This window comes from Bos taurus, chromosome 14, assembly GCF_002263795.3.
Source record: "Bos taurus isolate L1 Dominette 01449 registration number 42190680 breed Hereford chromosome 14, ARS-UCD2.0, whole genome shotgun sequence".
Taxonomy (NCBI): Eukaryota; Metazoa; Chordata; class Mammalia; order Artiodactyla; family Bovidae; genus Bos; species Bos taurus.
In genome coordinates, this window is record NC_037341.1 from 35594025 (window position 1) to 36747457 (window position 1153433).

Here is a 1153433-nt window from a genome sequence, read left to right on the forward strand (position 1 = left end):
AAGATTTGACAACTGCCTGGGGTGGGTATGGGGAGCCAGTACCAGAGGTTTCAGCACACTACTGTAAGCCATCGCCCTTGGAAGCATTCGATCATGGAACTGTTCCCCACCTACCCCCTCTGCCCCCACAAGTCTGTCTTTTCTTCTAAACTTCTAAACTCCAGGAAAGAAGAAAAAACATATGTTTTATTCACCATCCTAGCCTCCATGCCTAGCACAGTCCTGAGGACCAGCAGATGCCCTACAAATACTCATGGGCTAATGTTATTGGTGAAGGATGTGAGGGTAAAAGAAGTTCCCACAAAGGCACCAGTTCCTTAAATACTGCAGATTTCTTTTTTTATTTTAAACCATATTTAACTGTAGAGTTAAGTGGCACTAAATGCATTCACATTGTTGTACAACTCTCACCATCATCTATCTCCCCAATTTTTCACCTTCCTAAACTGAAACTCTGTCCCCATTAAGCACTAACTCCCCATTGGTAGATGCTCCTCCCCCATCTACCAATGTACCTTCTCACACTGTGATTTTGACTCTTCTAGGAATCTCATGTCAAACAGTATTTGTCTGCACTTACTGTATACTGGAAAAATCTTGCAGATTGCTTAAGCTCAGAAAAGTTTTGTTTTTTAACATTTTTAAAAATTATTTTTGTTTGAGCAACAAAGCATCGTGGTTCCCAGTTTCAGAGAGGGAGTGTATCTTCTTGTAAGCCCGAGATGAGCTGGGGCTGGAAGGAAATAATTGTGGAAGTAGAACAGGTCAGGTCTCTCCCGGATCAAGGGCTCCCTAAGCCCAGCCCTCTCTCCCATAAGCGCAGGCCCCCTACCACCCACAGGCCCACCGGCTTAGAGTCCTACAACTCCGCTCCTATGAGCTGTCTCCTAGAGTCAGGGGAGTTGGACTGACGGTCCTGCCCCGCTGACAGTGGGGGCATTCCTGCCTGCGCCACCCTGGGGTGGGGGCAGCTGGGATGAGCCAGGTGTGGCAGGGCACCCATCCCCACCCTGAGGTAGTGCGCCCAGCAGGATCAAAGGTGGCATGCGACCAAGGCACAGCGCTGGTGGGCGGAGGGCGTGGGCACAGGACGCTTGTTCCCCCAGCGCTGTCTCCCAGGCCACCCAAGAGGCCACCTACGCAGCCACTGTCGCCCCTGGATGTGGACGGTGACAGGCTGGGGTGTGTGAAGCTTCAAATTTCTCTTCTCTTTTAAGTTTAGGATGCGGGACGCCTCTTTCCTCCCAGAAGCGGGGACCTGCACTCACCCCTTGGGGATTGCTTCAGTGGCTTAAAGAAAAGTTGTCCTTGTATCCTACCCGTCTGCCTGTTCTGCAGAGCCTGCGTGGGACTTGGTGCCATATCCCTGGGCTTCAAAACCTCGGAAGCTGGCGGAAACTGGCTAAAACCAGAGGCAGGATGTTTCCCCCAAACCCGGCCCCCAGCCTGGAGAGAACCTACTTTTCCCACTCAGCACCTCTAGCTTGGGAGCTTATAAAGGGCTAATGAAGAAGCTCTATAGGCCAACATACCTTGGTTCTGTTTCCAGCGCCCTCACTAAAGGGCTGCTTGGTGACCTCAGGCAAATTACTTACCTACTCTGATCCTTAGTTGCTTCGTCTAAAAACGGATGGAATTGGACCAAGTGACTATTAATACTAAGGTCTTTTTCAGCTCTGATGGTCAAAGATGCTAATGTTCTATTTCCTGAGGATATAAAAATATAACACAATTTTTTCCTTTAGGAAAATTATATACTTAGAGGGAAGAAGACTAACAAGTAGAAAACATACCTCAGGCTTGTTTCTCATATGGCAAAACAAAACCTAATACAGAGTGTATTTAAAAGATGCAGTGCTTATTAAAAGTTCTCCAAGTGCAAGGCATTTAAAGCACTTGACTAGGAATGGATATGGAGAAGGCAATGGCACCCCACTCCAGTACTCTTGCCTGGAAAATCCCATGGACGGAGGAGCCTGGTGGGCTGCAGTCCATGGGGTCGCTAGGAGTTGGACACGACTGAGCGACTTCACTTTGACTTTTCACTTTCATGCACTGGAGGAGAAAATGGCAACCCACTCCAGTGTTCTTTTGCCTGGAGAATCCCATGGACAGAGGAGCCTGGTGGACTGCCATCTATGGGGTCGCACACAGTCGGACACGACTGAAGCGACTTAACAGCAGCAGCAGTAGCAGGAATGGATAACAACAGTCAAATAAAGGAATGAACAGTCTGCTGTTTCTAAAGACTTTATATATAAACACTCTTTTGAAAGAAAAAAGAATATATTTCCAGTAAAGGATATAAATGTAAAAGATTACAACACACGACAGCACCGAAATGAAGAATAGAGAAACTGAGTGTTGTAAAGAAGATTGAGACAGAACTATAGCTGCCATTGGAGAAGGAAAAAATAATGTCTTTCATACATCATTTGCATTATAGCTAGAACAGGAAACAAGGCAAGAGTGATCAGGTGATTTTTGTTGTTGTTATTATTGTTCTAGGTCAAGACTCAAGACAGTCCAAATAGGTTCATAGTGTCATTGCTGCTACTGCTAAGTCACATCAGTCGTGTCCGACTCTGTGCGACCCCATAGACAGCAGCCCACCAGGCTCCTCTGTCCCTGGGATTCTCCAGGCAAGAACACTGGAGTGGGTTGCCATTTCCTTCTCCAAGTAGTGTCATTAATGACCCCCAAATCCTATTAAGTACTATCATTCACTGCCATCTAGTGCTGAGCAGATGAATTTTTTTTATACTATATTTCTAAATTCCTTTCCCAGCTGTATCAGGTTAAAGTGAGCACGCAGATTCTCTCTCCTGAACATGTAGTCTTGTGCTGTGATGTCTGTGTGTGTGAAAACTCCTGTGTTTTTCCCCTGCCCCCAGCCAGGCAAGCCCTGCTGCTCAGAGGCTCTGTTTATTTTCTGTTCATCTTCCCTGGACCTCCATCATTGGCTCCAGCCTCTGACCATGGACTTTTCCTTCAGATGCCATAATCTCATAGGACCAGATGCATTAATTGCTGGGCAGAACATTCTTAGCAGAAAGAGAAAGTCTATAACTCACAAATAAATTGGAAATTTGACTAAGAAAAGTGCCCCATTTTTGAAGAAAAAAAAAAAAACTCCAAATCAAGAGAAGCCTTTTAACTTTATGTTAAATACTTGAGTTACAAACGCTCTGAAATATATTTTTTAAACTGACTAAAAGTTATTTAAGTAAACATCAATTTGCTTTCACATTTGTCTTATGACCTTAGTAAACATGTATCTGGGCATAAACAGAAATGGCCTTTACTTCCAATATCTTCAGTTACATTTGTCGACTAAAAGTCACAACCTGAGAGTGGAGAGTTGCTTTATTTGGTGGGACTGTTTCGGGTATGGAGACAGTATCTCACTAGCTCTGAGAAAACTGCTCCAAGGAGGCAGCGGTGGGGGTGGGGCAGGGTGGGGTGCGGGGGTGGAGAGTCAGGCTGTGTACAAGTTTGCAACAAAGGCAGCAGGCAGTCTGGACCTCAGAGGTAAGGTATCGAGGAATTTAGCTTTCTGTGTACAGGAAGATGAGAGCCTCTGGGCTCGCTGAATTCATTCCTTTCGCATGCACCTCAGCTCTCTGGGGCCAACCCCGTTTCCTTGTCCACCTTAAGAGTGGTAGATAAGGCAGCTTCTTGAATCTCCCCGCTCCTCGCCCCCCACCCCAGCTCCTCAGTAATCACTGTGGGGATTGGTGGCATCTTCTGGATTGTACATTTGGGAGCCCTCATTCTCATTTGGAGGCCAGAAATGGCTGATGGCTGTGACATTTCTTATTTATTGATATGGAGGAGATATTTTCATTTCACAGTTTGTTTGAATTCCCCCAGTTTATTTCAAACTATCTCCAGTCATTCAGTAAAATTCCTATTATAGTTGTTTTAGTGAAATCGTTTAAACAACAAAATCGACAAAATATAAAAATTTGATTAGTTAGAAATAGAGTAAAAAGAGGATAATTCACTCACAACATACAAATTTAAATCATCTGTATTCATAAAACACTATCTTAAGAATCAGAATTCTATCAACCTTCCTTTTGAGTAATTTGTATAATCCCTAAATAGAAATCAAACTGAAGTAGATTCAAAATCACATTTTTAAGAGATAAAAATGATTGTTGTGTTCCTGAATCTTCAGAAGTAAGGTTATCTGAAGGTTGAATTAATTTCTGTGCTGAGGATATAGGGCTAGGAAGAGAAACAGTGTTAGTGGAAACATTTTATTAATATATTGTGAACAGAAGATGTGTTAGAACAGGAAAATCCCTTGTTCTAGTCACTTAGTTCATTCACTCTCTCCTTCCCCGTTTCCTTTTAGTAAAGCAGATTTATTATTTCTGAAGACGGAGATTTTCATCAGAAGCCTCTTTTTGTTGTTGTTCAGTCTCTAAGTCGTGTCTGACTTTTTGCAACCCCGTGGACTGCAGCATGCCAGGCTTCCCTGTCCTTCACTATCTCCTGGAGTTTGCTCAGACTCATGTCCATTGAGTCAGTGATGTTATCTAACCATCTCATCCACTGTCGCCCCTTCTCCTCCTGCCCTCAGTCTTTCCCAGCATCAGAGTATTTTCCAGTGAATTGGCTCTTCACAACAGATGGCCAAAGTATTAGAGCTTCAGTTCAGCATGAGTCCTTCCAGTGAATATTCAGGGTTGATTTCCTTTAGGATTGACTGGTTTGATCTTCTTGCTGTTGAAGGGACTCTCAAGATTCTTCTCCAGCACAAAGCATCCATTCTTTGATGCTCAGCCTTCTTTGTCCAACTCTCACATCCGTAAATGACTACTGGAAAGCATCTTTTATGGCTCCGTTAAGCTATTCTTCATTCTTTTGACATATTCAAAAGGCTGTTTTGGCTGTAGCCACTTGAGACTAACTGATTTTGATACAGCTTCTCAAATCCGGAGTAACTCTTTTCTGTAATGTCCATCCATTAGTTCAAGAGCTAGTAACTTATTGTGCTCACTGTGCTCAGTCACTAGTTGTGATTAGACCTTTCTATACCAGCGTGAGAGCCCAGGGTCAAATTTTCAGGAATTTTGCAAATCTCTCTCTCTCTCTTTTTTTTCCCCTTGCTGTTGATTCCTGAGGTTATGAGAGCAGGAAGACAGTTACTAACTAGTTCTTTTTTGGTTCATCATATTGGTGGCCATGGACCAGCAGGTACTGAACTTGGGAGATGAGCAGAGAATCAGTGGTCTAAGTCCCTCCACGTTAGCTTAGAGGAGAAAAGGAGAGAGAAAACTCTGGGAGTGGATGCACTAGGCTGTAATTAACTCAGAGTAAGATAAAGTAGCCTTTATTTGTGTTTTTCATTTTTTGGCCACAAAGCATGTGGAATCTTAGTCCCCCAACCATGGATTAAACCCATACCCTCTGCATTGGAAGCATAGAGTCTTAACCACTGGATTACCAGGGGAGTCCCAAGCCTTCTTTATTAAAACACGCACTCCAAACTTCCCAAGTTCTTTCTAAAGAAAGTTCTACTGGTAGGATAGGACGTGGTGATGGGCCACGCCATATCACACCTGCAGTCAGAAAAATTGCCGCTACCTTTACCATAGGGCAGGAGACAGCAATGGCACCCCACTCCAGTACTTTTGCCTAGAAAATCCCATGGATGGAGGAGCCTGGTAGGCTGCAGTCCATGGGGTCACACAGAGTCGGACACGACTGAGGAACTTCACTTTCACTTTTCACTTTCATGCATTGGAGAAGGAAATGGCAACCCACTCCTGTGTTCTTGCCTGGAGAATCCCAGGGACGGGAAGCCTGGTGGGCTGCCATCTATGGGGTCACACAGAGTTGGACACGACTAAAGCGACGCAGCAGTTACCATAGGGCCCTAGGTAGGCTTCTCTCCATCATTTAGACAGTCTGACCTAATGTGAGCAAAATCCCTTGACTCAATAACTGGCTCACAGTTGAAACAGGAATGGAATGATTGAAAATAAACCATAGTAAATTCTTGAGTAAAAAGAGAAATAAACACATAGAATTTAAAGCTAAATAAATTTGGTTTCCAGAAAACTGTGCTGCTCACCATGGGCTTTCAGCTATTATCCCATTCCCCCATAGACATCCAGGAAGAAAAAGAAGGCCTTTCCTGGGATATGATATTAACTAGTTTCTAATGTATTTTCTCAAGACTGCTTTTCTGTTTAACACCTAATCTCTTGCAGAGCGTTGTACCATTTCAAAATCCTGATTAAGCCAAGTTGTCTCTGCCTTTTAACTAAGACAGCCTCCCAGTGGCTCAGTGGTAAAGAATCCACCTGTAATGCAGGAGACAAGAATTTGATCTCTGGGTTGTGAAGATCCCCTGGAGAAGGAAACGGCAACCCACTCCAGTATTCTTGCCTGGAAAAATCCCATGTACATAGTCCATTGGGTCACAAAAGAGTCAGTGACTAAACAACAATAGCCTCCTGGGGAATGCTCTATTCTAACTTTCATATCTTCCCCAGGTGAGGTACCTAGCATTAGAAATGGCTCAACACTTTAAGGAGCTGCCTTCTTCAAACAGGTGTTAGGATTTTGTGATTTTTCTCTTCTAATTTGTGGTAGAGATTGCTGCTTGACTGCTGACATCCATTAATCCATTCTTTCAAAGCATAGCACACAGCTGCATGGAATAAGAACTGTATTTCTCAACTTCTCTCAAAGCAAAATGTAGTCATTTTGCTAAATCCAAATATAATAGTATATATGTGGTATAATACATATAGATCCTAGGAATCTTCTTTAAGAGACCATTGCTGCAGTCCTTTTTCCTGTTCCCTCCTGCAATCCACAGTCTAGAACCTTTCGTGCCAACATTTTGGACCTTGAAGACAGGGCATATGCTTGGATGATGTGCAAAGGATTCTATGGAGCAAGGTGGCTATATTAGCCCTGTACTCCTTACCTCTAGCCTTTATGATGACACAGAGAAATCAACCATTGGTTTATATCATTTTAACTTTAAACTTTTCATTTATAGGTATGTTATTTTGAGTTTTGCTTTTGTAAGCAGATCTGTTATGAGGTGAATTGTATCCCCTGTGAAATCCATATGTTGAAGTTCTAACCCCCAGTGCCTCAGAATGTGACCTTATTTGGAAACAGAGTCATTCAGATGTACTTACGATGAGGTCATAAGGTGGGCTTTAATCCAAAATGACTGATGTTCTTACAAAAAGGAGAAATTTGGACACAGACATGTACAGAGGGAGAATCCCATGTGAAAATGAAGACACAGATCTGGGTGATGCTTTTACAAGCCAAAGAATGCCAGTCATCAGAAACTAGGTGAAATGCATGGAGAAGATCCTCTCTCATAGCCCTGAGAGAGCTAACTCTGCTGATGCCTTGATCTTGGACTTCTAGTCTCCAGAATTGTTAGAGAATAATTTTCTCTTGTTGAACCACCAGTTTGTGGTACTTTGTTATGGCAGCCTTAGCAAACTAATATGCTATCCTAACCAAAGTCTATATAAAATAACCAGGACAATAGCCTTACCATTCAGATAATAGGAACAACATGATCTGCATGCCCACTTGAACATCTATCATAATCTCTTAGCAGTTACCAAAGAACAATTTTGGACAAATCTCAGTTTATCTGGCATGCCAAACCAAAGGAATCTGGTGACTGTCCCATGAAAGTGCAAGTACTCTATCACCAGGAGTGTGTTGCTGCTGCTGCTAAGCCGCTTCACTCGTGTCTGACTCTTCACGACCCCATGGACTGCAGCGTACCAGGCTCCTCCATCCATGGTATTTTCCAGGCAAGAGTACTGGAGTGGGGTGCCATCGCCTGTGTTAGCCACATCCAAATGTTAGTTTATTTTAGTTCCCACATAGAATACTCTCATTTCAGTGGAGCAGCTATCAGCATTTCAGTCAAAGTATTATATTTCCCATCATTGACTCCTCCTGGTAGAATGAATACATGAATGAATGAGATGGAGTTGACTGACACTAACTGAAGGAATTTTTATACATCAGAACTTTCCACTAAGCACTGGCTATATTGTCTAAAGGTAGGACTTCTAAAGTTATATGTCCCTGGATTCAAATCCCAGCTCTCTTTCACTTGTCACATGATCTTAGAAAACATTTTGTAATCATTCCATACCTCAATTTCCCCATCTGTAAAATGGGGGAAAGATAGTAGTTATTTTCTTCCCAAGTGGTTATGATTTATGTGAACTACTTAGAATGGTTCATGCCATGATGTGCTGTTTGTACTGGCTCACATCTTTTCTGAATCTACAAATCTTCCCATCCCCATATTAGGTGATGTCATATTAGTAGCTTGCAGTAATTGGCCTTGGGGAGAATATTTACACCATGGAAACTGGCAAATATTGTACATCAGAGGCTAGCTGGCCAGCATGACTTTGATTAAAAACTACCTATTAGTAAGTTCTATATAAATGCTCACATTATTATTATTACTAGCCAGTAGGTACTCCTATTCCCCGTGGGTTTGAGAAGGCATTCTGCTAAGTAAATAAATAATTTTGAGTTAAACTAACACTTATAGGATTCCTTTAGAAGTTGATTACCTCAGGGGAATCATTACATACATTTGTGGTCTTTAGATCTTAATCCTTAATTCACTTGAAATTGATTTTTGGCTCCATGGAAGTAGGAACTGTGTCTGCTTCTCTCATTGCTATAGCCCCCACACCTACCAACAAAGAAAGCACTCGTAAATATTCTCTAAATGAATAAATAAATGAATTAAATTTTCAAAGGGCTTTCACATCTATTTCATCTTTTTCTTAGCTGTCAATAAATCAAGATTTAACCCCAATGCATGGGTAAGGAAACAGAAATCCAAAGAAGTGCCTGATTGCTGCTTTGCTTTCTTTCATCACATTATGTCCATTAGCTCAGCATTTCCCAAAATATGTCCCATAGATTGTGAATTTTGAAGGATATTAATAGTTACCATGTGACAGGGGATCTGTGGGTAGTAAATATCAAACTTATTATGTTATAAAAACAAAATATATTGGTTTGTTCACTACAGGTTTTATCAGAGCCTTTACTAAGTCCGTATGCATTGTGAAACTGGAGTGGGGGTGGTTAAATATGAGCGTTTCCTGTATTTGAATGTAGGTTTTTAAAATCATGTATGCAATAATAATAGTGTGAAACAATCACCAGAGCAGTGCTTCTCTAGACCAGAATCCTAGAGTGGGTAGCCTTTCCCTTCTCCAGGGGATCTTCCCAACTCAGGGGTCAAACCAAGGTCTCCCGCATTGCTGGCAGATTCTTTACCAGCTCAGCCACAGAGAAGGCCAAGAATACTGGAGTGGGTAGCATATCCCTTCTCCAGCAGATCTTCCTGACCCAGGAATCAAACCGGGGTCTCCTGCATTGCAGCCAGCTTCTTTACCAACTGAGCTATCAGAGAAGCCGCTGAATCACCAGGGACCTTGTTAAAATGCAGATTCTGACTCAGTGGGTCTAGGTTGGGGCCTGAGACTGCATTTTTAACAAGCTCCCGGAGGATGCCCACGCTGCTGGTCCAACAGGCCATGCTTTTAACAGCAAGGCAGTAGAACATTCCAGAATCAAGAGTTGTCTAGCATCTCAGTGAAAGAGTAGATGACACCCCTGGAACATATGCTATTCACCATGAGAACCAACTGTTGAAACAAGTATCCTGTTTGGGGTGGGCAGATGAGGGGATATGGGGGGGTTCCCTGGTGACTCAATTGATAAATAATCCACCTACAATGTAGGAGATGTGGGTTCGATCCCTGAGTTGGAGAAAGGCATGGCAATCCATTCCAGTATTTTTGCCTGGAAAATCCCGTGGACTGAGGAGCCTGACGGGCTACAGTGCATAGGTTTGGAAGGAGTCGGACATGACTGAAATGACTAAGCACGCATGCTCCAGGGAACATGAGACAAACCCATAGGAAGAGCAAGATCTGGAGGGAGCAGAGGGCAAGACTAAATTTTAGTAGCATGAATAGGGCAGGTCTCATTCAACTAAAGTTTAGATAGTAGATTAATTGGGGAAGGGACACAGGGAGGAATCAGTATCTTCTCAGTTGGCACATGGATTAAAACAGCTTCATTTTTGTCAATAAAAATCAGGTAAAAGAGGAAGAAAGCCAGACCCAGTAATGGTTCAGATTTAGTTACTATTTTCTCTCTCTACTCACAAACTCAAATTCCAAGGGTTATAAACGCTTTACTATTTTAAACTTTTAAAACTCTGATTTATTAGGGAAAATGGGATTTTAATGTCAGAAATTGGAAGGGGGAAAAAGTGGGCTGGGATCAAAAGAGGTTAACCTTGGGTCAGATGAGGAAGTAATACTAAAAATATAATCAAGAGTCTAAAGGCTTCCTAAACCCTCCTGTCTCCAAAGACCCACCTTTCTGACCAAGTCCTCTTCTAGTCTGGGAACCCAATTTTGGCACCTGCGTTACCCCAGCAGCTGCTACTCTCTGCCACAGCCTAGCAGACTCTTCTCTGGTGGTTCCTCGGCAACTATGTTTTAATAACCTTTGTGGGTCACACAATTCATAAACGTAGAGCTAGGATTAAGCTAATGGAGGTGTGATAAGATTCTCCCGCAGTATTTCTATCAATGATTCATGACTACCAGGTATAGCTTGACACATTTTGATAACTTACTTGAAACAAAAAGGTTAGTAACTCATGACTTCCTAATAGATCAAAACTTTTATCAGTGTAAAGCAATATATTTTTCTAATTTTAAATTTTCCCATTGAATTCTTTGTGTTAAGTTCATTTTGTCACTGCTGTTGCTTACCTTTTCACATTTACCTTTGCTCATCTTTCTATAATGCTGGTTTAGATTATTCTCTAGTTAATTAAATTTCTTAACCCAATGGAGAGTATTTTTGCTTTTACTAATGTTTGTATTTGTTGTCAGAATTGATAAGTTTTATTATTTTTCTGTTGTTTATGACTTTGGATTTTTGTGGGCCTCAATGTTTTCCTTTTTTTTTTTTAATGCTTTGGTTATATTGTTTGTTTTTGCTTATTTTCTTCTCTATTTTAGTGCATTGATATATATTTATTCTGTTTAAATTATGTTTGTAGTTACTCAAAAATTTTTGAAAAATGAGCTAACCTATATTTCTTTAGTTTCAAATGTGACACTTTAGTCACAAATGACGCACTATCTTTAACTTTGAGTAGAATCAACTCTTTGCTAAAATAATGAGTGATTAGCTGTGAAATGCAAATGATTTGACCTTTTTTATAGTTACCAGAGCTGACAGTGATCAATACAGAAGATATTGATATAATCTATAGTTATATTGCACTGGCTCGGTCTTTGAAATCTGTACAATGGAAATTTACAAAGAGGTTCGTCATTTTCCCATAAACATCTATGTCCTGTGTTGTATACATACATGTAATGTACATGTTATGCTGTTCTTGATCTCTTGAAACATTTGTTGATAAGTGCGAATTCATAAATGTCCCTTTTTCCAAAGTGTGGAACACACTTAGGCATGATCAGTTAAAAATGAGTTTTAAAACATCATAAAACAACTACGTGTGCCAATAGGACCTCAGAAAGCATTCTTTTCTTTGTGTTTCGACCCTGTGTTTTATTGTTCCTGTCTTATCTAGTGAAATTGTCATACACGTCAAATGTACTCCTCATTATGGTGAAAAATGAAACAAAAGGTGCTTTTTTTCCATTACCTTATATCCTGAAATAGCCAAAATATATACACACGGCACCAGAAGAACAGAAAGTTTGCCTTTTTCTGACTTGTTTTTAAAGTGCAGTGCAGACAGGCTAATTCCAGCTGGGATTTCTGTGGGTCACAAGTGTCATTAGCTGTGCAGGGTTGAAGCCCCTGTCTGGGGCTGACTCTAGAATATTTACATGGTCAGGTTAAGCTGGAAGTGTATTTTTGTTTGTGTTGCTTTAAATCATTTTCTTTGAAGGGTATGATAGCTGCTAAATGACTAAGTAGTTATTTTTTTTTATCAGTGATACTTTCTTTGTTTAATTCAAAAGCATCTGATTCACATCTCAATAAAAAGTTTCAAGTTACACACATAGAATTCTGTATATGAGCATGAGAGCCCCACTGTGGTCATAGTTTGCTATCTACCCATTTGATCTGTATCATTTGAAATGTACTATTTAAATCTGATTTTACATTTCAGAAATTATCTTCAGTAGTAACTCAATATATTCACTTGTGAATAGGTCATAGAATGTCATTTTTCAAAATATGAAGACATGTATATATATCCATGTGAGCTTAAATTCTGCAGCCAATTACTTCTTCTGATACTCTCTGTATGTGTGCATGCTGTCACAATTCAGTTGTGTCTGATTCTTTGAGACCCTATGCACTGTAGCCCACCAGGCTCCTCTGTCCCTGGGATACTCCAAGCAAGAATACTGGAGTGGGTTACCATGCTCTACTCCAGGGGATCTTTTCAACCTAGGGATCAAACCCACATTTCCTGCATTACAGGTGGATTCTTTACTGCCTGAGCCACCAGGGAAGTCTTACTCTGTGTATGTAATATTTTTCTATGATAATAGTTTCCTTAAATATTTTTTTAAAAAGAAAATATTAACAATAACCAAAAACATTTAAAATTGTCCTTATTTTTGCTAATACCACTTTTAAATGGATGATTTAATAAAAACACCCATATTGAGTTTCCTCATTCATCCTGTCCCAGCAGGTAAGGAACTGAATCTTAGGAAACATTTTACCCAAGCGGTAGAGCTGCGCCCAACCACAGAGGCCTTCCCCGCATTGTTTGCTTTAGTTACTTGCTTTTCAAATTATAAACAACCTTAAAAGCTAAAAAATAATCTCTCAAACAACTTCACACTTTTTTGGCCCTGTTTTATTCTATTTCAAAGTGGATTTCGATAGTTGTGTACCAGTCTTGGGGAAAAACTTCAGCTTTTCACAGATAACTTCTCTTGCTGAATCTCCATGTGCAAAGAACAGCAATGAAGCCCTGGGTATTATATTTATAGCAAGGAACTTGCCACATTTTGATGTTTCTTATCGTAAACCTCTCTCTCTCTGTCTCTCTCGTGTGCCTCAGTCGTGTCCGACACTTTGTGACCCCATGGACTGTAGCCTGCCAGGCTCCTCTGTCCATGGAATTTTCCAGGCAAGACTACTGAAGTGAGTTGCCATTTCCTTCTCCAGGGGATCTTCCCAACCCAGAGACCGAACCCTTGTCTCTTTCATTTACTGCTTTGGTAGGCAGATTCTTTACCACTGCACCACCCGGGAAACCCTAGGATTTAAAATGTTAGTATCAAACATACGTCAAAAATATTTTCACAGAATTTAGCTTTTTCTCTCACTGGCTTTTCTTCAGAGTTAAAAAAAAAAAATACTGCCTTAAAAACTCCTTAAATGGAAACTACTTTTAAAATGTAGCATTTTGAAAAATTAGACTGGTCACATAGGTGGTACACTTCTACACTTCATATTATGAAATTAACATAGTCCATGTTTCAAAGTTCTGTGGATTGTCCTTCATCAGTTTATGGAAACTTCCAAAATCCCTGATTTTCTCCCATTTTTTGGCAGTGTCCCTTATCAGCTTGGGTCAAATCCATTTCAAGGCAGCACAGCAATGGTAGGAAGGTAAAATGTGCAGACAGGGCTTGTGTGCTGAGTGGTAAGACTACAGTGATTTGAATGAAAAAGGGCCCCTTCATTCCTCAAGACTAAGAAGGAAGGACAACATTGACCATTAGACTCTAGGCAGCACTGTACCTGCTGCAGAACTGGGGTTCCACTCCTCTGAGTAGAGGGACAATTTGGATTAATGCATTTCTCATCTTAGTTAAATTTGGAAGATTACATATATTTTGCAGATTTATATTTGGTAAGGTTTTCAAAGTGACATTGCATGGTGGGAATTGCAGGCGTTTTTACAGGCAGTTCAGTATTGTAGTTCTGGGGACCTCCCTGGTTTCTGTGACATACTCAGCATTTGAGGCAAAACCCTCCAGGCCATCAGGCTGTCTGATGACCAACTGTCTCTGCTGGGGTGGAAGAGACTTTGAGTCCCTAGCTGAAGACTGCCATTGGGCTTGCTGGTTTCCTTCCTTCCGAGGACCTAATCTGTATCTCAGTGGCTGAGGACACCACCCCACATCACAGTAAATTTGGGACTTGCTAGTTTATCTGGTTGTGAACATAAGAGATGTGGGTTTGATCCCTGGGTTGTGAAGATCCCCTGGAGGAGAGCACGGCAACCCACTGAAGTATTCTTGCCTGAAGAATCCCATGGACAGAGGAGCCTGGTGGGCTGTGGTCCATAAGGTCGCAGAAGAGTTGGACAGGACTGAAGCGACTGAGCACACAGCACAAAAGCTCTTGTGTCTGCCTGAGGTGTTCTGAAAGCAAAGATGTCTGCACTTTTCAACCCCACTTCGGGCTTGTCTCTACTATGGTTTCGTCAGACAACTTTAGCCTCTTCAGAATCAAAGCTTTGTGTCTGTACAGAATGTGACTCTTGACTGAGCTGGACAGTGTTGGCCTTTACTGAGTCAATTTGTAGCTACTTGATTTGTCTCCCGTATGTTCCTTTTTTTTTCAAAGTCCTTAATGGGGATTAAACTGAGGATCCTGCTTTGTCCCTGGGCCACGTCCACAGAAGGTCCTGATGAAGAATTCGAGTTCGAGAACAACTGTCTGAGGGGCTGTAGCAGAGTTGGTTGTTATTCTCACAGATTCCTGAGCTTCAGTATTGCTTCACAATTAGATTCTTGCAGCTTGTGTAGAAAGTGCTGGTGAGACCGTCCCTTCAGGTTTTGCTGGTACTGACATACTGTCCTTCCTTTTCAGGAGCCATAATCACCCCTCTCCTCCTTCCCTTCTCTACCAATTTTTAAAAACAGCTGAACAACAACTGAAGTTGTAATTTTCTCTTCCTAGAGCTTTCTTCCTCAATATGTGTGCCTAGTCGCTCAGTCATGTCTAATTCCTTGCGACCCCATGGATTGTAGCCCACCAGGCTCCTCTGTCCATGGAGATTCTCCAGGCCAGAAAACTGGAGTGGGTTGCCAGGCCCTCCTCCAGGGGATCTTCCCAACCCGGGGATCAAACCCACGTCTCCCACATTGCAGGTGGATTCTTTACCATCTGAGCCACCAGGGAAGCCCAAGAATACTGAAGTGGGTAGCCTATCCCTTCTTCAGGGGATCTCCCTGACCCAGGAATCGAACTGGGGTCTCCTGCATTGCAGGTGGATTCTTTACCAGCTGAGCTACCGGGGAAGTATTAATACAAGATTAATGCAGATTGACACAGTGAAAAAAAGGCAGAAAAGTGGTGTTTCAGTGTTTCTTCCACCAGTTAGAGGAAAATCATTCAACTTCTCTAGGACAAGAGTCAACAGAATAGGGGCACTAAACTGCTTTTCAGAGGCAGGCTGGACCAGTTTTCTTACAGTATCTCTCAGGCTTATACTGTTTATTATTTTCCCTGATTTTTCATTGAGCATCTGTTATTATCCATTACTCAAGGCCCTGTGCCAGAAACTACACAGGATAAAAAGAAAAAAGAAACAGGATGGAATTCTTTAGATTGCTTGAGACTATTCATGATAGTCAATCACTGACCTCAAGAGTCTACCCCTTAGTGGACAGTGCAACAGACAGAAGTGGCAAAGGAGAAATCAAGTCTCCAGTTCAAAGGAAGCAGGGAGCACCATCTTGGGGCATTAGGAAAGACTTCTAGGTGGAGGAGCCATTTAAACTGAAGTGGAAAAAAGCTGGAGAGAGGAGGCAGAGGACATTCTGGGTGGAAGAGCGATAGTAAGAGGTATGGAGATGGGAAACCATGAAGTGTTTTGTTTTTTTTTTTAATTGGAGAATAACTGCTTTACAATGTTATGTTGGTTTCTGGCGTACAACAATGTGAATCAGTCATAAGTATACATATGTCCCCTCCCTCTTGAACCTCCCTCTCACCCCCACCCCATCCCACCCCTCTAGGTTGTCACAGAGCACCAGCTTGAGCTCCCTGTATTATACAGCTTCTCCCCATTGTTGTTGTTGTTCAGTCATGTTCAACTCTTTATGACCCCATGGACTGCAGCACACCAGGCTTCCCTGTCCTTCACTATCTCCCTGAGTTTGCTCAAACTCATGTCCATTGAGTCAGTGATGCCATCCAACAATCACACTCTCTGTTGCCCCCTTATCTTCCTGCCCTCAATCTTCCCCATCATCAGGGTCTTTTCCAATGAGTTGGCACATTGCATCAGGTGGACAAAGTATTGGAGCTTTAGCATCAGTCCTTCCAATGAATATTCACGGTTGATTTCCTTTAGGATTGACTAGTTTGATCTCCTTGCTGTCTAAGGGACTCTCAAGAGTCTTCTCCAGCACCAGTTTGAAAGAATCAGTTCTTTGGTGCTCTTCCCATTAGCTATCTGTTTTACATATAGTAATGTATGTGTTTCAATTCTACTCTCTCATTTTGTCTCAACCTCTCCTTCCCCTGCTGTGTTCACAAGTCTATTCTCTATGTCTGTTTTTTCATAATATATATTGTCACTCAGCACTTGACCTGTTTGTATGACAGTGTCTGGGAATGTGTGTGATGGAGGAAGGGGGAGGACACCACTGTGTCCACCTCTGGAGCAGAGATGAGTCCTCTGCGGGGTGTACACCATGACAGTGAGCAGCTGTCGGAGTTCTTACTCACTGGACAGGGGGCAACTCAGTTATGTCCTGCAGACATAATATCCAATGGAAAGAAGTAAGCAAGAGAACAAGAAGTAAGTAAGAATAAGAAGTAAGAAAGAGGGCATAGCAAATCACCTATGTAAGTAAAAACACACCCCAAACTTAACACTGTTCAACACAACACAAAAATGCATACCCGGTCAAAGACGTTCATTAAAGAGGGTGTTTCCTGGGCAGGGAGTACCATGAGACTTGAGGCGAAGAGGAAAATGAAACAAGAGAAGGACTTTGAAAGATCAATGATGAGGCGTTGATCACACTTTGTACTGGACATCAGAAGAAAAAGGACATAGATGATGGAGGTGTTTTTGCAAATCTCAAAAATAAATGTATTAATAATAGAAGGCTTACACAATAATCCCTGGGGTGACTATATGGATTTTACATTTATTGTCATCAGCAGCAAACAAAATATACAGAAATAACAGACGCTACATATAGTAAAATTCATGTATAACAGAAGGTCTATTAATTGGGGCCTCATCTCAACGTGACATCAGGTGTGTTAGGAACAGCCTGAAGGTGGGGAATTTATTCTGGTGGGAACACAGCACACAGGGTTCCATGCACAGAGTTTTTCAACACAGCGTTTTAATACCAAGTGGTAGGATCTAATTCAATACTTCATTGTCGAATGCATTTCCCTACTGTAAATTATTAAGCAGGGATCCAGTATTGACATTTGTATTCTAGCTTAATAGTTATTACACATATTACTCCTTATCATTACAATGTGTGTTCTAGTAAATGAGCTTTCTACCCACTCAGATAATTCGAGGTAAAGTCCAACCTGAACTTATTAGCAAGGATAATCCCTGTACATAGTGACTGGCAGAAAATATGAAGAGAAACAGAGAGTCTACCTTTTATATAGAATACAGGAACCATGATTTCACATATAGTGAAATCAGAATCATAGTTCTGCTTTTTCTTCACTCTTGTCAAATTGGAATGTAGACCCAGTAAGTCACATAACCCCCCATCTGACCATCAGGAATCCATTGCGCAGTTGGACAACTAATACTTAAGGGCTGTGTGTTTTTGCCTTTACCGCCCTCAATACACAATTCCATTTGCTATTCCTTTGTTCTAACTGCTGTTTCTTAAACCTGTCTTGAAAAGAACTGTGGTAATCTTCATCCTCTGTCTCAGAGATGATTTCCATCTTCTGAATGATGAGTTTAATAAGCTCATGCTGTTTTTCCAGAAGAGAACTGAGATCCTTCAGCCTGAAAGGAAATACATTTCATGGGTTAATTTTCAATTATCCTTCCAGTCCTTGAGTACAGAAAACCTTCGTACTGGGTTCTAGATCAGATTAACTGTACCAAGGGCTTCCCTGGTGGCTCAGATGGTTAAGAATCTGCCTGCACTGCAGGAGACCTGGGTTCAGTCCCTGGGTTGGGAAGATCCCCTGGAGAAGGAAAATGCACTCCACTCCAGTATTCTTGCCTGGAAAAAATATGGACAGAAATCCCATGGGAAGAGGAGCCTGGGAGGCTACAGTCCATAAGGTAGAAAAGAGTTGGACTCGACTGAGTGACTATCACTTCACTTTCAGTAGTCATGATCCTCTTAATGAATACATATTTTAAAAGTTTAAGTGGTTCTCCGAAGTTTAATTTTCATCCCCATTTTAAAGATTAAAACACAGTTAGTTGCACAGGAAGGTTAAACACCTTGCCTAGGATCGTGTAGTTAGAAAACAGTTGAATAGGTCTTTGAAAGCAGGTAAATTAGCCCTGAAGCCCTCAGGCTTCACCACTGAACATTGCATAGTTTCTCCAGGGATCCTCAAAGCTTAGAGAGTTTTGATGTAAGAATTCAGACAGCTGATGAAGAATGCAGTTTAGGATACTGTTGGGCAAAATGACCTGTCAGTAGCAGCAAGTCAGTTGTTGGGTCTAAAAAGAAACAGTCTCAAAATTCTCAGTATACTAGCCACATCATCAATTAAAGCATGACAATATAGATAAACACAATTAGACAATATAGACTTTTACTATTCATCATTAAGAGTGTTAAATTTTTTTAATATAGATAAAAGGAAAAATACATACCGGTACTTTTGTTTCATTATTTCTGTTTCTAAAGATGTATCAACATTTGGTATTTCTTGTCTTGTTTCATGGGGGCAAAAGATATAATGAAATACACCACGCTATGGGATAAGAGATTAACAGTTATTCAGGTAGAACTCCATTCAAGAACTAGTTCCTGAACAGGTGCCATCAGTCAGCTACAAGCTGGGCATGCCAGCACAAATATTCAGAGACACAATCATGGCCCTCAAGGAGCTCACAGCCTCTTGATAGAAGTAGACAAATATACACAGCCATAAAATGAAGTCACACATGTAACTGAGGGATGTATAAGATGTATAGTTAATATAGAAGGTGGAATAAACTGGAATAGGGGATTGTTTAGGAAAAGGTGTGACTGAACCATATTATATTTTCTCATTAAAAACATCCAACACAAATAGCGGAATTCCACACATGATTGGTTGTTATTTCTCTCAAACTGCTCTGCACCATTATCCAACACAACTTAATGTCACATGGGGAAATTTCTGAAATACAGGGTTTTTTTTTAATTTAGTGTCTTTTTTCTTATTTATTTTTCTTGAAATGTAGTTGATTTACAATGTTGTTAATTCCTGCTGTACAGCAAAGTGATTTGATTATACTTACATACACATTTTTAAACTATTCTTTTCCATAATGGTTTATCATAGGATTTTTTGCTTTTTATACATATTTTTTAAATTTATGTATTTTTAATTGGAGGATAATTGCTTTATAATATTGTGTTAGCTTTTTAATGTCTTTTAAACCATCAGTGCACCGCAAAGGGTCAAGGGCAGGTGTGAAAGGACCAGGAATGAGGTAATTGTAGCCATCCAGGCAAGAGAAGATGGCCACTTGCACAGGCCACATGGGAAGTCAGGTGGACCAAATGTGGGATCAATTGGGTTGTGAAGGTGAGAAAGGGAAAGGAGATGGACGACATCTCTCACAGGCAAATGAATGGTGCTGACATCCAGTGAAACATGAAGGTCTGGGAAAAGATGGGATGGTTTCACCCTCTGCCTGTAGGGGATGTTGGGAGGAGGTGAAACAAGAGGAGTAGAGATTGTACGTGTGCTTTGCATGAGTTTGTTCTGAACAGCAGTATTTGAGGTACCTTGGAGATACACCAGAGAACATGTCATATAGACCGTTGGCTACAGGAGCCTGGAACTCAATGAGCTCCAGGCCAGAGAATTAGCTGCTGAGCTTTCTGTGTTTCAGTGGTGATGGCAACCACATTTATGAGAGAAATCAAACAAAAATAATGTAGTGCAGAATAAAGCCTAAGCCCATGCTGAGATTGACCTTATCATTTATAACTACATAATGGAAACTCAACCTATGAAGAACTCAGAAAGAATTAGAATCCAGTACTTCTGACTGTTAGTATAAGTTCCTTTTCCATTATAATGCAATAGCCTTGTCCAGTCTTTGATACTTTGTATATTTTCTGTAATGTACACTCTCCCTGTGGAGAAGGCAATGGCACCCCACTCCAGTACTCTTGCCTGGAAAATCCCATGGATGGAGGAGCCTGGAAGGCTGCAGTCCATGGGGTCACTGAGGGTCGGACACGACTGAGTGACTTCCCTTTCACTTATCACTTTCATGCACTGGAGAAGGAAATGGCAACCCACTCCAGTGTTCTTGCCTGGAGAATCCCAGGGACAGGGGAGCCTGGTGGGCTGCCGTCTATGGGGTCACACAGAGTCGGACACGACTGAAGTGACTTAGCAATAGCAATAGCACACTCTCCCTGTGTGTGTAAGTAGCTGTGTATATATACACATGTATTCTATATATGTACACACATATCTGCACACATATGTGAGTCACATGTGACTAGGAAGAAGAAATGAAGTATACCTACACTGGTCCACCCACCCTCTGCTCTCACTGGGGGGATGTGGTACGTATTTAACACGGAGGCTATGGATGAGCCACTTGGAAGACGGGAACTTTGCCCATAAACAGGCACCCTTAGGGATAACACAAAGAATGAATGTCAATATCATGTGATTGATGACAGTATTTGTCACATGTACTTACTAATATCCCTCTGCTGTATCTGGGTCTGTTGGGATACACGATGATGGATTTCTGATCAACTTTGTGTAGGAACCAGAGCGGCAGCTTCTTCTCCAAGCTGGTGTGAAGTTCCACCTAAAGTACGTTTGGGATTTATTGACAAGAATCACTGACGTTCTTGGTCCAACCTCTAACTACCTGGCTGGCCAAATGCCAACATAGAAAGAGGCTCAGGCAATTACCCAGTTTCTCTGCTGAGGTTGTTGGGGGAAATCTTTTTCATGATTACTGACTCTCAGACCAGAGCAGGAATGCTCCACTGACACAAAGAACCGGCAGGGTGGGGTGCCTCTCAGGGCTCAGACAATGCCTGTATTAAATAACGGTGTTCTCAGAAATCAGCACTGTTTATCCATGAATAATTGGGAAGTCATTAGTGAGTTCAGTAAGTCATGATGGAATAGAACACTTACCTGCATGGCAATTCTCTTCAACAGTGCATGTTTCTGGACCTCAGCAATGTCACCAACTGCCAAACCAATCTGAAGGACAACAGGGCAGCGAATCACTATTGGTTTAATGACTCATCTAAAAGTCTGTGTGTTGTCCCTTTGACTACAGTCAGAGTGGGCTTGAAATTTACTAGCAGGGCCTTAAGACACTGTGCTTACATGCTGTACAGAAGCCTGCAAAAGCCTGTAGACCTTTGCAACAGTGGTGGTCACATCAGTGGGTCCAGTAGTCATACGTGTTCTCATGAAAAGTGAGGGCACACAGATTAACCTGCACTTCATCGTAACTTAAAATGAAAATATTTTACTTTTGGACAAGACAGGGGTGAAGTGAAAGTCGCTCAGCCGTGTCTGACTCTTTGAGACCCCATGGACTACATATAGTCCATGGAATTCTCCAGGCCAGAATACTGGAGTGGGTAGCCTTTCCCTTCTCCGGGGGATCTTCCCAACCCAGGGATAGAAACCCAGGTCTCCCACATTGCAGGCGGGTTCTTTACCAGCTGAGCCACAAGGGAAGCCTGGGATTGGTGTAGCCATGCAAAATGGTTGCAAACTCCAGGAGTTGAGCACTTGAGGGAAACAAGAGTGACCTGACATCATGGAAAAGCTAAAACATTAAACTGAGGGAATGGAAGGAATTTATATCTTCCATATATTGGGGGACAAAAAGGTACACTTTAAAGGTAGGTGAGGCTCTGATAAAATCTCCCTCTAGAAATCCAAGGCTAGGTAGAATTAAGTGAGGTAAGCTGTCAGCTCAGTTCTACTAAACCTGAATTAAATCAGCTACATTCACTCACTCTCTCATCACTTGTTAGGAACTTCGTACCTGTCTATGCCAAATCAGCCTTCTACAGGTGGTAGCCAGAGAGAAAAAACCAGTCCGTGCTCTCAAGGAGCTCAGAGTCAAGTGAACTCCATGAGAGAAGGACTCTGTCTGCCCAGGATACCACTGTATGCCCAGTGCTTAGAACAGTCCATGGGACTGCAAGAGTCAGACATGACCTAGTGACTCAACAACAGCATGAATCAAAACATTGAGTAGTCTGTATTATTATTTATTTTTTTCCATCAACACAGCCTAGCACAGTCTCTGCTGTATAGTCAGATTCAGACAAAATGTACTGAATGTGTGCTTGTCCATTTAATTTATCTTTAAATATTTATTTCTATGGACAGTCACACATTCAGTAACAATTTTGCCAGTGAAGGCTCCCCATGGACCCTGAATTGGGATGTATTTCTGTTTGCATCAACCAAGATGCCTGTGGCTGGAGCACACTCTCTGTGGAAGAGAACACCTGTGTCTGCTGAGGTCATCCAGGCTCTGACTGGCTCAGACGTGGCAGCTGAATGCTGCCGACGCCCTCTGCATGAGCAACTCTTCCCCGCTTGAATCTCTAGAGGGTCAATGAGAAATTCTAGGGCAGAGATGAGGTCTTAATCTTCCACTCCATGAAGGTCTCTGCCTAACCTCTGACCCTCAGCCCAACTGCAAAGCAGCACTCACCATTCATCATTACCTTATTACTCTGTCGATTCTTTGTACTTCTTCATGGCATTTAGGGGTGATGTCAGGCTACATATTTATTTGTTTACTACTCATCTTCATGACAAGTTTATAGTCATGTCAGGGCTGGGTATTGGTCTGTTTTGTTCACCGCTGTTGGGCCAGGATCAGTGTCTGGCATTTTGGTAGATTCTTGGTAAATATTTGCCAAATAGATGCATCTTAGCATCTCCTAACCTCACACTGCCTGGCTCGCCCCAGGTACTAATGAATGTTGAATGAATGAATTTTATAGCAGTTCCTCTTCTCCCTTCGTGAAAGGAGACAAAAGAGGCTACGAAGCATTATCATTCTTAAATGTCCCAAGTGATCTACTGACAGCAAACAATAGGATAAATTACTTACAAGTAAATTCATGAGGACAATTGGGACGAACATGGTGAATATGATAAGGTGTACAAAGGAGAGAAGTGGATACTCCAGTTCATTCTTCAAATATGGCTCTAGGAAGGCATCGTGATAATTGATGTCTCCTAGCATCATGCTGAAGGTCTGGATTATAGAAAGGAATGGAGAGCTGAAAGCATCCTGGGAAAAGATAGTAAGGGGAAAATGAAATTCAAATTGTATATAATGAAAAAAAATGTTCCCTAGAGAGTAAAATGATAGAAATCACATTTAAAATACTTTTTAAAAAAATAGTCATAAGAATATGCTACTGAAATACAGTAATAAGAACTATTAATACTAACAAACTGGTGGTAAAGTCATCAAAAGGGCTTCCTTGGTGGCTCAGTGGTAAAGAATCTGCCTGCCAAGCAGGAGACACAGCTTCATTCCCTGGGTTGGGAAGATCCCCTGGAGGAGGAAATGGCAGCCCACCCCAGTAATCTTGCCTGGGAAATCCCATAGACAGAAGAGCCTGGTGGGCTACAGTTGATATTGTCACGAAAGAGTCGGATGTGACTAAACAACAACAGCAACAACAAAAGTCATCAGAAAGATCTTTTCTGCACATGTAACAAATCATCATGCACTACACATAAACTTCCTGACAATGGAAAAAGTCATTTACTTTTCCCTGTGATAAAAACCATGTGAATGCTATTATATCAGATAAAAAATATTCAAATATTGTGAGGTTATTATGAATTTTGTACACCATTAAGATTTAAGTATAAATATGTATTCCCAGTATTCACAGCAACAAAATCAACGACTCATGCAAATACCTCACCTGGATATTCAGGAGCACATAAAAGCAGAGTCCAAAAGCCACGAGAAGGAAGACAAACACAATTGTCGATTTCAACAGAGTTTTCATGATCACCTCCAACATCACGATAAAAATTCCACACTTTTCAAATCTAGGGACGTTTTGAAAATTACATTTATTCACTTTTGTGCTGAAACTGAATTTCATTCAGTGTCAATAGTTAATGAGGCACCAGGTACTAAGGTTCATAGATGAGATCATTGAGGCCATCTACTTTCACACAGGGACACGAGAACTTGTGAAGAGTCAAGCCTTTTATTTTCAAACTGTCAAACTGCTCTGTTTCTTTTGTTTTCACTTCTTCCTAACGTTTATCTTGAATTGTTTTACCACTTGGCCACTGAAAATTATTCACAGCTTCCCAGTATCAATGCTACCAATTGCTTACGGGCTTCCCAGGTGGTGAAGTGGTAAAGAATTCGCCTGCTAATGCAGGAGACGCAAGAGACATGGGTTTTATCCCTGAGTCGGGAAGATGCCCTGGGGAAGGAAATGACAACCCACTCAGTATTCTTGCCTGGGAATTCCTGTGGACAGAGGAGCCTGGCGGGCTACAGGTCATGGGGTTGCAAAGAGTCGGACGTGATTTAGTGACTACACAACTACAACAACAAAGGATGTAGAAGTCATTCAAGCTGGTTTTACCTCTGAAGATACAGTAAGAAGTTCATCCAATAGAGGAAAATAGCAACTGCTCCACACTGCCACTGCACATATGCTGGTATCCTGATGAACAAGGGTGACACAAATATGATGCTGGTTGTGTAGATGATCCATTCGGCTGCGTTGTCCTTATCCAAAAAGTAATTCCTTTTCTGGGGTTGCAAAGAATAAAGAATTACCACACGTAGAGCCTGAGACCTGGCAACTTATGGATGGTTATATATATGTAACCAGTAACAACATTTTTCCAGCATTACAGCTGGTGAGAAGTTTATGACCAAGGGGCCACCAGCTCTTGCCATCCTGGACTTAACTCAGAGTCTTGGGTACAGATCAGTATTAGAGGTGCCCCAGCCTCTCCTGCTGACCTGGCATTTTGGGAGCCTAAGCAATTCTATAAGTTTTGAGGCTTTACTCATAAAGTTCACTGCATCTTAAGGAAACTCCTGTGGGGTGCAAGTTGTTTTAGTAATTCCTTTCTGTCTATATAAGGACATGCACATGGATTTCTCAGGAAAATGAACTAAAGCTGCTTCTAAGGAGGTTTGGGGTGCTAAGACTTAATTACCATAATGATTTGGTGTCATCTATTCTTAAATATTTCATGTTTTGAGCATCAGATTTCCTATAGGGTAGATAATTTACATATCAATAAGGAACTGTGGAGACCAAAACTAATAAAAAAATCATACAACTTTACAGTTCAATATAAACTATCATTTGTAATTCTCATCTTTAAAAAATAAAAATAATGATAAGAGATATTAAATAATATGCCCTAAATCATTTAAGGAACAGTGGAACAACACAGTCTTAACTCTCAGAGTTGTGACAATTTAGTGGAAATGTGTGTGTGTGTGTGTGTACTTGTGATGTATAATATCAGACAAATGCAAAGCACTGTTATTACTACTAACATTCTTTAATGCAAATATCCTTGTGCTTATATCATGTAATATAGTAAATTCTTTCAGAAAATGAGGCATTGTATAAAAGCTATATGACTTATAAAAAACACAAAATTATACCAAAAAATGAATAATGAGAGACTTAAAGCCTCTACCCTGAGAGATAAATGATTGATGCCATTTATCAACTGCATCAAAGACCTACACGTAATTTATATAAACCTTGGGTCTGATCTGAATGTGTGTTCACCTATTTAAAAAGACATTGTTGTCATTGTTGTCTAGTTGCTAAGTCATGTCTGACTCTTTGTGACTCCACAGACTGTAGCAGGTCAGGCTCCTCTGTCCATGGGATTTCTCAGGTAAGGATACTGGAGTGGGTTGCCATTTCCTTCTCCAGGGGATCTTCCCTACCCAGGGATCAAACCTGAGTCTCCTGGATTGGCAGGCGGATTCTTTACCACTGAGACACCTGTAAAAATTATGCAATAGAAACGTTCCCCAATTTCATTGTAACTTGAAATTTTATCTAATAAAGTAAAGCATTCCTATTAGGAAAGGAATTCAAAGATCCATTTGAAATGGAGTCTTAAGCCAAATAAACAGTTACACCTAAATTATCTCTGTAAACAGTGACACTTAAAATTATCAAATTGAAAAAATCTGTGTGTTAGCAAAATATGAAATATATCTCAGAGAAAACAGAAAAGTCTTCCAAAAGTTCATCGAAGCTGGGTAGACACATACATACTAATAAAACTGGAACCACTTGCTTCAGATAAATCAAATAGGCACCATCCAATGCAGGAGCCTTATCTGAAATCATGTAATTTCTACATTTTTAAGAGTTTATACTTGGTATTTCTGATTTATACATTCATCCAGCTATGTGATTTTATTCTGACATAAATTGTTTCAATAATTGTTTAGCAATTAATCTATATTTTGCATATTAAAATATTTGCTACTGTAAAGATATAAAACATATCATGTACCTGTTGGAAAATTTGGGCCACTTCTTTGCAGTAACCTAATATACTTGATAGCAAAACTAAAATCATACAGAAATTTATAGCAAAGGAATTCTGAAACAAAAAAGATAAACAGTTATAAAGGATATCAAAGAAAACAACACTTTTCTTCATCATTTTCACTATTAAACATTTGTTTTTATCTGCTTTTATTTCTAGGTACTGTCCATTTTTGCTTTAAACAGAAAACTCCTGTGATGCCAATATAAAGACAACACAGTCATTTCATAATGTCTTTATTAATAGAGGTTGCCAATTGAATTCTAAAGGATCTATATAATATTCTTTAACTGTGGTAAAATACATATAACATAAAATTTACATTTCAAAAATGTTACATTTTACATATAGAGTTACCTTTTAAAACATACAATTCTGTGGCATGAAGTACATTCGCAATGTTATACAGCTATTACCTAGTTCCATGCCTGTTTCATTATCTCCAAATGGAAATACTGTCCCTGCTAAACATCATTTCCCCCTCCCCAGTATCCTTGGCAGCTAGAAATCTGCTTCCTTGTATATGCTTAGTTGTTCAGTCATGTCCGACTCTTTGCGACCCCATGGACTGTACCCTGCCAGGCTCCTCTGTCCATGGGGATTCTCCAAGCCAGAATACTGGAGTGGGTTGCCATGCCTTCCTCCAGGGGATCTTCCCAACCCAGGGATCAAACCCAGGTCTCCCGCATTGAAGGCAGATTCTTTACCATCTGATCCTCCAGGGAAGTCCTTGAATACTGAGGTGGGTAGCCTATCCCTTCTCCAGGGGATTGTCCTGACCCAGAAATCTAACCAGGGTCTCCTGCATTGCAGGCAGATTCTTTATCAGCTGAGCTACCAGGGAAGCCCTCTTCCTTGTATATCCTATTTAAAATTTTTATACTTCAGCACCCATCTAAGCCAGGTACATGTCACCTTATACATGTGAGGTACACTGGCTCTCATACATGTCAATTCCTTTTGTTAGTTGATAAGCTCATTTATTGATCTATTTATTTATATTCCCTCTCATTCTACAAAGGGTTTTAGAAGTTGCTACATACATGAATTCTATAAGCTCTTTGTATTAAACAAAGTCTTGATAGTTCAGATTTATTATGAGGTTAAAGTGTTTTCTAAAGAAAAAATGCCCACAGTTCTGAAAATCTCTTGTTTTAAAAAGTTGGAATATAAAAACCAATTGAAGATACCTTGGTGTCTAAAATTTCTGAATGGTCACTAGTTTCATTGATGATTCCAGTTGAGTTGAAAGCCATACCTGGTCTGATACTGACAACAAGAAAGGTCATGGGAAACAGACCAAGACAGTAAGATCCTAGGTTCAAAACATGGGCTCTAAACCCATAAGCCAACCTACAAAACATAAGCAAACCACAACTGAGTAGTTTCAACCACAAATATTCAGTTAAGATACCTGCAGAAACAGGAGTTATAGTCTCTTTTGGAAATGTATTTGATAAGTTCATTGAACTTGAAAGATTTTGGAATTCACCTTTTTCATTTCCAGAAAAGGAATCATGACTTCCTAGGAAATTATGACTTACTTTAAACCTCTCACCAATTAATGGAAGGAACTTTAGCTCTGACTCCAAGTTGAATGCTCTTCCCAGGAATACTCTTGTTACTTCATTGTCTGCCAAACTGCAGAGCCCAGGAATGCTCCTTTGTGTTTTATATAATGATCCCCCCAAATATTTCATTTAATGCCAAAGATAAATTAATATCAACATTTTAATACCAAAATTTGCCTTTGACATATTTCTTTTTAAAGTATAAAACATTAAAAGTAATAAAGTATTCAGATACCATTAAAATTATTTAGAAGATTTTTTTATAATCAAATATTACTGGGTCAGTTTATTTTTTGTTTTGTAAGATTTTAAATAAATTTAATGAGAGCAACATTCAAAAGAAACACTACTTAATACCCACCATTTCATAAGTAAGTATTCTTTACACACAGGGTGGTTGAGAAGCTCTATGCGGTTATGTTGCACCATTGCCTGAGAAATAAGGAAAGATCAATAAAAATACAATCACATTAAACTCTTGAGTATAAACTCAGCTTTTTGTTTGCTGGCTTTATAACTTTATTTTGATTTTATCAAAACAACACTTGCTTATTTTAGAAACTTTGAAAAATCAAAAATTATATCAAGAATATATTTCTTTAAAAAAAAACACAAGCTAGAGAGAATCATTTTATACAGATGCTAAAATTATTTGCATAGAACAGATGTGAAAGTCAGTTGTCATCACCAGTCTTACAGGCATAAAATCCACATGTCTCTTCTTCCTTCACACTCCAAGTCCTCAGTAAGCCTTTTAAAGATTGTTTTTTCTGATGTGGACAATTTTTGAAATCTTAATTGAATTTGTTACAATATTGTTTATTTTTTATGTTTTGCTTTTTTTGGCCATGAGGCATGTGGGATCTTAGCTCCCCGACCAGGGATTGGACCGGTGAACCGGCACCTCCCTGCCTTGGAAGGGGGAGTCTTAACCACTGGACAGCCAGGAATTCCCATCAGCCAGCCTTTTAGATTTCACATTAGGTGATGGCTGGTACCATGGTCTGTATCAAAGCCTTCCACGTAGGGAAATGAACTCATTTAAGGTAAATGAAAGTTCTTAATTGATCTAGAACAGTGCTGTCCAATGGAACTTTCTGCAGTGATGAAAATTTCTATATCTATGCTGTTGAGCAAAAGAACTACAAACCACATAGGCTTCTGAGGGCTTGAAACATGGCTACTGCAAATGAAGTAATGAATTTTTAACTTGATTTTAATTTTCATTAATTTTCATTTAAGCAGTCACATGTGGCTCAGTTACTATATTAGGGAGAACAAATCTGGATCCTACACCACCATTTGCCATCCAGCCTTCAAATGTTTTCTTTCACATGCACACAAGCTTTTGTGTTGCCAATATTTACACCACAAGTCTGCTGCTCCACGTGGCTAAAATCTGTTGAAACTAGTAGCTGCTGTCCTTTTAGACCAGAAACCCACTCATCTGATACCTGTTTTCCTCTGCAGTTATTTGAGTTTGAAACTCCTGGTTTATCCTGAAGCAGATTGTCTGCATGGCTTTCATGACCTCACTTACAAGAAATGTAAAAGCACTCTTTGGAATAAGAACTGGTTTGGATCCAGTCTCTTGGGAAATTTGGGTCCAAACTGTGTGATTAGTGCCTGCTTTCAGATTGGGTTCCCTCTTCCAGAAGGATATAAGAGCTGCTGAGAGGTTTGCGTTTACCCTGGAGGCCAGTGGTTAGCTGAATTTGGAATCAATGACTGTAAACTGTCACCCCCTGCATTTTCCTGGGGTTTCTATACTGTTGGAAACTCATATACGTATGTCTGCATTGAAGTGGATGGAGGTAGGAGCAGATGCTGATGGTCAGCCTGTGTTGTTTATGGTTTATTGGATTCTGGGTTGGGCAGGTCTAGCATGACCATTAGGACTAAGGTGATCAACAGTGTGGAACTTTAAGGGCACCAAATTACAAATCATTTTGTATGATTGCTTTCTTTACTAACAAATAAAGAGTTAGGCTGCATGGCATACACAGAGATCAAACCATAAATCTGGAATTCTCTCCAGACTCCTTCCTGGAACTATCATACCAAAACATCACAGAATTCATGTAGAAACTACCTGAATAAGGAAAATAGTGGACTTACATTGAGAGTTAAAAGAGGCTCATATACGATGTCCGGTACAGGTGTTCCTTTTTTGGTGAATTCTAATGGACACTGAAGATATGTGAAATTATACTCGATCTGTAGAAGATAACAATTTTTAAAAATTGCAGTCTAGCATAGGCCCCCAAAGTCCTTCTTAACACATTAAATATGCAACCCTATCATTCTGCTGAAAATTAAGTGATTGAAATAAAGTTGAGCCATTTAACCTGAAGAAAAATAAATAAGCTATTCTGTATTAATTTCAAAAAATAAATGTGCCAACAGGGTATTTGATTCCTTTCTAATAACTCTCTAGTTGTGGGGAAAAATGCCTTCTAGAAAGACCACTTAGCTCTTTTAGAATTTCATTCTTCAGGCAATATTACACAAGAAAATATAAAGATATAAATAATAAGGCTAAATAAAACTGTTAGAAACAATTAAATCATGAGAGAAAACTGAAGATCCAAGGGAAAAATTATCTCATAAGTAGATAATATAATAATATGAGAAATGAAGACAATTACCATCTTTTGAGATTCTGGAGTTCTAGTAACATTATTTTTACTATTCCTTAAAGAGTTAAAATGCATTTCAAGTTATTATGATAAAATAAACTTACATGGTAGTCTTGGGAGGACTTGTCTTCTGTGGAGGGCATCACGCAAAAATCTAAAAGTACCTTTGAGAGAAAAAGACTGGCAAAGCTATTGGGCAGGAGACTAGATCCAAGACGGAATTTGGTCCCATTTCTAAAATAATACCCACGATATTACCTTCCCCTTCCTTTGCTTCTTGTACCTCAACGTCTTGTACACTATGATCTAAGTCATTCAGGAAAAAAGTCTAAAACATGAAGAATTAACACGTACCACTGCATGCCTCAGCAACACCAAGTGATATAGAAAAATACGCACCTGAGAATGAAATTGCATTTACTAAATTTTAGGTAAGAAATATTCCATTTGCTTTGCCTAAAACTTGATGTCTTTCTGGGTTCCTAGAAAATATGTGGATGATTGAGGATTCCTTTGCTTAGCATTTTCTAGTGATAACTTAATTGTCTCTAACCGAGACCTTCCAGCTGAGTCCTGAGTTCTTCCCACAGTCTAGGTTGCTTCTTCTGTATCTGATCCTGTACCTGATCCTGGAATATTATGTTTGCTTCTGTACCTGGCTTACTGAGCAACACTGACAAAGTTCACATCCAAAGTGGTGTGGACAGGATGTTAGGCCACGGATATTATAATGACAAACAGTTGGAGGCCCTCGAGATGCTCAGTTAAGGGAGAAATCACTTAAGAGTTAAGCGTTAGATCCTCCCCTGGGAAGTGTAGGGACAGATATTTTGTGGGGGTTCCTGTCTACTACATAAACAATTTGAGTAACCCCAAATCTGTGTGCTTGGACCTTTCTGGTGGCCCCAAATCATGATCCTGAGAAAGAAATTCTGCCCAGTCAGTCTGCCCTCCTGAAACCAGATGTGGACACAAAGCCCCAGGTAACCCCATTAATGGGTCCCTTAGAGTTCCTGGGACATCTGGTCGACCCCACCTGCAGGACACAACAGTAGAGGGTTAGACAGCACCCTGAAGGGGAGACACAGGAACTCAAGCCCCACTGGGAGGGCATGCCTGTCCTGGCTGGTCTCAAGCACCAAGGCAACTTAAAAATGTTGAGGCAGTCTCTGTTGATCTTGACCCAGCAGCAGTACTAGGAGTCATAACAGACATCATGAAAAAGAAAGACAAGTCCAGTCAATTGTGCTGTGCAAGGAAGAACCAGACACAGGCCTGGCTATTACAGTTTGAAAGCTTTGTAATAACCAGCGTAGGCAAACTGAAGGCTGGGCTACCAGAGGAAGGGGAGGGTCATGGGGGAAGGATTGTGTTTATTATACAAATATGTGATGTGAGGCTAAACTAAAAGACTTTTAATTCCCCCTAGTTAAAAAAAAAATTCATAATATGAAAATAATACCAAGTCATTATAGAAAATGAACTAGAAAATATATAGTAACATGAAGAAGAAAAGAAAAACCAAATCATAATCACAACTGTAATTCCTATTAGCATTTTGGAATAATTTCTATGTTTTCCATATGTGAATATTTATAACTTTTTACTATTCATAATGCTGCAGGAAGCATCATTGCATATAAATCTTTCTGTACATCTGATTATTCATTAGGACAGATCCAAACAACTGGAATTACTGAGTGACAAAATCTGAAATCATGTTTGCAACTAATAGATGCAAATTTGAAACAATCACATGCATGCCCCCAAACCCCCACATCTAGAGGCTTTATTCAGCTGGCAACCTCCACTAGTGCTCTCTGCTCTAGACTTGGATTGTTTGAATAAAAAAAATATGTTTAACATATTTTCCTACATTGCACGTAACCACTAACAGGATTTTTTAATCCAAGTAGGTCCTTCTCAAATTTGTTGGCTAGATTCCCTTGTAGCCTATATAAAACTAGACGCTTAACTTTAAAGATGGAAATTACTATGTTTAGGTTGTAATTACAACAATAAATCTTCACATTTTATTACATGACAAGCATATACCCAAAGGATTTTTGTTTTTAGAACTTACTTTCATGCATTCAGGGAGGTATTCTACCAGTTCTATAACGGGACATCTATTGGTAGGAGAACAATGATTAAAAACCTTGAAACATTCTCCCCATCTGTAAAAAAATAATAAACACAATTCTTAAACTTTCTGTTGTGTGCAACAACAGAACTACCAGTTGAAATTCGAGATTATTATGTTTAGGAGAAACTGATTGGTTCCAATGGAATCAATATGTGAACTGAAATCAATCCAATAGAGTCCTTGTTCATTCATGGAAATTAGAAATGTGTGCAAATTCAAGGATGGCTGTTATAATCACTGTTCTGACTCTTTATCTAAATGCCTTTTCAAGAAGGTAGGTTTTGACCTTGATTTCCCCCTGAAGTCATGAAGGGGCATTACTTTCAAAGCTGGTCATGCTGTATGGAGATACCCACATTCACAAACATACAACAGCAACATAGTACTGGGAGATGACACTTTACCTTTAACCCAGGCACACATCATGTATTGAATTAAACTACAAAGTAACATGTGTCAGGGCTTCCCAGGGGCTCAGTGGTAAAGAATCTGCCTGCCAAGCGGGAGACAGTGGGTTCGGTCCCTGTGTTGGGAAGATCCCCTGGAGAAGGGAATGGCAATCCATTCCAGTATTGTTGCCTGGGAAATCACGTGGACAGAGGAGCCTGGTGGGCTACAGTTCATTGGGTTGCAAAAGAGCAGGACATGACTGCACAACTAAATAAGAACAACATGTATTAAGTACATTAATAAGCACGGGCTCTGTGAGAACATCACAGATTTGCATCTTTCTTTACTGCCATCTGGTTGGACAGGATAAGGAGATGTTTATGATACCAAGAATGAAAGAAATCTATAACAGGAAGTAAAAAAGAGCCCATTTATCTCCAAGATCCTATCTTTGTAATAGGAGGCTAGTTCTAAAAGCTACCCAGACATATTTTCTGTTAACCCTATCAGTAAAGTCCATCTAGGATATCTGTACCATCAATAGAAAACTCCAGGTTGCACTGATGAGTGCTTCTAAGGAAATGGGCCAGGGGACCTGGAGACTTCCCATGCTCCAAAACACAGGCTTGGTCTGCTATGAATATGAGATTGCTCATCTCTGAGTCCACTACTGGGGGACACTGGGCCTTGGTGAGAATCGATCTGTGATGACTAATACATAGAACAGATTATGTTTGAGACATGGGACAAACTACCCTCCAACTTCATCATTAAAACTCCTTAGAGTACAGTTTAAAAAAACCCACAGCCACACAAAATCATGGGCTAAAGGAAATTTCATTTCCTGGCACTGGTAACAATAGGGATTTACCTTGGAGAATATTTTCACCAACATCCAGTTTGGGGGTTTCCATTGGGCAGGAGAGCTTCAGGCAAGTTCAGGTGAGTCAGGGCAGAGTTAGCCTGAGAAGACCATGGTGCCACAGACTACAGACACCTGACCCCTGGGAGCCTCACAAGAGTGCTGTGAAGTGGGTCTGTGCTCCCATCACTTAGAAATGGAAACTGAAGACCAGAGAGTTTAAGCAACTCTTTGGGTGTCTGTGGTCACTCAAAGAGTTCATTAAAAACTTTAGGGAAACAACTGACATTTTAAAATGTTGACTTTTGCATCTGTCTCTAAGGCAAGGGAAATAAAAGCAAAAATAAATAGGACCTAATGAAACTTAAAAGTGTATTCACAGCAAAGGACATCATTGACAAAAAGACAACCTACTGCATGGAAGAAAAGATTTTCAAATGATATGATGCAGCTCATATAATTCAACATCAAAAAACAAACAACCTGATTTTAAAAAATGGACAGAAGACCTCTATAGACATTTTCCCAAAGAAGACAAATAGATAGCCACCGGGCACATGGAAAGATGCTGCTAATCATCAGAGAAATGCAAATTCAAACTACAGTGAAATATCACCTCATACCTGTCAGAATGGCTATTGTCAACAAGAACACATATAACAAATGGTGGCGAGGATGTGGAGAAGAGGGAACCCTCATACATTGTTGGTAGGAATGTTAATTGGTACAGTCACTATGGGGGTGCTTCAGAAAGCTAAAACTAGAACTACCATATGATGAAGTAAGTCCACTCCTGGGTATATAGGTATACAGGATATATAATCCTAAGGAAAAATAAAAACACTAACTCAAAAATATACATGTACCACAGTGTTCAAAGCAGCATTATTTACAGTTGCCAAGGTATGGAAGCAACCTGTGTCCATCAACAGATGAATGGATAAAGATGTGGTATATATATGTGTGTGTGTGTATATATATACATATAGATAGATAGATGTAATGGAATATTACTCAGCTGTAAGAAAGAATGAAATGTTGCCATTTATAACAACACATATGGACTTGGGAGGGTATTATGGTAAGAGAAATAAGTCAGAAAGACAAATGCTTTATGGTATCACTTATATGTGAACTAAAAATAAAACAAATTAGTGAATATTTTAAAAAAGAGAGACTCGTGGATATAGAGAATAAACCAGTGGTTACCAGGAGGGAGAAGGAAGAGGGGAAGAACAAAATAAGAGTAGGGGATTGGAGGTACAAACTACTATGTATCCAACAAATAAGCCACAAGGATATAATGTACAACATGGATTATAGGCAATATTTTAGAAAACTATAAATGGAATATAACCTTTAAAAATTGTGAATCACTGTGTTATACACCTGGAACTTACATAATATATTGCACATCAACTAAACCTCAATTAAAAAAAAGGAAAAATAAATAAAAATGGTGATCGACAGCTGAAACTTTGATTCTTTTTCTCCTCCTGCTTCCTCTCGGATTATCCCCAGTGCCGGAGCACACTAGACACTTGAGGGCAGGACGGCAGCGTACCTTTTGCTCCTGATGGTCGTGAGGACCACCTCCTTTCTCTTATTGTGGATTGCAACGTGCAGGAAGGAGGCCTGCTGCTTGTTCAGGACCACATCAGCATCGTAGCTCAGGAGCAGGGAGACGGCTTTGGCATGGCCCTCCCTCGCCGCAAAGTGAAGCGCGGTGTTCTTTCAGAGAAAACAGAACCCGGACAATCCAGTGACAAAGGCTACTCATCCTTTGGCTATTTTACAGCTTTGTTTCACTGTTGAATTGCTTAAGATATTATTAACAAAACTATTTAATGACAAAGAGTTAAAATTTGGGGCTCCCCCAGTGGCTCAGCGGTAAGGAATCTACCTGCCAATGCAAGAGACCTGGGTTTGATGCCTGATAGGGGAAAATCCTACGTGCCGTGGAGCAACAAAGCTCCTGCATCACAACTGCTGAGCCTGTGCCACCACTACGGAAACCACGCACCTAGAGCCTGTGCTCCACAAGAGAAGCCACCACAAGGAGAAGAAACCTGTGCACCACAACTGCAGAGTAGCCCCCGCTTGCCGCAGCTAGAGGGAAAAATCCATGCTCTTTCAAAGGTCTAGCACAGCCAAAAATAAAGTAAATTTTTAAAAAATCACAGGTTGATAAAAGGTTGCCAGTCTCTAGTTTTGCCACAAAAAGGCATTTTAAAAAGCAATGATAGTCCTCTAGGCTCTGTCATTTCGTGAAAGAACGTGCATTTCAATACTCATTCTCCAAAAAAGAATGAAGGACATTATAGTGGACTGAAGGACAGTCTTTCAAATCAAATATGCTTAGTTTTAGGGAAAACTTACCCCTGTTCTCTTCATTTCCCTTGGGTGGAAATTTTATCATCAATTCACGTGGGCCTGTAACAGGCCTCTGAGAGACTCACCAGCTGTCCTCAACATACATCCACCCCTTGGGGCTGTCTCCTTATTCTGTTCCCCTTTGACTCTTTCCTCACTAACAGTCTGCATAATAAGGGATAGTTAGGGAGTCTGGGATGGACATGTACACACTGCTATCTTTAAAATGGATAACTAACAAGGACCTAACAAGGACCTACCAGGAAACTCTGCTCAGTGTTATGTGACAGCCTGGATGGCAGGGGAGTTTGGGAGAGAATGAATACATGGATATGTATGGCTGAGTCCCTTTGCTCTCCACTTGAAGCCATCACAACATTGTTCATCAGCTGTACTCCAAAATAAAAGTACAGCTGTTCATCAGCTGTACTCCAAGTATACATGTCCATTCCAGACTCCCTAACTATCCCTTATTATGCAGACTGTTAGTGAGGAACCCAATATAGGTTCCCAATATAGGAACCCAAGAAGGGAAAAGAAGGTTTCTGGCAATGTTGGAAGGTTCCTCTATGCCAAGATTTGGGGTAGGTATGAGGAACACAGTACATACCCCTTCTTCATCTAGCCGATCTGTGCATTTCAAGTTAGTGTCAAGAATAACCTTCATGGTCTGAGTATACCCGCCCAAGGAAGCATGATGCAAAGCAGTCCAGCCATTGTGGTCACTGTTAAAGAAGAGAAAACGTGTGCATTTACCTTACAGATGAAAAGGGGAAGGACACCTCCCAACTGAAAGTGGGTCTGATGATCAGAGAAAACAAACCATACCTGAGATATTTGAGTTCTAGCAAGTAATTATGTATTGTTGTTATTGTGTTGCTAAGTTGTGTCAGACTCTGCAACCCCATGGACTGGAGCCCACCAGGCTCTTCTGTCCACGGGATTTTTCAGGCAAGAATACTGGAGTGAATTGCCATTTCCTTTTCCAGGGGATCTTCCCAACTTAAGGATCAAACCCACATCTCCTGCATTGGCAGGTGGATTCTTTAGCATCTGAGCCACCTGGGAAGCCCAAATATGTATTGCCTGGTTAATTAAACATGAGTTAATTTCAAGCTTAATTGGATGAGGGCCTCCCTGGTGGCTCAGATGATTAAGAATCCGCCTGCAATTCAGGAGACCCAGGTTCGATCCCTGGGTCGGAAAGATCCTTTGGAGAAGGTAATGGCTACACACTCCAGTATTCTTGCCTGGAGATTTCCATGGACAGTAGAGCCTGGTGGGCTGCAATCCATGGGTAAAAGTTGCAAACTCTCAGTTATAAGATAAATACTAGGGATGTGGTGTATGACATGAATAAATATAATTAAAACTGCTGTATGTTATAAATGAACATTAACAGAGTAAACCCTAAGAGTTCTGATCACAAAGAAAAATTTTTTTCTTTTTTTTTTCTTTTTCCATTTTTTGGTATCTGTATGAGATTAAGGGTGTTTGCTGAACTTACTGTGGTAACCCTTTCATGATACATGTGTTTTACCCCTTAAGCTTACACAGTGTCAATTATAATCTCAATAAAATTATAAAAGAAAATAAATAAAGTCTATAAACACATTATCAAACACTTCGGGTGAGTGAAACTGGAGTTAGCATGTCTGTGTCATACATATTTTCTTTAAGGCTGTAATGTACTTATACACACTATTTTCAATATTGCTTTATTCTTTCACTGAATATTGTATCAAAAATTTTCCATGATGGTGTTATTAGTCCTTGTGGTTACCATTCATGGCTAATAATAATAATGATGATCATTATAATAATAATATCATTATACAAAACATGGATAGAAGATGCTTAGCTTATTGCCACTTTTTTTTTCTAAAAGTTCAGGTCTAAAGAGATTGTTCCTCTCATACTCTCAAAAATTCTTACTTGATCCTTTAGGAAAATGTCTGTCTTTTCTCTCAGAAATTCAAGATATGAATACAGTGAACACTTGCCTTTTTTCCAAATTAGACATAGAAAAAAATGTGTGAGATACTGATACAATTTAATTTCAGGGCCAGTGAGTAACCGTATTAGGTGCAAGAGACACCTCGCTATTACAGTTATGACATAGTTATGCAAGAGCTCTTGTCTTCTGGGTTCACCTAGGGTCCCCTTTGCAAGTCTGTTGCCTGGTGTTCATTTGGAAGCAGGAAGGAGCTAAGCAGAACATTCATTTCACGGCTGCATCATTGCTGTGCTGGGGTTGGTACTCTGATAAAGAGATGTGTTTTTTAACATTAGCCTAATAAACTCTCTGCTACCATGTTGGTGCAATTAGAAATTAGCCCATCATACATCTATGAAACACTTCTGGGTTTTCCTTTTATTTTTACAAAGATGTCATTTAATGATGCCACTTTTTATTGTACTTAATTATTTTAACTTGGGCTTCCAGTGGCTCAGACAGTAAAGAGTCCACCTGCAATGCAAGAGACCTGGGTTCAATCCCTGAGTTGGGATGATCCCCTGGAGGAGGGCATGGCAACCCACTCCAGTACTCTTGCCTGGAGAATCCCCATGGACAGAGGAGCCTGGCGGTCTACAGCCCATGGGGTCACAAGGAGTCAGACATAACTGAGCAACTAAGCACAGCACATTTTAACTTGGTTTTGTTTCATGTGTTAGATTTCTTTTGTAGTGAAATTCAGGAAATTTTTATGTCTCATGTTGCAGCTTAAAGGAAGTTCTTCATGTCCATCAGTCATCATACTGAATGAGATGTAGAGTCTTTGATTTGTATAGCATGTATGTGTGTGTCTGTAAAAACACACTGCCTTGTATCTGCCAAAACAGCTGATAGCATGATGAAGGTATATAGGAGAAGGGATATCTCAAAGATTCTGGAAATTACACAAAGCCACTTATTCTGTGACTCTGAACAAGGCCTTCAGCTCTATGAACCTCAGTGTTTTCAGTTGGAAATAATACTGACTTCCCTTTCAATATTTAATAAAGCATGTTATGTTTTGAGGATTAAGTGAAATGGGTAAAAGTACTTAGTGTGATTGAAAGGGAGATATTATAATCAAAAATAAAATATAAAAAAAGCCTGACAATGTCTAGCCAGTTACAAAGAAGATGTAAATATTGCAATCTTATATCCTCACCTGAGAAATAATGCGCCCTTTTTCAGAAGTAGCTGAACAACTTTATCATGCCCATTCTTTGCAGCCAGGTGGAGAGGAGTCATTCCGTGCAGGTCACCTTCATTCAAAAGCCTCGTGTCACTTATGTCTTGCAGGAGCCTCTGACAGGTATTGATACGCCCATAACTTGAAAGAAAAAAAGTTTGATATTTTCAAAGCAAATATTTAACAGAAAGAGGACATGCTTGTATGTCGCTTAAAGTGACCCTTACCTGGCTGCAAAATGCAGGGGTGATTTCTTATCTTTGCTTTTGGAATGAATGGACACATTAAAGTTGAGGAGGTTGTTTACAGAGACAGGGACCCCCTGTCGACATGCATAGTGCAGAGGGGTGCACCCATCATTGTCCTCGTCCATCACCAGCTCTTTTATATGTTGCATCTATGGGAAAGATGGATATTCTGAATATAACTCCGTGATGATGCTAACAGAGTTTTTCAACCTATTTTATAGGATAGTATTTTCTAACAAGGACCAATATATACACCTGAGTGGAAAGTATAAATAACCTTAAGGGTTATATACTAGGGACTTCCCAGGTGATGCTAGGGGTAAAGAACCTGCCTGCCAATGCAGGAGATGCAAGATATGTGAGTTCGATCCCTGGGTCGGGAAGATCCCCTGGAGAAGGAAATGGCAACCCACTCCAGTATTCTTGCCTGGGAAATCCCATGGACAGAGGAGTCTGGCAGGCTATAGTCCATGGGGTTGCAAAGAGTCGGACACAACTGAACAACTAAAAACACACACAAGGATACTAGAGTAAAATAAATGCAGATGAAGATGTGTGCTCTGTCTCCCTATAATGTGTATTACTGTATTAAAGGCGCTGAGAAGTCCTAAGAATAGGAAATGTATTTAATATTTTAAACCCAGCATTTTCCAAATTCTATTTGACCACAAACCAACCTTCTCATCTCTCCCTTCATTTCACCCCCCATGCCCAGCCCAATAATACTTAACCGCTTAATATTAATGTGCTCTGTTAGTCAAAATTAGCAAAACTGTTAAATTAGTGTCACTTTAAAAAAATGAATAAAATTAAATGAAATTAACATCACTTCATCTTTTAAATAAAAATCAAATGGCAAATGAGCAGCTTAAATCAATCCATAAACATTTTATATTTTAGATATTCAAATATATTTGACTCTTTAAGACACAGACTATATTAAAATCTATTAAAAAAGTATGATGCACTTCAAATGTACCTAACAGTCACTCAGTAAATATTAGTTGGTGAATATAAATATAGAGATAATGTTTTCAATTTGTCAACAAGCATGCTGAGTAGTTTTTCTTCATTGATTAGGAAGTGCTGCTAATTCACTCATGTACTTGACTTCTCAATTGATACACAATTCATAATGGTCCAAGAGTGAAGGAAAGGCATTCTATTATAGATAAGGACATATGGAAACTCTCCATAACTTAGAAAACAGTCCCAATGTAATTTATTATTATCATTATCATAATCATCACTGCTGCTGCTGCTGCTGCTAAGTCGCTTCAGTTGTGTCCAACTTTGTGCAACCCCATAGACGGCAGCCCACCAGCCTCCGCCGTCCCTGGGATTCTCCAGGCAAGAACACTGGAGTGGGTTGCCATTTCCTTCTCCAATGCGTGAAAGTGAAAAGTGAAAGTGAAGTTGCTCAGTCGTGCCCGACTCTTAGCGACCCCATGGACTGCAGCCCACCAGGCTCCTCCGTCCATGGGATTTTCCAGGCAAGAGTACTGGAGTGGGCTGCCATTGCCTTCTACTAAGTTGTAAATATTCAAATATGACATCTTTCTTTAAAAATAAAATTTAAATTCCAGACTCAGCCTTCAAAGGAATAAAAATCATAATAAATGAAATCACTTTACCCTCTATTGAACCCAACTCATTTTATGGAAATCCACACATATGTATTACCTGCAAAAACTCAGGATGCAAATTTTTTAATCCATAAGGCTGTTGAACAGTCAAATGCAAAAAATTACGTCCAAGATTATCTTTTATGTCCACACGGGCACCTAAAAAGCACAATATAAATATAACTCCTACTCATTTATTTAAAGCATAGCCTATGGTGGATTTTCAATGTAAGAAAATAAAAGACTGACTTAAAACTTTGCCAGTGTTTAAGTTAGAGAACTTTATTTAGGTAAGAAAACTAAACATGGTTTAAAATGTGTTTATCTTGCAGTGTGCATGTGTGTGTACAAGGGGTAGAGAATGTGTGATTTATTACATTATTTAATATATGAGGTCTCATCTTTTAACACGTAAAATAGAATTATAGAGAGATTAGAGATCAAGGGAGAAGAGGTGAAGGTATCTCTTTTCTTCATTATCAGACTGGGTTAGTATCTAAAATGGGAACAGTTATAGCACCTACATCAGGTGGATTGGTTCACTGAGAGGATGCAGATAAAGTGTTTAGTGACATGCCTGGGATGTAGTCATCCCCTTACAAAGGTTATCAATTCTTGTTCTGAAGTTATCTTTCCAAGTATTATGCCCTACTGGGCTGAGAATTATTCTAGTTATGGGAAGTATCCCATTTGTGTTCACAGCACCTGGCCCACAGCCTGGCACACAGTAAATGGACACTGAGTGTTTAACCAACCGAGTAGCAGTTCTAAAGGCCTGGTTCAGCCCCTCTTAGTACCTTTAGAGAGGAGCAAATTTACAGTATTCCAGGATGCAGAAGCAGTTGCTAATAGAAGTGGAGACCGTCCTTCAGAATCGGTGATATCAATATCTGCTCCCTAAAATAAAACAAGTCATTCAACAAAGAGCCTATGAACAGACAAAACAGCTCACACTACAGTCTGTAACTTAGTGTTCATTCATTGGGACAGAATGTCCAAAATACAGCTAGCACTCACGCACATGACTGCTTGACATTTCCCCGTAATTCGTGTTGCATGAATCATAGAGAAAATCAAGGCATTATTCTCTAACTTCAACAACTGAAGTCTTTCTCACATGTTAATCTTTTGACTGACATCTGGCAGTAGATCTATCTTCCTGCCAAAATCATAAAATGTTGACCTATATCACTAGTTTAGTTCCCACTGTAAGAGAAGATTGTTAAATATCTGTGGTTAAAAAAAAATCTAAGTTTATTTCATTTGTCATTTTAAAAGCATTCACAAGAAATCATTCACTTCTATCGCCAAGATAGTGGATCCTGGGAGCTCTCATCATAAGGAAAAAAAATTTTTGTAACTTTCATGGTGACAGATGGTAGCTGGACTTGCTGTGGTGGTCACTTTTCATTGTATACAAATACTGAATCATGCTCTACACCTGAAATTCACATAATAGTACATGTTAATTATAACTCATGAAAAAACAACTGTTCTCTTTTTAAAAACTCTACTTCATCTGAAACAGATGAACTGAAATAACTGAATTGTAATCATTCAAATCCTAAAGTAAAATTTTAGTCAAATGTTAAAAAATGTTTGCATTTAAGAAATCACATCTCATATATATATATTTCAAGGGAATAAGTTGGTATTTACCATTACATATTATGGTTATAATATTTGATATGACAAGAAACAAAAACTTTTTAAAAGTTCATGGAAAGAATTCTATCTTTTGCACAGGGTAATAAAAATAGCTTAAACTCCGACTGGGGCTAGGATCCTGTTCTTTTGGGACCCACTGAATACAGATGACAAGGGCAGCCTGATAGTGATCAGAGAGGTCCTGCCATCCTCTTACAGAAGAGAGGGCTATATTTGCAGGAAACTGTGAATAACAAAACTCTGGGCTATAATGAGTCTTCCAGGGATTCTCCTATGTAAATACCACAATTTCAATAGTTGCTATTGACAACAAGCACAGGTTAAATACTCCAAGCCAGACTCCATTCATTACTGATATGATGGGGCTTAAATAAATACATCATAGACTCATCTGTAGAAAGGGCTTACTAAAATTGAACCCAAAAGCTGACTGAGTGAAAAAGGTCTTGTGCTTTCACTTGTAACAAACCTTGGACAGTATTTTTAGTTCTTCATGTTTTCATTGTTTGAAAGCTGGCACGGAGGCAGCAGGGGTAGAAGATTATAATGGAAGGTGAAGGGCACACTTGCTTTCTGTCCCGCCTCCACCTGCAAGCCACTTGTACTGAAGAGGGGTTGACAGAGTCAACAAGCCTGACCCTTTCCCAGGACTGGGTCACAGGAGAGCATTCCTTGCCATGAACCTATCAACTCCCCACAAAAAATGCATTGATATGGGCATCAAAAGTATACTCTGGTACTTCTGGCTTCCTGGCAATGAGGTTTGGCCATTATGCATTCATATACAATATACCCTATTTGTGAATGTATCAAGTATCTTTTTTTTCTTCTAGTTTTATTGAAATATAATTGACATGTTGTTGTTCAGTCGCTAAGTCATGGCCAACTCTTGGTGACCCCATGGACTGCAGCACTCCAGGCTACTCTGTTCTCCACTATTTCCCAGAGCTTGCTCAAATTCATGTCCATTGAATCAATGATGCTATCTAACCATTTCATCCTCCACCACCCTCTTCTCCTTTTGCCTTCAATCTTTCCCAGCATCAGGGTCTTTTCCAATGAGTTGGCTCTTCACATAAGGTGGCCAAGTATTGGAGCTTCAGCTTTAGCATCAGTTCTTCCAAGGTGGTTCAGACAGTAAAGAATTTTCCTGCAATGCAGGAGGCCCAGGTTTGACCCCTGGGTCGGGAATATCTCCTGGAAAAGAGAATGGCAACCCACTCCAGTATTCTTGCCTGGAAAATTCCATGGACAGAGGAGACTGGTGGGCTTACGGGGTCACAGAGAGTTGGACACGACTGAGTGACTAAAACCTTCATTTTCATAACTGACATATAGCACTGAATAAGTTTAAGGTGTGTGGCATAATAATTGGACTTACAGATATCATGTAGTGATTATCACAGTAAGCTTAGTGTACATCCCTCATCTCAGAGATACAAAATTAAAGACATAGAAAAAATTTTCAAAATGTTTTGCAAATGTATCAATCATCTTTTTGTAAACTCTTTTGCTTGTAGGCAAGAAATCAAAGAGAAAAACAACTATTGTATATTAATGCATATGTGTGGATTATAGAGCAATGGTACAGATGAACCTATTTGCAGGCAGGAATGAAGATGTAGAGAACAGATGTCTGGACACAGGGGTAGGAAAGGGTGGATGAACTGAGAGAATGGGATAGACATATATACTACCATGTGTAAAACAGCACAGGAACCTCAGCTTGGTGCTCTGTGGTGACCTAGATGGATGGGATGGGGGAATGGGAACCAAGAGGAGGAGGATGTGTGTATACTCGTAGCTGATTCACTTAATCATACAGCAGAAACTAACACAATATTGTGAAGCAAGTATACCCCAATTTGAAAAGTTTGATTGAATTTTGAAGATCCATGGTATGTAATTATATGATTTTTCAACCGTAAATAGTAATAAAAAATAAATCTGTCAAAGAAATAGTTACCACTGAAATTAAGTAGTCAGCTAGTTCATGGTGATCAAATAATGAGGCTCTGCAAAAAGAGAATTATAAGCATATTAAGGAACTATTGATATAAATATACACAATAAAGCTACTATTCAATATATTCAGAAAGTGAGTTTAAAGGATCATTGAATAACATGATAAAAGGCTAGAGAGTTAATAACCTTTCAAAATCTACAATTGGATTCTGATTAGGGTAACTTTTCAAGTAGGAGTAATAGAGAAAGATAAAATACATCACAAGATTTTCTTCCTCATCTTTCTGCAAACCTATTTTCTCCTTGTAAAAAAACCATCATGAACATGTTCTGAAGTGAAGAGTAAAATCTGTCCTAAGAGTTTAAAATAAAGGCCAAAAAACTGGCTATTACCACTGTGACCATGAGAAATAGCAACAATTGCATACAAGGTACAGCTAAGATTTACCTGCAGGGTTCACAATGCCCCTTTGTTGGCAAAAGTTAACAAGGCAGTGTTAGCGTTCCTAAAGTTTTAGGAAGCCAAAAAAAACCCGATGGATGTAATTGAAGTCACTTGGTATCATCTCACAAGCAGCCATAAGGATAATGTTAATTAATACATCAAATACAGATTTTTAATCTATATTAAAGCATCACCATAACAAATGTTAATACCAATGATTTAAAAGTCTGTTTCCTAATGCAAATCTTATTTCTTTGTTCCTACTCAAGATCATCTCCTCTATTCTTAACGTTCTGTGTATAAGTCTTAGTATCAGCTTGCCAATTTTCATTCAAAATTCACAAGAGGTTACATTCTAAATGTTATTAGATATATTGAGTAATTTTAAGAGTCAAATAATGTTAATTTAAGGCCCCATTCGATTTGTTCTGTATCTTCTCAGTCTAGAGCTCTGGTGCTCCAAGTGTGGCCTGCACACCACTGAGATATTTGCACTACAGTAGCAAAAGAAGCTGTAGATCAAGGAACAAACTTTCCTTTGAAGCTCAAGATGAACTCCAATGTCACTGGCTATTAAAAGGACATTCCAGGATCATAGATCAGCATTAGGTTCATCAGAATTGGACTGAACCAGTCCAAGAAATCTTCAGCCAACTCAAGTTGAAAGCATCCAGCTAGTCACCAGGCTAAGTATATTTTTTGGTCAGGTAGATGGGTCTGTTATCCTAAAATAACTCCTTCTTGTGCATATTTGTATATTAAAGCTCTAGGGTAAATGTACACATTTTAACTAAACTCAGATCACTAAACTCAGATTTCTGAATTGGCTAAACATTGGCATCACAAAGGGTTTTTAAAAATTCCTGAGAGTCATTAGCAATTCTGATGTAATCTGAGTATGAATTAATGTTGGGATTTTATAAATTCCTCACAGGATTCTAACGTGTAGTAGTTTGAAAAATATCTGGTCTAGAGGTTAATCCATCTACTGAGTTTTTGTTTTATTTCAATATTTGGTTTTTTTTTCCTGTCTAGGGTTTCCAACTGCATCTTTTTCACATCATCAATCTTTGATTCATAAATGCCAATTTGTTTTCCATAATGCCTTCTCTTAATACATTTACTTTACATAACTGACCATTCCTTCTTTTAAATTTCTGAAAGTTTTAAATACCTTTATTATGAAATTATTTATAAATTGCCCTGTTATTTCTTTTCCTTTGGAAGTAAATTAGCCTTTTGTTGATTTGATTGTCATAATCTTATGAATTTCCTTTATGCTATGAAATTTTAGTTTGCAAACTCATCCTGCATGGAAGTTCCTTGGAGTTCCTTCTGTTCATGTGTAGCCTATTATGGCTAGTGGTTTTGCTAATGTGTACACTCACGCCTCCATCTCCCCAGTTTAGAACCAGATCTTATATTGGTAGCTAGTGTTTCTTTTTCACTGTGGGATAGTGTAGATTTCTTGGTTCAGTTACTTATTGAGACTATCTCAGTTCTTCTTCTGCCATTCCAAGCTTCTAGCTCTGCCTCCATGAGTGTTGTGTGTGATAGAGAGAGACAGACAGACAGATAGACAGAGACAGAGATGGTAAGAGATAGAGACAGAGAGACAGCAAAGCCCCTTCCCAGCCATTTCTTTAACTCACATAGGGAACAGCCAATTTTTGTCTTCTCAAGGAATTGAACACAGTCTACACTGCCTGTTTCCTGTCTTAGCAGCTAGTAAGCCTATAATTTCAGATGCTTTTATCTGATGTGTATTTCTGTTAAACTCAACAGAAGTATTTATCTTCTTTGGAGCTTGGCTATCATTCCTTAAGACTAAGTACATATATGTTTTGAGAACTTTTACATGTAATTGTGGGACTACGTGGAAAGGGAAATCGGGTGGGAAAAGTGGACCACTCATATGTATCTGTTCCATTATCCCCCCTGAGAATGAAGATAACACACACGTGAGGACCTGAAACAGGTTAGAAAGGTTTTGAAAAGCTGTGTATGTTGACCTCCTGAGCATACAGGAAGTGAATCGAGCCTATAGCCACTGGACAAAGAACTGATCCAGAATATTCCACTGGAGAGTTTATCCTATGAAAATCTGTTCAACTTTGTATTTTTGATTCCAGAGGAACATAGAGATTGCAGTTGAACCACAGGATCTTTGTTATCTCTGCTCTTTTCTTTTGAACTATGGAGTCTCTGCTACCATAAGCAGTAACTTTGTCTTGTCTTCTTAATTAAATACATAAAGACAAAAAATCTGTACTCAGAATGATAGGAGGGAAACTTGCCTGTGAAGCAGTGTCTCGTGATTTCCATCCACCTCATTAACAATATCGCTGTTGCCAGAATAGGAAGATACCATCAGCTTAACAATCTCAGTGGCTCCCTGGGTGGCAGCAAAATGAAGGGCTGTGCACTTCCCTTTCTGTAAAGAGTTTTGATATCAGCATCAATCAATATTCCGTCCCAATTTAAGGATCAAACCTAAATTCAGTTGTTTTTTTCTTCCTAGTCCAACAAAATCAAGGAGTATGGAATTTAAGATGGCAAAGAGTAATCAGTTTCACCTACTGAGAAGCCTCAATATAAAAGTCATAGCTAGCAACTGTATTTCCTTGCAAGGTGACAGTTCTTGACAGCTCTGACTGTACTTAGCTTCTATCATCAGTGTCTTTATCTCTACTGTATCTGTATCTGTGTTTGCAATTGTCTTTGGTAGCTTTCAAAATTCTTTAGATAGATTAAAATTTGAGAGAATCTCTTGTTCTGCTTTTGCATGAATAGCAGGAAGTAACATCTATCTAAATTAACTGTGAAAGAGCTGTAGGGCACTTTGGCAAATAGAACATGAACAATTCTACAGGAGGAATCTGAACAGTTACCTCCAGCAGGTCCAGCTGCGCACCATTGTCCAGGCACATTTTAATCATGTCCAAGTCCCCACTTTGAACTGCCATGTGGAGAGGGCTGGCTTTCCCACTGTTCACAAAGTTAATGTGAGACAGTCTGCTATACCCATGTTCCTCACCTTTAGGAGGAAATAAAATTCAAGAGAATATAGGTATTCTTTAAAAGGTATTTTTTAAAAAAAAGAAGAAACGACTTTTAGACTTACATAAAAGCCCAGGTATAAATCATATTAAATATTTCTCAATAGCATCCACCAAAATAGGCTTCTTTATAGTATATAATGGAGGAAAGCTTCTACTCACCAAACTTTAATATTATTTCCATGCATTTTTTGGCACCCGAAAATGCTGCCTGGTGAATAGGGAAGCATCCCCATTTATTTGATTTACATGGCTTAGCCCCTTTATTTAACTGGAACAAAAGAAAGAACAAAAGAAGTAAATGACAAAGATAAACCCGTCACAAGGACGGACAAGTATTTATATGCCTCTCCCATAACTTTTCGCTACTCTGTGCCTATGTAAAATTAGTTACATAGAAAAGCTTTTTATGGTATGAAATCTGGACAAAAAGGTAATTTTGGAACTAGGCTAACATTCTGAACTAGAGACACTTTAAATTTTCTAATGACAAAGTAACAACATAGACACAAAAATTTCAACTTGATCTTCCACCAAAGTCAACACATTTTTTAGTGAAATTAAAGAGATTTTAAAAAACATTATCATGATTGCTCCTATACCCATTCTCATTTCCTTATACAAATAAAGTGATAATATTTCCCAGATCATTTTCCTGTCATTTGTGCAATTAATAAATGATTAGACCAGCACTTGTATTAAATCATGAAAATCAGACATTTTCACTAATGAATGTTCTCTACTAAAAAGTTGTTAAAAGGAACAGAATGGTATATTACCTTCACCTCTAAGTCAACCATTCTCAATCACCATTTTCTATAGAACACTGGATTTCAGTTTTAAGTACCTCTTACCACAAAATGAGAGATTTTGAAAAAGTAAAAAAGTGTGAAGAAGCAAATACATGTATCATCTTGCTTTCTAGGGACACTGTTGTTTTACATTTTAGAAGACAATATTTTGTCTTCTTTGCATAAGTAATATTTACATGTATACTATGTGATCACATCATTTTAAAAAGTATTTTATTTAATATTCTTAAATTACATGATTTTATTAAATACATATTCCATTTGGGGGTACATAAAACTTCATACAATGAATCCCTATTACTGAATTTCAACTTTTTCTCAGTTTTCTCTGCTATACATAACACTGATGTTAATATCAATGATATCTTTAATTATCTCCGAGATGTATTCCAAGAATTGGTATTGATGAGTCAAAATACATTTGTGCCAACAGTGAATGAAATTCCCCAACTCATTACATTTTCTAACACTCATTACATTTTCAATCAATAAGGAATTTTTGTCCTTTCAATTTAAGAGATTTTAAAAAAAACTCATTGTTTTAATATCTTCCTCTTTGATTACTAGAGAAATTAAATAAACTTTATGTGCCCCTTGCCAGTTTTCTATGGAGCACTGTCTTTTTCTTATAAATCTGTGAAAATACAGATAATTTTATATCCATTTAAAGATAAACAGATCGATATAATCATATGCTTTGTTAGCTCAGGTCAATCAAGGGATTATAATCTAATCTAATACTGAACTCTCCATTCAGTCCCTGGATAAGGCCAATGTGGTATTACATGGTACTTTTCATTATTTTGATGAATTAATTGCTAGTATTTTTAAGACTGCATCTATGTGAAATTGATCTATGTTTTTCTTTGGGGGGAGCTCTCAGGTTTTGGAGTTATTATGTCTACTTTATAAAACTAATCTGCACAATGTCACTCTTTTCTTGTGCTACAGGAAGATTACCTGAAACAGAAACTTCTTTGCAAGTTTGAAAGAAACTATAAAATCTATAAAAGCATATATTAGCTGGTTCCAGAGCTTTAACAAAGTATTAGCAATGCTTTTTTTTCCTAATACTTTCCTCACAGATATTTAATTTTGTAGTCAATTTTAACACTTTAATTACTTTCAGTTTTTTATCCATTGGGCTTCCCTGGTGGCTCAGATGGTAAAGAGTATAACTGCCTGCAATGCAGGAGACCTGGTTCAATCTGTGGGTTGGGAAGATCCCCTGGAGTAGAAAATGGTACTCTTGCCTGGAGAATCCCATGGACTGGGAAGCCTGGCTGGCTATGTATAGTCCATGGGGTCACAAAGAGTCGGACACGACTGAGCAACTAAGCACAGCACATTTATCCATTAAAAATCATTTCTAAATTTTTAGGATAGGATTGCATACTGATCTTTTGCCATTTAAAAATTCTTTCATATTCAATTAAATCCTTTTGCTATTTCTAATTTTATTGATTTTTGCTTGAGGTTTTTCCATTGTGGTTGGCTGGTTGTTGGTTTAGTTGCTAAGTTGTGTCCGACTCTTGTGACCCCATGGACTAGCCCACCAGGCTTCTCTGTCCATGGAATTTCCCAGTATAAACTGTCATGATTGGACCAAAAAAAGTTAAATCTTTTTAAATTCTTTTTTTGGTCCAATCATGACAGCTTATAAGAATATATATTTTCATCCAAGTATATTTAGTAAATATGTTAGAAGGTATTTGTAATTTGAAATAGCCCATAGATAGTCTGAAATTATTTTATTTCATTTTATTTACTCCCTGGAGGTGGTGGAGAGGGAAAATCAAGTGCTAAAAATAGAAAATCTGGCCTGAATAATGTACAAGTGATTGAGGAATATTTAAAAGAAAGCTCTTTGATGAAATTCTAATACCACACTCAGAAGGGGCACTCCGTGGAGCAGGACTCAGCCATGGTGATAGACACCTGAAGAGTCGGACTGGATCATCCCGAGAAATCTCACTGGAGAGAAGGCTGGCTCTTCTCATTGAGCTACGGCTGAGGAGCTCAGTCATTATATCATGCAAGGGTCCCTTTCTGAAACCTATGGCAGCTGTTTCTTCTCATCTTGGAAACAGATATGGGGCTGTTTCTCCTGGCTTTTATTTCAGGCCCCAACAATAATTTTGCAAATAACAATCTTCATCTTTCCTTTGATGATTCAGAAGCTCAGAGTCCCAAGTATGATTCACCGTTATGCACATACAGGCCATTGCTTTGTCTTTTGTATTCTGGGCTTTCCTGATAGCTCAGCTGGTAGAGAATCTGCCTGCAATGCAGGAGACCCCGGTTTGATTCCTGGGTCAGGAAGTACTCTTGGACAAGGGATAGGCGACTCACTCCAGTATTCTTGGGCTCCCCTGGTGGCTCAGCTGGTAAACAATCTGCCCACAATGCAGGAGACCTGGGTTTGATCCCTGGGTTGGGAAGATCCCCTGGAGAAGGGAAAGGCTACCCACCCCAGTAGTCCATGGGATCACAAAGAGTCCGATATCATTGAATGACTTTCACATTCACTTTCATTCTAGGTCTGACCACCAGTTTCACATTAATTTTTCTTGTCGATATTTTCTTTTCACTTCAGTCATCTCACGTTTTCTGTAATGCTTTCCTATTTGTCTTCCAGAAGAAATTTCAGACTCTTAAGATTTAAGAGGTGTGCTCAGTTGCTTCAGTTATGTCCGACTCTTTGTGACCCCAAGGACTACAGTCCACCAGGCTCCTCTGTCCATGGGATTCTCCAGGCAAGAATATCGGAGTGGCTTGCGTTGCTCTCCTCCAGGGGATCTTCCTGACCCAGGGACTGAACCCTAGTGACCTGCATTGCAGCCAGACTCTTTACGTGCTGAGCCATCAAGGAAGCTCTAAGGGGTGTGAACATGTACTCAAACTCATAGAACTATTTTTTTTCTGACACACTTTCTACATTTTATATTTTGCTAAAAGAGAAACTGAAAATAGTTTTGTTTATTTTTTATTTTTTGGCCACACCACATGGCACGTGGGACCTTAGTTCCCTGGCCAGGGATCGAACCTGTGTCCCCTGCATTGGAAACATGGGGTCTTAACCACTGAACCACCGGGGAAGTCCCTGAAAGCTGTTTTAAAGAACAAAAATTCATGTTGTACTAAAGGATAAAGAAAACAGGAAAAAATATAAATAAAATACAAACCAAAAGCTGCATGGCTTCACTGTTGTCTGTGAAACATGTGATTATCAGAGCTGTGTTTCCATTTTCTCCTTCCAGATTAACATCAGTACTGCTGTGCTCAATCAAGACCTACATTTAAAAGAGGGAATAGTCAGTCAAAAGTTAACCTGCAGGTTTTCAAATAGGGTATTTGTCTTCCACTGGATGTTAAGCTTTCAGTACCAGGAACCATGTCCTTATTCATCTTTTCCATCACTCTCCCGTGAAATCTGACATAAAACCTTGTACCTAGTGGGTACTACAAAAATTTCTCATATAGATGAAATAATGGCAATTTCTATAGCTCATAAATTAAGCCAACATGGAGTTGTAGAATTGAAAATAGACTAAAAATCGTAAATACTAGTTAACATTGCTCACTAAATATTTTTCACTTGTATTAAGTAAGCTATATATATGTATATAATTTTTACTGGAGTATAGTTGCTTTATTTATAACATTCTGTTAGTTTCTGCTGTACAGCAAAGTGAATCAGCTATACACATATATCCCCTCTCCCTTGGCTTTCCTTCCCATTTAGGTGTCCACAGAGCAGTAAGTAGAGTTCCCTGTGCTACACAGCAGGCTCTCATTAGTTATCTATTTTATACATAATAGTGTATATATGTCAATCCCAGTTTCCCAATTTATCTTACCCTCTTCCCCCCTTGGACTTCCCTGGTGGCTCAGACGGTAAAGTATTCGCCTGCAATGCAGGAGACCTGGGTTCAATCCCTGGGTCGGGAAGATCTCCTGGAGAAGGAAATGGCAACCCACTCCAGTATTCTTGCCTGGAAAATGCCATGGACCAAGGAGCCTGGTAGCCTACAGTCCATGGCGTCACAGAGTCGGACACAACTGAGCGACTTCACTTTCACTTTTCACTCCCCCCTTTGGTATCCATACCTTTGTTTTCTCCATCTGCATCTCTATTTCTGCTTTGCAAATAGTATCATCTGTACTATTTTTCTAGATTCCAGATATGTGATTTTAATATATGAGATTAACTAATATCTACCAAAAATAAATTGATGGAGCCAAAAAATAAATTGAGAATGTGTGGGTGGTGATAAGGGAGGAATGTAAGAAAGGAGAAGGAGAGAGAGAAGAGAGAAAGGGAGTGGGAAGCAAACATGGGAGGGAACTGTTTCCTTTTCCCATCTGGACATTTTTCTTTGACCCAGATTGCAAGTATTCTGGGAAATGTCCATTAAAACCCCATTCCTTCCAGGAAAGAAGAGAGTCTCATGTAACAGAGATATAGCTTAACTCAATCGGTTCAAACTTAGTCTGGAACCAGAAACTCTTTCTCCGACATAAGAAATGAGAATTCCTGCTAAAATGGTTAAGCAATTTTTCTAATGGGATTTAATTGAAGACCTGTTACCCCTTCATCTGGCTGACTCACAGCTGATTATTGGCTAAGAATCTATTGATCTTGAACTAGTTTTCTTCTAACAAAATTTTTCTTACATAAATGTCTCCCTCAAAAGAGAAATCTCTGAATTAGTCTGCTAAAGACCTTTTCTTTTGCAGCAAGACTCTGATAAAATTATATCATGTGCTCACAACTAAGAAAGAATTTATTAAACAAGCTGTTTCCTAAAAACTCTGACTTACAAAAGAAGACACACAGAGCTGCTAGTTAATAGAATGTGTCCTGATACGTCAGCAGATGAATCAGGCTTACTAATCAGCTCTTCTCATAAAGGAAAATCACACTGGAATTTTAGGCCATAAGAACACACAGGACGATTATGGATGAAGGAAAATAAGAACACACAGTTCAGTCAATGGACCTGAGGCATCGCCTTCTGTTCTTAACAAAGTCTGGATTGATTCGCATGTGAAGTAATCTACCCAAGTCCACAAGAAGAGGTTTTTTTTTTTGTTGTTGTTGTTTTTAATCTCTGCCCTCTTAGAATCACAGCTCCTAGATTTGGAGCCTCTATTAGGGTGTTTCTTCTCACTGCCACTAGCAGTCTTTCCTAAAGCTGTGTTAAAGTGTAGGTGGCAGGGGGCCCAGAGAGTGCAACTAAACTGTGTGTGGGGAAGCGCCCGGAAGCGCAGGGGGATGCGGCGGCGGTGACGCGAATCTGTCCGCGTTGGAGGGGCCGGGCCGCTGCCGTAGTCGCCGCGGCTGCCTCGTGACGTGGCACAGCCGAAGATTTAACGCCGGAGCCGGAGCTGCCCCGCCAGTCGCGGAGCAGGCCCTCACCCCGCTGGCCGGGAGCTTCTTTGGACACGCCGGCTAGCGAACCGTCCCCGCAGCCGTCTTTCTTCCTCAGCAGCTCTTTTCTCGCTGAGTTTTCTGGGAGCGTAAAAGGAGAAGGTCCGGGGACGCCCCAAACCCCTTTTGCTCCTGCCCATTCCAAGTGTCACTACCGCCATGGCCCTCACCATCTCCTCCCTCTTCTCCCGCCTCTTCGGCAAGCAGCAGATGCGCATTTTGATGGTTGGGTTGGATGCTGCTGGCAAGACGACCATTCTGTATAAACTGAAGTTAGGGGAGATAGTCACCACCATTTCTACCATTGGTTTTAACGTGGAAACAGTAGAATATAAGAACATTTGTTTCAAAGTATGGGATATTGGTGGTCAAGATAAAATTAGGCCTCTCTGGAGACATTACTTTGAAAATACCCAGGGTCTTATTTTTGTGGTAGATAGCAATGATCGTGAAAGAATTCAGGAAGGAGCAGAAGAGCTGCAGAAAATGCTTCAGGAAGATGAGTTGCGAGATGCAGTGTTGCTGCTTTTTGCGAACAAACAGGACTTGCCGAATGCTATGGCCATTAGTGAAATTGGACAGATAAATTAGTCTTCAGTCCCTTCTTAACAGAACATGGTATGTTCAAGCCACTTGGGCTACACAAGGAACCAGTCTGTATGAGGGACTTGACTGGCTGTCAAATGAGCTTTCAAAACGTTAAATGAAGCTGGATATCTAACCAAGGACATGTTTGATAGAATTGGTCTAGGCTTGTTACAACAAAATTAGTTTGCATCTTGGTTATTAAACAGTATCTGGGACTGGTTTGGGCAGAATATTATTGCGTTTAAACTTATTTTGTTGCCAATTATTGTTTACCAAGTATAATGTTGCCATTTAGCAATATGCTTGGTTTTAAAGAGATTCTCCTTAACTTGGGGGAAAAAAAGTGTCCTCTTACTTCCCTTAAGCCTAAATGCCTGGAGGTAGCTAATGTGACACCTTTTAAATAAATCCATTTTGAATGGTTTTTTTTGTTTTTTTTTTTTTTGAGCCCACAAGGAATAATGTTTTAAAGTTACCCCCTGCTACTTTAATGATACCTTTATCATTCCTGGGACAGTCTGCTGATTTTAAAAATTGTAGCATTCCATTTGAATTTATTTTTCCCCCTTGCCAAAAAGATTTTTTAATACTGCTTGTACCAGCCAAGGAAATGCTCTAAAACACTATTCAGATCTTGCACTGAGGAACTTCAATTTCTCCCTCCATTTTTATTGACTCCTGGCTTCCATCAGCCAAGCTTACTTTGGTGTGGTTTGGATTTGATAATTAGTTCTGTGCTAGATGCAAAGAGTGCATATGGAGATGATTTTTAATCCTCAGCAGACAGTCTTCCTTTATATTGTATCTTTTTTATGTTGCATGTTGCTTTTGGTATCAGCCTGACTCTTTGCCCAGTATATGATAGTTCTGCTGATGTTTTATTGTTTATTGGTGAACATATCTTCATTAAGAGTTTTTGGAAAACTCATCAAACTCAATGAATAAGTTTTCTTCATAACCCATTTGGAATTATTCCTAATAAAATGATAAAAAAAAACATTAAAAAAAAAACAACAATAAACTGTGTGTCTAGTTCAAGCTCAGTCATGACCAGACAAGTCTGGAGGCTGGCAGGTGAGACCTCCAGAGATCCCTGTGATGAGAATCCAGGAAGCCTCATGGGAGGTCCAACTGTATCCTTTGGGGTTAAGCCAAGAACTAAGACCTGCAGGCTACCGAGAAGCAAGGCCAGCCCCCAACCCCGGTCCAATGTGCCCCAGGAAACACTATGCACACCAGTGGTATGTGTGTAAGAACTTGAGGTCACACAAGGTCACACATGGGTAACAGTTGTGTACTTTACAACCACAAGGCAGCTGTGGAAGGTGTGGGGGAAGGCTGGATAATGGAGACTGAAATTGGCAAAAGCTGGTGTTATAAATAGGGCTTCCCTGTGGCTCACAAGGTAAATAATCTGCCTGCAATGCAGGAGACCCGGGTACAATCCCCTGGGTCAGGAAGATCCCCTGGAGAGGGGAATGACAACCTACTCCAGTGTTCTTGCCTGAAGAATTCCATGGACAGAGGGAACCTGGTGGACTGTAGGTGGTATAAATGGGACAGGCAGGCCCTGAGGATGCAAGCACACAGAGAGACCCTCCTAAATTCCTTCTCCTTCTTCTCTGGTGAAGCAAAAGGGCTTGAAAACATCTTTTGATGAAGTGATGGTTGGTAAGACTAAGCAAAGGAGAGACAACTAATTTCAGTTCCCTTACAACCCTATTTTTTTTTTTTTTTCTTGTTCTGGTGTCAAAGGAAAATCTGTTATACCCACCATCTAGTTTGTAAATCAGTTATGGGTTTATTTCTAGACTTTCTTCTATTTCATTGTGATACCTATCCTTCTGTATTTGTTAGCCTGAAGATTTGATTTCTAGTTAACAGTAGCTTTCAACTGTAACCTGCCTTTGAGTTCCCAAATCACACTTTCAGAGGTGACATTAATTAAGTCAATGGGCATTTGTTCTTGAAAAGAGCCTTCAGAGGAAGCACAAGAGTTCATTGGGGAAACGTGGCATCTCTCGGGGGGAGGGGTCCGCACTCACTGGTGGCCCAGCACAGATGATACAGAAGTAGCATCAGGTTCATGAATAACGCAGACAGAAGTAGCATCAGGTTCATGAATAACGCAGACATCGACAGAAACTGACAGCCTATTGCCAAAGGCCTCTCCAATAACCTCTGCAAGGGGCTGTTCTGACTTGTCTTCTTAGGCACAGATACTTAAACTCTCCCCTTGCCCTTCAGCCAGGACGCCTAGTTACTAATTTATTCATTCAAAAGCCATCATTTAGCAGCAATGCTGAGGACTGGAGATGTTCCATTAGTCACACACAGTGTCTTCTTCCAGTATAAGCAGTCAGAGCAGGAAATGGGCATGTGAACATTTGATTGCTGTACCCTGTGCTAAGGATTATGGCAAGGCTACATACAGGGCACAAGGGGAGAGTGGAGAGGGGGCTCCTCTCACACCCTCTCTGCCTGGCTTACAGGAGCCAAGGACTCAGGGGGCTGAGAGGAAGGGGTCTGAACTAAGGAAGCATGGAATTCATGGACACCCCTGAGGTATTGTTGGTATATTATAGGCTGAGTAGGTTTGGATGTGGTGTGATAAACTGAATGTTTTTGTCCCTCAAAATTCATATATCGAAATCCTAATCCCCAGTGTGGTATTAAGAGGAGGGGCATTTGGGAAGTGCTTAGGTCTACAACGGAGAAGGCAATGGCACCCCACTCCAGTACTCTTGCCTGGAAAATCCCATGGATGGAGGAGCCTGGTAGGCTGCAGTTCATGGGGTCACTAAGAGTCAGACGTGACTGAGTGACTTCCCTTTCACTTTTCACTTTCATGCATCGGAGAAGGAAATGGCAGCCCACTCCAGTGTTCTTGCATGGAGAATCCCAGGGACGGGGGAGCCTGGTGGGCTTCCGTCTATGGGGTCACACAGAGTCGGACACAACTGAAGCGACTTAGCAGTAGGTCTACAAGATGGAGTAGAAGGATGTGCGCTCATCTTCTCCTGTGAGAACTCCAAAATTACAACTCACTGCTGAACAACCATTGACAGGAGAATGTTGGATCCCACCAAAAAAAGATACCACACGTCCAAGGGCAAAGGAGAAGCCTCAGCAAGATGGTAGGAGGGGTGAAATTCTGTTTAGAATCAAACCCCATACCTACCAGAGACACTCGGAGGGCTCAAACAAAACCTTGTGTACACCAGGAGACCCCACAGAGACTGAGCCATACTTGCCTCTGACTGTCCGAGTGTCTTCTGCAGAGGTACGGGTCAGCAGTGCCTTGCCACCAGAGTAGGGGCTCTGGGTGCAACAGACCTGGGTATTGCATAAGTCCTCTTGGAAGAGGTTGCCATTAACCCTACCATAGAGCCGCCACAGCTTACACAGGACTGGGGAAACAGACTCTTGGAGGGCACAGAGAAAACCTTCTGCACACCAGGACCCAGGAGAAAGGAGCAGTGACCTCACAAGAGACTGACCCAGACTTGCCTCTGAGTGGCCAGGAGTCTCTGGCAGAGGTGTGGGTCAGTGGTGGCCTGCTGCGGGGATGGTGCACTGAGTGTGGCAGAGCATGCACGGGACCTTTTGAAGGAGGTCGCCATTGTCTTCATTACCTCCACCATAGTTTGCTCTCAGGTCAAACAACAGGGAGGGAACACAGCCCCGCCCATCAACAGAAAATTGGATTAAAGATTTACTGAGCATGGCCCCACCCATCAGAACAAGACCCAGTTTCCCCCACAGTCAGTCTCTCCCATTAGGAAGCTTCCATAAGCCTCTTGTCCTTATCCCTCAGAGGGCAGACAGAATGAAAACCACAACCACAGAAAATGAATCCAACTGATCACATGGACCACAGCCTTGCCTAATTCAATGAAACTATGAACCATGCCGTAGGGCAACCCAAGACAGACAGGTCGTGGTGGAGAGGTCTGACAAAATGTGGTCCACTGGAGAAGGGAATGGCAAACCACTTCAGTATTCTTGCCTTGAGAACCCCGTGAACAGTATGAAAAGGCAAAAAGATATGATACTGAAAGATGAACTCCCGAGGTCAGTAGGTGCCCAATATGCTACTGGAGAAGAGTGGAGAAATAACTGCAGAAAGAATGAAGAGATGGAGCCAAAACAAAAACAACACACAGTTGTGGATGTGACCAGTGATGGAAGTAAAGTCCGATGCTATGAAAAAAAAACATTGCATAGGAACCTGGAATGTTAGGTCCATTAGTCAAGGCAAATTGGAAATGGTCAAAGAGGAGATGGTAAGAATGAACATCAACATTTTAGTAATCAGTGAACTAAAATGGACTGAAATGGGTGAATTTAACTCAGATGACCATTATATCTAGTACTGTTGGCAAGAATCCCTTAGAAGAAATGGAGTAGCCTCATAAGTCAAGAGAAGAAACATAGTTTTTGGGTGCAGTCTTAAAAATGACAGATTGATCTCTGTTCCTTTCCAAGGCAAACCATTCAATATCACAGTAATCCAAGTCTATGCCCCAACCAGTAATGCTGAAGAAGCTGAGGTTGAATGGTTCTATGAAAACCTATAAGACCTCCTAGAACTAACACCAAAAGAGATGTCCTTTTCATTATAGGGGGCTGGAATGCAAAAGTAGGAAGTCAAGGGATACCTGAAGTAACAGGCAAATTAGGCCTTGGAGTACAAAATGAAGCAGGGCAAAGGCTAACAGAGTTTTGCCAAGAAAATGTACTGGTTATAGCAAACACCCTCTTCCAACAACATGAGACAAGACTCTACACATGGACATCACCAGATGGTCAACACCAAAATCAGATTGATTATATTCTTTGTAGGCAAAGATGGAGAAGCTCTATACAATCAGCAAAAACAAGACTGGGAGCTGACTGTGACTCAGATCATGAACTCTTTATTGCAAAATTCAGACTTAAATTGAAGAAAGTAGAGGAAACCACTAGACCATTCAGGTATGACCTAAATCAAATCCCTTACAATTATATAGTAGAAGTGACACATAGATTCAAGGGATTAGATCTGATAGACAGAGTGCCTGAAGAACTATGCACAGAGTTTAGTGACATTGTACAGTAGCCAGTGATCAAGACCATCCCAAAGAAAAAGAAATGCAAAAGGCAAAATAGCTGTCTCAGGAGGCCTTACAAATAGCTGAGAAAAGAAGAGAAGCAAAAAGCAAAGGAGAAAAGGAAAGATATACCCATCTGAATGCAGAGTTCTGAAGAATAGCAAGGAGAGATAAGAAAGCCTTCCTCAGTGATCAATGCAAAGATATAGAAGAAAACAATAGAATGGGAAAGACTAGAGATCTCTTCAAGAAAATTAGAGATACTAAGGGAACATTTCATGCAAAGATGGGCACAATAAAGGACCGAAATGGTATGGACCTAAAAGAAGCAGAAGATATTAAGAAGAGGTGGGAAGAATACACAGAAGGACAATACAAAAAAGATCTTCCTGACCCAGATAACCACGATGGTGTGATCACCCACCTAGAGCCGGACATCCTGGAAAGTGAAGTCATGTGGGCCTTAGGAAGCATCACTAAGAACAAAGCTAGTGGAGATGATGGAATTCCAGCTGAGCTCTTTCAAATCCTTAAAGATGTTGCCGTGAAAATGCTGCACTCAATATGCCAGAAAATTTGGAAAACTCAGCAGTGGCCACAGGACCAGAAAAAGTCAGTTTTCATTCCAATCCCAAAGAAAGGTAATGCCAAAGAATGCTCAAACTACCACACAATTGTACTCATCTCACACGCTAGCAAAGTAATGCTCAAAATTCTCCAAGCCAGGCTTCAACAGTACCTGAACCGTGAACTTCCAGATGTTCAAGCTGGATTTTAAAAAGTCAGTTTTCATTCCAATCCCAAAGAAAGGCAATGCCAAAGAATGCTCAAACTACCACACAATTGTACTCATCTCACACGCTAGCAAAGTAATGCTCAAAATTCTCCAAGCCAGGCTTCAACAGTACCTGAACCGTGAACTTCCAGATGTTCAAGCTGGATTTAAAAAAGGCAGAGGAACCAGAGATCAAATTGCCAACATCCGTTGGATCACTGAAAAAGCAAGAGAGTTCCAGAAAAACACCTACTTCTGCTTTATTGACTATGCCAAAGCCTTTGACTGTGTAGATCACAACAAACCATGGAAAATTCTTAAAGAGATGGGAATACCAGACCAGCTGACCTGCCTCCTGAGAAATCTGCATGCAGATCAGGAAGCAACAGTTATAACTGGACATGGAACAACAGATTGGCTCCTAATCAGGAAAGGAGTAAGTCAAGGCTGTATATTGTAACCCTGCTTATGTAACTTATATGCAAAGTACATCATGCAAAATGCTGGGCTGGATGAAACAAGCTGGAATTAAGATTGCTGGGAGAAATATCAATAACCTCAAATATGCAGATGACCCCTTATGGCAGAAAGCAAAGAAGAACTAAAGAGCCTCTTGATGAAAGTGAAAGAGGAGAGTGAAAAAGCTGGCTTAAAACTCAACATTCAGAAAACTAAGATCATGGCATCCGGTCCCATCACTTCATGGCAAATAGATGGGGAAAGAGTGAGAGACTTTATTTTGGGGGGCTCCAAAATTACTGCAGATGGTGACTACAGCCATGAAATTAAAAGATGCATGCTCCTTGGAAGAAAAGCTATGACCAACCTAGACAGTATATTAAAAAGCAGAGACATTACTTTGCCAACAAGTCTGTTTAGTCAAAGCTATGGTTTTTCCAGTAGTCATGTATGGATGTGAGAGTTGTACTATAAAGAAAGATGAGTGCCGAAGAATTGACGCTTTTGAACTGCGGTCTTGGAGAACACTCTTTAGAGTCCCTTGGACTGCAAGGAGATCCAGCCAGTCCATCCTAAAGAAAATCAGTCCTGAAAATTCATTGAAAGGACTGATGCTGAAGCTGAAACTTCAAAACTTTGGCATCTAATGGAAGAACTGACTCCTTTGAAAAGCCCCTGATGCTGGGAAAGACTGAAGGCAGGAAGAGAAGGGGCCGACAGAGGATGCGATGGTTGGATGTCATCACCCACTCACTGGACATGAGTTTGAGCAAGCTCCAGGAGTTGGTGAAGGACAGGGAAGCCTGGTGTGCTGCAGTCCATTGTGCTGCAAAGAGTGGGACACGACTAAGCAACTGAACTGAACTAGGTCATGAAGGCAGAACCCTCACGAATGGGATTAGCACTCTTATAAACGAAAGCCCAGAAAGCTCTCATTCCTTCCTCAACATGAAGACACAGAGAGACAAAGGCCGCCTATGAACCAGGAATCAGGCCCTTACCAGATACCAAATCCACCACTGCCTCAATCTCGGACAACCCAGCCTCCACAGCTGTGAGAGAGAGCTGTTGTTCACGCCACTGGGTCTGTGGTTTTCTGTGATAGCAGCCAGAACTGTGACACAACAGCCATGTCATCCTTTGCAACGTTTTTCCTAAAGGAAAATTTACTGCAAGGTCCAAATTACCTACCTCAGAAATGAATTTCTAGAATATAATTCATTTGTAAACTGCGTTTCTCAAGGCTTCCTCTATTTGACCCAATTCACTCTCTTAAAAAAATACTAAGAAATTTCCCCATATTATGATTATGTCTTCTGCTAAGACATGCCATCCACTAAGGCCTGTCACTGACTCTCACAAAAACAATAAATCCTAATTATATTTCCTCTCTTCACGGAGGCACTGGTCACCTCCTTTTTTTGAAGCATTCGATCAGCCAGGTAAAAGCAGTAAAACCCTGACTTGAGAAACATAATAATGAAGACAAATTTCCTAACTCTTGCTTTCGCCTCCTAACTCTTACGCACTAACTAAGCACGTTATTTAATTCACTCTCTTCCTCAGTTTCCTCAGCTATGAAATGGGGATAATAATGGTCTTATTTTATAGATTTTTTAAAATGGGGATTTAAAAACCAAAAACACAGAAGGCTCCTAAACACAGAAAAAGGCTGGTAGCTGATACATAAGAACTAATCAAGAAAATAAGATGGTGCTTATTATTCTTCACGTCATCATCATCACGATCACTATGGAGATGGTTTTGGTCAGAAGAAAAGCCAACTTTAAAATCATCACATGTTGTTGGCCCTGGCAGCTGAGGTTGGCCTTTTGGACGAAGCAGACATAGCTGGACCTGAGGCCCGGCCCATGCTACGTTGCTCGGCCTGGGGACCACCAGCAAGCTCACCTTCATCACGTCATTGTACCCGCCCTGCACAGCCACATGCAGCGGGGCCATCATGCTGCAGTTTCGGAGGTTTGGGTTGGCTCCTTTTCGAAGAAGAAACTTAACACTTTCCACCTGGTTTTTTCCTGCGGCCCAGTGCAGTGGGGTATTTCCGTAATCATCCATCACATTCAGTACTAGAAAAAGACAGCAAAATACAGGTGAGACGTTGCTTGGACTGTACTCGGCACCTACTGCATGCCTATTTACTGCAAAGCTCGGTGCTCAGTCCCATGGTAGAGGCTTCACCTTCTTTAGGAGAAATAAAAAGATAGCTTCAGTTCTCAAAAACATCTAACAGACACCTTTGGGGCTGCATGTCAGTGATGGCACTGACTTTGTCAAATGAGTTAGCTGTCAATCTGTAGGATCCATAGGAAATAGGTCTTCCTATTGCTACATGCTTTTATCTGTGCTATGAATTTGGGGATTTGTTGCAAAGCATTGAGCTTATATAAAAGTAACAACTCTACACCAGGCAACTCTAAGTTCCACGCAACCATTATATCATCCAACCCTCTAATAGCTCACAAGGGGCCATGACCATTTTTCAGAAAGATGAGGACTAGAGAGGTTCAAAATCTTGCCAGCATTATGCAGCCAGTAAGAGCTCTGTAAGCTGACTTAGCTCTTTGAATCTCAGTTTTCTCATATTCAAATTTGGTGGAAGGAAGGAAAGAGGGGAGGGAGGAAGAGAAAGGAGTGTAACAGATAGGTACACCTTGCAATATTCTTAGGAGAAGAATATCAAATCATGTCCTTAAAGATCTTAATGGGGTGTTTGGCCTTTAGCAATGGTTCAAAAAAATGTTAGTGAGAAAAAAGATGCACCACTAACAAACACAAGACTAGAATTAGAGCTTGTGCACCTTGATGCCATACATGATTTTGACATACTTCTACAATATATCATTGTATTATTTACCCTGTGATTAGCATGCCCTTTGACACTACAGGATTTACTTTATATCTGCTCTAAAATAGACACTACCGTCTGCTTTATCAACCATTTTAATTGGTGGTAGTATATTTTTATGTCTGAAGAGAAGGGAAAAGAGCTCATTCATAAATATGACTTAAGGACCACCTACAATGCCTGGAATCCTGCTGCAGCCATATTTCTCATTTCTCTCCTTTTTAACATTTATCTCCCCACTATCTTCTCTCAGTCACTCCAGTGCCTCATTCTCAACCACACACACACACACACACACACACTCACACACACACATACTCTCTCTCTCTCACATACTCACACACATCCCTTGACCATTCTGTCTGATCAAGACAAAGCACCACACTCAGCATTTCATTTAGCACCAAACCTCATGAAACCATGGCCAAAACTTACAAACTCCAACTCATCAATTAAATAACTTGAATTTGGCTTTTACCACCATTGCTTTTCATAAATCACTTTTACAGAGGTCAGGAGGCCTTCTAATGTCAAGGTTATTGTGTCTCCTTTCTATATGATCTCTCTGTGGTACCTGATCCTTCTAACTAATCTCTCCCTTGGCTCATGTGCCATCAATCTCATGCATCACTGTCTTCACCATTGTTTTCCTGGCTTTTCCTCTGCCCTCTGACCCTGAGCATTGGTGTTTTACCCTTAGCCACCTTCAATGGCAATTCTATGGTCTTCTAAAGGATTTTCATTCATTTACACAATTTGAGCTACTTCCTATGCAATACTGGCCCTGTAGTGTGACCCTTTCCTTCTATATTTTTGGTCTACTAGATACAAGGTATTAGGCTACAAGTCTACTAGAAATTTTCAAGTGGATGTCCCCTGGGCCTTTTAAACTCAGTATGACCATATTTAAATTGTTTCCTCACATTCACTTTTCTTCTGTTTTCTTATAAACCTTCTTTTCCAGATGGCTAGACTATTAATCTAATTCCTAAATTAAGAATGTCAACATCAGTACACCTTTTCATCACTTACTCCTTGCATTCAATCTTTATCAAGCACTTTCCACTCTACATGTGAAATAGCCCCTGAATCTCTCCCTTTCTCCTTATTCCAGTCTCAAAACCCTAGTGGATGCTCAACTTCTCTTTACTACTAAAATAGCTTTTTAACTGACCTTCATCTTACATTAAATAATAATGGTCTTATTACACCACCTCACTGCTTAAATCTCTGTGTCATCCTGCTTCCTTATCAACTACAGCTGAGTTTCTCAGAGAAGGCTGGGGGCACAAGGCTGGGGAGGATGTGACATCTTCTTGGGGTGTCAATTTTATTGACACGATAAGGGTGGCACTAGAGGTAAAGAACCCACCTGCCAATGCAGGAGACATAAGAGATTCGTGTTCGATCCCTGGGTCGGGAAAATCCCCTGGAGAAGGAAATGGCTAGCCATTCTACTATTCTCACCTGGAGAATCCCATGGACAGAGGAGCCTGGTGGGCTATAGTCCACAGGGTCCCAAAGAGACAGACACAACTGAAGTGACTTAGCATGTGCATACTGCAAGCAAGCAATTTAAGTACGTGATGACCTCAGTGGAAACAGTATATAAGAATACATGAAATACACATTAATTTTTATGATCTATCATGCAATTGCAAAGAAAATCTGCACTGGCAGTGGGCTGCCCCAGATCCTTGCACCGTCCTCTGCAGTATTTCTGTGGAAAAGATTGAAGGGCACTGGCTGGAGGAAAGACCACTTTCCTGAGTGAGACATTCAGGCCCTTTATAATCTGGAACTAATCAACCCTCCAGAATCACTTCATTCCACTCTTTCCAAATGAGTCTAATGAGATGATGAAATACATAGCACTAGCTGTAAAGTTCTGTTACCTTCACAGGAGGATTCATTGACAATCATCTCCATCAGCTCCACTTGACCTTCTTCTGCAGCATGGTGCAAAGGTGAGGCATTCACATCATCATATTTTTTAAATCTCTTTTGTTTCTTCACAAAGTTTTGTAAACCGCATTTGTTTCCCTCGAACACCACCTAGAAGTATATACAAAATTGTTACCTTAAATAAGCATATATAAAACTTAGTATAATAAGTTCATTGTCAAAGGATTATCATCCAAGCTAGTTCTTGTGCTTATGATAAAGTAAATAATTTTTTTTTCTGAAGAACACAAAATGTTTAGACATATAGAGCATGCCCCAGAGCATACATGCTCAGTTGTGTTTGACTCGTTGTGACCCTACGGACTGTAGCCCGCCAGGCTCCTCTGTCCATGGGTTTTTCCAGGCAAGAATACTGGAGTGGGTAGCCATTTCCTACTCCAGGAGATCTTCTGAACCTAGGAATCGAACCTGTGTCTCCTTAATTGCCTGGCTGATTCTTAGACATATAGAAAGAAAGTGAAAGTGTTAGTCAGTCATGTGTGACTCTTTGAGGCCCCCTGGACTGTAGTCCGCCGACCCTCTCTATCCATGGAATTCTCCAGGCACGAACACTGGAGTGGGTAGCCATTCCCTTCTCCAGGAGATCTTCCTGACCCAAGGATCGAACCCAGGTCTGCAAATGCTTTTACATTGATAAGCACATTAAATAAATAATTTGATTTTCTGATGCCAAACCTGTATATGCTGTAGAAATAAAGGCTTTGAGAAGAGTTTGGAAGTAAATGTAATAGATGCGAGCTGAGAAGAAAATAAGTAGAGTGAAAACATAGAGGCATTGTCTCTTCTAGGTGAAAAATGTACTGAAACCACAGCATAAGGGATTCTAGTTGATGAAAAAAGATTTTCGTGAATGCAAGGAGTAAGAGTAGAAGCTAAATTACTGTCCTTTCTTTGGCCTTTCTGCTGATAGTCAATTCCCATACAATGTGTTCCTAAGTAATGGAGATAGAATCATACTGAAGGATGGTGATGTAAGTCTCTTGGTCAGTTATCTTGAACAGCTGCCCACTCTCCTCTGGGAATGAACTATCCCCCCTCTTTTGATGACTTGGATTCTGAACCAGGCCAAGTCAGGTCAGGTGCAGTGCCTCATGGTTCTCTGCAGGCAGGAAGGGCTAACATTTAGTTTAGTTCAGTTCAGTTCAGTTGCTCAACCATGTCCGACTCTTTGCGACCCCATAGACTGCAGCATTCCAGGCTTCCCTGTCCATCACCAACACCCAGAGCTTGCTCAAACTCATGTCCATCAAGTTGGTGATGCCATCCAACCATCTCATCCTCTGTCATCCCCTTCTCCTCCTGCCTTCAATCTTTCCCAGCATCAGAGTCTTTTCCAATACTCTTTTCCAGTCAGAGTCAGTTTTTCACATCAGGTGACCAAAGAACTTGAGCTTCAGCCTCAGCATCAGCCCTTCCAATCAATATTCAGGACTGATTTCCTTTAGGATGGACTGGTCTGATCTTGCAGTCCAAGGGACTCTCAAGAATCTTCTCCAACACCACAGTTCAAAAGCATCAATTCTTTGGCACTCAGCTTTCTTTATAGTCCAACTCTCACATCCATACATGACTACTGGAGAAACCATAGCTTTGACTAGATGGACCTTTGTTGGCAAAGTAGTATCTCTGCTTTTTAATATGCTGTCTAGGTTTGTTGTGGCTTTTCTTCCAAGGAGCAAGTGTCTTTTAATTTCATGGCTGCAGTCACCATCTGCAGGGATTTTGGAGCCCCCCAAAATTAAAGTCTCTCACTGTTTCTACTGTCTGTGTACTTACTTACCACCAAAGATCAAGACACTGAGAGGTTACATTGTTTACCCAAAGGCACACAGTAAGGAATGAAGTTAGAATTTGAATGGAAGGTATATGGAATACAGATTTTGTCTGACTGATGAATGCCAAAAATCCAACATACAGTGGAGACTGAAGTTGTGATAGAGAAACTGTGTGATAAAGTTTCCAGATCATAAAAACAAACTTTGCAGGACAAGTTCCATAAGTTTTGGGCATAGTTGGCAGTTGTCACTGGCCTGGAACAGTATGATTCCAAACAGACATTAATGTCCACTGACGTCAGGGGGGAGAAAGAACTTTCTAGAATATCTAAATTTTCTCTAAGATTTGTTTTCTTCATGCTCTTTATATTCTTTATTATAACTGCACTAAAGATGACTTATCATGGATGACAGTACATCTCTTCCTTGTGAAATTTCGAGGTGTTGATATTCTGCTTTTGATTCATTCTCACAAGGTATGAAATTTCCAAATTTATATATATTCAGTAATAGATTTAAAATGAGCTCTTCACAGAAGTAGGCTCTTTTTCAATGTCTCACCCCATCAAAGGAAGTTTACCTGACTCCATTAGGAAGTATTATAGCACTTGAAATTGATACGTTCTTCCAGTAATAATAAAGGAATTCTATCGTCTACCCCACAGTGTCAAAAAGAGCAATTTACAGGTCTACTCAGTGATGTGCAGTCAACACAAACCCAATTACACACTCTGACAGCCAGGCCTGGGTTCAGAGGCTCATGAGGTACTGCTGAGTTCACAATGATAACAAAGCATCTAAATATTTTATACAAGCTCATCAGATGTGCTGTCTGAATTTAGTTCACGGCATGTTACCTAGGCTTCCAAGAGATTTCTTTAAAGAAAGTACTGAAAGTCAAGGATGTCATCTAGACAAGTTATTACACATTCAGTCAATAGAGTTTTCTGCTGTCACAGGTCACTTCACATTCTTTCCGGTTCTGAACTCTATGACTAGATACAGGATGTAACAGACTAGACCACGTTTGTTGTTGTTGTTCAGTCGCTAAGTTGTGTCTGACTCTTTGCGACCCCATGGCCTGCAGCACGCCAGGCTTCCCTGTCCTTCACCGTCTCTCAGAGTTTGCTCAAATTCATGTCCATTGAGTAGGTGACACTCTCTTAACCATCTTATCCTCTGCCTCCCCCTTCTTCTCCTGCCCTCAATCTTTCCCAGCATCAGGATCTTTTCCAATGAGTTGGCTCTTCACATCAGGTGGCCAGAGTATTGGAGCTTCAGCGTTAGCACCAATGATTATTCAATATTTTAATGAATATTCAGGGTTGATTTCCTTTAGGATTGATTGGTTAGTTCTCCTATTACGTTTAAAGAAGCTAATTCTGAGTTATTTAAACTGGAGGTATCAAATACACCTGTTTTAGGTGGTTTTAATGAAATACATATAAGCAGTATGGGGCAAAAAGGAAGGAAATTATTACAATGAGAGATTTTAACAAATGGGAGATTATAACTACGAGAATTAAGTAAGGTAAGCGTTAGTCACTCAGTCGTGCCCAACTCTATGCATTCCCCCCATGAACTGTAGCCTGACAGGCTCCTCTGTCCATGGAATTCTCCAGGCGAGAATACTGAGTAGTTAGCCATTTCCTCCTCCAAGGGATCTTCCCGACTCAAGGATTGAACCCAGGTCTCCTGTATTGCAGGTGGATTCATTACTGTCTAAGCCATCAGGGAAGCCCATAACAATGAGAAATTAAGGCCCAATGCTAAAGTATTAACTCCCTTGAAAGAAAGTCATTGGAAAAGATTAAAAGCATCAGTCAGATGATTCATATTCCACATTTCTAATCTTGTAAGTTTTCTGCCATACTTCGATTTTGTCAGGATTCCTGAGATGTGTGTGCATGCTGGAGAAAATATTGTACACCATGTCTTCTTAATGAGGAAATCCTTAGAGTTCAGAACTCTCCAGAGTGCTACATGTATTCGTTTGTAATTATTCTCACTGCTGAGATTTCTACAGGATGATTTAAAGTCAGGTAACAAAATAAAATGTATAAATCCCTCAATCTACAAGCTTGACTGTGGTTTTCAAAAGCCTTAGATAACATAAATGCTTCTGCTGGATTTAGGCAAGAAAACTAAACAAAGACAAATAAAAACACAAAGAAAGTAAGTTTGAGACACTGTATTGCAAAATTCCTTCACTGATTATCTCCAGAAAACAGAGACCACATTGATAAGTAAAGAAAGTACATTTGGTGTGATTTTCAAAATTAAAAATTTTTTTCCAGTCCCTTAATGTTAATTCCAAAGATGCTATCCTAGTGTTTGACATTCACTTATAACTTCAGTTCTTTGTATTAAGCTAAAAGACCATAGTTATTATACTAATATTAAGGAGGAGGAAAAGTATTTAATCTGGATTTAATCTGGATGCACCTTGGGAGGCCTGGTGTGTGGTTTTATGTAATTTTCTATGCATGCCTGACTCACATGCAGAATTAAAAACACTGTCTATTCACCTAACCTATTTAGAGGGCAACTTGGCAATTTCTACCAAAATTAAGCCCATAGGTGACTTTAGATCCTACTAGGCCTTTAACATACTCATTAAGGTACTGTAGACAGAGGAAGCCATATCTACACCCACAGACACTCAATCACGTGTGTAATAGCACAACAAAACAAACACACACGTGCTGGTCTGGTAAAGCATAACACATTCATACAAGGGAATATTATAAAGCTGCTAGAAGAATGAGATACATCTCCAGCGGCTAATTTTGAAAGTATTCCAAAATATATTCCATGAGCAAATCCAAGTGTAAATGGTTTCACCATGCAAAGACATTTGTGGTGGCGTTGGAGAGAGCTTTTAATTCTTTTAATGTTTAAAAAGAGATGTTTCCTCCTACTGACAACGTGAGGCATCCAGCGATGAGTTTTCTGAGCACCCGATAGCCTCCGCCCTCAGTTAGCACCATCAGCCAGCAGCAACCTGAGCTGGTGCAGCCTTTTGGTCAAAGCGACTTTGGAATCCGCAAAAGAAACAGAAGCCCCATCCTAGTCCTTGGGACCTCCGGAAGACCACCTACCTAGCTTCGAAGGGTCTCCTCCCTCAAAGTCCCTTCCGACTGACTGCCCCAGCCCCTGGAGGAGTCTGCCCACTGGTCCTCCAATCCCTGCAACACCTCACTGTTAGGTTCTGCTTCCATTTCCCTCCGCAAGACAAGCATGCTTCTAGAACTCCAAACTCCTATTAAGCAGCTAGCTCTCCGACCGCCAGATTCAACCATCTAGTTGTTTGGTTCTAAATAAAATCTGTAAAAAGGAGAACAGCACGCACTCCAAAACTGGTTCCGATTTTGGCACCAGGCAGTTGCGGCCAAATGCTAGCAGTACTTTGGGGGTAGATCTCCTCACGCTGCAGCTGCCCACCACAAGCAAGAGCAGGGTGAACAAACAAGCAAACAGGAAGGACAAAGCCGGCACCTGCTGGCGGGCGCCTTTTAAGAACGCGGCTCCCCGAGTTCCCCACTTCCCGAGGTCCATCCTGGACCGCACGCACACCCCAAGCAGACAGCCCTCACCTGGCCGGGTCCTCCCATCCCGGGGCTGCCCGCTAGGAAACTTCGAGTCGAGGAGGGTAAAGTTAGGAAGAGCCGACCCGCGCCCGGACTTGCGAGCGCGCCCGCCCGGGTACCTTGAAGTCATTGCTGTTGTCCTTGTGGTCCTCCACTCCCAGGCAAACGAAGTCCCGGGGCTCCTTCTTCTCCCCGGGGCGCAGCATCTTCCTCAGGCTTCGCCTCATTGACCACGCCCCGAACGCCACCTGCGGCAGCTGCTCCCCGCGGGCGCGGGCACCTAGGGCGAGACAGTCGCCGTGAGCCGGCGCCGGGCGCGGCCTGGGCGCTAGCGGCGCGGGCGCCGCTGGAGTCCGCGCCGGAGCTCAGAGCTCTTCCGCACACGGCGGTCCCCGGGAGAAAGGAGGTTTGCTCTGCGTGAGGCCGGGAGGACTTCTGGCCAGAGTTGCCCGGCTCGGGCTACTTGTAGGGCAGGAAGCAGGAGGGGCGCGTGGAGGGGTGGGGACGCGCCATCGTGTCCACGCGCGGCCAGGGGGAGGCCGCGCCATGTGTGTCCCCGGGCGGTAAGCGCAACCGGCTGCAGCAGCGCACCCTTGAGTCTAGGTGTCAGATCAGAGTGTCTCCACCGAATCTAGACTCATAATAAAAACCCTGAGAGCCCCAGTCCTGTCCTGCAATCAGAGAGAAAGGAAGGGGCGAGCAGCGGGACGGACGGGGGAGAGAATGACAAGAGAGTGGCTGGGTACACTGGGAAGATGTTTATTTTTCTATTATTTAAATATTTTTTAATTTATATATTTATTTAAAAAAGAAAATCACAATACTCAGACCATTCTTAAAGTGGGACAATCAACTCTTGTAAAATGGGTGTAAATCAAAAGAATACCCTGGAATTAGAGGCATTGTGTTCTAAGGCTTTCAATTTTGAGATCAGTCCTGGCTTCTTGCAAACCAAAGCAGAAAGTTGTTACATTTTTTTAATGAAAGGCTTTTAGTGGAGTTTTATTTCTATGCAATGCAGAATTGACAGACCTCTGTATTCTCTCTCTTCCTGGCACATAGTACTACATACAGTTTTGAGGTAATGATGATGTTTACAGCAGGTTTGGGGGGAAGGTTTCATTTATCTCTTAAATGATAAACACCACAAAATGTCAAGATTGTGAGATCTGACACAACTTTGCCTTCAAGAGTACTAGACTGTGAAACTTGTCATATTATGTTTAAGGAGGACTTGGAGTGTTCATTGATGTTTAAGATTTTAATATTTCTAAAGGCCATTACAGTGACCTGGATATGTGCTGAAAGCCAAACTTAACATTTTGTTTTGTTTTGTTTTAACAAAAAACTGTTTCAAATAAATCCTATTTCAACACAGTGAAAAAAAAGTTTGTTGTGAGACTTCCCTGTCAGTCCGGTGGTTAAGACTCCGGGCTTCCAATGCAAGGGCCCTGTGTTTGATCACTGGTGGGGGTACTAAGATCTCATATACCATTTGGCAAACCCAAATTTCAAAAATAAATGAATAGGTTTATTTGTTTTCCCAGCTAAAAGTCACCAGGCTTCAGCTTCCTGTGCTGCATCATTGTAGAAGGCTCTTTGAGCTGGAGAGGTTTTTAGAAAAACTTATCTTTCCAAAAGAAAAGAAAGTGAAAGTTGGTCTCACAGTCGTGTCTGATTCTTTGTGATCCCATGGACTGTAGCCTGCCAGGCTCCTCTGTCCATGGAATTCTCCAGGCTAGAGTACTGGAGTGGGTGGCCATTTCCTTCTCTAGGGGATCTTTCCAACCCAGGGATCGAACCCGGTCTCCTGCATTGCAGGCACTAGGGAAGAAAAGAGGAGTGATTAAATCCTAGCAGTGGGTTGAGGGATTAGAAGTCACTTTGAACCTCTGGCCCCATTTCCTGTGCATAACAATACTAATCCCCTCAGGGACTGGTGTTTCAGCCGGGCTAATAAAATGACTGTTAGATTATACAAGAAATCATGATGACTAGTATCCACTTGTTTACCCTCTGCACTGTTTGAACAGGCTTATCTTCATGGGCCAGTGCTGAGTTTATTAATCAACAGAGCTGGTGTAATTGTGGAGTGGAAGGTGTCTACTCTCTGTGAGAGAGGCTAGTTTTACATCTACCTACAAATAATATAGCCACTGAAAGTATGTTTGCCACATGTTGCCACTATGTTTCTGGCACAAGTTTAGAAAGAAAAAACTTCCTTCCAAAGCTAATTACTCTGCACAGTCTTGAATTTAACTGACACTCTTTTGGCAGTTGGGGAGCTTCTTAGGTGGCACAGTGGTAAAGAATCTGCCTGCCAGTACAGGAGACACAAGAGACAGGAGTTCGATCCCTGGGTTCAGAAGATCCCCCAGAAAAGGGGATGGCAACCTGCTCCAGTATTCTTGCCTGGAAAATTCCATGGACAGAGGAGCCTGGCAGGCATAGGGTCCCAAAAAGTCAGACATGACTGAGCACTCGTGCTCTTTTAAACACTCTGGATTGTCATAGTCACCTGTAATCTCCAGAGCCTAACATAAGAGCCCTGTGGACCCAAGACCTGACAGAGAGCAGGCACTGAATAAAGGTTTGTTGACTGCTTACTCTGCAGGCTACACTGGAGAGCATTTAAGGGTAGGTAGTTGCTGCTAAGTCACTTCAGTCGTGTCCGACTCTGTGCGACCCCATAGACGGCAGCCCACCAGGCTCCCCTGTCCCTGGGATTCTCCAGGCAAGAACACTGGAGTGGGTTGCCATTTCCTTCTCCAATGCAGGAAAGTGAAAAGTGAAAGTGTAGTCACTCAGTCGTGTCCGACTCTTAGCGACCCTAAGGACTGCAGCCTACCAGGTTCCTCCATCCATGGGGTTTTCTAGGCAAGAGTACTGGAGTGGGGTACCATCGCCTTCTAGGCAATGCCAAAGAATGCTCCAACTACCGCACAATTGCACTCATCTCACATACCAGCAAAGTAATGCTCTAAATTCTCCAAGCCAGGCTTCCACAGTATGTGAACCGTGAACTTCCAGATGTTCAAGCTGAATTTAGAAACAGCAGAGGAACAAGAGATCAAATTGCCAACATCTGTTGGAACATCAAAAAAGCGAGAGTTCCAGAAAAACATCTGCTTTATTGACTAGGCCAAAGCCTTTGACTATGTGGATCACAACAAACTGTGGAAAATTCTAAAAGAGATGGGAATACCAGACCACCTTACTGGCCTCCTGAGAAATCTGTATGTAGATCAAGAAGCAACAATTAGAACTGGACATGGAACAACAGACTGGTTCCAAATTGGGAAAGGAGTACATCAAGGCTGTATACTGTCACCCTGCTTATTTAACTTATATGCAGAGTACATCATGAGAAATGCTAGACTGGATGAAGCACAAGCTGGAATCAAGATTTCCAGGAGAAATATCAATAACCTCAGATATGCAGATGACACCACCCTTGTGGCAGGAAGTAAAGAGGAACTCAAAAGCCTCTTGATGAGAGTGAAAGAAGAGAGTGAAAAAGTTGGCTTAAAGCACAACATTCAGAAAACTAAGATCATGGCATATGGTCCCATCAGTTCAATTCAGTTCAGTCACTCAGTCATGTCCAACTCTTTAGGACCTTATGGGCTGCAGCACACCAGGCCTCCCTGTACATCACCACCTCCCAGAGTTTACTCAAACTCATATCCATTGAATCCGTGATGCCATCCAACCATCTCATCCTCTATCAGCTTCTTCTCCTCCTGCCTTCAATCTTTCCCAGCATCAGGGTCTATTCAAATGAATCAGTCCTGCGCATCATAAGGTGGCCAAAGTATTGGAGTTGCAGCTTCACTATCAGTCCTTCCAATGTATATTCAGCACTGATTTCCTTTAGGATAGACTGGTTGGATCTCCTTGCAGTCCAAGGGACTCTCAAGAGTCTTCTCCATGTATACCTATGGCTGATTCATATTGAGGTTTGACAGAAAACAGCAAAATTCTATAAAGCAATTATTCTTCAATAAAAAACAAATAAAATTTTAAAAAAGAGTCTTCTCCAATACCACAGTTCAAAAGCATCAATTCTTCAGCACTCAGCTTTCTTTATAGTCCAACTTTCACATCCATACATGTCTACTGGAAAAACCATAGCTTTAATTAGACGGACCTTTGTTGGCAAAGTAATGTCTCTGCTTTTTAATATGCTGTCTAGGTTGGTCATAGCTTTTCTTCCAAGGAGCAAGCGTCTTTTAATTTCATGGCTGCAGTCACCATCCACAGTGATTTTGGAGCCCCCCCAAATAAAATCTGTCACTGTTTCTATTGTTTCAGCATCTATTTGCCATGAAGTGATGGGACCAGATGCCATGATATTAGTTTCCTGAATGTTGAGCTTTAAGCCAACATTTTCACTCTCCTCTTTCACTTTCATCAAGAGGCTCTTTAGTTCTTCTTCACTTTCTGCCATAAAGGTGGTGTCATCTGCACATCTGAGGTTATTGATATTTCTCCCAGCAATCTTGATTCCAGCTTGTGCTTCATCTGGCCCAGCATTTCACATGACGTACTCTACATATAAGTTCAATAAGCAGGGTGACAATATATAGCCTTGATGTACTCCTTTCCCAATTTGGAAGCAGTCTGTTGTTCCATGTCCAGTCCTAACTGGCCCCATCACTTCATGGCAAATAGATGGGGAAACCATGGAAACAGTGACAGACTTTATTTTGGGGGGTTCCAAAATCACTGTGGATGGTAACTGTCACCATGAAATTAAAAGATGCTTTCTCCTTGGAAGAAAAGCTATTACCAAGCTAGACAGCATATTAAAAAGCAGAGACATTACTAGACGAAGGTCTGTCTAGCCAAAGCTATGGTTTTTCCAGTAGTCATGTATGGATGTGAGAGTTGGACTATAAAGAAAGCTGAGCACTGAGGAATTGATGCTTTTGAACTGTGATGTTGGAGAACACTCTTGAGAGTCCCTTGGAATGCAAGGAGATCAAACCAGTCAATCTTAAAGGAAATCAGTCCTGAATATTCATTGGAAGGACTGATGCTGAAGCTGAAACTCCAATACTTTGGTCACCTGATGCGAAGAACTGACTCCTTAGAAAAGACCCTGATGCTGGGAAAGATTGAAGGTGGGAGGAGAAGGGAACGGCAGAGGATGAGATGGTTGGATGGCATCACCGACTCAATGGACATGAGTTTGAGTAAACTCCGGGAGTTGGTGATGAATAGGGAGGCCTGGCGTGCTGTGATTCATGGGGTCGCAAAGAGTTGGACACGACTGAGCAACTGAACTGAACTAAACTGAATATAAGCATTTAAAGTTCTTAAAACAGATATTGTTAACCTTTTTAATACTGTTTAATACTTATGAATGATAGCCTCAGGGAAGTTGGAAAAATCGCAAAACTTGGAATTTGGAAAGGAGAACTCACAATCATTATTAAATTCTTAAGGAGCTACTACCATAAAATATTTAAAATCATGACTCAATCATGGAATATCCTCTAGTCAGTGACATCTTGTATTTGTAAGCAAGCAATTCATGATAGGGCTTTCCTACTATTTTCATTATTTTTCTGAAGGAGATATTACTTTAGGAGACTAACTTCTTGTATCTCATGGTCAGTAGATAAAATATATTGATGGTAATAGCTTCATAATGTAGTGGAATCTAAAGATAACATCAATTGATTTCCATTTTGTTATGAAATAAATGGAAAACTATTCTAAGCAGTAGACAAATTGTACTATGTATCTAAAACAATGGTATTATCATAGAGAACAGCTTTAAAAAAATAGTAAGGAGTCATCCAATTAATAAATTATATGGATGTGAAATGTAAAAAAAAAATAAAGCTACAAGATAGTTTCTAAGCAGTGTTTTAGTTGCATCCAATAAATCTCATGATTTGTTGTGTTTACATTTGTGGCTTCTTCTTTAATTCACAAGTTATTTTTTGAAAATGTGTGTTTAATTTCCAAGTATTTGGGGTTTTCCCAGATTTCTTTCTGTTGTTTTTGGCAATCTGGTTGTGGTCAGAGAAATACTTTGTATGATTTCAGTGCATCTAAATTCAAATGTGAAGTCACTGAGACTTGTTTTGTGGATGTCATGTGGTCTCTCCTAGAAACCGTTTCATGTATACTTCAAAAGAATGCGTTTTCTCTTTCTCTTGGTAATGTTTTTGCATGTTTTAAAGTCCATTTGGTTTATAGCAGTGTTCATGTCTTCCATATTCTTAGTGACTTTTTGTCTATTCTTCTATCAGTTGTTGAGAGAAGAATAATAAAATCTCCAGTTATAACTGTGTGTTTGCCTGCGTGCTCAGTGATGTCCGAGTCTTTACAACTCTATGGGCTGTAGCCTACCAGTCTCCTCTGTGCATGGAATTTTCCAGGCAAGAATACTGGAGTGGGTTCCCAATTTCTCCTCCAGGGGATCTTCCCAACCCAGGGATTGAACCCACGTCTCCTGCATTGGCAAGCAGATCCTTTACCACTGCACCACCTGGGAAGCCCACAGTTCTAACTGTTAATTGTTGATTTATTCTTTCAGTTTTGTTCAGGATTTACTTCTTTTTGGGTAGCTGTGTGTTCTTAAATGTATGCATATTTTTAATTATTGCTATTCTGTTACATTTCCCCTTTTATTATTATGAAATTTCTTTCTTTGTCTTTAGTAATATTTTTTGTGTTAAAGTCTATTTTGTCTGAGATAGCTATTCCGGATCACCTATATTTATTGTTTACGTGGTAGACCTTTTTGTATCCTTTATGTATCTTTAAAGTGTTTCTAATACATTGTGTCAAGTTAAATCTTGCTCTTTTATCCAATTCCAGTCTCTGTCTTTTAATTACTATATTTAACCCTTGAAATTAACTGTAATTGTTTCTGTGGTACTACTGTTTTGATATTTGTTTTCTATGTCTCATATCTTTCTCTTCTACCCTATTCCTCTTTTACTGACTTCTTTTGTGTTCAACAATTCTTTCAGCAAACTATTCTTATTCTTTGGTAGATTTTTTAATAAGTTATTTTCTTTGTGTAGTGATTACAATGTTCAGCTTATCACTGTCTACTTCAGGTTAGTACTTATTTAATTCCAGTAAACTATATCAACTTTGTTCCAATACACCTCCATTTCCTCTCCCATCTTTATACTATTATTGTTATTTGTAATGCATTTATGGATATATACTATATCTATGTATGTTATATAACTCAAAATAAAAGTGTTATAATATTTACCATATTCACTGCTCTTCATTTCTTCCAGTAGACTTGCACAATAATCTGGTATCATTTCCTTTCAATCTGAAGAACTTCCTTTAGAATTTCTTGTCAGGCTGTTCTGCTTGAAAAAAATTATTAATGGATAATTTTGCTAGATGTATAACTTTTACTCAAGATTTTTTAAGCACTTTAAATGTTATTACATTGACCTCCATTATCTCTGATGGGAAATAATCAAAATATTTTGTTGTTATTCCTCACTTAAGATTTTTGTCAATCTCAAAAGTTAATGCTTGTCTATATCTTCCCATTTACAATACAACAGCTTACATTTCTCTCTTGCTGACTATCCCCATAACCCATATTAATATATCCAGGGTTTTAGTTTCAGATGTAAAAATTAAGCTTTATAAAAGTATTTAGATAATTGTAAATTGTATCATTATTTTTATATTACTGTTTCTCACAATCCTTATCATTCCTTTTCTTAGAGTCATATGAATTTTTCCTGGATTCCGTATATAAGTGATTCTTCTAAAGAAGAAACATTTGTTGAAGAGAAATTGGTGGTAAGAAATTCTAGGCCCTACATGTCTAAAACTTTCCTTATTTTGGCTTCCTATTGGATGATAACTCCAATACTTTGGCCACCTGATGCAGAGAGCTGACTCATTTGAAAAGACCCTGATGCTGGGAAAGATTGAGGGCAGGAGGAGGCAGGAGGAGAAGGGGATGACAGAGGATGACATGGCTGGATGGCATCACTGACTCGATGGACGTGAGTTTGAGTGAACTCCGGGAGTTGGTGATGGACAGGGAGGCCTGGCGTGCTGTGGTTCATGGGGTCACAAAGATTCAGACACGACTGAGTGACTGAACTGAACTGATTGGATCATAGTTTTAATAGACATAAAACTATTTCAAAGTCATTTTCTCTGAGAAATTTGAAGAGTTTATTTTTCTCTTTCATCATTCATTTTTACAGGTAAAGTATCTTATATCAATCTGTTTATCATTCATTTCTTGGTAATTTGTTTTATTTTTCTCTCTGGAATGTTTTAGGATTTTCCTCTTATTCTAAGTGTTATGAAATTTCACCAATATGTAACTCAGTGAGGCATTTCTATTTTGCCTTGTTCTGAACTCTGTGGTACTTCTAATCTAATGATTTTCTTTGCTCTGAGAAACTGTCTTCCATTTTATTCATTCTCTTCTTTTGTATCTACAACATTAGGTATCTTTTCATGGCAGATAATAGAAAAACACAACCAAAACTGGCTTAACCATTAGTAGAATTGACTGGCTCATAGAATAAAAAGTCTGTGTTAATGTAATGTACTAGTGTAAGACAGATTGATCTGGGACTGAATGTCATCAAAGCTGTTTCTCTCTCCTCTTCTATCTCTTTTTTCATCAAGAAAGAGAAATTTCTCTACCGTTTGAAAGCTACCACTCTTCCAAGTTTATGACCGTCGGAATGATCACTGAGTTTTCTATTAGCTCTATAAAATTTCATGACGTAGTTTTGATCTCCCACCTTTCCAGAATCCTTTAACATCTCTAAACTGTTGGTTGCATGCATTTTTTTTTCTGCTTTCATTTGGGTTTTCTCTTTATTAAAAAAGAATTATTATTTCACATTTTCAGATGGGAAAGAAAGTAGATGTGTCTCAGACAACTATCTTAATTCAATCACTTTCTCTTATTTTCTCTGTAATTTAAAAAATTTTATCCTGTGTCTGCCAACTTGTGTGGAAATGTACTTTTTTTTTTTGTATAGTGCATCTTGAAATGATTAAGTTACATTAGAAAAGGGTTGAGTTTGGGAGGAAGGGGAGAAAGTAATATTTAATAAATTCTACTTCTCACTAGGCCATGTCATTAGTTTGGTGACAGCAAAGTCCCAAATGGAAAATTCTGCTTAACACAGATATATAGATGTTATACACATATGTGTGTGTGTTAGTCGCTCAGTCGTGTCTCAGTCTTTGCGACCCCATGGACTATAGCTCGCCAGGCTCATCTGTCTGTAGAATTCTCCAGGCAAGAATACTGGAGTAGTTGCTATTCCTTTCTCCAGGGGATCTTCCCTACCCAGGAATCACACCCAGGCCTCCCGCATCGTGGGCAGATTGTTTACTGTCTGAGCCACACGTACATGCCCAAGCACAGAGACACACGGACACGCACACACCGTACACATATTACTGTGGACACCTGGGAAGTACTCTTTTCTATCAGGAATCAGAGACTGTCCATGAGCTTTGATACAGAGAAGCCGCCTGAAGCAGATTTTTCCCTCTCTATCTCCCAGAAGACCAACGGATAGACACAGATTATCCAAACCAGCCCCATACCAGGGCCCTTGGCAACTGTGGTTTGAGAGATTATTAGTGCAATTAATAAAAATGCAAATCTGATAAGGTTATTTCAAAGGTGAGATATTTTTAAAAAGCTAATTAAGTTGGCCCCCAGACCAAGAAAACCTTGCTAAGAGTCAATTGTGTCATGGCAAATAGTAATTCAAATTTTAGAATAAAGTAAGATATATAAATTTATTTTACTTGTATTCTATTCCTATAAATTGTATTCTATAAAGCTTAATCAGATGGTGGGTTAATCTTCATGTTCTGAATTTTTATTTCTAACTATTTAACCTGAAGCAACAGTCAAAATTTTAAATATGTTTCCATGATGTCTTCCCATGAAGGAGATAATGGTACATTTCTCATGTTAGCAGTGTTACTCTATAGGATTTGAAAGTACAGTTGAAGCTCCCTGATGATTATGAAAAGCCTCTGTGGTACAACTTTACCTGCTATACACTTAATTCACTTATACCAAGGTCATTGTTGACTGGGGCAGTAAAAGTACAATAGAAGGCACCTCTGCTATTTACCTTAATAACTTGATTGTATATGGAACCTTTTAAACACAAGGATATTTTAAACTAATATATGAAAATGTCTTATTGAATTTATCTTAAGCTGTTAACACAAATAATATCTGTAGTTCGATGTATTTTCAGTATATAGAAATATTATTGTTTTATTGTTTTAAGAATACATTCAATTTCCCAGTCTGTAAAGAGAAAAACTTTTTAGATTTCCAAGTCTTAATTAAGCTTCTCAGTAATTCTGGACAACCATAGCTCAAACAATTTGAATAAAATTATATGTAAAAATGAAGTTTTTATTTCATCCAATTCACGATGGGAACTAGGTCAGATGCTGTCTATGGGGTTGCACAGAGTCGGACACGACCGAAGTGACTTAGCAGCAGCAACATCAAATATAAAATGAGAACTTACATTCCTTAGAGGTGAAACACAAACTAGCCTTTGAAGTACTACTTAGTATTATCATTATGTTAATTTCTTATATCAGAAAACTTGACTCACCTAACATCTGAAATGTTAGGACATTTAAAAATCTTAAAGTTATAAGATAGTGAATAAAAATCATGCTTACCTTTATTCATGGAAATTGGCGTCTTGTACCTGATGTTACCCAGGTAAAGAGCTGTTCCTTTTCTCACAGAGTCCGTAGGTTGCACCCGCTTTTATAGTCATATATAATTACACAAGGGGTGGTTCATTCTAGGAGTCAATATTGTGTCTTTTTATTAGACTACCTTATATAAATGATGAGTGAACACAAAGTTTTCATACTTTGAGCTTTGAAATTTGATTACTGGCTACTGAAAAGGAGTCACCTGATTTATTATTGCTTAAAGTTTATCTCACTTACTCTTATAATGTAATATCACAAATCAAACTAGTTACAAGTGGTACCCTCAGGAGAGTTGTTTAGCTTCTGTGGGAAACTAATCACCATCCTTCTACTGAATAAAAGATGGATCACCAAGAAAAGTATATAAAAGTTTGCAACATTGTCATTCACATATAAAATGTGCTATATACCAGTAAAATGGGGACAAAACTGAGTTGTTCAAGAGAAAATTATCCAAAATAGAATATGACAAATGCCTCATGCCATAAGCATATATTTGAGTCTGCCATTATTTTAAGAAAAATAAATTTCTTAAGAAAGTAATTAACAAGATACTTTGTGAGAGCTGTAATATCTTTTAAGTTACACTAGCTTTGTACATCAAATATGACAACTTGATTGGAGATGGTCCATCTGATATGTCCTTTGTTTTCTGTTTCTAATGCATTTTCATTGTCAGTCAATTATTAACTTAGAAACATTTTTTTGAGCAGAAATTATATACTAGGTAGTATATTAAGATATCCTAAGGAGCTGAGATCTCCTCAAGAAAATTGGAGATATCAAGGGAACATTTCATGCAAGGATGGGCACAATAAAGGACAGAAACAGTAAGGACTTAACAGAGATTAAGAAGAGATGACAAGAATACACAGAAGAAATATTTTTTAAAAAGGTCTTAATGACCAGGATAATCATGATGGTGTGGTCACTCACCTAGAGCCAGACTCCTGGAATCTGAAATCAGGTGGGCCTTTGGAAGCATTACTATGAACAAAGCTAGTAGAAGTGATGGAATTCCAACTGAGCTAAAAATTGTAAGATGATGCTTTTAAAGTGCTGCATTAATATGTCAGCAAATCTGGAAAACTCAGCAGTGGCCACAGGACTGGAAAATGTCAGTTTTTATTCCAATCCCAAATAAGGGCAATGCCAAAGAATGTTCAAACTACCACACAATTGCACTTCTTTCACAGGTTAGCAAGGTTATGCTCAAAATCCTTCAAACTTTGCTTCAGCACTACATGAACCAAGAACTTCCAGATGTTCAAGCTGGATTTAGAAAAGGCAGAGGAACCAGAGATCAAATTGCCACATCTGTTGGATCTAGAGAAGCAAGGAAATTCCAGAAGTATATCTACTTCTGTTTCACTGACTACGCTAAAGCCTTTGACTGTGTGGATCATAACAAACTATAGAACATTCTTAAAGAGATGGGAATACCAGACCGCCTTACCTGTCTCCTGAGAAACCTGTATACAGGTCAAGAAGCAACAGGTAGAACCAGACATGGAACAACAATGGTTCCAATTTGAGAAAAGAGTAAGACAAGGCTGTGTGTATATTGTCACCCTGTTTATTTAACTTATATGCAGAGTACATCATATGAAATCCTGGCCTGGATAAATCACAAGCTGAAAGCAAAATTGCCTGGAGAAATATCAACAACCTCAGGTATGCAGATGATACCATTTTGATAGCAGAAAGCAAAGAGAAACTAAAGAGCCTTTTGATGAGGGTGAAAGAAGAGAGTGAAAAAAGTTGGTTTAAAACTCGACATACAGAAAACTAAGATTGTTGCTTCCGGTCCCATCATTTCATGGCAAATAGAAGGAGGAAAAGTGGCAGTGACAAATTTTATTTTCTTGAGCTCCAAAATCACTGCAGGTGATAACTGCAGCTATGAAATTAAGATGCTTGCTCCTTGGAATAAAAGCTTTCATAAACCCTGAGAGCATATCTGTGTAGTTAATGCTATGGTTTTTCCAGTAGTCATGTATGGATGTGGAGAAGGGAATGGCACCCCACTCCAGTACTCTTGCCTGGAAAATCCCATGGACAGAGGAGCCTGGTAGGCTGCAGTCCATGGGGTCACTAAGAGTTGGACACAACTGAGTGACTTCACTTTCACTTTTCACTTTTATCCATTGGAGAAGGAAATAGCAACCCACTCCATGGGGTCTCGAAGAGTTGGACATGACTGAGCGACTTCACTTTCACTTTTCACTTTCATTCATTGGAGAAGGAAATGGCAACCCACTCCAGTGTTCTTGACTGGAGAATCCCAGGGACGGCAGAGCCTGGTGGGCTGCCGTCTATGGGGTCGCACAGAGTTGGACACGACTGAAGTGACTTAGCAGCAGCAGCAGCATGTATGGATGTGAGAGTTGGACCATAAGGAAGTTTGAGCAATGAAAAATTGATGCTTTCAAATTGTGGTGTTGGAGAAGACTCTTGAGAATCCCTTGGACTGCAAGAAGATCAAGCCAGTCAATCCTAAAGGAAATCAATCCTGAATGTTCACTGAAAAGACTGATGCTGAAGTTTAAACTTCAATACTTTGGCCACCTGATGTGAGACATCCACTCATTAGAAAAGACCCTGATGCTGGGAAAGATTGATGGCAAAAGAAGAAGAGGATGACAGAGAATGAGATGGTTAGATGGCATCACTGACGCAATGGACATGAATTTGAGCAAACTGTGGGAGATAGTTAAGGACAAAGAAGCTTGGCATGCTGCAGTCCATGGGGTCACAAAGTCAGACATGACTTAGAGATTGAACAACAATTACAGAGGGGAAGAAAAGAAGTAACTGTTTTTCACATTTAGTTGTTTTGGTGTTGTTTTTCTGTGGACTTTCCAGGGATGAAATGAATATAGTAATTTCATTTTAGAAATTAAAACAACTATAGACCAATATAGTTGTTGTTGTTCAGTCACTAAGTCATGTCTGACTCTTTGAGACCATATACAGAACATTACAAAGGTTGGTCTATGGCCCCAGTAGGAAATAAGCAAACTCATGGCCAAAATGCCATCCACCCATAGAAGATCCCCCACATGCTCTATTAATCCAGGCTTTTCCAGGCCAGGAGATCAAAGGTCATGCAATGACATGGAAGTTGAAGTAAGAAAACCAAAGTCTGAGTCCCAGCATGCCATCTGGCAATTCCGTAATCCTCGGTTGGTAATTTCTCTGATTTTCTGACTTCTTATGAACAGAAGTAAAGCCAGCCCCACTAGCATTCTGTTGAAAGCAAATTAGACAGTGTATGAGAAAATGTTCTCAAACTACACAATTCTGTGCAGCCTAATCTGCGTTTTATGAGCAGCATTACAAAAATGCTTATTTATTATGCTGATGATCCTTTTAGTAATAGGAGAAAGCATTAGGAGTTCAATACAAGGCAGACCATTATGAACCTTTCAGATGGAGAAACATTTAATCTTGAACTCCTCTGGACTCTTCTAAAGTCAAAGGTGCTTTATTGAGGTTCTTGGGAATAAGATAAACCATTGAGGGAAATGACTATAATATTTTTAATTGAATCACTCTAACAAAAGGGAAGCAATACCTTATGCTTTTTATTCCAGAGTCACAAGTTATTTATCACAATTACCAGATGGTCTACACTAGATGGATGGCTAACATTTATTGATGATCACAATGAGCCAGATTTCATACTTATTATCTCATTTCAGTACTTTAGATGTATTATGTCATTGAATTCTCATGACTGCTTATGAAAATAGGTCCTTAATTTTTTCCCATTTTACAAATGAGAAAGCTTAGGCATAGAACGGGAGACTGCCTTTCCCAAAGTCCATAAGATGTTATGGAAAAAAACAAACAAACTTTCTGGCCAATCCAATATATGACTTTTAAGGACTGTTAGGGACAGAGATGGGCTTCCCAGGTGGCGCTAGTGGTAAAGAACCTGCCTCTCAAAGGAGGAGATGTAAGGGACACAGGTTCTATCCCTGGGTAGGGAAGATCCCCAGGAGGAGGGCATGGCAACCCACTCCAGTATTCTTGTCCAGAGAATCCCATGGATGGAGGAGACTGGCGAGAGAGGAATCCATATGGTCTCAAAGAATGAGATACAGCTGAAGCAACTTAGCATGCATGCACGCAGGGATAAATATTCCTTGGCATCCTTACTGCCAACTCCAACATTTAATAATCTCCACGCATCAACAAGTTGCCTCACCACCTCCTTTCATCCCGCTAATCATGCAATTGTTATTTTCAGCTGTAAACACTGAAATTTCGTAGTCTGATTCATCTTGACTCAGCTCAATAAAAACTTCCCAGACAAATTGCTTCCCCAAGAGTCAATCCTTCCAGATATAAATTTCCTGTGTTGTGGTTTAAGAAAATGAAACAAAGTAAAATTACGTTCTTGCTTGGGAAGGCACAGAATCAATCCAAGTTAGGGTTAATATTGGACAAATTGTGTACCGTCCTCGTTGGGAGGTTTCAAGCACAGACCCAAGGGAGATAACCAGTTAATCTCTAATAAAGATCAAAATGAGAGTCAAGGTGAACATCATTACCCTCTTTCCTTATAAATCACTTAATAGATGAACAGCAAGTTCCTACTGTATACATCAGAGGGCTTCCTTGGTGGCTCAGGCAGTAAAGAATCTGCCTGCAATGCAGTAGACCACCTGCAGTGCAGGAGACCTGGGTTCGATCCCTGGGTCAGAAGAGCCCTTGAAGAAGGAAATGGCAATCCAAACAAGTATTCTTGCCTGGAGAATCCCAAGGACAAAGGAACCTGGCGGGCTGCAGTCCATAGATTTGCAAAAAGTCAGACACAACTGGAGCAACTGACTATGCATGCACGCAACAGGCAGGGGATCATGAGTCTGATTGGGGGCAGTAGAACCGCAAATGGCGGCCCTGTTCATCTCTTCTTATCCCCCAATTGCTTCCCAGTACTATCTTCCTTTCACTTTCTCTCCTGCACCCTGTGTTTCTAGATTTATATGTTTTTTTTTTTTTTTTCCTCTTGAGAGAGCATTGTTTAATGAGAATTTCAGTCACCTTCATGGGAATAATCTGATCCAGTTCCATCCATCTGTTCCAACAAGCAAAACTCTGCTCCCCTATGGACTGCAGTCCCACAAAATGCTGGCCAATCTGGCACCAAGGATGCACTGCATACCTCCGACGTTGATGCTCCCTGTTTGAACTACTAATTTTCTTTCTGTGCAGATGTTAATCTTCCATTAGGATTAATAGAGCAGGTGTTTATATTACCAAATGTTGCCTGCTTATCTGTAAAGTTGCCTCATCACTATTTCACAGGGTTGCTGCCTAGCCACAAGGCTGTCTAGACACATGAAAAAATTTTAAACATCAGAAAAGCTATCTTAGCAAATGAAATACATATCTGGGGAGAAGATAAGCTCAGATGTGTTTGTTCCAGAATAGTAACCAAGATAAAATCTCCAACTCCACTTGTTGATTTTTCCTTCTTTCAGTGGATTTTTGGGCTATCTTTTGAGTTCTTTGATACATTTTTACAGTGTTGTTTTGATGTCCAGGAAACTTCTTGGTGACTTGGTGTCTGAAGATGAAATATCATCAGAGGTAAATATTTTAATTATTTTTTATGATAGTAATGAAATTGCATTCATCTATTAGTACTCCTTCCTATCCATTCTTTGTAGTGCTGTAGGATTGAAAATGTCTGCTTAAATATTATCTACCTCTCAACTCATGCTTGACCTAGAACAAGTTTACTAAAGTGACATGGCTCATAAACCTTCCATAAAATAGATAGACAAATAAAGTATACTGTTGTGTCTGTGCATGAAAACTTTTAATAAAAAAGTTGTTTTTGGTTTTCTTTCTTTTCATGTTGGTTTTTGTTGTTCTACATCTGGTGTATAACATATGTTGACACATGCAAGGTTGGAAACCTCGTGTGAGGACTTTGTTCAAAATGGTGCATTGAAGAAAACCATGATGCAACCCAGGACATTCCATTCCATCTTCTTCTTTGATAATACTGAGTTTTGTTTGATAAGCCCCAGAGACTAAACCATAATAGGTCTAATTATGACTATTCTGTGGAAAGACTGATGCTGAAGCTGAAACTCTAATACTCTGGCCACCTTGATACGAAGAACTGACTCATTAGAAAATCCCCTGATGCTGGGAAAGATTGAAGGCAGGAGGACAAGGGGACAACAGAGGATGAGATGGTTGGATGGCATCACCAACTCGATGGACATGAGTTTAAGCAAGCTCCGGGAGTTGGTGACGGACAGGGAAACTTGACATGCTGCAATCCATGGGGTCACAAAGAGTCGGACACGACTGAGTGACTGAACTGAACTGAACAGATAATCCTGTTCTACTTTGCCAGTGATTGGTTTGGGTATGAACAACTAGAACTTGAGACATGAGAAGGTTGGCTGGGGGTGGTGGGCTTCTGAGAATAACTTTACTCTTTGTTTGAAGAAGGACCATATGAAAGGCCCTTTTCTTTCTGCCTACCTCCTTTTGTTAGCTTGGGACATGAATAGTACCAAAGGATGAACAGAATCTGTGTCTGTGACATGATCATTGAGCTACTGAAGCAACTTTGAAATTGGTCTACTCTGTACTTTTTGTTAGTATAACAATAAAGACCTTTTCCCTTGCAGTTAAAAACAGTACTTCTCTTTAGATTCTTGGATCCAGTATCAATGTTTGGCAGAAGAGGTTTCTGGACACTAACAAACAGCTCTCCAGACACCACTGGGGTGCCCTACAAGTCAATCTACTGGGAGTAGCACGAGACTCCACGGGCTGGGCACTCAGTCCCACAGTACCCCTCCACCCCCATTTCAGATGCCAGTAGCAAGCCTGGGCTGTCACTGGTGCTTCTGACCCACTGGCTACAGATTGGAGGTCCCAATGACCCTCTTGTTGGACTTCAGATGACAGTTACAAGTCCAGCTTGTTACCTGTCCTTCCATCTGGCTATAAATCAGAGGTTCTTACTACCTCCTCCTTGGGTTCAATTAATTTGTTAGAGTGGCTCACAGAACTCAGAGAAAAAATTTACTTACTGGATGACCAGTTTATTATCAAAGGATATAAGTCAGGAACATCTGGGTGAAGACAGGCAAAGCCAAGGTTATGGGGAAAGGGCATGAAGCTTCTATGCACTCTCTAGATTCTCCACAGATCTTCATGTGTACACCAGTATGGAAGTACTCCAAACCCTCTCCTTTGGGGTTTTAATGGAAACTCCATCACATAAGTATGATTGATGAAATCACTGGCTACTGGTCATTGAACTTGACCTCCCCTCCTCTTCCTAAGGGTCAGTGGGTGGAACTGAAAGTTTTAACGCTCTAATAATGTGGTTGTCGCCAATGAACACCATCCCCCATCCTTAAGTTACCTACCCACTTCCCCAAAACCACATTAACAATACAAAAGATACCTCTGTGGGTCTCAACATGTAGGGAATTCCAATGGTTTTAGGAGCTCTCTGCCAGAAAAGAGGACAAAGACCAAATATACATATATAATATACATATATATATAATAAATCATAGTATCACATCTCCCAATACATAGCATCTCCCAATTTCTCACTAAAGACACAGGAAGAATACTAGTAACTCATTCTAAAAACAAAAGAACAGCATCAAAAAGCCCTTATCATTATCATCCCCCCGTATTAAAAATGACACAAATTTAGAAGATGCCTCTTGGGTGCTGGAAGAAGAAGAATTAAAATTTTAAAGGAGATTAGCTCCCAAATTTTGACTTCATTTTTTATTTGGGACAGGAGAACTCACCCATATTGTCAAGAATAAAATCAACCGGCTGGAGTTTCTTCCATGCCCTACTTATTTTTTGCCGGGGCCAATTACAATGAGGGAAGAGTCCGTATTGACAACTCTGCCAAAGCACTCTTCTGCTTTTGTCACCACAAAAGTTTACTCATGGAAACATTATCTAGCAAAGCATCACTGTATTTCCAGGGCTTAGACCAGCTTCCTTACTGATGACTCAGAGCTCCCAATATCAAGACCTGTGGAGTAAATACAGGTCATGGTAATATAAATACCTTTTGCCATCATTAAGGAGAGTATATTTGGTGTAAACATCCTGTACTCAAGAACCACCATAATTCCTTTATACAAATGTCCAAAGCACAGCAATAAACATGTCCCATGTATTATTATATGTCACTTGAATCCACAAAGCTAACTTGCAGGCAGAGTCTTTACCATCTGAGCCACCAGGGAAGCCCTATAATTTTCTACAGAAAGCAAAATTTTCATCTTCTGCCTTGATTATCTTCTGAACCCTCTTCTAATTGTAAGTTCAAATATTGATTTTTAAAAAGCAATTTCTTCTAATTTATTTGCTCACATGCATCATTCTGAAAAACAGAATATTGTAAAAGATAGTTAACAAAACTATAAAAGTCTATCATAGAGACCCATAGGAAAGGGGGATATTTTTAACATAGAGTTTGAATATGTGTATTTATGTGTGTGTGGGTTTGTGTATCTAATATTCAGGAAACATTGTCATTTATTCATCAAACAAACCATTAGTAACAACTAAGCTTGCTTTTAGGTATATAGATGATGGTGCATGCATGCTAAGTCACTTCAGTCATGTCTGACTCTTTGTGACCCTGTGGACTGTAGCCCACCAGGCTCTGTCCATGGCATTCTCCAGGCAAGAATATTGGAGTGGATTGCATTCTCTTCTCCAGGGGATCTTCCTGGACCAGGGATCAAACCCGTGTCTTTTATGCCTCCTACATTGGCAGGCGAGTTCTTTACCACTAGCATCACCTGGAAAGCCCCATAGATGATCGTAGGGTTGAACTAATAGATGGAAAAAAAAAAAAAATCAGGAAAACAATGTGAGAATCAGATCCCATTTGAAAAGGACTTCATTCAAGAAGAGTGAATTTCAAGTAGGATGAACTTCTCTAACTCTAAAACGAATTGTGTATATGCCCTGTTTGAAAACTTGAATGCTGATTTTTTTTATAATATCAAGGAATTATTGCCCATTTTTCAGTATGATAATGTTACCATAACTCTGTTTTTATTTTTTTTTAATTTAAATTTATTTATTTTATTAGAGGCTAATTACTTTACAATATTGTATTGGCTTTTCCATACATCAACATGAATCTGCCACAGGTGTACACGTGTTCCCAATCCTGAACCGCTCTCCCACCTTCCTCCCCATACCATCCCTCTGGGTCATCCCTGTGCACCAGCCCCAAGCTTCCTGTATCCTGCATTGAACCTGGACTGGTGATTCATTTCTTATATGATATTATACATGTTTCAATGCCATTCATCCCAAATCATCCCCCCCCTGCTCCCACAGAGTCCAAAAGACTGTTCTATACATCTGTGTCTCTTTTGCTGTCTCGCATACAGGGTTATTGTTACCATCTTTCTAAATTTCATATATATGTGTTAGTATACTGTATTGGTGTTTTTCTTTCTGGATTACTTCACTCTGTATAATCAGCTCCAGTTTCATCCACCTCATTAGAACTGATTCAAATGTATTCTTTTTAATAGCTGAGTAATACTCCATTGTGTATATGTACCACAGCTTTCTTATCCATTCATCTGCTGATGGACATCTAGGTTGCTTCCATGTCCTGGCTATTATAAACAGTGCTGCGATGAACATTGGGGTACACTTGTCTCTTTCAATTCTGGTTTCCTCGGTGTGTATGCCCAGCAGTGGGATTGCTGGGTCATATGGCAGTTCTATTTCCAGTTTTTTAAGGAATCTCCACACTGTTCTCCATAGTGGCTGTATTAGTTTGCATTTTCACCAACAGTGTAAGAGGGTTCTCTTTTCTCCACATCCTCTCCAGCATTTCAGCTCTGTTTTTAAAAGAGTCATGTGATTTAGAGATACTAACTGAAATATTTACAGATGAAATAAATGATATAATGTCTGGAATTAGCTTCAAAGCAATATGGGAAGTGGGAAGTAGGAGTATCTTTGAAACAAAATTAATCATAAACTGATCATTGTAGCTGAGTATGATTACATGGATACATGATGGTTCATTATACTGTTTGGTCTACTCTTAAAAAACTTGGTAAGGGAAATCTCATTTTCCTTGACTTGAACACACTTGAGAAACTGGCATCCAAAGGGAAAAACACAATATTACCAGAACCTCAGGAGACCCCACTTGGGTCTCTTTTTACTATTGGAACACCTCTCCCCATGCCCACTCTCCCAAGGGTGATCACCATCCTGGCTTCTCACATCGTATCTTTGCTAATTTATGTAATTTATATAAATGGAACACTTCTATGTACCTTGGTTTTTAATTCAATATTAGGAGGATTTTTCAATATTTGGGAATTAATTTGGAATTTTTTAAGTAGTTGTAAATCACTCATTCTCATGGCTGTACAAATACATTCCAATGTGTGAGCATACCAACATTTACTAATCCATTCTACTATTGAGTGACATTTGAAATTTTCAGGTTTTTTACTGTTACAAACTAGTGCCACTGTGATAGTTCTATGCCAAGTCCTCTGAGGAACGTATATTCATATTTTTGTTGTTGATTGTATTTGTTGTTGTTGAGAAGGATTGGGCTATAGGATGTGTATCGTTCATTTATAACAGATAGCACTAGATGGCCTACCAAAGGGATTATACCAACTGATATTCACACCTGCATTGTCTAAGTATTCCACTTTATCCACATTTTTGCCAACACTTGATATTTTCTGTCTTTCTTCACTTTTTATTTCTGATGGGAATATTGTGATATATTGTGGTTGAATTTGCAATTCCTTAAAAACAATGCAGTTGAGGGTCTTATTATATGTTTATTGCTTATTTGGATATCCTCTTTTTGTGATGTATATGTTAAAATATTTTATAAATATTTTTGTATGTCTATGTTTTTCTTATTGATTGATAAGAGCTCTTTGTATGTTCTGGTATAAAGTTTTTTTTTCCAGGTATATATCTTCCCCCACTCTATGGGTTGTTTTTACACTCTTTTGGAGGTGTTGTTTGGGATTCCCAGGTGGCTCCGTGGTAAAGAATCCACCTGCTAATGCAGGAGACGCCAGAGACATAGGTTCAACCCCTGGGTTAGGAAGATCTCCTGGAGAAAAGCATGGCAGCCCACTCCAGAATTCTTGCTGGGAAAGTCCCATGGGCAGAGGAGTCTGGCAGGCTACAGTCCATGGGGTCCCAAAGAAGTTGGACACAATTTAGCTACTAAACAACAACAACAACAGGATTAGAAGGCACTCTAGGAGTCAAGAGATGTTCTCTTGGGATGGGTTTAAAAAAGCAGGAAGCTGGAGGCCAGGTCTGCACCTGTGACCCTATCGTCGTATCCAGAGACTCTCAGTGTTCTGGCTTGTTCAAACTACAAAGGTCATTTGGATAAGGATGTCTTCATCTTACATGATTACAGAATCCTTCTGGGAATGCTTCTTATGAAAGTTAATATTTTTTCTCCTAAAGCATTGGAACAGGATTGAATATATCAAGAAGGACTTCTGCTTCTAGCGTCTTAGAAGTTTGGGTTTGCCTCAAATGTCACGATGTACCAATAGTGGCTCACAGTGAGCTCCATTAGCCGGGATTTGTCGATTAACTTCTGAGGACCTTGGGCAATCTCCTCTCCTTTATCAATGATGTTGAACTCTGTTAGGAGAACCCTTTACATTTTGCTGCTGTTGTTGTTTACTTGCTAAGTTGTATTCAACTCTTTTGTGATCCCGTGGACTGTACCCCCAGGCTCATCTGTCTACGGGATTCTCCAGGTAAGAATACTGGAGTGGGTTGCCATTCCCTTCACTGCTGCATCAGTTTCCAATTACTGAAGCTCTTCGCCTACTGCTCCCCACCACTCTCAAGTATCTACATTATTACAGTTCAACAGGTCAACGGGGTTGAGGTTTTCCTCAGCACTTCTCTGAACAAGAAACTTCAATTCACTATAAGAAGGTTAATAATATTAAAACTGTGCTCTCAGAGAGCACTATTCATTTTCCAGAGGCTTAATGCTGCCCATCAGGGTTCTCACTAGATGGAGATGAGGCTTTTAAAACTCATTAGCTTTCCAACAGCATACCCTGCTTTCTTGGGTTCAGATCATTTGCACACTTTTCCTCTGGGAGTGGCACCCGTTACCAGGGAATCAGCTATCAGCTGAGTTCCTGAAATGAAGCCCATTAGAAAAAATGTTCTCTCAGTCCACTTTGATCTCAGGTCCAACTCTTTACAGAAATTTCCATTTAAGCTTTTCTCAGATAAAATTTCTATCAATTTTTAGTTAGAAAGGCACGTCATCGAGACATTCAGTCACACAAATTAGGTTATATTGGAGAGCAATGAGAATAAAAGGGTTTGGGGGGTAGAAGTTAATAATATATTTTTAGGATCCAGAATTTATGACTGTCTTATTGGAGGAGATAAGTTTATATTTGAGGTTTCTTTGGGGCTCAGATGGTAAAGAATAAAAGATCTGCCTGCAATGCCGGAGACCTAGGTTTGATCCCTGGGTTGGGAAGATCCTCTGAGAAGGAAATGGCAACCCACTCCAGTATTCTTGCCTGGAGAAGCCCATGGACAGAGGGTAGCCTAGTGGGCTACAATCCATGGGGTCACATAGAGATGGACACGACTGAGCGACTAACACACAAATTTATATTTTAAACAGTGTAACTAAGGATCTTTATAAAATCTGAATTAAATGTTTTGTTTTGACTTCCAGTTATCATTCATCTTCATATATCATGCCATTTATTGAATAGAGAAGTCATTTCATCATGCTGAATAACTGAGGAATAACATATATCAAGAGCTTCCCCCATGGCTTGATCCAGACACATTCATATAAGGGGCTCTCATTACTTTGAAAACATTCTATGCAAACCCATTTAATAACAAAACAGTGGATTCTAATGAACAGATTCAGATTGAATAATCTTTCCATCAAAATCTTAATAATTTTTGCTCTCTACTTCTATAATTGCATTTGACATCTCTTTGCATTAATAAAGCAAATTATTTCCTGCCATAGTTTCATTAGCATTTAAGTCCAGAAGCCCCTTCTAACTGGAGTTAAATGATGCTGTTGAAATAGAGGGCTGTTTTGGAGCATAAAAAGAAGTCCTTTTATCTGGCAAGATCAAATATCACGTATGGGAAGTTTTTATCACCCGGGTGCCTCTTGAACCCAGAAGAGTAGCTATGACTTCTAAAGTGTTTCATAAAACATCTTCCAGAAAGTCACTGAAAAAATAAAAGAAAACAAGTAGGAAAATGACTATTTCATAATAAAACTATCCCTAAATAAATGAATAAATATTCTTCCACATATATATGGAGGCAAGTTCCCAGGTGGCTCAGTGGTTGAAGAATCCACCTGCCAATGCAGGAGACACAGGAGATGCAGGTTTGATACCTGGGTTGGGAAGATACCCTGGCCCTTCATCAATGGAAGAGGTATACGTAAATGAGTTATTTTAATTGTACAATAATAAATTAACTTTATTATCATTATGTTTCCAGGGGATAGGGCTTCACTGGGCAGGAAGTAGGGACCCCAGGGAATGGACCTCTATATGGGGAGGAGAAGGACAGAACTGCTGTGGTTGGGTCTGCCAAAACCTGGAGGTATAAAACCCATCATAAATTCAAAGGAGGCAGCCCATGACTTGGCTCTGTGATTCAGGGTCTTTTTTTCCATTCAGCATATTATTAAAGAAAAGCTTCAAATATGATGTATGTGTCCCCTTAATGTCCAGCTCAGTAGTTAATTATTAATATATGTATTGTCCCCAAATGCCTCACAGTGAGCCCTGTACATAATAGTTGCTCAAGAGACAGTTGTTTAATTTCCTGGATCTGATTCGTGGCACCCCCAGCGGGAATGTAGTTAAAATGTCTCTCCATGAGACACACCATTTAATTGACCAACCCCCTGGCCCACAGAATCTTGAAAATGAATATCTTTAATAGTGCTTAGAACATACTACAGCAACAGCAAGAAGCATTGAGAGTGACTGATCCCATTCATGGAATAAGATTGATGGACAGTTTTCTATGCAGTTATCTACATTATAGAAGGAGATTAGGTAGACAGGTAGGCATACGTGTGTAGAAATAAAACAATAAAAATTAATGAAAGCCTAATTACCTACTCTTTTTCCTTCTCTCCACCTATCCTGTTCTAGGAATACAATCATTGTAAGTTCAATACAGCAGTGTTCCAGTGTTAGTCAGTCACTCAGTTGTGTCCGACTCTTCATGACCCAATGGACTTGAGCCCACCAGCTCCTCTGTCCACGGGATTCTCCAGACAAAAACACTGGAATAGGTTGTTATTCCCTTTTCCAGGGGCTCTTCCCGACCCAGGGATTGGATCCAGATCTCCCACATTGTAGGCAGATTCTTTACTGTCTGAACCACCAGGGAAGCCTGGTAATGAGTTTTAATTCTTCCTAAGGAACTGGCTCAATGGTTCTAGTAGTTTGCTAGGGCTACCATAGCAAAGTACCACAAACCGTGTGACCTAAACAGCAGAAATGTATTGCCTCACAGTTCTGGAGGTTAGTAGTCCAAGATGAAGTGTTCAGCAGGGTTGGTTCCCTCTGAAGGTTGTGATGGAGAATCTGCCTCAGGTCTCTGTCATGGTTCCTGGTGGTTTGCCTGCAATCTTTGGTGTTCCTTGGCTGATAGAAGCCTTGTCCCCATCTCTGCTTCCCTTGTCACATGGTGTTCTCCGTGCATGCATCTGTCTCCAGGTCCCAACTTCCCCTTTTGATAAGGACACCAGTCATTGAATTAGGGACCCATCCTACTCATTGTAACTACGTAATTATTGGGTTGGCCAAAACGTTCGTTTGGGTTTTTCTGTAAGATATTATGATATCTCTTACAAAGTGAAAAGAAAGTGAAGTCGCTCAGTCGTGTCCGACTCTTTGCGACCCCATGGACTGTAGCCTATCAGGCTCCTCCGTCCATGGGATTTTCCAGGCAAGAGTGCTGGAGTGGATTGTCATTTCCTTCTCCAAGGGATCTTCCTGACCCAGGAATCGAACCTGGGTCTCCCGCATTGCAGGCAGACGCTTTACCGTCTGAGCCATCTCTTATAAGCAGAATTGAAAAAGAAATGATATAAATGAACTTATTTACAAAACAGAAACAGACAAACAGACTTAGAGAATTAACTTAGGGTTACCAGAGGGAAGGGTGGGGGAAAAGGGATAGTTAGGGAGTTTGGAATGAACATATACACACTGCTATATTTAAAATGGAAAACCAGCAAGGACCTGCTCTATAGCTTATGAACTCTGCTCAACGTATGTGGCAGCCTAGATGGAAGGGGAGTTTGGGGGAGAATGGATACATGTATATGTATGGCTGAGTTGCTCTGCTGTGCACTTGAAACCGTCACAACATTGTTGATCAGCTATACTCCAAAAAACAAACAAAAAAAAGTTTAAAAAGGTTATCTATCAATAAATAACCTTTGGATATAATTTTTTTCCTGACTAAAGTCTGTATTTAGCAACTTACTTTAAAAGCTATTTGTCTTTAACTTCTGTTGAAAATATGTTCATCTGTATAAAAAAAAAGTCTTGTTCTGATTTTGTTATTGCCATTACCATAGACTCTGTCAAAAAATATGGCGATTTGTCCCTACACTAAAAAGTCACTAAAATTGCTCCCAATTTTTCTTTTGGAATCTCACATGAGAGTCTGGTTTTTTAAACAATCTTTATTGGAATATAGCTGATTTACAACGTCGTGTTAGTTTCAGGTATACAGCTAAGTGAATCAGTTACACATATACATATTTCTTGTTATTGTTTTTAGTCACTTAGTCATATCCGACTCTTTGTAGCCCCATGGACTGTAGCCCACCTGGCTCCTCTGTCCATGAAATTCTCTAGGCAAGAATACTGGAATGGGTTGCCTTTTCCCTCTCTAGGGATCTTCTTGACCCAGGGATCCAACCAGTGTCTCCTACATTGGCAGGTGGATTGGATTGTTTACCACTAAACTACTTGGGAAGCCAACATATATGTAGAGCCACTCTTTTTCTCCCCCCCCCCCTTTTTTCATATAGGCCACTACAGAGTACTGAGCAGAGTTCCCTGGGCTGTACAGCAGGTTCTTATTGTTTATCTATTTTATATCTAGTAGTGTGTAATGTCAATCCCAATCTCCCAATTTATCCCTCCCCCTGCTTATTCCCTGGTAACCGCAACTTTGTTTTCCACATCTGTGACTACTTCTGTTTTATAAATAAATTCACTTGTACCCTTTTTTAAGCTTCCACATATAAGTAATACTATATGATATTCATCTTTCTCTGATTTACTTCATTCAGTATGACAATTTCTAGTTGCATCCATGTTGCTGCAAATAGCATTATTTTGTTCTTTTTAATGGCTGAGTAATATTCCATTGTATATATGTACCACATCTTCTTTATCCACTCCTCTGTTGATGAACATGTAGTTTTCTTCCATAACCTAAATGTAAGGCCAGACACTATAAAATGCTTAGAGGAAAACATAGGCAGAACACTGTTTGACATAAATCACAGAAGGACCCTTTTTGAGCCACCTCCTGCTGCTGCTGCTGCTAAGTCACTTCAGTCGTGTCCGACTCTGTGTGACCCCATAGACAGCAGCCCACCAGGCTCCCCCGTCCCTGGGATTCTCCAGGCAAGAACACTGGAGTGGGTTGCCATTTCCTTCTCCAATGCATGCAAGTGAAAAGTGAAAGTTAAGATGCTCAGTCGTATCCGACCCTCAGCAACCCCATGGACTGCATCCTTCCAGGCTCCTCCATCGATGGGACTTTCCAGGCTAGAGTACTGGAGTGGGGTGCCATTGCCTTCTCCGAGCCACCTCCTAGAGTAGTGAAAATAAAACCAAAGAAAACAACAACAACAAAAATGGGATCTAATTAAACTTAAAAACTTTTGCACAGCAAACGAAACTATAAGCCAAACAAAAAGACAACCCTCAGAATGGGAGAAAATATTTACAAATGAATCGACCAACATGGGATTAATCTCCAAAATACACAAACAGCTCATGCTGCTCAAGATCAAAACGCAAATCATCCAATTAAAAAACAGGCAGAAGATCTAACAGATATTTATCCAAAGACATACAGATGGCTAAAAAGCACATGAAAAGATGCTCAGTATCATAATTCTTTAGAGAAAGTAAAATCAAAACTATAATGAGGTATCACCTCACACCAGTCAGAATGGCCATCATCAAAAAATAATCTACAAACAATAAATGCTGGAGAGAGTGTGGAGAAAAGGGAACCCTCCTATACTGTTGGTGTGAATGTAAATTGGTACAGCCACTATGGAGGACAGTATGGAGGTTCCTTAAAAAACTAAAAACAGAACTACCATATGACCCAGCAATCCCACTCCTGGGCATAAACCCAGAGAAACCCATAGTTCCAAAAGATGCATATAGCCTAGCGTTCATTGCAGCACTATTTACAATGGCCAGGACATGGAAGAATCTCATTTTTTTCTGCCTTTTCCCTAGACGTTGTATCTTTGCATATATCCTTATTAACCTATTCTTGCTTTGTACATACTTTAACTATTTTGCTTCTTTTAATCTCCTGTAGAAACCAGGCACTCACACTTCTTTGATTCCTCTGCAAACAAGCAGAAACGGGACTAAACACCACAGGTGAAATATTCATGAGTACTGGTGTTTGGATGCTGGGACACTTATTGGGGTTTCTTAGATTCTCTCAGTACTTTTTCTCAGCTTATTTTGTGTCTGTTAGTTGTGTCCCCAGAAATTTGAGGTTTCCGAACATCTCAGTTGTCCGTAGGCAAGGCACCATCCTACGAATCAACAATAGCAAGTGCACTTTAACTTACATGATCACTTTTTCTCTGAATCCAGCTCTTATGTCAGGCTTTCCTAAGAATACTGTCTCCAATTCCAAACAGTTCAGTCTTGTTGAACTACATAAGGCACCCTAATGAAAAATACTGAGAACACTTACAAAGAAGTAGACATTTCAAGACCATAATAGAATGTTTCAGTTGGGTTCAGTTGCTCAGTAACGTCCGACTCTTTGCGACCCCAAGAATCGCAGCAAATCGAAGCACGCCAGGCCTCCCTGTCCATCACCAACTCACGTAGTTCACTCAAACTCATATCCATCGAGTCGGTGATGCCATCCAGCCATCTCATCCTCTGTCATCCCCTTCTCCTCCTGCCCCCAATCCCTCCCAGCATCAGAGTTTTTTCCCAATGAGTCAACTCTTCGCGTGAGGTGGCCAAAGTATTGGAGTTTCAGCTTTAGCATCAGTCCTTCCAATGAACACCCAGGATTGATCTCCTTTAGAATGGACTGGTTGGATCTCCTTGCAATCCAAGGGACACTCAAGAGTCTTCTCCAACACCACAGTTCAAAAGCATCAATTCTTCGGCTCTCAGCTTTCTTCACAGTCCAACTCTCACATCCATACATGACCACCAGAAAAACCATAGCCTTGACTAGATGGACTTTTGTTGGCAAAGTAATGTCTCTGCTTTTGAATATGCTATCTAGTTTGGTCATAACTTTCCTTCCAATGAATAAGCGTCTTTTAATTTCATGGCTGCAGTCACCATCTTCAGTGATTTTGGAGCCCCAAAAATGTTTACAGGGTATTAAATAGAGTGGCACATGGGTGAAATTAACCAGGAAAGAAGTACCTGTCCCCAGGGAACTGAAGAGAAAGCAAGATGAGAGCCCTCTCTGGGGAGCGGGGAATCAGATGAAATTATGTAAATGAAAAGAGCTCTTGGTAGTGGGCCAGGAGGAGTGAAAGCAGAGAGCCTAAGACTGAGTCCCAAGAAATGCACCTTGGTAAGGGTTGGGGAGAATATCAGGGGAGGAACCACAGCGCCTGAAGTATAACACTGTATCATTAATTGCCTCTCAATAAAGAGTCTATGGAAACTTCCCTGACAGTCCAGTGGTTAAGACTTCGCTTTCCAGTGCAGGGTGTGCAGGTTCGATCCCTGGTCAGGGAGCTAAGATCCCAGTGGCTCGTGGCCAAAAAACCAGAACACAAACATCAGAAGCAATATTATAACAAATTCAGTGAAGAGTTTTAAAATGGCCCACATTAAAAAAATGTTTTAAAAATGTGTATTTTGTAACAGATATGTATACCATTATATAATTGATAAACAACAAGGGCCTACTGGGTAGCACAGAGAACTATATTCACTATCTTGTAATAACCTATAATGGAAACGAATCGGAAAAAAAGATATATAGATATAAATATATAACTGAATCAATTTGCCATATACCTGAAGTTAACACCTTATATAAATCAACTAGAGTTCAATTAAAAAAAAAAAGAATCTCTCTGTTTATATTCATTCTCCTAGTAGTGTTTTTTCCCAAACATAGCAGAGTTTCAGTTGCACTTTCATCTCCTCCCCATCATGCTTAGCAGGGGCTACAGTTAATTCTAGTGCTGCTGCTGCTGCTGCTAAGTCGCTTCAGTCGTGTCCGACTCTGTGCGACCCCATAGACGGCAGCCCACCAGGCTCCCCCGTCACTGGGATTCTCCAGGCAAGAACACTGGAGTGGGTTGCCATGTCCTTCTCCAATGCATGAAAGTGAAAAGTGAAAGTGAAGTCGCTCAGTCGTGTCTGACTCTTAGCGACCCCATGGACTGCAGCCCACCAGGCTCCTCCATCCATGGGATTTTCCAGGCAAGAGTACTGGAGTGGGTTGCCATTGTCTTCTAGTGCAAGTGGATGCAAATCAGGCAGTGCCCTAAGCCGTCCTGTGTACTCCGTCTTGGCTTCATCTCTCTTCTCATCCCTCCATTCCCACTATCATGGCGTTTAGTCTCCCTGGAGGTTCCCCGGTGGTCAGGGTTCTGCTCCCCTAACCTACACGTCCAGCCTAACACTTCTCAGTTTGTTACTAAGGATACTTCATCACTAAGAATGGTGATATTTCTGCATCCTTGGTGCCCGTGTACCACATTTGGGTAGAACTAGCACTTGGATTTCCCTAGTGGTTCAGACGGTAAAGCGTCTGCCTACAATGTGAGAGACCCAGGTTCAATCCCTGGGTCAGGAAGATCTCCTGGAGAAGGAAATGGCAACCCACTCCAGTATTCTTGCATGGACAATTCCAAGACGGAGAAGCCTGGTAGGCTACAGTCCATGGGGTTGCAAAGAGTCGGACACAACTGAGTGACTTCACTTTCTTTCCTTCATCTTCCCTGGTGGCTCAAATGGTAAAGCATCTGCCTACAAAGTGGGAGACCTGGGTTCAATCCCTGGGTTGGGACGATGCTCCTGAGAAGGAAATGGCAACCCACTCCAGTACTCTTGCCTGGAAAATCCCATGGATGGAGGAACATCGTAGGCTACAGTCCATGGGGTCGCAAAGTGTCGGACACAACTGAGTGACTTTGCTTTCACTTTCACTTGATACCCACAAGCAGAAAGCAGAACTATCTGACCCATCCATATCAACTTTGCAATATTCAATCCACTTAGACCTATAATATCTCTCATAAAGTTCACTTTCACATTTTTATTCCTACTCCCTGTGAAAGAAACTACTGTATACTGCTCTGCTGGGCCTCTGGTTTGTGGTTCTGTAGACATACTCATGGAGAAGGCAATGGCACCCGACTCCAGTACTCTTGCCTGGAGAATCCCATGGATGGAGGAGCCTGGTGGGCTACAGTCCATGGGGTTGCTAAGAGTTGGACACAACTGAGCGACTTCCCTTTCACTTTTCACTTTCATGCATTGGAGAAGGAAATGGCAACCCACTCCAGTGTTCTTGCCTGGAGAATCCCAGGGACGGAGGGGCCTGGTGGGCTGCCATCTATGGGGTCGCACAGAGTCGGACACGACTGACGCGACTTAGCAGCAGCAGACATACTCATCCAAGAAAGAGTTCATGGGGTGATGTTGTTGCACAATTCAATTTCTTTCTAACCTTATTCCAAGTTTATCAGATTTTATTTACGCTTGGAAAAAATGCTTGTTCTTTCTCAACAGATGTATTTTCCTTTTTGCCTCTAACAACCGTGTTTAGTGCTGTAGCAGTGAGAGCATTAAGATTTACAAAATTAAGAAAGCCATTGGCTACATGATCACATTTCATCAGCTGTGTGCTTAACAGATCTTTTGCCAAAATTTCCTTTGAGGATACAATATTTCAACCTGAATTATGAAAAATTCTTTCCTACTTTGGAAATCAACAAGTTACAGCTCTTACTTAATGGAGATTTACAAATAGGATTAATGAAATCCATGTTGCACCTACATCTGTTTCCTTTCAAGCAGATCGCCTCTTTTAAATGTGAAAATGTTGAAATACATTTCTCTTAGACATCATCCAAGAACGAATTTCAAAAAGTTCAAGTCAGAATTTTTGAATTGAAAATGAGATGAGAAGCTATCTATTCCAACTTTTGGATTTTTTTAGAAAATGAAACAGACAAGTAAATTTAGAAACTTGCACAAAGTACATCACTAGTTGGTAGAAGCACAGGGATTGTTATCCAGATTTCTTAAATCCAAGTCATATTTACTGCTGGGTTTAATGAGCAAAAGACCGAGTCATGGAAAAACAAGAATGATCAGCACTTAGAGTGCTTAGGGATCATTACGACCACTGACTTGCACACCAGGCAGATACCACATAGAGAAATGAAAGCTTCCTGTGTTCTCTTTCCTTTTCCAGAATTCATGGGAGTTGATATTTACTGGAAAGTCTGAGTTCATCTGCTGCAAATTGAAGCTGTTATTTAATTAGTTACCTGGAATGGCAAGTAAACAAAGGTGTCTCGTAATGGTAGGTGGCAGAAGCAACTAGACTGTAGTCAAGGATATTGAAATTTACTGTTCCAGGTGGGATTCCTGTGGGAGCAAGAATGTTGTGTTTGCAGAGGAATAAAACAAATGGCACCCCCTTGTCAGGAATGGCATTGTTCAGCCACCCAAGCAGAGAATTGCAATGTGTACTTTGACTGAACGGAAGGGGGCAACATCTGGAAAAAGTGTTCCTTGCTTGCCTCTGTAGAGGCTCAGAGATTCCTGGAGTTCACTGGATTTTGAGTGCACACCAGCTTAGTCCCAGGCTGTCTGCTGAGCATGAATGTGTCCAATCTAAATAAGAATATGAAGCTCTAAGTCACTATGGAGATAGGAAGAACTTGGGGATTTCAGCATATTAACCTCTAGGATTCTTCTCTTTCCATCCATAGGGTGGTTAGTTAGAACTGGTTTCCTAGGATTGGGTAGAACCTGAATTTAACCCTATAGGAGCCTGGACTGGCTCAGGTTCAAGGGTTTGATCTTGATCTGGCATATACAGTTGAAATGCATAGTGATCCTAAAAAGGGACACTTGTTGCTAAGTATAAAGAGAGAAGCTGCCATACTTATGTGGGTCTGATTGCTTTTCCATTACTGAAATATAAACTGTTGTTTCACTTTCTCTTCCTCTTGGACTTGAGAAACTGGCACAAATATCATGTGAATAAAATGTTTGTGTGTGTGTGCTCACTCATTCAGTCATGTCCGATGCTTTGCAACCCCATGGACTGCAGCGTGCCAGGCTCCCATGTTCATGGAATTTTGGTTTTACAAAGAGCTTGATTGACAACTTGAAACTATCATGTAACTATATGCTATTCAGTTCAGTTCAGTTGCTCAGTCGTGTCCGACTCTTTGCAACCCTATGAATCACAGCACGCCAGGACTCCCTGTCCATCACCAACTCCCGGAGTTCACTCAGACTCACGTCCATCAAGTCAGTGATGCCATCCATCCTCTGTCATCCCCTTCTCCACCTGCCCCCAATCCCTCCCAGCATCAGAGTCTTTTCCAATGAGTCAACTCTTTGCATGAGGTGGCCAAAGTATTGGAGTTTCAGCTTTAGCATCAGTCCTTCCAAAGAACACCCAGAGCTGATCTCCTGGTTGGATTTCCTTGCAGTCCAAGGGACTCTCAAGAGTCTTCTCCAGCACCACAGTTCAAAAGCATCAATTCTTCGGTGCTCAGCTTTCTTCACAGTCCAACTCTCACATCCATACATGACCACTGGAAAAACCATAGCCTTGACTAGATGGACCTTTGTTGGCACTTAAAACAAAGTAAAAACTTAATTTAAAAAGATTTGAGGGACTTCCCCTCTGGTCCAGTGGTTAAGAATCCACCTGTCAATGCAGGGGACATGAGTTTGACCCCTGGTCTGGAAAGATCCCACATGCCTAGGGAGCCACTAAGCTCCTGTGCCACAACTACCAAGCCTATGTGCCCTGGAGCCTTGCTCTGCAACAAGAGGAGTCACTCCAATGAGAAGTCCACACACTGCAACAATGAGTAGCTCCCACTTGCCACAACTAGAGAAAGCCCTGCACAGGGCCATCAAGATCTAGAACAGCCAAAAATAAGCAGATAAATAAATACATTAGAGAATTTGATTAAAAACTTTTCAGCGGAGGAAATTAGCTGCCATTATTTTTTCACATAAAGCAAGCTGAGCACTGAAGAATTGATGCTTTTGAAAAGTGGTGTTGGAGAAGACTCTTGAGAGTCCCTTGGAGTGCAAGGAGGTCCAACCAGTCCATCCTAAAGGAGATCAGTCCTGGGTGTTCATTGGAAGGACTGATGCTGAAGCTGAAACTCCAACACTCTGGCCACCTGATGCAAAGAACTAACTCATTTGAAAAGACCCTGATGCTGGGAAAGATTGAGGTGGGAGGAGAAGGGGAGGCAGAGGATGAGATGGTTGGATGGCATCACTGACTCAATGGACATGAGTTTGAGTAAACTCTGGGAGTTGGTGATGGACAAGGAAGCCTGGCGTGCTGCAGTCCATGGGGTTGCAAAGAGTTGGACGCGACTGAGTGAGTGAACTGAACTGAACTGATTCTTTTCCATGTTGCTTGATCAACATGACAAATTCTGCTTGTTGCTTCCCAAACACATTCACCCCTTGGTGCTTTGTAATAAGGCCCCAGTATTAACTGGGCACAGATAAATAACCTTCCTGACTTCCTAGCAACAGGGACAGTAATTCACTGTTTTGGCAAAGAAATCAAATACAAAAGCATCATTTGGTCATGTGTCATTCTGAGAAAATTTCCTGAATAAGAGAACATACTCTTCTTCACTTCTCTTCTTTCTTTCTTCCTTCCATATTCAATGTGGATTTGATATAATGGCCAGAGCTCTAGAATCCTTCCTGTGCCAGGAGGAAGTGGATTGGTAGAGCAAATAGCAGAAAGAAGGCTGGACCTTGGATGATTATGTAGCTGCTAAAGTAATTGTGCTACCAGTATCTGATGTCTTTTAATAAAAGGAACATTGGCTTCCTTCTTGCTTAAGCCGTAGTTGTTTAACCTTATAAATTAAATGTAATCTTAAAACATGAAATAATTTAATGATCAATGGTGTCTTCTCTAAGACCTTACTGAAAATATACTTGGTAGAAGCAACCGTTCTCTACAAATTGGGAACTTACACCTTTTCTCTAGTGTTTAGCGGTGTACCTCACTCACTCTTTCACTTGGAAAGAGAATAGCTGATCTCATTGGTGAGCTTAGGGAAAAAGGACAGCAGGCACAGGTCTCTTTTAGGCAAGGCAGTTCCAGCTCTTCCTGAGGTCTGTTTACCATGGTTAGCTCTGCCCACAGCAGGAGAGCAATACAGTCACCAAGGGAAAGTCAGTCTCAGCAAGGAAATTATTTGGCAGCCTCCCCTGGTCTTGTATCTCCCATCTAGCTTCATCAATATGTAAACTGATGTTTTTCACCTCCAGTAGTTTGTTTTAGGGCTTCCTGTGGCTCAGCGGTTAAAGCATCTGCCTGGATTGCGGGAGACCCGGGTTTGATCCCTGGGTCAGGAAGATCCCCTGGAGAAGGAAATGGCAACCCACTCCAGTACTCTTGCCTAGAGAATCCCATGGAGGGAGGAGTTTGTTTTATTTCTTAATCAGCTTTAATTTGGGGCAACGGGGCTGACTCACGTCTAGGAATGCTTACTTACCACTCTCAAACTCTAAGAACAAAGGTCAATAAGAGGCTGAGGGGTGGCCCATCACGTTTTGTTAAGATATTTTAGCAGTTCATGTTTATTAACAGCATCATGCTGCAAAGATAACATAACTACATAACTACTATTGGATTACTCCTGACAAAGAGAAAATTCATATTTCTAATTCTTTAAATCATTTTTAAACAAACTGTTCCATCAGTATTTCATATAATTTCTTTTTATGGTATGGAAAATATTCACCAAAATTTTAAGGATACTTTATAGACATATTGCTTAGTTCCAAAATTATATAGACATAACTTCCAGGGAAAGAATCACAAAGTTTGAAATCATCTAGACCTATTGTGGAAGAACCGCAACCTGGCATAAAAATTGTCTGCATAAATATCCTGTGAGCTGTAACACGGGGTTGTTCACCAAATAATTGTGGACAACTTGGATTTCAAAACATTTTACCACATTCTCTTTTCAAGATACAAAGTTGAAACCATTGGATCTTTCATTAAAAATGAAAAAATGATAAATTTATCAAAATCCACACTTGAAGCTCTTTATTATATTTAAGGACCATTATTCTATTAAAAGAAAATTTCTTATAAATAGTCATCTAAGTTAATTAAATATCCTTATGATAAAGTTGAAAATTTTGTATAATTTTTTCTTCAAGTTTGAGATACTGAATACTAATGACTTTCCAGATAATGAATCTTCCGTTTTGTTTGAGGGCTAAGGATTGGGTTTTGATATAAGTGTTATGTTTGCTTTGTTAGGCTGAATTGTGAATTTTACCACTTCATATGTTCCGAAACAATTTAATGGCACATAAATGTTCTAGGAAATATTTAAATAATTCACTTGTAAAAATTGAAAGTATTTTATGTAGGCAATTTGATAAATGTTTAAATTTGATCCTTATTAGTCCATTCATATTAAATACTTCATACTGAAGCAATTTGGTAGTTTTCCAGAAAATATTTATCTTACTGTATTTCCAAATTTTTTAGCATACCAATGGGCACGATACTTTGTAATAGTAGTAACCACAGTAGTGGCCTTATTTACATATTTCTCATGCTCTCTTTGTTTTTTCCATCTTTTCACCATTAGATTTTCCAAGGTTTGCCTGCTTTTTCTCCCCCCAAACCATATTCCATTACTTTCTAAATAATGGGCTCCTAGATTAAGTAATTCCATGATTCTTCCACTACAGTAATTTTTTGGAAATAACCATAAATGTCTGTATTTACATAGGTAGCAATGGCACCCCACTCCAGTACTCTTGCCTGGAAAATCCCATGGGCGGAGGAGCCTGGTGGGCTGCAGTCCATGGGGCCGCTAAGAGTCGGGCACGACTGAGCAACTTCACTTTCACTTTTCACCTTCATGCATTGGAGAAGGAAATGGCAACCCACTCCAGTGTTCTTGCCTGGAGAATCCCAGGGATGGGGGAGCCTGGTGAGCTGCTGTCTAGGGGGTCGCACAGAGTTGGACACGACTGAAGCAACTTAGCAGCAGCAGCAGTAGATGTTTTTAAAAAGTTTTCAATAATGTGTATAAAGCAAAATATTTTACTGTAATATTGTTTTTGTTTGGAGTCTTCAGTGAATCATTAAACTCCCAAACCTCCTCTTTAAAGCAATTCTCAGTCTGAAAGGGAAGACAGACATATAAGCAAAACACTATAATACAGACACAGATAATTAACATATTCACTAATAAATATATTCCCAGATAGACACAGAGGGGATTATAAGAAATTTGGATCTGAGTTCAGTTATTCATGTAGGACTGGGGGAATTAGGGAAATTCCTCCAGTTAGGGAAATTTCCTCCAAGAATTTGAGCTTGATGTTAATAATGTGTAGGAAAATTCAGACAAATCTGGGAAAGGAGAATGTTAAGGCATTCCAGGGAGAGAAGAGAGTATGAACAAAAGCACAGAAATGAGAAAAGGCATGGTGTGTGCTGTGAACTGATGCAGTTGGGGACTGCTAGTGAGAGAGAAGGTCAGCGAGGGAGGCAACCCTAATTCTCTGCTTAGGAGTTGGACTCTATCCTAAGTGACTAGAGGTTTAACCACAAGGAGATTTGAAGTTGGGCAAATTTCCCTTTGGGCTCCATGGAGGATTATTTGAAAGACACAAGGGTGGGAAACAGATTAAGGGGAGCTGAAGAGTGAATGAGAGATGAGAAAGTGTTGATCATGGTTTCAAGAAGTTTGGGGATTATAAAGAGAGGAGTAAATTGGATGGTGGCTGGTGGGAACAAAGGTTGGGCGGATTTTGTATTTTAGAATGGAAATGTATTTCTCTTCTGACATGCTGAGGAGATGGAACTGACAGTAAAGGGGAGTTTGAAAAGAAAAGAGTTGTTCTTCCCAGATGGCTTCTCCTAGAGTGGAAAGTGGTCCATCGTCTTATCTCCTGTTTGGACTGTGCTTATTCTAGCCCCGCCCCCCACATTCGTTCAAGACTTTGAAGCCGGTGCTGTATGTAAGCTTTCTGTAAGTTATGTTTAAAATCAGTCATTCCCAGGATGAAAGTAGATTTATCCTGAAGATATCGATATTTAGATTGTGCTTCTTGCTTCGTGTCAGAAAGAGAAATGGTTAATGAAGGTTGATCATAAACCAGCCTCTTTCAATTGGGGTCATGGAAAGCATGCTTGTAGCTGCAGCACTGATGCCCCCTGCTGGACACCTTCAGAACAAAGCTTTTCCTTTTGCTTTTGTTTTCCTTCTGTCCTTCCTGAGCAATAAGATTCAAAATTTAATGTCAGACGCACACACTCACAAAAACACAATTAGACTTTTAGAGTCCCCTGTTTGTTAACCAGGCAGTAACTATTTACCACACAGCCTCATGATTCGGTCATCCAGACTGGCCAGCATCTTCTACTTGGCCAGCATCTTCTACTTGGCCAGCATCTCCTGGGTAATGGTTTGATTATTAAAAATAGTATCAATATAATAGCAAATAAGCTATTTAGTGAACTCTTACCTTTTCCTCTAATCCATTACCATAATAAATATTAATTTCCTTATAATACTTTGGTTGTTACTGTTTGCTTCTCAGTAGAAGCTAGCATTACTGCTCTCCAATACGAGGGATGATTTATAAAAAAGCACAAATTTAAGAACATATTTAAAATGTTTGAACTACTTCCCCGCCCCCCCCGCCCCCCCCCCCCGGGGAACAGTATCTGGGGGCTCTCTTGACCTCTCATTTTATATTTTGAAAATTTAAACAGTTTAGATCATTGTTTGAATTAGAGATTGTGATTTTTTTTTTTTTCTAAAAGCAAAGTAGCCTTGACACACAATAGGCATCTACTGTTTTATTTGGCAATTTTTGAGAAAGTAAATGCAAAATTTCAAACGCTTAGACTTAGTTCACTTTTCCTAACCCCCAGGTGATGGCAGTGCATCCAGAGTTTATTGTATCGGAACATGGAAGGGAAAAGAACTCACATCCACTTATTCAGTATGGCTAAATACTGTATTTAGTTCCATGTAATTCCGATCTTAAAGGTTTCTAATCCTAATACTGTATTGCTTTGTATTTTGAACAAAGGACTACACGATCACTGTAACCACATCTACAGTTTTTCTACTAGTGAATGGCATTTTGATTAGCACCTGGCTCCTTCCTTGGGCAGTAACAGGCCAAGGAGTCATTTCTAGGTAAGTACCATCCAATGGAACTTTCAACCATGGTGGTACTATTATACCTTGCGGGCTTATTCCCTAGGTCGTGTCTGATTCTTTGTAACCCCATGGATTATTCTTACCCCTGGCAAGAATACTGGAGTGGGTTGCCATTTCCTCCTACAGGGGATCTTTCTGACCCAGGTCTCGAACCCACGTCTCCTGTGTCTCCTGCATGGGCAGGCTGGCTCTTTACCACTGAGCCACCTGGGAACCTACTCTGTCCAAAACATGTGGCCTTTGAGCACTTTAAATGCGTTGATGCTGTTCATACCACTAGTAGGTAGCACTCCGGGTAAGTGTGTGATGCTGCTGAGGGACTCAATTTTTAATTTAATTTACTACGAATTAATTTTTATGGTAGTAGCTACCCTCCTGGAGAATACAGTTCTAGATAGCACAAGTGAGTTGATCAAATGATCAAAACTTTTCTCCTGACATCAAACTGACCAATGTTACTTTGAGGTTTAAAGCTTGCTCATGGCAGTCTGTCCAGTATTCTTGCCCAGAGAATCCCATAAACTAAGAGCCTGGCGGGCTATAGTCCATGGGGTTGCAAAAAGCTGGACATGACTGAAGCGACTTAGCAGCAGCAGCAACTATCGTCAGTTCAATTAGTCAGAAAAGACTGCCTCAGAGTTAAACTTTTTTACAATATTCTTTTTTTTAATTGAAGTATAGTTGATTTACAATATTGTGTTAGTTTCAGGTATGTAGCACATTGATTCAGTTATATATAGATACATATTCTTTTTCAAATTCTTTTCCTTTATAGGTTATTACAGAATTTTGAGTATAGTTCCCTGTGATTACCGTAGGCCCTTGTTGGTTATCTAGTCAGTATATAGTAGTGTGTATATATTAAGCCCAAATTCCTAATTTATTCTCCCCACTCTTCTTTGGTAACCTTAGTTTTTTTCAATGTCTGTGAATCTATTTCTGTTTTGTAAATAATTCATTTGTGTCATTTCTTTTAGATTCCACGTATAAGTGATATTATTTGGTATTTGCCTTTCTCCTGACTTACTTAGTATGACATTCTCTAGGCCCATCCCTGTTGCTGCATATGGCATCATTTCATTCTCTTTTATGGCTGAGTAATATTTCATTGTAATATACCGCATTCTTTATCTGGGCTTCCCAGCTGGCACTAGTGGTAAGGAACCCTCCCTGCCAATTCAGGAGACATAAGTTCAATCCCTGGGTCAGGAAGATCCCCTGGAGGAGGGCATGGTGACTCACTCCAGTGTTCTGGCCTGGGGAATCCCATGGACAGAGAAGCCTGTGGCAGGTTCTAGTCCATTGGGTTGCAGAGTCCTATACAACTGAAGTGACTGGGCATGCCTGCATGTGGATGTTTAGGTTACTTCCATATCCTGGCTGTTGTAAATAGTGTTGCAGTGGACACTAGGGTGCATGTGTCTTTTCAAATTAGAGTTTTCTCTAGATATATTCCCAGGATTCCCTCTGGTTCTTTCTAAAGCTCACCACCATCATCCCCCAATCCCTGCCTTCCTCCTTGTCTATACTGATGGATTTTCTCTGTTGTTGTTATTGCTGTTTGGTCATTCCATCCATTTGCTGCTTCTGACCATTGACCTCTGTGTTCTACACATTCTCCCTGGGCTTTAATTCCCATTTCTCTGCTGTTGATTTCTTAATCTGTAGCAGCATCCCTGACCTGGCTATGCCACTCAGCACAAATCTGATTGCCTAGTGCTATAGTCTCCAGCCTTTTTGGCACCAGGGACTGGTTTCATGGAAGACAATTTTTCCACAGACCAGTGGTGGGAGGGGGTATGGTTTCAGAATGATTCAGGCACATTAGGGTGTGGCTGTAAATACAGATGAAGTTTCCCTCTCTGGCCTACTGCTCACCTCCTGCTCTAGGGCTTGGTTCCTAACAGGTCATGAACCAGGATCGGTCTATAGCCTGGTGATTAGGGACCCCTGGCTAGTGGATATCTCTACTTGATGAGCTCTGATAAAGTACTCAAGGCTAAATTTATATTCCACTAAGTGGGCTCTTCAAATAGACTGTATTACAGCCAACCAGTTACCACGGCAGGTACTGGGCTCCTTCACTCTGTTCCATAATGTAATCAATCCCCACGTTCTATTAATTTTAGCTCCTGATAATTTGCAAGCCCAACTCCCTTCTCTCCATCTTTGTAATCACTGCCCTGTTCAATCTTTCATCATCTCTCTCGCACAGCAGCAACCTTCTCAATGGTTTCCTTATTTTGTTCACTTGCAGCGCTTCCTCCACATAACCATGTCTTTTAAAAGACAGCTCTCCATTTTATACTCTCCAGTGTCTCCCGAGTTGCCTAAGGATCAACGCTAAGCCTCTTGCATTGCTCCGTGACCCACTCCACTAACTATCCAGCCCTGACTCCTCTCCTTCTGGCCTCACGCTTTGTCCTGCCATGATTGCAATGCTTGTTCCTCCCTGAACACCTTACTGCATTTCCTTTCAAACCTCTGAGGATTTATTCATATTGTTCCCACTCTTGGGACCTTGGTCTGCCACTCCTACCCCCAGACACACATCCCACTTCCTGACTATTTCCTCCTTATTCAGGCACAACTCAGGCACCCTTTCCTCTAAGACACTTCTGTTTTTAATTCCCAGGTTAGAACACATCACCCTACTCAGGCTCTTTGTATATCTTTGTCTTTGCAATTGCAATTGTTGGTTTGCTCACTCAGCTGCTTAAAAGCAAGGAATTTATCTTATTCAATGACTGTACCCAGTAGATGCTCAAAAGTTTTATGAAATTAAAAAATATATGTTTATTTATTTGGCTGCACCGGGTCCTAGTCAAGGCACACAGGATCCTTGATTTTTGCTGCGTCATGGGGAATCTTTAGTTGTAGCACATGATCCCTTAGTTGCGGCATGTGGGATCCAGTTCCCAGATCAGGGATTGAAACCTAGTCATTTAGTTCAGTTGTTCAGTCGTGTCCTACTCTTTGCAACCCCATGGACTGCAGCACGCCAGGTTTCCCTGTCCATCACCAACTCCTGGAGCTTGCTCAAACTCATGTCCATTGAGTCAGTGATGCCATCCAACCATCTCATCCTCTGTCAGCCCCTTCTCCTCCGGCCTTTAATCTTTCCCACCATCAGAGTCTTTTCCAATGAGTCAGTTCTTTGCATCAGGTGGCCAAATATTGGAGTTTCAGCTTCAGCATCAGTCCTTCCAATGAATATTCAGGACTGATCTCCTTTAGAATGGACTGGTTGGATCTCTTTGCAGTCCAAGGGACTCTCAGGAGTCTTCTCCAACACCACAGTTCAAAAACTTCAATTCCTCGGTGCTCAGATTGAACCTAGGCCCCCTGTATTGCAAGTGTGAAGTCCCACTGGACCACAAGGGAAGTCCATTTACAAAACTTTTGAATGAAACTCATGATCAAATTGTAAGAACTGGTTCTCTCATCATAGCATATAGAAAATAGAAGGTAAGCTTATATGGAAGAAAATTATATGGCAGCTCTGGATAGGACTTTCCTATATTCAGATTGTCCCAACCTCTCTGCCCAACTGCCCAGTCATGACAGATTTCTTTACAAAATCATCCCAAGTGACCTGTAGCTCATCTCAAGTGTCTGCTGTGACAATCAACAGTAAAATCAGTTCTGCCAGATAGTGATGGCGAGGGAGCATCACAGACACTCCCTAGGAGAGAGGAATTGCCAGTGCACGAGACCTAAGAGACCTGGGCTCAATCCCTGGGTCAGGAAATCCCCTGGAGGAGGGCATGGCAACCCAGTCCAGTGTTCTTGCCCGGAGAATCCCATGGACAGAGGAGCCTCTCGGGCTACTGCCCATGGGGTCACAAAGAGTCGGATACGGCTGAGCAAATGAGCTCACACTCGTGGCTGCATCTGTAGAGACAGTTCAGTGGTACTCTTGCTATAGATGCCCCCTTTAAGTGATTTGTACAGGGTGGCAAGACAAGGGTTGACATAGCACAATAAGGATTTATCATGTACAACAAGAAATAAATTAAAGTGTGAGTCCCAGGCCAATCCTTCTCTCATGCAAGAATAATCAAAGAAAGAGAAAAAAAAATTAAGTCTTGTTTAAATGAGGGCTGCTTTCTAAATCACAGCAGATGGTAAACCAAGGGGAAGATGTGACTCATTGTATCTATTTAGAGAAAACCAGTGAACAGACTGTTACCCATCTACTTATGACTTTGTTTGCCTGTGAACTAGCCTCAGATATTTACCAAATTTATCAAACTGTCCCATTGTAAAAATGGCTTAGTAAAGAAAAAGGGCAGGAAATGACTGTTGACCAGTCATTATATTACAGAAAAACATGAACCCCCACCCCCCACCCCACAAACCAAGACCCATAAAGGAACATATCCACAGATGGGTTCTTTTGCATATTACAAGATGCCCAAGTGCCCTTATGGACCTCAGTTGTCTACAGTGCCCTCATCCACAAAGCCTTATGATTTCCACACCGTGTCAGTCACGGAATTACGCCTCTTCTTTAGTTTCTACCACCGCTCCAAGTACCCTAAGCATTTTATGAGATTTATGAATCACACTCAAGACCTGTTGCCCTAAAATTCCTCTTGGACCACTCCCTTTCCAATCCCCTACTTCTTATGCTGTGATGCATCCTGCATCTCAGCTCACCTCCCCATCCGGTGGATGCCAGCAGACCTTGCATTTTGTTTCCCTCCTCACAATTCTCAGGCAGCTATAATGCAGAGCAATTCATCTGTCCCAAGCTCTACTTCAAACTTCCATCACCCGCCAAAGCTTTTAGCATTCTAGTTAGAATATCCACCCTTTGGGGGAATGATTCAATTATTAAACATATTTTTGTGTGTCACTGACATACATTGACATACACAGAGGATTTCTTCATACTGTTTAGTGAGAAACACTGTTAAAATCCACATCGTTGAAATCTGTTTCAAAAAGGTCAGTTTACATTTTTAACCCTACATGGGCTTCCCAGGTGGCTCAGCTGGTAAAGAACCCATCTGCCAATGCAGGAGATGCAAGAGACGTGGGTTCAATCCTGAGGTCAGGAAGATCCTCTGGAGAAGGAAATGGCAACCCACTCCAGTATCCTTGCTGGAGAATTCCATAGACAGATGAGCCTATACAGTTCAGGGAGTAGCAAAGAGCAGGATCACACACACACATAGGTAGAAACTAAGATTTCACATATATACTATTAATCAAAAAATCTTCACACCTAAAATTGTGTTTTTGTACATCGCAGTGGGAAGGATACATACTTGGAGATGAAGATAAAATAAAATTGGAAGAAAATTATATCCTTTTAGGTAACAGAACCTAGAGATGAATGGAAAACAAGACAGGCAAATAGTCTGGAGATTAATCTGATTAAAATAAATATAATTTGGTGTACATAAAGCTTTGTACATAAGGCAGATCTGCTTTGTATATAAGACAAAATATAACAAGCCTTGCACCCAGATAGTTCCCTGGGATACCAACCCCCTATTATGTTTTCTGCTCATTTGAAAACAATACAGAAGTTGCTGAATTCTTTAGCGCCTCAAAACCTGCAAACGAAGCTACACATGAAAAGCTCACACATTGTATACACTCACCATGCCTCTTTAGATGATATTCTTTGATCTGCAATGGTTCCAGTCTTTCTTTGACTTGATAATTTTGTAGAATCCCTCCTCCGTATGAGCTTTAGCTGATGTTTCCTCATCATTTGATGCTAATATACATATTTGCCAGGAAAGTTCAGAAGAGAGTTGTACTGTTTTCAGGGCATTTTAACAAGAGACTCATGATGTGTGACATTACAGGGAAGGTTAACTTTGATTTCTCAGTTAGGGTGGCATCTGCACTTTTGACATGTGCCCATCATTCAATCCCTGGGTTGGGAAAATCCCCTGGAGGAGGGCATAGCAACCCACTCTGCCGGGGTCCAGCCCTGGCTGATCCAGGGAGTTCAAAGTGGGGACGGTGTCGGCGAATACACTGGCTTTAATTAAATGTTAATTAGAGATATAAAGAGTACTAGAATGAGGATAGCTCAGTAGGAAAATTCAGTGGAGAAAAGAGGCTGAGTAGCTTGGTTTACTCGGGAAACCAATAAAACTTAAGACAAGAAGCTTGCACCACTTACGTAGGCCACAGGCATCCTTCCGTTCTCCCGAAGGAGAGGAGACACTGAGGCCTCCCCGGTCAGATCTTAGAAGCCCAGGCATAATTAGCAAGCATGGCGGGCTCCACGCTCCAGATGGAGACTCAGCCAGAGTTTGAGAGAGAGAACAACATGGGGAGACCAGTATTTCGAGGAACTGATCCCAATTCTTTATTTTCCAGAGTCTGTTTTTATACACTGACGTGTTATACCAAAGTCACGTGGGGACAGCAGTCCTGACTTTTATCAAAGTCAGGTGCTTCATACAAATGTATACAGAGGTCTTAGGGGTGTTACATCATCTTCTGGCCAGGGGGGCCTGCTGACAATTTATGACCCTCTCCTTGTGACAGCGGTCAGTCAACACTTATTTCTCCAGGGGTGATTATTCTTAAAACAGACGCCACCCAAATAAAGTTACATTCCTATAGGGTGAGGGTGTAGTGGGTTTTAGTTAAGGAAAGAATTTACTTAGCCTAAGGTCTAACGTGATTTATATCAAAGGTTAATACTTATTTCTTCTATATATTCATTAATGTGTATAAGGGCAGGGGATGTGGAGACTTAGCAGTAAACATTGGCTAAACAAATGAAAAACCCTTCACCAATACAACTTCTAATCAGCCTACTATACTTATACTAATAGTTTTCTAACTTCTCTAAAGAACCTGTTTTTAGAAGGTTTAAAGCATCTCATGCCTCTCACGGTTGGGAGGCTGTGAGCAATCACATGTGGCCAGACAAGCCTGTCAGGCAGGCTAGAGAACCTTTAGAGGAGTTTGTAAGTTTGAAACACTCCTGTCACACCCAGGAATTATTATTAACTGGAGCTCTAAGTTAACTCCTTCTCTGAAAGAGGTGGTGGGGGACAGCCCCCCATAAAGTCAGAGGTATAGGTGAGAGCACAAAGTAGTAAAGTAGGCAGGCTCTGGTTATGGGGGTAGATGCTCGAGGATTTCCAGGGGGACTCCTGAGGCTCGATCCCGCCTTTGCGTATGTCGAGCCTCCTTCCTCATGACCTTTGCCATGGGCAGAGTGCCTCCCACCGGCTCCCGGCACCACTCCAGTATTCTTGCCTAGAGAATCCCCATGGACAAAGGAGCCTTGTGGGCTACAGTTCATGGGGTCACAAAGGGTCAGATGTGACTGAAGTGGCTTAGTATGCACGCACATCATTCTTTAAGATCTTCCTTAATTTCAGGTCCAGTGAGAAATTCCAAGCTCCTCTTGTCCCTTCTCTGTTTCAGTCCCTTAATCAATGACTTTTCTAATAGTGTTTTATAGTGACAAATTGTTTTAAGTTGCCAAGATCTGAGCTTTATGTGCACTCATTGCTACTGGAACCACTCAACCTCTCAATCTCTCTTGAATCATTGCTTCAAGAACTCAGAAGAAAGAGCTAGAAATAAGTTATGCATATACACATACATTTCTATGTCTCTGTCCATAACCACCAGTTTATACTGATACCTCTAAATTCCAACCCAATTCCACAAAGTTCCTTCTAGCCGCCTCCCTTTCTGTATTTTTAAAAATTTTATTTATTTTTTATTAAAGAATAATTGCTTTACAGAATCTTGCTGCTTTCTGTCAAACCTCAATGTGAATCAGCCATAGGTATACATATATCCCCTCCCTTTGAACCTCCCTCCCATCTCCGTCCCCATCCCATCCCTCTAGGTTGATACAGAGCCCCTGTTTGAGCTTCCTGAGCCATACAGCAAATTCCCATTGGCTATCTCTTACATATGGTAATGTAAGTTTCCATGTTACTCTTTCCATACATCTCACCCTCTCCTCCCCTCTCTCCGTGTCCATAAGTCTGTTTCTCCATTGTTGCTCTGTAAATAAATTCTTCACTATCATTTTTCTAGATTCCAAATATATACATTAGAATATGGTATTTATTTTTCTCTTTCTGACTCACTTCACTCTGTACAGTAGGTTCTAGGTCATCCACCTCATTAGAACTGACTCCAATGCATTCCTTTTTATGGCTGAGCAATATTCCATTGTGTATATATACCACAACTTCTTTATCCATTCATCTGTCAATGGACATCCAGGTTGCTTCCATGTTCTAGCTATTGTTAATAGTGCTACAATGAACAATGGGATACATGTTTCTCTTTCAATTTTGGTTTCCTCAGGGTATATATACACGTAGGAGTGGGATTGCAGGGTCATATGGTGGTTTTATTCCTAGTTTTTCAAGGAATCTCCATACCATCTTCCACAGTGGCTGTATCAATTTACATTCCCACCAACAGTGCAAGAGCGTTCCCTTTTCTCCACACCCTCTCCAGCATTTATTGTTTGTAGACATTTTGATGAGGGCCATTCTGACCAGTGTGAGGTGATAACTCATTGTAATTTTGATTTGCATTTCTCTAATAATGAGTGATGTTGAGCATCTTTTCATGTGTTTGTTAGCCATCTGTATGTCTTCTTTGGAGAAATGTCTGTTTATGTCTTTTTCCCATTTTTGATTGAGTTGTTTGTTTGTCTGGCATTGAGTTGTATGAGCTGCTTGTATATTTTGGAAATCAATCCTTTGTCAGTTGTTTCACTTGCTATTATTTTCTCCCAGTTTGAGAGTTGTCTTTTCACCTTGCTTATAGTTTCCTTTACAATGCAAAAGCTTTTAAGTTTAATCAGGTCCCACTTGTTTACTTTTGTTTTTATTTCTGTTACTCTAGGAGATAGGTCATAGATGATCTTGCTTTGATTTATGTTATCAAGTGTTCTGCCTATGTTTTCCTCTAAGAGTTTTATAGTTTCTGGTCTTACATTTAGGTCTATCCATTTTGAGTTTATCTTTGTGTATGGTATTAGGAAGTGTTCTAATTTCATTGTTTTGCATGTAGCTGTCCAGTTTTCCCAGCACCATTTATTGAAGAGGCTGTCTTTGCCCATTGTATATTCTTGCCTCCTTTGTCAAAAATAAGGTACCCATAGGTGCATGGGTTTATTTCTGGGCTTTCTATCTTGTTCCATTGGCCTGTATTTCTGTTTTTGTGCCAGTACCATACTGTCTTGATGACTGTAGCTTTGTATAATCTGAAGTCAGGAAGGCTGATTCCTCTAACTCCATTCTTCTTTCTCAAGACTGCTTTGGCTATTCAGGAACTGTGAAATTTTTTGTTCTTGTTCTGTGAAAAATGCCATTGGTAATTTGATGGGGATTGCATTAAATCTGTAGATTGCATTTGGTAGTATAGTCATTTCCACAATATTGATTCTTTCTACCTAGGAACATGGAAATCTCTCCATCTGTTTATGTCATCTTTGATTTCTTTCATCAGTGTCTTATAATTTTCTGTGTATAGATCTTTTGTCTCCTTAGGTAAGTTTATTCCTAGATATTTAACTCTTTTTGTTGCAATGGTGAATGGGATTGATTCCTTAATTTCTCTTTCTGACTTTTCATTGTTAGTATATAGAAAAGCAAGTGATTTCTGTGTATTGATTTTGTATCCTGCAACTTTGCTAAATTCACTGATTAGCTCTAGTAATTTTTTAATACTATCTTTAGGGTTTTCTATGTAAAGTACCATATCATCTGCAAACAGTGACAGCTTTACTTCTTGTTTTCTGATCTGGATTCCTTTTATTTCTTTTTCTTCTCTGATTTCTGTAGCTAGGACTTCCAGAACTATGTTGAATAATAGTGGTGAAAGTGAAGACGCCCTTGTCTTGTTCCTGCTCTTAGGGGGAATGCTTTCAGTTTTTCACCATTGAGAATAATGTTTGCTGTAGGCTTATCATATATGGCCTTTACTACATTGAGATAGGTTCCTTCTATGCACATTTTTTGAAGAGTTTTAATTATAAATGGGTGCTGAATTTTGTCAAAGGCTTTTTCTGCATCTATTGAGATTATCATATGGCTTTTATCTTTCAATTTGTTAATATGGTGTATCACAATGATTGATTGGCATATATTGAAGAATCCTTGCATCCCTGGAATAAACCCAACTTGATCATAGTGTATGAGCTTTTTGATATGTTGCTGAATTCCCTTTCTGTATTTTTAACCCCCTTTTCCAACAATGAGAATTCTGGTGTCCATTTTTATCAGTGCATTTGCTTATTTGCTCAATCACAGAAAAAAGTAAAAGCAGTTTCAATACCACTAATGCACACCATAGGGAAAACAAACCTACCAGGTTAATATTGTTTTAATAACCATAATAGCTCTTGTCTTTAAGGATCTATAGACAAAACTGTTTTCTGTTCAAAATTGCATTTTCCTCCTTCTGGGCAGCTATGTTATTCATCTGAAATGAAATTAGATACATTAGTTTTTGTTTATATTACTCTTTCATTCTCTCCTTCATCTTTGATGCTTTTCTTTTGTTATTTTTAGTCTGAAAAACATTAATATGGCTTCAAAAGTCAAACTACACAAAAAGGTCATTACTTCTACATCAAGTCCATCCCATTAACACCTCCCCTGTAGGTAACAAGTCTCATTACTTTTTATTCTTCCTGTTTCCTTTTGCTAATGTAAATACATGCAAGTATTTCTTGTTTCCTTTCACAAAGGATAGTATTTACATGATCCTAGGAGTAGATGCCTCCTGGAGTTTTGTGCGCTAGATGTCTCACTTGACTTATCACAGTCCCCATCTTGCCTACTAAGGAAGAAAAAAAAAAAAAAAAACCAACTCATGCCTGGTTTACAGATGAATGTGTGAAGCATCCAGTAGCCACCAGAAGTGGATACCACAGCCTTGTAACACCACTCAGATGAGGGCCTGAAAGATGGGGCCTAAAAAACTACAAGTTTTGACTTAAACAGTTAGTATTAGTTACTGGGCTTCCCAAGTGGTGCAGTGGTAAAGAATCTGCCTACAATGCAGGAGATGCAAGAGAGACTGGTTCGATCCCTGAGTCGGGAATTTCCCCTGGAGGAGGAAATGGCAACCTACTCCAGTATTCTTGCCTGAAAAATCCCATGGACAGAGGCGCCTGGTGGACTACAGCCCAAAGGGTCACAGAGTCGGACACGACTGACTGACTGAGTAGTACAAGTCAAAGACAGAGAAAACACAGAAGCTGGACAACAGGGGTCCTCCGCTCTAAAGCTGATCTGAATGCCGCATCACTGGCTGCCCAGCTTGCTGGTAGCAGAAACAAATACCACCGTCACTGGAGGCTGATTACTGTGGATCCCTCCTACCTTCCAGGGAACAGTTGCATGCCCTCATTAGATGCTCATTCTGGATAGAGGTTTGCATTTTTGCCCACTACACTTGTCCTAACATCTTCATGTGTGGTGCCATGCTTACCATCCTGTTTTTCCATACAGCATGGCTTCAGAACAAAGAAACTCATTTTATGAAAAGAGAAGAGACACAATGATGCCACAGTCAAATTCTTTATTGCTCTTACCATTCTAGATGAAAGTGAAAGTTTCTCAGTGGTGTCTGACTCCTTGTGACCCCATGGATTATATAGTCCATGAAATTCGCCAGGCCAGAATACTGGAGTAGATAGCCTTTCCCTTCTTTAGGGGATCTTCCCAACCCAGGAATCGAACATAGGTCTTCCACATTGCAGGTGGATTCTTTACCAGCTGAGCCACAAGGGAAACCCAAGAATACTTACGTGGGTGGCCTATCCCTTCTCCAGCAGATCTTCCTGACCCAGGAATCGAACCAGGATCTCCTGCATTGTAGGCAGATTCTTTACCAACTGAGCTCTCAGAGATAGAATTGGCCTACTGAAACCTCAGCTGTAGAGCTAATTTTCTGCAGTTTCTCCACAGTGTCCAATAGGATGTGGTGTGTACATAAAATTGGCAACAACCATTTGATTGTTTCCTCCCACAGTAAGACCAAGCATGAAAACAGGAAGGGTTTATCTAATATACCTAATAACTTAGTCACAAAATTTTTACTTCCCAACTTCATAGCTTTGAACTCTGATACATCCCCTGAGGATGTAACAATTATTTTCCAGTTGGAAACTGGGACGGCCACTTAGTCATTTGTGTGTTATCATTCTGTAGAACAAACAAACAAAGAAGAGAGGAACTTCCCTGGTGGTCCAGTGTCTAAGACTCTGTGTTTCCAATGCAGGGGGCCAAGGTTGGACCCTGGTCAGGAAACTAATCCACATGCCACAACTGAGAGTTTGCATGCCACAAGGAAGATCAAAGACCCTGCTTGCTTTAACTGACATCCCACACTGCCAGATAAGTAAAAGAAAAAAAAAAATTCAATAAAAACAAACAAAAAACACCACACATAGACTTAGAAATGAGATCGCTGTGGTAGCTAATGTTATAGATCCCAAATAGCACGATGAAATTTGTTTGTTGCTGTATAAGGACAGAAAGGGAGGGGTGTGTCTGAAGTCTAGAGGATTCTATGGGATACCCTCTGATATATCCATGACAAGTAAAGAAGACAGTGGCAATTCAATTAAGGTAAAATTATTGAGAACTTAGATCCTTTCCTAGTGGCTCAGATGGTAAAGAATTTGCCTCCAGTGCAGGAGACCTGGGTTCCATCCCTGGGTCGGGAAGATCCCCTGGAGAAGGAAATGGCAACCCACTCCAGCATTTTTGCCTGGAGAATCCCATGAACAGAGAAGCCTGGCGGGCTACAGTTCACGGGGTTGCAAAAAGTCGGACACAACTGAGTGACTAACACTTTCACTTTCACTTAGATCCTTTAAGAATGAAAGTTTGGGGTATTTAGGTAATCCTAACCAGCTGAAGTGTTAACTGGATGCAAATATAACCCAATGAGTAGTAAGGAAAAGGAAGTTATAAACGTAAAGCTGAAGTTATAGACATGATTTTTTAGAATTTGCTCATCCACCCTGTCTTAGGGTACCTACCCAGAGGCTTCCCCGGTGGTTCAGATGGTAAAGGAGGATCCCCTGGAGAAGGGAATAGCTACCCACTCCAGTATTCTTGCCTGGAGAATTCCATGGACAGAGGAGCGGTGAGCTACAGTCCATGAGGCCACAGAGTTGGACACGACTGAGAGATTAACATGTTATCCTTCAGTCACTGGTAAGCTTTACTTTTCCTCCCAGCCCTTAGCTCTCTCTGAAATAATATTGTCTATATACTCTAATTTTTTACCGTCTTTCTGTCACTGGGTATAAACTCCATGAGGCCAAGAGATCTGTCTTTGTTCACTGCCCTCTGTCTTATACCAAGAATAGTGAGTGCTTGGCACTTAGTGATAACCTGAGATATGCAGAGGACACCACCCTTATGGCAGAAAGTCAAGAGGAACTAAAAAGCCTCTTGATGAAAGTGAAAGAGGAGAGTGAAAAAGTTGGCTTAAAGCTCAACATTCAGAAAACTAAGATCATGGCATCTGGTCCCATCACTTCATGGGAAATAGATGGAGGAACAGTGGAAACAGTGTCAGACTATTTATTTGGGCTCCAAAATCACTGCAGATGGTGATTGCAGCCACAAAATTAAAAGATGCTTACTCCTTGGAAGCAAAGTTATGACCAATCTAGATAGCATATTCAAAAGCAGAGACATTACTTTGCCAACAAAGGTCCGTCTAGTCAAGGCTATGGTTTTTCCTGTGGTCATGTATGGATGTGAGAGTTGGACTGTGAAGAAAGCTGAGCACTGAAGAATTGATGCTTTTGAACTGTGGTGTTGGAGAAGACTCTTGAGAGTCCCTTGGACTGCAAGGAGATCCAACCAGTCCATTCTGGAGGAGATCAGTCCTGGGTGTTCACTGGAAGGACTGATGCTAAAGCTGAAACTCCAGTACTTTGGCCACCTCATGCGAAGAGTTGACTCATTAGAAAAGACCCTGATTCTGGAAGGGATTGGGGGCAGGAGGAGAAGGGGACGACAGAGGATGAGATGGCTGGATGGCATCACCGACTCGATGGATATGAGTTTAAGTGAACTCCGGGAGTTGGTGATGGATAAGGAGGCCTGGCGTGCTGCAATTCATGGGGTCGCAAAGAGTCGGACACGACTGAGCGACTGAACTGAACTGGCACTTAGTGAGTCTCAGGAAACATTTATTAAATCAATGTGTTGGTTCATATCTTTTCCTTATCACGTCTTCCGTATTTTTATCTCTGCAATTTTTAGGTTTAATGCAGAACAAAAAGGCTGACTCTCTCCTAGACAACAGGAGTTCTTCCTGCCTGATTGCTGATTGTCTTTCAGCTGAGACACTGTTTGTTTGTTTTTTTTTCCCCTGCATTCGAACTTGAACTTAAACATCAGCTCTTTGTTGATCTCGAGCCTGCTGGCCTTTGACTGGAACTTCACTTTTGACTCACCTGGAACACCAACATGCTGACTGCAGTTCCGTGATCATCATGTGAGGCTATTTTTATAACATATATGTATATAATGAAAAAAAGTATCATGTATATATATGAAAACAAACACATCTTATTGATCTTAAACGTATCTTAAACACATCTTAAAACCACTAGACCATCAGGTATGACCTACATCAAATCCCTTATGATTATACAGTGGGGGTGACAAACAGATTCAAGGGGTTAGATCTGATAGACAGAGTCCCTGAAGATCTGTGGATGGAGGTTCATAACATTATACAGGAGGTGGTGACCAAAACCATGCCAAGGAAAAAGAAATGCAAGAAGGCAAATGGTTGCCTGAGAAGGCCTTCCAAATAGCTGAGAAAAGAAGACTCATACACAGAGGCTCACAATTCTTTTCTGTAAATGACACGGAGATAAACACTATGCACATCAACAGACTATCTCATAAGGGAGTGGTTGGTCAATATCCGCAGAGGATGATTACAGATGTTTTTATTCTAGTTACTCCTGCTGTTAAGACATGTACCTCAAAGGATCCTATGAATCTTGGCTCACTACATCCATTCACATGTGGAAACAAAGGTCAATCCACTCAAGTTAAACTGAATAGCATTTCAATAGTACTTTGCAAACCAAGTACCTTCTGTCACGCATCCCCATTTGATAGACTCTCAGTGTAAACGTTGTCAGCCCCGAGGATACCTTTCTTTACACATGTTGCCATTGCAATTACAGTGTTTATCATTCCATCTTTGAACTGTATTTTCTAAAAATGAGTTGGTTTTGCTTTGATGAGTTAGTTTCAATAAAGAATAAATTTCTCTCTCATGTTTGAATTACTTAAGTCATTTTTCCCCACTAAAAATTTCTAGATAGTGTGCATGTTTAACATTTCAAAACAGTTTTGATGATGTTTAAAGGAATTTCAGTTGTAGAATATTGAGAAATTGACACAAGAAACAATTTTGTGGGATTTTTTTTTGTTTTCTTATACCTAAGAGGATTCTAAAATATTAATACATATTCTTTTCTCTGTACTAACTAGATGTTTATTGGAAGATGAGAGAATAAATTATAACTCGGTTTCTTCCAGCTGCCTTGTATTTTATTTACACAGTTTTATTGATTGTAAGTCTGAATTTCAAAGAGAGAGAAAAGCCCGACAAAGTTAATGTCAATTAAAAGTTCTTTCTGTTCTGCCTTTGCCACTCTCCTTTGGCATCACTCTTTATATCTATTTTCTTCTGATAATAGAGACTAATCTCAGCCTTTTTCACATCTCAGTGTTTGCTGGCACAAAGTAAGTGCTCAATAATGATTTTTGATGATCACAATTACGTTTTACTTAAGTTACATAAGAACTGCACGTGTCAATGTCTTATAAAAAGGTAATCAATCAATCATCAATATGGATTTTACTTGCCTGCCAAAACTGATACTATTCTGAGTAATTCTCCTTGTTTTGTGCTTAGAGATTTTGGTGACTTTCGTTTGTGTGTTTGCTGAAAAGGTAGTGTCCTCGCTCTCCTGGTTAGATACCTGTATTTTTACATTAGTATTTTTTATCTCATTCAGAGGGATTGACAGTTTACTTGCCAGTGTGTGAATTCATCCACATGACTCTCCTGCAGAAAAAGATATAGTAGATTGACTATTTTCTAACAATATTTGAGAGAAACTAATCTTTGCATGCATGCTAAGTCACTTCAGTCATGTCTGACTCTTTGTGACCCTATGGACTGTAGCCCACGAGGCTTCTCCGTCCATTGGAAACCAATACAATATTGTAAAGTTAAAAAAAAAAAAAAGAATACTGGAGCATGTTGCCAGGGAATCTTTCTGAGTCAGGGATTGAACCCATGTCTCCTACGGCTCCTGCATTACAGGCAGATTCTTTACCGCTGAGCCCTCAATAACTTATCTTTATCTCCTCTTTAAAAAATGTCTTAACTACTCCCATTACCATTGAACTGGTTTTCTATATAACATATAACTTCCAAGATCTGCATGCAGCCCTGTCACGTGTCCTGGTCTCCCTCTAAGCTTCATCACCTGAATGTGGGGATCAATGGTGACCGGTGCTCCTCCCAAGAGTTAATTCATTGGAACCATCAGCTCAAGCAGATGGGTGTCTTCTGCTTTTACAGTTCAGAGAGGAAACATCATAAAAGGAATTTGAAAGATTTGTTAGATTGAATAATGAAGTGTGAAAGATAACTTTTATCATCGTAAAATATCTGATTAATGTTAAGGAAGAGTGAAATTAATCATATAGAATTACAATTTAATCATCTAACTGTAGTAAATGCCAAAGAATAGAAAAGAAATATTTTGTATAACCATGAGCACAACAATGCAAAGATAAAACATGCCAAACAATGATAATATATGTATATATCAATAAAGATTTGTTAGAATGTTAATGTTTTAAAGGACTTAATTTTATTGTAATTCAGTATTATAAAGGATTTAAATTTTGGTGGTTCATGGTAATAAAAATTTGATTATGATCATAATACTAATTTTTTGGAGGCATGGTCTTCCTTTCAAAACACCAAATTCTCCCACTAGATGGCAGCAATGGTTCAATAACCAGAGGACTTTTGAGACAAGCAACACGCACTCGAAAGTTCCATTTAATCAAGGGATAAGCAAAAATCAAATATATGAATAGATAATTATTAAACTGCAATACTCTACTTAAGTTAGTCATGACACAAAGTATATAATTTCACCAAACTATATAGTCCAGAGAAATGAATGGCTTTTTAAAAATCGCATTGCCTTTTGTCTAATATTTTATTGGTAATACTGATAGTCGTTTCTATATTAGAACAAGAAAACCCTTTCAAATGGCATCATATGCACAAATGGAATAACTGCCAACAGACACACAATCAGCTCCAAAGACATGTCAAGCCACTTCTTTTATCCAGAAAAAAAATGTTAAATTAATAATTTATTTTGAACTATTCTCAAGAAGGAGTAATATCATAATCATCTGTGTGTCCCCTTTACCTAAAACATTGGCTGGTACCTGTAGATATTCAGTAAAAATTTATTGAACAAAAACAAACTCAATGTATATTTAATTATATGGATATGCAAATTATATAAATTCCCTTCCAATCATTCCTGGCTTTCCATCCTTGCAAGTGTTGTAAAGGAATGCCAGAATTTATTTATTCACTACAAGTAAGTATTGAAGACTTGCCATGTATCAGTCATTTGTTAGGTGCTGAGAGTTTAAGCATGGATAATACCAGGTTCTTGCCCTCAGGGAATTAACACTAATGGAGAGGAGACTTGTAAACAAATAATTTTAGAAGCCTCTAGAAATACTTACAGATACACACATATACAAACTGCTGTGGGAGAAGAAAGAACGGAACAATATATTCTATTTTTTTTTTAATAGAAAATTATTTAATTAGTATACATGTGTTCCCCATCCTGAACCCTCCTCCCTCCTCCCTCTCCACACCATCCCTCTGGGTCATCCCAGTGCACCAGCCCCAAGCATCCAGCATCGTGCATTGAACCTGGACTGGCATGTCGTTTCATACATGACGTTTCACATGTTTCAATGCCATTCTCCCAAATCTTCCCACCCTCTCCCTCTCCCACAGAGTCCATAAGACTGTTCTATAAATCAGTGTCTCTTTTGCTGTCTCGTATACAGGGTTATCGTTACCATCTTTCTAAATTCCATATATATGCGTTAGTATACTGTATTGGTGTTTTTCCTTCTGGCTTACTTCACTCTGTATAATAGGCTCCAGTTTCATCCACCTCATTAGAACTGATTCAAATGTATTCTTTTTAATGGCTGAGTAATACTCCATTGTGTATATGTACCACAGCTTTCTTATCCATTCATCTGCTGATGGACATCTAGGTTGCTTCCATGTCCTGGCTATTATAAACAGTGCTGCGATGATAACAGACAGGTCTCTTAAGTATTTAAAAAGCAGGACCATTGAGATGTTTTGCAAGCTGTTCACCTGACCTAAAACTCTCATGGGTCAGCAGCATAAAATATCAGAACCATGGCACCCCCCACCCCCGCCAATATCCCAGAGAAAATGCTGGATTAGAATTCTTCTAGCTTCTATTAAAATTGAGGCTAATAAAAGTGAGATTCAAAGCAGAGATTCTGTGGATAAAGAAGATACACACACACACACCTACATACACACAATGAAATACTATTTAGCCATAAAAAAGAATGAAATGTCACTTGAAGCAACATGGATGCAACTAGAGATTATCGTACTAAAAGTCAGAAATAGAAAGACAAATACCATGTGATACTACTTATATGTGAAACCTAAAACATGACAGAAATGAGCCCATCTGTGAAACAGAAACAGACTCACAAACAGAGAACAGATGTGGTTTCCAAGGGGGAAGGGCTGGGGGAGAGATGGATTGGAACTTCAGGGTTAGCAGATGCAAATTAGTATAAATAGAATGGGTGAACACCAAGGTCCTACTGTATAGCACAGGGAACTATATTCAATATCTTTTGATAAACCATAATGGAAAAGAATACTATAAAAGAATATATATGTATACATATAAGTGAGTCGCCTGCTGTACAACAGAAATTAACACAGCATTGTAAATCAACTATACTTCAGTTAAAAAAAAAAAACAGAAAAGCAAAGCAGAGATTTTCAAGTATATGAAAGACATTATCTGCAACTTATTTAGATAACAGGAAGGTTTGGGCCAGATGCAGAATGTGTTTTTGCCTCCCTATGTCCCTCTAAATCTTGGTCTAAAGCTGCAGGAGTAGGGTGCCCTTCATCCCAAAAGGGTCATTAAGAAGAGCGCTTGTGGAAGGTGCTCCTTCTTGGGGACCCTCTGTTTTTAACCCTTCCTCGGTTCTCCTCTGGCATCAAGGCTTCTTTCACCTAGTATGATAATCTTTAGTTGCATCCACATTGCTACAAATGTCATTATTTGATTTTTTATGGCTGACTAGTATTCCACCGTGTACTACATCTTTATCAATTCTGTAGATGCTTTTCATGAAATTGAGGAAGTTGATCCCTCCTGTTGCCTCTTCTTACATTCATTTGCCCTGCACCTATTTGTCAATAGTCCTACCTTCATCTATAAACTGTGCAATGGTGTTCTCAGAGACAGCCTCTGAGACGGCTTCCAGTGGTCCTCGCCTCCCAGTACTCTACCCTTGTGCAGTCCCCTCCCACACAGACTCAAGCTAACATGCATAACTCTAGGATACAGTGAAAATGGCAGAGTGTCACTTACAAGCATAGGGCCTAAGAGACACTGGAGTTTTCTGCAGAAGAGCCCTCACAGATAGGCGTCATCCCCACAGGACTTCTGCCAGCAGACAGGAGATGTCGCCTCTCAACTCCCTCTGATGCAATTTGTTGTTGTTTTTTAGTCACTAAGTCATCTCTGACCCTATGCCTATGTAACCCCATGGACTGCAGCACGCCAGGCTTCCCTGTCCTTCACTGTCTCCCAGAGTTTGCTCAAATACACGTCCATTGAGTTGGTAATGCTATCTAACCATCTCATCCTCTGTCACCACCTTCTCCTTTTGCCCTCAATCTTTTCCAGCATCAGGTCTTTTCCAATGAGTCAGCTCTTTGCATCAAGTGGCCAAAGTATTGGAGCTTTAGCTTCAGCAACAGTCCTTCCAATGAGTATTCAGAGTTGATGTCCTTTAGGATTGATTGGTTTGATCTCCTTGCAGTCCAAGGGACTCTCACGGTTTATGGACATGGTTTACGCGGAACTGAACAGTCGGTAGAGTTCAATGGTCTTCTTTTCTAATTCATTTCCATTTCCTCACACAGCAGATTTCAGTGGTTTGACTTCTGTGAATACGATTTCCTGTCAGACACTTATTTTGTTTACTTAGTCCTATTTGGTAAATACTGAAAACACTTGCACAGTCATCCCCCGGAGCTAGAACTGTCAGCTACTAGGAGCTAAAAATAAAGGGGAGTCACAGGCATTTCCACAAATACTAACATTTAAACAGAATCCCTCTTCCTTTGTTTCAAGAATTAAAAAATAACATCCAGGCAATTATTTTTCATATACTTAACACACTTCAGTAAAAATAATGCTATGTTTTAATATCTATAAGTTAGAATTCTCACCCAAGCAAAAATGTTCTGACTACTTCAGTTCAGTTCAGTCGCTCAGTCGTGTCTGACTCTTTGCAACCCATGGACTGCAGCATGCCAGGCTTCCCTGTCCGTCATCAACTCCTGGAGTTTACTCAAACTCATGTCCATCGTGTCGGTGATGCCATCCAACCATCTCATCCTCTGTCATCCCCTTCTCCTCCCACCTTCAATCTTTCCCAACATCAGGGTCTTTTCCAATGAGGTGGTTCTTCACATCAGGTGGCCAAAGTATTGGAGTTTCAGCTTCAGCATCAGTCCTTCCAATGAATATTCAGGACTGATTTCCTTTAGAACTTCTTAGGGCACCATTATGATATATATCCCTTAGGGAGATTGGTCCATAGATATATCAAGACTTGACTTTAAATGTGTGTTAAGTGTTAGTTGCTTAGTTATGTCCAACTCTTTTCCACCCTATGGACTGTAACCCACCAGGCTCCTCTGTCCATGGGATTCTCCAGGCAAGATACTGGAAGGGGTACTATTCCTTCTCCAGGGGATCCTCCCGATCCAGGGATCAAACCTGAGTTTCCTCCATTGTAGGCAGATTCTTTACCATCTGAGCCACCAGGGAAGCCCCTTAAATGTGAATCCCCCTTAATGAAAAACATATTTTCATTGCCAATAACATTCTTTCAACCCCTCAGTGATCTTCCCCTCTCCATATAAGTCCTTATTAGAACAAGTAGGAAGGAAAACTGACCTAGTTTAGTCTCTGTTAGGTTATGATTGTCTGAGAAGCAATTTGTACACATTCCCTCCTCCAGGTTGTATAAACCATCCTCTTATGGAGACATTATTATCTCATTTCCCTGTGGAGAAAATAGATTTGAGGGATTAAATAACACTTCAAAGATCACTTAGCTAGAAAAGTGTTGATGCTTGGATATGAGCCATGGTTGATATGACTTTAAATGGATACTTCCAGATTTGTAAAATTTAGTTTATTCTTGACACATATATGGAATAGTAGACTCTTTTCCTCTAGTTTTGAGAGGAAAAACTAGAGAATCCTTGGATTCTCTAGCCAAGAATACTGGAGTGGGTTGCCGTGTCCTCCTCCAGGGCATCTTCCTCTTTTTCTTCTAGTTTTCCTCTTTTCCTCTGGTTTTGAGAGACAAAATTAGAGTAAGAGATAATTTTCTGTAATGTGTAATAATTGACTCTTTTGAACTGTGGTGCTGAAGAAGACTGTTGAGAGTCCCTCTGAGAGCAAGGAGATCAAACCAGTAAAACCTAAAGGAAATCAACCCTGAATATTCATTGGAAGTGATGAAAGTGAAAGAGGAGAGTGAAAAAGTTGGCTTAAAGCTCAACATTCAGAAAACTAAGATCATGGCATCGGTCCCATCACTTCATGGCAAATAGATGGGGAAACAGTGGCTGACTTTATTTTTCTGGGCTCCAAAATCACTGCAGATGGTGACTGCAGCAATGAAATTAAAAGACACTTACTCCTTGGAAGGAAAGTTATACCAACCTAAGCAGCATATTAAAAAGCAGAGACATTACTTTGCCAACAAAGGTTCATTTAATCAAGGCTATGGTTTTTCCAGTGGTCATGTATGGATGTGAGAGTTGGACTATAAAGAAAGCTGAGCGCTGAAGAATTGATAATTTTGAACTGTGGTGTTGGAGAAGACTCTTGAGAGTCCCTTGGACTGCAAGGAGATCCAACCAGTCCATTCTAAAGGAAATCAGTCCTGGGTGTTCATTGGAAGGACTGATGTTGAAGCTGAAACTCCAGTACTTTGGCCACCTCATGCGAAGAGTTGACTCATTGGAAAAGACCCTGATTCTGGGAGGGATTGGGGGCTGGAGGAGAAGGGGATGATAGAGGATGAGATGGCTAGATGGCATCACCAACTCGATGGACATGAGTTTCAGTAAACTCCAGGAGTTGGTGATGGATAAGGAGGCCTGGCATGCTGCAGTTCATGGGCTTGCAAAGAGTCAGACGTGACTGAGAAACTGAACTGAACTGATGCTAAAGCTGAAGCTGCAATATTTTGGCCACCTGATGTGAAGAGCTGACTGATTGGAAAAGATCCTGATGCTGTGAAAAATTGAGGGCAAGAGGAGAAGGAGGCGAAGGAGGATGAGATGGTTGGATGGCATCGCTGACCCAATGGACACAAGTCTGAGCAAACTCAGGGAGATAGTGAAGGACAGAGAAGCCTGGTGTGTTGCAGTTCATCGGGTCACAAAGAGTCAAACATGACTTAGCGACTGAACAACAACATATGTACAAGATCATGTACATCCAGCATCACATCAAATAATTAAATGTGGTTTATTTGTACATAAAGTTATGTTTTGGTACAGGTGAGACTCACAATTCAAGAGCAACAATGAGAATGAATCAGTATTTAGATGACAAACCCTGGCCTATATATCATATCTTCTTTGCATGTGTGCATGCTAAGTCACTTCAGTCATGTCTGACTCTGCAACCCTATGGACTGTAGCCCGCCTGGCTCCTCTGTCCTTGGGATTCTCTAGGCAAGAATACTGGAGTGGGTTGCCATGTCCTCCTCCAGGGAATCTTCCCAACCCAGGGAGCCACCCCACGTCTCCTGTGGCTCCTGCATTGCAGGCAGATTCTTTACCCCTGAGCCACCATATCTTCTTTACTCTCATTGAATATATTGAGATGAAAACCACTGCAGTGTAAATGACTTAATGGTGAAGTAATGGAATATCTTCTGGTTGTTGGTGTGTGTTTGGGTCTTCCTGGTGTTCCAACTATATTCTAGGTCAGGCGATTGCAGTTTCTTCCCAAGACTGTACAGACAGATTTGATTATTACCTTCCCTTAAGTGACCTGCCAATCAAGAAGATCAGTAGTGGCCTTCATTTTTCATATAGGAGGGCAGAAGATTCCAGGCCTTTCCATGTTCAACAACTTCTCTGCATTGGCCTTAAGGCTTTAGTATCTCTGTCTCACTTGGTAAGGATTTTGTTGTGGCTTGAGGTCACTCCTTGAGATGCAAGAAAGTAACTCTTACCTCCAAGTTCTGACTCCATTTGTGATCTCTTTGTTTTCATCCTGGCTGGTCTGACATCTTAATTTTGGTACCAGATCAGTCCTTCCCTAAGACCCCATCTAAAAGCAGGCCTTGTTCTTCATCTTAAATTTACTATTATATTTGCCTTAAACACCTCTGATTTGGAAGAAACTGTTTCCAGGTACATGTGGTCATTGGTAGAGTTTAGTTCCCCAGTGACTATTGGGTGGAAGGGCTCAGTTTGTAGCTGTTGACCAGAGGCTAACACTGACTTCCACTCGACAGAGGAAAACTCCCTTCCAAGATTATTCAGGTTGTTTGAAGAATCCAGTTCTTTGTGGCTGTAGGACTGAGGTCTGTGTTCCCTTGTGGGCCATCACTTGGAGACTGGTCTTTGCTCCTAGAAGCCACCTGGATTACTCATCACATAGTCCCCTCCATCTACAAAGTCAGCAATGAAGTGGTGAATCCTTTTCATGCTTCAGGTTTCTCTTAACTTCCCCTTTTGCCATCAGCTAGAAGAAGATCATTGTTTTTAAAGACTGATGTGATTAGATTAGGATGAGAGGATGAGACAGAGGATGAGATGGTTGGATTGCATCACTGACTCAATAGACATGAGTTTGAGCAAGCTCCAGGAGTTGGTGATGCACAGGGAAGCCTGGCATGCTGTAGTCCATGGGGTCACAAAGAGTTGGACACAACTGAGAGACTAAACTGAACCAATTAGATTAGACCCACCCAGATATCTTACAGTCAAGTGTGCCATGTAACATGACATAATAATGAGAGTGATATCTGATTATATTCATAGGTTCTGGGGATTTGAACTCAACATCTTTTAGGGGCCAGTTTAGAAATTCTGCCACCAGAGGCAATTTGATTCATTAAAGTGTGGTAGCCAAGTAAGCCAGAGAAGGCAATGGCACCCCACTCCACTACTCTTGCCTGGAGAGTCCCATGCATGGAGGAGCCTGGTGGGCTGCAGTCCATGGGGTCGCTAAGAGTCGGACACGACTGAGCGAGTTCACTTTCACTTTTCACTTTCATGCATTGGAGAAGGAAATGGCAACCCACTCCAGTGTTCTTGCCTGGAGAATCTCAGGGACGGGGGAGCCTGGTGGCTGCCGTCTATGGGGTCACACAGAGTCGGACACGACTGAAGTGACTTAGCATAGCATAGCATAGCCAAGTAAGCAATACAGCCTGCCTGGAAGATGCAAGTCCCAGTGGTGTGTGAACAGCAGGAGGTGGTGATCATTGGGGCCCATCATACCATGGTCTGCCTGCCATGCCATCTAATATTCCTATCTTCTCTGCAAAGTAGGATGCTGAGAGTTAGCAGGAGTTGCTATGAACAGAGGTTTAGGATGAGAGGGGAAATTTTCTAATAGTCACAGTGGAGAATAATGAAACACACAGACTAGGAAAACTCGGAAGGATTGCTGGGCAGTATCAGGAGATGCCTTAATGGTTGATGGTTAGGAATTTCTCTTATGCTTCTAATGTTCATAAATCTCAGCTCTAATTTATATCACATAGATACCAGATAGCATATTTAATTCATTTAAATTAGTCTCTCATTAGTCTGAATGAGAGACTAATTCAGTTATAGCAACCAGGCCTTTTTTGCAAGGCCATCTGATAGGGAGCAATGGCCCCAAGGAGATATTCCACCCAAAGTCCACAGATTTACAGTCACATACATGTTTATTTTAGGGGGAAATAACCCCAAATTTAGTCAATATGATAGTATAATTAAAATTTGAAATTACTATCAAGAAATGCAAGGTATAATTGGATAAATGTTTAGTGTTAAAACAATTGAGCTAACAACATTGAGTTGGCAACTGTATTATTGTATTTCAAGGTTTTCATTAGGAACCAGTCTTGCATAGTTTGAACAACTGTGCATAGAACAAGGCTGTTGAATGAAAATAGCATTCAATAAGCAGATGAAAAGTATGTAACTTCATTTGTCGTTGTTCAGTCACCAAGTCTTGTTCAACTCTTTGCAACCCCATGGACTGCAGCGTGCTAGGCTTCCCTGTCCTTCAGTACCTCCCAGAATTTGCTCAAACTATGTAACTTCATGGCTCTTATGTTTATTGCTTGCCAGCAAAATTATGTTCTGACCCTAGACAAATTACTTAACATCTCTGAGCTTTAGTTTCTTAATCTGAAAAATTGGAAAAGTAATATACCTCTCACAGATTAAATGTAAGTATTAAATGAGACAGCATACATAATTATTATAGAGTGAACAATATATACATTTTTATTATAAATGCATTTTATTGCTCAATTTACTCAAAAAAGAATTATTAATCCAAATGTTGTCACGCTAACCTAACCATGGTTTTACATGTCGATGTAAAATCAAATCAGTCCCCAAGGTCTTTTCAAGACCCGAAAGGAACTGAAAGCAAAGTCTTGGAATTTTTTTCTTGCTGGGAGGGGAGTCTAAAAACAAACTCAACCCCCTTTTCCATAATAGACACTTTATCTTAATTTTCTCCTTGTTCAAAAGGCTGATTTACAATCACTTATTACATTCTGATGTTGGCAAAGAACCCAATTATTTCTCTAATGGAGTTGACCTATAAAAGTTCATATTTCAAAAAGCTTAGTAAATAAATATTAATCAGAGAATCTCACAAGAACTATGAATGAAAAATGCACATATGAATTCAACCAAGAAAGAAATGAATATAATCAGACTGCTACTCGATTTTGAAATTGGAGAAGAAAGTAAATGGCTAATTCTATGACAAATGGCAATTTACTCATTGCCAAAATACAATGGATAATTTGTTGTAGGCTCAAAAATATATGTAAGATATTAATTGAATTTTAATTATATTGGCCTTTCCAGTGGCCTTTTTTGTTCACATAAAACTTGAACTTTGCAATTCAATTTAACTGAAATTTGTGGGGGAGTGAAGTGTATTTCAATTTACTATCTGCTCTTTTTAAATGAAACCATCACTGATAATCAAGAATATTGCAAGCCACATTTATTGCCTCATACTACTTTAATGGTGTATATGTAAAATTAAAAGCTGGAGGGATCATTTAAAACTTCCGATCACTTTTGACAGCTTGATTCTACTCTGCTCAGGAAGCAACATTTGCTGTAATATAATTCTCACAATTAATTTACTTGGATGAATTAGAACCATGGTCCATGTTTATATTAGATGTAACATGGAACTACAAAGGCCAACACCAAACTCAAGATCACTCACACACATGCACACACCTTAACTATGATTTGTACATGGAGAAGGCGATGGCACCCCACTCCAGTACTCTTGCCTGGAAAACCCCATGGATGGAGGAGCCTGGTAGGCTGCAGTCCATGGGGTCGCTAAGAGTTGGACACGACTGAGCGAGTTCACTTTCACTTTTCACTTTCATGCATTGGAGAAGGAAATGGCAACCCACTCCAGTGTTCTTGCCTGGAGAATCCCAGGGACGGGAGAGCCTGGTGGGCTGCCGTCTATGGGGTCGCACAGAGTCGGACACGACTGAAGTGACTTAGCAGCAGCAGCAGCAGCAGCAGCAGCAGTGACTATATAATCAAGTATCGAGGGTTAGTCACTCAGTTGTGTCCAACTCTTTGCAAACCCATGAATTGTAGCCCACAAGGCTCCTCTGTCCATGGAATTCTCCAAGCAAGAATACTGGAGTGGATTACCATCCCCTTCTCCAGAGGATCTTCCCAACCCAGGGATCACACCCGGGTCTCCTGCATTGCAGATTCTTTACTGCCTGAGCCACCAGGGATTCATTAATTCAACAAGCAAACAAAATTGAGCTCCACAACTTGGTGTGAGGTATTGACCTAAGTTTTATAGATATAATATTAAACAAGAAGTAGTATAGTTGATGTCCTCAAAAAACTCACAGATCAGTCAGACAATGAATGAAACAGGAGATAGCAATATTCTGTCCTAAGTGTTCCAAATAGTAGAAAGTATATAGTCTCACAGAGAAAAGCCAATTCCTATGCTTCTAACCTAACCAGCAGACCACTTTCAGGAGGAGATAAAAAAGATGGCTGATTCCATCCATTGGCATAAATGGCCCCAGAATACCTAGTTGATCCTTGTGTCCTACTACCTATGGGATTCTAGTCTTCACTACATTTGAATTACAACACATTTTTTTAGACATCCAGCTTCACCTGTGTAGCTAGAATGAACAAATGAACAGAAAATGTAATTTCTGATGTTTAAATACATAATGAGAAAACAAGGTAAAAGGGTTAAAAATCATGGGACGATAAACTCTAGTGACAAAGGAGAGTTAGTTTAGAGATTTCTCTACACAGAGGTGACGACAGTGATGATGATGCAGATGGTAATGACATGACGATAATACAGAGGAAGACAAATGAGGTGGCTGAAGGTTAAGCCCAAAGCTGCTAGACATTGAGTGCAGCTTTGTAATTTCTCTACTACATAGAGCTGATTCCTCAGAACAAGTTGTCTCCTGTATCTAATTTGTTAGATGCTTGAATGAGAGATTCTGTAAGAATGTGAGAACAGCACCATTAGTACCATTCCTGGTTCTGTGACATCTTGTTCTTTTCCCAAATTGCTTGTTTACTCTTTTGAAAATAGTATTTATACTTTCTAGGATGGATCACAATGTATCTTAAGATCATCACCATCACTATTTCTTATTGAATCGAAAATTTCACAATTCTCAAGGCAAATAAATAGCAAATTCTCATTTTAATGAAGACTTTGACCTAAAGCAAATTAAGCATGTCTAATCTATTTTCAGCGATCGAGTAAGTTCCCAGCAAGAGCTCAGCCAAAGAAATTCCGAGTAATGATTTTCTTTGACATTAATGTTATTATTTCTTCATCCTCACTCCTATCACCAGACCCCACTCCAGCTCTTAAAAAACTTTTAATGATGTGAGTCCTTTTCAGTATAACCCTGACACTTCCAAGCAAAGAGCAGAGTATATGTACAAAGTAAGCAATTCTCTTACTTACTTCAAGAAAAATACAATTTTCAGTTCCATTATAAGTCATGTTATACCACTACATCAAGATTAAAGGAAAAAAACACCATTGCAAATCTATTCAGTTCTTCTTCCTAAATCCTTTCTGTATCCAATAATCCCAACCATCTTTCTTCCCTTTATACCAAAAATAGACCCAATGATAAGGATTTTTTTCCAACTAACAATCATTTTCATAAGACTCAAAAATTCATGTTCATTTAAAAAGTAGGCTTCCTAGAAGTAAATTAACTATTTACTGATCTAGACTAATGTTTTTCGTGCTTCCCAGGTGGCTCAGTGGTAAATAATCTGCCTACAATGCAGGAGACATAGGTTCAATCCCTGGGTCAGGAAGATCCCCCGGAAAAGGGAATGGCAACCCACTCCAGTATTCTTGCCTGGGAAATCCCAGAGGAGCCTGGGAGGCTATAGTCCATGGGGTCACAAAGAGTCAGACATGACCCAGCGACTGAGCATGCATACACAGAAAACTAACAGAGCCTTAAGAAACCACTTCCCCTGCACTCCATTTCCCCTCTTCTTCAAGTCTCTGGAGTCTCAGATGACAGCAGCACACCTTTCTGACCATGTTGCAGTCCATTTTTTGCTGTTTAATTTCCTCTGGAAAATGGCAGATCATCACTGAAGGAGAAAGGTGCCTTTGTGTGCCCTTGTCTCTGACTACATTGCATTTGTCCTAGGCCATAAAATGGTACTCTCTGGTCACTTCCCTTCTGTGAAGAAATAATTGCTTCCATGTGAAGTCACATCAATCTTTCATTACTTTATTCTTTTAGAAGGCAAGGATACCTTCAAAATGTCATTATCAACTTTCAAAACTCTTGGTAGTCTATTATAAAACATAAAGTCTATTATAAAACTCAAAGTCCAGAGAGAAAATGGTCCATTAGATGAACCTTTTTTCTTTTAAGTCTGCCTCTTAGCATTGGTTTTCTATGCAAGAACTTGGGGAAAATCATTTAATGTTTCTGTATCTCAGTTTAATAATGTTGACTTACCTTACAGGGATTTCCTGAAGATTAAGCAAGGTTGAATTAGTAAACAGTTTAGAATAATAAGGATAAATGTAAAGGTTAAAAAAAAAAGGACCCTTTAAGGGCACTCTCCATCCCCCTTCTGATGTCTATGTTAGAAGCTTTCTCTGTCCCTTTTTAATACTTCAGTAAAACTGCTACACAAAAGCTCTTGAGTGATCAAGTCTGGTCCCTGGTCCCTAAGTCAAATCTTCTTTGGAGATCACGAATCCGACACTGTTCACCATAAGCTATCACTTTGGGAGCTCATCTGGGATCTTCAGGACAAGGTTAGAACATTCAAGAGCTCTGGCCTCTCTGCCTTCTCAGTATACACATTTTCTGCTTTAATTTACTAACTCTACAGTGTGCTTGTTTAAATTAATGACACACCCTGTGCGAAGCAAGTGATGAGCCCTACTCTGCAGTTTTGGGGCGCCTCATAATGACTGAAGGTAGTCTCCAAAATGGAGCCTTGTTGGGGGTTTATATCGACCTGCTAATGCCAAGAGACACCCAACATCCCTGCGAGGGGAGCAGCCAGAGATGGGGAAAGCATGTGGACCGAACTTTCCTTTCTCGGTCACCTTTTCCTGGTCTCTTTGACCATTTTGTAACTGCATGAAGAATTTGAACTACTAACCAATCTGCTGGATCATAGGCTTTCAAGGGACTTGTGATTCATGCCATTACTGTGTACTTTTACTTAGACTCCATGTGTGGAAGCACCTAGCCTTGCTAGGAGCTGAAAGTTACAAGAGCATGTTTGGAAGTGAGGTGGAGCTCTAACTCCAGGAACGTTTCTCAGGCTAGAGGTCACTTTCTTGGTTGCCTGCCTCAGGGGCCAGTGACCTGAAAGTGAGTCTTTGTCATGACTGTGCCTCTGATCTATGTGGATAGAAGCACTGCTGGTGATCATGACGTTTTTGAGGACACAGATTGGGAATTGCAGGATCTGGTCAGATTGGAAGTGCAATGGGCTTCTTCTTTTGGTAGTACTAGCTCTTAGCAGACCAGAGAAGGCTCTCTGATGGCTTTTGTCTCCACTCCTTAGATACTCCTTTTGTAGAATCTGTGGAAATGAACTGGAAGGATTGGTCCTAGTAGCTTGAGGGCAAAAATCACTTTATCCTCACTGACCGACCCTCCACCACCTCTTTTGCTATCACATATACTGGCGTGGGGACACTCAGGAAGGACATCTTGGTTGCTGTGCATCCCTTTATGACTCACTATTTCGACTGTGGTCAGGACTGTACTCAGGAATGTGCACAAGCACACGTAAGATGGATGCTTCCCCTAGGAGTCCTAGCTTGGGAAACATTCCTGGAAAGCTACTCTGTTCCACCCCGAGAGGCGTCAGAGGAAAAGGGGAAATGAAAAAAAGGTCTTGGTGGTATGGAACTCGAAATAAATCTGGGATGCCATCAGGTCTACCCCTGGTGCATCTCCACCCCACCTCAGGGGTAGACCCAGAAGGGACAAGTACTGCACCTGTGTCTGTAAGGGGCAGACTAAGTCCGACCAGGGAAGGAAAGCTTTGGTGGAAAGTCTGTCTATACACCCCTCCCCCCGGCCCCCCCCCCCCGCCCCAATCTAGAGCAGGGAAGGACACTTCCAATGGAAAGAAGCCATGGCTGTGGATGCCGCATTTTTCTGTCTTACAGATGGGAGCTAGCAGTTCCAGAACCACTCCTTTAAAATGTATTTTAAAAACTGGAACAAGTTTGATCCCCTGAGTTAAAAAAAAAAAAAAGCCCAATCTTTTTCTGTGATATTGAATGGCCACAGTATCCTTTGGAAGATGGGGAACACTGGCTGGTTGAAGGGTCTCAATTGTAATACTGTTTTACAATTAGATCGGTTCTGTAGAAAACAAGAGAAATGGGTAGAAGTACCATATATGTTGCTCTTTATCTCTCTGTGAGACATGCCAGACTTGTGTCTTAAGGGTGCAGATTTGGGTGTGAAATCTTCAGCTCCCTCCTGCTCCCTTACTTTGCTCCTGTATTCAGGGCTCCCAACTGAACAGGCTAAGAATCAGGGCACCCTTCCAGAAGGGGTTGCCTCAGTCTCAGTAGAAATTCTCACAGTCTCAGTTGTGGTTGAGACTAGAGAATCGAAAAAGTACACAGAAGACTTTACGGGACCAACTTTACTTTATGACCTTACTTGAAGAGATGTAATGCATATCTTGGGACAGACACTGACTCCTGACTCAAAAACATGAGTTTTGGGGGAAGCTTGTACTTCTGGAGATGAATGGCTTGAGCGTGAGACAAGGGGAAAGAGGAAACACAAAATAGCCCTCCTCCCTACTGGGAGCCAAGCAGTTCACACAACAGAGCCAGACTGGGACTATAACATGGCTAAAAGAAGGTGGGATCAGAACCACTTTGCCAGATGTATTCTTGAAGGACTCAAGCAAATGCATACTAAGACTTTAGACTATGCTAAGTTGGCTGACAAAGAACAGAGAGGAGGAAACTCCTGATAAATTCCTAGAGAGATTGTGGGAGACTCTCCGCAAGTTTACTGATGTTCATCCTGAAAGTCCAGAAGGAGGAATGACCTTAAAGTATAGATTTCTCACTCAGTTGGCTCCAGGTATCTGCCATTAAGTTACAAAAACAGGCATTTGGACCAAATCAGTCTTTAGAAAACTGTTGCAGCTAGCTCAGACTGTATATTACGGTAGAGAATACAAGGGGAAAAAAAAAGAGAGAAAAAAGACCAGGGAAAGACTGAAGTCCCAACAACAGCTATTATATCTGCTCTGAAACAGCCTGAGGAAAAATGCCCAGAGGGACACAGGTGAAAATGGATGGATTTGTTATTACTGTGGAAAGGAAGGGCATCTCAAGCGGGATTGCCTCAGGCATCTAAGCCGGCCACCCTATGGTCTGCAAAGGACCATACTCGAGAAGAGACTGCCCTCCAAGGTGTAGGCCCCAGGGTCAGATTCTCAAGACAATTGCGACCGAAGGTGCCTGGGGTCCCTAAAAAGCTCCCATCCTAATTACACCTGAGGAACCCTGGGTTCCTCAGACTCTACACATGGACATCACCAGATGGTCAACACTGAAATCAGATTGATTATATTCTTTGCAGCCAAAGATAAAGAAGCTCTATACAGTCAGCAAAAACAAGACTGGGAACTGACTGTGGCTCAGATCATGAACTCCTTATTGCCAAATTCAGACTTAAATTGAAGAAAGTAGGAAAAACCACTAGACCATTCAGGTATGACCTAAATCAAATCCCTTATGATTATACAGTGGAAGTGAGAAATAGATTTAAGGGCCTAGATCTGATAGATAGAGTGCCTGATGAACTATGGACAGATGTTCGTGACATTGTACAGGAGACAGGGAGCAAGACCATCCCCATGGAAAAGAAATGCAAAAAAGCAAAATGGCTGTCTGAGGAGACCTTACAAATAGCTGTGAAAAGAAGAGAAGTGAAAAGCAAAGGAGAAAAGGAAAGATATAAACATCTGAATGCAGAGTTCCAAAGAATAGCAAGGAGAGATAAGGAAGCCTTCCTTAGTGATCAATGCAAAGAAATAGAGGAAAACAATAGAATGAGAAAGACTAGATATCTCTTCAAGAAAATTAGAGATACCAAGGGAACATTTCATGCAAAGATGGGCTCAATAAAGGACAGAAATGGGGTGGACCTAACAGAAACAGAAGATATGAAAAGAGGTGGCAAGAATACACAGAAGAACTGTACAAAAAAGATCTTCACAACCCAGATAATCACGATGGTGTGATCACTCACCTAGAGCCAGATATCTTGGAATGTGAAGTCAAGTGGACCTTAGGAAGCATCACTATGAAAAAAGCTACTGGAGGTGATGGAATTCCAGTTGAGCTATTTCAAATCCTAAAAAATGATGCTGTGAAAGTGCCAATATGCCAGCAAATTTGGAAAACTCAGCAGTGGCCACAGGACTGAAAAAGGTCAGTTTTCATTCCAATCCCAAAGAAAGGCAATGCCAAAGAATGCTCAAACTACCACACAATTGCACTCAACTCACACACTAGCAAACTAATGCTAAAACTTCTCCAAGCCAGGCTTCAACGGTATGTGAACTGTGAACTTACAGATGTTCAAGCTGGATTTCAAAAAGGCAGTGGAATCAGAGATCAAATTGCCAACATCTGTTGGGTCATCAAAAAAGCAAGAGAGTTCCAGAAAAACATCTACTTCCGCTTTATTGACTATGCCAAAGCCTTTGACTATGTGGATCAAAACAAACTGGAAAATTTTAAAAGAGATGGGAATACCACCACCTGACCTGCCTCTTGAGAAACTTGTACGTAGGTCAGGAAGCAAGTTAGAACTGGACATGGAACAACAGACTGGTTCCAAATTGGGAAAGGAGTATGTCAAGGCTGTATATTGTTACCATGCTTATTTAACTTTATATGCAGAGTACGTCATGTGAAATGCCAGACTGCATGAAGCACAAGCTGGAATCAAGATTGCCTGGAGAAATAGCAGTATCATCAGATATGCTGATGACACCACCCTTATGGCAGAAAGTGAAGAAGAACTGAAGAGCCTCTTGATGAAAATGAAAGAGGAGAATAAAAAAGTTGGCTTAAAACTCAACATTCAGAATTGAAAGAGACACGTGTACCCCAGTGTTCATCTCAGCACTGTTTATAATAGCCAGGACATGGAAGCAACCTAGATGTCCATCAGCAGATGAATGGATAAGAAAACTGTGGTACATATACACAATGGAGTATTACTCAGCCATTAAACAGAATACATTTGAATCAGTTTTAAAGAGGTGGATGAAACTGGAGCCTATTATACAGAGTGAAGTAAGCCAGAAAGAAAAACACCAATACAGTATACTAACGCATACTATACCATACTAATACTATACGTATACTAATATATGGAATTTAGAAAGATGGTAATGATAACCCTGTATGTGAGACAGCAAAGTAGACACAGATGTATAGAACAGTCTTTTGGACTCTGTGGGAGAGGGCAAGAGTGGGATGATTTGGGAGAATGGCATTGAAACATGTATAATATCATATGTGAAATGAATCACCAGTCCAGGTTCGATGCATGATACAGGACGCTTAGGGCTGGTGCACTGGGATGACCCAGAGGGATGGTATAGGGAGGGAGGTGGGAGGGGGGTTCAGGATGGGAAACACATGTACACCTGTGGCAGATTCATGTTGGTGTATGGCAAAACCATTACAATATTGTAAAGTAACTAGCCTCCAATTAAAATAAATAAATTTATATTAAAAAAACCCTCAACATTCAGAAAACTAAGATCATGGCATCCGGTCCCATCAGTTCATGGCAATAGAGGGGGAAACAATGGAAACAGTGGCAGACTTTATTTTGGGGGGCTCCAAAGTCACTGAAGATGGTGACTGTAGCCATGAAATTGGAAGATGCTTGCTCCTTGGAAGGAAAGCTATGATCAACCTAGACAGCATGTTAAAAAGCAGAGACATTACTTTGCCAACAAAGTCCATCTTGTCAAAGATACAGTTTTTACAGTAGTCATGTATGGATGTGAAATTTGGACTATAAGGAAAGCTGAGCACCAAAGAATTGATGCTTTTGAACTGTGGTGTTGGAGAAGACTCTTGAGAGTCCCTTGGACTACAAGGAAATCCAACCAGTCTATCCTGAAGGAAATCAATCCTGAATATCCATTGTAAGGACTGATGCTGAAGCTGAAACTCCAATACTTTGGCCGCCTTATGTGAAGAGCTGACTCCTTTTAAAAGACCCTGATGCTGGGAAAGATTGAAGGAGAGAGGAGAAGGGGACAACAGGATGAGGTGGTTTGATGGCATCACTGACTCGATGGACATTTGTTTGAGTACGCTCTGGGAGTTGGTGATGGACAGGGAAGCCTGGTGTGCTGCAGTCCTTGGGTTCCAAAGAGTTGGACATGACTGAGCAACTGAACTGAACTGACTCCCCAGCCATAGTCCATACTCAAGGGAATTTTCTTGAAAAAAAAGAAAAAACAGACTGTTTATTGTATTAGGAGCAATAGAAAGTCACCTTGCAAGGCAGGATTGATATATCTTTTCCTGATTTCAAGTTATTCACATTTCAGTCACTGTATTAACAGTGCGTGGGTGCTAAGTCACCTCAGTTGTGTCCAAGTGTTATCCAACTCTTTAGGACTCTATGGACTGTAGCCCACCAGGCTCCTCTGGCCATGGGATTTCCCAGGCAAGAATACTGGAGTGAGTTGCATGCCCTCTTCCAGGGGATCTTCCCAACCCAGGGATCGAACCTGTGTCTCATGTCTCCTGCATTGGTAGGTGAATTCTTTACCACTAGCATCCCTTGGGAAGCCCATATTAACAGTAATAGGAGGATAAAAAAATATTTCTGCTTTCATGTATTTCATACTCACATTACTTATTTCTGCAGTATTTCTTAGAGAAGGAACTTCTATAATTTATCATAATCTTAAGTCATAATATATTATAGCTCCTAACGTCATAGACAGACTCTGTGTTTATAGTAGCTGAGATATCTCCTTTGTTAGAATTTTGTGGACATTAAAACATTTGGAGAAGAGGATGGGTCATTATAATTCATTTCACATTCTAATTTAAATGGCTTTAAATTGTTTATCTTCAAGATTGTGCAGATCAGGCCATCAAGATCCTGCCAGATAATGGAAGCGCTAAGCCAGGTTCTTTTGTTATTTCATTTCATGAGTGGTTTGTTCTCTGATGCTCCATTCTGTGCCCTGGTTGAACACAGTCACTTTATTGTATTGAAACACAAAGATTAATTTTTATGTGCTAACTTATTTTATTGGCTAATTTATATAATTGTAATATTGTCAGATTTCTCCTTCAAGGACCTGGGGCTCAGGACACTGAGCAATGGTGAATAAGCTGGTGTTCCATTCTCCCTATCATCATGCAGAGATGGCTGTAATACTCACTCTTTGTAGGGTTAAGGAAGAATAGTGTGGAGCCTCATTCAATGATGGGCATGGGATGAACTTGTGGAACCTAGATGCCTGGTCATTCCTTTGAGCTTCTGTGCTTCCTATTGGCTTAAAGGCTGTCTCTAGATTCTTGTGCCCTTTTACGATCGCCCCATAGAGACTGTTGCTTGTTAAGTTCTGGACGAGATGTGTGACCTGACCCCGATCTGTAGTTGACAAGAAAGAGTGGTCACCTCTTTTGAAAACAATCTGACTGGAGGTGCAAGGTCAACCTGTCCCAAACTTGTAGCTGTAAATGGACTCCCCAACTCACATCACATCCTCTCCCTAAGTTCAGTTCAGTCTTTCAGTCGTATCTGACCTTGCAACCCCATGAACCGCAGCACGCCAGGCCTCCCTGTCTATCACCAACTCCTGGAGTTTACCCAAACTCATGTCCATCGAGTCAGTGATGCCATCCAACCATCTAATCCTCTTTTGTCCCCTTCTCCTCTCGCCTTCAATCTTTCCCAGCATCAGGGTCTTTCCAAATGAGTCAGCTCTTCACATCAGGTGGCCAAAGTATTGGAGTTTCAGCTTCAACATCAGTCCTTCCAATGAACACCCAGGACTGATCTCCTTTAAGATAGACTGGTTGGATCTCCTTGCAGTCCAAGGGACTCTCAAGAGTCTTCTCCAACACCACAGTTCAAAAACATCAATTCTTCAGCGCTCAGCTTTCTTTATAGTCCAACTCTCACATCCATACATAACTACTGGAAAACCTCTCACTAAAGCTGAGAATAAACTTCCTGTAAGGTGCTGCTATCCCCTGAAAATACACTCTTTTCTTTCTTACACTTTCTAAGCCTTGATAAAGAGGACTTGAGTCCTATTTTAGAACTCTAATCAGTGTGAATTTATAGTAAAGAGCCCCAGAAGTCAATCATTTTAATAGTGGTTACACTTTCTCCTTGGTAATGTTCATCTATACAACTTGATGAACCAGCCTTTTGGCTCCAAACCTATAAATAGAATCTCCTCATCTTTTCTTTAAATTTATGGTAAAAATTTTAAATAAGAGCTCCAACCACTACCAAATATTAACTAAACTGATTCTCAAAATGTAGTGCACTTAAGAATTTCTAGGGGTACTTGTTTAAAATGTAGAGCTCCTGCCCAGGTAATATTAATGCAGGTATGAAGTTTATGCAGGTACGTGGTAGCTTGCTTCCAAGATGGCTGCATCAGCTTCTTCCCTCCTTGTCTGAGGATACCTTTCTTCCAGCAAGAGATGGAGTCTTTTATTCTACCCCTTTGAATTAGGCTGGCCTGTGGCTTTGATCAGAAGAGTACTGCAGAAGTTACAATGTGGGAGTTTTGAGCTGGAGATTCCACCTAGTTTTCTTGAAATTCTCACTCCAGAAGAAGTTAGCTGCCATTGAGACATCCAATCACCCTGAGACCACCATACTGTAAGGAAGCCCAAACCAGCCACTCTGGAGGCTGTATGGGACACACGCCTGTCCAGTTCCAGGTGTCTCAGCCATCTGAGCACAGAGGCCACATATGTGAGGGCAGTCTTCAAATAACTCTGTCACCAGTCACCATCAAACTAACTGCATAGGAGACCACAGATGAGGAACATCCCCCCCACCCCACCACCACCACAGCTGAACTCTATTAACTCCAGAACCATGGAACACAATAATAAATTAATAATGTTTTTTAAGCACCAGACTTTGGGACTATGCAGCCATAGGTAGATTTTCATGCAGGTCTCAATGTGCAAACTTAGAGAAGTATCATTTTGATTATCAGTCAAAGACACTGGAGCACTAAATGTTCCCAGACTGTGGATAACAAAAAAGGACACAAAAACTTCAGTCCGTACTCCACTATCTAGAGCATTTCTAGCATTTTAATATCTCTGTGGTCTGTTCTAGCTACCATCCAGTGTCTTATCATGCTCAAGTTCTTGGCTTTGTCCTTATAGGAGATACGGAATTTTGGTAGCTTGTGGCTTCCATAGGTGGCTTAATTGTCTATTTGATATAAGATCAATACTGGATTATATTCTGGCAAATAAAGCAGATAACAGCATGTGCAGACACTTCTGCCATAGGTTTCCTTCCCCTACCAAGAAAGACACCAATTGTAAAAGATATATTATGTCCAGAGACAATGGCATGCTAACTCAAAGTCTCCCTTGCCTGAGGTTTCTCATGGAAATTTCTCTGGAATCCTAACTGTAATAAGCTCTCACTACAATGCATATATATTGCTATCTTTTGGCAATATCCAGCCTCAAACAATGTATGCCACCAATTTCTAGAGGGCTGATATCAGAATTTCTTCCTACCTTCCCTCTGACTTTTGCTAGTGTTCCAAGAACAGGTATGGCTTTACCCATGTGGTAGGTGCTGTAGTTTAGCTCCATGGTTCCAGAAGATGTTCTTCGGGATCAATCTAGAGAAGCAATTTACTCACAGATGCAAATGGGGTCTTTTTCAGAATTAAAATTGTTCCAGGATGAGCTGCTGCAATGTAACCCAGATAGATGGCACACCTTCTTCATCCACTCATCCGCTGATGGGCACTTAGATTGTTTCCATATCTTAGCAACTGAGATTGTTTCCATATCTTAGCGACTGTAAATAATGCTGCAATAAACATAGGGGTGCACACTAACCCTTGGAATTTGTGCTTTTGATTTCTTCAGAAAAATACCCAGAAGTGGAATTGCTGGATCATATGATAGTTCTTGGCTTCCCTGATAGCTCAGTTGGTAAAGAATTCGCCTGCAATGCAGGAGACCCCAGTTGGATTCCTGGGTTGGGAAGATCCGCTGGAGACGGGATAGGCCACCCACTCCAGTATTCTTGGACTTCCCCTGTGGCTCAGCTGGTAAAGAATCCGCCTGCAATGCAGGAGACCTGGGTCTTGAGGGGGAAATTTGCACATGGTAAGCTGTGGTTGCAGGCCTAAAATTGCAATTCTCTGCTGATTCCAATGGAGAGGGAAATGGCAACCCACTCCAGTATTCTTGCCTGGAGAATGGACAGGGGAGCCTCCTAGGCTACAGTCCATGGGGTCACAAGGAGTTGGACACGACTGAAGCGACTTAGCACACACGTACCCACACTGATTCCAAATAAACTCATCTTTGCTGGAGAAACACCTAGTAGTCGACTTTTTTAGGTCTGCACATATAAATGTAAGTAGAGAGGAAATCCCTGATACTCAGAAAATTTAAAAAAAAAAAAAAAAACCATATAGAAAAGCAGATAATCAATTTCAATGTACAGATTTTCTGTATTAAATATGTACCCAAAGAATTAATTTTACTAGTACCCAGCACTTCTGAAAGCACTCTTTTAGAAGGCAGGAGGCCTTTTAAAAGACAGAAACATGGTTTGTAAGGCATTCTCTTTGAAGACAGATGAATGCCCATGTTTTTACCAAAGCTCAAAAATGAAAAACAAACCAAGCCAAAATGTGTCACCAAAACATCATTTTGGGTGTAGTAAAAGGAATAAAGAGTAGCTTATGACTGAATTATACAGTGAACTTTCTCTCCAATATTTCTAGTTGTTAGTCCCTGAACAATGTGAATAGACACTGAATAGTGTATAAATCGGCAGTGGGTGGAGGGGGGAAGACTGGATAAGAAAGGAGAGTAGATTTACCTCAATATATATTTTAAATCTAGGCATCCTTAGAGGCAGTAATGATCTTCTCTGGAGAAAAATTCATTAAATTATGCTCAGAAAGTCTTCTAGGAACACTTGGCCTTAACTCCCTTCTCTGCTGACATTTGCTATGTTATCTATTCTTTGAAGGAAGTTTTTTTCCTTCCTTCTCTCCCTGTGTATGTGATCTCTTTATCTGTTAGGTTTAACCATTTTGATCTACAAACACCAATAATTTCATATATCACAACCTAGCAATTTATCAGGAACCATGTTACATATGTAACATTGTATATGTGTATTTCTAAACTTGCTTCATTTCTTTCAATTTAAATTCTTGTAGAAGAGTTGTTTGTAAATTGCATTACAAATTTTAATAAATAAGCAAGTTTATTCATGTTATTTAGGATCCAGTTAACTGACCAGGCAGACATAGAATACCACTGGGAAGAGGGTGGGTTACTCAAGTGTTTTTGCTTCTTCAGTTATAAGAAAAATTACTTAGAGTAATCATGACATAAATAATCACCTGCAGAAGGAACTGGAAACCTTATACATTTCATACATAGACGGAAAGCTATAATCCAACAAAAACTCATATTTTAGCTTATAATAATCTTCAAAACAACAGATGGATTCAATCTTAATATCTGGACTCAGTCAACACACAACAGAATCCTTGGTAATAAATCTGGAAAAGAGAAGCCACTTTCCTTTCCTTCCTTCCTTCATTTATTCATTCAGTTGACATTTGTTATTTGCCTTTCTTGGGCTTCCCAGGTGGTGCTAGTGGTAAAGAACTGTCTCGCCAGTGAAAGAGACATGGGAGACATGGGTTTGATCAAGGATTCCCTGGAGGAGGGCATGGCAACCCACTCCAGTATTCTTGCCTGGAGAGTCCCATGGACAGAGGATCCTGGCAGGCTACAGTCCATGGGGGTCGCAAAAGAGTGGAACACGACTGAAGTGACTGCCTTTCTCGTGCCTGGCACTATTCTATCAGTTGGGTTTACACTCATATATAAGATAGGACTGTTCTCTTCTCTCACTGAATTCACATTCTCTCTAACTATATGGCCACTAGGAAGAGCGAGAATATTCTAAATACACATACAAATGCCTGCATAATGCCCTGTTGCAGGTCTTTTTCAAATTTGTGTTGGGATGATCCCCTGGAGAAGGGAACGACTACCCACTCCAGTGTCCTGGCCTGGAGAATTCCATGGGCTGTATAGTGCCTGGGGTCACAAAGAGTCGGTCATGACAGAGCGACTCAAAAAAAAATTTTATTTACCTGACTGGAATTAGAATAGTTGTAAAAAGCATATTGAAGTTGGTATACTTTCTTACAATCTGGATTCTGTAATTCATTAAAAAATTTGAAATGAAAATTCAATAGTAATGTTATTCTTTTCAGCATGACTCTTCATGTACATTCTGCCTCGTGTGTATTAAAAGAACTCTGATTATTCCCAGCTCTTCTGGTTAAAAAGAAATTGGCTCAGTGATTCTCAACCAGAGGTGATTTTGCCCTACTCCACACACCACTCTTGCTTCTCTTCTTAGGCACCAAAGGACATTTGGCAATGACTGGAGACATAGCTGGTGGTCACTACCAGCATCTGGTGCGTACAGGTCAAGGATGCTACCAAACATCCTCCAATGCACAGTGTAGCTCACGCTTTCCTCCCTCTGAAAAAGAAACCAAAACTTTCCTCCCCAAATTATCATTACTGCTGAGGCTGAGAAATCCTGCTCTCTCCTTTATTACAGATCATTCCGTTCTCACGTTATTTTCCCTCTGTCTACATACCTCAGTTTGAAAAGTTTAATTCCATTGGCTTATCCAACCATTCATTTATTTATATCTCTCTCAAAACCACTGCTAAGACATTGCAGGGGATACAAAGACACAGAAAATAGGATGTCTGGTATTTGATTTCTATCTGATTGCAAGAACCTACCTTACAGCTAACTGGAGAATGACTCAGCTTTCTGAAAAGGACGAGCGACCAATTAAAACATTCCTTTGGGTGATGATAACAGGACATCTTTTGTGCACTCTGCTCATCACTCCGATGCTCTCTAGCCTGGGGTGAATGCCATTTTGCCTGGTAGAAGTCTGGTTCTAAATTCTCTAGAAAATAAAAATGCGGGTCTATTGTTCAAATTGCATGAAAGGCAGAACCACGTGGGAGTGAGGACAGAAAAATACGATCCTTTGTAATCATAATGTGGGGCTTAATAACAGGTTACAAAATAGATTTCTTAATCTAAAACGATAAAATTTCCTGAATAGTGGCAAGCTGATACCTCAGATCATGAACAAATAAGGCAATATTTATTCTCATTGTTTACCCCAGGATAGATTGAAACAGTAACCCTTCCTTGTCTGCTGTTTATCACGTTTACCCTTTGACAATACACAGATCTTCCTTATTGGCATCAAAACGGCAATGAGTCAAATCAAGAAGTGTGTAATAACTGAACAGTCAAATATATGTGTTCTTTGTACTCATCTAGGAAAATATAGGGATGCAGAAAAGTTAAGTATGAAACAAAGCAAAGTTACTATGTTTTTCCATCAATAATCACAGCACACATACACTCCATGTATGAATGTATACACACATATGCATGTTCAGTATTATCCAGAAACATCCATGTAGTGAAGAAGTACCCTGCTTGTCTTTTCTTTAAAGAGCTGATTAAGTGGTTCACAGTAGAGCAGTGTGCTATTTGCTGTTATCCTCAATTTTCCTGATGATTCACCTAGAATATGGCTATCTAGAAACAGCCAAAATTAACGGAACAATTTAGAAAACCCACTGAGCTAAAGTTGCACAGCATGAACTAAAAGAAGGGAGGAAGATGGGTGACTCAGGGGATTCTTAATGGAATTTTAGACCTTTCCTTTTCACGTTCCCTCAGCTTATGGATGAGGTGTCCTTGGATACTTGCAAAGTGCTTCTTTGGACAATTATTACTTCACACTGGAGGAGGTAGTTAGCAGGTATGGTGTTTCAGGAGACAGGCAGGACTTGAGACCAGATTTCTCACTCTAGGTTTTCTGGTATGTAGAAAATTGATGTGACTAAGGGGCTGGTATAGCATTTTCAGCCACTCTGCTCACTCTGGGAGGCCCGTTCCAGCGCTGACAAACTCCTCACTAAATCAGCCCCATGGTCTGAAGGAGGTTCTAAAACTCCACCGAAGGATCCAATGATTCCTCCCAAGCAGCTTGCATCCCTAGGGAAGTGTCTGAAAAATGTCCCCCCATCCCCTACCTCCGCAGTCACACAGGAGAATCTTCCAGACTGGGAACTAACCCAGTACAGGAGTCATCATTTCCTACGAGTTCCCCACTTCCAAACAGCTCTCCAATTCATATCACAGCATTTGAGTGATCACTAGATCTGGAATGGCTTGTGTGTGCTGAGCTTAGTCGCTCAGTCATGTCTGACTCTTTGTGAGCCCATGGACCGTTGCCTGTCAGGCTCCTTTGTCCATGGGATTCTCCAGGCAAGAGTACTGGAGTGGGTTGCCATTGCCCTCCTCCAGGGCTGGGATGGCATACACATTTCAAAATTGGAAATCAGGATACTGGATAATTTTCCTAAAATAGATAATTATAAGAATTGGTGCAAAGCTTCCCCTTAAGCCCATACTCACCTCTGGGTTTCCTAGACTCTGCCAACAAAAACTTGGCACATGCCATCTGCCTCTCCAAGGATTAAATCATGTGCCACTGCTGCTGCTGCTGCTAAGTCGCTTCAGTCATGTCCAACTCTGTGCGACCCCACAGACAGCAGCCCACCAGGCTCCTCCATCCCTAAGATTCTCCGGGCAAGAACACTGGAGTGGGTTGCCATTTCCTTCTCCACATGTGTCACTACATCTCCTGAAAGGAGTTCAGGGTAGAGGTCAGGAATGAGGTGCACTGTGCTCTGGGAAAAACTGGCAGAACAGGCCTTCAGATAGTTAAATTTTTTAGGAGAAGACTTTTATGAGCCCAATTCTTGCATTTCCTCATACCTAGAAAAGCACTAAAATTATTAGCAGTGACATCTACTGCTGATGACCCAGAGCAAGGCTCGGGCAAAATGCCTGCTTGACGGCACACACCCCTCTTTACTAAACTCCTATATAACACTGATCTTCCCCTGTATCTCTTTGGGGCTAGTACCTCAAGGCTATCTGAGATGCTGTCTCTAGGGCAATAGCCCTCATAAAACTTAACTCACAGCTCTCATGCTGTGTGCATTTTTTCAGTCAACATATTGCAGAGAAAAGATGGCTGTTTCCAGTTTAGTGTTGCTATTATAGGGACAAATTCTGTCCGAATTAATCATGACCATGGACCTCAAGTGGGCCCAGCAGCAAAAATAAGACCAAGAAGGAGAAGGTTCTGGAGCGGTCTATGAGAAGCTCTGGCCCCTGTGTAGTTACCCCCTGTGTAGGGTCCACAGCCACTAGCTGGTGGTAAGTCTGGGGTGTCTGTTGGCCAGCAGGACCAGCAGCAAAGAAGACAAGCTTGAGGCAGTGTAGAGGAGAGGAAAAGCAAGGTGCATTGGTCTATCATATCTCAGAGCAATGGCTCCCTGAGGAGACAAGCCACTGTCTTCTTCACCTGGAACTAAACAGAGGTAAGAATTTAGGAAAGGGAGCTCCCAGCTTAACCGAGTTAACAATAAAATACTCAGCAAGAGCTGACAGTCAAGCTCGAGAAAGACTGACAATGAATCATCAGATAAACAATGGTGACCATGGCAAGAGCAAATGGGCGGCAAAATGGGAGCAACAGATTTCTTCGGCCTTGGTTTATAAAAGATCAGTTGGAAAATATTTTGAGAAGTTTTACTGTAGAGAGAGGCAAGGATATGTAGCAAGAGCTGGGTAAGAAGTGGGACTAGGGGACATTTGTTTAAGTTGGAAGAAGAATAATGTATTTGTACGCTAATGAGAATGCTCTAGCAGAGAGTGTGCATTTGATGTTGCAAAGTAAGGGGCGAATTGCTGGAGCAATGGGTTTGGATAGAAAAGAAGAGAAAGTCTTCTCTGGCAGTCCAGCAGTTAAGACTCCATGCTTCCAATGCAGGGGTAAATCCCTGGTTAGGGAACCAAGATCCTGCATGCCTCATGCAAGGTCAAAAAATAAAAAATAAATATGATAATTATAAAAAGAATTTTAAAATGAAAAAGAAAAGAGCAGATCCAGGACTCTAGAGGCATGGCTTCTGGAGAAGGGTGAAGGATCTTGGACCTGCTCGCCACCTCCATGGCCGCCTCTATGGCCACCAGCCTGTCCAAGCCATCATGGCCTCCCACCGGGGTGACAGCAACAGCTCCTAAGTAGTCTCCCTGTTTCTTCTGCTTGCCAAGTCAGTGCTCAGTTGCTTAGTCGTGTCTGACTCTTTGTGGCCCCACAAACTGTAGCCCACCAGGTTCCTCTGTCCATAGGATTTCCCAGGCAAGAATATTGGAGTAGGTTGCCATGCCCTCTTCCAGGGGATCTTCCTGAGCCAGGGATTGAACCTGCATCTCCTGCATTGCGGGTAGATTCTTTGTCATTGAGCTATTGAGATGCTTCAGCATCTTATCCACCTATAAAGTCTTCTTAGCACAGCATTCAGAGTGATCCTTTTAAAATGTAGGTAAGACCAGGCCAGGACTGTGCTCCAAACCCTGTAATGGACCTCGCCTCACCAGAAAAGAAGTCAAAGTCTTTGTAAGGTACCTGGGGAATCTGGTTCTTCATTATGTCTATAATTAATCAACCAACCTCTCTCTCTTCTCTGAACCCCTTGACTTTGCCTGGAAATCTCAGGATATGCCCCCACCGTCCTGCAGTTAAGGACCTTCACTGTAGCTGTTGCCTCTGCCAGGGACACTTCCGTCCCAGACATCCCACTATTTGACTCCCTCTCTTCCTTCAAGTTTTTGTCCACATCTCAACTTCTCACTGACCACTTAAAATTACAAACTTTGTCCCACCTTCTTATCCTCTTATTGTGCTCTCCTTTTTCTTTTTTTTCCCCTCGTTTCTCTATTTTCTTTTTCCCACAAATATCTACCTTCTAAAGACGATGTAATTCACTTTCCTTCTATTTGCAACTTGTTGCCTCTCCTCCGGATAGAGTGTGGCTTCCATGAAGGTCATATTTCATTAGTGTATCTCCAGCTCCTAGAACTGTGCCTGAAACATAGTAGTCAGGAGATACTTGTAGGATGAGTTAACAAATTTATCTAACAGAAAGCCCCTAGTGAGATCACTGAAGATTTATGAATGAGAAATCAAAAACTGCCTCTCTGCGCCAGGTAAATATATTCCTCTCTGTAAATCTCATCAGGGGCGTGTCTGCTAAGCTGCCACAAATTAATTTGAAGGCTAAAAGGAGTGTATGATATTTTTATCTACCTCTTTTGCATTCAGTTAAAAGCACATTCATCAATTACATACTTGTAATAACCATTACAGGTGCTCAGCAGTTACAGGTTTACCATTTCATTCAGTTAAACCACACCAACAATGTGAGATGGGCACTATCATCCTCATTTAACTGGTAAAAGAAATGAAAATCAGAAGACTTAAGTGGCTTGCTCAAATCCTTACAAAATTAGTAAATGGGGAGGGACAGATCTTAATTACAGACTTTCTTTACCTTCCATTGGAGATGCTTCCTGATTTGGTTATATTATATGGAGAAATATCATGTTGCATCAAATATGGTTATTTTAATGTTGAAGGGATTTATAAATTTCGTATTGGTATTTAAGAGGCTTCATATCAAATTTTAACTAAATATCTTTATCTGTATCCATTCATCTATTTATATATCTTTCTAGCTATATATATGGGCTTCCCATGTGGCACAGTGGTAAAAGAATCCACCTGCCAGTGTGGAGACACAGGAGATGTGGGTTTGATCCCTGGCTTGGGGAGATCCCCTGGAGTAGGAAATGGCAACCCACTCAAGTACACTTTCCAGGAAAATTCCAGGGACAGAGGAGCCTGGTGGGCTACAGTCCATGGGGTTGCAAAGAATTAGGCACAACTGTGCTCAGTCGTTCAGTCATGTCTAATTGAACATATATATATATATATATATATATATATATATGTACACACTGCTGCTAAGTCGCTTCAGTCGTGTCCGACTCTGTGCGACCCCATAGACGGCAGCCCACCAGACTCCCCCGTCCCTGGGATTCTCTAGGCAAGGAGTGGGTTACCATTTCCTTCTCCAATGCATGAAAGTGAAAAGTGAAAGTGAAGTCGCCCAATCATGTCCGACTCTTTGCAGCCCATCAGGCTCCTCCGTCCATGGGATTTTCCAGGCAAGAGTACTGGAGTGGGGTGCCGTCGCCTTCTCTGATATATATATATATATAAATACACAAAACTGTATATACATAATATACAATTATATATGAAGTGAAGTCTGCTCAGTCGTTTCTGACTCTTTGTGACCCTGTGGACTGTGGCCTACCAGGCTCCTCTGTTCATGAGATTCTGCAGGCAAGAATACTGGAGTGGGTTGCCATTTCCTTCTCCAACAATTATATATATATACCTATATATATAATTTTGTTTATTATCTACAGTGCCAGGCATCATGCTAAGACCTATACAAATATTGTCTCATTTTATCCTATCCCAAACACTGCAATCAAGATATCCCATTTCACAGATGGAAAAATTGAGGCAAAGACAGGTTCACTAACGTGTCCCAGGTTGACAGCAGACTGAGCCACACTGTGAATCTGGAAAGTCTATGTCCAGTCTATGTCCAGTCAATGTCCTAACCATCAGAACATGCATTTTCCTGCCTTCGTTAATGAGAATAAGTTTGATATTCTTAATCAGACTATATTTAGAGGAAAATAAATACTTTCTGAACTACCATGCTTCATCCCTAAAGAAAGATAACCCGTTTCATAAAGTGCCTCTGACTGGTAATGACCAAGCCTGCTGTTCCGTGTAGGGCTGATGCAAAATTTCCACAGCAGTGCAGTTACTGAGGCCACCCTGACCCAGCCCCGTGTCTGCTGTAAGTGCCCCGTCTTCATACACAACCCTCATATCTCCCAAGACTGGCCATCGTCAGCCCAATTCCTGGAGCCTGAGGTGACATACCAGCATTATAGGTTAAAAGACAGATGTTTTCATAGGAATCATCTTGTTTCAAAATAAAGTTAACATGTCTTCATTGGTTGAAACATTTTCTGGAATAGAAGGATGTGATGATACCATGCTATAATTGCAGGTTTGGAATGTAGATATGTCCATGTGAAGGGACAGGCATCTAGGAAACCAACCTGCTTTAACTATGCTCCAGAAAGCACTCCACGCTCTGAACCAGAGCAGAATTTCATAGTTTAGGCTCTAAGCTTCTGTGGCCCTCAAAGAGCTAGGTGATAATATTCACTGTGTCTCTTTAGAGAATGGAGAAAAACACTACTATTATTTTTAAAGGATCAAAAATACATATAATCACATTTCTGGGGGCTTTTCTACCAATTTGTGATACAGACATTCTGCATTTATCAAAATGTATCGATAATAAGAAGGGCCAGGCAGGTTTCTCTCATTTAACGGAATGAAATTAGGATAGATGAAACTAACATAACAATTATCCTAAAACCAGTACAAACCCATTCACTGAATAGTTTCTTTCTAAATGTCTGATTTTTACTGGGCTGACTTCCACTAAACTCCCACTAGATTCATTTTGATTTCGTTTAAACACTGGTCATTTATTTGTTTAACTAACACAAACACTTTACTGAACATCCATGTATTAGAAACTGTACTAGCTGTCAGGGAGAAAGACCAGTTTGGTCCAGTTCCCATGCTGCAGGCACGCATGGTCTCATGGCAAAAGAATTACCCAAATAGGTCCTTATACTCTTGTGATAACCACATGACAGGGATAGTCATACACGACCCTGTGTCTTGTCAGATTGTTTTAAAGCAGATCATTTCCTCTGCATACAAAAGTAAATCAGAAATAGAAATGCTATGATATTGTGTGCAAAATTGTTTACCAAATCTACAATGCATATAGCCATGCCACGATTAACTTAATTACAGATAAATTTTGAAATGGAATAGTTTCAACTCTAAAAAAGCATCTAGTCATTACATACAAGGTATGGAGCGACTTCATTAGCCTAGTTATACTTTACAAATGTGTTTTGTTATTTTTTAATTTTTTTAATTCAAATAGAGTTGATTTATAATATGATGATTTATAATATTAGTTTCAGATGTACAGCAAAGTGATTCAGTTATACATATATGTACACATATATATTCTTTTTCCATTATAGTTTATTACAAGATCTTGAAAATCATTCCTTGTGCTATACAGTAGAACCTTGTTGTTTATCTATATTATATACAGTTGTGTGTACCTGTTAATCCCATACTTGCAATTTATCCCTCCTCCTTCTATACCCTTTGGTAACCATAAGTTTGTTTTCTATGTCTATGATTATGTTTCTGTTTTGTAAATAAGCTCATTTGTACTATTTTTTTAGAGTCTACATATAAGTGATATCATATAATATTTGTCTTTCTCTGACTGACTTACTTTACTTACTATGATAATCTCTAGGCCCATCCACATTGCTGAAAATGACATGATTTCATTCTTTTTTATGGTTGAGTAGTAGTCCATTGTATATATCTACCACATCTGGATCATCAAAAAAGCAAGAGAGTTCCAAAAAAACATCTATTTCTGCTTTATTGACTATGCCGAGTTTTTGACTGTGTGAATCACAATAAAATGTAGAAAATTCTGAAAGAGATGGGAATACCAGACCACCTGACCTGCCTCCTGAGAAACTTGTATGCAGGTCAGGAAGCAACATGTCCAGTTAGAACTGGACATGGAACAATAGACTGGTTCCAAATAGGAAAAGGAGTACATCAAGGCTGTATGTTGTCACCCTGCTTATTTAACTTATATGCAGAGTACATCATGAGAAATGCTGGGCTGGAAGAAGCACAAGCTGGAATCAAGATTGCCAGGAGAAATATCAATAACCTCAGATATGCAGATGACACCACCCTTATGGCAGCAAGTGAAGAGGAACTAAAAAGCCTCTTGATGAAAGTGAAAGAGGAGAGTGAAAAAGTTGGCTTAAAACTCAGCATTCAGAAAAATAAGATTATGGTATTCGGTCCCATCACTTCATGGGAAATAGACGGGGAAACAGTGGAAACAGTGTCAGACTTTATTTTTCTGGGCTCCAAAATCACTGCAGATGTTGATTGCAGCCATGAAATTAAAAGACGCTTGCTCCTTGGAAGGAGAGTTATGACCAACCTAGACAGCATATTAAAAAGCAGAGACATTATTTTGCCAACAAAGGTCCATCTAGTCAAGGCTATGGTTTTCCCAGTGGTCATGTATGGATGTGAGAGTTGGACTGTAAAGAAAGCTGAGCGCCGAAGAATTGAAGCTTTTGTACTGTCATGTTGGAGAAGACTCTTGAGAGTCCCTTGGACTGCAAGGAGATCCAATCAGTCCATCCTAAAGGAGATCAGTCCTGGGTGTTCATTGGAGGGACTGATGTTGAAGCTGAAACTCTAATACTTTGGCCACCTGATGCGGAGAGCTGACTTATTTGAAAAGATCCTGATGCTGGGAAAGATTGAAGGCAGGAGAAGAAGGGGAAAACAGAGGATGAGATGGTTAGATGGCATCACTGACACAATGGATATGGGTTTGGGTGGACTCCGGGAGTTGGTGATGGACAGGGAGGCCTGGCGTGCTGTGATTCATGGGGTCGCAAGAGTCGGACACGACTGAGCTAAGAACTAAACCACATCTTCTTTATCCAATAGTCTATTGGTGAACATTTAGGTTGCTTCCATGTCTTGGCTATTATAAATAGTGCTGCTATGAACACTGGGGTGCATGTATCTTTTCTAAATAAGAATTTTAATTTTTCCTAGTTATAGCCTCAGGAGTGGGATTGCTGAATCGTATAGTAACTCTATTTTTAGTTTAGTTTTGTTTTTTTAGGAAACTCCATACTGTTTTCCATAGTGGCTGTACCAATTTACATTCCCACCAACAGTGTAGGAGAATTTCCTTTTCTGCACACCCTATCCAGCATTTATTATTTGTAAACTTTTCATTCTTAACATCCAAGTTTTAATCAATGTTGCATCTCTGTTTCTTCTGAATCACAATAGATTTTTTTGTCTCCTTGCGCACATGTGAGTGCTCAGTAGTGTCTGACCCTTTGTGACCCCATGGGCTCCTCTGTCCATGGAATTTTCCAGGCAAGAATACTGGAGCATGTTGCCATTTCATTCTCCAGGGCATCTTCCCAACCCAGGGATTGAAACCACCTCTCTTGCATCTTCTGCCTTGGTAGGCAACTTGTTTACCAGCTAGCTGAGCCACCAGGGAAGTCCTCTTCCTGACTGACTATATATTTTAAAACTTGTATTTATACTTTTTACTTTAAGTTTGTCTCTATATGCCTCCTTTTTTAAGTGCTTAAATATTATTTTTAGGAATGCCTTACACTGTTACTGACTGACAAAAATGTCAAACCCTAAAATTACAGTGTAACAAGCTAATCCCAGTTCTGTTCACTGTTAGCAGTGGTGTTAGCCAACCAGAGGAGGGCCAAGCTCCTATTTAAACCCAGACTAACATCCCTTCTGCTCTCTGGTGAGGGGAGTATGACTTTTATCACTGGGAGAATAAACCGCTATACTTCCCAATTTTACTTACAGAGACAACTACAGGAGATGGAAAGATAGAAAGGGTGAAATTTCACATCTTGGCAAGTTCTTGATGAGTTCCATGTAAATTTGTTTGGGTGAATCTTCTTGATATACTTATATCATCCTTAGATGTATAATATATAGTCAGCCTATGGGTTTGCATTGCTTCACATAATCAAGTAGAGACTTGAAATTTCCAGTGCCACTTGAAGGAAAGGGTGTGTGACTGATGTATAAGGAGGATTGGAGTCGCAGTGGGGGACAAGCCAGTATTAGGCAGAAGGCCTGGGGAGGAAGACAGCCTCGGGAAATGAACAGTGGTGAGTTCGATAAAGGATTTTAAAGAACAAAGATGCCATTAATATGCACTTTGTAGTTTTGGGCCATCCTACAATGTGGCTGCTGCAGAAACCCACAAGCCTTCAATAAAAGTGCTATTTAATACATAAAGCAACCTCATATTTGGGGTTGTTTAGGGAACACAAGGTAAAAGGATCTATAATGCACATTATGGTCAACTTGGGCCAGAGAAGAGACCACCTACAGGAGCAGAAACTCAAGACTTCAACAGAAAAAAGAAAATTAAAGCAAGAATGGACAGGAGAAAGGTGATCCCAAGCCCTCCTGGGGAAGATACCCGTTGGTGCATCTGTAAATATGTGCACGTGTGTGCATTCAGGTATGTTTTACAAGGTGGTAGAAGACACTGGTTTTCTCATCACATATGTAATGGAACTTGAAACATTTATTAATAAATTCAAAAGCTGTAAAATTAAGTTAACCCAAATTCTAAAGAACTTGAGGTTTCCAAGGCAGATAATACTTGGATTACAAAGCAAATATGTTTCAGATCAAATGGTGGTTCTACCTACAGAATTGTGAGCTATTTACTGTTTGTTTGTTCATATTTCTTTTAAGTATTTGTTTGGCCAGGTCTTAGTTGCAGCATGTGAGATCTGGTTCCCTGACCAGAAATCAAACCCAGGCCCCTGGCATTGGGAGTACAGAGTCTTAGTCACTGGATCACCAGGGAAGTCCTGTGTGCTTATTTTATAAATTGGGTAGCTCATATGGTTTCACTCTCTGGTAATTAAACCAAACTGATGAATTCATATCTCACTGCAGGCATTTCCCCTCATGCAGAAAAAATTCTGTGACTAAGGCGGGGCCACTTCTGGGTATGTCTGCAGGGCAGTGAATAGGCTAGTCTCTAGGCATTTGCAATGCTGCTTCTCCACCTGAACCATCTCCCTGCCTCCCCACCCCAAACACAGTTCACAGTCACTCATGTTGTCGGGTTTAGTAGGGTTACCTCTCTATACTTTTTTCCTGTATTGAAGTAGGGTTGATTTACAATATTGTCCTAGAAGAGAATAAGAGATTGAGAATGAATTTGTCACAAGAAGACCTCACAAGTAAGAAAGTAAATCCTAAAGCTTGCTGCTGTTCAGCTGTTGAGTCTTCTCCAACTCTGCAACCCCATGGACTGCAGCACACCAGGCCTCCTTGTCCTTCACTATATCCTGGAGTTTGCTCAAATTCATGTCCATTGAATCGGTGATGCCATCCAACCATCTCATCCTCTGTCGTCCCCTTCTCCTCCTGCCCTTAATCTTTCCCAACATCAGGGTCTTTTCCAATGAGTCGGCTCTGTGCATCAGGTGGCCAAAGTGCTGGAGTTTCAGTTTCAGCATCAGTCCTTCCAATGAATATTCAGGATTGAGTTCCTTTAGGATTGACTGGGTTTCTTTCCTTGCTGTCCAAGGGGCTCTCAAGAATCTTCTCCAGCACTGCAGTTCAAAAGCATCAGTTCTTTGATGCTCAGCCTTCATCCTAAAATTTAGTGAATAAACTAGTTCACAGTTGTGATAAAAAGAACATGTCTATTTAGGGGATAATATAGTACATAGTGGGTTGGCCAAATAGTTTGTTCCAGTTTTCTGTAACATCTTATGGAAAAATCTAAATGAACCTTTTGGCCAACCCAATATATAATCTCAGAATTCAATCTGAGAACAGGACTAGCTCTATAATTTGTGGGTGTCCAGTGTAAAAACCAAAATGAGAAGCCTTCTGTTCCCATCATTGTTATGAATTTTAAGGCAATAGCAAAAGAGCTTTGAAACAATCTCAGGCTCTTCTGAGTGCAGCTTGCATACCATGAAGTCAGCCCTACATAATTATTCCCGTTCTTATGATATTTACATAAAACAAATTTCTGTTTGATTATAATTGTGTATGATTGGCTGTCGTGGTGTCTTCAACTAAAAGTTGCACAATGTCAAGGATTATATTCCATAGATCTATTCCATTCTGGTTGTTATGCATATTACTCATATTCTCCAACACTGATGTCTTCCCATCCATCAAAACTGTTTATAAAAGGTCCATGCCTGGCATGTAAGAAATTCTCAACAAATGTTTAACGGCGAAAATATCTATCCTTTTTAGTCTTAGTGAAACAGAAGTTTTATTAAAGTCCCTGCATGTGTGCTCAGTCGTGTCCAACTCTTTGTGACCCCACAGATTATAGCCTGCCAGGCTCATCTGTCCATGGAAATTTCCAAGCAAGAATACTGGAGTGGGTTTCCATTCCCTGCTCCAGGGGAACTCCCAACCCAGGGATCAAACCCGCATCTCCTGCATTGGCAGGTGGATTCTTTTATCACTGAGCCACCTGAGAACTCTCAAATAAAGACCCTGGTTAGTGGCAAATAGAATAAGTATGAGGGAAAGGTAAATTTACCATACAATGTGTGCTTTATTCCCTGTATACGAGACAGCAAAAGAGACACTGACGTATAGAACAGTCTTATGGACTCTGTGGGAGAGGGAGAGGGTGGGAAGATTTGGGAGAATGGCATTGAAACATGTAAAATATCATGTATGAAACGAGATGCCAGTCCAGGTTCAATGCACGATACTGGATGCTTGGGGCTGGTGCACTGGGACGACCCAGAGGGATGGTATGGGGAGGGAGGAGGGAGGAGGGTTCAGGATGGGGAACACATGTATACCTGTGGTGGATTCATTTTGATATTTGGCAAAACTAATACAATTATGTAAAGTTTAAAAATAAAATAAAATTAATTAAAAAAAAATAAAATAAAACCTTTCCTCACTTGAGACAAAGGTCAAATTGCATAATACATTCCAATGATGCTAAATAATATCTCAGCCCACCTTTCAAAGCACACCTACAAAGCAATAGAAAATGAAAATTTCCACCCTCTGGAGAAAACTTTTTGAGTCTGAGAGTTAACTACAGCTTCTTCTTTCTAGGTCTACTGAAGACATTGATTCCTCTGCTCCCTGAGTAGTAACCAGTGAATGCTGAGAGTTTTCTATGTGACATTCAGCTGTAAGATTCTGGTTTTTGTATTCCTTAATCAAGTCAATGGTTCTATCATGTGTGACTGACTCTGATTGTATTCCCATCAAATCAGCTCTGCAAAATTAGCTTTATTTTTGTGGAATTTCTCAAGTGCTAGAAATTGTTTTAATCTGCTGCTTTAATTCAGTGATTACCACAATCCCCTGGTACTCACTGACTCAATATTCCTCGATGCCTATGATATACCAGGTATTATACTAGACACCTATCTCTCCATTACTTAAAAGCCAGAAATACTTGGACAAATAAAGTAGAATCTTCTCAGAGAGAACTCAAACTATGTACATATGTCATTAAAACATATTTTAAGGTTATGGGAAATCTATAAATCACATGAATTGCTATTGTGCAAACTCGCTTATTTGCATGGTATTAGGGAGTGGGAATGGAGAAGGCAATGGCACCCCACTCCAGTACTCTTGCCTGGAAAATCCTATGGACAGAGGAGCCTGGTAGGCTGCAGTCCATGGGGTCACTAAGAGTCGGACACGACTGAGCGACTTCACTTTCACTTTTCACTTTCATGTACTGGAGAAGGAAATGGCAACCCACTCCAGTGTTCTTGCCTGGAGAATCCCAGGGATGGGGGAGCCTGGTAGGAGGCTGTCTATGGGGTTGCACAGAGTCGGACATGACTGAAGCAACTTAGCAGCAGCAGCAGGGAGTTGGAGAGTTGAGGTCTAAGATACAGTTTTCCTAATTTGCTTCTGTGTTGGGTTTCCATGGCCTGTCACGTTAATCATTCTCTATGATTTATATTTCTTCTTTCAATTGATTAGCAGGTGAACAGATATAAAGCCCTTGAATAAATATGTCTTACATAAGTGGGACTGATTTACTAGGACTTAGTAAAATCAGATCTCCTAAGGGCTCTCATAGCTAAATTTTCTGCAGGAGCATCATCATTAATGTTGATTATACCACTTCACCCTGGAATCTATGACCCATGAAAATTTTGGTTTAATTTTAATTCTACCTGTTTCCTTACAAGCTGTTTAGAGTAAACCAACACAAACTAAGATAGAATACATAACTACAATATATATCCACTTTTCTTCTCAACTGACTTCAAGAGGTCAACTCAAGGTAGAAAATGATGCACCCTAGGGCTCAGTTTCAAAAGAGGAGAAAGCTGGAGGCACTAGCTAGAGGGTATGTGCTCAGTCACTTTTGTGGTGTCCAACTCTTTGCGACCCCATGGACTGTAGCCTGCCAGGCTCCTCTAATCGTGGGATTTTCCAGGCAAGAATATTGGAGTGGGTTGCCATTTCCCCTTCAGGGGATCTTCACAGCTCAGGGATCGAGCCTTCATCTTCTGCAGCTCCTGCATTGACAGGTGGATTCTTTACCACTGAATCACCTAGGAAGCCCAGAAAAAGTGTAGGCAATATGATTTCTCGGAGTTGTGGCAGTGTTCTTAATGAAAGAAAAGCATAACTGCCTCTTGGTGCCAGCTGGGGATAGGATGGGGGAAAGTGGATGGGAGGGAAAGGCGGTAAAGGGTCAGCAAAATATAGCTATGTGGTCAATGAGAACTAGATCAGCAAAATATAGATATGTGGTCAAAGAGAACTAGAAGAAATAGCAGATTTGGACTTAATAAATGTCTTTGATTGGGTTCCACACATGCGCTATTTACAAACTGAGCCATATTGAAATACGCTGAAAATAAGAGAAACTGACTTAGAGACAGAAAGAATGGGCTAGAGATAAATGGAGGTGAATAAAAGTGCTGGACTAGATCTTAATAACTGTGTGAGTTGATAACAGTACTTTTTGAATAGTAAAGAATCTGCTTGCAATGCAGGAGACCTGGATTTGATCCCTGGGTTGGGAAGATCCCCTGGAGAAGGGAATGGCAACCCACTCCAGTATTGTTGCCTGGAGAATTCCATGGAGAGAGAAGCCTGGCAGGCTACAGTCCATGGGGTCGCAGAGTTGGACATGTTTGAGCGACTAACACTTCCACTTTCACAAATCTAAATTCATAGATATATCATTAGAAAGCTTTGGCTCTGAAACCCAGAAGGTTTGATCCAAACTGGTTAAGCCACAGTGGAGCTTATTGACTCACTTAACTGGAGGTCTAAAGGTAAATTGGGCTTCAAGATAGATTAACTAAGCAACTTCATTTGCATTTGGCTGCAGTTCTCTTACTTTTCCTCTCTCTAGAACTCAGATTCAGACTTGGAATAAGATTGTAGCGCTACTCTGGGTCTTCTTTCTACACAACTTCCCCCACAAAGAGTCAGAGGGTTGTTTCTTTCCTTCTCTTTTTTTTCCCAGAGGGTTTTTATTAAAGTTCTTTAAAAAGAGTACCAAAAAAAAAAAAAAAAAATCCTAGAAGCTTCTTCTTCAACCTCATTGGCCCACATCAGGTCACAAGCCCATTTAGGAACCAATCATAGGCAGAAAAGATGATCTTACCTCTCTCTAGACCAAAACACTATCTCTGAATCTGGGGTTCATTTAACCTAAGGACTCACTGGACCTGTGATGAGAACCCTACCAACCATATAATACTGGGCTGTTTTTTCACTGCTGGAAATAGTTACATTTGAGAATATTTGAGTAACATATTTTGCAATGAAGCTCTTTCTATTATAAGGGGAAAACCCAAAGATTTATTTATAAATAAATATTTCCTTCTCTTATAATGCTCTTTATCATTTTTTATTATGGAAATTATATTGCTCCCTTTAGAGAACTGTAAATACAGAAAAGCATAAAGAAGAAAATAAAATTATATGCCATTTCTCACCACCATGAGCATTCTGAAAATCTCTTGCTACTGTTTTCTATATGTATTTGTTTATCCCATATTTATTGGGTATTAATGACAGAAACCCATTTAGAGTCAATTTAAACAAAAATAAGAATTTATGTAGAGTACTAGGGATGATCCAGGGAACAATAAGGTTAGCAGAACATATAGCGACTGACATTGGAAATTGAGAAGCAAGTGGGAACCTAGCAAACAGAGGCTCTGTCCTCTCTCTTTGTAGCCTGGTTTTCTTGGCTTTGGCATGTGTGCATGCTGAGCCACTCCAGTCATGTCCAACTGTTTGAAACCCTATGGACCACAGCCCACCAGGCTCCACTGTTCATGGGATTCTCCAGGCAAGAATACTGGAATGGGTTGCCATGTCTTCCTCCAGGGATCTTTCCCAACCAGATATCGCTTTGGCATACTGACAGTCAAATATGGTCACCCATAGGTCCCAACTCTACACCTTATTCTTTCTACCACTTATTAAATCAAGCCTTGGTTCCTGAAATGGTCAGTCACTTTCCCCAAGCTCATGCCAAGAGTCCCTCCTTTGTCCAATCAGCTGTGGGAAGGGAGCACTCAGATAAGATAACATGGGTGCTGAGGGTCCTTGTGTGTGGGTAGAGGAGCATCTGTTAGTGAAAGAGAACTACTGTTCCCTGGACAATGCCCCTGAAGTTTACTATACTACTACCCTACCCCTACTGCTACTATTGTTGCAGCTACTGAGACATAAAACTTACCGTTGACCTATATACATTGCCATGTGTAAAACAGACAGCGAGTGGGAACCTGCTGTATAGCACAGGGAGCTCAGCTCAGTGTTCTGTGATGACCTAAGGGGGTGGGATGGTGGGTAGGGTGGGAGGGAGGTCCAACAGGGAGGGGATATATGTATACATATAACTAATTCACTTTTCACAGCAGAAACTAACACAACATTGTAATGCAATTATATTCCAATAAGTGAATATATATATATATATATGTCATTGAGATCATCCTGAATATTAAGTTGTATAACTTATCTTTCAAAAAACTCCCAAGTACTCTAACATGAACCTCTCTCTTGTTCATTCGCCAAGTCGAGTTGGACTCTTTGCGACGCTGTGGACGCATGCAGCATGCCAGGAACCTCTCTCTTACGTGATTCTAAGTGCTCCCCAAACATCATCTTCAGTGGCTGTTTAATATCCCTTCAAATTAATAAACCACAACTTAATTGTACCATACCTTTGTTGGATAATGAATGTTTACATCATTCCCAATTTTCTGGTATCATAAGTAATACTTGAATAAATATTTTTGCAAAGTGGTTCTTGCCTTCACATTGGCTTACTCCCATAAAATGGAATCCTGGCGTGCTGCGATTCATGGGTTCGCAAAGAGTCAGACACAACTGAGCAACTGAACTGAACTGAACTGAACTGAATAGTGGTAAATATGAGGGTGCAAACTTAGTTTTGAGACTTGATGAAAGTGAAGCGAAAGTGTTAGTCGCTCAGTCACGTCCAACTCTTTGCAACCCCAGGGACTGTAGCCCTCCAGGTTTCTCTGTCCATGGGATTTCTCAGGCAAGAATTCTGGAGTGGGTAGCCATTTCCTTCTCCAGAAGAATCTTCCCAACCCAGGGATCGAACCCAGGTCCCCTGCATTGCAGGCAGATTCTTTACCATCTGAACCACCAGGGAAGCCCAAGACTCAATGCACATTGCCAAATGGTTTTCCAAAAAGATTGTATTAAATTACATCTCTTGCAGCAATGTCTGCAAGTTCTCATTTTGTAGCAACTAAGTGATTGACATACACACCCACATATTTGATAATATATCTAATTATCCAGAGTATTCCCTTTAATGAATTATATGTCACTGTATCAGAACAATTTCATAGGTGCTTAGAATTTATTGTTATTGAAGTAGAATTCCCAAACATTGCCTTCTCCCTACATCCTGCCAATCCATCCCTGGGTTGGAAAGATCCCCTGGAGTAGGAAATGATAACCCACTCCAGTATTCTTGCCTGGAAAATTCCATGGACAGTGGAACCTGGTGGGCTATAGCACATGGGGTTGCAAAGAATCAGACACAGCTGAGCATACACACTGTGTATATATTATATTATATAACATCTTTCTTTGATTAATATATAACATTATATTATATAACATCTTTCTTTGATTCACAAAGAAAAGAGCCTCAGAAAAGCAGTATTACGACTCAGATTTCTTCTTTTAAAAGATGTTATATAATACTCCTCTGTCATGGAAATATTTTGAAATTAATTAATTTGATATATTGGCATGTGCATAGAAAAAATTTGAATAAACATACACAAAGTTGTTAACAGGTTATCTCCAAGAGAACATGAGACACTTACTTGCTAATTTGATATATTTTGTAAAGCATGATTTCCTTTGACAGTGAGCATATGCTATTTCAGTAAACAAGAAAAACAATTCATATTGTTTAATAATTAGGTGTAATTTGTTTACATTCATTTTATCTGAATTAAATGACCACTTCTTTGATGATATTTAGGAGCTACTTTTAATTTATCAGCAAAAGCTTTATCCATCAAGTGGGTTATCTCTGAGGTGACTCATCAGGTTTCTGTACTTATTTGTTCTAGATACTTTAGAGGATTATATCCTCTGAACTTCAAAGGATGAATAGTACTGAGGGTCTTTAGTTTCAAGTAACATAACACAAATGTATTGATGATGCCCCAGGAAACTTGAAGAGGAGAGTAATGTAGATTCATAATGATGTGGAGTTGCAAATAATATAATTATAATCCGACCCTCCTTGCCTTGTTGGTCTCTCTTGCACTGGCCTATTTGGAAAAATTCCTGGAAGGGGGAGCTTAGAGACTCATGAGGGAGCATTCTCCATGACTGTGATTTTGCTGAGAAAATTTCCCTTATAAATTCAGCTGCAACTTGCCCTGATGTAGCATCCATCTGTCCACCCCTACTCTGCCCCTGGAGCTACACACAGGGCTGTCTGTCCAGCCCATGGCTCTCTCCACCTTCAGGAGCTGACAAGGGGTGTTTGCTAGTTTGGTGGTATAAGTCTGACAACACTAGCTGGAAGGAGTTGACCTGAGAACATGCTGAAGAATAAGTGGGATGGGGCACAATTGTTTTTCAAAGTGAATCTTCATTAGTTTCATATAATGTTAAAGCATAAAAGACTTTTTTTATTTCCTTTACAGGAGCAAAGGAAAAGTTAACCAGCTTTAGATGAGGGATGAAAAAGTGTTTAGTCTTACTGAGATATATTTTTAAAAGAAAGACCAAAATATTTAGTAGATAACCTAGGTTGTAGTACACATCCAGATAGGAAAGCAAAAAAAAATCTTGGTAGCTTCCACTAATTCTGTTGACAAGTCCAAAGTATGGGGCCTTTTCAGAGGTGACTACCCTGTAATGAGACTGCCACAGTGTTCTAACAACTCTCTCCTCTAGGACAGAGCCTGGAACTGAATGGCCTTACAGTGTAGAGGATAATGGTGAGACTACAAAACCGTCACCCTAACTGCACCATGTTGCTATGGGTTTAGTGCCCCCACTGGGCAGTTGGCTTCCCTTGATTCCATTACCAATACGTGGCAGCCTTCTGATAATTAAAATGACAGGATGTTGAAGTGGGATGGGGCAAGGGGGCACTGGGGAGCTTCTGCACAAATCTATCCCAACTGGAGAGTGCTCACCACTTTGACTTGAGTCATTAATTAGCATCCTTAGGGCTGAGTTCAGCCAAGAACAAGTCTTGAACTACCATCTAAAGACAGTGTTTCTCCTTCTGAGCCACTGGGATATGGTGAAGACTTTGCCAAAAGGTCTTGCCAAGATTCAGGTGTTGGGTCTCCCTGGTTTTCTCCAGTCACCATTCTAATTCTAGTTCCTTTAATAAGCATATGATCTTTTGACCTTTCCATTGTTTCAGTTTTGAAATTAGTAACTGAACAAAAATGACTAATAATTCCTCCACTCAGAAGATGGACAAGTCTTTCTGCTCATTTTGTGCTGCATAAGGCTCCTTAGCTCTCTCTTCCATGATTTAGATGACAATGGGAAAAGCTTCCAGAAAAGTTATTAGAAAGTGGAATAGTGAAATTCATAAAGATTTCATACCAGCTTTTGAAGGAGAAAGAAAGTTTCCATATAGGCTGAGTAGGTGGGATATTACAGAAATTACTGTCGAAGAAAAGAGAAGATTGTGAATAAACTATGGTCTACAGTTGCAGAGATTACCTTGAAGATGAAAAAGAAATCATGTTCTTCTGAACTAAGAACAGAAAAGGGAGCTTTAGAAAAGGAAAAAGAAGCTTTTTTGGAAAAAGGAGCTTTGAGTATATGAAAATATTAGAGTGGTGTTTTAGTTTTCTATGCATGCTATGACAAATGGTCACAAGCTTAATAACTGAAAATAACACAAATTTATTCCCTTATAGTTATGGAGCTGAGAAGTCTTGTCTGGGTCCCTTTGAGCTAATAGCATGGCAGGGCTGCATTTACCTGGAAACTTTAGGAGAAACTATGTTTCTTTGCTGTTTCCAACTCCTAAAAGTGTTCACATTCCTGGCTCATGGCCCCCTCCCTACATTTTCAAAGCCTCAGCAACCAGTTGAGTTTTTCTCACATTACGTCACTCTGACCCTCCTCTGCCTCCTTCTTTCGCATTTAAGGACACTTGTTATTACCTTGACCTCACCTGAAAAATCCAGGATCATTTTCCTAAAGTCATTCTTCACAGCCTTAACTCCATCTGCAACCTAATCCCCTCTTGCCGTGTAATGTAACATAGTCACAGACTTTGGAGACTAAGCCATGGCCATCTTTGGAAGATCATTATTCTGCTAACCACAGACAGGAAACAGGAAACTTGGGTAGAGTAACTTGTTTTTAATTAATGAAACTAAAGGCTTAATTATTTTCTCAAGTTGAGAAAAAAAGGGATAAGGCTGAGGTTATCTTCATTTTCAAGAATCTAAAAAAAACGCACACACCACCTGCAGCAGCTTTGGCAGGCATTCACTGTCTAGCTGACATGCTGGCATTAACTCTATACCCTGGTATAAAGACCACTTTGCTTACCTGTGATGGGTTAGGTCCTTATTTATACTTTCTCATCTAACACCTGTTTCTCCCTTACACTGTAAACAACATAGTGGGGGTGGGAGGGGATTATGTCTATTTTGTTCACAGTTGTATCCCCTGCATCTAGCATCCATTAATAGGCTCTAAGTGAGTATTTATTGACAAATCTAAATAAATCCTACTGGACAGTATGACATTTCCAGGCTTGTAAAATTAAAATGGTTTTACTTGTAAGACTCAAGAGCTTCCATGATCAGCTTAGAGCAGAGTTTCCAAGCCATATGGTTCAAAGCCTCTCCTAAGCCCGCCATGCTTGCGGTCTGCCCCTCCTTGGTCAACATATACTGTTCCAGATTAGTCCTGGGCAACTAAAGACTTGCTAAGATGGTGTTTATCTTCATATCCGGTGGCTCAATTTTCTTACCAGAGTCCAAACTCCTGATTTCAAAGTCCTGGAATAGACTCTTTTTCTCTGAAAGTACCCAACAGCTTGTCCCCAAGACAGAGATTATGTTTAACAGCTTTACAAGGTTATAATTGAAATACAAAACACTGTATTTCAGTTGTTTAAAGTATACTATATGATGAGTTCTGACAAACATGTCCACCCCGGATTGGGTGATAAACATACCCATCACCTCCAGAAGTCTTTTTCTGCCCCTTTGGATTTTTTTCATTTTTTGTTTTTTTGTTGTTGTTGTTAGCTTTTATTGTGATGAGAACACTTGATATGAGATCTACCCCCCTTAATGCATTTTTAAATGTACAAGATAATATTGTTAACTATAGACATGATATTACACAGCAGATTTTATAGTGGGATCTCAGAGAGCAATGCTTTTCTTCTTCCAGAGTCTATAATTTGAGCCACGAGGTGCTCATTGCAGGGTTTTGGAGCAGCATCTTCCATAGGCCCTTCTGTCTCTTTTCTCCGGGTGAAGTCATCCTTGAAGGATCGAGGTCACCCTGACTCCAGAGTGCCTCTTGGGGACAATGTTTAATCAACAACAGTCATTACCTCATATTAAATTCCAGCCACAATACTATGTGCAATCTGGTCATGACCCTTGCAATTCAAATTCCAGTGACTTGGATTACATCATTCTGAGCTACATAGTTTCTTCAGACATGAAGTTGGCTGTCCTGACACACTGACATTAGGGAGCTTGCTAAGGGTTGCTTTTCTACTTGGAGTAATAGATCTGTGCTTATCTGTCCAGGTTTTTTTGTGCTTTTCTAGAAAAATGAGACCATGAACATGGATTTGGAGTATAGTCTGTGATAATCCAAAGTAATAAAGGTGAATCAATCTTTAGTGATTTAACCTTTAATCATATAAGATATTTTAAGAATTTAAGTAGCTTAAAATATTAAATACATAATGTTCATTTAATTTTACTCATTAGAAGGTAACTCCGTTCAGAACCCCATCAATTCTGATAAGAGATGCATGAGAGCTTATGTGTCTTAAAAGGAAGAACTTCATCAACCATTGTGGAGAAATACTGGTTTCTTATCTCACTCCTTACAACAGAGAAAATTCTAAATAAACTGAAGAACTAGACATAAATTTAAAGAATATAGAAAAATGGAACCAAATATTCATCAAACATTTAAAAGAAATGTCTACATGTGGATGTAACAAGAGAAATTACAAAAGATTGAAAGTCTTTATCCACATAAAACACCTAAACACCTCTAACTTAAAAACATAATAGAAACGAAGAGTCAAACAGCACATTGGAAGAAAGCATTGTTATACCAGAAAGGACGATTAATTTTTATATATAAAGGGCTAACATATTTTAGGAAAAAAGGCAGCAAGATCTGATAGGAAAGAGAGCAAAAAGATGACAATACTCTTGGGACTCTTAGAACAGAGTTCTGCCCTTAGTGACATTTCAGCCCCATGGAGAAAGAAAGGCTCAGATAGAGAAAAGAGATGCAGAAAATAAAAGGAATGCTAAAATATACATGGGGCTTTTCTGATGACTCAGCATACAAATAATCCATCTGGAATGCAGGAAGCATAGGAGACCTGGGTTCAATTCCTGAGTTGGGAAGATCCCCTGGAGGAGGATAATGGCAACCCACTCCAGTATTCTAGCCTGAATGGCATAGAAAATAGTTTTGGAAGCATTTGATATCATTAATAATATCACTGCTGATAAGAATTTGGTAAATAAGCCTTCTTATACACTGCAAATAGGAGTCAAATTGTTACATTTTTTTAAACCAGAATGCTCATTTATTAATTGACCATGAGAAATAGAACTGTCAGGAGGTCCAAATACTATTCTGACTTTGCACACCCTCCCTTTTAGGCGCTGGGGTTGTCTGGATTGTTACCACCTTTTTGGACAGAAATTTTTCAAATTATCTTAAGAATTCTAATGTATGAACTCTAAATTCATATTCTTCAAGTCTGTTATTTTTCTGGGCACCGAATCAAAAGAAAAGATTTTATGTCCAGGAAAAAATTACAGACAAAGATTTTCATAACACCATTAGTGATTATAATGGGAGCAAAAGATTGGAAGAAACTTAAATGGCCAAATTATAGACAAATTATGGTTCCTTACCTTCATAAAATATTATACATCCATGAAAGATACTTTTCATGAAAAGTATTCTTTTGAGCAAATATTTGAAATCTAAAATTATGTAGATACTAAAATTAAAAGTCCATCTAGTCAAGGCTATGGTTTTTCCAGTAGTCATGCATGGATGTGAGAGTTGGATGGTGAAGAAAGCTGAGCGCTGAAGAATTGATGCATTTGAACTGTGGTGTTGGAGAAGACTCTTGAGAGTCCCTTGGACTGCAAGGAGATCCAGCCAGTCCATCCTAAAGGATATCAATCCTGGGTGTTCATTGGAAGGACTGATGTTGAAGCTGAAACTCCAATACTTTGGCCACCTCATGCAAAGAGTTGACTCATAGGAAAAGACCCTAATGCTGGGAAGGATTGGGGGCAGGAGGAGAAGGGGATGACAGAGGATGAGATGGCTGGATGGCATCACCAACTCAATGGACATGGGTTTGGGTAGACTCCAGGAGTTGGTGATGGACAGGGAGGCCTGGTGTGCTGCAATTTATGGGGTCACAAGGAGTCGGACATGACTGAGCGACTGAAATGCACTGAAAATTAAAAGTTGTAATAAATTAGCCCTACCTAAATATGAAAATTTTAGCAGAAGTGGTGTTTTTATATCACCATTGTGGTAATGTTATTGTTTATAATAATTCACTTGGTTCATAACTGTAAGATGGTTATACCTCCCTGGCCTCCTGACTCTAGGTTTAGCCATGTGACTTGGCTTTGGCCAGTGAAAATGTGGCTTCCCAGATGGCGTTAGTGGTAAAGAATCCACCTGCCAATGCAAGAGATATAAGAGACATGGGTTCGATCCCTGGGTCAGGAAGATCCCCTGGAGGTGGGCATGACAACCTACTCCAGTATTCTTGCCAAGAGAATCCCATGGACAGAGGAACCTGACACACTACAGCCCTTGGGGTCACAAAGAGCTGGACACAACTGAAGCAACTTGGCACAGTGAAATGTGAATAGACATGCACGCTCTCTATCCCAGGAGATGCTCTGATGAAATTGCATCATTGGATCAGCCTTTTGCATTTCTGACCTCTGCCATGAGAACAGCAAGTCCCAAACAGGGACTGCTCCTTCAGCCTTCATCCCCTATAATGTGATCCAGAAATCAATGTATAATTATGAGTCGCTGAAGTTTTAAATTCTTTGACTCTTCAGCAAAGGCTGATTAATACAGAAACTGTGTATTTATTTTTTAGAATACTGTATTTTCAGAAATTTATTAGTAAGCATTTAATGATTTTCAAAGTTTCAAATATAAATAAGTACCTCTGCCTGAAACTTAAGAACAGCCCTAGAGGGAAATGAAAATTGCTATTTTCAAACAAAATGGAGGATCATGTCTAGGTATCATGGGAAATTATCATGACCAGTCCTGAGGAATAAAAAAAAATTTAGTTAGATTCAATAACTTTCTTTCACTCTTCAACTTAGTTTACTTTTTGCTTTTCTTTTTTAAAACAAAAAGGAAAGCCATTTGGGACAGAGAGAGGAGAATGAACTGTGAAGATCCAGATTCGGAAACAATATCCTTCTAAAGGGCAATCTTTCCCTCCCTAGCTTGATCTTATTCTTTCCGATTAATGTTCTCATTATCTCAGAATGACAGGAATCAGCTCTGCTACTATTATGCTAGCAATGAGTGCCTTGGCTTTTCACATTGGCAAGGGTAACAGCAAAGGACCCCTAATGTTGAAAGTACAGAATGGGTCCTAAATAAACAGCAACAAATGATACTCCAAATGTCCACTGGAGACAGTATTTTTTCTTGTTCCAGAAATGAGAGTAAGAATCTGTCAATAAACTCACTATTGCCAATTAAGTATCTAAAATAATGTATGAGAGATTTTATCTTGGGGAAATAAAGAGATTTCTTTTAATGAAGGGTAACCCAAGAGTCACACTTTGGCATTGGGTTCAGAAAAGACATTGAGAAGTGAACCACGAGTTCCTTGGCAGACATGAGAATATATAATCACTTCATCATCAGTTGATACTAATGAATATTGGAATGTATGTATTTATTTAATAAAATGTCATTTTGCATCAGTTGAATCTCAAAGTACTAGGTGAAGAAGTTAGACATGTATTCCACTTTTCCAGAACCTTCAGAGACTAATGACCCTAGCCTTCATCAGTGATATAATCAAGTGGGGGGGAAAGTCAAAACAGCATGTAACTAGGGAAAAAAGAGTTGCTGTGGGAAAACACAGAAGAAGAAACTCAGTGAGAGTAAGAGTGAGTCCAGGACAGCTTTTCAGAGGAAATAAAGATTAAGTTTCTTCTCAAAGGATCTGTAGGAGTGGCCCAGGACAATAGGAGGATGAGGACACTATGATAGAGAAGGGTCCTATAACCAAAAGTAGGGTCTGGCTGCTCGCTGCTCTAAAGGCAATAAAGAGGCAAGGTTGGTGGAAAGAAGAGTTTGCTTTGTTTCTGATGCTGGCAACGAAGGGGAAAGAGAGTGGATTCCTGTCTAAAGACCGACTCCCCAGTACTGACAAGTGGGCAAGAGTTTTTATAGACAGAGGGCGGGTGCTACGTGCAAAAACAGCATAGGGAGCTCTGACAGTTACCTTGAAACTGGTCGTGTGGTGATCTGACCAACATCATCTTGATTGTTTTAGGTACAGTTAATCTTCAGTTCCAGGTTGATTTGTCTCCATTTCTTTAAGGCCAGTTCTCAGAATTGTGGCAGCTTATGTCATGGCTACAACCTGGTCGTCATGTACCCCTTCTTCCACCTTGTAGCGGTTTCAGTATCTACAAAACAGCTCACAGGATATGACTCAGAATACTATCTATAGCCCTCGAGAAGGAACTAAAAGTCCTTGACTAGTTCAGTGTTAGTGAGGGATGATCAAGAGAGCAGGCTGGATTGTTGGCAGAGTCTGGACCATTCAGGGGCTTCACTCATGTAAAGGAGTTGGGACATTATCATAAAAAGAATGGAATGCCAATCAAAAATTTCAAGCAAAAACATTAATGATCAGATTTATGTCTCAGTGAGTTCACTTTAATTCATATGGCAGTAAGTGGGCCATCACAGTAGAGTCCAGAAAAGAAATGATGTATCCAGAAGTGGAGTGAAGGCAGGAAAGATGAAAAGTAGATGGATTCAAGATATATTTAAAGGACAGTATCAATTGTATTTATTGGAAAGTATCAGCTCACTCCTCTCGCTTTGTCATTATACTCCCCATTATCATGTTAAAATTTGGCTTCCCAGATATTCTCACTGGGAGAAATGACCCTCACCCAGCTGACTGCTGTATTTAGACAAGTAGATTTCTTATTACCTGCTAATAAGTTATATTTCTAGTTAGATACTTCAGATTCTTGGGTGCTTATTTAGTAAATTTAAATCAGGATTCCCAAGTCCGATGAACTCTAGAACTCCAAAAAATAGTCTGGTTCTGCAAGACCAAGAGTTTATTTCTTAGACTGGAAATTCACCTAAGTCTGGCCATCATGTGAGTCCTCTAGGCAGGGGCTCTGCCATCCACACCTACATCACTGGGTACCATCCTTAAACTTCTCATTGAGGCCTTGAGCCATTAATTAGTGCTGGTCTCATATAGTTCAGAGAGCAAGAGTAGTACCAGGGGATAAAGCAGCTAAATGTTAGGAGAAACTTCATTAAAGTAGACTAATGATGAATTGAAATTCCTCCAGATCTTGAATGCTTCCAGTCATGGTCCCATAACCATCAAGACTGCTGAGAAATGTCAACCACAAGCTGGGTGTAGAGAGGGGAAAAGATCACTAGGGCAGGTGCACAGGCTATCTTAAAAAGGAAGATTTATACTATCGCAACATCAGAACCTGATGCTGAACATCAGACCCTGATGTAGGGAAAGACTGAAGACAGGAGGAGAAGGGGATGACAGAGGATGAGATGGCTGGATGGCATTACTGACTCAATGGACATGAGTCTGAGCAAACTCTGTGAGATGGTGAAGTACAGGGAAGGCTTCCTGGTGTGCTTCAGTCCATGGTGTCACAAAGAGTTGGACACAACTTAGCAACTGAAAAACAACAATGCCATTTCAAGGCCTCAAGGCAAACAGCTTCATAAGTAAATTTTATCATCCCTCAATCATTTTACCTTTTTTTTTTGATTTTTCAAGTAGCAATGTCATTTGAGATAATCCGTAAATAATTGTTCAAGACTTGCTTTCAATCACTTACTGTTATATGTATTTCCTCATGATTGGCTGAGTGCCTCAAAATACAAATCCATCTAAATTAGTAACTCCTAAGGCTGGGCTGGAAGAAGCACAAGCTGGAATCAAGATTGCTGGGAGAAATATCAATAACCTCAGATATGCAGATGACACCACCTTTATGGCAGGAAGTGAAGAGGAACTCAAAAGCCTCTTGATGAAAGTGAAAGAGGAGAGTGGAAAAGTTGGCTTAAAGCTCAACATTCAAAAAATGAAGATCATGGCATCTGGTCCCATCACTTCATGGGAAATAGATGGGGAAACAGTGGAAACAGTGTCAGACTTCATTTTTTTGGGCTCCAAACTCACTGCAGATGGTGACTGCAGCCATGAAATTAAAAGACGCTTACTCCTTGGAAGGAAAGTTATGACCAACCTAGACAGCATATTCAAAAGCAGAGACATTACTTTGTCAACAAAGGTCCGTCTAGTCAAGGCTATGGTTTTCCCAGTGGTCATGTATGGATGTGAGAGTTGGACTGTGAAGAAAGCTGAATGCCGAAGAATTGATGCTTTTGAACTGTGGTGTTGGAGAAGACTTGAGAGTCCCTTGGACTGCAAGGAGATCCAATCAGTCCATTCTAAAGGAGATCAGTCTTGGGTGTTCTTTGGAAGGACTGATGCTAAAGCTGAAACTCCAGTACTTTGGCCACCCCATGTGAAGAGTTGACTCATTGGAAAAGACTCTGATGCTGGGAGGGATTGGGTGGCAGGAGGAGAAGGGGACGACAGAGGATGAGAATGCTGGATGCCATCACTGACTCGATGGACGTGAGTTTGAGTGAACTCCGGGAATTGGTGATGGACAGGGAGGCCTTGCATGCTGCAATTCATGGGGTTGCAAAGAGTTGGACACGACTGAGCGACTGATCTGAACTGAGGACTTCCCTGGTCATCCAGTGGTTAAGAAGCTATGCTACCAATGCAGGGGATGTGGGTTTGATCCCTGGTTGGGGAACATGCCACATTGCCAAAAAGATTATAAATAAATAAGTAACTACCATTATACTCAATGCATTATGAATGCTTCCTTCATACTATTTTTATCATTTTCAGTTATATATTTATCAAATAATTTTCTTTAATACTCATTTATTCCACTAGGCTTATTTTGCTCATTACTGTACTCTCAGTGCCTGGTATCTGGTAAGCACTCAATAAATCTGTATTGGTTAGTTGGTTGGGTGATTGATTGCATGGGTTAGAAAGTTAGATTATATGACTATAAAAGTCTGTGGTTTTATGATAGTCCATATTTCTGCAGATAAAGATTTCTATGCAGTCTAGATGATCCTGATGGATTTTATCCTGCTTCCCCACAGTGAGAAATATACTGTGAATAAAGCAAAAGCTCTGGGAAGTTAAACAGATTTCTGTAGATCACGCCGTCATGGTTCATCAACTCTGGAGCTGGACTAGCTCCATGGCTTATTAAGTGTATGACCATGAACAAGTCACCTGAAGTCTTTGTGTGCCAGGTTTCTCATTCATAGCTTGAGGATAATTGAAGTCCCTCCTACCTTATGGGATTGTTCCAGGATGTAAAGTCCTTTGGAGAGCGTCTGGCACACAGGAAGTGCTACATGTATGTGAGTTATTATTATACATAATTGAGAATGATCGTGTCTTCCTGATTCCTAGGATCATGAGTCCAACTTGTTATTCAACACAGGTAAAAGGTCACTTTCTGAGCTAGCCAGGAGTCTAGATCTTGAGGATGCAAACCTGATTTAGACAGAATTGAAGGGAATGAAGTCCAGGAAAGAAAAATAAGTCAGAAGACAGATATCATCATGACATTATGATAAATATTGCTGCTAAACATCAAGTGCTCCAGGAGTATAGATAGCAAAATGACCCACTTCATTGGAGGCGAGATGAGGACAACTTCATGGAAAAGTTGTCATCTCAAGTGGGCCATGAAGGATGAATGAGTTCTGTGGGTACAGCAGATTCATATTTAAGACAACCCTTCTTCCCTAAAAACAGAAACTTACATTTTCAAAAACCTCACAAGGATCCCTGATCAATGAGGTGAACAGATCACCTCTCCCCTAGTCCCTGTGGGATATATCAGGATTGATTTAAACCAGTCCTAGTACTATCTGTCCTTTTAGCCATCAGAGGGTTCAATCTGTCACATTCAGTTCAGTTCAGTCACTCAGTCGTGTCTGACTCTTTGCGACCCCATGAATCACAGCATACCAGGCCTCTCTGTCCATCACCAACTCCTGGAGTTCACTCAGACTCACGTCCATCAAGTCAGTGATGCCATCCAGTCATCTCATCCTCTGTCATCCCCTTTTCCTCCTGCCCCCAATCCTTCCCAGCATCAGAGTCTTTTCCAATAAGTCAACTCTTCACATGAGGTGGCCAAAGTACTGGAATTTCAGCTTTAGCATCAGTCCTTCTAAAGAAATTCCAGGGCTGATCTCCTTCAGAATGGACTGGCTGGATCTCCTTGCAGTCCAAGGGACTCTCAAGAGTCTTCTAGACGTGTAGAAAAGCAACCCTTCCTGAGTTAAGCAGACAGCACCTTATAATTAGAAGGCAACTGTTTGCTTTTCCCTTCCTCTGTCTGCATGGTACACAGATACAATGCTTGGAAGGAGACACAGCAGAGGCAAAAGCCAACAGCCTCAGAGGAGGGAGCAGGGAGATGGAAGGAGCCTTTGTCCCCAATCCTCTAGTTAAATCACCACCAGAGCAGCCTGGAATGCCCTGCCATGGAAGACTAAAGTCTTGCAGAAAAATATACCCTGATTTGTTTAAACCACTGTAATCAAGGGTCAAGTTCTCTGTTACTTTACAGCTGAAAGCATTCCTAACACAAAGAAGCAAAATTAGAGATGTATTTCAAGCAGAGCAATGTCTGTGCTCCAATATTTTGGCCACCTGATGCAAACAGCCAGTTCATTAGAAAAGACCCCGAATCTGGGAAAGATCGAAGGCAGGAGGAGAAGGGGATGACAGAGGATGAAACAGTTGTATGGCATCACCGACTCAATGCACATGAGTTTGAGAAACTCTGAGAGATAGTGAAGGACAGGGAAGCCTGGCGAGCTGCAGTCCATGGGGTTGGAAAGAGTTGGACATGACTGAGCAACTGAACAACAATGTCTGTGCAGAAGGTCTGTTTTTCCAATAGGTAGAACATGAGCTTAGAAAGGCAGGAGAGAGCATGGATCATAGAAGAGAGAAGAGATTGTAACACAGCAGGAAATGAGGCTAAAAGTGAAAGCCCCTGGATATTTTGTATTTGAATTTGAAGTTGTATCTTATTGATAATTACAAGCCAACAGGGAAATGTATGCAGTTAAGTGACATGCTCAACAGTGTTTCCCAGGTGGCTGCCAAGCAGGAAACCTGGGTTTGATCCCTGGGTTGGGAAGATCCCCTGGAGAAGGAAATGGCAACCCACTCCAGTCTTCTTGCCTGGGAAATCCCATGGACAGAGGAACCTGGCGAGCTACAGTTCAAGGGGTCAAAAAGAGTCAAACACAACTCACTGATTAAACCATCACCATCAAGCTTCTGCAGGACCCTCAACCTGGCAAAGTCACAATATTCTCACCCACACAGAGTTCTCAATAATACAATTATGTTAAGTTATTTAACACACAGTTCAGTTCAGTCGCTCAGTCGTGTCCGACTCCTTGCGACCCCATGAATCGCAGCACGCCAGGCCTCCCTGTCCATCACCAACTCCCGGAGTTCACTCAAACTCATGTCTATCGAGTCGGTGATGCCATCCAGCCATCTCATCCTCTGTCGTCCCCTTCTTCTCCTGCCCCCAATCCCTCCCAGCATCAGAGTCTTTTTCAATGAGTCAACTCTTCGCATGAGGTGGCCAAAGTACTGGAGTTTCAGCTTTAGCATCATTCCTTCCAAAGAACATCCAAGACTGATTTCCTTTAGAATGGACTGGTTGGATCTCCTTGCAGTCCAAGGGACTCTCAAGAGTCTTCTCCAACACCACAGTTCAAAAGCATTAATTCTTCAGCGTTCAGCTTTCTTCACAGTCCAACTCTAACATCCATACATGACCACTGAAAAAACCATAGCCTTGACTAGACGAACCTTTGTTGACAAAGTAATGTCTCTGCTTTTGAATATGCTGTCTAGGTTGGTCATAACTTTCCTTTCAAGGAGTAAGCATCTTTTAATTTCATGGCTGCAATCACCATCTGCAGTGATTTTGGAGCCCCAAAAAATAAAGTTTGACACTGTTTCCCCATCTATTTCCCGTGAAGTGATGGGACCAGATGCCATGATCTTCGTTTTCTGAATGTTGAACTTTAAGTCAACTTTTTCACTTCCTTCTTTCACTCTCATCAAGAGGCTTTTCAGTTCCTCTTCACTTCCTGCCATAAGGGTGGTGTCATCTGCATATCTGAGGTTATTGATATTTCTCCTGGCAATCTTGATTCCAGCTTGTGCCTCTTCCAGTCCAGCGTTTCTCATGATGTACTCTGCATAGAAGTTAAATAAGCAGGGTGACAATATACAGCCTTGACGTACTCTTTTTCCTATTTGGAACCAGTCTGTTGTTCCATATTCAGTTCTAACTGTTGCTTCCTGACCTGTATATAGGTTTGTCAAGAGTTACATACCACTGATTATATGCCAGGAAGTTCCTAAGTGCTTTACAAATACCGCTAAATGTAATCTTCATGTTTAACCCATAAATACTATTACCATTCCTGTTCTATAATATTCCCTCATTTATTATTATATATTGTTGTGGGAATTAATTGAAAACCGTGCTTGGAAAATGCTTAACACAGTGTCTGACATGTTGAAAACCCTCGGTAGGAAATTAACTTCTGCTACTGCTTCCTTTTTTTATTTTTCCTGTTGAAATTGTTACAGCAAAATTTCTTTTCTTTTCTTTTTTTCTTACACTTCGAGTGGTAAACAGTACAGAAACCTCGTATTTCTTTTATTTCTTTGTCTGTCTCTGAGATGAGATGGTCAGGTTTATTGCTGGATAAATTATGTACAGTAAATTTCACCCTTTAAATGATTGATGAGTTTAGACAAAAGTGTATTGTCATGTGTCCATCACCACTTTGGAATACTTTGTCATTTATTTCTACCACCCCCAAAAGTTCCCTCTTGTTTTTCTGCAAATCAGTACTTTCCCCAATCTCAGCCCCAGCAAGCACTGATCTGATTTTTCCCCCTTTTAGTTTTTTCTTTTACAAAATGTTATATAAATGGAACCATACAGAGTGGATTATTTTGTTCTGACTTTTTTCACTTGGCAGAATGCTTTTGAGGTGTTGTTGCGTTATGTGCAGTTCATTCTTTTTATGGCTAGTATTATTCTAATATATAAATGTACAAGTCCTTTATTAAACACATCTATCTTATCCTAGTCTGTAACTAATCCTACTCTCTCCTCAGAATGTCTTTCAAAGAGCAGTAATTTTTAAAATTAATTTATTTATTTTAATTGGAGGCTAATTACTTTACAACATTATGGTGGTTTTTGCCATACATCGACAGGAATCAGCCATGGGTGCACATGCGTTCCCCGATCCTGAACCTCCCTCCCACCTCCCTCCCCACCCCATTCCTCTGGGTTGTCCCAGAGCACCGGCTTTGAGTTCCCTGCTTCAACTTCGATGCCCTGCATCGAACTTGCACTGGTCATCTGTCTTACATATGGTTATATATATGTTTCAATGTTATTCTCACAAATCATCCCACCCTCACCTTCTCCCAGAGTCCCAAAGTCTGTTCTTTACATCTGTGTCTCTTGCTGTCTTCCATATAGGGTTGTCATTACCGTCAGACTCCACTGTCCATGGGATTTCCCAGGCAAGAATATTGGATTGGGTTGCCATTTCTTTTTCCAGGGGACCCTCCCAACCCAGGGTCTGAACATGTGTCTCCTCCATTGGCTGGCATTGTAGGCATATTCTTCACCACTAAGCCATGGATAGTTTGTACTTTTTGTAGTTTACTTCTTTGTAACTCTAGGTCATGAGATTTTCTTCTATGTTCTTTTACAGAAGGCTCATGGCTTTGTGGAATACATCCATGACAGTGATAAATTTTGAGTTGTATTTTTTAAAGGCATGAAACATGGGTTAAAATTTATTATTCTGCATATGAATATCAAGTTATCCAATGCAGGAGATGCGAGACACAAGTCAAATCATTTAAATCATTAATCACTTCTTTAGTTAGACTATCTTCCCCGTATTGAATTACCTCCATATCTTTGTTGAAAGTTCATCATCTGTATATGTGTAAGTTAATTTCTGAACTCTATTCAGGTTCATGGATTTATATATCTTTCCAGTCTGTCTTAATTACTGTAGCTTAATGTAAATTTCAAAATCAGGTCATGGGAGGGTCCTTAACTTTATCTTTTACCCAAATTTGGCTACTTTAGGTCTTTTGATTTTCCATGTAAATAAATCTTATAGAAAGTTTATCAATTTTTAGAAATGAATATGCTGGTATTTTGATTGGGATTGTGATGGCATATGTAAACCTATAGATCAATCAGGGGAGAATTGACATTTAAGCAAATTTAAGTTTTCTGGCATGTGAAATGGCATATTTCTCCATTATTTAGAACTTCTTTGATTTTACTTAGGTAGATTTGTTTTATTAATATTTTATGTCTTACACATATATTGGTAAGTTTCTCTATACATACTTCCTGGCTTAATGCTACTATAAATGGTGTAGATTTTTAAACTTTAATTTTTAATTGCTTGTTGCTACTATATAGGCAAACAATTGATTTTCATATTTATCTTCTGTCCTGTGAATTTGTTAAACTCATTTATTAATTCCAGAGGCACTTTTGTAGATGCTTTGGATTATTTATATAGATGATCGTATCATGTGCAAATGAAGACATATGTTTCTTTATTTCCAGTGTGTATCCTTTTATTTTTACCTCTTCCCAGGTGGTGCTAGTGGTAAAGTATCTGCCTGCCAATTCAGGAGATGCAAGAGACATAAGTTCAATCCCTGGGTCAGGAAGATTCCTTGGAATAAAAAGCATTCTTGCCTGGAAAATTCCATGGACAGAAAAGCCTGGCAAACAGTTGGATGCAACTGAGCACATCCTTGTATTTATTTTCTTTTGTTTTACTTCACTGACTAAGACTTCCAAAAAATATGAATAGAAGTGATGAGAATGGGTACCCTTGCCATGTTCCTTATCTGAGAGGAGAAGCATTCAGACTTCCACCATTAAGTCTGATGTTAGCTGTCACTTTTCATGGATAAATTTTATTAGCTTCCAGAAGTTTCCTACTGTTTCTGGTTTAGTGAGAACTTTGATGATGAATGCATGTTGCATCTTGTCAAATTATTTTTCTGTATCTATTGAGCTGAGCACATGGTTTTGCTTTTATAGTCAGTTAAAATGGTGAATTATATGGATCTGGGGATGTTGAAACAACTTCACAATCCTTGGATAAACCCCAATTGTTCATGAAGCACTATCCTTTTTATAGCTAGCAGGATTCAGTCTGTTAGCATTTTGTTAAGGCTTTTTTTTTTTTTTTTTTTTAATCTGTGTTCTATTTTCTGGAAGAGTTTGTGTAGCATATGTATTATTTCTTCCTTAAGCATTTGGTAGAATTCACCAGTGAAGCCATCTGGGCCTGCAGTTTTCTTTATGGGAAGATTTTTAACTACAAATTCAATTATTTCAGTAGATATAATGCTATTCAGGTTATCTGTTACTTCTTGGGTGAGCTTTGGAAATTTGTGTCCTTCCAGGATTTTGCACATTGCGTAACAAGTTATCAAATTTATAGGCATAAAGTTGCTTGTAATATTTGTTTGCTAGACTTTGATGTATATAAAATCTGTAGTGATGGTCCCCTTTTGTTCCTAATTCAGTGATTTGTTTTTCTCCCTCTTTTTCTTAATCAGACAGACTAGATCTTTATCAAATGAGTTGTGCTTTTAAAAATAACCAACTTTTGAATTCATTGCTTTTTCTTTATTCAGTTCATTTCAGGTGCCCATGCCTTACTCTTTGAGATCCCATGGACTATAGCAGGCCAAGCTTCCGTGTCCATCACTGACTCCTGGAGCTTGCTCAAACTCAAGTCCATCAAGTTGGTGATGCCATCCAACCATTCCATCCTCTGTACTTACTAGTTTATTGCTTTTTCATTTTGTTGATTTTTGCTCTAACACTGCTAATTTTCTTCCTTCTTGCTTTGTGCTTAATTTCGTCTTCTTTTTCTAGTTTTTAAGGTGAATATTTTTTCCTTCATTTAAGAACTTTTTTATTTTCCAATAAAATAAAAAGTTATTTTTTATTTTTATTTTCTAATATAAACATGTGTGCTGTGAGATATGCCAAGTTGCTTCAGTCTTTGTGACGCTATGGACTGTACCTCACTAGGTGCCTCTGTCCATGAGATTTTCCAGGCAAGAATACTGGAGTGGGTTGCCATTTCCTCCTCCAGGGGGTCTTCCCGGCCCAGGGACTGACTTGTGTCTCTTAGGTCTCTGATTGGCAGGTGGGTTCTTTACCACTAGGGGACCTGGGAAGCCCACTCTGGAAAGAAAGGATATAAACATTTGACGCCATAAATTTCCCTCTAGGCACTGCTTTAGTAGCATCTCACAAATTTTATATGATCTATTTCATTTTCTTTCAGTTCAAACTAACTTCTAAGTACCTTCTGGTTTCTTCTTTGATGCTTGGGTTATTAGAAATGTGTTTACTTTTAAACATTTTGGAATTTTTCCAGGTATCTTTCTGTTCTAATTTAATCTTATTATGGTCATAAAACATATTTTTTGTGATTTCAATCATTTTAATTTGTTGAAATTTGTTTCATGATCCAGAAATTTGGTAAATGTTCCATACACATTTTATTTTTTAATTTTATTTTTTAAATTGTTATAGGAAATTTTATTTAAACAAAATATATCCAAACATTATCATCTTGAATTTTACATCCCTTCTTTTTTACTCTATCTTCAAAATTCTGTACATATTTTGCACTTACATACATCTCAATTCAGAGGCCAATTTTTAAAAATTGGAATATAATTGCTTTACAGTGTTGTGCTAGTTTTTGCTGTACAACAAGTGAATCCGCTATATGTGCACATATATCCCCTCACTCTTGGACCTCCCTCCCACCCCACGTTCATTCCCACCCTTTTAGGGCAACAGAGAGCACTGAGCTGAGCTCCCTGTGCTATACAGAGCTTCCCACTAGCTTTCTATTTTATACCCGGTAGTGTAATCATGTCATGTCTTCTGTTGAGAGTAGCAGAATAGTCAACTATTCCAAATGACAATTAAGTATAGTTGATTGATAGTGATGTTTTGATTTTCCATATATTTGCTGATTTTTTTAAACCTCTCTTTCCATCATTTGCTGAAAGATCAGTTGTGAAGTCACCAGGTTAATTGTTGATTTGACTGTTTCTTTTTAACTATCAGTTTCTGCTCATACCTTTTGAAGCTCTAAGGACAAACACATTAAGATTGTTATGTCTTCTTGATGAGTTGATATACTGTAATGTATCTCTGCATATTGGCTATATCCTGTGTTCTGAAGTCTAGTTTGTCTCATATTAACATATTTATTCCAGCTTTCTCATAATTAGTTTTTCCATGCTATGTACAGTTTCTGTCTTTTCTCTTTTAACATCTACATCTGTCTATTTAAATTGGATTTTCTTGTAGGCACATATAATTGAGTCTTACATTTAGATTCAATTTGATAATCTTTGTCTTTTAATCAGTATGTTTAGACCACCTAAATTTAGCATAATGATGACTATAATTGGATTTAAATCCATCCTCTTCACAGTTGTTTTCTATTTGTTTCATCTATTCTTTGTTCCTTTTTCCCTTTGTTTCCAACCTTCTTTTGAACTAATCCAGTATTTCTTACACCATTTCATCTTCTCCATAGCTTATTAGTTATACTTTCTTTTTTTGGTGGTAGCTTTAGGGCAGTGATTCTCAAACAGGCAGTTTTTTCCTCCGGGGTATATATGTCAATGTCTAGAGATACCTTCTGTTTCCATGACTCAATGGAAGTTTTGCTGGTATCTACCTGGTACAGGTCAAGGATTTCGCTAGTGTGAAAGTGTTAGTTGCTCAGTTGTGTCCACCTCGGTGCGATCCCATGGACTGTAGCCCACTAGGCTCCTCTGTCCATGGGATTCTCCAGACAAGAATACTGGAATGGGTTGCCATGTAGGGGATCTTTTTGACACAGATATCAAACCTGGGTCTCCTGAACTGCAAGTAGATTCTTTACCACCTGAGCCACCAGGGAATTTGCTAAACGTCCTATAATGATGGGATGTAACCACATCAAAAGTGTCAGTGTTTGTCTAGGAGGCTCCATGTGACTTCACATCTCTCTCGTTTCTTTCACACAACCCCACAACTCTCTCTCACAGCTGCATCTTCTCTCATATTTCACTGAGCAAAGAGAAACCATCAGACACAGAGCCCCTCCCCTTCCTTCCACCAGAGCTTCACAACTCACATTCTGCATCCTCCTCGGTGGATGTTCTCCTCCCATCAAGTCCTATTCCCTGACAGCCACTCAGCCACACATCCTCACTATCCGAAGGGCTCTGCTCCCTCGGTAAAGCACACACTCTTGCCTCACCAGTCAATTTCCATCAGGTCATTTTTCATCAGCACACTTGTAGACTCTAATATCTCCCTTAAAGCAAACCAATAAATCTCTGTTGACCTCACATCACCCAATCAGCAAGCACCACAGAGGTGTCCATACCTTGTTGCTCCTTATCACCACTGGCCCTCTCTACTCTCTGGAATGGTTCCCCATCATCTCTGGAATGGTTCCTCCACTTCCAGTTTCATCTGATATGACTCTTATGCTATCCCTGACCCCTCTGTCAAAAATAGGTCACCCTCTCTTAGTTTCTTTCTCAAACTATTAATTTCTTCAGACCGCTTATTAATACACAGTTTTCTCTGTGTGTTTTTTTAAGAGTGGGCTGTTTGCTCCTTCACCAGAATGTAAACTTTGTGCATACATAAATCATGTCCAACATGCCCACTTTTGCATTATCCATGAACAGCAATAGAACCTGGCGTACAGTAGAGGCTCAAAATATTCCAGAATGACTGACTGACTATACAAATAAATAAATTAATGGGACAGTGCCATAGAAAATATGCCTCCCAGGTGGCACTGGTGGTAAAGAATCTGCCTGCCAGTGCAGGAGATGCAAAAGATGCAGGTTAGATTCCTGAGTCGGGAAGATCCTCCGTCTCCAGTATTCTTGCCTGGGAAATTCCATGGGCAGAGGAACCTAGTGGGCTACAGTTCACGGGGCCTCAAAGAGTCAGACATGACTGAACGACCAAGCACAGCACATAGACGGACAGATAGATTTAAATTCACTATTTCCCAAGCATAGCTACAAATCCTTCATAAGTTTCTAATTTCCAATTTTAAGAATTCAAAAGTAGATGATTCACAGTGTCCCAGTTCTCTGTGAGGTGCATTTGCCTTTTTCTTTTCTGTATAGAGTTGCAGTCTACAAATAAGAAAGGAAATAATTTTATAAAATATATAGCATTGTCATTTCAAACTGGCTACAATTTAACTTTTTTAAGATCCCCATTTAACTGTAGGTTTGATTTCTATGTCTGTGAGTCCGTTTCTCTTTTGTATTATTTTTAAATACCACATACAGGTGATATCATACAATATTTGTCTTTTCTGTCTGACTTACTTCACTTAGTATGATATTCTCTAGGTCCATCCATATTACTACAAGTAGCATTTTTTTTTCAGGGTTGAATTACATTCTATGGTTGTTGGTAGTGGTTTAGTTGCTAAGTTGTGTCCAATTCATGACTCCGTGGACTGTAGCCCACCAGGCTTCTCTGTCCATGGGATTTCCCAGGCAAGAATACTGGAGTGTGTTGCCATTTCCTTCTCCAGGAGATCTTCCCAACCCAGGGATTGAACCTGCATCTTTACCATTGAGCCACCGGGGAAGCCCCATTCTATGGTTAACAAAGGGGAAAGAAGGTAAATAAGGGACAAATTAGGAGTATGGGGTTAACGGATACAAACTACTGCACATAAAATAGATTAAAAACAAAGGTTTGCTTATAGCACAGGGAACTATACTCAATATCTAGTAATAACCCAGAACAGAAAACAATATGAAAATACATATACACATATACCTGAATCATTTTGCTGTACATCTGAAACTAACACAATATTGTAAACCCACTATATTTCAATAACAAATTTTAAAAAGATCCCCCCTTACCATTTCTTGCAGTTTTCAAAGAGCACTACCATAAATTCAAAAGAGCTTTACGTTTCACAGAAAACACACGCTTGCTTTTTTCTGTATTTCATTTGCCATCCTTGGTGATAACCACCAGAGTGTTTTTATATAAATCAAAGTCTCTCCCTTTTAGTCCAATCACTTTTCTGGTCTCATATGTACGGTGGTATCACACACCATTGTGACATCACAGCGCTTTATCATGAAGGCATTTGTGATGCTGTGAGCAAAGTTTAGATCTGGTCTTTCATTTAGCTTTAGCATAGCCCAGGGATGGGCTTTTCCGCTTTGGATGTTATCAAAGCTTTGATATTGAAACTATTCTTAGAAGTGGGGGATTGTCTTCATAACTATGTGATGTTAAACAGAAGCATTTCAAAAGGAGAAGAAATTTCCAAAACCCTAAAATCACCCAGCGCTTCCACTGCTGGAAATACCAGGAAAGCAGACACACTCCTTTAAGCTTTCTACTAATCACCCTCTGGTCTTTGGGTTGCAGGAAAAACCCCACAGCAGGCAAATGTAGGATGGCACAAATTCCTCTGAAAAACACTCATTGTTCAGCCATCTTACAAGATTTCAAACAGTCTCAGATTCATTATCTGACAGATGTCTAGAAAACTGGGTTCTAGTTATTTTAACAGTTTTGCAGACAGACAAAATCATCAAGGTGCAGGGGAAATTGTTGGCACCAAAACTATCTGTGTTTTTATTTTACATTAAGAAAATTAATTGGAGGATAATTGTTTTACAATGTTGTATTGGTTTCTGCCAAACAAGGATGTGAATCAGCCATAAGTATACATATGCCCCCTCCCTCTTGAACCTCACTCCAACCCTCCCCTCACCCCATCCCACCCCTCTAGGTCATCACAGAGCACCGAGGGAGCTCCTTGTGTTATACAGCAACTTCCCACTAGCTATCTATTTTACATATGGTAAGGTATGTGTTTCAAAGCTACTCTCTCAATTCTTCCCACTTGCTCCTTCCCCCTCGCTGTGTCCACAAATCTGTTCTCTATGTCTGCATCTCTATCCTTGCCCTGCAAATAGGTTCATCAGTATCATTTTTTATTTCCCATTCTTATAGCTCAATTCTTTTATTCAAAATGCTCTTCTATCCCAAGAGAATTCAATTATTAATTTCTTTGAGCACCACAGTGTTTAAGCAGTGAACTGGGGCAATGCTACTGTTTGATTAGTGGTTTTCAAGAGACCAAAGTTACTGAATTGTTACAATATTGCTCATTGTTTTAGGAGGAAAATGTACCCTTGTTCTAATAATGTATGATATGTATTTTAACTGGACTTAATTTTCTCCTGTCACTCCAGTTTTCTTTGCCTTTGGGAAATATTTTGAATTTTGAGTGTCATAATAGCATATAGTGACTGGTGAAAATCTTAACAACTCATGTCAAAGGATGCTTGCTGGTTTCCTCCAAAGAACCTTAGAAAAATCTGAGAGATGTTGAAACTAGTGCTTTTAGCAATGTGGGACTCTAAGAAGAAGTGATCTTTGGATTATTTTAAAAAGAATTTTGGAAAGTAACTGATGACTTTCTCAAGGAGAAATGTATCTCCCTGTAGTAATTAGGGAAATCTTGAACATCTAATTCTATGTGGCATTTCTCCCCCTCAAACTTACTAAGGTACATGATTTGGTCAGGGAGGAAGGAATTTTCCTTTAATCTTCTAGGTTCTTCTGACTGGTCTGAGAGTTGAATTGACATGAACAAGAGGAACTCAAACAAAAATTTCATAACATGTAGACATGGGACATGAGTTTGAGCAAACTCTGGGAGATAGTAAAGGACGGAGGAGTCTGGTGTGCTGCAGTTCATGGGGTGGCAGAGTTGGACACAACTTAGGAATTGAACAACAACAAGACGTGGGAAAGACTCAGGAAAGCTGAGCAAAATGGTCACAAAAATGGCCAAAGCCTTTGTCTTGAATACGGTGTTTGACTAAAGACAAAGGGAATGTTGGGGGTAGGGGATTGGGACTACAAAGGGGAGCAAGGCCATTCACATGGAGATGGAAAAGCAAAGGTCTGATAAACACATATCTGCTGGCCCTTCAGAGACAAGGGGACACAGAGAGGACTCTGATCTTCAGGGCCTGTCAGTTTCCCCTACCACACTTAGCCCATCTTCTTTGCAGACATCTCCAGCAATACTTCTAGTAATATTTAAGGAATAGGCCTTCTATCTAAATTCCTTTAGGCAAATATTGTTTTGTTTTCCAGTCACTAAGTCATGTCCGACTCTTTGTGACTCCACGGACTGTAGCATGTCAGGCTCTTCTATCCTCTACTATCTCCCAGAGCTTGCTCAAATTCATGTCCATGGAGTTGATGATGCTATCTAACCATTTCATCCTCTCTTTCCCCCTTCTCCTCCTGCTTTCACTCTTTCTCAGCATCAGGGTCTTTTCTAATGAGTCAGCTCTTTGCATCAGGTAGCCAAAATATTAGAGCTTCGACATCAGCATCAGTCCTTCCAGTGACTATTCAGAATTGATTTCCTTTAGGATGGATCTCCTTGTTGTCCAAGGGATTATCAAGAGTCTTCTCCAGCACCACAATTCGAAAGCAGTTATGAAAAGGTCAAAAGTTATTCCCAAGCCTTTTGGCCCTTAATTGTTTTCAGCTTGAAATAATTTGTATGCCAAAGAGATACATTTGGGGGGGACAAATTTTATTCCCCTATAATATACATGTGACAAATGACTGGCTTCACTACCCTTTACAATGAGTCATTTTAAACATGGTGAAGCTAACTAATTAACAGAGGCCTAAATGTTAAGGTGTCCTTTCTATGATGATGGTCATAGAACTACATAAGAATTGATAATTTCAAAAGTATTTTTTACACATTAACATGATTATTTCAATATTAAAGTCTGTGACATAGGAGAAATATAATTTTGTGTTTGTGCCTACTGCTAAAAAAAAAAACACATGTTCTCTAAAGATAGTTGAATCTTGATTGTTTTAAGTTTGCAGTCTTCTGTGTGTGTCTTAGTCACTCAGTCATGTCTGACTCTTTGTGAACCCATGGATTGTAGCCAGCCAGGCTCCTCTGTCCATGGAATTCTCCAGGCAAGAATACTGGAGTGGGTTGCCATTTCCTTCTCCAGAGGATCTTCCCAACCCAGGGATTGAACCCGAGTCTCCTGCACTGCAGGCAGATTTTTTACCATCTGAGCCACCAAGGAAGCCCGACAGTGTATTATTGATGTGAAAAACCTGTCAGTGGAGTTGGTATTGGCTTACTTTCCCTGGAGTTCTTGAAGTCCAACAATCTTTAAATAGACCAAGTTGCAGAATGACAAGATTTAATTTTTTACAGCTGAGCAATATTTGTGTGTGTGTGTGTATCACATTTTCTTATCTCTTCATCTATCAATGGATACTTGTGAGGCTTCCATCTCTTGGCTATTATAAATAATGCTTCAGTGGACATAGGGGTGTGTATATCTTTTCAAATTAGTGTTTTCAGGTTTCTAAAGACATTTCAAGAGTGGAATTTCTGGATCAGATGGCAGTTCTATTTTTAATTTTTTGAGGACTCTCCATGCTGTTTTCCATAGTGTCTACACCTATTTATTCCTACCAACAGTGCACAAGTGTTCCCTTTCCTCCTCACCCTCACCAATACTTGTTATTTTCTTTTTGATAATAATCATTTTGACATGTCGTGAGATGATATCTCATTGTGGTTTTGATTTGCTTTTACCTCATGATTTGTGATTTTGAGATCTTTTTATGCATCTATTGACCATCTGTGTGTCTTCTTTAGGAAAATGTCTATTCAGATCTTCTATTTTTTAATCAAGTTGCTTGGGTTTTTTTTTGTTTTTTGTTTTATTTTATTTTATTTTTAAACTTTACAATATTGTATTAGTTTTGCCAAATATCGAAATGAATCCGCCACAGGTATACATGTGTTCCCCATGAGCACTTTGCATGTTTCATATATTAACCCTTATTGAATGTATCATTTGCAAACATCTTCTCCCATCTGGTAGGCCCCTTTTCATTTTGTTAATAGTTTCCCTCCTTATGCAAAAGCTTTTTAGTTTGATATAGTCCCGTCTGTTTATTATTGCTTTTGTTTCCCTTGCCTGATATTGAAAAAAGCATTTCCAAGCCTAATGCCAAAGAGTTAATTTTCTTCTAATTTTCTAGAATTTTCTAAATTTCTAGAATTTTCTTCTAGAATTTTTATGGTTTCAGGTCTTACATTTAAGTCCGTAAGCCATTTTGAATTTATTTTTGTATATGTGTGAGAAAGTAGTCTTGTTTTCCCAGCACTATTGAAGGGCTGTCTCTTCTCCACTGTATATTGTTGCTTTCTTTGTTGTAGATTAATTGCCCACGTAAGTGCAGCTTCATTTCTGGGCTCTTTATCCTGTTGCATTGATTTATGTATCTGTTTTTGTGCCAGGGCCACACTGTTTTGATTACCATGGATATGTGTTATAGTTTGAAATCAGGGAGCATGTTACCTCCAGCTTCATTCTTCTTTTTCAAGATTGTCTGGCTATTTGGAGTCTTTTGTGTTTTCATACATATTTTGCAATTGTTAGTTCTAGTTCTGTAAAATATACCATCAATATTTTGAAAGAGACTGTGTTGAATGTGTAGATTCCTTTGGGAGGTATGACATTTCAACAATATTAATTCTTCCAATCCATGAGCATGGTATATCTTTCTGTTCATGTTATCTTCAGCTTCTTTCATCAGAGTCTTATAGTTTTCTGAGTACAGGCCTTTTACCTCTTTAGTTAGATTTATTCCTAGATATTTTGTTCTTTTTGATGTAATTATAATGGACTTAGAGGGTATTATGGTGAGTGAAATGTCATACAAAGAAATAAAAATCCTGTATGACTTCACCTACATGTGGATTCTTAACAAAACAAAACAAATGAACAAAGACAAACAAAGTGATAGAGAACAAACAGGTGGTTGCCAGAAGAAGGGACAAGTTGTTGGGGGTCAGACAGAATTAGGTGAGGGAGATTAAAAGGTACAAGCTTCAAGTTATAAAATAAATGGGTCATGAGGACATAATGTACAGTGTAGGGAATATAGTCAATAGTTATGTAAATACATGGCGATAGATTGTAAATAGATTTATCATGGTGATTATTTGGAAATATATGGAAATAACAAATCACTATGCTGTGTCATAAGAACTAACATAGTCTTAAAGGTCAATTATACTTCAAAAACAAACAAATGAACTCATAGAAAAAGAAACTAAAGCCTAAACCATACATCTAGCCTGGTCGTGAATTCCTAACTCTTGTAACTGTATGGGATGTGCACTAAGTCGCTTCAGTCGTGTCTGACTCTGTGATGCAATGGACTGTAGTCTGCCAGGCTCATTGGTCCATTGGATTTTCCAGGCAAGAACACTGGAGTGGTGCCATGCCCTCCTCCAGGGGACCTTCCCAACCCAGAGGTCAAACCCTCGTCTCTTATGTCTCCTGCATTGGCAGGCAGGTTCTTTACCACCGAGCCACCTGCGAAGCCCAATTATACAGGATAATAAATATTTACTATTGTTTTAAGCTTCTAGGTTTGGGTACTTTTTTACACAGCAACAGATAGCTAATACAAGTGCTTATAATGCGAAATTTTATCTAGTCATCAATTGCTCACAATTTCCCCATCAACATTCTAGCTTGAAGAACTTCACACAATCCAGCTCTAACTGATTTCTTCCTTAAGATTAGATTTGGGCTAAACATTTTGTCAAGAATAGTGCATCAGTGACACCTTATTCCCAAATATCTATTTTGCTTATCCATTAGGATTCAGATTAAATATGGCTTCTCTAGTGTCAGAATTTCTCTTTGTTATACTCTTACATGGAGAAGGAAATAGGAACCCACTGAAGTAATTTGCCTGGGAAATTCCATGGACAGAGGAGTCTGGTGGGCTACAGTCCATGGTGTCGCAGAGTTGGACACAACTGAGCAACTCAACAACAAACAACAACATACTGTCTCATACAACATGGCTTCTTATCAAAGTGCTTTCCCCAATCACACTATCCTAAATGCAAATCTTGGGTTAATGTTTGTTCCCCAGAGCATAAATATTCTGCAAGATCAGGGACTACATCTCTATTTTATTCACTTTTACTACTGTTTTGGGAAAGAGTGAATTCTCAACAAATAGTTGTTGAATCAATATACTCATGAATAAAGTCATTGATTTATATCTACTTTATCTAGCTATTTTATATGCATATTAATTTTACCTCAAATCCATTGGATGCCTAATATATATTGGGCCTGTGTTGGGCATTTTTTAAAAAATAGCTATAATTCAATGAAATATGCAATGTTCATTTATTAATCTGTTCATTCAAATTATCTTTGAATGTCTATAGAGTGTAATATTTTGCTTTAGGGACTTAGACTACAGGTTAGTTGGTGCAATTACAAACTTCAAACCCTTTAAGCAATAAAATGAGCCATAATTTCTTCAATATGTTTTAAAGAACTCAAGGAGAAGCTATATATGTCTATAATATTGGTCAGAAACAATAATGAACCGAAAATGTGTGATCTTGTTTCATCTGTTAATCTAACTCCAAAGAGAGAGAAAATAAGCATTTTACCCTTTTTCTACAATATTTGGGGGATTTTGGAAAGGATTTCCTTCTTTGATTTATGGCAAATTGATTAGTTTAGCAAAAATGTTTATGAATTTTATGATAGAAGTCTCTGTGCACAGATGGTCAGAAAAACAAAAGAGATGAACGTGGATAGTTTAATGGAAGGAACTGAAATTGCTAAGTTGGGAAGGGTTTGTATTTGCTGCCAAATGTAGCAGAGAAGCAAATACATCAACGCAGGAGCACATTTATCAACTTAACACATGCTTGTTGTGTGGCTACACCCCACTTGACTGTACTGAGCATCCCCACTCAGTGAAATTGGCTGGAACCTCTTTATTTGTTTATTTTTGGATGTGAAAATCTGTGCCCAGTGCTCAAAAGTTCCTCTGGGTATACCAATCATATCAATTACCAAGCAAAAACAAAGGACCATGGAAACAGACAGCAAACGACAAAAGACCCAGATCCTCTTCACCTCAGGTGCTGCTTGCAATTAATATGGCAGAACTAAAGATGAGCATGCCATCTGGCCAAGACGCTGCTCTCAGAGGACATTTCCTGATTTTCTTCTCTCCTTGCATTCATGCAAGCAGTGGGACAGGTAAGGCAAGTCACAGATATCAACAGAAGGATTCACTGAGGGGAAACATGGTTCAGATAAAAGAGGCAAAATGTCTATAACACGCTGAGCACCATTTTACTGTATGGGTGTGGCCTAATTCTCTTTTTTGACACCACTGTGTGTCAAAAGGTACCATACACAACACACACATACCCATGGGATTTTCCAGGCAGGAGTACTGCAGTGGGGTGCCATTGCCTTCTTCCATATTTGTGTACCATAGCCTAGTTAGTGAGATGGCATTCAAAGCGAAAAATTGAAAGAGGCTACTTCTAAGCTTAATAAAACTGAAGTATAATATAAAACCTCTTATGTCCTAAATCCTTTTCAAATAACAAAAAATGATAAACTCATCTCAGGGTACCCATGTTTGACCACTGGATATAGTTTAAAAAGAGAGAGAGAAATGTAGACATGTCAGGTATAAAGTTGATAGGTAAAGCCAGATAGAAGCTTAGATTATTCTTGGTTGACACCTTAGAAAAACATTTTATTTACCCAAATCTATAAACCAGGGTCAAGAGCCATTAAATTTATAAAATTTTTTTTGTTGTACCTAGCTATTGTTCATTCATATGTTGGAGTGGGATAAAAAGCTTAAGTGAAATAAGGAGCATTGGGAAGTTCATCTCTAGAACCACACAGGAATTTCTAGGGACGAGTAATTACTAGACTGGGTTTTGTTTTTCTCTCTTTTACCTTATGGGTGGAACTCCAAAGTATAATCTATCCTTTTTTTTTTTTTAAAGGAAATATCTGGTGTTCTCTATGTATTAAACACAATAGTGTAATGCATTCCACTTGAACTTTTGTCTCCTTTCTAATATACTGTAATCCTGGAATCCTTAGGTCAAAATTATAGCCAAGAAGCAGACAGGCCTAATGTGTGGCATTTCCATTATGACAACTAACATATATTATTGTCTTTTAGAGAAATTTGCTGAGAATATTATAATATTATTTGCATTTTTTAACCTTATCCTTTGTCTCAGGTAATTGGTTAATTATGAAGTATGATGGATGGATTTAATACAGATTCTCATCTGATTTCCATACCAAGCACACAGTATAATGCTATTTCAGGAGTCTGAGAAGAATGACATCTTGAAACATAAAACAATAATTTTCAGTTGTCATTTTAAAAATGATGCATTGTGCCATCACTCACTGCCAGTCTCCACCATTTAAAAATATTTACCTCTTATGAAGGAAAAATTCAAGCATATGCAGACATAGTGGGAGAGTATAATAAACCCTCATGTACTTATTACCCAACCAGCTTCAACAATGATCAACCTTCTACCTTTTTATTTCATCTATACTTTCAACCCACTCCCTACATCCTGAGACTATTATTTTGTTTAGAGTTCCTTTTCTACCACCTTTTTTAATTTATAGCTTGACTACTTGGTATCATCTCTGGATAGAGTGGATGTATGTCTTCTACTCTTATAAACAGGAATGTAAGCATTTTTGTATGTACAGACATTGAGGATTTGTCATGATCTATCTTTCCCAGTGGCACTAGTGGTAAAGAATCTGCCTGCCAATTCAGGAAACACAAGAGATGTGGGTTTCATCCCTGGGTCAGGAAGATCCCCTGGAGTAGGAAATGGCAACCCTCTCACTCCAGTGTTCTTGCCTGGAGAACTCCATGGACAGAGGAGTCTGGCGGGCTATAGTCCATGGAGTCGCAAAGTGTTGGACACAATTGAGCACTCACAGATACACAGTTTTGATAGGCAACTGGTCTGGCAGTGCAAATTCTGGACACGACTGAGTGACTTCACTTTCACTTTTCACTTTCATGCATTGGAGAAGGAAATGGCAACCCACTCCAGTGTTCTTGCCTGGAGAATCCCAGGGACAGGGGTGCCTGGTGGGCTGCCATCTATGGGGTCGCACAGAGTTGGACACGACTGAAGAGAAGACCAGCAAATAACAATTCTGAAACAATCATTGTTTTTTGACCAGTTTTTAGCCTGCCCAGAATTTCTTCTTCTGGGAACACAATTACTTTCTTCTTTGCAGAACCTTTTTGTTGTGATTGTAATGGAGGCAACTCTGCCCTGCCCAGGAGTGATCACGTGGTCCAGGTAACTCCATTCCTGAGGTAGTTAGAAATCAGGAGCACATGACATGGGAGCCCTCCCAGGGCAGAGGTTCTTCCACTTCCTTTGAGATTGTGAACTATGAGGACTGTGTGAACCTGAAGTTAGAGGTCATCTTTTCCTTCAGAAAGAGAGAGCCTGAGAATAAAGCAACACAAAAGGAAGAGAGGAAGAGACCAAGATAGATAGAGACAGAGGGAGAAACAGAGAGACAAAGAGAATCTGGTGAGAACCACACTAGCTGTGCCCGGGGCACTCTGAACTTTTCAGATACATGAGGCAATAAATTCCCTTTATCGATTACGTGAGTTTAAATTGGTTTTCTGCCACTCAAAAGAGAAAGAATCCTAACACAGTAAATGTCTCCTAACATTTTACTGGCCACCAGCCATTAATACTGTACCACAGATTTATTCCGCGTTCAACTACCTGGCAACACGTTTTCCAATCACCGCAATGGGAGCATGGACCCTGTGCAGGGCCGCCTCTGTGTGGAGCTGGAATGGCCTTGAATCAGGAGTGTGAGAACAGTATATCCAAAAATGGACCTCTCAACCTTTCCTGCAATCATCTTCCTCCTTTCGTCTTTCTCATTCTATAAATGGCACCTCCATCAGTTACTTAAAATGGAAACTTAAGTCCTGTTCTTTTCTCTCACAACTGCATACAGCCGCAGCCGATCCATTGCTAAGGCTCGTCCACCTGTCTTCGAAGCACAGCTTGGCTTCAGTCACTTTCCATATCTGCTGGCTTCACCCTGTCTGGGCTAGGTCAAAGCTCCTGTGCACAACTCTACTCAAGAATGTTTGCCAAAATACCACATTCTATCCCTCTCTTCCTTAAAACCATCAGCCTGAAAAGCCCTACAATGATCTGATTCCTAACCGGTCCAGCCCAGACCCAAGTTCCATCAGGCCCGGCTCACTCATCTTTCCAGTGCACGGCCCTCTCTGGTTTGGCCCAGGGTACCTGGCCTCTTTTCACCTCAGCTTCTTTAGGCAGATTGCTGTCCTCCCCTTGGGAGGGTCTTTTCCCAGTTTTTACTGGACACAATACCACTGATTACTTTGTTCTTAATTTAATGCTATCTCTATAGACAGGCTACCCCTAACCCATCTACCTAAAGTAGTTTTCTCTGTGTGACCCTTGTATTTATCTTTATTCTTTTATCTTTGGAAACAATACAATTTGCATTTTGTTTGCTTCTATGTTTACTTGATTGGTTTTTGTCTCCCCCACTGGGCTGTAAACTCCCTGAAGGCACCTTGGCTCCCTTCTTTACCACTGTATTACGAGGATCTAGCACCTTACTTAGCACGCAGGGGGCACAATAAATCGTTGTTTAAGAAATCTTTAGTAAAATAGTAACAGCAATAAGTAGCTTTCTAGAAAAGTATATAAATAAAAAAGTTTTTAAAATAAGATATACTGTTAAAATATTTAGGAGAATATTGTTAAATATATAGAAGTTTAAACAAAAAATTTTAATCAAGAATGTTTATAATTAGGAATTCCCTGGCAGTCCAGTGGTTAGGACTCTGTGATTCCACTGCAGGGGTCATAGATTTGCTCCCTGGTTGGGAAACTAAGATTTCATGTGGTTCCTGGCATGGCCAAAAAAAAGTCTATAATTTATTATTATTATTATTGATAACCTGTCCTATATGTCATGTTTCATTGGAGGCAGCTATTAATATACTACCTTTCACTTGCTAGTTGCTACTTATGCAATGAATCCATGAAACTGAGGGGCTGAGAGAAAGGTTCTCCATCTTTCTGCTGAATTAAGACATAAATGCAAGACATCCTGATAAGTTGTGAAATCAGAAGTTGGAATAATTGTTAAGACTATGGTAAAAACCAAACAAATTTTTAGCTTTAAAAGCTTACTAATTCAGATAGAAATTAACCATGGAAACAATTAATTTGTATGTCATAAACAGCCCTAAACTAAATATGCTTGGACAAAAATAAAAGACCAGTGGAAAATCCATCAAAATGTTCACTGTGGCTTCTTTCAATAGTTGAGATTGAATGTGTTATTATTCTTTGCATTTATAATTTTTAAATTTCCCACCATGAGATAAAAATTATGTTTAAGATTAAAAATAAATTTTATTCTATAAGATACAATATAAAGGTATAAGTACTATTAAAAAAAATGAAATGATAGTCTTAGAAATCCAACATCTGCATATTTTGAAAGCCACTTTAGGCAGAAAGTATGGTAGAAAATGCACTGATCTGACACCTTCTGAGCTATAATATAATCATGTCCAGTATCATTAGGGTAGAATTCCTCCTCAGTGTTATGAGTGGTTTTGTGACTCCCAGTAACTAAATTGAACAACAGTTAACATTTTGAGGATTTTATCATTGACTAGGCATGGTGCCAAATCCTTATAGTATATTATCTCATTTAATCCTTTCCACAATCTCATGGTTTAAGTTAGCAGTTCTCAGTATAGTCAGGGACTTCTGTGGATCTCAGACTCCCTCAGCCTGTCTGCAAGTTCAAAACTATTTTTAAAATAATCCAAAGGCATCATTTGTCTTGTTCACTTACAGTTCTACAGGTGAGAAAGTAAATCCAGAGACTTAAGTCAATTGGCCAAGATCACACCATGTGGCTAAGAAAATCTTTAATAGTTGTCAATGTCCTTGTTGGTTTCACTCAACTCTGCCTAACAGAGTGACAAAAAGTTAAGATCTTGATAGACTTGAGAGAGATCAAGAGAAAGCCATTCCTCCCCTTATTTCTATGACTTAAAGGTAAAAAGTTTGACTTTTACTTTCCTAGGTTTAACTTCTCGGTCAACCAAGGATGGTGAGAGTAGTTCCTTGGCTTTTCCAGGAGGCTCCACCTTATCTGACCTTCTGACTTGTCCATCAGTTTCATTCCCATTCTGTATTACTGAGGTTTTCTTACCAGAGTTACAGTTTTAGATTGGAGGTTCCAGTATTCTCAACGTAGCACTCTTAACAGGACATACGGAACCCTGGGTTCTGGGGCATTAAAGAACAGTAATGCACCTCCCCTCACTGAGACAGCCTAAATTGTGGGGCACATTCATCTGTTGTTATAAAGGCCATATGTCTACAATCTGCAATACAAGTGTTTATTATGAGCAGCTAAGCAAATTAGCTTATTGCCATTTTGAAGAACAAAAGAGACATTGACATTTGGGAGGTAAGACAGGCAGATGAAGGCTGTCCCAGGTAAGCAAGATGTATGGTCGGTCACCTTGGGTCTACAATGAAGCTCTGTGTTGTGTGTGCTCAGTCATTCAGTCGTGTCTGCCTCTTCGTGAGTGTCTGACTCTTTACAACCCCATGGACAGTAGTCTGCCAGCCTCCTCTGTCCATGGAATTTTCCAGGCAAGAATATTGGAGTGGGCCGCCATTTCCTACTTCAGGGTATCTTCCCAGCTCAGGTATCAAACCTGCATCTCCTGCAGAGGCAGGTGGATTCTTTACCACTGAGCCACCTGGGAAACCTGAAGCTCTGTGTTAATGGGACCCAAAACAACTGAAGGTACCCTCAGGACGCTGAGTCCCTAGAGGTTAGGACTGGGCATTGCAATAAACTCTGGAGAAATCCAAAGACAACCTCTATCTCCTCTACCTTTTGCTCAAATTTTCTTTGCTCAGTACCCATGGGAGAGTTCCTAGCCCAGACTAATAGAACCAGATACATGTTGGAAGAATTCAAATAGAAAAACCATAATTTCTCCTCTGCCTGGATACAAACTCCAAGTTATTTTTGTAACTTGATATATACCCCCCAAACACATCTCCAAGCCTAAGAAGATTGAGAATCTTCTCAATCTAAACATTGAGAAGGCAAAAAAATAGCACCAGGCAAGACACTACTTGAAAATGGGTTAAAAACAAACCAGCCATTGTTGGAAACAAGATGTTGGAACAGGTAGTCATGTGCACATGGACTTTTGACCTCGGCATGGTCACAGAAGAATGTGTCTTGGCCTAGAATTTGTCCTTACAAAGAGATAAAGAACTCTTAATTTCTTGTTCTGGGCATATCTCTTTGCTTGGAAATGTTTCCCCCTGTTCCAGGCTTGACATATATTTCTTTGTTTTACCTAAGCATGTGCATCAGATGGCATCTGGTCAACCCCCTGCTGTTTCTATTTCCTGCAGAAAAAGAGCAAGATCCTTTGGCTGCAGCATAAGCCATCTCCCTATGTCAGCTGCAGGGTGAGACCCACTGGCCATGGGGGACTGACACTCACCACTGAAGCTAATCCTGCTCTGTCTCTTCTCTATGAGTCAAGCATTGTTCCATCCAGTGCCTGTGTGAGTTGTGTCTTTCTTGGTGACCCCAACATCTACAAACGATGCAAATGATGCAGTGGGTTGACAGCACCTGCTGCTCCTGGAGGTAGGCAGCTGGTGTCACTTGCTCGATACTTAAGGCATATCTGTTGCCCTCACCACCACCTGCACACACTCTCTAGGTCATAGAGCAGAAAACGTATTGCCAAGAACCAAATCCCATTAAATCTCAATTCATTGCTTTTCCACCAAACCCATCAAAGTTATTGTTTACTCCCAAATTTATTATTTACTCAGATTTCCAGCACTCAAAGCTAAATTAAACACCAAAAGCAAAACAAAAACAGTTCCAATGCCCTTGGATGTCTATGTAGTATCAGGGAATACGGTTCCATCCTTCTCCAGTTAAATAAGGGTAAAATTCTGATTCCAGCCTGCACAGTCTTTTTTAAAAAAAATTAAAATATATTTATCTATTTGGCTGCACTGGGTCATAGTTGAGGCACAAGGGATCTTCCATCTTTATTGTGACATGGGAGATCTGTAGTTGCAGCCTGTGAACTCTCAGCTGAGGCACGTGGGATCTAGATCCCTGAGCAGAGATGGAACCCCAGCCCCCTGCATTGGAAGCACAGAGTCTTAGCCACTGCACAATCAGGGAAGTCCCCAGACCACACAGTCTTATTTGGCCACTGACCCCTTTCCTCCCCTCCTCCGGTGCTTTAAAAGCTATCTCAATCATTTTGGTCATTAGTTAAGTATTGTAATGGGAAATGAATTCCAAGTTCAGGTTCAGAGAAAATACTACCAGTATTTGAAAATTCATCTCTTATAGACTATGGTCTCATGCTGCTGCTGCTGCTCGTATGTCACTTCAGTCGTGTCTGACTCTGTGCGACCCCATAGACGGCAGCCCCCTGGCTCCCCTGTCCCTGAGATTCTCCAGGCAAGATACTGGAGTGGACTGCCATTTCCTTCTCCAGTGCATGCATGCATGCTAAGTCACTTCAGTTGTGTCGACTCTGCAATCCTATGGACAGCAGCCCACCAGGCTCCTCTGTCCATGGGATACTCCAGGCAAGAATACCGGAGTGGGTTGCCATTTCCTTTTCCTCTATAGTCTCATACTGGAGGGTAAAAAGATACAAGAAAATTAGATTTTTTTTACATTATCCTTTTTATAGTTGTCAATGTAAGTTGATAAATAATGACAGGTAGTGTTAACTGAGCATATACCTGAGGTCACACTGAATGTTTTACATGTGAGTGGGTATAAATATCATAAATATCATCTAACTTAAATTTTATTTTAATGCCCATCCCTCCGGCTGGCAGGAAACTTAATGTCAGTCATTCTAAAACTTTCTCTCCTACCAAGCCTAGAACTGTGAAACTGTTCCAAGGTTAAAGAAAGAACAAGGACACAGAATGGGGGAAACTTTGCTCACTGATCATATATTTTCACAGATTCCCGCTGAAATGTACATCCTTCCCATTCACATGACTTCACAGCTCGGGACACACTCAGCTGCTTTGCAGCTACTTTTGGGTCACAAGGAACTGTTTTGAGGTGTCCTGGGGTCTCACTGGCCTGAAACTATCAAGTAGTCATTCTTCTCTGGGGTTTTGCTGCCTCAGGGGGCCCTGCCAGGAAGAAGCATGAACACTGGCTGCTTTCAAAATCCACAGACCTCTCTCTGTTCCTCTCACAATCACAGGGTATCTGTGTGATCCTAGAGAAATCCTTCTTCCTCTAAGTTTTTCCAGATGCTTTCCTTATCCGCACACTCCTTTCTTCTTCTCTTTGTAAAAACCTCAAACTCTCTATGAGCTTATGCTTTTGGAAAAAACTAAATCCAATAGACATTTATTTACTTCTAATTTATTCCTTTCCTCACACCTGTAGTCAGGGCAGTCAACACTTGTGGGAACTGGCAGAAAGAATGGGGAAGAAAAGTAAAGAAGCAGGCAAGGAGGAAAAGTTAGTATTTCCTAACATCCAGCCTTGTAGCAAATTGGCAAAACTATCCAGTGAGCCACGTGTCTGTCACCATTCAAATTTTATAAATAGGAAAACTGAAATTCAGGTGATTACCCAGGTCACATTACTGTTTAATATTATTGCCTGGGTGGTCAGTCACTCGGTCATGTATGACTCTTTCAAACCCTATGGACTAGCCTGCCAGGCTCTTCTCTGCATGGGACTTTTCCAGGCAAGAACACTGGAGTGGGTTGCCATTTCTTCCAGGGGATCTTCCCAACCCAGGGATCGAACCATCATCTCCTGCATCTCCTACATTGGCAGACGGATTCTGTACCACTGAGCCACCATACTATTAAAACCTATTAAATAACAGACGGGAATGTAACCTTGTTTGTTTTGTTTGTTTTTTCCAACAGTGATTCCAAAATGTTTAATGTAATTCTAAGACAACATGTGATTACATTTCTAAACATATACAATATGTGAGTTTACCAATTTAATTAGTAACTCATTTCATCTCAGAGACTAAAGAAATGATCAAAAAGAAATTGTGAGTAACAAGTTATAATAACATAGTCTACCCCAACGGGCCCTCCCTTTCTCACCCTACAGTTAGTAATATTACAATTAAAATAACTATATTCTTCTATAATTTTTTTCTGTTAAAATCATCTCATAAATTTACAATGCTATTAATAGTTTCTAAGACTAATATAAATTCGCTCTATTTTTCTACAATGAGAATTATTATTAATTTAGAAGCATATGATGTCATGATGCATAACACAAGCATTTGAGTAAGGACTTGATCAGTTAAGTATTATTTTTCTTATAAGACATTTTGAAGCCAAGTAAAATATTCATTCTTATAACATACCTCTAACATGAGACTAAGGAATAGGTTACATATAGACCTACAACACATTGATTTTTCTTTCTTTTTTTTAACATAGGCATTTATAAATTAAAAAAGAGGGACAATGTAACTTTAATTGACCTCAGTATGTTCAGTCAAACTCATGGCTTTTTTGTAAATAGGCTGTATCTTAGAATGGTAGAATATATCTACTTTTAAGTATCTAATTCATCTGGATTATTCTAAGGATCTATTTAGGTCTTTTTTTAATTATGGGAAAGAAAATTTATCAGTATTGTTTGAAACTGACATGTTGATATATATGTTAAATGCTTTTGCTTCTTAAAAAATATTCCTCATGAACTCAATTGCATTAACCCCACCAGTATCTACCCAGGAATAAGTATTTTCAAGGCAGCTTGACAAGTCTTAATACTTGAAGGATTTGAACAAGAATAATCACTCAGAGGGGCATTGCTTGCATGACTCCTGCCTGCTGGGTTTCTGGCTTTTAGGCATTTTGACAATATGTAATCTTTAATTGGCTGCTTTGCAAATGCTGCTTAATTGCTAATTGATAAAGGCAGGAACATGTCAGTATGTCAGTATATGAGCCAACACCTTGACATGGAGGAATTAGGTAGAAACATGGCATTTAGATTAGGGATAGACAAAGGGAAAACATTCATCAGGTTTCAATATTCTTTCTTTAAACCTGCTCTAAAGTGGCTGGGGGCTTCCCTAGTGGCTCAGACAGTAAAGAATTTGCCTGCAGTGTGAGAGATCTGGGTTTGATCCCAAGGTCAGGAAGATCCCCTGGAGAAGGGAATGGCAAATCACTCTAGTATTCTTGTCCAGAGAATCCCATGGACAGAGGAGCCTGGTGGGCTACAGTCCATGGGGTCACAAAGAGTCAGACACGACTGAGCTATTCACACACACACAAAGTGGTTTGGAGAGTCAACTTTCCCAGGATGCTCAGCGCCCGATGGTCCCCAAGAGACTTAGATCAGAAGGTTCTGCATGAGCAAGATGCTGGGGAAATCTCACCAAATCCTACAAGGTGCCCACCCACCATCTGAAATGAGGATTTGTTTGACCTGAACTCATTGATAAACTTGGGAATCTTCAGTTACAAATATAAATACACTAACATCACACACTTGAGTGGTCTCATTACTTCAGTTTCCTGCACTTGGGCTTGATGTGAGCTTGGCCTTGGAAAGGGGGAGAGACTTCCCCTGGACCATAAGACTCAGTCACAGCTTCTCAGAGAGCTCTGAATGGCAGTGTTGAGCGGGAGCCCCTAGGAAGGAAGGGACCTGCCTGCTACCATAACAATTGCAAGTGTGTCCCTTGGGAGCTTCTTGGAGAAGGATGCTGTTGTTGTTCAGTCACTAAGTTGTGTCCAACTCTTGTGACCCCATTGACTGCAGCACACAAGGCTTCCCTGCCCTCCACTACCTTCCAGAGTTTGCCCAAGCTCATGTCCATTAAGTCAGTGATGCTATCCAACCATCTCATCCTCTGCCGCCCCCTTCTCCTTCTGCCCTCAATCTTTCCCAGCATCAGGGTCTTTCCCCAGTGAGTCAGCTGTTTGCTGTTTTGTTTTGACAAAACACTGGAGGAGGGTACACTTTCTGTGAGAAGCCTATGGAGAAGAAGAGGCTTGCAAATATTTCTCTCCACTGATAGCTCACTAAATACCAGGATTTACCAATGTACCATCATTTACAATTCAGAATGTTAAAGAATGGGGAGGAGTTCCTTTTCCATTACTCTTTGTCCCCCCTACTTGAAAGCCTTGTTAAAGCAAATAAAAACAAAACAAACAAACAAATAAAACCTATGCATTAAAATAGAAGGATAAGGTGTAGCATTTTCTGAATATGATAGGACTTCTAAAAACATTGATTTGAAGTAGGCCCCCCTCTGGGTATCAGCAATTCAAGACCTTATCACTGTTGCTAAAGGGCAAAGTGTACTGGACAGAGAAGAATGTCTCAACTCTCCACTCTGCTATTTTATAATAAATTTATTTTGGAATACTTTTATAGAAAAATTGCAAAGGTCATAGAGACAGTTTCCTTCTACTCTTCACTTAGTTTCCCCTAATGGTAGATTTTACATGACCATGGTGGAATTGTCAAAACTGAGAAACCAATATCAGTACATGTTTTTAACTAAACTCCAAACTTTATCTTGATTTCACCCGCTTTTCCACTAATATTCTTTTTCTGTTGCAGGATCCAATCTGGGCCCAGTTCATATACCTTTGTCCCTCAGTATCTATTGCAGACTGGCTCCAGGAACCACGCCCCCACCATGGATACCCAAATCCATAGATGCTCAACTACCTTATATAAAATGGTAAAATATTTGCGTAGAACCTACACACATCCTCCTGTATACTTTAACACAGTGGTCCTCAACCTTTTTGGCATCAGGGATTAGTTTCATGGAAAACGATGCTTCCATAAGCTGGGGGTGGGGGGATGATTTGGGATATTTTAAGCCCATTAAGCTTCCCAGGTGGCACTAGAGGTAAAGAACCAGGCTGCCAAAGCAGGAAATGTAAGAGACACGAGTTTGATCCCTGGGTTGGGAAGATCCCCTAGAGAAGGGCATGGCAACCCACTCCAGTATTCTTACCTGAAAATCCCATGGACAGAGGAGTCTGGCAGTCCTTAGTGTCGCACAGAATCAGACATGACTGAAGCGATGCAACGTGCACGCAAGCTAATTACATTTATCGTGTACTTTATTCCTATTATTGTACATCAGTTCCACCTCAGTTCATCAGGCATTAGATCTTGGGAGGCAGGGGACCCCTGCTTTAAGACATCTCGAGATTGCTTATAATACTTAATACAGCGTAAATGTTATATAAATAGTTGTAAATGTTATGTAAATACTTGCTGGTACATGGAAAATTAAAATTAATTTTTTAAATATTTTTGATTTATAATTGGTTGAATCTAAGGATGTCAAACATATGGATATGGAGGGCTATTTGTTTAATCCTAGTATACTTTGCCTTTGAAATGGAGATGTAGCTCAGAATATCAAAATAGAGAAGAAAATTGAAGTGGTAATCTATGTAATTCATAAAAATAAGACTTTTAAATGAGAATCCCCTCTCCCCCATATAATGCAAATAGATTCAACTTCAGTACTGTTTTAAAAAATTGCTAAAACTCTGTATTTGTAAAATACAAAGGATAATCATTTCTACTCCATGATATTACTTGTGAGAACTTAAATGAAACAACAAAGACTTTAGTAAATGGTAAGTTTGGCACATACTATTGTTATTACTCCACATGATAACCAAAGCTGTTAAAATAGAATCCTTTATACATTTATATTCTAAAATCATAATTCTTTACTGCATAAAAACCTGAGAGCCTCACTTAGAACAAATCGGAAATGGACTTTGAGACCAGAATGGTAGGGATGACTACACTAGCCAACAAGGACAGGAAGAAAATACTGTCAGTGACATCATGATTCCACAGCTGTGCTAGTCTTGATCAATCTCCCAAGACTGATGCTGAACCTGAGACTTCTTGAAACCAGAACAGTATCATTAAAAGAAGTTCAGCGAATGCAACTTGGGAGTTAGAGGAGTACTTGGGGTTTCAGCCCAAGCACAGCTTACTAAAGATAGAAAAAAGAAACTTCCTTTTCCAAAATATTATAGATGGAGGGTCCTGTCTTCCTCTCAGCAGTGTGCAAATGCAAAGAGCCAAAGATAACACATATATGCTGAATCTAAAAAAAATGGTACCTATTTTCAAGGCAAGAATAGAGATGGAGATATAGAGAATGGACATGCGGACATGAGAGGGAAGAGGAGGTGGGGTGAATTAGGAGAATGGAATGACATACATACACTGCTGCTGCTGCTGCTGCTAAGTCACTTCAGTTGTGTCCGACTCTGTGCGACCCCATAGACGGCAGCCCACCAGGCTTCCAGGTGCAAAATAGAGAGCTAGTGGGAAGCTGCTATATAGCACAGGCAGCTCAGCTCGGTGCTCTGTGAAGACCTAGAGGGGTGGGACTGGGGTAGGGTGGGTGGGAGGTCCAAGAGGGAGGGAATGTATGTATACATACAGCTGATTCATTTGGTTATATAGCAGAAACTGATGCAACAATATAGAGTAATTATACTTCAATTTAAAAAAATTAGAAAATTTTAAAAAGTGAAAAATTAAAATATAGTCACAGAAGACAAAGAACAAGAGTGGATAGGAGCAGAAAGCCTCAAATATTATCATCTCTTCTGTGAATGAGACTTCAAAGGCCCTACAGTCAGGAGTCTAAAGATGTTACTCTGTCTGAAGACCAGTGATTCCAAAGGTAGAGTCTGTGGCCCCAGCTGTGAGGGTCTTGTATCAAGTTGAGAATTGACAGGAAATGCAATGCAAATCCTTTCTTTAGTTTTTATCAGTTAAATGATATCTAGGCTTCCCTGGTGGTTGAGTGGTTAAGAATGTGCTTGCCAATGCAGGGGACACGGGTTCGATCCCTGCTCCAAGAGGATCCCACGTGCCATGGGGCAATTAAGCTTGTGCGCCACTGAAGTCCACACACCCAGAGCCCATGCTCTGCAACAAGAGAGGCCACTGCAGTGAGAAACCTGTGCACCTCAATGAAGAATAGTCCTCACTCACTGCAACTAGAGAAAGCCCACTGGCAGCAACAAAGAGTCAGCATAACAAAAAATAAAATAAATAAACAAATAAATCTTTTAAAAATAAATAAGTGATATCCATCACTAGGGATGCTCATTTTCATATCATTCAAGTCAGAAATAAGGAAATTGAGGTTGCTCTTTTTTTTTCCTTTTTTTTTTTTAAAATCTCAGTTTTATTTATTTATTTACTTTACAATATTGTATTGGTTTTGCCATACATTGACATGAATCCGCCATGGATGTACATGTGTTCCTCATCCTGAACCCACCTCCCACCTCCCTGGTCTTTTTAACTCCTGTTTAAAATTTGTGTCTGCTTACTGCTGCTGCTGCTGCTGCTAAGTCGCTTCAGTCATGTCAGACTCTGTGCGACCCCATAGAGGTCAGCCCACCAGGCTCCCCATCCCTGGGATTCTCAAGGCAAGAAGACTGGAGTGGGTTGCCATTTCCTTCTCCAATGCATGAAGGTGAAAAGTGAAAGTGAAGTCACTCAGTCATGTCTGACTCTTAGCGACCCCATGGACTGCAGCCCATCAGGCTCCTCCACCCATGGGATTTTCCAGGCAAGAGTGCTGGAGTAGGGTGCCATTGCCTTCTCCGGTGTCTGCTTACTAATGGGCACCAATAAATTTTGTTTTATATGAAGTTCATTAATGTTATAAGCATCATGAATATAGCCTAACTCCTTTATTCACTAGTGATGATATGCTAGTAAAAGGAAATATACTCTTATATTCATTAGATGTACCCTGAAACCAAGGCCAGAGCCCACTAATCAGATTAGGAAAGTCATTCTCCTCATAATTTATGAATAAAATCAGAATACACTAATCAGGTCCTTGCAAAGTTGCCAATATATGAAATTAATTAAATATTTGGTTCAGGCCTCAGAAGGAAGTTTTAGCAATTCCAGACACATACAAGAAATAGTCACTAATGTTGGAGTTTTCAAGAGGTGAACCTCCATGTTCTTATGATGAATAAATATGTGAGCAATGAATATGAATTGTTCTCTGTATATAAACACACAGTGCTTTATCCAGCCGTAAAAATTTGCTAATTTAGCTCTTTTTTTTTTTTTTTTTAGAGAGAGAGCAGATCTAAAACATAAACTTACCTGATGGGAAGTATAATTGGACCTCACTAATTATTGTTACCCAGCTTTTAGGGAAACCTGGTAGGAATTAGGTCTGTCTCTAATCTCAAAATTACATAGTGCTTTCTTTATTTTATTGCTTCTATTGGGTTTTTCTGCCTGGTTTGTCCTAGTCTCCTTTGTTTAAAAATATTTTTTTTCTATCTGCTGGAATTTAACACTGCCATCAGTATGGTTTTTTTCTACAGCATCTCATTTTTAAAAGGTTATTAAGGAAATGAACAATGCCTCATACTTATTGGTTGATATCTTTAGTATCTCATGAATATGAGAGATAATTAATGTCTACTCAATCTTCTATTATGGAACTTGACTTACACATATTCACAGGGCTTACTTCACTTTGTTTTCAAACCAGTAGTCGATGTTAACAGATGGCAGGGTTTTCCAACATTTAGATCTCACTATTGAAAAAATTCACAAAGGCATGAACTTAAATTAAGAAATTATAGTTTAGTCCATGATAAGAAAGCAATATTTACACTGGCTTAAGTACTCTTTCAAATGTTCCATAATAGGAAATTATGATATAAAAGGGAAAAGGGAGAAGACACTGGGGAGTCTATAGCAGGCAGAGGCCTTTAAAGTGGTTATTAGAGTATCCTTTCCTTTTCAATCACTGCTTTTCCACTCACTGCAAACACACATATTATATAAAATAAACGAGTCACTGGGGATGCAATGTACAGCATAGGAAATATAGTCAGGAACACTGTAATTGTGTATGGTGATGGTAACTAGGCTTATCATGGTGATCATTTTGTAATGTTTAAAAATATCAAATCACTATGTCATACATCTGAAGATGATGTAGTATTGTAAGTCAATTATACTTCAATTTAAAAAATCTTTAAAGGCATACATTATAGTTATTGCTTTTGGGAATCATTCTTCTCAGGGGAGAGGTATTGGTGGGATGAGAGTGATGGGACCTCATTTCTCCCTGCATAATGTGCAACTGACTTCTGGCCAAGACATGTACCTACCACAAGGCATTTCTAGGTCTGGCCAACAGTTACCAGGTACTCCTGTTCCCACATCCTGGGGAACCCAGCATTCCCAGGCAAATGGGGAGTTAGTCATCCTAACCCTGGCCCATAAAACTCTTTTTGTAATTCTTCATATTCTCTTCTACCACCTGCTGGATATCAACATCCAAGGTTACCTTGAAAGTCACCTGTTGAAGATAACAGAGAACCTGGGCTCCTGAATGAAGCAGACTTATGTGAGTAAAATATTAGATTTCTGTTCTGATAAGCCATTAAGATTTTATTGCATTAACTTAACCAATAAACTAATTACCATGTTGGTCATTCTGGCCTCCTTCCCGTTCCCTGAAAAATAAACATGCACGGGCCACCAGTCTGCTCAGAATGCTTTTTCAGACATCTGCATAGCTAACTCCCTCACCTCTAACCATTCTTTGCTTAACTCTTGTTTTCTATGACACTTACTTAACCTGACTAATTTATCCAAAATATTAGACCATTATCCCACTCTCCTCCTCTTCTTTTTTTTTTTTTCCTATAATATCATCACGTTATAATTTATACTATATTGGCTATTCTCATGGCAACCCACTCCGGTATTCTTGTCTGGAGAACCCCACAGACGGAGGAGCATGGTAGCTGTGGCTACAGTCCACGGGGTCGCAAAGAGTCGGACTCAACTGAGAGACTTCACTCACTCACTCACTCAACCTAGACAGCATATTTAAAACAGAGACGTTACTTTCCCAACAAAGGTCCGTCTAGTCAAAGGTATGGTTTTTCCAGGAGTTATGTATGGATGTGAGAGCTGGACTATAAAGAAAGCTGCTGCTGCTGCTGCTGCTAAGTCGCTTCAGTCGTGTCCAACTCTGTGCGACCCCACAGACGGCAGCCCACCAGGCTCCCCCATCCCTGGGATTCTCCAGGCAAGAACACTGGAGTGGGTTGCCATTGCCTTCTCCAATGCATGAAAGTGAAGAGTGAAATTGAAGTCGCTCAGTCATGTCCGACTCTTAGGGACCCCATGGACTGCAGCCTACCAGGCTCCTGCGTCCATGGGATTTTCCAGGCAAGAGTACTGGCGTGGGGTGCCATTGCCTTCTCCGATAAAGAAGCTGAGTGCTGAAGGATTGATGCTTTTGAACTGTGGTGTTGGAGAAGACTCTTGAGAGTCCCTTGGACAGCAAGGAGATCCAACCAGTCCATCCTAAAGAAAATCAGTCCTGAATATTCATTGGAAGGACTGATGCTGAAGCTGAAACTCCAAAACTTTGGCCACCTCATGCGAAGAACTGACTCATTTGAAAAGACGCTGATGTGGGAAAGATTGAAGGCTGGAGGAGAAGGGGATGACAGAGGATGAGAAGGATGGCATCACCAACTCAATAAACATGAGTCTGAGCAAGCACTGAGAGCTGGTGAAGGACGGGGACGCCTGGCGTGCTGCAGTCCATGGGGGTCACAAAGAGTCAGATACGATTGAGCGACTGAACTGAACTATCTGTCTTGCCTCCCGCCTCAGATTTAAATTCCACAAGGATTGAGAACTTTGTTTTGATCACTGTATAGAGCCTAGAACATTGCCCAACACAGAGTAGGCACTCAATAAATATTTTCTAAATTGAATGTGTCTAAAATCATATATTTATATCTATCAGTAATTACCTTTATTACTGGATAGTCTATAATACCTCAAATGATGTTCTATTTTTAATCCATGGCATTAAAGCTGTAGCAATAGCTTACTATGGGCACTCCATCTCTGTTTATCTGTACTCATATCAGTGTTTGCATGTCTCAGTAATCCCAAAGGTTTCAATTAGTCTTAGAAATATATCCAACATTTACCCTTATAAATTATAAGCTCTCCTGCAAGTTGGAGGCATGGTATCCTTTAGCAGAGTGAAGGGACAAGAGTCAACTGGCTCTCCTCTTGTTCTGATATACAAAAATAAAGCATATGTTTGTCATATTTTGTTCCTTGCTTAGAGAAGATATTGTGTACCAGTCTTTTACAGCAATAATTAAAGTGCAGAGATCCACAGGCCATAGTCTGTGTCTTCTTTCCAACACACATAACATGAGGTATAACCAGTTTCCTTTTGGTTCAAGGTTCTAATTCATCAAGATTTGGATTTGGCAGGAATAGCATCCCTGATTGAGTGCTTTCAAAGTCCACAAAGCTTTTGCATTCAAGGAAATGTTACCATGGAGAAAATCCTTCATGCACTGATGGGACTGGTATGATCCTAGAAAAGATTAAACAAGCCAGCACCATATAATTCCACTGTTTACTTATACGCCTCTGAGAATGTTTTCAAAACTGCCATTATCACTCAAGGGTTCATAGTAAGAAAAAGTGCCTAATTAGTGAATGACTTGTTACAGATGTGGTTTAGTTGATAAGTTGTGTCCAATTCTTTGTGGCCCCATGGAGTGCAGCACATCAGGCTCCCCTGTCCTCCACCATCTCCCGGAGTTTGTTCAAATTCATGTCCATTGAGTCGGTGATGCTATCTAACCATCTCATCCTCTGGTACCCACTTCTCCTTTTGCCTTCAATCTTTCTCAGCATCAGGGTCTTTTTGAATGAGTTGGCTCTTAATACCAGGTGGCCCAAGCATTGGAGCTTCAGCTTCAGCAACAGTCCTTCCAATGAACATTTAGGGTTGATTCCCAATTAGGATTGACTAGTTGGATCTCCTTGCAGTCCAAGGGACTCTCAGGAGTCTTTCTCCAACACCACATTTCAAAAGCATCAATTCTTCGGTGCTCAGCCTTCTTTATGGTCCAACTCTCACATCCATACATGACTACTGGAAAAACCATTGCTTTGACTAGACAGAACATTGTTGGCAAAGTGATGTCTCTGCTTTTTAATATGTTGTCTAGGTTTGTCATAGCTTTCCTTCAAAGGACCGTTTTTTAATTTCATGGCTGCAGTTACACTGTAACATGGCAGTGTTACAGATGACCTAATCTGAAACCTTTCAGAATTAATTTATTATAATTTATTTTGAATTTATATGTGAAAGTTAACAATCAACCACCAAATTCACTCTGTATCAGGCATTGGGCTTGGTGTCAGGAGGATACACTGAACAAGACTATGCCCCCTTGGGGAGCTTGCTGGCAGTGGTGGGGAAGGGATTACACTAACAAACCCTAAACTCACATTCTCAGCAATCAGCTTAAGAAACGATGCATCATCCACCTCATCTCCATTCTTTCTCCTCAGAAGTAATCCCCACCCTGACTTTTGTGGTCTTCTTTCTCTTACTTTGCTGCATTGTTTTCCCACATTTATATTTGAAAACATACTGTTTCTTTATTGCATCATTTTGAAGCTACATAATGTGAAATTAGGTGGCGCTAGTGGTACAGAATCCACCTGCCATTGCAGGAGATGCGAGAGATGTGGGTTCAGTCCCTGGGTTGGGAAGATCCCCCTGAGAAGGAAATGGCAACTCACTCCAGTATTCTTGCCTGGTGGGCTACAGTCCATGGGGCTGCAGAGAGTCGGACACAATGAGCAGCTAAGCACACAGGTGGGATTACTTCCTGTACATTTTTGCTGTGACTTGCTTTTTTCCTCTCAGTATTGAGCTTCTGATATTTCCCCCAGAGGATACATATAAAAAGAGCTTATCCACATTTAGAGTCTGATACCTCACAATTTATAAATGTGTGAGTTATTTCCAGGTTGTTTGTTTTTGTGTTACAAACAACGTTCCTAAGAGCAATCTTGTACATGCTTCCTGGAGCATACATGCATGAGTTTCTAGGGTTGCCAAATATAAAACAGAGCATCCAATTCAGTTTGAATTTTGGAGAAAAAATTGAATAGTTTTTGAATGTAAGTATGCCCCATGCAAAATTGGGATATACCAAGATTTATTTGTCAAATCTCTGGAATTTAATTTAACTAGGTGTCTTGTGCTTTTATTTGCTTAATAGAGCAATCTTAAGGATTTCTTACTCTTAGGAGTGGAATCGCTAGACCACAGGGAATGTACAACTTCAATCTTTGGGGTGCTGTCAAATGTTTTCTAAAATAGCTGAGACAATTTGCCACACATACCACCACCAAGAGAAGATGAGTTCCCATGGATTTCTATTCTCACTGTTATGGAATGCATTGTGTCTCCCCAAATCCATGAGTTGAAGTTCTAACAACCAATGTTAAGTGTGTTTGGAGATAGCTCCTTTAAGAAACTAATTAATGTTAAATGAGGTCATGTGGGTGGGATCCTAATTCAATAAGACTGATGTCCTTAAAAGAAGAGAAAGAGATATCAGAACCCTCTTCCTCTCTATACAGAAGAAGGGCAGTATGAGTAGAGCGGGTAGAGCAGGGATGTATTATTCTAGAGAAAGAAGGAAAAGTGAAGACCACCACCATAATCTACCACAGGGGGTGTTCCCTTCTTTTCTGTGTTTTAGAAAACTTTATAAACAATGAAATGATCTTTTTCTTGAGTGTATGTTGGTGCCTATCCATAAAAACATCTACACCTAGTGTTTTGTTTATTAGAGGAATTTGAACTATTAATTCAATTTCTTTAGTGATTGTATATATTTTCAGATTCTATCTCTTCTTGAAGTTCTTTAGGTAAGTCACTTTTTTCTTAGAAACATATAAATTTCATTTATCTTTGCAAAATTATTGGAATAACTTCTTTAATGTTATTCAGCTGTTTTTTAAACTCTGCTGGATCCATAGCTACTACATATGCTTTGTCATTTCCAATGTCATTTGTCTTTTCTTACTTCTCCAGATCATGATGTATGTGTGTGTGCACTCAGCTGTGTTTGACTCTTTGCAACCCCATGGACTGTAGCCCACCAAGTTTTCCTGTCCATAGGATTTTCCAGGCAAGAATGCTGGAGGGGGTTGCCATGCCCTCGCTCAATGGATCTTCCTGAGTTTGCATCGAATCTGCATCTCCTGCACTGGAAGGCAGATTCCTTACCACTGAACCACCAGGGCTTCCCAGATCACCATAGGTTTATCTACTTTATTAATTTTCAAATAAACAACTTGTTATTATGTTGATTTTTTGATGTTATTTTTCTTATCACAGTGAATTTTTAACTTCATTTTCTAAAAACACTTGAAAGACACCCTACAAATGATGAGAAGAAATAATTTCATCTCTGTTCTCTCTGTATATAAAAGATGATGCCCAGTTACAGGTTAGTGTCCTTTTATGAGCTTTCCAGGTGGCGTTAGGGACTTCCCAGGTGGCACTAGTGGTAAAGAATCCTCCTGCCAATGCAGGAGACACAAGACATGGGTTCAGTCCCTGGATCAGGAAGATCCCCTGGAGGAGAGCATGGCAACCTACTCCAATTCTCTTGCCTAGAGAATTTCATGGACAGAGGAGTCTGGTGGGCTACAGACAAAGAGTTGGACACGACTGAAGTGACTTAGCATGTCCTTTTATGACTATTTCAAGGGTTGGGAAAGTTGTTCGTAGATTGAATGCAAATATTTGTTGCACAAATTATCTGCAGTATAATTATCTTCCATGCAGCCTGTAATAATCTTGACAAGTTTAGATAAGTTACTAGGCTAATTAAAAACTCCCAAATGGCCTTTTCTGAAATAAATAGGTACATGTCACAGAGATGTCTCTATTTGTGCTTGGAATTTTATGATAGCCATGTATGTTGTAACACACATAGAGGTATGCTTTTTATAGTAAATGTCACTTTATATTATTTCAGTGCTGCACAGTATGACAAAATGAATGAGGCAGGAATATTTATAGAACTAAGGTTTTTGAGGGTAATGACTCTGAGATTTTAAAACATTGTGGTACATTAATAGTGATTGTGTCTGCATCATAGACAACATTATAAATCATACAGTTATTAGTAAAGAAGTTATTTTGAAAAGATTCAAATATTTTATGGTTCTCTGCTTATTATGCATCTCTTGTACATTTCAAAGTGTCATAGCTACCCTAAATTATGGCTAACTAGTTTGGTTTCTTTCATTCATTATATAAAACTTAGTTAAACCACATGCTATACTCTCCTAGCTTGTTCTCATTCTTTTAGATCGAATATTTATATTGAAGGATCTCTTCCTCTTTTTAGTTCCTCAAGTGTATAGTAACTTTAATTAGTACTCTTTAGTTTTATAAAATGTAGAAGATAAGAGAGGAATACAAATATGAAGTGTCACAACAGTTAATTTTTACCTTATACACAGACAGCATGATTTTATTTCTGCTTTGCCTGGCAAATCAGGAAAGATAGGCTATGTTATTGTGAGTATTTTATTTTTAAGAAAATGAAATCAAAGTGAAAGTACACTGTATTATTTTAACTTACTTTATTGTTAAAATGTAATTATAATCATCAATTGAACCATTAAGGATTATCTAATATGTAAAGGAGCAATGAAAATAATTCTAAATTTTCTCCTATATGTGAAAATATTTTTCAAAATTCATGGAACTTCTTCCATTTCTACAACACATTGAAAATTATAAAGTTTAGATTCATAAAGTTGTTAAGACAAGAAAGTTGGGAAAATCATTTTCCCTACCAAATCAGCACTTCAGTTTCACCAGAAAGAGGAAAAAAATGAGATGGCAAATATGGACATATGAATTTAGGGTTCCTGGAGATTTTCTTTTTTTACTCAAGGTGAACCCTCTTTTTCTAACAGGAAGTACACAAATTAGACTCCTGGGGATAAAGCAATACAATATGAGACTTTTCAAAAAGTACATTGGATGGGATAGAAAGAAAATTAGATATTTCAAAGGAAAGATTGCTTAACTCGCAGACACAGCAATAATTCACTTCTGAACCATTCAAATCTGGTTCTACCCTCACTTTTCATGTCTACTCTATCTCCAGGTCATCTCCTTGATTGCCATTAGTATCCTCTGAAGCCTTCTCATTCTTCGTGGAAGTATTCTCAAGATCCCCTCTCCTCTCCAACTTCCTCATTACTCCCCTCCCTTCCTCACCCTATATATTATCTCTGGACAATCTTATGCCTGTTCATGATTTTAATTATAACCTTGCTGTTTATGACTTCCAAATTAATAGCAACTCAAATGACTTGCCTGTCTCAGATCCATATGGCCAATGTTGATATTTTCTCTACTCGAACACTCTCTGAAGCAACATGTTCAAGAAGGGATTTATCTTCCCCAGAAGCATACCTATAACTTACATTCATTACCTTATATAATGATACCACCATCATCCCCTTACTGAAGCCAGAGACTTGGGAGTTGCCCTAAATTTGTCTTTTCCGTTCACTCTGCATTGAATCAATCATGAATTTCTATCAGTTCTTCCTTTCATATCCACCCATCCCACCACCATTTTCCTTTGTTGCTCAGTCATGTTCAACTCTTCGCAACCCCATGGACTGCAGCATGCCAGGCTTCCCTGTCCTTCACCATCTGCCAGAGCTTGCTCAAACTCATGTCCATTGAGTTAATGATGCCATCCAACCATCTCATTCTCTGTCATCCCCTTCTCCTGCCTTCAATCTTTCCCAGCCTCAGGGTCTTTTCCAGTGAGTTGGCTCTTCACATCAGGTGGCCAAAGAATTGGAGCCTCAGCATCAGTCCCTCCATGCATATTCAGGATTGATTTCCTTTAGGATTGACAAGTTTGATCTCCTTGCTATCCAAGGGACTCTCAAGAATCTTCTCCAACATCACAGTTCAAAAGCATCAATTCTTTGGCATTCAGGCTTCTTTATGGTTCAACTCTCACATCCATACATGACTACTGGAAAAACCATCAATTCAGTTCAGTCACTTAGTCGTATCCAACTCTTTGCAACTCCATGGACTGCAGCATGCCAGGCTTCCTTATCCATCACCAACTCCTGGAGCCTACTCAAACTCATGTCCATCGTGTTGATGATGCCATCCAACCATCTCATCCTCTGTCATCCCCTTCTCCTCCCCCTTTCAATCTTTCCCAGAATCAGGGTCTTTTCCAATAGCTTTATGAGAACACCATAGCTTTGACTATATGGACCTTTGTTGGCAAAGTAATGTCTCTGTTTTTTTTTTAATATTCTATCTAGGTTTGTCATTTTCCTACTAACATATTGTGGGCCTGCATCAGTTTTCCCTTATAGAAGAACAAGAACTTCCTCGTGGTCTCCCTGTCTCAAATTTTACCCACCCCTAGTCATCCCTTCAGTTCAGTGCCAGAGAGCTTTTTATAGTGTAGTATGAACCATGTTATAGCCTCAGTGCTAAGTGTTTCAATGGCTCCTTGTCTCATCAAAAGATAAGATGAAAATGCCTTATGAAAGTCTTGCCCCCAAGTCCTCTACTTATCTGCTTGGCCTCATCTCCCACCAGTGTTAGTTACTTTACCTCATGTTCTCATGCAACTCTATGCCTGCTCATAGAAGACCCTCTTCCTGGACATACTGTCTCCATATTCTGAATTCCTACCCCAATATTCCTGAAAATTCCTACTCATTCTTAACTCTCCTCTCAAAAACTTTTTCCATGAAGCTTTCTAAGATTCTGACAGTCTTAAGTGCTCCTTCTCTTTTAACACATGTGCTATTTGAGTTTAATAAGACTAAGTGCAGAAAGAATTTGGTGCAAATAAAATCACGATAAATCAGAGTGTCTTCTTACCAATTAGACTGTACAAAGATTCCTGAAGTAGGAGGGATGAGAACAGGAATAAAATGAGAGGAAAAGGAGTTTAGACACTGGGTCAACCTCTGTGCCATTTGGCCTGGGCTCTGGGAGAGAAGAGGAAAGGGTATAGGATGGGAAGTGATCACACGAGGTCCACAGAGGTTTGTAGGACCTGATAGTAGTGGAGGCCAGAGCATCTCCCCCAGGAAAGGAGGAGAGCAATGGGAGAGAAATGACTCTATGGTGTATATCAACAGACAAGGCCACTAGGACAGAGCACAAACAGGATGATGGCATGGTGGGTCAGACCCACAAGGACAAAAACAGATCCTAGCTGCCAGCAGATAGGATCTCAGAACACGGCATAATGTATTTTCAGGTCTTGTGGTAGCAAATTTGATTCCTGTGCACCAACGAAGGGCACAGAAGTAGCAAGAAGAGTCACTAGAACTAGGACCCTCATACACTGGAACCAGTAATAATGGATCATGACTCTCATGGACAGTTTAGTTAGAGCTAATTAAGATTTACCCTTGGAGTTGCTTGGGTATCCAAACTTTTCCTCACTTCTGACTCCAAAGGTAAATTGTAACTGACAGCCAGTCATGGTAGTCATGGTGGGTGATGGTGACTCCACTGAGGGTTCTAGGGGTAGTTTTGCTCACCGACAGAAGGAGGCCCTTTTGCTACCTCATGGACTGTAGCCTGCCTGGATTCTCTGTCCATGGGATTCTCCAGGCAAGAATACTAGAGTGGGATGCCATGCCCTTCTCCAGGGGATTGTCCCAACCCAGGGATTGAACCCAGGTCTCCTGCACTGCAAGCTGATTCTTTACCATCTGAACCACTAGGCAAGGCCGGAATCTGCCTACAAAGCAGGAGACATAGGAGACGCGGGTTCAATCCCTGGGTAGGGACGATCCCCTGGAGGAGGGCATGGCAACCCACTCCAGTATTCTTGCTTAGAGAATCCCATGTTCAGAGGAGCCTGGCGAGCTATAGTCCGTGGGGTTGCAAAGAGTCGGACAGAGCTAAGCACTTTACTTTTTTTAACTGCTGAGCTACCGGGGAAGTCCTGAGCGTGCACACACACAGAAGGAGGCCCAGGGACAGACAGTCTCTTTCTGTCTCTGAACACTGCTGTCTCTTGATTATCTCTGCAATCACTGCTGCCATCTTATAGCACTAAGGCAAGACAGCCTGAGAGAAAGCTAACACAGGGAGGAGGCAGAGAAAAAAATGCAAAACGTAGGGCCTTGATGATATTCAGCCACTGTATCAACTCTGAAACCTATCCTCTCATTAGGTGAGGTAATATATTTTTATTTATTATTTAAATCACTGTAAGTCAGAATTTTCTGTTATTTGAAATCAAAGACATTCTACTTATACAATTTTCTTATACCTCAAAAACTTAAACCTTTCTTAAAAAAAAAAAAAAAAGCATGATTCTTCCTTTTTGCTCAATTGCAGGAGTTTCACTATCAGTGGTACACCCTTTGTCAGGCATTACATGTAGAAATGGTTCAATGAAGCATCAAATAATGGCTGAAAGGGAGGCCAAGATGGAGTTCATAGCACATTTTACATAGATATTTTTTAAAATTAATTTTATTGGGGTATAGTTGCTTTATAATGTTAATTTCTGTACAGCTAAGTGAATCAGGTATATGTATACATATATCTCTTCTTTCTTGGATTTTCTTCCCATTTAGGTCACCACAGAGCACTGAATAGAGTTCCCTGAGCTATAGAGTAGGTTCTCATTAGTTATCTATTTTATACATAGTATCAATAGTATGTATATATCGATCACAATCTCCCAGTTCATCCTTGGTATCCATACATTTGGCCTTTTCCCCCTTGGTAGCCATACATTTGTTCTCTATTCTGTGTCTTTAATTCTGCTTTGCAAATAAGATCATCTATACCATTTTTCTGGTGGCTCAGATGGTAAAGTGTCTGCCTGTAATGTGGGAGACCTGGGTTCGATCCCTAGGTCGGGAAGATCCCCTGGAGAAGGAAATGGCAACCCACTCCAGTACTCTTGCCTGGAAAACTCCATGGATGGAGGAGCCTGGTAGGCTACAGTCACAAAGAGTCGGACACGACTGAGTGACTTCACTTTCATCTATAGCATTTTTCTAGATTCCACATATATGCATTAACATATGATATTTGTTTTTCTCTTTCTGACTTATTTTACCCTATCTGACAGTCTCTAGGTCCATTGACATCTCTACAAATGACCCAATTTTGTTCCTTTTTATGACTGAGTAATATTTCATTGTACATATGTACCACATCTTCTTTATCCATTCTCTGTTGATGGACATTTAGGTTGCTTCCATGTTCTGGCTATAGTAAATAGTGCTGCAATGAACACTGGGGTGCATGTGTCTTTTTAAATTATGCTTTTCTCTGGGTATCTGCACAGGAGTGGGATTGCTGGGTCATATGGTAGTTCATATGGTTGTTTTTTTTTAGGGAACTTTATACAAATATATTCAGCTGAAGGTTGTGCAGACAGTACACTCCCACTGAGAGATTTTACAGGTGAAGAACTGAGACTCATTGGTTGAGGGTGGAGAGCTCAGTCTGCAAGGCTAGTTTTCATCATCTGAAAGCACAGGACAGTGGTCAGCACGAGGAAGATACACATGAATGTTTCCATAAGAAAATATCTAAGGGAGAAAGATTATACATTAACAGTCTTATATAGCTATAAAATTAATCAGTGTTCCACAGGTAGCATCGAATGGGTACCTAATCAGTATGGTTTTGTGGTCTCTGTTTTGCAGAAACTAGAAGCCTAAAAACAGAAGAGAAGGTAGACAGGGAGTTACACCGGTTGGTGTGTGTGTGAGAGGGAAGAATCTAAGACAGAGAAGGAGGAAAGGTGGAAGAAGAAGGCAGGAAAGTTAAGTTTTGAGGAATCTAGTTAGATCCATCTAAACATGAAATTGGTTGAGGAGGGAAGAAAGTGAAGGGAGAATAGAGTGACAGTCTGAAATAATTAGGACAGTTTGAGTAGATGTAATCAGATCAGATCAGATCAGTCGCTCAGTCATGTCTGACTCTTTGTGACCCCATGAATCGCAGCACACCAGGCCTCCCTGTCCATCACCAACTCCCGGAGTTCACTCAGACTCATGTCCATCGAGTCAGTGATGCCATCCAGCCATCTCATCCTCTGTCGTCCCCTTCTCCTCTTGCCCCCAATCCCTCCCAGCATCAGAGTCTTTTCCAATGAGTCAACTCTTCGCATGAGGTGGCCAAAGTACTGGAGTTTCAGCTTTAGCATCATTCCTTCCAAAGAAATCCCAGGGCTGATCTCCTTTAGAATGGACTGGTTGGATCTCCTTGCAGTCCAAGGGACTCTCAAGAGTCTTCTCCAACACCACAGTTCAAAAACATCAATTCTTCGGCGCTCAGCCTTCTTCACAGTCCAACTCTCACATCCATACATGACCACTGGAAAAACCATAGCCTTGACTAGACGAACATTTGTTGGCAAAGTAATGTCTCTGCTTTTGAATATGCTATCTAGGTTGGTCATAACCTTCCTTCCAAGGAGTAAGCGTCTTTTAATTTCATGGCTGCAGTCACCATCTGCAGTGATTTTGGAGCCCAGAAAAATAAAGTCTGACACTGTTTCCACTGTTTCCCCATCTATTTCCCATGAAGTGATGGGACCAGATGCCATGATCTTAGTTTTCTGAATGTTGAGCTTTAAGCCAACTTTTTCACTCTCCACTTTCACTTTCATCAAGAAGCTTTTGAGTTCCTCTTCACTTTCTGCCATAAGGGTGGTGTCATCTGCATATCTGAGGTTATTGATATTTCTCCTGGCAATCTTGATTCCAGCTTCTGTTTCTTCCAGTCCAGCGTTTCTCATGATGTACTCTGCATATAAGTTAAATAAACAGGGTGACAATATACAGCCTTGACGTATTCCTTTTCCTATTTGGAACCAGTCTGTTGTTCCATGTCCAGTTCTAACTGTTGCTTCCTGACCTGACTTGCATACAGATGTCTCAAGAGGCAGATCAGGTGGTCTGGTATTCCCATCTCTTGAAGAATTTTCCACAGTTTATTGTGATCCACACAGTTAAAGGCTTTGGCATAGTCAATAAAGAGAAATAGATGTTTTTCTGGAACTCTCTTGCTTTTTCCATGATCCAGCGGATGTTGGCAATTTGATCTCTGGTTCCTCTGCCTTTTCTAAAACCAGCTTGAACATCAGGAAGTTCACGGTTCACGTATTGCTGAAGCCTGGCTTGGAGAATTTTAAGCATTACTCTACTAGAGTGTGAGATGAGTGCAATTGTGTGGTAGTTTGAGCATTCTTTGGCACTGACTTTCTTTGGGACTGGAATGAAAACTGACCTTTTCCAGTCCTGTGGCCACTGCTGAGTTTTCCAAATTTGCTGGCATATTGAGTGCAGCACTTTCACAGCATCATCTTTCAGGATTTGGAATAGCTCAACTGGAATTCTATCACCTCCACTAGCTTTGATGTAATAGGGACAAAGAAATGGGAGAGAGAATGGACAAGAAGTGATGGTTCAGACTCTGATATGTAAGAGATGGATCAAGAGGTCAAAGGCTAAGATGGAACTAAGATGACTGAGTGAGCATAAAGAACAGAGGTCAGTGAAGGATGGGGAAGAATTACTGAGGATCACATGCTAGCCCGTCATCTATGTGGATGGAAAGAGGAAGACAATTTCAGAAAATTGCATCTTCATTCATTATTGTCCAGATATTCCACATCAGAGATTAAAACTGTATTTAATGAAGATATTTGGCATAACACTAATCATCTCCTTTTCTTATGAATACACAAAGATGCAGTCCAAAGAGATACAGACATTAAGGTATCTGCCATCAGTTCAGTCACCCAGTTGTGTCCAACTCTTTGTGACCCCATGGACTGCAGCATGCCAGGCTTCCCTGTCCATCACCAACTCCAGAGCTTGCTCAAACTCATGTCCATTGAGCTGGTGATGCCATCCAACCATCTCATCCTCTGTCATCTCCTTCTCCTGCATTCAATCTTTCCCAGCAGCAGGGTATTTTCCAATGAGTCAGTTCATCGTGTCAGGTGGCCAAAGTATTGCAGCTTCAGCTTTAGCATCAGTCCTTCCAATGAATATTCAGGACTGATTTCCTTTACGACTGACTTGTTTGATTTCCCTGCAGTCCAAGGGACTCTCAAGAGAGTTCTCCAACACCACAGATCAAAAGCATCAATTCTTTGGCACTCAGCTTTCTTTATGGTCCAACTCTTACATCCATACATGACTACTAGAAAAACCATAGGTCACTGGATTATTGAAAAAGAAAGAGAGTTCCAGAAAAACATCTACTTCTGCTTTATTAACTATGCCAAAGCCTCTGATTGTGTGGATCACAACAAACTGTCCGGTATTCCCATCTCATTAAGAGATGGGAATACCGGACAGCCTGACTTGCTTCCTAAGAAAACTGTATACAGGTCAAGAGGCAACAGTTGCAACCAGACATGGAACAACAGACTGGTTCCAAATTGGGAAAGGAGTACGTCAAGGCTGTATATTGTCACCCTGCTTATTTAACTTAAATGCAGAGTACATCATGCAAAATGCCAGGCTGGATGAAGCACAGCTGGAATCAAGATTGCCGGGAGAAATATCAATAGCCTCAAATATGAAGATGACACCACCCTTATGGCAGAAAGCAAAGAGGAACTAAAGAGCCTCTTGATGAAAGTGAAAGAGGAGAGTGAAAGGGCTGGCTTAAAACTCGACATTCAAAAAACAAAGATCATGGCATCTGGTCCCATCACTTAATGACAAATAGATGGGGAAACAATGGAAACAGTGACAGACTTTATTTTCCTGGGCTCCAAAATCACTGCAGATGGTGACTGCAGCCATGAAATTAAAAGACACTTGCTCCTTGGAAGAAAAACTATGACCAACCTAGATAGCATATTAAAAAGCAGAAACATTACTTTGCCAGCAAAGGTCTGTGTAGTCAAAGCTATGGTTTTTCCAGTATTCATGTAAGGTGTCTGCCTTAGTCTGTTTCAAAATGCAATCATTAGTCACACTGGCTTGCCAAGCCATTCCTGAAGAAAAACTTCTGGACTTGCTGAGAAGGGCATTTGATTATTCTGTACATAAACAGCAATACTCATTTTTAAAAATTTCCTTTTCAATGACTGATCTGATATTTTATGACAACTTTATGCTCTACTTACCAAGAAAGGCTGAGATGAAAAAATTAACCAACTTTGTTTCTAGTTTTCATTGTTTTCTTTCTTGTTCTGAGTAATCCTTTTTGTGGGTGGTGGTGTTCATTTGTGTTTATCTTTGTTTGCTTCCTTGAAGGCTAAGCGCTTGGATCCCAGAGGAGGTTCAGCTTCATCCTCTAGATGTAGACTTTGCAGGATGGACAGGGAGGCCTGGCGTGCTGCGATTCATGGGGTCGCAAAGAGTCGGACACAACTGAGTGACTGAACTGAACTGAACTGAACTGAGGCATCATTAGACACCTCCATCGAAGACCCAGAATGAGACTGATGAACCACATGTCCAGTACATTCTCTAACACCTACTTGGAACTGAGGTCATTGTTTCAACACTTTTCTTTGAAAGTTAATAATAGTTTATGTAATAAGGAATGATGAAAGAACTTGAAGCTTGAGATCCAATGGCACTCATATTACTTCCTAATTATGCTTCCTAGAGAAAGTTACTTAACCTCTCCATGCCTCAATTTTCAGTCTGTAGAAAGAGGGTGATAATGTGGTTCATCATTCACAAATATTATAAGGATAAAGTGAAATAACACATTATATCTGATAAAAATAAATGCTCAATAAATAATAACTTTCTCCGCTAGCTTTCTTCAAATCAGTAAAGATTCAATTTTTTAAGCAATAGAAAGACTTCATTTGGGTCTTCTGTTCCACTTTGCTTATGCCTCAATAGCTCCTGGGGAATAGAAAATTTCTTTCTAACAGACCTCTAATACTAGCTTTAATGTTTGATTTAGACACCCACCATCCAATTTTCCTTCTGACTTTCTGAAAGAGATATTCTTTGTTTTCTTCAAATAAGCCATTAAAGTCACCCTTATGATGATTTATTAAAATTCCACTAAGGAGATATAAACAGGCACAATGCACCAGATAGCAAAGAGTTTTCTAATACACCATCAATTGACACTACTTCGAATGACATGCATTTTAATTAATAGTGAATTACTAATGAAAACACTTTTTTTCCTAGATTTTTTACATACAATATGAATAATCACTTTTAAAAAGTTTTCCATAAAGTGTTGATGATGCTTTTTTTCTCTTTAATCGCCTTCCCTTAGCAGCAGAGGCAGTCCAACTGTTGTCACCCATAATTATCATTAAGCGACAATTGCTGCCTGTTACAGTGGAAAGAAAAACATTGGAATAAAAGTTAAGAGACTTGATTTTAGCCCCAGCTCTGCTATCAACCAGCTGGGAGAAGTTGAACTAGCTCACTAAATATTCTATTGCATTTAGTGATTAGAACAGAATCACTCTTCCCAAATAGTCTTGAGTATAACATTAACATTTTGTTAATTAAGAAAAAGAGAAAGAGTGTTCCACACCAGATTAATCAGAGTAAAATGTTTCTTAATGGCAGAATTTTTCAGGGCCTTTAGGGTGCTAATGAATATGATAACTCCAGAAAAACGCGTATGCTGGACCTCTCAAATTTTTGAATGTGGAATTACCTTTTCCTGATATTGTTGTTGTTGTTGTTTAGTCACTAAGTCGTGTGCCATTCTTTTGCGACCCTCGGGACTGTAGCTCGGCAGGTTCCTCTGTCCGTGAGATTTCCAAGGCAAGAATACTGGACTGGGTTGCCATTTTCCTTCTCTGGGGATCTTCCTGACCCAGGTATCAAACCTGCATTTCGTGCATTAGCAAGTAGATTCTTTACCACTGAGCCATCTGGGAAGCCCTTCTTGATGTTACTGTTGCAAAAGACAGAAGACAGTTTAGGAAACTCTTCAGGGCCTAGTATCTGAAGTCCTCCACTGTTTCAAAATTCTGACTACTGACTAACTGATGTTTAAATAATGTTGAACTAGTTCTTGCTACATACCGGACAGTGTGATTGCACTGGAGATACTGAGATAAAAGAAATATTTTCTAAATATTCTCTTCTTGCAAAGATTTCATAATCTAGTTAGGAAGAAACTTGATACTAGAGTTATACAAATCCAAATCACTTGTTAATTTTATTCATATCGCTTCCCCACACCCATCTTTAATGATATCAAAATATCATCTGGAGTTCAACTATGACATAAGTGTACAGTGAGATGGGGAGTCAGTTAAGTCTCTTTGGTGACAGTGAGAGTTGTTTATATCAACACAGGAAACCCTTCTGCTCACTCTCACTGGCTGTCCTAGGGAAGATGCTTAACCTCTACCCTTCATTTTTATTCTAAGTATTTTATTTATTTATTTGCCTGTCTCGGGTCTCAGCTGTGGCACACAGGGTCTTTGTTGCAGCACTCGGGCTTCTCTCTAGTTGTGGGGTGAGGGCTCTAGAACACTCAAGCTCAGTAGTCATGGAGCCCTCACTCCACAACTACAGAGAAGCCCGAGCACTGCAACAAAGACCCTGTGTGCCACAGCTGAGACCCGAGACAGGCAAATAAGTAAATAAAATATTTAGAATAAAAATGAAGGGTAGAGGTTAAGCATCTTTTCTAGGACAGCTTAGTTGCTCCATGGCATGCAGGATCTTAGTCCCCTTACCAGAGATCAAATCCATGTCTCCTGCATTGGAAGGCAGGTTCTTAACCACTAGACCATTAGGGAAGTCCCAACCCTTCATTTTAATCATCTCTAAAGGGAGATGTTTACTGCAAGGGATTTAATATCCCCATACATAAAGAGTTCTTGTAAAATCAGCAAGAAAAATACAAATGTCTCATTGGGGGAAGAAATAGAGAGAGGACATGTGAATTAAAAATCTACAAAGATAAAGTAAATCTTAAAGTGCAATGTAATGTAATGTAATATGCATTCACACATATTCCAAGCCCTGAAAACAAACAACAACCAAAAAAAGAAAAAGCCAACTAGAACAAAATTCTTGTCCTCCAAATCTGACAGTTTCAGACAAGCAGTTACAAAACACTACGGCATTGCTAAAATTGAAAGCTCCAAGGGTCCCACTGGAGCACATGGAAGTTGTCTCTCTCCAGGTCACACCCACAAAGAGACACACAGAGCAGAACCACTCCAGCCAGCCAGCAGACAGGCAGCCGAAGCAGAGTTTTTCCAAGAAATCTCTGTGTGTAATACATGTTTACGGTTGGAGACTACTGAGCTCTGAAGCAGTGTCTTCTATGGTAATAGCTGGCTGACATTGAAGCCCTTGTTCCAATGGAGATGGGGCACATTTTGGTCCCCTGAACCCAAAGCTGGATTATAACCATTTTCTTTGAGATCCTCATGCTGGGAGACCAGCAGGCCATTATGCTGACCAGTTATAATCAGCCCTGATAATTGATAAGCTAAGGGCCCTGCTATGTAGTGGAACCAGGGAGGAATATGGCAGATTCACCAAAACATCTCCTGGTACTTCCATTTGCATCATAACAACTGCCAGGACCACAGCCTGTAAAGTTAAGATAACCAAAGGCTCAGAGTCCTTAGGGATTAGTGTTCCTGTTCTTCCACGTAGGCCACTAAACCAGAGTGGCCTACGGAGTGAAAAACAAAGAAATTACAGAGTAGATGGAGGGAGATAATGGACTATAACTATAGCTACTCCGGGCCAAATGTAGAGGTAGCCAACTAACCCTTCTGTTCTAAGCCCTTTTTTAAAAAGAAGGATTCTGACCTTCTTAAAGAGCTGACAAAGGTCCATATAGTCAAGACTATGATTTTTCCAGTAGTCATGTATGAATGTGAGAGCTGGATCACAAAGAAGGCTGAACACCAAAGAACTGATGTTTTCAAACTGTGGTGCCAGAGAAGACTCTTGAGAGTCCCTTGGACAGCAAGGAGATCAAACCAGTCAACACTAAAGGAAATCAACCCTGAATATTCACTGGAAGGACTGATGCTGAAGCTGAAGCTCCAATAGTTTGACCACCTGATGAGAAGAGCCAACTCATTAGAAAAGACCCCGATGCTGGGAAAGATTGAAGGCAGGAGAAGGGGACAACAGAGGATGAGATGGTTGGATGGCATCACTGACTCAATGGACATGAGTTTGAGTAAGCTCTGGGAGTTGGTGATCGACAGGGAAGCCTAGTGTGCTGCAGTCCATGGGGCAACAAAGAGTCAGACATGACTGAGTGACTGGACAACAACAAATAGTCAGGAATAGATGGGAATTAAAGGGATGCAGGAAAGGATAAAATGATCTAACTGGTGGGAGAAGTTAATTGAACAGAAGAAAGAAGGAAAGGAAATAAGGAAGGATGGTGTAATGGATTAAACAATACCCCTCATCAAAAGATATATCCAAATTCCAACTCCTGGTACATATGAATATGACTCTATTTTGAAATAGATTCTTTGCAGATGTAATTAAGTAACTAAGTTAAAAATCTTGGGATCCAGACTTAGGTCCACCCTAAATCCAATGACTGGTGTCTTTATTAGAAAAAGGAGAGAGAGTTCTGAGACACAGAAACACTGAGGAAGAGACTGGAGACAGAGGAAGAATCTGGAGTGATGCTGTGACAAATCAGGGAGACACCCGAAGCTGGAAGGTGCAGAGAGGATACTTTTCTCAAGCCTTTTGGGCTTCTCAGGTGGCACTAGTGGTAAAGAACCCACCTGCCAATGCAGGACACATAAGAGACGCAGGTTCAATCCCTGGTTCGGGAAGATCCCTGGAGGAGGGCATGGCAACTCACTCTAGTATTCTTGCCTGGAGAATCCCATGGACAGAGGACCCTGGCAGGCTACAATCCATAGGGTCGAAAAGAATCAGACATGACTGAAGTCACCTAGCACTCACTCACTCAAGTGTTTGGTGGGAGTGTGGCCCTGTGGACACTTTGATTTTATAGAGTGCTGACCTCTGGAACGGTGAGAAGATGAATTCTTGTTGTTGAAGCCTATCCAGCAGACCTAGGAACCTAATATATGGGGAAAGCAGACAGACAAGCAAGAATTGCCAATATTTGGAAATGGATTCTTCTTTGATCCACTGATTTATAAGATGAGGGGGAGTCAGTGATCACTGTGATCCCTTTTAGCTCCAAACATTCATGAGTCTATAAGGCTCTTCCACTAAGGTATCATCTACTGGGAGTTCCCTGATGGCCCAGTAGTCCGTGCTTGCACTGCCAGGGGCCTGGGTTTGATCCCTTGTCAGGGAACTAAGATCCCAAAAGCCAAGAGACATGGCAAATAAATAAAGTAAAAATGAGATGTCATCTACTGTATTTTGAATGAACTAGTTCATTCAAATGAATGAATTTGAATGAACATGAGTGAGACGGAATTCTGAAGAGCTCCCTTGCAATACCATACCAATGCTCCCCTGAAGAACAGGCTGGGGATATTCACTGAATAAATCTTTCCTCCACTGATGGAGGAAATAAGACAGTTTCCTTTGTACTGTTCTGTGAAGTACATGTGGGAAAATTTCCCTGTGAGAATTCAGTGAAGACTGATTCTAAACAGTTAACACAAATTTTAAATATGTATAATAAGGGAGATAGATTTTATTAGTCTTAATGCAGCCAAAAAGAAGAAAACGGAAAATACGATGAATGTAATTCAGGAATAAAATATAGACAGAAATGAACCTAATAAGCAAATTAGCCTTGAGCTCTAACATTAGGTTTCAGTTCTACACGTGGAATAATTTGTGAAAATAAAAATCATTTTTGCTCACTATAGTTCTCAATTTTGTTAATCACTTAGGAAAGTTGGAGGTAAAAAAATACATTGCTTCTTAAACAGAGATATACAGTGAACAGGTTGAGAATTTGCATCATAGAACTTCAGCTGTAGAGAAAAATCATACAGATGCTCTGGTGCTTTTTGAACATAGATATTTGTGAGTAATACAAATTCACTGGTGGCTCAGATGATAAATAATCTGCCTGCAATGTGGGAGACTCGAGTTCAATCCCTGGGTTGAAAAGATCCCGTGGAGGAGGTGATATCAACCCACTCCAGTATTCTTGCCTGGAGAATCCAAAAGACAGAGGAGCCTGGCAGGCTACAGTCCATAGGGTCGAAAAGAGTCAGGCACGACCAAGTGACTAACACTTTTCGCTTTCACAAATTCTTGCTCGTACATGATTTTATCCACTACGTGATTTTGCTATCCACAATCACTCTTTGGTGAGCTCATTTAGTTTCATGGCTTTAAATACCATATTACTGCCAACTACTCCCAAATTTATGCTTCCAGCCCAGACTTGTCTCCTGGACACCAGACTCATACATCCAACAGCCATTTGACATGTCCATGTACGTGCTAAATAAATGTCTCAAACTTAACATGTCCCAACTCCTGATCTCCCCAAGCAATTTCCCCTTTCTCCAGTTTCATCAAGTGGCATCTGCATTCTTGTCACCATCTTTCCTCTTGCAGAACACACCCAATCCTTCAAGAAATTCAGTTGTCACTCTCTTCAGAATACTTCCACATTCTGATCACTTCTGTAGCTTCCACCCTCGGCTGATTCCATCATCCTGACCTGGATCTTCCAGTAGTATTCTAACTGATATTTCTGCTTCTGCCTTTGGTCTCCTGCAATTGAATTCTCAAAGAGCTGTAGGAAAGAGCCTTTTAAAAATGAATTTAAGGAACCCTCCTACACTGTAGTTGGGACTATAAACTGGTGCAGTCACTATGGAGTACAGTATGGAGGTTCCTTAAAAACCTGAAAATAGTTACCATATGGCCCTGTAATCCCACTCCTGGGCATATATCCAGAGAAAACTCTGATTTGAAAAGATACATGCACGCCAATATTCAGAGCAGCACTATTTACAACAGCCAAGACATGGAAGCAACCTAAATGTCCATCAATAGGTGAATGGACAAAGAAGATGTGGTATATATATATACACACACACACAATGGACTACCACTCAGTTATAAAAAATTAAATAATGCCATTTGCAGCAACACAGACTGACCTAAAGATTATCATAAAAGGCAAATATCATATGGTATCACTTACATGTCAAATCTAAAAAATAACTGATATAAGTGAACTTATTTATGAAACAGATATAGACTCACAGACATAGAAAACAAACTTATGGTTACCAAAGGGGAGAGTGGAGGGTAGGGGAAGAGATAAATTAGGAGTTTAGGATTAACATATTCACACTACTAACAAGGTCTTACTGTACAGCACACAGAATTATATTCACCATCTGTAATATATATATGGATAACTGAATCACTTTGCTATACACCTGAAACTAACATAACATTGTGAATTAACTATACTTCAATTTTTAAAAAGATTTTTAAAAACTTAAGCTATGCCATGTAATTTCTTTGCTGAAAATCCTGCAATTTCTTTCCTTGTCATTCAGAGTAAAAGGCTCCCAACTGCCTACTTCCCTGAGCTTGCCTACTACTATGCTGTGTGCTGTATGCAGTCGTATCTGACTCTGTGGGACCCCATGGACTGTAGCCCACAAGGCTCCTTTGTCCATGAAATTCTCTAGACAAGAATACTGGAATGGGTTGCCCTTTCCTACCGCAGGAGATCTTCCCAACCCGGAAACTGAACCTGCATCCTTTGCATCTCTTGCACTGGCAGGCAGATTCTTTACCACTAGCACCATCTGGGAAGCCCAGGTGCCAGGCTGCCTGCTCCTATGGGTCCCCATCGCCTCCTCTCCAGCTACACTGGCCTTCTCGGTCTCTATGAGCACAGCAGGGAGGGCTCACATCAAGGCTTTTGCTGCTGCCGTTTCCTCACCTGGAATGTTTTTTTCCCAATTCCCTCATGGCTAGCTGCCTCCACCTCCTGCTGACTTGGGCTCAAACATCACCTTTTCACTGAGACCCTCCTTGACCACCATTGTTTATCTGGATCTTCCAAGAAACAGACACGAAAAATAAGTCAGATGTGGAAGGATTTTATTAGGGGAAACTCCTCTTAGAAACATTTTGGTAGACATCTTGAAAAGGCTAAGAGAATCATCAGATTGTGATGTAAGTCTGATCCCCAGGGGAGGTGGAAGGAAGTTGGGGTGCCTGAGACTGTGCAGTCTGTGGGGTAGAGGCTTTTGCAGCACCTTCTAACTGAGGGGTTAGTTTTTATGATGAAAGAGTGGGCTACCTAGGCAAGCCCACAGAGTCTGGGAGGAAGGGTGTGGGCTTGCAGAGATAGCCCACATCCTCAGGGGCATCCATTAAGACATCCCCACTCCATGTTTCAGGATCCCTTGACTTTGCAAAGTAGACTTGCACTGACTGATTTCAAACATCCCTGCAACTCTAACAATTAGATCTTAAGCCTGTGTCTGCCCTGCCACTATAGGACATAAAAGCTTCTTTGTAAGCCATAAGACTGTCATACTTGTTGACAGCCCCATTTTTTCATTTTCCTTCTGTAAAGTGTGAACACAGCTTAGCAGTAACTGACTAATTCTGATGTCTTTATAGGCAATGCTCCCCCGATTTTTTACAATGCCCATATATTACACCTGCCACAGCATTTTCATCTCTAGATCATCCCCAGTGAAATATTTAGGATTAGAAATGATATCACATGTCAGGGAATTTGGTGTCCCTCCTACCAACCAGCACAGCATCTTCTCCATCTGCTGCTGGGTGGTGGGTGAGCCCAGCCCAGATGTTCATTCCTACCTGCCTGTCTCCACTGGTGTATCACTTCTGTGAGTTCAGGTCTTCTAAGAGGCAGACATCAAGATGGGAATCAGTGTGCATGGACTTTACTAGGGAAAATTCCTTTGATGTAAGCCTGACCCAAGTGAAGGGGAGAGGAAAAGAAGGTTGGGTGACAGAGTCCTAGAAAGCCATGCACTATTTAAGAAAGGTTCCAAAAAACCCTCATGGAGTCCTCAAGCCAAAGTCGTGCATGTGTGTGAATGCTCGTTATGTCCATATCATTTGTTTCATTTTACAGAGGAAACTGAGGATCAAAAATCACACGATATCTCTTAAATGTGCTTGCTAAGTTGCTTCAGTCCAACTCTTTGTGACCCCATGAACTACAGCCCAGGCTGTAGTTCTGTCCAGGCTCCTCTGTCCATGGGATTTCCCAGGCAAGAATACTGGAGTGCATTGCCTTTTTCTTCTCCAGGGGATTGTCTCAACCCCGGAATAGAACCCGTGTCTCTTGCATCTCCTGCATTAGCAGGCAGATTTTTTTTTTTTTTTTAACCATTGCACCACCTGGGAAGCCCCAAAGCCAAAAGTCAGCTGTCAGAGAATCTCATGTGTCCCAGGCATGGACCTTCCTTGGTGCAGCAGCTGGGGCCCTTAAACTTTGTGGGAGGTATAATGTCCTCGCAAAGATGCTCACAACCTTATCCCTAAGACCTGTAATTGTTCCACTGCATAGCAAAAAAGGGGTTTTTACCAATGTAATTAAAGTCAGAGACCATAAGGTAGGAAGATTATCCTGGATAACAGACCAGTATAACCATATGGACCCTTAAAAGCAACAACCTTTCTCCCACTAAGGGCAGAACTGTAGCAGGACGTTGTCCGAGAAATTCAAAGCATGAGAAGGCCTTGCTGTGCTGTTAAAGGAATGTAGGCTGCCTTTAGAAGCTGAGAGAACTCCAGCTGAGAGCGAGCAAGGAAATGAGGACTTCAGTCCTACAACTGCAGGGAACCAATTCTGCCCAAGACTTGAGTGGCCAAAAAGCGACTTCTTCACCAGAGCCCACAGATAAGAGTCCAAGCCTGTCTATATCTAGATTTTGGCCCTTTGAGACCTAAAGCAGAGGAACCAGCCAAGCCAACCCAAGGCTTCTGACCTACAAAAACCTTGAGACAGCATGTGCTGTTTTGAGGTAACTTGTTACAGGAGGTTTGGGGTAACTTTTTACAGGAGCAAAAGAAAACAAATATGCACTTCCTGTAGCTGAAGACCTGAGGCAGCCTCTCCAGGTCTCAACACCATCCTATCAAAAGGCAGTCCTACCTTTTATTCCCTAGCCTTCCCCCTGCCTTATGACATCCATATCACATAATATAGATCACTTTCTAACAATTTATATAATTTCCTGACTGGTTGAGTTTATTGCCTGTTTCCTTCTACAAGGTGGCTCAGACAGTAAAGAATCTGCCTGCGATTGAGGAGATTCTGGTTCTATCTCTGGGTCAGGAAGAGCCCCTGGGGAAGGGGATGGCTACCGACTCCTGTAGTCTAGCCTGGAGAATTCCATGGACAGAGGAGCCTGGTGGGCTATAGTCCATAGGGTTGCAAAGAGTCAGACACGACTGAGTGACTAACACACTTCTTCTACAAGGACAAGTGCCTAAATCACAAAACCATCACAATATTGTAAAGTAATTACCCTCCAGTTAAAATAAATAAATTATAAAAATTAAATTAAAAAGGAGTAAATAGGTAGTACATACTGGTGAAAAGTAAAAATAAAAAAGAGAAACAAAATTAATTTAAAATGGAATGAATGAATGACTATTAATATTAGCACATTTCTATTTGGTTTGGACTGTGGCAGTATGCAATTGAATTCATGGGATGTCGGCCAAGAAGTCAGTCCAAGAACAGAAAAATGTAAAGCTAAAAAAAAAAGTACCAGGGTCACTGACTTGCTTGATGGATTTGAGTGGTCAGGACACCCTGAACAGCAGGGTGTCCCATGTACAAGCTCATAGATTAATTAGTAATTTGCATTTAGAGACACCTTATTGAAGAACTGATGCTTTTGAACTGTAGTGTTTGAGAAGACTCTTGAGAGTCCCTTGGACTGCAAGGAGATCCATCCAGTCCATCCTAAAGGAAATCAGTCCTGAATGTTCATTGGAAGGACTGATGTTGAAGCTGAAACTCCAATACTTTGGCCACCTGATGCGAAGAGCTGACTCATTTGGAAAGACCCTGGTGCTGGGAAAGATTGAAGGCAAGAGGAGAAGGGGACAAAAGAGGATTAGATGGGTGGATGGCATCCCCAACTCAATGGACATGAGTTTGAGTAAACTCCGGGAGTTGGTGATGGACAGGGAGGCCTGGCGTGCTGCAGCCCATGGGGTCACAAAGACTCGGACACGACTTTGACTGAACTGAAATGAACACCTCAAACTGTTCAGCTCATTGATTATCAAGGACATGACTATACCCTTCCTCCATCCTGGATATCCTAGAGCTGCTCATTTATTTTGAGAAAGCTGGTAAACCTTGACTTGGGCTTTTTTTAGTTTACAAATCACATTGGCAGCTGTGATCTGGTTGTTCTGGCAAAGTCATTCACCTGAGGTCCAGGTGATACTTTCTCCAATTGAGAGATAAACTGAGGCACAGAAAGATGGTCATGTGCTCCATATCATGCAAGTAATCAGAAGTAGATCCACTGTTTTTCATTTCAAATTCCATATTCCTCTCATTGTGACAGGCTGCCTTTTGGCTTGATTGGTTTGACAAAAAATGATGAATGAGAAAGAAGGCAATAGAAAGAGAGGTTGATTTAAGAGATCTAAGTGTGGGAGCGTGAGAAGATTTTCAGGAGGAGGAAAAAATTAGGGCATAATACATTTAGAAAGAGTACCAAAACTGTAAATGTACTTCAGAAGTTAAAATTAAAAAAAAAAAGAAAGAGTACCAGAAAGTTTTCTTTCTGAACATGGCTAAAAGTAGACCACATATATTAAATATGTACACAATCACTAGGGATTCATGCACTCAGTACAAAATAGGAGAGAACCATAAGCATTGCTGAAGTCAGAACATCCTACTGTTTGTAAGCCCACTGGCTTTCACCTGACTAGGAAAGAACAGTAGATGTAGCTGACAAGGCTTCCCTCATGTCCCCTCTGACTGCTACCCAGCTTTTCTTCTAAAGTGAAGGTTGCCATGATTGTTCCTATGACATGAATGGCTTTAAAAAATAGAGGGATAATTATGAAAGTAATACTTGGTCATTTTAGAATATTTGAAAAATGGAGAAAATATATGAAGACTAGGAAAAATACTGCCCAAAGTGTTACCTTCCACAGTCACTACCTATTAGCATTGTAATATACCTCTGTCCAATTCATTTTTGTGGGGTTTTGCATCTTATAAAGAAAAATATTATAAATAAAATGGAAGTACTTTAAATTCTCCCTCCCCAGTTCCATTTTCTTCTCTCCCCAGAGCCAGCCACTATCAAAATGTCACATATTCTTCAATGTAATCTTTTATATTTTGTTATATACACATTTATATTATTTTTTATTTTCAAATTTTTAAATAAATTCTACCATACTGTAATAAAATTCTCTTCAACTTAGTTTTCTTCATTCAACCTATTTTTTAAATCTATCCTTATTGTCACAAGTGAAAGCACTTCTCAGGGGTTTTTAACTGCTAGATAATATTTCATTATGTGGCTAGACCACAATTTATTCCCTATGAATAATATTTAGTTCTTTTCAATTTTTTCTGTTATATTTAAAAAACACTGCTACGTATGTAACACATATGGAGACAGACATTACCTAGGCTTATTGTGATGATCATTAAGAAACATATACTAAAATTGAATCATTATATTATACATCTAAAAATACATATATAAGTAATATATAATTAACATGTGATATTATATGATATCATACTGAATGACTGAAAATATTTTATATGATCACGTTTTCAGATTCTTACACTTTTGTTCATGCTATTTTCTATATACAATTGCTCCATCCCTTCCCACTTCCATCTCTCCTATGTGAATTCCTTGAAAAACCTCATATATGACTAAGAAGTTAACTTTGAATCATTCACTAATCCTTTCATTAGTAGAATTAGTAGAATTGGTAGATTAGTTAGGGTAGTATTTGCTGCTTTAACAAATTATCCCCAAACATCAATGAATTGATATATTCATGCAGGTACCTTTCACCTTGAAGCTCTAATTCGTAAAAGGAACTTTCCATGCTCTAAATTCATCCCTTTATGCTTTAGAGTTAGTTCTCTTTATTCTAATGTAACAGATAAAATTTTAACTCTAGCTTCAGTTCAGTTCAGTTGCTCAGTCGTGTCCGACTCTTTGCGACCCCATGAACCACAGCACGCCAGGCCTCCCTGTTCACCAGCTCCTGGAGTTCACTCAGACTCACGTCCATCGAGTCAGTGATGCCATCCAGCCATCTCATCCTCTGTCATCCCCTTCTCCTCCTGCCCTCAATCCCTCCCAGCACAGAGTCTTTTCCAATGAGTCAACTCTTCGCATGAGGTGGCCAAAGTACTGGAGTTTCAGCTTTAGCATCATTCCCTCCAAAGAAATCCCAGGGCTGCTCTCCTTCAGAATGGACTGGTTGGATCTCCTTGCAGTCCAAGGGACTCTCAAGAATCTTTTCCAACACCACAGTTCAAAAGCATCAATTCTTCCACGCTCAGCCTTCTTCACAGTCCAACTCTCACATCCATACATGACCACTGGGAAAACCATAGCTTTGAGTAGACGGACCTTTGTTGGTAAAGTAATGTCTCTGCTTTTGAATATGCTATCTAGGTTGGACATAACTTTCCTTCCAAGGAGTAAGCAAGTGTTTTTTAATTTCATGGCTGCAGTCACCATCTGCAGTGATTTTGGAGCCCAAAAAAATAAAGTCTGACACTGTTTCCACTGTTTCCCCATCTATTTCCCATGAAGTGATGGGACCAGATGCCATGATCTTTGTTTTCTGAATGTTGAGCTTTAAGCCAACTTTTTCACTCTCCACTTTCACTTTCATCAAGAAGCTTTTGAGTTCCTCTTCACTTTCTGCCATAAGGGTGGTGTCATCTGCATATCTGAGGTTATTGATATTTCTCCTGGCAATCTTGATTCCAGCTTCTGTTTCTTCCAGTCCGGCGTTTCTCATGATGTACTCTGCATACAAGTTAAATAAGCAGGGTGACAATATACAGGCTTGACGTACGTTTTCCTTTTCCTATTTGGAACCAGTCTGTTGTTCCATGTCCAGTTCTAACTGTTGCTTCCTGACATGCATACAAATCTCTTTCAGAATTTCCCACAGTTTATTGCGATCCACACAGTCAAAGGCTTTGGCATAGTCAATAAAGCAGAAATAGATGTTTTTCTGGAACTCTCTTGCTTTTTCCATGATCCAATGGATGCTGGCAATTTGATCTCTGGTTCCTCTGCCTTTTCTAAAACCAGCTTGAACATCAGGAAGTCCACGGTTTGCATATTGCTGAAGCCTGGCTTGGAGAATTTTGAGCATTGCTTTACTAGCGTGTGAGATGAGTGCAATTGTGTGGTAGTTTGAGCATTCTTTGGCACCACCTTTCTTTGGGACTGGAATGAAAACTGACCTTTTCCAGTCCTGTGGCCACTGCTGAGTTTTCCAAATTTGCTGGCATATTGAGTGCAGCACTTTCACAGCATCATCTTTCAGGATTTGAAATAGCTCAGCTGGAATTCCATCACCTCCACTAGCTTTGTTCATAGTGATGCTTTCTAAGGCCCACTTGACTTCACATTCCAGGATGTCTGGCTCTAGGTCAGTGATACACCATCGTGATTATCTGGGACATGAAGCTCTTTTTTGTACAGTTCTTCTGTGTATTCTTGCCACCTTTTCTTCATATCTTCTGCTTCTGTTAGGTCCATCTCATTTCTGTCCTTTATCGAGCCCATCTTTGCATGAAATGTTCCCTTGGTATCTCTAATTTTCTTGAAGAGATCTCTAGTCTTTCCCATTCTGTTGTTTTCCTCTATTTCTTTGCACTGATCGCTGAAGAAGGCTTTCTTATCTCTTCTTGCTATTCTTTGGAACTCTGCATTCAGATGCTTATATCTTTCCTTTGCTCCTTTGGTTTTCGCTTCTCTTCTTTTCACAGCTATTTGTAAGGCCTCCCCAGACAGCCATTTTGCTTTTTTGCATTTCTTTTCCATGGGGATGGTCTTGATCCCTGTCTCCTGTACAATGTCACGAACCTCATTCCATAGTTCATCAGGCACTCTATCAGATCTAGGCCCTTAAATCTATTTCTCACTTCCACTGTATAATCATAAGGGATTTGATTTAGGTCATACCTGAATGGTCTAGTGGTTTTCCCTACTTTCTTCAATTTAAGTCTGAATTTGGTAATAAGGAGTTCATTATCTGAGCCACAGTCAGCTCCTGGTCTTGTTTTTGCTGACTTGTATACAGCTTCTCCATTTTGGCTGCAAAGAATATAATCAATCTGATTTCTCTGTTGACTGTCCGGTGATGTCCATGTATAGAGTCTTCTCTTGTGTTGTTGGAAGAGGGTGTTTGCTATGACCAGTGCATTTTCTTGGCAAAACTCTATTAGTCTTTGCCCTGCTGCATTCTGTATTCCAAGGCCAAATTTGCCTGTTACTCCAGGTGTTTCTTGACTTCCTACTTTTGCATTCCAGTCCCCTATAATGAAAAGGACATCTTTTTTGGGTGTTAGTTCTAAAAGGTCTTGTAGGTCTTCATAGAACCGTTCAACTTCAGCTTCTTCAGCGTTACTGGTTGGGGCATAGACTTGGATTACTGTGATATTGAATGGTTTGCCTTGGAAACGAACAGAGATCATTCTGTCGTTTTTGAGATTGCATCCAAGTACTGCATTTTGGACTCTTTTGTTGACCATGATGGCTACTCCATTTCTTCTGAGGGATTCCTGCCCGCAGTAGTAGACGTAATGGTCATCTAAGTTAAATTCACCCATTCCAGTCCATTTCAGTTCGCTGATTCCTAGAATGTTGACATTCACTCTTGCCAGCTCCTGTTTGACCACTTCCAATTTGCCTTGATTCATGGACCTGACATTCCAGGTTCCTATGCAATATTGCTCTTTACAGCGTCGGACCTTGCTTCTATCACCAGTCACATCCACAACTGGGTATTGTTTTTGCTTTGGCTCCATCCCTTCATTCTTTCTGGAGTTATTTCTCCACTGATCTCCAGTAGTATATTGGGCACCTACTGACCTAGGGAGTTCCTCTTTCAGTATCCTATCATTTTGCCTTTTCATACTATTTAAAAACTTTAGGCTCCATGTTTTTGTATTTTCTAGGTTTAAACCCAACATTTTGGAATGAAGTTAAAATTATTGATGGTATTTTCAAGATGATCGCTTTAGATTAAAGTTGATGTTGTAAAGAATTCTAGGTATTGAAAATAGATGGCTCTGATTTGAGAACGCTGATGGGTATTACAGTGATAAATAGGAAATGGTGATGATAACCACAAAGAGAAAGAACATGTGGGCATAATGTCATTATATAGGGATTCAGGTTACTTTTATAAAAATAAGACAAAAACAAGTTACTAAGTATGATAGACCCAAACAGATACAATAAATAAATTTTTGATGATTGCCCTTTTAACTCCTAAAAAAATTAATTTTCCATTTTCATATAACCTTGGAGAAGATTATACAGTGTTTAGGTCATATGGACTCCTCTTGTGACTCAGATGGTTAAGAATCTGCCTGCAATGCAGGAGACCTGGGTACAATCCCTGGGTTGATAAGATTACCCAGAGAAGGGAATGGCAACCCACTACAGTATTCTTGCCTGGAGAATCTCATGGACAGAGAAACCTGGTGGGCTACAGTCCGTGGGGTCACGAAAGAGTCAGATACGACTGAAAGACTAACACTTTAACTTTCACTCAGAAAGGGTAGGATAATATTCTGACATTTTTAAAAGTATGGTTTAATCATTGGGCTAATTTCAAGTAAAAAAAATGAAGTGATTTGTTCCATTAGACCCAAGAGATCACAAACCTAATTATTCCATCGCTTCCTCAGGCATAATCTCCATGTCTGTTGTTTAAAAAGCTAATTCTCAGAGGATGCTATTAGTAAGTCACTTTTGCACTGCTTGCCCCACACTGGAAATAGTGCAGATGTTATAAATGTCACTGTGTTTCCAAAGCATAAACCTCCGTTAATCATTCATATTTATGGTTTACCAGGAAATAATGTCACTAAGCAGCCATAGGATATTATTAGGAGAACGTAAATGGGATACTGAGAATTTTTTAAGAACAATGTGCACTGTCATGCCTTTGTGCCTTCGTGCATATTGTTCCCTTGACCCAGGATCCTCTTTATCTCCCCCTTTCTCCATCTCTCTGTCTTTCTTGAATTTCTTCAGTGTCTGCTTTTATTTAAGGCCCAGGCCACCAAGGTGGCTTAGTGGCAAAGAATCCACATGCTAATGCAGGAGATTGTGGGTTCAATCCCTGGGTCAGGAAGATCCCCTGGAGGAGGGAATAGCAATTCACTCCAATATTCTTGCCTGGGAAATGCCATGGAGAAAGGAGCCTGGCGGGCTACAGTCCATGGGGTCGCAAAGAGTCGGACATGACTTAGCGACTGAGCATGAGCATTCAAAGCTCAGGTCAAATATCAGCTCTGTAAAGCTTCTCTGTCTTCCCCAAGGTAAAGTTTTCTGTCCTTCCTTTTTGCTGGGCAAGTATTTTAATACCTATCAGGCTCCCCTTCATTACCGCCCCCCCTGCCCCCGCCCGACACCTTCATCTGTACCTGTCAATAATATGGGATGCTCTTTGCAAATGTTTGTAGAATCGAATAGAATCCATTTACATGTAAGACAAATATTTGAGGATTATTTTAATTTTCCTAACACTCGCCAAATGGCACTAATAATAGCAGATAGATGCCTATTGCCATTCTTATGGGCAGTCCATAATGGCACTTAGGAATGAAATAATTGGCTTCAACTTTCTTCAATAAAAGCCTATAAACTGAAACCACTATACATGGATCCTGGAATTAGACAATTAAGTAAATGGATGGCAGAAGGTGGGAGCCAGGTTTCTCTCCATTGGAAGTGGAACGTTACAGACAAACAAAGGGAGAAAACTAGAATGATCTATGTGATAATAGATTAGAACTGGAGGCATCAGTGTGAACTCCTACTTAGCTTAATACAAATACAGATGTATACACAGATAGACCTGTAGATACAAATAAATATACAGGGTAAGTTATTATGCTGCTGCTGCTGCTGCTGCTAAGTCGCTTCAGTCGTGTCCAACTCTGTGCGACCCCATACACGGCAGCCCACCAGGCTCCTCCGTCCCTGGGATCTCCAGGCAAGAACACTGGAGTGGGTTGCCATTTCCTTCTCCAATGCATGAAAGTGAAAAGTGAAAGTGAAGTTGCTCAGTCATGTCTGACTCTTTGCGACCCCATGGACTACAGCCTACCGGGCTCCTCCATCCATGGGATTTTCCAGGCAAGAGTGCTGGAGTGGGGTGCCATCGCCTTCTCCGCACCTACAGAATTTCTGGCTCTGTTAACTGAGAAGCCCTAGAAATAAACACTCCAGCAGCAATGAGCACACCTAACGTTCAGATCTTCATTTCTCTACCATTCTTCAATAAAAGGAACTGAGGAGCCTTGGAGAAATCCTGATTATAGAACTGGAACAATAAATGTACACGGTGAGCATCTTATAGTGCCAGAAAGTAAGAAAGTTCTGGGGAGGGGGATGGTGGGATGGATCAGAGATTGGGATTGATATATATACACTACTATGTATAAAATAGATAACTAATGAGAACCTCCTGTATAGCACAGGGAACTCAGTGCTCTGTGGTGACGTAAATGGGAAGGAACTCAAGGAAGAGGGGATATATGTATATGTGTGGCTGATTTACTTTGCTGTACAGCAAAAACCAATACAGGTCTTCCCTGGTGGCTCAGTCAGTAAAGAGTCTGCCTGCAATGCAGGAGACCTGGGTTCAATCCCTGGGTCGAGAGGATCCCCTGGAGAAGGAAACGGTAACCCACTCTTGCCTGGAGAATTCCATGGACAGAGCAGCCTGGTGGGCTACAGTCCATGGGGTCACAAAGAGTTGGACACAACTGAGACTAACACTTTCACTTTCAGAAACCAATACAACATTGTAAAAAACTATACTCCAACAAAAAGTTAAAAAAAAAAAAGAAAGTGCCAAAAAGGCACCAATAATGGGGATGTCAAGGGCACAGGAGTCAATTGCAACAGCTCCCAGTGGCCAAAGCTGTAATAATTTAAGCAAGAAAATAAGGTAGTACTGGATTATAACCTAACATGTAAAATAAGTATCTATGAGTCCATACTGACATGAATGATAGATAAACAGACAAACAGTGAGAAAAGACAGATCCTCTCTGCAGAAGAACTTCAGTGATTTTTACAACTACAACACCCTCAAGAAGGTGAGGCATAAGTCCTCATCCCCTAAGTGTGGGCAGTGCACAGCGACTGCCTTCCAAAGAGTGCAGTGGGGAAAGAGGAGAAAAGAGTAGCTTTGCAAAAATGGTATCGATTATCTTATTTGCAAAACAGAAATAGAAACACAGACACAGAGAACAAACAGGGGAGGGAGGTGGGATGAATTGGGAGATTGGGATTGACAAATATATACACTACTGACACTGGTATAAAATAGATAACTAATGAGAACCAACTGTATAGCACAGGGAATTCTACTCAGTACTCTGTGGTGACCTAAATGGGAAGGAAATTCAAAAAAGAGGGGACATATGTACACACACAGCTGATTCACTTTGTTGTATGGTAGAAACTAACACAATATTGTAAAGCAACTATAATCAAATAAAAATTAACTGTAAAATAAGAGTAGCTTTGCAGTGGAGGAATTTACAAACACCCCCTCAGTCAAGTGCCCGAGGCTAACACTGACTGTGATAAATCATGTTGATGGTATGTGATGAGAATGGTGCTTTTTGTAAGTGGATCTTCTTTCATTTCTTTTTCTGTATTCTTCTCCAAAACTCATAACCTCACATTAATGATGAGAAAAACACCAGAAAAAATCCCAACAGTGGTACATTGTACTAAATGCATGACCAGTATTCTTCAAAATTTTCAAAATCAACAAAAATAAAGGAAGTCTGAGAAAATGTCCAGCCCAGAGGAACCTGACATCTGAATGTAATGTAGCATCCAGGATGGACTCCTGGAACAGAAAAGGGACATCAGGTAAAAACTAAGGAAATCTGGATAAATTGTGGGCTTCAGCTTATTTAAAGAAACAGCCCATCAGTATATAATGTAAAGGACCCAAGAGAATGCAGGATATGAACTAGCACATAAAAAAGTGCAAGTGTTAGTTGCTCAGTCATGTCCAACTCTTTGAGACCCTATGGACTATAGCCTGCCAAGCTCCTCTGTCCATGGGAGTCTCCAAGCAAGAAGAGTGAAGTGCGTTGTCATGCCGGGGATTGAACCTCTTATCTTGCATTGGCAGACAGGTTCTTTACTACTCGGGCCACCTGGGATGGTATTAGAAAAATGAGTGTGGGAATGAATGGTCTTTCCTTATATTCATGCTCCTCACACAAATACACATAGGAACCACAATCATATAAACATAAATATTGATATAAATATATATAATTTAATATATAAAAATAAAATAAATTTTAATATATAAAAATAATCGGAGAAGGCAATGGCATCCCACTCCAGTACTCTTGCCTGGAAAATCCCATGGACGGAGGAGCCTGGTAGGCTGCAGTCCATGGGGTCCCTAAGAGTTGGACACGACTGAGCGAGTTCACTTTCACTTTTCACTTTCATGCATTGGAGAAGGAAATGGCAACCCACTCCAGTGTTCTTGCCTGGAGAATCCCAGGGACGGGGGAGCCTGGTGGGCTGCCATCTATGGGGTCGCACAGAGTTGGACACGACTGAAGTGACTTAGCAGCAGCAGCATTTATATTATATATATATACACATACATGTAAATACCAATACATAGGAGTAGCTAGGCGATTACATACATTTCTGGCTTATTGGTTTGATCTTTTCAGAACTGGAGCTCTTTGTTTTCATTCTCTCTCTCTTATTTCAACAGAATATAAAAATGTCATTAGGCAAAACATGACAGAATTGTAGGGCTATTGGCTTCTGCATTTCTGTAAAACTGAGAGATAAAGATATAGTGGGAAAAAAAAGAAAGTGAAAGTGTTAGTCATTCAGTTGTGTGTGACTCTTTTGTGACCCCATGGACTGTAGCCTGCCAGGCTCCTCTGTCCATGGAATTCTCCAGGCAAGAATACTGGAGAGGGTAGCCTTTCCCTTCTCCTAGGGATCTTCCCAATCCAGGGATTGGACCCAAGTCTCCCGCATTCCAAGCAGATTCTTTACCAGCTAAGCCACAAGGGAAACCCAAGAATACTGGAGTGGGTAGCCTATCCCTTCTCCAGGGAATCTTCCTGACCCAGGAATCGAACCGAGGTCTCCTGCATTGTTTGCAGATGTCATTAGGTTTTACCAACTGAGCTATCACGGCGTGATTATGGAGCCCAAGAAAATGAAATCTGTCACTGTTTCCACTTTTCCCCCATATATTTGCCATGAAGTGATGAGACCAGATGTCATGATCTTAGTTTTTTGAATGTTGAGTTTTAAGTCAGCTTTTTGACTCTCCTCTTTCACCTTCATCGAGAGGCTTTTAAGTTCCTCTTCGGTATCATCTACATATCTGAGGTTGATGATATTTCTCCCAGCAGTCTTGATTCCAGCTTGTGATTCATCCAGCCTGGCATTTCACATGATGTACTCTGCACATAAGTTAAATAAGGAGGGTGACAATATATAACCTTGATGAATTCCTTTCCCAATTTTGAACCAGTCTGTTGTTTCATGTCCAGTTCTAACTGTTATTTCTTGATCTACATACAGGTTTCTCAGGAGGCAGGTAAGGTGTTCTGGTATTCCTGTCTCTTTAAGAATTTTTCACAGTTTGTTGTGATCCACACAGTCAAAGGCTTTAGCATAGTCAATGAAGCAGAAGTAGATGTTTTTCTGGAATTCCCTTGCTTTTTCTATGTTGGCAATTTGATTTCTGGTTCTTTTGCCTTTTCTAAATCCAGCTGTATATCTGAAAGTTCTTGGTTCACGTATTGTTGAAGCCTAGCTTGAAGGATTTTGAGCATTACCTTGCTAGCATATGAAATGAGCACACTATTGTAGGAATAGGTATATTGATCATGAAAGGACTAGGATATATATGGAGCACAGAAAAACAAAGACATTAGGAAACATCTGGATAAATCTAAATAAACATTAACTGTAAGAACAAGAGCAAAGACTAATTTGAAGTTAAAATATTTTAAAAGAATATGAAGCTAAAATATTTCACAGCCATGACAGGAAGATAGGAAGCACAGCAAGTCAAGTCCATGAATTCTAAGATGCTTCTATTGTTCAAGATGAAGTCAGATCTTTTGATTATTATTAGTTTTTTAGAGTCAAACCTGCATGTTAAAAATGTAAGGATAATTACTAAATCAATAAGAAAAGAATCTATAACACTAAGCCAGTCGATGGATAAAAAGGTGAGGAATTAAAAAAAAAAAGTTGATCAACCCAATAGAAAGGCTGTATGGTCCTTCAATTCCACTTTTAGCTACAAACCTAGAGAGGACCCTGGAACATACAGAGATTATCATATTAAGTGAAATTAGGGAGACAAAGGAAGACAAATATCACACAATATCCCTTTTATGTGGAATCTAAAAAGAGATAGAAATGAAGCTATTTATAAAACAGGTATAGACTCATAGACACAAAACTTGTGGTGACCAAAGCAGAAAAGGGTAGGATAAACTGGGAGTTTAGGCTTAACCTATACGCACTACTATAAATAAAATATATAAACAAGGACCTACTGTATAGCACAGGGAACTACATTTAATATCTTGTAATAATCTATAATGGAAAAGAATCTGAAAAAATATATATATACACCTCAGTTTCCTCGACCCTGTCTGACTCTTTTGGGACCCCATACTGTAGCCTGCCAGGCTCCTCTGTCTATGAGATTTCCCAGGCAAGAAGACTGGAATGGGTTGCCATTTCCTTCTCCAGGGGATCTCCCAGACCCGGGAATCGAACCCACATGTACTGCACTGGCAAGCAGATTCTTTACCTCACTGAGTCACCTGGGAAACCCCAAGTAAATATATATATAAATAACTGAATCATTTGCTGTATATCTGAAACTAACACCACTATGTAAATTAGCTATACTTTAATTAAAAATGCTTAAAAAGAAAGATATAAATAATATGCATGACATCATTCATCTCCATCAATGGCAGAACAAATAAATGTTGGTAAGGTTGTATACTAGAACATTATAGGCAATTAAAATAAATTAACTACATCAATATGGATAATGCTGGAAAGGAATGCTGAATATAAAAAGCAAGTAGCAGGCAAAGACAGAAAAAAATGCTGCCATTTATTTTAACTTATACACACAAAAAGAGACCTTGATTGTTTATGAATGCATCTTTGCACAAGTAATTATAAAATCATTCACAGATATCCTAACACTGATGAATTGAAGCTCTCTAAGGCAAAAGCATGATTAATAGAAACATATATACTGATTAAAAACAGACAGCTGGCAGGGGATGGGCAAAGGAAAAAAAGTCACGCATAGGAAAGATTCCATCCCACATTAAGATAATGGTTACCTCTGGGGAGAGTGGGAGGAAGAGTGGGATCTGGGATGTGGGTGAAATGGCTTCAGCTCTATCTATGACACTTCATTCCTTTTGTAAAAAAGAGCAGGAGCAAATATGTCAAAATATTGACATTTGATATACCTAAGTGATCGGTAGACAGGTGTCTGTTAGTTTCTGTACTTTTCCATATATTAAAATTACTCATTTTAAAATAAAAACAATTCAAATAACTCAGAAGTACATAAAGCAAAATTATTCTTCTATCCTTCTTTTCTGGCAATATTATCTTTCTATATATTTATTTTGCTTATGCAAGAATATATACATGTATTTTTAAAAATTGTATCATAATATAAATATTTTCTGAAACTGAATATTTGACTCAGTATATCGTGGACAATTTTTTCTAAGTAACCACACATGGATTTGTTTTTCTTCACAGTATGGATGTATCATGGGCTTACCCAGTAGCTCAGCTGGTAAAGAATCCGCCTGCAATGAGGGAGACCTGGGTTCAATCCCTGGATTGGGAAGATCCCCTGGAGAAGAGAAAGGCTACCCACTCCAGTATTCTGGCCTGGAGAATTCCATGGACTATATAGTCCATGGGGTCGCAAAGAGTCAGACATGCCTGAGTGACTTTCACTTTATTTTCATGGCTGTATCATAATTTTCTCTACTGATGTTCATATTGATTAGATTTCTAGGAGTGGTTTTATTTTTATTTTTTATTTTTTTTAGCAACTGAGCATGCACACAAAGTTTATCAATAAAATCTTTTCAGAGTACAGATTATGCTAAAACAACACATTTATCTGTTTAAAGAGTAAATTAAAGCCACTTCTCAGAATGGGAGTGGCTTCATAAAACACTGGATCTTCGTTAGTAGACATTACTTGAATTTCTTCTGTGAAAAGCATTTATAGAGGTCACATAAAGTAGCTCTTGTCCTCAAAAGATTTAAATTTGTGCTATAAAAGATATGGCATGATTGTATTAAGATTATAATAGGATAAATCTCTTATCTTTATCCTCTCCATTCTTTTTTTTTTTTATTTTATTTTTAAACTTTGGTTTTATTTGTTTGTTTGCTGTTTGTTTGGAAGAAATTCTAACTACAATTCTATAATGAATTGCTGCACTTTTATTTCTGTCAGATAAATTCCCAGAAGTGAGATTTCTGGATCAAAAAATGTATGTTAAAGTGAAAGTCGCTCAGTCGTATCCGACTCTTTGTGACCCAATGGTCTATATAGTCCACGGAATTCTCCAGGGCAGAATACTGGAGTGGGTAGCCTTTCCCTTCTCCAGGGGATCTTCCCAACCCAAGGAATGAACCCAGGTCTCCCACATTGCAGGCAGATTCCTTAACAGCTGAGCCACAAGGGAAGCCCAAGAATACTGGAGTGGGTACCCTATCCCTTCTCCAGGGGATCCTCCCAACCCAGGAATTGAACCAGGGTCTCCTGAATTGCAGGCGGATTCTTTACCACCCAGGTTTGATTCCCGGGTTGGGAAGATCCCCTGAAGAAGGGAATGGCAACCCACTCCAATATTCTTGCCTGATGAATCCCATGGACAGAGGAGCCTGGAGGGCTACAGTCCATAGGGTCACAAAGAGTCGGACACAACTGAGTTACTTTCACTTTCACTTTTCTTTACCAACTGAGCTATCAGGGAAGCAAAAAATAAATAAATAAAAAGTATATGTTTTACATTTTAATAACTAACACTAAATTGCTTGCAATAACAGTTGTAAATTTTTCAGTTCTACCAACTGTATACAATAATGCCAGTTCTATGTGTCCTGGCCAACACTAGAAGTTATCAACCTTTTCCATCTTTGGCATTCCAGATTATCAGTTGGTTTTGTTTGTTTTTTGCATTTTCTTAACAACTTGTAAGTTTGAGCATATTTCCTATGTTTACTATATATTTGCATTTTCTCCACTCGAGAATTTCTTGTTAATATTTTTTGCTCTTGTTAAAATAATTTGATATCTTCTATATAACTCGCTGATTTGCTCAGTAAACATTCATGGAGCAGATAGTGGGGGTCTGGGACTATGGGCAATGGCAATTAAGATACGGATTGTACCTTCAAGGAACTTACAGTCTAGTAGAGGGATTCAAGTGCACAGCAAGCACAAGCTGTGTTACAAGCACAGCAAGAAATGTCTGTATAACAGAGTATAAGGGAGACCTTTTGGAGATCCAGGAAGGACTGGAAGTCTTAACTCAGGACGTGATGCTTCAGCTACTGGGTCTTGCAAATGAGTATTTTTAAGGCATTTCTCTCAGCTGAGAATCTGTTCAAAAGAGAAGAAATCATGTTTAAACCATACAGATCAGTGCCCTGGAGTTTTGCCACTGAGATAGGAAATCAGGAGTTGCAGCTTTGGGAATAGAATGAGGATGAGGAAATCCAAGTGGCCTGTGACATACCCAGCTGAAGACATTCAGTGGGTAGTTGAATAATCATGTCTGGAGAACAGAAGACTGGTCCAAGTTAGAAATCTAGATTTGAGAGTCAACGTACAGGTAGCGATCACAGCAATGTTGAAGCTGCACCATCTCCTTGGGGTTTTTGGTGTGAAGGATGATTTGTCAGCAAACTGAACACCTCTAATTGCTATTTTTTAAAGCTCTTGTGTCTGCCTTATTTTTTTTTAATGTCTCTTCCTTTGTTTTTAGTAGTCATTCTTCATACTGTCAAATATCTCCTATTATACTCCCTTTTCTGCCTACTTTTAAAAATATTCTGTAGGTAGACATTGGCTAAAGTTAAAGTATTAGTCCCTCAGTTGTGTCTGACTCTTTGAAACCCCATGGATTGTAGCCTGCAAGGCTCCTCTGTCCTTGGAATTCTCCAGGCAGGAATACCGGAGTGGGTAGCCATTCCCTTCACTAGGGGATCTTTCCTGACCCAGGGATTGAACTTGGGTCTCCTGCATTGCGGGCAGATTCTTTACTGTCTGAGCCACCAGGAAAGCTAACCTCTCTCCAAATTTAGGGTTATTTGTCTATATAAATATCAATATTTATGAATATATCTAACTAAAGGGAGATGAGAAGCTGTCTTGGTAAAATACTGAGACGTGGAGGTTTGGTCTCTTAAGAATTTTGTCGAAGGGTGAAAAAGAATTTTCTCTAGTGGTCCAGTGGTTGAGAATCCTCCTTCCAATGCAGGGGACGCAGGTTCCGTCCTGGTTGGGGAACTAAGATCCCACATGTGGAAGGGCAAATAAGCAGAGCAGCAACTAAGACCTAATGCAGTCAAATAAATAAATAATTTCATCACTTATACTCTGATTCTGGTGTGTCTTCCATAATAGATTAAGGGGTCAGATACTTGGGTTCTGGATCAGTGAAACTTTGCTATAATAATAGACTCAGACATAATCTCAGCATTTTTAATTGCCTTCCCTTTACAAATAAGCTATTTATGAACTGAATTTTTTAAGAAACTCATTTAACCAAATGATTTACATTTTAATTTCATCACTTTAAGATGAATCTTTAATAGCCTACTACTATTGCTTCAGCTTGAAGACCATCTTCATCAAGCAGGTCAGGACTAACAATGAAATGCAGATGGCACCCACATTGCTTAAATATGCCCATCACTGAATCTTTGGTAAATTAAATAATATTTTGTAATCAAATCAGTACTTCAAATTATTCTGATTTATGAATTTTAATCTGATCTATTTTCTTTTCATTTCGCTTTGCATTTTTTAAAGATTTTTTGATGTGGACCATTTTTAAAGTCTTTATTGAATTTGTTTCAATATTATTTGTTTTATGTTTTGACTCTTTGCCAAGAGGCATGTGGGATCTTAGCTCCCTGACCAGGGATTGAACCTGCATTCCCTGTACCAGAAGGGGATGTCTTAATCACCGGACTGCCTGGGACGTTGAATTGTATTTTGTATTTTACTTTATACTATCAAAGCAAGATATGCATGTGGTTAAATCATCAAACAGAAGGGCTTAGAATGAAAATAAGAGCTTGCTGCTCCATCTTTACAACTCACTAGTTCACTCTTTAGAGGCAAAACTTTAAAAATACTTGTTTCTAGCCCCTTTGGGATGTCTCAACAGTCTTTTAACTTGCTCATTAGTGTGTGTGTTTACAGCTTTTTCGATGGTATCGTCTGACTTGCTACTGAAAGATGAAGGGTTTGCCTCCTCTGCATCTCCCTACTTCACCTTCCTTTTTTCCTTACCTCCCCATGTTTTATCATTATTTATAACTCTTCTATTAGACATCTCTGCAATTTTATTTCTATTTTTTATAATTTTTTTGACGTGGACCATTTTTAAAGTCTTTGTTGAATTTGTTACAATTTGTTTCTGTTCTTTGTTTTGGTTTTTTTCCCTTGAGGCACGTGGGATCTTAGCTTCCAGACCAGGGATCAAACTCGCACCCCCTGCCTTGGAAGGTAAATTCTTAACCACTGGTGCACCAGGGAAGACCCACCTCTGCAATTTTAAACAGCTTGTTAAACCTCCACCTGCTGGTCCAAAAGCCACAGCCAACACCTCTTGACCCCTCCCTATAAACATCAAGACACTTACACAGGCTTTCTACCTCTTCAACTCCAACCCCATCTCCTAATTTTTTACTTTTTATATTGTCAAGGTGGATAAACTTTACATTCTTTCTTGGAGTACAATTAAGTCTCTGTTTATGGCTTGTTTTTAAAAATTTTTTTGGAGTATAGCTGATTTACAATGTTGTATTAGTTTTTTCTGTACAGCAAGGTGACTGAGTTGAACATATATATATATATCCACTCTTTTTTAGATTTTTTTCCCATTTAGGTCATAGAGTATTGGGTAGAGTTCCCTGTGCTTTACAGTAGGTCCTTATTAGTTATCTATTTTACATGTAGTGTGTATATATATATATATATATATATATATATATAATTTATGGGTTAATTTTTAAATTGAAATTTTAGTGAACAACTGTATCTGAGCAAGTAGGCCCTCTGCTCAAGGGAAAGAACAGGGGAAAGGGCTTTATCGCGGGGCAGCCAAGCAAGGAGACAGGAGGCAAAGTTCAGCTCTGTCTTCTTGACTGGCTTCTGAGTAGGGTATTTCTCACCAAAGAGGGGACTGGAAGGTGTTGGAGTTGAGTAAAGATCGGGGAAGGGTAAAGGGAAGTTTCAAGGGTCTTCTGCACAGGCATGACTGTCTTGATAGGTCACTGTGCAGATTTGGGAAGTTCTGGGTGTTGTTACATGTGGTGGATTTTTTGGTCACTAATGTCTAAAGTTCACTGATTGGTCATCTAGTCCCTCAAAGCACCTGTGTGATGTTCAGTGCAACGAGGTGGTCAGTAAGCAGTTTCCTTGTCTGTGGTTTTCCCACTGTTCTCCAACTAAGCTCAAAGGTCTTCAGTCATCTTTTGCCTTATTTTAGCCAAGGTAAATGGGTATGGGGGTACTGCTTTACAACTCAAAGTTTACAGTGTTATGAATATGTAAATTCTGTTTCCTGTAGAATCCAGTTGTGGGACTGGGTTACATTCCTTCCTCTTAGATCCCATGTCACATCACTGCTGCTGTGCCATTCAAAGAAAACATTCCTGCAGTTAAGTTCAAATAGATCCTCCTTTCTCTGCCCTACCATATCACTTGTCTTTACTATATTCTCAAGCTGGTAACACTCTAATTTTATTTAATCAACTGACTCTTTTTCTGCATTGGGAAATCTCTGACCTCTTGCTCAAATGTGTACTGGTTACTCTTTAGGTCTTAGTATAACTACCACTTGGGGATTGTACACAATTTTTATTCTGATTAGGGACTTCTGGCTCCTAAATGCTTATCTTGTCCTTTATTTTTTTTTTTTAGTTTAGTTGGAACATGTCTTTAAGTAACTGTTTAAGAACTGATGAGCATAATAAGAACAGACATCAAGACGAATGGAATAAGAAGAGAAAGCTTCCCCCTTTACATATATGGTCAAATGGTTTTTAACAAGGGTGCCAAGAGCATTCAGTGAAGAAAGAACAGTCTTTTCAATCAATGGTTCTAGAAACACTGGATATCCACATTTTAAAGAATGAAATTTAACCTTAACCTTCAGTTCAGTTCAGTTCAGTCAGTCATATCTGACTATTTGCGACCCCATGAATCTCAGCACGCCAGGCCTCCTTGTCCATCACCAACTCCCGGACTTTACCCAAACTCATGTCCATTGAGTTGGTGATGCCATCCAGCCATCTCATCCTCTGCGCCCCTTCTCCTCCTGCCCCCAATCCCTCCCAGCATTAAGGCCTTTTCCAATGAGCCAACTCTTCGCATGAGACGGACAAAGTATTGGAGTTTCAGCTTCAGCATCAGTCCTTCCAATGAACACCCAGGTCTGATCTCCCTTAGGATGGACTGGCTGGATCTCCTTGCAGTCTATGGGACTCTCAAGAGTCTTCTCCAACATCACAGTTCAAAAGCATCAATTCTTCGGCACTCAGCTGAACCTTACACACATGCGAAAAATAACTCAAAATAGATCAAATGCCTGAACTATAAAATTCTTAGAAGAAAAAATACAGGGAAAGCTTCATCACATTGAGCTTGGAAATGATTTCTTGGGTAGGACACCAAAAACATAGGCAATGAAAGAAAAAATAAATTAGAATTCACCAAAATAAAAGGCTTTATGCCATCAAAGGACACTATCAAGGAATTGAAAAGGCAATGACTAGAATGGGAAAACACATACAAATCATCTGAGAAGGTATTAATATCCAGAATATATAAATAACCCTTACAACTCAACACAAAAAGCCCAATTAAAAATGGGCAAAGAACCAACATTTCCCTAAAGCAAATATACAAATGGCTAGTAAGCACATGAGAAGATGCTCAACATCACTAATTATTGGGAAATGAAAATCAAAAACCTCAGTGTGATACCACTTCACATCCACTTGGATGACCACTGTAAACAAACACACAACAACAAACCAGAAAATAACACATATTGGCAAGGATTGGAGAAATTCTTTGTGCATTGCTGCTGCTGCTGCTGCTAAGTCACTTCAGTCGTGTCCGACTCTGTGCAACCCCATAGACGGGTGGTAATGTAAAATAATGCAGCTGCTATGAAAAACAGTATGACAGCTCCTTAAAAAAATTAAACATAGAGCTACCATGGACCATAGATCCAGGAATTTCACTCCTGGGTATTATCAAAAAGAACTGAAAGCAGGGCTTTGAACAGATGTTTGTATACCAGTGTTCACAGCAGCATTATTCACAGCAACCAACAGGTAGAAACAAACTAAATATAGATTAACAGATGAATAGATAAACAAAATGAGTAATATACATACAATGGCATATTATTCATCCATTAAAAGGAGAGACATTTCAAAATATGTTACAACACAGATAGATTTTGAGAACAAGAGGGAAGAGGGTAGGGGCAATATAGGAGGAGGTGATTAAGAGGTACAAACTAATAGGTATAAAATAAACTACAAAGTTATATTGTGCAATGCAGGGAATATGGCCAATATTTTATAATAACTATAAGAACTATAGATGGAGTATTACCTTTGAAAATTGTGAATCATTATATTCTATACCTGTAACTTGTATAATCAGTTCAGTTCAGTCTCTCAGTCGTGTCTAATTCTTTGCGACCCCATGGACTGCAGCACACCAGGCTTCCCTGTCCTTCACCAACTCCTGGAGCTTGCTCAAACTCATGTCCATCAAGTTGGTGATGCCATCCAATCATCTCATCCTCTGTCGACTCCTTCTCCTCCTGCCTTCAATCTTTCCCAGCATCAGGGTCTTTTCAAATGAGTCAGTTCTTTGCATCAGGTGGCCAAAGTATTGGAGTTTCAACTTCAGCATCAGTCTTTCCAATTAATATTCGGGACTAATTCCCTTCAATATTGACTGGTTTGATCTCCTTGCAGTCCAAGGGACTCTCAAGAGTCTTCTCCAACACGACAGTTCAAAAGCATCATTTTTGGCACTTAGCTTTCTTTATAGTCCAACTCTCACATCCATACTTGAATAATACTGTACATCTAATGGATGTATGATGTACAGTATTACATCATATGTGTACATCAATGTATGTATATGTACATATATTGAATAATGAAATTCAATCAAAAAAGTTTGAAGTTGAAAAAACTGATAATAATATTGAAGAAATAAAGTTACTTAGACTGTATGTTAAATAATAAATGAAAAGAAAGTATTTTGAGTCCTTGAAAGTCTAAAAATCTCTTTAATTTCCCTTAGATTTTATTCATAGTTTAGCCAAGTATAGAATTCTAGGTTGAAAATCATTTTTACTTAGAACGCTGAAGTCTCTTTGCCAGTGAAAAGTCTACTGACAGCTGATTCTTGAAAGCTCTTAGCAATTTAGCATGTGCTTTTAAAATAAGACACGCTGACTGAGGATGTGGGCTTCCCTAATGGCTCAGTGGTAAAGAATCCACCTGCCAATGCAGGAGATGCAGGTTTGATCCCTGGATAGGAAAGATCTCTGTGAGAAGGAAATGGTAAACCACTGTAGTAATCTTGCCTGGAAAATTCCATGGCAGAGGAGCTCGGCAGGCTACAGTCCATGGGGTCACAAAAGAGTTGGACACAACTTAGTGATTAAACAACAACAATTGAGGACCTAAGAAATTCCATGGGGCCTTTTCCCTTAAATTTTCAAATATAGACAAAGCTTCAAACTTAAATTATAGACACTTGATCTGTTTAGAAATCTAAGGATTAGTAATGGTGTGCAAAAATAACTCATTCTTACAACCTTTAGAGTTTTGCAACTAACTGGCCATGCCAATCAAATTATCAAGACAGGATCTTCTATACTTATTCTAATAAGGAATTTGAATCCTAGGTGGATACTTGTTTATTTTTATGCTATGTTATAACTTGGAAATAGTGAAGTCTTACTCCCTAACCGAACACTATAGATCCTAATATAAAAAACAGCATGAAACTAATCACTAACTGTAAAGACAAAAGCACAGTTGGGGCTGACATTATCAAGGGAGACTGCTCAATATCTTTTGATACTAGAATTTTAATTAAAAGTGGTATGTGTTTCAATTTTTCATTTCCTTACTTTACATGGGAAGATTACCAAGCCTGAAGGCTTAAATACAAACCAGAAATAATTAAAATATATAATAAAAGTGAGACTTTTAAGTAAACTTTCTTCATGTCCTTATACTCTGAGCTCATTTTAGGTGAGAAGAAAGCTAGTGATATTACCTTAGTTGAGTTGTCTGCTAAATATTCTATGTACATAATCAACTGTACAATCCAGACATTCATAAGCTTATTTCTGTCTACAAGTCTTCTTCTGTTACTGTTACCAAAGAAACATAACCTTTTCTGTAACCAAAAAGTCAGTGATGAATGTCCCCTAAATGATATCAAGAAACATTATTGCTTGTGTCTTAATTCTGTTTATAATTTGTAGGTAATTTCAGTTGGCTGGTTTACACATTTGTATTGAATTATCTATGCCCCTTAAAGCCATAGAAGATTTGGGGCCTGACCGCCTTTGCATCCGACATCCTAGCTGCTCAGGCTAGGTACCACTGTCAACTCTTCCCACATCCGAATACAGAAACACAAGGCAACATTTCTACACGGGGACTTCTGTACTACCATTCCCTTGCTGCTCCTTAGAGCTCAAAGCAAAATGCATGCTTTTGTTTTGCAACATTCTATTGAATTTTCTGCCTACTGGATTTAATTTAACTTGATGTAATGCTATTACTTTTTTCTAGCAGTCGATGTTGTCTTATATATTTAGTAAACAGTCAAATTACATTATTTTGTTTTATAGAATTTCAGCCTTCTTTTGAAATCTGGCAGCACTGAGACCAGAAAAAGAAGAAAAGGACAAAGAACAGTTGAATGAGCCCATCTCTTAGGGGTCACTGCCTTTGGTTTGTTGTTTTCTTTGTAGCTGTAGCCCTTCTCTAACATGGGATTCAACTCCATCGTTACTATTAAACATCCATTTCACCACAAACATAATGCTCAGTTGCTCAGTTGTGTCCAACTCTTTGCGACCCCATGGACTGTAGCCCACCAGGCTCCTTTGTCTATGGGATTTCTCAGGCAAGAATAGTGGAGTGGATTGCTATTTTCTCCTCCAGGAGATCTTCCCAACCCAGGGATCAAACCCACATCTGCATTGCAAGCGGATTCTTCACTTGCTGAGCCATCAGGGAAACTCCCATAAACATACACTGAAATCTTAATTTTTTGTGTGTGGAGAGTTACAAACCATGTTGTATATCTCATCAAATCTAATGGTAATGATACTATCACCTATCAAACAGAACATATATGTCATTTTTAACATTTTATATACATGCAGTACATTACATCTTATGTATTATATACTATATATTTAATCTCATTTAAGCCTCAAAGACATTCCATGAGAAAGGAATTATTAATTCTATTTTACATATGAGAAAACAGACGCTCAGAGAGGTAAAGGATTTCCCTAGGGTCACACAGCTATTCATTATCAATATCAGAACATTAGCCCAGTCTTCTGAAAGGGAATTCATGCTTTTACAAATATCTAGCACCTATCTGTGTTCCCTTCCAGCTATTTCCCACATATTGCAATGAGGGCCAATTAAAAAGAGATTAAAAGTTCACATGACTCTTGGGTGAATATATTTCAGCATGTCTTGTTTCAGTTTAAGCGTGGAAAATAGCCCATGGCCTGACAGTCCAGGTTTTCCTCTGTCTTGTACCAACCTACACTGTCACCCCTATTATTCTCTAATCTCTCATGTATGCTTTTGCTCTAGGGAGAAAAAAAAATTTTTTTTTCCTAAGAAATATTAAACATTTAAATTGCTACAAATTTTTTGTGACCAATTAATTTTGACCAAGTCCCCACTGTGAGTAGGATTTTTAGAGGACATATGGGGAAAGGCTTCCCTAGTGGCTCAGACAGTAAAGCGTCTGTCTGCAATGCAGGAGACCGGGGTTCGATCCCTGGGTTGAGAAGATCCCCTGGAGAAGGAAATGGCAGCCCACTCCAGTATTCTTACTTGGAAAATCCCATGGACCACGGAGCCTGGTAGGCTACCGTCCATGGGGTCGCAAAGAGTCGGACACGACTGAGCGACTTCACTTTCACTTTTCATGGGGAAAGGAGAACACGCGTATCCTCAGTGCCTTCTGTGGGTGATATCTCTACATATATAAGTTTAATTAGCCTCTAAAACAAGCTTTCAAGACAGGTATATCCTTTTCTTTTTTTCACAAAAAAGGGACCTGAGGCTTAGAGAAGCTAAGTGACCCGCCCACTCTCACAGAGATATCTTGAGTTTGTTTTGAACTTCCTAGATGATTGTAATTTCAAAGTATGTGGTTTTTCTTTACCGATTTTCTCTCAAGTCGCTGATCATCTAATCAGAGAAACAGATGACCTTTGCAGCGCTCTATAAAAAGCAATGGTGAGATAGCATTTAACACATATTAGGCATTCAATATAATATATGGTAGAAAAGAGTGTGGCCCAGATGATAAAGAATCTTCCTGTAATGCAGGGGATCTAGGTTTGATTGCTGGGTCAGGAAGACCCCCCCTGGAGAAGAGAATGGTTACCTACTCCACTATTCTTGCCTGGAGAATTCCATGGACAGAGGAGTCTGATGGGCTACAGTCCATGGAGTCGCAGAGAGTCAGACATGACTGAGTGACTATCACTCGGTCATTGTTTTTTCAGAAAAGAGTATGTTGTTCTAAGTGCTAAACACTACCATTTTCTAAGATAAATGAGTACCAGATATGTGATATAGGTTAAGAGAGAACAAAACCTCTCCTGCCTAAAAGAGTCAAGGAAAACTTCAGGGAGTGAGATTATGATTATTAGTTAGGTGATGATTATTATTTTTGGAATTCTGATTGAGGGAGTAGGAAGGAGAGAGTATTACAAAATAAGAATGTGGTGCGGTTCAAAGTGTAGGCTCGGGATTGCAAGCTCGCTTTAAGGGATCGTGAGGACAGGACTATGAGTGAGCAGTGAGGGTGGAAATATGGGCTGGAGTCAAGTCAGAGAAAAGTTTGAACCTCAGGGTAAGGGATTGAGGGTTTATTTGAAAGAAGGGAACTGTTTTTAAAGCCAGGTGTGATGGAATAATGGGCGTGTTTTGGGAAGATGACAGTGAGAATCGAACCATCCACACTGGAGGAAATTGTGGGAATGAGGTAAACTATGAAGTCGTTGTGTGTGTGCATGCGTGTGTGTGTGTGTGTGTGTGCATGTGTGCATGTGTGTGTGTGCGTGTGTGTGTGTGTGTGTGCCCGTGACACTGGGTTAAGAGACTTTATGAAAGAAAAGTCAGAGGACTTGGTAACTGAATTGGGAAGGAGAAAGCAATGAGTTAAGATGCCTGCCATGAACACCAGCCTGCTGGGGTCTTTTTGAATTATGACTTTCTCAGGCTATATGCCCAGGAGTGGGATTTCTGGGTCATATGGCAGTTCTATTTTTAGGGTTGTTTTTTTTTTTAAGGAACCTCCATACTGCTCTCCATAGTGGCAGTATCAATTTACATTCCTACCAACAGTGCAAGAGGGTTCCCTTTTCTCCACACACTCTCTATCATTTAGTATTTGTAGACTTTTTTGATGATGGCCATTCTGACTTGTGTGAGGTGTTTCATTGTAGCATGATTTGCAATAGCCAAGACATGGATCCAACATAAGGGTCCATTGAAAAATGAATGGATGGAGAAAATGTGGCATATATATATGCTGCTGCTGCTGCTAAGTCACTTCAGTCATGTCCGACTCTGTGCGACCCCATAGACGGCAGCCCGCCAGGCTCCTCCGTCCATGGGATTTTCCAGGCAAGAGTACTGGAGTGGGTGCCATTGCCTTCTCCGGCATATATATATAGGGTGGAGTATTAATCTGCCATAAAAAGGAATGAAATTGGGTCATTTGTAGTGATGTGGATGGACCTAGAGACTGTCATACACACTGAATACACATATATACGTAGTTGATTCATTTCTTTGTACAACAGAAATGAACACAACACTATGAAGCAAAACATGAAACAAAAACTATGTTTTTGTTGTTTAGTTGATAAGTGATGTCTGACTCTTTAGTGACTCCTTTGACTGTAGCCCACCAGGCTCCTCCATACATGGGATTTTCCAGGCAAGAATACTGGAGTGGGATGCCATTTCCTTCTCTAGGGGTTCTTCCTAATCCAGGACTGAACCCTCATCTCCTGCATTGGCAGGCAGATTCTTTACTAATGTGCCACCAGGGAAGCCCATAAAGCAACTATACCCCAATTAATAAAAAAAGATACACGCAAAAGCTTTGATGCAGGACAGTGGAAGAACATAGGGAATCTGCAGGACTGGGGATCAAGAGGAGGAACTGTTTCAGATAAATTTACTTGAGCCAATGGCATAATATCCAACTGGAAGCCTCCAAGAGGCAGTCAGAAATGTAACACTAATTGCAATTATCAGGGATTAGAAAAGATGACTTTGGGAGTCATCTGGATCTAGATGAAGGTTCTAGAGGCAGTGATGACCACCAAGAGAGAAAAAAGCAGGGATGTCAGAGAGAAGATGTGGTTAGCAGTGATTCTATCTTTCCTAATTTTATCATTTTCATGCCATTTTCTAAGGGCTAACCTAAGTTGCAGAAAAAATTACTATATATTTTTTACCTACTAAATCTGTCACTCTAGCTGTGATAGTTATAAAATTGTTCATAGAGTGTAATAGGAAGGAAAGACGGAAGGAATATCAATAGGAATGCCAAAAACTTGGCTAAACCTATAAATTTCTTAAGGAGAAAATGTAGTGCTTTGTATAGAAATTACTTACTCTGACATTGTCAAGTAAGTTTTCATTCAGACATAATTCTTATTAGAATTTTAATTCTCTAAACCATAATTATGGATGAAACAATAAGTAGTCTAAGTATTTAATAATGTTAATATTTATTACATGATATAGCTATATATTTTCAATATATGATGAGGCCCCAAGATACATTACATAATGTGCCTTATTATTTAAATGATCAAATAAAGTATCATATTTATTAGGTGGTTTTCACAGAAGCAAGTATTTTCAGGATAAATACTTTTTTCTTGAGAGAGTAAGAAAAGTAGCTCTTTATTATGAGCAAGTGAAATTCTTTTTTAAAACGTTTTATTTTATATGGAGTATAGCCGATTAACAACATTGTGATAGCTTCAGGTACACAGCAAAGGAACTCAGCCATACATATGCATGTATCCATTCTCCCCCAAACTCCTATCTCATCCAATCTGCCACATAACATCAAGCAGAGTTCCCTGTGCCATACACAGGTCTGTGCTGGTCATCTGTTTCAAAAATAGCAGTAGCAGGTTACATTCTTTAAGTCTAAGTGTCATTGTAGTTTGCTTTGTTTTGTTTTAAAACAGGGCTTACTGGGGCTTCCCTGGTGGTCCAGTGGTTGAGATTCAAAGCTCCCAATTCAGAGGGACTGGGTTCGATCCATGGCCAGGGAACTACATCCCACATGCAGTAACTAAAAATCCCATGTGCTGCAACTAAGACCAGGAGCAGCCAAATAAATAAATAAAAATAAGTTTCTTATTTTTTAAAGGGCTTACTGTAAGTATTTAATACTTTGAGAAGAATAATATTTTACAATAACTTTAAATATCTTGTAAAATGGATGTTTTAAAAACAGGAATGTTGGTTATCTTTAATCTCATTATTTTGTTGTATTTATTTTGTGACACAGAACATAATCTCAATCCTACCTCCTCAGACCTAGGATTTCTAAATCTCTGTTTTCCACTCAGGTAGTACAATTGTAATGTTTCCCCTCTTATTTTCGTTTTTAATCACTTATTTAGTCTTTTATAAATTCCCTTTAATCTGCTCACATTCTTCTGGTAATAAAGTGTACAAATCTGACCATAATTTTCCAGGTCAAATCATAACAGAGTCATTTAAATGTCAACAGCCACATTTTTCAAATGGGGATCCCAGAAGTATTTTCCAACTCTGCAAACCAAACAATAATACTATCTAAGGACACTCAAATCTCATGCTTTGAGGAAAAACTGGAGAGTTTGTAAAGAGATAGGAAAGTGTTCCTTTCTCAGCATTCACTATTTAACAAATTCAATTTACCTACTCTGCTTTTTTGTTAATGTTTCTTTTTTTTATTTTTGCACTACTTTCCAGTTCTACAACTATTGGTAATTGCCATAGAAGATACAGAAAATTGTATAAGATGAAAACCTGACTCTGTGTTGAAATTCTTGTTCCTAGAAACTCTCTTGAGCTTGCAGTTCTTAACAGGTAAATTTCATTTTACATACATATGGAGGCAAGAATACTGGAGTGGGTAGCCATTCCCTTTTCCAGGGGAATCTTCCCAACCCAGGGACTGAACCCAGGTCTCCTGCATGACAGGAGGATTCTTTATAGTCTGAGCCACCAGGGAAATCCCATATGAAAACAGTCTCCTCCAATTTTATGACATCCTTTGTACAGTGCCCTTCAAGTTTCCAAATGAACTTTGTGCAAAATATTGAACTTTAAAGATTTCTCATTGGAATATAGATATTAGAAATGTTTTACTATTTTGCTTTTCTGTGTGTGTGTGTGTGTTTTGTTTTGTTTTGTTTGGCCCCAATTTGCAGGATCTTAGCTCTCCAACCAGGGGTCAAACCTGTGCCTCCTGCAGTGGCAGCATGAAGTCCTAACTGGTGGATCACCAGGGAATTCCCAGAAGTGTTTTAAATTAATGCAATTCATAGTAGAAAAGGTGATGATGCTTATACTAGATTTCTTTTGTGTCAATTGTTATCAAACGCAGTTGTTGTAACTATTACATTTAGGAATTCAAAGCAGTATAGGAGAATGACACACTTTGTGTGTACTACCACTAGCTAAGCCCACCTGGTACTGTGATGGACAACCCCAGCTAACATCAGGGGCTAGTTTTGGAGGTAAACATACGTAGTGACAGAGGGAAGAAGAGAAACTGATTTCTGCAGGTAAAAGTTCACCCCCCTACTCGAATTAGCAGGAGCCATGGGAGGGATGTGGTTTTAATTTTTGTTGCTGTTCTCAGGAGAAGTTAATTTTCTATTGAACTCACTTTCTTACGTGGTAGAAGGGCCGACACGACTGAAATGACTCAGCACACACACAGGTACAGAGTACAAATACGGGTGGGGAGGTGAGGAAAAAATAGTCTTTTCAACATTTTCACTTCTGTATTTTAAATTCCAGTCAAAATCACGGTCGAGTTAGAGCTCATGAAGACTTGCTTCTTCAGTGACACTAACATCTCCCAACACACTGCCATGTGAACTGATCCTTGCTGGGGCCGTATGGGGACTTCCGTGATGGCAGGAGCAGAGAGTCCAAGTAGGCGGCTTTCATGATAATTAGACTCATTTCACAGGCTGAATTTCCATGTTTAATTCTCCATTCCCATATCTGATTATCTCTATAGGTAATGCAATTAGCTAAATCAAACATTAACTATGACAGACTCTAAAATCTGGTTGGACCTGCTTTAGCTCTGCATAGACGACAAATAGGGCTTTCCAGGTGGTGTTAGTGGTAAAGAATCCGCCTGCCAGTGCAGGAGACCTAAGGGACATGGGTTCAATCCCTGGGTTGGGAAGATCCCCTGGAGGAGGGCGTGGCAACCCACTTCAGTATTCTTGCCTGGAGAATCCCATGGACAGAGGAACCTGGTGGGCTACAGTCCATGGGGTCACAAAGAGTTGGACACGACTGAAATGACTCAGCACACACACAAGTACAGAGTATAAATAGGGGTGGGGAGGTGAGGAAAAAATAGTCTTTTCAACATTTTCACTTATGTATTTTAAATTCCAGTCAAAATCACTTGCTCTTGTGTTCAGAAATACATGCCTGTGTTTGTTGAAAGAAGTCTTCATTTTTAAAAAAATTTATTTAGGTTTTAATTGAAGGATAAGTGCTTTACATAATTCTGTTGTTTTCTGTCAAAAAGGATTAGACTAATAAAGAGAACCAAACACCTAAGATGCACATCGACAGTATTTAACTTCAAATAATATATATAATATATAACATGATATTATACAAAGTAAAATACTAAGTGCCATAATGAGCATATATATTTAATTCCATAAACTGACAATTTGTTAGTAGTGATTAAGCAAAGGTTGGCATTCTTGAAGAAAATCATCCTTTTATTTCTGTAGTGTATTTTAAGTAAAATATGCTTATTTTTAAATTTGTATGCCTTCCGATACGTGTTGATCAGTTTTGACTAGTTATTCACATCTATCATCTTTAACACTAAAAGCTTTTCAATAATTACTTATGTTAAGTTCTTGATGTAATTTGACTGAATTAACAATGCTGGGGTGCTTTAAAAATTTTTTGATTTTACATTTACTACCATAATCTATTTTACTCAGAACAAAATCCTGAAGCACTACCTGAATTAGCAGTGAGAAATGATAACTGTCAGACTGTGGATCTCACTCATGATCAGAATTTTCTACATGGTACAGCAAAGGTCTTACAGGTGCAAGAGTGCTAATGACAAGGACGACCAAGAAATATGGCAGCATTACTTTTTCTCAGACTCTCAGTCTGAGAGTGGCCCTTTGCGGAGTATGTCTCTGTTGAATTTACTGTCAGCTCAGGCTTCACTGTCAGAAGGGAACAAAGGCACTGTTACAGTATTGGCCACAATTTAAACCCAATTGCTTTGTTAGAGTCCTAGGTCTACTCAGAAATTTCTCCGAGAAGACTGTGAGTAACTGATTTAACCCTGCTTGCCATGGCTGTGATCTTGGCTTCTGAGAGACAAAGTCCTTACTTAGCCAGAAGGGACATGTTCTATCATTCTATCTTTTTGCTTATAATAATGTAAAGTCTGGGACCAAGAATAGTGTCCTTGTATTTGCTAAGAGGGTTCTTTCACTTGTGATCGGTTGTATTTTTTCTACAAGAGATTATCCATTGGCTACTTACCCAAAGCCCAGATTATTCTAAGAGCCCCAGAAGCTTTCTGATCCACTGTGCCAGTTCACAATCTGGAGCTGTTCTGTCCGTCTGCATGGATCATGATCCACACAGATAACCTCTATGCGAGCCTGAAAGCCTTCATCCTAGTTCATGGCAACATGACTCATCCCAAACGTGCCCCACCTTGGCACATCAAATCTCAGACAAATGTCATGAAGACAACTAGTGAGTGGTGGGGCTGAATCGGCATCAGTCTATTAGAAAAACAAAAGATGCATGTCCTACCTCCATCCCTTTGAGGACCACCAATAGGTTATTTCTTTTCCTTTTCTCTCCTTTTTGTAGATTGTGCTTGTCAACGTCTACATTTGTTTTAACCAGATTTTCATCCTAAAAATTAACAATAATATCTGATATACTATTTCCCACATGAACTTGAGACAATCTGTGAAACAGGAAGGAAGATGTTATCATTGTGGAGTAAGATAAAGGGAAATAGCCTAGAATTTTAAGATCACACTGCTGCTGCTAAGTCACTTCAGTCATGTCCAACTCTGTGCGACCCCATAGACGGCAGCCCACCAGGCTCCCCCGTCCCTGGGACTCTCCAGGCAAGAACACTGGAGTGGGTTGCCATTTCCTTCTCCAATGCATGAAAGTGAAAAGTAAAAGTGAAGTCGCTCAGTCGTGTCTGACTCTTAGCGACCCCATGGACTGCAGCCTATCAGGCTCCTCCATCCATGGGATTTTCCAGGCAAGAGTACTGGAGTGGGGTGCCATTGCCTTCTCCGAAGATCACACTATCTTAGGTCAAATTCTAATTTTGACAATGTGATCTTGGACAAATAATGCAAATTTTCTCTGATTCACTTACTCTCTTCAGTAACTGAAATAATAATAATAATAGTATCTACCTCAAAAGGCATAATCAGGATTAAATTAGCCAATACCTGTAAAGAATGTAATGCCTGACATGTTGCAATGTCTTGGTAAAACTGACCTGTTGTTAATGAAGCCCAAATATGTAATAGAGATGGGTTCAGATTCGGCCAGGAATCTGACCCTGTTCTACCATGTCCTGGAAAAACATGATTAAATATTTTTTATCTGGCATATTTTTAGAATTTCCAGTTAACTGGCCCCAGAAATTCTTTACCCTCAATTTCATGGATTGCTAAGAACTAACTAGGTTGCTTAGATACTAATGACGTTAAGAAGTAGCTCCAAGGATGGATTCAAACACTGTACTTATGTTCCAGCTACTATATAGCAAAAAAAAGTGGTGTTTAAGCACTTAACATTTTCCCAAAAGTTCATGCTCACTATAGGAACTGTAAAAAAAAACCAAAAAAACAAGTACAGTCATATCGGAGCTTATCACTTACTTTAAATCTTCAAAGGACAGTCAAATCTGTGTTAACTAAATTCAAAAGAATCAGTAAGCTAGTATGTAGCTCCTCAATGAAGAACACATAAGCAGTTCATTTATTTTTCAAGCCTTCAATGTCATGTGTGAGTGTAGGATTTCAGTGGCTGCTAGGATCCTGTTACTCTAAATTGACCAGTTTTCCAACATTGTTAGTTTGCCATGAAAAAGAAGGCACTTTAGATGTAAGAATGTGATAAATTCTAATCACCCCTGAGTGTTGGTTTTCTTGTATGATAAGGAGCACCACAGCAGTATTTTCCCCATTAAAAAGTACAGTGCTGATCTATGTACATATTTGGTGTATAATGGTGCTGATGTTTAAAGAAAATAAATTTGCACCTATCTTTTGGTATAAAGGTGTTATACCAAATAAAACAAAACATGCTTCTCAACTTCTTAAGACAGCTCTTTTAGTTATTAATGCACATCCTTCCAGAATTTATGCATGCACACACACACGCATTTACATTTGTATTTGTGTATTTTTTCCTTCAGTAGGGTTTATATCATTCCTAAAGTCTCTTTTAAACTTGATTTTGTTTTGCCTTGATTTTACTCCCATGTCATAAACATATTTCCATTTAAATTCTCTAATAAATTTAAATCAAATTCTAATTATTTAGTCTCCAAAAACCTGTAAATTCTTACCTTTCTGCTTTTAACATTTTAAAATATGTTCATTCTTCAGCCTTTATTCTTATCTATACAGACTCTTTCTGTAAGTCAACTTGCCAATGAAAATTTCAGTTTGATAGGTTAAAATGTCATCAGTAATGATGTTATTCAGATTAAATATTTTTCAAATATCATATTCAACAAAAAATACAAAAAACCTACTTTTCTTGATATTGTGTTATATACATAAATATTCCAATATCACCAGCACAGATTTATGAGGCAATGCATTCTTCATCTAAATTGATCTAATGATAGCACATAAGAGTATTTCAGGTTAAACTTAAATTGAAGTGGTTTTTTTTCACCAAGTGTTATGAGAAAAGCAGTCTGACATTTTAAACAGATATTTCTCCTTTTTACTTTTAATACAATTTCATCAAATCTTATGATAAATGTGAGAAATTGAAATACAAGCAATAGGAACATTTTCATAAATATCAATAAAGGTTAAAATAAGATAGTTTACGGAAGTAGTCCCCAACCTTTTTTAGCACCAAGAATCAGTTTTGTGGAAGACAATTTTTCCACACACGAAGAGTGAAGGATGGGATGAGGGGGTCTAGGAGGGATGGTGTGGGGATGATTCAAGCAAATTATACTTATTGTGTACTTAATTTCTATTATTATTATATCAGCTCTGCCTCAGATCATCAGGCATTAGATCCCTGGAGGCTGGGGACCCCTGACTTAAGGAGTAATGTGAAAACATGTCTGACTTTTCAGCTAGATCCTTTTCATCTTTTTTTTTTTTTTTGGAGAGTAACTACAAAAATACAAAATGATACACACTAAGGCAGTGAAATCACATGGTGATGATCAACACAAGAGGTTTTGCAGCCATCTAGAATTCAAGCTATGCATATTGAGGAGTCAGCTATTTTTAAAAAATCTGTATACTGAGTTGTTCTCTGTAATTCATTTGAACTACAAGTAATTTTGTATGTGGAATTCGATTTTATTTCCAAAGTTTGTTTTCCCATGTCATTGCATAGTTACAGATAAGACTTGAGCATGATGGGTAATAATTACTTCTAGCATACTGCTAAGTTACTTCAGTCCTGTCCAGCTCTTTGTGACCCAATGGACTGTAGTCCACTAGGCTCTTCTCTCATTAGGGATTCTCCAGGCAAGAATTCTGAAGTGGGTTACCATGCCCTACTCCAGGGGATCTTTCCGACCCAGGGATGGACCCCAGTCTCTTTCCTCTAATCTGCATTGTAGGCAGATTCTTTATCACTAGCACCACATGGGAAGCGTACTACTTCTCATTAATGGGGATAGCAGCAGTGTGTTTCACCCAGTAGATAATTTGTTCTCTTGGTCAGTGACAGCTTAGTAGGAAAATGGATTCAGATTTCTGAACCCTAATGGAAACTTAAGGGAAAAAAAATTTTTTTTTTTTTTTTTTTTTACAAACACTTGCCAAATAATTAAATTCTCATTGAAGGTAATCAGTGGTATTAATGTGGGGCTAGTAAGGTAAGGGGATTTTCATCATCTATAAAATTTATGAAAGATCACACCACTTATATTTAGGCACATCCTCAAACTGAATCAAGCAGTGTTGCTGGGCAAAAGATTTTGCATATTTCACTCATTTAACAATTACTGAGTTCCTGAGAAAAATTGAAAACTAAATATTTGTTGGATGAATAGGTATCTCTTATATGTGTGGCTTTGGGTTATACATAAAGAATGCAAACAAAGTGATATGGACTCTACCCTGAATAAACATTTAAAATGGTAAGACTTGTATACAGGAAACACATATACTCTGTAAGAAGCAGAAGGTGCTATTTCTTTAAAGAGATAAGGCTATCTCATGTATGCATGCTATGTCGTTTCAGTCATGTCGGACTCTTTGCAACCCCATGTACTGTAGCCCGCTAGGCTCCTCTGTCCATGGGATTCTCCAAGCAAAGATACTGGGGTGGGTTGCCATTTCCTCCTCCAGGGGATCTTCCCAACCCACGAACGGAACCCACCTCTCTTAGGTCTCCTACATTGGCAGGTAGGTTCTTACCACTAGCGCCACCTGGGAAGCCCTAGGGCTATGTCCCTCATAAGGAAGGGATCACAGAGGAGGCAGAGTTTTACTTGGGCTTTGAAATGCTGCAATGATTTGGACTTGAGACTGGGAGAGAACATCCCAGGAGGAACTCTGGTGTGAAATGGCACATAAGTGTGCAGACACTGATTGGTAGGGAATGCAGAAGCCAGGGAACATTTGTGACCAGCGAAATGATATGGTCAGGGTTGTGGTTGGGGCAGAGTAATCTGTAGGAAGTGTGTATAGGAGACTGGAAAGATTGGAGGTATGGGAATGGACATCCTTCAGGTCCCTGGAAATGTGGGGCTGAAGCTTGGGAATAGGTCAGGGCTGCGAATAAAGGTCTGGGGATCTCCTCTTCCTAGGGTTCCTACTTGAGAAACCCTGAGAACAGTAGTGGGCCAGGATAGGTCCTGGGCTTAGGGTGATGGCATGCAGAAGGCCAATTTATATAATAAACATCCTGCCCAACATCTGGCATGTCGAAAAAAGCACCTAAGGTAAGGCCCGTGGACATGTGGGAAGTCAAAGAGTAGAGAATGATAGATGATGGAGCATTACAGTGTATATGAAGGCTAAGAGAGAAGCAAGGATTAAGTGAGCTGCCTTTAAACCTGGGTACATTTGGACCTTTAAAAAAAATTTTTTTTTAATTGAAGGATAATTGTTTTACAGTATTGAATTGGTTTCTACCAAACATCAACACGGACCTTCTTCAATAGTCGTCTTTCTTGGCCTAAAGAAACTCAGGAGTCCCAACTCTAAATACACTGTCACGGCCTGCATTCTTGGTAAAGGGGTGTTTCAAGCTACTTTGTTTTGTGAAAGCCTCTGTAACTAAGGAGGCTGTCTCTACCCCGTGCTTGTTGAGGGTCTCATGGGTCGGGAACCCAGAGAGCCCAGTGAAGTTGTTACTCAAGTTATCCCGTCTTTACCTCGACACGAAGATACGGAAAGTTCTGGGTGTCCATCTGGCTGCCTCTCCAAGGAGGAACTTGGCACAGTTCTCTAGACGGCAGGGAGAGCGGGCAAGAGAAAGCAAGTCAGGGTATGAATAGCGCCCCTGTGGGTAGTCAGAGTTACGGCTCCCACCCACCAGGCTTTTCCCTCAAACCTGGGAAAGCGGGGATTATGGAGCTGGCGACGGCCCCCAAATAGAGCTGGAGGAGCTCGGAGGAAAGTCGGATCCTCTCTGCGCTCCTCGTTACCCGCGCGCTCCTTCCCTGGGGATACTCCGGGTCATCACTCAGGAGCTGGCTCTCCTCTCCCCAGTCCCCCGGGGTCGAGCAGCGGGCCAGGGTCAGGGGTGTGTGGGGAGGGCCGGGGGATAACTCCGCGGCCGAAAACAGAGGGGTCCAGGGAATCCCGCGAAGCCTCCAAGCGCATCCTGGCCGGGGCGCCCCGGGCTTTCCCCGCCGCCCCGTGCGCGGCGCCCGCGGGGCCGCGGACCCTCCGGCTCAGTGGAGCCGGAGCCGCCGAGGGAAGCAGGTGGGTGTGGAGCCCGCCCGGGGCATCCGGGAGCGGCGGGCGCGCGAGGGGTGTGGGAGGCGCCCGCCGAGGTGTGGGCGGTGCCCTCCCGCCGGCGCCCCGGGGCCGCGCCCTGAACACCCCGGCGCTGTCCCTGCTCGAGCGCACCGCTCCCGCGCCGCCTGGCCAAGCCCGGGCGTCCCCGGCGGTACCCCGCCAGCCGCACCGAACCACCCGGGCCCGCCGCCAACCTCGAGAGCTGCGGGCGCCCAGGAAGAGGAGGAGAAGGCGGCGGCGGCAGCCGCCGCCGCTCCAGTCCGCGGGCGCGCGGAGCGCGGGAGGAGGCGGAGCGCGAGGCGGGGTGGCCGCGGGCGGGTGTGCGCGCCCGAGCCGGCGCCCCCGAGCGCCCCGCCTCGCCTCCCGCGCCCAGCCTCTCCCCGGCTCCGCCACAGACACACACCCACCAAGCACCCACCGCCCTGCGCCCCCGCCGGCCGCCGCGCCGCGGGCAGCCCGAGCGAGCGACAACTCCCCCGGCTGGAGCCGCTCGCCTTCCCGGCTCCTTCCGCGCGGCGAGCTGAGCCCGGCTCGATTTTTTTTCCTTTTCTATCCCAGCCCTCTCTGGTCTGGGCGCCGCCGGCGGCGGCAGGGGAATGGGGACCCGCGATGGGGAAGGGGGTGAAGATCTCTGAAGATTATTGTTCTTTTTAAGGATGCCTTAGCTTCCTTCCTCCCGCCGCCTCTCCGTTGAGCCTTCCTACTAGAGATCGTGAACCAGAGTCAGGCATGTAAAGAGAGGGTGGAAAAAAAAAAAAAAGGCAAGAGCTCCAGCCAGCCGGGGAGACCCTCCTCTCCGTGGAGGGGAGGGGGATTTCCAGCGACAGATCATTGGCGAAGGGGACCGTCGCGGGGAGAGGAGCCCCGGAGGGAGCGGGGAATCCCACAGCTCTTTGTGGAGCCCGAGCCGCCTGCCGAGCGGGGTCGGTGGGAGCTAGGTAAGTGGAGGGGGCATTACTCAGCCCCAAGGGGTCTTCCTTTAAGAATGAATCATTGCGGGCAGTCTAGCTAGAATTGAGTTGCTAAAGGAATTGAAAACTGCCATATGGCACCGAGTGGACTTACACACAAAGCTGTCTTAGCCCTAGAGGGTTATTAAATGCAAGGCTCCATCCCCGTGGGGAAGGCGCTCAAGTGTTAGCCCCCGAAAAGCTTCCCAGCTGGCTGCCTGGGAAGGGATGGGAGATGTTATTTCTAGGCGATGAGCTCTCCTTGCCTTCTGTTCGTTTGTTGATAAATGCCACACTCACATGCACACACTTGTGGGACCGGATTCGGGGAGTGTGATGTCTCTGATGTATGAACAGTCCTCAGAACACAGGGACGTGCATACATTCTGTTCTCCGAGCGACGCAAGGTCTCCGTTCTGTAGCTCACGGTTTCTGAGAGACAGAATGAGTCTCTAAGGAAAGAGCTTCATGGCTGTTTCCAACACACTCTGCTAGGGAACTCGGGAATACAGCTGCCCTGCATGGCACCAAAAGACACTTGACCATTTGTCTCATCCTTTGCTTCCAGTGCTTAATGACCATTTTCAAAATAGTATGCTGCCATCCATTTTCTCGAATTATGAGCATTTTTGTGTATTCATTCATAAAATTTGGCAGTGTGCAGTATGCAAAGACATGCCATGTAGGGATCATTTATAACTGCACAAGTGTTATAATAATAGATTACACTGAAAAATTTAGCATACACAGAGAGACCTTGGGTTCATTTCATGCAGGTTCCGCATCCCTTCGAGTCAAGTTATGCAATAATGTCAATATTTTAAATAGCATTTCACATTTCTGTGTTTGCATTGATGGGGTTTGGAATTTTGAGGGGGATCTGATATTTTAAAGCTCAGCTCAAAGGGAAAACCAGGATTTATTGTTGTTTTTAAATGTGTAGTATTGTGTGGGACAGAGGTCTCTTGGTTTATTTATCAAAAAGCATCAATTGAGATAATCACATTTCATAGAACAAGAGAAAGAGAAATTCTAGTCAAAAATCTAAAGTCTGTCAGTATTGAATAATTTACAGGAAAGGTTTTGAAAAAGTGTAACAGTTAAAAATTTATGTAGGTATAGAATGAAGTTTTACTTTATTTCACTCTTTAGAGGGGTGTGTGTGTCAGTAAATATAAAGTTGTACAAAGCTTACTTGTCATATGTGAACAAGCTCTACAGACATCTAGACTAGAGAGTTCTTGGTTCTTAAATTAATCAGAACTTAGTTCAGTAATTTGGTATGTCTATGCATTTGGTGTGTCTATTCATTTAATTGCTACCAGAGGTGGTGTTCTTAATGTAAGGCATAAATACGTGATTACTTGTGTGGCTGCATAGGGTTTCTGAGAATTTGGAAGACACGGTGTATCAACACCTTTTCCCCCAATGAATGAAAAGTAACCTCATCACCTAAAAGATTGATCAAGCCTCCACCACGTAAACATTCTACTCCCTTCCCTCATGCTGTCAGGTTCAGACCAATTGTTTATCACAAATACAGTTGTGTCTAATGCACTCCTTTTTCTTTTCTGGCACAACTCAGACTCTTGGAGAAAGGAGTGAATCACTTGGCAGTTCTCTTTGTGTTCTCCCTCCTTTTAGCCTTCACCCTGCCCTCTCCATGTTAGTGTTCCCCAACCTCCCTCATACACAGACACACACACCACTCCAGAGAGCAACTCCATTGCCTGCCCCTTTGACAATTCTAGTGTTTCTTTTCTTTTTCTCCTGTGTTTTTCTAAATAGAATCAATCCATGCATCTGTTGAAACTATTTTCAGTCTCACTTGTCTTCAAATCCCACAGTTGAGTCTTCCAGGCATACATGTTTGCTGAATATTCAGATGAGATTAGTGAAAATTACTACTTTGGCTGGTCTTCTCTGTTTGGCTTTTAAGTTTTCCTTGCTGATGCCTTGGAGCAGCTGTGAACATGAACTTGTCCTTGTCATTTCCAGTATGGTAACGAAAGTAAGTCTGTCTGCTAGAGAAGTAAAATGAAAAGATAGGCAGGCTTTCAGTCACAGTGTTGGCAACTTTAAGAGCATATGATATCCATCTAGGTTTCTTACATATCTGCCTGTGTATCTGTGGAAAATGGTCTTTAATCATTGAAAATTTTTTTCTTGAATTTATATCCGGCATTTTGGAATGGTGTTCAAAGAGACCAGTGTATGTGTGTGTATATATATGCATATATGTGTATATATATGCATGTATGTGTGTATATATATACATACACTTCTTAGGAATTAGTCTCTCTAAGAGATAGACAATTTCAAGGAACTGATTACTTCCTTATAATTTATCAAGCAAAAATGCATTGGATCAGAATGGAATTATCTTGTAGATTTCCAGTTTTTATCAGTACTTTGTTTACTTTTGTAATATGTATATGTATGTGTGTATATATATTTGTGTGTGTATGTATCATAAAAGTTGATAGGGCATCTCCTCATGAACATTTTAAGAGAAATATATAAAGATAAGACTTTACATTTACTTCAAAATGTAATATTATTTGAGATTTGCCTATATTTGTCAAGTGGATTTTACATAAAATTCTGATGCTTATTATTTTCATAAGGGCTTCAGAGGTGTGGGGAGTATACATGCATTATATGTGATATTTTTAAGTTCAAAGAATTTTTTGAGGTAAGAGTTTGTGGCCTCATTCCTCCTGAAGTGATATATTTTATAAAGCAGCACAGCCTTAAAATGTTTAGTCATCTACTACAAGTATCTTTGTACTTGGAATCTGTAGCCCATTCTGTCTGGTTCTTTGCTTGTTTCCTGCTTGAGATTCTAATATATATATTTCCACTAACTCTTCACCAAAAATCCAGGTTGTCTGGCAAAAGGGCAAGAGTGTAAAACTCGGGGCTCCTTGCCTTGTATAAGCCAAATCCTACTGTGTTATCTTTAAGGGGAAATTTCCTGTTCCTGTAGGTATAAATGTACCAATTTATGCTGTCTGACTTAAGGCCATGTATCCAGTCACTAACTCATTCATTAATTTATTTAATATTCGTTAGGTATGCGTGTATTAGGTCTTCCCTGGTGGCTCAATCAGTAAAGAGTCTGTCTGCAATGTGGGAGATTTGGGTTCAATCCCTGGGTCAGGAAGATCCCCTGGAGAAGGAAATGGCAACCCACTCCAGTATTCTTGCCTGGAGAATTCCATGGACAGAGGAGCCTGGTGGGCTACAGTTCATGTGGTCACAAAGAGTTGGACTTGACTGAGTGACTAACACTTTCAGGTATGTATAAGGAGATTACAATATAATAAACGCAAAAGAGATAGAAGACAGAGTCCCTTCTCCTCAAGGATTTTTTGTAGTACAGACAGTAAAACTTGAATAAATAATTGAAGAATTGTAGGTAGAATTCAAAATCAGGGATCTGTTTCATACAGAGATACATTTCACGATTTCACACTTAATAAGTTAATTAAGGCAGATTTAGGAAGAGGATCATGAAAATGTGTTTCAGTCTATGCATTGGGGAATTACTGAAAATAGTAATATTATAATAATAACTTTTATTAAAAATTTAAAATAGAAATTAAAGCATTATTATTTTATATAAATATATTAAAATTTTAATATATTTAATATATATAAATATTTAAATAAAATATAAATAACATTTATATTATTTTATTTACATCAATAAAAGTATTTTATTTTCATTATTATCTTTATAACACACAGTTGAGCCACTTTTAAGTGTTTTATAAATACTAAATATTTTAATTCTCACAACCACCCTATGAGCCAGCTATCACTAATATGCTTTATTATATAGACAAAAAGTTAAATTACAGAGACTTTTCTGATTTAAAGTCACATAGGAAGTCAATGATACAGTCAAGCTTGAACCCAAGCATTCTGGCTTCACTTAACCACTATGATATTATTTATTAAGAAGTGTGATCACTGGCAGAATGAGGAAAGATGTTTGCAGGCCCTAGATTTATTTGGAGCTGCTGCTGCTGCTGCTGCTGCTAAGTCGCTTCAGTCGTGTCCGACTCTGTGCGACCCCATAAATGGCAGCCCACCAGGCTCCCCCGTCCCTGGGATTCTCCAGGCAAGAATACTGAAGTGGGTTGCCATTTCCTCCTCTAATGCATGAAAGTGAAAAGTGAAAGTGAAGTCGTTCAGTCGTGTCCGACTCTTAGCGACCCCATGGACTGCAGCCTGCCAGGCTCCTCCATCCATGGGATTTTCCACGCAAGAGTACTGGAGTGGGGTGCCATTGCCTTCTCCGTATTATGGAGCTATATGCTCCCATTAAAGGATACTGTAGTTATTATGACACAGGATGCTTGGAAAAGACTAAAAGTAGGGACTTCATTTTAAATAGGAAAAAAATCCGAAACTCTCATTATGAATTTGAAATAAGAAGGTAATTTAGAGGCTGATTTTAAAAAGATGAGTAGAATTTTCTCAGAATTAATGCTTAAACATTAGCAAGTACTGCCCTTATAGTGACCATAGAGACTAACGCTGGCTGAGACAGTTAATCTGACTGTTCAATTTCTACTGATAGTTTATTTTTAGTTTTAGGTTTTTTTAAGTGAATTATTTTGCGTATAGTGTTGTAAATATTTTTAGTTTATTTTTTATAATTATATATTCATATATTGAAAAGAAATTGTTAGTTTTGAATACAATTTTCTATGTCCCCACTTTTTCTTCTGTAAAATGTTCCCTCAATATATTGATAGAAACTGGAATATACTCACTTGATAGATTTGCTTTCTACTATATTGTCTAGAGTGCATTTATTTTATTAAGTGATAAATAACTGTAATAAAACCAGGAAAGCACAAATCAAATCATAAATTAATGAGATTTTCATCAAGAAAAGTTTTTATAACATTTAAATCTCTTTCTAAATATCCGCTGTGTCTTTTTATGTGAAAAATGCCATCTGGATTAAATTTGGAAGATAAAATGGCTAAATATTGCCTGCAGGATGCCATACAATCAAATATTTAGATACATCATCATGACTGAATGGCATTTTTATTTTTCTCATAGATGTTGGGTCTCATAGACCCACCCAGCCCCACTGAATAGATAACTCTAACCTACAATTGGCTTGGAGCTTAAAAGTTGATCTTAAAAGTTTGGGTTTTTTTGGAACTTGTAATAAATTGATAGAAACAATACTTTAGATGATGCTTTGGTTTCCGGACCAATCTACAAATACCATTTAATCAATAATATACCTGAAGTATAGTACTGTTAGTACTAAAAACACAGCCATTATATATAGGGATATTCCCAGGGAATAATTAAATTTAAATATTATTTATTGACTGCTGCTTCTGTGCAGGGTTCTTTTAGGATACAGAGTAAAACAGTACTGACTGGACCCACAAAGAGGAGAGAAAATTGAGAAAATTGTATGTAACTGACTTCAACATTAGGCAGAATGAGGAACGCTTGATACTATTGGTATAGGCAAAATGTTGAATAATTGATTCAGAGTTCTATGCAGAGAGCCAAGGACTGCATACTTCTCAATATTTTCATTTGTTATTTCATCTTTAAGGTGTCTAGTGAGCCCCTTCTCTGTGTCAAGCCCTAAGTTAGGTGTTGGGGACATAAATATGAGTAAAAGACATCAAACATTCACAGCCTACACATGTAGACATATAAGTCATAACAAAATGTCATAAAAGCTATTGGTGGAGCAGAATGGCAGTTCAGTTGAGTAGCTGCCTGACAGGAGCATCCCCAGAGTAAAAAAAAAAAAAAAAATATATATATATATATATATACATGATTTCTTTGAATTCATAGATGTATGTGATCATGATTCTCTACTCCATCAGACCCAATGTCCCCTTTATATCAAGTGATATTTGGTAATGCCCCTTTTACTTTCCTGGAATGATATTTACAGATGGTATAACCTACCTACACATGTTTAACGTCTTAAAAATCAATATAAATTTCTATCTGTAATAGAAAAAATAAAAGGAAAGCAGCTTATGCAAATTTCAAGTCTATCAATATGTATACACTTAGGTATACTGCACTAAAAGGTGTCATAAAGCAGTCAGATGCTTGCTACTTACAAGTGCATAAATTTGGATTTCAGAGAAAATATCCAACTGAATATTAGTGACACTTTTGGAAATTCGGCATTTTGAGATAAAAATGAAGTAAATATCTTCATTGAGTGTGACAGCTATCATTGCAAACAGATGTGGGTGTCCTGTATCAGTGAATCAGTTGATATGAGCAGCATTATAGTGGATGATGTGACTTTTCAAAATGGTGAGCAGATCCTGGTAAAGTTCTAAATGTGGTAGTTACATCATTAAAACATTCCTATGGAAAAATATTTTGTATTCAGCAAGGTTAAAATCTAGTCAAATAATAATAAGCAAGTTTTTCATTTATGTAAATGTCTGATGAAAATGTAAAATAATGGAGAACACCAAATTTCTACCCACACTGAATTTCTTGCATTCCTGGGCCTTGTCATCCAACTACTTAACAGTTTGGAAGAGTTGTCCCAAAAGATTGTATTAATCCCATTTAGCAACACTGATGATAACTATATTCTCCCATTGACAGGAGCCACTCCAATTCTAATGCACAGTTAAGCTATTTTGAAAAATCAGACTTCACTAAGTTTTTAGTAAGAAGTTAAGTTTGGAGGACTACATAATAAACAAAATAAACAGAAAAAATTCAACCCTGTGTATTTCTAGGCTCTAGAAACAAGCTAATAGTAGCCACAATACGTGAGGCTGACTAATCTGATCATAACTATGAGAGTTTCATTTTTTACATGGGAGTGTCAGACAAGACTTAAGAGTTGACATGACATCTAAGCTAATTTTTAAGAGATGAGTAAGCACTCTCCGGGCTCAAAAGAGGCAGATGGACAACACTTTAGGGAGAGGTAATAGCCTAGAATGAACTTTATGGCCAAGCCAAAACTTTCTTAGCCCATTTCTTACTGGTATAAGTTTGGATGTTTTGAGGTTGTTTTATTGTCACTAGGAACTAGCCTCCTAATTTCTTTGACAATACAATTCCCTCAAAGTCTTCATAGCTTTCATATCTATTTGCTGTCAGTTACACCACTAACTACCACGTAAGTTCTTTCCTATTTATAATTCTTGAACTTGCCTCATTTCTTTGCTCATGTCTCAACCCCACTTTGTCTCACGTGGTTATTTTAGGGTCATTTAAAGCAACAGGCTTGGGTCCTTATGTGTGTGTTAGTCACTCAGTCGTGTTTGCTCTGCAACCCCGTGGACTGTAGCTTGCCAGGCTTCACTGTCCATGGAATTCTCCAGGCAAGAATACTGGAGTGGGTTGCAATTTCCTCCTCCAGGGGATCTTCCCATCCAGGGATCGAACCCTGGTCTCCTGCATTGCAGGCAGATTCTTTACTCTCTGAGTCACCAAGGAAACCTGTGGGTGCTTAGGTAACTTCATTAATCAGATCTTTGCTGCAAGGCTGATTCTCTTTGTCTAACTGGGAAGTGTTAACGGACATGTGTTATTCAAAGCCTTTTTCAGTGTCATTCTTCACCATTAGAGTCCCTGAAGCAGTGAATTGTTTCAGCTTTGTAGTCTTATACTTCTGAAATTTGGTTATTTGCCCTTATTTCTGTTCTCAAACTAGCCAATTCTTTCATTAGCTCATCCATTATCTTGTAATACCTTGGTATAGACAGTGAAGAGCAACCATCACATACTAACTAGCATTCTGGCTCTTTCCAACCATATCCTCTACAGCTACAGTTCTGGCCTCTAAGTTAGCATAGTTTTGCCACGGCATAACAGGGTTCCAGGTCCTGGTCTCTGTTTCCTTGTCAATGGCCAATACTACATAATCAGATTTTTGTTATGCAGCACCCACTTCAAGGTGTCCATTTCACAATAATTTGTGATGATGCTAGCTCCTGTTATGAACCAAACTGTTAGTGGCTAAACATAATGTGTGTTTATTTCTCACCTGCATAACAGTCAAATGGAGAGAGAGTGAAAATGAGCATGCATTGAAAAGACATCAACTTCTTAGACAGCCTGGCTCAACTGTGACAACCATAACACTTCTTGTATTCCACTGATGACAACCAGTCACATGCATGGCCCACCTAGATGCAGGGGACTGGGAACTATTATCCCTGACTTAATAGGAATGTCGTAGTAACAACTCATTCTTACAAAATTGAAACCCAAGCTTAGGTAGACAGCTGTTCCCTACTGTTGTCTTCTTCCTCCAGAATAAATTAGGGGAATAAAGCGTTTAAATTACATTCAGTCACTAGTTAATCCATGCTATGGATGGCATCTCCCCCATCTACTCCTGTCCTGTCTTTGGCTCTTGACCCTGACTTCCAGAACTACCACAAGTTTTCCTTCATTCTCTAAAGCAGGGGTCCCCAACGTCTGGAATCTAATGCCTGGTGATCTGAGGTGGAACTGATATAATAATAATAGAAATAAAGTGTAAAATAAATGTAATATACTTGAATCTTTCCAAAATCGTCCCTCTCTGCTCCATGTAAAAATCGTCTTCCATGAAACCGGTTCCTGGTGCTGAAAGGTTGAGGACCACTGCTCTAAAACATTGTTAATATAAGGGTCTTGTAGATAACAGACTCTGGCTGAGTGCTTTGGGATCAGATCAGATCAGTTGCTCAGTCGTGTCCGACTCTTTGCGACCCCATGAATCGAAGCAGCCAGACCTCCCTGTCCATCACCAACTCCCAGAGTTCACTGAGACTCACGTCCATCGAGTCAATGATGCCATCCAGCCATCTCATCCTCTGTCGTCCCCTTCTCCTCCTGCCCCCAATCCCTCCCAGCATCAGAGTCTTTTCCAATGAGACAGCTCTTTGCATGAGGTGGCCAAAGTACTGGAGTTTCAGCCTTAGCATCATTCCCTCCAAAGAAATCCCAGGGCTGATCTCCTTCAGAATGGACTGGTGGGATCTCCTTGCAGTCCAAGGGACTCTCAAGAGTCTTCTCCAACACCACAGTTCAAAAGCATCAATTCTTCGGCGCTCAGCCTTCTTCACAGTCCAACTTCTCACATCCATACATGACCACAGGAAAAACCATAGCCTTGACTAGACGAAACTTTGTTGGCAAAGTAATGTCTCTGCTTTTGAATATGCTATCTAGGTTGGTCAGTTTCCTTCCAAGGAGTAAGCGTCTTTTAATTTCATGGCTGCAGTCACCATCTGCAGTGATTTTGGAGCCCAGAAAAATAAAGTCTGACACTGTTTCCACTGTTTCCCCATCTATTTCCCATGAAGTGGTGGGACTCCCATGGGATGCCATGGTCTTCGTTTTCTGAATGTTGAGCTTTAAGCCAACTTTTTCACTCTCCACTTTCACTTTCATCAAGAGGCTTTTGAGTTCCTCTTCACTTTCTGCCATAAGGGTGGTGTCATCTGCATATCTGAGGTTATTGATATTTCTCCCGGCAATCTTGATTCCAGCTTCTGTTTCTTCCAGTCCAGCGTTTCTCATGATGTACTCTGCATAGAAGTTAAATAAACAGGGTGACAATATACAGCCTTGACGAACTCCTTTTCCTATTTGGAACCAGTCTGTTGTTCCATGTCCACTTCTAACTGTTGCTTCCTGACATGCATACAAATTTCTCAAGAGGCAGATCAAGTGGTCTGGTATTCCCATCTCTTGAAGAATTTTCCACAGTTTATTGTGATCCACACAGTCAAAGGCTTTGGCATAGTCAATAAAGCCGAAATAGATGTTTTTCTGGAACTCTCTTGCTTTTTCCATGATCCAGTGGATGTTGGCAATTTGATCTCTGGTTCCTCTGCCTTTTCTAAAACCAGCTTGAACGTCAGGAAGTTCACGGTTCACATATTGCTGAAGCCTGGCTTGGAGAATTTTGAGCATTACTTTACTAGCATGTGAGATGAGTGCAATTGTGCGGTAGTTTGAGCATTCTTTGGCATTGCCTTTCTTTGTGCTTTGGGATAAAGGATGGTAATTATACCATAGACAAAAAACTAATTCTAATCAAATGTTAAATGCCACTGCTCTTAGAAACATATTTACCATTTCTCATCATGGGGGTTTGCTCACTGGCCCAGATTTGTTTGGGGTCCACATACCAGCCATTTGCCAGGCCTTTCTCTTTCTCTAGACTCTTCTTCACATCTCTTTGTATAAAATTTTCCCTCTATCCATTCCAAAGTGCCGTGTTTCCTTATGAACTATTTGGAAGGGAAAGGTGATGGGCAGAGGCAAGATTCCTGAAGGTGAAAGGGTGAGGATGGCATTTCTGAAGTGAAGAATGGCATGTAGGCTGTGGTTTTGCTGAACTAGGGGAGCTGGGCCATTCTGCCTCCATTATTACCCAGAGATACTTTGATTCTCTGATTCTAATCACTGGGTTTATTTTTTGCAGATTCCAGTACTTGATGTTTGGTTCTTTTCCCACTCTCTCCTTTTGTTTTCCAGCAGTGAGCACTCAGTATGTCAGAATAAGAGGATCCTAAAAGGAGATCAACCAGGTCGGTAAACATGGCATCTAGAGAGAATGGAGACAGATGGCAGATTGTACCGGGTAGGCAGGAAGTTAGACTGATGGAGTACTGGGGGAATGGGGGAAGTCCTGACCACATAGGGGAGAGGTCTTCTGGGAACAGGGAAGATTTGGAGATTTAGACAGACAGGGGCAGGCAGGGCAGGCAGGATTAGAGTGACCCAGCCATAGGATCAAATGCTTTAAAGTTTAGGAAGAAGTCTGTCTTAAGTAGCTAGCAAGAGTTCAGACCAATTGAGACATAGGTCTGTGTTAGGAAAACCACGTGATGGTCACGTAATCAACTCAGGGATTCAGACACAGTGGGGAGGACCATTTCCTGTACCATCATCAAATTACCAACATCTCTTTCTGAACTTCTACTAAAGCTTACTACCAGGACTCTTAGTGCCTCTTCTTATCCTTTCAATCCATTTGTTCTTTGGTTTTTTGATAAAAGGCAAATCTGATCATATCACTCATCCATCTAAAACCCTTAAATGATTTCCCGCTTTTCTTAGGGTAAAGCCCTAAATGTTTAACTTGGGGGCTACTATATTCCTCCTTCATTTTGAAAACATCACTAGTATAAAGTTGTTCATAACAGGCTCTGGTCAGTCTGCCCCTGCCTGCCACTGTCATCTCAGGCCCACATGCCCCTCCTTTGCTGCTATAATTTCTGGTTTTCTTTTCGTTCCCCTCAAGTGTCTGGGATTCCCTGCCCTGAGGCCTGCACAGGTAGTTATTCAGATGCTTTCTTCCAGTTTCTTAACTCTTCCTCTTGTCTCTCATATCTGGTCAGAAGTCACTTGTTCAAAGAAGTCTTCTTGGAGTCCCAGAATATAGCATGTTTCTTCAATCTTGTCTTTTCTAGCTGTTTTCTATTTTCCCTTAAAAAATCATACTTTTAGTTAAAAAAACTTTTTTATCAGACTATATTTGCTTTATAGTGTTGTGTTAGTTTCTACTGTACAGAAAAATGAATCACCCATGTGTATACACATGTGTGAAAGTGTCAATCATGCCTGATTCTTTGTGACCCTATGGACTATAACCAGTCAGGCTTCTGTTCATGGCAAGAATACTAGAGTGGGTAGCCATTCCATTCTCCAGGGGATCTTCACGACCCAGGGATTGAAGCCAGGTCTCCCGCATTGCAGGCATTTTCTTTACCATCTGAGCCACCAGGAAAATCCCCATGTACACATGTATCATCTCCCTTTTGGACTTCCTTCCCGTTCAGATCACCACAGTGCACTAAGTAGAGTTTCCTGTGCTATACAGTAGGTTCTTATTAGTTATCCATTTTTACATAGTATTGGGGCTTCCCAGGTGGCGCTAGTGGTAAAGAACCCGCCTGTCAATGCAGGAGACATAAGAGACTCGTGTTTGATCCCTGGATTGGGAAGAGCCGCTCGAGGAGGGCATGGTAACCCACTCTAGTATTCTTGCCTGGAGAATCCCATGGACAGAGGAGCCTGGCAGGCTATACAGTCCATAGGGTCGCAAAAGAGTCAGATATAACTGAAGATGTGTTAATCCCAATCTCGCAGTTGCTTCCACCTTCCCTCCCCCTTGGTATCCATACATTTGTTCTCTATGTCTGTGTCTCTATTTCTGCTTTGTAAATAGGATCATCTGTACCATCTTTCTAGATTGCACATATATGCATTAATATACAATATTTTTCTCTTTCTGATTTACTTTACTCTGTGTGACAGTCTCTAGCTGTTTTCTCCGTTGTAGCATTTACCCCAATTCTGCTGTTAAACTGTGGGTAATTATTTGTCAAATGTCATTTTCCTGTGTGAGAATATCACTCCAATAAAGACAGGGACCTTCTTTCTTCTTCACTACTTTATTGGTCATACCTCCGCACCTCCAGGTGCGTAGCTGATGCTCATTGTTTATTTGTTGATCCAATGGTGGAGCCACAAATGGTGGATGGAACTGGGCCCTGAGTTAGGTTCTAGGTCACCAAACAGCACCGAGAGCACAGTTACTAAGAACTGCGGGCCGGGGTTGGGCAGAGCAGGACGGGAGCAAGTCTGCCTGGTGATGAACTGCCACCCATTGTTGTTCAGTTGCTAAGTTTCGTCCAACTTTTTGCGAGCCCATGAACTGCTGCATGGCAGGCCTCTCTGTCCCTCACTGTTTCCCAGAGTTTGCAGAAGTTAATGTCCATTGAATCGGTGATGCTATCCAGCCATCTCATCCCCTGCTGCCCTCTTCACTTTTTGCCTTCAATCATTCCCAGCATCAGGGTCTTTTCCAATAGTCGACAGTTTGCATCAGGTGGCCAAAATATTGGAGCTTCAGCTTCAGCGTTAGTTCTTCCAGTGAGTCCTCAGGATTGATTTCCTTTAGGATTGACTGGTTTGATCTTGCTATTTTACACCCACATAATGTTCACATTCTTCTTGACAAGGGTCAGGTGGTCCTAGAAGCTGGGATAGAGGAGAGTTTGTAAACGGAGGTCCATGGTTTGCCACTGCTAAGGATGGAGACAGTTGGTGGAATGAGATCCAGACAAGGCAGAACATGGAACTTCCAATAGAATTTGTCTCTCACCCCTACTTCAGAACATACTTAGCCTCATAACTTTACAGAAGTCTGGCTAGACCAGTGTTCTCCAATAGAGTTTAATGTGATATATAGGAAAAATCCTATATTTGTGCTCACCAGTAGTAGCCACTAGCCACATAAGCTGTCAGACTCTTGAAATTGACTTGTAAGACTGAGAAATTAAGTTTTAAATTTAAATAGTCATCTATAGCTGCTGGTTACCGTATGAGTCAGTGCTAGTGCTGAGCTAGATTATTATTAGCATGAATTACTTTAGAGCCGGGGCTGGATCCTGGCTTAGGAAACCCCAAGCTTCAAAAGCAATGTGGTTTAAATTCTACAAATAATCCATATATAACCAGTGTTGGCCTCCAGTTAGCCATGTATTAACATGTCTGGAGTCCAGTGCCTGTTATGACACTGATGAAGTTCTTCCAGTACATTCTAGCAAAGGATCTCTTGTGTCTTGTTTCTATCCATAGGAATTGTTCTTATTGAAGGCATTTCTTTCTCTATGTGAACTGGACAAAATGGAAAATATTATAGAAAAGTAAAACGTTATCTCACACCAACATTTTCCAACTTGGATTTTTTTTTTTTCTTTTTTTGTTCCCTTGCCTTTTCCCTCTCTCTCTTTCCTCTGTCCTTATTTCCTTTCTAACCTCTAAAATGACAGATGTGACACTGTGTCTTTTAGCAAGTTCCTTTACTCTCACATATTGATTTCTTTATTTTGTGCTTATTTACAAAATCTGTTTTATCAGTTCAGATCATTAACAAAGAGCAGTTCAGTTCATTAGCAAAAAAAAAAAAGTATCTGAAATGGTGATAGCTCTTTATAGGCCAGTTGATACATTTTTGGAGTGTTAACAGATATAATAATTTCAGTATTTAATATGTAAAAAAATGTAAGGTGAACACTGAACTGTTTCTTTCTTTCTTTTTTTTTTTCTTCTTCACCGCTCTCACCTAGATAACATTATCGTCTTTCTTAATCCTTTGAGAGTTCTCATGGGACTGGATCTCTTGAATTCTTATCCTGTTTTTCACAAATGAAAAGCTTTCCAATAAGCTAATACCAGAAGGACCAAGTGGTGTTTAGAAGGAAAAAGTCTGAAACATAACAGTAAAGTAACGTTTGGAAAGAGATGATCCACTGTTAGCCCTTTTCCCTAGTCTGTATAGAACAAATGTGTCTAGGGGCTTTTGTGCTAAATGTCTCCAGTTCATAAAATCACAATTATTAATCAGACTCTCATTAAATATTAATTTACTTTGGAGATAAATGTCATTTTAAATTTGGAATCCTGGTCTTTTCTAAATCTAAGGAGAGCATTTTCATTAGGTTTTGTAGAAATGAGTGCACATAGAAAGCTTAGAAGCTTTTAAAAAGCTACTTCTTAAACTTAACTTCTGGTTTTATTCAGGCCCAGCAAAATACTTGGTTTCCAGCATAATAAACCTAGTTTGTACTCATGTATATATTCAGCTGAAGTATAACATTGTACTGAGAGTTTTTGCCTTTATTTTTAATCCAGGGAGCCATTTTCTTGCAGGCATTTTATGTCATTTGGAACATAGTGCTTGGTATTTATTAGGTGTGCAGTAAATATTGTTGAATGAATGAATTAAATCATTCATCATATTCATTAATTCATTTAAGATCTTAAAGAGTTTTCTAAATTTCAAATGGTGGCTAAGGCTACCAGTCTCATAAATGAAGACTGTATTCTACAAAGCCTCATGAATTAAGACTTCTTCATCACTAGCTGGTGTTGCACACCTTTCTCTTCCTTACATCAGTATGTTCAAATCAGGTAGGAAGGCTTAATTAGGTTTAAGATAGTTAAGTTCATAATATTTTCTGAGCCTGTAAACAGGAGATACAAGAGACATGGGTTCAATCCCTGGGTTAGGAAGATCCTAGTAGGAAATGGCAACTCACTCCAGTATTCTTGCCTGGGAGATCCCATGGACATAGGAACCTAATGGGCTACAGTCCTTGGTGTCTAAGGGTTGGATACAACTTAGTGACTAAACCACCAACAACAACCACATATAACAACCACATGCTAAAAGCACAAATCCAAAATTTCTGTAATTTCGTTGTAGTAATCCAATGAGTTTTTTGAGAACAAGGGTACCTTTACACAATTTTGTACCCCCTGCATACAGTATATATCTTAATAGCCAAGGACACGTTGTTTTGAAAGGAGGGGTATGAGAAAGGAATCATGGATCTAAATCAGTATGTGTTACTTGAAGCAATGATCTCCTGTTCTGACTGTTATTGGAATAGTAGAAATTACAGATTTATGTTGTAGTCAGGAATCATTAATAATTAGGTTCAACTCATCAGTATTTATACATTTAACTGGGTGTGAAATAGCTAGATGTCTCCTGCTGCACATTTTTTCTCTTCATCGTTCTAATTGTATATTTATTTCTGAAGCTCTAAGGTGTCAGGGTCCAGTGGAAAGAACATGGAATAAGAGACTTGGCCTCTAGTCTTGATGCTGAGTGGACCCTGGAAAGGTCATTTAAACTTACCAATATTGCCTTTCAAATATTGTGAATTTTATATTTTTAACATTTAAAAAATATTTTAAAGCATCCATCTTGACTGTGGATCTCAATACTGAGATGAACAGCATCACTTTTAAAGCCACCCACTAAAATTTATGTTGTTTTGTGAAAATTTATAACTGTGGAAATAATTGCCGTCCCAACCATATCCACAAGGAAATTATTCCATTTAATATATTTTATACATCTAAGCTAATAGATAGACATAGTGTTACAGAAATTATCTGAGATTCATTCTTTCCTTCTGTATTGTGCTAAAAATATTGCACAGTATTGGTCTCATATTTCTATATATTCATTGAATTGAGGCACTCAGAATCATGCCATTCAAGGAAAACCCCCAGAATCTTAGAAGATTAAGAGCATGGGCTTTGAGTTGAGACATTGCTGGGCTGGTATCCTGGAACAAACATTTAGTGTTTAGGTCATCTTGAACAAGGTACATACATTTTGGAACCTCAGTTTCTTTATCTATAAATCAAAGATACTAATCTTCCCCACAAGGAGGATTGAGAATTAATGAGAATTCTCATGAGAATTAAGTGGAATAGCACAGTGGCTGTGTGTAATAATCCCTCAATATGCGGTAGGTGATAAAAATGCTAATTATTAACCAAAGTCACAAAGCAAATGAGATCATAACTTTGGCTGTCCTTCAGCTACAACTCCAAGAACATCCCTACCTTCTAGGAAATAGTTTTTTCTTAGGGACATTTTGAACTTAAGCTGAAACAAAATTCAAATGGCAAATCTCAATAGCAATAGCTGATTTTACACTGACATTCCCTTTAATTCGATGGTCAGAGGAGACTGGTCGGCTACAGTTCATAGGGTCGCAAAGAGTTCGACATGACTGAAGTGACTTATCATGCACTCCTGCCCTTTTGTTATTATCCTGACTACCTGAGGCTTGCAAAGGTGAAAGAGAGTGTTTTAAATATCTCCATCTCTAAAACCTGTATAACTAGTTTTTTTCTTAAAGAAAAAAATAATAGAATAACATTAAAGAAAACCTGAAAAAGGTGAGGAAATTCATAATTTCACCATCCTTAACCACTCTACTCCTTTTAGTGAAAACAATGACTTTGCTTTATTTCTGAATATTTTCACTATTCGCTCAGGTTACACTCCCAGTTATACTGTTGCAGCCGTAATTTTTCTGACTTTTCCACACTGTTTTCCATATTATTTATTTCAAGACTGTTTCATCTGGTACAAGTCACATAATCTCAGGGCTTCAGTCAGTCCATCTGCGGTCCCTAATTGTCACATGTGTGTTTTAGAAAATGTTGATGGAATACAATGAGCTCATTTTTTCTGCATCAGATGCTTTGATATTTTCTTATCAATTTGTGCTAAATTATATTATTAGCAGTAAATTTAACATCCTAAGATTCATAGATGCTAGTAGGTCAGCCCATCCATCTGGCTTACATTCTTACCATTAATTATTTATTATCCTTGTAGCTCCCTAGCATTTTCTACAACAGAGACACATGGTAGATTGAGAAAGGGGGCAGAGGCACAGGGAGGAATATTTATAAAGTGCCATACACAGATGGATGCTTAATAAATACTGTTTAATGATCCTCACTGATGACAAAGGCGGATGGAAAACATTATTCATAAGGGATGCGGACGTGGATGTTTATAGTCCAATGAACCTCTTCCCTTTTTTATTTAATGCACAAGGGAGGGGGTAAATCAAGCATACAATTATTTGTGACACATTCTGATGTTTTAAATTGGATTCATTAATGAAGGGTACCATTGATTTGTTAGAAGCTGGTTTTTTTTTTTTTTTTTTTTTTAATGCTAGAATTGAGAACACAATATTTTGAATATGCACCATGAGGAAAAGAAGTAAGGGTATCAATGGACGTGGCCACACCAGAATCCAAAGGTTAATTTGTGCAGTCGTCTGCTTTGAGTCTGAAGACGTGGCCACCTATACATTGTGATTTGAATACCTTGGGAAAGGTTTCTGCCTTTCACCTTAAGTTATTTTCCCAGCACAAATACTGGCCTGCTTGTATTTCCATTCCTATAGAGTCATTCCTTTGATTATTGTTATTTTTTAAATTTCGGTATGGCAAAAACCATCACAGTATCTCAATAATGAAGGGGACAACAGAGGATGAGATGGTTGGATGGCGTCACTGACTCAGTGGACATGAGTTTCAGTAATCTCCGGGAGTTGGTGATAGACAGGGAGGCCTTGTGTGCTGCAGTCCACGGGGTCACAAAGAGTTGGACACGACTGAGTGACTGAACTGAACTGAATTGTCCTCCAATTAAAATAAATTAGTTAAGAAATAAAAGTAAAAAATTTTTAAAAAGAAAAAAATATTTATTTTTAATTGAAGGACAATTGCTTTACAATACTGTGTTAGTTTCTGCCATACATCAACATGAATCAGTCATAGGTATGCATATGTTGCCTCCCTCTTGAACCTCCCTCCCACATCCCATCCCACCCCACCCCTCACAGAGCCCTGGTTTGAGTTCCCTGAGTCATACAGCAAATTCCCACTGGCTATCTATTTTACAGATGAAGTGAATATATCTCTCCATTTGTCCCACTGTCTCCTTCCCCTACCCCCCTGTGTCCATAAATCTGTTTTCTGTCTGCATCTTCATGGACACCCTGCAAATAGATTCGTCAGTACCATCTTTCTAGATTCCATATATAAGCATTAAAATATACTATTTATTTTTCTCTCTATGACTTACTTCAATCCTAGAGCCTATTATACACAGTGAAGTAAGTCCTTTGATTATTCTTTGTTGTCATTGATTAGTCACTAAGTCGTGTCTGAGTCTTATGTGACCCCATGGACTGTAGCCCACCAGGTCCCTCTGTCCATGAGACTTCCCAGGCAAGAGTATAGGAGTGGGTTGCCATTTCTAAGAGATCTTCCCGATCCAGGGATTGAACCCATGTCTCCTGCATTGAAGGCTGATTCTTTACCACTGAAGCCCTGATTAAGCTTTACCCACTGTTACAGGCTTCATTGACAATATGAAAGAGAAAAGTTCATCATTGAAGTGTATAAGCTCATCTTTTGAAGAAAAAATTTAGACTCACTAACTTACACACTTTATTTTCTTCATCCTTTTATTGGTTAACAATTCTGTTATAATGTCTTTTCTGGCTTGAATATTTTTCCTAGGAGTGAGTATAAGCTGAGAAATTGAAAATTCATCTTTGCCAAATTTTAAACTTAAAAAACTGACAAGTGAACTTTTTCTTGTTGGAATGTCCAGTTGGAATTCTTGAGGTTACTCAGAAATCTCACAGTACCATGAAATTTAAGGGATAGGAGGCACCTTGGCAATAAGAGGCAATCTTGTCCATTTCTCAGCAGAACTGATGGTCACCTGGGGTCTGCCTGGACATTAACAGGCCCAGGAGTGCCTTGAGGCAGCAAATTCCACTTTGGGGCAGCAGTAATTATTAGAGTCTTACTTGTTTTTTGCTTGTTCCCTACATAGTTCCAGAAAATCCATCCTTTATTTTGAGCCTAGGCCTTATTAAAATAAGCAAATAAGGGCCAGGGGAACATCTAAGCAAATTGTAAATCACCATAATTAACTGATATTGGATGATGTTAGCCAAAACATGTGGCCAGAAAAAGGATAGCAGTGCTTTGAAATTCATTATTCACTCACTCATTCACTCTTTAGGATAGTCCACAAACATTTGGTAAGCACTCACATCTCAAAGATACAGATATGGATGAGATGTTCATCACTTTTAAGAACTCACAGCCCCAAAAAGGTATTTTCACTTAAAGCTCACGTGAAACCTTCTCTTTTGCAGCTTTTATTGGCTCTGTAGTTAATTGCTCCTGTATGTTTATAGCATGTTTATCTACCTCCACTAGGATGTAAACTCTGTGATGTCAGAGATTGTGCCTCAAGCAAAGTCTCATGAATATTTGCTGAATGAATGAACAAGAAAGAATTCTAAGTGGAATGAGAAAAGAGAAAATGAGAAAAGCATTGTAATAGATAGAACGAACTTCTAACCCATTATGGCAGAAGCAATGGATTCTCCCTGAACAAGTATTTCTTTTTTAAAATATTTAATTAATTAACTCGGCTGCGCCGGGTCTTGTTTGCAGCACGTGGGATCTATTAATAGTTCCCCGACCAGGCATCAAACTTCGGCCCCTTGCATTGGGAGCTTGGAATCTTAGCCACTGGACTTCCAGAGCAATCCAAAGATATTTATTCTTGACTTAATAAAGAGTGAGAGTTTAGCAGATGGAGAATGTGGAAAAGAACATTTCATATGAGAAAGTCATATTGGATTTGGGAAGTGGCACATAATATGAAGTAGCTGGAAGAAGAAAAGGATTGTTAAATAAATGTTAAATAAAGCAGTCACTGACTTTTTCATTCACATAACATAGTATTCATTGTGTGTCTACTGAATGCCAGGCACCTGGGATACAGTGATGAATAAGATCAGACTTGATCCCTGCCCTCAAGAAACTTGGAGATGAGAGGATGGGTATAAATCAAATGATTGAAATACTCTTCCTGACAGATTTAAAACTTCTGTTGAGTGCTCCAGGTAAAGGTATATGCTTATATATAAGTTCTTAAAATTGAAGGATGACTGTATGGTCAAGGAAGTTGGGTGGATATGGGCTTCCCTGGTGGCTCAGATGGTAAAGAATCTGCCTGCAGTATGCAATGTGGGAAACCTGGGTTCAGTCCCTGGGTTGGGAAGATCCTCTGGAGGAGGGCATGGCAACCCACTCCAGTATTCTTGCTTAGAGAATACTCATGGACAGAGGAGCCTGGTGGGCTACAATCCATGGGGTTGAAAAGAGTCAGACACGACTAAGTGACTAAGTACAGCACAGCAACTAAGATATGATTTTTGGGTTAAAATCTGAAAAGGAAGAGGGGGGAAAATAGATGTGCAAATTCCCTGGGGCAGAAGGCGAATGGCATGTGTAAAATATGGTACTGATGAACGTATTTGCAAGGCAGCAATGGAGACACAGATATAGAGAACAGATTTGTGGACACAATGAGGGAAGGAGAGGGTGGAATGAATTTAAATGTATATATTTCCATATATAAAATTAGGTAGCCAGTGGGAATTTGCTGTATGATGCAAGGAGCTCAAATCAGAGCTCTGTGACAACCTAGACGGGTGGGATGGGACAGGAGGTGGGAAGAAAGTTCAAGAGGAAGGGACATATGTATACCTATGGCTGATTCATGTTGATGTATGGAAGAAACCAACACAATATTGTAAAACAATTATTCCAATTAAAATAAATAAATCTATTTTAAAAATTGTAAAAAAAAAAAAAAAAGAAAGAAAGAAATCAAAGAAAAATCAAATCAAAGAATAGAGAATGACTTCCCTTGTGGTCTAGTGGTTAAAACTCCATGCTTCCATTGCAGGGGGTACAGGTTTGATCCCTGGCTAGGGAGCTAAGATCCTGCATGCCCTGAGGTGTGGCCAAAACAGAAAGCTAGAACATAGAGGGAGAGGGAAGAGGGTACTGAACTGCAGAGATAAGTAGAAGTCAGACCTTACAGTTTTGTATTGTTGTTTCTATCCTGAGACTGGCAAGCATGGACACATCTTCTAGTAGGGATGGTCCAGACCTGCCAGTGTTTGGGTCGCAGTGTTCAGAACCAACTGGAGGGGTCCAAAGTGAGTGGAAGGAAGTAGTTATCCTAAACATTGGCACTAGGGAAGCAGAACCAAGGAAAGAACAATTCTGTGAAATGCATCCATCTTCTGAAGACCACAGTCAAGTTGCCGGACTATAGTCATTACTCTAAAGAAATAAGCAATGTATAGGAGATAACACACTTCACTTTAGTATTGTTTGAATCCAGTATTTTGATATGGGGAGTAAAGAAAGAAACAGAAACTGTTTAAAACTTCCACTAGAAGGTGAAAAGCAAAGAATGATGAGCTGGGGTGTAATGGAAAGAGACTTATGTAGTAAATCTTCGTAAGTCTGTAAATCTGGGTTCTGGTCCAAGTTTAGTCACTACCAGAGAGAGGTCAGCCAAGTCATGTGACTCATTGGATCTCAGTTTTAAAAGCTGTAAATAGGGAAATTGGACCAGGTCATCCCCAAGATCCCTTCTGCCAATATACTGTGATTCCAATTTCCAAACATGGGGGTATCTAAAGCATAGGGTATATGTTTAAGTCATAGAGACTAGCCTAAAATCAGACTCAGTATTGGAGCTTTTAATAAAAGCTCCATTGTTTACCATGTATTTGTTGGGGAGAAGTAAGGCACCAGAATATAATTGAAAAGTATATTTTTACTATGAGACAGAGCCCAATTGAGAAATATCCCTTGTGTAGAATCTTACTGCTGAACATTCCAGACCAAACATTGCATGATCTAAAATCTAATTTTATTGGAAGAAACCTAAGAAAGGTGTCCAAATCCTATCAAGGCTTCATGAACATTTTAAAACTTGGTTTCATAGAGACTGAATCTAACTGATGCCACACACCAAGATGGAATATGAAATTGAAGTCCATCACCCAAATAGAAGGTTGTATCATCCACAGAGAACTCCAGGTAGTGAATGAAGGTTGTGATTACTTACACCAGAATATTACAGAGTGGCCCAGCCTCATTTCCCATTCCTTTCAGTGGTACCAATAGTTTCTCTGTTTGTTGCCTTTTTTACTTTTCTTATCAACTTTCATCTTTATTTATCCCCTGCACTCTACTGTAACTTTGGGAAGACTTCTGCAAAAGGAGACTTGTAAAAGAACATGTCTTAGACTCCCACATAAAGGGCACTTTTACTGTCATAATAGACAGTCTTCTACCAGCTGAATGGCTGAATGCTCAGATAAAAGCTTGAGCCTTTTCTGGTGGGTCATGAAATAGACTGAGCATTCCAAGCCACTACTAGACCTTGTAGCTTATAGAAGGTCTAAGATGCATTATAACATTAGTGTTGTATTTTTCAGTGTAGAGAAGGATTTTTTATGAGCTATGTCTTATGAAAGGCCATTTTTCTAAAGGCAAAACTAGTGTTTTACTCTCTAATTATAGCAACTGTATATATAGGAGCTAATTCTTTAAATAGTTCTCTCTTCTGATGAAGAAAATTCATATTACCTGTCTAAATAAAATAGCTTATTTATAAATTTGGCTAGTCGGAAACATCGATGATATGGAACGGTGCTCAAATTGCATATTCTACTTATTGTCTTGTCTTTTCCCCTTCTTACTGCAACACAATGCTTCCTTTGACCACTGAAAGCAAAGCTTTTAGGATTTGGTTTGAGTGTATCTAAAAAAAGCCTGGGTTATATCAAGGATAAAAGTCTTGGATTTTTTTTAAACTGAGGAGTAAATACTTGTGCTAAAATCAAGGAACCTATTGATATTAGCAGCCTTTGACTGCAGAAGTGAAATGCTATTTCCACCTTTCTGAGGACAAGGACAATGTTACTAGAACTTGACATATTAAAAGACAATAGACAATATAAATTCAATAGTATTTCTGGCCAAGTTCTCAAGTACTTCAGCATGTATGTTCAATTTCTTAGGATAGCTGAAAGTTTCCCAGACATTGCTTTGAAATACTATGGATCTGTCTTTCTCAAATAAATCTAGTTTAACTTTTTATAAATGTATTGTTTTTCTTTAGTGAATTCTGGAGGTGCTTTTGAAAATTTCAGTGTGTACTAACTTTTTTTAAAGTACTGGTTAAATTTCAACTACCTTTCAGCTATAGTGCCTGTCTATCCAGATAGCTACTGCAAATAATCTTTGTGTGTCTCTTTGAAACAGAAATAGCTGTTACAAAAAAGAGGCATTTACTGCTTAATACCGTACACGAAAATTTAAGAAAACGCTTTAGAGCTATATATACACAGAGTGATTTAGATTTAAAGGTCTCAGTGCTGCTTGTTTGCAAATGTGTACTCAGCATGTACCAGCAACACAGAAATGAAATGTTAAACATCACTTAGGTTTTTAGAAAGATTTGGTTTTCATCTGTGCAGAATCGCACATGGGACTTATCCTGCCTTGCTCCACGAAGGAAGTGTCAAGTATATGACATAATGGTAGTATTTTTGAGACTACAGTGAAAAAAAAAAATCACCCCATTCCCTGCCTCGGACCTGGAGTCTTAAGCTGTAATTACGATGCCATGATCAGCATGTTGTGTTTTGTCAGCTTTAGCGCTGAATGGGTGGCAGCTTAATTCCATGCTGCTGGTAGGAGCCTGGTGCAGCTGTTCAGAAACGAGAATGTTTGTTGTTGTTTATTGTTCCGAGAGTCGCTTTTTTCCTCTAACAGACTAATGAAGAGATGTTTAGTACATTTGCACTGGTCGACTGATTGTTGCAAGCTTGACTTTCAATTGATCCAACGAGGTGAAATAAACTAGCAAGCTACCCCAAGAAAAGATTCACTGAGATTCTGCCCTTGACATAAAAATGCATGTTCAGTTTACAGCTGTTTGTGTATATAAATTCTACACTGTTGTATAACATCTCCAGAGTTTAAACAAGGAATTATTACATTTTATATTAAATTTATATATTAAATTGAACTTCATGATTGATTCTCATGGGATAAAATTATTATGGCAGACATCATTTCACTTATAAAACTAAATGTGGGAAAACATAGCACCATGTTCACTTTCATTACTAAAATTAAAAACGTAAATTTTGTGAGCTCTCAAGAGTGGCAAGACACAGTGTCTAACCCAAGGGGAATGGACAGATTCATTGTTAGGAATAAAATTAATATGGCAGAAAAGAATATAGATTTAAAATGGAAAGTTAAAAACACTAAATAAAATGAATGAAACTTTCATGATGTTCTGAATGTAGTCTGTTTCAAGCCTTGATAAATATTAAAGGGTTCTTGAAATGAAATATGAAAGCCAACTTTTCTTAAGAAACTGGACATGAAAAAGTTTTCATGGACTCTGAAGCACTATATTATGTTTATTTCTATCTTTTATTTCTATCTAAAGTAAGGATGGTGATTGGAGGGGAAGGGTGATAACAATCACAGAATCATAACAAGAGGAAAAAATCAACCAAGTGTCATAGGACATCAGAGAATAGTAGGCATGGAAATGCCATGGTTGGATGTGTGAAGAACCTGAAGCCCAACCAGAAAGGTGAAGGGGATGCTGGGAACAGCCCCACTGTACCCAGGGGTCATGAGCCTCAGAGCAGAGCCTCTTTTGTGATCTCATACAACATTCCATACAAAACAATTCAATTTAGATGTGTTTCTCTTCTTCTGGAGAGAGACATGGTATTTTCAGCTCACAGGGTTTTCTTATTAAGGGTGTAGAAAACTTCATGAAGTATATACAAGTCTGAAAAGATGGAGTTTTGCTTTTGTGGTTGGTTAGAGATGGTGAGGATAGAAAGATCTAGGGAACTAGGTAGAAGAGAGGGAGAGGAACCAAAGGGAGATAAGCCGTGGGTGGGGAAATAGAGCTGGAAAAATGAGAAAGAAAAATACAGAGGAAGAAAGAGCAGGGAGAAGGATGGGGGGCGGGGGGTGGGGTGGTAGACAGAAAGGCTCAGAGAGTTTCTAAGGGACTGTTGAGCAGGGCTTAGGTTCTGCACTTGACCTGAATGAGAGGCTTACAAATGTGACCACTTGTGTCCTACAACTCTTCTGAAAGCCTGATTAACTCTCTGAACACTAGTCACAATTCTGCAATGGTCAAGAACTTGTATATTGAGCCTCAACTTATATTTGAGCCTCTACTTTTTTTTGCTGTAAATTAAAAAAATATTTCTTTTTATTGGAGTATAATTGCTTTCAGCTTCCCTTATGACTCAGTGGTAAAGAATCCACCTGCAGTGCAGTAGACAGGGATTTGATCCCTGAATGGGGAAGATCCCCTGGAGAAGGAAATGGCAACCCACTCCAGTATTCTTGCCTGGAAAATCCCATTGACAGAGGAGCTTGGTGGGCTACAGTCCATGGGGGTCATAAAGAGTCAGACACAACTGAGTGACTAAACGACCACCAACAATTGTTGTTGTTCAGTCACTAAGTCATGTAGACCTCTTTGTGACCCCATGGACAGGCTCTCGTGTCCTTCACTTATCTCCCAGAGTTTGCTCAAATTCATGTCTGTTGAGTCAGTGGATGCTATCTAACCACCTCATCCTTAGCCACCCCTGTCTCCTTTTGCCTTCAGTCTTGCCAGCATCAGGGTCTTTTCCAGTGAGTCTTTGCATCAGGTGGTCAAAGTATTGGAGCTTCAGCTTTAGCATAGTTGCTTTACAACGTGTTCATTTCTGCTGTACAGCAAAGTGAATCAGCTATACATATACATATATCCCCTTGGTTTTGGATTTCCTTCCCATTTAGGTCACCACAGAGCATTGAGTAGAGCTCCCTGAGCTCCATCATAGGTTTTCTGATTAGTTATCTGTTTTATACATGGTGTTAGTAGTGTGTCTGTATCAGTCCCAATCTCCCAGTTCATCCACTTCCATTTCCCCTTTGGCATCCATACTTTTGTTCACTATGTCTGTGTTGCTGTTCCCTTTGCAAATAGGTTCATCTGTACCATTTTTCTAGATTCCACATATATGTGTTAAAATGTGATAATTATTTTTCTCTTTCTGACATACTTCACTCTACTCTTTATCAAGTCATAAGCAGAACGTTCTGTCCAGGGAGAATAAAAAAATTTAACCACATTAACAATAATCAGAACAAAGCATCTTTAAGTCTTAAGAAATAAGATCAACAGACTGTATTCACTCATGCTAAGTTTCTGTACCCCTGCTTTGAAGAAAGGGCATTGAATTTCAGGCTGTCTTTTATTGTGGGTTTTGTAATCAGTGCTGGATTTCTTATAACAGAAAGTTCTTGATTAGTAAAGAAAATACTTTGAAATTTAAGTCTTATGACCTCTCTTCACTTGACACATACTCTACAAAAAGGAAAATTCACTGTAAGTCATGAGTGTGAAGTTTTTTTAAGAAAAATGGTGACTTACCAGTGACTGTGACAGAGTATTTATGCTTTTAGTAATGACTTTTAGAAGAAAGGAAGTCACACTAAACCCTTGACCGTAAACATGAGATGTTTGTACACCACTGGAGTTTTCTCTCACTCTTTCTGAAAAACCTCTTGTATGATACCATAATTGGTTCAAAGACCATCTCTCTTCTTCACATTAAAGTCCTACTTCACAAAGAGTGAATTCATTGTAATGCTCATTTGTTGCCAAATTAAAAATGGATTAGCTTTCCTGCTTATTATTCATGTGGACTGGTCACATAATCTGTATGAGTACCTGAGATGTCATTGTACCTGAAACTGAGTTATTTGATGGAGAACAGACACTTCAGATTCACCACTTGAATTATCCATCTGTAATATTTTCATTTATTTTGCCCAATCCTAATATTGCTTTCTGGAGGAGGGCATGGAAACCCACTCCAGTATTCTTGCCTGGAAAATCCCCGTGGACAGAGGAGCCTGGCAGGCTACAGTCCATAGGGTTGCAAAGAGTCGGATATGACTGAGTGAGCACACACACACAATATTACTCTGCCCTCTCTCACATGCTATTTGATGTGTAGTGTGTAGTCCATTATCATCTGAATACAAAAGTTGGACATGAGCATCAGTGGCATCAAAGATACATGCTATAAGGTACCCATTATGTGTGTGGGTACAGGGCTCGGTGGAGAAAATATAAGACCAAGAATTCCTGGCCTTATAGGCTTAAAATCCACTAGAGGAGGCTGAACATATGCATACAAAAATTAAATACTAGCATTTATTTAATAGACACTGGTATAGCTTTTGATCATAGTTTTCATGTAGTTGATTGGAAGGTAAGACGGGAGAAATGTGAGGGCTTCCCAAGTAGTGCCAGTGGTAAAGAACCCACCTGCCATTGCAGGAGACACAGGAGATGCAGGTTTGATCCCTGGGTTGAAAAGATCCCCTGGAGGAGGAATTGGAAACCCACTCCAGTCTTCTTGCCTGGAAAATTCCATGGAATTTGTATTAAATTATTTGTAATTTGTATTATAATTTGTATAATAATAATAATAAAATAAGTTTAAAAACAGGAGAAATGTGAGTTTTTTTATTCTATTCAGATATATTTCCCTGTAATGGGCACTTCACATAAAGTATCTCATTTAATTGTCTAAACACTGCCTATAAAGTAGATACTATTATCCTCATTTTTTAGATTAAGAAATTGAGGCTTAGAGGATTTGATACTTACCCAAATTATTGTAATTCTCCTTTATTGTAAAAATAAGCATTTTTGTCATCTGCAATGAGAATGTATATGTATATGCTTTTAATATTTCTGTATCTATGTAGCTGAAAAAACTCCCATGTCAAGTATATTTATTGGCCATATTTGAAATACTTCTTACAGTGTCCAGCACTATTTTTTCATAAATTTGACTTATTTTCATTTGCGAGAATACTTGGCTTCCAGGTGGAGAAATAAATTTAACTTATAGGAGTGGAGAGACCAAAGACATGGTAAAATTGGTGTGTATCTTAAAAGAGAATTCTAATTATAAGGACCTCTTAAATCTAAAAGCTTTTCCCTTTGGTATAAGCTATTGCCTGTGTGAAACATGGTGTTTTACATTAAAAGTGGTGTTTGAGGTGAATTGCTTGAAGCACCATGGTTTTCTGCAAAAACATTATAGAGAAAGATCAAATAAGAAGATGCTTACTGCTGCAGATCAGAAGAATAGATCAATAAGAGGGACTACTAAAACAGTCATATTTTAAAGAATTAGTCCACAGGAGAAAAGAGCTGTGGGTCAAAGAATGTAAACACACACACATTCTGACATATCCTATGTACACACAAACTTATATACACATAACATGTAAATATAGATGCATTTTAGGCAAGTATCCAATTAATTCCATTTATGCATTTTTCCAGCCATATACATTAGCCTTACTAGGTCTTTTATCAACTGCCCTGTGGAGAACAATTAAACAATTGACTATTTAGCATTTATCAAACCCTCACAATATGTAAGAACTGTGCTCAGTGATAAAGATGTAACAGAGAAAATAGTCTTTGTCTTTCAGGGCTCCCAGTATCCTTGGGAAAGGTGTGATTGCAGTGGTGTGGTGAAGCAGAATAGACACTCACAGAGTTTCAGGATCCTAGCAGAGATGTATCATGGAAGACTTTTTGGAGGAGGTGATGTCTGAACTGAGTCTTGAAGAGCAAGCTGAAGTTAGTCAAACCTTCCAGGACACAGCATAAACAAAGGCCAGGAGCTTGAAACAGAATAGTGTGTGTAGTCTGGGGTTGCTGGAGTACAGTGATGAAGGAGGAATGAGAGGTGAGGGTGGAGAGGTAGGTCACATCTGCCAGGGCTCAGGGGACTTTATACTGCCAGTTACATTGGACGTTTGTAGGGATTAAAGCATGGTTAAATCAGATTTGTTTCTTAGCGGATCATTCTAGAAGCTATACAGAGAATTTTTTTTTTAATGTGGACAAAATCAGAGCTCAGGATATAGTTTCAGATGCTACTGTAGAAATGTAGGCAAGGGGTCTTCCCTGGTGGCTCAGCGGTAAAGAATCCACCTGCCAATGCAGGAGACAGGAGTTCCATCCTTGCTCCAGAAAGATTACACATGCCGTGGGACAACTAAGCCCATGTGCCTCAACTATTAAGCCTGTGCTCTAAAGCCCAGGAGTGGCAACTATTGAGCCCACACACTGCAACTACTGAGGCCCACCTACCATAGAGCCTGTGCACTGCAACAGGAGAAGCCACTGCACTGAGAAGCTCCTGCACCGCAACTAGAACAAAGCCCACACAGAAACGAAGTCCCAGCACAGCCAAAATAAATAAATAATGATAAAAATATTGTTTTAAACAAAGAAATGTAGGCAAGAGATGCTGAGAGTTTGAACAGCATGGTTCAGAGTAACAGGGACTGGGTAATATAGGCAGAGGGCTTAAGCAATGTTCAGGAGGTTCAGTTGGTTAAGACCTGGTGCTTATTTGCATGTGGACAGATAGATGGGAATTTCTTAGAGTTTTAGCTTGGGTAGCTAGCTCAGTGTGGGGGTGCAGAGGACCACACATCTGAGAAGGAACATGAACTGATGGGGAAGGTTGGAGGTGTGCTGGGTTTAGCCTGATGTGCCTGCGTTTCATTTGGGAAGAGTTGATCAGCACAAGGATAGTTCAAAGCTTGAGAAAGAGGTCTCCAGTGACAAATTTGGGAGCTGTCTGCCTATAGGTGTATAAAAAATTGAATACAGCTTCTTCTGCATAGTACATTGTGTGGTCTTTTCTTCCTTATGCCTTTTAAGTTTTAGCAAAGATGTACATCTCCATCAATACACAGTAATTATTGTTATACCTCCGGGTTGTGCACGAACAGCGGAGTGATCTCATAGAACAGGAAATGCTTTAGGAAAAATGCAAGTAACCAGAGGCTTTATGGTTGCTTTCTTCCAGGTGCATCCGTGGAAATGCCTGCCGCAGAGGGATCTAGCTTGAGTTGACCTTCCAGCGGCGCATCCTTTTGAGGACCCTTTGTGCAGTCCAAAATGGCAGAGAAGGTTCCCCCTGGCTTAAACAGGAAGACGTCAAGGTCGACACTTTCTCTTCCACCGGAACCAGTGGACATCATTAGGAGCAAAACGTGCTCCCGGAGGGTGAAGATCAACGTGGGGGGCCTCAACCACGAGGTCCTGTGGAGAACGTTGGACCGGTTGCCCAGGACCCGCCTGGGGAAGCTCCGGGACTGCAACACGCACGAGAGCCTCCTGGAGGTGTGCGATGACTACAACCTGAACGAGAACGAGTATTTCTTCGATCGGCACCCAGGAGCCTTCACTTCCATTTTAAATTTCTACCGGACAGGGAAACTCCACATGATGGAAGAAATGTGCGCTCTCTCTTTCGGCCAAGAGCTTGATTACTGGGGGATCGATGAGATCTACTTAGAGTCGTGCTGCCAAGCCAGGTATCATCAAAAGAAGGAGCAGATGAACGAAGAACTGCGGCGGGAGGCGGAGACCATGCGGGAACGCGAGGGTGAAGAGTTTGATAACACCTGCTGCCCTGAGAAGAGAAAGAAACTCTGGGACCTGCTGGAGAAGCCCAACTCGTCCGTGGCTGCCAAGGTATGAAAAGCAAGAGTGTGACTTTCTTACGCGTGGTTCAAAAAGGCGGTCCCTATATGCTAGAAAGTATGCTTTTCGTGGTTTAAGATGTTTGGGTAAGACGTAGCATAGGGTGTCTATGCAGGGAGACGTCCTTTCCAAGATCTTATGGAGTGAAATTGAGTTATTCTTATTGATAAGGCATACAATGACATTACTCTTTCCTAAGTGTTTTTTGTTACTTGGGAACAGCCTAGGTGCTTTGATGTTGAAGACTGCTGACCACCCAGATGCCGTCTGGGGTTGGTGACTTGAAGGCTGAGGGGAGAACATGAACTCAGATCCATCCGTGTGGAGTCTTGCAGATAGGCCTGGGCACCATCCTGAATGAAGTTCGGTGCTGTCATTGAAAGTGGAGGAGGTGCCTCCCGGCCTGGTCCTCTGGAGGAGCAGGAGAGACTGGAGAGCATGGTCCAGTGTAGACCAGCAGGGCTGGGGGCCCCCATTGAGGAAGGATCCGCCTTATGAGGCAGTGTAAGGGGTGAATCAGTGTCAGCGTGGATCGACTGACCCCCTCCTGTGAGGTCTGCTCTAACAGTGTTGTTTTTGTTGGTGTATAATTGTGTTCACAATTGAGATGTTCCCATATCTCAGATCATAAAGTGTTGGCTGAAAAGGAAGGTCAATTCATATTTTTCCATTGATCTTGGATACATCTCAATCTAAGAGTAAAAATTTTGGCCACTAATTTCAGAATTTAATTCAATTGCATGACAGTGTTTATCTAACTCTATTTGGAGCTTTGAGAGTTAGCAGAAACTGGTTTTCATTGCATATATTTAGTTCTTTATTTCAGTATGAATTGTAAGTAAAAAGCCCAAAGAGTCATCTTTAGCTGCAGAAGCATAGGATTGACATTTTGTGCCAATTAGATGAAAATGGAATTTGGAGTAGAGAAGAGAAAACAGTGAATAATCCTATAAATTCTTTGGATTACTTACTGTCTTTTTTTCCAGTTGTCTTTTCTTATAAACAGTAAAAATTATGGAAATGTAATTGATTCTGTGTGCCTTTGACTGAAAATTACAATTCTCCATAATAGTTTACAGCATGTAAATAACATAAATTATCAACTGGATGCAGACTATCATAAAACTGCTTCTTGCACTGACTGATATTTCTAGTTTTGCATCTTTTGACTTATAAAGGCATTTTACTTTCTGGCCAGGATGTGGAACTAAATGGAATGAAATGTTATTTCTGCTGTTCATGATGAGGAAATGCACATTTTGTGGCAAATGAAAGGTTTCAACTAGGTCTTTTGTAGTTATGAATAATTTGTTTCCTTTTGTTTTATCTGTAAGAGAGAGATGTGGACTTTGGTTGAGAAAGGTTACTTCTCTTCCAATGTCAAACCTTTAAGTTACACATTTGAGTTACTACTAAAAACATGGAGTGAATTTTGAAGCTGAATAAGATAAATTCTGGGTTTAGGGGAGTATTTTGGGTGTCAAATGAACTCTTTCAAGATTTTAGGCAATTGAGGAATAAATCATTGTACCACCAGATGGTCCAGAGGGAGTTAGCCAAATATAAGCAGCTAAATCAAAGAAAATTTGAAAGGCCAATTTGATTTATTTGCTGGTAACATTATTAACACACATCTAAAATTAAGTATTGTTATAGAAAAAATTTCAAGTATGTACATATTTTTTCTGAAGAATTCCTGATAAGGATGCAATAATGTCAGTAATTTCATTCCTGAGATGACAGAGTTTGTTTAATCTCTAAATTTTAGACACAAAGCCATGTCTTGATCTCTAAGAAGGTGTTGTTGATAATGGCCTATTGTATATAGTTGTATATAATATAACACATATACACACCCCTCTACATCAGAGTATTTAAACCTGCTTCAGATTATGTTTGCACAGATATCTACCTGAAAACTATACCCAGCAGCCAAGGACTTTGGTTTTGGAAGATTTTGTGAAGTTGTAAATAATAAATATGGTTCCAAATTATTAATCAAGTTAAGCAAATCTCTGCTAGCCTAAGTAGATTCTCTACTGAATTTTCATGAAGGATTTGTGTTTGTTTGTTTAAATGTGTACATTTCCCTCTCTGTTTGAATGGGGAAATATTATACAAATTCTTTACATTTGATTGCATGGTAGTTAAGTGAAAGTATTGTTCATTTGTCTGAGGTTTGGAGCCTTTTAGAAACAGCTCTGAATGATGCCTTATACAAACCACTAACTACCTTTCCTGTACTCTTTTCTAGTCATCTAACTTGTTATTTTTCTAGAATAATTATTGGTGAGGGGAGTTAATGTGATGTGTGTGTGAATATGGGTGAATAGTATTTTTATAACTTGGGGAAAATTCATTTTGTCAGTGCTTCAGTAGGATTGTATTCTAGCTCTCACTATGTTATAGGTACATCAGGATCCTGCTTGTGCTATGAAATTCTTATGCAGGAATGCTTGGAATCTGTGGTTTTTTTCTAACTTGTTTGAGAGGTAAGATAACTTTGGAGGAGAGTATCTGTTTACCTTGCTTTTTCAGTTATTGGGTGTGTGTGTGTGTGTGTGTGTGTGTGTGTGTATAAAGTCCCTTCAGTCGTGTCCAACTCTTTGTGACGCTATGGACTATAGCCCACCAAGCTCCTCTGTCCATAGGATTCTCCAGGCAAGAATACTGGAGTGGGCTGCCATCGGTTATTGCTTATTCAATTGAATGTTTATAGATGGTTCTCTGTGCACTACACACATTAGAGTGGACATGTAGAATCATTCCCTTCTCTCCAAAATTTAATAAATATTCTCTTAGATTAAACAGGGATTTCATATCCTAGAAAGTATTTGTTTTTGTCTCTTTGGTTTTTCTGTATTTTATAATATTTCTGTAGTAAAATATAAATGTTATGAAATTATATAATCCCTAGTATAGCAGGAAAAATTCGACATTTTCTATCAAATATTCCATAGTAAGTTAAAATATCTATTCATTGACATGGAATAAATACTCAGTAATCTATTATGTAGTAATTGTTCAGTCTGTCCTAGGGGTATCCGCTGTGATATATAAAATTATTGCAAGGCCCACTGATCTGTCACACCATCTCTGGGTATGACCCTGACAGTAATGATTCAGCTCTTTTAGAACATGCTCCTTGGTGTCATTTCTATTCATTGAACTTTATAGTATATTAGTAAGTGAAAAAAAAAGGCAAATAGAGTTTAAAAGCATGATATATTTAAAATGTCTATATTTAACAAATTAACATTTTTACACAGTTATAGAATACCATGAAATACAATTGTACTTTCCCAAAATAGACACTTTGTGAAAAACAAAGTGTTTTGGGGGGCATGGTATCATCTAGTAACGGGACCTGAGTTTATGTCTGTGTGATGGGCTTTGTCTATCCTGTGTCTCTGGTGGCTGTAAATTTTCCCTCCCATAGAGATAATGTATAAAGTTTACATTTGAGACTATTTGTGAATGTGGGGTCCAGTCAAATGGGCCTGGGGGGGTGGTTGAGACCAGTCTCTGGGTTACCACCACATGGAATTGCAGGCTCTGGGATGCTTGTCATAGGAACATGCAAGGGGAAGAGATGGGCTTAACTGGATGCCAGTTTCCTGGGCAGTGATTTGGAATTAGATGTGATCCCGTACCTCTTCCAGCCCAGAGCAATTTAGTCAGCTTCTGAATTGGAAACATTTTATTTTTCTCTTTGGCCTCTTCCCAAAGGAACTGCAGTAGTGATTCCCTTTTAAATACTGCTTACAGCGACTCAGGTCTGAGAGGTGTTTGAAAGCATTAATTTAGGGGAAATGGTTCTATGGCTGCCAGGCTTATCAGCCTTTGGGATGAAAAACGGCCAGGAAGATGCACAGCCCATCTGAGAGTTGGAGGGGACTAGACTTTTCACTTTCATGCATTGGAGAAGGAAATGGCAACCCACTCCAGTATTCTTGCCTAGAGAATCCCAGGGACGGGGGAGCCTGGTGGGCTGCCGTCTATGGGGTCGCACAGAGTCAGACACGACTGAAGTGACTTAGCAGCAGCAGCAGCAGCAGCAGACTCAGTACAGTACAGCACCCTCACTAGGGTATCTGAGGAAGGTCAAGGGCAAAGGAAGTCGGTGGGTCTTCAGACAAACCCAATTAGGAATGGCTGAGCCCAAGAGGCAAACCTCAACCCAGCAAGGAAGTGGACGTGGTGTGCAGACAGTGCTCTATAGCCTTCTCGTGTGAAATTCTGCTTTCCATCTGGCGGATTGTTACTGGGCATGGTGGGGAGATCTAGGATAACTTTGGGAGCCAAGAGGTCTGGTACAGGTCTGTTATTCCAGGGAAGGTGAGAAGTCTTAAGAAGCCACAGGCATGGAGAAGATGTGAGGCAGCTTCCCAGAATGAACCTCCCTGAGTTATGGGCAAGGGTTACCGTGGTACATTTCCTGCTTGTCTCCCATGTTATGAGGAACCTTACCCTTACCCCTGGGTTGGTTATGGTAGTGAAAGACACTTTTTCTTTTCTTACTTTTTCTTTCTTAAGTCTTGCTTATTTGAGTTAAGTGTCTATGAAAGTGAAAGGGTTTGTGGCTCAGTCATGTCTCACTCTTTGCGACCCCATGGATGGTAGCCTGCCAGGCTCCTCTGTCCATGGGATTCTCCAGGCAAGAACGCTGAAATGGGTTCCCATTCCCTTATCTTCCAGACCCAGGGATTGAACCCCGGTCTCCTGCATTGCAGGCGGACTCTTTGCCCTCTGAGACCCCAGAGAAACACTAGGTGTCTTTGGTTGTAAGTAAAAGAAATGTGCTGCCAATAGCAGTAGTAGAACAGCATGGTGTCCGTAGCTCCTGAATGTGAAATATCCCAGTTTCAACTCCCAGGGCAGGGACAAGTTCAATCCTCAGTTTGTCCCAAGTCTGAAATCTCAGGGGGAGTGTTCAGCTTAGGCCAAGTACCTACTCTAAGCCGACCAGCTGTGGTTAGGGCAGCCAACAGGTCGATCCCAGGGGTCGGGTCAGGAAACCAGACTGTAAGCAGTCTTAATAAGAACAATATAAGGACATTGTCACTTCTGCCACTTCTGTTCATCTGAGCCAGCACAGAGAGAGCCACCCAAGGGTCCTGTTGGACAGGATCCTGGGTCACTGGGGGCTACTGTTTATCATCTGCTTCTCTCTCTTCAGTTTCCCCATTTCCCCTCAGCTGCCACTTTTTTTAAGGGGTGCCTTTTCCCTATTCTCTTCTCCTCCTCCCTTTCCCCAACCCCCCTTCTCTCTCTCTGTCTCTCTTTCATCCTCAGGAAAATGGAAATGATGATTGAGTAAAGAATTATTAACTTTTTCAGTAATGACCCCCTAAGGAAAAAATGAAGCTAAATTTAAATTCTCTCTAAAGAAAGTTACTGCATATGAAGGAATATGATTTTGTCAGGTTCGACACTGAAGGGCTACAAACTATTGAAATAGCTAAGAATTTTTTCACCCCTCCCCACAAGAACCAATTTTCTCCTCTTGGCAATGACACTGAGAATGCATCGAATGGAAGAAGGCAATGACTGTGTTTCCTGCTTCTGGCTTATGAGCTCCAAGGTATTCACGTGGCCACCATCACTGGTGGGATGCAGCAGAGTCCTTAGAGCAAGCATAGGAAGGGTCTGAAAACCTTGGTTATCATTGGATCCAGAGGGAAGTTGGCCAGGATAGATGTCTGCAGTCTGTCACCAGGCCTCCAGCTCTCTGAGGAGCCAGAGACCAAAGTTATGAGTTTCCCAGGAAACGGTGCCTGTTCGTCGCCCTTCGATGATAACCGCCCTCTCTATTCTGATGGAATTAGAGTGTAGACCTTTCAAGTCACAGAAATAGTAAAAAGAAAATAAATCCAAATAAAACAAAACTCCTGTGCATTCATCAGGAGGAAAAGAATATTTAACATTCTGATTCTATTTATAGTATGTGGATCAGTTAGTCTCATGCTTTGAATGAAAAAAGAAAGGTATGAAAACAGAGCCATAAATTATTTTCTTTTAGTCCAAGAAGAGAACTTTCACATGTTATGCATGTGTATATATACATATATATATACACACACACACATGCATAATTCTCTGCTATACACACACACACACACACACATATATACATACACATATATATGTCTCTCTCTATATATAGTCAGGTGAACAACACTGCTCATACAAAACCCTCAGTTTAGCTTTCTGATAACTTTCTTAGTGATTAACAGTAACAGTAACCATCAAAACCATAAATGGGTGACCCAAAATAAACACTGCCATGTGAATACACACAGAAGTCTCCCTGCGTTGGGCCCCTCTGTGGATTGAGCGTACTGTAGCTCTTGCCTTGAATCGTCAGTGGCCTAATTAGTGCACTGGTCATGCTGTTTCTGTGTTGAATGCTTGCTGATTTCGCTTCTTGGCCTTTCCTTTCTGCATTCCAGCTGCACAGGTTAGGTTTTTGCATTTTTCTGATAACAGGGCACAAGGGTTTGGAGGTGCTCAAAGGAGTTAACAGAACTTGGCCAGTCTGTGGATGATTCAATTGGAGATAAGTTTTTCTTTTTTAAAATATATAATCCATGAAGACTAACAGGCTGAAAGTCTGGAGGAAATTAGGTATAAGAGAATAAAACAGATAAGGTAGAAAACAACATTGGGCTTTTAAAGAATATTATTTATTTTTAATTGGAGGATAATTGCTTTACAATATTGTGTTGGTTTCTGCCAGATATCAACATGAATCAGCCATAGGTGTACGTATGTCCCCTCCCTCCTGAAAATCCCTCCCACCTTCCTCTCTTTGATGAAGATGGCTCAGTTACTCCATTGTTTGGTTCCAGATCCATGCATCTCTGCTTTTCCCAAAAAGCTGCCCTGAAAATACACCACTCTTTGTCCACTTGGCCTCATTTGATCAGAAAGAGAAAGGTGAAAAAAGAAGAAATTGCTAGAAAATTCACATCCCATGTGCTTTTAGCAGCTGCTGCTGCTGCTGCTGCTGCTGCTAAGTCGCTTCAGTCGTGTCTGACTCTGTGCGACCCCATGGACGGCAGCCCACCAGGCTCCCCTGTCCCTGGGATTCTCCAAGCAAGAACACTGGAGTAGGTTGACATTTCCTTCTCCAGTGCATGAAAGTGAAAAGTGAAAATGAAGTCTCTCCAACTCTTTGCGACCCCATGGACTGCAGCCTACCAGGCTCCTCTGCCCATGGGATTTTCCAGGCAAGAACACTGGAGTGGGTTGCCATTGCCTTCTCTGGTGCTTTTAGCAGAGGGGGCCATAAGTCCTGGTTTTGCTGAGAATACCCCAGTTAAAGTTGTTAGACTTTTGCCCTACTCTAATTATTAATAACATCTCCTTTCATTCTTAAAAAGTGTCCCAATTTGAACAATAAGCCATGTGATCACCTTACACGAGAGTATTTTTTTAAAAAGAAATTATCCACAAATCGTGTATGTTTCATTTCCTCTTTACTTCTTGGTTATGTCTTAAGAGAGCAGTCTTAATTTTCATCTCTTGAAAAATCACTAGTTTCCATTAAATACTAAAAGAAGACATTCAGATTCCTTTAAAGCTTGATTTTTAAACCTCAATAAGTAATTATCATTTTCAAAGTAAAACAAAAAACAACTAAAGAGTTCTTTCTACATTATCTAATGTTATCTCAGAACATCAGTAGTATTTAAATATTCTAGTTTTAAAAATCCACGTACACTGCTTTGGTTATTAACAGATTTGTTTTCTTTATTTCAAGTGAGAGACTTTATAAAGTGACAAATGTACTACTTTAGGTAAGCATAAGTATTATGAAGGAATGGTCACAATATTTAACACTCTCCACTTTGGAAGGCTCTAGAATGGTTTGAATAATGTTTTAGATTAAGTATTCTTATCTGAGCTTTATCTCCCGTTTAAAAAAAATAAGCTAAACCAACACTTTCCAAATAAGAATTTATAAGAAAGTTCCCATGATGTATATGCCTTGACGTTGGACAGCTTGCCCGTCCTATTAGCTTTTTAAGCACTCTTTGGTTTAGTGGAACTTTGCCCTGAAAATTTCATCGAATTAATTGTATGATACTGCCGTCTTGTAACTGCTTTTATTCCACAGGAGATGGTTAGTCTCTGCCTCATCCATGTGTATTTATATTGTTACTATTTAACTTTTCCCCTGGTGTGTTAGGATATTCAGGTCACCCTGGTAACGATCCCTTAGTGCTGTGATATGGTACGGACATGGGCTCCCCTGGTGCCTCAGCAGCAAAGAATCTGCCTGCCAATGCCTGCCAGTGCATGAGACATGGGTTCAGTCCCTGGGTCTGGAAGATTCCCTGGAGAAGGAAATGGCAATCCACTTCAGTATTCCTGCATGGAAAATTCCATGGACAGAGGAGCCTGGCAGGCTACAGTCCACAGGGTCATAAGGAATCGGACATGACTGAACAACTAATCAAGAATATGGTACAGATATAGCAGTTAGTTGCATTGGAGCTCTGAATTTCGCTGATCTTTCCCTTTTTTCTAGCCACTGACATATTTGACAAAAACATTTGTCATATAGAATGAAATGAAATACTCTCTTTCCAAAGAACTTGTTAATACTTGTTTATTATGGAATGTCAAAGTAGCCAATTTGAATATTAATATTGCATATGAAATATTGAGCTTTTATTTATATTAAATATTGTATAAATTGAATCATCAAAAATAAAAAGTTTTGGGCACTTTCTTTATTTTAACTGGTCAAAGCTTCCACCTTGTTCCACAAAAGAGACAGTTCATGAGAAATACATACACTTGGAGTTCAAATAAAATAACAAAAAAGAATTTAAAGCAAAAAATAACACTAGAAAAAACATATTTTAAATTGTCCCAGTAACAATAGAGAATGCTTCATATTTTGCAAAATGCTTTGCATAATTTTAATTTTAAAATGACAGTCTAACAATTTAATAATAGAGTTGAAATTTATAAACAAAATTTTGTGTTCATGATTAGAAAAATTTACCCATCTGTCTTTAGAGAAACTTGTTTACTGACTCAAAGTAAGAACTATTCTTAACACAGAGACTCTGTATACAGATGTGAATTGAACATTGATAAGAAAATTTTTTTTAAATAATTATCAAAGTTGATTCTAGATAAATTACTGAAATAAAAATTCCTTTTGATCAAAATATGATTACATAGGGAAAAATAATCCTTGCTGCTAATGTACAATTTGTGAAATAACCAAAGATTATGATAAAATTTTTTTAATTTTGACGTTGATTTAGCATTGATGGTTTTATGCTATTTGAGAGTAACCCCCAGAGTACCATGACATTCAATAATCTATAATGTGTGAGGTATAAATCTGAATTCTGTATAATGTAAGGTTTGTCTGTAGCAACTAGTGACTTAATGAGTTTAGCTGGCCACCAGGCACTGTTACCTTCTCCCAATCTGTTTTTTTCCTCTGGTTGTCATATATACTAACTGTCATTAACTGCTCCTATATTTTATGGGGGGGTGGGGATCCTATGGTATCATAGAGATTCATACAGGACACATCCTTCATTTAAAATATCCTATTTAAAAATAATAAGAGTGATAAGAGCTTTTAAGGCATCAGTCAGAGTGAAAATTTTTCTTGTCCACCAGTAGCCAGGGTGGTCGTTAAAACCTTTCCTACCTCTGCAGCGGAGCAGAGAAGGATAAAAGAGTTCCCAGGTCACGGCTGCCAGCATTTTCCATGGAGTATGTGACATTGGAGGCAAGCTGTATTTCCTATACCTGTAACACTGTAGTTGATGATAGCTTTATAGTTTACAGTGAGAACTCTGAAGAATTTCAAGAGACAGAGACTTCTCAGCAATTGTTCTGTCAGTCGACACACAAACATAACCAATCTAGAAAAAAGCTGTTTGACATCGATCAGCTGGGAACAGAGAACTACAGTGATGGGCAATGGGAAAGTGGGGGAGGAGGAAGGTGTTTGTTCTCATCCTTCTAAAACTTTTCCAGGAGACACTGAAAGTGAACATCAGAGCGCTATCGGACTCTGCACCTATGTATTATTCATTTGCAGCTGTGTATACATCCGTGTTTAAGTTAGCTCGTTAGCTAATGCAGAAAATGAATGGATTTTTTCCCCTCTAAAGTCATCCCCTTTAATGTCTTTATAAAGCTTTAAATGAAACAGTTCTGGATATTACCAGCTATCAAGTAGATGACTCCAACTGATGTTTGTGGTCAAGTTTCTGTGTCTTGGGTGGGCGAACCACGCAGCAGCAGCCTTCACATAGTGTCACCTGAACTAGGTCAGTTCTGGAGTGTGTGTGTATGAGAGTGTTTCTCATATACTGAGTTGACTGAAAAGTTCATTTGGGTTTTTCAAACGATGTTATGGAAAAACTGAAAGGAACTTTTTGGTCAACTCAATATAATACAATGCTACCTCTCCATTAGAATGTATTATAAAAATCCACCTGCACAAAAATGCAATGAGCTTCAACCTGTGTTTGGTAACTTAAGATAGGTACAGCTTTGTCATCCAATTAAGACAGCTTGTTCAGAATATAAAGTTTGTAGTTAAATATAAAGCTAATCTGATTGGGCATGAAGTCCATGGAAGTGTTCTAATGGTCCAAGAATAGCAGGAAGAAGTATTTTCATTAGTATCCCAGGATTTTGTTTCAGGATGCTAGAGGTCATCGCCACCCTGGATTTCATGCCTTTACTTATGTCTTGTTGAGTCACTCTCGACATAACCACAAGTGTTGAATGCTACTTTAAATAGCTCCTCAAGCCTAAGCCACAGCAGGACAAGGACGGCCAAGTAATCCCAGCGCAGCTCTGAATGGGATTGCTTGATTGGAGCATCCTTCACTGCAGTCAACCTCAGGATATCTGCATATGAATGAAAGAATCTCCAACCTTCTGATCATTGTTTTATTTAATGTTAATATAAAACGTAGAGTGTGATTTTAGATGTTGGTGTGCAGTTATCTTATCTGGTGTCATCTAAATTAAATCCACAGCCAAATGTGTTCCTCATATTCGTTTTTTTTTTTTTTTAATTCGTATTTTAGTTTGCATCTTGGAGTTAACTCTAAGTTTCTGGCAACATTTTGTATAGGACTATCTAACTTGTGGGTTTCTCTGATGGCTCAGTGGTAAAGAACCCATCTGCCATACAGGAGATAAGTTCTATCCCTGGGTCAGGAAGGTCTCCTGGAGAAGGAAATGGCTACCCCCTCCAGTGTTCTTGCCTGGGAAATCCCATGGACAGAGGAGCCTGGCGGGCTATAGTTCGTGCGGTTGCAAAGAGTCAGTCATGACTTAGCAACTAAACAACAATCTAACTTATACATTGGTGTCCAAACACGCTGTTTCAGCCAGAATTTGGTTGAATTGGAAAGTAAATCACACCACTGTCTATGAAGTATAGCAGCAGATTTGTACTGTGATAAATTAGATGTATTTCATTAATACAGTGGAAAACTAGCAGAGACCCTGTATAATATCCTTAAGGTAAGCATCGGGTTCTGTTTCAGTGCAGTTTTTAGTTTAGAGGCAGAAAAATACTGGTAAGAAATCTTGTTTTTAAAAAGGTGATAATTTGCTATACTACGGATGCAATGAACTACATATGCAATGAAAGGAATATGAAATGGTAGGCTAGAATCTAGGAGAACATGAATTTATGCTTATATATTTGCTATGTACAAAAGCTAGTACATTTTATTACATTTCGTAAATGAGTTCTGCAGGTGTGAAAATTACTGTATTATATAAGTAAAGTAATTGAATTATGAGTAATATTAAAATTCAAAGCAAAGATCTGTTTTAAGCACTGGTATTTATTTTTCAAAGTCTTGCTCATGAGCCATTATAAATATTTTAAATTGCATGGCGTGTTTACAAAGTGCTAATCACCTACACTTTTTTTCCCCCAAAGTTTTGTATGTAGATTATACATGAAGTAGCTTAAAGGAGAGCAAACCATTTGATAGGCTTATTTGATTAATAACATTATATTGGGTATGCTTATCTATTGGAAAAAAAATGTTACAACGGAAAAAATTGCTTTGTGTTCTGTAGGTGCCTGTGTTTGTTAAGTTATCCGGCGAATGCCAAAGTGCTGATGAACTTTTCTACCCCATTGCCCTTTGAGGCATACATCTGAAACTGAGTCTGAAGATCAGCTGATAGTCTGTGCTGTTTTATCAGACATTCTGACCTAGCTGTGATGCTGTGGCCTCACAGTGTAATTTTAGTTAAGAAAAAGTTCTCCAAGGTGCCAGGTTGCCACCAGTGGGCACTTTGAAAAATATCCAAATGCCTTTCTCACTGCAGCTCAACTCAAAGGAAGCAATGTCTTTATTGCTTCCTTTCAGCTCTTATTTCCTGTCTGTCTGAGGAGGCTCACCTTCTGCTTGTCCTCTTTGCTTACATACCTGCTTCTTAGCTCATTCACCTGGGTCAGCGCTTCCACGGGAATACAAAAGAAACCCTGTTCCCCTGCTTGCTCCACACACAGCCCTGCAGGTTCCCTCCAGAGTCTTCCTCATCAAGGCCTGTTTGGGCGGCACTTTCTTTTTTTAATTGGAGGATAATTGCTTTATAATGTTGTATTGTTTCCCTTCATACATCAACATGAATTAGCCATAGGTACACACATATCCCCCCTCTCTTGAACGTCCCTCGCACCTCATCCTACCCCTCTAGGTCTTCACAGAGCACCAAACTGAGTTCCCTGTGCTGCATAGCAACTCCCGTTAACTATCTGTTTCACACATGGTGATGTATATATTTCAATGCTACTCTCTCAGTTCGTTCACACTCCTTCCTCTGCTGTGCCCACACATCTGTTCTCTATGTCTGAGTCTCTATTCCTGCCCTGCAAATATGTTCATCAGTATCATTTTTATAGATTCCATTTATATGTATTAATATACGATATTTGTTTTTCTCTTTCTGACTTACTTCACTTTGTATAACAGGCTCTAGGTTCATCCACCTCATAGAACGGACTCAAATTTGTTCATTTTTATGGTTAAGTAGTATTCCATAGTATATATGTACCACAGTTTCCTTACCCACTCATCCGTCAATGGACATCTAGGTTGCTTCCATGTCCTGACTACTTTAAATAGCACTGCAATGGACATTGGAATACATGTGTATTTCTCAATAATGGTTTTCTCTGGGTATGCACCCAGTATTGGGATTGCTAGGTCATATGGTAGTTTTGTTCCTTGTTTTTAAATAAATCTCCATACTGTTTTCCATAGTGGCTGTATCAATTTACATTCCCACTAACAGTGCAAGAGGATTCCCTTTACTCCACACTCTCCAGCATTGTTGTTTGTAGATTTTTTGATGATGGCCGTTCTGACCAGTGTGAGGTGATACCTCATTGTAGTTTTGATTTGCATTTCTCTAATAATAAGCAATATTGAGCCTTTTTTCATGTGTTTATTAGCCATCTGGATGGGTGACACTTTCTTGAACAGCTATTGATTTCCATTTAATTTGACTCCATATGGATTTCACATTTGTCTTTAGCCTGGCTCTCAATCTTTTCATGAGATGACAGCTACCAGATGTCAGCGAAATTGAATACAGTGAAGAGTCCAGATGAGAGACGGGAGAGCATCCTGAAAAAATCCAGACTTCATTTTTGTCTGGAATTTACAATTTTTTAAATATTTAATTTTATTTGTTTGGTTGTGCCAGATCTTAGTTGCAGCATGTGGTATCTAGTTCTCTGACTAGGAATTGAACCTGGGCCCCCTGCATTGGGAATTCAGAGACTTAGCCACTGGTCCACTAGGGGAGTCTCTGTCTTTAATTTATAAACAGGCATCTATGTTTCTTCATCCTAAGCATCAGAGCCTGAGAGTTGGTAGGTATTTTTTCTTTTCAACTCTTTAAAAGCAATGTCAAAATATTAATAGTACTTTTCCTCTTTGTTTGAGAGAAACTGATTCTTCACCCACCCTGTTCCCTCTCTTAATCCATGAGCTCTGCCCATGAAATGAAGCCTCTGTTTTAAACAGAAATTTAACTCTGGGGAAAGAGACTGTGGTTAATTGATACCTGATACAGTCACAGATGGGTTTTCCAGGTGGCACCAGTGATAAAAGAACTCACCTGCCAATGCAGGAGACATAAGAGATGCAGGTTTGATCCCTGGGTTTGGAAGATCCTCTGAAGGAGGGCACGGCAACCCACTCCAGTATTCTTGCCTGGAGAATCCCATGGACAGATGGTCCACAAGGTCACAAAAAGTCAGACACGACTGAAGCAACTGAGCACACACACAGTCACAGATGCTTTTTCAAGGCTGTACCAACTTTTGTTTTCAAAGTCTTCTGTGAGCTCTAGCTATCACTTCCTAATATCACCAGAGTTCTTGCTACACTTTCACTCTGTCTCTTATCCTGAGCCAGTTGTTTTTTATTCTAACAATAGCTCCTCCTTCACAACCTGGTAAAAAACAAACCTTGTTCCCTGAAGTCCAGAGTCATGATGTGAAGGCCACGTTTTCTTGTCCCTTCAGTAATTAGGATGACCTTCCTGAAAGGGCAGGAGGGAAAGAATTTATATTGGGTGTCTGCTGTGTGCCGTACATAGAATTGGGAGATGTTTCACGTTGACCTTACAACAGAGGTCGGCAAATGTTTTCTGTTGAGGGCCAGGTAGTAAATGTTTTCAGCTTAGGAGGCCTCTGATGGTCTCTGTCACTGCTACTTAGATCTTCCTAGTGTGAAAGGAGCCAGACCCACATAAAGAAATGGGCCTATCTGGGATCCAATAAACCTTGACAGCAGCCTGGATCTGGCTCGTGGGCCATAATTTGCCTACCGCTACCTTATATCAATGTCATGAAAGAAACAATCCCGTTATACAGTTAAGAGGGCTGCAACTCAGAAATATCAAATCCGTGAGTATTGCCCCTCGCTAAGTTGCACGTTGGGATTTGTATCTGTTCTGTTGGAAGCCTGACTTTCCCATGGCGCTTCCTGTCCAGCTGTGTTTATCAGTGCTTTCTCATCATCGTCCAGTGTTCCTGTCCCAGCTGAAGAGTCATCGAAGACTTTGGTTTGTGGCTAAAAATCATCTTCTTACTGTACCCCTTGGGTGTCACTGGGGACGACTACCTGTCATTCAGTTCCAGCTTTAATATTCCTCATCTTGAGCAACTTAGCACAGGAAGGAAATTATCTTTCAAATCTTCTTCTCTAATGACAACCATTTTCCCACCTCTTGAACTCTGATCGCAACCATGGAGCCTTCCTTTTTCCACTAAATGTCTACTTTGCCCCTACTGCAAGCTCTTTTGCCTTTACTTATCCTATTCTTTTTCTTTTTTTAATTTCATTTAATTTTTTATTTTTATTTATCTTTTTATTTTTTTAACTCCATTGAGATAGCTGGATCCACTGGCCTGGTCAAGGCCTTGATTGTCTCGTACTTGGATGGTGGCCGTGTCACTGACTGGACTTTCTCACGTCATTTGCCTCACTACTTCTCGCCTATTCTCCATGTAACCAATAGAATTACCTTTAAAATATGTGCCACTGATTGGGTCACTTCTGAACTCTGAACCTCAGTGATTTCCCATTTCCTGCAGCCTAGTTCAAACTCCCTAGCTTTGCGTTTAAGCTTCATCCTATCCAACCTTCTATCCAGCCATATGCCTTACCACTCCTCATACACTGGACTCCAATTATTCCAGACCATCAACCCTCCCTGAAGCCAGGGCACTGGTCTAGACAGGTGTCTACTGCACTCAACAAGCAGTCCATCGATCCAAAAGGAAAACCTTTGTTACTTATTTGCACTGAGTACACCGGCGAGAGCCACACCTGCACGCACCTGGCATACTCCTGTGGCCACCACTGCTTGCCTGACCTGGAATGCCCTCTGCCCTATCTCTTTCCTTCCTTGTTTCTCTGTTCAGATGACCTTCTCCTATGATGTCCACCTGATTCTCCCTCCTGTTTTCTCCTCACTCTTTCTTTATACTGGTAATCTAGAGATTCTATCTGAGCCTTGTCACATCTTCAGCTAGGTTGTCACACTTGAGGGATCAAACTCCAAGCTTTGTCTTCAGCTCCTGACACCTAACACAGTGGCCACTCAGTACCTGCCTGCAAATGACAGTGGAGGGCAGACATGGTGACAAGACCAGTGTTTCATTGTATTTCTGTTTCTCTATGAAGATTAACCAATATAGATAGAGGTGGATTATCTCAGCCCAGTGATGAGACCTGAATAATGCTCAGTTTGTTTTAGGCAGTTCAAGGAGGCTGAGTATCTCACCCATTTTAGATGGCTTTATGTTTTTGAGAGCCACAGATGTGGGTTTCCCATTTTTACTTTGTGTAAATTCTCCATCTAGAGTAGCATGCAGGCTGTTCTGTATGCCACCGAGTTTATGCAAAGAAAGGCATCAGGTGTTGCTGAAAGGCAAGCTTTCAAAGGCTTGCTTTTGCTGAGATCGCTCATTTCATCTGAACTGCAGGTTCTGGGAACTCATATCATAGGTAAAAGGTAGCCTGTGTGTGAACCAGGGGAGGAGGGCTTGATCTGTACCCCAGGGGATGGGTGGTCCTTTCGTGCCCTCTAGAAGATGGATAGGTTCTTTCCTTACGTTCAATCATCCACCCTTTGGAGGACCTTGGGCCCAAGCCGTGTTATCCCACTACTCAAGAAAGTCACAAATGTGGATAATTTCAAGATTTAAGTTAAGGCAGATCCCCTGGAGAAGGGCACGGAAACCCACTCCAGTATTCTTGCATGGAGAATCCCTTGGATAATGGAACCTGGAGGGCTATAGTCTATGGAATCACGAAGAGTTGGACACAACTGAAGCGACTTAGCACGCCACAGCACACATCTCCAATATGATGTCCTTTGGAAGGAATATTAAGAGAGTCTGAAAGAACAAATTCTTAATGGCATAATGTGAACAGGGAGATCGAGAATCTTTGTTTTTACTACAAAAGCTAAAAGAATCATAGTGATATCACCTTAAGGAAGAACTTCCTTTTATTTGTAACCCAAAAAGTTATTTCCTGGAAACTTTTAGCTTGGGTTTTTTTTTTTTTTTAATAGAAATTGTGTTCTTTTTTTGTCTCAAAACTGTTTGCTATCAACATGCCCCTTGGTCATCAGATATGTTCAAATATTATTCTGATATGTCACTGTACTGATGGAATTTCATAATTTGATTTTTTAAGATTTTTTAAAATTCCTATTACTTTTATGAATTAATTTTGATGTGTTTCAATTTAATAATTCATAAAATAATTGTTTGAAGAGTTACTTTGTATATCAGAAAACTTTAAGCCTTATATATGTCTTCTAGGAATTTTAATGAGATAACTGCTAAGAGTAAATTTATTTTCATTTGTTATATCCTTTGACTTTATCACATTTCAGTTTTTGAGTTTTTTAAAAACTTTTTATCTTGTATTGAGGCATAGCCAATTAACAAACAATGTTGTGATAGTTTCTGGTGAACCGAAAAAGGCAGCCATAATATACATGTATCCATTCTCCTCCAAACTCCCCTCCCATCATATTATAATTTAATTCTTGCAATTCCCCTATAAAAGGAAACTGTCAAGTTAAAGTATGTTTCCAGTTCTGCCATTATTTATTTGTGCACTGCCCAGAGGAAAAGGCATATTTGAAGAGATCATGCAATTTTCAGGGAGAGAAACTTGATAGAAAATGATCAGAGCATGTTCTTAATTCCCATAAATTTGAGTCAACTTTCATTTTATATGGCATTTAGCATTTCAGAGAAAGGATCGAATCGTGTCCTTTTTTAACAGGTGGGGAAAGCTTTGTAAATGAGAGAGGATTAAGTAGGAAGGACAGAAAGATACTTGGAGAAAAGGGAGAAAGTATAAATAAAGGCAGAAAGAAAGGGATTAAGGCACCTGATGCATGCATGGGACATTAGGGAAGCTGTCAGGAGGAGGAACTGGGTTGGAGGGGTGAGGGAGGGCCATGTACTGCTCTGGCTTGAGTACCCACCTGAGGGGCCACAGCCCCACAGAAGGTCACAGGTGGGTAGCATTTGGGCCTGTACCTATCAGTGGCTGGTGGGAAGCTGCTGGGTAGGTGAGATGACCCAGGGGTGAGAAGCACAGGCTGAGAAGTAAGATGACCTTGGGATGGAGCGCTGACCCAGCCACTTAGCCAACTTGGTGACTTTGCCACAGCTCAGCTTCCCAGAAGGACAGTGAAAATGATACCAATCTGTACCTAATACAGTTACTGTGAAGATTAAATGAACTAGTTAGCTGAATCCCTGGTCCATGAAAATAGAACATATTACATCTGAGAGTTATCATTATTATTACCATTATTACTCACAAGAATTCATCTTGAGCTATCACCAGGAGGAATTGTTTTTACATAAACATTGGGTATTCTTCTGTTGCACTTCAAATAATTCATTAGACTATGAATACAACATCCGTGTAGATGGAATTGTTTTCATCTCAATTTTAAAACCAAACCCTTGAAAAGCAGCTAATTAAATTAATGTTTATTGATTTATCCAAACAGTGATATGTGAGATAAATGGAACCTGGAATACAAATTAAAATTTAAATCTTAAAAGGTCTATGTTGAGGAAATGGGTCCTATTATGGAAATGATGAAAATAAAAAGAATACACTGACCATTCTGAAGTTTGATTACAGCGTAGCCTTTGTGTTCACTGCTCTTCCCCTGATGGTTGCCTTCGTGTTAATCACCAATATTAATATAATTGCCTGAAAGTTGAGTGGCTAAAAATAGCTCTATTCTTGTTCCCAGACAGTGACTCTGCTATGAGAGAGGGAAATGATCAGACTACCACTCTGTGTTTTCCGGTTGGGCTCACTGGCTGCTATTTCTTATCTGAGTATCTGTTGGTAGGGTATGACATTGCACACAGATCATTGACCTCCTAAAGGCCTGTCATTATGATGCATTAGCAGTAATGTATTTGATTGCAAATAATTATTTGGCTCAGGAAGAATTGGACTCAAAATAAATGTAGACTCAGCCATCAAATTTTCCATCAGATCAGATCAGTCACTCAGTCGTGTCCGACTCTTTGCGACCCCATGAATCGCAGCACACCAGACCTCCCTGTCCATCACCAACTCCCGGAATTCACTCAGACTCACGTCCATTGAGTCAGTGGTGCCATCCAGCCATCTCATCCTCTGTCGTCCCCTTCTCCTCTTGCCCCTGATCCCTCCCAGCATCAGAGTCTTTTCCAATGAGTCAACTCTTTGCATGAGGTGGCCAAAGTACTGGAGTTTCAGCTTTAGCATCATTCCTTCCAAAGAAATCCCAGGGCTGATCTCCTTCAGAATGGACTGGTTGGATCTCCTTGCAGTCCAAGGGATTCTCAAGAGTCTTCTCCAACACCACAGTTCAAAAGCACCAATTCTTCAGCGTTCAGCCTTCTTCACAGTCCAACTCTCACATCCATACATGACCACAGGAAAAACCATAGTCTTGACTAGACAGACCTTTGTTGGCAAAGTAATGTCTCTGCTTTTGAATATGCTATCTAGGTTAGTCATAACTTTCCTTCCAAGGAGTAAGCGTCTTTTAATTTCATGGCTGCAGTCACCATCTGTAGTGACTTTGGAGCCCAAATAAATAAAGTCTGACACTGTTTCAACTGTTTCCCCATCTATTTCCCATAAAGTGATGGGACCGGATGCCATGATCTTCATTTTCTGAATGTTGAGCTTTAAGCCAACTTTTTCACTCTCCACTTTCACTTTCATCAAGAGGCTTTTGAGTTCCTCTTCACTTTCTGCCATAAGGGTGATGTCATCTGCATATCTGAGGTTATTGATATTCTGAAACTCAAAAACTCCCCAGTTTTTTTAGAAATGCCATAATGACTTGGGGGAGGTTAGAAAAACACAGGTACTTATGGAAAATAAATGTTTTTTTTGTTTTTGGGAAAATAAATGGTTTTTAATTGCTCTTTTTCAGAGGAGTGCCATTTTCTGAGTTTAAGATTGAGACAGGCCTTTGGCAGAGCATTAGTTTATTAATGTGCACATTTAAAATAAAATAATAAAAATTCTTTCAAAATCAAAATATCTGATTTAAAAATTGAGATTACCGCTTTAAAAATCACCTTCTTGATTAAGGACATTTATTACCACATCTCATTTCCCCTAAGTTATTCAGTATATCTTACAGAGCTATAATAATGTAACAGGATAGCAAATGACTGAATGGATTGTAGGTAGATAGATCAATTGATCCCTTAGCTAGATGGGAAGATAGACTAAATAGGAAGATAGAACAGATATTATCCTGGTTGTGGTTTAGTCACTAAGTCATGTCTGACTCTTTTGTGACCTGATGGACTATAGCCCACCAGGCTCCTCTGTCCATGGGATTCTCTAGGAAACAATACTGGAGTGAGTTGCCATTTCCTTCTCCAGGGAATCTTCCCAACCCTGTACTGCATGTGGTCTCCTGCATGGCAAGTGGATTCTTTACTGACTGAGCCACCAAGGAAGTCCCAAAGATAAAATAGATAGACTAGATAGATGGTAGACAGATAAAAGAAAAAAAAAAAAAAAAAAGGGAACTATGAGTAGAAAAATAGAAGAAACTGGAGTGATTAGCATATAAAATAACCATGACACAAATGCTTATTATAGTTGGTGGAGGAGAGTCACAGGCTTTGAGCATTCTTAATGTTAAAAACAAATAGGAAAACACATAAAAAAACAAAATTATGTAAAATCTGGATTTTGCAGGTAGGAAAGAGAGGAGGTGTGTATGGTCATTTCTTCTGATGACTGTAATTTTATTAAGCAAGTATTTCCAGAGCAACACCAAGCTCTGTTCTAAGTGCTGGGAGCCAACCTCTAACAGAACAGACACACGCTGACTCCACCATGAAATTTACACTCTTGAGTGAGGGGATGGATCATAAACAAAATAAACAAATAACAGTATAACCATAAAAAGTGATCAATGACATGGGGAGAAATAATGCAAGAAAGCAAGAAATGGGTTTCCATGCTGGCTCAGTGGTAAAGAATCTTCCTGCAGTGTAGGAAATGTGGGTTAGATCCATGGGTCGGAAAGATCCCCTAGAAGAAGAAATGGCAACCCATTCCAGTATTCTTGCCTGGAGAATCCCGTGGACAGAAAAGCCTGGTGGGCTACAGTCCATGTAGTCACAAGAAAGTCAGACACGACTGAGCCACTGAACAATAACAAAGAAAGAAATAAGGTTAAGCAATGACTCAGGCCTGGTGGTTTCATTTAAAATCAGGTTTCTAGGGAAGGCTTCACTGAAATGGTTATTTTTGAGCAAAGTTCTGAAGGAATGAAGTGTGCCTGTGGATGTTGGGGGAGGGGGTTCCAGTCAGCGGTGGAAGCAATACTAGCAGCAGCAATCCTCAGTCTGGGGTGATTTTGTCCTTCAGGGAATGTTTGGTACTGTCAGGAGGTTTTCCTGGTTTTCCACATTAGGGAAGGGGTTCTCCTTTCATGCATTGGAGAAGGAAATGTCAACCCACTCCAGTGTTCTTGCCTGGAGAATCCCAGGGATGGCAGAGCCTGGTGGGCTGCAGTCTATGGGGTCGCACAGAGTTGGACATGACTGAAGCGACTTAGCAGCAGCAGCTCCTCTCATCTGGTGGGGACAGGGGGATGGGGATGCTGCTGAAAGTGTTAGTCGCTCAGTTATATCTGACTCTTTGCAATCCCATGGACTATAGTCCACCAGGCTCCTCTGTCCATGGAATTCTCCAGGCAAGAATACTGGAGTGGATAGCCATTTTCTTCTCCAGGGGATCTTCCTGACCCAGGGATCAGACCCTGGTCTTTTGCATTGCAGGCAGATTCTTTAGTCTGAGCCACCAGGAAGCCTGATGTTACTGAGTATCCTACCATGCACAAAAGAGCTCCCTTGACAAAGAACCATCTACCCAATTGTCAGTAGTGCCAAGATTGAGAAACCTAGTCGGCTGCAAGAAGGCTGCAGTGTGGGGAGCCTGGTGGAGCCTTGGAGGAGTTGGAGTTAGAGACAGAAAAGGCATCCAGATGTTGGAGGGCTTTGTCAGCTCATCCTACAACTTTTGGCTTGTCCCTGAGGGAGAAGGGGAACCAGGGACAAGTTCCAAGCCATGGTGATATGACTCACAGCATCACAGGCCCACTCTAGCTCCTGTACTAAAATGGACTTTAGCAAGGGGGAAAGATGAAGCTGGAGACTCTTGTAATAATTCTGGAGAGACAGTGAGTCATATTCGATGACAAACTGTTATAGGATGAAGGAGTATATTATTAATTCAACAAAATAGCATCTACAATACTTACATTCTGTGTCTTTTATCTTAATATTGGGGTTTATGGGTACCTTGTCCTTTTTTGTTGTTGTTATTCATTAAGTTAGGTCTGACTCTTTTGGCTCCTCTGTCCAAGGGATTTCCTAAGCAAGAATACTGGAGTAGGTTGCCATTTCCTTCTCCAAGGGATCTTCCCAACCCAGGGATTGAACCTGCATCTCTTACATTGGCAGGTGGGTTCTTTACCACTGAACCACCAGGGAAGCTTGTCCTAGCCACCTTCTATTTTATGGAGAAAAATTGTCAAAATTTAGGTTTCAACAGTTAATAGAATATTTCAGGGAAAAAAGCAATTTCTTTCATGCATAAACCAATCTAAGGATGCTAGTAAAGGTAGGTGTGTCCTCAGTCTTCCTTCTAAGTAATTAACTTGTTTGGTGATACCTGAAAAAAGGAAAACTTTTGGGACTTCCCTGGCAATCCAGTGGTTAATACTTTGCCTTCAGATGCAGGGGATGTGGTTTCAATCCTTGGTCAGGGAGCTAAGATCCTGCCTACCTCACAGTCAAAAAACCAGAACATAAACAGCAGAAATAATATTGTAACAAATTAAATAAAGACTTTAAAAATGATCCACATCAAAAGAAATCTTTTAAAAAAAGAAACATTTGGGAAAAAAATAAAAGCAGGCACAGAGGAATCCATATACCTTTTTAAGGGACATCTAAGGAAGGTTTTTTTTTTTTTTTAAGTGATCAGAGAAGATAGACAAATACAGATTAAAAGACAAAAAATCCAGACACAAATAAACTTGAAAGTGAAAGTGTTATTCACTCAGCTGTGTCCAACTCTTTGCGACCCCATAGACTGTAGCCCACCAGGCTTCTCTGTCCATGGAATTCTCCAGTCAAGAAAACAGGAGTAGATTGCCACTCCCTTCTCCAGAATATCTTCCCCACCCAGGGATCAAACCTGGATCTCCTGCACTGCTGACAAATTCTTTACTGTCTGAACCACCAGGGGAGAACCTCCACAAAAGCAGAGAAGTCCAAAGTCAAGGAAATACCCTGGGCCTTATTTGTCTTCAGTGCCTGGAATGAGGCGCAGAGCTGACATCCCTGAGGGCCTTCTCCCATTTCAGCCCCCCAGAGATAATTTGATTCAAATGAGATGGTTGGATAGAATCATTGACTCAATGCACGTGAGTCTGAGCAAACCCCAGGAGATGGTGAAGGTCAGGGAAGCCTGGCGTGCTGCAGTCCATGGGGTCGCAGTCAGACACAACTGAGAGACTGAACAACAAACAAAATGGAAGACGCTTTTCCCCCTATCTTAGCTTTACCATAAACAAGTATAATGTATATTGATATTTCTGTACATAAATATATATTTAAATATTTCAACAATTATAAATAGTAATGACTTATAAGAAGTAAAAATGTCTGTATCTATATCAATATCTATCTATTTATGTATCTAATTTAGATCAGATTGAGACTATCATATGAGGATCCACCTACTGACAATCTTATAAGCCACTCTCCACCTCCTGAAGAGCATGGGCTGTCTCTAGGGAAAGCCGTAGCAAATATCTGTGTGATCTTTGTTAACTGGGCAGGTTAATGAAAAAGGCATGGTTAGCTGGTGCCGTTGTAAAGAATCTCTCAAACTCTGAACGAACATAGTTATACTCTTACTAATCTTAAAACACAGAATAAATATAGGCAAGCAATAAGCAGTTCATGGGCATTTTGTTACTTGTAGGGCTTCCCAGGTGGCCCTAGTGGTAACGAACCCGCCTGACAATGCAAGAGACATAAGATACACGAGTTTGATCCCTGGGTTGGGAAGGTCCCCTGGAGGAGGAAATGGCAACCTGCTCCAGTATTCTTGCCTGGGAAAGCCAATGCTGTATTCTTGCCTGGGAAAGAGGAGCCTGGCAGGTACCATGACAGAGGAGTCCATGGGGTTGCAAAGAGTCAGACCCAACTGAGCGTGCATGCACCTACGTACCTTTAGAGCATCTCAAGTCCCAGAGCACACAATGGTGTTTGCTTTGTGGTTACTTGCTGTTGACAAAAATGACCATCAAGACCTTCAGTTTGGAGCTGTTGAACATACAAAAGCCTTTGCCCCTTTCCTGGTGCCCAATTTGGTGAGCACCCCTGATCTAGGTTATTAGAAGGAGCGTGTGGTAATGAGGGGCCTCTGGAATGTCACCTTGCAAGTTGTGGCTCTGGGCTGGAGGACTGGTTGGCTTCGTGCATGGGGGCGCCTCATGCCTTGAATGTTCCTCATCTGGAACATGAGGGGGTCACAGTCCTGGCTCACAGGTCTTACTGGGGATTAACTGATGTAAGACATGTCACATGGCTTTGCAGACTACCTGGTGAACAGTGAGCACTCAATAAGGGGATCTGTTGTGATTGTTATCGTCAGTAACAGAGTGTAGGCAAAAGATGCCTTCAAGCTCTTTAGACAATTCTCTCGCAATAGGGAGAAAAGTTGCAACTAATTCCCTAGGAATTGCTCATCATATTTCAATCAATAAAGTTTTCTTTTAAGAGATCTCCATGCATTGAGTTATCTGGGTTTTTTTATACTTATTTATTTATTTGGCTGTGTTGCGTCTTAATTGCTGCACTCAGGATCTTCGTTGAGTTACACAGAATCTTTCATTGCCAAGCACGTACTCTCTAGTTGTGGTGTAAAGGTGCGGTAGCTGAGGCACACTGACTTGGTTACTCCATGGCATGTGTGTGTGTGTGTGTGTGTGTGTGTATCTGACTCTCTGTGACCCCATGGGCTTAGCCTGCCAGGCTACATTTTTCATGGAATTTTCCAGGTGAGAATACTGGAGTGGGTAACCATTCTCTTCTCCAGGGGATCTTCCCCATCCAGGGATCGAACTCGAGGTCTCCTGCATTGCAGGTGTGTTCTTTACCATCTGCACAATGAGGGAAGCTGCTCCAAGTCTTGTGGGATCTTAATTCCTTGACCAGGGATCGAGCCCCTGTCTCCTACATTCTTAACCACTGGACCACAGGGGAGTTCTCTATTTTTTTCTTAAATGAGTTATCTGTGGATGTGTGTTCATATTCTGAGGAAGATCTTAAGCTGTGTGAGAGTTGAAAGTTCTCGTCCATATTTCTTTCTCTCTCTAATACTCAAATTAGCGTTCCAGTTTCAAAGCATTAAGTGTATGATCCGTGAAAGTGAAAGTGAAGTCGCTCAGTTGTGTCCGACTCTTTGCGACCCCATGGACTGTAGCCTATCAGCCTCCTCCGTCCATGGGATTTTGCCATTTACTTCTCCAGGGGATCTTCCCAACCCAGGTATCAAACCCAGGTCTCCCGCATTGCAGGCAGACGCTTTACCTTCTGAGCCACCAGGGAAGCCCAGTAAATCCCTAGTTTTTGAATGATTTCTTTAAATGCAAATGACATCAATGGTGAAGAACTGGAAGAAAGTAAATTTTCTATATTAACAATTATGAAAGAATATGATTTCTTATAACAGATGTCTACTGGGTTTTTCTGAGCAGGTTTGGAAAATACCTTATTTCTGCCAAATAACGGCAGGGACATTTGTTTGAATTTGTCATTTGATATTTTTCAAATCTATATTTTCAAACCAACAGTTTGAAAAGGCAGTAGTCTGAAACATTTTAAAGGGTATGGCATTTCTATCTAGTCAGATCTCTTCAAAAATTAATTGCTAATTCTTATGTTCTCTCTCACTCTGAGTAGACTTTTATTAACCCACCAGCATTCCTGAAAAGTGACATACTGATGTTTCTCCATGTGGAGCATGAGAAATGTCCACACTGCCTGATGCCTCAGGCTTAGCAGAATGAACTCTAACATTCGCATCCCTGCCTCCTTACTGCAGAAGAAAAAGTTTTTACAAAATTAACTGCTTGGAAGTACATCAGACTGTTTTACAAAAGCAGAACCCGTTTCTGTGGTCCTGTTAGACTTTGAAAGACTATCTCTGAGAAATGACAATTGTAGTTTCCATTTGTAGCTGTTTTTGTTTTTGTTTTATAGTGATTAAAGATGGGAGTTCCAGGTGGCACCTATATTAGGGTTCTCTTTTTATACAGAAGCTCTGAGGTAATTTGCTGCTACTGCTGCTAAGTCACTTCAGTCGTGTCCGACTCTGTGCGACTCCATAGATGGCAGCCCACCAGGCTCCCCCGTCCCTGGGATTCTCCAGGCAAGAACACTGGAGTGGGTTGCCATTTCCTTCTCCAATGCAGGAAAGTGAAAACTGAAAGTGAAGTCGCTCAGTCATGTCCAACTCTTAGCAACCCCATGGACTGCAGCCCACCAGGCTCCTCCGTCCATGGGATTTTCCAGGCAAGAGTACTGGAGTGGGGTGCCATTGCCTTTTCCGCTGAGGTAATTTAACTAGATCTTCAAAAAGACAATAAAATACATTGATTGATATTTTAAAAACAAATCTGTTGAGTGTCCCGTAATTTCTGCACGTAGTTAAAAAAAAAAATCTTTGTAGGAAGAACTAAGCAAAGTGAGGAACCTGATGACATGGTCATGCAGAAAGATGGGTAGCAAGGAAAGAGACAAGCATTAATTGTCCACTATGATACTTTCCGTGTTATCTGATTTCAGCCACACAATCCTGAGTTTGGTGCTCTTCTACCTACTTTTGAGGATAAAAAACTAAAGCTGAGAGATGTTAAGAAACAAAACCAGGGCATTTCCAAGCTTCCAGTTCTGCTTTGAGTGACTCCATCACCTGTGCTATCAAGACAGTGTAAATAATCCTTGAATAAAGAAAGAAAACTACAGTCAACAATCTGATCATAATATGTTTATGAAAAGCATCCTGGATTCCTAGGACTAAGATACCATCCAGAGAACATGTATTTAATTTTCTATTCATGACGAAGTACCATCTTTATACTCTAAGGATTACTGTTATTTAGTCGCTAAATTGTGTCTGACTCTGCAACCCCATGGAATGCAGCACACCAGGCTTCCCTGTCCATCACCAACTCCAAGAGCTTGCTCAAACTCATGTCCATCGAGTTGGTGATGCCATATACAACCATCTCATCCTCTGTCGTCCCCTTCTCCTCCTGCCCTCAGTCTTTCCCAGCATTAGGGTCTTTTCCAGTGAGTTGGCTGTTCGCATCAGGTGGCCAAACTATTGGAGCTTCATCTTCAGCATCAGTCCTTTCAGTGAATATTAGGGTTGATTTCCTTTAGGATTGACCCAATGCCAGAGACTCTAAGGATAGTTTACATATATTGTCCTCTCAAATTTCCAGGTGCCCTCAGTCCTAAGGTTAGCATCCTTGAGTTCTTTATTCAGATATGACCTGTTGAAAGCAAAGATGAAATCTTAAATTCTCCATTTGACAAAGTTCAATAGTGCATGATAGTCATGAAGAAATAGTTCTCTCCCCCCACCCCACCCCCACCCCCCTGAATTTGCACAGTATGTACACACTGGACAACAAAGAAATAGCAAATCTTGACTTTGTAACCTGGAAACCAGCTCATCAGCCCGGCTCTAGCACCATGCTTGCTAGATTCACCTCATTTTTCACACCAAATGCCAATCCGTGTGTCCCAGCCTGTTTGCCTCAAGAGTGAGAACTTTTTGAAGACAAGGAGTAAACCTTTTAGTTTATTGTTTCCAGCTCCTACTTTAGTGATAAGAACATGATAGGTATTCTTGAATGGTGGCTTTGGGAAAGAAGGAAGGAAAAAAGAAATGTACTACCTCTATATATACTTTTGTAGCATTTAGTAGAAATATGGAAAATGTAAACTCCAAAATAGAGTGAAACTTTGTTTTAAAGTTACTTTGTATTTGTTAGAATTGTTACAACACCTTGACTATGTGAGGAGAATAAGGCTAAAGATTACTTTGTATCGAACATCTATATATGAGCCAGACTTGACTTTATTCACATGATTCATTTATTTATTATTTTTTTTGCAAGTATTTCTTTTAGTTGTGTTCATGGTATCCCTTACAACAGGGGTCCCCAACCTCTAGAATCTAATGCCTAATGATCTGAGGTGGAGCTGATGTAATAATAATGGAAATAAAGTGCACAATACATGTAATGCGTTTGAATAATCCCGAAACCACCCCCCATTCCCAGTCCATGGAAAATTTGTCTTCCATGAAATCGGTCCCTGGTGCCAAAAGGTTGGGAACTGTTGCCTTACATGACAGATACCTGAAAATAAATATAGCTCAATTTTGTCACTATCACTACTAGGTTTTCTGCAAAGCACAATAATTTACTCTTTTTAATAATTTTAGGGACTTTTAATGCTTCACTGAATTTTAGGGAATTTTAATGTTTTGCTGTAAAATATCTCAGATTATGATTCATTTAAAACCAGAAAGAGAATGGGTTCAAAAAGCCATCCATTTGAAGAAAACAGTTAATGTTCTGCTCCATGTGCACTGTTTTGGTGGAACACATTTACTGAAAAACCATTTTCCTGGTTGTTGAATTAGAACAGAACTGGTGCCATGAAACATGGTCCTTTCAAACCTGAACGTTCTATCTTTCTCATAAATTTTCTTAACAACACACTTTAGAGTTTATGATTTTAAATTTGTAAGTTTTCTTCCAGCCTGAGGTTTCTGAGACTCTTTGAGATTCTTCACTTTAAAAGAGCCGCTTGAATATCATTCACATTTTAACTTGAACCCTGGGACCAATGACAATAGCCAACACTATAATGAGCTCTTGTTCTCCCCTAGGCACTATTCTAACCTCTGAATGGATTGAGTCACTTTGTCTTCACAACAAGCCTAAGAGATTGGTGTATTTTTCTTACCATTTTACTAAGTGAAGGAACAGAAGCACAGACAAATTAAGAAGCATGCCCCAAGTCACATAGCTAATAAGTGACCAAGCTGGACCCTGAACCTATAGTCTAATTGTGTGAACTGACTCAGTGCGCACACTGCTCTAGTAAGGAGCAGTGTGGGGAAACGAAGAAAGCATAGCAATAAGGAGATTGTACTAAATGCTGGAAAGGTGGTCCAGCTAAACTGAGCAGGCAACCAGAGCCAGCACCCACAGTTTATTATGAAATGCAACAGCGTTAGGTGACCCCTTGCATGTATGAGTATGGCATGCTATATCCCCAGACTGTATGGCATGGATGATGGCAAATAAACCACTTTGATCCACTTGGAAGGTTTATTTGTCATTTTTGTCTCAGCAAGTATCTGTTTGCTTTGAGTCAACGTTTTGACTGCTTGTTGCTCAAGAATCCAATACTGAGAGCCAAGTGTTGGGTAAAAGGAAAGATAGCTTTACCAGGAAGCCAGCAGTCCTAGGGAGAAGGTGGACTCATGTCCCAAAGAACCAATTCCCCCCTTACTGATCAGGGGGTGAGAACTTTTAAAGGGGAATATCAGGGGTGCACAGTGAAATTTGCAGGGCTATGTGTAGACCCCAGCACACTCAGGTCTGACAGTCATCTTGAAATTGGTCATGCACTGGTCTGATCAGCATCATCTTGACTGTTTTTAGTACAGCTACTCTTCAGTTCCAAGGTCAGTTGTTCCCATTTCCTTGAGTTCAGCTCTCAGAATTGTGTAAGATAGAACAGCTGATGTCATGGTTGGGGTTTTGGTATCTACAAGGTAGCTCAAAAGATATGGATCAGAATATCTATAGCACTTGAGGAGGAACTCAAGGTTCCTTGACTCTGCTTAAAGGCTGCTGCTGCTGCTGCTGCTAAGTCTCTTCAGTCGTGTCCGACTGTGTGTGACCCCAGAGATGGCAGCCCACCAGGCTTCTCTGTCCCTGGGATTCTCCAGGCAAGAATACTGGGGTGGGTTGCCATTTCCTTCTCCAATGCATGAAAGTGAAAAGTGAAAGTGATGTTGCTCAGTTGTGCCCGACTCTTAGCAACCCCATGGACTGTAGCCCACCAGGCTGCTCTGTCCATGGAATTGTCTAGGCAAGAATGCTGGAATGGGTTGCCATTCCCTTCTCTAGGGGATCTTCCCAACCCAGGGGTTGAACCAGGGTCTCCTGCATTGCAGGCAGATTTTTTTACCATCTGAGCTACCAGGGAAGCCCTAGTAAAGGTAATTTTTATAAATTACAAAACAAAATATATATTTTGTTTATGATGTCAATGTTATAATGTCTTTATTCTGTCTTTTAACAAAGTTGGATTATATCACCACTGAAAGTAAGGGTTTTTCATCTTAAATTTCTTGTGGCACTCTGTATAATCCTCACACTTGATGGTCACTCTTGGTTTGTAAGTGAGGTTAGTAAGTGCTCAGTTGCTCAGTTGTGTCTGACTGTTTGTGACTCCATGGACTGTAGCCCGCCAGGCTCCTCTGTCCATGGAATTCTCCAGGTGAGAATACTGAAGTGGGTTGCCATTCCCTTCTCCAGTGGATCTTTCCAACCCAGGGATCAAACCCAGGTCTCCTGTCCCGGTCTCCTGAATTGCAGACAAATTCCGGTTGAGGCACCAGTGAAATCCAATTATTATGCTGTACACCCTGAAGATAATGTTAGTATGTCAATTATATCTAAGCTTTAAAAAAGTTTGTGGTATGGAGAAATTTCTAAAATATGTATATTTAACTTTTCAATGTAGTACTTTCCTTTCAGTTTAACATGTAGGTTAGAACAGTGGTTCTCATTGGTGGGGGTGGTGGTGACACCTTTACCTACAGAGATAACGTGTGTTCAGGACGTGACACTGTTGACACTTAGTATGTAAGGACTGAATCCTCAGCCCTCTGCCAGGCACCCAACTGTCCCTCATAAGGAAGAAATGATTGAGTTGGAAAGCATATCTAATTACCTGAACATAGAACCTAACTGTTGACATATTTTTAATCCCAGTTTCAATAAACAGTGAATTTTGGGGGAACACAACTGAAGTGTAAATCTAAAGATGATTGTGCTCTTTCTCTTGCTCTGAATTTTACAGGAGATGTTCACCATCTCTGCAGATCTCATCATTGGTAATAACACTGCTCATAGTATTTGAATTGCTAACTAGGCCTACTTACAGACACTACATTCATGGTGACCATACAACTCAGTGCAGGTGTGCTACTGTTTCATTCCAGTTGTCTTGCTTGAACATTTATATTCAGTTCAGTTCAGTTCAGTCGCTCAGTCGTGTCCAACTCTTTGTGACCCCGTGAATCGTAGCATGCCAGGCCTTCCTGTCCATCACCAACTCCCGGAGTTCACTCAGAATCACATCCATCGAGTCAGTGATGCCATCCAGCCATCTCATCCTCTGTCATCCCCTTCTTCTCCTGCCCACAATCCCTCCCAGCATCAGAGTCTTTTCCAATGAGTCAACTCTTCGCATGAGGTGGCCAAAGTACTGGAGTTTCAGCTTTAGCATCATTCCTTCCAAAGAAATCCCAGGGCTGATCTCCTTCAGAATGTACTGGTTGGATCTCCTTGCAGTCCAAGGGATTCTCAAGAATCTTCTCCAACACCACAGTTCAAAAGCATCAATTCTTCGGTGCTCAGTTTTCTTCACAATCCAACTCACATCCATACATGACCACTGGAAAAACCATAGCTTTGACTAGATGGACCTTTGTTGGCAAAGTAATGTCTCTGCTTTTCAATATGCTATCTAGGTTGGTCATAATTATGGAAACACAAATTATTTAATATAAATTAGTTTCCTTTTATCTCTTTTATATTACAGTTTTGTTCTTATAAATCGTTTAGAGAATGAGTGTGCAGGTAGGTTAGTTACATTATGTATGAATTCCATTGCAATATAGTAAATGAGGCCACAGAAAATGATGTTTTGCAGAAGAGGTGCTGCGAGTGAGAGAATTCAGGATCCCTGAATTAAATTCCATTTGGAGCCATAAGCACCCAGAGTCATTCATTATATTCTTCAAAATTTTATAGCCATTTGAACCATAGGTAATTTAATCACTTCAGAATTATCTCCTTTTTAAGTACCATGTGGTACAAGTAAAATATGTATACCCCCTTTATCTGCTTTGTAATTTGTTTGAGTTTCGCTAAGTCCAAAAGCAATACAAGAATGGAGGTGTCTTCCTGAGATGATTCCCCTTATTCCTCATTTCCTGCTGCTTTCATCTTTTTTTTCTCATCTCTGAAAGAACATTGGAACCAGAACGAAGCTAATACCAGTGAGCAAAAGGGCAAAGTTACTTCTTTTAAAAGAAAAGCTCACTTTTCACCATGGTAACCAGCCTGTCCTATGACAGATACACCACATGGTCCATGAAATATGAACCCTTTCAGAATACGTTTCTACCACTGCATAATGAGCTTTGACGTTAGTGTAGCAAGGACTGGAATAAGGTGACACCTGAGGTTTATTTGGGTCAAATGAGCCCTTTGATACCTTGTAAGATTTTTCTTTCAGTTTGCAAGAGGTAACACTAACATTTTATTTTTTAAAAATGCTTAATGAAAGTGAACTGTATGCTACGAACACAAGGTAAATGCATTCTCCCAAGTCCTAGAAATGGCACATTTCCATTTCCTTTGAGTGTAAGGACTGAGAAAAAAACCCTGAGGTTTTGTCTTCCTTTTATTTCTCAGGCTGTGTACAGGATATGTATTTGTAACTACGTGTATACTGAAGTGAAAACAAAAACAAAAGTTAAAAGTCACAGCTGAGCATACCATGTCCATAACCCTGCTCTTTATTTTATTATTATTCATTATGGTAGCTAAAACCTTTGGTTTTGACTTAAAGTATGATATTTGACAAAGGACAAATACAGCAAAGGAAGAGGAAAGCCTTTTTAAATATGCATCACATCTTGGGAAGGGTAAAAATGAAACTTTCGTTCAACTTTTAAATATCTTTTTGCCCTTTTTGCTTGGAAGCACCTTTTGTTCATTAAGCTCTTTGCAATTAACATCTTTGACTATCCCTTCTAACCATAGTTCTTCCTAAGTCTACTTTCCCAATGCTGCTGCTGCTAAGTCACTTCAGTCGTGTCCGACTCTGTGCGACTCCATAGACGGCAGCCCACCAGGCTCCCCTGTCCCTGGGATTCTCCAGGCAAGAATACTGGAGTGGGTTGCCATTTCCTTCTCCAATGCATGAAAGTGAAAAGTGAAGGTGAAGTCGCTCAGTTGTGTCCGACTCTTTGCGACCCCATGGACTGCAGCCTACCAGGCTCCTCCATCCATGGGATTTTCCAGGCAAGAGTACTGGAGTGGGGTGCCATCGCCTTCTCTGTTGAAGGCTCTGCTGCTGCTGCTGCTGCTGCTGCTAAGTCGCTTCAGTCGTGTCCGACTCTGTGCGACCCCATAGACGGCAGCGCATTAGGCTCCTCTGTCCCTGGGATTTTCCAGGCAAGAATACTGGAGTGGGTTGCCATTTCCTTCTCCAGTGCATGAAAGTGAAAAGTGAAAAGTGAAAGTGAAATTGCTCAGTCGTGCCCGACTCTTAGCGACCCCATGGACTGCAGCCTACCAGGCTCCTCCGTCCGTGGGATTTTCCAGGCAAGAGTACTGGAGTGGGTTGCCGTTGCCTTCTCTGATTGAAGGCTCTGGGTAACTTCAAATACAGTGAATCACATAAGCAGTGATTTCTATAGCCAGATACTGATCTGTATCCTTTAGGGCATCCAATAGCATATTAGTGGGTTTGAAGCCAACGTTTTCTTTACAGTTACAAACATCAACTTACAATACATTGATAGTCTGGGACTGAGCTGTAAAATAAGCTTCTTTTAAAGCTTACTTGGAAATGTAATAGAAATTAAGTATGTCACCGACTATGGAAATAGAAATTATTCTAGAAATCCTAATGGCAAAACCACAGAATCCTGTCATATGTTTAGTCATCAGTGGAAAGTTAGGAGTTATATTTCTGTTTCTCAATCCAATTCCTCCTCCTCCTCCTCAAATTTTTCTGTTTGGATAGACTTGAATTCACAAGATTTTAAGGAGAGGATGCAAGGAAGATAAGATTTTTACACACAATGGAAAAAAGTCACTGAAGGACAATCAGACCAGATTCTCAGTGTATTGAGAATATGAAGATCAGAGTCATATTTCATTCAACTTTGGAGCCCTTGCAAGTAGCATAGGGCTTAGTAGACATTCAGTAGATACTTGGTGAAATAAAATTCTTTGGGTTATTATTTTATGTGAAGCTTTTCCTATTATAATGTTAGCCTTTTGAATTATAAGAATAGTTTCACTGAGAATGATCTTACATAAGCTTATGTAACTAAGAACTAGATAATCTCTAAAACGAATATTTAGCTACATCAAAGTATACATTCAAAACTTAAAGCATAAGAAATTTACATTTTGGCTTTAGAGATTCACATTATTATTGAATTATGCTGTGTCCATCTGCTCAAGTACTGGATATATTTAGGTTGTAGTGAGCCAAAATGAAAGATTCAATGGATTATTCATCTGCTCATGCTCTGATACATAGGAACCTTCTGATTTGTAAATTTTACCCCAAACTCATCTTCTCTTTTTGTTTCATGATAAAGAAATTATAAAATGCACACTTGGGTTAAGAATGACTTTGTGATTTTCTACTTCCCTCTAAAAGAGAGAAAATGGAGCTAATAATAGAGTGAAAACTTGCTTTGAGGCTTTTTTCTCTAACACTAATATTGCAAAATGTGTATATATATTTAACTTATATGTGTATATATATATATACATATATAGTGTAAATGGTTCATTTCTAGATTCTTGGTGTACCTAAAATTGTGGTAATCATTATGCATATTTACAAATATTTCTTTCAAATGATGCATGGCTATATGACTTGCATTGGCCATTGAAATTTGAATACTGAAGTTAGTATCACTTCTGGACAGGCAGAGATACAATATGCACTTGGCACATTTCCTTTTTTATCCTGTCTTGATGAATATGGACGTGTGTATTGCAATGGGTCTTACATCAATCAGGGTCTCTCTGTGACCCTGTTAAGTAGAACACCCCCTCAAGGTCCATGTTAATCCCATGTGATGAAAATGAGTGACTTTTATGTATTCAGCATCTGAGATTTTGGTGGTTTTTTTTTTTTCACTTGTTTTTGTTATAGCAGCATAGCCTAACATAACCTGATATACTAAGGCTAAAATACCCATCCAGGTTATTTTTGTTTTGTACCCCGGAAGAGGGAGAAGGCAGTGGCACCCCACTCCAGTACTGTTGCCTGGAAAATCCCATGGATGGAGGAGCCTGGTAGGCTGCATTCCATGGGGTCGCTAAGAGTCAGACACGACTGAGCGACTTCACTTTCACTTTCCACTTTCATGCATTGGAGAAGGAAATGGCAGCCCACTCCAGTGTTCTTGCCTGGAGAATCCCATGGACTGAGAAGCCTGGTAAGCTGCAGTCCATGGGGTCGCACAGAGTCGGACACGACTGAAGTGACTTAGCAGCAGTAGCACCCCTGAAGAAAAGGGCAAGTATCAGGTATAAGCATCTGTAAAGAGAATCTGAGGGAATAAAAATAAAGGATTTTAAAATCTGAGCTACTTTGAAATGTATAGACTTTTATTTTAGGCTTTTTTTTTTTTTTTTGGTAAAGTTGTCAAAAGAGAAAATAACATACAAAGACGTTTTCTTTGATTACATTGAGTATCTGGCATGCTTGATAGTTGGTGGTTATAATTTAAACTAGAAAATAACAACTACTATATTTAGAATTCATGGTTGTTTGTAGACATCTTTTAAAGTTTGTATAATATTTACATTTAAAAAGATACACTGAGCCCTAAATATCTATGTAGAGAGAAGTATTTTGACTTCTGAGAAGAGTTTCATTAAATTCTTTGTGTTCTCAGTGTAAACTAGTTTCGGTCTAGGAAAGAACCAGTGTATTAGATCTTCTTCTTGGCTAAGGAACAGGCCACAGAAAGTGGCTCTGGGGTCTTAGTAACTAAAGATAAAGATGTTAAAAATTCAATTCAGCAGGAAAAAAGATAGGTGAAGAATGGATCACTTCTCCTTTCCTCTACTATTTTTGTTTTAATTCCTGGGCAACTTCAGGAAAATAATTGAGAATGATGTGAGGTCAGGATTATACTGTGACAACTTTCTTGTCTTGATGATGTGAGATATAGAACCAGGGGGCTTAGGGACCACTTCAGGGTATCAGTGAATTTCCAATAACCCCTTCTTGATCTGGAGCCGTAATTGGTTTCCATGGTTGAATTGATTATGTGGTGATCAATTGTGAAGACCGTTGTTAGGGCATCTAAAATGATTGAATCTGCTAGGTTATAGTTAATTTCATAAATATTGAATGAGCCACAGTCTGCCAAATGGCTTTGCTCAGTTTATTGGACTGACAGGAAGCAAATGGAAACTTCTTCTTTTTATTTTTTCAGATTGAAAGGAAAAGAAAAGCTCTATGTTAATCACTAGGTCTCAGTGAAGGTTGTTTTACTTATCTCTACTCAACAGTAATTAATTGAACAAGGTATTATACTAGATACTGTAGGGGATAGAAAGATGAATAAAATTACCCTCAATTTCAAGGAATTTAGAATCTAGCAGGAAATTATAATCTAGTTTTATGCCTCATCTTGATATTGCCTATGACTCAGCTCCATTGATATTTATGAGAACCTTCAAAGAATTTGGAAGTGGAAATAAGAAGATAAAACAGGTTCTTTATTATTAAAAATTTATGATGTTTTCAATTTGAAAAGTTAAAAATCCAGCTCTACCACCAGAATCAAAACAATTTGGTCCCTTATCCCTACTACCCACCATCTTTCAAATGTGCGTTCACCATAATCTCTGTTCCAAATTGACAAATGTAATCAGGCAGAAAATATTTTAAACTGCTTTTGTCTGTCATGAATAGTCTTGGAGATACAGCTGGTGAGATACCCGAAGTGACACCTTGGGTAGATTCTGATGGTTATGGAAACAAAGTAGATATTTTATTTTGGTGGAATAGCCTAGAATTTTCTTTTGATAATGATCAAACTTGCTAGATAAATGTGTCAGTAGAAAAGCTATTCAGATTTCAGCAAGCTAGATGCTCTCAATATGGTGGGACTTTTGCTTGACTCAGCAGTTCCAACTAAGGAAACCCAGGTTGCAGTAACAGAATCCAGAAGCCCTCCATCCCTGCCCTGATTACATACGAAAGTTCAGTCAATTTATTTAATTTTTTTAATTTTTTAAAGTTAAAACATTTGAATAGTTTTGAATATGATAGCAGACTAGAAGTAGCAAATTAGGTTAGAAGAAATTTCCTCAGTGTACTGATATTAGTTGAAAGTGATGGTTGACAAACACTTGGCAACAGAAGAGAGAAAAACTGAAAAACGAATCCAAAGACAACAGATTCAGCCACTTGGGACTGTTTAGTGGAAGGAATTATTCATAGTTCAGCAGTCCCTGAGGGTGCTGCCATTTTACAGGTAATTGCAATCTGATTCTCTCACTGCCCAGGTGAAACATCAACCTCTTCCCATTAGCATCAGCTCTGCACTCCTTCATAGAGCCTTCTGTGTGCTGGCCTAGCCTGCCCTGCCCACCATCATTTCTACCCACTCTGCCCTAGCCCTTGAACTTCTTCACATAATCACCTTCAAATGGGTCATTATCTCTGGACCTTCTGATTTCTTCTTCCTGAAGTCCTTCTTGCTATTTCTACTCATGTTTTAATTCTTACCCAAGTCTCTGATACTCGTAGAGTGAGTTAAGTGGCCTGCCACGTTGGGTTCCCATCATATCCTGTATGTCCTGTATCCCACTTTACATTCTAAGGTAACAGCTTACTTAATGGTCTTGACCAGGGCTTGGCCAGTGATGGCCCATGGACCAAATCCAGCTTCCACCTATTTCTGTAAACAAAATGGTATTGGAACTCAGCCATGCTTATTTCTGTGCTCCTTTCACACTATAATGGCACAACTGAGTAGTTGAGATAGATACTTTTATGTCCTACAAAACAAGCAAAAATTACTGTCTGGGCTTTTATAGAAAATGTTTGCTGACTCAGTCTCAAGAATAAGCAACACATTTACCTTGTTCATCACTGAATCTCTAATATTTGGCACAGTATTTGCCCAAAGTAGATGTTCCATTCATCTTGAAGGAATAAACTAAATATAAATACAAGGAAAATTGAAAATAATTATTTGACATCTTTTATGTGCTAAGTGCTGTCTTAGTTACTTTACACATATGCTCGTGTCATCTTCACAGTGACCCTGTGAAGTAGAGGCTGTTATACCCAATCTGCAACTGAGATACTGAAGTTAAGGGTGGATAAATGATTTTTGTAAATGATACAAAGCAAGTAAAAATGGATTACCTAGAGACTTACTCAGACTTTCCTTGTATACCATGGTTGTTAAGAGAAGGATCTGACACTATGGTGGCTCTGCCATTTACAGCTTCTGTGACCAGAAGTCATTGAATTGCTCTGGTGCCAAATTTCCACAGATGTAGCATGTTCTTTTACTCTCTAGCCTTTGTCTCTGCAGCTAATAAATGAGATGATTTCAACATCTCATTTAAGTGTTGTGAAATTTAAATGAGATATTATGCATGAGTTGCTTTTAGGTGCTTGGCACATTGTAAGCATTCAAGAGATATTAATCTTTGTTATTAAGAAGGTGCAGTCATTGCTAACAGCCCAGAATTTTCAAGAACTTATGTTCTATTTATAACTTACATTTACCTAATTTCAGAGAGAATTTTCAGTGGTATTTTGCTTTGTGTTCTGCATATATTCTGCAAAGATAAGAAAGTGGTTCATGATATAGCTTTTTATTGGGTTGGCCAAAAAGGTCATTCGGGTTTTTACATACCATCATAGGGAAAAGTCTGAATGACCTTTTTGGTCAACCCACTGTATTATGTTTTCTGTGTTGAGCTAAATAACTCATCTGCTGTTGCCATTGGTATTTACTATGCCTAATTTTTGGAATTTTCCAAATATCATATACATGGTATCAAAATGTGATGCCTGAATCAGCATGTGGTTTACCTCCTAAGGATTTTCTGCTGATATATTGCCTGTACTACTGCCCCAGTGTTGCAGGAGTGCTGCCATGCATCCAACTTATTCCCATTTTTATGTTGTCTGAAGCTGGCATGCTTTCTTTTCATAAATAAGAATATCGAGCTACTGCATGAAAAACGTGCAAGTGTAGAATCGACTTACAGTTTGGGTTTTTCTTTTTGTTTTGTTTTAGCTAAGGCATCTATATGTCATCAAGGCACAATAAAAAAATTTTCATAAAATTTTTTTTTAAAACAAAAATCTACTACTCAATGAAAATATCCTTGCAATATAGAAATTGGCTTTGTAGTCTTTCTTTAAATCTGTCCCAGCTTATTTAAAGTTAAACCTTACAGAGAGACTATTTTCTTCATCAAATCATTGTTAGAAAAACTGTATTGGGTGGATCAGCTCTAATGATATGGTTAAGATTGTTCTGACCTCATGAGAATATTAAGGTCATGAAACCAAGGTTCTAAAATTCATCATTAATTTAAAACTACTGGAGCCAGCCAGTAGGCTCCAAGTCATAAACACTAAAAAAGAAATAAAGATCATATATTCTAGTTACAATAAATCCTGTGTTTTGGTCTCAATATTGTATTACTACCTATAAAAAGAAAGAATCGGCGTATCACTAATTATCCTTTATATGCTTTAGTTGACAAATTAAGAGCATTTCATTAACATTCTCTTAATCATAATTTTATCTCTCAGTAGGAATCGATGTACTTGAATTTCACCATGTGTGTCAATTACATTGGCAGCAAAGGATTATATTTGCCAGCAAAGGATTCTCTTTAATCAGCATTCTTTTTCATGAAGTGATCCTAAAGATAAAACTTTGATAATTAAGTTGTTAATATATATTCCAGTGGAGAGTATAAAAAATATGATTATAAGACCTCTATCAATTAGCATTTGCCTCTCATGATTTAGAGCAAGGGGAGGATTGTGAGCCATGTGGGTTTGGAAAAGGAGGCATAATTAGAGGCATGGACTTTTCAACAAATGTAGGAAGCGGTGATTATAAATGTTCTTAGCTTCTTTTTGGTGGTGATATTGAGGTGATGAATTAAACTTCTCTAGGTTGAACATGTAACCACTTACATATGGAGTTGCAGACTCAACCCTACACTGACTGCTAGATAGCAATTTGACTTCTTATAACTTAATTGATGACTTAACTTCCACTGATAAATGTTTAAAGGCAGATACTCAGGCATGCTACCAAATACTGGAAACATGACTATTATCCTCACAAGGCAAATCTTAACTCCTGAAATATGTTGGTTTCTTGACCTGGATAGCTTGAAATCTACTTTGGTATAGGACATGCTAACACAGAAACAATTTGTTGAGAGTGGTAACAATCCTACATGATGTTGGTAGGCACCTAATGAGGAAAAGGAGTCATGAACTGAAGCTCCACATGCATGCTAAATCACTTCAGTCATGTCTGACTCTTTGCAACCCCATGGGCTGTATCCCACCAGGCTCCTCTGTCCATGGGATTCTCCAGTCAAGAATACTGGAGTGGGCTGCCATTTCCTCATCTAGAGGATCTTCCTGACCCAGAAATTCAAACCCGTGTCTCTTACATCTCCCGCATTAGCAGGCAGGTTCTTTACCACAAGAACCACCAAATTTGTGGGTTTATTTTAACTTGCTTAGGTCCACAGAATTGCAGCTGAAGTTTGGTCAACAAGCCAGTAGATGAAGGCTTGTACTTTTCCAGACAGGCTCTATTTTTGTTCATTCTGTGTGTGTGGGTGGAAGCCCTGGAAAAGCTTTGTTATCATTCCTGAAATGCAGAATGTTCTATTTAGCTTAGAAGCTCTATTCTTTGTACTAATAACTGATATTAGGCAGCTCCAGCCATTTTTAAAACAATTTAAGAGAAAATGAACCTTGGCATTTAAGTCTTGGTAACTGAGTGGTCTGTCGTGATTGTACTCAACTAAATTTGGGGAAGCGATCTGAATTTTGTTTTCATTCTTTTCCCTCCTTTGAGTTGCATAACACAATAAATAGAATTTTTTCCGCTGGTATCCACTACTGAATCACTATTAGAGTATTTGCTGCCCTGCTGAATTTTAATCAAAGGATGAATGCACATTTCAAATTATTTTGATTTCTGTCACCTGTCTTCATATTTGTTCACTTAGCTGTACATAACATCTGTGTGAGAGATTAAATTAATCATGCCATCCCATTTTATGGGTGGGTTCCAGTTGTCTTTTCCAAACTATCCTAAACAGCAGTAGTATTCAGCAACAACCATTTTACTCTGACTCACAGCTTCATGGTTTGGGAATGCTGGCAGGGCATGGTTTGGCAGGTCTTCATCATATCAGGCGGCATCAACTGAGGTCAGCTGGTAAAATTCAGCTGGCAACTGTGACTGGTCTTTGCTCACAAACCTGGCGCCTACATGGGAACAGCTGGAAGGCTGGAATCATACAGGCTCCCTTCCTTTTCCATGTAATCTTTGAGTTTTTCTACATCATCTCTCCAGTAGTATTGTCATACTTTTTATATGGCAGTTCCAGTGTACCAGAGTAAGCCTTCCAAGAAGCCCAGATGGGAACTTCAAAGCTTCTAATGACTTAGCCACAGAAATCCCAGCACATTGTGGAGCTCACCCAACATCAAGGAGAGGAGGCACGAATGAACATGGCGTTCTCTAGATGGAAGCTAGACGTCTTTCTCTAGATGGAGCATAAACCTTTCCCTAGATGGAAGGTGTATCAAAGAATTCATGGGTATCTTTAATCTGCCACAGATAGTTTAATCGATTTCATTTCCTCTGTGATTAAGCATGCCAAAGAAAGCCATACTAGTCGTTGGCCATCAGGCCATATCCCCTGTAAACCGAATGTATATTCCAGCCTTCTCTTATTCCCTTCAGCCAAATACATTATCTTCTGGAGTTTTACCTCTGGAATTTAGCTTCTGAACATCGCTATATAGCCTCCTAAATAGTATTCCCAAATAATTATATAGTAAATCCCCTACATACAAATGAGTTCTGTTCTGAGAGTGTGTTCATAAGTCTAATTTGTTTTTAAGTCCAACAAAATTAGCCCAGGTACCCAACAAGTACAATTGGCTATATAGTACTGTACCGTGATAGGTTTAAAAAACATTTTACACAAATAATACATAAAGAACAAACACAAAGGATTAAACATTTTAATCTTACAGTACAGAACCATGGAAAGTACAACAGGAAAGTACAACAGTTGGCATACAGGGGCACGTTCACATCTTTAAAAGTTAGCAACTTGAAGTTTCGTATATAGGGGATATACTGTATTAAGGCATATATGTGATGTGTCACTTCTCATTAATGGCTCCAAGAGGTCTATAAGGCAGAATCCAAATGCCTTAGCCTGATACATGAGGTCCTCCATCATTTTTTCTCAATCTTCTTTTCCACCATAGTATCCACCCTTTCTTTCCCAACACTGTCCCACCCCTGTACCACTCACTGTGCCCCAGTGTGCTCTGGCCATGCTGTCTCAAACACAACATACCCCTGCCCAATCATGTACCTTACTTAGCAGTTCTCTCCTCAGATGTTTTTAAGATATTTTCCTTTATTTATTTGGCTGTGCCGGGTCTTAGTTGTGATATGCAGGATCTTTGATCTTCCTTGTGGCATGCAGGGTCTTTAGTTGTGACATGTCGGATCGAGGGACGGACTCCCAACCAGAGATGGAACCCATGTCCCCTGCACCGGGAGCACAGAGTCTTAGCCACTGGACTATAAGGCAAGTCCCTCCTCTTAGATATTATCCGTTACCTCCATACCTATTTACTGAAAGTGGATGTCTTATTCATCTTTCAAGGTTCCATTCACATGTCACCTGCCACACAGTCTCATAACATGTGCTTATGCCACCAATGCAGGAGTGGGTCATGCTTTGCTGATGGTCATTTCTGATGTTTTGGAGAGGTGTCACAGCACAGTGTTCACAAGCATGGAGTCTGAGCCAGAGGGACTCCTGGTTTCACAACTTACTAGCTGTACTAGGTTGAATAGTGACCTCTGGAAATTCACCTCCTTTTGCAACCTCAGAATGTGACCTTATTTAGACATAGGATCACTGCAGATGTAATTAGCTAAGTTCATTCTGGAGTAAGGTGGCCCTTCATTCAATATGACTGGTGTCCTTATAAGAAGAGGAAACACAGAGACAGACAGGAAAGCAAGATGATGTGAAAAGATGTAGGGAGAGCCCCATGTGACCACGAAGGGCAGAGACTGGAGTCATGTGTCTACACAAGAATTGTAGCACAATCTACACAAAGATTGTAGCAGCATAGGAAAAGATAGGAGAAAGACATGAAATAGATTCTCCTCTAGAATTTGGCCCCACTGGCACCTTGATTTTAGACTTAACAACCTCCAGAACTGGGAGAGAATAGATATTTGTTGTTTTAAGCCACCTGGTTTGCAATACTTTGTTAGAGCTGCCCTAGGATATGAATACCTATAGGCCCTTGAGCAAGTTATGAATTCTCTCTCTCTACCTCAGTTTCTTCACCTTTAAGATGATCTTAATAATGATTTTTAATAGGGTTTTTGTGTGAATTAAGTCAATAGGTAGTCTCCAATCTATTTTTAATGTGTCTGTGTATGTCTTCCACTAGGATAGAGAGCAAGTTGTTTGATTTTTATACCTTATTTTGAGAAACAGTGTGATATGGCAGAAGGAGTCAATGGCAAGAAAAACAAAAGCCCTGAGTTCAACTTCAGGATGTGGTATCCCAGTGGTAAAGAACCCACCTGCAAATGCAAAAGAAGAGATGCAGGTTTGATCCCTGGGTTTGGAAGACCCCTGCAGGAGGGCATGGCAACCCACTCCAGTATTCTTGCCTGGAGAATCCCATGGACAGAGGAGCCTGATGGGCTACAGTCCATAGGGTCACAAAGAGTCAGACACAACTGAATTGACTTAGCAGACACATTTAAGAGCCTCTGTGTTATTTTTGAGCCTCAGTCTCCTCATCTGTAAAATGAGACAAATGATACCAATTTTGCTGGGTTGTTGTAAGAATAAGAATTACTATATGTCTTGCATATAATAGGTCCTCAAATAATGAAAGCTATATACTTTTCCCCAAAATCACCTAGCAAAGAACCATGAATACTTTAATTGCTGAGAAATGCCTTTCAATTAGATGTATTAATTAATCCCTCGGTACCTGTTTAAGTGAACATTTTTGGCAATTCTGTTTTTTTCCCCAGATCATTTTTATAGTTTTGAATTTTGTGTCCTTTCACTTAAATTCCAAAAGTCATTTCCATCAGGAATTAGAATGCTGAGGAAAGAACATGATTTTTTAAAAGAGTGTATCTTTCATGATTTTATGAACTAGCCATCAATCACACCTTTTCCTGTGTTATGTGAAGGAGGAGAATATGGTTTTCAACATTCTTGACAAGCTTTCTGTGACTGCATATTGATGCCAAGTTGGTTTCCTCTTGTTCTCATGACTTTAGCAGCAAGCCTTGCTTAGAATATTTTATTTGGCTCCTGTTGTGCTGTCACTGTGGAGACAGCCAGTCAGCCTAAGTGGGGTTCGCTGTGCTGTGTGCCTCTCAAATTCGCAATAAGAAAGGACTTGCAGCGCAAGGCTGGGAGATGAGGTTAATATGAGGCTGTAAAAAGTCGCTTAGGGGGAATGTCAGGAAGAAATGCAACACCCCATCGCATTGCTGCTGTGCTTGTTAGCAAGCCTGACACAGCACAGCTGGGGTGTAATGGTAATGGCAGTGCCCACAGGGTCATCTCATTCCTAGGCAGCTGGCTGGTGTCTCAGCTGCACTGGGGCTCCACACAAGACATCATTCGGGCTTTTGTGGTGGTGACAGCTTTTGGTTTTGTTCTTTGGGCCCATTTGTGTCACTAGTACAAATCTGAAACATGAAGACTTTTAACTATCACGTGGCCTTAAAGAATTTTCATGGGAGAAAAAGGGAATAATTACTTCAAGCAAGCCATGTGGGCCTATTAGAACAGCTTTCTAAGTTGTTACTAAGGAAAGAAATGTCTGTCACCAGTTAGATGTTATATGAGTACACTATGAGAGGTGTATTAAGTGGAGTGTTTTTAATACTTTGAAAACTGCTTCAAAAAGATTGTGGGGAAGCCTCTTATGTCACACAAATTAATTTACTTGCAGACCAATTTCATTGGAAAGAAATGTTCCAAATGAATCTTTTCTCCACTTTCAACTTGTCTCTGTCAAGATATGTGTCTCAATAAAGTTGTAAATGATGGCAGGTGAGCATAAAATTATAGATAAAGCAGTAATTAAGTCAAATTTATTTTTATAGGAATATAAAAATAATAATTTTTAAGACTAGCTTTCCAACAAAAACTATAAAGATGTCATATCCCTAGTATTTCAGAATAACAAGAGGAATGCTAACCTAACAATTGAAAAAAGGCAGAGGGCTTGAAGTAAATTTACAAATTGATCAAGTAGTACCAAAGAAGTAGAAACTGAAATAATCTGTTTTGCAAATTGTATGATTGCAAAGTCTTAAGTGAAAAGAAGGCTCAGTGGGGTAGCCATTCCTGGTAGAGACAAGGGTGACCTGGATGGGGAAATGAGAATGATCAGAGAGGTGGGAGGAGAGCAGATAACACAGAGCAGTCAGCCAACGACTTGACTGGACTTGGTTTTGACTGCAGCGGGTAGACATTAGATGGTGTTAAAGCAGGGATGTGATGAGATCTGATTCAAACTTTTAATAAATCACTCTGGCTGCTGGTGGAAAGTAGACTTTAGGAAGGCAAGAGGAGAAGCAGAGAGAATGTTGGGAGACTGTGACATAGGTAAGTGAGCCATGCTCAGGCCTTGGATGAGAGTAGTGGAGCTGGAGATGGAGAAACAGAGGGTGTGAGTTAGAGATGCTTGCTGGTATCAGCCTAGCAGCTGGAATATGTCTGCGTAGACAGAAGGAAGGGAGCCCACGAAATACCCCGAGGACACTGCTAGCATTGAGAAGCTGAGTGGATCAAAGAAGACAGCAAAGGAGACCAACAGAAAATGACAATTAGAGTGTGTTCCCTCAGAAGATTAGAGGAGATCGTGTTTGGAAAATGAAAGGGTGAGACACAAGTCAAGGGGCTGGATACTAAACACCACTATGCAGATAAATTATCTCAAAGCCAGGAACCTGCTTTGAGCTTCATGACCTGGCCCATTGAACTTACAGTTATCATAAGATGCCAGTCATTCAGAGATTGTCAGAGGATAGTTATAAGGAGGAGCAAAATGTACAAACAATTGACTTTCTGTAGCCATTCATATTTGGTGCAATTATATAAAATAAGTAATTTTCTACAGTGGATGTATAACTTTAAGCTTGAGAGATGTGGTGGGAAGTTAGGTGAATTGTTTCATGGACTATTAGAATGAAGAGAAATCTTGGAGTTTATGGTTCAAAACCCCTTTAATTTTACAGATGAGGAAACTGAATCCAAAAATATTTAAGAAAAGTTATTCGGGATCACATGGCTAGTTGGTGAAAGAACCAAAGCTGTAAGCTGGGTCCATGGTTTTTAGGCCAAATAAGTCCTACACACACCCATACACACACTCTCCCTCTCACACATACTCACAAGTGCATACACACATATGATAACATGGTATTAGGTGATAATTATTTGCTTTTAAAAGTCATTTTTAAAAGTAATGCTGAAAAATAATAAACTCTCTGAGAGTATTTTTCGTTAATTTGATTTATAAAATTTCAGTTAACATTTTTCCAAGAAGTTTCTTTATAAACTATGTTACATTTGCCCTCTACCAAAAAAAAAAAACTTTATTCCTTCTAATTCAAAAATGTAGCATAAGAGTTTGGGATTAATGTAAACACACTATTATATATATAATGTGCCTTATAGCACAGGGAACTCTACCCAATATTTTATAATAACCTATAAGGGGAAAGAATCTGAAAACAAAGAGATATTTATACATATATATTGAGTTGGCCAAAAAGTTCGTTGGGTTTTTCCATTGCATCTTATGGAAAAATCTGAATGACCTTGTTGGCCAACCCAATGTATAACTGTCACTTTGGTGCACACACAAAACTAACACAATATTGCAAATCAACTATACTTCAATAAACGAAAACAAGTAAAACATGTAACATAATAGATGTCAACATCAGGGTTTGTAATCTTCTTTGTTTTTCCCACTAAGTACAACAGTTTACCTACAATAAATGTTATTAATGTGTTTTCCTCAGCCTTTTTACTTGTGCTTGAACATAAGCTACAGTGAAAAGTGAAAGTGTTAGTTGCTCAGTTGTGTCCGACCCTTTGCGACCTCATGGACTGTAGCCTGCCAGGCTCCTCTGTCCATGAAATTCTCCAGGCAAGAATACTGGAGTAGGCAGCCATGCCCTCCTCCAGGGGATCTTCCCAACCCAGGGACTGAACCCAGGTCTTCTGCATTGCAGGCAAATTCTTTGCCATCTGAGCCACCAGACACAGATAAAATCAGAGTTGTACTATAAAATCTGGTATCAGGCAAAAAAGAGCAAGAAAGAAATATTTAATATTTATGCTACAATGCCAGTTAGGCTCAATTTAGTATAATTTTACTTGCAGTTCTTGGAAAATCTGTAAAATATTGTAGACCATCAAGTATCATGCACAAGTGAGCATTTATCTCCATCACTTTTCATTAAAGTCTGCAATGGAATAAAACATTGTCATCTAGACATATTCAGTGTTGCCTCATTACATTCAGGGCACCATTCACCCAGAGCTCTGTGATCCAGGGGCTGCAATTTACATGGAATAGGTCCACAGGTTGCAGTCCTGGACAGCTTCTTTTTTCTTATATAAAGGAGCCTAAAAACCTACAATAGATTTTTCTTGCTCTGTTAAAATACAATAAATTAATTATACCTAAAAAAAAAAAAAAAAGAATTTGGTGACCTTTCTATCCATAGAGTTACGATAAGACAACAGGGGAAAATCTACACCTCAATGAAGAGGAAACAATCAGAGCAGGGAATTGTTGGAGGGAAGACAAGAGAAGATGACTCTTAAAGTACTTCAGATCACCTCTTGAACAGTATATGCTGTACTGAAATATGATCACCTCAGCTTCAAGGGTTTAACAGTCCAGTCTTCCTGCTTAAATTGGTGAGATCTCATCTTCTAACTGGTGTGCTGGCAAACTGGACTCCAAGCTATGAACAAAGTTTGATATAAAATCTTGACTTTTAGCTATTTAATTGATGATGCTATGAAGATTCATCTCATATTTTTTCTTGTTTGTGTTTACCAAGCATTGTTTTTAAAAGCCTAGACATGAATTGATTTGTCTCTTCCTGAAATTTTCAAAACAAGTCATACCTAGCAAAAGAACAGAGGTGTGATCTAGTATTGCAATTGTGGTAATAATAACACTTCCATCTCCAACTCTTTGCTACCCCATGGACCGGAGCCCGCCAGACTCCTCTGTCCATGGAATTCTCCAGGCAAGGATACTGGAGTGGGTAGCCATGCTCTCCTCCAGGAGATCTTCCCTACCCAGGGACCAAACCAGGGTCTCCTGCATTGTAGGCAGATTCTTTACCATCTGAGATACTGGAGAAGCCTAATAGTAACATTCAGTTCAGTTCAGTTGCTCAGTCATGTCCAACTCCTTGAGACCTCATGAACTGCAGCATGCCAGGCTTACCAGTCCATCACTGGCTCTCGGAGCTTGCTCAATCTCATGTCCATCGAGTTGGTGATGCCATCCAACCATCTTATCCTCTGCGATCCCCTTCTCCTCCTGCCTTCAATCTTTCCCAGCATCAGGGTCCTTTCTAATGAGTCAGTTCTTTATATCAGGTGGCCAAAGTATTGGAGCTTCAGCATCAGTCCTTCCAAAGACTATTTAGGACTGATTTCTTTTAGGTTTGACTGGTTTGATCTCCTTGCAGCCCAAGGGACTCTCAGGAGTCTTCTCCAGCACCACAGTTCAAAAGCATCAATTCTTCACACTCAGCTTTATTTATAGTCCAACTCTCACATTCATACATGACTACTGGAAAAATTGTAGCTTTTACTATACAGATCTTTGTTGGCAAAGTAATGTCTCTGCTTTTTAATATGCTGTCTAGGTTGGTCATAGCTTTTCTTCCAAAGAGGAAGTGTCTTTTAATTTCATGGCTTCCATCACCATCTGCAGTTATCTTAGAGCCCAAGAAAATAAAGTCTGTCACTGTTTCCATGGTTTCCCCATCTATTTGCCATAAAGTGATGGGACCAGATGCCATGGTGTTCCTTTTCTGAATGCTGAGTTTTAAGCCAACTTTTTCACTCTCCTCTTTCACTTTCATCAAAAGGCTCTTTACTTCCTCTTTGCTTTCTGCCTTAAGAGTGGTGTCATCTGCATATCTGCGGTTATTGATATTTCTCCCTGTAATCTTGATTCCAGCTTGTGCTTCATCCAGCCTAGCATTTCACATGATGTACTCTGCATATAAATTAAATAAACATATAATATAATCTTGAAGTACTCCTTTGCCGATTTGGAACCAATCCATTGTTCCATATCTGGTTCTAACTGTTGCTTCTTGACCTGCATACAGGTTTTGAAGAAGGCGGGTAAGGTGGTCTGGTATTCCCATGTCTTTAAGAATTTTCCACAGTTTGTCCTGATCCATGCAGTCAAAAGCTTTCGTGTAGTCAATGAAGCAGAAGTAGATATTTTTCTGTAATTCTCTTGTTTTTTTCTGTGATCCAGCGGATGTTGGACAGTTAATAATAACATTAATAATAACAAAAAAAACTATACAGCACTTCCTATATACAAGGCATGGTTCTAAGTACTTTACAAGTATATTAACTCATCAGTTCTCAGAACCAATCATATGATGTAAGTCTATTATTAAATCCTTTTAAAATGAAAGTAAAGGATTAAGACATCATTAAATTAAAAATAAAATCATTCCAAAAGGAAAATGAAGACAAGTCAACAATTAGATTGGGTAGATTCATAAGACAAATGGTTTACATAACACAGGATTTTGGTAATTTAAAACATACAAGAATAAGACTGACAGCTTGGGTCATGACAGGATAACTGGGTGACTTAGGCCAAATCCAGTGAGATCAGATTTGTAAGGAAAATGGTTTTGTCTCAAATTGGTAATGACAGACTGCCTTGGATTTAAGCAACCACCTTTAGAACATTGCTTTCGTCACTGGTACTGATTAACAGATTTGCTCAAAGAATCAAGGTGTGTATGTTGAGATTACTGTAAATTCGTGTATCTGTCATTTGTAGGGAGAATGGAGCACAGAATAAAGGGAAAGCATGTGCTATAAATCCTAAAACTGAGACCATATTTCAACTCTCAGAATGTTATTAGTATTTTCTTATAAGCTCCTGACAATTAGGCATATGCTTGCTATTAAGACATCATTTTCAGATTTGACTGCTATTCCAAAATAGATAGCAGTGTTAATTTTGCCAATACACTTACAGAGGTAACCAACATAAGGAAATCTTTTTAATATGGATGGGGTTACTCTTGTTTCCAAAGGCTTCCCAAGTGGCACAATGGTAAAGAAGCCACCTGCCAATACAAAAGATGTAGGTTTGATCCCTGAGTTGGGAAGAGCCCTGGTGTCAGAAATGGCAACCTGCTCCAGTATTCTTGCCTGGAAAATTCCATGGACATAGGAGCCTTGTGAGCTACAGTCCATGGGTCGTAAAGAGTAGGACAGGACTGAGCTACTGAGGATGCATGCACAAACACACACACACACATACACTGTTTCCAAACACTACCCTGGGATTAGAGTTGAGCTCACCACTTTCAAGCTTGCAACTCTTGGCTTTTGGAGACCCTGGCGTATTGAAGTCCCATACCTGAATCTATCAACATTTAGTCATAGGTAATACTTATTTTGTGCAATATATACTCTTTTAATAGTCTATACATCCTGTTATGAGAAGGGCTCCCTTGCCTTGTGAATCACACATGACTCATTTGGCAACATGAATGGATGAAATCGGGTTGTGTAGACTTCTGCTTTGCAACTGGCTCTTTACAAGTGACAGTGGAAGGGACAGCTTTCATTGCAATGAACCTTTCATTTTGCAACACCTGAAGATCATAGTATGGTTCTTTCAATTTTAACTTTTTGCTTTGTACTTGTTATGTACAAGAGTAGAAAATATTAGGCCTCAGCTCACTCCAGTTGGACTTAATATCCTAGGTGGCCAGACTTTGAGAAATCCATTACTGCCAGACTTTGAGAAATCCATTGATCTTTTCCGATCCGCTCTTTTTTCATTTGCAAATGGAGGTGATTGGATTGTGATAAGGATTAAATGATACTAATTAATTAGCAAACTAATTAATAAATGTGCCTGTAACATGTTTAAAAACTTACTTAACTATAATTTAAAGTAGAAAAAAATAACACCAGCTCACCTATTATTGAGTTCAAATGAAATGGAGCATATAAACTTAAAAGATACTATCTGAATGTCAGGAACTCTCATATACCCAAAGCAATGTTATTATCAGTCCCATGGTTTACTTAAAACTCATCATCAATATATTCTGTGACTTTTCTCAGTACATAGCTGTTCCAGCAACCCTAAGTATTCACACAGAAAACCTGACTGTTGGCCTGTCCAAACTTAATTTGCTAGCATATATAAAGTTCCTTATTGTTCTGAGACTGAAGGACTCAGCCATTCTGGGTTCTGGGTGAAGAATAACTCACGATTCACTCTACTGACCTTTTGGTAAATGTAAACGTGGACAACATCATCTTGAAAATACAGGGAAGTAAAACTTTGTTGAAGACTTGCTGCTGAATTTTTAGAAGAAATTATCACGTCCAGTTCTTTGTCATTTCCAACTGATTAAATTTTGCTCCCATTTCTTCCTCCCTGAAGTTTTCCATCTCTTTTAAGCAAATTATTTCATGGAATGTACTATAGGGGTTTGAAACATGCTCCTCTGAAAATCTAGTTCTAATTCAGATCTTCTTAGTGAAGCTCGACACATTGAACCAGGCAGCGCCTGGCAGCCAGGTGTCAGGGTCAAAGTCTAGAACAAGATAAATAGAAGCAGTTGCCTTGGGTTTTGTGGAAGTAGAATGGATGTCTGAATACTGCTGGATGAAGTCATTGATTTTTCCCAAGTCATAGATTATTTTGGTCCTTAGAACTCCTTGGTGTTTTTAAGTTTTAGCTTACCTAGGAATTATATTTTTTTAATAAAGTGCAGTGTGAGAAAACCTGGAATATTCTTTTAGGTAGATTGCAGAGTTAGATTCTCTGTGTTTTAACACTGTTTTGGAAAATTAGACATAATGGTGTTGTTAGAAGATATGGTTCCCTGTGGAAATAGTGTCTCTATAAAGTGAATGTCATTTTATTCATACACGTGTGCACACATGCACACACACACACACAGCATTATAGAATAACAGGCAACTAAATGACAGTGGGTCAAGAACTTCTCCATAGCTACATATGGACTAATTTGTTTCTGTCCCACTGTAACATTAAAATGTGTTCTACACTATGACCAGACAGAGTGAATCTGACTTTAGAAAGATAAACTGAAACCTAAAGTAAAAATAGTGGATTATGAATAGGCAATTATCTTGCAGCTGAGTTCAGTCATAACAGGCTAAAAAAAAAAAATGGGCTATCACATTTGGCCTCTGCAAATTCCTAAGAACTCTGCTACTGTGCCTATGATGAGTATGAATTTATATTCCTCAAGAAAAAGTTTTAAATACCTTTCACACTGTTATCCAATATGTGGTTGAGTCACTGACAGATTATGATGCTTTGTGTAATGTGGTTATAAAAAATGTTTCTCATTCGCCCTATGTTTCTGCAGCATTTGACTTAGGAGAAAAAAATGTGAAAATAAAATCCCTTTGCTCTGTATTAAGATCTGGCCATCTATGGAGTGTGCCCAACTGATGAGATGCACTGCCTCAGTGTCAGCATGCTGTCAGAAGGAACCGTCATCCCACTTTGGGCTGTCCTAGCCATTGTGGGATTCCTGAAACCCATATTCACACATTTGATAGAGTCACATTGTAACCCAATGTCATTCAATGCTGGACTTGCTAGTTGCTGTCAGTTGGTACATCAGTCATTTAATTAGTAGAGTTCCTTTCCTCTCCCGAGGAATTCTGAACGGTCCACGTTGAAAATTCATCACCAGAATGAAGTAATGTGGCAAAGTGGTTTCTTGAGCTCTTGCAGTTATGCAAATCAGGTCTTATCCGTTCTAAATACACAGAGATTATGGGTTTAAACTCCCACACTGCCACTGAGATAATGACACCAACTCAAAGCATAAATGTGGACGATCTAATTTTAGTCAGTTGGCACAAATTCTCTTGTAGAAATGCTGCCTGTCTTCCTGGTAGGACAGGCAGGGAAATGTACCAAGTCGCACCATTGATCCAAACTAGTTTTGTTCTTGTAAAAGTGTGTAATGTACAGTGTACATTAAGTAGTTCTTGTTTCTGATTCCATCACAGCCTCTTTTCCAGCACTGTTGATGGCATAAAAATAGTTTTATTAGAGATTGATTAAATGCCAAATAGGAAGGCTGCTGCTGCTGCTGCTAAGTCGCTTCAGTCATGTCCGACTCTGTGCGACCCCATAGAGGGAAGCCCACCAGGCTCCCCCATCCCTGGGATTCTCCAGGCAAGAACACTGGACTGGGTTGCCATTTCCTTCTCCAATGCATGCAAGTGAAAAGTGAAAGTGAAGTCTCTTAGTCGTGTCCAACTCTGAGTGACCCCATGGACTGTAGCCTACCAGTCTCCTCCACCCACGTTCAAACTTATTTCTGATGTATTTCTTCATTATAGCTCCTGCCATTGAAGAATTTTTGTTGGTGTTCTGAAGGGCCAATGCATGATGTTAAAGATAGGCTCAGAGAGAATTTAGATTCAGAGTCTAGTTCTGCAAGAATAGCTCTGTGAATGCAGGCAAGGTTTGTAACTTTGAAACTTGATTTCTCTTGTTATTAAATGAATATTCCCCACCTGACCATGTTGTTCTTACAACTAAACAACATCTCACAGTAAAATACAGGATCAGGCATGGGAGAGATTCTGGTACATGATAGTTGCAATTATCTGATATTAGTTCTTGCCCTGTTTTCTGGAGAAAGGGTGTTTATAGGGGTGCATGCTCTTGTATAACTTAAACAAAGAGAATTGCTTCAGGGTACTTTAAATCTGCCACCTGTGACTAGATACTCAAAGCCCATTTTCTACAGGTTCTGTCCTTTCTGAAACAAGTTATTTCACTTCTTGAATACTTTCTTGTCCCTACTCCATCCTGACAGAAATGTTCAGAGGAGATACTGTTTCCATGGAAACCTGGAGAGACATCATAATTACTTAGGACCACACAGTGGAACATACGACCTTTAGGTGATTGAATGCCAAAATACTTTTACAGTACCAAAAATATCTAAGAAACAAGGACTGTCTTAGTCAGCTAGGGATGCCATAACAAAATTTTGTAGACAGTGTAACTTAAACAACAGAAATGTATTTCCTTAGGGTTCTGAAAGCTGGAAGTCTGAGGTCAGAGTGCCAGCATGGTTGTATTCTATCTAGTGAGAGCTCTCTTCCTGGCTAACAAAAAAAATGTCACTTTCTCACTGAGCCCTCAAATGGTAGAGAGAATGAGAGAGCAAACTCTGTTATGTCTCCTCTTCAGTTCAGTTCAGTTCAGTCGCTCAGTCGTGTCCGACTCTTTGCGACCCCATAAATCACAGCACGCCAGGCCTCCCTGTCCATCACTAACTCCCGGAGTTCACTCAGACTCACGTTCATCAAGTCGGTGATGCCATCCAGCCATCTCATCCTCTGTCGTCCCCTTCTCCTCCTGCCCCCAATCCCTCCCAGCATCAGAGTCTTTTCCAATGAGTCAACTCTTCGCATGAGGTGACCAAAGTACTGGAGTTCAGCTTTAGCATCATTCCTTCCAAAGAACACCCAGGACCGATCTCCTTTAAAATGGACTGGTTGGATCTCCTTGCAGTCCAAGGGACTCTCAAGAGTCTTCTCCAACACTCCTCTTACAAGGGCACTAATCTCATCCTGAGGACCCCATCTTCATGATCCCATCTAAACCTGATTACTTCTCACAGACTCCATCTCCAAATACTGGAGGTTAGTACCTTACTGGATGAATTTTGGAGGAACACAGTTCAGTCTGCAGTAGGGACTCTGTGTTGTCCCTGAAAAGCTGACAGGTGACAGCATGGCTGGGGCAGCAGCAGCAGTTCACAACCGTGAACATAACCCCTTCCCACATAGCACTAGCTGTGAGCTGTCCCTTGAACTTCATGTTTGGAGTGGGTGGGGAAGGCACAGGACTCTGTGGAAGACCTGGAATCTAGCCCTCAGTCTGCCTCTTACAAATTATATGCTGTGGGCATAGCATTTATTTTTTCCTCTGAACCTTAGTTCTCTTATCTTTTAACAAAAATCATAAGATCTCTTTTGCCTCCTTTGAGGGTGGTTGTGAGGATCAAATAGAGTGCTGCATGTGAAAGCACTTGGTAATCTGTGGTCCTGTCTTTGTGGGTGTGTGTTTAAAAAAAAAAAAAAAAAAACCCTGCTTTTCCTGGCTCTGAAATCATAAACTGAGGGACATGCCAGGCTCAAGATAGAAAACAAAACTCATCTTATGCTCCAGTATTTGGATTTTCAATTGCATGCAAAGTACCTAAGGTGCTGGGGTTTCCAGGGTTTTCCAGGTGGTTCTAGTGGTGAAGAACCCACCTGCCAATGCAGGAGACATAAGAGACATAGGTTCGATCCCTGGGTCAGGAAGATCCCCTGGAGAAAGGCATGGCAATGCATTCCAGTATTTTTGCCTGGAAAATCCCATGGATAGAGGAACCTGGCAGACTACAGTCCATAGGGTCGCAAAAAGTTGGACATGACTGAAGCAACTTAGCACGCATGCAAGGTGATGGTTTAACACAGATTTCAGGACCCAAGTCTAATTTTTTTGACCCATGGTAGAGCCTGGAATCTGCATGGTCACAAACATGCAGGGGATGGTTAGCATAAGCTGGTTCTTTGGTCACTTTTTGAAAAAGGCAGTTCTGCCCCATAAGAGACCAAACCACTGAGGGTTGGGTATGTTTGGGGGGGTTACTGAGAAATAATAAAGTAGAAAAGAGGTATTTATTGTAGGCTGTGAACTCTGGTTACTTGTATTATACACTAAAACTTGGAAAGTTTATAAGAAATTTACTAAGGTTTAAAAAGAAAAGATACTCTAACTTATAAATTGAATTTTCTTGGCCCACGTGAAGCATACTCTTTTCAAAAAAGTGAATAAATGGGACTTCACTGGTGGCACAGTGGATAAGAATCCACCTGTCAATGTAGCGGACATGGGTTCGATCCCTGGTCTGAGACGACTCCACACGCTGAGGAGCAACTAAGTCCGTGTGCCACAATCACTGAGCCTCTGCTCTAAAGCCCAGGAGCTGCCACTACTAAAGCCCATGTGCCGAGAGCCTGTGCTCTGCAACCAGAAAAGCCACTGCAATGAGAAGCCCATGTACCACAGTGAAGAGTAGCCCCAGCTGCTTGCAGCTGGAGAAAAGCAAGCATAGCAACGAAGATCCAGAGCAACTTAAAAAGTGAATGGGAAAAAAAAGAACAGATTAAAGAGGAAAGATAAGCAGATTCATCCTCACTAGAGTCCTAAAGTTCACAGCTTCAAGTATCATAATCTTGCTTTAATAAGTTTATAAAGTCCGTGGACGGAAGATAATTTAAGTCTCAGTCACATAGAAAATAATGTATTGCTGTTTGAATGTCAGCTGCCCTGTGCGGATTGTCCCAATGATTATCCTTAGTTCTTGAAACCTAAATTTACATAGTGACAAGGGTTAAAAGCTTCTCTGAGCTATTTGAAAAGATTAAGATATTTTAAAGTGCTCAGTGGACCAGTCTGTCACCCTTTCTCTTTTTTTAAATGTTGTGTTAAAGGATTCCTTTTCAATTTACAGATTTTGTCATAATTAAGTGTAGGACCTCTCTGAGTTGTCATCTTCTATTTCCTGGCCATTCAGATCTTTCAAGTGAAAATGTGAAATAGCCATAAAAGTAGACATGTAGTGGAAACAGAGCTGGCATTTTAAAGGTAAGATGGATTCTGGTGGTAGAAGTGGAATATTTATGAGGGGTGGAAGCTAACAACAGAAGAGCCATCTGACACCTCCTGAGTGTGAAGAATGGTTTGCACTGGGCTTTTTTGTCTCTAAAATTTATCGAATTTAACCACCAAAGTCAGGTATGTTCCAGAATGCTTCCATGTAAAATTCCAGTTTTTAGGCCTTTTTTTTTTTCCTTTCAAGTCTTTATTGAAATACTCAGTGTTGTACTAAGAATTAATCCCACCATGTAAAAGATCCCCTCTCTCTTCCATCACATTATTTGGTTTTATTTTTGTGGCATGTAGCACTGTCTGAAATTTTCCTATTTCTTTATTCATGTACTCTCTCCCACTTCCCACTAGAATGTAAAGCTATGAGAACAGGAATTCCCTCTGTCCAGGTTATAACTCTATGCAGCTCTTAAAGCTCCACCTGGCACAAGAAGGAAGCCTAATGAACATTTGCTTAATGTATTGGGCATGGTTGGTATGAAGGACACCACTTCCTCAGGGCTGTACCTCCTATGCTTTGCCTTACACTGAAATGCTGGAGGAGGCTTCTAGGTGATAAGCATCTTTCTAGGTTAGCACATATAGCCAGATCACTCCTTTTAAGGTCTGTGTGTGTTCATGCTCAGTCATGTCCAACTGTTTGAGACCCATGGATTGTAGCCTGCCAGGCTCCTCTGTCCATGGGATTTTCCAGGCAAGAATACTGGAGTAGGTTGCCATTTCCTCCTCCAGGGCATCTTCCCCAGCCAGGAATCAAACCCATGTCTCCTTCATCTCCTGCATTGGCAGACTGGTTCTTTACCACTGAGCCATCTTGGAAGCCCAGGTAGGGGAGGCTTGGAGGGGCTTAAATAAATTTCTCAGGTCTCAGGCATCCTTTGTGAGCTTCCAGAATTCCTTCCTCTCCCAAAGTTCTACGTCTTCACACCCTGGGCCAGATTACAGCTCTAAATGTGATTTCTGCAGACGAATTTGTGAAATAGTGACTGAATAAAAAGTAATGGTCTATTATAAAAGTGCCAACTAATGGAAAAGAGCCATGGTTTACTGTCCATTTTATTTGTTTATTTATTTTATTATGGGGCTGCACCATGTGGCTTGTGGGATCTTAGTTCCCCAACCAGGGATCAAGCCATTGCCCCCTGCATTAGAAGGGGGGAGTCTTAACCACTGGAGCACCAGGGAAGTCCTGGTTTATTGTCCATTTCTGTGTTTCCATTCTACTGGACTATAACTCTCAGATGCACTGGTTTCTGCTCACCTTGGAAGCTAAGGAAGGACCAAATGGTAATGACCGGGCATGGGAACTGAACCTGCCCTTCTAAGATGAGAGTCCTGTGAGCCTCTCTAGGGATGGATGGAGGAATGGGTACAACCTGATTTGAGTCCCAAAGCCCTGCCTTCCTAAAATGATGTTCCCTTGGCTGCCTTCCTCTTCCATCTGAAACATACATCAGTGATCACCCAGCTCTGTTTGGGGAACTGGAGCTACAGGTGTTTCCTTTTGACACCAGGGGAGAAACTACCATCTAGGAAAGGCTGGAGCCTTAGAACAAGATTTATGAGATTACCTATCAGTTTGTCTGGCAGTGGGTGGAGCTCTGTGATAAGGTTTGATTAGGAAGGGAGAAAAAAAGGTTTAAAAAAACTGTTGTGCTTGTGTGCTCACTCATATCTGACTCTTTGTGACCCCGTGGATTGTAGCCTGCCAGGCTTCTCTGTCCATGGGATTTCCCAGGCAAGAATACTGGAGTGGGTTGCCATTTCCTTCTCCAGGGGATCTTCCTGACCCAGGAATTGAACTTGCATCTCCTGCATTGAAGGTGGATTCTTTACCTGCTGAAAGCTTGGAAAGCCAAATGATATCTACAGAATTGGTCCAAAGCAGGGTTCCCAGGCTGCAGGCAGAAGGTGACATGAGGATGTTTTCTAGCTGAGAAACTTGGAGGCAAGGTGGGAAACAGAAAGGACACAGACCAGTTTCTAGAGCTCCCAGATGTTGCCCAAGCTGACCCCACTGGTCTCAATCATCTGGTTTCATGCCTTCCTCTCACTTCTAAATGATCCATCTAGTGGTTTTCCCAGACACTGAATTCCCCCACACCCCTCAAAAAAAAAAATAAACAACCAATTAAAAATAGAGTGATTTTTGGCAAGTGTGGAATACAGCCTTTTTTTAGAAAACACACAGCGTGATCTAAGCTTCTCAGGCTCCTTGGCGAGACACCTAAATATGTGGAAGCACAGCTTTGGGGCTCACAGTCTGGAAGAGCAGCAGTGATGCGGGGAGACTTGCATCCTGCAGCCACTCCACACACGGCTGCTTCTCTACAGCCCCTTGTGTGGCTGCATCTGTGTGACAGAGAAGCTAAAAATACCTGCCAAGATGGCGATACAGACTGACGTTATCTCCCCAGCCTGGAGAGCTGCACACCATGCATAAGAAAATGAGCCTAAAGCATCACAAGTGGAGGACCTTGAAAGGGAGGAGTCAATTCAAGATCACACCAAATAGCAGCCCCTCAACAATTTTTGAGGTTCTCATACCCTTCAAATCAGAGCTTTCCCACCTGCCAGTGCAGGAGACATGGGCTTGATCCCTGGATGGGGAAGATTCCCGGGAGGAGGAAATGGCAATCCACTCCAGTGTTCTTGCCTGGAAAATCCCATGGACAGAGGAGTCTGGCAGGCTGCAGTCCATGGGGGTCACAAAGAGTTGCACACAACTGAGAGACTAAACAATGACAAACACCCCTTTGAATTGGAGAAGCTCTTCTCTTTTCTTATCAAGGAATTCACCCTAAATATTAGCTTAAATATAGGAATACTGCTGTGTTGTCATACATCTATCTCACTGATAAAAACTAGATTTTAATAAAAGATTATTTCAACCAAAATCAATGTTTTTGGTTTTTCTATTGATACTAAGACAAAGTACTGGAGAAAGGATTGAGTCATTTAAAACATTCCTTTATTATCTTCAAGTTTTATTTCATCTGAATCTTATCCTTCAAAAACCTGTGTTCCACATTTTCATGGTACACAGACACTATTAGTTTTAGTCAACAATTAAAATAACCTTCAAATCTGCAACAATAAAAGTGAGTCATTCTGTTGATGTGACGTTTTAAAGGATTTACACATTCATTCATGGCATGTGTTGATACTTATAGCTGTGGTGTCCAATACGGTCACTACTGAACCCTTCAAATGTAGATGGTCTGAATTGAAGATGTGCTACAAGTGGAAGGTATACATTGAATTTTGAAACCTTGGTCAAAAAATAAAAGAGAAACGTGAAAAACCTTGTTCAAAAATTTTTATATTGATTGCATATTGAAATAAAATCTTCAGTGTATTGTCTTAAATGAAAGGTACTATTCAAATTAATGTCACTTGCTTATAGTCTTGAAATTATTGAAATGTGACATAGAAATTTTAAATTACGTGTCTTTCTATTGGCCTGTTCTGATTTAGATAAAGTTTTCTAACTACTCTACTGGGGAAACAGTTCACTAAAGAGGAGATTTAACAAGTAGCTTAGATGTTCCACTCAGAGACCTGACCAGTAAGTACCCCTCCAGCAGAAACTGGAAAGAAACATGCAGGTTTACTGTCTGTGCTGATTGGATCTTGAGTCCCTCTTCTGCAATATCAACAGTATCATTAGTGCTGAGTACAAGGAATGAATGGATCTTAAACTCTCTGGAAATAAAGGGATTCAAATGAATGAACAAGTGCAGTAGAGAGAGGCATTGCTGTGCCCTCTTGGATTTGTCTGTGATAAATCCCAATGTCCCTTTCTAACCAAAGCATCTCTTTTGGAAGCAATTGCTGTCCAAGGTTGTCCAGCCCTATAGTATTTTGTTTCAGATATACTAACTCAGTGCATCATGTGTTAGGTCCTTGAATGCAGAAGTGAATATCTGGATTTTTTCATTTTAATTATGCTGAAATACACATAACATAAAGAATTAGGGCAGGAAGAGAAGGGGGTGACAGCGGATGAGATGGTTGAATGGCATCATTGACTCAACAGTCATGAATTTGAGCAAACTCCAGGAGACAGTGAAGGACAGGGAAGCCTGGCGTGCTGCAGTCCATGAGATCACAAAGAGCTGGACCCACTGAGTGACTGAACAGCAACACATAACATAAAACTTACTATCTTAACCATTTTTTATTGAAGTATAGTTGGTTTACAATGTTATGTTAGTTTCAGGGGTATGGTAAAGTGATTCAGTTATACATACATACATATATTCTTTTTCAGATTCTTTTCCATTACAGTTTATTACTACTGAATGTAGTTATTTTGGTATATAGTGCTCAGTCACTCAGTCATGTCTGACTCTTTGCGACTGAATATTCTGTAGCCCGCCAGTTTCCTCTGTCCATGGGATTTCCTTGCTGTACAGTAGGACCTTGTCTTTTTATTTTAACTATCTTTGTATATATATTGCAGTAATATTTAGTATAATACATTCATAATATACAACCAATCTCCAGAATTCTTTTTGTCTTGCAAAACTGAAACTCTATACCCATTACACAATGACTCCTCATTCCTCCCTATTCCCATGGTATCTGGATTGTGTCTGTCTGAGACTTTTGTTTTTCTGAGAAATCTAACCATTTTATATGTGAATATTCTAGAATAAGAAATATATTATGATGAACATGAGTGATTCTGTATATATGACATATGAGTCTCCTTTTTATATTGATAGAAGACTGCAAATTTATGCAAATGTAGTTTTCCAAAGAATCTCAGTAGAACTACGTCTCTTAACTCTTTCTGATCTGAATTTTTTATTTGTTGAGAATCATTTAAACCCAGCCTTTCAGTAACGACCAAGGCACTTCTGCCACCTGCTGGTATACCTGGAGGGTATGGCCACTCCATATCCCCATCTTGGTCCCCCTCACACAGCCCGCATCCCAGCTTCCAGATCTTGCTATTCTAAAACCTAGAAAGGTGGAATCAGCTAATGACTCTCTCTGTTGCTTCCCACAAAGGTTGTTGTTTGTTTTTTTTTTTTTGGTCTTGTTTTACCATAATAACAATATTACTTGACCCTTCACTCAGAGTTTTTAAAATAATAAACTAGAAATAATCCAGGATCAATACCACAGTTTTAATAAAATTTAGACTACAGTCTTCAATGAATTACAAAATCAAATAAAGATCTGTTGACATCCATAACTTAAACTAATCATCTTTGGAAATTCACTCTGCAAGTTTACTGAAAAGTTGTCTAAATGTTGGAGGCTGTATTCACACATCTGATGAGAGTGCTCATGTAAATCCAGATATATACACAGGCAATGTTTCCTGCTTTGTTGTTATTTAATGTGCTATATTTGATTACTTATAGTTAAGTTTGCCTTTTAAAACATTAATTTGCATTATCCCTAATCTGTTTGAATAAATTATGTCTAAACTATTTGAATAAATTATTTCTCCTTAGCTCATATTTAATGAATATCCACAATGGGCCAATCCCTGTGTGAAGTGATAAGAATAAATTGATAAATAAATGAAATGCATCTTGTTATTCCAATCTTCATGGAATGATGCACAAAGGAATAGAAACATGCCTTATACAGTTCTTAGGGTTTTGTTCTGGTCTACAAAACAGGGATAAAAATCGTTGCTTGGCTTCAACGGATTATAAACATTTTTAAAATGCTTTATAAATGATTTCAAAATAAAAACCCACCACCTCTGTAACTCATCTTATGAATATGAATTTAGACAGTCTTTTATTATTATCCAAGAATATATAGGCCAGTTGGAACACTTTTTGAGTCTAAAATATTAGGAGACATTCAGACATGTTACTAATGTAATCTACCATTATACACCACAGTTGAAATAATGTGAGTAATCTTGACCTGCTAGAAAATCTAAGAGTAAATATTACCTTGATGACATGTGATTGAATAAACATCTTTCTACACACCCAAAGTGAAATGGGGATGAAAGTCATTTCCTCTTGTGTCAAGCCTCCAAAAGTGACTAATTTATTTATCAGAACACTTCAGACAGATTTTAAAAATTCTTAAGATACTAATGCAGAGGAATATGAATAATCTAGATGAATAAGTCCTACTGTGATGAGTAAACCCAACTTTTCTTGAAAAGTTGATCTACATTTAGCACCATGAGAATCCATAAAACTCTGATAAGAGAACCCTAATGTTTAATTGTTCTGTTCTGTATTGGGCTTCCCTGGTGGTAAAGAATCCACCTGCAATGTGGGAGACCCAGGTTTGATCCCTGGTGGGAAGATCCCCTGGAGAAGGGAATGCAACTCACTCCAGTATTCTTGCCTGGATAATCCCATGGACAGAGGAGCCTGAAGAGCCACAGTCCATTGGATTGCAAAGAGTCAGACACGACTGAGCAACTAACACTTTCACTTTTGCAGTTTATGCCATAAGAACGTCTAAAGAATCTGATAAGAGAACCCTAATGTTTAATTGTTCTGTTCCGTATTGGAATGTTAACTCACATGTAATTTGCATGTAGCAGAATTTGATCTGAAGGGGGTGGGTGCATCTCAGACCTCTATCTATTGAGGTGCTCAGTGCATCATAATTGGAGTTGGAGGAACCCTGGAGAGTCCTGTGGCATGACTCTCAGAGCCCTGGTCCCAGCACTTCTGGGACCTGGAATCTGTTTCAGCCCTTCCTGAACTCATCATATGGGCTTGTGTGAGAACCTGAATCCCTCTGAGGTTGAATTTCCCTGTTCTGATTTTACAAAAATCAGAAGAGTGTGAGAAGAAGGGAACTGGAGGTTTCATGGTGGTGGTTGGGGTGTATCTTCATTGATTGGCTTGTTAATCATGACATTGTCTCATTGCTTCATTTCTATTGTCAAGAGTTCTCTGCCAGTCAGCCAACCAGAGGCAATCAATGTTGAGGTTAACTTTCTCTGGCTGTATTGATCGGATGAAACAATTATCCCCAAAGCTGGAAGAAGTAAATACATTGCTTCTACTGACTGAGATCACAGACATGCCCATCACAGTTGAGGGGCTTTTCTCGTCTTTTGCCTTGTAGAGTTGACATGGCTCCAGGAGTACAGATTCACCTCCATCTTTGAGGAGGACTAGACTTGAAAGATCGGAGAAGGCAATGGCACCCCACTCCAGTACTCTTGCCTGGAAAATCCCATGGACGGAGGAGCCTGGTAGGCTGCAGTCCATGGAGTCACTAAGAGTCGGACACGACTGAGCGACTTCACTTTTACTTTTCACTTTCATGCATTGGAGAAGGCAATGGCAACCCACTCCAGTGTTCTTGCCTGGAGAATCCCAGGGACGGGGGAGCCTGGTGGGTGCCGTCTATGGGGTCACACAGAGTCGGACACGACTGAAGCGACTTAGCAGCAGCAGCAGCAGCAGCAGCAGCAGCAGCAGCAGACGTGGGGGATGGTAGGCATCCATGGACTTGAGGAAGCAGACAGTGAGGAAGGGTGGGGAAGAGAACTGAGGCATCATTCACGGAAACAGGGAAAGTGGAGATGAAGGACAGGAAAGTGCAGGCTGTGAAGTGAGTTACCAGTTTGTCCTAATAGAGAGCTTGAGAACCCACATCATTTGGATTCAGCTCAGGGGACAATGAAACACCAAAAATGCTTTTACAAATGGAAGGTAGGTTGATAGAGTGTTAGGGGAAAGAGACATGTCATGACCTTGTGAACAAGTTAGGAGGAGTGAGGCAACCAGCATGTAGGAACCTTGGACCAGATGACAGAGATTACTCATTTGTAACATTTCACAACATGTAGGCTGCAGTTCATTTTCGATTTGGAGAGCAGGTAGGAAATAGCTCTTAGTAATGGTGGTTTCTTCTAAGGATATTTGTTTAATTTCAATCGGAGTATAGTTGCTTTACAATGTTGTGCCAGTTTCCACTGTACGACGAAGTAAATCAGCTATAAGTTTATGTATATCCCCTCCCTCTTGTACCTCTCTCCCACCCAACCCCACCATCCCACCCATCTGGGTATTCACAGAGCACTGAGCTGAGCTCCCTGTGCTATACTACAGATTCCCACTAGCTATCTATTTTGCACGTGGTAATGTATATGTCGGAGAAGGCAATGGCAACCCACTTCAGTATTCTTGCCTGGAGAATCCCAGGGACGGAGCCTGGTGGGCTGCCGTCTATGGGATCGCACAGAGTCAGACTCGACTGAAGTGACTTAGCAGTAGCAGTAGTAGCAGTGTATATGTGTCAATTCCAATCTCCAGATTCATCCCACCCTTCTCTCTGCCCTGCTTCTCATCCACATATCTGTTCTCTATGTATTCATTTCTGTTCCTGCCCTGGAAATAGGTTCATTTGTATCATTTTTTTAGATTCCATATATATGTATTAATATATAATATGTGTTTCTTCTAAGGAGATTAATATGGTTTCTTCTAAGGATATCAGAGTAAACTTACACATTCCCCCCTACTTTTCATGTTTCTCTGAAAGAAGGTATTATCAGTTGAATAAGTTTAAATCTGTCTTTGTGACAGATAATACTAAGTCTTAGAGCTGGCACTTATTTTCCTGGCTATATTCTAAGTGCATTGCTGTAACTAATTCTCACAACAACCCCTGGAGGTAGGTCTTTCTCTCTCCCTGTTTGATAGACGAGAAGTCAGGAACTCAGAGTCTCAGGTGTGAAGGGTCACGCCCACGAGAGCTGGCCTCAGAGGCACGCTGCCATTTGCATAACGTGTCCAATCTGGCCACTGTTCCCTTGGTGCCCTCACGGTCACCCCTTCCTTTCACAGATGGCCAGATGCTTCAGGGCTTTTATCATCAGTTCACAAGCCTGTGTTCATTAGGTAGAGTGGTTAAGCTGGTCAGCAGCTTATCCTATAAATCACTTAATAGATAGAGAACTGAAAACCATGCCTCCTCCTTTTTTCTCTTTTCTCCACTTTAGCATATATAAATCTATTCTATTCATGTTAGTAAAATATTTCAACATGAACTGTATTACAAAGGCATACTCCTTACCAGGTGGCACTAGTGGGAAAGAACCCGCCTGCCGATACAGAGACAAGAGATGCGGGTTCGATCCCTGGGTTGGGAAGATCCCCTGGAGGAGGGTGTGCCAACCCACTCTAGTATTCTTGCCTGGAGAATCCCCATGGACAGAGGAGCCTGGTGGGCACAGTCCATGGGGTAGCAGAGAGTTAGACACTACTGAGTGACTTAGCAGGCACACACTGATTTCCCCAGTATCTTTATTCTGCCCATTGCCTGCTTTGCTTTCTGTACTAGCCTCTCCTTCAAAGCATATGGAGCTGGACAGTTCTCAGGCAAAACTTCTCCAGTTACCCATGTGCTCAGAAGATGTGGGAGAACAGCCTGAAAGAGGAAGCACTCATTTGGGGCCTTTCCTCGATGGCTACAGCGCCTTATCCCTGTGTGCTTGTGGAGACACTTTCTTAACTAAAAACATAACTTATGATTCTGTGATACATTTACAACTTGCCCCAACTTTCTTTTTATAAGCCTGAGATGGCTTTTAACAGATTATTGTTGCTCAAGATGTGTTTTAACTAAAGAATGAATTGCGTATCTACTGGTTACAAAATAAAAGATTCAAAGTGTAAGCTTATTTGATCACACTAGCTAGATGCTCACTAGAGATGCTGGCTCGGCATTCATTCATTGGATCAGCATATGAAGAGTTGGGATGCACAGACTCTTAGGGTTTCCCCATGACTCCCACCTCCTGGTGTTCATTCACATCCTCTGTCATGCTGTCCCCTGGAGTGTGGATGGGGCTGCAACTTGCTTCAAACCAATACGATGGGATGAAAGATGTACAAGATGGTTTTGTTAACATCGCAGCATCCATCTTGCTGGAGTCTCTCTCTCTCTCTCTCCCTGCTGCCTTTGAAGACCTGGACTGCCTATGTTGGGAGCCCACATGGCAAGGGGCTCATGGCAGCTCCTAGACCCAAGGAAGCTTCCGCCAATGGCTGGTAAGAAACTGCAGCTTCCAGTATCGCAGAATTTTCATTCTGCCAACAAAACCAGAGCCTTTTCCAGTTGAGTCTTAGTTGAGACCTCGGCACTGATTGACATCTTTATTGTAGCCTTTTGAGACCCTAACCAAGTGTCTGGTCAAGCTATATCTGGACTGCTGAGCCACAGAACCTGGGAGATAATAAGTGTTTGCTGTTTGGAATCACTAAGTAAGTTCATGGTAATTTGTTACCAGAAAGCTAGGGGCTTCCCAGGTGGTGCCGTGGTAAAGAATCATCTGCCAGTGCAGGACACGCAAGAGGCACAGTTTCGATCCCTGGGTCGGGAAGATTCCCTGGAGAAAGTTATGGCAACCTACTCCAATATTCTTGCTGAATAATCCCATGAACAGAGGAGCCTGGCGGGCTGCAGTCCATGGATTGCAAAGAGTTGGACACAACTGAGAACACATGCACACACATAGAAAGCTAACACAAGCACCTACAGGATCCTGGATTCTGTTTGAGGTGTTGGGAATGGGGGAATGGACAAAACAATCTTTGCCCCAGGGAGCTTGCATTTGAATAATCTAGAATGTTAGAAGCTTTAGTTCATGTGAATTATAATTTCAAAGTCAAAAGTTCAATAGCTTCAGCTAAATAAGAAAGAAAACCCAAATTTGCTTAAAATCTTTATTTTTAATGTGGCAGACAGTTTACATCTGAAGACTTTGTTTTTGGTCCAAAGGAGAGAAAAAAAAAATTTTATTCTGAACAAATGCTAGCATTGAATTACCAGGTGATCCTATTTAAGGAAAGACCATGAGGACAGCTTGGTCAGCTGTGGAGAGAGAAGGAGTTGTCTGCAGACTCCAGCTTCAGGATCAGAGCTCTGCAGTGCCTGGTAATTTGGTCACACAGTATACAGAGCCATTTCAAAAGCAAGGTACTTCAAAGCTTAAAGACCGAACTGCCTAAAGTCACCAGAATAAAAAAGCAATTTGAAAATTAGCCTGGAGATTCTATTTCTATAGAAAGACTACTGTCTAAAGGAACACCTAGAATCATTCTGCACCTTCGGAACATTGAAGTCACATTTATTCATCTGGCAGGCACATTAGTTCTGCTGTCTGGGCTGGAGAGCTAAGGGGGGACAAGGTCTCAGCTTGAACCTCTACACAAGTAACCTGATTTTATGGGCAGCCTGATTCTGCCCAGCTCACGGGTCATATCCCACCATGGGTCATCCATCCAGCAGTTTTGTACTGCTAGTCTCTTGGGAAATAGGAGCCTGTGCTTTATTCAGCAAACCACAAAACTAAGGCCACATTCTATGGAATAAATATAAGTGTCTTTTAAAATAAGATATACCCATCACATTCAGAATATACTTGGGCAGCTTACATGTATATTGTGTTGCATGCAGCTAAATGGCTAATATTTGTATTGTTTGTCCAGAGGGTGCGCACAGAGCTAGATCACACTGAATTCCTGGTTATTATTAACACATATGGAGTTTGCTCTTTGGAATAAAAGCTAAGACAAACCTAGTCAGCCTATTAAAAAGCAGAGGCATCACTTTGCTGATAAAGGTCCATATAGTCAAAGTTATAATTTTTCCAGTAGTCATGTAAGGATGTGGGAGTTGGACCACAAAGAAGGCTGAGGGCCAAAGAATTGATGCTTTTAAATTGTGGTGCTGGATAAGACTCTTGAGAGTTCACTGGACACCAAGGAGATCAAGCCAGTCAATCCTAAAGGAAATCAACCCTGAATATTCATTGGAAGGACTGATGCTGAAGCTGAAATTCCAATACTTTGGCCACTTGATGCAGAGAGCCAATTCACTGGAGAAGACCTTGATGCTGGGAAAGATTGAGGGCAGAAGAAGAGGACAAAAGAAGATGAGACAGCATCACTGAATCAATGGACATGAATCTGAACTAGCTCCAGGAGATAGTGAAGGACAGGGAAGCCTGACACTCTGTGGTCCATGGAGTCTCAAAGAGTCGGACACAGCTTAGCAACTGAACAGCAACAGTTGAGCCCTGGCTCTGTCGAGACCCTGTGCTTAGCATTTTGATATTTATTTCATTGTATTGTCTAGTATTCCTTATCTCCATTGTATAAATGAAGAAACTGAACCTCAGAGAGCCCCAGGGACATACCCAAATAACAATAAAGAGGATGTGGTGGGGCCCAGATTTTCATCCAGGCAGTCTGATCTCAGAGCTGGAGCCCTCAGCCATCATATATGCTGCCTATGGTTGACATGATAAGCATGAGGCCAGAAACCATATTCTTCCAATTGTTCCTTGTACAACCTTATGAAGGATGTCTGGGGTTGATGGGGTGGACATTGGACTCCTCTTTCAAACAACCCAGTTGAGGAGGAGCCGAGATACAGACGTGCATCTGATGACCCAGCACTCCTCACACAGCCAGGATGAATGTGGACACTGAGGCCTGTTGTTTTGAGTAGATGACCATTGTGTGCTACCAGTGAAGTATGAAAGATCACTTTACCTCCAACAGCTCACCCTTGAGACTCTTGAGAGTCCCTTGGACTGCAAGGAGATCCAACCAGTACATTCTGAAGGAAATCAGCCCTAGGATTTCTTTGGAAGGAATGATGCTAAAGCTGAAACTCCAGTACTTGGGCCACCTCATGCAAAGAGTTGACTCATTGGAAAAGACTCTGATGCTGGGAGGGATTGGGAGCAGGAAGAGAAGGGGACGACAGAGGATGAGATGGCTGGATGGCATCACTGACTCGATGGATGTGAGTCTGAGTGAACTCTGGGAGTTGGTGATGGACAGGGAGGCCTGGTGTGCTGCGATTCATGGGGTCACAAAGACTTGGACATGACTGAGCGACTGAACTGAACTGAATATCCAGAAGTACGTTCTAAATTCCTTTACTGTGAAGCTTTGATCTCCGTGAAATTGTTCCTAGTCCTTTAACCTTATCAGTCATGTATACTTTAGTAAGAATCAGTTTAGCTCACTCTTTCATGAAAGCAGAGTTTTATGCAGAAGAGAATACAAAATTAAAAGGATCCCAATAGGGATGTAGAGCAGGAGGTCACTAAGGAACAAAGACAAGTGGGGGTGGGGCATAACAACTAACATGAAAAACACTTTATAGAGTGTCTGAATTTGGATTTTTCTGTACATCTCATCATATTTTTCCACCCACATAGAATGTTGTATAATGGAAACAGTAGAAAGAGTCAAATGTATAGACTCTGTATAGAGTCAAAAAGCGAGGTCTAGTCAGTTCTGCTATACACTTGTTTTGAAAACACAGTTGATACATTAGGGAACAGTGTGAGTATTTTTTATTTTTTTCTGCATGGTTTCAGCCATGATAAATGCTAGATGAGTAAGGAAAACCTTACCCAGCTGAAAGGAGCTGGGTAGGGCCCCACAGACATGCCCACACCCCATACCTCTGGGGATGATTTCACGATTTTTCAAACGTTTTCCACAAACGTTTGTTCAGTGTTTATCACCACTGCTAGTTGTAATGGTTACAGGAGTTTAATCTTCAAATGACTTCTTTTCTTGTCCACAGTACTTAATAAGATTCACATAATTATTAATACAGACAGATGGAGAGATGTGACAGGTCAGGAAGTTAATCAGCCACAGAATTTTTGTTCTTTTTTACTTCCAGTCCACTCCAAATCTAGAACTCTTCATTTTTATACCTTTGGCACAATTTACATTTCATTTTTACATTTAGTGCAGTTGATCAAGCTACCACTCTATTGGCAGACCTGTGTAGGTAGCATGCGCATTTCCAGCTACTGACTTGACCTCACTGATGTTTATTTTTTTAACATAATGAATAAAAAAGCCAGACTTTAGATTAATGTTCTTCCTCACAGAGCAAACTGGTCATCAGATTTGTTAGCATCATTCTTTCTACCAACCTGCAGTTATTTTGGCAAATGAGGGGACAGAGGATACTTAGAGACTCTCCTTTATGTCCCAAGTCTAAGAGGAATAAGGACATTAGTGTCAGTTTCCTTGGGATGCCTTAACAAAGTGTTACAAACTGAGTGCCTTAATCCAGGGGTCCCCACCCTCTGGGATCTAATGACTGATGATCTGCAGTGGGGCTGATATAATAATAATTGAAAAAAAATACACAAAAAATGCAATGCAGTTGAATCATCCAGAAATCATCCTCCATTCCCCAGTCCATGGAAAAACTGTCTTCCATGAAACTGGCCCCTGATGCCATAAAGGTTAGGGACCACGACCTTAAAGAGTAGAACAGTTATTGGGTCACAGTCCTGGAGGCTAGAAGTTCTAGCTCAAGATGTCAGCGGGGCTGATTCCTTCTGGGGTTGTGGGGAAGAATCTGTCCCATGTCTCTCTCCTGGTTGCTGATGGTTTTCTGGCCTTCTTTGGTGTTCCTTGGCTTCTGCCATGTCACCTCCCTTTCTGCCTTTGTCTTCACATGGCATTCTTCCTGTGCGCATGTCTGTGTTCAACTTCCCTTTTGGATAAGGATGCTGCTCATAGTGAATTTGGACCCACCCCAGTGACCTCATCTTAACTTGATTACATCTGTAAAGACCCTGTTTCCAAATAAGGTCACAGTCTGAGATGCTGGGGGTTAAGACTCTAACAATCTGTGGTGGGGGTGGCAGGGACATAATTCAGCCCACTGTAGCATTGTAATTAAAATTGTTAAATTGTCAGACATTCATATCAGTACATGAACAAACGTTGTCAAACTAGAGTTCTGACAAATAAAGATTTCATTCCTTTTGAAAAAAAAAGATATTCCTACTGAGTTGCCTTCCATATTATTCATAATGGCCTGAAGGAGTTGTTGATCCATCTCAGTGCTCAGCCTTGTATCAGTTAAACTCCTTTGTGCGAGAACAGCCTTAATTTCAGGATAAGGTCAGCCAACCCACAGCCTATTTCTGTATAGCCTCCAAGCCTAGAATGGTCTTCACATTTTTTAAGTGTTGAAAAAATCAAAAGAAAAAGAATATCTCATGACATGTGAAAATAAAAGTCAAGTTTTCAGTGCCAGTAAAGTTTTATTGGAGCATAGCTGCACACATTCATTTGCAAATTGTCTATGGCTGCCTTTGCACTCCATCGGCAGAGCTAAGGAGTTGGAAAAGAGACCATTTAGTCCACAAAGCCTACAATAATTGCCATGTGCCATTTACAGAGAACTTTGCTGACCCTTGCTTCAGGATGCTAATTCTATGAACTATATACTTACAGTCCCTGGTGGCCACCGCTGAATGGCACAGCCCTACCACTGAGGCAGATAGTAAGTATGATGGTGCCAACCTTGTGCTGTGAGAGAATGTTTTCATTCATCAATGATAACATCGTGATTTGGCCTAATCTGTTACTATGAGAAGAATCATGCAGTTAATTAGTAAGCATTTAATTAGAAAACTGAATCAACGCAGCTAATGGGCATGCTTAATATTCCATTGACAAAATTAGCCGCTAGAGATCAAAGGTGTGTTCATTATTCCCTACCCCAGGCTGTCTCCCACTATGGCAGTACTTTGTTAAACATCACCTCCACTGCGACCTGAGACTCCACATGTCTAACAACCTCCCAAGTGCTACCTAACCCCTGCAAGTCCATAGGCCACACTTTGTGGTAGGAGTTCAGACTATGAAGAAAAGGGATGGATTTATTTCCAAACAGAAAGCTCTTATGCTAACTAATTGTGATTTTTAGATTAAATATATTTGTATTGGACTGCAAGGAGATCAAACCAGTCAATCCTAAAAGAAATCAACCCTGAAGATTCATTGGAAGGACTGTTGCTAAAGCTCCAAGACTTTGACCACCTGATATGAAGATCTGACTCATTGGCAAAGACTCTGATGCTGGGGAAGATTGAAGGCAAAAGGAGAAGGGAATGACAGAGGATGAGATGGTTGATAGCATCACTGATTCAGTGGACCTAAATTTGAGCAAACTCCAGGAGATAGTGGAGAAAGAGGAGCCTGACATGCTGTAGTCCATGGCGTCACAAAGAGCTGGACACGTCTTAGTGACTGAACAACAACAACACATGTTTTCATTATAGGGAAAGTCAAATAACTCAATTATATTATACTTTTCTTTCTTGGCATTGGGATTCAGTATAATTTTAATTGTGCTGTCTTCCCTCAGCAGGGGAAGAACAACTTTGAAGAAAGCCACTAGTTCTCATCAACTCAATTAAATAAGTTCATGAGAAAACACATCAAGTTCAAATTTGGATCCAAATAGGGTCCTGATGACAGGATTAGCATAAAGAAGATCATTTTTTCAAAACATTTAGGTACAATTGGAGAATGAGATGATGCATTTTGATGATTTGTGTTAATAGGGAGACGTTCGGGGCTGGACTATAATATTCTCTTCCTTCTCTCCCTTCTCTACATCTCTTTAAAGCCACCTGGAGTTCAAAGGGAAGCCCAGAAACATGCTAGCTTTTGTTGTATTTGGGAACTGGTGTGGGCAGTGTGAATCTGAAATCATGGCTTTTGTGTCCATGCCCACTGGTTGGGTCTGGATGGATGACACAAGCTTCACATTCGAGCCTACAGATGAAGCCTAATCCTTTCAGAATGCTTTGTGATGCCTGAGGCTTGGTGTGAGGCTGGGCATTCCTGGGGTGGTGACCACATGTCCATGTCTGTTGCCACAGGTGCACTCAAATAGGCTTCCTCTCCTCTTTGGCAGTAAGCTGCAAATCCTGATTAAAGGTAGGCAGAGGCAACAGCCGAGAGGCATGTATCTGTCACTTCTCATGATCGAAAGATTTGAGAGTGTTTCTGCTGCTGCTGCTGCTAAGTTGCTTCAGTCGTGTCTGACTCTGTGCGACCCCATAGAGGACAGCCCACCAGGCTCCCCCGTCCCTGGGATTCTCCAGGCAGAAACACTGGAGTGGGTTGCCATTTCCTCCTCCAATGCATGAAAAGTGAAAGTGAAGTCACTCAGTCGTGTCCGACTCTTAGGGACCTCATGGACTGCAGCCTACAAGGCTCCTCCATCCATAGGATTTTCCAGGCAAGAGTACTGGAGTGGGGTGCCATTGCCTTCTCCGGAGAGTGCTTCTAAAGCAATATAATTCAACTTAGGTAATTTTCTGAGTCATCAGGATTAGGTGTGGTTATCATCAAAAGGACAGAATTATGTTCCCAGTGACTGACTTTTCAGCCTGTCACTCAGCTGAGTTTGCCTGATTGACAGAAAAAGCCCCAGAGGGAGTCCATGTGATCCTTGGGAATACGGAGCCCAGAATTGAATGAAGAGCACCTTTCTCTCACTGGGTGACAGTGGGAAATGCTCCTGGTCTTTGGATTTATATCTTCACCTCTAGTATCATCAGGTCTGCCTCTTGCTACTTTTATAGGATGGAGGTCCACTGCAAAGGCATCTACACACATACACACACTACCATATTTAACTCAACAGAAAGGGGCTAAAACTTAATTTGGGGTATGAATTATCAAAGGGAAAAGATGAGTTTGTGTGGACAAAGCATTCAGAGTAGAACAACTCCTAGCCGCCTCCCTTCTGACCAAAAGTATCGTGTAATCAGTGTGTTCTCTGTAGCCTCTGTTATCTGAGAGAGACACAGTCTGGTTTCTAATCCCTTTCTGCCTACTAGGTGTGTCACTTTGGGATTAGCATAAGGAAGATAATTTGTTCAAAGTATTTAGGTACAATTAAGGAATGAGGCAATGTGTTTTAATGATTTGTGCTGATGGGGAATGTGTGTGTGTATACTGAGTTGCTTCAGTTGTGTGAGATTCTTTGTGACCCTATGGACTGTAGAAGCCTGCCAGGCTCCTCTGTCCAAGGGATTCTCTAGACAAGAACACTGGAGTGGGTTGCTGTGCCCTTCTTCAGGGGATCTTCCCCGCCTAGGGATTGAACCTGCATCTCCTACGTTGCAGGCAGATTCTTTATCATTGACTGGTAAACACGGGTTTGAGAAAGCCCTGTTTATTGGAAGACACATCCTTAATTTCCTTATTGCCTCAGTTTTGTCATCTATAAAATGGAAACAGTAGAAATCCATCAGAGATAATTGTGTTTTGTGAGGAGATCTAATTAAGACAGTGCTCTGCACACATACGTGCTCAGCAAAGCTTAGCTCCTATTGTAAGTTTTCTGATACTCAGAGAACCTGAGACAACAGCAGTGAGATCAGAAGACATGGGTTCGAATCCTGACTCTTGGCACAAATTCAGGCCTATCACACAGTATTCTCTGTAAAACAGGGAACATAGTACCTATCTCTGATGGGTTAAGGTAAAAGGATAATTTATGAAGATCCTGGGATTGTCTCTCAAAAAGAGGTGGTTGAAGTCTCACTCATTATGGCAAATAAGGATTACTAAAAGGTATTTCGTGAACTGAGAGTAAGCAAACTTTTTAAAATCTAAATTAGTAACCTATTTGCAGACAAGTATCTATAATAAGTGGATATGGTTTTTCTTTAATAGATTTAATTTAGTTACTTATTTTTGGCTAGGCTAGTTCTTTGTTTGCTGCATTTGGGCTTTAGTGGCAGCAAGCAGGAGCTACTCTCTAGTTGCTGTGCTTGGGCTTCTCATTGCTGTGGCTTCTCTTATTGCAGAGCACAGGCTCTAGGCATATGGACTTCAGTAGTTGCAGCGCTCAAGCTCCAGAGCCCAGACTCAGTAGTTGTGGCACATAGATCTTCTTGGGCCAGGGATCAAACCTGTGTTCTGTGCATTGGCAGGTGGATTCTTATCCACTGGGCCACCAGAGAAGTCCAGGGATGCAGTTTTCCTCTAGTGTGGTCTAATCCTTTTTCACTTGATTCAATCAGGTTGTAATCATGACAGCAGCATTTACTGAATGCTTTGTATACTTTACTTCATCCGTCTTCACTGCAGCCAAGCAACAGTATGGTAGGGAAAGTTCCGATCCCTGTGTGTTGGAAATCTGCACCCCAGAGAGGTTGCCTGGACTCCTCTTGCCTGAGGTCCCATAGTTACCAAGAGGCAGAGGCAAAGGCTATAACCAAGTTTTCTTTGACACAAAAACCGTGCCCTTTACTACAGCAGTGTTCTCCCTTCTATAAGTCAAGTCCTGATTTGATCTCTCAGAGCAATCTTTGTCATGACAGTTGAAATGATCTTAGGAAAGATCAGATCTTCATTTTTGTTCAAAGTAGGGAAAGCAGTCAGAGAAGAAGAATGACCAAGGATCCAGAAAAATCAGGTACTGACCCATTTCTGCCACTGATAAGCTCTGACGTGCCTTAAGGCTGAATTGCTGTCTTTCAGGCTTGACATAATTCAGTTCGGTTCAGTCACTTAGTCACGTCCGACTCTTTGCAACCCCATGGACTGCAGTACGCCAGGCTTCCCTGTCCATCACCAACTCCCAGAGCTTGCTCAAGCTCATCTAATTCCCAAATCACTTCCCTTACAGGGAGGTCTCATGGGCAACATTGAGTTGGAAGGGGAAATAGGGTTGATGCTCTTGCCTGGAAGGTGCATTTGCTGAGCAAGCACATGGTTTATATGAAGAAGTTATGCTTCTTGGGGTGATTCACATGGTTGATAGTAATTCTGGAGCTACAGTGTTCCTACTGTCATTACTAGGTGATGGATATGCTAAGCCTTTGACTCAGTCTCTGCTAACAGTAACCAAAGGTAGGCGAGGATGCAATGGTCTACTATACAGTATGGCCTGGGGTTACCCAGTGTTTGATAACATTACTGGGTTAAACCAGACTGCAAAGAATAGCCCTCCTGTAAATAAACTCTATATTTTTTAGAGGCTTGTATGGAGAGAGTTGGACTTCCCAGGTGGCATTAGTGGTAAAGAATCCACCTGTCAATGCAGGAGACACAGGTTCTATCCCTGGGTTGGGAAGATCCCCTGGAGGAGGGCATGGCAACCCACTCCAATATTCTTGCCTGGAAAATCCCATGGACAGAGGAGCCTAGCAAGCTACAGTCCACGGGGTCGCGACAGTCAGACACCACTAAAGCCACTTAGCACACATGCATGGAGAGAGTTAATCTGGTTTTCCTTGGCAAGTTGTACTAAGGGATTTCACAGCTTAGCTCATTGCTTTTGTAAACAGCAAGCTTTTCCTCCTCCTTCTGAAGATATCTATTTTGTAGGGAAATTAGAGCTGTCAATCCATCCAGAGGGATGCAGTCACGTCACTCTTTTCTACCAGATGATCCCTGTTAGCTGATCATGAGCATGTATGAAGGCTGGGAGACTGGAAGAAGTAGAGAAGGCTCTAGAAGCAGGAGGTATGTGTGGTGTGGTTAGTGATACTTATGTGCAAACACGTGCCCCAGTGCCCATGGCTGAGCTTCCAGTCATTCTCTCCTTTCTCTGTGTCTCTCCCTCCCTTTCTCTTCCTTTTCTTTATTGAAATTTAGTTGATTTACAGTGTTGTGTTAGTTTCTGGTGTGCAACAAAATGATTCAGTTATATACATATATGGCTTCCAAGGTGGTGCAGTGATAAAGACTCCACCTGCCAATGCAGGAGATACAAAAGACATGGGTTCAATCCCTGGGTCAGGAAGATCCCCTGGAGCAGGGAATGGTAACCCACTCCAGTGTTCTTGCTTGGAAAATTCCATGGACAGAGGAGCCTGGCAGGCTATAGTCCATGGGGTCACAAAGAATCAGACATGACTAACCACACACACACTTTTTAAATGTCTAGACTTTGGAAGACCTTGCCAAGTCCCTCTTCTCTCATCTCCTTTACCTATAAATTCCATTTAATTGTTGAATTGCACTGATAAACATTTAACTAAAAGATTGTTAAGCCTCCAAGTCACCAAATACTTGTCATCAACCTCATATGAGAACAGTGAGGAGCCAAAATAGATTCAGTGTTGCAGAGCCAACTAGAGACCAGATTTGAAGATAATTGAGGGGTGATATTTAAAAAAGAAGTGAACAAGCTACAGAATGAGGAATAAGGTAAAGGATTAAAGGGTCATGAGTAGCTGTTTCCTTGTTTCTAATCAGACTTGAGACTTGGGCGCTTGTGTTCTCATCTGTAAAATGGGATGATAATAATAATAATGCCAACCTTGTGTAGTTCTGAAGACTGAGGGAGAAAAGAGTGGAAAGCAATTAGCACAGATTAATCCTAAACTCATTTGTTATTGTTGGAATTATCACTCTTTTTCTGTGGCAGCAATTCGAGATTCTATGAGGGATCATTTAATATCCTATAGATTTGAAATGTGTCAGAGCCTATTCTTTCATCATCTTGTCTTTTTTTCCCTTCTGTTTTTATCTTTCACATTATAGTAAAACTAAATACCCAAAACTTTTCTCCTGTAGGTATATGGAAACTTACAAAATATTAATAAACTTCTGTGAAATTATGCCTTTTGCTATTTAATCCCTAGAAGCTATTTCCACCAAGGGCCCTGGCCACAAGCTTCACAAGTTGGCGTCTCTCCAAAATAACCATGTCACAATCTCCTTCCCAGTCCCAGAAAATCCTCTTGTAGAAGCTCAGTTCTTTTAATGACTATTTCTAATGCTGCAGTTTGCTTGTGTAAGGCAAACACAAGTATTTTCAAGTCAGCCTTAAAATCTTATGCTATGCTATGCTAAGTCGCTTCAGTCATGTCCAACTCTGTGTAACCCCATAGACGGCAGCCCACCAGGCTCCGCTGTCCCTGGGATTCTCCAGGCAAGAACACTGGAGTGGGTTGCCATTTCCTTCTCCAATGCATGAAAGTGAAAGTGAAGTCGCCCAGTCGGGTCCGACTCTTCGCAACCCCATGGACTGCAGCCTACCAGGCTCCTCTGTCTATGGGATTTTCCAGGCAAGAGTACTGGAGTAGGGTGCCATTGCCTTCTCCGAAGTATTGTCTAATTTCTATCTCTTAAATGAACACACACACACACACACAGGCCAGAAGTTCCCCCAAACTCCTTCAAAATCCAATTTCAATCAATTCCTAGCCTTTTAGAGCTGGAAGAAATTTAGAAGCCTTTTGATGCAATTTTTTCTATCTTATGGCTGAAGGAATTTTATTGGAGAGGTTGGATGACCAGGCTGGACACATGGTTATTCTGAAAAACCCTGGAACTTTTCCTACTACATGACATCATTTTCCACCCTCAGATGGAAAAACTCTAAATCAAAACACCATTCATGGCTTTAGAGGATAAATGCCCCACGGAAGTACTTTCAAGGTCAACCTTCAGTTCAGTTCAGTTCAGTCGCTCAGTCCTGTCTGACTCCTTGCGACCCCATGAACCGCAGCATGCCAGGCCTCCCTGTCCATCACCAACTCCTGGAGCTTACCCAAACCCATGTCCATTGAGTCGGTGATGCCATCCAACCATCTCATCCTCTGTTGTCCTCTTCTTCTCCTGCCCTCAATCTTTCCCAGCATCAGGGTCTTTTCAAATGAGTCAGCTCTCTGCATCAGGTGGCCAAAGTATTGGAGTTTCAGCTTCAACATCAGTCCTAGATGGTATTAAATTCATCACCCAACTTATGTAGGTCATTGTATCATGTTTGAATTCTCATTATTGGCTCTAGGCATGCCCTGTGTGTAAAATGATCACCTAGACAGCTCCTTTCTTTCTTTCCGTCTTTTTTTTTTTTTTTTTTGGGCCACATCTCATGGCTTTTGGGATCTTAGTTCCCCAACCAGGGATTGAACCTGGGCGCCCTGCAGTGGAAACGCCAAGTCCTAACCATTGGACTGCCAGGGAAGTTCCTGCAACTTCTTTCTACCTCCAGTGACAGCACAAGCTGAAAATAGGAACTGGTCTTTAAAATCTAGATAATTTAATGATTAATAAATTCATCATGATACAAAGGAAGCCAGAATTTTGGGGTCTTCTGTCTTTGGGGATGAGGAACATGACCTCCCCCAGCTTGGTCTTTGTTTAGAAGAAATTTGAGCTGCACAACTCCAGATTCTGACCCAGAAGTGATTGTTCATCAGTTGGTTCTACTACTCACAGTGGAAGCCCAGAAATGTAAGAAACAGGCCCCACATCTATTGATGAGACGTCCACCATTGGTTACTGATGACCGGCACCTCAACCTTCAGGCAGAAAAACATTTCCGGCTCTCATATAGTCATGTATTTTAAAACTTCTTAGTAGTTAATGTTTTCTTTCTTTGGTTTGAGATCTCTCCCCCTCCCGCTGTGAGGGTTGCCTTATGTTATTATTGAACAAACAGAGCCTCTTTCCTTTGGCTTCCCCTCTGCCTCTCCCCCAGATACTCTGCTCACTAATTCTTGCCTATACAAGGTTATGCAGAGATAGGAAGGAAAGTCTGTGATTTCATCCAAGTTTGGCTCATCAGGCTTCATACTGAGTAGAGTTTGAGAGTCCTGGCTGTTTTCTAGAATCACCAAGGGAACAACAGAAACTAAAGTTACTATGATAATCATTTCACAATGTAAGTGAATCAAGTCATTATACTGTACATCTTAAACTTACACAGAACTGTATGTCAATTATATCTCAATAAAGCTGAAAGAAAAGAAAATGCAAGTCAGTGCTGGGACCACAGCATGGGCCACTTGAAGCATAATTTCACGGGGGGAGGTCCTGGCATGAATCTACTTTTAAGTTCCCCAAGTTAATCTAGAGTACAGCCAGGGTTCAGAACCACTCAGGGTTCAGAACCACTCAGAGTTTTCCTGTAACAGAGAATTAGACTAAACATAGAAATGCAGAATGGAACCCTAAAAGGGTAGACAGATGCCACAGTATCAAGTGAAGGAGAGCAGATGACAGAGGAGACAGACCTGGATGTGCATGGGTATGTCATAGTTTTTGTTTTATATTAGTTTTTCAAGAGCAGGTGATCAAATGTATCATTGTGTGTGTCTAGAACTATAGCAGCAGAACGGCATGGCGATAATCCTGATCCATGATAAAGGGGCGCCTGTTAGGCTAGAGTGGAGGAATAGACAAATGTGTGCTTTGTCCAATGAATGGCAATCATTAACCTCAATTCTAGGATTTGCTTGCCATTATGATACTGGCTGGGCTTCCCTGGTGGCTCAGAGGTAAAAAATCTGCCTGCAATGCAGGAGATGTAGGAGATACGGGTTCTATCCCTGGGTCGGGAAGATCCCCTGGAGGAGGGCTTGGCAACCCACTCCAGTGTTTTTGCTGGGAAAATCCCATAGATAGAGGATAGAGGAGAATGGTGAGATACAGCCCGTGGAGTTAAGAGTCGGACAGGATTGAAGCGACTAAGCACGCACGCACATGATACTGACTATTCTTTGTATACCTGTCTCCTGAAACAAAGTGACTTCTCCAATATTGGGAACAAGTCTGTCTCCAGCGCCAGACACATAGGAAGAGCTAAAGATGTGCTGTGGAACAAACGAGTCAGGGAAGAATGAGAAAATGAATAGCAAAGTCTTACCCATGGGCCAGTCCTCCATTTTGCTGAGTTGTACTTTGATTGTCAGTGACCTGGTGTCAGAATGTATTATGGAAATGAAGAGCCCGAATCCTGTCTTATCACAGTGAAGTCCTTTAAAAAATCATATCCTGGCCTTTCAGAAAGTGTTACTTTCAGTGGATATCTGTAATAGTACTCAACTCAGTGGGCTGAAAACATTAATCCTGAGGGCCATTAATTAAAACTTCATTAAAAGTTCTATTTTTAATCTCTATAAAATAAGATGCTAGTTGAAAAATAGAAGAAAGCCCATAAAATAACTCATGATAAAAATGTATTAGGGACAAGGAATCTAATTACAGTGTGTAGACCATTGATGTTATGTCATCATTGACTTCAATACAGACCAATGGTCTTTATGATTTTGGTGAAAAACTTTATCTTCTAAATCCAAGGTCTTTTAAATGATGTTGTTATAAATGAATCAATTAATTCAGTTTTATATTACAAATAGTGCAAGACCAGTCTTCAGAAAAGATGTGTGGCAGAACCAATACATTATTGTAATTAGCCTCCAATTAAAATATTTAAATTAAAAAAAAAAGAAAAGGTATAAAAGCAAAATAAGATGGTTTTAGGTGCCCTCCCCAGCTATAATCTTGGAAACTTACATAGTGATTGTTTATAGATGTTCCCCTATTGGAAGAGGCAGTGTGGATGGGAGGCAGGATGGGGTAAAGGGTGTGGGAGGAGATTAAAGAGACAATGGGAATTACAAGAATTTTTAAAACGAAAGCAAAAGTGTAGGATATCAGACAATAGCTACTTTGTGTAAGTAATCATGCCATTCATGAGACTGCCTGAATTCTCCCTTTACAATCTAACAAAATTTTCTTATTTAACTAAAATTTGAGACATCAACATCCCATCATATGGTTTAATTTGGGGATGATTATTTTGATTGTAATGGTTCTGCTGGTAATAATAGACTTAATTGCTCCCTACTGGAAGATGCATGCATTTCTTTTTTTTTTAATTTTATTTTATTTTTAAACTTTACAATATTGTATTGGTTTTGTCAAATATTGAAATGAATCCGCCACATGTATACATATGTTCCCCATCCTGAACCCTCCCCCCTCCTCCCTCCCCATACCATCCCTCTGGGTCATCCCAGTGCACCAGCCCCAAGCATCCAGTACCGTGCATCGAACCTGGACTGGTGACTCATTTCATACATAATATTATACATGTTTCAATGCCATTCTCCCATATCTTCCCACCCTCTCCCTCTCCCACAGAGTCCATAAGACTGTTCTATACATCAGTGTCTCTTTTGCTGTCTTGTATACAGGGTTATTGTTACCATCTTTCTAAATTCCATATATATGCGTTAGTATACTGTATTGGTGTTTTTCTTTCTGGCTTACTTCACTCTGTATAATAGGCTCCAGTTTCATCCACCTCATTAGAACTGATTCAAATGTATTCTTTTTAATGGCTGAGTATTACTCCATTGTGTATATGTACCACAGCTTTCTTATCTATTCATCTGCTGATGGGCATCTAGGTTGCTTCCATGTCCTGGCTATTATAAACAGTGCTGCGATGAACATTGGGGTACACGTGTCTCTTTCCCTTCTGGTTTCCTCAGTGTGTATGCCCAGCAGTGGGATTGCTGGATCATAAGGCAGTTCTATTTCCAGTTTTTTCAGGAATCTCCACACTGTTCTCCATAGTGGCTGTACTAGTTTGCATTCCCACCAACAGTGTAAGAGGGTTCCCTTTTCTCCACACCCTCTCCAGCATGTATTGCTTGTAGAATTTTGGATCGCAGCCATTCTGACTGGCGTGAAATGGTACCTCATAGTGGTTTTGATTTGCATTTCTCTGATAATGAGTGATGTTGAGCATCTTTTCATGTGTTTGTTAGCCATCTGTATGTCTTCTTTGGAGAAATGTCTGTTTAGTTCTTTGGCCCATTTTTTGATTGGGTCATTTATTTTTCTGGAATTGAGCTGTAGGAGTTGCTTGTATATTTTTGAGATTAGTTGTTTGTCCATTGCTTCATTTGCTATTATTTTCTCCCATTCTGTAGGCTGTCTTTTCACCTTGCTAATAGTTTCCTTTGTTATGCAGAAGCTTTTAAGTTTAATTAGGTCCCATTTGTTTATTTTTGCTTTTATTTCCAACATTCTGGGAGGTGGGTCATAGAGGATCCTGCTGTGATGTATGTTGGAGAGTGTTTTGCCTATGTTCTCCTCTAGGAGTTTTATAGTTTCTGGTCTTACATTGAGATCTTTAATCCATTTTGAGTTTATTTTGGTGTAAGGTGTTAGAAAGTGTTCTAGTTTCATTCTTTTACAAGTGGTTGACCAGTTTTCCCAGCACCACTTGTTAAAGAGATTGTCTTTAATCCATTGTATATTCTTGCCTCCTTTGTCAAAGATAAGGTGTCCATATGTGCGTGGATTTATCTCTGGGCTTTCTGTTTTGTTCCATTGATCTGTTTTTTTGTCTTTGTGCCAGTACCATACTGTCTTGATGACTGTGGCTTTGTAGTAGAGCCTGAAGTCAGGTAGGTTGATTCCTCCAGTTCCATTCTTCTTTCTCAAGATAGCTTTGGCTATTGGAGGTTTTTTGTATTTCCATACAAATTGTGAAATTATTTGTTCTAGCTCTGTGAAGAATACCGTTGGTAGCTTGATAGGGATTGCATTGAATCTATAAATTGCTTTGGGTAGTATACTCATTTTCACTATATTGATTCTTCCATCTTCACATCCCTTAAAGCCCCATTTCTAAAACATCTTCCAATTTACTTATTTTTCTGTTTACTACCTAGGTAGGTCCAAACAAGCCCACATATTTAATTCTTAACTGTCTACTCAAGAGATATGGATTATATCCGTTTATGTCAGGAAAAGAAATGGACTTTCTAAATGTCCTAGGCTATGTCTTGACTCCTTGCTTAGTTATTCTCATTGCTAATGTTTCCAATGCTGGTGCTAAGTTGCTTCAGTTGTGTCTGACCCTTTGTGACCCAATGGACTATAGCCCAAGAGGCTTCTGTATCCATTGGGATTCTCCAGGCAAGAATACTGGAGTGGGTTGCCAGTTCCTTCTCCAGGAGATCTTCCTGACACAGGGATCAAACCCATGTCTCTTAAGTCTTCTGCGTTGGCAGGTGAGTTCTTTACTACTAGTGCCACCTGGGAAGCCCAAATGCTCCCAGTACTTATTTTATTTTATTTATTTATATATTTTTGACTGGGCTGGGCCTTCAGTGCTGCACAGGCTTTTCTCTAGTTAAAGAGAGTGGGGGCTACTCTTTAGTTGCAGTGCATGGGCCTCTCATTGATGGTGGATTCTCTCGTTGCAGAGCATGAGCTCTTGGGCGTCCAGGCTTCATAGCTGCAGTGTGTGGGCTCAATAATTGTGGCTCCTGGGCTCTAGAGCACAGGCTTGATAGTTGTGGTGCACTGGCTTAGTTGCTCTGCAGCAACTAGGGATCTTCCTAGGTCAGGGATTGAACCTGTGTCTCCTGCATTGGCAAGCGGATTCTATATCATTGAGCCACCAGGGAAACCCGCATCAAGTCATTTTAACCTCTGTTTGTATACCATGTAAAATTAGAAACCAGTGAAATTGAGTATTAAACAGAGACATTACTTTGCCAACAAAGGTTCGTCTAGTCAAGGCTATGGTTTTTCCTGTGGTCATGTATGGATGTGAGAGTTGGACTGTGAAGAAGGCTGAGTGCCGAAGAATTGATTCTTTTGAACTGTGGTGTTGGAGAAGACTCTTGAGAGTCCCTTGGACTGCAAGGAGATCCAACCAGTCCATTCTGAAGGAGATCAGCCCTGGGATTTCTTTGGAAGGAATGATGCTAAAGCTGAAACTCCAGTACTTTGGCCACCTCATGCAAAGAGTTGACTCATTGGAAAAGACCCTGATGCTGGGAGGGATTGGGGGCAGGAGGAGAAGGGGACGACAGAGGATGAGATGGCTGGATGGCATCACTGACTCGATGGACATGAGTCTGAGTGAATTCTGGGAGTTGGTGATGGACAGGAAGGCCTGGTGTGCTGCAATTCATGAGGTCGCAAAGAGTCGGACACGACTGAGCGACTGATCTGATCTGATCTGATGAGCCATCTGTATACCAAGAGAGTGTGATGGCGAGTGTGCACTGGAATTTGGTGATCAGGCTGCCTGGTCTTGAGTCTTGACAGTGCTTCTCACTAACAGGAGGACTCTGGGCAAGCTATGTATCTATGACTCAGTTTCCTCATCTGTAAAATGAGCACAATCAGGCCTCACAAGCTAGTCATGAAGGTTAATAAAATAATGTCTTGTAAAAACACTTAATGCAGTGCCTGGAACAAGTGAAGAGCTGAACTGGTGCTAAGTACTAAATATAACGCCAAATATTTCATATGAAGCTATGACATATGCATCCATAAGACAGAAATACTTACTCACTGAATTGTCAACTACTTATTCATCATATACTGTGAACACAGGACTGCATTAAGACCTAGGATTTGAATGATCATTGAAGTTTAATTGAGTAGGATTTAGTTATGTAAGTAAAGAGGAAAAGTGCTCTGTACTGTCCAGTATCATAACCTCTGGATATATGTGGCTATGGAATGCCTGAAAGGTGACTAGTCTGAAGGAAGATGCACTATAATTGTAAAAGCCAGATTTTAGAAAATGTATGTAAAACAAGGAAAATGTAATTTCATTAATTTATATTAAATTATATATTGAACTGATATTTTGGATATATTGTTGAATGAAATGTATTATTATAACTAATGCCACTTATTTCTTTATGCCTTTAAAAGTATGTGGAATCTAAAAAAAATGATATAAGTAAACTGACAAAACAGAGAGAGATTCACAGATTTAGAGAACAAATTATGATTGGTGGGGGTGGGGTGGGGGGAAGAGAGAATTAGGGAGTTTGGGACAGACATGTACACACTGGTGTATTTAAAGTGGAAAACCAAAAAGGACCCACAGTGCAGCACATGGAACTCTGCTCAGTGTCATGTGGAAGCCTGGATGGGAAGGAAGTCTGTGAGAGGATGGATCCATGTATGTACATGACTGAGTCCCTTCACGGTTCACCTGAAACTTTCACAGCATTGTTAATAGGTTATACCTCAGCACAAAGTAAAAAGTTTTTAAAACGTGTGACTATTAGAACACTTAAAATTACATATAAGACTCTTTCTATCTCTAGTAGACAACACTATTCTGGATGGTACACCCCATCACTGAAAAGGAAACAGTGGGGTGAGCAGTGACTCAGAGAACTTCTGGTCTAGTAAAGGGAAATGGCATTGATACACATGAGAAAGAAACCTACAATAGCTTGTATGACCTGGTTCCTAACACCTGGGCTTTGAGGTCCACTGCATCTTTTACCTGCTCAGTGGGTATCGGGGAGGGACTCGCAACAATATCCGTCATCACCTGAAAGCCTATCTCAGTAGCAGAGGGATTTTCTTAACCAGTTTTGAGAACTTGACAGCACTTGTCTTGTGAAATAATATATCAAAATAGCGAAGTAAAAGTATAAGAGCCTGCTGCTGATCCTGCAATCTTCACAGCCTTTCTGCACAGAGAACATTTTTTTTTTTTTTTTTTGCATGAGTTTGTGTAGTACTTTTGCCAATAGAGTTGAGACATATTTTGGAGTACTTTGTTGAAAAAATATAAGATGTGAAATAAGCCTGAATGTAGAGAACTTAAAACCAGAAGAAAAAAAAGGCACATTTTAAAGCTTTCAGCCTTGTCAAGAAATAGCTATTTTGTCTTTCCGATAGACGGCTTTTGAGCCTGCCAAGAAAAGGAAACGAAATTTCAGCTAACCTATCAGAACTTTATTTTCCTTTCCCTATATGCCAGCTTTGAAGAGGCTGTTCTGTTTTCTGGTTCAAGATCATGTTTTCATTGTGTTTCCTGTACCGTACTGGTACCCTTTCCACTCAGAGCCAGTAAACAGAACATCTTGAACCTTCAGTTTTGGAGGTAAAGAAGGGAAGAACGGAAGTAAGGATAGGAAGGACAGAATCTTTATGGAGCATCTTCTGTTTGATTGGGGAGGAATGTGATGGGCTAGAAACCCCTGGAACATAATTTAAGGTGTGAAACAAGCAAATTCCTTGTCATCCAAGGATAAAAGTAACAATATGGCACACTTTAGACCCTGTGTTTGTTTGTTTGTTCAGTCGCCAAGTCCTGTAAGTAGACCCCTTGGACTACAGCCCACCAGGCCTCTCTGTCCCTCACCATTTCCCGGTTCATATCCATTGAATCAGTGATGCCATCTAACCATTTCATCCTCTGTCATCCCCTTCTCCTCCTGCCCTCAGTCTTTCCCAGCATCAGGGTTTTTTTCCCAGTGAGTCAGCTGTTCCCATGAGGTGGCCAAAGTATTGGAGCTTCAGCTTCAGCATCAGTCCTTCCAATGAGTATTTAGGGTTGATTTCCTTTAGGATTGACTGGTTGATCTTCTTGCTGTCCAAGGGACTCTAAAGTCTTTTCCAACACCACAGTTTGAAAGCATCAATTTTTTGGCACTCAGTCTTCTTTATGGTCCAGCTCTCACATTCATATGTGACTACTGGATATTAACCCCTGCTGCTGCTGCTGCTGCTGCTGCTAAGTCACTGCAGTTGTGTCCAATTCTGTGCAACCCCATAGACGGCAGCCCACCAGGCTCCCCTGTCCCTGGGATTCTCCAGGCAAGAACACTGGAGTGGGTTGCCATTTCCTTCTCCAATGCATGAAAGTGAAAAGCGAAAGTGAAGTCGCTCAGTCGTGTCCGATTCAGCGACCTCATGGACTGCAGCCTACCAGGCTCCTCCATCCATGGGATTTTCCAGGCAAGAGTACTGGAGTGATATCAATCCCTAAATCTCCCTAATCTAGACTGATACCATTTAGTATTTATCCTGAGGTTTTTTTCTCTCCACCTGCTTGTGTGACTCACATCTTCCATGGGGAGGAAGATCCCTCCCTCTGCAGTGTGGAGCATGGCCATTCACTCTGCTAAGATGTGTTGGTCTGCCTTTTGATGAGAATACAGTGCACGTTTTTGAGGCTTAGTCATCTTTTCCTTCTGAATTTGTATCACTTTTGATCACTGCTAGGTTTTACTCTTCTGGAAAACACCCTGTAATGCCATGAATCCCTAATGAGAAAGTATAAAGACACTAGACACTTCCTATATGGAACTAATTTTTGAAGACGACTGGACTTCTGTGTGAGCAAAGGAAACTACATCTGATGGAAAAACTTTTTGCTCTGAGCAGAGGCCTATCGAGAAAACGTGTAAGTAGACCAACCATAGTCAGAGAAAACAATAACCCTGCAAAAACATGCAGAAAAGAAGTTTAAATACAAACTTTTCCCTCATGTTCCCAGCATTTTGAAATTGGCTGAATTGGGACTACTCAAAGGAATTAACCATTATAGGTTCAGTAGTTTATACTGGTTGAACATCTGGGGAAAGAATGGCCCTTCATTCATTGCAATGTGTGTGCAGTGAATAAATAATGATAACATATTGATCAGCCATCTAAATTTGTGTGTAAAATGTCATGTTCTTTGAAAGTGGATTTTGCACTGTACATGAACCAAATGTTTCCATGCCCTGAAAATAATAATTCATACCAGAACTTTAAATATCCATGTGTACTGTAACCATACCAACCATATTAGAGCCTGGTTTTTTAAAATCCCACACCCCCTTCTCTTCAAATGAATACTGTCTGGAATTGAACATGACCATTCACTCTAAGATGTGTTGGTCTACCTTTTGATAAGAATACAGTGCATGTTTTTGAGGCTTACTCATCTTTTCCTTCTGAATTTGTGTCACGTTTGATCACTGCTAGGTTTTTCTGTTCCGGAAAATACTCTTTAATGCCATGAACCCCTAGCGTGAAAGTGTAAAGATGCTAGACACTTCCTATAGGGTACTGATTTTTGAAGACGAGTGGACTTCTGGATGAGCAAAGGAAACTATACCTGATGGAAAATTTTCTCTTTGCTCTAAGCAGAACAAATATCTCTTTGCTTTGTTCTGGTTTTTTTGTTTGGTTTTATTTTGCTTTGCTGTGAATTATACTGCTTGATAATATTAGCTGGTTACTTAGCCGATTTCTGTCCTACACCATTTAGTCACAGTTTGGCCAGTCTTGATGGTACAGGTTGAAGTCTTTTCAACAAAAGGGAAAGAAACAAAGGATGAAACATTTATTCATCTTGCAATGTTATATGGTGATGCCACACACCAAACCCCAAACGTAATGATATCATTGCTCCTACAGCATTAGAACAAGCTTTGCCAAATTGGAGCTGTCATATTAGAAACTGCATACATTTGTCTGTAGAACATAAATGTGGCCTTTGAGTAGAATCTTACTCACAGTACTTGGGATATAAAGTAGATAGTAATTGCCATCTATTAAATGCTATTTAAATTTGTGTCAAGCATTTGGTTGGGTCTCTAGCTGTATTGGCTCACAATTCAATCAAGATTTGTTGAGAATTTTCTACATGCCAGGCACCCTTTCCCTAAACTGTCTATTTACATTATCTCATCAGGTCTTGCTTTACAAATAAAGAAACTGATAACTTGAGGAGTTAAATGGCTTGACCAAAAGAAGTGAAAGTCAAGACTCAAATCCAGGTCTGCTGACCCCAACCTCAGGAGTAGTCCTGTTGGTGCCCCTATTAGGCAAGCCAAAGGGACTGAGACAGGAATGCCCCAGATTGCAGTGGAGAAAAGCAGACGGTGGGACTTCCCTGGTGGTCAAGTGGCCAAGACTCTGTGCTCCCAGTGCAGGGGGTCAGGGTTCAATCCCTGGTCAGGGAACTAAGATCCCAGAAGCCACAACCAAACCCCTGTGCTGCAACAACTGAGTCTGTACTGCAGCGAATACCAGTGCAGCCAAAATAAATAATTTTTAAAATAATAATAAATAAATAAAAATACATTGAAAAAGAAAAGCTGATGGTGCCAGGATTTCCTACAAACTCATCTTATTAGAAATTGGAAAAATTATATTTGTGGTCTCTATGCAATATAATTGAGTTACAGCATCATGTTGAGATTCCCGGAGCCTAATCAGTACCACACCTGTACTGATTGAGTCTAGTGTGCAATAATGTAGAATCCTAGAGCCTGTCTCCTACACAAGAACCACATCTCACGGAGGCAGAAATTCATCCCCTAACACTTGACATTTCATATGCTGAATACATGGGACTTCCCCAGTGACTCAGCAGTAAAGAATCCACCTGTAATACAGGAGACCTGGGTTTGATCCCTGGGTGGGGAAGATCCCCTGGAGGAGCACATGGCATCCCACTCCAGTATTCTTCCCTGGAGAATCCCATGGACCGAGGAGCCTGGCAGGGTACAGTCCACAGGGTCACAAAGAGTCTGACATGACTGAGCAACTGAGCACGCATGCACATACTGAGTGTATATTCCAGATCTCTGCCCCGTGCCACTTTACAGAAGCCTTCTCATAGATTATATGTCCTGTGGTTGAAATATGTCCCATTTGAAGGAGCTCCTGGACTCTTCATAGAAGCAACTGCAAGACAGCAGTAGTGCATTTTCTGCTATCACATGCATGGTTTTATATATATATATATCTCACAACATCGGTTCTATCTTAGCAAAGCCTAGTAACAAACCTGCCGTCTTCCTCTACTGCTGAAGGCATCCCCAGAGAAAGTATTATATATAGTTCACTTTGATTCACTTGGCTTGGCTCTTAGTGATATCAAAACTTCTGGGCTCCTATTTTAGGGTAACTTATGGGTGGCCTGCTCAGCTGGAGCTTCAGATGGGACTCAGGACTGCTCTACATTCTGGTAGCTAAACTGCCTGGTGATCTCTAAAAGGAAGCAGATTGTGTTCTGATGCTTCCACTCGCCAGCTTTAAGCACTCATGAATTGAACCACACCTACTTGAAGATAAATCTCCAAATGGATATATCAGTTTCCTGCCTTTATCAATTTTAGATACTGATCCATCAACAATCATCTTGATTAGTAGATGACAGAGAGCATCGATGGGTCTTTCCAACTTGTCATTGGTATTCAATACATATCCTGTCTCACAGACTACAAATTGGTACATTAGGCCACCAGCCAATGGAATGTCAATTATTGTTATCTTTTTCTCTTTTTTAGATTTTTCATTAAAGTTAACAGCAGAATTTTTCACCTTCATTTTAAAAGAGATAAAAGATCTACCAGGTTGAGTTAGGGAGTGTTTCTGAGGTCTGAATCAATTTTCTAGATATATATTTTTCTAGGTATCTATAAATTTATCATAATCTGATACAGATATATCAGAATATTCAAAAAGCACTGTATATTCAAATATATATGTTTAATTTATTACAAAGGCTTCCCTGGTAGTTCAGCTGGTAAAGAATCTACCTGCAATGCAGGAGACCCAACATCAATCCCTGGGTCAGGAAGATATAATAATATATATACATAATAATACACATATACATAATTATAATATATATGCATTAATATTGCTATTTGAATGTGTTTTAATTTTTGGTTGATATTTAGTGCTTCAGTTCAGTTCAGTCGCTCCCGACTCTTTGTGACCCCATGAATCGCAGCACCCCAGGCCTCCCTGTCCATCACCAACACCCGGAGTCCACTCAAACCCATGTCCATCGAGTCAGTGATGCCATCCAGCCATCTCATCTTCTATTGTCCCCTTCTCCTCCTGCCCCCAATCCCTCCCAGCATCAGCGTCTTTTCCAATAAGTCAACTCTTTGCATGAGGTGGCCAAAGTACTGGAGTTTCAGCTTTAGCATCATTCCTTCCAATGAACACCCAGGACTGATCTCCTTCAGAATGGACTGGTTGGATCTTCTTGCAGTCCAAAGGACTCTCAAGAGTCTTCTCCAACACCACAGTTCAAAAGCATCAATTCTTTGGCACTCAGCTTTCTTCACTGTCCGACTCTCACATCCATACATGACTACTGGAAAAACCATAGCCTTGACTGCTGCTGCTGCTAAGTCACTTCAGTCGTGTCCAACTCTGTGCGACCCCATAGATGGCAGCCCATCAGGCTCCACCATCCCTGGGATTCTCCAGGCAAGAACACTGGAGTGGGTTGCCATTTCCTTCTCCAGTGCATGAAAGTGAAAGTGAAGTTGTATCCAACTCTTCGCGACCCCATGGACTGCAGCCTACCAGGCTCCTCCGTCCATGGGATTTTCCAGGCAAGAGTACTGGAGTGGAATGCCATTGCCTTCTCCGATAGCCTTGACTAGACGGACCTTTGTTGGCAACGTAATGTCTTTGCTTTTCAATATGCTATCTAGGTTGGTCATAACTTTCCTTCCAAGGAGTAAGCGTCTTTTAATTTCATGGCTGTGATCACCATCTGCAGTGATTTTGGAGCCCAAAAAAATAAAGTCTGACACTGTTTCCACTGTTTCCCCATCTATTTGCCATGAAGTGATGGGACCAGATGCCATGATCTTCGTTTTCTGAATGTTGAGCTTTAAGCCAACTTTTTCACTCTCCTCCTTCACTTTCATCAAGAGGCTTTTTAGTTCCTCTGCACTTTCTGCCATAAGGGTGGTGTCATCTGCATATCTGAGGTTATTGTTATTTCTCCTGGCAATCTTGATTCAAGCTTGTGCTTCTTCCAGCCCAGTGTTTCTCATGATGTACTCTGCATATAAGTTAAACAAGTAGGGTGACAATATACAACCTTGACGTACTCCTTTTCGTATTTGGAAGCAGTCTGTTGTTCCATGTCCAGTTCTAACTGTTGCTTCCTGAACTGCATATAGGTTTCTCAAGAGGCAGTTCAGGTGGTCTGGTATTCCCATCTCTTTCAGAATTTTCCACAGTTTATTGTGATCCACACAGTCAAAGGCTTTGGCATAGTCAATAAAGCAGAAATAGATGTTTTTTTCTGGAACTCTCTTGCTTTTTCGATGATCCAGCAGATGTTGACAATTTGATCTCTGGTTCCTCTGCCTTTTCTAAAACCAGCTTGAACATCTGGAAGTTCACATTTTATAATTCATATATTGCAAGAAATCTAGTTAAGAGATAAATATTTTTCCTCAAATCCTTACTTCTTATGGGGAAATACAGTGATAATCCCTCAGAACTGAATTCTTTCAAGAAACTGAAAACTGGATGCCATGATCTTAGTTTTCTGAATGTTGAGTTTTAAGCCAGCTTTTCACTTTACTCTTTCACGTTCATCAAGAGGCTCTTTAGTTCTTCTTTGCTTTCTGCCATAAGGGTGGTGTAATCTGCATATCTGAGGTTATTGATATTTCTCCCAGCAATCTTGATTCCAGCTTGGGCTTCATCCAACCTGGCATTTTGCATGATATATTCTGCAGATAAGTTAAATAAGCAGGGTGACAATATACAACCTTGACGTACTGCTTTCCCTATTTGGAACCAGTCTGTTCCAAAGTATAAATAGAGGTTATACTTCCTCAAAATTAGGTCAAAAAGCAATTTTTGACTTCTCCAGGTGGTGCTCTTATCTTCTTATATCTGTTATTCCTTCTCCAGTGAACTCCATCTAATCAGGTGATTCAGATTCAGGCAAGACTCCCACCCTTTGGCACATCCAGTGAAAGTGCCAACAAGAGGTGATGTCTAAATTTTCGTTAGTCACCCTTTATTTTTCACACTTGAGAGTAGTTATAATAAAACCTGTGATTAATAAACTTAAACTTCTGCCTTAAAAAAAAATTTTGTATTCAGTCTTAAAAGGAAGAAATTTTGACACATGCTACAACATAGATGGACCTTGAGGACATTGTGCTAAGTGAGAAATAAGCCACACAACACAAGGGTGAGTATCATATGACTCATTCCACTCAGATGGGGTACCTTGAGTAGGCAAATACATAAAAATAAAAAGTAGAATGATGGTTACTGTTGGGGAGGAAAAAATTGTCTTCTACTCAAGACAGTCCAAGAATTGAATTGCTATGAGACAGATTAACAGAAGAAAATCAAATAGAAGTTTAATATCATGTATACCTGGGAGAAACCCAGGAAATTGAGTAACTCCTCAGAATAAATGAAGCTCTAACCTTAAATACCGTCTTCAACTAAAGACAAAGGAGCATGTTGGGGATAGGGGTTTGGGAGTTCACAGGGGAGGGAGAGAGTTGAGATAGAAAAGCAAATTTTTGGTAAACAAACGTTTGCTGGACCAAGCAGAGACAATGGGACACAAAGAGGACTCTGATCTCTAGATCCTATGGTGGGGGTAAAGTGTTTCCCAGTACACCTAGCACATATTCTTTGTAGATATCTCCATGGTAGCCCTATTCTGGAAACAGGCTGTTCATCTAAATTCTTTTAGGCAGTTAAGGTGGAAGGAGTGGAAGTGAAAGTATTATTTGTGTCCAACTCTTTGAGACCTCATGGACTGCCAGGCTCCTCTGTCCATGGAATTCTCCAGGCAAGAATACTGGAGTGGGTAGCCATTCCCTTCTCCAGGGGATCTTCCTAACCCGGGGATTGAACCTGGATCTCCTGCATTGCAAGCAGATTCTTTACTAACCAGAGCCAATAGGGAAGCCCAAACACCCATTTAATAATGTATGGTTTGGGGAATATACCTTTCCTAACTTTTTAAAATTAGTCCAAGAGTTGGGAAAATGGCATCTTCTTCCATTTATCACAGCTCTCAACAATTCCTGATAGAGACTCTTCGATTCTGAGAAAGATCACGGAGACACAAAATAATAATACATTTTTATAAGAAAGCATTTGAAATCTTCTAAGAAAAGATATAATGATTCTGTTTTCTTGGCTGAAGTTCCAAAACAAAAGGAGGTTGAGTAACCTTAAGATCACTCAGTAAATACAAGGAAGAACTAAAAATCGATCCCAGAATTCCCCGACCTGCCCTGCATCGCTGTAAACACACTCGCCTCGTGCTTTTTTGCAGCAAGGGGGTTGGCAGGATACATGAGGCACTGGCAGCATGAAGAGAATCTCCCATGTCTTAAAATAAAATCCTATAGTGGCAAAGCAAACTCTGTTACAAACGCCAACTCTGCCTCCCAGCCCAGCACTGTCTACTGATGGAGAAGAACATGAGGAAACTGCCTTCCTTTTACTGGCCGTGTTGCCATTTCTGGATGAATTCCTCCTATTTGGATTCTTAACTGTTTGGGTCATTGGTAACTCTACTTTCCCTCTTTTTAAAAAATCGCCCTCATCGAGTTTGTTATGACTTTTTCAGTACCAAGGAAATTAAGAGACATTTAAAAATCAACTCAACATCAACAAACACACTAGTCTTCACTTTGCTTTAAAAAAGCACACACATTCTTTACAGTTCTTTAGATCCTTACCCAAAAATATCTTCAATGACATTTCGATGAAATTATATATTTCAGTGAAAAAGCAAGGACTTGGTGCTGTCAGACAAAGCTGGACATGAGTTACAATGATGAAAACAGATTTTATTCACTAACTGCCGACTCCATTCAGAATTGGGAAATGCACAGAGATAAGTGGGCATTTTAAAGGGAGAATGAAGGGAAAAGCTCCAGGAGAGTCAGAGTTAGGATTCTGTCCTCCCAGGGACTTCTCTGATGGTCCAGTGGCTAAGACTCTGCACTCCCAATGCAGGGGACCCACATTCAATCCCTGGTCAGGGAACTTGATTCCACATGCTACAGCTAAAGATCCCACATGCTGCAATTAAGATCCAGTGCAGCCAAATAAATATTTTTTAAAAAAAGAAAAGATTCTATTCTCCTACTTCTCCCAAACTTCCTAAGGATTACATTTCTTTCTTTTTTTTTTTTTTATTTATTTTTATTTATTTTTATTTTATTTTATTTTATTTTTAAACTACATAATTGTTCGATGCACGATACTAAGGATTACATTTCAAAGGACTCCAGGTTATGGAAAGAAAGATGCTCTTGAGTTGTAGAAGGTACATCTGCATCTCAAAGAAACAGAGGAAAGATTCACAATTATAAGTCCTTTTTAATAAGCACTCTGAGAAAAGGAGGTCAGGGGCTTAGTCTCAGGTTGTTGCTAGAAGAAACAGTAAATCGTTTTGATAGCCTTGAGCTTTTCAAGGCAGGGAGTCACAAGGGGTCTGAGTCATCCAGGGATGCCACCTTGGACTGGGAGAAGCCCTACTCAAGCTTGGTCAAGTGTCTTAGTGCAGGAGTTTGAATGGAGTGTCCGTGCCCAAGGGTTTCTGTAGCTCACAGTACTTTCTGCCCAGGGGGTTTTGTAGTTCTCAGTTCTCACAATGCTAGGTCTCTGTACCAAAGATATTATGTCTCCATAGAAAAGAATACGGTATCTGATTCAGAGAAAGCAACAGAAAGATTGATTTTAAGCCTTGCTTTAGTTCTTCAGTGTCACATAACCTATGAGAATCAATAGTGAGATTTGAACTGTCCTTTGATAAACACCTTGCTGACAGTTGCTTGTTTTCAGAAGATATCAGTGGTTTACTTTAAGATTAAAGTAAAAAGATTTAGTTTTTAAACTGCACAATAATACTTTTGTATCAGATGCATTAGAAACTTCAATAGATTCCTGCTGCACTATGCGTGTTTTATATATATATATTTTTTTTCAGATAATAGATGATTATAGTTGGAGTAAAATGTTAATGAATGGGTGTTCCTTAATATATTCAGTTTCCATCTACTTTTAGTTCACAAGCCAGAATTCTCCTCGTTAAGTAGGACATAAGATTTTTTTAGTCTATCTTGAGAAATCTATGTGGAATAATGCATATCAGAAAAGGAATGAGAAATTGCTGATTCAGAAGTGACACCTGTCTAAAGAGCTTTTATAAGCAGATAGAAGACTGCATTATTTATCAGAGCAAGTAGTAATATCTAAGAACCAACAGAAAATATTATATAATAGGCATTCACTTCATAAGAAATACTTTTGCTACTAATTTGATTTGATTTGAGACTTTACATTGTACAAGGTGTTTTAAATTTGGATTATTTTGTACTGTATACTTTTCTTGTCTTTACAGAAATGTGTGTAATACAAAACTATATCTGCTGTGTTGTTCTGTGAAAGCTTTTTTTTGGGGGGGTCTACTTTTAAAAGAACAGAGTTTCATCATATCTGATAGCCTAAGAATATGCTTTATATTATTCCTCTGTATTTTAGAGAATGGGATAAATTGTGCTTATTTTGTCATCTTCTCATTAACAGTTTCCAGTACTATACTGTGCTGGATTTATGGGTATGGATTTCTATTTTTAAGTGATTTATCACTGACAGTCTGTTGTTTGTCTCATTCTAAACATTTCTGCAAAGGATGTAGGAATACCACCTCTGTTCACTTACAGAATTTGATATACTTCACTTTGCAGGAGGGAAATTGGAAGATGAGGTATGGGCCATTTAAAAGTAGTGTTTCTCATTAATCATTAATAAGAGTAGACTTCAGTATACTCAAAATATGTGGGAATAGGTTTAGTGATGGAGATGTGGAGTCAAACAAGACATGCAGCAGCCTGCTGGGAAAATCTTCCAAGGCCTCTGCCATGGACTGGATCCCATTAGAATCTCAGCAGACCACTCAGCACAGTGATCTTTTCCTCCTTGTGAGGATTCTGAACTGTTCCAAATATGATATCAAATCAAGTGATTCAGAGAGCCACCTGGAATGACTCCAGCAGGGCCAGATCATTCCATTGCAACCAAAGGAATGACACCTGCATCTCACTAAACAGGTGGTTCTTCCCATGGTGGTGAGTCTGTTCTTGGTCAGTTGGCAATGAGAAGGCAGTGAGCCTGGAAGCAGGACTAGATAAGAGTGGTGAGTGTTCTAACCCACTTCATGTTGCGGTGGATCATAAAAAAGTAAAGATCCATGGAAAGGAAAAACTACACCTAGAAATCTTTAAACGAAAATGCTGGACTGGGTTGCCATTTCCTCCTCCAGGGGGTCTTCCCAACCCAGGGATCGAACCCACATCTCTTACATCTCCTGCATTGGCAGGTGGATTCTTTACCACTAGTGCCACCTGGGAAGCCCAAAATAGTCACATAGCATTTAATTCCTTAAATAAAATGTATTTTTCATGGGGCAGGAGATAGTTGATATCTTGTAGCTATTTTATTTCCTCTGCCTATAAATCACTTTTGTATACTTGCTTTTATTTTCAGAAGTCCATTCAACTGATAATTCCAGGTTTCAGGGCCACCTTCGACACTTTTTACAAATCCAAACCTGAGACTGCAATCTGCTGGATGCCTCAGCTCTATCCTCCAGCTCCCACTTAGTGGCTGCCTTTTTCTAATATTAAGAGTTCTACTCCTGCTCACTTTCTCTGACTTAGAACAAAAAGAGACAGGAAAGAGTTCTATCTTTGAGTTAATGCATTTCAAGTGCATTTTCTCATTTAATCTTTACAACAGTCTCCATTTTGCTGATGAGGAAACTGAGGTTCAGAGAGATTACAGAATTTGCTCAAACTCATGTTGACAATCTGCACAGAGACCCAGTCCCTTCATGCCACCTCGGCATCCTGCATCCCAAGATCTTGTCACCAACTTAGTCAACGCACTGATGAGTGGGCGTATCTGTGACAGTCTGCTTGAAAAAGAGAGGTTTCAGGATTTATAAGGTATATTTTCTTGCTTATTTTTAAGGGGAAAGCCAGCATTTATCATACTTTCTAAAGAATTCATCTGTCAGTGTCTCTAAGCTTTGATGAAAACATAAAAATAAAGATATAGATGTAAAGATCCACCCCCCTCCACCAGTAAAAATGACTCAATCTCCCCAGAGACACTTTTATATTTACTCTATGGCAGCCAAAGCCTGTTTAATAGACTGATACATTTGGGAACTTCAAGATAGCATCGGTGTCAAAACTGACATTAATTTTCCAAACCCTAGAATTACCGTGTCACAAGCCTGTGGGAAGTGTTGGAAAAATGCCTTTTCCTGGGCTCTGCATTCATTGAGAAAACTTCGCTGAGGAGAGTCTAGGGGATGAGGAAAAGACAAAGCAGGAACCTAATGCTTTTCTTCCAGTAGAAACAGGTTCGGATTTTACCCATGATACAATTACGCAGCATGTTGCATTTTCTACAAGCTTTACAAAAATAATTGTTTTTAAAAGTTCCTCTTTCTATTAACATCCAACTTGACCTACAGTTGATTAAAGTCATTATTTCCAAAGTAAATAATTTTTCAGAGAGACTCTTTGGTCAAAGGAATAATAAGCAATTTTCTCTAGGAGATTCTTTCAAATGTTGCATTTCAGTGAAGATGGTGTTGGATTAAAAAGGCAGTGTGAAGTGGAATTATGAATTTGAAGAACTTACCATCCAATGCTAAAACAACTCATTAAATGCCTACTGTTAGAGATTACTTGACTTTAATGTCCACAGAGACTTTCTAAGGCCCGAAGTCAATGAAGGCAGCCCTGAGCCACACACACCAGTGATAAAAGGCACAGCAGTGACTTGGCTCTAGGTCCAGATGTGGTTCATCCACTATAAATTTTGCTAGATAATCACACTCAATTCCAAGCACCTTTTGAACATTACTTTTATTTTTAATTTAGGTGTTGGATTCACATCTGATCCATCCAATCAACTTTACACAGAGGGAAATGTAATGACAACTCATTACATTATTTTAAGATACATTAATGCTATAAAAGAGTTGATTAGAAAGTAACCCCTATTTAGTATAGGCAACTTTCTACTCAGACTCTCTATTTGGATGTTTAGCAGGTATCTCAAAGGCAATAGGAAAGAAGTAACCTTTGAATCCATCACTACTCCACACAGACACACCATATGGGTATTATTCCATTTGCCCCATCTTAGTAAATGATGTCACACAGTGACTCAAATCAAAAAAGTAATAAAACATTCTTGACTCTCCTGTCTCTCACTCTGAATGGTAGTAATTGCACCAGTTCTGCCTCCATAATCGACCTTTTAACCTTCTTTCAGTACCTTCTTGGGCTTCTCCAATGGCTCATGGAGTAAAGAATCCACCTGCAGAGCAGGAGACACAGAAGACACGGGGGTTCAATCCCTGGCTTGAAAATATCCCCTGGAGAAGGAAAATGGCAGTACATTCCAGTATTCTTGCCTGAAGAATCCCATGGACAGAGGAGCCTGGTGGACTAAAAGAGTCGCAAAGAGTTAGACACGACCGAGTGACTATGCATGCCCTCAGTACCTTCTCACCACTACCCCAGGGACCAAGTATCAGTAGCCTTCGTGCAAATTTTTGAAAGGCATCCCTTTCTCAAGACACAACCATCTTTTGGAAAATTGCTATTCTGTACCTTTTTTTCTCCAAACAAGAAACATCTTCCCCTATCTGCTGAAAAGCTACTATAGTACACATAGAAGTTTATGATGCTCACACTGTGAATGGCACCCATGGGCTGTACTGTGCAAAGCCTGCAGAATCTTGTGTGGTAGCCCTGAGTCAGGCAGTTACCCCCTGATGACCAGGCTCCTGCAAGAGCTGTCTGTCCCCCTTCATCTCTGGCCCTTCTGCTTCAGTCATTTTTTCATAGCATGTTTTGGGGGCTGTTCTAGGGGCTTTTCTGGGCCTTCCTCGTGGTGCATGGGCTCTTCAATGCCATGCACAGGCTTCTCTAGTTGTGGCACACAGGCTTAGCCTCCCTGTGGCATGTGGGATCTTAGTTTCCTGAATGAGGATTGAATCCCTGCATTGTAAGGTGGATTCTTTACCACTGAGCCACCAGTCAAGTCCCTCACAGAGTGTCTAGAATGATCCTTTTAAAGTCAGACTTCAAATCATGTCCCTCCCCTGCTCAGAATCTTCCAATTTAAGGCAAGAGATGCAAGAGACATGGGTTCGATCTCTGGACCAGGAAGACCCCTTGAAGTAAGAATGGCAACCCACTCCAGTATTCTTGCCTGGAGAATCCCATGAACAGAGGAGCCTGGCAGGCTACAGTCCATGGGGTCACAAAGAAATATGGCTGAGCACATACACACACACACTTTCAAAATAAACTTTAGACTTCCTTCCACAGACTGCAAATCTTTTCTCCAGTCTTCTCAGCCTGAAAATGTCATTTGGTACTGGCAGAACTTATTAACTGGAGTCTGTTCTGATTGGTGGATGCCCTTGTCAGGTCAGTCATTAAATATTTTCAATGTGCTTGCATGTTAAGTTGCTTCAGTCATGTCCGAGTCTTTGCAACCCTATGAATTGGAGGTGATGCTATTAAAGTGCTGCACTCAATATGCCAGCAAATTTGGAAAACTCAGCAGTGGCCACAGGACTGGAGAAGGTCAGTTTTCATTCCAATCCCAAAGAAAGGCAATGCCACAGAATGTTCAAAATACTGCACAATTGCACTCGTCTCACATGCTAGCAATATCATGCTCAAAATTCTCCAAGCCAGACTTCAACAGTATGTGAACTGTGAACTTCCAGATGTTCAAGCTAGATTTATAAAAGGCAGAGGAACCAAAGATCAAATTGCCAACATCTGTTGGATCATCAAAAAAGCAAGAGACTTCCAGGAAAACATCTATTTCTGCTTTATTGACTATGCCAAAGCCTTTGACTGTGTGCATCACAACAAACTGTGGAAAATTCTTCAAGAGATAGGAATACCAGATCATCTGATCTGCCTCCTGAGAAATCTGTATGCAGGTCAGGAAGAAACAGATCTGGACATGAAACAACAGACTGGTTCCAAACCAGAAAAGGAGTAGGTCAATGCTGTATGTTGTCACCGTGCTTATTTAACTTATATGCAGAGTACATCATGCAAAATGCCGGACTGGATGAATTACAAGCTGGAATCAAGAATGCCAGGAGAAATATCAATAACTTCAGATATGCTGATGACACCACCCTTATGGTAGAAAGTGAAGAACTAAAGAGCCTCTTGATGCAAGTGAAAGAGGAGAGTGAAAAAGTTGGCTTAAAACTCAACATTCAGAAAACTAAGATCATGGCATCTGGTCCCATCACTTCATGGCAAATAGATGGGAAAACAATGGAAACAGTGACAGACTATTTTGGGGGACTCCAAAATCACTGCAGATGGTGATCGCAGCCATGAAATTAAAAGCTGCTTGCTCCTTTGAAGAAAAGTTATGACCAACCTAGACAGCATATTAAAAAGCAGAGTCTACTTTGCCGACAAAGGTCTGTCTAGTCAAAGCTGTGGTTTTTCCAGTAGTCGTGTATGGATGTGAGAGTTGGACTATAAAGAAAGCTGAGCACCGAAGAATTGATGCTTTTGAACTGTGGTGTTGGAGAAGACTCTTGAGAGTCCCTTGGACTGCAAGGAGATCCAACCAGTCCATCCTAAAGGAAATCAGTCTTGAGTATTCGTTGGAAGGACTGATGCTGAAGCTGAAACTCCAATACTTTGGCCACCTGAAGCAAAGAACTGACTCATTTGAAAAGACCTTGATACTGGGAAAGATTGAAGGCAGAAGGAGAAGGGGACGACAGAGGGTGAGATGGTTGGATGGCATCACCGACTCGATGGACATGGATTTGAGTAAGCTCCTGGAGTTGGTGATGGACAGGGAAGCCTGGCATGCTGCAGTCTATGGGGTCGCAAAGAGTTGGACACGACTGAGCAACTGAACTGAACTGAACTGTAGCCCACCAGGCTCCTCTGTCCGTGCGATTCTTCAGGCAAGAATACTGGAGTGAGTTGCCATGCCCTCCTCTGGGGGATCTCCCAGGCCCAGAGATGGAACCTGAATCTCATGTCTCCTACATTGGCAAGCAGGTTCTTTACCACTAGGACCAGCTGGGAATATCTACCCTGATTACCTCTTTTGTCTCTGCCCTCTTGGCTCTAGCCACACTGGTTTTGCTATTCCTGGAACATATCAAGAGTGTTTCCATCTGTATTAGTTTCCTGGGGCTGCATTAACAAATTACTGTGAAGGGGCTTAAAATAAGAGAAATGTGTCCTCTCACAGTTATGCAGAGAAATCAAGAGGTAGCAGAGTTGTGCTTTCTTGATTTCTTCCTTCCCCAGTGAAGGGGAAATCTGTTCCCTACATCTCTCCTCACTGCTGGTGAATGCTGGCATCCCTTGGAATGTAGTTGCATAACTCCAGTCTCTACTGGAGTAGATTGTTTCTCATAGCCTTTTCCCCTTTTCTCTCTGTGACTATTTCCCCTTTTCTTCTCTTTAAGGATTTGTCATTGGATTTATGGTCCACCTTAACCCAGGATAATCTCAAGATTCCTTAGTTACTTTCACCTGCAAAGACCCTTATTCCAAGTAAGGTCATGTTGCAAGGTTATTGGTGGACATATATTTTGGTGGTTTCGTTACTCAGTTGTCCAATTCTTTGCGACCCCACGGACTGTACCTGCCAGTCCGTGGAATTTCCCAGGCAAGAATACTGGAGTAGGTTGCCATTTCCTTCTCCAAGAGTTCTTCCTGACCCAGAGATTGAACCCAGGTCTCCTGCACTGGCAGATGGATTCTTTATCAACTGAGCCACCTTTTGGAGAGCCACTATTCAAACTGTTATACTATGTCACAGCTTTTGAATCTGCAATTTTTTCCTTGAATCTCTTTTCAACATGTAGACGTGGCATTGCTCCTTCACTTTACCCATTTCTTCTTAATCATTTTTCAGAGAGTTTCTCTGACTACCCTATGTAAATAGCCTTTCCCTCCTCCACCATTACTATTGATTCTCTTGCTCTGCTTTTCGTATGCTTTGTGACCCTTTAATACCATCTGCCATTTTATGGTGTTTTTATCTGTTGATTCATTATTGTCCCGACCAGAATATAAGTTCCAATAAGTCACAGACTTTGTCTTCTCCATCTCAGTATTACTTAAGACAGGAGTCAACAAACTGTTCTACCAGCCACATCTGGCCTGTCATCTGTTTGTTTTTTTTTTTTTTAATAAAGTCTTATTGAAGCACAATCAAAGTTACATGTTTCCATGTTGTCTATGACCATTTTCATGACCTAACAGCAAAGATGAATAGTCATTACAGAGACTGTATGGTCCACAAAACCTAAAATCTGTACTATCTGGCCCTCTAAAAAAAGCCACATGTACCTGGCATATATGTCCAGCTTATACTATATATTTGTTGGTTTATCTTTTAAAGAGTTCTTTCCAAGCAGAGAAGTTTAATTTGGACTTAATGTTGACAGTCCAAAGAAGAAGATATCTGGGTTCTTTTGTTTCTGTTTCTAACTTAGAATCATTCATAAAAGCTAATTTGGGTGGTTAAAAGAGGAAGGGGAATACTATCAAGATTACAGAATGTACTTCTTAGACCACAGGTTACTTTGAAGGGTGTGCCATCTTGTTTAATTTTCATAATTACCCAACTAGGTCAGCATTATGCTCTCTATTTCATAGGTAGATAAAATGAAGTCACCCAGACAGTGAGTCAAACCAAGAATTCTAACTGGGCTCTAACGTTCAGTCCAGATTATTTCTCTCTGGTTCTGTTCCAGGGTAAATGTCATCATTCCCAAAAGACAACAGATTCATATACTTCCCTGGGGCTGTTTAATACTTCCAACAGTCTCTGTGGATGTTCACCCATCATGAAGCATATCTTAGACTGCCCAAATCATAAGTGTTATCTTACATTTTGGTGTAAAATTTGAAGGTTATCAACTACCTCATAGCATAAATAATACTATATATTTCTGATACCCAACCACAACTTCTGGAAGAGTACAAGACACAAATTGAGATAAGTAATCAATACTTAACATATTAAAAAGCAGAGACATTACTTTGCCAACAAAGGTCCGTCTAGTCAAGGCTATGGTTTTTCCAATGGTCATGTATGGATGTGACAGTTGGACTGTGAAGAAAGCTGATCACCAAAGAATTGATGCCTTTGAACTGTGGTATTGAAGAAGACTCTTGAGAGTCCCTTGGACTGCAAGGAGATCCAACCAGTCCATTCTAAAGGAGATCAGTCCTGGGTGTTCTTTGGAAGGACTGATGCTAAAGCTGAAACTCCAGTACTTTGGCCACCTGATGGGAAGAGTTGACTCATTGGAAAAGACCCTGATGCTGGGAGGGATTGGGGGCAGGAGGAGAAGGGGACGACAGAGGATGAGATGGTTGGATGGCATCACTGACTCGATGGACATGAGTTTAAATGAACTCCAGGAGTTGGTGATGGACAGGGAAGCCTGGCGTGCTATGATTCATGGGGTCACAAAGAGTTGGACATGACTAAGTGACTGAACTGAACTGAATTGAAAGGAGAAGAGGGCAGCAGAGGATGAGACAGTTAGATGGCATCACCAACTCAGTGGACATGAATTTGAGCATACTCCAGGAATCAGTAAAGAGCAGGAAAGCCTGGCATGCTGCAGTCCATGGGGTCACAAAGAGTCAGACATGACTTAGCGACTAAAGAACAACAACAACCCAATACAAAATAAAAATAAGTGCCATTTAAACACTGAAGTGACTTAAAATATTTTCATGGACTCTCAAATGATCATCCACGGGGTGGAAGATAAGGTATTAGGTACATGTGTACATTAAATGGTTAATAATTGGAGTCTTTGTATCATTAACTGCATTTTCAGTTTCTTCAGCCATTTGCTTTAATAAAGAAATGTTCATAGACATATATACACTACCATGGGCAAAATAGATAGCTGGTGAGAAGTTGCTATAAAACACAGAGAGCCCAGCCTGGCACTCTGTGATGAGTGGTGAAATGGAGGGAGGGGAGCGATAGGGGGAGGGAAGGGATGATCAATGGGGGAGAGGAGGGATGCTCAAGAGGGAGGTGATATATGTATAATTATGGCTGATTTATGTTGTTGTACGGCAGAAATTAACACAGCATTGTAAAGCAATTTTCCTCCAATTAAAAATAAATTTTAAAAAGTCAATAAAAAGGCAGTAAACATCAGAATGGATATGAAAAAGAACAATTAGTGAGTAATAATACTAACTTGAAAAATTATCCCTGAACATGGAACAGAAAGATAAATCAGGGAAAACTATGACAGAAAAGATAGGGAGGAGAAGGTGAGAAATTCAAAGTCTATGTAATAGGAGTTTCAGGAGAAAAACAAAGGACACAGTGAAGAAACTACTATCAAGCAAAGTCTTGAGTACTGAATTAGAAAAGACTCAAGGTGTGTGACAGGATTAGTGAGTGAAGAAGAGACACAGCTATGTCCTGCTGCTGCTGCTGCTAAGTCGCTTCAGTCGTGTCCGACTCTGTGTGACCCCATAGACAGCAGCCCACCAGGCTCCCTGGTCCCTGGGATTCTCCAGGCAAGAATACTGGAATGGTTGCCATTGCCTTCTCCGAAATTACAAATTCCTGAAGTAAGCAGAGTACCTCTAAACTAATAATATGTATGTGTTAGTTGCTCAGTCATGTCCAACTCTTTGCAACCCTGTGAACTGTATGTAGCCCACCAGGCTCCTATGTCCATGGGATTCTCCAGGCAAGAATGCTTGAGTGGGTTGCCATTCCCTTCTCCAGGGGATATTCCCAACCCAGGGATCAAACCCAGGTCTCCAAATAATAAACCAATAATAGGTTTGGTTTATTGGAAGGAAGGTCAATCAAACAATGCATGGTTTGACCCTGATACATTTAGTCAATAGTTATTGTTACTTAGCTGCTAAGTCTTGTCCGACTCTTTTGCGACCCCGTGGACTGTAGCCTGACAGGCTCTGCTGTCCTTGGGATTTCTCAATCAAAAATACTGGAGTGGGTTGCTATTTTCTCCTCCAGGGAATCTTCATGACCAGGGATAGAACTCACATTTCCTGCACTGGCAGGCGGATTCTTTACCACTGAGCCATCAGGGAAGCCCTTGGTCATTAGGCTAGTGTGTAAATGATTTGCAAGATTACTTAAGGGGATAGAAAGTATTCATAATCATGATTAAGAGTTTGAATAGAAGGGTAGAAATTTCACTAGTCATATCACTTTTTTTTTAATTGGAATGTAATTGTCTTACAATGCTGTGTTAGTTTCTGCTGTATAATGAAGTGAATAATAGCTTATTCACTATATGCATATGCACTTATGCACTATATGCATATATATATGCATATATATATATATATATATATATATATTTTTTTTATATACCCTCCCTCTTGGACCTTTCTCCCACCACCCTCACCATCCCATCCCCTAGGTCATCACAGTGCCTTGGACTGGGCTTTCTGTGCTATGCAAGCTTCTCCCTAGCTATCTATTTTACACACGGTCATTTATATGTATTACTCCCAATCTCCCAATTTGTCCCCCCTTCCCCCGCCCCACTGTGTCCACACATCTGCTCTCTGTGTCTGCATTGCTATTCCAACTTGGAAATAAGTTCATCTGTACCATTTTTCTAGATTCCACGTATATACATCAATATGCAATATTTGTTTTTCTCCTTCTGACTTACTTCATTCTGTATGACAGATTCTAGTTGTATCCTCATGTCTACAAATGACCCTATTTTGTTCCTTTTAGTGGTTGAGTAATATTGTACTGTATATATGTACCACATATTTATTGGCTGTATAGAAAGGACTCAGCCCTTTCTTGTTTTTGTTTATACATAGTTGCCAAGCACTCAGTGCTAGATGCTGGTGACACCTGGCCAATAAGACACTCTCCCCACACTCAGGGAATACACAGTCAGGTGGGAGATAAACAATTTCAATAGGTGTGACTTATAAGAGATCAAGGAAGACTTCTCAGTGGTAGAGATTTGAGCTGAAGATCAGGGAGGAAGGGACATTTAAACATAAGTTCCTGCATGTGCCAAAGTACAGAGGGAAATGAGCTTTAATTTAATTCTCATAGTCATGATCTTTTTTTTTTTTTTTTCACTTATTCACCCATTTGCTTTCAAATGTGCAACACTGAAACACCAGACCAACCAACTCTTTTTTTAGGAAAATTAACATCTTCTTTCATTGTTTCAATGATCTTCTCCAAACAAAGAGGGGCACAAATTAAGCTAAATGGTCAAGAAGGATAAAGAAAAGGGACTAGTGTCTTAATGACAAAGCTCCTTGTACCTTTGAGAGTCAGCTACCTCTGGAGAGTTTTAATATGAGATATTTTGCCTGTGCTATTCATTCAATAAGCCCCAAGGTGGAAGTTGTGCTTACTCTATGGCTTATGCAATGCTGAATTGGCTGTCAGCATTCAAATCATAAATAATAATAATGACACACAAAAGCCAGGAAGTGCAAAAGTGAAGGCTTTCATTATGATGTTAACTCATCCAAATTGTACACATATATTGTCTTTCGATATCTGGATAAACTTTCTGACGTTGTTTTATTATATGAAAAATGTGCAATATTGTCAAGTTACCATTCTAATGAGAACCTTAGAGCTTCACAATTTGGACTTTTTCTAAACATTATGGCTTAAAGCCTTCACATTGTATTAGCAGGAAGTTTCATATTAAGGAGTAGAAGCAGACAGTCCTTTGTGTTTGTAAATAATTCTCCCCTGGGCAAGAAGGAGCATAGGTACTGTGGAAGCTTTTTCCAGTAGAGCCCATAGATTTTCTTGATTACCTGGTTACTTTCTCTCTGCGTTCGACTTAGGACCAGCAGCTCACCTTCAAATTCAGAGGATGTTCTAGGGGAGGAGTCATACTTCCTGAGACAGAAAAGTTGATGGTCCATTTCTGTAAGCACACATGTGGGATAGAACCCCCATCCTCTCTGTGATAACTGGCATCAGCTCTATTTTATTGTGTTAGAAAACTATTCTGTATGTTATCATATTTTCTTAAAGTGACTTTAATTGCAATTAATAAATCACTTATTTACCACTTCTGATACTCCTGTGTTCAAAGGACCAGTATAAAATACATGTGTGTGTGTGTTAGTCACTTAGTCGTGTCTGACTCTGTGACCCCATGGACTATAGCCTGCCAACCTCTTCTGTCCATGGGATTCTCCAGGCAAGAATACTGGAGTGGGTTGCCATTTCCTTCTCTAATACATAAATTGAAACATATTCCCTCCCTACACCCAATTAAATTATAATCTATAGGGCTAGTGATCAATTAGACAAACATTTAGCAAGATAGTATACAATTAAAGAAGTGCAAAGTACTATGAGGGTTTACAGGAAGAAATTACAGAAAAGGATCCAAAATAAATTCCCAGAAAGGAAACCACTAAAGATAAGATGTTAAAGATGAATTTTGTTGTTGTTGCTCCGTCACTAAGTGGTGACTCTGCAGCACCATGGGCTGCAGCATGCCTGGCTTCCCTTTCCTTCACTATCTCCTGGCATTTGCTCAGACTCATATCCATTGAGTCAGTGATGCCATCCAACCATTTCATCCTCTGTCACCCCCTTCTCCTCCTGCCATCAATCTTTCCCAGCATCACAGTCTTTTCCAATGAGTCTGCTCTTTGCATCAGATGGCCAAAGTGTTGGAGCTTCAGCTTCGGCATCAGTCCTTCCTATGAATATATAAAGATGAATAAGACTTTTTTTTTCAACAATGCATTACCATTTTATTTTATTTTTAAACTTTACAATATTGTATTGGTTTTGCCATATATCAAAATGAATCCTCCACAGGTTTACATGTGTTCCCCATCCTGAACCCTCCTCCCTCCTCCCTCCCCATACCATCCCTCTGGGTCGTCCCAATGCACCAGCCCCAGGCATCCAGTATCGTGCATCGAACCTGGACTGGCGACTCATTTCATATGTGATATTATACATGTTTCAATGCCATTCTCCCAAATCATCCCCCGCTCTGCCTCTCCCACAGAGTCCAAAAGATTGTTCTATACATCAGTGTCTCTTTTGCTGTCTTATATATAGGATTATGGTTACCATCTTTCTAAATTCCATATATATGCGTTAGTATACTGTATTGGTGTTTTTGTTTCTGGCTTACTTCACTCTGTATAATAGGCTCCAGTTTCATCCACCTCATTAGAACTGATTCAAATATATTCTTTTTAATGGCTGAGTAATACTCCATTGTGTATATGTACCATAGCTTTCTTATCCATTCATCTGCTGATGGACATCTAGGTTGCTTCCATGTCCTGGCTATTATAAACAGTGCTGCAATGAACATTGGGGTACACGTGTCTCTTTCAATTCTGGTTTCCTCAGTGTGTATGCCCAGCAGTGGGAATTTTTAAACAAAAACTTTTTAGTTAAATGTAGTCATTTGAGTAAATTCAGCCCCAGTTATACAGAATAGAGTTTCAAATGCCTCTATTTGCAAGATTGTTTATATAAAGCTCTTACTACAGTTCATATTATAGAGAACTTGTTAACCAGCAACAACTGGAAATTTTATCTTTAAATTATTTAAAAGAAAAAGAAATGAAGCATTTACTCATGAACTTCACTTTTAAACTACATTTATAAAATATTCTAAGAATTCTGTCTCACTTGTACTGAGCAATTGTATAATTACTACAGTAAATGAGGGGAAGTTCAAAATTACTTTAGAAGAAAAACAGTCTCTGTGTCAGCAGGAGAGATTTATTAAGTAGTTTTAATGAAAATATTAAACTCTCTAAAAATCAAATAAGATAAAAAAGTGTATTAATAAGATTCACATTTATTATTATTTTATTATTCACATTATTTATCTAATGTATATCTGTAAGACATTCTCCTAAGAATGGGCATCCTGTCAAGTTTCCTTTTGAACTATTGTATAATCATTACATAATAGCAATAAAACCAAAAGAGAAAAAAATTCAAAATTATATTAAGAGAAATAAATAAAGTCTTGTTTTTTGGATGGTTTTAATGGACTTATTAACAGCAATAAAAATGCTGTAATTATACTACTTATTGATGGAATTACATAGCTGTAGTTAACCTACAAGAGTCACATTTCAATAATCTACAGTGATGCAACTTTATTCTAAGAATTAAAATCTTATCAATCTTCCATTTGAGCCATAATCATTTAATGGCACTACAAACAATAGCAAAAACATTAAATTATTTTAGTTTCCAGGGGAAAAAGTATCTTGCCGAGGTTCTGGACCTTCAGAAAGAATGTTATTATGATGGGATCCACTCAGAAGGATCCACTCTTCTGCTTTCAGGATGTGTGAAGGGAAGACCAAACCCAGAGCTTGGTGCAGTGACTTTTCTTAATGTCCATAGAGGATGTTTCAGGCCAGGGAAGTCCCTTTCTGGAGAGAAAATTCCCAGACAATCCCTAGGGAAATTTGCCCTCACTTCTAAGAACAGAGGAAGAAAAGGGGATTCCTTTCTGAGCAACTACCTCCTGGGAATGCTGGGGAACATCTGACCACTGATGGGGCCACAAAATGGAGAAACAGTGCTCCAGTCCGTGGCTCCCATTTAGGTTGGAAGGTTGACTCAAAAGAAGGTACCAAGTGCCAGCACAAGGAGCCGAAGGAGAAGTTCCGGTCTCACTGAGGACTTGCTGCATCAGGACAGAAATGACCTCATGGAGGGCTTCTCCCCTTGGAGTGCTGGTTCTGTTGGGGCATCTGGTCCACCCAGAATGCTGGACCTAAATTCCTGTGCCTGGTATCATTGTTAGATGCCCTTTGTTTCTTGGTGATCTGGTCATTCAGAGGATTCCTTGTTGATCTTTGCAAGCTTCTGCCAAATGCCCCATTTCCAACATCAAGGACAGAAGTATACTTTCAAAATGTTTAAATTGTCTCAGTTCAGTTCAGTTCAGTCGCTCAGTCATGTCTGACTCTTTGCAACCCATGGACTGCAGCATGCCAGGCTTCCCTGTCTATCACCAACTCCTGGAGCTTGCTCAAACTCATGTCCGTTGAGCAGTGATGCCATCCAACCATCTCATCCTCTGTCGTCCCCTTCTCCTTCTGCCTTCAATCTCTCCCAGCATCAGGGTCTTTTCCAATAAGTCAGTTCTTTGCATCAGGTGACCAAAGTATTGGAGTTTCAGCTTTAGCATCAATCCTTCCAATGAATATTCAGGACTGATTTCCTTTAGGATTGACTGATTTGAACTCCTTGCAGTCCAGGGGATTTTCAAGAGTCTTCTCCAATACCACAGTTCAAAAGTATCAATTCTTTGGTGCTCAGCTTTCTTTATCATCCAACTCTCACATCCGTACATGACTACTGGAAAAACCATAGCTTTGACTAGACGGACCTTTGTCGGCAAAGTAATGTCTCTGCTTTTTAATATACTGTCTAGGTTGGTCATAACTTTTCTTCCAAGGAGCAAGCGTCTTCTAATTTCATGGCTGCAGTCACCATCTACAGTGATTTTGGAGCCCAAGAAAATAAAGTCTGTCACTGTTTCCACCGTTTCCCCATCTATTTGCCATGAAGCGGTGGGACTGGATGCCGTGATCTTAGTTTTCTGAATGTTGAATTTTAAGCCAACTTTTTCACTCTCCTCTTTCACTTGCATCAAAAGACTCTTTAATTCTTCTTTGCTTTCTGCCATAAGGGTGGCATCATCTGTGTATCTGAGGTTATTGATATTTCTCCTGGCAATCTTTATTCTTAGACATTAAATTGTCTAATGTATGCCTTTCCTCTTCTTAAGCTAAATGAACTTTCTCTCAACCAGCAGGACTCTCAAACTATCACCATAACTTTCTTTCATGAGAAATAAACTGGATTTGATAAGAGTTACTGATTCATGCGAACTTTGCTAAAAGAATTTTGGCTTGTATTTTATAGATGTCCAGCTCTTTACATGCACAGATCATTTTGTATCAACTTTGGAAAGATTCACCTCTATTTTTAAGAGTTAAGTTAATTTTAAATTCAATATTTGCTGAAAACTCATTCCATTTTTTAAAAATGCAGCTCAGAAAAGATCTAATGTTTCTACTGGACTTTCTGCATTTCCTTTTGTTTTTTCTAACTGCAGGAAATCTTTCTCTATTTGGAGACTTCTGATATGATCTTTAAGTTCATTGATTATTTTATTTTCTTCAGTTAATTAGAGGCACATTTACTTTCTTTTTTCTTTTATCAATATGTATTTGACCCAGCCATACAACTGGTTTCCTCAAAACTACTTTTCTTAAAATCAAATAATTGTTTTTTTCCATTTTTTAAACTTATCTATTTGTATATTTTGACTACACTGGGTCTTCATTGCTTCAAGCGGGCTTTCTCTAGATGTGGAGAGTGAGGGCTACCCTTCATTGTGGCACACGGGCTTCTCATTGTGGTCACTTCTCTTGTGGTGCACAGGCTCTAGGTAGGGCATGTGGGCTTCAGGAGTTGCAGCACTTGGGCTCAGTAGTTGTGCTGCATGGGCTTAGTAGCTCAATGGCATGCAGGATCTTCCTGGACCAGGGATCGAACCCTGCATTGGCAGGCAGATTCTTAACTACTAGACCACCAGAGAACACCCTTCAAAACCACTTTTGATCCCTGTTCTACAAGGTCTCCATTTCTGGATGTTTTCATTATATCCAATTCCAAGTTTCCACTATTTGTGTTGCTTCATCAAGAGCACTCCAGTCTCTCCTCTTTAGCCAAAGGTCATCTGGAGGTTTCATTTGATGTTTCTGGCCATTTTAATTTGTCCTGTGGGCAGTTTAGAGTTTTCTACTATTTTGTTCTGTTGAACAAGTTTGTTCGTGCTTCTTTTTCATCTCTCAGTCTCTTATGAAAGCAGCTTGTGCTTCCTTAAGCAGTAGAATTTTCATCCAAAGCATCTGTTAGCGATCTATGAAGTTCTTCATTTTTCTGATGTCTTTTGAAGGCTGTTTTAGTGGCAGCTACTTGAAATTGGATGTGTGTTGATACACCTTCTAAAGATTGGATCATTCTAGTCATCTCAGGCATCAGTTTGGCTTTTCTAAATATTTAAATTCCTCTTCTTGAAGACCTTTTCTAAAAGGCTCTATTGTAAACCCAAGTAAAGAGCTGGACTTTTTTAGCTCTTCTCTTTACAGTCCATGGGGTCAAAAAGAGTTGGACATGACTGAGCGACTAATACTTTCACTTTTTTTTTTTCCACTGAGGCTCACTTGCTCAAGAATTTGATGTCTGAGACTTTCCTGGTGGTCGAGTGGCTAAGACTCTGTGCTCCCAATGCAAGGGACCCAGATTCAATCCCTAATCAAGGATCTAGATACTTCATGCCAAAACTAAAAGATCCTGAGTGCTGCAACTGAGATCCAGTGCAGCCAAATAATTTTTTTAACTTTATTTGTTTTTGGCTATGCCAGGTCTTCATTGCTGCACGGGTTTGTTCTCTAGTTTTAGAAAGCAGGAGCTACTCTGTAGTTGTAGTGCATGGACGTCTCGTCATGGTGGCTTTTCTCGCTGTGGAGCACGTGCTCTAGGAACACGGGCTTCAGTAGTTGCAGTACCCAGGTTCAGTAGTTGAGGCTTCCAGGCTCTAGAGCACAGGCTCAATAGTTGTGGCACACAGGCTTAGCTGCTCTGAGGCATGTGGGATCTTCCCAGACCAGGGACTGAACTCCTGTCTCCTGCATTGGCAGGTGGATTCTTTACTCCTGAGCCACCAGGGAAACCCAATAAATAAATATTATTTAAGAAGCATTTGATGTCCTTCTTCCTGAAGGGCAGAGACTCCAGTAACCAGTTCTTTGTTTTGCATAGAGTAGACCTACCATGACCGTCTAATACAGTCATTCCATGGCAATGGGTGGGACTTAGGGCCTGGTCTGAGGGCCCAGGCAGCACTGCTTCTGCCCAGATCTGCATGTCCAGGGCCAGCTCAGAGCATCGAGACCATCTGTGGATCCTCCAAGGACCCCAAGGCTACTGCTGACTTGCCTCATTCTCCAGGACCCTCATGGCTACAGCAGACTGCAGTTAACACTGAAAAACATTCCTGCAAGAACCAACCCCGGGGAGAGTAACCAGCACACACCTCAGCAAAGGAGGCAAAGAAGATAGACAGCTCTCAGCATCCTCACTTGACAGAATATGGAGATGATCATTTCGCAGAATACTGGGGAACATGAACGGAGGCTGCCGGAGGAGGTGGATGGCCCAGGGCTCCAGATCCCCCAGACCTACCTGATTACCCAAGAACTAAGGGTATCAAGGGCTTCCAGGTGGTGCTAGTGGTAAAGAACCTGCCAGCCACTGCTGGAGACATGAGACCCAGGTTTGATCCCTGGATCAGGAAGATCCTCTGGAGGAGGGCATGGCAACCCACTCCAGTATTCTTGCCTGGAGGATCCCATGGACAGAGGAGCCTGATGGGCCACAGTTCATAGGGTCACAAAGAATTGGACATGACCGGAGTGACTTAGCATGCACGCATGCATGCAAGGGGGTCAGTAACACACTAGGACCCTTTCTGTGTCATTTTGAGCAGCTTTGCTGGGGAGGATTTGCAGGCCAGCAACCTGGCCAGTGCTTCTGATTTTCCTGAATAGACATTTTATTCTGTGTCTCTGAAGTCTTCAGCCTGCCCATGGGAGTAACAGAAAGGTGCTTGCAGGCCCTCCTTCGTCTGTGTCAGGCCTGCTTTGCACAGCACAGGGAGGGTGCAGGGGGGCTCCTGGAGGGTTTCTTCTTTTCTCTTGGATTGCACCCTTAAAAACTAAGGAAAGGGACTTCCTTGGTTGTCCAGTGCTTAAGAATCCACTTTGCAATGCAGAGGGTGTGAGTTCTGTCCTGGATCAGGGAACAAAGATCCCACATGTCAAGGGGCAGCCACATGTGTTGTGCACCACAGTGAAGGATCCCGCTGATGCAAGGAAGACCCCGTGTGCCGCAACTAAGACCCAGTGCAGCCAAATAAATAAATACTTTTAAGAAACCAAGGAAAAAATAAGTGGGATTTTCTTAAGTCCACACGGTTTAAGAATATGAACCCAACTGTGAGTAAGGAAATTACGATTTTCAGTGTTTTTCTGCCTCAGGTGAAATGTCTGGTGTGGTATTATTCTTCAGGGCACTGATACTCAGAGAGATTGTCTTTGATGATCCTAGAGCTCTCCCTGCAGTGGCAGGAGTTCCGCGCCACCTGAGCGCCTTCCCCTGTGAAGGGCTGACCCCCAGCACGGGATCATAGTCAACGTTTACCGCCGTCTTCTGCCATCCAGGCGGGCTGCTGACTGCTTCTGATGGGTTAGCTCATAACATTACAAGACGGGCACTTCTGTTTTCAGTTCCTTCAGATGCAGGTAGATTCACAAAGGCTTTAGAGGCCTTTATAACCTGCCTGAGGCGCAAAGCTAGAAGGTATTTGATTCTGATCTAAGTTTTAATGATATGAGACGTGCATGGCATGATGAAAGCAAGAAAACATTCCAAGTAACACCAAGTAGGCAGCTTTGGCTTAACATGGGATAGATATTGGATATAGAGAATAATGGGAAGGTAATTTGGGGTCATCCTTTGTGGAAGGTCTTGGGTAGCTGAATGAAAAAAAAAAAAAAGCTACAATACTTAATTTTTCAGGCCAAGGTTCTGCAAACAGCTCCACTGAGCCATAATGCTTGCAAATGTGTGTGTGTGATGTTTGTTGGCTTGGGGGATGAAGGGTGGCTATAAGAATGAGTCAGCTGGTTTCTCAGCTTTTTCCACCACACCTCATTAAAGAAGAGCACTTTTGCTTTTATCTACATTGTATTTTAGCATGACACTAAAACTTTTAGATAGGCATTCTATTTAACAATCAAGAGCAAGTCGTACTCACTTTAAAACATCTAGTTGTATCTTTTTTGGGGCAACTAATTTCAGACAATGGAAGTTACTCATTAGAATGTTAAGAATTAGGCATGAAAATTTTGAGAAGTTTTGTTCTCTTAAAGTGTGTTTTCAGATCATAAAAATTATTTTAAAGCTTCTATTTGGTCTTATAAAATTAGTTTATCAATCTTGAACCACTTCTAGGTGTTTATTAGCTTTTACGTCATCAAAAATTGGAGTCTGAGGGTTGCAAATTTTCTGCTGAAAGGGGAAATTGAGTCCGTTTAAGAAACAGCTCGCAGCCTTCTCCTGTGGGAAACTGAGAAACAGGAGTGCGATTTTAGGTTTTGTCCTTAGTTGTTTCTTTTTTTAAAAACTTAAAAAATCTTTTTATTAAGAATTTTTTATGTGGACCATTTTTAAAGTATTTATTGAATTTATTAAGCACTGCTTCTGTTTTATGTTTGTTTATTTGTGGGTTTTTTGTTTTTTGTTTTGCCATGAGGCATGTGAAATCTTAGCTCCCTGACCAGAGATCTAATCTACACCCCGTGCTGCTAAGTCACTTCAGTCGAGTCCGACTCTGTGCGACTCCATAGGCGGCAGCCCACCAGGCTCCCCTGTTCCTGGGATTCTCCAGGCAAGAACACTGTAGTGGGTTGCCATTTCCTTCTCCAGTGCGTGAAAGTGAAGTCTCTCAGTCGTGTCCAGCTGGTAGCGACCCCATGAACTGCAGCCTACCAGGCTCCTCTGTCCATGGGATTTTCCAGGCAAGAGTACTGGAGTGGCTTGCCACTGCCTTCTCCACCTGCACTGGAAGGCAAAGTCTTAACCTCTGGACCACCAGGGAAGTCTCAGCACTTACTTTTAAGAAAGAATTCTATTGCTTAAACATAAAATTTTAACCAGTGTTTTAAATAACAAAAAATCACTGGAGGTATTGAGAGGGTAAATATTCATTGGAAGGACTGATGCTGAACCTGAAGCTCCTGTACTTTGGCCACCTGATGCAAAGAGCCAACTTATTGAAAAAGACACTGATGCTGGGAAAGATTGAAGGCAAAAGTAGAAGGGGTGGCAGAGGATAAGATGGTTAGATAGCATTACCAATGCTATGGACGTGAATTTGAGCAAACTCTGGGAGACAGTGAAGGACAGGGGGTCCTGGTGTGCTACAGTCCATGGGGTTGTAGAGTCAGGCATGACTTAGCAACTGAACAACAACAAAACATGATAAGAGGTGAATGCAGTTAAGATGGTTATTCATTTACAATGGATTGTAGTAGAGAAAGATGGAAGGTAGATCAGTTAGAAAGAATGACTTTCATACCAATAAAATAATAGCTTTCATATTTCTGTACTTTTATTGTTTATTTTATAAACAAAGATCTTAAATGTCTTAAAGGATTATTTCTGGAAAGCAGCTGCAGTTTGTCGATTTGTGCATGCAACGTCATTGCTTCCTTATGATTTTCTTTGCATAAATAAACACACCTTGTCCATGGTGCTTCCGATGGGGCCCTGTTTTCAATGAAATTCTCTTTGAATGCGAAAGTTGGGTTATTTAAGCTTTGGGATAAGATCTGGTTTTGTGATTTAGGTTACTGTTAAAAGGGGAATTCATTTTCACTGCAGGCATCGTGTGACTCACCTGGGCTTTCAGAGCTGTAAGTTCCCAGGAGATAAGGATGAGGCTTGCTGGCTCTCTCAGCTTCTTATTCCACCCTGTTTCAGCTTTGCCTCCTGACTCTTACTCTGCAAGCTTCCTCTAGGGACTCTGCAGGGCCAGGCCAGGGATCAGGTAGAGGTAAAGTGGTCTCGTCTGAGGCGGAGCTTGCCCACATTTTGTGCTAGAGGTGGATTGGAGGTCAGTCAGGCTTCATTGTTTCTGTGTTTGAGGATGCAGTGCCATAAGGATATCAGAGACAGCATCTACAAACACCTGTCACTTCTTCCACTCATAGCTCTATCCCTCTCCGTCATTTCTGCTTTGATTAATGACCTTGTTGCCAAGGGGCAACATAAAATGCCGCTTGCATCCCATCATCTTTTATGGCACAGACAGCACTCTGGAGGATCTGTTATTTGAAAGCCTAGACTATGCTTTCTGACTCAAAACATAGAAACATCTCTCATTATAATACTCATTCACATAACAAGTCTTTATTGAGTGCCTACTACATGGCAGTCACTTTTAGGTCCTGAAAATACAACACTAAGCAAAACAAAAATTCCTGTCCACCTGGTACTGCTTTTTGGTGGAGAGAAATAGGCAAAATGAATATGAAAAGTATAGTATGTTAGAAAACAATAACTGCTATGGAAAAAATAATGCAGGGAGGCAGTTGTGGATTTGTTGGGGTATTGCCAAGTTTAAGTGGGGTGATCAGGCAAGACTGTCGATGCAAGCTGGTGAACATGGGCAGGGGAAATGGCAAAGGCAAAAGCCCGAGGAAGTGACTTTAGTGTTCAGCAGGCATCAAAGGGGTCAGGGAGGCAGAAGTGCTAAGAACAGAGGAAAAGGGTCAAAGAGGAAGCCAGGGGGTGGGTGGGTGGAGAGAATACAGGAGAACAAGTTTGAAAGAACCTTGTAGGGTTGACATTCACTGCACATGAGCTGGGATGCCACCAGAGGGTATTGACAAAGAGATACATTGCCATGATCAGATCCACCTTTGTACTTGAGTTGAGATGTACTTGAGTGATCCCTTGAGTTGCTGTGCTGAGGATTGGATCAAGGGAGATAGGAAGGATCAGAGAGATTCCTGATATGGCAGCTGTGAACAACCAAACAAGAGGAACTAGAGTAGTTGCTGGGACATGGAGAGATGCGGATAGATGCTGGTGTGGGGCTTGGCTGACAGAAGACAAGGATGTCGCCAGGCTTTTAGCTGGAGCAACAGGGAGGATGAAATTGTCATGAACTGAGATGGGTACTTTCAGGGAGAAAAGGTTGGAAGAACAGAGAAAGCCTGTAAAATACCTGTTGCTTGTCCTTCATGTCACCATTTAAAAAGTTAAAGTAAATGTATGAACCATATTTATGAAAATATATCTATGGAATTCCAGAATAGGAATTGTTTAAAATCAGTGTCACAGATAATATTGTAGTAGCAGATCATCAGTTTATTTGAAGGGAAATCTCTTATTCACTATTATATCCTCAGAACTTTAGATGCCCTGGCACAGAGTAAATACACAACAGGTATTCATTGAAGTCAATCAGATTTACCATCATGGAAACTAACATAGGTGAATTCATTCTTAAATCATTCTTGGTTTTATGGACTGAGTTTGTCCTAGGCAAAGATTTAGTTCCATCCAGATGATTATGTTTTATTCAACTAAAAAAGAACCTATAGCCCCAGTCAAAACAGACTGTCAAGCTAATCATTAAACACAGTCAAAATTTCCCCTCCTAACCAGATGCCATACTGTGAAAATAAACTGGTTACCACAGTGAATAAGGAGAGTGGTTGTGTGCACTTGGAGAGAAGGGAAATGGCTCACTGTGTCCACGTGAAGAGAATTTAACATCCTCATCCTTTTCCAGTCATATTTTGCCACTACTTCACTACCATGACTGCTATCTCTATTTTTTTTAAGTAAAATCAGAAAGATATGTTCTTTTTCAAGATTATTTTTTCTAAATTGCCCGTGGACATCTTCAACTTTCTTTTCTCTATGACAAAAGTAACAATAATAATACACTTAATACAAAGAAAAGCTATTATACAGATACAAACTTTAATAAAATAGTCGTGGCTAATATGGATAACACTCTGTACAGCACTTTTGAGTTCATAGTGCATGTTAGTCATTCCGCTGTGTCTGGCTCTTTGTGACCCCATGGACCACAGTCCGCCAGGATCCTCTGTCCGTGGAATTCTCTGGAGTGGGCTGCCATTTCCTTCTCCATTTGAGTTCTTTATCAAGTGCAGTTTTCATACTAGTACCTTGATTTTATAGATTCAAAAAAAATAGCTAGGATTGAATTCTGAATGAAATGTCAGGGGAGCAATATCTTATGGTGTCATATTTTATTCAGTGTACAATTTTATGGGGTTTTTTTGTGTGACTTTCAAATAAGAAGTGGAAAGACTTTTATGTCATTGACAACTGCTCTGTGTGTATTTTTTTCTGATCTTCGTTTCTTCAATCGTTGCCTGCTTTGTTGTTTATTTTGTTATTTTATAGTTTTAGTTTCCTTTCTTTCTATGACATTGAAGTAGAACAGAGAACTATATTTTGGAACCAGATATTTGAATTCTTGTTCTTCTACTTAACGGTGTGTGTGTGTGTGTGTGTGTCTGAGAGAAACAGAAATAGAGAGAGGGAGAAACTGAGGTATGTATGGCAAGTTATCTGAATGTTCAAATAAGTCTTGATTTGCTCCTCTAAAATATGGGAGTATCTGAGCAACCAGTGGATAAAAGCAGAAATCAGAAGGAAAACAAACAAACAAAAAAATACCTTGAAACAAATGAAATTGGGAATGTAACATACCAAAATTTATGGGATGTAGCAAAAGCAGTTCCAAGAGGGATGTTTGTAGTAATAAAAGTCTATCTCAAGAAACAAGAAAAGTCTCAAGTGAATAACCTAACTTCACCTCAAGGAGCCAGAAAAATAAAAAAAGCTTCTCCGTTAGTATAGGCACACCTCATTTCGTTGCACTTGACTTTGTTGCGCTTTGCAGATACTGCATTTTTTACAAGTTGATGGCTTGTGGCCATCCTGCATTGTCAGATGCTGGTTAGCTTTTTTAGCAATAAATTTTTTTAACTAAGGTATATGCATTTTTTAAGACATAATCTATACTTAAGACACTACAGAATAGTGTAAACATAACTTTTATATGTACTGGGAAACCAAATATTCATGTGATTCACTTTATTATAGTGGTCTGTAATCGAACCCATAATATCTATAAAAAGAAGGAATAACAAAGATTAGAGCAGAAAAAAATGAAATTGAGACTAAATTAGAAAAATATCAATGACAGTAATAACTAGCTCTTTGAAAAACAAAATTGGCAAACCTTTAGCTAGGCTCAGTCATGTCCAGCTCTATGTGACTCCATGGACTGTACAGCCTACCAGGTTCTAGGAAACCTAGTCATGAATTTCCAGTTGTTCTCTCTTTGTGGCATCAAACAGCACTTAATTCTCCTAGCAGTGATATATTTATGTGACAACGTGAAATATTGTGAACCAGGAAACTCAAGTTAGCTTTGGTGTCCAGGGTTTTTACTGGGGCAGCTAGGGTCAGTTGCATAAGCATGGAACACCTGTGTGACAGACCTTAGTTACTCAGCCTCTAGTCTCTCTGGAGGCAAAACTGATACCACACGGCCTAAGGACCCCACCATCAATTACACAAACTATCTGGGGGCCACAGCCCCAGCTAAACAATGACACTCTTATCAGGCAGGTCATCCCAAGGGCGTAGAGGTTATATGCCAAGAACGGATCTAAGACCAGACTTTTCTTTGGACTTTGAAGAGTTTGAACAATCCAGGCTTCCTGAGTCAATCCCTTATTAGACATTAATCATATTGTATTTCTAGAATAGCACAAGCCCTTTTGCTCCTTAGGCTTTTGCATTTGGTACTTCCTCCTCATCTTTTAGGTCTTATTTTAAATGTCACCTCTCAGAGAGGTCTTTCCTGACCACCATACTTGAGCAGGTCCAGTCGTTCATTACTTTGTATCATAGAACCATATTAAATCTTTTGTAGTACTTCTCTCAAATGATGATTATGTTTGTGTGTGATTATTTACTTGCTTATAGTCTGTCTCCTCAGCTAGATTAGAAGATCCCTAAGGATGCTGACTGTGTGTGTTGCCCAGTACATTGTCTGAGATCTGATTACTACCCCAAAGACATTTTTTTTAATGATGGGAGCTATTATTTTTATGTATGCATTTGAATCCTTGGTTTTTATTTGTAATTTTGACGAATGTTTTCATTGTCTGGAGAAGGAAATGGCAACCCACTCCAGTACTCTTGCCTGGAAAATTCCATGGACTGAGGAGCCTGGTAGGTTACAGTCCATGGGGTCGCAGAGTCGGACACGACTGGGCGACTTCACTTTCACTTTTCATTATCTAATCTGTGAGTCAGATAGAAGGATATTCTGGCTGTCATATGAGTAACCTGTCAGGTTGACCAGGCTACCTGGCTGGTGAGGCAGTTCCCACTTTTTTGCAGGCTCTTCATGTGTGTGTTTGTGAAGCACTCACTTTGTGAGTGAGGTAGAAGGGCAAGCCTTGAAGGAAAGCAGTTTATTCCTTGTAACTTCTTCCTGGAACCACAACGTAGCTCAAGATCCATTAGAGCTCTTAGATCATACCTCCCTTTGCTTTGTGAATTGCATATGTATGACATTTACATTTTATTTGAATCAATGCTCTTCAGAGAGTTCAGTAGAATTAATATGTCATAGCTTAGTAAGATTTTAGAGTACATATAACATTTTGTTTTGAATTTAACTAAAATATTTAATAATGGTTACAGAAATAACTGAATAAAAAGATAACTTTCTCAGTTCAAGGAGATCTGACAGAGAGGAAAGAGATAAATATATCCCAAAGACTCTGATTCACAGTGATGTGTATAATTTTAGAAATGTCACTAGAAAAAACAGAAACTTCTCTCAGTTTTGAAGTCTTGAAAAAAGTCTATGGCAGTTTTCAGAAAATGTTTTCTTTCATAGTAAAAAAAAATCATGTGACATGTACTTCATTCAAATTTTGAACAAGAATTTAAGATAATGTAGTACTTTAAAATAAAACACAGAGCTGTAAAAAAAAAAATAAACCTTCCACTATTTCATGATTTCATATTTTCTGTTTCAAAGGATGGCAGATCCCATGGCTTGTCATTCAGAGTCTTGGAGAATTAGGAACCAGCCAATATTTGCAACCTGACCTAAATCTACCCCATACCAGCTTTACTATACTACCTGCAGCTCTCTGTCTCTAATGTTTTATAGTCTAGTTGAAGGTCATAGGGTTGAGAATATTGACTTGGTCAGGTGAACAGACGTAAATGTGCCTGCATGCTAATGGTGGTGTGGTGGTGGTTTAGTCACTAAGTCGTGTCCGACTCTTCGAACCCCATGGAAGGTAGCCTGGCAGGCTTCTCTGTCCATGGGATTCTTCAGGCAAGAATACTGGAGTGGGTTGCCATTTCCTTCTCCAGGGGATCTTCCTGACCCAGGGATCGAACCTGGGTCTCCCACATTACAGGAAGATTCTTCACTGACTGAGCTATGAGGGAAGCCTGCATGCTAACAGTACCATACAAAGAACATCATGATGCTCAAAGCATGGTGAAGAGAGCTGGGCTCCGTGTCACTGCTGGTTAGCCGGATCACTTGAGCACAGCTCACTGAGCCCTGGCTTCCTCATTCATAAGATAAGAAGACTGAGCATGACAATCTGTGAATTGCTAACAGCACTGAAAGCCTAGATTCTATCTCCCTTTGCTGATGGTCTAGAAGACTTCATTAGTCATCAAAAGATTAGATTACCCTCAGACAGCCAGGTGGTCAGTTCAGCCTGCTGAAAGATGAATGACCGGTGAAGTACTTCTAATGATTGGGCACTGCTCTTAGTGATAAGTCAATTTGAGCTTCTCATTACTGTAGTGATGCAGTCAAGGTTAATTACTATGACAAGGATCTCTGTTGTTGGTAAAGCTAGAATGTGGAATAAACTGATTTCAATAGAAAATTTGCGGGAAATTTTGAGGACTAACATTTACTGTAGAATATATAAATTTGGCATATAATTTGACTGGTTTCCTAATTTAAAAAAAATAAGAGAGATTTAATGGGCAGGACACTGGGTTTTTCTTCTCTTACAGTTCTCTCTCTTTCAGAGCCTCTTCACTCTCATTTTCCTAATTTAGATCATCACTGTTTCTCACCTAGACAATTTCAATAACTCACGGACTTATCTACCCACCCTGTCTCCCTACATAAGGCAGTTGTATCCAGACTGGTCTTTTTAAAGCATGGAGAAATGCTTTAGAAAGATTAGACCTACAGAAATAAATACAAAATCTTCAACTTGCTCTTCAAGGTCATAAGCAGTATAGATCTAACCTGTCTTTCTGGGTTTGTCTCCTATCAATCTGTCCATGTTCACCCTTGTCCCAAACAAATTGAATCACTCCCTGGCCCTAAGTATGCCCACCCTCACCTAACTCTGCTCCTTCACGGCCGCCATTGGTTTTTAAAGTCTTGCAGTCCTTAAATGATACCTTCCCTTGAAAACGTTGTTCTCTAACCACAAGTGTGTGTGACCTCTCTTTCTTTTAAATTCATCTGTTAGTGTTGGTACTTATATTCAGCCTTCCATTATTTTGTACCTAAAATAATGAAATTGTGGAATTTCAGAGCTGAATGAAATCTTATGAAAGTGAAAGTGTGAGTCCTTCAGTCATGTCTGACTCTTTGTGACCCCAGGCTCCTCTGTCCGTGGGATTTCCCAGGCAAGAATACTGCAGTGGGTTGCCATTCCCTTCTCCAGGGGATCTTCCTGACCTGGGGGTCAAACCCGGGTCTCCTGTATTGCAGTCAGATTCTTTACTGTTTGAGCCATAAGGGAAGCCGATCTTACAGATCATTCTTATTTAAAGATATTTTATGCACCCTGCAGAATTCTAGGCAGGGTGGAGAGATTGATTTTTCATCTTGCCTATTGATTTTTCACTAGAATGGTATTACTCACCTTCCACAAGTTCTTACCATTGAGTTTTGCCCAGAAAAGATGCAGATTTAATATTTGTTATATACATTATATGCAGTCACCTCAACAGAGAAAAATGTAGAAAATCACAGAACACTCTTCCTATGCTAATTAATCCTGTTACAATATATTTAACATGGCAACGTGCAGAGTCTTTCATTCTTGATTAACTCAGTCACCCAGAATTTATTGAACAGTTACTCTGTGTTAGGCACTGGACTGAGTTATTATTATTCTGGAGTTGTTATAGGCTGGCAAGATACTTGTTATGAGACTTGTAATGGGGTCATACTAAAAAGGGGTCCTTGCCCAGAAACTGTAATAAGAAAAATCCCATCACAGCCTAAATATTGGAGGTGAGTGTACTGGACTATTAACATTCATGTCTCCATCTTTCACTCCTTTCTGTATACAGATTCTTTGTCAATATGATCTTGCAGTTCCTACCTTTGAACTTGTAGAGTACATTTCACTACCTCTTGATTCTGAATTTAGCCATGTGGACTTGCCTTGACCAATGTCATGTTAACAGCTGTGTCACAGGCAGAAGCTTGAAAACACTCCTTCCTGTCTCTGTTTCCTCTCCTTGTTGCCATGATCACAAGAATACACCTGTGCAATATAGAACAGGGAACTCTACTTAATGTACTCTGATGATCTGAATGGCAAGGAAATCAAAACAGAAGTGATACATGTATATGTATAGCTGATTAACTTTGCTGTACAGTAGAGACTAGCACCTAGACAGCATTTGAAAAAGAGAAACATTACTTTCCCCACAAAGGTCCCTATGGTCAAAGCTGTGTTTTTCCCAGTAGACATGTATGGATGTTAGAGTTGGACCATAAAGAAAGCTGAGAGCCGAAGGATGATTTTGAACTGTGGTGTTGGAGAACTCTTGAGAGTCCCTTGGACTACAAGGACCTTGGACTGTCAATCCTAAAGGAAATCAGTCCTGTATATTCACTGGAAGGGCTGACGCTGAATCTGAAGCTCCAATACTTTGGCCTCCTGATGCAAAGAGCTGACTCATTGGAAAAGACCCTGATGCTGGGAAAGATAGAAGGTAGGAGGAGAAGGGGATGACAGAGGATGAGATGGTTGGATGGCATCACTGACTCAATGGACATGAGTTTTAGCAAGCTCAGGAAGTTAAATAAATAACTGTTACAAATTGCAATAAGTTATTGTTACAGTGAAAGCAAGGGTGGTCCTCACTCTTATATGTACCTTGGCAAGAAAGTGACAAGTGGCTCACTGGTGATTTCCTATTTGCTTACATGTCTAAGGGCAGCTGGATCGTTGAAAATTCAAAGGTATTCTGGAAAGTATTTTGCTACAGTATTATTGTTTTTAATTGAGTTAAATGATTTAGAAAAATAATGGAATCTCTCTATTTAGAGCCATAAAAGAGACAATACCCAACTAACTCTTTTTCCTCAAACTTATTAACATAGCCATTTCCAGTACAGTTGCAGAAAATTAACATACACTTTTCTCCACACCAGCAATTATCAACACACAAACACATCCTGAATTATGGCTGGTTTAATAAAATTTGACAATAACACATTGTTCTTTGGGAGACAATTCCAGGGGTACCATAAGGTTTGGGGCATTTTTGATCAAATAAGATAGTTTTATTTATTTATTTATTCTTTTAGTTGTCATTTAAGATACAGAGCAAGTGGACTTTTTTTTTTTTTTTTTGGTCATACCACATGGCATGTGGGATGTGGAATCTTAGTTTCTCAACCAGGTCTTGAACCCACACCCCCTGCATTGGAAGCACAGATTCTTAACCACCAGACCACCAGGAAAGTCCCAAGATAGTTTCATTTTATGTCCTAGTGAAAGATCAGCTTATGTTGTCTTTTGCTCTGTTTTATTTAATGACGATAATTTCTGAGGTCTCCAAAGCCGTCAAGTTCCTGGTTCATTGCACTGCACTTTAGGAGTGTAAATCTCAGTGTTAAGTGCAAGTCTCCTGCTTAAAGTGGGGATCCCATGACCTTTAAAAATTCTTCATATTCTTATTATATAATCACAGTAATCAATACAGTGTGGCATTGGTGGAAGGAGAGAGATATAGGTCAGAGGAACAGAATAAGAGAAACCACAAATAGAATGACCCAAGTATGTTCAACTGATTTTTTTAAACAGGTGCAAAATCATTTCACTGAAGGAAGGACAGCCTTTTCAACAAATGATGTTTTAGCAATTGGACATCCATATATAAAAAAAACAAAAATGCACCTTTTTGTCTTAAACCTCATACCTTAAAATTAGTTCAAGATGGATCACAAACTTAATGTAAAATTCTTAAACTTTTATAGAAAAATAGGAGAAATTTTTCAGGGTTTAGTACTAGGTAAAGAGTTAAACCTGGCACCAAGCAAGATACCCAAAGGGAAACGCTGATAAATTGAGCCACACAAAAGTAAATATTTTGCTTTGCAAAAGAACTTGATATTTTTGAAAAATATTTTTTTTTTGATGTGAGCCATTTTTAAAGTCTTTGTTGAGTTTGTTACAATATTGCTTCTTTTTGTTGTTGTTGTTGTTTTTGTTTCTTGGCTGTGAGGCATGTTGGATAGCTCCCCAGTCAGGGATCAAACCCACACCCCCCGTGTTGGAAGGCAAGTCTTAGCCACTGGACCACCAGGAAAGTCCCCAAGACCTTGTTTAAAAGATGAGAAGATAAGCTATAGACAAGGAGAATGTATTTGCAAACCATATGTCTACAAAGACATAGTATCTCTAGTATAAAATGAATTTTCAAAACTCAACAGTAAAATGACAAACACAAAAATTAGAAAATGGCCAAAGACATGGACAGATATTTCCCCTAAAGGTATAAGCACATGAAAGGAAAAAGCACATGAAATGAGATTCAACATCAATGGCCATTAGGCAAATGCAAATTAAACCCACAAAGAGATATCACTATATGCCTATCTGGAATGGCTAAAGGTAAAAACACCAGATCCTAGTGAGGGAGTGGAAAACCAGGTCCCTTGTACGTTTCTGCCACTTTGGAAAGCCATTTGGCAGTTTCTTATGTAGCTAATGGGCTAAATATGCACTTAGTGTACAGTCCGGCACTTGAACTTGAGCATGCATCCCCAGCATATTCAGGATACCTCAGTCAATTTTTCATTGACAGCTTTGTTGGGGTTTTTTTTGTTTGTTTTTTAATTAATTAAAAAAGAATTTTATTGGAGGATAATTGCTTTACAATATTGTGCTGGGCTCTGCCATTTAGTTGCTTTACAGTGTTGTGTTAGTTTCTACTGTACAGCAAAATGAGTCAGCCATCCATGTAGGTTCCCTTCCGTTTGAACTTCCTTCCCATTCAGGTCACCATAGTGCATTCAGTAGAGTTCCCTGTGCTATACAGAATATTCTCAGTTGTTATCTATTTTATACATAGTATCAATAGTGTATATAATGTCAATCCCAATCTCCCAATTCCTCCTATGCTCCCTTTCTCCTTTGGTATCCATATATTTCTTCTCTACATCTGAGTCTATTTCTGTTTTGCAAATAAGATCATGCTTTGCTGTTTTAAGCCCAACATGTCTTTGGTTTGTGATTTAAGGTTTCTACCTATGTTTTAGCATTATCTACCAATACATTACCAATACACCTATGGAGAAAGCAATGGCACCCCGCTCCAGTACTCTTGCCTGGAAAGTCCCATGGACGGAGGAGCCTGATGGGCTGCAGTCCATGGGGTCTCGAAGAGTCGGACACGACTGAGAGACTTCACTTTACTTTTCACTTTCATGCATTGGAGAAGTAAATGGCAACCCGCTCCAGTGTTCTTGCCTGGAGAATCCCAGGGACGGGAAGCCTGGTGGGCTGCCATCTATGGGGTTGCACAGAGTCAGACACGACTGAAGCAACTTAGCAGCAGCAGCAGCAACCAATACATTAAAATCTTTTCCATAAAAACTTCTTCACATTCTTATAACTTGTATCATATATACATTACTGTTTAAAAATTAGTATATTATCAATATATTGATAATTACATTGTGGTCAATACATTGCAATTTAGAAGTTAGTAGCATTATCAAAAAAGAAAAAAAAATACCATGGTTGACAGGGACTGGCCCAGGGCATGAATCAGTAATGTCTTGTGGGTTTGGTGTTGCTCTGTGTTAACAGGAAAACATGTTCTTTTGATTCCATTGTCTGCTTTCCTGCTGAAGGTCATCCAAGACTGAGTGGAGAGTATACCAGACTATTGTTCAATTTCCATTTTTCCCAGTGCCTCTTGCTTTTAGCAGGAGAAGCTGGCAGCCTACATTTGACATGATTAGACTCCAGCCTGGCAATAATGCATGCAAAGCTGGTTTAATTGTTGCATTTAGCAGGTTGGCTAGGGAAGGAAGAAATCATTGAAATGTGGAAGCATACATGTGTACAAACAACCACAGATGAATCACCATTTGTTCAGAGGCAAATGCATAGGCTGGATTCATTCCCTTCTGTCAGCCTCAAGGGGCCATGTCACAGTTTTAACAGAACATCTGCCTGCCACAGAGACCTGCAAATGTTTCACAGGGTAGACTGGCACCAGGGAGAAGGAGACTAGGTGGGGTTTGCGCTTTGGGTCTCTTTCTTCTATAATATCTAAGCTGAATCACCTTTAAAAGTCACTGAAACTTGGTGGAGATTAGGTTGGTTGGGCCTGAGCCTGAGACCCTCTTTGAATAGTGTCATCTTCCAGGCTCTGTCCGTGTACATGTTTGATTTTCCTAGTAACATCATGGATAGAATTTTATATGTGGTGGATATCATGCATATTTTTCATTGATTTGATTTCAGGATGGGATTGTGAGCAACTTTTCCTTTGACTTTCTGTTATTTTCAGGTCCTGTCTGTAATAAAGTAATTCATTTAAAAATGAAAGCAATATAGAAAGTAACAAGTGTTGACAAGGATGTGGAGACATGAATGCTATTGGTGGGAATATAGAAAGCACAAAGGTGCAAACTTTGTGGAAAACAGTATAGCCCTTCCTCAGAAAGTTGAACATAGAACCCTACCATTCGACCCAGCCATTCAACCTCTGAGTATGTACACAAAAGAACTGAAAACAGGGACTCAAACATGTATCTGTATGCCACTGTTCATAGCAGCATAATTCATAGTAGCATTATTCATATCCATTGACAAATGAATAGGTAACAGGTAGTATATACATATAATAGAGTATTATCCAACTCTAAAAAGTTAATTCTGATGTGTGCTACAACAGGGGTAAACTTTGGAAACATTATGCAGAGTAAAGAAAAACAGACACAAAAGGACAAATATTGGATCAGTTCAGTTCAGTTCAGTCGCTCAGTTGTGTCCAACTCTTTGCGACCCCATGAATCGCAGCACGCCAGGCCTCCCTGTCCATCACCAACTCCCGGAGTTCACCCAGACTCACGTCCATCGAGTCAGTGATGCCATCCAGCCACCTCATCCTCTGTCGTCCCCTTCTCCTCCTGCCCCCAATCCCTCCCAGCATCACAGTCTTTTCCAGTGAGTCAACTCTTCGCAGGAGGTGGCCAAAGTACTGGAGTTTCAGCTTTAGCATCATTCCTTCCAAAGAAATCCCAGGGCTGATATCCTTCAGAATGGTCTGGTAGTTCCACTTAAATGAGGTACTTAGAATAGTCAAGTTCAAATAAACAAAAAATAGATCTGTGGTTACCAGGGGCTTGAGAGAGGGGAGAATGTGGAGTTATTTAATGGGTCCAGAGTTTCAGTTTAGGATGATGAAAAAGCTCTGGTAATGGATGGTGACAGTGATTGCAAAACGAAGTGAATGGACTAAATCCCACTGAACTGAACACCTAAAATGGTGAAAATAGGAAATTATATGTTGGATATGTTCTACCACAGTGAAAACATGAAAGAGAAAAAAAAACATTATTAGTAGCCTTAGTGCAGCAATTCATTCCCTGGTCATCCTGCAGACATTTTCCCTTAGCCACTTGATTACCCATCTCTAGAAAGAGATGTGATAGCATAATGATAAGGTCATAGGCTATAAAGTCAGATGCTTGAGTCCGGATTCCAAGCACATCTCTTATGGCTGTGGGGCAAGTTAATTAACCTTTTCTTAGCCTTAATTTTCTTTTCCATAAATGGTGATGATAAAATCTACCTCAATAGGTTGTTTAAAAGAATTAGAGAGATCAAAAGTGTCATTCTTTTCTACTCAGCCTTCTGATTTTCTTTCATTTGGTTTTCTAAACACCACTTGTGTCAACAACATTTCAAGTTACAGGTTCTATCAAAGGTCAAGGACATGTCGAAGTCTACTTGGGTTTTGACAGAGTATAATGGTATTCTGAATCTAGTTAGTTCCCATTTGTAACTTTACACTCTTGAGAAGGTAGTGTACAATAATACTTTACAAATATAGTACTTTTCATTCATCAGTCCCATTAACTTATCAAAGAAAAGTTCAGTATAAATGAAAAGAAGCTTTCCAAATACCATCATGGTAAAGATTGTAATTCTCTTTATTTTTTTAAGGTTTTTTTTTTTTTTTTTTGGATGTGGACTGTTTTTGAAGTCTTTTTATTGAATTTGTTCCAATTTTGCTTCTATTTTCTGTTTTGGTTTTTTGGCCACGAGGCATGTGGGATCTTAGTTTCCTGAGCAGGGATGGAACCTGCCGCTCCTGCATTGAAAGGAGAATTCTTAACCACTGGACCACCAGTGAAGTCCCCTGTAATTCTTTTTATTGATTAAATCAGTGTGAAGTTTTTAACTTAATTATTGGTGATAGGAGACATGCCATTTGTCTTTGTAGCCCTAGCATTTGGTATCTATTAAGTATTTAATTCACGTGTTGAATGGTAATTCAAACAACTTAACTTCTGACTCATAAAGAAGGATTTTTGTAGGTTGAAATTATAAGGATGTAGCTATGAAACTGTGCTGGTAGTGCAAAGGCTACTTAGAAAAGTACCCTTGTTGCTATTATAGAACATTGGATATGGTCACAGCAAATAAAAATAAGGATTTTTCTCTTCTATGGAAGGAAAAAAGATAATATTATATGGGTCTGGGAAATCAAATATGCTCCTTAAAACAACCCAAAAGTAACTGCTATGGTTTCTCTTTGCTGGAGGAATTGATTTCTATTTGTTCTTTTAGTCTTTCCCTTTGCTTACATACAACTAAATGCAGAAATGACTAATGGGAACTGAAATACCAGTCAGCGCATTTTGGAAGAGAACAATATGAAATTTAACAGAAAAAAAAAAAAGATTGCTTTTAACACTAAGCAAGGTAGTATATGTAGGTACGTTGGGGGAAAACTTAATAAAAAGTATTTAAGTGTCTTTGCCAAGAAGTTTTTTTTTAATCAAAGCTTTTATGTTTATGAGTTTTCTGATGGAAGCAATGAGCACAATCTTTGCTCAATTTGTTTCAAAGCAATATTGAGGGAAATTGAACAAAATATGCAATAAGAAAAAAATTCAGTGCCATTCCCCTGGGTATGAACAGGCTGACAACATAATAGATGTTTCCATTTTCCTGTGTCTGGAGTCTAGGTGATTGCTGGCCGTATATTACCGTTGGTCCACTCCCACCATTTTCACTGACATTAATGGGAACTCATTGCAGAAATAAGGCCATCTGCAGTCTTATTTTTATTTATGGAACGAGATCATTCTAACTGGTATAAGAAATCCATTGTTCCTCGTTACACACTCAAGACACACACACAAATGCTAGTAGCAATTATGTGAGTGCACTGGATAGGAATTAAACCTTGGAAAAGTGTAACATTGGAAACATTCATTTAGAGCAGAGATGTTTTCAATAACACAGCAAACATGCAGACTGCTTACACTGTTTTTGTTCACATCATCTATTACCTCCACCTCCCCAGCCCAGTTATCACATATTCATGGGACAAGAATATTTAAAGGTGAAACTTGTGAAAAAATGACAGTATTTCTTTGGCCAGAGTCTTGAGTGCAAATTCAAGTGCAGTAATTGCTAAGCATAAAGAACTTGAAAATAGTTCATGTAAGTCATAAAAGTATTGAGGCCAATGAGCAATGAGCATCCACCTCAACTGCTATGGATAGTAAAATTGTCATGCCTCTGTTCTGGGATTACTGAAATCCATGTTAATATTTTTTCTCTCCCATAGCATCCTGTGAAGACTTCAGTTTATTTTTCATGACTTGAGGAGGATATCTGTTTCTGATATATTTTGTCTGCTTCCTATATTCTTGCTATTACTTCCTGCCATTATCTGATGTTTAGACATCCATTAACCCACTATTAGAGGTAACATTCAAAACCTTTTCATATCACACTAAATCATAATTCCTTAAATTATAATTCCAGTTAAAGCTTTGTTGAATTGTATACATTGTGTACCTTTTGTTTTGCTTTTAATATTTATTTATTTGGCTGTGTCGGGTCTTAGTTGAGGCATGATAAATCTTGGTTGTGTCACGTGGGATCATTTGTCGCTGGGCACAGACTCTCTAGTTCTGGCACTCAGGCTCAGTAGTTACAGCCCATGGGCTTAGCTGCTCCATGGCACGTGGAATTTTAGTTCCCTGACCAAGGACTGAACTCATGTCTCCTACATTGCAAGATGGATTCTTAACCTTTGGACCACCATTCTCTCTCTCTCTCTTTTTTTTTTTTTTTTGATAATGGAATTCACATTTAAATGTAGTAGAACTCACTTATAGTTGGATTGGGGAGTATTCAGCAGAGGTTTAGGTTTGTTGGGAAAACTGGGATGAATCTTCAAATGTTGACATTGCCATGTATTTCACTGTGAAAATATCAATAGAAGCAATCAGAAGAGAATTTTCACAGACTGGTGCCACCTCTAACCCTCCATCTGTATCTGAATCCACACCCGGTCTCTGTTTCTGAATCCGCACACGTTCCTTCCTCTTATAAACACCAGTCTTTCCACTTTGCATTGGCTCCTGTTATGAGTTGCCCTGTAGCCTTCCAAAATTCACACAGTGAGATCCTAACCCTAGTACCCACATTTGGAAATAGTATCAGTCATTGCAGATGTAATTGGTTAAAGTGAGGTCATGCTGGATAAGGATGGGCCCCTCATCTAATGTGGCTGGTGTCCTGGTAAAAAAAAGGGAAAATTTGGACCGACACACAAGCAGAATGTACTGTGAAGACTGGACTTGAGCTGCCACTAGCCAAGGGACTAGCAAAAGCTAGAAAAGAGGCCTGGAACAGACCCTCCCCTAGCAAGCAGAAGGTGTGTGGTCCTGCCACCATCTTAATCCTGGACTTCCAGTCTTTGGAACCATGAGATAATAAATATAAATAAATACTGCAGGAGTATTCTAGTTAAAGATATACAGTGTTAATAATTGCCCTGTAATCTACCCTCCAGCTTCCCTAGTGGCTCAGTGGTAAAGAACCCACCTGCCAATGTAGGAGACATGGGTTCAATCCCTAGATTGGAAAGATCCTCTGGAGTAGGAAATGACAACCACTCCTGTGTTCTTGCCTGGGAAATTCCATAGACAGAGGAGCCTGGAAGGCTACAGTCTTTGGGGTCACAAAAGAATCAGATACAACTGAGTGACTAAACAACAACAACAATCTACCCTCCACACAGCTGCCTAGATAATCCTTTCAACACAAAGCCTAGATCAAGTCACCATCTCCAGTGGGCTCCATCTCAGTCCCATGCAAAGTGCCTATCGTGACCCTTGGGTTCCATGTGATTTGCTCTTTACTTATTCTATTCCAGCCACCACAGCCTTGCTTTGGGTCGTGTTTTGATTTTTTCCCCCAAGCTTGCCATGCATGATCCTGCTTGAAGGCTTTACAGTTTCCTCTGCCTTTGATGCCTCCGCTTGTTGGTCACATGACATTCTTCCTCATTCCCTTCAAGTGCAAAAGTGTCATCAAACTGGAGAGACTTCCCTGACCAAACCCTGACCCTTCACCGTCTATCCATCTTACTTTATTTTTATTTATTTTATTTTATTTTATTTTTAAAGTTTACATAATTGTATTAGTTTTGCCAAATATCAAAATGAATCCACCACAGGTATACATGTGTTCCCCATCCTGAACCCTCCTCCCTCCTCCCTCCCCATACCATCCCTCTGGGTCGTCCCAGTGCACCAGCCCCAAGCATCCAGTATCGTGCATCGAACCTGGACTGGCATCTCGTTTCATACATGATATTTTACATGTTTCAGTGCCATTCTCCCAAATCTTCCCACCCTCTCCCTCTCCCACAGAGTTCATAAGACTGTTCTATAAAAGAACACTCCAAGCTTCTTGGAGTCAGGGACTTTATTTTGTATCATGGACCATTTAAGAGATCCTGACATGCAAGTGTATGTTGAATGAATTATTGAATGGTCAAGGATTTACCTGGTAAGGTTACATCGCCAAGTACAGCCTGGTATTTCTGTATTTCACTCAGTGCTCTGACGTATCCACGTAAGATCCTGCCATGTGTTCCTGTGTGGATTTTGATGGTGATTCTCTCTGAAAAAGCTCTCTCTCTTTATGTTTTCTTGATATCTAGATGAGTGCTCATCACATGGTAAATGGTTTTGAAAGGCTAAATGTACAGTTGATTTTTTGGCTTTAGATTTTTAATCTTAAGCTATAATCCTGACCCAAATTGATTCTGCTATAATCTTGTTCCATGGCAGATTTGTTTTAAAGGGATTTAGATGGCACATCTTCCAAAATATGATAACTAGATCATGTTTTATTAATAGAAGATTCAAGGTACATTGTGAAACCTCAGTTAAATAAGTTAAGGCAGTAAAAGCAACATCCAGCTTTATAGAATAGCATGGACAGTGTTCTTATTTGTGCATGGACTCACATAAAAGCAATTCTAAACATTTTTCTTTTCATATGTATTAATAGGACATGCTCTTTGGTCTGGCAAGAGCCTTTCATCACATGATAACTAGATTTCACTGGTCTTGGTCCATAATACTTAGCACATGGCAGCAATATTTCTCAAGCTTTTCCAGTGAAATACTTCTAATATCCAAGGATGGCAACGTACACTCCCAAGAGTCTGGCTGTATAAACCAAAGAAGTAATTTTAAAAATTTATGTAATTTTCTGAACTATTCTATAATAAGTCGATGGAGTTTTTATATTTTGACATAAAATATTAGGAGATACTTTCAGTTCAATTATTACACTTTTCTCTGAATCTTCAAAACTAAATCAAAGATGAACCAAGTTTAATCCTATGGCTTTGAGTAGCTCCTGGGACCTGGCATCAGTTTAAATCCCTGATCTGGGACTTACTACACCATTTCTGGTGAACAGCAGAATTGACCATCCATGTGAGACATGACATTGGCAGCTGTTGAGCCAACCCCACTGCCTAGGAAGCCTGCTCTCTGATCATATGGCAGTTGTTGGCAGGTGATAACTTCCTGTCTGATCCAATCCTCATCTCTAATGGAATGATGCATCACTGTGTAATGGATCCTGTTTTATTCATCCTGTTCTAGTATGCCAGGATCGATAATGCAACTCACATCCTGAAAGCTCAAATGATACCCAAGTTTCACTAAGGTGTCACCCCTTTCTTAGCATGAAACTTAGTTTAATAGTATCAAATGCTTAGTAAGATTTGCATTACCGGAATTTTCAGAGCACTATAACACAGTTTCAGCTCTGAGACATTTAGGGGCTTACCCTCATCTATAGTCTAAGGAATGAAGCCTTAGAAGAGCTTAAGACAAAGGGCCACAGCATGAGTAAAGACAGTCAAGTTAAGAGGTGGAAAACCTCAGGGTGAGGGAGCCAGGGGAGATGACATCAGAAAAAGAGGGGTCAGACAATGAAGCAGGGCCCTCTTATTTTCTCACCTAGCCTTGAATGCCAGAACCATGAAATTGGAATTTGTTACATAAAAGCCATCAAGCAGCAGGGCAGAGGGAGGGGGAGTTGGAAGCTTTTGATCCAGGAAGTGACATGAACCTGAATTTGGTGGTCCTTCCTGAGACACTGTGGAGTAGAACATCTGGTGAAGCAGGGCTGAGGTTCTCGCACCGTCCAGGTGTAAGGCAGGAGGCATTACAGGGTAGAAAAGAGTGTGGATTTTGAGCTTGCTTGCTGGCTGTGAAACCTCCTATGTAAAGCGAGGATGTGACTGAGCTCACAAGGTCCTTACTGATGGCTAATGAGATAAATGCAGTGTTTAGCGGTGGCATCCTGGGCTCTCAGGAGTGCTAGAGGCAGAATGGTGTAGTCTGGGACTGGAGCCCACTACCTGGGTTTGAACTGTGGCTTACGTTCTGTGTCCTGGATGAGGCTTGCTACACAATCTAAAACTTCTCAGAGCCTCACTGCCTCCATATTATAGAGCCTGCCTCAAAAGGCGGTTTGTGGACAATAAGGTTCTACTGTATAGCACAGGAAACTGTGTTAAATATCCGGTGATAAACCATAAAGGAAAATAATATGAAAAAGAATATACATATATAAATCTTCCCTGGTGGCTCACATGGTAAAGAATCTGCCTGCAGTACAGAAGATCTGAGTTTGATCCCTGGGTCAGGAAGATCGCCTAGAGAAGAAAAGGTCAACCCATTCCAGTATTCTTGCCTGGAGAATCCCATGAACAGAGGAGCCAGGTGGGCTATACTCCATGGAACTGTGAAGAGTCAGACACCACAGAGCGACTAACACACACACACATATGTTTAACTGAATCACTTTTGTACAGCAGAAATGAACACAGCATTGTAAATCAACTATATGTCAATAAAATAATTTTTTAAAGGCAGATTGTGAAGATTAAATATACTAAGCACCAATTTCTGCTCTTGTACCCCACCTCTGTCCTCCTGGAACAGCCTCCAGACTGGAAGCTAAAAGAAATAGAGGATCTGACTTGGCAAAGGTGAAGAAGAATTGATAACTGGTTTTATATTAAGCGTAATGTAAAAAATAAGTCCACCCTGGAAATGGTTAGAGGATAGAAATGAAGGAAATGGGAAATCAGGAAATGAAATAAGTTTTGTCTGGGGAGAGTGAGATGATATAGGGGAGATGTTGAGCCTGAAAGTCACTTTCCATGAGAATTATTAGAAGAGGCTTTTTTCGGCCACACCACTTACCTTGTGGGACCTCAGTTTCCTGAACCAGGGATCAAACCTCTGCCCCCTGATTGGGAGCCTGGAGTCTTAACCATTAAACCACCAGGGGAGTCTCCATAAGTTTGCTTTCTATGTCTGTGAGTCTATTTCTGTTTGTAAACAAGTTCATTTGTATCGTGTTTTTAGATTCCACATAAGTGATATCATATGTTATTTGTCTTTCTTTATCTGACTTACTAAATTCAGTATGATAACTTCTAGGTCCATCCATGTTGCCGCACATGGCATAGATTTCATTCTTTTTATGGCTGAGTAATATTCTATTCGGAGAAGGCAATGGCGCCCCACTCCAATACTCTTGCCTGGCAAATCCCATGAACAGAGGAGCCTGGTAGGCTGCAGTCCATGGGGTCTCTAGGAGTTGGACACGACTGAGCGACTTCACTTTCACTTTTCACGTTCGTGCATTGGAGAAGGAAATGGCAACCCATTCCTGTGTTCTTGCCTGGAGAATCCCAGGGACGGGGGAGCCTGGTGGGCTGCCGTCTCTAGGGTCGTACAGAGTCGGACACGACTGAAGCGACTTAGCAGCAGCAGCAGCAGCAGCAATATTCCATTGTATGTGTGCGTGTGTATATCACATGCATACAATTCTAAGGTGTAGCTGTGAGCATTGGGATACATGTGTCACTTCAGATTAGAGATTTTGTCTTTTCTGGATATATGCCCAGAAGAGGGGTTGCTTAATCATAACTCTATTTTTACTTTTTAAAGTAATCACCATATCATTTTTCCATAATAGCTACACCAATTTACATTCCCACTGACAGTACAGGAGGATCCCCTTTCCAGTGGCTTTTATTGTTGTTATTTTGCATTTTACTTGTAAGGAAATAGCCCCTGAATTCTTGGGTTCAGACTGAATATATGTAGATACGGATCAGTTAGGCTAAGGTTTCTGGGAGCTTTGACTTTCTGGTTATAGCATAGGAAGTTTATGATGCAAAAGTCCAGTGCAATGGTCTCCTTTGCACAGTGGGGAGAATTGCTGTTCTTGGGTCTCCTGTTGCTCTGCCTCTTTGTTGAATGCTTGCACCCCTGGCTCTTCAGTCCAGATGGCAGGTCTTAGATCTGCTTCTGCTATGGTTGTTAGAGGTCAAGATGGTCTCCTGTTTACAATCTCTGCTTTCTGAGAGTATCCAGTGATTCTGCAATTCTGCAGGTCCTGGCTACCTGAATTTAGTCACTGTAGGTGAAGTCCACCTTCAGTTCATTTTTCATCCTCACTTATCCTGCTGCCATTCATTCATTCTGAGCCTGTTAAAAGGGACATACCAGCCCACACGTTGGCAAGTCAGATAAGCAGCTCGCTGAGAAGGGAGGTTTTCCCAGATGGCATTTACTGCCTGCCTCAATTGAGTGTGTTTGCAGTTGCATGTTTTCCCAAAGCGTCAGATGGGCTCAGCCGAGTAGAAAGTAGTCTACTTGCTCCACGTGAAAGGATAACCTATTAACTGAAGAGAAAACCAAGATGAGAGTGTAATGACTTCAGGTACCTGATCTTTCAATTAGCGCTCTTTTGAAAACTATCTGCATCTGGGGGTTAAGAATTTACAACCTTTAGTTCTGCTCAGATAACCAAGACATTTGACTTTATAAGCAGTAATGAGAAGGTTTCAATTTTCCTATTTTTTAGACCTGTATGTTTCGTTTTCCTCAGATAACATGTTAATATTAACCTGTCTGATATGATTTTTTATATGAAGCATAATCCCTTCTAGTGAATAACTAAGGCTTAGCTTCTTAAATATATAATATTGGGTTCAGACATGATAAATGTCCTCTGGAGTATGGCTGCCTCAGCTAGCATTCTCCTGAAAAATTCAACCTGATTTACTGGTTACTAGGTGGTTGTAGATCAAGGCAACAGAATATATTATATTGTTCTAAATTTTATATAATAGCATGTATAATATATTATATAGTAATATATATAATTATTGTACCATGCCCTCTAGAATTTAGGAATACTGCTGACTAGAATTATAAAGAATATGCCAATTACAGTATTAATTTCATCCTGTCCACACAGTAAATTCTAAAGTCGATTCTAGTAAATCCCAGAAACTAGAAACTGTGTCATCTGACTCAGTCTCAGGATCTTTCTCAACACAGTGATCCAAGTAGTCGTTGGCACTTGAGCTTAATTCTAATTGTCACTTGGGCAAATTTGATAAAATACCATCATTGAGATAAGGTTACAGCTAAATATTAGACGTTATTCTTTTTCCATATTTGTTTGTGTATTTGTATCATGTTACATAGAAAGAGAATCAAAAGAATCATGTGGTCTAGTGCTGGTGAAATAATATGTTGGATGCTCACAAGAGCAGCATTTATCCTGACATAATGCCAGAGAGAAGACTTAAGAGTTCCTTAGACTGCAGGGGGATCAAACCAGTCAATCCTTAAGGAAATCAGCCTTGAATTTTCATTGGAAGGTCTGGCACTGAAGCTGAAGTTCCAATACTTTGGCCACCTGATGGGAAGAGCCTACTCATTAGAAGAGACCCTGGTGCTGGGAAAGATTGAAGGCAAAAGGAGAAGGGAGTGACAGAGGATGAGATGGTTAGATAGCATCACCTACTCAATGGACTTGAATTTGAACTTAACAACAATGCAAAAGCGCTTATTCTTTTCTCCGTAGTCAGGAAATATGAAGTGAATATTAGGGAGGTAAAGAGACACAATAGCTCAAGTACCCTGCTATCACCATGAAACAATGTCAGTACCTTTGACATCTTTTTCTTCCAGCTCCCTCTCAAGGGTTTTCATTATTCGTGTATGCACACATTCATTAATTAATTACATATATGTTTGTTCATTTCTAGGCACTGTGCCATGCCAGTATAGAAAGAAAAAAAAGCTCCATTTTCAAGAGCCTTTTCAGTTTGGGTTTCTGTGTGTGTGTGTTTGGGGAGAGAGTGGGGCAAACACCCCAGCCTAAAAAAAAAAAAAAAGGATCAAAATAAGAACTAAATGTTAGGAATGCCTGGGACAAGGATAACTCCCAGGATCTAGAGCAGAGAATGGACTGTCCCACCAAGATACTGCTACCAAAGAGAATTGCCTCTACTTCTTATCCATTTGGAAATGGACAAGTGGAAATTCTGGGAAGAACTTCTGATTGGTCTGGTTTAGGTCAGGAGTCCACTCCTTGGGAAGGGAAGGTGGAGCACCTTGATAGGCCCTCCAGTGGATCCCAAGTAACTCCAGAGTTTTGCTGCCTAAAGAAGAGAGAACAGACTCTGCACAGCCAAAGAGAGCAGATGCCTGCTGTGGAAGGGGCCACGTGAGAGCCATTTCTCATTTAATTTAAGGCCACATTATTGGAGGTATGGACAGGGGGCTGGGGGAGTACAGAGCAGGGAAGATTTGAAAGAAGGAAGGAACTCACATATTAGAAAGCAGCAGAAGATGGGGTTGGACAGGTTGGATCATAAAGGGCTTTCTATTATGTATTTTTGAGGCTGTACTTTATCTTGTCAACAATGGATAGAGATTGAAAGATATTAGCATAAAAAATTATTTTAGAATAATTCCTTGGCTGTGGAGACCGTGGACAGATTGGATGAGAGAAGAGCAAAGTCATCAGTGAAGAGGAATGGCAACATTGCCTATGAGCAGCATTGGTGGAGTTAGAAGGAGACAGAATTCTAGATTCAAAATATAAAGGATGTGCTGACTAGCTGACCATGAGACATAAAGGAGGATTAGAATTCTGAGAGGCTTTCGGGTTTCTGGCTTGAACCAACTAAGAAAGGAAACAAAAAATAAGGTGCTGCATTTTTGATGTGTTAACTTGATATTTCCCTGGGACTTCCCAATGGTGCCAGCCCAGAGGCAGTGGGGTAAAAGGATTCAGAGACCTAGCTGAGGTCTTGGCTGGAGATTTAGCCCAGGTGGCTAAATGGTAAAGAATCTCCAAGCCAAGGCAGGAGTCACAGGAGACATGGGTTCAATCCCTGGGTCAGGAAGATCCTCTGGAGGAGGAGGAAATGGGAACCCACTCCAGTATTCTTTCCTGGATAATCCTATGGACAGAGGAGCCTGGTGGGCTACAGTCCATGGGGTCAAAAAGAGTCAAACATGACTGAGTGATTTTCACTCACTCAGTGTATGTATAGGTGGTAATGAAGCCCTTGGTGAAGACAAGATGGCCCAGGCAGAGTGGAAAAGGAAAAGAGAGCCAGGTTAGAATCCTTGGAATTCGTATTTAAGAGGCAGAAGGAAGAAGAGAGAGTGAGAGAAAAGAAGGAATGTCATCTGTCCCTGCCTGACACCTCCCTACCCTCAAACTGCAAGTAGGTTTGATAAATCTGTAGAGATTCAAATAATCCCTTTTCTCTAAAAAAAGCACATTCCTAGTACAGTACATCCTGGTACCATGGGGAGCTCTTGAGCATGTGAGATTTGAAAAGAATATTTGATCAGTGACCAACAGCCAATATCAACCCACACTAGAAAGCTTGGAATTTGTTAAGAACTGGACCAACACAGGTTTATTCAGTGTTTGATCTGGAAAGTCACTGAGTATATGTATGAGGCATGCACTTCTATACAGAGATATTCACATAAATGTATGCAAGTTTACTTTATGTGGTGGTGTTAGTCGTTCAGTCATGTCTGACTCTGCAACCCCATGGACTGTAGCCCACCATGCTTTTCTGTCCATGCCATTTTCCAGGCAAGAATACTGGAGTGGGTTGCCATTTCCTTCTCCAGGGGATCTTTCCAACCCAGGGATCGAACCTAGGACTCCCATACTGCAGGCCGATTCTATACCATCTGAACCACTAGGGAAGCCCAACTTTATGAGGTGCACCCAATATAATATAAATGTCACCTTTATTGTGCTTCCGTGCTGTGAATAAACATAGTCTTTACTCTTTTACACTCTTAATCCTTCATCTTTAAATAACTTATGTCGACACACATTTAGGAGATTTCCAGGCTATGAAAAAATGATAAATTCTCTAAGGTCAAGAAAAGCAAGAAACATTGTATGACAGGTCTCTATTGCTGTTCTGAAACATGCTGTAGTCAATGCATAATATGCCATTCTTAGATATAAGGGGAAAAAACTTCTGATTTAGCACTGACTGTGACAGAGCATGTTGGTACGTATAGACCTTAGGGAAGAATGGCTTGAGGTTGGGGAAACCTCACTCATAACCAGCATCCCATGTTTTTACAGTGGTTTGTTTTGTGTTTTTCCTCACCGTGTTTCTGACAGTCTCTCTCTTTTAAACTCTAAGTTCTAAAAGCAGTATATGCAAAGTGCCTGTCCATAAAAGCTGGGGAAGTTTTAAATGAATTTATTAATAAATATTTGAGTTCCTGCTATCTGCTATGTCTTGTCCATGGAAAATGGAGGTACCACGTTGTATTGACCAACATGTTGTATTGACCAGCTTGTGGTTGATAGGGAAAGACAGACACCTGGTGTTAAAAAATGAGGAATGGTGAGAGTTCTGACATTCAAAGTACCAGGAGCCATGAGGGCATATAGCTACATATAGGAGTGGAGGAAGGTAACCCAGGAGAAAGGATGTTCAAGCTGAGTCCTGCAGGTGAGAGGCAGAGGGCTTGAGACAGGGTCAGCAAGAGACAGCAGAGGGAATATCAATATGAGAAGGTTCAAATGCTGGAGAGTATGCCACCTGGATTCATTTGTGGAAACAGAAAGTTGAAGATGCCAGAAGAGCAGCACACAAGAGGGAGAGTTCTCCTCACGTCAATCCTTTTGGTTTGAAACGCTATGAGACTATATTTTTCCTATTCAAAACACAATTATGGTGCTGGAGAAGACTCTTGAGAGTCCCAGGGACAGCAAAGAGATCAAACCAGTCCATCCTAAAGGAAATCAACCCTGAATATTCCTTGGAAAGACTGCTGCTGAAGCAGAAGCTCCTATCCTTTGGCCACCTGATGTGAAGAGCCGACTCATGGGAAAAGACCCTGATGCTGGGAAAGATTGAGGGCAGGAGAAGAATGGGATGACAGAGGATGAGATGATTGGATGGCATCACTAACTCAATGGACATGAGTTTGAGCAAACTCCGGAGACAATGAAGGACAGGGAAACCTGGTGTGCTGAAGTCCATGGGATCACAGAGAGTCAGACACGACTGAGTGACTGAACAATTCAAAACACATATTTTTTCAATTTATTGCCTTGTCAAGATCTCAACTTACTACTTTGTCAGAAAAATGATCTATCTTTTTAAGATCTAAGACTTAGATGGAGTTTGTAGTGTGGGTCTGTCATAGTGTAGCCCCTTCCACAAACATCTTTATACTAGTCTTGACAAGCTCTCTCTGGGATTCTCAAAGTGGACAGAGTATGATCTTTCTCTTTTGGAGATTTCTGCCTCAGAAACTTGAAAGAGAAGGAGAAGCAAAGCTACAGGGCAGTAAGCTGGTATTTAAAAAAGCAGTCAGTAAGTTATCTTTCTAGCATGGTCAGCGATCTGAAAACAAACTTCACCTCCAAACACAGTACATCACTGAGTGTTCTGTCATGACCTCTAAGAAATTGTTTCTCGTCACTGTGTGGTAAGTAATTTTCTAAGGCTTGAAATGATTGTTCACCCCATGGTAGTAGAATTACACATCCAGAGTGATTTTCTTTAAAGACAGAACCCTGAAGCACAGAACTCAGAGATTAAACCTATACCGTGTTTACCTAGATCAATACTTAAAATTAAGTGTGTGTCCTAAATAGCCAGCATAAAATTGCTTTGCTCTCCAGAACAATTGTGGTCTTTTTCCAAGTTCAGTGACATAGAATAATGAGGATGAGATGTTTAGGAGATTCCTGTAGAATTCCCTGGGGAGTCTGATCCACATGAATGCTCACTTCCTAGCTTCAATTACCTGGGATGCTTGGTGTGAAGTCACTTAGGGATGCTACTGAGAATAATAAAGAGCATCCCCTCTCATTGACAAGAAGCTGATGATGTCTCCCTAACTTTGAAATGAAAGAATCTAAGTCTCTCTTTGATGTTAATAGTTTTTGATGGTGATGTATTGAAATATCTGTTCATAGATGCAAAGATCATCAACAAAATTTTAGCAAAAAGAATTCAGCAACACATCAAAAAGCTCATACACCATGATCAAGTTGGGTTTCTTCCAGGATTGCAAGGATTCTTCAATATATACAAATCAATGTGATACACCATTTTAACAAATTGAAAGATAAAAACCATATGATAATCTCAATAGATGCAGAAAAAGCCTTTGACAAAATTCAGCACCCATTTATGATTAAAACTCTTCAAAAAATGTGCATAGAAGGAACCTATCTCAATGTAGTAAAGGCCATATATGATAAGCCTACAGCAAACATTATTCTCAATGGTGAAAAACTGAAAGCATTTCCCCTAAGAGCAGGAACAAGACAAGGGCGTCTTCACTTTCACCACTATTATTCAACATAGTTCTGGAAGTCCTAGCTACAGCAGTCAGAGAAGAAAAACAAATAAAAGGAATCCAGATCAGAAAAGAAGAAGTAAAGCTGTCACTGTTTGCAGATGATATGATACTGTACATAGAAAACCCCAAAGATAGTATCAGAAAATTACTAGAGCTAATCAGTGAATTTAGCAAAGTTGCAGGATACAAAATCAATACACAGAAATCACTTGCTTTTCTATATACTAACAATGAAAAATCAGAAAGAGAAATTAAGGAATCAATACCATTCACCATTGCAACAAAAAGAATTAAATATCTAGGGGTAAACTTACCTAAGGAGACAAAAGAAGTGTACACAGAAAATTATAAGACTTTGATGAAAGAAGTCAAAGATGACATAAACAGATGGAGAGATATTCCATGTTCCTGGGTAGGAAGAATCAATATTGTGAAAATGACTCTACTACCAAATGCAATCTACAGATTAATGCAATCCCTATCAAATTACCAGTGGCATTTTTCACAGAACTAGAACAGAAAATTTCACAATTTATATGGAAACACAAAAGACCCCAAATAGCCAGAGCAGTCTTGAGAAAGAAGAATGGAGTTGGAGGAATCAACCTTCCTGACTTCAGATTATACTACAAAGCTACAGTCATCAAGACAGTATGGTACTGGCACAAAAAGAGAAATATAGACCAATGGAACAAGATAGAAATCCCAGAAGTAAATCCATACACCTTTTGTTACCTTATTTTTGACAAAGGAGGCAAGAATATACAATGGGGCAAAGACAGCCTCTTCAGTAAATGGTGCTGGGAAAACTGGATAGCTACATATAAAAGAACGAAATTAGAACACTTCCTAACACCACACACAAAGATAAACTCAAAATGGATTAAAGACCTAAATGTAAGACTAGAAACTATAAAACCCTTAGAGGAAAACATAGGCATAACACTCTCTGACATAAATCAAAGCAAGATCCTCTATGGCCCACCTCCTAGAGTAATGGAAATAAGAAAGTAAACAAGTGGGACCTGATTAAACTTAAAAGCTTTTGCACTATAAAGGAAACTATAAGCAAGGTGAAAAGACAACCCTCAGGATGGGAGAAAATAATAGCAAATGAAACAACTGACAAAGGGTTAATTTCCAAAATATACAAGCAGTTCATACAACTCAATGCCACAAAAATAAACGACCCAATCAAAAAGTCGGAAAAAGACCTAAACAGACATTTCTTCAAAGAAGACATACAGATGGCTAACAAACACATGAAAATATGCTCAACATTGCTCATTATTAGAGAAATGCAAATCAAAAACTACAATGTGATATCGCCTCACAGCGGTCAGAATGGCCGTCATCAAAAAGTCTACAAACGATAAATGCTGGAGAGGATGTGGAAAAAAGAGAACACTCTTGCACTGTTGGTGGGAATGTAAATTGATACAGCCACTATGGAAGATGGTATGAGATTCCTTAGAAAACTAGGAATAAAACCACCATATAACCCAGCAATCCCACTCCTAGGCATATACCCTGAGGAAACCAAAACTGAAAAAGACACATGTATCCCGTTGTTCGTTGCAGCACTATTTACAATAGCTAGAACATGGAAGCAACCTGGATGTCCATCAACAGATAAATGGTTGAAGAAGTTGTGGTACATATACACAATGGAATATTACTCATCCATAAAAAGGAACATATTTGAGTCAGTTCTGATGAGAACCTAGAACCTATTATACACAGTGAAGTGAGTCAGAAAGAGAAAGATAAATCACATATATACAGAATCTAGAAAAATGGTACTGAAGAATTTATTTACAGGGAAGCAATGGAGAAGCAGACATAGAGAATAGACTTATAGACATGGGAAGGGGAGGGGAGAGGGTGAGATGTATGGAAAGAGTAACATGGAAACTTACATTACCATATATAAAATAGGTAGCCAACAGGAATTTGCTGTATGGCTCAGGAAACTCAAACAGGGGCTCTGTATCAACCTAGAGGGGTGGGATGGGGCAGGATATGGGAGGGGGGTTCAAAAGGGAGGAAATGTATATATCAGTTCAGTTCAGTTCAGTCGCTCAGTCGTTCCGACTCTTTGCGACCCTGAATCGTAGCACGCCAGGCCTCCCTGTCCATCACCAACTCCCAGAGTTCACTGAGACTCACGTCCATCGAGTCAGTGATGCCATCCAGCCATCTCATCCTCTGTCGTCCCCTTCTCCTCCTGCCCCCAATCCCGCCCAGCATCAGAGTCTTTTCCAATGAGTCGACTCTTCACATGAGGTGGCCAAAGTACTGGAGTTTCAGTTTTAGCATCATTCCTTCCAAAGAAATCCCAGGGCTGATCTCCTTCAGGATGGACTGGTTGGATGTCCTTGCAGTCCAAGGGACTCTCAAGAGTCTTCTCCAACACCACAGTTCAAAAGCATCAATTCTTTGGAGCTCAGCCTTCTTCACAGTCCAACTCTCACATCCATACGTGACCACTGGAAAAACCATAGCCTTGACTAGACAGACCTTTGTTGGCAAAGTAATGTCTCTGCTTTTCAGCATGCTATCTAGGTTGGTCATAACTTTTCTTCCAAGAAGTAAGTGTCTTTTAATTTCTTGGCTGCAGTCACCATCTTCAGTGATTTTGGAGCCCAAAAAAATAAAGTCTGACACTGTTTCCTTATGGCTAATTCATGTTGAGGTTTGACAGAAAACAAGATTCTGTAAAGCAATTATCCTTCAATAAAAAAATAAATTAAAAAAATCTGTTCTTGAACACAAAATAATTTTTAAAAACTGATCAATCATTGTAAGTGTTTTTATGGTATTCTCATATCTTTTGAGCATATAGGGAGAGCAGTATTAGTGTTTTTTTCTTGCAGCTTTATTTCCATCAACCAGTGGAAATCTTAGCCTGTGTGACAGTAACAGAAAATTTTCCTCACATAAGTTAATTTTGTGTGTATATTATACTTACCCTGTTTTCAAGCTTGACTTGTCATCTCTCTCCTGCAATGAATGATGAGAACACTGTCCAAGGAGATTTATTCTTTGTCATTTGCAGCCAGTGTGCTGCTTTGTGGGAGGGCATGTGTGTGTCTCTGTGGGGTAGGGGCACCAGCAATGGAACTCATTGACAATTAGATTGCAGCAGTAAAAATACAAAAATAAACCATCATCTTGAAGTATTATGCCATTAAAGCTAAGGTCACAAGCTATATCATTCCAGAGAGTTAAAGAGTTAGTTGATTTTTTTCAACTAAAATTTTGTTTCAGTAATTACACTTTGACCTTAAGCAGTGATGGTTCTACAGTATCACATTCTGGAAAGATGTACTGGTCTTGGAAAGGGAGACATGGCCCTTGTGCTTTTAGTAGAATGTCTTTTATTATTATATATTTATTTTTAATTGGAGGACAATTGCTTTACAATATTGTGTTGGTTTCTGCCACACATCCACATGAATCAGCCTTGGGTATACAAAAGTCCCCTCCCTCTTGAACCTCCCTCCCATCCCATCCCACCCTTCCAGGTTTTAAGATAAGATGCATGATACCACCCCATACCAAGGCCCAGGGACTCAGAGTTGATCTGCCCCAGGTGCCTGATGGGCAGCTGTTGTTGGGAGCTGGATTTGTTGATGTCAAGGGGAAAGAGGAGGTTCTTGTGCAGGGCAGCTGGAGAAGTCTTGACCACAGAGGGCAGGGCAGACTAGAGTCCATGAGAGGAAATACGGCCACTGAAGTCCTGGTTACTGTAATCAAAGTCTGGAACCCTGGGAGACAAAGCCCCAGAAGATAGCTGAGAACACCACTGCATGTACAACACCTCCATAAGGTTTATGCTATCTGTCTTCCACAATGAGATGGTAATGATCTTTCTAAAATGTTCATCTGATTTTCATCCACCAGCTTGAAATTCCTCATGGGCTCTATAACTTTCAGATTAAAAGAATCAAAGACCCTTTCCAAGATCTTTAGCTGGTCACAGTAGGTCATTTTTGAACTGATGTTGGTCCATCATTCTGGCCTTATTTCCTGTTGGTACCAGGGGTGCCCTCATCACCTTAACCCACAGAACCTACACACTTCCCCAAGTTCATGATACTATTTCTTACCTGCATGAGGTTCCTTCTGCTGGAATGGCTGTCCTTCTTGAGCTATCAAGCAGCTAATTACTATGTAATTAATTCCTTCTTGGATTGACTTGGTTGAGAATTCATCATCATTCCCTCAGTGCCCAAATGCTTTTGTCATAGTATTGATCATATTTTACTCTAGTTATTCATTACTTATCTCCCACCATACCATATGCTTCTTGAGGGCAGAGACCAGGGCTCATTGTACTCAGCATTTCAGTGCCTGGCAAAGTGCTAGGCCATCTAAATAAATATTGAATAAATAAATTAACTACTTTAGATTATAATTGCCATATGAAAAAAGAAGTGTGGGAATGTAATGTACTTATTCTTTAATTTGAGCTATATTATGTTGCCAAATTCAGACTTAAATTGAAGAAAGTAGGGAAAACCACTAGACCATTCAGGTATGACCTAAATCAAATCCCTTATGATTATACAGTGGAAGTGAGAAATAGATTTAAGGGCCTAGATCTGATAGATAGAGTGCCTGATGAACTATGGAATGAGGTTCGTGACATTGTACAGGAGACAAGGATCAAGACCATCCCCATGGAAAAGAAATGCAAAAAAGCAAAATGGCTGTCTGGGGAGGCCTTACAAATAGCTGTGAAAAGAAGAGAAGCAAAAAGCAAAGGAGAAAAGGAAAGATATAAGCATCTGAATGTAGAGTTCCAAAGAATAGCAAGAAGGGATAAGAAAGCCTTCTTTAGCTATCAATGCAAAACAATAGAGGAAAACAACAGAATGGAAAAGACTAGAGATCTCTTCAAGAAAATCAGAGATACCAAAGAAACATTTCGTGCAAAGATGGGCTCGATAAAGGACAGAAATGGTATGGACCTAACAGAAGCAGAAGATATTAAAAAGAGATGGCAAGAATACACAGAAGAACTGTACAAAAAAGATCTTCATGTCCCAGATAATCACGATGGTGTGGTCACTGACCTAGAGCCAGACATCCTGGAATGTGAAGTCAAGTGGGCCTTAGAAAGCATCACTATGAACAAAGCTAGTGGAGGTGATGGAATTCCAGTTGAGCTATTCCAAATCATGAAAGATGATGCTGTGAAAGTGCTGCACTCAATATGCCAGCAAATGTGGAAAACTCAGCAGTGGCCACAGGACTGGAAAAGGTCAGTTTTCATTCCGATCCCAAAGAAAGGCAGTGCCAAAGAATGCTCAAACTACCACATAATTGTATTCATCTCACACGCTAGTAAAGTAATGCTCAAAATTCTCCAAGCCAGGCTTCAGCAATATGTGAACCGTGAACTTCCTGATGTTCAAGCTGGTTTTAGAAAAGGCAGAGGAACCAGAGATCAAATTGCCAACATCCGCTGGATCATCGAAAAAGCAAGAGAGTTCCAGAAAAACATCTATTTTTGCTTTACTGACTATGCCAAAGCCTTTGACGGATCACAATAAACTGTGGAAAATTCTGAAAGAGATGGGAATACCAGACCACCTGATCTACCTCTTAAGAAATTTGTATGCAGGTCAGGAAGCAACAGTTAGAACTGGACATGGAATAACAGACTGGTTCCAAATAGGAAAAGGAGTACATCAAGGCTGTGTATTGTCACCCTGTTTATTTAACTTATATGCAGAGTACATCATGAGATACGCTGGACTGGAAGAAGCACAAGCTGGAATCAAGATTGCCGGGAGAAATATCAATAACCTCAGATATGCAGATGATGTCACCCTTATGGCAGAAAGTGAAGAGGAACTAAAAAGCCTCTTGATGAAAGTGAAAGTGGAGAGTGAAAAAGTTGGCTTAAAGCTCAACATTCAGAAAACTAAGATCATGGCATCTGGTCCCATCACTTCATGGGAAATAGATGGGGAAACAGTGGAAATAGTGTCAGACTTTATTTTTCTGCGCTCCAAAATCACTGTAGATGGTGACTGCAGCCATGAAGTTAAAAGACGCTTACTACTTGGAAGGAAAGTTATGACCAACCTAGATAGCATATTCAAAAGCAGAGACATTACTTTGCCAACAAAGGTGCGTCTAGTCAAGGCTATGGTTTTCCCAGTGGTCATGTATGGATGTGAGAGTTGGACTGTGAAGAAGGCTGAGCACCAAAGAATTGATGCTTTAGAACTGTGGTGTTGAGGAAGACTCTTGAGAGTCCCTTGGACTGCAAGGAGATCCAGCCAGTCCATTCTGAAGGAGATCAGCCCTGGGATTTCTTTGGAAGGAATGATGCTAAAGCTGAAACTCCAGTTCTTTGGCCACCTCATGCGAAGAGTTGACTCATTGGAAAAGACTCTGATGCTGGGCGGGATTGGGGGCAGGAGGAGAAGGGGACGACAGAGGATGAGATGGCTGGATGGCATCACTGACTCAATGGACGTGAGTCTGAGTGAACTCCGGGAGTTGGTGATGGACAGGGAGGCCTGGCGTGCTGCGATTCATGGGGTCGCAAAGAGTCGGACACGACTGAGCGACTGATCTGATCTGATCTGATCTGATGTTTATAAATAATCTGAAAACTGAGTCAAGATAAGTGTATAGGTGGATATAGATATATTCAATTAATATAGTTAGGTAGATAGATCAATAGACAGATAAATATACAGAGATAGTTTAAAAGTTGTTTCATTCATGTAACTGCTCATCAATAAATATGTATTGAGTGACAGCTGTGTTACTGAGGTAAAAGTTGCTACCGTAAATTCACCTGTTGTAAGTGTACCTGACAACAATTTCTAGTGTGTTTGCAGAGTTGAATGCTATTTACTGTGCCCTAATTTAGGAACATTTCCATTTCCCCCAAAAGAAAGCTTGTGTCCGTTGGCATTCCCACACCCAGTTATAGGCAAACATGGATCTTCTTTCTGTCTCTATAGATTTGCCTTTTGGGGACATTTTCATAAATATAGTCAATACTTATATGATTTTTTGTGTTGCAGTTCTTTTGCTTAGCATAAGGTTTTTGAGCCCCCACCCTGTTGTGTATCATAAGCGATTTTATTCAGATATGACCTAAATCAAATCCCTTACAATTATACAGTGAAAACAACAAATAGATTCAAGGGATTGGATCTGATAGAGTGTCTGAAGAACTATGGACGGAGGTTTGTGACATTGTACTGGAGGCAGTGATCAAAGCCATCCCCAGGAAAAAGAAATGCAAAAAGGTAAAATGATTGTCTGAGGAGGCCTTACAAATAGCTGTGGGAAGAAGAGGAAGTGAAAGCCAAAGGAGAAAAGGATAGATATACCCATCTGAATGCAGAGTTCCAAAGAATAGCAAGGAGAGATAAGAAATCCTTCCTACATGAACAATGCAAAGAAATAGAGGAAAGCAGTAGAATGGGAAAGACTAGAGATCTCTTCAAGAAAATTAGAGATACTAATTTCATGCAAAGATGGGCACAATAAAGGACAGAAACCGTATAAACCTAACAGAAGCAGAAGATACTAAGAAGAGGTGGCAAGAATACATGGAAGAACTACACAAAAAAGACCTTAATGACCCAGATAACCACGATGGTGTGATCACTCACCTAGAGCCAGATATTCTGGAATGCGAAGTCAAGTGGGCCTTAGGAAGCATCACTGTGAACAAAGCTAGTGGAGGTAATGGAATTCCAGGTGAGCTATTTCAAATCCTAAAAGACAATGCTATGAAAATGCTGCACTCAGTATGGCAGCAAATTTGGAAAACTCAGCAGTGGCCACAGGACTGGAAAAGGTCAGTTTTCATTCCAATCCCAAAGAAAGGCAGGGCCAAAGAATGCTCAAACTACCACACAATTGCTGGCTTAAAACTCAACATTCAAAAAACGAAGATCATGGCATCTGGTCCCATCACTTTGTGGCAAATAGACGGGGAAACAGTGGAAACAGTGACAGACTTTATTTTCTTGGGCTCCAAGATCACTGCAGATGGTGACTGCAGCCATGAAATTAAAAGACACTTGTTCCTTGGAAGAAAAGCTATGACCAAATTAAACAGCATATTAAAAAGCAGAGACATTACTTTGCCAACAAAAGTCTGTCTAGTCAAAGTTATAGTTTTTCCAGTAGTCATGTATGGATGTGAGAGTTGGACAATAAAGAAAGCTGAGCGCCAAAGAATTGATGCTTCTGAACTGTGGTGCTGGAGAAGACTCTTGAGAGTTCCTTGGAATACAAGGAGATCAAACCAGTCAATCCTGAAGGAAATCAGTCCTGAATATTCATTGGAAGAACTGATGCTGAAGCTGAAACTCCAATATTTTGGCCACCTGATGCAAAGAACTGACTTATTGGAAAAGACCCTGATGCTAGGAAAGATTGAAGGTAGGAGAAGGGGACGAAAGAAGATGAAATGATTGGATGGCATCACCAGCTCAATGGACATGAGTTTAAGCAAGCTCCAGGAGATGGTGAAGACAGGGAAGCCTGGCATGCTGCAGTTCATGGTGTCACAAAGAGTTGGATGTAACTGAACGACTGAACAACAACCTGTTGTGTAGACAAAGTACTTAAATCCTTCTTATTACCAAACAGCATTCCATAATATGAATATATGACATTTGATTTATCATTTCACTGATTGGTGGACATTTGGGTTGTGTTTCTTTGTGGAAATAACATGAACTTTGTGTGTGTGTGTGTTAGTCTCACAGTCATGTCGGACTATTTGTGACCCCATGGACTGGGGCTCACCAGGCTCCTCTTTCCTTGGAATTCTCCTGCCAAGAATACTGGAGTGGGTTGCCATTTCCTTCTCCAGGGGATCTTCCCAAGCTAGTGATCGAACCTGGGTCTCTCACATTGCAGGCAGATTGTTTACCATTTGATCTACCAGGGAAACCCCATGAGCTTTGGAATTCAAGAAAAATTCTTCTGATTGTGAGTCTGGTCTATGCTTTGCATCCCTACCTATGTTATATATATATTTAATATTTGGGAAGCAGACTGGTTCCCAGTTTCTTTTATTTGTGACACTGAAACCTTTTTTCCTGAAATTATTCATTCCCTAAAAAATCTACATTAAAACTTGCTCTAGACATGAAAAAATGTTCAAATTCTTAACAGTTTAAAGCTATACAGTCAGAGTTTGATACTGTAAGAGAGACTTCTCTGAAGTCAACCTGTCATATTTTCTACATTCATTGAGCTTTGAAACATGAGAAGAGTTTTATTGCAAGTGTCTTGTTCCTATGAGTGGTTGCTATGTGGAAATGGACATGATTTTCATCTTGAATCCATTGGAAGTGGATTTATCAAATGCTAGGAACCACATGATTTGATAATTATTGTTTTCTCCTCTCCCAAGAAGCAAATCGCTGTCGTTACCAACTGTCATCAGTTAAATCAACTATCATCTCAGTGGCTATAGACCAGCTGAAGATCCCTCCTTTAATGAAATAAAGCCAAAACTAAGCACTCTCATTTCCCACAAAAATCTTTCTGCCTTTTACAGGGTCCTCACACATGCCTGCATCTGTTCTAGCCCTTTGCACTTTCTCTAATTCTTGGTTTGTCTATCATCCCCACTAGACTTGAACCTTCTTAAAAACAACAACCAAGTCCTAGTTGGCCAGGACCTTCATCTTTAGAAGCACCCAATATCAGCTTTAAGTAGGACTTTGCCACAAAAATTGTATGTGACCACTTTATTTCATTGTGTCATCAGAAGCATAGCTATACTACCTTATATTCAAACTATAAAACAATACTTTGATTATTTGCTTCAGAATCCATGAAGCAGCCAGAAGTATCTGGTGAGTCTTTCAATGCAGAAGGTCCAAGAAGGATCCCACAGATTCCCTCCTATTTTAAAATCAGAGAGGAATGGTAATTCTCACATTTGCCAAGGCTTCCAGTTCCATCCTCCTGAAAATAAGGACAGCTGGATGCATAGAAGGAGTCTTGAGGGTAGCTGAGTGTGTATCCTGTTAGAAGCATCCAGGGCAGACCCTGAACCTGCTATGGCGATGGAACCGAGTATCAGGTCGGCTCGGTGCCCATTTTCATACGATGGGCTGGTTCAACTGCCCTAGGCTATGGGACATTTAATCTGTTTCCCTTTTGAATCAAGTGTTTATATAACTTGACATTTTTTTAAAAAATAGGCTTTGTCTTCCCCAGCGCCTGTCGCTCCCTATAAGACTCTAAAGCAAGCTCTGGCAGCAGACTTCTCTGTGTTTCTCCGAGCACCAAACTTTCTCACAGAATAAAAATGAAGTCTCCTAGCTCTGAGAATACCTTTTATCACTTTGGACAAGTAACCAGTTGACTTAAATCCTCTCGTAACAGCCAATGCTGAAGTTGCAGTTAAAAAGAAGAGTCTTACCTACTTGAACTAATGCCATTTTACTGCACAATGGGAAACTTCCAGGTGACAACCTGCTGGAATCTCAGCAGTTAGTAAGCCTTATAACTACTCCAGTGAACGTAACTGGTAGTTTTTCCTCCTGCCTAAGGAGCTAATCTGTTTGCTGTATTAATATTCAACTTCTACAGATGTCACAGGTTAATTGCAATGCAATTACATTGTAATGCAAATACAGCAGCTCAGGAATCATTTTTTATTTTATTTTGATTAAACTATGGGCTTCCCACGTGGTGCTAGTGGTAAAGAACCCACCTGCCAATGCAGGTTCGATCCCTGGGTTGGGAAGATCCCTGGAGGAGGGCATGGCAGCCCATTCTAGTATTCTTGCCTGGAGAATTCCATGGTCAGAGGAGCCTGGCAGTCCACTGGGTCACAAAGAGTCAGACATGACTGAAGCAACTTGGCACACGCACAGTTGATTTACAATGTTGTGTTAATTTCTGCTGTACAGCAAAGTGATCCAGTTCTATATATTCTTTTTCATATTATTTCCCACTGAGGTTTCATTTGATAACCTCAAAGTTCTCAAGCCCAGTGATTCTCACAGACAGCCTAGAAGTTTCTTGATTCTTCAAAGCCAATCTTCAGGGAACTTTCATGGCAACACATTATGTCATGATGTTATCATCTTCTCATTAGTATTTCCATGCTTGGTTCTACTTTATTCCTATCACTGTCTTTTTCCTTCTTGTCCTTTAATATTTCCACATACAGAGGTCAAAGATCTCTAACTTCCTATTTTGGTGCTATGTAAAGTGAGTTTTTTGTCAGTGGTCTGTGATGAGATAATGCAGAAATGGCAAGTAAACATTTTATAACAGTTTATACATGCCTGCTGAATCTAATGATAAAATTGAGGGTGTGTATTTTGTACATCTTTGGTTTTTAAAATTCACTTTTCTGTTCATTGATTTCTATTGTATTTGACAGAAGTATCAATCTGTGAAGGACTGGGTTGGGGGAAGCAGATTCTTTACCATGAGTAGTTTAAGAAACATTATCCCAATCTAGCAGCACCTGGCTTGTGGGATAGATGGACAGGTCCCTGCATTTTTCCCACCTAACAATATGGTTTGCCATTATTGGGAAGATTTAGTGGTAAAGGTCTTCATCTCCAGTGGGTTCTAATGTCTTCATATGACATCGTGCCAACATCCAAGGATTGTGTTTTGGGATAAAGATACATGTGGGACTTGACTTCTAGGCTTTACCCATCAAAATGCTCCCTGTTCATCCCATCCCATCTACATAATCTCACATATTATGTAAAATAGCTTTCTGTTTTATTTCTGAAACTATGTTTCATAATACTTGTTTTTTTCCTAATTTGGGAGTTATTGGTACTAAATATGGTATTATTCTTTGGATTTTAAAATATACTGATGTCTTTCCTCATTTTATATTGTTTTTATTCAAGACTAGTGGACTAAGAACAAGCCTAAGTCTTTGGGACTTCCCTGGTGGTTCAATAGTTAAGAACTCATCTTCCAATTCGAGGGACACGGGTTCAGTCCCTGGTTGGGGAACTAAGATCCCACATGCCCCAGGGCAACTAAGCCCTTGTTGCGACTACAGAGCCCACATGCCACAACTAGAGAGAAGTCTGTGTGCCGCAATCAAAGATAAATAATTTTTTAAAGTTATTATAAGGATAAGCCTAGTTCTTTGATCAATCTTAAGTCAAATGGTAGTGCTTGCTGGTAATGTGTGTCTCATGAATTTTGTTTGAAGGCTCTTTGCTAATAGTGAAATTATGCAACTTGCTGCTGATAATGAAAAACTAGAATACTGTGATTATCATAATATTATGATATCATTTTCCCTGACAGCCGTCTTTTGGTCACCATAATTAGCTGCCTTTTCTAATTTGAACAAATGCAGAGCAGTGGAGTCCCTCTTGCTCTGCCTCCTTCCATTGGTGACTGGCTCATCATCATCCAGGCCTGTGGATGGGGTGTCTGTCTGTGTGTGGTGTGTGTGGGTGTGTGTGTGTATCTGTATTTACAGGGGGACGGTGGACAGGGGCTCAGGAAGATGCGCCTCCCACAGCACTCTTCTTATCTGTCCTCTGCTCAGAGTGGAGTGCACGCCTTGGGTGCTTGGATGTTCTTTCATAGAAGCACTACTGTCAGTCACATCTATAGCCGTGTCTCAGAGCACACCTGCTTATGGCCAAGCCTTGTCCTTCCCGTGCCCTTGGACGAGGTTCTCTGGGACTTGCTGAGAGGCCAAGTCACACGAGGAGCACAAATCCTACTCTGTCAGCTTTCACATCCACCCCACAGCCAGAGAGAGGGCCAGCTCTGCGTTCTAAAAAAGGCAACAACTCCCTGTACCAAAAAATGTCGCTCATCCTGCCTCGGAATGGGTCCATGCTCAGAAGTATAGAGGCGTTTCATGATATTCCAGAAATATTCTCTGAATGACAGAAAATTGAGCCAGTGTCACCTTTATGGAGGAAGCTTACTTCTACCGATGGTCGCAGGGTTTCCATCTGGATTGGATGTCCTCAGAAAGGAGAGAAAGGAGAAAAAGGAGAAGCAGAGAGAAACAAAGGATGGGGGTGGCGGGGAGAGAGCAAGAGCGCCCCTGGTCTCTGTCACCCCTACGTACAGAAAACATCAAGTCTGCTCACCTAGAAATCAGCAAACTCCTAGGTCTGGATTTTCCCCCAGATGTGCTCTTGTGGTTTACAATTCAATATTCTGCTTCCCTTGTGTTGAACAGCAGGCAAACTTGCATTCAAATTGACCATTATTCCATACATAATATGAAATGTTTATTCTGAGGATGAAATAATAGATACATAGGGAAAGAAAATAGAAATGTAGTATTAAATGTGTGCATTTTTGTGTCATCTATTATCCTTAGGAGAGGCAGAGGGATAATTGTAGCATAACTACATTATGAACTATTAAAGGATATGGAACTACTTGAGGGCTAATTTAATTTTTGTTTGTTCTACAAAGGTCAGGTCTTAAAATAGCCTCTTGCAGGCATGCAAAGCCCTTTACTTTGCATAAGGTGGCTGGGAAGAAGCCTGGGTTTTAGAGTCAAATCAGCGAGTTTGCATGTGCAACATGTTCACTCATCTGTGTACTCATAAAGATGTGTGTTTCCCTTTGTTTCTCTATTGTAAGCCGTCTGCAGCATTCAGAAATCATCAGGATTTATTATATATTGTACGGATTTGTTCCATTTATGTATTCCTGCATTTTAAAGAGAAAGCTGCCTTAAGCAATCATTTTAAAGACCAAAAATAAATCTATCATGTAACAGCAGTTTTTAAATAACAGCATTTTTTAATGTGTATGGAAAAATTAGATCAAAATGTTCTAGAAGGTGGTGACTTCTACACAGACATTAAAAAATAAAGTGATTTCAAATCTTGTCAGTTATAACAAAATATGAAAAATTATATACTAATTCATGGGTATGAACCATTGGTAAATGTATTTCTTTTTTGTTTGGTTTGTTTTTTAATTATTATTTTTTGTATTTCTTTATAAATACTGAATATAAAACAAAATACGGAGTTTAATATGTTACCTACATTATCTGGATCAAGCAAGAAGTAGTAATGGCCTCTACTTTTAATGAACAGCTTTATAGCATCTGTGTTTCCAACTTTTCTCATTAAAAAGTTAAAATATGAGCATTTTTAACAAAATAAACATTTCATTTTTTCACCTTATTGACTATGTTTCAAGCTCTTAAGTGATATTTTGCCCCTGAAAACAGTGACACCTGAATTTTTGACCCAGTTAAATCATCAACTTAACTATATAAAGTTGAACAGTTAACCTTATGAACCCATATTTCCTCATCCATAAAATGGGTTAGTAATATCCCCTGTTTAAAGAGAATTTTTGAGGAATAAATGATGCAATCACTATTAAGGAAATAACATATCTCTAGGCATAAAGTAAGCACTTAACATAAGCAAGTTGTTTGTTAGCTGTTAAGAACTTTCAACTTCTCTTCTACTGCCTCCACTGTTTCTTTCCTCCATTTCTGAGAAGGAAATGAAATAAAAATTCAGATTTCAATGAAAGTAGAATATTTAATGACATTTCTTTGACCTGGAAAGTTCACCCTCTAGAACTAGTTTGAAAAGTGAAAGTGTTAGACACTCAGTAGTGTCCGACTGTTTGCAACCCCCCAGACTGTAGTGCACCTGGCTCTACTGTCCACGGGATTCTCCAGGCAAGAATACTGGAGTGGATTGCCGTTCCCTTCTCCAGGGGATCTTCCCAACCCAAGGATCAAACCCAGGTCTCTTGCATTGCAGGCAGATTCTGTACTGTCTGAGCCACCAGTGAGCCCTAAAATAGTTTGTGTTGTGTTGTGCTTAGTCACTCAGTCGTGTCTGACTCTTTGTGACCCCATGGACTGTATCCCACCTGGCTCTTCTGTCCATTGGGATTCTCCAGGCAAGAATCCTGGGGTGGGTTGCCATTCCCTTTTCCAGGGCATCTTCTTGACCCAGGGATCGAACCAGTCTCCTGTATTGCAGGCAGATTCTTTACTGCCTGAGCCACCAGGGAAGCTCTGAAATAGTTTACTTCAATACAATAAAATATGTGCTTCAAAAAGTAGGAACCAGGTATTCAAGTAAGCATGGTATTTCCTTAAAGAGTGATGAATTTTCCCATCTGCACGTGATTATGAGGCCATGGTAAGTGTTTCCAGAGATGACAGATTTTAAAAGTTAATCAAGTCATCGAACCAATAAGCATTTAAAATAAAAAAAAAGAAGCCTCTTAACCAGTACTGAATGTCTCCTTTAAGTCAACCATGCAAAGAGTTTATGTTCAGAGGAAAAAGCTCCCCTAGGCAACAAAGGCAAAGTAATCAACAAGAGCATTACCAAACACTTTTTTTTCTGGTATAATTTTTCTTTTCTTGAGTAATTTAGCTCATCTGATATATTTCCTAGAACTGATTTTTGACGCACGAGTATATCCATAATCCCTGAATGAATTCCTGCCAGAGCTTTGGTCATTGTGTAACACAGACAGTCACACCATTCCAACAAATTTCTTTGTCCTAATTGGTTAATACTTTCTGTCTGTTTTGTCTTCTCCAAGACTTCTTGCAAATTAAGTATTAGCTATATAAGATGAAACATCAAATTAGTGAGCAAAAGAGAGTCACTGAATCGTGATCCTAGGCTGTAGCCAGTGAGCCACACTGAAAAAGTGATTTTTCTAAAGTGATTCAGTAGCTGCCACTTGCAGAGTCATCTGTCAGAGGTGGTTTGGTGTAACCTTGTCAGGGGACCGGGAATAAATCCGATAGTGTTTGAAGGTTCCCTCCCTGCTTTCCTTCCTTTATTCTTTCCTGCCTTCAGTAAATATTTATTAAGGGCTTTCTCTGCGCTAAGTGCTTTGGCAAGAACCCAGGGGTGAATCAGATATGTATCCTGTCCTGAAGAGGTTTATAATCTAGCAGAGAAAGAAAGCAGGAATCACCTGAACTCATATGCTAAGTGATGTGAGAGTTGTCTAAAGTGATGGGATAATTCAGAGGGGAGACTTGATTTCAGTTTGGGGAATTAAAGAAAACATGAATCTCTTGAAGCCTGAGAAGAGTTTTGGATCTTTTTCAAGAAAAGTAAACCTCTCATTAAGCATATCATTTCAAAGAGTTTATGGAAGCACTGGATGTATGTGTGTATTTGTGTGATGTGTGGTATGTGTGTATGTGGTATATGTGTATATATCTGGTATGTATATGTGGTGTGTATATATGTATGTTATGTGTGTGATATGTGTGTATGCCATGTGGATGTACATGAGGTGTGTATGTATATGTGGTATGTGTATGTGTGTGAGGTGTATATATGTGTGTGGTGTGTGTGTGTGTGTGTGTGAGGTGTGTATGTGTGTGAGGTGTGTATCTGTGGTGTGTGTGTATATGTATGTGATGTGTGTGTGGCGTGCGTTTGTGAGTGGGGTGTGTATGTGTGGGGGTGTGTATTTGTGTGTGATGTGTGTGTGGTGTGCGACTATGTGTGTGAGGTATGTATGTGTGTGGTGTGTGTGTGTGAGGTGTGTATGTGATATGTGTGTGGGGGTATGTGTGTGAGGTGTGTATGTGATATGTGTGAGGTGTGTATGTGTGTGAGGTGTGTATGTGTGTGAAGTATATATGTGTGTATGTGTGTTTGGGGATGGGGACGTGCTAGGCTGCAGGTTAAGGCTCCTTGACTTGGACAATAAGTATCTGACGTGAACCCTCAAGTAGAGATAGGAGGACTTGGATGGGAAGAACATATCAGAAGGAGCTGTGGACAGAGAGAGCACCAGGAGGAAACTGGGAACTAAAAAAGCACAACCATCTGGTCTTAGATTCTGTTTTCCTGTTTGAGAAGCAATTTTCTGTTTGAGTCACCCTGCTAAACTTTAGGGACCTTCGTGAGCCACAGACATGCTAAAAGTTTGTTATTTTGATAAAATCCTTTCTTTTCATCAAGTACCTTTTCTAGATGAAAAGGTTTTATTTTTCCTGATGAAAAGGTTTTATTTTTCCTGTATATTAGTCCCTCTGAGAAAAGCATGTGAAACCAGCGGCCTTGTGTAATGAAAGTTTTTTTAAGTCTTTTCTGTGTCCATCTATAATGGGGTTATCTTCCAGTAAACTTTGAATGCTACTTTAAATAATCCCAGTCATTCATACAAAATACTGAAAATTCTTGATCTGAGCAAATTACTGTTTAATCAAGGTAAACATCATAAGGTGGTAACCTTATTGAAGTTTATTATGTTCTCCTTTGGCATTTTGGGGGGTGTTTCAAAGTCTATACTCAAAATACATACATCAAATAAATAACCAAACACTTCACTTTTCATGGTATGTGAAATGTGTCCTCTGCTTTCTAGTTTTAAAAAATGGGATGGACCCACTTCCTATAATTTCAGGGCATATTAAGTGATGTAATACTTGTACAGGGCTTGGGAAAGGCTCACATCATAGTGTGCAGCTGATGTCAGCTATCATCATCATTTATTTTTATGTTTACCTTAGATATTTTTCTACATCTTTTCAGTACCTGATTCTTCAGCTAAATACCTTCTACATACTATTCAGCAAAAATTTTACCCAGGAAGTTATCAACCCTTAGAAATAGGGCCCTCTTAATGCCAATCCAAAGTCAGAAAATTCAAGCTCTCAAAACAGATAATTTGAGGAGCAATTGGTGACATATCTCTTTATCCACTTGGATTGCTTAACAGAATATCATAAAGTCAGTAGTTTATAAACAACAGAAATTTATTTCTTACAACTCTGGGGGCTGGAAAGCCCAAGATCAAGAGTTAGTATCTGTGGGTGCCTGAAACCTGGCCCATAGATACCCATCTTCTCACTGTATCTCACATGGCAGGAGGGGTGAAGGAGCTCTCTGGGGTTTCTATTATAAGGGCACTAATCCCGTTCATGAAGACTTCACCCTCATGACTTAATCAATTCCAGAAGGCCTCAGCTCCAAATAATGTCACTTTGGGCATTAGCTTTCAATATATGAATTTGGAGGGCACTCAAACCTTCAGTCTATAAAAACATAAAAAGTGATTCTTTTTTAACATGAAGTAGCATTTGAATCAGAGAAGGCAATGGCACCCCACTCCAGTACTCTTGCCTGGAAAATCCCATGGACAGAGGAGCCTGGAAGGCTGCAGTCCATGGGGTCACGGAGGGTCGGACACGAGAGAGAGACTTCACTTTCACTTTTCACTTTCATGCGTTGGAGAAGGAAATGGCAACCCACTCCACTGTTCTTGCCTGGAGAATCCCAGGGACAGGGGAGCCTGGTGGGCTGCCGTCTATGGGGCTGCACAGAGTCGGACACGACTGAAGTGACTTAGCAGCAGCAGCAGCATTTGAATAAAAACAAGAAAGTATGTGCCACAGGTTCTTTAAATAAGCTTCTCTAAAACTATATAGTTTTCAAAGTGTGATCCTTGGACCAGCAGCAGTAGCATCACTTGGCAATTGTTCAAGTTGCAGATGCTCAGGCCCAGAACTGAACTACTGAATTTGAAATTAGGGAATTGGAGCTCAGTGATATTTTTTCGTATAAGCTCTCCAGGTGATTCTGATGCATGTTAAGATCTGAGAACCACCACTCTAACACATTTCAGATTAAAAATAAACTTCATTGTGGAATAAGCATTGTTATTTGCACATTAAAAATACTATAACCATTTTCCTTACATTCATTATGTAAGAGATTAACTTGGCAATATAAAAGTAAACACAAGCTCACAGCAATGGATATCATTTAGTAACCAAATTATGTATTCGTTACAGCAGCCTCCAGCATCTTCACTGCCCTGCATCCTACAGCATGTTGATTGTGTATAGATGTAACGTGAGCTGTGACACTTTCTATTACACCCATCCCTGGTGTCTTAGTGGTAAAAATCCACCTGCAATGCAGGAGACACAGGAGACATAGGCTGGATCCCTGGGTCAGGAAGATGCCCTGGTGAAGGAAACGGCAACCCACTCCAGTATTCTTGCCTGGAGGATCCCATGGACAGAGGAACCTGGTGGGCCACAGTCCATGGAGTCACAAAGAGTTGGACATGACTGAAGCGACTTAGCACGCAGCACATCCCTTTATGTAGGTTTTTCACAACTTCCTCCTCCTTTTTCTAACTTCCTCCTACAACGATCATCCTGAGTACAAAATACTTAGCAAAATGCAAAACATTAGACAAACTTTCATCCTTTGTTATTGGCAATGGGGTCAGAAACCCGCCCCTGTGCTGTATCAAAACATGATCTCATTAGTGGGCACACATAACCCAAACATCAGTTGATTTTCCTGGATTCAAATTTCCTGAACACGCCTGTTTGAGGGTGGAAGAACTCACTCAGGACTGCTGTCATTTCCAAGGAACTTGACTTCTTCCCCACTCTCAGCTTGTCCCTTCCAGAGAACTCCCCTCTGGGACCAAGACAGATAGGAATTCCTGAACACAGACAGAAATGTGCATCCTCAAATAACACCAAGCACACTGTGCCAGCCGTGCAGAGTCTATACCTGTTCTTATTCTTGCTGTCCTAAAATTAGGAACACGGTCTATATGTGCCCTGGTTGCAGATTTGTCTCAGGCAGAAGTCTGATTTTCTTTCATTCTGTGTTTTCTCCCCCCAGAGTCTGGAAAATAGGGCATGCCTATTTTCTGGTGGCCGTTCAGAAACAGGCTCCCTGAACATCAGAGAGGAGGCGAGGGCTGACCTTCTCAGGCCCTTGCTATCTCAGGCTACCACTCTTAGAGGGAAAGAAATGATGTGAAGAAACTGAACCATGACATTTGTTTAATTTAAAAGCCTGCTTCTGCCAAGAATCCGCTAGAAAAATAGTGAGCTGGGCTGTTAAATGTTGAGCTCTCTTATGGGACCCCCTTCAGCCTGGTGGACACAGCCCTGGATGAGGGTGATGAGGCAGAGCTGGTTTTATGCCTTAGAAGAGGTTTGGAAAGGGCCTGGGAGGGATTCGGGTCACCAGGTTTAGGGGATGGCGTGAGGGGTCCAGCAGGGCTGTAGATTTCCAGTGATGCTTCCTCAGAGCCATGCTGCCCGCCTTTGGACTGTCTTTCCTCCCAGGTGCCTGGCCTCACCTCTGGGCCATTGAGGAGCATTAGGGAACCACTCTCCTGGCCCAGTTCTACCCAGAAAGCTTCTGGGTTTGCTTCTCATCTTGTTGAGGCAGCAACTGAGAGCTCATATGTAAATATCAATAAAAGTATTGGTCACTCAGACTCTTTGTGACCCCATGGACTGTAGCCCGCTAGGCTCCTCTCTCCATGAAAGTCTCCAGGCAAGAATACTGGAGTGGGTTGCCATTTTCTTCTCAAATATCAATAAATGCTTCATTGTAAGACCAGTGAGAGAAGGGTGTGGGAATTAAAGGCCTTTTCTTGTCCTAGAGGCACATTTTATGCCACAGGTTCTAACCTTGGTTACTGTGCTATTGGAAGGAGTGAGCTTGGCCATCGTCTTGGGTAAGAATACTAGAAGCACTCCCTCCTGGAAGACGGGAGGGTATGAAGGTCCAGCTCCGGAGAAGCATCTCTGAGATGCTGATTTGCAAGCACTGATTTATTACAAAGTGATCCTTGGGGATCATGGAGAGCACGACTGGGCAGAGGAAGAAGTAGAACTATGATGTCACCACCATGGCCTCTGCTGATCCTGCAGATCACTCTGACGGTTGTCAACAGTTGGGATGAGAGGAGTGGGCCTTTCTACTGTGATCTTTCCTTGGGGATAGGCTGTCCTCTGGAAAGAGATGTGACCTTGGGCAAAATGACTCTCTTCCACCTTAAACAATCCCTAGAAAGGATCTCAGCTGAGAGTTTTGTTGGTGTTTAGTCGCTAGGTCATGTCTGACTCTTGCAGCCTCATGGGCTGTAGCCCACCAGGCTTCCCTGTCCATGGGATTTTCCAGGTAAAAATACTGGAGTGAGGTGCCATTTCCTACTTCAGGGGATCTTTCCATTTCAGGGATCGAACCCAGGTCTCCTGCATTGCAGGCAGATTCTTTACCACTGAGCCAACTGGGAAACCTGTACTGGCTGCCAATACTTCCAGCCTCTGAGATGAGGAGGGCTTCAGTCCTGAGGTAAGGGTAGGGGGAAAGCTGGGCCACACTCCACCAGTCACTACAAAGAATAGTAAAAAAAAAAAAAAAGACTGTAATAGGTAGTTAAATGGTTTATGTGGGTAGTTGTGGAACAAGAAGTATGACATCATCAAACTCCCACCCATGCAAATGGTTTGTGCTCAGGGAGGAAACACTGGATTGAACAGCTTGTTATTCATGGAGAGTAGATACCGCTTCCAAACATCATCCTATTCATGTCACTCTAAGAAGCAACTGCCTTTGATTCTGTGCTTAAAAATTTAAACATAGTAGGTAAATTTCCAGAACGAGGCCAAAGACACATCTGGGTTTGAATTCTCAATGCACAGCTGCCAGAGAGGACATATCCCACATGTAAACTAGCCAGCTCGAAAAATCTATTCTTAGATAATGTCAATGACCATGGAAAACAGACCTCTGTTACTGGAGTTAATTGAGAGAGTTCAGGTCCAAATTACTTTATCAGTCATTTAGTCGATGACATTTATTGAGCAAATAACCTTTTATATAAAGGTTGTAGGGCACCACCAAAGTGGAGTGGAAATGACTACTCACATTTGACTCATTCTTCATTGTCTGTAGACTACTTTAGCAAAATACTATCTCATTTAATGAGCTCTGTGAATGTCCCCATTTTATAGATGAGGAAAGTGAAGGTCAGAAAGGCAAGTAAATTACCCAAGTTCAAGCAACTAATAATAGGTGCTATTATTTTCCCTAAAGTATTTGCTAGGAATCTTTAATCCAAAAGAAATTACAGCTCTCTCTCAGAGTGGGAGTATCAGAGAAAGCTGGTGTGTGTCTGTGTGTGTGGGGGGGTGTGTGTGTGTGTAAAACAGCGAAACAGTCGTGAACTTAGTATGGATAGGATAAGCAGTGCAACTCTGAGATGACTTCAGTCTTTAGAAGGATTCTCTAACCCAGCCCTCAAAAATATGGAGTAGGCTTGAAGAAAAATCAATCAACAGTTGCTCCTTTGAGTGATCTCTCTAAAGATGAGGAATCTAATGGTGACTCCAGCTGTGAAGCTGTGAGATGTAACAAGTCCAAGTGCAATTTAAATCAATGCAGGACTCTTTCTTTCTATACCAGTGAATCCCTTTAAGATATTTTTTCAATTCCTCAATCTCTCCTTTACTTAATCATCTATGGACTGAAGCTGGAGCTATTTGCCAGTAAAATAGTTCTACTAGATTTATTATCCTTGGAACCGGTTTCTTTAGATGGTCCTCCCTGTTGCACACAGCCTTATAATGTCTAAGATGGCAGAAAGTGAAGAGGAACTAAAAAGCCTCTTGATGAAAGTGAAAGAGGAGAGTGGAAAAGTTGGCTTAAAGCTCAACATTCAGAAAACGAAGTTCATGGCATCCGGTCCCATCACTTCATGGGAAATAGATGGGGAAACAGTGGAAACAGTGTCAGACTTTATTTTTGGGGGCTCCAAAATCACTGCAGATGGTGACTGCGGCCATGAAATTAAAAGACACTTACTCCTTGGAAGGAAAGTTATGACCAACCTAGATAGCATATTCAAAAGCAGAGACATTACTTTGCCAACAAAGGTCCATCTAGTCAAGGCTATGGTTTTTCCTGTGGTCATGTATGGATGTGAGAGTTCGACTGTGGAGAAAGCTGAGCACCGAAGAATTGATGTTTTTGAACTGTGGTGTTGGAGAAGACTCTTGAGAGTCCCTTGGACTGCAAGGAGATCCAACCTGTCCATTCTGAAGGAGATCAGCCCTGGGATTTCTTTGGAGGGAATGATGCTAAAGCTGAAACTCCAGTACTTTGGCCACCTGATGCGAAGAGTTGACTCATTGGAAAAGACTCTGATGCTGGGCGGGATTGGGGGCAGGAGGAGAAGGGGACGACAGAGGATGAGATGGCTGGATGGTATCACTGACTCAATGGACATGGGTCTGGATGAACTCCGGGAGTTGGTGGACAGGGAGGCCTGGCGTGCTGCGATTCATGGGGTCGCAAAGAGTTGGACATGACTGAGTGACTGAACTGGACTGAACTGAAGACAACGTGATCTTCCTCACTAGATTCTATAGGTAGACCCTTCCCCCACTGACCAGCTCCATTAAAGAATTCCCACAATTGGTCCAATCTAGTTTTTCTGATAGAATATAAGCATAGAGTAAAATGCAGTGTTAGAAGGAATTTAAGCTAGGTCTTACTGATGGATAGAGGGGAAGACAAGACTAAGAACCTCTGAGACACTGTATCTGTGAAGGAGCAAATCTTACTCGTAAGTCATTTTGGTTTCTTTAAAGATGAACATGATGGGTAATTTCTCTTCTCTGCCATAACAGTGAGTATGGTGGTGGTAGGTGGCTCAGTAGTCAGTAAGAACCCACTAAAACTGAGTTTGAGGGTGGAGGGAAGCAATCAAGCCAGGTAAGCCAGAGCACGGAGGGATGTCAGTAAATAATACAAGGTCTAGACAGATGTAGAGGAGGGGTCTTAAGAGACAGTGGAGTTGCTTTGTATGGTATATGGAGCATGGAAGTGAGATGTTTGCTTCCAGAACTTTTGCGAGCAGATAATGGTATCTAGGCATCCTCAGTGAGAGAAATGAGAGTGCCAAGAGGCTCAGATGAAAACTCAGAGGGAGAAGACTGGGATCCAGTTTCTGACTGAAATATGCTTTGGGGATTTGGCTAGACAATTGAGCCAGAAAGTCAGCCCCGAGAGCTCCAGAGCCCAGTTGGGAAGAGCTGTAGGTAGGTGTGGCTAGGGTAGGGACAGATGTTAGACAGAAACTCCCAGAGGAGGACCTTCTGTGGCCAAAGCAAAACTGAAAGACATATGGGCAGATCAACTGTAGGAAACTGAGAGAGCTGGGCTGGCCGGGAAACTGAGAGGGCATGGTACTGGCTCTTGGATGCTGAGCCTCTTGGGAATGGAAAGACAAGAAGAGAAGGGGTCAGTCTGAGAATGTCTGTTTAGAGAAAAGGTCACATACAGTGGTGTTCATGTTTCTGGAGCATCTGAAAGAGAATAGATGAGACCTTTCATCGGCAGCCAGCCTGAGCTGCGCCATGAGCTTGTGTCTGATCAGAATGAGCCTAAGCATCATCTGAGGACTCTGGTCCTTCTCTCTGGCCAGCTAAAGTCCTGAGTTTCCACAATCAAAAATAACGTGGGCACTGATCTGCTAGCGCAATATTGATACATGGTATGGATCTGTAGATGGAAGTGCAAGGCTTTTGGCTCAAAGTATTGGTTTAAACCACTCACTGCAATTTTTTTTAGAAGTAAAAAACAACAAAAAAAGTATAGTCCACAAGTTACTCAAATTGACTATAATGCCCTTCCTTTAAGGTGACTGTGAATTCATCAGGCATCAGGATTACCACTTAATTCCTCAGAGATGTCAGTTACCAGTTAGTTTCATGGAGACAGGTTTATCTTCAAGTAGGCACAGGGATTCATAGGTGTTTTTATTTTTGTTTCTGTTTTCACTTTTCTACCATCCCCTGGATCATGTTGTTTCTATCCATACAGAATGCTGTGATAATCACTCAACAAGTTAGAAAAATAAACATGACCTGGATTTTCATCATCTCATGCATGATGAAAAATATGCGTCTAGGTTTTACATTACATAACCCTCCCCTTTCGAAGGAGAATAATGACTAGACTCCAAGTTTGTTAAAATAACAATGGGTCTCGTTATTCATAATCATATAATTCTCAAAACTTTTTCAAGAAGTGGTCTTGCTTTGCCATTGTGTTGCCTGCAGCTCCCATCTCTATTCATGACTCTGTGTTTGTCTAGGCTGCTTGCTGCTCATCATCAGTCTGGTTCTCTTTTCAGTCACATTCCCACAGGTGCCACCTGCTTTTCATGATCAACTCTAGGGCTTCTTTGTTTAATACCAACTTGGCACCCCTTTCTGTCATTGTCTTATAAACTTTGGTGCTTTCTGACTAGTACTCTGTGGGCTAAGATAGGACCTTGATAGATCATTTAATCTCAAACCTTGCCTTCCAAGAGAATCAGAACAGAACCCTCCCAGAGAGGTAAGAACCTAATTCTCAAAGACATTCCAAGAAAGTAATTTCACAGCTTTCCTTACTGTCCCACTTATATGTTTTAAAAGACAATAACCTTTATAGACAGAAAATGACTCTTCTTTAAAAATCTCTAATTTAGCTTCCTCATGCTGCAATTTAAATTCTTCTTGGGAGCCCAGGAGGGATCAAGAATGGTTGGTAGATGCCCTTATATTCTGAAAGAGCCTCCTAATTGTCCCTATATTTCTTTTTTCCTTTAGCTATCTGGTCATTGATCTTCAAGCATTGCTTATCATTTGTTTTGGTTGCATGGTTTGGGGGCTTTTTTTAGCTCCACTTCACAAAACAAGAGAAGGCATGATGGGTTGGCCGTACAAGCTAGAGAGTATCAGAAAACCTGACCCCACGCTTGTGAGCCCAGTTGCACCAGGCACATTAGTCGTCACACATAAAAATCCCACGCCCCAAAGAGAGGTTATTCAGAGCTCAGAAACTAAAAGTGGCACATCTTCTACTAAGAAAGATAGGACACAAATAAAGTTGAATGTTTTTCCTGTTCAGGGTTAATTTTCTCCTGTTTTCCAGATCATCAAGATATGTCCTGTAAAATACACTTTTTCACTTTCAAATAAAACTATCAGTCAGGCTCTCAGCCAGCAAGACAGACAGACCAAACAGCACACTCAAATTAGGGTGATTGGAGGAGAGTGTAGGAAAGAGACTCAGGTGAAACAGGGTGAGGGGAGCTCCAGGAAGTGGGAATAACTGGGCTCTGTTCTCACCCCAAAGTCTGAAGAGTTGAGGAAACCAGAACCCAGATACAGAGAGGACTATAGAGAGAGAGTCCAATGGGAGCTGGGTCCCTGAGTGAGGGGTGCAGCAAGACCACTGTGACTCCCCGGCTCACTGCAGCTATTCTTCTGGCAGTGTGGCATCTCCCAAAAGGTGGCCAGTCTACAAAGAAAGCAGGAGGGCTTGGGAGCCTACTGCTGTGGTCCATTTAAGTCAGCCTTCCAGGGCCCAGAGTAAACAGGGAAAAGTTGGAGAGTAGGCCTTGGCTGGTGGGCAAATGAATGATTCCCAGCATTGATGGTAGGAAGAAATTTGGCTTCTTATGAAAAGTAGAATTTGGGTTATCTATTCTGCTTAGTTCATCTTTCTTTGGAAAGTGCATTATTTCAACAGTGTGGCTGTAGAAGAAACAGCTAATTGTTAGTAGAGGCAAGTCTACAGTTCTGATTTGCTGAGGTCATCCAAAATGACTTATCCTGGTACAATAAAGAATCAATAGTCGAGTATCAACTGGAAGTTGCCATTGATTTGGGGGAATGCCATCTCCTGGTGCATTAACAGAGTTAATGCTTCTCACTTCAAGGGTTGGAACAAACCTCAAATCTCTCTGCAAGCTTTCTGCCACCAGTATTAATTATTCAGACATTTTACCCTTTAAGGGTGGGAAGAGTGATTACTTCTTCAGGCTTTGATTTCAGGATCTTCCTGAGTCTGCCCTTTCCTCCCTCTCATTTGCAGGGAAGCAAGTGCAGATTTATATCAGAAACATAGGCTCAAATGGTTTTCCTGGTTCCAACCTTTGGACTTCACAGTAATGTCTTCCTGCCTCTGTGTTTCATAAAAATGGAAGCAAAGTGTTTCCGAAAGTCTGACTTAAAGAATGAGAATCTGGCATATGGTTATTCTTATCCCTACCCTATTTTTATCAGCAGTCTCAGTGACATAAGAGATTTTAGAACTCAAACTCTCTTTCAGGATCGCCTTTCTACCTCACGGACATCAGTAGCCTGACGTGTAACTTGGATATATATACCCTGCCAGGTTGTTAGGGAACAGCTAATAAAAAATCGCAGATGCTGAAAAAAGTGACGTATCGTTTACCTTTTGATAACATTGCCATCTCCATGTACTGACTTTATCTACTGCCTCTTTACTGCTCATATTTTCAGCAAGCAGCCAGTGGTTTGAGTTTAACCTCTCTGGTTAAATGTCTACAAGAGCAGAAATAGGAATACTATTTTTTTTTCCCTACTGAAAGCTAAACAAAACAAAACAAAACAGAGAGAGAGAGAGAATGAAGTGAAAAAGAAAAATTTTCCTAGCCTGTCTCTATCCCTTCAACTGTTTAAAAAAAAAAAAAAAAAAGGTCAAAAGAAGATCCCCTAGTTCTTCAATTGTTCGGAAATGGTTAGCCGACTTACATAAAGAATCAGAGTCTTTCAGTCTCTCAGCCGTCTTGTCAAGTATGGCTTTTTTTGATGACAGCGGAACTGCTCAGTAAGTTACTTTTTACCCAGAATGGTCTCAGGGATCCTCTTACAGCCCAGTGATTTCTCAGCCACAGGAAACAGCTATCCTGACCCTGGATGAAGCCATGAAATGGAATTTTTGACTTCGCCATGTCTTGCCCTGTCAGTTACCCAACTCCTAAGTGTTGTGTGTGTGTATGTGCGTGTGTGTGTGTGTGCTCAGTCATGTCTGACTCTTTGCGACCCCATGAACAGTAGCCCACCAGGCTTCTCCAGCCATGGAGTTTCCAGGCAAGAGTCCTGGAGTGGGTTGAACACCTGGCTCTTGCTTCTCCTTTGGCAGGATTCTTTACCACCAATGGTAGCTGGAAAGTCCTTACTCCCCTAAGTGTTGCTGGCCTTCAGTCTGCCTTTACCTGTCCGGAGAGTCTGTTGAAACACATCCATAACCTCCAGACACCTTCATCCTGTGTCCCAGTGTTCTCAGGACCACTTTAGCTGGCAGATATCTTAGGGCAGTGATTAATTAATTTTAATCCATCCCAAAATTACTTAAATTTCATAAAGGGCTCTTAGATACCAGCGCAAAGATAATGTTGGCAATTTAGGGGCACCTATGCCTTCTCATTCTCTTCAAATCACATGCCATGAGACATGGCTAATACTTTGCAAGTCTACTTTGTTTCATATATTTATCTCTTTTGGGTTTCATAATGACTCCCAAGTAAGAAGCCAGTATTTGGAAATGATAAATGATTTCTCTAAAGACACAGATAATGAGAGCCAAGAGCATCATGAAGTCACAGAGGACCCTTCCGTATTGTCAAAAACACACCATATGTTACCTCCCTGGTTAGATGCAGGGAAGAATTTCCTAATCAAGGCATTGTTAAACATCCAGATGTATTCCTGGTCATCTCTAGAGATTTTAGGAAGACACTAAATTTAAAGTATGGGCTTCTCATTGGTTAGGACTCTGCACTTCCACTGCAGGGCGCACAGGTTCCATCCCTGCTTGGGGAACTGAGATCCTGCAAGTCGCACACAGCACAGCCAAAAAAAATGAGAAAAAAAAAAATATATGGGCTTCCCTGAAAGAGAGGTCATGTATTCAAAGACCTTTGAAGTCTATTTAAGCAAATGGGCACTGTGTTATTATATATATATCAGATCAGTCGCTCAGTCGTGTCCAACTCCTTGCGACCCCATGAATCGCAGCACGCCAGGTCTCCCTGTCCATCACCAAATCCCGGAGTTCACTCAGACTCACGTCCATCGAGTCAGTGATGCCATCCAGCCATCTCATCCTCTGTCGTCCCCTTCTCCTCCTGCCCGCAATCCCTCCCAGGATCAGGGTCTTTTCCAATGAATCAACTCTTCGCATGAGGTGGCCAAAGTACTGGAGTTTCAGCTTTAGCATCATTCCTTCCAAAGAAATCCCAGGGCTGATCTCCTTCAGGATGGACTGGTTGGATCTCCTTGCAGTCCAAGGGACTCTCAAGAGTCTTCTCCAACACCACAGTTCAAAAACATCAATTCTTCGGTGCTCAGCCTTCTTCACAGTCCAACTCTCACATCCATACATGACCATGGGAAAAACCATAGCCTTGACTAGACAACTATATATAGAATTGTTTTACAATGTTGTATTAATTTCTACTGTACAGCAAAGTGAACCAGATATATATATATATATATATATATATATATCCACTCTTTTTTGGATTTCCTTCCCATTTATGTCACCCCAAGCTATACAGTAGGTGCTCATTAGTTATCTGTTTATACATAGTATCAATAATGTACGTATGTCACATATGTCAATCCTAATCTCCCAATGCCTTCTGCACATCCTCCTTCCCCCTTGGTGTCCATACATTTGTTGTTTAGGTCTGTGTCTCTCCTTCTGCTTTGCAAGATCATCTATACCATTTTTCTAGATTCCGCATATATACAATATTTGTTTTTCTCTTTCTGATTTACTTTACTTTGTATGACAGTCTCTAAGTCCATCCACATCTCTACAAATGACTCAATTTTGTTCCTTCTTACAGCTAATATTCCATTATATATGTATACACACACACATCTCCTCTATCCATTCCTCTGCTGATGGACATTTAGATTGCTTCAATATCCTGGCTATCGGAAACAGTGTTGCAGTGGGCATCGGGGGTGCGTGCCTCTTTTTGTATTATGGTTGTTTTCTCTGGGTGTATGCCCAGTAATAAGATTGCTGGGTCATATGATAGTTCTATTTTTAGTTTTCTAAGGAACCTTCGTGCTGTTCTCCATAGTGGCTGAATCAATTTACATTCCCACAACAGTGTTAGAGGGTTCCCTTTTCCTTCTTATTCATCAGTATCATGGAATTCATGTATCAGGATGGGCTAAGTTATTCTAATAACAACAATGCCAAAATCTCAGGAGTCCACAAGGACAAGGATGTGCTTTTTGCTCTCACTACACGGTCATCACAGTCAGCCATCTTCCTCCCTCCAAGACCCAGACGGAGGGAGCAGCCACTGTCTGGACATTGCTGGTCCCCACGGCAGAGGGAAAGAGTGCTGGATAGGCTCTCGCCCTGGCAGTGGACTGGTCTGACCCAGAAGTGATACCTGTCACTTCCATTCACGACTCACTGGCCAGAGCATATTGCACAGCCCAGCACAACCACACAGTAAGCCAGGAGGTGCCATCCTACCGCGAGCCCTGGAGGCAGAGAGCCGAGAATATTTTTGAACAGCATTAATGACCGCCAAACGGTCTACATGTGTCAGGCTCTTAGTGAGGTCCAGGCACACAGCCTCCACTTAAGGTCTATACGTTCGTACTGAAGAGTCGGATACATAAACCAGCAACTTCAGGAACATTTCATGAGATCTCTGGTAAAGGGTGCACAGGTGCATATATGAGGGAAGCGTCTTCAATTATTCGCAGTCATAAGAGGCCTTTAGAGAAGATTGTGTTTATGATGTAACCTGAATGACAACTAGATGCTAGCCAGGCAACAAAGGGTGACCTGCTGTGGTCCTGAGGAAGAAAGAGCATATGCGAGGGTCAAACATTGGATGCATAAGGGGCTCATTTAATTAACTTGACTTCTGTCCTAATAAGAGTGTTGATTTATGTATTACGCATATTATTCTAAATATGTGCCCAGTGATGCTTTTAATTTGCTTTAGTGATGGTTACTATTCATAAAAGGGAAAGTAAATAATTCATAATCTGTGTTTCATTCTGTAGACTCACGTAAGCAAGTTCAACCTAGAAGGAGAAGGGGAAGGTGGGGAAGGGGAAGAAGGAGAAAAAGAGCAGAGCAGATTTTTAAAGACATGCCAAGTGCCACATCAGCTGTGATGTTCACAGTCCTGCTAGTAAAATGAGTAGTAGTCTTTTACTCCCTGAATCCTACTAGTGCAATGGCAGGGTTCTTACCCTCTTTTTTTCCTGCAATATGCATTTTGTTTGGAAAACGTTTATTGCGGTAGCTTAACTCAGAAGGCCAAACACCTCCGTGGATTTGGTCCTTTGACCTTGGGTTGGACAATGTGGTTTTCTTCTGTAACAATAATGTAACAATAGCTCTCACTTATTGAATGCTTCTCATATGCCACAGATGGTGGTCAAAGCTTTACTTGCACTATGGTTTATGTGCTTTAATGTTTGAAAGTTCCATAACCACTTGGTCAGAAAATTATTTGTTATGATAACAAATCTATAAGATGATTATTATTATTGCGGGTTTTTTTTTCTTTTTTACAAATAAAAAAAAAAGAAAAATTCAGAGATGGGAGTAAATTGGTGAGGTCTTAAGTTGAAGTCATTTTTTTTTTTTTTCTGCCTTTCAGTTGACTTGAAGCCTTCAAATGTTAGGAGGATTATGACAATAATACTAATATGAGACCCAAAGTGTATGATAGACATTTGTGTCTAGTTTCTTGACTGATGTATCTTTCACCTGGAATAATGTCTATTATTAAGAAAGGAATGAAATATTCTCCATAATCACTGTTTTGGACTTCTTTTGATTTTACCTGCTGCAAACCTGGTGGTGTCAGTCAGACAACATTCAGAGGCTCTGAAGCATTCAAGATATAGAATGGAATTAAAGAAAGATGGGAGTCCAAACTCATGAGTGACTAAGGTTGGGCTCCTCATCCATTTCATCTTCTTGAATGTTCTGACCTTGAGAAACTGGACCCTAAACCACATATTCTGTTTTTAAGTATGTTTTATGTTACCTTTTTCTTCTGAGATGATGTTTTAGTTCTTGAACCTCCAGATACAAGTCATTTCTGCTCTTTCAAGGTACACCAATATCTTGGTGCTGGTAAAGTGAAAGTGTTAGTCACTCAGTCATGTCCGACTCTTTGTGACCCCATTTCCATAAAGAAGAACACAACTCCCAATAATTCCTGACATCCTTGTGGAAACAGTAGAAGCACTAGGAAGGCATGGCCCTTGCTCTCCTGTCCCCTGGAACAAAACTGTCTTGGTGACGCCAACCATAATACCATCTAATTTATGAATCTTTTAAAATATAGAGGATGGTAACATCCCTCTCATCTCAGATCTCTTCTGCTGAAAATATGCTGTTGTATTTTTTTTTTTACTAAATACAATTATTTAGCAATTAAACACTTACAGGTTTGGCTCATAGAGTGGCTGGGGTTTTCCTATCAAAATATATTTTCTTTGGAAAAAAATTCTGCATTATCCCTTAATTTTCTATCTACCTAAGTCATTACAAACGCCCTCCCACAGATTTCATTGTAGTTGAAATGTAGAAAGAAGCTTTGGGGCCTGAGAGTTAAACACATTTCTCACTTGCTTCTGCTCAGTCACATTATACCAGGAGGATGTCATGAGTGGGTGGTGACAGCTGGCAATTGTAGTATTTTAGTAAGGAAGGAAGGAAGGAACGAAGGAAGGAAGGAAGACAAAGGAGGCTAAAGAAAACAAATTCTAACTGAAAAGTAATGAGCCAAAAAAGACAAAAGGAAAACCCTAGGAAAATTGAATTTATGAGAAAATATAACAGGGAAAAATTAGTTAAAGGAAATAGTGGAAAAGATGGCCATTCTTCCATTCTGCATTCTGAAGACAACATTCAGAGGCTCTGAAGCATTCAAGATAAAGAATGGAATTAAAGAAAGATGGGAGTCCAAACTCATGAGTGACTAAGGTTGGGCTCCTCATCCATTTCATCTTCTTGAATGTTCTGACCTTGAGAAACTGGACCCTAAACCACATATTCTGTTTTTAAGTATGTTTTATGTTACCTTTTTCTTCTGAGATGATGTTTTAGTTCTTGAACCTCCAGATACAAGTCATTTCTGCTCTTTCAAGGTACACCAATATCTTGGTGCTGGTAAAGTGAAAGTGTTAGTCACTCAGTCGTGTCTGACTCTTTGTGACCCTATGGACTATAGCCCACCGGGCTCCTCTGTCCATGGAATGCTCCATTCAAGAATACTGGAGTGGGTTGCCATTCCCTTCTCCAGGAGATCTTCCAGACCCACGGATTGAACATGGGTCTCCTGCATTTCAGGCAGCTTCTTTACCATCTGAGCCACCGGGGAAGCCCTTGGTGTTAGGAAGGAGACACCTTTGCTGCCAAGACTGGGCTTGGAGGGGTTAGAGGGCAGGAGGTGGTTGTCATGTGTGGTTGATTTCTATCCTTCTTCCTTTTCTCTCATCTGTTGTGGAGAAAACTTCTCTGGATTCTTAACCCTTGCCATCTTGCTATAATTCTTCATCTAATAATTGTTTCTCTTAATTTGTATCAGAACATTTCCACTAAAGTTTTTCCTGACTTCTTTAAACACATCTTCAAATATTCCTTCCAAAAACACATCATGGCCAAGTTAATCTCCTTCCAAAACTCTTCTACCTTTACACAGAATCTCTCATGGTCATATTTAATGGTTTCTCCCACTGTGTTCTCATTACCCTCTTATCTCTCCTGTAGACTTCATCACACTGCACTATACTTATTTGGACTGCCTCCCTCCCCTACTCAATCATGGGACTATTTGTCTTGATATCCCCAGGGCCCAGTACAATGATGGCATATGCTTGATCTGAGGTTGGATTCAGACATTCAACAGGAGCATCGCCTTGGATTCTAGATACTCAATCTCAGTAGTATATGGTCTACCCTAGATACTATGTATATATCATCAGGTAATCTAAATACTTTATGTTATAAATGTCTCATAACTTTCCAAGTATTTATATTATAAATTTGCTGAAGAATTTTTCTTCTATTTATATTAATTCCTGACATCTAGAGATGGTACAACTAGTTGAGTGGGGCCTTTTGCAAAAGGAAAAGACAGAGGTGAAGTTAGTCTCAAATAAACAGCGCAGCTTAGATTTGGACTTGGTCATTATCTCCAAGTGAGGCTATGCCTGCGTTAGAGACAGACTGAAATTCCCGAAAGAGGAGGACTGTCAGCTTTACATTTTTTATCCCATTCCTGGTTCAGGCTGCCTCTTGTGTGTATGCTGCTATTTCTGTGCCTTGTTTTAGCATTTCTTCATAGATCTCTCTCAAGCCTAGGTTACACTACATTATCTGGGGGTTGCTGTCTTTGCTGATGAACTCTTGCAATGAGTTATATTGTGAGAATGAGTTTGATGTGGTTTTTTCTCCTTGAAAATAGAAGTGTCAGGAGGGTAAGCATCTTTTCTTCCAGCCATATTCCCACTCTCTAACATGAGATCTGTCAGTTAATAGGCCCTCAATATTATTATGTCCCTACTACCGGAAAGAAGGTAAGAATAAGATAGCAGATAGGAAGACTGTCAGAAGCAAAGGAACAGGAGGGCAACACTGGCTCAATGGTTAGCAAAAGCCATTCAGTATTGGTGTAGGACTCTACAGTTTATGAAGTAGACTTTGTATGCATGAAGTCATGGAATGGGAACCCAAGCTCCACCCTGCGTCATCATTCTTATCTAACAGGTAGAGACACTGAGCCCACATGTGTAGAATCGAGGCTGAATGGGTCCTCGGCCTAAAGCCTTCTGCCCTGCTGGCTCCCACCCTGTGCAACAAGTATGCATGCACCCTCTGAGGCACCTCAGGCCATAGATACTTGAACCAATGATTTCTGTGGTCCTTCTCTGAGCTCCAGATCCATATAGACATCCTCCTACTGGAGAGAACCTTCTGGACTGCCCAAATGCAGTCTTTCTGAAACCAATGCACTCTCATCCCTTTTCCTACTCTATTTCTGGACTTTGCCTCTTAGTGACCAACATCCTGGTCTTCACAGTGAAGCAAGCAGGATATTCCAGGACCCTCCTTGGCTTCCTTACTGAATCTCTGGAATCTATCATCAGTTCAGCTCAGTTTAGTCACTCAGTCATGTCCGACTCTTTGCAACCCCATGAATCGCAGCACACCAGGCCTCCCTATCCATCACCAACTCCCGGAGTTCACTCAGACTCACATCCATCGAGTCAGTGATGCCATCCAGCCATCTCATCCTCTGTCGTCCCCTTCTCCTCCTGCTCCCAATCCCTCCCAGCATCAGGGTCTTTTCCAATGAGTCAACTCTTCGCATGAGGTGGCCAAAGTACTGGAGTTTCAGCTTTAGCATCATTCCTTCCAAAGAAACCCCAGGGCTGATCTCCTTCAGAATGGACTGGTTGGATCTCCTTGCAGTCCAAGGGACTCTCAAGAGTCTTCTCCAACACCACAGTTCAAAAGAATCAATTCTTCGGCACTCAGCCTTCTTCACAGTCCAACTCTCACATTCATACATGACCACAGGAAAAACCATAACCTTGACTAGATGGACCTTTGTTGGCAAAGTAATGTCTCTGCTTTTGAATATGCTATCTAGGTTGGTCATAACTTTCCTTCCAAGGAGTAAGCGTCTTTTAATTTCATGGTTACAGTCACCATCTGCAGTGATTTTGGAGCCCAGAAAAATAAAGCCTGACACTATTTCCACTGTTTCCCCATCTATTTCCCATGAAGTGATTGGACCGATGCCATGATCTTCGTTTTCTGAATGCTGAGCTTTAAGCCAACTTTTCCACTCTCCTCTTTCACTTTCATCAAGAGGCTTTTTAGTTCCTCTTCACTTTCTGCCATAAGGATGGTATCATCTGCATATCTGAGGTTATTGATATTTCTCCCGGCAATCTTGATTCCAGCTTGTGTTTCTTCCAGTCCAGCATTTCTCATGATGTAGTCTGCATGTAAGTTAAATAAGCAGGGTGACAATATACAGCCTTGATGTACTCCTTTTCCTATTTGGAACCAGTCTGTTGTTCCATGTCCAGTTCTAACTGTTGCTTCCTGACCTGCATACAGATTTCTCAAGAGGTAGGTCAGGTGGTCTGGTATTCCCATCTCTTTCAGAATTTTCCACAGTTTATTGTGATCCACACAGTCAAAGGCTTTAGCATAGTCAATAAAGCAGAAATAGATGTTTTTCTGGAACTTTCTTGCTTTTTCGATGATCCAGCGGATGTTGGCAATTTGATCTCTGGTTCCTCTGCCTTTTCTAAAACCAGCTTGAACATCAGGAAGTTCACAGTTCACGTGTTGCTGAAGCCTGGCTTGGAGAATTTTGAGCATTACTTTACTAGCGTGTAAGATGAGTGCAATTATGCAGTAGTTTGAGCATTCTTTGGCATTGCCTTTCTTTGGGATCGGAGTGAAAACTGACCTTTTCCAGTCCTGTGGCCACTGCTGAGTTTTCCAAATTTGCTGGCATATTGAGTGCAGCACTTTCACAGCATCATCTTTCATGATTTGGAATAGCTCAACTGGAATTCCATCACCTCCCCTAGCTTTGTTCGTAGTGATGTTTTCTAAGGCCCACTTGACTTCACATTCCAGGATGTCTGGCTCTAGGTCAGTGATCACACCATCATGATTATCTGGGACATGAAGATCTTTTTTGTACAGTTCTTCTGTGTATTCTTGCCACCTCTTCTTGATATCTTCTGCTTCTGTTAGGTCCATATCTTTTCTGTCCTTTATCGAGCCCATCTTTGCATGAAATGTTCCCTTGGTATCTCTAATTTTCTTGAAGAGATCTCTAGTCTTTCCCATTCTGTTGTTTTCCTCTATTTCTTTGCATTGATCACTGAGGAATCTATCATCAGGTCTGTTGATTTGCCTCCTCACTGCTCCCCAAATCTGAAAGCACTTCCCCACCATCACCTGAAATTCAAGCTACCCTCACAGCCTGCCACCCTAGCAGCCTTACCTCCTGCATTCATGGGCCCCTTCTTCCAGTCTGCTTGCCACCTTGCAGGCAGAGTGAGCTTCCAAATTGTCAATCTGATCCTGTGTGCCCTCTTTTCTAAATACCTGACGAGCTTCTCATTGCCCCTACAGCTAAGGCAAATCCCCACAGGGCCTGCAAGACCAGCTGTCTGCCTTCCTCTCCTGCTGTGCCCTCTGCATCAGCTAGGGGCCCCCCTTCCAGCCCTGGAATGTGTGGTGCCCTCCTAGGTCAAGCCTTTCTGGGACTGTGCCTTCTGCTCAGAATTCTTTTCCTACCTTTTATTTATTTATTTATTTGGCTGTGCCAGGTCTTAGTAGCAGCATTCAGCCAGCATGCAGGACTTTTAGTTGCAGAATGTGGGATCTAGCTCCCTGACCAAGGATCCAACCTGTGCACCCTGAAGTAGGAGGCCAAAGTCTTCACCACTGGGCCAACAAGGAAGTCCCTCTTCCTACCCTTTTTGCTTGGCTAACTACTCATTTTTCAGCATGTCTCTTTTCTGTAGTACTTGTCAAAGTTGCAGCATGTGGGGATCATTGAATTGGTAGTTGTCTCCTGTTCAAGCCATGTTCATGCTCGGATCATCAGGAAGCCATGGCCCACAGCACAGCTTCCACAAAGCCCTAGAATCCAATGCCTGGCAAACTCATGGGCTCTACCTTCCCTTTGGCCGCTGACTCTGCTTTCAAGTGTCAGGCCCTCCTCTGCCTAAACTGTTAGGCCCCCAGCATGAACTAAGCCTCAGATACTAGATGCAATTTCTTCCTCTTTCTCATAATCCAGTGGCTCAAAATGCAAAAGGCTCAGGATCATGGTCATGTCTTCCAATCCAGAGTCAGTTGAACAAGGATTCTTGAGAACCAAGGAATAGTAGGATGGCCCAAGCCTATCCAAGGACATTTGGTCATGGAATATTCCAAACCAGTTTTCTCTCCCTGGCAGTTATATAAAGGGGCTAAAAGGCTTGGCTGTGTCTTGTCAGACAGTCCCCCATGTGCAAGTTTAATCCCATGATCTCTCATTGGATCCATTCACTTGGGCAGATTAAAGTAAATCCTCATCGTCTACCTGCTGGTGATGTTTGCATCTTGTGCCTGGGAATTAATATTTCTTTCTTCATACCTTTATTTAACTCTTCCCTTAAGAGTTAGAGCTTCACCTTTTCTCTTCCCAGTTAGCCTCTTGCCCTTCTATTTGCTCTGCCTTCTTGTCATAGTATGATGACAGTGTTTCATAATCTTACTTGAGGATATCATGTGTCACTGTCCGCTTTGTATTTTTATTGTGTACCCGCAGTTCTGTAAATTAAATATGAGTGAGTGGTTATGGCCAGAAAAATCGATCTTTAAGTGAATTAATATTTCAATGCCATTTGTATAGCTATTTCTCCATTTAATGTGTGCCTTGGCTTAGAAATGAAAAACAGTGAATGTATCATTTTGGACAAACTTAAAGTGGAGATAAAAAAAGCAAGCCAAATATACCATAAGATTTTGAAACTAAAGGTTGGAGAACTAATGCCTTAATTTGTGAGAGTCCAGATCTTTTGAGACAAACAGTGGTGACTTTATTTGGTTTCTTTCCCTGTCATTTCATTTTCACAGTATGGAAAGTAAAATGTGAATCACTGTACCTATCTATGACTGCCAAATAAAACAGAAGATGCCAAGTTAAATTTGAATTTCAGAGGAGTAACAATTTTTAGCAGAAGTTAATCCCAAATATCACATGAGATATACTAAAATTTTTATTTGTTGTGTATCTAAAATTCCAATTAATTAGGCTTCCAATTTTTTTTTTTTTTTTTTTGCTGAAGTTGATAACCCTACCATATAAGGCAGTTGTAAGAAATAAAAGCAATTTCCTGAGATAACATAATTGAAAGAATCTGGCATGATACCTAATACAGAATAAATATATTACTTTCTCTTCTCTTTATTAAGAAGTCACAGGTTATCATTCTGAAAGAAAATATTTATTATTTATTTATAAATAAATAAATTTATTTATAAATGTATTTATAAATAAATAAAAATATGTATTATTTAGAGAAATGGTTTAGAGTTGAGAGCATTAACACCAAACAAATGTGACTTTTATTCTTTTCATAACACTGGAGATGTCAAAATCACTTCCACAAAATTGTTTAAGATTCAGTTTCACCTAACATCTTTAGAAGATCAACCCTTCCCCTTCTCCATTAAAACAAACCGTATCATATATTTTAGATAAGAAAATTAAACTTTTTGTAGCATTAGTGGTTTTTCCTCTCATGGGATTATTCCAAAATTAAACTATAGGCAAGAGATATTAAATATTTTAAAATTTTACTTCTTCATGGTGCCTCAGAACAGGGTATTTGTGGTGAATGCATATATTTTGTCATCTTTCTCTATCTAAAGAAAGTTATGTCTGTTGTCATGTGGAAGAGTTATAGGCACTGAGCCAGAAAATTGATTACTAACAGTTTTAGAGAAGAAGCACAAAGGGAGCAATTGAAAGTTAAATCAGTCCAATAAATCTTCAAAACTGAACAGACACATAGGGAAGTGGACTCTCTTTTCTGCCGATAGGACATCATAGACTTTGTAGAGGCAGATTGACAGTATGTATAACAAATTAATAAGCTCTGCATCCTGCTGAGATGAACTGGCTCTGTAGAGGACAAGGACAATAAGAGTGCTCCAACTCTCCTTATTAGTTTACCTGACCCGCCTCCATTCGTCGTCCTTGGGTCCAGATTATCAACTCATGGGGAGAAAGAGTTATCGAATGTTTTTGGTACTTACAGTAACTCACAGTCAGTACTGGATTGGCCAAAAAGTTAATTCAGGTTTTTCCATAACATCACTTTCTGGCCAACCCAATAATTGTTTGTAAACTGAGTTCATTCAATTTGAATGAACTGAGGATATAATTTGGTTATCATAAATTAATCAGAGAAAAAAAACCTCACAGCCCATACCCTTTCATCCAGTTATTCTATGAATTTATGCCAAAGAAAGAGATTTTTCTCTTCATAGAGAGATGTATCTAAGGATGTTTATCCAACATGATTATAGTAGACAAACTGAAAACAGGTTAAACACCAGCAATAGATTGAATTGTGCCTCCCCCAGGTTCGTATGTTGAAGTCCTAATTCCAAAGGCAATGGTATTTGGAGGTGGGACCTCTGGGAGATAGTTAGATTTCGATGAAGTCAAGAGGGTAGGGCCCTCATGAAAGGATTAGTGACCTTTTAAGAAGACACCAGAGACCATGTTTTCTGTCTGTCCCTTCCTGCCAAGAGGATGCAATGAGAAGATGCCCATCAACAATTCAGAATGAGAGTTCTCATCAGAAATCTGCCATACTGGCACCCTGATCTCAAACTTTCAGCTCCAAGAACTGTGAGAAAATAAATAAATCAATTTCTGTTGTTGAGGCCACACAGTCTCTGCTGTATTTTGTTATGACTGCCCCCACAGACTAAAACAATATCCAAGAGTAGAACATTGGTTAAATAAAAGATGCTAAATCCATATGTCGATTATTGTGGCATCATAGTCAGTCTGTAAAAGACATGTATGGGAATATTTCCATTGCATTTAAGTGAAAAAAGCAGGCTAAAAACAGTATTACATATAGCACTGTATTTTTAAAACCAATACAGTCACCTACATAAACAATATGTATCAATTTTTGAAAAATACAAGTCAGGCACCAAAATATGAATAAATAGTTATCTCTGAATGATTGAATTACAAGATTACTTTTCATCAGTTTTTCTTTGAGCTTTTCCATATTTTATAAGTTCTGGGTTTTGAATATATTTTACTTTTGAAGTTAGAAACACAAGTTTAGCAGATTTTTTTGTTGCTGTTTTGCTTTTGAGGTTGTTCGTTAGTGAACTCACACCCACCTGGGGAAGGACACTGAAAATGAAGAGGCAGTCCAAGAGACAGTTTCTCAGACCTGGGAGTCTTTCCCCATGAAGGCTGAGAGCACCCAACTGTATCCAACAGCCTCTTACTGTACCAAGAGACAAAGTCCAAAGCTCCAGTAGCATCAGGAACCCCGCCCAGAGGAAATGCTCTGTTTCCTCTCTTCCTACTTTTTATCTCATCACTATTTCACTTGCCAATTTTTCTGATATTTTTGCTCATTGGATGAAAAAAAACTAGTAAGCTAAAAAGAACCAGGAAATCTTTAACAAGTAGAAAGAGAAAGATGTTTTAATGAGCTAAAGAGACCTTTAGAAAATGAAACAAAATGAAGAGGAATGTTTGAAACAGAAAATGAGTTATTTCAAAGGTATGGCTTGACTTCTCTACACCTCCTTTTAGACCAATTTTAAATCCCTAGTGCACTCACCCATTTCCTCCATCTGTGCACAATTTGAAATTTTGTCTGGCTATTAAATATTTTGGCAGTTACACTGCAAACTCAGAAACAGGAGTATGTGCCTTATCTCCCTTTGGCTGGGACAGTCAGCTCATTAACCAAGACTTTTGCTCCCCTTCCGTGTCTTCTTTTTGCCATATAGCTCATTACAATAGTACATCTGTATAACTGTGCTGCACTCATAAAAGGGAAGCATTTTTATAGCTTACATTTAAAAGCTACCAGTCTCTTGATTTGTTGGGTGACCTCCAGCCCTTCGCATGGTTGAGGTCCTTATATCCTGGCATCTTACTGGAAGTATTGGCACAGCTATATCTCGTTACCTAGGTTGAGGTTGCAGCCTTCTATGGAACACTTATCCTTGCCCTCATACATTGTCAGAAGCTATTCAGGGTGACCGTAAGCTTGGAGAAATGACTGGATTACAAAGACTTAGTGTGAAAAGCCTGGTGGCTCACAAATCCATAACAGACTACGTCACAAGGAAGAAGAAGCAAGAGGTCATAGGCCACTATTGAAAAACATACAACAGAACTTTGAAGAGGGGCTGGAACTATTATATAAGAAGGAATCAATATAATTCTTTATGTAGCTATTTTATAACAATCTTATCAAGTGTACATAATAATAATCTTAGCAATACCATCTTTCCATTTCTAAACTTTATTTGAATACCAAGATTATTTACCCCCAAATTCAAGGAAAACTAAACTATTTTGGTAAGCATGAAAACCAGTTCAGAACTGCAGGAGACAGAACACAGTCTCTTTCTTGGGACAGCTATAAATGTCCCTTTACCTGACCACATTGTAGCTGAGAAATCATGCAAGAAATGGAGGTTAACCCTTCTCTTCAATTCCAGAGCTTCTGGAAGTGTCTGTTGTACCTTATTCTCAGTCTAACTCAGTCTGACTCTGTTCTCCTGACATTTCTGCTCACTTTTTAAATTGGGATGGATGGATGGTTGACTAAACATCCGGGTCAAAAATCTATACAATCTAGAATGCTTTCATTTAGCCTGGCAGTGTGATACTCAGTTATTCTTCATGGAAAGCCTGATCAAGAAATATCATAGGGACTTCTAGTGGTTCAGTAGTTAAGACTCTTCACTCCCAGTGCAGGAGGCATGGGTTCCATCTCTGGTCAGGGAACTAAGATCCCGTATACCTCACAGTGTGGTAAAATATAAAGTGAAAGAAAGAAATGTCATAAATTGCATTGCCCCCTATTCCTATTAGTACTGCCAATATTTTCTGGTCTTGTTTTCTTTATCTAATTCCCTGCTATATTAATAATGTGCTGTGTTTTAAGAGCTAGATGAGTGAACAATCATTCAGGAGTAGCTTAGAGAACAACAAACACTTTATTGAACAAACCCTCAATGAATACCTATACGCATTGTATTTCAAGCACTGTACTTGAGAATACAAAGTGGGCGATAGCCCTGGAGGTCTCCAGAGTCCAGTGGGACCACCAGAGGTAGAAAAATACCTATGATATGATGTATAATGTGATACATGCTGTCCTGGAGATATAAAAGAGCACTATTAAAAAAGTAATTATACCTTAGAGAAGGCGCTTATGGACTATAGCCTACCAGGCTCCTCCCTTCACGGGATTTTCCAGGCAAGAGTACTGGAATGGATTGCCATTTCTTTAGTTAACACCCTAATTAATGTTTGTTTGTTTTGCTGTGAGGTAAAGGGGAGGACTTCCTGATAGATAGCTCAGTTGGTAAAGAATCTGCCTGCAATGCAGGAGACCCAGGTTCAATCCCTGTGTTGGGAAGACCCCCTGGAGAAGGGAAAGGCTACACACTTTGGTATTCTGGCCTGGAGAATTCCATGGACTGTATAGTTCATGGGGTCGCAAAGAGTTGGACACAACTGAGCAACTTTCACTTCACTTCAAAGGGGAGGGGAAATATTACATGAGAATTTATAGGAAAAATAGTAACATTCATTAAGTAGAGCCTTGGAGAAGAAAATGGCAACCCACTCCAGTATTCTTGCCTGGAGACTCCCAGGAACAGAGGAGCCTAGGGGGCTGCTGTCTATGGGGTCACACAGAGTCAGATATGACTGAAGCAACTTAGCAGCAGCAGCAGCAAGCAGAACCTTGAAGTATCATGAGTAGTTTGCAAGAAAGAGAGGGCAGCATGGCAGAAAGAAGAGCAAACTGTCTGTTTATACTTGATGTTATTCCTCAAAGAATTTTAGGTGAATATCATTCCAGTAGTCTATTTTCTGTTTGCAATTTGAAAATGTTACTTGGGGCGTCAGCTCCAGGATTCTAGACAAAGAACCTGAAGGTTAACAAACTGACTCAAATGAAAACTAACAAGGAGGCCTTTTCCTGTTCAGCCATGGGTACTCTTTGTGGTTCTTTCCACTGAGAAAGATGCATTTGCAGTGAAGGATAGTCCTATGAAGTTTTACTTGATATCAGGATATTCTCAAACACCTCCTCCCTTTTTGGAAAGTTTCTCAGGAAGAAAAATGTTCATGACCTTCAAAAATAGTTGTTAATATTCAGCTGCTCCTACGAATATTTGGATTTTCATGAGGGGCCAAGAATAAACTTTTAATATGGTCATTGCAATCTTTAGTAACCAAGTGGAGAGAAATGTTGCTAGTTCTGGAGTTACTGTTGTTTTTACTGACATTATTTAATCTAGGATTCCTTTTTGATGCCCCTAGACATCATCCCCACATAAGAGAGGCCCCCAATTCTGTCTGCTCCAGCCAGAGGCCCAGGGCTATACATTAGTAGCAGAATTTTCAGATTCTCCTGGACAGTAAGAGAGGAGTTGAGCTTCTTCAGAGCTGGCTAGACCCCAAAGCACGCTCATGGGTTTGCTTTTGACACATTTCTCCTTCCAACTGTCCTTATTTTTAAGCAGTGATTACAGTTCCAAACTTATTTCAAAACACCAAAATTGGATGTCTAAAATAGCCTTTGATGAAATCTAGATTAATTTGTATTAATTTCAAGGGAAATGTCAATTGAATACTAAAAGTATATTAAGAAAGAACACAGTGTATAATGCTTATCTTAATGATTGATTAAATTTTACCTCTTGTGGTTGCCCTTTTTTTAATCCAGCAAAGTCTTACCGAGTGTATAATAAGGCAATAACTCACAGACTAATTCATTTGTCTGATTTCTTCACAATCAATGTCCCTTTTTCAGATTTTCTCTTCCCATGAAACAGTGAAACTTGAAGGGAAAAAGCTCTATATCTGATATTTTTACTTTCAACACTGAATCTCAAAAGAGAAAATGACAAAGTTAAATCATATATGTAAAACACAATATGCATAAGAGAAAAAATGTAGCATATCTTTTTAAAAAAACATTAGAATTAAAGATATAATCAAACTCAAGGTTGAAACTTCTGAAGACCAGACAACTTAGCCAATTTCTTGAAAGTTTACTATCAAGAAATTTTGCAGCTAACTCTCACCAAAACAAATTGCTTTGGACTATAAATGATTTGGAAATTTCCTACCAAGAGAGGATGTTCTCTTTTATAAAAACAGTGATGCCAGAGGTAACTTTCCTGACCAGGAAGCCAAATTTCCTCAGCCACCTTCACTGACTGGAAACCTCCCCCATCCCCAACCCCTTCTGTCCTGTGCCATTCTAATCACCACTAGAAAGCAGATGTGAGACGTGAATTTTTTTCTCACTGAAGTGAGATGTAGATTTTTTTTGATAATTCTGGTACAGTGGTGAGGAACCCACACTAAAAAGACTAGACCTGTAAGAATAAATTGGCTGGAAGGATGGATAAGCAGGAAAGAAAGAGAATGTCAGAGGAAAGCATCTTACATTATGTATGTATTGTCCTTTATTTTAAGAAAATGAGATGTCTCCTTTGCAAAAAAAAAAAAAGTCATCCTATACGCACATGTGTGTGTGTGTGTGTGTGTGTGTGTGTGCATGCGCATGCTCAGTTGTGTTCAACTCTTTGTGACCCCATGGACTGTAGCCCGCTAGGCTCCTCTGTCCATGGAATTTTCCAAGCAAGGATGCTGGAGTGGGTTGCCATTTGCTACTCCAGGGGATCTTTCCAACCTAGGGATCAAACCCACATCTTGCATCTCTTGCATTGATAGGCAGATCCTTTATCAACTGTGCCACCTAGAAAGCCTATATATATGTCAATGATAAATTGTTCACTTAAGAGTAGCATACAATAAAATACACTGCAGACAAAAATCCTTATTTGGCAGAATTTAATTTTCTTTTTTAATGATTCAAAAGGCATTACAGAATCTTATAATCCTCGTTTTGAACATCAGTCATCATTGTAAGTTAAACATGGAGGGATCTGCCAAGAGAGTTTGCCCATCAACCAAGTATTACTGTGTTTGTAAAAATATTTCACAAACAAGAAGAGAGACACTTCCTATAAAAGGTACCAGTTTAGGAACTGATTAGAGCAAGGCCACTTGCTCAAGAATGTGAGGCAGTTGGTGTTTCCTCACAAATGCAGGGCAGTGCTCAATTTTTGGTGTGAACACATCATTTAACCTTCCTCAGCCTCTCTTGTCTCTCTGGCAATGTGGGGAGATAAGGTCTCCTTCTCTCAGGACAGCTGTGAGAAAGGAGCAAAGGAGAAAAACACATCACAATTCGATAGATATTTAATAGAAGATCAACAGAACTTCTCATAGAAAGTGTTCTGTGTTTGAACAGATCATTGATTTTAGAAACTCTGATTCTAAAATCAGAGTTGATATCATGCCCAGTAAGCTGGATCCCTGCCATGACAATCCTGTCAGTCTGGGGCCAATTTGGTTACTAGGAGCCAGTTATCCAAAGACAGCCTCTGCTGAAGTCACATGGCATCTGATAGTGCCTGTGAATTTTGCTAATTATCTTTGCAGAAAGGAAGACATTTTCACACAGTTGGATTTCAGTTCCCTGCTGATTCTTCTCTTTCAGATGCCAAGAGGATACATTGATTGGGAGTCACTGGAGCCACGCTCATGAAGCTGGTTCTATATGGTACAGGGTGTTTTGTTCATTTCCCATGGAAGATGTTTTCTTTTATTCTGTTGGGAGCTGCTTCTTTAAATGATCCCATAGTTGTCTCTTCTAGGTCAGTTTACTATGTGTCAGGGTCAGGTTTTTGGCTAGCATGAACACTGTAGTTTCTTGGTCTATCAGCTCAGACTCCAGAGTTCCCAAGGGAAAGTTAGGCAGAGCTTGCTTTGTGTCCCAAGCTGTGGTCATACAGCCAGTCTTCACTCTGTCCTGATTGCACTGCTGGGAGACAGCCTACAGGCTTCTAAGAAGTACTTGGCAACATTGTGCTGTTCACTTTCTATCCTTTGGATGTTTAGACATTACAAGGAAGTATGACTAGTAGAACTGAGATGCCTACTAGAGAGACAGATTTTTTTTCAAAAAATTTTTGACCACAAGGACTGATTGGCTAACATAGTACTTAGAACCTCTCACCAGGCCCATATTTACAATGAGTGTGATATTGAAGCTACTGGTGGGGATTCTGTGGACTTGAGGAAAGGAATAGTTTATATAAGAATGACTTTCTTCTGTTGCCTGTTTTCTCAGCTATACCTGAGATTAATATTAAACATAGGCATGCTTTTAAAAATAAGCCATGAAAGAGCATTTTGTACTGCCTATGGCTGGGCTGACTACCCATCCTAGGAACTTGGACAGTTCTTGATGTGATGTCACATCACAAGAGGTACCAGCCTGCACTGTTATGGTGACTTCTCTGTCTCCCCAGCTAAGTACTTTGAGGACCATCATTGTATCTTTGTATCTCCAGCCCCCAGTTCTGAACCTGGTATGTTGAAAGCACTGAATTGATAATAGAACAGATAAATGCATGAATAAATAAATGAATCTGTAAGAGAGAAAATAGGGAGGGGAAAACAGAGAGAAAGTGATGAGAGAAAAGGAAGACAAGAAAGAAGGGAGGCTTGGCAAATATTAGGGTCATGGTCATTTAGCATGGACAGATGTTATACCAAGAGCTAAAACTCCATTCATCACCTGTAAGACATGTACCTAATGGTGTATTCCAAGTTTTAGCAAAACTGCATTTGTTTATTTCTTTAATCTTCACCTACATTATCTTTTTTAAACACAAGTCAGCTAGACTCAAGAATTTTGGTTTTGGTTTGAGGTGGAGAGCCAGCTGTAGGACTAATTGGCAATCTCGCCCCCGCCTCCCCCCAAGAGGGCACTAACCTGGATGTGTCATGAGTTTTCCATTCTTGACCAAACAGGCAGCACAGCATAATGGCCGAAAACAGGGCTCTATGTCTCACTATCAGAATCTGCTCGACCTCTAATTAAGTGTGTGTCCTTGAACCAGTTATTTACCTGAGCTGCGATTTCCTCATGGGCTGTGGAAGGACTCAAGAAGTTGTGTATCAAAGTATTTGATTCAGTGCTTGGCACCTTGCACACATATTCTAAATGTTAGCACTAAAAAGTCATCTCTTGACTTCCCTGGCGGCTCAGTGGTGAAGAACCTACGTGCAGGTGCAGGAGATACAGGTTCGATCCGTGGTCCGGGAAGATCCCACATGCCACAGAGCAACTAAGCCCAGACACTACCACTACTGAGCACACACACCTTAGAGCCTGAACTCCGCAACAAGAGAAGCCACTTCAGTGAGAAGCCTGCACAGGGTAACTCGAGAGTAGCCTCTGCTCACCACAACTAGAGAAAAGCCTGCGCAGCGATGAAGACCCAGCACAGCCAAATAAACAAATAAAAATTATATTTGAAAAAGTCGTGCCTTCCCAGGAAGGCAGCTGTTGGAACAGTGAGGAAGAGAAGGAGAAAGAGGAGGAGAAGGGAGAGGGAAGGATGAGGAACCAGAGGAGAGGAGGAAGAGAAGAAGGAGGAATGTTCTGAGCCAGCAACCTCAGCTATAACTTCCGATACAGCCCTGCATTTGGTGCTGATGACTCTAAGGTGCTTGCTAGGAGCCCTGAATGCACCATAGAAATCCTTTAAGGAGCTGGAGGAGGGAGGGAGTCAGGGTGGTTGGAGAGGGAAGCCTGACATTGAAGGGAACTATATCTGTGCAAGTGGCTATTTTTGTCAGCCCAACCTCAGTGGGTGTGCTATTGGGAGTCTACTTTTTTTTTTTTGATCCAGCTCTTTTTATAGTTTCTGGTTTTTCTTAAAGGCAACCCTTCCTCCATCTTTTCCCAGGCTGCTGAACTGATCTGGAAGATTGCTTACGGGAGTATTTATTATGTGCAATCTGGAATAGACAACATTTAGGTTAGGAATTAGCTACCCCTTTAAGATGTAGAAATAATCTCACCATCAACCCAAGCAGAGATTCAGCATAAAGGTATTTTATCCATCAAGACAGCAAACACAGCATTACCGTTTCAAAAGGGCTTTAGATTGGCAGCACAGACACCCTCTGTGCAGGGCAGCTTCAGTGAGAAAATGAGCTCACATCAGTACATCAATGCGGCCTATGCTCTCTGTTCTTATGATGAAACCTTGATTTTGACCATTTCAAAACATTTTCCCATTGTTATCCCACTGGTTCAACTAGAGTCCCTGCTTTCAAAGAGCTTTTATATGAAGTTAGACTGTCTGATGCAAAAGTAGGACATCTGCATCATTTGGTGCTTTGAAAATACCTTTTTGAAGAATTGTTTGAACATTCCCTACCTGTTGGCCATACTGGAAAGTTATTTTTAAGAGCCTGGATGTGATGATGACTGTTGAACCATGGAATCCATAGCACAATGGCAATGCATATGTCCCCATGTGTCCCTGGAAGAAGAGAGCTGAATGAGACTCATTGCCCTCTCCTCTGAGGCTTCAGGACCAAGCATCCAGACTGAGATGATGACCTCTTTAAAGAGAAAATCAGTGCCATTGTGCTGGGGTGTGCTCTAGGGGGCTATCTGGCTGACTGGTGCATACAGCATCTCACAGTAGAGGAAGATTTTCAATGGTTTCAGATAAAGGTCAGCCATTTTAGAAAAATACGAACTTTTTGTTTTCGCCCTTATTCTCTCCCCTGGAGCCAGGCAGGTGGTCCACTGCAGGCTTGTGCTAATGAATTAGGCAACTCGTGCTGTACAAAGTGCATTTTCATTACTATGATCAAAGCAGGCTGCGGGGGAAATTTGATAGGTGGCTTCCACTCAAAAGACAAGATGCGTTTATCTGAAGGCAATTCAGTGGTTTATTATGGACAGCAAGGCCCTTTTGTCTTTTTGTCACAGTCTTCCTGTGAACATCACCATGATTCATAGTCAAATTATAGTCACTTTCTACCGCCCTGGCTATTTAAATCGCAGACTCCCCAATCCAGGCAATCTTTACAATTTTAAACAGCATCCAGGGGTGCGATTCCATTTTCTATCACAATAATTTGAATTTGTACAAATAAGAATTGGTCACCAGGAAGTGACTTTTTGATTATTTCTTTTGCTTTGTTATAGATAATATTGGGGCTCTCACATGTAATTTGATTATAAGCCGTTGGAATCATATCATTTCCCAGTAAGACTGATTATTTTACTCATGAAGGTCATTGTGTATCTTACAGAAAGGGACAATAGTTTCTCATTTCCCTTAAGAATCTCAACATAAGCCTTGATTCTCAGCCTGGGTGAAGGTCTCCAATACATTAGAAAGGTGAGACTGTAAGGTAACAAGATACTGTTGACATCAGTTCAGTTCAGTCACTCAGTCATGTCCGACTCTTTGTGACAACATAGACTACAGTATACCAGGCTTCCCTGTCCATCATCAACTCCCAGAGCTTGCTCAAACTCATGTCCATCAAGTCGGTGATGCCATCCAACCATCTCATCCTTTGTTGTCCCCTGCTCCTTCTGTCTTCAATCTCTCCCACCATCAGGGTGTTTTCTAATGAGTCTGTTTTTCATGTCACGTGGCCAAAGTATTGGAGTTTCAGCTTCAATATCAGTCCTTCCAAAGAATATTCAAGACTGATTTCCTTTAGGATTAACTGGCCTGATCTCCTTGCAGTCCAAGGGACTCTCAAGAGTCTTCTCTAACACCATAGTTCAAAAGCATCAATTCTTCGGTCCTCAGCTTTCTTTATGGTCCAACTCTCACATCCATACATGACTACTGGAAAAACCATAACTTTGACTACATGGACCTTTGTTGGCAAAGTAAAGTCTCTGCTTTTTAAGATGCATCTAGGTTGGTCATGGCTTTTCTTCTAAGGAGCAAGCATTTTTTAATTTCATGGCTGCAGTCATCACCTGCAGTGATTTGGGAGCCCAAGAAGTCACTGTTTCCACTGTTTCTCCATCTATTTTCCCTGAAGTGGAGGGATGGGATGCCATGATCTTCTTTCTTTGAATGTTGAGTTTTAAGCCAGCTTTTCACTCTCCTCTTTCACTTTCATCAAAAGGCTCTTTATTTCCTTTTCACTTTCTGCTATAAGGATGGTGTCATCTGCATAGCTGAGGTTATTGATATTTCTTCCAGCAATCTTGATTCCAGCTTGTGCTTCATCGAGCCTGGCATTTCACCTGATGTACTCTGCATATAAGTTAAATAAGCAGGGTGACAATGTACAGTCTCGACCTATTCTTTTCCCAATTTAGAACCAGTCCATTGTTCCATGTCCAGTTCTAACTGTTACTTCTTGACCTGCATACAGATTTCTCAGGAGGTAGGTCAGATGGTCTGGTATTCTCATCTCTTGAAGAATTTTCCACAATGTTGTGATCCATACAGTCAAAGGCTTTGGTGTAGTCAAAAAAGAAGAAGTAGATGTTTTTCTGAAATTCTCTTGCTTTTTCTGTGATCCAATGTCAACATCAGTGATTCTCAGACTTTATTGTGTATCAGAGTCATCCAGGTACTTGGGAAAAAACTCAGAGATTGAGGCCCATTTCTCCTTCAAGGAGGCTAATCTTTATATTCTTAATGATGGCTCCAGGGGCTGATGAACACTGGACTAATATATTTCATTTCTTTAGTTTACTAAGGAAAAGAGCAACCCTGGACTGTCTTCTGGGACCAGTAATCTCACTGTTTGCCCAGGAATATGCATAGGATATGCATGATGTGAATGCTAGTCATTTAACAAACTAGATTGCCAATCCCTAATCTCCTTGTTTGCCCAGATGCCAGTGAGATTGTTCTTAATGGATGCCATCAAAATAGATTACAAAAACTGAATAGGAATGACTAAAGTTCAAATTTCACAGAAATTAGAGCTTCCCAGGTAATCAGACTGCAAGTATATAGACAAGTTGTTTGATTATTGCTCCTGCTTACAGAATATAGATGCTAGAGACATAATTTCCGGATGTCCACACAGGACCACAGTCCTTAATCTGCAATTCCAAAATCTCCAAAACACTAAAGACTGAACGATTTCCCAAGGTTTACACATAAACACCCTTGACAATTATATTTGGCCTGAATTGATAGCCTTTCCTTACTGCATAATTACACAATTTAGTGTGAATACTGAAACATTTCTCTGCAGAAATTCTACTGATTTGGATTTCCTGCTGGCAGTGTTATGCGGTATTCAGTATATGCACCCTTTTGCCTTTCCATTGTTAAGAAAAAAATTTCTGAATCCTGACATACATCTGGCCTCAAAATGTCCTGCAATAAGGTTGTCAACGAGTATTATATTATTCCATATTTATGATGGGCCCCTGAAGATTTGTCTGCTACCTTGGCTCAGTCCCAAGAGTTCTCATTGACAAAATTCAACAAGATAAATTTCATTATGTTGAAACATAAAATGACTAATTTTTTATTAAGGAGTCGTGACAAATGTGAGTGTTCATTCTTTACTGAACCATGGATCTCCTTACAATTTTTTCTGACAAAATGACTACTTGGAAAAAACAAAAGGGAGTTTGGTTTTCAGAAGCATTTCCTACCATCCTCTACCTTTAAGTCCACTCTTTTGATCCCCTCTTCTAAAGTGTCTAATCAAAAAACTATAGGGAAAATATATTCTAAGTTAACTTAGAGTTTATGACTGAAATTTGAAATGGAGGTAAATATGATAGTCAAATTATAACAATAGACAAATAGATCAATGGAACAGAATCAAGATCCCAGAAATAAACCTTAGCAGATATGGGCAATCAATATTTGACAAGTGAGCCAGTAATACTAAATAGAGAAAAGGCAGTCTCTTCAATAAATGGTGGGGAAAATTATATATCCACATGTAAAAAAAAATGAAATGGTACTTCTTTTTTCACAAAAATTAACTTGAAATGGATTAAAGACTTAAATGTAAGACCAGAAACCATGAAGATCCTGGAAGAAAACAGGATGAAAGCTCCTTGACATGTGTCTTGGCAATGATTTTGGGGGGTTAACACTTAAAGCATAAACAAGAAAATTAAAAATAAACAACTGAGATTCCTCAAAGAAGCTTCTACACAGCAAAATAATCAGCAAAGTGAAAAGGTAGCTTACAGAATGGGAAAAAAATTTTGTGAACCATACATCTGATAAGGGTTTAATACTCAAAATATGTAAAGAATGCATACAACTCAGTAGCAAAACAAACATACAATTAATCCAAATAATAAATGGGCAAAGGACCTGAGTAGACATTTTTCAAAGAAGATATATGCATGACCAACAGATACATAAAAAAATGCTCATGTAACTCATTATAGGAAAATGCAAATCAAAACCACAATGAGATGTCACCTCAAGCCATCATCAAGAAGATAAAAGATAGCAAATGCTGATGTATTGGTACAGCCACTATGGAAAACAGTGTGGAGGATTTTCAAAACATTAAAAGTAGAACTAATGTATGGTCCAGAAATTCCAATTCTGGGAATATATCGAAAGGAAACAAAAACACTAACTTGAAAAGAGATTTGCATTCCCATGTTAATAGCAGCATTTTTACAATCACCAGGACATGGAAACATCCTAAATGTCCATCAACAAATGGATGGATAAAATGTTGTTCCATATACATATATATAGATAAAGATATATATTTCAGCATAAAAATAATGAGAAAATCCTGCCATTTGTGGCAACGTGAATGGACCTTGAAGACATTATTCTGAATAAAATAAGTCGTACAGAAAAAGACAGATACTGTATGATCTCCCTTATATTTGGAATCTGAAAAAAAAAAGCAAAACCCAAGGAAAAAGAGATAAGATTTGTATTTGCCGGAGGTGATGATACAGGGAAGGGGAACTGGAGGAAGGTGGTCAAAAGGTATGAACTGGCAGTTACAAGATTAAAAAGTACTAGGGATGTAACATACAATATGATAACCATAGTTAATACTACATATGATATGTAGGAAAGTTGTTAAGAGAATAGATCCTAAGAGTTCTCATTTCAAGGAGAAAAAAATTTTTTTGTTCTTTTCTTTTTATTGTATCTATATGAGTTGATGGATGTTAACAAAAGTTATTGTGGTAATCATTTCACAATATATTTTAGTTAAACCATTTTGAAACATTTGAAACTTAAATAGTGATGCATGTCAATCATATCTCAAAAAATAGAGGAATGATTTTAAAATAAAACACACACACAAATGAGTCGAATTAACATACTCTGATTGTCAGAGATTTCTTTGGGAGAACTCTACTGCAATAGACCCTAACTCCATATGATATATTATAAAAACCCATCTCTATTCTTATATTTACATGTGTGTAATACATACTAACCCAATTTCAGAACTGTGTAATATTTGAAATGCAGTCATTATTATTCTTTGTTTTTTTCATTGTGGTTGTTTGTGTTTGTATGACTAAACATAAAAAATGGTTATTTAAAATATACTTTATAACAAGTAACAAATATTTTTCTTCAGATATTTAAGCATCATAGAATTTAGCCACCTGATGTGAATTTCCAACTCATTGGAAAAGACTCTGAAGCTGGGAAAGGCAGCTTTAAAGAGGGTGGCAGAGGATGAGATGGTTTGATGGCATCACCAATTCAGTGAACATGAACTTGGACAAACTCTGGGAGATAGTTAGGGACAGGGAAGCCTGGAGTGCTGCAGTCCATGGGGTTGCAAAGAGCCGGACACGACTTAGTAACTGAACAAAAACAAGACTTTTATGCAAAAATCTAATAATACCTGTGGCTTCCCTGGTGGCTCAGCAGTAAAGGAATGTACCTGCCAGTGCAGGAGATGTGGGTTCAATCCCTGGGTCAGGAAAATCCCCTGGAGTAGGAAATGGCAACCCACTCCAGTATTCCTGCCTGGGAAATTCCGAGGACAGAGGAACCTGGCAGGCTACAGTCTATGGGGTCACAAAGAGTCAGACACAACTTGGCAGCTACCCAAAGTGATACCTGCAGCTGATTCCTTACATAAGTTTGGGTTGTAGTTGAGTTTGCAAATAACTTCTGAGCTAAACAACAATGTGCTTGCATTCCAAATAAGGACTATTAATTGTAATTGATAACATATGGAATCTGCCAACTATATTAAGTAATGAGTGCTCCTTATGGGCAAAATCAATTGCCTATTCTGCTTAAAATCTTGGCTTCAATTCAGAGTTATTGTGAGATGAGGTTACACCTTCACAGCTTGTAAACATGCCTACTTAGCCAGTGTTCATTAATGCAAATTAGCTAATGACAAATGTTCTCAATAGCATATTTAAAGAGAATGTAGATCCTTTCTGTGATGTCTTCCAGGAGATAGCCTGAGTCAATATTTCATTTCCACTACTATAATTACCAACTTCCTGACAGCATGAAAGGCATCATGACCTTAGTTATGAGTAAATCAGGTTCTCAGCAATAGGATTGCTGAGAGGATTACTAAATTAATTAGTACTACCTGGCAGTTGGGAAGAGTTGACTCATTGGAAAAGACTCTGATGCTGGGAGGGATTGAGGGCAGGAGGAAAAGGGGACGACAGAGGATGAGATGGCTGGATGGCATCACCAACTGGATGGACGTGAGTTGGAGTGCACTCCGGGAGTTGGTGATGGACAGGGAGGCCTGGCGTGCTGCAATTCATGGGGTCGAAAAGAGTCGGACACGACTGAGTGACTAAACTGAACTGAACTGAACCTGGCAGTTACACACAGAAATGGAGGTGAGTATGGAATGACAGGTGTGGAGAACTGTCCTGCTGTGTGTTCGAGAATAGACAATAGTCTGGATTCCCTTCCTCAGAAGAATATATAAATCTCAGACTTTTAGAAGGCATTAAGTCTCAGAGCATTTGTTTTTCAGAATCCTCACTTTTGATGACGTTTCTGCTGTAATTTATTATAGAAGCACCTCTGCAGATGCAACTAAAAACTCTGAGTGAGGGGAGGGACTTTGCTGATTTTCAACACGGCAGCCCTTTACTCACTTTAGACTTGTACCACATGTTTAGAATCAAGAATTTTCAGACTTTATGCCAAGAATATTTCCCTTTACTCAAATTGACAAACTTTTACCAAATACAGTCTTATAGTTTCCTTAAAAGAGTTCTCAGGTTGAGGGGCTCTCTGACAAGGGGTCACCGGGTATCCAATGCTCTGTATGTGTGGGGAATCATGTGCTTTCCCCAGAATGTAATCTTTGATATACATCAACTTCTCAGAAGCTTTATGACCCCTCAAAACAAGGTTAAGAGTCCTCATTGTAGAGGAAATAATTACCTATGGTGTCCAAACTACAAATGTCTCTCTTTCTGTTATTTATGAAAAGTGTGTACCGACCCGTGCAGCTCGCCCTGAACTATGACTCTAGGCAGGAAGTCCTTCTGGGAGTTGATAGTCAGATCCTCAGTTGATTGCTCATTCTACTGGAAATGACTTGTAGATTGCTTCCTGATGCTTAAATAAGGTCAGCTGTCTAAGCTGTCTTCTAAGATAGCACCTGCCAGCCCCAAGTCTGTTTCCTCCTCCTCAGCTCTCCCCAGGGTTCACTTCTCCATTTCAGAGCCAGCCCCGGGCCATTGACTCACGAGAAACCCTGCCTGCCCTCCCCCAGTCTCTGGGAAAAAACGGAACCATTACCAGCTCACCCTTCAGTGCCCTACTGTGATCAGAACACAACCAACATATGGAGATATAAATTAATTGGTTGCTTTGGCATCATTTTGCAACTCAGTAACAGGGCAAAGGGAGTCAAGTCTGAGACTTCCTGGCAAAAGAACAGCAAGCAGAACTAAGAATTAAATTAAAAATAGTTTTATCATGTAAATTTACATCACTTTTCTAGCCTGAGAGTGTTTTTTCAACAGAGGCGCCAAAGAACGTGATGATGTAGGCAGTGCTTTTCATCCAGACATCACATTTAGAAGGAGTATAACTTGGGCTTCCCTGATAGCTCAGTTGGTAAAGAATCCGCCTGCAATGCAGGAGCCCCTGGTTCGACTCCTGGATGGGGAAGATCCCCTGGAGAAGGGATAGGCTACCCACTTCAGTATTCTTGGGCTTCCCTTGTGGCTCAGGTGGTAAAGAATCCACCTGCAGAGTGGGAGTCCTGGGTTCAATCCTTGGGTTGGGAAGATCCCCTTGAGAAGGGAAAGTCTACCCACTCTAGTATTCTGGCCTGGAGAATGGGGTCACAAACAGTTGGACACGACTGAGCGACTTCACTTCAACTTAGAAGTATTCTTTATGGATAATCATCTCCCATTTTAATAGTTTAGAAATTATTTACATATTCCAACTATGCCACTTATTAGGGTTAAAAGATCCACTTTTCTGTTTACTTCAAATATGAAGCAATAGGTCCTAGCTTTAGGACATAATGGAAGATTTAGTTGATAGGTTTATTTCACCTATCTCTTGAATGGTGTCACAGGCATTGTCCCATAATTACTCCACTCTATTGGGATCTATAATTTCTTTTCTTGGAGTCACATCTTTCTATCCTTTTGAAGAAAATCCACCTGCCATCTGCCTCCACCCTCACAAGGGAATTCAACAAATATTTAGTGAACTCCTATTGTATGCCTAGGTTTCACATTAAGCAGTAGAGACACAAATGTTAATAAAATTCAGATCCTCATCCTTACTTTAAAAAGTAAAATAATAAGAAGTGAAGTGAAGTCGCTCAGTCGTGTCCAACTCTTTGTGACCCCTACCAGGCTCCGCCGTCCGTGGGATTTTCCAGGCAAGAATACTGGAGTGGGCTGCCATTTCCTTCTCCAGAGGATCTTCACAACCCAGGGATCGAACCCGGGTATCCTGCATTGCAGACAGACGCTTTACCGTCTGAGCCACCAGAGAAGCAACTAAGCCAATATATAAGAGATTTCAGTACAATGAGAAATTGCTATCATATGGTTAAAGACAGAGATACAAGGGAAACAAAACGGAGGGGCGCAAAAATCTTTTAGGACGAGGGAAGACTTCCCAGAGGAGGAGACTTTTTTTTTTAATTTATTTTATTTTATTTTTTAACTTTACAATATTGTATTGGTTTTGCCATATATCAACATGAATCCACCACAGGTATACACGTGTTCCCCATCCTGAACCCTCCTCCCTCCTCCCTTCCCGTAGGAATTAAGCAAAAGACAGTAGGAAATGCATTTCAAGCAGAGAAAGTGGCCTGAAGGTGCAAAAAAAAAATAAAGATGATAAACCTGGAAAATTGCCTATGATTGACTAGGACTGCAGCTTTGGGTTCAGATAATAAAGTACCAGAAAATTAGGCTGGAGAAATAATCATGGACCAAATTAAATGGGTTCCCTTAAACTGGTATGGAATTTGGATTTTGTTCTAAAGATAAAAGGAAGATCAATCAATCAATCACTCATTATTTTCTTGTTGGATGTCCATTTGGCACATAGTATTGTACATGGCACAATTTGATAGGATGTCATTTTCTGAAACAGGCTCAGAACCAGATTTATAGCTAGGAGCTACACGCAAGGACCTATGTGTTGAATGCTAGGGCTGTTGGAATGTCCCGGATCAAGATTCACCTTTCAACACACTAGCTAATGCCTCAGATTCTTCATTAAGAAATTGAGACCAGTGTCCCCTAATACAAAGTAAATATGGCAGGGAAAGACACCCCGTTAAGCCTTAGTAATTATTCTGACCTAATATGAATAATGTTCATAAAATCTTTCTCAAAGAGCAAGTTCTCAGGAGGAAGATATGAGAGGACCGTGAAGGATGGTCCAAGGCTCAGATGGAGAAGCACAAACTTGACTTTCTTTACAATATACTTGGCCAGCCTTGCATGCATTCTCCTCTGAGTGCTTCAATCAGAATTACAGCTAAAGAAAATCTTTCGGGGTATCTTTAAATCCTAAACACCTAATTTAATCCTCAGATGATCTTGTGTAGATCAATCAGTTCAGTTCAGTTCAGTCCCTCAGTCATGTCCGACTCTTTGCGACCCCATGAATCGCAGCACGCCAGGCCTCCCTGTCCATCACCAACTCCCGGAGTTCACTCAGACTCACGTCCATCGAGTCAGTGATGCCATCCAGCCATCTCATCCTCTGTCCTCCCCTTCTCCTCCTGCCCCCAATCCCTCCCAGCATCAGGGTCTTTTCCAATGAGTCAACTCTTCACATGAGGTGGCCAAAGTACTGGAGTTTCAGCTTTAGCATCATTCCTTTCAAAGAAATCCCAGGGCTGACCTCTTTCAGAATGGACTGGTTGGATCTCCTTGCAGTCCAAGGGACTCTCAAGAATCTTCTCCAACACCACAGTTCACAAGCTAGAACCAATCAAAAAGTAAAGCATTTTGGAACTTATGTGACTAAATGGTTTTGAATCTCAACAGGTAGCATTTGCAATAAGAAGAAAATGAATTCTTAATTACTCAATGGGCTATCACATCCTCCATATTATAACTTTATTCTAGATATTTTGATTGATGTCTTCCATCTCTTACTGGTTTGAATTGATGTATTTTTCTCTTCCCAAGGCATGTTCACTTTTCAGATCCATTTTCTAACTGTGAGCTGAAATACTCGCAATTTCCTTTTGATTATGAAAATGGAAAAAAAAATCACCTCAATAAATGAGAAATTTTCCATCCTCTTAAATAGAGTCCCAGGGATAATAAACCTCCATGGGATCTAGAGGAAAGAAAAAGAACAGAGGTCTTTTGAAAATAATAAAATGACTATTTAAAATAATCTTGGAAATAAAGCTCCCTAATGATGAAATTTGGTGTTATTATTTCTAATATGATGTTTAAACTTCATATGTCTTCTCTGTCTTCCTAAGAGTTGTAATCTTGCATTTTGCACAAGCTGCCTCTGATGACATCGGTTTGAGAGGAACAAGACCAGATTTTCCAGCCTTTTTTCTGCAGCTTCCTAGGGAGCACCTGGTTCATGGGCTACTCTGCAGATTTTAGAACAATGGCCACGTGCCATCATGACTTAGGAACTTTGCCTTTGAAAAGTTCCTTCTTCCTCTTGCCTGTTCATCATCAAAGGATGATCCCTGCTCATCCTTTGATCCTCATTTCAAAAGTCACCTCTTTCTTAACTCCATTGACAGAATCAGTGACTTTCTTGTCTATGCTATTATTTAAAATTGTGCTTATTTTTGCTACCCTGTTTTTACCTTCTTGCATTGTGATTGTGGCTTCAATTAAGGCTTCTACAGATTGTGCCACAGTTTAAAAAAAACATTTGTTCACAATTGATCTTTTTTATCGAAGTATAATTATAATTGATTTGCAATATTCTTTTAGTTTCAGGTGTACAACATAGTGATTCAATATTTATACAGATTGTATTCTATTTAAAGTTACACTTTGCTGTGTACCTGAAACTAACACAACATTGTTTATCAACTATATTCGTATATAAAATAAAATAACTTTTTAATAAAAAAATAAAATAGTTATTACAAAATGATGGCTAAATTTCTCTGTGCTGTATAATGTATTTTTGCTGCTTATTTACTTTATACATAATGGTTTGTCACTGGTGATCCTTGAATTCCATTTCTTCTTCCAGTTTTCTTTTTTTGATATACATTCTTTAGTAATTCTTTCAAGTACAAGTCTGTAATGATCTTTCTCACAGTCTTTTTATGAAAATGTGTTTTACTCTCACACTTGAGAAATGTTTTGGCTAGGTTAGAGATTCTCTCTGTTTAGTATTCCTAACACCATAAGGAATAAAGGCTTTGTACCCATGGTTGGTGCAGCCTGGGGGTTTTTGTTTGTCATGGATGACACTTCCTACCCTTGTTGTTGTTGTTGTTCAGTCACCCAGTCATGTCTGACTCTTTGCGACCCCGTGGACTGCAGCACGCCAGGCCCTCTGGCACATTCTACTCTTCCCTACCACATTCCAGAGCCAGGGGCAAAGGTAAGCTGGCCTTTCGCCTCTCTGACTGGCTCACCACCCCCCTTCCCAGCAAGGGGCATCTGGATGATACTAAAGTTGCCTGTCCAAGGTAGAGTGTTGAGACCGGGTGGGAGGTGGGAGGGAGGTCCAAGAAGGAGGGGACATATGTGTACCTATGGCTGATTCACATGAATGTATGGCAGAAAGCAACACAATATTGTAAAGCAATTATCCTCCAATTAAAAATAAATAAAATTTTTTTAAAATGAAGTTGCCTGTCCACCACGAGTTATAAATGTGGCAATATTCTAGGCAGTTATGAAGTGAAAGTCGCTCTGCTAAGTCACTTCAGTCGTGTCCAACTCTGTGCGACCCCAGAGACGGCAGCCCACCAGGCTCCCCCATCCCTGGGATTCTCCAGGCAAGAACACTGGAGTGGGCTTCCACTTCCTTCTCCAATGCATGAAAGTGAAAAGTGAAAGTGAAATTGCTCAGTAATGTGTGACTCTTAGCGACCCCATGGACTGCAGCCTACCAGGCTCCTCCATCCATGGGATTTTCCAGGCAAGAGTACTGGAGTGGGGTGCCATTGCCTTCTCCGAAAGTAGCTCAGTCGTGTCCAACTCTTTGCAATCCCATGGACTATACAGTCCATGGAATTCTCTAAGTCGGAATAATGGAGTAGGCAGCCTTTCCCTTCTCCAGGGGATCTTCCCAACCCAGGGATCGAACCCAGGTCTCCCACATTGCAGATGGATTCTTTACCAGCTGAGCTATCAAGAAAGCAGCTAGGCAGTTATGGTCTAGGATGAAACAATGATTGTGTATTTTTATGTCATTCCTAACTAGGACCTGTGCCTTCTATAACATACATTGAGCATAATGAAAAAGACTGCATCTGTTTGTCTTAAAGAATAGATATTCCAGGGAGATTTTGTTTCATACCAATTTCTCTTTAAATGCTCACCCTCTATTTCAAAAAGTTGTATTGGATGGCACTTAAAGAGGAATTGCAGCTGGTTAAATTTAGGGTATTGAACAAATTCCAATCCAAGAATATTCCTTGGTGCCGGGCCTATGGCATTTTTATTTGATTCTAAATTGGATAAATTTTAATTCATTTTTAAGTTCTTTGCTTTCTCTACTTTTTTCCTCTGAGACAGGCAACTAACCGTTGATATTTATTCTGCCTTTAATACTACAGCTCAATTATGATATTTTGTATACATGCTATCAAATTCCTCAAAGTTTTACTTATTATTATACAAATCCAGCTATACTTTAAAACATATCAATCACTTCTGTTAAGTCTTGATAAAGCTGTGTGCTAAGAATAATATAAAAAAATAATTTTACTATGGTTTTTTCCATGAGTTAATATGGCCTTATATTTCATTTTATAAGTTTAGTAAATTTTGAAGCTCTGAATCTTATTTTCCTTCTTATTCTGCAGTACATGTTTTTGTTCAATTTCCTTATCAGTTTTTATATTCTTTTTTTGGCCTCTAATTTATACTTCCTGGGAGACAATGTTAATTTTTAAAAAATAAATAAACAAAAGGAAGAGAAAGAGGGAGGGAGGGAGGCGGGGAAAGGCCTATGATATTTTGCTAAGATTGTTGGGAACAGTTTAGGAATCAGCTGCATAGGGATACTATTTGAAGTCTGCGAAAGGCTAGATTTGTGAAGCAGGAAGACAGATAAGGCCAAGGGTACAACCCTGAACAACATTTAGAGAACAGAAGCAACCACAGAAATGATTGGAGCTCTCCATTTCATTTATACATGTGACTCAGTTTCCACAGTTCCTCAAGGGAGGAAATGAATCTTGGACGTGTCCTGTAGGTCTCACTCCACCCCCCACAGTGAAAGCACCTGGTGAATGCTCTGTTCACTGATAGCTGCTGCTTACTCTTCTGTGAGCCAAGGATCTGGTGTAAACAACGCAAAGCAAAGTCCCTGTCATTTATGTTATGGTGGTGTATGTGGGAGGCATAGAAACAGGAAACAAGATTGTAACCACATCAATACCTCCTCAGTATCTGTAGCAATAAATGCTACAGAAACAGTTAACCAAATAATGGGCTGGGGAGGAGCTCCAGTGTGGGGCTAGGGAGGGGGTGGGTAGTGCTTTATCAAGTATGACCAGGGAGGAAGTGACCTTGGAGCTGAAATGTACATGCTGAGGAGGAGCCACCATATGAGTTGCAGGAAAAGAGCATGGTAGAGAGAAAATGAGTGCCAGGGGCCTGAAGCAAGAGCAAACTCAGAGTGGTTGAGGGGAAGGAAAGGAGCCTAATGCACAATGATAGGAAGTCGTGGAGGTGAGCCAGAGCCTAAGTTCCCCTTGCCCTTGAGAGGTGGTTGGATTTTATTCTATTTGCAGTAGCCCCGTAGGCTGATCCACTTGATCCTATTTATTTGTCCCTGCTCTGCTGCAGCTCCTGCCAACATGACCCAGCTGCATGGTCCTGTTTGACTGTGTGTGAGGAGATGGAACACAGGTGAAAAGAAGGCAGCACTTTACTATCACAGCTTGTCTTTCACCTTCTAGATTAAATATACATACTGTGATCCATTCTCCTCCCCCATCTAGAGAGATCTTGTGCCAAGAACCCAGCCTACCCAGGCAAAGAAACTAAGCTAATCTTTGGCAAAATCAGAGTGAAGTGAGCATGCATGAAATTGCATTAATAAAATAAATATACAATAAGGGTAAGACTGGAGAAGACTCTTGAGGATCCCTTGGTCTGCACGGAGATCAAGCCAGTCAATCCTAAAGACAGTCAACCCTGAATATTCATTGGAAGGACTGATGCTAAAGCTGAAGCTCCAATGCTTTAGCCACTTCATGCAAAGAGCCACCTCATTGGAAAAGACTCTGATGCTGGGAAAGATTGAAGACAAAAGGAGAAGGGGGCAGCAGAGGATGAGTTGGTTAGGTAGCATCACCAACTCAATGGACATGAATTTGAGCAAGCTCATGGGGATAGTGGAGGACTTAGGAGCCTGGCATGCTGCAGTCCATGTGGTTGAAAAGAGTCAGACATGACTTAGCAACTGAACAACAACAGTAAGGAGTTTTCTGTCCTAAACATATGTGTAGTGTTAATTAGAAGAGAAGAAATGAAGGAGAAGATGAATATGAATATTTGAAGGCATCTATATTCCTAGATGCCCAGAGGTTAAGGGTACAGTCCTCCACAGACTGACACCAGCCACAAGTTTGGGGGTCCCCAGGGTCATCCTTGATTCTGATCAACTGGCTACAAATTCAAGCTTTCACACTACCCCTTCAAAAATTCACCAAAAAGACCCACAGAACTCACTGGAAGCACTGTTCTTATGATAATAGTTTTACGATAACAGAAGGATACAAATTAGAAGAGACACATAGGGCCGAAGTCTGGCAGGATTCCAACCATGAAACTTCTGTTATCCTCAGGGATGCATTAGCCAGTTAGCATATTGATGTGTGACAATATGTAGAGAATTACCAATCTGGGAAGCTCACCCAAGCTTCAGTGTTCAAAGTTATTTGGAGTTTTGGAAGTAGCTATGATTGATTGAATTACTGGCTGGGAGGTTGCAGTTAATTTCCAGCCCCGAGTCCTCTCCAGGGATGAATCAATATCATGTGGCTCAAAGCTTCTACCCTCGCAGGATGGTCCTTAGAGATGGTCCTTCTGCTGTGACCTGTCCTGAGTCACCTCATTAGCACAAACTCTCAGGTATGGCCTGAGGGGCCCACCATGACAACCGGGAAGACATTCCAATCACACTGGAAATTCTAGGGGCTTAGAGGCTCCCTCCCAAGAACTAGACACAAGGTCCACTCAAATTTTTTATTATACAGTAGAACTCCTCAAGTTAGATTTGCAATCAGTTTCCCATTCTCTATACCAGTCCTGAGTACAATTCAGTACAGTTGCTTGAGTAAGGAAGAAACAGTACCCATTGCTTGAAATTTTAGCGGTCTAGAGTCATGGAATTTAAGGCGTCATTATAAAGATATTATAGATTCACGTTGCCCATCTCTCGGCTTCACACTTTTTTTTCCCACACAGAATTTCTATGTGCTTCCTTCCTAGCTGACAAGGACCATGATTCTATTCTGTCCTCTTCTGAGTGCAAGTTGGATATTTGCTTATGCCTAGCAAATGTTACATTGTGCAAATGACATAAATATTATGAAAAACAATGAGATAAAGGCAACCCTAGATTATCCTTTTGTCCAGTTGAAAGTGGTCATAAATAGAACCTCTGTGTCCTTAACATTTAGAATTGGAGTCTAAAGTCAACTTTTTGAAATTTGCTTTGTGTACTAGCAAAAAGCACCAAAAAAAAAAAAAAACAACAACAACAATGACAACAAAACCTGGGTGACTCAATGGAAAGATGATGGAAAGAAGTTCATGTCTTATTGCATAATGGATTGGGAGATGTGTGCCCTTATGTACCAGTGTTCCAGATGACCTTGAGCAGTGCAAAGAAACTCCCTCGCCCATTTCCCAACTTGGGTGACAGCTGTGAGGTGTAGCTTCTAAATGACTACACCACTCTCTAAAGTCACTGCAATATATCTTTCTCTGATTGCTTGGCCTGCCCTGACCTGAAGAACTCTGTGGAAAATGATGACCACATGACAGCTGAGTTCTAGATGGAAAGTCACAGAATTGAATCACCCAAATGTTTCCAAGCATTGTGTAGACTAACTGTCCAGAAAACTGAATTTTCTCCTACCTAAATGTTATTATCTTGGTACTTCAGTGTAATACCCCTCCACATCATTCCAGGCCATTCCAAGTAAAGGTTTATTTGATCACAATTCCGGGGAAATGTGACATCATCTTAAAGGGTTAGTGAGGTGTTTTGTTGGTGGTGGTTTTGGTTACTGTTGTTGTTTTGCTGCGTCAGTGGGTCTTAGTTGTGTCACGCAGGATCTTTCGCTGTGTCACGTAAACTCTGTGTGTGGCACACAGGCTTCAGAGGGTACAGGTTCAGTAGCTGCGGTGCTTGGGCAGTTGCTCCATGACATGTGGGATCCTAGTTCCCCAACTAGGGTTCAAACCTGCATCCTCTGCATTGCAAGGCAGATTCTTAACCACTGAACCACCAGCGAAGTCCCTAGTGGGGTGTTCTGGATGGGGACCTGGGGTTTGTTTAAATCAGGTGTGATAGGACACATAGGCATGAACGTGATTGTCATGAAGGAAGAAGCTTTTTATACTTACAGATCCCAAGAAACAGGAGGCATGCATACCACGCAGGGCCACATGGGGAAGCACCAGTCAGTTAGGTGTCAAAGGGAGTGGAGGAAATAAAGGCAAGAATCTGTATTGTCAATTCCACTGGAAGGACTGAATGAGGCCGGGTTAACAGGCTTAGACTGGATAGTTTGATTCTTTTCAGCAGGTACTTGGGTGTGGGGGCTGTCCGTGGTTGTTCAGCATCTGGCCCTGGGAGGATTAGAGCAGAATAGTGACCCAGAGTGTAAATCTGAGACATGGAGGTGTCGGGGAATACTCTCTGGATTGGTTAGTTTGCATATGAAAGGTACACTCCTCTGAGATTTGTTTGCTATCTCTAAGAATGTGCTCTCCCTGGGAGGGGTACTCTTCCAGGGTCAGCAAAGCCTTAATGTCAACACATCAAATACAGAAAGTAGAAAATGTGGTTATTACATAGGGTTAGGAAGAGGTCTCTTAGTCATAGGCCCTTTACCATCAAGATCATTTTTAAAATTCTTTTGTTTAGCTTTGATATAAGTCATGTCATTATATAAAGTCCTAGAACTAACCCAAATATTTAAATATCTTTAGGGAGGAAAAAACTGATCTTACTCTATTTCTCAAGCTTTAACATTTATCAGTTCAGGTCAGTTAACATTTATACAAGTCACCTATTGGATTGCTGGATAAAATACAGGATATCAACTTAAATTTTAATTTCAGATAAACAATAAATAATTTTTTTACATAAGTATGACCCCTTATAATATTTGAGACATACTTGTCCTAAAAAAAAAAAAAAATCATTGTTTACCTGAAACTCTAGTTTACCTGAGCATTTGGTCTTTTTATTTGCTAAATTTGGCAATTCTGGTCACCTGGAAAATCTTGTTAAAATGCAGATTCTGATTAAGTAGGGAGGGGCCTGAAGCTCTGCATGTCTAACCAGCCCACAACGTTTGCTAATATTGCTCTGCCTTGAACTATTTTTTGATAGCAAAACTCTGAGACCTTTTGAGTACACTCAGTGTCCCATAATAGAAAGTGGCAACCAATATTATTGACCAAAGACATGGAATTAGTCATCTTAAATTCTGCAGTGTAAATGGATTGATTCTCTAAAGAGCATTAGTTGATTATTTACATATCTGCCTTCCTGTTTTGTAAAAGAATCAAATTTATTTCCTGGATTAGAGATTACTTAGGTTCTGATTCATAAGTCCTTAGAATTTGCAAATCCAAAGACTTAAGAACCACAATTAAAACAAAAAAATCCACACAATTTTGGAAGAATATAAAGATTATTCCTAAAAGCAAAGGAAATAATCATAATAATCATAATAAACTAGAATGTTCTCATGCTCAGTACTAAGCACAAACCTAGATGATATACTCTTTATTTTAGAAAACAGTTGAAATTATATACTGAGACATTCAACCAAAGCAACTGCAGTTTTTCTTCTGTTTAGGAACAATTTGGTACTTCCATCTTCAAAGCTGTTATTTACATATCAGCAGCTTTGTTCAGATCCCCTGTTCTTCGGTCAAGTGTGAAATTACAGTGAAAAGTTGAGGACAGGGTGGGACTCACAGATAGTAAGATCAAAAAAAAGGCAAGGAAAGAGTAAACAAGAACATGAGAACTACAATACTGATTAGAAGTGCACATCAATTTTCTCAATTTAAAATGAATGTGTATGGCCGTATTTTTTTTAACATTCTAGACATTTATTTCCTCGTGTGTTTAAGTCTCATCAAGTCTTATAAAATGTTAAATGGTGGGGTTTTTTGAATTAAGAAAGATTCTGAAGTAAGTGTGGCCACTAAGTTGATTCTATGTACCTCAGCATTATTCTATCAAAGAAGCTTCAACAGATGCTTACAACCATTCTTTGTGCTGGATAATTGTGTACCATATCCACTAGAAGACCAGACTATTATTGATTAGGATTATAATATTTTATTATGGCATGGTGAACTTCAAGCTGTTTTTTGTTTCAAAGACCTGCAGACCTTTGAGGAGACTCATCTTGGGGGGAGAGTGAATAGACTGAAATAAATAAGTAAACAAGAAACAAATAAATATATATTTTTTCCAATCCTACCAGATAATACAGCATACCAAATTTAACTTTGGTTTATTTTACAAATTGGGAGAAAAAAACATAAAACACAATGTTTTATTATAATGGCTTATTCTGATACATGCTGTGCAGTGTGTGCTGTGCTTAGTCACTCAGTCATGTCCGACTCTTTGTGACCCCATGGACTGTAGCCTGCCAGGCTTCTCTGTTCATGGGGACTCTCCAAGCAAGAATACTGGAGTGGGTTGCCATGCCCTCCTCCAGGGGATCTTCCCAACCCAGGGATCGAAGCCAGGTCTCCCGCATTGCAGGAGGATTCTTTACTGTCTGAGTCACCAGGGAGGCCCAAGAATACTGGAGTGGGTAGCCTATCCCATCTCCGGGCGATCTTACTGACCCAGGAATTGAACCGTGGTCTCCTGCATTCCAGGCAGATTCTTTACCAGCTGAGCTACCAGGGAAGCCCATTCTGATACATATGTTATATTAATACTTAGTACTCTTGCACCTACAATAATCCAGGACGCTTTCCAGATCCACTCATAGATTCTAGTCTAATCTGTGATTTTCTCTGGAATGTTGTGGTATGAGTTATTTTTAGTTGGTGAATAAGTGTGTTTTATAGTAAGAAATAGGTCACTGTATTTTTATGGGCTCTCTCTCTATATATAGTATCATCCCCCAGCCCAGGAAATGAGTCAGCAACTGTTTTTAAGTATAAATACTTAGAATCCAACCCGTTTTTTGTTGCCTAGAACTATTCAGACAGGAAGGTAACATTTTAGACCCCCAAACCATAATATCAGTCAGTTCAGTTCAGTCGCTCAGGTGTGTCCAACTCTTTGCTACCCGATGGACTGCAGCACGCCAGGCCTCCCTGTTCATTGCCAGTTCCTGGAGTTTACTCAAACTCATGTCCATTGAGTCGGTAATGCCATCCAACCATCTTATCCCCTTCTCCTCCCGCCTTCAATCTTCCCCAGCATCAGGGTCTTTTTCAATGAGTTGGTTCTTCACATCAGGTGGCCAAAATATTGGAGTTTCAGCTGCAACTTCAGTCCTTCCAATGAATATTCAGGACTGATTTCCTTTAGGATGGACTGGTTGGGTCTCCTTGCAGTCCAAGGGACTCTCAGGAGTCTTCTCCAACACCATAGTTCAAAAACATCAATTCTTCGGTGCTCAGCTTTCTTTGTAGTCCAACTCTCACATTCATACATGACTACTGGAAAAACCATAGCCTTGACTAGACAGACCTTTGTTGGCAAAACCATAATATAGCTTAAAAGATTTTTCTAATATGTATGTTTGACACACTCAAAAAGGCATATGTACTTGGCATACATACTTTTATATGTACTTATAAAAGCATAATATAAGTAAATAATAAAGACCCCTGAACCCATCACCCACTTCCCCTGGAAGCTAGGCTCACCCCAGTCATACAGCTCATTTATCTTCCGGGGGAGGAAATGAACCACCCTGTGCTAAGCACTCTATAATATACATTATCTTATTTATTAATAATCTCCCCAACATCCCTATACATAAATGCTAACATTTCCTTACCGTGTTATCAATGAATCAACTAAAAGATTAGGAATCTTGTCAAGAATTTCAAGCCTACTGCCTAGGTATGGGCTACACACGGTGACTTTCTCTCAAAGCTTGCCGTATAGAAAAGAGGGGAAAGGAGCCGTTGTGCAGTAGAGAAACCTGACAAACATACCCCACCAGGTGATCTAGGTCAACATCAACGTGATAAGTCAGGTCGCTAATAGGTACCCTTGATACCATGCAGTGAGAAGAGCATTTTTCTTCTGTGCTCTTCCTCCCACAAAACCATAGCCTCAGCCTAATTATAAGAAAAGCATGCAACAATCCCCGATGGAGAGGTGTTCTCCAAAACGCCTGAGCAGCGCTCTTTAGAATTATCAAGGTCATCAAAAGCAAGGAAAGTCTGAGAAATTGTCACAGCCAAGAGGAAGCTAAAGGTATGATGACAAATGTGATCCTGGAACAGGAAAAGGACATTAGATAGAAATTAAGGAAACCTGAATAAACTGGACTCTAGTTGATAATGTATCAACATTGCTTCATTTATTGTAGCAAATGTCCCACACTAGTAGAAGATGTGAATAATAAGAGAAATTGAGTTTAAGATGTTTGGGAACTCTACTGTCACTGTAATTTTTCTGTTCATCTAAATGTTCTAAAAAGTAAAGTTTTTTTTTTTTAGTTACATTAAAAAGCAACAGAAAAGGCCAAAAAAAATTGAGTAGACATTTCACCAAAGAGGGAATATGAATAGCAGATAAGCACGTGAATAGATGCCTCATGAGTTTGTTCATTAGGGAAAATACACATTAAAACCATAATTAGATACTACTGGACACCTGCTAGAATGGCTGAAATGAACAATCCTGACAATACCAAGTGCTGACGAAGAGGCAGAACAACTAGAACGCTCATAAACTGCTGGTAGAAGTTAGAAATGGTTTTGCCTGCCTGGAAAGCTATTTGGAAGTTATGTTACTGCATAACTCTATTTATATGACATTCAGTAAAATACAGAACCACAGTGATGGAGATCAGATCAGTTTTACCAGATTAGGGGATGGTGTGTCTACAAAATGTAGTATCAAGGGATGGTGGAGGTGTTCTGTATCTGGATTATAGTGGTAGTTACATGAATACAGTCATGCCTTGGTATCCATGGGGGACTGGTTCTAGGACCCTCTCAGATACCCAAATCTGAAGATGCTCAAGTCCCTTAAATAAGTGTGGTAATTGTACATAACCTTCACTCACCCTCCCATTTACTTTAAATCATCTCTAGATTACTTATAATACCTAATACAATGTAAATTCCATGTAAATATTTGTAAATACAATGAAAACATTATGTAAATCATTGCCAACATGAAGCAAATTTAAGTTTCACCTTTTGGAGCTTTCTGGAATTTTTTTCCCCAAATATTTTTGACCCAGAGCAGGTTGAATCCACAGAGGCAGAACTTGAGGATACAGAGGACCGACTACATACACGTGTGAAAACTCATCAAACTGGGCCACAAAACAAATCTCATTTTCCTGTTCTGAATTTAAAACAAAGAGAAACACTCTAGAGAACCAACCCATCACTATGAAAGAATGGGCTTTTATAGAGAGTGGTGCTGCAGGAAAGCCTGAGCCCCCATTTTGCTCTAGAAGGAGCAAAGGGCAAAGTCTTATTTGTGGTCAAGCAAGGACATCTTTCTTGCAGAAGAGGCTGAGACCTCTCAATGGATGTCAGTTACGTCATGGAGGAGTCTTCTTTTGTGGTCAGAGCCTTAAAGAATATTTCTCAGCATTCAAATATAAGCTAAAAAGTATCTGACTTTATACTAGCATGGTTTACATGAGGTAATTACTCAGATAATGAGTCTCTAAAAATATAGCCATTTATTGGTGGTTTACTACTCTTTTGAAAGTTTTTTAATCCATTGAGCTGAGCCTCTATGAAAAAGACTCCCTGAGGTTTTTTTACAGGTGTCTGCCCTGAATTTTGAATCCAGTCTCACCTGCACATGGTTGTATAATGGTTTCCTCAGTTCAGTGTTGGTGTGGAAAATGTATGACTGCCTGTGGATTCAAAGGCAGGTGTTGTGTAAAATAAGCAAAGAGCAACTGCCCCGCTGGTCCAGCGGTTGGGACCCCGAGCTTCCACTGCAGGGGGCAGGGGTTCAATCAGTGCTTGTGTAACTGGGATCCCAAATGTCATACAGGGTGGTCAAAAAAATCAATTTTTAAAAATAAATAAATAGAGGAATGAACAGATGACTATTGTCACTGTTCTTTGAGAAAACAACTTTGCATATAAGCTTATCCATATTGTTTGAACTATCCAAGCAAATATTAATATCTAGACTAATTACAGACTGGTCTGGACAAAGAATTAACATCTTAAATGTCTGTTTTGGTTATCTATTTTATATTAAAAATAATAAAGAAATAAAATGTGTATTTGGGTATTTTCTTGGTGAACTGTGGTTATCTCTTGGGAGTTTTTGTTATTATGGCTTAGAAGGCACATAGTCACAGGGTCTCAATGAAGCAAAAGAAGGAATGGTAACCCCAGGTTGACCAGGCTAGGGTCCCCAGCGCCAGTGCTGGTGTCAGGGTGGCATTTCTGTCTCCTCCTGTGAGATTATAGTCCCATGGAGGACAGGAGACACTTTCTCCTGGGAGAAAATATCTGCAGATCATCAAACCTGGCAAAGGACTCGTATTCAGAATACACAGAGAAATCTTAAAATGCAACAGCAAATGAAAATACTCAATTTAAAAAGAGGTGGACTGGAGAGAAGGCTTTCCAGGTGGCACAGAGGTAAGGAACCTGCCAGCCAATGCAGGAGAGGCAAGAGACATGGGTTTGATCCCTAGGTCAGGAAGATCCCATGGAGTAGGAAATGACAAGCCTCTGCAGTATTGCATGGGAAATCCCACGGGCATAGGAGCCTAGTGGGCTACAGTCCACTGCGTCTCAAAGAGTCGAACACAACTGAGTGACTGAGCACACACACACAGACTGGAGAGAGCTTGGGTCCTCAGGCCTACCATCATAACTACAGTTAAGAGAGGTTGGTTGGTCATTGATTAAACCCTCTGTTAAGTGCTTTATAACCCAGAGAGGGATCATGTCTCATTCATCAACTAGAACAGCTGCAAGAAGTCCCCAGATTGAACACAAAGCCTGTATTTAAAAGGCCATTGTCACTGATTACTTAGCAGGGAGATGCCCACAGAGTCCTTGCTGCTATTTTCTGAAGCGAGGTCTGTGTCATCAAGAGCCTGAAAAGTCACCATGCTGGGGAGGGAGCTGGCTGGGGAGAAGCTGGCCAGCTCTTGGAGGCCAGCTGGGATTGGGCTTGACTCCAAGGCCTGCCCTGAGTAGCTGTATACCTTGGCAAAGTTAATGCTTCTGAACCTCAGCTTCTGGATCCTAAAGTGGAGAAAACTTACCTATGGTATGGAGTTAATGTGACAATTAAAAGTGATCATATATGTGAGAGCTAGTGCCATTTTGCCAAGCATTAGATGGTAGCAAGAATCATTTATAAAGCAGTAGCCCTGTCTCTTATTAGGAAAGACCCTGATGCTGGAAAAGATGGAAGGCAGGACGAGAAAGGGGCGACAGAGGACGAGAGGATTGAATGGCATCACTGACTCAATGGATGTGAGTTTGAGCAATCTCTGGGAGATAGTGAACGACAGGGAGACATGGCATGCTGCAGTCCATGGAGTCACAGAGTCAGACAGGACTTAGCTACTGAACAACAACAACAGCCTTGTCTGCAAGGAGAGTGAGTAAGCCTTTGGACCTGCTTCTACAGATTTTGACCCCAAAAGTTCTGAAGAGACCACATGTAGCGGTAGGAAGGGAACTGAGTCTGCAGAGAATAGCCAGTGGAGGAAAGAAGCAGGAGAGGTTCAGATCACCAAGCAGTACACCCTGATCCAGAAGGTTCCTGGGCTAGAATTTATCTCAGAGAACCTGCTTCTCTGATGCTGGAGTTATTACCTGCTCTATTAGTTTCCTAGGGCAGCCGAAACAAAATACCATAAACCATGTGACCTAAAGGGGCTTCCCCGCTGGCTCTGTAGTAAAGAATCTGCCTGCAATGAAGGAGTCACAGGAGATGCAGGTTCGATCCCTGGATGCGGAAGATCCCCTGCAGAAGGATATGGCAACCCACTCAGTATTCTTGTCTGGAGAATCCCATGGACAGAGGAGCCTGGTTGACTACAGTCCAGAGAGGGTTGCAAAGAGTTGGACATGACTGAAGCAACTTAGCATTCATGTACTCTTGTGACCTTAAACAACAGAAGTGTATTTTTTTCACAGTTTTGGAAGCTAGCAGATCAAAACTAAGGTGTCAGCAGGACCATGCTCCCTCTGAAAGCTGTAGAAGAATCCTCCCTTGCCGCTTCTCGCTTCTGATGGTTTGCTGGCAATCTTTGGCATTCCTTGGCCTATAGAGGCGTCACTGCAATTCTCCATCCTCACATGGCCTTCTCTGTGTATGTCTTCAGAGACCTTTCCCTTTGTGTGGGTCTGACTCAGTGTCCAAGGTTCCTCTTTTTGTAAGGACACCAGTCACACTGGATTACTACCCCCTCTAATGACCTTGTTTCAACTTGGTGACCACCTTAAAGACCCTATTTCCAAACAAGGTAACATTCTAAGACAGCGGGTGTTAGGATCTCAACAGATACTTTTTTAGGGAGCATGATTCAATCTAAAATACCTGGTTATGTGAGTTAGAGGTCTTTGTTGTCATTTTGTACGGGAGATGGATGCTTGTTTTATAAAGCAAATGTTCTGGCTTTCTTGAGCCATGAGAAAGTTTCCATTCTCCCCCTCACTTCCCACTGTTGCTGCCTTCTCAGTTAAAAGGCAAATGGTTCATCTACCAAGCCTAGTGCTTTACTTACCACAACATCTCCATGTCTGCAGTATGAGAGTTGGGGAGGAGTATGGAATGGGCGGCATCTCCATCCTGCAGAGACCAGCTGAGGAAACCTGTCCAGAAGTCCGGATTGCCAGAAAATTCTGGATCTTCTCACAGTGGACCCTGCCCAGAAGTGGGCAGAGTAAAGCTTTTGTGCTAAGAAAAGGCCCAGCCCATTGTGGGCCAGAGGTGTTCCCTGGGCTGTGCAGTCAGGGTCAGGCGCTGAAGCAGGTAGCAGCCTTGTAGGAAGTAAGTATCTTTGACCCTGCACAGGCCAGTCAGTTGGCAAGGTCAATGGTTCCCCCTCACTTCCTGCTGTTGTGGCCTTCTCCCTTTCTGGACCATTCTGTCCCACCCCCAGTTACCCTCCACCCTGAGTATTGCCTGTGTGACATCCTACACCAGTATTCTACATGCATATAAGCTGGGGGTTTATATCACAGAGCCGATATGCGCAGACGGTCCACAGTTACGTGAACAGTGGTCAACAGCCATAGCTCACAACCTAGACTTCAAAGTTCAACAAGATTTGAATCACTTGGGGAGTTTTTAAAATTTCAATACCTATACTTTCCCCAAACTAATTACAGTAGAAGCTTGGGGATAAGATCCCAGCATCAGTATTTTTCAAAGTTTCCTTTGATTTGAAATGTTTGATTCCAATATTTGGCCAAAGTTGAAACCCACTGATTTAATGGGAAGCAGAGTACAGGAAGCTGTGACATTCTAGCAATGACCTCTGACCCTTCTGTAGCTAAGTTAAAGGATACTGCAGTAGGTCAGGTAAGAGAGGATCCGAGCAGTCAGGGACCGAGAGGTGAGGCAGTCTCAAGCAGTCGTGAAAGGTGAAATCAATGGAGCCTGGGGAAATTGATAGGGAGTTAAAATAGGAAGGAACCTAGATAAGGTCCAGGTTCTAGGTAAAATAGATAGCTAGTGAGAAGCTGCCATATAACACAGGAACCTCAACTCGGCGCTCTGTGACAACCTAGACGGATGGAGGAAGTGGAAGGAGGCTCAAGAGAGAGGGGATACATGTATACTTATAGCTGATTCACATTGATGTACAGCAGAAACCTACACTGTATTGTCAAGCAGATATCCTCCAATTAAAAATAAAATTTAAAACTAAATAAAAATAAAGTTTTAAAAAATCAGTATGAAGAAGGAAAGAAGAGGCAAAAATCTGATTTTGGTTTTGGATGTGTTAAATGTCAGATGCTTTTAGAACTATCCAGGTGGCAGTGTCAGATGCTCAGGAGAGAGGTGGACTAGAGATAACGTTTGGGAATCATTGGCATGAAATGATACCTAAAGTCTTGAGGGTCAAGGAGATTGTCTTGAGAGAGCAGGTGGCATGGGGAGAGCAGGGCTCTGGCAAGCACAGGTGGGGCAGAGGAGAAGGGGCCAGCAAAGCAGACTGAGGAATCGCAAGGGTGGAAGGAGAAAGTGTCACAAAACACAAAGGAGCAGACACTTCCAGGAAGAGAATTAATGAGCAGGTCATATGATAATGCCAGATCAAGTCTCGTGTTTATTGACTTTGGCCACATGGAGATCAAGGATGACTTAGGTCAGACTGTTTTAGCAGAGCAGTTGGCAGTGGGAGCCTAACCGCAGTGAGGTTGAAGATAGAAGTAAGGCCACAAGTATAGATGCTCTTCTGAAAAATTGCCTGTGAATGGGGAGAAAGCTGCTCGGTGGTGGCTGGAGAAGAATGCCTGGAAAGAACCGTGTGTGTGTGTGTGTGTGTGTGTGTGTGTGTGTGTGTGTGTGAGCTGCGTGTATGCATGCTAAACCGCTCAGTCGTATCCGACTCTTTGCGACTCCACAGATTGTATCCTATAAGGCTCCTCTTTCCATGGGATTCTCCAGGCAAGAATACTAGAGTGGGTTGCCATCCCCTTCTCCAGAGGATCTTCCTAACCCAGGGATCAATCCCGCATCTTTTACATCTCCTGCATGGGAGGTGGGTTCTTTACCACTAGTGCCAGCTGGGAAGCCCATGTTTATAAGCTACAAGGAAGGAATCAGTACCAAGGAAGAGATTGAAACTCCAAGAAGGAAATGCATAATCGAGGATCCTGGCTGGTAGAGACGGAATGGTACCTAGAGATGGTAGAACTTCAAGCCAGAGGGACACCTTTGTTTTGTTTAATTTTTTTGTGAGCCTAGAGAAACAAGGACAATTTCTCTAAGGAAGGAAGGGTATGGAATAAAAACATTTTCCTTTGACCTTTTCCTTGTAGGAGGCAGGGTTGGTGCAGTGGGAGTTAATGCTTCAGAGGACAAATGAGCCTACAGGGAACAGAAGGAGCCACAGAGTGAGTGTGAGCGGCACCCCAAGAAGGGTAAAGCTTCAAAGTCAAGAAAACTGAGAGCAGTCTTCATGTTCAAAGGTTACCAGTGAAGTCAAGCCAAGGTCAGCTGTCCTGTGGGATGTACATGGTACAGAGGGAAAAATCAAAGATACAGCAAGAAAAGTCCTGGGAGCCGAGGCTTTCTCAGCCATCATCTAGATCAGTCACAAAGTTGGGAGACTGCCCACAGCAGAAGCACTCCTTCCCCATGCTCCAAACAAAGCAGGACTTGCGGTATCTACTGAGCAAAAGGGAGCAGGAGTTTGGTAAGGAGGCTAGAGGAGAATAGTAAACTTTTGGAATGTCCACAGAGGAGAATAGAATAGGAAGCAGATGAAGGAGAAATAAAAGAGGAGACCAGTGACCTCTCTGGTGGTCCAGTGGTTAAGACTTCCAATGCAGGAGGTGAGGGTTTGATTCCTGGTTGAGGAGCTAAGATCCCACATGCCTTGAGGCCAAAACATGAAACAGAAGCAATATTGTAACAAATTCAATAAAGACTTTAAAAATGGTCAAAAAAATCTAAAAAAAAAAAAAATAATAGTGGTCCAGTTGACACAGAGGCTAGACATTTGTAGCAGTGTCAGCTCTCGTGCTTGGGCTATTGTCTCCATTTGTGCTTGGCAGCCCAGGTATAGGAGCAAACAGACAACATTGTGAAGTCAGTTGTGCTGAGCAGGTGTGGCAGCAGTTCAAAGCCCAGGCAGTCATAGAGTCTGGAAAAAGAATGAGCCAACCAAGTTCGAAAGCAGTGTTTCTAAACAGAGATCTAAATACAGCTATATAATCACAGAGCTAATGAATGACTCATCATTATGAAAATTAATGCCAGCCTGCTTTTAGATGGCACTTTCCTACTTTCTAAGAGTAAAGGTTCCTGGTTCTTTCCACTCAAGAAGATCATCTTGCTCTGTTTTCACTACCCAGGCCTCTCAGTTTCCATCTTTCTCTCAAAAGGAGGATGTTTTACTTTCTCTTCTCATGGTTGCAGCAGGTTATCAGGTAGACAGAGTCGCAGCTGGAGTTCCAGAGGTATAATCTTTTCACAGTGATTAAATAGTGATTGAGTTGGCAGTCATTGGAAACTCAGGGCCCACAGTTCCATATTTTTTGAAGGAAGAACATTGGTTATTTCCCATGGGCATTCCATGCATGGAGGAGAAAGCAGAATTTCCCAAACTAACCTGGGTTGACATTTATTTAAAATACGCCAAGTGCTATTTATCTGGTTTATCTTATTACAGGCCCTAGCTCTGCCAGATAATTAAAGGGCAGCTGGAAAATGAGGATAAAGTCACAGCAATATCTTCCGAGAAGAACTTTTAGGGCTATCGCCCCTTTGTTTAATGAACTTAGTCTGAACTAATGAAAAGTGTTATGTTGTGTCCAGGAGAGGGAGAGAGTGAGGAGCAAAGTAGAAAGTTGCTTTCCCTCTCGTCTTAAAAAAAGAGTTTTGTTTATTTTGGTGAGTAAAAGAGTTGGCAGGATAGAAGGAAGGATATGAATCTTCTTAATTTTAATAGAAAACTTTTCATTCTCGGCTCGTTTATTCTATTTTACGATGTTATATTGCATTATAAAATATGGAAATGAAACTCACCCTGAGGAGTAAAGAATACCACCTCCCTATATTTTTATTGGAAATTAAGACCTACATGTATTAATGAGAATTTATGGGGAAAAAAACCTGGATAATCTGGGAAGCATCCTGCAAAGGAACATGCCTCCTGCAGACACTCAATAAATATTAATAGAGGGTCTTGAGAATTTAAATTGGGTTCTCTGATCTAACTCTGCCGCCTTCTCTCTCCTACCACAGCCGCCTAAAATCATGCAACCACGGTGTTCAGGGCTTTGGACAGAACATGTATTTCTGTCTTTGTGTGGAATGAAATTAGCCAAACTACAACACAGCTGATCTGGAAAGCTAGGATTCACATGGCTTATTAAAAGTGAGCAAGGGGGCTTCCCTGGTGGCTCCATGGTAAAGAACCCTCCTGCCAATGCAGTAAACACAGGTTCGATCTCTGGTCCAGGAAGATCCCACAGGCTGCAGAGCAACAAAGTCCATTCACCACAACTGTTGAGCCTGTACTCTCGAGCCCCGGAGCCACGACTACTGAAGCCCTCACGCCCTAGAGCCTGTGATCAGCAATAAGAGAAGCCACCACAATGAAAAACCTGTGCACTGCGACTAGAGAGTAGCCCCTGCTCACTGCAACTAGAGAAAAAGACCAAGCAGCAATGAAAACCCAGCACAGTCAAATATAATGTATAAATAAATAAATAAATACTTTTAAAAATAAAGTGAGCAAGGGACTTCTCTGGTGGTCCAGTGGCTAAGACTCCATGCTCCTGACTCCATGCTCCCAATGCAGAGAACCCAGTTTCAATCCCTGGTCAGGAAATTAGATCTCACATAACACAACTAAGAATTCACACGTGGTGATGAAAGATCCCACATGATGAACTAAGACCCAGTGCAGTTTAAAAAGAAAAAAGAAGCGAGCAATTCAGTGTTCCTTAAGATAGGGAAAATGTGAAGGGACTTTGCCCCACTTCTAAGTGGCAACATCATAGGCAGGTAGCACATCAGGCAATGGTATTTCAGAGAAGATTCATAAGCAGTCTTTTCAAGATAAGTTGGTTGTTCAAAGACCAGGGGTGATGACTGGATAGATACCTGAACAAGACCAGATCAGAGTCAAGGTCCGGGTCAGAGTCATCAGAAATCAGATAAGGTTACCCATGTGGCAGGCAGAAACAAAGAAATTCAGCATGGCTGGGGTGGAGCGTCAGCAATTTAGATAGCCTCTGCCTAAAGCTAATGAATCAGTAGTCCACATAGTCAACTAAGATGCATGCCTTGCCTAGTCTTGCTTTTTTTTCTTCCCCGGGGGTTTATAAGATCCCCTTTACAAAGATAAAAACAAGCTGGTGTAAGGAGAGGTCTGGAAGCCATGGAAGGTCTCCAGGTTTGGAGCCAAACCAACCAACCAAGAATTTGAGCCTAAGCACTCAAGACTTTCCAGGACTTAAGCAAATGCACTGACCCCTCTCTGCCTCTATCCTCCTAACTAAGAAGGGGACAGTGATGTCTGTCAGGTTATTGTGAGCACTGAATGAGGTATGAAAGCATCTGACTCAAAAGAGTTTGTGAAAAGATATTTCTCTCTTTCCTTTTCATGAGTAAACATTCAAACAACTTAGAAGATGGAGACTTGTACTGAAACCCACATTCTTCAGTTAGAACAAGTGAGACATTCCTTTGCCCAAGATCTCAGGCCCCATCCCAGACCTATTGTATCAAAAACTCATGATCAGGATCAGAAACCCAGAAACCTGTGTTTTACCAAGCTTTCCAGCTGATTCTGCTGCATGCTGAAGTTTGAAAACTATGATATTAGGATAAGTCAGGTCAGTAACTCACAATGTACAGCAGGTCTCGAGCTCACAGACCTCAGGAAAACAGATCGTATAGAATACAGTCTCATATTTTCCTCCCCAGATTCACTTGGTGTTGGCAATGCTTTACTTTGAGCTGTGCAGAGTTGGCCTCAACTAGAGTCCATATCACAGTGGTACCTAAGTCCTGAATTGGGGAGATTAGTGATTTCCCAAATTCTTTCTACTCTCAGATTATGAATTCATTTATATATCTTTATCAGGTTTGAGAAATAAATGTAGAACTCATCACCTCCCTGTTGTACTCAGCCAGTTTTTTTTTTTTTCCCATAAACAGGAAGAGATTTTTTCCCAGTTTTATTGAAATATAATTCACATGTCAGGAAGATGCCCTGGAGAAGGGAATGGCAACCCATTCCAGTATTCTTACCTGGGGAATTCCATGGACAGAGAACCCTGGTGGGCTACAGTCCATGGGGTCGGGTAAAGTCAGATACAACTGAGCGACTAACAAGCATTGTATAAGCTTAAGATATACAACATAATGATTTGCTCTATATCTAAATAGTGAAGTGATTACCACAGTAAGACTAGTCAACATCACCACCGTATCTTGTTAAACGATTTTTTTCTTGTAATGAGAATCTTTAACATCTATTCTCTTGGCAACTTTCAAATATACATTACAGTATTGTTAACTCTAGTCATTGTGTTACACGACTTGAAGCCAATTCTTAGTGGGCACTATCACCACCCCTTCCCTTCTTCCCAACTGTATTTAGTGGCTGAATATCAAACTGGCCACTGGGTAACTTGGGATGCTTTCAACCTTGTGAAACCTTGTTGTTGTTGTTTAGTTGCTAAGTCTTGTCTGACTCTGCAACTCTATGGACTGTAGCCCACCAGGCTCCTCTATCCATGGGATTTCCCAGGCAACCATACTGGAATGGGTTGCCACTTCCTTAGCATCTCAAAAATAGTCATGACTTTAAACCATAGCAGCCTGGAGAACAAGCTTCCAAGTGATCTTGATAGTTCAGCCTGAGATTATCAGGAGCAGGGTCAATCTATGATTTCTGACTCCCACAGCCCAGCCCCACCCCTCCTCTGTGCCCAGTCCTGCAGGCCCTGTGTTGGGTGCTGCCCCACTGTAAGACTTGGAAATGATTCCCCAGCAAGTATCTGTCATGCTTTGGATGAACTGCATACCTGTTTCCCCTCCAACATTGCCTTTTCCCACAGACAAGAGAGACAAAATACAGCCTTGAGCTTGTTAAAACATATGCATTTACAAATGAGCTTCTTTCAACAATACCCAAGGAGATTTGGAAAACAAAACTAGCTCTTTCTCTCTTGTATACACAGTGGCCACCAAAGGATAAGCATTGCTCTGCCAAGGTTCCACACTTGGTAGAGTGATCACCGGAACCTTCAGGGAAGAGATTGTGTTTATAATGAGAGGAAAATGGATTAATCAGAACTCTAGCCTTTAGCTGTCAGCACTAAAATACAATATGTCAATTGGAGTATGAGGTAGCTTTGACAAGAATACCATCTTCCTTGCTTTAGTCAATCCTACTTGGGGCCAGCTGATTTAAGCAATGATTTTTCTCTGCAGCAGATGAATGCATACCAACAAAATCCATTAGCTATGAAAGTCATGGCATTGATTTTAGAATAAAATGTTGTTTCAAAAGAAGGAAATCATATTCTAATATCTCTACTGCTAACAGCCTGTACCAACCTCAGAAATGATCTATTTCAACAAAGCAGTGTGGGGTGTGGGAAGACAGTGCTGGGAAAGAGGCGATCCTGTCCACTTTGCCTCCAGTTCTCAGTAGTGCTGTCCCTGAGTTCTGAATTATCTGTTGGACTGTTGATGATGGAGGCAGGACACCTACTGGTTTGGACCATTGTGTATAGTTGTAAATTGCCTATGTTTCTTCCAGGTTGAGAAAATACACAGTAGGAATCACAGAGTACTTCTACTCAGTTCTGTTTGCTCTTTATGTAGAATATATTATGCTCACGTGCTCAGTTGCTCAGTTGTGTCCGACTCTTTACAACCCCATGGGCTGTAGCCTTCCAGGCTCCTCTGTCCATAGGATTTTTCCAGGCAAGAATACTGGATTGGGCTGCCATTCCCTCCTCCCAACCCAAGGGATCTTCCCCACCCAGGGCTCAAACTTGAGTATCCTGAGTCTCCTACATTGACAGACAGATTCATTCCCATGGAGTCACCTGGGAAGCCCGTAGCATATATTAGGAAAGTACTTTTGGAAACTTATCAAGGGGAAAGTGAACACTAACCACTTAGTTTGCTTTTGGTGCTTTCCTGCTGGACAGAATAATAAAATAGAGTTAGTATCTATTCTGGGAAAATCCCTCTCTAAGAATGATGCTAAAGCTGAAACTCCAGTACTTTGACCATCTCAGGAGAAGAGTTGACTCATTGGAAAAGACTCTGATGCTGGGAGGGATTGGGGGCAGGAGGAAAAGGGGACAACAGAGGATGAGATGGTTGGATGGCATCACTGACTCGATGGACGTGAGTTTGTGATGGGAGTTGGTGATGGACAGGGAGGCCTGGCGTGATGTGATTCATGGGGTCACAAAGAGTTGGACACGATTGAGCGACTGAACGGAACTGAACTGAAGATATGCTATGAAAAATTCCCTATCGGGGAATGCCAGGGTGGCGGCCCCTCCCCTAACACAGAATCTGAACTAACTATGGCAAATACCACAAAGGGGAAGACATTTTTCCTTTAGCACAATTTAGCTGGCAAAGTTTATAAACCCAACAGTTCCCAATTAGGGAATATCCAAGAATCTATAAAGCAGAAAGAGACTCACATAACTCTGTAAATTGAGGGGAAGTATATGTCTAGTCACCAGCCAGTGTTGTTTACACTGTGGGAAATGGTGGCTCAAACCTCCACTGGTTATTGTCCCTGACAGGCTGCGCAGCCTCTGCCGTCAGAGGGACTGTTACCAGGGATCGTTGGTTGACAGTTGTGTTCCATTGTGTGATAATTGCGGGGAAAAGTACCTGAGCTTGTGAAGCCTTCAGATGGAATTATCTGATTTCCATTTGTGTGCTGTGCTGATAAATTTGCCATGAGTTTCATCACCTTTGTACTCTCTGACACACTTTATTAATCAGCTATAATGGCAAGTTCTCTGTTGATTTCAGTCAATCTGTTTTATGCTCATATATAGTTAAAGAAGGTATTTCCTTTCTAACCAGTGTGAGGATGAGTGCATGCTAAGTTACTTCAGTCGTGTCCAACTCTTTCAGACCCTATGGACTGTAACCCACCAGGCTCCTCTGACTATGGAATTCTCTAGGCAAGAATACTGGAATGGGTTGCCATGCCCTCCTCCAGGGGATCTGCCCAGCCCAGGGATCGAACTTGAGTCTCTTACTTCTCCTGCATTGACAGGTGGGTTCTTTACCACTTGTACCACCTGGGAAGCCCAAGGTGAGAATAGTCATATCCAAATCTTGTTCAACTTTAACCTCCTTCTGCCTCAAAGATATCGTTGTTCCAGCTGTGCGTGTATGTCATTAGTCTTTCTGAGGGTCAGAATAGCTTAATGGAAAATAGTTCATTTCAAGATAACCTTGAGTATCTATCTGTAGAGTTGAGATGAGCACAGACAAGCTGATTATTATATAATCAATCATACTAATTAGTATATTTTAAATGCATGTGTGATTAAGGCTGCACTTTATCTTAGTGGCTCTCAATCTTGAGAGTATATCACCTTGGCGGGTTTGTTGACATAGATTGCTGGGCCCCATTTTCAGAGTTGGTAATTCTCTAGATCAGCAGTTGTTGTTGCTGTTCAGTCGCTCAGTCGTGTCTGAGTCTTTGTGACCCCGTGGACTGCAGCACACCAGGCTTCCCTGTCCTTCACAATCTCCAAGAGTTTGCTTAGACTCATGTCCATTGAGTCAGTGATGCCATCCAACCATTTCATCCTCTGTCATCCCTTTCTCCTTTAGCATTCATTCTTTCCCAGCAGCAGGGTCTTTTCCAATGAGTCAGTTCTTTGCATCAAGTGGCCAAAATATTGGAGCTTCAGCATCAGTTCTTCCAGTGAATATCCAGGGTTGATTTCCTTTAGACCTGGGGTGGGACCCCCAAATTTAAAAATCTAACACATTCCAAGGTGAAGCTGATCATTGCTGATATGGAACCTCACCTTGTAAGAAGCATTTTAAAGTTCCAATTTATGGTATAAGTTGAGGCAGATGTTTTCCTCCTTCATTCTTAAAGCTGCTTCTTGAAATATGGTCTAAGGACCACATACATTGGAATATCTTGGCATGCTTGTGAATAATGAGTGGGACCTGTCCCAGACTTTTGAATAAGAGGCCCAGCATGATGGACAAGCTTCCTGGGACATACCAAGAAACTGCCCCATAGCAGTGACTCTCAGCCTCGGATCCCAATTAGAATCACTCAAATAGCATTAAGAGCACAGATTTCTGGTTTCTGATTACCAAGATTGTGATCCAGTTGATTTAAGTGTTAATGAGAACGTGAAGAAAAGGGAACCCTCATGTACTATTGAGAATGAGAATATATATTGGTGCAGTCACTATGGAAAACAGTGTGGAGGTTCCCTAAAAGTAAAAGTAGAATTACCATATGATCCAGCAGTTCCACTTTTGGGCATGTATCTAGAAAAGATGAAAACTCTTAATTTGAAAAGATAAGTGCAACCCAGTGTTCATAGCAGCAACTATTTATAATAGCCAAGACGTGAAAGCAACATAAATATCTATTGACAGATGAATGGATAAAGAAGATATGGTGTGTGTGTATATATATATATATATATCAGAATATTACTCAGCCACAACAAAAGAAAATCATCATTTCAGCAACATGGATGGACCTAGAGATTATACTAAGTGAAGTAAGCCAGACAGAGAAAGACAAATATCATATTATATCACTTATACACAGAGTCAAAAAAATATTGGATGTACTCCTTTTCCTATTTGGAGCCAGTCTGTTGTTCCATGTCCAGTTCTAACTGTTGCTTCCTGACCTGCATACAGGTTTCTCAAGAGGCAGGTCAGGTGGTCTGGTATTCCCATCTCACTGAGCGACTGAACTGAACTGAACTGATATAGGTGTATGTGTGTCAGTTCAGTTCAGTTCAGTCACTCAGTTGTGTCCGACTCTTTGCAGCCCCGTGAATCGCAGCACGCCAGGCCTCCCTCTCCATCACCAACTCCCGGAGTTCACTCAGACTCACATCCATCGAGTCAGTGATGCCATCCAGACATCTCATCCTCTCTCGTCCCCTTCTCCTCCTGCCCCCAATCCCTCCCAGCATCAGAGTCTTTTCCAATGAGTCAACTCTTCGCATGAGGTGGCCAAAGTACTGGAGTTTCAGCTTTAGCATAATTCCTTCCAAAGAAATCCCAGGGCTGATGTCCTTCAGAATGAACTGGTTGGATCTCCTTACAGTCCAAGGGACTCTCAAGAGTCTTCTCCAACACCACAGTTCAAAAGCATCAATTCTTCAGCACTCAGCCTTCTTCACAGTCCAACTCTCACATCCATACATGACCACAGGAAAAACCATAGCCTTGACTAGAAGGACCTTTGTATGTGTATACATTATATATATGTTTGTGATTGTGTTAACTTTGCTGTTAAAGGAGGGAAGTCTAAATGCTGTTACTTATTAAACAGAGCAAGAAAATGTTACTAAATGTCATGAGAAATAAATAAAATCTTCAAATCAATGGGAAGGGAAATAGCAAAGCAGTTGCATACTGGAGCCGAGTCATTTGACTGAATGTAAACCCCGTGTCTGCTGTCACTCACCAGTTGTATGATATTGGGCAAGTTACTTTCTGAAGCCTTAGCTCTTTGATCTGTAAAATCTGGATAATAATAGCACCTACCTCATAAAGCCATTGTGGGGATTACATGGGATAATCCATGGAAAAGGCTATGCTGGCCCATACAAATTAAGAGCTCAATCAGTGATCTCTGTTATCGTTACAAGGGCCAGAGAGATTTCTTGTTTCACTTCAGGAATCAATACAGAGGCAGTCCACTGAAAAGGATCATGTGTATTCAGCATGCGTAAAAGCTTCTGAACTCAGTCCTTGGCCAAACCACACAGTGACGCGTGTTCTCTTTAAACAATATGCATTAACCTCTGAAGAAATTGTACTCTTTTTAAACCCATCCAAATGATATTTTTAAAACATTCCTTTGTGACGGGAACTCAGCTACATGTGTTTAAGCCCATTTGTGCCTTGTTGAAGGAAAAGGCTCCCAGTTACTGGCTGGGACATAACCAGAACCGGCTTCAGCTGAAGTCTGGTGGTTTCTCCAGAAAAGTCATCTGAGACTGCAATTACTACACAGGAAATGGACAAGGCTGTATAATTAAGGAAAGCATGCATCACTAAAGAGTTATGATGATAAAAACGGGGAAGAGGATATGTAATTAACCTTTCCAGCAGTTAACACCAGTAGTTACCTAAGCCTCTTTTCACAGAACTGTTCATTTGAAAAACATCCAGTTTTGCTGTGGTATGTTCTTAAATATTTAATTTACCTGCCTGCACATGAAAGTGATTTCCTCTCTTTATATTTTTTTATTGTTGTTGTTGAGCTCTAGAGTCCTGCTTTTCACCCCATCAACCTTCAAGATTGTATTTTATTAAGTGACTTTTAAAGGAGCTGATTTTTCCCTGGATTATCTAAATGTAAACTACTATCTGATAAGTATGAATTATGGGGAGGTCAGCCTAATGTTTTTGTATTGTTGAAGGATGAGTGTGAGATGGGGAATTTATGTTCTCTGATGGTCAGGTCTCAGTGAGGGGCTGCTAGGACAGGCCAGGCAAGGACAGAGACCAGAAAGACCTAGGGGTTAGAGTTAGGGGCAGGATTAGTGCAAAGGCAAGGAGAGTGTGGTTGGAAGATTTGGTGTGAGTGAAGTCTAGCTATGTTCAAAAGTCTGGGTGTTTCAAGAGTGGACAGTGACTGTAGCCATGAAATGAAAAGATGCTTGCCCCTTGGAAGGAAAGCTATGGAAACCTAGGTAGTTTATTAAAAAGCAGAGACATCACTTTGCTGGCAAAAGTCAGAACTATGGTTTTAAGAGCCTACAGAGCGAACCATTTGATAGAATATAATAAAGAGAAAGTCCAGGCCCTGAAATCTGAGAGGTGAGCATGTTTATCTAATCGTTACAGTCTTCAGGAAGGCCCAGGAGCAGAAAATGAAACAGATAAGTAGTTGGCATCAGGAAGACCCTATGACAAGCTACAAAATTGAACCCAGAGGACCAGAATACAGAATCAGGATTTCAGTCCCTGAAGGACTCGGACAAAAGTGAAGACTCCAGGCAGAACATCAGTCAGGAAATCAGAGGAGGAACTCAAGGACATGGGATAAGAAAGAGAGGCAAGGACCAGGCCCTGGAGTTCAAGGACTGAGCACATTAAGTTGCAAGGTTTATGTCACTAAGGTACTGGCTAGAGCACCCTGACTGAACCAGCATTAGTATAAGTAATGACTTGCATACTTAGCAACCTGCCCAAATCTAGGGCAGGTTGCACCTATAGGTGAGTTAAGTCAGGGGTTCTCAGCCTTGGCACTATGACCTTTTGGACCACTGTTGATCCTTTGTCGTGGGAGCTGTTCTGTGCACTGTTGGATGTATAGCGACATCCTTGGCCTCTAGCCGTTAACATCCTATCATGACTATCAAGTCAAAGTGAAATGCAGAAAACGTAAGAGATCTTCCTGGGTTGGAAGAAAATCCCATGGAGAAGGGAATGGCGACCCACTCTGTTATTCTTGCCTGGAGAATCCCATGAACAGAGGAGCCTGGCAGACTATGGTCCGTGGGGTCACAAAGAGTCAAAAAAGACTAAAGTAACTTAGCATGCATATACACATGACTATCAAAAATATATCCAGCCATTGCTAAGTATGCAAGTCTTTACTTATACTAAATATTAGCATTAGCAATAATAGCAATAATTTTAAAATTACCAAGGGCTTATTGTACACTATCATGCAAAGGGCTTTTACAGCATTTCTCATGAAATGCTTTATAACCATATGAGATTGTTACTGTTACTATCCCCATTTGATAGGTAAGGAAACTGAGGCATGAAAAATAACTTGCCTGAGATCAGCCACAGGTACAGTGGGTCAGCATTTTAGCCCAGGCAGTCTGACTACAAAGACTGCACTCATCATGATTGTACCATTCTGACCATTTTTCTTGTAGGTAAACCAAAGGAGTTATTTATGAACTATTTCTGCAGTCTTACTTTTAGCTCTTTTTTTCACAATCATTTCATCTTCTATCATTATAGTTATATATATATAAATCATTAATGTATACAGACAGCATTGTGACTAAAACTAATAATACTGTATTGCATATTTGAGAGTTGCTAAGAGGGTAAATCTTAAAAAGTTCTCATCACAAGAAAAAAATACTGTAACTATGTATGTTGATAGGCGTTAACTAGACTTATTATGGCCATCATTTCACAATATATACAAATATAGACTCATTCTATTGTGCATCTGAAACTAATAGGATATACATCAATTATATCACAATAAAAAGGTTATGCATTGGAGAAGGAAATGGCAACACACTCCAGTGTTCTTGCCTGGAGAATCCCAGGGATGGGGGAGCCTGGTGGCTGCTGTCTATGGGGTCACACAGAGTCGGACACGACTGAAGTGACTTAGCATAGCATAGCATAGCATTAAACATATACATAAGAACATTCTCATGCCCTAGTCTAAATTTATATTTCCCTGGAGTTATACTTGGCAGTGAGGGCAAAACCAAACTACAAATATAATAATGTGAGATATTAATAACAAGTCTACTATTAATTCACTCCAGTGCCTCCTATATAGAGACCCGTTGAAATTCTTCATGACTGTAACTCAGGAAATCCCCTCTCTGAGGGGCTCTAGAGGCAGACAGCAATCCAAACCTGGTTTGCACTGAAAAGAGAGCAGCAGCCCATTAACAGTTGGCCACGCAGAAACATTTAAGCAGCTGAGAGCACCACATGGGTGAGATGTCAAGAAACCAGAGATGCCAGCTCACCACTAATGCTGACACCAAGGTAGGGATCACACCTCACTTCCTGTCTTGAGCCCAAGATTACAAGCTCCAGGTCGTAGGGGGCTCTTCACTTGCCTTCCTTGACTTCTGTCCCCGTGGGGCAGAGCAGGGACCCGGAAGATGGTCAGCTCTTCCCTGCCTGGACTGGGCCTCTCACAGCCTCCCTTTCCTCCCTGAAACTGTCCTCCAGAGACTGGCCCCAGCCAGCAAACGGAGGTGGTGGTGGGCCCCCGAAGAGAATGGGGAATGTAGGCAGTGTCAAAAGGCACTCAAATTCCAATGTTTAAAAGTACTGTGCTTAAAGAATAAAGCCAGATTGTGGCCCCAGGCTGCCAGTTTTTGACCTCTGTTAGAGCCTCCCATACTGAGAAGGCTCGAGGGATTCCTTCAGAATAGGAACAGTTTGACCTAACAGGAACTATGGCTCTCACTTCAGTCACGAGACATATGCATGTATTTTTAAACGCATGTTCTTTATTCTCCCTTTAAGTAAATAGATATTTAAAAAACACAGATGCGTGACTCTACTATGTGACTCACAGTAAACAATCCAATGGCAACGCCCCTCAGCCTTGGAGCAAAAGCTAAAAACCACTTGCCCCCTTCCCTCCTTCCTCCCCCCAGCCTTTTATTAACAAATCGGTGTGGGGGGCTAGCAGGGAGGGCAAGTATATGAATGAGCTTTTCAAAAATGACCTGTAGGTGAGAACAGCTAGGTACCCTCATTTTACACTACAGAATCCCAGGCTGTGCCCTTCTTTTAAAAACCATTTAATTATTTCCTATGTTTTGGCCCTTTTTTCATCCTCCAGTCCTTATTTACATATGTTTGGCTTGTGTGGGCATTGGAATCTCAAGAGGATGTTATCAACTCCACTGGTGAATGTTTTTGGCTCTTTCAATGTAAGATTCCTAGTTCACAGCACCTTATTTGTGTTTCTCTGATTGCTGCTAATGGGATCCTGTCCAAACATCTGCAGGGTAAGGACTTGGGGGCTGAGCCTGAGGGAGATGACTCTATTGTGGCCGAGGATGGGTCCTGGGGTGACGATGGTGACCTACAGTTCAGAAATCAACATGCAGTAATCCAGCTCTGTAAATCACATCCAGATCGTGGCCATGGTTAAAGACTGCAGAGGAAAGCTCATTAGGGTGGGAGGGCCCTCTGCCGTCTTCCCAGCCCCCTGAGCGACCTTGGACCTGAGCTTTACATCTTCAGCTGGATAATGAGAGGGAGTTGAATGGCTTCTGGGGTTTCTTCCAGCTTTAACATTCTATGACTGTATGATTTGTTGTTTGTGTTACCAAGCAAAACTTGGGTGTGCTCACCCTCGAGCAGTAACTAACCAAGCTATTGACACAGGGTGGTAGTGAAGGAAAACTGCCACATTTATTGCAGGGTGCCCAGCAAGGAGTCTAGGGACGCTAGTGCTCAAAAGACTCTAACTCCGTGACGGATTTCAACAAAGCATTTTTTTTTTTCATTTTTGGAAAGTATTTATTTATTTATTTGACTTTGCCAGGTCTTTGTTGCAGCACTCAGGATTTTCAGTCTTCAGCTGCATCATGCAAATTCTGAGTTGCCATATGTACGATCTAGTTTCCTGACCAGGGATCAAACCCAATTGAGAGCGTGGAGTCTTAGCCACTAGAACACCAGAGAAGTCCCTCAGCAAAGTATTTTTAAAGTCCAGATGAGGGAGGAGGTCACAGGCCATATGGTCAGCTCGTGCACAGTTTTCTGACTGGTTGATGGTGAGGTAACAGGGGTTAGGACTTCCCTGGTAGCTTAGTGGTAAAGAATCCACCTGCCAATGCAAAAGATGCAAGTTTGATCCCTGGCCCAGGAAGATCCCCTGGAAGAGGAAATGGCAACCCACTCCAATGGGGAAACCCCAGGAACAGAAGAGACTGTTGTGCTACAGTCCATGGGGTCACAAAAAATCGGACACGACTTAGCAACTGAATAGCTTAGATGCCAGTAGGTCTGGGGGTTCCATGCTCGTGGTCATCAAGTAGCTAATTTCTTTCATTTGGTGGTGGTTTTAGCATCTGTGACTTTAGAGAGGAGTGAAAGCAGAGGATATTGGGGAGGTCTCTGTCCTGAGAGGACTTCCCTGGTGGCTCAGACGGTAAAGCGTCTGCCTACAATGTGGGGGACCTGGGTTCAATCCCTGGGTTGGGAAGATCTCCTGGAGAAGGAAATGACAAGCCACTCCAGTATTCTTGCCTGGGAAATCCCATGGACAAAGGAACCTGGTAGGCTACAGTCCATGGGGTCACAAACAGTCAGACACAACTGAGCAACTTCACTTTCACTTTCTTTCTATCCTGAGAAAGGATACCTGCTTGGTTACATTTGATCTAAATCTGTGTATGCTTTAAATGACCCCAGAAAATTCATAGGAAATGTAGAAATCATCTTAAAAAGAAGACAAATTCCTACATTTAATGAAATCTTTATCACATCAGAGCATTATTAGTTAATTCAAGTAGCATCTCCTCTCTCCCTCTGTTTGTAGTACACTGTTGTACCAATGAATCAAGTGCCTAGGGGCAAAATAGTTAGTGCTACATAAACATTAAGCTCAACAGACTGCATAATATCCTATTTGTTGTCATTTGAGCCTTGCATATTTGCAAAGTGCTACTAAGTCATTTTCTGAACCCGTTTAATGTGGCCCTTGGCAAATGAGAGGCTGAAGCTCTTAGATTGAGGGGGCGTGTGGCGGGGGATGATTATCTCTTGACCCTCTTTGGAATTGGAAATGATGGAGATTATGAGAGGTTTGAGCTGTGGTGACTCAGCAGGCTAAGTCATGTAGGGCAGCCCCCTGGGGCAGGAAGTCGGTGGCCCATGCAGTCAATGTTTCTTCTTAGAAAAGTCATTCACGTTTAGTGTGCCCTGATCCTCAGTATATAAAATTGGTCTTATAAAAAACATTGCCATAGACACTTCAAGATGATTGGCCAGAGATAACGCAGAAAACTGTTCCCATCTAAGCAACCTAAGCCGCCCCATTGTAGCACCCAACTCACTCCAAGTTTGCCCATGTGCTTCTTCCACACGTATTCTGCTTCTAATAAACACTGCTTCTATTAAAAATATATATATATATATATAATCCCAGTTAATTCTTGCCACCATGTTTTTGTTGAAGACTTTCTAGAATCCCAGATTTTTAAAAAGTGGTAAATGAATACACCATATGGTTGTATTAGAAATACTTTTTAAAATGTTGTATATGTGTGTGTGCACACACACAAGCATGTATGCAAGCATGCGTGCTTAAAATACCTGCTTTTTTCTTCATATTCAGGTTCAGTAGTCACAGTAGAAAAAAGAGGAGCTAGTCTGTAAGCTATTACATATTGAATGGATAAACAACAAGGTCCTACTATGTAGCACAAGCAACTATATTCAATATCCTGAGATATTGATATATGACCTTTTGCTTGATTTTAAGACAAAAAAAATATACATGCAGCCCTTCCAAACAGTTGGCTGGTACAGTCTTTTTGGAGTTTATATATCCATTGATTTGTTATTGAGCCTGTAATTTGCTACTTCTTCTGAAGATAACGCCAATAATGTTCATTTTAAGTCTTCTCCTACGTTAAAAATCCCTTTATTTCAGACATCTTAAATAAAGTGGGGCTTTCCCCCCACCCATTTTCTTTTCTTTAGCACAGAATATCAGAAGTGCTACTGTTTCCATGCTTTGTACTTATAAACTAACATTAGACTAAAAATGTATTGTCTAAAATAGCATCTGGGAGAGTTAATAGCTGTTGTGGGTGGGCCGTATGATAACTGTACCATCGCTCACTGTGTGATATTTATAATTATTACTGTCTCCTTTCTAGCCAACAGTTATATGGCTTAGTTCTCTAACTATGAAAGCAAAAATGAGTTTTCACACAGAGGTATTATTGTTTTTACAGTCCTGGAAAATGAAGATTTATGAAAAGAAACTAATTTCTATTTGGCTTCTGGCTTCCTACCAGTCTTTTAGGTTCAACTATGTTACTTCACCACTCTTGAAGGAGGGTGAGCATGCACATCCCTTTGGTTTGGGGGAAATTCAGTGGTGGCTAGATTCAGCCTCTCCTTTCTCTAGAAATCATTTGGATTCAGTATAGTTCAAAATAACAAAGTAAGCTATTAGAATCCCAACCCAACTTTGTAGCCTTATTTCCTACTGGGTCACTCAGAAAGCCAAGCGTAGAGTTTGGCTGACATCTTCCCTTTTAAGCATAGCTGCCAGTGCTACCTGCAGAGCAGGTGATGGTAAGGAGCCAGGTAGTACCCAACAGCCAATTATAAGTAGTTGGATCACTGAGCTTCATGGTGTTTCCCTCTGCCCCAGTCAGCAAGTACACAAACTGCTGGAAAATCTCCAACACTCACTTGGCTTGTGGCTCTGTCACAGCCTGGCTTATTGCTTTCCAAGTGGAAGCCAGTAAAGGCTTTGGCACACAGGAGGCTCGAGAAGAGAAAGGTGGGCTTTATTCTCAGCCTGCAAAGCAAAGGATAGTGCAGTAGCATCACTCCTCTATTCCACAGTCCTCTGTTAAAGGAAGGCATGTGTGCTGAGTTGCTTCAGCCATGTCCAGCTCTGTGCAACACTATGGACTGTAGCCCACCAGGCTACTCTGTCCATGGGATTTTCCAGGCAAGAATACTGGAGTGGATTGCCATGCCCTCCTCCAGGGGATCTGCCCAGCCCGGAGAGCGAACCCATGTCTCTTACGTCTCCTGCATTGGCAAGTGGGGTTCTTTACCACTAGCGCCACCTGGGAAGCCCCTAAAGGAAAGCAGTGATCTCTATTTGAAAGATAATGTTTTCAACGCCCCCTAGTGCTGACAACAGGCTTCCTACTGTTGTTCCTACTGTCTGGTGGCTCAGACAGTAAAGATCAGATCAGATCAGATCAGTCACTCAGTCGTGTCCGACTCTTTGCGACCCCATGAATCGCAGCACGCCAGGCCTTCCTGTCCATCACCAACTCCCAGAGTTCACCCAAACTCATGTCCATTGAGTCGGTGATGCCATCCAGCCATCTCATCCTCTGTCGTCCCCTTCTCCTCCTGCCCCTAATCCCTCCCAGCATCAGAGTCTTTTCCAGTGAGTCAACTCTTCGCATGAGGTGGCCAAAGTACTGGAGTTTCAGCTTTAGCATCATTCCTTCCAAAGAAATCCCAGGGCTGATCTCCTTCAGAATGGACTGGTTGGATCTCCTTGCAGTCCAAGGGACTCTCAAGAGTCTTCTCCAACACCACAGTTCAAAAGCATCAATTCTTTGGGGCTCAGCCTTCTTCACAGTCCAACTCTCAAATCCATACATGACCACAGGAAAAACCATAGCCTTGACTAGACGAACCTTTGTTGGCAAAGTAATGTCTGCTGCCTGCAATCCAGGAGACCTGTGTTCGATCCCTGGGTTGGGAAGACCCCATGGAGAAGGAAATGTCTACCCAGCCCAGAATTCTTGCTTGAAGAATCCCATGGACAGAGGAGCCCGGCAGGCTGCAGACCATGGGGTTGCAAAGAATTAGACGCAACTGAGTGACTAACACTTTTGCTTTTCAATGCTGACTACAGGAACAAAGGCTAAAATTCCAGCCATGCACAGATCTGCACACAGGACAGCTTGAACATAGAATGTTACCATTTCTTGGGGTGAATAGGTGGTGAAAGCTGACATCTTTATTTCAGAGTCTCTCCAGCTGCAAAGTGCCTGGTGCCTGAGCTCTTGTCCCCAACAGGGACAAGAAAAAGAAGGTTTCAAAATACACTTGACGTGGTTCTCCAATTGTGATCCCATTCATTTTCATTTACTCTTTCCCAGAATTCAGTCCATAGATTTGATTTGACAGTCCTCAATGAATTTTATGGATCTTAGAAAAATTTTACCATCTGGCTGTAGAGCTCTTCTTTTTAAAAGCAGCATGACGATTTCAGAATATAAAATGACAGATAAATGAAGAAAAGGTGCCAGATCAGAACATGTAAAACAGCACTGACTGAATGATATAGAGGGTGAGTCAAACCAAATAGTTCCTTCTCGGCTCAGCACAAAATTGAATATATGAGAGCTGTATAAAAATGGACTGCCGCTTCCCAGGGACCCAGTATTTCAATATCCTCCACTACTTTTCAGGATTATGAGTTTAGTCTGAGAATATTATTGAGATTTATCTAGTGCCCTTCCTCCAATTACTATGCATGATACTTGAGAGCGAGAAGGGACCCACCCATTTATTCCGAGCAGTTACTATAGATAAAGCTGCTGTGTCACTATAAATCAGAGTCCCTCCATCTGGAATGTTATTTAATAGTGTCCAAAGCTGTAAGTGGAATCTAGTGGTTGAAATTCAGAGCCAGAAGCCAAATACCCTGTGTTCACCTCTCAGCCCAGACACTGTGACTTTATTCTACAACATCCAACCGTCTCTGTGCTCAGAGAGAATTGAGAATAGGAGGTAACTGACAAATAAAGATCAATATATCTGTAAGATCCTGATGCTGACATCATTTCATTATAGGGTTAATGTATGTTTCCCATCTCATTTTGCATTATTTTCACCTATTTCTTTTATAAAATGACAACAGACATCATTTAGCTACTGAAAAATGTTAGCATTCTCAAGTAGAAAGAGATGTGTAGATATGAAGCATTCAAGACCAAAGAGCTTCCCAAACTTGGGACCAGGTTTTAAACCTGTTTCAGTGTCTGATTTAATTGTTTCAAGACATTAAGAAATTCTTTCCAGTCAAAACTACAACGAGGTCCCACCTGACACCAGTCAGAATGGCCATTATTTTAAAATCTACAGATAATAAATACTGGAGAGGGTGTGAAGAAAAGGAAGCCCTCCTACACTGTTGGTGAGAATGTAAAGTGGTACCATCACTGTGGAGAACAGTGTGGGCATTCCTTAAAAAGTAAAAATGGAGTTACCATGTGATCCTATAATCTCATTCCTAGGCATATATCTGAAGAACACTCTAATTTGAAAAGATATATGCACCCCAATGTTCATAGAAGCACTGTTTACAATAGGACATTGAAGACATTGAAGCAACCTAAATGTCCATCAACAGGTGAATGGATAAAGCAGACGAGAGGGAGTGTGTGTGTGTGTGTGTGTGTGTGTGTGTGTGTGTGTGTGTGATGGAATATTACTCAGCCATAAAAAGGAATAAAATAATGCTATTTACACAACATGGATGGACCTAGAGACTATCATACTAAGTAAAGTAAGTCAGACAGAGAAAGACAAATATCATATGATAGCACATATGTGGAATCTAAAAAATTGATACAAGTGAACTTAATTGTGAAACAGAAATAGACTCACAGACATAGAAAACAAACTTATGGTGGCCAACAGGGATAGTAGGCGGGATGGGGAGGAGATAAATTAGGAGTTGGGGAATAACATATACACACTACTATATATAAAACAGATTAAAAAGCAAGGACCTACTGTATAGCACAAGAAATTATAGTCAGTATTTTATAATAACCTATAGTGGAAAGAATCTAAAAAGAATATATACATATATATGTATAGCTGAATCACTTTGCTATACACTTCAAACTATCATGACATTGTAAATTAACTAGACTTCAACTTTTTTTTAATTCTCTTTTCAGACTAAAGTTTCTTTTGATTATCATTGTGTTTAAATCACATTAGAAAAGTCTACCCTTTCTAAACAGCACATTGGTATAAGATGTGAAGAAGTTCTTGATTACGTATGTCAGTTCCGTGTGTCAACTCCTCATGTTACTAAGAATTCCAGGGCTATCAATTTAATTACTCAGAATTGATTAAAGATGAGACAGTGTACAAGGAATTGCCTTGTTGTTTCATTTTGGTTATCTAAACCTCTACAGTCCATGGGGTTGCAAAGAGTCGGACACAACTGAGCGACTGAGTACACACGCAAACTCTGCAAAGACCCCAGGCCAGAAGTGCTTTGTTATTAATATGACCCCATGCTATTATGGCCATCCTTGTTAGTCACCCATCCTAAGCGGCTCTTCTCATCCACTTTTTCTGGATAACTCCTGAGTAAGACCCACTTCACTCAAGTAATTTTCTCAATATTCATCTTGCTGGCTGGGAGTGAAATTCAAGTTGAAGTTCAATTTTATATTGACAATTTTCTGTTGACCATGGCAAAAGATTTTGAAGAGAGTATTGGGGTGTTCATTTAAGTTTTTTTCCCTCTGGGTCTTTCATTAATTTTTCTGCTTTACATTTGACCTTACTTTAAGTTTAAGAATCTTTTAAGCAGTTGTTTTCATTACAGCACAAGAAAGAGAATGTTTTTACTGTGCATAAGAATGGTCATGGATTCAGAGCTAATTAGAGTCGTAAGAAGCCTTAACATTTACCTTCTGCAACACCATCTGATGTGTGTATCTACAATATAGATACGTCTGATGTCATGTCTTAACCGAACTCTTTCCTGTGACAGTTCTAAGCACTTTACAAACATTTTAAAGGGATCCATTTGCTCCCATATTACAAAATAATCAAGTTACCTCATTTCTAGTCTCTTACAAGAAATCTTAACTTCTGCTTTCCACCCCTCCCCCATCATTTATGTCCCACACAGCAACCACTGTGACCATTTTAGGCCGTAAACTCCTGCCCTCCTAACAGTGATTTCCTAAGAAATCCAGCCTCTTACCCTAGGCTGCAAGGTCCTGCAAGACTGACCTTGGGCTCACTCTCCAAACTCATCTCTCCTCTTCTTACTGTTCTTCAGACAAATCGCTCATCTCTCAGGTCCTGGCTTGTTCAGGTTTACTCCTACCTCAAAACCTCTGTGACGGATGGTCTCTCTGCTGGGAATTCTCTTTCCAAAGTTGTCCAAGGAAATCCTTGATCATCATGGTTCAATGTCACCTCCTCAAAGAGGCTCTTGCTGTTCCACTATCTAAAGATGCCTGCCCATGCCACATCCCCTAGCCCTCTGTCCCATTCATCTTGTTTGTTTTCTTCACAGTATCAGAAGTTATAGATGTGAGCTCCTAAGAGCAAAGACCTACCTCTTGTTCACTGCTGTATGTCATACACATAGCAGTTTGGCCAAATGAGAAGTTATGGTCCAAGATTGTTATAAAACTTGCTTCCAGTCACACCATGAGTAGAAACAAATTCATGTTTCTATGAATATACCACAGTATTTCTGATTCCATGGCCTTGCTAAATGCTGTCCTTTCCCTCTTATTGTTGTTCAGTTGCAAAGTTGTGTTCAACTCTTTGCAACCCCATGATCTGCAGCACACCAGTCTCCTCTGTCCTCCACTATCTCCCAGAGTTTCCTCAGACTCATGTCTGTTGAGTCGGTGATGTCATCCATCTCATCCTCTGTTGCTGCATTCTCCTCCTTCCCTCAGTCTTTCCCAGCATCAGGATCTTTCCCAGTGAGTCAGCTCGTCCCATCAGGTGGCCAAAGTATTGAAGCTTCATCTTCAGCATCAGTCCTTCCGGTGAGTTCTATGCATACTGGGTGCTAAGTTGTGTCAATTGTGTCCAACTCTTTGCAACCCCGTGGACTATAGCCCACTAGACTTTTCTGTCCATGGAATTCTCCAGGCAAGAATACTGGAGTGAGTTGCCATGTCCTCCTCCAGAGGATCTTCCTGACCCAGGGATCAAACCCACGTCTCTTTTGTCTCTTGCCTTGGCAGGTGAGTTCTTTACCACTAGTGCCACCTGGGAAGCCCTCCCATGAGTTCTAACATCCTTTAAAATAAGTCCAGCTGCCTGCCATTTTGAAAGCCAACCCTACCTCCTTAGGCTGGGTTATGCAACCAATGGTAAGCATTCCATATGGTCCCTTTGGTCTCCACCACTGTAGTCACCACATTAGTTTATAATTATTGATTCGGATGCCAGGGAGTTTCAGAAGCCCAAGATCTGCAGGGAAGGGACTGTTTAATTCATCTTAAGTTTCTAGCCCAGAGCATGCCACTAAGCACATGCTCAGTTCAGGTCTGCTGAAGGAGATAAGAATCTTAAACATCTGACTATGTTTGACTGTGTCATCAAAATACATTGTGAGTTCTATGGATGGAAACCATCAGTATTTTAGTCCATATTTTATTACTTACAATTATTTAGTTAGGCCTTCAGAGTTTAAAAAAAAAAACAAAAAACAAAAAACCTCTACAATCCAATGTCACTCCATTTAAACTGCTTTCAACATAAGGGAAATGTGACTTGCTGCAACAATTTTAAAAATAACCTGAGGATTTCTAGGGATAATTTAAATCCATAATCTCCAAACCTTATTGTAGAAATTAATTACCCTGAATATTTTATCAAAGCGGCTAACCAGTGAGGAACTATATTGATAAGCATTTAATTTCCTTACATTTCGCTTCCTAACAAAAATACGTGGGAGAAAGCGAGGCGGAAAAAAAAGAATTATAAACAGCCCACATACTGGATAATGAGCTTCTGAATAATTGAGAACTGCCTAAATTTGTGTTAGTCATTTTTTGCTGTTGCCTAGGACTGTCAAGTCCATCCTGGGGGTGATGAAAGGCACTAAGGAAATAATAAAATATCCGGTGCCCCTTTTTCTCCATCTTCAGGGAAGAAAATACCATTAATCCAGTTAACAATTCAGATAAAACCAGAAAAAAACATTGGCTCAGGTTTCACCATGTTTTATTGAAAGAAGTTTTATGCCCTAAGGAAGGACAGCAGCATTTCATCAGGTATTTTCCTAACATTCTGTTTTGTGTGATTATAGACACCTGCCGTGAATAATAAATCATTTGTTTGCTGGTCCATATCCAGAATTTCTGGTATATTGTCTCCTCAGGTAAAGGAACTTTGTCTCCATAACCTGTTTTCCTCTGATAATGATTTCAACAGCTCATGGAACTTAATGTGGAAGATATAACTATTGAGCACCTACTGTGTGTCAGCCATGTCATTAAGTGCCAGAGGAGACACAAAATGAGGTTTACATCTAATGAAACCTTTCCCCACAACCAGCATATTGAAAAGGGCAATGCCATTTTTAAATTCATAAGTATTTCTATATGAAAATGGGGCTTGCAGACACAAAAAGGTCACTAGTTTTCTGCAGAATTAGAGTTGTTCATAATTAAATGTGAAGGAGGAAAAAAACCCTGAAAACAAACAAAAAAAGCCAGGAGGCGTTATTCAGATCTTTGCAATTAGTATGCTCATGTTTATCTACTTACAAAATCAAAAGTTATATGAGTGATTTTCATGTTAAATGATTATAAACACAAAAACAATTATTACAGTCTGATTTGACATAGCCATATCTTTTAAAATATATACAGTCATCTCTGATGATACACAGAGTGTGACACTTACCAGTACAAATCGTTTGCTATACAGATGGAAGCCATTCATATATATGCACATAGATATCTATTTCATTACTAACAATTACTTATACATTTCATTACTAATAATTATTTAGAGTTTAAAAAATCATTTTGCTCATGAGTGCTTGTAATCCCTAAGGCATTGCATAACAAATCTATGATTAGATACAATTTTAGAATGGCTAATATACAATACATAGCTTCTGGAAGGTTGTTCAGTGACTGGGACCCTCTGAAAAAATACCCTCATTTAAGAACGTCCCTAACACCTTACTCCTGAAGAAAATACCCTCTCCCCACTTGCCTGTGTAATCAGTCTTCAAACAACAGTCCTAAAGCTCTGTGTGTGAGACTAGACTGCCTGCCACATGAGGTTTTCTGGAACGGCAGATTTTCCGTGGGTAAACTCAGCCATAGCTCAGTTCAGAAGCTGTGAATTATCACCGAGTGCATCGTTCTCCACTCTTCCTCTGTTGGATTCATTGGGCCGACTGTTTAATGTAATCAGACAATTCAGATGGGCTTCCTCAGGGCCAGAATAACTTAAGGATATCTTCTGAAGGCCTAGATTTGCTTCATTCTGAGCATCTAAAACTAATGATGTCTATCCTAAAATAAAAACCATCTTTAAGGAAATGGAATAAAAATAGGAGAGAATAACATTCAATCATTTGAAAAAAGGCTCTTAAAGAAGAACAGGCATCACTTTTCCCATTTTTCTTCACCGTGAGCACATCTCCAAGGGCTCAGGAATATCATGTTTTATATAAATTCACAAGTGAAGGTGATAGGACATCATTGATTAAAGCTTATACTTTCTAGCTGAATGCTAGCACGTTCCACACTAATTATTTGCTAACTATAAACAAACTGATGAAGGACTCATCATTTTTGCCTCTAATTTTAGTTAGAAAATGAGTCTTGGATTTCCCTGTTGGCCCAGTGTAAAATCTCCTGCCAGTGCAGGGGACATGGGTTCAATCCCTGGTCCAGAAAGATCCCATGTGCCTCAGAACAACTAAGTCTGTGCCCTACAACTACTGAGCCCATGCCCTGGAGTTTGTTCTCCACAGCAAGAGAAGCCCTCTGGCCACAACTAGAGAAAGCCCACGTGCAGCAACGAAGATGCAGCACAGCCAAAAATAAAATAAAAAATGACTCTTACTTTCGCTGATCCGAGAAGTAAACCATGAAATGATAGGTGCTTTGCCCAAGAACAGAAAGGCACTCCAAAAAAACACTGAGATTAAAATCTAGCATGGGGAGGGGAGTTAGACACTTGGTCGTGTCCAACTCTTTGCAACGCCATGGGCTGTAGCTCTATCCATGGAATTCTCCAGGCAAGAATACCGGAGTGGATTGCCATTCCCTTCTCCAGGGGATCTTCCCAACACAGGGATCGAACCCAGGTCTCCTGCATTGCAGGCAGATTCTTTACTGTCTGAACCAACAGGGAAGCCCAAAATCTATCTTATGAAGCTTAAATAAATATGATACCATTTTTCAAACATGTCAGAGGTGTGGGGGAATGTATATCACTCCAGCATAAGCCCTCTTAATCTACTCCCTTTAACCATATAGCCAGATTAATCAAGCTTTCAGTTCTCTTCTAACATAGACTGACTGGTCCCAGAGATACTGACCACTCAGGGCTAAGAAGATACCTACTCACCTCCTCCACCCTCAAAACCCCTGGTTCCATTACTAAGAGTCTGTTGTATTTGCTTCCCAACCTGTTTATGCCATTTGAAATTACTGTGTTTATGGGACTCAGTTCAACAGTATATAAACCTGTAAAATACAAGTACAGTGAAAATGGGTTGTTACTTTTATGAACACTAAAGTGAGTATTTTTGAATGAGGTGTGGATGGTATTCTCCGGGGGCTCATTGGTAAGGAATCCGCCTGCTAGTGCAGAAGCTGCAGAAGACACAGGTTCAATCCCTGTGAAGATCCCCTGGAGGAGGAGATGGCAACCCGTGCAAGTATTCTCGCCTGCAAAATCCCATGGACAGAGGAGCCTGGCCAGCTACACTCTGTGGGATCGCAAAGAGTCGGACACGACTGAGTGACTGAGCAGAGCACAATGGCAGCTTTAAAAGATTGGAAAGAGGAGGAATATAAAAATTGAGAGAGATCGGCATATAAATTGCTTAGCATGGGTCTTTCACTCCACTTGGAAAGGATGAAAATGAGATTGTTAACGATGCACTTCAGAGTATGGTCTATGGAAGAAAGATAACGCAGAATACTAAGAGTCCATATCAAAGAAATGATCATCACCTTGTCGTCTCTTCCTCCCCGCCCAGTAAAATATTGGCAAATGAATGTGCATTTTTTAATATTTTTTTAAATTAGAGAATAATTACTTTACAATATTGTGATGGTTTTTGCCATACATCAACATGAATTGGCAGTAGGTATACATATGGCCCTTCCCTCTTGAAGCCCCCTCCCACCTTCCTCCCCATCCAACCTCTCTAGAGCACACACAGACATTATGCATATGCATTTATGCATTTTACATTAAAGCAGCATTTTAAGTTTCATATCAATATTCTTTTTCTTACTAATTTTCTTACTTTAATTTTTTTATTAACCACTAACTACTATTCTTGCTCATGTCAGATAATTTGTTTTCCCTGTATAATGTGGTAGTTGAACACGTAGGCTCTGAAGACAGGCATCCTGAATTCCAGAACTGAGGCCTCTTGTCTGCATCTTTGGGCAAGTTGCTTAACTATTCTGATCTTCCATTCCCTCATTTGTAAAATGATGATAATGAACTAGTATCCACTTCTTAAATTTGTCAAAAGAATTTAATAAATAATGCATATTAAGAACTTGGCATAGGGTTCATGTATGGTAGTACATTTAACCCTTAAAAAACAATATCAGTTTATGTCTTTATTATTATAGCAAACTTGTAACTTTGTCATGGCATCTCAGGCTGCCATGACAAAATACCACACACTGGGTGACCTAAACAATGGACATTTATTTCCTCATGGTTCTGGAGGCTGGAAGCCCAATAACAAGGTGTCAGCAGGGCTGGCTTCTGTTGAGACCTCTCCTCAGCTTACAGGTGGTGCCTAACTGTGTCCTCACCCGGCATTTTCTCTGTATGTGCAAAGAGACAGAGAGAGCTCTGGTGTTCTTCCCCTTCTTATGAGGACATCAATCTTACAGGATTAGGGCCCCAGCCTTATGACCTGATTTAACCTTAATTATGCTCTCTCCAAATAATATCACATTGGGGGCTTAGGGATTTAACATATAAATTGAGGGCACACAATTCAGTTGATAATATCAGGTGTATTTGTACTCTAGTTATAATGATTGGAACTTAGAAGTAGCTTTGGGATGCGACATGTAGGTTGAACCCAAAAAGAGAAAATGATTCAGTTCATAGTGATGTAGATTCGGGAGAAAATCTTAGTTCCATACCTAAGTCAACTGATCCACTGTATGAAACTTCCAAGTGTTAATTTCTTTTTTCTCTAGATCCACATATAAGGTCAAATTACAAATGACCTCCTCATCTACTTGCTTCAGAGGATCTATCAAAGGCTAATATAATGTTGCTCAATAGCTAGTCTGAGCTTTCTTGATATAATAAATATCAAGCAAAATCAGACTTGTTCTCCTTAATTTTACATTCATTTGTTCTTCTATTCATTCACTAAAAAGGCAGTCAGAAAGTACAAAATTATCTTGTAAGATAAGTAAGAACTAGGAAGGTAATGTACAACCTGATAAATACAATTAACATTGCAGAATGTCATACCATATATGAAAGTTAAGAGAGGAAATCCTAAGTGTCCTCATCACAGGGAAAAAGTTTCTCTGTTTCTTTAATTTTTTATCCATATGAGATGGTGGATGTTCACTAAACTTAGTGTGGTCATCATTTCATGATATCTGTAAGTCAAATTATTAGGCTGTATACCTTAAATTTATACAGTGCTGTTTATCAATTATACCTCAATAAAACTGGAAGGGAAAAAAATCATTGATTACCTTCTGTTGACAAACACTAAGAGATCAGAGCATATAGTTCTTAGAGCATAACGTTACAGTAGCTCGGAGACCTTTGGAAAAGGCAAACAGGTAAGTAAGTAATAAATCAGAAAGAGTACACAGTTGTTTTTTGTCAGATTAACTGCTGTGAAAATGTAATAATAAATATATCTTTAGCTGTCCCAGTATTATTTGTTGAATGATTTTTGCTTTTTAATAAACTTCCCCCAAGAGATCCCTAAAAAAAAAAAAAAAGAAAGAAAATGTAATAATAAATATCATTTATTGGGTGCTTACTTTGATATTCCAGTTTCCATGCCAACTGTTTTATATTCATCATCTCATCTGATATTTATAAAAATACTGAGTTAAGGACTTACTGGCAACATTTTATAGGTTTAGAGAGATTAGGTGTCTGGTCCAATGGCTCAGAGTTGTGAAGTATTTGAGCTCACAGAAGAACTCACTTGTGTCTAATTTCAGAGGGCATTTAATTTTCTTTTTTAAAAACTATTTATTTATTTGGCTGCTCTGGGCTTTCTCTAGTTGCAGTGAGCAGAGGCTGCTCTCCAGTTGCAGTGTGCGGGCTTCTCACTGTGGTGGCTTCTCTTGTTGCAGAGCAGGCTCAGGCTCAGTAGTTGTGGTAGATGAGCTTAGTTGCCCTGCAACATGCAGAATCTTCCCAGACCAAGCCCAGGGATCAAACCCATGTTCCTTGCATTGGCAGGTGGATTCTTAACCACTGGGTCACCAGGGAAGTCCTAAGGGGCATTTTCATAAGCACAGTCCATGCTACCTCTTTGCTCTGGAGCGCAAAAGAGGATCTAAGTCCCTCTGAGCCAGGGAAATACTTAATAGAAGAGATTATTCCTGAGCTGGATCTTTTAGAATAAACGAAATCGTCCAATTGGAGGAGGAGGAAGCAAGAATGTAGCAAGGCTGAGAGACATAAAGAAATACAGCTTCTTTAGGCATGGAGAGTCAGACATGTATCAGGGCATGGCCCTTTGTGAGATCAGTGTGAGAACCCATGCTCAAAGACCTACAGAAGTCGTGCTTTATCCCAAAGGACCCTGAAGATTCTTGAGCAGAAGGTAATACAAAATGAGATATGCTTTGTATTTTGATAGATCAAGATAGCTGGGCTATGGAGGATAGTGTATCAGAGAGTTGCAGCATTTAGAGAAATGAAGACCAGCCTACTACTGCAAGTACATTCAAGAAACAGTCTTGTCAGTGTGTGCGTGCTCAGTCGCTCAGTCATGCCTGACTCTTTATGACCCCATGGACTATATAGCCTGCCAGGCTCCTCTGTCCCTGGGATTCTCCTAGGAAGAGTAGTTGAGTAGGTTGCCATTTCCTCCTCCAGGGGATCTTCCCTTCCCAGGGATAGAACCCATGTCTCTGGCATCTCTTGTATTGACAAGCAGATTCTTTACCTCTGAACCACTTGGGAAGCCCAGTCTTGACAGTAGTTTGTAGCTAATCAGATAGAAGTCAAGTGAAAACACTGACTCGCAGGTTTCTAGCTCAGAGAATGGAGTGCAGTTCTGTGCTCTGAAGCAAGGGAGGGAAAACAGGAGGAGGCTTGGGTTCAGGGGGGAATGGTGGGGTTCCCTTTAGAATGATTTTCTTTGAGTTGCTGATGGGATAGCTAAGTGAGTGTCACCTGTAGACAAACAGAAATGGATTCAGGAGCTCCAAGGAAGACATCAGGGCTGGAAAGAGGGCATGTAGAGCTACCATCACATCCGTAGGTGACAGTTCAATTCAAGGCAGAAAATGAAGGCCCCAGGGGACCAACTCAAGGAAAGATAATCCACCCAGATCAGCTCTCAGAGGAACACAGAGTAGATGAAGACCCTGGGGAGGTCAAGAAGGCTGGAGAACCAGGAGAGAGGCGCATTCTGGAAGCCAAGAGAATTCGAGGGGGTAATGGGATTCAGTGCCACAGAGGTTAAGTAAGGAGGATCTCTTAAATATCCATTGAAATTGATGATTAGGAGGTCACTGGTGACACTGCTGCAGTGGCTTCAATAGAATGTGAGGACAAATGCCAAATTGAAGTGGGTCATGAAAGTGAAGGAATGAAAACCTCAGGCAACAAGTATGTTTTCAAGAACCTGGGTGCTGGGGGAAGGATGGTTCTGTGACAGTAGCCATCAGGGAGGCAGAATCAAGGGAGCTCTGCTGGGTCTTCCCCATTACATTTAATGTTTTTAATAATATCCTAACTGTTAAGGATCAAACAGAATCTTAACTTTAAAGGCCTTTGAAAAACACCATACAGACATTCCTTTTTAAGTTTTGCTTCATTTGCTAGTGATACACAAAATCTGTTTGCACTTAAAATTCATATATAAGATTTTCCTATGCTTACTTTATGTCCAGCTAATATAAAAGCATTTATAAAAATATCTCTCCTAAAGAGTATCAGGTTCAGTCTGCTTTTATTATGCTTTTTCTATCAATGTCAACGCAAATGTCTTATTAGTCTGTTAATGATCTGAACAAGAACACATCCTACTTGAGCATTTCCATGAATACACAATGACCAGGTAGAAGAAGAGTAACCAAATGATTCCTCCCGAAGGTTTGCATGTTTGGGACATTGAGAGGGAGAAATCACCAAGATTTGACTGAAATGTTCAGGATAGCTAATATGAGGCAAGATGTTAGAGACAATTATGTAACTGAGCAGGATCCTACAGAGCTTCCTAGGACAGACCCCCTCCCTTATATCCTGGGCTTTAATCCCTCTCTGCTGCTGCTGCTGCTGTTGCTGCTGCTAAATCGCTTCAGTTGTGTCTGACTCTGTGCAACCCCATAGACGGCAACCCACTAGGCTCCCCCGTCCCTGGGATTCTCCAGGCAAGAGCACTGGAGTGGGTTGCCATTTCCTTCTCCAATGCATGAAAGTGAAAAGTGAAAGTGAAGTCAAAAGCTCAGTCGTGTCCGACTCTTAGCGACCCCATGGACTGCAGCCCACCAGGCCCCTCCGTCCATGGGATTTTCCAGGCAAGAGTAATCCCTCTCTGAAGTACCTAAATAACAGCATCTGATACACATTTCCTGAGTTGTTTTAGCGATGCTAAAACCCCCACCAAATGGAAGACATCAACTATTTGATGACCCCAAGACTTAGCAGCAGCAGCAGCAGCAGACCCACTGGAGCGTAAAGATTGATAATGTTAACCTCTAGGACACCACCTTCTTACTTCATCATCAATCAGTCAGAATTGTGCATGATCTTATCACACACCCTGAGACTCCCCTCCCTCACCTTGTCTTTAACAATGCTTTGCTGCAGGGACCTCCCTGGTGGCCTAATGGTTCAGACTTTGCACTTCCAATGTAGGGAGTATGGGCTCAATCCCTGGTTGGGGAGCTAAGATCCTGCATGCCATGCAGCTCCCCCCTCAAAAAAAAAATCTTTTTTTAGTCATTAAAAAAATGGTTTGCTTCAGTAATTATGAGAACATTGTAAATCCACTGTATCTCAATTTAAAATAATAAATAAATAAAAATGCTTTGTGAAACTCAGCAAGGAGTTCGGGAGTTTTGAGCACGAGCTGCCTTGAACTCCTTGCTTGACGAGGAGTAGATGCTACCCTTTCCTTCACCACAACCTGGTGTCAGTAGATTGGCTTTGTTGTGCATGGGTAAGCGGACCCAAGTTTGGTTCGGTAACAGAGACCCCTTTTTCTAAGCTTCAGACAGGAGAGTTCAAAGAAACAGGGGTGAACATTTGCACACAGCGCATTCATCTTCACATTGACCCCCTGTGGGATGCTGATGAGCTGTGAAAAGCGCCTCCATCCAGGCTTCACTCACTCCTTCGAGGAAGACCATGGGCAGGATGAGAAAGCCAGCCTCAGTGGGTTGACAGGGCCCCGTTTAGCCAGTCACACTGAACAGACACCTCTCTTCTTCATGAAATGCTGACTGATAATCATTTGAGAGCACACATTCATGGGTCTTTCACTTCTAAGTTTCCTGGCTTGTTTACCTATGTAGGAGGCACCAGGGTGATCCACACTCACCTGCAAAGTGAGGATGAGAAAAGACCTAGGGTAAGATGAGATAACACCTTTTAGGCCTAAAAGTGAAATTTGTCCTGGCAAAAATCAATCAGTAACAGTCCACATTTAAATGCTTCTTTTGTCTGTGGGTACAGCTCAGTGGTAAAGAATCCACCTGCAGTGCAGGAAATGTGGGTTGGATCCCTGGGTTGGGAAGATTCCTTGGAGAAGGACATGGCAACACACTTCAATATTCTTGCCTGGGAAATCCCATTGACAGAGGAGCCTGGCAGGCTATAGTCCTTGGGGTTGCAAAAGGGTCACACAGGACTTAGCAACTAAACAACAATCAGTGGGTATACCTGCAATTCAGAGAGAGAAAGAAAAAAATCACCAGGCATGCCTGGCCCTTTAATACACTATCCATATTTACCCATGTTTACTGTAACAATCCAATGAGGAAGTGTTATTGTTTGTTTTTTGCAGCAAAAATTAATGAGGCTAAGAAAAGCCCAGTAACTAATCCAGGGTCATAGAGCTGGTAAACTGCAGTGTCAAACTCAACTTTTGCCTGAAGCCTAGTCTCTGCATTGCCCCAGGCCGCCTTCTTGCTGCCAGATAGTTGAGCTAACAAAACCCCTCTGTCCCTCTCAAGACATTGCATGTTCTGCATTTCTCCAGCTTAATCAGCCCTTTAAAAATATTTTTCCTCAAAAAAAAAAAAAAATGCCCACTAATAGCATTCGTGACTTTGTAAAGTAAGACAATGAAGTGAAAAATCAATGTGTCTCAAGGTAAAAAGTTAACATCCCGGTTGTCGGCAAAGAATTTCTCTTGTTGGAGATATGTTCTACCTGTATTAGCATATTTAATAAGCTTTCATTGTTGCCCCAGGCCAAATTTTGTTGACTGTCATTGTCTATTAAACCTGCCTGCATAGTGAATCACTTGAGGAAGCCTCAGGAAAAAAAAAAACCAAACTTAAAAATGCCAGTGCCTTATAATCAGAACTTCTATTTTAATTATCCTCTTGTAGAATCCAAGAATATGTACACATTTTTAATTCCCCAGAAGGTTCTAATGTGCAGCCAAGGTTAAAAATCCCTGAGTTCCACCATGTGATCACCCCATGATAGACTCAGAACTAAATCATTTGTTTACAAGACAGACAAGAATCCTCAGTTAAATGACCTGCCTTGATCTTCTGTATATCATCAGCCAGATGATGGAAAACAGCCTGGTGATGGGTCAATAACCCTTATCAATAAAACTATAGGTCCCAGGGTGTTTTTGATCCTGGCTGATTAAATACCATAAAATTTAAGCAGTTAGAACACTGAGGAAACAAAAGAACCTCTTTTTTCTCCGCTCCTCAAACCAAAGAATGATGCTTCCAACCAGAAACTGCCGATGCAGTTTTACAGTTAAAAATTCAGCAAATCAACAAAAATGCCCCAGATTTTCCAGAAAAGTTTCAAATATTCTTTCATATGTTCTCATACTTACTGACACCACATTGATTTGTTCACTTATCAACTATTTGTTGGCAATCTATCATATTTTAAGTATTTTTTGTCAAACTTACAATCTTAAGGGATCAGCAGAAGTGAAGGAACAATCAGACTAGAAGCAACAAGGACTATGACAGAAAAACAGAGTGTGATAGAATCCAGCAAGTGGTTACCTGGGAGTTAGTGGTTAGAGGAGCCGTCTCTGAGGAGGTGACAGTGGAGCTAAGAACTGAATGACAAGAGGAGCCAGGCTTATGAAACTCTGGGGAGAGAGTGAGTCTCCAGGCAGAAATGGTCTTAGTATGGCTGAGGCCACTGGAGCTAAAATATCAAGAAAGCAAGCAAGAACCAGAGGACACATGGGCATAGAGATGGGCAGATGACCAGTCATATAGGAAATATTTTCAACCCTGACTCCTCATTCTGGGGCAGACAAACAAAACAGACAACAACAACAAAAACACAAGCCTAGGCCCACCCCAGATCCATGGATTAAAAATCTCAGGGGTTTCAGCATGAGTTTTCTCCACATGTTTCTCATGTGCAGAAAAGAATGAGACCTACTAAGCAAGGCTTTTGGCTTCCCTGGTGGCTGCTCAGACTGTAAAGAATTTGCCTGCAATGTGGAAGACCCGGGTTCCTTTCCTGGGTCGGGAAGATCCCCTGGAGAAGGGAATGGAACCCACTCCAGTATTCTTGCCTGGAGAATCCCATGGACAGAGGAGCCTGGAGGGCTACAGTCCATGGTGTCACAAAGAGTCAGACATGACTGAGTGACCAACACTTTCACTTTCAAGCAAGGCTTTAAAAGCCAGGTATGGAATTTTATTTTACATGTAATGAGAAGTAACTACCTGAATAGGCTTAAGCAAGGAGGTGGCATCACTCAGGAAAACGGATTGGGGTAGATGCAACAAGATCAAAAGGAGGGAAATCATTTAAGAGGCAATTGCAGCATTTCAGACTAGAAATGGTGGTGGTTTGTCCTATTCTGGACCAGCTAGGGAGAAATGGTCAGGCTTGATGTGGTATAGGCAAAGGGTATGGAATCAGCCTCACTGGATCTGAGTAAGTGAGTAAGTGGACTGGATCTTTTTGAAAAATAGATCTAGACTGAAAATATATAGGTGAAGATTTTAAAGGGATGTGTATGTGTGGTGTGCAAAATGCAGCATCGTTACAATATAACTAAGATTTAGAATTCTGATAACAACACAGAAAAAAGCATATGGATCCACATTTCTTTCTAAAGTACTAAGTGAATACATTCCAAAGTAGACAGTGACTCAGTAAATTTTGCAGACTTTCGACTTCCCTTTTTCTTTAAAAATTCAGCGGTACCTAAGAGAGTTGATATGTAAGAAACAGTAGTTATAGGGGAAGCTAGAAATTTAATCAAACGACCTACTTTGGAAATAGACATACAAATTCATAAAAAGAACTATCAAATAAATTATCTGATTGTTTTCTATTGCTAGTTTGAGATATCTACTGAAGATTGTATAATGTGAGTGGAACATTAAGTTTTATATTGTTTGTTTTCTTGTGTGTGTGTGTGTGTGTGTGTGTGTGTGTGTGTGTTGTCTGCCCTGGGTCTTCATTGGCCCAGGGCATGTGGGATCTTACTTCCCTGCCCAGGGATCGAACCCACATCTCCTTCACTGGAAGGCAATTCTTAACCACTGGACCACCAGGGAAGTCCTGTAAGATATTTAAAAGCAACTTTAATTTGTTCAAAATTAAAAAGGGCCAGCTGTTTTAATGACTACAAAAAATCAGACACAGATTATGGTTACCTTGACTTTAGTCATCAGAGATCTTCATTTCCAAAAATAAACCAAAAAATTAGAACTAGAATTTCATCCCTCAAATGTCCTAGAGTGTTCCATATTAAGGTCAACTGTAAAAAATTAACATAGTGCAGAATCCCTGAAGATGACTCTAAGCACATGCTAAACAGAGTCAAAAAACGTTCAGGCTACCATTATTCATGTTCATGATAAAGAAACAGCATTTTCCTTTTTTTAATTTACTTATTTTTTTTAATTGAAGGATAGTTCCTTTACAGAATTGTGTTGGCTTCTGCCAAACATCAGCATAAATCAATCGTACGTACACATATGTCCCCTCCCTCTTGATCCGTCCTCCCACCTCCCTCCCCGTCCCACCCCTCTAGGTTGTTACAGAGCCCAGAGCCCCTGTTCCCTGAGTCATACCATAAATACCCATTGGCTCTCTATCTTACATATGATAATGTATGTTTCCATGTTACTCTCTCCATCCATCCCACCCTCTCCTTCCTCCCCTCCACCACCGTGTCCATAAGTCTGTTCTCTATGTGTCTGCATTGCTAGGAGCAGCATATTTCTGTCCCTCTTCTTACATCAAGTGAGCAAGAGTCTCGCTCACAGATACTTAGAATGATGCATCAGTAACAAAATTAGCTCCTGTAATTTTAAAGTGTATGTAAAAAGGTGAGTCTTTTGTTCACAGTGACGGAAAGATGAATACGTAGTCCTCAGAAGCTGTTGTTCAACTTGCACTATAGCATTGAACACCCAGGAAAAAGTAGACCACAGAAGTAAAGCTCCCTTCTTGCAGTCATAAATAGATCATAAGAGTCGCCCTTTGAAGGCTCCATCTGGCATGCCTTACATTGAGCATCACATTTATGACCCATGATCTTTTATATCACCAGGAAATATTTACCGAGGGAAATATTTGTTCAGGTTTGTTTGTCATGGGGTGACCACCTGTTTGTAGCCATTGGGATCATCTGTGTTTGAACTATTACAGATTCAGGTTTGCTCTTTACAACCAATATCTAACATGTCTTACATGTTCCTGGGTTTTCATCACAAATACAGAAGAGCAAAATGAAAAAGATGATCTTTGATTTAAATGGATAGAGAGCTAAGTACATTTTCTCCTGTTTACTGAAGCAAACAGCTGGCTGATGTTAATTGTACAGCTAGAAATTTGGTAACTTTCCAAAAGAATAGAAAACAAATGTGTTATTTCATCACTATTCCTGGGACTTTAGGACAGTTTCAAAATACTGATTCGTGTCAAATTTTGAAGTAATGATGATTTTCAGCTTCTCACTGGTTCAGTGTGAGAATTTGTAAACTTGCAGGGCATAATTAGGTTGGGATTTATGTACCTATTCAGTCTAATCAGATTTACTCTCAGTTCAGTTCAGTTCCCTCATTCAGTTGTGTCCGACTTTTTGCAACCCCATGAACCGCAGCACACCAGGCCTCTCTGTCCATCACCAACTCCTGGAGTTCACCCAAACTCATGTCCATTGAGTCGGTGATGCCATCTAACCATCTCATCCTCTGTTGTCCCCTTCTCCTCCTGCCCTCAACTTACTAAAAATTACAAAATCAAGATATTCTATCAAACTCTTCTGGAAATGAATATCACGAAAATAGTTTTTAATCTGTTGCACAGAATAAATAAGCCAAACAAGGATGTTTTAGATCTTACTGTGGCTAAAGTAATTAAATGAGAACTTTAGTCTGTCACCAAATTCTTATCGCTACTTATCACTTACCACCAACTGGAAAGTATGCTTCTGTGTGCATATGACTCACATAGGGAATTCCAGTTGCACTTTGCAAGTTTCCAGAAAAGTTATTATTTATCTGAAAATTAATGAGCAGAATGGAGAAGGAAATGGCAACCCACTCCAGTATTCTTGCCTGGAGAATCCTGTGGACAGAGGAGCCTGGTGGGCTGCTGTCCATATGGTCACATAGAGTTGGACATGACTGAAGCGACTTAGCATGCATGCATGCATTGGAGAAGGAAATGTCAACCCACTCCAGTATTCTTGCCTGGAGAATCCCAGGGATGGACGAGCCTGGTGGGCTGCCATCTATGGGGTCGCACAGAGTCGAACAAGACTGAAGCGACTTAGCAGCAGCAGCAGCAACTGAACAGAAAGTTTGCTGGATATTCTTGCAGCTGTTTTTACATGAATCCAGAAATGGCACCCCACTCCAGTACTCTTGCCTGGAGAATCCCAGGGACGGGGGAGCCTGGTGGGCTGCCGTCTATGGGGTTGCACAGAGTCGGACACGACTGAAGCAACTTAGCAGCAGCAGTGGTCAATTGGGATCAGATATGTGAAAGTCTCTATAAGCTACAAATTGTGCACACCATGACCTCTGTAGGTTAGTAAAGATGACATGATATGATATATGAGGTATGAGATGAGACAATAACTTCAGATCCTTTATGCTCCTCCTTTCATAATTCAGGTGATGCCAGCAATGACATTTGTCATCTCTAAAGGAAAATCCTTATTTACCTGAATTTGAAAGTATTATTCAGAGTGTCTTAAAAGATGTTTGGGAACTTCCCCAGTGGTCCAGTAGCTAAGACTCCTCCTCCCAATACAGGGGGCCCCAGGGTTCGATCCCAAGTCAGGGAGCTAGATCCCACATGCTTCAGTTATAAGATCCCACATGCTGCAACTAAGATCTGTGCTCTGTTGCTCAGTCGTGTCTGACTCTTTGCGACCCCATAGACTGTAGCCCACCAGGCTCTTCTGTCCATGGGATTTCCCAGGCAAGAATACTGGAGTGGGTTGCCATTTCCTTCTCCAAGGGGATCTTCCCAACCCAGAGTGTCTTCCCAACCAATGTGTCTTCTGCATTGGCAGGCGAATTCTTCTGCCACTGCACTACTCAGGGAAGCCTCGAGCAGCCAACTAAATTAATTAATTAAAAAAAAAAAAGATGTTTGAAGGATCTATCAATGCAGTCTCCACTAAGACTTCTGAAAAAGTACCTATACAGTGATATGAATATTTCTATTTTATCATCTCAGAAACTGGAACTTCTAGTTCCATGCTTTACTAACAAAACACTGACAATAAATTACCCCTAAAGCCGTGAGTGTTGGCTTCTCAGGTGGCGCTAATGGTAAAGAAGCTGTCTGCCAATGCAGGAGACATAAGAGATGCAGGTTCAATCCCTGGGTTGGGAAGATCCCCTAGAGGAAGGGATGGCAACCCACTCCAGTATTCTTGCCTGGAGAACTCCATGCACAGAGGAGCCTAGAGGCCTACAGTCCATGGGGTTACAAAGAGTTGGACACAACTGAAGCAACTTAGCAGCCACAGCAAAGCTGTGAGTGCAATTCAAAAACAAAAAGTGATCCCATTTGTGGTGGAGTCAGATCCCTCCAGGCTCTGTGTGCTCAGAGGAAGCCTGTCCAGTGGTGCTTGCCTAGACTAAGAAGTTCAGCTTTTAACTTCTCTAATTTGATCAATTTATTCTACTTATATTTTTAATTTCTATCACCAAGAAAATGTGCTACAAAGAGGAGTAGCTTAATACTGTGAGATGAGGCTTGTGGGATTTTACCTCCAACACCTGCCAGGTTTAGAACGTGTTCTCATTCATCTGGGGTAATCCTTTGCTGACAAAGCATGGCTCTGCGAAACCAATTACCCACATCGCCCACAATAATGTGGCCTGAACTAGATGATGATTTTGGCAGCCGTGGCTAGTCCATGACAACTCCCAAGGGCTTGTCTGTAATGCTACTGCGATGTACCCCATGATAGTCTTTTGGAAAGTCGGGGAGAAAGAGGTGGACAAAGAGCTAAAAGAGGGCTTTTGTTGTCTTTTGCTTGTTTTCTTAATTGTTTCTTATGGTCAAGACTTTTAAAGTTTTGTATCTATCTCAAACCATTTTCTGAACGCCTTCCCGGCACCAATTGTCATCTGCAATATTCTTTGCCCTTCTTTGCCCATCTTTTCCCTTCTTAACATGCATACAATGAGTCCTTTCTTTCAAATTATTTTTTATCAGAATGCTATATGATGAATCAAGTTTGGAAAACCTACAACAATTCTGTCTGTCCCTGATCCTGAGAGACAACCTGTATCTTTTGCAATTTTATAGGTTTGAAGAAAATAGCCCTAGGTCTGGAATTCTGCAGGCTTAACCCCAATGTGTGATACCCATGGGAAGTTCCTTCACTGGGGCTTAAGACCAGCTTACAAAGATAGTATGTCACCCCAAAACTCTGTCTTTCAATAGTAACCTGAAACCAACATGCAGTTCTTCAGGGACCCAAGTATGAATGCTCTGACACACCCACTGGAACTGAAGCTTTTCCTCAAGACAGATTCTTCACGTATTTTTTTTTTTTTTATCACATATACCGTAGCACTGAGAGCAATGCCTTCCTTATAGACTTGTTCAATAAGTGCTTGTAAATGTGGTCTTTTCCTTTAATTATTCTGTCATTCTACTCCTGGAAACCTAAAACTTTGTTGATGTTCAGTCGCTAAGTTGTGTCTTTGTGACCCCATGGACTGCAGCACACCAGGCTCTTCTGTCCTTCACTGTCTCCCAGAGTTTGCTCAGACTTGTGTCTGTTGAGTCAGTAGTGCTAAATAAGCATCTCATCCTCTGCTGCCTCTTCTCCTTTTACCTTTAGTTTTTCCTAGCATCAGGGTCTTGTCCAACCTAAAAGTAGCTGAGGATAAAACCTAACTCTGCCAATTGGGAATTGTGATAGTCAAAGATGTTAATAAATGGTGAATTTCTTTTTGGTGGGATAATGGAAGCCCACTCCCCCTCATGCCAGGCCCATCTCCACCTTCCACCCCACCACACACACACACACACACACACACAAACCTACTGGTTTCTTTTCCATTTCTAGTTCCCAACTTCATCCAGCCCCACTGGTACAATATGACCTGCCCTACAGAGGATGAGATGGCTGGATGGCATCACTGAGTCGATGGATGTGAGTTTGAGTGAACTCCGGGAGATGATGATGGACAGGGAGGCCTGGCTTGCTGCGATTCATGGGGTCGCAAAGAGTCGGACATGACTGAGCAACTGAACTGAACTGAGCTGAGTAGCAAGGATGCTACGCCATGCAGTTCAGCGTGGTAGATTTCTAGTGGATTGATACAGATGGTTGGCCAGATTCCTATAAGGAATGGACTTTTAGGGGATGAGGCTCAGGATGAGCATATTCCCACATGACTATCTGGTGAGTCAAGGAAGTGACATATAAGTAAAGAGAATCTCTTACTATCTCTCTTCTTGAAGTCTCCTGAGTGGTTCTTCTCTAAGACCATCTCTTCAACGTGCACCACCTCAGCTGGGTTCAATTATTGTGTCAAAATGGGAATCTCATGGCACAGCTTTCTTAATTAAAGGCCTTAGTTCAAAACTGCAGACACTCCAGCTACACATACCTTGTGTGAAGACAGTGAGAGAATGGCCCATTACCATCTTCTCAACTCTTGTGGATGACCTTTGGTCATATCACCACACTTGTTTTGCATAATTCAGAAAGTCAGATGAAATGTACTGGAGAATAACTTTTTCCTCAATATAAGTCTAGTGCTGATACCTTGAGCAAATCAAGGTATTTGATATAGCTAAATGTCTTAACTATACAGCAAAATAATAATACTTTCCTTCTGACCTCCAGTCTAAAAAACTAAACAATAGATAAATATTTGGAAAGGACTTGACTCTTTTCAACCAAAACACACTGCCCCTAACCACATTATTAGTATTCTCCAATACATGTTTGGTCTTCAGAACTTCACAAAACATAGTAATATTTAAATAAAAATTATTTACTTTCAAAACACTGATGAAATAAATTTCCTTAGCCTTTCATATGTTTACTTTCAAAATATTGATAAAATAAATTTCTTTAGCACTTCCAGAAACCAGAAGACCTCACTGTGGCATACAAAAAGGGCTAAGGGTTTGCCTCGTGCATTGGTGCAAAGGGAGAATAAGAGCCATCTGGCTGGCTGGTTGGGGCTGGCCCAGTGTGAAAATCAAGTTAGTAAGTTTGAGTTTCATCTGTAAGCCTTAGATTTGGAGAGTTTTTGAGCATGGGACTGAAATGATCAGAACTATCTATGTTTAGATGGAGAGTCGGGCTTTTACCCAAGTGTCCATGAAATACTTTGAGGTGTATGTGTGTATGTGCATAAATGTTCATTGTTTTGCTTTTCATAATATCTTCATAGGTTGAAGAAGACAGTAGGGAAAAAAGCCCTTAGAAACCCAGGTTGGAAGAAGCATCATGTCATTAGAATATAACAGTATTCCTCCTTCAAAAAAAATGTATTCAGTGGAAAATACAACTTGCTACACTTCTTCATTTTACTCAGCTATAATTCATGAGTGTTTATGGCGTTGTCTTTAATTACGGGACACTACATGTCCATAATTTTTGATTATTAAATAAATTTGGATTAAATATTCCTGAGATAGCTTGTTTATTCCTATGAATGTTTGTAAAGAATCCCCGGTGAGGCCAGTAGCCCACTTGAGTCAGTGTCTCTAGCTCCCTAAGTCTCCATATTTGAGAAAATATGATTTTATCTTAGAACTCCATAGACGGTCCATTACCTTCTGTTGGTGGTTTAGTCTCTATGTCATGTCCGACTCCTGCAACCCCATGGACTGTAGCTCACCAGGCTCCTCTGTCTATGGGATTTCCCAGGCAAGGATGCTGAACTGAGTTGCCATTTCCTTCTCCAGGGGATGGTCCCAACCCCAGGATCAATCCCATGTCTCTACGTCTCCTGCATTGGCAGGCGCATTCTTTACCACTGGCGCCACCCAGGAAGCCAAATTTGTGTGTTGGGAGTCAGTGAGTAAGTTTTGCCAGTGACACAATCTCTACTCCCTTTTCATAGATATTTTTGTCCCCTAACCCGCCCTCCAAGGATGCCATTGGCTGCCGTTGTGTTTATTATCATAACAGAATTTTCGACTCTCCTTCTGAAGTGACACTTCACAGAGTGATGTTGCTTTTACTGATGATAAAAATGGCCCCTAATATTCTGGTGTTTGGCTTCCAATAATAAGGATGCCATCCAAGAGTTCAAACTTCCCTGCAGGTTCAGAGTCTTCCTGAAAGAAGGAAACTTTTATTCCATCTGAGGTTGGTACAAGAAGCTCTTCATATTGTTTTCCTCACATTACATTCATTCTGTTTCCTGTGTGAGACGATTCACCAGTGGCTCAAAAGATGAAAGGGGAAAATCCTGACTTAAATCTTACATTTCCTCTTAGGGGAAACAATGCAAGCTATTGATAAATCTCTCTTAGACCTAGAGAGGATGGGACCATTACCAAGTCCTTCTAGAGCCCTGTGTTTCAACGATGCCATTACTGGACTGAAATAGATGTGTTATGTAGCACACTGGGTCATCACAGACCCCCCTTTTTAGATGGTTATCCTAAAAACCTAAGGTATCTTTATTGACAGCAGTGTCCCTTTTATCTGTCTGTAAAAAGAATAGAATATATTCACTGATCTCCCCTGAACCCGATTTTGGTGAGCTCCCTTGGGAAGATGGATGTTGTACCAACTATAGTTTAGGTTTTAGACCTAAATTTTAAAGGTTGAATAATACAACACCTTACTTTTAAAAAAAATTTTTGGAGTATGTAATTGCTTTACAATGCTGTGTTACTTTCTGCTGTATAACAAAGTGAATGGATATACATATATCCACTCTTTTTTAGTTTCTTTTCCCAGATAGGTCATTACAGGGCATTGAGTAGAGTCCCTGTGCTATATAGGAGGTCCTTGTTAGTCATCTATTTTATATATAGCAGTGTGTATATGGGGTTTCCCTGGTGGCTCAGATGGTAAGGAATCTGCCTGCAATGCAGGAGACCTAGGTTCCATCTGTGAGTTGGGAAGATTCCCCTGGAGGAAGGCGTGGCAACCCACTCCAGTATTCTTGCCTGGAGAATTCCATGGACAGGGGAGCCTGGTGGGCTACAGTCCATGGGGTCACAAAGAGTCGGACATGACTGAGCTACTAATACAACAACACTGTGTGTATATGTCAATCCCAATCTCCCAATTTATCCCTCTCCCCATTTCCCCCTCGGATATGTTTTTTTTAATATAAATTTTATATGTATTGTGGTAAAATACATATAATGTAATGTCTACAATCTTTTTAAAATTTTTATTTTATTTTTAATTGGCAGATAATTACTTTACAATATTGTGATGGTTTCTGCCATACATCAACATGAATCAGCCATAGGTGTACATATGCCCCCTTCCTTCTTAAACTTCCTCCCTATCCCACACCTCTAGGTTGTTACAGAACACCTGCTTTGGGTTCTCAGCATCATACAGCAAATTCCCACCAGCTATGTATTTTATATATGGTAATGTATATGTTTCAATACTACTCTCTCAAGTCATCCCACCCTCTCCCTTCCTCACAGTGAACCTAAGTCTGTTCTTCATGTTTGCATGGAAGCAAAGGGATAACATTATTTGTGTAGATCATTTTGTTTCTAAATATTTTTCAGCACCCCTAATTTTTTTCTGGAGCATTTCGTGATTTCAAAATATATTTATTAAGCATGGATTGAGGCACTGGATATCTAAAAATAAATAACATGGCACCTGCTCTTAGGTCTAAGTGAGGAAGACAGATTTCCCACCACCTCAGTAGTGAAAGTTGCTCAGTTGTGTCCGATTCTTTGCAAACACCTGGACTATAGCCTGCCAGGCTCCTCTGTCCATGGAATTTTCCAGGCAAGAATACTGGAATTGGTTGCCACTCCCTTATTCAAGGGATCTTCCTGACCCAGGGATCGAACCTGGGTCTTCCACATTGCAGGCGGATTCTTTACTGCCTGAGCCACCAGGGCTCATTACATAATATAATGAGGGCACCTGTAGGTGTAGGATAAAGGCAGTAAAGCCTCCAAGAAGGAGATTATGTATCTAGGCACATCAGAGAATGTATCTAAGAAAAAGTGGCTTGTAATCAGCCTTGGAGCAGGAGTGGAAGTTTTCCAGATGGAGCCATTGACGGCTATGAGACTGAACAAAAAAGCAGCAAAATGGCCTCATTTCCCATCTAACACATTTGCTAAAACAAATGCAGAGTCATTTAAGCCACTTCCTCCAGACTCTACGGAGGGAAAAACTTAACATTTGAAGGAAAAATTAAGCAACTTATTTCCTTATTAAATCTCTGTAAAAGATGAGGCTATTATTAGTCCTGTTAGCCTGCCTGGATCTCAATTTGGCTAATTACATTCCTCCTACCTCATTTATCCCCATAGTTTTAATTGGTTCCAGAATTTGACTACATTTCTCTTCAATCGTTGTGTTGTGCTGTTATTTGGTATCAGACAGCTGTGATGCTCTACCACAGAGCTGAATATTTTTCAGTAATTGATGCAGTGTTTTCCATCCTAGAGGGGCAAATAAGGCAATTTGCAAAGACTTTGAGATGACAAATAATCCCTAAATGCATAGATGTGTGGCATTAATTATTGATAGCAATGGTTACACTCATAGAGTCCCTGCTCTTAGAATAACACAGAGCATCGCCTCTGGTCTGCAAAGTCACATGTGCAGAGAAAAATCCTTGTCTCTGTAAGTGTTGTGTCTGGGTTGACATACACTCCAAAGTATCAGTGATCTTCCTTCTGCTCTGCTGAGATCATGTTGGTTTTAATTAAATACATACTGCAATGTACTAAGAACAGATGTTCATTTTCTTTTGTAATCAACTTAGAGAAAGTTGGTTGGGTCATTTATGTGTATAACAAAGGTCTCTGTAGCCCTTCTCCCTTCAATCACTTGTTTGTTTATATCTGACTGGGGATGACAAAGATTGAAACTCTGCAGCTAAAAGCTACTCTGAAGTCTGACATCAATGTGTTAATGAATTCGGTCATCCTCTTAGGGACGCACATTATTGCCAGTGCTGTTGTCAAATGCCATGTTTGACACCCCTAATGGAGACTAACAATCTCTGCCATCCATTATGGTTTTCACTTCTGGTTAGCGTTCAGGCTCAGGGTAAGTAACAATGACCTAATTAGTAGACATGTAAGCAGCTTCCTTCTCTTTTTCACATCAGAAAAATGGTTTCCTTTGCTCTTTTGATGAATGCAGTAGAACATCTGAAATATCTTCCACTGAAAATTGATTTCCACTGGGAAAATGTGGTCATGGCCTGCTGACAGCTGTTGTTGTTATTGTTGCTCAGTCGTGTCTGACTCTTTAGGACCCCATGGAGTGTAGCCTACCAGGCTCCTCTGTCCATGGGGTTCTCCAGGCAAGAATACTGGAATGAGTTGCCATGCCCTCCTCCAGGGGATCTTCACAACCCAAGGATCGAACCTACATTCTTGCATCTCCTGCATTGGCAGGCAGATTCTTTACCACTAGCACCACCTAGGAAGCCCATCATGCTCTACAGATGGGACATAATAATACTGCCTCCTCTCTGTAATCCTGTGACTTCACAGGTCTGGAGGACAAGGAGAAAATGTTGGTGCCTGTGGACAGTGACACCGGTATTGAGTGTTTCCGAGATAGTTTTGATGTAAGGTCAGGTGGACACAACACTGAGAGAAATGTGAATGACAGCCCAGTACTGGGACATAGTGAGCATGTCTGGCAAAGGCAGAGAGAAGCAGGAAGCATAAATGAGGAGTTACAAGCTGCTCTCCAACCAGGCTGCTGTGATGATGGGGTTGGCGGAGCAGAAAAAGCATGGAGGAGGTGATGAGTGGGCCTGACCTTGAGCAGTAGCTTTACCTTTCCATTCAGGGAGGAGAAGGATGTGTGTGTCAACAGGAAGACATTTTCAAGAGATAACTCTGTGCAAAGGCATGTGAGAGTGGCTTGTTCCCCCTCTCAAAAAAATAACAACAACAAAACAGTGATTCAGTATGACAAGGGTGAGGGGATATGAGAGGACATAGTAGGGTGGGTAGGGTCTGGAAAGGAAGTTGAGTCTAGTTGTGATGACTAGGGAGTGGGGCCATATATGAAGTTACACTCATTCCCAAGCCTTGGGGAGCTATCAAAGGACTTAAGATAGAGAAAGACTGTTGTGATCATGTTTCTGATAGCAGAACAGCAGCGCAAATACTTGGGGCTTCCCACGTGGTAAACAGCTCGGTTGGTAAAGAATCTGCCTGCAATGCAGAGACCTGGCTTTGATCCCTGGGTTGGGAAGATCCCCTGAAGAAGGGAAAGGCTACCCACTCCAGTATTCTGGCCTGGAGAATTTCTATGGACTGTATAGTTCACGTGGTCACAGAGTCAGACACGACTGAGTGACTTTCACTTTCATTTTCAGGTGGTAAAGAACCCACCTTCCAATGCAGGAGGTGTAAGAGACACAACCTGAGTCTGGAAGATCCCCTAGAGGAGGGCATGGCAACCCACTCCAGTATGGGAGTGGAGATCCCATGGACAGAGGAGCCTGGTGGACTACAGTCCATAGGGCCACAAAGAGTTGGACACAACTGAAATGACTTAGCATGCAGGCATGCTGTATATTGAAGTGGAGAGAGATTGTAGGGAGGCAAGAGAAATGTTTTAGGGGCCTTGCTCAGTGGTTCAGCACAACAGCCAACAAGAACCAATATACCTGCTTTCTTCCTTTCCTTTATTGTTTTTCTTTGTAAAGCCTGCATGCAACTGCATATTATCCTCTTTACTCACTACTGTGATGGAATACAGAACCTGGAAAATTGATACTTTTTAAAAAGTCTAAGCTTTTTTTTTCTAATTGGAGTGTAGTTGCTTTACCATGTTGTGTTAATTTCTGCTGTACAACAACGTAAATCAGCCGTTTGTGTACATATATCCCCTCCCTCTAGAACCTCCCTCCCACCTCCCCATTGCATCCCTGTAGGTCATCATAGAGCACCAAGCAGAGCTCCCTATGCGGTAGAGTAATGTCCCATTAGCTGTCTGTTTTACACATACAAGTATGTATATATGTCAAAGCTGCTCTTTCAGTCTGTTCCACCCTCCCCTTCCCTGTGTCCACAAGTCCATTCACTATGTCTGCGTCTCTATTCCTGCCCTACAAAATAGGCTCATCCATACCATTTTTCTAGATTCCATATATATGTATTAATATATGATGCTTGTTTTTCTCTTTCTGACTTACTTCACTCTGTATTACAGACTCTAGGTTCATCCTCATCACTACAAATGACAGTTTCATTCCCTTTTATGGCTGAGTAATATTCCATTGTATATGTATTGTATACCACATCTTCTTTATCCATTCATCTGTTGATGGACAGCTGGGTTGCTTCATGTCCTGGCTATTGTAAATAGTGCTGCTCTGAACATTGGGGTACATGTGTTTTTTGAATTATGGTTTTCTCAGGGTATATGCCCGATAGTGGGATTTCTGTGTCAAATGGGGTTTTATTTTTAGTTTTTTAAGGAACCTCCATACTGTTCTCCATAGTAAACAAAGAGGAAACTGAGACAGTTTTGAGTTAAAAAGTATCACCACGATATAGAAATTGTCAATGGTCACTTGAAAAATAGGATCACAGTGGGGAAGATGTAAGTGCCTGGGGACAGCAAAAATAAAATAAAATTGATTCTTCTGCAGATGAAGATTGGTATTAGTATCTTATTGTACTCACATCAAAGGTTTTAATCAATATTATGGCTCCTTTCTACTTCCTTGCTGTCCACACCACCCCCCTCTCCAGAGGTTTAGCTAAATTAACTACTAATTAAGCCATAACATTTGAAGATGACTTGTAAGGTTTTTCTGTATTATTAACAAAATGAAAGGCAATCGATTAGGAAAATTCATTCACCCAGTGAACAAAGACTATGTGAACATCTGTTATCTGTACTTGTCAGCTTCTGTGCTGACAACTGGCGATACCAAGATGCAAAACAGTGTCCTTGCTTCTCAGAGCTGGAGCTGCGGCTTGGGAGGGACAACTAAGGATCTGATCAAGTGGAAGTGTTGAAAAGAAAGTACTGGCTTCCTCCTCCCCAAAAAAACAGAAAGAAAAAAGAAAGTACTGGATCCCAAGGTTTCACAGAGTAGTGGTCTTTAGTCCTTAGCGTAAATGTTACAATGAGAATATCGCTTCAAATCATTAAAGAGGAGACATGACAGTGACTTGGTTGGTGGGCACTGGTGCCAAACTGCCCAAGTTCATATCCCAGTTCTACCACTTGCAAGTTCAGCTTCTTCACAGGCGAAGGTGGACCCTCACACCACAAAGATAATTGTGGGGTTCACGTGGGGTAGTATCTATGAAGCACTCATATCAGTGCTTCCCACATTGTAGCTGCTCAGTCATTGTTACTTATTGTAATTGTTAGGATCACAAGCCAGACGATTTACAATAGCAAAGTGGAAAAATAAAGTTCAGCAGGTCACATATATTAAGAAGGAGATGTCCTCTCCAGATCTCTGTCCTCCCTCTGCAGAGGTAAACGTTCTCCCTTTGGCCATGTTTCTAGTCACAGAGCTAGCATCTGTGAAATCAGACAACCATGAGAAAGAGATTATTGTTGTCCTTGCTTTCCAAAGGTGACATGTTGGGGTGTGGGGCCCCTAAGGAAATGACAAGATGGAATTTAAGAACATTATCTTAAAGTGCGAATCTGTGTTCCTGCATACAGCTGTGTTGTTGAGCTATTCCTGCTGCAAATAAAGATCTTGGGAAAGAGTCAGATATATACATATATATATATGCTATATGTTAAGTGACTTCAGTCGTGTCCGACTCTGTGCGACCCCATAGACGGCAGGCCACCAGGCTCCCCTGTCCCTGGGATTCTCCAGGCAAGAACTCTGGAGTGGGTTGCCATTTCCTTCTCCAATGCATGAAAGCAAAAGGTGAAAGTGAAGTTGCTCAGTCATGTCCGACTTAGCGACCCCATGGACTGCAGCCCACCAGGCTCCTCCATCCATGGGATTTTCCAGGCAAGAGTACTGGAGTGGGGTGCCATTGCCTTCTCCATACATATATATATACACACATGCATGTATATATGTGTATGTGTGTCTATATATATGTGTGTATATATATATACACACATATATAGCTTCCCCAGTGGCTCAGCAGGTAAAGAATTGGCTTGCAATGCAGGAGACATAGGAGATGCCAATTTCATCTCTAGGTTGGGAAGATTCCCCTGGAGAAGGAAATAGCAGCCTACTCTAGTATTCTTGCCTAGAGAAGCTCATGGACAGAGGAGCCTAGCAGGCTACAGTCCAAAGGGTTCCAAAGAGTCAGATACAACTGAGCACGTGTGTGTGTGTGTGTGTGTGTGTGTGTGTGTGTGTGTGTGTGTGTATGGTTAGCCCAATCTGTTGACTCAGTGATGTTCTAAATTAGCCTTTTAATCCATAGTTTTACCAGGATGATTCATGCTTCTCTCAACCTCAAATCCATTTTCAGTCTGGTTCTTTAGATAATGTAACCAATCAAAATGTTGGTACTTGCTTTCAAGGCATGGGACCCTACCCACATCATCATGTCTTGGAATTTACAAACCAGTTTATAGCATGCTTCTTTTTCAGTCAGCTCAGTTGGTGAAGAATCTGTCTGCAATACAGGAGACCCCTGTTCACAGGAAGATCTGCTGGAGAAAGGATAGACTACCCACTCCAGTATTCTTGGGCTTCCCTTGTGGCTTTCAGCTGGTAAAGAATCCACCTGCAATGCGGGAGACCTGGGTTCCATCCCTGTGTTGGGAAGATCCCCTGGAGAAGGGAAAGGCTTCCCACTCCAGTATTCTGGCCTAGAGAATTCCATGAACTATATAGTCCATGGGGTTGCAAAAAGTTGGACACAACTGAGCGACTTTCACTTTCACTTTTCTCTTCAGTGCTTGTGAGGAGCCCTGCAGGGGTAAACTTTGTGCAAAGAGGACTGATGGTTGGAACCTTTTATAAACATGGTCCTTCTCTGTGGAAGCCCTGTTTCTCTATGAGCAGCCAGGGTGAGGTGGGAAGGGCACTGAGATGGATGAGGAAACATGACCTGGCTCTAGTCCTGGCTCTGACCTTGGGAAAGAACCACAACTTGTGCGGTTCAATTTCTTCATTTGTTAAATGGTGGAGTTCGACTATGTGAACTCTGTGGTTTTACTCCATTTCAGGCCCCCAACTAATGAAAAGTGACCAGTGTTTTAATCGAAGATATAGCAGAAGGAAACCCTTAATAGAGGAATGTAGGATGATTTCAATCATTCATTCAGCTGGCATTTCTTGAAAGCCAAGTACAGACCTGTATCAGGCACACGCCTCGGACGTGGTGTGCATAGGTCTCTACACTTATGAAGTGCATATTGTAATGAGGGAGACAGACAACAAAGAAATTAGCAAAGTAATCCGGGATTGTTAGAAGTACCCTGAAGGAAATAACTGAGGAAGCACAGAACAAAGAGCAGAAGTAGACTCAAAGGTCTAGAGAGAGTGATCACGTGGTTTCCTGTCTTCTCCCCTCCCCCACCACCCCATACATTTTCATCACAACCAGAATGAAGAGTCTGCCACAAAGGAAAAAGGAAGAGACGTTTCTGAGAGTGCAGTCCACCATCAAAGATCTCCCTAAGAAGAAGAATAATTGAGATTTTTAACACAACCACCAGGCCTAAATATGCACCCACTAACAATCAGTAGAAGGAAATGGCAACCCACTCCAGTGTTCTTTCCTGGAGAATCCCAGGGATGGGAGAGCCTGGTGGGCTGCCGTCTATGGGGTTGCACAGAGTCGAACACAACTGAAGCGACTTAGCAGCAGTAGCAACAATCAGTAGAAGATTTTTAGCTGTTTTGGGAAGCTATGGTTTTACAGCACACAGACCCAGTGTTGTTCTGTCCTATATCTCAAAACATGCCTGGTCCCCAAAGAGCTTTTGAGATGAAGTATATGATCCATATACAATGTGCCAGCCAATGCAAGTGAGCTGTTTTCTGGAATCCAAGGTTGTTGTGAGAATCACAGAATATACTCCTCAGTGAGTAGGCCCTTGTAAACTTGACATACCTGGCAGATGTGAGTTACTATTATGCCTCTTACTAATCGAGACATTATGCACAGCGTCTCCAGGCACCTTTCCACTTCTAGACATTCTGCTTGGTTCTGAGAGCAGCTCTGTTCTTCCTCCTTCCATCTTCCTTTGCACACATCAGACTAACCTTCCTTGGGATTCTACTCACAGCATCACGAAGGTGAGGTCTGCCTTTTGTGGCTCACACAGATATTGGTGTTTGACTTGCCCACTGGGTCCCAGGAAACTGCTTAGCAGCACAAATCAGAAAACACCACATCTCGACTGCATCCAGGCAGGGGAAAGGCAGCCACTTCTGTACCATATTAATGTGAGATGAGAATGAATGTATGTCTCAGTTTGGGTCACATAGTTCTTCAGGAAAAAAGTAAATGAAAGAAAAAACCAAGGAAAAAATAAACCCAAAGAAAGTGAGTTTTTTTCTAAATCCTCTATTGAGTTAGTAAGGGACTTCGGGAGAAATATGAAACCAGAGCGAAGGAATCAGAAAGGCAAACCCAGTTAGTAAAGCAGAAATGCTATTAAAAGAACTGAAAAATCACTAAAACATCCAACCTGGGCAATTTTCCTGGTGCTCACCTTGTCAGTGGGCCTCCCGGGTGGCTCAGTGGTAAAGAATCAACCTGCCAAGCAATAGACACGGGTTCGATCCCTGGGGCAGGAATACCCCCCTGGAGAAGGAAATGGCCACCCACGTGCCTCGGAAACCCAATGGACAGAGCAGCTTGGCAGGCTATAGTCCATGGGGTCCCAAAGAGTCAGACAAAACTTAGTGACTAAACAGCAGTAACCTTTTCAAGAGTTTCAGTGCCAGTTACACACAAGCCAAGAGACTTCGGGTGGCAGTGTTTCTGAATCTGGTTACATACAGCCTTCAATTTGACCTCACTACCTCTTACACACCGGGGATCACTTCTACTCTCAAACATAGTCTTCTAATATGAGCTCCAAAACCATGAAATTGAATGAATTCTGTCTGCAGCTCCCTGCATGTCACTGATATATGTCAGAATACGTACATTGATCAGAAGCATCTAAATCTATGTAGTAATTATTACATAATATTTTTGACATTTCATAATGTTCCTAAGAGGACGACAGAGGATGAGATGGCTGGATGGCATCACCGACTTGATGGACATGAGTTTGAGTGAACTCCGGGAGTTGGTGATGGACAGGGAGGCCTGGCGTGCTATGATTCATGGGGTCGCAAAGAGTCGGACACGACTGAGCAACTGAAATGAACTGAACTGAATGAATGCTCCTAAATAAAAATCTTCAGATGACAACAGATGTTTGAACTGCCAAATGATGTTTCATGTCATAGTTTTATTAATTTATTTTCTCTGTTTATATTTGAATCTTTCTTTTAGGTGTTCTTTTTAATTAATTTTTATTGGAGTATGATTGACTTACAATGTTGTGTTAGGCTTTGCTGTATAGCCAAGTGAATCAGTTATGCACTCTTTTTTAGATTCTTTTCCCATACAGATCATTACAGAATATTGAATAAAGTTCCCTGTACTATACAGTAGGTCCTTATTAGTTATCTACTTCATATACAGTAGTATCATATGGAGAAGGAAATGGCACCCCACTCCAGTGTTCTTGCCTGGAGAATCCCAGGGATGGGGGAGTCTGGTGGGCTGCCGTCTATGGGGTCGCACAGAGTCAGACACAACTGAAGCGACTTAGCAGCAGCAGCAGTATCATAAATTTAAACAACAACTGGTATGCTCCTACACTGTTGGTGGGAATGTAAATTGATGCAGCCACTATGGAATCCAGTATGAAAGTGTTTTCCATACAGTATAGAACTCAAAAAACCAAAAATAGAACTATCACATGATCCAGCAATCCCACTCCTGAGCATTGTTCCAGAAAAGATGAAAATTCTAATTCAAAAACATACATGCACCCCAGTGTTCATAGCAGCACTATTCACATTAGGCAAGACAGGGAAGCAACCTAAATGTCCATCAACAGATGAATGTATAAAGAGGATGTGGTATATCTTGGGTGGCCCTGCACAATATGGCTCATAGTTTCATTGAGTTATGCAAGCCCCTTCACCACAACAAGGCTGTGATCCATTTAGGGGATATATAGATAGATAGATATGTATGCTAAATCACTTCAGCCTTGTCTGACTCTTTGGAACTCCATGGACTGTAGCCTTCCAGGCTCTTCTGTCCATGGGATTCTCCAGGCAAGAATACTGGAGTGGGTTGCCATTTCCTACTCCAGGGGATCTTCCCAATCCAAGGGTTGAACCCACATGTCTTATGTCTCCTGAATTGGCAGGTGGGTTCTTTACCACTAGCGCCACCTATATATATAATGGAATATTACTTAGCCATAAAAAGAATGAAATAATGCCATCTGCAGCAACATGGCAGAGAAGGCAATGGCAGCCCACTCCAGTACTCTTGCCTGGAAAATCCCATGGACGGAGGAGCCTGGTGGGCTGCAGTCCGTGGGGTCGCTAAGAGTCAGACACGACTGCGAAACTTCACTTTCACTTTTCACTTTCATGCAGTGGAGGAGGACACGACTGAAGTGACTTAGCAGCAGCAGCAGCAGCAGCAACATGGATAGAGCTAGAGATTATCACACAAAGTAAATGGACTAAGACAAATATCATATAATATCATTTATATGTGGAATCTAAAAAAATGATACCAATGAACTATTTTAGAAAATAGAAATAGACTCATAGACATAGAAAACAGACTTATGGTTACCAAAAGGGAAAGGGGTGGTGGAGGAATAAACTGGGAATTTGGGTTTAACAGATACACGCTATTTATTATGTATGAAATAAATAGACAACAAGAATTTACTGTATAGCGCAAGAAACTGTATTCAATGTCGTGTAATAACCTGTAATGGAAAAGAATCTGAAAAAAGAATTCTATAAGGTCTTATAGAAAACTTGAACTAACTTTTTGGCCAACCCAATTTTGTATATATATACATGTAACTGAATCATTTTTCTGTACACCTGAAACTTTGTAAATCAACTGTATTTCAATTAAAAATAAATAAAATATATGGGAGAATGTCTGGAGGGAGACACCTGGTATCATACCTGGTGTGTAATAAGCAGTTCAGTGTTTGAATGAAAACTGTTAAGTAGAGTCTTCATTTCTAAGAAGAGTCATTGTAATCTAGTCCGCACACTAGCATTGAACATGATCCAGAATTCATATGCTTTGTTTGTGAACTGGAAAAATGTTCTGGAGGATGCTTGCAGTTAGAAAATGTTAATCACAACACACTTTTAGTGTGTTTGGGAGAAATGGTTTAATACCATTGAGGATTAGATCATTTAATGGGAGAATAAACAGAGATACCATGTACTTGATGTATTGCCCCACCCCACCCTCAAGACAGCACTTCACCTCCATTATGCCTACTTATCCTCCAGGCCCAGAGTTTTGACCTGAGGGAATTTTCTGCAACCTAAATTTGCATCACATCTCATTTTATACACTCATAGCACCAAGTCCGGTGGCCTTGAAATACTAACCTTGCAGAGGGTGCTACTCAGAACGTCTCAAAGGTGGGGACTCTTTCACTGTTCACACAATTATAATTTTACAACTATTTGGTTCATTACTCTATTAATGCCTATCTTCCTCATTAGACTATACAATGCTTGAGGACAGGATCATGAAAGATTGCTATTCTAGCACAGCATCTGGCTAAAGCAGAGCGATCAGTGGATATTTCTTGAACAAATACTGCATGAAGTAGTTTTTGTGTTCAAGACTTCTGTGACACATTAGTCATTTCAAGCAATCAAAAAGGCAGCCTTTACATCTCGTAAATTATGAGCTAGTATTTTCATTGAAATGCTCCTCTCTGCATGATGGTTGGGGATGGTCCACTCTGGTCCATGTGGAGATAAAGTCCAAACATCAAATACTCTTTCTGTTTCCCAAGACAAACTTTTTTTTTCTGTTTCATTAAGGCTTATTAAAGGATGCTGAATATAGTTCCCTGTGCCATACAGTGAGTGTGTGTATGCACACACTCAGTTGTGTCTGACTCTTTGTGACCCCAGTGGACTGTAGCCCACCAGGCTTCTCTGCCCATGGGATTTTCCAGGCAAGAATACTGGACTGGGTTGCCATTTCTTCCTCCAGGGGATCTTCCTGACCCAGGGATTGAATCCAGGTCTCTTGCATCTCCTGCACTGGTAGGCGAATTCTTTACCCCTGCGCCACCTGGGAAGCCCATGCTATACACTATACCCATCTCTGTATATAGTAGTTTGCATCTGCTAACCCCAAGCTCCTAATTCATCCCTCCCCCCACCCTCCGGCAACCATAAGTCTAGGGCAAACATGTTAAGCAATATCCATAAACCAGTTTCTCCTCTAATATATAAAATTTAATTGTCCTTCCCCCTATAAATCTTATTTTCACCCAAAGGTATATGTGACCTTTACAGATTATAATGAAGTTAAAATTGAAATGAACAAAAAGAGAGCATTGAACTTGGAGCTCCTCTCCCTGGCAGCTCCATGCAGCAAGCTACCATGACTCTGGAGAATTCAAAGCAAGGAAGGTTGATGAGCTCTGGGACATTGGTCTCTGAGACAGAGAAAGACTTCTCCTTTCAATTTTATTAGAGAAATACTTTTTTCAAAATGATTTCATAGTATGAATATTGCCCCCAACTATGTCCTCTGTCACTTCTCTGACAAGGATAATCAGTATACAAGGACACCTCTTCCAAAAGACTGCAAATACTCCAGATTCTCCAGTATATTTGGGGCCAACTGATGGCTGACATCACACCTTCCACCTTAGGGGAGGGAGGTAGGAGCGGGGTTCAGGGTGGGGAACACATGTACACCCATGGCGGATTCATGTCAATGTATGGAAAACCAATACAATATTGTAAAGTAAATAAATAAATAAAAATTTTAAAAATAAGAGCAACAAAAAAAAATTTAGAAACAGATGCCATTCTTACAGTGTAATCTTTCTTTTAAAAGAAATACCACTACATAGGAATGACTTTTTTTCAGTTATCTATTGCCACAGTAATGCTTCATAATAAATAATCATAATGCATTTGTGGCCTACAATAATAAACATTTTTAAATTCGAAGTGATTTACAATGTTGTGTTAGTTTCAGGTAGACAGCAAATGATTGTTACATATATATATATATGTATATATACATATATATACATATATTCTTTTTCAGATTTTTTATGTATATATATACACATGTATAATCTTTTTCAGATTCTTTAAATATATATATATATACACACACACATACATATATTCTTTTTTAGATTCTTTATATATATATATATATACACACACACACATACACACACACATGTATATCCTTTTTCAGATTATTTTTCCTTATAGATTATAACAAAATATTGAATACAGTTCTTTGTGCTATATAGTAGGTCCTTATTGGTTATCTATAGTAGTGAAAGTGTGAAAGTGTTAGTCGTTCCATCGTGTTCAACTCTTTGTGACTCCATGGACTATACCCCGCCAGGCTGTTCTGTCCGTGGGATTCTCCAAGCAAGAATACTGAAGTGGGTAGCCATTCCCTTCTCCAGGAGATCTTCCTGACCCAAGGATGAAAACCGGGTCTTCTGCACTGCAGGCAGATTCTTTACCATCTGAGCCACCCGGGAAGCCCTATAAGAGCAGTGGGTATATGTTAATCCCAAAGTTTTAATTTATCCCTCCCTGCTATGTCCCTTTGGTAACCATACATCTGTGGGTCTATTTCTGTTCTGGATGTGAGTTCCTTTATATCATTTTTATTTTTTTAGATTCAACATATAAACGATGTCATGTATCTGTCTGTCTGGCTTAGTCCACTTAGGATGATATTCTCTACGTCTATCCCTGTTGCTTCAAATGGCACTGTTTTTCCTTCTCTATGACTGAGCTATACTCCATTGTGTGTTACACTCCATTTTTTATGGCTGGGTTATACTCCGTATATGCTCCACATCATCTTTGTACATTCATCTGTTGGTGGGTATTTAGGCTGCTTCCATGTCTCGGCTATTGTAAATAATACCGCAATGAATATTCAGGTGCATGTATATTTTTGAGTTGTGATTTTCTCCACATATATGCCTAGGAGTGGGGTTGCAGGATCATATGGTAGCTCTGGTCTGTTTTTTTGCTCACAAAAAGGAGCGAACAGGAAAGAAATAATTGGCTAATTACTTTTCCAAAGATATTGGCCTCTGTTTTTTATTATTTTTCTTTATACTTTTTGTTAGTCTCGCAGTCGTGTCCAACTCTTTGTGACCCCATGCTGCCAGGCTGGGGTCAGCCTGCCAGGCTCCTCTGTCCACGGAATCCTCCAGGCAAGAATACTGGAGTTGGTAGCCATGCCCTTCTTCACGGGATCTTCCCAACTCAGGGATTGAACCCTGGTCTCCTGCATTGTAGACGGATTCTTTACCATCTGATCCATCAGGGAAGCCCATTATATCTTTTGCTGTCAAGCATATCTTGGCATCCATTACTATGACTACAGTTATATCACTATTTTAATTGTTGTCAATGGGACAAAAACACTAAAATTCCCTTGGCTTAATATCGTTCTCACCCTGACTCCTACTTGGATGGTTTTTACCTATAGAGTCAAGCTCCCAGAGAGCCTAGCTTCTAGGTAAGGCAATGCCAAAGAATGTTCAAACTACCACACAACTGCACTCATCTCACATGATAGCAAAGTAATGCTCAAAATTCTCCAAGCCAGGCTTCAACAATACGTGAACCATGAACTTCCAGATGTTCAAGCTGGATTTAGAAAAGGCAGATGAACTAGAGATCAAATTGCCAACATCTGTTGAATCATGGAAAAAGGAAGAGAGTTCCAGAAAAAAACCTACTTCTGCTTTTTTGACTATGCAAAAGCCTTTGACTGTGTGGATCACAACACACTGTGGACAATTCTTCACGAGATGGGAATACCAGACCACCTGACCTGCCTCCTGAGAATCTGTATGCAGGTCAAGAAGCAACAGTTAGAACCGGACATGCAACAACGAACTGGTTCCAAACCTGGAAAGGAGTACATCAAGGCTGTATATTGTCACCCTGCTTATTTAACTTATATGCAGAGTATATCATGTGAAATGCTGGGCTGGATGAAGCACAAGCTGGAATCAAGATTACAGGAAGAAATATCAGTAACCTCAGATATGCAGATGTCACCACTCTTATGGCAGAAAGTGAAGAAGAACTAAAGAGCCTCTTGATGAAAATGAAAGAGGAGAGTGGGAAAAGTTGGCTTATAACTCAACATTCAGAAAACTAAGATCATGACATCTGGTCCCATCACTTCATGGCAAATAGATGAGGAAACAATGGAAACAATGAGAGACTTTATTTTCTTGGGCTCCAAAATTACTGCAGATGGTGACTGCAGCCATGAAATTAAAAGACACTTGCTCCTTGGAAGAAAAGCTATGACCAACCTAGACAGCATATTAAAAAGCAGAGACATTACTTTGCCAACAAAGGTCCATCTAGTCAGAGCTTTGGTTTTTCCAGTAGTCATGTATGGATGTGAGATTCAGACTATAAAGAATGCTGAGTACCGAAGAACTGATTGATGCTTTTGAACTGTGGTGTTGGAGAAGACTCTTGAGAGTCCCTTGGACTGCAAGGAGATCCAACCAGTCCATCGTAAAGGAAATCAGTCCTGAATATTCATTGGAAGGGCTGATGCTGAAGCTGAAATTCCAATACTTTGCCACCTGATGTGAAGAACTGATTCATTGGGAAAGACCCTGATACTGGGAAAGATTGAAGGCAGGAGGAGAAGGGAACAACAGAAGATGAGATGGTTGGATGGCATCATTGACTCGATGGACATGAGTTTGAGTAAGCTCCAGTAGTTGGAGATGGACAGGGAAGCCTGGCGTGCTATAGTCCATGGGGTTGCAAAGAGTCGGACATGACTGAGCGACTGAACTGAAATTGAGGTGAATATGGGCACCTTATTTACACCTGAGATGCTTTGTGGGGAGAAGGAATATCTTGTGAAGATGCCAATCAGAGATCAAAGCAGATCATCACAGTCTGAAGAGACTTATCAGAGAAGGTTCAGTATCAAGGAAACAGAGGTGAGGAAACAGGTGAGACTGAGAAGGATGAAGGCTTAGGGATAGGATGCCCTTGTAACTTATCATCCATTTTATTCTGAGAATGAAAGGAGGTGCTGTGAATAATTCACCAAAACAAGAGCCACAGGTTTGAACAAACCCCAGGAGTTAGTGAAGAATAGGGAAACCTGGCATGTTACAGTCAATGGGGTTGTCAAGAGTTGGACATGACTGAGCAAGAACAGCAAGAGCCATAAACCTGAACTGTCTCTGGCCAGGATGCATGGTCACCATCAGAGGGAAAGGAATTCTGCAGACTCCTCTATGGTGAAGACCTTATCTTTCTGCCCTTCTTTGTCTATATGTCCACTGTTGACCAACTTCTCTCTGATGGACATGTCAGTTCCTTCTGTGTTTAGTTAAATAAGTACCTTCCACCAGCTGTGGTCTAGTCTCATCTTTGCACTTTGCACCACTTGTCTTTAAGATAGTGGTGCAAAGGCCTTCCCTCAAAGCTCAGTTGGTAGAGTCTGTCTGCAATGCAGGAGACCCAGATTTGATTCCCGAGTCAGGAAGATCCCCTGGAGAAGGAAATGGCAACCTACTCCAGTATTCTTGCCTGGAGAATCCCATGGACAGAGGAGCTTGGCAGGCTACAGTCTATGGGGTCGTAAGAGTCAGACACGACTGAGCGACTAAGCACACGCAGTCTTTAAGGTGACATGCCTGAATATCCCTGAATAGGACCAGTTGTGTGTTCATTTTATAATGTAGCTATTAGAGGGGAACAAACTGATTAATACATCATCTGTTCCCAAGTTTTTGAAGAGTATCCTTTAATGCAGTAATTCACATGTTTTTGCATTTATTAGAAAGACATCTATAAAAAAAGAGGTATTATTTTTCAAAGTTTTGGAACCTCATATCAAGCAGTTTTCCTGCTTGGAAGAGAGAAAGCATGGGGGCCCTCTTTAAACATCCCAATCTAAAGCTGACATGTCTCTGGGTAGATATTCTTAAGTATTTAAAATGTGATGGAATCAGTCATAAAGGCAGAGAATCAGCTACATAACCTGTGGTATGTAAATTATGGTCCAGTGTGTTGTATAGCTGTTGTAATTGTCAAAAGCAAAGAGAAATGATGAACAATCATCATCTCATGAAAAGAGATCTGTCCAAATTATATTTATGTCCTCTATTATCCTATCTTTTCAACCATTTCTTTTTCAACTAACATCTTACTTAAGGAAATAAGCTTCACTTATCTGAAACAAGTACACACAATGCCAGGTAAGGAAGAAACATCCATCTGTTTTCTTTTTTGTGTTTTTTTTAACCTTCCCGATTTTGAGTCTGAATTTAAATTGACTTTCCCCTCCAAGTTTATAAAGATATTTTGTCTTTTAAATTCTTGGTCCATCTAGAATTCATCCTGTGACAAGTGGATCCAGATCTTTCCATATGGATGACCCTTTATCCTAAAAATGAGACATTTGTCATATATAAAGACCTATAAGTGACGGGATTGATTTTTTCAATCTTCCATTGGTCTATCTATTCAGGTGCTTATATCACACTGATTCAATTATGAAGGCATCATAGGTTGTTTTAACATCTGGTAGGGTTAGTCCCATTTTCTCTCTCTTCTTTCTTAAAATGTTCATGGATCTCCTTGGTTATTTTCTTTTCCATATAGGTTTTAGAATCAGCTAGTTTCATTTCTTTAAATGGATTGATATTTTTTATTAGGATTATGTTAATTTCATAAATTCAATTAGGAGGAATGACAGCTTTCTGTTGCCATGTATGCTGATCCCAAGTGTATGAGATGCTTTTACATCTATTAACTTTTATTTTGTGTCCTTCAGAAATGTCTTAAATTTCATATAACTTCCCACATTTCTCATTAAGTATTGTCTTTGGGAGTATTATTCTAAATGGGATCTTTTCTTTCATTGTATCTTCTAACTTGTATTTAAATACAAAGACTTGATTTCTATTCATTGATGTTACTGCTTACTGAATTCTCTCATTGTGTGTAATGTTTTTTCTGTTGAATCTCTTGGGTTTTCTAGATAAAGACTCTTACATAAATGTAGTATTAGATTTATCTCCTTCTTTCCAGTTTTTATTTCTAATTTCTTTTCCTTGTCTAATTTTGTTAAATAACAGTAGTAATAGTGGGTATTTGTCTAATCTGTAATGTTAGCAGGGATGCTGTTTATGTTTTTCCATTAATTTTGATACCAGTTTTTGTCTGATATGGATGATGGATAAATGGATGGCTGGATAAAGATATAGAGATATATTTTTATGTCAAAAAAGTAGCTATCAATTCTTAGTTTAATTTTTTAATGAAAAAATAGTTTCTGAATTTAGAGAATTACCTTTTCTGGATTTATGAAAATAATCATGTTTTCCTTAAGTCTGTAAATATGATAAATGGTATTAATACATTTCCTAATACCAATCTTTCTGTATTTCCTGACTAACCTCTACTGAGTCATGACATTTTACTATATTAATGTATTGCCAGAATCTGCCTGCAATGCAGGAGACCCGGGTTCAATTCCTGGGTTGGGAAGATCCCATGTAGAAAGAAATGGCAACCCACTCCAGTACTCTTGCCTAGAGAATCCCAGGGATAGAGGAGCCTGGTAGGCTACAGTCCATGGAGCCACAGTAGTCAGACACAACTTAGCGACTAAACCACTGCTGCTGCTGCTAAGTCACTTCAGTCGTGTCCGACCCTGTAACCACTACCATATTCTAATTGGTCCAATTTGGTAGAGGATTTTTATATTTCTAGGCATAAGTTCTATTAAGCTCTACTTTTCTTTTTTGTGCAGTGCTTGCCATATTTGAGTATGCTGGTTTTACAGACATCATGTAAAGAATTTGGAAGCATTCTTTATTTTTCTATGTTTTGGAGAAGTATAAATTGCATGGAACTAGATGATCTTTAATGATATGGTAAAATTCCCAGCGGGCTTGATGGATTGCTTCGCTACTGGTAGTGAATGATAAAGAGGTGAATGAATGATCATCCTGGCCTTCAAGGAACTCATGGTTTAATGGACATGATAAGAATGAAAATAATCAGTACAAAATGGAGTTATAGGTTTCTATCGTAAAAGCATAAAGAATGGTTTCTTTTTTATTTATTTTTAATTGAAGGATAATTGCTTTACAATATTTTGTTGGTTTCTGCCATACATCAACATGAATCAGTGATAGGTATACATGTCTTTTCCTTCTTGAACCTCCCTCCCATCTCCTACCCCATCCCACCCCTCTAGGTTGTCACAGAGATCAGATCTGAGCTCAGTGCATAATACAGCAAATTCTCACTGGCTATCTATTTTACATATGGTAATATATATGTTTCAATGCTCCTCTCTCAATTCATCCCATCCTCTCCTTCCCCCACTGTGTCCACAAGTCTGCTCTTTATGTCTGTGTCTCTTTTGCTGCCCTGCAAATAGCTTCATCAGTATTATCTTTCTAGAACCTAGAGCCTATTATAGAGTGAAGTAAGTCAGAGAAAAACAAATATCATATATTAATACATATATATGGAATCGTAAAAGAATGTTTTCTTAAAGGAAACAATGAACTATGCTCAACCAATGCTTATGATTTTATTTTTATTGGAATACAGTTGATTTACAGTGTTGTATTCAGGTATACAGCAAAGTGAGTCAGTTATAGAGTTACAAATGTAGAAATAAACATGGTTACCAGGGGTGTAAGGGGGGAGGGATAATTTGGAAGATTGAGACTGACATGTACACACTACTATATATATAATAGATAAGTAATAAGAACCTCCTGTATCGCACAGGGAACTCTACTCCGTACTCTGTAATGGCCTATTTGGAAAAAGAATATAAAAATGAGTGGATACATGTGTACGTATAAATGATTCACATGAAGTCTTAAAACGTGCCTGCTCTTGGGAGAGATGAAACATCTTTTTTGTTTACACTTGGAAAGAAACAATTGATGCACATCTGTTCCAGATGGTAATTTATTACAGAGAAAGAAACAGTGAAGATTATAAGATCCCTGTCTCCATGAGAGTGAGAATAATGAGGTGATCCCAAAAGGGAAAGAAAGGGCTGTCAACAGTAAACACTGTCAAATTTACTCATTTGCCTGGGTTTCTACCCATAAGGCAGTGAATAGATTGTTGTCGTTCATTCACTCAGTCATGTCTGACTCTTTGCAACCCCTTGGGCTGGCAGCACACCAGGCTTCCCTGTCCTTCACCATCTCCTGGAGTTTGCTCAAACTTATGTCCATTGAGTTGGTGATGCCATCCAACCATCACATCTCTCTTGCCCCCTTCTCCTCCTGCCTTCACTCTTTCCTAGCATCAGGGTCTTTCCCACTGAGTCAGCTCTTCGCCTTAGGGCCAAAGTACTGGAGCTTCAGCTTCAGTGTCAGTCCTTCTAATGAATATTCAGGGTTGATTTCCCTTGGGATTGACTGTTTTGATCTCCTTGCAATCCAAGGGACTGTCAAGAGTCTTCTCTAGCACATTGAGCATTTATATGCATCAGCTCATCCCAGTGTCCCAAACACATTTGAAGCATCTTGTTTATTTTTTTTATAAGGTATTTGGCTTTTTGTTTTTATTTTTCATTTATTTATTTTTTTTATTTGTTTGTTTTTTACTACACTGGATCTTCTTGCTCTACATGGTCTTTGTCTAGTTGCGGCAAGCCAGGGCTACTCTTCATTGGAGTGCTTGGGCTTCTCAATACAGTGGCTTCTCTTGTTGCAGAGCACAGGCTCTAGGCGATGGGGCTTCAGAAGCTGTGGCACACAGGCTTAGCTGCCTCATGGCATATGGAACCTTCCCAGACCAGTGATCGAACCCATGTACCCTGCTTTGGCAGGCAGCTTCTTAACCACTGGACAACCAGGGAAGGTCTCTTTTTAAAAAAAAAAATTATCTTGTTTCTTCACCAGTGTTTGTCTGCCTCTCTCTCTTCCATTCTTTCATTTTTTCTCACCTATGCTCTCTATTTCCCATTCTTTCACTCTCCTTGTAAATGTAATAGAATTATACAGAAAAACACACACAGAGAGAATGAACACTTGGTTAATTTTCATGAATTAAACACACTCATGTAACCATCGGCCCTTCAACCATCCTCCAATGAATACTCTCCTGACTGACCAGTTTTTACGGTCATGTAAATAAAATCGTATAGTATATGCTCTTTTTGTATTTGGTTTATTTTGTTCAATATTATGTTTGTGAATTTCAGTCATGTTGACATATGTTCATTCAGTTCTCATGGTAGTATAGTATTACATTGTATGAATACAATACAATTTATTTATCTGTTCTTACATGGGTAGTTTTCAGTTTGGAGCTATTATAAATTCTCATTCTCCTGTAAGCATTCTTGTCCATGATTTTTCATTATCCTCCTATTGGATATATACCTAGGAGTGGGATTACTAAGCCATAGAATAGGCAGATGTTCACCTTTACAGGTACTGCCAACAGGTTTTCCAAAGTGGATATGCTCATTTACATTCCCCCCAGCAGCAGACAGAGTTCCATTTGCTCTAGTCTGAGCCACCAGGGAGGCCCAATATCTTCATCAGTACTTGCTAATTCCTAATATTATCATTTTAGACATTCTGTGCAAACCACACAGGAAAGTTACAGTGCTTAGTAAAGCTTTGGCTAATTTGGATGATAAGACTCTCTTTTTAAAAAATAAATAAAAGGAAGAGAAAGTTTTTAAGTGGTCAAAGATTTCATTCATTCAGAAGATAAAATCAACCTAGTGAGGTCAATTTTGATTCCAATCAATACTGGGCAAAGTTCTAACAAAGTCATAATGCACTTTTTAAACTTAAAAATGTTTTCCAGTTGTAATGTTGCAGCTTTATTCAACAAAAAGGGCATGAAGGATTTCCGAAAACCCTGAGAGCAGACCCCAGACTTGAAAGCTTAATATTAAAAGTTTTTCAGAACTAAAGAAAGATACAGAGAAATCGACATAATATAATCATAGTTCTAATAAATGACATCTCTAAGGGTGTGGAATAATAATTGTTCCACATACATAATGCAAGGTAATGAGCCAAAGAATAGTTTGTGAATTACAGAGAAAACAGTGGGTTGAACTGGAGTAATTACTGAAAAATTAAAGAAGTCAATCAAAAAGTCAATAATAGATAAAGAGGACTTAAGCAGAGCAGAAAAAGGAAACACTGTATTTATAGAGACTGGAGAATTCCTGGTAAGTTAAAGATCATGACAGGGGGAGTTGCAAAAAATGTACAGTTTAAACTGTAGCATGTCTGTTCCAGCATGATCCCTGCCCTTTCACAAAATTTCCCCAGGTAAGAGTGACAAGCAACGCTAGCCATTAAAGCAAATACTGTGCACATCCTCCTTTTTATATGGGGAGGGAAGAAAATGGAAATGAGAGAGAGAAGCAGAGGAGTTGGAATGATCTGAAAAGGTTTCTAATGAATATTTTAATTTTTTAGTGCAAACTAGCCCCAGAATGTATTCAGACATAAGAGCTAAAAGGATAGGAAAATTAGGTTTTATTCCATCCTATTCATTCTTAAAGATAAAGTGTTAACCATAATATAACATGCACTTTCTCCTTTAGTAGCACTTACCAGTCTTTTGTTTGTCTTTATGCCTCATAGACCGTTTACTCGGAGAAAGCAGGGACCTTTGACCGCTGTTCCCCATCACTTATCACAGCACCTGAGCTACTCAATAAATATTGGTTGAACACATGAATGAACAAGCAAACGAACAGGGACCCACTCTAAGTTAACACTTTGTTTTTTACTGACTAATCCCCAAATCTTATCTTTCATATCTTATGTTTTAAAATAAAAGGGAACATGTTAAGGTCTAGTTCCAGTATTCCAGATTTCTTGTCCAAACGGAAAATTTTGCCTGAAGGATTCCACAGAACAGGAGAGAGAATGAAGCCAACTCTGTCCTTGGGCAAGGTCAGGAAAAGGCATGAAGGATTTCCTAAAACTCTGAGAGCAAACCCCAAGAGCAGACCCTGGATTTGAAAGCTTAATATTAAAAGTTTGTCAGAACTACTACCCAAAGCAATTTATAGATTCAATGCAATCCCTATCAAGCTACCAACAGTATTCTTCACAGAGCTAGAACAAATAATTTCACAATTTGTATGGAAATACAAAAAACCTCAAATAGCCAAAGCTATCTTGAGAAAGAAGAATGGAACTGGAGGAATCAACCTACCTGACTTCAGGCTCTACTACAAAGCCACAGTCATCAAGACAGTATGGTACTGGCACAAAGACAGAAATGTAGACCAATGGAACAAAATAGAAAGCCCAGAGATAAATCCACGCACATATGGACACCTTATCTTTGACAAAGGAGGCAAGAATATACAATGGATTAAAGACAATCTCTTTAACAAGTGGTGCTGGGAAATCTGGTCAACCACTTGTAAAAGAATGAAACTAGAACACTTTCTAACACCATACACAAAAATAAACTCCAAATGGATTAAAGATCTCAATGTAAGACCAGAAACTATAAAACTCCTACAGGAGAACATAGGCAAAACACTCTCTGACATACATCACAGCAGGATCCTCTATGACCCACCTCCCAGAATATTGGAAATAAAAGCAAAAATAAACAAATGGGACCTAATTAACCTTAAAAGCTTCTGCACATCAAAGGAAACTATTAGCAAGGTGAAAAGACAGCCTTCAGAATGGGAGAAAATAATAGCAAATGAAGCAACTGACAAACAACTAATCTCAAAAATATACAAGCAACTCCTACAGCTCAATTCCAGAAAAATAAATGACCCAATCAAAAAATGGGCCAAAGAACTAAATAGACATTTCTCCAGAGAAGACATACAGATGGCTAACAAACACATGAAAAGATGCTCAACATCACTCATTATCAGAGAAATGCAAATCAAAACCACTATGAGGTACCATTTCACACCAGTCAGAATGGCTGCGATCCAAAAGTCTACAAGCAATACATGCTGGAGAGGGTGTAGAGAAAAGGGAACCCTCTTACACTGTTGGTGGGAATGCAAACTAGTACAGCCACTATGGAGAACAGTGTGGAGATTCCTTAAAAAACTGGAAATAGAACTGCCTTATGATCCAGCAATCCCACTGCTGGGCATACACACCGAGGAAACCAGAAGGGAAAGAGACACGTGTACCCCCATGTTCATCGCAGCACTGTTTATAATAGCCAGGACATGGAAGCAACCCAGATGTCCATCAGCAGATGAATGGATAAGAAAGCTGTGGTACATATACACAATGGAGTATTACTCAGCCATTAAAAAGAATACATTTGAATCAGTTCTAATGAGGTAGATGAAACTGGAGCCTATCATACAGAGTGAAGTAAGCCAGAAGGAAAAACACCAATACAGTATACTAACACATATATATGGAATTTAGAAAGATGGTAACAATAACCCTGTGTACGAGACAGCAAAAGAGACACTGATGTATAGAACTGTCTTATGGACTCTGTCGGAGAGGGAGAGGGTGGGAAGATTTGGGAGAATGGCATTGAAACATGTAAAATATCATGTATGAAACGAGATGCCAGTCCAGGTTCGATGCACGATACTGGATGCTTGGGGCTGGTGCACTGGGACGACCCAGAGGGATGGTGTGGGGAGGGAGGAGGGAGGAGGTTCAGGATGGGGAGCACGTGTATACCTGTGGCGGATTCATTTTGATATTTGGCAAAACTAATACAATTATGTAAAGTTTAAAAATAAAATAAAATTTAAAAAAAAGAACTAAACAAAGATACAGAGAAATTGACATGATATAAAAGAAAAAAAATCCTTGAATACAGTTTTCTTTAATTAATGGTAAAAGATAATAATAAGAGAAAACAGAAAAGAAAAAGTTGTCACAATTAAGTGACTTGAAGGTATATCACCATAAAGACAAATTGTAGGATATTTTATACAGAGGAAAAAACTTAGGATCAGCAATGCTTGAGACCCAGAAGGGAAGATGGGATAAGATGGATTCTTCTAAAATGAAAATAGATTCCTTAAAGAGGAAAGATTGGACAGACTTCTGCAAAATGTGATGAATAGTAATGCTCATCACCGTGAGAAGTTAGTGAAGATAAGCTTCTTGGATTTAAGCTAGATCCCTGAACCCGGGTCTTTGCAAATTGCACAGCTGCCAATGCATCAGCCGGGTTTTATTTTAACAACATTTACAATTTCCCTTTCAGTTGAAGCAAGGCTGGGGGACCATCTGAACAGATAATGAAATAACTGTGAAAGTTCAGAGCATGCTGAACAAAACAAAATATGTTTTGCCTGATATATGCAAACTAAACATATTGTCAAGGTTTTGAAGCAGTTCGTCCAAAATATGCACAAAATACAGCATTTTTCTCAAGTAGCCTGGCAGCAGACGAATTAAATGGAAATATGCCTCTGAAATGGTTTAATCAGATTGTATAGATTTGATAGTTGTATCATGTACAAAATGATTGTAAACATTTTGATAGTTTCATGATCCGAACTTGTGAATAATGTCTTTTCCTTAAGGAATACCCTACCAAGTTCACCCTAAACCCACAACTCTTGCTCCTTATTAATGGAATTCTTCCGTTACAGATTCTAGAAGCATCTTTAATTTTGAAACCTCTGCTAAAGGAGAAGTGAAATTAAATACATTGCTGGCTCCTTTCCCTATGGAAAACAAACCAGATCAATAGTGGCCCTCTGTGACTGTTGATTTCACATAGAGAAAGTCCAGGTCTTTGTATGTCTGAGAAGGGCTTTTCTACCACCTGCCCACCCCCCACCCCCCCACCTCCTTTCATGGCTGCAGCAAAGAGGTCAATGAATTCTGCAAATATCTAGAGTTGGAGAATTCTTTTTAAAAATATTTTGTTGGAGTACAGTTGATTTCCAATGTTGTGTTAGTTTCTACCATACAGCAGAATGAATCAATTACACATATACATATATCCATTCTCTTTTAGATTCTTTTCCCATATAGATCATTACGGAGTATTGAGTAGAGCTCCGTGTTCTATACAGTGGGTCCTTATTAGTTATCTATTTTATATATAGTAGTGTTTATATCTCAGTCCCAATCTATCCCTCTCTTCCCCCCTGGCAACTGTAAGTTTGCTTTCTACATCTGTGACTCTGTTTTGTAATAAGCTCATTTATACCATTTTTTTAGATTCCACACATAAGTGATATCATATGATATTTGTCTTTCTGTCTGACTTACTTCACTCAGTTTAGCAATCTGTAGTTCCATCCTTGTTGCTTCATGTGGCATTATTCCATTATTTTTATGGCTGAGTAAAAAAAAATAAATAAACTCCTTTTATATATCAGGAGTCCCCAGCCTCTGGGTCATGGACTGGTACCTCCTGTCAGATCAATCATGGCATTAGATTAGAAATAAAGTGCACAATAGATACAATGTTCATGAATCATCCCCAAGCCACTCCCTTTACCCTTAATCTATGGGAAAATTGTCTTCCATGAAATCATCCCCTGCTGCCAAAATGGTCAGGGACCACTGGTATATATGTACCATATCTTCTTCATCCATTCCTATGTCAATGGACATTTAGGTTGCTTCCATGTCCTGGCTATTGTAAATAGTGCTGCTATGAACACTGGGGAGCATGTCTTTTTGAATTATGGTTTTCTCTGAGTATATGCCCAGGAGTGGGTTGCTGAGTCATATGGTATCTCTATTTTTGGTTTTTTAAGGAACCTCCATGTTGTTCTCCATAGTGGCTGTCCCAATTTACATTCCCACCAAATGGGTAAGAAGGTTCCCTTTTCTGCACACCCTCTCCAGCATTTGTTTGTAGAGTTTTCTATTATGGCCATTCTGACTGGTGTACAGAGTTGGAGAATTCTTAAACCCAACTGTCATACGTTCTAGTGTGTTAGATCCTAAAAGAGGATGCAACCTATAGAAAAATAATCGTCCAAGGGGAAGGAGAAGCACTGTCCATGGAGAAGCCTTGAAAAGGGTTTTGAATGAACAAAAGAATCTCTGCTTATGACAAGTTCTCAGTGGTTTTATATTTCTGAAGGAGCAACTTGTGATTCATTGGGCAAAACTTTGGTTAGGGCTCTGGCAAGTGGTACTTAAAATAGCCTTGTCCTCTTTTTCCCCAGCGCTCCACCTCACTCAGCAGGTGCGTCCATTCAAGGCTTAGTCTGGAGAAACTGAAGAACAAGCAGTGTCTACAGTAACTGACATCTTTAAATGACATGGCTGCTGCTGCTGCTGCTAAGTCGCTTCAGTCGTGTCCAACTCTGTGCGACCCCACAGACGGCAGCCCACCAGGCTCCCCCATCCCTGGGACTCTCCAGGCAAGAACACTGGAGTGGGTTGCCATTTCCTTCTCCAATGCATGAAAGTGAAAAATGAAAGTGAAGTCTTTCAGTCGTGTCCGACTCTTAGTGACCCCATGGACTGCAGCCCACCAGACTCCTCCATCCATGGGATTTTCCAGGCAAGAGTATAGAGTGGGGTGCCATTGCCTTCCAGAACATCCCAAATAGTCATTGATTTTTCTATAATGCTTTTGGAGGAAACAGAATAATCCAACTGTTGACTCAATAATATCTTAGATTTTGGTGTGAAGAGTTTCTGCTCTTACAAAAAGTGAAATGTCATCATTTCTTAACTTCTCTGATGGTCATATTTGTATGTCCTTTGCTTTTCACCTTTTCTGATTGGACTCCAATAGTCAGTCAACATCTATGGTATGAACATTTCTTTCAGTGACTTTCCCAATAAAAGCCCAAAGAACTGTTTCTCTTAGGCCTAATGGGTGACTTACCAAACCTTCTCCCCAACTTGTCGACCTTCCTGCTGTATTTATTGTTAGAAACAGCACCAATCAGTTTAATTGGGGATTCCTCAGTGACAAATTAAAAACATGAAGATGATTATAATGACTTGCAGTTCTCTCCTTATAGAAATCTGTCCATTTTCTCATTGCAGTACTGCTGCACATGTTTTTATGCACATTCTCTGTTTTTAAATCTAATTAAGTAAAAAATAATTCATATATTAAATTTTATGCCAATGAAATGTTTCATAAACATCTTCATAATGCCTCCTCTGTCATCAAACAGGCTAAATTTGAGTTGAAGAGGAGGGATTGATTAACAGTATTGTCATTTTACAAATGAAGAAATGTATAGAAGGATGGATATGATATATAGCTTTACCCAATAGAGTTAATGGCCCATAATTTAATGCCAGATTCATAGCCTTTGAGTTTCATTCTTAAAATGTGCTGCCACTCTGATAAACAAGATACGGTATGTATATACAATGGAAAATTACTTAGCCGTTAAAAGGAATGAAATAATGCCATTTGGAGAAACATGGGTGGATCTAGAGATTATCATACTGAGTGAAATAGGTCAGACAGAGAAGGAGAAATATAATATGACATCTTTGGAATCTAGAAAAAAAATAATACAAATGAATTATCTATAAAATAGAAACAGACTTGCGGATTTAGAGAATGAATATGGTTGCCGGGGTGAAGAATGGAGGGAAGGAGTAGTTAGGGAGTTTGACACCAACATTTACACATTGCTATATTTAAAATGTATAACTGGCAAGGTCCTACTGTATAGCACAGGGAACTCTGCTCAATGTTATGTGGCAGCCTGGATGGGAAGGGTGTTGGGGGAGAATGGATACATGTACATGTATGGCCAAGTCTCTTTGCTGTCCACCTGAAACCATCACAACATTGTTAATTGGCTATACTCCCATATAAAATAGAAAGTTTTTTTAAAATGTGCCATCATTCTAACTCAAAATGGGAAAAATTCTTTCAGCCATTCTCTTTGTAAGCAATGTGAATGTATTATTCTCTAACAAAAATAAAAAGAAATTTAATATCATGGCCTACCACCACAGAATGGAACAAAAATATTATATAACTTCTTCAGTAATGTCAAGATTTTTTTTCTGACAGTCAAACTCTTGCTCCTACTAAAATGCATTAGGACTCATATCAAGTCCAATATTCTTTGTTCCTTAGGAGTGAATTTGATTTGGAATAATTATACAGTTGGGCAGCAAATAAAACAAATGCAATGCTAGTTCCACTCCTGACTTGTTCTTTGACTTTGAAAACCTCACTTTAACTTCCTGGGCTCACCTGGGAAGTGCAGACTCATACCTCCTTCACACATCGCTATTTTTAGGACACAGTAATATGAGCTAACATAGTGCTGGGCCAGGTGGGCGGGGAAATCGTTTAGGTAATTACGATGTAAGATTTTCAGTTAATTGATACTGCGTGAATATACCTTATGATGATATTTTAGAAACGCTTTGCTTTCTTAATCTGGTGCTGGGCTTCAGGCTATACATTTCCCTTTAGTAGCCTAACATAAATTCTTCCTCTTCTTTCCCTCCTTGTACACTCCTTGGTACACCTATCATGTACCAAGAGACACTGTATTTGTTCTGTAATGTTCTCTCATTCCTCACATTTCATTAATTAAATCTTTATAATCCTTTTATTCACAGCTCCTCTCCTTTCTGTTTTATTACAAGTAATTTTGTGATAAATAAATATCTTTTGAATAAACAGCTTCACAAGTCAACTTTTCCATTTCCCTAAATAGTATATTTATTCCATGAACTCCATTCCAATTAATTCGCACAGTGAACTTCTCTAAATATGTGGGATTTCCAAGGTGGGCTCCTCAAACATATTCAAGGCAGGATTTTCAATTTCAGACTCAAAATAAGGCATGATTTGCAAGTAGTTACGTTGCCTTTGTCTGTCTCTCTTTTGCAGAACTGCATCTAGAAATGCTTGCCTGTTATCTAAGCTGTGACTTATTTTGCTCTGTGGTAGTCTGAACTTTTCAGTTCTCTTCCTTTGTAAGATAGCATCATAGTGAATTTCTGATTATTTCTACTTCTAATTCTTTCCCCTCAAATTAATTATTTTCTTTACCTCTTGAAGTTTTCTAAACTGTTCAGCTTGTCCTCTCTAAATTTATTACCCCCGTTTTTGAGTCCCTCTATCAGATCGGTTTATAATAACTTTCCATTTTACTCATTCTGACTTATTCAGACAGAACCATCCCATTTTCCTAAAGTTCATTGGTTTTGCTAGTTTCTTCTCAACATTATCTGCTTCCTTTGAGACGCTCCTGCTACAAAGTCCAGGGCATGTTTCCATTCTTATTCATCCTTTTCATACAAGTCAAATATATTTTTTTTTCTAATCTCCTTGAAAAGAACTGTCATCTACTAAGATTTTTTTTTTTCTTTTTTTTTTTTTTTAATTTTATTTTATTTTTAAACTTTACATAATTGTATTAGTTTTGACAAATATCAAAATGAATCCACCACAGGTATACATGTGTTCCCCATCCTGAACCCTCCTCCCTCCTCCCTCCCCATACCATCCCTCTGGATCGTCCCAGTGCACTAGCCCCAAGCATCCAGTATCGTGGATCGAACCTGGACTGGCAACTCGTTTCTTACATGATATTTTACATGTTACAATGTCATTCTCCCAAATCTTCCCACCCTCTCCCTCTCCCATAGAGTCCATAAGACTGTTCTATACATCAGTGTCTCTTTTGCTGTCTCGTATACAGGGTTATTGTTACCATCTTTCTAAATTCCATATATATGCGTTAGAATACTGTATTTATGTTTTTCCTTCTGGCTTACTTCACTCTGTATAATAGGCTCCAGTTTCATCCACCTCATTAGAACTGATTCAAATGTATTCTTTTTAATGGCTGAGTAATACTCCATTGTGTATATGTACCACAGCTTTCTTATCCATTCATCTGCTGATGGACATCTAGGTTGCTTCCATGTCTTGGCTATTATAAACAGTGCTGCGATGAACATTGGGGTACACGTGTCTCTTTCCCTTCTGGTTTCCTCAGTGTGTATGCCCAGCAGTGGGGTTGCTGGATCATAAGGCAGTTCTATTTCCAGTTTTTTAAGGAATCTCCACACTGTTCTCCATAGTGCCTGTACTAGTTTGCATTCCCACCAACAGTGTAAGAGGGTTCCCTTTTCTCCACACCCTCTCCAGCATTTATTATTTGTAGACTTTTGGATCGCAGCCATTCTGACTGGTGTGAAATGGTACCTCATAGTGGTTTTGATTTGCATTTCTCTGATAATGAGTGATGTTGAGCATCTTTTCATGTGTTTGTTAGCCATCTGTATGTCTTTTTTGGAGAAATGTCTATTTAGTTCTTTGGCCCATTTTTTGATTGGGTCGTTTATTTTTCTGGAGTTGAGCTGTAGGAGTTGCTTGTATATTTTTGAGATTAGTTGTTTGTCGGTTGCTTCATTTGCTATTATTTTCTCCCATTCTGAAGGCTGTCTTTTCACCTTGCTAATAGTTTCCTTTGATGTGCAGAAGCTTTTAAGGTTAATTAGGTCCCATTTGTTTATTTTTGTTTTTATTTCCAATATTCTGGGAGGTGGGTCATAGAGGATCCTGCTGTGATGTATGTCGGAGAGTGTTTTGCCTATGTTCTCCTCTAGGAGTTTTATAGTTTCTGGTCTTACGTTGAGATCTTTAATCCATTTTGAGTTTATTTTTGTGTATGGTGTTAGAAAGTGGTCCAGTTTCATTCTTTTACAAGTGGTTGACCAGATTTCCCAGCACCACTTGTTAAAGAGATTGTCTTTAATCCATTGTATATTCTTGCCTCCTTTGTCGAAGATAAGGTGTCCATATGTGCGTGGATTTATCTCTGGGCTTTCTATTTTATTCCATTGATCAATATTTCTGTCTTTGTGCCAGTACCATACTGTCTTGATAACTGTGGCTTTGTAGTAGAGCCTGAAGTGGCAGACCCATCACAAGCATGGAAATTGAAACTGTAATCAAAAATCTTCCAGCAAACAAAAGCCCCGGTCCAGACGGCTTCACAGCTGAATTCTACCAAAAATTTAGAGAAGAGCTAACACCTATCCTGCTCAAACTCTTCCAGAAAATTACTAAGATTTTATTATAGTATTTTTTAGGATGTTCAAGCATCCTTTTCTTAGAGATTTAAATTAAAATTCTATTGAATTTAGATTATATTTTCTTCCTCAAATTTCATTTCTCAAAAAACAATATTCTCAAATAGACAAAACAAAGAAGTTAGTGACTTTGTCCTGTTATGACTTGCCTTTAACTATGAATATACATTGAACCCTCCCACTCACATTCTCATCCAGTACCAAGAACTATCATCGTGGCCCCATGTACTCATGAGGGATGTTGTAAGGATTGTTGAGTTTACTTGTAAAATCCCCTGATCTATTCTTTAAAAGTCTTAAATAAAGGTGCAGTAGTTATTATCAAGGGGCTTCCCTGGTGGCTCAGAGGTTAAAGCGTCTGCCTGGAATGCAGGAGACACGGGTTCGATCCCTGGGTCGGGAAGATCCCCTGGAGAAGGGAATGGCAATCCACTTCAGTACTCTTGCCTGGAGAATCCCATGGAGGGAGGAGCCTGGTAGGCTACAATCCACGGGGTCGCAAAGAGTCGGACACGATTGAGCGACTTCACTTCACTTCTTCAGTTATTATCAATATGACTAATGATTAGTCTGGTTACTACTTTGTATTCTAGCACATGACTGAAAAAGACCTGTACCCACTGGAAGGGGGATGAAGAGACAACAAATTCAGGTATAAAGACCTAAGTTCAAGTCCTGGCTCCGACGCCTTGTAGCTAGATGACCTTGGATGACACTTAACTGCTCTGAACCTGTTTGTACTATAGAGATATCAATAACTATGCAATACAACTGTTAACATTTTACACAAAAGTGAAATATCAAAATTTATTGAAGAATTTGAAGTTGGCAATCTCATCCCAAGGAAGTTTCTACACTCCACTAACTGATTAGTTGGTTAAAACACACACAGACACGCATCCTGAGCATGTATGGAATTGGAAAAACTAGACTATGATTAATAAAATGTAGTCCCATTAAACTTGCCTCTGTAAGCAGTCACTGATGTTTCTTTACAACAAAAGAGAAAGGAAGAAAAATCAATAAAGAGAAAGGAAAGCACAGGCCATCCTTTCCTCTTGCTTCTTCCTTAGCCCCTCCCCCAACCTAAATCAATTACCAAGTTCAGTGCCTAAGGTAGTTTTCAGCACCTGAATGTATCTCACACACACCATCTTTCCCGCGTCTTCATCCCCTGTTCCCCTACTGACATCTCATCCTCAGCTACTGCACCTGCCTGCCCACCAGTATCTTGATATCATTTTTGCTCCATGCCAATCCACTTGCCAATCTGATCTTGTCACCATCCTTCTTGAAACTCTCTGGTGACTTCCAGGTCATTGTAAAGGGCCTTACTTCAGGGAATAGCCGTGTGCTCCTGTAGCTGCTGCCCTTTCTCATTAACAAACGGATACCTTTTCCTTTATGACGCTTGTCATAGTCTGTATTGTTTGCTGGTTCATTGTGCATTGTCCTTAACTTGTCTTATGTTTCTTCTCTTCTGGTAAGTTCTTTGGTGGAGAAGGCCAGTACCACATATGTGCCAAGTGCTGCTTGGTGTCTATGTATTGAACGATGTGACAGTCTAGTTGCAAAGACAAGACACAGATGTGAAAGAACAGAGAACAAGTTCGAGGCAGTGTTTTCGAATTCTGTGCTACAGGCTGTATACTTCAGTGTGGTGCTAAGTTGTTTCAGTTGTGCCCAACTCTTTGCCGCCCTGGGCACCGTAGCCTGCCAGGCTCCTCCTCCATAGGATTCTCCAGGTAAGAATTCTGGAGTGCACACCTAAACTAAGTCAACTGTACCCCAAATGTAAGATAAAAGTTTTAAAAAGCAGGTGGGGGATGTTTGTTCACTTAAGCACTCCCTCATATCCTAAACCAGTCATTTTGCAAATCCTTCTCCACTTTTGTGAACATGTTGTCTCCCTCATAAGGCATCTCTGTAACTTAGGAACCGCTTTTATACCCTCTGTTTGCTCAACATTTATGATCCAGCAGATAGCCCAAAAGAGAAAGCCATCGTGAGTCATGCTGTGCAATTTCGAGTACCTTGAGAGAGGAGATATTTTTCACAGTGTCAGCTGCAGTTCTTTGCAAGTGTTTCCCTGTTGCCATGGAAAAGGCTTTATGAAGCAAATCCAGCCAAAGAGAAGCAGGTTCTCCATGGCTCCTGAAATCTCTGCACAGCCCCCATCCCCCACACAGGCCCAACAAAGGACGTCCCCTGCCCTAGTCAAGGCTGATCTGAGTTCAGTGGACTTGGGGCTTAGATGCTTATCATACTTTGCTTCCAAGCTCCTTGTCGAATGCCACTTTCCAGGTTTTCAGATAAAAGAGTCTTAATACTCTTTGTTGGAAACTAAAGTCTCTAGAGGCCCACACCTGTAATTTTTTATGCTCATGATAGTCCTTATAGCTCACATTTATTCAGACAACTCTTGAGAGTCTCTTGGACAGCAAGGAGATAAAACCAGTCAATCCCAAAGGATATCAACCCTGAATATTCATTGGAAGGACTGATGCTAAAGCTGAAGCTCCAGTACTTTGCTACCTGGTATGAAGAGTCAACTCATTGGAAAATATCCTGATGCTGAGAAAGATTGAAGGCAGGAGGAGAAGAGGGTAACAGAGGGATAAGCTATTTAGATGGCATCCTAATTCAATGGACGTGAGTTTGAGCAACTTCCAGGAGACGATGAAGGACAGGGAAACCTGGCATGCTGCAGTCCATGGGGTTGGGGAGTCGGATACGATTTAGCGACTAAACAGCAAATTCAGCACTTACTTTCATTGTCTCACTCAATTCTAAAAACCGTCAAGGTGGTAAATAATATAATTAGTTCCATTTTAGAAATGAAGAAATTGAGGTTCAAAGAAACTAAGTCCATGATCACAGGTGACACAGGGAACACACACATAAGACCAGACCTCAACCCAGACGTCGCCCTGGGGACCAGTGGCCTCACTCTTCACTTCTAGGGGTTTTCCAAGAAGCCTGCACCAGTCCTTCAAAGACTCGATGGAGCCCCCTCTTGTAGCTGGTGTGGTTGACGATCAAAAGACAGCTATAAACAGAGACATAGACATGAATAATGGACTTGTAGACTCAGTGGGGGAAGGGGAGGATGGGATGAATTGGCAGATTAGGATTAACATATATATGCTCAGTTCAGTTGCTCAGTCATGTCCGACTCTTTGTGACCCCATGGACTACAGTACACCGGGCTTTCCTGTCCATCACCAACTCCAGGAGCTTACTCAAATTCATGTCCATCAAGTTGGTGATGCCATCCAAGCATCTCATCCTCTGTCTTCCCCATCTCCTTCTGCCTTCAATCTTTCCCAGCATCAGGGTCTTTTCAAATGAATCAGTTCTTCACATCAGGTGGCCAAAGTATTGGAGCTTCAGCTTCAGCATCAGTCCTTCCAATGAATATTCAGGACTGATTTCCTTTAGGATATGCTGGTTGGATCTCCTTGCTGTCCAAGGGACTCTCAGGGTCTTCTTCAACACCACAGTTCAAAAGCATCTGTTCTTCAGCGTTCAGCTTTCTTTATAGTCCAACTCTCACATCCATACATGATTACTGGAAAAAACAAAGCCTTGACTAGACAGACCTTTGTTGGCAAAGTAATGTCTCTGCTTTTTAATATGCTGCCTAGTTTGGTCATAATTTTTCTTCCAAGGAGTAAGCGTCTTTTAATTTCATGGCTGCAATCACCATCTGCAGTGATTTTGGAGCCCCCAAAAATAGTCTGTCACTGTTTCCATTGTTTCCCCATCTATTTGCCATGAAGTGATGGGACCAGATGCCATGATCTTCGTTTTCTGAATGTTGAGCTTTAAGCCAACTTTTTCACTCTCCTCTTTCATTTTCATCAAGAGGCTCTTTGGTTCTTTGCTCCCTGCAGATGGTGTCATCTGCATATCTGAGGTTATTGATGTTTGTCCCGGTAATCTTGATTCCAGCTTATACTTCATCCAGTCCAGCATTTCTCATGATGTACTCTGCATATAAGTTAAATAAGCAGGGTGACAATATACAGCCTTGACGTACTCCTTTCCCGATTTGGAACCAGTCTGTTGTTCCATGTCCAGTTCTAACTGTTGCTTCTTGACCTGCATACAGATTTCTCAGGAGGCAGGTCAGGTGGTCTGGTGTTCCCATATCTTTCAGAATTGTCCACAGTTTGTTGTGATCCACATAGTCAAAGGCTTTGGCATAGTCAATAAAGCAGAAGTAGATGTGGTTCTGAAATTCTCTTACTTTTTTCAATGATCCAACGGATGTTGGCAGTTTGATCTCTGGTTCCTCTGCCTTTTCCAAATCCAGCTTGAACACCTGAAAGTTCACGGTTCACATACATACATACACTACCATGTGTAAAACAGATAGTTGGTGGGAAGTGGCTGTATAGCATAGGGAGCTCAGCTCAATTCTCTGTGACGACCCAGAGGGGTGGAGGGGGAAAGTGGGACATCCAAGAGGGAGGAGATGTCTGTGCTCAGTCCCTCAGTTGTGTCCAACTCTCTGTGACCCCATAGACGGTAGCCCACCAGACTCCTCTGTCCATGGAATTTTGCAGCAAGAATGCTGGAGCAGGTTGCCATTTCCTATTCTAGGGGATCTTGCTGGCCCAGGGATCGAGCTCACATCTCTTCCATCTCTTGCATTGGCAGGTGGATTCTTTACCACTAGCACCACTGGGGTGGGGGGAGGGGATATATGTACACATATAGCTGATCCACTGTGTTATACAGCAGAAACTAAGACAATACTGTAAAGCTATTATGCTCTCAAATGTAAATAAAATAAAACTGAATTGTCAGGGGAAAAGGCAATGCTCTTTCTAATCTCCTGCTGTCCCTTTGAATTCTGTGACTCTCTCACATTGTGTGTCCATGACGCTCTGGAGCACCCCACTGGATTCTCCTGCCCTACTCCCTGACCTCCCAAAGTGGCCCAATAGTCACTTCCTAGACCCCCGACTGTCACCCTGTGTTGTACATGCAGACCATCACTGCTGGCGTCCTGTTACCCCCAAGACAGTCCTGGTGGGTGGTATCTAAGAAAATCCAGCAACCCTCTCTCCTGCTTGGACCATAGACACTTATGTCCCTTGTCCCCCAAACTCTGCAAGTACTTATCTCAAACGACTGAAGCAACTTGGCACGCACGCAGTCATCTCAAAGCAGCAGTTCTACAGTCCTGAGACCAAAGCAGTGAGTCTGTCTCCAGATGTGCTGGTTCATGGTGTCTTAGTTGTAGCATGTCCCACAGTGTCTGCCCCCCACTAGACCTTCAGTGCAAAAGCTGGCAGCCCCCTGGCTGGGGGAAGGTGGGTGGGTACCAGGAAAGACTGGGATCTAGAGAGCCTCCTCAAAGTTCTCTCTCTCTCTCCCTTCTACACTCTGATTTTTTGTTGTTGTTGTCCTGATAAGATATGTGTGATGCATGCTTGGTTGCTTCAGTTGTATCAGACTATTTATGACCCATGTTCTGTAACCTGCCAGGCTCCTCTGTCCGTGGAATTTCCCAGGCAAGAATACTGGAGTGGGTTGCCATGCCCTCCTCCAGGGGATCTTCCTAATCCAGGGGTTGAACATGTATCTCCTGCATTGCAGGCGGATTCTTTACCACTGAGCCACCCGGGAAGCTCCCTCAGTGAGATATACATAACATGCAATTTACCATTTTAACTGTCGTTAGATGTGCAGGTCTGTGGTGCTGGGTATATTCACAATGCTGTGCAGACACATCACCACCATGTGTCTCCAGAACTTTTCATCTTCTCCAACTCAAACTCTTTATGCGCTAGACCCTAACTCTTCATTCCTGCCTCCCCACAACTCCTGGCAGCCACCATCTGCTTCCTGTATCTCTGAATTTGGTTACTCTAGGAACCTCATATAAGTGGAACCATACAATTGTTGGCCTTTTGTGACTGACTTATTTCACTTGGCAAAATGCCTTCAACTTTTATCCATATTGTTCAGTTCAATTCAGTTCAGTTGCTCAGTTGTGTCTGACTCTTTGCGACCCCATGAATCGCAGCATGCCAGGCCTCCCTGTCCATCACCAACTCCCAGAGTTCACTCAGACTCATGTCCATCGAGTCGGTGATGCCATCCAGCCATCTCATCCTCCGTCGTCCCCTTCTCCTCCTGCCCCCAATCCCTCCCAGCATCAGAGACTTTTCCAATGAGTCAGCTCTTCTCGTGAGGTGGCCAAAGTACTGGAGTTTCAGCTTTAGCATGATTCCTTCCAAAGAACAGCCAGGACTGATCTCCTTTAGAATGGACTGGTTGGATCTCCTTGCAGTCCAAGGGACTCTCAAGAGTCTTCTCCAACACCACAGTTCAAAAGCATCAATTCTTCGGCACTCAGCCTTCTTCACAGTCCAAGTCTCACATCCATACATGACCACTGGAAAAACCATAGCCTTGACTAGATGGACTTTTGTTGGCAAAGTAATGTCTCTGCTTTTCAATATGCTGTCTAGGTTGGTGATAACTTTCCTTCCAAGGAGTAAGCGTCTTTTAATTTCATGGCTGCAGTCACCATCTGCAGTGATTTTGGAGCCCAGAAAAATAAAGTCTGACACTGTTTCCACTGTTTCCCCATCTATTTCCCATGAAGTGATGGGACCAGATGCCATGATCTTAGTTTTCTGAATGTTGAGCTTTAAGCCAACTTTTTCACTCTCCTCTTTCACTCTCATCAAGAGGCTTTTTAGTTCCTCTTCACTTTCTGCCGTAAGGGTGGTGTCATCTGCATATCTGAGGTTATTGATATTTCTCCCAGCAATCTTGATTCCAGCTTATGTTTCTTCCAACCCAGCGTTTCTCATAATGTACTCTGCATATTGTAGCAAGTGTCAAAACTTCCTCTTTTATGGCTGAATGATATTCCATTGTATCTGTGTGCCACTTTTTCTTTATCCATTCATCCATCAGTGGACATTTGGGTTGCTCCTACTTCTTGGTTATTGCGAATAGTGCTTCTATGAACATGAGCATACAAATATCTGTATAAGTCCCTGCCTTCACTTTCTTGGGGTCTATACTCAGAAGGATAATTGCTGGATTATATGGTAATTCTGTTTTTAATTTTTTCATAAATCACCATGCCATTTTCCACAGTGGTTATATCATTTCACATTCCTGTCAGTAATGGATAGCATTTCAATTTCTTCAGATCCTTCCCAATACCTCTTTTCTGCTTTTTTTTGTGTGTGTGTGGTAGCCACCATCATGAGTGTAAAGTGGTATCTCATATGTGGTTTTGATTCGCATTTCCTTAATGACTAGTGATGTTTTCATGTGCATTGACCATTTTTACATATTGTTTGTAGAAGTGTTCATTCAAATCCTCTGCCCATTTTAATTGGATTTTTCTTGTTGTTGAATTATAGGAGTTCTTTATACATTCAGGATATCAATGCCTTATCAGATGTATTATTTTTGAAAATATTTTCTCCCCCATATACTGTCTTTTCATTCTGTTAACAATGCCCTTTGTTTCACAGAAGTTTTTAATTTTGAAGTAGTCCAGCTCATTTTTTTTTCTGCTGCCAAAGTTTTTGGTGTCATATCCAAGCCAAGAATCCGTTGCTGAATTCAGTGTCACAAAGCTCCTCCTCTGTTTTCTTCTATTGGTTTTATAGTTTTAGCTCTTACTTTTATGTCTTGATCCACTTCAAGTTAATTTTTGTATATGTGGCTGTGAGGTATCTAACTCTCTTTTCAAGGTTCTGATTTGCTGTGAGTTCTAGCTTTGTGTATTTTCTTTAGAATCCAGATTCTAATATTCTAATCCAAATATCATATGCAGATTTTTCTTATATTTACTTTGTATCGAGTATTTATCACACTGGTACTCCAATCAACACTGAGTTAGTAAGAGTCTAATTCTAACAAATGCACAATAGGAATAGCAGAAGTTTCAACTGCAAATTATTGACTCTTTCCCAGTTGGATTCCATGGAGCTTAAATCCAACTACAGCAGAAGGTCTACATGTTGGAGTTTCCCACTCTAACAAAAGCAAAAACAGAGTAAAAATTTTTGACATCTATGAACAATAAGATAAGGCTTGAGGAGTATTTCACTTGGAGAAGAGAAGACTGAGGGGTGATAAGAATAGTTTTCAAACATATGACAAGGGTTGCAGACAGATGTTCCCTTACTTCACTGAGGAAAGAATAAAAGAAAATAAGTTTAAATTGTAGCATGAGAGATGAATTTATATATATCCTGAGAATGTGTATCTAGGTTACCAAGGATGGTAAATCTCTCTATCTTTAGAGGTTTTTCTTTTTAAAGGAAATAGAAAACTGAAGGGGGCTGGAGGAGTGAAGTAAATGACTCAAGTCTTTTCCCTACTGAGAAATGACATTGCAGGGTAAAAAGCCCGTGTTTTGAAAGGAATCAATTTTTTTATCTAACTACTCAATAGTTTTGAACACTAAATTAAAACCCAAAGTGCTCTCAGCTAAAATTTCCACATATGTCGCTGCCTATTCCCTTTACACCATTTCTATGCCATTTACGGTAGCTAAGTCTACGCAACAGTAATAGCTACATAGAATCTTTCTGTTACTTTTGCTTTTTCCTTCTCTGCTGTGTTTGTTTTATATCTGAATGTTGCAGAGGAAGAATCAAACAGCACTGAACATGTCTTTGCTATTATCATCACTGACGAGTTGCCACTGTAATGAAAAGAAACTGGCTGGCATATCTGTAACATTAGATAATTCAAGAATAAGTTTGATTTTTAAGTATAGCATCTGACTTAGCAGGGGAAGATTGACCTTATTATGGCAGGTGAAGGCGAAATTAGTAAATTTAGCTTGCATCTTTTGCTCAGGAGGAAAAGGAGAAGGGGAGAAGTAACTTGGATGTATCTTGGGAAGTCAGCTTCACACTGAGACTTCCTTCCACAGTTAATCCACTAAATGGCTTCCCAGGTGGCACTAGGGGTAAATAATCCACTTGCCAATGCAGTAGACTTAAGAGACACAGGTTCGATCCCTGGGTCAGGAAGATCCCCTGAAGGAGGAAATGGCAACCCACTCCAGTTTTCTTGCCTGGAGAATGTTATGGACAAAGGAGCGTGGCAGGCTACAGTCCATCGGGTCACACAGAGTCAGACACAATTGAAGTGACTTAGGCACCTCACTCCAGTACTCTTGCCTGGAAAATCCCATGGACGGAGGAGCCTGGTGGGCTGCAGTCCATGGGGTCGCTAAGAGTTGGACATGACTGAGTGATTTCATTCTCACTTTTCATTTTCATGCATTGGAGAAGGAAGTGGCAACCCACTCCAGTATTCTTGCCTGGAGAATCCCAGGGATGGGGGAGCCTGGTGGGCTGCTGTCTATGGGGTCACACAGAGTCAGACATGACTGAAGTGACTTAGCAGCTGCAGCAGCAGCAGGAATCCATTAAATAATCAGTGTGTGAGCTGACCTAATAACATTCATAATCCCAGGTCTTTCTTCTTTTTCCTAGTGAATTCAAGGCACTTTCAACTAGGTTATACTTGGAATGTCTACCTTCTCAGGCTATGTGCAATCATCACTGAGTTGTTATTTTTTCCTTACTAATGAAAGTGAACCTCTCAGATGTGGCAGAGTTACAGTTGGTTTGAAGCTCACCCTGAAGCTCATCTCTGGCTCTAACCTCTCTTGCCTGTCTGGCCTCATCTCCTCCCTCTTCCCGCCCTCTGTCTCAGCCCTGGTCCTCTTTTCCAGACCTAAGTCCTCCAGGCCAGTCATGTTGTACTACGTAACTCCTCTGTGCCCTCTCAACTGCCCATTCCTGGCCTGCATGTGTAGTAATTGTACCCTTCAAGTCTGTGGAAGCCTGCCTGCTTCTCATACCTAACCCAGGCTGAGTGTCATTGTTTCACAGCACCCTGGGTTTCTCCCACCTCAGAACTCTACGCCATGTAGTTGTCCACATATGTGTCCCTCCCTCCATTCTCCCACTGTCTCTGAGCTGCTCAATGGAAAGGATGTGACACGTTCATCCTTGAAACCCCTGCATCTGGCAAATGAATGTATGTGGTGATTAAGTGAATAAATTATTATCCCAATAGTAACTAACAATTCTAAAGCATTTAAACAAGTATTGATCATTGTTGGATTTTTTTAATCCAGGAAACCAAATTTATCCTTTAAAATACATGATGGGGGACTTCCCTGGTGCTCCAGTGGCTAAGACTCTATGCTCCCAATGTAAGGGGCCCAAGTTAGATCCCTCATCAGGGAACTAGACCCACATTCCACAACTGAAAAAAAAGTGACACTACATGCCACAACTAAAAGATTTCATGTGCCACAACTAAGACCTGGTGCAGCCAAATAAATAAATAATATATATATTTTTAAAAAATACATCATAAAGCTTGTTTAAACCTGCCATGATGAAAAATTCCGGTCAAACATTTCCTTAAGCATGACTTTAAAAGAAGTGAGTAAATTAAGGACAAATGAGAAAACCCCTCTCTTTTTAATTTATTTTTAATTGGAGGATAATTGCTTCACAATGTTGTGTTGGTTTCTGCCCTATATCAGCATGAAGTCAGCCATAGGTAGACATAGGTCCCCTCCCTTTTGAACCTCTCTCCCGCCTCTCATCCCATCCCCGCCTCTAGGTTGTCATGAGCCCCAGTTTGAGATCCCTGAGTCATACAGCAAATTCCCGCTGGTTATCTATTTTACATATGGTAATGTGTATGTTTCAATGCTACCAAATGAGAAAAATGCCTCTCTTAATTGCTACACCAGCTCCCGAGAGTTGTAAAGAGATCCTAACTGCCAACTTTTTATTCATTCACTTAGTCATTCAGCAAACCTTTGTGAATGCCTCCTTGATATTTATAAATAGGTTTTGGTACCAAAAGTTGTAGGTACAAGTCTCAGAAAAGCCTCATTTCTTCCCTAGGAAAGTTCCCATTATGTCTGTGGCATTCAAATATTATTCTTTCTTCAACACAATATCTTCTTAATTACAGCCACATAGAAAAAGAAAAAGGTTGACACAAGGAGTAATATGAAATATGTGAGGGGAGAACAAGGTCAAAAAACACAAGTTCATTTCTAAGCAATTTTCTCATGTGGACTCAACTCAAATACTGATGGTTGAAAAAATGTAATCAAATTGTATTCCTGGCCTTAAACTATTATAGTGTCTTGTTAAATTACACAATGTGAACATATGGGAAATAACCTAGTTTTTACAATATTTCAGTGCAGTTTTCTATTTGATCTAATAACCTGAGTGCTTGGATTGTTGCAATAATAAGTATCCTAGAAGTACATATGCATATTTTTCAACAGTGAGAAATGGATTAAGGTCCACGCTCCAAGGCTATTTATCTTACGGCCCGAGCAGAGAAGTTGGAAGGAGTTCCTGGATTTTTTTCTAATGTGTGTAGTTGATTAGAGCAGCTCTCCTCATCTCATAGGATTTCATTTGAGAAAGGACAGATTTGCGCCTGCAGGGTTTCAGTGTTTATCCAATCTTAAAACCCTGGACATGTTACAGAACAGCACATGGGCTTCCATCTGTTTGCTCTTTCTATGGATCTTTTTTTTTTTTTTTTTGGAAGGATTGAAAAGGTTTATTATGCTAAAAATATATTCTATTCTATAGTTTCCAAGCCAAGCTGAGATAATTCATTTTCCAAATCCTCTAAGGATGAGGATGCTATATTCACCCGTTCTTTAATACTTTAAACCTAGAAAGCCCTAGTAGTAGTTAAGCAAAAGTCCCAAAGTAAAACATGAACTAGCAATAGTGTCGGTGGCTCTGCTTTTGTAGCACTGAGAGAAAGCTTAACATTTTAGATAGTTTGAAAATAACTCCTTGTATTTGTTGTTGTTGTTCAGCTGCTAAGTCATGTCCACCAATTTTTGACCCCCATGAATTGCAGCACGCCAGGCTTCCCTGTCCTTCAACATCTCCTGGAGCTTGCTCAAAAACATGTCCGTTGAGTTGATGATGCCATCCAACCATCACATCTTCTATCACCCCTTTCTCCTCTTGCCCTCAGTCTTTCTCAGTATCAGGGTCTTTTCCAAGGAGTAGACTCTTTGCATCAGGTGGTCAAAGTATTAGAGCTTTCACTTCAGCAACAGTCCTTCCAGTGAATGTTCAGGGTTGATTTCCTTTGGGATTGACTGGTTTGATCTCCTTGCTGTCCAAGGGACTTTCAAGAGTCTTTTCCAGCACCATAATTAGAAAGCATGAATTCTTTGGCTCTCAGCCTTCTTTATGATCCAACTCTCACATCCGTACATGACTATTGAAAAAACCATAGTTTCACTATATGGACCTTTGTTGGCAAAGTGATGTCTCTGCTTTTTGATATGCTGTCTAGCTCTGTCATAGCTTTCCTTCCAAGGAGCAAGCATCTTTTGATTTTGTGGCTGCTGTTATTTTTGCCTTATTCAGATCACCATAATATTATTAAACATAAATGCATGAGGGCTATACCTGCACCCGGTCATTATCTCCAGGTTAATGTTCAGTTCAGTTCAGTCGCTCAGTCGTGTCCGACTCTTTGCGACCCCATGAATTGCAGCATGCTAGGCCTCCCTGTCCATCACCAACTCCCAGAGTTCACTCAGACTCACGTCCATCAAGTTGGTGATGCCATCCAGCCATCTCGTTCTCTGTTGTCCCCTTCTCCTCCTGCCCCCAATCCCTCCCAGCATCAGAGTCTTTTCCAATGAGTCAACTCTTCGCATGAGGTGGCTAAAGTATTGGAGTTTCAGCTTTAGCATCAGTCCTTCCAAAGAAATCCCAGGGCTGATTTCCTTTAGAATGGACTGGTTGGATCTCCTTGCAGTCCAAGGGACTCTCAAGAGTTACTCTTCTCTTTTTGACACTAACTCCAAGGCCCCTCCAGGTCTCTCATGATTCATTGTAATTTCATTTGCTTGATCATGGCTCTACCCAGGAAAATTCTGAATATCTACCCCCAAAGACTAACTTATATCTGTTGAAAAGTGAACAGTTGAATCAGACATTTATGTTGGATAACACTTCCCAGAAGTATTCCACCAACTTTTAAAGATGTTGGAGGCCTGAATTATTGTTACTGAAGACAGTCTTACATTATTTATGCACAGAGAAATGCTCACCAGATATGTTAGTATTTAACCAAATTCAATAAACTACTCAGTTCTCCACATTATTTTGGAAAATCAGCCTAGACTACAGAAATGACTTTATTATTAATTGGTGCATAGACTGGATCCCATTGAAATCTTCATAATGAATAGAAACCTACTCATATTGCCAGGGTTGTGTTCTTTGCTGCAGTGCTAAGACAGCCCCTGTGGAAAGGAGAAACAAAGTGAATAATAATGAGGGGATTAACACTGGAACAATTCTTTGAAGAAATTTATTTTTTTTAAAAATGTCTTCTCCTAAATTCTCACCACAACTCTGTAAGGAAGATACCATTTTTACCACTTCACAGATGGGGAATGTAAGCATTACAGAAGTAAGGCAACTTGCCTCAGGTCACATGAGTACTCAAGGATGGGTCAGAACTACAACACAGGTTCAGTGCTTGTTAATTGCACATTTTTTCCACCGTGCACAGGTCCAATATTAGCTGTAAATATGTTGTTCTCTTTAGCTCTGTAACTTTTTTCCAGGCTTTGGTGATTTTTCTGGTGGTCCAGTGGTTAAGATTCCACACTTCCAATACAGAAGATGCAAGTTCTATCCGTGATCAGGAAACTAAGATCCCACATGCCCCACAGTGCAGCTAAATGATTTAAATGATAATAATAATAATAATGTATCTGTTTGAAATTAAAACATCCACATGATTCTTTGTATGTGCCTGGTCTTTTGTAATCTTTGATGTAGGTGTACATTCTTATGTGAATTCTGAGTGACAGAAAGTGAGAAATTGTGTCAGGAATTCTTATTCTTTATAGGGGTAAATGGTAGTAGGAAGAGGAGGAGAGATGGGGAGTGGGAAAAGTGTTGCCAAAAGCAACAGCAACAAAAACTAGTTATTCCATAATTGGTCATCAAAAATTGTTACTATTTTTCAACTGAAACTATCCAGTGTTTTTCAGGATCATACCTCTTTGCTTCACTATGTCTTATGCTTTTAGTGGAACACAACCCACTTCAGCAGAGCCTTCTTGGCTTCCTGTGACGTACTCCTCCTCATGCTGCTATAACAGTAGAAATTCTTAGAGCTGAAAATTGTCTTCATAGATATTTTCCAAAAAGAAAGGGAGGGATAAAAGGACAGAAATCCTTGTTTTCCTGCTCAGAAGGTAACCAAAAACATAATTTGTCCCCATGTGTGGAAAGATGCTCTCCCACAGCTGCTCATCAAGATGCATGTATCCAAAGAGAATTACACAGGACTATTCAAAACCCATCCTACTGAAAATTCACAATGGAAAAAAGGGTCCTGGGGACATTATCTAGGGCTTCCCAGGTGGCTTAGTGGTAAAGAATCTGCCTGCCAATGCAGGAGATGAAGGTTCGAGCCCTGGGTTGGGAAGACCCCTGGAGAAGGCAATGGCACCCCACTCCAGTATTCTTTCCTGGGAAATCCCATGGACAGAGGACTCTGGTGGGCTGTAATCCATAAGGGTTGCAAAGAGTCAGACACGACTGAACAACTGAGCACGGGACATTACCTACTAAATAGAACGGGCCAACCAACCTCTTGCCCGTGTAAGAACTATTTAAATTGTCATTACTATCCATTCCTCTCATTCCAGAAGTAATTTCTTCCATGTTTCATTTATTCTCCTAAATCTGGGTGCATAGTGACTTAGTTTAATATCTGCTTGGGAGCTAGTAGTAAAGAATCCACCTGCCCATGCAGGAGATGCAAGAGGTATGGGTTCAATCCCTGGGTCAGGAAGATCCCCTGGAGAAGGAAATAGCAACTCACTCCAGTATTCCTGCCTTGAGAATACTTGTGAGTCCTATGACTCGAGCAGACATCGCCCCATTGGCAGGTAGGCATACATGCCTGTGTCCTCCCATGGGTCACACCACAGCTAAGAATCAGCACCTGGTCTCCCAGCTCACGCTTCAGATGCCATATTAACCTCACCCAGGCAACATCTGTAACATCTTTGTGACACTGGGTGAAAGAAAGCAACAAAAATTTGAATAATGAAACTCAGGGCCTGAGAGTTTAATATTCATTTGGAAAGGAGTGGAGATCGAGATACTCTGCAACTTCAGTTAAAATCCCCAAGCTTGCTCAAGTTTTAGCTCAAATCTTGAACCATTTGGGTTTGAATTCAAACAGTTTCTGTTTTGCTCTCCTTATATATCAATGCCATAAAATAAGCATCAATTTTAAATAGATGTTAGTCTTCTTCTGCTTTAATAATACATCATATGGGGGATGTTCCATAGCCTCTTAGTAGCCGTGCTGACTGAGGCACATGACAAACCAGATCCTCAGGTTCTGAGTCACTGTTGTATGATGTTGCCCTTACACTCTTACAACATGAGCAGCATACTCGCCAGGAGTCAAAGAACTTTATCACTCACAGCAGTAGCAGTGGCCAGAGCATCAGCATTTTCTTGTACTTGTTCCCCTAGGCCCATTTCTTTCCAGGTGGCATGAGAAGACTAGGTAACACCTGGATTGTATTACAGGAGATGAATCCTAGTTCTAAGGATCCAAAATCTTTCATAATGAATGGTAAGCAAACTTACCCTTTGCTTTGAAGGGACATATTGTCTCTATCTCCCAAGGCTATTTGCTATCCAGAAATCTTTGGGGGAAACGGTCCAGAACAAAGGGAGTCATGCGTCTGCTCACAGACGTGGAGAAACTCCAGAGACCCGTGGAGAATTGTTTCCCAGAAGTAGGTAAAGGAGAAGTTAGTGGAAGGAGAAATATCGATTATCCTAAAGATAAATGAAAGTGAACGTCACTCAGTAGTGTCCGACTTTTTCCGACCCCACGGACTATGCAGTTCATGGAATTCTCCAGGCCAGAATACTGGAGTAGGTAACCATTCCCTTCTCCAGAGTATCGTCCCACCCAGGGATCAAACCCAGGTCTCCCACATTGCAGGTGGATTCTTACCAGCTGAGCCATCAGGGAAGCCCAAAGATAAATAAATAATGGTAAAGTTTTAGAAGGATCTGGGAAAACAAGAATCAAGAGCATTGAAGGAATTGTTGGTTTAGGAAAGGAGAAGAGACTGTTTCTAACTAGAATAGGAGAGATCAAAAAAAGAGTAAGTATGATATGATATAAAAGATTGAAGAATAGAAGTGGAAAGCTGAAGAAAATTAGATCAGAATGCACTTCTCTTTTGGGGGAAGAAATGAAGTCAAATATGAAGATCTAACCAGGGTAGTTTGGATTTGGAAAAAGGGGACGTGAAACAGAGAAGATACAAAAGTATACATATATATGTCACATTTTCTTTCTTTATCCATTCATCTCCTGATGGACACTTTGATTATTTCCATATTTTGGCAATTGTAAACAATGCTGCTATGAACATTGGGGTGCATACGAGTTTTTTAAGTGATATTTAACTGAGAAAGACACATTTGTGGCTTTGTGAGTCATTCAATTTTCCATATAAACTAATTGTTTCTAATTATCTATTTATTTATCAGGCTATGTTAGAATCTTTTAACCTGTACAGGAACCACATGTGTTAAATGTTAAAGTTTACATTGATCTCTTAACATCCTTGAGTTCCACCTTCTATCAGGTCTCTAAGTGGTAAAAATAACTCATGAGAATGATAAGGAAATATGGAAAATAAATTGAATTATAAAAAAAGAAATATGGGAAGAAGAGACATCTGACCCTATAGATTACATACTGTGAGATGACTGTCGAATTTTGATTAGAGAAATGTTTGGAGAAACATTACTAGTGGAAGAGAAAAGCAATTCATAAGGGAAAACAACTTGTGATGAAGTAGGTAGGACATGTATTTGGATCAGGCCTGCCTTGATTTGACCTCCTGGGAGACCCTGTTCTGAAGGACTCATTATTGGGCCTAACTGAGGGGAACTTCCCAGGTGGCGCTAGTGGTAAAGAACCCATCTGCAATGCAGGAGACAGAAGAGACATGGGTTCGATCCCTAGGTTGGGAAGATCCCTGGAGAAGGGCACGACAACCCACTCCAGTATTCTTGCCTGAAAAATCCCAAGGACAGAGGAGCCTGGAGGGCTACTGTCCATAGGGTCACAAAGAGTCAGATCATGACTGAAGCGACTTATCATGTATGCATGCATAAGAGGCACTCACAACTTAATAGATCTTTGATGTTGAACAGAACCAAACCAAAATTCCTTGCTGGGAGTCCTCAAACACACACTCCAAGCCAGTCCTGGTGCAGCCTTCCAATGAGCTGTGACTTTCCTGAGGCTTCTTCAGTCCACTGTTTGGCCAGGAAGTGTGGAGTGAGCTGCGTACCCAGAATACTGGTGGATATGAAGGATGCAGCCAACTAGTCGGGCCTTTCTATAAAGGAAATGAGGTGAGGTACCCCCAGGGACCTTCCAGGGAAATAATTACTATGACTATTGTGGAAAAAATTAATCATCATCTTTGCATATAATTTAGGGAGTCATGCTAGAAATATATATAGCATCACCTTCTTGTTTCTGTCACTCTGCATCGAGCCCTGAAAATAGGGCGATTGATCTTTCCAAATTGTGCCAGTGCTGAATGGAAAATTGGCAGGACAAAGGGGACCGTGCTAGTCCTTGAGTTCTCAAGTGACTGTTCCTCTAGTGAGGCTCATTCCTCATGTTCCAAGAACAATTGTACCTTTCAAGAGTAGTTCCGAGGTCCTGCCTTACTAGGGGGAAAGATTAAGTGAGTGAAGCACGCATGCGGGGCAGAAGTTAATCAGGCAAACACTAGTCAAACCCACTTTGTTCAAAATATTTCAGATAACAAGGGCACTGCTGAGACATGACATTAATGCCAAGTACAATGGGGTTTTCAGATGTTTTAATTTAGAAAAAAGGTATTTTATTATAGGAAGAAGTAGTATACCTCACCATCTGGTTAAACTAAAACCAGGTATGGTTTCATAGGTTATGGTCACTTTGCCTTGTCGGGAAGGAGAAAGCAATAGGAAAAAAATGGTAAAATTCTAGGCATAAACTAAGATGCTGAAAGAAAGATGGATGGTGCCCATGACAAAGAGTTCTGAGAATCATGTTTTCTTTATTACAACTCTGGCAGGATAACCTATAAACTAATAGCCTCTTTCTCTGACAGTTGGCACTGAGAGTTTATGGGAACTAGACTTGACTGTGCTTTTTTCTTATGTTTGTTCAGTTGCTAAGTCATGTCCGGCTCTTTGCGACCCCATGGACTGCAGCACACCAGCTCCTCTGTCCTCCACTATCTCCCGGAGTTTGCTCAAACTCATGTCCGTTGAGTCAGTGTTGCTGTCTAACCATCTCATCCTCTGTTTCCCCCTTTTCCTCCTGCCCTCAATCTTTCCCAGCATCAGGATCTTTACCAATGAGTCAGTTCTTCGCATGTACTCAGAGCTCTTCAAAATAAGCACCTGTACTTATTCTAATGTTTTCCATGTGAAGAGTTCCCAGATGTGTGACTTCCGAAGACCTTGGAGGTATATGCAACCTAGAAAGTACAGATCACAACTAGGAAATATTAATACATGTCATGCATCAACTCAAGCTGAAATTTCAAAAGTAGCTGATAATGAAGTTAGTGTAGACAGTCAAACTTGATAAATCAGATCAAGCACTACCCCCTGCCTGACCTTTGCAAATTCATTTTTAGAAAATACTTCTTCATTCCCACACTCAGTTATCCCTTCAACAACCCTACCAATAGTCACTATACCCCCAAAGGCACTGTATAAACCGCAAATATAAACAGCTGCAAGTATACAAGGATCCCTGCTAGGCTCTTCTAGTATATGTCAGTCTCAAGCTGGCTGGCTTCTTCTTTGGGTCTTCATAACAATTCATATGTAACATCCTATCCTTCATTCATTTTGGAGTATGGCAGCAAAATTTTCAAGGATGATATTTTGCTCAAAGAATTCTCTAGATTTTGAGTTAAAATGTCAACACCAGATCGATTTCACGTCCATTCTCATGCCATTGTTTGTCTTCTCTTGAATTTGCCAAGTACCTGTAAAAGAAGTAACAGAAACTCGTATTCAAAAAAATTCACATGGAGAAACTACTGAGAATTGTCACATCGCAGCTATAATTTTTGCTTTTATTAAACTGGCTACAGTATGTAATCCTGATGCTTGATTCCTTCAGGAGGGAAGCTGAGGTCTTGCCAACACGTTTCTCCTATAAAAATAAAATAAATAAATAAAAATAAACTGGCTACAGTTTGCAAATAAATCTATTTTAAAACAAACCCAGGGACTTTCCTAGTGGTCCAGTGATTAAGACTTCACCTTCCAATGCAGGGGGTGTGAGTTCAATACCTGGTCAGGGAGCTAAGAACATGCCTCAGAGCCAAAAAACCAAAACACAGGAACAATATCATAATAAATTCAATAAAGATATTAAAAATAGTCCACATCAAAAAAAATTTTTTTAATATGTCTGCATCTCCCTTGCTGCCCTGCAAATAAGTTCAAAAGTACCATCTTTCTAGATTCCATATATATGCATTATACACAATATTTGTTTTTCTCTTTCTGACTTACTTCACTCTGTATAATAGGTTCTAGGTTCACCCACCTCATTAGAACTGATTCACATGCATTGTTTTTACGGCTGAGTAATATTCCATTGTATATACGTAACACAGTGGAAGAAGAAGAGGGTGGATGAATGGAGAGAGTAGCTGGAAACATATACATTGCCACATGTAAAACAGCTGTGAGAATTTGCTGTATAACACAGGGAGCTCAAACCCAGTGCTCTGTGACAACCCAGAGGGTTGGAATGGGGTAGGAGGTAGGAGGGAGGTTTCAGAGCGAGGGGCTATATGTATACCTATGACTGATTCATGTTGATGTATGACAGAAAGCAGCACAATATTGTAAAGCAATTATCCTCCAATTTAAAATAAGTGTTTGTTTTAATTTATTTTTTATGGAAGGATAATTGCTTTATAGAATTTTGTTGTTTTTTATCAAAAAAAAAAATCTTAAAAAAAAATAAAACAAGCCCATAACACAAGACTGTGAAACAACTATACTCAGACAAAAATTAATTTTTTAAAAAACAAGCCCATTTTCCCTTATCATAAATGAAATAACTAAGATTGTGGAAAAGCTGCTTTCTTTGGGGAAAAAATTCAAAGATGGCGATATTTTGCAAAAGGGATGGCACACCTGTTATTGTGGCCCAGCAGCAGATAAATGCTTGTTGCAAGTAGTAATGTCAACCTAAGTTAACTCTTTCTTCTGGGAATTTTCATTGTTTTTTAGAAATTTTACAAATTAGGGTGTCCATTTCACAAATGGCTACCCTTATGCCAAGGAATCTGACAGCTACTCTGTTACTGTTAATCACTTTATTCTACTTTCACTGCCCAAAACATTATCAACCATTCTCTCCCATGCTTCATATTCATGGTGGACCTCAGTAAAATATCCAGCCTGGGCACTACAGTTCAAAGTAGGAACGTGGTGGCTTCTAATTCTATGGAAAGGAGTGTTAACCCAGATTTATCCATTTGATGTATTTAGAATTGTTCATACGTGGTACTCTTGAAACCAGAGACATCTTTACTGCTAAATGGCCTCTCGGTGATCAATCGAAAGACCACTCTATACCTGCCCTATTCTCTGACCTGTTTGTGTCTTTCTCAGAGCAGCAACTCACCCTTTACAACATCGCCCCCAAGCGGCCTTTCGGCCTGTGCTTGAACATGGGACCTCCCAGGATGCCAACCTTGCAGGCATCTTTCAGTCTCATCGCTAAGCCTGTGCGGTGCTTCTGCAAACAAGTTGCTTTACAGTTTCCAGTCTTTAATTGCCTGTTTAGCGGTTTTGTTTCCTAGATATATATTAACATGTTCATAAATTCAGTATTCTCCCACCAAGATTTTGTATTTCCTTTTGCATTTATACAACCAGTCAAGGGTAGGAGATATTTTAAATATGTAAACTATGAAATTTTAATTTCAATTGAAAGACTTACCTGATGCTACCAACCTAGGAGTCTCTGGTTTCCTCAGAAGTCCCTAGAATTTCACTATGCTCAAACTGAAGGAAACGCAAAATAAAAGTGATCATCCAAATAAGGGACAAACAGCAAACAACATGTTTGCCACAAGAACCTTGGATAGTCTAGGCAAATGGCTGATTGAGGGACTCAGTAAATGAATGTTTTCCCCAAGAAGCCTAGCTAGTGGGCTCAGTTCCCCAACTCACTATAAATAGACTGACCCTCCTTGATATTTGCTGAAGCAGAAGAGCTAGGGCAGAACAGAGGTCCCTGTGGGAAGTAAATTAGATTCCCTCTCCCTTAACACTGATTCACTTTTTTTTTTTTTTTTAATTTTTGGCCACACCCCATGGTATGTGGGAACTTAGTTCCCCAAGCAGGGATCAAACCCGCATTGTCCACTTTGGAAGGTGGAGTCTTAACTGCCAGGAAAGACCCAATACTCATTATATATCACAAGCCAGCCCTGCCATGTTGCTTACCGGTGTCTCCCTTTCCATTGATTTCATGTGTGTGTTTCTCGCTGTGTTACATTGTTTCTGGCATGAATCCTAAACATTGCTGCTGCTGGGGAGACTGTTATTTACACAAGCAAGGCTCAATTTACATTTGAAATATAGAAAAATAACCAGATGCTTTCTATCTTCATTTTATCAATAAAAATAGGTCATAAAATCAAGCCCTACATAGGAGATTTGTCTGTTTTCCAGATAGGAAGGAGATTGGAGCCCTTGATCCCAACAATCTCAGCTCTTACTGGCTACCTGACTTACCAACCTCAGTTTCCTTATCGGTCAAGCGGAGACTATAGCACATACTTCAAAGCAGGGCTTTTCAAACTCCCTGCTGAAGGACCAGTTTCTGATTTATTTTCTTCTTTCCTTTCTTTGTAGTTTCTAGTTTGTTATGGACCAATACTTTTGTTAAAAATAAATAAATGATAAATTAGGATAAAGATCATGCTCTTAGCTGTTTGGACAGTGGGAAATTGCTATTTAAAAATTCTCAGTGCCTACTTTCAACTTCAATATTGAAATTATCTTGTCACAGATTAAAGCAATTTGCATCTGGGCATGGTCCATGAGCCACACTGTAAGTAGCACTGCCTTAAAGGACCGATCTGTGACTTACTATGTAAAGTACCTAAAACAAAGCAAGACACAAAATCACTCTAAATAATGCCATTTTCATTTACTTTCTCTTAAAGTTTATTATTCAAATAATTTGTTAGTTGATCCATCTACTTATTCATTTAACAATTATTTATTGAAGACTTACTGAGTTGGCCACTGTATTAAACACTGGGGACACTGGGGAATTCCCCTGGGCTTCAGTGGCTAGTAGTCCACACTCTTAATGCCATGGGCCCAGGTTCAGTCCCTGATCTGGGAACTAAGTTCCCACAAGCTGCATGGTGAGGCAAAAAACAATTAAAAAAATTTTTAAGTTAAAAATAAATCCTGGAGCTAAAGTATTGAAAAAGAACCCCATTTCTAACCTCAAGGAGTTGAAAATGTTTTCATTAAAAATATCTAAAAAATTTGAAATTAAAAGCCTAATACTTTAAAGGCATTGTACTTTTTTTACTTTTATGTCTAATATTCTTTTTTTTATCTTTCAGTGTTTTCATCATCTTTGACTTTATTTAATATACACCCATAAAACACACATATGCACACACATTATTTATCTTAAGGCCCAGCTAATTGTTAACTATTCTTTTTCTTAGCCTCAAAAAAAGAGGGTTTTCCCTCACCAGCCTTGTAATTCTTTATTTTATACTATGTAAATCACAATTCTTTTCAGTTTCTTTGGGATATTTCTCTTAACCTTCTTTATAATTCTAAGCACAAATATTATATGACTATAAAATCCATTTTTCTCGAATATGAGCTCTCTGCCTGTCAATCATCATTTAAAATAGATCATATAAACCAGCGCTGTGCTTACTTTTTAAAATCCTCTTGTTATTGAAAATTTATAGACATTTAGAGTGAGAAACTTAAATCTGTTTATTGCTTTGGAGAAGAGCTAGCCAAAATCGCTTTTTAAAAACAGAAGCTCTCCTGGTATCCATTTGTCAATAGTTCTTCAATAGCACAAGACATCTTTGTTTTTCTATTACCACCATCATGCAACATGAGGCCTGGGAGGCAATCTTAAAAAAAAAAAAAATTGAGACTTCACTACAAAAAATAAATGCTGGAGAGAATGCGGAGGAAAGGGAACCCTCCTACACTATTAGTGGGAATGTAAATTGGTGCAGCTGCTGTGGAAAACAGTGTGGAGTTTCCTCAAACACTAAAAATTGAGTTATCATACAATCCAGCAACCCCACTCCCGGGAATATATCTGCAAGAAACAAAAACTCTAATTTGAAAAGTTACATGCACCCAATGTTCAGAGCAGCACTATTTACAATAGCCAAGACATGGAAGCAACCTAAATTTCCATCAATAGATGAATAGATAAAGAAGATGTGGTACATATCTACAATGAAATATTACTCAGCCCTAAAAAAGAATAAAATAATGCCATTTGCACCAACATGGATGGACCTAGGGATTATACTAAATGAAGTAATTCAAACAGAGAAAAACAAAAATATATTATTTATATGTGAAATCTTAAAAATAAAAGATACAAATGTACTTATTTACAAAACACAGACATAGAAAACACACCTATGGTTACCAAAGGAGAAAAGGTGGGCAGAGATAAATTAGAAGTTTGGAATTAAAAGATATACACTGCTATGTATATAATACATAAACAGAAGCACTTACTGTATAGCATGGGGAACTATAGTCAATATCTTGTAATAACCTATAATGGAAAAGTATCTGAAAAACAATAGATTTTATATATATGTATATATAGCTGAATCACTTTGATTTATACCTGAAACAGTGTAAACCAACTGTACTTCAATTTTTAAAATATATGTGCTTTTAAAGGAAAAGACTGAGGCTTGGAATCTGCAGGTTGGTGTCCAACGATGCTGTGTGCAGAAGTAAAGCCCTGCTGTCCGAGGTTCAGTGACGTCTAGTAGTCTACAGCATCTAGCACTTCATCAAACAGAATCCTATGATCTGAGGACAAGGACCATCCTAGTCTGACTCCATACCCCAGCGGTACTGTTGTGACACCTAGTGAAGTGTCAGTCGCTCAGTTACGTCCAACTCTTTGTGACCCCATGGACTGTAGCCCATCAGGCTTCTCTGTCCATGGAATTCTCCAAGCAAGAATACTGGAGTGGGTAGCCATTCCCTTCTCCAGGGGATCTTCCCAACCCAGGGATCGAACCCAGGTCTCCTGTATTGCAGACAGATTCTTTACCATCTGAGCCACCAGGGAAGCCCTTGTGACACCAGACAAATGTTCATTAAGTGAATGTTAAATATGATGCTAGCAAATTATCAGATATGGTTGTGTATCGATCTAATTTTGCGTAATCTAAAGACTGTACATATTAAGACTGTTTTGGACATTTTGATTTAATAAATCACAAAATCCTCTGTACCCAGAGGAGCCAGTTGAGTAATTTCTGATACAAAACTCAGATTCTGCTTTATAAAAAGAAATTATTTGATGGAGACTTTTATGATGTACAGTACTCTTCACACAATTCCTGTAAATCTCAAACTCCAGTTAATGTATGAGTGCCAGAGAAGAAATTTTAATGGAATAGTTTGATAACCCTGTATGAATGAGATGCAGAAAATTAATACATGGCATAAATTGAGAAAGGCTAATTATTCAAATCACTTCCCATTTTGTGTATACATGTGTGTGTATGTGTGTATGTATTTGTGTAATTATAACATAGGACTTCTGTATGAGTATCAATCTTAAAGATTCCTTCTTTTACAGTCATTTGATCTTGTACCGTCTTTGTGATTGTCCTTTGATTGGCAATCCAGTTTTTGTGGCAATGTCTAATTCTATTCTGTATGCCATACAACTCCTCTCATTATCCTCCAATATATGTCTACAATGAATAACTCCCATGGTCATGGCAATACCAAACTCATGGCTCTCAGACACAGACTTTAAAGTACATCCCATAAAAAGAGCTGATGATCACCAAACTTGATTTTCTTACTAGACCCTAAAGTTAATGCAGCAAAGCTTATAAAACACACAAACATACTGATCCTTTCTATGGAAGAAGGTAGAATGTCTCCAAAAGTCAACTATAGAGACTCCTGTTTTAGAAGTATGCTAAGTCACTTCAGTCATGTCTCACTCTTTGTGACCCTATGGACTGTAGCCCACCAGGCTCCTCTGTCCATGGGGATTCTCCAGGCAAGAATCCTGGAATGGGTTGGCATTTCCTCCTCCAGGAGATCTTCCCAACCCAGGGATTGAACCTGTGTCTCTTGTGTCTCCTGCATTGTCAGGCGGGTTCTTTACCACTAGCACCACCTGGGAAGCCCATTTTAGAAGTATTGGGTTAAATAAAATATATTATTGAAATTGATTTCACCTGTTTCTTTTTCATCTTTTTAATGTGCCTACTAGAAAATTTAAGATTATGCCAGTGGCTCACAGTATATTTCATTTGGACAGTGTTGCTTTAGATAATGTAAGTTAATATGAAATTTATTCCAATGATTTTTACTCTCAGAGAATTTCTTCATTATTGAAATCTTGTCAGGAAAATCATGAGAAAAGGTATTAATTCTGTCACCAAAGCTTAATGCTTACCATGGATCTTAAAATCTTACTCTCAAAAAAACTTTCTGCTCCTTAAAAATTAAATGAAAGAGCCATATCTTAAGTTTTGGTTGAGATTCCCTTAATGATGCTTAAAAATACTATTAACTAATGTGCACTCATTAAAAAGGCTGCCAGTTCTTACAGATATAACTTAAACAGTTTTTAAAATACCTTTGAAGGAGATTTTCTTCCCAGACATGACTTTTAGAACAAAGGAAGATGATATATCTTCTTTTCATTGTCACATCATGCTTTTCGTGACCATTTCTACGACTTTTCTACTGATCAAAAAAGAGATTTATATTATTTGTCAGCAGTATTACATGTTCCATTGTATTTATTGCTTTGCTTACTCTCATGCTGCTATGATACAAACCACAGTTGAAATATTGCAGACCCTATAGCTCTATTACATTAATCTTAGATTTATAGCAGAGCATATTATTAAATATTTATGTGGGATGCAAAAGCAATCAATAGTCATATTCTACAGTGGAAAGTCTACAACTGAATAGGTTCAGTATAATCATTCCCAGCACAGATGGTGGAGAAGCGCCAACAGAATTTGATGGTTAATTTTTCAATCTTATTTCTCTATGCAAAAGTATTCTATAAATGAATGCTCAACCACAGGGAGAAAGTATTAACAAACTATTTAGTCACTTGTGGTTTTAGAAGTTTGGCCATTTGTGATTTATACAGTCAAGACTTGTATCAGGTCAGTTTTTAGATGAATATGGATTATTTACTTCAGGATTTCACATACATAAAATTCAGAAAATGAATCTATGATTTTAATGCTTTCTCATTAACACATGTAGCCAATAACATCAAAAACACTGGCTATTTCACTGTTTGGAGAGTGTTTTCACTAATATATGGTTAATAAATCCACTTCTGCATATAGCAATAAGCCTCTATTTTTTTTTCCAGTAATGTGAAATCATTGTTTTCTATTCAATTCTACTGAAACGAACACTAAATTTGGAATCAGCAGGTTTGGATCCAACAAAGCAGAGTTGATACTTATTATCTGAGTTATCTTCGGCAACCTGCTTATAATAGACACTGTTTATTCCTCAACCAGATCCCCTTTACTGAGTCGGTACATCCATGCTCAACTGCTCTGAGTGCTGGCTGCTAGCAGAGCAGAGCTGCTCCCTGTTCACAAAAGTCCAAGAGGAGCTGACTTGCCCAGGGAGTTACAATCCTGCCCTTTCTTCACTCAGGGCAGCTTGCATGGGGGTAGAAAAGGTCACCTCCCTTCCTAAAGGTGGGACCAATTCTAGGATGCAACAGACTCCAGAGCTCCCTGTGGGTCAGGCTGAAGCTGTCACCTGCTAGGACCATGTGCTCACATAACTTTTTTCCCTTGCTCTGTCCTGCTTTCTTCAAAACCCTTCTCCTGCAAGTGCACTTCCAGAACATTACTGAACAAGAACCCCTCTCTCAGGCTCACCTCTAGGGAACCTGCCCTAAGATTCCACCTAACCTCTGAGCCTCATTTTCCTTATCTGTAAAATGGAAGTAATAGCTGACTAATAGGAATGTGAGAATTTAGTCATGTTGTTTTTCAGTGGCTAAGCTGTGCCTGACTCTGTAACTCCATGGACTGCAGCATGCCAGGCTTTCCTGTCCTATACTCTTTCCCAGTGTTTGCTCAGATTCATGTTCTTTGAGTCAGTGATACTTAACCATTTTATCCTCTGCTGCCCCTCCTCCTTTTGCCTTCAATCTTTCCCAGCATCAAGGTCTTTTCCAGTGAGGCAGCTCTTCAAATTCAATGATAAGATCACATTTTATGAAAGTGCTTTGTATCCTTGAAAGAATTAAACAAATAATTAATTTGTTAAACAAATAAAAAAATGTTAGCTATTGCTGTATGCAATGTTATTATTAAAACTACTGATAATAAGCTGATTTTTTTAATTCTCTGGGATTGACACTTCGCACTCTCCCAAGTTGTGCTATATACACCCCTTTTGGGTGCATCAAAGGTGAAAAACCCTTTTCTGCACCTTCTCATAAGCCTGCCTTGAATGGAAAATTTCCCAGTTGCTTTCAAGTTCTATTTATTTTAAAATTTTAAGTGGTGTTTTTCCATGCAACTAGATGGGTACTTCTGCTATATTCTGCTTTGTTATCTCACCCTCCCTACTATGGGATATCATTCTCTGATTAGTGTAAGCAAAAAACAAATTGACAACTCATCCGTAAGTCTAAAATATTTCCTCCCAGTTAACTTTGAAACATTTAGGGCTATTTTGCTTCAATTCTTAAAAGATTTTTACTTACTTATGGGATATTTATTATTTATTTAGCTAGTCACAGCATCTAATTGCTTCCTGAACTGTCAGCCTTAATCAGGAAAGATAATATGTCATTACTATAGCTGAATCAAACCACCTTTGGAATATTATGCATTTTTCCTAAAAAGGAAAAATAAAATTCCTCCATGCACAGTAAGCAAATGCAACTCAGATAATATTCAGACATCCATTATATTTTTTAAATGTTACAAAAAAGCTATTTAAAATTTAACTTTGGATGTTCATTTTTAGCCTAAGGACTGTGCTGCTTTATGAAGGCTCACCTCAGACCAGCACTTTTTCAGATTTTTGCAGTGCCTTAAAGATTTAGAATTCATTCCTTAGCTTCATGTTTATCCAGATGCCAAGCAGTGTTTTAAAAACCTGGTGTTCAGAAACATAAGGAATGCCCACCTGGGACTTACCTGGTGGTCCAGTGGTTAAGACTGAGCTTCTACTGCAAGAAGGATGGGTTCAATCCCTGGTCAGGGAACTAACATCCACATGCCGTGTGGTGCAGCCAAAAAAGAAAAAAAATCCCACCTTCTTCACGTCTGCAGTGTAGACAGTGAGACCAACTGAACCAGAGAATGAGTCTATGTAATTGTGACTGGCACTGTGAAAAGACTGGAGGAAGCTTCCCAAAGAGGGAATCATTAAGCTGATACTGGAGGAAACATAGGAAAGTAGAGAAAAGAAGTGCTTCACAAGATGAGCATGTGCAAAGGCCACTGTGGCAGGAGGGAACAAGGTCCTCAGGTAAGGCAGAGGGCCTGAGATGATGGCGAGCATTAAGTCTAAGAGCAATAACCCTTCAAAACCCAGAGCAGAATTTAAAAAGGGAAGAAAGTCATTCAACTAGGAGTCATCTTAAACCAATGAAAATGTATTTTGTGTCCTCTGCATGCAAGGGGCTGTGCCCTTTAGGTGCAGGAGGCCTTCCCAGTAGGGACTCACCAATACCTCTCAGCTCCATTGAACTCATCCCTCTAGAGCAATGCCTTTCACAGGTGCCTCTAGTGCCTTTCAGAGGTCACCCTTAGTCCATCTTGAATTGCTCTAACGCAACACCAAGGCAACTAAAAGCAGTTAGAACTTCATCATACAGCTACATTCGTTAAGACTAAAATATATTCTCCTTCATAATATGGCAGACAAGAGAGAAGATGGCAGAGTAGAAAGACCTAGATAATAATGCCCGACATTGTAGTTTGGTTTTGCATACAGAGCTCTTCAGGACTGGACTGTCTCTCCACCTCCATGATTCATTCCTGCCTGCATCATTACGTTGCTACAACTCCAGACTGCTTTTGGTTTCACCAAAGTTGTCTTCGGAGTTGGCACAGGCCATGATGTTTCCATCTTCTGGCCCTTCCTCTTCATCAACACTCAGGTCAGACAACCCCTCCCCAAGGAAGCCTTTCTTAGCCTTTCATTGCCCATCCCACACCAGTTATCTGCCACTATTCTGTGTCCCAATATCATCCTTCCATATTCTTTGTTGAATTTTCCATGATGTTTAAAATTATACAGTTAGATATCCATAACTCCCTCCTAGGTTAGATGTGAAGTTCCACGAAAGCAAATCCATGATCCATTCTGTCTTTGTATCTCTAGGGACAAGCATAACTAGTCACTGGACACAACCAAGTGACTGAGCAACTAACACTAAGCAGACAGTGAGTCAGTTCGCTCTCCAGACCATTGCATCAACTGTCCAGGAATCTAGACCCACACTGTCAAATGGAAACATAATAACACAAGCCACATTTTCAAGTTTCTAGAAGCCACATCATGAAAAGAGTAAAAAAATAAACCAATGAAATTAACATTAACAGTATATTTTCTTTAGCCCAATATATTCAATATATTCTCACTTTCAATGTGTAAACAATATAAAAATTATTAATATTTTCTATTCTTTTTGCTAAGTGTCTGAAACCTAGTGTGTACTTAAAATTCACAGCATATCTCAATTTGGACTCATCACATTTGAAGTCCTCAGTAGCCACACGATGCTAGTGGCCATTACATTGGGCAGTGTAGGTCTAGAAAACATCCAGGTAAGGCCAGTAACAACAACCAAAAACCCCTGAGAACAAGTTAACAGAGCTGACATAGATCTCACTGAAAAAAGCTTGAAGGAGTTAACTGTCTGAGAATTCAGAGGTTTGAATTATCTGATTTGACTTTCTGTGCTGATGGGACAAAATTTTCCATCAGTTTCTACATAATATCTGGTGATAGCTTAAGGATTATTATCTCTGGGAAAAAAATCAGGATTTCCTCTATGCTTCATAAATCACTTTTCTTGGTTCTGAAACTGCAGGAGACATGAGACAGCTGGATGCAGTTACAGAGCAATGTACAATGCAATGATTTTTTTAAATTCTGAAAGGGAATATTCCTATTTCGGGGAGAAGCCAACAACTGGAACATTTTGCTAGTAATACCATTTCTTCCCTTGTTCCCAGAATCAGCTTTACAGCTTATCTCGCTTGATCAATTTGTTACTATCACAGAGTGACTGAGATTCAACCGAGGAGCCTGCTTCCCTTCCCCAACCAGAGATATACACGGAAACACAGAAGTAAACAACATGAATAGAAAGACATTGATTTTCTTTAACATGCCTACTTATCCTTTGCTTCTAGTTCAAGGACTGACATGTGTTTATTGAGAAATAGAACCTTTTTTCATTCATTCTTTTACTCATTTGTTCAGTAAATATTTATTGAGCACTTATGATGTGCAGATCTTGTGCTGGGCCCTGGGACTCTACAATACCTGCCCTGGAGGAGCATACAGCCTTTGGGGGAAGTCAGACACTTAACCAGTCTGTGATATACACAGTGAAATGTTAGAAAGCTTTTAGTTACAGGATGGAACCTGATCCAGGGAGTCAGAGAACGCATACAGAAGAGAGGTTATTAAGATGAGAACTGCAGGATGAGTGGGAGCTGGGCAGTTGAGTAGAAAGGGGCAGAATAGTCCAGGGAAAGGCAAGAGTTTGCAGAAGACTCAAATTTAAGAGATCATATGGTGCTCCATAGGTTGGGAAGATTCCCTGGAAAAGGGAATGGCTACCCACTCCAGTATTCTTGCCTGAAGAATACCATGGACAGACTAGCCTGGCAGGCTACCGTCCATGGGATCCCAAAGAGTCAGACATGACCGAGTGACTCACACGTGGTGGTCTTGGCTTCTGGAAGCTTCCAGTCTTTCTAGGAACTGGAAGAAGTTTGTTACAAGTGGAGGGTAGAATATAAAGGGTAGGTTGGTGGTTAGTGCAACTGGAAGAGGAGGCCAGAGCTCAGCTCACAAAGAGACAAAAATGTTAAAATGACAGATGCTAGAGATGGTTTCGGAGAAGGCAATGGCACCCCACTCCAGTAGAAAATCCCATGGATGGAGGAGTCTGGTAGGCTGCAGTCAATGGGGTCGCTAAGAGTCGGACACGACTGAGTGACTTCACTTTCACTTTTCACTTTCATGCATTGGAGAAGGAAATGGCAACCCACTCCAGTGTTCTTGCCTGGAGAGTCCCTGGGACGGGGGAGCCTGGTGGGCTGCCATCCATGGGGTCGCACAGAGTCGGACATGACTGAAGCGACTTAGGAGCAGCAGCAGCAGCAGAGATGGTTGGTGGCAATCAGTTAACATGATTGAAACTGGGGAAGGCGTGGTCAGATGTCTGCCTGGAGATGGAGGTGGGTGGGTGAAACAGAAAACACAGAGCAAGAGGACAGGCAGTAAATAGATGAAAGAGAAAAGAAGAATGAAGAATTTTTTTTTTAATTATGGGATTTCATTAACACAGTGAAAAAACAAGACTGGGTTTAACCCAATTATTAAAGTGCAGTAACTTTGGAAGGCAGACATTCACTGAAAAACAGGATTTTTCAGGCCCTGTGAGTATATTATCTTATTTAATTCTCCCAACAGGGTATTTTGCAATAAAGAAACTGAAACTCAGAGTGGTTTTGTAACTTGCCCAAGGTTATATGTTAATAAGCGGTATACAAAGGATGTAAACTCAGATCTGTCAAGCTACAAACTCAGATCTGTCTTTCCACCAGGCCCATCAGAAAAGGTAATCTTAGCCTATCTTTAAAGAGTAACCTTTAGAGTTAAAATGGAGTTCAGTCTCTGACATTTAAAGTTGTATTGGAAAAGTTGTTAAACCTTTTGTTTGGCCTCAGTGTTAAAATTGAAGGTTTTACTAGTTCCATTACCTTTCTACGTGCATAACAAATCATAAGATAACATACAAATAATGCTTTGAACTGGCAGAAGGAATGGTGACACAAATCCACATGTTGATTCTTACATTTCTAAATCACCTATTTCCCATTTTTAAAAATAAGAATATGTCTTAAAATATGTTTAAAAGAGTCAGCAAATTAAATTGCACCATCCCAATAATATTTTAAGAGATGTATATTATAATTTTAAGATCCATCTTAAAAGAAGACCATAATCAAGTCCATTAAGAAAAGCACTACACTAATTTTATAACAAGAAGAGTTCTTTTTCCAGGAAAAAAAAAAAGAATGCTTGGATCAGAGAGTAACTTTATGATATGCAATGAGCTTTTTTTTTTTTTTTTTTTACTGAGGTCATTAAATAATTTTCCATACCTGCATTTTTAAAGTGTGAGGGTACAGACATGAGTGGGAATATTCTCACTTTGCAGAGCTAAACTGGCCGCACAAACTTGCTTTTCTCCAGAGCTTAACACTGTCCTCACAGCCCTTTTGTACAATGAAGCTTATCTGGAAAAGATCTGGAAACAAGGTGGGCAGTATATGAGGTTTCAAGATAGTTGACACAGTATTTCTCTAAGGCGTCCTCACTGGGACCTACTAAGATTACCAGTGGCCTTGCAAAGTGACTTCTAGGGCACCTCCTGGGAATCTGGCTTTTATTGTGGTTTCTGCTCCTCCTGTGAGCGCATATTGTCTTACACTTCTGTAAGCTCCTCCTCTCCCTGGTAACTTTCCCTGAATAAGGGCAAGTTCTCCAAGGGCAATAATGTTCTCTGTTTTCTGCACCCTTTATCTCATGTAAATTACTCTTGGCTTCAAGAATGGAGCCTTTAATCTTGTTTTTCCCCATCACAGATATAGGATTACACAAATGCTGAATGATTATTCCTGCAAAATGTCCTCTTAGATGGACCCTAAAATCTTTGGTTTTCATGATAATACCTCCAATTTTTAAAGCATGAGTCTCCTAAGGAAAAAAAAAGAATCTCAGTGTGAATCCAGGACACAAAAGAGTTTGGTCTCCCTAGTTCCCTATAAGGAAGAAAGAGGGTAGAGTGGTTTGTTATGGTTATTGCCATCTTGTAGAGGAAGAAGCATCAAAAGAAGTTAAGATTCAAGACTCATCAAGGGATAGCAAGCAAAATGGAAAGTGCTAGTAGGGGACACCATGAAGCACTCTTTTCTTGTAAGTGTTCAATGTTTTGGTGACTTTTTTTTTTCACTGCGCCACATGAGATGTGGGATTCTAGTTCCCCTTCCGAAGATCAAACCGTTGCCCCCTGAATTGAGAACACAGAGACCTTACCATTTGGCCATCAACGAAGTCCTTGATGACTTTTTCAAATAATACCTTTATTGAGATATAATTCACATTCCATACGGTTCACCCATTTAAAAGATACAATTCAGTGTTTGTCAGTATAGTCAAAGAGTTGTGCATTCATCATCACAATCAATTTTAGAGCATTTTCATTACCTGTAAGAGAAACTCTGTATCGCTTAGCCATCACCCTCCAATTTCTCCATCTCCCTTGACAGCCCTACACAACCGCTAATCTACTTTCTGTCTCTATAGATTTGCCAATTCTGGACATTTCATACAAATGGAATCATACAGTATACAGCCTTTTGTACCTGGCTTCTTTCACATAGCATAATGGTTTCAGAATTCAGTCATAATGTAGCATGTATCAGTACTTTAGTTCTTATTATTAACAAATAATATTCCATTGTATAGATCTATCACATTTTATTTATGTATTCATCAACTAGTGGACATTTGGGTTATTTCTACATTTTGGCTTTGAGTTTCCCTGATAGCTCAGTTGGTAAAGAATCTGCCTGCTATGCAGGACACCCCATTTCAATTCCTTGGTCTGGAAGATCCGCTGGAGAAGGGATAGGCTACCCACTCTAGTATTCTGGCCTGGAGAATTCCATGGATCGCAAAGAGTTGGACACGAATGAGTGACTTTCATTTTCTTTACCTTTTGTTTATTGAGAATAATGCTATAATGACCTTTTGTGTACATATATTTTAATTTTTATTAAGTAAATACCTAGAAGAGGAATTGCTGGGTCATATGATAACTCCATGCTTACCCTTTCCAGGAACTGTCAGGCTCTTTTCCAGTAAGGCTGCACCATTTTACATTTCCATTCCCAGTGTTTGAAGAATCCAATGTCTCCATGTCCTCACCAATACTTCTTATTGTCTGTCTTCTTGATACTAGCCATCTTGGTTAGGTGAAGTGGTTTCTCATGGTTTTGATTTGCATTTCCCTGATGGCTAATGAGGTTGAACATCTTTTCATGGGCTTATCAGCCATTTATATTGATTCTCTTTTTTAATCTATTTCTCTTCTGAGCTTTTTTAGGGGGTTGATTTGTTTTTAGGGTGTTTTCATTTTTATTGGAGTATATTTGATTTACACTGTTGTGTTAGTTTCAGGTGTGCAACAAAGCAAATCAGTTACCAGTTCAGTTCAGTTCAGTTCAGTCACTCAGTCGTGTCCCACTCTTTGGACCCCATGAATCGCAGCATGCCAGGCCTCCCTGTTCATCACCACCTCCTGGAATTCACTCAAACCCATGTCCATCGAGTCGATGATGCCATCCAGCCATCTCATCCTCTGTCGTCCCCTTCTCCTCCTGCTCCCAATCCCTCCCAGCATCAGAGTCTTTTCCAATGAGTCAACTCTTCGCATTAGGTGGCCAAAGTACTGGAGTTTCAGCTTTAGCATCATTCCCTCCAAAGAACACCCAGGGCTGATCTCCTTCAGAATGCACTGGTTGGATCTCCTTGCAGTCCAAGGGACTCTCAAGAGTCTTCTCCAACACCACAGTTCAAAAGCATCAATTCTTCATTGCTCAGCTTTCTTCACAGTCCAAGTCTCACATCCATACATGACCACTGGAAAAACCATAGCCTTGACTAGACGGACCTTTGTTGGCAAAGTAATGTCTCTGCCTTTCAATATGTTGTCTAGGTTGGTCATAACTTTCCTTCCAAGGAGTAAGTGTCTTTTAATTTCATGGCTGCAATCACCATCTGCAGTGATTTTGGAGGCCCCCAAAAAATAAAGTCTGACACTGTTTCCACTGTTTCCCCATCTATTTGCCATGAAGTGATGGGACCAGATGCCGTGATCTTCGTTTTCTGAATGTTGAGCTTTAAGCCAACTTTTTCACTCTCCTATTTCACTCTCATCAAGAGGCTTTTTAGTTCCTCTTCACTTTCTGCCATAAGGGTGGTGTCATCTGCATATCTGAGGTTATTGATATTTCTCCCGGCAATCTTGATTCTAGCTTGTGCTTCTTCCAGCCCAGCGTTTCTCATGATGTACTCTGCATATAAGTTAAATAAGCAGGGTGACAATATACAGCTTTGACGTACTCCTTTTCCTATTTGGAACCAGTCTGTTGTTCCATGTCCAGTTCTACATATACATATATCCACTCTATTTTAGATTTTTTTCCATATAAGCCATTATAGAGTATCGAGTAGAGTTCCCTGTGCTATATAGTAGGTCTTTATTAGTTATCTGTTTTACACATAGTAATGTGTATATATCAATCCCAATCTCCCAATTTATCCATACCCTTTTTAGTCCCAGTATCCATAAGTTTGTTTTCTACATCTCTGAACATTTTTCTGTTTTGTAAATAAGTTCATCTGTACTCCTTTTTTTTTTTTAAGATTCTACATATATCTCTGCTGGGTTTTAAAAGTAATACCACCTAAATGACAAATAATGGCCAGAGTCCTTTAAATAAAGAACTGACTCTTTGGACTGTAATGCTCATACTTGCCTCCATAACATTGTCATTCCATTTACCTGGAGCAAGCACCTTTGCTGGTGTCTGAAGAAATATATTTTAAAAGATGTTGCTTAAAATACCTACCCCTAAGGTATTAAGGAAATTAAAAGGCAAAGTCCCTTGCCCTCTTCTTAATTCACAAGAAGAGATAAGTATCTTTTTCAAAAGCATGATGTGTCTTCTTGAAGGATGAAATAATATGACCCTGGAAGGAAAGGTTTCCCATTTACCTGGCAAATGACCAAGTTCACACCAGCAAAATAATTAATTCACTTGTGCCCAAATCCAAAAAGCTTAAATAATTGATGAGAAAGTGTTCCAAGTCAGAGCTTGGAAATTTTAAAAAAAGAAAACCAAAACACTTTACTTATATACTTTCATTAAATTTGAATTTTGATCCCTAAAGTTTGTGAAGTTAAGTGTTAGAAACTGGAAAGAACCTAAGCACCTCATTTCACAAATGGGAAAATGCAGACTTTGACATTAAGGGACTAATTCATATCCATTCATGATACTGGGGAGAAGGCAATGGCACCCCACTCCAGTACTCTTGCCTGGAAAATCCCATGGACGGAGGAGCCTGGTAGGCTACAGTCCATGGGGTCTCGAAGAGTCGGACACGACTGAGCGACTTCGCTTTCACTTTTCACTTTCATGCATTGGAGAAGGAAATGGCACCCCACTCCAGTGTTCTTGCCTGGAGAATCCCAGAGACGGGGAAGCCTGGTGGGCTGCCGTCTATGGGGTTGCACAGAGTCGGACATGACTGACGCAACTTAGCCACAGCAGCATGATACTGAAGAAAGTAGAACAGAGCACACATGTCAGGTCTTCCCCCTACCCCATTCCATACATTTTCTGTAACACCAGACTCTCTAAGGTCCCTTCTCTTTCTGTGAATGACTTTAAATGTATATTAGGAAAAGATTGTTACGGAACTGGCTTATCAATTGTCCTGGGAGAAGCCATTATCTGTATGACTCAGGCTTGAGGAAATTGACTGGACTGAATGCATTCACCTGTACAGAGCTGCCCTCTCAGCTGCTGTTTTCAAATTGCAGGTCCCAGCTGGGCTTCCCAGGTGGCACTAGTGGTAAAGAATCCACCTGCCAATGCACAAGACAAGAGATGCAGGTTCAGTCCCTGGGTCGGGAAGATCCCCTGGAGGAGGGCATGGTGACCCATTCCATTATTCTTGCCTGGAAAATCCCCATGGACAGAGGAGCCTGGCAGGCTACAGTCTGCAGGGTTGCAAAGAGTCAGACACGACAGAGGCGACTTAGCACTCAGGCACACAACTGAAAAAGGGGTCATGAAATCAACGTGTGGGTGTGTGTGTACTGGGTTAAACGGTTAAAAAAAATAAGTTCACTTCCTCCTACACTGTTGGTGGGAATGTAAATTGGTGCAGCCGCTATGGAAAACAGTATGGAGTTTCCTGAAAAAACTAAAAATAGAGCTACCATATGATCCAGCAATCCCAGTTCTGGGCATATATTTGGAAAAACTCTACTTTGAAAAGATACGTGCACCCTAGTGTTCACTGAAGCACTATTCACAATAGCCAAGACATGGAAGCAATGTCCATCAACAGAAGAATGCTAAAGAGGATGTGGTACATATATACAATGGAATAGTACTCAACCATTAAAAAATAAGGAAGTAATGCCATTTGTGGCAACATGGATGGACCTAGAGATTATCCTACTAAGTGAAGTAAGCCAGGCAAAGACAAGTATTACGTGATATCATTTATAGGTAGAATCTAGAATATGACACAGATGAACTTATCTATGAAACAGAAACAGACTCACAGACATAGAAAACAGACCTGTGGTTGCCAAGGGGAGGGGAGGTGCGGGACAGAGGATTGGAAGTTTGGGATTAGTAGATGCAAACTATTATATACAGAATGGATAAGCAAGGTCTTACTGTATAGCACAGGGAACTACATTCAGTATCCTGTAATAAACAATAATGGGAAAGAATTTGAAGAAGAACATGTATAAAGAATATATATGTGTGTGTGTATGTATATATATATATATACACACATATATATATACACACATGCAACTGATTCAGTTTGCTGCACCAGAAACTAACATAACATTTTAAGTCAATTATAATTCAGTGAAAAGTAAAATTAAAAAAAAATTTTAAGTTCCCTTAAGCAGACGCTGGGAAGGATGCAGCCACTGAATGCAGTAATCTTCAGGGTACCAAAAGGCCACATACCACAGAGATCTCCTGTCAAAATATGGGAAATGTACCTTATTTGCTCCATCTGTAATTTGAATTAAGATATTATTTTAACAAGCACTTATTGAGCATTTACTATGTGTGAGTATGTTACACCTATTAACTCCTTTATCCTACATTCAGCCTGTGGGTACACAGGTGGCTATTAGCTTGCTCAAGATCACACCACTGGTTAGTCTCAGAGATGACGTTTAAACCCAAACAGACTGGTTTCAAAGCCTGCCTTCTTAATTCCTGGACCACACTTCCTCCAGAACTGCTCAGGGAGTGTTTACTATGTGATTATTGACATGAATTAACTGATTCAGTTCCTTATTCTAAGGATCTAGTGAAAGTAAAAGTGTTAATCACTCAGTCGTGTCCGACTCTGTGATACCATGGACTGTCACCCAGCAGGCTCCTCTATCCATGGGATTCTCCAGGCAAGAATGCTGGAGCAGGTTGCCATTCCCTTCAGGGGATCTTCCCAACCAAGGGATCCAAACCAGATGTCCCACATTACAGGCAGATTCTTTACCATCTGAGCCACCAGGGAAGCCCAGAAATCTACTGAGGCATCTCCTTTTTGATGATACTTTATTGGTCATTGGAAGCTGCAGAACTTCTCCCTATAATGGTTTTAAGAGTGGAAATTTGGGGGAAAAAAAAAAGAGTGGAAGTTTGGTTGGGGGATGGGACCCTCAGTAATGCTTCTTGAAGCTTATACAGAAAGAACACTGTTTTGAATCTAGTTTTATGTTCATTTAGGGAGACTTTGAAGGTAGGCTGATGGAAATGAGGGTCGCACTATTGTTGGTGCCCAGGGTCTAGAAGACAGGGTGTCCTTGCAGAGCAAGATGAGGAGGAGGAGGGTTAGGAAATGGAGGACACAGCAGGAAAAGTGCCTGGCAGCCCAGGTCAACCAGTAAGTATAAGAGAGACACAAAAGGAAGAATGAGGACCAGAAACAAATGTCACCTCCTTCAAAACCAAACCTAGGGACTTCCCTGCTGGACCAGTAGTTAGGACCCCAAGGTTCTACTGCTGAGGGCCAGGGGCCAATCCATGGCTGGGGAACTAAGATCCCCCCACAGAAACAAAGAAACAAGCCTAGAGACAAAGCCCACTGGGCATGCAAAGCCAGCCGATTATAGCCTGTTCTAGATTAGTCTGGTTAGACTAAGTAATTAGTTATTCTCTGGTTAGAGAAATAATTAATTACATAGAAAGAGAAATACAGAGTCTGGGATCCATGTTCAACTTTGGAAGGGAAAAAAAAAACCTACTCCAATGCCAAAATTTAGGGACTAAATTGCCTGTTTGTGCAAATATCTGAGCCTGGGTTGTGTCCCCTGAGCAGATGCAAGCTCTGCTTTCTTGCACAAACATCAAGCATAATTCTACTGCCAGATAGCATGGTCCCTGGAGCCATGTGATCCATGGCACCCAGGCTAGAATTGTGTAAGCAGAGTCCAGACAAAAATCTGCAAATAGAACTCTTTGTAGATTCTGGGGTCATCTGGTGTCCATGCCAATACTCTCCTTCTGGAAGGACAGGAAGGATAAGGTTGCTTAGCAGTTCCCTTCTCTACCAAATCAGGAAAATGGCTTACTGTCTGTACTATCAGCTTTATGAAATAGATGTGCCAAAAAGCTCAAGAGGGCTCCAGACTGGTTTTGTTTTCCTGATTTAATGATGGCTGTTTTCTCTAAGCCTTTTGCTTATGCTATCCTTCTTTCCAGAAATGCCTTCCCTGCTTTAATCCAGTAATTAGTGTCTGTTATATACTTTAAAACTTGGGTTTTAAGTTTTTTCCAATTAAATGCATGTTAGTTCATTTTTTAATTAATTTTTACTGGAGTATAGTTGATTTACAGTCTTGTGTTAGTTTCTGCTGTACAGCAAAATGAATCTGCTACACATATACACGTGTATGTGTATGTGTGTGGTGTGTGTTAGTCGCTCAGTCGTGTCCAACTCTTTGCGACCCCACTGTCCATGGGGTTTCTCAGGCAAGGATATTGGAGCAGGTTGCCATTTTTCCTCCTCCAGGTGATCTTCCTGATCCAGGAATCAAACCCATGTCTCCTGTGTCTCCTGCATAAGCAGGTAGATTCTTTACCCACTGAACCATTGAGAAAGTCCCAATGTGCCATGAATGCTCTGTAAAGAATATTGTTTATATCTTCTGTGGCCAGAGACTGTCCTTCTCAGAGTTGTTACCAAGTTAAAATGTTTGGTTTGGTTTTTATTTCATTGAGAAACACTAGAAATTTGAAAAACTTTGTGAAATGGCCACCATTCTCAGCTTCTTCAAGTTCAGAGACAAGCCAAATTGAATTTATTTAATTAAACAAATCATTAGTTTTCAAGTGTAAACAGAGATGTTAATATGAAAGTCATAAACTTGCCTGTATTTTTGCCAGCTGTGGCCATTAGTTAAAAGTGGCCTTTAAGTGTATAGTCCATTTCTTTATTAATATATTTACACAAAACTTAATACCTCTAAAGATTTTAATTTCTGTTAAATGTTTAAAGCATGAAATATTCCAGAATACTTTCATCAAGAGAGTTGGTGATTTTTAAGATGCTGTTTTTACTGAGAATCTTTTCCTTTTCTAAGTCTAGGCCACTAGATTTAGCAGTTAGTTGTAAAGACAGGAGTTTCCACAGTTTTCTCATCAATAAAATGAGGATTCCCAAAAAGCTAGTACTCGGTAAATGAAAGTTGTTATTTTTAATATTGTTATAATTAAATCACCATTCTGTTTATTGCGGTTTAGTTGATTTACAACATTATATAAGTTTTAGGTGTACAGAATATTGATTCACAATTCTAAGGGTTATACTCCACTTATAACAACTCCAAGGTTATTATAAAATGTTGGCTATATTCCCCATGTATAATATATCTGTTAGGTAGTTAGAATAGGAAAAAGGAGTCCAGAATGGCAGTGGCTAAAAGACAAGGACGGAGAAGGCAATGGCACCCAACTCCAGTACTCTTGCCTGGAAAATCCCATGGACAGAGGAGCCTGGTGGGCTGCAGTCCATGGGGTCACGAAGAGTCAGACACGACTGAAGTGACTTAGCAAAAGACAAGGAAGGGAAAAGCCCATGAAAATGGAACAAAGGAAGGTCCGAGGACTGGAGTGAGGACCTCAAGTAGAACAAACAGCACTCCTGGCATGCCTCAAGGATGTATTTTCCTTTTATTTTCTAAATAAAACTGAGAAAATAAAACTGAGCTGTAACACTGATCTGTCCGAGACCCGAGAGCTATAACATGGTCTGTCCGAGAGCCTAGAGGTGTAACACGGTCTGTCTGAGAGCTGTGACATGCCGAGGGCTTTAATGTCCGTCACTTCAAATTTTTGTTGAGAGGAGACAGAACCGAGAAGATTACGCTCCTCAGACATATCCATGTAGTTTATTTGTTTTATGCATAATAATTTGTACCTCTAAATCTTCTCCCCTCACTCCCCACTGGTAACCACTAGTTTGTTCTGTGAGTTTCTTTCTTTTTATATTCACTAGTTTGTTTCAGTTTTTAGACTCCACACTTAGGTGATATCAGACAGTGTTTGTCTTACTTGGTCTGACTTATTCCACTATGCATAATACCGTCCAAGTCCATCCATGCTCATGCAAATGGCAGAATTTCACTCTTTTTTGTGGCAGATCACGATCCCTGCTTACTTTCTCTCCAGTTTATGAGACTGTGTTATATTCAGTTGAGTGGAATTTCACCTCTGAAACACAAAGACTATCTAGATGGAGACACAAATGGTCTCTCATTATGTGCTTGTAGTGGCCATGGCGGTTCTAATTGTTGTTGCTGTTGAATCGCTAAGTCCTGTACAATTCTTTTGTGACTCTATGGACTGTAGCCCACCAGGCTCCTCTGTCAATGGGATTTCCCAGGCAAGAATACTGGAGTGGGTTGTTGTTTTCTTCTCCAGGGAATCTTCCCAACCCAAGGATCGAACCTGTATTTCCTGCACTGGCAGGCGAATTCTTTACCACTGAGCCACCAGAGAGGCCTGGTAGTTTTAGTAGCTTTACTTATAACTGTAGTATCTTCCCTTCCCAATAACCTATGAAGGTTAGTATGTAAGCCTCACTTGACCTAAGAGAGAACAAAGTTTCAGAGCAATTAAGACACCCACCCAGAGTCACAAAGATAGTGTTTTTTTGAATTCTTCCAAATAGTTTTCTTTTTAATTACAGTAGAATGTTAGGAAATGCGAATAAAAATTAACTTGGGGAAAAAAAAAACATATAATAACTCAAATTAGGCCAATTCAGTGTTGCCTGATAGGGAAGATCTGATTTAATTAACAAATTCTAATGGTTTATGAGCAGCATGTCATTTGTTTCTATGTAAACAGCACTCCTACAGGGCTTGTCAGTGCTGAAAACAATTTGTCCTTTAAGTATTTTAAACATTCCCTCTGCAATCTGGTTTGCACTATTCATTTTACACTATTAAGAAAGTGTTTTACCAAGCAAAAATAAGCCAACCCAGCTTGGTCCTGTCAAAATGATAATAAATTCTGAAGTAGTAGAATTTTTATTAGGTTTTTGTATATTTTAATGGATTTCATAATTCATATCAGAGTATTATGCAAAAACTCAAATCAGTTAATACATCCAAAAAAAATTAGGCTTTTGTATCAGCTTCCCTATTAGCATAGCATCCTTTAAGCTGTCATCCCACCTGGGTACTCACCATCATATCATCAACAGCAGTCCATGTTCTGAGAGTTGGGATGCTAAGCCTCTGGGATTAGCAGACGGGGTGGATAAACAAGATCCTACTGTATAACACAGGGAACTATATTCAATGTCTTATAATAAACTATAATGTAAAAGAGTATATATGTGTATAACTGAGTCCCTTTGCAGTACGGCAGAAATTAAACACAATATTGTAAATCAAATATACTTCAATAAAATTTAAAAATATATACTCTAAGTGTTGGCATTTTATGAACTATACTTCAAAAGCACATATCCACTTTTTGCACACTCAACCAGATGGCCGAGTAAGGAAAAATCACCGTTTTCTAAAACCCGATTACAGCATGCCTCCCAGTTGCCCCAACTGATCCCTGATCCCGATTCCAATCAAGTGTAGCTCCTGTGCAGAAATGTGGGGTGTTGGTTAAGATTGTAGAATCAGAGTCTAAATAATACAGAAGTCACTAAATGGATTGGTTCTCTTCATCAAGTTGAGGAGGCCAGTGTCTACTGCTGTCCTCCCAGAGGACCAGTGTCAGGCCTCTCATGCTGCTTATCAAGAGAAACATGTGCTAAGTAGACCTTTGAAAATATGAAGCTGGTATTTTGTTATAAAGTCCATCTTTTATGTCTTTAAAGTGGGCTATGTATTCTGAAAAAATTTCTCTTTCTCTCTCCTGGTTCATTAAAAAAAATACAGGGAAAAAAAAAAAAGCAAAAGCTCTATGTGAGTTCTTTCAGTGGACACCTTCTCGAGTTGAAGAGGTATAAATAATTTATGCCACTTCCATTATGGTCAACCAGAGTGTTTATTACCTACAGTGTGCACTTGTCAGAGGAGCGTGAGCTCTGAGCTAATGATCCCAGGGTAGAGGTAGAGAAGGTTTCTGTTGCTTTCAGTGAATGCAGATGTGTCCTGACATGTAATTTACCAATACAGATATGGAAATTAACCCAACCGCAGAATATAACTGTGATAGGATTCTTGATATAGCATGTGATGTGGAGCCTTTCCCAGCACTTCTCTCATTGCCCAGCTTGATTAACCATCTGATGTTTCTTTAAGAGCATTTGTGAAGGAATAGGAATTGCCGCTGGCCAGGTTCTCTTAGAGCAGCCTTCTTTAATTAAGTCTCTCTGAAGGGATTCTGTTCGGTTTAATGAAATAGGTGTGAGAAGGAATCAGAACCAGCATTGAATACTTAAGAAACGTGTGTGTCCTGCTGACACTTCAAATCAAAATCTCTAATACTGAACTCATCCTCTCCCCAAACCTCCAGCCTGGCTGAGCTCTCCTACATGGCCACTCTTGCCTTCACTGCTCTACCCTGGCCACTTTCCTGGCAAAGGCCTTCAGAGTCTCTTCCCAGAATTATTAGAGCCTGCCCTTGGCTCACCTCTGAGGACCACTCATTTCATCTTGTTTTTGGCAGAGTTAGAGCCATAAAACCATCTCAGCTTATGTCACCTCCACTCAGAAATGTGGGAGGCACTGGGCAGAATGGTCATCATCAAAAAATCTACAAACAATAAATTCTGGAAAGGGTGGGAAGAAAAGGGAACCTTCTCACACTGTTGGTGGGAATGTAAATTGATACAGCGGCTATAGAGAACAGTATGGAGTTTCCCTAAAAAACTAAAAATAGAACTACCATATGACCCAGTAATCCCACTCCTGGGCATATATCTGGAAGGGATGAAAACTCTAATTTGAAAAGTTACATGCATCCCAATGTTCATTGCAGCACTATTTACAATAGCCATGACATGGAAGCAACCTAAATATTTGTCCATTACCAGAAGAATGTATAAAGAAGAGATGGTACATATATACAATGCAATATTACTCAATCATAATAACAAATGAAATTGGGTCATTTGTAGTGATGCAGATGGACCTAGAGTCTTTTATACAGAGTGAAGTCAGAAAGAGAAAAATAGTATATATTAATATGTATATGTGGAATTTAGAAATACGGTTCACATGAACCTATTTGCAGGGCGGGAATAGGGGTGCAGTCATGGAGAAGGTACATGTGGGCATGGCGGGGGAGGGAGTAGGATGAACTGGGAGAGTACGATTGACATATACACACTGCTATGTGTAAAATAGATAGTTAGTGGGAAGCTACTGAATAGCACAGGGAGCGCAGCCCAGTGCCATGTGATGACCTAGAGGGGTGGGATGTGGCAGGGGGGAGGCTCAAGAGGGAGGGCATATATGTATACATATAGCTTCCCAGGTGGCACAGTGGTAAAGATTCTGCCTGCCAAAGCAGGAGACACAAGAGACCTGGGTTCGATTCCTGGGTCAGGAACATCCCCTGGAGTAGGAAATGGCAACTCATTCCAGTAGTCTTACCTGGAGAATTCCATGGACAGAGGAACCTGGTGAGCTACAGTCCATGGGGTGTCACAAAGAGTCAGACACAACTGAGAAACTAACATTTTGTGTGTGTGTGTAAGTGTGTGTGTGATTCTTCTCAAGCCTCTTTCAGAAAGACTGGAATTCTCCTTTGAATGTCAACGGCATGTTTTATTGCATAGATTTTGTGAGAAAATATATACCGAGTACCTGTTGTTGTTCAGTCACTAAGTCGTGTCCGACTCTTTGCAGCCCCATAGACTGCAGTATGCCAGGCTTCCCTGTCCTTCACTATCTCCCAGAGTTTGCTCAAATTCATGTCCATTAAGTTGGTGATACTATCTAACCATCTCATCCTCGGCTGCCCCCTTCTCCTTTTACCTTCAATCTTTCCCAGCATCAGGGTCTTTTCCAATTAGTCAACTCTTCACATCAGGTGGCCAAAGTATTGGAGTTTCAGCTTCAGCATCAGTCCTTCCAATGAATAGTCAGGGTTGATTTCTTTTAGGATTGACTGATTTAATTTCCTTGCAGTCCAAGAACTCTCAAGAGTCTTCTTCAGTAGCACAATTGGAAAGCATCAAGTACCGATAGCGCAGGGCATGTGCTGTGTACTGTGCTGTGTGTAGTCGCTTAGTCACGCGTGGCTCTTTGCAACCCCATGGACTGTAGCCCACCAGGCTCCTCTGTCCATGGGATTTTCCAGGCAAGAATACTGGAATGGGTTGCCATGCCCTTCACCAGGGGATCTTCCCAACACAGGGATTGAACCCATGTCTCCTGCTTTTCACTCACTAAATTAATAACTATTATTTCATATAATAATAAGTAATCATAATGATCTTGATGATTGTGATAATTATCATTATTAAATCCCTTAGAATAGTCCTTGATGTGTAAAAATTGCTTAGAAAATGTTAGTCTTCTCCCCTCTTTAAGTTGCTTATGTTATTTAAATTATTTATAAAAAATTCCCCAAGTTATAAAAGCCTTTCCTTCTTAAAAGCTGTTGACATCATAGTTAACAACACACTAGACTCCTTTTACACTTCTGTGTGGAATACTTGTCTTCTTGCTCTTCAGCTCTGACTTATCCTCGGGTCTCCTCTGAAGTGACCTCCTTATCGAGCAGTACCTGATGGCTGCACAGGGCCTTCCCTGTGGTGTGAGGGCTCTTCACGGGGCGTGCAGCTTTTCTCTAGTTGTGGCACAGGGGCTTCTCTTGCTGCAGCACAATGGCTTAGTAGTTGCCGCCTGTGGGCCTAGTTGCCCCAGGGCACGTGCAATCTTAGTTCTCCCACCAGGGAAGGAACCAGTGTCCCCTGCATTGGAAGGCAGATCCTTAACCACTCGACCACCAGGGAAGTCCCCCTAATCACCCTTTGTAGCCTTCTTCCCCCTCCCGTCTTCTCTAACTTTACTTTGTCCCCATTTCCTAATAGTGCTCAACTTGTTTGTTTGTAAGTTTGTATGTTATCATCTTCCCTCACCCTATACTGTCATATCCATGAAGGCAGGGGTCATGATGTTTTGTTTATCATCAGATCTTTAGCTCCTGGCACAAGACCTGTCCCATTGTGTCACTCAATAAACATTGGTTCAATTAATGATCAGTTTCGACCAGAACCAGATTTACAGAATTGACATTTACATTCAGATGGTGAAAATGAGGACTGCCAAGAGTGGTCAGTAATGGAAAAGGCCAACAAATTAAATCTGAGTGTGTTGAGCATTATGACTTAAAAAAAAAAAAATTCTCATTGTGAAACTTGTACCACGTGGCTCCTAGAATACATTCACATCTCTCTTCTCATGCGTGACTTGACAAGCCATCATTACCACATCCATTAATGACCAAGAGCATTCTACTGGCAAACAAAATTATCATCCAATCCAAGCACTGAAGAGCTCCACGTTCAGTAGACTCTCCTGTAAAAAAAACTCAAAAGAGCCAAGCTTCAAAGATGGGAAGTTCACCTTTAAGTGTATTTGCACAGACTTATTTCTACTTCAATTTCAATTACCCAGTTTCAGTTTCTACTGAACACTATGGCATATCAAGTGCTGTATAGCCATACACAGGATCCTGAAGTTATCACATTTTCCAGATCAGAGTTACTTGCCTTGGAGAGTTAAAACTTGAAAGGAAGACTCAGAATATTCTGATCATTACAGTTGCTCTGTTTGAGCACATTTCACACAGAATAAGTTATTTGGAATATACTTTTATCCAGATAACATTCTTGAACCTCTCAGGATCCATTTGCAGGGACATTCAGAGAGGAAAGTATGTTTCCTACCAGCAACCATGACTGCCTCTACTGACACCTTCCACTCTATGAATTATTATTTAAAAGAGAAGCAAAATTCTCATCTCTATTATTTTTTAATGGTTTAAAGCAGGTGGGAAAGTATTATTTTTTAAGGGTGGGGTTCCCAATTAAATCAATTGCAGGCTTTGAAATTGATCCAGGTCAGGTGTCCTCTTCTTAACCCCACACTGTATGCTTGGTGCATTTTTCTGTGCTCTCATCGCCTCCTCCCTATACCTGCATTGCACACTCTCACAAAAGATGTATTCCTTGTGGATGAATACTCTGTTTTTCAGCTCTGAATTCCAAGGAATTTATACATCCCAGACTATGTCTGGCACCCTGACTAGCATAGAGTAAGAGCTTACTAAATAGTGATGAATGAATGAATGAGTAGAAGAATGAATGCGTTAGTCCGTGACTTGGAGATCTTTCAATCAATTGTTCACCAGTTTATAAGCTTCTTCATTATCCTCTATTTTTTAGATGTCATTCTATCTACACAATAACACCTGATGAATCTACCACTGAATACCATGTTGTGCAGCATATGGCTTCATATGAGATGCCAGGTAGCTCCAGATATGAATGTTTACTCAGTTTATAGAAAACTGTTCTTAGCTTTGTTCTGGGTGGTAAGTACTTGGTGAGCAGGTCTTAAAGCTGTTCAGTTCAGTTCAGTCACTCAATCGTGTCTGACTCTTTGCGACCCCATGAACCGCAGCACGCCAGGCCTCCCTGTCCATCACCAACTCCCAGAGTTTACCCAAACTCATGTCCATTGAGTCTGTGATGCCATCTAACCATCTCATCCTCTGTCGTGCCCTTATCCTCCTTTCCCAACATCAGGGTCTTTTCAAATGAGTTAGGTCTTCGCATCAGATGGCCAAAATATTGGAGTTTCAGCTTCAACATCAGTCCTTCCAGTGAACACCCAGGACTGATCTCCTTTAGGATGGACTGGTTGGATCTCCTTGCAGTCCAAGGGACTCTCAAGAGTCTTCTCCAACACCCAGTTCTAAAGCATCAATTCTTCGGCACTCAGCTTTCTTTATAGTCCAACTCTCACATCCATACATGACTACTGGAAAAACCGTAGCCTTGACTAGACGGACCTTTGTTGGCAAAGTAATATCTCTGCTTTTTAATATGCTGTCTAGGTTGATCATAACTTTCCTTCCAAGGAGCAAGCGTCTTTTAATTTCATGGCTGCAATCACCATCTGCAGTGATTTTGGAGCCCAGAAAAATAAAGTCTGACAGTTTCCCCATCTATTTGCCATGAAGTGATGGGACCAGATGCCATGATCTTCATTTTCTGAATGTTGAGCTTTAAGCCAACTTTTTCACTCTCCTCTTTCATTTTCATCAAGAGGCTCTTTAGTTCTTCACTTTCTGCCATAAGGCCACAGAATTTCTTCCTGATAATAAATAATGGCTCTTATTTAAACTTAAATTAGTCAAGTGAGTCTGTTATCTAAAAAGAGATATTTAGGGACTTCCCTGGTGGTCCAGTGGTTAGGACTTCATGCTTCCAGTGCCAGGAACATGGGTTTGCTATGTGACTGGCAAACTAAGATCCCACATGCTGCCAAAAAGGCCACATTTCTCATGAATCTAACTACTGAGGTGGGACACTTTTTTTTGTTTTTCTTGTTGGGGTTTCAGTAAGGTGAATTCAATAAATCCACTGACATTAAAAGTAAGATATCAGCCCTCAATAGGTACGGTGTGCCTTGAACACACCATCCATCAGGTGACAGCATTCCCTTTTCAGAGCCTCTTTTTGTGTTTTGTCAGGTGAAGGTGATATCACCACTGTTAATTTCTAGATTGGAGCAGAGGAGCAGTGGGCCCTAGCTCTAGGTATAGTCCAACATTACTTGGCTGGTACCTTCTTTCCATCTTTTACATCATAAGGGTGACATCAGGATTCACAGGCAAGATTCTGTCCAGTCCTTTTAAATGAACATGGCAGATGTCCACATCATTAATCAATGAAATAGTAATCTACAAGCCAAATGGAGGTTGGTTTTGGTTTTATTCTCATTTTTTCAGTTTAATTATTACATATTCAGGTCTCCCAGTTCTAATAAGGACCCTGTTATGAAGAGACTTATTGGTCTTCCCTGGTGGCTCAGTTGGTAAAGAATCTGCATGCAATACAGGAGACCCAGATTCCATCCCTGGGTCAGGAAGATCCTCTGAAAGAGAGAATGGTAACCCACTCCAGTATTCTTGCCTGGAGAATTCCACCGACAGAGGAGCCTGGTGGGCTACAGTCCATGGGTTTGCAAAGAGTCAGACACGACTGAACAACTAACACTTTCACTCCTCACCAAGTCTTAGTTATGGCACTCAGGATCTTTAGTTACAGCATGTGGGATCTATCTAGTTCCCTGACCACGGATCAAACCCAGGCCCCCAGCACTGGGAGTATGGAGCCTTAACCACTGGACCACCAGGGATGTGCCAGGGCTATATTTTGACTTTCATGGGCCCTAGGCACATTTGCTTTTGTGGACCACTTCCTCTGTTAAAAACATGTTTTAAATTATATTTTATGGCTGCATTAGAATATAATTCAGGCAAGGATTATAAATTAGTTGTGATATTCATTTATTCTTCTGGTTTTAACTGGATTTATGTATTTTTTAATAAATTTATTTATTTTTGACTGGGTCTTTATTGCTGTGCACAGGCTTTCTCCAGTTTCATCGATTGGTGGCTACTCTCTTAAGGTGCACAGGCTTCTCACTGCAGTGGCTTCTCTTGTTGCAGAGCACAGGGCTCTAGGCACATGGGCTCAGTAGTTGTGGCACACGGGCTTAGTTGCTCCAAGGCATGTGAAATCTTCCCGGACAAGGGATCAAACCTGTGTCCCCTGCATTGGTTGGAATATTCTTTACCACTGGACCACCAGGGAAGTCCATGACTTTCAGTGAATTTAAAATGAAAACATTGGACGTTCCCTGGTGGTCCAGTGGTTAGGACTTGGAGCTGTCACTGCTGTGTAACTGGGTTCAGTCCCTAGTCAGGGAACTAAGATCCTGCAGCCACGTGGTATGGCCAAAAAAAAACATTTAGTGGGTCTCTAGCTGCAGTCCATGGGGTCGCAAAGAGTTGGACACGACTGAGTGGCTGAACTGAACTGAGAAATGTCATAGTCCTGGGCACAGTGGGCACTGTGCCTGGAGGACAAGGCAACCGAGTCCAGGAGAACGTGTTGTTCAGTCAGGAAGTCATGTCCAACTCTTGCTACCCCATGGACTGCAGCACGCCAGGCTTCCCTGTCCATCAGTATCTCCCAGAGTTCGCTCAAACTCATATCCATTGCATTGATGATACCATCCAACCATCTCATCCTCTGTCATCCCCTTCTCCTCCTGCCCTCCATCTTTCCCAGCATCAGGATCTTGAATTTGGCCTTTATTCATACTATCTTTTCTCTAAAGAAAACAAGGTAAGACAGAATGGGAAAGTGTAAGGTGATAGCTTGTGTCATTTCTTCCACCCCTAAGCTGCATGATTTTCCTGAAAATTAATTTTCCTGAGTCTCAGCTTCCTCATAAACTGCAATTATGAGGATTTAAAGGAGACATATACAACATACTTTGCCTACCACCTGTTTTAAACCGCTAAGTAAATGTAGCTATTAACAGTGACAGCAAGTGTGATATAGGAAAACACGTCCATGGAGTCTAAAGAGGTAGCTTCTAGTTCTGGTTTTGTTTTGTTTTTTAATGCATTGGCTGTGCGACCTTGAGCCAAACACTTAACCTTTCTGAGTCTTAGTTTCATCATCTGTAATCATATCCTCCCAGCCAACCTCACCAGATTGCTGAAAGAACAAATAAGATAATGGATGTAGAAGCATGTTTATCATAGTTAACAGCATTACATACAGTAATTATTGTTATTACTGAAGAAGCTGAAAATTATGTAGAGGGAAGTGGCCAGTGCCTGGCACGCAAAAACTATTTGGTAGCTGTTTCTTGAATGAATGCCTCACAATGCTTTCAACATTCCACTGACTTCTCCACCGGTGTACTTAATGGTGAAAAGCATTGCAAAGGCAGCTCAAGACAAAATAACAAATACTTTATATGAGGAGATTGTAACTAATAGTCCTGAAATATAACCTTCACCAATATGTAAGTATCTTAGATTGAAGGCTTCTGGTATGTACACATTCCTTGTATTTTTATATCTTCCACATTTTCTATCCCAGTGTTTGTATACGATAGACAGTCAGCAAATGCTTAAAAATTGAATTGAACTTAGCCAATCACTTGCTCTTATAGCCAATCTTAATCTCTATTCATGCTGAAATACTCTTAATTCCATTCTTCCCCCACAAAGTTCTTCTTTTCCTCTTTGTGTAAGACTCTCAAATTAAGGGCTTTCAATAAATATTACTTGAATGAGTAAATTAATGAATGTTTCCCAATTATTTTATTTTAAATATCTATTGTTAACCATACAGCTAGCAGATGTTGAGAAAATGATACTTTTGTATCATGAGAGATACAATGTTGTTGTTCAATCACTAAATCTTGTCTGACTCTTTACCACCCCCTGGACTGTAGCCCACCAGTCTCCTCTGTCCATGGGACTTCCCAGGCAAGCATACTGGAGTGGGTTGCCATTTTCTTCCTTAGAGGATCTTCGCAACCCAGGGATCAAACCCTGTCTCCTACATTGGCAGGCAGATTCTCTACCACTTAGCCACCAAGAAGCCCAACCAGGGAGATACAATAGAATAGTTGAAATTTATATGGTATCTTAATCAAATCAGACTTGAGAATTCCTCTCATGATTCTTGGATTGACTGAATCATCATACAGGTCCACTGGACCTTGGAGAAGAATCAGGACCAAATATTGGAGTTTCTCAGTGATGGAACCAGTCCTGCATGCTCTTCTCCCAGCTTTGGAGAATGGCCCTTCAGTGTTCAAAAACAACGTGCTCAAGTGTAAAGAATGCTCACGTCGGCTTGTCAGTATCACACAGCCTGTTGAATCTTTGAAGCTGTGACCACTTGCCTGTTACAGGAGAGAGTCTTTGGAGAATTAGTAGTTGGTGCATTTTGTGAAAATTGCTCCTTTGACAGCATCTGAGAATAAATTGGCATCTCTGCCGTGCAGCTGTGATGATAATTGACTGACGTTCTCAGCAGAAAGGACACTGACCATCTTTCTCCAGCAAATAGCTCTGTCAGAAAGTCCCCATTCCAAACACTGCCCCCCCCCCATCAGCCTTTCAAAGGTAGATCTCTTTCACTGGCTTTCTTTGATGTACATCATTTACAGTTTTATCCTTTCCTCCATCAGTGCTAATGTGGTGTGGTTATCGAGTGTGTGGCGGGAGAGTCCCTTGATTGGTATTTGGATGTTAATCAGCTTTCATTTGGGGGAAAAAAAAAAACTGAATGCAAGTCTTTCGATTTCACTTATAATTTGTGGAGGTTTCTGACTCTTATTTCTGCCCTGAAAATGACTGTCACTTGTAAATTGTCCTGAGTGGTATATAATAGTTAATCATAGCAAGACATTCTACATGGAACAGAACAGCTTTTCAAAGCAGAAACTTTTATCTTGCCATGAAAAATATAATGTAGAGTCAAAATGTGGTCTTCAACTTGGATCTAACCTTATCTTATTCACATAAAGCAATTCAACTATCAAGGAGCAAAGGATGTCTTGGCATAGAATCTTCAAAAATATGCAAAAGGGTTAGCTTAGCACTGACCACAGCTTTTACTTTTCTACACGTGGGCCAGCTCTCTTCTGCATCTTTTTAAAGGGTCATGTCTCCACATAGAAACTGTGTCTGCATGTCCTTTTCGAATTCCCAGCACCTCCCCAGATACATGGTAGGAGCTCAGTAAGAGTTCTTTGGCTGAGTGGATCACATAAGCTCAGCTCTGTGTCCTGAACTGGCTAATACCCATACTTGGCTTAACACAGATCAAGTTTTATCCTCTTCCTAGAGCCCTCCAGTTACTTCCACATCCTACCATGCCACTCGAGGGGTCTCAGTAACAACCTTTATCTTCGAAACCCTCATTCATTAAAATCCTCACTTGAAAATGATCCAGAATGGCCAGCACTCCAGTGTAGACATTTCCTCTCCCTCCATAGGTGGGCGAGCCATACGCCGTGCAGATTGGGGCTGCTTCATTTATTTGTGACCAAGAGACACAAATACAAGGGACTACCACCCTGGAGCAGGTTGCCATTTCCTTCTCCAGGGGATCTTCCCAACCCAGGAATTGAACCTGGGTCTCCTTCATTGCAGGCAGATTCTTTACCATCTGAGCCACCAGGGAAGCCTGTACCACCAAGAAAGTCTCCTGAAACTCCTGTTTTCTGATAGATAATACGTTGCCTGCAGTTTTGACCAATTTGGTATTCCATGAGCTAGAACTAGTGCATATAGCCTTTTCCTTATTTCCAGAAGAAGCATCAGTGGGCAAGTGTGGACTGGCCTGCACGTGTTCAGTCATATCTTCAATTTACAAATGAATTCAGGTTATTTGCTCTTTTGTCTGTTAAACATTGTCTTTAATTTTTTTCCCCCTTAGTTTGTGTAATTTGCATAATTCTCATTTTTTAAAAAAAAATCTTCAGCACGGCCCCAAATTATTTAGGTAATGTGACTTGGCCCAGAGTGAGCAAGACTAGTTGGAGACATTGCACAGTTGTTGAAGATATCTTCAAATGACCATTCTGTTCCAACCACTGATGAACAGAAGTTCAGCCTGTCTGAGGTGGCCCTGAGTGAAACTCCCCCACTGGGACATCCTGATAGACTATTGGCAAGTACAGGTTCCACCCAAGTCTGTATCTAAAGCTTCTCCCCTCCCACCATGCCTGAATTGCAGGCAAGGCCAGCCTTGGGAGTGCACCCCAGCCCCGACCCATCAAAAGTTTATCATCTCAGGATTTCCCTGGTGCTGCAGTGGATAAGAACCCACCTGCCAATGCAGGGGACATGGGTTCAATTCCTGGTCCAGGAAGATGCCTCTAGCCTCAGAGCAACTAAGCCCATGTGCCACAACTACTGAAGCCCGAGCATCCTAGAGTCTGTGTTTCACAGGAGAGGCCACCAGTGAGAAGCCCGCACACTGCAACTAGGGTAAGGCCGCGTGCGGCAGTGACGATCCAGCAGAGCCAAAAGCAAATAAGTACATAGACTGTCAGCTCAAACATGGCAAGGTGGATGCCTAGACCTGGAGGAAGAAAGTTGTTCAGAGGTAGAGCCATGACAGGGCTTCCCTCGTGGCTCAGATGGTAAAGAATCCACCTGCAATGCAGGAGACCCAGGTTTGATCCCTGGGTCAGGGAGATCCCCTGGAGAAGGGAATGGCTACCCACTCTAGGAGATGGTGAAGGATGGGGAAGCCTGGCATGCTGCAGTCCATGGGGTTGCAAAGAATCGGATACGACTGAGCGACTGAACAGCAACAACAGCCCACTCCAGTACTCTTACCTGGGAAATCCCACGGACAGAAGAGCCTGGTGGACTATAGCACATAGGGTTGAAAAGAGTTGGTCACAACTAACCAACTAAACAACAGAGCCACAACAAGACTAGCCGAGCAGGTGAAATGTTTACATCGTGGATGAGGCTCTTATTCAGCTTCTAGAACCAAACAGCATCTGTCGCGGTAGTTTGGGGCCCAAAGACCCTCATCACCTCCGAATCAGATATAGGAGGGGGCAGGCCTGACAGGGACACCATCTGTGTGCCAGGGCCTTGGGCCAAAAGGCCTGGCACCGGGGGCCTCATTCCACTCCACTCAGTCTGCAATGAGGCAAAATTTTGGAACAGATGAGCAGAATTTTCCTCCTGTCTCTCACTTACCCAACCCATCACAACCTCCCAGCAAACACACAGCTGGTGCTTTCGTGAGCCCATGGAGCTTCTTTCTAGGGAGAACCTCTGATCTTAGGCTCACCTCCTCCCTAGCTGCCCCTTCAGAAAACAATGTAGATGGCACTGCAGTTTTCCGCAGAGGAACACGCGGCTCCTCCTGGGCCCTTGCTGCATCATCAACCACAACCCAGCTAGGGACCTCCTGCCACAAGGCTCAGATGACAGATTATCTTCCCAGGCAAGGATAAGAGAGGCCCATCCTCCGAGGGGGAAAGAAAACAAAAAACAAAAAGGATGCTGCGTCTTCTGCCTCCCATCCACCCCCCCTTAGCTCTGACTCTTGCTCCTCAAAGTTCACCCAATGGACCAGGAACATCAGCCTCACCTGGAGGCTTCATAGTTCTGCAGCATCTCAGACCCACCCACCCATGCACACAGAATCAGAATCTGTACTTTTAACAAGATCCCCAAATGATTTCCATGCACAGTCAAATCCAAGAAGCCCCATTCTGAGTCTTCTGTTCATGAGCAGATGTGTGATTATTTTATATTAGCTTCAAATGGAAAGAAATCTCTGCTTCTTTCAAATCTCAGAAGGAAAAATAATGAAGACACTCAAACATCTGTAGACTGACAATCACAACTGCACCGAAGTTGATTGTCGGGATTTCCCTGGTGGTCCAGTGGTTAAGATTCCAAGTTTCCAATGCAGGGGGCTGGGTTTGATCCCTGCTATGGGAACTAAGATCCCACATGCCATGTGCCTCAGCCAAAAACAAAAAATTGAAATTAATTGTTAACATTAGCAGTATTATGCAGAACTCCGGTTACCTCTGCTCTGCCCCCAGCTCAGAGAGGTTCTGAGAAAAAAAACCCGTGTTTGTTAAGCACAAGCACCCAGAAGATGGAGTGGAACATTTTCTCTGACCCCAGTCCACCCTCCGAGCGAGGGGAGGCACTGGTCTTTACCTCCACCTTCTGCTGCATCCGAAGAAGAGCCAATGAAAACCACTTGGAGCTTCCCTGTCACTCAAAGGCCATTAATTTTTTACAAGATGAAAAGTACTTTTTCCAAAAATAAAACCCAGAGTTATCATTTCAGTAGGCTGGGGAAATGTACATTCCTTTTTATAGCTGCAAATGAGAGCAGTTCCATAACAATTCTGAATTTCTTCTTCTAATGCTGCAGCAGTATTCTCTTCTTAAAAGAAAACAAAAAAAATGTAGTAAGGCACTCGGGTGTCCTTTAGAACCTGAGCCACACATGTGCCCAACAGCGCCCTCGTCAGCTTCCTCCACAGCAGGCGATGATTTCGCCCATGTACCTGTCACCTTTATCTCTCTGGCCCTCGGGTTCTCCGTTTTCAATAAGCTGTTATAAAAGTTCACATGCCTTCAGGGGTCCCCCATGGAATGAAAGTGAGTGAGGGGATGAGGAGGGACTTATTGCCAAGGGAGAACTTGAGTCATCTCTAGGTAACCATCCCAACTCATTTCATGGTCCTGTTTGGATTACCCAAAGCTGACTCGGCCCATCTTAACTGTATCAGTTCTCAAGGACCAAGTGTGCGTGGATGCTTGTGTGCATGTGTTCATCACTGCCCTGCACTCAGGGGTCCTCTGCCACAGGGGGCAGTAATGAGCAGGACCCAGTGCATTCTCTGGATTCCAAACAAGATGGTCTGCTGGCAGAGAGCCCCAGGGAGCAGCTTGTTTATGTTTTGTTGTTGTTGTCTTGTCCTACACAGTATTTTAAGAAATGTGTGAATTACTTGGAACATTTCATTGTTGTTCAGTTATGTCTGACTCTTTGCAACCCCATCGACTGCAGCACGCCAGGCTTCCCTGTCCTAGATTTCCTTTAGGATTGACTGGTTTGATCTTGGAATATTTAAAAATCAGGAAATGTCACTTTTTTAAAATCCGTATTTCTGGCTTCCTTTGAATTGGCGAATCTGAAGACACCCTCATTTCCTGTGGCAGCAGTCAGCTAAATTTGTAACCACAGCCTTTAGACACTGTCTCTGCTCCCCACCATCCCCCCTACTCCCCACAGTCTTCCTCTTCCCCAGGCCTCTCTCCTGATTCATTCCTGGTTATGACTCACCTGGGCCTGGAAGGCATTCCCATCTCCAACCACTTTTTACAGCCTGATGTGAAACTGGGTTCCCTATCAGGGCTGGTATGTGAGAGCCTGAGAAGATGGCTGAGAACATGGTCCACTTGATTTGGAACCAAAGTATTGGAGTTTCAGTTTCTGTATCAGTCCTTCCAATGAATATTCAAGACTGATTTCCTTTAGGATTGACTGGTTTGATCTCCCTGCACTCCAAGAGACTCTCAAGAGTCTTCTCCAGCACCACAGTTCAAAAGCATCAATTCTTCAGCTCTCGGCTTTCTTTATAGTCCAACTCTCACATCAATACATGATCAAATCACCAGTGTTTCCTTATCTCAGAACATCAGGTTTTGAAAAAAAAAAAAAAAAGGAATGCACTGAGAAGAAAATTAAACCACCGCATGGTGACAATACATAGCAATTAAATGGGGTGCCAGCCACCAGCAAGGATCTAATGGCAGTTTAACAGGCAGATTCCTCTTGCTGTCAGTCTTCCTTTGGGCATCTCCCGGGCTCCAGCCTCCCTTGGGAATATCCTGCTGAGTACCATCTGGATGCAGACACTTTATATCCTCACTGATCTGGCTGCAAGGATGCTCTTCAGTTTAGTCACTCTGTTGTGTCTGACTTTGTGACCCCCATGGACTGCAGCATGCCAGGATTCCCTGTCCATCATCAACTCCTGAAGGTTGCTCAAACTAATGTCCCTCAAGTCGGTGATGCCATCCAAGCATCTCATCCTCTGTCGTCCCCTTCTCCTCCTGCCTTCAATCTTTCCCAGCATCAGGGTGTTTTCAAATGAGTCAGTTTTTCGCATCAGGTGGCCAAAGTTCTGGAGTTTCAGCTTCAGCATCAGTCCTTCCAGTGAATACTCAGGACTGATTTCCTTTGGGATTGACTGGTTTGATCTCTTTGCAGTCCAAGGGACTCTCAAGAGTCTTCTCCAACACCACAGTTCAAAAGCATCAATTCTTTGGCACTCAGCTTTCTTTATAGTCCAACTCTCACATCCATACATGACTGTTGGGAAAACCATAGCTTTGACTAGACGGACCTTTGTTGGCAAAGTAATGTCTCTGCTTTTTAATATGCTGTCTAGTTTGGTTATAGCTTTTCTTCCAAGGAGCAAGAGCTTTTTAGTTTCAAGGCTGTAGTCACCATCTGCAGTGATTTTGGAGTCCCAAAAATAAAAAGTCTGTCACTGTTTCCATTATTTCCCCATCTATTTGCCATGAAGTGATGGGACTAGATGCCATGATCTTAGTTTTCTGAATGTTGAGTTATAAGCCAACTTTTTCACTCTCCTCTTTCACTTAAATCAAGAGGCTCTTTAGTTCTTCACTTTCTGCCATAAGGGTGGTGTCATCTGTATGTCTGAGGTTATTGATATTTCTCCCAGCAATCTTGATTCCAGCTTGTGGTCATCCAGCCCACCATTTCACATGATGTGAAATATAAGTTAAATAAGCAGAGTGACAATATACAAACTTGATGTACTCCTTTTCCTATTTGGAACCAGTCTGTTGTCCCGTGTCCAGTTCTAACTGTTGCTTCTTGACCTGCAGACAGATTTCTCAGGAGGCAGGTCAGGTGGTCTGGTATTCCCATCTCTTGAAGAATTTTCCACAGTTTGTTGTAATTCAAAGGCTTTGGCATAGTCAATAAAGCAGAAGTAGTTGTTTTTCTGGAACTCTCTTCCTTTTTCGATGATCCAACAGATGTTGGCAATTTGATCTCTAGCTTCTAAATCCAGCTTGAACATCTGGAAGTTCACGATTCACGTACTGTTGAAGCCTGGCTTGGAGAATTTTGAACATTACTTTGCTAGCGTGTGAGATGAGTGCAATTGTGTGGTAGTATGAACATTCTTTGGCATTGCCTTTCTTTGGGATTGGAATGAAAACTGACCTTTTCCAGTCCTGTGGCCATTGCTGAGTTTTCCAAATTTGCTGGCATATTGAGTGCAACACTGTAACAGCACCATCTTTTAGGATTTTAAATAGTTCAACTAGAATTCCATCACCTCCACTAGCTTTGTTCATAGTGATGCTTCCTAAGGCCACTTGACTTCATATTCCAGGATGTCTGGCTCTAGGTGAGTGATCACACCATCATGGGTATCTGGGTCATGAAGATCTTTTTTGTATAATTCTGTGTATTCTTGCATCTCTTCTTAATATCTTCTGCTTCTGTTAGTTCCATACCACTTCTGTCCTTTATTGTGCCCATCTTTGCATGAAATGTTCCCTTGGTATCACTAATTTTCTTGAAGAGATCTCTCGTCTTTGCCATTCCATTGTTTTCCTCTATTTCTTTGCATTGATCACTGAGTAAGGCTTTCTTATCTCTCCTTGCTATTCTTTGGAACTCTGCATTCAAATGAGAACCCCATGAACAGTACGAAAAGGATGCTATAAGCCTCTCAATTTACTCACTGCCCCTTGCTCTCCCTTCCACTTATTTAATTATTCATTCATTTATTTAGGTCATATGGCATGTGGAATCTTAGTTCCCTGACCGGGGATCCAGCCAAGACCCTGACAATGGAAGCGCAGAGTCTTAATCACTGGACCTCCCAAGAAATTCTGCCCTTGCCCTTTAATTGTATAAAAGCAACTTGTTGGTTATTGTTCCTTTGCTTTTGTTTTTATTATTATTTCAGATCTATAAAAAAGAACAAAGAACAGCATAACCTACCCACTTCCCAGATTTTTTTTTTTTAACTGGAGGGTAATTGCTTTACAATGTTGTGTTGATCTCTGCTGTACAACATCAAGAATCACTTATAACTATATGTATATCCGCTCCTTCTTGATCCTTCTTCCCCCTCCAATCCCACCCCTCTAGGTCATCATCTGAGACCACCAAGCTGAGTTCCCTGTGTCATATATCCAGCTTCCCAGTAGCTATGTTTTACACATGGTAGTGTATATATGTCAGGGCTTCCCAGGTGGCTCAGTGGTCAAGAATCTGCTTGCCAATGCAGGAGACACCAGAGACTCGGGTTTGATGGCTAGACTGGGAAGATCCCCTGGAGGAGCAAATGGCAACCCACTCCTGTATTCTTGCCAGGAAAATCCCAGCGGACAGAGGGACCTAGCGGCCCATGGGGTCGCAAAGTGTCAGACAGAGTCTAGTGACTGAGGACAGCACAGTGTATGCATGTCAGTGCTTCTCAATTCATCCCCCTTCTCTGTCCATTCTCTAAGACACAAGTCTGTGTCTCCATTCCTTCCCTGCAAATAGGTTCATCAGTGACATTTTTCAGGTTGCATATATACGCTTTAGTATACTATTATTGTTTTTCTCTTTCTGACTTAAAACATTTGAAACCTACACAAAGCTAGCCACCTCCAGATTGTTTTTTCCTAAGGAATAAAGTAGTACAGGCGTCCCACTGTGGTCACTCTCCTCTTCTACCTCCCAGAAGTTACCAGATGCCTAGATTATCTTTCTCTCTGTTATTTAAAGTAACCCTGTTTAGATTTAACCATTGCATACAGGTTCCTTTTTAAGTGCTGTGTAGGGTTCCACTGGAAGATATGGCAGGATTGATTTTAATCTCTTCTTGATGGACTTATGAATTGTTCCCAACTCACTGTCATTACCAACAGTGCTGCAGTGAGTGTTCCTGTAGCTGTCTTCCCGCACAAAGAATTGTGAGTCACAAGGCAGCACTTCCTCACCTTTATATTCTCGCCAAATCCTTCTCCTAAATGCCTGCGTTGTCTAGCTCTTAAGCAGTCTTGTAAGAGGACTTCCTTTCCTCTTTCTTTCCCCTACGTGGCATCATCAAGACTTACTTTGGGCCAATCTGAGGATGAAATGACATCTTGTGAGTGTGTACATTTTTTTTTTTTTTTCAGATTACTACAGCAGTCGAGCATCTTCTAATGTATTTAGGAACCATGGGAATTTCCCATACTGTGAACTGCCTTTTCACTGATTCTATACTTTTCCCCTATCAGGTTGCCTTCTTTGTATTGGCTAGTAGACCTGCTTTCTAATTCCAGTAACAAATTTTTGAAGGTTCTATGCCTCTATTCTCTTGGTGGTGGTGGTTTTTTTTTTTTTTTCATAATAGAAAGTCCTTTGTTTGGAATTAATAAGAAAAAAAACTTTATTAACACGTGCAGCCCACATGCATGAAGGAAAAATTTAGAGAGGGGTGGTTAGAAATTTGAGTCTTTGTAATGTCTTAATAAAGAACAGTGAATTTGTAGAGAAGTGACCAGACAAAGGAAAAGTGGTTTAGGTTTTTAGGGAGAAGAAACTGTGGAAAAGTAAGAGTGTGAAGGAAAATAATGGAAGAGAAGTATTATTTTAGTAAAATTTGTTATGTAGATTCCTCTCAACTTCTTCTCTGGGTTGATAAGAGTCTAGAGTTGTCTCCCATGATTAAGAATCTTAAAGTTGTCAGAGGTTTTGGATTTTAAGGTAGTTCAGTTTATTAATATTTTTCTTTATGGCTTATGCTTCTGTTGTCTTATTTAGGAAATATTTCCCTACACTGAGAGTAACATTTTCTTGTGTTCCTTTCTAAAAGTTTTAAAGTTTTTTCTCCTTACATTTAAATCCTTGATCCCTCTGGAATTTGTGTTTATTAGGAAACAGGAATCTATTAATTTTCCACTTTTATTAAAGATTTTATTTTTTCCACAGATTGCAATATCATCTCTATCATATATGTATTTTAATTAATTTTTATTGGAGCATAGCTGCTTTACAATGTTGTATTAGTTTCTACTGTACAACAAAATGAATCAGCCATCCCCTCCCTTTTGGACTTCTCCCCACTCAGCTCGCCACAGTGTATTAAGTAGAGTTTCTTGTGCTATACGGTATGTTCTCATTAGTATTTTTATGTATATCTGGGGCTGTTTCTGAGCTCTCTATGCTGTTTCACTGGTACTTTTCAATCTACCCCATATTACCATCACATGCCTTAGTTACCAAGGAAGGCTTCATAACAATGGCAACTCCAGCTATTTTTTGTACTTCAAACTTACCTTAGTTCTTCTTTTTCTTTTATGGAAATAATCGTGGACATACAACATTATGTTAGTTTCAGGTGTACAGTGGAGTGATTCAGCATTTAAATACATTGTAAAATGATCACCATAATAAGTCTAATAGCCATCTGTTCTCATAAAAGTTGTTACAATATCATTGGCCATATCCCTTATGCTGTATATTTCATCCCATAACTCTTCTTAATCTTTTGCTCTTCTGTGAGAATTTTAAGATCAACTTGCAGTATATCATGAGAATCTCTACTAGGATTTTGACTGTCATTGCATTGCTATAGATTAACTTAGAATGTTGTTTTAAAGAGATTTTTTTTAAGTTTCTCTTTATTTGTAGTTTAGTAATAATCCTTAATCCTAAATGAGTATCAAATGCTATCAAATTTTTTGCAGTGTCTACTCATATGATCATGTTTCATGACATATAATGTTTATTATATTTCATTAATATTTCATGAATAGATATTAAATATTAACTAATTAGATATTAACTATGTTTGCATTCCTTTTTTAAAGCTTTGAGGCCCTCAGTTCCATGGTCTCTTTTTTAATTTTATTGAGATATAGTTGGTTTACAATGCTATGATAATTTCCACTGCACAACAAAATGACTCAGCCACACATATTTGTACATTCTTTTTATATTATTTTCCATTATGATTTATCCCAAGAGACTGAATAGTTCCCTGTGCTATACAGTAGGACTTTATTCTTTATCCATTCTATGTGTAATAGTTTGAATCTACTAACTCCAAACTCCCAGTCTACCCATCCTTCTCACCCTCCTCCTTGGCAACCACAAGTCTGCTCTGTCTGTGAGTTTATTTCTGTTTAACAGACAGGTTGATTTGTGTCATATTTTGTTCTATATTGAATTAGTTACAGTATTGCTTCTGTTTTATGTTTTAGTTTTTTGGCCATGAGGCATGTGGGATCTTAGCTCCCCAACCAGGGATCATGAAGTCTTAACTATTGAACTGCCAGGGAGGTCCTTTGTGTCTTATTTTAGATTCCACATATAAGTGATATCATATGGTATTTGTCTTTCTCCTTCTGACTTACTTCACTTGGTGTGATCATCTCTAGTTGCATACACGTTCTTGCAAATAGCATTATTTTGTTCTTTTTATGGCTGAGTAGTATTCCTGTGTGTGTGTGTGTGTGTGTGTGTGTGTGTGTGTGTGTGTGTATCTATATATATATATGACACCTCTTCTTTATCCATTCATCTGTCAAAGGACTTTTAGGTTCTTTCATGTCTTGGCTATAGTGAATAGTGTAGCTATGAACACTGGGGTGCATGTATCTTTCTGAATTATAGTTTTGTCCAGATATATACCGAGGAGTGGGATTCTTGGATCATATGGCAACTTTAGTTTTAGTTTTCTGAGGCACCTCCATACTGTTCTCCGTAGCGGCCGTGCCAACTTATGTTTGCACTAATAGGGTAGGAAGGTTCCCTTTTCTCCACACCTTTTCTAGCATTGTTATTTGTAGACTTTTTAATGATGGCCATTCTGACCAGTGTGAAGTGGTACCTCATTGTAGTTTTGATTTTCACTTTTCTAATAAAATTAATGATGTTGATCATCTTCTCCTGTGCCATCTGTATGTCTTTGTTGGCCATCTATATCTCTTCTTTGACCTCACTTCCCTGGTGGCTCAGACAGTAAAGAGTCTACCTGCAATGCAGGAAACCCAGGCATGATCCTTGGGTCATGAAGATCCCCCAGAGAAGGGAATGGCAACCCACACCAGTGACACAACTGAGCAACTGACACACATAATGTCTTCTTTGGAGAAATGTCCATTTATGTCTTCTGCCTATTTTCCAACTGGGAAATCTGCTTTTTTGTTGTTTTGGAAGTTAAGTTCTTGTTGGTTGCATCATTTGCAAATACTTTCCCCCAGTCCATAAGTTGTCTTTTCCTTTTGTTTATGGTTTTCTTTACCGTGCAAAAGCTTGTAAGTCTGTTTATGTCTCATTAGTTTATTTTTGTTTTTATTTCTATTGCCTTGGGAGACTGACTGGGGAAACATTTTTATGATTTATGTCAGAGAATGTTTTGCCTATAGTCTCTCCTAGGAGTTTTATGATGTTGTGTCTTATGTTTAAGTCTTTATATGCTTGCATTCCTTGACTAAATTCTCCTTAGTCATACCACTGAACTAATTTGCTAATATTTTAAGAATTTTACATTCATATTCATTAGTGGGATTAGTCTATAATTTCCCTGTATTTTCTTTTCACTTTTATTTGTTAGCCAAATGAGTTGGGTAGCTTTGTCTTTTCTGATTCTTTAAAATGGTTTCTGTAATAAACAGATTATTTGTTCCTTAAAGATTTGTTAAGCATCACATGTAAAACCATTCTGGCTTTGTGTGTTTTGGGCAAAGTTAGGCTTCTGTTTACTGATTTAAGTTTTTAAATGGTGGTTGGTGTATTCAGACTCTCAACTTCTCCTTGAGTCATTTTGGCATTTCATTGTTTTATAGGAAATTATCCATTTTATCTTAGTATTCAATATTATTGGCATTAAAATGTACACCATACTACTTTATTTTTTTATTTATACTGTGTCAGTAGTTACATCCTCATTATAATTTAAATACTTTTCTATTACAATTTCTGTTCCTCCATTCCCATCTCTTCCATATTCTCTTTCTCCTGTTTTTTTTTTCTTTACTTTTTCATTTACACATATTATCACAAAGCTCAACTCTGAATAGTAATTTCTTCTGCTATAATTTTGAAATTTTAATTGAATTCTGAGATGGTAAGTAGGGTTATTTCTAAATATGCATGATTTTAGGTAGACTGTGCTGCCAGAAAGATTGTCTCCTGGCATTTTAATCTATTTTCCCGTGGTATTTTTCTAATTCTGACTAAAGACATCAATGTTGCAACTTGGAGTACCATCAAAACCCATCTCCCAAACCTAGGGCTGTTTTAGAAGAATTAAAAAAAAACTTTTTATGCTTCCCTACCTTCATATCTCATAAATTCTCTTTCCCTATATCAGAAATAATTTTAATTGCTAAATTTCATGTATCTTAAAATATTGTTTAAGCTTTTTAAAAGAAAAACATATTCCTTTTAAGGTATTTATTTGTATGTTTTTGTGCTTATCTACAAAGGCAGCCTGTGAGCTTTTTCGTGTGCACATCCTCAGTCTCTTCAGTTGTGTCTGACTCTTTGTGACTCTTTGGACTGTGTCCCATCAGGCTCCTCTGTTCATGGGATTTTCCAGGCAAGAATACTGGAGTGGGTTGCCATGCTATTTTCTTGATCAGGAAGGGGCTCTTCCCAATCAAGGGATCAAACCCGTATTTCCTGCATTGGCAGTTAGATTCTCTACCATTGCACCACCTAGGAAGCCCTGCGAGCGTCTTCCCTTGCTCCTAATCTTTGTGCCCTGCCCTCCTAAACCCCACGCCTCTCCCCAGTGTGCATTATCACTTTGTAGAATCTGGGGACTTGTTGCACCTCAGAAATCTCATCACTTTTCTATTATCCTAAAGGCTGTTTTTAGTCTATCTGTCTCTTTCTCAGATACCACAAAGAAGAGTAAATAAAACAGAAAGTGGGTGGGAACCAGGCACAGCATTCCTGTGACAACCTTCTGGCTCTCAGCCAAAAGTTCTACCTCAAAAAATCTCCTCTTTCTTTCCTAGACCGTGTGTCTCCCCGAGGAAGTTGGACATAAAGCATGCATCTCTCTGGGAAGCATAAATCCTCATTAGCTATTTTTCTTTGCTCAGAAAGCGATCCTTTTCCCAAAGCAGGTTCCTTCTGGAACGGAGCAGGGCTTCCTGCACTCTGAGCTCATTTGGCTTATCCCCACAAAGCCCAGAGCTGCCCCACTGCTGTGAGGTAATTGCCCTTAGCACTTCCCCTGGCAATGACCTTCCCAACTGCCTCAGAAAGTTTCGAATAGCCCAAACTCTGTCAGCCAAACAAAATAGCAGCAATTTCAACAGATAATCAGCTTTCATCACAGTGGCAGCCGGCACATTGTGAACATTCAGTAAATATTAATCAATAGCTATCCAGTGGCACTGAAGAGAGACAAAAGAATAATCTCATGGCTTAACCAAGGTCACACGAAACAGACGCCGGGCACTCATTTTCCAGGAATGGCACATGTTCCACCAGCTAGATCTGCTTAGGCAGGAGAATCTATCCCATGCCAAAAGCGTTTTGCTTCCACAGGCAAGCTCTCCAGGACAAAGGACACCTTCTGGTTGATCTGTATTAGTGAAAGGGGATTATGAAGGATGCCCTAAGCCAGCCTCATGAGAATCTCCTATCTATAACTGTTTTCTGAGCCACCAAGTGAGGGAGCTGAGAACCTGACTGTGGACCTTAGAAGGACGCCACAGCATTAGTAAATACCCTGTTCCACCCCAGAATGACCTGCTTGCCTGAAACAATACAACCTACTATTACATCTTACACAGTTTTGTATATCTGAAAGTTGGTCAGGCTCATGATAGATCTTGACTACTTAGTGAACAGTCCTCTAAGAACTAAGAGGTGGAAAATATTGTTAAAAACACATAGAATTTTACCAAATGACATCTAAGTTTAGTAGAGAAAAACTTATCAAATGACATTATAAGTTTAGTAGAGAAAATGTTACCAAATGACAATAAATTTAGTCTTTTTGCGCAGGTCTGACCTAATTCCTGACTTTCTTGGATAGTCCAATTTCAAACAGTTACCCTTGTTGAGCATATCAAAAGATGGACCCAATGTCTAGCCAAGAACAGGAGGAGGGCTTCCGATCAAGAAACTCTGTCTGAACTGGATGAGTGGATGTACCACGCCCCCTGCACATAGGCAGAGCTCAAGGTGTCTTTCCAGAGTAAAGTGTCACTCCAGAGATATCTCAAGCTCTACTTTCCTAAATGCTTTATTCTCTAACTTAACCAGTCGTGCCTCTTGGATCTTATTTTACTTCTGCCCACAGACAGTACCCAACCCAATCCTGGCCCCAACTCCTCTCACTCAGTGAAGTCCAACTCTGAAACCCAGACCTCGGCCAGGGCCTTGGACTTCTTCTCTCCACAGAAGGAAGCAGATATAGACTGGAGGGAGAGAACCAGCTCATCACAAGTCTTCCTCACCCTGAAGGGCTCTCTTTGGAAGATTCACCCAACAAATAAAGTCTATCTCATTTCCCAGGTTTTAAGCTATTTTGGAAAAGAGTCTTTACACTTTAATCAGGTGTTTTGTACATGACCATCTCCTAACAATGGTGGCTCAGATGGTAAAGAATCTGCCTGCAGTGCAGGAGACCTGGGTTCCATCCCTGGGTCAGGAAGATCCCCTGGAGGAGGCCACAGCAACCCACTCCAGTATTTTTACCTGGAGAATTCCAGCCACAGAGGAGCCTTGTGGGCTACAGTCCATGGGTCACAAAGATTTTGACGTGATTGAGTAACTAACACTTTTACTTCTTGTCCTAATAAAGATTTCTTGAATGATTTCCAGTCAGTCAATTTTTTAACTTACCTATAATCACAGTCATGATTATACAAGGTGGGGTTTTTTAAGAAGCTTCTAAAACTTTGCTTTATATGTAAAATTAATGGAGGACCAAGGCTGAAGTCATTCCTTAAGCCTTTGACCCAAACTGACTATTACTTTTGACACAGCTATACATTTTAAAGTAAGAAATGTGGTGGTAAATTATACCTAGCTACTTGCTATCCCTTGTGCCTCAGATTTGCAAAACAACAAAATTAAACTCCTTGTTCCTCAGTAATAGAGACTCCTATTATGTTTCCCCAGTAAGACCACAGAACATAAACTGCTGCTGCCTCTCAGCAGAGGGAAGCATAAGCTAGTCTCCTTCATAATTATTTTATTTAGAAGGCATAGAAGAGACATATAGAAAAATAACAGTATGAAGAGTACAGGGAGAACTCATTTCTTGGAGCAGGTTTTAAATGAATTAGAAATGTATTTTCTCCATCTGCTGCTGCTACTGCTCTTATGAAATTTGGGATTCACAAATTGCAGTTTGTATAACACTAACTCTGGGACTTGGAAAATCTACTCAGGATCTGTAACCTGAGGGAAATGCTCTGGATTACTTCTGAGAGCTGCACAGCACAATAAGGAGTATTCGCTCTGTAGGGCTTCCCCAGCATCTGACAGGAAGCACCACGTGCTCATCAGGGGGGAGGGAGAAGATTAGTGCCATAGCACCAGTACTGTATCATATTTCACGTTTGAAAATCCTTCACAGCTCTTCTATGTGACGACTCCCAGCATCCCTAAATGGAGAGATTCTCATTATCCAAGTAAAAAGACACACTCGCCATGTCTAAAAACATAGTATCATGTGGTAGTTTAGTCACTAAGTCGTGCCCGACTCTTGTGACCCCATGGACTGTAGCCCGCCAGGCTATATAGTATCACAGGACACCGAAAAATAAAAAAGCAATTTAAATGTGCATTCTCACCATAGCCTCTCTCAAGGAAAAGAGAGGAAAACAGACATCTCCATAATCAAAAAGAAATAAATAAAAACATATGAACAATAAATAAAATGAAGTGATAAATGCAAAACTCAACACCCAAACAAATCCTATTATTTTTCATCTTCATTGTTCATTAGGCTTGGAAAGGGGAGGAAAGGACAGGGTTGGAGAACAAGTTCTCTAAGCATCTCTCAAAGGGTCAGATTCAGCTTCTACTGTTCTAGAACATCCTCAGCAAATAACCACAGATGGCTAATCTACCCAAATACAAAAACCTAAGTTATTTCATTCATTCTCCCCAACAGTGCCAGACACTGGGACTACAGAGATGAAAAAGCAAGACAATGACGGAGCTTCAAGTCTATTGAGGAAGCAAAAACACTGGCAATCATAACAAACATGATTGTGCTTTAATAGAGGAATGTATAGAGTGTGGCAGCAAAGAGACAGAACTCAGAACCAGTAAGTCTCAGGCCACCAATCTAATGCTCCTCATACCTATGAACCTTGGGTATCCTCCCCTGTTCTATCACACCCTGATAAGCACCTACCACACCTGTTCCCACTAGACATCACAGGAATCACAGCCCCAGACATGGGCAGGAAATATGGATGTGCATGAAATTTGAATAATTTGATACACATTATTTTATTTAATCCTCACCACTACCCCCATTTTCCAGATGATATCACTGAGGCCTAGAGAAGTTACACAGGGCCAATATCAGATAGTAAGAATGGAAGGAACAGCCTCTGGCTTCAAAGTCCATGTTCTTTCCAGTACATTTCACTGCTTCCACTGCTTTGCTCATAAATAATTATCGACACCAATGCTGGAGGTAGCCCTGTTTCTGTGTATTTAAGTTTAGTCTCTTTAGTGTAGATTGCAGTCTGTTGGCAGAAAATTAACTTTCAACAGCAGCGACTCATTACATGCATTTTAAGATTGGATTACACTGAAGAATTCTCAGGAATCCCGAGCACAGCTTTCCCACCATGAGACTCTTGGCTGAAACCCCATTGTCCTCAGGGCCAAAACAGTTGTGTAAGGAAGACTGAAGCCATATGATACATGGCTGCACAGGAGGAATGGCCAGTATTATCACCTACCTTAATTCTGATCATGTCAGGCTAGAGTATCTTACATAGATGAAATGGAACTCCAGTTTCCAGCACTGATGCAAATATCTTACTGGTTATAAAATCATGCTGCTTGTGTATTTTTAATGTAAAATAAGTTTTGTTTTCTTGGGCCGTGAAGATTGTGGGCAGATTCGTCATGATGCAGCAATGTCAGAAGCAGATTTAAGGAACAGAGCCGGAGGTGATACTGTTTACTGTTTGCAACTGCAGGGTAGTTGTACATGTGCAGGACGGGAACAGGGGCACTGTCAAGATCCTAAATAAAGTTCCATTGCTGTCTTTAAAATTGTCATACATGCTCATGTAGTAAGAGTTGAAAATGAGGAAAATTAATAGCAAAAGGATATGCTAATAGAATTATTCATGGACAGAGTTCATAGGGGAAAATTCTCAGAAATGTCAGGTACCCAGCTTAGATTGTAGATGACCCATCTCCTTTGCAAGATGTGCATCAAGAGGGACTTCCCTGGCAGTCTAGTAGTTAAGACTCTGTGCTTCCAATGCAGGGGTTGCAGGTTCAACTCCTGGTCAGAGAACTAAGATCCCACATGCCATGTGGCACAACCAAAAATTTTTTTACCATGTGGCACAACCAAAAAAAGAAAAAAAAAATTTTTTAAGATGTGCATCAAGAAAAACAAAGCTGGGACCTCCCTGGTAGTCCAGTAGTTAAGAGTCTGTCTTCCAATGCAGGGGACACAGGTTCAATCCCTGGTCAGGGAACTAAGATCCCACACATTGAAGGGCAGCTAAGCCCTCATGCCACAATGAAAGATCCTGTGTGCAGCAACTAAGACCCAGTGCAGCTAAATAAATAATAAAAATAGTTTATAAAAAGAAAACAAGGCTAAAATTTCAGGTAAACTGGGGTTTTACAGATCCACTTTAGCACTTCCATACAATGCCTAAAGTGCAGACAAGCACTTTGATGAATAAATGACTAGTTGAATGCATGATTTCACTAACCATTCATTCATGGTTCATAAATCTTTGCATTGTGGAACATTTTCTGAGATTTAACTAAAGCTGGTCATGGTCCAGACAGAGGAGGTGACATTTCAGCCTCATCTGAAGGGATGTGCAAGCCAAAAGTACCTAGGGATGTTTTCCTTTTAAAAAATCAGATCCACTCAGGAATTAACATCACATTCACTATCAACCATTATTCCTTAGTGTGAATAATTTAGTCAAATGCCATCCTTATAATGGGTGGCTGATCCTGTGGGAGTTTTAATTGGCTCCAAGTGGAAAGGGAAGAACTAGGGAGCCTGGGACCTGGATGTGAAGGTGTGGTGTCTGGTCTAAGAGGCCAGAAAGCTTGAAAGAAGAGGTGGGCTGGAAATGGGGATAAAGCCAAAGCCATCATTTCCCCACCCTCAGCTTTGTTCCACTCCACTGTGAGTTCCCCTTGAAAATACCTGTAAGAGAGGAAATCTGCAGTTGTCCCCTAAGTTCTGTTTAGACTGTGCATCCTAAACTCTCCCACTGGAGAGTATTCAGAATCAATATTTTCCCACTATGGGGCTCTCACCACATGATTCCTGGGATGCTGGACAGTCTCTGCTCTTCCCTAGTTGGAAAGAAGAGAGAACAATGTCCAAGTGTGTATGGAAGGGGCTTCTTGGAGCGATGACCATGGGACAGGGTCCCATATCAACAAGAGTGACAGCAGGAGCGAGAAGCTTCCAGCAGGGTCACCACCACCCATGGAAAGTCAAAAAGAACCTCGTCACAGAGAAGGAGAAATATTGTATGACATTCCTTATATATGGAATCTTAAATGATACAAATGAATTTACTTATAAAGTAGAAACACACTCACAGACTTAGAGAAAAAACTTACAGCTGCTGGGACAGGATAGTTACGGAGTTTGGGATGGACATGTACACACTGCTATGTTTAAAATGGATAACCAACAAGGACTTACTTATAGCACATGGAACTCGGTTCAATGTTACATGGTAGCCTGGATGGGAGCAGAGTTTAGGGAAGAATGGATACATATATATGTATAGCCGAGTCCCTTTGCTGTCCACCTGAAACTATCACAACACTGTTAATTGGCCATGCCATAATATAACATAAAAAGTTAAAATCACCTCTTCAGCAAATTAAAAGGCCTTGCCACAAATATCTAAGCCTACTTGATCCTTTCCTTTCTTTCTTCCCCCATTCCCCACAGGAAATTGAATCTTCTCAGGTAATCTGGGACCACATACTAGGTACCGAGAACACATCATGTGATTCACATAAATAACCTCACTGAACACCCAATAGCCTGAAAAGTTGGCAGATCATTCCTGGTTTATTACATGAGGAAACTGAGGTTCCAAAAGGTCGCATAGCTTGTCTAAGGTTTATGTCACTGAAAAGTGACTGAGACAGAATTTGAACGAGAGTACAAGACTCCTCAGGCTTCCCTGGTGGCTCAGTAAGTAAAGACTCGTCTGTCAATGCAGGAGACTCGGGTTCAATCCCTGTGTCGGGAAAAGCCCCTGGAGAAGGAAAGGGCAACCAACTCCAGTATTCTTGCCTGGGCAATCCCATGGATGGAGGAGCCTGGTGGGCTGCACCCATGGGATTGCATTTTGTTGGATATGACTGAGCGACTAAACCACCACCACAGGACTCCACAGCCTCTCCCCTTTTCCCTCTCCTGTGCCCCCTTGTATTCTAATTCTATATCTCATTCTCATCTTATTTAATTTTTTTCCAAATCCTCTGTGAAAGTTGTTGCCTGTGAAGATTTGTCTACCGTCTGATAGTTCTGGACACAAAGCCATTAGGTTGTAAATTAAATTAAACTTCTGTTCAAACAAGTATGCAAAATAATCTTTAAAGGCAGCAATATGCTTAAGGAAATGGCCATGATAACGTTTCACTTCTGGAGCTATGAGCTTTGCACTGCCAGCTGATCAACCCCCCGGGAATCGTTAATAAGTTTTGTCTTGGACTCCTGCACAACCAGAAAATCTGGTTTGACCTCAGGATGATGGATGTGGGCGATTTCGATCCGAGGACAGACGAAAGAAAGGAGGTTTATGTAAGTTGACAAAAAACAGGATGGCCGTGTCTCCGTGTGATTTTCTATTTATGAAGAGATTCTGTTTGCTTTTGTGACAGATTTATCTGTCCTGACATTTATTCTGCTTATTAAAAAAAATTCACACTCATCAGTTCTGTATCTGGGCATGATAAACACATTTCATGTCCCAAATCCTATTATGCTAAATTTATTTTCCATTCCAGCATGGGGCAGAAAATATATCTTTGATTTGTTCTTTTCAACTCTTTTGAGTGCATTATTGTGTGATTTTGTGCATTTCCTAATTTTAGACACTTTACCTGCACTTCTTTTTCACTTTTTCTGAAAAAAAAAGAGAGAGAGAGAAAGAAAGCTGACTTGAAACTCAACGTTAAAAAAACTAAGATCATGGCAACTGGTCCCATCACTTCATGGCAAATACAAGGGGAAAAAAGTGGAAGTAGTGACAAATTTTATTTTCCTGGGCTCCAAAATCACTGCAGACAGTGACTGAAGCCATGAAATTAAATGACACTGGCTCCTTGGAAGGAAAGCTATGACCAACCTAGACAGCAAGTCAAAAAGCAGAGATATCACTTTGCCAACAAAGGTATATATAATCAAAGCTATGGTTTTTCCATTAGTCATGTATGGATATGAGAGTTGGACCATAAAGAAGGCTAAGCATCAAAGAATTAATCCTGTGAATTAATAACTGTGGTGCTGGAGAAGACTCTTGAGAGTCCCTTGGATAGTATGGAGATCCAACTAGTCAATTCTAAAGGAAATCAACCCTGAATATTCATTGCAAGGACTGGCACTGAAACTAAAATCCAATTCTTGGCCACTTGATGTGAAAAGCCAATTCACTGGAAAAGATCCTGATTCTGGAAAAGATTGAAGGCAAAAGGAGGAGTTAGCAGAGGATGAGATAGTTAGATAGGGTCACCAGTTCAATGGACATGGTTTTGAGTGAACTCTGGGAGACAGAATGCTCAAACTACTGCACAATTGCACTCATCTCACACACTAGCAAAGTAATGCTCATAATTCTCCAAGACAGGCTTCAGCAATACGTGAACCGTGAACTTCCAGATGTTCAAGCTGGATTTAGAAAAGGGAGAAGAACCAGAGATCAAATTGCCAATATCCATTGGATCATCAAAAAAGCAAGATTGTTCCAGAAAATCATCTATTTCTGCTTTACTGACTATGCCAAAGCCTTTGACTGTGTGGATCATGATAAACTGTGGAAAATTCTTCAAGAGATGGGAATACCAGACCACCTGACCTGCCTCTTGAGAAATCTGTATGCAGGTCAAGAAGCAACAGTTAGAACTGGACATGGAACACCAGACTGGTTCCAAATAGGAAAAGGAGTACATCAAAGCTGCATATTGTGACCCTGCTTATTTAACTTATATGCAGAGTACATCATGAGAAATGCTGGGCTGGAAGAAGCACAAGCTGGAATCAAGATTGCTGGGAGAAATATCAGTAACCTCACATATGCAGAGGACACCACCCTTATGGCAGAAAGTGAAGAACTAAAGAGCCTCTTGATGAAAATGAAAGAGGAGAGTGAAAAAGTTGGCTTAAAGCTCACCATTCAGCTAACTAAGATCGTGGTATCTGATCCCATCACTTCGTGGCAAATAGATGGGGAAACGATAGAAACAGTGTCAGACTTTATTTTTTGGGGCTCCAAAATCACTGCAAATGGAGACTTCCACCATGAAATTAAAAGATGCTTGCTGCTTGGAAGAAAAGCTATGACCAACCTAGAACATATTAAAAAGCAGAGACATTACTTTGCCAACAAAGACACATCTAGTCAAAGCTTTGGTTTTTCCAGTAGTAATGTGTGGATATGAGAGTTGGACTATAAAGAAAGCTGAGCGCCAAAGAACTGATGCTTTTGAACTGTGGTGTTAGAGAAGACTCTTGAGAGTCCCTTGGACTGCAAGGAGATCCAACCAGTCCATCCTAAAGGAGATCACTTCTGAATATTTGTTGGAAGGACTGATGCTGAAGCTGAAACTCCAATACTTTGGCCACCTGATGCAAAGAACTGACTCATTTGAAAAGACCCTGATGCTGGGAAAGATTGAGGGAGGAAGAAGGAGGGGAAGACAGAGGATGAGATGGTTGGATGGCATCACCGACTCTATGAACGTGAGTTTGAGTAAACTCCAGGAGTTGGTGATGGAATGGGAGGCCTGGTGTGCTGCAGTGCATGGGGTCACAAAGAGTCGGACACGACTGAGCAACTGAACTGAACTGAACTGACCTGGGAGATAGTTGAGGACAGAAGAGCCTGATGTGCTATGGTCCATGAGAACATGACTTAAGGACTGAAAAACAACCTGCACTTCTAGGACTTCTACCTATTTTAACATATAAAGCCCACAATATTAGTAAACACAATTCAGAACTAAAATTTAATCATAATACCTTTCACAAAATAATAATAAGACTAATTGAGCTGCGTGAAGTGTTTTTTATATGTGTACACCTTATTCAATCCTTATGTATACTGCTTAGCAAAATTAATTGAAACAAGTAATATTAAAGCAAGTGTCATATTATCATCTCACCTTTTTTTCTGGTCACCTAGCAGATAACATAGGAAAAAAGGTTTAGGTTATGTCTGCGTGCATGCATGTGTGCTCAATCACGTCAGTCGCATCCGACTCTTTACGACACTATGGACTATAGCCCACCAGGTCCCTCTGTCTATGGGATTCTCCAGGCAAGAATACTGGAGTGGGTTGCCATGCCCTCCTCCAGGGGATCTTCCTGACCCAGGAATCGAATCCATGTCTCCTGTGTTTCCTGCATTGCAGGAGGATTCTTTACTCACTGAGCCACCTGGGAAGCCTTAGGTTATGGCTGCTGCTGCTGCTAAGTCGCTTCAGTCGTGTCTGACTCTGTGCGAACCCATAGACGGCAGCCCACCAGGCTCCCCTATCCCTGGGATTCTCCAGGCAAGAACACTGGAGTGGGTTGTCATTTCCTTCTCCAATGCATGAAAGTGAAAAGTGAAAGCGAAGTCGCTCAGTCGCTACCCAATACCAAAAAGTCTAGCCGCTTTCTTTTTTTTTTTTTTTTTTGGATCCAGGTGTCTATTGTTATAGAAACTTACAAATAGTTTGTAGTGGTTACCAGAGGGAAGAGGGAATGGGGAGGGGCAAGAGACGTTTATGGGGTTAAGAGATACAAACTCCTATGTACAAAATAGATAAGTAACAATGGTATATTTTATAGCACAAGGAATTACAGCCATTGTTGTTGCTGTTTAGTGACTAAGTTATGTCCAACTCATTGCAACCCTATGGCTGTGGCCCTCTAGGCTAGCCTTCTATAATGTGATAGGCATACTAAAGGCCCGCCAAAGACATCTGTATCCTAATCCCCCAAATATGTCAACATGTTATCAGTTCAGTTCAGTTCAGTCACTCAGTCGTGTCCAACTCTTTGTGACCCCATACGCCACAGCACACCAGGCCTCCCTTTCCATCATCAACTCCTGGAATTTACTCAAACTCATGTCCGTTGAGTCAGTGATACCATACAACTATCTCATCCTCTGTCGTCCTCTTCTCCTCCCACCTTCAATCTTTCCCAGCATCAGGGTCTTTTCAAGTGAGTCAGCTCTTCCCATCAGGTGGCCAAAGTATTGGAGTTTCAGCTTCAACATCAGTCCTTCCAATGAATACTCAGGACTGATCTCCTTTAGGATGGACTGCCTGGATCTCCTTGCAGTCTGAAGGACTCTCAAGAGTCTTTTCCAACACCACAGTTCAAAAGCATCTGTTCTTCGGCGTTCAGCTTTTTTTACAGTCCAACTCTCACATCCATACATGACCACTGGAAAAACCATAGCCTTGACTAGACGGACCTTTGTTAGCAAAGTAATGTCTCTGCTTTTTAACATGCTGTCTAGGTTGGTCATAGCTTTTCTTCCAAGGAGCAAGCATCTTTTAATTTCATGGCTGCAGTCACCATCTGCAGTGATTTTGGAGCCCCAAAAAATAAAGTCTGACACTGTTTCCACTGTTTCCCCATCTATTTGCCATGAAATGATGGGACCAGATACCATGATCTTAGTTTTCTGAATGGTGAGCTTTAAGCCAACTTTTTCACTCTTCTCTTTCATTTTCATCAAGAGGCTCTTTAGTTCTTCACTTTCTCCCATAATGGTGGTGTCATCTGCATATTTGAGGTTATTGATATTTGTCCTGGTAATATTGATTCCAGCTTGTGCTTCATCCAATCTAGCATTTCTCATGATGTACTCTGCATATAAGTTAAATAAGCAGGGTGACAATATACAGCCTTGACGTACTCCTTTCCCAATTTGGAACCAGTCTGGTGTTCCATGTCCAGTTCTAACTGTTGCTTCCTGACCTGCATACAGATTTCTCAAGAGGCAGGTCAGGTGGTCTGGTATTCCCATCTCTTGAAGAATTTTCCACAGATTGTTGTGATCCACACAGTCAAAGGCTTTGGCATAGTCAATAAAGCAGAAGTAGATGTTTTTCTGGAACTCTCCTGCTTTTTCAGTGATCCAGCGGATGTTGGAAGTTTGATCTCTGGTTCCTCTACCTTTTCTAAATCCAGCTCAAACATCTGGAAGTTCACGGTTCACATATTGCTGAAGCCTGGCTTGGAGAATTTTGAACATTACTTTACTAGCATGTGAAATGAGCACAATTGTGCAGTAGGTTTGAGCATTCTTTCACATTGCCTTTCTTTGGGATTGGAATGAAAACTGATGTTTTTCCAGTCCTGTGGCCACTGCTGAGTTTTCCAAATTTGCTGGCATATTGAGTGCAGCACGTTCATAGCATCATCTTCTAGGATTTGAAATAGCTCAGCTGGAATTTCATCACTTCCACTAGCTTTGTTCATAGTGATGCTTCCTAAGGCTCACTTGACTTCACTTTCCAGGATGTCTGGCTCTAGATGAGTGATCATACCATTGTGATTATCTGTGTCATGAAGATCTTTTTTGTACAGTTCTTCTTGTATTCTTGCCACTTCTTAATATCGTCTGTTTCTGTTAGTTCCATACCATTTCTGTTTCCTTTAGTGAGCCCATCTTTGCATGAAGTGTTCCCTTTGTATCTCTAATTTTCTTGAAGAGATCTCTAGTCTTTCCCATTCTATTGTTTTCCCCTATTTCTTTGCACTGATCACTGAGGAAGGCTTTCTTATCTCTCCTTGCTATTCTTTGGAACCCTGCATTCAAATGGGTATATCTTTCCTTTTCTCCTTTGCTTTTCAATTCTCTTCTTCTCACAGCTATTTGTAAGTCCTTCCCAGACAGCCATTTTGCTTTTTTGCATTTCTTTTTCTTGGGGATGGTCTTGATCCCTGTCTCCTGTACAATGTCACGAACCTCCATCCATAGTTTGTCAGGCACTCTGTCTATCAGATCTAGTCCCTTAAATCTATTTCTCACTTCCACTGTATAATCATAAGAGATTTGATATAGGTCATACTTGAATGTCTAGTGGTTTTCCCTACTTTCTTCAATTTAAGTCTGAATTTGGCAATAAGGAGTTCATGATCTGAGCCACAGTCAGTTCCCGATCTTGTTTTTGCTGACTGTATAGAGCTTCTTCATCCTTGGCTGCAAAGAATATGATCAATCTGATTTCAGTGTTTGCCATCTGGTGATGTCCATGTGTAGAGTCTTGTCTTGTGTTGTTGTGTTGCAAATGGAATTAAGGTTGCTAATCAGCTGATCTTAAAATAGGGAGATTATCCTGGATTATCCAAGTAGGCCCATGTAATCACAGGGTCCTTAAAAGTAGAAGAAGTCAAAAGAAAGTCATAGAAAGATGTGATAATAGAAGAAAGATGTAGGGAAACGCAATGTTGCTGGTTTTGAGGATGGAAAAGGGAGCCATTGGTCCCCAAGGAGGACCAGTGACCTTGAGAAGCTGCATAGAACAAGGAAATAGATTTCCCCTTAGTGTCCCTCCTAAAAAGGACCACCCCCTGTCAATACCCATCACTTTGATTTCAGTCCAGTCACACCTGTGTCTAACTTTTGAATGGCAGAACTGTCAGATATCAATGTGTGTCTTTTAAGTTGGTAGTAAATTGTGGGGCTTCCCAGGTGATACAGTCTTAAAGAACTCACCTGCCAGTGCAGGAGACACAAAGACATGTGTTCATTCCCTGGGTCAGGAAGATCCCATGGAGTAGGAAATGGCAACTGCTCCAGTATGCTTGCCTAGGAGATTCCATGGACAGAGGAGCCTGGCAGGCTACAGTCCTTGCAACTGAGTGACTGAGCATAGCACATAATGAATTGTTAAAGCTGCAGTAGAGAATGAACACAGTGGAATAAAGCTTCATGTTGTAGAGTAAGTTAAGAAGCACAAGGGGTGAAGATGAAAGAGACAAATAAGAGTCACAGACTCAGTGTTGCATAGAGGAAGTGAATCTTTGTCTTGAAAACCTATGACAGAAAACCTTTCACAGAAGGTAAGACAAAACAAAGCTTTTAATGTTGTTTGGGCCAACACCCATGACCAGCAGCCTGCCCGTATTAGAACAGGGTACAGAGTGTTTTTGAATGATTTCTGGATACATTTTAAAATATTTGGGCTAATTCATACAGTTGCTGATTAGGGGATAGATTTTGTTCCTAATCTTAAGTTTCTATTTCATAACCATTTAAGTTGTCATTAACAGCTCATCAAATGAGCAGGTCATAATATCCTTCAACTTTTTTTTTCAAGTTTCCAAGTTAAGTTTCTGTAAACTTCCTTGGGTCTCTGAGAGGAGTTATGATGAAGCATCATCTAGACTCTGGCAGAGCTTGTTTTGCTGAATGTTCCAAACTAAGAGACTGTTAGCTCAGGAAACCCTCTTAAGTGGATATTGATATTTAATAAGCTTGACTCTGATGACAAGTTTCAGCCAGTCCATCTTCCAGAAAGTCGACACCGTCTCTGATTGTCTATTACATAAGCCTGTTTGTGAACAATGCCATCACCCAAGTTCTTCCTATGGGAATTGCTGCAGGTTCAGCAGTTGTCACTAAATTTTCTCCTCCCTCAGGACAGATACAATGAATATCTTTCACTTCTGTGTCCACCCCACCTTCAAGTACATTATCTTTCACAAAGCTGACACTAAATGATATTCCATAAATTAAGTCAATGAAGCACTGTAATTATAGCCCAGACAGTGAGCTAAGTAGCCTTTTCAGATTCATAATTATGTATGACTCTCCATCCTTGTGTATGAAACTTCTGCATTTCTACATTTGTGCAGGTATGTGTGTCTGTAAATATACAAAAATCATCCTCATATATCTGATGTTGTCAGCCACAAAGTATCAGACTGCTGAGCACTAAATTATGAGATCAAATATGCTAATGTCAATGATCTAGAGAATATTTCAAAAGCAAGCACTGTATTAAAGAGTCAGAAATTCTATTTCTTGCAATACATTTTCAAAATGACTGATTTTTGACACAGTATCTTAATTGAGGGTTCTTCTAGACCTAATCTCTCTCTAAAAAGAAAAAGTCAATACATGAGTCACTTAGAGAAACTCAGATTGTCAGCCTGATAAAGAACTCAAGACCAAAAATTTCTTTTCCCTTTAATTGTTAATATCTATTTATCCCTAATTGGCATTTTAAATCATTTTTTATTGCTATTCTGGACCATCTTATGGGAAATACAGACTATGGTTGTGCCTGTGAATGCACAAATTTAAGTAGGGTTAGTGCATTATCTTGGAGAAGGCGATGGCACCCCACTCCAGTACTCTTGCCTGGAGAATCCCATGGACGGAGGAGCCTGGTAGGCTGCAGTCCGTGAGGTTGATAAGAGTCGACACGACTGAGCGACTTCACTTTCACTTTTCACTTTCTTGCATTGGAGAAGGAAATGGCAACCCCCTCCAGTGTTCTTGCCTGGAGAATCCCAGGGACGGGGGAGCCTGGTGGGCTGCCGTCTCTGGGGTCGCACAGAGTCGGACACGACTGAAGTGACTTAGCAGCAGCAGCAGCAGCAGTGTATTATCTAAATTCCAGACAATTCCAGGCTGAACGTTTTCATTAAGTCGTTACAATATAGGAAATTGCCTTGATTTTTCCTATCTGTGGCTCTCTGCTGTGACAGAGACCATACCTTATTAATTTTATACCATTTCTTACACCTAGAATACAATTCGCCTTCAAAACTTTTGTTAAACTTCATTCCATAGATAATGGAAAGCTAATAAAACAATGCAAAATCAAGTGAAGAGAGAAAATTACCTAGTTCATGTGACTGTTTGATGTAATAATAATAAAACTGGATAATTAAGAACTCCATATGCTAACTTATCTAGTTTAACAAGTTAGTAGACAATCTCAGAAATTATCTGAACATCCAATATTAAAAAAAAACATCATTCACCCCATCAAGATCTTTGAAGTACAAATCATCTTCTGCTTGAATCATTCACAGAATATTCGAATCCCCTTGCCTTGTTTTGCATGTGTAATCATAGATCAAGATTAAGTGCTTTATTCAAGAACCTATTTAAAAGACAGTGGTGGCTAATCATTTAAAATTAGCTCCTTGACTGGCACTGTAAGCCATGCATGCACAACCAAAGCTGGGGGCTTGATCCTAATTACTCACATTGATTGTCTACTTGTCCCAAATTCATTAATTCAAAAGCTCCTGTCTCTAGTACTCCCTCTCATTTGGGTTGTCCTGATCTCCACCCGCTGAAAGCATTATCATTTGGGGAGGAAAAATGGCTGTTTCAAATGAAGCCAAAATATGGGAACTCTATATAAAATCCCATTAGTAAAAGAAATTCTCAGCCTGAGACTGTGTTCTTTATTTATCATTTTGACTTCTTGGGTGCACCCTATTCTCATATATGGAAGGACTCCATGTGTCTTGGAGGAGACTGTACCAGACTCCAGATGAAAGACTGAGGTGCTTTGGGCAATTAGAAAGCCAGTGCACTTCAAAAGCAGTCACCTCTGATAGCTCTAGATTTTTAAGGATCACTTGGCTTTTTTAAAAGCAGCCTTTGGACTCTGGGAACTGTCTTATCTGTCTCCCGTTTCATACTTCAAATTCTGTCTTCTTAAATGGGGATTTATTTCTCTAAGGAATTCAAGAGGATTTGCATGTCTAACAAGGACTGACGAACATCTCTGGAAGGAATTGAGGAAGATTCTTTGTAATTACTGAGGTGTCTGACTGATTACAACTATAGGCAAAAAATACCATTGACATTGAAAAGCTGAACACTTATTTTGTCTAGAATAAATAGTTATTTTCTGGACTGCATTACAGAGGCCAAAGCAACATTAGCTTAAACTCTACTCACCAAATGTGTTGAAATGAAGCCAGGACTCTTATCAAACCAAGCCAGAAGTTTCCCTCGCTCTTTCACATTCCTTTCCAATTTTGCCAAGCTTCCTAGACATTTATTATCAAAGGTTTTTGCTTTATGGGCTCATAAACATTACATTTCAAGCAACTTTACAAGAACTATTTAAATTCTACCAATATTTAATGATTATCTCCTGAATATTAACTATAGACCCAAAACTATGCAAAGGCAATAGAATTCTAAGGGTTTTTTTCCTCTTATATAGCAATGAGCTTGACTTCTGATACGTTTATTCTAGACTCTCTTTAATTTACAGACTTCTCCAAGCAAGAGCCTGTCAGCTTACTTTATCTTTTTTGCTCCAGGAAAGTGATTTGCCTAACTAAAGGGCAATTGCTTTAGCTAAGGACTTTTGTGCTTAAATACAGAAACAACAAAGCATAGATTCTTTTGTTTTGTTTTGTTTTTTTTGGTTTTTAATTTTATGGCCATACAGCAGGTGGGCAAAATCTTAGTTCCCTGACCAGACATCAAACCTATGCCCACTGCAGTGGAAGCATAGTCCTAACCACTGGACCATCAAAGAAGTCCCAGATTTCATTTTTAAGTAGTAACTTTAACATAGTCCTGAATGCCTCTACATTGGTTTTGAAACCATCATTTATTTATTTCATTGTTTTGCCCCTTTGCATCACTCTAGTCTGGAAGTGGGCTTCCCTGGTGGCTCAGCAATTAAGAATCTACCTGTCATTGCAGGAGATGCAGGTTCAAGCCCTGGGCTGGAAAGGTCCCCTGGAGAAGGAAATGGCAACCCACTCCAGAATTCTTGCCTGGAAAATGCCATGGACAGAGGAGACTGGCAGGCTGCAGTCCATGGGAGTCTCAAAGATTCAGACACGATTTAGCGACTAAAAAACAAGTCTGGAAGCAGTAGGTCAGAGAGGGTTGTGGGAATCCAGAGAGGCTGCCAAGTGAGAATAGAGACCTGGAATCTGCTGGGAGAGGCACAGATGCCTGCTACGGAGGATGACTCTGGTGATGCAGAGAGGAGGATACAGCAGACTATCCAAGGCGAATGACCATCTCAGTGCATTGTAGCAGTGGTTGGCAAGAAACAGTAGCAGCGTTTCAAAAACAGAGACTGATCTCTGCCCTGGGGACATCTGGGCAGTAGTCAATACATAAGAGTCAGACAGCCACACATTGTCCTTTCTGAAAATATAAGCAAATATGTTCATAGAGTCCCATCCTCACCACTTTTATACATTCTTTTTCATTATGATTTATAAGATATCAAATATAGTTCTCTGTCAGTAGCACCTTGTTGTTTATTCATTCTATATATAAAAGCTTACATCTGCTAACCCCAAACTCCCACTTCATCTCTTCTTCAACCCCCCTTCCCTTTGGCAACTACCAATCTGTTCTCTATGTCCATGATTGTGTTTTTGTTTCACAGATCGGTTCATTTGCGTCATATTTTAGATTCCACATACAAAATCATGTGGTGTTTGTATTTCTCTTTCTGACTTACTTCAGTATGATCCTCTCTAGTTACATCCACGCTGTTGTAAATGGCATTATTTCATTCTTTTTATGGCTAATATTCCATTTGTGTATATGTATAATACCATATCTTCTTTATCCATTCATGTATCAATTCCTCACCACCTTTTTAAACAAAAAATAGCATATTGTAACTTTCATCTACACTTTTTTTTTACTGAATGGACACTGTAGATCACTCCATCATAGTTCCCATTTCTTTTTTACAGCTGCACAGTGCTCCATTGTATATATTCCTTGGTTTAAACTACTAAAGAACATTTGGGCTCTTTCCAGTCTTTTGTTATTACAAACAGTGTTAAAATTAATAGCTTTGTGCATAAGTCACTTTGTGTTTTTGCCATTTTATCTTTCAAATAGATTCCTTGAAGTAGATTTGCTGATTCAAAGCTGGATGCTGCTGTATTCCATTTTATAGAGGTTCTCCCATTTTGCATTCCCATCAGCAGTGAAAATCGAGTGCAGATGATGTTATGTTGGAGAAGCAGGGTAGTAATTTGAGATACTTCCAGTCTAGTATTTCTGTTTTCTATTGAAATTGTAACTGAAAACAGAGTCATCAGCAAATCGAGACAGAGGTTCAGTGTGGAATTGGTGTCTGGAGAAGAGAAGGGAAGTGTCTGAATACTGAAGCTGAGCAACAAGGTAGGGCAGAACTAATCAACAGTTTTGAAGGCTCAGCCTAAACTCTGGTCTTTGAGTTTCTCCTAGCATCAGTCAGCAAATAGTAGAGCAGATTTCCTCAGCAATGTTTCATGGACCAAGTACAGGACTTTAGAAGTGCAAGTGGTTGACTTACTCTGTGTCGGGGTTGGAGTGGAATAGACAGGGCATTGAAGGTATTGTCAAAAGAATGGATTCTAAGCTGGATGAAGGAAATGAAGCTAAGAAGGGTCTAATGAAGGACATAAGGCCATGGATGAAGAGTCAAAGACAGGTGTTGTGGGAAGAGAAGAAGCTAGGGACTTCCCTGGTGATGCAGGGGTTAGGACTCCTCTGTAGGTGACACAGTTTCTGTCCCTGGCTGGGGAACTAAGATCCCGCATGCTGTGTGGTGTGGCCAAATAAATAAGCTAAATAAAAACACACACATACATAAAAGCAATGCTTAAAAAATGAAAACATACAAAGAAGAAAAAAGAAAACTCTAGCTGGACACGAAGCTATCAGAATGTATAATTTTAGAGTGTGAGATTTCAGATACAGAGCAGTGCTAGACGAGAGCAAGGTCCTTTTGGGGCCATGGGAGTTGACAACTGAATTGGAAGGGAAATGAAGTTAAAAAGATTGAGAAGCTTAGAGGCAAAGTTATCAGAAGGGACATTGGAGTCCCCTGGGATAGATTTGGAGCTGACCAAATTATTTGCTTACTGAAAGAGATGTCTACTATTATTTCACTCTGATAGAGCCTATTTCCTAAGAGGTCATAAGCGAATTGTTAAATGAATGAAAAACCCAGCTGTTGTAGAAAAGACATATCTGCTTTTAGGAAATAATACAATTTAGGGCTATTCGTGATATCTATTGATACCATCAGTATTTGGGATACTATTACTGATTTGTTTTGTGTTTTTTTTCACTGATAACTGACTAGTAAGGGAAATGGGATATTTCTTTCCTGCATTCTATTTTTCTCCATATGTGAAGAAATATATAGTAGAAAGATGTACAAAGGAGACATCGGGAAATCAGAGTTTTGCAAGGTGCAGTGTCATTGCTAGTGATCCGTGACCTTTGGCAAGGCTCTGTTTTCTTCATTGGGTAATCTCTTCATTCATTTCTCACTCTAAAATTCAGATGTCTGTGATTTTGGAAGTTGAAGGAAGCCAGGAAGTAAAAATTCTAGTTTTATTCATATATCTAGTCTGAAATTATTTTGGTTTCAAATTGTTTTGAAGGCAAATATTGAAATGCTTGAATTGACATTTTGAAACTGTTTAAGGGAAATGATGCCAGTTTCTTGCCACAGAATGAGATTCAAAATGCTAGAAACACCGCTCAAGTATTCCATGACCCTAAATCAAAGGTTATCTCTGAAAAGATGATTTTCCCCATGGAAGCTAGACATCTAAGAAGCCAGATCCTGCAATCTCGATCAGGATCAAGATCCTAACATATTAAATAACATATGTTTCCATTTCTACCTATTTTGGGTTGAAGAATAAAATATATATTTCTTTATATTTATATATACACATAAAATACAACAAAAACTTACTTTATGCAGTACTTGGATGAAGAAGACACAGATCTTTGCCCTTGAGATAATTACCTAATAGTGGAGATAAAACCATGGGTAAATATAAGCAAATAACCATAGTCCAAAGCAGGCTAAATCCTATATGAGTAGTATAAATAAAAAATAGATGCCTGGGTTATTTTTTAAAGGTGTTGAGAAGTAGAGAATAATTGAAATATTCCCATTTTTCATTTCTTATCTTTATACAATATTTTTTCCATTTTCAGCTCTTTGTGTTTTTATCTAAATTATTTGCTTTTGTATACAGAAGTTAGCTTTATTGCCAATTATTTTTATTCAATATTGATGTGCTTACAGGTAAGTATAGCATTACTAAGATGAACAACTACAATGCTTATTTTTAAGAATACACAGAGAATTTTAGTCTCTGCAATTCAGTTAACTAAAGTGACTTGTCCACATTCTGTATAATATTAATCTCTCCGCATTTTTTGATCTTGGACATTTCAAAGTTCTTTAACAATTAGACAAGAGAAAGGAACTAAGATACAATTTTTTTGATGGTCTTCTTTTAAGTTAATTTTTGTTGGAGTATAGTTGCTTTACAATGTTACATTAGTTTCTCCTGTACAACAAAGTGAATCAGCTGTATGTGTGCATATTTCCCCTCCCTTTTGGTCTTCTTTCCCATTTAGGTTGCCACAGTGCTTTAAGTAGGGTTCCCTGTGCTATGTTCTCATTAGTTATCTATTTTATACATTCTATCAATAGTGTATATGTAATACAAATTAAATTAGCTTAGCTGGGTGCCTGTAAGTAGCTTTGGTGTTTAGGAAAAAAAGCCTTTATTGGTGCTCCCATAGTACTTTATATGAACTTATACTTGAAAATGTATTGCACTGTATGATAATCCTTTGTGCAAATGCCTCCTTCATCTCTTACCCTATACTTTCTTCTCTCCTCCTTTTCTCCCTTCTCCTCTCACCAGAATAGAACATCTAGAGGACAGGAACCTGTACTATTCACTTTTGTATTCCCTGTACCGTGTATAGAGATAAACCTTGGACGGATGGATGGGTGGATAGATGGGTAGGCGGCAACTATAACTGAACTCTTCCACAAGATCTGGAGAATCACACAGGATTGTTTTTTAACCATAAAACCACCTGCCAAGTATCAACCTCACTTTCAATGAGTTCCTGACTCCTGCTCCATCAAATGCTTTATTTAAATGGTCTAAGAACCCATGTCTTTAGAAGTTTCTCAAAAACTTTTCCAAGTTAAGCTTGGCTTCTGAAAGGGAGATAGTGGAATATTTTTTAAACTCATTGCAGACTGATGAAATGCACTCTTCAAGCCTTATGGAGGGATCTCTCTTCTCCTATCTCTCCGTCCAGGCTGACCACCTAGAAGGTTCCCAATGAACAGAATCTTGCAGTACTCCACTTCACTTTAGCCATTCAGATGTGACTGAAAAATATATATTGGATGTATAATTTCAAAATATAGAGACAAAACTCAGGACATTAAGGAAACATTTATATGCTAAAATAATAAGCTTCCTTGCTGACTCAGACAGTAAAGAATCAGCTTGCAATGCTGAAGCCCTGAATTCAATCCCTGGGTCAGGAAGATCTGGAGAAGGGAATGGCAACCCACTCCAGTATTCTTGTCTGGAGAATTCCATGGACAGAGGAGTCTGGTGGGCTACAGTCCATGGGGTCGCAAAGAGTCAGACAGAACTGAAAACACAACACAAAACTATAAGCAGATTAGAAAGTTAAGTGAATTTTAATGATGTGGGAAATTTTTATAAGAAAGAATCCTCTTAGCAAAAGAAGACAGATGACACCTCTGCAGAGCAGTGGGACCGCTCACGGCAGGTGACCACAGACCTCTGCTGTGAGTCTTTGCTTCTGATTTCCTGAAAGCACAGGTGTTGTAATGCCACTGATTGGTCATCAGAAAATAGAGCATTTCAACTGCTTTGTGTATGAGGCAGGCTTGCTTCTCACAGAGGGGTCTTTAGTCAGATGCCTGAAGTCTGTTGCAGCAATCTCACTTGAACCCAGAAGCCACCAAGAACTTTGGAAAGATTGATTATTCAACTCAGTCCAGAACTCATGAAGAAAGCTGTGCTCACCCACCAGGCCACCAGGAATTCACAGAAGTTATTTGAGATGCAAATCCAGGGTGTAGAATCCCTCAGGACCACTGCCCAGAGTAGGGACAGTTCAGGATCAAATCCCCAGAATTCATCCTTAACGAGACCTTTTTCTCCATCAGCAGAAGCAAGCCACTATTCAATTTTCTCTCTTCTTTCCCTTGATGCTTTTGTGAAGTTGTCAAGCAGCCCTGGTGCTGCCATTTGTACCTTCATATGAATATCTTCAGCTTCGTTTCTGCATATAAGTAAAACTGTTCACTCTATTTAAAGAAGCTTTAGGGGAGGAAAAAATACAAAGCAAAGTGAGAACCTGGCATTATGCCTTTTGCTCTTTCTTCTCCACTAGAGAATATTCATTTTCTGATGCCTTCATTTCTTAAGGCTTTTATAGTTTTTAACCTAAGATTCCTATTTTAAAAAGCCAATGAATTCTTTGCTTTTTATTCCCCTATAGCTCTTACGGCTCTAGCTAGTATCTAAAACATTTCCAGGAAAAGATTTGGATCATCTCCACTAATCCTAAGATTAGATAAAATTAAACATGATAATTGATAATTTAGAAGAAGTATTTGTCTCAGTTTCTTTACAACTAAAATATTCAGGAGTTTCAAAAGAGTTTTAAAAGATACCCGGTAGAATTCAAACGACATAGTGAAAGAAAGCCGCTTTGGGGATTTTTACAGAAAATCATTTCCTCTCTTAGAGTAGAAGTTGGTTTGCAAATTAACGAGGTGGAGCCAAAATAGAGAATTGCATTGTAAGAGAGTGACTCACAACGTTTTGACTTTTTAAAATATATCTTTCCCGACAGCAAAGACTGCCTTGTCATTTGATTGCTTTCTAATTAATGTTAAGTTTTCCATTATAAATATCACACTTTTGCCATCAGAACTACCAGTTGTGACCTCAGATTACCTGTCCTTGAAGGAAACATCGGGCAATTATGACTGTGGGTGTCTGTGATTACAAAGATGTGTCTCCTGATATTATAACCTGAGATGTGGTACAATCAGTACCACCATAAGAACGCTTCCATTAATAGCAGAGAGGCAAATCAATGTTTGTTTGCTTGCAAGTAGAAATAGGCACACACTGATAAGGATGTGTTCCTTGCTACTTTTATTTACAAAGAATTAACCAACCATGAAGTATCTTCAATAAATACATCCAAGCTAGAGTACTCATAAACCAGTGAAAATTCTGTTTTTTAAGAGAAAATTGTGCTTTATGCAAAGTGGAAGATGGATTCAGCAGATAAAGTCAATCCAAGTACGCTCAACAGAGCAGACCCTGCTTGAAGTCTCTGCCTAGAGGCTTCATGCAAACTTAAAAGCAGAATTTGACCTAGAGGAATACAGGGACTCATTTTGATATCTCTGAACACAGGCAAAAAAAAAAATATTTGCAAATAGGAAATCAAAGCTGTATTTAAAAGTTTCAGAGTCAGACTATGCCAGAGGTAGGTCCTGAAAGCATCTGTGCCCCTCTGCCTGTGTGTTAGTCACTCAGTCGTGTCCAACTTTTGCGACCCCAAGGACTGTAGCCTCTGTAAACAGAATTCTCCAGGCAAGTATAGCTATGGCTGACTCATGTTGATGTATGGCAGAGGCCAACACAATATTTTAAGCAATTTTCCTTCAAATAAAAATAAATAAGTTTGGGGAAAATAAAAGAATACTGGAGTGGGTAGCCATTCCCTTCTCCAGGGATCTTCCCGACCCAGGGATCAAACCCAGGTTTGATTTTTACCATCTGAGCCACCAAGGAGCCCCCTCTGTCTAGATGTCAGTATATTTAGTCATTTAGATTCAGGAGTAGCCCAGGGTAGAACTCCCTACTGACTGTGAACCCAATGGACAAATTTAAAAATTAGCTTTGGGGGACTTCCCTGGTGGTCCAGTGGTTAAGACCTCACCTTCCAACGCAGAGGATGCGAGTTTGATCCCTGATTGGGGAGCTAAGATCTCACATGCCTCACAGCAATAAAAAAAAAAAAAAACGGAATATAAACAACAAAGGCAATGTTATAGCAAATTCAATAAAGACTTTTTTAAAAATTTAGCCTAAGTATCCACTGAATGTGATGTGATAAAGGTTTACCTCTGGAATTAATCACTTCTAACATTTAACTTCCAATTCATTTTTTCCTTGCTATTTGATAGAGGTAGAGAATCATTTTTTCCCCAGCCTCCTGAGACGCTAGTACTTGTACAGCTGTCTACAGAAACTGTCATTCTCCCCTTGAAATGAGACTGTTTTCATCTCTTCTGCTGACACTTCCTGGTCTAAACTGACTTTTCTGTGAATGTTTTTTCCCACCATTCCTAATTCATGTAACAAATATTTCTTGAGCATCTCTCCTCTGCCATGCACTGAAGGAGAGCTTTGAACAGTGAAAGAATATAAACCTTTCATTCTACTCCTACCTAACTCCTTCTTATCCTTTATGTGTTCCATCACTTCTTCAGGGTAGTAGCCTTCACTCACAGTCTAGGTCAGTCTTTGTTGTAGAGAACCTCAGCCTCGAGTACATCATGACAAACGCTGGGCTGGAGGAAACACAAGCTGGAATCAAGATTGCCGGAAGAAATATTAATAACTTCAGATATGCAGATGACACCACCCTTATGGCAGAAAGTGCAGAGGAACTAAAGAGCCTCTTAATGAAAGTGAAAGAGAAGAGTGAAAAACTTGGCTTAAAGCTCAACATTCAGAAAATGAAGTTCATGGCATCTGGTCCCATCACTTCATGGGAAATAGATGGGGAAACAGTGTCAGACTTTATTTTTTGGGGCTCCAAAATCACTGCAGATGGTGACTGCAGCCCTGAAATTAAAAGATGCTTACTGCTTGGAAGGAAAGGTATGACCAACCTAGACAGCATATTAAAAAGCAGAGACATTACTTTGCCAACAAAGGTCCGTCTAGTCAAGGCTATGGTTTTTCCAGTGGTCATGTATGGATGTGAGAGTTGGACTATAAAGAAAGCTGAGTGCCGAAGAATTGATGCTTTTGAACTGTGGTGTTGGAGAAGACTCTTGAGAGTCCCTTGGACTGCAAGCAGATCCAACCAGTCCATCCTAAAGGAGATCAGTCCTGGGTGTTCATTGGAAGGACTGATGTTGAAGCTGAAACTCCAATACTTTGGCCACCTGATGGGAAGAGCTGACTCAGTTGAAAAGACCCTGATGCTGGGAAAGATTGAGGGCAACAGGAGAAGGGGACGACAGAGGGTGAGATGGTTGGATGGCATCACCAACTCAATGGACATGGGTTTGGGTGGACTCTTGGGGTTAGTGATAGACAGGGAGGCCCAGCATGCTGCGGTTCATGGGGTCACAAAGAGTTAGACACTACTGAGCGACTGAACTGAACCGAAGCTGATCCATTGGTTATTTTAATAATGTTTGTCTCCCCAAATGGAGAACAGGAACCATGTCTGATTTTGCTCATTAGTTTATCCAGAGCCTAGCACATGGCAACATTCCATCAATTAGTGAACTGCTTGGTAGATGATGCATAGATGGATTAATGAATGAAGCATACTTTCTTTCCTCCAAGAGCTCATAGCGTACTATGGGGAATTAAGCATTGCTCAATGTGGGAAAGTAGGGTTTGGGGCAAAATTATAAACAGCTTTTGGTACTACCCTGGCGGTCCAGTGGTTAAGACTCCATGCTTCCAATGTGGGGGGGCGGGGGGGTGGGGTTTAAGCCTGGCTGGGGAACTAAGATCCCACACGCTGTGCAGCACAGTCAAAAAAAATGTTTTTAATTATAAACAGCTTTGCTAAGGTGTTTCAACATTATCTTGTAGGCAGTGAGAAGCCAACAAAATATCAAAACAACAACGACCAGGTTAGTGTTTCAGGAGTCTCCCCAAGGTGGCAGGACGGAAGGCAGCCTGGGAAAGGGGGGTGGTTCAGAGCAGGAAGAGCAGGGAGGTGTCCAGGTCATGGATGATGAGGTTTCAGTTCAGTTCAGTTCAGTCGCTCAGTTGTGTCTGACTATTTACAACCCCATGAATCACAGCACGTCAGGCCTCCCTGTCCATCACCAACTCCCGGAGTTCACTCAAACTCACGTCCATCAAGTCAGATGCCATCCAGCCATCTCATCCTCTGTCATCCCCTTTTCCTCCTGCCCCCATCCCTCCCAGCATCAGTCTTTTCCAATGAGTCAACTCTTCGCATGAGGTGGCCAAAGTACTGGAGTTTCAGCTTTAGCATCATTCCCTCCAAAGAACACCCAGGGCTGATCTCCTTCAGAATGGACTGGTTGGATCTCCTTGTAGTCCAAGTTCAAAAGCATCAATTCTTCGGTGCTCAGCTTTCTTCACAGTCCAAGTCTCACATCCATACATGATCACAGGAAAAACCATAACCTTGACTAGACGGACCTTTGGCAAAGTAATGTCTCTGCTTTTCAATATGCTATCTAGGTTGGTCATAACTTTTCTTCCAAGGAGTAAGCGTCTTTTAATTTCATGGCTGCAATCACCATCTGCAGTGATTTTGGAGCCCCCCAAAATGAAGTCTGACACTGTTTCCACTGTTTCCCCATCTATTTCCCATGAAGTGATGGGACCAGATGCCATGATCTTAGTTTTCTGAATGTTGAGTTTTAAGCCAACTTTTTCACTCTTCTCTTTCACTTTCATCAAGAGGCTTTTGAGTTCCTCTTCACTTTCTGCCATAAGGGTGGTGTCATCTGCATATCTGAGGTTATTGATATTTCTCCCGGCAATCTTAATTCCAGCTTGTGCTTCTTCCAGCCCAGCGTTTCTCATGATGTACTCTGCATATAATTTAAATAAACAGGGTGACAATATACAGCCTTGATGTACTCCTTTTCCTATTTGGAACCAGTCTGTTGTTCCATGTCCAGTTCTAACTGTTGTCTCCTGACCTGCATACAGGTTTCTCAAGAGGCAGGTCAGGTGGTCTGGTACTCCCATCTCTTTCAGAATTTTCCATAGCTTATTGTGATCCACACAGTCAAAGGCTTTGGCATAGTCAATAAAGCAGAAATAGATGTTTTTCTGGAACTCTCTTGCTTTTTCGATGATCCAGCAGATGTTGGCAATTTGATCTCTGGTTCCTCTGCCTTTTCTAAAACTAGCTAGAACATCTGGAAGTTCACGGTTCAAGTATTGCTGAAGCCTGGCTTGGAGAATTTTGAGCATTACTTTACTAGCGTGTGAGGTGAGTGCAATTGTGTGGTAGTTTGAGCATTCTTTGGCATTGCCTTTCTTTGGGATTGGAGTGAAAACTGACTTTTCCAGTCCTGTGGCCACTGCTGAGTATTCCAAATTTGCTGGCATATTGAGTGCAGCACTTTCACAGCATCATCTTTCAGGATTTGAAATAGCTCCACTGGAATTCCATCACCTCCACTAGCTTTGTTCATAGTGATGCTTTCTAAGGCCCACTTGACTTCACATTCCAGGATGAAGTTTATACAAAGGCAACAGCTGCAGAACAACAGAGTGGAGGGACTGAGTCACAGAATCCAGACAGCCCTCTGCTTTCTTAGGAGATTAATAACCTTTGTAGGAATACCCACCAGAGGATGGGCCCCTTCTATAGGGAGAGGAGGGCCTGGCTGGTAAAAATTATCTGACTCAGGGGACCCGTGCAGCAGAAATAGCCTTGAGCCACGGACTGATCCAAACTTGGGCTAACACACATGACTGTATCAGCAGGATGCCAGTTTGCTATGCTTCTTCCTGGCCATTTCCCAGGCAGTCTCAAGAAGGTTGAAACTCTGGGTTGTGTCATGCAGTCAGTCAACTGAGATTTATAAAGCACAGGCCATGTATCAGAAGTGGGGGTAGAAGGATTAGGAAGATGGGTGTGGATGTGGCCACTGAAAGTGCACAGCTTCGGGACTGATGCACAAAACAGCCAATGAGTGTGTGCAGCTCAGGGCAGTGAGTATCCTGATAGGAAAGGCACAGAGGGTTGTGGGCACATGGAGCAGCAGCCATCCTGGTCTTAAGGAACATGGGGTCCCAGAGGGCATGTGGTCTAATCTGGGAGCCAGCTGAAGTCAAGAGTTCATCAGTGGAGGAGGAGAACATACCAGGTGAAGGGACTGGCAGGTGCCCAGACTCAGAAGCAAGAACGAACATGGGAGAGGAAGCAAGAGGGACTCTAGAGCATGGGAGGGGGAAGCACGTGATTGAGGAGACAAAGGAGTGGGAGGTGATGGACGGTCTGTAGAACTGAGAGAGGGCAAGATCACACAGGGCCTCGTAATCCACATCAGGAATTGAGCTCTATGGGGAGGGTGATGGGAGATGGGCTTCGCATTTTGGAAAGTTGATTGATTCCAGGGAGGCCCACACACTCAGTAGGAACAGGGCATAGGGATTAAAGACAGTCCCAAAGCGGAGGCATTCATCTGGGCCAGATGATGGGGGCCCGTGCTCTGGGAGCAGCAGAAGGGATGGATGGGGAGTGATGAACAGGTATGAGAGATATTTAAGAGGTCAATTTGTCAAGCTTCGGGTGACAAGGGGAGAATAGAGGCGGTGTCCTGGATGCTGGCATCACTGTGGGACAGTGGGGCCTTTCACTGTACAGAGCAAGCACAAGAAGAATATTTAGTTGACAGAGGAGAAATGGTGAATTTGGTTTGAGGTGTGTTGGGTAAAAAGCCAGGGGCAGTGCTCAGTTGTCAGTTGGGTCAACAGATTTGGGACTCAGCAGAAATTTTCCGTGGTCTTTGTGATTGCTGTGGTTGATCATCGTTCCTGTGTTGGCACAGTTCATAGCAACCTGGGCTTTTGAGTCAGAGGAGACCTCAGTTCAAGTCCCTTATGAGCTGTGTGAGCTTGGACATGACACTACTAAACCTATTTCTTCATCATTAACTAGGATAATGATATTACCTGCCTCAAAGGATGTTGGGAGAAATAAATGAGATAATGCTTAGCCTCGATCAATCTTTAGTGGTGGGTGGTAGCACTTAGCCACAATGAATCCCTCCTGGCAGTGGTAGTGGAGTAGGACATCCACCTGGAAATGTAGACTTGAGCACCACCAGTGTGTAGGTGGGATCGGGAACCACTGGGAAAAAATGATGAAGAAAAAGAGGAATGTCTAACAGAACATCAATATGGAAGGAATACATAAAGGGCATACACAGTGGAGACTGGGAAGTAGCCAGGGGTAGGAGGGGAGGCATAAAAAGAAAATGAAGGGAGTGCCAAAACATCATGGAAGCCAAGGAAAGAAGTTTCCAGAAGAGTGTCAGTAGAGTACAGTCATACCAATGGGTCGAGAAATGTAAGGGCTGTAAAGTGATGTTGAATTCTGGGACAAGTAGGATCAGTGACCCCTGAGACAAGAGCTCCAGGAAGAATGTGTGCATGCGTGCTCAGTGGCTTCAGTCATGTCCAACTCTTTGTGACCTGGTGGACTGTGGCCTGCCAGGTTCCTCTGTCCATGGGATTCTCCAGGCAAGAATACTGAAGAGGGTTTCTATGTCCTCCTCCTGACCCAGGGATCGGGGCAGGGACAAAGCAAGATTATAGCAGATTGAGAGGAGTTGGTAGATACGGATTACCATTTACTATGAAAACACTTTTTTGGACTCCCTCCCCCCCGCAAAAAAAAAACAAAAAACAGTCCAAGGGAAGGGCACAGGAGAAAGTTAAAAATGTTTTCTGACTATAGAAACTTGATTTTGCGTCAATGCTCTGCTTCAGTGTAACAAAAAAGACCTTCAGGGCTGGTATGTGGACCCCCTCATTCTAGTTTTTTATCGTGCGTTGACAGGCACTGGCAAAGGAAAGGGGAAAGAATCATTCTAAAAGTCTTTTCCTATAGAGCAGGCTTCTTGAATACACCAGCCAAGCATAATGTGTTTATTCTGTTCTCAAGGCTTTTTTGAAAAGGAATTAAACTCTCTATAGCCTCTGTAGCAATTCTCTGCATTGCCCGCATAGTCACATTCATCTTCCCATTGAGACCTTTCCCAAGATAAGGTCTTTGTTGAGCAGGAGCTCTGACAAGAGCCTACGTCTCTACACTTCATTTCAGGGTCTTCTCCATGACCTTTGTGGATTCGAGACCAGCCTTGTTTTCCTAGCAACGCTGACAGAGAGAACATACAGATTTCTGAGTGGCACTCAGAATGTACTTATCCTTGTGTGAACACTGTATGGGGCCTTTAGCCCCAAACCAAACAAGCTTTAATCCCTCCAAACACATGCACACACACAGAGAGGCACACACAAGCACACACACACGCACACACACACTCACACAGGCAAACACCATTCAAAGTCTTTCACCAAGAAATAACACTTAACAATCAAGGGGATGGAGGCACCAAATGATTTGTTTTTAGACAAGCATCAGTGATCAAACCAGAGTCAGATCCCTTCTCATTAGCCAGCACTGCTTCTTCGCCAGGGTTTTCCAGTCAGTCCCCACCATCCCTAGTTTTCAGCATCATCCCAATAGGGCTGACTTGCAACAAGTGATTCCCACTGTACAATGTCAAGTTTGAACGCCAGTGCACTAATGCCTTCTCTACCAGGACAGTCTGTAGAGCCAGGCTGCCTAGATTCAAGTCCTGCCTCTGCCACATACTAGCTATGGGCAATTCACTTAATCGCCCTGTGCCTCCATTTCCCACTTTGTATAACGAGGACCACGGAATCAGCTGGCAGTGTAGGAAGGAGGATGATGTGAATTAACATATGTCAGGTTTTTAGCTCTGTGCTTGGCTCTTCAGCATTTGGCCTTTCCTTCTTCCCTTCTGTAAACTAAGGATGATCATTGTGCTCCCTTTCAAATACGTTTGAGACACTGGTATGAGCTGATGCATATAAATGCTGAGTTGTCACTTTTAAACATGGTGCTGAAGAAGACTCTTGAGAGTCCCTTGGACAGCAAGGAGACCAAACCAGTCAATCCTAAAGGAAATTAACCCCGAATATTCATTGGGAGGACTGACATTGAAGCTAAGCTACAATAATTTGGCCACCTGATGTGAAGAGCCCACTCACTGGGAAAGACCCTGATGGTGGGAAAGATTGAGAGCAGGAGGAGAAGAGGGCAACAGAGGATGAGATGGTTGGATGGCATCACCAACTCAATGGACATGAGTTTGAGCAAACTCCGGGAGACGGTGAAGGACAGGGAAGCCTGGTGTGCTGTAGTCCTATGGGGCTGCAAAGATTCGGACTTGACTGAGCAATTGAAAAACAACAACTCCATCTAATTTATGTCCCCATCAATGTTTGCCTGAAGCATCAGGATGGCTGCTGTGCTAGTTCATGAAAATTGTTGTGCATCTTCAGGGTGGGTCATTTTCCCATTGATTTAGTCCTTTAGTTTAGTTCCCTTTCCCTACTTTTCAAGCTGTGTTTATAACAACTCAAGGCATTAAACCCAGCTTCTCAGGGACAAGATCATCGTGGGTTGTAGTGCATGGACGATGGCTTGTGGCTCTTCACTTGTATGAAAATACGTGAGGTAGTCAAAACAACTAAGTTCAGGGAAAACCTCCACAATATTTACAGTTTAATTACTCCAACATCCATAGGCTTTGAGAAGTCACAAAGAAGGCAGGCATATGCCCTACAGTAACCTTACTTATTAACTCACTTGAAAGTGAGAACTAGCTTTTATTTTTCATATAAATGTATTTTTATTTTTTACTTTTCATATCCTGTGTTTTTAAAACATGTATATATCCGATACAACCTATCACGTGCCACGTAGTGTTCTAACAACTTTAGACATGATGCTTATCCTCTATAGCAACTTAATCATGTAGTGCTAGTGTTATCATTGTCCCCTTTTTATGTGTGAGGAAACTGAGGTACAAAATGAATAAGTAGCTCAAGGAAGATCAGCCCAGTAATAAGCACAGGTAGGAATTGGACCCAGATAGCCTGGAGCCAGAGGTTACATATTTAAGTGTCTTGTTGCCCATCTCTCAGTAATAAACACCTGAGGATTTCCCTGGTGGCTCAGTGGTTAAGAATCCACTTTGCAATGCAGGGGACGCCAGTTTGATCCCTGGTCTGGGAAGATCCCACATGCCACGAAGCAATTAAGCCCACATGCCCCAACTACTAAAGCCTACATGCCCTGGAGCCTGTGCTCTGCAACAAAGAAGCCACCGAAATGAGAAGCCTACACACTGCAAGAGAGTAACCCCTGCTCACTGCAACTAGAAAAAGCCCATGTACAGCAACAAAGACCTATCACAGCCAATAAATAAATATTTTTAAAAAATTGTTGTTGTTCAGTCACTAAGTTGTTTCCAACTCTTAGCAACCCTATGGACTGCAGCACTCCAGGCTTCCCTCTCCTTCACTGTCTCCTGGAATTTGCTCAGACTCATGTCCATTGAGTCAGTGATGCCATCCAACCATATCATCATCTGTCTCCCCCTTCTCCTGCCCTCAGTCTCCCCAGAAAAAAATAATTAACTTCTGAGATAAGGACACTAAACCCAGGGTTTTATTTTATAAGCAAGGGAATAAATGTTTAAGAGAAAGAATCTGACCTTTTGAGCCGTCTCACATACCTAAAAACTTAGTTATTGCTATTTTTCTCAGAAATGCATCACTGATTCAAGTGAGATAAAGCCTAGCTACAAAGCTAATTTAAGTACCAAGGAGTGAAGAAAGGTTCATCTCTAAAACTCCCTCCAACTTTATCAGCAACCAGAGCTGCCAAACAAGGCCAAATTCAGAGTTAAAGTGAGTATAAATAAAAAGAGAAGTCACTTTTTATCTTCTCTTTAAAGTGTACGATTTCTAAAGCATAGATAGGTGCCTTTTATGTAACGTCTGCATTTCCAGGAGAAACCTGGGCAAGTGTGGGGGAGAACATGATGGAATAGAGACACCTACTGGTGAGAATGAGCCTTACTGCATAGATTTTTATCCGTTATTTAAAGAATGACAGAGATTCTCACCATTATTTGAAATACATTGGATATGGACAGTGTAATAGTAAGATACAGAATCTCCCCTTCAGATATTACATTTTTAAGGTAAAAAAAAAACCAGAAGTCTCCATCTATTTATATAACAACTCAAACACAGGATATCCATTCTGTCTTCCAGGAATACCAAGCTACATCTTAAGATCTTGCATCAATTAGTTCTGTTTGGGTACAAACGCCAGCCTGGGTGCGTGGTCCCTATGGGCTTTCACACTAACATTTCAAGTCAGAAGATCTCAACTGAGGAATTTGGGATTGACATGCACACACTGCTGTATTAAAGTAGATCACCAATTAGCCTACTAGGAAGGGGAACTCTGCTCAGCATTCTGTGATAACTTAAATAGGAAAAGAATTTGAAACAGAATAGATATACATGTATGTCTGTGCATGTGTGCTCAGTCGTGTCTGACTCTTTGGAACCCCATGGACTGTAGCCCACCAGGCTCCTCTGTCCATGGGATTGTCCAGGCAAGAATACTGGAGTCAGTTGCCATTTCCTTTTCCTAAGGATCATCCCCACCCAGGGATCAAACCTGAGTTTCCAGCGTCTCCTGCTGCTGCTGCTAAGTCGCTTCAGTCGTGTCCGACTCTGCGCAACCCCATAGACGGCAGCCCACCAGGCTCCCCCATCCCTGGGATTCTCCAGGCAAGAACACTGGAGTGGGTTGCCATTTCCTTCTCCAGTGCATGAAAGTGAAAAGTGAAAGTGAAGTCGCTCAGTCGTGTCCGACTCAGTGACCCCACGGACTGTAGCCTACCAGGCTCCTCCGTCCATGGGATTCTCCAGGCAAGAGTACTGGAGTGGGTCGCCATTGCATTGTAGGCAAATTCTTTACCACTTGAGCCATCGGGGAAGCCTAGATACATATGCAGAGTAGCTCAGTTGATAATCTACCTGCAATGCAGGAGACCCAGGTTCGATTCCTGAGTCAGGAAGATCCCCTGGAGAAGAAAATGGCAACCCACTCCAGAATTCTTGCCTGAAAAAATCACATGGGCAGAGAAGACTGGCAAGGTACAGTCTACAGGCTCACAAAGAGTCGGACACAACAGAACAACTGAACACATACATTTAATAAATAATTTTTTTAAGACCTTGAATGAACACTGGCATCCCAAAGAGAGGTAAGAGAGAGGATTCTCCCACAAAGCATTCAGGAACCAAGATGCTCTATTATATAGAGTGAAGTGAGTCATAAAGAGAAAGATTAACATCATATTCTAATGCATATATATGGGATCTAGAAAAATGGTACTGAAGAATTTATTTACAGGGTAGCAATGGAGAAACAGTCATAGAGAATAAACTCATGGACATGGGGAGAGGGGAGGAGAGGGTGAGATGTATGGAAAGAGTAACATGGAAACTTACATTACCATATGTAAAATAGATAGCCAATGGGAATTTGCTGTATAGCTCAGGAAACTCAAACAGGGGCTTTGTATCATGTACAATAGAAGGGTGGGATGGGGTCAGAGGTTCAAAAGGGAGGCGTTATATGTATACCTATGGCTGATTCATGTTGAGGTTTGACAGAAAACAACAAAATTCTGTAAAGCAATTATTCTTCAATAAAAAGATAAATTAAAAAAAAAAAAAGACGCTCAGCATTCTAGATGCCTCAGCCTGGCCCTAGACAGGTACTTCCCTTCCAGCTTGCAGCTCCCAGGAATCAGACCTGGTGTAATCAGATCAGACATTCTTGTCTCTTCTGGGATACTCAGACGTTACTTTGAGTCCCCAGAGATGACACTCTTCCCATCAAAAACGTCATGAATATGTAATAGTTTAAATTCTCTCCTATACCATGTCGGCTGGCTGAGGCTGGAATTGTACATTGAAAATTGTACTTTTCTAAGTTTCTTCTGGGAGAAAGAGTTAGGAAAGGAGAGATGAGGAAATCGATGATGGAAAATGACACTTAGGAGAGGAGAAAACTTTGTAAGGAGATGGCAAATTCACCCCTTGGCTTTGGTTTCCTTCGTTAAAACACTTTGGATTCCGATTAGACTTTCTAAACTTCCTAGCCATACCATGTATAATTGAAAAGTCTTGATGACTCTAGAAGAAATTGAACTCAATTGGGTTGTTGGGATGCAATAGTTTCTTTGGTTTTAGTTTCGATGTGCACAAAGTAAGAGAATGTGTCTTCCAAAGAGTGCAGTCGAATAATACAAAAGTCATTAAGGCATCCAGTGATCCAAACAAGATAGCTTCATCTATGGGGTGGGATGAAAGAATTTAAAAAGTTTCATGAGAGATCTGTAGATTGGCATTGAGAATATAACTGAATACTGAGATATACCACTGAATTTTTAAAATTTTTATTGGAGTATAGTTGCTTTACAATGTCGTGTTAGTTTCTACTGTACAGCAAAGTGAATCAGCTATATATAGCTGATGTATATATATACATATATATCACCTCTTTTTTGGATTCCCTTCCCCTTTAGGTTACCACAGAGCACTAAGTAGAATCTCTGTGCTATACAGTAGGTTCTCACTAGTTATCTATTCTATGCAGAGTGTCAATAGTGCATGTACGTCCTTCCCATCTCCCAATTCACTGAATATTAAAATAAATTCATGAATACTACCAGTTAAGTTTTATTTAAGTACCAAGTGTGAGCATTGTGTTTGGAGTTCTGAAGAAAACAAGTCTCTTATCAGATCTGTCCTGACCCTTGAAGAGTTTTAATCCCGAGGAAGAGACGAGACAAATTGTGAATCTCTGCGGTAGTAGCTGGAAGCCACTGGAAGAGTGAGACAGACAAGGGCAACAAAGACATCCTCCACCCCTTGAATTCCCTCTTCTCCCACATCCGTCTCATCCCTGGAAAGTAAATGGGCAAGACAGGAGGTAATTGGAACAATTAGAAGGTTCATGCAGTTGTTTAGAAATGAAAAGTTGGGGAGTTGAATTAACAGAGGATGTGGGGGAAGAGATGGATTGGGGAAAAAATATCTTAAATGATTAATGAGCAGATTTTAGCTTCCCAGGTGGTGCCAGTGGTAAAGAACCTGCCTGCCAGTGCAGGAGACATAAAAGACATGGGTTCATTTCCTAGGTCAGAAAGATACCCTGGAGAAGGAAATGGCAACCCACTGTAGTATTCTTGCCTGGAGAATCCCATGGACAGAGGAGCCTGGTGGGCTATAGTCCATAGGGTTACAAAGAATCGGACATGTCTGAAGTGGCTTAGCACCGACACACAAAGAGATTTTAGGGACTTGGAAAACAAATATATTAATGCATATATAGAGAATCTAGAAAAATGGTACTGATGAACCTATTTGCAGGGAAGGAATGGAGACATAGGTGTAGAGAATGGACTTGTGCACACAACAGGAGAAAGACAGGGTGGGATGAACTGAGAATGTAGCATTGATATATATATACTACCATCTGTACAATAGACAGCTTATGGGAAGTTTCTGTATAACACAGGGAGCCCAACCTGGTACTCTGTGATGACCTAGAGGAATGGGGAGGCAGTGAGAGGGAGGCTCCAGAAGGAGGGGATATATATACATATAGTTATGACTGATTCATGTTGCTGTATGGCAGAAACTAACACAACATTGTAAAGCAGTTATGCTCCAATTCTGAAATTGTTGTAAATAATAATAATAATTTAAAAATAAAAAGATGCCTTCCTAACATGATTTACCTGATTAATATTTGATATGTGCAGTTATCAGTAATAGCAGATCATGTAACTATTGTTTTCAAATGTGAATAGTTCATGCACAGAAAGTATGCATACATTCCCAATTCAAGAGACAAGGGATACAGAAACAAACATAAAATTAGATTTAAAAAATGATGTTTGTTCTGAGAAATAGTTTTCATTAAATTCAATAAATCTGAAAAAAAAGAGAATTTAGGCACTTGGATGTGGTGCTTTAGGGAGAAGGGTTATACGTAAACATAGATCTAGACATAGACATCCTGGGGGGAAACTTTAATTTGGGGCAGAGGGTGACATCTTGAATTTCCTTTTCCAACTGTCTCCAAGGCTAGAGGGACCAATGGGTATGTAGGTAGAAATATCACCTAGGAGGTTGGAAACTGGTCTCATGTCTCATTCGACTATTTTAGAATCAGGAAATCCATGGAGAAAATCCACAAGATTTATGTGAAGCCCCTGAAACCCTATACTAATTTGTTTAATATTGAGTTAATACTAATTTGTTTAATAATAGTATAAGAAATTATATTAATTTGTTTAATATTAAGGGTTGATTTGTAATCATCTTTACTCTCAAGTGCTTTTGTAAGTTAGTTTAATATAAAAATTGTTAGTTATAAAGGAAGTTTCTAGACATAAAGAGCAGTAAATTATTAAGAGAAAAAACATTTCCTTGTGAGACTTTTCAGTGAGTACTAAACTTGAAAAATGATATAACTGTTTAGACAGTGAATAAATCAAAATGAGATACACCCGTCTATGGCTAAGAGAAACCAAGAATCAAAAGATTGAATTTAGGGGGCACAACTCTTGAAGTGCTAGCCAACTTTTCCCTCTTTGCCTGGCAAAGAAATAAAGCCATTCTTCCTCTTCCATTAAAAAAAAAAAAGAAGTTGAATTTAGCACCAAATATACTTTCAGTGAAATGAAAGAGAATACTATAATCAGTTGGCTAACAGCAGTCATTAATATATGAGATATCACTTTTATTATAATGTTCACATAAAAAAGAAAGCCAAAAAACAGATAATATAAATGAGAAGGAATTTATTCATACTGTCCTTAAATGAGCATATGGTCATTTTATTGAAAATAAAGACTAAATTCCAAAGTTAAAAGCCTGAGCCCTAGTCCATAAATCAACTCTATTTAAAACGTCCTGAATTGGCAATGTTGTGCCAAATGAATAAAGCCAAATGTTTTCATTTTAGTTCAAGCAGAATTTTTATTCTGCCAATGGGGTTGAGATGAGGAAAGAAAAATGATATTATATACCATTTATTTAAGCAGTCATTTTTTAATTTTTATGTTTTAAAATTTTGTTGGATTATAGTTGCTTTACAATCTTGTATTAGTTTCAGGTGTACAGCAAGTGATTCAGTTATACATATACATATATTCGTTCTTTTTCAGATTCTCTTCTCACATAGGTTATCACAGAATACTGAAGTAGGTATCACCTCATACTGGTCAGAATGGCCATCATCAAAAATATCTACAAACAGTAAATGCTAGAGAGGGTGTGGAGAAAAGGGAACCCTCCGACACTGTTGGTGGGAATGTAAATTGGTACAACCACTGTGGAGAACAGTATGGAGGTTCCTTAAAAACTAAAAATAGAACTGCCATATGATCCGGCAATCCCACTCCTGGGCATATATCTGTAGAAAACCATAATCAGAAAATACATATTGCACCCTGATGTTCATTGCAGCACTATTTACAATAGCCAAGACATGGAAGCAACTTAAATGTCCATCAGAAGAATGAATAAAGAAGATGTGGTACATATATACAATGGAATATTACTTAGTCATAAAAATGAACAAATAATGTCATTTACAAAAACATGGATGAACCTAGAGATTATCATACTAAGTGAAGTAAGTCAGAGAAAGACAAATATCATATGATATCATTCATATCTGGAATCTAATTTTTTAAAAATGAAACAGACTTACAGATATCAAAAACAAACCTATGGTTACCAAAGAGGAAATGGGGCAGAGGCATGGGATTAACATACACACTACAATAAATAGCATAAATAGCCAGCATGAACATACTGTATTGCATAAGCAGCAAATTTTTAAAAGAATGATGGTTCATTGTACCGAAATGTTTTCCTCCAGTTATATCAGGCTTATCAGCTCAGTTCAGTCACTCAGTCGTATCCAACTCTTCTCGACCCTGTGAATTGCAGCACACCAGGCCTCCCTGTCCATCACCAACTCCCCGAGTTCACTCAAACTCACGTGCATCGAGTCGGTGATGCCATCCAGCCATCTCATCCTCTGTCGTTTCCTTCTCCTCCTGCCCTCAATCCCTCCCAGCATCAGAGTCTTTTCCAATGAGTCAACTCTTCACATGAGGTGGCCAAAGTACTAGAGTTTCAGCTTTAGCATCATTCCTTCCAAAGAAATCCCAAGGCTGATCTCCTTCAGAATGGACTGGTTGGATCTCCTTGCAGTTCCATTATGTATAGACTGGGATTAATCATGACAAGTTCATTAACATGACTAGGGTATAGTGATGATGAATGACATAATGCATCACAGTATTTTGGCAGTTATAAAGTTCTATAGAAATGCCAATATTTGTATGATCCAAATATCTTTAAAAACATGGATTCTAGAGTTTGGGGCAGAATTGTAAATGAGTACATAGTGTTAGCGGAGAAGGCAATGGCAACCCACTCCAGCACTCTGGCCTGGAAAATCCCATGGATGGAGGAGCCTGGTAGGCTGCAGTCCATGGGGTCTCGAAGAGTCAGACACGACTGAGCAACTTCACTTTCACTTTTCACTTTCCTGCATTGGAGAAGGAAATGGCAACCCACTCCAGTGTTCTTGCCTGGAGAATCCCAGGGATGGGGGAGCCTGGTGGGCTGCCGTCTATGGGGTTGCACAGAGTCAGACACAACTGAAGCGACTTGGCAGCAGTTGTGATTTTGCAGAGAGCAAATTAGTTCTTTTCAGCCTATTCTGATTGTGAATTTTGGTGCTCTTTGTGTGTCTGCCAAATGTGTGGTACCTGACAATCTCCCAACCATATCATTAGGATGAAAACTTTAAAGCAAATAGACCAAGCAGCATTAAAAGTTGTGTCGGTTGCAGCAGTGCTAGGTCATCATCTGCCTGTGCTTTGTTCTCTTGTCTGCTGAGACTTGCAGAAGCAAACACCTACTATTTATGCCATGAGAGGATGGGGCTGTGGGAATGACACCATAGGGTTTTTCTTATTATTATCACTATGTTGACTCATTTATATAGAAAGCTTAGAATTTGTTTCCTTCAGTTTAATGTCTTAGGGAATAAGACTTAGAAACTCTAAGGGCCACAGGTGGCATTTGTAAGATTTAAATTTGCAGAAATATTCAGATGGTGCTAGTGGTAAAGAATCAGCCTGCCAATACAGGAAACACAAGAGATATGGGCTTGACTCCTGGCTTGGGAAGATACCCTGGAGGAGGAAATGGCAACCCATTCCAGTATTCTTGCCTGGAAAATTCCATGGGCAGAGGATACTGGCAGGCTATAATTCATGGGGCCACAAAGAGTTGGGCATGACTGAGCAACTAAGCATACACACAAATAAAAATTTGATGAGAATTACACACATATTCAGTGGGCCTTGTTTGGGTTGACTACTCAGACCTGGACAAAATCCTAGAAAATGCTTTTTAGGGAATTCTAAACCAATGTGTAAATAATATGGCAAAATGAATTTTGTATATTTTATCATGTTTATCTAAATGATCCAAAGCCATAAAAAGTACTCTGATATGGTGAGAAAACTGATGATTCCATGTCTCCTGCTGCCCAAACCTTTCAGCCTCCTGCTGCTGCTGCTGCTGCTGCTAAGTCGCTTCAGTCGTGTCCGACTCTGTGTGACCCCATAGACGGCAGCCCACCAGGCTCCTCTGTCCCTGAGATTCTCCAGGCAAGAACACCGGAGTGGATTGCCATTTCCTTCTCCAATGCATGCATGCATGCTAAGTCGCTTCAGACGTGTCCGACTCTGTGCAACCCCATGGACAGCAGCCCACCAGGCTCCCCTGTCCACGGGATTCTCTAGGCAAGAATACTGGAGTGGGTTGCCATTTCCTTCTCCATTCAGCCTCCTAGAGGCCATTTAATGTAATAGATGGTTGATGATAACCTGGGCTCATTAGAACCTATGGTGGCTCAGATGGTAAAGAATCTACCTACAATTCAGGTAGACCCATGTTCGAACCCTGGATTGGGAAGATCCCCTGGAGAAGGGAATGGCTACCCATTCCAGTATTCTTGCCTGAAAAAGCCCATGGACAGAGGAACCTGGTGGGCTACAGTCCATGGGGTTGCAAAGAGTCAGACACAACTGAGTGACTAACATTAGTTTGCAGCTTGATGTGCTACTTTAGTATAATACGTTTAGTCATGCTCTCTGCCTGTTTTGAGAGGTCCAGTATTGCTTTCTTGGCATATACAAAATTGGCCTAACAATTAGGAGGCCTAGAAGCCTAAAAGACAAAGCTGTCCTCCATAACCAACTCTACAAACAACAACTGTGGCCACAAATGACATAGCCTTTTATTTGTAAGTTAATAGTGTGGATCATGGCATCTGGTCCTATCACTTCATGGGAAATAGATGGGGAAACAGTGGAAACAGTGTCAAACTTTATTTTGGGGGGCTCCAAAGTCACTGCAAATGGTGATTGCAGCCATGAAATTAAAAGATGCTTACTCCTTGGAAGGAAAGTTATGACCAACCTAGATAGCATATTGAAAAGCAGAGATATTACTTTGCCAACAAAGGTCCATCTAGCCAAGGCTATGGTTTTTCCAGTGGTTATGTATGCATGTGAGAGTTGGACTGTGAAGAAAGCTGAGCACCGAAGAACTGATGCTTTTGAACTGTGGTGCTGGAGAAGACTCTTGCAAGTCCCTTGGACTGCAAAGAGATCCAACCAGTCCATCCTAAAGGAGACCAGTCCTAAGTGTTCATTGGAAGGACTGATGCTGAGGCTGAAACTCCAGTACTTTGGCCACCTCATGCGAAGAGTTGACTCATTGGAAAAGACTCTGATGCTGGGAGGGATTGGGGGCAGGAGGAGAAGGGGACGACAGAGGATGAGATGGCTGGATGGCATCACTGACTCGATGGACATGAGTTTGGGTGAACTCTGGGAGTTGGTGATGGACAGGGAGGCCTGGCTTGCTGCGATTCATGGGGTCGCGAAGAGTCGGACACGACGGAGTGACTGAACTGAACTGAAATAGTGTGGAAAGGGCTTTTGGTCACACATATCCTCAAACACAGCTAACAATATTTATCATCATCTCCAAAGGAGAAATACACCTGCTTGTGTATATAAATGCATGCATCTGTATGTGTGTATATGTTCCACCATAGAATTCAAGTACTTCTATCAAAAATGCTCACGTCTTCACATACTTATGCATCTTCAGCACTACAGGGGAGGACAGCTCCACCCAATTGTCCTGGGGATGGGGTTCCCATAGCCCTGTCCACTAAGTCATCTTCTTTCAGGAATCCCATTTTGAAAACCAAAGCAGGAAGTGACTATCACAATGGAGATCAAGAAAGACTTTTATTAAAAAGATGTAGCCTTTAAATTGGGGCCTAATTCAACACACATAGATTTCTGAAGAGATATTCCTTCCTATCATTAGTAAGAACAGAGGAAAAATATTGTATGACATCCCTTATATGTGGAATCTACAAAGAAATGATACAAATGAACTTACAACACAGAAACAGACTCACAGACTTAGAGAAGAAGCTTATGGTTGTCCGGGGGAAGAATGAGGGGAGGGATAATTTAGGGAGTTTGGGATTGTCACGTACACACCGCTACGTTTAAAACAGATAACCAACAAGGACCTACTAGAGAGCACATGAAACTCTGCTCAGTGCTATGTGGCAGCCTGGATTTGGGGAGGAGTTTTGGGGGAGAACGGATACCTGTATATGTATGACTGAGTCCCTTCACTGTTCACCTGAAGCTATCACAATATTGTGAACTGGCTATGTGCTGTGCTGTGCTCAGTCACTCAGTTGTGTCTTTTTGCGACCCCATGGACTGTAGCCCACCAGGCTCCTCTGTCCATGGAATTTCCCAGGCAATCATACTGGAGTAGGTTGCCATTTCCTCGTCCAGGAGATCTTCCTGACCCAGGGATTGAACCTACATCTCCTATATCTCTTTCATTGGCAGGTGGGTTCTCTATCACTGAGCCACCTAATCAGCTTTACCCCAAAACAAACCAAAAAGTTTTTTAAAAAAGAAAGAATGGGATGTGTTAGCTTTCACACTTGTCTTTCCACCCCACTTTGCATCTGGTGCATATTTTACAGGCTACAAGAAAAAAGGCATGGCCAGAGGCTGTGACAGTGTCCATGTGTAGGTAAAAAACTGATAAACTTCTACCTAGAAGGAAGAAATTCAATCATGAGAATGTTTAGGCTATATATGAAACTTATCTGGGCATTTTTCATGATAAAATCAGTGTATTTTTATACATAGACTAAACACTTTATTGATTGAATTTTGCCTTGCTAACCAGGAATCACTATAAACTTAAATCTTCATCTGTTAAAAACTATCTTTGGAACACATGCAATTTAGCCACCATTAAATAATTACCTACTCGGTGCTATATATATTTAAGCTCTAATCATGACCTTTTCAGGTCTATTACCTGGAGAGTAGATGCCTCATAGCTGATTTGAGTCCAAAATGTGACCTATAAGCTAAGGTTGTAGTTTAAATTGATGGAATCAATTGTTTAAAATTAACTATTTAAGTCATATATAACTAAATAAACATTTAGTTTATTTAAATGTGTAAATGTGTCAAATAAACACTTACCTAATCAAAAATTGGGTCTTTTGTTTTGAGTCAGATCACATAATTGAAAAACCCACATGGTATGTAGAAACCAATATGAATCAATGGTCTATCAATAATATTAACTTCTGTTAAATCTTGAATTGTTTAATTAAGAGATTAATAAAAATGTCCTAAACTGGCAGTAATGCCCAGGCATAATTCAATCTATGGCAATTCCTTATAACAAAGATTTATAACCATATAAACCTTATAACAAAGATTTGCTAAATAGATTTGCTAGTGATCAATAAAAATTGATCACCCCAACTTACATTCTAGGAAATATTATGAAATAAATCACTTGAATCCATTCAAACCCCAAAGAGTAACAGTAATAAATAAAAGGTCAGAAATCTAAATGTCAGGACTAAGAAAGGATCAATACAAAAATAACACAGAAGCTATACACAAATATCTACGTTGTCAAAGTCATGTAGAAGAACTAAAAGATCTGTATTTGGGGTGGGGGGAACATGGAAGGTGACCTGCCTTCTCTCTCATTGACAGAAATTATCCAAAGCTCAGCTTAGGAAACATGAGGATAATGTTACCTTTATATGGATCATCAGAATAAAATAACAAATATGATTTAATAATAACTATTACTATTGTTATTAACTTCCCAGGTGGCGCCAGTGGTAAAGAATCCACCTGCCAACCCAGGAGACACAAGAGACAACGATTCGGTCGCTGGGTTGGGAAGATCCCCTGGAGGAGGAAATGGCAACCCACTCCAGTATTCTTGCCTGAAAAACCTCATGGACAGAGGAGCCTGTGAGTTACAGTCCATGGGGTCGCAAAGAGTCAGACACGACTGAGCATGCACGCAGGTGCATGCAATTGTTATGGTCGCTCGAGGGTAGGAATTCTGACCCAGTGCACACACATACACATGCACACATACAAATCAACACTTTACAAAACATTATTTACCCTTCCTGATATTTTTATTTTTGGTGGCCCTTTGGGTTCTTAGTTCTCTGACCAGGGATTGAACCCATTCCCCCAGCAGTGGAAGTGTGGAGTCTTAACCATTAGATGACCTGAGAATTCCCAACTATTATACTTTTCTTAATGCAGATTCTGACTCTCAGAACTTCTGACCCATAAAAGGGCTGGGACTCACAGTTTGAAAAACATCATTCTAGGGAGCTGTTCAGAGTTAGCTGCCACCCTGGTCTGGTAGGACATGCTTACTAGAGGCTTGAATAACAGAGACAGGGGTACATGCTATACATGGTGTAGCATGAAAACTTCCCACCACACTTAACTTATAAACCACCACTAGCTGCTTCTGCTGCTGCTAAGTCGCTTCAGTTGTGTCCGACTCTGTGCGACCCCATAGACGGCAGCCCACCAGGCTCCCCCGTCCCTGGGATTCTCCAGGCAAGAACACTGGAGTGGGTTGCCATTTCCTTCTCCAATGCAAGAAAGTGAAAAGTGAAAGTGAAGTCACTCAGTTGTGTCCGACTCTTAGTGACCCCATGGACTGCAGCCTACCAGGCTCCTCTGCCCAAGGGATTCTCCAGGCAAGAGTACTGGAGTGGGGTGCCATTGCCTTCTCCAAACCACCACTAGAGGAAGTATTTAAAATTGGGACTTTTTACCTAGGGAACTTACTTGGTACTCTGTAATGCCCTATATGGGAAAAGAATCTACAAAAGAGTGGGTATATATATGTCTAACTGATACACTGCGCTGTATATCAGAAACTAACACAACACTATAAATCAACTATACTCCAATACATTTTTTAAAAGTATTTATCAGGCTTTTTGTTGTTGCTCCACCTTCATTTATAGCTACAGATCCATTTCTCTTATTTCCTTTATAGCAAATTTCTCCAAAAACTAACAACCAATGCTGTCTTTTTTATGCACTGAATTTTAACTACAGAACTGAAGAGTTTGTTTTTTTTTTTTAAGGCTACTTTTTCTCTATATTATCATAATTTGGGGAGTGTTGGTGCTAATGATCACAGAAGGAAAGTGTATTAGTATACATAACTTGTACAAAAACACCCCAAAAAAACTTTTATATTTTACTAGAATTTGAGACATAAAGCATTGGATCAGGGGCATATGTAATACATTTTGGTGTTCAGTCCCTAAGTCGTATTTGACTCTCTGTGACCTCACGGACTACAGCACGCCAGGCTTCCCTGTCCTTCACTGTCTCCCCAGGTATTGAAGTGATTTGCTCAAATTCATGTCCACTGAGTCGGTGATGCCATCCAACCATCTCATCCTCTGTCACCCCTTCTCCTAATGTATGTACAGATGTAATATGTATATAATATATAATGTACATACTATATCACATAAAAGAAAAGTATAAATTAGTGCTAAGGGCAATGTGACTAGTGATTAAATAATCCTCATCATTCTTTATTTTAATGTTTCAGCTGTACAGCATTATAATTTGGTGTTTTTATATGCCAAAAAGTGATCACCAGCACAGTGCTAGTTACCATCCACCTAAAACTGGGTTTTTCAATTTCCTAACATCAACTGGGTTTTTTAATTTGTTGCTAACTTGACCATTCTAATGTGGTATTCTGTAGAATATCCTTATTTATCTTTTTCCTACATCTCGCCGGTTTGAGTGAATTTTGCAGCTTCCAGACCCACATGTTCTAACTTGTACTGGGCTGCTATTTAGAATGCAGGTGTTAATTACCTACTTAACAAATCATAGCTATTTATTTCCAACAGTAAATACAACTTAGTTTTTCTCAATTAGGAACTGTTCTTCCTGTTGACTAGGGTTCCAAACCCCTATGACTTCCCTCTCCTTTGCAAATAACATGAAATTCACTATTTAAGGGAATACATGTAATGGCTCCTTGAGTGTTCTGAGCACTGCCTCTCATTAAATACTGGACCCTTTAATTGAACAATACAACTGAATTGTATTAATTTCCCAAGGCTTCTGTAACAAAACCCCACAAACTGGGTGACCTAAAACATAGACATTTATTCTCTCACAGTTCTGGAGGCTAGAAGGCTGAAATCAAAGTGTCTAAAAACTCTTAAAGAGAAATCCTCCCTCGCTTCTCCCTAGCTTTTGATGTTTGCCCTCAGTCCTTGAAATGCGTTGCCTCACAGCTGCAAAACTCCAATCTCTGCCTCCACTGTTACCTGGCCATCTTCCCTCCATGCATGTGTCTCTCTGGATTTCTTATAAGGACAGTTGTTGGATTTAGGATCCACCCTAGTCAAATATGCGGAGAAGGCAATGGCAACCCACTCCAGTACTCTTGCCTGGAAAATCCCATGGATGGAGGAGCCTGGTAGGCTGCAGTCCATGGGGTCGCTGAGTCAGACACCACTGAGCAACTTCACTTTCACTTCTCACTTTCCTGCATTGGAGAAGGAAATGGCAGCCCACTCCAGTGTTCTTGCCTGGAGAATCCCAGGGACAGGGGAGCCTGGTGGGCTGCCGTCTATGGGGTTGCACAGAGTTGGACACGATTGAAGTGACTTAGCACTTAGCACTAGTCAAATACGACCTCATCTTAACTAATCACATTTGCAAAGACTATTCCCAAATATTTTCTGAGGTTCTGGGTGTACATGAATTTGTTGTTGCTGTTTAGTCGCTCAGTCGTGTCCGACTCTTTTGCGACCCGTGGACTGCATCCTGCCAGGCTCCTCTGTCCATGGGATTTCCCAGGCAAGAATACTAAAGTGGGTTGCCACTTCCTTCTCCAGGGGATCTTCCCAACCCAGGGATTGAACATTTATCTCCTGTATTGGCAGGTGGATTCTTTACCACTGAGCCACCAGGGAAGCCCACATGAATTTGGGGGCATACTATTCAATTCGGTAGGCTGACTTTCTCAAAGGACTAAACCATACCTACCAGTCAGCAACATCCACATACTCAAACTAAATGGCAATTTCATAGGAAAGAATAAAGTGCTAACTTCAAACAAGAAATGGTAAGAATACAGTTCTTCCGCCTCTAACACTATGTGCTGCTGCTAAGTCGCTTCAGTCGTGTCCGACTCTGTGCGACCCCACAGACGGCAGCCCACCAGGCTCCCCATCCCTGGCATTCTCCAGGCAAGAACACTGGAGTGAGTTGCCATTTCCTTCTCCAATGCATGAAAGTGAAGTTTCTCAGTCATGTCTGACTCTTCGAGACCCCCTGGACTGCAGCCTTCCAGGCTCCTCCATCCATGGGATTTTCCAGGCAACAGTACTGGAGTAGGGTGCCATTGCCTTCTCCACTAACACTATGTACTCATTTATAATTCTGCCCCAAACCCTAGAATCCATGTTTTTAAAGGTACTTGGATCATACAAATATTGGCATTTCTATAGAACTGCCAAAATACTGCCATGAATTATGTCATTTCATCATCACTATACCCTAGTCATGTTAATGAACTTGTCATGATTAATCCCAGTCTATACATAAAGAACTACAAGGAGATCCAACCAGTCCATCCTAAAGGAGATCAGTCCTGAGTGTTCATTGGAAGCTGAAACTCCAATACTTTGGCCACCTGATGCAAAGAGCTGACTCATTTAAAAAGACCCTGACACTGGGAAAGATTGAAGGTGGGATGACAGAGGATGAGATGGTTAGATGGCATCACTGACATGAGTGATGGACATGAGTTTGAGTAAACTCCGGGAGTTGGTGAGGAACTGGGAGGCCTGGCGTGCTGCAGTCCATGGGGTCGCAAAGAGTTGGACAGGACTGAGCGACTGAACTGAATTGATACCTAATGAAACTGAGCTTCCATGTCTTGACTCAGGTCATGCAGTTAATTTAATAATGCAGGCCTAGGAGAAAGGTCAGGTCATCTGACTTCTCATCCAGTGTTCTTTCTACTGCCAAGCACATGAAAGTATTTAAAATAACGACTGGAACTTCTCTGGTGGTCCCATAGTTAAGAATCCGCCTGTCAATTCAGGGAACACTCGTTCAATCCATGGTCCCATATGCCTCAAAGCAACTAAGCCAGTGAGCCACAACTACAAAGCCTGCACACTTAAGAGCCCATGCTCTGCAACAAGAGAAGCCACAGCAATGAGAAGCCCATCCTCTGCAACAAAGAGTAGCCCCAACTTGCTGGAAGTAGAAAAAGCCCGCACTTAGCACTGAAGATCCAGAGCAGTCAAGAGCATAATAAAGAAATGATTTTAAAATAAAGAGATAAAGTAATGACTGCCAACTGAAGACTGAAAGAGGATGTCTAGGCAGGATTAGAGGCCACTTCTGCATCATCCTTAAGGCTTTTTCTAGCTAACTACATCCACCCACCCTAGAACCTCTGAACAGGGTTGAAAATCTTTGCAAGGTCAAACAACTCACCCCTGTTTCCAAAACTGAGATCCACTGGTTAAAAATCTACAGAAGAGCCTCCTAAGCCGATTTTTTTAATAAACTAAACATATATATGTATTTTAATTAAAATAAGTATTGTATGTATTTGTGTCTGAGATCAGAGCTTCTCAAATTTCAATGTGCATTGAATCACTTGGAAATCTTGTGAAAATAGATTCGGATTCAGTGAGCCATCGGGATGGAGCCTGAGATTCTGCATTTCCAATAATCTCCAGGTGATGTCGATAGTTCCAGGACCACATTTTGATTGACAAAGTCTTAAGTAGCCTTCCTGATAGAACCCAGGAACAACTCAGTACAGATCAGAGTAAGTCTTTGTGATTGTAGAAAGTGTTCACCTCAGACAGCTATAAACAGCAGGACCTCTTTGCCCAATAAACATCTCCTTATTCCCTAAGAAGTCCAGAAGAGCTCGAGCCCAATCAAATCATGGTTGCTGTCAAAAGAAGTCAAACAAGGTCCATTAAAGGCCCTTGTTTGTGATGCTTGGCTTCTTGACATGAACACCTGTCATCCATGTAACAGAAGCCTCCATGAACTGCTGAAGCCCAGTGGCCCTGGGACAGCAAAGCCTGCCCACAGCAGCAGGTAGAAGGTGAACCATGCATGTTTCTGCAGGCACAGCTGGGTTTATCTCCCATCTCAACTTTACCTTGGCAGGCAGCTTCATTTCAGCATTTCCCTAGTCTATTTCTGGCAATCTATAATGTGGTCTTAATGATGTTGACCCCAAAAGTACTTTTTAGAAGAGGTGTACTGCGGAGCTTCATTAAAAGGAAAAATAATGATTGCATTACTTCTTTCGTTGTTTTCTTTCTTTGAAGCTGCTGGGACACAGTCTTTATATATACGGATAATGGTGGAAATAAATCCTTGCCATTCCCTGTTAATGGTGATTGATGAGCTGATGAGGCCGACTAGGTGTCAGAGGAACACAGCCAGTTTTTAATGGCACTTTAATTCTGGAAGTGTAGGAGACTTACTTGCAGAAATTGGAAGTTGGAGTGGGTGAGAAGTAATTCAACAAATGAGCATGCTTTCATGGACCAGCTAGCATAAATGGATTCTTAAACTAGTCTTTGCCCTGTGTGATTTCAGAATGTATACTTAGGGTAAAATTTTACAAAAGAAAATAGTTTTGGCAAACAATAGAGTGTGTGTTTCATAATATTTTCAGGTAGCAAGAAACTGTGGTCTCACTCTCAGGGAGAAATTTACCTGTTTCTATTTTGAAACTTGAAGTTCTTATTCGTTATGTGCATGCTCAGTCATGTCTGACTCTTTGCAGGATCATGGATGGTAGCCCACCAGGGTCCTCTGACCATGGAATTTTCCAGGCAAGAATATTGGAGTGCGTAGCCATTTCCTGCTCCAGATCATCTTCCCAACCCACGTCTCTTGTGTCACCTGCGTTAGCAGATGGATTCTTTACCACTGCAACTACTAGAATTTTAATATTTATTTTTTATTTATTTATTTGTCTGTGCCAGGTCTTTGTTGCAGCACTCAGGATCTAGTTCCCTGACCAGGGATCAAACCTAGAACCCCTGCATTGGGAACTCAAAGTCTTAGCCACTGGACCACCAGGAAAGTCCCTATAATTTTTTGAGATGCGGATATATCATTTTCAAAGACTTAGGATGATTAAGTCATGGATCACTCAGAGTTTTTACCTTATAAGACAAAATAATGGAGATTTGTCAAGGCTACTCAGTCTTCTTGATAAACTTAGTCATAAACATGGCAGAGTCCTAGAGTCTCCAACTCCACAGCAAGTAAGGCTGTGATTTTACTTATATGGTGGTCCCTCACCATCTGCAGGGCATTGGTTCCAGGACACCCCTGGATTCCAGAAACCATGGATACTCCAGTCCCTTACATAAAATGATGTAGTACTACCGGCCTTCCCTATACGGGGATGCAGGACCCATGGATGTGGAGGGTCAACTGTAAATACTGCCACCCTTGCAACAGAAACTTCAGTTATCTTCATTTGCAACACTACACCAATCTGTCCCACACATCCTAGTTTATGCTCTTCCTAAACGCAAGCTGAGCATTCCTTCCCTTGCTTAGTGTCTATGGCTTTTCCTCCTTACAGCAGTGGCCTCGTGCTTTAGGAGCATCAGAGTCACCCAGAGGGCTTGTGAAAACAGATGCTGGGCCTCTCTCCAGAGCTTCTGATTCAGCAGGGGCTTCCCTAGTGCCTCAGACAGTAAAGAATCCGCCTGCAATTTGGAAGACCCAGGTTCGGATCCATGAGTTGGGAAGATCCCCTGGAGGAGGGCATGGCAACCCACTCCAGTATTCTTGTCTGGATAATCCCCATGGACAAGAAGAGGCTGGTGGGCTACAGTCCACGGGGTCGCACAAATTTGGACACGACTGAGTGACTAAGCACAGCACAGCACAAGTGTGGAGTGAGGCCTGAGGATCGGTGTTTCTCACAAGTTACCACATAATGTTGATGTGCTGGTTCAGGGACCACATTTTGAGGAAAACTGGTCTTCAAAAGGAAACCCACCAAACTCTCCATTGGCACATCTAGCACCCTTCAGAATTTGCCCACTGCCTGACTTCCCAGAAGTGTCCCACCTGCATCCAATCTCACAGCCTCCCTGGGGCCCTGGGACCAGGGCTGCCAGCTTGTGAAGGTTGTTTCCTGAACAAATGACAGAGACATCGTTCACATTCGTTTTTACTTTTTTAAATATTAATTTATTCATTTGGCTGTGCCAGGCCTCATTTGTGGCATGTGGCATCTAGTTCCCCTGACCAGGGAGGGAAGCTGGCCCCCTGCATGGGGAGCACGGAGTCTGAGCCCCTGGGCCGCCAGGGAAGCCCCCGTCTTTCACATTCTTCTCTCTCCATTGGTGCCCTCTGTGCATAGCCTTCACTCTTATATGCAGCAGCCCTGAAATCACCATGGACCCCTATGGATGCCCCACTCATACAAAATTAATTAATTCTGGGCTTTAAGGCTTCACCTACCCTGTCCTCTCAGCCCGTTGTGCCCTATAACCCCCTTTCTGTATGGAAACTTCTACCCATCTTTCACAAAAAGAAGAGTTTTGATTAGACTTGTTCTGAGAACCAAGGAAAACACTTTTCCAACAGGAAAGGGAAGAATGTTATTATATCTGGATGGAACTATAAATACTCTAGTGTTCAAAACATCCTAGGTGTTTAAAATCTGTTTTTTCCTTCCCTCGGTTTTCATGAATTGTCTTTCCAAAGAACTAGAAAACTGGTAAGAAGGAGAAAAGGGAAGGAAACTTCTTTTCATTGTCTTGTTTTAGGTCTTCACACACGTAAGATATTTATATAGATGCAGTATTTTAACAAAATATACTTGTAAATAAGTATTAAATGGAATCTGCAATATTTGTTAAGTTTACACTTTTATGAAGTTTTTGCGACTTTTCTCTGATTTTGAGTTACCTGGGACAGTGATATATATGTATATTTTTTTCTTATTCTTTGATATTCTTTTATTGAAGTATAGTTGTATGTATGTACTTTTTAATATATAACCTACATTATTAATTCTTCTCAGTGGCTTCACATTTATCCCATAAACCTGAATCCACCCATATCTATACATGGAACTATCACTTTATTCACTGTTTGGATTAACTGAGGTTCCAAGAAATTCTCAGGAAAAAAAAAATGTGACATAGAATGAACACAACACTTTTCTTTAAGAAAACGTACCCTTCTGTGAAGGTGAAGCCCAAAGCTAATATATAGTCAAAATCAGGCTTCTCAAAGAATAAGGTAAAAAAAAAGTAATCTGCTCAGTATAATGAAAAAGAAAGGATTAATAAAATTACAGAGCTTACCTAGGAAAAGATTATGTTGCTGAAGTTGTACAGTTGGTCTGTTATCACAAAATGAGCTATTGGTAATATGGATTTCTGGTGTTAAAAAATTCTATTGTTGGTTAAAGCTTTTAGGCTGACTTTGGACCATGTGGAAGCAAGAGAAAATGACTAAGAACCTATCTTATTCCTCTTTGGTGATTAGAAAACATTTGGCTTCTTCAAGATCTAGTCTCCTTTCCTCCAGTTCTATGGACTTCTCTCTTCTTTTTTTGGTTATTCATTAATTTAAAATAGATTTTCAAAGTATTTGCTCTGTGTTAGGCACTGCAAGCAATTCTATAGAAAGAAAATAGGTAGTTATTCCATTCTGTAATCCAAAAACCCCATTTGAGAAGCAAAACTATCTTCTGTGAAACTGTCAAATGATTGTTTAAGAAGGTTGTAAGGCTTTATGGGTGTTAACAGATCAAAACTCTGTCCAACATAGAGAACAGACTTGTAGACACAGCGAAGGCAGGTGAGGGTAGAACGAACTGAGAGAGTAGCCCTGAAATATACACATTACCACATGTAAAATAGATAGCTAACGGGAAGTTGCTGTATAACACAGGGAGCTCAGCCTGGCTCATCTTCATGTTTACTTCCTGGCCCCTGAAGGCTTTGTAAGAACAAATTACCTACAAAGAGGTTGTCTACTCACTGGAGTGGGTGTAAGATTAAAGGTGTCTCCATCTCACTGTTGCTCCTTTCTTTCAGAGTTACTGTGAATAAGATTAAAGTTCCCTCCACCAGCCTTCCACCTAATGAATTGCTTCCTAAAACCTAATCTTTTAAAATAGGAAATATATCATGGGTAGGGAAATGTGGCATATTTCAGGAGATACCAAGAAAATGTTAAAACAGTGTCTTTCATCATAAGATGCCCAAAAACTCTTCCTCAAAAAAAAAATTGGTTTTATATTAGAGAATTTAAAAAATTTTGATACTATGCAGAACTGAATTGCTTCTCACTGACCACCCACCCCAGATGAAAAGCATCGCACAGGCTTCTGGCTGACATCAACTTCTATGTGGATGACTCTCTTCAAACCCCTCATTCAACAGTCCATAAATGGGAAAGGATTGAATTCCTGGCTTCACGTTATCCATGAGTCCAAAATAATTCAAAATCAACTGAGCCTTTCGGGGATGTTCATCCTTTGCATGAGTCATGTGGTGCTAGCCCACAGAGGATTCATTACCAGAGAGCACCTAAGCACAGAATCTCTGTTGTCCCAGGAAGGAAAGGGGATATTTGGGAGAAGAAAAAGCTGAGCATCAACCAAGGGCCCCCAGCCTTCGAGGAGAGCACCACAGTTTCAAAGAATATGAAATGTTAGAACAGCAACAGTCCTGGATGGCTCTTCCTTCGGTGCAAATCACAGGATTTTTTTTTTTTTTTTTTTTCTGGTTTGCTTCTGAGAACAGCTCAAAATAGAAGATAGGTAGATGAAAGTCATGATATTTTTACCTACTTCTCACTTCTTCCCTCAACAAATGGTTTGGTCTTTGGCTTATAGGCTCAGAAATGTCACTGTGCTTTGCCCTTTTTCTGAAAATAGAAAATGTTTCATGTTTCTAATAATGCTCATCACAGACCTTCTTCCTGACAACTTAAAGTTGATGTTCTCCTGAAAATTCTTTTTTTTTTTTTTTTAAATTTTTTGGCCATGCTCTGTAGCATGTGAAATCCTGCTTCCCCAGCCAGGGTTCGAACCTGCCCCTGTCCTGCATTAAAAGCATGGAGTCCTAACCACTGGGACCACCAGAGAAGTCCTCTCCTGAAAATTCTTATCATCACATTTTCCCATGCTGTTTTCTACTGCTGATAAGGTTTCTGTTGTTGTTGTGTTTGTTCGTCTGTTTCCACTAAGAAGATAAAGCAGAAGAGCTACAACTCATTCACTTTCACCTCTCCTCACACATTTGTCAAAGAAGGAAGGAGAGTTTGGGGGAGATGAAAGAGAGAAAGTACCTGCACTGACCTCAGGGCAAGGTACCCCAGTTCCCATGCATTTGAAGGAAGTATTGCAAGTTGGTGAATACAGATTATCACTTGCTGGAGCTTGAAAATAGTCTGTGTATTTTAAGACTCAAAACAAGTCAAGTTTTCACCCCAAGCAACCTCAGTCCATCTCTTTTTTTTAACTGAGATATAATTGACATACAATAATATTAGTTTTAGTTGTACAACATAATGAATTGATATATGCCTGTATTGTGAAATGATGACTACAAAGAGCTGAGCTAACATCCATCATCTCATATAACATCATCATCTCATTTTTCCTGTGATGCGACTTTTAAGATTTACTGTCTTCAAAACTTTCAAATATTCGGCACAGTATTACTAACTATAGTCACCATGCTGTATATCCCCAGGACTTAATTTATTTTATTTTTTAGTTAATTTTTATTTTATATTGGAGTCGTAGTTGATTTGCAATGTTGTGTTAGTTTAAGGTGTGCAACAGATTCAGTAATACACTTGTGTATATCCATTCTTTTTCAGATTCTTTTCCCATATAGGTTATTACAGAATGTTCAGTAGAGTTCCTTGTGCTTTACAGCAGATCCTTGTTGATTATCTATTAATTTATGATTACAAGTTCATACCCTTTGACCAACTTTACCCGTTTCATGCACCCACCCACCCAACCTCATTCCAGCACTTAAGTATTGGCAGACTAGATCATTCAGTTCTCAGGAAAACCCAGGCATCTGGATTTGACATGCAAACCACTGGTTAGGTAAAAGAATGTGCTTGTAAGTGTTTCAAATACAAGCTACGTCTGAAATTCTATTTAAGTAGGGGGGAAACAGCTATGTTCATCATTCCCTCCCAATGCTGACCAACAGCTTCTTCTAGACACATCTCCAGCATTTCTTTAGTATAGTACTTTACATTTTATAGCTGCTTCCTGTGCGTGATCTAGTCTGGTCCTTAACCACCCTCTGAGGCAGGCGAGGGGCAAATAGGAAGGACCTCATTTTGCAGATTGAGGGTGCTGAGTCTGGAGAAGAAACTGGCTTGTCTGCATGGCCAGTAGAAGTAGAGCCATGTGTGTGATTTAATTCCTTGTCCTATATTCTTTCCACCAGGAAACATCTGCTAACTTCAAAGGATATGAAATCAACAAGTTGGTAAAAAAAAAAAAAAAAAAACACCTTACAGTTAACAAGGGGAAAAGTGGGGGAGGGGGATAAATTGAGATTGATATATACACACTATTATATATAAAATATATAAGTAATAAGAACCTACTGTATAGTACAAGGAACTATGCCCAATACTCTGTAATGACCTATACTGGAAAAGAATCTAAAAACGAGTGAATACATATATATATATATATAAACTGATTCACTTTACTGCATGCCTGAAGCTAACACAACATTGTAAATTAACTATCAAAGTTAATTAGGCTTCCTAGGTGACTCAGTGGTAAAGAATCTGCCTGCAATGCAAGAGACTCAGGAGACACGGGCTCAATCCCTGGGTTGGGAAGTTCCCCTGGAGGAGGAAATGGCAATCCACTCCAGTATTCTTACTTGGAAAACTCCATGGGCAGAGGAGCCTGGTGGGCTACAGTCCATGGGGTCACAAAAGAGACACAACTGAGTGACTGAGCACAGTACAGCACATAGCCAGTTAACAATATTGTGATAGATACTGGAGTAGGTAGTCATTCTCTTCTCCAGGGGATCTTCCTGACCCAGGGATCCAACCAGGTTTCCTGCATTGTAGGTAGATTTTTTTACCATCTGAGTACACTCCAATAAAGTTATTAAAAAAAAAAAAAAAACTAGTTGGTAAATAGAGGCAAATCTCGCAGTACCTTACACAAACAGAAATCAATGCAACCAACTTTGGGGACTCAGTAACACCAGTGCTGGGAGCCCTGTTCTTAACTCCATGTGATCCTCTGAATATCTGTGTCTAAGGAAGAATTAAATCATTATTCAGGCAATGCAAAAGGGAAGAAAAGTGTTTTCTGGAAAGCATGTCTATTCCCGGGAACTAAATGCTTAGAACCTACACAGTGGGATGGTTTAAAAAGCCTTCTCATTTGAATTTTTTTTATTTTATAAGCAACAAAATTATATTTTGGCAGTTCAACCAAAATGATGGAATCAACTGTAACTATCCTTTGCTTTGGTTTGCAGATGTGAATGGAATTAGTAAAATATTTTAGTTTAGAAAAAATTGCCAAATGTTAGAGGTGAAAGGAAACTTGGAAATTACGTACTCCAAATTCCAAGGGAGTTGACTGATATCACATAGGTAATTGTCTGGAATTTCCGCTTCCTTTACCATGTACAAACATAAGTCTACTTGCTGGGGCCAAAATAGCCAGCTCTAGAGACTGGTTATTAGAGGTAACATGGTTAAAAACCTAACTTGTGCACGGTTATGATAAATGAAGCAATACCTAAATGTCATTAGGGTTTGCTGTACTAAAGTAAATATCCATGTTTAGACATGTATCCTGTAGTTTAGAGCAAAATTGCATGTTTGTTCTATTTATTGTGTTCAAAAAAAAAAAAATAAAACACCTCTATCCTAAGACAATAACCTTGCATTTGGTTTGTTGCATCACACATCATCTTTGGTACATACTGAATGATTTGTCTAAGATGCTGTCTTTCTGGGAGAACTCCAAGTTTCACGAGATATTTAAAATAAGCCATTCTTTTACATTGAAAGCAAATGGGCTTTGACAGATTAAATTTGAACAAGAGACAGAAAAATCATGCACTTCAATACCTTATGGTTTCTTTAACATGAATGTGGAATTGTTAAGGGCTTGAGTATCAGAATTTTTTTTCCTTTAGTAATCCCTTTTCTTCAAGAATGTACTCCATGGCACTTCCCTGGTGGTCCAGCAACTAAGACTCAATGCTACCAAAGCAGGGGGCCTGGGTTCAATCCCTGGTCAGGAAACTATATCCTATATGCCACAACTAAAGAGCCCACAGGCAGTCAAAACCCAGTGCAGTCAAAACCCAGTGCAGCCAAATAAATAAATATTAAAAAAGAATGTACTCCAAATTATGTTGTGTACATGCTAAATTCTCAGGTGCTAAAAGTAGCTACCAGAGAAGCCGATGGCACCCCACTCCAGTACTCTTGCCTGGAAAATCCCATGGACGGAGGAGCCTGGTAGGCTGTAGTCCATGGGGTTGCGAAAAGCCAGACATGACTGAGCAACTTCACTTTCACTTTTCACTTTCATGCATTGGAGAAGGAAATGGCAACCCACTCCAGTGTTCTTGTCTGGAGAATCCCAGGGACGGGGGAGCCTGGTGGGCTGCTGTCTGTGGGGTCGCACAGAGTCGGACACAACTGAAGCGACTTAGCAGCAGCAGAAAAGTAGCTATATTCATTCAGTTGCCATCAACTAGACCATTAGACTGTATTAGAACTATACAATGTCCATTATTTCCCAAGTTAGATAGCAAAGTAAACTGACCTATGATCTAGTTTGGATTGTGGAGTCAAGAAAAATTGAAGGTTCATGTTGACCTGCTTTGTTCTTTGTCTAAAAGGTTGAAAGACAGGAAAATGGTTTCATTTGTATTTCTATTTTTTCTTGCTCTTGGAGGTGACAAACCTAAATAAAATGCATCGAAATGGGCAGGTAAGCAGATAAGAAGAAATCAAAAATCTGGACTGTGGGTTACAGTGCAAGAATGATGGTAGCAATCTCAGTATTTAAAAATGCTCAAAGGTATATTAGCAACAGTATGACCTTCTAGAAATAGAAAAGGACCTAGTTCCTTATGGTAAGAACACAAAAGTAGATGCAATCTGACCAATGCTTCCCAAGAATATTTCTGTAATGGAATATTGTAAATATCCCCTTTCCACTAGCCTCTGAGGGTAGAGCTTCAGGGTGAGCATTCCTGACTTGTCCTTAATAAACCCTCAGTATCCACTGTGTGGTCAGTGGCTCCATCTTTTTCAACTCTTCGCAACCCCATGGACTGTAGTCCACCAGGGTCCTCTGTCCATGGGATTTCCCAGGCAAGAAGGTTGCCATTTCCTCCTCCAGGGGATCCTCCTAACCCAGAGATCGAACCCACAGCTCTTACTTCTCCTGCATTGGCAAGCAAATTCTTTGTCACTGAGCCACCTGGGAAGCCTGAATCCATTATCCATGGGTTTATTTAAACCTTCTTGAGGGTGTTTCTAACTTTAGCCTTCAAAGTTTCTCGGCGTAGATGAAGCAAGCCTTTATACCAATGCCATTCATTGATTCTCATGTTTAAAGGAACTCCTGAAGTATATTCAGGTAAAAAGTAGTTTTGTTTAAGAAAAAACATATAAAACACTAGTAATTAAGTGCTGTTCTCTAAGTTAAGAAACCGTAAATCTTAACTTAATATCTATAGTGCATTCTGGAAACACTATGGTTTTCCTTTATAATGATCTAAGAGGAAAGGTGGGAGTTGGAAAAAAACAGGAAGAAAAAACAATGAAAGGTATAAATGAGGCACAAGCAAAGAAAAGAGCCAGAATAAGGAGCCAAAAGTAGAGAAACTTGGAAAGATAAAAGGAGAGAAGTTCACAAATTCTAATGTCAGTTATAGTTCATTTTTTCCACAGACTCATGTTTACTGAGCTGTGTCACCTCAAGATACTTAATCATTGTTTACTGAACATTGAATGTCTAAATTAAACAGTGTCAGGGTATTTTTCTCAGAGCTACATTTATTTACTTAGCGACGTATGTGTGCCACGATCTTCACAAAGCCATGAAATAACTGTAAGTGCCGTCTTCATTAGACAGATTTGTAAACTGAGACACAGAGAGGCTAAGTCATTTGCCCAAAGTCACATAGTAAACAATAAAATCAAGCTCAGAGGTCAGAATGACTGACCAAAATTCAGTCACTGATCCTCTTTTTCCTTTTTTTTTTTCTCCCCACACCGAAAGGCATGTAGGATCTTAACTCCCTAACCAGGGGTTGAACCTGCACCCAATGGAAGGTGGAGTCTTAACCACTGCAGAATGTGAAAGTGTTATTCACTCAGCTGTATCTGACTCTTTGCGACCTCATAGACTGTAGCCTTTTGCTTTGTTTTCTTGCGCTGGGTCTTAGTAGGCAGGATCTTCCATCATTTTCCAGGCATGCATTATCTGTTAGTTGTGGTGCGATCTTGACTTGCAGCATGTGAACTCTTAGTTGCAGGATGTGATGTCTAGTTCCCTGACTAGAGATTGAACCCAGGTCCCCTGCATTGAGAGCTCAGAGTCTTAGACACTGGACCACCAGGGAGGCCCTCTCTCTCATCTTTATTTTTAAGCATAAAATTTACTAATCCTTCAAACGTTAAATAATAGTTTTGTATATTTTCTTAATACATTAATATTGTATGCATGTATGCTCAGTCACATCTAACTCTGCGACCCTGTGGACTGTAGCTGGCCAGACTTCTCTGTCCATGGGATCTCCAGGCAAGAATACTGGAGTGGGTAGCCATTCCCTTTCCCAGAGTATCTTCCCAACCCAGGGACTGAACCTGGGTATCCTGTATTGCAGGCAGATTCTTTATTGTCTGAGTCACCACTGGATTGCTGGGGAAGTCCCTCCTCTTACTTCTTATTGAATGCTTCCTCTTTCCTTCCATGGCTGACATCACTCTGCTATTCCTCTGCCCTGAACCGAGATCACCTTGGACAATCATCAGTTTCTTCTTTATGAAACCTTTCTCAACTGAATGAAGTTAGCTCATAATCTTCTTCTCCCTCATGAGTCTGGCCAGAAGGCCACATGGACCAGGATGGAGGCTCCTTGACTTGATTCTGTCTTCAGTGCTTGCCAGACAGATCACATTTGTTCCATGGAAGCATCGCTGTACCAAGGCCTTGTTATCTCTCTACATATAGGTGTGTGATCACTGACTGATCAGTGACCAGTCACTTATCCTTTTTTCCTTTTTTTTTTTTTTGGTCACACCTCGAGGCATGTAGGATCTTAACTCCCCAACCAGGGATTGACCTGCACCCACTGCAGGTGGAGGTAGAGTCTTAACCACTGGAAAGTGTGAAAGTGTTATTCGCTCAGTTGTGTCTGGCTCTTTAGAATAAAACTTCTGGCAGTCATGACTTTTTTCTCGCTTCTATAGCAGGTATGGCAATTTACATAAAGAAACATACACTGGGTGGTTCAGAGAGAAAAATTACAAATAGCTGAGAGGGGAAGACTTCCCTGGTGGCTCAGGTGGTAAAGAATCCACCTGCCAGTGCAGGAGATGCAAAAGACATAGGTTCCATCCCTGGGTTGGGAAGATCCCCTGGGGGAGGGTATGGCAAACTGCTCCAGAGGAGCCTGGTAGGCTACAGTCCATGGGGTTGCAAAGAGTAGGACACATCTGAGCACATATGCACACACACAAGAGAGGGGAGATGATTGTTCCCCGAAAACTCTTTCAGAGGGGTCTAGGAACAACAGGCAAGGTAGGGGGGTGGATTTTTTTCAAATGGATTAGACCATAGAATTTAAAGGTATGTTACATTAGGTTTATTATATATATATATATATATAATATATATATATCATTTTAATTAGAGTATTGTTGTTTTACAGTGTTAGGTTAGTTTCTGCTGTACAGCAAAGTGAATCAGCTATTTATGTGTGTGTGTGTGTGTGTACATATATATATATATATATATCACCTCTTTTTTGGATTTTTTTCCCATTTAGGTCACCACAGAGCACTGAATAGAGCTCCCTGTGCTACACAGTAGGTTCCCATTAGTTGCCTATTTTATCCATATTAGGCTTTTAAGTGAAATGAACTCATAAAGTGAATGTGTTTGTAAAGTTACCTTCTTGGAATACCTTTGAACAAGGCATATCATTTAAAAAACAGTGAACCCCTAAGTCTCCTGGCTGTGCCTAAGCAACTAAGAGGCCCTACTGACTTGCCTTTCTTTTCTTTTCCAGATCTTGGCTATCGTGTCCATCTTGTTCATCGTCCTCTCCACCATCGCACTGTCTCTCAACACGCTGCCGGAGCTGCAGGAGATGGATGAATTCGGACAGCCCAATGACAACCCCCAGTTGGCTCACGTGGAGGCCGTGTGTATCGCCTGGTTTACCATGGAGTACCTTTTACGGTTCCTGTCCTCACCCAACAAATGGAAGTTCTTCAAAGGCCCGCTGAACGTTATCGACTTGCTGGCCATCTTGCCCTATTACGTCACCATCTTCCTCACGGAGTCCAACAAGAGTGTGCTGCAGTTCCAGAATGTTCGCCGCGTGGTCCAGATATTCCGGATCATGCGGATCCTCCGGATCCTGAAACTCGCCCGGCACTCCACGGGCCTGCAGTCCCTGGGCTTCACCCTCAGGCGGAGTTACAATGAACTGGGCTTGCTGATCTTGTTTCTGGCCATGGGGATAATGATATTCTCCAGCCTGGTATTTTTTGCCGAGAAGGACGAGGATGCCACCAAGTTCACCAGTATCCCGGCTTCCTTTTGGTGGGCCACCATCACCATGACGACTGTCGGTTATGGAGATATCTACCCAAAAACGTTATTAGGGAAGATTGTGGGAGGTCTCTGCTGTATCGCAGGGGTTCTGGTGATCGCCCTTCCCATCCCAATCATTGTGAACAATTTTTCTGAGTTTTACAAAGAGCAGAAACGCCAGGAGAAAGCCATTAAGAGGAGAGAGGCTCTGGAGCGTGCCAAGAGGAACGGAAGCATCGTGTCTATGAACTTAAAGGACGCCTTTGCTCGAAGTATGGAGCTGATAGACGTGGCCGTGGAGAAGACGGGAGAGTCGGCCAACACCAAGGGCTCCACGGATGACAATCACCTCTCTCCAAGCCGGTGGAAGTGGGCCAGGAAGGCTCTGTCAGAAACCAGCTCCAACAAGTCTTACGAGAATAAGTACCAGGAGGTCAGCCAGAAAGACTCCCATGAACAGCTTAACAACACTTCTTCCTCCAGCCCGCAGCATCTGAGCGCCCAGAAGCTGGAGATGCTGTACAATGAAATCACCAAGACGCAGCCTCACTCTCACCCGAACCCCGATGGCCAGGAGCAGGCCGAGAGGCCGTCCACCTACGAGGAAGAGATAGAGATGGAGGAGGTGGTCTGCCCGCAGGAGCAGCTGGCGGTGGCACAGACCGAGGGCGTCGTGGACATGAAGAGCACATCCAGTATCGACAGCTTCACCAGCTGCGCCACAGACTTCACGGAGACTGAGAGGTCGCCCCTGCCGCCGCCCTCTGCGTCCCACCTGCAGATGAAGTTCCCACCCGACCTGGCCGGGTTAGAAGAGCACCAAAGAGCCAGGGCTCCCCCCTTCTTAGCCCTAATCAGGCAGAAGGGGCCCACGGTCAGGGAGGCCACCCCAGAATATGCTCCGATCGACATAACTGTGAACCTCGACGCCGCTGGCGGGCCCCAAGGTGGGCCCCACGGCCCTCTGCCGACGGACTGTGCCTCCGAGAGCCCCAAGAGCTCGCTGAAAGGCAGCAACCCGCTCAAGTCCAGATCGCTCAAGGTCAACTTCAAGGACAGCAGAGGCGGGGCCCCGCCAACCCCGCCCAGCACAGCCAGGCCGCTGCCGGTCACCGCGGCGGACTTTCCACTCACCGCACCCCAGCTCATCAGCACCATTCTCTTAGAAGAAACCCCCTCCCAGGGAGATAGACCCTTGCTGGGTGCTGAGGTTCATTGTCAAGGACCCTCCAAAGGGCTGACGCCTCGGTTTCCCAAGCAGAAACTCTTTACTTTCTCCGCCAGAGAGAGGAGGAGCTTCACGGAAATCGACACGGGGGAAGATGATGACTTCTTAGAGCTCCAGGGGACCAGGAGGCCGGACAAGCAGGCAGACTCCAGCCCAAACTGCTTGACAGATAAGCCTAGTGATGGAAGAGACCCTTTAAGAGAAGAGGCCTGTGTGGGCTCTTCCTCTGCCCAGGACACAAGTCACAACTGTAGACAAGGCATTTACCATGGTGTAGCAGAAGTGAAAAAGGACAACAGTCAAGAAGGGTGCAAGATGGAAAACCATTTGTTTGCCCCAGAAATTCATTCCAACCCGGGAGACACAGGTTACTGCCCCACACGTGAAACCAGCATGTGACTAGTTACAAAAGCAATAATAACACTAAAACAAACAAACAAAAAAAACAAAAAAACTTGTTTCTTAAAAATGCGGTTAATAAGGCCTGTGAACTAAAACGTGGGAAGCCCCTCCCTCCCCAAAAAAGTGCATAAAATGTTATTTTTGCATGGCATGAACAGTTTAGTTTCAGTACTGTTTAAATAAAGAATCAAGACTCCATTTTTGTAACAAACAAAAATGAAGAACAGTGAACAAATAAAGAGAGCTCTATTAGGAACCGTATTCTGCCATGTCTGACATTTTTGATCCTTTCATTTCAAATCGCAGAGTTTTGACTGTGAGCTTTTCTGTTATGATGAATTTTAGAATTTGCACATGAAAGGATGAAATGTCATTGCATGCGTTCATAATTGCGAGGCGCAAAGGTGCTTTGAGCTTGCAAAATGCATAACTTTGTAAATAATGGGGCTTGGGATGCAGAAGTGTCAAGAACAGACGGAAACAAGTTTCTGAGACACAGGCTACTGCCTGGAGGAGCTGTACAGACTTCTTGTTGCAAAACTGCAACCTCTTCTTAAACCATCTCACATATCTTGCTTTGGGTTATAAAGCTCTTATAAGTACATTTGTTTAAAGGAATACAGTATTTTTATTGACTGATGATATGACTCACAGGGTGCATTTTTCTTTTTTGCTTCTGCTTAGTTGTGGCATTTGTGGTTTTATTTATAAATCATGAAAATAGGCAAGATATAATGACCAGATATCCAAAAACTTGAAATTGAGGCTTGAAATTTTGCCGGTCAATTACATATCCCTAATATTGTGCGGAAAAGTATGTATCATGTCACAGCCTGTACAGAAATGCATTTTTTAAAAAATCTGAACATACTTAAAAGGTGATATTACACAACTAAACTTTTTTTTAATTGCACTTCACTTCTGTAAATCAGTTCTTTAAAAAAACAAAAACAAAAAACTATATATTGGCCACCTAAAGATGACTACTTTCCACTTGTATCCAACATAACCTTTTCTATCTAAAAACCTAAAGATAGAATGTACATATGCCAAAATGGGAATTCTAAAAAGTGACTTTTAGCACACTAAAAGCAGAGCTATTTAAGTCAGACTGCCACCCCACCCACCCCGACCACATAGAGGTGGGTCTGGAAATGAGGTACATGGAAAGAACGCTGCCCTGATAATGGGTCTTTCAGTATTTCCCAGTGTGAGGAGGGAACACTGCCAGGTGAGGAGAGCTGCAAACTCCAGCGGCACCATCCTGTAATTGCAGCACCTATAAACACACCCTCACGTTTCCAGCGCCTCCAAGTGGTGGAGGATTGAAAGCAATATTTCCACCATTTTTACTGAGAGCCGCGAAATGCACAGGTGTTACGGTAGTCGGCATTCAGTTCAGTTCAGATGGCGCTAGTGGTAAAGAATTCGCCTGCCAGTGCAGGAGACGCAAGAGACGCGGGTCGATCCCTGGGTCAGGAAGATCCCCTGGATGTGGAAATGGCAATTCACTCCAGTTTTTTTGCCTGGAAAATTCCGTGGACAGAGTAGCCTAGCCGGCTACCATCCGTGGGCTCGCAAAGAGCTGGACATGCCTGAGTGTCGTATCAACACAAATACAGGATATTTGCTGGTGGCTGTCTTGTTGGTTCAGACTGTGCTAGAAGCCAGCTCATTTGGATCCACTTTGCCTTACAGGAAATCAAAGCTCTAGCTCCAGAAATGTAACTACCTGCGGGGTAATCCTGGGTGAATCTTGAAAACCTCTCTTAGCCTCAGTTTTACTCCAATAAAAACTAAGACAAATTATTTCTAAGTTACCTTAAGAGTTCAAATTAATGTGATCCCTTGAGCTCTCAGGAATGTCCAAGTTTTGCCTCCGAATTATATATTTTGTATGTGTGTATGGATGTTTGGGTGGGTGTGGGTGTATAGTTCAGGGAAACAGGAAAATTCTGGGCCAAATTTAAAGCACAATTTTTTGTTTAAGGAAAAACATTCCAAATTTTACTCTACATTTTAAAGAAAAAAAAAAAAAAACATCAGAAAAAGACAACCCAAAAATTTAGAATCGAACTTAAGGCTTTAAGGAATAACATGTCTTTATTAACAAAATCTGGTCATTATATCTTTAGATAAGAAAACCAGGTTGGATCTTAGTTGAAATCCATGTACTGCTAAAAATAATTTTAAGCATTTTTTTCATTGTTCTTACTAGAATTTCCTAATGGTTTTTATGTTTGTTTCAAAACACAACTTTTAAGAGTGTATGGTCATTAATCATTGATATTTACATTAGTCATACTTATTTCAGTGTCTAAAACTACATATTGCTCAGTTTTTGTAAAACTAGAGTGTCTGAATTTTCTATATATAGTTTTTCAAGTAAACAGATATATCTGCTGTTAGATGAATAGCAAATAAGTCATGAAAATTATTTTCTTTACATAGTCTCATGAAGCAGTTATTTTCTGATGTTTCTGTATTGATGAATTTCGTTTTTTAAAATTTATCTGATAGTTTACTAATGCCAACCTGTCTTGTGTCCATTAGGCCTTCTACCTGAGAATCCTGCTCCAGAATGCTTAATATTAAAAATCTTTCCTAGATAAGGAATTCTAGACATTTCCCCCAAAAGATTTCTTCCTAAAAACTTTTTTCTGTTAATATATTTTTTTAAGTTTTAAAGAATTTTGAAGAACCTCCTGTGGTAAATTTAACCTTCGATTCTTCTTAGTCCCTCTGAGCCAAACGTCTTCAGCTAGGAAAAAAATAAAATAAAACATTCCTCAAAAAAAAAAAAATTTTTTTTTTACTTTATTGTTTCGAAAGAAAGCACCAGGGGTTCCTAGAATGCTCTTGTGCACTGCGTCCTAAACCTTTTCAGTGAACTAACTGCCTCTAATGTAGAGGATGAACGTATTTGCCAAGCACAGAGATCTTGCAAAGTCTTATGTTTTATGTTAAAAAGTCATGAAAATGCTGCATTTTACTTCATAGCATATGTTTCAATATAAAAGAATTGATGTTTTTTCTTACAGTACTCACCAACTACTGAAATGGATACTCATTTAACTTTATATACCTCTTTTTGTATTCCCTGGAAAATACACCCCCAGTTTGAGAAGCACTGTTTAAGTGGCAGGGACACAGACTGACTCCCTGAGGGACCCTGGAGGTTTCCGCTGCTGGGAGAGCCCATTCATTATCAACTAGCTCAGTGACCAGGGACAAACATCAATGAGGAAAGGCTATTTGAAAGAACTCAAAATAACACAGTCCCAGGTATGGTTAATTCAGTTCTGCTGACTATCCTAATGGGTGTAAATTGCCACAAGATTGTTTTAACTCAAAGCTTGAGATCGATCATAAGAGGATAGAAATGGGTACATGGATATACATCTTGGGCTGGATCCCAAATGCAAGAGTGACACCCAGACTCCCTAGAGTTCATTTAATTAGTTTCTAAACATTTCCACTAGAAATTTCTTCACTGGGGCACAGCCAACAGCTCTGAAGCAGGCATTTAGATCTAGCACTATCCTGATATGAGCTGGATTTGGTAACAAGATGAGGATGTGCCAAGTGTCTGTTCCCATTAATTTCTTGTCAAAAGCGTCTTAGTCGTGTAGACATGAGGAAAGTCAACAACTCAACTATTTTCTCTTGAAATTTGTAAAGAAAAAAGTATGTAGAATATTTTAGAGTTTTTGGTCATGTTTAATCCTCCACTCCAGTACTCTTGCCTGGAAAATCCCACGGGCAGAGGAGCCTGGTAGGCTGCAGTCCCTGGGGTCGCTAAGAGACGGACACGACTGAGTGACTTCACTTTCACTTTTCACTTTCATGCACTGGAGAAGGAAATGGCAACCCACTCCAGTGTTCTTGCCTGGAGAGTCCCAGGGACAGGGGAGCCTGGTGGGCTGCCATCTCTGGGGTCGCACAGAGTCGGACACAACTGAAGTGACTTAGCAGCAATCCTCAGAACAGCCTTCTGAATCAGGTGTTATTTATCAATAGAAGACCAGGGAAGTTATGAATCTTCTTCAGATTCACACTTGAACTTGATGAAGAGTAGAACGAGACCTCATTCACATCCTGTGGTTTCACGTCCAGTGTTCCAGTGAACTACAGGAAAGTCTGTTGAGTTAAGGAGTGTTTTTTCTCTATTAATATTCAAAATAATGAAAATAAAAAACAGAGGTGTATTTATTGTCACACAGCTTGTTTAAAGCAGCAGAGGATCATGCCAAATGCCAATGACTTGAGATAAATGACATTGATTGTCTTTAGCACATACCTTTGCCCTTTTGGAATTCTGGTCATAAGAGACACATCTCTGTATTAAAGAGAAGGATTTATTACTCATGATATACACATTAGGCAAAGACTGAAGGAAGTCACTGATTTTCTAGAAAAAAATAAAGAACTTTAGAATGACTGAATCTAAGTTCAAAAGTATTGTCTAATAGAATTTGATTGGCATTTCACTATTCATTCATTCAGTAAACAAGAGGTGAGCACTCCTATATTCTATAGAAGGCATTGTGCTTGGTGCTTGGTGCTGGGTACAGCCCCCAGCCTCATGGACTTACTACTCATTTAAAACCAGACTGAGGGGACTTCCCTGGCACCCAGTGCTTAGGATTCCAAGCTTCTTGCACTTCCACTGCAACAGGCATGGGTTCAATGCCATGTCAGGGAACTAAGATCCTTCATACCATGTGGCGTGGTCAAAAAGTACATAACATTAATAATAAAACCAGGCTGAGGATCCTTTGGGTTACTGGAAAGTATCTCTTCTAAATATGGAAAAATCATTCAGTTATCAAACCAGGGAAGTATGTGACAAGAACAAGTGAAATGTTTTTTTCCAAAGAACTGTTTTCCTAAGAAATAAATGGATCATATGAATGGAAGTCTGATGCATAATTATTTCTGAATGACAGTTTAAATTTACATTTGAGGTAACAAATTGTTAATCTGATCGAGTAAAGCTATGAGTTGCCTTTCCCTATTACCTGTAAACTGAAAAATAATTCTTAGATATATTACTTGTCAAAGTAGCTAATAATAGTCTATCACTAATAAGTAGAGCAAAATTTAATACCAGTGAAAAAGTCTGTAGCAAATTTTATATTTTAACAGTTTGTTGATGGTTATTTGGTTAAAAACTAAGCATCTTAATGTTTTTTCCTTACTTCCCCTTGACTATAGGCAACATTTTAGCAGTCTATCAATATTCTGTATTTAGTCCTCTGAATTTCTAAATGGAAAGTGTTTAAAATTCAGTAATCAAAAATGGTGTAGCTTGACTCAAGGGATTTATTCACTTAGGTCCATGTGAATTTGAAAATCTATTGGGTGTTTTCCCACTTCAACTGCCCTCACCAAAACAGAACTAAAAAAGAAAGAAGAGACTACAAAATCTAAGTAAAAATTGGAAACACTCGAAGGCCCATCCCTAATAAGAAAGGGGAAAGGTCTCAATTCCAAAATCTTGGTGAACATTCTATATTATCAAAGTTAGCACTTATTGTAATATAATGCTATTCTTTAGTGATGTCAATTACCATTGCTTCTACTTGACTTTTTAAAATAGCCTGACTTAATTTCATAAACCTGTTTACCATTGCCATTAATGCATAATCTCTTCCTTATTAAGTCTAAAAGAGTTTTAAACTATAAATATACATACAAAGAAAGGAAGGTGGGGAATTGGCTTTAGTAGTGAGATAATCCAAGGCCAGCAAAAGATACAAATACCCTCCAAAAAGAAGAAGGACTGAGAAATAGGTAGGTAAACTAAATGTGTTTTTAAGCCAAGAAATTTATATTTGGTACATGTATGTGTGTGTGTGTATGTAATTCTTGTATGTAATTGAAACTGCTTATTAACATGAAATTTGCGATTGAGATAATTCCAGCTTTAATCTCTCTCCTGAAGAAATTAGTTCTTATTATCTAACAGATATTTCCATATTTCTGGGGTAAAATACTTCATTAAACAAACATTTACTGTCTACCTTATACCAGAAGTTAATTTATGCACAGCTCATTCCCTCAGTTTCACACTCTAGCAGAGATTTCATATTTAAAGAGACTATGTTCCCAAGTGAAATCTAATTCCATAGCTTGAGCTGGAAATAGTATGGCAATATGTTTGAGTTTGTTGTCTGAGAATTTCTGTAATCCACTTTTATTTTTTCTCAGATTTGTTATTTATTTTCATTCCTTAGTCTAGAATCTGAATGACCACCACATAAGCTTTCTAAACATCCATGCTTAAAACTATAGTAGCTGTCTGAAAGTTAGTGATAATTTATTTTAGTGTAGATATTACCCACTTCAGCCAAAAGATATAAGATTCTGGCAAAAAAACAATGTTGAAAAATCATTGTTTTTATACCCCTTAACTGTTCTGTTTGATTTTGTTTAAATCCTAGCCTGTATGCTGTGGGAGAACCCATCACCACCTGCTGGTAAGGAAAGCTTAATGCCAATCTAGCAATGTAGCTTATCTCCCTTCCATCGTGGGCAAGCTGGCAAGTGATATAGCTGAATAGGTTTTCTTTGTGTTATTTTTGCTCCATTTCAACCTAAAAAGACTTTAGATTGAATACCAAGCAATATAGACTTTCAAAATTAAGACTCAGGGAAATAGACACAGAATACTGGTAACAGACAGTAAATACACAGATTTCCCAAAGGATGTCAGGAGCCGGCTTGTCCTGCTTTTTCAGTCTGTGTTGAGTGCCCTCTAGTGGTCAGTTTGAAAGAAAGTGGAATTCCATTTGCCAAGAAAGGAGGGGGTAAGGAGGACTTGAAAGAAAGTTCTGGACCATTTTCCACCTTCCATTACCCGTGCATAGAGTCAAAATCACAACCAAGTTATTTTTTTTTCCAGCGATCATTTCTCTGTTTTCTTTTTCTTATTCTAAAATATCTGAGAAAATAGTTGCCACCCTCTGCACAGCACTTTCAAAGTGGTTCTACCTGCTGTCTCCAAATTTAAAACGAGTCACAAGTTTAACTAAATGTTTAGAAGTGTCCTAGTCTGCACTCTGAATACACATTAGTAAATGCTACATTGACCTTTCTGCCATTAGTGAAAAGACAGAAGAGCACTCAAAGTGGAGCCTTTTTTAAGAATCACAAATCTGTAAGGACAAATCCACAGTCTCCATTCTACTTAAAGGTAGAACCTGAAGTACCCCTGAATTACCCTGGCAAAAACACAAGTGCTTCTAAACTTCCAAGCCGTATCTGTGGGTACTGGCCAGAAATTGAATTACAGCCAGATTTCTGCCATTTTCTTTAAACCAAGATGCTTCTAATATTCTTATTTGCAGCATATGGATTAGGCTGTGGTTTTAATCTCCAGATTATAGTCACATAATGTTTCCTTGAAATGGGGAGGAGTTTTGGAAAGCAAACAGATACACAGAAGGTAATATGTTCTAATAGTACCCAAATTACTTATCCAACAAAAATATTATCACCAGAAGTAACAAATGTGTATATATTATGAAAATCTCACTAAAAAATTTACAAAATCTTCCTATTTGTTTCAAAGCCAAAGAAAGAAAAAAAAACCTGCAATTTATAAAACACTGGGTTTGTCCAATAGCCAAATTTAAACTTATACAGTTTTAAAGCAGCATATTAAACATTAAAAATTCAACACTGAATGTATAAAAAGGTATATTAAGTAAATATAAGGTACCATTAGCACACTGAAGCATTTTTAATAAAACCTTTCATTTAACTTATGTCTGCTCTTAACACCTTGCTTTCAATCCAAAAGCTTTTCTGTTTCATATTGTTGCTTATGGTTCCGCTTGCTTGCTTTGTTTTGTTTGAAGGAGTGAGGGAAGTGGGAGGAAGAGCTGAAAGGGGAAGGTTATTGGGCAATTTACTAATATTAGTTCTGTGCCCTGGATGTAGAGTGGAAACCATCTGTGGCAGTGACTTGATCTTCTCACTCCCTTCCACCTTCCTTTCAAGTTTCATCTTCCTGATTCTGAAACACATGTTTTTGATCAAATCTCATATCAGATCATCCAGATTCTTCATTCCTCTCTTCTCTGCAGTTATCACTAGCAATCCTTCCCTCGGATCTGCCTGGTTACACAGGTCTTCAGGGTCAAGTCAAGGGCAGGACCAAATGAACCAGGGGCAATAGCAACTTGGAGCCCAAAGTCAAGGTCACTAATCTTAGAGAAGCCTGAGGACAAAAGAACTCTCTACACCATGTCATAATATGATTTGATCAACAAAGCAATGACACAATGTTTTCTCCTACTATTAACAAAGAACAATAATTGTTAAAGCCTCTATTAATTTCTTGAACCTCTAGGTTGATGAGAGAAATGGTGCCCCATTCACTAACTTATCACAAGATACCATCCTAAATGCAAACTTCCACTAAAATTTTGTGTGTAACCAATTAGTGTGTGTTTTCAGGGAAGTATACAAAAAGGAAATACCAGTATTATCCTTTTCATTATTTTAGTGCTAACAAACATTTTCATCAGGGAAAATTGATATTGGTATGGTAGTTTCAATATGGTTCTTGAGCCAAAATCATAATGGCAACTTAAAAAAAAAAATTTAACAGGGGATATTAGATATGGACAGAAGGCCATACTGAAAAATAGTGCTTTACTCTACATCCAATGAAAAATAAGTCATATTTGGATTAGAATTTAAGTTTTTTATATAAAAATATCTTTAGGTGGTCATTTGAAATTAGTATTTTTCATCTTACTATAAATGTTTTTTTAAAGACTATTATAAATTAAATGAGGTAGTATATAGTAAAGCACCAAGCACAATACCTGAAGACAAATAGGAGGAATTTTATTTGAGTGTTTCAAAAGAAAGCATTCAACTCACATTTGTGTGTTAATTAGTCTTCTAAAATTCTTCGGTGTCTTCCTAAACAGTCAAAATTTTACATGTGTGTATGAGTGTAAATGTAAGTTTTTACTCACTGTTACCATAAAATAGACAGCATTTTATTTGCTATGTATTATATATATATATATGTATACATATATTATATATGAAACCATTTCATGTGGCTTTAAAGGGAGATTGACATTTTTTGGACAAATAACATGCTATGAAAACTTACGTAATGCAAATTTTTTTACCTAGCAGCCTTAGATTTTTAATATTCAGTAGACAAATGTCAATTTTTTCTAGAGATATATCAGCTTCCTACAATTACTAAGACTTTAGAGATACTATATATTTGAAGCCTTTTACATCATCCTTATTACCACAGAATTAAACATGATTAGTCATTATATGAATATCAATGTATCACTCCATTATTATGCTTTAAACACTTGCAAACCTAAGGATGTATTTCATAAAGTAATTCATAACTGAATTTTATTCCAGCTTTACCATAATTGGCTATTTACCAGATTAAACCAAAATGAAAGCAAAAGCCTTCAGAATTCAAATATTCTTAATTAAATTTTGGTTTTAAAATAAAAGAAGTATAGACTGTCATCATTTATTTATTCTTTTATATTGAAACCTTATTGACCAAGAAAGGTAACAGAGAAGGAGGCTTGTTTTCTCTTTCAATTTATTTATAATTTCAAGTTACAAAAATTTAACTTGAGCCCCTATTTCCTGTAAGTGATGATGACCAAGGACTACAAATAACGCTGCACACCTAGTCCTTACACTGACTAAATGTAACTGCTCTAGCCAAATCAGGGCAGTCACTGTGCAACCAGGGGAGTGCAACTAACTTGAACATTGCATTAAAGGCAGACTTACTTTGGATCAATCTTCTATTGACTCTGCAAAAGAATTTCCAAGATATGTAAAATTTCGCTTTCCGAGTATCCAGTATGTGTCATTGGTAAATGGAAAATAATACTTTGATTTTAGCAAATTTTGTTTATTTGGGTTTTTTTGTTTTGTTTTTGTTTCTTTGCCTAGTAATTTTACAAAAGCTTTAGTGTAACACATTACTTAGTTCGGGGTTTCAATCAACATATTATGATGCTTTAAAAAAAAAACCCATGTTCTAAAGCATAACTGCATGACAGCTTAGCTTTTACTACTATTTAGTTATAGCTTAACAAATACTGTATTCCTACCTGTTTTCTAAAAAAATCAAGTTCCTAGCTTATTGAATAATACTCAGATAAAGCATTATGCTGCCCAACCAGCTCACTAAATGTATTTATTACCTGCCTCTATGTAGCTTATGTAAAAACTCAGTGTTGACTGTTTATGTCTACTGCTTTTTAAAGCTGCCAGTATGACTGTCTCATCTTACCATGTCAATACACTACGTTACGGCATCACATACATAGACCACGGTACAAAAGTAACTATAAACAGCTTACTCAATATCTAGCCAAAAAAAGGTCTGAGGCAGTGCAATAACACCTTTAGTGGAACAGCTCACTGTTTGAATCATTTTGATCTGTGCATTCTCTACCACAAAACACTGAAGTTGTATTTTTTAAGTGTCTTTTCAGGCTTGTAATACAAATCTCTACATCATATCTACATAGTCTAAATATGTCGAGTAATTCAGTTTTAAAAGTGTTGTCTGTTAATGAACTAAAGAGCATTAGCTGCTGATATTTCCAGTTAACTGCTTAATTTATTTCCCATTGCCAATGTAGACCTGCCTTAAATGGTTTCTTTCACCACTATTATGTGTAAAATGAAAGAATAGTGTGGTGAAGGCTTACCTGTTTGACATTAGCTCTTCTCACTAGTCAAAGTAGACATTCCTCAGAAATGACACCATCTGGTGATGTCCAGTGTCAAGTATATGTTATTTTCTTTTTAGTCTTCAAAAGCTAAAGTCAGATATATATAAAATAAACATATATAGACTTTCAAAGGCTAACATTTTGGGAGGGATGTGGGGGGTAGGAAGGAGGAAGGGGAGGTAAGGAAAGGGAGGGAGAGAGAGGAGGAAAGAAAAAAAGAAAAACTAAAAGAGAAAGGCAAATCTCCAAGTGAGTTAAATGGAGGAAACTGAAGTTTATAGTGTACATTTTTTGAAAAGTTGATTGGCTTTTGTGAAGGCAGTCATGTTGGTCTGTGTGCATGTAGACATGAGTGCTTTTAGGATCAGGAGGTAGAGCCTGAATTTACTGCGTTTTGGGTTAACCAGAGTCATATATTATGCATTTTTGGTTAACTAGAGTTATAAACTATTAAAAACAATGTGTCTAACTCCCCAAACTCATTAATTCAATGTTTAATGTTAGAATTATCTTCTGGTTAAACTCAGGACAATTCTGTGAATATTCACAAAGTAATTTTATGAAAACTTACAGTGAAGCTATAAAAGTATCAGTAATTAATGCACATAAAAAGCCTTCCTGGGAATGATTGTGGGTGATTTCCCTGTAAAATAGGTTGATAAACAACCTGATTCTATTTGTCTCAAGCTGTAGAGATTTTAATAATGTCTATTGAGTTCCTAACATCTCCCAGATTAAAAAACACTCATAACAATTTTTAAAACCTAAGGAATATAGTGTCAGAAATTCAAAGTTAAATAATAGTTCTTAAAATTACCATATACATTAAGTAATACAATTTCATATTTCCAAGCTACATATGATATTAGATTTATAGGGACTGTCACATGAAGCATCACTATCTTTTATTAACTTTAATGTTTTAGAGGGTTTTCATACTATCTATGAATGCTCTGAACGCTGCAGGGGAAAAGAAGCACAATCAAGTATTTTATTTTTGAAGATTTCTCAGTTGGGTTATCCTGTCTGGTTTACACACATAATAGGGTTAGCATTTCATCTCATACTATGTTGAAATGTTTTTAATACAAACTCTCAATAGAAGCCAGAGCTTATGTATGCATAAGTGGTAAGTTTTGTCTAGTCTCATTCATCTGCCTCAACATGCTTTATTTCATCCTATTTGCAAACAAGATGTTTTTATTTCAGTTTTGTAAAGAGGAAACGGTTTCGCATACTTGTGTTTGTGCAGCTGTCCATCCTGCACCATTAATACAATGCCTTTCTCTCCCATTTAATGGTGTTTGTATCAATGTTCCCATATCTTCTGCACTTTAACTCCATAAAAAGAAAATGTGATTTTTGTATCAGTAGTTTTGCTAATCAACTCAATATTTCTGCACCAATCGGCATCCTTATATGCATGTAGTAGTCTGTACAATTGTTCAACATCAAAATACTTGTTTACCTTATGTCAAAATGTCTATAAAATTGCTGGCATTGTTCTCCATTCCAGTCTGGTAGAATAAGCAAGATAGAAAATAAATGTGTAAATGAATCATCTGTGTCATTTCAGTTCTCTGCATGAAGCCACTTCACATTGAGCATGGCATCCACGCCTGCCACCCAACAATCCATGGTTTCTCAACACCTCATTACTGACTGTTGAGGCAGGGAGCTCTTTGGAGGAAGTGAGGGATAAAACTGCAAAGCCTGGCAAAAAGTAAAAGTTGGATCCATTACCATTTAAAGTATTCTTCTCAAATGAATCCTTTTAGACAGCCTACAAATGCATCACTTGCTTTACATTAAAAAAAAAAAAAATTCAATGCACACGACCTTGCAAAATACTAGGGTAAGACCATCACAGAATTTTGAGACAGTCTCCCACTGCCATTCCTAAAGCCAATCTGGTCAGTCCTTGTTGGGTAAGTCAAGCCTTGATTTCTGACCCCAGAATCAGCTCTGTGGGTGTGTGACTCAAGCAGTCACACGGAAGTATGGATATTCAGAAGAGCCTGGCACTCAATTTAATGCCCTGCTGCCACCATCTTGAAGTTCTGAATAATTTTTCAGTAAGGAACCCAGTATATTCATTTTGTTTTAGGCCCCACAGATTGTACAGCCAGTCCTTCTGGCTGCTGTGCTGTGCTTAGTCACTTCAGTCATGTCTGACTCTTTGCAACCCCATGGACTATAGCCCACCAGGCTCTTCTGTCCATAAGGATTCTCCAGGCAAGAATACTGGAGTGGGTTGCCTATGCCCTCCTTCAGGGGATCTTCCCAACCCAGGGATTGAACCCAGGTCTCCCACATTGCAGGTGGATTCTTTACCAGCTGAGCTACCAAGGAAGCCCATCTTTCCTGGCCAGGGAGAGAAATGATTAGACTACCAGTAGAGTCAGACTCTCCAACGTAAGAGGTGAACAGATAGTAAGGAGAGAGGTTTATTTATTTAATAAACTCTCATATAGCACTTGTTGTTTTTCAGTTGCTAAGTCGTGTCTAACTCTGTGGTCCCATGGACTGAAGCATGGCAGGCCTCCCTGTCCCTCACTTACAGCACTTACCATGTGTCCAGTCCTGTATATATATTTATTTAAATCTCACAATACTAGTTCTATTAACATCCTCATTTTACATAACAGGAAACTGAGGCACAGAGAAGTTAAGTAGCGTGCCGAAGGTCACACAGCTAGTAAAGCCAGGACATGAACCCAGGCAGCTCGGCTGCAGAATTTGTATGTCTGACCATTGAGGTTGTCAGGGGAGTGTGTAATTTCCTCAGTTCTGTCTTGTTGCAACAAAAATGTGAAGCAACAGACAGACCAGCGTTACAGCCCTCTGATGGACCAGGGTTTACAGCTCCGTGTTACAGCTCAGTTTTATTTAGAAAGTAAAGGAAAATATATCCTTAAGGCATGAGGGCATGCAGACCCAAAAGACACGAGAAGAGAGGTCCCCAGCCCAATTTTGGCTCCTCGTTTTATGTCTCCTCCCCCTGGGCCTGCCCTATGTAAATTGGACTAGCCAGGAGTGCTGTTTATTTTGCCTGAGGTCCTCACTCCGGTCCTCAGACCTTCCTTTGTTCTATTTTTGTGGGCTTTTCCCTTTGTCTTTTAGCCACCACCATTTTGGACTCCTTTTTCCTATTCTAACTACCTAACAAGGTCAATGTCAGCTCTTGTTTTGCTATGCTGCCTTTCCATCAAAGAAAATTTCCTCATTTTGTTTGCTAATAGAGCACTGGGGACATGCATTAATCTGGTGGCCCAACAGAAAAGTATCTGCCTGCCAATGCAGGAGACAAGAGTTCGATCCCTGGGTCAGGAAGATCTCCTGGAGAAGTAAATGGCAACCCACTCCAACATTCTTCCCTGGGGAAATCGCATAAACAGAGGAGTCTGGAGGACCATAGTCCATGGGGTCACAAAAGAGTCAGACAGGACTTAGCGGCTAAACAAACCATGACAACAAAAAAAACCTCTTGCTTTGCTATGCTGCCTTTCCATCAAAGAAAATTTCCTCATTTTGTTAATAGACCCCTGGGGACATGCATTACAGTCTTTACCTGAAAGACCTTTCCTTAATAGTCTAAAAGTTTTGAGGATGATACTTCGTGAGAGATTGAACTCTCTACAACAGCATTTCCCTTCTCTTAAAGTCAAGGACACTTTCTTGAGTTAAATTAGTAAGAGATGGCTATTAATATTAAATAAAATGTTGCCATCGTATTTGTGACCCAGTACAGCTATAGCTGCCGAGTGCCTGGTCTCTACACCCAACCCCTGTCCTGAAGATAGAGGGGTGAAGAGTGACAAGGAGAACCGACTGGCCTTGGACTCCATGAAACTTTCCTCCCTGTGTTCCTCGTAGCTCAAATATCACCACCATCTTCCTAAAGCAAGAGGGCCCCCTCCTGGTCATCATTTCATTTAAAAGAGGTGTTTGAGCTAAGTAGCTTCAGTCATGTCTAACTTTTTGCAACCCATGGACTGTAGCCCACCAGGCTCCTCTGTCCATGGAGATTCTCCAGGCAAGAATACTGGAGTGGGTTGCCATGCCCTCCTTCAGGGTTAACAGAGGAAGTACATAAAAGGTGCATTTTTCTGGGCATAAGAGGTTGGGGCAGGCGATGTAGAGAAACTCAGTGCTGGATTCTGAGAATTCAACCAGGAGCAAGGTGTTCACCAATCAATCTGCAAGAGCCCTTCCCTCTGGGTTGAAGTTCAAGGTCCAAACTGTGGATCAGGAAGGAACGACCACCAAAGTCTACTGTACCCACACTCTTTCCAGGCTTAACTGTATCATGCAGGAGTGGCCCTTCCAGTCAAAATGTCCTTTGGCTTCTCTGGTCACCCAGAGGGTGGGCACTGGGTAAGGGCCATATAGCCAAGGAAGGAAATACAAATCCTCTCCCATGTGAGCTTCTCAATCTTGTCCACCACACTCCATTTCCAAATTCTACTGGAGGACATGACAACCCATTCTGGCATCCTTGCCTGGAGAATCCCATGGACTGAGGAGCCTGGAAGACTAGGTTTGCATAGAGTCACACACAATGGAAATGACTTAGCACACACGCACTTCTCAGAAAGTTCAGGAAACACAGACTAAGAGAGAAGCAAGGGTAGAGTCACCCATCCCTAGAATTCCATCTCTCTCACAAGAAATGGTACAGATGCAACCTTCATTTCCTCTCCCTTGTTGACCTGGTTGAAGCCTAAACTCTCACCATTTTGGTCTGGTCCCTTCTCTCTGCTCCAGTGGATCCCATTTAGCCTCCACCCTCAGCCTTAGAAAAATGAACCCTACAGTGCACGATCTGGGCCACAAAAATGATGGAGATGGGAAGAGACATAGTAGTCTGGCGTCTCCTCTGAGCAAATGAAAAAAGATTTTCCTTCCTTCTCCATCCTTCCCATATTGAACCTCATGAAAACAGATGGGTTAACAATGTGAATCAGGCTGATGCCGAATAGCAGAGAGGGTGCCAGAGCCAAAACTGAGCGCCAGTATTTTCATTTCTCAACCTGTATGGCTCCTCTGATGGTTTTATAAGATGATGAAGCTCCATGGCAAGAACTTTAGAGCTCTATTTGCAAAGTGGGCAACAACCATAATCAGGGCAAAATTTTGTGTGAAAGCCTCTGATTCCATTGGCTGAAACCCTGTAAAACCTTCCCTGACTTTGAACTTCATCATGCTTCACATACAAATGAAACCAGCCTGCCACCAGGAAGCATGGGCACAGAGCTTGACACAGAATTCATCACAAGGCTCAAGGATGTATCAAGACACAAGGTTTAATTCTGGTCTCTGTAACTCACAGATAACCTTCAGAGCACAGTCACCATGCCCACTCTGGCCAAAGTAAAAAAAAAAAAAAAAAAGGTGGGGGGGTGGAGGATAAAAGAGGGCTAAAAAATATGAGGAAAGAATCTGGAAAAGAATGGACACACACAAAAAGAATAGATCTACATATATGTATAACTGAAGCACTTTGCTATACACCTATCTGAAACTAGCACATTGTAAATCAACTATGCTTTAGTAAAAAATTAAAATAAAAAGAAAGAAAGAGGCCTCCGGACTTCCCTGGCAGTCCAGTTGTTAAGACCCTGGGCTTGCATTGCAAGGGACACAGGTTTGATCCCTGGCTGGGGAACTAAGATACCTGGCAGTGCTGCCAAAGTAACACAAACAAAACAACAAAAACAGAAATAGGTCTGACCTGAGAAACAGCAGTACATACAAGAAAAACAATTTTTTTAGTTATAACACCATACTGGAATACAGGAATAATACTCACTTGTGCTCAGTTGCTTCAGTTGTGTCCGGCTGTTTGCGACTCAATGGACTATATACAGCCTGCCTGACTCCTCTGTCCATGGGAATCTATAGGCAAGAATCCTGGCGTGGGGTGCCATTTCCTTCTCCAGGGAATCTTCCTGATCCAAGGATTGAACCCTAGTCTCTTATGTCTCCTGCATTGGCAGGTGGATTCTTTACCACTAGGGCTACCTGGAAAGCCCAATCATACTCACATGATAGCATAAAAATTCTGTTGAGTGATCTTTATCATAGTTAATGTGTAAGTGTTTATTACATACTGTGTCTTTCTGTGCTAGGCATTATGCTAAGTACCAAGAACTCAAGACTAATAAGATGGGCTCCCTGCCCCCAAAGAACTTGTAGACATCATCAGGGAGTGGCAAACAGCTGGCACAAGTGTAGCCATTCCTTCCAGCCCCCTGCCCGCTCCTATGTCAACAATTAATTACACACTCCTTTCTAGTGAGCCAGGATACAATAGCTAAGTCAACTACTACCAGGCAGGCAAAACAGATAATCCCAAAACGACTTCATGTTCCTTTATACCAGACAGGGACTCTGACCTCTCCTTCTCTAGTGATGATCATGATAATTGTTATCCTGGCAACTAATGTGTCCGGAGGGCTTCCCAGGTGCTGCTGGTGGTAAAGAACCTGCTTCCCAATGCAGGAGACGTAAGAGACATGGGTTCTATCCCTGGGTTGGGTAAATACCCTGGAGGAGGGCATGGCAACCCACTCAAGAATTCTTGCCTGGAGAATCCCATGGACCGAGGAGTCTGGTGGGCTACAGTCCACAGGGTTGCAAAGAATCTGACAACGACTGAAATGACCTAGCAGGTAGCAACGTGTCAAGAGAGCTTATTACATGCCACACCCTGTTCTGAGAGCTTTATAAGCACTACCCCCGCAATTTCGTTTCCCTAGAGCAGTTGGTTAACAGAAATTTTATGTGGTCATCACTGAAGACTCATTTAAAGGAAATGTGAATAAACTCCAATGTGAGGAAATTAGATGTCCTTCAGACGAATTTTCTACAAGTGATGGATGCTTCACATTAGCGATAACGAGAGAGCTGGTGAAATCGGCTTCCCAGGATGTCTTTGGAATTAGGATAGATTCTTGCGAGGCTATAATGAGAAGTGCAAACCTGTCTGAATGAAGAAGGACAAACCAGATGACCTTTCAGTGTTCTTTTCATTTCCGAGATTCTGTAATTTGTGGTGCTCCAGAATCAAATTTATTTTTTTGCTCAAGTCTGTGGTAAATTGTATTCATTAAATTGTCTCCGTATCCACTTAGCACAGGTGACAAATTGGCAAAGGGGGGAGGGGCGGCAAGCAATTTGCAAAAACATATTTTTAAACTTCTATTAATCACACATCTACTTGTGCTGAAGCACAAATCTTGTTTGGAGAATGACTGTCAAAAATACCTCAATGCAAGAGCTAGACATGGTTGCAAAGGTAAAGTCCTGGAAACTCACACAGATGACTCACTGTAATGTGTATGGATCAATTAGTTTGTGGCAAAATGCCTTATTTTAGGAAGAGTGTAATTTCATGAACATTTATTACTTGCAGAAACCAGTTGATTTTGAAATTCCAGTGTTCTTTTTAAAAAAAGAAAAACTATGAATAATATTAGACAACATTTTTCCATTATAGGAATTCAAAATTATTCCTAATTATAATTCAGGAAAATACCATTTATGTTGCACCTGATTTCAGCAAGAAATGTTCTTGTAATGCTTACTATAAAGCCATTTCCCAAAGAAGCTAGAGCTTTAAGTAGGAAAATCCCATTCTTATTTCTCATCTTTAGATAATGTCATTCCCAGTGTTTATGTGCTGTTACATAGAACCACCTGGACTTATCTGTTCTTAAATCCTTGACTATAAGGCAAAGTCCCACCTATTAGGCTCTTTGTCCCCATCTCCACCATCACTCAGAGTAAGACTGACATACCTCTTCCCAAATAAATTAGAATTCCATATTCCATTGATTAACTTAGAGAAAGAGAAAGCACATGCCAGCTGAAACAGAAGAAAAAAAAATGGGCACAGGAGAACTAAGAAGCTGGAATAGCAATTTACAAATTATTAAGATCATTATCAAATCAAGAGCTATAGAAGGAAAAAAAGATATGGAATCTCCCATCTTTTCACTGACAGAATTTTCAGTCTTTGTTTCTTTCCTTTTCCTTTTGCATGGCATTTGGAAAAAATCACCCAGAAGAGAAAGTCTAGCATATCATGAGTCCTAAGCACTGCGGCTCCTCAGAGACCTTGCCCAGCTCCCAGCAGAGCACTGACTACATTAAATGGATGCTTCCACTTCAAGAGTACAAGCCTTTCTTGGCCCCATGTCTGTTGTTCACATCATCAGGGGCAGTGCCAAGAATGGGACATGGGATCTGGGGAGTCAGGAAGGGCATCACCCCAGACAACTCTAGTGACCTTAGTAGAGAAGATAAGTACCTATTGATGTCAAGCCTTCCCCACTACTTAGCTCTTGACCACTAACCACATTGTTCTGTATCACATCTTCCTGGCTTATTTTCCTTAGAACTTATCACACTCTGAAATGTTCTCATGTATTTATTTGTTCACTTGTTTGTTGTTTGTTTTTCCCACTCCTACCACCCGACCCCAACCAGAATAAGCACTTCATGCAGGCAAAGATTAAACTGCTTGCTCATCTCTAGTTGTGAAACCAAGCAGGACATTATGCGGTTCCTGGGCAGAGAAGCTTCTCAGTGCCTCCCATTTCTTGTAGAGAATAGACTCCAGTCCCCATAACCTTCCCTAACATCCAAAGGGCAGATTTGAACAGTTACTAATCAGGGATACAGGAAAGGAAAGGGTTAGTCACTCAGTCATGTCCAACTCTTTGCGACTCTGTGGACTGTAGCCCACAAGGCTCTTCTGTCCATGGAATTATCCAGGTGAGAATACTGGAGTGGGTTGCCATGCCCTTCCCCAGGGGATCTTCCCGACCCAGGGATCAAACCAGAGTCTTTTTCCTTGCAGGCAGATTCTTTACCATCTGAGCCACCAGGTAAGCCCTGGTTCTCCCTCAAGGGATATACATAACAATATCTTTGAGCTCTTAACAGAGCTAAAACCCCAACAAATGGAAGATATTAGCATTCTTTGGGCTTCCCAGGTGGTGCTAGTGGTAAAGAATCTGTCTCCACTGCAGGAGACACCACAGAGATGGGTTGGGAACCAACCAATCCCTGGGTTGGGAAGATCCACTGAAGGAGAGCATGGCAGCCCACTGCAATAGTCTTGCCTGGAGAATCCCACAGACAGAGGAGCCCACAGGCTATAGTCCATGGGGGTCACAAAGAGTTGGACATGACTGAGCCTTAATCACAGCAATCTTCATTCCAGAGGAGACCACCTGGGACCAGATTAAAAGCGTGCAGGCCCTGCACACACTCTAATTTTTATCAGCAACCCTGCCCTGGAACAACTGCCATAAAACACTTCACCAAATCCTCCCAGGTTGGGATATACAGTTTTGAGGGGTAGGAGGCCGCTGTCCCCCTTTGCCTGGCAAACCAATAAAGCCATTTTTTTTCTACTACACCCAAAAATCTGTCTCTGAGATTTGGTTAGATACCTGTACACAGAGGCCAGGTATGTATTCGGCATCAGTTCCAATACCTGGAAGGGGCTCAATAAACATTTATTGAATGAAAAGTGCCTTCATCCAAAGAGCAAGATAAGAATGGAAAAGGGGGGGAGGAAAAGTTGATATCCTATAAAGATGAGAGCACCAGTAATCTTAAGGAAGTCAAGATTAATGGTTCAGAACCTAAGACTGTCAAAGTGGGTGGTAGCTAGGCACCTCTTTTTAGAAAATACCTATAAGGACTCACTAAATGAGTCATGCCAAGCTGGGATCCTTGGACTATGCCAGGTTTTGTGGGGAAAGCATAGAAGAAACTGACACAGCATCTGCCCCAGAAGAGCCTATACCCTTTTATGAGATATCCTGTAAATTGTCATCTGTAAAAGAAGGAGCAACTTCCTTAGCATTACCATGGTTAAGACTCTGCACTTTCACTGCGGGGCTGCAGATTCAATCCCTTGTCAGGGAACTAAGATCCCAAATGCCTCACTACACAGCCAAAAAATTTAAAACAACAACAACAACAGAAAAAAAGACAAAGTAAAGTAAATACTGAGAGAGAAGTGGAGGCAGAGTGCAGTGACACGGCAGGAGACATAGAAATTAGGTAAGGAAATCTCAGAAGGCTTCAAAAAGGAAGCAACTTACATGCTAACAAGCTTCTGAAAAAGCCAAGAAAGGAGAATAATACACTCAGTTTGAGGAACACTGTGATTAATGATACAAAAGTGTTTGGTGTGTTCTGGAAACAGCAAATATTCATACTTCACCTAAGCAAGAAACTATGGAGAAATTTGCAAAAGGGATAGTTCCAAAAACAAGTTGTGAAACAGTAGGGGAAAAATTTTTTATAAGCTGGAAGTAATAATAAAATTTAAAAATCAACTCTAATAGGTGAAAGATTGAATTAACTTCTATATTCTCTACAGAAAATATTACAAAATCATCATTTGAAGAGATGTTCAAAGATTGTGTGCTCAGTCATGTCCGACTCTTTGCAACCCCATGGACTGTAGCCCGCCAGGCTCCTCTGTCCATGGAATTTTCCAGACAAGAATACTAGAGTGGGTTGCCATTTCCTACTCCAGAGGATCTTCCCACCCCAGGGATTGAACCCAGGTCTCCTGGGTCTCCTGCAATGGCAGGCAGATTCTTTACCACTGCACCACCTGGGGAGTCCTGTTCAAAGATTATGTAGCCTAACATGTAGAAAGAAGATATTCTAGACATATATATCAGCCAGTCAACTAATAATAAAGTATGATGCTGATTCTGTAATAATCTGATATTTGTCAGCTTTTAACATTTGTAGTTTGTTGTGATTTCCTTTTGCAACCTAAAACGTAGGCTTCTTTGTATGTAATTTTTTTTCCTATGATTTTTCCTAAAGAGAAACACAAAGTTATGCAAGAAACCTGAAACTGAGGCAGCTCTAATTTAGTGATGCAGAGGAGTCTAGAGTGGTTAGCGTTCAGGGAAGTGATGAGGGATGAAGGCCCCACTGATGGCAGAGTAGAGGGATGAAGAGATTGTGGGCTGTGGTCATCACATGGCCTGAGTTATGAAATAGGCCACACTCGATGTTATTACTGGCCCTGGAGTTTTCACATTCTGAACCAACTTTGGTGTTCAGTTGCTCAGTCGTGCCCGACTCTGTGATCCCATGGGTGGCAGCACACCAGGTTTCCCTGTCCTTCACCACCTCCTGGAGCTTGTTCAAACTCATGTCCATTGAGTTAGTGATGCCATCCAACCATCTTGTCCTTTGTCATCCCCTTCTCCTCCTGCCTTCAGTCTTGCCCAGCATCAGGGTCTTTTCTAATGAGTTGGCCCTTCGAATCAGGTGACCAACATATTGGCGCTTCGGCTTCAGCATCAGTTATTCCAATGAATATTGGGGACTGGTTTCCTTTAGGAGCGACTGGTTTGATCTCCTTGCAGTCCAAGGGACTCTCAAGAGTCTTCTCTAACACCAAAGTTCCAAAGCATCAATTCTTTTGACCCAGTAAGTTCCTTTTACAATTTAAACTAGTGTGAACTTTTTTCCTTTCATGTAATACAAAGCCAAGTGGAAACAATAGCACACAATGCATATGAAAAGCAATTCTAAATTACCATGTATTGTTTTCATTCCTTTGAGTCTTGTTGGGTCCTATTCAGACCCTCATTTCTTATCTAAATTATTCAAATAGTATTCTTGCTTCCAAAGTTTCCAGTCAAAAGCAGCAGGTCATGACTTCTGTGTGTGGCTAGGGCTTCTTCCTCCCCAAGTCCCTGGAGGTGAACATGAGGCTCAGAAGAAATAACTATAACTATGAGGCACCCTAAGGTTTTAGCTTCAGGAACTTTGTGATAAAACAGCCTCTGAGATTCACAGCCCCTGCCATCAACAAGCTCATAAGCAAAACGTTTTAGTGTTACTAAGCTAAAACGGGCTTCCCTGGTGCTTCAGACGGTGAAGAATCCACCTACACTGCGGTAGACCTGGGTTTGACCCCTGGGTTGGGAAGATCCCCTGAAGGAGGGCATGGCAACCCACTCCAGTATTCTTGCCTGGAGAATCCCCCATGGACAGAGGAGCCTGGTGGGCTACGGTCCACAGGGTCACAAAGAGTCAGACACGACTGAGCAACTAAGCCCAAAGTGCCCAATTAGCATAGTTTAAGCATGTCTAATGATGCCACACATACACATACACACATGGGAAAAATGATTAATAAAAGTCAAAACATAATATTGAAAATTATATAGAATGGACAGCTAGAATAAAACTTAGGCAGGTGTCACCAAACAACTCTTTCCTTATGTAAGAACTGAAAATTGAAGAAAATCTTGAAATAGATATAACAGTATCTTTTTTATGAGGCATGAGGTTATGTACAAAACAGCAATTTTACTTTTGAGGCGTTAGTGTTGAAGGTAGATATGACTTGGTCAGGATCATTTTAACAGACAAGGTAGATATGACTTGGTCAGGATCATTGTAACAGACACCGGGAGGTGCGTCATTTTGTGATGCAATATGAAAATGGAAATTAGCTATTGTTTCCCCCTCAAAATTATTCCACCCACTAGATTAAATAGAGTGGATGCAGACATCCTTTAAAGTTATTAACTGCTCTGGATCATAAGGCAGGGAAGAAGAGTAAGATTTAAGTGAAGGAGCAATAATAATCTGGTTCTTGGGAATTCCTTGGCCATCCAGGGAAGAGGACTCTGCACTTTCACTGCTCAGGGTGCAGGGTTCAATTCCTGGTCGGGGCACTAAGATTCCACAAGCCACACTGTGCAGCCAAAATATAATAATTATTTTCTGGTTGTTTTTAAAAGAGAGAAGTAAAGGTATGCATGTCAGCAGACCTGGATCCCACAGTTGGCTAATACCCTAGGTTAATTTTGAACAAATTAGAGTCTTAAAATGAAGGGAGCATTTCTGCCCAAAATTTAGAGAAGAAAAGAAGCAAAGCAGAATGTATTGAACTCAGAAATAAACATCTTTAGGACTCCCTGGTGGTCCAGTGGCTGAGACTCCGCACTCCAATGCAGGGGGCCCAGGTTTGATCCCTGGTCAGGAAACTAGATCCACATGCCACAGCTAAGACCCAGTGCAGACAAATAAATAAATAAAAGAAATAAAAAAGAAATATATTTTAAAAAGAAAAAAAAAGCATCTTTCACTTCAGTTCTGGTTTGGGAGCCATTCAAGCCTATTTTTCTCTATCTAAACAGGTGTTTATCATCCGTTTGCATTCTCAACTCTCATCTTAGTGGAGCTATTCTTTGTTGTCGCGGGGTATCCTGTGATTACAGGATGTTTAATAGCATCCTCACCCTCAAATACTAGATACCAGTAGCACTCCCCAATGGAAATAATTTACAGTGTTGCCAGGAGGACTACCCTGGTGGTCCAGTGGTTAAGACTTCATGCTTCCAACGCAGAGGGCACAGGTTCAGTCTCTTGTGGGGGAATTAAGATCCTGCAAGCTGTGAGGCAAAAAAGAAGAAGAAAGTGGCTCTCTCAACAAGGTCTTTCTTTGACTTGTTTGATTGGTTTGAGACTTCGAGAGTGTGACTCTGAAGTATACTTCAAACCTTGGGAATTATCCTGCTTATAGTTATGATAATAAATCCCCCTGATGTGTTATTCTCTCAAAAGCTTTAAATGCTTCTTCAAAGCCCCTAACCACCAGACAAACGATCACCCTGCTACAGGAAGCTCAAAAAGGGAACAAAGAGAATGACTTAGAGACTTAGAGACTGTGAACTGGAACCATAACCTGTGACCATCACAAGGGTTAAGCAAAAAGCCACAACAATGGACACCACATCAAAGACCAAAAAAGCTGAGAGGACTACGGAGCCTACCAAGTGGTGGCTGAGGGTGACACCAAGGCCTACATTTTTATCACATCTCTCAGGTTGAGAGTTTGATCAAAAGGGGTGAATTGTTGACTTGACTTATGACTGTGAAATCAAAAAAGTTTATATTTAAGTGAATGAGTCTGCTACTATATAATGTTTTACATAATTAAAATAAATTTCCATGTGTATGTAAAAAAAAAAAGAATAGCACCTGGCAAATGCTATGTAAATGTTAGCTATTATTGTCATTGTCCCTACCCAAAGTAGACATGTGGTCAGTGAGTAGACACTTGGAAGGATATAGTGGAGGCAGATTTTTGACTAAGTAGATTTGAGGACACAAGGAAAACATAAATATTTTGTTTCCAAATAAAAAAAGAATTGCAAAAGAAAAAAAAAAAAGGGGGGGGGTGAATTGTTAAAAAGAAATACACAAATTCACAATGGAGTCATTTGTGGTAAGCCCCACCTAGACTTAATACCCAATCTAACTGCAGTTTCCACCTCTCCCAGGAGTGGAATTTTAAACCACTGGCATTTCCTGATTCTAGTCAGGAAATAATAAAACTCCTGCCATTCTCTGCCCCCTGCCCCACCCCACAAAAGAAGATGACCTATCCTGAAGCAATCCTTTCTTTTCTTTTGCTAACAACCTTTGTGACCCATGCAGTTTTCTACCTATAAATACCTACCATCATCTTGTGCAATGCCTCTGAATGCCATTCTGCTTGCTAAATGGGATGCTGCCTCCTTCTTGAGTCAATGAATAAAGCCAATTTGTTTTTAATGGAAAAAAAATGTTGCCAGACAGTTGAGAACAACTTCTTGTTGTTTAGCCACTAAGTTGTGTCCAACTCTTTGCGACCCCGTGGACCGTAGCCCACCAGGCTCCTCTGTCCATGGGATTTCCCAGGCAAGAATACTGGGGTGGGTTGCCAGTTCCATCTCATCCCTGGATCTTCCTGACCCAGGGATCAAATTCATATCTTCTGCATTGCAGGCAGATTCTTTACCACTGAGCCACCAGGGAAGTGGCGGGGAACAACTTACCTAGACTAACAACCAATAAGAAGTAAGAGTCAGAACTACTAGGGTGGAAAAAAATTTTCCTTCCACCCTTCTTTGGCTGGTCTAGTAATTTAACTGACATAAGATAGATTAATATAAGAAAAAAATGGAACTTTGTACACTTGGGAGCCCCATAAAAAACAGGAGACCTCAAAGACAGTCAGGGAGTTGAAGCTTGCATATTATCCTGAACTAAGGAGTGGGGTGGGAGCCAGGGTTTCAAGTGTGAGGAAGGTAATTCACAGGCCAATAAGAAAAATAGATGTTTGGTAATTAGATGTCTCCCTTGCCATGCAGATAAGAATTTCTAATAAAGAGTCATTTTCCAGTAATAAGAAATTCCCCGATGGTCCAGTGGTTAGGACCTGGTGCTCTCAGTGCCAGGGGCCTGGGTTTGATCCCAGGTCCAGGAACTAAGATCCCACCAGCTGCGAGGCCACAATAATAATAATAATAATAATGTCTGGGCCAGGTCCCCATCTATATTCTTTTACGTAGTTAAGGGAGAAGTAAAAGTGTTTCCTGAGTTTGCTGCCTTCAGCTAAAAATAATTCACACAACAAAGTGGCATGTTTTAGAGTGACCTTTACTCGTCCCTTTCAGAATGATGACACAGAATGAGTCTGTTAGAATTGCTTTCTTTGGTAAAGTTTAAATAATGTTCCTCTTGTTAAAAGTTTAAAAAGCATCTTGAAAACTCTAAGAGTTTATTTGAGCAAAGATCCCTTTGAATCAGACAGCATCCAGTCTAGCAGATAGCAAGGAGCTCAGAGGAGCTGTCCAAAATTAAAAACTTTCATACGCAGAAGGGAATGGGAACAAGGCAGTTACATTAAGTTCAAAAAATGGGTTGGTGATTGCAAGTTATTTTCATTTTGGGGACAACAGGGGACATCTATAAGGCAGATGACCTAACTAGTGCTGATCAGGTGATTTCTAATGGACATGGTTTAAGATTCCATTTCTGGAGGAGTCGAAACTGTAATCAAATTTCAGCTTGGTGATGTGGGGTGTAGTATAAGCAGCTCTGTTTTGGGCCTGTTGTCTTATTTGGAAGATCCCCTGGAGAAGGGAATGGTGACCCAATCCAGTACTCTTGCCTGGAGAATTCCATGGACAGAGGAGCCTGGTGGGCTACAGTTCATGGGATCTCATAGTCAGACATGACTAAGCACACACACACACACACAAACTGTTGTTGTTGTTGTCGTCCAGTCACTCAGTCGTGTCTGACTCTTAGGGACCCCATGGACTGCAGCAAGCCAGGCTTCTCTGTCCTACACCATCTCCTGGAACTTGCTCAAACTTATGTCCATCGAGTCGGTGATGCCATCCAACCATCTCATCCTCTGCCATCCCCTTCTCCTCCTGTCTTCAATCTTTCCCAGCATCAAGGTTTTTTCCAATGAGTCTGCTCTTCACATAAGGTGGCCAAAGTATTGGAGTCTCAGCTTCAGCATCAGTCTTTCCAAAGAATATTCAGCATTGATCTCCTTTATGATTGACATACCAAATAACTACTCAAAAAGATTACATGACTCCTTAGAACTGACTCCTTAGAAACTAATCCTGATGCTGGGAAAGATTAAAGGCAGAAGGAGAAGGGGACAACAGATGATAAGATGGTTGGATGGCATCACCGACTCAATGGTCAGGAGTCTGAGCAAGCTCTGGGAGCTAGTAATGGACAGGGAAGTCTGGTGTGCTGCAGTCCATGGGATCGAAAAAAATCAGACACGACTGAGCAACTGAACTGAACTTAGGGTTAGGGTTAGTTGCTGGTTAATTAAGAATTAACTATCCTATTATTCTGGGGTATTTCTAATTCATTTCAGTAAGCTTCACACATGCCATCTACCTCTACCAGGATTAAATCATGTGCTGTTGCAGCTGCTGACCTTCAGCACCTCTCCAAAAAGGTGTTCAGGATGGAGAGCAAAAATAAGGCACTCTGTGCTCTGGGAAAAACTGGCAAAACAAGTCTTCAAATAGATAATTTCAGGAGCAAATCTTATAAGCCTAATTCTTGTATCTCCTCATATTTAGAACATAAAAAAAATGACATTCTTATACACTGTAGGAGTATCAATTCATATAAATTATATGGAGGAGGGACATCCCTGATGGTCTAGTAGTTAGGAATCTGCCTGCCAATGCAGGGGACCTGGGTTCAATCCCTGGTCCAGGAATTAAGATCCCACATGCTGCAAGGCAACTAAGCCCATGAGTCACGGCTACTAAAGCTGATGAACCCAGAGCCTATGTTCCACCACAAGAGAAGCCACCGCTATGAGAGGCCCACGCACAGTAAAGAAGAGTAGCCCCCACTTACTGCAACTAGAGAAAGCTCGAGCACAGCAAGGAAGACCTAGTGCAGCCAAAAATAAACAAATTTTTTTAATTATTTGGAGGAAAACTTAGCAATATCTATTAAAAGATGAAAATTTGATTTGCCCTAGGAATGCATACTTTAGGAATTGATCTTAAAGAAATGTTCCCATATGAGCAAAACTACATGTGTATGAAGTTCACTGCAGCCTAGTTTATTTTAGGGTTTTTTTTTTAATTTTTTTAATTTTGGCAACACAGCACAGCACGTGAGATCTTAATTCCCCAACCAGTGATTGAACCAGCACCCCCTGCAGTGGAAGCACAGAGTCTTAACCACTGGCTCACTAGGGAAATCCCACTGTAGCCTAGTTTAGAAGAGCAACACTGAAGAGACCTAAATGTCCTTTGAAGGAATTTAGGACTTGCCACCCCAAATACACTGATGTATTGACTTATTTTGAGCTGAAAGTAGTTAAAGAATAGCAAATGTAGGGAAAGGCTTTCTCTGAACTCTCCTATCTGCCTAAAGACAGATCCTCCAAAAGGAACTCAATTGTCATATGACCCCTACCAACAATTTTTCCCCATCCTCCCATCCCCTCTTTCACCAACCGGGGGAGACTGGACTCTTCTCATGGGGAGGAGACTAGAAATTGATACCACACCCAGACAAACTTTGTCATAAACTGTTATACCTCCCATCTATCTTTCTTGGCACCCATTCATTCATCATCACTAAAACTCACTTATTCTCCCCTAAAAGGCCAATATCTCTCATCTTCCCCAGTTAAAATGTTATATAAGCTCTCAAATCTCCTGGATTTTTTTTTTTTGGATATTCACTTTTTCATTTTTCATGTGATGTCCCTGTGCATGTAATACTAAAAATTAATAAATTTGTAGGGACTTCCCTGGTAGTCCGGTGGTTAAGACTCCGTGTTCCCAATGCAGGAGGCATGGATCCAGTCTCTGGTTGGGGAACGAAGACCTCACATGCCACAGGGCTCAGCCTAAAAAAATAAAAATAAATTTGTAGACATTTTCTCCCATCAATTTGCCCATTGTCAGTTTGTTTCATAGATCCAGCTATCAAATCTGGGAGGGTAGAGAGAAAGTTTTTCCTCCCCTGCACCATGAATATCCAGGTGGTTACACTAATCCCAGTACAGAGAATAAATTGCATAAAGCTGTTTTAAAAAAAAAGAAAGTAAGTAAATTTAAGGTAGTTAGTACTTATTTCAGAGAAGGCAATGGCACCCCACTCCAGTACTCTTGCCTGGAAAATCCCATGGACCAAGGAGCCTGGTAGGCTCCAGTCCATGGGGTCGCTAAGAGTCAGGCACGACTGAACGACTTCACTTTCACTTTTCACTTTCATGCATTGGAGAAGGAAATGGCAACCCACTCCAGTGTTCTTGCCTGGAGAATCCCAGGGACAGAGGAGCCTGGTGGGCTGCCGTCTATGGGGTCGCACAGAGTCGGACACGACTGAAGCGACTTAGCAGTAGCAGCAGTACTTCTTTAAAAAAAAAAAAAAGTATTTATTTTATTTTTTACTGTGTCAGATCTTACTCGCAGACTGTGGGCTCTCTAGTAGAGATGCACGTGGGCTTAGCTGCCCTGAGGCATGTGGCATCTTAGTCCCCTGACCAGCAATTGAACCTGCATCCCCTGCACAGGAAGGTGGATTCTTAACCACTGGACCACCAGGGAAGTCCCTAGATCACCACTTCAAAAACAAGTTCCTAACTAAAAAGGGAAATGGTAACCAGAGTTGCCTCTGGGAAAGAGTCTGGAGCATTGAGAGCTGGATGAGGGAGGAGATGTAGTACTTTTTGCTGTAAATTTTTTGCACAATTTGAATTTTTTTCACTTGAAACTTTAAAAAAAAAAAGTTGAAAAAGTTTCAGTAAAGTGGGTGTCTACAAATTGGCACTTGCCATGGGCCCTTGCCATCTATCTCTATAAGGATTAAATCATGTGCTGCTGCAGATGCTGACTTTCAACACCCCCTGAAGGAGTTCAGGGTAGAGAGCAGAAATGAGGTACTCTGTCCCAGGGGGCAGGGGCGGGGGAACTGACAGGACAGGTTTTCTGATAGATATTTTCAGGGGCTGATTTTATGAGTCCAATTCTTGTATCTCTGCATATCTAGAAAAGCATGAAAATCCTTCATGGTGACAACTGTTTCTTGTGACTAGCAGAAAACTTCATGAGACTAGAAAAATCATCTGGAAAAATAGGTGCCTGGTTGCATGTATTTCCCCTGCACCAAAATCACATATATGCTGACCTTCCCCTCTGCCTTTCTGGAATAGGTAGCTCTCAGAGCTACCCGAAGGGCTGTTTCCCAGGTTGCGGTTCTCATTTTGCCCCCAAATAAAACTTAACTCTCAATTCTCACACGGTGCAAATTTTTTTTTTTTAAGTCAACATGGCAAAGGCTGCAGCTGGATACAAGAGAGTAACAGATAATCTAAACAGAGATATGCACGACATGGAGATAGGGGTGCTGCATCTGGGCTCATCTTCCTTCCTTTTCTTTAACCCTGATCACAGCCCACCTTGCTCTTATCTCTGTGTTAGGGTCAGAGTTTAACGGGAAATATTTATAAGGTAAAAAGGACTGAGGAGCAGGGGAAGGTAAGGCAATGGATTCTATGCCCTGCAGTGCTGACTCTGAACTGAGAACATTCTGCTTCCAAATGTGCCTCCAAAACCACCTCTCAAACACTTTCCAGGCCCTTGAATTTTCTCTTACGTTTACTTGAAATTACCCTGGGAAATTCCTAGACATTGAAGCACTGAAAGAAATTTCATTAAAACAGGCTAAAAATTCTTCTTTGTGCAAATGGAAAACTTTGCTCTCGCTGAACAGGTAATCAGCCATTATTCTCCAAAGAACCATTTCCTCTTTGTGAGAACAGAAGCCCATTTCGGAGACTTCATAAATGTAACTGTTTTATGAATGAGCCACCCTCAGAAAGACCAATAAAGATGGAAGCAGCGACCCAGGAAATAAGGGATTTGCACTAGAGGGAATTCCTTTAGTTCTGAGAAATGGTCTACACTGCCTTTCAGGCTGCAATTAAAAAAAAAAAAAACTTTTCTTTTACTTTGGAGTATAGTTGATTAACAATGAGGCTGCAATATTTTTTTATTTTTTCCAAACTTTAAATTTTTTATTTTGTACTGGGGTATACCCCATTAACAGGGTTTTCCTGGTAGCTCAGCTGGTAAAGAATTTGCCTGCAATGCAGGAGACCCCGGTTTCCTGGGTCAGGAAGATCCCCTGGAGAAGGGATAGGTTACCCACTCTAGTATTCGTAGGCTTCCTCGGTGGCTTAGATGGTAAGGAATCCACCTGCGATGCGGGAGACCTGGGTTTGATCCCTGGGTTGGGAAGATTCCCTGGAGGAGGTCATGGCAACCCACTCCAGTATTCTTGCCTGCAGAATCCCCACTGACAGAGGAGCCTGGTGAGCCAAACATGGAGTCATGTCTATGGGACACGACTGAGCGACTAAGCACAGCACAGCCAGTTAACAATGTTGTGATAGTTTCAAGTGAACAGTGAGGGGACTCAGAGGATACAAGAATTTTTAAATGGGCCAAGCAATTCTAAAACCCAAAGTATTATTAGTGGCTTAATCATCAATAGAAAAATCAGGCTGATTTAAATTTGTAAAGGAAAAGATTGCTTTAGCAAGTTTGAACCACTCTCTTTGTTCTGATGAACCAGGATGCAAAGACTTAAAAATGAAGTCAGCTCTCATGTTGTTTTTTTGTTTTGTTTTGTTTTTGGAAACTATGAAAGCAATGCAATATAGAACTGCAGCTATCATCATAGAAGAGATCTGGAACAATTTATTTCCTGTACGTTAAAAGTGTATGGTAGTGGGTTTTAGTCTTTTTTTGAATCAGAGCTGGGTTTTTATTTTATTTTACTTAATTTTATTTATTTTTGGCCACATTGAGCTACATGCAGGATCTTAGTTCCCTGACCAGGGATCAAACCGACAGGCCCTGCAGTGGAAGCACAGACTCATAACCACTAGACCACCATGGGAGTCTCCAGAGCTGTTTTTTAGACTCTGATGAAAATGTAGATGATTAAAAATTTGAGAGTCCCCAAGTCCACGCAGCCCGGGTCAGCTGTTCGCTGCTTCTTTCCTATCAGTCCTTGGGCTTTGCTGAGGCGTTTTGGAAGCTTGCTGACCCCTCTCAAAAAAAAATAAAATAAAATAAAAATAAAAATTTGAGTCTAAGAGTTGGATGGCCTGAATTCAAATTCCTGTTCACCATTTATTATCTTTGTACCTTACGCAACTGATTTAACCCTTCCATACCACAGCTGTCACCTCTATAGAATGGAAATAATAACAGTTTAATAGGGCTGTTGTGAGAACTAAATGAGATAATTCACCTACAGCGCCTATAGCATTGCCTGACACTTAAGAAGCACCAGATGAACGTTCCCGATGACTACAATCATATGGACTCAAGAATCCAAAAATGCAGGGATTTCTGTCTTAGGCAGGGCTGGATCCAGCGGCTCAAATGATACCCTTTGTCACCTCTGCTTTCTCTATGTTGGCTCCATTCTCAAGCAGTTTCTTCCCAACAAGTGTTCTCTCAGAAACTCGAATGAGAACGTATGCCTCCCTAATATTCCCAGACATGAATCTCCTTGCCTGTATGCTCTGTCCAATGCTGAACAATCACTGCACCCAAGGGAATGCAAAGCCGACTGGCCCAGCCTTGGTTGGCCGGGTTGGGAAAGATCATCCCCACCCAAGTATGGACGTGGACAGAGAGGGTGGGAGGGCAGTGTTTCCCTGAGGAAAACCAGGATGTCATTGCTAAGGGAAGAGTGAATGGAAACTGGACAGAGAAAACAACAGATGGCTACCTGTCCCAGGTTTATCGCCTCTGTTTTAGGCAAACACCTCTTCAATCATTAGGGAAGTTGAAGAGCGTCCATAATTTTCTTTGCTCCAGTGCTTAACTGCTCTATTAAGAAATTTCTTCTTTTATTCAACTTTGTATCTTTAAATTAAAACTCATTTTATCTGCGACTTCAGAGTATTTAAAAAAAACAACAACAACTTGTTCTTGCCACATTTGACTCTAGCGTTTGGTTTTTCTGGGTCTCAGTTCCTTTGTAAAAATGAAAGCATTGGCCTGGGTGATCTCTAAATTCTCTTTTACACATCTGTGATTTCTGAGAACAATAGCAATGACTCCACAGAAAATTTGCTTGTTATTATCGCTCTATAAACGCTAGAAAAGTCTTTCTTTTATCTGGCTTTGTTCCTCGGAGCCTATCTCTAAGCCACAGATACTGGAGTGTATTGATTTAGAGGGTAGACACTGGATTCAGAGTGTCTAGTCCAAGACCTGCCTCTGACCATTACGCCTGTGTGACTTTGGGCAAATTGCTTAACCTCTCTGTTGCCTTTTCTGTAAATGTAATAAAAGACCCTGCCTCATAGGGCTGTGTGAGCATTACAGAATTCATACATGAAGTGTCTGATACTGTTATATTAGTAAAAGTGTTGGCCATTACTAAGCAAGCAACATCTCTCAGAATAAAAAGCACCTTACCTCTAGAGGAACAAGGATAAAAATCACAGATAAAAATTACATCACAAACCACATGTGCAAGAAGAAAATGAAGTGAAACATTTAAAGTGTTGAAAGAAAAAGGCAATTATTGGTTGCATAGGCATACACCTTTATCAAAAATCCATAGAAGTGCCTTAAAATGAGTGCATCTTATTTTATGTAAATGATAATGCCTCCATATAATTTTTAAAAGTCTATCATAAACCAGTTAGCAACTGAGGGTGGGGGGGAGGGTGTTAAAAAGCAAAGCGGGGTTGGTGGGAAGCCTTAAAGCATACTCCTTATCCTTCTGGACTTAAAGGTTAAATGAGCAAGTCATTGAGTAGCCTAAGAAAAATTTGAGCAAGGGAGATCAGAGGATAAGCACTCAGCAGTTCCTGGGAAGGTCTCTAGAGGATTAGACATTCAGGCTAAGGCTCAGAGAATAAATGAGAGCTAACAAGTGTTTTCTTATTGCCATTTACACCATTGTCTTCAGCTACTGTGTTGTAACCCTCTCAACACAGCGGCATGAGGAGTCACTGCTTTTGTGAACAGCAACCTACTCTCTTCTCCCACATCTTTAGCTGTGTTGAGGCTTCTGAAATTTCCCTGCTGGGTTCAGGCAGGGAAAAGACAACCAGATTGAGTACAAATCTCAAATTTGTAATTTCTTTCCTTTTAAACTTGTGACAAAAAAAATGCCCAAAACAGAGTCAAATTTCAGTTGATACTATTTCACTACAATTTAGGTTTATTTTTCAAAAAGAGCAAAATAATAGGCAGAAAATATTCAAGTATCAGAAAGACCCAGAGACCATTTTTCACTTTGTTCAAGTTTTCTGTCCAGGCATGAAATGTGCCCTATAATTGTTGCTATTTTCGAATTGCTGTGACTAAAAATTGGAAAAATAAAAGCAGAGTATTCATTTTTGTTTTGGAAAGCAATCTTTTTGGAAGACTGGCTCCCATCTATCATCAGCAGTCTTTCTTCCCACTCACCTGTCTTGCTCAGTGGAGCCCAGCCCTCATCACTCTTCCAGCCCCAGCAGGACCCACTACCTATGAAACTGTACAGAGTGGAGAAGGAAATGGCACCCACTCCAGTATTCTTGCCTGGAAATCCCATGGACAGAGGAGCCTGGCGATCTAAAGTCCAGGGAGTCGCAAAAGAGTTGGATACAACGGTTGTTGTCGGATACAAAAACAAAACTGAGTCACTTGATATCACTTTTATCACAACCTTAACAGTATTATTTTCTTTTGTAACATTTTTGTGGGTTGATACCTCTCAAATGTTTCCTTATTTTTTTGAAGAAAAATCTTTAGTGCTATCACCTAGGAGATTAGTTAAGGCTGCAGATTAACTGGTCAACTGGTGTTTTTCCAATAGAAAATAAAGAAATCCATATTTGTACCATGTTCGGGAATAGACTAAACATACTTACTGCTGCTACTGCTAAGACGCTTCAGTCATGTCCGACTCTGCGAGACCCCATAGACAGCACACCACTAGGCTCCTCTGTCCCTGGGATTCTCCAGGCAAGAATACTGGAGTGGGTTGCCATTTCCTTCTCCAATGCATGAAAGTGAAAAGTGAAAGTGAAGTCGCTCAGTCATGCCCGAGCGACCCCATGGACTGCAGCCTACCAGACTCCTCCGTCCATGGGATTTTCAAGGCAAGAGTACTGGAGTGGGTTGCCATTGTCTTCTCCATACTTAAAAACTACTTAACATACTTAAAAACTACTTAACATAAAAACATAAAAACTTAACATAAAAACTACTTAACATAGTTTTTTAAAAAAAACTGTACAGCATTAGCTTCAGAGCATCTCATTACAAGACCCCTTCTGAGTCCCTGAAGGAGTAACAGCTTTAGGCCCCACACAGTCCTGATCTGCAATCTGGGAACCGGTGGGGATTTTTTTTTTTTTTTTGGCCAGGCCACTGGGCATACGGGATCTTCCCCAGCCAGGGACTGAACCCATGCCCCCTGCCTTGGGAGTAAGGCGTCCTAACCACCAGACCACTAGGGCAGTCCCAGTTCAGGGGTAGGGGGTCTTTATAGCCGCGCTCCACAGCAGCTCTCCAAAGTGGGGGAGTTAGGAATGCGCTCCCTTAACCCTTTCTCTCCTTCCCTGAGTCAACTATTAAAGACCACTGTACTCATTAGCTTTAAATAAACCTTAATAATCTCTGAACACACAGTTTAAATAGTAAGCCTAATTAAACCCATAACACACAACTTTTCATTTTGTGTGTTAATGGGAACACATACAGGAACTACTGAAATAATGACTCTCAATAGAAGAACAAAACTAGCATTTTTAGGTTCTAATTAAATTTTGCCTTCCAAATGTGATGTTTTTTGCTTTTCACTAAAAATAGTGAACTTTCAAACTGGAGAAGAGAATAATAAAATGCCCAAATAATTAAAAGGAAATACACACAAAGATGCCATCATTTCCTTTTGCACAGTTTCTCTTTTTTTGTTGTTTTTGGCTAACCATGGCTTGCAGGATCTTAGCTCCCCAATCAGGGATTGAACCCTGGCCCTTGTCAGTGAAAGTACAAGACTTAACCACTGGACCATTAGGGAATTTCCTGTTTCAGTTTCTGATACTTATAGCATATCTAGAGTTGCATGAGCTATGGGAAACCCAGCTCCACCAAGGAGACAAACTAAGATAAAAATAAATAATAAATGTGAACATCCATTTACAAAAGCTAAATGTCTCTCTTAAATACCAGCTGCTTATTATTATTACCTTTGCTACTGTCATAATACTACTAGAGGTTGTCAAGAGAGTCTGCATGGACCACAGAACATTAAGTGCATAAAATCGAAATGTTTTTCACTTTCAGTCCTTCCAGGGTTAGGAATAGCAGAAGTTCTTCAAAGCCTTTAAAAATCAAAACCAAAAATACTTCCCTGTAGAATGTATGGTTTTAAAAAAAAAAGCACTTGGAGCAGTAGAATTTCACCAGGACCTTGTATAGCACACTCAGACAAAAATAAGCCTTTATTTTCTTCCAAAATGCTCTGCAAAATGCCTACAACTGCTTAGTTACTACCAAGGGAAGATGTCTCCTTCTATTTTGGAGGTCCTGCAGTTTTCTCTCCCTAATTAGAGCTTCCATATTGTCTGGCCATCTGCTTCTGGGTTCTGCCCAGGTTGTGGTAATGAAAGGGGTATTTTATGATCTCATCCTTTTAGTGGGAGGATTGATTCTACATTAGTCTGGTCAGGATGAAAGACCTTTGGGGAAGACACATGGGCCTCCACGGTGCTTGTTGTGTAAAAGCTAAACATTCCCCCCAGCTACAGAGGTTGTAGAAGTTCCTATTTGACCATCTCACAGCCAGCTAACAGGAAAATGCCATATGCAGAACAGTCTACCTACTCTCAACTGTTGTTCTTATGTTGTCTCCTTCTACTTGATTTTCTACTTGACAGAAACATTTGTATTCTGGCACAGCAACCCACTCCACTATTCTTGCCTGGAGAATCCTGTGGACAGAGGAGCCTGGTGGGCTACAGTCCATGGGGTTGCAAACAGCCAGACATGACTGAAGCAATTGAGCACGGCACAGCACAGCCACAGGTGGCTGCTAAGGATTTGAAATGTAGCTAGAACAAATGAGTAGTCAAAGTTATGGGTTTTTCAATAGTCATGTATGGATGTAAGAGCTGGACTATAAAGAAGGCTAAGAGCCGAGGAACTGATGCTTTTGAATTGTGGTGCTGGAGAAGACTCTTAAGTCCTTTGGACTGCAAGGAGATCAAACAGGACAATCCTTAAGGAAATCAACCCTGAATATTCATTGGAAGGACCGACGTTGAAGCTGAGCTCCAATACTTTGGCCACCTGATTTGAAGAGTTGGCTCATTAGAAAAGATCCTGATGCTGGGAAAGATTGAAGGCGGGAGAAGAAGGGAATGACAGAGGATGAGATGGTTGGATGGCATCAGCAACTCAGTGGACATGAGTTTGAGCAAACTCAGGGAGATGGTGAAGGACAGGGAAGCCTGGTGTGTTGCAGTCCATGGTGATGACTGAATGACTGAACAACAACACGTATTAGGTGCCCTCTCTCATGTTGAGTCATTTTGGCTGTTAGATACAGCTCTGCTTGGGTAACCACCCTAGACTAACCCTTTGACTCCAGGGTCTGATTTTTCCACATTCAGTCAGACACTCTGGTATGTGGTTCACAAGAATGTGTGGGTGTGTGCTAAGTTGCTCCAGTCATGTCTGACCCTTTTCTACCCTAGGACCTTAGCCCACCAGGCTCCTCTGTCCATGGAATTCTCCAGGCAAGAATACCAGAGTGGATTGACATGCCTGCCTCCAGGGGATCTTCCCAACCCAGGGATCGAACCCTCATCTCTTACATTTCCTACATCAGCAGCCAGGTTCTTTACCACTAGCATCACCTGGGAAGCCCTGTTCACAAGGCTAGCCTTCAACAGTTCATCTCATCCTGATGCAGGCATATTCCTCCTCCAATCAAGAAGTGAAGCCTACTTGTCCACCACTGAATCTGTAATGGCTTCATGGCTCCATTTGACCAACTAAGCATGGAAGAACGGATGCTGTGCTGTTCTGGGTTTGGGCTTCCAGAGGCCTGAAAGTGTTTGCTTTTGCTTATTTTACTTATTTACTTTTTTGCTGTGTGGTTTGCAGGATTTTAGTTCCCTGACTCGCAGAAGGCAATGGCAACCCACTCCAGTACTCTTGCCTGGAAAATCCCATGGACAGAGGGGCCTGGTGGGCTGAAGTCCATGGGGTCGCTAGGAGTCAGACACGACTGAGCGACTTCACTTTCACTTTTCACTTTCATGCATTGGAGAAGGAAATGGCAACCCACTCCAGTGTTCTTGCCTGGAGAATCCCAGGGACGGGGGAGACTGGTGGGCTGCCATCTATGGGGTCGCACAGAGTCAGACACGACTGAAGCGACTTAGCAGCAGTTCCCTGACTAAAGATTGAACCCGGGCCTTGGCAGTGAAAGCACAGAGCCCTAAGCCCTGGGTTACCAGGAAATTCCCATACTATTGCTTTTTTAAAAAATATAGCTGTCATGCTCAATTCATTTGGCAGCACATATCCTAAAATTGGAACAATACAGAGATTAGCATGGCTCCTGCACAAGGATGACATGCAAATTTGTGAAATATTAAAATTAAAATATTTAAAAAAAAATTTAAAAAGCTGTCACAGAAAGAAGTCCAGGCTCTCCTACTCAAAAGAAAGGCCATGAAAGACAGACTCAGAAGAAGACATCATCCTCCAACTGAGTGGTGCCCTGCTGTAAGCTTCCTGATTCATATGGGTTTAGTCCGAGCAGGTATCACATCAGCGCTCTGTGGGGAGCAAGGAGTGGAATCTTAGATTTTTGAAATCGGAAGAAATTCCTGAAACCAAAAGAGCAAACACACTAAGCCACATGCATGAATGTTACTTGTATTTGTGCAGTAGCTTTCACACCAGCTTCTTGGATCTCTGGCCCTCATCCCATCTCATGCTTGGCTCCTCTGCCTACTTGGATTACAAGGGAGCTAGTAAGAATTTCAGTTTTTTTTTTTTTTTTAATTGAAAATCTTTGCAAGGGAGGAATTATACTATATATATATATTTTTTTTTAATCAAAGAATTTGTTACATAGTGACCTCTATGGAAAGAGTATAGGTATCACCAGGGCTGACAAAAAGTAGTCAATTCAGTCTGCTTAGTCAAATAATTGGTTAATTTGGAAAGGCAATGCTGGTCAAATCTTTATTTAGTACTAAGGTCCAGTTGTGGGCTCGCCGGTGGCTAAGCGGTAAAGAATCTGCCTGCAATGCAGGAGCCTTAGGGGATCCCTTAGGGATCAGGAAGGTCCCCTGGAGGAAGGCATGGCTGCCCACTCCAGTATTCTTGCCTGGAGAATCCCACGGACAGAGGACCCTGGTGGCTATAGCCCATGAGGTCGCAAAGAGTCAGACATGACTGAAGCAACTTAGCACACACAGAAGGTCTGTTATACTCTGAATTTTTTCTTTTTAAAAAGATTTTATGGGACTTCCCTGGTGGTCCAGTGGTTAAGAATCCGCCTGCCACTTAAGTGCCCCAAAGCACAACTACTGAGTCCACGCTGTTGAGCCCGAGGGTTGCGACTACCAAAGCCCTGGCATCCTAGGGCCTGTGCACCACGAGGAAGAGCAGCAGTCTTCACTGCTGTGCAGCCTTTTGAAAGGTTGGTGCTTCCAGTCATGTGTTAAGCCAGGATTCGTGACCTTCAGTGGAAAGAATTTTGATCCGGGGTACTTGGAGCTTTTTGTGTAGCAAAGTTGTTTTAAAGTGTAATAGAGATAGGGAAAGCTTCTGACATAGACATCAGAAGGGAACAGAAAGAGTGCCCCTTTGCTAGTTTTTAGCAAGGTGTTTTATGTCTGTTGCTTGGATTAGTCACTCAGTCCTGTCCGACTCTCTGCAACCCCACAGACTGTAGCCCACCAAGCTCCCCTGCCCATGGAATTCTCTAGGCAAGAATACTGGAATGGGTTGCAATTTCCTTTTCCAGGGGATCTTCCCAACCCAGGGATCAAACCCTGTTCTCCTGCATTGCAGGCAGATTCTTTACCACTGGGGCCACAGGGAAACCCATTATGTCTGTTAGAAAGCTATTAATCAGATAAGAGAGACAGCTCAAGGCTAGAGGGAGTTTAGCCATCTCACAGGGCCCCTCTCCCACAATATACACTTTTGAGACAGGATGGCATGAGGTGTGTCATCCCCCTGGCCATAAAACAATTGAGAGGAATACTGGTTTGTTGAGCCATTATCAGCCCAAGGTTTAAGAAAAGAAAAAATTAATCTTAGGCAGAACCATTTTGAAGAAAGGCAAATTCCAAAGCAAATACACAGTTTCATTAACGTAAGAAAAATGCATTGGTTAGCTCAAGGCAGAACCAGGTGTCATCACCATAGAATCAAAAGAAGGCTCTTTTAATTTTGTGTAGAGTAGGGGAAAAACACCTGCCACTTGCAGTTTATTTTCTCCTGCCGCTTGGGGACCTTTGGCCTTCCTGCCTGTTACTCTCTCACTTTCTCTAGTTTCTGAAAGCGGGGCGCTCTCTGCTTGCACTGTGTGGATTCTCTTGTTGCAGAGCACAAGCTCTAGCTGCGTGGGCTTCAGGATAGCATTGCTGCACATGGGCTCAGTAGTTGTGGCACATTAGGCTTAGCTGGAGAAGGCAACAGCACCCCACTCCAGTACTCTTGCCTGGAAAATCCCATGGACGGAGGAACCTGGTGGGCTGCAGTCCATGGGGTCACGAAGAGTCAGACACGACTGAGCGACTTCACTTGCACTTTTCACTTTCATGCATTGGAGAAGGAAATGGCAAGCCATTCCAGTGTTCTTGCCTGGAGAATCTCAGGGACGGGGAGCCTGGTGGGCTGCCATCTATGGGGTCGCACAGAGTTGGACACGACTGAAATGACTTAGCAGCAGCAGCAGCAGCAGGCTTAGGGCTCTGAGGCACTTAGCCCACTCTGAGGCATGTGGGCTCTTCCCGAACCCGTGTTCCCTGCATTGGCAGGCAAATTCTTAACCCCTGGAAAACCATGGAAGTCCCTCAACAGGATCTTGACAATTTTATTTTATTTCATTTTTTAGTTTTTTTGGCTCTGCCACGTGCAGCTTGTGGAATTTTAGTTCCCCAACTAGGGATTGAACCCAGGCCCTCCGCTCTGAGAGTGCAAAGTGCTAACTACTGGACCACCAGGGAATTCCCGTTGACAATTTTAAACAATGGGAGGAGAGAAGATCAACTGGAAAATCATTGTGAGTATCCAGAAGTTTAAAAACTGAAGAGAAGTGACTAGTGAGATGTGAGGAAAATTAAAAAAGGATGGATCCTATAAGTGAAATAAAGAAAATGTATCCAGGAAGAGGGTATGATCCACTGGATCAAGTGATACTGAGTTTACTGTAACCCTTAGAGATCAAGTCCACATCCACATGCATCTAACTCTTTCCGATCCTATGGACTGTAGCCCACCAGGCTCCTCTCTCCATGGGATTCTCCAGGCAAGGATACTGGAGTGGGTTGCCATGCCCTCCTTCGGGGGATCTTCCTGACCCAGGTATAGAATCCACATCTGCAGCGGCATCTGCATTGCAGGAGAGTTCTTTACCATTGAGCCACCAGGGAATTCCCCTTAGAGATCATGGAATCATCTTAATAGCTGGTATCTGTATATATTGGTATAGTAGTTTACAGCATTAAAGTGTATTTATTGGTACAATAATTATATAGGTTGTCATGTGAAAAAAAGAGTGTAATGATAAATTAGAGCATATATTTTATGCTATGTTTTTCTTAGAAATTCATAATCCATATTAGTGTATAGATTAGTATGTAGCTCTGAGAAGTCCATGGGGGTAAAAAACTGATACTTTTTTAAAAACCAGAAATTTCCCTAATTGTGCTTTAGAAAGTTGTGGAGAAAGAATTCAAATAAAAATCTCTGACTCCAGAGCCTGAATTTCTACCTGTACTGTATTGAATTGTCCTACAGTTATAGCCACTAGCCATATTTGGCTATTTGAGCACGTGAAACATGACAACTCCAAACAGATGTTTATAAATGTAAAATAGATGCTGTATTCCAAAGACATTTAAACAATGTAAAATATCTCAATCATTTTTATATTGATTACAGGTTGAAATGATATTTTGGGTTGTTGATATTTTTGTTGTTCAGTCACTAAGTTGTATCCGACTCTTTTGTGACCTCATGAACTATAACCCTCCAGGCTCCCTCTTTCCATGTGAATTGCCAGGCAAGAATACTGGAGTGAGTTGTCATTTCCTTCTCCAGGGGATCTTCTCAACCCAGGGATCCAACCTGAGTCTCTTGCATTGGCAGGCAGGTTCTTTACCACTGAGTCACCAGGGAAGCCCTGATATTTTGGGTTAAATAAACTATGATATTAAAATGAATTTCAGCTTTTTCTTTTTTAAATGAAGCTCCTAGAGAATTGAAAATTTCATATCAGGGTCATTCACTCAAATAATTAGAGACTTGGGACTTCCCCAGCAGTCCATTGGTTAAGAGTCCTTGCTTCCAACGCAGGGGGTGTGGGTTCTATCCTGGTCAGGAAACTAAAATTCCACATGCTGTGAAGCAAGACCAAAAAAAAAAATTGTTTTTTAAAAAGAACGTTGAAAAAATTTAGCAGAGGCTTTAATAAGTAGAGACTGTCCATAGACTGTATTTCTTAGTGCTGTGCTGTCAAGAGATTTCCCCTTATTTTTTATTCAGGGGTAGAAAACATCACCGGGATACCTTGCATCATACAGAGTTGGCTCATTTCCAGGAGGAAATAGAAACAGCATTCTTCCTCTGGGTCCCCAGCTGTTTGTAGACATATCCTTATACTCCTATACAATGTTCTTATCGCTTTCACTTTGGGCAGATGTATTTTATTAAAAATACTGGCTAACTGGCAACTCGTTAAATACATACACCAGAAGACTTTTTTTTTTTTTTTTTTTAAATAAAGCAACAAAATTATGTGATCACAGAGAGTCAGCCTGGACTTCAGCATTTAACAAACTGCATGCCCTTACAGGGTGCGACAGTACAACATTGATGCCTATTGTCTGACAGTCATATACTAATCTTATAATACATGAAATACCAGTCTAAAAAATCTCAAGGGGCCACCAAGATCTAATAAATATTTTCAAAGCTCTAAAGGATTGTGTTAGTCACTCAGTCATGTTCGACTCTTTGTGACCCCATGAACTGTAGCCTGCCAGGCTCCTCTGTCCATGGAATTCTCCAGGCAAGAATACTGGAGTGGGTTGCCATTCCCTTCTCCAGGGGATCTTCCCAACCCAGGGATCCAATCCAGGTCTTCCGAATTGCAGGCAGATTCTTTACCATCTGAACCATTAGGGGAGCCTAGGATTAGAATTGTCTAACATGTTTCCAATCCTGAAATCTGCCTCATTTTAGTTCCACACATTCCTTCAGATCAGATCAGATCAGATCACTCGCTCAGTCGTGTCCAACTCTTGAACTGCAGCACGCCAGGCCTCCCTGTCCATCACCAACTCCTGGAGTTCTCTCAGACTCAACGTCCATCGAGTCAGTGATGCCATCCAGCCATCTCATCCTCTGTCGTCCCCTTCTCCTCCTGCCCCCAATCCCTCCCAGCATCAGAGTCTTTTCCAATGAGTCAACTCTTCACATGAGGTGGCCAAAGTACTGGAGTTTCAGCTTTAGCATCATTGCTTCCAAAGAAATCCCAGGGCTGATCTCCTTCAGAATGGACTGGTTGGATCTCCTTGCAGTCCAAGGGACTCTCAAGAGTCTTCTCCAACACCACAGTTCAAAAGAATCAATTCTTCGGCACTCAGCCTTCTTCACAGTCCAACTCTCACATCCATACATGACCACAGGAAAAACCATAGCCTTGACTAGACGAACCTTTGTTGGCAAAGTAATGTCTCTGCTTTTGAATATGCTATCTAGGTTGGTCATGACTTTCCTTCCAAGAAGTAAGCGTCTTTTAATTTCATGGCTGCACATTCCTTCAGTCCTTACTAATTTACAAATTCTGCAAAGGGAAGAACTCTTTATGAGTAAGAAGCTTCTTTACCAGTAATGTTACATTGTGTCCACTGCCTCAAAGTGGAGTGGAAATCTGACCCTCATCTAGGGTCATTTTCTTTATACCTCATCTTTTATTTCCTTAGGCCTAGTCCTCTATATTGTTTATAAATAGGACTTACTTTTCATGGGACTACTGGAGTCTGAAGGAACAATTCCTTCTGACTCACTACTCTTTTTCTGAGTAGCACAAATGTCCTGCTTTTCCAGCTAATGTTACTGAGCCCTTACCTAGTACCTGGTTTCCTTTTAACGTCTTTACATTTATCAATTCCTTTAATCTTTCCAAGGAGGCTGTAATGATGGTATTACTAGTATACCAGTAAACAGAGAGAAAACCGAGGCATAGTTAATCCAAGGTCACACAGCTAATAGGTATATATGGTAAGGGAATCCCAACCTAGGTATTCTTTTTTTTTTTTTAAACATATTTATTTATTTAGCTGTGCCAGGTCTAGGTGTGCCAGTGATAAAGAACCAGCCTGCCAATGCAGGAGACATAAGAGACATGGGTTCAATTCCTGGATCAGGAAGATCCCCCAGAGAAGGAAATGACAACCCACTCCAGTATTCTTGCCTGGAGAATCCCATGGACAGAAGAACTTAGGAGGCTATGGTCCATAGGGTCACAAAAAGTTGGACACAATTGAAGTGACTTAACACACACAAACGTGCCAGGTCTTAGCTGCAGTGGGCAGGATCTTCAATGATCATTGTGCCAGGGTTCCAACCAGGTCCCCTGCATTAGCAGCACAGAGTCTTAGCCACTGCATCACCAGGAAAGTCCCCAACTTAGGCATTCTTAAGGGCTGCAATATAGTCCTTTGATGACTCAACATTTCAGCCTTAAGGCAATAATAAATGTGAAAAATTAAAATATAAAGGGTTTGACAACACTGGATATGTTATAAACAGGTTTTAAAGGAAGCTTTTTATTAGATTATAACTCACATACTGAAAAGTGCATATATCATGTTCCATGAATGTTCATAAAGTGACCACTGATGCAACTGTCACCTACATAGAAAAATAGAACATAACCAGGCTCCTCTCCCCTCAGTCCCCTCTTGTGCTCCAAGGTAAGTTTGAAAATTCAAAATAAGTATTCACTTATTGTTGTGAATACAGGAAGCCACGGGGCTTCCCTGGTGGCTCAGACAGTAAAGACTCTGCCTGCAATGTGGGAGACCTGGGTTGGATCCTGGGGTTGGGAAGATACCCTAGAGAAGGGAATGGCAACCCACTCCAGTATTCTTTCCTGGAGAATCCCATAGACAGAGGACTCTGGGAGGCTACAGTCCACAGGGTTGCAAAGAGTCAGAGGCTACTAACACTTTCACTTTTCTGTTGTACAAGCTGAATTTTAATCATCTATTTCAGGTCCTGACTGAAATTCTTTTCCATAATAACCTACTCTTTCTAGAGCAATAATTTCAAAATTTGGTCCCCAAACTGGCAGCCTTAGTATCACTCACCTGCGAACAAAGGACTTGCAGATTCAAGGATCCCAATCCAAACCTACAGGACAAAAATTATAGGTGTGATGCCCAACAAGCCTCGGGACTGATTCTGGCGCTCCTTAAGATTGGAAAAGCACGAATCTGTCTGTTGAAAGAGTTTTGCTTCCTGATTGCATAGTAACTGTTAAGAGTACACTAGGATTTAAAGTCTTATGCTCGAAAAATAGTGACATTTTAATTATCTATCTCTTTTGAAGCACAAACGGGTAAAATGTTTTTCCATTTTAACTGGAAAAGTTAAAAATGTTTTTTCTAGTTAAAACACCTCCCCCACCTGGAGGTTGGGGAACTATTCTATTCTTGTGCTAAAATGCAACATCCTCTAGAACAATACGGTTAGTTAAAATGGAAAAGACCCCGATGCTGGGAAAGACTAAAGGCAGACTGACAACAGAGGACGAGACAGTTGGATGGCATCGCTGACTCAACAGACATGAGTTTGAGCAAGCTCCGAGAGATGGTAAAGGACAGGGAAGCCGGGGGTGCTGCAATCCATGGGGTCGCAAAGAGTCGGACACGACTGAGCCACTGAACAAAACCACCTCCAGTCCTCTCCGGGTCTAGCCTGAACTCGTCTACTTTACCAACAAAGCGGCGCTGCAGGGTGGCGGGTGAATTCAACATGCAGAGGCTGGAGCAGGTCTCGGCCAATCCGAAGCCAGGCTCGAGCCGCTCGCCCATCCCGGCGGTGTGTGATTGGTGTTTTCTCTCAGGCGGAAGAGGCCTCCCGCCGTAGGCTCGCCCCGTGGGGCGCGAGCCAGTAGTCGCTCTGCGCCGGAAAGGCCAGAAGCTGCGCGAGCTGTTTAACATGGCGGAGGATACCGCCTCTGCGGCTCAGAGCCCGCGAGGGCGTGCGGACGGGGAGGATGCAGGTTCCCCGGGGGAGCGGGTGGCGGACACGGTGACAGATGATCAGGAGCAGTTTGAATGCCAAGAACTGCTCGACTGCCAGGTACAGCCGGGGGTCCCTGAGGAGGAGGAGGAAGCGGGCCTGATGGCTGAGGCAGAGGCGGTAGCTGCCGGCTGGATGCTCGATTTCCTCTGCGTTTCGCTTTGCCGGGCTTTCCGTGACGGCCGCTCCGACGACTTCCATCGCACTCGCGACAGCGCCGAGGGTGAGTGCTGGGCGCGCCCGGGCCGGGAGCGGGAACCGCGGTGGGCGACTGAGGCCTGGTTTGCAGCGCTGTACCTCAGGGGTCGGGGATCTGGCTGCTTGCTGAGGGCCCCGGGCTCGAAGTCAATCGTTGGTTCGAATCCCGCCTCCGCCTCTCATGGGCTCCTCAGTTTTTCTCAGATTCATAAATTTTACTAGTTGGTAAAATGAGAATAACCCGTTGAGTTGATAAAAGGATTCAGTTCAGTTCAGTCCCTCAGTCGTGTCCGACTCTTTGCGACCCCATGAATGGCAGCATGCCAGGCCTCCCTGTCCATCAGCAACTCCGGAGTTCACTCAAACTCATGTCCATCGAGTCAGTGATGCCATCCAGCCATCTCATCCTCTGTCGTCCCTTTCTCCTGCCCCCAATCCCTCCCAGCATCAGAGTCTTTTCCAATGAGTCAACTCTTGGCTTGAGGTGGCCAAAGTACTGGAGTTTCAGCTTTAGCATCATTCCTTCCAAAGAAATCCCAGGGCTGATCTCCTTCAGAATGGACTGGTTGGATCTCCTTGCAGTCCAAGGGACTCTCAAGAGTCTTCTCCAACACCACAGTTCAAAAGCATCAATTCTTCGGCGCTCAGCTTTCTTCACAGTCCAACTCTCACATCCATACATGACCACTGGAAAAACCATAACCTTGACTAAAGGGATCTTTGTTGACAAAGTAATATCTCTGCTTTTCAATATGCTGTCTAGGTTGGTCATAACTTTCCTTCAAGGAGTAAGCGTCTTTTAATTTCATGGCTGCAGTCACCATCTGCAGTGATTTTGGAGCTCCAAAAAATAAAGTCGGACACTGTTTCCACTGTTTCCCCATCTATTTCCCATGAAGTGATGGGACCAGATGCCATGATCTTCATTTTCTGAATGTTGAGCTTTATGCCAACTTTTCACTCTCCTCTTTCACTTTCATCAAGAGGCTTTTGAGTTCCTCTTCACTTTCTGCCATAAGGGTGGTGTCATCTGCGTATCTGAGGTTATTGATATTTCTCCCGGGTGCTTGCATTTCTTGCTTTTTTCTGAGGTACTCCTGTAAAAGGTTTTTTTTTCTTTTAGCAAGTCACTGAGACCTTGTTTTGTATTACTCTATGAGCTGTTTAAACCTCATTGACCCTGTGTGTGTGAAAGTCGCTCAGTCGTGTCTGACTCTTTGCGACCCCATTGTCTATACAGTTCATGAAATTCTCCAGGCCAGAATACTGGAGTGGGTAGCCTTTCCCTTTTCCAGGGGATCTTCCCAACCCATGGATCGAACCTAGGTCTCCCGCATTGCCGGCGGATACTTTACCAGCTGAGCCACAAGGGAAGCCCTCATTGAGCCTGCTGCTCAGTATAGGCTTCACAATGAAAGTAACTGACAATGAAGTCTACCACCTATGCAAGAAAGCCTGTGAATGATGGGCAAAGATATTGATGCCTACAGAAGGCTAGCTGGCTTTTTAAATGATAACTGAAAGATACTCTGGTATTAATATTTATTGGAGTTGGCTCTCAGCTTATTGCAGTGGACCACAACCCCAAGATAGAATTTAATAGAAAATTAAATATTTCAGAAAACCATGTTGACACATTTTAGCTTCACAGTTATCCCATGAGTGAGGTGAGTAAAATCTCAGTTTATGGAGGAGTGATCTAAACAACCTAAAGCATTGATAGGTTAAGAGGGTTGGTCCAGACATCTGCCTTATCTTCCAGTCCAACAACCTTTCCCCTATGTCACAGATAACACTAGAGACAGGGTTCAGTTCAGTTCAGTTGCTCAGTGGTGTCTGACTCTTTGCAGCACACCAGGCTCCTCTGTCCTTCACTGTCTTCTGGAGTTTGTTCACTCATGTCCATTGAGTCAGGATGCTATCCAACCATCTCATCCTCTTTCATCCCCTTCTCCTGCCTTCAATCTTTCCCAGCATCAGTCTTTTCCAGTGAGTCAGTTCTTCTCATCAGTTGGCCAAAGTTTTGGAGCTTCAGCTTCAACATCAGTCCTTCCAGTGCATACAGGTATTGGTTTCCAATACCATTTTCCATAGAAATGGCCTGATTCCAGGACAGGGACAGGAAATATACAACTTGAACCTGGAGCATCTTGTGACAAAAGTAGGGCAGTACTAAAAGCAAAACAAAACCCCCAAAGAAACAAAGCTCCACAGTTATGGCAGCACAAAGGGGCATAGGAGCCAACTGCAAGAGTTCCCAATAGCCCTGGCAGACATAAGCAAGAAAATGAAAATACGGTTGACCCTTAAACAACACAGATTTGAACTGCACCTGTCTGCTTACAAGCCAGTTTTTTTTTTCTCAGTAGTAAATACTGCACTACTACACAATCTGGTTGGTTAAACCATGCATTCAGAGGATCGACACTGGAATTTTCAACTGCTTGGAGGGTCAGTGTCTCTAACCCCCTCATTGTTAAAGGGTCAACTGGAGTTTTGGATTATAACCCAAATTACTTTAAAACATCCATAAAGTCCACACTGATGTAAATAAATGCTGGGATAAATAAAGTGGGAGAAGAGACAGATGTCCAATGCAGAAGAATTCCAGGTAATTCATGTTTCTACTCTGTTCTCAAGGAGGTGGAGTGTAAGTCCGCACTCCTAAAATGTGGGCTATATAGAGCACAGTATAGAAAGGGGAAGAAAGTAGAGAAAACTGACAAATACTGCCTCACCCAGGTACTCAAGGTCAGCATCAACAGTGATAGTTGGTAGCATGTACACTTGATATAATGTGATGAAAGTGGTACTCTGCCACTGTGATCTTCCTCTCCAAACCCCATAACCCTAGTCTAGTCATGAGAAAAATATCAGACAAATCCTAATAGAGAGATGCAGTTTACAAAATACCTCAAAACCCGCAAGGTCGTCAAAACCAAGGAAAGACTGAGAAACTGCTATAACCAGGAGATGCCCAAAGTGACATGATGACTAAATGTAACGTGGTACTCTTTGACTGTGTGGATCTCAACAAACTGTGGAAAATTCTAAAAGAGATGGGAATACCAGACCACCTGACCTGCCTCCTAAGAAATCTGTATGCAGGTCAAGAAGCAACAGTTAGAACCAGACATGGAACAACAGACTGGTTCCAAATCAGGAAAGGAATACATCAAGGAGGTATATTGTCACCCTGCTTATTTAACTTATATGCAGAGTACACCATGAGAAATGCTGGACTGGATGAAGCACAAGCTGGAGTCAAGATTGCCAGGAGAAATATCAATAAAGATATGCAGATGACACCACCCTTATGGCACAAAGCAAAGAAGAACTAAAGAGCCTCTTAATGAAAGTGAAAGAGGAGAGTAAAAAAGTTGGCTCAAAACTCAACATTCAGAAAACTAAGATCATGGCATCTGGTCCCATCACTTCATGGCAAATAGATGGGGAAACAAAACAGTGAGAGACTTTATTTTGGGGGGCTCCAAAATCGTTGCAGATGGTGACTGCAGCCATGAAGTTAAATGATGCTTGCTCCTTGGAAGAAAAGCTATGACCAGCCTAGACAACGTATTAAAAAGCAGAGACATTACTTTGCCAACAAAGGTCCGTCTAGTCAAAGCTATGGTATGAGTAGTTATGTATGGATGTGAGAGTTGGACTGTGACAAAAGCTGAGTACCGAAGAATTGATGCTTTTGAACTGTGATGTTGGAGAAGACTCTTGAGAGTCTCTTGGACACAAGGAGATCCAACCAGTCCATCCTAAAGGAAATCAGTCCTGAATATTCATTGGAATGACTGATGCTGAAGCTGAAACTCCAATACTTTGACCACCTGATGTGAAGAATTGACTCATTTGAAAAAACCCTGATTCTGGGAAAGATTGAAGGTGGGAGGAGAAGGGAACGACAGATGATAAGATGGTTGGATGGCATCACCGACTCAGTGGGCATGAGTTTGAGTAAACTCCGGGAGTTGGTAACAGACAGGGAGGCCTGGCGTACTGTAGTCCATGTGGTCGCAAAGAGCTGGACACAACTCAGTGACTGAACTGAACTGAACCCTGGATGGGAACCTGCAGCAGAAAACGGATATTAAGTAAAAACTAAAGAAATCTGAGTAAAGGTGGACTTTAGATAATAATGTATCGATATTGGTTAATTAATGTAACAATGCTAATGTAAGATGCTAATAACAGGGTAAACTGGATGGAGAGTATTATATGGGACCTCTCTACTATCTTGGGGCTTCCCAGGTGGCACTAGTGGTAAAGAACCCATCTGCCAGTGCAGGAGATGTAAGAGACACGGGTTTGATCCCTGGGCGGGAAGATCCCCTGGAGGAGGACATGGCAACCCACTCCAGTATTCTTGTCTGGAGAAGCTCATGGACAGAGGAGCCTGGTGGGCTACAATCCATGGGGCACAAAGAGTTGCACACGACTGAAGCAACCTTGCATGCACCACTCTATTATCTTCCCAACATTCTGTAAATTTAAAACCATTCTAAAAAAAAAAAAGTCATTTAAACAAAAAACAAAGACCTTTTAAGGTTCTCGCCCAAGACCCAAGGAATAATCTAGGTCACCTCCATTATTTTAAGGTTCAGTTCAGTTCAGTCGTTAAGTCGTGTCCGACTCTTTGCAACCCCATGAATCGCAGCACGCCAGGCCTCCCTGTCCATCACCAACTCCTGGAGTTCACTCAGACTCACGTCCATCCAGTCAGTGATGCCATCCAGCCATCTCATCCTCTGTCGTCCCCTTCTCCTCCTGCCCCCAATCCTGCCCAGCATCAGAGTCTTTTCCAATGAGTCAACTCTTTGCCTGAGGTGGCCAAAGTACTGGAGTTTCAGCTTTAGCATCATTGCTTCCAAAGAAATCCCAGGGCTGATCTCCTTCAGAATGGACTGGTTGGATCTCCTTGCAGTCCAAGGGACTCTCAAGAGTCTTCTCCAACACCACAGTTCAAAAGCATCAATTCTTCAGTGCTCAGCTTTCTTCACAGTCCAACTCTCAAAGGCACCAAAATCCAGAAAGAGTAAACTCTTTTCCAAGTTGCATCGCTGAATCAATGACAGATACACAAACTGTGAAGTTAACATTGTCTCTGTATGCCATTTTTGACTGACAGGCTCCATTTTATCTCTTATAGAATTACATTTACTACACTTTTCAAGAATGTAAACATATGCAACTCTAGATGCTTACTAGAAATTCTTAGCTTTTTCATTCAAATTCAGAATTGTTCTCCCACCTCACTTGTGTCAGATAATGCCTTTTCCAGACTGATACTCCTAACTTGTCTCCATCGGGGGAGGCAGTGTAGGATTGTGATTAAGAGCTTGGGCTCCATCGTTAGTTGTCTGTGGTTTTTTGTTTGTTTTTGTGAGTGTGTATGTCTGTGTTTTTGGCTGCACAGCTTGTGGGATCTTAGTTCCCTGATTCCCTGACCAGGGGTGGAATTTGTGCCCCTTGCAGTGGAAGCACAGAGTCCTAACCACTGGACCACCAGGGAATCCTTGTAAATTGTCTGAGTTTGATTCCTGGCTCTGCTTATTTAACATCACAAGCGTTGAAGCAGGGACTTGATACCACCAGTTTCCACATCTGTAAAATGGTAGTGATAATGGCGTCTACCTCATAGAGCTGTTCAGAGAAGCAGATGAACTGGTATTTGTAAAGCAAGGTTTCTCCAGCTCAGCATGTTGACATTTTGTACCACATAATTCTTTATTCTGTGTGTGCTTGAGGGTGAAGAGGGGACAGGGTGGAGGTCACTGGTGCGTTGTAGGATCCCCGACCTCAACCGGTAGGTGCAGTAGCAGCCCCCTCCCACTCAATCAGAATGTCTCAATGTGACAATCAGAAATGTCTCTGGACATTGCAAAGTGTCCCTTAGGGGACAGAGTCACAACACCCCCAGTTGAAAACCACTGCTCGGGGCTTAAAGTAGGTGCCTGGTATTTTAGTAATTGCTTAAATATAGTTGTTATTGTTGTTGGCCATTAGATCCTCTGGTGTCTTTCTGTCAGTAGTATTTGATTACAGGTATGGAAAAAACAGATAGCTGGCTTCAACTTGAGTAGATTTTCATTGTTTTGTTTTATGCCTAATAGATACAAAGAGCAATTCTTCTCTAGAATAGATGGGGCTTTTCTTCTGTTTTGCTCCTATACCATACTTACCCTTTATGACATTAAAATTTTAGTTAGTCACCTGCCTACATTTTTGTTTAATTTGTGTCTTTTCAGACTAAGACCTTCCTAGGGGGCTGTCTATCGTTCAGTCATGAGTCCCTACCATTGGCCAACAGTAGATATTCTGTAAATATTGAATAAGTTGTGTTTAAATTTTATATAAGTTTTGTTCTCTTTTTGAATCCTGTTGTTTTATGACTATATTTGGTACAGATAATCTCCAGTATAGCGTAAGGCTATGGCATATTAAAATTGAGGAAATCAATGAAAATAAATATTTGTTTCATCTGCTTAGCAGCTGCAGGACTAGTTAATTTAATCTTTGTCTTTCATTGTACATAGTAAACTCACTGAAAACCAGGATTATGGTTTACTCATCATTGTAGGTACTCATTACCTAGCATAACACTGGGTGGGTGTTCACATATTGGGGAGGTTAATATAAATACATGTTTTAGAATAAAGTTTTGTAAACTAAAGAGACTCTCATTCAACTGAAACCTTGAGAGTAATATATTTCCTATTACGTTAGGCATCTTAAGGTAGAAAATAAGTTTCCATCTAATGATTTGCATATTTTACAGTTTGGATCTAAATCTCCCTTTTCATTAGTACAGAGTGGTACCTGTGAAAGTACGTAGTTTTAAAGATTTATTATTCTGTGTATGAAACATCAGTTTTATTTTGAAGGTAAAGTGTTCATTGTTACTCACTTTTGTTCTGATTTCTTAAAAATTGGGAATAAAGCATACAGTTCTAAATTTATGATAATCTTTGGGTGACGTTTGTTAATTTATTGCTCAGCAAACCACACAGAGGTACTGCAGGGCCAAGTTTGGAGTTTTGTTTTAATGTTTTAATAAAATTTACTTTATTCACTTTCAGCTATTATTCATGGACTGTCCAGTCTAACAGCTTATCAACTGAGAACTATATACGTATGTCAATTTTTGACAAGAATTGAAGCTGGAAAAACCCTTGGTAAGTATGTTTTTATCTTATATGGAACATATTTCAGTCTATGTCTGAAGGTGTGATGATGAGAAGAAAGAGATGCTGCTGCTGCTGCTGCTAAGTTGCTTGCGTTGTGTCCGACTCTGTGCGACCCCAGAGACGGCAGCCCACCAGGCTTCTCTGTCCCTGGGATTCTCCAGGCAGGAACACTGGAGTGGGTTGCCATTGCCTTCTCCAATGTGTGAAAGTGAGGTCGCCTAGTCGACTCTTAGCGACCCCATAGACTGCAGGCCTACCAGGCTCCTCCATCCATGGGATTTTCCAGGCAAGAGTACTGGCAGTGGGTTTCCATTGCCTTCTCCAGAAAGAGATGGGAGCTATCGGGTTTTTTTTGAGAGTTTTCCCACTTGTATTTGGCCTGTACATCTATACACAAGCATATTTAAAGCTAGTAAAGGAAATATCCCTATCTTTTTGGAGCAACAATTCTCAAATTTTTGCTTACTTCAGAATAATTAGCGAACTTGTTAAGAAACAGAATGATGTAGCTCCTTCCCCATTATGAATTTCTGATTTGGTAGGATGAATTACATTTCCAATAAGTTCCCAGATGATTCTGATGCTGCTGGTAGGAAATCATGCTCCATATACTCTGTTTTAAAGATAACATTCAGTTCATTTCAGTTCAATCACTCAGTCATGTCTGACTCTTTGCAACCCCATGGACAGCAGCAGACCAGGCTTCCCTGTCCATTGCCAACTCCCGGAGCTTGCTCAAACTCATGTCCATTGAGTTGGTGATGCCATCCAACCATCTCATCCTTTGTCTTCCCCTTCTCCTCCTTTTCCTTCAGTCTTTCAACATCAGGGCCTTTTCCAGTGAGTCAGTTCTTCCCAATCAGGTAGCCAAAGTATTGGAGTTTTTCAGCTTCAGCATCAGTCCTTCTAATGAATATTCAGGGTTGATTTCCTTTAGGATGGACTGGTTTAATCTCCTTGTGTCCGAGGGACTCTCAAGAGTCTTCTCCAACACCACAGTTCAAAAGCATCAATTCTTTGGTGCTCAGCTTTCTTTGTAGTCCAACTCACGTCCATACATGACTACTGGAAAAACCATAGCTTTGACTAGACGGACAAGAGGCTCTTTAGTTCTTTGCTCTCTGCCATAAGAGTGTTGTCATCTGCATATCTGAGGTTATTGATATTTCTCCCAGAAATCTTGATTCCAGCTCGTGCTTCATCCAGCCCAGCCTTTCTCATGATGTACTCTGCATATAAGTTAAATAAGCAGAGTGACAATATACAGCCTTGACGTACTCCTTTTCCTATTTGGAACCAATCTGTTGTTCCATGTCCAGTTCTAACTGTTGCTTCTTGACCTGCATACAGTTTTTCAGGAGGCAGGTCAGGCTGTCTGGTATTCCCATCTCTTGCAAAATTTTCCATAGTTGTATCACACAGTCAAAGGCTTTGGTGTAGTCCATAAAGCAGAAGTAGATGTTTTTCTGAGCTCTCTTGCTTTTTTGATGATCCAGCTGGTGTTGGCAATTTGATCTCTGGTTCCTTTGCCTATTCTAAATCCAGCTTGAACATCTGGAAGTTCATGGTTCATGTACTGTTGAAGCCTAGCTTGGAGAATTTTGAGCATCACTTTGCTAGCGAGTGAGATGAGTACAGTTGTGCGATAGTTTGAGCATTCTTTGGCATTGCCTTTCTTTGAGATTGGAATGAAAACTGACCTTTTCCAGTCCTTTGGCCACTGCTGAGTTTTCCAAATTCACTGCCATATGGAGTGCAGCACTTTCACAGCATCATCTTTTAGGATTTGAAATAGCTCAGCTGGAATTCCATCACCTCCACTGCCTTTGTTTGTAGTGATGCTTCCTAAGGCCCACTTGACTTCACATTCCAGGATGTCTGGCTCTAGGTGAGTGATCACACCATTGTAGTTATCTGGGTCATGAAGATCTTCTTTGTATAGTTCTTCTGTGTATTCTTGTCACCTCTTCTTAATATCTTCTGCTTCTGTTAGGTCTGTACTGTTTCTATCTTTAATTGTGCCCATCTTTGCATGAAATGTTCCCTTGGTATCTCTAATTTTTCTTGAAGAGATCTCTAGTCTTTCCCATTCTGTTGTTTTCCTCCATTTCTTTGCATTGATCATGTAGGAAGGCTTTCTTATCTCTCTTTGCTATTCTTTGGAATCCTGCGTTCAAATGGGTATATCTTTCCTTTTCTTCTTTGCCTTTCGCTTCTCTTCTTTTCTCAGCTATTTGTAAGGCCTCCTCAGACAACCATTTTGCCTTTTTGCATTTCTTTTTCTTGGGGATGGTTTTGATCACTGCCTCCTGTACAGTTGCATGAACCTCTGTTCTTCAGGCACTCCATTTATCAGATAGAATTCACTTGAATCTATTTGTCACTTCCACTGTATAATCGTAAGGGATTTGATTTAGGTCATACCTGAATGGTCTAGTGGTTTTCCCTACCTTCAATTTAAGTCTGAATTTTGTAATAAGGAGTTGAGTGCATAATCACTCAGTTAGACTATGGTAACTTTTTAGTGTCTCTTACTACTGTCGTTATTGGCAACAAGCATATTTGAAGCCTCTTATTTGATTTTGGACTTCCCTGGTGGCTCAGATGGTAAATCGTCTGTCTACAATGCAGGAAACCTAGGTTCAATCCCTGGGTTGGGAAGATCCCCTGGAGAAGGAAACGGCAATCCAGTCCAGGACTATTGCCTGGAAAATCCCATGGACAGAGGAGCCTGGTAGGCTACAGCCCATGGAGTTGCAAAGAGTTGGACACGACTGAGCATTTGATTTTGACTTCAGCACTTTAATAAGGTAATATGATTTAAGCTATAATATCTCTTTCCTTTGTCTTCATAGATTATTTTGGACTGTAATGACCAAGCCTGGTTCGATTTATCACTAATGGCTAATATTTACAGCATGGTCATTTAAAGGATCTTCTGATGCAGATAATTGCATATTTATATTGGGGTTTGCAATTTACAAAAGGCTTTCCCAACAGTCTCTAGTGGTAGACAGTATTACATGAAGCTGTTTACTTATGAACATGTTGTGTTACAGGAGATCCCAGCCTGTTAGTACCACTTTCAGGACTCTCACTAATCCAGTTCTGGCTTGTGTAGCGTCAGAATGACTGTGCTGTAAATATTAGCCATTACTGATAAACTGAGCCAGGCTTGGCCATTATAATCTAAAATAAACTATGAGGACAAGAGAAAGAGATATTATAGTTTAAATCATATTCCCTTATTGAATAAGTGCTGAAATCAAGCTCAACAAGAGGTTACAAATATGATAGTTGCTAGTAATGTGTGGCAGTAGTAAGAGTCACCACACAGTTACCATAGTCTAAACGACTAATGTCTTTAAGATATCAAAAAAGGGTCAAAAAATTTCCTATTTTGTGTGTGACTCCATGGTTTAATCTTGAAGTTCCCCAGAGCGCGTCTTAGATATAATAGGCCGGGGTTAGTGAACAAGAATCAGTATATTTCAAATAAGTCAGGCAGCATTTAAAATTTCATTTTAATTTATATTGGATTTTCAGCTATATATAACCCTTTTGCTTATTTTTTTAGTGGTTGTTGTATAGCAGCACTGCCTAATAGAAATATAAAGTAGGCCATGTGCATGCAAGTTAAGTCGACTCAGTCATGTCTGACTCTTTGCAACCCTATGAACTGTAGCCCGCCAGGTTCCTCTGTCCATGGGATTATCCAGGCAAGAATACTAGAGTGGGTTGCCATGCCCTTCTCCAAGGGTTCTTTCCCACCTTGGGGTCAAACCGGAGTCTCTTACATCTCCTGCATTGGCAGGTTGGTTCTTTTACCACTAGTGCCACCTGGAAAGCCCAAAGTATGCCTCATATATAATCAAAACTTTTCTAATAGCTATATTAAGTAAAGTAGAAATAGGTAGAATTTTAACAATGTCTTATTTAACCCAGTATTTCTAAAATATACGTCAATGTATGATTGATATAAAACGAGATATTTTACCACCTTTATTTTATTTAATTTTTTTGCAGTACGTCTTTGAAATCTGGTTTGTATTTCATAGTCAAAGTACATCTCAATTTGGATTAACAATGCTTTAACTGTCCAGTAATTACATATAGCTAATGGCTGCCTTCGGAGAAGGCGATGGCACCCTACTCCAGTACTCTTGCCTGGAAAATCCCATGGATGGAGGAGTCTGGTAGGCTGCAGTCCATGGGGTCGCTAAGAGTCGGACACAATTGAGTGACTTCACTTTCACTCTTCACTTTCATGCATTGGAGAAGGAAATGGCAACCCACTCCAGTGTTCTTGCCTGGAGAATCCCAGGGACGGGGGAGCCTGGTGGGCTGCCGTCTATGGGATCTCACAGAGTCGGGCATGACTGAAGTGACTTAGCAGCAGCAGCAGCAGCAGTGGCTGCCTTATTAACTTTATAGTCACCTGCTCCACCTGGTTTTAAAATATGGCAAATGTCTTAAAGGGGAAACTTTTGTTTATGGCAGGCTCCACCCTCTCATGGGACTTTATCTTAAGATCTGTACAACTGAAAGTTTTCCGTACTTTTCCACCCCAGCTTCCTGCACTGCCCCAGAACTCAGCAAAAGCTTTGTGGGGAAATGCTAGCCATGTGTTTTCAGTTCTTCTAGTTTTCCAGTCCACCGTGCTAGCCCCAAGGAAACCACCAGAAGCTCTTCTTTCTCTTACCCCAGTAAAGCCTCCCTGCCTGGAGCACACTGGATCTTCAGCCTTTTCAGCAAAGTAGCCCAGGGAGGAAAAGAGCTGTGAATCATCTGCTCACCTGAGAAGGAATCTCTTTCTAGGATGTATTCCACCTAGTTCTCAGAGCTTGCACAGCTGTCTCCTGTCTTCAACAACATGATTCTGCAGTTTGTCCCCATTTTTTTTTTCTGGTGATGGTGAGAGTGTTGCCCTGGTGCATTCACTTTCATGCATCCTACCTGAAAGTGAAAGTCTACACTGTAAAGTTTTTTTATCATTTTTCTTTTTGATTTATTGATTTCTAATTGAGGCCTAATTGCTTTACAATGTTGTGTTGGTTTTTGCCATGCAACAACGTGAATCAGCCATGGGGATACAAGTCTCCTCCATCTTGGACCTCCCCTCCCACCTCCCACCCTATCCCACCCCTCTAGGTTGTCACATAGCACCAGACTGAGCTCTCTGCACTATATAGCAACTTCTCATTATCTTATCTGTTTTATACATGGCACTGTGTATATTTCAGTGCTGCTCTCAGTTTGTCCCACCCTCTCCTTCCCCTGCTGTGTCCATATCTCTATATCTGAGTCTCTATTCCTGCCCTTCAGTACCATTGTTGTAGATTGTATATATATGTGTTAATATACAATACTTGTTTTTCTACACTGTAAAGTCTTTTAAGTTAAGATCTAACATACATACAGTTTTTCTGTATGTCACATTTATAAGAAGGAAGGTAGATTAGCAAGAAGGGTTGGATAATGTCAATCAAGAAAGACTTCTTAGGAAAGATGAGTATTGAAATGAGCTGTAATATATACTGAGTGAATAGATTAGTGCACACGTGGTGAAGGTTCAGAATTTCGAAATGAGAAGTTTGTGTGTAATTTGTCAAGTTATCAGCCACAGTGAGTGTTTCATGAGGATAACCTGATCAAAATTCTGTTTTAAGAAAGTTTAACAGCAGTACAAATATTATCTCATTAAATATTCACATAGTATTTACAATTGTGGCATTTTATAGGTGAGAAAACTGAGACTTAGAGAGGTGAAATAGCTTTTCAGCACCCCAAAGATGATAAATGATAGAGTCTGGAATAAACTCTGAAGTTTTTAAAACCACTGTATAATATATTGCAACAGATACGGTGATGAGAAACAGGAGTAAAACAGTGACTCCTTAGATTTTTAAGCCTTGATAATTGGAAGAATGTTGGTAGAGAGATAACCTGAATGCCTGTTTCAAATATCCACAAAATATATAATAAGGATTTCAATTAGTATATGCTAAGATCAGATTTCTATTTGAGATTTGTTACACTGCAGTTAGACTTATAAACCATTTAAGAATTCTGTTACTGTGATACCTTATGTAAAGGTACCTTATGTTTTTTTCAGCTCTTAAAATCGATGCATATGTATACATACTGGCTGCTCTGGGTCTTTGTTGTGGTGCACAGGCTTCTCTTGTTGCGGTGTGTGGGCTTTCTCTAGTTTCAGTGCGGGCCCAATACCTGTGGTGTGTGGGCTTAGCTGCCCCACAACACACGGGATCCCAGGTGCTAAACCAGGGATCAGACCTGAGTCCCCTGCATTGGAAGGCAGATTCTCAACTATTGAACCACCAAGAACTAGTCCTTAAATATTTTAGCACAGAAAAGCTTCAAATGTTTTATGAACTTGTCTGGCATTTTCTATTTTAAGTTGATTTTAATGAGGAAATTAATTTGAAAAATCTTTCCTAAACAAGCATATATAAGAGCAGTGCCTGGCAAATAGAATACAATCAGTCAATATTTAAAGAAAGTAATTTATAAAAAATTAACAAAGTTAAGTTCTTCATAGTTTTCTAAGGTACTTGTTTTTATTTTGGTTTAAAAGATGCACAGTTTGAAAGTGATGAACGAATTACACCCTTGGAATCAGCCCTGATGATTTGGGCTTCAATTGAAAAGGAGCATGACAAGCTTCATGAAGAAATAGAGAATTTAATTAAAATTCAGGTATGAGTATTCTTTATGTTTATAATTATTATTTTCCTAGAAAATAAAAGCATGACATTTAAAGAAACTAAGAGCTACTGTTGGACAATGAACCTTTAGTAAAATTCAATATAATTATTCTCTTTAGAAATTTGACATGAGCTCTAAGAACTGGAGTTAATGTTTGTTACCTAAGTGCATATTGCCCCCACTTTGGAAAAAGGGCTTTCCAGGTGGCGTGAGTGGTAAAGAATCCACCTGCCAGTGCAGGAGATGCAAGAGACATGGGTTTGATCCCTGGGTTGGAAAGATCCCCCGGAGTAGGAAATGGTATCCCATTCCAGTGTTCTTACCTGGAAAATTCCATGGTCAGAGGAGGCTGGCGGGCTACAGTCCATCAGATCTATTTAAAGATCACTAAACCTAAAAAACCAGTGGTTTGTGCTCTCCCACTCAAGGTTATCAAATGATAGAAAATGAAATGGATTTTTGTGATTAAGAGAATGTAAAATTAAAAAGAGAGAATGTAAAATGTTAACTATATAGATACAGAGAATTTTACAAGTGGCCTTTTGAAGAGTGAGAAACTAAAGAAAGTCATCCAAAGACAGAAGGGAAAATATGTTTTGCTTACAGGCAAAGCACGTTCTCAAGATTTTCACAGTTAAACTAAAATCCAGGTGGTGTCCCATGTTCTCAAGAATTAATCATTGATCGTGTGGTGACTGTCAAGTAGAATTAAGCCTGAAGAAAATGGGCAAAAACATGACTGCTGCTTTTAAGAATTTCAACTCAGGCCAAAGGGATCTATCATTATCCCAAACTTTTGGAGGTCTAGGGGAAGCAGCCTTTGTTAAATATACTAGTATAAAGTTGAGCAGGTTACCATGAAATACATAGCAAAAATGTAATAATATATTGCTTACTATTTGAAGATATTGTTCTAAGTACTTTCATCAGTCAGTCACTTCAGTCGCTTTTTTTAACCCCATGGACTGCAGCCCACAGGCTTCCCTGTCCGTCACCAGCTCCCGGAGCGTGCTCAAACTCATGTCCGAGTCAGTGATGCCATCCAACCATCTCATCCTATGTCGTCCCTTTCCCCTCCTGCAGTCACCTTCTCCTCCTGCCATCAGTCTTTCCCAGTGTCAGGGTCTTTTCACATGAGTTAGTTCTTTGCATCAGGTGGCCAAAGTATTGGAGTTTCAGCTTTAGCATCAGTCCTTCCAATGAATATTCAAGGCTGATTTCCTTTTGGATAGACTGGTTTGATCTCCTTGCAGTCTAAGAGACTCTCAAGAGTCTCCAACACCACAATTAAAAAGCATCAATTCTTAGGCACTCAGCTGTCTTTATAAGTACTTTCATATGTAACTCTTTAATTTTCACAACTACCCTATGAAATAGATACTATAATTTTCCCCATTTTAAGAAACCAAGACCCCAAGAGGTTTGCCCAAATTTACAAGCCTATCCAGATGGTAGTGGTGGTCCTATAACCACATATGGTATCAAAAAGGCCGGTTTATACACTGCTATATTTAAAATGGATAACCACCAAGGTGCTGCTGTATAACAGATGGAACTCTGCTCAATGTTATGTGGCAGCCTGGATGGGAGGGGTGTTGGGGAAGAATGAATACATGTAAGTCTAGCTGAGTCCCTTTTCTGTTCACCTGAAACTATCACAACATTGTTTGTTAATCGGCTATCAGTTCAGTTCTGTTGCTCCAGTCGTGTCCGACTGCGACCCCATGAACTGCAGCATGCCAGACTTCCCTGTCCATCACCAACTCCCGGAGCTTGCTTAAACTCATGTCCATCGAGTCGGTGATGCCATCCAACCATCTCATCCTCTTTTGTCCCCTTCTCCTCCTTCCTTCAATCGTTCCGAGCATCAGGGTGTTTTCAGATGAGTCAGTTCTTCACATCAGATGGCCAAAGTACTGGAGCTTCAGCTTGAGCATCAGTCCTTCCAATGAATATTCAGGATTGATTTCCTTTAGGATGTACTGGTTTGATCTTGTGTCCAAGGGACTCTCAAGAGTCTTCTCCAACACCACAGTTCAAAAGCATCAATTCTTCGGCCTCAGCTTTCTTGATGGTCCACCTCTCACATCTATACATAATGACTGGAAAAACAATAGCTTTGACTAGACAGATCTTTGTTGGCAAAGTAACATCTCTGCTTTTTAATATTCTGTCTAGGTTGGTCATAGCTTTTCTTCCAAGGAGCAAGCATCTTTTAATTTCATGGCTGCAATCACCATCTACAGTGATTTTGGAGCCCAAGAAAATAAAGTCTGTTGCTGTTTCCGTTGTTTCCCCATCTGTTTGCCTTGAAGTGATGGGACCAGATGCCATGGTTTTAGTTTTTTGAATGTTGAGTTTTAAGCCAGCTTTTTCACTTTCCTCTTTCACTTTCATCACTTTCAACTAAAGAGGCTCTTTAGTTCCTCTTTGCTTTCTGCCATAAGGGTGGTGTTGTCTGCATCTGAGGTATTGATATTTTTCCCAGCAACCTTGATTCCAGCTTGTGCTTCATCCAACCCAACATTTCTCATGATGTACTCTGCATATAAGTTAAATAAGCAGGGTGACAATATATACCCTTGTCATACCCCTTTCCCAATTTGGAACCAGTCCCTTGTTCCATGTCCAGATCTAACTGTTGCTTCTTGACCTGCATACAGATTTCTCAGGAGGCAGGTCAGGCTGTCTGGTATTCCCATCTCTTGAATAATTTTCCAGTTTGTTGTGATCCACACAGTCAAAGGCTTTCTCAGAAGTAGTCAACATAACAGGAGTAGACATTTTTCTGGAATTCTATTGCTTTTTCTATGATCTAGCCAATATTGGCAATTTGATCTCTGGTTCCTCTGCCTTTTCTGAATCCAGCTTGAATATCTGGAAGTTCACGGTTCATGTACTGTTGAAGCCTAAGTTGGAAAATTTTGAGCGTTATTTTGCTAGTGTGTGAGATGAATGCAAATTGTGTGATAGTTTGAGCATTCTTTGGCATTGCCTTTCTTTGAGATTGGAATGAAAACTGACCTTTTCCAGTCTTTTGGCCACTGCTGAGTTTTCCAAATTCACTGCCATATGGAGTGCAGCACTTTCACAGCATCATCTTTTAGGATTTGAAATAGCTCAGCTGGAATTCCATCACCTCCACTGCCTTTGTTCGTAGTGATGCTTCCTAAGGCCCACTTGACTTCACATTCCAGGATGTCTGGCTCTAGGTAAGTGGTCACACCATCATGGTTATCTGGGCCATGAAGATCTTTTTCGTATAGTCCTTCTGAGTTTCCTTTCTACGTCTTCTTAATATCTTCTGCTTCTGTTAGGTCCGTACTGTTTCTGTCCTTTATTGAGCCCATCTTTGCATGAAATGTTCCCTTGGTATCTCTGATTTTCTTGAAGAGATCTCTAGTCTTTCCCATTTTGTTGTTTTCCTCTATTTCTTTGCATTGATTACGTAGGAAGGCTTTCTTATCTCTCTTTGCTGTTCTTTGGAATCCTGTGTTCAAATGGGTATATCTTTCCTTTTCTTCTTTGCCTTTGCTTCTCTTCTCTCAGCTATTTGTAAGGCCTCCTCAGACAACCATTTTGCCTTTTTGCATTTCTTTTTCTTGGGGATGGTGTTGATCACTGCCTCCTGTACAGTTGCATGAACCTCTGTTCATAGTTCTTCAGGCACTCCATTTATCAGATATAATCCACTTAAATCTATTTGTCACTTTCACTGTATAATCATAAGGGATTTGATTTAGGTCATACCTGAATGGTCTAGTGGTTTTCCCTACCTTCTTCAATTTAAGTCTGAATTTTGCAATAATGAGTTCATGATCTGAGCCACAGTCAGCTCTTGGTCTTGTTTTTGCTGACTTTACCTGAATACGAAATAGTTTTGTTTTCTTTTTTTTAATCAATTGGGGGAAATAAAAAAGGCCTGTTTATAAAATGCTTATTCAAAAGCATCTGGCTTCCTGCATTTCTATTAGTGATTTTCCTAGGCTCCTAAATGGCAAATTTTATATACCTATATATATATCTCTCTCCTAATCATCTCAAATACCATCCATCTGCCTCCTGTCTTATTTCCCTTTTGTTTAAAATTATTATTTTGGTGAGTCCTCAATATATATAATGTAGCTCTGAATTTATTAATTAAATAGAAGAGGCTAGTCAAAAATTTTCATGTCTTTTTGGACCACAGTTATTTCATCTTTGAAAAGCTATTATATATCATTTATCAAATCAGAATTGTTAAACTGTGTAAGAATATTTTAGATGAAGTAGTTTAAACCTTACCTGAGTTATTTTAATATTAAACAGCAATTAGATATTTTAAAAAGCAATCCAAGATATGTATTTGTCTGATTTGTCTGTATTCTGATTTTTAGGCTATAGCCGTTTGCATGGAAAATGGCAATTTTAAGGAAGCAGAAGAAGTCTTTGAAAGAGTATTTGGTGACCCAAATTCTTACACGGTAATTATTTACATTAGGATTTTAGAGCTGTTTATTTGGAATAAGAAAAATTGAAAAAACATTGGGAGGGAAAAGAAATGCTTTCTCTTTTAAACAGTATAGTTTAAAAGAAAAGTCTAGTTCAATAGAAAAGTAATGCCAGTAATGGATGTGATTTTTAAATTTTCTAGTGGCCACATTAAAAAAGTAAGAAGAAACAAGTAAAGCTAATTTTTTTTAGCAATCCATGTGAAAACGCATTGGTGAGATATTTTGCACTCCCTTTTTTGGACAGTCAGCCCTCTGTATCCTGGTTTCCATATCTAGGGATTCAACCAACTGCAGATGGAAAATATTTGGGGGGAAAATTCCAAAATGTTTCAAAAAGAAAAACTTGAGTTTGCCACACTCTGGTAACTATTTACCTAGCATTTACATTGGGTTAGGTGTTATAGGTTATCTAGATATTTTTAAAGTTTACCGAAGGATGTGTGTAGGATATATGCAAATACTGCACCATTTTATATAGAAGACTTGAGCATCCTTAGATTTTGGTATCAGAGGGGAGTTCTGGGGCCAATTCCCTACCAATACTGAGCAACAGCTATACGAAGTCTTTGAAATCTGAGGTGTTTTTAGACTTTTTAGAAGTATAATTAGACTTTTACACTTAAGTCTAAATTCAGGGCTCACACATTTCAAGGACTGCATGACTAGTGGCTGCCATATTGAGCAGCACAGGTATGGAAGAATGCATTATAACTTGCCTGTTTTTCTAATGGTTTCTTAGGTGATCACTAGTCTTTCTGTGTATGTGTAATATCAAGGACAATAGAAGTTAATTTTTAAGTATTAAAAACAAAGTGGTGTGGGAGTCAATTAAGTTTATCAAAGAAGTAAGCATAGTTTTATACAGTTTTTAGTAAACTTTTAATTGAACAGTGGCATACCTTTAGTAGAATACTTATAGCATAAGTAGATGTATTTTCACAAAAGGAGCACACTTTGTGTGATGACCTCTTAGATCAAGAAATAGAACATCACCAGCACACTCTAGTCACTGTCCTTCCCACCTTCTCAAGGGTAACCACTCTCCTAACATGTAACATCCAAGATTAGCTTTACTTATTTCTCAACTTTATATAATATAATCATATAGCAGGTTTCTGTTTGTCAGAAAGATCCACAGCATTGCTTATAACAATTGTTTGTTTATTCTCATTGCTCCATTGTAGAAATATACTACAGTTTATCCATTGTATTGTTGATGGACATTTGAGTTATTTCCAGGTTTTGGCTGTTAGATTCCTTTACATGTCTTTTGTACAACAACTATATGTGTTTCTATTGGATAATACCTAGGAATAGATTTGTTAGGTTATAAATATATGCACATATTCAGTTTTAGTAGATACGGTGAAACAGTCTTCCAAAGTAGCAATATCAGTTCTTTCAGCAGTGTGAAAGAGTTCCAGTTGCTTCACAGACAATGTCTGTGGTTTTCATTTTAGTCACTCTGGCAAGTATTTAGTCATTCTGGCAGTGAGATAGTGCTACCTTATTGGGTTTTAATTTCTGTTTCTTTGATGATTAATGAAGCTGAGTACCTTTTCACATACTGGTATGGGGGAGAGGGGAATCACTTTAATTCATCGAGAAACAGAGCTTTTAGTAAGGCTCATTCTATCTCAAATTTGCCCTTGTTCCTAGGATGTACTCCTCCAGAGATTTCAGCTGAAAACCTGATGTTAATTGGGTTCCTTGCCCTAATTTTTTTGCCTTAGCACTGTGAGGTGACTAAAAACTCACCTAAGTCAGTTTAGGTGACTAAAAACCTAGGTTTAGGTGACTAAAAACTTAGCACTGTGAGGTGACTATCCACTCTGCTTGTACTTCACAGAAGAGGAAATTTTATGGCCAGTAAACATAAAGAGAAAATGCTGACCTCACTAATACTTGTTATCAGAGCAGTACCAAGTAATATGGGCTGCCTAGTGGCTTAGCAGTAAAGAATACACCTGAAATGCAGGAGCCGCAGGAGACACAGTTCTGTCTCTGGGTCGGGAAAATCCGCTGGAGCAGGGCATGGCAACCCACTACAGTGTTCTTGCCTGGAGAATCCCATGGACAGAGGAGCCTGGTGGGCTACAGTCCACAGAGTTGCAAACAGTCAGATACAGCTGTAGCAACTTAAAACACGCACCACGCATGCACCAAGTAATATTTTGAAATAATATTTTCTACACCTCAGAGTGGCAATGATTAAAATGTCTTAGAACACCAACAGTTGGCTCAAAATGTGGAGAAATTATAGTACTGCTATACCTTCCTCTCAGGACTATAAATTGGTAATTCAGCTTCAGTGAGTATTTTAGCAAAATCAATAAGCATGCATTCCAGCAATTCCACTTCTAGATAAATACCCTAGAGTAACTGTTCTTACTTTCACTATATGCTTTTAAAGTCATGAAGCTTTACTTAAAAAATAAAAACCAAAAAAAATTCAGGCCCAACTGTGAAAATTGCTCTGAGATAGAGCTTGAGAGATAATTTTTTTTTAAGCTTTATAGCTTAATTATGCAATCAGCATTGAAAGAACTAAGAAAAATTTGTACTGTTCACAAGAAGACATGTATAAAAATGTTTAATAGAATTGTGGATTATAGAAAATAGCCTAAATACTTACACAGGCTGGAAGGAAAGATGAATAGATGATATTTTTGATCAATGGACTACTATTTAACAGTGAAAAAAGTGAAAGTGAAGTTGCCCAGTCATGTCCAACTCTGTGCAACCCCATGGACTGCAGCCTACCAGGCTCCTCCATCCATGGGATTCTCCAGGCAAGAATACTGGAGTGGGTTGCCATTTCCTTCTCCAGGGTTTAATAGTGAAAGTAACTAGTAATTCTATAAGTGTCAAATCAATGTGGGTAAATATCATAAACAGAGTTGAGCAGAATAAAGAAAGTTTCAGAAGAATACACATAGTATAACACCATTTGTATAAAGTTAAAACCGTGCTAAACAATACTATACATTGTTTATGGGTGCGTAGATATGTAGTACAAGTGTAAAGGAATGCATGGATATGCTAAGTTCTAAACTCAGGATACTGCTTACCTTGAGAAGAAGGCCAGGAAGGACAAGGAGTGCCATCAGATTATGATAATAAGACTTCAGTTAAATAGATAATGTTTTATTTCTTAAACTTGATCATAGATATTTAGGTTTATATTTATATATGTGTAAAATAAGAATTTTTTTGTCAAAAATATATAGGTGGGCATTTAAAATGGGAAATTTTGTAAAATCTTGGGTTTTGGCTTAGTGACTTTTTTCAGTTAAACAATATGACAGAATTTCTAGTATCTTATTTGTGATTTATGTTTCTTCTGTTTTCTTTAGCCTTTTAAAAGGAAATTGCTTACGATAATCTCTCAGAAAGATACATTTCATTCCTTTTTTCAACACTTCAGCTATAACCACATGATGGAGAAAATTAAGAGTTATGTGAATTGTGTCCTAAATGAAAAATCATCAACGTTTCTAATGAAGGTATGCGTATTTCAGAGAAGCTCTAAACATAGACTTACATTGTTAAAATAAAGGAGAATACTTGAAATAGAAATCCTTAAAAACTAATCAGAATTTTACTTAGTGATTTTATAGAATAGTGTGGTGAAATGTTACAGTTAGTGCATCTAAAAGAAAGTTTATTTCTGATCTATGTAGTATTTTCAACTTTTCAAAGTAAGGCTTGAGGAAATTTTTCACAATAAAAAGTTGAGGGGAAACTTAGCAAAATGAAATGAGAAATAAGTAAAAAAGAAATAGTTTTAATTTAATTAAATTTAAAAGAAAATTTTAGCATATTTTTGGGAAAAGTCAAGTTGGACTGAAGAAGGGCTACTACAGAAATTTTCTTTTTAATCACATTTTATCCTGTCCTAGCCCCAGACAGTTTTAATATGTTTTATATATATATATATATGTTTAAGTAACATATATATATATATGTTTAAGTAACGTTTTATCTTAAAATTATCTATAGGGACTTCCCTGGTGATCCAGTGGCCAAGGCTCTGCGCTCCCAAAGTAGGGGGACCAGGGTTCAATCCCTGGTCAGGGAACTAGATCCCACAGGCCACAACTAAAGATCCCACATGCCTCAACTAAGACCCAGCACACTCAAAGGGGGAAAAAAATATTCTTCAGCACGTTGTGTGTATCAAGTACATTTACAAGGAAAGCCCTTCTCCATAATGCTTATAAACCAAGCAGGTGGCTGACTGTCATGTCACAGGTACTTGGGGAAACAATACACTGCCCTTTATTGGTCTGTGAAGAGATACTTTTGTTATGACTATCAAATAACTAGAAGGCTTGATTTAATGCTATTTGTTTTTAATGGCTTATTGCATTCCTTCCTCTCCCACATCCCCATTTTTTTAAGGCAGCAGCAAAAGTAGTGGAAACTAAAAGAGCAAGAACAACATATTCTGAAGATAAACCTAATGGTAAAGATGTTGAATTGGCAACTGAAACTGATTTGGATACAGGAAAAAGGTTTGTAAATTCATTAGTACATTTTTGTCTTATGAATGTAATATCTATGTAAAAGTGATGGTAGTGAGCTGTTGTTAACAAAAATAATTTTTGAGCAGTAGGTGTATTGCCTTACTGATGACTAACATTTGTATATTTGGAAGTACTGTAGAGTTACATCATGGCTTATGCAAATTCTGTTGCAAATGCTAAGCAAGAGTAGAGAGAAAACAGTACTGTGTAGATAGTGTGATATCATTTACTGGGAATGATGAACATGAGCTCCAGAACAATATTGAGGCTGGAAGCCTGAATCATCTGTGTCCCTTAGTTCTCAAATCCTGCATGCCCTCATGTGACTGTGGCACTGAGGGTTATTCTTATATGTTAAAATATTGTTCATCTTCTCTGTGCATGATGCGTGCTCAGTCGCTTCAGTGGTGTCCAACTCTTTGCCACCCTGTATACTGTAGCCCACCAGGCTCCTCTGTCCATGGGATTCCCAGGCAAGAATACTGGAGTGGGTTGCCATGCCCTCCTCCAGGGGATCTTCCCATCTCAGGGATTGAACCCGCCTCTCCTGTGTCTTCTGCATTGGCAAGCAGATTCTTTACCACTGAGCTGCCAGGGAAGCCCTTCATTTTGTCTAAGGGCAGGCTAACTCTTCATCTGGTGAACAAGTGCAGACACTGATTTGCTCCAGTGTTGGAAGGAAGCAGGCTGTGTCATTCCTACATATTGAGAGCAAAGAATTCAGTTTCTAAAATTATTTCTTCTTTAGGGATTTTCAAGGGTAATTTTTGCAGAATTGACTTTTATCTTTTGCTTTGGCTTTAGAAACTAACTCTATTGAAGACAATAAAATCTACCATTATAAAGATCTTTTATATTGAACCTGTGGTCCATTCCTTCTCTTCATCCACCCTTAAACCAAGGCCAAATAGTCAAATCGTTGTGGTTTCTGTATGGATGTATTTGGCAGTGGATGTAGTATCACTCTCTTCTCAGGACCATGGCTTAAGTGCTGTGAGCCCCATCTTAACTACTGATTTAGAGGTGGGAGTTGGAGTCTGAACTGGCTGGATGTGACATTGGTCACACCTCAGGACTGACATCAGTCTTACAGTTCTTCTTGTCCCTGCCTGTCAAAACGTGATCTACTCCTCACTGCTCCATTGAAGTCTTGTTTCTCATTGACTTTTTTCTAAGACCCATTTTGAGAAGTAGGGATTTCACTTTTATTGGCTTGGTTATTTCATTTTGTTTAGGAAATCAAAGTTTAGTAATACTAAGACCCAGTAAATTCTGTGGCCCGGACTTCTTGCCCTCTATAGTACTGCTTTAAAGTAAAATAAAATTAGAACTTACCATGATTCTTGCAGATAATGAATGTTTCCTATATACTGTCTTAATATAGTGCTACCACTTATTTCAGATGCCCTTCTGGTACGCAGTTCAGTCACTGTGTAAAACAGTTCTTGTCTGTCTGTACCCTGACTCTCCTTCCCCTCACACATCCAGTTATCTCTCCAAGTGTTATAAATTCCATCTTAGAAATGCTTCTCTAATCCATTCTTATTGTTCATAGCCTAGATTATTACTTAGCTTTGTGCCGCAAAAATCCATCCTTGACATGACTTCCAGAGTTAGCTTTCCATTAAAATAAATCCATTTAACTCACTTCCCAGCTTAATAACCTCTCTTAGCTTTCTGTTTCCTTATAAATGGGTTAGATTTTATGGCACGGGTTACAAAGCCTTACATAGACCCTTTCTGGGTTTTGTTTGTTTGTTTGTTTCCATATACACCTTATCCCTAAGCATTAACCCCTCCCTGCCCACATACATGACACTTTGTAACAACACAACTTCTCCCTGGTTTTCAAATATTACAAGCTCTTTCATGCCTTGACTCTTGCTTCAGTTTTAAATTTCCATCTTTTCTATCCTCTTTTGTTTGCTTTTGTTTGCCCTTCAAAGTCTAGCTGAAAGATCACCTATAAGAAATCTAGCTGAGCTCTGAGCAGTTGTTACTTCCTGTATTCCATAGCACCAAGTTATACCTCTTTAGGAGGGCTTATCTTGGATAGTAACATACCTGTTTACCTGTAGATTTCTCTCTAGATGGAGAATTCTTTGAAAGTTCTTAAATAGCTTTGAATCCTTGATGCCTAGTTCATTACCAGACATACGTTAAATCTTGTAGGGTACTGGACACCAGGAGAAAAACCAAAAACTAGATACAGAGTAAAGATTAGGAATCAAGCAAATATTAAAACCATCCTGGGAATCAAATTCACCAGTTTCAAAGCAAGAATCAATAAGATGCAAGTAAAACAAGGGTAGGATCAAAAGTGTGATTTTGAAGTCAGACAGATGCTAGGAAAGATGAAATGCTTATGCTGTCGGTACTAGATGAAAAAAATATTTTCTTCTGGCAAAGCTTATAAACTGTTTGAGGCAATAAGAATTATAAACTTGAAACAAAAACAGTAGTAGACATTACATAATTTGTTGTTAAAGTTCACTGATAGACTTAAATGCTGAAGGAGTTGATGATCTGCTTCTAGAAAGTGTGAGCATGGAGCTGGGCTCAGAGGATGGTTTACTGGTGGGAGGGAGAGGAAATGATTTCCTTTCAGTAGAGAGGAACAGTTCCAGATGAAGGCATGAAGCTGTAAATGATCCTGCTGTGTTTGTTGGAGCTAATTTTAACTATAGCAAAGGAGAAGAATTTTATAAAAAGTTCAGTTGGAGACTGTTAGGTAGGATAAGAAATTCATAGTAATAAAGACCCTTGAGAGGGTTTCTGAAAGAGTGACATTGTGAATGATCAGTTATAGCATCACCTCTGCTGAACTTACGTTTGGGAAAGACATTGATTTGGTGTCTCTGAAAAGCACATCTGGGCAAAAACAAGCCATGTTGTAGTGGACTACGTAAAGGTCCTAATTTTACCAGAGTTTCTTTCCAGAGATGCTTTTTATAAATTGAAATTTGACTTGACTGTGTGGAAAGTACTATCCTTATGAACAATTTCTTATGTTTGCATTCTTACAAATGTTTTCTTCTTTTAAAGTGTTAGTGACAGACAGTCTGCGGTAACTGAATCCTCATGGGGTACAGTATCCTTATTGAGGTGAAGTAAATTTGACATTTTTCTTCTCTGCTTTTCAAATCTTTGAAGCAATTCATGCAAACTTATGTAGATTATAATAGCTGCATGCAAACGCTATGATTTGAAGAATGTCACAAAGATATTAAGACCTCAACAGATATTAAGACCCTTGAAATGGCAAACTGTGGAGACCTGCCTCTTCAGATCCTGGGTTGTTTCACATTGTTTCTGCAAGGAGCACACAAGCAGGGAGTCCTTGAATTTAAAGCAGATAACTAGTAAACTTGAATCTGTCAGAAACAAGGGCATGATGCTAGGGCAGGAAAGGGATGGAGGTTACATTTCTGATAATGTCCCAAATCCTGATTTTAAGAAATTATTTTAAAAACTCTTTAATCTGCTAGAAATTTTGTTAACAGACAGTGTAGCATACTCAGAGCAGAAAGTCTACATGAGTGATTGCCAAGTATAGAGCAGTTGGGATGCTAAGTGGAACCTTGGAAGGGGGTGGCTGATTTGGTGTGGAGGAGGTCACTGGAGATGAGGAATTAAGGGGCAAGGATGTTATTTGGTTTATTCATGTAAACATGGAAATAATTCATGGTAATGGCAGCAGTTAGAAAAAGATCTGTGAATGATGGGAAGTGCTTTGGAAGGATAACAAATGATTATGGAAAACAGTAAATGGCAATATGCCTCAATGGCATGAATCCTCAAAGGCTGAGGTTTCTATGGAAACAGAATCCTGAAAGTGACATTAGGAAACAGGAAGTATAGAGACCTACCTGCAAAACCCTCTGATTCATGGAATGTGGAAGATGAAGCTAATCTCTACTCAAGGCCACAAACAGAGAAATGGTGTACCCAGGGGAGAGCTAAACTTTAGACAAGGCATAGAAGTTGAGACTGGCATTCCAGAGCACACAGAAAATTTGAGAAGGGAGGGAACACATTTGTGGTTGCATTAGCATTTACAGGGGTAAAGATGTAGATTTTAGGTGATAATAAAAGAGCTGCCTAAGCTTAAGTGAACTTTTTCCCCCTCTTATTTTAGTTTGCTCCTTTATAAATTATAATAATACAAACTTTGCAGAATTGTCCAAAATTTCTGCCCCTTCCTATATTTCCAAACCATCTTACCTTTCCAAAAAGCCCTTTTTCAGAATCTATAATCATGATATCTACCATCATGTGTAAAAGAATTTTGAAATTTCTCCAATTGAAAGGCCAGAAGGATCTTGATTTCTGAGTAAATGAAGTGGAGAAAATAAATGATGGGAGAGCAGAAAGTCTTGACAACAAAAAGCTTAAAGAGATCAAAGGTTAAGATGGGGTACTGAGCAAGGGGAACACCAAAGGAAACAGGCCAAAGTAGAAGCAGGTCCTAGATAGAGATGGAGACAAATCCTCTACCTTTTCCCATAGCCTTTCTAGTCTTTGCAGAACAAATCACGAGCTTTTGTGTTTGATTTAGGTCTCACAGAAATCTCTTCTTATCTAAGTTGAAACGTGGAAACCAACAACAAGATTTTAATAAGAAAGAGGAAAGAGTGGAAACTCCTCAAAGTAAGTACACTTATTACAGGTTTAGGAGTGGATAATTGATACTTCCTAGAGAGCAGTCCAACCCTTGACCTAACACCTCAACACGCAGACATACTTCAGAAAAGGAAAACACAAAGGGATTAAATCCCTTGGGTTCATAGAGTTAGTTAGAGGTGGTGCTTAATTTAGAAAGTTAGAGTTGGTGCTTGTTATTTATGGTAATATTCTGTAAAGTCATCCTGAACACTTAGTGAATACTAAACACTTACAGAGGAGTACAGCGTTAGGTTCTTTTGAGTCTCTGGTGACAACGTTTTGGTCAACTGTTCAAAATATAACTTTGTTCTATGTGTTTTTGTTGAAAGACACCTTGTTTATTATATATTACTGACTCATTACTGGGGAAGGAAATGACAACCCACTCCAGTATTCTTGCCTGGAGAATCCCATGGGCATAGGAGCCTGGCAGGCTACAGTCCATTAGCCTGCAAGAGTCAGGGTCACAAGAGTCAGACACGACAACAACTAAACCACCACCACCATTGATTCATTAACATTGAATCCACGGCCAACAGCCCTGTCACTCATGCCTAAATGATGTTTATCTAACACACATACTTTTTTCTATAAGGAACATCATACATAGCCTTCTTGCACTTAGGAACCCTAGATAGCATTTCCACAATACACTTGGGAACCATTTTAAACAGCAAAATTACCTCCTGAAAGCCCAAAAATACAACACTAAATAGACTGTAAAAAGAATTATTTCTAGTGTGGGAACTGAAATAGGAAGACAGAGCTTCACCTCATTTAACCTCAGCTGGGAACATGACTCAGTATTTTGCCACTCTGTGCATGTCCACAAAAGCACTGCAAGTTTTGATTTTTGATTTACAGCTTTCAACAGGTAGGTGAATTTTCAAATATCAGAATCCATGACTATTATGAGGATGGCTATATATAGAATCTAACTACTCTCCTCATTGCATTTAGAGTTTATTATCCTTATAAAAAACATTGCTAGATTAAAAAAACAACTGTAACCAAAAAAATCTTAAAAGCAGTCCATAATTATTTTCAATTACAATTTGATTGTAAATTCCTCCTTGATATGCATTCATTCAAAAAATGTTTATTGAACCTATTGTGTTCTAATGCAAAGATTTTAAAATCTTTTTGCCTCAAATCTGAATACTTAATGATCAATATAAAAATAATAGATGTACCACCTTGATGCCAGGTATATGGTAGACCTGTGGTAAAACTTTAAAAAAATTTTTATTGATGCATAATTGATTTACAATGTTGTGTTAGTTTCAGGTGTACAGCAAGTTGAATCTGTTTTACAGATACATGTATACACTCTGTATTAGATTGTTTTCCTATATAGGCCATGGCAGAGTACTGAGTAGAGCTCCCTGTGCTATAATATAAGCAGTAAATATTAATTGAATAAATTTATTCATAGCAGATGGCCAATGATAGGGCAAAGAAATACTTGCTTCATGTTGGTGAAGTTCCTAGGAATGACTAGGAATCAAAATTTTAATTTTACTGTATTTGCTGCCAAATGACTAGGAATCAAAACTTTAATTTTAGTGTATGTGGTGCCAAAGTGAGCACTGGAGTCCTAATTCTAAACTAAAATAATTGGAGGGTTTTTCCTGGACTTTTAATTTCATAATACAAAGTTCAGAGAAATGGAAGCATACACCTTTCTACACTGTAGTTGATCAGTAATTAGACTGATGAAGACTGTAATCTCTTTGTAGAGTGGTTTGGCAGTGACTGTGGATATTAAACAGGCGCTCCTGTGAGTTTTAGTACATTTCTTAACTTTTTGTTAGCTGTTAGTAATATATAATATATACATGTGTGTGTGTGCGTGCATGCGCATGCTTAGTCCCAGTCATGTCCAACCCTTTATGACCCCACTATCCATGAAGGTTTTCAGGGAAGAATACTGGAGTGGATTGCCATTTCCTCCTCTGGGGGATCTTCCTGACCCATGGATCAAACCCACATCTGCTGCATCTCTTGCATCACTTAAGTTCTATGCAAAAAAATTTCACCAGTATTCGGTGAAATGATTAATATTTGAATTAGAAGCTTTTTACTCATAAACTCACTTAATCCTCAAAACAATCTGAATCAGTGCATTTGTTTTTTAATCACCCCCGTTTTACAGGTGAGAAAGCCAAGACAAAAAGAGGTTAAGTGTAGAAAGCCCTTGGTCATATATTATAGATCATGAACAGAACCAGAGCCACAATAACATTTCTGACTTTTTAGAGCCCATGTCCTTAAATGCTGAGATAGATAAACTGCCTCAAGGGTCAGATAGAATCGAAGCAAATAAAAATTTAGTTAAAAGTGATGAGGTTATATATGTACTTAAAAGTATATTTACATTTAATTTTTAAGAGGTGAAACTGAAGGATTCAATGAAGTTCACATAAATGCTATCTCATAAGAAATATATCAGTAAACTATGATTCCTTCAAAATAAAGAATAAATAATAAAAAATGCTTTGATAGCTTGGGTCAGATTGCCTCTATAACAGTAAATATAAACTTTAGACTACTGATTGATTTTAGCTGTAATGGGTGATATTAGCAAAAAAAAAAAAAAAGATTTGACTATAGTATTCTTTGGAAATACTTTTCCTCACAACTTTACAGATTTTGTTTCTCTATTTTCTAACTTGATGAGTGTTGCTGTGGACAGTCTTTTGATATCAACCTGACTCGCCTCCCTTTGTATATGAGTGGCTTTTTCTTCATAGGTGCCCAGTTTTTCTAAACTGTGCATTTAATGCTATAAATTCTCCTTTTATTACTTACTGCCTTAGTTTCATCCCTATATGTTATATTTTTATTTTCATCAAAATGTATTTTTTATTTCCCTTGAGACTTTTCTCTTTGATCATCTGGACTATTAAGAAGCTGTTTGTTAAATTTTCAAATATTTAAAGATATTCTAGGTATTTTTCTATTAATGATTTACAGTTAATTCTGTTCCAGCCTGAGGGTATACTTTGTAGGATTTCTTTTTCTTTTTTAAAACTAGCTTTATGGCCTAGAATATGGTCTTACCTTGGTGACTGTTGATATATATACACTTAAGAATGTGAATTCTGCTGTCGTTGAGTATACAGTGTTATAAATGTCGATTAGGTCAAATTGATTCATAGTGCTTTTCAGATGTTCTATATGCATGCTTATTTTTTGTCTTCTTGTTCTACTAATTACTGAGAGAAAGAAGTATTGAAGTCTCCAGCTATGGTTATGAATTTCTCTTCATTGTTAATCTGTTAATTTATTTTTGCCTTTTTAGTCCTCTAGCACCTGTTTGAACAATTCACAATATGAAAATCTCTGTTCATAACTGGTGTGGTTTCCATTAGCCTTACAACACATATGGTCTCCCGCTGCAGTGATACCATATCATCTGTATTACTGTAGTTTAGAAATAACTCAGTATGTGACAGAGTAATTTCCTTCATCATCCTCTTATTCTTTAGGAACATCTTAAGTATTGCTGGTGTTTTGGTCTTCCATATTGTCGGGGGCGGGAGGAAACTTCATAAAAGATTGCAAGCAGTGAAGCTGCTACCACTCCATAGGTGCCAGAAAGTGTACAACGAGACTTAATGGGTCGGAACAGGACAGTTTGCTACAGTACAGCAGATTTTGTATGGTAACAGCATAGTTGTGCTGGTTTCCCTCGCCAGGTCCCAAAGACAGCGTAATGCACCCAGGTAGATGCAGCACAGGCTGTAGGTTGTACTGCAAAGAGGAACTTGGGCCCAAGGGTACTTTTTGAGTAAGCAACAAGCAAAACATTGTAGCAAATAATCCAGTTCCCTTCTCCAGGAGAGAGTAGTTACATGGTGGTCAGCCTGTGGTTCTGGTGACCTATTTAGGTACCTGACTAACTGCAGAAACTGTTTAGTAAAGTCTTAGCAAGAACTATAGGAATGCTCAGAGCTTATGATTAATTACCTCTCCTAAGACATAATTTTAGAATAATCTTGTTAAGTTCTACAAAGAACCCTATTGAAATTTTATTTGAAATTACATTGTGATAGATAATTTTGGAGAGAGCTGACACATTTATATTGTCTTCCTATGCACAAAAGCATTTCTCTATTTAGATTGTCTTATGTATATTTTTCTTACAGCATGTATGTGTGTGTATACACACTTACAAATATAGTAAAACTTTATAATTTACTGCATGTAGATGTTGACTACTTTTGCTAGATTTATCCCTAAGCATGTTTTATATTTCATTACTATTGTAAATATTATCTTTTGATTATTTAAATATTTTAACTGTTGGCTAATGTACAGAAATACTGTTGAGTTTTGTTTATTGATCTTGTATGGAACCATCTTGCTAAACCCTTTTTAAATTCTATGTGTAGATTCTTTTAGGTTTCTGTACAGTACAGTAGGGATGAGGGGCTCCAACTCTTTGCAGTCAACACATACTGCTCTCTCTGCCTCAGAAACAAAGGGATTGATAAGTGACTTATCTGAGGGTAGGCAGCTGAAACAGGTGGCATAAAATCAGAATTCAAACCCTAGTTCTTTTGATTCCACATATTGTCAATATAATCGAACATAAACTTTTCTGCACATTTAAAAAGATTTGTAAAATGAAAACAGATACTGTATTTATTTTTTAAAATCTGTATAAGTGAACCTATGTAGTTGAAAACCGCATCATTCAAGGATCAACTATATATATACAATTTTCTTTCAATAATGACCATTCTATTTCTTTTCAGTTGCATATACATTTATCTTACTAAACTGTAAATAAGAGAGAAAGATTTATTTCTTACACTGTGTCAGATATTCCTTAAACATTATTTTAAGAAACTACAATGATCCTATAAGGTAAATATTCCTTTTTTTTGCAGATGATGAAAAGACAGGCATTGGGAGGTGAAATGGCTTGTTCAAAGGCATGAAAGAGTCAAGATGCAAAGCACATCCCCTCTGATTTTTTTTTCATTCTTTTTTTTTTTTTTGAAGCTCTGTAACTTTGACAATCAGCAGTTAGTCCTCATTCACATTATCTAGATTTTTTTAAAGTGGTGGTAGTTAAATAGATAAAGAATATATAAGTCTTCTTTGATGAATCCTCATTACATTTTCTGAGACAACCGCACACAGCTAGATGCAGTATGAGACATTCCTTATTTTTTTGGCCCAGGCAGCTTTGTTGAGCCCACGGTCAGTGCATGCATACGGAGTTCTCATCTCCTTCGTGGCGTATTTCCAGATCTCTTTGAGTGCCAGAGGGACTTCTTTCTTTCTTTTTGGCTGCACTGGGTCTTTGCTACTGTGTGCAGGCTTCAGGGCAACTCTCGTTATGGTGTGTGGGCTTCTCACTGCTGTGGCTTCTCTGATTGCAGAGCCTGGGCTCTGGGCACCTGGGCTTAGCTGCCCACAGCATATGGGGTCCTCCCGGAGCAAGAATTGAACACTGTGTCTCCTGCATTGGCACATAAATTCTCAACCACTGGACTACCAGGGAAGCCCCCACAGGTGCTTCTTGAAACCTACTCCATTGATATATTTGTGGATGTTGATGGTGTCATCTCTGATCACCATCTCATTGATGGCAGAGTGCCCCTTCTTGCCACCCTCTGCAGGAGCGATTCTGCCAAGCCCTTGTTGGAAAGGAAACACATGCCCCCTGATTTTCAAAGGCTGATTTTTGCATTTATACCATACTGCTTCCAGATTCAAAGGAAAAAGATTAAACAGGTTTTTTTAAATAGCTATAAAATAAATAGGAATTTCATGATAACCTTTAAAAATATAATTCTTTTAATGTGGGACAGTTTTTGATGACAGTGTTTCTGCTTTTAGGTGGAAGAAAGAAAAAGAACAGTAGACGAGCCACTGAAAGTAAGAGAACACGTATTTTAAAAAGTCAGCCTGTAACTCCTGAAAAGCATCGGTCTAGGAAAAAACAGGTACTTGTTTATTTTAATTTAATAATGCTTAATGTATATTAAAGTCATAAGGAGTAATTGTGATTATTTCACATTATTTCTGTTCAACTCTAAAAAAATCTTGAGAATAAAATGTTTCCTCTTTGCCACCTTAGATAAGTTGATCAAAATGCCTGTTCAGAGTTCACTCACATTTTAAAGATAATCTTGGGTATTAATGACATTTATTTAGAATTATCCATCCTACAGTCCGTTCATCAGATGTAGGGTAAAACTTAAATCCACATGATAAACTTATTTTCATATCTTTCTAACATAGGTTCAGTTTAAGATTTTTGTGTGCTTTAAAAAAGGAGATACCATTTGATATAGAATTTTTCTATTCAGAAAGCTGAGTCAGTTTTAGGGTTCACTCATTTGTTTTTTCTCACAGTGATTATAGTCCTGTGCTATCTCTAGTTGCTGAAATCATTGTTTACTGTATTTTATCTGGTTTTCTAGTTGTTTACAGTAAGATGAGTAAATTATTTAAGATGATTTTCTTTTTTGATAAGCTATTTGCAAATGGTTCATTGTTGATATGCTGGGGTAGGATCAAGTCCTGGACTCTCCAGGTTGGTCTAAAATCCAAAAGTCTCTACCTTATATATTTATCTTTCCCTTTGGTTCTTCTGGTAACAGTTCTAAATGGAATTATAGGTGTTACTTAGAGATATACATCAAGAAAACAGTTTCTCTTTTTTTTATATTTGAAACAACATGTGGGATATCAACTGCACAATTAAATACAGGTGATATTGTCTATCACTATTATGCCAAAAATTCTGTGTCTGGTTTTATTTTTAGCTTTCTACTGTTGGCATTTTGGTGGGATAACTTGTTAGATGAGTGACCAATTTTATTTTATTTTGTATTGAGATTTGGATTCTTTAAAAATTTTGACTGCAGTAGTCTTGGACAGTTTCTTTCTCCTGCATTTGTATGTTAAACAAACAAAGACATATTTGCCTGCCTTATCACAATTTAAAAAGAGGCCTTCCTTTGTAAATTTATTCAGAAGAAAAGTAAATGGCTTTCAACAATAAAGACTTTTTCCCCATGGATGGTATGTAATGGGAATTATTATACAGTATTTTTAAATTATAAATGATATCACTGTTTAATATACATCATCTGTTTTATTTTAAAACATGTCTACGCTACATTGAGCACCAACATGCAGGTATGACCAGGAAACAAACCCACAGTCCTGTCTCAGCAGGCAGTGCGTTCAGTCTGTGTCTTGAGGTCGACTATTATTTTTCACAGTAAGAGAAAAAAGATAGGAAAGATGAAAAGAATGTTATTCCCAACTCCTGTTGAGGAATCTGAATGATGAACTGGAAGGATATTTCAGTTCATAAAGCTCTTCCAAAGCCCCTTTTCTCAATCATTTGATGTTTAAATATGGACCCTGGGGTGGTAGACCAGCTGGACTTGAGCAGCACAAGGGCACACTGTTTAAAGTAACATCCACACGTTACTGCAGACGGTGGGAGGAATGGACTGTGCTTTCAGACTGATGGTTTACTCTTTCCTGTTTTATGAATCCATAAACTTTAGAGGATATCAAAACTGCACCACCACAATCGTGACACAGCATCTGCTCAGTATAAAAGCTTTGTTTAGGGGGAAAAATCCAGTTGGCCCTTAGGAAAAAATGTCCTGCGTTGGATGGTGCCAATACATAATACTCAGTTGTGAACCCACAAGAATATGTGCTTTATAATGAAGACTAGAAATCAAGTCTCTAAATCCAGCTGCTTTTTTAAAATTAGTATTTTATATGATTATGTTTGCCTCCCATATCTTTCCTCTGAGGCAGAAAGGAAACGGGCAGAAAACTGGTAGGTTCTATTCTCAGAGACACACACAAGCTTTCTTTCTGTTTGGGGACTACTCTGGTTCTCAGTTTCTAGAAAAGTTGAGCCTCTGGCAGCTTCCTCAGCATTATGGTCTGAGATCTCCATATTCCTGAACAAAGCCAACCTGAAGGTTTTGTGTCATGGGAGAGAGAGGTCACCACTTTAGCTCTGGCTTTCTCTCATCTGAGAGAAATAAAGGGGGTAGGTAGGAGCAGACCTTTGAGTCATCAGGTCATCACTGGAGAATATGGTAGAGCAAGCCTATAGCTTGCCTAGTGGCCTTGTAAGAAACAATCCCTTCTCCAAAGTATAGACTTGTTATTTATCAGATAAAATAGATGCTTTTGAAATTATTTACATGGACCAGTGGAAGATAGTTGTTCATTACATATTTCAAAGTTTCCATTTTTGACTTGATTATTTACACCAAATCAGGCTTTAAAAATAGACCAAACTAGGCTAGAATGTATACATTTCAACAGATAGGAAAGTGCAAAATGCCTGTGCCGTTTGCTGACATAGCACTAGACCCAAGGACTCTGTTGGTGTAAATAAATGATACCATTTTTAAAACATTGGGTTTTTTTCTAAAAGGCGTTAAAAATGATATGCAATTTAAAAATATAACTTTTGTATAACTTTTTAGCCTTAAGGAAAGAAAAGATTGGTGCATTTTAATTTGTCCCATGCTGTCTATATCTTGAGTTATGGGCATGGCTGGATTTAATTTTATTTTTCTCAAGAAAAGCAAAAGACAAAAAGAGAATAGTACCAAGGGCACAGTTGTTGCTTTTGTCCTGAAATACATTATCTTAGACTCTAAGTTAACCAGGTGTCATTATGACGAGAATCTAGTATAATAGGTCACCTGTACAAAATAAAGAAATGAAAGAGTTTTAAGCAAAAAAGTAGACTTATAAAATTGTGCTATCCTTATATTTTCTTTCTAATCTTAACACTGATAAGTCCATTGTGTCACTTATTCAGTTCCATCTATGAACAATAGAGGTTGACCTCTTTAAGTTTTCTAAACTTCTGTTTTTGTTTTTGGCTACGCTGTGTGGCTTGCATGATCCTAGTTCCCCAACCAGGGATGGAAGAGTATAGTTTCTGTTTGCTATATGATTACTGATATATTCCATATGGTGTTTTTTAAGACTTTTTCCTCTTTAAATCATAGATGAAATTAAGCAAGGACTGTATAAAAAAGCATTCAGATCAAACAATATAAGCCATAATCATGAAGTAACAATAATATATCAAGTTATAGTTGCTCGTTTTCAATGGAAGAAAAAAAAATTAAATGTTTAATGTTAAACATTGTGGTTTTCAATTAACTTTTACTGACAAAATTATAACTTCTAGATCAGAGGTTGACAAACTTTGTATAAAGCAGTGAGCCATATACAGTTTCTGTCACGTATTCTTCTTTTTATTGAAAACAACTTTTTAAAATGTAAAAACCATTGTTTAGCTCCGGTGCTGTACAGGGGGCAGTAGCCTGCCTAACCCTTGCTGTATATGATCTACTGGAAATACCATTTAAACTTTGGTTGCACTCAGGAACCTAGTATTCAAGCAGAGAACGTTATTTCTTCAGAGAAACAGGCTTTTGTATTTTATCAGATATCATCTGTGCTCTGTATTAAATATTACTGAGATTAAAACAAGGAAACAGTGCTATGTATATGCTGCTGCTGCTGCTGCTAAGTCGTTTCAGTCGTGTCCAATTCTGTGCTACCCCATAGACGGCAGCCCACTAGGCTCCTCTGTCCCTGGGATTCTCCAGGCAAGAGTACTGGAGTGGGTTGCCATTGCCTTCTCCAGCTATCTATATGAGATTTGCATAAATCAAAAGCTACTTTTTAAAACAGAATAAATGTGTGGCAGCTTCTTATACAACAAAAATTTTTAACTTGAAGGACCATAGAATTGATAGGTTTTCTTAAGGGGATTCTAAATGGCTCCTGAAATTTCATGTAAAATTTTATGTATCTTCACTTGTCTGCAAAATGGATCCATAGCCTTCATCACATTCTCAGAAGATTTACGTGAACCCAGAGATTAATCAATAAGTACATTCCTCTCCCCTTTAAACTCCTTACTGCACACATGCAGAATTTATATCTCCTTTGGTTTTGTGTCAGTTAGTAATGAGCAGTGTGGTGAGGCTTTTAGGAGTGGTGACTGGTGAGGGAAGTGGGCTGGCTCGACAGGACAGGTCATAGGACAGATGTTGGTCTTTGTCTAGAAGGTGAGTAGTCTTACACTTGTAGGCAGCACCATTGCTGATAGGCGACAGCTCAGACTTCTGTAGGAAGTCTGGCATGATAATCACTGCCAGTTTTATGGCACTGAGTTGTACACAAGATAATTTTGATCTCATGTTTGTCTACAAGCACCTTGAGTTTCTTTTTGGTGTGTCAGACAGTTGAGCTGGATTCTTTTTTTTTTTTTCCTCTTTTTTTTAATTGTCATCTTGTTATTGTTCAGTCATTAAGTCATGTCCAGCTCTTTGTGACCCCGTGCACTGCAGCACACCAGTCTTCCTGGCCTTCACTATCTCCCGGAGTTTGCGCAAACCATGTCCATTGAGTCAGTGATGCCATCCAACCATCTCATTCTCTGTCGTCCCCTTCTCCTCTTGCCTTCAGTCTTTCCCAGCATCAAGGTCTTTTCCAAATGAGTCAGCTCCTCGCATCAAGTGGCCAAAGTTTTGAAGCTTTGGCATCAGTCCAATATTCCAATGAATATTCAATTGCCATCTTAGCCATTTTAAAGTGTATAGTTCAGTGTCATTAAACACCTCCTGTGCTACCATTACCACCATTCATCCACAGAGCTCTTTTTATCTTACAAAACTGAAACTCTGTAACCATTAAACAGTAATGTCTCATTCACCCCACCCCCACAAGCATCTGGCAACCAACTTTCTACTTTCTCTCAATTTGACTCTTGTAGGTACCTCATATAAGTGGAAATCTACAGTATTTTTTCTTTTGTATTTGACTTCTTGCACTTAGCATAATGTCCTCATTTACTTTGAGGACAAGATCATTTCCCTTGTAGTATGTGTCAGAATCTTCCTTTTTTAAGGCTGATGATATTGTATTTATATACCACTTTTTGTCTGTTATGTGTAATACGGCTGTCAACAGGAGTGTGCAAATTTCAAGTCTCTGCATTCAGTTCTTTTGGCTGTATACAAAAGAATATAGAATTCTACTCACAGGTAGAGTTGTTGGGTCACATGATGCTTTTAATTTTTGAGGAACCACCACACTGTTTTCCCTTGCAGTCGCACAAGTTTTCATTCCCACCAAGAACACATAAGAGTCCCAATTTCTCCACATCCTCACCAGCACGTGTTATTTTCTGTGTTCGGTTGTTTGTTTCATGGTGTACCTCCTAATGGGTTTGAGGCAATATCTTCTAGGGTTTTGGATTTGCTTTTCCTTAATGATTAAGTGACATTGAGCATGTTTTCAAGTGCTTATTGGCTATTTATATATCTTTTTTGGAGAATTGTCTACTCAAGACCTTTATTGATTTTAAAAATGTATTTGTAGTAAAACATAGCATAAAATATGTCACCTTAATTGTTTTTTAAGTGTATGATTCACTGGCATTAAATGCGTTCACACTGTCGTACAGCAGCCTCCAGAGCTTTTTCATCTTGCGAAATTGAAACACGGTGCTTATTAGACAGCCCCCTATTTCCCTTCCCCCTGTTCCCAGCAACCGTCATTCTACTTTCTGTTTCTGACTACTGTAGATATCTCACGTAAGTGAAATCATTCAGTATTTGCCCTTTCATGACTGATGATGGATGAATTTTTAAACCAAATGTGAGTCAGCTGGGGAAAGCATTCGTAGTTCAGAAACAGTAAATAATCATTCAGATGACCCTACGTATTGCTTCTCAGCATGTCAGCAGAAGGAATAGTTAGTTGGTCACCTCTAGCAAATGCCAGGTATCAGTAATTTTTTCTATGTATAATACAGAATTTGATTTTTAAAATTTTTTAATCATTTTCTCCAAAAACAAAATAATGTATCTTTAATTAGTTTGTGTTAGTTGAGTTCTCAGAAGTCTGTTGGAGAAAGTGAGAAGATTTTAGTTTTATGTGTGTGTCTACCTTGCCCAACATAGAACAGGGTTTTCACTGAGTTCATTAGGGAAGAATTAAATATTCATAAGTTCTATTTGGTATTATATGAATTCTACACATCTCTAAGGCTTCCCAGGTGGGCACTAGCGGTAAAGAACTCACCTGCCGGTACTGTAGACACAGGAGACTCGGGTTCAGTCCCTGGGTTGGAAAGATCCCCTGGAGGAAGAAAGAATACTGGAAGAAGAAATACTCCAGTATTCTTGCCTGGAGAATTCCATGGGCAGAGGAGCCTGGCCGGCTGCAGTCCATGGGGTCGCAAAAAGTTGGACATGACTGAGCACGCATGAGAGAGAGGAAGAGGGTGAGGGACACATCTCTAACCTGTTAACAGCTGTAGAATTTTATTTTATTTTATTAAATTATTTTATTTTATTAAATTTTATTTTAATTAACTTTAATAAATTTTTATTTTATTTAAATTATTTAATTTTATTAACAGCTATAGAATTTTAAGAGACATTATGGGCTTAAGTCAGACAAATTGGGTTTGTATTTAGTTCTCAAACCTTATAGCTGTCTGATTTGGGGCAGCAGAGCCATAGTCAGATCAGATCAGATCAGTCGCTCCATCATGTCCGACTCTTTGCGACCCCATGCATCACAGCACGCCAGGCCTCCCTGTCCATCACCAACTCCCGGAGTTCACTCAGACTCATGTCCATCGAGTCAGTGATGCCATCCAGCCATCTCATCCTCTGTTGTCCCCTTCTCCTCTTGCCCCCAATCCCTCCCAGCATCAAAGTCTTTTCCAATGAGTCAACTCTTTGCAGGAGGTGGCCAAAGTACTGGAGTTTCAGCTTTAGCATCATTCCTTCCAAAGAAATCCCAGGGCTGATCTCCTTTAGAATGGACTGGTTGAATCTCCTTTCAGTCCAAGAGACTCTCAAGAGTCTTCTCCAGCACCACAGTTCAAAAGCATCAATTCTTTGGTGCTCAGCCTTCTTCACAGTCCAACTCTCACATCCATACATGACCACAGGAAAAACCATAGCCTTGACTAGACGAACCTTTGTTGGCAAAGTAATGTCTCTGCTTTTGAATATGCTGTCTAGGTTGGTCATAACTTTCCTTCCAAGGAGTAAGTGTCTTTTAATTTCATGGCTGCAGTCACCATCTGCAGTGATTTTGGAGCCCCCAAAAATAAAGTCTGACACTGTTTCTACTGTTTCCCCATCTATTTCCCATGAAGTGATGGGACCAGATGCCATGATCTTCGTTTTCTGAATGTTGAGCTTTAAGCCAACTTTTTCACTCTCCACTTTCACTTTCATCAAGAGGCTTTTTCGTTCCTCTTCACTTTCTGCCATAAGGGTGGTGTCATCTGCATATCTGAGGTTATTGATATTTCTCCCGGCAATCTTAATTCCAGCTTGTGCTTCTTCCAGCCCAGCATTTTTCGTGATGTACTCTGCACATAAATTAAATAAGCAGGGTGACAATATACAGCCTTGACGTACTCCTTTTCCTATTTGGAATCAGTCTGTTGTTCCATGTCCAGTTCTAACTGTCGCTTCCTGACCTGCATACAAATTTCTCAAGAGGCAGATCAGGTGGTCTGGTATTCCCCTCTCTTTCAGAATTTTCCACAGTTTATTGTGAAGAGCCATAGTGTGTCATGCATAATGTAGTCAGGACCCTTGATAATATCACCACAAGTTCTTACAGAAATCTAAGATATGTTCACAGAATCTCTTCCACCATTAAGAAATTGTAACATATTGGTTTTTTAAAAATTTGTATTTAGATATGTTAAAGAATTGTTTCTGTGAATAACTGTTCTACTTTTTATCCACTTTTGACAGAGGTTAGCTAGACTTACTGTGATGATCATTTCACAATATGTATGATACTGGATCATTATGTTGTCCACCTGAAACTAATGCTGTTTGTCAAGAACTGGTTCTGTGATTAACTGTCCTACTTTTCATCAAAAGGCATGGCTTTGGGAAGAAGACAAGAATCTGAGATCTGGTGTGAGGAAATATGGAGAGGGAAATTGGTCTAAAATACTATCACATTATGAATTCAACAACCGGACAAGCGTCATGTTGAAAGACAGATGGAGGACTATGAAGAAGCTAAAACTGATCTGTTCGGACAGTGAAGACTGAGAGTGTTTGCAGAGCTTGATGAGATGACAGTTTAACACTCTAATCACTGCATGTTGTTTGAAAGTTGGTCAAAATTCTGTTTAAAGCATTACAACATTTTTTCTGTGGCACAGTTACTCAGTATGAGAATTTGTGCTGTAAGAGCATTACCGTCATTGTATTCTTTAAGAATCTTTTTCCTTTGATAAAAAAAGTAAATTTTTTTGAACCCTAGTGCTTTCAATCCTCCTACCTCCAAACCCTATTCCAATAAAAAAGTGAAAGCCTGATTAGAGGAAAAATATATTGCTGTTAACCTGCTGTATATGTGTGGGCTGACTTCAACTCTGTGACACATATAAGAGTGAAGTTTCTAAATCAGTGAATAAGAGGCCTTTGACATAAGGCGTAATGATTTATGACCTTAATCCGTTAATTGCTAACACATTAGCTTATAGAATGATAAATGTACAAAGTAATCTATGAGATATACTTAAATTTTCCTTTTAAGTAGTTTCATATAAAGGAAAAAACTTGAAAATGTAATACCCATAGGACAAAGTTTATGCTACTACCAAGAATAGCTTATGTTTCATGTAGGTACATTTGACTTTGGTTCTGGTGTTAAAACTTTGACAGAGATAGTTTAAATAAAGCTTCTTTATAACCTGGTGCCATAAATATAAGTTTCTCCGATATTTTCATTTAATTAGATAAATATCGGGCCTAAATGGCATTCTGTAAATGTTTAAATTGGCTTTAAACATAATAATTTTAATGTCTATGATAAATAGTAGATAAACAAGATCCTGCACACCTTATTGGACAACTTTTGAGTTTTTACCAACATGGTCTTTAGAGAATTTGTCAAAAACTAGAATTATTTAGCATTTTGAGTTATGTATGTTTTATTAACAAGTATGTGAAAATGCTTAAGTATTTGTACAAAAATTAAGTAATTATTTTGTCATTTGTTTTTCTTATTAAAGTTTTATACATTACTTTCTCATTGTTCCTGAGTTTGTTGTCTTATATGTATAATAAATTAAAACGTGGATAATGTTTCCTGGTTCTATCTGTCCTGCTACAGTACTGGTTACCGTCATCGTGTTTACTGCAGACATTTTGATGATCAGTGCCAAAGCTGATGGCTTTTATTTATGAGCCAAAATAGACCAGTTTGTCAGCCTCTTTCCAGACACCCTAAATCATCAAATCTAAACTGCCAGGAGCTGTAAGATGCTCGGTTATTTCATGTGCCACTAAAAAAGATCACTATGAATTATGCTATAATGTGGTGCTTTCTTACTTAGAATTTTATTTTTAATTAAAGAACTGTTATAGATTTATGTAAGCATAGATTTTTATTATATAACTTGTGGACCCATAGAAAAGTGAAATAAATTGGGTTATTGTATTCCTAAATGCTTCCTCATTTTTATCTGAATATTTTGAATTTTTAAACTGAAATTTATTCAGACATCTAGACTCACATACAGTTGTAAGAAATAATAGGTCCTTGTACACCTGCTCCAGCTTCCCCCAGTGTCAGTTAAACCACAGTAAGTCACCATCAGATTATTGATATAAATCTTCAGTTTTACCTGGATTTTCCCAGTCTTGTACCACATGTGTACGGTATATGTAATTCCAAACAACTTATCACTTGTGTGGGTGCATGTATCTACAACAGGCAAGATACTCCAACACCATGAGGATCCCTTCTGTTGGCAGTCATCTCTCCTACATCATTCCTCCAACCCTTGGCAACCACTAATCTGCCCTTCATTTCTAAAACAGTCATTAAAAAGGTTACATAGAGAGTGACAAAGTGGGGAGTTCCAGAGAGCCTTCCTTTTTCTGAAGCAAATATTAAGCTGGCAAAAAAAAATATTAGAATCAACTTTTTGAAACGAATCTAATAAATGGGGGGTGCTTAATGGAAAAAAGAGGCTGCTAAATTGTAGCGCATTCTGGTGGTTTTCCTTAGCCTGCTTGAGGGACCAGTGATATGTGTTGGGGTGTAGTTTGGTGATGGGGGAGAGGCCAACACAGACCTTGTGCTCAGAGTTGTGGTGGAGTGTTTCCATGTCTGGCAGTTCCCTGAGGGTTCAGAGATTTGCCTTTGTTTTGCCCCTTATGAACTCATGGGCTTTAAAAGTGGTGCCTACATCTGCCTGGGGTCGGAGACAGCAGACAGATTGAAGAGCCTGGAGAAGAAAGTCAGTTCAGTTGCTCAGTAGTGTCCAACTGCGACCCCGTGAACTGCAACATGCCAGGCTTCCCTGTCTGCGGGGAGCAGGAGCTCCGCCCGTGGCAAAGGTCATGAGGAAGGAGGCTCAGCATACGCAAAGGCCTGATCAATCCTCAGGAGTCCCCCTGGAAATTCTCGAGCATCCACCCCCAAAACCAGAATCTGCCTACTTTCTGCTTTGTGCTCTCACCTACACCTCTGACTTTACGGGGGGCTGTCCCCCACTACCTCTCTCTGAAAAAAAAAAAAAGAGTTAACTTACAGCTCCAGTTAATAATTCCTGGGTGTGACAATGTTTCAACCTACAAACTCCTTTGGGATTCCTCTAGCCTGCCAGAATAGGTTTTTCCGGCCACATGTGATTGCTCAGAGCCTCCCAACTGTGAGAGGCATGAGATGTTCTAAACTATCTAAATACAGATTCCTTTGAGCAGTTAAAAGATTGATTAGAAATTGTATTGGTGAAGGGTTTTTCACTTGTTGGGCCAAGGTTTGCTGCTACGTCTCCATATCCCTTACCTGCTGTGTCCCTGGCAGTGTATTGATTAATATAATTGGTGTAAGTGGTAGCTTTAATGTTTGTAACCTTGGACCCTTGAGTTAATTCTTTTTCTTGTTAGAGCCCACCACACCTTTGCCCTGTAGGAATGCAACTTCATCTAATGCTTTTGGAGGGTGGTGCCTGACTAATCACCTTTAGAGAAAAATAAGCTTTCTGAAGAAAGGGTCTTAAAATGGTAACAGGCCTCCGGGCCAGAAGATAATGCAAATCACCTAAACTTTTGCATATGATAAGTTTGCAGGAAGAAAGCCTGGCTTACTGCATGACTCTACCCCTTCCCCCATTATCCTCTATGCATAACTTAAGGTATAAAAACTACTTTGGAAAATAAAGTGCAGGCCTTGTTCACCGAAGCTTGGTCTCCCCATGTCGTTCTTTCTCTCACCTTCTGGCTGAATTATTCAGCCTCTTTTCTCCATTGAATTTCCTCACTGAGCTATCCTTATTTCAGCCTCTTCTCCACTGAATTTCCTCACTGAGCTATCCTTTTTTAACCACTCTTTATATCTTTAGTTAACATTTAAATAAGCTGTTGTTTCCTGATTGCCAAAGCCCCTGACCCCACCGGGGCTGGACCCCGGCACCTGTCCATCACCAACTCCTGGAGCTTGCTCAAACTCATGTCCATCGAGTTGGTGATGTCATCCAATCATCTCATCCTCTGCCATACCCTTCTTCTGCCTTCAATCTTTCCCAGCATCAGGGTCTTTTCCAATGAATCAGCTCTTTCCATCAGGTGACCAAAGTATTGGAGCTTCAATTTCAGCATCAGTCCTTCCAATGAATATTCAGGACTGATTTCCTTTAGGATGGACTGGTTGGATATCCTTGCAGTCCAAGGGACTCAAGAGTCTCTCCAACACCACAGTTCAAAAGCATCAATTCTTCGGCGCTCAGCTTTCTTTATAGAGCCCAACTCTCACATCCATACATGACTACTGGAAAAACCATAGCTTTGACTAGATGGACCTTTGTTGGGAAAGTAATGTCTCTGCTTTTTAATATGCTGTCTAGGTTGGTCATAGCTTTTCTTCCAAGGAACAAGCATCTTTTAATATGGCTGCATGAAATTTAAGGTATGTGGTAGGTAAAGGCTTTGAAAGTCTTGAGAAAACCAGGGAATCCAGAAGACCAGGCCCCTGTGCCCAGGACTAGACGCAGTCTCAGGAAAGACCTGCGAGTACCCTAGGCCTCTATGCTGTGTGATCTTTAGGCTTCATAAGTGCCAGAGATGGAGGCTAAGGCAGACTTAGTTATAGGTGGCCTGGTTCAGCGTTGAATGAGTTACCCAACTCAGAGCCAAGCTGCAAAGGCTGGCAGACTATCTGGTTTTTTTCTTTAATTGATTAATTTTATTTATTTTTTATTTCTCTGGGTCTTCCCTTGCTGCCTGTGGGCTTTCTCTAGTTGCTGTGAGTGTGAGCAGGGCTACCCTCTAGTTGCAGAGCACAAGCTTCTCATTGTGGTGGCTTCTTTTGTTGTGGAGCATGGGCTTAGGCACATGGGCTTATACCTGGGCTTAGTTCCCCCATGCATGTGGGATCTTCCCAGACCAGGGATTGACCCCATGTCCCCTGCATAGCCAGGTAGATTCTTAACTGCTGGATCACCAGGGAAGTCCTGTTTTTCTTTTTGATTTAAGGAAATGAACTACTCTGTATTCTTTGTCTTTTTTAACCCCTACTCAACATATTCATGTTGTATATAGCCATACTTGTTCATTTGCATTTCTACAAAGTAAGGTTATATAATTAAGTTCAGTTCAGTCACTCAGTTGTGTCTGACTTTGTGACCCCATGAACTGCAGCATGCCAGGCCTCCCTGTCTATCACCAACTCCTGGAGTCCACCCAAACCCATGTCCATTGAGTCGGTGATGCCATCCAACCATCTCATCCTCTGTCGTCCCCTTCTCCTCCTGCCCTCAATCTTTCCCAGCATCAGGGTCGTTTCAAATGAGTCAGCTCTTCGCATCAGGTGGCCAAAATATTGGAGTTTCAGCTTCAACATCAGTCCTACCAATGAACAACCAGGACTGATTTCCTTTAGAATGGACTGGTTGGATCTCCTTGCAGTCCAAGGGACTCTCAAGAGTCTTCTCCAACACCACAGTTCAAAAGCATCAATTCTTTGGCGCTCAGCCTTCTTCACAGTCCAACTCTCACATCCATACATGACCACTGGGAAAACCATAGCCTTGACTAGACGGACCTTTGTTGACAAAGTAATGTCTCTGCTTTTTAATATGCTGTCTAGGTTGGTCATAACTTTCCTTCCAAGAAGTAAGTGTCTTTTCATGGCTGCAATCACCATCTGCAGTGATTTTGGAGCCCAAAAAATAAAGTCAGCCACTGTTTCCACTGTTTCCTCATCTATTTGCCATGAAGTGAGGGGACCGGATGCCATGATCTTAGTTTTCTGAATGTTGAGTTTTAAGCCAACTTTTTCACCCTCTTCTTTCACTTTCATCAAGAGGCTTTTTCGTTCCTCTTCACTTTCTGCCATAAGGGTGGTGTCATCTGCATATCTGAGGTTATTGATATTTCTCCCGGCAATCTTGATTCCAGCTTGTGCTTCCTCCTTATAACACAAATATTTGAGTTGTGGAAATAAATGAAACCACTCAAAAATGAAAACAAATAGGCTGTTTATTCAGAGCTTGCTATATTAAGGAAGCCAGCCACCATCACTTGTGTTTGGCAGAGATGCAGGCAGATGTTTATAGTGGGAAAGCTTTGTAGTCAAAAACTAAGGCTTCAGGCATGCTCTGATTGAAGCTTGTTGGCATGAGGAAGCTGGAGACTGGCCAGCTAGCAGCAGGCATCTTATATGATTGTTTTGGGGATCATACTTGGCTTTCTCTGCTCTTAAGTTGAAAGTAGGGAGAAAAAAATGGGATGTTAATAGTCATCAACTGAGTCCTGCCCATTCTGGGTAGATAGTTTTGGGAATTCAGTTCCTCTTTCTAATCTGATTGGAGAAGGCAATGGTACCCCACTCCAGTACTCTCGCCTGGAAAATCCCATGGACGGAGGTGCCTGGTAGGCTGCAGTCCATGGGGTCGCTGAGAGTTGGACACGACTGAGCGACTTCCCTTTCCCTTTCCCTTTCTAAACTGATTGCCACAGAGGTTATGGCTCAGTGTTGTCATGTAAGGTCTGCCCATTGTCAATTTTTAGATTCATTCTCTGAGTTTCCAGTTTATGCCCGCAAGCCTTTTCCAATTTACATGAAGTGTAATATTATGAATAATACTAGGGACTTCCTGGTTGTGCAGTGGCTAAGACTGCCCTTCCAATGCAGAAGGCCCAGGTTTAATCCCTTGTCAGGTCCCAAATGCTAAAGCTAAGAGTTCACATGCCACAACTAAGACCCAATGTAGCTGAATAAATGTTTAAAGAGGAATAACATTAACTGTTACCTTTATTATAAAATATTAGGTATGATATTGTAACCCCTAGAGCAACCATTTTAAAAATACACATATATAACTAATATATAAATTGAAATAGTAAAAATTATTTAAATAATCCCTAAGAAAGCAAAAGCAGGGAGGAGGGGGAACAGGAAGCAGAAATCAACAAAACCACAAGGACTAACAAAAAAACAAATGGTGCTCCTGAATGCAGCCACACGAGTAATTACATTAAATGTCAATGATCTAAGCCAGGGTAAGCAAGCTTTCTGTAAAGGGCCAGATGAAATATTTTAGGCCTGTGGGCCACTGGGTTTCTGTCAACTCTGCTTGAAATGGTCCATAGACATAAACATGCAAATAAATGGGCCTGACTGTGTTCCAAGTAAATTACATTTACAGAAACTACAGGAGATTTCGCCTGCAGGTTGTAGTTTGCTGACCGATGACTTTGAGGTCTAGATTTTGTTTTCTTCCTCTGAATTATGCTGGACTTTGTTCTGATAGGCAGTTAATTCCAAATCTGGGAACTTCTCTTAATTCTCTCTCTCTTTTTTTTTTTTGGTCGGTTAGAACCACTTTGAATTAGCAGTGTGAGATTTCTAAAGCCCAGCCTGGTGATGAGAATTTGGGCTGCAGATCCACAGGACAGCTGACTGGTGACAACCTCTTAGACCTAAAGCAGTGTTCCCACAATTCCTTGGGGAGAAGGGGAGAGTTTGAGATTTGTTTCCAGATCAGTCTTCCTCTAAGAAGACAGTCTTTCGGCGTCCCTGTTTAACTATACTCCATTTCAGTCTGGGCGAGGGTGGCAAGGGAAATGGCACTGTAAAATGGGTACCCCAGGACTTCCCTGGTGGTCTAGAAGCTAAGACTACATTCCAGGGACACTGGAGAGGACCTTGCTTTCTGAAATTCCCTCTTCTAGGCATCTGACTCTCCTTTCTTCTGCTTCACTGGTCCTGAAACTTTACAGCCACCTCTTTTCAGGTTCTTCCCTCTCAATCTCCTTATCAGTATACTCTTTGTCTTTTAAAAAAAAATCCTTTAACTGTAATTTTATTGGGAATCTGGAGGTAAAGGAGGTAAATATATTGTCAACCTGCCATGTTTAATTGAGAAGAGTATCCTAGTGTTTGGGATTGACATGTACACACTGCTATATTTAAAATGGATAACTAACAAGGACCTACTGTAGCCCACAGGCAAGTCTGCTTAATGATATGTGGCAGCCTGAACGGGAGGGGAGTTTGGGGGAGAATGGATACATTACATGCATGGCTGAGTCCCTTCACTGTTCACCTGAAACTACCACAGCATTGTTTGCTAATCAGCTGTATGTACTCCAATACAAAATAAAAAGTCAGAAAGAAAAAAACACCCTGTTGAGGACCATTTCATAAGGCTTCTGAATCTCTACACCTCTGAAAGGCTGAATCTTTGCCATCACACTTTAATCAGTGCCTTGACTGATATGGAAATTCTAGTTTCAAAATTATTGTCCTTCAGAACTTGGGGGCTTTATTCTATTAGACTTCAAGTATCCACTGATGCTGATGAGAAGACTGCTGTTTCTCATGGGAATTCTTGTTCCTTTGTAGGTAATTCGCTTTTCTTTCTTTCAAAGATTTTATAGTCTTTTCTTTATCCTTGATTTTAAATTTCACAAGTTTGTCCCTAGGGGTGGGGAGTTTTAAAATCCATTTTGTTTGTACTTGGTAGGACTGCCACACCCCAAGAAGAATGGCTCTACCTCCATCTTCTTTTCTACATGTTTTAAAGGGTGAAAGTGAAAGTGAAATCACTCAGTCGTGCCCAATTCTTTGCGACCCCATGGATAGTAGCCTGCCCCAAGCTCCTCCGTCCATGGGATTTTCAAGGCAAGGGTACTGGAGTGGGTTGCCATTTCCTTCTCCAGGGAATCTTCCCAACCCAGGGATCAAACCCAGGTCTCACATTGTAGACAGACGCTTTACCATCTGAGGTATGGTCCCTCTATTCTGGTTTATCCATCCATAGAATTCTATGTCCTTTCAATCTTCAAAAAGTTTCTTCAAAATCTATGAGCTGATTCCATCCCTGCCTTCTCATCTGTGTTATAGACTCTCTGTTACAGACTTTTCCATGAATCCAATGGGAGTTGAGGAAGAAGATAAACATGTTTATCCATCTGTCACCTTGACCTAGAAGTTTCACTTCCCTTTCCACATATTCATCAGAATATTCAGGTTTTCTAAACCATCTTACACTTATTTGTACAAACCTTCACCAAAATAGTCTTAGAGGGCAGAACTAGTTTTGTATTACATCATTTTGGTGCATTCCTAGAAGAAATGGTAATTACAATTTTTATGCCAGAGTAGAACTAAACAATTTAAGTTATTGCTATTGCTATGTATGCATAATTTCAACATTCTCAGATAAAAACATCCCAAGAAAGGGAACTCCCTGGTGGTCCAGTGGTTAAGAATAGGCCTGCCAATTCAGGGGACATGAGTTTGATCCCTGGTCTGGGAACTAAGATCCCACAGGCTGCAGGGCAACTAAGTCCGTGCGCCACAACTACAGAGCCCGCCCACGCCAGAGCCTGTGCTCCACAAGAGAAGCCACTGCAGTGAGAAACCCGCGCCCTGCAACCAGAGAAAGCTGGCACAGAAACAAAGCCAGCACACACAAAAATAAAGAAAGAACTTTTTTAAATTCCGAGAAAGACCCTACAAAAAGAACAATGAGATTATAGTTCACCTTGCTCCTTTTTCTACTCCTTTCTTTTCTCTTCTCATTTCCCCTCCCCCAGCTTTTCTCTACTAAATGATCACCATCTTTAATTCCTTTCCCCTGCTTTCCTGAGTGGGTATATCTACTTTTGTTCAAATTACTTTTCTCATGCACTTTTGAAAAGCAGCCTATTAAGTAGTGCTGCTGCTGCTACTGCTGCTGCTAACTTGCTTCAGTTGTGTCCGACTCTGTGCGACCCCATAGACGGCAGCCCACCAGGCTCCCCCGTCCCTGGGATTCTCCAGGCAAGAACACTGGACTGGGTTGCCATTTCCTTCTCCAATGCAGGAAAGTGAAAAGTGAAAGTGAAGTCGCTCAGTCGCTTTCGACTTCTATCGACCCCATGGACTGCAGCCCACCAGGCTCCTCCATCCATGGGATTTTCCAGGCAAGAGTACTGGAGTGGGGTGCCATTGCCTTCTCCAATTAAGTAGTGCTAGAGCCTGTAAATCATTGTAGAGTGTCATTGGAAAGGACTCCAACTCTAACATACTCATTAAAAAGGAATACCAAAGAAGTCTTAAATTCCTTGATCTTTATCTCTGAAAATAAAAAATTAAGGGTTCTTCATTCATCATTTAGACCACATGTTGCAGTTTGTTTCAGTTTTGTACTGTTTCTGTGGGCTTTGCTAGAAGTAATAACAAGCTTTTCAAGATCACTATTTAGTAGTTATGTCTTCCAGCCCTTGAAATTCTTCATAAGAATAGAAATAACAAAAATATGCTTCAATATGAAAATAATTAACGGTCATGTAGTGAAAGCTAAATATGTAATTTGAAAAACTGATTTTATACAACTCAAATATCCTGAATGTTATAGCATATTGGAACCATAAATACATCATAGCATTATTGCTGTTAGTCATCATACATATGCCTATCAATTCTAAAATGTTTTCTTTTGGCTTTTGTGAAATTTTTTGTTTATTCTCTGACTTGTCCAGAAAACTTCGGTATTTTCTAGCCAAACAAGTCAAGAGTTTTTCAAAATGTGAACAGAAAGTTTATTTACTGGTATAAAATTTTAAGTAACATTGAAAATTGCCCAGGTATGCCTTAAAAAGTTTTGTTTTACAAATGTTAGAAATGGTCTTGAAATGTTAATACTGAGCTGATAGTTGAAGTTTCTAACTCTGATGAGACTCAAATTTTTATTGTTAATTTATGAAGAATTTAGTTTACCCCAAAACTGTCCTGACATTTAAACAAATACATTCTCAGAAATATTGCTACTCTCAGCATTAAATATTGGGAACTCTTCCATCCCTATTAAACTTGCTATTGTCATTATATCATTCATTACATGATAAGTGCCAAGAAATAGGTATTTTAGTAAATCATATTTTATACATATGAAATCAAAGGAATTTCATATACAGGCACACCTCATTTTATAGTGCTTTGCAGATATTACCTTTTTTTTTTTTTTTTTTTTTACAAACTGAAGGTTTGTGGCAACCCTAGATTGAGTAAATCTCTTGGTGCCATTTTTCCAATATCATTTGCTCACTTTGTGTGTCTGTGTTACATTTTGGTGATTATTAGCATATTTCAAACTTTTTCACCATTATTATTATATTTGTCCAGGTGACCTGTGATCAGTGATCTTTGCTATTACTACTCACTAAAGACTCACATGATGGTTAGTAGTTTTGGGCAATAAAGTATTTTTTAATTAAGCTATGTACTTTTTTTTAGACATAATGCTATTGCACACAATAGACTGCAAACATATGGTGTAAATGTAACTTTTTTATGCACTGGGAAACCAAAACTATTTTGTGGCTCACTTCATTGTGATGGTCTAGAACCAAACTCAACTATCTCTGAGGTTTACCTGTAGTTTAAATCTCCAGATTCAGTTCTCTGAAGAAAATATTCTGAGTTTAAAATTTGCTTCAGAAATAAAAAGGGCTTTGCTTTTACAGAACAGTCTTTGGCAACATTAGACTCTTCATCGAAGCTAAATTCTGAATGAGAAGCTAAGATTTGGCTCTGTCAGTCCAGATTCTTCAACAAGGCCTTTTGTCTCTGGTTCATTGATTTTCCAATCATACAATAAGGAAACTAATACTTCTGTGTTTGTAGAGTTGGGGTGGGGATGGGGATCATATCATCTGTAATAAATCTATGCCTTCCATAATCTATGCCTCTACCTTCTACTCCAGACAAAAGAAAACCTGTGCTATAGGGGGGAAAAAAAGTAATAAGTTTACCTCAATTAAACTTGAAGTTGGACTCCAAAATTATTGTAGTCAATTTCAGGCTTTATGCCTTGGAAATAATTTTCAATGCTAATGATGGTAGAATGTTCATAATTAAAGCAATTGTTTCACTTATCGTTGCCAAAATTTCACTTCATGGAAATTAAAACATTTAAAGGAATTGTACTGACCTAGAATGAACATTTGATTGACGCTTTTCAGTTAACAGAAGAAAATTTCTTCTATTAAAAAAAAAAAAGGTATATTTAGTAGAGCTGTTGGTTTTGCTTACTAAATCTCAAACAATTTGTCCTGTGGGAAATTACTTGTGACAAATTTGCTTGAAATTATTATTGCAGAATTTGTGGAATAATATATGGGAAATGCATGCGTGAGTGTACATATATCTGTAGACATTTTTTAAGGCAAGAAGTTTTTAAGAGATTACAGAACAGAAAGAAAGAACCCAAGATTCAAAGCATGAGTACCCTTAAATGACAACTTACCAGTAAGTGGACCAATAAAATGTAGTCATTTTAGTGCAAACAGACTTACTCTGTGTCCAGAGGACTACCTGTTCAATGAGGAGACTCCAAGTGACAGGCCAAGGTCAGAAAACTACAGGAGACTTTAGACTGGGTCCTCAACATAGTAAAAAATAAAAATAAAGGCACTGTGTTTCTTAAGAACTGGCCCCCTGAATTTCCTTTCTCTGCTTCAGAATGTGGAAAAGACATACATTTAGGAACTTTAGGCCAAAGAGTTTTCAAAGGATTATGCAGCATCGAATATGACTTGGTAGTATTTAGCATGTTTACAAACACATTTTAAAATATTTATATCAAGATCTATATAAAAATGAAACTGTGAACAGCTGGACAAGAACACTGTTCTACCCGCCGAACTTTTTTCCAAGTTCCTTGACACCGAGGATTGCCAATTGCTTGCCAATGGAGGGTCTGATTTCTGAAATGATATTTTGAAAATGTGAGTTACACTAAAGCAAACCGAAGATGATTCTAATTTACAGAATTATAAATTAAGTTTTTTTTTTTTAAAAAAGGTTAACACTTGAAGTTTTTAAGTGCATTACAAATTGAAATTAAAAAACAAACATCATCACAACACAACTGTTTCTTTTCTTGGGGTTCTGTCAAAACAAGTTACCAATTAATCCTTATTTGAGGACCTCTCCCTATCCTGCACATTGAGAACTGTAGTTTGAGGTCACTGCATTCGTGACTCTCAGTTGCTCTGAGTATATGAAGTGTTGCATAAAGGAAAATGACTTTCTGTTTTGTGTACGGTTTTTTAGTATATTTTTACTGGAGTATAGTTGCTTTACAGAGTTGTGTTAGTTTCTACTGTGCAGCAAAGTGAATCAGCTGCTGCTGCTGCTGCTAAGTTGCTTCAGTTGTGTCCGACTCTGTGCGACCCCAGAGATGACAGCCCACCAGGCTCCCCCGTCCCTGGGATTCTCCAGGCAAGAACACTGGACTGGGTTGCCATTTCCTTCTCCAATGCATGAAAGTGAAAAGTGCAAGTGAAGTCGCTCAGTCGTGTCTGACTCTTAGCGACCCCATGGACTGCAGCCCACCAGGCTCCTCTGTCCATGGGATTTTCCAGGCAAGAGTACTGGAGTGGGGTGCCATTGCCTTCTCCACGTATGCATATATTGGCTCTTTTTTGGATTTCCTTCCCATTTAGGTCACCATTGAGCACTGGGTAGGTTTCCCTGAACTATGCAATAGGTTCTCATTAGTTACCTATTTTATACATAGTATCAATAGTGTATATCTCCCCAATTCATCCCATCTCCCACGGTTTCCCACACTGGCATCCAGATGTTTGTTCCCTATGTCTGTGTCTCTATTTCTGTTTTACAAATAAGATCATCTATGCCATTTTTCTAAATCTGACATATATGCATTAATACATGATATTTGTTTTTCTCTTTCTGACTTCACTCTGTATGACAGTCAGTCCCTAGGTCCACCCACATCTCTACAAATGACCAAATTTCCTTCCTTTTTCTGGCTGAGTAATATTCCACTGTATGCATGTAACACATCTCTGTCCTTTCCTCTGTTGATGGTCATTTGGGTTGTCTCCATGTCCTGCCTATTTACATAGTGCTGCGATGAATGTTGGAGTGATGTGTTTTTCTGAACTATGGTATTCTCTGGGTATATGCCCAGTAGTGGGATTGCTGGGTACTGTTTTGTGTACATTTAAATTAGAGGGGACTGAACCAAATGATTCCTTGTAATCCTTTCCAACTCTTTGATCCCATAATGAAAAATGTGAGCAGAGAAAAGAAAAAAGCCCTTATTATTGAAATTATTATTTTTTAAGTCACTGGAACTTCAGCCAGGGTTGAAGGTGCTTTATGGGTACATATTAAATTATAATATTCATTTTAAAGTCAAAATATGGATGAGGTAGTCAGGAAAATATTAAGTCTACATATTAAGTTTCTGTTTCATGTGAATTCTTTACCCACTTCACTCTTAGTGTGCATACTCGATATAGAGGCTGTTGGACACAAGAGACTAATAAACATAAGTTCAAGTTATTAAATATTAAAATATGCCCTGGGAATAATGATTAACTGGAAAGGTCCACATTTTTCTTTCTAATCTATATTTTTACCAATTCCATCTGACATTTTTAAAAGCCATAAACCATACATCACCAATTCTACCTGTCTCTTAGTTATGAATAATGTTACTGGATTTAACTGGTAGATAAGTACAGGACTGGAATGGGTTTTTAGAAAGGTAAGATGTTTTCAAGGGTCAATTCTTTTGGACAATCTAGATTTCTGTAGATTTATGCAATATTATAATTTACAAGAAACATATTTGGCCATCCAGGCGACTAAACTATATTTCTCATGTGTATTTGGTTTTTGTCCAGTTTCTAACTGACAGTCCCCAAAGCCATTGGAATTTCTTACATGTTGAGAGTGATAAAGGCATCTTTTTATGTGAGTAGGCAGATTTTTGGAAGCACCTGAAGTTGGGAGTTGGTTGCCAAGAGAATTAACCAGGTGGTTAGCAGGTTGGAATTCATGGCTCCACACCCCCAACCCCAAGGTCCAGGGATGGGAGAAGGGCTGGAAGTTGAATCAGTCAGTAGCCAATGACTTAATCAATGACACCTCCATAGTGAGTCATTCAGGAAAGCCAAAAGGACAGAGTTTAGAGGGTGTCTAAGTAAGTGAACACATGGAGAGGTGGGGAGAATGACACCCCTCCCCATACTTCTTCCCTGTCTTGCATTGGGCTGTTACTGAATTATATCCTTTTACAATAAACTGGTCATCTAATCAGGCGGCACTAGTGATAGAGAACTGGCGTGCCAATGCAGGGGACATAAGAGACACGAGTTTGAACCCTGGGTCGGGAAGACCCCCTGGAGGAGGGCATGGCAACCCACTTCAGCAATATTCTTGCCTGGAGCATCCCATGGACAGAAGAGCCCGGTCAGTTACAGTCCACAGGGTTTCAAAGAGTCAGACACAACTGAAGTGACGTAGCACACACACATGCACGGTCATCTAGTCAGTCAATGTGTCTCTGAGTTCTGTGAGCCACTCTAGCAAATTAATCAGACCTGAGGAAGAGATCACGGAATCTCTGATGTATAGCCAGTCAGTCAGAAGCACAGGTTAACAGGTAACACAGCCTGAGCTGGAAACTGGTATTTGAAGGGGGTGGCAGGAGGGAGCAGTCTGGTAGGACTGATATTAAGTTAGAATTAAGTGTCAGAATTAAGTTAAATTGTTGGATGCCAACCTGGTGTCCCATGAATTGCTTCATGCTGTGTGAGGAAATCCCACCCCACCCCATATTAAAATGGAGTGCTTAGAACATCAAAAGAGTTTATGATCCTGCAAAACTAGGCCCACCAATACTATCTTAGTCATGACTGTGACTGCCTCACTAAGCAGTGGTTCTGAAATTTTGCTGTGGGTATGAATCATCTGGACAGGGTTCAGCAAACTGCGACCCATGGGCCGAATCCAGCCCACCCACCCCTTGTGTAGTCTACAGGTTAAGAATGATTACTACACATGATCCAGAAATTCTACTCCTGTATATATATATATATCCAAAGAAAATGAAAAGAGTGATTCAAAAACATACAGCCACCCCAGTGTTCATAGCGGCATTACTTACAATAGCCAAGACATGAAAGCATAGAAGTGTTTACCAATGGTTGAATGAATAAAGAATATGTGGTATACTCAGACATAAAGGAAATGAAATCCTGCCAGTTGCAGCAACATGGGTGGATCGGCAGGGGATTATGCTTGGTGAAATAAGTCAGATAGTGAAAGGCAAATAGTGTGTATTATCATTTGTATGTGGATTCTGCAAATCAAAACACACCAGTGAAAATAACAAAGAAACAGACTCACAGATACAGAGAACAAACTAGTGGTTACCAGTGGGGAGACGGAAGGGCAAGGGACAGCTAGGGTTGAGGGTTAAGAGGCACAAACTACTCTGTATACAATAAACAAGCCATATAGCACAGAGAACACAGCCAATATTTTATAATAACCATAAATGGAGTATAAGCTATAAAATTTTTCAATTGCTATGTTGTGCACCTGAACCTGTGGCTCAGCTGGTAAAGAATCTGCCTGCAATTAGGGAGACCTGGGTTCAACCCCTGGGTTGGGAAGATCCCCTGGAGAAGGAAAAGGCTACCCTACTATTCTGGCCTGGAGAATTCCATGGACTGTATAAATGCATGGAGTCGCAAAGAGTTGGACACGACTGACCGACTTTTACCTCACTTCACTTTCACACCTGAACCTAATATAATATTGTAAATCAACTCTACCTCGACTTTTAAAAAATAGTAATAAAAATAATGATTTTTATGTTTTTAAAGAACTGAAAGCAATTCATAGATTATTTCATGATACATACAAATTCTATAAAATTGAAGTTTTAGTGTCCATTAATACAGTATTACTAGAACAAAGGTAAGCTCATCTGTTTGCATAGCGTCTATGGCTGCTTTGGAGGCAGGTCTCTGACGGTCCCTTGAGACCTTGGTCTGAGCCCCAGTATCCAAATTCACCCACACCTCTCTGGTACAGAACCTCTAAGTCCTAGAGTGTGAACTGGGTCCTGGACTCTGGAACGGCCAAATGGAAGTTTCTCCCCACTGTTGTGACTCCCCAAATCGAATACTGGTCTGCTGTGCATGACATGAAAAGGACATGTCTCCCCAAATGAGGGCCAAGAGAAATCCTCCAACCAGTTTCTCTGCCTTACCCGTCAGAGTCCAAGCCATCGCCAGAACAACGAAGGCTCACAGAGTTCATAGCTGGAGGCTGACAGTCCACACACACTGTGTAGCCCTCTCGGAGATACTGCATCCATCGGGTCAGGGGGCGATTTTCCAGGGCACAGTGGTGAGTCAGTGACTCTGTCTTGAACTCCATACAGTATCTAGAACAACAAAAAAAAGAGCAATTTCACTTGCTGTAATTGTAATGATTGGATGGGCCAAAAAGTTCATTCGCATGTTCCCATACCACTTTATGAAAATATCCAAATGAACTTTTTGGTCAACAAGAACAACAACAAGAAGTGCCCTGATGTTGTAGAAAGTCTTAGGAAGGCTGGAACCCCCTGAGGATGCCTGACAGCCCGGGGAAGGTAGGGTGTTGCCTTGTCACAGGTCACAGAAGGCCTGGTCAAGCTTCTCACTCGCTGAACTCTTGACATCTGACAACTGAACCTTTTTGCTGTTTCTCAATCCATGGTTGAATTATTTGGTCAACACCATACTGCACAAATTTTATCTCGTGTCCTATCTAGTTTGACCGTGAAATTATGTCTCAAAACACATTTCAGTAGGAAAACTGCCCTTGATAACTTTGCGGAGATTTTAATGAATTACAAAAATCGAACAAGAACTTGCTTGAGTCTGAGAACATGTGAGCCCCAGGAAGGCTGGTCCCGGATGTCCAGGCCAGCACCTCACCACCATTCCCGGGACCTTCCCTATACCCGCTCTCCCGGCTCCCCTACATAATCTGGGGCAATGAGGTGAGTTTTGACTCAGAGTCAAGCATCAGAGTTATACTGGACATCACAGATGAAAGGACACGGGAAGCTGAGACACAGTTTTCTGTAACAGACTAGAGTCACCTTACACTGAGCTGTGGAAAACTCTAGCATTACATTATATGACTAGACCCTGAAGGCCCCAGGGGTGCATTCAGACATGGATGAATATTTCAGAGTTTTGTACTTAAAAGCAACACAATTTTACAATTCTTCAGGGAAACAAAACAGCACGGCATTTTAGGTTCTAACTACATTAAAATGGGCTCTTGTGTTTTAATCCATATAATTACGAATTGTAATAAGTTAGATGGGAAGTGTTTAGAGAGACTGTTTCAAAGAAGATCTTTAACGATGGTAGGTAAAGTTTATTTGGTACCTTAAGGTACTAACGTAGGAAATCTATGATGCAGCTTCAGTCAGCTTCAGACAGCTTAACCCTGACATTTTTTCAAGGATATTTGCTCATTAAATTCTCACAGCAACCCCATGCGGTAGGAATCAATATTCTCATTTTATAAGAAGGAAAAATTGAGGCGCAGTAAGAGGTGGTGTGGGGATTTGAACATGCAGCCGTCTGGTGTCCCTATTCTAACAGCAGAAGAGTGGGCTTCTAATGAGCACGGAGGTTCCTTCTGAGCCATTAGGTCTTGACAGAAAGGCTCAGACCTCAGATGGGGGCCATGTTCAAATTCACAAACAGAGGTGGTGCTGGAGTCCACGGTTCCATGAAGACTATAAGCTGAACATCCTTAGTGTGAATGGCAAAATATACCATCTCATTTCTATACAGCATGTTTCTTCTTAGGGATCAGAGACAAAATATTTCTAGCCCCTTCCACCAAAATAAAACAGGGAAGGGGCAAGTATTTCCCAGCTCTGGGATAAAGAGTCACATTTTATTTGTTCGAAGTACATGAACAATACCAGAAGAAATTCCACCCCAACAAGTTACCTTCGTGAGCTGACTTGACCATCCGACTGGAAAAAACATGAGAAAAACAAATAATACCAAATTACCCAGCATCCTCTGTGCTTGTGGTCCAGTGTGGGGAGGCCGCCTGTCTTGTTCGCTCCTTGTTGAACGCAGAGGTAGTTATAAAGGCAGGGACTGGAAAAGGAGAATGACCTTGAACACGTGCAGCTTGAAGTCTCCAGAGCAACTGTTCCCAAACTTGGTTTCAAACCCATCCAAAGCCCTTCAGTCCTAGACAGTTAAGGACTTAGGGAAGGTCATGGACACACGGCTATATAGAAAATGGATAACCAACAAGGACCTACCATAGAGCACAGGGAACTCTGCTCAATGCTGTGTGCCAACCTGGATGGGACGGGGAGTTTGGGGAGAATGGATTCGTGTATATGTATGGCTGAGTCCCTTTATTGTCCACCTGAAACTATAACATTGTTTACAGGCTATACCCCAATACAAAATGTTTGGGGTGTTAAAAAAATAAATAAATCCCTCTACCCCTAAATCTAAGGGACACCACCAAGGAGTGAAGGAGGTGAAGCCAGAGACCCCAGAACCAAATTCCATAAAGCCTCATGCAGCACAGTTGGGCAGGGAGGGGCACGCTTGTCTGCAGTGATCTCACCATGTACAAAGGAAAGTGGCGGGTAGGGGCCAGGGGGTGAGGGGAGGCGTGGGGGCAGGAAGCAGAGGGAATAATAAAAAGATGGGTGGGGTAGGGGGAACCAAGGGAAAAAGTAAGGTAATAGAGAAAGGGAGATTTGTTTTTTTATGAAAAGAAGAGAAACAGAGAAGAAAAGTGAAAAGTAGAAAGAATAAGGCAAGAGAGAGAAAAGGAACAAAGGCGAGAGGAAGAAGACAAGAGAGAAAGTGGAGTAGAAGGAGAAAAAAAGAAAAAGGCAACCTTTCTAAATGAGAACGGGAAAAACAGGAACAGCAAAGGAAGGAAGAGTGAATGCTCCCAGGTTTTCTGATAACCACAGCCTGGAAGCTTCGCCACCAACAACAAAGCCCAGGGTGTGACCATCAGGTGCTGGCCAGCACGGTGCTGTCCCCACTCCAACTTCAGGGAAGGAAGGTCTCGAAGGGTCTCTCCTCCTCACCGCCCGCCCCAACACCCTCACTTCTGATACTCTGGGTCAGAGGAAAAAAAAAAAAACAGCCAGAAACCCTTTCCTTCCACCTCTTCCCTCTTATTTTGCCTTCCTCCTATTTCATCTCTAAGTCTGGGGTGGGGGCATCTGTTGCTCTGTGTAGCCCCTGGGGACGATCTCTTGATTCCATCCTGCTGTCAATTCAAGGAAGACAGGGTTTTGCCTTGAACATCATGGTAGCCCTCACATATTCACATGCTCAACAAATATGTGTTCAAGGAATGAATGGGTCGATGAATGAATGAATAAATGAAGTCATGAAACTGCCATGAGTTTTCACAGGTCCTATTTCCCTGAGGTCTTCTGTTCCTATACTGAATCTTGCAGCTGAGAAAGCTCTACTATCCTTCTGACCTCTTATTTCAGAAATTGGACCATTCTGGGAAGAAGAGATACCAACTGAGATTGGCTTGTGAGATGCCCAAGTCATCAACAAGAGCACAAGGTCATGGGGGAACCAGCAGCAAAATAGATGCTTCAAGCCTATATGTTCATCTTGCTAAGTTCCTTCCAGCCACGAGGTGGCAGCCTGAATTCTTTAGATTTTTCTGAATGAGATGTCATTTTTCTATTACATGGAAACATAAGACAGGCATAGCCACTTGGTCCTAAGAGTTGTAGGCACATTCGTGTCCCATGTGTCTGGGCATCTAATCTCTTGTCTGAACACTACCCACATCTTGTGTAAGCTCTAGACACCCAGCTGAGTGGCTCTTTCTTGCTGTGATAGCATGTTTGTTTTCCGAAGAGAACATGTCATTCTTTCTAAATGTGACCGTAGCTTTGGAACTTCCAAAATTCACGGACAGAATCAAAAAGGAGAAGTGAATGCATGTACGTCAGGATCCTTCTGTTTCTCTTAGACCTAATTATCAGAAACAAACATCGAAAGGGTTTTCATTTTCTTATGGACTGTTTTCATTTCTGTTCTTTTGACACACATATGGACTTATTCACTAAGTAAAGAATACGCTTACTGCTAAATCCTTATAGCATCCTACCAGTCAAACTATAACATTTTCAGAATATGTTTCTTTAGTTCAAAACATTTACCTGAGCTCCTAGTTTGTATTGCGCATGTTATTACAAAAGTTCAAAGGCAATGCACTTAACATACAGCTCAAGGGAAAAAACGCTTGGTTAGGAAGTAGAGGGTAAGTGTAGGACTACAGTTTCTCATATGAAATCCGAAGAAAAAGTTCTGAGATAATAAAACTAACAGCTACCAGTGATGCACTTCTGAGTAAGTGTTTTTCATGCATTCAGTTCAGTTCAGTTCAGTCGCTCAGTCGTGTCCAACTCTTTGCAAACCCACGGACTGCAGCTCGCCAGGCTGTCCATCACCCATCCATCACCAACTCCTAGAGTCAACTCAAACTCATGTCCACTGAGTCAGTGATGCCATCCAACCATCTCATCCTCTGTCGTTCCCTTCTCCTCTCACCTTCAATCTTTCCCAGCATCAGGGTCTTTTCCAATAAGTCAGTTCTTCACATCAGGTGGCCAAAGTATTGGAGCTTCAGCTTCAGCATCAGTCCTTCCAATGAATATTCAGGACTGATTTCCTTTAGGATGGATTCGTTGGATCTCCTTGCAGTCCAAGGGACTCTCAAGACTCTCTTCTCCAACACCACAGTTCAAAAGCATCAATTCTTTGGTGATCAGCTTTCTTTATAGTCAAACTCTCACATCCGTACATGACTACTGGAAAAACCATAGCTTGGACTAGATGGACTTTTTTTGGCAAAGTAATGTCTCTGCTTTTTAACATGCTGTCTAGGTTGGTCATAACTTTTCTTCCAAGGAGCAAGAGTCTTTTAATTTCATGGCTGCAGTCACCATCTGCAGTGATTTTGGAGCCCCCCAAAATAAAGTCTCTCACTGTTTCCATTGTTTCCCCATCTATTTGCCATGAAGTGATGGGACCAGATGCCATCATCTTCGTTTTCTGAATGTTAAGTTTTAAGCCAACTTTTTCTCTATCCTCTTTCACTTTTATCAAGGAGCTCTTTAGTTCTTCTTCGCTTTCTACCATAAGGGTGGTGTCATCCGCATATCTGAGGCTATTGATATTTGTCCTGGCAATCTTGATTCCAGCTTATGTTTCATCCAGCCCAGTGTTTCTCATGATGTACTCTGCATATAAGTTAAATAAGCAGCGTAATAATATACAGCCTTGACGTACTCCTTTCCCGATTTGGAACCAGTCTTGTTGTTCCATGTCCAGTTCTGTTGCTTCCTGACCTGCATACAGATTTCTCAAGAGGCAGGTCAGGTGGTCTGGTATTCCCATCTCTTTAATCATTTAATTTTCACAACCATTCTTTGAGATAGGACCAATTATTTCCCTTTCACAGATGAGGAAACTGTGGTCCAGAGAGCATAAGAAACATGTTCAAGGCTCAAAAGTGTGGCAGTCTGACTCTATTACAACACAGATGACAAAGTTTCACTAGTTTATTAATATTAATGTTTCAATACGGCAGCGTATTACTGATAAATTGCTTAAATTTGGTTCCGTTTTCCCTTTTTGTCCCTTTGTGAAGTGAGAGCTGAGAAAGGAAAGGGGGGAAAGGTTAGCCCTGACACTCGGAGCCCCCTCAGGCTGGGGGATGGGCAGGAGGTGTGGCTCAGGGGTGGGGGAGGGCCTGGGGCAGGAGGGCACCTTGTATATTTGCAAAGTGCTTTCATAGTCTACATCACCGATCTTCACCAAAGCTCTGTCTAGACAGAGGTTTTCTCATCAGAAAACAGGCTCATGGAAGTTAAGGGAAAATAAATAGTAAATGACCAAGCAGGCACCCCAGTACAGACAATCAAGTCTATTTTTTAAGACCTACTATCCAAAAGCAGAGACATCACTTTGTAGACAAAGGTCCATATAGTCAAAGCTATGATTTTTCCAGTAGTCATGTATGGATGTGAGAGTTGGACCATAAAGAAGGCCGAGCGCCAAAGAATTGATGTTTTTGAACTGCGGTGCTGGAGAAGGCTCTTGAGAGTCCCTTGGACTGCAGAGAGATCAAACCAGTCCATCCTAAAGGAAATCAGTCCTGAATATTCATTGCAAGGACTGATGCTGAAGCTGAAGCTCTAATACTTTGGCCACCTGATGCGAAGAACTGACTCATTAGAAAAGACCCTGATGCTGGGAAAGATTGAGGGCAGGAGGAGAAGGAGGCAGAAGAGCATAAGACAGTCAGATAGCATCACTGACTCACTGGACACAAATTTCAGCAAACTCCAGGAGATAGTGGAGGACAGAGGAGTCTGGTGTGTAGCAGTCCATGGGGTTGCAAAGAGTGGGACATGACTTAGCAACTGAACAATTGAACAATTCAAACTCAGTGTTGAGTCTCTGTGGTTAAGACCAATCATAGAATTGAGCAGGAACCCTGGACCTTGTCTCCTCTGTGTCCTGGCCCCTCCAGCCCAAGCTTGGTTGGATGGCACATTCTACTAAGGAGGTGTCCTTCCCTTTGGCACGAGTCTAAAGTAAACAAGCCAAGAACCAGATCACGTAGAGGACTCTGAGCTAGCTCCATTTTTTAACATTCCCCACAAATTTAATTTTTCACTAAGAGCAGTAGGTAATTTAGAAATTATTTTTGCCTCCAGTCTCCCTTCTGCTTCTGTGTGGCAGCACATAGCTGGTGCCTCAGGACAAAAGCTTTCAATAAATGCCCATTCTCCTGCCTCTCCCCTTCCTGGAAACAATATTCAATGTAATAGATTCTTTGTTAACAGACTATTTGCCAACTTTTCTGGCATCCCATCAACCTACCATTGTTCGCTTTTAGGGCAACTTCCACTTCTAAAAGAGTGGCCCCACATGTACTTACTTTGAATGTGAAAGTAAATTACATTTGCTTTGAGAATTTCATAAAGCCCTCTGACACAACGGGGTGTCACAAAAGCAGACTTAGAACCACTAGTCTGTAGATATGGTGTTGAAGAGAATGGAATGAAAATTTGACAAATAACGCCAGCCTAGAATCATACGGTTCATAATAGTGCACAGTGATCTTGCAGAAGGAAAACCCATATGAACAATAGTCAGTATGGGCAACAAACACATAATATATGCTTCTGGATTTGCTTTTATGATAAAAAATATACTCACGATACACATTAAATGAAACTGGAAGAGGGCAAAGGCTGTGTGTGAGTTTAGTCACTAAGTTGTGTTCACTGCTTTTGCAACCCCATGGACTGCAGCCCACCAGACTCTTCTGCCCATGGGATTTCCCAAGCAAGAATACTGGAGTGGGTTGCCATTTCCTTCTCCAGGGAATCCTCCCAACCCAGAGATCGAACTTCTGTCTCCTCCCTTGGCAGGCAGATTCTTTGTTGCTGAGCCACCAATGGCTACTTGATCATTAATTAGAGTGTCTTCATAATTGTATTTTATTCACTGGCCTTGCATGGCCTTTATATTTCTACTTAGTTATCAGACTCTGTAATTGTGATTTTAAAATATTGGATTGGCCAAAAAGTTTGTTTAGGTTTTTCTGTTGGATATCATGGGAAAACCTGAATGAACTTTTTGGCCAACCCAATATAATAATAATATATCAATATTATTAACATTTATATAGTATTAACATTTCTATATTATTAACATTCATATTATAATAATATATTAATATCAATTGAACATTCATATTGATATTGTAAATTCATTGATTTACATTATCAATATTAATTTTCAATATAATTATAATCATAACAACTAATGATAATGCTTAAAAGCAAAACACTATTAAGGGACGGAACTCACAAGATTTAGGGCAATGAGATCACCTGTCATGCTGTTACCTCACTGAGCTCCAATGTCCTCATGTGTAAACCCAGAGAGATGACATTGTTCTATATCCATCAGTTCAGTTCACTTCAGTTCAGTTCAGTAGCTCAGTCGTGTCTGACTCTTTGCGACCCCATGAACCGTAGCACCCCAGGCCTCCCTGTCCATCACAGGCAAAATAATGCCTCCCTCAAGATGTCCATGTCCATGGAAGCAACCTAGATGTCCATCAGCAGATGAATGGATAAGAAAGCTGTGGTACATATACACAATGGAGTATTACTCAGCCATTAAAAAGAATACATTTGAATCAGTTCTAATGAGGTGGATGAAACTGGAGCCTATTATACAGAGTGAAGTAAGCCAGAAGGAAAAACATAAATACAGTATACTAACGCATATATATGGAATTTAGAAAGATGGTAACAATAACCCAGTGTATGAGACAGCAAAAGAGACACTGATGTATAGAACAGTCTTATGGACTCTGTGGGAGAGGGAGAGGGTGGGAAGATTTGGGAGAATGGCAATGAAACATGTAAAATATCATGTAGGAAACGAGTTGCCAGTCCAGGTTCGATGCACGATGCTGGATGCTTGGGGCTGGTGCACTGGGACGGCCCAGAGGGATGGTATGGGGAGGGAGGAGGGAGGAGGGTTCGGGATGTGGAACACATGTATACCTGTGGTGGATTCATTTTGATATTTGGCAAAACTAATACAATTATGTAAAGTTTAAAAATAAAATAAAATTAGAAAAAAAAAAAAAAGATGTCCATGTCCAAATCCCCAGGAGCTGTGAATATGTTATGTTACATGGCAAAGAGAAATTAAAGATGTTACTCGATTGAACTTAAAATAGGGTGATTATTCTGGATTATCCAGATGGCTTGAATGTAAGCACAATGGTCCTTCGAAGAGTTAGAGGAGGATGTTATGACTGAAGACAGGCACAGAAAGATGCTACGATCTGGCTGGGAAGGTGGAGGAAGGGGACCATGAGAAAAGGAAGCCTCTGATACGATGGAAAATGCAAAGAAACTGATTCTCTGTCAGAGCAATCAGAGAGGAATTCAGCCCTGTTGACAACCTTGGTTTAAGTTCAGTAAGACCTGTGTCTGACTTCTGACTACAGAACTGTGCGATGATACATTTGTGTTGTTTAAGTCACTAAGTTTGTGGTAATGTACTGCCTCCAGCTTTCTGAGGTATTGACAAAAGCTAACACAATCCTAAAGGAAATCAACCCCAGAATGTTCATGGGAAGGACCAATCTGAAGCTTCAGTATTTTGACCACCTGATGCAAAGAATCAACTCACTGAAAGAGACCCTGATGCTAGGAAAGACTGAGGGCAGGAGAAGGAGGTGACAGAGGATGAGATGGTGGATGACATTTCCAACCCGATGGACTTGAGTTTAAGCAAGCTCTGGGATGCTGTGAAGGACAGGGAAGCCTTAGCGTGCTGCAGTTCATGGGATCGAAAAGAGTCAGACACAACTCAGCGACTGAACAACAATAATACAACCAAGCGTGTTTTTCTCTAAAAGGTGTTTTCCTGTGAGTGACTCACTTAATTTTAGTGTTTTCTGCATTTTGGTAGGCTGTTTCACAGTTTATCAAGTCCTTGTTCCAAGAGGATTAAAATATTATTTCACTGCTTCCTGAAATAATAAAGATCAGAGTGAAAATAAACACAGACTTAAAAATTAGTAGAATATACCCATGAGATGAAGGGCTGGTTTTCTGAAAAGACAGACCAAATAGACAAACTTTAGCTAGACTCACCAAGAAAGAAAGAGGCGATTCCAACAGGTTAAATTAGAAATGAAAAAGGAGAAGTTACAACGAATACCACAGAAATATAAAGGATCATAAGACACTATTACAGATAACTATACATCAACAAATTAGACAAATAAATTCATACAAGACTGAATTATGAAGAAACAGAAAATCTGAATAGGCTGACTACTAATAGGGAAATTGAAACAATAATGAAAACACAAAACTCCCAAAAAACAAAAGCCCAGGCCTAGATGGCTTTACTGGAAAATTCCACAAAACATAAAAAAAAATATTTAATATCCTTCTCAAACGTTTCCTAAAAATCAAAGAGGAGGAAAATTTTACAAACAAATTTTATGAAGCCTGCATTACCCTGATACCAAAACCTGACAAGTACACTACAAAAAAAGAAAATTACAGGCCGATATCCTTGATGAGCACAGACACAAAAAGCATCAGCAAAACACTAACAAACTGAATGTAATTACACAGTAAAAAATCATATACCATGATCAAGCGGGATTTATTCCAGGGGTGCAAGGATGGTTTCATTGATTCTGCAAATCAACCAATGTGAGACATTCACAAAATGAAGGATAAAAATCATATGATCATCTCAATAGATGTGCAAAAACATTTGACAAAATTCAAAATCCATTTATGATGTTGATATCAACAAATTGGATACAGTAGGAATGTACCTCAACATATAAAGGCCATAAGGGCTTCCCTGGTGGTTCAGAGGTTAAAGTGTCTGCCTGCAATGCGGGAGACCAGGGTTCAATCCTTGGGTCGGGAAGATCCCCTGGAGAAGGAAATGGCAACCCACTCCAGTATTCCTGCCTGGAGAATCCCATGGACGGAGGAGCCTTGTAGGTTACAGTCCACGGGGTCGCAAAGAGTCAGACACGACTGAGCCACTTTTCTTTTCTTTCTTTATGACAAGCCCACAGCTAACACACTCAACAGTGAAAAGCTGAAAACTTTTCTTCTAAGAGAAGAGTAAGACAAGGATGCCCACTCTTGCCACTTTTATTCAGCAAAGTATTAGAAGTCATAGTCCCAGCAATGAGCCAAGAAAAAATTTTTTAAAATAAATTCAAGTCGAAAAGGAAGTAATAATACTGATACTATTTGCAAATGACATGATACTATTAATACATAGAGAACCTTGAAGACTCCACCAAAAAAAAAAAACTGTTTGAACTAATGAATTCAATAAAGTTTTAAGATACAAAATCAATACACAGGAACTTCCCTGGTAGCTCAGTGGTAGAGAACCTGCTTGCCAATGCAGAAGACACAGGTTCCCCTGATCTGAGAACATCCTACATGGTATGGGGCAACTAAGCCTGTGTGCCACAACTGTTGAGCCTGTGCTCCAGAGCCTGGGAGCCAGAACTACTGAGCCCACATGATGCAACTCCTGAAGCCCACGAGCCCTAGAGCCCATGCTTGGCAACAAGAGAAGCTACCACAATGAGAAGCTCACAAATCACAACTAGAGCAGCCCCTGCTTGAGATAACTAGAAAAAAAGCCCACAGAGCAACGGAGACCCAGTACAACCCCAAAATTCAATACTCAAAAATACATTGTGGCTAGTAACAAACTATGAGAAAGAGGAATTAACATAACAATGTAATTTACAATTGCCTCAAAAAGAACATAATGCCTAAGAATAAATTGAATCAAGGAAGTGAAAGACTTGTACTCTGAGAACTGTAAGACCCTGATGAAGGAAACTGAGGACAATACAAAAGGATGGAAGGTTATGCATTATCATCCTGCTATGAAGAGACCCAGGCCTGGGAAGGGGGCTGAGCACCCTGGTGCCACACTGAAGGGTCAGCCTGTGCTGCAGGAATACATTCTAGCAGCCTATCCCTGTAACTAAGTGGTGCCATTGTTTTTTCTAATGGATCCAGCTGCCAGTGCAGGGAACATGGGTTTGATCCCCAGTCCGGGAAGATCCCACATGCCACAGAGCAACTAAGCCTATGTGCCACAAGCACTGAGCCTGCACCCTAGGGCCCGCGCTCCACAACAAGCGTAGCCCCCACTCTCTGCAACTAGAGAAGCCTGAGCACAGCCAAAAATAAACAAAATGAGACAAAACTCTACTGGCACTAAACTAAAATTTTTGTGCATTCGATTGTTTTTAAAATAGCCAAACAAGCAGACTTTTAGCCATTTAGATCCTAATTTTACATATCCTGTGAAATATACCCAACGTCTGCTGGCCACTGATTAGGTAAATCTTTATGGTTGCAAGACCCCAAGCCACCATGACACCTGCCCTATGAAGCCCTTTCACCCAGGGACTCCAAACCATGCTACTTAGTTGATATCAACTGGATGCACGAGCTCCTGGCAGACTCTTCTGTTCCCCCTCTGGATGGTGATCGCCATAGTGCAACCTTTGAACATCCTCTCTCACACAGCCTGTAAGGTCATTGTGTGTTACTACTGCCTCTTGGGGTCATGAGTTTTTCCTAAACTGGTCCCCAGATCCTCAACCCCCACCCCCCAACCTGAGTGTCTGGCTCACCATGCTGTTCCCTCTACCTGGATGGTTCTGCATTTTTTAGCCTCATCATATCCTCAGGGAAGTCCCTCCCCTCCTAGCCTCTGTGGATCCCCTCCTCCACCAAGGAATCTATTTATAACACACATGGGACCTCCTTGTTGGCTCAGACTGTATTTGCAATACACACTCACAAGTCACTACACCTCTCCCTTGTTCCATACATGATATCCTATGCTTGCAGTGCTTAGTCACTCAGTCGCATCCAAATCTTTGTGACGCCATGGACTATAGCCTGCCAGGCTCCTCTGTCCACGGGATTCTCCAGGCAAGAATACTGGAGTGGGTTGCCATTTTCCTCCTCCAGGATATCTTACCGATCCAGGGATCGAACCCGCATGTCCTGTGTCTCCTGCATTACAGGCAGATTCTTTACCCACTGAGCCAATAGGCAAGCCCTTGTTCCATACCCCGTTGGATTTACCACTGAATTATCATTGCAGTGGTAATTCTCTGGGACTAGTTTCCTAGGATGATCTGCTTATCATCTTCCCCTCCCGCTAGACTGTGATCTACCTGACAGCAGGTTTCACAGCAACTTTTCTCCCCACTGTGATTGGCACCCAGCCCAGTGCCTGGCATCCAGGAGACTCTGAAGAAACACTTGTGTGTGGAAAGAACAAAGGAGCAAAACAACTCGGAGGATCACGCTGACGTGGAATTTTCCAGGTTCCTATGAAAAAAACATGATCTCTGCTACCCTGAGAAGTCAGTGTTTTGCTCTATCAGATTCAACCCCTATCAACACACCGGTTTTGGCCTTTTTGTTAATTTCTTTGTGAGTTTCCCATGGCTCCCAACTCATGAAGGAGCTGACTCTGGGTCTCCTGGGCCAGCCCACGAGCAAAACAATCTTCCCAAATCAAAAATCTCATCACATCAGCCCCAACCCAGTTGGTCTGGGAGGAGAAACAGGTTTTTTAAGAGAATCATTTTATCATGCTTTAGGAATTTGTTGAGCTTCCCAGGTGGCTCAGTGGTAAAGAATTCGAGGGCAATGCAGGAGATACAGGTTCCATCCCTGGCTCGGGAAGATCCCCTGGAGGAGAGCATGACAACCTACTCCAGTATTCTTGCCTGGAGGATCCCATGGACAGGGGAGTCTGAGGGGCTACAGTCCATGTGGTCACAAAGAGTCAGACGCGACTGAGCAACTAAACACCAACAACAGGAATTTCTAATTTTTCTATTATTTTCACAGGTATGCGAGTGTCCCTGATTAAACAGGGATGGCGGTGAAAGGTGAAATCCAGTTATCCTTACTGGACGCATCTTATCCTGTGTGAAATAGCCTCATCCTACCTTAAGTCCTTTGTGGTCAGCTTGATAGAGTTTGCTAAACACCACAGTGTACGGTCCCTTACAGCTGGCGCCTGCAGCGCGGGAGGGGCCCACCTACAAGCTATAAATGGGAAGGGCTGGCTCGGGTGTTGGGGAGGGCTTTAGTGCAACTGATGGATAAAGGCATTATCTAACACTTCCTGAGCTTCCTATCTCCTCTGCGCAGCCTGGCCCACCCCGCTCCCTGCAGTGCCTGCATTGGATGCTCACCACCCAGGGACAGCAATTAAGGAAAGCGCGGTACCGAAGGCATGCCCGCAGTCCTCGCCCTGCGGCGTCGCGTACTCCAGGCAGCCGGCTCTCTCCTCCAGGGCCGGGCAGGGCTCGCCGCCGTTCTGAGGCTCCTGCTGCACCGCGCGCCTCCGCACGCGCGCCGTGGGCCGACACTGGCTGGCACAACCGCTCCAGGGGCTCCACTCCCCAACGATGCACGGGCGAGCTGAAAAACAGCACGATGGGGACGCACACCTGAGCACAGCCAGCGCCTGCCAGGCCGTTCCCGCCAAGACACACAGTCAAGTTCAGGCTGTGCATACATCGTGCCGGGACCCGCGGTGGATCAGGAGGAACGCACAAGGTTGACACTGACGCTACCCACCCTGATGGTGAACTGATAAATGGGTATCCCTTAGAGACGGGCGGATGTTCCCGGATCATGAAGGTGGGTCTGAGCCAGGACCCACCCGAGTAAGAGACTGATGCCTTCAGGGTACTTCCTCTTACAGTCCAGTGTTAAATCAGCTCTTTGCCCTTGTTTTCCTTTGATTGTAACTTTATCCTCCTCTGTCCAGAATATTTTTAGGGCAACAGTAATACACACTCATTGTTGGAGGACAGGGAAGTCTGGTGCGCTGCAGCCCACGGGGTCGCAAAGAGTTGGACACAACGTAGCGACTAAACAATAGCAGTAATACACATTCATTGTAGAAAACATAAAGGAAATAAATTCTAAAAAAGAAAAGGTGGGACTTCCCTGGTGGGCTGGTGGTTAAGAATCTGTCAATGGAGGGGTCACAGGTTCCATCCCTGGTCTGGGAAAATTCCACATACTGCAGAGCAGCTAAGCCCTAGCTGGCAACTACTGAAGCCTAGTGGCCCTAGAACCCTGCTCAGTAACAACAGAAGCCATCAGAACGAGAAGACCCCGCACCAGAGATAGCCCCTGCTCCCTGAGACTAGAAAAAGCCAATGTGCAGCAACAAAGACCCCGTGAAGCCAGGAAAAAAAAAAAACAAAACAGGTGTTTCTCCCACCAATCACTTCTCCCACCATCCCATCACTTACCCAGGTCAATTCTTATCAGGAAATGTGCCTCCTTAAGACATGGCATAGGGCCACACCAATGACCCCTATCCAGTAGGGTTCTCCTGGTGCTCTATTCTCACCTTCCATGGCTCAGGGACTCATACACTATACGAGGTGACATTTAGAGATCAGCAACCAGGGCCCACAGAGGGTAAGAATACCCATGGTCAGGCATGGGGGCAGAGTCAGGGGATGAATTTGGTTCTCTGCCCATGACTGTAAAAATCAATGTGGTTGCATATTTAACTTTTTCATTTAAAATCCTAATAAGTCTTTTAAAAGGACTGTACTGAGTTTTCAAGTTGAATTACTTGAAGACCTGAAATTGGATATAAGAAAAGAGAAAAACAAAGAAACAGAAGATGTACCCTGAACTGGATGCCAAAATTCCTTTCCCACAAAAACATGACCCACTTTTTCCAATCACCCTCATACATTCAAGTTTTCAAAGTCTTCACCAAGAAAACACCCAAACTTCTTTGAAATCTGATGGGACTTCTGACAATTTGTACTTGAAAACGCATTTTGCCTCTCGGCACACTCTAGTTTAGGGTTCGTGGTGTCTGGAAGCTACATCATTCGGTAGCACTACCCATGACATGAAAAGGGTAACATACATCATAAAGTTCAGTCAGTAACTAAAGAGCGTCAAACTGCTGTAAAACTGCTTTTATTAATCATCTAAAAACTTATAGGTAGGACTTCCCTGGTGGTCCAGTGGTTAAGACTCTGTGCTTCCACTGCAGGGGCTCCGGATTTGATCCTTGGTCAGGGAACTAAGATCATACATGCCTTGCAATGTGGCAAATAAATAAAATAAAATAAAATCCTGTGAACCTAAAAACAAAACAGACAAAAAGCCTTATAGGTATCACATGTCAACAATCTAAGGAAGCAAGAATGAGCCACACCAGAGTTCATTTCCAATATCTGCCATGCACACATCCTTTGGAAAATCAATAACAGGTCACTTCCTGCTCATTATCTCTTGTTAACCTTCCCTTTTTATTTTCACAGCCCTGTGATTCAATTGGCCCATAGAACCAGAAGGCATTTAAGGGGATTTCAGGTTAGGAGCTGGTTGAGAAGGACACCTCCTGTCCTTAATTCCTTTAATAACTCTTTTTCTTCCCCCAAATCTCTTCATCCCTGAGTTTAGTTAGTCCTATGCTTGAACTACACTTAATAATACACTTTAAAAATATACACTTGTTTCAAAAATTAAACATTTGGAGGCAGTATAAAATACAATTTTGCCATGGCTTTAACCCAAAACTTAGTTATATGGCCTTGGTTATACCCTATCCATCACCGACTCAATGGACATGAGTTTGAGCAAAGGTCTGGGAGAAGGCGAAAGACAGGGAAACCTGGGGTGGTGCAGTCCATGGGGTCGCAGAGTAGGACACTATTGTGCAACTGAACAACGACAACAATACATTATCCATAGGGTAACAGTTGACATGGGAGGATGAATTTAGTCTCCCAGTATTTCTTCAACATTTATGTCTTGTCTCATAAATCTTTATTTATTTGGGAATCATAGGTAAAGTCCTCAAATCACAGAATGATTGAATCAATTGTTGTTCCTATTGGTTAATATTTGTCCTTGGCAAAATGCTATGCCCTTTCTTCCTAATCTATGACTTTGTATGTATGTGCTAAGTGGCTTCCGTCATGTCCAACTCTTTGTGACCCTACCGCCAGGCTCCTCTGTCCATGGGATTCTCCAGGCAGGAATACTGGAGTGGGTTGCCATGCCCTCTTCCAGGGCATGTTCCCAACCCAGGCATTGGACCCACGTTTCTTAAGTCTCTTGCACTGGCAGGCAGCGTTCTTTACCACTAGCGCTACCTGAGAAGCCCAATCTATGATTTTAACAGCCTCATAAGGAGAATCAGAAAGTTCTGGGCCCCGAACAAGAACATCTTGGGGTCTTCATTGTCAAACAAAGTGAAAAAAGTTCATGTAGAGTTTCACCAGTAGACAGGTGTTCCACAAAATATTTTGAGTTGGAAGATGAGTCTGAATTATTTATTCCTGTTCTGCACAAAAGATTCTCATCTTGATTAACTTGTGAACTTTTGATTCTTTGGATTGCAATTTGTCACAGATCACAAGCAATCTTTGGTCATGGAGGTTGGGAGAACAGAAACTTCTGACAGATTTATTACCACAAGTCATATATCTCAGCTACTTGACACAGATTTCCTTTTGAACTCTTCCATTAGTATTCTTGTTACCTTCCCACTAAAGCTCACCTAACTCACATCTGTATACAGCATAACAAAACAGTCTTTCTTCACATGACTTTCTTATCCTTCACATTTCACTGGCTGTCACTGGGGGCCGGCAGACTCTCACCTAGCCAGCAGAAAGAGCTCCTGATTCCAAGCTCACTGCAGCTTCCCCTGGGTCTTTGTTTGAATTTAATGGAACCACCTACCCTTTTTAGAGGAAAGAAGCCTAGATTTAATGGGTGCCTAGAAGCACTGCAAGCCTTTTTCTTCTCCTTTGTTTCAACTCCACATAACATTCAGGTGGGTTTCCCCAGAAGTGGACCCTCAGACATGGATCTGACTGAGAGCAATTTACTTGGGAGGTGATCCCAGGACGTATAAGGGAATGGGAAACGGACACAGAATCAGACATGGAAGAGAACAGAGGTAGGAAGGGGATGTCTAAGCTTCTACTTTGGGTGCAGTGAACGCCTCTGGCTCTGGGGTCACTGGGGAGTGGCAAGTGGACAGATCCGGAATGGAAGGAACCGTCAAGCCTTTCCCCATACGTGCCAGCTCATGTCCCTCCCTCTGGAGCCTTCTGGTTATCACACGTCCCCACCATAGCCACAGGGAGAACAGCCAAGAGCAAAAAAGTAAGTTAAACAGTTCAGTAATGAATCTTCAAACAAGAGTAGGGGATATTTCCCCATGTTCTAAGGGGAATACCCAGTCATATCGAAGTAAAATTGGGCTTCCTGGGTGGCTCAGCGGTAAAGAATCTGCCTGTCAATGCAGGAAACTCAAGAGATGAGGGTTTGATCCCTGGATCAGAAAGATTCCCTGGAGAAGGAAATGGGAACCGACTCCAGTATTCTTGCCTGGAAAATCCCATGGACAAAAGAACCAGGCGGGCTACAGTCCATGGGATCGCAAAGAGTTCAGTCACTGAGTGACTGAACACAAGTGGGATCCAAGTAAAATTACTTCAAAAGATGTACCACTACTCTCTCTCTCTCTCTCTTAATGGCTTTTAAAACTCCTTCCAAGGTTTTGCCATTGAATTTGGAATAGAATTCAAACTCCCTGAGTGGCCCACCAAGTCCTGGGTGACCTGCCTGTGCCTGCCTGCCACTCCCACTGGGAGCCAGCCCCCACTCCCCAACACCTCTTTCCAAGCTCTGCCCACGGTGGCCCCTTTGCCCCTGCCACACCCACTCATGCTTTTTCAGGACCTTTGGCTGTGTGTTCCCTCTGCTGGAATGTTCCTCCCACACTGGGCATGGCTGGGTTCGGCTCATCTTTGAGGTCCCAGCTGAACTATTTCCTTTCCAGGGAGACCTTCCCTGACCGGCTTATCACACACACACATACACACACCCCACAAAATTATTTCCTCTCAGACCTCAGTGTTTCCTGCCTTCTAGCATCTCCATGATTCAGAATACCAACCAAATGAAGTCGCTCAGTTGTGTCTGACTCTTTGCAACCCCATAGACTGTAGCTTGCCAGGCTCCTCAGTCCATGGGACTTTTCCAGGCAAGAATACTGGAGTGGGTTGCCATTCTCTTCTCCAGGGGATCTTCCTGACCCAGGGATTGAACCTGGGTCTCCCGCATTATAGGTAGACTCTACCTTCTGAGCCACCAGGGAAGCCCATAATTCAGAATACATATGTATTTATTTTGTTTATTGTTCATTTTGTATTTCATCCCTAGCACTTGGCAGATGGCAGGTGCTCCATAAATTGTCAGATGGATGAATGAAATGGCATTAGACCAGGTCCTCCTCCTTTCTAAATTAAATTCTACATTGAAACAGACTCTGGCCTGCTCACATCATAAGTATTGGGTTGGGTTAAAAGTTCATTTGGGTTTTTCTGTAATGAACTTTTTGCCCAACCCAATAAGAAGCCAAAGGACTGACAGAGGCTCCAGGGTGTGAAGGAAAGCCGGAGGAAGAACAAAGTCAGAAACTCGCAGAGCCAAACACAGAAGAAATTCCTAACCTGGGCCAGAGTTGCCTGGGATCTCCTGGCAATGGTGGCCCCAAAGAGTGCCCCTGGAAGGAGCACTGCTTCTCTGCTCCTTAAGGTTACGTAGAGTCCAGTTTCTCCCAGCAACCACAGTCCATCAAGTCCTTCTTAATCCATTTATATCTCCTGGCATTACCACATCTTGAAAGTGACAAGCTTTTTCAGCATTAATATCTGTGGGGTGAGGTGGTATTTCCTTTTATTTGAGCCTGATTTCCCTCACTCAAGAATTTCAGAATACGGTGGGAAAACCCCTGTGTGTATCTCGTCTGAGCCACTCGTGGACTGACTGTTCCAGTAGACCCCTGCCCCGCAGCTTTTGGACCCATCTTTCTATAGATACTTTCCCTCTCAGATTTCCCACTCAACTTTCCCCCAGGCCCATTCCCAGTCCAGATAGAGGTGGAAACCAGAATTACACACACTATTTTCAACTGTAGGTATCAAGTGTTAGTCGCTCAGCTGTGTCCGACTCTTTGCGACCCCGTGGACTGTAGCCTGCCAGGCTCCTCTGTCCATAGGATTCTCCAGGCAAGAATACTGGATTGGGTTGCCATTCCCTTCTGCAGGGATCTTCCCCACCCAAGGATTGAACCCAGGTCTGCTGCTCTGCAGACAGATTCTTTACCATCTGAGCCACCAGGGAAGTCCTGTAGGTATCAAAGGGTAATCTAAAATTTTTTTTTCTAATGCTTTTCCTTGATGATGCCAAATACACACATGCGTGCGCACACACACACACACACACACACACACACACCAGCAGCTGCAGCAGCAAACTGAGCTGAAGGGCAAGCTCCTTCATTTCATGAATACAGTCTGGATTATTTCTTCTTAATGTAAGGCCTGGTTATCTTCCTATAGCCTCTCCTTGGTTAATCAGACACTCAAACTTTCCTCTCTGTAATCTGGCCCTGCCTGCCTGGCTCTTTGCCACCTAAAAGGTGAAGGCCACCCACGATCAAGCACTTTCTCCCTCACTTTTTAAAGTTCCAATCAGTTCTTAGCCCTAACCATTTCTAAGGAAATATTCTTTTTGCACTTTATGCACAGCAGCAGCATTGATGCTTGGCTTCTGTTTCTCGACAGTCTATGGAAGGGAATTCCCTGGTGGTTGTGGTTAGGACTCCATACCCTCACTGCCGAGGATCTGGGTTTGATCCCTGGATGGAGAACTAAAATCCCACAAGCTGTACAGCACAGCCAAAAACTGAAAGAAAAAAAAAAGTCTATGAAGGAAAAATAAAACAGTCCCTCACACACACACACATTCCTCAGGGTGACACAATTTTATTTATTTTTTTAAAGATCTTTTTCTTTTATGTGGACCACTTTTAAAGTCTTTATTGAATTTGTTACAATAGTACTTCCGTTTTATGTTTCAGTTTTTTGGCTGCAAAGCATGTGGGAATCTTAGCTCCCTGACCAGGGACCGAACCCACACCCCCTGCATTGGAAGATGAAGTCTTAACCACTGACTGCCAGGGAAGCCCCTGGGTGACACAATTTTAAATTTACGTCATCTGCCTTTTTCTCTCTCCTTCTGCATATGTGCCCCTTTCCCAGGAAACTTGTCACAACTTCTCTGAAAGTCAAACAAGACCATAAAAATTGCCCAAGTGCCTATGGAGCCCCTCAAAAGCATAAATAAAATGATCAAGTATTTGTTTCCTCTTGCAGAAACCACATTATTGGTCCCTGATAGGTTGGTTTTGTTTTTTTCTTTTGAGATATTAACTGGACAAGTTTATGAAATGCTAGCAGGACAGTGAAATGAACTGTCACCTTTGAAAAACAGGGTTGTAGACACCGTGCAAACCTGGGGTTGGGGGAAAAGGGATAAAAATAAAAAAGATGATACTTTTCTAGGTAATAAGTTTCTAAGGTGAGTTCTGTTCTCCTTTTGTGCATTCCCACACTTTCTGCAACAAACATATATTTTGTGATAAGGAAGGAAACTATCATTTTTAAAAAGGACATGTGGATATGCCTCAGAGGCACTGAGTGGTCGGTCCCATTTTTTTTGGACAGTCGTTTGTTAGCAACATTGCAAAAGCTCTTGAGTGTGTGCATGCTCAGTTGCATCAGTCATGTCTGACTCTGTGACCTTAGGAGTATAACCCACCAAACCCCTCTGTCTATGGGATTCTCCAGGCAAGAATACTGGAGTGGGTTGCCATGCTCTACTCTAGGGGATCTTCCCGAAACAGGGATTGAACCCGCTGTCTCTTATGTCTCCTGCATTGGCAGGCAAGTTCTTTACCTCTAGTGCCACCTGGGAAGCTCCGCAATAACTCTTAGGGGATTTCAAAGAGGAGCAGGGCACATTTTCTTGCCCTCGAGAGGCACACAATTGATGGAGAAAAAAAAGACTCACTCTACCAGTATTTATATGGTGCCTGCTCTGCAAAGTCCACAGCTTCCCATAAAGCCTCATTTCCCTGAGGCAGTGAAAACCTAATGTTTAAACCTGTGGGCTCTGGATCCAGAGCCCCTGAGTTCAAATGTCACTTCATCACTTTTTAGCTGTGTGACTTTGGACAAACTGCTTGACCTTTCTGCGCTTGTTTAGCTCATTTGTAGAATGAGGTCAAAATGGAGAATGCCTTGGTGGGTTGTGAGACCTAAGGAAACTGAGAGCTGTGAGGCTGCTTAGAGAGGAGGGCCTGGCACAGAGTAAGTGCTGGGTAAGCATGGATGACTTTCCCCTCCTGGACTGCACACCCAGGGCTGCAGCCAAATCATGTCAAATTCTGGCGCCAGTCCCTGCTCGTTATTTCCGCAGGGACAAAGGCGGGGGAAGCCACACACTGTCTCTCAGGCCATGACGGCTCCAGTGAAGTCTTGATTTTTTAAATCATCGTGGACTGTGCCGTCCTTTTTGGGGGGTGAGTTTGGGAGCCTGTATTTTCCAGCATGGTGCCCCTGCTCCCTCCAGTTAAGATGTCAGCAGATTTTGGCCACTTGATTTCCTAGTGCTGTGTGCTAAGCCATTTTAGTTGTATCTGACTCTCTGTGACCCCACAGACTGTAGCCCGCTAGGTTCCTCTGTCCATGGGATTCTCCAGGCAAGAATACTGGAGTGGGTTGCCATTTCCTCCTCCAGGGGATCTTTCAGACCCAGGGATAGAACCTGGTCTCTTACATCTCCTTACACTGGCAGGCAGGTTCTTTACCACTAGCACCACCCGGGAAGCCCTAGTTGGTTTCCGAGATTCCCCATCAATCTGGCAGAAGAGACTGGCCCCATATAGGCTACTCGTTTCTTTGTCCTGCTTCACTTGAGTTTATGATTACTCTTTCCTAAGTTGCTCATCCAAGATCTAGTGCAACTTACTGCTTCTATGGTCTTAGAAGGCAGATTCTGTGAACACAGCTGATGAGCTGGAGCCTGGGCATTAGGAGCCTGATAAGCAAATCTTCCAGGAAGTTCTTTCAGGGCAGGGTAACTTGGATCTGGCTTCTTGGCCTTTTCCCATATCTGCTCAGGCTCAGCCAATGGTGAATTTTCTATCATTTGGGGATGTGGAGTAGTTATGAACATACATTATGGGTGTTGAAACCCATGCCATCACCCTAATGAGATTTTCTGAGATGATTAGTTTCAGAACTTATTTTTTGTTGGAAAGCTTAGTCATTCTGGGTTTGTGTGTGTGTCTGTGTGTCTGTGTGTCTGTGTGTGTGTTTTCTTGGCTGTGCTGTGGGGCATGTGGGATCTTAGTCCCCTGCCCAGGGATCAAACCTGCACCTCCTGGATTGGTAGCATAGGGGCTTAACCTCTGTGCTGCCAGGGAAATCCTGAAAGTTTAGTCAGTCTTTACAGCCAACTTATTTTTACTGAGTAAAAAATAACTTTCTATTTAGAAAAAATTTCCAGTACTTCATCTCTTAGCCACATCAAAAAAATAATAACAATAATGCATTTATCAAGAAGAAAAAATCAGAAGGGCTAGAGGTAAGTTCCATTGACACAGTTACCTTTTTCATTCACATGTAATGTCATTTCAGACAAAACTGCTTCCAGCAGCATTGGCAGGTAATGCATCCTTAGGTAAGAAGCAAACAAGATTCTCAGAGGCAGAGCGGTTCTGTGTACACCGAGTCACTGGGAGCTTTGAGCTGCTGCACCTTGATTTATCCAGGAGTAAATCACAGCTATGAGTTGGCACAGACAGATGGGGCTGATGGCAGCTTGAAAGCAGGTAGTCATGGGTTCTGACTCATTCTGTTCCCCACTAGTGTTAACTTTGTGATGGGAAAGCCCTCTGAAAGCCCCAGCTCCTACAGCTGGGAAACACCAATACCAGCCCACCTCACCTTCTCCCCAAACACACAGCATGGTTGTGATGCTGGTCCAGGGCCAAGGAAGCCAAGCAGCTCAGCTCCGTCTTGCCCCTCACTCTCCCTCAGCGTGGAGGCCTGAGAAGGCTCAGGCTCACAGAGTGGCTGCCTTCCAACTGTCTCTATTTTCTTTCTTCTTTTAAAAAACAGTTTAATTAATTTATTTATTTGGCCGTGCCAGGTTGTATTTGCAGGATTCTCCGAGATCTAGTTCCCAAACTAGGAATGGAACCCAGGTCCCCAGCACTGGGAAGGAGGAGTCTTAGCCACTGGACCACCAGGGAAGTCCCTGGTTGTCTCTATTTTCTTGCTGCCTTGTCCCCAGAACTTCAGATGCAGAGAATCTATCACGGAGGAGCCTTTTCCATCCCAAGCCTGTTTCTGCCTAGGCCTGGGAGAGCCTCTGCTAACTCCCTTGGGAAGGGCATTTAAGGTTCCTGAAAATACTCCTTTAAAAATCCTATCAGGCCCCATTCCCTTTTCTGGTTTGGGTTTCTTCGTCCGCCGCCCCAGCCCTCCCTAAGCACAAAGAGCCCAGGATTTTTTTCTGAGTTCTCTGGGAGATGGTAAAGTCTTCTCTCTTCTGCTATCACCTTCCCCCAAAATCCTCACTTTGAAATGACAGGCCTTTGTTTTAGTATTTCTGCTTCCTGGACTAAAAAGGAGGGATTTATTTTTGACCAAATAGAGACTTGGAGGATTCTGGAATTCCTCACAGCATTGTTAGGGCTCATGAAAAGGCCAGTTCTCCTCCTGACACTCACCTATCTAGCTGTGTTCACTGTCTGTCCTGTTCATCAGGTGACTGTCAGGGCCTGGCCTAGCACTGGCACAAAAGGCTGCTGCCCACAGGTAACACTGAACAGCCATGGATGCTTTCCTCCTAGAACCCCCATCCTCCTTCTAGAGGCTTCTCGCTCATTCTCTGTGACTAGGCTTGCCCATTACTTCCTCTGAGGAGCCGTCCTTGAATTCCTCCGGTCTCCTGAGCTTTTCCTCTCTGGCCTCCCAGATCCACTGTTTTGCCACTGAGCATGTGGCAGACGGTTTTGTATGTGTGTTTCCCTGCTGGACTCAGGAGGGCAGAAACTGTGTCTTCATGGTTTTTGTATCACTGTGTTTACCACAGACTGAACTGCAGGAATTCTGTATTTCCCTTTACAATGTAGGTAGAATGCTCAAGAGAGAAAAAAGATTTGGAGAGAGAGACTGCCATAGTGGGCAGGCTTCGCTCAAGTGATCCAGGGAACCAAGACAAACAGGAGTTTGGGAGGGATGCTGTGAGGAGCAGGGGCACCTGGCCAGAGGCTACTGCATTTCCTAAGTAATTGACTCTTCACCTTACTTGGGTAGTAAAGTGCCCTGGCTTTGGTGCAGAAGCAGGAAAGCAGCTTATCAAAAAAAAAAAAAAAAAATCAATATTCTCAGATGTATCATTAGCTTTCAATCAAGATTTAAAAAAAAAAACACTTCATGTTTTTTCAACTGTGTTTTCAGCAGCGGGCCTGGTTGACCATCCTGCCATGGGCCCGTGGCCTCTCCCTGCCTAAAAAGAGGCAGAAAGGGTGCTACTCTCTACCAGGCATCCAGGTACCTGGGGAATAATAGCCCTGCAGGTTCCTTTTCCAGGAACATGCTGAGGCTCCCACCACACCAGGATCCTTGAGGTTAAGCCCTAATGCATGTGTGGCTTTGGGGGTGTTGTGATTATCAGGGAGCAGGGCTACTTTTCTTTCCAGACCTGGCTTCTTCTCAAGTATGCCTTGTTCTTCAGGACTACTCTCACCACGTCTTCCTTTACCTTTTAATTAAGTTGGCATTTATCACATCTATACCAGGAGCCTATGTGTGAGGTTTAAAGATTAAAAAGACTGAACCTAAAGGAAAACCAGCAAGAATGAAACATACTAGGAACCCTGAGATAAAACCCTTAGTCCTGTTATATGGATACAACTGAATTTAAAGAATATATGGAACACCTCATAGGAGGAAGAGGCTGTGCAACGGGCCAGAGTGCAGGTGAGGACAACTGTGGTACTCCAGGAACTCCTTCTCCAGAAGAAAGCACCCTCCCAGAGCCAGGCCTTGGCGCCACGTTCCTCCTTTCACTCCCTCTTGATTGAAAGCTAAGGGTTAAAAGAAAGCACCCCTGTGGAAACTGGCCTGGGGCGTTCCCCTGGCACCTGTCAGCGCCATGTCTCCAGGCAGAAGGTGGCTGGACCAGGCCTGGAGCTCCCAAGTGGAGGGCTTCACTAGACAGAGATGGCCTGTGCCCTTCCAGAACACGGGCTCTAGGCCCTCTGGCCAGGCCGTGGTGGGAAGGGGTGCTTTGGAACTGTATGTCCAGAAGACTGGAGATCCCTGGATGGAGGGGGCAGGGGGACCCTAGGATGGAGAGTCTGGGGAGCACCTAGAGAGAGGGGGCTGAGAACCCTAGGACAAAAAGAGCTGGGTGGACCTGGATGCAAGGGGCTGGAGGACCCTAGCATAGAGTTGGGTGGACCTGAATGGGGCAGGTGGCGGGGGGGTGGGGCGGGTAGGGGTGAGGAGGCGTCTAGGGTGGAATAGATGAGCCCAGGAAAGCCTGGCTCCGGCATTGCGGTCCCCAGTGTGGGACCTGCGTCCCTCTGCTGCGGGCGAACCGCCAGCTGCCCACCCTCGAGCCTGCCACCCACCTGGGCACGCCCTGGCATAGTCGAAGCAGCAGTCCCCGGTGAGGCGGCAGGCTTGGTCGCAGAAGCACGTCCCGTAGACCCGGTCCTGCCTCCAGCCGCTGGCGAAGCAGGCGGGGTCCCGGCCGGGGCAGCAGCGCCCTGCGTCCGCGCAGCCGGCCAGGGCCCCGGGCCACAGCCGCGCCAGCACGCACAGCGCCATCCACAGCGTCCTCATGGCGCGCGCTCTGCACACCTTCGGGGCAAGTGCCGGGGTTCCTCGGAGAGCGCCGGCCCCGGAGCAGCCCGGCCCGGCCCTGCCCCGCGCCGGCCCTCGCCCCACCCCGGCCCTGGCGGCGCGCCCGTCGGGAGCCGGGCGGGGACCGGCGGGGAGGGCGCCTCCGCCCCCGGCGCCCGCGATCGACGCTCGGGACCCCGGGCCCCTGCCCACGGCGCCCATGGCCCGGCCCGCGGGGAAGGCCGGGAGGCAGCGGAAAAGCAGGTGCTCTGGGATCTCAGGGAGCGACCGGGCCCGCCAGCCGCCCCGCCAGGGCGGCCACATGTCCTGGCTCCAAACTCTGCTTCCTGACTTCTGGGGACAGGTTAGCCAGTCGGCAGCTTGACTCCGAAGCCAGGAGCCGTGTCGCACTCGATGGGCACGAACCGGGCTCAGTCGCACGGCTCGCCCAGACTTAGCCCAGAAAGCCACGATGTACTTTTCCCAGGACACCTAGTTCCCCTCCGCAACCTCCCCAGGCCACTGAATCGAGAGATAAGACTGAAGAAAGGTCCTTTCTTTCTGCAGCATTTTCTAATGGGTTTTTCCTGCTCCAGGAAAATGCCACTTTGTTTCACCGAAGAATCAATTAATGATACATAGACTACCAACGGTGCCTGGCTTTCTGTTAAAGCAGATTTCCCCAAAGAAATTCTGCTTGATGGTACTGTAGAATTAATTTCCGCTTTAATCAAGCGCCATCCTAACTTCGTATAGACATTTTCTTCCACCTTTTTCTCCAAATATATTTTCTGTATTCCTTTTGTTAACCAAATAGTTCTGGAAGTTTCATTTTCTTTTATGTTTTTAAACATTTAAACTATTCATGGTTTTTGTAAGAAACTGAGACCATAAAGTTGTATCTCAGAAATCTAATTAACTTCAGAATTTTTTTTTCCTTTCTCATATGAAGACTTCTCAAAGAATTCCTGTTACTCTTCAGAGACTAGAAAAGTAGCAAAAGGAAAAAAAAAACTTGGCTATGAAAATAAACAATACAATAATCACACATAAAAAATTAAGCAAAAAAGCTGTGACATGAAAAAGATTGAATCTTTTATAAGAATTGTATCTTATAAACTGAAATCACAGATGAAGTTTGACAAGGGTACAAAGCAATTTTCCCCCACTGTCCAAAGAAAACACACTCTAAAATAAAAAAGAAATATTTTCTTTGTGATTATTTATACTAATAAACCTCAGGCTTGGAAATAATCTTATTTTCCTCTTTAGGTAAGTCTCTCTTTTTGCAATTTAATTTAAAAAGATTTACTTTTTAATATTTTTAGTTCTTGGTAGTTGATATTAAATAACTTTGTCAGCAAATTATACCCTTTGCTTTTACCTGTGTGTACGTTTTATTAGCATCTTCATACTAACTCATTCATGTAATTTATCTCCCACGTCTTCCCTAAGGCTGTCTGCTTTATGGAATGCCTTTAGCTAGAGACTTGTTCTGTAATGTCTTAAGAATCTGGACTTGTTCCAGGAAAACATAAATGCTCCACTGACAAGTTCATTTTCAGATACAGAAAGTAGAAGAAGATGACCTCCGGTTTAAGAGAATTAAAAATACAATGCCCAATGCTTCCTCAAATACTTTTTATCATCCCTTTTCCCTTATAACCAGACAAAACCCAAAATCTAAAATCAAAAACAGGAAGTTGGGAGTCTGTGTTCAGAAAGATTGGGTCCAGTTCTGACTCTATGATCTTGGACAGTTCGCCTCCAGTGTTCTCATCTCAAATAAAGAATACTAACTTTTAAGATTGCTGTGTGTTGTCTATAGAAATGAGGTGATGTGAGTAAATTGAGAACAAAGTGGTCATTAGATATCAATTAGATCGTGTCCTAATGCCCAGCCCGCTCCCACTTCGTCATTTAAAGCCTAAAACCAAGTAAGAGACAAACTCCTGTTTTAATTGTGTGCAAAGTAGGGGGAAGGACTTCTTCACACAGTAAAGAATCTGCCTGCGATGCAGGAGACCAGGGTTCCATACCTGGGTCAGGAAGATCCTCTGGAGAAGGAGAATGGCAATCGACTCTAGTATTCTTGTCTGGAGAATTCCATAGACAGAGAAGCCTGGGGGGCTACAGTTAGTGGGATCGCAAAGAGTCGGACACGACTGAGAAACTAACACACAAAGTAGGGGGAAGCACAAAGTTAAAAAGAAGATACTGCAAATATAGCCATCCCTCTTTCTGCCGGTGGTGAGGGAATTGGTTCCATGACTGACACCGCCCCCTCTTCTCTCCTGCAGATATCAAAATCCACAGGTGTTCGAGTGTCTTCAGTACAATGGCATAGTACAGTCGCCCCACCCCAGTATCCACGGATTCTGCATCCACAGATTCAACCAACCACTGGTCAGTTGAGTACTGTGTGTGCGTGCATTCAGCCAACTCTTTGTGGCCCCAAGGACAACAGCCCACCAGGTTCCTCTGTCCATAGAGCTGGATGGAAATGATTACTTCCTATTACCAAACATAAAAAGGAGCTTGTCTGTGGTAGGTGACTTTGAAAGAAAACTCAGAGTTTCAAGTTATATCTTGTACTCCCTTGAAACCATCAAGATAAGATTCTCCAGCCGGCCCCTGCAAGGCAAGCAGTTCTTGCCGGAAGGCAGAGTCGAGGGGACACTGACATTTAAAGCTGTGGAGTTCACATTCTTACTGGAAACTGGGTACAGTCGATTGCAACAATCAACCACTTTGTTTTCCATGTCCTGTAGATCTTAAGAGAACAGAAACCATCCCAGTGAATGTGCGGCGAGTATAGGAATTCACGAAACTCACCTTAAAAGACACTTTCTTCTAAAGCGTTGTTTTTGGACGTTGCCCAAGACTGATAAAATTACAGAGGGGGAGGGAGGCCTTTCTGTTCACTGGATTTCAGAAGGCAGTCATTTTAAAGGACGTCCACATATATGATCTCATCCAACCTTGCACAACTGTGAGGGAAATGTTGGTACCCCTGTACCACAGATGACAGAGATTAGACATCTAGCTAATTAGTGACAAAACTAAATATTTCCAAAATATTGCAGAGTTCTTCCCATTACTTAAAGCTTGGTAGTGGTGATGGTGAGAGAGTAACGGAACAGAGGGACAAGTAAGACTGAGTGCTGCACTAAATGTGTGGAAATGAACATACGAATAATTTCCAGAAAGGTTTGGATATATGTCAGATGGATGGGCAGGGAGTCATAAAAGGCATCCAGGATGCTCTGAGGGCTGTGGACGCAATCTCTTGAGGTTGATAAACAGAAGAATTGATTCTTTTTTTCTTCCTTCCAGTTTCACTGAGATATAGTTGACATACAGGGCTTTCCTGGTAGTGCAGTGGTAAAGAATCTGCCTGCCAATGCAGGAGATAGGGGTTTAATCCCTGAGTCAGGAAGATCCTCTGGAGGAAGAAATGGCAACCCACTCCAGGATTCTTGCTTGAGAAATCCCATGGACAGATGAGTCTGGTGGGCTACAGTCCATGGGGTCAAAAAGGAGTCAAATACAACTTAACGACTAAACAACAATTGAGATAGAGCAGTGGATAAGTTTAAGGTGTACAATATAACGATTTGACCACACACATCATCACATGTATCATAATAGGTTTCATGAACATCCGTCATCTCATATAGATGCAACATGTACAAAATAGAACAAAAAATTTTCCTTGTGATGAGGACTCAAGGTGTTTACTCTCTTTAAAATGTAATGGAGAGCAGTGTTAATTACCTTTATCATACTGTACATTACATCCTGAGTACTTATTTGTCTTATAACTGGAAGTTTGTAGCTTTTGCCTGTCAATTTCCCACCCCACCTCATCCCCTGCCTCCAGTAGCCACAAGTCTGATCTCTTTTTTATGAATTTGTTTTCCCCTGGACTGTACAGTAGGCTCTCGTTAGTTACCTATTCCAGGTCTCCCGCACTCCAAGTGATTCTTCATCGTCTGAGCCACCAGGGAAGCCCATTTTATACAAAGCAGTGTATAGATGTCAATCCCAATCTCCCATTTTATCCCAACCCCACTTTCCCCTCTTGGTGTCCATATGTTTGTTCTCTGAATCTGTGTCTCTATTTCTGCTTTGCAAATAGTTTCATCTGTTTTTTTATATATTTTTTTGACTTATAATTGACTGAAACACTATGTTAGCTCCTGGTATTCAACACAATGGTTCAGCATTTCTATACATCTCAAAATCATCACCATCATAAGTCTAGTTGTCATCTGTCACCCTACAATGCTATCACACAATTATTGACTGTATTCTCCACATGGTACATTTCACATCCATGACTCATTTATTTTATAACTGAAAGCTTGCACTTCTTAATTTCCCTCACCATTTCATTATCCTCCCCAAAGCCCTCTTGCCTCTAGCAATCATCTGTTTGTTCTCTGTAATCTATGTCTGTTTCTATTTAGTTATGTTTATTTATTTTCTCTTTAAAATTATTTATGTTTGGTCATAATGGTCTTCGTTGCTGTGTGTGGGCTTTCTCTAGTTGTAGTGAGTGGGGGCTACTCTTCCTTATGATGTGTGGACTCATTGCAGAAGCTTCTCTTGCTGGGGAGCACAGGCTCCAGGCCCAAGGGCTTCAGTCATTGCGGCTCTTGGGCTCTAGAGCACAGGCTCAGTAATCATGACTCAGGGGCTTAGCTGCTCTGCAGCACGTGGAATCTTCCTGGACCAGGGATCAAACCCACATCCCCTGTATTGGTGGGAGGATTCCTACTCACTGTCACCAGGGAAGTCCTTTGTTTGTTTGTTTGTTTTTTTAGATTCCACATGAAATAGAATAGTTGGTTCTTAGGCAGGTTTGGGGGCATTTGTCAGAGGCAACATAGTGCATGGATATCTGAAAGTAAAAGTGTTAGCTGCTCAGTTGTCTCTGACTTTTGTGACCCCATGGACCGTAGCTCACCAGGCTCCTCTGCGCATGGGACTTCCCAGGTAAGAATACTGGAACTTCCTGACCCAGGGATCAAACCTGGTCTCCTGCACTGCAGGCAGATTCCTTACCATCTGAGTCACCAGGAAAACCCATAATTTATTGACAGTCAGACATAGTTAATTGTAAGATTCACCATTATTTTATGTTATACTACTAAGATATAATATATAAGACAAAACACTGTTGATTAAAATATTGTGCATACTTATTCGTGGATTGCAGTATTGTCTCAGTATATTCAAGCTGCCATACAAAATACCATCAGCTAGGTGGCTTACCATCAACTGTTGTGGCCCTTGATAGTTTACTTCGTAAAGAATCACCTGCAATGCAGGAGACCCTGGTTTGATTCCTGAGTTGGCAAGATCCCCTGGAGAAAGGATAGGCTACCCACTCCAGTATTCTTGGGCTTCCCTTGTGGCTCAGCTGGTAAAAAAAATCCACCTGCAATCTGGGAGACCTGGGTTCAATCCCTGGGTTGGGAAGATCCCCTGAAGAAGGGAAAGGCTACACACTCCAGTATTCTGGCCTGGAGAATTCCATGAACTCTATAGTCCATGGGGTTGCAAAGAGTCGGACACGACTGAGTGATTTTCACATTCACTTTCTTTTCAGGTGGCTTATAAACCACAAAAATTTATCCCTCACCTGTCTGTGGGCCCAAGATCAGTGTATGGTGAGAGCCTGCTTTTTAGTTCATAGCTAGTGCCTTCTAGCTGTAACCTCACATGGCAAAGGACTAGGATCTCTGGGGTCTCTTTCATGAGGGCACTTATCTTCCTCCCAAGGACCTATAACTTCCCAAAGGCCCTGCTTCCCAATACCATTGCTTTGGGCATTAGATTTCTTTTCTTTTTTAAAAAATACTTTAATTTTTACTTGTTTATTTATTTGACTACCCCCAAGTCTTAGCTGTGGCACTTGGGTCTTCAATTTTTTCTGTGGCATGCAGGATTTTTAGTTGCAGCATGTGAACTTTCGGTTATGTTCCCTGACCAAGGATGGAACCCAGGCCTCATGCCCTGGGAGCACAGAGTCTTAGCCACTGGACCACCAGGGAAATCCATAGATTTCAACGTATGAATACAGGGGAAACATATGCATTCAGTACACAGCAAGAATGGATCTCAGTTTCTGAGTTGGTAAACGTGAAAACATGCATCTGAGAATTAATGAAAAATCTAAAGAAACAGCACTTTCATCACACTTTACGTTTTATAATGTACTTTGCAGGAAACCCCATGGGGCAGGTATTGGCAATTTTCTCATTGTGTTGGAGAGGAGACTCAGAGGGGAGGCTTCCCAGGTGGAGCAGTAGAAAAGAATCTGCCTGCCAAGGCAGGAGACACAGGAGACACGGGATTGACCCCTGGGTCGGGAAGATACCTGGGAGTAGGAAATGGCAGCCCACTACAGTGTTCTTGCCTGGAAATTCCATGGACCAGAGGCCTACAGTCCATGGGGTTCCAAAGAGTTAGACACCACTGAGCGCACACGCAGCGCAGCAGGCTCAGAGGAGCTAAGTGACCTCCCCAGCACTCCAGGGCTCGAGTTGATCCTTCCTTCGTGGCTAGCACTGCAGTCATTCTATCTGTGCAGTCATTCCCTTCCTGTGGGTGAGATGTTACTCTGGGCTGATGGACAAAGATAGGTAAAACTGGTCCTTCCCTAAGGAGACTGAGGTCTCATGGAAAGAGTAGACTTATAACAGTTCATCACAGCATGTTGTGATGAGGGCTATTCTAAAAAGAGGTGATGGGAGTGTCTGAGATGACTGACAGGGGAGCTGGGCAAGCAAGGGGAGATTGAATTGGGTCACTACTATTTCCTTTCTGTCTCTCTGCAAAGTGCAGACTTAGTCCCCAGGAAAACCTCACATACCTGGGAGGTATGACTTAATCGGCTGATACCTATTTGTTCAATAATGCCTAAAGTGCAGGCAAGAATCCAAAGATGCTTGCTAAAGATTGGTGCGCTTCATGGACGTTGAGCAGTTCCTCCCCTACCACCTTATAGAAATCAGTGAATGTTACCATTATCAAGGTTTATGATGCCAATTTTGTATCTTTGACCAATTTTTTATCTTTTGCCAATTTTGTATCTTTGATCTTTTGTGTATTCATCGACTAAATAAATGTACAGTGGCTATGAAGGTGGTAAATTCACTGGTTGCCTATAAAATATTCATTCTTCACTTCTTTTTTAACAGCCCCCAGATTTCCCCTTCCAGAGGGAGTACCTCTTCCTTCTCTTATGTGACAGCAATTCATTTTGGGTGGCTTAACCTCACCTGGAGTGCTAGTGATGAGTTCTAAGGTTAATTCCATCCTCAACCTATGATCCAGGTGTGGGATTGTGCAATCAGAGCCTCAGGATCGGGATGCTTGTTTGGCCCATAGATGATTTAGTTTCACCTTTACGCTCACTGGATATGCCTGAGGACAGATGTGACCTATGTGAAGCCACCTGAGATCTTAGTCAACAAGCCAGGGAAGACAAAGCCAGGGCTTATAGGGCTCTGACTTAATGACATTTGAAGTCACATTTTCATCTTGTAATTCCATGCCCCAATAAATCCCCCTTATAATTTATACCAGTTTGTTGCAATTTCTTAAAACAAGAAATTGTGGCTTAAAACAAGAGCACACAAGAGGTGACCTGGAAAGTGAAGAGTTCAGGTTTTAAAAAGAAAAGTGAATTTGAACTGTCGTTCTGTCACTTACTGGCTACATAATATGGAATAGACAGTTGTAAACACTTTAAGTCTCAGCTTCCTGATCTGCCAAATGAAATAAAGAGATAAAGAAGGAAAGGATTATATAATGTCTAGTTTAGTTCCTGATATATAAGAATAGTTTGGTGATCAATGATTATTATACATGTTCTCTGAACATTAACACAAGACATGCTTTAATTATAAGCAATAAAATTGCTTTTCATAAACAATTTCATATTCACAAGCTGTCAGACTATAAGGTACAATTGCAACAGCTCCTTACTGGGAATCCAAAGACCTGGCTTCTAAATCTTGTCACTGAATGACCTTGGGTAGTTCATTTAGGCTATCTGGTCCTTGATTTCTATTAAATAATTTGAAGGTGTGAGCCAAGAAAATCTCCACTGACCCTTTTAGCTCAAAAATACTAATATTCAACTTAAGTAGAGATATAAGTCATGACAGAGAGGTCTCGTATGCTTTCCTTACCCCTAATACTAGGCTGCAAGTAACACAGTTAAAGAAGTCCTTTTGCAGAGTCCAGGACTCTCCAAGTTGAAATCAGAAGGGCTTATTTGCAGACAGACATTTATGTCCACAGACTAATTATGGATTCATTGCAGATGCTTGCATGAGTGTGTATGAGTCATGAAGATTATTGTAGAATGACATGGTTTTGAAAAGTCTAATCTAGGGACTTCCCTGGTGGTCCAGTGGTTAAGACTCCAAGCTTCCGCTGCAGGGGGCATGGGTTCGATCCTTGGTCAAGGAACTAAGATCCTGCATGCCTCACAGTGCAGTCAAATATTAAAAAATGAAATAAGATTTTTAAAATACTTTAAAAAATCTGATTTAGGGTCTTCTCCAGAGGTCCAAAGGTTAAGACTCTGCTTTCCAACGCAAGCAACACAGGTTTGATCCCTGGCTGGGCAACTAAGATCCCACATGCCACAAGGTACAGTCAAAAAAAAAAAAAAAAATCTGATTTAGGAATCAGGAGATGGGAATTATGGCCCATAATAGGAATTTTGGCCCATAAATCTCTAACGTATGACTTTGAGGAAACTATTTCTCTGTGTTCCAGAATCTCAGCTATCAAATGAAGGGTTTTTAGAAACTCTAAAATCTTCCATGGATCCAACACTGATTCTGTGAACTATAATCGTCTAGTTCAGGGCTAGACAAATTATGTCAATTTTTGTACAGCTTGTGAACTGAAGGAAAAATGTTTGTAGAGATTTTTTGGTATCATGTGAAAAGCAAATGAATCTCACTCTTCAGTGTCCCTAAAAATTTTATTGGAACATGACCACACCCATTGTTTATAGCTTTCTTCACTTTCAAGGGCAGAGCAGTTGCAGACGATAGAAACTGTGCTACTTGCAAAGCCTGAAATATTTACGGCGTGTCCACTAAGTCGCTTCAGTTGTGTCAGACTGTTTGAGACCCTATGGACCGTAGCCCTCCAGGCTTCTCTGTACGTGGGATTCTCCAGACAAGAGTACTGGAATGGGTAGCTGTTTCCTTCTCCAGGGGATCTTCCCCACCCAGGGACTGAACCCAGATCCTTCCTGTCTCTTGCATTGGCAGGCGGGTTCTTTACCGCTAGCACCACCTGGGAAGCCTGGAAATATTTACTAGCTGAGTATTTACAGAAAATGTCTGTCTGACTCCCTCAGTACCTCCAGCTCTACAGTTTATGAATTAATATACCTTAAACACTTTGGGAACTACATAGCATTCCTCCACATTAAACAGGTTCATGTAAAATGGGATTCTGAAATCTAAAAGGCACAGCCAGAACACTTCTGCTCGGCACTACTTGTTTAGGGCAAGGGTTGAAGCTCTGGCTTGTGCCCAAGTTGGGCCCAAGCTGCGAGGAAATAGTGTGGAATTATAAGCAAAGCTTAAAAAAATGAAAAGGAGAAAATCATCTGGATAACATTAAAGAAGTCAAGTAATTTACTCCTTTTACGGTAAAATTACCTTCTCTGAGCCACAGTGGGGATTTTTATAGTGGATTGTTTTTTCTTTCTATGTGTGCAACTCCCACTAAGTCAGCAAAAGCACAAAGTCCCCAGAAGTTCCTGTCCGATAAGCCAGAGAGAAATGTGCTCCATTCAAGGGAGAGGAATGTTCCTACTCCACTTGTTCTGAGACAAGTGGGAAACCAGTGTGCTCACTGGCATGTCTGGAGGCCTGTGTGGGTGTGAGGCAGTCCATGCTGCGTATTATGACTTTGACCTTGATCCTAGAAATTTGCTACAGAGAAAACATGTTCTTTGTACGCTAGTCCTCCAGATACTCACTTCTTTACAGAGAACAAAGGAACTACCATTTACTAAGGCCTACTTGGTTCTACCAACTACGTGTGCATGTGTGCTAAGTCACTTCAGTCATTTCCCACTCTTTGAGACCCTATGGACTGTAGCCCGCTAGGCTCCTCTGTCCATGGGATTCTTCGGGCCAGAATACTGAAGTGGGTTGCCATTTCCTCCTCCAGGGAGTCTTCCAGACCCAGGGATCAAACCCACTTCTCATACGGCTCCTGCATTGGCAGGCAGGTTCTTTACCACCAGCGCCACCTGGGAGGCCCACCACACCATCAGTTCAGTCGCTCAGTCGTGTCTGACTCTTTGCGACCCCATGAATCACAGCACGCCAGGCCTCCCTGTCCATCACCAGCTCCCGGAGTTCACTCAATCTCATGTCCATCGAGAAAGTGATGTCATCCAGCCATCTCATCCTCTGTCGTCCCCTTCTCCTCCTGCCCTCAATCCCTCCCACCATCAGAGTCTTTTCCAATGAGTCAACTCTTCGCATGAGGTGGCCCAAGTACTGGAGTTTCAGCTTTAGCATCATTCCTTCCAAAGATATCCCAGGGCTGATCTCTTTCAGAATGGACTGGGTGGATCTCCTTGCAGTCCAAGGGACTCTCAAGAGTCTTCTCCAACACCACAGTTCAAAAGCATCAATTCTTCGCTGCTCAGCCTTCTTCACAGTCCAACTCTCACATCCATACATGACCACTGGGAAAACCATAGCCTTGACTAGACGCACCTTTGTTGGCAAAGTAATGTCTCTGCTTTTGAATATGCTATCTAGGTTGGTCATAACTTTCCTTCCAAGGAGTAAGCATCTTTTAATTTCATGGCTGCAGTCACCATCTGCAGTGATTTTGGAGCCCAGAAAAATAAAGTCTGACACTGTTTCCACTGTTTCCCCATCTATTTCCCATGAAGTGATGGGACCGGATGCCATGATCTTCGTTTTCTGAATGTTGAGCTTTAAGCCAATTTTTTCACTCTCCACTTTCACTTTCATCAAGAGGCTTTTTAGTTCCTCTTCACTTTCTGCCATAAGGGTGGTGTCATCTGCATATCTGAGGTTATTGATATTTCTCCCGGCAAGCTTGATTCCAGTTTGTGCTTCTTCCAGCCCAGCATTTCTCGTGATGTACTCTGCATACAAGTTAAATAAGCAGGGTGACAATATACAGCCTTGACGTACTCCTTTTCCTATTGGAACCAGTCTGTTGTTCCATGTCCAGTTCTAACTGTTGCTTCCTGACCTGCATACAGATTTCTCAAGAGGCAGGTCAGGTGGTCTGGTATTCCCATCTCTTAAAGAATTTTCCACAGTTTATTGTGATCCACACAGTCAAAGGCTTTGGCATAGTCAATAAAGCAGAAATAGATGTTTTTCTGGAACTCTCTTGCTCTTTCCATGATCCAGCGGATGTTGGCAGTTTGATCTCTGGTTCCTCTGCCTTATCTAAAACCAGTTTGAACATCAGGAAGTTCACGGTTCACGTATTGCTGAAGCCTGGCTTGGAGAATTTTGAGCATTACTTTACTAGCGTGTGAGATGAGTACAATTGTGCGGTAGTTTGAGAATTCTTTGGCAGTGCCTTTCTTTGGGATTGGAATGAAAACCAACCTTTTCTAGTCCTGTGGCCACTGCTGAGTTTTCCCAATTTGCTGGCATATTGAGTGCAGCACGTTCACAGCATCATCTTTCAGGATTTGAAATAGCTCAACTGGAATTCCATCACCTCCACTAGCTTTGTTCGTAGTGATGCTTTCTAAGGCCCACTTGACTTCACATTCCAGGATGTCTGGCTTTAGGTGAGTGATCACACCATTGTGATTATCTGGGTTGTGAAGCTCTTTTTTGTACAGTTCTTCTGTGTATTCTTGCCACGTCTTCTTAATATCTTCTGCTTCTGTTAGGTCCATACCATTTCTGTCCTTTATCGAGCCCATCTTTGCATGAAATGTTCCCTTGGTATCTCTAATTTTCTTGAAGAGATCTCTAGTCTTTCCCATTCTGTTGTTTTCCCCTATTTCTTTGCATTGATCGCTGAGGAAGGCTTTCTTATCTCTTCTTGCTATTCTTTGGAACTCCACATTCAGATGTTTATATCTTTCCTTTTCTCCTTTGCTTTTCCCTTCTCTTCTTTTCACAGCTATTTGTAAGCCCTCCCCAGACAGCTATTTTGCTTTTTTGCATTTCTTTTCCATGGGGCTGGTCTTGATCCCTGTCTCCACACCATATTACATACTTAATTGTATTTTAGTTTATTGACTCTTATGAAGGAAGTATTACTACTTATTTTTGACAGTTAAAGAAACTGAAGATTGTTGGTGTTAAAGAACTTGCCCAAACTTGAGACGTTCAAACATGTTTTGTGCAATTTCAAGAGTCTACATTTTTTTCTACTCAGAGAACTAATTATATAATCAACACAGGGTTTCTGTTACAATTTCATAGGTTCTTTATGATAAATATCTTGACGGAGGGTGCATACTTAGACTATGAGGTAACTGAAGACATTGAACCCTATGGCATTATTTTCAATTATCAGTTCTTTAAATTCTCTCTCTTTTTTTTTTAGTTATAATTTTTTTCCTGTGATGAGATCTTTTAAGATTTACTCCCTTAGCAAGTTTCAAATGTACATATGGCATTACTAATTATAGTCACAATTTAGTACATTCTATGCCTTATTTACATGGTTTATTTATTTTATATCTGGAAATTTATACCTTTTGCCCACCTTTACTCATTTTGCCCACCTCCCACCCTTTGGCAACCATCATCTGTAGTGATGAGCTCCGTTTCTTTAAAAAAAAAAAGAATTATCTATTTGGCTGCATCAGGTCTTAGTTGTAGCATAAAGGATCCAGAGCGCATGGGCTTAGTTGCCCTGAGGCTTGTGGGATCTTAGTTCCCATCCAGGGATAGAACCTGTGTCTCCCACATTGGAAGACGGATTCTTAACCGCTGGACTATAGGGAAGTCTGTGAGTGCTTCGTCATTCAGTTCTGTCCGACTCTTTGTGACACCATGAACTGCCCACCAGGCTCTTCAGCCCATGGAATTTGCCATGAAAGAATACTGGAGTGGGTAGCCAGTTCCTTCTCCAGGGGATCTTTAAGACCCAGCGATTGAGCCCAGGTCTCCTGCATGGCAGGCGAATCCTTTACCGTCTGATCCATCATGGAAGCTACGTATAAGTGAGATTATATAGTATTTGCCTTTCTCTGTCTGATTTATTTCACTTAGCATAATGCCCTCAGGGTCCACCCAAGCTGTTGCAAATGGCAGGCATTTCCTCTTTTTCATGTCTGAGTAGTATTCCACTGTGTATATAATATATACTACATATTCTTTATCCGGGCTTCCCAGGTGGCCCTAGTGGTAAAGAACCCACCTGCCAATGCAGGAGACATAAGAGACACAGGTTTGATTTCTGGGTCGGGAAGATCCCCTGGAGGAGGGTATGGCAATCCACTCCAGTATTCTTGCCTGGAGAAACCCACTGACAGAGGAGCCTGGCAGGCCCTGGTCCATAGGATCACAAAAAGTCAGACACAACTCAAGTGACTTAGCATGACTGCACGATTCTTTATTCATTCATCCATCGACGGACACCTAGGAAGACTCCCTGTCTTGGGTATTGTAAATAACGCTGCAATGAACATGGAACTACAGATATGTTTCTAGTTAATCTTTCCATTTCCTCTGGACAAATACCCAGAAGTGGAATTGCTGGACTATATGGCTGTTCTAGTTTTAAGAAACCTCCATACCGCTTTCCATAGTGGCTACACCAATTTACATCCCCACCAACAGTGGACAAGGGCATCATTCCTCCTCATGCTCACCCACACTTCTTTCCTCTTGATAACAACCATTCTGACAAGTGTCATATCCCATTGTGGTTTTGATTTGTATTTCCAGCAGTTCCTAAAATTCTTAAATATTTAATTAAAGATCAACAGAATATTGAATTCGGAGTTGGAAGAACTGAGTCTTTTGTTTTGCTACTCCCTACATGTACTTAAACTCCTTGAGTCTCAGGAACCATAAGATCTACCTTGATAACAGAGCTCTTGGGTGAAAGAGCTTGGTAAGCACTTATTGTTATTACTTGGTCACTGTGGGATTCTTCATATAAATAACTTTTATCTATTTATTATCATTTTTGGTTATGCCACACAGCATGTGGGATCTTAGCTCCCTGACCAGGGATGGAACCCATACCCTTTGCACTGGAAGCCCAGAATCTTAACCACTGAGCCACCAGGGAAGTCCTCATATATATAAATTTTATATTAAAGTGTTAGCTGTTAATATTCTAAGAAGTAAACTGGAGAGCATGCCTCAGAGATTTAAGTAGATGTAAATACTATTGACTTAAAAATGTAATTGTTTAAGGAAAAATGATCTTTTTAGTAAACTCAAAAGGATAAAAGTATTACCACCACGAACAACCATCTTCTAATTTTGTGTTAGATTCTGTGCAAAGAGAATAGCACAGCCACTGTCTCAAAGCCTCTAGGAGTTTGCATTTTTGTCAGTTGCAGCAAAAGTTTAAATTCCATGCACACATACCACTCTGTGCAGCCCGTCTAAATTACAGCCGTCAGAAATATTTCCCACAATTCTTTGCTCACAGCCTTCCAAGAATCACAGAAGATGCTGGACACAGCTTGGCAGCAGTCTGCATGTCCAGCAATTACGGGTCTGGGCTACTCCACTTGCAAAAGTCCAACAGATAGTAAAGACAGGATTTCTCTTCCCACCCCTGCGAGCTGTTCCGATCAACAGCGCCATCTGCTGGCTAGCCCCAGGAAATGTTTCCTTTTCTTCATCAGACCTGACTTTCCGCAGTGGTCCTTCTCTGCCTCTGTATTTCACAGTTCACCATTCTGTTCATTCCCTCCCAAGAAATCATTCTTTTATGTGTATACATACATTCTCTTTCATCTCTAGATTAATTTTCTAGGGTTTCCCGTAACAAAATACCACAAACTGGGTGGCTTGAACAACAGAAATTTTTCATCTATCATCTCTCACAGTTCTGGGGGCCAGAAGCCAGAAATCAAGGTGTCAGTGGGTTGGTTCCTTCTGAGTCTGTGAGGGAAAGATCTGTGCCAGGCCTCTGTCCTTGGCTTGTGGATGGTCGTCTCCATAGTCACGTGATGTTTTTCTTGTTGGTGGGTCTCTGTGTCCAAATTTCTGCTTTTTATAAGGACACCAGTCATATTGGCTCGGGGCCCCCCCTCATGACTTCGACTTAACTAATTATATCTGCAATGACCTTATTTCCAAATAAGGGCACGTGCTGAGGTTCTGGGGACTAGGACTTCAGTGCATGAACTTGGGGGTAGAGGTAGGGATGTAATTCAACCCATAGCAGCTTCGCTCCTCTTTCCTTCCAACTTGCTCAGATTCCTTCAGGCATTTTTTTAAACTCTCATTTTCTCCTGTTCTTCCTTCTACCTGCCTTGTCAATCTGAAAATTACCTTATACAATGGAAACACATAAGATTGGGCAAGTCCAGAGGTTAAGACCCTGCATTCCTAGTGCAGGGGGTACAGGCTAGATCCCAGGTTGGAGAACATGGCTCGGGGTGAGGCCTAAAATAAATAAACAAAAACAAATAAATAAAATAAAATGCATTAAGCATTAAAATGTAAGAATATGTTTATATTAAAAAGAATGGGCATGTCTAGGGAAAAGAAGCCTGACCTGGGGGGAGGTCTGAGCGAGTCCCTAGAACACTCAGGATCTCTGTCCAGAACCTCCTAACTTCCTCACTCTCATTTATTTAAACCAGTTTGTTCTCTTTTCCGAGCACCAACATTCAAAATAAATACTTCCAACACAGAGTGTTTCTGTTTGAATCGCTTGTGTTTGGACGATATTGTATTCTGCTCTATTTTCATCGTCAGCGTGTAGCATTTTAACTGTTATAAAATAAGTTGGTATAAAAGTCCGTTTGAGATGGTAACTCCTCCTCTCCACCGCCCCCTACTGGCTCCATTGTTGATACAGTTCTCCTTCTCTAAGTATTTGTGCGCTGGCCACTGTGGTAGGGTTTCCTACCACAGGAGTGGAAAAGAACCTGTCTGCCAGTGCAGGAGATGTAAGAGATGTGGGTTTGATCCCTGGGTTGGGAAGATACCCTGGAGGAGGAAATGGCAACCCACTCCAGTATGTTTGCTTGGAAAACCCTGTGGACAGAGCAGGCTGACGGGGTCGCCGAGAGTCGGAGACGACTGAAGTGACTTAGCATGAAGCGTGCACTGTGGCAGGTGTGGGAAATACAAACACAGGTGGTCATGATGTCTGCTCTAAAGAAACATGAGATCGAGAGGAGCAGATGGGCATAACATACTCTAAGCCTTGTAGTCATAGTGTTTATAAGATGCTGTGGCAGCACAGAAGATGGCATGTGCACACGTGCTCAGTCCCTTCAGTCCTGTTCAACTTTTTGCAACCCCATGGACTGTAGCCCACCCGGCTCCTCTGTCCATGGGGTTCTCCAGGCAAGAACATTGGAGTGGGTTGCCATGCTCTCTTCCAGGGGAATCTTCCCAATCTAGGGATTGAACCTGCATCTCTTACATCCCCTGCACTGGCAGGAAAGGTCTTCACCACTAGCGCCACCAATTAAACGTTAAGAATCAGAAGGCATCATCTCCAACCTATCTAGTAAAGGACCTCATTCTTTTTTTTTAAAAGAATATTTATTTGGATGTTCCAGGTCTTGGTTGCAGCACACGGGATTTTAGTTGCAGCATGGGAACTCTTAGTCGCTGTAGTATGCGAGATCCAGTTCTCTGACCAGAAATTGAACCCAGGCCCCCTACACTGGGAGTGCAGTGTCTTAGCCGCTGGACTACCAGGGAAGTCTCAAGGACAGCATTCATGATGAAGGTAAAACTTCACAGCAGGTTGAATGATGAGAGAGAAAGGCTGGCCTCCAGAAGAAAAGGGCACTCCTCAAAACTGGGGAACCACTGGGGGCAATCTCAAAAGTAGATGTAAGATTGGGAAGTGGGATATCAGATGAAAGAGTCTTTGAGCATCTTCCATCCAACCACTGGCCTCCATCTACTGCTATGAATTTGTTGGAATTTATTGAAGGCCCAAGTATGTTAAAGTGATGGATGCCATCTTTGACCTCAGGGATATGGATATTGACCAGTGGAAATGAATGAAGTACTTCTGAAGTTGCTTAAAAAATTGCAACTCAAGACTCTTCATCAGCTTACAAGAGTCATTATAATCATTCAACCAATGAATTGTTGACATACTATTTCATCTACTCTACAGATGACTATTACGAGTGGCAATGTGACCAGTCATCCTTAGAGACTTTTAATTTTCTCTTGGTAGTTAGTTTCACATCATTTCCTCCTGTAGCAATTCTTCAGTTTGTTTGGAACTAAATTGTTTAAGCATTTACCATGTACTGTCGGAGCTAAAACCTGGACACACTTGTAAGCAGGCTTTAGAGTGAGTCTTTTGCAAAAACAGTCTCAGAATCCCAATTTCTCACCTTCGTCATTTGACAGTGTCCTCAAAGCCAGAAAGAATATGCTTGTTTTGTTTGTGTCTTTGACTTGGTCAGTATCTAGTAAACAGAGTATTCCATTACCACTGACTTCTCACTGTTACTTTTCCCCAGTTAATATGATGTGAAAGTATTCACAACCCATGTTACTCTCTCAACCAAATCCTATCTCCAACCCTAGAATGGTTTCTTATCCCCCAAACAGTGGTGCAGACTCAAAAACTATCAAAATGTTGAAGTTGAAAGTTAGAGTATCTTATCCAACCTCACCCTCTTACAGTGAGAAAACTAAGGCCAGAGAAGTTATAGGACTGACAAGATTATGCAGAATCCAAGCCAGAATCTAGGTCACAAGATATGCAGTTTTGCAGTTAGCATTTCCTGTGTGTTTTTGTTTCTGTTCCACCCTCACCTCTCTGTCTATGTGAGCCATATTAAGGATTTTGATCCTTATCTTAAAAAGATAGAAAATCCACTGAAGGATTGTGAGCATGACCTGATGGATAAATTAAAAAAAAAAAAAACAACTCCCAGTGGCAAGTAGAGGATGGATCGGAAGGCGCAGAGTCACAAAGAAGTGTTATTGTTTTCCTTGATCTCAACCCTGAAATGGCCCCACATTCGTCCTGAAGCCCACCCACTCTGGCCGCAGTTCAGTGTCCTTGGATGGACACTTGACCCCAGGGCAACCATCAGCAGTTCTGACAGTCAGAGCAGTGAGTCTCCTATTCTCTCCTCAGAGAGGCTGAGTGAGTGTCTGGGACAGACCTCCAGGAATCTATGTTTACAAAGCCTCGAATGATTTCAGCGGTCAGATTTCAGAGCCACCACCCTGTGGAATGTGAATCGAGAGACACAGAAATAGCTGTCAGTGGTAGTGGGTACCAGACTAGGGTGGTCATGATGTTAGGACCTGAGGCCATCTGGGGCCAAATGCCAAGTGAGTGATTAGGAGACATTGCTTGAGGGGTAGAGGAACAAGAGAGGCAGAAGAAACACAGGGACCTCTGTTCTTGAATTTCCATCTGCTCAAGACCTACTATATTTCATTTCATTTCCCCATGAAAGTGAAAGTGAAAGTCACTCAGTCGTGTCCGACTCTTTGTCACCCCATGGACTATACAGTCCATGGAATTCTCCAGGCCAGAATATTGAAGTGGGTAGCCTTTCCCTTCTCCAGGGGATCTCCCCAACCCAGGGATCGAACCCAGGTCTCCTACATTGCAGGCAGATTCTTTACCAGATGAGCAATAAGGGAAGCCCAAGAATACTGGAGTGGGTAACCTATCTCTTCTCCAGAAGATCTTCCTGACCCAGACATCAAACCAGGGTCTCCTGCATTGCACGAGGATTCTTTACCAACTGAGCTATTTCCCCATAGTTCTAATAATATTGGATCTTTATACTAATCCTTCCTTCCAATGTCCCGTGTGTGTGCATGTGTGTGCATGCATGCACACGTTTGTGTGTTTCCTTCCTGTTGGAACATCCATCACACTGGAGGAGGTCTCTAGACTCAGCCTCTTCCCTAAGCTTCCCCTCCCTTAACTCTCTTTTCTTCCTCACTTCTTCCACCCCAACCCAGACCTTGATCAAAGCCTTCCTCTCCTCCCAGAAACTGATGGTTACTAAAAGCCTGATAAGAGTTTGGTGTACTATCTGTAAGCAGGCATATTTCTCTTTGAGAATCTTCCCAGGATTCCTGTAGCACAAAAATGACAGGCTCTTGGAAAGTGTAGGGACCAGAGAGGGCTAGGGAGGAGGCTATTCATGATGTCCTCACTGGGGGCTCCCTTACTTCACACTTTTAAATCATACCACATAGATGAGATCAGACAAAACCTGTTCAGGAAGCTCTGACTTCCACATCTATTCAGATCCTTTAATCTGAAAATCATGTTGTATTATGGGGTCCAAGAGTTAGCTAAAGGTCCCACAGGCCACAACTACAATCCTGAACACCACAAATAAAAATCCTGCAACAACTAAGACCCAGGGCAGCCAAATAAATAAATAAAAATATTTTAAAGGCTCAAAATGAGGGGAAGAAAAGTTATCAGCCCCAAGAAACTTCATTTCTAGTCAAGTAATCATCAGTAGGTGAATACACACATACAAGGGCTTCCCAGCTGGCGTTAGTAGTGAATCCCCCTGTCAATGTAGGAGATGTAAGAGACATGGGTTCAATCCCTGAGTCAGGAAGATCCCCTGGAGGAGGGCATGGCAACCCACTCCAATATTCTTGCCTGGAAAATCCCACAGACAGAGGAGCCTGGCGGGCTACAGTCCGCGGGGTCAAAAAGAGTCAGACACGACTGAAGCAACTTAGCACACACACATACAGACAGACACACACACACAGACACAGGGAGATGGATGGCCTGGAAGAATTTTCACCAGAATGTTAATTGAGATTACTTTAGCATGAGGTAGTCTATGGTTTTGTTTTGATCTTTTTATGTTTGCTTGTTTGTATTTTTCCTAATATTTTGTAATGAGCATTACATTTGTAATAGAATTGTGCTAGTATGGAAAGAAAACAAAAGACTGAAAACAATGTTCTTCTAAGAAAAAAAGGAAGAGAGGCAAGAAAAAAAAGGAAGGAAGAAAGAAAGGAGGGAGGAGGAAGAAAAACTTCAGAAATTTATTATTAATCATTCGCTGTTTGTAAGCCACGCTCAATCGTGACGTATGTGTCCACTTGCTCTACAGAGTGAAGCTTCCTCGAGATGTGTGTGGGAAGCGTGGAGGCAAAATGCACCCCCGAGAAGAGCAGAGAGAAGCCATGTGCACCGGAGAAGCTGCTCTTGGAGCAGAGGATTTACTCAATAGTACAAACACTTTGTTCCTGTTTCAAGTTTAAATTATAGCCATGGCGATATTGAGAACCCGATGAAAGGATCGTTCAGGTCAACTTCAAAGCGGAGCTGAGATGGGGGATCTGTCAGCAGAGTGCCGGCCCCACCTCACCTCCACCTCCTCTCCCAGCCCGCCCGCTCACTTTGTAGGTTCTCTGGGGGATTTCACTGATGGAATCAAGATGGGAGACTTCAAACATGCTGCTTGTCTGTATTTTTCTTTTCCTTTTTTCCCCCTCACTTGCTTATTTCCTTGTCTGTTTACTCTTTAGAGGTCCCTCTCTTTCTCTCACATCCAAGAGCCTCGGATGAAAGGTCCTTAAAACCAGAAGCTGCGGGGCTGTGTGCACACAGGGTGTTGAGTCTGTGACTCACAGTTCATTCCTGATTGAGGAGTGGGTGGCTGGCTTTTCTGGATCCCAGGGCCTAGCTGGGGGCTAACCCAGAGCCAGCTTCTCGCTAGCATGAACCCTGAGTCATTTTGGCTTTTTGTTGTTGTTCAGTTGCTACATTGTGACCAGCTCTTTGTGACTCCGTGGACTGCAGCTCACCAGGCTTCCTGATCCTTTTTTTTTTTCTTCTGCTTACAGGAATCCTTTTAATTTTAAAGATTATTTCAAAGATCTCTAAAGGTCTCTTGTCATTTTCTTTAGAAAAATTAATTTATTTTAATATCTTGTATACTGATAAGCTTCAAACAGGTCAAGCTTAAGTGAGCATTATAGTGATCAAAACTGCAATTTAAATTCCAGGCCTCAGAGGCCAACATTTCAGAGAAGGGCATTTCTTTCCTTTACTAATAACAGTCATTAGCAATTGTGTTTTGTTTGCATACAAGGCATTTCTACATTATCTTGGGTGAAACTTTCTACAATCCTGAGCAGGAAACAGGGCATGTATTGTATTACCTTCAGTTTACAAAGATGGGAAACAGAAATTAAAAGAAGTTCAGTGACCCACGGAAGAAGGTAGCTCCTGGAACATGACTGGGCACAATTTTTCATGCCCACCACTACTCAGCTCTGTTCTTAGAGAGAAAGAAGCTCTTTTCCTGAAATTTGCTTCACTGTCTGCAGATCATCATGGTCAGGATGGTGCTGGGAAAGAAGCTGGAAGCTCTCTAAAACATATTTCCAATAAAATTGTGTGTTTCATGTTTTTTTCGAAAGAGGAAATGCAGATGGCCAACAGGCACATGAAAAGATGCTCAACGTCACATCAAGGAAATGTAAATCAAAAACCACAATGAGAAATCACCTCACACCTGTCAGAATGACTTATCAAAAAGAATACAGCTAATAAATATTGGTGAAGACGTGGAGAAAAGGGAACCCCTGTACACTATTGGTAGGAATGTAAATTGATGCAGCCACCGTGGAAAATCTTACAGAGGGCTCTCAAAAAACTAAATTAGAACCTCTATAAGACCCAGCTGTTCCACTCCCAGGAATCTAAAAGAAAAAAAAAAAAAACACTAATTCAAAAAGATACATGAACCCTAATGTTCATAGCAGTATTGTTTATAATAGCCAAGATAGGAAACCAACCTAAGTGTTCATCAGACGAATGGATTTGCTTCAGTCATGTCCAACTTTTTGTGACCCCATGGAATGTAGCCTGCCAGGCTCCTCTGTCCATGGGATTCTCCAGGCAAGAATACTGGAGTGGGTTGCCATGCCCTCCTCCAGGGGAGGATCAAACCTGAGTTTGATGCCATGAGTGGAGGATGCAGGAGTGGGTTGCCATGCCCTCCTCCTGACCCATGGATCAAACCTGAGTCTCATGTCTCCTGCATTGGCAGGCGGGTTCTTTACCACTAGTGCCCCCTGGGAATATATAAAAGAATGGAATTTTGCCATTTACAACACCATGGAGGGATTTGGAGGGCATTATGCTGAGTAAAACCAGTCAGACAAAGACAAATACTGTATGATATCACTTATATGTGAAATCTAAAAAAATACAGCAAATTAGTGAATATAACAAAAAAAAGCAGACTCCAGATGTGAAGAAAACACCAGTGGTCATCGGTGATGGGGGTGGGGCAATATAGGGCTAGGGGAGTAGGAGAAAAAACAAAATATATTTCCAATAAAATTGTATGTTTTATGTTTAACAACATTATTTATTTAAATATTTTAACATGTGTATGTCATTTTGATCAATCCTTATAATATTTGAAAACTCACTGTCGAATAAAAGTTAAACAGTCTTAGAGACATAAGAGACCTAGACATTTAAGTTTATACACATATTTTTATTATAAAACATTGTGATAGGGTGGTTCCTAAACTTTCAAGCATAACAAGATAATAAGATAAAATTCTATGGGAGAAGTGGAATGGAAATACAAGTTCACGGAAGCAAAGGAACATTGCAAACTTTCCCACGATGAGAGAAGGGTTTTTCCATGTTTTACTAATGAATGACAGTGGTTATAAAATAACTATGGTATTCATAGTTCAATGAATATATATAAGAGAATAATACAATAGTGTATGTTTGAGTACCAATATTTATACTACAATAGAAATTGTATCAGTTACAACAAATTATATCACTGAGAAAAAATTTTAGAAGTCAAATTGTCTTGAACCATGAGGGCTTAATGGAGAAAGAAATGCAACCCACTCCAGTATCTCTGCCTGGAGAATTTCATGGACAGAGGAGCCTGGTGGGCTACAGTCCATAGGGTCACAAAGAGTCGAACAAGACTGAGTGACTAACACACACACACACATGAGAGTTTACAGATAAACCCTCATGAGGGTTTACCTCAAGTTTAAAACATCCTTTGGTGGAGGGTGGTGCATAAACAAACATTTTGAAAACCAGTGCATCAGCGTACCCATGGCCTCATCTGAGGTTGGAAGAAGCTGTGAAGTGTATGTTTCTTAGTGAATTATTCAATGGGAAAGAGAAACTTTCGTGGAGTAGCACAAAACAAAGCCAATTTGGATATGAGGCTTCATTTTGGACTGAACTTGATCCAACTTTTTAAAAACTCAAGATGACCCAAAATCTGTGAGGGTAGGGGATTTGACAGAGTATTTTTAAAGGCAACAATTAGGCAAGAAAGTTGAACTATTTTGTGTTTGTAATTAACTGAGTTCTGACTGTTCAAGAGACCACTTACATAACATCTTTCCACTGAAAAAGCAGAACTCTTCCTTTAATTAACTCAACTGAGCTGTGTGAAAGAGCTAAGGAGAACCAGAGTGGGTTGCCTATAAATTAAGGCAGCCTAAATATATCACTTAATAATGACTTAGCTGGGGGTTTTAAAAATTCATTCATGTAGCCATATTGCTATAATGAGATGGGCTTGGTATACATTTTATTCTTGTTTTTATGTGAGAACTGGGAAAATGTTCATATAAATAAGTACATGAAAATGAAAGATACTTTGTTATAGCAAAGTCCCTCAACTCTTTGAACTCCTTTAGAGTCTTCTGTAATCAGCTTACAACTGAAAAAGGTCATCTTTCAATTTTATTGAAAGTAAGTATTTGGAAACCATCTGAGTTGGAAAAATGTGTGTCCCTTGATTGTTAGAATCACTCACTTTCTGCACATCATTGCCGATCATTGTTCTTTAGTCGCTAGGTCATGTTTGACTCTTTTGCAACCCCATGGACTGTAGCCTGCCAGGTTCCTCTGTCCATGGGATTTCCCAGGCAAGAACACTGGAGTGGGTTGCCATTTCTTTCTCCAGCGGAAATTCCTGACCCAGGGATCGAACCTGTGTCTCCTGCATTGGCAAATGAATTCTTGACCACTGATCCACCTGGGAAGTCCATGATTGCCAATACGATACATCAAAAGGTCCTTTGTTAGGTATTCTAGAGGTTGTCAGACTCAGGACAGCGCAGTGTTGCTAGGTTAGAGATGGATGATATCTTTACTTTGGATGGATGAAGGACAGTTATAAATGTGGAGGTAGCCTGAGCATCTTCTGGCCTACAGGTCCCTTGCTAGGCAAAGACATATGAAGAAGTTGACGACTGAATTTGATAGCTTTAGCTATTTGCGGGACTTCCCTAATGGTCTAGGGGCTAAGACTCCGTACTCCCAATGCAAGGGTCCCGGGTTTTATCCCTGGTCAGGGAACTGGGTCACACATGCTGCAACTAAGGGTTTGAGTGCCAACTGAAAGAACTCACATGCCACAACTAAGACCCCACACAGCCAAAATAAATATTTTTTAAAGAGATATCTGTGAGCCTCTTGGAAAGACTTTGTATATTCCAGGGTAATGTGTTTATGAAATAATGGAAAAATGTACATTTGTCTCTGCCCCCAGTTCCTGGCATAGAGCCCCTGAAACTCTTGTCGTTTCCTGGGTGGGAGGAGTGCCGCTCCGCTCCCCCTTCTCTTGAGAAAGGAGAAGGGCTGCAGATAAAGCTGACGATTGATCATGCCTCTGTGATGACGCCTCCATAAAATCCCCAAAGCACAGGTTCAAGGAAGTTTCTGGGTTGGTGAACAGGTTTTAGAGCTGGGAGAGTGGTACCCAGACAGAACACAGATGCTGCACACACACTTCCCTCCTAGCTTGCCACATGTACCTCCTCCATCTGTGTGTTCACCTATATCCTTTATCATATTCTTTGATAATAAACTGGTAAGAGTCAAGTAAACTCTTTTTCTGGATTCTGTGAGCTGCTCTAGCAAAGTAATCAAACCCAAGGAGGAGATTGTTAGAACCTCCAATCTACAGCTGAGTGTCAGAAGCCCAGATGACAACTTTGGCTTTCAACTGGCATCTGGAGTGTGTGTGTGTGTGTGTGTGGTGGGGGATGGGACAGATAATCTTGTAGGACTGAACCCTCACCCTGTGGAATCTGATGCCATCTCTGGGCAGACAGTGTCAGAATTGATTAAATTGTGAGACACTCACCTGGTGTCCTTCTTGTTGTGGAGAAAACCCTCCACACATTTGGTGACCAAAGTGTCAGAAATGAAATGCCCTGTGTGAGCAAGAAAGAAGACACACAGGGAAGAAACACACGGAGGGAAAAAATGACTTTTTCTATTACCAGGTTCCAGCCCGAAGACCACTGCCAGGGGATCTTTCAGGCTCCAACATTCCTCCCACTTCTCCATCCTGTTACCTCTTGCTTCTCCTCCATGGCACCTTCTGGGACACATGTCTGCTGTCCAGTCTCCTGTGTGGCCTCTTGGCTCCACAGTGACTCTCCAAGGTTCAGTTTCATCCCTTCCCTCTTTTCCAGACAAGCATCTTAGAACTCAGACTGAGTTTAGTCCAAAACCAAAAAAGAATCAGCACAACAAAAACAAACATTTGTTTTAAGAATACTTGCATAGGACTCCCCTGGTGGTCCAGTGGATAAGAATCCAGCTGCCAATGCAGGGGACACGGGTTCGATCCCTCTTCCAGGAAGATTTCACATGCTGCAGAACAACGAAGCCCATGTGCCGCAACTACTGAGCCTGCGTTCTAGAGCCCAGGAACCTCAGCTACTGAGCCTTGGTACTGCAGCTTCTGAAGTTAGGGGGCCTGGAGCCCACGCTTCACAAGAGAAGCCACTGCAATAAGCCCATGGCCTGTAATGAAGAGCAGCCCCCACCCACCGCAACTAGAGAAAGCCAGTGGGTAACAACAAAGACACAGAGCAACCAAAAATAAATAATATGCGAAAAAGAATACTTGCTTAGCTCAGTATTAATAGCTCAAAATTAAAGAGGTCATTTAAGTACCTCAGCAAGGTCAGCGGGAGAAAAAAGGTAAATGGCTGCACAAACAGCATCAGTTATTGATTACCTACCGTGTGGTGAGATCCTCCATACATTCGCTGAAAGATTCGTCATAATAAAGATATGCTAGGGACTTCCCCAGCAGTTCAGTGGCTAAGGCTCCACCTTTCAATTCAAGGGGTATGAGTTCAATCCGTGGATGGGGAACTAAGAGCCCACATACAATGGGGTGCAGCCAAAAAAGGTTTTTAAATACACTATTGTCAATTTTATCCTCATGCTACATATGAGAAAACTAGGGATCTAAGGGGTTAGATAGCCTGCCTTTAGGCAAGTTCTAGTAGGGCTTCAGTTATAACCCATAATGTTCTGATCCCCAAGTTCAGTTAACCATTATGCCTCCTAACAGCAAATACGTGTAAAGTGACCATTTATTGCTCATGTGATGTTCCAAGAGTCACTGCCTTCCTGTGCCCTCCACACCCATCCACTGACTTCGGTCCTTCTTCGTTTGCTCTTCCCATTTTTTTCTTTAGGTTCTTAAGTCTTCTAAAGGCACCCGTGAGCGTTCCATCATTCCTCCCAGGGTTAAAAAGCTCAGCACACCCTGGTCTGGTGGGAATAATATTCAGGATTTGGGCCTGTTTCCAATGTCACATTCCATCTCTGGACTATTTTTTCCACTGAAGCCCACACAGAGTAATTAATATCGAATAGTAAGACAAATTCTTCAATAATTATCACCTGGAAAGGAGCCAGTCAACTAGCATCAAAGCCAGACTCAGTGTAATTTGGTTCCATTGAGCTGGACAAATAATAAAGAAAAGAACATTTAGTCACCACTGGAGTATTTGGGCTTTAGTGCAGTCATAAAATCTGGACAATAACCAAAGATCAGATCAGATCAGTCGCTCAGTTGTGTCTGACTCTTTGCGACCCCATGGATTGCAGCACGCCAGGCCTCCCTGTCCATCACCAACTCCCAGGGTTCACTCAGACTCATGTTCATCGAGTCAGTGATGCCATCCAACCATCTCATCCTCTGTCGTCCCCTTCTCCTCCTGCCCCCAATCCCTCCCAGTATCAGAGTCTTTTCCAATGAGTCAGCTCTTTGCAGGAGGTGGCCAAAGTACTGGAGTTTCAGCTTTAGCATCATTCCTTCCAAAGAAATCCCAGGGCTGATCTCCTTCACAATGGACTGGTTGGATCTCCTTGCAGTCCAAGGGACTCTCAAGAGTCTTCTCCAACACCACAGTTCAAAAGCATCAATTCTTTGGCGCTCAGCCTTCTTCACAGTCCAACTCTCACATCCATACATGACCACAGGAAAAACCATAGCCTTGACTAGACGAACCTTTGTTGGCAAAGTAACGTCTCTGCTTTTGAATATGCTATCTAGGTTGGTCATAACTTTCCTTCCAAGGAGTAAGCGTCTTTTAATTTCATGGCTGCAGTCACCATCTGCAGTGATTTTGGAGCCCAGAAAAATAAAGTCTGACACTGTTTCCACTGTTTCCCCATCTATTTCCCATGAAGTGATGGGACCAGATGCCATGATCTTCGTTTTCTGAATGTTGAGCTTTAAGCCAACTTTTTCACTCTCCACTTTCACTTTCATCAAGAGGCTTTTGAGTTCCTCTTCACTTTCTGCCATAAGGGTGGTGTCATCTGCATATCTGAGGTTATTGATATTTCTCCCGGCAAGCTTGATTCCAGCTTGTGCTTCTTCCAGCCCAGCGTTTCTCATGATGTACTCTGCATATAATTTAAATAAACAGGGTGACAATATACAGCCTTGACGTACTCCTTTTCCTATTTGGAATCAGTCTGTTGTTCCATGTCCAGTTCTAACTGTCGCTTCCTGACCTGCATACAAATTTCTCAAGAGGCAGATCAGGTGGTCTGGTATTCCCATCTCTTTCAGAATTTTCCACAGTTTATTGTGATCCACACAGTCAAAGGCTTTGGCATAGTCAGTAAAGCAGAAATAGATGTTTTTCTGGAACTCTCTTGCTTTTTCAATGATCCAGCAGATGTTGGCAATTTGATCTCTGGTTCCTCTGCCTTTTCTAAAACCAGCTTGAACATCAGGATAGGAGATAGGAAAGTGCAAGTCTCAATGTGAACAAGGACAGCTAAGCTGAAGCAACACATGAATTGGAGGTGGGACATAGTGGAAAATACGGTGTGGCCTGTGGACACTGGGAGGCTTTAGGTGGTTAAAACCACAGATCTTACTGAACTTTCATAGGTTCTATGTTGGCAGTCAAAAGGGGCATTTGGATTAGCTAACAATTGTTTTGTGTGTTTTTTTTTTAATTGGGGTATAGTTGGCTTACAATGTTGTGTTAGTTTCTCCTGTACAACAAAGTAAATCAGCTATATATAAACATATATCCCCTCCCTCTTGGACCTCCCTCCCACTCCATCCCCATCCCACCCACTTAGGTCATCATGAAGCCCCAAGCTGAGCTCCCTGTGCTATATGGCAGGTTCCCACTAGCTATTTTCTGCATGATAGTGCGTATATATGTTAATCCCAGTCTCCCAACCCACCCCCTTCCCTCCTCACACCCACATATCCGTTCTCTGCATCTGCATCTCTACTCCTGACCTGCAAATAGGTTCACCTGTACCATTTTTCTAGATTCCATATATACACGTTAATATATGATATTTGTTTTTCTCTTTCTGACTTACTCCATTCTGTTTGACAGACTTTCGGTCCATCCACATCTCTTCAGATGACACAACTTGGTTTCTTTTCATGGCTAATTAATGGTCCATTGTATACAGGTGCCATGTCTTCTTCATCCTTTCATCTACTGATGCTAATGGTTGTTCTGAAATCAGTTCTATTCCAGTAGGACATCATGAAATGAGTGGGAAATGAGTGGAAAGCCCTATCCTCACAAATGCACAACCAAATTCTCCCCACTAGTTAGTTTCCCTTCTGGATTAGAGCACTCAATGTGTGTATTACAATGCGTACCATAAGAACACGTTGGAAGATTTCAATGCTAGGACCGCTCTCACAGCAAGGGAGGCCACGTACACTGCTGTGCCATGGCAGAGAGAATAGCGAAGCCACTTAGAGTCCACAGTTTACTACCGGTTTCATTTTGGATTTTCGCTTTTTAAAGAAAATATTTCTGCAAACTTTTCTAATGTTGACTAAAATACATTAGAAAATACGTCTTCCATCTCAATGAAGTATTAAATCCCCTATAAAAATCGCCCTCACTGGCAAGTGAGTAACTCACTCCAGTTTTTTAAAATTTAGGTGAAAATCACATAACATAAAATCAACCACTTTAACACGAACAATTCAGCCAACTGAATTGTTGGCTAACTCAACACAAGACTCAGTGCAATTCGGTTTTATACAGCTGGACAGATGATGAAGAAAAAAAAAGACTTCACTCGCTTGCAGTTCGCTCCGCGCCCTCTGCAACCATGTCTGACAAACCCAATATGGCTGAGATTGAGAAGTTCGATAAGTCGAAATTGAAGAAAACGGAAACGCAAGAGAAAAATCCACTGCCTTCGAAAGAAACGATTGAACAGGAGAAGCAAGCAGGCGAGTCGTAATGAAGCGTGCGCCACCAGTATGCACTGTACATTCCACAAGCATTGCCTTCTTATTTTACTTCTTTTAGCTGTTTAACTTTGTAAGATGCAAAGAGGTTGGATCGAGTTTAAATGACTGTGCTACCCCTTTTCACATCAAAGAATGGAGAACTACTGACAACGTAGGCCGCGCCTGCCTCTCCCATCTGCCTGTGTGGCTGGCAGGGAAGGAAAAGAACTTGCATGTTGGTGAAGGAGGAAGCTGGGTGGGACGACAGTGAAATCTAGAGTAAAAAGCTGGTCCAAGGTGTTCTGCGGGCTGTAAAATGCAGTTTAATCAGAGTGCCATTTTTTTTTTTGTTGTTCAAATGATTTTAATTATTGGAATGCACAATTTTTTTATTATGCAAATAAAAAGTTTTAAAACCTGAAAAAAAAAAGAAAAAGAACAACACTTAGTTACCACCAGAATATTTGAGGCTGTAATGGGGATAATAAAAGCTAGACTGTAGTGGTATTTAGTACAGTCATGATATTGTGAGACCATCACTTCTATCTAGTTCCAAAACATTTTCATAATCCCAAAAGGAAACCCTGTACCTATTAAGCAGTTACTCCTAAATCTTCCTACCTCTAGCTCCTGGCCACTACCAACCTGCGTTCTGTCTCAGTGGATTTACCTATTCTGAGTATTTCATATAAATGGAATCATACTATGTGAGACTTTTAGGGGTCTAGTTTCTTTTCTGTATCATAGTATTTTCATGGTTCATCCAGGTTGTATAAAAGTATGTATGCATAGTTCATTCTTTTTTAATGATTGAATAATATTCCATTGTATGGGGATACTGTATTTTGTTTGCCTATTCATCTGTTGATGGACATTTAGGCTGTTTGGGCCATTGTGAGTAACACTGCTGTGAACACACACGTACATATGTATTTGTTTGAATGCCTATTTTCAATAGGGTTTATACCTTGGGAGTGGAATTATAGAATCACATGGTAATTTTACACTAACTTGTTGCTGCTAAGTTGTTTCAGCCGTGTCTGACTCTTAGCGACCCCATGGACTGCAGCCTACCAGGCTCCTCCATCCATGGGATTCTCCAGGCAAGAGTACTGGAGTGGGGTGCCATTGCCTTCACTAATTTGTTGAGGAATTGCCAAAACGTCTTTCACAGGAGCTGCACCATTTTACAGTCCCATCATGTCTCAATTCCTTCACAGCCTCACTGATACTTGCTATTTCCCTTTTTGTCAGTGTTGGTTTTCGTTTGTTTCTTTGTTTTGGTTTGGTCCTAGCCATCCTTGTGAATGTGAAGTGATGTCTCACTGTGGTTGTGACTTGCCTTTCCCTGATGACTAATAATTCTGAATGTCTTTGTGTGTGTAGATTGGCCATTTGTACAATTGACCCTGAGATTTTGCATATGCAGATTCAACCAACCTCAGGTCATGTAGTACTATAATAGGCATATATTTTTTTGAAAAAATCCATCTATAAGTAGATGCATGTTTTCAAACCCATGTTTTTCAAGGGTTGATTGTATACCTTCTTTGAGAAAATGCCTTCAAGTTGTTTGCCCATATTTTAATGGTACTGTTTGTAATTCACTTTTTAAAAGTGGTGTTGGGGATTTCCCTGGCAATCCAGTGGTTAAGATTCTGGGTTTCCAGTGCAGAGGGTGCAAGTTCAATTCCTGGTCAGGGAACTAAGATCCCACATGCCACATGGTGTGGCCAAAAAAAAGAGAAAATAGTGATGTTTATTGCTTCACAAAACTATTCCCGGTTGGTATTTTCTAATTTGGGGAGAGCAGTGAGGGTCAGCATGTTGACTCTATCTCTCACCTTGACCCTATCCTAAGAGATGCCATCCTCTGATCCCAATCCCATAGAAGAACCAAGCTCACATGTATTGAGTACTGACTATGTGCTATGTGTGTGTGTGTGTTAGTTGCTCAAATGGTCTGACTCTTTGCGACCCCATGAATTATAGCCCACCAAGTGCTGTGATTCATGGGGTCGCAAAGAGTTGGACACGACCTGAGCGACTGATCTGATCTGATCTGAAGCTCCTCTGTCCATGGGATTTCCCAGGCAAGAATACTGGAATGGGTTGCCATTTCCTTCTCCAGAGGATCTTCCCAACCCAGGGACTGAACCCAGGTCTCCTGCATTTCAGGCATATTCTTAACCATCTGAGCCACCAGGGAAGCCCCCTGTGTGTTTCCTATGTGCTAGACACTGTTTTAAGTGCTTTTACCTTTATTAACAGGCTTCCTTGGTGGCTGAGTGGTAAAGAATCCATCTGCCAATGCAAGAGACACGAGTTTTCAGTCCCTGCATCAGGAAGATCCCCTGCAGGAGGAAATGGCAACCCACTCTAGTATTCTTGCCTGGGAAATTCCATGGACAGAGGAGCCTGGCAGGCTATAGTCCATGGGGTTGCAGAGTCAGACACAACATAGCAACTAAACAACAACAACCTTTATTAACTCATCTAATCATCATAAAAATTCAATGCAATACATTTCATAGAGGAGAAAACCAAGGTTTAAAAGGCATTAAGTGACTTTGCTTCAGATCCTCTAGCTAGAAAGTGGTGAAGCTGGGATTTAAACCCAATTCAGATGACAGGCATCAGGAGAGGGACAATGTTAGACTGAGTCAATCATCAGCTCAAATTTTTCCCCTGTTTCTAAAAGGTGGTTTCTAGGTTGGTTTTTACTCCAGAATTTTTGAAGGTTATGAGGACAGGAAGATGAACTACTTTGTACAGAGCTAAACTTTCTCAAGACAGTAGCCAGCATGTGAGAGCCTTTAAATTTTATCTACAAAAATAGGTGTGGGCAAAAATAAGCACCCCTGCAGGTAAAATGGACAAATTTTAGTGAAAAACGGAGAATTTTCAGTAATGAATGGGATTAGCGATAGAGAAGAAGAATAGGGGTGCAGCTTTAGGAGGACTAAAACCAGCTACTCCATGGAAAGAACTATGACTGTTCATGCCACTGTCATCGGGAAAATAGGTGAACCTGCTGAATGCCTCGTAAAAAAGTCACTGGGTGTAGGGACTTCCCTGGTGGTCAGGGGCTAAGTCTCTGTGCTCCCAGTGCTGGTGGCCCAGGTACCATCCCTAGTCAGTGAACTATTAATAGATCCCACATGCCACACTAAGACCCAGCACAGCCAAATAGATGAACAAATATTTCAAAGGTCATCAGTAGAAAGATGGTACTAATGAATCTGTTTACAGGGCAGCAGTAGAGACAAACACATAGCAACAGACTTGTGGGCCCAGGGCACGGGCCAGGACGGAGAGGGCGGGGTGGACGGAGAGAGCAGCATGGAAACATACACACCACCATTTGTAAAACAGACAGTCAGTGCGAATTTGCTGTTTGACTTGGGGAGCTCAAACCGGGACTCTGTGATAACATAGAGGGGTGGGATGGGGTGGGAGGGAGGCTCAAGGAAGAGGGGACATGTATACCTATGACTGATCCATGTTGACGTATGGCAGAAATCAACACAATAATTATCCTTCAAGTAACAATAAATTAATTGAGAAAAAAATAAAAAGTCATCAGGTGTAACCTAAAGAAAACCAGGGCACCAAATTTGCTCACCAGGGATTTAAAAAAAAAAAAAAGAAAGCTCATCAATCTGTTCTATACTTAACACAGAAGAAAATGTCAAAAAGTCAATCCAATTACACAGAGAAAAGTTTTTTGTAACTAGATTCATTAAGCACAGGATGTGCACAAACTTCTTCCCAAAAGTATGCTAAGTAGCCTTTGAGGATATTATTGGCTCAATGAAATGTATTAATAAACCTAAAAACTTTAATACGTTTTAATATGAGTGAGTCATCAGCATGAGATACACCTTTTTCATCCCAAAGCTGTCTTTCCCCCACCCACTTCCATGCCTTTACTTCCTCCCTATCCCTTTCTTTTAAGTTTTTTCCTCTCATTAAAAATTGCTTGTAACTTTTTAGCAAGAATTGAAGTCTATAAGAAACTGTCACAAACTGGAGAACTCAATGCCAGGAAATAGAAAGGAGTTGGGAAAACAACTCTCAACTTTGGAGCAAAGCAGAGAGTAAAACTGGCAAGGAACAGATTGAGAGCAAATTGCTCTGGAGTTTGAGTCTGTGGTTCACGCCTGATACTAACTGGACTTTGTAAACAGCCAGCCACCTAGCATATAGACTTTCATTTTTGAAGTATCAGTGGGCCTAGAACAAGTGGATGTTTGACCAAGATACGTGTTAGAGACAACTGTGAAATTCACAACTACCCAAGCAAATACAACTCAGGAAAAAGGGCAGAGAGAAGTGAAAGTTTCCTCGTCTTTTAATCACCTGTTATTCCATTAGGCATGTCAAATGATGCTCTTTTCAGAGCCTGTTTCATCAACAGGTGGATAGATATGATCCATGGGAAAGTTGCTGGAGGGAAGAGATATTGCTAGACAGAGAGTTAGGAAAGCCGTCCCTGCGGAGTATGGTCTGGAAAAGGATCTGTAAGGAAGAGACAGGGGTGATCAGGCAGGAAGGATGTGGGAGGCTCTTCCAGCCGTGGTGGGGGTGAGAACAGAGACATCCTGAGGAACCAGGGAGAGGTCAAGAGTGTGTCTGCTTAGGAAAAATGAGAAAGGGAGCTTGATGAGAGAGTCACAATGTCACGTGCACAAATGCAGAGAAAAAAGCAGACTTGTGAGCAGGAAAAGAGAGGTGTGCCCGGTCAGGAAGCCTGGAGAGTGAGATATTCCGGAGCAGCATTTTGGACTCAAAAAGTCAAGAGCATTGTGCTGCTAAGAGTGTGAGTGAAAGCCTGCAGAACCTTGACAAGGTCTGTCCTTTGAAGCAGGTCTCTGTTTGAGTCAGCACATGTTGGAAAACTTCAATGCAACAGTAATTGACACAGGTTAATTATCATCCCCTTCTCTGTGATGTATTTGATTGGCAGCAAGAGGGGTTAAAGACCACTGGGTAGAGCAGTGGTTCTCAACTTCAGGGTGGGTTCTGCCCCTCCCAGAGGACACTTGGCTATGTCTGGGAATAGTTCTGATGGGAACTATTAATGGGTGGGGGGCATTGGAGTCTAATCGGTAGAGGATGGGGATGCTGCTAAACACCCTCCAATGCTTAGGACGCCCCAGCAAAGTTTCATCCAGTCTAAAATGCCAACAGGGCCAAGACAGAGAATCTCTGGAAGAGACTGACGTGTCTTTTTCTTCCCAATGCTCCACATGCATGCACGCACACACACTCACACACATGTATATACACGCTGAACTCAGGAATCCACTCTGAGCCCCAGATGTCAGGGTGTTGGGCTGTCATCTGGAGGCCAGAGAGTGACTGAATAATGACAACAAAAAATAGCTACCCGTTTTGAGTATCATGTGCTGGTTGCCAATCTTGACACATCTCTCATTTAATTCCAGCAGCAGCCTAGCTGGTTAGGAACTCGCAGTTCACTTTCACAGAGGAAGAGCCCGAGACTGCAGAATCCTGTAAGACAGGGACCACATCTCCCTCGCCTTTGAAATTCAACTCCTGGCACATGGGTTGACACCCAGTAAGTGTTTGTTGAATGACTACTCTGTTGGAAAGTCAGCCTCAACACAAGGTTTTGATGATTCAGAAGGTCTGGTGGGGGCTTCCACTCAGCACTTCTGTTTCTCAAAAGGGTTGGCACAGTTCTTCAAAGCCCTCACTCTGCCAAAACATCAGGTTTCGGTTACTTCAGGCATGGTACTTGGTGACTTGCACCAACAGATGAAGAGAGTCGTGATATTTGTCAGAAAAGAACTTGATGGAGAGACAATTTTCTCTGCCCTTTGATATGCTTCTATTTTTAAAATTCAGAATAATAATCTACATGTTAAGCACTGTAAAAATTTTTTTACATTTTTTCAGCTTTAAGTAAACATTTATTTTACAATTTTTATTGAAATATAGTTAACTTACAATGTAGAATTAGTTTCAGGTACACAGCAAAGTGATTCAGTTATACATATACATATAAATATATATATATATTTTATACTCTCTTCCATTATAGATTATTATAAGGTACTGAGTATTATTCCCTGTGCTATATGGTAGGCCCTTGTTGGTTATCTATTTTATAGACAGTAGTGTGTATATGTTAATATCAACCTCCTAATTTATTTTAATTGCCTTTTCCCCTTTAGCAACCATGAGTTTATTTTCTATGTCTGTGGGTCTATTTCAGTTTTGTAAATAAGTTCATTTGTGTGTTTTTTTAGATTCCACAAATAAGAAATATCATATGATCCTTGTCTTAAAAACTTAAAATTTTTAATGAACATGTTTATGTATTATTTTAAAGTAAAAATTAATTTAAAATCCAGTCAAGGGAATTCCCTGGTGGTCCAGTGGTTAGGACTTTGCACTTTCAGTATGGAGGGCCTATGTTCGATCCTTGGCTGGGGAACTAAGATTCTGCAAGTCACACAGTGTAGCCAAAAACTTTTAAAAATTAACAAATAAAAATAAAACCTAGTCAAGAAGAGGAGAGAAGGAAGAGAAAGAAGCAAGGTGTTGTTCTAACTATATGATCATTCCATTGTTTCTAAAAGAAATGGATGATTAGAAAGTTGATCTTGGAATTAAAAAACAAACAAATACATCCTTGACTCAATAAGTAGGGTTTTTCTTTTCTTTTTTGTTTTGCATTGATATGTACAGTGCAAATGAAAGAAAATGGTTTTGGTAGCTCTTGGCTTGATGGTCACCATGGAAAATGATTTTGGAATGTTAGTAATTGCAAGAGATTGTTTATCTTGTTACTTTCACCCTGACCAAGCCCACATCTTTTCTCTAAAGCGTGTCTTATTTTTAGAGTTGATAAATCAAATGTATTGTCGAGATGGAATGCGGCATGAAATGCACTTGCAAACAAAAACCCAGCCTTATTCAGCAGTTCTTTCAGCAGAAACCAAAGCGCAGCCACTATGACTTTTCTCTCCACGAGGCTATAACTATGAACACTTCTTGAGAGAGTTAACATGTGTTATTGTAAAGAGAAGAGGAGGAGGAGGAGCAGGAGGAAGGGGAAGATGAGGAAGAAAGAAATCTACCTTTAAAGAAAATTTGGTTATTTGAACTAATATGTAGCAGAAAAGGCAAAAACCAAAACTTAATTCTTATTCATTCCAAGATTTGAGACCACAAGTTTTAAATACGTAATACCCACTAAAAGTGAAATTGTCAGTTGTTCAGTTCTGTCCGACTCTTTGCAACCCTATGGACTATAGCCCTGCCAGGCTTCTCTGTCCATGGGATCCTCCAGGCAAGTATACTGGAGTGGGTAGCCATTCCCTTCTCCAGGGGATCTTCCCGACCCAGGGATCAAACCCAGGTCTGCTGCACTGCAGGTAGATTCTTTACCATATGAGCTGCCAGGGAAGCCCACAAAACCCACTGGAGGTAAAAGTCTTTTGAATGAGCATAAAAATGAAACTAAAGCAGAAGAAAGCAATTCATAAACCAACAATCACCTCAACATCCAGAAAGAAAGTGTAGGTCCTTGGTGAATCTCTGATCCTCTCTGCGTACCAGGTCCTTCACCTGGAAAAACCTCCCTTCTTGGTCTCACACACCATGATTCCCTCTTTCTCACTCTGAAGTCCATTAACCACCTCAAAAGTCATCCATATTTTGCAGGAGACTGATTACGGCCATTTGAAGGGTTTTGTTTTAGACCCAAAGATGCCACTGAAAATCTTGACATCAGCCTGATGATGGAAGAAGCTTCTGGAGGAAATTAAACTGCTCAGAGAGGAATCAGCTCAGGAGTACTTTACTGCTGGCCAGCTGACCCTAGGTACACAGGGAAAAGCCTTCCCATGTCTTTGCTGATGGCATCCTAGTATTTAAAGAGCCTCTGGTCCCTCTTCCCCTGTCAGGGGCCCCAACCTCAGGGATATTCAACTGCCCATGGCCATCCCACTTTCCGACTTTGAACCTGAGACTCACCACTGCAGAGCTGACTCCTATTTCTGGTTATATCTCATTCAGATACACACCTTGAAACCTGTTGGGAGCCTTTCATGTGAGCCCTAGCAACTTTATACTTTGCAAAGTTTTCATGTCAATTAGCTCACTGGTTGTTTGGAAATGGCAGTGTCCTATTCTCAGAACATCTGGTCTCTAAACAAAATCCTACCATAAAACAAACCCCCCAAAACCTTTGCTGTAATTTGCTCATCTGGAAAAACAAGAACTTGCTTCTTCACTCAGACACTATAAGAATAAAATCAGACCTAAATGCAAAAAGAGGTCTGAAAAGTTTTTGCTAGACATGGCATCAATACAAAGCAATATCCCACAATAAAATTAATGTTTGGACAATCTCCAAGAAATATTTTAAAATGTGTGTGATCCTTCTGTATGTCAGGTGCCTGATAAATTATAGCTTTCAGATCCAAGTTAATAGAGCGGTGGGAAAGAATTCTCTCTCTCCCCACGCCTCCCACCGGCTCTTTACTCCTTGCCCTAAACATCTGGCGGCCCTTTGTAGTTCTGGATGATTTGATTTGGAATTCATTAGTAATAATTGATGTGCTTTCTGGAATTTGTTTAAACAGTGAATCGTGTGGTGAGCAGCCAAGCCAAAAAGAATTGTGTCCCAAGGACCAAGATGGGTGAGAGCCTGAGGATTTAGAAGGGCTCTCCCAGTACCCCCTCCCCCACCGTGGGCGGGAGGGAGCTTGGCCATCATGGGGGAAACTTGGTTTCCTTGTAATATTCAGCCTCAAAGCTCCCTTTTGGCAGAGTGAGGAGGGGACAACCAAGACATTGTGCTTAAATGACTATCAGTGATGGGGCCACACAAATATGTAGGACTGGGAATTGGCATTTAAGTTGGAAATCTGGGAAAGAAAGTATCCACACAGGCAAGTCAAAGAAGAGTATAGAGGATTCGTCCAAGGCAATCCAGGGCAAGGCTGCTTCAGCCTTTCGTGGGTCATAGACCACTACAGGCATCTGATGAGAGCTATCTTCAGATGTGTGTAACACATGCATGATACATGCATGAATATATTTATGTGTGTATTTGTGGGCAATTCCCTTGTTCAACAATGGTTGTCTTAGATATAACCCATCTGAAACTTGGGTTAAGAAGCCCAGAAACGGTGATGGCAAAGTAAGAAATATTACATCAGTTATAAGTAACAGAAAACCCATCTTTTTTATAAGCCTCATTTAAAAATGACTAGAGTCAGTGGGCATCAAATTATTCTGTCAAATTGCTATTTCAGAATGTATACTTTCAACTTCTGCACTTACCTTGTCAACAAACACTTTGTAGACTGACCTGGGTCCAAGGGTCCTTCTGAGTCAATAGCCCTGGATTAGTCACACACCTTCTTGTCCCTCAGGGACATTTCTCCAGAAATTATCCCTCCCCCGACCCCGAATCATCAGTTTTCTCCTCTCCACTAGAAAACTGCCATCAGCATTCAAACATACTGTTAGGAAAACTGAGTTTGAACTGAAGCAACTGTGAAGGGAAGTTATCAATATTATGCCCACAGAAAAACCAGTTGAAGTATTTTAAAGGCTATTTTATCCCTAAATTATTTAGCGTGAGTGCCTGCTCAGTTGCTCAGTCATGTCCGACTCTGTGACCCCCTGGACTGCAGCACACCAGGCTTTCCTGTCCTTCACTATCTCCCAGACTTTGCTCAAATTCATGTCCATTTAGTCAATAATGCTATCCAACCATCTCATCCTCTGTTGCCTCCTTCTCCTGCCCTCAATCTTTCCCAGCATCAGGGTCTTTTCCAATAAGTTGGCTCTTCTCATCAGGTGGCTTAAGTTTTGGAGCTTCATCTTCAGCATCAGTCCTTCCAATGAATATTCAGGATTGATCTCCTTTAGGATTGACTGGTTTGATCTCTTTGCTATCTAAGGGACTCTCAAGACTCTTCTCCAGCACCACGGTTCTAAAACATCAGTTCTTTGGCATTCATCCCTCTTTATGGTCCAACTCTCAGATCCGTACGTGACTACTGGGAAAGCAAGAGCTTTGACTATTGGACCTACTGGACCTACGGTCCACTATATGGACCTTTGTCAGCAAAGTGATGTCTCTGCTTTTTAATGCACTGTCTAGGTTTGTCACAGCTTTTCTTCCAAGGAGCGTCTTAATTTCATGGCTGCAATCACTGTCTGCAGTGGTTTTGAAGCCCAAGAAGATAAGTGTTGTTATTTTGCCATCATCCTTAGTATGGCTGAATAGTATGGCTGAAAGTAGGTTTTGAAAAATTAGCTGAAGCTTGAGTTTATGTAACTTCTTACTTGAAATGTTATTTCTTTAAAGTTCTTTTCTGAAACACATGTAAATATTTCTGAACAGGTCCCAGCCTCCAGGAAATGTGATAGATATGGAAATTTCTGCACAAGTCTGGGTGGTTTTTGCTTTAGTGTGAATTCAGTTTCTGCAGTATGCTACATTCTTCTTAGCAAGTCCCTCACTCTCTTCCTCAAGAACAGAGAAGCTGGGGCTTCCCTGGTGGCTCAGTGGTAAAGAATCTGCCTGCTAATGCAGGAGACACACGTTCAAACCCTGATCCAGGAAGATCCCACACGCTGGGGAGCAACTAAGCCCATGTGCCATACTATTAAGCCTGTGCCCTAGAGCCCAGGAGCCGCAACTACTGACGCCCTCATACCCCAGAGCCTGTGCTCCACAACAAGAGAAGCCGTGGCAAGGAGAAGCCCGTGCACCGAAACTAGAGAGTAGCCCCCACCCCCCGCAACCAGAGAAAAGCTCTCAAAGCTATGAAAAGCTCTCGAAACTATGAAGACCTAGCACAGCCAAAAAAAAAAAAAAAAGAAGAACACAGAAGCTGGCAAATCTTGCAAAATTGGTAACACTGGATTTTTGGATTTTTGTTTTCCACAAAGCATTGATAGTTGATCAAAGTCAAATATTTTCATTTTCTTTTTATTTCACAGTGATATTATTTTCCCCTTTTCATCTCTCTTTTCTCTGTAGAACTTCCAGCTATTTTTCCTTCCTTTGCTTACAACCAAACACTATCACCGCAGGAAGCATTTAAGCTTTATATGCTCTCTCAGAGCTTATGAATTGATAGATGATATTGTGGAAAGTTTGGAAAAAACAACTTTTGATACTTTATAATATACATCTTGAAAGTGAAAGTGTTAGTGGCTCAGTCATGTCTGACTCTTTGTGACCCTACAGACTGTAGCTCGCCAGGCTCCTCTGTCCATGGGGATTCTCCAAGCAAGAAGACTAAAGTGGGTTGCCATTCCCTTCTCCAGGGGATCTTCCCAGCCCAGGGATGGAACCAGGTTTCCTGCATTGCAGGCGCATTCTTTACCAACTGAGAGAATCCACCTGCAATGCAGGAGACCCTGGTTCCATTCCTTGGTCGGGAAGATCCGCTGGAGAAGGGATAGGCTACCCACTCCAGTATTCTTGGTTTTCACTTGTGGCTCAGCTGGTAAAGAATCTGCCTGCAATGTGGGAGATCTGAGTTCAATCCCTGGATTGGGAAGATCCCCTGGAGAAGGGAAAGGTTACCCACTCCAGTATTCTGGCCTAGAGAATTCCATGGACTACAGTCCTCAGAGTCGGACAGACGACTGAGTGATTTTCACTTTCACTTTCTTTACCATCTGAGCCACCAGGGAAGCCTTGGGTAGAGGCAATTGATGTTTTGCTGTATACATTCCATTTGAGGAATCTAACTTTCTTTCGGAACTCTAAAAATGTGCCCTTTCAATTTTGCAAAGTGAGATATGACAGTAGTAAGAGTCATTAGGATTTATGATATCTAACTAAGTAAAGAGGAAAACAGAAAATTGGAACCTTATGTTCAAGACAAATAATAGTGCTATTTATAAGTCTCTAACAAAGAAATTTACTATAAATCTTTTTTAAAAGGTTTTATTATTTCTATTTGTTTTTTTTTTTATTTATTTTTAAAATTTTGGTTGCCCTGGGTCTTTGTGTGGCACTCAGGCTTCTCTTGCTGAGAGCAGGGACTCTAGAGCACAGAGGCTAGGTAGTTGCAGAGCACAGGCTTAGGTGCCCCATGGCATAAGGGATCCCAGTTCCCTGACCAGGAATCAAAGCTTCATCCCCTGCATTGGAAGGTGGAATCCCAACCACTGGGCCACCAGTGAAGCCCCAGTATATATATTTAATAAACGTTTCTCCAGTGCAGATACTGGTATGGTTGAAGTTTTCTAAGTACACAAGAAATACAGAAGTCCAGAGTTTTGAGGCACCCAAAGTCATGTTGTCTATCTATCCGTTTTACCCATGACCCACATTCCACCAAATGAGGGGCAAGCACCCTTGGCATTAGCCCTTCCTAGGAGCAGAATCTCTTTGCCTTCTACACAACCCCTCACCTACTGAGAACCTGCAATGCACCAGCTGCTGTGCCAGGGGCCTAGGGACCTCAAGAGGAAAGTTTGTGGGCACAGAGAACAGGAGTGGTATAGACAAGGGTCAAACAAAAAGTGAGATGGTTCTAAATGCTGAGTCAAAACAAATCAGGGCAACCTGTAACATGAGATAGTAATTCCCACTTTGCCATCCTCCCCACCTTCGCCCCTCCCGGACCCCAAGCCTGGCCAAACTGACCTGTTACAGCAAGCCTTCAGAATTGGTCTTATTTTATCCTCTGAAAAATGTCGTTCCACCATTCAAGTAGTGTTACATTGATCCACACTCCCTGTGGAAAGATTTCTTGACCTTAATCTTATAATAGTTAAGACAACACTGAAAAAGAATGGGGAAGGTTGTTTTCCCAACTTTTGTTCTCTCCTGCTTCCCTCTGACCTTATCTGAGAGTGATCTCGGGGATTTTATGGGACTCCTGAGAACCCAGGGATGGTCAGTGTGTCCGGGTCATTTCCTAGCCTCATCCTTCCTCCAGCCTGACTCAGAACAGCCTGCAGACACCACAGGTAAGCTGCCAACATGCTGTCTCAGATCCTGCCAACCAGGGAGCGGAGGAGGTGAGCTTGAAGGGCCAGCTGTACCAGGCTTTTGTGTGTATGTTTATCAGAGGCTGGAGCATCCATAGATTTGGGTATTTGCAGGGACAGACAGCAGGGGTGGGAGGTTAGGGGGTACGGGGTGTGGGTGGAAGTGAGCAATGTCCTGAATCCAGTCCCCCATGGATGCTGAAGGATGCCTGTAATCCCATTCACAGACAGAGTTATGTTTCTAAATTGTTGAGGAGTTTCACTATCTATTTCTTTTCTACTTTCTTTCTCGTTTCTATTTTCTGTTTCCTTCTCCTCTTTTACTCCTTTTGTTCTCTCCCTTCCTCTTCCCCCTTCTTTTTCTATTTGTCTCTCCTTCTCTTGGTCTCTATTTCTCTTTCTTTCCTTCTCTCTGTCTCTGTCTCCCTCTTTCTTTCTGTGTGTGTAGTGTGTATCCTTTTCTCTCTCTCTTTCTTTGCCTCTCTCTCTCTTTCTCTCTAGCTCTGTCTTTACTATAGATACAACAGCATTTTGGACATTGATCTAGAGGCAGAGAAAAAATGTCACAGCAGCATAAGCAGTACAGAACATGGGGCTAAAGATCAGGAAGCCTGTATTCCCTTCCTGACTTTTGTCATTAATGTTTGTGACTGCTGCTGCTGCTGCTAAGTTGCTTCAGTCGTGTCCGACTCTGTGCAACCCCAGAGACGGCAGCCCACCAGGCTCGCCCGTCCCTGGGATTCTCCAGGCAAGAACACTGGAGTGGGTTGCCATTTCCTTCTCCAAATGTTTGTGACAGGATGAGATAAAAGATGTGAATGTGCTTTGAAAAATAACCCAGAGTACAGTTGTCCATTCTTGCCAAGCTCCTGCTCTCAATGTGAGGTGAGGATGCCCAGTGACCATAAGAAGCCTCTTCAGTCACCCTTGTCAACCAACCTGGCTTTGGTTTGGAGACTCCATTCACCATATAGAACTATTAATATTTTTGAGCTTTAAAAGGTCCACTGAGAATGAGAAAAGCTGAAGAATTTGTGCAATAGCAGACATGTAGTGAAACCTGAGAAAACAGTGAGACCTGAACTCAGGTGAAAATCAAGATCAATGTTGTCATTCTGGACTCTCTGGGCTCCATCCATGCTGGGGATTAAGGCCATGCTGAGAGATTGGGTTGTGGAATCCAGCTCCGTACCACAAAGAATATGACGCAGCCCAATGTGGTTACCCTTAATTATGTTCTTTTTTAAATTTAATTTTTATTGAAGTATAGTTGATTTCAGTTCAGTTCAGTTCAGCTGCTCAGTCGTGTCCAACTCTTTGTGACCCTATGAATCACAGCACACCAGGCCTCCCTGTCCATCATCAACTCCCGGAGTCTACTCAAACTCATGTCCATCGAGTCAGTGATGCCATCCAGCCATCTCATCCTCTGTCGTCCCTTTCTCCTCCTGCCCCCAATCCCTCCCAGCATCAGAGTCTTTTCCAATGAGTCAACTCTTCACATGAGGTGGCCAAAGTACTGGAGTTTCAGCTTTAGCATCAGTCCTTCCAAAGAACATCTAGGACTGATCTCCTTCAGAATGGACTGATTGGACCTCCTTGCAGTCCAAAGGACTCACAAGAGTCTTCTCCAACACCACAGTTCAAAAGCATCAATTCTTCGGTGCTCAGCCTTCTTCACAGTCCAACTCTCACATCCATGCATGACCACTAGAAAGACCATAGCCTTGACTAGGTGGACCTTTGTTGGCAAAGTAATGTCTCTGCTTTTGAATATGCTATTTAGGTTGGTCATAACTTTCCTTCCAAGGAGTAAGCGTCTTTTAATTTCATGGCTGCAGTCACCATCTGCAGTGATTTTGGAACCCAAAAATATAAAGTCTGACACTGTTTCCACTGTTTCCCCATCTATTTGCCACGAAGTGATGGGGCCAGATGCCACGATCTTCGTTTTCTGAATGTTGAGCTTTAATCCCACTTCTTCACTCTCCACTTTCACTTTCATCAAGCGGCTCTTTAGTTCCTCTTCACTTTCTGCCATAAGGGTGGTCTCATCTGCATATCTGAGGTTATTGATATTTCTCCCAGCAAGCTTGATTCCAGCTTGTGCTTCTTTCAGCCCGGTGTTTCTCATGGTTAACTCTGCATACAAGTTAAATGAGCAGGGTGACAATATGCAGCCTTGACGTACTCCTTTTCGTATTTGGAACCAGTCTGTTGTTCCATGTCCAGTTCTAACTGTTGCTTCCTGACCTGCATACAGATTTCTCAAGAGGCAGGTTAGGTGGTCTGGTATTCCCATCTCTTTCAGAATTTTCCACAGTTTATTGTGATCCACACAGTCAAAGGCTTTGGCATAGTCAATAAAGCAGAAATAGATGTTTTTCTAGAACTTTCTTGCTTTTTCTATGATCCAGCGGATGTTGGCAATTTGATCTCTGGTTCCTCTGCCTTTTCTAAAACCAGCTTGAACATCTGGAAGTTCACGGTTCACATATTGCTGAAGCCTGGCTTGGAGAATTTTGAGCATTACTTTACTAGCGTGTGAGATGAGTGCAATTGTGCAGTAGGTTGAGCATTCTTTGGCATTGCCTTTCTTTGGGATTGGAATGAAAACTGACCTTTTCCAGTCCTGTGGCCACTGTTGAGTTTTCCCAATTTGCTGACATATTGAGTGCAGCACGTTCACAGCATCATCTTTCAGGATTTGAAATAGCTCAACTGGGATTCCATCACCTCCACTAGCTTTGTTCATAGTGATGCTTTCTAAGGCCCACTTGACTTCACATTCCAGGATGTCTGGCTCTGGGTGAGTGATCACACCATCGTGATTATCTGGGTTGTGAAGTTCTTTTTTGTATAGTTCTTCTGTGTATTCTTGCCACCTCTTCTCAATATCTTCTGCTTCTGTTAGGTCCATACCATTTCTGTTCTTTATCGAGCCCATCTTTACAGGTGCTAATTTCTGCAGTATAGCAAAGTGACTCCATTATATACATACATACATTCTTTTAAAAATTCTTTTCTATTATAATTTATCCCAGGATATTGCTACACAGTAGGACTTTGTTTTTATCCAGTCTATACATAACAATTGCATCCACTGACCTCAGACTCCCAGTCCATCCCTACCCCAGCCTCCCTCCTGCTTGGCGACCACGAGTCTGTTGTCTATGTATCTGTGAGTCTGTTTCTGTTTCATAGGTAGATGCATTTGTGCCATATTTTAGATTCCACATTTAAGTGATATCATACGGTATTTGTCTTTCTCTTTCTAACTTACTTCAGTTAGTATGATAATCTCTAGTTGCTTCCACGTTGCTTCAAATGGCATTATTTTGTTTCTTGCCACTGAGTAGTATTCTATTGCATATATGTGCCACATCTGTATCTATTCACCTGTCAGTGGACACATAGGTTGTTTTCGTGTCTTGGCTATTGTGAATTGTGCTGCTATGAACATAAGGGTGCATGTGTCTTTTTAAATTGTAGTTTTGTCTAGATATATGCCCAGGAGTGGGATTGCTGGGTCATATGGTAATTCTATTTTTAGTTTCCTGAAGAACCTCCATACTGTTCTTCATAGTGACTGCACCAACTTACATTCCCACCAACAGTGTAGGAAGGTTCCCCTTTCTCCACACCTTCTCCAAGATTTGTTATTTGTAGACATTTTCATGATGGCCATTCTGATCAGTGTGAGGCAGTACCTCATTGTAGTTTTGATTTGCCTTTCTCTGATAATTAGAGATGCTTAGCATCTTTTCTGCACCCCAGTCCAGTACTTTTGCCTAGAAAATTCCATGGACGGAGGAGCCTGGTAGGCTGCAGTCCATGGGGTCGCTAGGAGTTGGACACAACTGAGCAACTTTCCTTTCACTTTTCACTTTCATGCCTTGGAGAAGGAAATGGCAACCCACTCCAGTGTTCTTGCCTGGAGAATCCCAGGGACGGGGAAGCCTGGTGGGCTGCCGTCTATGGGGTCGCACAGAGTCAGACACGACTGAAGCAACTTAGCAGCAGCAGCAGCATCTTTTCTTGTGCCTACTGATCATCTGTATATTTTCTTTTTTTTTTTTTTTTTGTATATTTTCTTTAAAGAAGACATTTAGGTCTTCTGCCCATTGTTCAGTTGGGTTGTTGGGTTTTTTTCTAGTTGAGTTATCTAGTTTCATTCTTGCACAGGCCACTACTGATCTCTCTGATACAGACTTATCCCGAGACTCATGCCACAGGGAGTGAAACTGACTTTTACAAACTTGTGTGCATGCTTAGTGTGAACACTGCTTCATGATCCCCAGTCATTCAAGTTCTCTTTTCACTCTTGAATTCCTCAAACTAAAGGGTATGAATAAATAAAATGGAACATTTTCAAAGCTGAATAACCTGCTGCAGTTTAGGGCTTCAGTGAGATAAAGCAGACATTGTCAAAGTGTCCACCAGTATCAGCATCTGCTTATTAGAAACGTATTAGAAATTGAAATTCTCAGGCCTCAATCAATCAGGACCTACTGAGTCAGAAGCTTTGGGCAATGAGCCCCAACAATCTGGAGTTTAATCAGCCTGTCAGGTGTTCTGATGCAAATAAAGCATATTTGTTTTCTAACACTGCTACAACAAATTCCCACAGATGCAGTGGCTTATAGATATTTGTTATGTTATTTAGTTGCTAAGTCATGTCTGACTCTTTTCAACCTCTGGACTGTAGCCCACCAGCCTCCTCTGCCCATGGGATTCTCCAGGTAAGAACACTAGAGTGGGTTGCCATTTCCTTTTCCAGGGGATCTACATGACCTAGGGATCGAACCAGTGTCTCCTGTAATGGCAGGCAGATTCTTTACCACTGAGCCACCAGGAAAGCCCAGATTACAACAGCCAGGACATGGAAGCAACCTAGATGTCCATCAGCAGACGAATAGATAAGAAAGCTGTGGTATATATACACAATGGAATATTACTCAGCTATTAAAAAGAATGCATTTGAATCAGTTCTAATGAGGTGGATGAAACTGGAACCTATTATACAAAGTGAGATAAGTCAGAAAAAAAAAAAACACCAGTACAGTATACTAACGCATGTATGTAGAATTTAGAAAGATGGCAATTATGACCCTATATATGAGACAGCAAAAGAGACACAGATGTAAAGAACAGTCTTGTGGACTCTGTGGGAGAAGGCAAGGGTGGAACGATTTGAGAGAATAGCCTTGAAACATGTATATTACCATATGTGAAACAGATCACCAGTCCAGGTGAGAGAGGGTGCTCAGGGCTAATGCATTGGGATGACCCTGAGGGATGGGATGGGGAGGGTGGTGGGAGGAGGGGTTCAGGATGGGGAACACATGTACATCTATGGCTGATTCATGTCAGTGTATGGCAAAAATCACTACAATATTGTAAAATAATTAGCCTCCAATTAAAATAAATTAATTAATTAAAAAAAAAACAAGGTTGTTTCACCCAATAACTGGTAAGATGTTCAATAAAAAAGGTTGAGATCCATTGCCTTGATGGCCACCCAGAGAATACTGTAATTTATCCAAAGGATCAGTTCTTAGGAGTTTCCCCATTTCTGAAACAGGGCACACCATTACAGTGAGGGGCAGCATAATGCAGAACAAATTTGAAAGTAACAAATTCCTTTGAAGATGTGAATCCATGATAGAAATACCAACTGTAAACCCCGAGACTACAGGAGAATTTAGAGATCAATAAGAGGGGAAAGGACCCTGCAAAAGAAGGTACAAGATTCCCTTCCTTAATGAGGATTGTTGTTTTGTTTTGGTTTGGTTTTGGATCCAAATAGTGTTCTTTACTCAAGAGCAGATGTTCAGTAGGACCTGGAAATAGTAAGTTTTATCAAAGGTGTCACTTGCTTTGTGTTCAACATGCATAGTCAAAACAAAGACAGAAAAAGAGGTCTCCAGAGAGTCTCTCTTGTCTGACTGCTCTCTTTCCAGGTGACATGAAACGAACACAGTCTCCCACACCAGCTGAGCCTTGCATCCGGAGAGAGGCAGTTCTGCCATGCGTGGGCTGGAGGCATCCGGTCCCGGACAGAGAGAAGAGCGGCAAGGTTTTCGCTGCATCTTCAGATGCTGGTTTCACACAATGTGAGGACGGTTTTACAGGAACTCCTTTTCTCAGTAAACTCAGTTCAAACAGAAATCCATCAGGCATCCTCTTGTTTTCAAAAAGAATCCTAGAACTAGTCTATTCACCTTGTTTTCCATAAAGTCCATGGCGGAACTTCCTGACTTTCTGTGTGTGCCTTCCACTGGGCTGTTTTTCAAATTCCTTTTTCTTTTTTTTAAACCTTTAATCAGCAAAGTTTTGTTTGTTGTTGTTTTTTTTAAATAAATTTATTTATTTATTTTTGGCTGTGCTGGGTCTTCATTGTTCAGTCCAACGATGAAGTGCCGGGACTTCCTGGGTAGCTCAGCTGGTAAAAAAAAAATCCACCTACAATGCAGGAGACCCCAGTTTGATTCCTGGGTTGGGAAGATCCACTGGAGAAGGGATAGGCTCCCCACTCCAGTATTCTTGGGCTTCCCTTGTGGCTCAGCTGGTAAAGAATCTGTCTGCAATACAGGAGACCTTGGTTTGATCCCTGGGTTGGAAGATCCCCTGGAGGAAGGCATGGCAACCCGCTCCAGTATTCTTGCCTGGAGAATCTCCAGGGACAGAGGAGCCTGGAGGGCTACAGTCCACGGGGTTGCAAAGAGTCAGACATGACTCAACGAGTAAGCACATTCATTTTAGTTGCAGTGCGAGGGCTTCTCATTGCTGTGGTTTCTCCTGTTGCAGATCACAGGCTCTAGGCTCATGAGCTTCAGTAGTTGCGACTCCTAGGCTCCAGAACACAGTCTCAATAGTTGTGACACAGAGGCTCAGTTGCTCCCCAACATGTGGGATCTTCCCAGATCAAGGATCAAACCCATGTCTCCTGCATTGACAGGTAGATTCTTTACCACTGAGCCACCAGGGAAACCCAGTAAAGTTTTTTTTTTCTTTTTTAATATGAATTTTTAAAATAGAATTTATAATTCTGTGTTCATTTCACATGTACAGAAAAGTGATGCAGTTAAATATACACATATATATGTGCATATATATATATGTGTGTGTGTGTTCTTTGTCAGATTTTTCCCATTATGGGTTATTAAAGATATTGAATATAGTTCCCTGTCAGTTCAGTTCAGTCGATCAGTCGTGTCCGACTCTTTGCGACCCCATGAATCGCAGCACGCCAGGCCTTCCTGTCCATCACCAACTCCCGGAGTTCATCCAGACTCACGTCCATCGAGTCAGTGATGTCAACCAGCCATCTCATCCTCTGTCGTCCCTTTCTCCTCCTGCCCCCAATCCCTCTCAGCATCAGAGTCTTTTCCAATGAGTCAACTCTTCACATGAGGTGGCCAAAGTACTGGAGTTTCAGCTTTAGCATCATTCCTTCCAAAGAAATCCCAGGGCTGATCTCCTTCAGAATGGACTGGTTGGATCTCCTTGCAGTCCAAGGGACTCTCAAGAGTCTTCTCCAACACCACAGTTCAAAAGCATCAATTCTTTGGCGCTCAGCCTTCTTCACAGTCCAACTCTCACATCCATACATGACCACTGGAAAAACCATAGCCTTGACTAGACAGACCTTTGTTGGCAAAGTAATGTCTCTGCTTTTGAATATGCTATCTAGGTTGGTCATAACTTTCCTTCCAAGGAGTAAGCGTCTTTTAATTTCATGGCTGCAGTCACCATCTGCAGTGATTTTGGAGCCCCCCAAAATAAAGTCTGACACTGTTGCCACTGTTTCCCCATCTATTTCCCGTGCAGTGGTTGCTCTTAATCTATTTTATACATAGTAGTGTGTATATGTTGCTTTCCAGGTGGTGCTACGTGGTAAAGAATTTGCCTGCCCATACAGGAGACGCAAGAGACTAGGTTGGGAAGACCCCCTGGGAAAGGAAATGGCAACCCACTCTAGTATCCTTGCCTGCAAAATCCCTTGGAAAGAAGCCTGGAAGCCTACAGTCCATGGGGTCACAAAGAGCTGGACAGAACTGAGCGACTGAGCACAGAACATATATTAGTCCCAAATACCTAATTTATCCTCTCCTCCTTTTTCCCTTTGGTAACCCTACGTTTTCTTTCTATTTCTTTGAGTCTACTTGAATCACCTTTTGAGAACATAGCCCTCTTTCAGAAGATTGGTATGAATAATCTGTGAACAGGAACTATATGATGACATACCTGGGGGTTCAGAAGAGAAACTCAGAGTAGCCAAGATGGTTTCTTCTGAAAAGCACTAAAAAAGCACCTACAAACTTTCTCTTGTTCGAAGTCCCATTGAAAACCTTGGTCTACCTTATCTCAGGCAAAGCATCTCAGCTCTCTAACTCTCCGTCTCCTTTTGATATTATAAAATCCTTTCCCAATGCAAATTGGATTAGGTCCTTGATAAATCAGACACTGTGGAGGGTCTGAGATTTTGCCCCACTTGAGAGCTAACAAGTTAGCCTACCACATCACAGGTTTATCAACTTATACCAACAGAAGACATGAGATCACTGTATCTCTGATTCAGAGAAAAAGATCATTTCTTACTCACAGCAGGAGCAGTAGCCAGAGCTATATCTTGCTTTGGTTCTTCAACATGACAAGGCAGACAATACCTGCACATGCAGCGGGGTGTATCAGAAGAGAGGAACTCTGAAGTCAGGAAAATCTGATTTTATATGGGGCTGTTAGTAACCTGCCCATCCTCCCCTTAAAGAGAGAGATTACTCATTATCTTGGAATGTAAGCCAAACTCCTCCAGGAAGCAAAAGGAAAGAGCATTATCTTTATTACTCTGGGATGTCTCCAGAGAAAAGAAGGAAAATCTCTAAGCTTTGCTATCCTGGAAGATCTCCTTATATAAACAATGGCTGTAAATGCCTTGGCTCAGAAGACCTCGAACAGACAGGAGCTCGAGGAATCCATTGATAAATGACTCCTAGCAGTCATTCCGGAGAAGGCGATGGCACCCCACTCCAGTACTCTTGCCTGGAAAATCCCATGGACCAAGGAGCCTAGTAGGCTGCAGTCCATGGGGTCGCTAGGAGTCGGACACAACTGAGCAACTTCACTTTCACTTTTCACTTTCATACATTGGAGAAGGAAATGGCAACCCACTCCAGTGTTCTTGCCTGGAGAATCCCAGGGACAGGGGAGCCCGGTGGGCTTCTGTCTATGGGGTCGCACAGAGTCGGACACGACTGAAGCAACTTAGCAGCAGCAGCAGCAGTCATTCCCTTGCTCACAATGCTCCATGGATTTCCTCTGTCACCAGAATAATATCCAACCCTGCCTTGTCATAACCCAGGAGGGCGACTTGACTTGGCCCCTTCCTACCTTTCCAGTCTTATCTCATTCATCTACTGGTTTCATTTGTGTCTCTTACACATATCAAGATGATTTTCACCTTAAAGTTCTTAAACTTGCTGCTCCCTCTACTATTCCCTGGGATCGTCCTGTGACTGATTTCTGGTCTTTATTGAGGACACAGCTCAAGTGTGAATTCCTCAGAGAAGCCTTTCCTCTCCCCAACACCAGTCCCACAGGGTTTAAATATATACAAAGAACTCGCAGCAGTCCCTAGAAACACATCACCTGATTAAGATATGCAATTACCATCATTAAAGTCTTCGGAGTCTGGTTCACAGATTCCTATTACATTCAGATTCTCTCACGAACCTGGGACACTTGTATGTACATTACAGATACAATGTCCTTGCTTAGACAGTCCTATACTTTTTCACTTTAATGATGTCTTTAACTTTAATGATCGATATATTCCTAGGGCCACACCATGAATCTTACTATCACCTAGAACTGTTTTCATAGCAGAAATCTTAAGTTGCAACATTCTACTCTCTCTACAAAGCAGCTCTCTCAAAATTTCATTTCCACCACACCAGTTCTTCAAACATCTCTCTCAACTCCCCTCTGATTACTATCACATCTCTCTCTCTTCTCTTTCTCATCCAAACTTTCTACAATCAGTGAATATGATTCTAAGTGTCAGCTCCTGTTTCCCCCCCAAGGCATATTAGTGTGACTTCTGCTTCCCCTACTCTTCTTTTTTAATTTCTTTAGAGTTTTTTATTTTATTTTTAATTGGAGGATAGTTACTTTACAATGTTGTGATGGTTTCTGCCATACATCAACGTGAATCAGCCATAGGTGTACATATGTCTCTTCCCTCTTAAACCTCTCTCCCACCTCTCTCCTCATCCCCTTCTTGAACTCTCTCCCTCTTTCTCCAATGAAGTTCTAACTGTCAAAACCTTATGGGCCTCTCCTCTATTGTACAGTTTTTTTTTAATTTAGTCCATTTACATTTTTAAAAACTATGTATTTCTTTGGCTGCCTCAGGTCTTAGTTGCCGGATCTTTTTTTGTGTCCCATGGGCTCTCTAGTTTAGGCACTGGCTTTGTTGCTCTGAGGTATGTGGGATTTTAGTTCCCTAGCCAGGGATCAAACCGGAGTCCCCTGACTTGCAAGGTGGATTCTTAACCACTGGACCACCAGGGAAATCCCTCCATTGTAGAGTCTTGTTCTCATTCCCCTTGAGACATTTCCCTCCGGTACTGTCTATGATGATGTCTCCTTCAGTTGTTTTCATGCTCCTCTGACCATTACTTCCTGTCCTCTTTGTGGGCATTCTTTTGCTCTAGCAATTCTTCAGATGTTGCTGTTTCTAAGGTCTCTCCCTTATCCAACTGCTTCTCTTATCCTCCATACTTTCCCAGAGCAGTCACTGATGATTTTATTATATTTTTGGATGTTAAATACTACATACATGCCAAGCACTCAAAAATCTAAATCTTCAGATCTTTCTCTCAAGCTCCAGGCTTATGTACCCACCCACCTTTGAACACATCTACCTCATACCCCACTGACATTTCGAGTTCAACATGTCCAAAACACAGCTCACTATGCTTTCTTCTAAACCAGCGTATCTGCCTCCCCCCGCCCCCTGCCTTAGCTGGTAGCACACGAACTAGAAACCTAGCAGTTAGATTCCACCCGTGGACTTCCTCTCCCTAGCGTCCAACAATCATTTACATTTGCCAATTTTACTTTCTAAATATTTCTGGGCTCTCTTCCTCCTCACCACCCTAGCTTGGGACCTCACATTTTCTTACCTTTCCTGAACCAGTATGATCATCTCTTCATTGTTTTTTGTCTTCAGTCTTAGATCCCACAAGTCTATCCTACTCTGAATTAAATCCAAGCTCTTTAATATGTCTCCATAATCTGGCACCTGAACAATTTTCTAACTTTGTTTGTTTCTTTCCTGCCTCACAATTCACACTCTAGATTTGATGACCTGGTTTTCTTCTCTGACCTTACTCTATGACTTCAGATTTCTGTTCTTTGCTCGTCCCAGGCTCACTAACCAGAAAGCCTGGAGCACTTTTCTCTCCTACACACAAACCTCCTTTACCTGCTCAGGTTCGCATTGCTGGGAGGCAGTTCCTGATGGATCCTCAACTTTCTTTTATTTTTTAATTAATCAATCAATTACTTTATTTGACTGTGTCTGGTCTTTGTTGTGACATGTGGGCTCTGTGTTGTGGTGCGGGGGGTTAGTTGCCTCCACGACATGTGGGATCTTAGTTCCCTGATCAGAGACTGAACCCTCAGCCCCTAAACTGGAAGGCAGATTCTTTACCACCAGACCACCAGAGCAGTCACAACTACCCTTTATTTTGGCTTTTGTCTGTGTTCCTTGTATGTGTCTTGATCACTGCACTTAATTCTTTTATGACTTTTTCTGCACATCTGCTTTCTCCACTACACTAGCCTCCTCTGTGAGAATCTATGTCTGAACTATTCTTTCATCTCCAACATCCATTGTATGACAGATTAGGGGCTCAGATAATAGTTGTTGAAGACCGAAAGAAGGAATGAAGGGAGGGCAGGAGGGAGAAATGGAAGAAAAAAGGAAGAAACAAAGGGAGGAAGGATCATTTTTGTAGTGGGAAAAGATATAACTTTCAAATACAACAACTGATTAAATACAGTGATGATAAAATAGAGACATAAACACTTTGATTCTGTCTTGTCTAAAATGGGAAGAAATTATAGGTTAGCATCAACTGGATGTCTTGGGGGCAAAATCCTATTGTGTCAAGTACTAGTCATTAATAGACAGGTGGTCTGAACAACTGTTCATTCCTGTAATCTCAGCAGTTTAAAGAACAAAGAAATCAGACGGAGGAAAAATGACATGCACCATGACACATTGCTATGTTTCCTCAGAAGAAACAAGGAGTTTCTTATTTATGTTTATTTTACATTTGAATGGTATGAGCTAGGACCACTACTATGTTTCCTAAGAAGAAACAAGAAGTTTCCTAAAATATTCATAAGTTCTTCAAGGGTTTTTCCACCTAGGATGGTCCTAAACATTAAATACAATATTTCTGGAATGTAAACTTAAATTTCAAAGCATGTAAAACAGGGAATTGTTTATTTAATCTATAGAATACATTTGTTTTAGGGCCCAGAATTTGCTCACGTAAATGGTAAATTAACTGTTCATCTGATTCATCATTATATAAATTGTGTGGAATTATTTGTTCACTACAGAAAATTATTCAACCCCCGGGTCTAGTTTTTCTCTATGCCAGTTTTGCAATGCATAACAATGAAAAAGTCCTATAACTAACTCAGATCCAAACACGATGAGAAGTCATATCTTTGCAAACATTGTTTCCCTGTTTTCAACCACACACTGGCTTCATGGATTCAAGTTTCTAAATAACACTACGGGAGGCCCAGTCTTTCTGGTCTCTGCAAAGAAATTTCTTTCAAAATCTTACAGTCGTTGTTTATTTTTAAACTTTTTTAAATGTAAAAAAATGATACAAATATCCTCTACTCTGCCCTGGTCAGAATTTCCCAAACATCGGAAACAATCTGAAGCTATTCCTCTATCATGTTTTCCATTTCAATAATACTTTCCTCGTTCCTCTTAAGGAAGAGATTAAGATTTATTTTTCCATTTTATGACTTGGCTGCTAATAACGGGGCATTTAAGAACAGATATCAGAGAAAGATTACAGTGCCAGAGAGTAGCAGACACTCCCCTCCCACAAGAGCAGGCCGCCATTGCCTGTCTAATCACATTACCATCCAAAATGGAAATGCTTCTCACCAAGAAGTGTCACCAGGTGAGGCCCAGTTATCGGGGAAACAGGTGAAGGAGACACCTGAGTGCCAGTCCCAGAAGGCTGTATGGAGCAGGACTCTGATTCTGCGGACAGTGTGACAGGCATGTAGCACAGCTCACCTGGCAGTAAGGAGGCAGGACCAATGGGACCTGGTGATTGTGTGAGTCAAGGATGACTCCCGGGTTGTAACTGGGAGGGGTGGATGGTGGTGCCATTCACTGAAATAGGCAACAGAGGAGAGAAGAAGGTTTGTGATGATGGGTTCAGATTGGGATGTGTTGGGTTTGAGATGCCTGTGGGAGACCCAGGTGAACACACAGACAAGTAAATCTGGAGCCAAAAAGAGAGATACACAATGGAAAACAGAAATGTGGATGTCACCAACTTCTTGGGGCAGAAGCCAGAACTATGGATAAGATTGTCCTAAGAAAGCCCAAGAAACAAGAACAGGAGACTTGGTCTGGACACCTGAGTAATACCAACATGTAGGGGATGAATAGAGGAAGCAGAACTGTAAAGAGACTGACACAGTAATCAGAGAGACAGAAACCAAGGGGCATTATTCTAGAAACCAAAAGAATGGAAAATGTCGAGAGAACTTGCCCACCCATCTCAACCACCGCAGACGGGTCAGTTGATGTCCACTCTGTTCCCAAACACCTGCCAAAGCCCTTACTGTGTCTTCCACTGCTTGTTTACCCATGTCTCTAATCCAGGGTCAACAACATCTTCAAAGTCAAGGCCTGATTGTTTGCCCAGGTTCTAAAATATGTCTAGTGACTTGGACAACTAAGAGCCGTTTCACTGAAATTGTAGGGGTGGAATTCTGGTTGGAATGAACAGGGAAGGAGGAATTTAAAATGTGGCTAAATCTCAATTATCCACACTGAGAGGACAGAGAGAAATGTGGATGAAACACACGAAAAGAGATAAGCTCAAAAGTTACATTTGACTTTGAGCCTAGACTCCATAGAAAGCTTATATTCTTTCAGAGATCCAGACAGTCCCTCCTCTGGTCCTAGACTTCCTCAGATGTGCCCCTAAAGTCTGTAGTTGAAACCCTCCCAGGTAGAGACAGGTGACACCTCAAAGGGGATGTGTCTGTGATTAAGTGAGAACTAAAGCTTCATGTAGATAACACTCTTCCATTGGAGATAGCAGATAATCATACATGTGTCATCCTTATTTTCATGATAAACAGAAAGTTTAAGAGTTTGCAAGCCAGTAAAACACTTTCAAGCCTTGAAGATTAGTGTACTTTAAGATTTTGGATGAATGCCATTCAGAAAGTGTTTCCTGTATAAAAGTATCATTAAAATAATGAATGTTTTGCATTTGGGGAAGTGGTGTCATATTTGGAATGTTCAGCCAAAGGGAAAAAGATTAGTAGCTAGTTTTAATGACTTCTGGAGAATATGAGGATTTTTTTTTTCTTGAGTCTTCTTTTTTAACCCAAAGTCAAATGAAGGGTGGCATAAGGAAAAATTGAAAACAAAAACAAGTGAGCTGGTCTGGTCATAATAATTTCAACAAAGCTTCATGTACATATCAGTCTGCTTTTTTATAAAGTACTAACACCACAGGTATTATCTGATTTGATATATATTTATATCAAACAAGGACTTCCCTGGTGGCTCAAATGGTTAAGCACCTGCCTACAATGCAGGAGACCCAGGTTCAATCTCTGGGTCAGGAAGATCTCCTGGAGAAGGAAATGGCAACCCACTCCAGTACTCTTGCCTGGAAAATCCCATGGACGCAGAAACCTGGTAGGCTACCGCCCATGGGGTCGCAAAGAGTCGGACATGACTGAGTGACTTCACTTTCTTTCTTTATATCAGACAAACAAATGCAAGTTAGCTGTGATAATCCTCATGAAAGAGATGAGGAAAGAGGATTAGATATAGCTTCATCTTCAGTGGAGAAGGCAATGGCACCCCACTCCAGTACTCTTGCCTGGAAAATCCCATGGATAGAGAAACCTGGTAGGCTGTAGTCTATGGGGTCGCTAAGAGTTGGACACGACTGAGCGACTTCCCTTCAGTAGCATCATCTTTTCTTTTTTTGAGATAATGCTCAAACCAGTGCTCTCTTCCTGGTGTCTAAAGATGCTGCCACCTGCCTGCCCTCCCTCCTCTCTACTTTCTTTCCCTCTCTTCCTTCCTTCCCAAAACCACTAATTGAATACTCTACTGCTAAGTCACTTCAGTCGTGTCCGACTCTGTGTGACCCCATAGATGGCAGCCCACCAGGCTCCCCCATCCCTGGGATTCTCCAGGCAAGAACACTGGAGTGGGTTGCCATTTCCTTCTCCAATGCATGAAAGTGAAAAGTGAAGTGAAGTCGTTCAGTCGTGTCCAACTCTTAGGGACCCCATGGACTTCAGCCCACCAGGCTCCTCCGCCCATGGGATTTTCCAGGCAAGAGTACTGGAGTGGGGTGCCATTGCCTTCTCCGAATTGAATACTCTGCCATGGTAATATTGTGATCAAATAAGAAGACTATATTTTGTTCTTCATCCCTGGCTCCCAAAACAGATCCAGAGCAATACGGTGGAAGGAGCACCGTTTGATATTCATAAGTCCCTTACCACCACACCAGTGTTTATGTTAATGACCTGACTTTTGGACAGCCCCTAAGGATAGAGGAGATAGGTAGAAGGCTGGTTTCCTTAGAGGGCTGGAATTTTCAGCATGCCCCTCCCCTCCTGACCCCATCTCCAGAAAGAGTGGGGGGGCGGGGGTGGAAGCTGCTGGAATCTGAGTTAATCACCAATGGCCAATGATTTAATCAATCACACCTATGTAATGAAGCCTCCATAAAAACCTTAACTGAAGGGGTTCAGAGTACTTCTGGGGCTTCCCTGATGGCTCAGTGGTAAAAAAAAAAAAAAAAATCTGCCTGCCAATACATGAGATGAGGATTCAGTCCTTGGGTAGGGAAGAACCCCTGGAGAAGGAAATGGCAACCCACTCCATGATTCTTGCCTGGGAAATCCCATGGACAGAGGAGCCTGGCGGGCTACAGTCCATGGGTCACAAAGAGTCGAATAGGATTTAATGACTGAACGACAAAACAAAGAGAACTTTTGAGTTGATGATGACTTGGAGAATGGGGCACCTAGAGAGGTCACAGAAGATCTGTGCTTCCCCCACACTTGCCTTATGATCAATGTGGGGAAAAAACCCATGTTGGGCAATGGAAGCAGTAGCAAGAGAGAGAGAAATGGAGTTTTGTTTTCAGTGAAAACCTCCTGTTATTGGTGAAAACCCTTTTAGTGATGAAGCCTCCATAAAAACTTTAATTGAAGGGGTTCAGAGAACTTCTGGGGCTTCCCTTCATGGCTCAATGGTAAAAAAAAAAAAAAAAAAATTGTTTCCTCATGCAAATAGGGAAACAATGGAAACAGTGACAGTCTTTATTTTCCTGGGCTCCGAAATCACTTCAGATGGTGACTGCAGCCATAAAATTTAAAAAAAAAAAAAAAAAAAAGATGCTTGCTCCTTGGCAGAAAAGCTATGACAAACCTAGACAAACCTAGACAGCATATGAAAAACCAGGGACATTACTTTGCCAACAAAGATCCGTATAATTAAAGCTATGGTTTTTCCAGTACTCATATATGGATGTGAGAGTTGGATTACAAAGAAAGATGAGCGCCAAAGAATTGATGCTTTTGAATTGTGATGTTGGAAAAGACTCTTGAGAGTCTCTTGGACAGCAAGGAGATCAAACCAGTCCATCCTAAATGAAATCAATCCCGAATATTCACTGGAAGGACTGATGCTTAAGCTGAATCTCCAATACTTTGGCCACCTGATATGAAGAGCCAACTCATTGGAAAAGATCCTGATGCTGGAAAAGATTGAAGGCAAGAGGAGAAGGGGACAACAGAGGACGAGATGGTTGGATGGCATCATCGACTCAATGGACATGAGTTTGAACAAGTTCCAGGAGATGTGAAGGACAGGGAAGCCTGGCTTGCTGCAATCCATGGAGCTGCTGTCGGACATGACCAAGCAACCAAACAACCACAATACAGGGCACTGGATTTGATAAACATCTTACAATAAACTTTGCTCCCAAGTTCTTCTATCTTCAAATAGATGTTTTTCTTGGACTTCAATAAACAGAAAGATGGGAGCATTCGTGGGTTCCAGGGCATAGCCCTGTGCCCACTGACAAGTTCTATGACCTTGGGCCAGTTGATTAAGCTTTGTGTGCCTCAGTTTCCTCACCAGTAAAACAAAAGCTCCCTCGAAGGGTTGTTAGGAGCATGAAATGAGTTAGTATTTGTCCAGTGCTCAGCTGGCACTCTGATAAACATTATTTAAGTGTGTGTTTAATAAATAAATAGGCTGGGTTCACTGAACATTCCTTTGTGGGAGAAGAATTACTCTTTATTTCTATTGCTCAGCAACTTGTTCACACAATAGAACCCAGCTCCAAGTACATGGGAGCAAGACATTCTCCTTATCGTTTCTTTCCACCAACTAGAAGACATTCCACAAATGAAAGCATTTATGAGAAATACATATAATCAAACATCTCTCCTAAGGGCTCAGATCCGATGTCTACTTAAGGAAGAAAAGGCAGCCTCCGTCTTAGGGTGCTCCCTTTCTGCAAACCCTGGGGGGCTTTCCATATCTGAAATGGAGAGCATGATGATTCCAAGAGACCACGTTTCGAGATTGTTGAAGCGATTTTGTCAGTTTATGCCCTTTGTGGGTGGGTGGGAAGATTTTCCAGTCTGCAACCAATTCTTTCCAACTGCTGGAGAAGAGAATATTCACTCATGGTTGTTTCTGCTCAGGTCAGGGGGGTCACACCGTGATTTTTTTTCTTTTGTCCTTACAAGGAAATCTTGAGAACTTTCTTCGGACGGGGAACCAAAAATAGTGGCAAGGAGGAACGGTTGCCAAGGATGTGTCCTTTTTTCCCCCCTCTTTATTTCATTTATAGTAAAATCTTAAATCTATGAGAGTGGTTTCTCACGTCCCTTCCACTAGACACTGTTTATCCCGAAGGGTAATTCATGCCGCATTTACTCCAAGCTCTCCGGATCGCTTATGTTTAAACACCTACAGCAGCTACCACTCCTTTCAGTTCATTTTTACTTACCAATCATTTTTCAGAACTTTATACTCAACCTCTTTCTGTCTCTGCCAAATTTCACAGGATCTCTACAGCCTCTGAGAGAGGCAGCATTGGATAAATGCTAAATCAGATAAATGCAAAATGTGAATCAGACCATCATGGGCTCTGGGGACAGAACATGGGCTCAAGTCCTCCACCCACCACTGGCTTTGAACTTGGGAAAATGATCTGTCCTAGCTTCTCTCTTAACAAACGTGGGTAACAATACAGATGGCTCCCCTTCTGTCCTCACAGAAATATTGAGAAAGTCAAGTGGAGTGGGTTGCCATTTCCTTCTCCAATGCATGAAAGTGAAAAGTGAAAGTGAAGTCGCTCAGCCGTGTCCGACTCTTAGCAACCCCATGGACTGCAGCCTACCAGGCTCCTCTGCCCATGGGATTTTCCAGGCAAGAGTACTGGAGTGGGTTGCCATTGCCTTCTCCAAAATAATGATGTAGAAGCACTCAAAAACTTTATTTAAAAAATAAGTTGGACTTCCCTGGTGGTCCAGTGGTTAAAACTTCACTTTCCAATGCAGGAGATGTGGGTTCCATCCCTCATTGGGGAATTAAGATCCCACGTGCCTCGTGGCCAAAAAACCAAAACATAAAACAGAAGCAATATTGAAATAAATTCAATGAAGACTTTAAAAATGATCCACATTAAAAAAAAAACTCAAAAAATAAATTACATTATACTTTATACATTTTTCCTATGTGTGTGCTATATTTCACAACAAATAAGGCTAAAATCATTGAATCTGAAAAATATAACTATGACAATTATAAATAATTGTTAAATTTTCTAAACAAAAGGTACCTATTCAAATATTAGCACCCTAACTAAATAAACATAAATGTATTTTATATATTTTTTACATATGCAGGCTAATGCACAAGACACTAGGGACCATAAACTTCTCATTTCAGTTCAGTCGCTCAGTCGTGTCCTACTCTTTGTGACCCCATGAACTGCAGCACGCCAGGCCTCCCTGTCCATCACCAACTCCCGGAGTTTACCCAAACTCATGTCCATTGAGTCGGTGATGCCATCCAGCCATCTCATCCTGTCATCCCCTGCTCCTCCTGCCCACAATCCCTGCCAGCATCAGGGTCTTTTCCAATGAGTCAACTCTTTGCATGAGGTGGCCAAAGTATTGGAGTTCCAGCTTCAGCATCAGTCCTTCCAATGAACACCCAGGATTGATCTCCTTTAGGATGGAATGTTTGGATCTCCTTGCAGTCCAAGGGACTCTCAAGAGTCTTCTCCAACACCACAGTTCAAAAGCGTCAATTCTTCGGCGCTCAGCTTTCTTCAAAGTCCAACTCTCACATCCATACATGACTAATGGAAAAACCATAGCCTTGACTAGACACACCTTTGTTGGTAAAGCAATGTCTCTGCTTTTGAATATGCTATCTAGGTTGGTCATAACTTTCCTTCCAAGGAGTAAGCGTCTTTTAATTTCATGGCTGCAGTCACCATCTGCAGTGATTTTGGAGCCCCCAAAATAAAGTCTGACACTGTTTCCACTGTTTCCCCATCTATTTCCTATGAAGTGATGGGACCAGATGCCATGATCTTAGTTTTCTGAATGTTGAGGTCTAAGCCAACATTTTTCACTCTCCTCTTTTACTTTCATCAAGCGGCTTTTTAGTTCCTCTTCACTTTCTGCCATAAGGGTGGTGTCATCTGCATATCTGAGGTCATTGATATTTCTCCAGGCAAGGCTTCAGCAATACATGAATCGTGAACTTCCAGATGTTCAAGCTGGTTTTAGAAAAAGCAGAGGAACCAGAGATCAAATTGCCAACATCCGTTGGATCATGGAAAAAGCAAGAGAGTTCCAAAAAAACATCTATTTCTGCTTTATTGACTATGCCAAAGCCTTTGACTGTGTGGATCACAATAAACTGTGGAAAATTCTGAAAGAGATGGGAATACCAGACCACCTGACCTTGAGAAACCTGTATGCAGGTCAGGAAGCAACAGTTAGAACTGGACATGGAACAACAGACTGGTTCCAAATAGGAAAAGGAGTACGTCAAGGCTGTATATTGTCACCCTGCTTATTTAACTTACATGCAGAGTACATCATGAGAAACGCTGGATTGGAAGAAACACAAGCTGGAATCAAGATTGCCAGGAGAAATATCAATAACCTCAGATATGCAGATGACACCACCCTTATGGCAGAAAGTGAAGAGAAACTAAAAAGCTTCTTGATGAAAGTGAAAGTGGAGAGTGAAAAAGTTGGCTTAAAACTTAACATTCAGAAAACTAAGATCGTGGCATCTGGTCCCATCACTTCATGGCAAATAGATGGGGAAACAGTGGAAACAGTGTCAGACTTTATTTTTGGGGGCTCCAAAATCACTGCAGATGGTGACTGCAGCCGTAAAATTAAAAGACACTTACTCCTTGGAAGAAAAGTTATGACCAACCTAGACAACATATTAAAAAGCAGAGTCATTACTAACAAAGGTCCGTCTAGTCAAAGCTATGGTTTTTCCATTAGTCATGTATGGATGTGAGAGTTGGACTATAAAGAAAGCTGAGTGCCAAAGAATTGATGCTTTTGAACTGTGGTGTTGGAGAAGACTCTTGAGAGTCCCTTGGATAGCAAGGAGATCCAACCAGTCCATCTTAAAGGAAATCAGTCCTGAATATTCATTGGAAGGACTGATGCCGAAGCTGAAACTCCAATACTTTGGCCACCTCATGCGAGAGTTGACTCACTGGAAAAGCCCCTAATGCTGGGAAAGATTGAAGGCAAGAGGAGAAGGGGACAACAGAGGATGAGATGGTTGGATGGCGTCACCAATTCAATGGACATGAGTTTGAGTGAACTCTGGGAGTTGGTGATGGACAGGGAGGCCTAGCATGCTGCAGTCCTTGGGGTCGCAAAGAGTCAGACACAACTGAGTGACTGAACTGAACTGAACTGACTGAGACATAAGCAGGAGTGTGCTGTGGAATTTCTCTGAGGTTCTGTAATACGAAGAAATTGCACCTGCTCCCTTCCCTTCTTCCATTTCACTGTTTGGAAAGTGGCTGAGATGGCTGAAATTGCACAGGCATCCTGGACATAAAGAAGTAGGCCATAGCCAAGGGAAGGAAGAAGATATGGTAGAAAAGAATTTGTATTGTCTGGTGACAATGTGATCAACCCACAAACCCTGGACGACCTTATATATGAGAAAGCCAGACTACTATCTTGTTTAACTTCTTTTGGGGGTGGGGAGGGGTTGTCTGCTTTCCAGCTGAATCTAATTTTAACTCAAAAATGTCACTCTTTGACCCAGTTTTTCCAGATAGTTTGAATATCTTACCTAAAGTAAGAGGCTGAAAGGCAAAATATATGATCTGATGTGATTACTGGGCTATTTACTGATGATTTTGTGATAATGCCTTACAACCCCTGATTCTTAGTCTTTGGCCAGCAATATGACTTCTACATCGAGGGTTTGGACCATATCAGTCAGAACAGAATGGACAAAGTGACTTTTTAAAATCTCTCTGAGGGAACAGTGGGCTAAGCAGAAGGACCCTTCAGGGTTGCAGGTCACTTCCTCACGGAAGCTGATCTGACAGAGCAGCTATCCCTTCTCACTGATCTGCTGAAGATCCAAGGTGACTTTACACACAGCATGGAGGAAAACTAACTAAACAGCACTCGTACCTGTACTGGGAACCAGGTGAGATGATTAGACATTCCAGGAATATTTGCTGGTGACATCTTAATTTTGCTCTGATGATATAGATGGTCCCTTTGAAAAGCACATTTGGCCATCTTGTTCTCAAAATGCTGAGCTGTCTTCTTTACTCACTTACTCAGTAAGTGTTCCTGGGGTCCCTGCTCCATGAGTGTGTGCATGCTCAGTTGTGTCTGACTCTGCAACTCCATGAACTGTAGCCCACAGCCTACTCTGTCCATGGGATCCTTCAGGCAAGAACACTGGGTTGCCATGCCCTCTTCCAGGGGATCTTCCCAACACAGGGATGGAATCCACATTTCTTACGTCTCCTGCATTGGCAGGCGGGTTCTTTACCACTAGCAACACCTGGGAAGGTCCCCTACTGTACACCAGACTCCATTTTAGGACACTGCACTGGACCACCTTCGCTCACACAGTCCCACTTTCTGGGATAACATCTTTTTATTCTCCCCTCACCTAAGACCAATATGTCTCAGAAACCCAGGTCTGGTCCAAGAACGCCTTCCTGAGCAGCACCACCTCAGCTATGGCTCCTGCAGCACTTCACAGCTGCATCAACAATTGGGCACTTAGTGAATGTACGTGAAATTTTAAAATGTTTGTTTTACCATCATGTGGGGACTTCCCTGGTGGCTCAGCTGGTAAAGAACCCACCTGTCAATGCAGGAGACACAAGAGACACTTGTTCGATTCCTGGGTCAGGAAGATCCCCTGGAGAAGGAAATGGCTACCCACTTCAGTATTCTTGCCTGGAAAATTCCATGGACAGAGGAGCCTGGTGGGCTACAGTCTATAGGGTTGCAAAGAGTTGGACATGATGAAGCACACACGCATGCACACCCATACTGTCACGTGAGAACCTTGAGTTCAGACAGATAATTGGTGTTTAATAAATGCTGATGGATGATATAACATTCATTTAGCACTTTACAATTTCTTTTAGTCAACATAAATTGGGCACCTCCTGCATGCCTCACACTCTGCTGAGCACCAGTGGGGGGAAAATCTGAGTAAGACTCAGACTCAGCTGGAGGAACAGAAGTACAAACATATCACTGTAATTCAACATTACACATGCTATTAATAGTAAAGAGCCTGGAGAAAGCATTAAAGGTTACTGACTTATCCTTGGAAAGTAAAAGTGAAATAGAAAGTGTTGGTTACCCAGGTGTTTCCAACTCTGCAACCCCGTAGACTATAGCCCGCCAGGCTCTTCTGTCCACAGAATTCTCCAGGCAAGAATACTGGAGTGGGTAGCCATTTCCTTCTCCGAGGGGTCTTCCTGACCCAGGGATCAAACCCACATCTCCTGGGTTGGAGGGAGATTCTTTACTGCCTAGCCTTGGAAAGTTGAAACCAACTTCACAGAAGAAGCAGCACGCCCCCACCTAGCGGAACCCTTCACATAGATTCCATCAGCGACCCTTCACGACCTCTTGGAGAGTAGGCAGGGCAGTTATTCTGTCCCCACTTGACACGAAAAACTGGAAGCAGAACACGTCAGAGGCTGCTGCAGAGCTCCTGGCTGTGAAGAGAAGCAAAGTGGGCCCAGAGTTGGCTCCTAATTGGTCCTCTTTCTGCCACGCCTCACGACCTCCCTGAGTAATGTCTGCAGCCATGAGTTCAGCCCCAGAGGAGGTCAGGTGTTTCTTATTTTCTCAGTTAGAATGAGTCAAGCAACCCAATTCATTTAATTTATTGAATTTTCCCCTTCCCTTTTTCATAATTCTCTTATTTATGAGGCCAGAGTTCTGAGTAATTCCCCTTCCAGGAATCTTCCCTAAGGAAATAATCAGAGAGGCAGACATAGATTTATGTACAAAAACTTTCCTTGCAGAGCTATTTATAATGACAGAAAATAGGAAACAACCTAAATTTCCAACAAAAACAGACTAGTGGACAGCCCCTAAACAGCTTTCCATATATTTTATAATGACATTTTTAAGTGCTTACAATAAATGCTATTTTTTAAAAAAAAAAGACAGGATATAGACTCGCGATTCAAATTTTGTAGGGTAAACAGGCCAACACCGACATAGCGAATAGAGGAGGGCGCTCAGCAAGATGTTTACCATGACTACCGTGGTACTATTTGTATTTTCAATATGGCATGTGTTTTATCATTAAAAAAAATAACCTCAAAACAATTATTTCAGAGAAGGCAATGGCACCCCACTCCAGTACTCTTGCCTAGAAAATCCCATGGACAGAGGAGCCTAGAGGCTGCAGTCCATGGGATCGCTAAGGGTCGGACCCGATTGAGCGACTTCACTTCACTTTTCATTTTCACTTTCATGCATTGGAGAAGGAAACGGCAACCCACTCCAGTGTTCTTGCCTGGAGCATCCCAGGGACAGGGAGCCTGGTGGGCTGCCGTCTATGGGGTCACACAGTCTGACACGACTGAAGCAGCGACTCAGCAGCAGCAGCAGCAGCATATATATATATAAACATGCTAAGTCGCTTTACTCTGCAGCCCTATGGACCATATAGCCCGCCAGGCTCCTCTGTCTATGGGATGCTCCAGGCAAGAATAGTGGAATGGGTTGCTATGCCCTCCTCCAAGGGCTCTTCCTGACCCAGGGAAGGGCCTGAACTTGTGTCTCATACATCTCCTGCATTGGCAGGCCAGTTCTTTACCACTAGCACCACCAGGGAAGCCCTTATAAATGTATAGTTCTCTCCTATCTTTCAATGTGGGCTTTTGCCCCTTCAGGGTTTCCTGTTTTAGTGATTAGGTCAACTCTTGCCTTAGGCTAGAATCTTCCCTGAAGCCATAGACCCCCAGGTCTTCTGGCCATCTGCTGTTCCCCCTCCACCTGGAGCCTCAGAAGGGTTGGACTCTGGGTGCCCAGTCAGTTCATTGCAGCCTGGATTCGTCAACACATTTCAGTAGCTACAATTCCAGAGCACAAAGGCCAGGAAATTCAGGAGGCTGATAAAGTGATTAAAAAGAAGAATCAAGGGACAAGATTGCTTGCTGTACACTATGGATAGATAAAAAACCTTCTATTCAATGAAGTGATCTTGTTCTAGTTGTACAAAAGGCACTTTTTATTTTAAAAAATCTACTATAAGGAATAAGCCCTAAGAACTCATTTATTTCGTAGGAAAATTCAGACACAAGTCCTTATTTACCAACTACGTGCGTGCATGCACATTCAGTTGCGTCCAACTCTCTGCACCCCCATGGACTACAGCCTGCCAGGCTCCTTTGTCCATGGAATTTTCCAGGCAAAAATACTGGAGTGAGTTGCCATTTCCTCTTCCAGGAGATCTTCCTGACTAAAGGATCGAACATGAGTCTCTTCTGCATTTGGCGAATTCTTTACCCCTGAGCCACCTGGGAAGGCATTTATCAACTATACTGCAATAAAATAAAAAAAAATTTTAAGAGTCTTTATTGAGGGAAGGAGACTATATTTTTCATTTAGGGGTGAGAGGAGAAGCTGTGGTTGGTGGACATCTGACCCTGTCAACCCTTTTCAGGGGCACATTTGAGGTGGGGGTGGGGGAACCAGGTATCGCCCCATGAAGGAAGAAACCTATTAGGTGGGCTGGTCCTTTTCAAGTGCAAAAGTGCTGGCATGCAATCCAGAGGGGAGGGTGTTAGCTCTGTGCACAGCGAGGCATCATAGCTGGTGGGCAGGCATCCCGGAAAACCAACAGCTGGAGAAGGATGGGTCACAGCTTCTGTCTGATGAAATAACAGCACACCTCCATGGGGCACTTACCAACAGCCAGGCATGGCTCCAAGTGCTTTGCACAGATAATCTCATTTAATCTTCACAATGTCCCCATGACAGAGCTTCTAGAATTCTCCCACTTTACAACTAAGGAATCTGAAGCCTAGAAAGATGGCAGGACTTGATTTGCTCAGAGGGCTCAACTAGTAAGTGGTGGCGTTGGGGCTTCTTCCAGTAGTGTGATCCCACAACTGCCACTCAAACTGTATGTACACTACACATATGCACACACTCACACATTAACACATACACCTACACAGATTTCTTGGGATGCCAAAGTCAGATGGCTTTCCCCCTTCGTATGTAAAGATAGCATACATATTCACTTTCTTCCTTTCCCAGTCTTAGCCTGAAGCAAGTTTCTGACAGCTACCCAAGTTACACCTCCCCAAAACAATCCTGTTGTAAATCTAAGTAGCTATATTCAGGTCTTGAGCTTTCCTTCTTTACATTCCCTGCTGTGAAAGCTTCAGGCTAAGAAGTCACCACAGAGCAGGATGAACGGATGCTCTAAGCCCATTGATACTTACCCTTGGACTGCTATTTTCTTGGTGTTGACAGGGGGAAAGCAGTGTAGGGGAAGGCGTAGATGAGCCCCGGACTCAGGCGACCCCCAACTCTTACCTCCAACCAACGAGGATTCTCCTCTCTAAACTGGAGCAACTGGTCTCAGCCATCTCTAAAACACTAACAAATGGGGCCGCAGTGGCCTCCTTCCATGGGGGCAAGACCAGTCAGTCTTCCTTTTGTAGCCACCAGGCTTTCCCAGGGAGCTTGGTGCTCCATCTGTGGGCAGGAATGAGACACAAGGAGGTTAATCTTAGGAAACTGGCCATCCACACATGTATGTATTCATGGTGTCCTTTGGGGCGTAGAAAAGTAAGACCCACACACTGACAGCGAGTGTATCTTGGCCAAGTCTCAGAGAGGAGCTTTCTGATTTACAGGTTCAAGTTCAGTCCTCAATCTAGAAGAACTTGTTCCTCTTCCTCAGGATATTTGTGGAGAAATCTAGGATTACTTAGTCATTCAATGAACATACAAATGGCGCCAGACTAAATGACTAACCCTTTTAGATCAAGAAGTTACCTTTGAGAAAGGTAAATATTTTCTGTTCATCCACTCTGTGCATTAAGCAGCATTAGGAAAGCATCACTGAACAAAAATAGCTTCTGGGAGGCATGCAGGTGCCCAGAGGCATGGAGAAAACTGAGTTGGAGCCAGGGGGCCATGCGGAGTTAGGGAAACCACTCCTTACACAGCTAGAAGACAGCCAGTTTCAGTTTAATGCGCCACCCTGGCCTTTGGGATTTGCTGAGCCTGCTTTGAATGGCAGGATTAATGCTGTGATCTAATCCTCTTTTAGGCTTTTCTGGGGCCACCCAAACCAAGAGAGAAAATAAATAAGATGGGATTGCTGATAATGTGTCATTTCTGACTAGATGGTTTCTTGCTTTATGAAGTCTTCCTCAATGCATCGCATGCATGCTCACTCAGTCATGTCCAGCTCTTTGCAACACTATGGACTATAGCCCGCCAGGCTCCTCTGTCCATGGGATTTCCCAGAAATACTTCAGTAGTTCTCTAGAACACTGGAGCGGGTTGCCACTTCCTCCTCCAGGGGATCTTCCTGACCCAGGGATCGAACCCAGGTCTTCTGCATTGGCAGGCAGATTCCTTACCACTGTGCCACCTGGGAAGCCCTTCTCAACATATTTATAGGAACCACCTCCCCAAACTCTACTTGCCAACTTCACTCACAGCTAAGTTATAGGCATATAACCAGAGCCAACTACATAGCCTGTGGGGCCTGGTAAGATTTGAAAATGTGGGGTCCTTTATTAAAAAGTAGGAGTAAAAGGTAAAGTTAAAAGCACCAAAATATAATCTGTTTTCTTTAAAAATATTTTATTACTCATAAAACATACCGTGGGGTAAATAGTGATATATTAATAAGAATATAAATTTATAAATTGCAAAAATGTGCCTTAATTTTAAATATTACAAGGAAAATACTTTATTAATGTAGTATCTTGACTGATCTTAAGACTTTTCTAACTTGTTTTTCTAAAAATTCACTTATTAGCTTCTCAAATTTTATGTTTTTAACATGCTTTCAATCAATATAATCAAAATGAAGTCAGCTGCTCTTAGCAAATGCTAAGATTACAAGTAGCTTTTCATAATTTTTAATTTTGAGGACTTTTCTGATGCCACTGTTATTAGAGTTGCTAAGAATAATTTTGTTTACTCAGTGGTAAAGAATTTGCCTGCCAAGACAGAAGACACAGGTTCAATCCCTGGGTTGGGATGAGCCCCTGGAGTAGAAAATGGCAACCCACTCCAGTATTCTTGCCTGAAAAATCCCATGGAGAGAGGAGCCTGGTAGGCTACAGTCCAAAATGTCACTGAGTCAGACATGACTGAGCACAGAGCAAGAGTAGTTTATAGTTTCTGACAACACTGGGATATATTTTTTGATAAATTATTTGGAATCCCAATTTTAGTACATCTAGACCTGGTTCTTACAAAATAAATTTTATAAAAAAGATTTAACTCCTCTTACAAACCAGTTTTGTGTAAGTCTGAATTTAATTTTAAATGCAAATTTATACAATGACATATTGATGTTTCCTTTGACAATTCCTATCACTTGTTGAGATCATACAGGAAGCCAAAAGCGGTCCCAGGATTTGTGCATAATTCAAAACACACCTGTTTATACATTCCCTCACAGTGTCTTCATATACAAAGAAAAGTGAATCATAAAAATTATCTTCCTTGTTAATAACTGGTTCATCCTCAATGCATGCATGCATGCTCACTCAGTCATGTCCAACTCTTTGCAACCCTATGGACTATAGCCCGCCAGGCTCCTCTGTGAGGAGGAGCCTGAAAAGAATGTTCTTTTACATGAAATGAATGTTCTTTTCCATCAAACATGACAATCTTAAAAATTTTTATTTTCCTCTCTAACCCTGTCGCCATTGACTTTGTGATGCTGCAGCATTTTTAAAAATCAGAGATTCTAAATTCTTTGAAGAATTCCGATTGTTTCCTAATATGCTTTATTGCAATGTCTACATGTATATGTTGACATGTGCGTGGCTTTTATATTTTTTTAATTTTTATTTGTTTCATTAGTTATTCTTGGTTGTGCTGGGTCCTTGTTGCTGCGCAGGGACTTTAGTTGTGGTGCACAGGGCTTCTCATTGCAGTGGCTTCTCCTATTGGGGAGCACAGGCTCGGGGGCACGGGGGCTCGGTAGTTGGGGCACATGCACCTAGTTGCCCAGTGGCATATGAGATCTTCTCGGACCAGGGATTGAACCCATGTCTCTTGCGTTGGCAGGTGAATTCTCAACCACTGGCCCACCAGGGAAGTCCAGTGGCTTTTATTTCGTAACAACTTACCAAGTGCTAGCAGTTCCCATCCTGGTTTTAAGGCTGGAGAATCTAGATTCAATTCAATTCACTGTGTTATTATCTGTACAGATGCTGCAAGAAGACACACACCACCTTGCTTTGCACCCAGCCCCTGCCTGGCTCCGCGTGGAACCCTTTCCTTCTCCCGGGCAGTGGCCACCGCCACCACAGTTGCTCCTTGTTTCGCTGTCACTGGTGCATTCACCACCTCCGATTCGGACCCAAGCCCTGCCCACCTGCCACCTGAGAACTTCACGGAGCCCTAGACTGGGCCAGGGCACTGGGCATCCAAGCCAACCACTCAGGGCACACATGTCCCTCACGCCTGAGCCCACATGTTGATATACTGCTGCCCAGCACTTCTCTGCACACCCAACTGTTGTACCGCTCCATCAGACTTCGCACACAAAGCCAAGTTCAAATATAAGATCACTCAGAATCTCAAGACAGCAGCAGCAGCAGACCATTAAATCAAGCATGAGCCCCTGCTGAGAAAGAAGCCCTGTGCATGGACCCACCCCGGTCACGTACCATAGAGCCACCCTGTATGTCAACACAGTTTCAGGGATCAGACACACCCCTGAGAGAGTTGGGTTCAGGAGTGAACTGAGCAGAGAAACCGGTGTGGCAAAGAGGCTTCTGCTTGGCCAGCAAAGTTGCCAGTGGAGGCATGATGTTTCTGGGGTAGACAGAACCTCCACACCACTGCACCTCGAATGGTGGGATGGAAGCAGAAATGCCTCGATCAAGTCCACGAGAGAGAATCATTCTGGGAGACATTCCCGGAAATGTACTCCCAGAGCCCATTTCTCTAGATCCTCTGACATCCTATGAGCCATCTACTATCTTTTTATATTATTACTCACAAAGCTTTATTTTAAAATTGATAATCCCAATCTCCCAATTCATCCTATCCCTTCTTTCTCACCGTGGTGTCCATATATTTGTTCTCTGTGCTTGTGTCTCTGTTTCTGCTTTGTGAATAAGTTTGTCTGTACCATTTTTCTAGACTCCACATACATGCATTAACATACGGTATTTGTTTTTCTCTTTCTGATTTACTTCACTCTGTATGACAGACTCTAGACATGTGTTAATGGCACAATTTTGTTCCTTTTTTGGCTAATATTCCATTGTATATATGTGCTCATCTACTGTCTCTTAATAAATCTCTATCTGCTTGAACTAAGTCAAGGAATACTTGTTTGCAACTAAGAACTCTGATCATCTGGTAAAGTATTTTCTCCATTTTACAGATGAAGAAACCAGGCTTCAGAGAGAACTTGCCTATGGCCATAGCACTTAGTAAGGGTTCAGACCCAAAGCCTGGTTCTTAGCTAATACACTGTACCAACTCTTCATCATACAACATGGGAGAGCTCACTAACTCATCCTCTGTAGTACATCCCAACTTTGTAGTGAACATCCATTCATTTTTTTTTTTCCTTGAATAACATCCTTTCCTTGGGTGAACTGCCTCTTTGACGCTTAGTAGCATTCTCAATCACATGCCTTGATTCCTTGGTGAATGTAAGGTATATGGGACAACCTGGGCCAGTTAGAATATCCCATTTTCTTAAATACAATAATGGGCTCAACAATGGGCTTTTGACTCAATCCAGATCATTAAGAGTCCACTTTGTTTTGTTTTATTAGCTTTTTACTTTGTATTGAAGTATGGCTGATTAACAATGTTGTGATAGTTTCAGGTGGACAGCAAAGGGTAGAGTCCACTTTGGAGGACTCATATGCAAGTTAGTTGGGGGCAGTTTTCTATCCATATGGAGGAGGAAACTAATATAGAAAAAAGCAGAACTGACAGACACTCCCTATGATATCATTTGAGCTCCTGGATCTAGCCATTCCTGAAGCCTAATCAGTGAGCTGATAAATTATTTTTATAAACTCCAGTACTTTGGCCACCTCATGCGAAGAGTTGACTCATTAGAAAAGACTCTGATGCTGGGAGGGATTGGGGGCAGGAGGAGAAGGGGATGACAGAGGATGAGATGGCTGGATGGTATCACTGACTCAATGGACGTGAGTCTGAGTGAACTCCAGGAGTTGGTGATGGACAGGGAGGCCTGGCGTGCTGCGATTCATGGGGTCGCAAAGAGTCGGACACGACTGAGCGACTGAACTGAACTGAACTGAACTGATGCTAGTTTGAGTTGGTTTTCTGATTCTACATATTAGATAATTCATATAGCAGAGGAGGCAGCAGACTTGAATCATACTCCTTGGCTACCACCTGTTGCCTGCTTCCATAAGTGCTTGTGAAGACTTATATTCTGATCCAAATAGCTCCTCACCAGGGGCCATTTCTCTCCCATTATTTATTTCCCATTTTGGTTCACAATGGAGCTCACACTGAGCAGGAATTACTGCTGCCATCATCCACTCTGCATATAATTCATGCATCCTGCCCTCTCTTTACTCTCTCTCCCCCAGTCATGCCTGGCTCTCAAATAAAAGGCATTACCAACCCTTGTCAGAGACAGAGAAAGGGATGAAGAACTTCTCTTTCGATTCTTGGCTGTCTATTCAACATCTGGTAGCACCAGAAACAACATGAAATACTGCAGATGATGTGATTCATTATAGATAATGTGACTTGCTTAAAACCAGCATCTGGCTTTCTTCAGAAATATAAACGAAAAGGTCCGAAAAGGAACAGTGGACATGATCTCTTTCAGTCTCACTGTCGGTGTGGGTGGTTCTTGCTGGGATAAAAGACACTATATCATAAGAACATGGACATGGCATTAAATAGCTCAGAATCAGAATTATGCCCATCTTGGGGGGAGGGATGGATTGGGCGATTGGGATTGGCATATATACACTGTGTGTGTGTAAGTCACTCAGTCATGTCCGACTCTGCGATTCCATGGACTGTAGCCCGCCAGGCTCCTCTGTCCATGGGATTCTCCAGGCAAGAATACTGGAGTGGATTGCCATTCCCTTCTATGTATAAAACAGATCACTATGAGAACTGACTAGAGCACAGGGAACTCTACTCAGTGCTCTGTGATGACCTAAATGGAGAGAAAATCCAAAAAGGAGAGGATATATGTATATGTGTGGCTGATTCACTTTGCTGTATGTAGGAACTAATACAACATTGCAAATCAACTACACTCCAACAAAAAAAAGTATGCCCATCTTTTCCATATCTTATGAGAGGAACCATCAGACAACTGAGGATCAATCTATTAAGTGACTAGCTTGCATTCTTCAAGAATGAAATGCAAAGAAAAGGCTGAGGAACTGTTTCAGATTAAAGAAGGTTGAAGAGAAATGACCACTAAATGCACAATGTGATCTGAACTAGTGCCTATTATACTGGGGGAAAAAATGCTATAAATGTTATTATTGGATCAATTGACAAAATCGAATTATCGAGAAATGTTGCAGCCATATTAGATTTTCTGCATATGATTATTTCCCTGTGGTTATAACAGAGAATATCCTTATTCTTAGGAAATACATACTGAAGTACAAAGGGTATGCACATGCACCTATTCAGTGATTCAGAAAAAAAAAAACATTATAAATGTATATAGAGAAGTGTAAATGATAAAGCAAATGTGGTCAATGTTCAAAATTGGTAAATGCGGATAAAAACTGTACTGGAGTTTTTTATACTATTCTTACACCTTTGGGGGAAAGTTTGAAATTATATCAAAATAGAAAGTTTTCTTACCCAAGTCAAGTTTCTTTCAACCCTCATGATTCTGTTAAAGAGAAAGTATTAGTTTGGGACTCATATATCTTTAAGATTTTTCTAACACTTTCTAATCTCCCTTTTTAATAAGGGCAAGCCTCGGGCTCAGTCTTTGACAAGCAGCCATTACCAGCTAGAATTTAATACCTTAGTTTTGTTTTCATTGTATTTACTTTCTATTTATGGCAAGTGGGGTAGCTGTCCTTGTATGGTAAGATACACAGTTACCTTTTAAATAGATTTATATAAGTAGAAGTGAGTTAATATAAAGAAATATTTGTATTCATTTTAATGTAATGTCAATAAATATGAATACGAGTTCAAGTAGCATTTGGAGGGTAACAATAGGACATTTAATCACAAATTGCCTGACATTTAGGGCCCACGCATGTTTCTAGTTTTGGTCTACTCTAGGTCTATTGTAATGGCTTCATCTTACAGGAAGGGAAAACGGAAGTCTCAAAGTTGGGTGGCTGGTCTGCAGTGACACAGTCCTTAGCGATGATGGGGGTCAGGAACACAGATGAAGGAGTCCTCCAGCCATTGCCCACCCCACCACCCATCGCTGTGTGACTAAGGACACAAGAGTGCCAAGAAACACAACTCAGAGTGCCATCAGCTATTATTACATGCAGACACAGAAACTAGTTAGCCATACTGCAAGTCAGGCAAGTGAAAGTGTTAGTCGCTCAGTTGCGCCCAATTCTTTGTGACCCCACAGACTGTAGCCCACCAGGCTCCTCTGTCTGTAGCCTACCAGGCTTCTCTCTCCATGCTGGAATGGGTTGCCATTCCCTTCTCCAGGGGATCTTCCTGACCCAGGGCTCGAACTCAGGTCTCCTGCATTGCAGGCAAAATCTTTACCATCTGAGTCACCTGGGAAGCCCACAAATCAGGCAACTCACAGCCAAATCAACTCTCACTGTTGGCTCAGACCTTTGACCTTGAAAAGTCTTGTCTGTTCTCATTTTCCAAGCATCCTATGGAACAGAAGAAGTCGTTCCTTTAGAGTTTATAGACAAACATTCTCTTTCCAAAGCAGTGATAGGATCCTAAAATCCTGGAAGCTTGAGATAACAATCAGCTCACTCTTATCAGTGGTTTCAGAACTACCTGAGGGAAGCAAAACTGGGTGTTCACAGGTTCTGAGACCCCCGCCCTATCCCCAGCTCTCATACTCAAAATTCCTGGAGCTGACAGTTAAAACATTTCTTTTTCTTCTCATGCTCTTGCTTTCACACAGTACTGTTTTCTGTAAGTCTGTGCTCACTCGTGCCTCTTCGCTCAGTGGTATTCTACTCTCTGCGACCCCATGGACGGTAGCCCTCCAGGCTCCTCTGTTTGTGGGATTTTCCAGGCAAGAATCCTGGTGTGGGTTGCCATTTCCTTCTCCAGGGGATCTTCCAGACCCGGAGCTCGAACCCTCATCTCTTGTGTCTCCTGCATTGGCAGGCGGATTCTTTACCGCTGCGCCACCTGGAAAGCCTGTAGGCGGGTTTTAGTTGTCCTTTGGTGAAAAAGCAGAGTTACTGGGGTGAGTGTATGTCTCATCTAGTCCCTCTGCTGCTGTCAGAGAATTCAGCTTAATGAGCAAGAGGCTCCCAGACGAGGGCATGTGACAGCCTTCTTGGTCTCATCTCAGTCTTGACCACTAAGACTAGCCTTCCTCCCCTCAGCTGAATCCACCCAGGCCTGAACGCGTGTCTGCCTCTCCTGTTTCTTCCTCTGTGAACAGCAAATGTCCTCTGGTCTTTATAAAATAATCCTTATGTGCTTGAAGGTGACCCCCAATCCTCCTCATCCACTATCTCTCCCCAAAGTGAACGCACCCACTTTTGCCATCTTCACACATAAAGTAACACTTTCCAATCTATTCATCACCACACGGCTCACCTCTGAACTTTTGTGTTGTTTTTTCCTATCGCTCTAAATTCGTGGAATCCAGAACAGAATACGGTATCTTGAGGGTGTGTGCAGTCAGTGCAAAAATTCTCAACATTCCTTCTTTCTTGGGAGGACTGACCCTCTCCTGGTATGTGGGTCCCTTTGGACTCTCCAGGCCTCAGCAAATCTGTTTTGGGGGCTTTGGTTGTGCACAGCATTACAGATAAGAGATAATGTAGGAAGGACCTCAGAAATACATCCTATAACTTGGGGAATGAGGGGGTCAAGTTTAGTACCAGGTCATTACAAAAAGGTTGACCAGGCCCTAGTGCTCCCCTAGACAATCAAATTGAGGGAAAATCAAGTCAAGCTAGAAACTGACAGTTCAGTTCAGTTCAGTCACTCAGTCGTGTCTGACTCTTTGCAAGCCCATAAACCAAGCACGCCAGGCCTCCCCGTCCATCACCAACTTCCAGAGTCCACCCAAACCCATGTCCATTGAGTCGGTGATGCCATCCAACCATCTCATCCTCTGTCGTCCCCTTCTCCTCCTGCCCTCAATCTTTCCCAACATCAGGGTCTTTTCAAATGAGTTAGCTCTTCACATCAGGTGGCCTAAGTATTGGAGTTTCAGCTTCAATAACAGATCTTCCAATGAACACCCAGGACTGATCTCCTTTAAGATGGACTGGTTGGATCTCCTTGCAGTCCAAGGGACTCTCAAGAGTCTTCTCCAACACCACAGTTCAAAAGCATCAATTCTTCGGCACTCAGCTTTTTTTATAGTCCAACTCTCACATCATACATGACCGCTGGAAAAACCATAACCTTGACGAGACACACCTTTGTTGGCAAAGTAATGTCTCTGCTTTTGAATATGCTGTCTAGGTTGGTCATAACTTTTCTTCCAAGGAGTAAGCGTTTTTTAATTTCATGGCTGCAATCACCATCTGCAGTGATTTTGGAGCCCCCAAGAATAAAGTCTGACACTGTTTCCACTGTTTCCCCATCTATTTCCCATGAAGTGATGGGACCAGATGCCATGATCTTCTGTTTTCTGAATGTTGAGCTTTAGGCAACTTTTTCAGTCTCCACTTTCACTTTCATCAAGAGGCTTTTTAGTTCTTCTTCACATTCTGCCATAAGGGTGGTGTCATCTGCATATCTGAGGTGATTGATATTTCTCCCGGCAATCTTGATTCCAGCTTGTTCTTCTTCCAGCCCAGTGTTTCTCATGATGTACTCTGCATACAAGTTAAATAAGCAGGGTGACAATATACAGCCTTGACGTACTCCTTTTCCTATTGGGAACCAATCTGTTGTTCCATGTCCAGTTCTAACTGTGTTTCCTGACCTACATACAGATTTCTCAAGAGGCAGGTCAGGTGGTCTGGTATTCCCATCTCTTTTAGAATTTTCCACAGTTTATTGTGATCCACACAGTCAAAGGCTTTGGCATAGTCAATAAAGCAGATGTTTTTCTGGAACTTTCTTGCTTTTTCGATGATCCAGCGGATGTTGGCAATTTGATCTCTGGTTCCTCTGCCTTTTTTAAAACCAGCTTGAACATCTGGAAGTTCATGGTTCATGTATTGCTGAAGCCTGGCTTGGAGAATTTTGAGCTTTTCTTTACTAGCGTGTGAGATAAGTGCAATTGTGCAGTAGTTTGAGCATTCTTTGGCATTGCCTTTCTTTGGGATTGGAATGAAAACTAACCTTTTCCAGTCCTGTGGCCACTGCTGAGTTTTCCCAATTTGCTGACATATTGAGTGCAGCACTTTCACAGCATCATCTTTTAGGATTTGAACTTGAGCTCAACTGGAGTTCTATCCCCTTTACTAGTTTTGTTCGTAGTGATGCTTCCTAAGGCCCACTTGACTTCACATTCCAGGATGTCTGGCTTTAGGTGAGTGATCACACCATTGTGATTTTCTGGGTTGTGAAGCTCTTTTTTGTACAGTTCTTCTGTGTATTCTTGCCACCTCTTAATATCTTCTGCTTCTGTTAGGTCCATACCATTTCTGTCCTTTATTGAGCCCATCTTTGCATGAAATGTTCCCTTGGATCTCTAATTTTCTTGCAGAGATCTCTAGTCTTTCCCATTCTATTGTTTTCCTCTATTTCTTTGCATTGATCACTGAGGAAGGCTGTCTTATCTCTCCTTGCTATTCTTTGGAACTCTGCATTCAAATGGGTATATCTTTCCTTTTCTCCTTTGCTTTTTGCTTCTCTTCTTTTCACAGCTATTTGTAAGGCCTCCTCAGACAGCCATTTCACTTTTTTGCATTTCTTTTTCTTGAGGATGGTCTTGATTCCTGTCTTCTGTACAATGTCACAAACCTCATTCCATAGTTCATCAGGCACTCTGTCTATCAGATCTAGTCCCTTAAATCTATTTCTCACTTCCACTGTATACTCATAAGGAATTTGATTTAGGTCATACCTGAATGGTCTAGTGGTTTTCCCCACTTTCTTCAATTTAAGTCTAGATTTGGCAATAAGGAGTTCATGATCTGAGCCACAGTCAGCTCCCGGTCTTATTTTGCTGACTGCATAGAGCTTCTCCATCTTTGGCTGCAAAGAATATAATCAATCTGATTTTGGTCTTGGCCATCTGGTGATGTCCATGTGTAGAGTCTTCTCTTATGTTGTTAGAAGAGAGTGTTTTCCACGACAAGTGCGTTCTCTTGGCAAAACTCTGTTAGCCTTTGCCTTGCTTCATTCTGTACTCTAAGGCCAAACCTGCCTGTTACTCCAGGTGTTTCTTGACTTCCTACTTTTGCATTTCAGTCCCCTATAATGAAAAGGACATCTTTTTTGGGGTGTTAGTTCTAAAAGGTCTTGTAGGTCTACATAGAACCATTCAACTTCAGCTTCTTCAGCATTACTGGTCGGGGCATAGACTTGGATTACTGTGATATTGAATGGTTTGTCTTGGAAATGAACAGAGATCATTTTGTCATTTTTGAAACTGCATCCAAGTACTGCATTTTGGACTCTCTTGTTGACCATGACGGCTACTCTATTTCTTCTAAGGGATTCCTGCTCATAGTAGTAGATATAATGGTCATCTGAGTCAAATTCACCCATTCCAGTCCATTTTAGTTCTCCGATTCCTAGAATGTCGACATTCACTCTTGCCATCTCCTGTTTGACCACTTCCAATTTGCCTTAATTCAGGGACCTAACATTCCAGCATCCTATGCAATATTCCTCTTTACAGCATTGGACCTTGCTTCTATCACCAGTCACATCCACAACTGGGTATTCTATTTGCTTTGGCTCCATCCCTTCATTCTTTCTGGGGTTATTTCTCCACTGACCTCCAGTAGCATATTGGGCACCTTGGACTTGGGGAGTTCATCCTTCAGTGTCCTATCTTTTTGCATTTTCACACTATTCATGGGGTTCTCAAGGCAAGAGTATTGAAGTGGTTTGCCATTCCCTTCTCCAGTGGACCACATTCTGTCCGAACTCTCCACCATGACCCCTCCGTCTTGGGTGGCCCCACACGGCATGGCTTAGTTTCATTAAGTTAGACAAAGCCGTGGTCCATGTGATCAGATTGGCTAGTTTTCTGTGATTGTGATTTCAGTCTGTCTGCCCTCTGATGCCCTCTCTCAGAGCCTACCATCTTACTTGGGTTTCTCTTACCTTGGACGTAGGGTATCTCTTCACGACTGCTCCAGGAAAGTGTAGCCGCTGCTCCTGACCTTGGACGTGGGGTATATCCTCTGGCCGCTCCTGTGCCGTGCAGCCGCCACTCCTGCAAACTCCTACCAAAGTAGCCTACTTATGGGAGGCTGTTATGTGGAATGATTTTAAGGACACTAACAAAAATCATAGAGACGACCCTCTCTCCAGTTCTAAGGAAGAAATTCTGTGCTGTGTCCCAAAATTTCATTTTCTGAGCACATTTGAACTTCCTTTAGCAATTACGTGTAAGAAGCTCACCCTGCTTGCCTTGCCAGTGCTAGTGGTAAAGAACCTGCCTGCCAATGTAGGAGATGTAAGAGATGCAGGTTCGATCCCTGGGTCAGGAAGATCCCCCAGAGGAGGAAGTGGCAACTCACTCCAGTATTCTTTCCTGGAGAATCCCACAGACAGAGGAGCCTGGCAGGCTGCAGCCCATAGGGTCACAGAGTTGGACATGACTGAAGTGACTTGGCACGCACCCCTTGGAAACTGTACTTAGGGCAGAGGGAGGTGGGAGGTCGAGTAAGTTTGTATACAGTCTGTGTCTGAGGCCATCTCAGAAATGTCCCAACCCCTGGCTGTCATGAGGCAAGTTCAAGGACACAAGGGCCCACTTCAGGGTTTAAGGTCAGCCCCTAAGTTCACAGATTCCCTTAGGGTTTAAGGGGGGTGGTCAAAAATTGGTATACAGCAACCTACACAAGTGGCAGAAGGTTGATCTTTGAAACAGAGTACTATGCTGGTCATTGGAGGCCAGGGATTCTAGACTTCTCACTTTGGGCATGGGGAAACTGCCAAGGGACAGGGACCACAGTCCTAGGTCATGCAACAAGTAAGTGGCAGAACCAGGACTAAAACTGATTTCTCTTTCCTTGGCCATTTTGGCCCTGTTTAAAAATACCAGAGTAGCAAATCACTAAACCGAATGGGAGAGATTCCTTCATCTCTCTATCTACACATCTGTGATAGATGGAGTGTGCCAACTGCCAATTTCTGGTTCAGCTCAGATGGCAGCTGCAGGGTGGGAAAGTGGGAGGCAGAATTGAACCTTGTGTGTGTACATTTCAACTTCTTTCTTTGCATTTTGGTTACATTTAACAATGTGTTACCTCTTCGCAGAGTAGTTTATATCATCGCAGGATGCCAAGAATGACATCAACATCTATTAAAACCTAATGTTTCACATTCTCAACTGTAAACATTAACATTGCTTAGTTTCCAGATATAAACTCAGAGTCATTCTAAAGTTGGATGGTTTCTTTCCAAGAAAGTTGGTGTTACCGTAATGAAATTTACCTAATTAATCTCCTTAAGGAGGGCAGGAATCCAACGATGACTGTTCATAAAGACCTCAATGTTCTTCTTGTAATCAGAGCAAGGCAATCTGTGGATTCATTTCAGGAGAGACCATAACTTTCCAAATAAATCTTAGTAAAGCTTTGCAGAAGGGTGCTTGAGCTACTTCCCCACTTGGCGGGCTTAATTTCAGCTTAACTAGACCTGTGTAATTTCTCTAGAATATATTTATATTCACCTGTGACCTTGGATTCCCAACACTCAGGCTTATTGTTCTTGATGCCAAGAACTCATATGAAAGGTAAATTTGAACCAGTCATTGATGGAAACACATGAACTACCAGATTTCAAAACTATCCCCTTGCTGGGTCTTCACCTGTGTGCACGAACCCACTTCTTGATACTTGCATAGTATTTTTAAATGTATTAATTTATTTTTATTTTTGGCTGTGCTGGGTTTTCATTGCTGCGCATGGGCTTTCTCTAGCCACGGTGCGCAGGAGCTACTCTCTAGTCACAGTGCACGGACTTCTCATCTTGGTGGCGTCTCTTGATGTGGTTCCAGGCTCTGGAGCACAGGGACTCAGTGGCTGTGGTGCATAGACTTAGTTGTTCCGTGGCATGTGGAATCTTCCTGGACCAGGGATCAAACCCGTGTCCCCTGCGTTGACAGGTGGATTCTTAAACTGGACCACCAATGAAGTCCCTTGCACAACATTTTGGTCACACTAAGCAGTGAATATGAAGAAAAGTAGCAGTCAGTCTCTGCCAGGGTCTTCCCTAGACCCTGGTGGGGCCATATACATGTGTACAATCAAGAATCTCTCATTTCAAAGGAGCATAAGGTGCCACACCAGAGTACAGGAAGCCACACTGGGGAGTAAGGAGAACATTTCCCAGTCTCCCAGTCCTGCAGAAGTGGCACCCACAGGAAAGAGTCTTCAGAGAGACAGCCTCTGTGAAGGTGTTGAGGGAATGATGGTGTTTATGAACCCTGGGACTCAGGACCCAACAGGTATGAAGGGAATCACTGGGCTGGAGTCTTGGGTTGTTGGGTCAGAGAAGTATGGGCATGATGGTATGGATGAATCTGGAAGGTTATAGAAAAAGCTTAGGAACATGGCAATCAAACCAGTCAATCCCAAAGGAAATCAACCCTGAATATTCATTGGAAGGACTGATGCTGGAGCTGAAGCTCCAATCCTTTGGCAACCTGATGCAAAGAGCCTGATAATGGGAAAGACTGAGGGCAGGAGAAGGGGGTGACAGAGGATGAGATGACTGGATGGCATCACCGACTCAAAGGAAATGAGTATGAACAAACTCCCGGAGATTGTGAAGGACAGGGAAGCCTGGCATGCTGCAGTCCATGGGGTCGCAAAGAGTCAGACACAACTGAGCGACTGAACAACTTGATCCTCAGCACCCAAATACAAAGCTGGATCTATTTAAGTGCTTTCTGACTCAGGACCTGGCCAGATTGGGAAGGGAGGTGGGGCTGGGTTTACAGGTGGCAGGTGGGACAAAGGATGTCAAGGCAGGTAACCTGACAGGTTACCTGACACTATCTCAGCAAAGAAGGCCTTATGAGGTCTCAGACCTGAATTGAATTTTCAAGAACAGAATCTCTCAACCTCTCCCTACCCCATCCAGGGAGAAATATGGTTTAGGCCTTATTAGAGATGACACTCTGGAGTAATTCATCCTCTGGCTGTCACCCTGTGTTCTCTGCAGCCTCCACTCCCTTGTGAGGGGTCTGAAATCTGGGACTGGGCTCTACCTTTATTGTAATTTCTGGTCTCATCATTTGTGTCCCAAGTGAGATTGTAATCTCCATGAGGGCAGGGAGCAGATCTATTTCCACAGATCAATTTCCAGCACAATGGTGGCACTCAGTAAATATTTGGTGAAAGAATGATTACCTCTGGCAGCTATCATTACTTTGCACAAGCATTCACCTCTTCTTTTCTTATGACCCAACCCTTTGGGTTTGGCCATGTGACTTGCTTTGTCCAATAAAATTCAAGTGGGGCCCGATGCACACCATTTCCGAGGAGTGGACTGGAGGGAGAGTGCATGGCTTGGCTCTCGTGTTTCTTATCTCTGCCACAAGACAGCATGTTGCAGTTGGGAGTTGCTCCTGCAACCCGGGTCCCAAAACAGGAAGATTCTAGAAGTCAACCCATAGTGAGTCCACAGCTTAGCACAGAGCTGTGTCCATTCCGTAGTATATGATGGAGAAGTCAATGTTTGTAAGTCACTGGATTTGGGCTTCCCTGGTGGCTCAGTGGAGAAGAATCTGACTGCCAATGCATGGGACATGGGTTCAGTCCCTGGGATGGGAAGATCCCCTGGAGAAGGAAATGGCAACCCACTCCAGTATTCTTGTCTAGGAAATTCCATAGACAGAGGAGCCTTGGCAGGCTGCAGTCCATGGGGTTGCAAAGAGTCAGGCACAACTTAGCTACTAAACAACAACAACCATGACAAAACCTCTGAGACTGGGGGAATAAAGTATCTCCTGTTTAATTTCTCCCACGAGCTAGCACAGATCAGATCAGATCAGATCAGTCACTCAGTCGTGTCTGACTCTTTGCGACCCCATGAATCGCAGCATGCCAGGCCTCCCTGTCCATCACCAACTCCCGGAGTTCACTGAGACTCACGTCCATCGAGTCAGTGATGCCATCCAGCCATCTCATCCTCTGGCGTCCCCTTCTCTTCTTGCCCCCAATCCCTTCCAGCATCAGAGTCTTTTCCAATGAGTCAACTCTTCGCATGAGGTGGCCAAAGTACTGGAGTTTCAGCTTTAGCATCATTCCTTCCAAAGAAATCCCAGGGCTGATCTCCTTCAGAATGGACTGGTTGGATCTCCTTGCAGTCCAGGGGACTCTCAAGAGTCTTCTCCAACACCACAGTTCAAAAGCATCAATTCTTCGGCTGCCTTCAATTCCTCCATTTTCCAAAGATGAGAGCAGATGGCAAACCCACCAGCCTTGCCCCTCGTGCAACTAGCAAGCAACTTTCTGCTGTGCTCTCCAAAAGAACACGTTTCCGGCATCCCAGAGAAGCCTAACGGTTAACTGTCAAGGCTGCTTACCGCGAAAAGTGGCCTGAAAGCAAGTTTACACATAACATTTTAAACATTTATGCAGTTTTAAAATAAAACAAGCCTGAAGCCGGCTCCAGCTCCCTCCCTTTCTTCACCTGCCAATGAAGCATGTTCTTTCCAGTTTCTCAAAAAGCTGGAGTCTCACTCAGGGGCTGGAGGTGGAGTGTTGTCTGTAAATGATGTGATTGAAAGCTCAGTGTCTTCTCCCTCCGCACCAGATTTTGATATATCTTGGAATGTGCAATGTGCACAGGCTTTGTGTGGAAAGAAAGGCAAGCCCAAAGAAATCCTGGAGACATCGTACTCTGCTCCATTCTCTCATTACCTCCTGGAGCCGTTGTGATGAGAGGTGAAAAAAAAAAAAATACAGAGAAATCTATGAGATATTAAATACTTAAACACTGGGAAACTGAATGAAATGGTTCATACTTTTTATCAGACGCTGTAATGGACATCCATCCCCCCACAGTCCCTACCCCCCACCCCCGGTTTCAGCCTCCACCACTGTGCGTGCTACGTGCTAAGTTGCTTCAGTCGTGTCCGACTCTTTGTGACCCTATGGACTGCAGCCCACCAGGCTCCTCTGTCCATGGGATTCTCTAGGCAAGAGCACTGCAGTGGGTTGCCATACCCTCCTCCGGGGGATATTCCCAACCCAAGGATCAAACCCATGTCTCTTAGGTCTAACCTGCATTGGCAGGCGGGTTCTTTACCACGAGTGCCACCTGGGAAACCCCCACCAAAGTGCAGATAATTCCAAATTCTACCATTCCATCCCTGACTTTCCCCACAGGGTGCAGATCCTTAGAGACACTTCACGGTCCATTTCAACTGCAATACATTTGAAATGAAACTTAGGTATCCTCTTGAGCATGTGCTTCTTGCCCTTCAGTTTCCATATTGATTAATGGCACCCCATTCACCCACTGTCCTCTTTTTTTTTTTTAATTTTTTTTTTCATTTATTTCTTTAGGCTGTGCTGGGTCTTCATTGCAGGGTGAGGGAAGCACACGGGCTTCAATAGTTGTGGCTCACAGGCTTAGTTACCCCCTGGCATATGGAATCTTCCCAGACCAAGGATCAAACATGTGTCCCCCGCATTGGCAGGTGGATTCTTAACCACCATGGGAGTCCCACCCACTTATCCTCTTGTTGAATGCTTTCCTCTCCCTTAGCCCCTGCATTCATTTCATTATCAAGTCCTGTGGCTGCTGTCTTTCTAACCTGTAGTCCATCCTTCAGACCAGAGTCTTCTGCCCAAAACACAAATCTAATGGTATCATTTCCTTCCTGGAGAGCTCACTGTGGCTTTCCATCGGCTAGAGAATAAAGTTCCATCTTTGACTGATTCATGGGGAGCTTTGGTGACCAGACTCTGGGAATTTATCAGGCTCATCTCTTCCAGTGTCTAAGCATTGGGGACATGTTCTTTCTCCCTAGGGATGCTGTGTTTTTACCTAGAGGATCCCTGCTATTCCTTTATGCCTCCACACAAGTGTCCTGTCCTCTGTGAAGGCTGACCCACTGCCCCAAAGACTTAGGCAGCCCCCCACCCTTAACTGTTCGAAGCTCTGTTAATGTTCCCCATATCAAACTCTGAGTGCTGTGGAGGCGGCAAACTTGCCTGAGTTATTGCTCTAAACTCAGGCCAAGCACACTGCACACGTTCTGTCAACATCACAGAATAAATGGAGGCATGAATAAAGGAGTAAATTCCCTAAGCATCCTTTTGTGGAGAAATGACTTTGCATGTTAATTTTCCTGTCTGAAACTGAAAGTCAGAATGAAAATCAGTAAAATTTTTTTAAAGCAACGTTCCAAATAGAAAGCCAAAAAATTATGCTATTGCAGCACAATTTGTGTAAGGACAATAAATAACATTGGCTGTAGAATCAGAACATGAAAATACAGATACACTGACACATAGCATTGATGTCTAAGGGCAGTAATGTTAAAGAGAAGATATAGGGAGGAAGGTGCTTAAAACCTAAGCTTTTTCCTTTGTCATGAGAGAGCATAAAAGCTTATTTGGCGGAGCTCCCTAGAATTCTCTTTTGTGAAGTCTAGTCTCTAAGAGCATGAACTTTGGAGCTGAAACTCTCAAGGTTTGGGTCTCAGCTTCATCACTTATTAGCTCTGTGACTTTACACAAGTAACATAACCTCTCTGTGCCTCAATGTTCCTGTCTGTAAAATGAGTATGTTAATAGCACTTCCCTCATAAAGTTATTATAGGCTTCCCGGTGGTGCAGTGGTAAAGAATCCACCTACCAAGGCAGGAGACACAAAGGGATTTGCATTTGATTCCCAGGTCAGGAAGATTTCTTGGAGTAGGAGATGGCGACCAGCTCCAGTATTCTTGTCTGGAAAATTCCTTGGACAGAGGAACCTGGCAGGCTACAGTCCATGGGGTCACAAAGAGTCCAAAATTACAGAGCACACACACACACACGCGCGCACACACATAAATTATTATAAAGATTAACAGAATGAATGCCAATAAAGCACTTACTACCTGGGATAACACAAGAGTTAGTTAAGCCACATATTTCCCCCAAAACTATTAGAATGCATTTTCTAAGTATCAGAGATGGCTAGATCCCGTTTATATGGCATTTCTCCTACACAATCAAGTGTTTTAGGTATTATGATTCCTCATCATTAATTAGAGCTTCCCTGGTAGCTCAGATGGTAAAGAATCTGCCTACAATGCAGGAGACCCCAGCTGGATTCCTGGTAGGGAAGATCTGCTGGAGAAGGAAGAGGCTACCCCAGTGGGTCAGCTGGTAAAGAATCCGCCTGCAATGTGGGAGATCTGGGTTTGATCCCTGGGTTGGGAAGATCCCCTGGAGAAGGGAACGGCTACCCACTCCAGTATTCTGGTCTAGAGAATTCCATGGACTGTATAGTCCATGGGAGTACAAAGAGTTGGACAGGACTGAATGACTTACACTTTCATCATCAATTATTGTCCAGAGTTTTACGAAATCCACACAGTTTTCACAATGGGTATATGAAAAAATAGATCCAAGATATAGAACTTCAGGAAGTTTGTCCCCAGCTCCCTGCCATAACTGATCTCCAACTTTGAGATCAAGCCCGGAACACTACGTGTAGGAGACCCAGAGACTCGCCCGGATGCGCGAGCCCAGTATCACTGCGCCATCTAGTGGACGCAGAGTTTAGCCGCTGTTCGGAACCCTGCAGAAGCGCGGGATTCCAGGGAAGGGTTTAGGCAGAACTGTTCTGGTCCATCTGGCCAGCTTCCAGGTGATCTCATACCACCACCCCCTTGATGTGCACCATCAGGTGATCTCATAACACCACCCCCTTGATGTGCACCATCAGCACTAATCGTGTGGGACGCCCGGAATCCCTGTTCTAAGCTGACAGCGGTACCGATGCATTCAGCTCGTCCATCCCCCGTCACAACCATCTCGGCAGAAGTGGGCAGAGAAGAAAGGAATGAAAATGGACAGGACAGTATTTATAAAAGCGATAAAGAAGCCGGCCAACCTTCACCTATGTTTTAATAAGGATCTACCAAACAAGCCAGCCAGCAAAACGTGCCAACCCTTAGTAACTTTTTGACCTTCGTTTCTGGCTTCGATGCATCTTGGCACAAGGCAGCCTGGGGCCGACAAGGGCTGAGCCGGCCGACGGCTGAATCCCACTTTATTGAAGTGTTTTTAGAGGCAGCCAACTGCTCTTTGTAGGTGATTAAAAGCTTATCCTCAGAAGGGGAGTGAACACTCCCCCACCAATAACTCAGCTCTGGCAAGCAGGGCAAGGGGTATTGAACACCGTAATGGCAGAGAATAGCCACATAAAAACACAAATCAAAGGCAACGTTTGCCTTTAAGGGGCACTTGGAGGCCAGTAATCCACCTCGTCTTCATTTTGTCTTCAGTGCGGTTGGCCACCGTGACCGGGCGGACCAATATTAAACTTGAAAGACAATGGGTTTGAAGTCAACAACTAACTGAAATCACTTGCTTGGGCTTCAGTTCAACATTTTCTGGGTAACAGACGTGGCAACGGGTGGCTTTAACTGCTCCTTGTCTAGAGCACATGCGCTTTGGGCGATCCATTTATTTCATGGTCCTTCAGAAATTTTATACGATCATGAAAAAGAAGAAAGCCCTTGGGACACTACTGGGCCCAGAAAAATTCCAAATCAAGTGGAAAAAATCTAAAAATATTTCAAAAGAAAAGTTTAAAAGAAAAGGGAATCAGTAGTGAGAGTCATGGTACAATGATAAAGTATAGATGGGTAGACAGAGTCCCATTTCTTTCCCTTTTTGCTAGTTGCCAAGTTCAAAGCTTGTCCTTTTTAAAGGCCAACTACAGAAAACAAACTGAGTCAAGGCACTATTTCATAAAAATGCCAAAGAGAAGCAGTACTGGGCGATGTCGTTCATACTGAGAGGAAGGAGTAACGTCTTGTCCTATCTCTGGTGACTAGCTGCCCTGAGCCAGGAAGGTCTGTTTACGCTCTGTGGTTGGCCCTACATGGACACAGGTCCTTGGAAATCTAGAGCCCAGAGACTAGGACTTCAGGCCACACCCCCAACCCCTAACCCTTCACTCTACCCAACAAGCAATGCAGGACCCACAGAGGTCAAGGCCCCTCAGCTAGAGACTGGAAGAGATGGGACTCAAGACTCCAAAGATTTTGTTCTCAATTTCATGTCATTGCTTTTGCGACAGGAACCTATTTTGGAGGCAATTCATTCATTCAAAAAAACTTTGATCTCCCACAAAATGGGAAGATATCATGGTGAATAAAATATAGCTCCTGACCCCCGTGAATCTGTAATTCAGTAGAGAATATAACAAGTACATCAATGGTTACAAAGAAGTATGGTGAGTTTTTCCAGGTGGGGTCATAGGCTATGGGTCCACGACAGAAGGCGTCCCAGTCAACTCTGAACCATAGGGGAAGATTTTGTTAAGAGACTTAAACCCTGGGACTTGCCTGATGGTCCAATGGTTAAGAATCCACCTTGCAATGCAGGGGACGCGGGTTTGATTCCTCATCGGGGAATTAAGCTCCCACATGTCACAAGGCAGCTAACACCATGTGCTCCAGCTACTGAGCCTGCATGCTCCAGAGCCCACAGGCCACATCTAGGGAGTCCCTGCACTGCAACAAAAGGCCCCCAATAATAAAACCAAGATTCCTTGTGCTGCAGCTAAGACCCAAGGCAGCCAAATAAATAAATAGATAAATAAAGAAAATTATTTTATAAAAGAGAGAGAAACTTGAATCCCAAAGTGTGAATAGGAGTTAAACCAGAGAGACAGAAGGCAAAGGATTCTAGAAAGGCCTCCAGACATGGAAGGATACCATACATTCAGGGGCCTGCAAAATTTGGACATAGAGAAGGCAATGGCAACCCACTCCAGTACTCTTGCCTGGCAAATCTCATGGATGGAGGAGCCTGGTAGGCTGAAGTCCATGGGGTCGATAGGAGTCGGACACGACTGAGCAACTTCACTTTCACTTTTCACTTTCACGCATTGGAGAAGGAAATGGCAACCCACTCCAGTGTTCTTGCCTGGAGAATCCCAGGGACCGGGGAGCCTGGTGGGCTTCTGTCTATGGGGTCGCACAGAGTCGGACATGACTGAAGCGACTTAGCAGCAGCAGCAGCAGCGTAGAAGATGTTTATATGCATGGCGTGTGTGTGTGTAGGTGTGTACTGTGGGGAGTGGAGAATGCAAGTGGTCTCAAGATGAGACCAGTGAGAAAGGTTGTAAGCAGATCATAAGGCTCTTGAATGCCATGTCAAGGAGTTAAGATTTCAGCTTGAAGGTAATAGAAAACCAATGCAAGGTTTTTTTTTCTTGATGGGGTTTAATCTGCATATACAAAGAGCATTTTAGCAGTACTGTGGAGCTTGAATTGAAAGGGGGAAGCAGTAAAATCCTCCGTCCATGGGATTTTCCAAGTAAGACTACTGGAGCGTGTTGCCATTTCCTTCTCCAGGGGATCTTCCCGACCCAGGGATCGAACCTGGGTCTCCCTCTTTGTAGGCAGACGCTTTTACCATCTGAGCCACCAGGGAAGTCAAGTTTCCATAAGTATTGACTATTTCTTGACGTCTTTTGTGGGACGAGGGTAGAAATAGGGAGTCCTGAGTCACAAACCCACTCCCTCTCTGTGGTCCCCGTGGGTGCCTTCGTGCTGCCTGGGACCCCTCCACCCTGGCCACAGCTTATTGGATCAGGTGGGCACTAGATCTGGGGTAACCCTTTCAGGACCTAGGGGCCACCTGTGATGTGGTTTGGGGCAAAACTGCCTTCAGGAATGAAAATGACCTTGTAAATTACTCAAATCCTCTTATCTGAGGAGTTGAAACATGAGACATAAAAAAGGCTTGAACAGTGAAGGAAGGAGCAGAAGTTGAAAAAACTATTTGAAAAGACGAAGACAGAACAATCTGGGCATGGTAAGGGGTACTCATACCACTAGCAGGGCACCAGAATAACCCAGACCTTTCCATTCCCAAACCACATCCATCCTGGGTGAGCCCCAGCTCTTCGTGGTGTCCAGAAGCCTGGGCCCTGTGGCAGAGGTTCCTTTGTCCTTATTTCCATGGTGTCCCTACAACAGTGCCCTTGAAGTCAAGTGAGTAACCCAGGAAGGACATTGAATGCACCAGGTATCCAGGGGGCCAAACCACAGTGGCGATTTGTCGATGCAAACTCAGACTTGTCGGCAGTTTACACTGACTGCTCTTTCATCTTCCACCATGCAGTTTCCTCGTCCTGTCTTGGGAGGAGAAGTGCGTATGTCAGTAGCTCAGTCATGTCCCACTCTTTCTGTCCATGGAATTCTCCAGGCAAGAAAACTGGAGTGGGTGGCCATTCCTTCTCCAGGGGATCTTCTCAACTCAAGGATCAAACCCGGGTTGAGGTACAAGGGTCCAAAGTCCTCATCCTGGGGTGATGAGTCTACGGAAGGTGTCACACGTGTGTGTGACCTTGAGCAGGGTCAGGAAACCAGGGGGCACGTTACTAGAGCCTAGGAGTCAACCTGCAGGCTCAGAAACGATAGGCTTCTCCCTCGCCCCCCACCCCGCCCCTGGCATTGGGTTGGACCAAACACGACAGTGACCTGCTTCCTGGCCACAGGGCCCCACTCCCTTCCACTTCTAATAACTGGTCTCGCCACATTTTGGAAGAGCCTGGTGGACCACAGTCCTTGGGGTTGCAAAAAGTTGGACACAACTGAGTGACTAACACTTTCATTTTTCACTTTTTAGCTTCATTGCCTGAGCCTCATTGAGTGTGTACCGGGGGCCAGATTGTTCCATCTAGAGGCTCCGAGGCTGTAGGTAATAAAGGGGAAGAAAGCAAGAGAATGTTCTAAAGGAGCTTGAGGTCTTTGTGGAAATGATGTGGACTCAGGAAAGGGAACCAAAATGTGAAGTATGAACGAACATTGATTGAACACCTGTACTCTGCCAAGCACCGCCCCGGGCATATGGGCATTGTCTGTAGTCCTGACCATAGCTCTACTAGACTGCTATTATTGTACCATTTTATAATAAAGTACAAGATCCAGAGATGTTAATTCACTTTTCTAGGACCAAAAACCAGTAGGGAACCATAGTACATGCCCAGGAGAAGACTGATATAATTGCAGTGGCTCTTTGAAAAGATTAATTAAGAGATGATATTCAGGTTTGTCCTAAGGTAGAAGAAACTAGACATTTTATACTAATCTGTGCAGAATATGAGGCAGGACTATTGTGGGGATAAGCAGAAGAGAGATGTATGATCACCAAGGGGACAGAGAAAAGAGGCTGTAAGAGCTGACCCAGTGTAAGTCCAGAAGAATGTTCACTGATGACTAATAGACGGTACGTATACATACATACTCCCTGTTAAAAGTCCCACATGGGGACTTCCCTGGTGGTCCAGGGGTTAAGGTTCTGTACTTCCAATCCAGGAGGCATAGATTCGATCCCTGGTTGGGGAAATAAGATTCCACATGCTACAAGGCATGGCCCCAAAAATTTTTTAAAGAGTCCCACATGTTCTATCAGATTGGAAAAAAGTTTTAAGAAAATATGCAAAGTTAGCAAATGCCCTGAATCTGAACTTATTTTGGAGTTGATGCTTGAAGCGACAAAGCCACTGTATGAGGTTTAACCGCCTGCCCCAGCCCAGCCCCAGCTTAACCCCCATCCGGAGCCTCTGCTGAAGACAGAGCTTAGGTGCCCAAGATTGTACATGACCTCCTTTCCAACATACGCCTATCAGACAAGGGATGGATGTCTGGTCCGTTGACCAGCAGCCAGTCAACTCTCCCTCGAGGCTTTGAAGACCCTATGCAGACAGTAATCAGAAACAGAAAAACCCTGGCACGAGACAGTGCCCACTCCTGTTCCCACAAGGCTGGGTAATAATTTGGATCTTGTGTCCAATCAGTTATCTGCTCTACTCTTCTAAGCAATGGCCACTTATACGAGCTATCTTGAGTGAAACTCTGTTCTTTATGACCAAATGTCCTCTAAGAGAGGGAGGTAAGTAATCACAGTGTACGCTGGGAGTTCCAAGAAGGCGGCCTGCAGCCCGAATCACAGGCTTGGTTACTCTGACCTGCGTGCTGCTGCTGCTGCTGTTCTCTTTTGAATTTAGCTGCCTTTAGACAGGGCACCCTCCTTTCAGTTTGCTGCTGCCTTTCCACCGCCCCTTGTATTACCAGACTGTCCATCTGCCTCTCCTCATTCATTTGACATTACACGCTTCACCCCTGTTAATTATTTGAGCTTGAAACCTGTGATCTAGACCTAGTAACATGTTGTATCTGTGTGCTGTGTGAGTATGTGTATGTGGCCTCTGTGTGTGTAAATGAAGGCACCAGTGTAAATTTCAGCAGTGGTGAAATAAAAAGAATACCGGCTAGGAGCAAAGTTTCTGTTTGTCTTTTCAGTTGTTTAAAAATAAATATACTTTGTGGGCAAAAACTGTTAGAGGGAAACTACAGAGTTGTAAGCAAACAAAAGGCACTGCTGAGTGTCCCTGACAGTGCACGGAGACCGTTGTTTAGCTCGGAGAGTGGATACCATGGCTGCATTAGTCAAGAGCCTTTTGGATGCAAGTGGCAGAAACCAACTAAAGCCAGATTTTTAAAGAGGGGTGGGATCTACCTCATAATATCAAAGGAAGAGTTTCTATAGAAACCAGGGACAGAGGCCCTTCAGGAACAGAGGATCCAGCACCACCAGACTTCTCTTTTCCTGTTTCTCATCTCTACCCGTTTCCTTCTGTCTCTCCATCCTTGCCTTTATTTTGAAGAAATAGCACCCTCTCTCTCTCGGCAAAGTCAAATCATACTGGCCTCTCCAGATACATAATTCAAAAATAACAAACCCCTTTGAAAGAGCTTCTATTTGGAGAGCTTCTCTCTTCCATCACCTTGAGAACATGACTGATTTTTGCAGGATTTTGAATAACCCCAGTTGGGTCAGGATCCAAGAACCTAGAATTCTCCCATTGGCTCAGCCCAGGCTAGGTACTCATGTCTTTATGGCCAGGGGTGGTGGAGTTGGGGGGAGACAGTTGAGAGGCTGTCTGCTACATCCTCTTTTTGTTGTTGTTGCTTAGTCTCTCAGTCAAGTCCGACTCTGCGACCCCATGGGCTGCAGCACGCCAGGCTTCCCTGTCCTTCACTATCTCCCCGAGCTTGCTCAAACTCATGTCCATTGAGTCAGTGATGCCATCCCACCATCTCATTCTCTGTCATCCCCTTCTCCTCCTGCCTTCAATCTTTCTCAGCATCAGGGCTTTACCACAAAGAAAAAACAATTCTGCCAATTACACTAGAATGTGACACTTTCATATTACTTCAGTGTGTAATCACTTAGAGGATTTCTGACTTACTAAGACACAGATTTTACTATACATCAAGTCTTGTGCATCCATGAGAAGAAAAATGGAAGGGAAATAACATGGCCAAAATGTCCTCCTAAGACTTCTTTGTATTTGCTGTCTAATTCTCTGAATCCTTTTTAGATTCAAAGTCTTTGATGTCTCTGGTATTTCCTACACAGTCATCCTCTACCTTTCAACAATGTAGGTGACATAGCATTTCTTAAAAGAGAATAAAACTGATAAACCTATTTGTTCCACTGGAAATGTGAACATGGGCTGTATATCGGATAATATTAAGATATCAGTGTTAAATTTCTTGAATATGATAATAGTATATGGTTATCTAGAGGAATGTCCTTGTTCCTAAAAGATACATGCTTTCAAAATGATCCAGCAAGCAATTAAACACCCCCCAAAACAGATAGAGAGGCAAGGCAAATGTCTCTAAATTATATCAATGAGAAAATCTGGGGGAAAAGTATCTGTGTATTCACCAAATAATTTTTAAAACTTTTTCATAAGTTTAAAAATTTTCAAAATAAAATGTTATGAGAAAGAAAAAAAATGTGTTCTACTAAGAAATCCACTCAGATTTTCTTCCAATTTTCTCAAGCTGTCAACACCAATTTGGAGGGTTTTGGTTCCAGTGCTTTCTAGATCTTACCAGATAGATGTCAGTAGAATGACTCAAAAAAATAAAATAAAAAATAAATTTTAAAAAGAAAGGGGAAAAACCCAAAATGACAATAATAACAAAAGAATCGTGACTCATATTCCTTCTCCTAAGAGGTCCTCACTGGTTTGCTGGCTGAAGTATGAATGGCTGCAGTTTTCCAGGCACATTACAAGAAATAATAACCAAATTCATCTCCTTGCAGGCAACAGCAACTATGTTGGAGCTGCTGTCGGCTGACAGCGCTTGTAGAATGAAACCTGTGTCCGAAATGTTAAAGCACGAGGAGGGAAATGCATCTTAAAACTGGACAAATGACAAACACTTCCACATCACTTGGCAGCCGTGGATCAGCTCGTGAACTAACCAGTTGGAAATCTGGTTGATGTGTCAGTCTTTGTAAGTTCGGTGAGCAGGAGGTAAGCTCCTTGGCCTGAACAGTTTTTGAAACTGCACATCTGAATCTCTTGGCCCATGGGACCCCAAGGCACTACCAGTCCGTGAGACCCTGCCTGAGGACCAGCCTTCCTCGTTTCCCAATGACATCTCTTCCTGCTGGCGCTGACGCAGTGGTGATTGGCACTGTCTACAAAGGAATCTGCACCACATGCATTCCTTGTAGTAGGATGGTGGCAGGGAACTGGAGTTCTACTTATGCTTATACTGTTAACTTATCTGGTATCTGAGAGGAACAATGTCTGTGCTGCTTCCTACTGTCCTCAACAAATATTAAGTTGCTGCTCCACCTTGTAGTCCAATGGTTAGAATTCAGTGCTCTCACCGCCATGGCCTGGGTTCAGTTCCCAGTCAGGAAAATGTTTTTGTCTTCCCAGGTGGCACTGCGGTGAAGAATCTGCCTGCCAGTACAGGAGACGCAGGAGATACAAGCTTGATCCCTGGGTCGGGAAGATCCCCTGGAGAAGGAAATGGCAACCCACTCCAGTATTCTTGCCTAGAAAACTCTGGACAGAGGACCCTGGCAGACGATACAGTCCATGGGGTCACAAAGAGTCAGACACGACTGAGCGACTGGGCATGCATACTTTGTAGGGTTATTGTAAACGATCAAAGGGAGACACTCCGCCCCCACAAAAAAAAACACACGAAGGTCTTTGAAAGGATGGATGAGACTAATGATCCCCAAACATAGCTGAGGACATTTTCTTCTTTAGTGAAGTTATTTACTCTCATTCCTTTGGTTCTTGAAGGAAAGATAATCCCAGCAGCTTGTTTTCCTAGCCTTTCCTTTTATTTGCCCCTTCGGATAGAAAACGCCTGTTCTGAATTACTCAGCTATGCCTAGAACTCCAAAGCACGCCTGTGATCATGCCCTTTTACACATTTAATGTGGAAAAACCTCACTAATGAGAAAGTAGGAACACTCAGGGATAATGAGCTGCCTTCCTCCTGTGGCCCTGATGTATTCATGTGTCACTTCCAGCTCTGCAGCCCAGCTAGCTACTCTGCTGTCCCTTAGAGGTTCCCGCCCCCGCCTCCCACACAGCCAGCAGGCTGCCACAGAGGCTCTCCCCACCCTGGCTGAGCCGCCCCTGAAAGGCAAACCCTGGATTTGTTGATATTTCCTCTACAAAGGGAAGAAATGTTTAGTAAATCAAGCAAACAGAAGTGATGCAACAATCTCCAACAGCTTCTGGTTTATGATTGGGACACACACAGATAAACGGAGCATGTTGCCCAAGGCCATGAAACTCTTTGGATGGGTCAGACTCCCACAGCTGATGGAGACCCCACCCTGATTTGATCCCTGGTTCTTTGACCTGTTGGTGAAGGATCCGGTCCGCCGTAGGGTTTGGGGGAGAGCCAAACACTCTATAGCAACACTGGACAGAGGAGATGTGCAGGGCCTAATTAGTCACCTATACTCACAGCCCAGGGGAAGAGGACTCCGTCACACAGAACCCCTCCGTGAGTCACACTTGGGAACAGAATGAATTAGCAGGGGCTGTGGAGGCAGGTTTTGTAGAATCAAGAGGATGGGGTGCCTGCCTGGTTCCCAAGGGAGGATGTGATTGACTTGTTTGAATAATTCTGTGGGCGCCCAGGGAATGGAAGCCCAGTACCCTGGGATAAGCAGGCACTGTGGCTGGTTCCCTGGAGGGTGGCTTGGCTAAGGCACTTTATTCATGGAGCAGAATGGGGAGGAACTTGTGGTGAGGCCAGTCAAGGCCCTCTGGTTTCAGATGTTAAGGTGGCACATAATCTCGGCTTCTTTTAGGCCTATTCCACACACCCCTCACCACGTCTTCTTTTTATCTTCTGTTTTAAGGAGATGGGTTTCTTTTAAATCTCTTTCTATAATCCTGTTATTCTTGCTATGTCATTCTTCACTGACTATACTAGGTGCTTTTGTATAAGTACTGTTTCCTCCCTAAATGGGAAGTTTTCCCAGCCTCAAAGCAATATTTTCTGGGGGAAACTGAGAAGGATAGGATACCCAGAGAGAAATTCACATTTTAAGGCAGAATTGCCTAAGCGGGCTGCTTATGGAGGTTTTGTCCATTTGAAGCAACAGTCTTTAATGTCAGGTGGGGTCCTCTCAATTCAGAGCTAGATGTCATTTTACATGGAGGAAAAGTGGAAACTTTATAAAGAGTCAAAACATTTGCTAAGTGACTTAACTCCTACTCTGTAAGTAGCTCTCATTCAGTTTATCATGCTTTGTTTCATTATAACAAATTTTACAGGCACAGGTAACCAAAGACGTATGCTGCAGTAGTAATGGTGGTGATTTCTGTGGGGTAGAATTATGGGATTTCCTTCTTCATTTTTATTTGGAAATGATTATAGATTCAGGAGTTGTAAAAAATGGTGCCAATATGGCTCATATGTCCTTCAATCCAGCTTCCCCCAGGGGCAACCCCCTTTTTTCTTTCCTTCTTTTTTTTTCTGCCTTCCTGTCTTCCTTCCTTCCCCCCACTCCTTACGTTCCTTCCTTCTTTCTTCCTGCCTTTTCTTCCCTCCTTCACTCTTTCCTTTGCAATCATTGTGTTTTACTTGGATAACAAGGAAAAGAAACTATTTAGAGAAATTTTAAAATTTAATTTGCTCCTGCCCATCTGGTAGCCTCCCTCACCAACATCTGCATGGAGAAGGGAGGAGCATGGTCCAGCTGGGCCTCCCTCCACCCTTAGGCTGCGGTGGTCACTACAGCTTTCTTGGGCTCTGATTGCTCTTGATTAGTCTCCTATGTGCTGAGCAGAAGACCGTCTTGCTCTTCAGTGTGTCCTGCAGATCTCTAGCTTCCCATGCTCCTTGGTGGGAAGGAGAATTGTGATGCTGCTGGAGCGGCTGCTGAATTTCTCAGTCCAGTGGGCCCAGGTCCCCACCTCCGTCGTGGGCAGTATTCTCTCTCCAGGGCAGTAGAGGGCTGCTCTTATCCCCGACACTGGGATCATTCACTTCCGGCCTAGATACTTTCTGTGCAATACATTCGCCTCCTCTCAATCTCCCAAGAGCTCAAAGGAGCTCAATTGTATTGCAACTAAACCACGGGGTGCCCCCTACTGCGGGGGCAACAAGAGAAATACCAAGTGACAATTCTCATTTTTCTCTTCTCTGTAGATATCAGGGATATCATCACAAGTCCTCTCTGGTGTGATAGTCTGGATGTTCTTCTTGTCGTTCTGTCTTATGTTTTTCTATTTGTCTTGACTTTGATAATTCTTGTTCACTGTGCTTTGTTTAGTAGCTAAGTCTAGCCTGACTTTTTGCCACCCCATAGACTGCAACACGCTACGCTCCTCTGTTCTCCACTATCTCCTGGAGTTTGCTCAAATTCATGTTCATTGAGTCGGTAAGGCTATCTAACCATCTCATCTTCTGTTTCCCCTTTCTCCTCTTGCCCTCAATCTTTCCCAACATCAGGAACTTTTCCAATAAGTCAACTCTTCACATCAGGTGGCCAAACTACTGGAGCTCCAGTTTCAGCATCAGTCCTTGTAGTGAATATTCAAGGTCGATTTCCTTTAGGATTGATCAGTTTGATATCTTTGCAGTCCAAAGGACTCTTAAGAGTCTAAAGTTCTGGAATAACTTCTGAGGAAGCTGTCCAAGAATCTTCTTCTCTAAAAGTCCCTCAGAACAAGACAGATAACACCCACTGAGACATGCGAGCAGGTGGCAGCCTTGGAGAATGATGCCTCAACCTTTGCCATTAAAAACACCATGCTAATGCCAACACTGGCCCCAAGCTGCTGAAAGAGGCAGAATTTTGTTCCACAAGGCTCTGCAGGCTGGAGTCTTAAGAGCTGTGTCCTCCCGAGGGGATCCCTCCCACACACTAAAGTTGATTTGCAAAAAGGGATTCAGGAGGGAAAAAAGTTCTTAATTTTATTGTAAATTGCTACAAAGTGGCTAAGTATGTGATTTGATTGAATCGCTAGTTTTGCAAAAACAGATTTGCTATAGGCAGAATCCAGCAGAATACTCAGCGCATGATCAGAGAGAGCCTGGAGTGTAGCCACATTGGCTAAGAGAGAGCCTGGTATATTGGCTTAGTTTAGAGGCAGATCCTTTTGGATGCAAATCCCAGCTTCAAGATCTAACAGCAGTGTGACCTTGTAAACAGTAGTCAAATATCCATTTCCTCATCCTTAAAATGAAGCTGATAAAAGTACCTAACAAGAGTGATTTTAAAAATCTAAATAACAAATACTGGAAAGAGTGTGGAGACTCACCTGTTGGAGAGTCAACTCACCTGTTGGAGACAACACTGTTGGTGAGAATGTAAATTGGTGTAGCCACGGTGGAGAACACTATGGAGGTGCCTCAAAAAACTAAAAATAGAGTTGCCATACAATCCAGCTATCCCACTTCTGGGCATATGTATCTAGACAAAACTAATTCAAAAAGATACATGCACTTCAATGTTCAGAGCAGCAGTATTCACGACAGATAATGGAAGTAATCTCAATGCCCATTGACAGATGAATGGATAAAGAGGATGTGGTGTATATGTATATATAAATCAGTTCACTTCAGTCCAGTTCAGTCGCTCAGTCATGTCTGACTCTTTGCAACGCTATGGACTGTAGCACACCACGCCTCCCTGTCCATCGCCAACTCCCAGAGTTTACTCAAACTCATGTCCACTGAGTTGGTGATGCCATCCAACCATCTCATCCTCTGCCATCCCCTTCTCCCCCAGCCTTCAATCTTTCCCAGCATCAGTCGTTCCCAATGAGTCAGTTCTTCGCATCAGGTGGCCAAAGTATTGGAGTTTCAGCTTCAACATCAGTCCTTCCAATGAGTCTTCGGGACTGATTTCCTTTAGGATGGACTGGTTGGATCTCCTTGCTGTTCAAGGGACTCTCAAAAGTCTTCTCCGACACCACAGTTCAAAAGCATCAATTCTTCGGCACTCAGCTTTCTTTATGGTCCAGCTTTCACATCCATACGTGACTACTGGAAAAATCGTAGCTTTAACAGATGGACCTTTGTTGGCAAAGTAATGTCTCTGCTTTTTAATACACTGTCTAGGTTGGTCATAACTTTTCTTCTGAGGAGTAAGTGTCTTTTAATTTCACAGCTACAGTCACCATCTGCAGTGATTTTGGAACCCAAAAAAATAGTCAGCCACTGTTTCCACTGTTTCCCCATCTATTTGCCATGAAGTGATGGGACTGGATGCCATGATCTTCGTTTTCTGAATGTTGAGCTTTAAGCCAACTTTTTCACTCTCCTCTTTCACTTTCATCAAGAGATTCTTTAGTTCTTCGCTTTCTGCCATAAGGTTTGTGTCAGCAGCATATCTGAGGTTATTGATATTTCTCCCAGCAATCTTGATTCCAGCTGTGCTTCTTCCAGCCCAGCATTTCTCATGATGTACTCTACATATAAGTTAAATAAGCAGGGTGACAATATACAGCCTTGACATACTCCTTTTCCTATTGGGAACCAGTCTGTTGTTCCACGTCCAGTTCTAACTGTTGCTTCCTGACCTGCATACAGATTTCTCAGGAGGCAGATCAGGTGGTCTGGTATTCCCATCTCTTTCAGAATTTTCCAGAGTTTGTTGTGGTCCACACAGTCAAAGGCTTTGGCATATAAAGCAGAAATAGATGTTTTTCTGGAACGCTCTTGCTTTTTCAATGATCCAGCAGATGTTGGCAATTTGATCTCTGCTTCCTCAGCCTTTTCTAAACCCAGCTTGAACATCTGGAATTTCACGGTTCACGTACTATTGAAACCTGGCTTGGAATTTTGAGCATTAATTTACTAGCGTGTGAGATGAGTGCAATTGTGCAGTAGTTTGAGCATTCTTTGGCATTGCCTTTCTTTATATATGCACACACACGTACATATATGCAATGGAATACCGGTCATACAAAAAAAGGAAATAATGCCATTTACAGCAACATGGATGGACCTAGAGATTGTCCTACTAACTGAAGTACGTCAGATAAAGACAAGTATTACATATCACTTTTATGTAGGATCTAAAACCTGACACAAATGAACTTATGTGTGAAAGAGAAACAGATTCACAGGCATAGAGAACAGACCTGCGGTTGTCAAAGGGAAGGGAAGTACTGGGAGATTGGGATTAGTAGATGCAGACCATTATATACAGAATGGATTAAAAAAAAGGTTTACTGTTTAGCACAGGGAACTATATTCAATATCCTATAATAAACCATGATAGAAAATAATATGAAAAAGAATCTATATATGTATATACGCATGGGGCTTCCCTGGTGGCTTAGCTGGTAAAGTATCTACCTGCAGAACAGGAGACCCAGGTTCAATCCCTGGGTCGGGAAGATCCCCTGGAAAAGGGAATGACTACCCACTTCAGTATTCTTGCCTGGAGAATCCCATGGACAGAGGAGCCTGGCAGGCTACAGTCCATGTGGTCACATAGAGTTCGACATGACTGAGCAACTAACATATATATGTATAACTGAGTCACTTTGCTGAAAAATAGAAATTAGCACAACACTGTCAGTCAACCATACTTTAATAAAATGTATTTTTTTGAAAAAAGTGACTTGTAAATATCGAGTGAGATAAAGCATATACTGTACTTAATGCAGGGCCCTGGCCCAGAGCAGGCGCTCAAAAGTGTTGGCTGTTATCATCTTTATATATATATATATATATATACATACACATATACATATATATGTGAGTAATAATGAAAAATGCAAAATCATAGGAAAAAAAAATCTTTGCCTCTAAGTAGTTAACATCCCCAGCCATTCTAGGGTTGGCCAGGAGTGAGGTATTTTTAGCTGGGAGCATGAGGCAGAGCTGACCCAGTGCAGAAGCAAAGCACACGAGGGCACTTGAGCTTTCAGGCTGCACACCTTGAACTCTTGCTTGATAAAAGGCAAACTTTAGTTGTCAGTGTTTTTAAATTATCAGTGTGTTCTGAGAGAATGCAGGGGAACCAAACTTTATACACTATTATGTTTTAAATGTACAAGGGAATTATCCTTTTAATAGACTCCTTAAAAATTATTACAGTTTTATTAAATGCAAATGACTGTTCAGTTTCTTTAAAAGAGGACATCCTGAAAGGTTTTTAAATGGCCATTACATGGACTGCAATTTTATACATGTAACTGAGTGGGGAAAATGGTCATCTTGCCATCTGGCCCCGGTAAGCTAAGGGAGGAAACAATTTTTGTTCAAGGAAATACATGGATAAGCCTTTTGGGCATGGAAGATGAGACCCTGAAGATTCAAGTAAGCAAGAGAGGTGGCCAGACTTCAGAGGGTTAAAAAGCAGGCATTTGGGGTGGGAGATGAGCAGAGACTGGGATATTAACCAACTCAGTGCTTTAGGAAAAGACTTGAAAACTGGGGTGGCTATTAATTTTATGTCAATTTGTCTGGGCCATGAGGTTCCCAGATATGTGGTTAAACATTGTTCTGTGATGTTCCTGTGATGGTGTTTTGGACAGACTAACATTTAAATCGGTGGACTTAAGGAAAGCAGATTGCCCACCATAGTGTGGGTGGGCCTCATTCAGTCAGTTGAAGATCTGACTAGAAGAAAAAACTGACATACACACACCTTCACACACACCCCAACAAGAGGAAATTCTGCCAGTGGGTGGCCTTTGCAGTTGAACTGCCCCACGAGATCTTTCTTCCATTTCATTCTGTTGGCCTTCAGACTTAAACTGCAGACTTAGGACTTGTCAACCTGCAGCCAACCTGGTCAACATGAGCCAATTCCTTAAAATCAATCTCTAGATAGGTAGATTAAGATATAGATATAGATTATAGATATAGATCAATCTCTCTTCCTCTCTCTACACATACTCACACACACACACACACACACACACACACACCCTATTGGTTCTGTTTCTTAGGAGAATCCTGACTAATACAACCAGGATGTTTAATATTAAATGTGAAGTTGTACTGCCTTGAAGTCTATCTCCACTCCAATCAAACATCTTCAGTCTGCAACTCACCCACCTGTCTTGTTCAAGTGGTTGTGTATGTGTGTGTGTATATGCTCATATGTGTGAACAAAAGAAAGGGGCAAAGTTCCAAGTCTGTGTTGTCACAACACAAAACAAAAATAACACCCGCAGATGGCAAGAAGACCTTCAACTTGAACCAGTTTGGAAGCAAGAATGGGGAGCCAGAAGACCCCCTTTCTTCTGTCTCCCTGGGAATTTGCACACTGTTGGAGAGAGCAACAGGGTTCCATAACATTCAAGCCAAACTCAAGGAGCTTTTAAGAGATGGGACAGGAAATTGCTCTTCCCACCTTTCCCCACCCCCTCCAAGCTGGACATCTGAGTTCCATAAAATCTGAAATGCTTTTTCTTTCAAATTCCAACTTCAGCCAAGAAGTTGAAAAAGAACTTTTCTGGGTTCCTAGAAAAAGAGCCAAGTGATAAAACTTTTGCTAGTGATCACAGTTTGCTTTTAATTATTCATATTTTTCTCAGAGATTAAGAAAAAAGCCAAATAAACCAAAACAAAACACCAAGAGAAGCAATACACAAAACAATGAGTGAAGCATCTTGATCCTGTAGAAGAGAAAAATGCCCCTCATTGTGGTCCTACTGTCTACGTTACAGTCCCACCGGGCGCATCACTGGCTCACTCTCCTGGGCAGAAATGGAGGGACAGAGTGGGTGAAGAAGAGCATCTTGGGAAATTAATTGCTGGATGCCACCTGTAACCAGCCTGGTATGGTGGTCCATTCACTGGAGTTAGCAGAGAGAACCAAGCTCCTTATGATGGCACAAGATGACAGAGATACTCAAACTAACCAAAAATAATGTCTGAAAATAAATGACTTTCTAGGTGCCGAGGGACGGGATAAAGATCAAATTGAGTTTCAAATGCCTATCTTCAGGGAGGAAAAGCTGATAACTTGGACTGTAGAGCAGTGCCTGGTAGTCCAAACAGAATTCATTTCTAATGTGTTTATTGACAGGTACTTGGAATAGACTGTTGTATACTAGGTGTGTGTTGAAAACGGTGGCCTTTTATAGTCGTTGGGAAACAGAAGCAGAATTCATGGTGTTTCGTGCTCGCCTACCAATGCAGGAGACACAGAAGACATGGATTTGATCCCTGGGTTGGGAAGATCCCCTGAAGAAAGACATGGCAACCCACTCCAGTATTCTCGCCCAGAGAATCCCATGGACAGAGGAGCCTGGAGGCTACAGTCCATAGGATTGCAAAAGAGCTGGACACGACTGAGCGCACCTGGATCCTACTAGTGCTCTCAGACAAAAACCCCACCCTGCTCCGTCCAGTCTGTCTCATTGTCTCAATCAGAAGGTTTGAGAGGGGCATAATATTGTTCTCAACTGCCTGGAAAAAATAATCCAGATTCATACCAATCGTTTTTTTCTCTCTAACCTGTGTTACATAGTGCAAGTCTGCATGTGATTCAGAGGTCAAAGGAAAGAAATGTGAGAGTTATGATTTATTTTTAAAACTCAAAACAACACATTCTCAGGGTTAAGTAGAAAGGTCACCATCAACAAAAACATCTAACCAGCCTCATTATTATGTTCCTTTAGCCACATTTCTCTTACTTAATAGAGCATGTCTCCTCTGAAGAAGCATTAGATTTCACAATAACACATGCAAAGACCAAGGAAGGAATCCGTGATGCAGCCAGGAAGCATCTGCCTCAGAGGGAGAGACTAAAATTTAAAGAGGAGGATCAAGCCTCTGACACGTGCAGCTTACCTGCAAAGTTTAATAGAGTTTCGGTCAGATACCCCAGCATGCAGCTGTGTGCTCAGTAGCTCAGTCGTGTCCAACTCTCTGCAACCCGCCATGGACTATAGCCCACCAAGCTCTCTGTCTGTAGCATTCTCCAGGCAAGAATACTGGAGTGGGTTGCCATTTCCTTCTCCAGGGGATCTTCCCAGCCCAGGGATCAAACTTGCATTTCCTGTATCTCCTGCTTTGGCAAGCGGGTTTTTAATCACTGAACCACCTGGGACACATGGAACTATAAGAAACCCTATTATAGAGCACCCGTATGCCTCCTAGCTGTGGCCAACTCCTGCCTTGGATCACCGGAAGAGCCTGGGCCCAAGATTCCGAAAACAATCGGCAGTCTTATTTACCTAACAAGCAAATGAATGAATAGAGCTTCATTGTCTGAAGTTTCTCTTGAATGAAAAAATGTTTTTGTGACTTATGGATTCCTACCAAGTCTAGATTAAAATCTTCCTTCCAGGGGTTGTATTAAAATTTTCCCTCTGTGCCCTTGGCCACTGTTTCTCTGTCTCCTTTATGCTCCCTCCTCCATCCTATGCCAAATGGGCTACATCTTCTGTCATCTCCTTTCCCTGAGCAACCTCAGCCAGTCCCAGGACTTTATAAATATCATTTCTACACTGTTAACTCTTACAGGAACATGGTCAACCTAGAACTCTCCTCTGAACTCTGAACTTGAGTATCTAGCTTCTGACTCGACCCCTCTCCTTAATTGAGGGCTTCACATCTCCAACACAGAATTTGACTTGCCACCCCAAGATCGGTTTTCCTATTAATAAATGGCCCCAACATTTACTCCTTTGGTCAAACAAAGCCTAGGAGCCATCCTTGAGTTCTGCCCTTCACCCATCATCAAATCCTCTCAACTTACTTCTAAACTATGTTTCAAATCCCTCTTTCTCCTCTGGCACCACCCTTGTGCGGGCCACCACTCTCATAACTAAACTGCTTTGCTTGCTTCCTCAATGGTTTCCCCACTTCCACTCATACCTGCCCTCAGTGGGTTCTGCACAAAGCAGCCAGAGAGAGCTTTTTCAGCTAAACATTTTTTTTTAAACTTTACAATATTGTATTAGTTTTGCCAAATATAGAAATGAATCCGCCACAGGTATACCCGTATTCCCCATCCTGAATCCTCCACCCTCCTCCCTCCCCTCCCCTCCCTCTGGGTCGTCCCAGTGTACCAGCCCCAAGCATCCAGTACTGTGCATCGAACCTGGACTGGCGACTCGTTTCATACATGATATTATACATGTTTCAATGCTATTTTCCCAAATCTCCCCACCATCTCCCTCTCCCACAGAGTCCATAAGACTGATCTATACATCGGTGTCTCTTTTGCTGTCTCGTACACAGGGTTATTGTTTCCATCTTTCTAAATTCCATATATATGCATTAGTATACTGTATTGGTGTTTTTCTTTCTGGCTTACTTCACTCTGTATAATAGGTTCCAGTTTCATAAATCAGATAGCATCACTTTGCTGCTTAAAACTCTCCAGGAAGATTCAGCTTGCACTTAGGATGCAAGAGAACATAGCTTCCCCAACAATGAGAAAATGGCAGATAATCTATACAATCGTAACTTTTCTTGAACACATCAAGGAATTGAGGTCACAAGTAGAGACACAAATATTGTTCCAAGTAAGGAAGGAAGAGGTGGCTGCCATTCAAGTGGGTAGAAAGACGTTATTTAATAGTTTGACATATTCTTAAAAGCCAGTGTGGGCTAGCCGATCAGTTTGGAGTAGGTAGGACCACAAGACACAGGAGAATTCTGCACTTGCAAGCTCTTTACCACTGACCTGTAGCTGGTGCTGATGAGAAAGATTGAAGAAAAAGCAAGAGACCAGAGAGAGGCCCTCTTAGTGATACAGGTGTAGCGCTAAAGCCAAAGTCAAAGGCTACGATTGTCAGATTGGATAAAAAGCAAGACCCAACTATATATTAATACTTTCCATCAGAACTCATTTTTTGGTACTTTTTTAGAGCTTTCTTTTTTAATGTGGGCCATTTTTTTAAGTCTTTATTGAATTTGTTACAGTATTGCTCCTGTTTTGTGTGTGTGTGTGTGTGTGTGTTTGGCCAAAAGGCATGTGGGATTTCAGCTCCCCAACCAGGGATCAAACCTGCACCCCTACATTGGAAGGCAAAGTCTTAACCCATGGACCACCAGGCAAGTCCCAGAAACCCACTTGAAAGATAGGAAAACACAAACTAGTTCAAAGTCAAAGAGTGGAAAAAGAGATATGCCATGAAATTGCTACTCGAAATGAAGCAGAAGTGGGTGCATTAATATCAGGTGATGTGGATTTCAGACAAAAAAAAAAAAAGGAATATTGCCAACGTTAAAGGGAGACCTTGCGTCATGACAACATGGTCAATTCATCAAAAAGACATTATGATCCCCCGTGTGCAAGCACCTAACAGAGCTTCAAAATACCTGAAGCATAAACTGAACAAAAAGGAAAAATATATATATATATATATATATATACACACACAATTATAATTGAAAAATTTGAAACTTCTCTCTAAATAATTGATAGACAATAGACAGGAAATCAATAAGACTGTATTAACCAACACTATTAAGCAAGTTGATCTAACTGACATTTAGAGAACATGCTAAACAACAGCATCTGAATGAATACATGGTCACCTGTCATGCTTATGAAACATATGCCAAGATAGACCATATTCTGAGTCATAGAAAAGCCTCCATGATTTTCATTTTATTATTGGAGTATAATTCCTTTACAGTGCTGTGTTAGGTTCTGCTGTACAACAAAGTGAATCAGTTATAAGTATACATGTATCCCCTCCCTCTTGAGCCTTCCTCCCACCCCCTCATTCCACTCCTCTAGGTCATCACAGAGCACTGAGTTTCCTGTGCTTTCTGACAGCTTCCTGCTAGCTATCTACTTCCCACACGAAGTATACATGTCCGTCCTACTCTCTCAAATCGTCCTAACTTCCTCGTCCCCCCCGTGTCTACACGTCTGTCTCTATGGCTGCTTCTCCATTCCTGCCCTGCTAATAGGTTCATCTGTACCATTTTTCTAGATTCTGTATATATGCATTCATGTACGATATTTGTTTTTCCCTTTATGACTTACTTCTCTCTATAGGACAGAATCTAGGTCCATCCACCTCACTACAGATGACCCAACTTCACTCCTGTTTATGGCTGAGTAATATTCTATTGTATATATTACCATATCTTCTTTATCCATTCATCTGTTGATAGACATGTAGGTTGCTTCCATATCCTGAAAAGAGCTTCCATGATTTTTTAAAAATTAAAATTATTCAAAAATTCTGTTCTCTGACCACAATAGTTTAAAACTAGAAATCAACAGAATCACATCCAGAAACATCAATAAATACTTCTTAAACAACCTCCCTGTAAATAATCCTTGGTTAAAAAAGGAATTAGTAAGACATATCAGAAAATATTTTTATTAAGATGAAAAAGAAACTGTAACATCCCCAAACTAGAGGGACATAGTTAAAGTGGTTGTTAGAGGGAAACTGATAGCACAAAATGCTTATATGAGAAAATTAAAAATGGGAAAAAAAAACATGATTTCAAATCAATAAGGTAACTTTCAACTACATAACAAACTAAAGAAAGAAGAATAAATCAAACTCAAGCAAGCAGAAGGAAGGAAAGTATTTCATGTTTTTATTATTATTCTCTCATTGTTGGTGCCAAATATTGGCATGATGGTGCTCAAGCCAACATTTTTATATGACTCATAATGTTCATAACCATCCTTTAAAAAATTCCATTCCAGACTCATTGCATATACCTGATTTGCTACCTATGAGTCCCTAAAGAAAGACATCTCCAGCATCCATCTCACGAAATGGTATAGGCAGACTATCAAGAAATATGTGAAGAATTGAATTTCCCACCTCTTCATATATGAAATGTACCTAAACAGCCCACCAGGCTCCCCTGTCCATGGAGATTTTCCTGGAAAAAATACTGGAGTGGGTTGCCATGCCCTCCTTCAGGGGATCTTCCCAACACAGGGTTCCCGCATTGTAGGTGTATTCCTTACCATCTGAGCCACCAGGGAAGTCCAAGGAACAGATTCAGATCAATTAAAATGAATTTATTAGGATCTATAATTTGAACCTTTTAAGGACAGGTTTAGGTTCTTTCATTTTAACTAAAGTGTGAACTAAAGTGTGCATTCAAAAAAATGAATAAGGGACTTGCCTGGGCATCTAGTGGTTGGGACTCTGAGCTTCCACTGCAGAGGGTGTGGATTCCAACCCTGGTCAGGGAATGAAGATCCAACATGTCCTGAGCCATGGCCAAAAAAAAAAAGAAAAAATGTAATGGAAAAACGAACAAATAAGATGTTTGCACATTCACCATAATTATCACTTTAATGAAAGTCTTCTGCCTTCTACAAAAGTATGAACAACAACTGCTAATGAAAGTGAAAGTGGAGAGTGAAAAAGTTGGCTTAAAGCTCAACATTCAGAAAACGAAGATCATGGTATCCGGTCCCATCACTTCGTGGGAAATAGATGGGGAAACAGTGGAAACAGTGTCAGACTTTATTTTTGGGGCTCCAAAATCACTGCAGACGGTGATTGCAGCCATGAAATTAAAAGACGCTCACTCCTTGGAAGGACAGTTATGAACAACCTAGACAGCATGTTAAAAAGCAGAGACATTACTTTGCCAACAAAGGTCTGTCTAGTCAAGGCTATGGTTTTTCCAGTGGTCATGTATGGATGTGAGAGTTGGACTGTGAAGAAAGCTGAGCACCAAAGAATTGATGCTTTTTAACTGTGGTGTTGGAGAAGACTCTTGAGAGTCCCTTGGACTGCAAGGAGATCCAACCAGTCCATCCTAAAGGAGCTCAGTCCTGGGTGTTCATTGGAAAGACTGATGCTAAAGCTGAAACTCCAATACTTTAGCCACCTCATGTGAAGAGTTGACTCATTGGAAAAGACCCTGATTCTGGGAGGGATTGGGGGCAGGAGGAGAAGGGGACGACACAGGATGAGATGGCTGGATGGCATCACCGACTTGAAGGACATAAGTTTGGGTAAACTCCGGGAGTTGGTGATGGACAGGGAGGCCTGGCATGCTGCGGTTCATGGGGTCACAAAGAGTTGGACACGACTGAAAGACTGAACTGAACTGAAGTCTTTTAGTCAGTACTTTCACATTCCAAGAAAAGCAAGCAGGATCTGGGGGTTTGTTGTATACTTGACTATCAAAATCTGATTCATAAACTTGCTAACAAGTCTTTCCTAAGGTTCAGTTCAGTTCAGTCACTCAGTTGTGTCCGACTCTTTGCGACCCCAGGACACCAGGCCTCCCTGTCCATCATCAACTCCCGGAGTCTACCAAACCCATGTCCATTGAGTCAGTGATGCCATCCAACCATCTCATCCTCTGTCAAGTATGGAGTTTCATCTTCAACATCAGTCCCTCCAATGAACACCCAGGACTGAGCTCCTTTAGGATGGACTGGTTGGATCTTCTTGCTATCCAAGGGACTCTCAAGAGTCTTCTCCAACATCTCAGTTCAAAAGCATCAATTCTTCGGTGCTCAGCTTTCTTCATAGTCCAACTCTCACATCCATACATGACCACTGGAAAAACCATAGCCTTGACTAGATGGACCATTGTTAGCAAAGTAATGTCTCTGCTTTTGAATATGCTGTCTAGGTTGGTCATAACTTTCCTTCCAAGGAGTAAGCGTCTTTTAATTTCATGGCTGCAATCACCATCTGCAGTGATTTTGGAGCCCAGAAAAATAAAGTCTGACACTGTTTCCTCTGTTTCCCCATCTATTTCCCATGAAGTGATGGGACTGGATTCCATGATCTTCGTTTTCTGAATGTTGAACTTTAAGCCAACTTTTTCACTCTCCTCTTTCACTTTCATCAAGAGATTCTTTAGTTCTTCGCTTTCTGCCATAAGGGTGGTGTCATCTGTGTATCTGAGGTTATTGATATTTCTCCCTGCAATCTTGATTCCAGCTTGTGCTTCTTCCAGCCCAGCGTTTCTCATGATGTACTCGGCATACAAGTTAAATAAGCAGGGTGACAATACACAGCCTTGACGTACTCCTTTTCCTATTTGGAACCACTCTGTTGTTCCATGTCCAGTTCTAATTGTTGCTTCCTGACCTGCATACGGATTTCTCAAGAGGCAGGTCAGGTGGTCTGGTATTCCCATCTCCTTCAGAATTTTCCACAGTTTATTGTGGTACACACAGTCAAAGACTTTGGCATAGTCAATAAAGCAGAAGTAGATGTTTTTCTGGAACTATCTTGCTTTTTCCATGATTCAGCAGATGTTGGCAATTTGATCTCTGCTTCCTCTGCCTTTTCTAAAACCAGCTTGAACATCAGGAAGTTCATGGTTCACCTATTGCTGAAGCCTGGCTTGGAGAATTTTGAGCATTACTTTACTAGCGTGTGAGATGAGTGCAATTGTGTGGTAGTTTGAGCATTCTTTGGCATTGCTTTTCTTTAGGATTGGAATGAAAACTGACCTTTTCCAGTCCTGTGGCCACTGCTGAGTTTTCCCAATTTGCTGACATATTGAGTGCAGCACTTTCACAGCATCATCTTTTAGGATTTGAAATAGCTCAACTGGAATTCCATCATCACCTCCACTAGCTTTGTTCATAGTGATGCTTCCTAAGGCCCACTTGGCTTCACATTGCAGGATGTCTGGCTCTAGGTGAGTGATCACACCATCGTGATTTTCTGAGTCGTGAAGCTCTTTTTTCTACAGTTCTTCTTGCCACATCTTCTTAATATCTTCTGCTTCTGTTAGGTCCATACCATTTCTGTCCTTTATTGAGCCCATCTTTGCATGAAATGTTCCCTTGGTATCTCTAATTTTCTTGAAGAGATCTCTAGTCTTCCATTTTACTCTTTTCCTCTGCTTCTTTGCATTGATCGTTGAGGAAGGCTTTCTTATCTCTTCTTGCTATTCTTTGGAACTCTGCATTCAAATGGGTATACCTTTCCTTTTCTCCTTTGCTTTTCGCTTCCTTTCTTTTCACAGCTATATTACCTTTTGTTTTGACTTTAACCTTGGTTCTCCTTTCATTGTAACATGTCCATGAGGGCAGGGTTAGTATTTGCTGAAGGACTGAATGGAGACCAGACCTTGGAGGGCATAGATATGGTCAGTAAAAATTCTACCCATTCAGACACGAGTTTAACCATGTCATGAATGTGGTACATCACAGTGGTTAAAAGTCCTGGCTTTGGGATCAGGAGGACTTGTGTTTGAATCTCACCTCTGCCACTTACTTGCTGAGTGAGCTGAGGCAAGTTACTTAACTTCTCTGAATCCCTTCTGCAATATCATATTTATACTGACATCACAGGGCTGGTGAAAAATTTTTTTAAATGATGGATATAAAGCATTTAGCATCCTAATAAAATATGGGCTTAATAAATGGTAGCAATTATTAAGTACTTAATGAAGGGGAAAGTTTGAATTATGGAATTTTTAGTATAGAATTATTACTCTAATATACATGTAATAACTAAACTACACATGGTGACTATCATAATGTTTGACAAAATTATCAACAGACATTTCTGAAAAACTATTTAATTTAGGGCAATCAGTGCCATAGGCTAAAAAGAAAAGAAGGCGTGAATAACTACTTAGTTGAAGAAAGAGATCTTAGTACAACCTAGTAAATGTCTTGAAAGGTTCTCCATAAATGACTATGTAAAAATCACTTGAATTAGCATTTCAGTTGTTTGTCTGCTAGAGCTCATAAGTATTTGGAAAAAAATGTCCTGAGTATTTTACTTATAATCTGTGATATACTACTAAGGGTCTATGAAAACTCATTTTTGAAATTTATTTTAAGAAACTTTTATCGGAGTATAATTGCTTTACACTTTCTGCTGTACAACAAAGTTAATCAGATGTATGTACACATATGTCCCATTCTTCTTGAACCTCCCTCCCATTTCCCCCGCCCCTCCCAAAAAGCCTCATTTTTTTGCTTCCCTGGTGGTTCAGATGGTAAAGAATCTGTCTGCAATGCAGGAGACCTGGGTTCAATCCCTGGGTTGGGAAGATCCCCTGAAGAAGGAAATGGCAACCCTGTCCAGTACTCTTGCATAGAGAAGTCCCATGGACAGAGGAGCCTGGCAGGCTACAGTCCATGGGGTCGCAAAGAGTCGGACACGGCTAAAGTGACTTAGCATGCACCAGGCACTGAGGTTTGTCAATCCCCTGGCATTATTTTATCCCTTCCTTCAGATGGAGCCAGTAATTAGAAATCTAAGTCAGTTCTGAATTAGGTATTCATGATAACTGAAGAAGGCAGCAGCTCAGAGAACATTCCAACAGAGCCCCATGACTGATACACTGGGAGGGAGCCTGGTTGACTCACAGAGAACAGCCTTGACCTTTCAACCTTGCAAATTCAAATGCAGTTTGTCATCCAATGTCAAATGAATTTGGCCGTGTGTAGGGCTGCAGGATGGAGAGATGTTGGCCTGGAAAAACTCGAGAGAACGTGAAAGAGGGGCATTGAAAACCAAAATCCACAAAATGGTTGAGAACGCACATCATTATGCGCCTAACAAATTCTTTTTCAAGATAATGGCCAGCCCTGTGATTCCTCAGGCAGTTCAGACTCTTAAACAGAAGAGGTCGAAGTGGGAAATTGATGCTAATTTTTTTCTCTCCTTGGCATTGGAATTATGGTTTTGTATTTCTGTTTCATCATCTCCTCTTGTCCCTTAAATGAAATCCTTCTGTTAGGAGTATTGTGGACTGAACTTCCTAGGTGGCGCTAGTGGTGGCAAAGAACGCACTGCCAATGCAGGAGATGGACGGGGCACAGGTTTGATCCCTGGGTCTGGAAGATCCCCTGAAGAAGGGCATGGCAACCCACTCCAGTATTCTTGCCTGGAGAATCCCATGGACAGAGGAGCCTGGTGGGCTACGGTCCATGGGGTCGCAAAGAGCTGCACACGACTGAAGCAATTTAGCACACATGCATTGTGGTCTACCTCTCATGCTGATCACCAGAGAAGAAAGGTTGAATTGCAACTGTCTTTCTTTCATTCCAGAAACTTATTCTTTCTCTGAGGACCTTTCTGAGTGGGTCAGGAGCCAGGACTGGACAGAACTCATCCTTTGGGAGAGGCTCAGGGAACCAAACATAAAATTAAAGCACCAAATCGCTCAAACTTTGTGAGGAGATGTCCTGGGGGTTTCAGAACTTCCACTATTTTTTCCATCCAGGGAATTTTCAGCAGACCTAGCATTATCCCAAAGAGCATCCTCAAAGTAAGTTTTTTTTTTTTGGCTGTAGTTTCTAACTTGCTTAATGGCATCATTAATTGAGTACTGGATGTAAAGACTGGAATGCACTGGAAGCCCTATGAGTTATGACATGCAGTAAGTTTTTTATTTGGCATCTGGAGTTCATTATTAACATCCATTTGAAAGCTTACAATTATGAAATAGAATGACCTTGTAAATAGCCACAAATAGTTTTCCAGTGAATTCTTTGCATGGCACACACTAACTCATGGAAGTTATTTGAATGATAAAGAGTAAAGAAAAAAAAACCTCGATGAGTTTACTCTTTCTCTTATCTATTTTATCTTGAAGTGTTTTTAAAATTTCTTTCCTCCCAAGATAAAGGAAATATTCAAAAGTCCCACCTCCACTTGTCAGAGACACTTCTTATAAGGGTTGCCTCTATAATTACAAAGAGGATTCCTCTCCTTCATTAGTGGGGAACTCAATGGCCAGAAATTCGCCATGACTCAGAGTAATTATGCTCTTGAATATTTGGAAAGATAAACTTTTTTCTAAAAAGAGTGATCATGAAAATCATACTTCTTGCTTTCTTCCCCACTTTTATTGATATGAAGCTGGGTTTAAACCATAACAGGAAAAGAGACTTCTCTGGTGGTCCAGTGGTTAAGACTCTGTGCTGCGAATGCAGGGGGCAGAAGTTCAATCCCTGGTTGGAGAAGTAAGATCCTACATATCCAGTTCTTGTTGTTTAGTCACTAAATTGTGTCTGACACTTTGTGACCCCATGAACTGCAGCATGCCAGGCTTCCCTGTCCTTCCCTATTTCCCTAATATGTATCTTTTAGGATTTAAAATAGCTCAGCTGGAATTCCATCACCTCCACTAACTTTGTTTGCAATAATGCTTCCTAAGGCAACTTGACTTCACACTCTAGGATGTCTGATTTAGATGTTGTGGTTAACCAGGTCATTAAATGAGAATAATAATGATAACAATCATACCTGGCTCACTGGGCTGCTATGAGGAATAAATGAAACAATGTTGGTTAAATGTTTAGTATCTGATATCAAAAGGGCAGACAACAATGGTAATTACTAATCTGTGCATCCTGTAAATGTCACCTGCTTTGTATCCATCCTCAGTTCACAGGTCTCCATGGAGATGTCATACTCCCTCTTAGTAGGTAACAACTTTTACAGTTTACTGTTCTCAGACTTCTAGTAATATTAATACTTCCTTGGCAACTAAGGGAGTGGGGGTGGGGAGCGGAGACAACTGCTTTCAAGACAGAAACAGAATACTATAGTTAAGTCACTCATGACAGACAATTTCAAGTGCATTGTTCATATGTGTCTTTCTTGCATTCATGTTAAACACCGGGCAACAGAGCTGTGAATAAAGAAAAAAGAAAAACACTGAAAGGAAGAGACAGCCTGGCAGGAGTGTGTGTAAAGGAATCAGATTCTCTGCTGTTTTCTTTTCTTTTTTTTTTTGATGTGGACCGTATTTATAGTCTTTATTGGATTTGTTTACAATATTGCCTCTGTTTTGTATTTTGTTTTTTTGGGCTCAATCCATGTGGGATCTTAGATCTCCAGTCAGGGATAGAACCCGAACCCCCAGCATTGGAAGGTGAAGTCTTAACCACTGGACCATCAGGGAAGTCCCTCTGCTGTTTTCTTGAACCAAAATAACATGAGTTGGATATTGCTGTTCTTTACTTGGAAAGTGAAGGGGAAAGAAAACGTCCAATGTAAAAGTTCACTGAAGAGAATATGTATCAACATTTGAACTCTGATATGAGTATTTACTTATCTTTCCAAAACGGAGTAGGGACATACTCACTTTTCCCTAAGTTCACAATTGTGAACAGGTCGTACTCTTGCCTGGAAAATCCCATGGACGGAGGAGCCTGGTGGGCTGCAGTCCACGGGGTCACTAAGAGTCGGACACGACTGAGCAACTTCACTTTCACTTTCATTTAAGACATCAGAGCCGCCAGCCTGGCAGGAGAGCTCAGGAATACTGGAAAAAGTCTTAACGCACTTGCACCACCATCCCTATCTTAACCTCAGCAGTTATCAAAAGAGGACTCCAGTTGGGTTCCTCTCTGCTCCCTGCACCCCAAAGGGCAAACCGTGTCTCAGTGGGGAGCACCAGGGTCTCCCTTCACTCCAGATTCCTTAATCGGGTTCCTCAAGACTATTCGGAGAAGGCTCAAACACACAGTGGTGATTTTCTTTGTTGTCAGGAGCCTGCAAGCCCCCTTTCATCTTATTAAAATTATACCCTTTCTGCCAAGATTGAAAAGAAAATCAGGAATTTGTAACTGTATCTCACTCAACCCCTTCCAAATTGGGGAGAGTGTTTGATCAGCCCTTCTCGGCTTACAGAACTATTCTGTAGGGCGTCTGTTTCCCACACCTGCCCTCCCCACATGCCAAGATGGGAACCATCCTCAAGGATTAAAATAAAGATTAAACTCCAAGTGGCAGACATGGGGTTCAGAGCTTTATACACGTTATTTCCTTAACACTCCCAACACCCCCCGAGAAGGAGGTGTTAGTATTATTGTATGTGTGTTTTTTTTTAACATCTCAATTTTCCAGATGACACTTGGGGAAGCAAAGAAACCTGACCACAGTTAAACAGCTACCAAGTTTCAGGGTGGAGATTTGACCCCAGGCAGCCTGATATCAGGGCTTCCGGGAGATGTGAATTCAGTTCCTGGGTCAGGAGTATCCCTTGGAGGAGGGCATGCGACCCACTCCAGTATTCGCTTGGAGAATCCCACAGATAGAGGAGCCTGGCGGGCTATAGTCAATAGGGCTGCAAAGAGTCAGACACAACTGAAGTAACTTGGTACGCGTGCAGCCTGACATCAGACCCCAAGTGTTAGCCTCTATTCTAACCTGACTCTCAGAACTCCATCTGGCTGGGCAAAGATACTATGTGACTAGAAGATCTAAAGTCCACTCTGATAGCAACACACGTGACAGCCAGCAACCAACTGGCCATGTGGGGCTTCAGTCTGGCCCCCTGAGGCCACCTCCCTGACCCTGGGCTGGATCTCAGGAGGGATAGTCCAAATAGGATTGGTAGTTGGGGGGTGGATAGTCATCTGAAATTGTTTCAAGTTTATGTGCCAAATCTTCGAAAATGTAAATCAATTTTTGAATGCACTTAATCTTCTAAAATACATTTGTATTAAATTACATTGACTTGTCATGGGTCAGAATGCCCTTTCTTTTCATCCATCTTTTTATTGTTGCCAAAACAATGCTCTATAAGCATAGACTTCAAATCTGTCACAGCCCCCAGAGTTATCAACTTTAGGATGAGCTCCTTGATGGCATTGTTTCACCAGGTCATTTTTGGGAGATAGGTTTTTGGTTTCTCTTCATTTGCATGTTATCTTGGATTATTCTCGTTTGTGGAGTTGTAGAAAAATGACAGGCTGATATCTCTTTAGTATGAGATTAACAAATGACCCAAGAAAAACACTCCATGCATCAAAAGCATTCTTCCCCTCATCTGTCCATTTTATATAGGTGTCCACTTATATTCCGAGGAAAGTAAGTTGTGTCCGTAAATGTGAACTCACACATTTCCTGTGTTTAGCTCAACAGTTTGGTGGAATCATCAGGTTCTGGTGGCAATTTCTATACTTCTTTAAACACAGGCATCAATCAGGATACAGACCATAATAAGCATTCTGAAAAAGCTGTACATTAAGAGGTAAAAACTGCTTGAGGAATCACAAATATTTATTCTAAAGCAGACCTTAGTTCAGTTAGGGCTATTTGCTGACAGTGGTCATCTATTCAACACCCCAAACCTATCCCAATAGGAGCTAGTTCATAATTCCAATGGGCAGTCCACGCTTATTTTCAAAGGAGAAAAACCCGGGTAGAAAAAACAAATACATGTTAAGCACTTGAAATTATATGACTGATTATGTGGGTCTACAATGGACCTAAAGGAGCTTTATAAAGTGTTCCTGATGACCAGGTGTTGTGGAGCTGCTTGTCAGCAGCCATGTGGCACGATGGGAACCCCCTACTATCATCATCAGTGAAAGTGTCCATACATAACAGCCCCATGTAACCTCATCTTTCAAGGCGCTAATGAGATCATGTGACTGTAAGTGCTTTGTAAACCACAAATTACTACAAAGATGCCAGTGATTATTTAAATTTTAAACTATACCTTAGGGTTTATAACATTTCTCCTGATTTCCTGAGGTGGGAAAGTTAAACTCTCTCTCCCCTGATGCTTCACATCCTAAATGGAGTGAAGAAGGAGGAATTAGGGACAGTTAACTGTTCACACAGCTCTCATCAAGTGCCCAACACAAATGGCCCATCAGTTAGATGCTGTTGATGGCTGAGTCTGAGTAGGGTAGGTATGGACCTGCCCATGAGCATTTTTTGAGCTGGAAGGACATTCAAGATGACATTTTCAAAGAAGCTGTACTGTGATGGAGAAAGCAGGGACATGGGATTCAGGAAAGCGCAGGTTCAAATACAGGCTGTGGAACCTGAGAGCTCTGGGAACTTGGGTAAGTTATTAAATCACAATTTCTCTGTCTGTGAAAGGGAAAATAATACCCTCATCTTGCCGGACACAGTGGCGAATTCTTGACCTGAAAGAAACGCTAAAATCATCAATGGCCAGCACAGCTGGGTGAGAAAAAAGTCCCACAGATTAATCGGAAAATAAAGAGAAAAATATTGACAAATCTTAAGTTTCTAGTACTCCAGATATTTAAAACAGATAAAGATGATCTCAAGCATATTTGGTGTTCCTGAAGTAGAGAATTCAAAAATATGGGACAGAAAGAGTGAATACTCAAAGATGCAATGAAAGAAAAAATTTCCAGGGGACTGAACCAGCACCCCTGCATTGAAAAGTCAAGTCTTAACCACTGGACTGCCAGGCAAGTCCTTCCTCAGGCTATCTTGAGGAAGGTTTTCTCCTCTCGACCTAGACCTTCCTCCTCCCGACAGAGGTACAGCGGGTCTCTCTTCCATCCCCTTTCCCTTCAGGGATGCCTTATGTATGCAGGAGCGATGCCTTGTTCTGCCTGGCAGTAAAGGCCTGACTGAGCAGGTGAGCCTGAGGTTGTCGCACATCAGCGATACCTGATGTGCATTTGCTCAATTCTCATGTTCAGTGTTAGGAAATCCACTGCCGCCGTACATCTCAGGCAGCATTTCCTTTCCAAGTTTTATCAGCAAACAAAGCGAATATTCTCATTTTCATCTGCTTGAATACTTATCTCAAAACTGCTTCCAAACTCAAGCAGGGACAAGTTGAGGCTCTCACTGGGTGCTTTCTAACCCCCAAAACAAAGACTCACTCTTGTATCTGTTGCAGCTTCTAGCAAAGCTCATCGTACAGACAGACACTCAAAAAGCATTTATCAAATAGAATCCAAAGGTGTAACTGATGTGCATAAAATTGACATACTAAAATTTTTCTTATGCTTATGTGTATCAACTATAAAAATAATTATCTTAGTGTCTCTGTGAGACTAACAAAATACAATATATTTCATATATAACAGAAAACATTTATTTCCTATTTACATTTCCATTTTTATGTAAATCATTGCACATCATATCACATATCAAAAAAGAAAAGAAAGGAAAAATATAAACTTTAAAAGTCAGTGAAGAAAGCATCATAGTGTATGATAATCAGCAGTCTCGAAGCTCTCGTTTCTTGCTCTTTTTAGATTTTTTGCTTGTTTCTTGACGAATGGTGTCATACTCCAAAACGGCCATGTTGGAAAGTCTCTGTAAGTACTGAGATGATGCTCCAGCGAGAGGATCGCTGAAGCCAGAACCTGTAAACAAACAACAAACAAAGAACACTTATTACAATTGAATTAAGCACACATGAACGATACTCTCTTTAGAGTACAAATGAAATATCTTTTCCTCAAATGACCATTAAACACCACTAGGCTGCCGTCTATGGGGTCACACAGAGTCGGACACGACTGAAGCGACTTAGCAGCAGCAACAGCAGTTCTTCATATAACACATTCTTTGAAGTAGAGATGAAAGCCACTTAAGTTTCTAAGCGAGTGGAATGGCAAAGTGAAAGCATTCAGTCGTTCAGTCCTGTCCAGCTCTTTGTGACCCCATGGACTGTAGCCCGCCAGGATCTTCTGTCCATGAGGATTCTCCAGGCAAGAATACTGGAGTGGGTTGCCATTCCCTTCTCCACAGGATCTTCCTGACCCAGGAATCGAACCTGGGTCTCCTGCACTGCAGGCTGATTCTTCACCGCCTGAGCCACAGGGATGACAAGTCATCCAAAAAATATTGAACTCAAAAATGCTCAATGCCGGTATTTAATGATATAAAACTAAATCAGAGTTTGTTATCATCTCCAAATAAAACCATTTCTCATAAATGTTAAGTGAAGTAAAACAGTAAAGTTATAAAATAAGTCACTCACTGAAACAGCAATAATGAAGTTTCTATTATAGAAGGAGAATAATAACAATAATAATAGATAACATTAATTGAATGATCTCTTGTATGTCAAGTATTTTTCATCTATATCATCTACACATCAATACTATGAAGTCAGTAACTAGTACTGTCTTGGATTACAGATTTAAAAAAGAGTTTAGAAATTGTTAGAGGCAGGATTTAAATCAAGATCCATCATTCAAAGTTCCTATGTAATATGTATAAATTCTTCTATTTAGAAACATACAAGGCTTTAATAGTAATAGACTGATCCATATTTCTTTAAAATACTATTATTTAACTGCAGTTTCAAGTGCCAAAAATAAAAACTGTCTTCAGTTCTCCAATGCAGTTGGTATTTTTGTTTGTTTTATTTCAGTGTGTAATTAGAGTGGAAATTTCAGAGAAAGAGTAGAGGGGAAGAGCTGAGCAGGATTCCAGTTCTTAGCAGTACAATGAACTGGACACTTAGAGTCTCTGGCTGCAAAAAGTAGATTCTAAGAATTATTGGAGAAGGAAATGACAATCCACTGCAGTATTCTTTCCTGGAAAATCCCATGGACAGAGGAGAAAACAGGGCTACAGTTCATGGGGTCAAAAAGAGCCGGACACAACTGAGAGACTGAGCACTGAGCAAGCATTAAGCAAACCTCAAAACAATTCAAAGAACTGGTATCATACAGACCAATGCAATTAAATTGGAAACTAACAATAAATTCTAAGATTCTCAAATATTTAGAAATATATACACATTCTAAACTATTCACTCATCAAAAATAAACTGTAATAAACATTAAAAATACTTATAACTGATAAAGAAAAATTACAAAACTTGTGTGATGTAGCAAAAGTTGTACATAGAAAGGTTTATACCTTAAGATTCCTGTTTTAGAAAAGAAGATTGAAATTAATAAGCTCAATATAAGACATACATTAGGAAAAGAACAACCCAAAGAATATGGATGTGCTTAGTCGCTCGGTGGCGGGTGACTCTTTTCGAGCCTGTGGATTGTAGCCCACCAGGCTCTTCTGGCCATGAAGTTTTCCAGGCAAGAATACTGGAGTGGGTTGCCATTTCCTTCTCCAAAAGAATATGGAAGAAAGGATGTAATACAGGAAAGAAAATTCAATGAAGTAGAAAACAAACTTACAAAAAGAAAAATTTTTTTAAAGATAAAAATTCTTCCTTGAAAAAACTAATAAAAAAGGGAAATTCTCTGGTTCAATTAATTAAGAAAAAAAACAGAAGACCTAAATAACTAATATTAGGAGAAGTACAGATGGAACAAAAACTAAACTTCATGCCAATAAATTTGAAAATGTAGACAAAACTGCAAAATTCTAGAAAATATAACTTACCAAAATTGATGGAAGGAGAATTACAATGCCTTAAGAGTCCTAAAATTAAAATGATTGAATTAATATTAAAAAATTCCTCTAAAGAAAACAAGTGATCCAAATAATTTTACAAATGAACTCTATCAGACTTTCAAGGTAGAAATCATTCCAATTTTAGGTCATATCCTTCAGAGAAAAGAAAAAGCAGAATACTCCCCAGTTTATTTCATGAAGGCATTATAATCTTGACACTGAATTCAGGCAAAGAGAAAATTAGTGGTAGTCTCACTTATTAAGATAGATTTTAAAAACCTAGCAAAATATTAAATATGGTAGTACACAAAATGATAATGAATTATGCCTTAAATGTGGGTATCCCAGGGATGTAAAACTGGCTGAACATTAAAAAAAAATCTACAAATGTCATTTTTCACATTAGAAAATTAAACAGAAAATCACAAGATCATTTCAATCAATTCAGAAGAAAATGTTTGATAAAATTAAACTTTCATTTGTTTTTAAAATAAAAAACTCTGAGCAAATTAAAGAGAATTTCTTTATCTTGATAAAGGATATCTATGCAAAACATACACTACACATCATTCTTTATGAGAAAACATTAAGGGAGTTTCCTTTAAAATCAGAAACAAGTCAAAGATGCCTATTTTTCATTTCTATCCACCACTGTATTGGTGGTCCCTAGTCAGCTTAGTAAAATTAGAGAAATGAAAGCTTGGGTGGGGGATAGGAAAAACCTTTGGAAAGAAAGAATAAAACTGACATCATTCACATATGGTAATCTACACAAAGAACTAAAAAATTATATATTTCATATATTAATATATATACACAATATAAAACATAAATCAAGAAATAACAAGAGACTTTATCAAGGTGGATGACTGGAAGATTAAATTGTAAAAATTAACTACATTTCCAAATATCTGCAAGAGAAAGCTATAAATTTTAATCGTAAAAGAATTATGGCAGACTACTAATGATCTTTTCAAAACTTTTTACTCTTTCCAAAACAGAATTTTAGCTGAGGACAAGGCCAGCTAAAAGGGAGAGATTACCTTTCTCAGCTTGCTTTAGAGCTAAGTATAGCTTTGTTAGTGAATGTGAACCAATACGATATGAGCAAATGTGCAAATTTTAAAACTATAGTCCTCTTATCCTAGACTTCTGGACTTACTGTTTTTGTGGGATGTATTTGATAACTGCTTCAATCTCCTCAATAGTTCTACTACAGCTCTGCACAGCCTGTCCCTTGTTCATGATTCAGTCTGGGTAGGCTGTACGTTTCTATGAACTTACCCATTTTTTTCTAGGTTCCCCAATTTGTTGACATAATTGTTCACAGTAGCTTCTTATAATCCTTTTTATTTCTGTAATCAGTTATGATGTCTCCTCTTTCATTCCGAATTTTAACTATTTGTGTCTTCTCTGTTTTTTTCTAGTGTAACCGAGGATTTGTCAACTTTATCTTTTCTAAAAATTGAGTCTTGGTCCTGTTGATTTGTTTTCTGTTCTGTTTCACTTTGTTGTTTTTGCTGTTTAGTCACTGAGTCATGTCCCACTCTGTTGCAACCCCATGGACTGTAGCCCACCAGGCTCCTCTGTTCATGGGATTTCCCAGACAAGAACACCGGAATAAGTTGCCACTTCCTTCTCCAGGGGATCTTCCCAACCCAGGGATTGATCCTGCATCTCCTGCAATGCAGGCAGATTCTTGTCACTGAGTCACCAAGGAAGCTCATTTGTCTTTTCTCTAATGTTTATTATTTTCTTCCTTCTGCTAAGTTTGGGCTTAATTTATTCTTCTTTTTCTAATTCCTTGAGGTGTAAGTTTATGTGGTTCACTCAAGATCCTTTTTTTTTTTAATGTGTTTGCCACTATAAATTTCACTCAGCACATTGCTTTTGCTGCAATCTATACGTATGTTGCATTTTTAAATTTTTATTTGTTCCCAGATATTTCAAAATTCCCTTGTGACTTTTTCTTTGACCCATTAGTTGTTTGAGTGTACTGTTTACTGTAGGTTTTTTAAAGACCATCTTTATCAAATTAAGAAAGTTCCCTTCTACTCATAGTTTGCTAAAAATATTTTTAATCATGAATATTGAATCCTATTAAAATATCTTTTACAATTATTAAAGAGAACATATGCAGTTTCTCCTTTATTCTATTAACAAGATGATAGACATCAATTGCTTTTCTAATGTTAAATCAATCTCACATTTCTTAGATAAATCTGACATGGTATGTTGCATTATCCTTCTTATATATCACTGAATTTGAATTGATAAGTCTTGTTTAGAATTTTTATTTCTATTTTCTTAAGAAAAATTGGTCTATAATTTTAAGTTTCTTATAAGGTCAAAGCTAGGTTTTAGAATCAAGGTTAGTGACCTGATAAAATGGGTATTCAAGTGTTCCTTCTTTTCCTATTTTCTGGAATTATTTATATCACACAGCTTTTTAAAATTGAATGTTGGATAAAGAAGTTATGATACATATATACAATGGAATATTTCTCAGCCATAAGAAGGAATGAATGTGAGTCAGCTGAACTGAGGTGGATGAACCTAGAGCCTGTTATACAGAGTGAAGTAAGTCAGAAAGAGAAAAACGAATATCGGATATTAACACATAACATATGTGGAATCTAGAAGAATGGTACTGATGAACCTATTTGCAGGCAGGAATAGAGATGCAGCTGCAGGGGAAGGACTAGAGGACACAGCGGGGAAAGGAGAGGGTGGGACAGACAGAAAGCAGCATCAACATACATGCATTACCTTGTGTAAAGCAGGTGACCAGTGGGAAGCTGCGATATAGCACAGGGAGCTCAACCCAGAAGGGTGGGATGAGGGGTGGGTGGGAAAGAGGCTCCAGAGGGAGGGGATATGCGTAGACTTATGACTGATTCGTGTTGCTGTATGGCAGAAATCAACACAACAGTTGTAAAGCAATTATCCTCCAATTAAAAATAAATATATAAATGCTGGAAGAATTTACCAGTGCCAATTCTGCTAGGTTGTGGTTTCTTTTTTTTTATATGATACTGATAATCTCTCTCTCTCCTGTCAGTCTTGCTAGACATTTATCAATTTTATTCATGTTTTTAAAAAACTAACATTTGGCTCTTGTTGATTTTTCCTGATTGAATATTTGTTTTCTACTTTGTTGATTTTTGCTCTTGATTACTTTTTCATTTTCTTTGAATTTAATATGCTGTTCTTTTGTTAAATTCTTGAGACTGATAATCTCTCTCTCTCCTGTCAGTCTTGCTAGACATTTATCAATTTTATTCATGTTTTTAAAAAACTAACATTTGGCTCTTGTTGATTTTTCCTGATTGAATATTTGTTTTCTACTTTGTTGATTTTTGCTCTTGATTACTTTTTCATTTTCTTTGAATTTAATATGCTGTTCTTTTGTTAAATTCTTGAGATTAATATTAAAATCATTGCTTATTAAGCCTTTCATCTTTTCTAATACAGGTACTTCATGCTTTAAGTTTCCCTAAAAGCTATGTTTTTACTATACCCGAGGAGTTTTGACGTATCATATTTTCATCATCCTTCAGTTCAAACTAATATGTAAATTCCACTGTATTTCTCCTTTGACTCACAAGTTACTTAAAAGTACATTTCTTAATACCCAAACCTCTGTGGGATTTTATAATTATTTTTAATTACTGATTTCTAGTTTAATTCCACTGCAGTCTTATTTGATATTTGCTTAAAAATCTCCTATAATGTCTACTTTCCTTTTCATTATATTCCTTTGATCTTTGTGTATTTTATGTTAATAGAGCATACAAATTTAGGATGGTTAAATCTTTCTGTTGTATTAATCCTTCTGTTACTATGAAATATCACTCTACTGTGCATAATACTTCCTGCTTTGAAGTTTATTTTGTTTGATGTTAGTGTAGCTATAACAAGCTTTCTTTTAATTACCATTTACATGGTTTATATTTTTCTATCCTTTTATTTTCGATCTTTCCTGCCCTTTTAAGGTGTGCTTCTTATAACCTGGGTTGAGAAAATCCCCTGGAGAAAAAGGAAAGGCTACCCACTCCAGTATTCTGGCCTGGAGAATTCTATGGACTCTATAGTCCATGGGATCGCAAAGAGTCAGACATGACTGAGCGACTTTCACTTCACTTCACTTCACTTCACTTCTTATAACCAGCATATAATTATTTTTATTAGTCTGATGGGTTTTGTTTTTAGCTGAAATATTTAGTCCACTTATATCCAATGTATTTATTGCATGTTTAATTTTAATATTACTAGTTGTTTTCTATTTGTCCTATTTCATATTTCTTTTTTTCCTCTTTTCTTGCTTTGATGATTAAATATTTTTTACTTTTCTATTTCCCTATAATCTTGTTACTTGTATCCTTTTCTTTTAGTGGTTATCATACAGATTTTATCATACCTCTTTGACATATTACAATTGACTTTTTAAAAGAAATTTTATTTCTTGGTTGTGCTATGTGGTGTGTGGGATCTTCTCCCCAATCAGGAAGCATAGAGTCTTAACCACTGGACCACCAAGGGGAAGTCCCTACAATCTACTTTAACTTAATTACTATATTTCAAATAATGCAAGGAGCTTACAACATTTTAACTCCATGTATGCCCCATCCCACTTCTGTGGTATTACTGTATTTCATTTCTACATATATTTTAAACTTCTTAAGATAATCCTACTGCTACTGCTTCTCTTTCCTTTACAAGTTGTCATGCTTTCCTCTTGTATCATTATTTCTTTAATATTTCTTTTAGTGTAGCTCTACTGACAATTAAATCTTTCAACTTCCATTTGAATAATAATGTCTTTATTTTGTTTTTACTTTTAAGGATATTTTCATTGTATATTCAAATTGAGTTTGGCAGTTACTGTCATTCAGCACTTGAAAATACCACTGCTTTGTCTTCTTGCTTCCATTGTCTCCATTGGAAAGTCAGTTGTATGTCTTACCATTGCTCTGCAGAAGAGAACTTATCTTTTTTCTTTTTTTTTTTTAATATTTAGCCTTTTTACTATAATGTGACTAACTATGATTTTCTTTGTTGCTATTCTGCTGGAGGTTCATAGAATTTTTGTATCCATTGTTTGGTATTTTTCAGTCAATTTGGGAAATTCTCAGCCAGTAAGTAAATACTGCTTGTCTCACTTTCTCTTGCTCCTCTTAATCTGGAATTAGAATTATACATGTGTAAAGTAGTTTTATCTTATCACATATTGTCTTTGCATATTCTGTTCTGTATTATCTTTCTCTCTTCACTTTAATTGGGTACTTTCATAATGCTCTATCTTTCATTTTACTAATCCTATAATATAGTTTTCCATATTTTACCAATTTTATTGAGGCATATATGATACAAATTGTGTATGTTTAAAATATACCACTGATGACTTGCTTCCCTGGTAAGACAGTAAAGAAACCGCCTACAATGCAGGAGACCTGGGTTCGATCCCTGGGTTGGGAAGATCCCCTGAAGAAGGAAATGGCAACCCACTCTAGCATTCTTGCCTGGAGAATTCCACAAACTGAGGAGCCTGGCAGACTATGGTCCATAGGGTCGCAATGAGTCAAACACTGAGCAACTCTCACTCACTCACTCACTCACTGATGACTTGATATACATACACATTGTAAAATGATTATCATAATTAAGTTAGTTAACACATCAATCATCTTACTTGTTTACCTTTTTGAGGAGCAGAGGAGATGAGAACACTTAAAATTCTACTTGCTCAGCAAACTTCAATACACCATATAGTATTACCAACTTCAGTCACCATGCTGTACATTATATCTCCAAAACAGCTCCCCATTTTCCTCAGTCCCCACTCACTGATAACCACTATTCTACCCTGTCTCTGTTTGACATTTTAAAAAATTCTACATATAAGTGATACCATGCGGTATTTGTCTTTCTCTATCTGACTTATTTCACTTGTATAAAGTGTTCTGGGTTCATCCACACTGTTACAAAGGTAGGATTTCCTTATTTTTTTATGTCAAAGTAATATTCCATTGGGTATATATATATACACTGCATCTTCTTTATCCATTTATCTGTCAATGGACACCTAGGTTGTTTCCATATCCTGGCTGTTGTGAATAATGCTGCAGTGAATATGTGAGTTCAGATCTCTTTGAGATATGGATTTCATTTCTTTTGGAAATATATCCAGTACTGAGATTGATGGATTACATGGTAGCTTTATTTTTAATTTTTTTGAGGAACCTCCATACTGTTTTCCATATTGCCTGGCGGGGTACAGTCCATGGGGCTGCAAGAATCAGACACAACTTAGTGACTAAACAACAACAAATCATAAGGACCAGGTGGTCTCCAAACAATGATGAAGACCTTCCCTGACATATTCCTGACACCCATGAGAATAGTTACCCATTCATAAATCTTGACTTAGGAATGTTCTTCCTGTTTCTAAGCATATACCCCCATACGCTAGGTTAACTATAAATTTGTCCAACGGCCACTCGGTAATGCAGAGTGCAGCTACAGATGTTTCCAGTCGTCGTTCACCCTGGAACTCCCACCCTGTGAATAAATCACCATATAATAAGCTGATCCATTGATTCAATGGCACTGTCTGCCTTGGTTTTCGGTCTCAAGGTGCCTCCTCATTTTGAGAGGTACTGTTTATTCGCTCCATCTTCCAACATGACATGATAAAGGCATGTATATAGTGAACACAAGATGCACTTAAGTTGATAAAACAAGCACAGCTTAAAAGAAAAATTGACAAAACAAAGACAATTAAGTCAGTGGAAAGAAAGGAAGTTTTAAAAAAGATAAGTATTTTCACACCCTTCATAAGACAAGTCGTAGGAGAAAAAGATGATCCAGCTTACCTTTTGATTTCTCCTGAAGTGGTGTCACAGTACATGTGGGCTTAGTCTTCTTTAACCTAAAATTATATATTTTCATAAATTCACTTTATATAAACCCAGGGTACATTAATTTTTTAAAATACTTTGAGACAAGAAGCTTGCCTTCAGTGAAATTCACTTGTTGAAGGACATCATATAAAAATTAAATAAACATTAAAGGAAGGAAACTCCTCCCATCACAAATAACCACATCAGAGGCAGATATGAACCAACTCAGTATCTTGGTTTTTGCTGACAAATTTTACCAACGGGTGAGTGCTATGTCATCCTTTCCCACCTTTATCTGAACTTATAACTAATCATGATTCAGGGAATGCTAGAGGAAGGGACTTAAGATTAATTAGCATAATATTTAGATATGCCAGATACCAGTTCAGTTCAGTTCAGTCGCTCAGTCAACTCTTTGCGACCCCATGGACTGCAGCACGTCAGGCTTCCCTGTCCATCACCAACTCCTGGAGCTTGCTCAAACTCATGTCCATCGGGTGGTGATACCATCCAACCATCTCATCCTCTGTCATTCCCTCCTCCTCCTGCCTTCAATCTTTCCCAGCATCAGGGTCTTTTCCCATGAGTCAGTTCTTCATATCAGGTGGTCAAAGGATCGGAGCTTCAGCTTCAGCATCAGTTCTTCCAATGAATATTCAGGACTGATTTCCTTTAGGATCTCCTTGCAGTCCAAGGGACTCTCAGAAGTCTTCTCCATCACCACAGTTCAAAAGCATCAATTCTTCAGCACTCAGCTTACTTCATGGTCCAACTCTCACATCCATACATGACTACTGGAAAAACCATAACTTTGACTAGACAGAACTTGGTCAGCAAAGTAATGTCTCTGCTTTTTAATATGCTGTCTAGGTTGGTCATAGCTTTTTTTCCAAGGAGCAAGCATCTTTTAATTACATGGCTGCAGTCACCATTTGCAGTGATTTTGGAGCCCAAGAAAATAAAGTCTCTCACTGTTTCCATTGTTTCCCCATCTATTTGCCATGAAGTGATGGGACTGGATGCAATGTTTTTTGAATGTTGAGTTTTAAGCCAGCCTTTTCACTCTTTTTAAGCCAGATACCAACTATCAGTTATTTGTGCTCTTTTTACCTATTAATTACCACAATTGGAATTTTGTCATAATCAACTTCTATTCCTACAAATAACCTAGATAATGAGTAAGTTATTAGAGGAAATACATCATGATCAAATTGGCCGTAGGTAAGATAACTCATAAGCATTCCAAATTTCTTGTAAGTACACTAAACTTACAAACCAGCTATAACTTTTTTCCCCTCTATCCAATCAAAACATATATTCATTCTTAATCCACGTAATACACTAAACAAAGTCAGCCTACATGGCTGCTTGGAGGTATCGGAGCAACTTATTACCATGGCAACATCACCTCTCCTAGACATCAAATATGGGTACAGTTGAGGTAAGTATACCTAGTATTTACACTGAGGTTGGAACTCAAGACCAGCCTTACTGATTGCTATGTAATAAGCTTTTAGTGGTCCCTAAGGATACTCCTCAGAAAAAAAAAAAAAAGGATACTCCTCAGATTCTCTTGCACCTTCTGAGAGACAATTGAAATTCTATGATTAATCTTCTTAGTGTGAAGGGCTTTGTGCATGCCTGTGCTAAGTTGCTTCAGTTGTGTCTGATTCTTTGCGACCCTATGGACTACAGCCCACCAGGCTTCTCTATCCATGGAGATTCTCCAGGCAAGAACACTGGAGTGGGTTGCCATGCCCTTCTCCAGGGGATCTTCCTGACCTAGGGATCGAACCTGCGTCTCCTACATCTCCTGCCTTGGCAGATGGGCTCTTTACCACTAGCGTCATGTCCTCAAAAAACACAGAACATACATTTTTAAAAAAACAGTATCAAATATCAGAACAAATATCTTGTGCTTGGCTGCATAGAACTTTTAAAGATAACACTGGTGAGTTGAGAGGTCATATTGTGTCAGTTTCATAATATTAATTTAATGGAATTAAACTTACAAATCATTGCTTCAGGTCTGCTAGTATGACAGCTGATGGCAGTTTATCATATCATATGCAGAATAGTTAACTGTAACTTTTAAATGCACTTCACCTCTAGGACTATTTTCAATTACATTACCACAATACATCATCTTGCAGTTCACTGAAAAATTTTATCACTAAAGAAACTTAAAAACACATTAAACTTTTATCAGAGTATAAAATCAAATATCCATATATACAGAGATTTTTTTTTTTTAAAGGGTAAGGGATTGTATACAAGACAGACAAAAATGAGTACTTTCCTGCTTTGCCAAGACTGTCCTTTCACAGGGCGTTGTGCAATATGTAGAGGAGAATAAAATACTTGTAGGCAACTTGATATGTTCTCAGTAGAATGGCTAAAATAAAGACACAGGAAAAAGAAATAATATTTACGTCCACCAAGCACAAACGCTGGGCTGGAAGAAACACAAGCTGGAATCAAGATCGCCGGGAGAAATATCAATAACCTCAGATATGCAGATGACACCACCCTTATGGCAGAAAGTGAAGAGGAACGAAAAAGCCTCTTGATGAAAGTGAAAGTGGAGAGTGAAAAAGTTGGCTTAAAGCTCAACATTCAGAAAACGAAGATCATGGCATCCGGTCCCATCACTTCATTGGAAATAGATGGGGAAACAGTGGAAACAGTGTCAGACTTTATTTTTGGGGCTCCAAAATCACTGCAGATGGTGATTGCAGCCATGAAATTAAAAGACGCTTACTCCTTGGAAGCAAAGTTATGACCAACCTAGATAGCATATTCAAAACCAGAGACATTACTTTGCCAACAAAGGTTCGTCTAGTCAAGGCTATCGTTTTTCCTGTGGTCATGTATGGATGTGAGAGTTGGACTGTGAAGAAGGCTGAGTGCCGAAGAATTGATGCTTTTGAACTGTGGTGTTGGAGAAGACTCTTGAGAGTCCCTTGGACTGCAAGGAGATCCAACCAGTCCATTCTGAAGATCAGCCCTGGGATTTCTTTGGAAGGAATGATGCTAAAGCTGAAACTCCAGTACTTTGGCCACCTCATGCGAAGAATTGACTCATTGGAAAAGACTCTGATGCTGGGAGGGATTGGGGGCAAGAGGAGAAGGGGACGACAGAGGATGAGATGGCTGGATGGCATCACTGACTCGATGGACATGAGTCTGAGTGAACTCCGGGAGTTGGTGATGGACAGGGAGGCCTGGTGTGCTGCGATTCATGGGGTCGCAAAGAGTCGGACACGTCTGAGTGACTGATCTGATCTGATCTGATCTGAAGCACTTCGTAAACAGCATGGTTCTTAGCCACCACTCTTCCATTCTGTGTCTGAAGAACACTTGTCATAACATGAATGTATATATTCAAATTATTCTTCATTAAAGTAAGTAAATTCACACTCAAGTTAATGTAAAATATTAAGAAATCATTTCACATACAGCCAAATTGTAAATGAAAAAAATAATGAACTGAAATCCGATGAAAAAGGTAGGAAGCCAAATGAAGACTTAAAATCTAAAAATGAAATGGGTTAATTCAGGGGATGCTTTCTGGGTTTGCAGTTTCTTTAAGATGGTCATGTGATTGAAAGAAGACTGGTCTGTACTGAGACAAGGCCAAGTGTGCAGCCCTACACACTTTTACTCAAAGGGTGAGCTGAGTATCAGGGAAACAGGTATCTTGATAATAAAAGAAACTCACTGTCCTTCAGTAGCTTTCACATGCATGTTTTCAATGGTCTCTCTTCTTTCTACATCCCCGCCATCCATCCTCTTTAACTGCTACCATCTGCTCCACTAGCAACTCACTGTCTCTCTTCTACCCTCTCTGATTCTGCATTTGTTCAGGCTAAGTTGCATTCAACTCTTGGTGACCCCATGGACTACAGCATGCCAGGCTTCCCTGTCCTTCACTATCTGCCTTATTTCATTATAACCTCACTTCAGAAAGAATGATTTTGGTTTTTATATTTTATAGCTTGACAGTCTGTCCTCAGATGATATTAAAAACAATGGCAAAAGCTTTATGTGTGTTATTGTTCATTTATGGTGTCATTTACAAAGTGAAAAAAGTCAAAGCAATGACAGGAAAATTAAATAAAATTAAATAAACTATGAATCTAACAAAGAAATATTTTATAATGTGGCCAGTAAGGACTGTTTGAAGATTATGTAGTAATATGGAAAAACTGTACACATGTAATATTAAGTAAAAAGGGCCAGAATAAAAAATTGGAATTATACTAAAATCACAACTCAAATAAAAATCCATGAAAATAGAGGATGATAGAAGAGAAGCTCTAAGAATAAAAATGGGTATGTTAAAATGGGTAAGCTATCAAATAATTGTTTTTATTTTTTTCTCCAGATTTTCTACAAAATTCAAATTATTTATTTTCATAATTCAGATATAAACTATAACTTTTCATTTTTAGTATATTCTAGTTCTTTATATTATAAAAATTTACTTCAAGAGTAATTAACAAGACCAATAACACTAGTTGAAAACTTATATATATTCTAGATATATATTCTAAAATTCCAATTATGTGTGTGCCATGTATAACTAGATATCTTTAAAGCTCCCTACAGCAGGAGAAAATATGAAAATCTGCATTTTCCACTAAAGAGAGTAACTGGCAAGAAAGAATTATATTCATTAGGCAGAAAAACCTCTACATTCAGCAGTGTTACTACAAATAAATATCCAACAAAAGAAAATGCTTCATCTTTTTTAGGCTGGCAAAGTGAATGAGTACTACACATTCAACACATACTTCATGAAAAAATAAATAAAAGCAGGAACCAAATGGGGTATGAGACTATCTTACTAATTTTTAGGTCCCTTTGGAGAAAGAAGTTTTCTTTTAATGCTATCTGATTTGTAGAAGGAAAGGTATCCATAATAATGTTTTTAAATGCCAGAATTCAAAGTCAGTGGGACTTTTCTGGTTGACAAACTCATTTCATCTGATGGCAATACAAGCTCTTCATTAGGCTGAATTCTCATTCAGAATTTCCCCTCACACCACTTCAATCAAACTAGAAATGAAACAAGGTTCTCTATTTAGGGTACAGAAGCTGGTTCCTATTGTAGAGACCTTGTTTATTTATATTGCTAAAACTTTCAATATTCTCATGAGCAATCTATGCTAGAGCAATAAAAGTTGTTTGTTTTGTTTTTTTTTTTAAAGTTAGTTCTTAAATTCTTTCTGGCAATGTTACTTGAAAACAGAAAAAAGTACCTACTGGTCAAACTGAATAAAAATTGCTAATTGAGATTTTAAAAAATTAAATCCCTTATGCAAAAAAAAAAGTTGTCAAGAAAGAGTTAGATTCACTAGCCAGAAAAATCTCTGTATTCACTAGTGTTACTTCAAATAAATATTCAACAAAAGAAAATCAAGTAGAAATAACCTACCTGACAGGAGGCATCTCGGTATCAGCATGCAGGAGTCTTCTACGAAACTCTAGTGGAGTGGAACTTACACTCTTTTGGCAATTTTGCAATCCTGGTAAATATGGCATTTTGACACATTCTTTGAATTCTTCTAGACCAAATGCTGTGGTGTATTCTAATTTAAAATAGTATTATAACCATCTGTATTATTTCTTGATTAAATGTATATAACTTCTTTTATACTAAATCAGTCATTAAGAAAATAAAATTAAGCTACTATAATTGAGCTAACATCTTTTCCAAGAGAATATCTTTCAATTCCTAGAATAGGGACAGTAGAGAAGAGCTCATTATGGGGCTAAATACTAGAAGAAGGAAGGAGAGCTTCACAGATCTCCCAGAGTCATCACTGTCCTCTGCCTTCATTATTTTGGTCAACCAGAATTCCCAGAACATTAGATACCTTCACATGGAAAAATAGCTTATTCTCCAAAGAAGACCTACAGATGGCCAACAAACACATGAGTAGATGCTCAACACCATTAATTATTAGAGAAATGCAAATCAAAATTACAATGAGGAATCACCTCACACAGAAGGCCATCAAAAAATCTACAAACAAAAAATGCTGGAGAAGTCATCGAGAAAAGGGAACTCTCTTACACTGTTGGTGAGAGTATAAACTGATACAGCCTCTATGGAAAACAGTATGGCGCTTCCTTAAAAAACTTAAAAAAAGAACCAGCAATCACCCTACTGGGCACATAACCAGAGAAAACCATAATTCAAAAAGATACAATGAACCCCAATACTCATAGCAGTATATAGTCAGGACATTAAAGCAACCTAAATGTCCATCAGCCATAAAAGGAATCAGCTATACATTCCTTTATATGGCATAAAAAGGAACTCAGCCATAAAAAGGAACAAAACAGTCATTTGTAGAGATGTGGATGGACCTAGAGACTCTATACAGAGTGAAGTCAGGAAAAGAAAAATATCATATATTAACATATGTATGTGGAATCTAGAAAAGTGGTATAGATGATCTTATTTGCAAAACAGAGACACAGACACAGAGAACAAATATATGGATACCAAGGGGGAACATGCGGGTGGGAGCAGTTGGGAGATTGGGATTGACACATATACCCTAGGGGGAGCCTGGTGGGCTGCCGTCTATGGGGTCGCACAGAGTCGGACACGACTGAAGTGACTTAGCATAGCATAGAATAAACAACTAATGAAAACATAGTGTAGAGCACAGGGAACTCTACTTAGTGCACTGCGGCGACTGGAATGGGAAGGATGTCTAAAAGGGAGGAGATGTATGGATATGTATAGCTGATTCATTCTGCTGTACAGTAGAAAATAACACAAAATTATAAAGCAAATTAATTTATTTAAATTTATGAAATTATTAAATTTATTTAATAAAAATTAGTTTTTAAAGAGTTTAAAAACACTTTCAAGAGTCTTACAGTATCTGGTACTTTAAATCTTTCCTTCTTCCTACTTTTGTGTGATAATCAAGAGGCACAAATATAGGATTATCTGAGCTAGCAATGAGAGAGAAAAGAATTCCATTTCAGGCACTGATTTCAATTTTCTCTCTGCAAAATTCCACACCAAACGTATAAAGAGCAACATCTGAAGTATCAAGATGGCTTCTTCGACTGACCTTGCACATCACTGGTAAAACAGGTTGTCAAAATGTTAACAACAACCAAATTCAAAATGATGACAGTGAGTGGAAAAAACAGATTAAGAGATTAAAGTTTTGGATGATTTTTAAACTTGGAGAATTATTTTTCAAGCTTTCTCTACTAAGTAAATGTAGCACAGAAATAGAAAGAGTATTTAATGGGACTGGAGTTATATGCTCAAAATGCTATTTTGCAACTTTTGATTTTTTTCTTTTGGAAAAAAATTAGTTTCTCTTCATCAAAAATCATAGAGTCTTTTTTCAGCAATTAGATGTGGAGGTAGGAGAACAGACACACTGGTGTCTTCTGAGCACCTTTCCTGGGACACTAGAGGCAACACTGACAAACACAGCAACACACAAAAATGTCTGAATTTTGCTGTTTTCAAGAATTATATCTCCATCAATAAAGGGGAAGGCAGAATTCAGGGTAAATAGGAAATACAATTGTGTTTGAAATTAAGGGGGAAGCTTTACATTTGTATACAGCTTGACAGTTCTCAGGTTAGTCTTTAGTGAGCAACTATAAGATATAAGATACTTTCCACATAACTCACTCAAAAAGTAAAATTTTGGTTAGAATTATTAATACAAAAAGGTTCTGCTAAAGTTTTGGGTTTTTTAAAATATAAAAAACAACATGAGGTATTTAAAAATAAACACTACGCATAAAAAGAAGTATGATCCAACAGAGATACTACTACACTGGTAACAAGCTTAGGTCTTCAGAATTTGTTTCTATCGTGATTTACAGAAATGCCTTCAGTAAGTTATTTCTAATCTGCTTCCATTTCTCTTTTCCATAAGCCTAAGGTATTATCCTTCTTACATAAATGTTACAGAAATTATTTAACATCTCTTGACTGCTTAAAAAGGTATATGTAAAAAGGTATATGTAAATACGTAAATGAGGCACAACTTCTACATTTTATTAAGTAAAATAAGTAAATATGGAAGTTACCTTTCCTCATCTTTTGTGTTTCTAACACTGCTTTCCTCCAACTACTCTCAAAAAGAAAACCACCACCAAGGGTATTTCTGGTGACATTAGAAGGCTCACATTTGATTTCAGGAGACAGCACTGGCATTTTTTCTTCTTCTTTCAACAGTGCTGATGAAAGTGAGATACTGCATCAGATTCACAACACAAAATACAAAAGGAACAAAAAAGGTATTTCAGAAATTACATTTTTATAATTTGTTTTCCATCATATAAATATTAATATAGATTTAAATGAAAAGTTTACTTATAACATGTAAATACAGACCCTTGGGAATTTAAAGCAAGAGGCCTTCAAGAATATAGCTAAAATAAGTTGTAAGACTTTTTTCTTCTAAATATTTTAATGAATTCTTTCAAATTCAAGGTTACAGGTATTTGGCAACATAAAACGTTTAAAATCCAACAGCAAGTGTGTGTTGTCACTCAGTCGTGTCCAACTCTTTGCGACCCCATGGACTGTAGGCCACCAGGCTCCTTTGTCCATTGAAATCTCCCGGCAAGAATACTGAAGTGGGTTGCCATTTCTTTCTCCATCAACAGCAAGTAATAATCTACAAGACAATGTAATGCTTAGGATTCTCTCAAAAATATTACCATTATGCACCATGACCAAATGCAGTTTGTCTCTGAGATGCAAGGATGGTCTGATATATTAAAATTGACTAATGATATATCACATTACAAAATGAGAGATTTTTTAAAGATTACACGATCATCTCAATAGATGCATGAAACTTTTGATAAAATTCAACATCTTTTCATGATAAAAACTTTGAACAAACAAGAAACTGAGAGAAATTATCTCAACATCAAAAAAGGCTATACATGAAAAGCCCACAGTTAACATCATAATCAAAGGTAAAAATTGAATGCTTTCCTCTAAGATCAGGAATAAGGTAGTGATGCCCAGTCTCACAACTTCCATTCAACGTGGCACTGGCAGTCCTAGCCTTAGCAATTAGAAAGAAAAGGCAACCAGATTTGAAAGAAAAAAGTAAAACTGTCCCTGTTTTCAGATGGCATGATCATATACAACTCTGAAGACTCTACCAGGAAAAAAAAAACTTAGAACTAACAAAGGAATTCAGGAACGTTGCAGGATACAAAATCAAGAAACAAAAATCATTTGCATTTCTATACACTAAAAACAAACTATCTGCAGATTCAATGCAATCCTTATCAAAGTTCCAATGTAAAGCAATTCAAAATTGTAGTAAAAACAATTCAAAAATTCATATGGATTGTAAATCAATGAGGTGTGAACACTCAGATCATTCACAAAAATAAACCAAATATGGCTTAAAGACTTAAATATAAGACATGACCCTGTAAAACTCCGAAAAGAGAATGTAGACAAATCATTCTCTGACATAACTTGTAGCAATGTTTAAGTCGGTCTCCCACGGCAATAGAAACAAAAGCAAAAGTAAACAAATGGGACCTAATCAAACTTATAAGCTTTTACACAGCAAGGAAGCCATAAACAAAATGGAAAGGTAATCCATGGACGGGGAGAAAATATTTGCAAATGATGCAACTGACAAGGCTTAATTTCCAAAATATACAAACAGCTCAGACAAGTCAATATCAACAAGACAAACAATCCAATTATAAAATGGGAAGAAGACCTAAGTACGCGTTTTTCCAAAGATGACATACAAGTGGCCAAAATGCATATGAAAAGATGCTCAGTATCTCTAATTATTAGGGAAATGCAAATAAAAACCACAATGAGGTATCACCTCACACCGGTCAGAGTGGCCATCATCAAAAAGTCTACAAATAGTAAATGTTGGAGAGGGTGTGGAGATAAGGGTACCCTCCTATACTGTCAGTGGGAATGTAAATTGGTACAGCCACTATGGAAGACAGTTATGCAGGCTCCTTAAAAAACTAAAAACAGAATTACCATGTGATCTAGCAATCTCACTCCCGGGCATATATCTGGAGAAAACTAAATCGAAAAGAAAAGAAAACTCTAATTCGAAAAGAAAAGATCTCAGTGTGTATAATAGCAAAGACACAGAAGCATAAATGCCCATTAACAAGAGGAATGGATAAAGAAGTTGTGGAACTTACATAGAGTGGAATACTATTTAGTCATAAAAAGAATGAAAGAATGCCATTTGCAGCAACACGGATAGACCTAGAGATTATCACACTAAGTGTTAAAGTAAGTTAAAGACAAATATTATGCAATGTCACTCTACGTGGAATCTAAAAGAAAAGTACAGATGAACGTAGTTACAAAAAAGAAACAGACTCACAGACATAGAAAAAAAAAAAAAATCATGGTTACCAAAGGGGAAAAGAGGGAGGGAAAAATTAGGAATATGGGATTAACACATGCACATTACCATATATATACAATAAGGATTTACTGTATAGTGCAGGGAACTATATTCAATATCTTATAATAAATTAAAATGGAAAATAACTGAAAAAAGATATATATACATATACATATAACCGAGTTACTTTGCTGAACACTTGAAACTAATATTATAAATCAACTATAGTTCAATTTAAATAAATAAAAATTAATATGGAACCACAAAGGACCCCAGATAACCAAAATAATCTAGAAAAAGAAGATCCAAAATAATCCAGAAAAAGAAGATGAAAGTTGAAGACAACAAACTTCCTGATTTCAAAAGATGTCACAAAGCTGAAGTGAGTAAAACAATATAACGCCAGCATACAGACAGACATATAGGGTAATGGAACAGAAGAGACTTCAGAAATAAACCCATACATATATAGTAAACTGATTTTTGACAAGAGTGCCAAGAATACACAACAGGGGAAGGATAGTCTCTTTAACAAATGGCATTGGGAAAACTGGATCTCCAAGTGCAAAAGAATGAAGTTGAACCCTTATCTTATACCATACAGAAAAATCAACCCATCAATACACAACATTCTTTTGAGTATGCTTCTGTTAAAGACACCTTGTTTAATATATATATTGTTGATGCATCAACACTGAAATCACAACCAATAGCACCAAAACTGAGGCCTGAAGAAGATTCTCTAACACACACATATTTTCTCTGTAAGATGCAGCACAGTCTTCCTGCACTTAGGAACAATATACAGCACTGGAGTACGACACATATAGTGAAATTAACAAAAAGCACAATAGTGTGAAAAATATGACCCTGAATAGACAGTGAAACAGAGAAGGCGATGGCACCCCACTCCAGTACTCTTGCCTGGAAAATCCCATGGACGGAGGAGCCTGGTGGGCTTCAGTCCGTGGGGTAGCGAAGAGTCGGACATGACTGGGCGACTTCACTTTCACTTTTCACTTTCATGCACTGGAGAAGGAAATGGCAACCCACTCCAGTGTTCTTGCCTGGAGAATCCCAGGGACGGGGGAGCCTGGTGGGCTGCTGTCTATGTGGTCACACCAGAGTTGGACACGACTGAAGCGACTTAGCAGCAGCAGCAGCAGACAGTGAAAAGGACACTTGTTTGTAGTGTGAGGTGAAACAAGACAGAGCATTGCCTTGTTTGACCTCCACTAGGAATTACATGTCAACCAACCCCAATTTTTGCCACTCTGCACATTTGCAAATGAGCAGGAATGCACAAATACCGATTTTGGAATTACAAATTAAGCTTTAATGAGTGGGAGAACTAGCCAATGATGGGATCCATGAATAATGAGGATTGACTGGAATTCATTGCGGTACTATGCCAAGGGGCAGGAATATTTCAGATGGGGTGGTAGAGGCGGCTTCCTAGATGAGGTGATCTCGAGCTGAGATCTGAACAGGCAGGAAGTAGCCAGAGATGTGTGAAGATGATGAGTGAGTGAGAGCACTCGTCACGTAAAGTGAGTACAAAGGGCCCACAAACCAGAATAAGGTTGGCACGTTCAAAGGCAGAAGATGTGTGTTCAGCACCTCTGCTGTCAGACATCACCCACATGTGGCTACTGAGCACTTGAAATGTGGCCAGTTGGAACTGAGATGTGCTGTGAGAGATACACACCCGATTTCAAAGACTACACGAATGCAAAAATATCTCATTAAGAATTTTCATGTTGATTTTATGTTAAAATGACAATTGTGGATATGTTGAATGAAATACAATAGCCCGCTACGTGTTTTAGTACATGCATTGGAACAAAGAAACAAGTGTCCGTTCATTTACCTATTTTCTACAGCTTCCTTTGGCCTACAATAAGCCCGGCTGAGTAGCTGCAACAGTGGCCCATAAAGTCTAAAATATATACTATATATATTTTACTAGAGTTGGTCAGCTCCTCCTCTAATTCATTCAATAAGCCTTTACTGAGTACTTACTAGGTGAAATTTCTGAAACGTAAATTATATATGCAACAGGAATTCTATTCTCTTTTCAAATGGCTTATATCTTGGGGTTCATGCATCTATTTTGGAGGCCATAGATATAACAGTGGGAGCTGTTGAAGGATTAGGCCTAAAGATTTTTAAATGTTGCTTTAACTTGAGCAATATTAGAAGGCAGATGGGAACGAGAAGGTCAATGAGGAAATTACTGCAATTGTTCAGGTGAATGGTAGTGAGCGTTCAAAACAAAGAAAAAGCAGATGAGGACTTGACTATCTGACTTCTTCTACCTTTGGATATGATAGGCATTCTCCACAACTGAAAAAATACCAAACTGAGCTCCAGCTTACAGAGAGAAGGAAGGGAAAAGGGAGAGGCGTTCTCCCTTTCTTTAAAGCTACTTCTGGGAAGTCATACACACAATTCTACTTATATCCCATTGGTCAGAACTTAGCCACGTGGACACACTGAGCTGTAAAGGGTCATGAAAAATGTCATCCGCTCTGGGCATGATGTACCCAGCTTAAAAATCAGGGGTCCTTTTACTAGAAAGATGAAGGAATAGGCACTGTGAGTAAACCTTAGCAGGCCTGCCACACTGGCTAAGGCAAAGTAACAATTTAAAAATGAGAACGTGTCATTACTTCCCTCCAAGTCTGATAATATAATGGGCTTCCCTGGTAGCTCAGATGGTAAAGAATCTGCTTGCACTGTGGGAGACCAGGGTTCGATCCCTGGGTCGGAAAGATCCCCTGAAGAAGGAAATGGCTACCCACTCAAGTATTCTTCCCTGGAGAATCCCATGGACAGAGGAGCCTCATGGGCTATAGTCCTCAGGGTTGCCAAGAGCTGGACACGATGGGGGAACGAACATACACACAAGTCTGATGATGTAACACAGGAACTATTCGGCAATGGTCCAGCAGAATATGAGCAGTATACTGCTTTAATTCTCAAACAAGAATCTCAGTACAGATGACAGAAGGTATTTTTACATATAGAAACAAATGATAGCTGCTATTACCATAATCATCATGATTCTTATTATTATAGGTCAAGAACCAATTAATACCTGGAGTCCAGGAGGCACTGCTTGACTCAGTGACTCTTCCGCTTTACCCTTCTGGCTAAGTGTGCAGTTTTAGATCTTTTCCTGTTCTTAGTCACACTGTCCCATTCTTGCCTTATGGTTTTCATCCCTTCATCTCCTTAAATACTGTAACATTTTTTTCCAAGATGTGTATTATTTTCAGTTTTTCAGCACAGATCTCCCATTTGCTGCATCCACTGGGTCTTGTGGATTCCTTGTATGATTTATAACCTTTGACTGCAAGCTCATTTTTATTTTTTAAAAGTTTTGGGCTCTACCGGGCCTCCAATGTGGTGTGTAGGCTTCTCTAGTTGTGGCTTGCAGGCTTAGCTGCATGTGGGATCCTTGTTCCGCGACCAGGGATTGAACCCGAGTTCCCTGCATTGGAAGGTGGGATTCTGGTTTGCTTGCTTTTTCGGCTGTGCTGGGTCTCCCTTGCTGCGTGGTTTTCCTCTAGCTCCAGCGAGCAGCGGTTACTCTCTAGCTGTGGTGCACGGGCTTTTCATCGTGGTGGCTTCTCTTGTTGCAGAGCATGGGCTTCAGAGCTGCCAGGCTTCAGTAGTTGTGGCCCCTGGACTTGAGAGCACAGGTTTAATGTGGTACACCAGCTTAGTTGCTCCAGGGCATGTGGGATCTTTCCGGACCAAAGATTCAATACCCGTCTTCTGCATTGGCAGGCGACTCTACCACTGGGTCACCAGGGAAGCCCCTACAAGCTCATCTTTAGAGAGATTGCTATCTCCAGGACAACAGTGCTCCCTGAGCTGTGGAAACCGCTATACATCTCTCCGTATGCTCTCAAATGGTCTGTGCCTGGCCCTGGGTTTCAGAGGTATCAGGTCAGTCAATACACCAATTTCTTCTACTGTGGTCCCTGAACCACGTGATAATGTGACTTCACAACAAAAACCATTTTGTGAGGAAGCTAAGTGACAGGGAGAGGCCACCATAGAAAGGTTCCATGTGATATCCACAGCTAAGGTCTCGGTCCACAGCCAGGATCAGCCACCAGATGGAGGAGTGAGCCTGCAGGTGTTCCCAGACCTAAGCCTTCAAATCTTCCATGCGAGGCCCCAGCCATGGCGAAGCAGAGGCAAGCTGTTGCCGCCATATCCAAATTCCGGCACGGTCCCACAGCATCTGTGAGCACAATAAAGGGCTGTTTTGTACCATTACGTTTTGGAGAAGTTTGTGATGCAGTCATGGTAACTGGAACAGGACTCCTTTGTGACTCTCAGCTCCCAGCAGATGCTCAGCACTGCCTTCCTGTGTGAGCTTTCCTTCATTTCTGCCACCTGGGGATTTCCTCCTTTTGGTTCCTAGCTCAGCCACATGCCCATAAATGATCTTAATACACTTTACCCCTCATTTGAAATACAGGGAAGCCAAGTGGAGTCTCTTCCATGTCCGCTTCCTCTGCCACATTGGCCAGAAGTTCCCAGAAAAATGTTTCAAACAATGACATGAAGAACTGAAGAATTTAATTTCTTTTGTATGTAAAGATACTTAAAAGTCAATAAGCAAGTGAAGCCCAAGACAGTGTGTTAATTAAAAAACCAGATAACTCGTTACAGGAAAAAAAAAGAAAAACCCATACATGGCCAATAAAGGTTTGACCTCACTAATATTCAAATAAAAGCAAAATAACATAATGAGCTATGACTTCTGTCCTGAAAATAGTACAGACTTTTTTCTCTACTACTAGACAGTGTAAGATGGGGTTCAAGGAAGCAGGTACTCTCAGAAGATTTCACTGTAAGTGTTAGTGTGATATTTCCAGAGAGCAACCTAGCCATACTTATGTCTTTATAATTTTATATATTTTGGGCTTCCCAAGAGCCTCAGATGGTAAAGAATCTGCCTGCAATGCAGGAGACCAGGTTCGATCCCTAGGCTGGAAGATTCCCCTGGAGTAGGAAATGCAACCCACTCCAGTATTCTTGCCTGGAGAATCCCATGGACAGAGGAGCCTGGCAGGCTACAGTCCATGGGGTCGATTTTTTTTTTTTTTAATATACGCTGGACCCAGAAATCCCACTTCCAGTTTATCCTAAAGGAATGATCAATGATACATGCAAATATTTACCTTCAAGGACGTCAAATCCAACAATTTTTTATAACAGAAAAGCAAAAAGACTGAAAACAGCCCAACATCAAAGAGTAGATGGTAATATTACCTTTATTTTTAGCTTTGATTAAACCAAAATAATCAAATGAACTTAAAAAAAGGCAAGCTGTGGATTTATTGAGAAAGCTAGTTGCTTATGTATCCACAATGCCAGTCACTGTGTTAGGAGTTGAAATACAAAAATGAATAAGATGCAAAGTGTACACTCTACTCAGGGGAACAGTAAATGAACGATTACAGTTCATTATGATACACATTGATGATAAATCTATGCTTAGATTTTGTGGGACAACAGAGCTTTTGCTGACCTAACCAAATTAGGGCAGTAGGAGAGTTTTGCTTTGGTTTTTTTTTTAATCATTTATTGATTGTTGGCTGTGCTGGGTCTTCCTTGTTGTGCGGGCTTTCTCTAGTTGTGGGGAGTGGGGGCTACTCTCTAGTTACAGTTCACAGGCTTCTCTGTAGTGGCTTCTTGTTGCAGAGCACGGGCTCTGGGGCGCATGGGCTTCCGTAGCTGTGGCACGTGGGCTCAGCAGTTTCAGCGCAGGGGCTCAGTTGTTCTGCTGCATGTGGGATCTTCTCAGAGCAGGGATTGAACCCGTGTCTCCTAATCTGGCAAGCAGATTCTTTACCACTGAACCACCAGGGTAGCCCAAGTTTTGTTCTGTTTTTGAGCAAGGTATCTGCAAGCAAAGCCCCACAGATTTTGATAAATAGAAATGAACTGTGGCAGAGAAGGCTGGATGCCCCAAGTTCTTTTTTCCTCTGGAGAATAGAGTTGTTCCTAGAAAGTGGCCACCTACCCTTGATTAGAATGCAGGTGAATGCAATGTGTAACACTTTCTGCAAGAAGCTTACAGGAAGCAGGCCTGCTTTTTTTTTTTTTTTTTTGAAGCCATTCAGCTTGTGGGATTTTAGTTCCCTGACGAGGGACTGAACCCGAGCCCTCTGTAGTAAGAGTGCAGCGCCCTAACCACTAGACCACCAGGGAATTCCCCTGGGTCTGCTTCCTCCATACTTCCTCCTTTCCCTCCCACAGGCTGCACTTAAACCGACAGTGAAGCTAATGAATGGAAAAGCCTTGATCCTAGTACCAATGGGAAAAAAGCTGCCTGCTGATCAGGAACATCTGCCTTGGAAGTGACCTGTAAGAAATGAATTTCTACATTATATAAAAAATGTTTGGGACTATTTGTCATTATAGCTAGCAATACCCTAATACATAGGGCTTCTCTGGTGGCTCAGATGGTAAAGTATCTGCCTGCTATACAGGAGACATAAGAGACTTGGGTTAGATCCCTAGGTTGGGAAGATCCCCTGGAGGAAGGCATGGCAACCCAATCCAGTATTCTTGCCTGGAGAATCTCACAGACAGAGGAACCTAGTGGGCTATATAGTCCATGTGGTCGAAAAGAGTCAGACATGACTGAAGTGTCTTAGCACTCACACAAATACATGCAATCTTTTATTCCCGAGGGTGAATATATTAGCTCTCTTCCTTAAACATGTTCATTAAGCATATACTATCTACAAGTCTATGCACGATAAAAGTGCTACGTGCATGACAAATACAAAGGTGAACTAGAGATTCTGCCTTCACAGAATTTCCAGCCCAGAAGGAAAGACAGTAGCCACTCACACAGCTATAAGGCAAAGTGCCACATTAAGGTCTTAGGAGAGCTAGACAGATAGATATATACATTATCTCACATTAGAAGAGTTCAAAGCAGGGAGATATAATTTTCATGAGGGGGCTCACAAAATACTTGAAATAAACTGGAAAATGACACTTAGATAGAATTTAGATCAGCTGAAATGCAGGTAGAGGCCCTGATGGGGAAGATGTGAAAGGAGGGGGACTTCTTGGCAGTTTGGTAGTTAAGACTTCACCTTCTAATGCAAGGGGTGAGGGTTCAATTGGGAGTTAAGATCTGATATGTCTCATGGACATAAACATCAAAACATTAAAAAAAAAAAAAAGTAATATTGTAACAAATTCAATATATGCTTTAAAAATGGTCCACATTAAAAAAAAAGAAAAAGATGTGAATAAAGCCCTGGAGAGTCAAAGACGCCAAGCAGCTCTGTTTTAGACAAAATGAGTATAGGACATGGGGGTGGAGATATATAACGTGGATCTAAGCTACAGAAAATTGAGGGCTATAGGTTTGGTTCGGAGATGAAGTTCTGCTTTGTTTTTTAATATCTACTTGTCTGGTCACACTGGGTCTTGGTTGCAGCATGTGGGGTCTTCGATCTTGGTTGCAGCATGAGGGATCTCCCATTGTCATCTCACTATTTGAGATCTTTTACTTGCAGCATGAGGGATTTAGTTCCCTGACCAAACCCAGGCCCTCTGCATTGAGAGGGCGGACTGTAGCCACTGGACTACCAGGGAAGTCCTAGAGATAAAGTTTTTAAGAGTTATCTATTTACTGGTGAGAATTGAGAACAAGATTGGACTAGATTTGCAACGGAGATTTTTGAGGGAGAAGAAAGCCAGACTCCCTTAAAATATATGATGGGTAGGAAGATAAAGAGGATGCAGAAAAGTGACTAGAGAGGGAAATAATCCAGAGGAAACCAGAATCATGCAAAAAACGGAATCATGTCCAATTCTACAGGAATTAGTAGAGCAAGAAACTACATATTAATAATACTGTAACACCAAACACATAATCTCACTGAATCCTCAAACCACCCAATGAAACAGTTCCCTGTCAACTACTGACCAGGCATTCAGACCCAACAAAGAACACAAGCTTTGCAGTTAAATGAACCTGGATTCTAATCTTGGCTCTGCTCTTTAAAAGCTGCATAATCATAGGGTCGTGGAAAAATTAATAGTGCCTCTGACTCTCACAGAGTTAGTGAGGATTAAATTTTTAAATGCATGCCAAGTGCTCAGCACCGTGCTGGACATGTAATAAACACTCAATAAGTGGGAACTATTGTTTTTAAATACTAATAAACACAGGTTTGTTTTTTTTTTTTCACCACAGCCTGTTTATGGAAATGTAAATCAGTAAAGACATTCTGGAAAGCAAGATTCCACCAACGTCTTTTTAATTACATTTGACCCAGCAATTCTGCTTCAAGGAATTCACTTTATAAAACTGTTCCCATGTGTAAGAGTGTTCACTATTTCATTGTTTGTGATAAAGAAAAACTGGAACCAAACTTAAGGATGTTTACATAAATTATGATATATCTATACCATATGATTATACATCTATATGACACATCTATGAAATATTCAATGAAGCTCTAAGTAAACTGATATGAGGGGCTTCCCAGGCGGTGCCAGTGGTAAAGAATTCACCTGCCAATACAGAAGATGTAAGAGACGTAATGTGGGTTTGATGCCTGGGTTGGGAAGATCCCCTGGAGGAGGGCATGGCAACCCACTCCAGTATTCTTGCCTGGAGAATCCCATGGATAGAGGAGCCTGGTGGACTACAGTCCATGGGGTTATAAAGAGTTGGACATGATGCAAGCAACTTAGAATGCAAGCAAACTGATATGAAAGGTATTCTCCATATCTTCTTAAAAAGGTAATTTCTCAAAAGAATCCATATGATTTCATTAATGATCAAAAACATAAGTGTAAAAAGAATGAAAGAATAAATACTAAATTAACTCTATGAAGTGTTGGAAAGTAAAGGAGTAGAAACTAAGGGGTTTCATCTTTAAGTCTGTATACTTCAGTGCTGTTTGAATAAGAAATACAACTGTATTATAACGCAATTTCAAAAATATAAGAATTTGAAAAAAAATGTCAGAAGTATTTTAGAAGAAATGCCATGTAATGTAAGATTTAAACTCACCATTAAAAATGTAGATGGGGTGAATTGTGGGGTTAGGATTGACATACATACACTATTAATACTGTATATGGAATAGATAACTAATAAGAACCTACAGGGAACTCTACTCAGTGCTCTGTAGCGACCTAAATGGGAAGAAAATCCAAAAAAAGAGGGAATATATGTATACTTATTTTTTTTATATTCCCTCTTTTTATATGTATACTTATAGCTGATTCACTTTGCTGTTCAGCTGAAACTAACTCAACAAACATTATAAAGCAACTATAGGCTCCTCTGTCCATGCGATTCGCCAGGCAAGAATACTGGAGTGGGTAGCCATTCCCCTCTCCAGGGTATTTTCCTGACCCAGGGATCAAACCTGGGTCTCCTGCATTGCAGGCAGATAGATGCATTACTGTCTGATCCACCACGGAAGCCCAAATGATCCAACAAAAATTGATTTAAAAAACAATGTAGATAAAAAGTCAATAAAGATAACAAACAGGGATTCTTACACTTCAGAAAGTATAATACCCTGAGTGAGTGAGTGAAAGTTGCGCAGTCGTGTCCAGCTCTTTGCAACCCCATGAACTATACAGTCCATGGAATTCTCTAGGCCAGAACACTGGAGTGGGTAGCCTCTCCCTCCTCCAGAGGATGTTCCCAACCCAGGGATTGAACCCAGGTCTCCCATACTGCAGGCGGATTCTTTACCAGCTGAACCACAAGGGAAGCCCTGAAAATGGTTGTAAATTTTCATTTATCTATGGAAAAGCTCCAGTTTTCATGTCTATGACCCTAGGAAGGCTGTAGAATGAGATGACCAGTACGACAGAACAGACCACCTGCGTCGCACAAATCTTTTCTAGCATTTTTAATCCCTCGAGGAAAAAAAGTAATAAATACACAAATTATATAGGTAAATCATAAGTGGGACAAGGAAAAATGGCAATGAAAAGCGGGCCAGAGCTATGTGACTAACACGGTCGGCATCCAAAGTGCTGCTGGGGAAGGAAGGGAGATGCCAAAGTAGTCGAAGAAAACAGAAACACATTCAATCCCCTCTTCAGTTTAAGCCCTAGGAGGGTCGGAGGGCGAACCCGTAAGGGTGTGTCCACTCGAGGGCCCACTGAGTGTGCTGGGAGTGCGGGAAGGCCTCGATGCTAAAGAGGTCTCTTCGCCCGGTCTTACTCGCACGTCTCTGCACCGGCCCCGCCCGCAGCCTCCGTCAGGTCCTCAAGCCCGGTCCCCGGCCAGCCCCTCGCCAAGAGAATCAGGAGACCACGTGCGTCAGGAAGCTGGTTCCCCTGGATGGGAGGGGGCCGGACCAGGTGACCTCAGCGACCCACCTCCCTTGCAGGCCTAACTCTAGGCCACCCCTACCCCCCGGGAGGTCCCTGGAGGGGCCCCCCCGGCACCGGAACCGGTGGCACTCACTGTCCCCGCAGCTCGGCCGTGGACGAGAGAAGCTTCTTCGCCGGCCCGGCCCGCGGCGGCGGCGCCCAGGTCTGCGGTTCCCGCAGCGGCTTCAGCGGGGGCAGCGAACCGCGCTGGAGCCAGCGGCGGCCCGGCGCCGAGCCCAACCCCCGGCCGGGACGGGCCGAGCTGCGGCAGCGGGGCGGGGCGGGCGGCCGCGCGCTCGCTCGGGCGCCGCTCTTGGGGCGAACATGCTCGGCGGCCGGCAGCCCGGCGACGCTCTGGAGGGCGGCGCGCCCGCCGCTCAGCCCCGCCCTGCTGGGCCCGGATGCGGGTGATACGGCTGCCGCCCCGCCCGCCCGCTACGCGCGCCCGTTGCTAGGCGCCGGGAGCTTCCCGGCGGGCGGTCACCTGAGGGCGTGCCGCGGGGGTCAGGGTGCCGCGCCAGGATGGTGCTTGGGCGGCGGGAGGCAGCCAGGACTTACTGGACAACTACTCTAGGGTGCCGCCGCCTGCGAGATCACGGCTGCAGGGGGTGGGGTGGGAGGAGTCTGCGGAAACGAGACTCAGTCCCGACAGCAGGTCAGTGCGGCATTAAAGTGGTGCCACGTACTATAGATGGAGTGGGTAGTGGGCACTTGGACAAGGTTGGTGAGGTGAGGCTCTCTGGGTTGCATTTTAAGATTCAAACTAACCAGGCTCTCCAGAGTACTGATGAGTCTAGACCAGCAGTACCTGACTAGCCAATCTCTGTGACTCCGTCGTCCCGAGTTCCCGTTTCCCTCACCGTGCCCTCAAGAATTCTGCGTTCTACGCCTCCTTTGTCGAAGTTCTTCGGTAGAAGGTTCGGCGGGGAAGCCTAGCAGCCTGACTTAGCCTATATATGCTCTTACCAAGTTGTTGTAAATCCTATTTCTTGACCTCTCCACTGGGGTTGCAAGTTTAGCCCTTCAGATTCCACAAAATCCGAAGTGCTGAAACTGCTCTCAGCATACCACTTTTCCGTTTTCATTAAGCTCGATACTAATCTTTCCTAGCTCCTCTGATTAAGGACTCACATTACACATTACAACTCACATTACACCTGGAACCTAAACCCTTCGTTGTGTGATCCCAGGGGTCAGGAAGGTTATTAGTCCGTTGACTAAATATGAGGTAATGACAAACCTAGACAGCATACTAAAAAGCAGAGACGTTACTTGGCCTACAAAGGTCTGTATAGGCAAAGCTATGGTTTTTCCAGTAGTCATGTACCGAAGGGAGAGCTGGACAATAAAAAAAGGCTGGGCGCTGAAAAATTGATGCCTTCTAACTGTAGTGCTGGAGAAGACTCTTCAGAGTCCCTTGGACAGCAAGATCAAACCAGGCAATCCTAAAGGAAATCAACCCTGAATATTCATTGGAAAAACTGATGCTGAAGCTGAAGTTCCAATACTTTGGCCACCTGATGCTGGGAAAGAACGAAGGCAGAAGGGGACGATAGAGGATGAGATGGTTGGAAGGCATCATTGACTCAATGTGAGTTTGAGCAAACTCTGGGAGATGGTGAAGGACAGGGAAGCCTGGCATGCTGCATGCAGTCCACAGAGTTGCAGAGTTGGACACAACTGAGCTACTGAACAAAAAAGTGGTATACTTAGTAGGCTGCACATTAAAAATCATATGGCGACTTTGAAGGGAAAAACCCTAGGCCTACCTCTGAATAAATTAAGAATTCAGTTCTGGGGTTGCACTCAGACAGTGGAGAACCACCCACTCAGATGGTTAATATCAACATCAGTGTATTAAATACACACTAATACTTAATGTGTCAAATGCTTACTATTAAAAGGTATGTTTTGAGTCTGCTATTGCCCCCCCTCCCCCTTGGCTATCATCAAATGGCTACTTAAAAAGCTTGAGCCAATCTAAAAAACCAAAGCCCTTGCAAGGCACCAGGCACTGTTTTAACTGCTAGAACAGAGGTTAAGACTCAAACCTGATTATACTCAAACATGGAAGTGGCTGGGTTAAGCAACAAGTTAACAAATGGAAATTTTTATTTCTGATAGTAACAGATGCTATGAAATACAAAAAAGTTTATATATGAAGAGATGTGTCTGATATCTTTTTCCAAAATGAAAAAAGTATACAGATCTCGTGGCTGAATGTTCTAGACATAAGATTCCAAGTGCCAAGACTCTACATTAGAAGCTTATCATTTGAGGAACAAAAGAAAATATAGCTGAGTCATAAATTAAGGATCAAGGAGTGTGTAAGTCACTCAGTCTGTGACTCTTTGCGATTCCACCAGGCTCCTGTCCATGGGATTCTCCAGGCAAGAATACTGGAGTGGATTGCCATTCCCTTCTCTAGAGGATCTCCCGAACCCAGGAATTGAAGCTGGGTCTCCTACATTGCAGGCAGACTGAGCTATCACAGAAGCCTGAGGATCAAGGAGAAGCCCTCTCAAACATCTCCCTGCCCTAATTCCTAGAACTTTTGAGTAAGCTGCTTTATGTAGACTTTATAGATGTTACCTTTTATTAAGGGATTTGAGCTTCGGAATTATCCTGGGTATCCAGGTGGCCCAGCATTCATCACAAGAGACCACAGAAGAGGGAGGCAGGAGGTTAAGGGCCAGAAATGACAGAAGCAGAGACTATATTTTGAAGACGGAGGAAGAGGAAATTGGAACAGATTCTCCCCTAGAGCTTTAAGGTGGTAGGAAGGGGTGTTGACTTGATTTAGCCCAGTGAAACTGATTTTGAACTTCTGACAATTTGTGCTTTAAGTCACTTAAGTTTGTGGTAATTTTTTATAGTAATAGAAAACAAGTACTTAGTGTAAACTATGTCAGGCACTGTGTAGGATTGGAAAAAAAAAAAACTGCCCACCTTAAAAAGTTGACTGACTTAGAGTAAGATTTTGGCTGGCTGGTAACAAATCTGTCAACGAAAACAGCAGGGGCAGAAAGTTGTCAATCTTCCCCAGGAGGTGGTTTCCAAGGACATAAGAATCTGTCACATCTTGGGACATCCTTGTGTAGCACTTATCTCACCATCTTTAAGTCTATTTTGCCCATTAGACTAACACATGAAAGCAGAGATATTTTCCTTTGTACATCCCTCTCAATGCTGAAGTTACAGAGCAAATAGCATTTACTTAGCACTTTGGACCAGGCACTAATAACCTGACATACTTTAATCTTCACCAAAATTCTGTATTAGTTACCACTATTTCCCTTATTTTGCAAAGGAACAAGAGATGAAGTAATTTAATGACTCAAATTATTAAGTGGAAAAGTGAAAGTCATTCAGTGGTGTCTGACTCTTTGCGACACTATGGACTTTACAGTCCATGGAATTCTCCAGGCCAGAATACTGGAGTAGGTAGCCTTTCCCTTCTCCAGGGATCTTCCCAACCCAGGGATCGAACCCAGGTCTCCGGCAATTGCTAGCAGATTCTTTACCAGCTGAGCCACAAGGGAAGCCCAATTAAGTGGAAGCTGGATATGAATTCAAGCAGTTTGGCTCCAGAGCCAGCACTCTTAATCATTTACCACAAAGAAACCCTCAAAGATAAGCCAAGACCAGGGTAACACTGCTAAAAGCCAGTGAGTGCAACAGACAGTTAAACTTTATGGCTAGGGTAGCCAGGAGATGACCTAATAATAATAAAGCTGGAGCTTTGAAGGCTACAACTGCAATGTCCTTACGTGAGATCAATCTTTGCGTAAGTGGAACCTGGGTGCCCAGAGTTTCTTCAACGAGGCTGGTTAGCTTTCTGGTGATCTCATAGCAAGTGAAAGATTTTGGGTGAGTTTAAGTAAAATAAGGCATTAAGCTGCATTTCAGCAGGTTCTAACAGTTCACAAAATATTCTCATGTGTTTTTAGTCCTTACACTCCTGTGAAGGCAGATGGTATCCTCCTCACTTACAAACTCTCATACACTTCCCTATCCTCTGAACCCATTTGGAAACTATGTGGAGAGTTCAATTTCTAGGATTGATTGTCTGCAGAAGACCTGTACAGCCCAAACAGTTTCTTTCCTCTCCATATATCTAGGATCTTCCTATCCTCACCAGCTTCAAAAACCTGGCTACTTTGGGAGATGTGTCAACATCCAAGGACTGTAACACATGCCCCTCAGTGTTGATAGTGGGGGAGACTGGGTATTGGGCATAGGAAGATACATGGGAAATTTGCTGTGAACCCCAAACTGCTCTTTTTTTGTATAAGAGGCATTGTTAAAATACCATCCCACATAGAACACCATTCCTATTACTATTGCAAATCCTACATTGTTTCCCTCCACCCTCCCACCCTCCCATGCCTAAGGTGGTTAGCCAAACGCCACCTGAACCACTGTCACAGTAACCAGGCGTTTTCTTCTGAGCCATTTCAACCTTTCAGGATACTGGGATGTGCAAAGACTGGGGACTATCAGGTGTATTTACTTATCAAGGCAGTAAAATGAAATAGGTAATTTCAGAGCTTAAGACTTTCACGCTCCACCAAGAAAATTAATGATTTTTAAACATAGATCCAACTGTTTACCAAAACATTAAATTTCTTGCAAAATATCTGATACTCATTATGTAACATTGGTTATAAACAACCTTCTTAATTTCCTTCAAGGATTCATCGACCCTAAACTCACAGATAAACAGCTTTCAAGACCCAAGACTGTATTTAAATATACTTAACTTTCACATACTAAAAAGTAATGATTCTGGTACAATATTATAAAAATTCATACTGCATCATACCCTTGGCTCAATCAGTGAGGATAGTAAAACTTTTTACTTATATGTATTCCATGTTATGTAGGGAGTGTTATTTATAAATTACATTCACAGGCACAAATTTCCTTTCTTCTTGTTACACACAATACATAGTAGAAATATTAAACACTCACTGAAGTATGGGTAGAAGATGCAAAGCAAAAATAAGAGTGAAATGCAAAAAGAAAACTGACATTAAGATTACCATTTTATAAGCAAGTCAAAACCTGAGAAAATGGAATTTCTGCAACATTTTTAATCTGTAAACTGAACTTTTTATCATGCACAAAAGTCTGTGACATAGGCTTTCTTAGATTAGACCCAGTTTGGCCAACTGAAAATGGAAAATCAGGATTGTTTTTTGTACAGGAAAATTTTCAATAAACCCAAGGAATGTTTTTCACAAGACACAGGCTGGACCCTAAGTTTTGCATCCAAGAGGCTAGGCTGTTGATTTGACTTAATCTTCTCGCACCAAGATTTGCAAAGGAAAGATAAAAGTCAACCAAGACAGTACATTTCAATTTGTTTCGATTGTTTATTAACCAGATTACAATAATAATCCTGGTAGATACCTGAAAGGAAAGAAAAAAACCCCATTAAACATAATAATTAAAAATTAACATATACCAGGAGTTATCAATACCAATTGTTTCCTACTTAAAAGTGGAAACAGAAAAAAGAAACAGGACTTTTCTTCTCTCCATAATGTCCTCAAAAGGGAAAACCAAATCAACTGTGATCATATTACATGGTTGATTTTCCCCCACTAAATGCCAACTCAATGAAATCCTTATCAGCATTTAGATCAATTTACTCTGCTGCTGCTGCTAAGTGGCTTCAGTCGTGTCCGACTCTGTGCGACCCCATAGACAGCAGCCCACCAGGCTCCCCCGTCCCTGGGATTCTCCAAGCAAGAATGCTGGAGTGGGTTGCCATTTCCTTCTCCAATGCATGAAAGTGAAAAGTGAAAGCGAAGTTGCTCAGTCGTGTCCGACTCTTAGCGACCCCATGGACTGCAGCCCACCAGGCTCCTCCGTCCACGGAATTTTCCAGGCAAGAGTACTTGAGTGGGGTGCCACTGCCTTCTCCTCAATTTACTCTAGCATTAAGTAAACTTCTTTCTGGATGTAGTTGCTCACCTTAGTTCATCCTTCTAATAAGCCTGTTGATCTGGTCTTCCCTGTTGCCAGCATCTCCACCTTCTACAAAATGGGTGGTCTTTTTCTTCATTCCACCTCGTGGAGAAGACAATTTAAAGGGCCACAGGAAGTTGTTTGCTTCTTTGAAACGTTTTCCAACGGTATAGATCTCATGAATCAGATCCTCCATGCAGATGATTCCATATTTCCCTGAACGTGTTTAAAATTATTTAAGATTATTAAAATTGTTTATTTTGAGACTATTACATTTTAAGCATTAAAGAGTATATATAGGCTGTAACAGAGTTAAAGGTAAATCAAGAGTGAAATTAACAAAGAAGGAAATATGAGGCTTTACATACAAAGATACAGTTCAAGCCAGTAAAATCACACCTTCCCTTTTTCCATAAACAGTATATGGAATAAGGGAAGGTTCTTAAACAGTAAGAATAGCCAGGCTATTCTCAAGACACCAAAAAACAGCTTGTCTGATACAATAAATTTTATAATAATTACCTTTCCCCAAAAAGGCAGAACCTACCAAGAGATCGAGCAATCAATGCGTTGTCTGTCAGGGCAATTCGCTTTTTGTTGATTTTGCCGTAACCACGCTTGTAAATCAATTCATTTACAGACTTCAGATTTGGGTACCTAAATACGAAAAGAAAAATAGGCATAGTGACTAAATAAGACTATCACTGTCAAAACCTCTATAATTCGTTTACCAAAAAAGAAGTCCAAGACACCTACCCCCATGCAATGTATGGCTCCACAATTCTCAGCATGTTAATTGACGCCTTGTTGAGCTTCACAAAGGTGCCGTTGAAGATCTGCCGGAGGCGAAGGAGCTGCAGCACCTTTCGAACCTTTGGGCTCACACCATTGATACTGCAAGGGAAAACACAGAAAATTCCTTTAGCTTTTATCAAAACTTTCACAATAAAAAGACAGGGAACTAACATTTTGGGGCAACACGTCACACCCAAATAGGAATAATCTCCTGTTACAAGACCACTTTTTCCTTTAGTTATAGCTGTATTCTATCACCTGTCAACTTGCCTCCCCTGCAAGGAAACAGTCTTTTGATATGTATTTTTCATATTCAAAAACTTCCCCAATGCTCTTATTACTTCCTTTTGTATAGATCTCTTTTAAGTCATTCTCCAGGACACTGAAATCAAATGCTCAGAGAATGGACAGATGCTTTGGGCACAGGGCTTATCATCACTAAAATACTCCCCTACCCCATTCCACTTACCATTCAAGTTTCTTTTCCAGTGTATGAGAACCAAGGTCCCCACAAATGTGAAATTTTGCTGAGTGGACAGCTTTCCCTTTAAGAATAGAATGCAATAAAAACTGAACTTACCCTCTGATCCTGATGACAAACGCCAATTTGGGTTCCGCGGGTACATAGAAGTTACCGGCTTTTCGTGCCATCCTAGCCATTCGAATTTCAGTTCTGTACATCTGCCTGTATTCCTTGTGGTAATGCTTAGCTTTTTCATAGATAAGCTTCCTCCTTGCCTTTCGAAGCTGAAAAACCAACATTATTCTTATTCATTTGCTTTTTGGCTCCCAAACACAATTAGCAATACCAGTTAAGAGAATACTCTTCTCTTGAAACTTTCTCACCACCATATATATTAACATTCCAAGAGAAAGACACCAACTTCATTAGAAAACATCATTCTAAAAGTTAACCACACTGGTACAGTAGCTGAAATAAGCCTTGTTAAAAATATCCAACTGATTTTCAATCACAGGACCTCTTCCTTACTGGTGCGTCAAAAAGTTTACTTACCATCTTTTGGGCAAACTTCTTTCTCAGTCGCTTGATCTTAAGCTCTGCGAAATTCTTCCGCTTTTTCTTAAGGGTTTCTGGCACAGCAGGAACCTTCTTTTTCTTCTCTCTGACAACAGCAGACAGAGAAAGAGTTAAAAGGCCCACACCACTACATCACTCCCCGTTCAGTACTGAGCACGCTCTCAACGTACCTTCAACTGTTCTAGTATGCTAGCCTTTAATCTTTACGTCTAACAAGGGCCACTGTCTTTAAAACGAGTCATAAAGACAATAAACTCCCATTTAACCTACAATCAGTGCCGGGGTCCGAAGACAACAAAAATAGCGACAGCGAAACACAGAGTAAAAGACTGCCCCAAGACACTGATCCCTAGACTATTAGTGCGACTCGCAAACCACCAACCACCACCCCGATTCAAACCTCAAGTTCCACATGTTTAAGCAAAGGCCTGATACCAGGGACGGTTAGGGCAAAAGCCAGCTAAGGAAGAACCCAATTCAGAGGTTCTGATCCTCCCTCCTAGAACGAGGAACTGGATAATCCGCCAACCCCATATATATTCAGCTCTCACACCTTGTTCCCGGTACCTCCAAGACCTCCTCCCCAAGGCCTCCTGAATCCCATTTTAGCTTGAGACCACCAGTAGTGTCACAGCGCGTCACAAACACACAGATATGTTGTCAAAGATACAGGCTACAGACGGATCGAGGGAGACAGAGACTGGAGGGCTCTGGTTTCGGGGATGGAGGAGGATACTCGAGACGACGAGGAGAAACTTACTCTGCACCCTCCATGGTTCCAGCTGGGAAAGAGGAAGTTGGCGCATGCGCGCTGTCCACTTAAAGACAGCGAGCGTGAAGCCCCACGACTCATAGGTGTCTCGAGATAAGCCAGAAAAGAACTCGGAACTAAGAGCTCGACTCGCAGACGCAGAACCAAGAACTGCCTGACTCAGCCTCTTTACGATCAAGTTTCGGGTTAAATGTGTATGGGAAAAATGAATGCATTGGCTAGACTAATCGATACGATGAGAGCAAAGAGTGCCGATTCCTTGACTATTCGGGGTCCTAATCTTTAGGCTGCGTCGACAGGATATGGCTCGACTTCTACCCAGTGATATATGCGAACGACACGCCGGCGGGGCGCGAACTACAAATCCCGGCATGCATCACGTTCAAGGCCCGCCCGCCGAAAGGGCAACGCCGGTCAGCGTCTGAAGGGAAGCGCGGCGGTGGTGGTCCGAGCCGGGTAAATGGGGAGCCTCTAGGCCTTCGATCCAAAGGGCCAGCTACGATTCTAGGCTGCTCCCGGCTTTTGGCCGCCTTCCCGGCCCTTCGCTAACACCAGCAGCCGACCGGCACGCTAGTTGCCGCGCTGCCGAGGTCCTTGTCTTCGTTCCTCCAGACAGCAGGGCTGTCTTCCGCAGCGCCTGATCGCCGGCGGAGCCGTCCAGAACCCCTGGGTTAACGAAAGTGACTTAGACGGGGGAAAAGCGAGGACCGGACGGCCGGAGGAGGACAGCCCGGGCACTGCCGACTGTCCGGCCTGGCGGGCGGAGGTCGGGACAACCCACAGCGGGGTGGGGGTGGGGGCGTGAACCGCGATGGGAGGTGCAAGGAGGGCTGGAGGCTGCGGCCACGGCCATGTGAGAGGGGCTGCCCCGCCGCAGCTCGGCGGACGGCGGGCGGGCGGGCGGGCGGGCGGGGGCTGGGCCGGGGGCGGGGTGCGCCCGGGGGGCGGGGAGGGCCGAGCTGGGGGAGGGCCGATGCCGCCGCCGGCTCTTCCCGGTCGCGGGTTATATATCGCGGAGCGTGGAGCCCGCTCAGCGGCGGCTGGCGGCTCAGCGACTCGCCAGCGGCGCTGCGCTGCGGAACCCGGTGCCCGAGTGACAGCCGCGGGGGGGCGCAGGGCCAGGGTCCACGAGACCGCGAAGGCAGCCGCAAGCCGGGGGCAGCGCTCGCCGGCGCCGATCGAGTCCCCTCTTCCCGGCGCTCCCGCTGCCCCGCACCCCACTCTCCCATCCTCTCGCAACTTGGGTCAAGTTGACAACTCCCGCGGCGGCCGGCCGACCCGTGCCGTCTTCGCCGCGCGCCCCTCGCCCGGAGTGAGAGGGACCCGCGGCGGCGCGTTGGCCATGAGAGCCGCGCGCGCCGCCTAACTCGCGGCTGTCACCGCCGCTGCAGCGGGACCGGCCGGCGGGGCGGGCGCTCCGGGACCGGCGGGCGGCAGCCGGCAGGAGGCGCCGAGCCGGGCACAGCCTGGGGCCACCGCGCCGAGCCCGGGCGGGAGTGGCCCCGCGCGAGCGGGGAGAGGCGCCGCGCACTCCAGCCCGGCGGGCACCCCGAGGGCGGGCGCGGGGCGCAGCCTTCGGGTCCCAGCAGCTCTGACCAGCGCCCCCGGGGCAGCTCGGGGAGGGGGGCGGACGCAGGCGCTGGGCTCGTACTGGGGCTCCCCCGGGACGTCGCGATGAACATCGTGGTGGAGTTCTTCGTGGTCACTTTCAAAGTGCTTTGGGCGTTCGTGCTGGCCGCTGCGCGCTGGTTGGTGCGGCCCAAGGAGAAGAGCGTGGCCGGCCAGGTGTGCCTCATTACGGGCGCCGGCAGCGGCCTGGGCCGCCTCTTCGCGCTCGAGTTCGCCCGACGCCGGGCGCTGCTGGTGCTCTGGGACATCAACACCCAGAGCAACGAGGAGACGGCGGGCATGGTGCGCCACATCTACCGCGACCTGGAGGCGGCCGACGCCGCGGCGCTGCAAGGTAACTCGGACCGGCGCCCGCGGCATTGTTGGGTCGAGCCTCTTCCCACCCCCGCGCCCTCCCCCTGAGGGCGCCGGAACCCCACTGTCACAGCCGGTCCTGCTCTCGAGGAAGAGCACCCTACCCCCTGCAGCCCAGGCTTCCGCGAGTGGAATTTGCCCCCTGATCAGGGGCATGAGCCCTTCTGTATCAGAAGGGAGAAAGTGTGCCAAAGCCCGGTCTTAACGGAGGTCCAGTCCCTTTGGGGAAGACTGTGGGCTTTCCTAAGCCCTCAGAGTCTAAGCAGGGCAAGGGAACTTGCGACCCCCGGTTTGAATCCTAAAGAGATGTCTCAGTCTCGTTTGGGAAGGAGAAACTAGTGTCTTTGGGAAGTTGTTCTCAGACTCTCTCATTGATACATACGCGTAAGTTACTGCTGTCTGAAGGGCTGAGACGAGGGCAGCATTGATGATTTCACTATAGGTTTAGCCACGGGAAAATAATTAACATTGTTGCACCGGAGATGTTAAGTCAGTGCTTGAGTTACATACTCAGCCCGATTGAAAGACACCCGGCCTCTTAAGGGAAAACGCTTGAAGGATTTAAGCCTTATTGTAAAATTAATTCCATGTTTTTGATAACCTTAGGAAATCTGCATTTCTGGGTATTTATTAACTAACCTGAGTCTGAGACTTAAAAAAAAAAAAGCCAAAGTGGAAAACATAACCGACCATAAGTATCGGTCTGGATTTGATAATGGCTCTTGCTTTTTGACAATTTTTTCATTTCCAGAGAAAACACCGAATTATATTGGGAGAATTAACTTGTACACCACCCCTCCCCGATATCGATCATTTGTCACCAAAATTTTTGGCACCTGTCTTTTATGTCAGAAAATCAAAGGTTAAAACTGGTACATCTCCATTGGTATGAGGGTAGCAAACAGATTTCTGTGCTCCCTGCCCAAACCTAAAAGAGAAAGGTGGTTGTTTTCCAGAGAAGAGATCAGGTTTTTAGATTGAGTTCTTATACAGGAAAATCACACATTTACCTGTCAACTCAGTTTATGTAAGGCTGCTGCTTGGGGGTTTTAGCTACTCCAGGTAGGACCAATCAGTGTGATCCTCACTTTGTTGTAACAAATTCGGTTCATTTCTGGACTTTGGCTGAGTTCAGATTATTAATTACAGTTTTGATTTGTGAGCCTCGGGGCTCGCAGACAGACTAAATAGAGTAAGAGCTGCTTCTGACCACTGTTCCCCCCAAAGAGGAGTCTGTGTGTGTGTGTTTGGGAGGAGGAGGTGTTACTCTCTGGGCTGAGATCTGTTCATTCCAGGTGTCTTTAGCTCCAGAAAGCCAATCCCATGAGGTCTGACTTGTATTGGGCTGGTCACAATTACATGATTTTCCCCTAAGCAAAGTTATCCAGTAAATTGCTATAATTCCCAAAGACTAGAGGGAGGAAGGCAGCTGTAAGTGCAGTCATTGGCAAGCCTTATGGTGTTAGAAACTTGAAGCTCACTGTAGTATTTTTGTTTTGTGTGATCTTTGTCCTACTATGGCCACGTGACTCATGTTTTGCACCCCCCCTCCTGTCCCTTCTCTGTTCCATTTTTTTTCCCTTCATCTGGACTTCTGAGGACAGCTGGGAATGGTGAGGAAGAAATTCTGCCCCACTGTAACTTGCAGGTTTTTACCTACACCTGTGATGTGGGAAAGAGGGAGAACGTCTACCTGACAGCGGAAAGGGTCCGGAAGGAAGTCGGTGAGGTCTCTGTCCTGGTCAATAACGCCGGTGTGGTGTCTGGGCATCACCTCCTGGAATGTCCCGATGAGCTCATTGAGAGAACCATGATGGTCAATTGCCACGCACACTTCTGGGTAAATATAAACATCCTTGTTTTTATTATTGGGCCATACTCAGCAAGAAGGTTGGGAAAGAGCGAGATTTCAGTACCAGCCTGAAAGCCACCTGCACTCTTTCACCCACAAAGCTTCCTTCCAACTCTCTCTTCACCCCCTGGTGAATTACAGTGTATGCTGGTTACTATTAAGTGGTTGTTTTCCTCCCCCCGCCCCCCACTCCCAATTCAGAACTTCTGGAGAGGGTAGAGGACTGAACATTTTGAACTAGTTTGAAAGATTGCCATAAAAATAACAAGAGGGAGTATAAAACCCTGGGTTTGTTTATTTTACTTTCTGTTGAGTTTGTAAAACATCAGTTGTTCTTATGAATTCCTAAAGTCAGAGTTTAGGCTTCCAAATTACTGCTGAGCCACATTTCAGAAAGCGCCAAAGATTCTGAGATCAGCATCTGTGGTCCGGTGGGAGTGGTCAGGCCACCCTGGCAGCCACTTACCATCCACTGACTATCCCCAGGGTCTGTGGCATATTGGGGCATATCTCAGAACTTTCTCAGCTTAGAAGATATATCTCTAAGAAGTCACTCTGAAAGGACCACAGAGTCCCTCTGTAGGGGGCAGAGGGGTTGAGACCTGGCAAAACAGGGACTTGAACCATTTCAGCCTCCAGTCATCATAGAACTATTACCTCATCTAAATAGATGAGAGAGAGGGCCTTCTGCTCGGGGGCATAACTTATCCCGGTGTGCCAGCTGACCTTTTCTAACAGTAGGCGTGACGCTCTCCCCTTTAACTGTACGCTCTTGACCCACTTTATGGTCTTCTAACCCCCTTTTACTTTTGTAGGCAGGTGGGATCCAATAAAGAAGGGATAAGGAAATAGGATTTTTGTTTATTTGTTGTCTCATAGGCGGATTAGTCTTCTAACAGAACACAATAAAGAACTGTTTCTCCTAAATAGGTCACATTAAACCTCATTAATTTTTTAGCAACTGCTTAAAAACTTAATCTGGCTTTAGAAGTACTCGTTGAAACATTGCTCCTTGAACAGTAAGCCATTTCTCTGATCCCCGCAGAAGCTCATTTCAGTGTTGTATATTCAAGCGTGAGCTTTAAATCATTTCCAAAGCTCTAAAAATGAATGTATAAATGACAGACGCTAACTCATACCTATGTTTTAAGCGCGTAAGGTTGCCAAATACAGTTTGGAGGGCTTCAAGTGTGTTTTGTGTGTGCGCGTGCACACACGTAGATGCGTATGTGTGGTGCGGAGTGGGAATGGGACACTGAATAAAAATTCTGTTCCCGTGGGGGCCGCAGAAATGGGGCAGCTGATCAGGTGGGTAAAAGCCAGCGCAAGAGAATAAACTTGGCAACACAGTTCATCAGGAATCTTGTGTGTTTATAATTTGGAGTAAATCAAATAGCCACCACTTGAAATAAAAGATGTACATAAATTGCAGGTAGACTGTAGTTTTCATATTTAAAACCTGGTGAGGATGAGGCTGCCTTAGCAACTGCATCTGATTTCAGTCCATTTGTCATTCTTAAACAGAGCTCTAGCCATCAGTTGACTAGTTATGAACCATGGGCACCAGGATTGTTCTTTTTTTCCCAGTCACTTCTGAGATGATGCATTTCCAAACTGTGAACCTTTACCTCCACAAAGTACTCTGAAGTTTAACCACCGTGCCCAATTGCCCTGCTTGATTATTTTGCTGAATTGTACAGTGTCACACATAACCAGATTTTTAGAAAAACCCTGTACAATCTGAAGTTAGGTACTAGTAAGAGGAAAGCTTCTTTTTGTCAGACATCCTATAAAAAGAGAGCCAAGTCAAGTATCTTAGGCATAAAAAATCCATAGCCTCAGCTTTAAAAATGCACATCAGTTGATAGACTTTCTAACCTAAGGAGGAAATTAAATTTTGAACAGAAAAATTTTTGTGGCACCAAATCTCTCTCTCTACCAATGAGGAATGTGCCACCTTCCCAGAGTCCTTCCTTTGCTTGGAAATGTTGTTTAACTGCACAATTTAGGGAGTTCTTGGACGCTTTGACAGGAATGACGTCACTTCATATTAAACTATGGGAGGCTCCTGAATTCTCCAGCTGTTTTTCCCTTAAGCATCTAAACCTCAGAATTTATTTTCAAAATTGAGTCAGAAAATTCATTTTAAGAGTTGGAGTTTCTGACTTCTTGCCAAGACTTACAAACCATTTAGGAAGAAATCTAGCAAGCCAACATTTAGAAGACAACTTACTATAATTTTATAGTGATTTCTTTGGGGGAGGGCATCGAGTAGTCTAAGAACCACCTGAATTCAGCTTCCCTTCCAGTAGTCCCCTTAGGTGAAAATGTTCGTGGTAACTGTTCCAAGATGTACTGTCGTGTGCTGCTTTCCTTCCAGAAAAAGGTAACTAGCACAGTGTCTTTTTACTGCATCCGGGTGGGGAAAAGTAGTTGCCCCATACATTTTAAAGAGTGGATCATCTGAGCCAAGACTCATTCAGTGATTGGAACAGGTCACCTTGAGCCAGACTTTTTAAGTAGCAGTTGATGTCTGTGTTCATAACATAATCAGCAGTGTGTTGATCCTGACCCAGCTCTACAGTCATAGGCAATGAACTAGAAACCGCGTGGATGTTCACTGTGGGTGCTCCGATTTCAAACCACCCCTTGTACCACTCCCCCGGCCTGGAAGGCCGTCTGCTCCGCTCTAGACATCTTTTCAGAGCTAGCTCAGGTTCTTCCTATGACCTGCATCCTCACTCTGGCCCTTTTCTCGTGTTTTGATGTGTTGGAGCCACAAGGATCCTGAGAGACCATCTTGTCCAGCCCTTTGTTTTCTGATGAAGCTGCAGCTGAATAACTGAGCTCTTCTTTCTGTTGATCTCTCGCGCTGTTTGTTGTCGTCCTCGTCCTTTGTGCCTGCTGTGTGCTCTCTGGGGTACCTCCTGATCCATTGCTCCCCCGGAGCCCCAGGTAGATGGCACGCTGTCTGAAGGCAACTTGTTACGGACCTCTGTTTGTTTTCCTCTGCCAGGAACAGAACTCTACTCTTAGTCACTTAGTAAATGTTTGATAGTAGAGGCTAGGCTTCTGCTTAAATATTTAGAAGATCACCTACTCAGAGAATGCTCCCATGAGTCTGGCTTCTGAAGTTTCAAAAGGTAAGCATTATGTTGGACTAATTCAAGCTGCGGAAGATTGACAGGATCTCAAAGTGAGGGATCTTATGTTTGTTACCGCGTGTCTCTCCTTTTGTTTTCATCCACAACTTTTCCATTCTCCGGCCCACCTGTAAGCTTGCTTTTTCCTATAGTATATTGACTCTGCTTGTTGGTGCAAGGCTGGTGGTTGATAGATAAGTTTAAATCAGCTCAGTTCGAATATATGGCAGTCATTCCTGTTTCTAGCTGAGCCTCAAGGAGAGGATTCTGGCCATGGTTCATTTCTTTTTTGATTTTTTTTTAAACTTTTATACTGGAGTGTAGCCAATTAACAAGGTTGTAATAGTTTCACATGGACTGCAAAGAGACTCAGCCACTTGTACATGTATCCATTCTCCCCCAAACTCCCCTCCCATCCAGGCTGCCACATTACATTGAGCAGAGTTCTATGTGCTATACAGTAGGTCCTTGTTGGTTTTGCATTTTAAATACAGCAGTGTGTACATGTCCATCCCATACTCCTTAACTATCCTTTCCCCCCATCCTTCCCCCATTCCCTGGAAACCATAAGTTCATTCTCTAAGTCTGTGATGCAATTCCTTTCTTGCTTCTCAGCCTTGGACCTATTTCCATACCCATTAGAAGTGTTTGCAGTACTTAGCATTATTTTGCACAGCCTTCCGGTCTGCTCTGGGCTTACTTGGTGGCTTAGACAGTGAAAGATCTGCCCTCAATGCAGGAGACCCAGATTTGATCTCTGGGTCAGGAAGATCCCCTGGAGAAGGGAACAGCAATCCACTCTACTATTCTTGCCTGAAGAATCCCATGGACAAAGGAGCCTGGCAGGCTACAGTCCATGGGCTCACAAAGCTATGATACTCAGGGTTCTTCTAGCCCAGCAGCTCTCCTCGGAACCTTGTCTTGGTTACCAGTCAAGAAGTAATAGATTTAGTGGGTAGGTTTTAATCAGCATCATCTGTTGTGCAACATTCAGTTAGGACAAGAACATGGGAATGTGTGCAATACAATGCTCTTGACTTTTGGCATAAATCAGAGAAACCATATCTATTCAGACTCACTCTGTATCTGGGTAAAAGGCAGAAACTTGAAAATACTTCTCTAGTATCCTTTGAAATATGGAGAACTGGCCTCCACATAGGAGCTTCAAACCCATGTTTCTCCAAAAAACATTAATATTTTGCTTCACTTGTTATTTTTAAAGGGAATCTTTAAAAGGAAAAAAAAAATCATAACTTGTCATTTCTAAAAGACAGAATTTATCTGTAGGTCCTTTTTGACCAAAGAGCTGCATTTGGCATTTATACATGAGCAGCAAATTGATCCCCGATTAACCAAAAGGGGGAAGCAAAAGCATTTAACTCCAGGCCTTTTTATGTTCTAAAGAAATTTTGCATGGTAAAGGGCTAAATCTGTCAAATTGCTAGTCGGTAATTTACTTCTATTGATATGATAGTCAGACAAGATAATTGGTAGTTAATTAATAGACCACTTAACTTAAAAGGTTTCACAGTTTTAAAATACTAATTACTGAATTGGGCATTTATCTATATCCAAGTGTCTAAAGTCTATTTAGTTAAAATCCATCCAGGAAAAGTAAAAGCCTACCAGTTAGATCTGAGTAATGTAGCACTTAAAGACATTAGTGCTATGGTTGTACCTAATATCTCATGAATGGTCCCTAATCATTAATGTTGAAGTTCTTACGTGATTTATTGGTTTTTAATCTCAAATACTGTATTCCTCTGTCCTCTGGTTAGAGAAATCTAGTTTTGTTTGTGGCTTCTTGGATTTGGAATTTTAAAAAAAAATCACTTCTAAAGTATTCTTATAAAACTATGTAGCTGATACTTCCTCCTCCAAAATGTAATATTAAGAATTCTTAGGGTAAATATTTTATAGAGTATTGTTTTCCTGTCTTAGGACAGCGACTAAAAATGTGAAAGTCGTAATGCATTTTCAAGTCTGTACTAAAGCTGGCTTTTGTTATTAAATAAATTCATATGCATAAACATCAAATGTTTTGAGCTTCTGCAATAAACTTTTTGTGTCTTGGACCGAATTGTAAACTGACATAGGGTCAGCATACTTCATGTTATTCTCATGGTCACAGTTAAAAACCGAGTAAAATGTCTCTTAGATAGCAACTGCTTGGGTACCTGGAACTCTGTACATTCCTATCAGGGTCATTTCATAGCCTTCTTTCCTAACATAAAATAAGATCACGTGCTCATTGAGCTCAAGTGTCTATATTTGATGCATTACATGCTGGACCCAAATCTAGTGCTACTAGAAATAAACATCTATGACATGATAAGTAACCGGTGTGAGCAGGGAACCATCCTACAAAAATCTTCCTAGCACCTTTGATATATGTTGTAATCTGGTTATCTCAGTTGTTTGGAAAACAACTGCCAAGTAACCGATGTCATATGAGAAAATGGCAGGGGCTTATTTAATGGCCACATCCAGTGTGTGGCATGACCTTTCTACCGAAAGTGAGCCCGTCAAGCATCTCTTTGAGATGCTGGCGCTCTTGCTGCCATGATAAGCCCACTTTCTCCTGCTTCTCCTCTCATCTTCCCAGTTCTCTCTTCTCCCTGCTTCCAAGATCTGAGGGCTGTCTAGTATGGCATGCTCAGACCGCTTCTCACTGTGCTCCTCAAGCTGGGTAGTCTCTTTATTTCAGTGGCTTTGACTGTGATTTCTGAGAGTTCCCAAGTTCATACAACTGTCTTGCCTCTTCCACGCATTCCCTAAAACCAGCAAATCTCAAAATGGAAAGCGATTCCTCTTTGCCCCGTCTTGAATCCCCTGGTGTGTGGCAGATGCCAGGCCTGGAAACATCAGCAATGTCTTTAATCCTCCATCCTGCACACACTCGTGGGTCACCAAACTGTGTACTTTGATCCTCTCCTTTCCATTGCCACATCCTCCTCTGTGCTTCCGTCACCTCTTGCCTGGTCTCTGCAAAGAATCTGTGAACTTCTCTCCCTGTTTCCAGCCTTTGTTCGCCAACCTGAGGGTACCTAAGCAGACTTGAATTGCTCGTATGCCTACTTAAAGATTATGCTGACTAGAACCTTACCCCAAGCCCTTGCGTGACCATATTGTTCACAGAGTGAAGTCCAGGTTCGTTAGCATGGCAGCTCCAGCCTTCCAAAGCCGATTTCCACCTGCCTGCCAAGCCCATCGCCTCACTGGGCCTGAAGGGGCCGGCACACTCACCTCTCCTACCATTTGGGTCCCGTCTTCCTCAGGGACAAAAGTTGAATAGTTCAGACAAAATGTATCACTACTCCTGAGAAAGAAAAACGAACACATTTGAAATCTTTTCACATTAACTTCATAGGGTCTTGATATACCAAAGGGGGCAGTCTTTGTGAAATAGAATAGTTGCATGTTCCTTGTTCAGGGAATGGCACTCTCTTGTTTGATTATGTGCTGTTTAATCTTGGTTTTTGGAAGCAAAATTGATGTTCTTTTCTCCTTCATTATTTCTACATCCAGGGCTTTATCCAGTATCTGCCCAAGTAGACATTAACCTACAGGGCACGTCAGAGTGGCAGCATTCGTTAACCTGTGCTAATGCTGACACTGCCGGACTAGCTTTTTCAGAAAGACTGAGTGGGGAGCACCTGGCAGAGTCCTTAGCCATTCGATTGGCTGCAGGATCAGGTCACCGTGGCCCAGAGCGTGGCTGCAGACCCTGTGCTTAAATGCTTAACTGCTCACATTCTCAGTGTATTCTCTTCTACATTTGTCTTTTGTTGTTGCTCAGTCACTGAGTTGTCTTCGACTCTTTGGGACCCCATGGACTGCAGCAGGCCAGGCTTCCCTATCCTTCACTATTTCCTGGAGCTTGCTCAGACTCATGTCCATTGAGCCGGTGATGCCATCCAACCATCTCATCCTCTATCACCCCGTTCTCCTGCCTTCAGTCTTTCCCAGCATCAGGGTCTTTTCCAATGAGTTAGCTCTTCGTATCAGGTGGCCAAAGTATTGGAGCTTCAGCATCAGTCCTTCCAGTGAATATTCAGGGTTGATTTCCTTTAGGATTGACTGGTTTGATCTCCTTGCAGTCCGAGGAACTTTCAAGAGTCCTCTCCAGCACCACAGTTTGAAAACAACATTTATCTTTACCTTAACCATTTTTCAGATTTTCAGGATCTTTGGCAAATTCTAGTGAATTGACTTGAGTAATTTGAACATACGTAAGATGTGACAATCGGAAAACTCCTTCCAAGCAGTTTAATACCCTCAATAGGGAGGGGGAATAATTTTTTTTCAGTAGGAAACTCTTTTTTAATGTTTTTTTCCCCCCTTGAGTTAAGGAATATTAATAGCAGATTCATCTAAAATTCTTGTTCTAGTTCTTTCAGAAACTGAAATGATGATAAGTAGGCAACTTGTCTCTGCCTAATCCGGCAATCTGCCTATGTGACTGGATGGAGAGATGATGTGTGTGGTTCGTGCGCTTGTGTGGGAGTGCTCAGTGAGGAAGAAGGCTCCTGACCATGGATGGTGCAGCTACAGCCTCTGGACTTGGAAAAGTGCTCCAGAGGCTGTGTTAAGTCCAAAACACGGGGGATGGTTTTGGACCCCCAAATTGTACTATGCTGAAATTCCACTAGGGGGTGTCCTGGCAGGGTGAATTTATGTCTTCCTTCCCCACACAGAGCCACTAGTTGTTCCAAGATAAAGGGCCTTTTGTTGTTCATCTCTGGAGTGTGACAAACTCTTGAGAGTCCTTAAGAAATAGGGACCTGTTCCCTGCCTCAGCTGCAGGGGTTAAATCCAGTGTTTTGAGCCTGTAACTCCAGGGATCGGATTAAAATGTGTTAATCTCCCTTGGTTTAATTAGTGATTTCTTATCTCAGAAGTTACTGGTGTAGTTGGCTATTCAAAGAACTAACCCCCTCTTAAAGTTCTATCAACTGACCTAGGCAGAGACCCCTTGTAAGCATAACCAGAAAGTTACTCAGAGGATGGAATCTTTTAATTCTTTCTTTGAAAATATACAGTAGACAGGTAAAGCATACAGCTGGGTCCCATGATAGGGCTGTCTCAGAGAACCTCCCAGATTGTGGTCTAACCCTGATCAGACACCACTGTTTAGAGTAATTGTTGTCAGAGCATGGCCTTAGGACCTAATCTCGTTCACCCTGCCATACCTGGCCAGCCAGTTCCCATCACCTGGACCTCTGGGTTTGCACAGGCTTACGCCATCACAGCACCGGCGGGCATGCCTTCTGACAAAAGGATGCCACTGTCTTTTACTTGCTCTTATCCAGCATGGCCTGCTCCCGGGGTGTTTCTTTTTCTTTTTCACTTTATTTGTCAAGTCCCTCAAAACTCAAGTTCACACCTGTCAGGGACCATTTTCCTAAATGCTCTGAAGCTAAAATTAAGTGAACCACAGGGAGAAAAAAAAAAAAATGAATATCCTCTCATAATGATGATAAGACTTCCAACACGGCAGCAAATGCTGCTAGAATATTGAACAAGGAAGGGCAATTACTGCCGCAAACTTGAGTGCTGTCAAATGAGCCCAACTGACAAGCCACTTACAGTGAATTCACATTTGGAAACACAACATGACTTGGTGGGTGAAACTTCCAAAGATCCCACAAAGATGTGTGAAAGGTGGCAGCAGTGTTAAAATTGGAAGCACTGGCATTTTGGGGGGCTTGTGGAAACCAAAGTGTTTCTCATTTGCCGCTTGCATAAAAATGTGAATTTCTTGCCTTGCCTTCAAATGGCTTAGTACTGGAATTGCTGAATATTAACACGGTTCAGCTTCTCAGTGTTACTCTAAACAATGAGGCTCAAAATAACACTTCCCAAATCAGTGTAACTGGGAAAATATTTGTGGTGTAACTTATGTAAGCACATGGGTAGCTTGAGGACAAGTGAAAACTTCAAATTCAAAGCCTGAATTTTTTCCCACCTGCAAATTGTAATTAACATACTGCCCCCTACTGATTTCTCAAGGTTCTCTTTAATGAGGATAGTTCTGTAATCTCTCTGGAAAGAGAAACCTCAGGTCTGATAAATTATTGTTAAATAGTTCAGACTGACTTTTAGTATTTTTATATTTGCTGGACTCCCCTTCATCAAACAGTGTCATTTGTATTTTGAAACGGTGGTTCTCTGACCCTTAGAACAGAACTGAAGAAAAGGATTAGAGAAGAGGTGTTACTGGAAAGTGTCTGTTGTTTCTGAGCATCTCCCAGGATCCTGGAGGAAGAGAAGAGGTGTTACCGGAAAGTGTGTGTGGTTCCCGAGCATCTCCCAGGATTCTGGAGGAAGAGAAGTGTTACTGGAAAGTGTCTGTTGTTTCTGAGCATCTCCCAGGATCCTGGAGGAAGAGGGCGGGCAGCTTTCAGCCCCGGGTGTGTGAGACCGCTTCTGGTGGTCCAGTGCGGGGTTTTTGCCGGAAGTGTGGTCTGACACTGCCCGGAGGGCAGGGGGCCTGGGAACCATACATGGTAAGAACCTGGAACTGGCAGGAACTTGAAGAAACAACATAACCAAAAATAGATAGCACTTCTAACCCAAGTACCCTATAAATATATGCTTGATTAGCCTTGGGTGCATTTACTGTACTTTTATATAGCGCTTAAATTTTACAAAACCCTTTCATGAACGCTCTTCTCTCATTTGCTCCTCACAGCAACTCTCAATTAAGTAGAGCCATTATCCACATTTTTATGGATGAGGAGACAAACCGAGAGAGGCTATGGGACTTGCGTAAGGGCTCCACTGGGGAAGGAAGAATCTAGGACCTAGACCCTCAGCCCAGGACCTTAGTTTGTGTGTGAGCACTCAGTCATGTCAGGCTCTTTGCGACCCCGGACTGTAGCTCATCAGACTTCTCTGTCCATGGAATTCTCCAGGCAAGAATACTGGAGTATAGCCATTCCCTTCTCCAGGGGATCCTTCCTGACCCAGGGATTGAACCAAGGTCTTCCCACATTGCAAGCAGATTCTTTACCATCTAAGCCACTAGGGAAGCCCAGGACCTCAGTGTAGTAGCTCTGCAGATACTTCTCCAGGCCACATGTTCTAAGGTAAATTCTCCTGTGAGTCACTTAGGCTTGTGCCCTGTGGTATAATGTATGAATACACCTTTAAATGTTCTTTTTTTTTTTTTTTAATTAGCATGGTTAGTTTAGCAATGACTAATTAACCCTAATATCCCCAAAAGTCTGCTCCATAAATTAGATAAGCATGTAAAATTATAAAGAACCAGTACCACACTACAATTTTATTACTAAAGCCCAGTTCATGTGTTTTTCCATAATTTTCTGTCGTCTGTAGCTGAGGTGGTTACTTCATTAAGGAGAGTGTGGTATATCCTTAGCCACCCAGCTTCCTTCTCTTCCTAATTTGCAGGTCAGCACTGACAGACACAGAAAGTAATGAATAAAAAGGGCTCTTCTAGATGGACCGGCTGAAGAAAGTTCTGTAAATACTTGGTACTGAAATGTCAATTAACAGTGTGATTTGAGTTTTGGTTTTTGTTGGTTTGTTCTAGGCTTATCTCCTGGAAAATGTAAAACCTTTATTCTGTTATATAATAATCTTATGAGATCAGAATTCCAGATAACTCCACGAGCTTTGCTTAGAAAATGTAATCATGGATTCTCAAAATTGTGCAGCTTTGGCCAGCTGATAGTGTCCCAACTTGTGGACTAAGCATCTGATTTTTAAAGGAATAGTTCTTTTCCTATTAGGGTTTTCTCGTAGGCTAATCAAAGCATGAAAACCTCAAAAAATAAATGTGGAAAATTTTTAAAGGTGAATACTGAGGCTAAAAAGGTCTAAATTCCTTGCCTTGAAAACTAAGCCATCAAAGCTCTGTAGATAAGGGGAAAGGATTTTGAAGTCTACTGGATCTCTTTTTGAGAGCTTGTTCTAATGCGGATGGGGGTGTCTTAGTCCATTTGGGCACCTTGAGCAGAGTACCATGGACTAAGGGGCATATAAAGAACAGGAACTTTTTGCTTACAGTTCTGGAGGCTGGACGAGGTCAAAGTCAAGGCTCTGGGAGATGGGTTGTCTGGTGAGGACCCATTCCCTGGTTTCTAGACAGCTGTCTTTGCTGTATCACATGGTGGAAGGGGGAAGGGTCTCTTTTACAAGGGCACATATCCCATTCATGAGGGCTCTACCCTCATGACCCAGCAACATCACATTGGGCATTAGGTTTCAGCATGAATTTTGGAGGGACACACACATTCAAACCAAACAGTCAACCTATAAGCTCCCATCGTTGTCCATACAAATCTCCCAGGGCTCTTGACATCAATATGAACTGGTGTTTGTCTGACAAAACATTATTGGGGAAAGGATGTGTGGAGTGAAGAACAGGACCTCTCAACCCCAGATACCCTGGTTCAGAGAACACAGATAGGAGAGAGGGCAGAGAAATTAGTCTGCCTTTTTTGTTGAATTTCTAGGAGAAATCTATTTGAAGCCACTTGACATTTGGAGTAGACATTAGCTGGCTCACACTGCAACCTTCTGCTCAGCCTGCGGTCCAGAGCAGTAGTGTTACCTGCCAGGCTGCACATTAGGAGGCTTAGGCCTCTCCCGGACCTCCTGGGTCAGGGTCTGCCCTTGATTTAGATGCCAAGTGGTTCTTGTCACACCACAGTTAGTGGAGGAGCTGCTCTTGAGCGTGTATTTCCGTTCCCACCTTCTCAGTAGTCTCTGCATGTTTTTTCCCCAGAGCTAGTTAGTCCTTTAGGAATTTTGTAGACTAGAAAAATGCCAGACCATGGATGCTGGGGTCCATCCTTGTCTAGGATTTTGTTTGTTTTGTTTTTGTGGTTCCAGGCCATTGTTAAAAGATGCTCTCTTGCCCACTCCTCCCCTTGGTTGCTGTGCCCAGGGTGGAGTTTCACAGTGTGCTGAAGAGCTATGTTCTTCCTGCCTAGGACCAAAACAACTGAAAACAAGTTGCAGGAGGGCAGAGGCCTTGCCTCTTGTGCATCCCCCTCCTCCACTCCTGGTCCCTGCAAATTGTCAGCATTATTTACCTTCAACAGTATTTCTGAAGTGAGTGCTACAGTGGTGAAGGTTTTGACATGTAAACCAGAAAGAATGGGCTTTTGAGCCTAACCCAATCAACAAGTGATTGAATATAAGTTGTGAATTTAAGTTGTGATTTTTTTTTTAAAAGTCTAGAATGTCTTTCAAAGCTAGAAAATGTGATGACAATATGAGAATTAGAGCTCAGAAAAAATCATCACTGGACCACATGGAACCTAATTTACTAATGTGCGAATTCCTTCTAAAGAGTGGTTCTCATGGGGACTCTTCCTCCCCAGGGGCATTTGGCCACATCTAAAGACATTTTCCTGGGTCAGAACTGGTGCGGTTATTTCTGGCATCTAGTGGGTAGAGGCCGGAGATACTGCCTAACATCCTACAATGCACAAGACAGCCCTCCCACAGCATAACATCATCCAACACAAAATGTCAGTGGCGCTAAGGGCAAGATGACTCTCTTCTTAGGCTCTCAAATGCAGCTGCACAACAGAGTCACCTGGGGAACGCTGGCTCCGGTGCTGGACTCCCTCCGGGATATAACTGGTCTAGGGTGTGCCCCAGCATCAGAAGGAACTTCCCCAGATGATTCCAATGTATAGCGTAGTTTGAGAACCGATTTCTAGAAAACATGGCTTTTACAATCCTTAAGTTTGTTTCAGAAGGGCTTCCCAGGTTGCTCAGTGGTAAAGAATCTGCCTGCCAGTGCAGAAGATGTGTGGGTTTGATCCCTGGGTTAGCAAGATCCCCTGGAGGAGGAGATGGCAACCCACTCCAGGATTCTTGCCTAGTAAATCCCATCGGCAGAGGAGTCTGGCAGGCTACAGTCCATGCGATTGCAAAGATGTTTTTAAACAATACCTAGCACAATACAGGTGCCTCATAGACCCTCATACACAGTGAGTGAGTTCTGAATTGTTACAGTGCATGCCTAAGAATAAGGAAAGTTTTTAGGAGTAAGCTCTTGATGAGATGTACCTTGAGTTTAGGTAAAGATTTGATTTTTTACAAAGACTCCTACAATAAGCACCCTAGAAGGTAGAGAAGAATTTGAACTCTTTGCACATATGAAGTACAAGAGATGACAGAAAGTGATCATGGGGGCCTTGCTGGGCTGTGGTTTGGCGGCGGGGGTGGGGTGGGGGTGGGGGGCGTCCTGCCACCTAGGCAGTGGCTGAGCCCTTGTGCCTGTGGATGAACCTCCCGGAAGTGGTTACCAGTCTCTGGAGCAGAATTGAAGCCCCTGCCCTTGGGAAGATCTGTCTTTATTACACTTTCGGTGATGTGAAAGCAAAGCAAAGGGATTAATGACAACCTGTTGTTAGCAGACTATTTGCAATTTTTCGGGCGATTTTCACTGTTCTATAAAGAGTTATTAAATCGGGGAAGGGGCGCAAACTGGAGCTCATGGCATACTCCTTTGATCATCTAGGACTCAGCTGGGGGAGGGTCAGGGAATGTAGCATTTCGGAACCAGTGGGCAGCATTCATTGTCTTGCTCTTTTTTTTTTTTTTTTTCCATCGTTTCTTTTAACACACTGGGCATCTGTGGACTCAAGTAAAAGACAGAAAAATGATTGTAATTTTTTTTTACTAGATGAGAGGCATGGATTCAAATTATCTTACTATAAAAGGCACAGTCATGACAACATATAAATGTTTAATGAACAGATATTTTTGCTGCTCACCAGATGCTGGCAACTGCGCTAATGGAGTTGATACCTTACTGAGTCATTTATGAGAGTCTTAGGCAAGTAATACCTCAGTGTTAAGACTTGTGTATTGAACATGTGGTGGGAATCGAAGGATGAATGATTGGATATAAGCCATCATCACACTTTTGAGCTAAGAAATCTTGGCTATCTCCTTTTTGTCTCCCAAATGAGTTAAGCCAAGAGAGGTCAATTAACAAGGAAGGTTAAGTGATTGACAGAACTATGTGGTCTCTGGACAGTAAAGGCCAGTGTACTTTCCAGACACATTGAGTTTTTAAGTCCTTTCCTTTCTGGCATTTCTGCACAGTGAACTCTGAAGTGTCAGGGAATGTTGATATCTGAATCCCTGCCTCAAGCTAGATCCATCCTATGTTTTAACAGTGGGAAGGCAAGTTAATGAAGCATTTATTTTTGCTGAATAACTAATGGTGTCATCATCTAGGTGTTCCTTTGAAAAGCCCAGCTCTTTTATTAGCTTCTTGGTTGCAGGGCAACTGCAGGAGTAGACTCATGCATGTGTGTTAGGTATTAACTGCTGATGCCTCTAAATGTTAAACCAATCCCTGTGGGCTGAGAATAATCAGAAAAAGGACAGTAGATGTAACATTGATAGGAATTTGATGATTATGACATATTCTCTATACCTAAAGAGAGAATATTTTATATCAAGCACATAGAGACTTTGATCTTGTTAAGTCTGAGACTCATTCCAGCCTTCAGTATCTTTGAGACTCTATTGCACAGTTTGTCAGGAGATCTTTCTTGTCTCTACAAACATACCCAAACAGGAAAGGGGAAAAAGGGCTGTCATCGCATTACATGAATTTCTGAATTTGTGTTGGATTCCTAGATGGCGCAGTGGTATAGAACCCGCCTGCCAGTGCAGGAGACACTAGAGACACCGGTTTGATCCCTGGATCAGAAAGACTCCCTGGAGAAGGAAATGGCAACCCACTCCAGTACTCTTGCCTGGAAAATCCCATGGACTGAGGAGCCTGGCGAGCCACAGTCCATAAAGTCTAAAAGAGTCGAACACGACTGAGCGACTTCACTTAGAAATGAAAGTTTTCTGTGTTATTTTTGGACATTCAGGTGAGAGAGAAATACTTCAAAATGATTTTTTTTTTTTTTAAGATGCCTTTTCTTGAATTAACCGCAGGACAGTCAGGTAAATGCACAAAAATAGAGGATGTAGCCTTTTCCTACTGTGAGAAATGAGCTTTGCTCCTCGCTCAGTGTCCATTAACCTCGAAAAACTCGAAAATATGGAAAACATATTCTGAGTGTTTTACCTATACCTTTAAAATGTCATCAATCTCGAAATTTCTCGAGTCAGACTTTGCCGGATACCGCATTTCTTCACATTCTCTTTTGTTTAACTTTAGGTTAATTTGTCCTGACAGTGCAGCTGCAGGCTCTGCATTGCAGTCTGTCATTAAGAGCACCAAGAATGGTCTGGAGGGTTGGAACTGTTGGGAGTTAATTTGGCGTAAACCTAACACTCAAAGATTTCTCAAGATATGACATGTCATGTCTATGTCCAGTCACACTTCTGTTTAAGAAGTTCTTGTTTATATTATAAATATGACCTTTACAGTTATCTTTCAAAGGTCCCAATGCTTTGAAGAGGAACCCTGAGGAGCTATGGAGATATTAAACTTGCGAAGCATGTTTTCATAGCAATGTCAGTGTCCATTTGAATATCCTTCTTCTTTCTTTTCTTTTCTTTTTAGTCACATAGCAACCCTGTCAGCCAGTTGCAGGTTATGATATTGGAGTCTTGTGATAAAATTCAACACAGGTAATCAAAAGTCTCTTATCACACTTTTTAGCCAGAGTCCATTACTAAAAGTTTTCTCTTTTGCAGATAAACTAATCCCACTGGGTCCCTTCCAACTCTAAGTTGTCTCACTGAACATACAAATTGGTATATACTGGTTGCTGACTCAGCCCCCCCACCCCTGCCCTGCTCAAGAGTCAACCACGTTTTCCTGATAACAAACTAGATGTCCTCCCCCGTGTCTCAGACATTTGAATAAGAGGACAGATTTTGGAGTGCGGGCTTCCCTGGTGGCTCAGTCAGTAAAGAATCTGTCTACAGTGCAGGAGACCCAGGTTCGATCCCTGGATGGGGAAGAGAAACGGCAACCCACTCCAGTATTCTTGCCTGGACAGAAGAGCCTGGCCGGCTACAGTCCATAGGATCACAAAGAGACTCAGCGATTACACCATCACCACCAAATAGGACCTGAAGTCCCCATCAGCACAGTCAGGCTTAGGCTAAGCATCAGGCTAACCTTGCCAGCTACCGTTGGGACCTGCTAACTCTGGTGACTGATGAAATGTACTTCCTTTAGAGATCCCTTGACTAGCTGGTAACTCCTGATAATTCATCCTTCAGCGGTGTTCAGCAGGCTCTCTGAGTTGCCCCTCTCAGATTCACTGTGAGCAGCCCGTGCGTGAATTTACACTCAAACCTTTTGGGTGTGAGCCGCAGATTTGCTCTTTATGTTCTTCTAATGAGTCTGAGACAAAGTTGAAGATCACGAACCTGAGCTTGAACTGACTGGTGTCATGGCAACCAGCGCCTCGCCTCTTGCTGGTCCCCCCTCACGTGTGCTACGATATTTGTGCACATTAGTAATTCATTACAAAGTGCCAGGTTTCTTTGTGCTGTCAAACCGTGTCAAGGACAGAATATGATGTGCTATCTCAGATGTCACCCACCAGACTGTTGAGGGCAAGAGTAATTAGAAAGGAAAACTTGTCGGGTTACTCTGGAAAGTTCCTGAGAACACGATGCTTTCTCGCCACCCATTTACAGCCTTTTTTTTTTTTTATTCCTAACATGAGGACCAGGCTTCGTGTTGATCAAAGCGTATGTGGTAATGCGCCCCAGACACAAGGCAGGGGTTTGGTTGTGGAAAGAACGCCTGGGCAGTAATTGCTCGCCTCCATTCAGGCAGCAAAGGAAATGATTAACAGCCTCAGTGCTCAGTCACGTGGATCAGGCTCCAGCCTGAGCCGTGCAAACTTGGGTTTAAAAAGAAACCTGAGTGGCCCTGGTATGAAAGCTTTTCCCCCAGGCTTGCCTCCGCCCAGCACCCAGGAGGAGCTGAGTGGTGGCCACCAGCTTTGGAAGGCAATCAGTAGGGGTCCCAAGGCCACCCAGCCCTTGAATGGCTCACTTCCCCTCCCAGTTTCCTCAGCGCCTGGTGTGTTGTCCCTGGTCTGCTAGGAGTTGTAGTAACTGTAGTGTTAGACCTGTAAGTAGTGAGCCTTTCTAGATGAACATAGGCCTTTGCCTTGGAAGGTAAAAAAGCATAATGACACACTGGGTTTTGTTTCTATAGAAGGCCAAATTTGTCCCTGGATGGGGAAAAGAAGTCACATATTTTACAAGAATCTTTGACTTGCCACACCCCTTTAAAAAAAAAAATCAACCCCTCCCTCTAAAGAAAGTTTCATACTAAAACAAACAAACCTGTGTCACACTTTACTAGCTACTTAAAATGAAGCCAGTTTCCCTAAAAAATATGTTTACAACACACAGTTGGAAAAGACTTTAGTCACATAGCTATATTTGGATCCTTTTGTTTCTCTTGTTCTTTTTTCTTACTTCCTTTAAGCACAAACCCAGCAGCTTAAATGTCCCTCCAAACTGCTTTGTGGGGTGGGAGGGGAAGCAGGTTCAAATCAGACTTTTTAGCATATGCAGCTGCAGCACGCTACTTTTGTGAAGGATGAACCAGAACTGTTTTCTATTTGTTGTACTGACGTAACACAGTTTGGTGCTGGTGAGTATGCCAGGTTGCTTCAGTCATGTCCAACTATTTGCAACCCCATGGACTGAAACCCATCAGGCTCCTCTGTCCACAGGATTCTCCAGGCAAGAATAGTGGAGTGAGTTGCCATGCTCTTCTCTAGGAGATCTTTCCAACCCAAGGATCGAACCCACATCTCCTCTGTCTCCTGCATTGGCAGGCAGGTTCTTTACCACTGGTGCCATCTGAGTATAAAAGTCTGCTTAGAGACAGGAATGAGACCTGCTCACGTGTTCCCCATCATTGCTTGGCCAGATCGTAATCAGGTCCTGCATGTAATAGGTGTTCAAGAAATACCGGTTGAAGGAATAAGTTAATTCCAGCAGGGCTAGAGGGGACATGAATCCGTTTTAGAACCTTGCAAGAAGTTAAAAACAGTGAGGAACTTAAAACAGTTACCTGCCTTCATATGTGCTGGGATATGGATTAGTCCTTTAACACCTGCAAGCACCAACATGGAGAAGTTATTAGAGCCAGCCCACTGGGCATCTGGGTTTCTGGGGAGGGCTGGCCACCTGGTAGAGTTAGCATGGACACAGGCTGGGGATGACCACGGTCAGCGACTCGGATTTGTTATAACCACATAGCAGATTCCTGCTAGTATTCTGTACTGTGTGTAATCGCTTAGGATTTACTCTCAAGTCCTTCTAATTTCTTAACTTAAAAATAGGACCTTCATGCTAAATCTATCCTTCTCTTCCAAGACGAGGGAAACTATTAATACTTAGAAGTGATCTCTGAATAACGTCAAGACTAAATTTTATACTTTTGAGCTAATCTAGAAACAATTGATTATAATCAGATATTTAAAAGAAGGCTCATAGGCATGAGTACTGAAGGATGTGTTTTTAGTTTAGATTGATGTAGATAAGTTTCCCTGTGATGTTACTTTATTGTAATTCTGTGATATAGTGCTCATGTACAAGTTATAAAGCCTAGAGTTTGCAGGTGCTGTAAACTGAAAACAATTAAAAAAACCCAAATTACCACAGAACATATAATTTGTCACAGTGAATGATACTGGTTATATGGACAAAGTCAAGGTGAGTGGAATAACATTGAAGACTTAACACTCTTAACTACCTGTGTTAGAGAATTTTTAAGGGGCTCCGATGACATAATTAACATAAAGCACTTTGAAAAGCATGAGAGGCTATGTAAATACGTGATTGATATTACAGTTTGAGTTTTATAAGAAGACTTTGGGGGCAGATTGTCAGAAAAGAGTTGAGTTCACGGGTAAAACTGTACAGATGAGAATAAGCATGACCCAGGCTTCCCTAGTAGCTCAGTTGATAAAGAATCTGCCTGCAATGCAGGAGACACCTCTTCGATTCCTGGGTTGGGAAGGTCCGCTGGAGAAGGAATAGGCTACCCACTCCAGTATTCTTGGTTTTCCCTTGTGGCTCAGCTGGTAAAGAATCCGCCTGCAATGAGGGAGACCTGGGTTCGATCCCTGGGTTGGGAAGATCCCCTGGAGAAGGAAAGGGCTACCCACTCCAGTATTGTGGCCTGGAGAATTCCATGGGGTTGCAGAGTCGGACATGACTGAGCGACTTTCAGGGAACAACAGTGCAGAGCCCACCATGGATGTAAGTGGGGACCAAGGGGTTATATGATGATCAGGAGTCAGACTGGGGAAGACCTTGGGCTGCTTCACAAAATTTCATCTGACAATGCATCACGGGTTGGAACATGGAAAAAACTTCAAAATTAATGGAATGACTGTTTGATCTTGTCCACACAAAAGTTATCAGAGCAAATCATATACGTGTGCAAAAATTCAGTGATGTCTTAACCGGAAAATCCTCTGAGGAGGGAATGCAACTCTTCTTTAAGTCCACTGGGTAGTGTTTGGGCTTTTTTTTTAACTTCATAAATCATGCGAAGCTGTGTTGGCAGTGGGATATAACTCAGCAGTAGATGGATTGCTCTTTGCTGCTTTCTTTTAGGAAGCAGGTTATAAAACTGTTGGGAGCCTAGTGGAGTAGTTAATAGATTATCTTAAGCAATTTGAAGTAATTTAAAAAAAGAAAAATTACAGCTTTGTGTCTTGAAGGCATGAAAGCTAGAGGGAAAAGAGAAGTTTAGTGAAATGAGAAATGGATGCCACCTCTGGGTCCACTGCCCTGGAGCTTCTGCCACATGCTCTGTCCCCCTAGGGCTGGTCACCTGCCTCCACGGGAAAGACACTCCCCAGGAAACCCCACAGCAGAGCTGGGTCAGTCAGATGCCATGAGCTGTTGTCATGTAAAGTTAGCGTTAGGACACAGTTTTCATTAAAACTATTCTGTACTTTTACCCTCTTTCTTTACACCTAAAATACTTTACCTCCTGTGAGTAGACTCTGATAATACAGCTTGGATGTTTGAAGATGCTGCTGGAATATCTCAGCCTTCATGGGTCTGTTGCTGAGTAGACGTAGTCATGAGGCAAACATTACAGGAGCCTCCTATTTGTGGGCAGCGGGAGGTCCCTCCCAGACCATGAGATGCTGCACTCAGCTGTCACAAGCATGAAAAGATCTCTGACCCAGGAGTAGTTTAGATTAGCAGATAACTCACTTGAAAGGTGATAAAGAGCCTCTCCTAATGGCTTTCTTTTCATCTCTGGACATGGTCCCCGAAAGCGCTTGTGTTACAGTCTTGTGGGTCACGGCTTGTGATAGGCTTGCCATGCCAATGACACGGTGCTAAGTGAACCAGGACGCTTCAGGGATCGTCTGTTTTTGATAAATGGGAAATATTTTAAAACAAATTGGGGAATGTAGCATTATATGGATAAAACTTTGTTTCATGATCTTGAGTTGGTGGGGTTTGGTTTGGTTTCGTTGTTTTTTTGTTTTTTAGGTGAAATCCATAGGTCATTTCTGAAGCTTACATCTTCCTTTTCTTGCAGACCACTAAGGCTTTTCTTCCTACCATGCTGGAGATTAATCATGGTCATATTGTGACAGTTGCAAGTTCCTTGGGATTGTTCAGCACTGCTGGAGTTGAGGTTTGTCATTATAAAGCATCTCCTTCTTTCAATCAGTTCATCTCGTCACAAATACACTACAGTCCTAGAAGCATGCCTGCTGCCCTCATTTTCCTACGAGCCCCTGGAAGCTACCTGTGTGCTGTTTGTGGAGTGCACCCCAGCACCCACCACCTCTACATATTCTGCCATAAACTTACACTAGTTTGACAGACCAGCGGCAGCAGCAGGAGTAGGTGGGCCGGTCCTCAGTGTGGCCCCATTCTCATTAGCAGTTTTACTTGACGACAGTGGGAAGACACAGGGTCAAGATGAGACTGGAGGGCACTGGCAGTGCCCCAGAGAACAGATAAATGAGGCTAAAGGTTGACACTCTGTTTTGGTCAGCTTGTCAAAAGTGAGCTATCTTGTGTTATCTCATCAGATGAGATGGTTAGGGTGGGTATGAGGTGTCCGCATGTTAAGTCTGTGGAACTGGGCTTAATCAGACCCTGTTCTTCACCAACTTCAAGTTACAAAGCATGCATGTGTGTGTTGTTCCGTGTTTGTCCCACGGGTGCCTGTAGCAGAAAATAGGAAACATCAGCCCATGCGAATATGCAAAAGGATGCGCAAGGACGGCTTCTGTATTGTACATTTCCATTCCTACATTTAAAGTTGGATAATGGAGAACTTCTTTTCTATACCGTGAGTCCTTAGGTTGAGTTCTAGTTGAAGTTTTACAAGGTGGAGTTATCATTTCCATTTTCACTTGGCCCTTAAAAAGAAAATTGGATCATAACAGCTCATAACTCCAGCTCTAGTCTCCTTTGTTCTCCTAGCATTAATTTAAACAAACTGGTTTTTCAGTCTCCTTTACTGAACAAGAGGCCATTTGTAAATTTTCCAGACACTTCAAAGTGAGCCTCTCTCCATTTTTAGCCCCAGCTTGTTAGCTTTCATAGACTCCTTTGTGGTAACTTCCCCCAAAGTAATCTGATACTTCGTTGATGTGGCAAAAAGTGTTCATCTGTTTCTGCTGTTGCTTTGAAAATATTATTTCTGCACCAAACCACATCAGATACCCGTCTTTTAGAATGCTCTCCTTTTTTTTGCTTAGTCACCTGTAACCTTTTGTATCAGACTTGTAACCTGAGTAACGGGGCAGCCTGGGGCTTGGTCCGGAATGTGCACTATGCTGAGTACCTCTGCCCTCTGTGCTTTGCCCCCAGGACTACTGCGCCAGTAAATTTGGAGTCGTGGGTTTTCATGAATCCCTGAGCCATGAGTTAAAGGCCGCAGAGAAGGATGGAATTAAAACAACGTTGGTCTGCCCTTACCTGGTGGACACTGGCATGTTCAGGGGCTGCCGAATCAGGTCAGTAAAGGACCCGCCTCAATGCTGACGATTAGCAGTTCTAACAAACCATCTTTTCATCTTGGGAGACTATGTGAAATCAGTCAGATCTCCAACCGTAAGCAGCCTGGCACTTCCACAGCTGACATTTTAGCTCACGTGTAGTTTTCATTGGTCAAGGTTTGTCAAGTTGATGCATGTGTGATTGACAAGCAAGGGCTGGTATTAATTTGCAGAAGGCAAGGAGCATCAGTAGGAAACGACCTCTCTGTCCTTCAGGGAGCAAATACCTAGGATTTTACTTAGAAGCTACTAGTTTGGAAGTGATTTTCTTTCTTTAACATCAATGTAGTTAGTGCACAGTCCCTCAGTCATGTCCGACTCTTTGCAACCCTATGGACTGTAGCCCACCAGGCTCCTCTGTCCGTGGGATCCTCCAGGTAAGAATCCTGGAGCAGGTTACTATGCCCTCCAGGGGATCTGCCCAACCCAGGGATTGAACCCGCGTCTCTTGCATCTTCTGCATTGGCAGGAGGGTTCTTTACCACTGCACCACCTGGGAAGCCCCTTAACATCCATGTTTGCACATAAATGTGACTTTGGTTTGGATACAGAACAGTGTCACTGCCACTGAGGAGGGTGGCCTTTCTTCCAAAAAGACCCTTCCCACATTTGGGAACTTCCTTTTTGCAGAGAGTGTCTGTAGCTAGAGTCACTCTGACAGAATGAAAAGAAACATTGAGATTTTCTACAAATGAAATAAAACACCCCCACACTTTGAAAGGAGGCACGTGGGAATAGCCATGTCAAGTCACATCTGACTCGAGCTACACAGAATAAACAAAGCCGTGACTCACGAAGAGGACACTTGCGGAGACATGCTCACTGCGAGATCTTTGCTTAGATGAATTTGAAAGACAAAGTGAGATAAGTGAGCCAGTTCCCCGTGGGTCAGGGCCAATCTTGACACATCCTGAACCTGGCCCGGCTGTGAAGTAAGTGGAGGTGGCTTGAATCATTTCAATCTCAGGCTGAGTCCAGGTCCAGACTGGGAGTGGACTGGACCCCACCTCTTTTTCTGTGTGTGTGTGTGTGTGTGTGTGTGTGTGTTTGGCTTTTGCCTCTTACAAACTTAAGAACCAGTTGCAGAGGGTCTGAGGAGCTCTGTCTCCTATTTAGCATCACAGCGGGTGTCCAAAGCTCTGGGGGCTGGACAATGAAAAGTGAGGGGGGTAAATTCTGTTAAGTTACTTCTACGGGAAACTGGATGAATTCAGCTGAAGGTAGGCTGTCTCCCGTGCACTTCATTTCAGAGACACCACCCCTCTCACTCCTCCCCCCACCCCCCAAAAAAGCCCCGGGTTTTTCCTCTCCAGGCATCCAGGGAGGCACACAGCTGAATTTTCTTTCTCTCAGGAAGGTTTATGTCAGTGTTTACACACCATCATTTGAACTACACTTAATGCTAATTTGGCATCCTGTTTGGGTTTACTGTTTGTTATGTCAGACACCCTCTCTTTTTTCAATTGAAAGAAAAAAATAATAATAATTTGAAATACATTCCAAGGCATTTTGAAAACACAACTTTCTCACTTTACAGAAAAGCAGACCAATTCTGCTTTTCTTTTATTAAAAAAACAAAACAAAACTTGTTTTCCAGACAATGCAAATAAAATATGTTCACAGTAGGAAAATTTGGAAAATACAGTGAAAGCACAACGAAGTGAACAAAACCGATTGTAAATCCTATTGCTCAGGTAACATCACCCTTGGTGTTTTGATACGTATTTCCAGCCTTCCATATTTTATGTGAATTCTTAATTTAATCTTGAATGTGTAACTCCCAGGAAAGAAATCGAGCCTTTCCTGCCCCCTCTGAAGCCCGACTACTGCGTGAAGCAGGCCATGAAGGCCATCCTCACCGACCAGCCCATGATCTGCACGCCCCGCCTCATGTACATCGTGACCTTCATGAAGAGGTGAGTGTGAGGGCCTCCCCCCTCGGCGGGCCTTCCCACACCCACCCTGTAATTTAACAAACACACCATATCTCACGTTTGCTAACTGTGACTCTTCCTTTTCCAGCATCCTCCCTTTTGAAGCAGTTGTGTGCATGTATCGGTTCCTAGGAGCAGACAAGTGTATGTACCCCTTTATCGCTCAAAGGAAACAAGCCACAAACAACAACGAAGCGAAAAACGGAATCTGAGGGTCTTTTTTGTATGGAATATCATTTCTACCAGAAGACGATCAGAATATCTTAGTCCGACCCACATCAGCTTGACTGATACTCTCTGGATTCTACATCCATGTTTTTTTTGTTTTTTTTTTTCAAATCAGCTTTTTACAAGAATAAATAAAGTGTAAATTAACTGACTAGAGTACTTGGAAATCGTGATCAGCAGAAGTGAGCTTAAGTCGTTGCCAACGGGGTCCTTTGCAGGCAGAACCCTAAGACCAGTCCAGTCTTTTAGACAACGGCTGTGTGACGTCGCCAGGCCACCATTATTATTATTATTTTTGGAATGAACAGGAAGTCTCAAGATGATAATGACTGTGTTTCATGTGTTTGTTTTCCTTCATTCCCATAGAGTTTATTAATTCTTGTAATTAATCTCTAGCAAGTTGACACCCTTGCAACTTCAAGGACTGACAGTGCTGTATTTTCTCATGTTTTCTAAGTTTCAGCTTTGCAAAGCCTGTGTGGCTCTTTCATGGTGCGTGTATATATACAGCCCTTTTAAAAAGGCATTTTGAAATCTCCATCAATTGGAAGTAGAGGATGTCTGATTGTTACAGTAAAGTCATGTGATCAGGTCTCTTTGTTAAAGTCACAACGACCGAATTGTTGGTCGAATTTTAAAATGTATATCTGAGGTCTTTCCTTACGGAGACCTATTTATCCAAAAAAAAAAAAATCATAGATTTTCTACCTGTGAATTTTGCTGCATACAGAAAGTGCCCTTTCCTAAGAAAGTTGCTGTGTTTCATTTCTTTGGTTGGACTTTGATCTAGAATACATAGCAGCTCTGCAAAGAAACAGTTTCTAAAAGTGAGAACTTGTGCACTTAAAAACGTCCCTGTTTTTGTGCCAACTATGATTAGCAAGGGGGAAAAAATCTTACACTATGGAATACATACGGAAAGGTGTAAAGATTCTTTTGAAAGTTTTATTCACATTGTAGAACAGCAAATGACATTTTTACAGTATTTTTTTGTAAAGCAAACTATTTTGTGCCTTGAATTTGGTAAATGTGTATTAGTGAAACGTTGTAAAAGTGAACTTCTACCTCTGTATCTAAATGTATACCATCCACTTGTAAATTACTATAAACTATTATGTGATTGCTCTCTTTTTTAGAATGTCTTGTTTAAATAGCGGCCAATGTTTTAGGCTATTCAAATAAGCCATCTTTTACTAATTAATTGGGAGATTTTATAAAGGAGTGATTAAATTTAAAGACAACTTACATACAAATGACTGTGTGATCATTAGTTATCAGCAGTGTTATTGGGACAGACACTGTGTCCTTATTTTCTTTGCCATATCACTCAGTAATGAAACATGTTTGAACGGGCTTGTGTTCAGGGACACTGGTAGGTTAGGGAGCCCTGCACTCACATTTCCCATGTTACCATCTTCCCAGATTAGATACTTTATCATGGGCTTGTTGGTACTAAAGGTGGGGAAATAGAAAGAACCCCATTACCTGTGTGTTGTCTGGCTGCACCACAGATGAGTTCTGCCATGTATCCACACATAGGAAAGTACTGCCTCACCGCTAGTGTCCCCAGCACTCGTCTTAAGAAATAGCTTTATTCAGTGTTTAAATTTCTTTGTATAAATGATAACTAAACTTGAAGCCACTGAGGCACTGACTATCTCTTATTTTCCATTTTGGATTTTAAGTACAGTTGACCCTCAAACATCATGGGGGTTAGAGGATCAACCCTCCATGTAGTGAAAAATCCATGTATAATTGATAATCAGCCCCCTGTATCCATGGTTCCTCTGTTCCCCCAACCCCCATCTACTGATTCCACCAACCATGGATTGTGTAGTACTATGGAATTTACTACTGAAAAAAAATTTGTGTGTAAGTAGATTGGCACAGTTCAAAACATACGTTATTCAAGAGTCAACTGTGCTTTGAAGTAAACCTCATATAACAACATGAGGTGGAGACGTATTTTCAGGGGTTCTCCAGGTGTGCCTGTCAGTTAACTCCTAGCACCCTCCAACCATCCTATGAGATATCTGTTCCAATAAAGCAAGTCTGCCCTACATTTAATTTCATTCTCATATGTTGTAATTTAAACCTTTTTCTATTCTTGTTTGTTGTTGCCCTGACAAGGTTGTCCGTCTCTAAATTCAATAAACAAAATTTAGTTAACTTTTTGGTATAAGTCTTCAATTCCCATGTCCCAGCCTTAGTTCAGTTACCTCTGTGACTCTTCCTTGAATGTCATCCAAATTCTCTTTCCCATCTTTAGCTGTGAAGTTGGGAAGGGGACTGAGTCAGAGCAAGCTCAGGGCTGCAGGATTCCTACCTATTGCACTGCTTGACTTCAGTCTCCTGTTCTTAAGCTATAGGTACATTAATGATGCTCTTCTCCCCAAAAGTGAACTCTATTCTAGTCAACCCTGCCCACTTCTGTTGATCATTTAAGTAACTGCCAAGGCTGCTTTTCTGGCTGATTATTCATTGACACCCCCAATTCCACTTTGAGATTAATGCTGACTTGGAATACGTTACCTTTTTCCATTGTCTGGCCCTTTCAGGCACTGTTTAGGGCAACTGGGCTCAAGGCTGACCCCCTAGGGAGGCCACTTCTGTCCCCTAGCTAGAACTGGTTCTCTCTAACCTCTCAAGCAGTTTAATAATAATCATATTGAGTGGAACCCAGGAATCAAAAGTTTCGAAGGCAGCAAAGATAAATTCCAACTACTGTTTCCCCCCTTGATCTACCAGGTCTGTTGTTCTGTCACAAAAGATTAAATGAGCTTGACAGGATTGAATTACATAAAGCCAGGCGGGTGGGTGGGTTTTTGTTGTTGTTGTTGTTTTTAAGTATCCTGTTTCCTTGAAAGGCTAACAGCTTTCAAATTTTTCCCCAAGTTGAAGAAAAGAAGTCAAATGTCTTTTTCAAAGTTTTCTTTTCCAACTGGCAGAAAGAATTTGAAATTGGTGTTGACCTGAATCTTGGAAATTTGCTTTTGCCTCCAACAAAATATAAAATCAGTGGGGGCTGGTTGGGGGGTTGGGGGTGTAGTCCTTTCCATGCCAAATTTATTGCCTGTGTCTGATTAAAAAGAGTAGAGAAAGCAAGGCTGTAATGGGCCAGAAGTGGCTGGGACGGGGCGGGGAGCATAAAGCCAGCATTTGTCCACACTCAGTTAACAGATAAACCAGGCATCTACTAGGCCCAGGGACTCAAGTAGCATACAGTTTGCACGCAAGTTCAAATACATGTACCTTTCTGGGCATATACCACAGATTAACCTCAGGTGTGATAAGGTCTTAGTGAGGTGGGGAGGCACCTGAGATAAGCCCTGCAGGTTGGTGATGCAACAGATGGAGATGAGGGTGAGACCGTGATGCTGCAAGGGATAAATTAAATGATCAGGAAAGGCCCAGAAGTTGAAAAACAAATATAATACTCATCATGCCTGAAACAACATATGAAGGGAGTGCCATGCAACCCCACGACAAAAGGCCCATTTTGAAAAGAAGCCTTCATTCTGGGAGGAGGAAGGGGTGCTTCATTTGATGGAGAGAAGAGGGAAGCCCAGGGAGGTTTTTTTTGCAGGGAAGTGACAGGAGCAGAGTTGGGGAGTTAAGAGCATCAATCAAGTTGTTGTAAGAATTTTGAGCTGCTGGGAGCCAGGAGAGCGGTCAGGAGGGAAGCTGTGATGCTGAGCGGTGACGGGCCTGCGAGCCAGCCTGGCAGTGAGACTGGAAAATAACACAGTGAGAGTTTAGGAGGTAGGAGAACTCTGTAAGACCGAACAGCTGATTGCCCACAAGATCTGGCTTAGGCTCGAGTGACTGGAGCCTCTGGAGTCAAAAGCCAGGTTGTTTTTAGTTTTGTTTTTACTTTTTAATTTACTTTTATTTTTTTTTTATCTTTGGGCCATACTGTGTGGCATGTGGGATCTATTAATAATTCCTTGACCAGAGATCAAATCCGTGCCCTGTGCATTGGAAGTACAGAGTCTTAACCACTGGATCTCGAGGGAAGTCCCTGTTTTTATTTTTAACTTACAAAATTTTTTAAATTGAAGTCTAGTTGATTTACAATGTTGCATAAGTTGCAGGTGTACAGCAGTGATTCAGTTATACACACCTATATATCTTCTTTTTCATATGCTTTTCCTTAACTGGCTGTGTGGCACAATGGAGAGCACATTGGACTTCTAGCTGGCCTAGATGTAGTTATTCATATGATTTTCCATTATACACTGCTGTGCTCAGTCATGTCCGACTCCTTGAGACGCATGGACTGTAGCCCACCAGGCTCCTCTGTTTATGGGATTTTCCAGACAAGAGTACTGGAGTGGGTCACCATTTCCTACTCCAGGAGATCTCCCCAACCCAGGGACCAAACCCGCATCTTTAGCATCTCTGCATTGGCAGGTGGATTCTTTACCACTGTACCACCTGGGAAGCTCAGAAGACATTGAATATCAGACCTAGAGATTATCATACTAAGTGAAGTAAGTCAGACAGAGCCAGGTCATTTCTAAGTGGGAACAGCCGAGCCAGCAGGGAATCTAAGAAAAACTGCATTTGAGCTGACACTCCATTTCCAACAGAAAGTGGGACATTAGCCCTGGCCCCCAGGAGAGAAGTGGGTGCTGGGACTCTGGACGGAAACTGGGAGTGGGGAAGCACAGAATGAGAAGGTCCAGGGCTCAAAACCTGGGGAACGTGAGAGAGCAACTGAGGGGAGAGTCGTAAAGGCTGACGTCTGAGCAAAGTTCCAACGGGAACTTCCTCCTCCCAAGGAGAAACCAGACTAGAAACAATTATCTCCTCTGCCTGGACCTAATCTCCAGTCTGAGTCACACTTAAGAAACCTCCGTCTGGCCCAAGAAAAAGAGTCTGTGTGGCCAGCCCTGGGGCAGAAGCCCAGAAGGTGAAGGGCAGTGTTAACAGATAGCACATGGCGGCTATCTACCGGAGTATTTGGGCTCCTAGTAACTGAGTCATTGTTGAAATGACCAGAGGAGAATTTCTTTCTATGTGAAGGCTGGAGACTGTGGTCTGACCATTTTGTTGGCTTGGCCTCAGAAGCATGACTTGCTTAAATGCGTGAGGCCATGTTTCATGAGAACCCGGGGGAAAACCAAAGTGCTTTCCAAGTATCACCAAATGGATACTTGTTAGTTCAAGTGAACTCCTTGTGACTTGCCAAAAAAGATGGGACAGAACCAACTTCTATCAGTCTGCTCAACGAGACAGTCTCCTCTCTGGTTCCCTCAAGTACTGAACTCTTACACAAGATCTACTCCAGGCAGGTCCCCAAGATCAAGATGAATATCCGGGGACTCCCCAGTTCTCCCAGGATTCAAGGCCAGAGCTGTCTGTGACCACAGTCCTAGGTACTCTCTCGTGACTCTTCCTGGGCCTTGCAGTTTCTATCATACAACAGTGCTTAACACATTTCCCTGTCTCTTTGGACAAGTATTGAGGATATGTAGTCATGAATTCTACTCACTGGGTCTCTAGTTCTCATTTAACTTGCTGCATTTCTGTAGAGCATTCCCAAGATGTCTTCCAAGAGCTTCCAACAAGCTTTTCAGCTGTCAAATGTTGAAATCTTTCTAACCACTCACCGAAAGCAAGAGAACTGATTAGCAAGAAAAACAAAGCATCTTCAGCTCAGATTCTACGTTTGAGGTTTTCCTGTCAAGGTGATTTAAACCATACTGCAGGGAGAGATGTGTGTTCACAACAGCCATGAAAAATGCCCCCTTGCCTTGCCCACACGTCCTGGGTGGTCCACCTGGATTCCTCTGCAACCTCCCCTCCCCCACAGAGAAGGAGCCTGGCTCCTCCTTTCCAGCTCTCTGCCTGTACCCACGCTGTCACCCCAGCTAGCCTGGTTCTGTAAAGGGCATGTGTGATCCAGGAGGCCAATGGGCAGGTTGGAATCCTGGCAGCAACACAGGCATGTAGCATCCTGAAGCCATAGATTCCCCATGGAAGCTCAACGTTGTGTGGATCAAAATGTGTCCCCCAACCCCCCCAAAAAATAACGTGCTGAACTCCTAACCCCCTGCTGCTGCTGCTAAGTCGCTTCAGTCATCTCCAACTCTGTGCAATCCCATAGACAGCAGCCCACCAGGCTCCCCTGTCCCTGGGATTCTCCAAGCAAGAATACTGGAGTGGGTTGCCATTTCCTTCTTCAATGCATGCACGCATGCTAAGTCGATTCAGTCATGTCCGACTCTGTACGACCCCATGGACAGCAGCCCACCAGGCTCCTCTGTCCACGGGACTCTCTAGGCAAGAATATGGGAGCGGGTTGTCATTTCCTTCTCCCCTAACCCCCTGGTTCCTGTAAATGTGACCATATTTGGAAATAGGGGCTTTGCAAATGTAATCATGATGAGTTTGTATTATAAGAAGGGACACCCTCAGTCCAATCACTTGGAGTTCTTCTGAGAAAGATGGAAACCTATGGGGAGAAGATTGTGTGATGACAAAGGCGAAAATGGGAGGGACACGGCTACAAGCCAGGGAATGCCAAGGATTGCCAGAAAGGACAGTGAGAAAGAAAGGAGGAGCAGATTTCCCCCCAGAGCCTAACAAAAAGGAATCAAGCCTGTCAACACCCTGATTTCAGATTTCTAGCCTCTGAAACTGTGAGAGAATACATTTAACCAAAACCATCTATAACTTCTTTTATCTTATGATTTAATATAGAATATAAACCTCTCGGTCAAAAATACATAAAAGGGGGACTTCCCTGGTGGCTAAGACTCCACACTCCCGATGCAAGGGGTCTGAGGGCGATTCCTGGTCAGGGAACTTGATCCCACATGCCAAAACTAAGAGTTCACATGCCACAGCTAAGACCTGGAGCAGCCAAATAAATAAATATATTTTTTAAAGAGGCATAAAAAGAATTTCCCTGATGGTGCAATGGTTAAGATTCCATGCTTCCCCTCCAGAGGGCATGGGTTCGATCCCTGGTTGGGGAACTAAGATCCCACATGCTGTACATTTATTTATAAATGATGTGTTTTATTTAGCGCACAAAAAATCGCCTTGTATATGTATTTAAATTTCACTTCATTGTATATATTTTCTTTTTAATATTTATTTGTATTTATTTATTTGGCTGTGTCAGATCTTAGTTGCAGCATGCAGGATCTTTGTTACATCATGTGGGATCTTTCCTGGATGCTCCCAGGCTTAACTGCCCTGTGGCAAGTGGGATCTTAGTTCCCAGACCAGGGATCAAACATTCGATCCCCTGCATTTCAGATCGGATTCTTAACCACTGGACTACAGGGAAGTCCCTGTGTGTTTTTTCATTAGGTACACAAAGAAATGTACTCATCGTAGATTTACTCTTCTTAACGTGTGAACTATTATTAAAGTTTACTCTCATTCCTAATATTAAAAAAAAAAAAAAAGCATCCAGTCTGTGACACTCTGCTAAGGCAGCCCAAGGAATGGAGCATATCAGAGTCTGCTGACATACAGCCTGTGATCAAAACCAGGTCTGCCTCTCACTGGCCATTTATCCTCGGCCTTTTCCTTAACTTCTGGAAGTCTCAGTCTCCTCAAGTATAAACTGGGAATAACAGTAGTACTGATCTCAAGAATATTGTGAGGAATATTCAAGCGGACTCACGTAAAGCACTCAGTATTGTGCCTGCTACCAATTATAAATGCTGAAGAAAAGGCATTAGGTTGAATTATATCAAAATGCTGTGACAATTATTTTTACTTACAAAAAAGGCAATTTCATAGGGTTCAGCCTAGCAGTAATGATAGTCATGGTGGTAAGAACAGAGGCCTTGTTTGTAATGCCGTTTGGTTTTTCCAAAGCAATTCTCAGCTCTCTGACCCCAACTGGGGGTCCTACAGTTCAGTTTCAATTCTGACACCTCTCAAGGTGACCACAGACCCGCAGGTTAAAGGCTAAGTCCCACAAGACTGCCCCCACTTCAGATGCCAGCTGCAAATGGGAGCCCTGGGTTACCCACACATCTGTCCAGCTGACTCCACAGTCAGGGGTTCCTGCAACACCCCCTTGGGGTTGCTACTTCGCTGGAACTCATAACTCAGGTAAACACTGTACTTAAGATAACAGTTTATTATAAAGGATACAAATCAACAGCCAGATGAAAAGGTTGCACAGATGAAGGATGCAGAGGGGAAAGGTGGTACCCTCTCCAGACACACCGCCCTTCCAGCATTCAAGGTGTACGCTCACCTGAAGGCTCTCCAAATCTCATAGTTCCAGAATTTTCACCCTTGGCTATTCTCCTGAAACTACCACAACATTGTTAATCGGCTAACCTGCTCAGAAGCTCAGTCCTGTCCAGCTCTTTTCGACCCCATGGATTGTAGCCCACCAGACTCCTCTGTCCATGGGGTTTCCCAGGCAAGAACACCAGAGTGGGTTGCCATTTCCTTCTCCAGAGAATCTTCCCAATCCAGGGACTGAAGCCATGTCTCCTGCATTGGCAGTCAGGTTTTTCACCACTAGTGCCACCTGGGAAGTCATACAAAATAAAAAGTTAAAAAAAAAAAAAAGAATTTTTATTCCTTGGCAGTCCAATGGTTAGGACTCGGTATTTCTACTACAGAGGGGTTCGATCCCTGGTCAGGGAACTCAGATTCCCCCAAGCTACATGGTATGGCCAAAAAGAAAAAGAACTTTTATGGTGGTTTTATTATGTAGGCAAGATTGACTAAATCATTGGCACTGATGAATTCAATTTCCATCACCTCTTCCTACCCAAGAGGTTGCTGGTGGGAGGGGATGAATGGCAGTTGAAACTTCCAACTCTCTAGGCAAGGCCAACCCCCTCCTTGAAACCATCTAACTGCCAACTTCGAGTCAACTCATTAGCATAAACTCTGGCTTAGTTGAAAGGGGCTTGTTATGAATAACAAAAGACACTTCACTCCTGAAATTCCAAAGGTTTTAAGAGTTCTATGCCAGGAACTGGGGGCAAAGAACAAATATATATGTCTTTTTATTATAACACAAAAATCTGTTGTTGTTTTGTTTGTTTTAGTCACTAAAGTCCTGTCTGACTCTTTGTAACCCCATGGAATCTGCTATGTTGCAATTATTTGTACATCTGAGGTCAACCGTCCTATTTATTCATCTCAACCGTCCTAGTCCTAGCAGATCAAATAGAGCCAAGCACACAGTTAGACGCTCAGTTAATGTTGACTGAATGACCTTTGTGTTTTTCACATCTTATCTGGTGGCCATCTCATCCATGCAATAAAAAGGAACTTTCCCAAATCTTGTGTGCATTAAAGCAGTAGTTTTCCTGCTCTATTGCTTCTAAAGGAATTATGAGGACAAAGGAATTTTGTATTCACGTGCCCTTGGTAGACTTTACTCCAATCAACCTCACCAGTACATAAGGTTCTAAAGACGAGAAAAGTTTGTGAAGCACCTATAGATGCTGTTCCACCGATGCTGGCCCTCCCAACCCCTCTGAGTATCTCACCAGGCTTGGAAAGTCAAGAAAGAAAAACAAAAGTTAGCCACATTTTGTAAAAGATGAACATTAAGGCAGACACAGAGAAGTTGAATCGGACCCCTAACACATCATTTTCTTCTGTCTTGAAGTGACAATGGAAAGCTTATCTTTTTCAGGAGAAGAAGAAAAGAGAAAGAAGAAATAGATGCTTCTATTGTCCAGAATCTGACTTTTCATTTTCAATGGCTTTGCTCTGACTTTGGCAACAGCATTGTCAGACTTTTCTGGGCGCTACAGCAAGATGGATGCTAGAGGATCTTTGCCACATTCCCAGGAGGGGACCGAAGATGCTTTTCTCATGACAGCCTTTGGAGTCCAACTTGCTGCCCTCAGCATTCCTGAAGCAGCGGAGGGAGATTCCCCCCACCCCTGCCCTGCCCCCTCAAGCCATCTCCCCACCCCCCTACCCCCGCCCACCTTGGACTGTGAGCCGGGGAAACAGAGAACCTGGCCAGGGAGTGAAGAAATGAATCCGGCTGTCACGGAAGGAACTAGACAGAGCAAAAGCTGTGGCCCCGGGGGAGATTCCCTAACCAGAGTTCCTCCAGCTGCTCTGACTTCCTGCTCCACCACCGCCTGGAGTCTGTCCCCGAGGACCTTCCCGAGGCCAGCTGAAAGCCAGAAACCATCCCTTCTTACCTGCTCCAGATGCAACGCAGCGCATTCTGGAGAGAGGGGCCAGCAGGATCCCCTCTCTGGGATGGAGGTTTCAGGAACAAGTTTCAATCGCAATTCTAGGTTTTAGCTCCGAGAGCCACAGGATAAAAAGGGTGCACAATCTGGGTTCTCAATGAAGAACTGTCCATTTGAAATTACTTCTCTTAGAAGGGAAGAAGTAGTGCTTTACGGATGGGAGAAAAAAACTTCACAGATCAGTTCATTGTCAGCTTAAGAGGAAGGGAGGAGGAGATGGTGGACTACAGAAACATACACACAGTTGTAGGATTCCCCAGGCCAGTCTACTTGGCCCTCCCAGGCAGTGGAGTGTTGTAGCCTGAAGCAGATTCCTTAATCAGCCTTGGGATTTCTAGTATTTTCTCATTGTATAAGATCTCCAAAAACCAGATTCATTTGCAACCACACCAGCTACAATCTGGGAGGTGGGAAGATGAAAAAGGAAAAGAAAGAAAATGTTTCTGTATTTCTAAGTTCAAATAAGTTATTTAAAGAGCACACCTCAGTCTTAGAAGAACAGGTATTTCAAAGACTGGAACACCTGTGTGCTATTGTAAACAGCTGCATGCTGGAATGTAAAATGCTGCAGCCATTATGGAAAAAGTATGGTCCCTCAAAAAATTAAAAATAGAATTTTCATATGATCCAGCAATTCTACTTCCCTATATATATCCAAAAAAATTAAAAGCAGGTCTCAAGGACTTCTCTGGTGGTCCAGTGGTAAAGAATCCACCTGCCAATGCAAGGGACACAGGTTCAATCCCTGGTCTGGGAAGATCCCACATGCCTTGGGACAACTAAGCCCCTGTGCCACAATTACTGAACCCATGCTTTAAAGCCCACCAGCAGCAAGAGAAGTCACCACAATGAGAAGTTTGAGCACCGCAATGAAGACCCAACACAGCCAAATACAAAAAAATAAATAAAAATTTAAAAATAAAGCAGTGCCTCAAAGAGGTATTTGTAACCTATGTTCATAGCACTATTCACAAGAAAAGTTACAACCAACCTAGACAGCATATTGAAAAGCAGAGACATTACTTTGCCAACTAAGGTCCGTCTAGTCAAAGCTATGGTTTTCCCAGTAGTCATGTATGGATGTGAGAGTTGGACTACAAAGAAAGCTGAGCGCCGAAGAATTGATGGTGAACTATGGTGTTGGAGAAGACTCTTGAGTGTCCCTTTGACAGCAAGGAGATCCAACTAGTCCATCCTAAAGGAAAGCAGTCCTGAATATTCATTGGAAGGACTGATGCTAAAGCTGAAACTCCAATACTTTGGCCACCTAATGTGAAGAACTGACTCATTGGAAAAGACCCTAATGCTGGGAAAGATTGAAAGCAGGAGGAGAAGGGGATGACAGAAGATGAGATAGTTGGATGGTATCACCAACTCAGTGGACATGAGTTTGAGTAAACTCCAGGAGTTGGTGATGGACAGGGATACCTGGCGTGCTGCAGTCCATGGAGTGGCAAAGAGACTGAGCGACTGACTGATTGACTGACTGATAAAGTGAAAGAAACCCACATGTCCATTGACAGATGAGTGGATAAACAAAATTTGGTATAGACATACAATGGAATATTATTCCACCCTACAAAGACAAGAAATTCTGAGACATACTACGACAGGGATGAACCTTGAGAACATGATGCTCAGTGAAATAGACAAGTCACAAAAGGACAAATACTGTATGAGTCCACTCATACGAGGTACCTAGAGTAATCAAATTCAAGGTGACAGAAAGTAGAATGTTGGTTGTTAGAGAATGGTTAGGAGGCCAGGATGCGGGGAAAGGAAATGGGAATTTATTTAATGGGTACAAAGTTTCAGTTCTGCAAGACAAAAAAGTCTAGAGACTGATTGCACAACGATGTGAATATGTGTAATGCTATTAAACTGTAAACTTGGGAATTCCCTGGTGGTCCAGTGGTTAGGACTCCATGCTCCCATTGCCAGGGCCCAGTTTCAATCCGAGATGGAAGTAAGGAAACTAAAATCCCACAAATCCATGTAGGGCGGTCAGAAAAAAATTTTTTTGAACTGGAAACTTATAAATGGTCAAGATGGTAAATTGTACCATACTCGTGTATCCTAAAAGTGCTGCACTCAATATGCCAGCAAATTTGGAAAACTCAGCAGTGGCCACAGGACTGGAAAAGGTCAGTTTTCATTCCAATCCCAAAGGAAGGCAATGCCAAAGAATCCTCAAACTACCGCCCAATTGCACTCATCTCACACGCTAGTAAAGTAATGCTCAAAATTCTCCAAGCCAGGCTTCAACAGAACATGAACTGCAAACTTCCAGATGTTTAATCTGGTTTTAGAAAAGGCAGAGGAACCAGAGATCAAATTGCCAACATCCGCTGGATCATCAAAAAAGCAAGAGAGTTCCAGAAAAATATCTACTTCTGCTTTATTGACTATGCCAAAGCCTTTAACTGTGTGAATCACAACAAACTGTGGAAAATTCTGAAAGAGATGGGAATACCAGACCACCTGACATGCCTCCTGGGAGATCTGTATGCAAGTCAGGAAGCAACAGTTAGAACCAGACATGGAACAACAGACTGGTTCCAAATTGGGAAAGGAGTATGTCAAGGCTGTATATTGTCACCCTGCTTATTTAACTTATATGCAGAGTACATCATGAGAAATGCAGGGCTGGATGAAGCACAAGCTGGAATCAAGATTGTCAGGAGAAATATCAATAACCTCAGATATGCAGATGTCACCACCCTTATGGCAGAAAGTGAAGAGGAACGAAAGAATCTCTTGATGAAAGTGAAAGAGGGCAGTGAAAAAGTTGGCTTAGAACTCAACATTCAAAAAACTAAGATCATGGCATCCAGTCCCATCACTTCATGGCAAATAGATGGGGAAACAGTGACAGACTTTATTTTGGGGGGCTCCAAAATCACTGAAGATGGTGAGTGCAGCCAGGAAATTAAAAGAGGCTTGCTCCTTGGAAGAAAAGCTATGACCAACCTAGACAGCATATTAAAAAGCAGAGACATTACTTGGCCAACGAAGGTCCGTCTAGTCAAGGCTATGGTTTTTGCCAGTGGTCCTGTATGGATGCGAGAGTTGGACTGTAAAGAAAACTGAGTGCTGAAGAATAGATGCTTTTGAACTGTGGTGTTAAAGAAGACTCTTGGGAATCCCTTGGACTGTAAGGAGATCCAACCAGTCCATTTTAAAAGAAATCCGTCCTGAATATTCATTGGAAGGATTGATGCTAAAGCTGAGACTCGAATTCTTTGGCTACTGGATTTGAAGAGCTGACTCATTTGAAAGGACCCTGATGCTGAGAAAGATTGAAGGTGGGAGGAGAAGGGGATGACAGAGGATGAGATGGTTGGATGGCGTCACCAACTCAATGGACATGAGTTTGCGTGGCTCCAGGAGTTAGTGTGCTGCAGTCCATGGGGTCACAAAGAGTCAGACACAACTGAGTGAGTGACTTAACTGATCTGAACTGTGTATCTGTGTGTGTGTGTGCTCAGTCACCTCAGTCATGTCTGAGTTTTTATGATCCTGAGGACTGTATCCCTCCAGGCTCCCCTGTCCATGGGAAGTCTCCAGACAAGACTACTGGAGTGGGCTGCCATGCTTTCCTCCAGGCGATCTTCCCGAACCAGGGATTGAACCCAAGTCTCCTGCATTGCAGGCAGATTCTTTACCACTGAACCACTGGGGAACCCCACTTGTGTATCTTACTACAATTTAAACAAAAAACACTTGGATGGCCTGGCCTTTGGGGCCACTATGAAGAAGGTGACATTTCACCCGTAAGTGACCATAGCAGATTTTCTCCTTACGGGATGCTATCTTTGCCTGTGACAAGAGAGGAAGAAATCACAGGGCAAGCACTACAAGCTGATGCCCCATGCTGAGCAGTGAGGATGCAAAGGTGACCAGGACACACATCCTTAGGGGACGGAAGGCCGGACACTCAGAGGAAATGACTGCTGTATGAACACTGCAAAGGCTGTTGCCAGGTGTACTTTCTAAGCCTCTAACACTGCCGGCTCCAGTTTCCAGTGACTTCTCCAGCTCCCAGACTGCACCCCACTCACAACATCAAACATGTTCACATGAAATACAGCACCTTTTCCCCACGAGTCTCTAGAGATGCTCCTAGGAAAGTGCTCACGGCCAGAGACTGTTCCCAGGTCATCAGGAACACCCCTCAGTCCTGAGGGACAGCCGGTTCTGAGCAACCTTGGGAATTCAGCTGCTGTTTACACCTCTATGTGGTTGATCCCAGCTTGACCAGGGCTCTCTGCAAATCAGGGTTGAGTCTTGGTTTCCTCCCAAGGCTTGGCACCGAGAAGGCCTTCAGGGCACATGAGCTATTGCTTTGCACCACTATTTTCCTTCCCAAACTGAGGAGAGAGTTTTCCAAGTTGGGAGCTAGCTCTCTCACTGGTCTGGGGTGGAAGGTAATGAGGCCACTGTGGTTTTTCTCAGGAGTCCTGGCCCTTCATCTGGGTTGGAAGTGACCCGAGGCATGACCAGAAACCACTAAGCTGAGGCCTGGCCAGGACTGACAGCTCACAGAGTGGGCTCAGACAAACAGAGAGGGGACCCAGAGGCAGGGGCAGACCACCAGTCATCCTGGCTCTGCAGAGTGGTCCAGGTGCTAAGACAGAAGTCCCCTAGTAGGAAACAGGACTTCTCTGGGCTCCAAGGTCTTTAGGCAGCCTTTTCTCAGCCACACTCACATACCTGAGTCATAGCAGCCCCACCACAAACTGGTACAACCGCTCTGTTGCCGCATCCAGGGGACACTTCCTGATACGTTGGTACTCAGTTTCCGAACACTTAAAATCCTCAGACGAAACTTCCATTCATGTTGTTGTTACTCTGTGTTCTGTAGCTTCATCTTGTCCATTTTTTTCTTGTTTTAGTTCTACCTGTTTATTGCTACCAATCCATCTCCCTCCACCCCCCCTTACGCGTGGATGCTCAGTCATGTGACCCCATGGACTGGCCTGCCAGGCTCCTTTGTCCATGGAATTTTCCAGGAAAGAATACTGGAGTGAGTTGTCATTTCCTTCTCCTCATCTTGTCGATTTTTAAATGTGTATCATCTCATTCATGTATCCCTCCTCCCCTACATGCTTCCGCCCACCTCTGTCCCCAACATTCTCCTGGATTTACTATCTCCCTGGGGGTCTTTGGGCTTCCCAGGTGGCTCAGTGGTAAAGAATCCACCTTCCAGTGCAGGAGATGCAGGTTCAATCCCTGGGCCTGGAAGATCCCCTGGAGGAGGAAATGGCAACTTGCTCCAGTATTCTTGCCTGGAGAATCCCAAGGACAGAGGAGCATGGCAGGCTACAGTCCGTAGCATGGCAGAGTCGGACATGACTGAGCATGCGGGCCACATGGGGATCTTTGAGCTTTGGCCAGGTCATTTCTACCATTTTCCCACTTTCAATGTGGGGTCCCAGGCTCACACCTTCCATGGGGCCCCCAAATTGCTCCACCAGAAGTGCAGTCTCCTTCTCTCCACTGAACTCTCCGAGTGCCAGGTCTGTGCTGGGGGTACTCACTGTTCACATCTCTGCTGCAAGCAATTAGAAGGTAGGGATCTTACTTTATCCATCTTTGTATTTCTCCTCCCATGTAACTCCCCCATGCCTCACACAAAATTTATGCTCAGAAAATGTTTACAGAAAGAACACATGCAACTCAACTGTATAAAACCAAACAGCCCAATTAAAACACGAGCAAAGAACTTGAATAGACATTTCTCCAAAGATCTGCAAACAGCCAACAAGCACATGAGATGTTCAATGTCATGAGTCATTAGAGAAACGCCAATCAAGATCGTAATCAGATACCACTTCACATCCACTAGAGTGGCTATCATAATAAAAATAACAATAAAAACAGAAAACAAATTTTGGCAAGGATGTGGGAGAATGGTACACTTGCACATTGCTGGTGGGGATGTAAAATGGTTCAGCTGCTGTGGAAAACAATTTGGTAGTTCCTAAAAAATTTAAACCAAGAATTACCGTGGGTGTGTGTGTGCTAAGTCACTTCAGTCATATCCGACTCTTTGTGACCCTATGTCCTGTAGCTTGCCAGGCTTCTCTGTCCATTGGATTCTCCCGGCAAGAATACTGAAGTGGATTGCCATTCCCTCCTCCAGGGATCTTCCCAACCCAGAGATCGAACTCAAGTCTCCTATGTCTCCTGCATTGGCAGGTGGGTTCTTTGCCACTAGTGCCAGCTGGGAAGCCCAAGAACTGCCACATGACCTAGCAATTCCACATCTAGGTATATACCCCAAAGACTTAGAAATAGGTATTTAAGTGAAAACTTGTACAGGAATGTTCATTGTAGCACTCACTATTCACAATAGTCAAAAGGCGGAAACAATATGCGTTTCCATCAACAGATGAATGTGCTCTACAGGCTTCAACTTGAATGAGCCTTGAAAACATTACTCTAAGGAGCCAGGTGCAAAAGATGACACATTGCCATGTCATTTGTTTGTATGAAATGTCCAGAACAGGCAAAACTGTAGGTACAGAAATTAGATCAACAGTTGCTTACAACTAGGAACAGATATGGAGGCTGGGCAGTGATGGCCAAAGTGCATGAAGTTTTTCTTTGATGTGATAAAAATGCTCTAAAATGGACTTTGACGTTGGTTGCACAACTCTGTGTATAGACTAAAAATCACTGAATTGTACTCGTTATTTATTTATTAATTTTGGTCACACTGTGCAGCTTGTGGGATCTTAGGTCCCCAAACCAGGGATTGAACCCAGCCCTTGGCAGTGAAAACGCCGAGTTCTAACCACTAGACTACCAGGAAATTTCCTGAATTACATACTTTAAATGAGTGATTTGTATGGTACATAAATTTTATTTCAGTGAAGTTCTTTTTAAAAAAGAATACGTGAACATGCTTAATAAACCTTTACCATTCAAGTTTTCACATTCGTGGTTTTGAATATTCATGCAGCGTACTGAAGAAGACATGCCATTATTTAAAATTTGCTGGGGCCCAATTTGAATTCCACAAGTCAAGAAACTGGCATACTTAAGGGAGTTCTTGGACCAAATGAGAAGACCAGATGCCAGCTAGATTCCTTTATACTCACAAGGCATTAATGGCTTTTGTACATTAAGATAGAGAAGAAGTGATAGAAATTTTAATACCATTTTGTTTCTCTGTGAAAAAGAAATGGCCCCAGTCAGTGGGGAAGGGAGTCATATAATCAATAGGTATAGCCCACGTGCAGGGCAGCAAAGGAGACACAGACGTAAAGAACTGACTTTTGGACAGAGTGGGAGAAGGAGAGAGTGGGACGATTTGAGAGCACAGCATTGAAACATATACATTACCATACGTAAAATAGCCAGTGAGAGTTTGATGTATGAAGCAGGGAGCCCAAAGCCAGCGCTCTGTGACAACCTAGAGGGATGGGGTGAGGAGGGAAGTGGAGGGGTGGTTCAGGAGGGAGGGGACACATATGTATGCCTATAGTCGATTCATGTTGATGTATGGCAAAAATGATCACAATATTGTCAAGCAATTATCCTCCGGTTAAATAAATAACAATTTTAAAAAATCTATAGGTATAAAAAAGTGACACTGTCCAAGAGTTAGAATTCCATGAAAGTCTTCACATCTTCCCAGGAAATATTGAGTATCTGTTGTTGTTGTTTACACTCAGTTGTGTCCGCCTCTTTGCGACCCCATGTACTACAGCATGCCAGGCTTCTCTATCCTTCACCGTCTCCCAGAGTTTACTCAGACTCATGTCCATTGAGTCAGTGATGCCATCCAACCATCTCATCCTCTGTCATCCCCTTTTCCTTCTGCCTTCTATCTTTCCAAGCATCAGGGTCTTTTCCAATGAGTCTAGTGTATTTAGAATCCTAGCTTTTAGAGACTCTTTTGGTTATCCAGTGGTTGAGACTCTGTGCTTCAAATGCAGAGGATGCAGATTCAATCCTTCTTCAGGGAAACTGAGATCCTACATGCTGTTAAAAAAATCTAGAGGCAGAATGTCAAGATTTGCAGGGCTTATCCCACAAAATTGGCTCCAACCTGGAACTGATACCCAAACAAAGCTCACTGATTGGAGATAAAGATCTTTCTATGCAGGTACCATACCTGTGGAGCCGAGGATTTCCCAGCCCTTGGCAAGTAAGCCTCATCTAATACTCCGGGTTAGTTATAGACGACTAGGAAAGTGAAGCTTTGCTGGAGAGGGAAGTGCAGGGGTGATAAGGAAAAGATAGACAAGCAACAGAGTGGCAGTGGACCCTCCTGCTGCCAAGGCAGCCACTGTATACTTACAGGATAACAAAACAAAATTCATCCTTTGTATGTTGTTGAAGCTATCAGTTCCTTCCAACTCTTGTGTCTGCCCCCCACCTTCAAACAGCTGGGCTGTGCCCTGCTCTTGGCCACAGGAGAAGAAAACCTCACAGCAAAGGAGCTGTAAGCAGATCTCACTGATAATCAGGGAAATGGGATTTTAAACCACAAGGAGGGACTTCCTTGGTGGTCCGGTGGCTGAGACTCTGAGCTCCCAGTGCAGGCGGCCTGGATTCAATCGTTGGTCGGGAAACTGGATCCCACATGCCGCAACCAAGAGTTCACGTGTGAAAGTGAAAGTTAGTCGCTCAGTCATGTCCAACTCTTTGCGAACCCATGGACTGTAGCCCACCAGGCTCCTCTGTCCATGGGATTCTCCAGGCAAGAATACTGGAGTGGGTAGTCATCCCCTTCTCCAGGGGATCTTCCTGACATGGGTCTCCTGCATTGTAGGCAGATTCTTTACCATCTGAGCCACCAGGGAAGTCCAAGAGTTCACACGCTGCAACTAAACAAAAAAAAACTGTTTTTATTAAAAACCAGAATAAAACCTCAAAGAGATACCATTTCATGCCTATCACTACTGGCAAAAGTGAAACAACTCTAACAATACCTTGTCCAGAGTGTGAAGCAACAGGAACTCTCATCATTGCTGGAGAGAGTGTACCACCTTTGACATCTCCAGAAAAATTCAAGCGGCACACACAGCATTACCCTACAACCCCACCCTAGATAAAAAGCCTAGAGAAATCCTCACATACGTGCACAAGAGGATGCGAACAAGAACAACCAATGTAATATACTTGTATAAACAGACTGGAAATGATCAAAATGTCCCTCAAGAGGAGAACAAACACACTGTGATATGCTCGTTCAATGGATTATTATAAAGCAGTGAAAAAAGGAACGAACTATGGCTATATGTGTCAACCTGTGTAAGTCTCAAAATGTATTATTGAATACAATAAGGACATTGTAGAGAGATGCAGTATGTCATTTATTTACAGTTCAAAAATATGCAAAATTATTTTATGCTTATTCTTGGATGCATATATTAAATATAAGAATCACTATGAAAGCATCCACAAAATGCTAAGCACCAAAACGAGATAGTACTAGCCCCAGGAGAGAGAAAAGAATAGGATCAGATGAGGGTTGAGTGTGCAGGGGTTTCAACTGTGTAATGTTTTTGGTCTTTTTCTAAATATATATATGTATATGTGCGTTCGTGCTAAGTCACTTCAGTAGTTTTCCTATTCTTTGCAACCCCACGAACTGTAGTCCACCAGGATCCCCTGTCCATGAGCCTCTCCAGGCAAGAATACTGGAGTGGGTTGCCATTTCCTCCTCCAGGGGGTCTGCTCAACCCAGGGATCGAACCCAGGTCTCCCACATTGCAGGCAGATTCTTTACTGTCTGAGCCACCAGGGAAATCCTATTTACACATACACCTGAAGGAAATAATGGAAAATCATTAAACTCTAATAACTGGGTGGTAGAATAACGGAGTATGCTGACATTTTTATATTGACTTTTATTCTTGTTTTGCATGTTTGAGTACTTCCTAGTTTTCTAAAAGTCAGAAGATATAAAAGCAAAGAAATCCGTGAATCCCTTCTTGCATTTGCCTTCTAAAAATGTATGAATTTGAAACATTCCTTAGAGGAAAGAAGAACGTACACAAAGCATTTGGGATCAGAGGGTTTAAGGAGAGTAAAGTGATCCCACTCACCCTTATTCCACAGAAGTACTCCCAGGGCTGAGGATCTCACAGGGGGAAGATGGAGAAGAAGTCGAGAAAGAACATTGATTCTGGGGTCTGAGGGTAAAGAGCCTCCTGCTCCTACCCATGCAGAACTATGGGGAGGTGGCAACAGCCAAGATAGTCTGGGAGGATCTGAGTTGGAAGAGACCCGTGCCCTGCCCCAGAGACTTTGCTGGGCAAGCTGCTGCCTTAGCATAAGACAGAGGCAGTAAGTGGGTTCAGAGCCCTAGCATGACTTTTATGATCTCAAGTCTGGAGTTAGACAAACAATGCAAATGTGTGTCATTAAGTAGCTCTGAGAGTTGTGGTCCTCCTAGACAAGAAGAATATATGGGAGCGGGGGGATTCTGAACAGAGTGTATGTGTGTACTAAGTCACACAGTCGTGTCTGACTCTTGGCAACCCTATGGACCATAGCCCACCAGACTCCTCTGTCCATGGGATTCTCTAGGCAAGAATACTCTAGTGGATTGCCATGCCCTTCTCCAGGGGATCTTCCCAACCCAGGGATCAAACCCGAGTCTCTTACGTCTCCTGCACTGGGAGATGGGGTCTTTACCACTCGTGCCACCCGGGAAACCCCTCTAAACAGAATCAAAGCAACTCTGGTGCAGGAAGTTACAGACTCAGACCACATAGAGACCTGGGTGACATATACCTAGAATCCTGGAGATTCCAACCCCCTCCACAACGCAAGAATTCTAGTCAATGCATCTGTGAGTCACAAGGAAAACTGGACCCTAAGTCCACAGTAAAATCACCTCAGTCCACTGAGATGGGTACTACAACTTGCTAGTTTCAGTTTTGCTGTTTCCTCCATGTGTAAGTGTCTTTGTCCTTGGAAGGGATTCAACCTAAGTATTAATACTCCTCTATTAGGATTTGCAGTGATTTGTGTATATTGGGCATCTTGAGTGTTTGTAATGTTTAAGAGGCGTTGGCATTAAAGAATCTAATATATTAGCCTCATGATTCCAATTTAAAATGTGTAATTGAGTAATTGTTTAGATTTGTGATTTTACTAGGTTTGTAAACAATATTGGAATGTTTATGAGAACTTGAGATGCATTGGATTTTTAAGTTTAATTTATTATACTTATTAGGATTGTTTTAGTCTTGGGGAATGTTCTGATTGTTAGCTATTTGAAGTGTTTATAAATAAAGCCAAATATGTTACATTTATAAATCCAATGTAAAATATATAAGGGGATTTGATTAATACAATGTAAAAAGCCCCTTTAAGAGTGATTGTTAAAATTTACTAGATTTATAAATAAAATAATGAGTTGTCAGTTGAACTTAAAAGCTTAAGGAAAATTAGGGGGTTTTCCTCAAAGTATTATTTAAATTGAGCAGAATTTTTAAAAAAGTAACCACAAGTATTGTTGGGCTTCCCTGGTGGCTCAGATGGTAAAGAATCGGCCTACAATGCAGGAGACCCAGGTTTGATGCCTGGGTCAGGAAGATCCTCTGGGGAAGGGAATGGCAACCCACTCCAGTATTCCTGCCTGGAGAATTCCATGGACAGAGAAGCCTGGTGGGCTCTAGTCCATGGGGTCACAAAGAGTTGGACACGACTGAGTGACTAATACACACACAAGTAATGTCTCTTTCACACACCGATCTCCCCTCTAGGACATCACACAAGTCACTGATCATTGCACTTTATAGAAGTGGCAGAGGGGCTGCCCAGGGCTTTGCAGGTGGCAAGGGAGGGCAAGCCAGGCACCACTACGGGCTGCCGTCTGGGGCCATGTGTTCCTCTCCCTGATTCCTGCTGCTGTGTAAACACAGAGGCTCCATGGAATCTTTTTCCAGTGTTCAATTTTGAAAATTTTCAAACACACAAAAAATCAAAAAACATACAGTACAATAAACACCCATACACCTATCCCTAGATTCAAAAGTTGCAAACTTCATGCCATACTGATTTTATTTACATCTATTTATCTGGGATTCCCTGGTGGCTAGACAGGAAAGAATCTGCCTGCAAGGCAGGAGACTTGGGTTTGATTCCTGGGTTGAGAAGATCCCCTGGAGAAGAAAATGGCAACCCACTCCAGTATTCTTGTCAGGGAAATCCCATGGACAGAGGAACCAGGTGGGCGACAGTCCATGGGGTCACAAAGAGTCAGACATGGCTAAGCAACTAACACTTTCTGTCTGTCATCTATCTATCATCTGTTTATCTATCATCTAACAGAAACACCATAAAGCAATTTGCTGATATCACGACACTTCATCTCAAAATGCTTCACTAGAAATCTCCTAAAAGTAAGGTTTTTCTCTAATAGAACCATACCACCATGTTGCACCTGACAACGTGAACAAGGATTTCCTGGAATTCCCTGATGGCCCAGTGGTTAGGACTCTGTGCTTTCACTGCCGAGAGGCAGGTTCAATACCTGGAAGGGGATCAAGCTGTGAGGCAGAGCCAAATCAAAAGCAAACAAACAGAAAACCTAAGGATTTCCTAAAATCATTTAAATTCTTAGTCCATGTTCAAATGTTCTCAAATGTATGTCCCATCGATTTTTTTTCATTTGGGTCTGATTTATTTAATTCACATGCTTTTGAGATACATATCCGTAGTGTGATGCATCAGTACATTGTTTCGTTGTCATTGTGTCGTGAAGTCGCTCAGTCGTGTTCAACTCTTTGCGACCCCATGGACTGTAGCCCACCAGGCTCCTCCCTCCATGGGATTCTCCAGGCAAGAGTACTGGAGTGGGTTGCCATTTCCTTCTCCAGGGAATCGTCCCAACCTAGAGATTGAACCTGGGTCTCCTGCATTCCAGGCAGACGCTTTAACTTCTGAGCCATACATACCCCAAATCTGATATGATTAGGCCCAGATATCTAACCGATTATATACCTAAATAGAAAATTGTGGGTTTCCCAGGTGACTCAGTGTGTAAAGAATCTGCCTGTGATGCAGGAGACTCAGGGGATGCGAGTTTGATCTCTGGGTCAGGAAGATCCCCTGGAGGAAGGCATGGCAACCCACTTCAACATTCTTGCCTGGAGAATTTCATGGACAGAGGAGCCTGGTGGGCTACAGTCCATAGGGTCGCAAAGAGTCAGACACAAATGAAGCAACTGAGGCTGCACACCAGAATATCATGCTGTATAATGTATTGTACTGCTACATCATATTCTATTATAAAATATATATGTTTATATATCCATTCAACCAGTTGTATTATTTTTCTAGTTTTTGCCTAAGTAAATGGTGTTTTCTTTTTTAAAATTAATTAATTAATTTTTTAGTATTTTTGGCTGTGCTGGGTCTTTGTGGCTGCACTCAGGCTCTCTTTAATAGCGATGAGCGGGAGCTACTCTTTGTTGAGGCGCACACGCTTCTCATTGCAGTGGCTTGCCTTGTTGCAGACCATAGCCTCTAGGCCCACAGGCTTCAGTAGTTACAGCATGCCGGCTCAGTAGTTGTGGTGCACGGGCTTATTGCTCGGCAGCACGTGGAATTCTCCTGGACTGGTGATGGAACCCCTGTTCCCTGCATTGGCAGGCAGACTCTCATCCACTGTACCATCAGAGAAGTCCAGTGCTTTCTTAAACTACTTTCCAAGCAAGAGTCATGCATTGCATGTCTCTTTATATTATTTAATCTGGAACAACTCTTCATCTTTATCATTAATTTCATGTAGCTGATGTTCTTCCAGGTTCAGTTGTCTTGAAGAATGTCCTGAATTATGAATTTGTCTTTTTTTCCTGACACTATTTTAATGTCCCCCTATCTCTGTTTTTCCTGTAAACTAGAAGTTAGGCCAAAAGGGTCGTTTGGGTTCAGGTTAAATATTTTTGGCAAGAATGCATCATAGGTGATAATGTACTAAATATTGTATCATATCAGGAGATTCGTAATATGGGATCATCCCGGTAGAACTTGTTTAAGATGGCAATGTGCAGGACTTCCCTGGTGGTCCAGTGGTTAAGAATCTGACTTCCAACACAGGGGACTTGGGTTTGATCCCTGGTTGGGTAACTGATCTCCCACAGGCTGTGGGGCAAGTAAGCCCGTGGGCCACAAGAGAGGCCCGTGTTCACCAAAACTAGACAAGCCCGGATGCCACAACAAAGACCCAGTGTAGTTGAAAAAATCATAAATAAATAAATAATTTTTTAAAAGAATGGCAATGTGCTTTTTAAGTGTTGGAACACAGCAAACACAAAACAAACATTGTCTATTATCAACCCCATTTTACAGATGAGGAAACTGAGACTCCTACATTTTCAGCTAAAGTTCTTCAGATAACTTACCTTGAGTGGCAAAGCTGGGACTCAATCCTAGGCCCTCTGGTTCCAAATACAGACTTCTTTCCCTTCACTAGCCAAATTCCCATCTTCACAGAACTAAAAGTGAAAATTGCTCAATTGTGTCCAACTCGGAGTGGGTAGCCTTTCCCTTCTCTAGAGGATCTTCCCAACCCAGGGATCAAACCTAGGTCTCCTGCACTGCAGGTGGATTCTTTACCAGCTGAGCCACCAGGGAAGCCCAAGAATACCGGAGGAGGTAGCCTATCCCTTCTCCAGTGTATCTTCCCGACCCAGGAATCAAACCAGGGTCTCCTGCATTGTAGGCGGATACTTTACCAACTGAGCTATCAGGGAAGCCCACAGAACTAAAAGGTACCTTACAAATTATTCAGTAATTTACTAGTTCATTTCACAAATAATTAATGCAAGCTTACTGTGAGCTGTTTGGGCCTGGTCTCAGGTCCATAGGATGCTTCAGTGATAAAACAAGTCCACAGGAAACTCACATGGTCATGGTGTGAGATGGACAGTAAACACAAACCGAAAGTAAAATTACAGAATATGTTGGCTTCCCTGGTGGCTCAGACAGTTAAGAATCTGCCTGTAATACAGGAGACCCGGGTTCAATCCTTGGGTTGGGAAGATCCCCTAGAGAAGAAAACGGCTACCCCTTCAGTATTCTTGTCCGGTACATTCCATGGACAGAGGCACAGTCCAGGGGGTCACAAAGAGTCAGACACCACTGAGTGACTAACACTTTCACAGAAGATGTTACATGATCTGGAGGAAAATAAAGGGGAATGGGGTGGGTCTCACTGAGAAGGTGATTTTTGAGCAAAGACTTATAAGAGGGGAGAGGATGAGCCATATAGAAATTTGGGGGGAGAGTGTTCTAAGCAAAGGAAACAGCCAGGGGACCTTCCTGGTGGTCCAGTGACTAAGAATTTGTGCTCTCAATGTAGGGGGCCGGAGTTTGATCCCTGGTCAGGGAACTAGATTCCACATTGTCACAACTAAGAGTTTGCACATCCATGTCCCATACCTAAGACCTGATGCAGCCAAATAAATAAATAAAATATTTTCAAAATAAATAAATCTACACATAGTTCAAGGTGAGGTCTAGTAGAGGAACTTGAATTGGAAGCTGTGGGAAAATGAGGTTTCCAGTCTTTGCAACCCACATCCCTGATTTACCAACGCGGAGATGGGTGGACACAGCTGAGCATCTGGGAAGTTCTGGAAGCCCAGAGAGTAGAGTAAGGAACCATGTATGAGTCTCAGGCCTGCCCTGGGAAGGCCATGGATCTTCCTGCCTGCCTTGGGCTGGGGTTCTCCAGGCTGGATCTCCACGGGTATCCATTGAATTAAGAGCCTGGGCTGTGCTCTCGTGGGTGGGTCATTGGAGAAGTCTGAGCTTGAAGAGCTCACGAAGCTAATCAGAGCCAGAGGGACACTGTGCTGATCACAGAATGCATTCATTCACCTGCTCCTCAGATGAGGACGTGGCTACAAGTGTGCAAGCATTTGGACCAGAGCCTTAGAGCTCCTGCTGCTGGATGAAAGGATTATCCAGAAGCAGTTGACCTGTCCCGCCCGGAGCATGGATGGCTCTAGCCAAGCACCCCAGATGTGCCTTTGAGACCAGAACTGGTTATGCTGCTGTGGGTAGCATCCCACCCTCATTTTCACTCTCCGTCCATTGCCTAGCTTCCTCTCCTGGCTAGAATGTTCTCTAGCAGCTAAAACAATTTTTGCTCATTGGGGCTGCAAAGCAGGCTGTGAAACGAATGATAAATGCAGACCTTCAAAGGGACTTTCTTCTCTTCCCCAAAGAAAGAGATTTCCTGCCTAGGATTTCTAAGGCTTGAGGGGAGGGTGTGAGAGAATCAGGGGAGCTGAAGGAAGCGCAGGTGTGGCATAGGGAGCCATTGTTAGGACAGGTTCCAGGCGGAGTCCCAGAAGCATTTCTTGAGAGTAGAGGTGAGGTTGGCCAACCCTCATGCCAAGGGGACTGAGGTCCAGTGAGAGGCGGGGCAGGATTCAGAGATGGTGTGGTGGGTGCTGAGATAGAGGCGGGGGAGTGGATTTTCCTTTCTGCCTATCATGCCCAGGCAGCTGTGGTCCAGGGGACTACACTGGCCTTTCACATTCTACCTCTCCCATTCCATGTTCCTGGCCCCATGTCTGATGATCAGAGCCGCACATTGTTCAAAGAGTTTCATCAAAGTTTTGCTTTGACACAATAGGAGCTATGAACTGAGACCACACTCTTTTTTTTTGCTTTGAAGACAGCCAAACAACAGATAAGAGAGTCCCTATGTAGTTCAATGGAAGATGGTCCTTAAAGAACTTGAAGAAAGCTGGGGAGCTGAGCAGGATAAACCTGAGCTAGATGGGCCGTGGCTAGCTGAAGCTGACATTCAGAATGCTGGGGACAATAATTGCACACCCTGACCGAGTGCTGGCTTTCATATAGTAACTCATCTAATCTTCACAACAACCCCATGAGGCAGTTACTATTATTAAGCCCAGTTACAGGCAAACACAAAAGCACAGAGACAGGCAGTGACTCATTCAGCCCAAAGTCATAGAGGTGATGTAGAGCCAGGCTTAGAACACCCATAATCTGTTTTCGGAGTCTGCACCCAGCTGCTCCTCCTTCTCACTTGCCCACACTTTGAGTCAGGGGCTGATGGCCCAGTTTAACAGAGGAGGTTGGGCTCCAATTCCTCTGCCACACATGAAAGTGAAACAGGACCCAGAAAGCCAGTCTCACGTCTGATGATGAAGGGAAACCAAGGGAAGAATCAGTCTCCGGTGCATTTTTCAATGAAGCACAACCTCAGACCAGACAATTGAGTCAAGTCCTGCCTCTGGTTCAACAACACATAGTGAAGGAAAAGATGCTCAGTGTCATTCATCAACAGGAAGATGCAAATCAAAGCCACAGTGAGATACAACTCCATACCCCCTAGGATGGCTATCATCAATAAGTCAGAAGGGGCGTGTTGGTGAGATGTGTGTTGGTAGAGAAATTGGAGCCCTCATCCATTGATGGTGGGAATGTGAAATGGTGCAGCTGCATTGGAAAATGGTCTGACAGTCTCTCAAAAAGTTAAATACAGAGTTACTATATGATCCAGCAATTCCACTTCTAGATACAGTCCCCCAAAGAACTGAAAACAGGGATTCAAACAGATTATTGTACACACATGTCCATAGATAGCCAAAAAGCAGAAAGAACCCAAATATCCATCAATGGAAGAATGGCAAAAACAAAATGTCTTATATCCTTTCAATGGAATATTATTCAGCCATCAAAAGGAACAAAGTATCAGTACCTGCTACAATGTGGATGAACCTTGGAAACATTATGCTAAGTGAAAGAAGCCAGATACAAAATGTCATCTAGTCTATGATTCCATTTATATGATATCTTATGCGGAAGAGGTAAGCACACAGAAACAGAAAATAGATCTGTGGTCGCCAGGATCTGGAGGGAGAGAGGCCTGGGGAGTGCTTTCTTAATAGATATATGGTTTCCTTTTAGAATGACTCAAACCTTTTGAAACTCTGTAGAGTCGATGGTTGCACAATGTTATGAATATACCAAATGCCACTGAAGTATTCACGTCCAAATGTTATTTGAATTTACCTTTATTGAAAAAAGAAGTAACACCAAAATGTACAGTATAGAAAAGAGGAGAAACGTAGTTTGGCATCTGCTTTTCTGAAAACCTGAGTGTTCGGGTGAGTGTGGCCGAGTGTGAACCATGGACACCATGATAACAATGACTAACATGCCTCCTCTGCCCACAAGCTGCCCTAGGGCCTCACACCATTGACCTATCTGCTCCTCACAACACCATGAAGGTGACGGCCGGGGAACATACAGTCATCTGTATGGGTAGAAAAAGGCAGAGCTGGGATCTGAAACCACGCACTATACGCTAGAGTTCTCTCCCTAACCCAATTAACTCTGCTTTTCTGTAGGAGTAGCGACAACATTGAGAGGCACAACAGCCACCATTTAATCGGTTACGCTCTTAACGGGTGCTAAGAAATTTGTTTTTTCACAGGTCCATTCCACAACATTTATTAAGCACCTACTCTGTGCCGATTGCTTTTCTAGGAGACAGACCAGGTCCCTATGCTCATGAAGCTTACATTCCAGGAGAGAGACAACACAATAATAAATGTGAATACTGCATGAAGTAAGGGCTAGTCAAGAAAGAATAGCAAAGGAGAGGGAGTGACAGGGTAGGCTGGAGGGAAACAAGTGTGGTAGGGAGATCCAGGGAAACTGCTCCGAGAAGGGGATGACACTGAGCAGACTTGATGAAGTGAGGGAGAAAGATTGGCAAACACTGGGACTTCCCTGGTGGTCCAGTGGCTAAGACTCCTAGCTCCCAAATGCAAGGGGCCTGGGTTTGATCCCTGGTTTGGAAACTAGATCCCACATGCCACAACTAAGAGTGTGAGCCACGACTAAGACCCAGTACAGCTAAATAGATAATTTTTTTAAAAAATTGGCAAAGACCTCAGGGGAGAAGAACTCAGGCAAGGGACCAGTGAATGCACAGGCCCCAAGATGAAAGTCAACTTGAGGAGCAGGGGGGAGATCTGTGTGCAAGGGATGAGGGGTGGGCAGCAGGGAGGGGAGCAGTCATCAGTTTCCTGCACAGAAGTCAGAGCACAAGGGGACTCACAGAGAAATGTGCAAGTTTAATGAGAAGTCATATACTATTAACATCTCCGTGAACTCTTACAGGCAACACTATGTGAATGTCAAAGTCGCTCAGTCGTGTCCGACTCTTTGCGATCCCATGGACTGTAGCTCACCAGGCTCCTCTGTCCATGGGATTCTCCAGGCAAGAATACTGGAGTGGGTAGCTATGCCCTCCTCCAGTGGATCTTCCCAACCCAGGGATCGAACCTGAATCTCCCGCATTGCAGGCAGATTCTTTACCATCTGAGTCACCAGGGATAGGCTGCTTTATGAGGCACATACTATTGTTATTATCATCCCTGTTTCATATGGAAAAAACAAATCTGAAGCTCAGAGTGGTTAGTTAACAAATTCAAGATTCCACAGGAGTAAGTTTGGAGCAGAGATTTGACCCAGGACTTGTGATTCCAGAGCCCAAAACCTTAAACAAACACACACACACCTCAGCTACAGGCCTTTTAGCAACACAAGCTCAGCCTCAGGCTGAGCCGGTTCAAGCCCCTAGTAGAAGTGCACACTCTGCTTATACTCTGCACCTGAGGCAGAACTTGAGGTGCTGGGAGGACAATGGTGTGAGCCCTGGTCCCACACAGTCTCTGCTCCATCCTCCCCCACTGTCAGAGTAGGATTAAAGCCTCGTTTAGAAATGAGGAAAACTGAGACACAGACAGGTCTCCACATTGCCAGGGGTACAAAGAGGGTCAGGTGATGGAACTGGAACTCGGACCCAGACAGTTTCAGACCAGAGGCAAGGAGTTCACCCACAGACCCACATTACTTTTATCATGGGTCCCTGATGGCATTAGACTTGTGAACTTCAGATGGCCTCACCTTGGAATTCCCTGGCAGTCTGGTGGTTAGGACTCTGCACTTCCGCTGCATGGGACACAGGTTCAGTTCCTGGTGGGGAAACTAAGATCCCACAAGCCTCGAGGAACTACCAAAAGATTTTTTTTAATTTAAAAAATAATTATAAAACCAAAACAGGATCTTCCCTGGTGGTTCAGTGATAAAGAATCCACTTGCCAAATGCAGTTCGATTTCTGGGCTGGGAAGATCCCACATGCCTTGGAGCAACTAAGCTGGCGCGCCACAACTACTGAGCCCACACTCTAGAGCCCAGGAGCTGCAACTACTGAAGCCCGCGCACTCTAGAGCCCGAGCTCCGCAATAAGAGAAGCCATGGCAACTAGAGAGTAGCCCACATGCGCTGCAACTAGAGAAAAGCCCAAGCAGCAACACACACACAGATAAAACCAATGGCTTCACCTCCCTGATCCTGGACTCCTTACCCCTGTGGGAGGGGTGGGGACCATCCAGTCATCCTGCTCCTCCTTCCACATCCCTCTTCCCCATTACCCTGCAACTCAGAGATTTCTTCCATCTCTGTGTGCACACATGTCTGCATGCATGCATGCTAAGTCGTTTCAGTCATGTCTGACTCTTTGCAACACTATGGACTGTAGCCCACCAGGCTCCCCTGTCCATGGGGTTCTCCAGGCAAGAATACTGGAGTGTGTTGCCATGCCCTCCTCCAAAGGATCTTCCCAATCCAGGCATTGAACCCGCATTTCCTGTGGCTCCTATATTGCAGGCAGATTCTTTACCGCTGAGCCACCAGGGAAGCTCTCATCTACCACCCATGACCTGTTGCCAAATCCTGCCAAGACGCTTCAAGCCTACTCATTCCCTCTTCTCCACACGCAGTGCCCCTGTGACTCTGTCATTCTCTCACAAACTGGGAATACAAAGACAACCAGATGCAGCCCCACCCTCAAGGAGCTTACCATCCAATGTGCAGAAAGCAATGAGTAGGCAATTCATATTTGGTGAGTAAATCCATGAGAAAAGAAGACACATGGTCACACCTACAAATGTGTGTGTTGAAGGGAGGCATATGGGTGACATCTAGGTAACTTGAGGAAGTCAGGGAAGGCTTCCTGGAGGAGGTGATATCTGAATTGAGCCTTGATGGCAGTAGGGACAAGAGACAAGGCCCAGCTCAAGATCCCCCAAGAATCCTGTGCTCTACATAGTCTCGATCCTACAACTTTTGTTCAAAGAGTAACCGGAAGAGGACAAAACAATGTTGACAGACCTGGGTTCAAATCCCCACTCTAACACAACCCAGAAGCCTTGGGCGGGTTGTTGAATCTCACTGAGGCCTTCTTTCCTCAGCTGTAAAATAGAATAATGCCTACTGTGTGTAGCTGTTAAAAGAATTAATGATAACATATGTCCCAACCTGACACATGGCAGTTATTTAGTAAGCGGTTGCTCTTGTTATTAGACTCTACTGCTAAAATACCTTTACCCTCAAATCTCAATTTCTGTAAGAAATCATCTGAGATCCAAGAGTGGAAATTAGAATCTCCTCTTTCAGATCTGTTTCATTGGTATCAGTGGACCTCTCAGAGTCTGCCTTGCATTAGTGATGTATGGTTTGTCTGACTCTCCTAATAGATGCTCAGCTCCTGAGAATAATAATTGTGTTTCATTCATTTTTTTTGTAAAGTCTTTATCAAATTTGTTACAATATTGTTTCTGTTTTATATTTTGGTTTCTTGGCCTGGAGGCATGTGGGATCTTAGCTTTCTGACCAGGGATCGAATCCACAGCTCTAGAATTGGAAGTACAGAGTCTTAACCACTGCACTGCCAGAGAAGTCCTTGTTTCATTCATTTTCAGCCCCTTCATGCTCAGCTCAGTCCAGGCTTATCAGCATTAATCAGATTGAAATATGGACCAAATCTTGTCCTGGGGGATGCCTGAAGCAATTTGGGGATGGAGATGGGGGTGGTGTGTCATTCTGGCCACGGGCCACAGCAGGCATAGGCCAGGGGATGGGAACCCAATGTTGAATGTGCAGTGATGGGGGATGGGGATGGGAACAGCATGGATCAGACAGAAGAGGTAGAAAATACAGGAAAGAAAAGGTGGACATTAGTAAAACCACATACTTCAAATTGTCTGACCATATAAATTGGAGTCACTTTGCTTCTCATTTAAAAATCTTTCACAGGGACTTCCCTGGTGGTCCAGTGGTTAAGAATCCACCTTGCCAATGCGGGGGACATGGGTTAGATCCCTATTCCTGGAAAATTCCACATATCATGAGGCAACTAAGCCCTTGCACCACAGCTACTGAGCTCGCATGCCCTTGAACCCATGCTCCACAACAATAGAAGCCGTCGCAATGAGAAACCCCTGCACTGCAACTGGAGAGTAGCCCCCACTCACCGCAACTGGAGAAAGCTGGTGCACAGCAATAAAGACCTAAATATATAAATAAATCAAATTAATTTAAAAATTCCTCCGCAAATAGGCAATCCTCAAAAGAAGAGTTAAAGAAACACTCATCGTATGAAAAAATGGCCAAACTCACGAGAAGTAAAAAGTGAAAACTGATACAAGACACAAGAGCTGCACTTCCCTGATGGCCCAGTGTTAAAGAATCCATCTGCCGGTGCAGGAAACACGGGGCCGATCCCTGATACGGGAAGATCCCAGATGCCATGAAGCAGCAAAGCCCATGTACCACGACTACTGAGCCTGTGCTTGAGAGCCTGTGAGCGGCAACTACTGAGCGCCCTGCAACCTGCGCTCCACACGAGAGAAGCCACCACGGCGAGCAGCCCATGCACAACTAGAGATCAGCCCCTGCTTGCAGCAACTAGAGAAAGCCCTTGGCAGCAACTAAGACCTAGCACAGTCAAAAATATATATAATATATAATCATATATATTATATATATTTTATGTATTATATATATATACTATATAATATATAGTATATATATATTATATATATTTTATACTATATAATATATACATACAATATATGTATTAATAATATATATAATAATATATACTAATATTATATACATATATATTTTATATATACACATATATAAAGGACAAAAGAGCTCAGAGCAGTAAAGACAGAAACAATGTTTGTGCCTCACTGGTGGCCCTGTAATCTATCCCGGCAGGATATAAATTGATCCAACATTAAAATGTGCCTACCCTTTATTTCTACAATCTTATTTCTAGGAACTTCTTTTAAGGAAATTATCAAATAAGAATGACATAGCATGGACAAAATGATTTATTACAGCACTGCCTATTAATAATAGCCCCCAAATGCCAAACAGTGAAATACCCAATGATAGGAGGCTATTAAATGATGGCACAATATTATGTAACCGTTAAAAAGAACATGGCAAATCTGTATTTCTCAACATCGAAAGATTCTGTGATATGGTAAAAGTAAAAACAGAGCAGGTTACAAAATGACAATATCTTATTTTTTGTATTTGTATATTTATATACAGAGAAAGAGAATTCAAAAATGCTCTCAAAATGTACACTGTACACCTGTGTACAGTGATTACATACGCATACTTTCTAATTTTTCTGCAATTAAATAAAATAAATTTTGTGTTCCACATGGGCTGTAAGTGACCTGGCCCTCGGGTAAAGCAAGTAACCCCTTCTAGACGGTGAACACCTGGCCACCCTTGTACTCACCCAGGATCCCAGTTACTTGGTCCCCATCAGGACACGAGTCCACAGCCACCAGCACAGAAACTCTTCCCAGACCAGAGTGGGTCACGCAGTCTTGCCTCTGAAAGCAGAAGAGGATCTGTGAGCAGATGGGCAGGTTTGTGAGGACAGAGGTGGGGCTGTCCCCAGAAGCTCTCCTCCGGAATTAGGGATTGTAAACTCACACGGGCAGTCGGACAGCCCAGGGTTTTTCCTCACAAAGTAGGGATGTGCAATGGTTGGGGAAGAAGGTAAGACCCCCTTACTCCAGGAGGTCACCAAGTTAAGACCTCATTATCACAACTAGTCCTTGCAATGACAGGTTTTGTCAAGCTCAGATAAGAGAAATCTGATATTTGATATTAACTGATCACCAGCCAGTGTGAGAACTCCTCCCTGCCTGAGCAGGCTCCAAGCACCAGCATATGTTTGAAGTAAATCCTTGGGCTTGAACTTGCTCCAGGATGCAAAGCTGACACCTCTCTGGATGAATGGAGAAGCAAACAGGATGGAGTTGAGTAGAAAAGCAGGAAGATGGTCCTTAGAGATAGGTCCTACTTCCTCTAAGAGTCCACCAGAACTTTTCCTTCTATTATTCATTGACAGTGAACACTTCCTGCTCGCTACTATTGTCTTTTTATGTCTTTTCAGGCACTTCGTAGTTCAGATGAACTTTATTAGATTGACCATGCCCCCAAGGGAAAGACCAGTTTCACTGGTCTTTTTATCCCTCCACCCACTCCACATCCACCCCTTCAGTACCAAGCAAGGTGTCTGGAGCAATAAGATCACTCCTTCAACATGTACTTACTGAAGTCTTACTAAACGATGCTAGGAGAGTCTATAGTGAACAGGGCAGACGCACTTTCAAACTCATTAAATATCCATTCTAGTAGACGGGCACCAGACAGTATATGAACAAGCAAACAAATGAGAGAACTTAGTAGACTTACATGATTTTAACTACGTATGTTCAGCAACTCTCAGTAACACTGAGAATAATAAAAATAACAGTGACATCAGGCAAGCAATTCCATCTGCCATTGCATTCCGTGAGCACATTTAAGGGCTTCCCCGGTGGCTTAGTGGTAAAGGATCTGTCTGCCTATGCAAGAGACACAGGTTGGATCCCTCACCCAGGAAGATCCCACATGCTGCAGGGCAACGAAGCCCATGCACCACAACTACCGAGCTTGTGCTCTAGAGCCTGGGAGCCACAGCTACTGAGCTCACGTGCCACAACGTCCAAAACCATTGCCCTAGAGCCTGTGCTCTGCAACAACAGTGAGCACACTCAGAGAAAGCATGAGATGGACAAAGGGCATCTGCTGTCCTGTCCTGGGCATCTCACCTTGCTGAGTGGGACTCATGTTTTTTCAGAAAGCATCACTCTTAAATAAAAGCTATCTGGTGCTCAATCAAAGGAAACAGTGATCTGTTCCAACTTGGAGGGCAAACAGTTCTGTCAAACTTACTGAGAGATGGTCAGTGGTATTTCAATATGGTGTCTCCCTGGGTTGTGGGGAGGGAGGAGGGTTTTAAGGATTATTTCGATTACATGTCATTTCCACAGTGCATGTGAACTTGAGGTTTAATCCCTGATGAAGTTTGACTCCCCTGTGTGTATGCTGTCTGATAATTTTCCTAACTCCATCTACAGTATCTGATAACCCCATACCATTTTTTTTATGAGGGTTCCATGGTGGCTCAGATGGCAATGAACCTGCTTGCCAGTGCAAGAGAATTCCAGAAAAACATCTACTTCTGCTTTATTGACTATGCCAAAGCCTTTGACTGTGTAGATCACAACAAACTATGGAAAATTCTTCAAGAGATGGGAATACCAGACCACCTGACCTGCCTCCTGAGAAATCTGTATGCAGGTCAAGAAGCAACAGTTAGAACCATACATGGAACAGACTGGTTTCAAATTGGGAAAGGAGTATGTCAAGGCTGTATATTGTCACCCTGCTTATTTAACTTATACGCAGAATACATCATACGAAATGCCAGACTAGCTGAAGCACAAGCTGGAATCAAGATTGCCGGGAGAAATATCAATAACCTCAGATATGCAGATGACACTACCCTTATGGGAGAAAGTGAAGAGGAACTAAAAAACCTCTTGATGAAAGTGAAAGAGGAGAGTGAAAAAGTTGACTTAAAACTTAACATTCAAAAAACTAAGATCATGGCATCCAGTCTCATCACTTCATGGCAAATAGATGGGGAAACAATGGAAATAGTGACAGACTTTATTTTCTTGGGCTCCAAAATTACTGCATGTGGTGACTGCAGCCAGAAAATTAAGAGGCTTGCTCCTTGGAAGAAAAGCTATGACCAACCTAGATAGCATATTCAAAAGCAGAGACATTACTTTGCTGACAAAGGTCCATCTAGTCAAAGCTATGGTTTTCCCAGTAATCATGTATGGATGTGAGAGTTGGACTCTAAAGAAAGCTGAGCGCTGAAGAATTGATGCTTTTGAACTGTGGTGTTGGAGAAGACTCTTGCGAGTTCCTTGGACTGCAAGGAGATCCAGCCAGTCCATCCTTAAGGAAATCAGTCCTGAATATTCATTGGAAAGACTGATGCTGAAGCTGAAACTCCAATATTTTGGCCACCTGATGAGAAGAACTGACTCATTGGAAAAGACCCTGATACTGGGAAAGATGGAAGGTGGGAGGAGAAGGGGATGACAGAGGATGAGATGGTCGGATGGCATCACCAATTTGATGGACATGAGTTTGAGCAAGCTCTTGGAGTTGGTGATGGCCAGGGAAGCCTGGCATGCTGCAGTCTATGGGGTTGCAAAGAGTCGGACACGACTGAGCAACTAAACTGAACCAAACTGCCAATGTAGGAGACACAGGTTTGATCCCTGAATCGGGAAGATCCCTTGGAGAAGGAAATGGCAACCCACTCCAGTATTCTTCCTGGAGAATTCCCTGGACAGAGGAGCCTGGCGGGCTACAATCCATGGAGTCACAAGAGAAGGACACGACTCAGAGACTGAATAACAACAAATTTTTTTATGAAGTCCCTATTATAATCAGTATTATAATGTGTCAGTATCTACTCTACACACTGCAACTAGAAATGAGTCCAAAGAAGTCCCACTCTCAAAGAGTGAATGAAATCTTCTATTTGCAGGGTGCTTTGTATCTATAAAGTATTTTTATAAAGTTGACCTAATGGTTATCTGCCCAGCATTTCTATTCTTTTTCTGGGAATTGCACTCCGTTGCACCCATACTTTTAGAAAATGCTCCTTTTCAGGATACAACTCTGAGTTTGGAATGGAAGCTATCACTGTTTTCCAGTATCTCGTCCCTTGCTCCTCAGTGGATTTCAAGTGGAACTAAACGCAGAGTTGCAGGCACTTCTGGTGGGGAAGCACTGAGATCTGGTGTGGTCATGGCAGGGGCCATGCTTGCACGCCATGCAGAGTAAGGGAACATGCAGGAAAGCATTAATGTTCAGCTGGGAGCAGAAATGAATGAGATATGGAGGAGCCTCCCTGCAGCAAGCATTCCCACCGCCCAGAGGATTCCCTGAAACATGTGATTTCCCATCAGTTCTTTTGCCTGAGCCAGTTCAAGATTGCAACCAAAGCATCTGAGATATGCCTCTACTTATCATGTGTTCCTCACCTTGAAGAAGGCACTCAAAGAGGTTAAGCAAGCTCAGAAAGACCAGGAAGAATTGCAACACTGCTTCAGAACCTGTTTCATATCCTTGACCCTTGTAAGGGGTTTCCCTGGTTTTAGTCTCACCTCCACTCAAGTACGATCTGCACACTCTGGTCCGTGTCTTTTTCAGAATGCAAAGCTGAGTGCATGGCACGTCCGGGTCCAGTCCTCTGGTGACAGTCCCACCTGAGACTCCTCCGGCCCATCTTTCCAGGTTGCACTCCCTCCCTCGGCTCATGTGTGCCCCCTGCGACTCCTCATCCCTAGAGTCAGGTGCTCAGGCTCTGTGGGTGCACTGCTGCCCCTGCCAGGAGCTCTCTCTTGCCTCCACCTCATTCCTCCAGTCCCCACACAACCAGGTAGCCTCGCTGCCATCCACCACCCCAGGCAGGACCACCCCTCCTCCTTCCTTTGCACCTCTCTTGGATCTGCACCTAACAAGGCACCCATCTCTTTGTTTCTTAGTCTCCTCCTCTGCCTTCTAGAATCAAGGTTCAGGGGGCCAGAGACATCATCTACCTCTACGCCCTGGCCCAATGCGTGGCACACAGTAGGCACTCACTCCGTGTTTGCAGAAGGGGCGAACAAGAGGATAAGGAATATGGAGTCGATGCAAATATTAATCTCCAAGCATTTATACTTCATTAATAATCAGCATCAGTTTGGGGTCGAGCAATGAGCTGCTCTGAAGCCAGTGAGAGCTGAACAGGCAAATCTGAAATACCTTTTCAGAGATTCATCTTCACTCTGTGTACCCAATTAACGTGGGACCATTAGTCCCTTCTCAAGCTGCCAGGATCTATTAAGCCATTTAACTTATCCTCAGGCACTTCAGGATCAGTCCCAAGGGCACTTTTTTCAGGCATGGGCAGCCAAAGCCTAAGTGACTTAAGTGGTGAGCTTTCTATCACTCCCACTGGGAAGCCATCCACCGAAGCGAAACTTTAATGGCTCTAAAGGGCCGTGAAGCAGGAAACCTACAGCTCCTACAGCCTCAACCCTTAAAGAAATGCTCGTCTGGTGCCCTTCCTAAGGGCTGGCCTTCTGAGTAACTGGAACAGGAAACCACCCTCCGTAGAGTGATAGGAATGGTCCTAGGAAAGTCCCCAGGCCTAAAGGATGTCCCTCAGCCATGCACTCCACTGCCTGAAATTCCCCCCATTAATCACTTAGCAAATATTTATTGAGCACCTACTAGGTGCCAGGCACTCGGGGATTCCGACACAAATCATTACACATTTATTATTTTGAACTAAGTTAGAGCTTTATGCTGAACTCAAAAGCAATTGTCCCTTTGAGCATGATCCACTAAGCGTTATCAGTCATTAATACCATCTTGCCAAGGAGACTACTGGGGCAGGAGACAGCTGTATGGTGGGGTTTTAGGATACACAGGGGTGCAAGTTGCTGGGGAACAAGAAGGGGTGTGGTCTTCCAAACTAACTCCAAGTGTGCTGATTGGACACTGTGGTTGAGGTTAACCATTTCCATTTCTTTCTCATACCCCTTCCTGCCCGCTGCAGCCACCTGGAGTTGCTAGATGAGAGAAACAAGCAGAGTTGACCTGTCAAATATACTTTGTTTATAGGATTAGCCTGTATTCCACAGCTTGGTCACACTTTTAATTCCATCGGGAAATGCCCCAGATTTGCATTTGGAGAGTGTGTGCAAGCAGATCCAGGATTCCTAGTTTGGGCATTTAGTTTAGCCTCCATGTACAAAACTAAGGCCAGGGTCAACTCTTTATGTGGTGGCAGTTATAACACAACAACTATCATTGTTGTTGACAGCTGTCATTGTATGAAAGCTATCATTTATTAAGAACCTACAAGGCAGCAGGCATTTTAGCAGATGCTCTATTTAATCCATTTTTCAGAATAATGTCGAGGTATGCATTTTGAAGAAACCACATATTTTTGTTTTGTTTCTGACGGCATGGCTTGTGGGATATTAGTTCCCTGATCAGGGATGGAACCTGTGCCCCCTGGAGTGGAAGCACAGTTTCAACCATTTCACCATCAGGGAAGTTCCAAGAAACCAAGTCTCAGAAGGGCTATTTGCTTAAGGTCACACTTCAACCGCTGAGGCAGGGTTGCAACACAGTCCCTATGTGGCTCCAGAGCCCATTTTCTTTAATGTTAGGCTACATAAATCATGGGTACAGTTAATTTTTAGTACCATCCTTGTCTAGACCCGGAAGGGCAACATGAATGATCTGATCAGATCTTGGAGAGGGGAAAGGGTTTGCCCCCTGAGACCTGTTATAAAAGTAAAGTTACAAGGGACTTTTCTGGTGGTCCAGTGGTTAAGAATCCTCCTTGCAATGCTGGGGATGTGGAAAGCTTAATCCCTCGTGGGGGAACTAAGATCCCACATGCCTCAGAGCAACTAAGCCCGTGTGCTTTGACTACTGAGCCCAGGTGCTTCGGAGCCCTTGAGCCACAACTAGACAGTCTGTGTGCTGCAACAAAAGATCCCATGTGCTGCAATTAAGACCTGAAGCAGCCAGATAAATAAATAAAATAACAAAGAAAAGTTCCTCTAAGCAGAGGGGTTGGCTCAACCACGACCTCATTAAAGATATGGAAAAAGGAAGAGGGTTAGGTGGCCAGGAGAGGACTCCTACAACAGATGAAATCAGGAGTGCACATGTCTATATTTTTGGCCCTGTTGTCTTAAGGAAGTGATGTGCCACTGATGAGCAGTATCTGCTCTGGTGGAGACAGATGTATCAGGAAGTGTCCCAGCCTGATGAAACCAGTCACCACCACCTTCTCCCACTGGGTATTGGTTCCCTGTAACATGCAATTCAGTGGACAGAGTTATCTGATTCTTAATGATTCAGCTCCTTTAAATGACCAAACTGAAATTGTGATTATTCATCTTCTTTCATCATCTTACGGGCTTCCCTGGTGGCTCAGATGATAAAGAATCTGCCTGTAGTGCAGGAGACTGGGTTTGATCCCTGGGTTGGGAAGATCCCCTGGAGGAGGAAATGGCAACCTGTTCCAATATTATTGCCTGGGAAATCCCATGGACAGAGAATCCTGGCAGGCTACAGTCCATGGGGTCGAAAAGAGTCAAATATGACCGAGTGACTAACACTTCATCATCTTAGGGCCTTAGTTCAGCTCAGTCACTCAGTCGTGTCCAACTCTTTGAGACCCCATGGACAGCAGCACGCCAGGCTTCCCTGGCCATCACAACTCCCAGAGCTTGTTCAAACTCATGTCCATCAAGTCAGTGATGCCATTCAACCATTTCATCCTCTGTTGTCCCCTTTTCCTCCTGCCTTCAATTTTTCCCATCATCAGGGTCTTTTCTAAGGAGTCAGTTCTTCACATCAGGTGGCCAAAGTATTGGAACTTCAGCTTCAGCATCAGTCCTTCCAATAAATATACAGGATTGATTTCCTTTAGGATTGACTGGTTTGATCTCCTTGCACTCCAAGGGACTCTCAAGAGTCTTCTCTAACACCAGAGTTCAAAAGCATCAATTCTATGATGCTCAGCTTTCTTCTTAGGGCCTAGTACATCCAGATATACCAATAATAGCCCTGAGACCCACCACTGAGGTCTGTCTGGATGCTAAACTGGCAGGCCCCAGGTGACCCTCTAGCCAGTCTCAGGCTTTCTTTAGGTGGTACGGCCCTGCCAACTCTCCCTCCCTCCTTAGGAATTTGGTGCCTTTGCACTGGCCTTGATCCAGCTGCACCCCTACCGGAGACCCAGGGACAACCTGGTACCCACAGGGGTGGGTGTGCGTCTTGCTAGCTTCTTTCCCATTTTCTTTGTATTCTGCCTTCTATGATTTCATGCACCTTCACCCGATAAACCAATTCTCATGTTACCTTTCCCAGGCATTAAAAATAAAAATAGCTTTTGAAGTGTTAAAAATCATTGTAATTTTTCTTATAGAAAATATGTATTTCAACTGTATAATTAAGTATCAGTTCAGTCGCTCAGTCGTGTCCGACTCTTTGCGACCCCATGAATCGCAGCACATCAGGCCTCCCTGTCCATCACAAACTCCTGGAGTTCACTCAGACTCAAGTCCATCAAGTCAGTGATGCCATCCAGCCATCTCATCCTCTGGCGTCCCCTTCTCCTCCTGCCCCCAATCCCTCCCAGCATCAGAGTCTTTTCCAATGAGTCAGCTCTTCACATGAGGTGGCCAAAGTACTGGAGTTTCAGCTTCAGCATCATTCCCTCCAAAGAAATCCCAGGGCTGATCTCCTTCAGAATGGACTGGTTGGATCTCCTTGCAGTCCAAGGGACTCTCAAGAGTCTTCTCCAGCACCACAGTTTAAAAGCATCAATTCTTTGGTGCTCAGCCTTCTTCACAGTCCAACTCTCACATCCATCCATGACCACTGGAAAAACCATAGCCTTGACTAGACAGACCTTTGTTGGCAAAGCAATGTCTCTGCTTTTGAATATGCTATCTAGGTTGGTCATAACTTTCCTTCCAAGGAGTAAGCGTCTTTTAATTTCATGGCTGCAATCACCATCTGCAGTGATTTTGGAGCCCAGAAAAATAAAGTCTGACACTGTCGCTACTGTTTCCCCATCTATTTCCCATGAAGTGGTGGGACTGGATGCCATGATCTTCGTTTTCTGAATGTTGAGCTTTAAGCCAACTTTTTCACTCTCCACTTTCACTTGCATCAAGAGGCTTTTTCGTTCCTCTTCACTTTCTGCCATAAGGGTGGTGTCATCTGCATATCTGAGGTTATTGATATTTCTCCCGGCAATCTTGATTCCAGCTTGTGTTTCTTCCAGTCCAGCGTTTCTCATGATGTACTCTGCGTAGAAGTTAAATAAGCAGGGTGACAATATATAGCCTCGACGTACTCCTTTTCCTATTTGGAACCAGTCTGTTGTTCCATGTCCAGTTCTAACTGTTGCTTCCTGACCTGCATACAGATTTCTCAAGAGGCAGATCAGGTGGTCTGGTATTCCCATCTCTTTCAGAATTTTCCACAGTTTATTGTGGTACACACAGTCAAAGGCTTTGGCATAGTCAATAAAGCCAAAATAGATGTTTTTCTGGAACTCTCTTGCTTTTTCGATGATCCAGCTGATGTTGGCAATTTGATCTCTGGTTCCTCTGTCTTTTCTAAAACCAGCTTGAACATCAGGAAGTTCACGGTTCACGTATTGCTGAACCCTGGCTTGGAGAATTTTGAGCATTACTTTACTAGCAGGTGAGATAAGTGCAATTGTGCGGTAGTTTGAGCATTCTTTGGCATTGCCTTTCTTTGGGATTGGAATGAAAACCGGCCTTTTCCAGTCCTGTGGCCACTGTTGAGTTTTCCAAATTTGCTGGCATATTGAGTGCAGCACTTTCACAGTATCATCTTTCAGGATTTGAAATAGCTATTGTATATTATTTATAAATATAGCAAAAGGTCATTTAGTTAAAATTAAATTCTAGAACTTTTCAACTTATAAGAAACAGAGAGAAGAATATAGTGAACTCCTACATCCTCACCATCTAATTTCAATAATAATCAACATTTTAATCAATCTGGTTTCATCCATCCCCTACACTTTTTTGCTCTGAGCACTTTTAAAATAACCAGAAGACATATGACTTTACCCACAAAAACTTACATATGTGCCCTTAACAGATAAACACGTTTTAAAAGACATAACCTGAACTTCCCTGGTGGTCCGGTGGTTAAGACTCTGTGCTTCCAATGCAGTGGGCATGGGTTCAGTCTCTGGTTGGAATATAAGAGCCCACATGCAGTACAGTGTGGCTAAAAGATATAAAATAAAATAAAATAAAAATAAAGGACATAACCATAATGCCACTACCACCATTAACAAAATAAACAAGAAACCCTTAATATACTCTAATACTCAGTTCCAAAGTTCAAATTTCCCAGATCATTTCCAAAATGTCTTATTGTAACTATCTATTCCTACTTCTCTGAAGACAAATACAAGAGTTCATACAGATTATGAACCATGTTGTTTTAGCTTTCCTATTTTAAAATTCCCTGTTAACCTTCCACTAGATAGTTTTAGCATCCATTGATGATCATTTCTAAATCCATTATCTTATCAGGGGTTGCAAAAGTCATGATTTTTTAGTTCTGTTATTCCTTGTTATTAGGGAGAATTTTGATGTAAAGATGAACTTTATCTTACCAGATCTTTGGCTACTATGACATACTGTTCATGAAGGAAAGGTGGGATATTCTCATTTTTATCAATTTTCATTGGTACCCAAACAACCTCTAATAGTGACCAATAAGGAGCTTGTTTTTTAAATCATTATAAATTTTGAGTTTTCTATTTTTGCCACCTTTCAATACATTGCAGTCATTATTCTTTTTGATGCTAAAAGTTTCCCATCTTTGGCCAGTAGAACTCTCCAGTTGGCTCCTGGGCCAGGTTTTTTTTTTTAATTGCATTTAATTTATTTGGCTGTGCCAAGTCTTAGTTGTGCTACAGTGGGGTCTTCAGTTGTAGCATGTGGGATCTAGTTCCCTGACCAGGGATCGAACCCAGGTCCCCTGCATTAGTAGCATGGAGTCTTAGCCACTGGACCACCAGGGAAGTCCCTGGGCCAGCTCTTGATGGCTTCCCTGCTTTCTGGCACAATCATGTAGACTCATCTTGGACATTTCTTCCTCCGATCAGAAAGCAACTCTTTTTCCAAGGAGCTCTGTTTCCTTTCAGTGTTCCAGGCATCTTTAAAGGACTCCCATTGGGATGGTAAGATACCTACCCTAGCAGAATCGAATAAAACTGGGAATTAGAAGCACCAAGATGAGTAAATAAGACAAAGGTTTTCTTCTTTGGGGATGGAGAAGGGTGGGATGAGGGGAGAAAGGAAGAGACCCTCACACAACTCTCCCTGCCCTGCTCATCCGTGTCTCTGAATCTCCACTCCCCGTACGCTCTAGTCTTAGGACTAGAACTTTCCATTGCAGGAAATACAGGTGAAAGTTCGGTCAACTCGGAACCCTGGGGCCCCACCTGACCTGCCTCCGCAAAGAGCCCGTAGCCTTTGTGCAGCGTTACGTCACTTCCCACCCAGCCCTTCCTGAGCCAGCTCCCTGATGTCTTCCAATAACACAACCAGCCTCATCCCAGTGACATCAGGGAAACTCCCATTTCCAACAGTTTCTCCTTCAGCTGCAAAAATGTGCAGCGGTAGACGGGGTGTGGGCTTCTGAAGTCTCTGCAGGAAGCAGAGTTGTTTTCTCAGCACCCCCTCTGAGCGCATCTTCCGTGAGGGCTGTGGTTGCTCAGCTGGTGTGGAACCTTTGCAGCCCCTCACCCGGTCCCACCCCACACACAGGGGTCAGGGAGGGCAGACCCCACACCAAGTGGAGGCTGTTGGAGGACGACAGAGGACCAGCACAGAGCAGCAAAATCTAACGGAGGCTGACAAGGGGGGGTGCCTGAGACCCGCCCCCCCCCCCGAATTTCTTGAGTTTTGTTTGTTTCTTCCACCCCCTTGCTCAAAAAGACAATAGATATCACTGCACTTAAACTGACATGGGGTGAAGAGAGTCTGGAATTCTGCCATACTCCATCAGTGTGTTCATGAATCTACAATCACATTTCATATGGTTATCACAGTCTGCTGGTGTTGCCAGCCGGAATGTTTATCATGACAACTTCCTGAAACCAAGGAAAGAAGTCCCCATTTAATAACACTCAGAAACCAGCTAGTCCTGGCAAAGAGCTCCGAGGACCTACTGTGTGTCCAGTGTGCTTGCCCATGGGTTCTGTTTTCTCCTCCCAATATCCCACGGTGGACTCAGGTCAGGTCTCAGTGTTCTGAGGCCATCTGCTCCCCTCTGTTTATACTTTCCAGACTCTGCAGTGAACCCTCTTAATTGGGACCAGAAAATCCATGATATTTTTCCTTTTAGGAACAAAAAGTTGCATAATTATTGCTGTTATAGTATTAGAACCACCATGCCTTGACTTCTGTTGTAGACCTAGAGAAATAGACCCTGGCTCTGTGATACTGTTGTTGTTGCTGTTGTTCAGTTGCTAAGTCCTGTCTGACTCTTTGCAACCCCATGGACTGTAGCATGAAGGATTCCCCATCCTTAACTACCTCCCGGAGTTTGCTCAAACTCATATTCATTGAGTTGGTGATGCCATCCAACCATCTCATCCTCTGTCACCCTTGTCTCCTGCCCACAATCTTTCCCAGCATGTGGATCTTTTCCAATGAGTTGGCTCTTCCCATCAGGTGGCCAAAGTACTGGAGCTTCAGCATCAGTCCTTCCAATGAAGATTGAGGGTTGATTTCCTTTAGGATTGACAGGTTTGATCTCCTTGCTGTCCAAGGGACTCTCAGGAGTCTTCTCCAGCACCACAGTTCGAAAGCATTAATTCTTCAGCACTCAGCCTTCTTTATGGTCTAACTCTAACATCCTGACCTGACTACTGGAAAAATCATAGCTTTGACTATACAGAACTTTGTCAGCAAAGTGATGTCTTTGCTTTTTAATACACTGTCTAGGTTTGCTATGGCTTTGCTTCCAAGGACCAAGCATCTTTTAATTTCATGGCTGTGGTCACCGTCCACAGTGACTTTGGAGCCCAAGAAAATAAAATCTGTCACTGCTTCAACTTTTTCCCCATCTATTTGCCATGAACAGGTGGGACCAGTTCTGCGATATGGCTAATATAATCTCGGCAGAATAGAGTAGGTCAGATCACACCTTCCTCTACTCATAGATCTTGAATATCTTCTCATCTCAGGCTACTAGTCAAGGCCCTCATAATGGATTTCAAGGTCCAACCGACCTCATGTGTGTCACCCAGCTCCAGCCACAGGTGGGGGACACATTTCCCATCGTGGTCTCTGTAAGTGCCTCTTCTTGGGGATGCATAGGGCTCAAGATCCTGCAACTCTCCTGCTCGGTCCACTCCACTCCAGCCATGTCAGCCTCTTTGCTGTCCCCCGACACCCAGCCACATTTCTGCCCTGGGGCATTTGCACTTGCCGTTCTAGTGCTAGTAGCTGGTGGAAGCAAGATTCAAATCCAGGCATCAGGTCTAGAGCCCACACTCTTTACTGTGAAGCTCTACTGCTTTTTCCCATTTAAATATTTTCACACTGGACTCCGTCTTTCCCTTTTGCAGGAGAAATGCCCAGTAATATCAAACTATAGCACCTCACTTTCTAGTTCATCTGTGGGTTCTCACATGAGCTCAGAACCCTGGGCATTAGCGAGAACGACTCCAGTAATCCAAAGGAAGCTTTGGAAGGCAGGATGCCTCCCAAGCACCTCCTGATGGGTTTATGATTGTGTCCCGTTTTCTTATCTTAAGCCTTGGGAGCAGGACTCCTCCAATGACTTCAAATCTCTTTCAGAGGCTTCTGGTTTTAAATTTAATCTTGAGAAGGCCCTGCTGGGACAGGTTTGTCCACGTTTCCATCAGCTGAATGTGTCTGTACTTGGGTGATTACCACATCTGCACTTGCCTGGCAGGTCATGCTGCCCACCAGTGGGTATGGCCACCTTCCCTGCAGTGGGCATCTATGTTTATTATCTCATTTCAACTTTACACACTTTGTAAAGTGGTTCTTAATATGCCAACTTTACAAATGAATAACCTTGTCTAATGCCACAAAGATTTATAAGTAGGCATGACTCCAAAGCTCATGCCTTTTCCAACTAGCTACGCTGCCTTTCAAAAGTAGGTTGTCTAAATGCAAATAGACACTGCAATGCTTTGAGGTCTAAACAGTACTCAGCCTTACTTCACTTAACCTTATTTTAACCTTATTAAAATTTACTTGGGCTTCCCAGCTGGCTCAGTGGATGGAGAGTCCGCCTGCAGTGAAGGAGACTTGGGTTCGATCCCTGGGTCAGGAAAATCCCCTGGAGGAGGGCATGGCAACCCACTTCAGTATTCTTGCCTGGAGAATCCCATGGACTGAGGAGCCTGTTGAGCTACAGTCCGTAGGATCATAAAGACTTGGACACGACTAAAGCAACTTAGCATCCACAAACCTTATTTAAAACCTTATTTTTATGTATGTATGTATTTCGGCCATGCCACAAGGCTTGTGGAATCTTAGTTCACCAACCAGGGATCAAACCCAGAGCCCAGCAAAGAATGCACCGAGTCCTAATCACTGGACCGCCAAAGAGTTCCCAAGCCTTTGTTAACCTTCGAAGACACTGGCAGACTTCCCTGGTAGTCCAGTGGTTAGGAGTCCACCTGACAATGCAGAGGATGAAGGTTCAGTCCTTGGTCTGGGAAAAGCCCACTGTGCCATGGAGCAACCAAACCCGTGGACCACAACTACTGAGCCCGCGTGCTGCAACTACTGAAGCCTGAGACAGAGCCTGTGCTCCACAACAAGAGGAGCCACCTCACTGAGAAGCCCACACATTGCAAGGAAGAGTAGCCCCTCCTCACAGCAACCAGAGAAAACCTGAGCACAGCAATGAAGACCCAACGCAGTCAAAACAAAGAAAAGAAGATGCTGACATCTGGAATCCACTCCAGTCTGGTGTTGATCGAAGTATGCCGCTCTTCAGGACTTGATAACGTTTTAGTTGATATTTAATATTTTTAATTTTAATATTCTTTAGGAAAAATACAACCAGCATGCCAAACCTATTATTTAAGATACTAATTAGGATGAAACTGTGTTTTAAATAGTTATTAAAAATAGTAGGAAACTAATGGGTCTTGCCTGGAGAATCCCAGGGACGGGGAGCCTGGTGGGGTCGCACAGAGTCGGATACGACTGAAGCGACTTAGCAGCAGCAATGGTACCACAGATTCACAGAAGTGGCAAAAATCAAGACTGCAAATGACAACTATGAGAAATGTGGACACTCCAATGTATAATGAGCAAATGGCTCTCCTCTCTGTCTATCCAGCCGCTATCCTGACTTTTTAGCAAATTAATGCCAATGATTGTAAAGCAGCATGGGGTTCTCTAGAATTGTCTATCACTGGCTTTTATCACTATCTAAAAATGGAGCTACGGTTTCCTAGTCTCTGGCACCTTAAAAACAAAATAGAAAACATAAAATGAAGAACATCTTTTCCCCATCACGTAGGAGTCCCATGAGATTTACTGAAAAACTACCTTTATCACTACACCAGTTTTTGGGAACTAATAATCCACCCCAAGAATAAACAGTAAATGGGATGACGATTTTCTAGGAAGCACAGAATCTGGCTGCAGTAGCAGCAGCAATGAGCCCAGAGAGATTTTTTGGCAGCGCTCGAGGGCCGTGGAAAACCGTGAATTCTGATTAAGAAAGCACTCATCTGTTTATCTCCGTGGGAGTCGGGGAGCGCCTTCTGTGAGGCATGAGGGTGTCGGTCTTATCTGGGGATTTCCTTTGGCATTACAGAAAATGATTCAGGGGTGCCTCCGTTCCCCAGAAGGACCGGCAAGAGGCCAGCCAGGAGGCCTACTCTGTGGGGTCTGGATTTTCACTGACGTTGGCTCAGGAACCCTATCAAAATGATTCATCTGTTGCCTGGCATGGCTTGGAGGACAGCTCCAAGCCGGGTTTCCAAGAGTAAGTAAAAGCCATGGTAAGAACAAGCACAGTGGTTCGTGGAATTTCTTTTACAAACAAGGCTGCTCCATGTGCAGAAATGTTCATCGTAGCACTGCTGGCAACAGCAAAAACGTTGGAGGCAGCTGTGTCTATGAGTGGGAGACTGATTTAGGGTACTGTGGTATGTCTGGTATGGCGTGTGATGAAATACAGTGAAACTATTTTTGAAAGATGACAGTAAATCTATGTGAATTGACAGTGAAAGATGTCCAGTATGTTTCAACAGAAAGAATAAGCCTCAGAACCATGAGTAGAGGTGTGTGTGGGAGAAAATTTGCCTGCAGATGATGTGGGCAGAGCTGCTTCATGAGCTTGAGGAGGGGGTAAGAAATGGATTGTGTGATGTTGCCCCTCTTTTCATGATCAGCCATTCTATGAACGCAAAAGAGATTCTGACTGAATAGTGGGCTTGTAACTGAACTTGTTCCTACGACCCTCTTGGGGGAACCTGAACCTTTTATCTTTTTCTGGAACTGGGAAGAACTGCCAGTGAGCCTCACCCCTTATCTAAGGAGGTGATCAGACTCTGTGTCCTGAGGACCAGCCAGAATGACATTGCCCAGGTGATATTGAAGGGTTTAGTTGTCCCACTCTTTGTGACCCCATGGACTGCAGCATGCCAGGCTTCCCTGTCCTTCACTATCTCCTGGAGTTTCCTCAAACTTATGTCCATTGAGTTAGTGATGCCATCCAACCATCTCATCCTCTGTTGCCCCCTTCTCGTTTTGCCTTCAATCTCTCCCAGCATCAGTCTTTTCCAATAAGTCGGCTCTTTGCATCAGGTGGCTAAAGTATTGGAGCTTCAGCTTCAGCATCAGTTCTTCCAATGAATATTCAGGGTTGATCTCCATTAGGATTGACAGGTTTGATCTCCTTGCTGTCCAAGCGACTCTCAAGAGTCTTCCCCAGCACCACAGTTTGAAAGTATCAATTCTTTGGTGCTCCGCTTTTTTTATGGGACAACTGTTAACATCCATATGTGACTAGTGGAAAAACCATAGCTTTGACTATACGGACCTTTGTCAGCAAAGTGACATCTTTGTTTTTAATATGCTGTCTAGGTTTGACATTGAAGAGGGTGGAGCCTATTCCACCCCTGGGACTGGACTACTTCCTCTTCCTTCTTTCACAATGTCCGTGACTCCCAACCTGCACCTGAATTCCCCAGGGCACATCTCTCTTCCCTGGGCATTTCCCTAAACTTGAGGGCTTCCCTTACCTCTATACTTCAGTCCTATCAAGTCATCCTTCAAATCCTTGTTCTCTGGGAGGAAACCATTAAATTTCAGGTGTCTCTGCCAGGCCACACATTTGCATGTTAACTGGGATTTTTCTGGGAAAAAACTCCTTACCCAAAGCAAACCCACACATTCTTTCAGCCTGGTGCTGGGAATAAAAAGCAAGCCTTGTCTGGTGGAAGACCTCCTGCAGGGTTGGAGTATGGTGCAGGTTGGGATTTCAGACAAGAGGGCAGCAAAAGATGTTCTGGGAGAAGTGAGTTTCATCCACATGATCAAAGCAGACCAAGTAGGCTCTGCCCCAGCATTTGTGGGAAAGTGTGTTCCTGTTGTTTAGTCGCTCAGATCAGATCAGATCAGATCAGTCGCTCAGTCGTGTCCAACTCTTTTCGACCCCATGAACTGCAGCATGCCAGGCCTCCCTGTCCATCACCAACTCCCAGAGTTCATCCAGACTCACGTCCATCGAGTCAGTGTGCGATCCAGCCATCTCATCCTCTGGCATCCCCTTCTCCTCTTGCCCCCAATCTCTCCCAGCATCAGAGTCTTTTCCAATGAGTCAACTCTTCGCATGAGGTGGCCAAAGTACTGGAGTTTCAGCTTTAGCATCATTCCTTCCAAAGAAATCCTAGGGTTGATCTCCTTCAGAATGGACTGGTTGGATCTCCTTGCAAGGGACTCTCAAGAGTCTTCTTCAACACCACAGTTCAAAAGCATCAATTCTTTGGCGCTCAGCCTTCTTCACAGTCCAACTCTCACACCCATACATGACCACAGGAAAAACCATAGCCTTGACTAGACGAACCTTTGTTGGCAAAGTAATGCCTCTGCTTTTCAATATGCTATCTAGGTTGGTCATAACTTTCCTTCCAAGGAGTAAGCGTCTTTTAATTTCATGGCTGCAGTCACCATCTGCAGTGATTTTGGAGCCCAGAAAAATAAAGTCTGACGCTGTTTCCAATGTTTCCCTATCTATTTCCCATGACGTGATGGGACTGGATGCCATGATCTTCGTTTTCTGAACGTTGAGCTTTAAGCCAACTTTTTCACTCTCCACTTTCACTTGCATCAAGAGGCTTTTAGTTCCTCTTCACTTTCTGCCATAAGGGTGGTGTCATCTGCATATCTGAGGTGATTGATATTTCTCCCAGCAATCTTGATTCCAGCTTGTGTTTCTTCCAGTCCAGCGTTTCTCATGATGTACTCTGCATAGAAGTTAAATAAACAGGGTGACAATATACAGCCTTGACGAACTCCTTTTCCTATTTGGAACCAGTCTGTTGTTCCATGTCCAGTTCTAACTGTTGCTTCCTGATCTGCATACAGATTTCTCAAGAGGCAGATCAGGTGGTCTGGTATTCCCATCTCTTTCAGAATTTTCCACAGTTTATTGTGATCCACACAGTCAAAGGCTTTGGCATAGTCAATAAAGCCGAAATAGAAGTTTTTCTGGAACTCTCTTGCTTTTTTGATGATCCAGCGGATGTTGGCAATTTGATCTCTGGTTCCTCTGCCTTTTCTAAAACCAGCTTGCTCAGTCATGTCCAACTCTCTGTGACCCCATGGACTGTATGTAGCCCACCAGGCTCGTCTGTCCATGGAATTTCCCAGGCAAGAATACTGGAGCTAGGTGCCATTTCCTTCTCCAGGGGATCTTCCCAAACCAGGTATCAAACCTGTGTCTCTTGCATTGGCAGGTGGATTCTTCACTGCTAAGGCATCAAGGAAGCCCACCAGGGATAGGAGCATGCATGTGTGCTAAATCACTTCAGTGGTGCCTGACTCTTTGTGACTCTATGGGCTAGAGCCCACCAGGCTCACCTGTCCATGGGATTCTCCAGGCAAGAATACTGGAGTGGGTTGCCATGCCCTCTTCCAGGGGAACTTCCTGACCCAGGGATTGAACCCATGTCTCCTACGACTCCTTCATTGCAGGCAGATTCTTTACCGCTGAGCCACCAGGAAGCCCACCAGGGTTAGAAGAACTAGGTTCAAATCTTGTGTCTACCACCTATTCCCTGGCTGACCTTAGGCAAATCAAGTCACTCAAATCTACAATTTCCTCATGAGTGAAGTAAGGATAAAAACAGTGCCTGCGTCCTAACCCATGGGATTCTAGTTGTACTAACTGAGGTGTCTTGTATTTTACATTCCACTTCACAACACCCCAGTTGAATGTTGCTGAGGTGTCTGCTAGCTCTTCTGGAGGCAAAATGTGACCTTATAGCTGGTGCTCCCTTGCCTTAGTGGGTTGGGCTCATGACACAGCAGATTGACACTGTAGTCAGGGCCAACCAAGAGTGTGAAATGTGGCCAGATGCTCAGCCTCCTAGGCGAGGTGTCTGGGTCCAACTCTGTGACCTTGGGCGGGAGATTAAACCTTGCAGGACTCCAGTGTTCTCATTTTTAAATGGAGTCAAAATGAAACTCACCACCTTGCTGTGCTGAGAGAATTAAATTCATGCAAAAGCGACATACATGATAAGCTTCTTGACATCAATCTTAGATGATTTTTTGACACCAAAAGCAAAGGCAAATATAAACAATTGGGACTATATCAAACTGAAAAGCTTCTGCACAGCAAAGGAAACCATCAACAAAATGAAAAGGCAACCTATTGATGGGAGAAACTATTTACAAATCGTATCTGAGAAGTGGTTAATATCTAAAATATATGATGAACACATACCACTTAGTAGCAAAAAGAACAAACAATCCAGTTTTCAAAATGGGCAGAGGATCTGAATAGGTATTTTTCTAAAAAAGATATACAGATGACCAACAAGTGTATAAAAAGTTGTTCAACATCACTAGTCATCAGAGAAATGGAAATCAAAACTATGATGATATCACCTCATACCTGTTAGAATGGCCATTATAAAAACCATAAGAAAGAAATGCTGGTGAGAATGTGGAGAAAAGGGAACACTGTGCTCTGTTGGTGGAAATGTAAATTGTTGCTCCCACCATGGAAACAGTATGGAGTTTCTTCAAAAAATTAAAAATAGAGCCATTTAAAGAAATTAATAGATTAATTTTTAAAAATAGAATAGATTAAATTAATAAAGCCATTTAAAAAATAAAAATATTTTAAATTTAGAAATCCATATTTTATGGATCATAAAAACACGATCCAACAATTCTTCATTTTATATGATCCAATAAATTCCTGGGTATTTATAAAAAAAAAAAAATCCCAAAACACTAACTCAAAAATATACCTGCATCACCATTTTATTGCAGCTTTGTTTTCAATAGCCAAGATGTTGAAACAACCTAAGTATCCATTGATAAATGAATGGCAAAAAATTATATATATATATATATACACACACATACACACACACACACACACACACAGGCTTCCCAGGTGGAGCTAGCAGTAAAGACTTTACCTGTCAATGTAGGAGACAAGAGACTCGGGTTGGATCCCTGGGTCAGGAAGATGCCCTGGAGGAGGGCATGGCAATCTACTCCATACTCTTGCCTGGGAAATCCCATGGACAGAGAATCCTGGCAGCTACAAGTCCATAAAGTCACACAGAGTTGGACACGCCTGAAGCAGTAGCATGGATGCACACACGCACATACGGGCTTCCCTGATGGCTCAGCCAGTAAACAATCTGCCTGCAGTGCAGGAGACCTGGGTTTGATCCCTGGGTGGGGAAGATTCCCTGAAGAAAGAAATAGAAACCCACTCCAGTATTCTTGCCTGGACAATCCCATGGACAGAAGACCCTGGTAGTCCATAGTCCATGGGGTCCCAAAGAATTGGACACAACTAAGTGACTAGCACTATACATACATACATATATATATATACACACACACACAATTCAGCCACAAAAAGAAGAAAATCTTGCCATTTGTGACAAAATGAATAGATCTTGAGGGCATTACGCTAAGTGAAATAAGTCAGACAGAAAAAGACAAAATCCATATAGTCGCTTACATGTTAAAGCTAAAAAAATCCCCAAACCAAACACCAGAAAACTTCACAGATGTAGAAATCATAGATATAGGAGCAGATCTGTGGTTGGCAGAGGCAGTGGGTAGGGGGCATGGGAGAAATGGATGCGGGTAGTCATAAAGTGCAAACTTCCAATTATAAGACAAGTAAGTCATGAGGCTATATATACAACGTGATGACTATAGTTAACATTATTATATTTGTAAGTTACTAGGAGAATTGATGCTTTTGAACTGTGGTGTTGGAGAAGACCCTTGAGAGTCCCTTGGACTGCAAGGAGATCCAACCAGTCCATTCTGAAGGAGATCAGCCCTGGGATGTCTTTGGAGGGAATGATGCTGAAGCTGAAACTCCAGTACTTTGGCCACCTCATGCAAAGAGTTGACTCATTGGAAAAGACTCTGATGCTGGGAGGGATTGGGGACAGGAGAGAAGGGGATGACAGAGGATGAGATGGCTGGATGGCATCACTGACTTGATGGATGTGAGTCTGAGTGAACTCTGGGAGTTGGTGATGGACAGAGAGGCCTGGCGTGCTGCGATTCATGGGGTCACAAAGAGTCGGACACGACTGAGTGACTGAACTGAACTGAACTGAACTGAGGAGAATAAATCTTAAAAGCTCTCATCATAAGGAGAAAAAATGTATAGTGATGGATGTTAACTAGACTTATGGTGGTTATCATTTTCACAACACATACATATGTTGAATCATGTGGTACAACTGAAACCAATGCAGTTATATGTCAATTATACCTCAATTTCTTAAAATTCCATGTAAAAGCAGGTGAACAGTGCCTGACTCGAGTGGGTTCAGTGTGCGCTGTCAGTAGAGACCACTGAGGAAGGTGATGTGATGACTAAGGCTGGGTGGTGGGTACACCAAGCATGTGGGACGTTAGAGAATTCTATTTCATTTCCCAGCAGAAAGGAGCTGAGAAGAAGCAATACATGACTAGTAGTCCCTATCACACTGATTCTCTGACTATAGTGTCAGTGACAGATAAAGAGGTATCAAACCCCAGAATGTGAAGCTTCACATTCTGAAACAACACAAATACAAATATACTAATAAAACTCACTGTGGGGTATTTAGAAAGAGCAAAGCTGGAACTCCCCTAGTGGTCCGGTGGCTAAGACTCCGAGCTCCAAATGCAAGGGGCCTGGGTTTGATCCCTTTTCAGGGAACTGGATCCCACATGCTGCCACTAGGAATTTTCAGTCTGTAACTAAAGACCCTGCATGCCAGAGCTAAGACGGCAGCCAAATGAATAAATAAATAGATATTTTTGAAAAAAAAAAATCAAATTATACACAACTATACTATATACTATACATATAAGAAGAGATGGCAAGAATACACAGAAGAACTGTACAAAAAAGATCTTCATGACCCAGATAATCACAATGGTGTGATCACTGACCTAGAGCCAGACATCCTGGAATGTGAAGTCAAGTGGGCCTTAGAAAGCATCACTACGATCAAAGCTAGTGGAGGTGATAGAATTCCAGTTGAGCTCTTCCAAATCCTGAAAGAGGATGCTGTGAAAGTGCTGCACTCAATATGCCAGCAAATTTGGAAAACTCAGCAGTGGCCACAGGACTGGAAAAGGTCAGTTTTCATTCCAATCCCAAAGAAAGGCAATGCCAAAGAATGCTCAAACTACCACACAATTGCACTCATCTCACACGCTAGTAAAGTAATGCTCAAAATCCTCCAAGCCAGGCTTCAGCAATATGTGAACCGTGAACTTCCTGATGTTTAATCTGGTTTTAGAAAAGGCAGAGGAACCAGAGATCAAATTGCCAACATCCGCTGGATCATCAAAAAAGCAAGAGAGTTCCAGAAAAACATCTATTTCGGCTTTATTGACTATGCCAAAGCCTTTGACTGTGTGGATCACAATAAACTGTGGAAAATTCTGAAAGAGATGGGAATACCAGACCACCTGATCTGCCTCTCGAGAAATCTGTATGCAGGTCAGGAAGCAACAGTTAGAACTGGACACGGAACAACAGACTGGTTCCAAATAGGAAAAGGAGTTCGTCAAGGCTGTTTATTGTCACCCTGTTTATTTAACTTCTATGCAGAGTACATCATGAGAAACACTGGACTGGAAGAAACACAAGCTGGAATCAAGATTGCTAGGAGAAATATCAATCACCTCAGATATGCAGATGACACCACCCTTATGGCAGAAAGTGAAAAGGAACTAAAAAGCCTCTTGGTGCAAGTGAAAGTGGAGAGTGAAAAAGTTGGCTTAAAGCTCAACGTTCAGAAAACGAAGATCATGGCATCTGGTCCCATCACTTCATGGGAAATAGATAGGGAAACAGTGGAAACAGTGTCAGACTTTATATTTCTGGGCTCCAAAATCACTGCAGATGGTGACTGCAGCCATGAAATTAAAAGACGCTTACTCCTTGGAAGGAAAGTTATGACCAACCTAGATAGCATATTCAAAAGCAGAGACATTACTTTGCCAACAAAGGTTCGTCTAGTCAAGGCTATAGTTTTTCCTGTGGTCATGTATGGGTGTGAGAGTTGGACTGTGAAGAAGGCTGAGCGCCGAAGAATTGATGCTTTTGAACTGTGGTGTTGGAGAAGACTCTTGAGAGTCCCTTGGACTGCAAGGAGATCCAACCAGTCCATTCTGAAGGAGATCAGCCCTGGGATTTCTTTGGAAGGAATGATGCTAAAGCTGAAACTCCAGTACTTTGGCCACCTCATGCGAAGAGTTGACTCATTGGAAAAGACTCTGACGCTGGGAGGGATTGGCAAGAGGAGAAGGGGACGCCAGAGGATGAAATGGCTGGATGGCATCACTGACTCGATGGACATGAGTCTGAGTGAACTCCGGGAGTTGGTGATGGATAGGGAGGCCTGGTGTGCTGCGATTCATGGGGTCCCAAAGAGTTGGACACGTCTGAGCGACTGATCTTATCTGATCTGATCTGATACTATATATACTCGGCAAACTGTAGAGTGTTAACACAAAGTTGGTTACCATAATCCTTAAAAAAAAAATAAAATTGAGAAAAGCAAAGCTAGGGACTTTGACAACCAGTTTTGAGGATAACTAAAAATCAGTGGGAAAAAACTACTCTAAAATGAATTAAATTTATGAAGCAGTTGAATTCTGAGTATTTTCCTGCTGATCTTGCCGGGGTGTGGGGGTGGGGTTCCAGGAATACCTGGGAACTTCAGGTGTCATTCAAACAACACTCCTCACACCCAGTTGTTTTCACACCCAGATGGAAGACAGGGAGACAAGATGTTGCGCCATCCTTCTTTCAGCATCAGTGATGAGTTGCGTGCTAAGTTCTGGTGGGCAGTATAGCAGTAAAGCCTCTGGGATTTTGGAGGAAGGCTTGAGTTTTGAGGCCTGGGGTGAGTAGGCAAGGATTCAAGGAGGGGATGGTCTCTGAATCAGACAAGATGAGGAAAAAGACTTTGTCCAAGAGAAACTCTTTGGTACCAAAAAAGGATCCATTTTAAGCCTCTTTAAATTTGGTAGGAGATGGACTAGAAAGAAAAGAAGAGGAGAATTTTAGGGATTAATATGGCAGAGGGTCAGTGGGCAAGGGTTTCTTGGACAAAGTAAAACCAGAATCTACCCACTGGCATCACCTTCCTGGAGACCTGGAGACCTCGGGCCTCAGGCCACCACATCCCTAGCAAGAGGCACAAACTCAGACAAAGGGATACAGGTTTCCATGTACCTTCTAGACCAGACTTCAGTTGACTTTCCAAAAATATTTTTTCAGATATTCCAACTCCATAGATATCCAGTCAACTTGGGGACAGTTCAAAACAGTAAACAAAACTCCTTTGTTCCTATTTGTGTGATCAGGAGAGCATTATATATAGACTTGTGACATAGATTCCTGGGGCTTGAGCTTTGTTGTTTTTATTTTTCCCCCTAGTCAGCATCTGAGGATGTGCATTTCTAGCCCCATAGAGAGAAATGACATGTAAGAGTGAAAGGTAGAGACATTTGCAGTTTCTGGTGTGGTCATGACTCTGGGAGGTGGAGCCCATCTCCAACAGGGTGGTACCTTCAAAAGCCCAAGAAGTTTAACTCAACAGCCTTTCTGTCCACTATCTCATTAATGGATACTGTCGTTGTTTACCATGTTCTTGCTTACCGTGGGCTGAATGTCCACCCCCCCCTTCCAAAAATGAAAAAGACATGGAACCTGTGAATGTGACCTTATTTGGGAAAAATCTTTTCAGATCTAATTAATTTAAGGATCTTGAGATGAGTTCATCCTGGATTAGGGTAGGCCCTAAAACTAATAACAAGTGTCTTTATAAAAGAGGAGAGAATCCCCAGGCAGTCCAGTAGTTAGAAATCCACGATTCCACTGCCGGGGGCCTGGGTTCGATTCCTGGTCCGGGAAATAAGATCCCACAAGCCACATGGCATGGCCAAAAATAAATAAAAAAATAAATCTTTAAAAAAAATTAATTTTTAAAATGTATTTATTTATTGACTAAACTGGGTTTTCATGGCTGCGTGGGCTTTTCTTTAGTTGCAGCGAGTAAGCGCTGCTCTCTAGGTGTGGTGCTTGGACTCAAGAGCCCAAGCTCAGGAGCTGTAGTGCACAGGCTTAGGTGCTCCTCGGCTTCTGGGATCTTCCGGGACCAGCGATTGAACCTATGCCGCCTGCATTGGCAGGCATATTCTTTACCAAAGAGCCACCAGAGGAGCCGCAAAATAAATCTTTTTTTAAAAAATCATAAGAGCTTATCTATCTGACTCCGCCTTTTTCTTCCTATGGTTCTATAAGTCTATACACACACAAAGACATTGGGGAAGGTGTTCATCAAATGTTGACAATGGTACGTTATGAAATGATTTTCCTTTGCATGTTTCTAGGTTCCTGAGGCCTGTATAAAAAATGCATTTATTTTCACAGAAACAACGAAGTTATTTCTAAAAGCTTATGTGTTGGTACATACAATAGGCAAGTGCTTCCCTGGTAGCTCAGCTGGTAAAGAATCTGCCTGCAATGCAGGAGATGCCAGTTTGATTCCTGGGATGGGAAGTTCCCCTGGAGAAGGGATAGGCTACCTACACCAGTGTGCTTGGGCTTCCTTTGTGGCTCAGGTGGTAAAGAATCCAGCTGCAATGTGGGAGACCTGGGTTTGATCCCTGGGTTGGGAAGATCCCCTGGAGGAGGGCATGGCATCCCACTCCACTATTCTTGTCTAGAGAATCCCATGGACAGAGGAGCCTGGCAGGCTACAGTCCATGTGGTCACAAAGAGTCGGACACGACTGAGTGACTAACACTTTCATTTTCACATGTATATTACATGTGTGTGTGATTGTATTATGTGAACTTGTCTCTTGTGTTTCCCTTGGGCACTATGGCAGTCAGTGCTAAGGTAACCAAGGTGGGGTAGATGAGCATGGTCAATGGGCTGACTTCTTCTGTCTTCTGTTCAGTATTTGCACGAATGACACTGTAATGGTTTAATCTCAAAAAGAGACTGAAATGGGAATTTGAGGATCTTAGGCAGAGCCCAAGGAAGAAAAGCCCTCTCAATACCTTTGAGTGGAAGAGAGGGGTGGGGTTGAAGAAAATCTTTTCTGTTGCCCTTGAAAGCCTGGCAGGTTAGGTGGGGGCTTTTCCTTTTCTTTTGCAAAATTGGCCAAGGAGGTCTGAGCTCTGCTCTGCTATTGGATCCCTGTGCTCTGTATCTTCTCATCCAGCTAAGTGTCCCATGTTTGGCCCAGCGATCCAGTAACCAAGTCCAAGTTCACGTCTGTGTGTCTGGTCTGGAGCCTGTCATCTTCTAAGGAAGTGCAATCCTGGACTCTGTGCTCTCTCTCTGAGGAAGACAGATGGATCAGCAAATCGTGGGCTGGAGACAGGAACTCGGGCCCCACCTCCAGCCTGTCAATTCCAAGCCCCTCAGAACCTCTGTTGTAGCTTGCTGCCATAGCAACTGCTGGGAAAACACCTGGCCGAGAGGGAGCCTGCCAAAACCCACTGGAGCAACAGCGAGGAGGGACAAGGAAGAGGGTATTTCCGGGACAGTCAGTGAGCAGTTAGAGACAAGGGGGCCAGATCTGAGCCAGCTAGCCCGAACAGTCTGGAAGTGTTTGACCCAGAGTTTAAACCACAGAGGTTGAAAATATAAATCTTTTTAAAAATTTAATATAATTGCTTCTGTAAGCGCTGAATACTGAACGACTCTTTGTAAGTTGCTTTCTCAGTCTTTATTCTGGGGCATGATGACCAGTAAGAAGGCTGGCCTCCATTCCTGGCCCTTCATGGGGTTTATAATTACAGCAGATCCACAGAGAGCTCCCAAACACCCCGGCCAGCCAGGCGGACACCAGCTGTTCGCACATAGACCTTGAAGACAGCGATGCCTGCAGACAGTAAAGCATGTTCTCATATTAGCGTCTTGCTAGGAGCCCTGCTCCCTTACACTGTTAACAGAAGACACAGGAGGCAAAGTGGCTTCCCTGTGTGTGTTTCTCCTCTCCACTCCCTTTTCTTTTCTCTCTTTTTTTTTTAACACGAAGTTTTAAATTTCAGGTTCTGTGATCTAACTTCCCATTTCCCACTCACAAACAAATGACATCTGGCCACTCTCAACAATAAACTTGGAAAGATGAGACATTTCCTGTTAGTTCTTCTTGTAACCCCTGCTTAAACTTTCAAATTCCTGAAAGAATTGCCTGAAAAATAAATGGATCATTAAAAAGTGAGGAAAAGGTGGGGGGTGGGGGTGGAGGGGACCTGCACAAGGGCCCTTTGACAATTAATGCTCATAAGCTCTTAGCAATATTTCTGCTTTTCCTTCTTTCTTTCTTTTTTTTTCTTTTTACCACGTCAGAGCCCTGAAAGATCAAAACAGATTTTGTTATTCTGCACAACCACCCTGTGGAAATAGCAATTGGTAAAACCTTCCACCAGGCTGCTGGAACCCCCATTGTGGCTAATTGCCCAATTCCTTTAAGTGGTGGCAGATAATATTATTTTAAAGCACTCATCTGTTTTTTAGCGCCCTGCTTATCTATCCACTCAATTTCTGAGAAATGGCATCCGGCCTCACAATCTCAACAGTTACACAACACATTTCTTTCGAATCTGCGTTCCCAAACCTGGACTTTATTGTCTCATCTTCAGCTGCCAGTGGGACACAGGGCCATTTCTCCCTGGAGGCCCTCCCTTATCTCATAATCAGCATGACTAAAACTGCTCCCTGCTCACTGGTTTCCCAGAGCCAGCTCCCTTTGCCACACTTCCTCTTTCTCTCGATGATTCCAACTTTTTCTGAGACCCAGGCTCAAGCTGTGATGTCACCAAAGAGGGCCTGGGCCCTTCCCCAACTCGGCCCATGGAGGCTGTTACATCCCGTCACGTCACACAACCTCCCTTCTCTTCCCATTTCTACAACCACCAACCTGCTCTGTGCTTGCCAAGTCCATTGATTTCCTAATAGGTAACTGTGGTGTTGGAGAAGACTCTTGAGAGTCCCTTGGACTGCAAGGAGATCCAACCAGTCCATCCTAAAGGAAATCAATCCTGAATATTCATTGGAAGGACTGATGCTGAAGCTGAGACTCCAATACTTTGGCCACGAAGAGCTGACTCATTTGAAAAGACCGTGATGCTGGGAAAGATTGAAGGCGAGAGGAGAAGGGGACGACAGAGTATGAGATGGTTGGATGACATCACCAACTCAATGGAGATGAGTTTGTGTAAACTCTAGGAGTCCATTATGGACAGGGAGGCCTGGCGTGCTGCGGTCCATGGGGTTGTAAAGAGTCGAACACAACCGAGCGACTGAACTGAACTGAATGCCCCTTCTTGGCCACTTCCTGTCCCTGTTTATCCAGGAGGCAGCAGACAGCTAGTCTTCCCTGCTCACAATCTCTCGATGCGTTCTCAAGGCTTACACAAGGTGAGGCGGGGGTGGGGGAGGTGTAAGGGTCTTCATGGGGGTGCCAGCTGGGCAGTGGCACAGGGCCCCAAGGACGCAGGAGGGCAGTACATTTGGTTCAGTGCTCCACTGCACTGTCTTGAAACCTACATTTTTGAACAGAGGAACCCGAATTTTCATTTTGCATTGGGGCCTGCCAATTAGGTAACCATTCTTGCTTCCGTGTTAAACCCAGTCTCCTGAATCACACCTTCCCTCCTCCTCTCCATAATCTCTCCCTCTTTCTCTCACTTCTATTCTTTTTTGGTCACACCACAGGGCTTGCAGGCTCTTAGTTCCCTGACCAGCAATGGAGCCCAGACCCTCGGCAGTCAAAGCTCAGCATCCTAACCACTGGACCGCCAGGAAATTTCCTCTCTCACTTCAATACTACTTATGTTTCAGTATTCCCCTCCTCCATAATCTGTCCCTCCACTCTAGTCCTCTGATAATAATGATCAGCCTTGTTTGGCTCTTATACTTTCACTTTTCTTACTTTCTCCTTTTATTCCCCGAGCCTTGTCCTCCCAAACAGTAAATACTGAGTTCTGGGAGCATGTCTTACACCAGTTCCTACTTTGCCTTGGAGGGTGCTTGGGTGATAACCAATGGATGAGTTATTTCTTCCATCTCTAGAAAGGGTGTTAGAATGTCTCCACTTTATAGATGAGTAACACACAAAGTGGGTTAGTGAAAAGTAAAAGCGTTAGTCAAAGCTATGGTTTTTCCAGGAGTCATGACTGGATATAAGAGTTGGACTGTAAAGAAAGCTGAGTGCCAAAGAAATGATGCTTTTGAACTGTGGTGTTGGAGAAGACTCTGGAGAGTCCCTTGGACTGCAAGGAGATCCAACCAGTCCATCCTAAAGGAGATCAGTCCTGAATTGGAAGGACTGATGCTGAAGCTGAAGCTCCAATACTTTGGCCACCGGATGTGAAGAACTGACTCATTGGAAAAGACTCTGATGCTGGAAAGATTGAAGACAGGAGGAGAAGGGGATGACAGAAGATGAGATGGTTGGATGGCATCACCGACTTGATGGCATGAGTTTGAGCAAGCTCTGAGAGTTGGTGATGGCCAGGAAAGTCTGGTGTGCTGCAGTCCACGGGGTCGCAAAGAGTCAGACACAACTGAGCAACTGAACCGAACTAAACTAGTCGCTTCAGTTGTGTCCCACTCTTTGTGACCCCACGGACTGTAACTTGTCAGGCTCCTCTGTCCATGGGATTCTCCAGGCAAGAATACTGGAGTGGGTTGTTATTTCCTCCTCCAGGGGATCATCCAGACCTAGGGATCGCACACAGGTCTCCTGCACTGCAGGCAGATTCTTTGCCATCTGAGCCACCAGGGAAGCCCCCATAGTGGGTTAAACTGTATACAAAGTGGAGAAAACTGGAAATATTCATTGAGCACCTCTACACATGAGTTCAATGGATATTTATTAAATGCCTGCTTTCTGCCAGATTCTGTTCCGATCTCAGCCATTAGAGAGGTCAGCTGGCTGCCAGCTATTTGGCTGTCCCCTACAGTCCCAGGAGTGTTCTGTGGCTGGGCCCACACAGGCAAGTGTCCCCATTCAACACTGCCTTCTGCTCACAGAGAACATCCTTCAGTTCCCAGGTGAGGCCATCATAGCCAGATCTGCTCTGGGACCTTGATATCCAACTCCGTCTGGGCTCAGCCTTAGGCCAGATCTCCAGTCTCCTGTCTCTCAGGTTCTTCAAACATACCTGGAGTTTGTGCTATCAGCTATCAACCTGGGATATGACTTACAGAAATACCGGCAGAGAGAAGGCAGGGAGCTTCTACTTCCCTGCCCCTCCTTACTTCCCTACTTTTTCTCCTGTAATTCAGGAAATCTAATTCATAAGGAACTTGTCCAAATCAATGGTTTCTGCCCAAAGCTCCCTCAAAAATCCTACCTTCCCAATGTACCTTACCGGAGACAATGAAGGACTCTCCATGGCTACCTGTCTGGGGGCGGGTGGAACACAGGTTATGGGGTAGAGGGAAATATTAGGGATTAAATAGGTTCACCTTTTAAAATTATGTAATATCTCACACGCCTCCATTTACAGATATTAATGGAGCATCCCTTCCACATAACAGGCCCTGGACCAAACACATAAACAGAAAAGGGCGACAGCCCCTGCCCCTGGGGCTCCTAACACACTGCAGCTTCCAGTGTAGAGCGAAGGCATCACAGATCCTCCTGCACTACGGAAGCTCTTAGTCAGCTCTTCTGAAAGCTGCCGTCCCAAAGGGAAATGACTTCTTAGAACAAGAGGAGCTATTAGACTTTTTCTTATAAATACAGATAAAAAGAACAGACAGCTCCTGGTGGGAACAAAAGCACTGTGTGAACCTCACATGTGCGTGCATACACACAAATATATGCTAAATAAAATACTATGGGGGCAGTGGGAGGAAGGTTCAAGAGGGGGGGACCTACGTATACTTAGAGCTAATTCACCTTGTCCCACAGCAGAAACTAACACATTGTAAAGCAATTATCCTTTCCCCAATTAAATTTTTTTAATTCTTAAAAGAAATAAAATAAGTACTATGATTTCTTTGAGTAGTGACATTCCTCTTTCTAAAATTTCCTCCGTTCGAGTTCATGATGCTTCAAGCTTTGGAAAGGAATGTGGGCACTTTTTCTTCCCCCGGCTCATTTTTGGAAGTACAGGGGTGGAGAACCAGGCTCCCGGTGGCTTGCACAGGCAGGTGTGTTTGGGCTCCTAGGCTTCCAATCCTGTGGCAACTGGCTTTCAAGTCAGGAAGGAAGAGGAGCTGGAGCCAGAATGGAGAGTGGGCTCTGAGCCTGCAAGGCTGGGGTGTCAGGCCTGGAAGCCGCTCCTGTGAGGAGGGAAAACAGTGTCTCGTTCCATCCTCGGATGGGTGCTGAGGAAAACGCTGCCCAGAAAGATCCTCACAGGGAGCTGGAGGAGTCACGCCGACACGGGAGGTCAGCTACGTTCTGAGAAGAGCGGAAATAAGAATTGTGAAACTCCCAGATGACCCGATCCAGAAGCGCGGGGTTTACTTCTTGAATGCCACGGAATTGCTTCCGGAAAATACTCATTTTTAATTCACATGTATCTGTGATCACAAAGGAAAGGCATGTTGATTGCTGGTTTTCTGGTGAAGTATTTCTGATGACGGGATTTTTTGGAGAAAGATAATATGTCATCTGTTAAGCAAGTCATAGGAAAAGAAATTCTTTTTTTTTTTTGATACTTCTTTTGAAAACGAGTGCAAGTTTTTTCTCAAGAACTTCTTACCAAACCAAAATCAGAACCTAGCCACGGAGGAAGACAAGGCATTTTTACCTGCGTCGGTGTTGGTTGAGTCTCCTCGGGCATTGCCACGTGCTGAGGATGAAGGCAGGTAAGACAGAGCCTGGGTTCTCAAGGCACTTGCAGCCCACAGAGGGGAGAGAGAGAAGTGCTCAGATATCAAGGAAGAAAAGAAAGAAGCGTGTGAGGTCGGAGGGAAAGATGGCTAAATTCCTGGAATAGCTCGCATAATTTGACCTCTCAAAGTCTCCAATGGCTTCCATTTTGTTCTGAGTTAAAGCTAAGTTAGGGCAGAGAGTCAGACAGAACTTAGCAACTGAACAGCAACAAGAATACTGAAATGGGTAGCCAATCCCATCTCGATCCAGGAATCGAATGGGAGTCACCTGCATTGATTCTTTACCAGTGGAGCTACCAGGGAAGCCCAAAGAGCAACACCAACAAAGCTAAGTTTCTACTCTGTCTGCCCAGGTCCCTTCTCTGGCCTCATCTCCTCCTCTCTCACTGCCCCTTCCCTCCACACTAGCCACTCTGCCTGCCTCACCAGACACACCAACCTAGGGGCTTTCAACTTGTCTGCCTGAAACGCTTACCCCAGTGGTACGCCCAGGGTGGCTTCAGGCCTCTGCTCAGCTATCACTTTCTCTGAGAGGCTTTCCTCCCACCCCACAACACACTCCATTATTCTTTCCTCTCCAAAGCCAATGGTGAGCCCTCAGGGATCCACGGACCCCACTTTGAGAACTGCTGCATTCAAATTCCACGGGAGGCTTACTGATATCCAGCTCCCCAGCTCATCCCCAGAGATGCTGTTTTTAGTGGCTCCAGAGAAGAGCCTGGACCTGTGTATTTTAAAAAGTAGCTCAGTGTTTTAATGTGGTGGTCCAAGACCACCTTTTGCAAAAATAAATGGGAAGCCATTGAAAGGTTTCCAATTGGGAGACAGAAGATTAGATCAGGCCTACAGGAAGGCCTGGGGGCCACTGTCCTAATCCCTAAGAGATCACATCAAGAGTCAGCTAATCACATTCTGCAGGGGAAATCTGGCCCTCCACCTGTTTGTGTAAATAAAGTTTTTTTGGAACACAACCATACCCATCCTTTTACATAATTGTCCATGGTTGTTTGTGTTATAAGTTTGTGTTATAACTGCAGGGTTGAGTAGCTGTGACAGAGACTATAAGGCTGGCAAAGCAAAAAATATTGTGTATCTGAGCCTTTTCAGAAAAAGTTTGCCAATCCCTGGTCTAAAGTAAGGGTTGGAAGGTGGAGAGAAAAAGTGACTAGTATTTGGACTAATATTGGAGATAAGACTACATAGATGAGTAGATGACATGAGGTGGAGAAGGGGAGGAGGGAGCTGAGCCTCCAAGCATGAGTCCCAGGTTTCAAGCTCATATCACCGGGTGAGAGTGGTACCCCCAAATGAAATTTATGTTGCTGAAAGAAACCCAGGATTTTCATGAAGATGATAACCATATGTTTTGGAATATATGTTTTCCAGGCTTAACATACAGTTTCGTTGAGATTTTCTGTAGTTCATCCCTATCAGGTTGGTATTTGCCTCTCAGAAACAAGGCTCACAGTTTTGTCAGAGAACTAATTTAAAATGCATTGCCTCATTTATCATCATCACCCAACGAAAAGGTGCGATTATTTCCATTTTACAGATCAGAAAAATGAGGCTTACAGGTAAAATAATGTGCACAAGGACAGATCTGTCAGACTCCAGAGTTCTTAATGTTCCTCTTTACAAAACTGAAGATCTAATTAAGATCTAACTTGTATATTATACGGTTTACAAAAGTGGTTTTTAAAAGATCACTCCCAATGATAGGTAATAAAGGATTCCGTTTTTTGTGCCTTTCTGCTCAGAGCTTGTCCTACCCTTTGCTTCCTGTTTCTAAGTAAGTTTCTCCGAAGAATTAGAAGCAATTCTCTTTATCCTACGGGCTTCCCAGGTGGCGCTAGTGGTAAAGAATCTGACTACCAGAGTAGGAGACGAAAGAGACACAGGTTCCATCCCTGGATCAGGAAGATCCCCTGGAGGCATACATGGCAACCCACTCCAGTATTCTTGCCTGGAGAATCCCATGGACAGAGGAGCCTGGTGGGCTACAGTCCATGGGGTTGCAAAGAGTCGGACATGACTGAAGACTTAGCACACACACATGCTCTTTATCCTACAATTCTTTGCAAGACCAGAAATGCAGCTCTAAAAACAAAGTCCAACTATCCTCTTAAACAATCACGCTCACCTGTACAGAAACAGGAAGAACTGGGTTGTAGCCTAAGTGATACCAAGGGGCTGAATGCTCATGCAACTGCATGGTTCTTAATTTGCTTTTTTACATCAGGGAGAAGATTTCCAACTAAGAAGGAAACCAAAAGAATTACAGCTTTCTCTTTGGAATATTTTTCTTTCCCTCTGGGTACATTTAATTTAGGGGAGAAAGTGTACAGAAATTCCTGTCAGGCAATATCTTCAATTATCTTGTGACAACCCATGGACTCAAGAGGCATCCCCAGAGAGGGTGCAAAAGGCTTTTTTTTTTCCTCTCTCTTTATCTGGTATTATAGGCAGAGATTTGGGAGAGCAAACTGTGGTAAGGATTCTTACCTTTAGCTGTCTTTTGCCAATTTTCCCAGGAACCCCTCTGCAGGCTTTGGCGTCTACTAGAGTTTGGCAGGGTTTTCCATTGATTTTCATTGTAGTTTCCCTTGGCTGTTGAAGGGAACACTGTAGCAGTTTACCAGAAAATCCCTCAGAGACTCATTAACCCTGAGAGGGGCCATATGGGAGGCCCCTGGGAGTATTGTTACAGGAGTGCCTGAGAGGCCACTGAGCTGGTGGGCTTTGTTTACACTCTTGTTCCAAAATCCTCTCCAAGTGCTCAGCTACGGTCATGCATTCATCAGATCAGCACCCTCCCATCCTAAGTTCTGCCTTTTTATGAATCCACTTATCTCAGGAAACGATCCATTTACAAAACATTTTGAGGATCCTTCCTGACTTTAAAAAATTCTTCAACTATGGCCCTTAGTTCAGCCTTTTGCCAAAGAGTAAAATGTACCTGAGAAGGATTCCTGGTGACGGTCTTATTTTAAAAAGATAACTGTTTAATAGTCTCCTCAGGGTGGAAAGGGCAATTCAGCTAGAGGATTACTAGCATGCGTGCTCAAATCACAGACGCTGAGGAGAGCAACAGGAGTTATGCCCTTCTTATAGTTGGTTTTAGGCACCTCTTAAATTTTAGTGTTTCATTGGCCTTTTGCAACAAATCCTTTAAAGTAGCTATTTTGGATTTTTGAAGCCTTTTTGGAGTCTTCTGCATGTCAGTTAAAATAAGTATCCTACTCAGTTTTTTAAAATTTGAGAACCCTCGCTTTTTCGTGCACTTCTTAAATGAGAGATTCCATGTAACTGGAACATTCCCATAATGACCAGTGTAATTCTAGGTTGTCTTAGTAATATTTTAACATTTTCAAGATATTTACAGCTTCCAGGACTATAGTTCTTAGATGCAAAATAAGCAGAAGGTGGCATGCTCAACTTTTTGGAATTTAAGAATACTATTTTTAATCAATCAATCAATTAATCAGCTTATCCTTTGAGCCAAACTAATTCCGAACGAGATGTATCACTGTATCACCGCACTGTGTGGTGTTTTACAGTGTACTTGTGGCAGGAACATTTTCTTGAGATTGACAGGTGATCTCGCATCAATCTAACCTGTTTCATGACCAACTTATTCCAACATGGGAGTCTTACGTTTGCACTTGGTTAACTCTAACAGCTTTCAAATGCCCCACCTGTGCCCACAAATTTTGCAATTTTTTGGCTTCTGAGATTTACATTAGGCTTTACCCTACATGCACATTAAGAGAAACCAACAGCAAGTGAATAAACAGGGCTGTGGACACCAGCATTAACCAAACAGATGTCACTATGGAGTGGCCAGTACAAGGCCTTGTGCATACCACCAGTAATTTTCAACATGGACTGGAGACTGGGGGAAAGATTAAACCAACAGACCCCAAAGAATGGGGACAGCAGACTGCTTCCAAACAAATGGGGAATTGCAGCTGCCACCAGCTGTTCCCAATGTGGAATCTGGGGACAGAAGTTAGGGCTGGGGTTTCCAATAAAATGGGAAATTATGGAGTGCATCACCAGCAGTTGCCAACATGGATCTGGGGACTGAACCAGCAGACCTTAAGAAATGGAGCTGCAGACCAAACCAAGGCTGAGGACTTGGGTTCTGGGTAGAACTGTTTGCCAGCTCAAGCTCACCAGCCCTGGACTGGGAAGCCAATTAGATCGGGAGCTTGACATGAAGAAAGTGGAGTTCAGAACCAAGAGGATGTCAACTTGCAGTCCTCAGAAATGATGAGAAAGAGAACTCAAAGATTCTCGGGTACCAGTGTCTGCGTTTCTCCTTGTCTATCACCTTACTTGGTGACAAAAACAATTTCTCTTTGTTTGTATTCCAGTCCCCTCAAATACAAACTGTAGAGGAAAGCATGAAAAATTTCACTACCTCAAAATGAAGGATTCTCTACAACAACAGACACCCTTAATAATGTTAAAATATTAGCAACAGATTGAGAAAAGAATTTGCAACCTATGTAGCAAACAAAGGATTTGTAAAAAGAATATAAAGAATGCTTATGAATCAATTGGAAAAAGACAAATAAATCAGTTTAAAAATGGTTAAGGGACTTCCCTGGTGTTTCAGTGGCTAAGATGCTGGGCTCCCAATGCAGGGGGCTTGTATTTGATCCCTGATCAGGGAACTAGATCCCACAGACTTCAACTAAAAGTTCTTATGCCACAACTGAAGGCTAGTGCAGCTAAATAAATAAAAGATGTTTTTAAAAGATACATAGCAAACAAGGTAGATACGTTGATAGCCATTATGTTATTTTTAAAAAATGGTTAAAGAATATAAACAGATAAATGGCCAATGAACAACATAAGGAGTTAGTCTCTTTAGTATGCAGGGAAACATTAAACAATGAAGCCTCAGTTCACACCTATGGGACTGGCAATATTTAAGTGGGATCATATCAGTGCTGGTGAAGATGTGGGGCAGGGAAACTTCAGAGAGTTTCAATTAGATCCATAGATTAGTGTCACTTGGCCCTTTGGGGCAGCTGTTTAATGTATACATTACACTTAGATTTGCTACTCCATGATCATCAGTTAGAAGTCTAGGTAGCTTCTCTGGAGACATTCAAGGGGGCATGTGCAAGACCAATGCAGCATTGCTTGTAAATGTAAAAGTTATAAATGTATATTACGGGGGGAAATGCCTAAATAGAACAACACACAGTATATTCAGGAAGACAAATCACATCTATATGGATCAACAAAAAGTGAAAGTGAAAGTCACTCAGTTGTGTCCGACTCTTTGCGACTTCATGGACTATACGACCCCAGATTATACAGTCCATGGAATTCTTCAGGCAAGAATACTGGAGTGGGTAACCTTTCCCTTCTTCAGGAGATCTTCCCAACCCAGGGATTGAACCTCGGTCTACCCAATTTGCAGGCGGATTCTTTACCAGCTGAGCCACAAGGGAAGCCCAAGAATACTGGAGTGGGTAGCCTATCCCTTCTCCAGGGGATCTTCCTGACCCAGGAATCGAACCGGGGTCTCCTGCATTGCAGGTGGATTCTTTACCAACTGAGCTATGAGGGAAGCCCAAAACACACTGCTAGGTGATAAAAGCCATGTTCATATTATATGTGCATGCATGCTCAGTCACTTAGTCATGACCAACTCTTTGCAACCTCACAGAGTGTAGTCCTCTAAACTCCACTGTATATCCCGTTATATGTACAGTATGGAAATAAATTGTATAAAGACACTTATATGAAACAATTCTATGAATTTTCTGGGGGTGCATATAAACATATGTAAGGTGTTAAACCCTGGAGAAGGGCACAGCAACCCACTCCAGTATTCTTGTCTGGAGAATCCCCTGGACAGAGGAGCCTGGCAAGCTGCAATCCATGAGGTCTCAAAGAGTCAGACCTGACTGAAGTGACTTAGCACACAGCACACAAAAGGTGTTAAAAGTGGGCTGGATGTATACCCTCCAATTTACAACCAGGTTTGTCCTGGAAAGAAAAGGTGGTATTTGGAGGAAGGTGGTCGAGGAGGACTTTGGTTATCTGTAACTCCCATTCCGCACCCAAGGCTGATGTGTGGGAATGTTCTCCATCATCAAGCAATTAATTCAATCCTGACACTATATACATGGAGGTAGTGTCAGATTCCATAGGTTAAGGGCATAGCCCTACAAAACTACCCATCCCCAATTTCAGAGGACAACTTCCAGGCTGTCATCTATGCTTCTTTTATATATATATATATATATATATATATATATATATATATATAAAGTCCATGGGGTCGCTAAGAGTCAGACACGACTGAGCGACTTCACTTTCACTTTTCACTTTCATGCATTGGAGAAGGCAATGGCAACCCACTCCAGTATTCTTGCCTGGAGAATCCCAGGGACGGGGGAGCCTGATGGGCTGCCGTCTATGGGGTCGCACAGAGTCAGACACGACTGAAGCAACTTGGCAGCAGCAGCGGCATATATGTATGTATTTAAATTTTTACTTAGTTATTTATTTTTGGCTGTGCTGGGTCTTTGTTGCTGCTTGAGGGCTTTCTCTAGTTGCAGAGATTAGGGTCTACTCTCGAGTTGCGATGTGAGGACTTCTCATTTTGGTGGCTTCTCTTGTTGCAGAGCACAGGCTCTGGGACTCATGGGCTTCAGTAGCTGCAGCTCGAGGACTTAATTGCTACTTGGCATGTGGGATCTTCCCAGACCAGGGATCGAACCCATGTCCCCTGCATTGGCAGGTGGATTCTTAACCCCTGGACAAGCAGGTAAGTCCATCACCTGTGCTTCAGGATCAGCAATTCCAACAATTCCCCTCCCTGGGTTCAATTAATTTGCTACAGCAGCTCACAGAACTCAGGAAAACATTTACCTGCTAGATCACCAGTTTATCATTAAAGGATATAACTCAGGAGCAGCCAGATGGAAGAGATGCACAGGGAGGGGTACGCAGGAAGAGACACAGAGCTTCCCATTTTCCCCAAATCTCCACATGCTCACCGCCTGGAAGCTCTTTGAACCTTGTCCTTCTGGATTTTTATGGAGGCTTCATCACAGATGCACAATTGATTAAATTATTGGCTATTGGTGATTGAAATCAATCTTTAGACTTCTCCCTTCCCCAGAGGTCAAGGGTGGGACTTAAAGTCTACTCCTCTAATCACGTGCTTTATTCTCCTGGAAAGCAGTCTGCATTCTTGGGTTACCTAATGGCTTTCCAAAAGTCATCTTTTTAAGGTAACAGAAACCTTTATCTCTCTCATCACTTAGTATACTTCAAGGGTTTTAGGAGCTCTGTGCCAGAACCAAAGATGAAGAACAAATATATTTTGTTCTCAAAGAGTTAGGTACAGAAATTAACAGTAAGCCACTAGAAAATTCTATAGCCGTTTGACATTACTCCAGCATCCAAGCTCATGATCAATAGATTCATCTCAATAAAGAGAATGTGGGCCAGTTGTTGAACTCAGTGGAAGTTTGCTCCAACTGTTGGCGGAGGATGAAGGCAGAAGGATTCAACGTGAGAAAGATTTAAGATTTCCTGATGTGAGATGGAGGGGACCACCTGATAATAAATGTGAGTGGCCTCTAGACTCTGAGGGCAGGTCCTGACTTCCAACAAGAAAATGGAAACTTCAGTCCTATAACCACAGGACCTGAATTTTGCCAATAACCTGAATGATCCAGGAAGCAACTTTACCCCTGAGCCTTGAGCTAAGTCCAGCCAACGTTTGGAGTTCACCCTGGTGATACCCTGAGCACAGACCCTGCTGGAGCCCACCTGCCCTCTGACTACAGAACTGCCTGCTAATAGCATGAGTGTTATTTGAAAAACAACAAGAACTTGGATCAAATGCCAGGGTCAGGGCTTCTCTGGTGACTCAGTGGTCAAGAATCCACTTGCCAATGCAAGAGACATGGATTTGATTCCTGATCCAGGAAGATCCAACTAAGCCGCAACTATTGAGCCTGCGCTCTAAAGCCTGGGAGCCGCAAATACGGAGCCCACATGCCCTAGAGCGCATGCTCAGCAACAGAGGCAGACACCACAATGAGAAGCTAGTGTATCGCAACAGGAGGATAGCCCCCGCTTGCCACAACTAGAGGCAAGAATACTGGGGTGGGTTGCTATTTCCTTCCTCCAGGTGATCTTCCTGACACAGGGATTGAACCGGAGTCTCTTATATCTCCTGAATTGGCAGGTGGGTCCTTTACCCCTAGTGCCACCTGGGAAGTTGACTTGTGGTAGTTTAGTCACTAAGTCATGTCCGACTCTTGTGACCCCACGGACTATAGCCTGCCAGGCTCCTTTGCCCATGGGATTCTCCAGGCAAGAATACTGGGGTGGGTTGCCATTTCCTTCTCCAGGGGATCTTCCTGACCCAGGAATTGAACCTGGGTCCCTTGCATTGCAGGCAGGTTCTTTACCAACTGAGCTATGAGGGAAGTTGCCATCTGGGAAGTTGACTTGTAGGTCTGTGCAAATTTATGAGGAAGGCCACAGGCAGGGCACAAAACAATGAGCTGCTGCTTCTCGTGTAATAATAGATTTGCTGCTGGATACATGTTATTGGAAATGGAAACTGGAGTCTGGAGAAGGCACCAGGACTTCCTGGGGTGCAGGGCAGTGTGTGCTGGCAGCTTAAACTCGGCCCCACAATAACTCAGCCCTCACAGGCCGTTGGGCCAGAGAGATTTATGGACCCCAAGGAACGCGTGCAACCAAGGCTACTCAAAGGAGGCCATACATTGTGAGATTCTGACTGTCAAATAACATGTTGGGGTTTCTTCAGTGGTCCCAAGACTTAGAGATTACATCTTTAACACATCAATAACTTAGCCTCTGGTTAGCAAGGTTCACTGGGGCATGACTAATCAGCGGATGAAAGTGTCTTTGTGGGGATTAACTTTAATGAAAAGAAAAGGAATAGTTATTTGGGGAGTTTGAAATCTTCTATAAATCAAAGTGAACACTGACAAAGCAGGTTCATAAGGTAAGAATGAAGCCATTGTGGGGAAAATTAAGGAACAGCTACTTTTTATATAAATCACAGGTCAGGGCTACATTGGTTGGGGATTCCATGGGAACAAGACCATTTAACTTCTTCAGGTGTAAAGCGGTGATATTTGGGGAAGCTCCACTCTCCTTAAGGGAAAACAGATGGCCTGTGTCCTTATTAACCCTTTCCCACCTACTTGCAAAACAATCTGGCAATGGGCTTATTGAATTTTGAGGGAGTGATCTCTGCTTATTCCAAATCCCACTTTTGAAGAACATCCTGAACCCCTCCCTTGCCTAAGGGCCCTGTAATTCAAAGTCTATCCCAGAAACCATGGGAATGACTCCATGTAGGCTACTAGTTACTCAAGAAAGATGACTATCTGTCTCAGTGAGAGCTTAGGAACTAGATTTATAAGAATAAGCTGGACTCCACTGCAATCAATTGATTAAAGTTTACTCCACTAGTAAGAGGTAAAACTGGCCTGTCCCTCCTGACTCAATGCATTGAGAAGGATGCTGCATCACCAATGTGTGTTCCTGCCAAACACGTGTAACCTGAGTTTAATCACGATGAAACTATAGGATCAACCTAGGTTGAGGGAAATTCTACTAAACAACCAGCCAGTTCTCTCTCTTTAAAAATTTTTTTGTAAAATACAAGGACATTCTGAGTAACCATTCTAGCATAAAGGAGACTAAAGAGACATGACAATTAAATGCAATGTGTCATCCTGGACTGGATTTTCCTCAAGACAAAAGTCACCATAAACAGCATTGGGATGTTTGTGAAACGTGCACATGACCCATGTTTTAGTAACAGTACTGAACCAAAATTAAATTTCCCGAATTTCAGAATTAAATAGCAGTTACATGAAATGATCCTAGTTTCTGAAGGCTGGTTTTGGTTCAGATGCTAAGTCATGTCCGGCTCTCGTGACCCCAGGGACTGTAGCCTGCCAGGCTCTTCTGTCCATGAGATTTTCTAGGCAAGAATACTGGAGTGGGTTGCTATTTCCTTCACCAGAGGATCTTTCTGACCCAGGAATAGAACCTGGGTCTCCTGCATTGCAGGCAGATTCTGAGGGATACATATAGAAATATTTTGAGGTTAAACTTCAAGATGTCTGCAACTTATTTTCAAAGAGTTCAGAAAAATTATATATGTCATATTAAAGAGAGAGAAATAAATAAACAGACACTGAAACAGAGAGAGAAAGAGAGAAATGTAGCAAAACATTAACTAGCAATTGGTGAACCTAGACAAAAAGTACCTAGGAGTTTATTATATTCTCACAATTTTTGTGGAGGTTTAAAATTTTTTCAAAAGAAAATAAAATAATGAATCAAATACATTTTAAGAATAGTAAATGCAGGGGAAATTCATATAATCCTTAAAATTTTTTCTCGCTGAGTTCTGGTTGGTGGAGTCAGTGACAATCTATTGGAATGTGTGTGGTATGAAAGAAATGGTTAATAGTATCAGTTAAGAATGCTTTTGACTTTGTTTCATAAACCTAACTTGTGCAAATGTGAACATGTTTCTCACATCAGTCATTCTGGAACTGGTGAGGAGATTCCAAGGCTCCTATCATTTCACTCTGCTTTTAAGTGGATTGGCTTTATGTCTCATGGATCCAAGATGGCTGACATCATGTCTTCCAGGCATCATGTCTTCTTTCCAGAAGAAAAGAAAGTGGAAGAAGAAAAATGAAGCTGTATCTGTTTAGAAAAGCAAAAGTTTTCCAAAAGCTTCCAGAGAGCAGTTACAGGTAAATATAATCAAAACATGTCTATTCTCTAGTTACCCTTTTCTTGACCTTGAAATTATGTATTACAAGAAGGAAATGGCAACCCACTCCAGTGTTCTTGCCTGGAGAATCCCAGGGACGGGGGAGCCTGCTGGGCTGCCGTCTCTGGGGTTGCACAGAGTCAGACACGACTGAAGCTACTTAGCAAGTTTCAGAAAGCAATGGCAACCCACTCCAGTGTTCTTGCCTGGAGAATCCCAGGGATGGGGGAGGCTGGTGGGCTGCCATCTATGGGGTCACAGAGAGTTGGACACGACTGACGCAACTTAGCAGTAGCAGCAAGTTTCAGCAAGTAGTAAGTAAGAGTCTGAAGACTGGATTCAGCTCCGGTTCTGTTTTTCATTCTATTTGTGACTTTACACAAATCTGTAAATCTTTCTGGACCTTCATTTCCTCATTTTAAAAATGAGACATTTAAACTGGATTATCTCAAGTTCTCTTCCAGCAATAACAATCTATGATTATATAATACTTCCTAGCATTTAAGAGTGCTTTTGTCTGATGTGGACACCACTCTAACTCAAACTGACTTAAATAATTAGAAAATTTATTATCTTATGAAAGAAGAAAGCTGGGTAGACCTGGATTCAGGTTATTTGATTTAATTCCTTAATGGCATCACTGATCAGCATTTCAGGCTCTTTCCATCTCTCTGCTCTGCCCCTGCTGGACTGGCTTCATTTTCATACTGTTGATACAGCTCTTCCAGGTGGTGTATCCAGATAAGACAATGTGCATTAGAAGAAGAAATAGCATCTAGTACCATGGTATTTCTCAAGGGAGAGATGAAACTTATCCAGCAGCCTTCTAGAGACTTCCTTTTGTGTCCCACGAGACAGAACTGACTTGTGTGAGGGTCCCTGAGCCATCACTGAAAGAACAGAATTACCTAGTTGGTTTAGACTAAAAGGCTTAGGCTAATTATCTGAGGTCAAACAGACTTTGGATAATCAACCATGATGTGTTTGTATCAGGGTTCTCTGAGAAACAGAATCCATAGGTAACTAGATAGACAGACAGATAGATAGATAGATAGATTTATTAAAGGAATTGTCTCACATAGTTAAGAGGCCAAGAAATTCTACAATCTGCTGTTGGCCAAAGGCCTGAAAACCAGGAGCTCAATGTCCCAGGGCAGGGATTCGCCCTTCCTTCACCTTGTGTGGACTAGATGAGGCCCACTCACATTGGTGAGGACATGTTCTCTTCTCTACGAAGCCCACTGCCTCACATGCACAATCTCTTCCAGGAACACCCTCACAGACACATCCAGAAATAATGTTGTGCCAGCTCTCTGGGCCTCCCTCAGCCCTTCTTTCAAGTTGACACATAAAATGAACCATCGCAGTGTTCTTTACTTTTAATGGGGGACTATTTTGGGAAATGGTTTTTATTCCAGATACCACAGGATGCTTCATAGACATCAAAGGCTCACATATATTTGCTTGTCCTCCTAAATCAACATTGGCCACTTTCACTTTAACCAAGGAAATATCTCCTTCACTGACTGCTCTAATAAAGAGTCTGAAAGAAAATACCCACACAGGCCTAGAGGGGAGTGAGTGTCTCTAGAGTTTGTTTAAGAATATAGTCATTCATTCACATACATATATTAATTCAACACATATTTATTGAGCATCTACTATTTTCTAGGCACTAATGAAGAGTTGTAGTCTCTGCTCTTAGAGAATTTATACCTTGGTGTTGAAACAGATACCTTAACAAATTGTTAATGGTAAGAGTCAGAAAGAAAGAATACCTAAAGACTTGAGTGACATTGTAAAGGCAAACTGCAACTATTTCAGATACTTGAGATTCTAATGATACTAATTATGCTGTAAAACATAAGCAAGATGGTTTTATGTATGTATGTGTGTATATGTGTTGGGGGTATTATTCTTTTGTTTCTTTTATCTGAGATTAAAAGAATTCCCATGTGCATTCACACTTCACAGACAATTATGCCTTTCAAATAAATAGTTGTGTTGGTTTCAGCTCTGACACTTCCTTCTCTAAGAAGTCCTAAAACACAGAAACTACTTTTGACTATGCCTGTAGATTTTCTCCATCCAATTCCACTGGCTTCTCTTAATAGTAAAAAGGGAGAGATTCTTTAGGCTTCGTTATTAATGAACTAACATAATAAAACTTACTACATGCCAGACACAAAATGTGTCTAATATCACTTAATATATATCACTCATTTACTCCTCACCACAACTTTACAATAGAGTAAAGAAACTGGGCCACAAAGGGTGAAATAACTCACTCAAGGTCACAAAGATGGGATTCGAAAGCACTGACCTGGCTTGAGCTCATGATCATAGCCACTCAGCTGGGCTGCCTCTCACAGTGATCTCTAGCTCTAGAAACTGGACCTCAAGACAGAATCAGTTTCAGTCACATACTCTGTATTGGTCACTTAATTCATTCCCACAACACCTTGTGTTAAGTAGGTATGAAGGCAAAAATTCAGATTATTTATAAAACACTGTGGAAACTTGAATATGGCCTATGTATTAGATAACAAAACAGAATTCGTCATTTTTGCAGGCAGGCGGCTGCGACTGGCGCGCTAAGCGCAGGTGAGAGGAGCCACCCCACGTCCGACGTCAGGGGCAGAAGCCGGGAGGCCCCATGCCCGAAGGGCGGCGGCCAAGAGGAGTTACCCCACGTCCGAGGTCAGGGGCAGCGGCCTAGAGTACCAGACTGCAACGGCACAGGAACTGCCGAGAGGAGCTACCCCGCGTCCGCGGTCAGGGGGGGCGGCCGAGAGGAGATACCCAGCGTCCGAGGTCAGGGGCGGTGGGCGGGAGGAGCTACCCCACGCCCCCATGCCCGAGGCCAGGGGCGGCGGCGGAGGGAGCAACCCCACGTTCAAGGAGCCGTGGCTGCGCGGGCGCAGGAGGGCCTAGAGGAGCTATCCCACGTTGAAGGTCAGGAGGGGCGGCGGTGAGGAGATACCCCTCATCCAAGGTAAGGAGCAATGGCTGCACTTTGCTGGAGCAGCCCTGAAGAGATACCCCACGCCCAAGGTAAGAGAAACCCAAGTAAGACGGTAGGTGTTGCAAGAGGGCATCAGAGGGCAAACACACTGAAACCATACTCACAGAAAACTAGTCAATCTAATCACACTAGGACCACAGCCTTGTCTAACTCAATGAAACTAAGCCATGCCCGTGGGGCAACCGAAGATGGGAGGGTCATGGTGGAAAGACCTGACACAATGTGGTCCACTGGAGAAGGGAATGGCAAACCACTTCAGTATTCTTGCCTTGAGAACCCCATGAACAGTATGAAAAGGCAAAATGATAGGATACTGAAAGAGAAACTCCCCAGGTCAGTAGGTGCCCAATATGCTACTGGAGATCAGTGGAGAAATAACTCCAGAAAGAATGAAGGGATGGAGCCAAAGCAAAAAGAATACCCTGCTGTGGATGTGACTGGTGATAGAAGCAAGGTCCGATGCTGTAAAGAGCAATATTGCATAGGAACCTGGAATGTCAGGTCCATGAATCAAGGCAAATTGGAAGTGGTCAAACAAGAGATGGCAAGAGTGAATGTTGACATTCTAGGAATCAGCGAACTGAAATGGACTGGAATGGGTGAATTTAACTCAGATGACCATTATATCTACTACTGTGGGCAGGAATCCCTCAGAAGAAATGGAGTAGCCATCATGGTCAACAAAAGAGTCCGAAATGCAGTACTTGGATGCAGTCTCAAAAACGACAGAATGATCTCTGTTTTGCTGACTGTATAGAGCTTCTCCCTATATAGTCAGCAAAAACAAGACCAGGAGCTGACTGTGGCTCAGACCATGAACTCCTTATTGCCAAATTCAGACTGAAATTGAAGAAAGTAGGGAAAACCACTAGACCATTCAGGTATGACCTAAATCAAATCCCTTATGATTATATAGTGGAAGTGAGAAATAGATTTAAGGGCCTAGATCTGATAGATAGAGTGCCTGATGAGCTATGGAATGAGGTTCGTGACATTGTATAGGAGACAGGGATCAAGACCATCCCCATGGAAAAGAAATGCAAAAAAGCAAAATGGCTGTCTGAGGAGGCCTTACAAATAGCTGTGAAAAGAAGAGAAGCGAAAAGCAAAGGAGAAAGGAAAGATATAAACATCTGAATGCAGAGTTCCAAAGAATAGCAAGAAGAGATAAGAAAGCCTTCTTCAGCGATCAATGTGAAGAAATAGAGGAAAACAACAGAATGCGAAAGACTAGACATCTCTTCAAGAAAATCAGAGATACCAAAGGAACATTTCATGCAAAGATGGGCTCGATAAAGGACAGAAATGGTATGGACCTAACAGAAGCAGAAGATATTAAGAAGAGATGGCAAGAATACACAGAAGAACTGTACAAAAAAGATCTTCACGACCCAGATAATCACAATGGTGTGATCACTGACCTAGAGCCAGACATCCTGGAATGTGAAGTCAAGTGGGCCTTAGAAAGCATCACTACGAACAAAGCTAGTGGAGGTGATAGAATTCCAGTTGAGCTCTTCCAAATCCTGAAAGAGGATGCTGTGAAAGTGCTGCACTCAATATGCCAGCAAATTTGGAAAACTCAGCAGTGGCCACAGGACTGGAAAAGGTCAGTTTTCATTCCAATCCCAAAGAAAGGCAATGCCAAAGAATGCTCAAACTACCACACAATTGCACTCATCTCACACACTAGTAAAGTAATGCTCAAAATTCTCCAAGCCAGGCTTCAGCAATATATGAACCGTGAACTTCCTGATGTTCAATCTGGTTTTAGAAAAGGCAGAGGAACCAGAGATCAAATTGCCAACATCCACTGGATCATGGAAAAAGCAAGAGAGTTCCAGAAAAACATCTATTTCGGCTTTATTGACTATGCCAAAGCCTTGACTGTGTGGATCACAATAAACTGTGGAAAATTCTGAAAGAGATGGGAATACCAGACCACCTGATCTGCCTCTTGAGAAATCTGTATGCAGGTCAGGAAGCAACAGTTAGAACTGGACATGGAACAACAGACTGGTTCCAATAGGAAAAGGAGTACGTCAAGGCTGTATATTGTCACCCTGTTTATTTAACTTCTATGCAGAATACATCATGAGAAACGCTGGACTGGAAGAAACACAAGCTGGAATCAAGATTGCCGGGAGAAATATCAATAACCTCAGATATGCAGATGACACATACCCTTATGGCAGAAAGTGAAGAAGAACGAAAAAGCCTCTTGATGCAAGTGAAAGTGGAGAGTGAAAAAGTTGGCTTAAAGCTCAACATTCAGAAAACAAAGATCATGGCATCCAGTCCCATCACTTCATGGGAAATAGATGGGGAAACAGTGGAAACAGTGTCAGATTTTATTTTTCTGGGCTCCAAAATCACTGCAGATGGTGACTGCAGCCATGAAATTAAAAGACGCTTATTCCTTGGAAGGAAAGTTATGACCAACCTAGATAGCATATTCAAAAGCAGAGACATTACTTTGCCAATAAAGGTTCATCTAGTCAAGGCTATGGTTTTTCCTGTGATCATGTATGGATGTGAGAGTTGGACTGTGAAGAAGGCTGAGCACCGAAGAATTGATGCTTTTGAACTGTGGTGTTGGAGAAGACTCTTGAGAGTCCCTTGGACTGCAAGGAGATCCAACCAGTCCATTGTGAAGGAGATCAGCCCTGGGATTTCTTTGGAAGGAATGATGCTAAAGCTGAAACTCCAGTACTTTGGCCACCTCATGCGAAGAGTTGACTCATTGGAAAAGACTCTGATGCTGGGCGGGATTGGGGGCAGGAGGAGAAGGGGACACCAGAGGATGAAATGGCTGGATGGCATCACTGACTCGATGGACGTGAGTCCGAGTGAACTCTGGGAGTTGGTGATGGACATGGAGGCCTGGCGTGCTGTGATTCATTGGGTTGCAAAGAGTTGGACACAACTGAGCGACTGATCTGATCTGATCTGAAGGGGCAACTGCAACTAGACAGGTTCCTGTACACGGCAACGAAGAGCCCAAATGCTGCAACTAAGACCTGACACAGCCAAAAATAAATATATAAAATAAATATATATTTTAAAGCAGAGATGCCAGAAAACTCATCCCCAATACCATCTCCATCTCCTGCCCCATCTCCATTCACATCTCTGTCTCCATCCACATCTCCAACTCCTCTCACTGGGTCTCAGCTCTCACCACTCCCCAGCTTGGAGCAACACACAGCAGGCTGTCTTGGGCTCCATGAACAATGCTTACAAGTGGACAGGGGGTGACTACTAAGTGGAAGCCTGGCCCAGGCCTTAACTGCAGAGCAAGAAGAACCTAGTTCCATGCCCAAATCTAGGCCCCCGCCTACATTTTAAATAAAGTTCTGTGGCACACAGCCACTCATTCATTTACATACTGTCTATGGCCACATTATTGCTTCAGTGGCCCAGTTGAGTAGTTTTGACAGAGACAGTGTGGCCCACAGGGCCATTTACTGCCTGGTCCTTTACAGAACAAGTCTGCTGACTCTCTACCCTATTCCCCAAGGCCCAGGTTTCTGTATCCACTTCCTGAGCAGGGGCAGGGGTGGAGGGCAGTTGCAGACCTGTTAGCTGATGAGAATAGCACATAGGCAGAGGTTGTTGTAAACACCCACCTCTGTTCTGCCTTCAAAAGACCTGGGTTTGGGTCTCTGGTCTGCTATTGACGGCAAATCACAGAATCTCTTTCTGCCTCTATCTGCCCATCTTGTAGATCAGGGGGAAATGACAATATTTGCCCAATCTACCTTCCCAAGTGAGGATCAGTTGAAATACTGCATGTCTGAGCTTATAAGGCTAAAGTTCAGTTCAGTTCAATTGCTCAGTTGTGTCCGACTCTTTGCGACTCCATGAACCCCAGCATGCTAGGCCTCCCTGTCCAACACCAACTCCCGGAGTCCACCCAAACCCATGTCCATTGAGTCAGTGATGCCATCCAACCATCTCATCCTCTGTCGTCCCCTTCTCCTCCTGCCCTCGATCATTTCCAGCACCAGGGTCTTTTCCAAAAGTCAGTTCATTGCATCAGGTGGCCAAAGTATTGGAGCTTCAGCTTCAGCATCAGTCCTTCCAATTCAGGACTGATCTCCTTTAGGATGGACTGGCTGGATCTCCTTGCAGTCCAAGGGACTCTCAAGAGTCTTCTCCAACACCATAGTTCAAAAGCATCAGCTCAGCTTTCTTCATAGTCCAACTCTCACATCCATACATGACCACTAGAAAAAACAACCCTAGCCTTGATTAGACAGACCTTTGTTGGCAAAGTAATGTCTCTGCTTTTCAATACGCTGTCTAGGTTGGTCATAACTTTCCTTCCAAGGAGTAAGCGTCTTTTAATTTCATGGCTGCAATCACCATCTGCAGTGATTTTGGAGCCCAGAAAAATAAAATCTGACACTGTTTCCACTGTTTCCCCATCTATTTCCCATGAAGTGATGGGACCGGATGCCATGATCTTCGTTTTCTGAATGTTGAGCTTTAAGCCAACTTTTTCACTCTCCTCTTTCACGTTCATCAAGAGGCTCTTTATAAGGGTGGGGTCATCTGCATATCTGAGGTTATTGATATTTCTCCAGGCAATCTTGATTCCAGCTTGTGCTTCTTCCAGCCCAGCATTTCTCATGATGTACTCTGCATAGAAGTTAAATAAGTGGGGTGACAATATACAGTCTTGATGTACTCCTTTTCCTATTTGGAACCAGTCTGTTGTTCCATGTCCAGTTCTAACTGTCGTTTCCTGACCTGCATACAGATTTCTCAAGAGGCAGATCAGGTGGTCTGGTATTCCCATCTCTTTCAGAATTTTCCACAGTTTATTGTGATCCACACAGTCAAAGGCTTTGGCATAGTCAATAAAGCCGAAATAGATGTTTTTCTGGAACTCTCTTGCTTTTTTGATGATCCAGCGGATGTTGGCAATTTGATCTCTGGTTCCTCTGCCTTTTCTAAAACCAGATTGAACATCAGGAAGTTCACGGTTCACATATTGCTGAAGCCTGGCTTGGAGAATTTTGAGCATTACTTTACTAGCGTGTGAGATGAGTGCAATTGTGTGGTAGTTTGAGCATTCTTTGGCATTGTCTTTCTTTGGGGTTAGAATGAAAACTGACTTTTTCCAGTCCTGTGGCCACTGCTGAGTTTTCCAAATTTGCTGGCATATTGAGTGCAGCACTTTCACAGCATTATCTTTCAGGATTTGAAATAGCTCAACTGGAATTCCATCACCTCCACTAGCTTTGTTCGTAATGATGCTTCCTAAGGCCCACTTGATTTCACATTCCAGTATGTCTGGCTCTAGATGAGTGATCACACCATCGTGATTATCTGGGTTGTGAAGATCTTTTTTGTACAGTTCTTCTGTGTATTCTTGCCATCTCTTCTTAACACCTTCTGCTTCTGTTAGGTCCATACCATTTCTGTCCTTTATCGAGCCCATCTTTGCATGAAATGTTCCCTTGGTATTTCTAATTTTCTTGAAGAGATCTCTAGTCTTTCCCATTCTATTGTTTTCCTCTATTTCTTTGCATTGATCACTGAGGAAGGCTTTCTTATCTCTCCTTGCTATTCTTTGGAACTCTGCATTCAAATGGGTATATCTTTACTTTTCTCCTTTACTTTAACTTCCCTTCTTTTCTCAGCTATTTGTAAGGCCTCCTCAGACAGCCATTTTGTTTTTTGCATTTCTTCTTCTTGGGGATGGTCTTGATTCCTGTCTCCTGTACAATGTCATGAACCTCCATCCATAGTTCATCAGGCACCCTGTCTATCAGATCTAGAAAGCATAATCAAAAGGGATATTCTAAAACTTCAGGGTGCTCGTAAAACACCCAGAGGACTGATTACAACGCATCTTGCTGAGACCCACCCCCCAGAATTTTGGGTTCAGTAAGTCTGGTGTAGAGCCTGAGAAAATTGCATTTCTTGCACATTTCTGCATCATGCCCTTGCTGCTTTGGGAACCTCTGCCTTGGATTAACAAGCAGTTCTGTACCACACATGCACATTAGAGTCACCAGGAAGCTTTAAAAATCCAGATGTCCAGAATATATCCCAGAACAACTAAGTCAGAATGTCTGGGAGGGGAACCCAGGAAACAGCATTTCTTTAAAGCTTCCCAGGTGATTCCAATGTGCAGCCAATGTTAAGGGCATTAACCAGGGTCAGTGGGAGGAATATTTGGGTGTTTTTATTGTTTGTTTTGTTGTTGATACTATGTCATTTATAGCTTTAAAAAATTATAGACTAGAATGCAAAATGTATGTGAATTTTCAGGCAGTTTCTATTTGCCATGAACTGCTTACTGGTTTAGATTACATTCTGCTACCAAAGGAAGTAATAATTTATGTGAAAATGTCTTGTATCTTGGAAGAAGCCAAGATTGAACAGTATCATCTTAGTCAATCTTTGTCTAAATCCCTCCATTTGCATGTTGATGCAGCCAGTGGATAGAATTTCCAGGTTTACCTCCTTCTGCAACCAGCTATGAAATTACTTCCTCCAGAATGCCCTGGGATTTATTTTTTTTCCTCCATTAACCAACACACCATCATGTCTTACTTGCCACTGGCAATGAGACCTTTGGCTATATTCCCTACTAATAACAAGATTGGTTTTATGAAACCTAAATCTGATTGTGTCTCTCTCTGACCCGAAACCTTCGATGGCTACTACTGCACTCAGAATGAAATTTAAGCACTTCACTTGGTTTACAAGTCCCATCCACTGCTCATCTCCCCACCTTTATCCTGCTCCCTTATCTCTCACTCTTGCCAGTAGACTTCTCTCAGCTCTTGAAAGAACCCAAACACTTCCTCATTTATGGCCTTTCGTCCAGCAATCTTTCCCAGATCTCCTTGTCCTTCAGAGCTTCACTTAAAAATGTCACCCCCCCCAAAAAAAGAAAGGTCACCCCAGACAGATCTTCCCCATCGGCTTGTCGAGGGCCAGCTTCCTGGCCCCAAACTCTGCTGTATAGTATCTTCTCTTTCCTCTAGGCCCTTTAGAATAGTTACCACAGCTTGTAATGACTGTTTCCTTCCTCCTTCTCTTCCTTCCTTCCTTCCTTTCCCTAGCTCTGTCTACTCTCTTCCTTCCTTTCTTCTCTCTCTCCCTCTATCTATTCCTCTAGGATGTAACTTCCTTTAGAAAAGGGACCAAGTTGTTCTCCACTGTGTTCCCAGGACCAAACACTCTGGGTAGTTAATTGCTCAGTCAATATTTATCACATTAAGGTTACTTTAGTGTTACTATCAGCCAACACTGACTTCTCACTTGTCCACACAAGTGACGTAAGACCCACAGGTTGGTATGCCCCAGCCCATAGGGTGGACTTGGTGGGACAGGAGTGAAAGAGGGTCAGGCCTCTGAGAAAGCTGCTGCCACTTCTTCCTGCCAACTGTCATCATGCAGGCTCCTGGCTGCTGAATCTTCCAACATTTCAAGAGATGCAGACAATCCAGATCCTCTGTGATTTAAAAAATCTTGGCAACTAAACTAAAAAAAAAAAAAAAAAAAAAAAAACCTAGGGGAGGCCAAACAAAACACACAGCACATCTGTGGGCTGGGTCCAGCCGGAGGGCTGCCAGTGTGCAACCTCTGCTGAAATCTAGATGGACTGAATCCATGGCTCCACTCTGATCTACCAGCCCAGCCACCCTATCAAAGGGAGGAGTGAGGTTACACGTGGTTTGGATTATCAGTGTTTCCTAAGAAAAGTCCTTGGAACCATGAATTCGACCCTGGATTTCAAGGGCGGTAGGCCCAGTGATGGGGCGAGCCCAGAAGCATGCCATCTGCTTAACATTTCTCTGTACTTGGCATGTGCCAAGGAGGGTGCAGCCCTTGGACAGCAGCTGAAGATCAGATCCTTGAGCCATGATGCTCCAGCAAATTCCTTCCTCCCTCTGCCTTCCCTGCACCCTTGAAACTCCAGCTTCACTCCTCCCTTCTGCCTCTCTCCTGGCTCCCTAGGAACCTGCTGGCCCCCAACCCCACCTCCTCCCTAAAGCCCAGTCAGAGGAGGTGTTTCTCCTTGCAACTCCTCTTCTTTGGCAGAGGCAGCACTAAAGGCGATGGTTTGGGTGGTGACCAGCACCAGCTGTTATGTGACGCTTTTTTTTACTATGCTTGTTTCACCATTTATCTATCCATCCAGCCCTCTCTCCATCCATCAATACACTTTCTGTTCTGATGTATTTGCAAGTAAATTGTGCCCATCAGTATATTTCCCCTCTTCAACATGCACATTAATAATATTCAATATTTGTTAAAGTTTTTTGAGATAAGCATTTATCTTCCATGCAATGAACAAATCTTAAGTATTTAGTTTTGAGGTCTAACAAATACATGTACCCAGAACATTATTATCACCTCAGAGACTTCCCTCGTGCCCCTTTCCCTGTTGATCTCCCATCCTGTCCCCCAGGAGCAAGCACTGCTCTGAATGTTTTCATCATAGATGAGACAAGTTTGCTTGTTTCGAAGCTTTACATAAATAAAGTCATTTGTGGTTGCTGTTGTTTAGTCACTAAGTTGTGTCCAGCTCTTTTGTGACCCCATTGACTGGAGCCCGCCAGGCTCCTCTGTCCTTGGGATTCTCCAAGCAAGAATACTGGAATGGGTTGCCATTTCCTTCTCTAGGGGATCTTCCCAACCCAGGGATCGAACCTGTGTCTCCTGCACTGGCAGGTAGATTTTTTTTTAACCACTGAACCACCAGGGAAGCCAAAATGAAGTCATTTAGTATGGACTATTTTGTGCAAGGCTTCACTCAGTATAATGCATTGGAGATTCATTCAAATGATGAATTTCTATGATCCTTTGTATGTTTATCTAATTTGCTATTGATAAGTTGTTTACAGTTTGGGGCAGTTAAGAATAGATTTGTTGTGAACATTCTTGGACAGGCATTTGGATGTTCATTTCTCTTGGGTGGAATGTCTGGGTCAAAAAGCAGATGCTTATGTTACTGGGTTTTAACTGGGGTTTCCACTTGATCCAATGATATCAGCAATCACATCTGAGTTCTTCCTCTGGGTCAGATATGGCTGGATGTGTCCATAAAAGTGACACACACACCTTGCCTTCAGAGAGCTTACAGTTTCTTGAGGGGGACAGGCATGCACACGTGGCCACTTAAATGACAACGTGTGGGGGACTTCCTGGTGATCCAGTGGTTAAGCTCTCAACACAGGGGGTCCAGTTCAGTCCTTGGTCAGGGAACTAAGATCCCACATACTGCAACTATGGGGGCTTCCCTGGTGGCTCAGACAATAAAGAGTCTACCTCTGATGCAGGAGACCCGAGTTCAATCCCTGCTTTAGGAAGATCTCCTGGAGAAAGAAATGGCAACCCACTCCAGTATTCTTACTTGGAAAATCCTATTGATGGAAGATCCTGGCTGGTTACAGTCCATGGGGTTGCATGACTGAGCAACTAACACACATACTACAAATAAGGACCACGGCAAGCTGCAAGTACTGAGCCAGCTCACTTCTGAGCCTGTGCACCGCAATGAAGATCCAGTGCAGCCAAAATAAAGAAATGTAACAAAACGAAACAAACAAGAACAAAATCCAAAGTGTGGGACCTGGGGCTAACCATCTGCTAAGGAGAAAAGGTAAGGCAGCCTCTGTCATGAGTTTGGGCAGACAGAGGTTGGAGAATCTTGGAGAGCTTCATGCAGGAGGCGGGCTTGAGCTGCCCCCAGAGAGGAGGGTGAGGAGGGAAGGGGGAGGGGCGGACGAGTTGGACAGGAGGTGGTGAGGAAAATTTGGGGGCAGGACAGGGCCAGGCCTGTTCAGAAGACAAAGAGAAGATAAGTTGACCTGGCCTAGAACACCTGGAGAGAAGACTAGCATAAAATCAGGCTGCAGAATGTTTGGGGATCAGATCATTGACCATCAGGTCCCAGAACTTCAGGTTTTGAAAGATTCTCCTCCTTCCTCTCCTGGGGCTCAGTGAGTTGGGTGACCAGTAATTTTAGTCCCCAAACAAAACTCTCAAAATCCAGAGAGGACTGCAGATTTTTCATGTTCCTTAGAATTTCTGGTTGCAGAAAGTCGAGTATGTCATTTCAGCACTGCCCTAGTGATGTTCCAACTTTTGAGTTTGCCAGGTAGGTGGATAAGCTTCCCAAGAACTGCTGCTGCTGCTGCTGCTGCTAAGTCGCTTCAGTTGTGTCTGACTCTGTGCGACCCCATAGTCGGCAGCCCACCAGGCTCCCCTGTCCCTGGGATTCTCCAGGCAAGAACACTGGAGTGGGTTGCCATTTCCTTCTCCAATGCATGAAAGTGAAAAGTGAAAGCGAAGTCTCTCAGTCATGTCAGATTCTTCCTGACCCCGTGGACCACAGCCTACCAGGCTCCTCCATCCATGGGATTCTCCAGGCAAGAGTACTGGAGTGGGTTGCCATTGCCCAAGAACTGGACATAGCAGGAAATCTCACTGTCATTGCTTCTTTGTTTATTGATTTTTGGCTGCGCTGGGTCTTCGTTGCTACATGGGCTTTCTCTAGTTGTGGTGAACGGGGGCTATGCTGAGGTGTGGTGTGCAGGCTTCTCATTGCAGTGGCTTCTCTTGTTGCAGAGCGCAGGCTCTAGGTGTTCCGGATTCAGTAGTTGTGGCACACAGGCTTCATTGCCCTACAGCATGTGGAATCTTCCCAGACCAAGGATTGAAACTTTATCCCTTGCATTGGCAGGCAGGTTCTTAACCAGGTAAGTACTGTCATTACTACTTAAATGCCCCTGTTTGTGACTTTGAGCACTCTGTGTAGTCCATGGTTTTGGAGGTGGGTGAAGCAGGACTGGGGCAGGTAGTTAAAAGAGAACACCTGGGATGCTGGCGTTCCATCCTCAGTGGCCTGGGCCATGAATAAGATGCTTCGAATGTGCAGACATGGCTCGGGGCTCCCACGTGACACAGCCTGTGCTTCCTGTATTGTGCATTCTTTCCTGGTAGGACACACCATCTCCTGACAAAAACAAATGTCTCCCCTCCAGAGAATCTGTGTGTCTTTTCCAGAATTAGCAAAGGCCCTACCTTGACGAAACCTAGGTTTCTGACTCAGAATCCTATAAAGATGCTCAGATGGCCTCAGGCAGCAAGAAATCTGTTGACCAGCTCTTGTGGATCTTACAACACCCTTGGGCTGCCAAGCCTCCAAACTGCCTCTGTGTGAGATTACGAAGCAGGCAATCCTGGGGAGGTGCACCCTCCAAGAGGCGGCAGAGAACCACGGTGAGAATAACCTAGACCCTTCTCGTATGATTCTTCTTCTCTGGCATTAGGAGACATATCACCTTTGTGATTTCCTCTCTCTGCTCCTGGAGGATGGACACTGGCAGTGCAGGGGACCAGCTGTCCAGGTTTGCTTGGTGTTTCTAGTTTTAGTACTAAAAGTCCCACATCCCGGGAGACTCCTGTCCTGGGCAAACTGAGAAGATTAGTCACTCCATAAATGGCAACGCTCCTACGGAGCACTTTTCTCTGAAGAGTTTGTGTTTCTCTACCATCTCAGAGGCATGTGCTGACAGCTCCCAGGCCAAATCAGGCCCTGCCTGCCCAACAAGGGTGGCCAAGTGAAGGGAGAAAACGATCCTCTTCCAACTGGGCTGATGGTGAGCACAGGACATGTGGACCTGGACACAGAGGAGTCAGGGCCATGGGTTCAGCTGCAGAGGTGGTTTCTGGATGAGTTTCCACCATCTTTAATGAGGCAACAGATCTTAAAAGGCTGTTTTATTTGCAAATTTCAGAGGAAGAAAAAGATATCCACAGAGATGGGCTCTCTCACCTCGGGGCTTGAGATCGGGTCATGGTCAGCTTTCAGAGGTTTGGTTCTGGGTTGGGTTAGAATTTGTCCCCCTCAGATGTGTCTGATTCTTTGAGACCCTACGAGCTATAGTCCACCAGGCTCCTCTGTCCATGGGATTCTCCAGGCAAGAATACTGGAGTGGGTTGCCATGGCCTCCTTCAGGGGATCTTCCTGACCCAGGGCTTGAACTGGCATCTCCCGAGCCTCTTGCATTAACGGGTGGTTTGTTCACCACTGCACCAGCTGAGAAGCCTGCACAGAGTCAAAAGGACTCTCAGCTACGCAGGTTTTATTTCTAGAGGTTCATTCTCCTGTGAGTTCCTCTCTGCTAGAGTAGAAGGATCTGAGATTCTTGGCCTGAAAAAGCCCATTTTTGTCCTCCAAATTCCCAAGGACCACGCCTCCAAAGGCAATCACAGAAGCCCGTTGCCCTGTGGTGGGGGTTGGCATGATCGGTGTCTTGAACCACTGTCTTTCTGAGATGCCATAGAAGTCTAGGGCCCCATTGTTCTATGGGTGTTGGGTCACACTGTCTGAAACAGCTCTCATTGGTATAAACACAATGTGTCAGTCTCAGCATTCTAGGGGTCTCTTCCTGTCTCTGTTTGGCCCCGCATACCACCACCACCCCCACTCCCCAGCCCTGACATTGTAACAATGCTCTGGCGACAGTATCATTGATTGTCCCTTGAGGATTTGAGGCTGAGCTCAGTGCTGGCGGCTCTCAGACAACTGTGGGCATGTGTCCTCCACCAGCCACGCTGGCCAAGACATACAATGTGTTCTTCGTTAAGGGCTACACAGGGGGTCTGAATTACAAGGAAATAATTCGATCTAGCAGGTTAGGGTGAAATTGCCAGCCAAAAGAACAATTCATGAGATCATCCAAACCTGGATGTGAAATTAATTCCATACATGGTAACTCACCACAGAC

General features: G+C 41.1%; 8 protein-coding genes, 1 long non-coding RNA gene, 2 other non-coding genes and 1 pseudogene across 18 annotated transcripts; 6 read left to right on the plus strand and 6 right to left on the minus strand.

Annotated features, from left to right (window-relative positions):
- Window positions 1-17155: 17155 nt before the first annotated feature.
- On the minus strand, window positions 17156-72873 carry TRPA1 (transient receptor potential cation channel subfamily A member 1). Its single transcript, XM_015474483.3, has 27 exons — window positions 72446-72873; window positions 66892-67051; window positions 64042-64217; window positions 52967-53074; window positions 49132-49240; window positions 48802-48947; window positions 48208-48344; window positions 45467-45515; window positions 42630-42729; window positions 41891-41991; window positions 40187-40356; window positions 39936-40100; window positions 37388-37502; window positions 35969-36135; window positions 33090-33183; window positions 31111-31170; window positions 30486-30584; window positions 28729-28799; window positions 27987-28149; window positions 26761-26850; window positions 24840-25009; window positions 24156-24285; window positions 23324-23506; window positions 21367-21435; window positions 20915-21028; window positions 18854-18954; window positions 17156-18022 (listed from the first exon to the last, which is right to left on the minus strand). The coding sequence occupies exons 1-27, from the start codon at window positions 72551-72553 to the stop codon at window positions 17818-17820; spliced, it is 3360 nt and encodes a 1119-aa protein (XP_015329969.1). The 5' UTR covers window positions 72554-72873; the 3' UTR covers window positions 17156-17817.
- On the plus strand, window positions 55119-56035 carry LOC101903806 (ADP-ribosylation factor 4-like; annotated as a pseudogene).
- Window positions 72874-193454: 120581 nt separating the features above from the next.
- On the minus strand, window positions 193455-195217 carry LOC112449577 (uncharacterized). Its single transcript, XR_003038166.2, has 2 exons — window positions 194366-195217; window positions 193455-193615 (listed from the first exon to the last, which is right to left on the minus strand). It is a non-coding gene; the product is annotated as an uncharacterized lncRNA (long non-coding RNA).
- A 35945-nt stretch (window positions 195218-231162) lies between these two features.
- On the minus strand, window positions 231163-282609 carry LOC112449516 (laforin-like). Its single transcript, XM_059874381.1, has 6 exons — window positions 282570-282609; window positions 279986-280451; window positions 279203-279275; window positions 274396-274500; window positions 234150-234392; window positions 231163-233813 (listed from the first exon to the last, which is right to left on the minus strand). Exons 1-5 carry the CDS (start codon window positions 282607-282609, stop codon window positions 234390-234392), a joined length of 687 nt encoding a protein of 228 aa, XP_059730364.1. The 3' UTR covers window positions 231163-233813; window positions 234150-234389.
- Window positions 280638-741809, plus strand: KCNB2 (potassium voltage-gated channel subfamily B member 2). The gene is given in 3 exon segments (NM_001024563.1): window positions 280638-280729; window positions 310975-311645; window positions 739517-741809. Coding segments are annotated over 2 exon segments (2736 nt in total). The 5' UTR covers window positions 280638-280729; window positions 310975-311066; the 3' UTR covers window positions 741674-741809.
- On the plus strand, window positions 456449-456519 carry MIR1603 (microRNA mir-1603). The gene has a single exon (NR_031045.1). It is a non-coding gene; the product is annotated as a microRNA mir-1603 (primary transcript).
- A 38557-nt stretch (window positions 741810-780366) lies between the features above and the next one.
- On the plus strand, window positions 780367-780474 carry LOC112449656 (U6 spliceosomal RNA). Its single transcript, XR_003038254.1, has one exon. It is a non-coding gene; the product is annotated as a U6 spliceosomal RNA (small nuclear RNA).
- A 7769-nt stretch (window positions 780475-788243) lies between these two features.
- TERF1 (telomeric repeat binding factor 1) lies at window positions 788244-831352 on the plus strand. Of its 2 annotated transcripts, NM_001076865.2 has the most exon segments (10): window positions 788244-788589; window positions 795656-795751; window positions 802362-802483; window positions 806869-806955; window positions 810342-810491; window positions 811390-811502; window positions 814560-814619; window positions 816073-816164; window positions 822036-822142; window positions 830135-831352. In NM_001076865.2, coding segments are annotated over 10 exon segments (1311 nt in total). In that variant the 5' UTR covers window positions 788244-788282; the 3' UTR covers window positions 830312-831352.
- Window positions 831353-835735: 4383 nt separating this feature from the next.
- SBSPON (somatomedin B and thrombospondin type 1 domain containing) lies at window positions 835736-873086 on the minus strand. Of its 2 annotated transcripts, XR_003038033.2 has the most exons (6): window positions 872819-873063; window positions 860488-860682; window positions 848620-848710; window positions 846802-846978; window positions 841696-842470; window positions 835736-835971 (listed from the first exon to the last, which is right to left on the minus strand). XR_003038033.2 is itself a non-coding variant. In NM_001075869.2 (5 exon segments), coding segments are annotated over 5 exon segments (795 nt in total). In that variant the 5' UTR covers window positions 873033-873086; the 3' UTR covers window positions 842018-842352.
- Window positions 873087-994394: 121308 nt separating this feature from the next.
- On the minus strand, window positions 994395-1024655 carry C14H8orf89 (chromosome 14 C8orf89 homolog). 6 transcript variants are annotated; one of them, XM_059874445.1, is made up of 8 exons: window positions 1024512-1024655; window positions 1017120-1019948; window positions 1011687-1011853; window positions 1009042-1009195; window positions 1005900-1005996; window positions 1003575-1003629; window positions 996688-996726; window positions 994395-994691 (listed from the first exon to the last, which is right to left on the minus strand). In XM_059874445.1, the coding sequence occupies exons 3-8, from the start codon at window positions 1011811-1011813 to the stop codon at window positions 994543-994545; spliced, it is 621 nt and encodes a 206-aa protein (XP_059730428.1). In that variant the 5' UTR covers window positions 1011814-1011853; window positions 1017120-1019948; window positions 1024512-1024655; the 3' UTR covers window positions 994395-994542. The 6 variants fall into 6 exon arrangements, with proteins under 6 accessions (XP_059730428.1, XP_059730429.1, XP_059730427.1 ...); XM_059874446.1 differs by lacking the exon at window positions 1017120-1019948 and having other exon boundaries at window positions 1011687-1011836; XM_059874444.1 differs by lacking the exon at window positions 1017120-1019948.
- A 4840-nt stretch (window positions 1024656-1029495) lies between these two features.
- Window positions 1029496-1033005, minus strand: RPL7 (ribosomal protein L7). The gene is given in 7 exon segments (NM_001014928.1): window positions 1029496-1029832; window positions 1030400-1030609; window positions 1030941-1031050; window positions 1031150-1031287; window positions 1031769-1031935; window positions 1032204-1032312; window positions 1032988-1033005. Coding segments are annotated over 6 exon segments (747 nt in total). The 5' UTR covers window positions 1033002-1033005; the 3' UTR covers window positions 1029496-1029832; window position 1030400.
- Window positions 1033006-1034571: 1566 nt separating this feature from the next.
- Window positions 1034572-1061285, plus strand: RDH10 (retinol dehydrogenase 10). The gene is given in 6 exon segments (NM_174734.2): window positions 1034572-1034962; window positions 1036587-1036822; window positions 1057490-1057588; window positions 1058779-1058924; window positions 1060751-1060882; window positions 1060989-1061285. Coding segments are annotated over 6 exon segments (1026 nt in total). The 5' UTR covers window positions 1034572-1034673; the 3' UTR covers window positions 1061113-1061285.
- Window positions 1061286-1153433: the final 92148 nt, after the last annotated feature.

Coding starts and splice junctions, on each gene's coding strand:
- TRPA1 (XM_015474483.3), bottom strand. CDS start 72,553: ATGAGGCGAAGCCTGAGGAAGATGCTGCGCCCCGGGGAGAAGAAGGAG. Junction 64,218..66,891: donor CAATGAATCCTCCTGTGAAG/GTAACAGAACTT, acceptor GTCTTTTTCTAG/TACTGAATGTGATGGATGAT. Junction 48,345..48,801: donor CGCAGCTGGACCTGCTGGAG/GTAACTGTTCAG, acceptor AACTCTTTACAG/AAAGGGAAGTGCACAGCCCT.
- LOC112449516 (XM_059874381.1), bottom strand. CDS start 282,609: ATGTATGCCTGGAAGACTCAACTGTGGGATTTGAAGACAA. Junction 280,452..282,569: donor ACTGTGGGATTTGAAGACAA/GTGAGACTGAAA, acceptor AAGGAAGCTAAG/GCATCCTTAAAAAGAACAAT. Junction 279,276..279,985: donor GGGCGCCCGCAGCTCTCGAG/GTTGGCGGCGGG, acceptor CCTGCCGTCTAG/AGAACTGTGCCAAGTTCCTC.
- TERF1 (XM_005215517.5), top strand. CDS start 788,283: ATGGCGGAGGATACCGCCTCTGCGGCTCAGAGCCCGCGAGGGCGTGCG. Junction 788,590..795,655: donor CACTCGCGACAGCGCCGAGG/GTGAGTGCTGGG, acceptor ATTCACTTTCAG/CTATTATTCATGGACTGTCC. Junction 802,484..806,868: donor AGAATTTAATTAAAATTCAG/GTATGAGTATTC, acceptor TCTGATTTTTAG/GCTATAGCCGTTTGCATGGA.
- C14H8orf89 (XM_059874446.1), bottom strand. CDS start 1,011,813: ATGCCAGTGCTGTCTCCTGAAATCAAATGTGAGCCTTCTAATGTCACC. Junction 1,009,196..1,011,686: donor AACACAAAAGATGAGGAAAG/GTAACTTCCATA, acceptor ATTTTAAATTAG/AATACACCACAGCATTTGGT. Junction 1,003,630..1,005,899: donor GACAGTCTTGGCAAAGCAGG/AAAGTACTCATT, acceptor TATAATTTTAGG/TTAAAGAAGACTAAGCCCAC.